The sequence below is a fragment of the Dasypus novemcinctus genome, chromosome 17 (genome assembly GCF_030445035.2).
Source record: "Dasypus novemcinctus isolate mDasNov1 chromosome 17, mDasNov1.1.hap2, whole genome shotgun sequence".
NCBI classification, from domain to species: Eukaryota; Metazoa; Chordata; class Mammalia; order Cingulata; family Dasypodidae; genus Dasypus; species Dasypus novemcinctus.
The window spans coordinates 65,083,176-66,116,517 of NC_080689.1; the positions used below are offsets into that span (position 1 = coordinate 65,083,176).

Below are 1,033,342 nucleotides of genomic sequence, written 5' to 3' on the forward strand. Positions count from 1 at the left end.
TATTAATTATCCTTAAATTTTAACAAATATCTGAACAAAATATATGCATTAATAAATAAGTGCAATCTTAAAAAAAAGGAGGAAAAATTTAATATGCTTTCTGATTGTCCTCTCTCCATCTCTCCCCATCACTCAGATTTTTGCATTTATGTTTTTCTTCTTTTTTATAATTTTTCCATAATGCCTGTGTTAAATTTCAAAATCCTATAACTAGCACATCTATTTAGATTAAACCGTTTCTTATAACCTTGAACTTCCTTTTAGCTGGATTTGTTTTTTCTGATTCGCTTTCTGCTTTGCTTTAAATCGATTTGTCTTTTTCCTCCTGCCAACCCTTTCAGAAAGGGCATACAGCTATTTTCATTACAGAAGTTGTGAGTTTACAGAACAATCATACAGAAAACACAGAATTTCCAAATACACCTAATTATTAACACCTTGGTATTAAGAACATATTTGTGCTATATTTGTTAGAACCAATGATAGCACATTTTTATAATTGTACTATTAACTATAGTCCATGGTTTAACTTAGGGGTCACTGTTTGTGTAGCACAGGTCCATGGATTCTTTTGTTTTTTTTTATTGTTCTATTGTCATATATTAGGCAGGGAATAGAGCTATTTTGATTTGTGCGTCCTTTAAATGTCTGTCTTTGTCTCTCACATATGAACTCCAGCTGGACAACTGTAGATTTCCAGGGTCAACGTCACTTCCTCTAGGAAAGATAGGAGAGTAATATTTTCCAGGCTCCAGAGGTGGGGTCAGTCTGGGGCGGTGATTGGGTGGGAAAAGCCTGTCTTAGGGGCTTCCGTCGAGGATGGGAGGGCTGGGAACACATCCGCAGGCCGGAGTTCCCAGAGAGAGGCCCGTGGCTGGGAGGAGCTGTGGCCTCCTCCTCAACTGGTGGGAATTCTCCTGAGCGGTGGCAGGAGGGACTGAGCGCCCTTCGGCCCACAGGTGGGGCGAGGGGCCCCGGGCGAGCCTGCGAGACCCGGCTTCTTGGCCTCCTACTCGGGCACTTGGGGCATGTGCACCTCTAGCAGAGCCGCTGGTGTCAACAGGAAGAAGGGAAGGAGTTGCCACAGGTGCCCAGGGCCTACGGCGATTTCACCACCCTGGGGATTCCTTTAATTCTTGTCTGTCATCAGAGTTTGGGGCACTGCCCACACCCCGCTTCATTCTTCTGTCCACATGGCGCCTCGGCAGGGCACACACACGCAGCGAACCTACCTCTCTCAGCGTGGGCAGGCGACCCGGTTTCTCACTCACATTCTTTTGACTTGGTAACTGAGGCTGGTGGGCCCCACGTCCTGGTTAGCCATTCCGGTTGCTAAGGTCATCGAGTCCTTTGGGGTTTTTCTGGGAAGGCGCCTGCCCCCACTTTTGGGGGGCATCTTCATGCTGCATGCTCAGCTCTGTGCCCAAAGGCCCTTCCTGCAAGCTGACCCTATCTGCTTCCTTTCTTCCATTAATTTCTACAAATGTCTTCTCCTTTCACAGTAGCCTCCCCTGTTTGTCAGTGCCCCTGTGGACTTTTTCTAATTTTTGTCCTTATTTGACATTTTAGTGGATTTTGGGGGGACTGAAGAGACTCAGCTTGATGCCTGGAATCTGGACCTCCAGGAGGGACAGTAAAAAGGACTAGGAGGAGGGCACCACGACAGAGAGCGGGGAGTGGGCACCCAGGCTAGGAGAAGAGAGGCACGCAGGTGAGCAGAGTGAAGTGCGTAGCCTGGGAGGATGGAGAGGGGGTTGCCGGACCATCGACGTCGTCTGCAGGTCCGAGGAGATGTGGCCTGCGCGGGGGCCGGGAGAGGCTGGCAGGCAGGGCTTAGGTCAGGAAGAGCTGGCGTGCAGTGCCAGAGCTTGAACTTTGCTCTGTAGGAGTCATAGAAATAGGAGTGAGGAAATTGGGTTTTGTGTTTTAGGAACATCACTCCAGTGGCAGGTGGAGGAGGGTGGGTGGGTGCTGGAGAGTTCAGCGGAGGGAGAAGGTGACAACTCCCCGGCGGAAGCCGGAGCTGCCGAGCACCTGAACTGGGGTTATGATTGGGGACAGACAGGAAGAGATGGATCCCAGAGATCAGGTGGATATGGGGGTAATATAGAGAGGAGAGTCAGGGATGACTCAGATTTCTGGTTTGGGCAACTCAGAGGATTATGCTGGCATTCATCAGGACAGAAAATACGGGAGGAGAAGCAGGTTTGCGGGGGAGAGAATGAGTTCAGTCTTGAACTCACTGTTTTTAAGTTCCCTGCAAAACTGCAAAGTATTGATGTCAATAGGTAGTTGGTTCTGGGGCTCCAGAGGATAGATGCATTTGGGGGTCTTATATGTGAAAGTTGATGCCAAGACAGATGAGACTGGCCTGAGAGTGAGCAGGGCCAGCGTCATGGGTGTGCAACCCGTGGAGCCACACCGAGCCCCATGCCTGGAAGGGCCCGGAAGGGCCCCCACGCTGCGTTTAATGCTCCATTGCCGCCATCTTGAAATTCTTAATAGTTTTTGAACAAGAGGCTCTGCAATGTCATTTTGCACTGGGCCCCACAAATCACATAGCCAATTTTGTGAGTGAGAGGGCGAAGACAAGATGCTCTGAAGCACCAAGCGGAAAGGGGTAGGTAGTGCAAGAAAAGACAGCTGGGCTATGATGGGCTATGATGCTCTGTGCCACGTGAAGGAGGCATGGGCAGGGGGGTTATGAAAATGAGGGTCCTCTGAGCGCCGTGTCATGTGGAGAAGTTGTTGACGGTGCAGGAAAGAGACGGTGGCAGGAGTCAGGTTGTACCATTTGAGGTGTGAATAGGAAAGGGATGTGGAAACAAGAGCAGACAACATAGACTTTCTACTTCTGTTTTGGTTTGGAGAAAGATCCAGAATCCAATCAGTTCTCACCTCCTCAGCTCTTGTCTGGGCTTTTGCAGTAACCTCCTAACTCATCCCCAAGCTAACTCATCCCCTCCGTGAGCCAGTTCCTGCCCCTCTCTAAATCCTTCTCCTACCACTCTCCTCTTACTCACTCAGCTTCAGCATACCAGCCTCCTGGAGATCCCCTAAGATCCCAAACTCACCTCAAACCTTTGTGCAGCGAGTCCCTCTGCTTGCTCTTCCACCGCAGACGCCCTGCCTAAGCCCCTCTCTTCTTTCAGGGCTCTGCTCAAATATCACCCCTCAGGGAGGTCTTTCTGACCAGACCCGTCCCCCCTATCCTCCTTGTCCTGTTTTATTTTCATTACAGCCCTTAACACAACCTGGTTTATCATGTAGTTATTTATTTGCCTTTTGTTCCCTACCCCTTGAGAGTAAATGCTTGGCTTTGTTCAAAGTTGATCTGTTTGGTCTTATAGAAGAATAGCAGCCCTGGGGACATCAGGAAATATGTGGACCCCATTTCCCAGGACAAAAAAAAAATACGATTTGTCATCTAGTGGAGAGACAGAATATTCATATGTTTGTCTGTTTGTGTATATACCTCTTTGTTGCAAAAAGGGATTTAAGCTCGTAAGGATGCATAAAATTCAGCAAGATGACATAAATTAGAAGCAGGTGAGAAAGAAAAATGCAAAAACAAGGGTAAAGCCATAAAAGGGAGCCAAGGATGGGACTAATACAAAATAAACACACCATAAACTTTGATCCATTTGCTAAGGGTGGGCCACAAATTTGGTTCTAAAATTTCTAACAGCCCATGCCAAGATGAAACACGAGCAGCTACATAATTCCCAGGATCCTCAAGATGAAAGCAAACCACTCGCTGAGGAGACGCACAGGCATTCTTGAGGTCCCGGAGAATGGAGAGAAACATCTCCTCAACTCCTCACCAAGGAGACAATGTCTAAAACAAAGACCCGTGTGCTCAGAGCATCCCTGACTCAGCCCTGAGCTGAGTTTCCCACAGTTCCTCAGCGAGGTTTATGGGAATCTGACCAGTGTGAAAGACAGTGAGGCATCTTTTTGGAGACCAGGATGGGAGGCTCTGTGCAGCTGCATGAGCGCCCGATGATCCTTGTCTAGGGGTGAACTTTAAAGCAAATGGTGGATCAGGTTCACGGCACAACCCTTTGAAAGGGGAGTGTCTCCAGGCACGCTTCAGGCGGCTGTGGGGGGACGGTGGGTTCTCATGACTGGCAGTTTGACTGAGGCCATTCTAGGTGGTAACATTTTGTGTGAGACCCCATGACCCACCCAATGTCAAGCCAGGGAAAGCTTTGACATCCTTTTGTGGAAAGCAAACCTAACAAGGACTTGTCCCACCTCTCTCAGAGATGAACAAACAGGGCCAAGATACATCTCGGAAAATAAGTGAAATATATTGCGAGTAATTTTAGCCTGGGAACATTTGAGAACCAGTCCAGACAAAACACCTGACCATTTTTTCAAGCGTCAGTGGAGTCTCCTGAGATGCCTAGCCTTGAGCAGAGTCCTTCCTGCTGAACCTTCCAAAATAAACCCATTCGTGAAATGCGCCCCAAGTTAACTCTGAGGAGACCTTCCATGTGGGGTGATGAACCGCCGTTAAAAGCCGGGGACATCTACCAAAACTAATGACTTCACTGATAGAACATTTGATCTGAAGTCTTCCTTTCTGGCAATAATTAAATAGCAAGGCCAGCTGTCTCCTGGGACCAATACTGAATTCAAGCTGCCCTAGAAAATCCAGACTGCAGGCTGGTGGGGGGGGCAGAGCAGAGGGAGATGGCCCGTCCCCAGCCTGGAGCCAGCCCTGATAAGGATCCCAGTCACCTCCCTGCCTTCTCCGGGTGTTGAAAGGCCCCAAGATAACAAAGCGCCCCTCCTTGGAGTACCTGGGAGGGAAGGCGCTGGGCAAACAGCACCAGGAGGCGCGGCAAGAGCACCAGGAGGACCTGAATGGCAAGGCAGGCTGCGCCCCACAGCTCCCCCACACCCCTCGGAGTCCAAGTGCCATGAAATTCAGTCTCTCCACTTGGTGACCGAGTCAAAGGAATGGGTTGGTAGCCCATCTGAGTATCTTCCCTAAACTCTTCCTGGCACAGATTAAAACATCTCATCAAATCCACAAATATTATTGAGCACATCCAGTGACCAAAGCAGTACAATGCGTCTAAAACCCTGAGAAGTCTCCTGTTTTCTAGGGGCAACCCATTGACTTCCTTCCTCTGCCAGAGTGGTTTTTGATCTTCCACCCCGCACCTGCTCTTTTTCCCCAAGCTGCCCCACAGCAGAATCAGCTCCTCTAGAGAGGTGCGAATCTACCCCTCTCAGTGATATCTTCCAGCCTAGTTGGTCCTCAGAGTGTTCACCAGGCTTCTCTCTCTCCAAATACCCTCTCACTCATCCCTTTGGGCAGTTTTTATTTTATTTTATTTTTATTTCTCTTCCCTTCCCTCCCCACCCCGGTTGTCTGTTCTCTGTGTCCATTTGCTGTGTGTTCTTGTTTTTGTCCACTTCAGTTGTTGTCAGCAGCACGGGAATCTATGTTTCTTTTTGTTGCACCATCTTGTTGTGTCAGCTCTCCATGTGTGTGGCGCCATTCCTGGGCAGGCTGCACTTTCTTTCGCACTGGGGGCTCTCCTTACGGGGCGCATTCCTTGCACGTGGGGCTCCCCTACGGGAGGACATCCCTGCATGGCATGGCACTCCTTTTGCACATCAGCACTGCGCATGGGCCAGCTCCACACGGGTCAAGGAGGCCTGGGGTTTGAACCGTGGACCTTCCATGTGGTAGACGGACGCCCTAACCACTGGACCAAGTCCACCGCCCCTTTGGGCAGTTTTAATAACCCTCACATTTGCAAGACAAGAGGTCTCTTGAGATCTGCACAACTAGGATGAGGAGGTGGGCGGATGGAGAGTAACTGTTACATCAAGTTTACAGAAACTTCTTCCATCACCTTCCCACAGCCAGGCCCTAAGTGAGTATCAAGGCAAGGAGTAGAAATCAAAACTCCAGGCTCCTAACCTATAACTCGCCATGACTGTCCATCCCCACAACCAGCCAAAGGAGAAACAGAGCAGTAGGCAAGCATGTGGGGGAGGGAGGCAGAGGGATTGAGGGGGTTCTTGGAATACCATTGCCACCATATCTCCTGCTTCATGATACCAGGAAATGACCCAACCAGAGGAAGCCAAGAATTTCCTCATACCAAAGCTTTACTTTACAAATGGGTAAACTGAGGCTCAGAGAGAGGAAGAGGATATGCACTTAATAATTCTCTGTAGACGGCCCACTCCATGATCAGAGCTGGGCAAACCTCAGGACACAGTGAGGATTTGGGGTTGATTGAGGGGTGGGGATCCTAGTCTTACCCACATCTCCCCCACCACCTCTGGTACACTTAAGACAGCCAGTACAAGGCCTGGCCTCATGATCTTCTGGAAAGAACAAGGAATTAGCCATCAGCGGCTTTTCATTCAAGGCCGGGTTTGGCAGACATCTTTCTGCTTGGCCTTAGGCCTGTCCCTTAAACTTTGAGAATGTTAGCCTTTACCAGAAGGCATTAACTGAATGAGTCCCCAGGTCTTTCTTGTCTCAATGTTCATTCTAGAAATCTAGGACTTCTTTCAAGAAAGTAGTAGTCTCCTGGAGGGATCAGATGCAGCCAAGTAAGGTAGGAAATGATGGAAGGGTAGAATTAGCAGGCAGTAAATGTTGGATTGTGGTTGGGGCTGGGGCAGGAAAGCTGCCTTGAAGAAGGGGCAGAATTGAGCAGGCAGGAGGAGGTGGGACACCAAGGAGGAAGAAGACCAGATACCCCAGGCTAGGGTGAGACCAAGAGCCCCTTGGGTTGAGGCCCATTGGAGGTACCACAGCCAAGGAAACCATGAGGTTGCAATGTAGCCCAAGAATCTGGAGTCCTAGAAAGTCCTGCCCCTTCTTCCTACAGATGACAAAGCCGAAGCCCACCTCTAACTTAAATCAGCCTTGGATGTCTCTTGCCAGACACTTTTATATGCAGTCTCATTGCCACTTCTCAACCTACATGTGCAATTATGATTACTACTTCCATTCTGCAGACAAGAAAACTTAGGCCAGATGCAAGGTCAGGGCAGAACCAAGGGAGAAGCAGGGCTGGGGGGTCTGAACCGGTGCTTTTCCCTCTGTGTGTCCTTTGGCCATAACACAGCCCACGGTCCTGACGAGATCACCACATCTCTGAGCTGATGAATACAAGTGCTTAGCTCATGAAGAGGGGCTCAGAATTTAAGCCTGGTTCTAGTCCAGGAATCAGAAGTGTCCTGCCCCAAACGTCAGTATTTTGTTTTCCATACTAAACTCACTCATCTGCTAATTTTTGTATTCATTTTACTCATTAAGCAAATATTTAATGAGCTCCTTTTGTGCTACACTACCCTGCACTGTAATTTTACAGTCTGTTTAGGGTACAGGTTTTTAAATTATCTTGCCTATTATTTTTATGCTACACTTGAGCATAGCTAGAATGTTTGGGGAAGGTGCTTTGCCTGCACCCCCAAAGTCCTCCTAAAAAGCTGTGTCCTCTGACCATGTATATCCATGAGGGGTGGAGACTGTGGGAGTCAAGGAGGAGGTAGAGAGAAAGAGCCTGAGAAAGTGAGGAGGTAATCGCCAGGGAAGCTTCTCTCCATCATTAAAGAGGATCTTAATTAAGGTCCCTGAAATAGACACTCAAAACAAGCAGCCACTGTGGGAACCAGATCTGGCGGGGATAGTGCAGCAGCCTAGAGGTGCTGGGTGTTAGCTCGCGGCCCCTCACCTGTCATTAGGGAGTGGGAAACCACCCCACATCAAAGCCAGCTCAGAAGGAATGTGACAAATGCCATTCACCTTAAAAATGGTGAGGAAAATAAAGGCCAAAGTTAGCCAACCATTGTGTGCGAAAACTCCTCGGGCACGAGAACGATCCCCAGCAGAGAAAGGTGGGGTGTGTCTGGCCAGGAAGCAAAGGCTGGATGCCTGGACCTGGGAACCGAGTCCTCCTTGGCCGTGGCCGCCGCATTCTGGACACACCTCTGCTGACCTCTGGCCTTCCCTTTACCTGGACTGAGGCCCCGGGCGGTCCTGGGAAAGGGAGAAGACCCTGGGCAATCCTCCCTCCCTCTGTCCCACCACCCTGACCGATACCTAGTGCGGGCCCTTCACTGTGAGGTCAGCCTTGGCATGAGAGGCAGGGCTCAGAGGACACCCCGGCCGGGGCTCTGCCACCCGTGCTGAGTGTAGTTGTTCCCTGTCTCAGATGCCCTGATTTCCCTCTTCTGGGAGGCAGTGATTTTCTCTCCTTTCTACTTGTAATGAAGATAATCCCAGACCCCAAAAAAAAACCCACCTCTGAGCCAGTGGAATGTCATTAAGCTTAATCCAAGATGGCGGCGATGGGGTGGGGTGGGGAAGGGAGCAGGCTGGCACTTGAAAAGCAGTTTATGGCTGATGCTGGCAGGAATGTGCCAGTGATGACCAGGAAAATGGACACCTGTGGAGTCAGCTGAATAACGTTTCCACTCCGGAGGTGGGCTGGTACGGTCTTAGATGGAGATCTGGAGACATGGGCATATTTGTCACATTTCTTCCTAGCTGGTGGATTTGGGGAGAATTGCTAGTCCAGGACCCCTCGTGAGTCTGCCTTAAGAAAGCAGAGAAATAGTGGCAGAGAGACCAAGGGACAGGAGAAGGGCAAAGGGGACATGAAAAGAATCAGGCCGGTAGGGTGGGGACACACCACCTGCAGAATGGTCTTTACTGAGACACTGGTGGTCACCAAGTAGACTTCTATTGGCTCCTGACCTCCAAATTCAACAGAGAGAAGCTGCATCCTGTCCCAGCCTTTAACCCTGAATCCTGTAAGTACCCAGTGGCGAGTTCAAAGCGAGGTCCAACAATTCTTCCCATCCCTCCCTAAGCCAAGCATGGCCAAGGCTCCATGTCAGCCCTCCACGGGGAGAACCTGAGTTCCCTTAGGGCAGCAAAGCAGCTCTGTTCCTTGGTCCCGAAGAGACCCAATCCCACTCTGTCACCTCACTCTGGCCTCAGACTTCAGCCATCACAGGAGAATAGACCGGGAGGGCAGGACAGACCAAAAAACCTTTGGCCTAGTTCATACACTAGAGGAATGCAGAGAAGGAGACAGCAGGGTGGCCTGAAGGGGTCAGAGAGGGCTTCCTGATGGAGGTGGCATATGGGCTGAGCCCTGAAGAATGGACAGAGCTGGCACAGAGGAAAGAAGGCATAGAATGAATTGGTGGTCGGGAGGACACACACCCCTTGAGCCATGGTCGACAGGATGGAAGCCACATTGGAGGATCATCTGCACGGTCCTTACAATCACAGGCTGCTCAGGCGTGGGAGTGGGTTCAGCGAGGGTTTGCGTGCAAAGCCGCAATGGGCACTCCCATTGGGTTTTTGAGAGCCTGCTCTTATTCTAAGGGGCTGGGTCCAAGGAATTGGGACCACAGGTATGTGGCGAGGGCTAGGAGGTTGCATGCCCAGAGACAGTCTGGCCTCGTCCCCATCTTTTGGGTTCCTTTTTTTTTTTTAAGATTTTTTATTTTTTAAATCTATTTCTTCTTATTTATTTATTTGTTCATTTCTCTTCCCTCCCCTGCCCCCCCCCCCGCCCAGTTGTCTGCTCTCTATGTCCATTCGCTGTGTGTTCTTCTGTGCCCACCTCTATTCTTGTCAGCAGCACCGAGAATCTGTGTCTCTTTTTGTTGTGTCATCTTGTTGTGTCAGCTCTCCGTGTGTGCAGTACCACTCCTGGGCAGGCTGTACTTTCTTTCGTGCTGGGCAGCTCTCCTTATGGGGCGCACTCCTTGCACATGGGGCTCCCCTACGCAGCGGACACCCCTGCGTGGCAGGGCACTCCTTGCGCTCATCAGCACTGCACATGGGCCAGCTCCACATGGTTCAGGAGGCCCTGGGTTTGAACCTTGGACCTCCCATGTGGTAGGCAGATGCTCTATCCTTTAGGCCAAATCTGCTTCCCTCTTTTGGGTTCTTCACTGGGATTCCTCGTACCCACTGGCCTCATCAGGCACTCACTGTTAGAGCTAAGAGCAAAGAGACGGCAGAGTTGTGCTCCCTCTTCCATCCTCAAGACACAACTGTTGACTTCTTAAGCTTAGATGCACTTGAGGAGAATAAAACAAATCAGCACGTATTTCTTGGTCACTCACACACCACGTATATCACTAAACACATGGCAGACTACAAGCTGGTGTGCGGGGCAGCAAAGAGAAACGCTGCTGATGCATTGGGGCAGGTTTCCTGACAGAAGATTCTCGAACCTAGTTGACAAGTGGGGTTTCCAGTCCCATCCTGGGAGAATGGTGTACACAGGCATGATGAGCTCACCTGAACAATCCCAAAGTTTTCCCAGCTCAGAAATAACAGCTGGGTGAGTGTGGCCGAGAGGGTGTTTTTGTGGTGATGGAGGCCCTGGCCTTTCTCCGGCCCGAGAAAGCCATTTATGACCTCACAGGATGAAAGGAACCAACCCAGGCCCTCTGAGCTGTTATTATAACAATTATCAAGACCTGCCACCTCCCTTTGGGAGACGTTCCTTTTCAAGTTGCAGTGCAGTGGCTCACAGCCACCTGCAGTCATGAGCGGGTTCCCAGGGCAACTCATTAATGCTTTCTTCCTGACTTGGATGGACAGGATTCTGTTTAAAGGGCTTGTAGTTTTGCAAGGGCTCGTTAAAGCCGCTGGGAGGTGGTGGCGAGGGAGCGTGCGGGAGCTCGGGCTCCCGTCAGCCTTGCCCCCAGTTCACCCTGGTGATTCAAAAGGCCGGCGTCGGGAGGTGTGCGCGGCTTTGATCCTGCTCAGCCTCCCTGCTCGTGAGCACCAGGAGGAAGAAGGGAGGAGGACGAGGGGAACGCTTTCCCAATTCTTTTCCCTGCTGGATGACTCACCCCCACCGCACCCCAGCTGCAGAAGCCTCCAAACCCTTGAGTCTGAGTCTGGGAAACGGACCCCGTTTCCTTTAGGAGTTAACTCAAGATCGGAACTTTCCTACCCGGTCTCTTCCCTGGATTCAAGACCCCTTGGGAGGAAGGGGCCTTCTCACCAGCCCCCAGCCCTGCCCACGCCCTCCACTGCCCCCACTGCTGTAGACCAGGGACACTGGATTCTCCAGGAAATAATGCCAAAGCTGCAGGAACTTTAGTTAGAAACATCTAAGAAAGATGTTATTGCCTCATCTCACAAGGCTCAGAGATGTGGACACCTTGCCCCAGGGCACACAGCGGGCAAGGGGCAGAGAGGAGTAGAGCCCAGGGGTCTGCCTCTTCAAGCCTCACTCGAATGCTACAAAATTGGTATGGCAGTTATTCCCATTTTAAAGATGAGAAAACCAAGCCCTGGAGAATCACACTTTCAGGGCTCCACAGGGAGAAATTGGTGAGGCCAGAACTCAAGCTCAGCAGGCCCCAGGCCGGCTCTCAGCCGCACGTCACGGGGGCTCCCAGTTCTTTGTATCCCAAGAACGCCTCCTCTAAGGAGCCCTCCCTCGCTTCAGCTCCCCGCCCCACCCATGGAGCTTGAACTATTGCCCCTCCACAGCACTCCAGGGGCCCGGGCATCCCACCCACTGGCCCAAGCTGCTAGAGGACCCACGAGCTGGTAGCGGCTCTCGGCCCTCCCGAGCCTGGCAAGGGCACTTTGTACATTGTGATCTTTGAAAGGTGTTTGTGCGGCAAGCTGAGCTAGACCGAGACACAATAGAAGTCTTCCACATTGCCATGCCCATTTTCCTGCCCCAAATTGTCCATTCTAATTCACCTCACACACTGTCTAACTCACAGTGATGATGGGCTTTTTTTTTTTTAGGTACTGGAGGCCGGAGATTGAACCCAGCTTCTTATGCAGGAGGCCCAGCTCCCCTGAGTTGTTTTTTATTTTATTCAATTTTTTCCTGTTTATTAGCTTGCTGTTTGTATTTTGTTGTTGTTGTTTGTTTTTAGGAGGCACCAGGAACCGAACCCAGGCCCTCCCATGTGGAAAGCAGGTGCTCAACCACCTGAGCCACATCCACTCCCCTGGACTTTTTATTTATTTATTATTTTTTTTTAAGATTTATTTTTATTTATTTAATTCCCCTCCCCTCCCCCGGTTGTCTGTTCTCTGTGTCTTTTTGCTGCGTCTTGTTTCTTTGTCCGCTTCTGCTGTCGTCAGCAGCACAGGAAGTGTGGGCGGCGCCATTCCTGGGCAGGCTGCTCCCTCCTTCGAGCTGGGCGGCTCTCCTTACGGGTGCACTCCTTGCGCGTGGGGCTCCCCTACGCGGGGGACACCCCTGTGTGGCATGGCACTCCTTGCGCGCATCAGCACTGCACATGGCCAGCTCCACACGGGTCAAGGAGGCCTGGGGCTTGAACTGCGGACCTCCCATGTGGTAGATGGATGCCCTAACCACTGGGCCAAAGTCCGTTTCCCCCTGGACTTTTTATTTAAAGATCACTTTTTATTAAAGAGGGGCGAGAAGGGAGCTTGGCCTTAGGAGGACTCACCTGAGAGTACTACGGGCTCTCCGGGGTTTTTAGAACATTTGTCTCCTGTCCCGGGCTCACCTGCCTTCTCTGGACGGTCAGAACCAGCAGCCGCTGACCTGCCCCTGCAGGCCCCCAGCTTCCTCCTGTGTGGAGTCTAGAAGCTTCTGTCTCTTGCAGGTGCACAGGCTGTTCCTGACTCAGGCCAGGGATAGGGGGTTGCAGGGGGGCTCCAGGACAAGGGCTAAGGGCCCAAGGCAGGAGGGAAGGCAGCCGCCCCAGAGACAAGCTTACGGGAGAGGCTGGGGGCAGTGGGCTAGCAGGGACGGGGTGGGGAAGTGGGGGAGAGGTCGGGGTGGGAGGGGGTGGGAGTCACGGGGCGGGTGGACAGAGCAGGGAAGATAGAGGAAGAGAAGGGAAAGGAGGCCAGCAGTGCGGCCCGCCGGGTGTCCCCGGAGGGGGCAGGGTCAGGGTTGTGGAAGGACCCCCACAGTGGGGCTGTCCTAAGTGAGGCCTCAAGGGCAACGCAGGGAGTGGGTGAGGGGCAGAGAGGAAGCAGGAGCGGGGGCGAGGGAGGAAAGCGCAGAGGGCCCTGAGGTTCCGGAGGGTCCCCTCGCACCCCTGGCCCCTGCCCACTGCTCCCCTCACAATCCGAGGAAGCGAGGACGTGTCCGAGGCACAAGAGGGCAAGCTCGAATCCCTGGGACACCACGGTCAAGAGAGACCCTGCAGCTGCACTTCCCGATCGTCAGAGCACCCTCGGGAGGAAGGTGGGGGCAAGGACTCTTCTACCCATTGTAGAGACGGGGAAACTGAGGCTCGGAGAGGCGCGGCTCCTCAGGGGAGGAGCCTGAGAACAGGGCCTGCGAGGCCCGGCTGGGGTGGGCGTTACTGCGACGGCGGCCTCCGCCCCCTGGGTGGAGAGGGGGCGCCGTCCTCCGCGCAGGCTGGGCCGCTGCCTTCTCCTGGGGCGCAGAAGCTGGGCGCGAGGGCAGAGGGGGGGCCGCAGCTGTCCCTGGCCCCCTGGGTCTCGGCAGGCTCTAGAGGGGCAGGAGGAGGGGGCTCACTGGAGGGGTCAGGGCGGGGGCACACAGCGAGGGCCTCTTTAGGGCCGGGTCGCCCCCCGGGCAGGTCTGCTCTGTCCAGCGCGTTGGGGGGGGGGCCGGCCCAGCCCTCAGCTCCAGCCTCCCTGCCGCGGGAGCCGGAGGGGCCATCAGCCGGCATCTAGGTCGGGCCTGTTCACCCTCTCCTGGGGAGGAGATCTGATGGGGGACATGGCACAGCCTGGAAGTCTGTCCAGGACACCCCGGCAACACGTGCCAGGAGGCAGGGCGAGACTGGGGCCCGGGCTCCCCACTGTCCCCCAACGCCCGCAAGGGCCAGGCGGTCAGCGCAGAGGCCAGTGTCCCAGGGTGGACGAGGCGGAGTCTGAGCCCTGGTCTCCCTTGAAGGACAAGTTGTGAAGTGTCAACGTAATTATGAAAATACAAACACAGGAACACTTGCTTATGGATGCTAATGGCTTTTAATGAAGGTAATCAGCTAAATCAAATTATTTCTTCTACAGTGGATGTGTAAACAGGAACTTAATGTGTTGATTGCTCTTGCCTGCTAAAAAGACTTCATAGTAGTTCATCTAGCATGGATACGTGCATCCGGGCTCCCTCCCTTGGTTGGGCAGCACATCACAGACATGCGGACACACAGACACACAGATACACACAGAGAAACAGAGACAAGAGATACACATTGACACACAGACACACACACACAGTGATACACAGACACACTGACACAAAGACACAGAGAGTGATACACAGACATACTGACACAAAGACACATACAGACACACAGGCACACAAACCGATACACAGACACACAGAGACAGACAGATACACACACTGACACACAGACACATGCTCTGGGAGTTCCCCGCAGCAGAGAACTCTCCCCCATCAGCTGAGAGGCTCCCAGAGGGCGAGCCCCTGTGCTTCTGGCTTCTGTGTTTTGGGTTTTGCTCTCCTGGCTGCCTGTGGCTGCTTCCCCGGAGGCGCCCCAGGGCCCCTGGGGCTGAGGGGACCCCCTGGGAGAGGACGAGAGAGTCAGTGCCATGCGCCAGCCCTTCTGCACCTCGGATCTCGTCCGTTCCACAAGGCTCAGGGAAGTGGCGGCGGTGCTCGCGCAGCCAGGCTGGGGACCGGCTCTGCGCAGTGGCCCACAGGCTTCTCCTACCCGGGGAGCGGGGGAAGCCAGAGCAGGCCCCCACCAGCTGGAGGGAGCCCAGAGGGGTCCCCAGCGTGAGGAGGTGGGGGCCCCGGGGGAAGGAGGGCCCTGCGGAGCTGGTCAGGAATGGGCGGCCAGACCCTAGGCCCCTGCCGGGCTCCTGGCGAGCAGAAGGCATCCTTCCCTCCCCTGAGACTTAGGCACGCCGGGGAGGAAAGCTGGGGCTTGCCCCAGGGCGTCTCTCAGCAAGGGAGGCTCAGCCCCCTGTGCTGCCATGGGGGCTGCATGTTCAGTGAACAATGCAAAGAGCCCCGGGGGCTGGGAGCCGAGGGGCGCAGCAGGCAGATACTGTCAAGAGACAGCGCAGCCAGCCCCCTCCGAGATCCCAGCAGGCTGTTACACCGCAAACAGCCAACCCCTCCGCTGGCCGGGGCAGCAGGGGATGTACCTTCCTCACCTGGGGCTGCAGTCGGGAACGTTAGTCAGACGAGGGAGGGAGGGCTTGTGAGCTGAAACCACCTCGGGCCCCGGCAAACCCGAGAGGCTCTAGGGTCTCCTTCGTGGTCTGGAGCTGGGGAGAGACAGAGCGAGAGGTCCCCGCCTCTGCCCTAGTCCCACGGAGTAGACGCGGCCCCTGCCCCTGCCCCCGAGCTGGTGGAGAAGTCAGTCCCACCGTGCGACAGCGTGGGGAGCTGAGCCTCATTTGGAGAACGGCTCTTCCTACACTGACTCTTGGCTGCAATGACAGAGGCACAGAGTTCCCCAACGGGTAGCCGAGCTTGGCAGCCAAGAAAGACCAAGAGGGAGAGCCAGTGGTGGGAGGAGGAACAGCAGAGCAGGGGAGTGTAAGAGGGGCTTCGGGCCCCCTGCCCCCACCCCAAGGAAGGGGGCGTGGAGATGGCCCCACACCAGGGGCAGAGCGCTGTATCATGCGGACAGAGGTGGCCTGGACTCTTCGTCCACCACTCCTTAACAGAGCCTTCGTGAAGAGACCTCTTCTCCAGAGAACTTGGCCGTGACTCCAGGGTGCCCACACAGGCATGGTGGAGCTCTTTGGTAACTTCAGAATTCCTTCCCAGAAGGAACAGCTGTCTTGCCGAGTTGAACCTGGTGATTTAGAACCAGGAAACTGAAACACGAGCACGGCGTGGACCCAGCCCTAGGACAGGGGTTGCCACCAGGGCAGAAGAGTCAGGCCTGATGAAGGAAGAGCGCGGCCTCCTTGCAGTCCCTGGCCCCTTCCAGAAGGGGTTCCACCCTCTCCGGAACGCACATCACATAGTGTACATTCCCCTACTAGCTCAGTGTGGAGTGATTAAGCACACACCTCCTTCACAACATAATGAGCTGCGTGAGTGCAGGGATGATGTTTCTGACTCAGAGTGAATGCCCAGAATTTGTTGGGGAGATGGATGGAAAAATATACAAATACATGGATGGATGGATGGATAGATGGATGGATGGACAGGTGGACGGACAGACGGATGGGTGAATGGATGGATGGATGGATCAATGGATGGGTGGATGGGTGGGTGGACAGATGGATGGACATGTGGATGGACAGATGGATGGATGAGTGGATGGATGGATGGAAGGATGGATGGAAGGATGGATGGGTGGGTAGTTGGGTGGGTGGGTGGACAGGTGGACAGATGGATGGACAGGTGGATGGACAGACGGTTGGATGGGTAGATGGATGGATGGAAGGATGGGTGAGTGGGAACACACTACATCCACACCCACCAGCACCTCCAGTGGCCACAATATGGGTTGCCTTATTCTTCCAGTGGAGTTGTATCAGCTCTTTTTCCTTCTAGCACCAAGCAGCTGATCCACACATCCATACTGGTGTCCTCACCCTGCAAAATTCCCTTCTCAGAAGTGAGTTAGAGGCCAGAGCCTCTACATGCCCCCTCCACATGCCAAAACCTCACTCAGTATTGTGGTCATACCAGAGAACTTCCACGGCCCTGTTGGCACAGGGGCAAGGGAGTGGAGAGGTCAGAGTCAGAACTGGAAAAATAGGATTTCAAAGACAAGTGAGACAGAGCCTGCCATCCGCTCTCAATCCTGACTTGACCTCCAGAGAGAGAAGGCCATTCTAAGGGAGAGGTCAGTGCTTCAAAGCTCACAGCACTCCCCACACTCAAACTCCCTCTAACCATGAGGTAGAACCTCCAATAATAGGGTGGAATCATGAACTAGATTCACCCCAAAGCTAACCCAGAACCAACCCCAGTGTAACAATAGATTAGCAAACACTTTCATAGCAATTATCATGTGCTGGGCACCAGTCCAAGAGCTTGGCATATATTCACTCATCTAAAACTCACAACAATCCTATGAGGCAAGGACTCTTGTAATCCTCATTTTACAAATAGGTCTACCAAGGCGCAGAGAGGTTTTGAAGTTGCTCAAGATCACACAGCTGATAAATGGTAGAGCAGTGACTTAACTCAGAAAACCTGGATCCCCAGTCTTTGCTCTTAGCCACTAGATCATACTGTCCAATTTGCAGTCGTGCTCTGAACTCAAACCCCAACCTAACCCTAATGTCACCTTCCTCAGTATATCCTCAACTCTATCCCCAAGTCACCTCTCTAATTTACCTTCATGCCCTGACTGCATCAGCAAAAGAATACTCTAGAGAGAAATTCCATTGCCAGGAATTATAAAGGATAGAGGAAGAAAGCAAACAGTACAAGAATGAGGCAAACCAACAAATCTAGAACATGGGACCTTGCCCAGGTTCACTGACCGGGTCTCTGCAGCAAGTCAATGGCGTGAGAAATAAATAGAGAGAGAAAAGGCAAGGGAGAAATGCTCCCAACTCAGAGGCTATCGTCCTACGCAAATGTGAGGTGTGGAGTCTATTTGGATCCTGGCTGATTTGAATAAATCAAGCCTAAAAAGGCATTTTTGGGACAGTGGAGGTTGTTTGATGATGGGCTGAGTGTTAGATTACGCCCATAAGGAACTAGTGTTGATTTTGTTAGGTGGGACCACGGCAATGCGGTAGGGTTGGGAAATGTCTGCTACACAAGGATTCGGGAGTGAAATGGCACAAATCTGGGATTTGCTTTAAATCACTTCTGCAGAGAAATAAAAAAGGATGCTGAAAGGATAGAAGCAGCAAATGTGGGGAAATACTGAGAATTGTCGGCGGATCTTGGGTGTCGGGGTGTAGAGGGCTCCAGGCCCTGCAAGCAGATGCCAACGCGGGCTAGAGGTTCAAGGCTTTGGAGGAAACGCCGGCGAAGCGGGAGCTAGAGAAGGAGGTCGCAGTTTGGGAGAGCAGCCAGGCTAAATGCCAGAGGGTTCTGGACTGCTGTGCAGCCCCAGGGGTCCAGGGACAGTTGGACAAAGCCGTGGGGAGGCCCCTGTCGCCCCCATGACCAGCCCCACCTGAGTGTCCCCATGTATAGCCTGGCCCCAAGGGTGGTCACGCCCTCCAGAGGAGGTCCCCGAGGCCCCTCCTTAGACTAGTCTCTGCACCTTGGAGTATGTCTGACATTTTTCTCTACAAACGTCAGAAGGAAAAATACATGGAGAGAGAAGAAAAGTCCAGAGAAGAAGACACTTAGAACCATTCCCAGCAACGTTTGGACAAGTCCAGTTCAGACCAGTAGACACCAGCTGCCTGTGTCCAGTCCACCCCATTTTAATACTACGAGTTTGTGTAATAACTACCCAGTTTCCAAATCACTTCCACGCCTCCCTGTCGAACCGTCACACTTACCTTAAGAGGTGGGGAGGGCAGGTACTCGGGTGTCATTAAGCCTCCTGGACAGGTGAGGAAATCTTGCTGTGTACCTGGCCTCACTTCGGTCAGGAGATTGCCCAAGTCTTCCAGCTGCTCAGAAGCCAGGCAGGGAGGCTGGCCTCGAGTCTCCTTCCATGCCCACACTCCGGGCACCCTGAGTCACGCTGTGAGCCGAGTCCCTCCGGACCCACACAGAGCTGCCCGCAAAGCCGTGCCAAAGCGCCCCGGGAAGGCAGAGGGCGTGCTTTGTCAGCGGATGGCGAGGGTTCAAAGGTCAGCCCGTGGAGGGGAAGAGTTAAAGCTGCATCTGAGGTCAGGACAAGGTCACCCTGAGGTCAAGGGGAAGGGCCCACTGCAGCCTTCTCACCTGCTCTGGCCAGCCCTCGGGGTGTGGGCAGGGGACTGACCACATTGGCCCCTCAGGCGCTTTGGCGTAACACAGCTGAGATGGATTCCTCCGGAAGGTTTCACAAGCCAGCTGCGGGGGTCAAGCCCGAGGACAGCAGGAACGACTACCCCCGCCCGTTGCTACGGGTTTAATCACTGCACTTGCCGCCAGTGGCCCCCGTCCGCCCCCACGCGGGGCCGGGGCAGGCAGGTGTGTGCCCCACAGGAGGCATCTGAGGGCAGCTGCCGGGGACAGCCGCCGAACTCCGGCCAAGCCGACCAGGCTGCCTCTCGCGCCCCGTCGTGCCCCCTGGCCCAGCGCCCCCACTCAGCCCCTCCCTTCACCCTGAAAGGGAAGCTCTGGGGTTCCCGCGGCTCTGAAAGGAACCTGGAGGGGCAGCCCCAGGAGAGGACGCGCCCCCGGGAAGGTGGCTGGCGCTGCGGCCACCAAATGTGGAGACGATTCCCGGCCTCCCGGTGCCCCCCACAAGCAAGGTCCGACCAGGCCGCGGCAGGAACAAACTCCTTCCCTGCTTTCGTATCTGGGCACCTGGTAGCCAAGGCTTTAGATGGGCCCCCGGCTGTCTGCCAAGCTGGCGGGCAGGGACTGTTCTTCCTCGGGCCAGGTTGTGCCCACTCCCCTCTGTCTCCCTCACCCCCATACCTCTCCACCGCCCTGGGAATGCACCTCAGAAAAGCCCAGCAAATCCTCCGCCCCTCTGCCACCCTGCCCTGGCCGTGGGGTGGACCCCCTCCTCTCTCCTGGACCTGGCAGGTGCTACCGACCTCGTCTCAGCTGGGAGGACAGCGCCCCATGGCCAGCACTCCCCAGCACTGGGTCTAACTGGTCTGCTGGCTGCATCTCATGGGCCAAATCCAGCCGTGTGAGTTCCTGTAGGCCCCACAGCTGAGAATGGTGTGTACGGGTGATCACTGGCCATCAGTTTGTTGATAGGGACCCTAACTGTGGACCCCAATTAAGCAACACTGTAATCCTCCCCCAAAATCCCATTATTTGCCTTGGTAGACCTGTGCTATTTTTTTTTTTTTTTAAGATTTATTTTTTATTTATTTCTCTCCCCTTCCCCCCCTCCCCAAGTTGTCTGCTCTCTGTGTCCATTCGCTGTGTGTTCTTCTGTGACCGCTTCTATCCTTATCGGCAGCACGGGAATCTGTGTTTCTTTTTGTTGTGTCATCTTGTTGTGTCAGCTCTCCGTGTGTGCGGCACCATTCCTGGGCAGGCTGCACTTTTTTCACGCTGGGTGGCTCTCCTTACGGGGTGCACTCCTGGCATGTGGGGCTCCCCTACACAGGGGACACCCCTGTGTGGCGCAGCACCCCTTGCATGCATCAGCACTGCGCGTGGGCCAGCTCCAAACGGGTCAAGGAGGCCTGGGGTTTGAACCGCGGACCTCCCATGTAGTAGGCGGGGGCCCTATCCATTGGGCCAAGTCCACTTCCCTGTGCTATTTTTTTAAATGGACTATAGTTCATAGTGCAATGATAATATTCCTTCATCAATTTTGGCAAATGTAGTACCCTAACCCAAGGTGTCAATAATGGGGATGGGTATATAGGAACTCTGTTTTTCTGCACTATTTTTCTGTAAACCTATAACTTCTCTAATTAAAAAAGAGAAACTGGGGAGTGGATGTAGCAAAAGTAGTTGGGTGCCTGCTTCCCATGTACGAGGCCTGGATTTAATCCACAGTACCTCCTAAGAAGCAAAAAACAAAACAAAGCAAAAAAAACTAGCAGGACCAGTTTCAGAACTGAGTTTTATTTAATCTTTAAAGAATATATATAATTTCAAGTTTCTTAATTCAAGCTGTAGAAAAATTAAAAATTTATTTTTTGAAGCCAGAGTAAATTTAACATCTAAGCAAACGAACATAGTACAAATAAACCCATAGCCTGTCTCTCATTTATGATCATAGATGCAAAAATTATAAATAAAATAATAATCATAATGTAGCAAACATTAAAAACAAAACACTTTGACCAAGTAGGGTATATTCCAAGAATGCAAAAGTGATTTAACATTAGGAAATCTGTTAGCATAATCCATTTCACCAAAATATTAAAAGAGAAATGAACTAGAAATTGATGAGATTGTTTTGTTAAAATACAGCAGTCATTCCCAATAAAAAGTCTAAATGAAATAGCCATAGAAGAAAACCAACAACAAAAAAGTACTCAATATTGTGATACTATATTAAATTTCATCAATAAAAAATGTGTGGAAATTTATTTTCTCTCTTGTTTTATAAGTACCTATAATATCCCTAATTTTTCCTTTTGGCCTGCAAATTTAAAATATTTACCACTTCACCCTTTACACTAAAGTTTGCAGACTGCTGATCTAAGCTGCTGATACAGACATTCAGGTCCCTTGGCCAGGAGCTCCCCCCTTGTCCAGGCCCAATCCAGCCCAACTACCTGGGTTCAAATCCTGGCTCTTCCCTTTACCATCTTGGGTAAGGTGATATTCCCTTTGTGCCTTAGTTTCCTCATCTGTAAAACGGAGATAATAATAGTTTCCTCCTCAGTATTATGAGGATTGAGTGAGTTAATATTTATAAAGTACTTAAAAGAGTGCCTGGCACATGGTAAGTGTCCACGTTCTCATTTATGACCATAGACGCATAGATGCCCCTCCAGGTTCCTTTACAGGGTGGTAGGAAACCCAGACCTTCCCTTTCAGGGTGAGTGGAGTGGGGGTGCTGGAGAGTGTCCAGGGCAGCCTTGCACACTCCCTTATGATCCTGTCTGCTCCTAGTAGCTTCCTTCTGCTTTCACTGAACCCCCATTTGTAGATCTTATCTCTGGCACACGGTGAAAGCAGTGACAACACATGCCCTGTATTCACTCTGCTCTGTTCCCTGCAAGCTCCTTGAGGGCAGGGATAATGTCATCTCTCCCTACTGCCCAGATGATCACAGAGTTGAAAAGAGAAGTGATATTCAACAACTACTTGAATCGGAAAGAGCTTTCTTAACTGAAAAGTAACAGGAGTCAACATAAAGGAAATTTTAAATATGGTTTTTCAGAGTCTTCTCTATGTGAAAAATAACATAAGAAGATAGAATTAAACAGAAAACATGGAGACAATGTTTGAAACAAATTTGACCCGTAAAGGGAGAGCTAATGCCCATAATATAAAAAGAGTTCTTGCAAATCAATAAGGAAAAAAAGCAAGAACCAAAATAGATGGATGGGAAAGAGATGGGAATAGGAAAAAGTGGAAATATAAATGGCTAACAAACAAGTCAAAATGTTAATAATCATTAATACTCTACAAATGCAAATCAAACAAATGAAAAAGACAATTAAATTTAATTTAATTTTAATTGCACTTTAAAGTAATAAATAGTTTTACAATGAGTTTCCAGGCAAGGAAACAGGAAAATTAACATTGCTGGCAAGAGTGTAAATTGATCATCTCTGTGAATTTGACAATATGTATCAAAGGCCTCTTAAAACATTCTTTACCTTTTTACCCAGTAGTGTGGCTTGTGGGAATTTACCCCAAGGAAACCATCTGACAGGTCTGACAGGTGGATAAAGATTTATGCACAGTGTTGTGGAAAATTGGAAACGACTCACATGTCTAACAATAGAGGATCGGTTTAATAAATTATGTTCCACCCATGTGCTGGTAGATGATGCAAACAATTAAAATCATGTTTACAAGAGTAGTTTATGATATGAGGTACAAAGTTGTACCAACAGTTCTATTTCAAGTGTGTTTAAGTGCCCAGAACAGAGGCGGGAAGGAGACATTCCCAGACAGTATGGGCAGCTGAGCCTGCGCCCGTCTGCAGTGCGCGTGTCGGCCCTTGTGTGCCAGGATCCATGTCTGGGTGTGCGCTGGGGCCAGGTCGTATCCGTGGTTGTGGGGGAGAACGCCTTCATTTGTGGACTTGGGTGTGGAAGCACATGCCTGGTAGGTTCTGAGTGGGGACATGGCTGTGCCACGCACGAATCTTGGTGTTTAAGCAAATGACACACACGTTCCTCAGCCGGGCCGGCCAGCACCCAGAGCTCTGGGTCGAGGGCCCAGCCCTCAGGGGACCTCAGCTGGAGCTGGCCCAGGTCTCACCAGGTCCGGAGTGGGACGATTTCCCAAGGCCCTGGAAGGCCAAGGGCTCGTGGCTGAGAACTCACCCTGACCCAGTTTGAGCACTGCCTGTGTGCAGGGCCTGCAGAGAGAAAGCCCACCTGCCTCCCCCGTTGGAGGGGAGCTGGCCCCTTCCCCTGGGCCACCCCCTGAGGCACAGCATGGGCTCCCCAGGCCCGAGGCCCCTCTCTTTCCCCATTCCCGCGGAGGGGCTGCAGGGTGCCGGGATTTTCCACTGAGGAGTGCCTGCGTGACTGCTGTGTCTGCCAGGGCTCCACCCACTGGCCTGGTTGGCGACAAGTGGGCCCCACCTGCTCCCCTCGCCCCGGGAGCAGGCGGGGGCAGGGCGCGGGGGGGTGGTGAGCTACGATCCCATCTGGAACAGCCGGCCCCCGGTCAGGGGCGTAGACCTCCCCGGACACCCAGCACCTTCCCGGAGCCGGGGCCCCGCCGGCCGACCCAGAATCGAACCCTGACCTCGGGCACCTGGCCCGTCTGTTCCCTGTCTGAGGCCCACCCTCCCGCAACCAGGTCATCTCGTCCATCCCTCTGCCTCCAAGCTCGGCTGACATTCTACCCGAGCACCTCCTCAGTCCCCGGGGAGCGCCCTGGGAGGCAGGCCCAGCCACCCTGGGTCCTGAGTCACGGGCGCCCCTCCTGGGAAACGAGGTAGGGATGCCGTCCAGGGGGCGGGCGGCGGGGAGAGAGCACACAGAGGGGCCCTTCCTGCCTATGGAGAAGAGAGAACACGCACATTCCATCGAGAGCAGCTGTGGGGCCCCTACCGCAGGCTCTGCACTGAGCACTCCAGCCTAGATGGCAGGACGATAAAAATGAAAGAGAAGGAACAGCACACCTGTGTCAAGGGCTTTCAACCAAAGGTCAGTCACCGCACCAGGCGAGCCCGCGCGGGGAGAGCTCTCGCCTCCCCCACGCCGAGGGCCCACAGACCCGGCTTCCCAGCACTTCACCCTCCAGGTTCCCCGAAGCCCCTGGAGTCGGCACCCGGAGCCAGGGCTCTCCCAGTGCTGGCAGGTTGCTCATGGGGTGCCCCGAGCCCCCTGTGTCCCATGAAGGAATTCCACCAATGCCCAGTGTCAGAGACGAAATACAGGTGATAGGAGAAGAGCAGAGTGGAGGAGCGGCAGCTGCAGAGAGGAGCCTGAGCAGAGCACCCGGCAGGCAGACGTTCACAAGGCCCTGAGCCCAGGCGGGTGGGCGGCACCAGGCCGGCTGAGGCGGAGGGGCGCCGGGGGCAAGGCAGGGCACAAAAGGCTGCAGGGTGGGTCCAGGGTGGGGGCCTCATGGGAGACGAGGCCGGGGTTCTCGGGAGGCCTCTGGTTCCCATGCTCAGTGTGCCGGGAAGCCGCGAAGGAGTCCGAGCAGAGGGTGACTGATGAATTTTACCCCTGACTTCCGTGTGGAGAACCAGGGGGAGGCCAGCAGAGGGGAGCAGGGGACCTTGGGGGGGCTCTGGCAGCAGGTGAGATGCCCTGAGGCCCTGAGTAGGAGGCACTGGAGGCTGGCAGGGGTGGCAGAGTGGGGGTGGGGTGGGGCTAGGAAGCAGCAGCCCGCGGCTGGGGGGGTGTAGGACTCAGGACACAGAAGTGGGCACGAGGGCATGGGGCAGAGGGACTGACACCCCCAGGGTATTTCAGACCGAGAGCCTCCATCCCCAGCACCCGCCCTGTGGGCTGGGAGCGAGTGAAGTTCCAAAGCCAAGACTCTCCATCTGGGGTCCCTCCACCCCTTGGGGATCCATGCATAGGACGGTGAAGGCTTGGGAATTGATGGGGAAAAATTACACCTTTACTTTCACTAACCCTTAACTGGATTTCCTTTCCATTACCAGTGTAAACAGCAAACCACAGAAGCACACAAAAGTACCTGTGGCTTTGTCACCAATAGAAATCAGGTATTTTAATATCACATTACAGTTGGAAAGATACCCTGATGTATCTTAATTGCTTATCACTACACTGAAATCACAATAATTGTTAGACCTGCTGCTAAATCTTGTTATTTAAGGCACTACTAAGAAGCCTGAATACTTACCATATCACAATTTAGGAGCTGCGGCATTCCCAGCTGACGGCTTAGTGGTACCCCCAAGCAGCCTCTGTCCAACAGCCACTCTCATCAGAAAAGAGCAAGGCATCTGGTCAACCCAAGAAAGCTAATAATAATTTAGTGTCCCAACAAACCATTAAAGAATTTTTTTTGTTAAGCTTTTTTTTAGTGGAAATGGGGAGAAACAGATTTTTAATTAGTATGAATTGCAAACCTTTTCTTTATGTTAAAAATAGTTGACTTCCAGTACATGTAACATATTCTTTTAATTTACTAGAAGTTGACTTCAGTCCACAATTTTCCCATTATTTGTAACTGGCCACTGTTGGTCCCACCCTTTAGTTTATAGGCAAATCATTGTAAGCCTTACTCACCATATAGTTAAAAACTGTTTTTATTCTGCCTCATGGTCATGCACTGCCCCATTCCTCAAGTTCTTGGTCTTTGTTTTCCATAAACTGGATCTGTTTTTGAGAGTCATGTTAAAGAGTTTAAATTTTACATAAGAAAACAGATTAATTCCCCAATAAAGAGTTCTGCTCATACCAGGCATAATTTGATTGAAGGATTTCACTTGACTGAAACTTTTGACTCCGGCTCTCAGGTGGGAGGTGTGGCATATTATTGCATCATATAAGGTGCCCATGCTCATTGCAGAAATAAACAATCGAGACAGATTGACACAGTGTTTCTTAATGCCACTTGAGGGCACACTTTCAGTGGGAGTGGGGCTAATCTGCATTGTGCCCTAGGTAAGGGGTCTCAACTCAGGTGGAAACCTGGGTTAGGTGGCACCATATTTCCAGCTCAACTCTTTTGTGCCCTATACAGGTTGGCTACCTGACAGGTGCCCAGGGAGGCATTTTCCCCCACTGGGCCCAAAGAATCTTTTTTTTTTTTAAAGATTTACTTTACTTATTTCTCTCCCTTCCCACCACCCCCACCCCGTTGTCTGCTCTCTGTGTCCATTTGCTGCGTGTTCTTCTGTGTCTGCTTGTATTCTTGGCGGCACCGGGAATCTGTGTCTCTTTTGGTCGCATCATCTTGCTGCGTCAGCTCTCCGTGTGTGCGGCGCCATTCCTAGGTGGGCTGTGCTTTTATCACGCAGGGCGGCTCTCCTTGCAGGGTGCACTCCTTGCGCGTAGGGCTCCCCTATGTGGGGGACACCCCTGCATGGCACAGCACTCCTAGTGCACGTCAGCACTGCACATGGCCCAGCTCACCTCATGGGTCAAGAGGTCCTGGGTTTGGACCCTGGGCCTCCCATATGGTAGGTGGATGCCCTATCAGTTGAGCCAAATCCGCTTCCCAAGACTCCCTTTCACAGTCCCCTTAAATCAGCTCCTACATTTCCTAGACAGGGAAGTCTAAGAGCCACCAGGAGCCTTAACTGAGGGCTAGTATGGATCTAGCTGTTGGGGCATCATTGAAACGTGGGGATGGATTACTGCAAAGTCTTCAAACGGCCACTGTCCTCCCACAGCACAGATGTGCAGGGGCCTGAGGTGCCCATGGGTTTCAGGCAGCCCTGTTCTTCTCTGCTCCCCACCACCCACCGGGGAGCGAAGGGTTTGATTACCTCATTCACGGTGAGGGGATCTGCCTCGGTCCAGAAGGATGAGTCCACACAGCTAGAATTCCAAGCACCAAAAATCACGGACAGGAGCTCCTTGGAGAGACTTTCTGACAAGCCTCGAGTCTCACCTGACCCTCCTGGCCGTGGGTTGGCCCCCCTGAGCCCCTGTGGGGAAGTCTCTGGGCTTCCTGGCATCCCACAGTCTCCATCCCAAGCTGCCCCAGGCCACGTTCCCTGGAAGAAAGGGCATGACCCAGGAGGTCTTGTGCTTTCCTTCTGAAGTGCAGGCTTTGCCAGCCGGGGCTGAGGAACCAGCCGAGTTAGCTCAGGAAGGTTTTCTGGGGGAAAAGGCAGCGGTCCTTAGCTGCTCACCAGCACTGCCCAGAACATTTCACCGGCATACAGAAACTTCTAGAATCTGACCCTTCCTCTCCACCCTGTACACACACCCTATGTTCCTGACCCCTGAATCACAGATTCGTTCCATTCCTCTGGCTATCTCCCTGCCCAGAATGCCTCCTACCCAGCTGGCTTCTTCTCTGAAATCCTTCTGATGGCTTCCATGGGGTTGTTGCTAAGCACCCAGCCCACCTGAGCCATCTCCTGTAACTGCTCTCCAGAACATTCTGCGCAGTCATCTGCAAGGTTGTTCTTCTATGTCCCCATTATCACCTCCTCCCATGACCCACAGTACAGGGCAAATGGACAGATTTCCCCAAGGTCACAACTTGCTTCCCTGGAGCAGAGAACTGGAGCCAACACTTGACAAATGATGGCCAAGTGAGGGGACAAGTGAAAGCTCCTGGAGTCAGACAAGCTGGGTTTGCACCTGGCTCTCCAGTCTGCTAGCTGGGCATCCTCGAACCAGCCCCTGTACCCTCTCTGAGCCTCAGTTTTCTCATCTGCAAAATAGGACTATATGAAATTGCTTTGTAAACTACAAACTACTAAACACCTGAATGGAGAACAATTCTCGGGACTTGCTGGCCAAATGGAGAGAGACATGGGAGTGAATTCCAGGCCAGGGCAGAGATTTGGGGCAGGTGTGGGTGGCTGCCTGCCTCACCAATGCGCGGGGCCAGCCCTGGCCCAGAGTTCCCATTCCTCCCCCCAGAATCCAGGGATTTGCCAAACAGGCAGCTCTCGCCTGGAAAGAAAGTGACTCAGGCCTCCAGGAGAACCGGAATGAATCAGGGAGGCTGGGACCGAGTGCAGGGCCCCGCCCAGGGGCCTGGGGCTCTCCCGGCAGGAAGAGCGTGAGCTGTCCCCACCGCTCTCTGGGTGAGAGGGCAATCCTGCCAAAACTCCAGGCCAGCCAGCAGGGCACAGTGACAGCCACCAGCACATGCGCTGCCACATTCCAGAGCTGCCGGGGCGCTCTCATGAGAGCGATCTCGCCGTGCACAAACCTCCCAGCCTGGAGTGCAGGGGCCTGGGCTCTAGCTCTGCTGCCTGCCCTCGGCTGGCCCAGGCACTTCACGTGGGCCTCCTTGCCTCCTGAGGTCCCGGCGTGGTGGACTCGGGCAGCCCCAGCTGTCAGCGGGAGGCGGGGGAGGCCGAGACGGGGGACCCCTGCAGGGTCAGCCAGCCCCGTCCTTCACAGCCGTGTGGCCTGACCTCTCCCGAGGGCCCTTCCCGCGCTCGCCGTCAGTGTGAGGCTCCGACTTAAATCCTCCGCCTGGAACTGGACCGTAGACACACGTCCACGGCCTCCTCAGCAGCTGTGCTTGGGTGCACGACAGGCCGCTCACACTCGACATGCCCGAGACTGAACTCAGAGCATCCCCCCAAAACCCCCTCCACCCGCTATCAGCCCCCCAAAAAACCCCATTCACCTGCTATCGGCCCCCCAAAAACCCCGATCTGCTTTATGCTTCTCTATTTTTCCTGCTACTGCATATGACCTTCCAACGTTCCATGTAATTTATTATCGATCACGTTCCCTCTTTGCTGTCTTCCTCTCCCTCTAGAATGCCAGCACCAGGTGGGCCAAGATTGTGTCTGTTTTGTTCACTGATCCACCCTGAACAAGTGGTGCCCAGTGTCCACGCCAGAACACACGTGGAGCCAATGAGAGTGGTTAGGTGGCAATGGTGGAGAGCCCTTTGGCAATCAGGTTAGGGTGAAATCCCAGCCCTACCATTTCCTAACTGTATGACATAACCTCTTGGTGCCTCAGTTTCCTTCTGTATAAAATTAAACTCATAATGGCACCTGACTCATGGGGTGGTTGTGTGGATTAATAAGACTAAACGTGGGAGGCACTTGGCTCCGTGGGTGGCGCCTGATATGCGCTCGGTTCCGGTGGACTGTGACCCCACACAGCCTCCTGGGAGGCAGGTGGCTGGGAGCCCATTCCTGGGGGGCTGGCCTCAGCTCTCCAGGCTGCTCCTCTCACTCCCCCAGGCTGAGAAGCAGGCTCCTGCTCCAGGGTAGTGGGGCCCACTTTGACAGTCTCTGGATCCCCTTGGGATGGAGCCAGCCCCTGGGGTGCAGGGAGTGCGACAGGGAGGGGTCCAGGCCAGCAGGGAGGCAGTGGCTGGAGGCACGGGCCCCTCCCTGGGGCCAGGGAGCAGCCGCTTTTGTAACACAGGGCTGCCTCCCCCAGGAGCTGGGAGCAGGGCCTTTGCAGGTGTCGAGTCTGAGCACTCTTCCAGTTCCTTCTCTGAGTAGACACAGCAGCATGTAAACCAGCCCTGCCCAGAGAAGTCATTAAAACCCACCCGTTAAAACCCAAAGTCTGGTCCCTCTCATACTCATTTGACACCCAGAAAAGCTGAGGTCCACTGAGCCAGCACACTACCAGAGAGAGGTGGCCCCCGACCGGCATTCAGGACTTGTCCTTCTAAACCCAGGTCCCTTGCCGTCCTCAGAGCCGCCACTTGGGCCTGGGTGCTGCTTCTCCTATTTCCCACAACTGGAGACGGCAGCTGCAGTTTGTTTCCGGATCTTCAGGTCTCAGAAGATTCCATGCCCCACAGCTTGAATTTCACCAAGAGGAAAAGATATATGGTGTTCCCATGAATCTCCCCTGACGGTCCGTGAGTTTCTCTGGGACTATACTTTTGGATTTATGACTTATATTCCACCTACTTACAAACACAACACAAGGCAGCTGACAATAAAATATGCCCCTAATGCTGTGACAAGCAAAAATAATAATAAAATAAAATTCAAGAGGAGAAAGACGCAAATATGCCAACCCTGGTGGCTGACATGCATAATTGTGATTAAGGATTGATTCCATCTGAGTTCCCCGGCAGCCAAGGGAAAAAGGGAGTCTCAAAGAGTTATATAACCATCTTCTCATCCGTTCCCACCCCGGCCTCTAGAAACCCTTGAAGAATGTTTGTGACCTGATTGAACCTGCTGGGCAGTTGAGCTTACACCTTATCCTTGTCCTCAGTCTTTCCCTGGAGGTCTGTCCTGGGGCAGGCTTGGAGGTGCCTGCTCTTGCTTATCTCTTTCTCTCCTGAAAAGTAATCTGTGGGCAGGAACCCCCGGCCCACCCATGGGAAGGGAGCCTCCTGCTCCTGAAGTCCCGTCTGAACTTGTTTGGCAGCTGTCCCATTGTCTCAACAGGCTTCGTGGAGGAGACAGCTCCAGCGGCCAGCGGGAGCAAGTCAAAGCTACATCATTGATTTATTGATCATTTAAAGGAGAGGGAAAGGAACAAAACTCTTTTGAGGGCAGTATGAGCCCCTGCTGGGGTCATGGGTGCTATGAGGTGTTCCCAGCACCATGGCCCTGACTCTCAGACCACCTCTTCCTGGAGCCCCCCCCACCCCAGGGCCCGTGATGGGAGGGGCAGTTCAGGAGAAGCCGGCAGCCAGAGGTCAGCCCTGGCCTCTGGCACTTAGCCTTAGGGAGCCAGGCCCAGGCAGATGGCCACCAGGGAGGCTTCCTAGAGAGGGCAGGGCTGGGCGGGCCACCCAGGAAGGATCGGTACCTGGAGGGAGGTGGGGCAAGGGAACAGGCCCTCCTGGGGTGGAGGAGGGAGCGGGGCTGCAGACACCTCCCACGTACCCAGAGCCCCTGAGGAGCCCGGAGCGAGCGGCAAGGGCGGGGAGGGGAGGCCAGCCTGCCCCTGCCATTGGTCCCGCTGCAGTGAGAAGAGGCTGGTTCTCAGCCTTGCTGAGCCTCTTTGCCCTCGAGGAACCCCTGAGACAACCGGGATAGAATAGCCATGTCCCCCCAGATCAAAGGAGCACCCACAAGTGCTCCCCACGCCTTACCCCATTTAATTTTCACAACTCTATGAGGCAGTCACGTCACTGCGCCCATTTCACAGGTGAGGAAACTGAGCTGAGGGGTTAAGGGACTGGTCCAAGGACACACAGTTTGTGAAGGGAAGAGCCAAGATTTGAAAGCAAGTTTGTCCGACTCCAGCAGCCAAGCTGCGCTTATCCGCCACCTCCCTGGGGGCCTCCACCGCAGACGATGGGGCCACAACTTCTGCCCTCAAGAATCCCCTGGTCCCTTCCGTCGGGGAGCCGTAGTCAGAAGGGACAGGAGAAGGATGCTGAGAAGTGGGCGGCAGCAGAATTCATCAGCAGCGCCTCCCCGGAGGCTAGGAGACCAGCGCCGTCTCCGAGGGCCGGCAGCCCCCACGCTCAGGTGGACGGACTGCCAGGAAGACAGAGTGCGCCAGCCTGGCCCGAGGGAGCAGGGGGGAGGCACGAGTGGAACAAGGCTAGAAAAACGGGCTCAGAACCCCCCCGGGCAGCCGACACGGCTGCGAGTCAGAATCAGAGCTCAGCCAGAGGGCAGAACTGGGCCCCCTTCGGAGGCCAGGGGTCAGTGTGTGGCCAGGGTCAGAGGTCGGTCAAAGGGCAGGGCTGTGACGGTCAAGGGTGCATCCGAGCCGGGGTTGGGATCAGCCGGCAAGCAGCGGGCGGCCGGCGGGAGGGCGGGAGGGCGGGAGGGCCCCTGACCTTGGCCTGGATCAGGAGGGGTGAGCCCTGGAGTCCTGCTGCCGACAGGTTACCTGCCAGCCGGGCAGGCCGGGGAAGGCCCCAGGGGGGGGGCCGGGGCCTGCGCCCAGCCCTGCCGGCTCCGCGCCCCTCATTCCTGGCGGCTGAGGTCACTCCGTGGGCTCGGCCCCCCGGGGCCTGGGAGGGGAAGCGGAGGTTCCGAAGCGGCTCCCCCCAGTAGCTGTGAGTCACGATCCCTGGAACTGCTGCTGTGGCGCCCGGCAGAGGATGGGGGTACCCACCAGCACGCCGCTCCCTGCCCCAGGACCCCTGCGCCGGCACCAGGGAGTCAGCTGCCGGCTAAGTCCTGCCCAGCCTTTCCCACGGGCGAGCGCAGTTCTGAAGCTTTCTGTCCACTGGTCTGTTAGTCGGACGACGTGTCGGCACCTCCATTTCATAGGTGAGGAACTGAGGCCCCCAGGGTTGAATACGTGCTCCAGCCATTAAATCCAGGCACTGGATTGAAACCCAGGGAATCTGTCTTGCTTTTAACAACTTATTATTTAAGAACAAGGCTGAGACTGGCCCCCAGCGCACGGCAAGCCTTGACAGTGCGAACGCTGTCCGCCGCTGCCGCCCTCCCTCCTCCCTGCCCCCTGGAAGCCAGGGTCTAGGTCCCTAGGGTGACCTCCAGCTGGCGGCAAGGCGGGTCTCTTGAGCAGAGTGGACACGACGCAGCATTTACCTCAACTTTTCTTGGCCCCTGACATCTCCCCATCTGCACGTGTTTCTTTTCTCTTGGACCCGGGGGTCTGTCAGCCGGCAGCTGGCCCTAAGACGTGCTGGCATCCCGGCAGGATGAAAGAAGAGGCACCACACGCCCTGAGGCCCGGGGAAACTTGTGCAAATGGCAGCACTCTTTGGTGTTATTCATGAATCTGGGCTCAAGTACAGGACTGTTAGGGAACAAGGAAGGATATGACTTACTTCTTAAGGCATGAGGACCCCATGGTGCTATGGGAACCCCTGTACCCCATTTGAGCAATTGACTGGCCTCCAGGCACCTTCACAGTTAAGGTCATTAGAGTCCCACCAGGCAGGAGGTGGCCCGAGCTGAGATGATCAGCCTTTGGCACAGACGAGCAAGCTGAGGTCCCTGGATAAGCCCACCAGGTGCCTGCGCGGCCTCCCAGAAGACATTCCCCCCTGCCCCCTCCTCTGCTGCTGGGAACCCCGGATTTTGTCCGGAAGTTGGCCCGTCTTCCCTTCAAGGAGGACGCCCCCTCTCAGCCCCAGAGCACACTCCTTTGGCCTCAGAGGCCCTCGTGACCCAACTCTCCCTCTTGATAACAAGGACTTCGAGCCACTCTTTACTCTCCTGAGACGAAATTCATAGCTAACATGATTTCAAAGGAAGAACAACATGATGCCACAGCTGACATCAAAGAGGAACAAGAGAAAAGTAATTTATGATAAAAAAGTGTTTCCCGTGGTCAAGCAGAACCACATCAGAGGACGGAAGACATTGTGCCACAGTGACACACAGACCAGCCCTTAGGCTCAGCTGCCCCCCTAGCCACACTGCCGAGGCTTTGGGGGTTCAGAGGTGGTGGGCAGCCCTCAGCCTCGGTCCAAAGCAAGCCAAGGAGCCTCTTCCACCAGCGCGCCTGGCAAATCTAGGACCAGAAGAGAGCAGAGTGGGGATCCAGGCGTGGAGGACACAGGGCCGTGCCAGCCATCGGGGTCATGCAGCCCCCCTCCTGCCCCTCCAGACGCCACAGCACCCCTTCGCGGGGACAACTGCTACACGCCCACGGTTGTGGCACAGACAGCAGCCCCCGGGAGCAGGAGGGCTGGGCATCTCAGGGCCTCCTTTCCCTTGCTGGGCGAGCCCTTAGCTCTGGTCGCTGGGGCTAGGGGCTTAGGGGAAAGACTGTCACTACTGGGAGAAGAGGGGAACGCCCCACCTGTGCACCAGCCTTCCTTCCATCAGGTCGCAGGGCCAGGGAAGGGCCCTGGACCGCCTCCTCTGGCAGAGGAAGGAGACGCACCCAGATCCTGGAGCGTCGGCCAGGTCGCCTGCCTGCTCAGTCCACCCGCCCTGGAGCCGCCTCCAGCTGGCTCCTCGTCAGGCCCCCGGGGGGGCTTCAGTCACTGCTGGCCAGGGGCGTCCAGACACCAGATGGCACTTGTCCAGCCCTGCAGCCCCTCAGGTGGAGGCTCTCCCCACCTCAGCCCGAGGCTGGAAGCAACCAGGACCCATGCGCAGTGGCCTTGGACCCCCGGCGGGCGGAAGACCCCGGGGGGCGAGCCTTCGGGCCAGGGCGCAGGTGGGGCCGGGAGCTTCCCGCGCTGTCTCCTCCCCGGCTCCTCCCGAGACTCCAGGAGCCCCGCGATTAGCAGCCGCATTCCTCCCGGGTGTCATCCTTTATGCTCTCAAGTGCTTTCTCTGCAGGCGCCAATTAGCAGCCAAGCGCCGCACCCCGGGTTGCCGAGGAGTTAGGGCTCCCTGTGGGTGACGCGGGGCGGGACAAATCCCAGGGGCCCTGCTCTGGGCGGCCCCGGAAGGCGAGGCGGGGAGGGGGCGGTTGGCCGAGGGCTAGAGGGGCTCCCCTCGTCAAAGCTCGCGGAGGAGGCCCTGAGTGGGGGGGAAGACCCCGCAGGGCCCAGGCGCGGGGGCACAGGCAGGAGGGAGCGCCGCCGGGCGGAGCAGGGAGCCAGGCTGCGGGAGGCAGGGTCGGAGCCCGCGGGGCCTGCGGACCTCCGCGCGGCTTCCGGATCGAGGAGAAAGGTCCGAAGCCTTTAGGCACTGGGTGAATCGACCAAGGCCAGTTCTCCTTTCCCTTACACCCTGGGCTTATGCCCTGATGGTCCTCACCTCCAAAGCCTCCTTCCTGCAGACAGATGCTGTGGCCTTGAGCTTGGACTTCACTGGGGACCAGAATCCACACCACCACCTTCTTACATGGACCTGGACCGTGTCCGAGTCCTTTGGGTTCACTGGTCCAAGAAAGGCGTTGGAGTGTTGGAGGAAGAAGCAGGATGCTCTCTGCAGCCTGGACTTGCTACCTGTCCATCCCTTGCAACCCGTCCTCCCCATGCTCAAGAAGCTACCTTGGCTCCCTAGTGCCCATGAGGTCAAGTCCAAGTCCAGTGTCTGGGTTCAAGTGGCCTCTCAACCCACTTGCTCATCAACACCAACAACCAAGTATCTGCAGGCTAATCTGATGAGGGCCCTGGCTCAGTGCAGGCTCCCAGCCTCCTCATACACCCACCGCACCCCACTCCCCCAGGCCCTCGCTGCACCTGCAAACCCCACCATCTCTCAACGGCTGGCTCCCCTTTCCAGAACCCCAAACTTCTGTAGAGATTTGCACGGCTCCCTCAGCCCACGGGGCCTCCCCAGGCTTCTAAGCAGATGGGGGAGATTTGGCTGCACCGTCCCTTCTTGCCTTGAGCCGTTTCTCTCACCTCACCTTGGTACACATCTTGGCGTTCTTGCCCACTCCGCACCCCCCACGCCACTGCAAGCCCTTGGAGGATGGAGACGGGCCTTACCCACACATGCCCGGCACCTAGCCCTGACCTGGCACCTGCCTGGCAGGAGCTCGGAGAACGTTTTGTGGTTTTGAATTGCCTTAGCTCCAAGGAGTGACTCGGTGATGAAATGTTTTATACGGGGAGAGTTGGGTGGGGAGGAGTGGAGGGAGGGTTCCCGCCCTCAAATTACCCTCATCAGCACTGGGTATTTGTTGTGCCTCTGTGGTGAGAGACTGGGGAGGCGTCCTCCTCACCACCCAGTCTGTGACGGTGGAGTGAGGGCTCTGCCAGCGGCACCAGGTGCAGAGAGAAAAAAGAGCCACACAACCAGCCACGGGACAGAAAGTGGGCAGGGGTGGAGTCAGGGACATGGAGAGGGGGACAGAGAGCCACAGAGACAGACAGAGGCAGGGCCAGGGAAAGAGGAGCAGGCCAGACGCTGGGTGGGGCAGGGGCCTTGAGAGACAAGCAAACGTGGAGGGTGGAGGGCGAGAGGGAGCCCCGGAAGGCAGAGAGGCAGCCCGGCTGCCGGAGCCGGGGCAGGGGTGCGAGATCCAGGCCGCCGGGCGCCCGCCTCGCCACCGCCCCCCGCCCGGCTGGGCAGCCTCAGAGCTGCTCCTGAAGCTCCTGCAGGTTGGAGCAACCCGGAAGGCAGCCGACCTGGAAGGCAGCCGAGGATGACCCGTCAGGGAGGTACGCTCCCAGGAAGGCGGCGGCGGGATGGGGGGACATTGCCCCCTCCCCTGGCCCCTTCTGGCCGAGCTGGCTGAGCCTGGCTGGAGGTGGGGAATCCTTCCCCGAGTCTTGGCTGTCGCATCTGCTGGGGTCAGGGAAAGGGAGTGGCCAAGCCAAGACCATGGCTGCTGCAGGGAAGAGAGGGGTGGTCAGGCACGAAAGGAAAGCTGGGATTAAAGTTTCAGGAACCTGCCTCGAAAGCACTGTGTGGGCCAGCATTCCTGGGCACTGAGTAAGGAGCCCTCCCAGCGTGGATGATGAGAGAAACAACCTGCTGCTAGGAAGGTGGGGTCGGCAGGGGACGGACGACCCTGCTGTCCCTGGCAGGGAACCACAACCTCCTCCCACCATGCGGCCGCTTCCTCAGTGGCCTGGCCAGGCACCCATAGCCTAAGGGCTCAGACCCCAGCAAATAAGAATGGGGCGAGGTGGTGGGTCGGGATTGAAGGAAGGCTGCATAAGGTGCATAGCGTGGTGAGAGGGAGGGGCGAGCTGGAAAAGAAGGTTCTGAGAAAGGCAGAGGCTGAGGCATCTGGGAAGACCAAAGTTTGAGATTCATTGTGGGTCTAAGCAGGGGGAAAAAAAACTGGGGGATTCAGTCAGAAACCAGCATCTACAAACACACCCTAACGCCAACCTCAGCCCAAGTGGTAAACCTGGCCTCAGACTGAACTCTAACCCCCGCCACAGGCTCACCCCTAATCCCAACCACTCCTGATACACTGAGACTAATTTTGGCTACTGGCCACCTTAAAACTGTGTTTTGATTCTCAAAAGATGCAGGGAAAGAGGAGGTAGAAGTTTCTGGAGACGCCCTCCCCACCACAAAGCAGCAGCTGAAGGGCTTAGTGGGAATGACATTGAACCACAGCGACAGTTAGAGACCCTTAAGACTAGTCCTCAAAGCTCTCTCCGGTTTGGTTTCTTCTCCTCCCCCCTTCCTCTCCACACCTGCCAGGCAAGTTTGCCCACTCTCCTGACCCTGGGATCCTGACCTGCTCAGAGCCCTTGCTAATCCCTTGCTCCAGCTTCAGAGGCCCCTAAACCCAATCTTGCCAGCCAAGCGCAACCTTGGCCTTCTCCCCCAAGCCGATCCGAGCCAGAAGGCCCTCCCTCCTCTGAACTGTGCAAAGTGAGCTAATAATCCATTTGGCCACTAATCAAAACATTCCTTCTATTGTCTTCTTAAACTTAAGTTCATTTGTTGAATGATTGCATTTAAGATGTATACTCCAACTATATCCCCAAGTAGAAAGTAATTTTTCCGTGATCATAAACAACACTGCAATAAACATCCTTACAATGCATCCTTATACTCTGGTGCACTTTACAAACATTTTCCAACTATAAATATAATTGTAAAAGTCAAACAGTTCTATAAAGCTCATGATGAAAATGAGCAGTGTCCTGCCCCATATCTCCCCTCCCCAAGACTCACTTTTTCAGAGGTGACCACTTTCAGTGCCTTCAGCAATTTTTTTCTGGTATTTAGTGGCACACATTTGCTTATTTTCTGCTTTCTTGATTAATCAAATTTAAACATCATCTATTGACTTCCTACTATGGAAGATTAAACGGTAGCACTCTTATATTGCGATATGCAAACATTTCCCTTCTCTCATTCTTCCAATAGAGTGAAATTACTACTTTTCCATATTTGAGCCAGGTAGTATACTATGATCACATTTTCTTTCCTGTACATTTTCTGTTCTTCCTGGAGTTAATAACTGTCATCTAGCGCTTCTTTCACCGTTACCATGTGAATTTCCTTTGCCTCTCTCTTCTGTTGGCTATCCTATCTTCTGGCTTCCCTGTTTCCATTTTCTTGGTTATTCCCTTATTTTGTTGGAGCACAACCTCCAGAAGTTTCCTGAGAAAGAATGTCTGGGATATACAAATTCTGAGAAATTAGATGTCTGAAAGTCTTTATATTCTACCCTCAAGATTGGCTGATATTTTAGCTAGGTATAAAATTCTAAATTTATTTTAAAGGACTCTTGTTAAAATATAACCACCACCTAGAAAAATTACATTTAAATAGAATTTCCTGTTTATAGCCACTTTCACACAAGTAAGGGAAATAAAAACAACAAAGTCAGAAAATTATTCTTCCATCATTGAAATCTATAATTTTGGTTAGGGGTTCTTGACACTGGCTGTACATTAGAATCATCTGTGGAGCTTAAAAAAAAATCACTGCTAACAAGTCCCTGCCCTCAAAATCTGATTTAATTGGTCTGTAATGGGGTATGGGCATAGATATTTTTTGACTCACAACAAAAAGATTACTGACAAAGCAAAGAGCCAATGTTCTTTGATTATCTATATATTATTTTTGTCTGCCAAGTCATTCAACTGAAAACTTCAAAACATCTTTATTAGTTGCTTCACACATGCTAATCAATGGGGAATTATAATGACTTCTCCTTATGTTGTTTATCAATGATGAATCCACAGGCCAACTGCTCCTAACTGGGATTATGTGTCAGAGACGGCTGTGAGGTTTTCTTTTGTCTTATACTAATACAAAATCCAATTCATTCTATCCCTAAGAGATACTGAGTCATCATTTCCAGGGATTTAAAAATACAAAAAAATCTCTGTATGGTTTAAAAAAAAATCCAAGAACTGGTGAGGTTCATCTCAGAACTGCAAAGTTGATTTAACATTTGAAAATCAGTGAATTAGTTAACCATAGTCACAGAATAAAATTTTAAAAATGCTATGATTTATTTTCCATTTATCAATGGAATTCAGGTACAAAATAATTGGATTGATCATAACCATTAGTTCATGACTACCTCCCATTGTTGGTCCACGTGTGACCTGCTTTTATGTTTTCATTTATTTAATTAGATAGGTCACATGGTGGCTTGTCTTTAAGATGGTGGCCATCAATTCTTCCCTTCCCTGTAAGTGCCTGCCTTTCCCCTTTTGAGAGGTAACATCTCTTCTTCCCCTTGCCTTGAAATCAGGGAAGAAGCAATTTTCTGGGCCCTCTGAGGCTAGATCATAAAGAAGACTTCTGGGAAGCAGACTTGGCCCAATGGATAGGGCGTCCGCCTACCACATGGGAGGTCCGCGGTCCAAAACCCGGGCCTCCTTGACACGTGTGGAGCTGGCCACGCGCAGTGCTGATGCGAGCAAGGAGTGCTCTGCCACACAGGGGTGACCCCAGCGGAGGGGAGCCCCATGCACAAGGAGTGCGCCCCATTAGGAGAGCCGCCCAGCGGGAAAGAAAGCGCAGCCTGCCCAAGAATGGCACCACACACACAGAGAGCTGATGTAGCAAGATGACGCAACAAAAAGAAACACAGATTCCCCTGCTGCTGACAACAACAGAAGTAGACAAAAGAACACATAGCAAATGGACACAGAGAACAGACAACTGGTGGGGGGGGGGGAAGGGGAGAGAAATAAATAAAATAAATCTTAAAAAAAAAAAAGACTTCCAGCTTCTACCTGGACCTTTCAGTACACTCAGTCTTAGACACCTGAGCCTCCATGTAATAAGTCCAACTACGCTGTGGCTGCCATGTTGCAAGAGAGTGCAAGTTCAAGCTTTCATCATTTTCTTGCTTTCCTTTTTCTATAGTTTTATTGTGTGTGTATATACATATGTGTGCATGTGTGCATATTTTTATTTTGTTTATTTTTAACTTTATAAATGTTTATAAAAATAGTATCATGCTAATGAATGCAATTTTGGAGCTGTATATTTTAAACTTTGTATTACTAAGATAATTATTAATATATTACTTAGATTCATTATGTTGTTCTATATCATTTTATTTCACTTGGTTTGGGGGGGGTAGGGTACTTCATCATGTGAATATCACAGTTTATCCTCCACTCTTCCACTGACTGGCAGTTGGATTTCCAGCTTTTTGCTGTTGTGACCAGCACGGCTATGACCATTCTTTCTTTTTTTTTTTGAGGATATGAAATTCTTATACAAGCTTCCTGTTTACATGTGTAAGAATTTCTCTTGGGTGTATACCTAAGTAGAATTGCTGACTCAAAAGTATGATAAAATTTTGAAAGTCATGCCGAACTGTTTCTGCAGTTGTTATACCAATCTACTTACATTCCCACTAGCAATGTATAAAAAAGAGCTCCTCTGCAGCTACATCCTCGCCAACTTTTGGTATTGTTAGACTTCTAAAGTTTTGCTAATTCAGCTATAAAATCTTATCTCACTTTTGTCTTAATTTGTAATTCCCTGATCACTAATCATCTAGTTATAGTTGATATGTGTTTTCTTTTCTGCAAAATGTATCTTTGGATAATTTTCTATTGGGTTATATGTACTTTTCTTATTAATCTGTAGAGATTCTTTAAATATTATTTTCTTATTTTTTTTTAGGAGGTACAGGAAGTTGAACCTGGGACCTCATACATGTGAAACACATGCTCAACCACGAGCTCCACCTGCTCCACCCTTTAAATATTCTTGATACTAATCCACAATAAGTTGTAGATATTGCAAATATATTTTCTCAAGTTCTACCTTGTCTTCCTACTTTTTTCCCTTGTCTATTTTATCCCTTTTATTATATAATGTTTTGAAAGAGCTATGCCTAAATTAGCATTGCTTTTCATAATTTATTTAAACGCTTGCAATAGCTAATGTGACTTATAGAGACTTATAAAGAAGTTATATATTCTCAGAAAAATACAAATAGAGTTATGGAATCATGAAACTAGAATGGGTTTGAGGAATTACTGAAGCCAATCATCTCACTCTACAGGTCAAGGAATATGTGTCAGTGAAATAAATCAACTTGGACTGAATAGAAGTAAATCTTTAGCAATCAAGCCAAGACCAGCGCCAAGGCCACATAATATACTGCTGCTGCTGCAGTGCTTTTTCTACCATACACTTCTGCCTTTTCCTTCCAGAACTATTTATTTCTTTGCAGGAGAAGGGGATGGAGGAGGCTATCTAAGAAGTCAAGCTACCCCTTCTGCCTTCTGCTGTGTCTCTTATAATCCTATGTTCCTATGGAAACACTTAACAGTTCAATCTCCCACAGTCTTCACTTTTTCATATTTCCTTTGGTGTCCTTTTCATTTTAGGAAAGATTTTTTAAAAGGGGGGCAGTCATTAAGGCACCATGGTTGTTCTAGTCAAGATGTTCTGGGAAACACAAAAAGGAATGAAGACCTTTCAAAGCAGGAACATTCCTTGAACTTCCAAGAGATGGAGCAGATTGAAAGGTCATCCTTAGCAGTCCCTGGGACTTACTTTTAAATGTGGGTATATAGCTATCTATGGTGGTAAACACAGCCATAAAGGTTCTTGAAGATTTCCTTGAGGTTTCAGAGGTCAGAAGTCCAAATCAAGGTGGTTGATTTCTGCGTTATTATTGATTTCCCGAGGTCAGTGGCATTCTGGCTGGCCAGTGATTCTTGGGTTTTAATTTGCACTAAAGAACGAAAATTGTTGTTGGAATTGAACTGAATCTATGAATTAATTTAGGGAGAACTGACAGCTTCACTATATATTTTTTCTTATCCTGGAAAAATGGCGTCTTTCTAGATATGTATACATGTTTTTTAATTCTTTTAATAAAATTCAATAATATTCCCTCTAGAGGTCTTGTACAACAATAGTTAGGTTTACACCTAGGTTTTTGACATTCTCTGATAATATCGTAAATAGTGTCTTTAATTGTGTTTTCTAGTTTGCTGTTGCTATATAGAAATGCACTTGGTACGTTTATTCATGTTATATTCACTTATTTTACTAGACTCTATTATTTCTAAAATGTGTACAGATTTTTGGTGTTTTTTAAAAATTATATTTTATATTTATTTTTTAAAGATACATAGATCACACAAAATGTTACATTAAAAATATAGAAGGTTCCTATATACCCCACTCTCCATACCCCCCACTTTTCCCACATCAACAACTCCTTTCATTAGTGTGGAACATTCATTGCATTTGATGAATACATTTTGGAGCACTGCTACAAAGCATGAATTATAGTTTACATTATAGTTTACCTTCTCTCCCAGTCGATTCAGTGGGTCATGGCAGGATATATAATGTCATGTATCTGTCCCTGCGTTATCATTCCGAATGACTCCAAGTCCCTAAAATGTCCCCATATCACACCTCCTTTTCCCTCTCCCTGCCTTCAGCAACTTCTGTGGCCACTGTCTCCACATCAATTATATAATTTCTTCCATTGCTAGAGTCACAATAATTCTATAGTAGAATACAGTAAGTCCACTCTAATCCATATTTTATTCCTCCATCCTGAGGACCCTGGGATGGTGATGCCCACTCCACCTCTCAATTAAGAGGGAGCTTCGATCCCACATGGCTGTTGCCCACAGCTGCAGACTCTCTTGGTTCCATGGTGTGGTGGTTGTACATCCTCACCTCCCTGTCAGCTGACCTGGGTAAGTCCAATGAACTGGAGAGTAGGTGCTGCAACACCGCTGAGGCTCAGGGCCCAGCTGACACATGGACAGTCCAGAGATCCAAGTCTCCTGGGCATATACCAAACGCCAGTGCCAACCACATGTTCAATCAATAGAAGTTTTGGATCATAGAGGGATTCAACTGTGGCAGGGGAGGAGCATTGTGTGGGGTGTCATTGATGGGGGATGCATGGGAAGGAGTTCACCTGGGCATGCATATAGGGTATATAGATATGTTCAGATGTTCATTGGGTATTGACACAGTGGATAGAGATTCACACAACAACTGAGGGAGTGCCGGGTTCCCATCCTGGGGAGCACTGTCACATTCCCCAATGGAACAGCAACAATGCCCCAAGTGCAAGAACAATGACCTGTGAAGAAGGATGGTCCAATAATGGGCACTTGATACTGATAACTATGCTTGTGAACAATTTGCACTTGAAATTTCAACTTGGCTTAGTGTTGCAGGGTGCCTAAGAGTTACCTCCAGAGACGTACCTCCATGTTGCTCAAACGTGGCCACCTTCGAAGCCAAACTCAGCATATAAATGCATTACCTTCCCCCCAGTGTGGGACATGACTCCTGGGAATGAGCCTCCCTGGAGCCAAGGGATTACTACCAAGCACCAGCTGGTGATGAAACTAGAAAAAGACCTTGAATAAAAGGGGGAAACAGTAAAGAAAAATGAGTTTATATGGCTAAGAGAATTCAAAATGAGTTGGAAGGTCATCAGAGGGGTTGCGCTTATGCACATCTCAGCAGGGTCTCAGAGACAGCCAAAGTAGATACAACTCCAGGTAGTGGTGCTCCTGAGGGCTACAGAGACACCCAGGTTCTGCAGTCATGGCAGATGGCTCCAGAGTTCAGTGCCTTGCCAGTGGGCCCTACTTTGGAATTTGTGCTCCTGAGTGTGATGGAGTTGGACTCAGATGTGACTTCTCTACACATGCCTTTTCTGTCCCTTTTGGTGTTTTTAATGTAAAAATATGATCATCTACAAATAATGGTGGTTCTACTTTTTTATTCTAATAGTATGCCTCTAATTTCTATTTCTCATCTTATCGTATCGACTAGAACATCCGATAAAATGACTGATAGTGATGTATTGTTGGCATCCTTGTGTTACTGATTGTGAACAAAATAATTTCCCCATTTTGGATGCTGTTTGCTCTAGATTTCAAATAGCTACTCTCTATGAAGTTCATAACTTTCCATTCCAATCTCAATTTATTACATAGTTATTATAAAGGAGTTTAATCAGATGACTTCTTTGGCACCTTTGGGATGACTGTGATTTTTTTTCGTCTTTTAGTTTGTTAATGTTTATGGTTTTTCTCATATTAAACCATCCTTGCTCACCTAGGGAAAACCCAACTTAGACATGCTGTGTTACTCTTTTTTAAACACTGTGGGATTCTGTTGGACTCTACTTGATAACATTTTGCTTAGGATATTTGCATTAATACTCTCATGTGAAATGCACCTGTAGTCTGTCATCTATAGTTCCCTCCCTCTCTTCCTCCCTTACTTTCTTCCTTGATGTATCTCCATCTGGATTTTATATCAGAGTAGTGCAGACCTTACAGAGTAAGTTATGTTCCTTCCTTTTCTACCATCTGGAAGAATTGTATAAAATGGGGATGGTGAGGTCTTTGAAAATGTTGTAGAACTCACATGTAAAACCATTTGGGAATGATCCTTTCTTTGTTGGATGATTTTAAATCACTGCTTATTTCCTTTTCAGGAAGTGCTTTAGATGGTAGTTTTCTAGGGATTTGCCTGTTTCATCTATGTTTTCAAAATTGTTGGCCTATAGTTGCTGATAGTATCCCCTTATCTTTAAATGTCTACATGAAGTTACATCCCCCTTTTTATTCATAAAATGTGTTTATATTTACCTTTTCTTCTTTTGGTTAGTCTTGGCAGAGGTTTGTCTATCTTGTTAATTTATTCAAGAACCAAATTTCAGCTATGTTGATATTCTTTATTGTATCTTTTTTCCTATTTAATGGTTTTCATTCTTATTTTTAATCTGCTTCTTTTTTCTTCCAGTTTATTCTATTATCTTTTTCCTACCTTATTAAGCCAGATACTTAGTTCATTGACTTTGAGATTGTCTTCTTTTCTCATATACATATTCAAAGGAATATATTCTTTGTAAAGTGTCACAAGCTCTGATATTTAGTGTTAATTTTCATTTGAATTCTTGATCCACTCATTAAGTATCAGTGTTTTCAAATCTCTAAATAGATGGAGTTTATTATTTTATTTTAGACTTATTTTATTTCTTTCTCTCCCCTTCCCCCCCTCCCCGTCCCCACCGTTGTTTGTGCTCTCAGTCCATTTGCTGTGTGTTCTTCTAAATCCACTTGCATTGTCAGGTGGCACTGGGAAACTGGGTCTCTTTTTTGTTGTGTCATCTTGCTGCATCAGCTCTCTCTGTGTGTGGCACCACTCTTGGTTAGGCTGTGCTTTTTTCATACAGGGTGGCTCTCCTTGCGGGGTGCACGCCTTGAACATGGAGTACCCCTATGCGGGGGCGCCCCTGTGTGGCACGACACTCCTTGTGCACAGCAGCACTGCACATGGGCCAGCTTACCACACGGGTCAGGAGGCCCTGGGTATCATTGAACCCTGGACCCTCCATATGGTAGGTGGACAGTCTATCCGTTGAGCCACGTCCACTTCCATATTTTATTTTTTCGATATTAACTTCTAAATAAAGTGTGTTGTAGTCAAAGCTCTTGGTCTGTGTCATACCTAGTTTCTGAAATTGTGAACATTTCTGGGGTGCCTTAGAAATATGTGTACTTTCTAATTGTGGAATGCAAAACTTTATAAATGCACATTAGGTCAACCTTGTGATTTGTGTTATTCGAGTCTTTTAGTCTTTCCTGTTATAAATGAGATAAGAGAAATCTCCCACTACAGTGGTGGTTTTATCTCCTCTCTGTTGTTTATCAATTTTTGCTTTATCTATTTTGAGGCTCTTTTATTCAATGCATATATATTTAAAATTGCTACATTTCTTTGGTAAATGAAACTTTTATCATTAATTATGCAGTGCTTTATAGATTCCTCACAATGCCTTTTATCTAAAAGTCAATTTTATTTGATATTTTAATATAGCTACAGCATTTGGCTCCAAATTATTAATTGCAGATATATTTCTTCCCTTCCTTTTATGATAAACCTTGCTTGTGTTAGCTGTAAATGTGTCTTATAAATAACATATTGCAGGATTGTTAAATCCAATCTGTCAATCTTTGCCTTTTAACTTGGGAGTTAAAATATCCATTCACTTTTGTTATAATTAGTTATATATATTTGGACTATTTTCTATCATCTTACTTGTTCAGTTGGCCTACTTTTTGTGTGTTTCTTTTCATCCCTTTCCCCTCTAATTTGTTGAGAATTTAGCACTTCATCACATTGTCTTAGTCTTCCCTCCATTCCAATTCCACTCACGTTGAAATTCTCTAGGCCAGAGCTGCTCAAACTGTCAAAGCACCTGGGCTCTTGTAAAATGCAGACTCTGATTCTGTGTGTTTGGGGTGGGGCTGGGGCTGAGGGTTTGGGTAGGAAGGGCTGAGAGTCTTCATTTCTAACAACTCCCAGGTGATGCTGATGCTGACCGAAACACCACCCTTAGAATAACAGGGATCTAATTTGTGCTAGTCAGTATGGTAGCCAAATCCTGGGTCTCTGTCTCTTCTTTACATACTTTTTCCAAAACAGTTTTCAACATGGAACTTTTGATGACAGATCTTCTGAACCTTTCTAGACTAATGCCTCTTATTTTAATGATGTGTTGGCAAAATATAAAATTCTAGGGTCTAACTTCTTTCCTTCTAATATTTAAAAAGTAGTACTCTATTGATTTCCTTCATCTTAGCGCTTGTTGGAAAAATTCGAGTCAACCTGAATCTTGTTCCTTTGTGTGTGAATTAGTCTTTCTGGAAGTTTTTAAAATGTTCTTTTTTTTTTTTTAGATTTATTTAATTCCCCTCCCCTTCCCCGGTTGTCTGTTCTTGGTGTCTGTTTGCTGCGTCTTGTTTCTTTGTCCGCTTCTGTTGTCGTCAGCGGCACGGGAAGTGTGGGCGGCGCCATTCCTCGGCAGGCTGCTCCCTCCTTCGCGCTGGGCGGCTCTCCTTATGGGTGCACTCCTTGCGCGTGGCGCGGGGGACACCTGTGTCAGGGCACTCCTTGTGAGCATCAGCACTGCGCATGGGCCAGCTCCACACAGGTCAAGGAGGCCCGGGGCTTGAACTGCAGACCTCCCGTGTGGCAGACGGACGCCCTAACCACTGGGCCAAAGTCCGTTTCCCTAAAATGTTCTTAAACTTTGCTATTCTTAAATTTCAAATTCCTATTTCACTTTCCCTATCTATTCTCTACAGCCTTTTTCTGTCTAAAACTTCTTCTCTTTCATTCCTTCTCCATTCTTTTCTCTTTTTTTCTTCCCTTCTCCTTTCTCCTATTCCTCCAATTCCCATTTCCTTTCCCCTAACTCTGGAAAATTGATCACCATTATTTCTTCAAATATGTCCTCCTCTCCATTTTTCATTTTTCTCTCTTTCTGTAACTCCTATTATCCAGATGTTAGCACTCCTACTTATTATCTTCCACGTGCCTTGACTTTTCTTTTACGTTTTCTATCTCCTTGTCCTTTTCTTCTTCCTTAAGAAAGATGATCTTAACCTAGTCTACCAGGTCACTTACTCATCCCCCAGCTAGATCCAGTGTGCTATTTAGCCCATTGCCCCTATTTTTTAACCACTATATTTTTGATACCTAATATTTCAGCTTGATTTTTTATATGTTTGTATTTCTTGTTTTTGTTTCATATATTGCTAATGCCTTCCCTTATCTCTTTTAGCTTATTACTCTAATTTTAAATTGTTTTGTCTCCTTCTTACAGAATCTGTACTCTGGTTATATGGGTTTTTTGTTTGTTTGCTTGCTTGCTTGCTTGCTTGTTTTGGTTTGGTTTGGTTTGTTTGTTTGAAATTGCTATGATTCTAAAATGTCTTATTTTGACCTGAGTTCATTTTCTCCCTGGGGATAGTGACTTCTCTTCCATTCAGTGCAAGTGGGAGGCCAGAGCCATGTCTGTGTAAGTCCCAGTGAGCTCAGAGGGCAGCGATAGAAGAGTCCTTGGGTGGAGAGCCCAGTCAGGAAATCCTTGTCACACCACAAAACACCTCTTTGGAACTGAGCTTCATTCACCCTTTGCACCTCAGAAGGTAGCGGGACTCTGAGGAGACCTCCCTGGAATACTATTCACTAGCCCTGGGGAATCAGAGAGGGAGAGGTGGGGCAGGAAATGTCTAAAGTTCAGTGATCTCTGTAAAATAAGTTCCTCAAATTTATCTTGCATTTCTGGAGTGAGCCCTACTTTAGCAGGGTGTGTTCTTTTCATATATGAGTGCCTTTGATTTGCTAGTGTTTTACTGGGTATTTTTGCATATGTATCCATAAGCATATTATTATTCAGTAGTTTTCTGTTTTGTACTGTTTTATCAAGTTTTTGTAAATGAATTGAAAACTTTTTCTTCTTTAGCTATACACTAGAGCAATTTAATTTGCTTACCGATGTGAAATAAATCACCTACAAACCCACCTACCTTATGGATCTATGGTGTAATTTGGAGGCAGTGGAGAAAGGGTCAGACTTCACAAATTTTTAGATTTATTCCATGTTTATTGGTATTCAGACGTCTATTTCATTTTTACTCTATTTATATTTTCCTTAACATTCAACCAATTCACTTAGCCTTTCAAATGCCTTAGCCTTGGGATCTTTTACTATATAAAATTGGCCCTTATTTAAGAATAATTTACGTTCAAAACGCATTCATTTTTAGAGTGCAGTTCAATGCATTAACAAATAAATGCATTCAAGTAACCTCCACCAAAAATATAATTTCTGCCAAGCCAAAAATTTCTCTCATGCCTCTTGGCACTCAATACCCTCTTCCCATCTCTGCCCCAGGCAAACACTGGTCTGTTTCCTGTCAAAATAGATGTCTTTTCTAGAATTTCATATGAATGAAATCAGACAGAATTCGCCTTTTAAGTCTTTTTTTTCTTTGTTCATCAGAATGCTTTTTAAGATTCACCACGCACAGTCAGTAATTTGTTCCTATTTATTTCTGAGTAGTATTCTATTGTATGGATATCCTAAAATTTGTTTATCCCCTCACCGGCAGATAAACATTTGGATTATTTCCAGTTTGGATCTGTGGTAGGCTGAAAAATGCACCCTCCCAAAAAAAGATACAATACCCCCCAAAGATGGTCATGCTCTAATCCCTGCAACCTGTAAATATTACTTTGTATGGAAATAGTGTCTAAATTAAGGATTTGAGAAGAGGAGATTATCCTGGATTATCAGGGTGAACCTTAAATGCTTGGGGGGCAGAGGCAGATGTGACACACCACACACACACACACACACACACACACACACACACACAGAAGGCCAGGTAGGAAGGGATCAGAGAGAGATGCTGCTGTGCGCCCACAGCCAATGCCAGAAGCTCCAGCCACTGGAAGAGGCAAGGCAAGCTCTCTCCTCTTCCTAAAGCCTCCAGAGGGAGTGCAGCCCTGCTGACACCTTGATTTCAGCCCAGAGACACTGATTTTGGACTTTGGGCCTCCAGAACTGTGAGCAAATACACTTTTGATATTAATCGTTTAAGCCATTACTAACCCTGTGGTTATTTGTTACAGGAGCCCTAGGAAACTAATACAAGGACTATTGCAAACAAAGCTGAGCCATTGTGTACAAGTCTTTGTGTAGACAGATCGTTTCTTTTGGATAAGTACCCAGGAATGGGATTGTTGGGATAGGTATTGAAATCTATAAGAAATTGTCAAAGTGTGTCCTAAGTGGCTTAGCATTTTGCCTTCCTATCAGCAACTTAATGAGAGTTCCAGTTGGTTCACATCCTTACCAATAAATTTGGCATGATACTTTTTTGTTTTAACTCTAGCCATTAGAGCATGTGCATAGTAGATCTCATTGTGGTTTTAATTCACATATACTGATCACTAATGATGCTAGACATCTTTTTTTTTTTATCTTTTAAATTGTCTTTTTTTTTTAAAGATACATAGATCACAAAAAATATTACATTAAAAAATAAAAGAGGTTCCCATATACCCCACACCCCAAGACCCCACTCCTCCCACATCATCAAGCTCTTTCATCATCACGGCACATTCATTGCATTTGGTGCCGTGCACCAAATCATCATCAGCACGGCACATTCAGAGCCCTGCTGCACTGCATGGATTATAGTTTACATTGTAGTTTACACTCTCCCCCAGTCCATTTAGTGGGTAAACATCTTTTCATGTGCTTTATTGTCGTGCATATATCTTCTTTGGTGAAGTGTTTATTCAAATCTTTTGCCATTTTTCAATCAGTTGTTTGCCTTCTTATTAGTAGGTTGTAAGATTCCTTTATAGATCAGATATGTTGGCAAATATTTTCTCCCAGACTATGGTGTGTATTTTCAATTTGTTTTTGTTTTTGTAAGATTTATTTGTTTATTCCATCCCTTCCCCCACCTTGGTGTCTGCTCTCTGTGTCCATTTGCTGTGTGTTCTCCTGTGTCTGCTTGTCTTCTCTTGAGGCAGCACCAGGAACCAATCCTCGGACCTTCTGGAGTAGGAGAGAGGTGATCAATCTCTCACACCACTTATTGTCTCTCCTCTGCATCTCTTTTTGTTGCATCATCTTGCTGCGCCAGCTCTCTGCTTGGGCCAGCTTCCATGTGGGCCAGCACTCATGTATAGGCCAGCACTCCTGCGCAGGCCAGCACTCAGCTGAGGCTAGCTTGCCTTCACCAGGAGGTCCCTGGAATTGAACCCTGGATCTCCCATATGGTAGACATGAACCCAATCACTTGAGCAGCATCCACTTCCCCTATTTTCAATTTCTTAACAGTGTCTTTCAAAAAGCAAAATTTTTAATCTTGTTGAAGTCCAGTATAATAATTTGCTTCTTTTACACTTTGCATTTTTTGTGTCCTATTTAAGAAATCCAGTGTGACAGGGATTTTCTTTTATGTTTTCTCCTTGAAGTTTTACAGTTTTTATAGTTTTAGGTCTTACCTTTAGGTCTATTTTCCATTCCATGTTAATATTTTATGGTGTGACGTAAGGATCAAGGTTCATTTTGTAGCCTGTAGATATTCAATTGTTCAAGGTCCATGTATTGAAAAGAGTATCTCATTCCCACTGGATTATCTTGGCACCTTTGTCAAGAATTAACTGACCATATATGGCCCATTGATCTGTGTTTCTGTTCTCAAACCAACACCACACTCTTGATTTCATAGCTTTACAGTCATGAAGTCAGATAGTTTAAGTCCTCCAACCATGCATTTTTCAAAAATTGTCTTGGCCATTCTAGATTGTCTGCATTTCCAAATAAATTTTGGAATCAACTTGCCCCAATTTGAAACCGCTGGGGTTTTTTGTTTTGTTTTGTTTTGTTTTTGAGCAGCCAAAAATTTATGAAGAAATTTCATAATTCAAAAAACCTAACTGTACATTTTGCAATTAAGTTCTAATTACCAGTTAAAAGTCACTGACTTCTTTTGCATCTTAGGACACAAACAGAATCAAGGCAAAGAAATAATGGCAAGTTCTGTACTGTTAAAACTTTTACCCTAGTTTACTCTCTCTTCTTTGACTGAGCAAGCTATTTTAATACCATTTGTGAGCAAAAAAAGGCAGGAGGAAAGAAAGAAGTTTTTAAAATGGTTTAGGGAAGCAGATGTGGCTCAAGCAATTGAGCTCTCATCTACCATATAGAAGGCCCAAGGTTCGATACCCAGGGCCTCCTGGTGAAGGCAAGCTGGCCCATGTGGTGAGCTGGCCCATGTGAAGTGCTGGTCTGTGATGAGCGCTGGCCTGCACAGAGTACTGCCCCACACAGGAGTGTTGGCCCATGCAGAGAGTTGGTGCAGCAAGATGATGCAACAAAAAGAGACACAGAGGAGAGACAATAAGAGATGCAGCAGATCAGGTTGCTGAGGTGGTGCAAGAGAATGAATGCCTGTCTCCCACTCCGGAAGGTCCCAGGATCAGTTCCCAGATTCACCTAATGAGAATACAAGCAGACACAGAACACACAGCAAATGGACACAGAGAGCAGACACCAGGAGGGTGAGGGGGAGAGAAATAAACAAATAAGTAAATCTTTTTTTTTAAAAAGGTATAACAACATGTAAAATGTTTTCTTTATTCAAATCCCTGCTGGGATTTTTATTTAGATTATATTGAGTCTATACATAATTTGGGAAACATTTGAAATCCTAACATTATTGAGGCTTCCAATTCATGAACATAGCATGTGTCTCTGTTCTTTTCAATTATGTTTAACTTCTCTCAGCAATATTTTATAATTTTGAGTGTACATACCTTGCACATTATTTAATTATCCTTCATTATTTTAAAGTTTCAATGTTCTTGTAAATGGCATTTTTATTGCAATTTCCAATTGTTTATCACTGTCTTTGTCAGCAATAAAAAGAGGAATTTCTCAAATTTTGAGCTACTTCTTATTCATGACATTTTGTGTGTTCTTTTTTGTTTTATCAACACTGATAACATTTTTTGTTTTTTATTTTGTTAGCCTTTACACAAATAAATGCTGTTGTTTTTATCTTAGTCTCTGAGCTGCTAAAACTAATACCATGTAATGGTTGGCTCAAACAATGGGAATTTATTGGCTCATGGTTTTGAGGATGGAGAAGTCCAAAGTTGAGGTGTCAGCAAGGCCATGCTTTCTCCCCATAGTCAGTGGCATTCTGGGGCTGGCTGCCAGCAATCCTGTGGCTTTTCTGTCACATAACAGTGCACATGTTGGCATCTTCTCCTTTCTCTTCTGGTTTCCATTGACTTCCAGCTTCTGGCTGTTCCCCGTGGCTTCTTCCATGTCCAATTTCTTTTGCTTGTAAGGACAACAGCCATATGGAATAATGGTCACCCTCTTCGGTTTGTGAAGGCCCTTAGTATGCTGACTGGTACTGCAACCACATAAATTGCCATGAGTCCTTTTCCCTTTGTATGTTTTCAGTAATGGTGTTTCTCTCTGAAATTGCTAGTCTTCTTTCCCTCTCCTTCAGGTTGGGCCCTAATGATTGAGGACAATACTGCCCATAATGGCAGCTGCTAACTTTCATTATCTCATTTAATCTCTGCAATAGCACCATGATGTAGGTGCTACTTACTCTATCTTAAAGAAAAGAAACCGGAAGTTCACAGAGATGCAGTAACTTCTCCCAATCATGGTGACCCCCAAACCGATGACACTTTGTGACATACAATCCTATGTTACCGAAGTTGGTGGGAAAGCAGAAGCTTCAGACAGGGAACTACCATTCGCAAGATAGCATGCTTCCTGCCCACTGGAACCAGGTAGCTCTCGCTTGCCGGCCTGAGGCCCTACATTCCTGCTCCCTGATGTGCTGGGATTTCTCCATCCGCTGCTTGTACCTGTTGCCTGAGGACAGCCTGTCTGTCATCAAGCATGATGCTTGACCTAAGAAACCCCCATCCTAGTTCTTGGGGCCTTTCCTGTTATGTGAAGTGTCTGCTGGGTATAGCATCTGCCCACAGCACCTGAAAAAGACCTTCTCCTCCCTGCTAAGAGAGTGCACAGCCTAGCTGGGAGAGCAAGGCCACCAAGGACCTAGAAAAGAATTACAAAGTATCAACACATCTGCAGTGGCAAAGTGAGAGGCCTTGAAAGAGGGCTAGCTAAATCAAAGATGGCTTGAGTCCTTGCTAGTCCTCCCATGGAGAGCTGCATCTGATTCCCTCATCTTGAAGGGTCTGGCTCAGCTGGGGCTGTGAACCAACATGCCTACCCTTGAGACCACCACACTGGACAGACTACCTGCCTGTAGGTGCTCTGGGTGACAGTTCCGAATGAGCCTAGCCTTGCAGCTTCCATCCAGGCCTCCTGCAACACTCTGGGGGAAGTCAGCTGAGAGCACCAGGCACATGAGTAAAACCATCTTAGAGCCTCCAGAGCACCCTTGCCACCAGCTGAGCACCACTGAAAGTGGCCTGAATAGGCATCACGAAGAGCAAAAGAATTGTCCAGATGAGCCTGTCCAAATTCCCAACCCATATAATTCTGAGATGTAATAAAATGGATGTTTTTTTAAGTCTCTAAAGTTTGGGGGCACTTAGTTACAGAGCAATAGATAACTGAAACAACACATTCAGGATGGGGATAAATGCAAAAAGACCTTGTGGAAGAGAGGAAATGGAGAGATGGTTTGTGCCAACATTTGTGGAGCATGATAGAGAGCAAATGTTTCTGATTTTGAGGGAAAGATAATGAAGAAAGCAAGAGAGGGTCTGAATTGAGGGGTAGGGGTGAACCCTAAGTTGATGAAAGAATGATGGGGTATAGAAGGCAGGAGTAGAGGAGTATGGAAGGCTTTGGGCCAATGAAGCATCCCTCGGTGATGGTATGAACGGTGGGGAGTTTGAGCACTCTGGGAAGGAAGCATTCTGGGAAGCAGAGCAGTGAAGAGGCACCCCTACACCCTGGGAGCCCGCTGCCCAAGTCAAGCAAGAAGTGCCATCTCAAGTCTCCCAGGCAAACCTCCGGGACCATGCTCTTGTATTTACCATGTAAGTACAATACAAGCCCTGCAGCTCCACTCAGAACTCTTCTGCCTTCCAGAGGTCTCTGAAGAGGAAAGAAGGATGGGCAAGTCTCCTGCACGTGAGAAATCCAAGGCCAAAGAAAACCAGAAACTTCCCAGGGCCACAAAACCAGTCTGAGGGTAGAGCCAGGATGCCTTGGCCCTCGGATTCTCACCTCTGTTCCTTCCACCAAAGTCACCTGAGATACCACCTCTGAGGAAGTGAGGGAGGAAAAGGTGAGGTGAGGCGATTCACATGCCAGCTCAAAACTGGTTTTCAGGCAAAATCATTGTTATTCACAATTCAGGGAGGGAGCTGAACCTACATTATCACTGCATGCGCGTGTGTGTGCGTGCATACGGGTGTCACAATGAAAGGAGCGATGAATCCCACACCATGTTCTGCACTGTGGGAACATGGGCTCTGAAGAACCTTCCAGAAACATGTAAGAACCAAATACAGGCAGTCAGACTCCACACACAATCCTTCCCACCTTTCAGTGATCAAGGCTGATGGTTGAGACCCCAGAAGAAAGGAGTCAGTGCCTTTCTGTTAGATTTCTGGCAGGGATGACCTAGCCTAGTGTTAAGTAAAATAAAACGGCCACCTACATTGGGCATTGCTGGGAGAGGCCCCTTTCCGAAAAAGGATTTTCCAGAAGACAAAAACAATTGACCTGGAGGGGCTTTCTGAGAAAATGGAATGCAGCCTACAGAACTGCAGATAAGCAACACCTGGTGAAAAACCAGTTTTGGTCCAGGAGAGAGAGCTTATCAGCATGGACAAACACACAATTCTAATCGCCGTGTATCCGCTCCCCACTTTCTAAGACCCCCCACACACATAAAGGGAAACAATGTCAAAATCAGGACATTTGCTTGCTTTCTTCCACATTCACCCTACACACGCTCCCCCTTTCCACTCTTGGTAGAGCTCCCTTCTGCCTTCTAAATTGGATGCTGCTTGATTCATGAATCACTCAATTAAGCCATGAGATCCTAAAAAAGTTTTCTTTTCATCGTTTTGGCAATAAGGATGGAATCCAAAGGTGCCTGCTAAAGACCTAGAGACCACGAGAAAGATGGGGGATGGGGCCCACCGGACCCTTTGAGTTCTCTCTCCTCCCACCATCTCCAAGGGTCGTGGGTGAGACCTTCTCAAATCCAAGCTTCACTCTCTGTGTTTGAGCTCTCTGATCTCACTAGCTTTTAGCCCAAATGTTGGCAGGTCAATCTGGTTGACAAGGAAGTCTCAAAATTTGAGCCCAAGTCCCTAGCCATTTGGTGCAGGCCATGTTTCATTTTTGCTACTGCTGGTTTCTTTTTTTCTGTGTGCAAGGTAAGAAGTGACAAGATAAAGATGTTTTCCTCAAACTCTAAACACTGTTATTCTCCACCCTCTGACACCCTGACATATTACACGGTCAAATATTATGGTGCAAGAAGCTGTGCCTTTTAACAAAATGGCAAAATGTCACTAAGGACAACTTAGATTTGCAATGGCCATTAAGGGGAAAGTTCCAGTTATACAAACTTACTAATTTCGGAGATAAAGAACTCCACCCCAAAATAGGCCAAATGGGATGCCTATTTTAACTGGTACTTCAAGTCTACTAAGAAATTGCAAGACTCTAAAATATATAAACTAGTGAGTTTTGTATTTCTATGTTTACTGTGTTTTTATGTCTGACTTATGGTTAAACATTTCAAAATTGAAGCTATAAGTTCTCTATTGTGTCTGTCTGTATGTTTGATGTATTTGATGTATGGTATTTTCCTACCTCTAAACAGTATTACCAAATTAACTTAGAAAATTCCTTAAAAGAGCTCTATTCAATTGGCTTAAGGCTAAATAAGTTTATGTGTAAGGTAATACTCCTAAAGTCCCAGAAATTAAGGAAACTAAACTTGTAAGATTTCCGAGGGGGAAGGGGGAAGAACATTCCAAAAATTAAATCCAAATGTCTATTTTTTAAAATTCAAGTTCACATCATTTAGACAAATCTTTACAAACAAGACTGGTTAAATATTGTTAGTAAATAAAAACGGCTATGTCTTCTGAGCTGTCAATTGTTAAGTACAATACAAGCATATAATTTTATTCTACTTGGGTATGTTCTTCCTAAATTTTTACTGGATAACTGATCAAATAAGCTAGCATTATATCTACTGGATGTTTAACATGATTTAACCAAACTGAGTTATTATTCTGAGAAATTTTATTTCAAGAGTAGTTGTGTTTTGTAGGATGTTTGCTTGAAGACAGATTCCAAGCTCTTTTTGGTAACTTAAGTATGTCAGATATACTGGATGTGTTTCTGTTAAAGAAAGTGAGAGTAGCTTTTTCCTAAAGTAATCAGTTGTTGCAGAATGAGAAACAGGAATGTGTTAGACCAAACCTGGATGGGTATAAAATGTAGGTTTATAGAAAAGGAATTTTATTTGTAATGGTCAAGGTTGTCTAAGATTTGATAGGTTTATAAGATTTCGAAGAGTTTTCTTATGATTTTCATACAAAACTAGAATTTGGTTTTCTCTCTGTTAAAATGACAAAGTTGTCATGGATTGTTGGTCTGCTGGTAGTAGGTGGTTATAAAAGCTTTTTTTTTTTAAACCATCTGAGTAATCTGCCTAAAAAGCAAAGGTTCTGTGTTTTACCAGGATAATCTCCTGTGCTTTATATTGACCTTACCACCTTTTATTATTTTAAAGAATAAGTCTTTTCACTTTTGAAAGAACCAAGTTAAGATGCTTCATGATATCCATCAGGCTCAACCATTTCAATGGACAGACCTAGGTTCTGGTTTAATGGAATATGGAGAAAAACAAGTATGCTTTGGATTTATGCTTTTAATCGTGATTATCAGTCTATATGTTTTTATTTTTTGTAGTGTGTGAAATACGTTTCATGATTCTTCTTAAATTCCTTATCACCTCCAAGACAGACGGTTGCTCTTAAGATAGCTAATCACAAGGAAAATGAGCTAGAAGTGGGACTGTCTCTAGTGGAGCAAGACCAAAAATAAAAACAACAGCCACTCTGACTTGGAGGAGGGTCATGCCCATAATCTACTCAACTGAATAAGTAACTCCATACCAAGGGTCTTAAATGTAATTGAACGGCTCCCCCAAGGAACCTTACTGCAATCAAGAAAGAAAACGAGCAGGAAAAAGGAAAAGGAAAAATGCAGCTGAACAACTGATCAAACCTACATGGTCACCTGACAAGAAAAAGAAATCAGTGGTGGTAACCGGGGTGTTTTTGGTCAAGTTTCCAATGAGATCATTGGAAAAATGACCCAAAGGGCAAAGCAAAATGAAATGGCCTCCAGAATGGAGCCTTCCTGGGAGGGACCCCTTTCCAAAAAAAAGATTTTCCAGAAGACAAAAACAATTGACCCGCAGGGGTCTTTCGTAACTTCAGATCAGCAACACTTGCCACACCTGGTGATAACCAGTTCTCGGCCAGTAGAGAGAGCTTTCAGAATGGACAAGAATACCCCACTCATCAGTGTATATCTGCTCCCCACTTTGTAAACCCCGCCCCTATGTAAATGAAACTTAATGTCATCCAATCAACACATTCCCTCGTTTGCTTCCGCGTTGGCCCTATGGGAGCTTTCCTTTCCACCCCCTGCCCAGAGCTCACTTCTACTTGCTGAATGGGACGCTGCCCATTCATGAATTGCTCTATAAACCTAAATTGCGCGACAAGCTTTTCTTTCTAACACTAGTGTCCCTAGACCCGCCCTCGTGCCTGGACCAGTCGCTGAGCGGGGCAGTCGCAGGTCACTTAGGGAAGGGGCAGAGAGGAGCGGGCGCGGCGGCAGCACCAAGCACGTGAGCATGCGCACCCGCGCGCCCACGCCCGCTCCTGGGCCTCTGCGTCTGAGGTTTTTGGGGCTTTTCACTCCCCTGCGAGCCCGAGTGAGTCAGAGCTTACAGGGTTTCCAGACCTTACTCGCTGTAGCTCAAATGACAGAGCTGAGTAATCAGAGGGGCTGCAAGGGTCAGAGCCCGACCGCTTTCCTGGCCCTCAGGCCTCTCTCTGGAGGGCAGCGGATACCCTCTTATGGGGCATCTTTCTTCAGCGCCCCGAGCCAACCCAGCACCTGGACGCAGGGCTCCAGTCTTGCCTGCCTCCCCCACCCTTCTTGGTCTCCGTCTTGGCAAGCTGACCTGCCCCCACCCGATAGAATTCTGGGAAAGGCAAAGGAATGGAACAATGGCCCAAAATTAGAACCCACAACAGAAGCTTGGACTCTGACTCATGCATTGTTCTTTTTCTACTGCTCTGAATGCTGCCGGTAACCCCTGCGGTCCTGGCCCTGACAGAGTGCTGACAACAGGATTAGAGAAAGCCAGCCCTTGGGGCAGAGGGGCTGCCCCGACTGGTGGCCCATGGGCCTGGGCTACTGGAGGCACTGGAGGTTAGAAGCCGGTGGGAGGCCAGGAGGCCAGCGGGCCCTAGGGTCAGCCCCACTGGGCCAGGGCCCCTTCCCCAGCTCCACCTCCTCCCTGTCAGCCCAGCCCCCTGCAGCACGGAGGAACAGAAGGCAGCGCGGAAGCCTCTTTTTACCTGGGTACCCCAGGAATCGGGGTGGGGGTGGGGGTGCAGCTGGCCTGGCTGCCGAGCTGGGCAGGTATCCCTGCCCTCCTTCCTGAGGCCTCGAGCTTGTCACCTTTCAGGGAAAAGTGATGCGGAGGCCAGTGCTCCAGCGTGGGCCTGGCTGTCAGTGCTCACACCCCCAGGGAGGGGACTGTGTCCTTTTCAGGTTGGGGGGCTTCCCGATGGTAGGGGTCCCCAGCACGAGGCCCCACCCCAGAGACCTCTGGCCCATCTTTCCTGCCCCACAAGCACCTTTTAGTGACGGAAACGGGTTTGTGGCATTTGTTTGCCCCTGTGAGCGGCCCCTCCGTGTTCACCGCTGAACGGAGTACCCTGACGTGGAGCCTGGTTTTCCTCCAGCCCCTCACTGGGAGGGGTGTGTGGTGGGGGGGATGATAGAGGCAGTTTCCCCAGCGTTCCTCAGGGCTCCTCAAAGTCAGCAAGAGCCAGAACCGCCACCCCCCTCCCCGGGCATCTGGCTAAAGAGCAGGCTCTCTACCCCAGAAGGCCTTACTCTGCGGCCTGGGGGCAGCTGTGGGGGGCTGCAGTCTGCCTCTCTAACAAGTTCCCCAGGAGCTTCTGATGCCTGTGGTGAAAGGAGCCCCCGCGTTGAGAATCATGGCTAAGGCCTAAGGCCTGCACAGGGGCAGATCCCAGAGCAGTGAGATGCACGGTATCTGGAGGTGCTGGGGAGGCACAAGGTCGGAGGAGGATGAGTGGAGCTCGAAAGGCTGGTAGGCTAAGAGGAGGCAAGAATTAGGCACTAAAATTAGAAAGATCCAGAAGAGCCTCAAACATCCTACCAAAGACCTTGATTTTCACCCTTGAATACAGGGAGCAGGTAGAGACAGGCCCTTGGCTGAGCTCTTTGGGGAAGGGAGCTGACAGAGTGAGCAGAGGTGGGAGGCAGGGAAGGAATGGCGGGACTGATCCAGTGTGCCCCAAGGGCAGGGCCATGGCTTATTGACATAGCATCCCCATACTGCAAAGTGTCTGGCCCATGGTATGGCCCAAGCAATGTTCATGGGTCTAGTGGATCACCGACTGAGAACGTACTGCAGTTGTCTTCACAAGAGGGGGAGGGCTTGAGCCAAGTTTGGCCAGTGAGAAAGGGGGCAGGGACATGTGGCACTTGCCGTGAAGGTGGCCGACAGAGGCCTTGGGACCGTTGGATTGGAGAGGGGCTGGGGAATAGGCAGAGGTGACCCATGGGTGGCCTGCAAGGATGGGAGAAAGGTGGTGCCAAGACCAGGATTGGAAAATTAGATTCAGGAGCCTGAGTAAGGTCGGAAGAAAGAGATGGCATTTCTTTTCCAAGAAGGCCTCTGTGTCTGAGACCATGGACCCCGAGGGTGGGCATGGGAATCCTAAAGCCCCTGAGAAGTTGGCCACATGGGTCAACAGCAACACTTCACAGAGGTCCCGGAGCCTCGCCCTGCTCTGACCCCACACACCTGCCCCCAGGCTCACATGGCCTGGGTCTGGGGGGACACGTCTGCTAAACTCAGTCCCCACAACGGGCAAGGGATCGGCTGTCTCCCCTCGCGGTGGGTTGGCATGACGAGAGAAGCTGCTGGTCGATGGAAGAGTTTCCCACAACTGGAGCGTCCCGGCGCGTGGCCGGCTGCGGGAGAGAGAGCGCAGCCAGGCCACGGCATCCAGCGCCGAAGGCAAAGTCAGACCTGGGGGACGGGAAGGAGCGGCTCTGTTTAGAGAAAAAGTAAGTCATCAGGAAACCCAGGGCTTCAATTCCAGTGCAGACCAGATCATTGGCTTGTTCTCTTTTTAAGGCTCTGTCTTTGTTTATAAAGAGCATTTCTATTTGTTTCCATTTGGGATTCAGCAAATGAGGGGAGTGAATTCCAGGGTCTGCTTCATGGATCATCTCCACTTGTACACATGCACATTCCACCCTCGGAGAGGGGAGAACCCGGGGATGGGCTGTCTCCTGTGTGTCTGCTCTCAATAGCCCCAGGATGGAGGAGGCCTGAGCACACAGGAGGCAGGGGCTGCCTCTGCCAGGGGCACCAAGTGCTGAAACTATATAGCTGACCATCTATGCAGATTTCCAATGTGCCTGGCGCGTGGATAATTTCATTTAAATCCTTAGAACAACCCCATGTGCTCTGTGCAATTATTAGCCTCATTTTATACTTGGAAAACTACAGTTTAGAGAGGTTGGAAAGCATGCCCGTGGTTGTCCTAGCACCAAGCAGAGCTAGGATTTGAACCCAGGAACCCAAGCAGTCTGACACCAAGATGGATATCACCGCAGAATTCTTTCTGCACGTGGTCCTACCATTGGTGGACTGGGATGAGGAGGCAGGAGAGGCCAGCAGTGCCAGAGCAGGGCGATCAGCCTGGCCTCCCCCAGGAAGTGGCTGGCCTGCGGCTATGCCCCGCTCAGGGAAGTCCGAGCAGCCAGAGCCCCAGGGAGGCATCTTCTCCCAGGCAAGGACAGCTGCAGAGGAGTGGGGTTCAGGCTGTGAAGGTAGAAGGCAGGACTCAGGACCCCGCAGCCCAGGAGGTCTGCCTCACCTGCCTGCAGTCTCCCCTCTGGTCTTACCTCCTGACGGGCTTCCCCTGGAGGCCCATAAACCCCCCAGAGGCTGGCTGCTTGCGCCTCTCCAGCCCCACCTCCCGCCCAGTGCACCCCGGGGAAGAAGGAGAAATGAGCCACATCCAGAAGGCACTGGTCTTAGGGAAGGAGCCATCGTCATGGACAGACACTCACCTGCTTCCAAGTGAGGAGCAAGATCCATTAAGAAACGTGATGAGCGAAGGCAGCCAGGACAGAGCCTGGGAAGCAGGACAGGTCAACCAGGAGGTGGCCGCTTGGCAAGTCTAAGGTGTGTGGGAAACCACCAGCTCCCACCAACCTGGGACAGATGCCTGCAGGAAGCAGCCTTTCAAGTGCCTCTGTGTCCTCGGCAGCTCTGGGCTCTATATCCAGGGTCCTTTAGCTGCCAGCACCCTAGGGCCTGGCTGGCTCCCACCAGCCCCTGAAGCCCAGGAGGACAGGAAGAAGAGGAAGAGGAGGACAAAGGAAGGTGCTCAGAGGAGGTGAGAAGGACCAGGTCATGCACAGGAAGTGCTGCCGTCCCCTCCCTGACCACAACCTCACGCCCATGCTGCTCTCTACACAGCAGCCGACCACACCCAACTCAAAAAGAAATGGGGCTAGGGAAGCAGACTTGGGTCAATGGATAGAGCATCCTCCTACCACATGGGAGGCCTGCAGTTCAAACCCCGGGCCTCCTTGACCCGTGTGCAGCTGGCCCATGAGCAGTGCTGATGCGCGCAAGGAGCACGTGCCATACAGGGGTGTCCCCTGCGTTGGAGAGCCCCACGTGCAAGGAGTGTGCCCTCTTAGGGGAGCCACCCAGGGCGAAAGAAAGTGCAGCCTGCCCAGGAATGGCGCCGCACACACAGAGAGCTGATACAACAAAATGATGCAACAAAAAGAAACACAGATGGGAAGCAGACTTGGCCCAGAAGTTAGGGTGTCCGTCTACCACATGTGAGGTCTGCAGTTCAAACCCCGGGCCTCCTTGACCCCTGTGCAGCTGACCCACGCTCAGTGCTGATGCGCGCAAGGAGTGCCCTGCCATGCAGGGGTGTCCCCGCGTAAGGGAGCCCCACGCACAGTGAGTGCACCCCGTAAGGAGAGACGCCCAGCGCCAAAGAAAGTGCAGCCTGCCTAAGAATGGTGCCACCCACACAGAGAAATGACACAACAAGATGACGCAGCAAAAAGAAACACAGATTCCTGAGCGGCTGACAACAGAAGCAGACAAAGAAGACGCAGCAAATAGACACAGAGAACAGACAACTGGGGTGGGGGGGAGGGGAGAGAAATAAATAAATAAATCTTTAAAAAAACAGATTCTCGGTGCTGCTGACAAGAATACAAGCGGACACAGAAGAACACACAGCAAATGGACAGAGAAAGCACACAACTGGGGCGGGGGGGGAGGGGAGAGAAATTTTTTTTAAATTTAAAAAAAAGAAATGGGGCTGGAGCCAGACTCCCTGCCCCAGCTCCCGTCTCCCACGGGGCAGGGCGAGCGGTTGGTCCTCCCAGTGGGCAGCCGCTCGCAGTGGCCTTGGGCCTGGGCCTGGCAGTTACACTTTACCTCTCCTCCCCCTCCGCCTCCCCTCTACTCCTGACTCCTTCCTCCCAGCCTGGAAACACATTCAAAACTCCCCCTTCTAAAGCGTCCTCTCCTCCCAGAGACCCTCTAGTCTGCCTTAAAACCTCCCACTATTTGGCGGTTCTGCAGAAAGTTAGCATAGAAATACCATGTGATCTGGCAGGCCCGTTTCTAGGTGGGATTGAATTAAAAGCAGAGACTTGAACAGGTATTTGCACACCAGTGTTCACGGCAGCATTATTCACAATTGCCAGAAGGTGGAAGCAACCCAAGTGCTCGTCCAATGATGAATGGATAAATAAAATGTGGTCTATTCATACAATGGCAGATTATTAGGCACAAAAAAGGAATGAAGTTCTGATATATGTGACAACATGGATGAACCTTGACAGTATCATGTTAAATGAAATAAGCCAGACACAAAAGGACAAATACTGTATGATCTCACTGATATGAAATAATTATAATAAGGAAACTCATAAAATCAGAATATAGGTTACCAGGGGCCTGGGTGGGGGTGGAGAATGGGAGTTAATGCTTAAATTGTACATATTTCTATTTGGGTTGATTGTAAAGTTCTAGGAGTGGATGGTGGTGATGGTAGCACAACACTGTGAATGTAGTTACCACCACTGAATTGTATATGTGAACGTGGTTAAAAGGGGAAATTTTAGGTTACTGAAATAAAATTTAAAAAAATAGGACCATACAGCACAGTGAATCCCTTTGTAAGTGATTGAGTATAATGAAGAGTACAAATTATAAAAATGTCCTTTCATGAATTCTAACAAATGTACACACTATTGCAAGGGGCTAATAATAGGGTGTATATGGGGACTCTGCTTTTTATACATGATTTTTCTGTAAACTTACAACTGCTCTAATAAAAATTTAAAAAATTAAAAAAAACCTTCTCCTTTCTTTCAGGCATCTGAAGAGAACCGTCTACACTGAGTCCCTCCTCACCCTCCCTTCCCAGCCAGCCTCGGCCTCAGACCCCACCCCTCCCAGATCCCCCCTCGATCTGCTCTGCAGTGGCCAGTGGCCTCTCAGGTGCCCCTCCCGTCTTGTCTCGTCTTTCCTGACCCTCCGCAGCTCCTTCCTCCTTTGGCCTCCTCTCTTCCCTGACTCTTGGATACTCCCCAGTACTCAGCTTTGGCCCCCACCCCTCTTCAATGACCCCTTGAATGCCGACTGCTTTTTGAGCCCCATCATCAGTCCCCTCTCCTTGTCCTTCTCACCCAGCGCCTGGGCCAGTGTATCTGACCACCCCCTGGAGCCCCCCTGACTGGGTCAACAGCTCCCAGCCACATGGTCACGTGAGCATATCCAATGGCCCGCTGGACCCCTGGTGCCAGCTGGCAGCTCCAAAGGAGCCCCCACTCCACATGGCCCGAAGCACACTCCTCTTCCTCCTGAGACCGGCTTCTTTCCTCTCTTGCCACAACACCACACATCCTCAGGGGTTGCCCTTTCCTCGTCTGCTCCCTCACCTCACACCCAGGAGGGCCCTGAGGCTGGCTGAGTCTTCCTCCTGAAGGTATCTCCAGTCCTCTCCCCATTCCCAGGGCCAGCGCCGAGTCCAGCTCATCCCAGCCCACGAGAGGAACCTTCTCCACCACTCAGGGTGCTTTCTGCTGGCAGTAACAGTTTGACCAGCTGATAGAGGCTAAAACAAACTGGATGTTGAGAGCTGCTGCTTTCACTGACGAGCTGTGTAAGTGTGCTGTTCTCTGTTCCCGAGTCGCTCTGATTCTCTCATCATCTGTTTCCTCGTCTGTTGGGTATAGCTCATGACCCTGTCACTGCACAAGGTGTCAATAGGAGTAAAAGAATCAACACACGTCAGGTGCTTGGGCCACACTCCGTAAATGTCAGCCATAGGCAGCCAGGAGATGGGGTCCGCGGGGCCAGCTAACAGCCCCACCCGAGGATGTCAGGACTGCCCGCCACGTCCCCATCTCACCAAGGAGAGAGGCAGCCTCTCCTTGATTCTCTTGGCTTTCCCCTGAAGTATGCAAGACAACTGCCGCAGATGCCAACATCACATTCTCACAAGGCAATCCAACGGCAGAAACGAGGACATTCTTCTCCTTAATGTCTCTCTTTATCAGGGAGAAGAGCTTTTCTCAGAAGCCTCATCCCCTATCCCCACCCCAATGGGATTTCTGCAGGTTCCGTTGGCTAATTCAGGTCACATGTCCATAACCTAGCTGCAAAGGAGTCTGGGAAAGCCAGTATCTGATATTTTCAATCTCTTACCTGAGAGTAGTTTCTGCCAGCAAGGAAAGGGGAGGCTGCCTCTCCAACTCACTCAACTCTCTGCCCATGAACTTTTCCCTCTCCAATCTACCCTCCATCCTGCCACAAGAGTGATCTAGCTAACCTCTGGTGTGACTGTGTTGGTCCCTGCTTAAAAACGTCAAGAATCCACCTCAGGATAAAGGCCAAGGTCCTTGGCACCGCATGAAGTGTCTTCTGCTGTGTGACCAAACTCTTCCCGCTACCCCCCAACCTCCAGGCACTTCAAACTTGCCTCCCTTTCCTCCAGCCAGAGCGCCCTTCCCTCTTCCCCCTCCCAAGTCTGTCTGACAGAACTAAACTTCTCATTTCTCAAGGCACAAGCTTCTCCAGAAAACTTTGTGACCTCCCCCTCCCTGTCAGGCCAAATACCTACCACAGGGTCAGACCAGAAGGACTCAACCAGCGAAGAAGGGAAGGAGGGATGGGGAAGAGGGAGGGAGGGAGGGAGGAAACGCGAAGAAAAGAATTGGCAGAAGATGAGCAGGTGTCAGCCAGGGGGCAAATAACCCAGGCAAGGACTGCAGGTGGGAATGCACAAGTCTAAGAACGGTGAGGAAATGGGTCTCCTGGAACAAGTTGCTGAGAAGACCTTAGTTTAGAGAGGGGGAGGCAGAATTGTAGCTGCTGAGGGTTCCACCACCATCCTCTCAGCATTTAGGATCTTCAGCTCCTTGGCCGCTTCCAGCCATGGTCCCAGCTGTGGTCCCACGCTTCCGATAAGCTGGTTTCCTGCGCCAGGCTCAAAGGAGAATCTGGCAGAGGCACGCTGGCATCCCCACGGCTCCTGGGTGGGCTTGCTCCCTGTGAGCCGGTCAGGCACCCGAGAACCATCAGCGCTCTTGGCTTCATCTCTCCAGGCTGGGAGTGAGGTGGGCCCTGCAGCCCCTCCAGGCCGGTGCCTTGAGCCCGAACCCAGGCTCTGCGGCTCTCACCAGCAGCCCTGCTCACTGGTAGCTCCTGCACTACGAGTGCAGCCAGCAATGGCTTCTTTTCCCAAAGCTCAACCCTGGTCCTGCCCAGCCTTCCAGGAGCCATGCAGGGGCACAGCCAGGGCAGGACACAGCTCCAGGTGCCACCGGCTGCCATCACCACAGACCAGAGAGGGACAGAGCCAGGAACAGACCTCATGCCCTGCTCCGGGCATCACAGGCCCTTCAACCCCTGTGGAAAGCTCCGCCCGCTACTATAGTGGCCCATCACAGCCTGGGGCATGGCCACTGGTGGAGGTCGAACTGGAGACCATACTCTCATTATGTCAAGATTCAAGCATTTCATCTTTTTTTCTTTTTTCCCTCTGTGGCAATTCCTTTCAGCCAGTAGCACACGCCATGTGTTTTTCAAAAGAGCCATAGTGCTGAACGGTGCTGCGGTTGTGTCCATTGTAGCAGGTGGCGGCACACTTGACTCAGTGCAGCTCTCCAGCCCTAGGAGATCTCTTTGAGCCTTGACCCTGACATCCATTTGCTCTCCCTCTTGGCCCTGGGTCACTCCTTCCTTTGAAAAGCATGTCAGTGATGTCATCTCCTTAGCCACCAGAATCACGATGTGGGCCAGGATGCTCTACCGAAAGCTCCCTCCATCTCTACTCATCTTTCCCTCCCTCAGCACCTTCGGGGGCTCTCTGGATAGAAAGAAAGCCTTGTTCAGGGGAACTTCAGGAGATGGGGAAGTGAGGAAAAATAAAACCTGCCCTAGCACAGACCCAGCCAGGCCTGCAGGGACCAGCCTGGCATCCAGACCCCAGGAAGACTCAGCGCCCTGGCAGAGCGGTGTCTCCCACCCCGGAAGGAGGCGTCTCTCCGCCTCCTTCTTTGCTCCTTCTTTTTACTGGCTGCCCTCTGTGAGTTACCTCAATTTCCAAATTCCCTGAGCGAGAAGATCTGATTGGGCCATCTGGTCACTCTCCAATCTGGAACATCATTTATAGGGCAAATTCCTACCTTCAGGGTGACTCCTGGGCACCTCTCCCCCACTGTATCCCATTAATTGATGGTTTCCTCAGAAACCTGGGCCAATCCACTGTGGCCAGAGAGGAGCAGGATCCCAGACCACATCACCAGCAACTCACGAGTTGCTGCCCAAGACCACTTTCCTCAGAGGGGAGCAGTGGGGATACAGGCACTTGGGGTCCCCCAGGCAAGCGTTCCTGATACAACGGTGTGTGAAGCTTGTAGACTGTGGGAGAGCTCGGGTCTGGGACCAGATGCGGATCTGGAAGTTGCTTGGGGCACACCTGGCTGTCACCAGAGGTGGGAAGTGCAAGAGGGCAACAGAAAGAGAGGAGACCAGCAGCTGTTACTGCCCAAGCAGGGCCAGCCTTGGAGAGGCCCAGCAAGGGGGCCAGAGAGGGGAAACAGTGATGGACGTCCGGGCAGCCCTGGCTACAGGGGCACAGCCCCTGGAGCAGCAGGAGGTCACTGGGAAGCAGCGGGGGCAGAGAACTGGTAAGAATAGGACCCAGTCCCAACACTCAGTGTACTGGACTCCTCACAAGGCCCCGAGGCAGAGATGTAGGCCTGGAAACAAGGTGGGACCCCATAGCAGCCCCGGTAGAGGGCAAGTCCTCGCCTCTGGATCCGGAGTATTAGGTCAGAGCGAGACAGGAAACAAGAGGGAACTCTGCGGCCTTCACTTGACCTTTCCCCAAACCCTGTTGGCATTTACTCCTGAATCTACCTTCCAGGTAGGGGCAGCCCCCTGCCTCGGGACAGCCACCTGGCCTCCACTGTAGGGAGAGGAGGCGGGGCAGAGAAGGCCAGGGTCAGTCCAGTGGGAACTCCACTTGGCCCCCAGCCCTCCCACCTCTTGATTTGTAACCCATCAAAACTGACCGTGAAGGAATCGCTCAGGTCTTCCGAGCAGAGCCAAGTCAGTTCCTGGGGATGACCCCTTACTCTCCTTTCTACAAATTCGCAAACTGTCATTTGTATCCTACTTGGGCTTTATTATTTTTTTTAAGATTTATTCATTTATTTATTTCTCTCCCCTTCCCCCCTACCCTCAGTTGTCTATTCTCTGTGTCTATTTGCTACGTCGTCTTCTTTGTCCGCTTCTGTTGTTGTCAGCGGCACGAGAATCTGTTTCTTTTTGTTGCATCATCTTGTTGTGTCAGCTCTCCGTGTGTGCAGCGCCATTCCTGGGCAGGCTGCACTTTCTTTCGCGCTGGGCGGCTCTCCTTACAGGGCACACTCCTTGCGCGTGGGGCTCCCCTACACGGGGATACCCCTGCGTGGCAGGGCACTCCTTGCGCGCATCAGCACTGCGCATGGGCCAGCTCCACACGGGTCAAGGAGGCCCAGGATTTGAACCGCGGACCTCCCATGTGGTAGACGGACGCCCTAACCACTGGGCCAAGTCCGCTTCCCATACCCTCTGCCATAACCCATCTGCTCTCCACTTTTAAAATTCAGCCTGGCGTTCCCCCAGCTTTCCCTTTCCTTTCCCATTTCCCCTGCTGACTTGCCTTGGGCTTGTGCAATTGCACAGCTCTCTCCAGGCCTGCAGGTCACTACCGGCAATTTACCATGGGATATCAGATCGGATCATCTATTGGGCACCCTAGGGCAATAGTTGGGTATCTGTGAGTAATCAGGGATGGAACTGCACCTGCACAGGACTTCCGGATCACTGGCCTACAGGAAGGGAAAATGCAGCCCAGGGCAGCGGGAGCACCCTGGATGGAAGGGCTCCTAGCTGGGCAAAGCGGCCGGGTTCTCATTCATTTTGTGAGATCAAGTCCAAACTCCTAAGCCTCTTCGGAGGAAATGACTCTTTCCAGTAGGCAGTCTCCTTTTTTTGATGCGTGGCCAGAGGGCGTTTTAAAATGTGAATGTAAAACAGTAGTGATAAGATCCCAAGAAGTTATTTCACCTGAAAGGCCCGAGGGAGGCCTTGGGACAGTGGAGAGGCTGGTGACCTCACCTGGGAAGGCCTTGTTCATTGTTTGGCCTTAGTCATCTCTTCTCTCCAAAAGTGCTGGGAATTGGAGGCGTCCCCAGGTCCCCACGGCTGGAAGCAGGCTACAGAGGCACTGGTGCCAGGTGGGCTGTGAACTTGGAAACAGTAAGAGACAGGAACCATTGTGTTCTCTCCTGGTCCTTCGGCTTTTCCCCTCCATTGACTGTTCCGCTCAGCCAGCAAGCTCTGTCTTAATACACAAAACAAAAACAACTTCACCCATAGGGAAATGGTCCAATAAATTATAAAATGCCTATATGATAAAATTTTATACAACTATTAAAATTAGAATTTTAAGTAACAGGTATAACTTTTAGAATAACAAATTATCACCACGACTAAACAAAAGCTTAATACCAGTCTAAAGCCTCGTGTTTTTAAAAGATTCTATTAACACACACTTTTTCCATTCAATGGAAGTCCTCGATTGATTTAACCGACTAGCTCACTGTCTGTTAACTCTTTGGATTGTTGGATTTTTGAACGTAATAACGGTGGCTTTCAGGTTTTTCTGAATCTTTTGCCTCTCCACGTTTCCCTTCCTCCTACCCCTGTCTCTTTTTGTTTCCCTCCCACTGAGCTTCTAGAGAGGGGTATGGGCTGCCTGCCTCCTGCTCCCTCCCCTCCTCTCTGCAAGGCTTTCCAGCAGCCGGCCTCCCCTCTATCTATTGCTCCAGGAATACTGTTCTTCAAGGCCAGCGAGAGCTTCCTGGTGCAAATTCAATAGACACTCTTCCGCCCTTATCTTCTGTGATTTCTCAGTGGTGTTTGATACTTGACAAATCCCCGCTTCTCCCAAGTTTCTCTCCCTTTAACTCCCACATACCCTCGCTCTGATTATCCTCCTCAGGCTCTGTCTTCCTTCGCCAGTTGGCGTTCTCCAGACTTCCCTGCTGAGCTCCTTCTTCTTTCCCTCCACAGGCAGAGCCCCTCCCCTGGACTCAGTTCCATAGATGTTATGAAGACATTCCTGAGTTCCAGCTCCAAGCCCCACAGGCGCTCACCTCAACCCTCAACACCAAACCTATTACTGTCCCCGCCCCATGCCACCACCAGGCCTGCCCCTCCTCCCCTGTGCTCATCTCTATTGGTGGGTCCACCACCCAGTTTGTCCTTCCTGCCAGGAATGTGGGTCTCCTCCCCTTTCCTTCCCTCCCTCATTGAACCCGTCTTCAAAGCCCTTTCCTGTATCCAACTTCGTAGCTCTCAACCCCAGCTCCTTCTCTCTACCTCCTTTTTTTTAAATATATATTTTAAAATTTATTTTTAAAAGATACATAGCTCACACAAAATGTTACATTAAAAAATATAGGAGGTTCCCATATACTCCACTCCCTACACCCCTCACTTTTCCCACATCAACAACTTCCTTCATTAGTGTGGTATATTCACTGCAATTGATGAGCACATTTGAAGCAATGCCACTAAGCATGGATTATAATTGACACTGTAGTTTACACTCTCTCCCAGTCCATTCAATGGGTTATGGCAGGATATACAATGTCCTGCGTCTGTCCCTGGAATATCATTGAGGACAACTCCAAGACCCAAAAATGTCCCCATATCACACCACCATTTCCCTCTCCCAGCATTCAGCATCTCCCATGGCCACTGTCTCCACATCAATGATATAATTTCCTCCATTGGTAGAGTCACAATAATTCTATAGTAGAATATCAGTAAGTACTCTAATCCATATTTTATTCCTCTATCCTGAAGACCCTGGGATGGCGATGCCCACTCCACCTCTCAATTGAGAGGGTGCTTCAATTCCACACAACTGGCGGATGGGACTCCTGTGCCCACAGCTATAGATTCTCTTAGTTCCTTGGTGTGTCCACCTCCTTCTTACTCCCAGACACCATCCCACTTCAGCCAGGACATGGTCATCATCTCCCAGCTGATCCTCTGGTTGACAGCCTCACCCCTGCTCACCCACACCTCCACCCTCACTCCAATTCATCCTCCATACAAGGAGTAGTTTTATATGCAAATCTAATGAAGCCACCCCCTTTCAAAATTCTTCAAGAGATCTTATCACCATTGGAAGAGATCCCCATCCCCCGCCCAGCCTGTAGCCTAGATTTCAGAAGATTTACCCTCTCCAGGAATGAACTGCCCTGCATGGTCTCTCAACCCTTCCTTAATCCACGTTTCATGTCCTGTAGCTTCTCAAACAGACAATTGTGCCCAAAGCCTCCAGGTCTTATTCTGAAATCCTACCATTGTGTAACCCAGGTTGGCCAAGTCCCTACCAGCCCCTTGGAACAAATGAGGTCACCCAATTGATATTAACCCAGATTTCTCTGGCCCATCCCATGCAGGAATCTAGCATCTTGCAATGTCTCCACTCCAAGTATTTCTGGGAGTCCCCAAGAATGTCTCACCTATGCCCACACACAAGTCCAGTTGCCATCTTGTGGACTGCTAGGCGCTTGCCGAGGATATTATGTTGTCTACCTTCCTCCATTGTGTAGCAGCCATACAGTTTGAGGTCCTGACCCCATCTCAACTCTAAGGGGGTATCGCCTTTGGTCTAAGCCAAGAATTCTCTACCTTGGCACTATTGACATTTGGGACCAGATAATCCTTTGCTGTGGGGAGCTATCCCGTGGATTGTAGGATATTTGGGAGCATCGCTGGCCTTTAACCACTAGATACTAGTTGCAATTCGCCTTACCCCCACTGAGACGAAATATCTTCAGACATTGAGAAATATCCCCTAAGAGGCAGAATTGCACCTGAATCTTATACTCTTTCATAGTTCTGGTTAGGCTTGAATATATGACCTAAGTTTGCTCAATTAGAATGAAGTTCAAGAACTGTGTTCAGTGGGTTTTACTTCCTAACCCTGCTTAATGGGTAGATTTGGGAATTTGAAGCAGCCCTCTTGCAAACACAAAGGAAACCAGCTTTGGGATAAAGCTGGCACCATGGAAACAAAACAGAGAAATGGAAAGAAATCAAGACCTGAGTGACATTCTTTGAAACTCTAGATCAAACTGCCTTAAGCTCACTGCATTACTGGACATTCCCATATACTGAGCCAATAAATTCCCTTTATTGCTTAAATTGTTTATAATCCTGTTGCTTGCAACTAAAATCACCATTGCTACATCTCTATGTTTGGGCTAGATCCACAGTCTCAGGCACGACCCTGCACAACCACTGGTTACTGTTACGGTTTCCTAATGCACTCTGACCTCCCACTTCCCATGGAACCCTGCCTCTAATATCCAGGTACAAAGCCACCTGGGGTCCAGGGCAAAATGAGATAGAATCTCCTTCAGATTCTTAGCAAAGCAGATATTTTGCATTGAGCTTTCTCTCTCCCAAGGACAATATACAAGCTCATGGACATAGCCAAGGACATTTATAAGTAAGAGACATTTTCAAGTAATAGACCTATATTATAGGTCCCTTAGCCTGTCCAAGGCCAACAATGCCACTCATGGATCTTTCCTAATCTTAGAACATAGTTTTTCCCAAGAGACCCATCAGTCTCTCATTCAAACTACTGGTTAATTAGATTAATATTGGCGGAACAATCAGCTTGTGCTAGTTTAGGCTGCAGTAACAAACAATCCCCAAATCCATCAATATTTTCTTTACACTATAAATATAATGGTTATATGTGTAAATTTATTCAAGGTTCATCGCCAGCCCTTTATTAGAATGGTTTCTCCATTCCAGAGTTCTTTATTTAGATTCATCTCTTGACTGACTGGATTCCATCAGCAGGTAATATTTCAAGAAACACTTATGGGTGCAATAGTCCCTACTTATTTGCATGTCTGTGACTCAATATTGCCTTTAGATTTAAATGACAATTTGGCTGAGTGAAAACATGTTTGATCATACTTCTCTCAGAACTCCGTACACAATGCTCCACTACCTTTTGGTATTGAATATTACTGAGGATAAGCCTGAGGCCAGCCTGATATTATTTTTCCTCTGTGAGTGACTTGCTTTTCCTGCCTGGATGCCCATATGATTCTTTCTGTAGCTTTAATACTTTATTATTGAACAAGAATGTCTTCTTTCTGGAACATTCAGATTTTCCTCTATAGGACAATTTTATTCTATTTTGTTTTTGAATTTTTTCCTACCCTATTTAATTTGTCCACTTCTTCTGGGACAACAATTGCATATTTACTGGAGTTTCTTTGTCTGTCTTGAACACCAAATTTTTCTATCTTTGTTCTTTTCCATTTCATTTTATGAGATTTCTCTCATGTTTTTCCACCAGGCTTTCAACAGTCTGTCTCATTCCTGTGATTGCCAAGAAGGCTTTTGTTTTTCTAATGCATTTATTATTGTCTCATATTTGAGCTCTGTCAGCTTTTTATCTGTTATCTTAATGTTGCTTCTTTAATCTCTTATATCTCTGAGTGTTCTTTTTCCCCTGAAGAGCTCATGTTCTCATTAGTTTCTTTGAGATCATAGAAACGGTATTTTTCTGAAGAAGTACTCTGTTTCCTGAAATAATTCTTCTTCTGATATGCATTCTTCACCAGCTTTTGACTTGTTATGTGCCTCCTCTCCTTTCCTGTTGTAACAATTTTCTGGATGATTCCTTTATGTATATTACTCACTTATGAAAGGTGAAAGTTCTAAATAGACCAGCATTTTTCTTAAGAATGTGTTGAGGAGGTATAGGGGAATGGGTCCAGGGCAACTTAGAGCTTCAACTTAAGATAATTCTAGGACCTCTTTCTCACCAAAGCACTGTGTTCTCAGCTTAGGGGCACAATATTCCCTCAGATTCTGGTAATTTTCTTCCATCCTGAGGATGAGCAGGAAATCTTTTTGCAGTAAGATGTTCTTCCATTATTTTTCTACATTTTTCTTTACTTTTAATAGCTTTATTGAGGTACAATTTATGTACCTTAGAAGTCACCCATCTTAAGTGTACAGTTTGATGCATTTTGTCAATTGCATATAATCATGTAACTACATTACAGTCAAGACACAGTTTCTACCATCCTTAAAAGTTTCTGTGTCTCTGTGTCAATCCCCTCCCCCAACCCCCAGTTCCAGACAACAACTGATCTACTTTCTGTGCTTTTGCCTTTTCTAGAATTTACTGTTAATGGAATCCTGTAGTATGTAGTCTTTTATGCTTTACTTCTTTTGCTTAGTATAATGTTTTGGAGATTCATCCATGTTTTTGCAGGTATCCATACATTGTTCCTTTTTATTGCATGGAACTTTTATAATTTGTTTATCCATTTGCTAAGTAATGAACATTTGGATTATTTCCAGTTTGAATCAATTATAACTAAAGCTGCTATGCCCACTTTGGACAAATATTTTCATTTCTCTTGGGAAATGAAAGGAGTTAGTTTGCTGGGTTGTATAGTAAGTATGAGCCATACTACTTTCCAAAGTGGGTGTACCATTTTACATTCTCAAATAATGTATCAGCATTCTAGTTGATTGTACTCAACAATGCTTGGTATTGTCAATCTTTTAAATTTAATTCTAGAAGGTAGATGATGGTAATTTCATTATGATTTTAATTTATATGTCATGAAGACTAGTGATGTCAAGCATCTTTTCATAAACTTATTGTTTGTCATATATCATCTTTGGAGAAGAATATCTTAAAATATTCCACTTATTTTCAAATTGGGTTGTTTGTCTTCTTCATGGTAAGTTGTAAGAATTATTTAAATATTCTAGATATAAGCCCTTTGCCAGATACATGTTTAGCAAGTATATCTTCCCAATCTGTGGCTTGCCTTTTCATTTTCTTAGAGTTGTCTTTTGAAGAAAGAAATTTTTAAATTTGGATGAAGTTCATTATGAAATTTTTTCTTTTGTGGCTCCTGTTTATTGTGTCTTATTTAAGAAATCTTTGCCTAAGCCAACGTCACAAAGAGTTTCTCTAACTTTTATTCTAGAAGCATTATGGTTTAACTCTTACGTTTTGGTCCAAAATTGTTTATTGTTATTTTTTGTGTATAACAAAATGTATGGTTCAGGATTTCTTCTTTTCTTATAATATGTAGTCAATTGTCCTAGCATCTCCACTTGTTCTCAAATTTTAAAATTTACTTAAAAATTTTAAGTAAAATGTGTTCATTGTAGAAATTTTTTAAATTATAGAAGAAAAAAAGAGAGAAATCCACCCATAATCTCACGACTGAGAATTTAATACCCTCACCAGTGGTTTACGAGGCTCCATTTCAGATAGCCTCACTAAAACTGGGTATTCTCACTGTTTTAGTCTTTGTCAATCTGATAAGTGAAACTTGCATTTATTTATTAAACTGATATTAGAATTTTTATATTATTTGGTGACTCTTTATGTTCATGTCTTTACTTGATTTTTTTCTTAATACGTTCATTAGTTTTCTTGATGTTACTGGCTCTTTATATATTAAAGATCTTTGTTTTTTATGATACAAATATTTCTCTAGTTTATCATTTTCCTTGTATTCATCCATTAAACAAATATTGTCGAGCACCTAGTATGTGCCAGGCACACTGCTAGATACAGAAAAACATCAGTGAACAATGATGCCCTTTTGGAACATACACTCTTGAGTAGGGGTCTGAAAACTTTTTCTATATAAATATTTTAGCCCAGAAGCAAATTGGAGTTAGGTACTTACGTAACAAGAGAAAACCTCTCCTTACTGCTATCCACAGTCCCTGGGCACCAGGCATGATTTGTGTACACATTCTCAGGAAGAACAACAACCATCCTGTGGGGAAGGGGCTGCTGGACAGTGGGAGGGGCAGGCTCAGCTACAATGGTTAGTTTCATACTCTGCCCTAGGGACAACCAAAACCCAGCACACTTCACTCCTCCAGGAGAGCCTAGCCATCTCCATTTGGGCATCTGCCAAGAGGGAAAGCTGACTCCTGGATGGCGCGTCCAGAACTCGGTGCCTAGCAGTTGCCAAAACAGTGATCCCAGTATGTAGGTGGAGATGAGAGAGTCCTGAGCAGTTGGGAGGTGTGACAGGGGAGCCAGACCCTGGGAAATGAGGGGAGAACAGGGACGGAAGAGATACCCCAATGGTGCTTGCCCTTTAGAGCACTGCCTTCTGGCCATACAAAAACAGGGGGCAGGCCAGATTTGGCCTACAGGCTAGTCTTTCCCAACACCTGCTCTAGAGGAGTGAAACATACAATAAATAACTAATATATGTAATATGTTCCATTACTGAGGAGTTATACAAAAAAATTAAGCAAGGGAGAGGGACAAGGAATGCTGGTAGGGTGTTGGGGATTTTAACATTAAACAGGGAGCCAGGGAAAACCTCACTGAGAAGGGGCCATCTGAGCAAGACTTGAGAAAAGAGAGGGAGTTAGCCATTCAGCTAAATGAGGGAAGAGGTTCTAGGCAGAGCTGCAAAGGTCCTGAGGTAGAAGCATGCCTGGGTGCTGGAATAGAGAGAGCAGGGAGAAAAGAAAAATCCTATGAGATGAGGACAGAGACGCAATGGGGCAGATTGCGTAGGAGAGGGTTCTGCACTGTCTGTCCATTGGGACCCCCTGGGAGCTTTCTTACATTCCCAGGGTCCAGGTCCCACCCCAAGAGATTCCCATGTAATTGGCCCAGACCTAGATGTCTCTACTTCTTTTAAAGTTTTTCAAACAATTGTAATGTGTGACCAAAGTTAAGAACCACTGTCATTGGGCGGAAGAGGCTGTTATAAGGACTTGGCTCCTTCTCAGAGAGAGAGGTGGGAGCCACAGGGGAGTAGGATTAAGGAGTGATGTGATCTGATCCCACTGGCTGCTCAAGTAAGGCTAGAAGGTAATGGGGGAAACGGATTTGACTCAATGGCTAAAGTGTCTGCCTATCACATGGGAGGGCCAGGGTTCAAACCCAGGGTCTCCTGACCTGTGTGATGAGCTGGCCCATGTGCAGTGCCAATGCACGCAAGGAGTGCCATGCCATGCAGGGATGTCCCCTGCGTAGGGGAGCCCCACACGCAAGGAGTACACCCCGTAAGGAGAGCCACCCTGTACGGAAAAAGTGTGGCCTGCCCAGGAGTGGCCCTGCACACAGAGAGCTGACGCAGCAAGATGATGCAACAAAAAGAGACAGATTCCCGGTGCCACTCATAAGAATGCAAGCGGACACAGAAGAACACACAGCGAATGGACACAGAAAGCAGACACTGCGGGGGAGGGGGGGAGGAATAAATTTTAAAACTTTTAAAAATTAAAAAAAAAAATTTTAAAAAGAAGGTAATGGGGCAAGGGCAGAAGCCAGGAGACCAAGTGGATGATGAGTAGTCAAGTTCTGGATACATCTGAATGACAGGATGTATAAGGATTGCTATGTTAACATGGATGTGAGAAAAAGAATGTAAAGTAATCAAAGTCAACTCCAGAATTTTCAGCCTGAGCTTCTGGAGTTGCCAAGAGTTGATATGGAGCTGACAGTGGGAATAAGTTGGGGAGGGAGAGAGAATTTGAGATGCAGGGCGAGCATCCAAATGGAGATGTTGGGCAGTTCAATACACAAGTCTGGGGTTCGAGAGAGAAGTCCAGGCTGGAGATGTAGATGAACCAGTCATCAGGAGGCAGGCAGCCCCTGAAGCCAGCACACTGGATGAGCTCACCAAGGGAGGGGAGAAGACAGAGAAGAGGCAAGATCCAAGGACTGAGCCCGGGACCTCGCAACATTTTGTTTGACTGTTTCAACATGAAGAAGTTCCTAAATTTGTCTATAGTTAAATCTATGGGTTTTGCCTTGGAGATTCTATTTTAAAGTGTTTTCTCACCCAAAGATTATGCAATTCTTCACCTATGGTTAAGATTTAACTTTTTATATTTATGCTCAGATCTTTATTTCTCAATGTTAAGGAAACAGAGTTCCTTAGAGAAATGTCTGATTTCAAGGTTGGGGCAGGGAAAGGACAAAATGAGCCTGGAACATCTTGTCGTGCCAGAAAGTAAAGAAGTGCTTAAAAAATAAGGGGAACATGTCAAAGGAACACAGGACACAGAGGTGAACTGAGCATCAAAATGAATAATCAGTAATTATTCATTACTGATTATTCATTATTATTCATTATTATTCATTATTCATTACGGGCATGATGGCCCGTTGAATAACATACTGACAGGGAAGGGAGGAAGGGAGAGAGGGAGAGGAAAGAGCGAGGGAGGGCTAGAGTGAGGGAGGGGAGGAGGAAAGGGGAAGGAAAGCTCTTCCTTACAATGATTGCCTACTAATAAATACAGAAAGAATGATATAGAGAAAATCACCTTAATAGCTGATTCAGAAAAAAATGAGTAGCAGGATGTTCACACAGCCTTAAAGCATCTCCCCACAGATTTTGTATTAATCATAAAGGAAGATAGAGTAACTACAAAGTAGAGAAATCACCAATAATGGAACAAAGCTACATGATGTGCCTCCTGAAGGGATGCACCGAGAAGGACACAGTGACTCATGCACTATTTCCACCAAAAATGCACAACCTGATTCTAATGATAAAGAAATATGAGACAAATGCAGTTTCTTCAGAATAACTGGCCTGTGTATTTCCAAAATATATCCATGACATGAAAAACAAGGATTAAAAGAAACTAAAGACAAAACAACTAAACGCAATGAATGATCCTAGATTGGCTCCTGGATGGAGGAGGGGAAATTCCTATACAGGAAAGTATTGAGAATCTTGGCAAAATGTGAATTATCTAAGCATTCGATAATAGTATTCTATCAATGCCAAATTTTTTGAATTTGATACTTGTACTGAATTGAATAAGAATGGCTTTGTTCTTTGGGGAACCTCACTGAAGTATTTAAGCTGTATTTAAGTATTAATAATAGAGTGGCTCAAGTGATTGGGCTTCTGTCTACCACATGAGAGGTCCTGGGTTCGGTTCCAAGTGCCTCCTGGAGAAGGCGAGCTGACAAGTTGAACAGGCATGATGAGCTGACACAATAAGAGGACACAACAAAGACACACAAAGAAGAAAGACGATGAGAGACACAACAAACCAGAGAGCTGAGGTGACTCAAGTGACTGCACACCTCTCTTCCATATGGGAGGTCCTGGGTTCAGTTCCTGATGCCTGCTAAAGGGAAGACGAGCACACAACAAATGGACACAGAGAATAGATGGTGATGGCAAACAACAGAGCAGGGATTTTTAAAAAAAGCATTAATGATAAAGAATACAGGTAGTCTGCCACTTACAAATGTTTCAGGAGAAAAGTATATATATGTGAGAGATAAAACACTTGTAATGTGAACAATTGGTGATCTCTGTGAAGGACATGATGGAATTCATTGTGCTATTGCTACAACTTTTCTGTAAATTTGAAATGTTTTCAAAGTAAAAACTTGAAAATAAAACTATCCATAACAAAAATCTAAGGTTCGTTTGTATGTAATTTTGAGGAAGGACTCTAAGTCAGCTATTATTTATGGACTAGTCATTTCCTCACACTGTGAAATGCCTCCATCTATTATTAATTATCATAATTTCTCACTTGGATCTGCCCCTGCCTTCCTCATTCTGTCCCATGAATTCATCTGTCTGTTTTTCTGTACCAGTAAATCTGTTTTAGTCGTTGTAGCCTTTAATTATATTTATTATCTGGTAAGACAAGTCCATCCACTTTTTGCTCCTCTTCAGAATGTTTCCGTCTACACTTTTATTCTTCCAGAGAAACATCACAATAATTTTGTCAGGATTTCCTTAAGAAAAAAAACTCACTGAGATTTTGATTGGAATTTGGTCATTTATAGATTGATCAAGACATTGGAAATCATATATTATTGAGTCTTCTAGAAAAGAGTGCTTTTTTCCTTTTGTTCAAGTCAAAAAGTCTTTTTGTTTTCTTCACATAAATCTTGAACATTTCTTGTTAGTTCCCATGAATGTTGCTGTGTTGTAAGTGGAATATATTAATCCCTGATGTGTTCTGAGGGCTTGCTCATTATCATAGGAAAGGTATGGGTTTTTATACCCGTATTTCTATATTTTGTGACTTCTACTCTGCTAATCTTGTTTGTGAGTTCTAAGCCTGTTTAAGCTGATTTTTTTTTGAGATGTTCACATTACAAAACCATATCCCCTGAAACCTATGATGACAATATTTCCTCCTTGAGAATATTTTTTAACTTTATTTTATCTTGTTTATTTCCATTGCACAGAACATTCAGAACATTAATAAATAATTGTGGAGATAGAGGCATCTTTATCTTGTTCCTGAACTTAATTAGGATGTCGGTGGTGTTTTCACAGTTGATTATGGTGTTTCTTTGATATGAGAGAGATTATCTTTGTAGAGAAAATTGAATTCTCCACTTGTTTTATTTACAAAAACATCTTCAGAAATGGATGACAATGTCTTGACATTTTTGCAAAACTATCATTTACTGAGCTCTGACTATGTACTAGCTCAGTGCTAAGTGTTATATATCCATCCTTTAACTTAATCTCTGCTTGCCTGTGACAGTCACCATTTCCCAGGTTTTAGAGATGGGGAAACTTCCTAATAAGGAAGTGAAAAAAGGCACATTTGAACTCAGGCTTTCTGACTTCAAAGCCAAGCTGTTAATGCTACAGACAATGGGAATGTGGTTTCCATCTTGATCTAGTAGCCTGATTGATCACATTAAGAAATCTCTTAATAATGAACAACATTTGTATTCCTGGAATCAGTGCTGCAGTGCTGCTTGTACATAGTGTATTGTTATTTTAAACATATGGCTGAGTGCAATTTTCTAATATTTTGTGTCTGTATCTGTGTAATTGGGCTGCAGCTTCTCTTTTGCCCATCTGGTTGGTTGGCTTTAGTGCCTGCACAATGCTAGCTTGGGAAAATGATGTGGGAAGCTGGCGCTCCTTTTCCAGGCACTAACCCTATTTGTTTTTTTGTTTTTTTAATATATATATTTTTTTATTTCTCTCCCCTTCCCCCCTGTTGTCTGCTCTCTGTGTCCATTCACTGTGTATTCTTCTGTGTCTACTTGTTTTGTCAGGCAGCACGGGAAACTGTGCAACATCTTGTTGGGTCAACTCTCCATGTGTGCCGTGCCACTCCTGGGCAGGCTGCGCTTTTTCCATGTGGGGTGGCTCTCCTTGCGGGGCGCACTCCTTACGCATGGGGCACCCCTATGTGGTGGCGCCATTGCATGGCACAGCACTTCTTGCATGTGGCAGCACTGAGCGTGGGCCAGTTTACCACACGGGTCAGGAGGCCCTGGGGATCGAACCCTGGACCCTCCATATAGTAGGCAGACACTACCAGTTGAGCCATGTCTGTTTCCCCACTAACCCTGTTTGAACAGCACAGATATGCTCTGTTCCTTGAAGGTTTGAAAGGACTCACCTATAAAACAGTCTGGGGTTTATACTGTTTTTCTATAGTGTAGTTACTTTACAACTTTTTCAGCTTCTTCTAGGATTACAGTCTATTCAGGTTTTCTACCACTTCTTCAGACAATTTTGGTAATTTATGTTTCACTAGAGAACTATCTACTTCCCTGAGCTTTTCAAGTTTATTAGCATAAAGTTATAAAACCTATTCCTTTACATTTTTCATTTGCTCCGAATCATTTCTCATTTCTGTACCCTTATATTTCCTCTTTTCTTGATTAGGCTTGCCAATGGTTCCCCTAATTCATTGGTCTTTTAAAAGAGCTAGATTCTGGATTTATTTATCAATTTTCTTTTCCCATTTTCTAATCCATTAATTTCTGAGGGTGGGGGAGGATGATAGCAACTTCTCCTTGCTTCCTTCGGTTTGGGGTAGTGGCGGTGGCAGTGGTTATTTGCATTTTCTGGATCTGGAAATAAACGTTTGGCTCATTTATTTTTCTTCGTTGTCATCATTACCATTATGTTCTATAGTTTGTTTTTGATGCTTTTTATTTCCTCTTAGATCCAAGAGTTACTTAGAAAAGTGATTTTTAATTTCCTTAGTGATTCGATGTTTTTATTCCTTGCTTATCCTTTGGTTTTTTTAATTTCTAGTTTTCTTGAATTCTGGTCCACAATATGTGACCTGTACAATTTGTACATTTTAGAGGTTATTGATAACTTCTCTGTGACCTGGTATAAGAACAATCTTTTAAAATATTCCGGCAATGATTGAAAAGAACGTGTATCCTCTGTGGAGTCCTCTCAGATGCCCCCTGAGCAAGCTGCAGGCCCTCCCGCCAGCAGACCCAGCTCTGTCGCCACTGGAGACGAGAGCACTGGAGACGAGAGCACAGGAGACGAGAGCACTGGAGACGAGAGCACAGGAGACGAGAGCACTGGAGACGAGAGCACAGGAGACGAGAGCACAGGAGACGAGAGCACTGGAGACGAGAGCACAGGAGACGAGAGCACTGGAGACGAGAGCACTGGAGCTGTGGGCCGCGGGCAGTGGAGGCACCCAGGAAGGGCATAGCCCATCCCTGCCCGGCCCGGAAGCTTTGCCCTGCGACGCTGTGCTGGGCCGTGGGGAGACCCCCTCGGCATCTCCTTTGACTGCTGGGGGTCCCACTTTTGTCTCTTTATTGAAGGAGAAGTCAGAGGGGTCATGTGAGGTCTCCGAGGGTCGCCTCAAGAAGCCAGACTTGCCACAGCCCCGCTCAATCCCCTCTGTGGAGAATGGGCCGCTCCTCACCGACCCACTTCCCCAGGGTGAGACATTAGAACCTGCTCGTTACTGGCCCACCTGCTTTGCCCGGCCTAGAAAAAAGCAGCACAGTACTAGAAAGCAAATGTTTGTGTGAGACCAGTGCACAGTTCTCCCCGGAAGTTCTCCGGGCCGCACACCCCACCCTCACCCAAATGGCGGCCGCCTCCCACCGCGTCTCTTGGGCCGGCCCTGCCCTTCCCTTGCGCTCCAAGTCCCTCCTCCCCATTCTCACTCTTGCTCTCACCCATCTAGAGAAACGGGAAGAGGGCCGGCGCCCACGGTCGCTGACGCAGGGGAGGGGAGCGCTCCCCGGCGAGGCCCCCGCCCCTCTCCCACCCGGCCCGCGCCCCGCTCCTGGGGCCTGTGCACTGACAGAGCAGGACTCCCGGGATGCAACAGGAGCTCCTCCATTTTTGTTTCCCGTCATCCCTTTAAATTTTATTCCGTGGGAAACATCCCAACCCTAGGGTTGAAAATTGGAGCATCGCCTTATGTGTGCGTGTGCTCTCTCTCAGACGCTCAAAATCCAATTCCGTAATTAGAATGTCCAGGCCCAAATGATCATTGGAAACCTCATGCCAGATTTTGATGTTCAGTCTCCCTCAGCCAGGGACGCTGGGGTCCGCCTGGAGCGCGGGAGGGCGGCCCTGCCCTCATTCCTCCCCCTCCCCAGCCCTCTAACTGCCCCCTCCAGGGCTGGGGGCTTGTGAGAGGGGAGAAGGGGAAGGAGACGGACTGGGCGCGCTCTCAGCCACCCAGCGCCGCTGTGAGGTGGCTCGGTGCTCTGCGATTCAGGTGACTTTCCTACGGTGCATTTTCGTGGACTCTTCAGCCACTCAGGAAACATTTGACTGCACTTGCTGTGAAGAGGTAGACGCGTTTCCTTCCACCAGCTCTTTTCCCTTTCTCTCGCTGACCGTCACTGGTGGGGTCCCCACAGCGCTTTCAGAAGATACCCTCAAACTGTTCTTTCTCCACACTGCGCCCCCCTACTCTGGTCCGTGAGAAACGTGCTCTGCGGCGGCCCTCCATGCAGGAGGACACAGACCAGGCGCTCCCGGGGGCCTCCTCACTAGACGTGAAGGAGGAAGGAGACTGAGACCCACACTCATGAAACTCCCCATCTCAGATCCTTTCTAACCCCAAGAATCTGACTCTCTCATAACCGCTTATACTCTTGTGGTGGGCAAAGTTACGTTGTTGTTGTTTTTTAGAGGTGCCAAGGATTGAACCCAGGACATTATACATGAGAAGCAGATGCTCAACTGCTTGAGCTACATCTGATCCCCCAAAGTTTTTTTACTAACTCCTTTGTGACTTCAGCATGTGGTCTAAAACAGCGGTTCACAACTTTGGGTGCACATTGAGGTTACCTGAGGTGTTTTTTTAAAATGCTAATATCTGAATCCTACCCCCCATCCAACCACCCGAATTCTAATTTTAATTGGTCTGGGGTGTGACCTAGGCACTAGGATTTTTAAATCACTCCAGGTGGTTCCAATGTGGAGCCAAGGATGGGAACTGGGTCCCAGCCCAGCCCTTCTCAAATTGAAATGTGATTATGAAACACCTGGGGACGTTCCTAAAATGCAGGTTCTGGGATGGAATCAAAAGTCGCATTTCTAACATGCTCCTAGGAGGTAACCATGCTTCTGAGTCAGACCACACTAAGTATTAAAGAGCTAGAAATCTGTGTGCCTTGGTAAAACTCTTATGAACATTTTATTAAATATACATAATTTTTTAAATCCTACGATGATATTTTCATAAACAAAGAAAGTAATAATGATTCTATTGCAGAGTTTCCAAACCTCACCACTGTCAACATTTTGGTCAGAATAATTCTTTGTTGCTGGGGACAAATCTGTGCATTCTGGGATATTTAGCAGCTTCTCTGGCTTCTACCCACCAGATACCAATACCAATTGTCAGTTGTGACAATCAAAAATGTCTCCTTGGGGAGCAGATGTAGCTCAAGTGGTTGAATGCCTGCTTCCTGTGTACGAGGTTGTGGGTTCAATCCCCAGCACTGCCTATAAGCAAACAAAGGGAAAAAACAACTCTCGTTGGGGAGTGGATGTAGCTTGCTAGTTGAGTGCCTGCTTCTCATGTATGAGGTCCTGGGTTCAATTTCCAGTACTTCTTTTAAAAAAAAGCCTACTGTCCTCTGGGAGCCTTTATCACCTTCATTGGGGGAAACACTGATCTTATTTAGCCAGGCTGCTATGACAAATACCACACAGTGGGTTAGCTTACACACTGGCTCACTGTTTAGAAGGTTTACAAGCTAGAAGACTTGCTTCCTCCTGGGGTTGGTGGCATCCTGGCTGGCCACAGACCTTGGGTTCCTTGGCTTTTCTGTCATGTTGCTTCTGGCTTCCCTGTGAACTCTGGCTTCTGGCTCCTCCCCATGGTTTTCTTTTACTCTGGCTTCCAGTTTTTTTCTCTTCATAAGGCCTCCAGTAATCTAGACTGAATAGCCTTATTCCGTTGTGCCTCACCTTAACTTAAAATAACATCTTCAAGAGATCCTATTTACAAGGGGGTCACAGGACAGCCCCACTGAAATGTGAATTAAGTTTAAGCATTTGTCTAATTGTGGGTGTATAATTCAATCTACCATATAACGCAAAACAAAGAACTTGCAGAAGTTTAAAAATATTCATATTTAAATTTTCTTTCATTCATGAATTAATTATATTACCAAGCACCCACTATGTGCCAGGCAGAGTTCTGGAACTGGGGAGATAAAGGTGAACAAACCAAATGCTTGTATAATGATATAATGTCGAGTAACATTATGTATGTGGGGGGAAATTTTAAGCAGGATAAAAGATTAGTGATAGGAAGCAGGGGGGGGCGGGGGGAGGGAAATCCCATCATGGAGTGGCAGGGAAAGTCTCTTTGAGGAGAAGAGTTTTGAGCAGGGAAATGAATCAAGTGAGAGTAATCAGATGACTATAGGGTGAAGGCAGAAAACAGGTTGCTCCAAGATGACAGAAAGCTGGTGCAAAGGCCCTGAGGTGACAGTGTGCTCAAATCCCAAAACAAAATCTTAGACTGAGCTGAGGATAAACCTTTGCACTCCCTTCACCAACAAACTCTGATGGGAGTAGGGTGATAATGGCTTAGATTACAGGGTTCTTAACAAGGGGTCTGTGAGCTTGAAGTGAAATTCAAAACAATATTATTCTTGTGGTGATGTGTGTTTTGGTGCAGGTGTGATCTATTTATTAAATCACACACAGTATAGTGTGGACTTAGTAAGGGGTCCGTGGTTTTTACCTCACTAGCAAAGGGGTCTGTGAAACAAAAAACCCCTGGTTTAGAAGGTGATTTTGACCTCTTCAGATCAAATGTCAGGGCCTCCACTTTTCCCTTTAATCTATCTGTAACAATTCTCTCCATAGATTTTTAGTCTCCTTCCTCTGTCAAATCTGGGATACACATGTTTAAAATTGCTCAGTAAGACTGGGTTTGTGAATTTCTTCTTTAGTGTATAATAGTTGTTACTTTATGTGTTTTCGATGAATATTATTTGGGTCATAAAATTTTATGATGTATCTTTATTGTGCATTGTCTTATTGATCAATATAAAATAACTCTTATTTGCATTGTGCTTTGAAATTCCATATCCTATACCAATATTGCTACTTCTGCTTTCAAACTGGTATTTTTTTCTCATTCCTTGGTTTTTCACATTTGTATATCATTGTACATTTCTGATGAACAGTTAATACTTTGGCTTTTTTTTACATAATCTGTAAGTTTTTTGTCTATTAATAGAACTGCATACATTCATATTGAAACTTATGTTTGGCATTGTTTCTCCAGTATTATTTTGTGCTTTTTAAAATGTCTCTTTGCTGTTTTCTTTTTCTGAATCTTGCTTAAATGGCCAGTTTTTCTTGACTCCCTTTTCTATGCATCTGTAGAATAATATTTAAATATCTAAAGCAAAATTTTCCTACCAATTTCAAGAATTAAATAATATCCGTAATCGCTCTGAAGTAAGATGAGAAATTTAGGACGTGTGTTTCTTTCCTTGCCTTTCCATCATAAATTTTTGTCATAACAACTATACATTTGGAACTTTCATCTCTTTCAAGAATTATTTTTGACATTTGCATTTACCATCATAATCTTGTTCCAAACAGTGATTTAGACACTAACTATTCATAACTTAATTACTCATGGTTGTTTCTTCCCATTCTTAGGCTCTTTATTTTGACTCATTTCTCAGGCCATTGGTGAACTTTTGAGGCATTGTCTTTCAAGTAGATTATGTGAGTCTTTACATGTCTGGGAATGCCTTTCTCTTGACACACATATGAATGACATCATAGCTGTGCAGAGAAGTCTTCACATTTGTTGCCCCTCAAAATTCATAGGTGTTACTCCATCATCTTCTGGAATTTAGAGTTGCATAGATAAAGTCTGGGGCCAGCGGATTTTGTCTGTATGTGTGGGTAACTTGTTTCTTTCCTGCTTTAAAAATGTTTTAATGTTTTTTTAAAAACTTTAAAAATGTTTTTCCTTTATTCTTGAAATTTGAGATTTTATAAATATATAAATATACATGTGCCCTCTTCATTCATTTTGCCTGGTGCCCTTAAACCTGATGGTTCACCTTTTTTTCTTCACATCAGGGAGTTTTCCTTCTGTTATTTCTTTGACTATAACAAGCAATTAAATAGACATTTCAAATGCATATATAAAAGCTCTGTTGGTGGTTGTCTCATAATAGGCTCAATAATCATGTATAGAATGAATGAGTGAACCAATGAACGAATGACTTTTTTTTTCTCTTTTCGTTTTCCTATTTTGCAAATGTTTTATCACCTGGCTTCTCTATTTCTAATGTTTTCCCTTATTATACTTCTCTCTTAAACCTTTAGTTTTCTCATTTAAGTTGGTTTTGTGCTATTCGTGGCTTACATTTTTTAATTTTATAATAGTTTCTTTCTCTATTTTTTTGTAATCTCATTCCTGTCTCAAAGATCCAAGGACATTTGAAATTTGTAGACTATAAATAGAGGTGTAATATTTCATTTTATTTCATTTCTGTTTTGCTTTCTCTTGTTTCTTTCAGTCACTCTTTTCCACAGGGGAACATGTGTTCAGCTTCCTTGGATACGTTCCTGCAGTGATCAGGCCCCCAGACGTCCCCCAGAGGGTCCTGCCTCCTGGAATCCCTCCCACAGGGCGCCAGGGCCGAGCCCAGCAGAGCCTCCCCGGTACCGCCCGGGTGTTGGTGAGAGACTTTTGAGGTGAGATCATAGAGGGCCCTGGGCTTCCTCCCTGTGCTCTTGGACTCGCCGCTCTGGGGGAAGCTCCATCCTGTCAGGAGGCTACTCGGCAGCCCTGTGGAGAGGCCACAGGCGAGGACATGGGCTTCCGGCCCCAGCACCCCGGCGAGCCACCCTGGAGCGGATACCCCGACCAACCAGCCTCCATCCCTGTAGCCTCCACCAACGCGTCAGAGGACGGCAGCCTCGGGGGAGCCCCGGAGCCAGAGCCAGCCAAGCTCCTCACCCACAGAAACTGTGAGAGATAGTGAATGTTTATTATTATTTCAGGACGCAACATTTTGAGGTGATTCGCTGGGCAGCAATGGATAACGGCCACAGTTCCCTTCTTTTGAACTACTTGGTCATTTCAATAAATGCTGCTTTTCCTCTTTTTCTGTTTCCTCCTTGCAGAGCAACATCCATTTACTACCCAGGACTGGGATGTGAGATAGGTTCTGCTGGAGATTGTGCGGGTTTCTGTTGGAATCTTTCATTCCTAAGGGAGGGAGAAGAGGAACACTGAGCTGTGCTCTAGCTTTACTTTACCTTTCCAGAAGCCTATTTGTTCATGATAAACAAAGAGGTTTCTATGGCTGGGGAAAGCTTCGTGCCAGGTGTTTCACCACCACGTGGAAAGATTTTCTTTACGGGTATGTTTGAATGCCAGGGCCAGCCGGGGCCTCTCCCCACCGCTGGCCAAAGGTTAATCATCGTTACGGCCTGCGAACGCCGCAGACCTGCCCTTTCTCCATCTCTGCCAGCCAGAGGTGGGCTTCTCTCTTCTTGCTTCTCCCTGGCACCACTTGACCGAGCCTGTCCAGGGCTGCTCACGATCCTGTGGCTTCACATGGTGGACCATTCAAGGGCCGAGGCCCGCTCTCCTCCACGGAAAATCATCAAGCTCCATCAGGTTAACGCCCTGAACCACAAAACTTAGATGACGTTCTTGACTGAGGTATTGGACAATTTCAGGAGTGAATAACTACACAGGAAGGACAAACGTTGGGAAACGGCTTGGCATCCTCTTATAAAGTTGAACACTTCACATATCCTACAACCTACTTCTAAAGACATGGGGATGGGAAGCGGACTTGGCCCAGTGGTTAGGGCGTCCATCTATCGCATGGGAGGTCTGCGGTTCAAACCCCGGGCCTCCTTGACCCGTGTGGAGCTGGCCCATGCGCAGTGCTGACGCGCGAGGAGTGCCATGCCACGCAGGGGTGTCCCCGCATAGGGGAGCCCCAAGCGCAAGGAGTCCGCCCCGTAAAGAAAGCCGCCGAGTGGGAAAGAAAGTGCAGCCTGCCCAGGAATGGCGCCGCACACACGGAGAGCCGACACAACAAGATGACACAACAACAACAACAAAAGAAACAGAGATTCCTGTGCCGCTAACAACAACAGAAACAGACAAAAGAAGAACACGCAGCAAATAGACACAGAGAACAGACAAACTGGGGGGGGATGGGTGACAAATTATAAAATTAAATAAAAAATTTAAAAATTTAAAAATAAAGACATCGGGAAACAAGAATGTTCCCTGCCATGCTGCTTACAGCAGGGAAAACCCTGGAAACAAATCAATGCTCATCAGCAATAGAAAGGATAAATAAATTGAGGCATATTTATTTTAGGTAATGGAATATTATACAGTAGTGAAAACATGAGCCACGGCCCCTACACATCAACATGGAGGAATCTCAAAATTCATAACGTTGAACAAAAGAAGCAAGTGACAGAAGAACGATTTCATTTATATAATTTTCGGAAGAGGCAGCACTAAGTATTATTTTGTTTAGGGAGGCCGTCCAAGGTGGGAAATGGAATGATAAACACAAAGTTGGGGAGGGAGGAAGATGTGCTTGGGGCTGGCTGGAGATACCAGCAGAGTTTATTTTTTTAAGTGGAGGGAAGGTTCCTTGGATGCTCACTTTATCGTTCCTCTTGAAGCTCTACACATATTTTTTACCTACTCTTTAATATGTAAGAAATATTTTACAATAGAACAAACTGAAAAGAAACAAACAAACAAAAGGGTTCCAACCAGCTTCATGACTCAGGTTTTCCCAGTGAGGGCGTTCCTCTCGACGCAGCCCTCCCTCCGCTCCTCCCCAGGCCTCTTGCCTCTTCCAGCCTCTCCAGGGGAGCCACAGCAACTGGTCTTCCCAGAGCCATCGGTCTCCAGAAGCCCCACGTCTGGTCAATGGTTCTCCTCTTGGGCCTGAGGTGGGTTCCAATCCGGCCCACCTTGAACAGGAGACAAGAAATTCCTTCTTGGGCATAAGCTGGTTTGAGCAGGGATCTGGTGGCTTGCAGCTAAAGGAAGCCTGAATGGCACCTAAAGATTTATTTAGCCTTTTCCAAAGGTTCAGGGCCCAGGCGGACATGTGAGAAGACCTGCGTATGTATCTTTGTCCTTCTTTGAGGGGCTGGTTTCAAAGCAGGAATTATGCTGAGAACGCCACGGAGGGCCCGGGCAGCCTGGGTGGGCTCCGCTCTCAGCCAGCTGTCACGGACTCGGCAGTTCACAGGCAAGTCGCTCTTCCTCTCTGGGCCTCAGTTGCTGCCTCTGTTGAGTGGAAAGTTCTGCCCAGATGACGTCCATTTTCTCATCCCCTCCCCAGCATTTATGGGGGGTGAGAGTCACTGAGGAGTAGCTGAGAGGCTCTGTTCCTCTTGAGAAACCAGGGCCACGCACAGTCAGAGAGCAGCCCGAGAGGGGTAGAATCGAGGCCAGATTCCCCAGCTCAGACGTGCTACGTGGAGGCATGGAGAGAGGTTGTCCAATGAGGATTGGATTTGGGAGGGCACGTGGACAGGGGGTGGGACAGAGGGTGTCCCCGAGAGCCGCCTGGTTCAGCAGGCTTGGAGGCTCCTCTCCCAGCCTACTTCTGGTGCCACGCTGGAAGGCTCAGCTGCAACCCAGGGTGGGTGGGGGCAGAGGTGAAACTGAAGAGTTCAGATGGGAAGATGAGGGGCAGACTGAGAGTAGATTTAGTACAGCAGGGCCTGGGGACCTCTGTGGGGTTTCTAGGTGGAGGGTTTGTAAAGCCAGCTGGCTGTCCAGAGGGGGTGTTGTGCCCAATTCTAGGGTGTGAGGTCTCTTGCGGGAAGTTGGCACTAAGAAGTACCATCAGATATTTCCCAAAGGCTGAATGTTCTGTCTGTAGATCAAAGCTCGGGAATGTTCTAACTACAGACCTCTGCACCCCCCTCTCCAGCAGCTATGCTGCATGGGACCCCAGCCGATGGCTGACAGAGCCCACAGCAGAGGTCCCAGCTGCACTGTACCATTGTGGCAACCAGAGAAGCGTTTTTAAGATGGTTCATGGCAAGACTCCTTGGTTTGTGGCTGAGCCAGTGGAGGAGGAGGGGGAGGTAAGGGTTAACTCAGAGAGGAAGCAGGCTTCCTGAAGGCCTTCCCCCAAACCAGCCTCAGTCCAGAGCTTACAGCAGCCAGTCTGGGTGGAAGGTGGAGGGGTGGGCACCAGCTACCTGTGATGTTGTGGTGCTGCAGCAACACGGCTCAGCCCCGGCCCTGTGGTCTACCAGGGGGTAGATGGGGCTTTTCTAGTCACGCAGCAAGAAAGTGCCACAGCCTTTGGGACCTTCTCCCAGAGCCCGATGATCAGCCCTGTTGGCTTCCTGGGTGCTGCCCTGAATGAAGGTGGCCCCCAGGGCCCACACACATCTGCTGCTCTTTCTCTGGAAGGTCCCTTCAGTCAACTGCCCCAGAAAGGCCCAGTGAATGTGTGTGGCCTGCTCGTGTGTCTTTCTTTCCTTGACTCCGGGGGAAAAGAAGTTTCCCTGTGGGGAGTTGTCTGTTCTGAATTGGATAGAAATCCTCTTTTTTATTGAGACTCCAGTTCTGCTAATGGTCCTGCCATCTCGGTACTCTCCGATCTGCTGACTCCGTGAGCCTCCCGAGCACCCAAGAGCAAGGCTGGGCAGGGAGGACGAGCCTCAGTGTGTGGATGGGCAGGCATGTCAGGACTTACTCAGTCACATGGCTAGAGAGGGCCAGAGCTGCCACCAGAGCTGGAAATGCCCATGTGGTTGGTGCAAAGCATCCCAGAGTGTGGTTGGGGAGGCCATGCCCAACACACTCTCCCACCCTCTTCTTGGTCACTTGGGAAGCCCCCCTCTCACTCCAGGTAGGGTGAGACTGACAATCACGTATTTCCATCCCTTTTTCCCTCCCAAGAGATGCCTCAGCTGGCCAATCAGGTATTCCAGTCCTGAGCCTCAGTCAATCAGAGTCTTCCTTGAGACTGTTCCAGGAGCGTTGGAAGAGAGAAGTTCTCTTTCCATGAGGCTCCATGGACAGGGACAGCCCACGGCTGTTCTGCCCCACTCAGAATGAGGCCAGACCGAGACCATCAGACCCAGAAGCAAGTCGGAGAGCGCTCCCAGAGGTCCTATTTGAACCCCAGGAGCCATCAGTGTCTGAAGCTAGAGCCCCTTCTAGACTAGGCAGCCCTGTGAGCCAGTGGTGTGTTGGTTGCTGAAGTCTTTATTGACCCAAACCCTCAATGCCATACCTGTGTGCAGCCTGGGCCTCCGCTCCCCACAGCTGCCTCCACAGAGGTCAGCCCCTGCCTCGCCCACCTCAGCCCACCATGTGGCTCCTGTGAGGGCCTCAGCCCCAGGGGACCTTCAGCTCAGAGGCACAGAAGGGAGGGCGAGCACCTCTCATTCCCGGAGAGTGGGTCACGTTGGAGCACTCGGCCTGGCACCTCCACCCAACGCCAGCGACTCGGGAATGCAGATTTACCTGAAGAGTCGTTCTGGACCAAACAGATGGCCTCCATCCCTGCCCAGACCCCTCATTCAAGGACACGGTCAAGCTCTGTTCTCCCGGAACACTTTACTCAGCATTGTCTGCTTAACTTGAAAGTCAGAGCTCTTTCTAACCCAATAAAACGTCAAATCAGAGCTAATGGTGGGCCCAAGTGGGAATGTTAGGAAAAATGCCTTTTTGAGCTATGGCACAAAAATTAGTGTCGTGTTTCCAATCTTACAGGGTTGAGGAAGCCAGGGGCCACAGAGTTCTGTGGGGACTGGGGAGGGCTAGAGCATAGATCTGAGCCCTCAGTCCGGAGGGAATTCACTCATTCGGTCCCCACATCTTTACTGAGCCCACACTTCACATGTGGTGGACTCGGGAGGCGGAGAAGCCCTGTCAGCAGTTTGAGGTGCAGTTGCAGGGGTGGCCTGTCCAGGACAGAGGCCCAGGTACCCCTTGCTATGGGAGAGGGCGCCTGGGGAAAGATGCCTGAGTGTCTCTCAGTCCTCAGCCCAGCGGCATGTTGCGACAGGGAGGACGGAGGCCGGGGAAACCAGTCAGCCTTTCTCGGTGAGTCAGGCCTTTGGCAGGCGGCCCCCAGCCCCTGGGCATCTGTGACTCAGCCTGCTGACTGACAGACGAGGGACCGGGACTGACAGACAGGAGGCAGTGAAAGTGCCGGGAATGGGTGGCACTGAGGGCAGAGCTCTCTGAAAGCCTGTGTTAGTCGCCTCCGAGGCCCCGTGGCGCCCTCTGTGTCCGGAGGCCCCTGCCTGGCCTCGTCTCTCTCCTTCCTCTCGCATCCTGCCTCAGCCTGAAGGTGTGAGTGAAGCCTGAGGGACAGAGCAGGGCGCCCCCTTCCCAATCACAGGCGGGGGACCCAGCTGTCCCCAGTCTCCAGGGCAGACATTGCCCTGCCCTTCAAGAGACAGGACACTCCAGGGAGGGTGTGGCTGATGCTGTGGGCTGAGGAAAGATCACTTCCTGGCCCTCAACCCTTCCACACCCTGTAATGGGCCCCACCCCACAACCTGTTCTCCTCAAGTGCTGCTCGCTGACGACTTGGGGCCAGCCCTGACCCCCAGGTCGTTTTCTTAAGCATGTGTGCCTCATCAGCTTCCCCCACCCTGTATTAGTGATGCCGGTTTGGCCCCTCAGGACACACCTTATGCTCATTTCTCTCTTTTGAGCCCACACATGCCCTGACTCTTCTCTATGCTTACATCACTCCTCCCATCCTTCCAGGCACAGCTCCCAACCTGCCACCGCCAAAGAGGAGCCCCCTAGGATCACCGCCAGCCCCGAGGCTCCCTAAAGTCCAGAGAAGGGGCTTTGGGGAGCTGTTCTTTCTCCAGCTGTCTCAGACCCTAGGAGGGCCTGCTCTGTCCCTTCACTCAGCCCCTTCTCTGCCAGCCCTACCAGAGAGAAAGAGGAGGCCACGCCCGGCGGTTTCTGCCCCATCCTGGCATTTCTGCGCGGGGCCCCAGGCCCGTTGGGCAGCCATGCCACCCTCCCCTCCCCGCCTGTGATGAGCCGCGAGCTTCCTGCAAGCTGCTCCCTGGGCCCTTCTCCAGCTCCTCCCCACCCAAGAGAAAGTCTCTGGTGGAGCACCCCAACTTTCTAGCTATGGGATCTCGGGCAAGTTCCTTAGTGCTCTGAGTTTCAGTCTTCTCTTCTGTATGACAGGGACTCACACCTGGGGGGACATACTAGAAAATGGATGAAGATGATCTCTTGTTGGTTTACTCTTACTGACCCAAAATGGAAAGCACTGATTCCTACCCTCTAGAGACACCTGGACCCCTTTAGAAAGCTCTAGAAGCTCTGAGCTCTCCCCTCCAAACAGGCACCGGCACACGACACTGCCAATACAATACAATAGCAGAGGCGTGAAGGCACCCACGAAGCCATCCATGGACCCGGGTTAAAAACCCCGCTCCACAAACGCCACCTGGGCCCGGCTCCAGCTCCGGCCTGGGCCAGCCTCAGCGCTCACCCTTGGGCGGCGGCAAAGGGGTTCTCTCCAAGGAAACAGTCTCAGCACCTGCGCCGGCTCGCCGGGCCCCATCCCGGGCCCCATCCCGGGCCGTGCTCGCGGGCTTGTGGAAGGGGAGAGGAGCTTCCACGGGGCTCCAGGGCCAGGAGGCGGCAGAGCCCTGGGAGGGCTGGGGTGGACAGCCCCCTCACCCCCTCACCCCCAGCTCCACCTCGGGGGGAAGCCATCCACCCCGCTGCCTCCCACCTCCTCTGCACCTCCTCCCAGGACAAATCCCATATCTTTCATTTTTAAGCTTTTTTTTTTGCATGTGTGAAATATAACACACCTATGCAAAAGGTGCATTCAACAGCCGATGTACAATATCAAAAGCATTTGGAAAGCAAACACCGGTATAACCAACTCCCAGAGTCATTGGGACAAAAAGGGGCCACTCCAACCCAGGGAGAAATGCCCCTCATGTGATCATGTCCTTGTTTTTCAATTATTTTTACCCACACGTAGAGATGTGTCCCCCCTGGTTTGTCTTTTGTAGACCCCAGGAATTTATGTTCCTAAGCTAACCCATAGTTGCACCTGCAAACACCGAGTAAATGGGGCCTTTTGACTGGATTCGGTTGAGGGGCCTTGATTAGATGGCTCTAGGGCCTTTGGTTGGACTATGCTGGTGAGGTGTGACCCGGGCTGCTCTGTCCTCTTTCTGGGGACTTACATAAACTGAGAACTGGAAGCCGAAACACACAGAGAAAGAGAGCTGCCGTCTTGATGCCACCATTTGAGTGAATGGGTTCCAGGAACAGCAGAGATCAGCGCCATCTTGCCTTGACACGTGATGGAACTCCAGGCTCTGCCAGCAGCCGACTATGGGGAGAAAGCATCTCTGATGGTGCCTGGATTTGGACATTTCATGGCCTCAAAACTCTAAGATTTTACCCCAAATAAATTCCCTTTATAAAAGCCATCATATATGTAGTCATTTTACATTGGCAGCCTTTGGCAAACTAAGACAGGGTCCCTAACGATGTCCTTCATTTTCTTTGTTTTAAACATACACATCTCAAACGTCCTGTCTGGCTTCTTCTGATCAACCTCTTAGTTGTGAGATGATCCCGTCCTGCTCGGGCAGCTGTAGCTCGGTCGTTTGCGTTGCTATCTGGTCCTGTATGCAGAATTCTGAGATTGCCCCACGACCTCCATCCCCTGGTGCTGTACATACCGTGGAGGATTCTCTCCCCTTAATTAGGGTGGTACTTATGAATATGATGGTATTTCACTCCCATGATTCAGTTACAACACCAAGGTCAAGGGATTTTTTAAATGAAGTAAATTTCCAACCAGTTGACTTTAAGTTAATCAAAGGAGATGATCCAGTAAGGGCCTGATCAGGTGAGCCCTTTGAAAGGAGATCTAGAGGTCAGAGACAAGGACGCAGCAGAGACGCATGCCTGCTGGCCTTGAAGAAGCACGCTGCCGTGTCGTGGAGAGGGCCGCGTGTCAGGGAATGGTGGGTGGCCTCTAGGGGCTGAGGGCCTCATTCCACAGCCGCAGGAACTGAATTCTGCCAACAGCCCACGGGCTTGATAAGGGACCCCTGGCTCCAGTTAAAGTGCAGCCTTCTGAGGCCTTGGCACAGAGGATGGGCTAAGCGAAGCCCGACTCCTGACCCACGGAAACTGGGAAGTAGTAAACGGGTTTTGTTCTAAGCCACTGCATTTGTGGTGATTTGCTACTCTGCCATAGAAAACCGCGGTGGAGTTGCATTTTATGAACTTAGCACGATGTAGCTATCCATTTTCCTGCTGGTGAGCATCAGGGCTCTTTCCAGTTTGGGGGCTTTGTGAATGCCTCCAGGGGGCCCCCGTGAGAGTGGCCCTAGAATGATTCCTAGGATGGGAACAGCTGCTGGGTCAGCCTGGTGGGCTTCTGCCATTTTCCAGGGCAGCTCCCCCTTTTTCAATCCCAACACCAGTGTGTGGGAATTCCTGTTGCTCCACTTTCTCACCCACACGCAGCATCACCGCTTTTCACTTTCCGCCCCTCTAGTGCATTCTCATGCTCTTTTCACAAGGGGCCAGGATTGAGCCCACAGCCCCAGCTGCAGAGTCCGGGAGTCCTCCCAGGCGGAGAAGGCGCGCATCGTGCCAGCTCCTTGAGACCTTCATCTAGAGATAACCACTGTCCAGTGAGGACCTGCTTGGGGGCAGACACTTTTTATTTACATTGTCTCATTTAGCCCCATTCAGTCTCCTTCAATACTGATAGGATTCTCCCGCTTTGCGGATAAGAAAACCGAGACAGAGATACACCAAGTTCTTTACTTACTAGGGGAAATAGGCTTGAGGGTACACCACGCAGAAGCACATATCTGCAACAAGAGAATCTCGGGCTGATGACTTGGCAGAGTATTCAAGAACAGCAAGGGCTGGGGTGACCTGCAGAAGTGAGGGCTGCTGGGCTTTCAGGTGGGCCACGTAAGCAGAGTAACAGGGATAACAGGACGTCCTGTGTACCTTCTGACAGGAAGCCTTCCCTGATTTACTCCACCCCACATCAATACTTTCTCTGCTTCACTTTCTCAATGGTTATCCCCTCCCTTCACACTCAGTTCATTATGAAACGATTTGGAGTGCTCTGTAGAAATATCGAGACTTGGAGTGGACCCTAAAGGCATTATCTGCCAGTCCTTCAGCTCTGGTCCACCCCACCACTCAGTTGCCTCCTTTATGGTGGGTCACCTGGCCCCCCTGGACAGAGACGGGCACAAACTGGACCATCGGACTCTCTTTTCTCAGGAATTGAACTGTTAGACTGGAAGACCTCGTGCCAGGAAGCCGCTGGAGGTGAGCCACACCGAGGAGACGGCAAGTCCACAGCTTCCCATGCCGGGGTCTCCAGAGCAACTCTGCCCTCTCTGCCTGTAACTAGGGGTCCAGGTTTTCCTTGGAGGTCATGGCACAGTCCCATGTCCTCCCAATAAATTCCCTTTTTTGGCTGAAGCTAGTTCTAGTTAGTCTCTGCTACTTAAAATTGAAAGACTCGGAACTGAGCAGGAAGAAAGCATAATGAGCAATCAACTCCTCACTTTTCAGATGGGAGAACCAAGGCCCAAAGAGGAGACATGTGGTAGTTTGAGACTGTATATACCCCCAGACAGTCATGTTCTTAAACCTGGTCATTTCCTGTGAGTGTGACCCCATTGTAGGTGGGACTTTTTGGTTAGGTCACTCCAGTTAGGGAGCTTTTGATTAGATTACTTCAGTGTGGCATGTCCCAGAGTGAGTCTTAATCCTCTTACTGGGATTCTTTGTAGATGGGATGAATACAGAAAGAGTGGCAGAAAGAAATGTTGCAGAAGAAGAGAAAAACCCACAGAAACTGAGAGAAGAAGCCACAGAACCAAGAAGCTGAAAGCAACACAACCTGGAGGAGGAAGTTCAGCCCATGCGCCCTGTGCCTTGCCATGTGAGAGAGGTGTCCAGGACCGCCCACAGCCTGTCTTCCGGGAGAGGGCATGGCCTGATGATGCCTTGATTTGGACATTTTCACAACCTCAGTACTGTAAGCTTGCAGCCCAAGAAATTCCAAATATAAGAGCCAACCCACTCCTGGTATGTTGCATTCCTACAGCCTGTAGCAAACTGAAACAGAAGGTCTGTGGCTCAGCATCTCACACAGAGATGGTGGCAAGTCAGTCCCCAGACCCTCCCCCCAGCACCCACAGGGTCACCTCTGAGAACCACAACAGAGCTGTGAGCTCCCAACACTTGCTGCCCCTTTCAGTGGGTGCTGGGTTAGGGCAATGAAAGGGACACAATGGGAGGAAGACCTGGAGCAGAGGCTGATAACGATGCAGCATCAAGGACATATTCATACTGAGCAATTTGCAGGGCTCTTTATCACCAACACTTGCCCAAACAGGGATTTCAAGTCATTCACAAGTCATGGAATTCATTCAAGACTTGAATGATGATATTAATAAAGAAGAGACAAAGGTAAAGTTAATAAATAACACAGACAAATGTGTGCGGGTTGTGTCTTGAGTCCATACCCCAAGTTTGACCTTGGTTGTTGGGAGGTCGCCCAGTGCCGGTCCACACAGAAGGGTTAATACACCTGCCCACTACCGGCCAGGTGTGGAAACAGCATAGGCAGGTTAGAACTTGAGGGTGATTTTTCATTCTTGCTACCAGTTTCAAGGGATATCCCAAATTTTTGGTTTAACCGGGATTTGGCTCAATGGAGTTGAGCCGAAGGTGCCTTTGGGCAGGATGTGGTGGTCTGGAAGTTTAGTTGGGGTGAAGGGCAGTGCTAGGATTGAATAGCTCATCCTGTCCCCCTACCCACCCATTCTCTTATCTCATTCAACAGGATGAAAAACTGGTTCTAAATCCTGGAGTGGAGTAGGAAGAAGTGAGTATAAAAATGAGAAGGTATCTGTGAAAGAGTCTTGTAAGGTCCTCCTACGGAAAAAGGTTAATATCGTCTCTTTGAGAAGAGAAGAGACTAGGGTTTCTGCATAATTCACACACATTCACTGGTCTTTTCTGTCCCTTATAGAAATCACTTTGCCACATCTAATTTAAGTTCTATCTTTTTCTCCACCCACCTTTTCAAACTCCTGAGGGCCTTTGGGAGAATTTCCAATGCTGGTGGTCTTTAGTGCAAGATGGGAGGAAACCAAAGATATCACCTAAGGTTGTTTGCTCTCAACAGGTAGGTAAAAAGACTCAACACCCACCTCTTCCAGAACCTGTACAGGTGAAAAATCCTGAAGTCCCCAGGGGCACACCTTCTTCCTGTCTCTCTGACTTTGGACCTTGGTCCCTGGCTCCGGATTCTGTGCATCCTGACCCCTCTGTCTACCTGCAGGGTTCAGGCATGAAAGTCATCCCTGCTCTGATTTAAAATATATGTATTTTAAATTATATCTACGTGTGTGTGTGTGTGTGTGTGTGTGTGGAGAGAGAGAGAGAGAGAGAGAGAGAGAGGGAGAGAGAACAGACAAAGCCCTTGGGAGCATGGTACAGTTTATTCAATGGAGAAGGATTTGACATTACAGTGATTCAGATAACTTCACATGGAGCAGCAGCTTCCACCTAGAGCTTTTGCATTGGCTGCTTATGTTCCCACCCCCACCCAGAACTCCCTTGCTAGATTCTCCCCTTCATCCAGGGTAGCTCTGGTTTCCATCTATCCCCAACCCCACTTCCTCCCTATCTCAGCTTGGACATTCAAAATGTCCATCATCCCCCGATCGATATATATGCTTAACATATTTTCTATCAAAATCCCAGGAAAAGTTTTTGTGAAATAGAAGAGATTATTCTAAAACTGATATGTCAAAGGCAAAAGAATTGCTAAAATAATATTTAAAAGAAGAACAGGGCCTGGGTGGTGCTGCAGGGACGGATGCTGGATGTTGTGTGTCCTGCTGTGGCCCACTGGGTGGCCTGGGGGAGAGTGTGGCTTACAATGTGGACCACTGTCCATGTGGTGCAGCGGTGCTCCAACGTGTATGTGCCAGGTGCAGTGGATGAGCCACGATGATGGAGGAGGTTGGTTTTTTTGGTTTGTTTTTTGTTTTTTAAGATTTATTTTATTTATTTGTTTGTTTATTTATGTATTTCTCTCCCTTCCACCCGCCCCCCCAAGTTGTCTGCTCTCTGTGTCCATTTGCTGTGTGTTCTGTGATCGCTTCCATCCCTATCAGTGGCATCGGGAATCTGTGTGTCTTTTTCTTGTGTCATCTTGCTGGGTCAGCTCTCCGTGAGTGCGGCGCCATTCCTGGGCAGGCTGCACTTTCTTTCGTGATGGGCGGCTCTCCTTACAGGGCACACTCCTTGTGCGTGGGGCTCCCCTACACAGGGGGACACCCCTGCATGGTACGGCACTCCTTGCGCACATCAGCACTGCACATGGGCCAGCTCCACGTGGGTCAAGGGGGCCCAGGGTTTGAACCGCGGACCTCCCATGTGGTTGGCGGAAGCCCTATCCATTGGGCCAAGTCCACTTCCCTGGAAGAGGTTGTTGATGTGGGAAGGATGGGGTGGGTGGGGTGGGGGGAATATGGGGACCTCATCTTTTTTTAATGTAACATTAGAAGAAAATAAAGAAGGAAAAAAAAAAAAAAAACAGGGCTGACAATGGCAGTGTAAAATATTCCTGGGTGCCATTCCCCTACAAAATCTTAGAAAAACTAGCCAAGACTGGCAGAACCATCTTCCTCAAAACTATGGACAATGGTTAAAGTGTTGCTGTAACTGTTTGTGGTAGTTTGATATATTTATGAATTCCAAAAAGAGATACAGATTAAGTTTGTAAACTGGTCTGTTCCTCTGGGAACGATACCCTTAGATTGTAGTAAATTCAAAGGTTTTATGTTTACTTGATTATGTTAAGATTAGGGCTTTGATTCAACTACGTCATTAGGACATGCAGGGTTGAGTTCCCACTCCCTCGGTGGGCTATATAAATGGACATTCAATGAAAGAGATGGAAACAGATACGTGAGAAAAGAGGAAGGGAGCTCCATAGGCATGGAAGAGGATCCTGCGGCCCAGGAAGAGAGATGAGCCATTTGCCCGATAGGTTGCAGCTAAAGAGAACAGAGTAGCTGAGCCCTACACCAGACTACAGATGAGATCAGAAGAAACCAGGCTCATGGAGCCATAAGAGAAAAGAGGAAGGCTGAACCTCCATAGATACCACCCACCATCTTCTATCAACACGTGGCAACAGACTTTGGGTGAGTAAATACCTTTTATGGCACCTTTAGTTGGACTCTTTAGGACCTTGTAATTGTAAGCTTTTACCCCAAATAAATACCCTTTATAAAAACCAACAGATTTCTGGTACTTTGCATCAGCACCCTTTTTACTGACTAATACATTGCGTGAGGGCCAAATCAAGAAAACAAAGTTTTAAAAATAGTAGAAGTGTGTGGCACCCTTGTTGGTCTCTCCCAAATGTCTTCCTGTTGTGGTATAGAGCCAGCTCAAGCTCCCATTCTTGGTTCCTGGCTCTGTTCCAGAGGGAGCAGAGTAACCCTTATTCACATAATGGTGTGGCTGTATGTCAGTGCCAGTCTATCGGGTGGCAGACTGAAAGACTGAACCAGGAAATTCATCTCGGGCTTGCCCTCCCAGAACTTGCCCTGCAAGACGCAGCAGCTGGCAGACAGCTAAAGCCGTGTAAGAAACAATTAAGTCAAAGCAGCCTGAGGCAAAGGATTACCTGATTTAAGTCATACCATGGAACACCCTGGAGTGGGAGTGTGGTTCAACTTCATAGGGAGTAGAGGGAGTATTTGAATTCCTATAAGCAAAAGCCCAAGCCAAGACTCAGGCTCAGAAAAGACAGAGAAGACCCTGCACTTCACATTTACCTTGGGTTGATCTTCTTAATTAGAAGGCTAAACACTGAAGGAGAGTACCAGCCAAAAAAGGCCAGTTTACAAAGACTATGAAACGTGTTTTTTGTACCAGTTTGTTTGTTTTGTTGGCTTGTGGCACTTGATTTCTCAACCATATCATTAGTTAGATGCAAACTGTAAGAACAGACAACTCAGGGACTAAATCCCAGAGTTAATGCATTAAAATATTAAAATGTACAGTGTGAAATGAAAGATTACAAGACAAACAAAGAAACAGGAAGTGATGGCCCATCCAAGGGAACCAGATAAAAACCCAGAAGCCATCAGTGAAGAATACTAGACTTTGGATATACTGGGCAAATATTTTTTTTAAAAATGAACCTAAATATGTTCAAGGAGATCAAGGAAAATATACAGAAAGAGGTAAAAGATATGAAGAAAACAATCAATGAACATTATGAGGCTCTCTATAAAGAGAAAGAAATTTTAAAATGGAACCAAACAGAAATACTGGAGTTGAGGACCACGATAACTGAAATGAAATCCCTAGAAAATTTCAACAGCAGACTAGAGCTGGCAGAAGAAAGAATCAGTGAACTCAAAAACAAGATAATTGAAATCATGCAGGTCAAGAAATAGAAAGAAAAAAGAATTTAAAGAAGAGCACACATAACCTAAGAGACCTGTGGACACAATCAAGTGTACCAATATGCATTATGGGAATCTCAAGAAGAAGAAAGAGACAGAGAAGAATTCAAAGAAAGGCAGGATACTTCCCACAGTTAACAAAAGACATGAATATGTACATTCAAGAATTCTAATGTACCCCAAACAGGATAAACTTGAATTAAACCATGTCCAGACACATGGTAGTCAAAATGTCAAATGTCAACAACAAGGAAAGCATTCTGAATACGGCAAGAACAAAGCAGTGTGTAATGTACAAGGGAGTCTCAAAAAAAGATTAAGTGCCAATTTCTCATCAGAAACCATGGAGTCAAAAAGGCAGGAGGATGAAATACTTAAAATGCTAAAAGAAAACACCTGCCAAAAAATAAAATAAAAATTAAATTTAAAAAATAAAAATAAGAAAACAATTGCCTCCCAAGACTTTTATACCTGGCAAGACTATCTTTCAAACTGGGAGGGGGGGGCAGATGTGGCTTGAGCAGTTGTATGCCTGCCTCCCACATGGGAGGTCCTGGGTTCAGTTCCCAGTGCCTCCTGGAGAAGACAGGCAGACACAGTGAACAGATGCAGCAAGCAGACAGTGAGTAGACTGACGAGGGGGGAGGGCAGGATTTTTTTTTTAATGGAGGAGGACTGTGGGAAGATGGCAGAACAGAAAGTTCCTGGAATCAGTCCTTCCACCCAAACAACTACTGAACTGACAGAAACTGTCTGAATCCATTAGTTTGAAACTTTAGAGTCCATTGGAACACTGTGCAGCATCCAAGGAAGAGCTGGAGGAAAAGGTTGGTAAATTAAGGTAAATAGTGGTGAATTTCAGCCTCCCTTCAGAGGCTACAATCCCCCATTCCCCCAGTCTCATGGTGGGCAGCAGTGAGAACTGTAGCCCAGGTTCCTGATGCAGCTCACAGGTGCCCAGGTGAGCTATAAAGACCTAATCCTCCAAACTCCAGGGGTGTGTGGTCTGATCACTGATCACTGCTTTTCATCAGCTACTTCAGATTGCTGGAGGCAGCTCTGAGGGGAGCCATTGTTCCAATACCCCTCAGGCAAAAACATCCAAGGAATATTACAGAACTATTTCTCAAAAGACAGAAAACAGTTAAAAGGCTGCAGTAACTGGGAAAGTGCCAAATCAAGATAACACAACTTCAAAAGCTGTAGAAGCTCCTGGCACCCTTACTGCCCCCACCCACCTCCTCCCCAACAGGTGGTAGAGCCAGCCTGAGCTCCCATTTGGATCCCTGGGTCTGTTCTACCGGGAGCAGAGTAGCCCTTGTGCACCCTGGGGTGCCTGTATCTAGTGCCAATCAATTGAGTGGAAGTCTGAAAGACTGAACCAGGGAACTCATCTCAGGTTTGCCTTCCCAGAATCTGTCCTGAAGGTACAGAAGCTGCATGGAGACAGCTAAAGCAGTATAAGAAACAATTAAGTTGAAGCAGCCTGGGCAAAAAACTACCTGTATTAAGTACCACAATAAAGCACCCAGGAAGGGGTAAGAGTCTATTTCAAAGGGGGTAGAGGAGATATCTGAACTCCTATAAACTGTAAATGGGAAATTTCTAAGGTCACTAGCAAGCACAAGCCCGGGAAAAGAAACTGTGATGGTTTGAAGCATATATACCCCCAGAAAAGTATGTTCTTAAAGTTAATCCATTCCTATGGGTAGGATCTTTTGGTGAGTAGGATCTTAACTTAAGCTAAGATGAGGCCCGCCCCATTCATCATTGGTCTTAATCCTCATACTGGACTCCTTTATAAGAGAATTAAATTCAGACACACAGAGAGAAAATCACAAAAGCAAGAAGCTGAAAGAAATGAAATCCAGAAGACACCCATGTGCTTTGCCATGTGACAGAAGAGTCCAGAATTGCCAATGGCAACTCTTCAGGAATAAAGCATCTAGGATGATGCCTAGATTTAGACAGTTTCACAGTTCCAAAACTATAAGCTTGTAAACTAATAAATTCCTGTAGTTAAAGCCTACACATTTTATGGTATCTGCTGCCAGCAGCAAAGCAAACTAGAAAAGAAGCAGGATCAGCACCTCCATGAGGCTCAGATAAGACAGAGAGGACCCTGCACTTCCAAACTGCCTTCAGCTGATCTTCTTGATAGAAGAGCTAAGCTCCAAAGGAGGTCACCAGCCAAAGCAGAGACTGAGGGGAGGGGGAAACAGAGCTACAGGGACCTATGGGATCTATGCGACCATAACAAAAGATCCAACATTCATATAATAGGAGTCCCAGAAGGAGAGGAGAAGGAGGGAGCTAAGAAAGTATTCAATAAAATAATAGCTGAAAATTTTCAAAATATAGCAAAAGAAATAAACCCACAGATTCAAGAAGCTAGGTGAAATCCAAACAGGATAAATCCAAAGAAAGCCAAGAAAGCCAAGAGGTATCATAATTAAACTTATAAAAACTAAAGATAAGGGGGAAATATTTAAAGATGCCAGAGAGAGATGACACATTAACAAAAGGAGAACTCTAATTTGAATGACAGCAGATTTCTTATCTGAAACAAGAAAGAGGCATCACAACATTTTTCAAGTGCTAAAATAAAAGATCTATCAACTATGGATTCTACATTGTGTGAAATTATCTTACAGGAATGAAGTGGAAATAGACATTCTCATAGTGAAGAAAAATTAGAAGAATGTGTGGATAGCAGTTCTACCTTTAAGTAATGGCTAAAGGAAATTCTTCAAACAGAAAGAGAAAGAAAAGAAAAGAAGGACTCTTAGGGCAGGAAGATAAAGCAAAAGGAAGAAAAGAAATATGGATAATACAACAAACTATTTTCCTCATGAGTTTTCTTTAAATCATATTTGATGACTGAAACAAAAATTATAACATCATCTGAATTCAAGAGAATAATATTTAAAAGTAGGGAAGGTAAAAGGACCTAAAGAGAATTAAGTTTCATACTTCACTTAAAGTGGTAAAATGTTGATACCAGTAGGCTGTGATAAGTGACATATGTATATTATAATACCCAGAACAACACTTAGTGAACATACAAAGAGATACACTCAAAAACACTATAAATAAATCTGGAAGGACTCCTTTAAAAAATGTTCTAATAACCCATGGGAAGACAGGAAAAGGGAAATTGAAGAATGAGAAACAGAGGAAACTAAAAGAAAGCAAGTAATAAAATAGCAGATTCAAGTCCTAACAGATTAATAGTTACTTTAAATGTAAATAATCTAAATACACCAAATAAAAAGCAGAGCTTGGCAGAGTAAATAAAAAACACAGGTCAACAAAAGTCTACTCTAAACTCTGAATTAGCAAATACTGGACCATGCCCCAGGGGTAAATATAATATGAAATCCCCATGAGCCGCTGGTCCAACATCTTCATCAATCAATACATAACCTTGTGGGAAGCGGACTTGGCTCAATGGATAGGCGTCCGACTACCACATGAGAGGTCCATGGTTCAAACCCCAGACCTCCTTGACCCGTGTGGAGCTGGCCCATGCGCAGTGCTGATGCACGCAAGGAGTGCCCTGCCACGCAGGGGTGCCCCTGTGTAGGGGAGCCCCACGCGCAAGGAGTGAGCCCTGTAAGCAGAGCCACCCAGCGCAAATGAATGTGCAGCCTGCCCAGGAATGGTGCCACACACACGGAGAGCTGACACAGCAAGATGACGCAACAAAAAGAAACACAGATTCCTAGTGCTGCTGATAAGGATAGAGGCGGTCACAGAAGAACACACAGCTTATGGCCACAGAGAGCAGACAACTGGGGAGGGGGAAGGGGAGAGAAATTAAATAAATAAATAAGTAAATCTTTAAAAAAAAATACATAACCTTGTATTATCTTTCTGTTTAAAGACACCATATTTAATGTATATATAGTTGATTCATTAACATTGAACTCATGGCCAACAGCTCACGCCTGAATGAAGTTTATCTAAAACACATATTTCTCCATTAAGTACATCACCACCTTCTCGTGCTTAGAAACACTAGGCAGCAAGCACTTCAGCACCAAGTTTGAGGGCCATTTCAAACAACAAAATTATCAACTAAAAGCACAAAAATGAGAAAAATGCAGCAGCATATATACCACGAAAAGCACATTTATTTTCAGTATGAAAGCTGAAACAAGAAGGCAGAATGTCACCTTGTTCGACCTCAGCTGGGAATATGAATCCTGGGTGACTCAAATATTTCATGGCTCTGCTCATGTGCACAAATGAACACAAAAGCACAGTAAGCATTGATTTTGGGTTTACAAATCAAGTTTTAGGGAGTAGGCAAATTTGCAAATACAAGAATCCAGGAATAATGAGACTCAACTGTTTACAAGAAATTCACTTCGAATTCAGTGACACAGGTTGAAAGTAAAAGGATTGAAAAAATACCATGCAAACATTATTTTTTAAAAAACACAGAGTAATTACATCAAATAAAGACTTCAGAATGAAGAAAATTATTAGAAACTAAAAGGAACATTACAAAATGACAAGAAAAAAGAATCAATACACCAGAAACCATAGTAATTCTAAAAGTGTATGCACTAAACAACCGTCTCAAAATTAAGAAAGGAGAAGCAGACAAATTATATTTGGAGATTTCAATAACTCCCCTCAGCAATTCATACAACTACTAGACAGAAAACCATCAAAGATATAGAAGATCTGAACAACACAGATAATCAACAAGGTCTACTGAAATATATAGAATATTCCACCCAATACATATACTTTGAAGAGCCCATGGAACATTCTCCAAGACAGACTATATCCTGGGCCATAAAACAAATCTCATTGAAATTTAAAGATGATTGAAATGAGAGTATGTTCTTTGGCCACAGTTGATTCAAGCTAGAAATCAATAACAGTAAGATAATAAGAAATCCTCTAAACACTTGGTGACTAAACAGCACACTACTAAATAATCCATATGTCAAAGAGAAAGTCTCAAAGGAAGTAAAGGAACAACAACATAGAACTGAATAAACATGAAAATCAACATATCAAAATATGTGGGATGTGGCTAAAGCAGTACTGAGAAGGAAAATCATGCCACTAAATGCTTTACTAGAAAAGAGAAAAAATATTTCAAATCAAGAATCTAAGTTATCACCCCAATAAAGTAAAAAAAGAAGAGAAAAATAAACCCAAAGCAAGCAGAAGGAAGTAAGTATTAAAGATAAGAGTAGAAATCAGTGAAATTGAAAATGGGGAGGGGGGAAGCTGCTTATTTGAAAAAAAAGCAATAAAATTGAAACATTGCTAGCAAGACTGACAAGTAAAGAGAGATAACACAAATCACCAACATCTGGGCTGAAACAGGAGCTATCATTACAAATCCTGCAGCCATTGCCAAAATAATAAGAGAATACTATAGACAAATTTGCACTTGTAAATTCAACAACTTAGAAGAAATGGATCAATTCCTCAAAAAACAGAAACTATCAAAACTCAACTAGATGAAATAATCTAAACTTGACTTGTAATCATTAAAGAAATTGAGTTTGTTATTTAAAAGCTCCCAAAAGAGAAACTTCCAGCTCCAGATGGTTCACAGCAGTATTCTACCAAATATTTAAAGAAAAATTAACTCCAGTTTTGGACGATCTCTTCCAAACAATAGAAGAGGGGTGCAGTAGTTTGATATGGTTCATGAATTCCAAAAATAGATTTTGGATTATGTAACTGGTCTGTACCTGAGCATGATTAAATTAGATTAAGGCTTTGATTGGGCCACATCAGTACGGTGTTGAGTCTCTGCCCCTTGGTGGGTGGGGACTTCCAGATAAAAGACATGGCAAAGAACAGAGTTGGAGATTTGATGTTGGAGTTTTGATGCTGGAGTCTTGAACAGGGGTCCTGAGAAGTAAGCACACAGAGGAGCTTGGTTGTGAGGAAAGAGAAACAAGCCCCAAGAAGAGAGGAACCCTGAGCCCAGAGAGAAGCAAGCCCTGGGAAGAGAGGAACCCAGGAAGCCTGAACCCTGGCAGATTTCAGCAGACATCTTGCTCTAACACATGGCAAAAGACTGGTGAGGGAAGCAACTTATGCCTTATGGCCTAGTAACTCTAAGCTTCTACCCCAAATAAATACCCTTTATATAAACTAACCAAATTCTGGTATTTTTCATAAGCACCTCTGTGACTGACTAATACAAAGAGAGAACTCCTACCAATTCATTTTATGAGCTAGTATTATCCTGATACCAAACCAGACAAAGACTGTACAAAAACAAGCAAAACAACAACTACAGAGTAATCTCTCTCAGAAACTTAGATGCAAAAATCTTCAACAAAATATTAGTAAACTCAAACTACCAAGGTATTAAAATAATTATATACCAGGACCAAGTGGGATTCATTTCAAGTCTGCAAGGCTGGTTCGACATTCAAAAGTGTGAATCAATATAGTATCAATTGACAAAGAAAAAGCATTTTACAAAATTCAACACCCATTCATGGTTAAAAAACAAACAAAAACCAAAAACCTCTTAGCTTGTTAGGAGTGGAGTAATGGGACCTACTTTTTATAAGGAGCATCTATAAAATCTTATAGTGAATATCACACTTAATGGTGAAAGACTGAATGTTTTTTCTCTAAGATTGGGAACAAGGCAAGAATGTTCATTCTGTCCATTTTTATTCAACACAGTGCTGAAAGTTTTAGCCACTGCAATTGGCAGTCAAGAAAAGGAAATAAGAGGCAACTGAGTGGAAAGAAATAAATAAAACTGTCTGTATTTGCAGGTGACGTGCTTGTCTATGTAGAAAACCCCAAGGAATCTCTTAAAGTCCTAAAACTACTAAGTGAGTTCAGCAAGGTTGCAGGATATAAAGTCAGTGCAAAAAAATCAGTCACATTTCCATATACTCAAAATGAACATTAGGAAACAGAAACGAAAACATACCATTTACAATCATTCCAAAGGAAATGAAATGCTTAGGCATAAAGTCAACAAAACATGTACAAGGACTAGATGCTAGAAATTGGAAAATGCTGATGATTGAAATCAATGAAGACCTAAATAAATGGATAAACATGCCATGTTCATGGATCAGAAGACTCAACATAGTAAAGATGTCATTTCCTCCTAAATCAGGGGTTTTTAACCTTTTTTGTTCCATGGACCCCTCTACCAGTCAGGTGAAAACCACGAACCCCTTCTCAGAATGTAGCAGCAGATAATTTTATGACACACCTGCATCAATGGGTATTTCAAATACCCATTGTATTTCAATGTATTTTATTCTTTATTTTTTTAAAGATTTATTTTTCTCCCCTTCCTCCCCACCCCCGCCCCGGTTGTCTGTTCTCTGTGTCTATTTGCTGCGTCATCTTCTTTATCTGCTTCTGTTGTTGTCAGCAGCATGGGAATCTGTGTTTCTTTTTTTGTTGTGTCATCTTGCTGCCTTAGCTCTCCATGCGGGCAGCACCATTCTTGGGCAGGCTGCGCTTTCTTTCGCGCTGGGCGGCTCTCCTTACGGGGCGCACTCCTTGCACATGGGGCTGCCCTATGTGGGGGACACCCCTGAGTGGCAGGGCACTCCTTGTGCACATCAGCGCTGCGCATGGGCCAGCTCCACACGGGTCAAGGAGGCCCAGGGTTTGAACCGCGGACCTCCCATGTGGTAGATGGATGCCCTAACCGCTGGGCCAAGTCTGACTCCTCAATGTATTTTAAATGTATTTCAAATGTATTTCAATGTATTTCAAAAAAATAATTTTTTTTGAATTTTCAGTTCAAGCTCACAGACTCCCTGAAATCTTTCCATGGACCCTTGGGGTCCGTGAACCCCTGGTTAAGAACCTCTGTCCTAAATTGACCTATAGATTTAGTGAAATTCCTATCAAAATCCCAGCAAGTTCCTGCTGACCTAGAAAAGCTTAGTTTAAAATTATGTGGAAAGGTGCAGGCCCTGGAATAGCAACAGCAATCTTGGAAAGGGACAGAGTAGTAGGAATTCCTTTATGTGATTTAAGGCTTACTACATAGCTACAGTAATCAAGACAGTGTGGTGCCAGCAGAGTGATAGACATACAGAGCAGTGGAACAGAAGGAAACCAGAAACAGGCCCATACAAATATTCCCAACTAACTTTTGAAAAACGTGCAAAATTAACTCAATGGAAGAAAGGTAACCTTTTCACCAACTAATTCTGGACTGACTGGATATCTATAGGCAAAAAAAAAAAAATGAACCTCGACAGAAACCTCATAGCTTATTTTAAAAATTAACTCAAAATGGATCACATACTCAAATGTAAAACATAATACTTTTAGGAAAAACCATAGGAGAAAAGCTATAGGATCTAGGGCTAGGCAGAGTTCTCAGACTTGACCTCAAAAGCACAAGCCACAAAAGGAAATTTGATAAATCTGCCCTCATCAAAATCTCCTTCTGAGGAGATGAAAAGTCAAGCTACAGAGTGGGAGAAGATATTTGCCAACCACATATCTGACTAAGGATGAGTTTCTAGAATATATAAAGAATTCACAATGCTCAGTAGTACAAAAACGAACAATTCAATTAGAAAATGAGCAAGACAGAAGAACATCATTTTCTCCAAAGAGGATATACAGCAAATATTTAAGTGCACATGAAAAGATGTTCAACTTCGTTAGTCTTAAGGGACATTAAAACCACAATGAGGAAGCAGACTTGGCTCAATGGATAGAGCGTCCACCTACCACATGGGAGGTCCACGGTTCAAACCCAGGGTCGCCTCGACCTGTATGGAGCTTGCCCATGCGCAGTGCTGATGCGCGCAAGGAGTGCCCTGCCACGCAGGGGTGTCCCCCGCGTAGGGGAGCCCCACGCGCAAGGAGTGCGCCCTGTAAGGAGAGCCGCCCAGCACGAAAAAATTGCAGCCTGCCCAGGAGTGGCAGCTGCACACACGGAGAGCTGACACAGCAAGATGACACAACAAAACGAGGCACAGATTCACAGTGCTGCTGATGAGGGGGCAGGGGAGGGAGGGGAGAGAAAGAAATAAATAAATATCTTTAAAAACAAAAAACAAAAACGCCCACAATGAGACTCCACTACACACCTATTAGAATGGCTAAATTAAAAAAAAAAAAGACAGCACTAAATGCTGGTGAGGATGCAGAAAAACTGGATCTCTCATACCTTACTGATGGGAATGTAAAACGGTACAGCCCCTCTGAAAAAATGCTTGGTAATTTCTTATAAAACTACACATGCAACTACCACATAACCCAGTAATTGCACTCTTGGACATTTATCCCAGAGGAATGAAAACTTATGTCCATACAAACCTGTGTCCAAATGTCCATAACAGCTTTATTTATAATAGCCCCAAACTGGAAACGACCCAGTGTCCTTCAGGGGGCAAAGGGTTAAATAAACTAGAGCAACCACACCACAGGACACTACTCAGAAGAAAAAGGAACCGACTCTGAAACATCCAACCACCTGAAAGGATCTCATGGACACCATGCTGTGTGAAAAAAGCCAACCTCCAAAGAACACATACTGCATAATTTCATTTATATGGTGGTTGCCAGGGTTTAGGGAGAGTGGGGGGGGGGGGAGGGGAAGCAGATGGTTGTGACTGTAAAGGGGTCAGAGGAGGGAGCTCTTGTGGTGACAGACTAGTTCTGCCTCTTGATTGCAGTGGTGATTACAGGAATCTACACTGTGATGAAATATCACGAAACTACATACACACATGGTGCAATGTCAGTTTCCTGTTTTGATATTGTAAGACACCATTGGGGGAAACTGGGTGAAGAGCACAGTTGACCTTTCTTATACTGTCTTTGCAAATTTCCTAGGAATCTATTGTTATTTCAAAATTTTAAATACACACATGCAGATACACATATAGTCACACAAACCCCTGGGAGCAGGGCAGACTTTTGATGGCGAGCTTCCACTCAGATGTCTCTCCTCTTAAAATGGCATACTTGCTCCCAACCCCTAACCGGGCCCCTTCATCCCCGGCTGCTGACACTGGACTTCCCTCCCCGCTGGCAGTGCTCTCGGGTAACTTTCCACCTGTCCCCTCCACCCCTTGGGCCAATCATACACTGGTTCCCCAGGGCAGCCAATCAGAGGGAGCCACCCTCCCGGCCTGGGGGGCATGTGACTCAAGTTGGGCCAATCAGAGTCCTGGCAAGGAGTTGCTCTGTGGCCGCCTTAGTCCTGGGCCCAGAGGAGGCGTTCCTGCTGCATACCTGCGGGGGCGCCACGCGTAATGTGCTCTACACGGCATTTGGCTCAGAGGGAATCAAAGGCGGGGTCCCAGAGGAGCAGGCCCTAGGAAGGAGGCACAGGCCCAAATGGCAAGGCTACAGGCGGCCAGGCAAGAAGGGCTTCTGTGCGTGTGGCCAAGCCAGGCGGGAGAGGGGCGCAGCCAGCAGGAAGGCACTGCCCGGGCACACCTGCCTCCCGCCACCGGCCTTCCTTCCCAGGGAGCCTGAGGGCCTCAGGTGGGCCGGCAACTCGGCCACGTGGCTCCTACCACCAAGAAAGCCCCAGGGTGCCTCAGCACCCAGAGCAGACCCAGCTCCGTCAGGGGTGGGATCCCAGCTCCATGCTCCAGGGGAAGCCCTCTGGGCTCACCTGCCCTCACCTGCTGCGGCCATCAGTGGGAGGGGCCAGAGCCTTAGGCGGGGGCCGGGGAGAGGGTTCCCCTCACAGGGAGGATGGGACGGAAAGGGGCTGGAAACAGGGTCCCTGGGAGGCCAGAGCCCCTGGGGACAGGCCAGCGTCCACTTGGGAAATTCGGGAAGCGGCGGGAGAGGGAGCTGAACCCAAGTGCCAGCCGGCTGTCTGTCCGTCAGGGCCTCTGTGTCGTGCTCAGGGCCCAGAGCCTCGTGAGGGGTGGCGCGCCGCCAGCTCTGCCTGAAAACGCTGAAGCAAGTGCCGTTTGTTTCTCCTTAGGTCCCAACACAGACACGTGCTGTCACGCGCGCGCTCTTGCTCACTCGATCTCACCTGTCCAGGACGTCAAAGCTGAGCAGGGCTGGCCCTGGCAGAGTGGTCCCCTGCCCTCACTTGGGCACCTCGCCCTGCTGGCCCCAGAACCCGGCTTTCCCCTGCCCTGTTCCTGGCTCCCAGCCTGCTGTCTCCCCGGGGCAGCCAGGCCGCGCCAAGGCTGGGCTGTTTTGGAAAAGTCCTGGGAGGTGGCAGAATGTGCGGTCTGCGTGTTCCCTCCAAACCGGCGCCCCGATCGCTGGACAAACAGCGTCCGTGTTTGCCTGTCCACAGCGACCTGTGTTCGCCTTCCAGGGCAGGGGATCCCAGGGCCAGGCGGCCGTCGGGGGGACGGGCAGGCAGGCAGATGGCACCCGCCTGCCGGGGACACCAGGGAGAGGTGAGGACTTAGGGTGATGACAGGGCCAGCCAGCTGCCCAGGAGGCCTCCCTCCACGTCACCCTCACCTCTGCTGCCATGCAGGACATGCCACCAGTAGAGAGTGTTTACACTGAAAAAATGCTCCCTTCCCCTGGCATGTTTTCCGGTGGGAGCGGGAGCTTTCCATCGCTGCTGCTTCCTGACCCTGGAGGGCTGAGGGAGCCGCTCTGAGCGGGTGCTGGGAGGGGACAGGTGGCTCTGGGTCCAGCGCAGGAACTACCGCCTGCTGCTGTGAGGCCCTGGGTGAGTCACTGCCACCCAGAGCCCAGATGCTGCTTTGTCTTGTGGGAAGCCGAGGAAACACCCCTGCTCTGACTCGGTCCTTGGCACCACACTGGACATCCCTGGTCTCACTGCTAGAAGCCGCGGCAGGATCCCTCGACCTGGCCTCACCTCTGGGCCTTTGTGCAGAGTTGGGCTGTGAAGCTTCCACGGAGTGTGATAATCAGGAGAGGAGACAGGGGTTCCAGTCATCAAATAGGCTTAGGGACTACTGCAACCCGTGTTCCCCCAGTGCCACCCAGCCCCCTTAGAGAAGCACGGGGCACCTCTGAGGCTCAAGGCTCTGAGAAGTCCTGCAGTACAGAACTGGCTTAACTTTAACCCTTTTCCTAAACTTCTTTGATCGTGGATTCTGTTTGCTCACACGACACCCAGGAGTCAGGCTTTGAGAACTGCCGGTGTGGGGCCTGAGGCTGAAGTCAGAACTGAATCTGCTCCCCAGTTTGCCACGTGGCTGGCGTCAGTGTCCTCGCTCAATGGATCAAGATGGGCTCTGAGGACAGGGCCTTTGAGCGCTGGGTCGGCATGCGCAGTGCTGAGACACCCGGTACAGCCAGTCGTGGTCACACGTGGCCAGTGGGAGCCCCTGCCTCTCCGTGGGAACCATCTCCCAGCAGGCTTCTCTGTGGAGTGGTTGACCAGTCACATCTTTGTCCTCCCGGGAGACCTACCTCTTAGGACACTGCCCCAGGCATCTCTGCTCCTACACAAGGAACTGTGGGCTGGGCTCCCAGAACAAAAGTCTGAGAAGAACCTCCTGACCGAGAGGTGGGACTGGGTGATGCCGAAGCAAACGGGGGTTGCAGAGAGGGGGCCCTGTTGGTGAGGCTGAGAAGGGCAGACAGCAGAGAGGCAAGCGAGGCGAGTCCCCATGCTTTATTACGGAAGCCTATAAAAAAGCCACATTGAGTATTTCCAAAGTCACAAAAATGCACAACATTCTTTTTTTTTTAATATGCAACATGGAATATTATATACAGATTAAAAACCACATGACGGCAAACACGGCACCAGTTTCATATATCAAAACAAAACGCACAAGTGCTTTTACAATATTAAAACAACTGTGATAAAAACATATTAATATTTTGAGCCAAGTTTACAATAGAGGGAAAAATTCATATTTTACTAAATAACAAATATTTAACAGCAAAAACTTTATACTAAATATCTATTTTGAATTATAACAAAAATAGTACTTATAATAGTTTATAAAGACAGACACAAAATTATAACATTTATGGAAAAAAAAAAAAGGTTTTGTGTATAAAATAATATTATAGCCATCTGGGCAGGGGCAGGGTGGGTGCCCAGAATACAAACGCCAGCGCCCAACATCGAAAGTGCTTCAATCTGGAAGCCCGTGGCAGAAAAGAGTTTTGTGGGGTTTTGCTTTTTTAATTAGTCAAGTTACAATAGTTAGGAATGGTAAGTGAGGAAACGTCACCCGCTAACGCTGCCTCCCTAAGACACACACACAGACGCGCAGACGCAGACGGGAACCGACCTCCAGAGGCCGCCACGCCGGGATCCTCTGTCGGCCAGTCAAGAGCTTCCTTCCTTCCCTCCTCCTTGCCTCTGAGACCCAGCGGGGCCAATGCCCCTTCCTTCCTCCGCTTCCCGCCGCCGCCCCCTCCCAGGCAGGCCACCCCAGGGGAAGGCGACCGGGCCTGCCAGAGCCCTCCAGCCCCCCGCGCCTCCACGGGTGGCCCCGCCGAGTTCTCCCTCCCCGCTCCCCGCTCCGACACCGACCACAGCACGCAGGCTCAGGGCGCGGGCCTTCTCTGTCAGGAACACACCCTGCAGCTCTTCTGCAAGCTTTGGTGAGCCTTTACGCACTTTTGTCTGCCTTCCAGAATTTGGGGGGAGTTCACTTATTTTTAGGTTTTTAATTATTTTGGCCAGTAACGTCTATCGGTCCTGACTTTCAATAGTGAAAAAGGAGGCAACATACACACGAATGGGGCTATGAGAGAGCCTGGACAAAGCCCCTCCGGGGCCGCGCTGGGCGAGAGCCCGGGCTGGGTGGGCGTCTGCAGAGCGAACCCCCCACGCCAGGGCTCCGGTCCCTTAGGAGGGTCAGCGCGGATTCGTTCTTCTTCTGGGTGCTTTTGATTTTCTTATAAAGAGAATTGGCTACTTTTATAACACCCAAAACCAACAGAGAAACACGGAGAGCAAATACAAATCTGAAAACAGACAAGATGGCTTGAAGACTCAGCAAAAGCCCCTGAACCCCCCCAGGAGACACCTCCAACTGCCAACACGCCAAACGCCAGGGGTGGCCGCGACTCCTCGCCCAGTCACCCAACTAGCCAGTTTTCAAACAAATCCCTTCTGACTCGCTCCACGTACCCTCGCCTCGGCCCCGGCCCAGCCCCTCGCGGCGCCCTTCCGCTCACCTCCCCCTTGCTTTCTTCTCTTCCCCGCGCCCCAGTGGGGCTAAGCAGACAGTGGCACAGAGGGGGAAAGGGACTTTCAGGACACCTTTCCAAGGGCTAAGGACAAGGGACGAGGGCTGGGCAGGGAAGACGGGGCCCTCACTCCCCGTCAGAACGAAGAACCCGTATCCCCCCATACTCACTGGCTGCAGTGGGGGCCAGGGGGTGAGCAGAGGCCGAGCAGGAGACCATGGCAGCCTCCCAATTCCACACGACCGGGGGTTTTTAACCGAAGAGGGAGGGTGGCAAAGGGCCATTTTCCCGTCTCTGCCAGGGGACACTGCAGGGATGCCAACCTGGGAGCGAGGCCCGAGGTTCAGCCCCCTCCGCTCAGGCCCCTGGGAACGCTGCTCCACCCTGGCCTGGGCGCTGGCTCTGGGAGACCAGCGACCTCCTTTCCTCCTCACTGAAGTCCTGCCTAGGAAGGCTGGGACAGAGGCTAGGGCACGGGGAGGCACTTGCTCCAGCAGACCCTGGCAATGGGAAGATGTGGCCATACTAGTGAATAAATATGGGAGGGGGCAGGAGCCCACGAGCCAAGGGCCTGGGGCAGAAGTGGGGCAGGGGAGGGGGCTCTGGCTCCAGGCCGCATGGTGGGGAGGTGGGGGTGTCAGTGCCTGGGCCCGGGGCCACCTGGGCGGGTGCTGGGAGGAGAGGGTCTGGGGCTCCTTGCCCCAAGGTCGGGGAGAGGAAAAGTAGCAGCAATAGGTAATTTCAAATGTCCAAACTGGCAGGGGGGGGCCTCCCCAGGGCTGGCTGTTTTGAGGGTGACCCTGCGCAAGAGAGAGCCGCAGGAGGCACCTCTTTTGCTTCCCTCCCCCCAGCCACTTGACCTCCCAAGGAAATGGGGGGAAGGGGAGCCACTGGGGACATCTCAGGCAAACACTGCAGCACAAGCGGACTGACGCGTAACACTGTGACGGGCGCGCAGGGTCCCCAGCTGTGCCCTGGCTGTGGGAACCGGAGAGGGGCTGGAGCCAGGGGAGCCCCCCATCTCCAAGCAGGGCGGGCCCTGCTGGCTCTGGGGAGCGTGGCCAGGGATGGGGCAGAGGAGGGCAAGGTAGGGGGGGCGCTCGCCCTGCTCCAGGTCCCGGCCCTTCCCACACACAGGTTTCTACCTTCCGCCACCCCCCACCCGCTCGGCCCGCTCCGGGGACACCGCGGCGGGCGGGGGCGGGGGCGGAGGCCCGGTTAGACGGTGGCGCTCAGCATGGCCTCCGTCTCCGGCAGGATCTTGTTCTGGTTGGAGTCCAGGCCGAAGAACTTGACGCTGAGGCCGTCCACGGGGTGCAGGACGGGGACCAGGGTGATGCGGGGGAAGGTCCGTGTGGCCAGCTCGAAGCGGCTGGTGCTGGCCAGCTCCACCGCCAGCACCTTCAGGAACAGCTTGGCCAGGTGCTTGCCCAGGCAGGTCCGCACGCCGCCGCCGAACGGCAGGTAGTGGAAGCGGCCGTCCTTGTCTTCGCTGCGAGCCTGACTGAAGCGGTCGGGGTCGAACACGCTCACGTCTTTGAACACCGGCGCCGTGTCGTGGGTGTCCCGGATGCTGTACATGACGCTCCAGCCTTTGGGGATCTGGAACCCCTGGAGGGGCGAGGGGGGCGGAGGGAGGTGAGAACCGGGGCCTCCTGCCAGCCCCGCCTCCCCCTACGTTCAAGACCTGCCTCTTTCCAGGTCCCCCTGGCCGGCCCCCTCCTCTTAGCGCAAATCCAGGCTCTAGTGCACAGTGGTCACCGGGCAACTGCACGGGGGAGGCCCAGATGGTTCCATCCCGAGGGGCTGCCGCGCCCCCATCTGACTCAGAGTTTGGGACCCATGAGCTTGAGAAGCACCCTCCACCCCAGCAGGGCTCCCCTGGGCCGGCAGCCTCCCGCCCCAGGGCCCGGGCTCACGTCGAGCTCGAAGGTCTGCAGCACGGTGCGGTAGCCGCCAGAGATGGGGGTGAAAAGGCGCATGACCTCTTTGATGACGCAGTCCAGGTAGCGCAGCCCGCTGAGCGTGTCGAGGCTCAGGGTGCCCTCGCAGGGGCAGCCCCCGCTGTGCAGGATGCTCTGGGTGCGCAGCTCCTCCCGCAGCTTCTCCAGCACGGCAGGGTGCTTCAGCAGCTGCATGATGAGTGACGTGCTGGCGCTGGCCGTGGTGGCGTAGGCGGCGAAGATCAGCTCCAGGGTCCCATCCTGCAGCAGCAGAGAGGGCGGTGTGTGGGCCACCTGGGACCGAGCCTGGGGACAGCTCTACTAGGCCAGGGGCCCCGGGTCATCTGCCGGTGTCCTGCTGTGGATTCAGCTTCCCCCATGCTCACACGGTGGGGGCATTCGGGGCACGATAGACCCTGGGGTCGCCGGGCTGTCCCCTGCTTGGGCAGCAGGCGTGGTGGCTGCAGTCCTGGGCAGGGCCTGCGGGAAGGGCCACTTCTTGCTCGCTGCTGGGTTCCTGGGTCAGCCCAAGCAGGCCTGATCAATGCACAGGAGCTCGAAGAAAAGAACCAATCCCCCAGGGCTCAAGGGGGTCACTGTGTGGGCGAGTGGGGGGCTGCAGAGTCTAGAACCCAGGCCTTCCGACTCCAGTGCCAGCTCCTTCCTCTACTTCCCCTGAGAGGGAAGCCTGCGAGGGCCCAGGGAGCAGGCAGTGCTGGGAAGGCTGGGGGTGGGCCCCAGGGGAGTCAGGCTCCTGCAGGGTTCCGTGGGGAGCAGGACCCCTGGGCCTCAAGGGCCCAAGGAAAGGCCCCGGGCAGGGACCTAGGTCTCTTACGGGCCACCGCACCATTTACTGGTCCCCAAGCTTCTCGTGAAATGGGAACACTGGCCCCTTTCTGGCTCACCAGAAAAAAAAAGCCAAAACCAAAGCATGGAGAAGCAACAATAAGGGGATGGGGAGTCTCCAAATGAGCTGGGTGACCGTGCTGGCAGGAGAGAGGGTGCGCAGAAACGGGCAGGGGTGAAGGACCGAGCCTCTGGGAGGCGAGCAGGGAAGCCCTGCCTAGAGCCCCCCCACACCTGGCTTAGCCGGCCGCCAGCCCCTCGACAGGTGCCAGGCAGGGGAGGGTGCCATGTGCACCACGTTGGAAAGGCCCGTGGGGTGGCAGGAGGAGGGCGGGGTCAGGGCTCCCGGGCTCTGCCCCAGAAGTGGGGCCGCCCCCGCAGCCAGCTCCTTCCCCTGTGAGCTGCACGTCCTCAGGCCACCGCGGCTGGCGGGAGGACGAAGTGAACTGAACTCGTGGAGGCTGGGCCCGGGGGTCCCCCTGACCCCGTTCAGAGGTTTCTGAAGGGCTGTACTTGCTTACGGCTTTTAGAAAAGTACGAGCTGGGCGTTAGCACAGGACACAGCCGCGCGCCATCCAGGCGCCCCCTGGCCCGGGACCAACGTCTCGCTCAGCGCCCTCGCCCCATCCACCGGACCGCTCTCCGCAGGGGCGGGACCCGCGCCCTCTGCCTCAGGCCCCGCCCCCAGCCCGGGTGCCCGGATGGAACCCGGATGGTGCAGAAGTGGCGCCTTCCCCCGGCCCGCCGCCCGCCTCACCTTCAGCTCCTGCATGGTCATCTCCTTGCCGTGCTCCTTGCTGCTCTCGATGAGGATGTCCAGCGCGTCCAAGTAGTCCTTGCCCTGGGTACACTGCAGCTTCTCCCGGATGGCCTTTTCCAGCCCCTTCTGCAGGATCTGCCGGGCCTGGATGCCCTGTGGACAGAAGGGGCATCACCCACAGAGAAGGGCGGGTCCCCCCAGGAACCCCCAGTCTGTGTGTCCTGCGTCTGTCTTGGGGGCCAGCCCCAGCCCCCCTCCCATCTCCCCTCCGCGAGCCCGGTGCTCACCCGCCGGTAGCCGCTAAAGGGCAGGTCGACAGGCAGAGAGAAGACGTTCTCCATGAACTGCTGGTAAACCTCAAAGAGGTGCCCGAGGTCCTCCTCGGGGATGGTGAAACCCAGCAGCACCCGGATGGCCATGCGGAAGGTGAGCTTCTGCGCCTCTTTGTACACGTTGATGGCCTCGGGGTGGCTGCTCCAGGCGCGCAGCGTGTCCTGGACCACCAGCTGGATCTTGGGCAGGTAGCTCTCCAGGGCCTCGTGGCTGAAGATTTTGGAGAAGACCTGCGGGGCAGGGAGGCGCCGGCTCGGTCAGCACAGCCCAGCTGGGACCCCAGCAGCCACCCCCCATCTCACCACCGGAGACGTCAGGTCCTCACCCCACTCAGCACCCCCCAGCCAGCCACAGAGGCAGCCCTCGGAGCTCCCTGACACGGTCCCCTCGCAGGTTCCCCAACGATGAACCCCCATCCTACGTCCTGGGTCTTTCGGGGAAGCAAGGGAAGGAGAGGATTAAAACACAGTTCATAAGCGTTTTTATTCAAAGTCCAGACCTTCTGCACAACTCAAAGGGTGGCCTGAGCTGTCATCTCCTTCCTCCAAGAAAAGTCGCTACCCCAATGACAAAGCCTTGGGGACTGGGCAGTTCGGCTGCCAAGAAGTCTGAGGGGCGATGTGGCTGCCCCAACTGAGGGAGCAACACAAGAGGGGTGGGCGGGGTGGGGGAGGCAGCCCTTCTCTGCAGGGCCTATTCTCAGTTGTGTCTCTGCGAGTGCCCAGGTGAATGGCTGGACAGAGGGAGGCCGGAGAGCAGGGGTTGGCTTTTCTACTCCACTGATGGGAGAGCACAAGAATCAGAGGCCAGACTGCAAGCAGGACTTCCCAAGAACCAAAACCGTTGTCCCTGGGAAACCTCTACTGTGTGGAGACTCCCGGGAGCTTATTAACAGCTGGGCCACTGCATGACTGCAGCGCGGCTGGGTCTGCAGCAGCAGGATGGCCGCAGTGGCTTTCCACCCCGGAGGATCACAAAGACCCACAGAAACCCCTTTAATTCCTTGCACCATCCACAACCATCTGTTTCCCCCTCCCTTACCCTCTGCCCTCCTGACTGGCTCGGCGGCCCCCCTTGCCGCCCTCCCCTCTAGGTCGCCCCGCACGTGTTCTTCGGGCCCCTGCCCACGGTGTGTAGGAGAGGGGAGGATGTTAGTTTATTTACTGGCGGCCTCTGGGCCCCACTTGTAACCCAACCACCTCCATCCCCCACAGAATCCAGAGCAGAAGCTGGAGGGGGGGGAGTGTACCCCCCCTGCCTGTGACCAGGGAAGGCAGAGGGGACGGGCCAGGCGACAAACGTTCCTCTCCCCACCCCCACCCCATGCAAACCACACACACGCGTCTGCCCTCCCCGCCTGCCCCCCCAACACAACCACCGCACAAACTGTAAATGTGAGAATTTCCCCTGCAGTCAGCTCCAGGAGGAAAAGGTAACATTTTCCTGGCCTGGGCCCTGCATGGCTAATGGGAGGGCTGGTTTGCAGAAATAACAGTGCTGGCCCTTCACTGGCCCAGCCGGGCCTCACAATAGCACTTTCATTCCGAAATTCCCGGTGGGCAGGGGGGAGGGGGAGGGAGCCAATGAGGGCAGGGAGGCCTGCTCTGTTTGGGGCCCCTCCTGCTTCGGAGGGGCAGCTGAAAGGTGGAAGGCTGAGGGGCGGTTGCCACACCTGGCCCGGCTGTGGGGGATCCGGGGAGTTTCTGGAGGGGGGAGGGAGGGACATCAGCAGGGCTGCCTACCTCGGCCCCCTCCCTGGCGTCCTCAGGACTCCCAAGGTTCAGCTCTCCAGGCCAGGGTCTTGGGGGGCGGGAGTGGGGACCCTGGCCCCAGAGCCTGACACCAGCCAACTAAGGTCCTCTACGAGCCAGTCAAGGGCCCAGGGCTGAGGAGAAGATGGTGCCTGGGGGCTGAGCAGGCTCATCAGGGAAGGAGCTGGAAGCAGCTCCGAGGGGAGGGTGGGGGTGTGAGGCCAGAGCCGGCCAGCTCAGGGCAGACCGGGGGTCCGGAGAGGGGGCAGGGGCTGGCCAGGAACCCCAGGTGGCAGGAGTCCTGGGGCCTGAAGGTGGGCATGTGGAGAGGAAGGTCCAGAGGCCACACCCCCAAAGCCAGGGCAGCTGGGCACTAAGTGGGGTGTGGGGAAAAGACAGGCGGGGCTCCCAGAAGCCTGAGCCTCGACCCCCATCACCTGCCCACTTAGGTCACCTGCCCACTTACCGTGTGATCAAGGCCCAGTCACTGCCCGCTCTGGGCCCAAGTCTCTGCATCTGTACAATGGGGAGGTAGAACCAGGCGACCGCCGGATTCCCTTCAGCACGCAGGGCATACACACCCCAACGTCCATGATGCTGTCCCCCCAGAGAAGCCTGGAAACAGGCCCTGCTCCAGCCCCTCGCCTGGCCGGAGCCTGCCACGCTCTCCCTCCCGTGTGGTCACACGGGCTACAGTGGCCCAGGAATGACCGTCCCATGGTTCCCAAAGAGGGGGGCCCCCACTGCACCCCAAGTTCTGGCCAGATGGGGCCCAGGGATAAGCCCTGCCTGCCCAGGCCCGCGGGTACGTTCCCTGCGCCCTCTAGCGATGGCCGGCAGAACTGCTCCTTCTCAGGTCCTGGGGCCAAGGAGAGGGGAGACAACCCCCAGGAGAGCGGGGAGAACGCCGGGGGGCCTGGGACTGAGTGAAAGGACCCCAGGGCAGGGGGTTGGGATGACCCAGAGGCCCACGCCACCCTGAACCTGCAGGCCAGGGGCCTCGGGAAGGGAGCTGAGGCCTTTTCTTGACCCAGCCTTGGACTCGCCAAGTGACCGCCAGCTGCTCGCTGCCCTCTGTGGGGCTCAGTGTACCCAATGGCTTCGTGAGGGTCCAAATGGACGTTCTGAGGTCCATTTCTCCATGGCCGTCCCATGATTCTCCCCTCTGAGCACAACCTTCCCAGAGCCCCTGAGCCCCCGAGGTGGGGAAACTGCCCCACGAGGAGCCACGTAAAGGCGGGTGGTGGGCACTGCAGGCCCAGGGTTTTCCTCGGACGTCACCGAGTCCATGCTCCGGCCTCCGGCCAGTCACCTCCCAGGCGCCAGGCAAATGTCAGGCCTCACCCTGGGGCCTGAGCCCAGGGTCAACAACGAGGGCACTTCCCAGAGCCCGGGCAGCCCAGAAACCCACTGCCCGCCAGGCAGTGGGCAGGCAGGCAGAGGCGGGGGTACCCGCCAGCGCAGAGGGAGGCCGGGCTGCATGGGGCTGAGGGGGTCTGAGGCTGCCGCGTGCTGGCATCAGGCCACGGGCACCCCGGGAAGGTGCCTGCAGGGCTGGCGGCCCCTGGAGCCGACTGCCCTGACCGCAGCTGTGTAACAGAAGCCAAAGCAGCTTTGTTTCCCTCTGGGGCTTCCCTCGGAATTCCCAAAAGTGAGCCAAGAATGCCAAAGGTCATCGGGAAGCAGCCCAGGTAGAGCCTGCAGAGGAGCAGCAGGTATGACTTGTCACCAGGGCTGGTGCCTGGGGACAGTGGGGGCAGAGGGTCACAGGGACACCTGGGCACTCCCTGGCTCTGGCCTACCGGAGCCTCAGAGGCACAGGCCAGGCGGGATCCTGTCCTGAGGGAGGTCCTTGGACAAACACCTTCTGGGCCTCAGTTTCCCCAACAGTGCAACGGGCTTTAAGGGCCCACTTGCCTGGTTCTGTCTGCCTGGAATGTGACAAATTCCAGAATGAAGGTCTCTGGGGAACCGCCAAGGGGTCTGTCAAGGTTCAAGTTCCCTGTAATTGTTTCTACTAGTCCTACTTCCCACCAGTCAGGCGCCCCTCACCACTCCCACCTCTCCCTTCACCGCCCTGGGTGCTGAGCCCTTCTCTGCTGGCAGCCTTGGCTGGACAAACGGACAGATAGCTGCTGGGTGCGGGAAGAGCTGGCAAGGGGACCCACTCCCCGGGAGAGTGACTCAGACTGGGAGGAATGGAAGTGGCTGCCTGGGAGGGGTGGGGGCCTGGGCAGGCCACGCGGCCAAACCACCCGGGCCGAAGCCTGCGGAGTGGAAAGAATAACACAGGGCGGGCAGCCTCAAGGCAGCCGTCCACACAGGGGTGACGCCAAGGTGTGTACTTTACACTCGAGTAAGGAGGGGGCACAAGAGAGGACGTCATTTTCCCAGCCGCCCGCGTTTCCACTGGACCTGGACTTCGCGCTGGCTGCCTCCCGAGCCAGGCCCAGACCACCCGGCCCTGTCCGCACCCCCCGGGTTCCCAGCGCCGCCGCGGCCGGCCGTGAGAGCTGACCGCCTGCTCCGCTGACTCCAGCTCTCACCGTCTCACTCCAGCCCTGAGCCTCCAACTCCCCTCACTCGTCCACACCCAGCAGAAGCTGGGGACGTGCCGCTGGGCAGCAGGATCTGTGAGCTCTTCCCTCCTCCAGCCACAGCACACCTCCTCAGAAATCCGAGGTCAGGGACAGAAGGGTCCTCGGGGGTCACAGAGTAGAAAAGAGCAGCACACCTACCAGCAGTCCCCGAGCCCCCTCCTCCCACCACCCCAAACCACGGCAAGGGGCCACCAGCCCTGCTTTTATCTAAGCGCCCTGAAGGGCCCCTTCTCCGAGGCCCGAGTTTATTCTAAGGGTAAGGGCCGCTATTCCATCTCTTTGGTTCGTTCTCGGCACTTCTCAGGCCACTCCCAGCCCCGCGTGGGGGGCCAGGATGGGTACCGCCGCTGAGAGGGAGGCTCGGGGCCCGAGCAGACCCGGATCAGTTAGAGTTAGGAGAGGCGAGGACACTGCCCACCAAGGCCACGTCCGCCTCCCAAGCTGGGGAGACCAAGCAAGCACATCGGCATCACAACCTTGGCCCCCTCCCCGCCCTGGGAGAAGGACGCTGCAAGGAGGGAAGAGGGAGGGGTGGCCCCGGGGCCACACCTGCCCCCTGCCTGGCACAAGGGCAAGCAGAGGGAGGCACCCACTCCCAGGTCCGCGGGAGCCGCTGTGGCCTCCCTCCCCCGCTGACCTTCAGAGAGATCCGCTCCTGCCACCCGCCCCCTCAGTGGCCTCTGCGCCCACCTGCAGGTGCTACAGTAACTTTTGGGTGAAGGATTGTGGCAGAACAAAGGCTCTGTGCCGATGCCAGAGCTCCCCTTCAGCAGGGCCGCCCACAGCACCAGCTCTGCAGCCAACGCCGCTTGGAGCCTCTGTGCTGAGCTCAGCCTGGTGGACGGAACCGTGCAGAGGTGGTGCGCTGGCTCAAGGCCCTGAGACCCGGTGGGTGGGCCGGCCTCCCCCCAGGACCCTGCAACCAACCAGGAGCCCCGGCCCCTGCCTTCCCTGCTCTGGCCTCTCCACCCGACACCAGCCCAGGATGCACAAGGTTTCTGAGAGGAATGCAGGCCTGGGGCCTGGCCCCCACGCCCACCCCCGCAGGGCCCAAAGGCCAGGTCAGGGAGGGGAGGTGGGCACTGCCTGCCCCACCTCAGCCAGGGCCACAGAAGCCCCTGAAGCCAGGGCTCTGAGTTGAGCGGGCATGAAACCACTCCGGGGTCTCCCAACTCCAGGCGCTGAGGCTGAGCCAGCCCGGGGACACTCTCTGTGTCCCCACTGTCTCGAGGGCCCTAAAGCTGCTGGCCTCTTAAGGAGAAGAGGGCTAGTTCTATCTCCAAAGGAAAAAAGGAAATGCCGAATTCTGGTTGGGGGGGAGGGGGTGAGCCAGAGCTGAGGAACAGAGAGAAGCTGGGGAGGAGGGGAGGTGGGCTCCTGGAGACAGCAGGCAGGGACAGTGCCAAGCAGCGGCAGAGGGCTAACTGGGGCGTCTGAGGATTCCAGACCTAGCCATGGGACTCGTCTCCACATCTCTGACATCCCTTCCCCACCCCCCTCTGCTCTTCGAGGGCACCTGAGCCTCGGTTCACACACAGATGAGGAGCAGCTAAATAGGTGGGCCCAGGTCCAGGGCTGGGGGAGTCTGAGGCCCTGGCCATAGGGACACAGGCCTGGCTTCCGGGGGTGGTTCTGTTAGGCTGGGCAGGACCTTCTGGGGCTCCTGGCTGGCAACCCCACCCCTCCTGGCCCTAGACCACCAGGGCAGACACCAGGAGTGCAGCCACGGCTGTGAGGAGACCCTCCCAGCACATCTGGTCAGACCTCCCAGAGAAGGGGTGGGCCACCGGCCCCAGTGGAAACAGTGACGCTCCTACTTCCCCGCACGGGGCCCCACTTCCTGCACGGACATCCCCACCAGGCCAGACTCTGGCCCAGCAGCCAGCTCTCCAAGCGGGTGTGGGCTGCACGCGGCGTGGTGAGCGGTATGGGGCAGCCCCACCCCGCCGGCTGGGGTGCCCTGGGCCCGGCCAGGCAGCCTGGCCATTCTCTCCAGGGTGAACGTGCATATTTGCAAACGGTGCCCCTGAATGTTTTCTCATCCCTCCGGTTAGCCCCTGAAGTTCTGCAGGGTGAGGACCAAGTTTCCCGCTTCTAGATTTGCACCTAGCCCCAGTCCTTCTCAGTAGTTCGGTAAACTTAAGTTTGTGGAACGTTAATTAGGGAGCTCTGGGGAGACAAGGATCCTTTTGTCCAGCTGACTACTAATTTTCCACACAACCTACACGGCCCCGCAGCAGGCACACAGCAGGCCCCCGGCATTTGGTACCCAACCTTGGTCAGGGTGAACCAGCTTCCGGCTCGTCCCCACCTCCAAGGAGCTAGAAAATAAAAAGCACCAATGTCTAGGGGCCCAGGGGCCTGGGGCCTGGGGGCGCGCCCTCCTCCCTTGCCTGTTCCTCCAGCAGGGCTCACCTGTGCGAGCCCTCCCCCTTCCCTTCCCCCACAACAGGCCATCAAGGTAAAAACCACTGGGGCTTTCCAGGCAGGCCGCGTTTTGTCCCTTGGAGCCAGGCCTGGACTAGTGTGGGCGCAACCTCAGGTAACAGCCTCGCCCCTAGCATCTGACCCGGGTCTGGGACCAGCCTCCTCCCTCCCCCCAGGCCCCACCCACCCCAGCTTCTGGCAAGCCAGGTGGGCAGGACTGAGTGGAGTCTGCTTGGTGGCCCAGAAGCCACCCTTCCCTGGCGGCCTCTCCTGCCCTGCCCGTCCTGGCTTTGCTTCCTGACCTGGTTCACATCACTCAACCTGTCTGACCCTCAGTGAAAAGGGTGTGATGACAATTCCTTTCCTGCCAAAGCTTCTAGAAGGCAGAAAAGAGGAAGCAGCCATATCCTTTGGCACTGAGGCCTGATGCTGGATTTCTCATTCTTTGGAATAGGCTTTTGTGGGGTAACAAAGACCAAGGAAAAAAGAGCTGCCCCACACATTCGAGGAGCCCCGTTGCTGAGCATTGCAGCCTCCTCAGCTCCTGGACCGACACCCGCATCTGTGCTCCCTGCTCTGACCTCAGGAGCCTAAAATAGATGCTTTACCGGGACGTGTGTGGGGACACGCGGGCATTCTCCGTTTGAGTTTTCCTTCTCCTTTATGTCCGCCACGGAAAACGACCCCTCACAGGGAGTTCAGAAGACATCAAACACACGAGGCGCTGGCGTTTGCACGACTCCCCGCCCCCACCCCGTACTCACCAAGACCACCTCCCACCCAGACTTCTGGCAGAGGCAGGCTCCCCACCTTAGCCCCCTCCCCGGGTCCCCGCCACTACTCGGGGAGTTCCGAGCCTGCCTTGCCTTTCCTTTAGGTTTCAACCTGGTGAGTCCTCTGACCCAGTGGAAAAACTGCAGGGAGAAGAGGTCGCGCCGCATCGGGGCTGGCAGCCGGGAGGCCGGCGCCCCGCCCGCCGGCGGCGGCTCAGCTTTCGGGTTACTGCAGTTCAAGCAGCACGTGCAGCCCGCGCTCGGAGACCGGCGGCGGCGGCAGCCGGAGGGGGCGGGGAGGCTGGCTGCGTGCTCTCCCGCTCTTCTTCTCCGCGCCACTTCCAGTCGCGCGGGAATCCACAGGATAAACCCCCACCTTCTCTTCCTCTTTCTGGGAGGCGTCCCCTTGGGTCCCGCGTACGCGCCTGGGCTGCTGGCCCACCCCTCGCCCAACCCCCGCTGTCCCGGCTGGTGCGCACAGTGGCCCGGGTCTGTCCCCATCCCTCCCGGGGCCTCCAGGTGCCCCCAGGCTTCCACGCCCGCCCGCGGCAGCCTTTGAAGTCGCTTGAAACCACCTAGGACGCGAAGACCAAGTCTGACTTTAGAATAAGTCGTCACTAATCCTGAGAATTCCCGGGGGAAACGCGGGGGCAAGGGGGGCGCCGGGCACCGGGCCGACCCCTTCGTTTTCCTCACCCAGTGCCGTCTAGCCAGCGAGGACAGGCGTGGGACGCTGCCGCCCAGCCACAGCCCGGCTCTGGCGAAACCACCCCTCAAACAGACCCCACCGCTCGGACTGGGGGGCGCACCGCGCAACCGGCCCGTGCAGGCCCCAGATCCGAGCTCGCGGCCGTCTAGGCAGGGAACTACGGGGTTCCTCGAGGGGGTGGGGGTTCCAGGGGAGCCCGCCTCGGGGCTCCACAAGCTCCTGAGGCCGAGGGGCGTGCGCGGAAGGGGAGGGCCCGGACGCGGTCGCCGGGCTCCCGACCGAGCCCTTACCTTGCGCCTGTTGCGGTGGATGTCGCCGATGGAGTTGGCCACCGTGTTGGGGCCCAGCAGCATGCGCGTGCTGCGCGGCCACTCGGTGCTCACAAGGTGGTGCTCGCCCATGAGGATCTTGCGCACATTCTCCGCGCCCGTCACCCGGATCAGCGGCCGCCCCAGCAAGTGCGTCTTGAACACGTTGCCATACTTCTCCCGCCGCGACGACTGGAAGCCGGAACCCTGCGGAAGGCAGAGGCGAGACGGCTGTCAGGTCGCACGTCCCCGGAGGGGACGTCCCCGCGGCCCGGCCTCGAGGCCCCGCTCACCCGCCTCCCACCCCCACGCACGCGCGTGTGCGCGGATTTTCTTTTTTCCGAGCGTGCCCAAGAGCTAGGAAGCCCGACTGGAGGATCGTAAATAATGCAAGGCGGCGGGAGGCCCCCGGGCACCCCGCGGGGTCGTGTTTTTTAGGAATGATTTGCGGGCGGGAAAGGGGATCCCGGGCGGCTGAACCCAAAGATCCAGCCTCCGCGCCCCTCCTCCCAGCCCCCCGCCCCGGCCTCGCGCCCCGAAGCCTCTCGGAATAAGTATTTCCAGGCTCCGGGCCATGGGCTGGCGAGACCCCGCGGGGTGGACGCAGGCCAAAGATTATTTATAGCGGCGAGCGGTGCGTGCCCCGGGGACGGCCGCCACAGGAGGGAGGCTGGGGGGCTCCACCGGTCTCCGAGGTGGGCCGCGAAGCGCCCCGGCGGCCCTGGGAGGGCTCGGCGGGTTGGGGTCACGGGCCGCAGCGGCGGTTTCCCTAAAGCCTTGTACCCTGGAAATAACTGAGGCGCACTTTCGTCGCCGCCCTGGAGTGGGGGCACCGGAGCGCGGAGGAAGGCGCTGGCCGCGGGGCGGGCCCGGCGGGGCGGGAGGCGCAGGTAACCGGATCCCCGGCCGCGGCGCGAGCCGAGGCTGGCGAGGCCCCGGCCCGGCCCCGGCGTCCATCCACAGGAGCTGGCGGAGTCGGGCCCCGCGCAGGCACCGGAAACCGAGGGGACCTCCGAGGGGCGGGGGCAGGGGCGTTCCGTTCACCTTTGACGTCGGCGCTCGCCACCCCACCCCTCGTTAACCCTTCTCCCGCCAGGGCCGCACCGGGGTTGGGGGAGAGCGGGCCGCCACCTGTCCGGCCGCCCCCGCCGAAGGCCGGGTGGACGCGGTCTCCAGACCTATGGGGTGCACCTCCGAGGGGACAACTCGAGCCCCGTGTTTTTTCCGGGCTGCTCCCTTTCCTCACTCTCCTTCCTTCCACGGAAAGCTCTTCTCCAGCTACAAGTGTCCACACCCCGGCACTGCCGAAAAGTGACTCCGCAGAAGCCGGACCCCTAATCACTTTTCCACATGCGCCTCGGGCCCGGGCGCGCGACCGGGAGCTGGCCGGGAGCGCCCGCGCCGCCAGGAGGGGGGCCGGGCCGGCGGGTGGGGGGTGGGGAGGCGCCCCACTCCGGGGCTGGCGGGTCGCGGAGCGCTCCCCCCACCGTGCAGCCCATCTAGACGGCGTCTACCCCTTTAAGGGAAATCAAGACGGGAGGGGGGACGCGACAGAAAGGGGGGGCGAGGAGCGGGGTTCCCTCCCTCCTCCTGCAGCTCCCCGTCTCCCTCGCTCCGTCTGCCTCTCGGTCTCTCCTCTCCTTCTTTTCCTCTGTTTTTCTTTTCTTTAGACACAAAAGTTGGGTTGTGAATTTTCCGAGGTCGCCGCCGCCTCGCCCCCCCCAACCCCGCCTCTGATCTGCCTAACTATAATTAAAGTGCGTTTTTTGTGGCATTAATAAAGAGTTATTTGTCCGCCGTTTCCACGGTCTTCACAAAGAGGACTTTCATAGTGGCGGCCGCGCGGGCCGCGAGTCCAATTTATACAAAAATGTTGTATTTTTAGCCCTGGGCTCTGTTTAGATGGCGCTCGGTGGAAACGGAGAGCCCTTGGAGGTCTCCCCGTAAAATCTGATAAATGACTCCGAAAAAATAAAGCTGGGATTCAGTGGGCTCCCCTTAACCCCTTGTACACACACACCCACCGCACCTTTTCCTTCCCACCGCGGGGTCTGAGGCTCCGGGAAGGATGGACAGGGAGGCGTAGGCCTGCTACCCCCTCCCCAACTTTTGGGCTGCTTGGACGTGGAGCCCCAGGGCCCTCGTGAGATTCGAAGAAAAGGTCAGGGGGACATTGGGTGGCGGGCAGGGAGAGGTCAGGGAACAGGGGCGGGGGGCGGGGGGGGGCGATGACACACCGCGGATTCCGCAGATTGGCCCCAACAAGGCGGGAACCGTTGCCTCGGGAGTGATTTTATTTCCTAAATTCTCGGCGAAGGCCTGAACACCGCCGCAGTTAACCCTTCAAGCATGGAAGAGGCTCGGGGACTTCCTTGCGGGGGGATAGCCCATGGGTAGACGTGAACCCCACTCCCTTGCACGGACAAGCCCCGAGAAGAGATGGACCGACTCCGGGGACGTGGGAAGCCCACAGGGCGGAGGAGCCCCGCGTCCCCCTCCCCGGCCCCGCTCCGCTGTCACTTGGCCCGCGGCGAGGCGGGGCGGGGTGAGTGTGCGCGCGAATTGCACGCGTCTGTTAATTTCAAGCCAAGCTTTCGCTCGCCTAAACCCACACGGGTCCCCACGGCTGCCTCACCTTCCGCCGCACCTCTCCCGTGCCGGGCTGGCTGTTCCAGGACAGCCGTCCTTTTCCTAACCCCCGTATCAGCAGCCGCCGGCCAAACACGCGTGCACTCGCACACACAAGCGCGGCTCCCGCGGCTACCCCAGAGGCGACCCCCCCCCCCCCCGAAAAAAAAGCCAGGGTGTATCAAATTGCAAAAGCGATGGTCTCGCCCTCGAGGTTAATTCCCGGTTAATCTCCCCATTACCTACCTGGGTCTGGTCTGCGACGCGCCCCAGCCCCATTATCCCCAGCGGTGTGGGGTTTTAAGGCGTCTAACCACCAACACACCCGCATCCCCTCCATCTCACACCCACCTCTCCCAAGCTCAACTCCAGGGCTAACCTGCCCCCACCCAGTAAGTAAATAGACCCTTTTCCCCGAAAGCCAAGAGCCCTCGTGTCTCTGGCTTCTCATTTTCCTTGGGTTACCTCCTACCTTCCCCGCCACAACACACACACACACTTGCTCGTCCGAAGACCAGGACAGTTTTACCAGGCGCAGAGGACTAGGCGGCGGGAATCCAGCCCGGGTCTTAAAGGGGCAAGTCGGGCTGCCACTGGCTGCCCACCGCAGTGCTCGGCTGCTGGGGACACCGCCGACGCCGCCGACGGCGACTAGAGCCTAGGGCCGGGAGGGGAGCGAGAGCTCCCCTGGGCTCGCGCCGCACCTGGAGCCCCCAGGGCGCTCCGCACACCCCTGCTCGGTGGCCCGCGGCTGGAGAAAGTCACTCTTGGGAGCCCCTTCTCGTCCGGGAAGCCCTCGTCTTGGTGCTCTGAACCTGCGCGCCTGGCGCCAGCGGGCTCCGAACCGCGCCGCGGGCGGGTAGGGGAAGCCCGGGCGGAGCGGGTGGCGAGGAGGGAAGGGGCGGGGTGGGGGCCAGGGCCTGCGGGCTCCCGGCGTCCCCGCGTCCGCCCGCGGCGAGCCGACCCCGAGAGCCGCGGAGCGAGCGCGCCCTTACCTGCAGCAGCCAGTGGCCGGTCTCTCCGATGAGCGGGAAGCCCATGGAGCCCTTGGGGATGGGCAGTTTGCAGCTCTTGTCGCGGGTGGCAGCCCAGCGTAGCTGCCACAGCTGCTGCGACACGGCCAGCAGCAGCGTCACCGACACCAGGCACGCGGCGAGGGTGGCCAGCGCCGACACCAGCTCCGAGCCCTCAAAGAGCATGTTGGCGGCTGCTCGGGGGATTGGCTGTGCCGGCCGCCGCGGGGGAGGGGAGGGCCTGGCGGGAGGGGACCGGAGCGGCGGGGGAGGGGAGGCTGCGGCCGGGGGTCCTGGCACCTCCAGCCGAAACCCAGGAGGAAGGGGCCGAGGGAAGGGGAATGGAGGCTGCGAGGGGAGCGGAGAGAGGGAGAGGGGGGAAATGCCTAAAAGAAGAGAGAGGAGACACAAGGCGACTCGAAGTGTAACTTTGTTTGTTTGTTTGTTTGTTTGTTCCTTTATAGCGGGCTTGGGGCTGCTCAAGGGATGGTGCGATGGAGCCTGGAATCAAGCTGGTGGATGCGCTCTCCCCGCAAGCATCACACTGGGAAAACTTTGGAAAACTTTGCCCAGCGGGCGCCTCTCTCGTAAGCCCCTTCCCTGGCTCGGAAAAAAAAAGGAGGGGGACAGAGAGCTGGCGGAGAGAAATGCAATCGATGTCTCAAAAGCTTTCCCCCAGCAAAAAAAAAACAGGAAAAAAATCCTAAGTCCCCCAATTCCAACAAACCCAGAAACTTTGGGGGCGAGGGAGCAGGCTCTCCAGCGGAGGTGATGGAGAGGCCGGAGCCCAGCGCCCAAACCCCGAGTCACCGCTGCACCCCAGAGGCGGGCGCGGCGGGCCAGGCGGCGAGGCGGGCGCGGCGGCCCGAGTGCGGGTGCGGAGCCGGCGAGCCGCGGCCGGAACGGGACGCGGCCGGCGACAGAGCCCCAGGCGAGCGCTGGGGCGGCGGCGGCGGCGGCGGCGGCGGCGGGCGGGAGGGGCGAGGCGGGGTGGGGTTGGGGGAGGAGGTGGAGAGCCCGAGCTGGGCTATTGGATCAATTAAGAAAAAAGGCCTTCGGTCCGGGGACGCGGTCTCTCCGCTCCGGAGTTGCTGCTGGGGGAAGAGAAATGGGGGGTGGCGGGGGAGGCAGGAAGGCAAGGAGGAATGAGAGAGGGGAAAGCAGGAGCAGGGCTTCAGGGCTGGTGGTTTTAAAAGCTTCTCTCAATGGGAATTTGAGTACCAGCGAGGCGATGCGCGTGTTTATATAGAGGCGGGAGGCTGCGCCGTGGGCGCCCCGCCAGACCCCCCCGCGCCCCCCCGCGCGCACAAAGCTGGAGGCGTGGTGAGAGGCCGGGCCCGCGGCCGGAGCGTGTGAGCGCGGCCGCCCTCCCGCCCCGCCCCGCCGCCCGCCGCCGCCCGGGACCCACTTGTAGCCGCCGCGGGATCAAACTCCGTTCACCTCTCGCCTCCTCTTCCTGCTCGCCGGCGTCTCGCTGAGCCCTGCACCTACAGACGGACGAGATGAGACACGCGCGCGCACACGCACGCACACACACACACACACACGGGTGCGCACTCGCACAGTGCCCGCTTGGCTGCTAGGCTACCTCCCTCCCTCTTTTCCTCCCTCCTGGGTTCCCGGTCCCCTCCTCGCGCTCTCGGCCGTCCCGCGAGGGCCGTCGCTCCCGCGGTCGAGGTCCCGGCGAAAAGCCCCCGATCCTGGGTCTAGGGTCCCCGAGTTCCGTTCCCGCGGGACCCCGCCCGCTCCGAGCTCCCTTGATCCTCCCGTTCGCCACTCCCAATTCCCCCTAGCCTGGGGGTTCCATCCCTGGTCTCTGCACCTCCAAAGCCCGGGATGCCTCGGTCTTCGGTCACCTCCTCCGGGGGGTCTTACCCTCCAGGACCCCGAGGTACCTTCCCTCTCCCAGCCGGCGTCCCAGGCCTCTGGCGCTGCAGCCGCTTCGCTCGGGCACCTCGAACCCAGCCTCCCCCCCCCCCCCCCCCCCCAGCTTTGTAGCCTCTGTCCGCCCCCCGCAGCGTCGGAGGACCCTGGATGCTGGTCCGGTCGAGGGATCCACGCCGGGGACAAACGCGGCGGTCCCGGCACCCAGAGGCGGGAGGAGCCGGGCACAAATGAGTAAATAAGCACGCCAGGGGAGCGCGGCCACCTTCTCAGCGGCCGCCGCAGAGGGCCTGGCGCGCGTGCCTGTGCGTGGTGTGCGTGTGGCCCCGGGCCGCACCTGTGTGCGCGGGCGCCGGGGTCTGCCCGACGTCGGTGGCGCCGCGCGGTGTTCTGCGGGCGTGTGTGCTGTTTGTGCGTCCATGTGTCTGTCATCTGGAGAGCCCTGCGTGTCTGGAATACACGCAGCTATGCATTCCAGCCCTGACGTCTGTCTGGTCGGTGCCTGGCGCTCCCCCGCCCTCTGTCCTGTCCCCCCATTCCCCTGCCTGCTTTTCACCCTCCCTCTCCCCGCAGGCGACTGATTGATATCCCACCTTTAGTGTGGCGTGTGCGTAAACGAAACTGGACTCCCCTTTTAACACCTCCCCCACGCCCTATACGATTTCCATTTTAGAGTTCACTAGAAGAGAATGTGTGTGCACGCGTCTAAAGTGCGCGCGTAAGTGTCGCCCTGCGAGCGCTCGGCTGGATGTGACCGGGGAAGACGTCAAGGCTGGTCCCTGGTTCCTGGTTCCTAGCGCTGGGGCCTCTCAGCTCTCACTCTCGGCCCTGGCACCCCACCTGGTGGACAGTTGTGGTACAACAGATTCAGGGGGACACAATTCCTGGCAACCCCTTCCCCCCAATCCCTCTCTAGAAAGAAGTTAGCTTCAAATGGGCTTGCTTTTAGGTTCCCAAAGGGTTCCAGTCCCCTCAGTGTCCTCAGACACTGCTGCTCCAGGGGGGTTGGGGTTCAGACATGTACAAAGTTTCTGTCAAGACCACTGTGGCCCCCCAGAAATTGAGAACTGGAGAGCTGCCTCCCAGCAGGGAGGTTTCACGGGACAGTCAGTTGTGGACTGGGCACCCGGGAGTGACGAGGCCAGCCCTTTCCCACTCCCCAGCTGGTGGGGAGGGCCCCAAAGCCCTGCTGTTCCCAAGAGACTAAGACTCTGACACTGCCCCGGTTCCCAACACAGCACTGGCTCTGAGGTGGTGAGATGGGCAAGAGGGTCTGGTGATCCCACCTGCAAAGACACCCATCGCTGAAAGGATGCACATACACGCATTCACAGCCTCCTAGAGATGCAAAGAAATGCACGGCCAAATGGCACACACACACGGACACCTCCACACAGAGAATCACCGCAGACAGATAGCTGCGGCACTCGCCTCCCAGCCACCAACCTCAAGTCCACGGGAGGCGTCTGTTCTGCAGGGATCAAAGCCAGAGCAATCCCTCCTCACTCCAGCTGCCTCCCCCGCCCTCACTTCCCCGGGATGACTTTTGTGCGCTTTCGTCCTCCATCTCCTGGCCGCTCCTCCTGCTCAGGCGCAGGCTGGGAGTCGCGAGGGCGTGCAGGGAAGACATTCTGAGTCCTTCTCACTGCCCGACTGCCAAGCCGGGTCCAGGCACAGCACAGCCCCGCAGCAGTCATCACTGGACTTCCTATTTGGAACCATCTCTCTGCTCAAGCCCCAAAGAGTTACTTAGAAAAGAGGGCAAGTCGTGGCATTGTAATTCCCTAAGGCCTCGCAGAGAGCAGGAGCGCCGGTGCTGTGGCGCTGGCTTTTTAAGAGCAAGGCCCAGCACAGAGAAGGGCCAGCAGCCATCTGCCCGGTCAGATCCCATCAGAGGACAGTCCTTTCTCCTCCTCGGATGGACTTCTGGCCAGGGCACCAGACCAAGGCCTGACTCGGAACCCCGACCTAAAATATACCCCTCAACCTAGTTCCACACTGGTCACGGGCGGACCCATCCCCACGCTGGGCCGCAGGAGCGTGGCCCCAATGCTGGGCGGCAGCTCGAACCCTGAGGCTCTGGGAGTGGGGCTGGCCTGGGACACAGGGCTTTCCCCATCCCGCCTGTGGAATGAGCAGCCCCCTCCTTCCGGGCCAGGGGCAGCTACCAGCACGGGAGCCCCTGAGACCCCTGCCACACAACCCTTTCCTTGGGGCCCAGGGCATACCGCAGGGCTTCCGCCACTGCCTGCAGCACCAGAGCTTGCCTTCTCTCCCTCTGGCCTTGCAGGCACTCTGAAATCAGTCAGAACCACCTGGGGGAGGTCAGTCTTGAAGGTCCTGGTTCTGCCGAGCTCTGCCCAGGTGAACTGTGCTTGGAGAATATGGAGAGCAGGCCTGGGCCCTCCTGGAGACCGCGGGCCATGGGCAAGGCCCACCTGCTGTCCTCCCTTCCCTAGCTCAGAAAACACCACCCACATGGGCCAGTCTGCCTGAAGCCCTGTCTGCACCAAGGAACAAAGCACCCCAGGAGTGCCATCTCCTAAGTTCTCTATGCCCAAAGGAATGGCCACCTGCGCCGTACCCGTGGGCGGTCCTGCAGAGCCAACACACCTCGTCCACAGCTATTATTTTATTTGATCTCGAAAAACTATGTTTAGATTTAGATTTACATGTTACTTTTTGTACTGGTGAGAAAACAATCCCAGAGTCTTCGTTCCCTCCCCCCATTGTATTGTCCTGTTCCTCTGCCACCAAACACACATCCCCCGAGACAGGAGCTGCTGCCCCACATGGCAGCTCCCTTTGCTTAATGTCCATGCTTCTAGTGATTAACCCTGACAACAGACGAGTTGCCGATTTTACACTCAAGTTTATATAGCTTGGGCCCTGAATTTTTCTAACATGAATGCCTATTTACTTTCTTTTCTCTAAACCCCTCTGCTTGCTTCAACCAGAGCCAAAAGAGAAGGGAAAAGCCCAGGATAAAGATAGGGTGGCCCCTTGATCCTACCAGCCAGAGTGTCCAGAGAGCAGAGAGACCGGGAGTTGGAGGTCAGGAAGCAGGGCTGGGGGTTCAGGGACCCCCAGAGCAGGTGCAGGGTCTTCCTGGCCCCCCAGCTGGGCCCTGGGCAGTTTGGATGGGTGGACGAAGCACGAGGCTTCACTTCCCAGCAGGCGTTCTTAACCAGGGGTAGAAAGATTTCAGGGGGTCCGTGAGCCGGAACTGACATTCAAAAAAACACTATTCTTGTGGGTACGTGTTGGTGCAAGTGTGATGTATTTTTCACATAATACCCTAAGTATGGTGTGGACTCAGTAAGGGGTCCACGGAACAAAAAAAGGTGAAGAGGCCCTGCTCCGAGAGGGCCGCCTGCTCTTAGCCCTGTCCTGCCTTGCTGGCACCGAGGAGCCCTGGGAAACACAGCTCTCTGCTCCTCCTCACGCTCCGCAGGGCCCCAGGCCGGTCCCTGCTTCAGCCCAAGGCCTCTCGGGACACTGCCCGACACAGTGGCCGGGTCTGTTGCCTACAAAATTACAAGTGCAGCGGGGAAGCGCCACGCTGTTTCCTCCTGAGGAGCTTTGCAGGAGAGCGCCCGCTGTGGGACAGCAGTTCCCGACCATCCGCGCTCCACCACGCCTTCTTCTCCAGAGTGGGAGCAGAAACTGCTACTGCCCTGGTCCTGAGACCCCCTTTGGGCCCTGGGTCCCAGCCCGCAGCCCCAGTTCTTCTCCCGGAGGCCTTGCTGCTGGCCCTCCTCCCGCTCTGTTCCCTCCCTCCAGAGCAGGAGGTGCCCCTCCAGGCCCCAGTCCTCAAGGACAGTTTAGAGGACGCTCCCTGACCTCGGCTGCGGGGACAGGTGCTGGGACCCCCGCCGTCTGGCTGGGGAGGTGCTGCGGGGACTCAGCCCGGCTGGCCTGGCTTGGAAATCACCACAGAGCCACTGATCTGTCTTGCCGGAGGCCACAGGGGCTCCCCTCTCGCCTTGTCCCTCCCTCCTTGCAGCTTCAGGGGCTCCGAGGCGGTCGTTTCAAGTCTTTACTGACCCCTGCAAAACCACCCCCTGCCAGGAACCCACCCGGGCCACCCACCTCTTGGGAGACGCCATCCTGCTCTTCGTGACGCTGTCCAAGTAGAGCTGAATTCCGGTTTCTATGCACTTATTCTCTACAGGCTTCCTCCTCCTTCTTTGTCCCTTAGTGTGACTTGCTCCCACCCCACCCCCAGGTAGCCTCTTGTCATTGGCTCTTCAGGTTTTTTTTTCTTTTAAGTTTTGTTTTATAGATACCAACCCTTGTCCAAGCAAGTGCTTCTACCTGGTAGTGCCCGGCGCAGGCACAGCCCGTCTCCCTACTCCCAGCGCTCCGAGAACAGGGGCTCCCAGAGCCCCTCGCCCACATCCCTGCAGTCCCCTGGGAAAGAATTTTGCTGCTTTCTCCTTTTCCTAAATGTGGTACCAGCCTCAACCCCTACTGCATCTCCGAAATCACAGCTTCAGGGATTTGCCCCAGAAGGGATTTTTAAGGAGAAGCAGAAATCGCCCCAGCCTCCCCTGTCGAAGCCCTCATACCCAGCCCTTTCCTCCCACCCCACACCCAGCCCAGGCGAAACAAATCCAAAAAAGGAACTTGCCAATGGAGAGAGCGGGGTGGGCACGAGGAACGCAGCTGAGAGCTGTGTCCAAATCGGCACTGCCTGGAAGAGAGTGGCCTGCTCGGTGGCGATGGGACACCGGCAGCGCCCCAAGCTGGCTGTGGCTGGCAGGGCCTCTGCCGCAGCGATGGCGCTCCCCCAGGCCCGGGGAGCCAAGAGCCCTTTATAGCCTGAGACCTGCCCTGGCACCGCCCACTGGGCGGTTGCAACCGGGCCCTGCAGCTAAGGGAGTCGCTAGGCGCTGGGAGGGCCCTGTCCCAGGACCCCAGGCCAGGCCGCCACGTACAGGCATCTGGGATGCAACCGCCTCCCACCCCAGGCATCTCTGTGTCCTGGTATGTGTATGAGACGGCGTGTGTGTGTGTGTGTGTGTGTGTGCATGCGCTCGTGCTTAAACGTCCATTCAAAGACCTCAGATCTCTTTCCCTCATCCTCTTTCTCTGGCAGTAACAGTTTTTGAAAGGATGGGGAGAGCAGTGTGTTTCTGCTCAGTTTATCAAATTACTCTCAGTGACAAAGGACTGAAGTGCATTTTCTTGAAGGCTTGACAATTGGGATCCAGGAAGAAAAAAGAAAGGCATGACAGAGAACCCAGAGCCTTTGTCGAAGGTAAAACCCTGATATGAAAAGCGGGGGCTGTGGTTGGGTGGCTCTCAGTGAATTTGCCTTCACGTCGCTTGGTGTTAAAAACTGCTTCCCCCACCCTCCACCCAAGCTGCAAAATTCCCACAGATCCCAGAAATTGCAAGCTTGTTGAATTTTAAAAGGAACACCGTTCATTTTCCCAGGGGCTGAGTCAGGCAAGCTGAAGCACAGCCTCCTCCCTCCAGGGCTCCGGGCTCCCGGGGCCCCTTCCCAGCCCCCCCACACCTGGCAAGGGACTTCAGAGAGGTGGCTCAGGGAGCACGGCTCCCGCCAGAACCTTCTCTCTCGGCCAGCGGCTTTCTAGGGGTCAGCTGGGCCAGGCATGCGGGTGGATTTTTCCCTGCCGGCCAAAGCTCCGTCCCACACCTCAGCTCCCAGGTTGATGGATGGCCTGGCAGGGCAGTTGGGGCCTGAAGCAGAGTACACAGGGACATTGGGCTGCTTGTCCCAAAAGTCGTCATCTTTGGTGGGCAGAGAGGGAAGGCGGCAACTTAAGTCACCAGCTTCAGGTGTGAAAGAACAAGTCTGGGGGCAGGGATATCCCCTTAGCCAGAGCATTGGACAATGCCTGACGCAAGTCCACTCCTGCCCTGCCTGCCCACTCCCAGCTGGCTTTGGTTTAGAAGCCACCTGGCAGGCGGGCAGACTGACCGGCAGCCTTGCCCAGAGACCTCGGAGAGCAGAGTTAACCTGAGAACCTACTTGGCAGAGCTCTCCACCCTTGAGTCCAAAACGCTGCCATCACTTCCTCTTGCATGAGGCCACGGCTCCTGCTGACTCCGTCTCGAAGAAGGAGCTGGGGAGGCCGAGCAGGGAGGCTGTGCGGTTGCCTCCTGAACTCCCCCATCTTTCTTCTCACACTTTTGCCTCACCCAAGCGCCAAACTAACCTGGGCTCCTGAGCTGGTTTCCTCCTCAGACACTGGTGGGAGTGGCCAAAGGTAAGAGGGACCAGAAGACATCCCCTGATGGTCCAGCCTATTCTGGCGCATACCTGTGATTCCTCCAGGATTTCACCTGGTCCCCACTGCCCGGGCATGACCACTCTGGAGGCACCAAGAGGCTCTCGGGAGGACTTCAGCCCCTCTAATACATCCTCTCCCTCAGAATCCCCAAACAAACACCTACCCTAAGTTGAGACGCTATGCTTCCTCTGCAAACCCAGCTTCAGTTCACATGCCCTGGTCTCCCACCCTGCAGCCTGGTTGCCACCCTAAAACCCCTGTGATGGGGAAAAGCTGGGGCACTTCTGTCTCTTAATTTTCCCCTTCATTGACTCCATTCCTTCCTCACCCTCCTGCTGTTCCACATCCGTTGATTCTTATTTATTTATTTATTTTGTCTTTATTTTTTTAATGTTACATTCAAAAAATATGAGGTCCTCATATACTCCCCACCCCCCTCCCCCCACTCCTCCCCCCACAACAACAACCTCCTCCATCATCATGAGACATTCATTGCATTTGGTGAATACATCTCTGAGCACCACTGCACCTCGTGGTCAGTGGTCCACACCACAGCCCACACTCTCCCACAGTCCACCCAGTGGGCCATGGGAGGACATACAGTGTCCAGAAACTGTCCCTGCAGCACCACCCAGGACAACTCCAACCCCTGATAATGCCCCCACATCACGCCTCTTCCTCCCACTCCCTACCCCCAGCAGCCACCATGGCCACTTCCTCCACACCAATGCCACATTTTCTTCGATTACTAATCACAATAGTTCATGAATAGAATATCAGTAAGTGCACTCTAATCTTCATGCTTGCAAATAGGCAGAGTGGCTTAGCAGCTAAGAACAAGGGTTCTGGAGTCAAAACTTTGCTCTGACACTCCATAGCTTGGGCAATATCCTTTAGCTATCGGAGCCTCGGGTGCTGCTCCAGGGTAGAGAATGGATTGGAAGAAGATGAGAGTTGAGGAAGGGAGACCTGTAGGAAACTATATTGTTAACTGAAATAATAATAATAATAACAACAACAACAACAACAACCATGATCACCACAACAAAATAACCCTAGCTAATGCTTATTTAGCGCTTCCTAAGTGCCAGGTACTTTTTAAAGTACTTCACTGGTATTTATTACATTTACTCCTCACAGCACCCCTGTGAGGTATATGCTCTCATCCCCACTTTACTGAAGAAGAATCTGAGGTACCAAGAAGTTAAGCAACTTACCCAAATGAATCCTGTGACATTTTCAGGGGTTAAATTTAGCTCCTTTAGAATTCAAACCAAGATCTCTGGATTAGTTGGAGCCGCTGGCCAACGGAATAGAGTGAATCCTACTATTAGAAGTGAGGATGGAGAGAAGTGGATATGTATTAGAAATATTTAGAGTTAGAACAAAAAATACTGGACAGAATTGGCAACTGATTAGGTCTGGGGGGTGAGGGGAAGGAAGCAAGTGTTTCAGGCTGGAGCTGGGAGGACCTCCTTGCGTGTTGGGGCAACTCAGGAGAGGAATCGGGTTTGAGGGAGAAGATGCGTTTGGCTGGGCCATGGTGGGTTGCAGGAGTGTAGCTGTCTGGTGGACTGTTGGACATAGGGTTTGGGGTCTGGAGCATAAAACACAGATCTGGGTTGGAAAGAAAGATTTAGACATTGTCTGCATTTAGGTGACAATGGAAGACATGGGAGTAGAGAAGCCTATACAGACAGAAAATGGGGTCTACCATAGACCCCAAGGAACACCAACAGTTAAGGTACAAGTAGAGGAAAAGGAACCCAGGAAAGAGGGGCCTCTTTCCTTGTTCAAAAAACCCCTCCTAGTTAACTTCATTTGAGAATGATTATCCCAGTTATTTCCCCTCAGCACTTGGAATCTCAGGTTATCAAGGAACTGAGGTCAGCAGTTTCAGTTCCTACCCAACACAGGGGTCCACACACGCCTATCTGACCTACGGAATCCCATTACTAATGGTCTTTATCCAGCTGGCTTTTTAGGGGTACTCAGGGCATCATATATTTGTATATAAAGCATTTATTGCACGGAGGCTTTCCACCACATTGTACTGTGGCATATATACTTTCAGGGAAACCTGTTGAATACATGTGAGTCTTGGGTGGCAGACTTGGCCCAGTGGTTAGGGCGTCTGTCTACCACATGAGAGGTCCGCGGTTCAAACCCCGGGCCTCCTTGACCCGTGTGGAGCTGGCCCATGCGCAGTGCTGATGCGCGCAAGGAGTGCTGTGCCACGCAGGGGTGTCCCCGCGTAGGGGAGCCCTATGCGCAAGGAATGTGCCCCATAAGGAGAGCTGCCCAGCGGGAAAGAAAGTTCAGTCTGCTTAAGAATGGCACCACCCACATGGAGAGCTGACACAACAAGATGACCGTTACTGGACATTGAAGGTCCTCCCATGGCCCACTGGATGGAACATGGGAGAGTGTGGGCTATGGTGTGGACCATTGACCATGACGTGCAGCGGTGCTCAGAGATGTATTCACCAAGTGCAATGAATGTCGCATGATGATGGAGGAGGTTGTTGTTATGGGGGGAGTGGGGTGAGGGGGTGGGGGGTATATGGGGACCTCATTTATATTAAAAAAATTAAGACAAAAAAAAAAGATGACGCAATAAAAAGAGACACAGATTCCCATGCCGCTGACAACAACAGAAGTGGACAAAGAAGATGCAGCAAATACACACAGAGAACAGACAACCGGGGTGGGAGGGGGGAAGGGGAGAGAAAATAAATAAATAAATCTTTAAAAAAAATAGATAAATTGAACTTCATCAAAATTAAAAATTAAAAAAAATTAAAAAAATACCTGTGGGTCTTGTCAGCCCCCAGACTGAGAATAAGCCCAAACTGCATCCCCTTCATCGGGGTAGAGTCCCACATTTAACATGTTCCCCTTCAGCCGGTGAGTTCCTAGAGACTACGACCCGGCTTTGTAGCCTTCTTCTGCTCTAGGCTCAGAGCCGAGACAAGAAGGAGAGTGGGAAGTGTGAGGACCCAGTGAGGTCAGAGAGAAGGACCGAAACCTAACAGGTGGAGAGGCCCCGAATCCATGAGGAAATGGGGAATGGGGAAAGCATGGGAAGAAAACCAGGCAATGACTAAAGAGAAATGGAATCCCTTGCCCATTGCTATCTGGGCCCACTTTCTGAGAGCCCGTGTGGGATGGAGGAGGCAAGGGTGTAGAGGAATATTTGCAGGTAGAGGTCAGTTGGCCTGAATGGGCCTGAGCCTGGGGAAAGGCAGGGAGAGAAGGGCAGGAGGTGGATGAGGGAGTGGGGGAGGAATCTGGAGGGGCTTAGGTAAGGTCTCTACAGGAGAACGCCAGTTCTCACGGCACCAGCTCACCACAGCGCCAACTAAGTCTTTGTAGACAACCCTGGGCTAGGAATGCTCTTGAAGGGGAGACAGGTGGGAACTGTGGATAAGATACCTGGCAAAACTAACAGGTGGGGTCATATGAGCAAGGAAAAGTTCACAGTGCCTCCTCTGCCGGGAGTCGGTACCTATTCTGATTCTCTGATGCTCCTACTGCACTCAGACATGCTCACCTCACAGTGACCCATACCACACAGGCCCAGCCCTCCTGCCCGTCCTCCATGAGCCGGTTCAGGGGCTGAGCCTCGTGGTCCTGGAGTCTCGTGCCTGGCAGAACGCATGGTTGTTAGCATCCTTAGGACTCAGGAGAGCAGTATTTGGTTTGGCTCACTCTGTGAGGGCCACCTCACAGAGGAAGGCCTGCTGGGGTGGGGATGTTCCAGGCTTCTAGAGGCTCCGCTAATAGAAAAAAGGACCCCGCACGGCCCTCGGCCTGGGCTTCCAACTCTGCTCAACACCCGAACTCCCTCCACCAAGACCCAGCTCACATGGGGCCCTGGTTGGTCTGGGAGAAGCAAGATGAACTACTGTAGGGCAGGGGCAGCTCCAGGTACAGAGCACTGACAACCGGTCCCTCAGGTGTCTATGTTCCAAGGATGTTCTCTGTATTAGTCAGCCAAAGGGGTGCTGATGCAAAATACCAGAAACTGGTGGGTTTCTGTAAAGGGTATTTATTTGGGGTAGGAGCATACAGATACCAGGCCATAAAGCAGAAGTTACTTCCCTCACCAAAGTCTATTTGGAGCAAGATGGCTGACAACGTCCGCCAGGGTTCAGGCTTCCTGGGTTCCTACGTTCCTGGGGCTTGCTTCTTCCTGGGCTCAGGGTTCCTCTCTTCCTGGGGCTGGCTTCTCTTTCCTCCGTGAGCTTACTTCCAAGGGCTCCAGCATCAAACTCCAATATCAAAAACCCTCAACTCGGTCCTTTGCCCTGCCACCAAGGGGTGAGGACTCAATGCCCAAATGACGTGACCCAATCAAAGCCCTAATCATAACTTAATCACGCCCAGGTACAGACCAGATTACAAACATAATCCAATATCTATTTTTGGAGCTCATAACCGTATCAAACTGTGACATTCTCCATCCTTCATATTCCGTTTCGGCCTCTTGGTGTGCCTCACAGAGGCACCCCATGGCCGCTGCAATGTGTGGGTAATGAGCACCTGCAGACAGAGGGGACTCGCTATCCACAACTTGAGGGGAGTCAGGAGAGGAGGCTTTTGGGCTCAAGGTGCCTCCCAGGCCACCATATAACCAGGCAAATCGACTCGGGCCGAGGGACAGTGGAATGAGCAGGGGCCATGGAGAGGGCCCTCGCTCAGGCACTTATCATTTGTACGGTCTTGGCCAAGTCAATTCATCTCTCTAAAATTCTATTTCCTTATAACAATGGAGAGACTAATGCTTGACTTACTGGGCAATTGGCAGTTGTATGGAGTTTTTAAAAAATGCATACAAAACACTTGGCACAGTGCCAAACACATAGGAGGGACAGATTTATGATGAAGCTGATGAAGCTAAAATTTCAGGGCCCCTGGCTTGTACAGTCTCCTTCTAAATCCCTGGACAGGGCAGGGCTCTAGCAATTCCTAATTTTGCATTTACTTAAAGGGGGTCCCCCCAAATAATCCAAGCTTCAGGAGCCAGGAATCCTGGGCCCTGAAAATGACCGTTTTCTCCCCCCTCCCACCTCACCCCATCCAAGATCCTCTCCAAGTCTCTTCCGTGCACAGAGAGAGAACCACCCAGTCTGGCCAGGCAGAGCTAAAACGAACACTCAGCGAGGCCTCAGCCAAGATGCCGGCCTGGGTGAGGTCGCCTTCCGCGTGAAGGTGGCCCTGGGACTGTCTCATTCCTGAACTGGGCTTGGTGCCTCCTCCTCCCCAGCCTCAGCTTACAGCAGTCAGTCCAGCCCAGGAGCCAGTGAAGCGCATTCACTCCCTGGGATTCTCAGAAGCTGTGGCAGCCTCTGGGCACTGTGTCCAGTCCTGGCAGGGGCTTTGCTCCAAAAAAGTAGGAACTCCGAGAAGCCGGTGCAAGGGCCGTGCTAGGCAACCCAGGGGCTCCGGAATGGGCCTCCAGGAAAACAAAGGCAACTTGGCCAGCTTCTCGATGAGCACCCGTGTCCCTAAGGAGCCTTGGAGGGCGTGGGGACACAGGACTCCCTCTTCAGTGTCTGGGAGATGGATGGGGTTGATTTTTTCCACGATTCCTCCCCATAAATCTGATTTGGCCCCTCATCTGTCTGGGCCGGTCTCCATGGAGGTGTGGTGTGATGATGAATGGGCTGCCTGACTAATGTGACGGGGGTGGCAGGGACCTGGGGAGGGGCTCTGCTCTGATGGATGGTCCTCATGAGGGCATATTGCATTAGACACCCATAATGCAATCAGCAGAGCCATTACGATACCAATTGGTGGCTCCTCCTCGCCAGGGCGGGGCCGAGGAGCTGGAAGATTGAGGAGGATGTCAGGACTTTAAAGACACCTGGGGGGATTTGGGGAGGGGCCAAGATTTTCCTGTTGGTGGCTGTTCCTAAGGAGATAATGTGGAGCCAAAGAAAGTGCAAGCTGGTAAGGGAAGTGAGAAGTGAGGCCCAGGGAGTGGCCTGTGGAAGGTCACTTCTGGAACCAGGGGGAAGCACTGTCATCAGCGCTCACGTCTCCTGCTTTCTGTGTGAGGGTAGCCAGGGGTGGAGGAGGACCTGGGCTTGGGAGGGGAGAGCCACCTTCACATTGGCCTCTGTGTTGCTGGAAGTTCCCGCAGCCCTCTAGAAAGCTGCTGAGATGGGGGATGCCAATGACTGCGCCTGTTAGAACAGGAGGTGGTCTTCTGAGACTTTCTGCCCTGGCCCCACTGGCGCCCGTTCTGGATCACCCAGGTTTGCTATCTCACCTACTTTGTAACTTTCACCTACATTTCAAGTCTCCTGAACCCTACACTGTCTCCAGTCTTTCCTTACTCTCTAGGTCACCAGAGGGATCTTTTAAAACAAAATATTCTTTCCTGCGTAAAAGCCATCAGCAGCAACCTGCTGTCCTCAGGAGCCGAGGCCCACTGCCCTGCGCTGGTGCTTTGACTCTGGTCTCTCTTCCAGCTAAGGTCTGGGCTCCCTCCCAAGTACCCAGCCTCTTCTAGGGTCAAAGCATACCCTGTGCCTTTCCACTTCTAGGTCCTGACTGGGGCCTCAGGATGAGGCAACTGATAATTAGACACCTCAGTTTGTGGATATTTCAGTCAGTGCAGGCTTCACTCGTTTCCTTTCCCCTTCAAACCCCACCCCTACTCTCAAGCCTCCCTCACCCGACACCCCCTCCAGTGTGCCTGTGTGTGTCCCTGATGATGTGTATATATCTTTGAAAGTAGTGCCATCTTGTCAGTAGGTATATATGTTCATATGGAAATATGTATGCTTTTTAAATTTACATAGATGATCTTATAACTATAGATCTCATTGATTTTGGATTTTTTAAATTTGACAATGTATTTGAGATCTACTTATGTTGCTTTATGTACTTCTGGTTCATTACTTCTGACTGCTACAAAATATTCCAAATACATGTCTATCACATTTTACCCTATTCGCGCACACCCAGATGGCTTCTGCTTCCTGTCACTGCAAACAGTGTGCAATGAGCATCATTGAATATGTACCTATGTGTGAGTCCCCTGAGTCTTTAGCCAAGAAGAGAATGCAGGGTCCCAGGCATGTGCCTACTTAAACCAAGTTCTGCTGAGTGACTCTCCAGAGGGGCTGCACCAGTCCCCGCTCATCAGCAGTGCCCAAAGGAGCCCAGGCCCTATCTCACCCTCACCCAAAGTGCATTATTCCACTTCCTAGTTTTGCCAGTTTACCAGGTGTAAAGTGACCAAAGCCTCTGCACATACCAGTCACCACTGATTTTAATCTTTCCTTTTTAACATTCCCTTTAATATCCTTCGGCTTTAAATATCCTCTTCACTGGCCGGGATACTCCTACTTATCTTTTAAACCTAGTGAAAGAGCATATTCTTATTTGAAGTTTTCTAGTTTGTCACCCTTTCCTCGGTGGTCCAGAACATTCTGTATGTACCACCCCAACACTTATCATTCATGGTAGCGCCTTCTTTTTCTCATTCATCTGCTACCACTTACCCTGGCTATTAGGCCAGATGTAGTCTCTGTCTAGTGGAAACATGTAGGAGGGAAGGGGCGCGGGAAGAAGTGGAAGGGCATGAACAGGTGGTGGCTAGAAAGTCACCCAATGAATTAAATACACCTTTCTCTTGAAGGAGTAAAAGGATTACAAATATAGAAACTGTGCATTACGATTGTTCGTGGTCCTAGTGTCTGCGCTCTCGGTAAGTATTTTTCTGAATAAATCTTCCCTTACATGCTCTAGAACAGGGGTTCTTAACCAGGGACCCATGAACTTGAATTGAAAGTTAAAAAAAAAAACCCTTATTCTTGTGGGGCCATGTTGGTGCAGGTGTGATATATTTATTAAATAGTACACAGTAAAGTGTGGGCTTAGTAAGGGGTCCATGGTTTTCACCTGACTGGCAAAGGGGTCCACGGAAAAAAATTGATTAAGAACCCCTGCTCTATGGGAAACAGACTTTGGCCCAGTGGTTAGGGCGTCCGTCTACCATATGGGAGGTCCGCGGTTCAAACCCCGGGCCTCCTTGACCCGTGTGGAGCTGGCCATGCGCAGTGCTGATGCACGCAAGGAGTGCCTGCCACGCAAGGGTGTCCCCCGCATGGGGGAGCCCCACGCGCAAGGAGTGCGCCCGTGAGGAGAGCCGCCCAGCGTGAAAAGAAAGAGCAGCCTGCCCAGGAATGGCGCCACCCACACTTCCCGTGCCGCTGACGACAACAGAAGCGGACAAAGAAACAAGACGCAGCAAATAGACACCAAGAACAGACAACCAGGGGAAGGGGGGAAATTAAATAAATAAAATAAAATCTTTAAAAAAAAAAAAAGAACCCCTGCTCTAGAATCTCACCCACTTCTATCTCAAGCAACTTTAATCTTGCCCTTTCTAAATATTTCGTCCCCTTTACTTATAACCAAGCCAATGTTTTCTTTAACCTAAAACGAACTTTACCTTAACGCTAATGAACATCTGGGCGGACATCTCACAAAGCATGGGCTGCAGTGGAAAGAGCATGACAATGAGAACTACAAGAGCTTCAGGAACTCACTATTTTTCTGGGCCTCAGTTTTCTGATCTGTACATTGGAGACAGTTTAGCTGTGAGGATACCACTGACCATGTGAAAGCATCCTGTGTCCAGTCTCTTTCTGCCCTTTCCTTCCTCAAGCTTCTAAAGGGTCACTTCCACACATGTCCAAAATGGAATTCCTCGTCTTCTCTCAGACAAGCCCTCTTCTGGACCTTTTTGTTTCTCAAATCCCTTTCTTTTCCCAGTAAACAAATGGGACATTAATGTCAACCTCCCATCTCCCTGGAATCCTTAATCTGATTAGTTAACTAAAAGTCTAGATGCCACTTCCATGTTAATTCTTGACTCTATCCCTCATCTCTAACCCCATTTCCACCATTCTCTGAGTAGAGGAAGCTTCTACTCTGCTAAGAGTTTCTTTGGAGATACTAAACACAAGTAAAGTCTGCTAGTGACCTTTTTTCTTAGTTTACTTTCCACCCTAACTCCCTTTCCCCATCAAAACACTCATCTGCTGGTTTTCAGGAATCACAGAACATCAATAGTCAGCCTTCAGCTACCTCCCCTTGCTCCAGATGAAGTTAGTTTCACAAATTATGACAAAGTTCAGTTAATCCTTGAAGCACCAAGGCAAAGAGAAAAAGTCTAAGGTTTTTCAATTTCTCCTGCATAGCAAAAAACAAAACAAATGCAGCACAAAACAGTTAAGTACAACATTACTTATGAATATTTATGCAAAAATCCTAAATCAAATACTGCCAAAATCCAGAAGTTCACCTAAATAATAAAACAGCAATGACCAAGTGGGTTGAAACCATAAATGAAGCAAAAGATGTTTGAACATTAGTGACTAACATATTAATAGGTAAAGGAAAAAAAATTCTAATTGAAGCTGAAAAAAAAGCATTTGATTAAATTCAATGCTAATTTTTTATAAAATAAGAATCTTATAATAAGCTGGGAATAGAAGAAAACTCTATAACTTGATAAACATAAAGTAAACATCATAATTAACAACTAAATATTAGAAACGTCAATTAGAGTAAGGAAAGAGACAAAATCTTAACATTACCACTATTATTTACCATTGTCTGGCTGTTTTAGCTTTGCAAAGACATAAAAATATTGGAAGTTGTAGCAGTTTGATATGGTTATGAATCCCATAAATAGATATTGGATTATGTTTGTAATCTAATCTGTACCTGGGCCTGACTGAGTCATGATTAGGGCTTTAATTAGGCCACCTCATTAGGGCATTGAGTCCCCGCCCCTTGGTGGGTGGGGATGCATAGATAAAAGGCATGGCAAAGAACAGAGTTGTGGGTTTCTGATGTTGGAATTTGATGCTGAAGTCTTAAGCTGGAGCCCCAGGGAAGTGACAGAGCCGTTCGCCTGACAGTCTACAGCTGACCTTGTGGAGGAAACAGGGAAGCTGAGCCCAGAGGAACCCAGGAAGCCTGAACCCTCGCAGACGTCAGCAGCCATCTTGCTCCAACACGTGAAAATAGACTTTGGTGAGGGAAGTAACTTATGCTTTATGGCCTGGTAACTGTAGCTTCTACCCCAAATAAATGCCCTTTATAACTCCCAGCAGATTTCTGGTGTTTTGCATCAGCACCTCTTTTGGCTAACCAATACAGAAGTGTAAGAAAAAATCAAATATTAGAGATTGCTCTTTGACAACTTTCTCAACTTCCTTTCATGATCATTGATCTTTTTGGGCTTTTTTACTTCCTGGGTAAAAATTTGCCAAAATTGGTAATACATATTTTTCCATCTTCCTTTAGGTTTGCAGAATTATGTCCATAAAATTATATGAAGTATCCTCAACATGATTTATCTTTAAATTATTGTTCTAAATTAATTATTTAATTTTTTCCTTGGGTCTGTGGTTATTTCCACTTTCTGATTCCTAATTTTATTTAGGAATCTGAAAAGTATATTTTTTACATTGCTTTTCCTTGATTAGGTTTGCCTAGTAATTTATCTATATCATCCTCCTCCCAATAACTAGCTCTTGGACTTAGGAAGGACTAGGAAATTGTTGTTATCTTAAGATATTATGACCGTCTACAATAGAAATTCCCAGTAAATCAACTATTAGACCTAACGAAAGATTACAGTAACTTATTCAAATACACAAAAAATATATAACCAATACCTTTCCTATATGTTAGCAATAGTAGTTATTTAAAATAAATAGGGAAATGGATGTGGCTCGAGTGATTGAGCTCCCACCTACCACATGGGAGGTGCTGGGTTCAATTCCTGGTGCCTCCTGAAGAAGATGAGCAGACACAGAGAGCACACAGCAGATAGAGCAGACAGTGAGTGCAAACAACAAGGGGGGGAATAAATAAAATACATCTTTAATATATATATATATAACATAGTTATGAATAATGTGCAAGACTTTGGGGGAAAAACATAAAGCTCAATGAAAGACATCAAAAAACACCTACATACATGCAGACCATGTCGGGCTGTCAGTTTTTCTCAAACTGAATAAGTTCAATGTAATCCCAAGAAAATTCCCATGGAATTTTTAAAATGAAATTTCACAAATTAAAATTTCACTAAAACTCATCTGTAAGAATAAACATACAAAGAGAGCCAAAAAGCGTTGAAAAGATCAATGGTGGGAGACTTCCCTACTAGATAGCAGAACATATTTTAAGTTTACAGAAATTAAAGTCATCTCGTATTGGCACAGAAATAGATAGAAAGGCCAGTGGGATAGAGTCTAGAAACAGACCCATGCATTGCAAATCTGCGAGGAAAGGACTAACTAATAATAATATGTATTTAAGACCTTCGGATAGCTACTGAAGACTAAAAAAGGAAAAGTTAGATCTGCATATTATATAGCTGAAAAATAAAATCCAGATAGATTGAATATCTAAATATGAGATAAAACTAAAATATTTTTATAATATAGGGAAGGGGTAGGTGGGACAGTGTTTCTAGGCAAGATCCAAAATTGAGGAGCTTAAAGGAAGAGGTTGGCAGATTTACCTACATTAGATTTCAAAATTCTGCATGATGAAAGTCACCATAAACAAATATTAAAAATAAGTGAAGTGTGGGTTATGGGTTAACAATTCTGAAACTATATACTAGTGTTAAACAAGTAAATAAATTGACTAGAAGATGGTGAGGCCAAGTTTCTCACTGTCGGAGAGGGAAGTTACAGATAATAAAGACTAGAATGATCCCAGTGGTGTTAGATTGGAATTGGAGACATTAGAATAAATTCATATTTATATACATATATATACACACACACAAACACACTAAGTTCCTATACACACATACACACAGATACATAGATTAGAAACAATTATATGTGTGTATACATGGGCTATTATACATAATATATGATTTACTCTGCCTACTGAGAGGTCCTAAAAGCAAAGACACCCCAGTAGCAATAAGCACACCTAGCATCCAGATTGTGATTTCTAAATACCATTAACCAATAAAAGAAACCAGGACTCCATGGAGAAATGACTAATCCTAGGTTTGGGACAGGAAAAGGAAAAGATAAGGCTGAAGCATCTTGTAGTACCACAAAACAAAGAAGTGTTTAAAAAACAAAGGAATGGGGGCGTGTCAAAGGCACACAGGAGCCAAACTGAAAGAGTTCCCACTGGTCAGACCTAATTTGAGCAACAACATAAATAAATAACATGTACTGAATTATAACCCAATGTAGAGCAGATGTGGCTCAACTGATAGTCCACCTACCACATAGGTGGTCCAGGGTTTGGTACCCAGGGCCTCCTGACTCATGTGGTGAGCTGGCCCACGTGCAGTGCTGATGCACTCAAGGAGTGCCGTGCCACGCCAGGGTATCCCCCGTGTAGGGAAGCCCCATGCTTAAGGAGTGCACTCCTCAAGGACAGTCACCCCACGCGAAAAAAGCACAGACTGTCCAGGAGTGGCACCGCACACATAGAGAGACAATGCAGCAAAATGACGCAACAAAAAGAGACCCAGATTCCCGGCGCTGCCTGACAAGAATGCAAGCAGACACAGAAGAACACACAGCAAATGGACAGAGAGAGCAGACAATGGGAGAGGGGGAGGGGAGAGAAATAAATAAAAATAAATCTTAAAAAAAAAAAGAATTATAACCCAATGTATAAAATATCCAAAGGATAGACATCATTAAATAGAATAGAACAGAAAGTCCAGAAATAAACCCATACAGCTATGGTCAATTAATTTTCAACAGGGGTCCTAAGACCATGTAGTGAGGAAGGAATAATCTAGTATATAGAACATATATTAAAAAACTCTTCTAACACAACAATAAAAAAATAATGCAATTTAAGTATGAGCAAAGGATTTGAATAGACATTTCTCTAAAGAAGATATACAAATGGCCCATAAGCACATGAAAAGAATCAAAATCATGAGGGCCCTGTCCCAATTTAGAGTGAAATGCTTCAAACCTCTACCCCACCACACAAACAGCAGCTTTCAACAATCAGTAAGAATTCACAGAAACATATTTCTCAGGGTCCCAGAAAACAGTTAAAGGACTGCAGTAACAGTGTGAGTGCTAAATAAAAAAAAAAAAAAAAAAAAGACTTTCTTAAAGCAGTAGGACTATAGGACTGTATAAAACAGTGAACCCTAATATAAACCAGAGACTAGAGTTAACAGTACAAATGCAATAGTATTTTTCATTGATTGTAAAAAATGTACCACACTAATGCAAGATGTTAATAATGGGGGCGTGTATATGGGAATTCTGTATTTTCTGCATGATTTTTCTGTCAATTTACAACTTCTCTAATTAAAAAAAGACAACGGTAGTATATTAGTCAGCCAAAAGGATGCCGATGCAAAGTACCAGAAATCTGCTGGCTTTTATAAAGGGTATTTATTTGGGGTAGAAGCTTACAGTCACAAGGCCTTAAAGAGTCCAACTCAAGGTTACTTTCTCACCCAAAGTCTGTTGCCACATGTTGATGCAAGATGGTGTGTTCAACCCACCATGCAGTGAGGGTTCAAACTTCCTCTTTCCTCCTAAGGTTCTGTGGTTCAGCTCCTTCCAATCTCAGTTGTAGCCTGGCATAAGGCTCATCTCTCTTCACAGGGCTGGTTTCTTTCTGGGCTCAGCTGCTCTGGTCTCGTCACAAGTCAGCTGTAGACTATTAGGCTCATCTCTCTTCCTGGGGCTGCAGGATCTTGTCTGATGAGCTGTCTCTCTTACTCTATGTTCTTATCTGTATTCTCCTCCTCCTCAGTGTATTTACTTCTGTGTGTATGTCCGCCCACCAAGGGAGTGGGGACTCAGTGTCCTACTGACGTGGCCGAATCAAAGCCCCAATCTTAATTTAATCAAGTAAAAGTGAAACCTCTGAATCTAATACAATCTAATATGCCCAGAGGAACAGATCAGTTTACAAACACAATCCAATATCTATTTTTGGAATTCATAAATAATATCAAACTGCCATAGATAGGATCTCATGTTGCCCTGGATGGCCATGTCCCCACCCCTCACTGGCTAGGTGCTGAACCAGCCTGCACTGCCACTGCAGATTCCTGGTCCTGGCTCCACAGGGCACAGAGTAGCCCTAGTGCACATACTAGGAACATGTACGTCTGGCTCAGTCTGTCTGGTGGTGGCCTGAGGGGTTCACCATCCTAAAACTTGCCCTGCATGTAGATGGCAGCACAGAGTTCTCCTACAGAATGCTGTGGGGGAGTAGTCAGGTTGTGCTTCCAGAGGCAAGGGATTGCTGCCTGTAGGACATACAGCGCAGTGCCCAGGACCATAAGCAAACTTTTAGCTGGGGAAGATGGGGCATTTGTAACTGTGTAAACAGGGTTCATACACACATGCCCCAGACAAGACACAGGTGTAGAGAGGATCAGGGAGGCTCCTCTGCTTTGGCTAGGAGCTATTCTTATACAACCCATTGTATGGATAAGCATTAAAGAAGAGCACTTAAACAGGTAAACCTGCAAAGGTTTTTGTTGTTGTTATTGTTATTGTTGGCTCCTGGTATTCAAGGAAAACTTGTCATAACATTAGCTGGATAAAAGCTTAAGGAACAGATGCGACAGAGTCTAAACTTCGGCAATAACATTAAAATACCAAAATTTTCAGGTTTCAACAACAGATAACAAAACATATCAAGAAACAGGAAGTAATGATCCAGGTAAAGGAGAAGATTAAAGTATTAGAAATCATTCAACAAGGAGGACCAGTTCTGGGACATACCAAAGACCCCAAGAAATGGTCCTAAATATGTTCACAGAGCTAAAACTACAGGAATTGAAGGAACTAAAGGAAATCAGGAAAATGACAGATGAACACAAACAGCATGTCAAAAGAAAGATGGAAATTATGAATAAAGAACCAAACAGAACTGAAGACCACAGTAACAGAAATTTAAAAATTCCCTAGAGGGGTTTAACAGCAGATTGGAACTGGCAGAAGAAAGAATCAATGAACTTGAAGACAGTTGAAACCATTTGGTGTGAGGAGCAGAAAAAAGAATGAAGAAAAGTGAAAAGCCTGAGGAACCTGTGGGACACCATCAAGCATACCAATATATGCATTGTAGGAGTCCTAGAAAGAGAGAAAGGGGTAGGCAGAATAATCTAGGAAATAATGACTTAAAACTTTTCAAATTTAATGAAAGACAGGAATATACACATCCAAGACACTCAATGAGCACCAATCAGGGTAAATCTATACCACAGCATATTATAATCAAACTGTCAGATAGCAAAGATAAAGGGAGAATTCTGAAAGCCACAAGAGAGAAGCAACATTAAGAGAGTCTCAACAAGCTGATTTCTCACTGGAAACCATGGAGGAGAGAAGGCAGTGGAATAACATATTTAAAGTGCTGAAAACAAAAAAAAGTTGTCAACCAAGAATTCCATATCCAGTAGAACTCTTTCAAAAATGAGGGAGAGATTAAGACATTCTCAGATAAACAAAAGCTGAAGGAGTTTGTCACACTAGACCAGTCCTACATGAGATGCTAAAGAGAGCTCTTCAGGTTGAAAGGAAAGGACAATAGACAATAGATCAAAGCTGCATGAAGAAATAAAGCTCTCCAGTGAGGTAATGACATGAATAAAAACAAAGGCCAGTAGTAGTGTATTGTTGGTTTGTGAGTCTACATTTTACTTTCTACAGAATCTAAAAGGCAAATGCATAAAATGTAATGAAAAATCATAATATATATATGTTTTTTGTGACAAGAATTACATAAAGATTGGGGGATAGAGGGGTATAGGAACATAATTCATATATATATGAAGTTAAGTTGGTATCAAAGCAAACAAGAGTGTTAGAGATTTAGGATGTTAAATTTAAGTCCTGTGGTATTGTTGGAGAATACACAAGCTCATAGAGACACAAAGTAGAGTAAAGGTTGCCAGTGGCAGGAGCCAGTGGGGAATAGAGAGTTTATGTCAAATGGATATAGGGTTTATGTTTTGGGAGATGGGAAAGTTTTAGCAATGGAATGTGGTGAGGGTGTGGCAATACTTTGAATATGATTAATCCCACTGAATGGTTATTTAGGATTGGTTGAGACAGGAAAGTTTTTATTGTTTGTATGTTCCCATAATAGGAAGGGAGGAAGGGAGGAAGGGAGGGAGAGAGGGAGAGAGGGAGAGAGGGAGAGAGGGAGGGAGGGAGGAAGGAAGGAAGGGGGGAGGGAAGGAAAAAAGAAAGAAAGAACAACTAAAGAGACAATGACTATTAAAGGCAATACCTGATCTTGCATGGGATCTTGCAAGGGAGGAGAAAAGACTCAAAGGGACGTTATTGGTATAAAAGAAAAAATTAGAAAATAGATTATGAACTTTATATCAATGTTAAGTTTCTTGAACTTGATAACTGCACTTAAAGTACTTACATAAACAAATATATAATTTTCTTTAGGAAATATACATAGAATATATACAACTTATACTCAAATGCTCAGAAAATGGATAGGTAGACATATAATCAGACAGATAGAATGATATGGCAAGTGTGGCAAATGTTAAATTGGTGGATCTGGGTATCTGGGCAGTAGAGATATGTTGGAGTTTTCTGTATCGGCTTTATGTTATTTTTGTAACTTTCTTATAAGTTTGAACACATTTCAAAATAAAACGTTTAAAAAAATCACAAGATACCACTTAACACCTCCTAGGATGGCTATAATTTTAATAAGAAAGAAATGGTAAGTAACAAGGGTTGGTGAGGATGTGAAGAAACTAAAACTCTTGTATATTGTTGATGGGACTTAAAAATGATATAGCTGCTTTGGAAAACAGTTTGGCAGTTCCTCAAAATGTTAAACATGGAGTTACCATATGATCCAGCCATTCCACTCCTAGATATATACTCAAGAGAATCAAATCATGTTTATACAAAAACTTGTAAATAAACATTCATAGAAGCATTATTTATAATAGCCCAAAAAAGTGGAACCTACCCAAAGTTCCATCAATTGATGAATTAAAAAATCAAAATATGTTATATCCATACAGTGGAATATTATTCAACCATAAAAGGAATGAAGTATTCATATATGTTACAACATGGGTAAACCTTGAAACATGGAGCTAAGTGAAAGAAGCCAGACACAAAAGGCCATGTATAACATGATTCTATTTGTATAAACATACGGGCAAATCCATAGAGACAGAAAGTAGATTAGTGTTGTCTGGGGATAGGAGGATGGGGAAATCAGGAGTGATGGAGTTTCTTGTGGGGTGTTGGAAATGTCCTGGAGTTAGATAGTGGTCATGGTTGCACATCATTATGAATATACTAAAAACCACTGAATTACAAACTTTGAAGCGGTGAGTTTTATGCTGTATGAATTATAACTCAATAAAAAAAATTTCTCCGTAAAGGAAAATAGCTTAAATAGATGCAAAAAATACACATGAGTCCATATTGATGTAAATGATTAAATAAGTAGAGAGACAAATAGATAAATGGGTGAGAAAAGACAAATGTTCCTTACAGAAGAATTCCAAATAGCTAAGGTAGCTACCCTTTCCAGGAGGTGCAGCTTAACTCCTCGCCCCAAACACTACCACACTGTAAACATGGGCTGAACTTGGTAATTTGCTTCTAACAAATAGAGCGTAGAAAGAAAAAATAGTAACTTTTCAGAGGAGAAATATGGAAAAAAACGACCTTAGCTAAGTGATCAAATACATCACGTAACAACCAGTGATATAAACCCTGACACATAATGAGGAGGATATTTCCCTGCTGTGGTATTTTTTCAAATAAGCTCATAACCTCTGTCTACTTATGAAAAAAAAAAATCAGACAAACCCAAATTTAGGGACATTATACAAAATACCCAAATAGTGCTCCTCAAAACTGTCAAGGTCATGCGAAACAAGGAAAGACGCAAAAACTGTCACAGACCAGAGGAGATTAAGAAGACACACCCCTAAATGCAAGGTGGTATCCCAGAATGGATTGTGGGACACAAAAAGAATATTAATGGAAAGGCTGTGGAAATCCAAATGAAGTCCAAGCTTAGTTGACGGTAATGTGCCAGTGTTGTTTTTCAAAACTTTCACAAATGTACAGATGTATGCATGTAACATAAGACATTAACAATAGGGGAAAGTAAGCGAGGGGTATATGGGAACCCTGTGTTCACTGTATTTGCAACTTTTTGTAAACCTAAAATTGTTACAAAATAAAAGTTTTCTCAAAACAATAAGTGAGATACTGGGAGACAATACTTGTTCAGATACAATAAATAAATATGTAATTTAGAATGAACAGGAAAATGGGCAAGGATATGTGGCAGACCCCAGCATTCATTTCCCGCTGATGTCCCTGCTGATAGGACCAAGGCTGGCGCAATTAGTGGTGGAGGTTCCTTGATCTCCTGTCCCTGGAGATCTGGTTCCAATTATTTTTTCCTTCATGCATACGGTCGGTTCATGCAACAAAATTTACTGAGTATATTCTATACAGTAGGAACTCTTCTAGGTACTGAAGATAAAGTGGTGAACAGCAACTGTGCTCTCATGGAGCTCACAGGGAATGGAGCTCACAGGGAATGACTGGTCTAAACCAGGTATGATAATTTCACTCCCTTTTGCCCTGATTGACTTGGAGGTTGGTCCTGTGGTTTGGAGATTGGTCATGTGATCCGGTTCTGGACAGAAAGATGTAAGAGGAGTAATGTAAAGAGATCATTTAAAATAACAATTGAAATTTAAATAATTTTGTGGATACTTTACATAACCTTAAAGAAATGGATCTGTAAATCTGCCTGCATGAGATTTTATCCCTCTGCTCTTTCCCCTTTTTCCTGCCTGGAAATCAGATGTGCTGTCTGAGATGAAGCAGCCATCCTGTGACTATGAAATGATAAACATCCTAAGGAAGGCAGAAGCGTGAGAGAGAAAGTGCCACGGCCCTGATGATGCTACTGAGCAGCTGTAAAAAACAACCTATCCTATTCTTCATAGTCCGTCTTCAATTACTTGTAGCTGAACACACTTCTACTGAATAAAGATATCAACAGGAAAATAACAGAGAATAATTATAATGGCTAGTGATATATGAAAAGTTAATAAGCCTACTAGAAATTGGCAACTGCAAATTTTTTTTTTAAAGAGGTACTGGGGATTGAATCCAGGACTCGTACATGGGAGGCAGGTGCTCAACCACCGAGCTGCACCTGTTCCCCAATGAGAGTAGGTTTTTGTTTGTTTGTTTTGTTTTTAGGAGGTACCCAGGGATCAAACCTGGGATCTTATAAGTGGAAAGCAGGTGCTCAACCACTTGAGTTATGGCCACTCCCCAATTGCAAATTAATGTATCATTTCTCCCTACTTCAGTTTGACTGTGTTTCTGAGGGTGTGAGGAAATGGGAACTCTCATATTTTTGGGGGAAGGGCATAAACTGGTACAGCCTTTTTGATGGATGATTGGCATTATCTAGCAAAATGTAAAATGCATACCCTTTATCAAGTAACTCCACTTTTAGGAATTACTAAGAATTTTCAAGAAGTATTTTACATATGCAAAAACATCAGAGTTATTTGCTTCAACAGTTTTCATAATAATCAGAAATAAAAATATCAGATTAAATAATGAGGAAATAGTTAAATGAAGGTATAATCACACCAGGGAATACTATGCAGCCATTAAAAAGATTGAGAACATTATAATACAAACCTATTTGTGAAAACATCTCTACATTTTGCCATATTCATTTCAGAGTTTCAAAAAAGATATTCAACTTTATAGATAAAGTAAAAAAAAAAACAACCTACTGTGCACCCCCAGGGACCTCACTTCTCCCCTCCCTCTGCAGAGGTAACTGTTAGATTGAATTTGGTGTTTAACATCCTCATGCATGTCTTCAAGCTTTAAACTGTATTGTACTGTTATCTGCCATTCTTCAAATTGCTTTTTAAAAAATTCGACATTTTTAGACTTATTCATGTTGACATGTTAAGCTGTAGTTCATTTTAACTGCTATATAGCATTCTATTAGATGAATATATCACAAGTTATCTATTCTCCCACCGATGGACATTTAGGTTATTTCTAATTTTTCATCATTGTAAACAATGTTGAAATAAACATGCTTATATATGTCTCCTTGTGCACATGTGGGTAGGTTTCTAGGGAATATCCCTAGAGGTGGAATTGCTAGGTCTTAAGATATGCATTCTTTAACTTTACTAGATGCAAATCCACAATGTGTTGTTCAAAACCCTTGGGCCAGATGTGTTTTTAGAACACGATTTTTTTTTTTCAGAAAGGCAATGTGGTATATATATCATATAACACTCCCTCAGCAGGGTTTGGGGTAGTATGCCATAATCAAATATATTACTATTTCTGTGGGGAAAAGTATAAATATCCACATTAAGTGAGATAAATAGAGATGATATAGTTTCACATCAGGCCAGGTTTGCCACCAAATGAGTTAAAAAAAAACACACACACACAACAAAAGAAACACCAACTTTCAATTTTCAGACTTTTTGGATTTATGAATTGTAGTCCAGAAAGAAATCCAAGGATTAATGGGAATTTAATGTATGATAAAGATGACATTTAAAATGAGTCAATGATATTGTGGGACAACTGTTCAGCCATTTGGGGGAAAAAAGCCTCATTTTTCACCTTAAAGTAAATTTTGAATTGATAAGTGATTAATATATTAAAAATGAAAAAAATCCAGAAGAAAACACATCAATAGTTTTGATTTTGAGGAGGAGAAGACTTTTCCAAGTATATCATGAAATCTAAACATGACAACAGGAAAGTCTGAAAAACTGACATTTCAAAAATGAAATATGTTAGTAGCGAATACTGTGGCCTGTCTCCTCAATATTTCCTCCACCATTTCTCCATGTGTAATTGTCATGCAGTTTGTTTGGATATGGGAAGTAACACCCTTCTACTTCACACTCCAGGGGGGTGACCTGATTATTTTAACCTAACCATGACACGTAAATGATCAAAGACAATGTCAGGTACTCCATTTTAGGGCTCTAAATATTTGTCAGTGGCTTATGGGACAGCAGGTTCCTCAGTCTTCTAAGACGGCCATTGGAAGTCAGTTTCTGCACAGTGTGGTGTGGCGATGTGAAGTCTGGAGAACTTGTAACCATTTAGCCACCAGGAAGGACGTGAGATATAGGTGGCCTTGATACCATAAAAGGCAGAGTAGAGGAAAGGAAAGAAACAGGGACACTGACATTTTTCAGTCACTGAATCAAACCAACCCTGAAGTCCACATATACTATCTTTGGATTTTCAGCCAATAAATTTCCTTTTCTGAGTTGAGTTTTTGTTACTTGCAACATAAAGAGTTTTAACTGATAAGGACCATGAACAAACCCAAAAGGCAAAGAGAAAAATATGTGCAATGTAAATAAGAAATAGTTAAAAATCCCTAATATATAGTGTACAAATCAATATGAAAAAGGAAACAACCCATTTATTTTAAGGCAGATAGGACTAGCCAGTTCATGCAAGAGGAAATACAAATGAGCAACAAACATATAAATAGATATTTAAGATCAGTAGAAAATTAAGCAATATAAATTAAAACAAAGGGAAATAGTTTTTATAAGATTGGCAAGAATGAAAAATATTTAATTTATATTACTTAGGGCTGAGGGCTATTCTCTCAAATGCTATTTGAGGAAGTGTAAGTTGGTGATTTTCCAAAGAGTAGCTGCAAAATTTCTATTAACATTTAACATATTTATAGCCTTCAGCCAACAAATTCCACTCCTGGAATTTTATACTATAGAAACACCTGAGCAAGGAAGCAAAGACATACGTGAATGTCTTATAATATTGTTTATAATAGTGAAATATTGTAAACATCCGAAATATTCATCAATTCAGAATTGGTTAATTAAAAACATATACATCCATGTAAGGGAAATACTTTAGGGGCTTCATAAAGGATGAAGAAATTCTATGAAGTCATAAAAGATGTTTAAGACACATTAAGTGAAAAAATTAAAATGGCAATATAATACACTATGATTGCCTTTTGTTGGTGAAAAAACAAAACAACCCAAAGGCACACCAGCACACTGTTAGCAGTAATTGTATGTGGGGAATGGTACTGGGTTTCAGAGGGGAATCCTCTGCCTTTGTCAGATACACACAAGCATACACATCCATCCCCACTAACAGACCCCATCCTGCCCGTCAGGAATTAAACAGCTCCCTTGGTTTCTCCCCTGACTTTTAATCTGTTTTCAACCTGTTCTATACTCCATGGCATACCAAGAGTGGGGTGGTACATGTCTGTAGAGAATTTAAAGCCATCATAAAATTGACTAAAAGCTGGATTCTTTTTTTTTTTTTTTTTTAAATCACTAGTGACAAAACTTTCCTCCCAGCAGGGAGCACTTGTTCTTGCCCCCCACCCCCGCCCCCCTCCGCCCACCCTTTGGCAAGCTTCTGTCCCTACTGTAAGTGTGATTCATTTGGTCATGCGTAGCCATGTGCCATTTACTGGCCTAGGCGTTCCAGGAGATTCAGGAGATGAGTGTGATGTGGTCCCTGCCTTTAAAAAACTCATTATTTAGTCGAAGCATCGGCCAAGTTCACAGGCCACCATCCGTCCCTCTGCAGCTCAACTTGCTGCCTGCAGCACCCTGCCTCCCCAGCCCAGCCACTCCTCCAGTTGTCCCTGGGTGGACCCCTTCCTCTTCCCTCCTGCCTGGCGTCCTCCATCCTGCCCTGCACCTGAGCCCTTTCTGTTTTTACACAGCCTGGCAAAAACAAAACTCTTCCATCTTTTGATCTTACTCCCAAGCCAATCTTTGCCCCTCTTTACTCCTAAGTGTCCAGATAACCATTTAACCCTCCATCTTCTCTTCCTCCCCTTTTCCCCTTCTCCCCTGGCCTCTTCCCTAAAACCTTGAAAACATATCTGGAAGTAAAAAGTGAAATGGCCGATCAGAACTAGCTATCTGAAAAGCCGTTAGCTAGCGTGTCCTAGGCCTCATTCCTTTGCCCGTGGAGGTGGTGTTTCCCCAGCAGGCTTCTCTGGAGAAGGGGCTGGCTGGAGAGGGCAGGGCCCTACTCCATCAACTTTAAAAATAAGCACCCCACGGAATAGAAAGGAAAAAAAAGCCATCCACCCAGCTTAACCTGAGCCTGTAACAGAGAGGGGAGTGTGTGCGGAGAACAAGAGGGAGATCCAATTAATTACCCTTAGAAGCAAAGGTAAAAGTTGAAGATTGTGAGTCCTATTTACAGGAGGAAATAGACCCATCATTGAGCCTAGAGAATGGAAGGATTGTTTAGGGCCAGAAAAGCGTCTCAATGTTCAGATTCCATTCCTTTTCTGGAGCTTTGGAGAGAGGAAGGTCACAGCTTGGGCTTGGAAGATACACTTAGCAGGGGGTTCAGTTTGGGAGGGGCTCTGTTGTTTGGGGTCCAATTCTGGGCCCAAAGCCTGCCCCTACCCTGAGGGAATAAGAGCCTCGTTCCTCTGTGGGGGCTGGCTGAGGAATGGATGCCAGCCGTGAGAGGCGCCTCCATTACCATCACAACAGCTGATGCCCCAGACCCCACCGAGCAGCTGGGGCCCCAAATGCAGGGTAACCCTAACCCCACCACTGATTGAAACAGATAGAGGGGTAGCTCTCCCACACAATGCCCAGGTCCTCGTCGCACTTCCTCAAGAGCCTTTATCTTCTGGTCCCTTGGGCTGGGAGGCTGTTTCATTCCTGGTAAATTAAATTCCATTAAATTCAAAACGAGGTCTTTGGGGACAGGGTCTGGCACTTTCTCTCCCTCCCTTATCTCCCACTCCCTATTCCAAGCACCCCCCCCCCCATGGTGAGCAGATAAGCCCACAAGCAAGTGGCTGCTTCACATCTGCTCCTGGTTTTTCTTCCTTTCTTCTTTTTTTTTTTTTTTTTTAAATTTTCCTCTTTTATAGCATCCCACAAGGGTTGTTGTACTCTCTTTAGATAAGGTCTTGGGCCACAGTGCCCAGAAGCTGTGGGAAATGTTATGGGGTGAGTCTGGTTCAGTTGGATTTGATAGCCAAAGCCTCCACACTGGACCCTCGTTTGCGATTTCCCCAACCAGCTGGAAGGCTCTCTCTATTCTCGGAAGTGCAAGTTTTTCATGGCATCCACAGTATCCCAACCTGATTTAGGGAGAAAAAGGGGTAGTAGCTATACTGGTATTTAGGTGTGAGTTGGGATTCAGATGGGTTTCTTGGAAAAAATGGGGAGGCAGAGCTGCAGGTCTTGAAAGATCTCGTGCCAGAATTATATGAAGCAGGGAGGGGAAATTCACTCATATTAGGGAGACTGCTCAGAGCTTCTGGCTTTCTCTCACAGGAAGATATACATTTCCAAAGGGATTTGGTTACTTTACAGTAATTTGGTCATGAATCTTTCTAGAAAAATGGGTGGATGCACACACATACATACACATTTCAAAGTTTGATGGACTCCTGGTTAAGAACTCTATTGAGGGGCTGACTCCATCTGAAGGACTGCTCGACACTGACCAGGCAGCTGTCTGTCTGATTTGACTGGCCTGTTCCTCTGTTTATGTATGAGTGCTAAAGGGGCATCGCTACCACCACACCTGAAGAAGGTTAAGGAAGGGGGAAGCCAAGAAGCAGAGAAGCTCTGCAGCGTCTGCCCAATGCTCAGCCATGAGGTATCTTGTGGAACTGGAGGGGAGGTAGGAAGGCTTAAATAGAGAATGTGCAAGGCTAAGTACTGGCTTGGTATTTTTTGACCTTCCATAGCTCATTTACAGTTCATAAGAACTCAGTAAGGTAGGGACTACATTCTCCCTTTTACTGACAACGATTATGAGATTTAGGGAGGTAAAGTAATCGCTCCAGGTCATCCAGTTAGTAAGTGGTACAGCAGAGCTTGAAGCCCAGGTCTTGTTGGAATCAAAGCCCAGCTACAGTAGCCAGACTTGTTACTGAAGAAATGTTGCTGCATGGTATTGCTGGCCTTACCACAGTTCCAGCTCTGCCTAGCAGGTTCTTCACTATCTTCCCAGCATGTACCAGGCTCACAAGAACTTTTCCTTTAATGTGATCTGCACCTAAAATACTCCCAGTTTAAAATCTGAACTCCCTTAAGGCCTGACTAACTAACATCCTGCCTTCTTTGTGCCGTCTTCCCTGACCAAACTCCTTCCTATACCAGGCTACGCTGAGCTCTGATGTAGGCTCATATCTTCCCATCTCCCAGCCTGGCTTTGTTCTGCATAACACTCCATCTTGACTGGGAGCCTTTCCAGGGCAAAACACATTGGGCCCCAAGTTGTCTAGCTCAGGATAAATTAGTCATTTCAAAAGTTTGTTCTTCTTGATGATGATGATGACGATGCCAGTGTTACCCACATAGATTGAAAAACCTAACCCAGTAGTTAATACGAGTGGACCAGGGTTTGTGCCCCCTGTCTTGTCTGGAAGATAGGTTTTCTCCTCCCACCAGGCTTTAGCCTGCTCTAGCTCCTCAGTCCAGTTGATTGGGGATGCAATGCCTGTCATCCAGCTCTCAAACCACAGCACACTGTGCAAAAGGAATGGGAGAACAACAACAAAAAATAAACATAAGACAACACTGTGGCTTTTTAAATAGGTACATAGACTCTCTTGTTTAATAGCAGTTAAAAGAGGAAAATATACAGGGGGAATAGACATGCTCTTTCCACACAGGAGGTTTTCCACTAACCATGCAGCCCATCTGTATCAGTAGCTTTACTAGTGAATTTTAAAGAAAAAAACTTCCCTTTAGAGTTAAAAATGGACTTTCCTATATTTCTCCACATATGTGCAACTATTTGTGCAAAATAAACAGGCTATTTTCCAACACATTAGTGTAAAATAATTGTGAATGCAGGCAAAACGAAACAAAGCAAAACAAAAAAGAGTGAGAGCGAGAGAGACAACTGAAGCAGCCAGGAGAAGAATCCTGATAGAAGGGAAGCCAAGGTCAGGAGATTTCTGTAGTAGGTCCCAAGGAGTGTGCTCAGAGGCCTTATGAGGAAGGTCAGGGCCAATGCAAGTCTTGGGGAATAAAGGTGTAGGACTCATTGAGAAAGTATTTGTCAAGTATACAGTGAAGACAGGTTAACTTTGAGGCCTGAGACACTGTTAGGCATGGGATGCAACGAAAACACTGGTGGGCACTCCCAGGAAACTGTCCATTCTTTTTGCTAATGAGGACTCTCCACTAATTTTAATTTCTAGGTTCTGTTCTTCTCCTCCCAACAGCTTCCTTTACAGTCTGCTCAAAGAGATTTTCCTATGGGTGATAAAACTATGCAGGATGCCCATATGATTACTGAAACCCCCTAGGGTCCAAAACCAGACTGCCCCTCTAGGAACGTGACCTTATTTTCCCTAAGAATCAGAGGGCAGGTAGATTTCTAGTCACCCCTGTTCTCAACTTCTCATTGAAGCCCTAAAGGGTACTTTATATTTCTGGCATGTGAGGCCAGATCTCAGGAGTCCAAGAGGCATGCTTTGAATAAATCCTCTCAAGGCTGGTCCAGCTATGAGCCTATAGACAAAACACTTTAAAAAGTCCCTATTCACCATCAAGATAACTTTGACATTGCTGGTGCCTGGTTTTACCTCCCACTGCCCACCAAGAGCCTCTGTACATACAAATAAGTAGCAGCATGCTGTTTTTTGTTAAAGGAGGGAAGCAGACTAAAAAGGAAGAGGAGATACACCAAAGGGTCCATCTTTGCATCTTGAGTGTGAATAATGTTCCTTTAAAGGAACTTTCACATGCAATGGACAGAGTAACCCCCATTTTTCCACCCTGTTCACTTTTTCCTCTACAGCACACTTCTTTCAGATCAGCAATGTTGATTCTCTAAAACTGTGACATGCTTAAGGGTCTCTTCATTCCCACTTCAGAGTCTCACTCAAAGCTGAAGAGGTCTGGCCCCAAACTGAAGACTAGCGAAGGAGGGTTCTGGGACCTCCTCAAGCATTAGGACTTCAGATTGGTAGTCATCTCTCACTCTTTTCAACAAGGTCCAGGGCTTGGGAAAAGATGACATCTTTGGTCTTATTTCCATGGGCCCTGGCCATCCCTTTTGGCCTTTGGGTGGCCTCTGGGTGGCAGCACTCAGATTTGTGGCGTTGGGCGGCAGTACTCATTGTGACCCTCATCCTAAGACCCTGGGCCAACTGCCTACCTCGGAGGATGAGCCTCAGCAGGCATTAGCAGAGCTCCGACCCAGCCTGGTCTCTCCAGCTTTGAGGAGGACTCTATGTGTGCATATTCTTTTCTCCATGCTTTTCAAGTTCCTACGGGATATGGAGGTGGGAGGGGGCAGGGATTGAAAGAGGAAGCACTGTCCTCCCCAGGAGCAACTCAGTAGCTGGCAAAGGTAGTGATGAATTCTGTTTATTCTGTTTGATGAGTCTCTCCTCCCACTAATCCGAGCTGGAAATGCCAGTGTGTGGCTTATTTGTCATTGTTTGGTGATGCCCAATTATACTCTTGCCAGCAGCCACAGTAGATTTCCTGAAGTATTTTAAAGGGCAGGTTCCTCTGCTGACCTCATAGCAAAGCCCTTGCATGAAATCTCAGGAGTGCATCTGGGACAGCTCCAAGCTAAGCTGGTCCAGGTTCCCTGTGCACATGCCAGAGTTTGGGGTATAGGGCTACAGACTACCTTTCTCAGGCGAGGACCAAAGATGGCTTTGGGGATCTCAAGAAAGGATGGATGCCTTGGGCTTGAGTAAGAAGAGCTTCATATCCAGGGTATGATCTAGTGAGGGATGGTTGGGCCAGAGGCCACAAAGCAACTAGCCATGGTTAGTCCTGTCTACTTCATGGTGACAGTGGCTCTATATCTAGAGGTAAACAGTGCCCCTAATACTGTAGAGCTGATCACTTTTCTTTTAAAGATGGTGGCCAGAAAACTGGCTTTAAAAAATGAAGGAATAAACTAAATAACTCTCAGCTCTAAGAATAAAGAAAGAGACACTTTTAGGCTTCTGGGATCTGACCTATCCCAATGATACTGTTAGAGGAGGCCAAATTTGGGACTCTCTGTGAAGACCCATGGAAATAACTGCTGACCTATACCCTGAACCAAGTCCCTTGACCCTAAAAGAAGGAAATGAGATGAATGGGGAATGAATTGAGGCTTGGATTACATTAACAATGGCTTGCAAGATCCAGTAAAACTCCTTATGTGATATAAAACACTTGTGGTATGTGGACAACCTAGAGCTAGTCACGGCTCCCAAATATTACCACTGTCTATTTAGCTCTATCCTGCCCCAGAAAAATTAACAGTAAAAGCCTTAGGTCAGCCAATGAAAGTCAGTGCACTGAGGAGATGAACCTCCAGAACTGTGATGTTGCCAGATCTTCTTGTCCTTGCTTTATGAAGAATCAGCCTCACGTATATGGTGAATGAGAGGAGGAAGGGTATCCTTTATTATCCTTTTGCCTACTCCTCTTACCTCCCAGTGCCAAGGACCTACCTTGTCTGATAGTTCCCAAGCCCCAGACCGAAACACTGGAGATGTAAAATCAAAGGTGACTCATGACACTGGGATTGCTGGTACCACCATCTCTAGGATATCACAGTGTAGTAATAACTTCCCCTGCATCCCAGCTTAGCAACAGCTCATGTACTTGCTTATTCTCATGCCTCTTTTACTATAGGGAAAAGTTATGTGAATACTGTACAGGGGTTAATAAAAAAATACATATGCTCTCTTTGAAGAAGAATGCACAAATGTTGGGCCAGCTAGGGCTGGGTCCTGGACTCTGGTGCTTCAGTGAGCAGCCTCTGTGGGTCCGAGGTCAGCCTTCAAGAGTGGTGGCTGCTGATGAGTCCCCGGAGCTGCTTTGCCACAGTGTCAATCAGTTTCTGCTTGTCTCGCTCATTTTTCCTGAACTGCGCAAACATGTTGTTCTTGCGGCTAGTGTCCTTCATCCTAAACAGAGAAGGAAAGAAAGAGAACAAAGTATTTGAGGAGACAATGGTGGAAGGCAGACTTTCAGGAGGTAGGAATGGCACAGTGCCTCTCACCCGCTACCCAGAATGGGAAGAGTACAGAATATGTCTGTGGTCAGGCTCACATTCACCTATTGATCAGGAAGATGTTCTACTGATGCTCATAGCCCTCCCAAATTTCAGTCGCCTTTGAGAAATAGTCAAGACCCAGATCCTTAATGCCCCAAACCCACCTACCCAACTCATTCCCTTTTCTCCCAAGGTATGCACCTGTGATAGGTATAGGGGGCATGCTACAGCCCTGCTGGGTAACAGGCTCCCAGGGAATGGCTAGGACCCACTAATTACCTCATGTACTCACTAATTCAGGAAATCCTTCTGGGACTTTAGACTGGTATTTGAAAAGTAAAGCAGAAAAATGCTCTTAACTAGCAATTCCAATAAGAACATGAATAACCAGAGACCACTGTGTATTTCTAAACCTCACTGTAGCTGGTTATTCTATCCTATCCCTAACAAAACTAAAGCCTTGACTGATCATTTTTCTTCTGTCTCAGGGTTAGGGCCTAAATGCAGTGAGGTGGCTATGAGGGCATGGTGCTGAGGAGAGCAGATGCCAAAAGGCTGGGCCATCCTCCTATTTGATATACCAGGGCTTTAGGCCAGATGAGCCCCTCAGTTCTCAATGACTGTCTATATCCTCACACCTTTGGCCTTTGGAGACCTTTCTATTACTAGGTCTTGCTAAAGCCCCACAATTGGCATATTCTTAAGACCACAAACCATGGGGAGTTCTAGCCAATGGTTCTGTTAGATATAGAGTCCTAACTGGGAAGCATGGATAAATAAGTCAAGGCCAGGAGGCTGAGACTGTTGCAGAAACTTCCCCAATCTGACTAAGCCACTGTATCCCCAAATCTGACTAAGCCATTGTGATAGAATCAAGGAATCTGCTCTTCTCTACAGAGGGCCCACAATTCTGGCATCTGTTGGTGCCAGTTAACTCTGGTCCCAGCCTCTGCACACTGGACATAGAACTCTTACAACTAGTTCTAGGGTTAGAGAATTAAGAATAGTCCCCAGAACAATTTCTCCCCAGTGGTTTCACCTCTGTCTCCCACGGCTGGGTCAGCTCTCCGACCTCACTGCTGCCTGGGCTGCCTGGAGACAGGCTCAAAGAGGGAAGAAAGAAATGAGCCATTGTAGAGTAAACTACCCCCTGGTATTCTTATCAGGGTCCTTCAGCTAAGCCTGGTCCATTCCTTTCTGTGGGTGGCCCTTTGCAGAGGGGCAGGTTAGAGACCAGCGAATCCCACAAGGCCATTTACATCCACGTGGAAAGGAAGTTCTGGTGAACTGTATGGCTCTGGCTGACACTGATGGCCACAAACCAATGGAGACTTCCTCCTCTGCTCTAAGGTCAAGGGCCTTCAGGCTGGTTTTATTCATTAGGAAACTCAGAACACTGAATGTACAGTATTCACATATGGAGGCCTGTGCTAGGAGGGGAAGAAGAAGAGACGATGGGTCAGTTGAAAAGAAAGCATAAAGCTGCTCAAGGCTGTGACAATTACTGTATTTGGCCCCTTACAAACTAATTGCATAGTTATGCTTGCGGAATTGGTTTGTTTTTAGATTATTTATTCCAGAGAAAGAAAGCCTTTCTTTTGCTGGGTGTGCTAAAAATCTAAAGAACAACAACAACAAAATAAAACAAAAAAGAAAGAAAGAAAAAGAGAAAAAAAGACAGACACTTTCTATAGTCCTAGGACATTTAATTTAATGTCCCATCTGGTGATTAATTTGATGACTCCTTGATACAAGCCAGGGACAGGTAGACAGTGCTGGCTTTGAGCTCCCATAGGGAAGCTCCTGTAATAAAGTAGGAGAAAGGGAAGGAGGGAACAAGAAAGTAGTCTCTGAGCCCCAGAGGACAGAATTTCTTGGCAATTTATTTCTCATATGGCCTAGATTTGAGATTGGGTGCTATAAAGATAAACTCCAGTGCTCTAAGGGCTGACAGTGACATGCTGGTTTGTACCCTCGGAATGTTCCAAAACCAAAGGTGAGCCCACTGTCTTCCCTCCCATTCTGTAAGCCCAGAATCCTGATCCACTTTAGCTATGGCCACCTCTCACTGACACAGTGAGCCTTAGGGACCTCTTCTCTTTTCTGAATGTCCTCAGCAGGCCCTGGGCTCTTTCCATGCCTCACCCTGCTAATTAGGGCCAGAAAAAGAAAGCTAGAGGTTCAGTGAGCTGTGGGGAAAGCAGGAATGGGTCAGGTAAAGGGATTAATTCCTATGAGGCTGGAAGAAGTGGATTTTGAAGATCTGGGTGGACTTTGGTCCTACAGTGTGGAAGGAAGCTTTCAAGCACTGATGACTAGGGTTATGCACAGGGGGCTTTGTTGCTGGCAAGGGCCTCTAGAATGCTAGAGGTGGGCTGATTATTTTAGTGTGCTGTTGATCCATAGGAAGTGGAAGAGCCAGTACTTCCTGGACTGAGATTTTAGGAACAGAGGATAGTAGAGAGGTAACTGATTGAAGGGAATCCCAGAGACCATTTGGACACATAATGAGTATGACCATCTAAACACCATTTCAAAGGCCAAAAGGTTCCCCATTTCAGTTGGGTGCCTAGAACTCTGGAATTAGGTTTTGGGCTGAAGATGCTCCTAATGAAAAGTCTTCCACGGGAGAGATAGTTCCAAATCTTAAAGCTACAGGCCTCACCTAGGAGATAGAAGAGACAGCTGAGAAGAAGCTTCCTTCTACTAGAGCTGAGTTTCAAGCCCTACACTAGTAAGAAGATTGAGTATGCCAGGAAGCTGAGTGGGAACTACCCTTGATCTGGCAATGATGAGGAAAAATCCCTGCCACCCCTTCCAGCCCCAAAGGAACTGTAAGTCAAGGGTCACTCTAAGAACCGAGATAGAGGAGGCAGTCAGCCACTTGGCACCAGACCAGTTTAACAGATTATTATGTCAGGGCAGGGACAACTCACAGGGAAGGGATTTTAGTGTAGTCATTAGTGTCAATGAGGAAACCAGAAGGACTTGCCGCAAAGTGAATAGGAAAAGGCCCAAGTGAATAATACGCTTACTCTCTAGATATCCTAATGAGGAAGGTCATTGGGGGAGAGAATCATGGGAAACAAAGTTAAAATGGAAACATCAGTCCTTGCTTTGATCAGGAGAGAGTTGTACTCTGGGCTTTCAGTCTCTTGGCTACCAACACATACCTGTACATCCTGTTCTTGCCTACTCTCCATCTCCTTTCCTTTCTCCTCCTACATATGGCACAGTAAGAAGTATGCCCCTCAGCCTCTCCTGCTTATCAGCTATACTCTGACCTCCTAGACTCTGGGCCTTGCCTTTCTAGATTTGAGAACACAAGACTGCTGTCTATATAGACTTGCTACACTGCCCAGATACAGGATGCCCAGGATACCTTGGTGAAATCCTGAAGATACTGTGGAGCATTTCTCTCTGTGGATATATCTTCTAGGCAGTTTCTAAGAGGCTGAAGGTTAACTATTTGGTCTGATTGCAAGAAAAAGTTGGCCTTTACATGGGTTTGGTCTCTGGCCTGCCAGCTCTCAACTAGGTTAGCAAAAGTCAGAGCACCTGGGTACCATACTGGTTAGCCATGAGATGCTCTGGAGCTGGCTAGCCCAATCTTAGTGGTAGGACTTCTGCCTCAGGCAAGAACTAGGCAACTCCAATAGAGCTTTCTTGAGACAGTCAACACAATAAGTTAGACCTGGGGTGGGGATGGAGAGAGGAGAGGAAGGTTTCATTAATTCCTGGAGTGTCTCCGCTAGGAACCCGAGAAGCCGCCTGTTCACTGGTGCTGCTTTATCCATATCATACCCCAGATGACTGGAGCCAACCTTACTCTGTTCACCAGGCTGGCCTGAGACCTTTTGAACTAAGGCATCTACCACTTCTTTTGTCATCCCTAGTGAAAGATATGTTGCCACCATTAAGCTTCAAGAGAATATCAGAGTCCAATTCTGACACATATTTGGCCGAACTTATTGGGGCTCAGGAATTAATAGGCTACAAGATGAAAAGTGGACTGCCAAGTGCAATGAGGGAGACTGGTGGCAGCACTAAGGACAACTTCAAGAAGGGGACCAGTAGGTTAACTTTTCAGAATATTGGCAAAGGGGAAATTACCCTCTTATAATTCCCCATCCCCATCCCTCTATCCCCCCAAACAAACCACTGGACTAGGTACTTACTTCTCAAGCAGGGTCAGAGCTGTCACTGGGTTTACCCGGAGGTACTTGCAGTTGGGTTGGCCATAGTCTGCAAGATAGGTCGACCAATCCCACTGGATGAAGAGATCCAAAAGCTGTAAAATATCCAAACCCCCACCCAGGGATTAGTTAGAAAGACAAACCAGGACCCCAAGAACCTTCATCATCCTTCTCTACCAGCCAATAGTATATCTGAACCCTGTTAGTAAAAAGGTAGTAAGAGAAGACAGAGCATTTCTGCCATAAGCACAATAACATTGCTATGACTATATGCCAGTAGTTAGCTCTCAGTTGCAGGCCTGTAAAGAAACTAACACTGGACTGAATCAAAACACAAGATATTACAATAATCACTCCCTCATTTATTTAATAAATGCTTATTGACTGCCTTCTACATGTGTGCTGGTTTGAAGCTGATGTATTCCCCAAAAACATGTTTTTAAATCTAACCCATTCCTGTGGGTATGAACCCATTGTAAGAAGGATCTTTTAATGAGGCTATCTGGCTACTTCAGTTCAGGTGTGACCCAACTCATTCAGGATGGCACTTAATCCATCCTGAATATGGGGGAGAGAGAGAGAGAGAGAGAAAGAGAGAGAGAGAGAGCCAGGGAAGCGAGAAGCTGAAATCAACGAAAACAAGAAGAGAAGGGAGAAACCAGTAGATGCCACCATGTGCCTTGCCATGTGGCAGAAGAGCCAAGGATTGCTGGCAGCACATCCTTGCCTGTCTGTTTTCCCTGGGCATCTGGGCAAACAGGCAGTGTGGGCCTTGCCCTGCTTGGCCAAGTCTCCACTCCCATCCATTCCCTTAGAATAGCTGTTAGGAACTTCCTCCATCAGCCTGGGAATTGGCTGAAGTCCCAAACTCAAAACTGAGAAAAGCCCCTACACCCTCAGCCAAGAAATGCATGTTAAAGATGAGAAAAGGAGGGAGGGAGAGAGACAGTCATGATGGTTGGACTGGGACAGCATGGCTCCACTGGGCCCTCTTCAGCCTCTTTTAGGTCATGCCTATTTTAGTTGGCAAGTAAAAGGGCTTCTACCACTTCCTCTGCCCCAAGGCCTCACAGAGCTTTCCTTCAGAAGAGAATTTCCCCTGACTTCCTACTCTATCTTTGGTATTTCTGTCCAATAATATCCAAAGACCACTCAAGACACTTTCTCTTTACTTGCTCCTAGGGAACACTGCCAGTCACTGGAGTGTCCCTTGTTCTAAAGTTCTTCCAGAACTGTAGTTTGCAAATCTGATTATTCTTCCTCCAAATCCCAGGAAAACATATGATAAAGGATAGCATTTTCTCAATTAATATCTTTCTCTCATGAACTTTTAGAAAGCTTTAGGGAGCTTTTTACTATTTGCCCACTAGGGAGCTAATAAAAAAGTGAATTAATAACAAATGAGTCTAATTGGAAAAAAGCAAAAACTTGATTTCTTAAAGTTATTTTAGGTGTTATTTTTCAGATGCAGACACCTACACGCATGTGGTAAAACCACCTTCTCTGTTAGTAAGTTCCTAATTTCTCTGATGGAGTTTATGGTATCAGTATTTTGTGATCTATTGCAAAGAATACCATATATTTCTGGTTGGTGGAACCTGGGTACATCACTAATGGACTGTGGAGGGCAGTTTAGCTCAGTCTAAGGGTATCTATCTTTATGTTTCTGCTGAAGTCTCTCAATGTCAGCGCTGAGACCTAGAGCTCTGGATGACAAGCTACCTAGTTTATCCCACTCTAAGCATGGAAGTTGCCTAATTCTATTAAGCTCAACCAAGAGGAGCCTGTAGATCACACTCAGGATCCAGGTTGCTTTCCCCAGTCCTTTAAAGATGGCCTGTACATAAGCCTGATGGTCTCCTCTGAAAGTGATGGACATGGAAAGGAGTCAGGGAGTACTTAACTAAGTTAGTTGCTTAGGAGAAAGAAAACCAGCAAGCCTGTTTATCAACACAGCACTTCAGTTTCCAGACTATGGCTGTTTTCAAAGGTGTATCAGAGGAAGCAGATGTAAATCAAGCGATTGGGCTCCTGTCTACCACATGAGAGGTCCAGGGTTTGATTCCCTGGGCCTCCTGGTGAAGGCAAGCTGGCCTATGGCGAGCTGGCCTGCATGGAGTGCTGGCCCATGTGGCAAGCTGGCCTGAGCAGAGAGATGGCACAGATGATGGAACAAAAAGAGACACAGAGAAGAGGCAATAAGAGATGCAGTAGACCAGGGAGCTGAGGTGGTGCAAGAGATTGAGCACCTCTCTCCCACTCCAGAAGTTTCCAGGGTCAGTTTCCAGTGCTGCCTAAAGAGAAGACAAGCAGACAAAGTAAATGGACAGAGAGCAGACAAAGGGGGGTGGGGGTGAGGACAGAAATAAACAAACAAATAAATAAATAAATCTTAAAGAAAAAGGGGGGGCGGGAATCAGGCCCTCCTAGGCACCATATAGGTTCTGCACATGCAAGGATCTTGCTGGATCTCAATAAACTCTCACGGAAGAATGCAGAACACTCAGTCATTACTAATGATCACATTCCTTTAAAAAAAAAAAAACAGCTTTCATTTGGAAGTAATTTCAAACACCAGAAATTTGTAAGAATAAGAACAGTTCAAAGAACAAGATATACTCTCCACCTAGATCCACCCACTGTCAACACTTTTCCCCACATGCTCCATTTGTGCTTTCTTACTACACACACATGCACACATATGCATACATGCTATATCTCATCTGAGTTGTCTGAGACTAACCTGCACGTATCATGGCTCTGTATCCGCATGCACTTCAGTGTTTCTAAGAATAGGCCTATTTTCTTACATGACCACCCACAGTAAAGTCATCAACTTCAGTAATATTGATAGAATCCATATTCTAATTTTGTCAATTGACCAAATAATGCCTTTTAGGTTTTTTTTTTTTCTTGGCTCCAGGTATTATATTTGTCATGTCTCTTTAGTCTCTTCTAATTTGGAGAATTTCCATAGCCTTTCTTTTTACTTTTTCTTTTATGATATTGACATTTTTTTTTTATTGACTTTGTAATAATATTACATCAAAAATATATATGTGAGGTCCCATTCAACCCCACTCCCCCACCCCCCCTCTCCCCCCCAAAACACTCGTTCCCATCATCATGACACATCCATTGGATTTGGTAAGTACATCTTTGGGCACCTCTGCACCTCATAGTCAATGGTCCACATCATGGCCCATACTCTCCTCCATTCCATCCAGTGGGCCCTGTGAGGATTTACAATGTCCGGTGATTGCCTCTGAAGCACCATCCAGGGCAGCTCCATGTCCCAAAGACACCTCCACCTCTCATCTCTTCCTGCCTTTCCCCATACCCATCGTCCACCATGTCCACTTTTCTCAATCCAATACCACCTCTTCTATGTGGACATTGGATTGGTTGTGTCCATTGCACCTCTATGTCAAGAGGAGGCTCAAATTCCACATGGATGCTGGATGCAATCCTCCCATTTTCAGTTGTAATCACTCTAGGCTCCATGGTGTGGTGATTGTCCTTCTTCAACTCCATCTTAGCTGAGTGTGGTAAGTCCAATAAATCAGATTGTAGGTGCTGGAGTCTGTTGAGGCTCAGGACCTGGCTATCACATTGTCAGTCCAGAGATTCAAATCCCCTAAATATATCTTAAATCCCAACGTTAACTGCACCCCCAGCACATTAGCATGAAAGTCTTATGAAGGGAGATCCCATCTGAGTCCAGATTCATCACACATAAACACCATTTCCAATGAGGGGCCATCTGCCCTGGTAGTTAACCCCATCGGCCATGGCCATAACTCTCATGGGTCTCTTTAGCCTTCAAAGGAACCAATATCTGGGGGTTGTATCTGCTTTATCTGTCTCTCTGACTCTGCTCAGTTGTGCATGAGGGCAATCCTTCTGCCAGCCTCCAGACTCTTTTTTAGAAACTCGTAGCCATATAAACTCATTTCTCCTTTCCATTTCCCCCTTACTTTAGGTCAAACAGCATTTTAAAGTCATGTTATTTTATGTAGACATGGGATATTGACATTTTGAAGACTATAGTTCACCCCTCTCTTTCTCCCCCCTCATTTTGGTTTTATCTAATGTTTCTCATGATGAAGTTCAAGATCCGTATTTTTGAACAGAATATTACATAAGTGAGATCGTCTTCCTCAGGGTATCACATCAGGAGTCATTTAATATTCATTTGCCCCTCACTGGTGATCTTAAGTTTGATCACCCAGTCAGAGATGTTGTCTGATTTTTCCACTGTCTAGTCATTATGTTTTCCTTTGCAACTAATAAGTAATTTGTGAGGAGACCGTTTAAGAGTATGCCACTGTCCTGCTCCTCATTCAAATTTCCCCTTAGATCCACTGATGATTCTTGCCTGGTCTAATCTTTACTGATAGTTGCAAAGTGATGACATTCCAGCTCCATCCTTCTCTTCACATTTACCAGTTGTCAGACAGCATTCTGCTATAAACAAGTGCTCTTCCTTCTTCCCATTTTATTTATTTATTATTGGTATGGACTCATTTTTTCAATGGCTTATATTCATTACCATACCTAATTATTTTGGTGCTCAAGTTGTCCCAGATTTGGCCAGTGTGAGCCTCTCTAAGCTGTAGCCTGTGTTCTTGTGATATGCCCCATCAGTTTTTGAATATCTCCTTATTTTCTGGCATAAGATGTTATAGGCTCATCTCACATTTACCCTGTCCCAGCTCTAGAATCAGTCATTTTCTTGAGGAGCTCAAGTTTCTTTTAGTGGAGAATGTTCTTAGAGACCAAGATCTGGGTGCTAGGTATGCGCTTTGTTACTACAGTAACATTTTTCACTGCCACTGGGGGATAAACTGTAGGGAACTAAGTCCCTTCAGCAGACACATGCACACATATACATACATATATTCATAATGTAATTATATTCAAATACATATACATTTTAGAAATCATTAGTTTACACTGATATCTCCAGTTCTAACCTGTTATATTCTCTCTTGCCTTCTCCCATTCCATATAGTTATATACTTTCTTCTAAAGTGAAAACTGGCTCATAACATCATCATCACATTTACTAATTTGCTCAATCACATAGTACATCTAAAATAGTTTGAGAATTGCTTATACATATCACTACCAAAAAAACAGTCCAAGCCAAAACAAAAACCACCAAGCCTATTAAGAAAGTGTTTAGGATTTGTCTGCAATTGTCCCTTCCAACCCAAGACTGAGTGTGTACAATCAAACACTGTGTTCATAAGTCACTTAGATTAGTTTTTTCCCATGCCTCAGTTAGTTAATGGTATTCATCTAAATGCAACTGAGTTAATTTGATTTCATTTGCTTTCACTTTTAGGTTCCTCCCTATCATCTGTTAATTTAATTTTTCGGAATACATAGGACATTAACATGCTTCCAAATGTCAAAACTAAACAAAACGATTAACTAAGAGAAGTGTCACTCTTTCCATATTCAATTCCTTCTATTCCAATCCTTCCTCTAACTTTGTAGATAATGAAATCTACTATTTTCAGATTTGTTTTTCCTGTTTCTTTTTGTAACGGAAAGCAGATACATGTATATTCTTATTTCCTCTTCTATCTGTCACAGAAAGTAGCCTACTATATATGTTCTTTAGGGAATTGTATTTCTTGACATTTATTAGTAGGTGGTAGATGAAGGAGAAGGAAAAAGAGGAAGATCAGAAGTGGGAGAATGAAAACCTAACCTAAATAACTATTTGCTAAACTTTGAGTATCACCTTCATGATTTTTACCATATCCTCTTACTACCTGTATTATTATTTATTTAAATTGCTTCTTTGTATTGATTCATGTTTTGAACATTAGAAAAATTTAAAAGAATATTTATTACTATCCTATTAATAAATAGGAAATCACTATTACTTGCCTTACATGGAAGACAACTCAAATATTAGTGCCATAATGAAACATTCTTTTTGTCCTCTCACAATGTGATTCAGTGGTTAATGGTTAATCTGGGTACTATCAAAGCGCATCTTGAATACCACTTGACATGTTCTTCTATAGTTCTGATATTCCACCAAACCTATGTTGGGATTTGTTTGTGACTTAAGCCAACAGTTGAGTGCCAAATGTGTTCCTGGAATAGAGGCATGTGATCTTTGTGTACAAAGAAGCAATTATAACAGAAGTTTTATCCAAGCATGAGTCTCATTATGAGAGAATATTGGTATATATAATGCTGGTAAGTGACATAGTGACCAAGCCATACTCCTTCTTTTTTAATCATCGATTGAACATTTTGCAGTTTTCTATTTATAACAAACTTTAAAAAGCAAATACGCATTGTGGTGCAGAATACACACACATATATACACCCATTTTAAGCTCACTGTGGTTACTGAATAATGACTTGATGATGGGAATCATCTCAGCAATATCAAATACCAGTTTTCCTTATATATTTGTCATGGAGCTCAATATGTAAAATTTGCCTCCATTTACTGATATTGGTAGATTTTAAAAATGTTTTAATTTTGAAATAATTTTAGACATGTAAGTTACAAAAAGTTTAGACAGCTCCTCTCTACCCTTCACCCAGCTTCTTTAATATTAACATCTTACATTACCATAATGCAATCATCGGAATCAGGAAATTAACATTGGTACTATTAACTAAACTACAGACTTTATTCAATATTCAGCAGATTTTCCACAAATGTCTTTTTCTGTTTCAGGAGCTGTAGCAGTTTGATTTAAATGATGAATTCCAAAAAGAAATATTGGATTATGCTAGTAATCTGATCTGTACCTTGGCAGGATTGAGTTATGATTAGGGCGTTGCGTCCCCACCCCTGGGGACTCATACATAAAAGGCACAGCCAAGAACAGAGTGGGGGACTTCCATGTTAGAGTCTGATGTTGAAGACCCAGGCAGTCAGCACCCAGAGGAAAGAGAAGCCATCACCAGGAAAGAAGGAACCTTAAACCCAGAGAACGTAGGAAGCCCCAGGAACGTAGGAACCCAGGAAGCCTGAATGCTTGCAGACGTTGGTAGCCATCTTACTCCAAAAAGACTTTGGTGAGGAAAGTAACTTACACTTTATGGCCTGGTATCTATAAACTCCTACCCCAAATAAATACCCTTTATAAAACCAACCAGTTTCTGGTATTTTGCATCAGCACCCCTTTGGCTGACCAATAAAGGAGCTAATCTAGTATCCCATATTGCATTCTGTAATTTTGTCTCCTTAGTCTCTTCCAATCTGTTACAGTTCTTAAGTCTTATCTTTCAAGATGTTAATACTTTAGAAGGTTTGTTTTTGGTCATTTATTTTGTAGGATGTCCCTCAGTTTAGGTTTGTTTAATATTTTTTCATGATTAGATTTTGCCTCCAAGGGGACATTTGGCAATGTGTCCAGACATTTTTTGGTTGTCACAAGGCTGGGGGTGATGGTGCTAATGGCATCATTGGGTAGAGGCCAGAAATTATGTTAAACCTTTTATACTGTACAAAGCCTCCTTCCATAACAGAGAACTATTCAACCCAAAGTGCAATAGTGCAAGGTTAAGAAACCCTGAATTGAGGTTATGCATTTTTTACAAAAATACCACATAAGTGATGCTGTGCCCTTCTTACTATATCATGTTAGGAGTTTCATGATTTCCAAATGTCTTATTACTGGTGATATTAACCTTGACCATTTAGTTAAGGTGGTGTCTGTTGGGTTCTTCTACTGGAAAATAACTATTTTTCCTTTTGTGATTAATATACTTCTCGGGAGAGATATACTTTGAGACTATGGAAATATCCTGTTTCCCTTCAAGCTTTTATCTACTAATTTTAGCATCCTTTGATGAATTTTGTTTATGACAATTTTTACTGTAATGCTTGGCTAAAGATAATTTTCTACTTCCCTCATTCTCTCTTTAGTTATTAATTGGATGTCTTTTGTGAGGAAGCACCATCCCTTCTTAACCTCATTTATTTATTCAAGTATTTATCTGTAAAACCTCATGGTTATTTATTTTCTTTTATGAGTTATAAGCCAATACTACCATTATTTATTTTGTTCAAATTGTCCCAGCTTTGGCCACCGGGAGCTCTTTCACAATGGTACTCCTATGAACTTTCAACACACCCCCACCATTTTTTGACCAGTTCCTTACTTTCTGGTACTACAAGATGCTCTAAATTCAGCTTGTCTTTTCCCTGCCCAGCCCTGGAATCAATCTTATCTCCAAAGAGCCCTGGTTCTTTTTATTGGAGAATGGTCATCTAGATTGTTATTATGCTCATTGTTACTGGGGTGTTATTATTTCTAGATCCCCTCAGCAGATAGGACTAGGAAATATATGTAAGTATAATAACCCATGAATCAAATAATCTATGTTGATTTCTGCACCTATTTGTACACATATATATTAAAATCATGAATTTATACTGATGTCTCTGATTGCACTCTAACACAGTTTGTTCTAGCCTTCCTCTTTCCTTATTTATAATTTCTTTCTCTAACAGTAGTGAGAAACCTGTCTCTCATTATCTACAATAAATTTTCCTTATTTGTTCAATCCTAGTGAAAACGACCGAATGTACTGGGGGAGAGTGTAAACTACAATGTAAACTATAATCTCTGTGGTGCAGCCGTGCTCCAGAATGTATTCACCAAAAGCAATGAATGTGCCATAATGACGTGGGAGGAGTGGGGGGGTGAGTGAGGGGTATGTGGGGACCTCATATTTTTTAGTGAAACATTTTTTGTGATCTATGTATCTTTAAATAAAAGACAATTTAATAAAAAAATTGTTAGGAAAAACAAATTTAATAATTAGAGCATAGTATTTGTATTTAGTTCTTTTGTCTTTAGCTTACAGTCAAAATACGTTTCTTAAAGTTACTTAGGTTAGTTTTCTTTCTCACTCTTTTCAATGTGGTTATACCATTCTTTCGTAACTCAATTAGGTTCATTTTCACTATTTGTGTTCCATTTGGATTCCCCTCACATTCTGGCTGATTTTAATTATTTATTTGTTTTGGGGTGTGTTAAATAATACAACAGTTCCAAGAGTTATTGCTATACAAAAAGGTATACTCAGAGAACTATGGCATTCTCCTTATCACTATTAACTGGTTCCCATTTTGCCTCCCTTCTTTCTATATCTTTCCCACCCATCCCTTATATGCTAATTTCTAATTTCTGGTTTATCTTTTATTTCTTCTGCATAAATGAGCAGACACATGCATATTTTTTTATATACTCTCCTTTCTCAGCTGAAGAGTGCCATAATATAGATAATTTTTGTACTTTGCTGTTTCACTTAACTGTGTAACCTGAAACTTACTTGTAATATGTCCATTCTTCTTTAATGATGACATTCTTTCTTTATTTATACAAATGCTATTTTTGTATGCTAAACAAGAGAAGTCATTTTCAAGGCACAGACATTACATTTTGGGGTATTTCATTTTAAAATTGATGAAACAGGAAAGTGTTAGATATTTACAGAGTAAGACATACTGATAAATATTAGGGCAAATTTGGTTAAATGCAATCTCAATCATTAACAACACTCTTCTCTCAAAAGCAGAGTTATTTGTCTATTGTATTTATCAGAACAGGGGAACTAAACTAGACTAACAGTTGGTGTGAGCCTTATAAGCTACATATATCAATTAAAAATGTCAATTATATGATTAGTGGTCATTATACAAAAATACAAGTAGGAAAGGATATAGCATGTGAAGACATTTTGAATCAGGTTATACTAAACAGGTTATCTTGATGGAATACTTTTTTTTTGTCTTCTGTATAATTTTTATACATGTGACTTTACTGGGGCTTTGTCAGTTTTAAAGCTGCCTCTGCTATATTTTTGTTACTTCAGAACATCCCTGTGGCTTAACAGAACTCAAAATATAATTCAGATTTCACAGGGGGGAAACCAAGACCCAGAAAAGATAAGCAACTTGAAGAAAATCACAAAGTAGACAGGAGGTACAGAAGGCTTGCTAATTTACACACCACAGCTATTCATCTAAATAAAAAAAAAGGATTCCGGGAAGTGGATGTGACTCAAGTGATTGGGCTTCTGCCTACCATATGGGAGGACCCAGGTTCGATCCCTGGGGCCTCCTGGTTAAAAAAAAAAAGCGTGTCCATGTGGCGAGCCAGTGCCCGTGCAAGTGAGTCATGCAAGATGATGATGCAACAAAAGACAGACAAAGGGGAGAGTCAAGGCAAAGTGCAACAGAAACCAGGAACAGAGGTGGTGCAGAGGTCCCCAGGAATGAATCACAGTGAATCCTAGAAGAGAAAAACAAGAAGAGAAGACAAAAAGAGAAAAAGATACATAAGGTCACACAGTGAAGGTCACAGACAGCAAAAAACAGCAGATTCTGTCTCTGTTCACATCAGGCTAGGCCAAACTTCTAAAATGACTCTGTTTTTCAATGGTAGCTGAGAAAAATCCAAAAAAAAAAAAACAACCAAAAACAAACAAAAAACTAGTCCAAGGTCATAGAGAGGGTTAATTGGACAGAGAACAGATAGCATTACAATAGCAGAACAAGATGTAAAGTTCCAGGGAAGACCTTGAGAATGAGTTACTATGAAGGCCAAGTAGGACTGGGTAGATTCTTGTTAGTGCATATCAACATATACATTTCTCCAGCAGAAGATGTAGAAGTAATTTGAATGTATGAGTTGTTCATGGGTGAAGGAGTAGAAATCTTCAAGTATGAATTATAAGCAAATAACTAAGCAAATGATTGTGAGGGTGCCCTTGAGTTCTGTTTTGCAGAAAAGATAACCCAAAGAATTAAAAAAGTTAAAATGAAGAGGTTGATGAAGAATTCTCTGCTTGTTTCCACTGTTGGACTAGTGTTTGTTATAAAATCATATCATGCCTACTCACAGTGGAAGAGGATTGTTTCAGATATTCTGCCTTGATTGCTAATTCCTGGGATATAAGATTCATTTCCCATGTATCCCAAGGATGAGGACCTTGTTTTCTCCTTCCTCCAGAGCATAAATTAGAATAGGGCTAGATTCCCAGTAGGTAGATAGTAATTTTAAAGTCTATTTTAAAGTCCATTAACATATTAAACGGACTTTAAAATAGATATTAAAATTGGTGAACTAACATAGTCACAGGAATGACACTGGCCAGATGGAGGGACAGACTTATATTTTTTGTTTTCCACAGCAAACTTTCCAAATGGCAAACATGGGTCCTCCAGACCAGGACTAGAAGGAAGGATATATAAAAAGAATGCAGCATCAAACTGGAGGGAAGATACCTATGACAGGTGATTGAGAATCCAGCCCTAGATGTTTGGCTCCAACGTTTTAAGGGATGGAAAGTCATCAGATGTTTGGTTCCAAGTTGATGTCTGGACTGGCTCCTCATGGACATCATGAGCCTACAAAGCCTGCAAAGATTTCAGAGAGCAAAGGACCGTAGGAGCTAAGGCAGGCACACAGACAGACAAAGATACAAAGACACACTGACAAAGACACACTGACAAAGTCACAGCCTCTCTTCCCCTTGGGGAGATTTTCTTTATATGTTCTCTCTTGAATAGTCTACACACTGAGTGCTGTAGAGAATTGTATTCCAAAAGCAGGCATGCTCTTGAAGTAAATGTTGTAGCAAAACCTGAATTTCTACTTTATATACATTCCAGAAGAATTCATGTTAAACAGGATAGAGTACAAAATAATTTCAAATAACATACTCCTCTGAGACACTTAACATATAATCTGCAAAATTCTAAATCTGCTGCCTCTTTAGAATATGGCTACTGTATGAAGTAGATTCTACCTACTTAAGAGAGCAGTAACATGAAGAACATTAAGCTAGGAGAATTCTCTTTTGGCTACTTTCTTTGACCAGATGAAACCAATTGCATGATTATAAAGTATTTTTCATAATTACTGATTGTAGCAGTTTGATATTATTGATGAATTCCAAAAACAAATATTGGATTGTGTTTGTAAACTGATCTTTTCCTCTGGGCCTATTAGATTATATTGGATTCAGAGGTTTACATGATTAGGCAATCAGGTAAACCTCTTGTGCCAGTAGGGTGCCAGATAAAAGACATGGTAAAGGACAGAGTTGGAGGGTTTTTGAAATTGGCGTTTGATGCTGAAGTCTTAATCTGGAGCCCTGGGAAGTAAGCTCACAGAGGAAACAGAAGTAAGCCCCAGAAAGAGAGAAACCCTGAGCCCAGGAAAAAGAAGACCCTAGAAAGAAAGGAGGAACCTAGGATCTCTAAACCCTCACAGATGTCGGCAGCCATCTTGCTCCAACATGTAGAAATAGACTTTGGTGAGGGAAGTAACTTATGCTTTATGGCCTGGTATATGTAAACTCCTACCTCAAATAAATACCCTTTATAAAAACCAACCAATTCTGGTATTTTGCATCAGCACCCCCTTGGCTAACTAATACCCTGATCCATAGGTGCCTTTTTGGGAGGCAGCATAGCACAGCAAAAGGAGCCCCGGTCCAGGAATGTGACCCCACGTGAGTCACCACATCTGTTTTTCTGGTTCAGATACAGAATCAAAACAGCTCCTATCACCAGCTGAGGGCAGACCAAGAGAATGACTGAGAAAAGTCCGTTAAGAAGCACAGAATTGACTGATCATTTATGTTTATTGTCCAAGATCTCCCCCAGTACCTTGTCCCTGATGCTGGGTCTCTCTGATTCAAATAAGAGCATCTTCCTGCTTCCCAAATATCCTCAGGAGTATTTCCTGACATAGAAATCTGGGCAAAAGCAGCAAATGGAAAGCAGAACTTATTTAATCAACATAAGCTGAATATCAGTAATTTCTCTGGTACTCTTCTAGGCGCTGCACATGAAAAATTAACAAGACAATATATCCAGTATTGAGGAACTCAGTTTGGTAAATAAACAGATGCAGAATGATGTGAATACTCAAGAACTATGAACAGGGTGCAAAGAAAGTTAAAAGGAAGGGAACTTAGGCTTGAGCCAAGTTGGTGAGGGATGGGCGTGGGGTAGGGGGAGTTTGTTAGGCAAGGAATTTGACATGGTTGGATCTCTCAGGAGTATCTTGGGAATAACCAGGACAAATGAGGCAAGTGATAAAGGGCCTCATATACTAAGCTAAAGTGACAGTTAGGCTAAAGTGTGTCCACTTGGCCAGGTAATAGTGCCCAGTTGTTTGGTTAAGCAAACACTGAGCTAACTGTAATACAAAGCATTTTATGAAATTTAATCATCAGTGAGTTGATTGCATCTATGGCTGATTACATATGTAATCAACTGAGGAGATTGCCATCAGCAATGAGTAACATCTCATCCAATCAGTTGAAAGTCTTAAAAGGAGACATGGTTTCAGCATTCAGAGAGAGATTTCCCATCTCTAATTCAGACAACCAGCAGGGAAACTCATTGAGGACCTTCATCGGAGTCCCTGGCTTGCAGCCTGCCTTATGGAATTTGGACTTGTGCGTTCCCCTGGTTGTGTGCGACAATTTTATGAGATCTCATACTACCTGTAGATATCTCTTGTGGGTTCTCTTTCCCTAGAGAACCCTAACTAATACAGCTTGGTACCAGGAGTGGTTCTGGAGAAACACAATCTTAAAAATGGGATTTATGAATTGGTTCTGGGATTTCTTCAATTGACTCTCTAATCTAATTAGATTCAAGGGCACTAATGACTCTGTTCCAATAATCAGGAGGCTACTGACAGTCCATGGCATGAGTTGGCAATAGAGATAAGCAAAATATCACCACTGGATATGACTACTTTCATGCTTATAAGAGGGAAGGCTCTGGGTGAGAGTGTTTTTAACACCTTAACAGAGTTTTGTGGAGTTAAAAGGTACAATACTGTTGAATGGCTATTCCTAAATATGCTGGATACATGTGCCCTGAAAGAAAATCTTGTTTTGTCCAGCCACAGACTTGAGATCTCTGAAAACCAGACATAGAGTCTAACTGTGTGAGTAGCAGAGTTACAACAGAAACTAAAATCTCAACCTTGTAGGGTGTCTGCTATTAAAGTAAGGACACTGATTGGAAAGGAGTGGAACCCTGAGGGTTGGAATGGAGACATATGTGTTGATGATGATGGATACACTGAAACCCTAAATTCTGCTGAGTCTTTGCCAGGTAAACCTGCAATGGTCTGCCCACCTTAATTAAGCCTGCCCTGAAAAGACAGCCACCTAATTTCTAGCCTGCCCCAAAGAGTCAGCCACCTGACTTCCAGTCTGCCCCAAGGAGTCTGCCATCCAACCCCTACCTGAAGATTTTAATCCTGTCTCACCAGATAAAACTGCAAAGGAATGTTTTCAGTTAATTGACTTGCAAGAAACTTCTAATCCTTCTTGTTACCTATCCCTACCACCCCCTTTTTTCTTCTTCCAGACCTATAACTAGACTGAAGTCATAAGTCCCCAAAGAAGTATAAAATATGACCCACAAATAAGTACATTATACTCCAAAAGAACTGCATGAGTGTTCCAAATTATATAGACAGATATCAGAGGACTATGAGTGGGAATGGATATTAAAGGTGTGGGATAGTGGTGGAAAGAATATGAAGATGGATAGGCTGAATTTATTGATATGGGCCCACTAAGCAGAGATTCTGGATTCATTGTTATAGCTTGAGTGGTTAAAAGGGCTCTAACCATTTCTTTGGGTGGCTGGCTGAAACATGGACCAAAAGATAGTTGACAATGCTTGAGGTTGAGAAGCCAGAATTGCCCTGGTATACCGTAGATGAGGGAATCCAAAGACTTAGAGAAACTGGAATGTCAGTATGGATTTACCATCTAAGACCTGCCCACCCACCCTAGGAATGTCCAGAGGACACACCTTTCACCAGGACTGTGAGGAATAAATTTGTGAGAGTAAGTCCAACTTCCCTGAAGAGATCTGCAGTTGCTCTTCTCTCTAGGTCAGATATTACAGTGGGATGCTGTCACAGAACTAGGATTCTTAAATACTATAGGGATGATTGGATCCTGGGCTAGCAGAAGCCAAGTAACAGCACTTAATTGCCAAAGACAAGGTGGGTGTAGCCACCACAATGCAAAGCTGATTCAAAGCAGCAATCAGAATAGTCTTTGTCACATAGACCTATGGTACTGGCTAATAGATCATGGGGTAGCTAGAAGTAAAATAGATGGATAGTCTACTAAATTCCTACTAGATCTGTATAAGCAGAAGAGTTCCAGGTTGAATGAACAAAAGCCAAACTTGAGTTACAGAAACAGAGTCATAGCCCCTTAACTAATTCCCAGACTTGAGACAGCTTACAGACTCAGAGCCCCTTGAATGAGGGGAAGGCCAGGTCCACTCAGGGAAGGACCATGTTACACTGCCCACAATTTATACTGTTAATCTTCCTCCCTGCCTTCCCCAAAGAGACTTATGGCCTTTAATCAGTGTAACTGCGCTGAGGAAAAGGAAATAAGACATTTTAGGGATTATTAGACATGGGTTCAGAGGTGAAATTAATTCCAGGAGACCCAAAAACATCACTGTGTCCACCAGTCATGGAGGCAGCTTATGGAGGTCGGGTGATCGATGGAGTTTCTGCCCAGGTCTGTCTCACAGTGGGTCATTAAGTAGGTTGCCAGACTCACTCTGTGGTTATTTCCCCAGTTCCAGAATGCATAATCGGAATAGTCATACTAAGCAACTGGTAGAATCCCTATATTGGTTCCCTGCTCTGTAGAGTGAGGGCTACTATGGTAGCAAAGTCCAAATGGAAACCACTAGAACTACCCCTACCTAGCAAAATAGCAAATCAAAATACCGGATTTCTGGAGGGACTGCAGAGATCAGTGCCACCATCAAGGACTTGAAGGCTGCAGGGGTGGTGATTCCTACCACATCCTCATTCAACTCTCCTATTTGGCCTGTGCAGAAAAGAGATAGATCTTGGAGGATGACAGTGGATTATCATAAATTTAACCACGTGGTGACTCCAACTGCAGCTGCTGTTCCAGATGTGGTATCATTGCTTGAGCAAATCAACATATTCCCTGGTGCCTGATATGCAGTTATTGATCTGGCAAATGCTTTTATCTTTTTTTTCCTTTTCCATCCCCATCCAGTTTTTTTGTTTGTTTTTTTGCTGTCTGTGTCCATTTGCTGTGTGATCTTCTGTGTCTGGTTTTTTTTTTTTGTCTTCTCATTTTCTCCTCTAGGTTTCACTGGGATTCGATCCTGGGGACTTCTGATGTAGGAGAGAGGTTCCCTGTTGCTTGCACAACCTCAGTTCCTGGTTGCATCTTGCCCTGATTCTTCCCTGTGTCTCTCTTTTGTTGCGTCATCATCTTGCTGCATCGCTTGCTCGTCATGTGGGCAAGCCTTTACCAGGAGGCCCCAAGGATCGAACCCGGGTCCTCCCATATTCTAGACAGAAGCCCAATTGCTTGAGCCACATCTGCTTCCCTGCTTTTTTCTTAATTGCCATTAATAAGGACCACCAGAAACAGTTTGCTTTTAGCTGGCAAGGCCAGTAATATACCTTAACTGTCCTACCTCCTACCTCAGGGGTATATCAACTCTCTGGCCCTATGTCATAATATTGTCTGCAGGGACCTTGATCACCTCTCTCTCCCATAAGACATCACACTGGTTCATTATATTGGTGATATCATGTTGATTGGACCTAGTGAGCAAGAAGTAGCAACTACTCTAGACTTATTGGTAGGGTATACGCATTAGGATGGGGGATAAAAAAAATACAGGTGGCTTCCACCTTGGTAAAATTTCTAGGTGTCCAGTAGTGTGGGGCATGTTGATACATATCTAAAGTGAAGGATAAGCTGCTGCACCTGGCCCCTCCTATACCAAAAAAGAGGCACAACACTTAGTTGGCCTTTTTAGATTTTGGAGACAACATATTCCTCATTTGGGTGTGCAATTTGAAACACAAGGGACTTTCGCGGACTTTAAAATTATCCATGAGTTGCTTGCATATATGGCTGATTAGATTTACAATCAAGAGAAGACTGCCATCACCGAGTGAAGGCTCAACCAGTGAGCTGAAGACTTTAAAAGGAGAAGTGATTTCAGCATTCAGAGAGAGAATTTCCATCTCTACTCCAGACAACCAGCATTTCCTGGGGAATTTGTCAAGGACCTTCATTGGAGTCCCTGCCTTGCAGTCTGCCCCTGCGGAATTCGGACTTGTACATTCGCATGGTTGTGTAAGACAATTTTATAAAATCTTATACTATTTTCAGATATCACCTTTCTGTTTCTCTAGAGAACTCTAATACAACAAGGAGACTGAATTTAGCCTGGAGGCTTCTCTACTTTTTTCAAGGAAACCTGCTTTCTTCTAAATCAGGGAACAGAAAACTATAGTCACCACCTGCTTTTGCAAATAAAGTTTTATTGTAATACACCATGCTCATTGGTTTATAGATTGTTTGTGGCTGCTTTTGTACTACAAAAGCAGAGTTAAGTAGCTGTGAAAGAAACCATATGGCTTGGAAAGCCTAAAATATTTACTGTCTGGTCTTTTACAGAAAAAAAGTTTGCCTCTAGATCCAGGGCAGGGCAGGCAGTGTGCTCTGAAATTATCTCGGTTTTAAGAGGTCTAATGTCTATTCAAGAAAGGAAGGAAAGAAAATAACTTCAGGGAGACCCTTCTAATTGTAATAAGGTGACAAAAACTTCATTATCTTAAAAGCTGGTACCAGAATTATTTTAGGGGAGAGAAACATATTTTTGGGAACTATCTTGCTTTGTGAGGCCCAAAGGTGCCAAGACATCTAGTAAAGAAAGGGGGAAGGAAGGAATATGTTACTCTGCTTTTTGAAAGGCAGGGAGCTGACCTGAAGAGAGGAAACCTAATATGTGTAAGAAGGTCTAAGAAGGATCTCAAACAACTTTTGAGGCCTGAGATGTCTAATAAGTGACTTTTTCAAAGCTGTTTATTGTGTAGGACGCGATAAAAATCTCCCCTACAAACTCACCCCTTCAATCACAATCTGTAGATAATCTTCCTTGCTCCCAATTGATTGCTTGGATGAATGGATTTTTTTTTTGGCTGAGTTTCATACCTAGAAAGCTATAAAACTGCATTGTGGAAATGGGAGCCCAGGAGACAGAGAAGGCTGTAAGAACGAAGGCATATAGGAGACCTTTACATTTTCCACAGGCTATGGAACTGGGATGGGGAGATTCTTTTTTTCCCTGGCTGAAAACAAGGAAGAAGCAGGGGAAGGGGCAAGTAGTGGCTGTGCAGCTCCCTGCTTTCTCTCCATCCCAGCTGCCAGGTGGATGGAGACTTCATTAAGTTCTTTATCAGGGACCAACTGTACGTCAGCAGCTTCCCTTGAAAGGGGACGTCACACTGAGAAATATTTATTTGCCTCATAAATGTGGGTTTATAGGTTTGCTGTCTAAACTTTTCACCTCTAAGACTACCTTGGTCAGGAGAAAAGGAGAGACAGCTAGTCTTAAGGTTCTCCCATTGTCACTAGCTGGTGCCTGGGGGAAAGACTCCCAAATAAAATATGCCAACACCAAGTACTCCTTCACGTCAGAGGCTGTCCTATAAGGCCATTTCTCACTGATAAAAGCATCTATGCCGCTGCAAGGAGAAGAAAACCCTTCATCACCGTGGGTAATAACACCATACATACATGTTCAAGGGGAGGAGGCAAAGCTCCTGCCACGGGCTGACTGAGTTACCGTGTGTTGGGCAGGGGCAGGCAGGCAGGAGTGGGTTTTTGGATGGAGCTGCTGGCACAGATGTGGTGGGAGAAAGAGGCAGGAGCCATGGGCCAGTGTTCATTTTCTTTCAGCATATTGTAATTTGTTAGAGATTCCTAGGTAAGTGGATTAGAAACTATATTATTGAGTTAACTAAACTACCCTTCCTCTCTGGCTAAAATGAATAAATGGTTTAAAAACACCCCTGTAAAGATACCATGGATTCAAGATAACATTAACGATATAAGTGTAACAAATATCAAGAATATGGTAGAGTTCTCAAGTCTCTTAATCACAGAACAAGCTCTTACCACCTATATTATAGAGTAAAAACAATGACAAGCTAATCAGATTTGATAATAAGTCAGGCCTACCAATTTTGAAATTATCAAAAGGCTACTTAGAACCTTACTTAACCTAAATACATATTGTGCCTTGAAATATTAGTTGATAATAGTATGTGTGTGTACATATATGCATACACACACACAAGCAGACTTTCAAAGGTAATAATATTCTGCCTCAAACTGCAGTGGGGAGGAAGGTGTATGTGATATTATCCTTTTGTAGCTATCCAATATCTAATTACAATTTGTTACTAGATTGTTATACACACAAATATATCAGGGGTGAGTCTTCTTTTTTTTTTTAACCAACAGTGGCAGTTAATCAAAAAAGCTTGGAGACACTGGCTAGATAACCTGCAGGAAAATCTATGTCCCTGGTAGCTTGCCGTGATTGTATAGTGGTTAGTACTCTGCGTTGTGGGTTTTCTTTTAAAAGTAGTTAAAACAAAGAAGCACAGTTGCAGAAAATTACTTCCTGCCTTATCTGAAACATTATTATATATTACAGTCTAGGTACCTTATGATGAGCATAGAAAAATACCTAACATTAAAGGACAGGAAAGCAGAGAATGTATGTCCTGGACAAGATTAGAATAAGCTAGAATCTCAACAGCCTTGGGAAAAATGCTTGAGTTTAGCCAAAAGGTTCAGTGCTACACAACTAACTTCTTAACGCCCTTAGCCCCGTTGGATCTGCACTTAAAATCTATTTTGATTGCTTGGGTTTAAGAGTATGGAGATGGAGTGAATTCCAACTCTGAATTTATAATTTATCAATAGATAAATTAAGGAAGTATTAGATTATAAGTGGTTCCCAATCACCAAGTGATTTCCCTTTTGTTTTCCCTCTGTAAACTCCAAATTTTAACAGAATTCTCCTCCAAAAGAATGGTTAAATAAATGTTAGCTCATAGGAAGGCCATAGTGTTACGGTGTTAGTACATTTGCTACTTCTTTTTTCATTAATTTTCTTCCTTTCAATTCTATTTTATTAATTAAATTTTTATGTATCATTTTAATGAGACACCTCAAGTCCATTTTGGAAATAGGTGGTATATAAATAAATCTGATAAAGAGCACTAACAAGCATGGCAGCTGCACTGAGAGTCAAATAAGGGGCCCAAGTAGTGAGTCCTGTAGGAGTTCAGAGCAAGGAAAGATCAGAGAGGCCCCCAAAATTTGAAGGCCCATGTTGCCAAAAAGATGGGCACAATTTAAATAAACTGAAAAGAGAAAGGAGGCAATTTTAAGCAGAGACTAGTGGAAACCAAGGTACAGAAACAGGAGCAGCTGAGATGTGTTCAAGGGAAGAAGAAAATTGACATTTCTTGAATATCTATCATGCGGAAGATACTAGGCTACTATCTATTACTTCTTTTATTTCATTTAACCCCCAGAAAAATCAACAGTATAAGAGGTAGGTATTTCCATTTTAGAGATCAAGAAATGAAGCCCCCTCCTCCCCCCCCCGAAAAAAAAAAAAAGGTTAAAAGAACGGGTCCAAAGGAACAAATCTAATAAGTGATAAAGGCAGGACTTGGATGCAGGATAGTCTGACTTTCAAGCCTGGGATTTTCTTCCATTCCCTTTGGGGCCTCTCTCAAGAGTCAGTGGGATACAGCTTGGATGAAAGCAGAGGCACACATAAAGGAATAGTAGTGGAAAGGTTGAAGAGATTTGTTGGTAGGGTTAGACTGTGGAGTGCATTCACTACCAGGCTAAGGAATTTTTTTTTTCTTTATTTGATATGCCATGGGGATTGTTAACATTTCAGTAGTAGTTTATTTAGTAAGATAAATTTGGCAGCAGCATACAAGGTAGATTTGAAGATAAAATTTTCGGGCAGGAAGACCTGAGTTAATGAGGATCTGGACTAGGATGGTAGCAACAGGATCAGAGAGGAGTGAACAGCCACTGTCTCAGGACCAATGGAAGGGCTTAAAGGGTGACTGAGTATTGTAGGGAGACAGAGAAACAATCACAAGGCAGGGGTTTCAAACAATTGCTTCCAGGCACTAGGCAAACAATACAAATGAATAAATCAGGGAGGTGAACTTCAGTAGGGAATGGTGCAGGTAACCCTCTTAAGACATTCAAAGTCAGATTTTTTTTTTTAAATTCTTTTTTAAAAAATAGACTTATTTATTTATTTATTTATCTCCCCTCCCTCCCCCCACCCCGGTTGTCTGTTCTCTGTGTCTATTTGCTGTGTCTTCTTTGTCTGCTTCTGTTGTTGTCATCGGCACGGGAATCTGTGTTTCTTTTTGCTGCGTCATCTTGTGTCAGCTCTCCGCGTGTGCGGCGCCATTCCTGGACAGGCTGCACTTTCTTTTGTACTGGGTGGCTCTCCTTATGGGGTAAACTCCTTGCGCGTGGGGTTTCCCTATGTGGGGGGCACCCCTGCGTGGCACAGCACTCCTTGCGCACATCAGCACTGCACATGGGCCAGCTCCACACAGGTCAAGGAGGCCTGGGACCTGGGAACCACGGACCTCCTATATGGTAGGTGGATGCCCTAACCACTGGGCCAAGTCCACCGCCTCAAAGTCAGATTTTTAAAAAACATTGTGACAGTCATTTCTAGGGCCATCAGTCTGCAACTTTTTTACTGGGTTTTGAAGCTAGATGGCACACAGGGCAGGCCAAAGAGGAGATGTTGGGGAGTGCCTGATGATCTGTGTGCCTCTCGTTTCCACCATTTCTTTCCTTCTTCCTTTAGCAGGCTATACCAAGTTAATTATGGTCATTAACCATCCTTCCTTCTACCCACCAGCTCAGTTATACATGCTGTCTCACAAAGAGGTAATAATGCCAATGTGAAAACAAAATTATTTCAAGGTTAAGCCAATGTTGTCAAGGCTGCTTGGAACACTATGCCTTGGGATAAGCTAAACTGATGGCCTTCAGGAGAACGGACAGCTCCCAAACAAGTTGTTGTACCTCCAAGGAAAACCAACATAGCATCCACAGCCTGCTCTCTCACAAAGCGGGGCTACTTCCTCTTGTATCTTACTACCTTTCCCTACTAGCTGGGTTCATTTTGAGGACTTCCAGTTCAGGTCAAGCCAAATCATGAGGCGGAGGGGAAAGAAGGTTACAAGTAATTATTGAGAATCTACAAATAATGAATTGGTGGTATACATTTTACATAATCTGATTGGATTCTCTATAACAATTCTGTGAAATAGGTATTATTGGCCCAGTTTTATAGATGTGAGGAAGAAAGTGTTTAAGTGACTTGACCAAGTTCACAAAGTTAGTAAAGAGCAGGGCTTGGATTTGAACTTAAATGCTCTTCTATATTCCAAGTTACTTCTCAAAGAGAAGAGATGTCAAAGGCTCAGGTCTCTATTGCTCCCCACAATTGTTTTCATTCCAAACAAAAGCAGATGGACCAATACATTCTGAGTTCTCATACCTGCCTTAAGCTATGTCCAGTACTTCTACAACAGGAAACAACATTGGAATCAGATTATTATTATACAAACCTGGGCTATCTGAGCCAGGAAAGTTCAAACTGGGGACCACATTTAAACCCTGGTATGAGACAACTATGAAAACATGACAAGAGCTGGATAAATAAAGTTGCTTGAATTTTCTAGTTTTCACTCATGAGCTAGAATTTTAAAGATGGGAAGAAACTTCAGGAAGAGCAGAGCAGAAACTCAACTGAGATTCCAAGAAGCAAGAGAATTCACTAATGGAATCATATGAAAAGAGAATGGTGCTACAAGTGCGAATATCAGCCTGGAGAATGAAGAGCCACTTTTACTGATGACTAGATGACATCTAATGTTCCTTTCAGCTCTAAGAGTCTAAGTCCAGCGAATTCCTAGTTCTCATCACTCAGCACGCATGAAGCTTCAAAAATGGTAGACTGTGAGGAATCACAGAGGATAGCATCATTCTGTCATCTTATAGAGAAGGAAATTGAAGTCCAGAAAGATTCATCATCATACGCAAACCTACCATGAATGGGGCTGAGTCTAGATTATTAGCCCCCAACTTCTAGTCCAGTTTTCTTTCTATTAAATGGTACAATTCAGTCAGTTAGTTGAGAACCAAACTCTATGAGAATAGAATACAGGTTAGATCCTAAAGAGGTGTAGGAGGACAAGGAAAAGGAGGGTTTTCTTTTTTCTTTTTTTTTTATTTGGTGTGTTTTATTTTAAATTAAAAAATATAAAATTAAAAATGATAATATAAAGTCCACTTATCTCTCACTCCCAGTAAACAACTGTTAAAATTTGTCTAATTTGCTTCAGATTCCTCCCTTTGTTTTAAAGAAATAAAACATTCTAAATAAAGGTGAAACTCCTCTTCCTTCTTTGTACCTTCTGCCTTCCTAGAGGATATTATTAAGATTTTGTAACATGTTGGTTCCAGGCTTTCAATCTTTTAATACATAAACAATATATAGTAATATTCCATGTTTTTATTTACATATGTATTACACATAATCTTCAATTTGTTTTTCATTCAATACTATATGTTTAAGATCTATCCATGTTGCTCTCTCTATACCTAGTTCTTCATTTTAACTGCTAAATAGTATTCTTCACTGTATGTATAAGTATAGTTCAATATTACTATGTGATCAAAATTTGTACACTTGTGTTTCTGGCCAGTAGGGGAATAAGGTGCTTGGCTGCACCCAGGGAGTAGGCAGCATGCTGGGTGAGTATGGGGAATAGGAATTATCAGTCAACTTCGACCACCAAACTTATCTGAAATGATGTGAAGATGCAAGGTCACTTAGTGGGCCAACGTAAATACTCCCTAAATTTAGAGATAATGCAGGAGATTAAAGAGAGAAAGAAGTACAGTAAATGAATTATATATTTGAATGTGATTAAAAGGGGAAATTTTAGGTTGTGTATGTTACTAGAACGAAACAGACAAAAAAAAATCCCATAGGATTGTACAAAACAGTGAACCTTAATGTAAACTATGGATTATAGTTAACAGCACAATTATAAAAATGTTCTTTCATCGATTATAACAAATGTACAATACTAATGCAAGGTCTTAATAGGGTGGTATATGGGAACACTGTATTTTACGCATGATTTTTCTGCACAGCTACAACTCCTCTAAAAAAAAAAAGTACATTAAAGCTAAGGTTATTAAGCCTATTCTGACCAGAATTGAGATAAAAAAAAAAAAACCTTTATGAGCCTTTGGGAATGGATGAGTAAGTCTCTATAGGATTTTCTAAGGTGTCTGAAGTTGACCTGGGATGGTAGAGAAAGGGAAGCTCAGCTTCCACAGTTATTATCCTGGATTCCAAGCTTATATTTTCATTGAATTTTAATAGATCGTTTACTCTGAAATTCCCCAAGAGGCATCTAGCATCTAAGTGCCTATCAGCTAATGGAGTTGGGTGGAAAGGAGACACTAGAAGAAAAAAGCTACCTTATTGGGGAGAACTTGGAATCATCCTCACTGATGCTGGATTGGAAAGATTTCTTTTTTTATTCTGCATAATTTCAATTTTCTGCTTTCTTATGTGGCCAGAGGAATAGGGTCTTTAGTTTTTGATAGCATGGGATCTTTTACCCACTATTAGGGCTTTGTGTTTCTTTTCAGATTGTGGTATGGCTTCTCAAACAAATTTCAGATTTCTGTCTCAGTTTCTCAATCAGTTAGATGAATTTGATAAAACCTGCTCCAATACATTACATAAGGATATGAAAAGAGATATAGTAAATGAAAGCACTTGAAAAAATTACACATTGTTATTATAGTTTGTACTACTATTAGCACAGGGTATCATTATTATCCAAAGAACTTTTTAAAAAGCAACTAAACATGGTCCATCATGAACTATAAAGCAGCCAGAGTTGCCTGACTTTTGCTTCATTGTAATGTAGAACGGAGTCCCTGGCTTTCTTCCAAGTTACAACTCCCTTCTCCTGATCCCAGGGCCATTATGTCCATACTCTCTGTGAGCCAGGGGCAGATGGACATTCTCCAGATTAGCATTTGTCCATGGGGCTTGTTCCCTGGGAGCAGAGCTCCTTTAAGGACCTTAACAAGGACTGGATCGTAGGCAGTGGAGTTTTGGAGGGGACCACCCAAGTTCATAAATACCATGAATAAGCTTTGGGAAGGAAAAATCTATTCTACTTGAGACCTCTCCCATGTCTGCAAGAAAATCACTGAAAAGTAGACACTAAGGTGCCACTGGGAAACCATTACTATCCTGTATTATTTAGACAGTCCCTTTGACTAGTCCTCTCCATCTGTGACAAATCACATTCCTGACTTGAAGACTTTTTCTTTAGCAACTAAATTCTCCCAACACCTTCCCAGGAGCTTCAGTCAGTTTGTTTTATCAGTTCTTACTTGTGTTCCCTTGGGCAAGTTATTAACCTCTCTCTCCTTCGGTAAAACGTGCCTTGGTAAATAAAATACTTAGCACAGTGCCTGGCACATACTAAATGCTCAGCAAATATGAGTTATTATGATGCTGCTGCTGCTGTTCCTGAAGAGATGGTAACAATAACAAAGATGGCGAACATTTCTGTCCTCACAATTATACTCATGCCATTCTCTGATTTAGAATGTCTCTCCTTTTCTCTTTATCCTATCCAGATGTGTTTCAATCTTAAGAGACCCTCAAGAAGTCTTCAATCACTTCCAGGAACAACACTTCATTTGGTAGTATCATACTCTTAAGCCACTAATTATTTCTTTTGTCTTGCCTCCCCAGGGAGATTATAAGCTCCGTAAGGGCAAAATCTAGCTTTTTTCTCTGCTTCTGGGCCCAGGTTTGCTATGAAATACTTACTACTAAGTATTATTAATAGACAAGGGAATTTCTGTTTCCTGGTCACAGAGCAGTACCAAGCACAGTACAAAGGGAATTTCATGCTGAAGGATGTCGTTTTTTTTTTTTGGCTCTTCAATATCTCTGGACTTTCTTTACCAATTCATACAACTAAAATGGTCTTATGTTGGGTAAAGGGGAGGGAAGCCTCTGTTCCCTAAATAACCCCTCAAATGCGTAAGGGGTTCTAGAAGTTTGCTTGAGATTTAAAAATACTTACCACGTGTAACTCACTAAGCACTTATTCCTGCTCCAGATATTGGAGTACTAATTATATTCCAACATTCCCAAGAGAGCTGCTGAGGTACAGCAGAGGTATGTTTCCCCAGCATGTCTGTACTTGCTCCGAGGCTCTGGACTGCCATGGAATTGGGTTTCAGGCAAATGAGAATGGGTCATATTTCATTAAGTGACCCACAGCTCTTCCATAAACTGCTGATGTTCATGCTATGAACCCCAATGTGTTATGTCCACCTTTATGGGCTTCTAGAATTCTCTGGCCTGGAGGCATCTCTGCAAATGAGCTAGAAACCACAGTATAGCTCTACAATGGAGGGAGGGGAGCTTCTGAAGGGTCTATGCAGGAGCTTTGCTCAGTATTTGGATATCAGTAAAGTCCCCTTACTTCATTCTCCTACCTCTAAGTTCAGCTCACAGGAACTCTTGCCTTTCTTTCTGCAAGCACATTAAGGGCTTGCCCGTCCTTGTCTCCTCAGCATTTAGCACTGTGTGGTGGGGCAGAAAAGGTGCTCAATAAAGGTGTACTAATTGTTGTGAGAAAGACTCCCAGAAAGCCAGTGTCCTGGCAAGGACCTGAATGCATGCCAGCAAACACCTCTACCTGAGGTCTTCTCTAGGGCCTCCCCCTGGCTCCTTGAGGTCCTCTGGGGCACCAGTGCCTGGCTTCACAAGGTGCTAGAATCCTTTCTGCTGGTGTTTCTTCATGCTCTCCAAAAGGCAGAGAATGGGTGGAAAGACTCAACTACAGGATATTGGACTGTTTACAATTGGCCAGGCCAAGATTAGCGTGAGCACAACATATGCCAAGTTCATTGGAAGTTACATTTTTCCTTTGTTTACACATTAAAGGGGAGAAGACCAGAAGAAAAAAAAGCAGGTGACCTCCTGTTAACCTCACCCGACTGCAAGAGGCTGCTGCCCTCACCTCTGAATGAACTTTCAGATTATCTCAGACAAGATTCACCTTGCGCTGAACTTGTATGCCTGCTCTGAAGCCCCCAGTCACGTAGCTGTGATTAAACATTACAGAGTGGCCATAAATTTACAGAAGTATTATTGTGGCTTGCTTTCCTTTTTCTTCTTTGGGAGAGGAAGAGAGCAATGGGTTTGGGGTGGGGGGAGGAAAGAAAAGGGAAACCCATAGTCAAACAAACAGTTCCTTTTCACAGTTCTGGACAAAGAGAAAATACTGCATAGGTGCCCCAGAAAGAAGGGAAAAGAAATTTGGCCATGTGAGAAAAATTAAACCTCCAGAATACTTCAAAAGCCCCAAACTCAGCAGAATAGCTGAGTTGCTCCTGGTCCCATTTCCAGACGACCTAAAAGTTCTCAGGTAAATGCAAACCTGTCTGTCCTTACTCCTGGCTTCTCTTGAAGGCAGGATCCCTGAAGTAATACTTTTGCCTGAGAAACAGAGAGATGCTCTTCCTTGGGCTTGCTATACAGTATGGGGTAGCAGACAGGAGAAAGAAGGCCGTAGGAAGGCACCGTTCACTTTAATCTTTGAGCTGCTGAGAGATGAGGAAGCTCCAACATCTGGGACATTTAAACAGAGACTGGACAAAGACTAGACCGTGTTCTAAAGGAAACACCCTGTAGCTGTACCCAGGAGACTGACCAGATGACCTAAGAACATTTATTTCTATGATTCACTGTTTTATTCTTAAAGTAGAAAAAAAAAAAAGGATATTCCACTGAAGTTTGCTAAACTCTCTAGGATTCCTCAGCCAAGATACGCCTGCAAAAGGCCTTTCCTGACTATTAAACAATGAGACCTCTATAACCAGAAAAGGCCAGGGAGTGTGCTATCTGATCCAAAAGAATTGTAAAAAGTGGTCAGGAAGCCCAGACGGAGGTGATAGGCTCTGGCCAGCTAAGTAACCTTTGGAAAGGACTCGTTTTGTCTCTGGTTACCCTATGGCAGTGGCAGGAGTGCTAAAGAGGCTCATTGTTTCTATAGTTGGCAAAACCTTGTCCATAAAAGCAGCAAAGCCCAGGTTCTATCCACATGAGGAAAGCAGCCGATGGCTTAGCTCAGCTCCTCCTCTCAGCAAGATTTCTTGCTGTTGAGCGAATCAGCCAGGAGTCAGAAAGCAGGCCTTTGCAAATACTCAGGCATTGCCTCTAATACAGAGTTAAGTCAGGAAGTGCAATGGCTATGTAGCCAGACATTATTTGGGATGTTTACGTTTGGCATGGTAGTTTTAAAGTCAACCTGGGTTCAAAACTCTGGTCTGGACTTGGAAAAGAAAGAGAATGGGCTCCTGCCTCTCTCAGTGAGTTTTGTTCAAGTTCTGTGTTTGGTAGTGAGTCTTGGAGTCTAAACACATGGAGGCTAGAATATGAGAATTATGGGAAGGCTGAGAGAACAAGCAGGAGGCTATTCTGAAGTTGACAGTCTGAAATCAGACAAATATCATATAACTCATTAGGTACCAGCCAAGGGCAATGAGACAGATAAAATAGGACATGTCGGAACCAGGAAGGCAAGGCAGTGCCAAGAACTAGAAAATATGAGATGAGGCTGTTGGGTGGAAACAAGAGGAAAAAAGTGGGTTAGATACTCTGTTAGATGCTTTATTGGAATTGTCTCATTTATTTGAACTCTAAGAGGAAGATACTATCATTAAGTCCATTTTACAGATGAGGAAATTGAGGCATGGAGAAATTAAGCAACTGCTCACAATCACATTACTTAGTAAATACAGAAATTAGAATCTGAACTCCTGTCTATCTGATTCAATGTATCTCTAAATATGGAAGTAGAATCTTAGAACCATAGAATTAAGGGAATCTATAAAAGCTCCTGCTAGTAAGACTGGATGGAATGTCCTCCTTTTCCTACCATCCTTCAAGACTCTGCTTAAATCCTCATCTTCTCTAGGAAACCCTCTTGCATACTCCATTAGCTTCTTAGATTTATCCCTTTTCTGAACTCCATTTGTACTTATTGTTTATGGTGCACAGGAAGCACTTTATCACATATTTTTCTATTCTTCCAACTGTTTGTGCCTCACAACTGAATAGCTGATTATGTCAGTAAACCAGATGTTGATATAGAGAGAAACCTACGTGTTTTATGTTTGGATCTCCCTGGGCAGAAAGTCAGTTCTTTGAAGTCTGAGACCCACAATGCTCAGTACAGCAAGGAACACACAGTGAGACCTCAGTACATTTATGACTAAGTACCCCAAACTAACAAAAATTTCTCGATGAGCAAAATAGGAGAAATTTTATTACAGAGTTTTTCATTAGCAGAATGTGTTAGAACACAGGGTAAAAGGGATATTATGTGAGAGCAAAATGATTCCCACTTCTTTTGTGTATAACCTTTTCCTAAAAATACGCAGTTTAGTTATGTCTTTCTTTGTAAAAATAATATATGTCTTTTTCAAAAACAATTCAGGAAAAACTTCTTTAATTCAAAAAAGCATATTGGGAAAAAGAATAATTAATCTCACCTTCTAGAGTCAACAATTTGGTATCTAACCTTCAAGACATTTTTCTCATCAAAAATTAGAGTAAATTATATATACTGTTCTGAAGCTGATTTTTTTCACTTAACATAGCACAGATATCTTTTACATGTTAATACATCAAGATAAACTTAATAATTTTTAAAGGCTCTATAGTATCTATTTCTTTTTCTTTTTAAAATTTTTATTAAAGTTAATAGATCACATAGAACGTTGCATTAAAATATAGTATCTATTTTTAATGATTATACAACATATTAAATAGAACAAATCCTTTATTGATGGACCTTTTGCTTTCTTCCCGTATTCTCCTATAATACCCAATACCTTAATGGAGATACCTGAATATATATCTATGTGGCAAATCCTTTATTGATGGACCTTTTGCTTTCTTCCTGTATTCTCCTATAATACTCAATACCTTAGTGGACATACCTGAATATACATCTATGTGCATTTCTGCATTGTTTCCTTAGGAAATAACAGAAGTCCCAGTATAACACAGTGGTTAAGAGTGTGACTCTGCAGCTAGACAGCCTAAGTTGGAATCCTGACCCTTCTATTTAATCAGCTTTGTGACTTTGGATATGTCATCTAACTTTTCTGTAATCCAGTTTAATCATATGAATAATGAGGATAATAATAGTGCACACATAATAGCATTGCTGTGAGGATTAAATAAGTTAATTTATGTAAAGCACTTAGAACCATGCCTTTCACACAGTAAATGCTCAACAAATGTTAGGTGATGATGATGATAAATTCCTGAAAGCAGAATCCCCACTCAAACTTTTGAAATTTATTGATAAACTGCTCTCCAGAATGCTGTATCAATTTACACTATGATTAGTAGAGTATTGATGTTTTTTAATAGAAATATCTAAAGAGAGTCTAGATGACCATGTGTCAGAAACACGACGGGGGCTTTTTTACCGAACAAAAGCTTTAGGTTTATGATCTTGATGATCCCTTCTTACCAAAAAATCCCATGCTCCCTTGCTTTTTTCCTAAATCACATAGATGTAATGAAAATCATTAGGACAAGATGAAAAGTTCTGGAACATTTTGAAAGGAAAATGCTAACTTGAATTCAGTGCTTTAGAATTTGCAAGATGTTTACAAATACATTCTCTCTTTTTTTTTTTTTTGTACAAACATCACCGAATTTATTGGCTATGCAAATTCAGGCTTTCCAAGTGGGGATAAATGAGGGATGATTATATTGTAAAATAACCAAAGAATGACAGTTCTCATCCTAATTCTTTTGTAGATACTAAGACCTAGCCACATGCCTCAAATGAAAAAGGCCTAGGATGTTAGCACCCTTCACCCCACCACTTCCAGATCAGAAGCTATCAAGGGTTCTCTGTCTAGAAATCTTACACTGGCACTATCTAAGCATTCAGAAGCTTCTTCTCTTTGGATTTTAACCTTGCAACCACAGCTATTTATCTTTAATCTCTAGTAACTCTTGTGTCAATGAATACACAAGCAAAGAGTTACAGATACAATCTTGTTAACTGAAGTACTCTGAAATATTTTAGTTTACTTAGTTGTCTCTCATTTCATCAAAAGCAAGCTTTCCTAGAATTTAACAAGTAAAATTTTCTTAGTTGTTCCTACCCTGCTGCTCTCCTCTCTAGTAAACCTTCTTTTTTTTCAGCTTTCTAGAGAAGCAAAGCTTGGTCTGGTGTCTTCAGTGCTAGAATTCCCTAAAATTCTCTATCTTAAAACCCTGCCCTCTAGTAGGAAGTGTGAGTATCCCATGCTATTAGAAGTTATATTTGCTTAGGCCAAAGACCCAATGTAGACATATGGTCATAGCAGAAAGGAACAAGTGGCTCATTTAAAAACTGGGCTTCTAGTTACATTTTGATCTTTATACCATTTGCTGAAGTAAAACCTTATGTATACATCATAGAATTAGTGCTGTAACCTGTGCCATGAGTGTTAAAGTCAAGACTAGTGCAATGAAAATACAACTGTGGATATCTGAATACACTTTTATTTATCTATGATCATAATCAAGGTAATTTCTCTTAAAATATGTGGTATTTAATCTTGGTCTTCAGTGGTGAAGTTTTTCTATTGATGCAATTCACATTCAAATATGATATATCTAATGATGCTGCTATGCCTGGATTATACAGACATACATTTTTAAATAAACTACTGTAAGTTAGTAAGGCTTTCTTTGGGTGGGTATCTGTAGCTGCTTTCTGTAGAGTATGCTGCTCCTTTGGGACCTAAACATTTGCTTGTTATCAGCCTCCTCCCTACTTCTTTCTGGTTTGTTGTTAGATATTAATTTTGGGGGATCTGATCGATCATCTCCATTGAGTATTTTCTCTGCATTTACCACCATATGAGATGTTATGGGGACCACAAAGAAAGAAGATACTGCCTCTATCCTTAAGGAGTCTACAACATAGTTGGGGAGCCAGAAACACATATTGAAATCACCAAAACACTATTTTTATGGTGGCATATTGCTGACTTTCTATTAATGCAAAATAAAATAAGCATACCAGTGTGAAGTAAGGTAGGGGTCATAACAGAAGGCTTAGAAGGAAGAGTAGTGGACAACGACAATATTTTGTACATACTGGATACCCATTTCTCAGCACAGAGACTGACCCATAATAGATACCCAGTACATATTTATAGAGTGGATTCCCCCTGTTCTGACCTGCCATCTATAGCAAAGCAAAGGAACCAGGTATTTTCCTGGATACATCTACTTTCCCCAAAGGGCTTCTGAGTCATTACAATTTCCATAAGGATGTGCAGTTTTCTGGCATCCATCCCAGAGGAGGCCCATGCCTCATCTAACAAGTCACGTGAGTGCCTTCTCTGGGGACAGTGCCATGGGACCTTGGTTTGCACTTCTAATGAGACTTTTTTTTTTTGGTGGGTGGAGAAGCAGAAAGCATTAATATGGGTCTTCAGTGGCTAGGCAGGAGACTTGGAATCTTTGTCCTTGCTTCCTCAACAAAGCATGCGTACATCCCTGATGTACATCCATGGCTCTTACCTCTATCAGCAGTCTGCTGTTTAGGAAAGGGCATTCAACTGTTCAATCTTTGATATTAAAGCTGGGTTACACTTGTTTAAAAAGGCTTTTTTTTTTAAAGTGTTGCCACTTAGCATTTTTTTGGGAGGGTGCTGATTTGGAAAGAGAGCCAGGGGCAGAGTCAAATGATATTTGGAAGGCTAACCACCATTTTTTGCCCTCCCTTGGCAGCCGTAGCCTCCTCGTACCAAATCTGAACCAGGAAAGTGTTAGTTTTACTCTCCTCCCTTTCCACCTGGAATGCACGCTGTCCACCCCAAATGTCTGGGCATCTGCAATCTCTAAGACTCATTCTTCAATGGACCAATTTACAAGCTCCCTTATAGAGACTAAGAATTACAGATGTACTGACAGGTAATCCTGGAAAAAGTCATAATATTTGTGGCCTCGATTTTCCCATCTATAAAATGAAGTTTTGGGACTAAATGATATCTAAGGTCCCCTCTCTAAATCTGAAACGGAATCTCTAAATGTGCCATATTCTCCAGTGACAGGGTGAAATGGGAAAATGAGTCTCTTCTGCTAGAGCTATTCTGTTAGGGAAAAGAAAACTTTGAGAAAATTCTGGTACAAGTTCAGAACTAAGGTTGGGCCCAGTTATTTCTGTACATGCATTCATTTGCTCACTTACTCACCATTTAATGAATGCCTACAATGAAGGGCTTAACATGTGCCAAAAACAGTGCAAAGTCATAACAAAAACAAGAGCTTTGTCCAGGCTTAAGATGGAACATTATACCACACCCACCTCATGCCAGGTTTTGTGGAGATTTTGCATGAGGCACCATGCAAGGCAAGGTTGTTAGGAAGTGAAGTGCAGAATTATGAATGGTTTTTATCATACATTTCCCTACTTCCAACTATAAATTTGGTATGTGGCCAGGGAATATAATCTGGGATTAATAAAAATACACTTTGTCTTATTAATATCAGAGGCTGTGTGAAGGATTTAGCAGGTTGCATATCAGTTTGGTTTACTTGATACTTTAGCTTGGCTTTCTCTGCCACCCAGTTACCTTACACTGTTTAAAGTTTTAGCCCAGTGACTCTCAATGGTGGACCTTTTCCAAACGACATAGTCCTCTTCAAGACTCATTGCCCTAATGAGACACTGCCACTGACAGGAGTATGTGCAATCCCTCAGGTGCGATGAGGTGGAAAAAATCAAAGAGGCTCCATTGCTTTGGAATATGCTGAGGACATTTCTTCCTCTGGCCTAAGAATGCTGTGTCAAAATGAGTGCTTGTTTCAAAGGTGGGTGATAGGGTCTGGCCTTTGCCTACGCTGATGCCTCTCTCAGTGTAGGAAGATGGCATCTTGGCCCTTGGGAAACCTGAAGCGTGTCTAGATGCAGGAAGCAAAAACAGTGTTTTCAAAGGGTACAGTGGTGACAATCAACTACTAACACAGCCTTTTATCCCTGATTCAGCTCTTAATCCTCTCCATCATTTCAGTTCCTTGGGGGGCAGGGTAGGCTGTTTTATGACATGTTGTAGAGATTTGCTTTAATCACTAACATATCACAGAGATAAACCCGTGTCTCCAACACACAGAGGAACAGAATAGCCCTAGAAAATAATAGCCCTATAAAAGAAGGCTTGGAGTTGCTGGTACTGAGAAGGGATAAAAGAACAGAGCAATAAAAAAATTAAATGTCAGTATTGAGCCTATTAACTGAACTGAAAATTCCTGTGTGGATAATAAAACACCTTCGACTTAATAATAATAAAAATGCATTTGACTTAGATAATAACGAGGGAGATGGATCCAGAATTTGTATCTTGTTTCCTTCCAGCTTTTTCTTCACAACTTCTAATCTTACTTAAGAGAAGCAGAGCTCAAGCCTAGTGGACAATCACCCTTTCAGGCATATATGAAGGGTGACGGTCCCCATATTCTTCATCTCTACTATAAAGTGACAAAAAGACATGAAAGCCAAATGTGATACATACTGCTTGGGTTAAAACAGTTCTTAAAGGAGCAGAATAAGAGTCACTGGAAGGAGAACTAAGCTTAGATGGTAGAGTAGATTGTGTTTCCAGAGAAAACTGTAACAACATCTCCTGTCTCATGTGTGCTTTTGCAAAGTGACATTGTCTACTCTACCATCAAGAGGTACAGCCTATACCCTACCTTCTTTTGGATTTAGGCTAGCCCTAGGACTTTTTTTTTTGATCAATAGAATGTGGTGAAAGTGAGGCTGGATAACTTCTGAGGTTGGGCCTCAGAAGCTTCTGCTTCATTGATTGGAAAGCTCATCCTTGGAATCTAGTTGCCATGTAAAGAAGCCCAAGCTCAGCTGCCCATCACATCTCGCCAAGGCGCCAGACGTGGTGAAGCCATCCTGGCTATTCCATCCCTACTAACCATCTGATTGCAGCCTTACGAGAGTCCCCAGCTGACACCACATAAAGCAGAAGATCTGCTCAGCTGAATGGTGGTCAAACTCCTAACCCACAGAATTGTGAACAAATAAAATGAAAGAAAGGTAACTTATATTTCTGGTTTTAACAATCCACTGGTCATGGGGAAAGAGGAGGAATGAATTCCCTTAGAGCTTCTATAGTAATTCTTCTTAGGACTTCGGGATGGGAATTCCTGTTAGGAAGTGTTCAAGGGGAAACTGATTTTTCTCTATAGGCTAGTAGCTCTTGGAACAGAAACTCTTCATTCTCACTGAAAACGAGGATGATGTTCTTCTGCCTACTGGCCCACAGAGCCCCTTTTGTTGTGGAGAACTTAAGAATGTGTCATTTCGGTTCATATTATCATTTGATAATATTGAGAGTTATACCGGTGCCTGGCAGGCCATGCTTCAAGTATCTTTCATGATGACTATTTGTCACTACACACCACTGTGAAAATGCAAGCCTCTTTACAGTGTCTGCTTCCAGCTAGGATTTCCTAGCCAATCAACCCTTCTTCCATCGGGTCTCTTCTATTTCCTTTTTGCTACCCATACTTTCTACTCAGCAGCTGCCCTACTGTTAGAATGTATCAGGGATGTGATGAGGTGGTCACTTGCAGGTGTCTTCCTTTAAGAACACATTAACACCGTTGGTGGGAGGTTCCCACTTACCATAACAGGACTGGTTTGATTTAATGAACAGAAGCATAGGCTGAAAGCTCAGGAGATGCTTTTCTAGGGCTTGGTTGAAGCTATGCTTTTGTATGTGAAAATTTTGCTTTGGGGTTGTGAACTCTTTAAAACAAACAGTTGAGGTCATTGTTAATGGGAGACAGGATGACTCGCATAGCTTCTGTCAAGACTGACTGCTTTTAGGGACGAAAAACAGCAAACAGGGTTGGGTCTTTTCACAATGATCCATCGTTCAAAAGTATAAGCGAATGCCCTATCTCATTAATCATAAGAGTCTGGCTTACATTGGAAATGGGGAGCAAGAGCTATTCATGAGGCCATCACATCTTTCCTCATGCTGGATAGTGAAAAAGGGCCAAATAATCTCATCTTCTTTCCATCTTCCTACTGAGGAACCCTTTTTGGGAAAAGTGGGCTCAGAAAGAAGGAGGGATGGACATTCAAATTTGTGAGTCTTAATGTTTCATGGGTTTCATGGCTCTCCTCTGAGGTGGGATGTTGGGGAGGATAAATCATGTTTTATTCTAGGATTGCCCTGGGCTTGGCATAGGTTCCCTCATATCCCTTCAATTCATTACCCTACCATCACCCAGTAACCAAAAAGGTAAAAGGAAATGCATCCTCTGGGCACAGTAAACACAACAGAAATTTGCACCCATTTGGAGACCCTGTTTTACAAACTTCACTGAGTACTGATAAGAAAGATTGGGGCCAGGGCAGAAGACCAGAGAAGGCCTCCTTTGTGGTGGAGGTCATGGCAGGGGGTAATAGCCATTGCAGGAAAGCACAGAAGCCCTGCCCTTGATACTTTTCCTCTTTCTCCATTACAAGGAAAAAAAAAATTAAGCTGTTGATTAAAGGACAGCAAGCTCTGTTGCCTTTAGGCACAGGAGAAGACCAGTGTAGCTGAGGAAAAGGAAAATAAAAAACATCCTCTACTCAGGGGAAAGAGGTAAGAAATTGAATGGCATGCAGGTCGTTAGAGATCCATTACTGCTGAGGAAGAGACAGGATCACAGAGAACAGAAAATGTGATCACCTCCAATTGTCATCACCAGATTAACAAGCAAATAATAACCAATGACAGCAGTAAATGGGGGGAGAGACCCTCTGAGATGTAGCACAAAGGGAAAACCTAAAATAAAATCATAGTGGAAGTTTTAGGCAATGCAATAAGGCAAGAAAAACAATAGGCTCACAGATTAGGAAGGAATAGCACTATGCACATTTAATATGACTGTCTATATAGACATCCCCCCACAACTACTAAAAAAGCTACTAGTACTAATGTAATATGTATGTTTAGTAAGATCACAGGATACAAGGCCACTATACAAAAAACCCACCCTAATTCTATGTATGAGCAATAAACAATTGGACATTGAAATCTGAAAAAGCAGCATTATATATACAGCAGCAACAACAAAAACCCCACAAAATACTTGGATATATGTGCCAGATCTGTATGCCGAGAACTACAAAATGATGATGAAAGAAATCAAAGAAGACCTAAATGGATTGGAGGACTCAAGACTGTTAAAATGTCAAATACCCCCAAATTGATCTACAGTTTCAACATGATTTCAATTAAATTCCAGTAGGTTTTTTTTTTTTTTAGAAATCGACAAGCTGATTCTAAACATACACAGAAAAACAAAGAAACTAGAAAACCCAAAGCAATTTTTTTTTAAAAAAGGAGAACCAAGTTGTAGGAGTCATACTACCTAATTTCAAAATGTAATACGGGAAGCATATGTGGCTCAAGTGGTTGCGCTCCTGTCTACCATTTGGGAGGTCCAGGGTTTGATTCCCAGGGCCTCCTGGTGAAGGCAAGCTGGCCTGAGTGGAGAGCTGGCCCATGTGGAGTTCTGGCCCATGCGGCGAGCTGGCCCGAGCAGAGTGCTGGCCCATGCAGGAGTGTTGGTCTGCATGGAGAGCTGGTGCAGCAAGAAGATGCAACAAAAAGAGACACAGAGGAGACAATAAGAGACATAGTAGGTCAGGCAGCTGAAGTGGTACAGGAGATTGAGCACCTCTCGCCCACTCTGGAAGGTCCCAGGATTGGTTCCTGGTGCTGCCTAAAGAGAAGATAAGCAGACATAGAAAAATGCACAGTGAATGGACACAGAGAGCAGACGATGGAGGGGAGGGGGACAGAAATAAATCTTAAAAAAAATTTAATATTAAGGGACAATAATACAGATCTATACATATGTGGTCAATTGGTTCCTAACAAAGGTGCAAAGACAATTCAATGGAGAATGGAAAGCCTTTTCAACAAATGGTGCTGGAAGTATTAAGACAGTCATTGTATTAGTTTCCTGTGGCTGCTGTAACAAATGAACACAAATGAGGTGGCTTAAAACAACAGAAATTTATTACCTCACAGTTTTTAGAGGTCAGAAGTCGAAAATCAAGGTGTCAGCAGGGCTGCATGCCTTCTGAAGTTTCTAGGGGAGAATTTACTTCTTGCCTCGCCCAGCCTCTTGGTGGCTCCAGGCATTTTTCGCCTGGTCATTACAGCACTCCAATCTCTGCCTCTGTGGTCACATTGCCTCTTCCTCTTTTGACTGTCTCAAAACCCCCTCTGCCTGCCTCTAACAAGGATACATGTTATTGCATTTAGGACCCACCTAGATAATCCAGGATAAACACCGCCTTTCAAGATCCTGAACTTAATTACATCTTTTGCCATATAAAGTAATATTCACAGGTTCTGGGGCTTGGGACATGGACATATGTTTTGAGGGGGTCACTATGACAGTATCATAAAAAAAGAATTCTAATCTATACCTTGTACCATACACAAAAATCAACTCAAAAGGGATTATATGGGAAGGAGATATGTGGCTCAAGTGGTTGAGCATCTGTTTCCCACATGGGAGTCCCAGGTTCGGTTCCCCATGCCTCCTCAAACAAACAAACAACAAGTAAAACAGATGAAAAAATCAACTCAGAGGAGCTGATGTGGCTCAGTGGTTGAGCACTGGCTTCCCACATATGAGGTCCCAGGTTTACTCCCTGGATCCTGGTACCTCAAAAGAATAAATAAATAAATAAATAAATAAAGATCATATACCTAAATATAAAATCTTAAACTATAAAATTTCTAGAAGAAAAGATAGAAGGAAATCTTTGTGACCTCTGGGTTAGGCAAACATTTCTTAGATACAATGTAAATTGCACAATCCATTTTAAAAAAGATAAAATTAGATTTTACCAAAATTAAGAAACTTAACTGTTTGAAAGAGAATGAAAAGGCAGCCACAGATTGCAAGAAAATATTTGCAAATCCCACACACACACACACACACACATATATATAGTAAAAGACTTGTATCCTGAATACAAAAACTCAGTAAAAAGGAAACAAACATTCCAATTAAAAAAATGAGGGAAGCAGATTTGGATCAATGGATAGAGCATCTGCCTACCACATGGGAGGTCCAGGGTTCAAACCTAGGGCCTCTTGACCCGTGTGGTGAGCTGGCCCACGCACAGTGCTGATGTGTGCAAGGAGTGCCGTGCCATACAGGGGTGTCCCCTGCGTAAGGGAGCCCCACGCGCAAGGAGTGTATCCCGTAAGGAGAGCCACCACAAGCACAAAAAATGCAGCCTGCCCAGGAATGGCACCGCACACATGGAGAAATGATGCAGCAAGACAATGCAACAAAAAGAGACACAGATTCCTGATGCCGCTGACAAGAATATAAGTGGACACAGAAGAACACACAGCAAATGGACACAGAGAGCAGACAACTGGGGGAGAGGAAGGGGAGAGAAATAAATAAAAAATAAATCTTTAAAAAAAAATGAGAAAAATATTTTGAGAGACATGTCACTGAAGAAGATATACTGATAGCAAATAAGCACATGAAGACATGCTTGACGTTAATCATTAGGGCAATGCAAATTGAAGTGACAATAAGATACCACTACACACCTATTAAATTACACAAAAACTAAACAAAAACCTAACCTATCAAGTGCTATCAGGAGTACATAGCTTGGAATGCTCACACACTGCTGGCGGGGAAGCAAAATGGTATCCATTTTGGAAAATAAGCATTATTTTAGAAATAAGCATTATTTAATATATGACCTAGCAAATCTCACTTCTGGGAATTTACAAAAGCTAAAGGAAAACTTACGTTCACACAAAAAACTATGTAAATGCTTAAAACAGCTTTATCTATAATTACAAAAAACAATCCAGAGGTCCTGGTAAACAGATAAACACAAACAATAGTATATCTATCTACACAATGGGAAATACTCAGCAATAAAAAAATGAACTACAGGTACATAATATGATATGAATGAATTTCAATTGCATTATGAAAAGTGAAGGAAGCCAGATTCAAAAGACTCTATCTTTATAATTCGAATTATGTAAGATTCTGGAAAAGACAAATATCTATAGGGACAGAAAATAAATTAGTGCTTTCTAGGGGCTGGGCTGTGGTAAAGATTAACTACAAAGGTCATAAGGGAATATTTTAGGGTGATGGAACTGTTCTATATCTTGATTATGATGGGAGTTACATGACTTCTATACACTTGTCAGAAATGCACACTGACAAAGGGTAAATTCTACCATATATAAATTATACTTCAATTAAAAAAATAGATTGTGCCAATTTACATTTCCATGTAGCAATGAATGTGAAAGCCAGTTTCACTGTACTTTTTTCAGTATTGAATATTATTTCTCTTATAAGAAATATTTGCTAATTTTATATATAGAAAATGTTATCTTACTATTGCTTTTCTTTCTACTTCCTTGATTAAAAGAATCCTCATATGGTCTTTCGTATTTCTTCTTTTGTGAATTTCCTCTTCACATTTCTTGCCCATTTTTCTTTGGACTGCCTTTTTCCTGTTGATGGGTGGGAGTTCTTTATATATTCTGAATACTAGTCTTCTGTCAGATATAGACACTAACATATATTCTTCCAGTCTAGCACTTGTATTTTAATTCTGCTTAATGAATTTTCATCAAATCTCAATTACCTTTCAATTTGTGTTTTCTTAGCAATCATATCATTTATAATCAATGATAATTTTTTCTCTTCCTTGCCTCTTATTTCTTCTTCTTGATTTACTTTAATATGCTTTTGAATTTATACACAACTATTTGATTTGAAATATAAAAATCTATGTTCTAATTCAGACTGATCTACAGTTTGCTTTTATGTGCCCATCATTCTTTGGGCATTTCCTTGCATTTTGGCAGAAAAATGTGCTCCAGGCTCATCTTGTACTTTCCCTGGAAATAGTTATTTCCAAAACACCATGGTTCTTTTCAGAGGAAAATGATATTCAGAAACCAAGCTATAACACTATGCATACTCATTACCATTGAGAAGTTGCTGCTCCTAAATTTTCTTAGTGGACAAAACTAGGATGTAATACATTATATACATATTTATAAATGTATACACATAAATGTAGATATAGTATATATCTATATTTACATACATTTACCTCTCTACTTATTTCTATATTTATTCATAATAAAAACTGTGAGTTCATATCCCAGGGTTCATTTTAGTTTTCTCCCTTTCCGTGAATCTCCTATCTCCATTGCCACCTTCTTCCTCATGTGGACTCCCTCCTTTTCCTGCTCTGACTCTGACTTCTGGACAGCATTCCCGTGTGGAAGCTCTCCTTGCACTACTTGTGCCCTGACTCTCTTCAGCAGGCTGCCCTCTGAGTGTGTACTTCCCTGCTTGGACTCTGACACCTTCTGTCAGACTGCACCCTGTGTGGATGCCTGCCTCACCCTGCTCAGGCTCTAACACCAGACCACTCTCACCACGTAGAGGCTATTCTTAGCTGCTTGGACTCTAGCATCTGTGTCAGGCCATTCCTCTACAGAGATACCACCTGACCTTTAATTTTATTTGGTGAATATATAAATGTTCAGATGATTCAAAAGACAAAACCATTATAAAAAGATATTCTTAGACAAATACACCCATTGTACTTATGCTGTACCTGGCATGTAAAATACATACAATAATTATCTGCTGAATTTATTATATTTTAAAGCACTAGAACTGAGAGATGAGACTGGTTAATTTTTAGGACTACTGGAAAATGAGAAAAATGATGGAAGCTTAGAGATGATGAAATGTTGCCTCAATTTTCAAAAAAAAAAAGGAATGAAATGGATTCTGAAAACTCAAATTAGACATCTCATATACTCATTGATATTCCTTAACACAGCAATTTTATTCCTAATAGTCTGTAAATGAATCATACAACATGTTAAAAAAGCCTTATATACTAAAATGATCACTATAGATTTATTTACAATAAAAAATTGGCAACACCCAACACTAAGAGGATGCTATTATAGTATAATTCATAACGGAGCCCTGAAATTTTTTAATATGTTGGTAAAAATACAGGAAAAATGTTCTTAAAATAGTATATAAAAAATCAGGACATAAAATGGAATATATAGTATAAGCTCAACTATACAAAAATATATATTGAGAAATGGAAATAAACCAGAATAATTCAATGATTGTCTCTGGGTGGTAGGACAATGGGTAATGTTTTCTTTCCTTCTGAATTGTACCACTTTTATTTTTAGAATTTATTTAATGAGCATGCATTAGTTTTAAAATAGGGAAAATAAACTTTAAGACATTAATTGGCATTTATTTTCATAGTACTATAGGGAATACAAAGTTAAGTAAGGGTAGATCCTGCTTTTAATGAGGTAAAACTATAGCAGCTACTCATAGACCCATGACCAAAGAATGAATCTCTTCCATATGGAAAGGTCATCTTAGAAGTAAGGTTACCTTAGAAGTAAGCACAGAACCTCAGGAATCATGAGGAAGGGCAGAGTCATCTGACTAATGTACTAGTATTAGTAGTAGTTGCAGGAGCAGTAGCAGCTATTAAATGTCGGGTACTATTCCAGTATCACCTAATTTAATCTTTATAGTGGCACTATGAGACTCTATAATTACTTTTTTTTTTATAAATGAGGGAACTGAGGCATTGACAGATTAATTTACCTATAATCAGACATGGGTGTGTCTGCATGTGACAGAGCCAGGATTTGAATGCAGGCAGTTGATCCCATAGACTATAGTATAAACTGAACAATTTAGAAAAGAAATGACCCCTGAAAATTAAAGGGGTAAAAGATATTGCAGTATAGTAGTGACCTTGCATCCTCCTAATCTGGTGGTAGCATAGCCAGGATATGCACAAACAGTTTTATATCCAAGGTAGAAAGCAATAAATGTCATAAAGAGAGTTATGGTTATGGGATCTTTGAGAAGGCAGGGCTGACTTCCATCTGACAGCAGCATAGAGAATGATTCAGTGGACAAGACTGGCAGCAGGGAGACCAATTAAGAGAAGTTGTACTAATTGAGGTGAGAGAAGAAGGTGGCCTGAACTAAGTTGTCTCTTTCTTCTCCTATAAGTCTACCTTTGTAGATTAAAGATTTATATTGTGTGCTTTCTATAGAATCCCACTACTATGTTTTATTTTCCCATTTCAGATCCACCCTGGATAATACCAATACTTTTAGGTCAGAAGAAATTGGGAACTAAAACAAATTATGTAATTTTGTTATCTAAACTTCACATTCCATCCCTTTTAGCTACTTTCCATCTTACTCCAACTAGGATAAAGAATGAATACACAACAAATATGGAAAAGGGCCAAGAAGCAGGGTTTCCTGAATTGGTAGCATATGGATGCCCAAGTTGGACTTCCAAACGCCAATGCTCTCCTTCCCATTGGTTTACTGTATGGCAGAGAAAGAGGATAATGACCATCTCTGCTACATGTGTTCTGTCAGCTACAAAAAAGAGCTGGTATAAAAGGAGCAGGTGCATATGAAGTACTCACTATATGCAAGACCTGACCCAGGTTCCAGATGGCAGAAGGAGCAAAGGTGTCCCCACTAAGGAGCTTCTGGTCTAGTGATTGAAAATAGTCCACCAAGGGGCACTCCCTATTCAAGGCAGGAGAGAGAGAACATGCCTTCAAGGGGCCAGGCATAAGAATGGAGGTCAGGGAAAAGGATATAAGACAGTCAGCAGGGGGAATATGGATGCTCGATTGCTTTGGCAGATGGGGATCTGCTTCGAGGGACTGGCGTCCAGCATTTTTAGTTAGGAACTTCCAGAAATTGAAGAGATAATGGGCATTTTAAAGGCTCCTTGGTACTTCACTGTCTTTGTTACCCATGTGCCTTGAACAGGACTGGCATAAAAATAGGCATTCAGTAAATAATAAGAGCTAATATGGTTACTATGTGCCAGTTACTGTGCAAATAAGCATTTTTATATATTTTTATTTATCCTTGAAAAACCCTCTGAGGTAGGATTTATTGATAATCCCATTTTTTTAAAAAAAAGTTCATTTATTTATTCCCTCCCCCCCTACTGTTGTCTGCTCTCCATGTCCATTTGCTATGTGTTCTTCTGTGTCTGCTTGTCTTCTCTTTAGGTGGCACCAGGAACCAATCCTGGGACCTTCTGGAGTGGGAGAGAGGTGCTCAATCTCTTGTGCCACCTCAGGTCCCTGGTCCGCTATGTCTCTTATTGTTTCTCCTATGTATCTCTTTTTGTTGCATTATCTTGCTGTGCCAGCTCTCTGCTCGACCAGCTTGCCATGCAGGCCAGCATATCTATGTGGGCCAGCACTCTGTGTGGGCAAGCACTATGCATGGGTCAACTCTCCACTTGTGCCAGCTTGCCTTCACTAGGAGGCCCTGGAAATTGAACCCTGGACCTCCCATATGGTAGACGGGAGCTCAATTGCTTGAGTCACATCCACTTCCCTAATAATTCCATTTTATAGTTGAAGAGAATAAGGTCAGGGAGGTTAAGTAACTTGTTCCAAACCACAGAAGGGCTTTTTGGAAAAAAGGATGAAGGCAGAAGGATTTTATAAGTTCAAAGTCAGTAGTACTTAGAAGAAAAATTATACTTTCCTTTTGTCAACCAAGAGAATAAACATCTCATAAACATGTTATTTGTAGATGTGCACAATAAGACTACTTTGTACACAACTTTGTACTGGGTACTTTGTGTATAACTCATCAGCAAGGTCAATTTTTCAGGTTGCTTCCTGTTGTGGTAGCTGTGGAGAGCTTTAATCCTCAACAGAAGCTATTTTACAGGTTAGCATTTATGCATATGTATTAACTCTTTGACGCTGACTTAATTTCTTGGGATTCAACCAGAATAAGGAAGCCCCCCCAAAAGGATCCTGAAACACAGTATGTATCTGTGTTTTTATCATAATTTTATAACAATTACTAACAGCTCTAACTAACCAAACTAGCCTGCTTAGTAATAATGTATCTCTCCACTGTCCTGCCACACTGTTTCTCACCTTTCATCTGAAAGATCCTTGATCTTTCAATTTTACCCTTACATGTATGATAAAAAAAAAAAAGGGAATGAAGAGGGAAGCAGATGTGCTCAAGAGATTGAGCTCCCACCTACCACATGGGAAGTCTGTGGTTCGGTTCCCGGTGCCTCCTAAAAAAGACAGCGAGCTGGCACAAGAGGCAGGCACAGCAAATTGACACAAGAGACCCAAGAAGAAAAACCTAATGAGAGACACAACAAGGCATAAGGATCTTGGTGACTCCTAAAGAGGACGAGCAAGACAGTGAGCTGGTGCAACGGGCAGGCATAGCAAGCTAACTCAATAAGAGATCCAGGAAGAAAAACAAAATGAGAGACACAACAAAGCAGGGAATGGAGGTGGCTCAAGCGATTAGGCACCTCCCACCCGTATTGGAGGTCCTGGGTTTGGTTCCCGGTGCTTCCTAAAGAAATAAGAAGACAAACAGACATAGCAAGTGCAAACAATGAGGGGGTGGGAAAAATAAATAAATTAAATAAATCTTTAAAAAAAAAGGAATGAAGAAAGAAAATAACTACAGAGAATGAAAAGAAGAACCAATGTTTTAATAACTTGATTCTATCTGCAATTGCTTGTATCTGGAGGCCTTGTTTTTTTAGAGACAATGAGAGGAACTGCTATTCACCAGGGATAATATTGACAGAAAAGGTTTGTATGGTCTTCCTAAGGCCAGAGACACAAAGGCTAAAGGCAACAGCAGCTGCAAACATGAAGTCGCCAGCCAATGTATGGAAATTGACAACCAAGTTATTGGCCTTGCCTTTGGCAATGGCAGGAGGAGTAGAGATGGGGCACAGGGACTTGTGCAGGGCTACATGATCTTGAAAGATCATGATCAGCTCCTGGACACAGACCAATGATTTGGACAGAAGATTCCAGCTATGAAAGGCTCCACTACTCTGAATTGTAAGCCTCTTGCTCCAAGCTGCAATATGGCTTCAGTTCAAATGAGGACTTTTACGCCAAGGTGAACAGTTTATAGCATTATTGCTGCTGGTAATGAGGACTGACAATTTACCACTTTCATTTTTCTCCTATATTCCTCTTTTCACCTTTTCTTTTAAAATATACTTTACTATTTTAATTTACTCTTATAATTTAATTAATTTACTCTGCTCTTTAGTATATTTCTCTTTGTTTTCCTTTTCTCTTCCTCAAACCTAAGCTGAGTCAAATGGAGAAATGATTTAGTTTTGTTAGAGGGTCAGCCACAGATTGCCTCTTCACTTCTTTCTTCTGTGGCCCCAACCAAGTAGAACTCCTGACATATTGAATGAGGTTTGCAGCTTCCTCCTGCCTTAATCCACTTACCTGATTACAGCTAACATAACTAGCACTAGCACTTTCAGTTTGCCTCATTTTATTTTCATAATAGTTATGAAACTAGGTAGGACAAAATCATTAGTAACCCAAATATCGATGAAAAAAACGAAGGCTCAGAGAGGTTAAGTGATTCGTGCTGGTGGAGTCACATTAGAACACTCATGGACTGTAGAGTTACTGGGGACATGACTCATGGTAAAGCCTTGGGTAAGCCACTTAACCCATTTGTGTCTAATCTCTAAAATGGGAGTAAAAGAACCAACTTGCTTCTCAGGGAAGCTGCAGAGACTAATTAGCCAATAAACAATTGTAAAGGGATTTGGAAATTCCAAATGTTACATAAATGTTTTAATAAGCTTTTAATGTTAATGTTCCATTAGGTACCCATGAATGGAAATTAGGTGAATTTACCTATGAGTGATTATATTTTCCAGGGCCTGGAGAGTACATAAACTGGATTGAGCTGATTTAGGGAATATGCCCAGCTTTTCCTAAACTGTTCCTAGGGATTTAGCCCTGCTACTTTAATGTCCCACCTCTGTTGAATGCCCTCCCCCACTTGAACCCAACAGGTGGATGTTCCCTATCCAATCAAGGCAATAAGAAAACACCAGAAGGAGGGCTAGAGTGTTGATCACAGACAGCCTTCTATTTTAGCCCTATAGACGTTCCAGATGGGTACTCTGTCTCCAAGGAAACATTGCAAATAAGTTCCAGAGCGTTTAAGGCACATAAAGTATGGCAGTGGCCCCTAAAAAATGACCTAGACCTATAGCTAGGGGATGGATCTAGGCAATAGGTTCCCTCTTTGCATTGAAATTCATTTAACTTCCTTTATAACAAGTTTAAGTATGCTATATTGTATAAGAAAATTGGTGACAATTTAACACTATATTGAAGAAAATATCTGAAATCAATTTCCTTTGCAAGAAAAGAAACCTCTAAGACCTAATGAAGAAAAGTTATGCCTAATACACTATTGCAGTGATAATCTAATAACTGTGACCTGATTGATGCTGCTCAGTTTTGTGAGTCTAAGGAAGTTAGCTTCCCTTGCCTTTCCAATCTGTAAAACAAATGCAATGGCCTCTGTCTACAATCTGCCTCAGCTGAAAGTCACTTTAAACTAAGGCTGATATTCAGCTGGTACATTCAGTTTCTTCATCTGAAAAACGAGGATGTCATCTACATCAAAATTTAAAAACATGTAAGATTTAAATGAAAAAAATAATGGCTCTCCTATCATCTGGAATGCTGTTTTCATCTCTGATATACACTTTACCAGTTATCTCATTCCCCTCTTGTCATTGCTCAGATCTCACCTCACTGAGGCCCTCCCTATCTTATTTAATACTGAATCTTGTGCCCCCCAATCCTCACACTGTAACCCCCCTTCAGTGTTCTCGTTTCTTATTCTTTCCATAGTGCTTATCAGTTTCCTATAATTATATAGTTTATTAAGTATGCTTATTATTTATTGTCTATTGTCTATTTCCTTACTCCGCTATCCTAGACTTTTTAGGGTAGGAATCTTGGTCTCATTTGTTCACTGATATACCAGGTTAGGCACATAGCAGTTGCTCAGTAAATATTTGTTGAATGAAAGAATGAAGGAATGAATGCACCTCTAAGAACACTTAGCTTTTAAATTATCTGGAGGCAGTAACTACCTTTTTTTTGATTGGTCACTATATCCAGGTCAAGGTTTGGGTACAGAAGATATTTAAACATACTTTCTATTTGATTGACAGATATATCTGAAATGTATAAATATTATTTGCTGACTTCTTTTATCTGTCTTTTCCTTGATTTGGGGAAACCCTTATGAATTAACCATCCAGGTAAGAAGGTCAATCTTACCTGGAAGGTGAAGCTGAGTGAAGGGAAGAGACTTGAAGGAAAAGGTGAAAGAAAAAGTGAGAAGCAGTGAATGTACTCAGTCAAAAGTCATTCAGAGCTTCATGGAAGCTGGAAGATCCTCTCATGGAATACCTAGGGAAGATGGAATCCATTTTAAACATATACATCTTCTGTCATTTCTTGGCTGGGCCCCCACTACCTGGAGTGTTCTAGTGACTTGACAATTAATCCTATAATATGTAGGGAATACTCTCACGGCCACTGAGAAACAGATTCAGATATTTTAAAAAAAGAGAGGCAATGCTTCATCAACCTGATCCACACCCACACTACAGTAGGCAAATGTTACATGTGGGAAAAGTTCACACGGTCATCTGTACATCCAGAATTCATCAGCAGTGACTTTCTACAGGACAGTGGGCCTTAAAGTATAGTGAGAATATTTTTTTGTAGACATAATGACACGTATGCAATAATTATTTTTTATAGGCAGAACTAAAGGTGCAGGAAGGTCCGTTCAAAAAGTTTTCTAATAATTTTTTTTTTCAGGTGGTACCGAGGATTGAACCCGGGACCTAGTATATCAGAAGCAGGCACTCACCCACTGAGCTTCACCTCCTAACAATTTTTAATATAAAAATTTTATTGTATATTTGAAAAAAAAAAAAGAAAAAAAAATCCCTGGGCCAGAAGCTATGTTGATTATCAGCCAGGGAGAGCACACAGCCTTTCTTGTGATATGGATAGTATTTCATAAAAACTGGGTCCTTATGGGGGCACCATAATACCTTTCTCAGGAAATGTCAGATACTGGCCTGTGTTGGAGACAGATCATGTGGTCGTGGGGCTATATGGGTCATTCTCTTGGAAAACGCTATTGTTACACAATGAGCTGCATGTATCACTTAACATATCCTCAACACTTCAAATAACTCATCACGAGCTACTTGTACCCTAACTGGGCAGAGGGAACTTTTATGCTAGGGGCTCCCTCATGAATTCATCATTCTTTAGTATCTGAATCAATAAGGTGGGGCTGATGGCTAAGATACAAAGGGAAGAGGAGACACTTTCTTGTGAAGGTTTGCAAAGCACTGTCCTCTTCCATGGCTGCTTTATATGTGAGTCACGAGCACTGAGAATGTGTGGCAGCAATAGCATCTGTGTTCAGTGTGTCTTTGAGGTTTATCCTCTCTGCCCCACATCCCCACTCCCATCCTTACCCAAAGAACACGGCTGTGTTTTTCTCCATCACCAGGCTCCATTCTAATTTGATAAAAAGGTAAAAAAGATCCCCAAAGGCAGATGCAGTTATGAGGGTTAACTGATTTTAATAGCTATTAGCCATTGAAAGATATTTCAGAAAATACTATGGGGGGAAAAACCACAAAGACTCCTTCAATTTGTTTTAAATCATTGGCCCAAAAACACTTAGACTTGGGAAAGTGAGTAAAGCATCAAGTTATGAGAGCAGTTTATAAAAGATAAAGATCTGAGTCATCCCTTTGTGGTTACAGATTATGAAACCATTTCAGGCTCTTCTTACACAGCATTCCCCATGAATGTTAGATTGCAAACAGAGCAAGCAGAAGGGTTAGCATCTCTGATTACGCCCTGTTAAGGTTTCTCCTAAGTATCCTTGTATAGTTTACAACTTAATTTTCTGCCTTTGTAATCTGCAGCCCTTGCGTATGTATCATCTAATGAAAAGGCCTTTTTTGAATTAACATGGTATTTGGAAAAAGAACATGTGTTTCTGTTTTATTATTAAATACATTTATAAAGAGAAATAATGCTCTCAGACCTAGTGGAAGTCTGTTTCTCTGCTGTTGTTTTAAAGCAAGATTCCTATAATACTTTAGGAGAATAGAATCTTTAATGTAAACACTCAAATGGACTTTTTTTGCGTAGAGAGTAATCGTGGAGTTTGGGATTTCAGATTTGCCTCATCTGACCACCTTGAGGTAAACACACTGTTCTGCCTTTTCCCAGCTAGTTAGTGTCTTGGCACCTATTAAGCAGGATATTCTGGGATACAGACCCTTCCAATTACCACAATGGTCTTGTGTTTCAAGAGTGCTTGTTTATAAACACAACCACTTTCTAGTTTAATTTCTCTCCTCTTTCACTTTGTTTAAACTCCAAATCTTTTCAGGGTGCAAGAGCCCCATTTTGAAATTAATTCCTGGTTGGTATGCACCAAAATAATAAAATATACCAGAAATGTATGTTGTTAAACATGTAATTTATATACACTAATAATCAAAGAAAAGGAAATTAAAACAATGATGTTGCTATTTTACTCCTAAAGTTAGCAAATATAACTCAATGTTGGCAAAGTTATAGTAAAATCAGTACACTCCTACATAGCAAGTGGCACTATAATTCGGCAAATTATTTTGGAAGAAATATCATCACACATCTTGAGAATTACAAAAATATTTCTACTTCTTGGCACAATGATCCACTCCTAGGAACTGACCTGAAAGGAACAATTTATAAGATCAAAGGTGTTATATGCATGAAGATGTATATTATAGAATTCTCAGTTTAAAAAAAAACCCATAAAATTGGAAACAAGCTAAATTAGAGGGTCTCAACTAAGGTACAAGTATAAGGGGAAGGAGAGTATATCAGAATTTTCCCATGGAGAAAGAGGAAGGAACAAAGATATGTGGTTTGTAAAAAGGATATTGAGAATTACTATTGCTTTTGTTTGCTTTTATATGTAAAATTGCTTTATTTTGTAATTTTAAATACTAAATAGGATATGATATTTTTATGTTTATTAACAAAAAGTATAAGTAAAGTCTGAGATTTATTGACCTAAATATCAGCAAGTCTAACAATAAACAGAAGATTATAACAGCGCAACTCAACAACAATAGTTGTTAATGTTATTACTGAGCACTTTGTCTGGTAGTCAGCTAAGCTCCTTACATACACTATTCTTTATCTAATTTTCATATTCCTAGGTGGTAGAGTTGCTGAAATATTTTACATTTATTAAAATAATCATTATCAAGACCAGATAGTGGCGGTGGACTTGACCCAGTGGTTAGGGCATCTGTCTCCCACACAGGAGGTCCACGGTTCAAACCCCGGGCCTCCACCCGTGTGGAGCTGGCCCATGTGCAGTGCTGATGCGTGCAAGGAGTGCCCTGCCACGCAGGGGAACCCCACGCACCAGGAGTGTGCCCCGTAAGGAGAGCCGCCCAGCGCGAAAGTGCAGCCTGCCCAGGAATGGTGCCGCACACACGGAGAGCTGACACAACAAGATGACGCAACAAAAAGAAACACGGATTCCCATGCTGCTGACAACAACAGAAGCGGACAAAGAAGACACAGCAAAATAGACACAGAGAACAGACAAAGGGGGGGGGGGGGAAGGGGAGAGAAATAAATGAATAAATAAATCTTAAAAAAAAAAAAAGACCAGATAGTACCATGAAAAATTCATTTGGTTGCCCTAGAGTGCAGGGAAGAGTCTGAGGCTTGGATTTTCAAGCCTACTTCAAGATATTGACTTGGACCTGTCTAAGGCAGAGAGTTAGAAGTGAGACTCTTCTGTAAAAGCAGGACTCTTGAAGAGTGGAACCACCCTGCCACCGCTTAGCAATATATTAGGTACCATTCCATATCTGTAGATAGAACACGTCTTCATTTTATTTTATTAAACAATTATAAAAAATGATTGGTGAATAACTTAGTACATGTGTACAAGTGTATAAATTTGTAGAATTGAGTCCTAGGAGTAGAACTGCTGGATCAAAAGATATTTACAATATATTCCTTCCTTAGAAGTTATACCAATTTATTCTATCACAGCAATATCTAAGAGTGACTGTCTCTCCATATGATCCATAATATGTTGGTAACCTCTAAAAGAATGGAAATGGAATGTAAACTAATGAGAAAAAAGAAGGAAGGGGATAGAGAAAAACAAATCAATCAAATAGAAGGCAGAGAGACTAAGGACATATGGTGACTAAATGCACTGTAATCCTGGAACTGAAAAAGGGCATTAGTGGAAAAACTGATGAAGAAGTCTGAATAAAGTCTAGAGTTTAGTTGATAGTAATGTACTTAGTGTATTTCATTTAACAAACATACCCTAGTAATGTAAAAGATGTTAAATTAGGGGAAAATCAGTGATGATTAAACAGGAACTCTCTGTACTATCTTTGTAACTTTTCTGTAAATATAAACTTATTTCCCAAAATGTTTATTAAAAAGGGGAAAATAGCATTGTTCATACAAGGAACTACAGATGGTTTGGTGTTGGTGAAAAGTAAAATTGTATCTCTGAATGTATGACATTCTTAATTATTTCTTCTCCAGCCATCCCTTCAAAGAATCTTGATCTAGGTTTGGGGAAGAGGGGATTTCATTTTTTAAAGAAAATGTAGGAATTTAATTTTTTGTTCACCTTGATTAGGCCATAGTATCATCACCAAAGCAGTGTCATTCTGGTAGCACCTACCAAGGACAAACTTTATTCATTAGGTCAGTAGATTTGGCACATCAGTGAGTTAGTTTTGAAGGTATGATGAAGAGCCAAGTGGTCGTGATTATATTAAATATGACATCTCTGTCGGTCAATTAAATAATGGCAAAAGCAAAATGAAGTTCTTTGAGATTAGGGGTAATATGTTGTCTGCCCTCTCAACTAGAAGCAAATTCCCTGTAGATTTGTCAGATAAATAGGAATCAATGGAATTACCAACCGCTATATGAAACCAAAATAATTTACAAAGAGAGATTATAATCCTTGATATGCATGTTGAAATCCAAAATTTATTTCAAGAATAAAACATTTTTAAAAATATCATACTGTATATACTTATATTTGTAATAAAAACATTTGAAACCCAAAAATTAAAAGACAGAAGGCAGGAAAAGATAAAAACAAAAAGAAGCAAAGAAAAGGCAGGGTAAAGATAGAACACAAATATTAATAAGATGTTAGAAATAAAAATATTATGGCAATTATGATAAAATCATCTAAATTCATCAATAGAGACTCTCAGATTTGTTAACAAACAAATCCAACTATATGCAGTTTATAAAAGATACATCTAAAATATAAGAACAAGAACACAGAAAGTTTAAAGTAAAGAAATGGAAAAAGGTATAATGGGAAAATACTAAACAAAAGAACTGGCACAGTGGTATTATGAAAAAATAGACTATAAGGCATTATTAGGGTTACAGAGGATCACTACATACTAATAGAAGAATATTTCACCAAGAAGACATAACATTTCTAAGCTTTTTATATCCAATTGCATGGCCTCAAAATATACAAACATACAAAGTAAAAATTGACATTATTACAAAGATAAATTGATAAACTACAATCATAGAGGGAGATGTTAACACTCTGCTATCAGTAATTGATAAATGAAACAGATTAAAAATTATTGAAGACGTAGAATATTTGAATAGGACAATAATTAAGATTGATCCACTGGATATATAACCTTGTACTCATTTACAGAGAATACACATTCTTTTCAAGCACCCAGGGGCATTTACAAAAATTGGCCACAAAGAAAACATAATGCACACTCAGTCAAAACCACATTCTTTGAATCAGTGAAATAAAATTATAAGTAAATAACAAATCTGAGTGTCTTTTTTTAAAAAAACAAGACAGCCTTTTCTTAGGAAGCTTACAGTCTTACTCAATTTAGCAAAACAACTTTGGGAGGCAAAAGAGCTTAACAGGTGATACCTGCATTTCAGCATTATATAACTAATATTGCTCACTAATGTTCAGACGGCCAAGAGTATTGCTGGTGGATAGACAATATTTCCAAAGGTAAAAGAATACTAAAGAACAAGTTATTTGGGGGTTAAGATATGACTGATGCATAGGATGAGAGGGAAAAAGTGGAAAAGAGGCTAAGGCAGATTGGAGTCAGATGGAGAAGGAAACTTGGATTTCTATTCTTTAGACAATGGGAAGCCATCAAAGGTTTCTAAGTGCAGGAGTGATAAGAATTTGATCATTCTACACAAGTGAAGAGAATGGAATACACAGAAGAAACAACGGAGGAACTGATAACAAGTTGAAAGAGCTCAATTTGGGTAGGAGAAATGGAGACGTAAAGAATAGTTTCAAATTTGATAAAGACATGGAGTTGACTGCAATTGACAATTTACCAGATGTTCATGGAAATGAGTAAGTGGGAAAAAAAGAGGAAACAAGGGTATAAATCTAAGGTATCTAGTTTGGGTGACTGATTGGATGATGATGCCATTAACGGAGAGAAGGAATGGAGAAAAAAGGAAATCAGGTAGGAGAGGAGAAAAGATGAAGTATTGTGTTCAGCCATACTACATATGAAGTATTGGTGGGACATCCTTAAGAAGATATACCTCTGACAGGGATAGAAGAGTTTAAAAGAGGCATAGGAAGCAGGTGGGGATTAGGGGATATAAAGTTCCAAGGTTGGCTGAAATAGGGCAAACCCAGGATCAGGCTGCCACTTGCATTAAAGCCACAATCTTTATGACATCAGAACAAGTTTAGTCCAATATCATGATTTATAATAAGCAAGAAATTGCTTACCAGACTTGGAAACTGACTTGTCAGACAGAGACAAGGCAGGGAGATCGCCAATGGAAACTACAGAGCATCCAACAAGAGGAAAACGGAAAGAAGGAAGAGAAATATAATATACATATGCAAATATCTCCTCTATTTTCATTTTTCTACAGTTAATACTGCCTGAAAATGTGTATTACAGAGTCACTTACAACAGTAAAAATAAGAAACAATCTGAATTCCCAACAAAGATTCAAATTGGTAAATTATAGCGCATTAACTCAAAATAGTTCTTTTGGAAAAGCTATGTTCAGAGAAATATATACTATATGCCAAATAACCTTTCTTAATATTTACACTGTTGGTGAAGCTTTGTCTATTTTTATGGTACTGGATGAAATTATACCGATATTGGACTCTTTCTGACAGGCATTCAATCTCAAACCGTTTTATAAGACAGGATCACCTTAGTGTAAAAATGTGCCCTTCACAGAGAACCAAAGAATGAACAGAAAAAGCAGGAAAGTAAAGGGATGACTGTACAGGAAAAGGAGTAGAAGAATATTGTTTTCCAAAGTTATGCTCACATTCTCTGTGAAAAAGAGTTCTGTAGTTCACTAAGTTTGATTCACTATGGCCAATATATCATATTAAAGATTCTAAGAGGGTCTGCTGTAAAGAAATCCACTGAAAATTTTTTAACTCAGCATGTCCCAAATTTATTTACTATGGAACTTTCATTGTGGGACACTAATTAGTATACTATGAAACTATGGTTCTGTTTAAATCATATGTTTGAGAAATATGAGTGAAATTTTTTGTTTGTGGTATTTTATTTGTGAACAAAGTAACTTTGGAAAGAGAATTAGTAGAAAGGCAAGACTGAAGATGGTAACTGAGTGATGTTGGTCTTTAAGTGATTGTAGGCATATCTTAGTTTCCTAGCTGCTAATACAAATACCACACAATGGGCTGGCTGAAGAGGAATTTATTGGCTTCAAGGCTAGAAGGCGGGCTTCTTCCTGGGGTCAGTATCCTCTGGCTCGCTGGCTATCCTAGGGGTTCCTTGGCTTTTCTGTCACATGGCAATGGACATGGTATCATCTTCTTTCTCTTCCAGGTTCTGTTGGCTTCCAGCTTCTTGCTACTCCCCTCCCATGGCTTCCTTTTTCTATGTTTGAATTTCATTTCGTTTATAAAGGACTCTAGGAATCCAGATTAAGGCCCAAATTGATTCAGCTGGCCACATCTTAACTAAAAATAACATCTTCAAAAGATCCTATTGACAAGGAGTTCACATCCACAGGACTGGATTAAGATTAAGAACATATTTTCTAGAGTACATAAATCACCCTCCAACAAGGCAAATAATTTTATCTTTATTCATTGTAATTTTTTCTTCTGTCAAATGTTTTACAGACTCCCTGAGTCTGTACTAAGGGCTGGTGGCGAAGGTTTAAAGACTTAATAATGGATCCCCTGCATTCTAACATTTTAAACAATGACTTGATCCATATATTTAAATGAGGTTTTAAAAAATTCTTTGTGCAAAGTATTAAAGAAGAAAAGAAATAGTCTCTGCAAGAAGCTTATAATATCTGGTAAAATAAAGTTTACACATAGGATGAAATGAATTATTAAAAGTACTCAATTATTTTGTATAGACTATCAGTGTTACTGGAATTCAAAGGACGGAAACATAATTAGCTGGAGGAAGTAGGACTTGTTCTAGGTCTGGAAGTACTGCTGGGAGCTAGGCAAATTGATGGCATTTCAGACAGGAAAAGTATAAATAAAAGAAGGAATAAAAATGACAGATTCACAGGGGTGATGAAATAGGCCTTACAGGTATGTGTTGGTGAAAAAAAGAGGGAGTAAATAAAGATTCACTTAAAATGGTTTTTCCATCTATGAGAACAGATGGAGATAAAGAATAAAGCAGTAAACCTTGATCGATAAAATCAAATTCATTGAAAACGTTTAAGAAGTTCCGCTGAATATACAATCAGTTCTAGTTTAACATGGTGTAAGATTTTCAGGGCTTGATACTTTCTTTCCCAATTTCTTGTTATCCAAGAACACACACACACACTTAATAGTAACAGCACTGTGAATTAAAAAGACACCATTGCCAAAATCTGGGTTAATATTTTTAATTGCAGAAGGACTGAAGAATAAAAGCAATAAGAGGAATCACAAAGGAAGGTTATAGAGTTGACTACATACAATATTAAAACTTAAGTATATCAAAAACTAGAAAAATAAAAGGCAAATAAACCAGGGAAAATGGCTTCAGTAAATTTGGCATAGGATTAATAACTCTAGTAAATGAAGAGTTACAACTGATAGAATTTAATGCTCCTATGACACATGGGCAAAACACAATGGACATTATTAGATACTTAACAGATGGAGAAACATAACTGGTTGATAAACATAAAAGAATGTTAGCCTCAAGAACAATCAAAGAAATGTAAATGAAAACAATGAGATACCTTTTGTCTACCAAATTAGCAAAGAAGTTTAAAAACTGAGAATGTTTAATACTGGTAAAAAGGGAGATTAAATGGGCCCTCTCATGTATAATACATGGGAATAAATTGGTAAAACTTTTCTAGAAAGTAGTTTGATAATATACATAAAGAACCATAAAATTAACCTATTAATTCTGCTTTTGGGAATCAGTCCTAATGAGCTAATCAGAAAATCTAGACAAAATATATCTGCAGATATTCATCATAGTGTTAATTACATTAGGGTAAAACTGGAAACAATCTAAATGTCTAACCATATAAAACAGTTAAAACATATTCCATAAGATGGAATATAGAAAATACATTTATTTTGCTTTTCATAGTAGAAGATGCTTGCAAGATAATATTAACTGAAATACATAAGGCAAAAATCTATATAAATAATATTCTATCAAATTTACATATATTTCATCTAATTCTTTATCATTTTCCATATTTACTCAAATTTTTAATAATAGACATATATTAGTTCGACAATCAGGGCAAAAGCCTACTATACATAATTTTATAAAAGGATAACCCTTCAAAAACTTACCATGGAACTAAGACTCTTAAAAAAAAATCACACGATTGTGGAACTATATTTAAACAAAAGGGACAAGGAAATTCAAGTAGGGCTGACATTTACAGCCTCCAAATGAAGCAGTCTAGAAACTGAGTGAAACATAATTAATCCCCTTCACAGGTATACAGGGCTTTTAGATCTATAATTTCCTTTACTCAGTCCCCTTTACAGCCACGATCCTCTGGATATGCTGTGCTTCTGTCCTGTGGTGCCATCTTTCCCATGTCCTTGCTGCACAGTAAAGGTCCTTGATCTCTTCAGGCAACCTTTCCATACCACTGTAGCCTTTGCCATCACCTCTTCTTCCCACTGCTTGTACCTTATTTGGCATCTATCATAAACCACTTTGCATTGTGGCTTATCTTTTTATGGGTATATTTTGCTTCTCCAACTGGACCATAAACTGTTCAAGGTTAACACAAGCATACATAAGAGTTCAGCAAATGTCAGCTAATGACAGAGCTCCAGGCATCTAATAAATGCTGTATTAATCATTCTGGCAATTCCTGAGAAGAAAGGATTCCTACTCACATTTTATGGAGGCTAAAGCTGATCTTCAGAAGAGCGGAGTTACTTGCCCCAATTCTTGAGCTGAACCAAAATGGACTGATAATGTTCTTCTCCTGGTTAAATCAGGCATCCTCTTGGCCAAAGTACACAATCCCTTCCTTTACACTAGTTGCTTACCAGTATATCTGGTATTGATTTACGCCTGCAGGCTCAAGGTGGCTGGAGAATAGGGCTGTCCCATTAGGCCACTCCATACACAAGAGGCGATTAAATGGAGTATGAAATAGTCAAAATCCTTGTGAGCCTGGAAAATGATCATTTGCATACTCCAAGGGCAAAGGGAAGTAAAATCACATATTGGCACTGGTTTGCCAACTATCTTGAATTCAGAGTTCCAAGATCACTAAATATTTGATTTTCAAATACAGTGCAACTTTCAATACACTTTCCTGCAAGACAGCAATCAATAAATTCAAGCATTTTTAGGTTCTGCAGAGATTCCATGGAAACTTCATGCCAGCACTGCCACTGTCTTTTAATTGTTTTGACATGTTTGGCCCTTAACTCAATTAGCAATGCTATTCTATAGGTAAAGTGGCTGGGATTTTTGTGACTCAGCAAAAGAGTCTTGAAAGACATGATTATTTTCTTGGCAACTTCTGACTTACCTGACATCTAACCAGATCTAGTGAAAACAAATAGTGGAAGTGAAAGCAGAGAGGGTCACCAAAATTCAGGGAACCCTGGGCAGTCTCAGCTTCTCCTACAAAATTCCAGGTGATCCCATTGCTCTTCAGCAAAGCCAGTTCTGCCTCTGATCACTATCAACAACTTATTAGCCCCATATTTAAACGTAACAGAGTAGTAGACAGGTTTTCCTTCTCTTACAGAATGATTTTCAATTTGCTGGATAGGAAGATGAGACGGTTATATACTCTAAACACAGTCAATACTCCTAGGACTTCAAGGTGGAAAGGTAGGCTTAGAAAAGAAAGTTTCTTAGGAGAATAGAAAAGAAGGGCTCTACCCTGGGCTGGGTAGAGACTATCCAGGTAGTTCATTCATTGACTCATTTATTCATAAATATTTATAGAGTAACTATGAAGTGATAGGCATTATGTTCGTCAATGGGAATGCTAAAATTTAAAACTTCCAAAGTTCAACATATCACAAAGATGTGAATTTTTCCAAGGTAAGAAAGTATAGGTGCCATGTGACAGGTACCTGGTAACTAGGATGCCACCTCCTTTACTTATGAACTTTGGTTTCTATTATTGGCCAAATAATTGGTCTTTTATGTCTAGTTTTCCCTTAGAGAATATAATCTGGGAGTTGAAAATATACATATGCAGATTTCAAATTAAACATGTTTAACAGAAACAAGAGGGCAAATACTATAGGGGAAAAGAGTAATCAGATATGCATAAGAAAAAAAATGCAAAGAAGCCAATTCATAGATTATGAAACTCAGAAACTTGGAAAGCTGACAAAAACAAAGAAAAGCCTCTGGCTGACAATATAAAGCATGCTACATGGCAAAGAGAGTTTAAATGTGTTCCAGAGTCAACTTTGCCCTTCTCCCTACCCTGCCCCACCCTCAGCCTGACCTCTAAATCTCTGTGTGATTGCCAATTTGTGTTGGACTTTTCATACTATGACTTTTTGATATCTGTTCTGTATAATATATTCCTATAGGGCTTGACATTGTGGCAGCAGCAGGGGCTGTAAACTCAGTGCTCCTTAGAGACTGCTGACTTGAAGTGTGGATGGAGAAGAGGCAGGAGAGAACCAAAGCTGGGAAAGAAAAGAAGGAAATGAAAACTTGTGTCATTTTGGATTTGGCGAAGCATTTCTTCTTTTTTGAACATACCATACAATTCACCTATTTAAAGTGTACAATTTAATGGTATTTAGGATGTTCGTGGAACTATGCACCTGCGCCAAAATCAATTTTAGAACATTTTCATCATTCCAACAAGAAACTTCACAGCCATTTTCAGTCACTTTTCATTCTCCCCTCCCCCCAGCCCCTGGCAACCCCTAATTTACTTTTTGCCCCTATAGATTTGCCTACTTTGAGCATTTTACGTAAATGAAATCATACACAATGTGGTCTTTTGTGTCTGGTTTCTTTCACTTACCATCTCATCATTGTTTTAATCTGCATTTCCCTAAAGGCTAATGATATTGAGCCGCTTTTCATGTTCTTATTGATCATATGTAGATCTTTGGAGAAATGTCTAATCAAATCCTTTGTGTATGGCATATGGAAGGGGTCCAACTTCATTCTTTTGCATTTGTATTAATATATCCAGTTATCCCATCAGTATTTGTTGAAAAGACTATTAACTTGTCTTGGTACACCATAAATGAAAGGGTTTATATCTGGACTTTCTATTCTCTTCCATTGATCTATATGTCTACCCATAGGCCAGTAGCACACAGTCTTGATTACTGTAGATTTTTAATAAGTTTTGAAACTGGGAAGTGTTTGTCATCCAGTTTTGTTCTTGTTCAAGACTGTTTTGGCGATTCAGGGTCACTTGCTTATCTGTATGCATTACCAATTTCTGTAAAGAAGCCAGCCTGGGATTTTTTGTTGTTGTTGGTGTTGTTTTTAAAGATTTATTTTTTATTTATTTCTCTCCCCCCACCCCATTGTCTGCTCTCTGTGTCCATTTGCTGTGTGTTCTTCTGTGTCTGCTTGGATTCTTGTCAGTGGCACCGGGAATCTGTGTCCTTTTTTTTTGTTGTATCATCTGCTGCGTCAGCTCTCCCTGTGTGCAGTGCCACACCCGGATAGGCTGTACTTTCTTCGCACAGGGCAGCTCTCCTTACGGAGTGCACTCCTTCCGCATGGGGCTCCCCTACGCGGGGGACACCCGTTTGGCAGGGCACTCCTTGCGCGCATCAGCACTGTGAGTGGGCCAGCTCACCACACGGGTCAGGAGGCCCTAAGTTTGAACCCTGGACCTCCCATGTGGTAGGTGGACACTCTATCTGTTGAGCCAAATCCCCTTTCCCAGCCTGGGATTTTGATAGGGATTGCCTTGAATCTTTAGATCAATTTGGAGTATTGCCATCTTAATAAAAGGCTTCGGCTCCATAAACATAAAATAAGTTTCCATATATTTAAGTTTTCTTTACTTTTTTTAACAGTATTTTATAGTTTTTAGAGTACAAGTCTTATACTTCTTTTGTTAAGCTTATTCCTAGGTATTTTTTTATGGTATTGTAAATGGACTTGCTGTATTAATTTCATTTTTTGGACTATTCATTGCTAGTGTACAGAACTACAAATTAAATTTTGTATATTAATCTGTATCCCATCAAACTTGCTGAAATCATTTATTAGTTATAATACTTTTTTAGTTGATTCCTGAGGACTTTCTACAGTCAAGATCACGTCATCTGCAAATAAAGATAGTTTTATTTCTTCCTTTCCAATTTGGATGTCTTTTATTTCTTTTTCTTGTCTAATTGCCCTAGCTAGAACCTCCAGTACAATACTGAGTAGAAGTGGCAAGAGCAGACTTGTGTTGTCTTAATCTTTGGGGGAAATCTTTGCTTTTCAAACAGTTTTTGAAAGGTTCGGTGTTCCCTTTAAGAGGAGAAAACGAGTAACTTCTGCATTATATCCAAATGGAAAAATGTCTTTGAACTCCTTTCTGTGATGTTAAAGCTTGAAACAGAAATTCTATCTTAACACTCACTAAGAAAAATTAATATATAAAATGACACTAAAAAGGGTAGTGTTCAAACTGCTATTGAAACAACAGAATATGCATAGGAGAGACCAGTATATATTCCAGTCACCTTTCCTGCAAGTTCTGCTTGAGTCGTGGTATTAGCAAAACATTACATGGGGCAGCTATCCACGGAGCATTCATTTGAGATTAGCAATGAGAATTACTAAACAGATCCTGGCCAATAACCATCTGGACAGGATTAGATGCTTACTAGCCTATGTATGCAGGCTACTATATAGAAAAAAAAAAACCTAAAGAAACACATTTAAAACATGAAATATAAATTAAAAGGAGAAATAGTTCAGTTTTACATTTATCATAGCTCTTTTTAATAATTAGACTTAAATAATTAAGGAACTGAACTCATATTCTCCTTAAATCCTTTCCTCCTTTTCTGTTCATATCTAGCTGTTCAAGCTAGAAATGAGGATGTATGCTCATTTGTTCATTCATTTAAAAAGTAATTTTTTTATATTTTTAAAATAAATATCTCATATACTAAAGATGCAACAAATACAAATAGCTTCACAAACAACAGAGTCCTCACAGATCTCATGGTTTCCTAGATATTATCCCTGATTCTTTCTTTTTCCTTACTTCACAATCTTTCACCAAATATCGGCAATTCTACTTTTTTCTAATCTGTCTACTTTTTTTTATTCCTATTGTTATTAAAAGCAATTCAAAGTTCCATTTTTTCACATCTGAACTACTGCAAATTCCTCCAATCCATAGTCAGAGTGATTTTTAAAAATCTGATATCAGTGCCTTGCTTAAAACCCATCAATGATTTATCATTGTTCCTTGGATAAAAATGCTGAAAAATTAAAAAAGTTAATATGATCTACAAAACCATGATCTGGCCCCTGTCCATAACCTCATCATTTACCAATTTCTCTAAACTCCAGATACACTGGATTCTTTCAGTTACTCAAATGCACCAGTCTTTCTCACTCCTCATCTTTTAAGTCTCAGTATAGATGTACTTTTTCACAAAGGCTTTCCCCAACTCCTCTAGATTAGGTTAGGTTCCTATAAATTATGTTCCCTAATACAATATACTTCCTGTTTCATAATATCCATCATACTCATCATACTATATACTACATGTTTTGTTTTCTAGAATGTAAATTTCATGAGCGCATGACCTGTAGTTTTCATTGTATTGAAGTGTCTGGTATATAGTTAAGTACTCAGTATTAGTTGACTATCATTCTGGAATAGGCTAATATAGGAAGTAGTTGTTATCCCGTCCCTGGAGATAGAGATAACAGGATCTAGAATACTGAGTAAACCACCAGATGACATTCTTTCGAGATCCTTTTCCATTGTAAATCTATGAAAGCAGAGAGCTAAAATAGATGACCTTCTGAGAACCTTTTTTGTTGAGGATTTTGAATTTCCACAGTATATTTCATCATGGTATGATCCAAATTTAACAACAGCTATTTGACTACAGAGAAAAGTGGCCCATATGGCACCAAACACACCTTTCTAGAAGAGGAAAACAAAACCTGCTACCTAGGAATGCAGAAGTTAAGACTGTATTATAAGGCAAACATCCTTTTTTCATCAAAAAGGTTGTATTAGCCAAAGGGGTGCTGATCTAAAGTACCAGAAATCTGTTGGCTTTTATAAAGGGCATTTATTTGGGATAAAAGCTTACAGTTACAAGGCCTGAAAGAGTACAACTCAAAGTTACTTTTCTCACCGAAGTCTGTTACCACGTGTTGAAGAAAGATGGCGGGTGATGTCTGTGAGGGTTCAGCCATCCTTTTTCCTCTTAAGGCTCCATAGGCCCAGTTTCTTCTGATCTCAGCCATAGTGTGGCATAGGGCTTAGCTACACTGTTCTCTTCAGCTGCAAACTGTCAAGCAAATGGCTTATCTCTCCCCAGGGCTGCAGGATCAAAGCTCTCTCCTCTTCCTTCTCTATGGAGTTCTCGCTCTTCCTCTGTGTATCTCTTTCTGTTCTCCTTGAGTGACTGTCCGTTTATATAGCCCATCTAGGGGGCAGGGACTCAATCCTGCATGCCCAATGATGTGGTCAAATCAAAGCCCTGATTTTAACATAATCAAGTAAACATAAAGCCCCTGAATCTAAATCAAATCAAAAGGTATCATGCCCAGAGGAACAGACCAGTTTACAAACATAAGTTGTATCTCTTTTTTGGAATTCATAAATAATATCAAAGTGCCACAAAAATGAAGAGAATTTTCTGAGTTACATTCTGTTGAACAGTTATTTGGTCAACCTATCTCAGCAATGAATGAGTGGAAAGGCAAGACATGAGCAGGCATCAGCAGACGTATTGGTGATACCACCACGTGTCAAGATAGGGAATTACGACCCCCCTACCACCACCACTGTGAGGATCCAGAAGCCTTCGAAAGTACAGCAAAAGAAGTAAAAGGGGAAAGAACTCAGCAGACACTACTGCCTGAGAGAAAAAGGACACTGAGGATGCTGTCATTATCACATGGACATTGTTGTATGCTTGGGCCTTTTTGAAGTTTCTAATCTCTGTCTAGTTCTTCTTCCAGGATTGTGTGCTCCTGGCCTTTCTAGCTCCATCCAGATGTCAAAAGTCCTCCCTCTTAGATCTACTATGAAATTAAGACAGTTTTTGGCAGGCTGAAGTTTGTGACTGTAACTACTCATGTAAACTACCAATTCCTTTTCTAAAGTTGCTTTGGAAAGCAAATGTGGGAAATTTGCAAATTTATCAAGACTATAATGAGTGGACAATACATGATATTCTTTTTGGAGGGGGGAAGTGTTGGTAGTTTTTCAAAATTGATACATTTGGTTCTTTAATAGTTTGTTTGCTTCATCATATAAGGAAGTTTGGAATACATATTAAGATGCTCTAAACTTGAACTTGGATCTTTCTTAAGAATCTTGGAGAGTTAAAAGACTGTCATCTTTTTTATTTTTTTATGGTGGAGGTGAAAGATGCTTAGAGAATGGAAGATGGACTAGTTGTCCCTGAAAAACCTTTCACCAAAGATTCTATAATGATATACAACCAAATCTCAGAATGATTCTGTCAGTGGTTATGCTTGCCAGTGGCCCTGGGATATTGGCCTGTTCGCTAGTCCTCTTGGAAGCAGTTCTCCACATTATCCGACTCCTTCTCCAAGAATCTGAGCTCTTAGGCAACACAGCAACAACAACAACCAAAAAATGTGAGAATTGTTTTCATGATTACAATACCATATCCATAGTGTATGTACTACACTTCAGTTTCTTTAATCTTAGGATTGTGTTCTCATTTATCAACTAGATTGAAGCTCTTTGAAAGTAGGACCTATGTTTGATAAACAATAATTTTTTTTGTAACAAGCACTTAGTAGAGAGACAGCAAATAATAGTTTTATCTGGGTTGTTGAACTGTAAACTCTTTGTACACAAAGGCATTTTATCTTAAATTTCGCCCAATTTTCACCATTTCATCAAATGCCATATGCATTCAAAGTGTGTTATTTGAAGGTGACATTTTCTAAAGGTTCACAGAGCCTTTACCAAAAGTCCAATTTCACCTGTTATTACCTCATATGGAGCTTGTTTGATTTGTTCACTGCTTTATCTCTTATGCCTAGCACACTAAATGCTCAATAAAAATTTGTGGAACAAATGGAAAAGAATTACATCTTAGCTAATTTAATTATTATTTATATTCTGCCTACTTCCTAAAAGGATATGAGGTGTTCTACAATATTAAAACATATACTAAACAGGGCAATTAAAACAAATATTAAAAAGATGGATTAAAAAAAAAGTTAGGAGAGAAAGAAAGATGAACCAGGAATTTGAATGAATTTATCACTGTAATGGAGCAGTAAATGCAGTTTTACTGGCTTCCTGGCAGGCAACCAAAAGGGAATCATACCAAATTTCTAGTTTCAATACAGTTCATCCAGAGAGGCAAACATTTTCCTGGCACTGAATTTTCGGAAGGATTGTGTTGTTCTGCTTTTTTTTTTTTCATATGTAAGATAATGGGACAAAAAATTAAGCCTGGGTTTATTTTTAATTCTGTGACAGATTTTTAAAATTTCTTCCAAATGGATATTTATTATATAAGTCAATATGTATATGTCAAATGTATATGGCTTATTTTTAATCATAAAACTTATCACTACCTGATAATTCACTGTTTATTTGTTTGGTCATTTGTTTTCTGTCAGTCCCAAAAGCTTATAAACAGACTGGGTACCTTGTCTTGTTCAACATTGTATCCCCAACTCACAAAAGAATGTCTAGCACAAAGAAGGTGCTCAATAAATGCTGAATAAATGACTAAATTTAAGTAGGTGAACTGCTGAGAAAACCATTAGCCAATATCTTCACCAGCTTCTTACAGTCATTCCTGGTTTATGATAACAAAGATATGTCAAAGGTACAGAAAAAAATGCGTATATTCCTCTTTGGTATGGTAGATAGGCATTCACCTAATTGAAGCTGGCTGAACTGTATGAAATTACTATTCTTCTTGTGTCAAATATTAGTCATTTCATATAATAGCTTTATCAAGATTTATAGGTTAAATATCAAGAGAGAGTAAGACAACCTTACTTTATGAATGTAAGTACCCTGAAAAATAGGGATCTGGCCTTTTACTATGTTTGGCACCTAGTAAGTGCTCAATAATGACTGTTGAATAAATGGATATTCTATCCTTTGAGTTTTTCCAAGGAATTCTTTCATCCAGACAGCAGCACAAAGCTTGAATGACATAGTAGAGGGATCCATGATCAAGTTTCAGTCAGTTTTTATGATGTTGGGGGTGAAAGTCTCCAAATTGTATAACTGTGGCACCAACGAAGTGTTAATATGTTACTCAGTTATAGCCTCTATTATAGTGGACTCGACTAGTCACTACCTTCCTGATCCTGACAACACTGTCTAGATATGAGCATAGTAGGCAAAAACCAGATTCTTGTAACTAATAAATTCACTTGGTTTGAAATCTATTATGATTTTTTTTTTAAAAAGGTATAGTTCCTTTTCCCCTCATCACTTGTTGAAAATGCAATTTCAATTTGTTCCTGAAGATGGAAAAGACATAGGTCTTCATTATTTCACTTGCTAACTTCCTATTTTACATTGGAAGTGTCTTTGCAGCTGTCCCTCCCCCCGTCTACCACATTCCTTAACAGGTTTGTTTCTGATTTTATTCTTTGATGAACTTTACCTACTTGGATTCCAAACTATTCATCATCTACTAAGCTATCAGAATAGGTTTTCTAGGCACAAAGAATGGTTCAAAATATACAAAGGAATTAATGTTTAGGTAACACAATTGTTTTTCCACCAGACTCTTGCAGTATTAAGTAGTTACTTTAAAAGTCTTTGTAAGGAATGTATATAACTATGACACACCTGCTGTCAAATGCATGTTGGCTGAGTTATTTTTCCAGTGGTAGGCATAGAGATATGAACCAAATCTATTCTATTGTTATTTATTTGGAACTAAATTTATGCATTTGCAAGATAGTTGGAAGTGATGAGAGGTTAGTTGGTGTGATGTATGTTTGAAGTTGAGGATAGTATTTTTATTTCATTTTTCTAAGTATGACAAATGCCATGGATGAGGTTTGAAAACTTAACTTCAATGGCACTTGAGACATTGGGGTCTCAGGAAAATATACATTTACCTGTATTGAGATTCTTCCTACAGAGAAATGCATAAATGTCTTGGTCATTGGTCATTGTGTCAGGACATTGACTTAGCATTTCCTGGGCTCTATACTTTCATAACTTTGCCTATTACACATAACCATGAATAGCATAACTATAACTGAAATAAAATTTAAGAGCTTTTTTTCATTTAACATTTGACAAATGTAAAGCTTAAATAATTTCACACTTGATTAACATCAGCATCAGATAATTAATTTTGTTTACATCATTTTATCATCACCAAATATATTAGCACCCTTACATTTGTACCCATATTTTCTGCCTCATCATCTGTTAAAATGAATGCACATCCTGGATCTTAAGGTGTTCTCCTTCACTTGTATACTTAACCCCACTCTCTCCTGTCTACTGAAGGACTTTGTTCCTCCAAGTAACCCCTCTCTCCAGAATAATCAAATTTTCCCTCTTTACTGGATCATTCCTTTCACCACATATACATGTTGTAGTATCTCCCAATTTTATGACTCCTGAGTGAGATTTGGGCAGATAAAAGGGAAGATGGGCATTGGAGCAAAACAGGGGTTTCAGATATTTTTGAAGCTTATATAATTTATTGTATAATATAATTATATAAGTTGAATTTATATTAACAGGGGTGAAATATCTGCCACTATTGCCTATGTAGACTTTTTTTCTTCTTGCTCAATTGTGTGCATGTGTGTGTGTGCGTGTGTTGGGGGCTGATGAAATAGATATGTTATTATCATAGGAGTGGTATATTGCTCCATATAAGACATATTCTGAAAAAAAAAATAGGCAGTTAGTATAATATAAAGGGTAAAAACTTCAACTTTATCTTCTAACAGATTTGGGTTCAAATCTAGGTTTTACCATATACTTACTGTAGCAGTTTGATATTATTTATGAATTCCAAAAAGAAATATTGGATTATGTTTGTAAACTGATCTTTTCCTCTGGGCATATTAAATTATATTGGCTTCATAAGTTTCCTTGATTAAGTAATCATGTAAACCTCTTGTGCCAGTAAGGTGTAAGATAAAAGGCATGGCAAAGGACAGAGTTAAAGGGTTTTGATGTTGGCTTTTGATGCTGAATCCTTAAGCTGGAGCCCCAGGAAGTAAGCACACAGAGGAAAGAGAAGCAAGCCCCAGGAAGGGAAGAACCCAGGAAGCCTGAACCTTTGCAGATGTTGGCAGCCATCATGCTCTAACACGTGAAAATAGACTTTGGTGAGGGAAGTAACTTATACTTTATGGCCTGGTATCTGTATATCTGTAAACTCCTACCCCAAACAAACATCCTTTATAAAAACCAACCAATTTCTGGTATTTTGCATCAGCACCCCTTTGGCTGACTAATACACTTACCTTTATGATCCTGAGCAAGTTGCTTTATACTTCTGAACTTCAGTTTCTCAACTGCAAAACAGTGAGACTAATACCTGCCCTATAAGATATTATGGAGGGCAAGTGGACTTGGCTTAACGGATAGTGTCCACCTACCACATGGGGGGGTCCACGATTCAAACCCAGGACTCCCTTGACCTACATGGAGCTGGCCCACGTGCAGTACTGATGCATGCAAGGAGTGCCGTGCCAAGCAGGGGTGTCACCCGCGTAGGGGAGCCCCAAGCACAAGGAGTGCGCCCTGTAAGGACAGCTGCCCAGCGCGAAAGAAAGTGCAGCCTGCCCAGGAATGGTGCTGCACACATGGAGAGCTGATGCAGCAAGATGTCACAACAAAAAGAGACACAGATTCCCGGGCTGCTGACAAGAATAGAAGTGGACACAGAAGAACACACAGTGAATGGACACAGAGAGCAGAAAACTGGGGCAGGTGGGGGGGGGGGGATAAATAAAAAATAAAACAAAATAATTAAGATATTATTGAGATTGAATAAATAATATTTGTAAATATGTAAAACACACTGATACTCAGAATTAATAATACCATTAATAGTTTCTTAATGAAAAGACTTAAAAATCACAGATGACAGTACCAGAAGGGAACTTTAGAAATAATCTGCTTCCTTTACATTTGGCAACTGTAGTGAGTTGATGGTGACAGCCTGCCCCCCCACTTGCTTTCCTCAAAAAAAGAAAAAGATACAGTCAAGTGCTAACCCCTGGAGCCCCTATGAATGTGACTTATTAAAGGATCTTTACAGGTGTAAATAAGTCAGGGAATTTGAGATATCATTCTGAATTAACTGGGTGGGCCCTAAATCCAATGATGAATGTTCTTATAAGAGAAAGAGGAGAAGATACCAGGAGAAGAGGAAAAGGCAAAGGCCGTGTGAAGATAGATATACACAAAGAATGAACTTATGGGAGCTACAAGCCAAGAAATGACTGGAGCCACCAGAAGTTGGAAGAACCACCTGTAAGATTCTGCCCTCATGCCTTTGGAGAGAGTGCAGTTTTGCAGACACCTTGATTTCAGACTTCTGGCCTCCAGAGTACATTTCTATTGTTTCATGGCAGCCAAAGAAAATTAACATAGCAACTAAGATATTATTGAACCGTTTTGCAGATGAGAGAACTAAAGTGGTTTCAGTTCAGAGAAAAAAGTATTTGGTCTTTGCAACTGTTGCTTCAAGGTAGAGTGAAAAGGCATTGCAATGGGAATTAGGAGACTAGAGTTCTAGTTTTGGCTTTAGTTGTGTGAAAAGTTGTGGGTGAGCCACAAATTTTCTGGGCGTTAGTTGCCTCATTTGTAAAGCGGGGTGGGAAGGGGGGAGTGAGTACAGGTGAGTATAGTTCGAAACTGGCAGATCATCTGAATCACTTGGGAATCTTACTTAAAACTATAGATTCTCAGCCCTCACTAGCACACCTTCTCGTGTCCAACCTGCTAAAAAAGAATCACTGGAGATATGACTCTGAAATCTATTTATTTTTTAAAGTTCCCAGGTAACTAAAGATCAAACAAGTTTGGGATTCATAAAACTAGTTGATCACCATATCCCTTCTACTGCTAAATTTTATCTGGGATTAGAGACCTATTTCCATAGTTCTTAGAACTTAAGTATTTTCACGGCCTGTGTGTATCTGTAACACTAGGAGGCTGAATGTAAAAGCAAGTATCTGCAACCTATTCATTCCAGGTTCGAGGGGCATTGAATTGGGGCCTAAAGTAAACTTTGATATCCTTTGTTCTATATAAGCAGTCACTGTCCATAGGCTGACTCTCTCTGGTTTACTTACATACTGCCCCATCTCAACATGCTCTGGGGACAAAATGGCTGTGCAATGTGTTTTTTGTTTTTTTTTTCCTCTGCAAAGGGAAAGCACATATGTAATGGGAAATAGGCCGCATGAAATAGGTATTGCTCAAAATGTCTGAATATAACCTAATCCTGCCAAAATGGATTTGCCACATCTGAGAATAATATTTAAGAAAATTTTTCCATGTTTCAGGAGAAGTCACACAGCTTGAGAAACAAAATAAAGCACATTCTTCTTTTTAGAATAAGCCTAGTTTGACTTTTTTGTTTTGCTTTTTAAACATAGGCTAAGGTTATCTTCTTGGCTCTTGGGTTTAATTTTCTTTTTCCTTGAATTTACTCTCTGACAAGAGATAAGATAAATTAGAGCCTAAAAATTTAATCATGAAAATTAGTAGATCCTGAGTAAACCCAATCTCAGTAGAATGAAAAACCATTATCAATTTCTGGTCATTAAGTCAATACTGAAGGCAATGTATTATTCTGATGTTTGCCATTAGCTGAGTGCAGTGTGTTAACAAGGCCTGTTAACACATAAAGCTTGAATTACATGTCTGTCAGCTACCAGAACATCCTTATAGAGACAGGATTTGTGAATTTTACAGAATTAGGAAGACTTAGAAAGAGCAATGAAACATTAATGCCTCCCTATCTTGAGGAAGATCAAAGCAGGAGTTATTTTTTTCTGTTCACCCACACCACCTAATTTCTCAGGACTGTACGGGTCACTACAACCTACACAAACAGCCAAGGGATAGCCAGAGGTCTGATGGGGTGGGTCACATGGATCTCAGCACATGGTTCCTACAACTCCATATCTCTTTGAAGAGTTGTATTTCAATGGGCACAGAAATATCTCATTTAGGCAATTGGGATTCTTCCCACAGTTCTCTGTCAAGAACTGCAAAAAGGATATCTTCTGGGACTTTCAAGAGGAGGCTGGCTCCCTCATTAAATTGCACATTTAGCATCTTTAAATAATTTAAAGCTAAATGCCTACATTTGAGTAGATTCTGATGGGTTCTTTAAACCTAAATGACCCAGCATTCTTTCAATTATCTCTTAAAATTTCTAGAGGACAGCAATGGTACAGTGCTGTCTTTAGTCAAGCTTGAATTGCATGAAAGAATCTCTTACCTCCCCCATGAAACTGTGAGCACATTAAGGACAGGGTTTATGTTTCTTTTATCTTGGTGTTCCCAGCACTCAGTCCAGGGATTGACACAGAGTAAGTGCTCTAAGAATGCTGGTTGAATAAATGAGTGAATAAATGGGAAAAAATGGTATTAGAAGGCCCTAATACATACAGACTGAGTTGCAATCATTCCATTTAGAATTTTAGTCTTGGCTTTTCTTGACATTGAGGCTGTTACTGCTCTCCCCATTGCCAGCATTTTATTATGAAAAGTTTCAAATGTGCAAAAAAGTTGAAACAACTTAACAGTGAACACCCATCTACATATCACCTAGATTCTATAAATATTGTGCCATATATATTTGTTTTTATCACATATCTATCCAGCAATTAATCTTTTTCTGGATAAATTTCAAAGTAAGTCCTATAGAACGTCATCATGCATATCATTAGAATTCAGTATTTGTTTACAGTTCTATTTTTTCTTTTGAGGTAAAATTTACACATAATGAAATGTACACATCCTAAGTGTATATTTCAGATGAGTTTTGACAAATGCATACACGTGTGTAACTCAAACCCCTAATAGGATAAAACTTTTCCATCACCCAGTTCCTATCTCCCAGAAACAGCCACTATTCTCATTTTTCCATTGTAGATTAGTTTTGCTTGACCTGTGACATTGTAGATAGTCACCTGTTCTAGAATTTCACATAACCAAAGAATATTGTATGTTCTCTTTTGTATAAAATGTCTTTTAGTCAGTATAATATTTTTTAGATGCAGTCATAGTGTTGCAGGTATTGGTAATTGTTCTTTTTTTGATTCTTCTATTGATGGATACTTGGGATGTTTCTTTTTTTTACAATTGTGAATACTGTGCTATAAACATTCCTTTACAAATCTTTTTGTGAACATATGTTTTCATCTTGGGAAATTCCTAGAGTTGGGACTGCTCGGTTATAGGGTAGGTATACATTTACTTTCATAAGAAACTGCCAGACTATTTTCCAAAGCAATTGTATCATTTTACATTCCCACCAAAAATGTATGAGAGTTCTGGTTGCTCTAGTCAGCTCATTTTTGACTGAACAATTTAGCTCTAGTTAGTGTCACCCCAGCACTCCACTCTGGATTCTTAGCCTTGGAAGAGTAGCAGTGGTTGAGCTTCCCCTGTAAGTTTATATATAAGAAAGGTGGGGTGACAACAGTCATTTTAATTACATGTGATAGAACTGAACTGTGTGTATATTTAAGAGGAATGCTTTGGCCCATGGACGCTGTTAGGCTTTCATAGTTATAATAGGGTAAAGTGGGCAGATTAAAGCATTAAGAAAGAATGATGACTTGCTTTTTAAAATTCACATTTTAGAGCTAGACTCTAGGATAATAGAAGTCATATCAAGTTTTGATTATGTGAGGTAACAATCATGAAAAAAGGGTGACTAGAACAGTCTCTGTGAAGTTACAAAAGATTGTTTTAAAATGTCTCCATACAGATCAAGTTAAAAGATTCCCTTTCCCTGCCCCCATGCTCAATAATCTAGACAGGATTTCAAACACTCTGAGAAGTGTAATGGAAAAGAATCTCATATAAAACATGGGCTCCAGCAAATTTCAGCAGGGGGAGTAGGGGAAGTAAAAAGAGTCATTCAGATCATTTGATAAGAGAACAGAGAAGATCTTGGCAATTTCCTTGTAATAGCTGCAATTCTTGGTAATTTAATCCTTGGGGGGATGGTGAAGTGAAGATATTCCCACATGCAAGAACGTACACCAACAGATTTCTATTAGAGAAGTCCTTTCACCAAAGCTGACGTCTTATTTTCTATCTGGTGATAATCTATAGGATTTCTTTTCCCTAAATCACTGAATTAGAAGTATAAAATTTATTAAATTGATCCAGTTTAGAGACTACTATAATTCTGCGTAACTCTGTATGTGTCTGCTGGTTAACATCTGTGATATCACGAACCAACTTGGTCTGTTCTTCAGAAGTATGCGAAGATGAATAAAGAGTTTATGTTGACAAGGACTATAAACTAAGCAGTTGAACACACTCCCCCAGGCTTCCAGAATACAAAGAAAAAAGTAATCACTCCAAATGACCCCCAACTATTTAGAATTTCATACCATCAAGTCAGATGAACCAAAATTGCTACCACCTGTAAAGATTCAAAGAAATACAAAAATCACTAAGGGCAGTGGAGGGGTGGGGTGGGGGGACGGGCAGATGTGCTTGGAGGGAGGGAGAACAAGGAGAGAAAGAACATGCTTGGAGCACCCTCTCCAGGGAAGTTCTGATTATATCAGAGACTAAGAAGTCCTACCAGTTTGGAAATAAAACAACATACATTAATGATTCTACTCATACTTAAGATATTAAGAGACATTTGTTAAAACCTATAGATCTTTTAGGATCACAGAAATAAAGACCAAAAGCACAGACTTTTAGCTTTGGAAGGGACCTTGAGAGTCATTTAGAATAATTTGCTACCCAATAATATAACATCGCTGATAAATGTGAATCTGTTTTCGGCTTGCATGCTTCCAGTTATAGGAAATGTAGTCTGCTCCGAGTTTTGAGAGCTTTTTGCTGTTGAAATGTTTTTCTCTTATTTTGAGTCAAATCTGCTTCCCTTTAACTTTCAATCCCAGATTCAAGAAAGCAATACTGAAGTAAGTCTACTCATAGTTCTCTCAAGTTAGCTCTTCATGTATTTGGAGCTGGATATCATGAATCTCTTGAGTCTTTTCTTTACTATCCGCAGTTATTTTAGCAAGATTTCTGGGACTCTTGTTAGCCTGGTTAACTTTTTCTTTTAAATGCATTTTATCACTGTCCTTCTTAAAATGTGGCACTCAAAATGAAATGCAATGCCTTAGGTATGGGCTTATTTTCATAAGTAACTGCCTTCAATTACAGCTGATGAAACAGTGCCTAGAAAGGTTAAAAGACTTGCTTACATTTACCCAAACAGGCAGGAGCAGAGATAGAAATAGGACATATATCTCCTAATTGTCAGATCAGTAGTCTCTCCCTCTGTGACATTGAAAATAGCCTGTTGGATAAGAAAACAGAGTATATTTCTTCACTTGGATAACACAGTTAGTGTGATGACAAGAGAAATGAGTGGATGATAATGAGTCTTAAGACCAAGAATTTCCTTCTCTTCCTAGGCCAACTTAAATTGGGTCTTCACTTGCTTGGGTCTCCATTCCCGCTCACAAGGGAAAATAAGATTTACTCCCAGGTAACCTCTCTGGGTGAAAGTCTTAAAGGATAGAGTAAAAAGAGGATCAAAGTGTAGGGGCAGCCCCTGGTCTTGGCTTAAGAAGTGCAGTACAGTTCACACACACAGGTTACCTGCACCTTCCACCTGAAATCTCAACATTTACTTGGTCAGGTTGTTGTATCCTCTGACATTAAAAGGCAACTTACAAATCATAAAGAAATTCAAAGCAATTAAATAATGGCCTGGGTGATGGCAATGGTGGTGAAAGCCCTGATATATAAGCTGTGTTCACCTTTCTATAAAATGTATGTTAATTAAGAAGTAAATTACCTCTGGGACAGTGGTTAAAATTAAGTTTGAGAACACTGGGCAAAATAGCATTCTGATTGCATACTGGGCTGGGATTTGGCTTAGGTGCTTTCTTTGTATATCTTTCCCACATCTCACAAGTTACAAATTCATCCCTCAAAATTCATATGGAATTAATTCAATATAAACTTACTGCAAAATCAACAAGACAAAAGGCATCAAGAGTTGAAATTCACACATGAAAAAAGAGACCAAGACTTGTCTTAAAGGAACTCAGCAACTAGTGTTAATAAGATAAACATGTTGACAAAAAATAAGCTATACCAATATCAGAGAAAATGGATGCACAGAATATCAACACACATAAACTGCAAGCTTTTTTCTCGAAAAACAAGGTCTACAGTTAGGGGAATAGTTTAAAATTGGGACTAATTTATACCTGACATCAGACTGAAAATCCATGCAATCTTCACAACACAAAAGACTTCTAAAACTTCTCTTCTTCTGTCAATAGATAAACTTACCCTATGAAATAAACTGGCTTCTGGAATGAGCAGGTGTGCATAACAGCCTGCTGGAGCAGGGTAACAGGAGAGCAGTCAGTGCCAGACCTAGCTTGCATGTTCCATTATGGTCAGCAGTGCAGTACTTTGACTGATATATCTGAACTTATCCATGACTGAAGATGGGCAATGGGAAGAGATTGTGCTCTATGGTCAAAAGTGGGACTCAGTCCTTAACTGTTTGAGAGTGGGGCACTGCTATATTTGAAATAGAATATAGAGACCAACTGAGACCAGCCCTGGGCAAGCTACATTGTCCTTTCTCTCCTGCCACAGGGTAGACTAGTAAGCATAAAACTATTATTCTGGACACAAGCCACTCTTATCTCCAAAGCAATGAGTTTTACAGTCCAAATAATAAATAGAAAACAAATCTAGGAATGCTGAATGCACTGAGAAATTCAAAGGGGTTGGAAGACAAGGCTAAATAAAGCAATTCTATAAAATGCAATTCGAAAGCCCTCATTGTTTACTACATAGTAAATCATAATGGCAGGAGGGGTCTTAAACGGTTACACTGGAAAATGAGCTAGAAGAAGATAAGGTCACAACCACAGTAACTAAATAAAGTACATACTTTACACATACAGCAGAACACCTAGACATTACAGTCTCACTGTTCTCAGCCACTGGTACAAAGGGAAATTCTCCTAGGTTCTGCTGCAGGTACCAAAATAAAGACAGACAACGGTTCATTTAGAACATCTTGGAGTTGGCTGATATTTGAATTCTGGGTACAAGACATTTAATTTCTTTTTTTCTGAATTAAGGAACAGGCCCTAACCCTGGGTATATAAAGAAGGGATAATGAATCAAAATAAAGAGCAGATGTCATATATATTCAATTAAACCATGTTGATCTTTTTTGCCTATAGTGCTGAAGACTGACATTCTATCTGTTGAATGGAAACAATGTTATAAACAGTCAAGGAACCTGGAGTTCCTCATGTCTACCCTCTACACTGATGCTATCCTCATTATTTTCCTACTTTTACCATAAACATATACCTACAGTTTCACTTGGGGGCTTCTCACCAAATGAAAATCTCATGAGTATTAAAATAAAACAAATCAAAAGAGCTAGCTATTCTACTTTTAGGTATAGTTCTAGGTACAAACACTCATATGTACACACAAGGAAACAAGCATAAGAATGTTCCATGAAGTGCTATTTGTAACAACCACCACAAAATGGAAACAACTTAAATGTTCATCAGTAGGAGAAAGGACAAGAAAATGTGGCTTTATTAATACAATACAATACTAAATAGCATAGAAAAGGAATAGATTAAATCTCATTATCAGCATGGAGAAATCTAGAAAATAATGTTGAATGAAAAGAATGTTGCAGAATGGTTCATAATCTGATCCATGCAATAAATTTAGAAAACACACAAAGCTGCATTACGTATTTTTCATAGATTCAGATGGTTTAAAAGTACCAAAAAGTGAATTGAAAGGATAAATACCAAATTCATGGCAAGAATGGGTTTGCCTAGGCCTGAAGATCAAAGAAGATGCTATCCATGTTTTGTTTCTTTTATTCCTTCTCACTTAACTATTTTTTCTTTCTTTTTATATTTCTTCTTACTAATTATAAAGATTTTTAATAATAATAAGAAAAAACATAAAAGATAAAAATTTTAAAGTCTGGATAAAGGAACATAAAATTTGTCATATGATTCTATATACTTTTTAAACATTCCCCCCTGCCCCCCCCAAAAAAAAAACCACACACAAAAAAACCCAAATCAGTTCTCAGAGGGGCCAATCATTTGACTACATTTACTCTAAGGGATGATGAAATGCACGTATCAGGTGTAAGGAATTCTAAACATAAGTAAACACTTAGCACTACTTAAAATTTCCTCTGAAACTTAAAGGCAGAAAGTTCATGTCTATTTGAATTAGCATTTGCTATGTCAGATATGGGCCAGCCATGATTCTAGGCAAGGCCATTGGAGAGAGGAGGCAGGATAGCTTAACAATTAAGTAGCTTTGGCATCAGACAAACATAGGTGCCTCTCCTGGTTCAGTCACTTTTAGTGTGACTTTGGTCAAACTGCTTAACTTCTCTGAGCTTCAGTTTCTTCAACAATAAAATAATGCACATCTCACATGGTCTTTGGCAAATTACCTGAGATAATGTATAAATACACAGCTTAGACTATGCCTAGCACACAGCAAGTATTCAAAAAAAAAAAAAAAAAGGTAGAGAAAAAGGGATGAGGCATTTATTGAGAGCTTTTTAATTCTGCTATTAATTCAACATACACGATAAATGTGGCACATTCCAATAGTGGAGGATGTAAAAGGGTGAACAGGGACAGGATGTGAGGTGATGAACAGGGACAGAAAGCCTTCTAGATGTGTCTCAAACCCCCATGTCTTCCTATCACCATTGGGAATCACTGCTACAGCCTAGCAGAACTAAGGCCTAGGTATTTTAAATAGGTTCCCCAAACCACAGAGCTGTAGCTGGTGGCAACTCTGGATCGCTGCTCCTTTGGGAGCCTGGGTTCCAGAGGTCACAGCAATGTGAGACTTTCTGTTGACAGTATCTGAAATCCCAGGGTGGACAAAGCTCTGGAGCACCAAAAGGTAATAGTGACTTGTCTTCCATTGGGAACCTGGAAATAGTAGGTGTGGTCTCAGGGGACCCCACTATGAATCAGAGGGCAGGAGTCCCAAACAAAGGCCAAGAGATTGTCCTAAGGCACCTGTCCACTCCTAGTCTAACTTCTCTCCTGAATGGAGACAATACTATGTGTCTGTTCCCTCCAAATACCATTGTATTCAGAATAAAAGACTAAAATATTTGAATTCTTCTGACATATTAAATCATATACTTTGAAGGGACCTTACGTGGAGTCCATCTGTTCATCTATCCCAAATGCCCTGCCTTCTTACCTATAATATCCAAAATCCAACATAAGCCTCTGTTGAAGACATAATAAAACTACTTTTCTTATCTGTTCGTGTTTCTTACCAGCATTTTCTGTCAACGAATCCATCCTACCCAAAAAGTATTAATAGCAGATACTTACTTTCCCCTTGTTATTAATCTTCAAAAATCACAATGATCAGAAAATGAATGAAACTAATTTTCCTTTGTATATAAAGCTCACCTAAATTCTTCCTTTCATAGGCAAATTGCCTGGTTGATTTCCTAATCTAAATATTTTCTGATGAAATTTACTCTTCTGCTCTCTTAATCATTCTATGTATAGAAGAAGTTTGGAAGGAAGAGATCAGCAACACAATGTTTCCTAGAAGTTCTCAAGTACAAAATTGTTCAAGCAATATTCTCTCCACATTTTCCTCTCAACCCAGAGCTAGTGACTAGGCTTTTAGCAGCCAAGTGCTTTGACATGTTTGCTATCACATTTAGAAAATGAGAAAGCAGATGGTGGGAGGTATTAATTGACATGACTGAGGCCAAGAGTACGAGTTTTAAAACCCCTTCCCATAAATTTGTTGGGGTATGTTTTCTCTGCATACTGTCTCTACTCTCTAAAGAGTTTAAATTAAGTAGACAAAGATTGCTGTGAAGACTCTGACTACTTGGAGTAACATTTAAAATACCAGCCCCATGAAATTCTTGCCTATCAATGACCCTTTGAGTGAGTTTGCCTACATTAAGCAATATCTACCAAAGAGGGTGCCTCGAGTGTCATAACCAGTTCATCAAATGATGATTTATTTTTTATTTTTTTTACAACAGGGTAGGGTGCTCTTCACAGAAGAGTGAACAGACAGAGAGGGAGAAAGAAAATTCAGGCCTATTTTTCAGTTTTTGGAAAAGAAACTTACAATAGGTTGTTGGTGCTAACATAATGTAAAATGGCCTGTGAATCTAGAGGGAAATGCTGCATTTTCACCTTGATAAACGCTTCTGGGCTTGCACATATACCCTAACAGATGAAAGTTCAAGATCAAAACTGCACCTGCAGTTCACAATGACCTATATTTTGCCCCAGGTCCCCCAAATTGCTCTGTAGCACAGCCAAGCCAAAACAATGATCAAAAAAAGCTGAAAGTTCCTGGCAATTTCCCTTCTATTCCACATGCTGCCAAGGTCACCTGGAGGTGAAACTGAACTCTCCGTTTGGCCTTTTTTGCTTTTTCCTCCCCTTTCCCCTCCCTCCACTTACATACACACTGATATAGTTTATAGCCTGTACCTCAACTACATTATCCTGGATTTTTATTGGACCTGGGATGAGGGCAAGTGGTAAAGGAGATTGGATGTAACTCTGGGTGTGGCAAGGTCCTGTTCCCTTATCAAGGAGGTAAGAAAGTGAATCTACCTGGTATACGTCTGGCTGTGAAGTGTAGTGAGGTGAGCCAAGGTGCCAGGGGGTCACTAGGAGTTCATTTTGGATAAGTGCCCAGTGTTTGCAGGACTTAGCTCAGCAACTTTTCTAATTTGCAAAGATGTATTTCCAGTTGGGTTTCTTCCTCCCTGTCATCTAGGCAAAAGAATCCAGTAGGCTGTCTGTTTAGTGTGTATAGGAAACATCCCCTTCCTGAATTAAATCCAATTACAGTAATTCATTCAGAAAATCCTTGGGATCACTGGCACAAGTCAAACTGCACAGGGTGGAGGAGCTGGGTGTTTAGCATAGGGCACTATCTATCAAGGGTACCTGGGTGCTTTCCTCACCCCTGTACTGACCTGTAGCTGAACCTACCCAACAATTATCTCAAAAGCTACTTAACCTTGGTGTGCCTTGTTTTCAAACTCTTCTATAAAATGGAAGCCCTCACCATTTATTCCTAAACTGCTTCTACCACCTATTTAGAAATCCCTGGAGTATTGAACAACTAAGTTTCAGTGATAGAAAAAAAAACACAAGGTGACAGAAAAAGAAATACAAGATCAGATGTCAAGAGTTTGTGCTTTTGGGTTTTGAGATTGTGCTTTGGCTGACGGGGGAACCCTACGGCTGGATCTGAATAGGATGTTTGTGGTATTATTCTTTCATGATAATTTTGCATAGAATGGGCCACTGCTTGTGTCCTACTAGAGAAAGATTGAAAATACAAAGCAAGTGGGAATACTAATTTCCTCCTATTAAGGTCCTGGCCAAAAATATTGCAGAACTCTAAGGAAATGTGTTCATTTTCTGAAACTCACATTGCATTAAAGAGAAAATAAAAGATGCAACAGAAGACTCTATTCTCCTACTTAACAGTCAAACCATCCTTACACATATCTGACCCACTTTCGAATCTAGGTGTGACAAACAACAATGGAAATAATCCCTTCCACTAAAACTTGAAGACTTTCTCAAATCAAAGTATCCAAAGTTAAGACACATTTTAAGGAGCTGGATTCTCTGCTAAAATACACAGAGGTTGTATAACTTGGCCCCTTAGCAAATAGCTCAAAAGGCTGGACATATATTCACATGACATACTTTGTAAGTATCTCTCTCACTGGAAATTATTTGGCTTCCTTTATATTCCTTTTTTATTTAAAGAGATGTTCATTCATTCACTCATTCAATCAATTATTCTTCATTTCATTCACTTGACAAACATTTATTGAAGAGATGCTGTGTGCCAGGAAAATGAATAGGATAACAGTCTCTATCATAAGTAGTCCACAACATAGTAGAGGAGACAAATGAGAAAATAAATACAGTATAGTGTGATATGCTCTAATAGTTATATGAAAGGTGTTAAAGAATGGCAGAGGGAGGGCTGGTCCCTGTCTGGGAGAGTAAGGGAAAGTTTCCCAGGGGGGGGGAACGTTTGACCTGAGTCTTAAAAGCTGAGTAAATGTGTTTGCCAGAGGGATAAGCGCAGAGATAAAGGAAAGAAACTTTGCTGTATCATGTTCAGGGAACAGCAACAAATTTGGTGTGGGCACAGCAAGAAGCTGAAAAGGCAGGCAGGGGCTGGCTAGTGAAGGTATTTGTATACAAGGACTATGGACCATCCTTGGAGGTGATGGGCAGCCCCTGAAGCATTTTAGGCAGAAGAATGATACAATCAAATTAGTATTTTAGAAAGGTCACTTTGGTTACAATGTGTGTGTGTGTGTGTGTGTGGGATGCTTGCGCATGAGGAGGGATTCTACTATGCAAAAGTAATGAAATTATCAAGACAAATATGCAAGAAGACTAAAATAAAATTTATGAGAAGTGCTGATATTAATGTGTAAGTTTTGTCATATATCTGCTACCACGTGAGTGCTACAGGAACTTAATATAACAGGAGTTCAGCATTTGGAATGGAATGATGAGAAGGGATGTAGGAACTGAGGAGCAACAAGTGAAGCTAGAATAGGGAAAGCATCCCAGATTGTAGAAATACCATAAATAAAGTGTGATGTTTCTAATTGCAGGACAGAGACATGATGTGTCTCTGAACTGAAGAATACATATCAGACTGATGGGATAAGCAAGGAAAAGAAAATTACCTGAGGCCCTAAAAATTTAGGCCGATATTCTAAGTTACACAGAAGTAGTAAACAGAAGGCCAACAAAATCTAAAAGGGACCCCAAAGCGGGACTGGATAGTCAATTTCTATGGACACTAAGCTGTCATGATCATGTCTGTAACTGCTGTAGAAGGTCTAATCCATTTCTAGATTTGTGCATTTGATTTAGATGAAATATGCTGGCAAATTACAAAGCATTTTCTTTCAAAAAGACATAGCTGTCCCTAGTCTATTAGCAATTTGGATCCTTAATTACCAACCAGGTGAAATGACATTAAATTGAAATAAGGAGACTGACTTACTGGTTAGTACCTTGTTAAGTTTCCTCATCACTTAAGTGTGCTACAAGAAAAACAAGAGTATATAGGAAAGCGGACTTGGCCCAATGGATAGGGCATCCGTCTACCACATGGGAGGTCCATGGTTCAAATCCCGGGCCTCCTTGGCCCATGTGGAACTGGCCCACGTGCAGTGCTGATGTGTGCAAGGAGTGCCCTGCCATGCAGGGGTGTCCCCCACGTAAGGGAGCCCCACGTGCAAGGAGTGTGCCCTGTAAGGAGGCTGCCCAGCGTGAAAGAAAGTGCAGCCTGCCCAGGAATGGCGCTGCACACACAGAGAGCTGACGCAACAAGATGATGCAACAAAAAGAAACACAGATTCCCAGTGCTGCTGCTAAGGATAGAAGTGGTCACAGAAGAACACACAGTGAATGGACACAGAGAGCAGACAAGTCGGGGGGGGGGAGGGGGGAAAGGGGAGAAAAATAAATCTTAAAAAAAAAAGTATATAATAACACAGGTTGAAGGAGTTGGGAAGGCAAAGAGTGTTTGTATGTGTGTCCTAACTGAAACTTCTTTTGAAATAGGAAAACATTTAGTGTCACTTACATGGTTAGTGCTTAAACTAGGCAGAAATGTGAACAATTAGATCATTCCAATCCTATGAATGGAGTAATTCCACCCAGTAATAAAACTCTTTTAGTTATTATTCTTTGTTTATTAAACCAACAAGAGTATTCATTCCAGCCAGCCTGTCAAACACACCAAGTGAAACCAAACAGTTTGTTTAGTCTAAAGATAGATGCTCTCAGCCAAAATGAGGAGGGACTCTAAGATTTGCTTTTATAAAACGTGACTTTACCATGGAATGAAGTTACATAAATAGAGGGAAAAGAAGTAAAGATGGTGGCAATATAATGATGCAGAGTTCTTTTTTATTCAGTGTGACGGGATGAGATGGAGTTCTTGGAAGTCTATAACATCAACAAGATGCAGCTCATGACTAATTCTGGAAATAAATCTAATGTTTATGATATTCCCTTAACTTAGTTCACACTTGATAACTGCATTACCATTATTTAATCTTGCTGATCATATAAGGCAGAAAGCTGCACACTTACTTCAAAATAATATATCATGGACAAGACAGAGTTAAAAGTTTATATCGGATCCATTCATTCTATACCATAAATGACCTCAGCACCCCTCCTTGTCATTAAAAATGCTAAGTTACTTTGGTATGATGTTACCTGCCTCATTTTGAATGGTTCCATAAAGCTGTCCAACCCATGTGTCAACAAACCTTCAGGAGTTCAGGCAACACTTCGTAGACCTCAGCTGGTAATTATAAGGTTTTCCTAAACATGTAGATGATATATGACTTCCAAATTGCAATAATCTTCTTAGGTCACCATCAGGCCTGGTAACCTCTCATTACTTCAGGAATCAATTAACAAAGTGGGCAAGTAAAGTCATTTTCCTCGGTAGTTTTAACAAATTTTATGCTTCTCATAGACATGGATGGTCAAAACTCATTTTTATTTTCTGATTAGTGCTGCTCAATTAATCCTAAACTCTCTTAAAATTGGCACTAAAAGAGACATAATCTTCTTTCTAAAAGTACAATTGGCCCCGGACATATCCTGATTTCACCTGTTCAGGTCTCTGGGTATTCAATAAAGCAAGTTCAGCCGCTGTGCCAAGAGGCCACACAGAGTTCAAGGTAACACCTCACAGCCATCAGCAGGTTAATTATAATTTCATTTTCAAACACACCGACTGCATGCTTGTTTCAACTCCAAATGACCTTACCTGCTTAATTTTTTGGGGGGCCTACATGGAGTAAATTTATGTCAGCAAAGCTGAAAGGCCACTCAGAGTTCATGGTAACAATTCATATTTTTTAACAGGTTGCCCAGACCTAAATCCTCACCTTCAAACATTCCAGTGAGAGCTATGAGGGAAGTAGGGAATGGGGGATGGATAGGTGCAGGGTGGAAAAGGGTAAAAGAGATACAACTTCTGATTTCTGGAGTTTTTAGAGGTTCTGTGCCAATGGCCATCTTAGTGAGTTGATTATGCCTCATAAGGGAAGGCCCAGCACTTTTGGGGTGGAACCTTATAGGCGTTTCTAGATACTTAAGTGATGACTGCATTATTGCCAGAAGCAAAACTGGCTCTAAAGCAGCCCTGTGCTTCATTCTGAAGTACTCACAATGGTGGCAGCTTGAGTCTGCACCGAAGGCAACTGGGACAAATGCTGATTTCCTTTCTGCTTTTTTAGTGAGTGGTAATAGAAATGGAAATTCTCAGGGAGGCAGGGGTATGAGTGGGGTGATGGGCATATGAGTGGGGATATACGAGTTTTCTGCAAACGAGGGTTCTTTCTCTTATTAATTTTCTGAAAGGGCCCAGGTAACATCCATGAAAGGAGTTAAAGATAATGACAGAAAAATCTGACCCTCATCTCACACAGTCTGATAGTCTTTTCAGATGTGATTTTTCTCACCCTCTGCTGCATATATTGTATCACATGTCAGAACAAGTTTTGTAAGGATGTTCTCTAGGACCAACTGACCTACTTTCCCACTTAAAACCCAAACTAAAAACAAGTGGTCTCAAAGTTTTTGCTCAGGAAAGTTGTCTCATAGCTCACCACTCACTCTGTGTGGAAATCTCATTTTCTCTTTGATAGAGCTCAGCTGTTTTTTGTTGATCTTGTTTTAATTTTTAAAGTTTTTTTCCAAACTGTATAAATGACTCAACTACTTATATTATTAAATTGTTCATTTTGTGAGCTGACATGAAGACACCAAAAATAAGTATAGACCCCACCTGATGCAAGCATATTTCATTGTATTCCACTTGAAACAATTATGAGTCACATGTGACCTGGCCTAAAATTGTTAGAAGTCTTCCTTGGCACTTAGATCACCTGGATGGGCTACATCTGCTTGCTTTCTGTCTTGTCAATCCTCTTTGATGAACTGAAAAGACAATTTCTAGACTATAATGTTCACTCATTCCCTCCTCAGAGGATCCTTTCCTTGGCAAACAAGTGGGTGGTATAATAACCCTTTTCACTATCAAATCTTAACCACAGATTATCTTAATACGGCTTTTCAAATCGGGGAGATGATTTCTGGTTGCCGCAGGACCACAAAGTATTTAGCTAAGTGCCCTACTGTGAAGCCTGATTTTTTTTTTTTGCTATTGTTGCATAATCTAGTGATTTAATTTTTTAGTTACATAGCCTGTTTTCTTCCCCAAACTGAATTTTGCAAAGAAGTTCAATATATAAAAAATGTAATTTCAAAGCTGCTTAGACAAATTTAGGATAAACCACCCAGAGACCTATCAGTTCAGCTCTTCTACCTCTCTCCATTGCCCCAAATTCTATTCCACAGCATAGACTCATACCCAAGAGAGCTCAATAGAACCACTAGCTTTCATATAATACATCCTGAAATACATAGATGTTGATAGTAATTAGAAAATAAGTATTGTAATTTGAAGAAGTGGTGAAACATTTCTCCAAACTTAACACAGAATTATATGAATTATCCTGCTAGAACATTTCTTCCATTAAATTACCATCTTCTGAAGGCAGGAGATTTGGCCTGCTTATATTTTATTCACTGAATGCCTAGTTCATCCTAGGTGTTCAAATAAATGTTTGTTCCATTAAACTCAACACATATACTACTTGCCTTAGATTGGAGAAGAATACTTTCAGGGTAGAAGTTGTCAGTTTAAGCGGGCATCTCTTCACCCCTCCCTGCTTCCTCAGCATTCACACAGTATTTCCTAATCATCACAAGACTCACATTAAGACTAATAATCACTACGGAAACATTCAATCTGACCTTCACCGAGGAAGAACCTTCATACATCTCAGCTTTTCTTAATCAGAAATGCAGAATTACAATAGAAACATGGGTGTTCCATAAAGCTTATTTGGTCACACACTTCCCCAATTACAAACAGCAACAATCAAACTCTTCATTTTTCTCTCACAGCGTTCAAATGGAGGTGGTGAGTGTTGAATCAAGGCATGAAGTCATTTAAAGTCTGCCTTTCATTATAGGGGAATTGTTCTTTCTCAGTCAACACTTAACGTAGTATTCACTGACATCCTTTGGTATCTTAGAAATAGCATTGAATCTGAAGTCAGAAAACTTGAACCCAAATTTAGATTTTACTATATTATATTGCTTGAGAGCACCATGAATATGTGTTTCCTCATCTCTAAAGTGGAATAATAATCCATGTCTTACAAGGTTATTTTTAAGATAAAAAGACAAGAGTTATAATATCTGGTAATGTTCCTAGTCCATAATTGATTCAGAACCCTATGTGGACCCCTAGGTATATAAAGGGTCAAATAGAGATAAAAGAGAAATGTGTTGATGACTTTGTAAATCAACTGGCCATAAGGTAAATAAATACCTAGGCTGGAAGAGAGGGGAAGAAGGGGAAAACTCAGCCTTCCTGATGATCATTATCTCTTCACCCTTACTATCTTTCTCTCTCTTTTGTATCTGAATTTGGGCTGAATTGGAGCTAAACCAGAGACTAGATATCCACAGAAGTGAAGAATCTTGTGCTCACAGGCCCATTTTTTCCCAGTGCTGAGATCTGTTCCTTACAGTAATAATTCCTCTACCAGGCTTTCCACAATTACGGGTCACTTTAGTACACTGAGACATAATTTAACCTAGTCCTTAAGATTAGACTCAATATGGCAGGTAAGAGGCCAGGTGGCTTTCAAAGTTTGGACCTTAATCTACATGCTAAACAACTGCTTTTCATGTAAAATAGGTTTTTGTTTTTGTTTTTTTTAAGATAAAATATGTTTCCAAGTTAATGGTTGTATTTTCCTCCTCTTTAAATTATGATGGTTAAGGAACTTTTGTAAAATGTGCAAAAGTTTTAGATAACATTAGTGAAATAGCAGAATAAGTACAAATAATTCTTCTAATTATTTAGAAACTAGTAAGATGATTAATAAGAACTAGTAAGATGACTGAGCAAGAACAACAAAAACCTGCATTGCTGAAATAAGGAAATGCTAACCAAAAGTATATTTTTCATTTGTCTCAGAGCATAGAATATATTTAGTATATAAAACACATATATATTTAATATATTGAGTTTATTATTCTGTGTAGGGTCTTAGTCACTACAACCTTTGTCTCCATTGATCTTCCTATCTTGCCAGTTCTATTTTGACACTTTCTCCTTTCTATACTATTATTTCCATGTTTTCCTTCTACATTCTTTTTTTGAGAGCCTTTCTATTCCCTTGTATCACCTGTGATTGCCTCACAAATAAATTCAGATATGTTTCAGCCATGGTAACCCAAAAATTTTTTGTCCCTCTTTCTACATTCTTCATGTGCATAATCCATTTTCTAGTAAAGTGCTCTTAAATGAGATAAAACAGATGTTAGAATTAAACATTAGAGAAATCACTGTTTCCTGTGCACCAAGATAGGTATAAGTCCATTATGTTAGCATGAAAGAAACGTATGAAGTTAAAGTTAAATATAACCCTAGAGATCATTTAGTCTAGACAAGGTTGGGATCACCTGAGGTTTTAAAGTTTTAAAGGGGGAAACGGACTTGGCCCAGTGGTTAGGGCGTCCATCTACCACATGGGAGGTCCGCGGTTCAAAGCCCGGCCCTCCTTGACCCATGCGGAGCTGGCCCGCGCAAGGAGTGCCATCCCCCGCATAGGCAAGGAGTGCCCCCGTAAGGAGAGCCACCCAGCGCAAAAGAAAGTGCAGCCTGCCCAGGAATGGCACCGCCCACACTTCCCGTGCTGCTGACAACAACACAAGTGGACAAAGAAACAAGACGCAGCAAACAGACACAGAGAACAGACAACCGGGGGTGGGGGTGGGGGGGAGGGAATTAAATAAATAAATAAATCTTTTAAAAAAAAAGTTTTAAAGGTAGTAATGGCATCATCGACATTTCTATTTTAAATCAACAGGCGGATTTGGGATTTTTGAATATGATGAAGTAACCTGTAGCAAACTAACATTTCTGAAAAGTACAATTAGAAAAGCCACAAAAGAAAAGAGCTACTTGAAAGTATCAAAAAGCAGCTGAAGCATCCAGGACATGAGGGGCCAAGATCTGAAAGAGCAGGGACATGAACTGAAATGAACACAATATTTTGCATACCACAGATTCTTGGTGCCAGAAGAGAGTCAGAGAAGCCAAGAGAACATTTTGCAACTCTCAGGGCTTGAGAAACAAAAACTAGAATTCTTGCTACCAGGGAGCAAGGACATAAGCAGTCAAGATTGCAGAGAGAAGAGAGGGACAGAAAACTGAGCTTCCTGGCATGTGCTAACAGTAAGCTGTAGAGGTCAGGGGCTAAAAAGTCAAGCAGAATATGGCTGGAAAGTAGAGTAGGGTTTTATGCACACTCTTGTTGCTAGAGAAACAAAAAGTAGAGTCAAGGTGCTACCTAGACAGGGTCTTAGTAAAACACCCTAGGTTCTTAGTTGGGATTCCTTGAGATACTTATACTATAACAGTGGGTATAAAACAAGTGTAGATGTATCCTTTTATTTTTCAATGTTAATTTCTTTTGCCATTATTATTATTAAAGAAGCTTTAAATTACATAAATGTTACATTGAAAATATAGGGGATTCCCATATTCTTCACCCCCTACCCCTCCCACAACATTTTTTATTATTAGTGTGGTACATTTGTTACAATTGATGAACACGTATTGAAGCACTGCTACTAACCATGGTCTATAGTTTACATTATGGTTTATACTTTGCACCATACAATTTTATAGGTTTTGACAAAATGTATAATGGCCTGTATCTGTCATTGCAATGTCATGCAGAACAATTCCAAAGTCCCCAAAATGCCCCATGTTACACCTATTCTTCCCTCTTTCTCCCCTTAGAACCTCTGGAGACCACTGCCTTTGTATCAGTGTTACAAGTTCTTCCATTACTAGAATAATAATGTCTACTTTAGTCCACGGTTGCATTCTCCCCTCATGTTTGTTCATTTCTCATTCTTGAGGATTCTGGAATGGTGATGCCCATTCTGCTTCTGATTGAAAGGGGGCTTAGATCCCATGGGGCAGGTGGATGGAACTGTCTTGTTTGCAGTTGTAGATACTCTCTGATTTTTTGGGATGACAGTTGTCTATTATTATCCTCTTTAGTTAGTTATCCTGGATAAATCTGATGAATTGGAGGGTATGTGTTGGCTACAACTCTGTTGAGATTCAGGGCTCAACCAGCATTTGTACAGCAGGAAGATTTAAGTTTCTGGGACACATATTTAATGGATATAGTGCTAATTATAGGTTCAAATAAAAGGGGCATAAGAACCATGTGCAGGCAAATTATAAATGAGTCCAACTCCAATACACTGGGGGAATAGGTTATCATATATTCCAAAGTAAGGGCAACTGACAGGATGCTGAACTCCTGGGGTTGTCTGCCCTCCCTATAGTGTCCGGATGTCCCCAGAGCCCTCAGGAACACCCTGCTTGAGGCACTGTTTACTGTGGCAGTCAGTGAGATCCACCTAAGATGTACATAAATGTAACTTCTGGAAGGACCTCCCAACTCACTTTGAAATCCCTTAGCCATGAAAACTCACTTGTATTTAATATTCCCCCCTTTCGGTCAAGTTTTTTCCCCAAATGCATTGCTAGTTGGCACTTGGTAATAATCCCTCAGTGCCAGGGAGGCTAATTCCTGGGAGTCATGCCCCACACTGGGAACTAAGAAGAGCCCAAGACCAGATGGCTTCACAGGTGAATTCTACCAATCATTTCAGAAAGAACTAACACCAATCCTGCTTAAACTCTTGCAAAAAGTACAAGTGGAGGGAACATTGCCTAACTCATTCTATGATGCCAACATCACCCTAATACCAAAGCCACATAAAGATGTCATAAGAAAAAACTACAGGCAATCTCTCTCATGACCTGGATGCTAAAATCCTTAACAAAATACTTGCTAATTGAATTACACATCATGATCCAATGGGTTTCATCCCTGGTAGGCAAGGATGGTTCAACATAAGAAAATCAATTAATATAATATACCACATTAACAGATCAAAAGAAAAAAAAAATCACATGCCATCTCTATTGATGCAGAAAAAGCATTTGACAAAATACAGCATCCTTTCTTGACAAAAACACCTCAAAAGAAAGGACTAGAAGGAAACTTCCTCAACATGATAAAGGGTTTCTATGAAAGACCCACAGCTAAGATCATATCCAATGGTGAAAGGCTAAAGGTTTCCCCCCTAAAATCTGGAACAGGACAGGGATGCCCACTCTCCCACTCTTATTTAACATTTTGTTAGAAATATGACTGGGCACTTAGGCAAGAAAAAGATACGAAAGGCAACCAAATTGGAAAGGAAGAAATAAAAATTTCCCTATTTACAGATGAGATGATCTTATACATAGAAATCCCCGAAAAACTAAAAGAAAACTTCTAGAGTTGAAAAGTAGGTTCAATAAAGTGGCAGGATATAAGATCAACATGCAAAAATCATTAGTATTTCTATACACCCATAATGAGCAATCTGAGGAAGGAATCAAGAAAAAATTCCATTTACAATGGCAACTGAAAGAATCAAATATCTAGGAATAAACTTAACTAAAGATGTAAAGGACCTGAACACAGAAAACTACACACCGCTGTCAAAGGAAATCAAAGAAAACCTAAATAAATGGAAGGATATTCCATGTTCATGGATTGGAAGACTACGCATCATTAAGATGTCTGTCCTACCCAACTGATTTATAGATTCAATATAATCCCAATAAAAATTACAACAGCATTTTTCACTGAATTGGAAAAGCTAATTATGAAATTTATTTGGAAGGGCAAGGGGTCCTGAATAGCCAAAAACATATTGAAAAAGAAAAATGAAATTGAAGGAATCATGGCACTTGATGTGTCTTTTAAAAATTGTTTCCAAGCCACAAGTCAACAAAACTACTGACTGGATTGAGGTGATATGCCCTCCCTCCAGATGCCTGCCAGAGGACTGGATGAAAGTCTCTGGAGGTGAGAATCGTCCAGGGCCGCCACTATTTTTTCATACACAATGCTAGGAGTCCATTAAAAACAATCAAACACACCAAGAATGGGAATAAGAGAAAAACAAAAAATAGAAACAGTCTTACAGATGAAACAAATAAAAAAATAACTGTGATTAGTATGTTCAAGAAAATAGAAGACAAAATGCAGAATTTCATTTTGAAATTAAAAATAATCAAATGGAAATTCTAGGGTTAAAGTATATAATAATTAAAATTAAGAATCTAGCAGATGGGTTAAAAAGCAGATTGGACACAGCTAGAGAGAGGATTACTAAAATGGAATATCAGTGAGTACAAAATACCTACATTATAGGGGGAAAGATGAAATATATGGGGCATAGTGATAAGAGCCAACGTAAGTATATTTGAAGTTCCAGAAAGGAGGAGTGAAAGAATGGAAGAAAAGGACATTTTTTGAAGAGATAATAACTATAAATTTTCTAGAATGATGAAAGATATCAAGCTATAGATTCAAGAAGAATTTTAAACCCCATTGGAAAAAACACAAAGAAAACTACACCAAGGCACAATAGAATAAAACTGCCAAAACAAAGACAAAGAGAAAAATTTTAAACAGCTAAGTTAAAAGAGATTCATCATCTTCAAAATAGCAACAGCAAGATTTACACATGACCTCATGAAAAATGACAGAAATCAGAAGACAATGGAATGATATGTTTCAAATGGTAAGAGAACATAAGTGGCAACTTAGAATTCAATACCCAATGAAAATATCTTTCAAAAATGAGGGCAAAAAAATGCATTTCAAGACAAACAAAAGCCAAGGTAACTTATCAGTAGCAGACCTATACTAAGAGAAATATTAAAAGGAATTGTGAAGAGTAACAAAAGAATATGTAGGTACATATAAATAAATACTTTTGTACTTCATGAGACTATTTTTAAAATTTATTATTTTTTTCTTTTCATCTATTTTTTAAAAATTAAAGTTAATAGATCACAAGAAATGTTACATTAAAAAACATTAAAAAACAAAAAACATAAGAGGTTCCCATATAACCCACTCCCTACCCCTCACCACATCATTTTTGTAAATTGTATTTTTTTGAAGATATATACATCACACAAAAAATGTTACACTAAAAATTATGAGGTTCCTGTATACCCCCCACCTCCCCACCCCACTTCTCCTACACCAACAACCTCCCTCATCATTGCGGCACACTCATCGCACTCAGTGAATACATTTTGGGGCACTGCTGCACTAAACAGATAATAGTTTACCCTGTCGTTTGCACTCTCCCCCAGTACATTCAGTGGGTTATGGCAGGATATATAAAGTCCAGGATCTGACCCTACAGTATCATTAAGGACAACTCAAAATCCCAAAAATGCCCCCACATCACATCTCTCCTACCCTCTCCTGGCCCGCAACAACTACTGTGGCCACTTTCTCCACCTCAATGCTACAATTTCTTCTATTACTCGTCACAATAGTTTTATAGTAGAATATCAGTAAGTCCACTCTAGTCCATATTTTATTCCTCTATTCTGTGGACCCTGGGACGGTGATGTCCTCTCTACCTCTAGATCAAGAGGGGGGTTAGATTCCACATGGATAATGGATGCAATTCCTCTGCTTACAATTATAGGCAATCTTGATTCCCTGTTGTGATGGCTGGCCATCTTCACCTCCCTGTTAGCTGACCTGGGTAAGACCAACGAACTAGAGAGTAGGAGTTGCCACTCTGCTCAGGCTCAGGGCCCAGCTGGCACATGGGCAGTCCAAAGATTCAAGTCTCCTGAGTATGGCCCATCCCTAGCACCAACCACAGGTTCAGTAAAAGTGATAGAAGAGGCATGTGTAGAAAAGTCACATCTGAGTCCAGCTCTGTCACCCTCAGAAGCATAAATTCCAAAGTAGGGCCCTCTGACATGGCACAGAGCTCCAAATCCATCTGCCATGACTATATACTCTGTGGATCTCCATAGCCTTCAGGAGAATCAGTACCTAGGGCTGTATCTACTTTCATTCTATTTTTAAAATTTATGATAGTTATGATGTAAAAGTAGGAAGGGTTAAATTGAATTAAAGCAGTCAAGTCCTAGCATTTTCTGGAACTTGTTAAAAGTTTTATGAGGCTCTAACAAGTCTAAGACGTTTGTTGTAGTATTTAGCGTTGCGGTCACCCCTCGGGCTGAAGTGTGGTTTGCTGGCCTGGCAGGGGAGCGGCTGCGGTAGGCCAAGCTGCTGCCCCCATAATAGGGTGGCTGGTCGAACTCACCGCCACCCCTGAAGGAAGCTCGGCATGGGCGCAGAGTGCCCCCGGGTCTCCCCTTCTCGGCAGCCATGCTTCCGCGGCCGCCCCTCCTCCCAGATGGCACCACCCGATGCCTTGTGGGGCGGCACCCTTCTTCTTCCTTCTCCCTGCGCAGGCGCAGGGCAGAAAATTCCAGTCTGCCCTTTTCCCCTCCCCCGACAGCAGCAACAGCCAGGCGTGGGCAGAAAATTCCAGTCTGCCCTTTTCCCCTACCCCGACAGCAGCAACAGCCAGGCGTGGGCAGAGAAATCCAGTCTGCCCTTTTCCCCTCCCCTGACAGCACCAACAGCCAGGTGTGGGCGGAAAAATCCAGCCCACCCTTTTCCCTTCCCCCAACAGCAGCAACAGCCAGGCGTGGGTGGGAAACTCAAGTCTGCCCTCCACCCCAGCAACAGCAGCCACCAATCCCTAAACCCTGCCCCTTCCCCCAGCAACAGCGACAGCCAATCCCTAACCACCACCCCTCCCCCGTCCAGTACCGCCCACTGACCTTTCGCTGGCAACCAATCAGAACAGGGCGTGGCTTCGACCAATCAGCCTTCCCCAGCCCCTATAAAACTGTTGCCTCTCCCTCAGTAAAGTGGACTTGATGGTTTAACTTGTCTCCGCGGTAGTTCTTCTGCCGTGTGCCCTCCAGTCCTGAGAGCCCCCGACAAGGGCCTGGCCTCCCTTGTCCCCAGTTCGTCGCCTGCTTCTCCGGGCGACCCCTTCGTCGCCGGCTTTGCCGGGCGACCCCGTCAGCCGAACCGCGCAACCCCTGTGAGACCGATCCCTCGTCTGCTGCCGGACCAACCCCTCATCCCAAGTGGGACCGACCCCTCGTCCCAAGCGGGACCGACCCCTCGTCCAGAGCTGGACCGACCCCTCGTCCGCAGCCAGACCCCACCTCTACCGACCGAGCAAGCCGCCGCAAGCGTAACCACTAAAAGAAGGATAAAGGCTATATAGCTAACAAGATAATAGATAATGAAAATAGAATAAAACATAATTTTTAAAAGGCAAAAATGAAGGAAAAATTTTTAAAGGAAAAGGTAAAAAATAATGGTTCATATAAATCCCAATATATCAGTAATTAATTTAAATATAAATTGAATAGATACTCTAAATCAAAAGGCAGAGCTTGTTAGGGCTGACACACAAATACTCTACCTGAAGCTCAGAAGAGGCATACCTTAAATATAATGATCTTGAAAGGCTGAGAATAAACAACAGGAGAAAGATACACCATGTAGGGAAGCAGATGTGGCTCAAGCAATTGGGCTCCCATCTACCACATAGGAGGTCCAGGTTCAATTCCCGGACCTCTTGATGAAGGCAGACTGGGCTGCGCAGGTGTGCTGGCCCATGCAGTAAGCTGGCCCGAGAGGAGTGCTTGCCTGCGCAGGAGTGCTGGCCCGTGTGGCAAGCTGGCCCCGAGCAGAGAGCTGGCATAGCAAGATGACACAACAAGAAGAAACATAGAGGAGAGACAACAAGAGATGTAGCAGACCAGGGAGCTGAAGTGGTTCAAGAGATTGAGCACCTCTCTCCCACTTCAGAAGGTCCCAGGATAGGTTCCCAGTGCTGCCTAAAGAGAAGACAAGGAGACACAGAAGAAAGCACAGCAAATGGACACAGAGAGCAGACAAAGAGGCGTGAGGGGAGAAAAAGAAATAATCTTAAAAAAAAAAAAAAAAAAAGATACGCCATGCAAATACTAGCCAAAAAGAAAGCTGGTGTAGCTGTACTAATACAGGCCAATGATAAATTAAGGCAAGAGGCATTATAAGAGGTAAAGAGTGACATTTCATAATGTTAAGAGTCAATCTACTAAGAAGATGTAACAGTCCTAATTGTTTTATTGCACTTCGCAGATATTGTAATTTTTACCAATTGAAGGGTTGTGGCTACCCAGCACTGAGTCTATAGGTGCCATTTTACCAACTGCATGCGCTCGCTTTGTGTCTCTCTGTCACATTTTACTTGAGGTATGTATACTGTTGTTTTTTTAAAAGACATAATGCTATTGCACATTTAATAGAATATAGTGTATTATAAACATTTACATGCACTGGGAAACCAAAAAATTCATGTGACTCACTTTATTCTGATATTTGCTTTATTGCAGTGATCTGGAACTGAACCTGCAATATATCCAAGGCATGCCTATACACTCTCTGATCACATAGAATCAAACTAGAAATCATTAACAAAAAAAATAGCTAGAAAATTCTAAGATGTTTGGAAAATAATATATCATACTAAATAACTCACGTGTCAAAGAAGAAATCAAAATAGAAATTTCAAAAATTTTTGAGCTGAATGATAATGAAAACATGACATATCAGGATCTGTGGGGTGAAACTAGAACTGTATCTCCAGGGAAATTTATTATCTTAAATGCATATATTAGAAAAGAAGAAAAACTGAAGATGAGGAGAGAAGAAAGATGGATCAATATATACCTATTAGTTTCCTAGGGCAGTGATAATAAATTACCACATGCTGGGTGGCTGAAAACAGTAGAAATTTATTTTCTGACAGTTCTAGAGGCTGGAAGTCTGAAATGAAGGTGTATATGGGCCAAGGTCCCTCTGAAGTTTCTAAGAAAGAATCATTCCTTCCGTCTTCCTAGCATCTAGTGGCACTTAGCAATTGTTGGCATTCTTTGGCTTATATCTTTATCAACCCTCCACCTTCACATGACCTTCTTCCCTGTGTGAGTCTGTATGGTATTGCTTCTTTTAAGGACATCTGGTGTTGGATTTAGGGACCTCCATATTCCAATATGACCACATCTTTATTAAGTGCATCTACAAAGAACCTATTTCCAAATAACGTCATATTCTGGGAAGCGGACTTTGGCCCAGTGGTTAGGGCGTCCGTCTACCACATGGGAGGTCCGCGGTTCAAACCCCGGGCCTCCTTGACCCGTGTGGAGCTGGCCATGCGCAGTGCTGATGCGCGCAAGGAGTGCTGATGCGCGCAGGGAGTGCCATGCCACGCAGGGGTGTCCCCCGCGTTGGGGAGCCCCACGCGCAAGGAGTGCGCCCGTGAGGAGAGCCGCGCAGCGTGAAAGGAGGGTACAGCCTGCCCAGGAATGGTACCGCCCACACTTCCTGCGCTGCTGACGACAACAGAAGCGGACAAAGAAACAAGATGCAGCAAATAGACACCAAGAACAGACAACCAGGGGAGGGGGGAAAATTAAATAAAAAAATAAATCTTTAAAAAAAAAAAATAACGTCATATTCTGAGGTTTTGGGTGAACACCAATTTTGGAGGGACATAATTAAACCCACAACAGTATCTATATCAAGAAGTTAAAGAACACCAAACTAAATACTACTATTATAATAGCAGAAATTATAGAAATAGAATACAAATGTAAAGTGGAATCAAGAAAGTCAAAACTTGGTTATTTGAAAAGACTAACATATAAAAATGATAAACCTTTATCAACACTGATCAAGAAAACAGAAAGAAGGCACAAATTACCAAATGAGGAATGAAAAAGGCACATAACCATAGACCCTACAGATATTAAAATTATAATGAGAGAATATTATGAATAACTTTATGTCAATACATTTGGAAATGTAGATAAAACAGATAAATTCTTAGAAAAAAGCAATTTACCAAAACTGACACAAGAACAAATAAAACATCTGACTACTCACTTATCTATTAACGAAATTGAGTATATAATTAATAACTTTCCCACAAAAGAATTTCCTGTCCATATTATTTCATTGGTGAAATCTTAATAACACTGAAGGAAGAAATAATACCAAACTTACACAAAATCTTGATGAGAAAGGAAAAGAAGGAATACTTCCCAATCTGCTTTATGAGATAGGTGTAACCTTGATATCAAAACCTGAAAAGGCCATTATGAGAAAGGAAAAATATAGGCCAGTTTCTCTAATGAACAGAGATGCAAATACCCTAATTATTAGCATATGGAATCCAGCAAAATTTAAAATGGACATCACAAACAAGGTAGATTTACTCTGTGGATGCAATATTGGCTTACCAACTGAAAACTAATCAATGAGGTTCACCACATTAACAAAATAAAAAAGAAAAATTCATATGATTATTTCAACAGATGTAGCAAAACATTTTATAAATTTCATAAATTCATGATAAAAAATTTCAGTAAACCAGGCATGGAAGGGAAGTCCCTTAATCTGTAAAAGAGTATCTATAAATAGCCTATACTTAATGGTGAACTATTGAAAGATTTCCCCTGAGAATGAGAAAAGACGCTACTATCCCCACTTTTATTCATCACAGTAGCCAGTATAATAAGGCAAGGCAAAATTTTGTAAGGATTGTAAAGGAAGAAATAAAATTGTTATTTTCTGTACATGAGATGATTGTGTATGTAAGCATGGACTTAAAAGACTAATCAGACAAACTAAATTAGTAAGTGAATTTAGCAAACTCACTGGATACGAGGTCCATATTCAGAAATCATCTGTAAATTTGAATAGTGATATATTTACAACAGCATAAAGCAAACTACTTAGGCATAAATCTAGAGAGAAAACTACTAAATTATTATTCAGAGAAATAAATTAAGGCCTTAATAAATGTAAGGATATGTTTTCATGGATTGGAAAACTCAACATTAAAAATATGTACATTTTTCTCAAATTAATATATAGATTTGGTACAATCTCAAATATCCCAGCATGTTTCCTATGCGTGCATGTGTAATGTGGTATGCATGTAAACTGACAAGATGATTCTAAAAGCTACATAGGCAAAATGCAAAAAATAGCCAAGACAATCTTGAAAATAAATGAAGTTGGAGGACTTATACTACCACGTATCAAAACTTAATAAAACGATATCAAGTTTTAAAGCATGGCTTAGTAAAAGGATAGCCAAGTAGACCAATGGAATAGAGAAGAAAGACAGGCACAGAGCTATACATATACAGCTATCCAAAAAAATATCAAAGGTGACACTGCAGTTCAGTGCAGAAAAGATAGTGTTACTTGTCAATAAGTGTTCAATTGGATATCTATGTGAAAAAGAATTTGTGACTTCTAAGTCACATCATACACAAAAATGAATTCCAGATGGATTATATATCTAAATGTAATAGATAAAATAATAAAGCTTCTAGAAGAAAACATAAAAGAATGTCATTAAGATCTTTAGGTAGACAAAAATTTCATAAACAGACACAAACAAAACACTAACTTTAAATCAAAAGATGGGTGAATTGGATTTATTAAGATTAAAAGTTTCTGTTAAACTAGTATATCATATTGAGAGTGAAAAGGAACCCAGAGAATAGGAGCAGCTAGTTGTTACATAGACAACCTATAAAATATTTGGATGTAGAATATATTAAAACTCCTATAAACATGAAAAGGAAAAGACAAAAACTCTAAAAGAAAACTGGGCAAAAGAAATGAAGTGTGCTTTGCAAAAGAAGGTATCAAAGTGGCCAATTAACATATGAAAAGGTTGCTCAACATCATTAGTAATAGGAAAACTCAAAATAAAACCACAAGGAGACACTACTATATGCCCACCCAAATGGCTAAAACTAAAAAGATAAATACTATGTGTTGTTGAGGAAATGGAGCAACTTGAATTATCATTGCTCTTGTCTAATCACTTTGGAAAACGATACTACCTGTTGAAACTGACATTCAATATACCCCACGACTAGCAATTCCTATCCTAAGAATATAGCCAGTGAAATGGTATGGTATACACTGTACCAAAATGTCCATCCACAGCCAAACACAGATAAATAGTGGTATATTCATATAATGGAGGACTTAACAGCAAGGATAAAGAATAAAATACTGCTTTTTTTTTTAAGATTTATTTATTTATTTCTCTCCTTCCCCCCACCCCACCCCAGTTGTCTGTTCTCTGTGTCTATTTGCTGCGTCTTCTTTGTCCGCTTCTGTTGTTGTCAGCGCCACGGGAATCTGTTTCTTTTTGCTGAGCCATCTTGTTGTGTCAGCTCTCCGTGTGTGCAGCACCATTCCTGGGCAGGCTGCACTTTCTTTTGCACTGGGTGGCTCTTCTTACGGGGCACACTCCTTGAGTGTGGGGCTCCCCTACGCGGGGGACACACCTGCGTGGCAGGGCACTCCTTGCAGGATCAGCACTGCGCATGGGCCAGCTCCACACAGGTCAAGGAGGCCCCGGGTTTGAACCACGGACCTCCCGTGTGGTAGACGGATGCCCTAACCACTGGGCCAAGTCCGCCTCCTAAACTACTGCTTCATGCAATAGTTAGACTGAATCTCATAAATATAACGTGTAATGAAAGAAGTCAGACATAAATGAGCACATACTGTATGATCTCATTCATATAAAGTTCAAAACAGGACAAACTAATCAATGGTGATAGAAATCAGGACAGTAATTACTTTTGGGTGGGAATGTTAGGGACTGGGAAGGCTACAAGGAAGCTTCTGGGGATGCTGGTGATGTTCTAGTTTTTATCTAGGTAGTAGTATTATAGGTGCATTCACTTTGTGAAAATACATCAAGCTGTATAATGATAATCTTTGATTTTTCTGATCTACAATAAAAACATAAAAATGTCAATAAATGGAATACTTAATTTTTTCACCTTTAAAATGTGCACTGCTTGAGATACTGTAAGTGGGTATGGATAAAGCCATGCATAGCAGCAATGGAACTGAGCAGAGTGTGATTATGACCCTGTCTTAGCTGGTTTTCTACTCAGCTGAACACAGCTAAGTGCTGTGATGTATGTGCGAAAATGTTTTCATTTTTACTCATAAACTGCTTAAGTTTTGTCCATAATAGACTGTTCATTAAAGGTAGAAAGCATAAGGAGCATCCAAAAATTAATAAATAAATAAATGAGGAGCATAAAAATGATTACAATTTCCTCAAGGTGATGTGATGCTCACCAGACTTGTAACTTGATTCAATAATGAAAATTCGTTTAAAGTATATAAATATCTTTAGTCTTTTAAAAACTAGTAATTAAAAGAATAAACATGTTTGTATTCAATTTGACTTTTGATTCATTAGGATTTAAATATTATTCACATTGACTTTGATACTTTTTAGAGAAATACTTGCACTTTCTAGCATGAAAAATCTTTATATAGAACCAAAGCTTAAAAATTATAAAACAAAATTGTAATGTTCAAAATTTAAAGTTTAATGCAATAAGTCATATCAGTAGATTTTGGCTCTGTATCTGTAATCAAATTTGATAAAATATTGCATTTGCATTAGTTGATAAATTAAGCTGTTACATAATTAATTTAGAAAGAAATTAAATATTATGCATCATTTTTATATGGGAAAAGGTTAAACTTATTTAATTAATCTTTATAAATATTACATTGAAATGAACTTACAATCTTTAATATAAACATGCAAAATATGAATTTTTACTTTAATTCACTTCGTCTTATGCCAAGAAAAAAATGACAGTTATTTTTAAATCCTAAAGGGAGTATAATCATGAGATTGTTTACTGTAAATTCCACAAGTGAATAAATATTTGAAAATGGTAATTTAGTTTAGTCTCTGTAGCAGTTTGATATTATTGATGAATTCCAAAAAGAAATATTGGATTATATTTGTAAATTGGTCTTTTCCTCTGGGCATATGAGATTATATTGGATTCAGAAGTTTACTTGATTACTTAATCAACTGTTAGTAGGGTGTTGAGTAACTACCCCTTGGTGAGTGGGGACTCACAGATAAAAGGTATGGCAAAGGACAGAGTTGAGGGTTCTTAGTTGGAGTTTTGTTTGATGTTGGAGTCTGATGGTAGTCTTAAGCCAGAGCCCCGGGAGAGAGACAGAGCCATTCACCTGACAGTCTACAGCTGACCTTGCTTGTGGAGAGACGCAGAGCCTAGAGAGCCTCATAGTTTACAGCTGACCTTGTGGAGAAAACAGAGGCGCTGAACCCAGAGGAACCCAGGAAACCTGAACCCTCGCAATCGTCGGCAGCTATCTTGCTAAAACACGTGAAAATAGACTTTGGTGAGAGAAATAATTTATGCTTTATGGCCTGGTTTCTGTAAGCTCCTACCCCAAATAAATACCCTTTATAAAAACTAACCAATTTCTGGTATCTTGTATCAGCACCCCTTTGACTGACTTATACAGTCTCTATTCTTAAATTTTATAGATAAGGAAACTGAGGTGCAGAGCAGTTAAGTAAACAGACCAAGGACATAATTTTATTTGGTGGCAAGTCAGAGCAAACGCTCAGATTTCCTGATGATTGGTCCAGTGATCCTTGCATCACAGTATAAGGCATCTGCACAACTTTTTTTATGCACAAAAAGATCCTGGTCAACTGCAGGTATTGAAAAGTTGCCACATTCACCTGAGAACTTCATAAAGATAATGGCTCTTTACATTTTCCTCCACCTTCAGTAAATGTGGCTTTCACCAGCTAATGTCTCAAAACATCTTTGGATAATTTTCAGCAGAGAAACAATAAATCAGAGATGTCAGTGGCTGAGATGGGAGAGCTTTTCTAATTTTCATAAACAAAAACTTCAGTGACAGCTGTTTTCAGGTTTTAGATGTAATTTCCCTAGCTGATGTCTTCACTGTGATGTGTCTTGGCTATCTTCCACTCACTAGCCAATTTTAGGGGAAATGTGATTTACGTTGATACCACATCAATGTGAAAACCTGCATCAAGGAAAGTGGAATTCTGTGAAAGCTGGAAGCAAGTCATAGATGAGGTAAAGACAAGGTCCATCTGTAAGAATACTGCTGCCCTGCTTCTGGTTTAAACTGGCAATTGACTAGCGGCTAACTACATAGCCTCAAGAAATTCCCACTGAAAAAGCAATAAAAAAAATTAGTGCTTGAAATCAAAAGTAAATGGATTGCCAGAATTCAGGAGGATTTTCACACTAACAAGACTAGAGCAGAACCAAACATTACAATCAGAATTTGTTCATACAGAGCAGATCTACCAGTCTTCTTCCCTCCTACCCCTGGCTTAGAAACCAGATTCTCCAACAGAGAATGGGCAGCTTTCTGAAAAGTTCCATGAGCATTTCTGTGGTGGGTAAGTCTAGAAGTTAACGTATTTATACAGTTCTTTAAGTGACCTGGATGATCTGCCAGGTTTGAGAATTATTGGTATACCTATCAGAAAAAATGGGCAGCTATCCCTCGTAGTACAGTTACTGATTTTTAAAATGAAATTTTAAATTTTGAAATAGACTCACAAGGAGTTGCAAAAATAGTAAAAAGAGTTTCCATGTATCCTTCAACCAGGTCATCTAAATGATAATACTTTACTTAACCATAGTACATTGTCAAAACGAGGAAACTGAGTTGGTACAATACTAACTCAAGTACAGACCTTATTCAGAATTCATCAGTTTTGACATATGCTCTTGTGTGTGGGTGTGGTATATATAATTCTATGAAATTTTATCAAATTTGTAGATTTGTATACCCATTACCACAATCAAAATGCAGAACTGTTCCATCAGCACAAAGAAACCACTTTGTTTTATTTACCACTTAATAGGCATACCCTCTACCCTAACCCTAACCTCTGGGCAACCACTGATCTGTTCTCTGTCCCAATAATCTTGTCATTGAGAGAATGTTATATAAACGGAATCATATCATATAGTATATGATCCTTTGAGACTGGCTTTTTAAATACTCAGCACAATGTCCTTGAGCATTACCCATGTTTTTGTGTGTATTAACAGTTCAATCCTTTCTATTGCTGAATAGTATTTCATTGCATGCATATAGCACAGTTTTTTTATCCATTCACCCTTTGAAGGACATTTTGATCATTTCTAGTTTTGGCTATTACAAATGAAGTTATATGAACATTCTTGTATAGGTTTTTGTGTAAACGTAAGTTCTCATTTCTTTCTCACCGCCCCCCCCAACCCTGTTTGTGGTCACTGTGTGTCCATTCACTGTGTCTTCTCTTTAGGAGGCACCAGGAACTAAATCCGGGACCTTCCATGTGGAAGAGAGGTGCTCAATCATCTGAGTCACCTCAGCTCCCTGGCTTGTTGTGTTTCTCATTGTCTTTCCTCTTTGTGTCTCTTTTGTTCTATCATCTGTTGTATCAGTTCACCACAGCTTGTCTTCTCTAGGAGGCATGAGAACTGAACCCAGGACCATGTGGTGGGCAGAAACCCAATCGCCTGAACCACATCCGCTTCCCCATTTCTTTAAGAAAAAAGTCCAAGAGTATTATTGCTGGGTTGTATGGTAAGGGAATACTTAATATTATAAGAAATTGCAAAGCTGTTTTCCAGAGTTTATATTCTCAACTGGATGCCAGGGAGAAGCCCACAGTGAAAAAAGGAATCTTGATACAGAGATAGCAGAAACAAATACTGTAAAAAAAAAAGTAATACAATTGTAATAAACAACAGAGGTAATTATAATCACAACTTCAACTTAAACAATAGATATAAGGGACAAGGTTAACAACTTTCATAACTGAGTTGAGATTAAAAAAAGAAATGGCAAAAGAAGATGGTTTATATGGGGAGATTTAATAACATAATCAACAATTATTTATTATTTACCCTCCAATTAACATTGATTATAGTCACTCTCCTCTCTTCAATTTCACTCTTCACAATACAGAAAGACGATCTAGATTCTGATAAAATTGTTTAGCTCTAGAATTTTGACCAGTGTGGCTCTAATTTCAAGGCAGTAGGAATCAGGAAAGAAGGTAAAAACTGCAGATAGGCAACAGTTATCTACACCTGTCTTTCTTTCTTCCAAAACATGAGTACATTTGCCACTCTTAACAAGATTTTCTTCTCCTTTCACACACAAATGCATAAATTCCAGGTGTATGACCAGAACTTTCAGAGGTTATTTACACATTTTCTGTAATGATAGGCCTGAATGATCTTTCTTGATCAAAAACTCAAAAGCATAATGTTTAATGAAATTAAATGCAGCTGCACTTCAATCTTTTCTACTAAAAATCAATATACCAACACCTAACTTGCTCACCAATTTTAGTATTACAGCTCCTACTTTCTTTTAGTTTGTATTTGCTTGAATGTGTTTGATTATTATTTGTCTTTTATTTGACTATTTCATAATCATTTTTTATGTCTGGGTTCTGTGTTTCTTTTAAAGCCAATCTGAGCCTTTTAATATGGATAAAAACATTTACATTTATCATAATAAAGAGTATGTTTGGTCTTGGGTCATCTAGTTTTATGTTTTCTGCTTTGTATTATTCTTTGTGGTTTCCTCAGCTTTCTCTCATTTACTGAAAAGATTTTAATTTTTTTTTGCTAGTGATTCAGACTGTATACAACCTGGTCTCAATTCAATTATTAAAAAATTATAAATGTCAGTTATATTTTATTGTATTTTGGTATGTAACTCCACTTTTTAAAGTTTTTTAATTGTAAGTTTATCATTCATCATAAACAGTAAGTGTATAGTAAAAGTTGTGAACTTACAAAACAAAAATGCACATCATTATACAGGGCTCCCATATATTACCCTACCACCACCACCTTGCATTGTTGTGAAACAACTGTTACAAACTATGAAAGAGCATCATCAAAGTATTACTACTAACTATAGCCAATATATTATATTTGGTATATTTTCCCCCAACCCACCCAGTTATTAACACCTTGTATTAGTATTATATACTTGTTATAGTTCATGAGAAATTGTTCTCATATTTGTTCTGTTAATCACAGTCCATCTTCCACCAGAGGATTCATTGCATTATACAGTTCCAAGCTTTGTATAATCCATTCAAAGCGTACATTCAGTGGCTCTCTAATTCATCAGAGTTGTGCTGTCATCACCTCAATTTTAAAATGTTTTCATTACTCAAAAAGGAAATATCCCATAGCACCTTAACCCCCCCCCATTGCTGTCCCTTAGAATTGATATAATATCTTCTTTGCTATTGCTGGAAAAATATTACAATTTACTATTAACTATCATCCATAAGTTACATTAGTTGTAATTTTCCCGTATATCACCATATTCTTAACACTTTGTAAAAGAAGAGCATTGTGATGGTTAGGCTATATTGTCAACTTGGCCAGGTAATTGTGCCCAGTTGTTTGGTCAAGCAAGCACTGGGCTAACTGTAATACAAGGGCACTTATGGACTTGAGTCACTATTGACTTTACTGCAGTAATAAATCATAGATAGCTGGTTATAATTACATCAATCAGGGAGACTGCCATCAGCAATGAATGACGCTTACCCTGATCAGTTGAATGCCTTAAAAGGGGAAGTGATTCCAGCACTGAGAGAAAACTTCCCAGCTCATCTTTGGACAGCCATCATCTCCCAGAACTCATGAAGAACCCTCACTGGGCTTTCATTGCAGCCCCTGGTTGTAGTCTGCCCGCAGAACCTGGACGTGTGCACGCCCATGGCTGCATGAGATATTCTTAGAGAATCGCATACTATTAACAGGTATCTCTTGTTGATTCTGTTTCCCTAGAGAACCCTGACTAATACAAGCATTCTTATACCATTAACCATAATCTTCATCTACCACTGAAATCACAGTTACATGGTTCCTAAATTATTCTCTAGCTTCCTTTCAATGGAAATATTATATCCACTGACTACCCCTTTAAGCCACAATCACATTTATAAATCAGCAGCATTAGTTATATCTACTATAATGAATTACCATCAACTGTATTCATTTCCACATTTTTACAATAAGCCTCATTAAAAATTCTACATAAATTATCAATTCCCATTCTCTACCCAAATTCTATTTTCTGATAACCTATACTCTAGAGTTTACCTCCATGAGCTTATTCATCATGTTTAGTTCACATTAGTGAGACCATAAAATATTTATCCTTTAGTGTCAAGGCTCATCATTCCACATTCCCAAAAGTGAAGAAGTGTTCTTGTTTCTCCACATCCTCTCTAACACTTGTAGTTTTCTGGTTTTTCTTTTTTTAATTTTTAAAAAAATTTAAATAATGGCCATCCTATAAGATATGTAATGATATCTCAGTGTAGATTTGATCTGCATTTTCCTAATAGCTAAGGATATTGAACATCTTTTCATGTGCTTTTTGGCCATTTGTATTTCCTCTTTGGAAAACTTGTATTCAGGACCTTGTACATGGGAAGCAGTACTCAAGTACTGAGCTACAATTGCTCCCAATACATGTTATTTTATACCACTAAGTTTCAGTAATTTATAACGCAATAGACAACTAATAAGTTAAAATTGCCCCTCAAGTCTAAGGAATGCTCATACAAGTAGAGGCTGAGCTGTTCTCCATGTTAAAGGAGCACCACAGTTAGCTTAAAACTAAAAACAGTAAGTGGAGCAGGGCTTAACGAAGAACTTCCTGAATACCATGGGTCTTCTGCTGAATGACGGAAAAAAGGAGGTGACAAATTTGCATTTTTCTAGATTTTCAAGCAGAGAAGATGACTGTCCTGAATTTCCTGAATTCTTGAAGCACCTGCTGTCCAAAAGCAGATCATTAGACCAAACGTTATCTTCAAATTCTTTAATATATTTATTCTGTAACAGAGTAGATGACTAAATATAAAATAAATTAAGAAGAGAGAAGCAGACTTACAGTACATATATTTTTCTTCAGAATATATGGAAAGAGAGTGTACCTACAGAAGTTACTTATTTACAAGGAGCATTGCTGAATCATGCTTCATAATTTCCCAAAAAGGCATCCCTTTAAAGATGAAGCCAAGGATTACAGTGGTTAGGGATTTGTCCAAGGGTATATAGCACAAGTACTATAACATAATCCTAAGCATTCATGTCTCAATTTTAATGGCATTAATTATATATTAAAAATGGTTACAGAGCATCTACAACTGCAAGCAAGACAGTCCCATCCATCTGCCCCATGGGATCTAAACCTCCTCTCAGTCAGAAACAGAGTGGGAATCACCATTCCAGAATCCCCAAGATTGAGAAATGAACAAACATAGGGGGGGGGGGAATGCAACCATGGACTAAAGTAGACTTATTATTATTGTAGTAATGGAAGAATGTGTAACATTGATATAAAGCTAGTGACCACCAGAGGTTCTGAGGGGAAGGAGAGGGAAGAATAGGTGTAACAAGGGGCATTTTTAGGACACTGGAATTATTAGGCATGACACTGTATTGACAGATAAAGGCCATTATACACTTTGTTAAAACCTAGAAAATTATGCGGTGCAAAGTACAAACTATAGACCATGATTAGTACCAATGCTTCAATATGTGGTCATCAATTGTAACAAATGTACCACACTAATGAAAGATGTTGTTAATGGGGAAAAGAGTGGGAGGGGGTGGCAGGGGGGTATATGGAAATCCCCCTATTTGTTGTTGTTCATTGTCTGCTCATTGCTGTTTTTGTTCTTTTTTTTTTTGTTATTGTTTTTGTTTTTTTGTTTGTTTTCTATTTGTTTTTCTTTACGAGGCACCAGGAACTGAACCTAGGACCTCCCAAGGAGGAGGTGGGTGCTCAACTGTTTGAGCCACACCTGCTCCCCCCCCTACTATATTTACAGTGTAACATTTATGTAATCTAAAGCTTCTTTCAAAATACAATAAAACGAAAATAGTCATATTTGCTTCTGAATAAATTAGTAAGTAAACCTAAAGTGTGAATATTAAAATACAGGTCTTATAGATTCTTCCAAAGAAATATTCTTCTGAGTTGTCAAAAATCAGAGGGTCATTATTTCCTTGGCCTTTCTAATGACAGTGCCACTGTTTTCTTAATAGCACAGATGGACAGGGAAGAAGTGGCATTCTTAAGAACTCCCCAAACCTTTTGATAAAAAGAATTCATTCAATATTTATTTAGAGCTTCTTATATAGCTAACATACATGTAGATGGTAGGCAGAGAATAGAAAAAAATGAACACATTATTTATTATGATTATTTCTCTTTCAATTTTGCCTGCTTCCAAAAAGTGTTTTAGGTGTTTCACAGTAAAAGATATGTAAACAATAATGCCTTTAAAATGGAACTAGAAAAGACGTGATCATATGACTATTCTCTAGGTATCTAAAGAACATGACTATCAAGGAAAAGAGAAGAATAAAACATATCTCAGGAGATATAAACCAACTAGGTGTAATGGGATAAAATTACAGGATAAACAGAATTCTGGGTTTTTTTCCTCTCCGTTTCTGCTTGTGAACTAAACTTCCTGAGGAAGATAGCTTGCATTCATGTGAAAAGAAAATTACCAGGGAGCTGAGGTGGCTCAGGTGATTGAGCACCTCTCTTCCACATCGGAGGTCCTGAGTTTGGTTCCTGGTGCCTCCTAAAGAGAAGATGAGCAGACAGTGACCTCAAAACAACAAGGGTGGAGGGATAAATAAATAAATCTTGAACAAAAAGAAAGAAAATTACCCTTCTTCTATTATTCTATAGAGGCCAAAAGGAAGACAAGGGATGAAAAAACTGTGTTAATAGGGAGTTTTTCACCTTCAAATTCGATCTTTATGATGTATTATATTGTGAAAAGGTATATAAGTATATGTGACCATGTTAATTCTCATAAGTTAATACAGAAGGCTATCAAAAGTTTAAAGTTCTTCTGTTCTGCTTCCTTCAGAGAAAAGGATAACTACCAAGTTAATATACAAAATATGCACATGTAGACATGGATTTTTAGGAATAGATGGAATTTTACTTTAAGTATTGTGTGGTGACTTTTAAAATTTAATATGTCCTGGAGATCTTTACAGGTCAGTACATATGCCTGCCTCATCCTTTTGAAGGGATATATATTATTCCACAGTATGGCTGCCCCCAAATTTAGTTATTTTTCCACTACTGAATATTTAAGTTTGTTCTAATTTTCTACCCTTATACCCAATAGTATAATGAACATTCATATATATATATATATATATATATATAAATGTATGAGAGTATTTCTTTAGAAAAGGTTCTTAGAGGTGAAATGACTGGAGGTCAAATGGAATATAAAATTTAAAATGTTGAAGTTATGAATAGCTTCAAATAATGTTATTTTTTTCATTCCTTTGCCCAACAGTAGACACTACCAATCTGATAGTTGAAATATGATACCTCATTATTATTTTAATTTGATTAGCAAAGGTAAGTATATTTTCATTTTGGGGGTACAGTTTTTGTTATTTTGTAAATTGTCTGTTGGTACCCTTTCATCATTTTTTCCTGGGTTGTTAGCCTTTCTTTCTGATTGAGACCTTGAAATTCTTTATATATTCTGCATATTAATTATTGTTACATTACAGACATTGTCAATATTTTCTCACAAACTAATTTCTTTTAACTGTGTTTATGCCATCTTCTATAATATTAAAGTCTTAAATTTTGTCAATCTTTTATTTTATGGCTTTAGATTTCATATTTTAATTAAAAAGGACTTCCATCCTGAGAGTATCAAAAATATTCTACTATTTTTCCTTTAATTTTTTATGTTTAGATCTTTTGATACACTTGGAATTTATTTATCTGATGCTATGACACAGGGATCTGACTTAAGTTTTTCCCCAAAGATATATGAACTGCCTTGGCACCATTTACTGAAGTTTTTCTCATTCAAAGTTGCCCCTTTATCAAAAGCTAAATCCTTATGGGTCTATTTCTTTATATACTATTTTTTTATTCTTCCATGAAAATCACAATTTTGAATTTATATCTTTATATAAAGTTTTGATATGGAGTTACATATATTCTCTCTCAGTATACAAGTGGTAGTATAATGGTTAAGAACAGAGGCTCTACGCTTAAGACTCTTTGAGTCTTTGAGCCCTGTTATTTACTAGGTGGATGACCTTGGGCAAGTTACTTGATTTCTTTGTGCTTTTCTAATGGATGTTATCTGAAAAGAGGTCATACCAACCGTTCCTTCATTAAATTATTAGGAGGATTAAAAGATAAACATATGCAAAGTACTTAAAATAGTTCCTGACACGTGGTACACATTAAAATATATTTGTTACTATTATTAAATTTTTGTTTTATTATTCTCACACATTATATCTTCCAGATCAGGGTGAAAATCAACCTGCCAAGTTTTGGAAGTACATGAGTAATGTCGTCCTAACAATATTAAATCTTCCAATCCATGGACACAGGATGGCAATCTATTTATTTAGGTCTTCCTTAATTTTGTTCAATGATGTTTGTAGTTTTCAATGTATAAGTCTTGGCCTCTTCAAAGTTATTCCTTAGTATTTTACTTTTTTTTTTTAAATCATGTATTCTGTGAAGTTTGTTACTTTAGCTTGTGGTACAGCTAGTGTTTTGACAGAGAATTCCTTGAATTCCAAGAGCCAAAAAAAAAAAAAAAAGGCAGAAGAGATAAAAATGAATGAAATAAAGGAAGACAAGAAGGAAGAGTAGGAAGAAGGGGAAAAGGGAAGGAGGACAAAAAAGGAAAGATCCTCAAAAAAAGAATTATCTTCAAGCTTTTACAGATTGGCTCTGTGTCAGGGCACTCCTACACTTAGCCTGGCTGTTTGCATCTCTGCCTTAGCTTTCATTTCCTGCTTGTGCTGAACCTAGAGATCAGCCAGAAGTGAAAGTTTAGGGTGTTCTCGATCTTTTCTGAGCCTGTGCCCTGCCCGGGGCATGTGTGAGGCTTTCTAAATTCCCCAGTATATAAGAGTGCTTTTGAATGCTCTAATTTCCCAAAGGAACCTTCTTCCCAACTTCTCCTCTCAGGTTTTCCAATTATCTATTGTTTGCCCTCAATTGTAATCTTTTTGCCCCAGACAGCAGCAGGCTGTTCATTTGCCATAGGATGTTTTCAAGGCATGTCCTCTACATAGCTGCTTTTCTACCCTAAGTTCCAAGTTATGCAAAACAAAGGCAAGCACCTTACAACCAGTCCTTCAAGTAGCCCCCAGAGAGTTTAGGACAAACATAATTATTTGAAAATAGGTCTACTCTGCTCCCTTTGAAAATTGGGACCAGTGTCCTATACGAAGTACATAGTCTGCCATCTTCAAGACTGCAGCTGACCTGGGGAGTTGGCTAGAGTAAGGGTATGTAAAATATCACAAAGTTTTCCTGCCATTTTAAGTTACCCTTTTCTGAATTCAGCCTTCATGTGGTTCCCATAGATCTTTGACTATTCTCCAGAGTTTCGACAAATTTGTGATTTTTTTGGTGTTTTTTTGTGGAGCTTGGAGCTACCTACTCTGTAATTTGTGCTGATATCACCAGCAAAAACATTTTTGAAATTCACTGTATAGGTCTTTTTTTATTTTTAGATTTTTTAAAAAAATTTATTTCTCTCCCCTTCCCCACCCTCCAGTTGTCTGCTCTCTGTGTCCATTCACTGTGTGTTCTTTTGTGTCTGTTTTTGTATCTTTTTGTTGTGTCATCTTGCTGATTCAGCTCTCCATGTGCACCGTGCCATTCCTCGGCAGGCTGCACTTTTTTCACACTGGGCGGCTCTCCTTACAGGGCATGCTCCTTGTGCATGGGGCTCCCCTACGCGGGGGACACCCCTGCGTGGCATGGCACTCCTTGCAAGCATCAGCGTGGGTCAGCTCACCACATGGGTCAGGAGGCCCTGGGTTTGAACCTTGGACCTCCCATGTGGTAGGCAGATGCCCTATCCGTTGGGCCAAATATGGCTTCCTAGTGTATAGATCTTTGAAGCATTCTTTTTAACACGTTTCTGGATTAAATTTACTCATTATTTTATTAATGAATGAGTTTAGACTTTTTTGAGAGCATTCCAAACTGATAAAGTACTTTAGAAGACTTTTTATTACACTAAGATGTCTTAACCAAAAGAAATAGATTTGAACTACAAAATTCATTCAAAGAGTAGTCATATTCAAATCAGGGTGAAAATTCTGGTCAAATTCCCAATTTGGGGTTCTGGGATTGTTTCTCTTGCCAGGTGAACATGGAATATATAGAACTGTATTTCCTGACAAAGCCGGTGACAGTAGACAGGCAAGATTCTGGGATTATTCTTTGGGTGTTATCAAATTACCAATCTTTGGAGCCCTGTGATAATGGGGACAAAAATAGCTACCTTTGAAATGGGAAAATGGTTAAGTTGTCATAATTTCATGCAATTACTTTAGTTAAGATTAAAGAAAGCTATTTTTGTTATCGTTTCAATAATGCCACTTTACATTCTGCTCCACCTCAAATAAACTAAAGACTGTCTCTGTTCTTTAAAAAGATAAAAATTGGCAGGGAAGGTATATGAAAAATTACCCCAAACACCAATCCCACTCAGACCTTTTCACTTCTCTTTCTCATCTCCTTTCACTAAGTTGAACAAACACATAACTAAGATAATGTAAAGGAAATAGAGCCAAATTTTCAGTAAAGCAGTCAGTAAATTTGGAGAATACAGAGTAATCAATTATATCTCAAGCCTTACAAGGTTTGGAGGGTTCTTATTCTCTACCAAGAAATACAGGCAGACATGTGCGGTAAGAGATAGTAGTCACTGCAATGTCATGCAGGACAAATCCAATGTCCTGAAAATGCTCCCATATTACATCTATTCTTCCCTCACCCTACCCTCAGAATGTCTGGTGGCCACTGCCTTTAGATCGGTGGTAAAAATTCTTCCACTGCTAGAATAATAATATGTCTATAGTAGAATAATAATAAGTCTAGTTTATTTTTCATTTGCCAATCTTGAGGATTCTGGGATAGTGATGCCTACTCTGCTTCTAATTGAGAGGGGGCTTAGATCCCATGGGGCAGATGGATGGAACTATCTTGCTTGCAGTTGCTGATACTCTCTGTTCCTTGGGACGGGCATTGCCCATCATCATCTCCTTGTTAGTTGTCCTGGGTGAGTCCAATGAACTGGAGAGTAGGTGTTGCAACTCTGCTGAGATTCAGGGCTCAACTGGCACATGGATGGACCAACGATTTAAGTCTCTAGGACATATATTTATCAAGTATATTGTTAATTATAGGTTCAAATAAAAGGGGCAGAAGAGTCATGTGTAGGGAAACTACAAATGAGTCTAACTGGGGAACATAAATTCCAAAGTAAGGCCCAGTGACAGTGTACTGAATTCCTGAGCCTGTCTGCCCTGCTTATTGTGTCTAGTTGTCTCTAGAGCTCTCAGGAGCCCCACTGTTTACTGTGGCAGTCAATGAGATCCTGCTGAGGTGTATATAAACATTACCTCTGGAAGGACCTCTGGACTCACTCTGAAATCTCTTAGCCATAAAAACTCATTTGTATTTACCACGTCCCCCTTTTGGTCAAGGTCTTTTTCCAGATGCATTACTAGTTGATGCTTGTAATAATCTCTCGGTGCCAGGAAGGCTCATCCCTGGGAGTCATGACCCATTCCAAGGGGGTGGGACTGGAATGGGGGGTGAGTTAAGCCTATACTGATTTTGAAAGCTTGAACCACAAAGTCCTATTCTGAGGGCAAATTGTGGAGCTATGAAAATTATCACCATTTAAATAAACCTCTTAAGGACATATATAACCAAAGTTTTAGTTACTGTCAGGAAGTAAGGTATTAGAAAAAGCAGGCTGTATTTCTGGCTCTGTATTTTTAAAGAAAATCAACTTTAACTTAATTAATTTAACGTTTTTGATACATTATCTCCTTCCAAACATTTTTTAGTGCTCTCATTGATAGTGTCATTACCTACTTTTTGTAACAATACTGTGAACATTTTAAGTGTAATAAATGTGGATTTGTATTTCTAACAGGTGAATCATATCCTGTAGTATGAATATACCATTTTTAAAACCACAGTGCTTAAGTGCTTTAGAAATATTAACTCAATCTTCATTACATTTTTATGAAGTATGTACCATAATTTATTTACTCAATCCTCTGTTGTCAAGTATTGTATTTAGATTGTTACAACTTTTTCATCATTGTAAACAATACTATGACAAACATCTTTGTACACACAAGAGTAACTGAGGCTCTTTTGTGCAGCTGGGTGATTATTTATGTGGTCTAAATTGAATGAGTACCTTTGCAACAGATTGAGATTAGTGGCAAAGAGGGCAGGGTCAGTAGAGACACAAGTAAGGAAGGTAAAAAGTGTATCTGAGAAACAACAACTGGAGAAGAATGAGAGAAGAAACAGTTAATGGGCATTTACCTTTTAGTAGACTCTATTCTAGAAGCTTTGACATATATTGACATATTCAATCCTCACAAGAACTATTTGAGGTGAGGAATAATAATGTTCTTTTAACAAATGAGGAAATTGAGACACAAAGAGCTTAGTCACTTGAGAAGGTCACACGGTAAATAAATACTTGGGGCTCTTTAATTATCATCTAAATTATGTTAGACAAGTTGTTTATTCTCTTTGATGTACTTTTAGTTCAATTGTAAAATGGAATCAAAAGACTAAACTTATAGGATATTAATTAAGGTGATAGTGTAAACTATAAACAAAATACCAGGACTGATTTAACATTTTAAGCGATTACAAAAGGACTGAGGAATCTTTCTAAGAAAGTCACAATCTCAGACAAAAGCAATATTTATAGCTAAATCTTCCGAAAGATCTATATGCATTTATAGTTCTTCACATGATCCTGTGTTAGGGAGAAGTACATAAACTCGATTATATACAACAAAAGGACCATGGAGTCATAGTATGTTTGAATGGGAGTATTTCTCAAAGTCATCTATGCAATATTCCACTGGGTGAGGAATTCTTCATCTAGCATTCCAAAAAATGGACATCTTGTTCTTGCATATTTATACTGAACACTTCTCAGGTAATGATGGAGAACATTAACAATGCCTGATTTGCCCTTCCTCACTTTCCCATTGTAATTGTCATGAAAATACAGTAGGTGATAAGTTTCAACTTCATTGGAAACTAAGAAACTTACCTGTCAGACTTGAGGAGGAATTCCTACTACTTAAACAATGATAAGGCCATTTTAAGACTACAATTCCCAAGAATAAAACATGGCTGGAAGTTAAAATAGCTAAAAGATGAGACTTCTCAAAGTAAGATGGTGTCAGTACTCCTTCTGTGAGGTTGATTCTCACCCCCTCTCCATTTTTATGGTCAAAGGAGAATTGCAGATTGCTTCCTTATGAAAGATAATCAAGCAGACATCAAATGGGTTTAGGAGATCTTCCACAGACAATAAGACCACAATACCAAAAAATGGTGACCAGAGCCCATTAATTATCCCCCAGACTTGAGAATTACAATGAGTATTATAATAGGATTAATGTAGATTGGTGCTTTACAAATGTTAACTTACATATCATTCACATGGGTATCTTGTTAAAATGCAGATTCTGATTCAGAAAGCCCAGGGATTCTGCATTTCTAACCAGCTCCCTAAAGATAAAGATGCTGTGGGTGTGCAGAACACACTTTGATTGGTAATGATGTGAGAACTTGTTCAGGTCTGAATAGAACTTTCTTTCCAGGGTTAAGTACACTGTTTTAAAGAAAACTAAAAAAAAAAGAATCAGGAAAGATATGAAAAAATTGTGTAACTTATAAGAATATACATTGAGTTTATAATGAAAAGAGAGGCAACTATAGAAAAATTTATTTCAGAACAGAAGAAAATTTTCATGTTTTCAATAAAATTCAAGGAATAAAAGATTCTCCGGAAAATTAGTAATAGAACTATTAAAAACAAAATAGATAAGAGTGTTAGTTATGTGGGAAGCAGTCTTTTAAAATAAACTAGATCATAAAAGAAATAAATAGTAAAAGGTAAAAAAAAAAAAAAGCAAATCTACAGCTACAATCTGTCTATACAGAAGTGGAAAAAAATCAAGTTAGCCATTTGTTTTGAGATGCTTCCTCTGAACGCAGATGAAAGGACAGAAAGAACATGGTAGGGATTAAAAGTTATTATAACATACAGATTATTTGAATCCATGAAGGAGAAAACAGAATAGAAAAGAAATTAATAAAAAATTCTGAGCAGTAGAAAGAACTGAATATACAGATAGAAATGATTCACCATACAAGGAAACAATAAAAATAAACCAATGCCTGGATTTATATCCATGTGAATTTACTGAAATTCAATGATAAAGAAATAAACTGACAAATGTATAGAAAGTTATCAAGAAACAATCAGTCTGGCCACAGAGCACAATGTCAAGAAGAAAAAAGAATATGACCCAAGAACTTTATACGCTTTGAGTTGTCATTAACATGTGATACAACAGTCAGACAATCTCAGGTATAAAGGCTTAGAAAATTTACCTCAAACTACTCCTGAAAAAAGTCACTGAAAGACACACACCAGCCAACCAAGAGCACATGAATGAAAAAATCATTTTGTCAAAGACTAATAATGAACACAGGAATCAGTCCAGCATACTAAACCTAAAAATTGTTATAAATATAACTAAAAAATAGGACACAAATGCTAAAACTATTTTCTGAAAGTACTCCTGCCCCCAGTTCAGATTAGGTGTGTTCTACATTCCCTGTAATTTCCTTTTATACCACTATCATACTCTATTTCATTGTCTATTTAACTTACTATTCCTCCCACTATGCTATTGCCACTTATCCTACCTCCCCCCTCCAGGTTTCTAACTGATGTAGAATATATGTTGCTGATATAGTATACTCTATTAATGTGGTAATATGCAAGTATCAATAGCAAAATGAGAAATCAAGTATTGATTTTATTAAATTATGTGGGAAAAAGCACCTGATGTCTCCATGCAAAGCTCTGATAAAACCTTCTTACTCTCTCCCTACTGGGTGGCCCAAATTACCAACCAGTCACAGGCAGGAAAACTGTAACAAGGAGAGAATGATGTTTTCCTCTATGCCCAGGTGTGCTTACAAGCAGGAAGTGGAAGCTAGGGCAAGAAGAAATGCCTTGCAGGAGCCCTGGTCTTTGACACAATGACCCTGGGATCCCTAATGAAACACAGCTGGAAGAAGCCCAAGCACATACAAATTAGGTTAGCAACGCTTCTTCTTTTAAAGGGAGCTACCTTCTAATATTCTCCCATATGGGGAGTGAGGCTTAAGTAGAATTGCTATCTTTCCTACGGAAAGGGAGGAGAGAAAGTTTTTCTACCCATCACAATGATTTTAGCTTCTAAAAGTCAAGTGATTGCATCTTATTCTTTTCTAAACCAGGTCCTGGAATATATAATAAATAAATTAAAATAATGCTATTGATACTTGTATATATACCACAGTATAGTATATGGCATCAGCAGTGTATATGTATATATGTTTTAGCTGGTCAGTACTAAAGAAAAAAATGCTTAATGAATTAAGAAAAGTGAATAAGTAAAACAAATTAATAATTATTATATGGATCTAAAATCCAAGATAATAGCACTAAAAGAAAGGCATGGTTGAGGGAAAACATCAGGGGAAGAAAAATCATGCTGCTTATTTCCTCATACTTAAATGAGAGGGGAGAAAGAATTAACATAATATTTCATAATGAAAGAAAAAAATTAAAGCATGGTAAAAATTTGAATACTAGTAGAAATAAAAACAGATATATTCCATTTACTAGAGAGAATTACAAGAAAAAACAAAGAAAACATGATAGACCAAGTAGCAAAGGAGAGACAACAAGCAAAACAGCAAGAAAATGTAACAACAGAGAACAGAAACCAAGATATCAGGAGAGTTATTTGTGTACATCCCTTCTACTAGGGAAAGGACAGCAAAGACCCAAAAAGTGTTCTGATGTGAGCCATGTCCATAACTGAGTACTGGGAAGGCTGGGGAGTTTCAGAGCATTAATTTGGGGAAATGTTTATGTTAAAATGTTTAGGGGAAATGTTCAGTGACCAAGAAATGGAAGCTTTATTTCCAAGCTCAAAATACCTAGAGTAAAAATAAAACACCAAAAATAAAACAAAAAGACCTACTGTGGTTTCTAGGGCAGTTTCTGCCTCATTTCATCATGGACAAGGAATATATCTCATTCTAGAAGTAGGACTCCTTGAGTTCTAGACCTGGTGCTTCCTAGAGATATACAAGTGACAAATTCCTCTTTTTCAAACTAGAACAAACTAAGTAACTTCTCATTTTTTCAAGTAACACAATTTTTTAAAAAAATTCTGGTTTTAGTTGATGTACTGCCTGTTTCCTACCACCCATCTCTTTCTGACCTGTCAACGTAGGGCTCCAAAAGTCAATGCTAAACTGAACAGATTTTGGAATACATGGAGTGAACTAGCTCTATATGGCAGAAAGTCAATTCAAACACCAACTCCCTGATACTCTTTGTGATATGAAAAGATTAGTTACCTCTGCATTCAGCAGAGTCCCTACTTTTGGTCATATCAGTTCTAGTATTATTAAACTCCTTTACCAAAAATGGGGAAATGCTGTTTGGGAACCTGACAGCCTTGAAGCTGTAGGGCTCCTAGACAATATGGAGCACATTTAGTAAAATTGGGATTACATTGATTTGCATCAGTATTGGGCAGCAGGAATTAAAAACCAGATTTCTTGAGAAATGAGGGGATTGAGAGGCACCTGTTACAGGGACTGGGAGCAGACACAGTATACATGTCTGTTCATTACATCTAAAGTGAGCAGATCTCTAAAAGATAAGAGTTCCTGACAGATCATCAACATTTATTAAATCCGACCAAAGAAACTGAGGCACAGAAATGCCTGAATTTGTCCAGAGGAATACTGCTAAATTCATGAAGGTGAATGCCAGACTAGCCTTGATGCTGTGTGACGATTAGGTTAAAAAAAAAAAAAAAAGAATACAGTATATGGTGTGTGTGTGTGATTTTCATCCCACATTGATATACGATCAATTATATGCTTATCTCGTTGTTCCTTTTGAATCCTGTGGAGACAGGTTTAAGACTTCTGTTATTATGAAAAGTTAATTGGTGCATGTAAACACTAAAATTATCTGAGCAAATTATCCAGCTCAGACTACAGAGTAAGTATATTATGATTATAAAATATATAGTGTTCTACACAAAGGATCTATAAGAAGATACTCTTCCAGCAAAAAGTTACAGAAAACTTCACTGTAATCTACTTCATCCTAAATTCTTGTCTGCTCTAATATATAGCAGTTTCGATATATTATTGAGCTCCAAAAATTTAGGACACCCTAATCCCTATTGAACCAATTTTTCAGATTCATGTATTTCTAAAAAAACTGTGAACACCACTGGATTTGACTCAAATTGTCCCAAGAAGCCAGTGAAATAGAAAGGATATAACTTTAGGGTCAGAAGTTCTGTCACTGTTTATATATCACATGTCTTGGGACTTCCTGTTTTGTTCTCCTGTTCTAAAAAGGAAAGCAAGCAGCATGGTCCTAGAGTCCTGAGAGTCCTAAACACATTTTCCATCTTTAGCAGAGCAGTTCCAGTTGAAGGAAAAAAGGAACACTTCCTGCCCTGCAGGGGTTAACTCAGATTAGGACACCCCACAAAAGATATTCATATACATTGCCAATTTAAACATATTTACAAAAAAGGACAGTAAATAATTCATGATCAGTATTGAAATGAAAATGCATACCTTATAATCCAATCTTTTTTTCAGTTGATAAAAATGAGTCCAAGACATAAATGACTTCGCCTTAAATAATTTCCCAAACTCTTCAAATGTTTTCTATCTTTAACATTACAAAACACATTTTTATCTAATTAAACATCCCACTTTCTGATTTTTTAAAAACATTACTTAAGTGTACATTTTGCCTGTATTGTGCCACTTAAATGCATTAACCTGGTCCACAAATTTGTTATTTTAAGGGCAATATTCAATTGTGATTAACATACAGTACCTTTAACTCCTCTCAGTTGTTAGATATTTGTACCTTTTCTCATATTTATTTATTAAAATAGCAATGGTGCAACTATAAACATCTACTCCAGTACTTCCTTTTTACTTCCATTGGGTAATGAGGATAAATATATATTTTAGGTAAAAAAAATAGTGGTCAGTTTTATAACTTTCATTGTGTATTGCTACATTCATCTCCAAAAAGGTTCTAGCAATTTACTTATTATAATGAGTAAATGTCTACATCTCCAAAAATCCTTATCTCTTGTATTTGGTGTTAAGCTTCCATATGCTATCATCCTCCAAAATTCTGAGAAAAGGTGATAGTAGTTCTTAATCACTAGCTATGAATTTCTACATAATTATATTAAAGTTGAATTATATTTTATTTAAGATATTTGCTTCTGTGTTCATAGGTAAGATTACTCTCATGTTGCTTTTTTTAGGTGTTCACTTTAGCATATATTTAAGGGTCAAAGCCACATTTAATGTACCTCATTTAACCCACTATTATATATGGGTTAGGGACCTAATAGTTTATCTTTCCAAGTCTGTGATAGTCCTCCTCCAGTCCCTCCTCCACATTACAAGTAGAATAACTTCTTTAAAACTCTAGTTTTCTCACATCCCTTTCTTAAATCCTGCAGTGGCTCCCCATTACTTTTATGATATAGTCCAAAATCCTAACTTGTTCTACATAATTCTGGATCATCTGGCCATACATATCTTACCCTCTCCTGCTTTGGATCTTCAAATTCATGCATCATGGGACTTCCACTCCCTTTCCCAGCTAGATTTTACTGAGCTACTCTTAAATGTCACTAACATCTGCCACTAGGTTAAATATCCATCGCCATACAACCCGCTTTACTTAAAATTACTTATTCAACGTCTGCCCTCTCTGCTAGACTGCAGAAAGCTTCACATGAGTAAAGATCCTTTCTTTTATACCATCATCAGTAAGTAGGCATTCTTTGCCTTAGGAGTTTAAGAATTTGTTACTTTCTCCCTATTAGACTACATACCAAAGATAAGGACCAGTTCTCAGATATCCCTTACACCCAAAGTTTAGAATGGTATCTTGCACTCAATAAAAGTTCAATGGATTTATTTCAACATGTACTCTAGAGGAATAATACAAAGAAGAAACTTAAAATCTGAGTCAGCAAATACTCCTCAATATTCATAACATAAAATAGGAGACAATTAGTCACCACAAAGATACAACATTCACACCAACTTTTAGAGCCATTGTTGAAAATCCATCAAAACTGCTGAGGTTAAAACATTTGATTAACTTGAAAGTCATATACTTGAATAAGTAAAAAACCCTTTAAATATCATGATGAGGTGAAGAAGTCTGTAATGACTTCAAGAAGAAATACTCAGCAAATATCACAATGTGTCAATATTTTCTGCTTTTTTCATTTACTTCATGAGGTCTAGAATAATCACCCAATCATTAAAAAATATCATGGGTTGACTCAGTGCATAAAACAAAGTAGAACTATCAATCCCAAGCCTTCCCTCCTTTCCATGACAGTGATCATCTCTTTATAAACCTCAGCCCTAGGATCTAAATGTTTTATGCATTATTAACTACCAAAACCAACTTTTGTTCACCGTAGATACACTGAAAGCCTAACACAAAAGACCTAAAAAAGTTGGAAGAGGGATGGTTATGGAAAAAATAAGTAAATAAGTAATGAAGTGGCTATGGAACAGGTAAGTAAAAAGGAACACATGACAATAAAGTAATATGTTTTTTCTGCTTCACTTCCACTGGAAGGACATCTGTAAAATGAGAATAACAGTAGTAACTACCTTACAGAGGTAAGGATTAAATGAGTTAATATACATAAAATGCTCAGCACAGTACCTGGCATTATTATCATAAAAAAAAAAAAAATACCCACTAGGCATTTGGAACATAAGGCTCTGAATAAATGAAAAAGAACATATCAGCATTCTGAGCCAAGAAGCAATCTCTTGGTTTATTCAAGGCTGATAACAGTCTTCATATATATAAATTTCTAGGCAAGTACCTAATATCCCCAAATCATCACTTTCCAATCCTAATGGAGAGGAAGTTCTTTAAACTTTTAAAAATAATTTTAGTTCATTTTTATGTACTTTCTTTTACTTTTTTATTAGGAAGAAAAGAAAGGTATTTTCTATAATTTAAATAATGGTGACAATAAATATATAGGGGGTATACTTAAACCAAGCCCCTTAGTTACAAAAAAATAATTTCTACTAAAATAAGGTGATGATAAATATTAGAGAAGAGTAAATAAAAGGCATAGGAATAAGGCATCTCAAGCAGAATGATGAGAATTCAAGGGATGACTCTATGACCAAAGGGGGGTCATGTTGCTTTCTACACCAACACAAAATTTCCTTGATGTTTTCCTGCTTTCCTTTTTCTCTATTCCTGTGATTGATCCAAAATGACCACTTGATTTTTCAGAAGGAAAGCAGCAGATAGATGGGGAAAGAGAACCTGGAAGGAGAAGACAACGATTTGACTTCTTTATGGGATTCATTTAGCTCAACATTTGGTGCCAAGTTAATGATAACTACTTCTAACATCCTCAAACTTTGCCTTCAAGTGAATCTTTGGTTATATATCCCCCACTAAAATGTGGAGTTATTGACAATTAGGCTAAATATGCATCCTCACAGACTTTGTTCCTGCCTAGTTCAATCCCTAGTCAGACCCTTCAAATAAAAATAACTGGACACTACATTATAATAGTATCCAAGCTAAATCCCATGCCTGGGTTACAATTTTCTAAATGTTAAAATCTTTATTCCTATCTCTTTAGCAAGATCACCTATTCTAAGACTTCCAAAAATATTCCTCTCATTGATCTTAGCTCTGCAAAATACAAGCAAAAATGAATTGACTGATCCTTAACACTTCTTACCAAAAGTGACACCTTGCGGTTTTTTAAAAAATAACAAGCCTAAAAAGTATTTTTCCTCTAATAGCTATGTAATTATTATATAAGTAGGCTAAAATTTAGTAGATTTCTGACAGAATAGATTCTAGTGCTTCCTTTTTAAAAAAAATTCTCTTTTTAAAAGTTAATAGATCACACAAAACTTAATATTAAAAAACGTAAGTGCTTCCCTTTTTTTTGACACATAATTCACAAGTCACCCTTTTAAAGAGAATTCAGTGATTTTTAGTATATTCATAAAATTGTGCAACCATCACCATTTTCTAATTTCAAAACATTTTCATCACCCCAAAATGAAATCCCATTATGAGTCACTCTCCTTTGACCCCTCTTCCCATACCCCTGGCAATGACTAATCTACTTTCTGTCTCCTTGGATTAGCCTATTCTAGACATTTCATATAAAATTCTGGAATCATAAAACATGTGGTTTTTATGTCTAGCTTCTTTCATGTAGGACTGGGGTTCTTAACCCCTTTTGTTCCATTGACCCCTTTGCTAGTCAGGTGAAAACCACAGACCCCTTACTAAGTCCACACTATATTGTGTATTATTTAATAATTACATCACACTTGTACCAACACAGCCCCACAAGAATAATGAACCCTTTGTTAAGAACCCCTGATATAGGGGTTTTCAAGGTTCATCCACATTGTAGCATGGTATCAGTACTTCATTTCTTTTTATTACTAAATAATATTGCATTGTACGCATATACCAACAGTTTCTTTCTCCATTCATCAGGTGATAGGCATTTCCATTGCTCCACTTCTTGGCTATTATGAATAATACTGCTCTGAATATTGCTGTACAGTTTTTGGATGGATGTATGGTCCATTTCTCTTCAGTATGGAATGGAAAGGAACTGCTAGTTTATATGATAACTCCAAAGTTTAACTTTGTGAGATACTTCCAAACTGTTTTCCAAAGCTACTGTCATCATTTTATATTTCTACCAGCGGTGTAAGATGGTTCTAATTGCCCACATCCTCACCAACACTTGTTTTGTCCCACTTTCTTTTATTTTGCCATTCTAGTGCATATAAAGTGGAAGCTCACTATGGTTTTGATTTGCATTTCCTAATGATTAAATCATATGGAGCAGGTTTCCGTGTGCATATTGACCATTTGTTTATCTTACTCAGAGAAATATCTTTTCAAATCCTTTGCCCAATTCATTATTTTTTTAATTTCTCTTCCCTTCCCCACCCTCTTCCCCGCCAGCTGGTCTGCTCTCTGTGTCCATTCACTGTGTGTTCTTCTGTGTCTGCTTATACTCTTTTCAGTGGCACCGGGAATCTGTGTCTTTTTGTTGCGTCATCTTGCTGCTTCAGTGGTGTTTGGAGCCACTCCTGGCTGCATTTTTTTGTGCTGGGCGGCTCTCCTTACAGGGCGCATTCCTTGCATGTGCAGTTGCCCTAAAAGGAGACACCCCTGCATGGCACGGCACTCCTTGCACACAGCAGCACTGCACGTGGGCCAGCTCACCACACGAGTCAGGAGGCCCTGGGTTTGAACCCTGGACCTCCCATGTAGTAGGCAGACACTCTATCCATTGAGCCAAACCCTCTTCTCCCTTTGCCCATTTTTATCTGGGTTATTTGTTTTCATTGTTGAGTTTTATGAGTTCTTTAAATATTAAGGACATCAGACCCTTATCAGGGATATGATTTGCAAACATTATCTATTTTATGGGTTGAAACTGTTGTTTATTGTTGTTGTTTTTAGGAGGCACTGGGAACCAAACCCAGGACCTCCCGATGGGAAGCAGGTGCTCAACAGCTTGAGCCACATCCACTCCCCTTCACTTTCTTCATAGTGTTCTTGTGGTAGATTGAATTATGTATCCTGAAAAAAAGAAACATGTTCTTAATCCATTCCTTGCATGTGAACCCACTGTAAATAGGACCTTTTGAAGACAGTGATTTTTAATTAAGGTGTGGCACAAATGAATGAGGTTGGGTCTTAATTCTATCACTGGAATCTTATGAAGAGAAGGGTATATAGAAAAGAAGGGTACAAGGAAGAGTAAAAGCTATAAGTCTGAAATCTGGAAGAGAAAGGAGAAAATATTGCCATATAATGGGAAAGCCAAGGAGCCAAGGATTGCTGGCCAGCCAGAAGAGGAAGAAGCATGCCTTCCAGCCTCTGAAACCACGAAACAATAAATTCCCATTGTTTAAGCCAATCCATTTGTGGTATTTGTCACAGTAGCTGGGAAACTAAGATAATCCTTTACATGTATCTCTTTTTTTCTTTAGTTGCTAGTATTTTGGTATTTTGTTGCTTTTGTGCTTCCTTAGATAGCTAAAATTATATCAATGGTGGGATTTACTTTTTTTAAAAAGATTTATTTATTTATTTAAATCCCCCCCATCCCCTGGTTGTCTGCTCTCTGTGTCTATTTGCTGTGTCTTGTTTCTTTGTCTACTTCTGTTGTTGTCAGCGGCATGGGAAGTATGGGCAGCGCCATTCCTGGGCAGGCTGCACATTCTTTCGCGCTGGGCGGCTCTCCTTACAGGTGCACCCCTTGCGCGTGGGGCTCCCCTGTGCGGGGACACCCCTGCGTGACAGGACACTCCTTGTGCGCATCAGCACTGCTCATGGGCCGGCTCCACACGGGTCAAGGAGGCCCGGGGTTTGAACCGCGGACCTGCCATGTGGTAGACGGACGCCCTAACCACTGGGCCAAGTCCGTTTCCCGGATTTACTTTTAATTATATTAATGACTACCATTTATGGAATCTCTATTATTTTGCATGTGTTATTTCATTTAACGTCCCCCCTCCCCCCGACATACACACTCTCTCTAATCTCACTAGTATTACAGCCATTTTCTAAAGAAAGGAAAAAACCCCAACAAGCTCAAAAGAGTTATCCTCTGAAGGTTATTCAGCTATGATGTGATAGAGGTAAGATTCAAACCTACCTTTGCCTAATTATAGAGCCCATGCTCTTTCCTCTCTACTATTAAACTGCATTTTGTTACAGAATGGCATAATGGAGAGCTTCTGATTTTGCCAACAAAAGAGGGAATATATGTTGTACTGGTTTTCTATTTCTTCCATAACAAATTACCTCAAATGTAGTGACTTAAAACACAAATTTATCTTACAGTTCTGTAGGTCAGAAGTCCAACATGTATCTCACCAGGTCAAAATCAAGGTATTGTGTTCCCTTCTGGATGCTCTAGGGGAGGATTCATTCCCTTGCTTATTTGGATTACAGGCAGAATTCAGTTCCTTGGGGTGGTAGGACTGAAATTCCCATTTTTGTGCAAGATGTCAGCTAAAGACTATTCCTAGCTTCTATAGTCTGCTTGTATTCATTGTCTCAAGGCCTCCTTCCTCCATCTTCAAACCCAGCAGCAGCACAATGAGTCCCTCTCATGCTTTCACTCTCTCCTCCTCCTTCTCAACTCAACTCATCTCTCATCTCATCTCATCCTCATCTCATATCTCTGACCCACATTGGTGACTCCCCTTTATGCTTTTAAGGACTCATGTGATTAGACTGGACCCACCTGGACAATCCAGGATAACCTCCCTGTCTCAAGGTCCTTAACATCACATGTGAAAAGCACCTTTTGCCATGTAAGGTAACAGAGTCACAGATCTGATGGAATAGGATGGGGATATCATGGGAAGGGCATTATTCTATAGACCATATATATTCACCTGGGTAGGATATAGAGAGTAAAAGAACAGAAGGATGAGGATAGAACTCTGAAGTAGACTTTAACTCAAGGGATACTGTTCTTAAAGATTCCGGTGTGAAGTTTGTGACTTACTGATTTTAACTTTTAACTTGGAAATGATTTTCTCAATGCTCTTTTACCTATTCTTTTACCTCCTGATTCAGTCATCATTAATGGTGCTAATTCTTGGGCAGTGACCACAACAAATTTCAATTTTGCATACAGTATCCTGAAATATCTCAGGACACTGAGCCAATGAATTACTAAATTAGCCGAACATTTGGAAGCTTTTCCAGGAGCATCTCACTCCAGGCAATGTAATAATAGATTACTGCTAGAACTCCCTAAAGCAAGGTAGCTCTGGAAGCTTGTAACAACTAGATTTGTTGGCAGGCAAAATCCTTGCCACAGGTTTTAAAAAGGAGAAAACAAGCAGGCAATCTCCCAGTGTCCATACTTTTTTCCAACTAAGTCAAGTAAGTTCTATGAGTTAGAGACATTTGGACTGAAAAGCATTGATTTAATTAAGAGTTTTGGGTGGATACTGAGTTAAAAGTGGAGGATCATCAGTGATAGGAAAGCTAAAATATTTCCTACTAAATAAATACCATCTCTGAAAGTGAAATATAGGAATTCTCAGAAGTACAAGAAGTTAAGATAGAAACCATCTTTAAAGAGGATAAACTTAAAGCTAGTAAGGATGATCCAGAATTTTATAACAAAAAAGAAGAAAGGGAACATGAAGATTATTTACTTCAACCTTTTCATTTTACATTGGGGTAATTAAAATACAAGGAGTAGATTTTCCCAGGATAAAATAGTTGCTTGCAACATCATAGGTAAAATTCAGGTATCCTGACTTCCTCTTCAGTGCTCCATATCCTGGAAGCAGTCCTTACAAAGTGGCTCTATTATTAGTTGCTAAATGGATTTTAACCTCTCAGCCATTTTATTCTGGGGCCTCAATGAGGACAAGAAAGGTAGATGAAACAATGCCAATCATGACCACCATAAACAATTCTAGCCTCAGCTCTACTGAAAACTCAGTTTCATTATCTGTGAGGCTAAAGAACACCTTTTCAGAATAGTAATGATTTATGGGCCCATCCCCCAAAACAGAGAGTACCTATAAATGCAAGTAAGATGTTCCATCCATCTGTCCCATGGGATCTAAGGCCCCTCTCAATCGGAAGCAGAGTGGACATCACAATTCCCAAATCCTCAAGTTGAGAAATGAACAAACGTAAGTGGGGAATGCAACCATGGACTAAAGTAGACTTATTATTATTCTAATAATGGAAGAACTTGTAACACTGACATAGAGATAGTGGTCATCAGAGGTTCTGAGGGGAGGGAGAGGGAATCATAGGTATAACATGGGACATTTTTGGGACATTGGATCTGTTCTGCATGACATTACAATGATGGATACAGGCCATTATACATTTTGTCAGAACACAGAAAATTGTGTGGTGCAAGTGTAAAACAATATTAATATAAACTATAGACCATGGTTAGTGCAAAGCTTCAATATGTGTTCATCAATTGTAATAAATGTGCCACACTAATGAAAGATGTTAATGAGGGAAGTTGTGGGAGGGGGAGGGGTGAGGTATATGGGAATCCTCTATATTTTCAATGTAACATTTATGTACTAAAGCTTCTTTTAAAATAAAGGCAAAAAAAAATGTTTTTTTAAAGAGGCCAATGTGCCTCTTAAAGGCCAGTGTTCCTAGACGTCCATAAGACAGTACACAACTGAAAACTCAAAAGCTCTGCATAAGAGATTTTAGTGGGATATGTGAATGTGTGTATGTAAAGTTATTACTGGATTCTGAGGAAAGAAAATGGCAAACAAAAGTGTAGGAAAAATGTTTAATGGTTTCACCTCTGCCACACTGACTTTTTGCCATGGCTTTTTTAGTCCTATTACCAATAAAAAGCAGGAGCCCAAATAAAGAAATATCTGAAACCTATGCTGCCCAGCACATTACAGGATATAACTAATATAAAATCACAACTATTTTATTCTGTTCCAGACACACAAGTAAAAAAAAAAAAAAATCAACATTTCAAGGAATCTGTCGCCCCATTTGGGCCTCCCAATCCTAGTATCTCTGCAATTAGGTAGTCACAGGTTTAGCAATTAAATCCCATGATCCCTGTCCAGACATTTTGCTACCAGAGGATAGACAGCCATTGTCAGCTGTCCTTTGTAAAAGTAAGGGGAGATTTTGGCAGGCTAGACTGTCTACATTTCATGCTCCATTCTCTGGGTTCTGTGGGCTTAAGGCCCATAGGGACACTGGCAACTATACTGAAAAAGGAACATGAGGAAAGCAGTGGAAGGTGCCTAATTAGCTCTAGATATCTTACTTTAGAGTTCTCTGCCAATTCTCAGAATGGGCTACTGACTTTGTAGACTGTAACTAAAAGCTACACAGTTTATATATTTATAATATCCATTGTAATATTATATATATTTAAATTATCCAAAATACTATATATCAACTATCACCATTACTTGTAGCAGTTCTCTTGCCTCTCTCTCCTTGGTATGCTGACACTCATAATCCCAGGATGCCACTATTAACTATTATCTTTTGATTTCCCAAGCTGTTTATGTATCATCATACTCTGCTGTACCCTGCTGGATAAAGAGACTATTCACTTCCTATACAATATTAAAATTCCTCTATTAAAGTCACAATATACTTTTCTAATCAGGAGTCCATTCTTCATGAATGAAATAGTACTTTCCAACATGTTCTACTGAGTTATTCTGACTACTTTCAAGTGACTTCTGCATTTCTTGATAAGCTAGGTTTCCTTAAGTTCTCTCTGCCAACTTGTGATCATAGAATTTGGCACCTGGCTCACAGTTTTCCTCTCCATACCAAATCTCACTACCACCACCATCATCATTATTGTCATACTGGGTGACATGTTATTGGGGAGACTTTTATCAGGAGGTATGAATCAGTCTATGGAAAGAAGAAATCTACAATCAAGAACATTATTAGAAATGTCCTTACACACTTTAAAACCACTGATCAAAAACTCTTTCTAAAATCCCTACATTTAATGGTGAATCAGATAGCTTTGCAGAACAATTCACATCTAAAAACTATGATCAACATGTAGTGGTTATAATTTTTTCTATCAACAAATATTTACTGAAACTCTGTCATGTTCAGGCATTGTTTTAGGTACTAAGAATCAAGTAGTTAACAAAATAGGCAAAACTCCTACCCTCATGGAGATAATTTTCTAGTGGGAGTAGAACAAATTAAATAGGATACATAAAGTATATAGTATAGTGGATAATAAATCAAGGGAGAAAAATAAAGCAGGGAAGAGAACAGAGTTTGACCTTGGGTCTGGTTTGTTGGCGAGTTATAGAGGCAGTAGGAGGGGGGAGTCATAATTAAATAGGGAAGGTTTCAATGAGAAGATAAATATTTAAATGGCTTTTGAATAAAGACCTGAGGAAGCTGAAGAAGCAAGCAATACAGGTATGTGAGAAAGTGCCTTCCAGGAACAGTCAATGTCAAGTGCAAAGGCCCTGAAATGGGAGTGCATCTGGAATGTCTGAAAAATTATAATGAGGCTATGAGAACCAGAGCAGTGAGTGAGGCAAAAAGTAATAGGAGATAAGGTCCGAGAGTTAATGGACCTGTATGCACAGATTCTATAGGCTCCTGTAGGTAATTAAATGGACTTTGGCTTTTACTTACAGTGAAATGGGAAACCATTGCGGGATTCTGGAGAGAGGAGAGACATGATCTGACGTTTGTTTTAACTCATTCACACTGGCTGCTACATTTGAGAATGGCCTATAGAGCGACAAAGGCAGAATGAGGGACACCAGTTAAAAAGCTATTGCAAGGGAAGTGGATTTAGCTCCATGGATAGAGTGTCCGTCTACCAAATGGGAGGTCCAGGGTTCAAATCCAGGGCCTCCTGACCCATGTGATGAGCTGGTCCATGCGCAATGCTGATGTGCTCAAGGAGTGCCATGGCACACAGGGGTGTCCGCTATGTAGGGGAGCCCCATGTGCAAGGAGTACACCCCTTAAGGAGAGCCGACCAGCATGAAAAAAGTGCAGCCTGCCCAGGAGTGGCGCTGCACACACGGAGAGCTGACGCAGCAAGATGATGCAACAAAAAGAGACACAGATTCCCGGTGCTGCTGACAAGAATACAAGCGCACACAGAAGAACACAGAATGAATGGACACAGAGAGCAGACAATGGAGGAGGGAGGCAAGTGGGGAAGGGGAGAGAAATAAATAAAAAATAAATCTTTAAAAAAAAAAAAAAAGCTATTGCAAGAATACAGTGAGAGATAATGAGAATATGGACCAGAAGAGAAATGATAGTAAAAATTGTTTTTTTGTTTTGTTTTGAAGGGAGAGAAAACATGATTTTGTGACAGACTGGATGTGAAAGAAATAAAGGAGACAAGAATGACTTTAAGGTTTCTAATCAGCCATTAACTGAGATGAGGAGGACTGCAGAAGGAATAGGTTTTTGTGGGGGATATGGAGGAATCAGGAACTTATTTTTAGGACATTTCAAGCTATAATAGAATACAACATATTAAGAGTCTTTTATTATCATACTTGATGAAGATAAGTATATTTCTAGCATGGAGAATAAGATAAGGCTATATAACATTCTGAACACATTAATCATTCTCAGTTGAAGTTCCTCACTGTCTCAGCAAGAATTACATGTAAACTACGTTAGAAGTCATTCCTAGACAGATTTCAACATCTTGAACTGGTTGCAGTTTGGACTGACATTCTGAGAAAATTCTGGAGCTCAGTAGTGGATTACGTAAGTGTCCAAAAGATATGACAAGGATGAAATTCTGCATGAACTCCAAGGGTGCACTGGCACTGAAAAATAAAGGCCCCATTTGGGAATAGGAACAAAAAGGCAACACCTGACACCTTGACCCAGGTGCTCACCAGCATTGTAAGCATGTGACCAAGTGTCTCAACTGAAAAGTCATCTCTTGTTGAAGTGGAAAGAATGATTTTTCAGGTAAGGAGTTATTTTCCATTCCAGCATGAACCATCTTGCTTCCTTACCTTATGGCTTTCACTCGAGAAGTCTTCATGTGTTAGGTCTCAGGAACAACCAGCTAAAGTACCTTTTCCCATATTTGCATAATTTTTGTTCCAGACTTCCCCCAGTACTGTGACCATGCATTTCATTTAACAAGTTTAGAGTAGTAGAATTAGGGGCATAGAGTGGGAGGAAAATGATGGATTCTATTTATTTAAGGTAGCTTGAGTACAAATATTATTCAGAAATTCAATTTATTTTCATTTATTTCTGAAATGCCACAGAACATTAAATCAGTTCATTCAGCAAGCTGTTATGAAAGCATAATACCTAATAGAAACTGTGTTATACAATGGGAGAGGAGGAATTCAAGGATAAATAAAACAGGGACTCTCCCCTTGGTGAACTCAGAATCTAATGGAGAAGGAGATGATTAAACAAGTAATTACAAGAGAATTTGATCCATGACATAATGTAGAGACATACAAAATGCTAGAAACCAAAGGGGCCACATTTAATCTACCTGAGAGGTTAGGAAGGATTTGTAAAGGAAATGCTATTTGAGCCTCATGGTGAAGGAGGAGAAGGTGTTTGTCACTGACCGAGAGAGAGCACTTGATAAGGCAGAGGTCTAAAGCTTGCCCAGTCTTGGAATCAGAGAAGTGTTAAGCATGGCTCAGATAGAAACTGTGTATAACGTAAGCATTAACTCCCCATTCCCTACTCTACCCCATTCCCTGGTAACCTATATTCTAGATTATGACATGATGATTTTGGTTATTCTAATTATATCTTGTTAATGAGGTCACACAATATTTGTCTTTTTGTGTCTGGCTTATTTCACTCAATATGATGTCTTCAAGGTTCGTCCATGTTGTTGCATGTATTAGAAATGTATTCCTCTTTCTGGCTGAGTAATATTCTATTGTATGTATATACCACATTTTATTTAACTGTTCATTGGTTGTTGGACACTTGGGTTGCGTCCATCTTTTGGCAACTGTGAATAATGCTGCTAAGAACATTGGTATGCAGAAATTTAGTAATGGGTGGTGGTGATGGTAACACAACATTGTAAAACACACTAAATTGTATATTTGAATGTGGTTAAAAGGCAAAAATTTAGATAGTATATAAGCTACTAAAATAAAAAAACAACAACATGGGACTATACAATATAAACAGTGAATCCAAACAATGACTAAAGCTAATAGGAGAATTACAAAATGTTCTTTCATGAATTATAACAAATGTACCACATTACTGAAAGGTGTTAAGGGTGGTGTGTGGGAACTCTGTACTTTACAATTTCTCTAATAAAAAAACAACAACCAAAAAATATAGTGACCCAGGTAGAGGTTACATGGGAAAGAGTGGCAGGAAGATGAAGATGAGACTAGAAAGACAAACTAAGAACTGATTTGCTTTACCAGAGTCTGTTCTTCGTTCTTTGGACAGCAAAGAGGTCTCAAAGTTTTTTAAGCAGGCAGATGACATGGTCATAATTGTGTTTTAAAAAAAATAGTTGGTGGTGCAGTAAATAAAGCCTCAAACGAAAGTGCACCAAGGGCTCTAGCAGTGTGCAGACACCATGGGCAAGTCACACGGCCTCATTAAATCAACACTCCATTGATTTTCCCAACATAACAGAGTTATATGCTCATTTATAATTCCCTTAATCATGATTCTTCTACTTCTTTTATTTGAACCTATAATTTCCAATGTACCTTTTAAGTATATTTCTCAGAGACTTAAATCTTGAGATTGTTCATATGCCAGTTGAGCCCTGAAACCCAGCAGAGTTGCAGTTAACTCAGACTCTCCAGTTCTTCAACTAACAAAATGATGATGATAGATCAGTCCCATCCCCCAAACAAGAAGCATCTTCAACTGCAAGCAAAACAATTCCTTTCCTTTGTCCCTTAATAACTACATCCCTTCTCAGCCTAAGAGTTCGGGGCAGACATCATCCCAAATCCCTCAAGATTGAGGAATGAACAAAAATAAGGGGGGAGTGTAACCACAGACCAAATCAAATGTATTGTTATTGCAGTTATTATCTTGTGTTAACAGAGTAACTTGTAACACTGACACAAAAAATTAAAAATAAATAAATAAATAAAATGTTGGTAGCAGAATAGAAGAAAAGAAATAAAGGATTCTTAATGAAGGCAGTGACATAAAACAGATTGAGAGAAAACATAAAAATAAAATAAAGGGGAGTTTCATACTTAAAGGAAAGAACAAAGATATATCCTCCTCCATACTCAATCCTCATCTACATAATTTATCACCTCTCACCAATGAAACTGTCCCCTTTCATTATTATTTCTTCAAGTAGGTGGTAAAAGAAAAGAAGTCCACACAGATTGAATGATCAATTCAGGATGCTGGTACCCCAGGAAAAGCACATGGGAAACCATCTACTCCCTTTTAAATATTTCTAAAGAGTTTAAAAGGGAAGGAAAAAGTACAAACATCATATGGAACTCTAACCATACTTGGATTTAGAACATAGCAAAATATGTAAGAACATGTACACCCATACACACACACAAAGATGCTTGTACTGATAAGTGATTAGAAGTTACAGACTCAAAAAAGAATGATTACATCAATTTTATCTCATAACACATATTCAATTTCAACGACATTGTCAATTTACTTTTGCCCAAGATACTTCTTTTTAATATAATCTAGTTGTACCAGTAGTTTCTGAGAACCACTTGTTTCTCAAAGTCGTCCTAAACCTCTGTGGTCTCAAGTCACTGAGAACTACAGGGTACACCAGTAATAGCTTGTAAGGGGCCACAGCATTGCTACAGGGATCATTGCTTCCTGCCTTGATCAGATGCAAAGCAGGAAAGCACTGGGAAGAATCTGAGAGACTTCTCTCTCTGATTGATGTTTGGCTTAGATGAACACCTCAGCCTTCATTTTAAGTTTCAGAGCATAATTTTGAGCACACATTGGAAAACAGAGAAATAATAGCTTAACTTTGCTGGTGAATAGTAGGCTATTTGCTCTTTTCTGTAGTAACACTAGAGCCAAGCAATGGTCTGAACATTTTTTATCAGCAGCATGGGATTAGATTTCCCCAGGTGATCCTAGATTTCAGATACACTATGAACAGTGATTCTCAAATGTTCTGGTCACCAAATAAAAACGAACACATCATTTCCTACTGACCCATTTTGAAAACAATAACAAAGGCAAGAATCATCACTTCTAATGACACAGCAATCTCTCCCTCCTCCAAATGCACATAATACTTGTATGCTACTCATTTGGCACTTAATCATATGGTCCCTTTCACTGACAGTTAACTTTTTATAACTATTAGTCCTGTCTTTCTTACTAGAAGTAAGCTAAGGTTAAATGAGAGATGTACCAAATCAGATTGCAAAAAACTTTCCATCACAGGACATGGTAGAAAGAATTAAAAATACAGACATTGGTAAATTCATTCCCTTCTTAATATCTGTAAGGCACTCAGTATTTTTTATATGTAGCCAAAGAAAAAGGGAATTAAAAAAATAAGGGTATTTTGTAATACCTATCAAATTAACCAAACAACTTAAAATTATAAGACCCAATATTGGCAAGGCTGTTGTAAAACTAGTACAGGAATACATTTCACAGAGTACTTTAAATTGGTATAACCCTTTGTGATAAGAATCAGCAATATATTATAAAAGATGTAAAAATGTTTATACTCTTGAATAAAGAAACTACCTTAAAGAATAATTCAGATAAAAAGATTTCTGTTATGAATACATGTTACATTTTAAATACATTACAATTTAAATATAAAAACAAAATTCTAGAAACAATATATGAGTTTAAAAATACTAATGGCCAATAAATTAATGTGATATAAAGTTGACACATCATTCATAATAAAAACCCTAAGCAAATGAGGAATTCAAAGAAACTTCCTCAACGGATGAAAGACATACAAAACTTATACCTATCACCATATTTAATGGTGAAACACTGAACACTTCTCCACTAAGATTAGGAACAAGGCAAGTATATCTGCTCTTATACTTCTATTTAGCATCTTACTGGAAGTCTAAGTACAATAAGTGAAGAAAAAAATGCATCTAGATAGGAAAGGAAGAAGTAAAACTGTCTTTGTTCACAGATGGCATAATTTTATACCTAGAGCATTCCAAAGAGTCTATTTTAAAAACTGCTAGATCAAACAGTTTAGCAAGTTTGAGATTCACAAACACTAAAATAAAATGTATTTCTATAAAGTAGCAATGATCAATTAAAAATAAATTAAAAAAACCAATAAAATAAACATGAAATATTTTGGAATAAACCTAACAAAATATGTGCAAGATTAGCTGAAAACTGAAAAGAAATAATGAGAGAAATCAAAGAAAACATAAATAAATGGAGAGACAGATTGTGTTCATAGATTAAAAGACTCAATATTATCAGAAATCAATTCTCCCCAGACTGATGAATGAATTCAACACAATCCTAATCAAAATTCCAGCAAGATTTTGTTGTGGAAATTGACAAGCTGATTCTAATACATATATATGTAAAGGTTTTAAAATAATTTTGAAAAAGAACAAAATTGGAGGGCTCAAACTATCTGATTCGAAGATAATATAAAGATCAAAATATAGCAAAATAATAGACACACAGATCAATAGAACAGAGTCTAGAAATAGACCCACATATATGGTCAGTTGATTTTTGACAAAATGTCAAAGCAAATCAATAGAGAAAGCATAATCTTTTCAACAAATGGTGCTAAAACAACTTGACATTCTATGCAAAAATATGAACCCCAACCCATATTTTATATCACATTGAAAAATTAATCAAAATGTGTCATCAGATACCTAAATGTAAAGCTTAACACTATAAAACTCCTAGAAGAAAAAAGGAGAAAATATTTTTGACTCTGGGTTAGGCAAAGATTTCTTAGAAGATACAGAGCATGAGTCATGAGAGAAAAAAAAAAAACTGGACATTATTAAAACTAAAAACTCAAGACTTTCAAATGTTACTCTTAAGAAAATGAAAAGACAAGTCACAGACAACTGGGAGAACAAAAAGTTGCAAAACACTGTTAACCAGAATTTTTAAAATGGACAAAAGATTTGCACAAACACTTCACAAAAGAAGAGATTCGGATGTCAAATAAGTGCAGGAAATGGTTCCCAGCATCGCTAATCATTAGTGAAATGCAAATTAAAATCACTGAGATTTTAATTCCCCCACACACATCTATTAGAATAGCTAAAAAAAAAAAAAAAAATTCACTATCAAATGCTACCAAGGGTGTAGAACAACTGCAACTCTCATATATTGCTGATGGGAATGCAAACTGGTAAAGCCACTTTGGAAAACGACTTGACAGTTTCTTATAAAGTTAAATATGTACTTACTATATGACTCGGCAATCCCATTCCTTAATATTTACTCTAGACAATGAAAATACATGGCCACATAAAAACCTGGGCATATCATATCGGTGTTATTCACAATAGCCAAAAGATGGAAACAACCCAAGTGTCCATTAACCGATGAATGGAAAAACAATACATACAGTGGAGTTTTATTCAGTCATAAAAAGGAAAGAAATTTTGATGCATGCTACAACACAGATAAACCTTGAAAATATTATGCTTAGTGAAATACACCAGACACACAGAAACAGAAAGTATATTATAAGGGGCTGAGGAACAGGGTAATGGGGGAGGAGTTTTTGCTTAACTGGTACAGAGTTTCTATTTGGGGTGACAAAACTTTTGGTAATGGGTAGTGTTGATGGTAATACAACATTGTAAATGCAATTAATGCCACTGAATTATACATTTAAAAATGGTTAAAATGGCAAATTTTATGTTATATATGTTACCACAATAAAAAAGGGAAAAATACGAATACACGCAAGAACATGGATGAATCTCAAAAACATTATGCTAAGTGAAAGAAGTAAAAATTAAAAGTATGACTCCATTTATATGGCATTTGTAAAGACAAAACTATAGCATTAGAGCAGTCACTGCTAGAGGCTGGGAGTCGGGGGAGGAGATTGATGTAAAGAGGCATGAAGGAATGGTTTGGAAATATTCTGCATCTTGATTGTGGTGGGTGGTTACAGCTTTTAAATTTGTAAAAATTTATAGTGGTTACAATTTTTAAGTTTGAAAAATTTATAGACCTGTAATCCAAGATGGATGAATTTTATTGTATGTGAATTATGCCTCAATACACAAACAGATAAAAGACTGTCACACCAAGTGTTGAAGAGGATGTGAACATCTAAAAGTTTCATACACTGCAGCTAGGAATGGAAAGGTATAACCACTTTGGAAAACAGTTTTACATTTTAAAAAATAAAGTTAAACATACACCTACTATATACCCAACAATTACATTTCCAATATCACCCAAGAGAAAAATGTATGTCTACACAAACACTTGCATATGAATGGTCATAGCAGCTTATTCAGAATCATTCAAAACTAGAAACAATCAAAAGTTCATAAATATCAACAAATGAATGGATAAACAAATGGGTGATATACCCATTTAAAGAAATACAACTCATCAACAAAAAGGAATGGGTTATTGATATATACAACCCCATGGAAGAATCTCAAAAATAGTAGGCAGAATGAAAGAAGCCAGACACAAAAAAGTATCTGTCATATGGTTCCATTTATATAAAATTTGAGAACATGCAAACTAATCTATAGTCACAGAGCAGATCAGTGGCTGCTTGGAGACTGCTTACAAAGAAAGATGTACAAGGCTGCTTTTCAGAATATGGAAATGTTCTTGGTAGAAGTGGTGGTAAGTACACAGGTGAATATATTTGTCATAACTCATGGACTGTATACTTAATATAGGCGCATTTTATTGCATATAAATTGTACCTGAATAAGACTGATTTAAAATGTTAACAGGGAAGTGGATTTGGCTCAATGGATAGAGTGTCTGCCTACCACATGGGAGGTCCAAGGTTCAAACCCAGGGCCTCCTGACTCATGTGATGAGCTGGCCCACACACAGTGCTGATGTGTGCAAGGAGTGCCGTGCCAGGTAGGGGTGTCCCCTGTGTAGGGGAGCCCCATGCGGAAGAAGTGCACGCTGTAAGGAGAGTCGTCCAGCGCAAAAAAAGTGCAGCCTGCCCAGGAGTGGCACCACACACACGAGAGCTGATGCAACAAGATGATGCAACAAAAAGAGACATAGATTCCTGGTCCCCCTGACAGAAGAACACACAGCGAATGGTCACAGAGAGCAGAAACTGGCAGGCGGGGGGGTGGAGGGGGTGGAGGGGAGAGAAATAAATTAAAAAAAAAAAAATGTAAGTCTAAAAAAATGTTTGATATAGTAAATTAAAAGTTGAATATAAAATGGTATATACAGGTATTACAAATATGCATATTGAAAAAGACCATAAAATTAAGGCAATAGATTTAGTTATGCTTTAATTTTCACCTTAAAATTTTTTATTTAGTATAATAATTTTAATAAATATTTTTATGGAAAAGGTAAAACAACTTCTAATTTGGTTAAACATGAAAACCTAGCTCATGAGTTATTTTCTTTTAGTCATCTCTATGTCAACATATTAGAGAAGAACTCAGAACATTTAAAAGTTTTTATTCTTAATTCCTAACCTCCTGAGAGACATTAGGAACCCCATTTATGAGCCAGAAGCCAAAGGCACAAGTACCCTAAGTCATGTAATGAATCAGAAAGAGTTAAGAAATCACTCCAGGTCTCTTAACTTTCACTTGGGTACCATCCTCATGTATGTATAGTTCTCCAGGAGGCCTTCTGAGCATTGCAGTACTAATAGTAATAGCCATAATAAGAACAGCTATTATCATTTATTATAAACTTATCAAATATCAAGCACCGTGATTATACATTATTTTATTTAATGCTTATAGCAAAACTATAAGCCTATAAATTAATACAAAATTTTCATTTTATAGCCAAGGAGACTACACTTTAGAGAGGTCAAGTAATTTGTCAAATGTCACAGCTAGTAACCCAGGTCTGCCCAATTCCTGCCACGAGGAATTTGTGGTTAGAGGACCCCCATTTTCTGCTGCTTAAAGGATCAAGGAAAAGAGGAGACACTGAAAGTTTAACATCCCAAGCAAGAGTTTTCTCTTTATACCTAAGAGGTTTGGAAAACTGCTGAGCACTCAGCAATTATTTAGAATAGACTCCAAACACCATCTCTGCTAACCTACTGGGAACAGATCCTGACTCCCTAGATTGATTGTGATTTTGCCTATGTAACTAGTCACCAGAGCCAGTTTTTCTTTTCCATTGGATATTCTTAGCAAGTATTACAGTATAAAATGTGAAAAGGGAACATCAGAAGTTACCTTAGGGAAGTGAATTGTCCTTTCATACCAGTACTATCCAGAAGGGCTCCACGCCCAATTTCATTTCATGTATAAGAATCTCTTAGTCACATCCTAGACTATCATATCAAATCACCTATTCCTTCCTTACTCCCTCCTTCCCCTACTCTCCCTCCCTCTCTCTCTCTCTCCACATTCTCAAAGAGTTATTTTGCTCTTGAAATTTAGAAATACCAAGAAAGAAATGATCCTGGCTAGTCAAGGAGGAACTACTTTAGGAGGTGAGAATCCCATGGATATAGCTGTTCATGTGTAAAATTGCTCCCTTTGCAGCTCCCTCCCTGCTGACATGCACCCAACAAAAGGCTCCTTCTTGAATAACACAGCCTCAGAGAATCAATCTCTCCCAACTCTAACTTTGCCTTCTCAACTCACTTTACTCTGGCTCGGCCCCTATTGCATATCTTTCTTCCATTTCAGTTCCTGAACCACATTTGCTTGCCCCTTTGGGACTTGTCACTTTGGAATGTCCTTTTGGTTCCTTGCCTTCATTGATGCTGTCTGCTTCCCCTTTTCCAATGAGTTTTATCTTATTCCTTTACCCATTTCTGGTTACTGAGCTTGCCTAGGAGGAGGTCTTTAACCTCTAGATCAGAGTTCTAGATGCTCTTTTTGGTCCTTTCCCCACAGGACTCATGCTTGTAAGTGTGCCTCCCAGGTAGCTAATTCTCTTACAGCTAAGGGGGCATCCTTCTTGGCAAACTTAAATATGCCCCAATTTTCTAAATCTGGGCCCTTTGTTGTCACTCTCTGCTGCCCCCCAGCGGTTGTTAGTAGAATACAGAAGTTAGAAATTAGTTCCAAGATCTGTATCTGCTGCCCTTTCCTTATCCTATCAGGTCCTCTAATAGGATGCTAAGTATGTAGTTAGTGGAACTAGGATTAATGTCCAGAACATAGTATGTTTTCTTTAACCTGGCATTACCACAACAGCTTCGACACTGATGCCACTTCCAGGGAAATTTTGGTGATGATTCTTTCTTCAGGTCTCTTGAAGATAAATTATCTCAGAAACTCTAGGTTCCAGGTTTGTGGGTATATGTATTCATGCTGTGTGTTGATATAGGTTTAAGTAGGAAGTTCTGGGAAATGCTGTCGATCAAACTTGAGGTTAGACTCCCCATCTAACACAAGATGGTGTCAATATGGGTTGACAGTAACAAAAGATAATGTTAGTCAGGGAGACCCATGAGTCAAAAGGCCAAATCCAGTGAATTGTTCATGGGAAAATATATCAAAAGCCTGGTGTTCCATCTACCGCTACCCAAAAGGTTGCCCATGGTTCCTTCTAACAGAAGGATTTTTACCCACTGCTTGTCTTCACATATCTGCCATCTATATAGTTTAAGTGGCTTGAAAGTGTTCACTGTACCTGTTATTCATGAGCCAACATGTCCAGATACACAAACTGGCTAAAGGGAAGGGCATGCAAGAGATCCAGAAGCTACTCCTTGCCAACCACAATTGTGCAAAGAACCAAGTGGCTGGGACCTATACTCCTGAAAAGTTGGTGAGCCTCCTCTCCCTGGAAAATATGCAGGGAAATTCATCAATTCTTCCACCTTTTGGATCCTAATCTCTATTTTAAAAAACCAATGAGGACTCTACCTCTTATAAGATTACAATGGTCTCAATGCAGTTATCATCTGCCACTATTACTTGTTCCCGTCTCTCTGATTTATAACCTCTCGGAAAAACTCTATGAGAACTTTAATAAATTAGACCTCCTAAGTTCTAATAATCCATAATGGGAGGATAATTAATAGGAAATGACTTTCCAAATATGTTCTGATCTTATTTGATATATTAAATGCCTGGGTCTTTTCCTAGCATTTAAAAAGATAACATATTATTTTCTGTACCAAAAAGTAGTGCTCTGCTTGGCATGAGGATCCCAATCGGGGATAAAATGAATTCTGTATTAAATCAGAAAAGGTCCTGAGATGGAATTTCTGAACTCATCTGCTCCCCAGTTAAGAGGCCGGTATGACATGAGACAAAAGTGTCAGCAGTTCTAGAGTAGATTCTCCTTCAATCAACAAAGGACATTCAGCAAATCCCTGAATCTGTTACATATTATTAGAAATTCCTTCCATAAATTGTCCCTAATGGCTCTAGTTACTAATATCCCAAACAAGGCAAGGGGATATGTCTGGTTTGCAGAGGCTGTGGCAGCATCCAAGTAGCTGAAGACCTTCTCACCTTTTCCCCATCCTTGTGTATGTTTACCCAGTCTTGACTTAGATAGTTGAGATCAAAAACTCTAGTTCAGGGGAGTCTATTCTTAGAAATGTTTCCATTTCTTTCTTTCTTTTTTTTTACATACCCATGTTCAGAAAATGTTAGCTCATCCCTGCTTGGGAATAGGAATTATTTGCTGGAGGTATCACCCTGAAGGTTATGGCTGTCTAGTAAAAATCTGTCAAAACCACCTGAGCATCCCAGAAAACTCTGATTCCAAGAGCCAAAGGACCATTTTTAGAATTATTTCAATTTGCCATCCTAGTTATGCCAGGCTGCCAACCCATAGCAAAAAGTTCTTTTTGAAAGTTTGTATATCATTATATAGCAGACTTGGTCTTGCCCTGGGAGATCTTGCCAGAAAACTCTGCAGCTAGCTGTCTCTAAAACTGACCAATACAGAATCAATACAAAAAATAAAAATCAAGATATAATGACATCACTGAAAGCATCAGGGCCATCTAAAGAGAGTTTCTGGGCAGAGGAGAATATTGAAAAGGCCTGATTTACAGGCCTGAGTAACTATACAGAATGTAAGCTCCACAAGGGGAGAGACTATGTTCTATTCACTGTGCTATACACACTGACTACGAAAGTGCTAGGCATTCTGTGGAATGAATGAATACTTCCTGATTAAGGTCTATATCCAAGTGCTTGTGGTGCCTGTGTGAAGACATGGAATATGGTCTCAGGTACTTTTAATGGCTGATACAGAAAAGAGATCTGTGCAGGTGGTGTGATATACTACTACATTCTTTTCACATCCTAAATGCCTTTGGGATATGATTCCTCTAAATTTCATTTTTGATCTGCCTTCCATACATATACATGCTACTATATTGGTAAAGCAGATAAGGTTTTCCAAGATAATGTGCTTTATGACTTAAAGCATTCCTTCTAACCCCTACCATCCATATCAATCATCTTCCAACTTCATGAGTTATCAAACCATTTGATTTCTTACTCTGATTCAGATGACTCCCAGTTTTACAGGCCACTATTCAAGATCATACACAATCTAAATGTCAAACAGAATGAGCACTTAAAGAGTATGTAAACTACTCTATTGTCTATTGACAGTATTACTTGTCCATATACTTCGTTACTAGATGGTTTACATACAACATTCTATTTTCATCCACCAAAAACATACCTTTCATTTCTCTTCTTTCTCTTCCATGACTCCTTGATAAATGGTCAATAAGTATTTGAGAAAACTACAGGCTTCCCTAAAGGGACACAAGTTATCTTCCAGCAGCTTATCGACCAATATTAAGAAGTATATGTGTTAAATACCACCTATCAGTTGTGATGAAAAAATGAAAGATTGACACCTGAGGCCTTTTAAGATATGACTCCGTCCCGCCCCCTCCCCCCCTTCTATCTAGTCTCCTAGTTAAGGAGTAGTGTATACGGATTAGGATAATGAAGTAAAAAAGAGTCCTATTGAATGTATATCATTTTCACATGTGTTATCTCAGACAAAATCAGTTTTTAAAAGAAATATAGATGGGGTTTATACTGCTGTTAGACTACAAATGCTTTTTAAACAAAGTTAAAATTTTTACATATGAACCAAAAGCAGCTAACCAAATATGGCATGTTCTTTTTACACAGTGACTTTGGGGAGGGCAAAAGAGAAGGTAAGATCTGATTTGAAAACCAAAATTTCACTGACTACGATCAAGATAGGTTGGGAAATAGGAAGGGCAGTTGGTTTTATAATGCATAGTTTGCTTCTTTTTTATTTATGGTCAAAAAACTTATATTTAGAATTAGCCAGTTGCACGCTGTTTAGATGACCCTAATTTTGTTGGCAATATCCAAAGCATCACAGTCAGTAGCCAGTCCAACGCATGCCTTCTTCTCTCCAGCAGGCCTGATCAGGGTATTAACCTTGGCCACATCAACGTCAGTTTCTTCATAGCCTGTTTGATCTTGTGCTTTTTGGCCTTAAAATCCACAATGAAATCAACTGTGCTGTGGTATTTAATCTTCATGACTGATTGAGTGGTCAGAGAGAGCTTGATGATGGCATAGTGGTGAAGCTTATTTCTCCTGGGGGCGCTCTTCTGAGGATATTTGGGCTATCTTCTGAGATGCAGTGTCTTAGGTCACTGGAAGGTGGGTAACATGCAGACCTTTTTTGTGTGTGTGGCACAGCACTGCTTTTTTAGTTTTCAAAACCTTTGCTTTGGCTTTGGCTTTGGTTTTGGGAGGGGCAGAGGCTTCCTTCTTCATTTTCAGCACCGTCTTCAAGAAAATGCCATAGTTTGCTTCTGGGCTTGTTCTCATATTTCTCTTCCTCGTGTTGATCAACTGAAGGTACTGGTTTTACCTATACTTCTAAAATAATAGCATCAGAATTTGTTCAATATTCCAAGAGAAATATACAATTTTTTTTCCTTAGGTCCTATAGTTGTTTTTAATGCAAGTTAAGTGTCTGCAATGGAAATGCACTATGTTTACTTTAACTGGAGGTTTAGAAATTGGGGAATAACTGGCCTAGAGGGAATGTCACCAGCTCAATCTAAAAAAAGCGCTAGATATCTTGGGATGGCTTTGCTGCAAAAGAGTTGTTGCCAACAAGCCTCATTCAGGAGATCTGATGCAATGTCACAACCTAGTTCATTCAGTTTTACAAGTTGGAGCCAAGGAACAGAAAATAATGTGACATTACTAAAGAGAAGAACATCCTCAAACCTTTTTCTGTAGGTTAAACATGCAACTGGTTGCAAATTAAAGAAATAATATAAAAAAACATATTTAGTGAAGTTAAGATGCCCTAAAGAATGCGAATAATAGAAATGTGAAATGTTTTAGGGTAGTCTTCAACAAGCAGTGTTTGATAAGGAGAAGAATGGGGCATTATAAATAAGTCCAAAAGGAAGCTCAAAAGCAAGAATAAGAAGGAAAAAAGAGAAATTTAAAAATGAAGGTTTAAAGAAATTAACTAATAAATAAGAAAAAAATAGTCCAGATCCTAGTTAAACCAATACACGCCCACACACCATGTTTTTAAACAAAACTTAAAACTGCTATTTTCAATGCTAGAAATATCATCTCATCAATGCCTAACTTTCAGCCTAATGCTTCACTTTTTCTATGAAATATTTGATAACTATTCAGGCCCAAAAAGACCTCTCTCCTTCAGGGACTCATTTTACATTTATAGATATAATCTGGATCCTGATTTGGTACTGTGTAATCTTCTCATTGCATTTTTTATAATATTATAAGTCTTGTATCCCATCTGGAGTGTAAATTGAAGTCTATTTCCCCATTCCTTGAATGTGGGCTGGCCTTGTGACTAGCTCTCGTCAATAAAATGTGGTAGAGGTGATGATTTTCAAGTTCCAAAGTCTAGGCCTCAAGGATTTATACATTTCTTCTTGCTCTCTAGGAACCCTGGAAAGATGTCATATGAACAAGCCTGAGCTAGGTTGCTGGTGGATGAGCAACCACATGGAGCAGAAAGAGCACAGCTGAGGTATCCTAGACCTGTCACTCTAGTAGCTGACCTCAAAGTATGATTAAGCCGAGCTGACCCCATCCTATATTGCCAATCTGAAGAATTGTGAGCAAATAAGTAGTTCTTGTTTTTAAGCCAACAAGTTTGGGAGTGATCTGTTATGCAGCAAAAGCAGACTGAAATAATTGAAACACACACAATGCTTCGTCCTTCTAATGTAATACTTATAGCAGTATGCTTTGCATTAGAATCAAGTATTTGCTGATTACCCCTGAGCTCCTGAAAGACAGAGATTGTATTATATTCACTGTGCATTCCCACAGTACCTAGGTAAAGCTTTGAACATAGCAGGCACTCAGAGTGTGATAAAAATAAAATGAAATGAAATCAACTGAAGTCCAAATTGAGGTGCTCCTCAGCATTATCTACTTATTGTTTAACCCTGGAAGAAAAAACCAAACCACAGTACTGTTAAATAATCAAATAACTTCTACGGACTTAGACATTGGCTATGCATTGTAATTCACAATATGAACCATTAAAAGTCAGCAACTATTAGTACTTGGAGTGTACATGCAACTTCAAGATAGTTAATAAGCTCTTGTCCTTCCCAAGATTTAACACTAAGTCAAATTTGGATTTTGATTAAAAAATATACACATATATTTGATATTTGAACACATGAAGTTGTACTGCAATTCTACTTTCATGAACTTGTAAATATAGACAGTAAAGAATGTGAGAGAAGGAGATTTTGATTTGTACTAATTCACATTACTTTTAATAGCAGGTTTTCTAAATCCAGAAATCTGACAAACGAGGTATGTATATAAATGTGCTTTAACTTCTAAGTGCTATACAAATGGAAAATATCATGAAAGCTTGTTCATTCAAAATGTCATTTCACTCTTTTCCTTAGAAAGTAGGAAATTCAGAATAGACAAGACAGGTGAGAAAGGATAAATGGTTTTACTATCCATATCTAATTTGTTTCCTTATAAAATTCTATTGCTTTTAAATGACACTCTGTTATTAGAGTCTATATGGAAATGATTTCATTGCTCCATGTTTTGAATATTTTAAAAATTATCACTCAATTGATAGTGTCTGAAAAACACTCTAAAGCAGGAGAATGTGAAAGCATAGTCAAAATGAATATACTCATAAGCCAGTGAGGCAAATGCACTCAACGACAATAAAAGAATATCTTTGCTGCATTGTACTGGGGACAGCTCCCCTTCTTATATGGGAGTATGTATCCTATAACTTGAACTTCTCCCCTGAATTTCTGCCATTCCTGTTTAATATTTTTATCTTTGATTTATAAAGGGCATAATGAGCAAATATTTAAGAAGCTGAGTAACTGTATTAGGACCAAAAAAAAGTGACAGGTTAGAATGATAAAAAATCTGTCTTGTAGTAAGTCTAAAAGAAAAATATGGACCAATAAGAGTCTCCAACTTTCGTCCATAAAATTAAGGTCTAAATGGGGGATGGGTAACAATGCTACATGTAGAAAAGATTCTACCACTAGTTAAGGAGTTTGGTAAATGAAGAATAGAAAGCCTGTACCACCCCAAACTGGAGATGCATTAATAAAATATAAAGAGTTAAAATGAGACAGATTTTTGCCAACTTAAGAAATATCTTTCTAATCGAATTGTCCTAAGGTGGAACTTGATGGTGTGGAGAAGTGAATTCTCCTGAAGGGGGATATTCAAGCATAGCCTAAGGACTGTGGGATTTAAGCATCAAGTCAAAGGTAAACTACATGATTTTTAAGATTAGCCTACAAGCCTGAAATTCATTAATTCTATTTTAGGATTGTGAAGCATACACGCAAAAGTACACATATTCATGGATAGTTAAACGCATGCCTCATCTGAGGTCAAGGTATCTCCTCTGAAAATACACTTTCAGGCTTTCTATTTATAGTCTGAACATCTCTAGAGTTCAGAAAATGTCTCTTTTTAAAAATATGGCCACTTTAAGTAATGCCTAAAATCAACTGCAAAAAAAAAACAACAAATATTTTTAGCATAATATGTCGAAGGATCATTTTTCTCACAATGATTCAATCTATTTGGGGCCTGCTAATAATGAGCTACATACCGCCTGAGACTGGGGACGTTTTTCAAATTATCTACACTAGAAAACAGATCAGAAAAGTTATCCCTTTGAGTTATTTCAATAGAAACAGACCTCAGAAGATTTATGTGATAGATTCAGTAGGAAGAGGCATACTCTTGCATTATTAGTAAAATTTTGGAATTTAGTTTTCACTGGTAAAACATTAAAGAAACTCTGGGAACAGAAATGTAATAGAAACTAGGAACTTAAGCATAAACAACAGTGCTTAATAGCTCTTAAGAACTTGGACATTCATTTCTAAGTCAGCACCATCTTATTTTGGCTGTGTTTTCTAACTTACTCCCTGAGTTAACATTTTCTGTGAACACTAGCTGCTTTCCATAGGGACTAAAATCACAAACTACAGAAAATGACCAGACTTCCTTCTCATGAATAGTGTGAAGGGAAATTTTTTTCCTTGGATGTGTTATTCCAATGAAATTCAATTTTAGCTTTCCAAGAAAAGTCAATGGTTTAGAAGTTTATGAGAAGAAACAGGAAGAAAAATTCCAACAGATACCATGCCACAAAATCCTAAAGCAAAAACCCAGTCTTCACTTTAGGGGACAAGGGGCTAAAACCTGAATGTCTCAGCCAAGTTGCTGAAACCACAGGTGGAAGATCTGAAATGTGGGAAGAGATACTCAATTCTATTTGTGACCATGCTGGGAAAGCTCTTATCTGTAAGAGAAGCCCCACCACGGCCTCCAAATATTAAGTTGACACACGTTTCTGGGACACAGTCTGAATCCTCAAACTTTGGCGCGTCTATAGAGACTCAATTTTCTGTTTTCTGCTTAACAGGGCTTTCCAGAATTGTCATCAGATGACAGATTACACTGCCCATCCACAAGGATTCAGGGTAGCTCAGGCCATCCATTATGGGTTAAAAGCTGTTCTAGCATGAATCGAGTCGCAGTGGTAAGGAGACTATCGATACAAGAGGTCCTACAGCTTTAAGAAATACCCTGGGCATCTAAAAGTTTTCAGAATGCAAACTATGTCAGCTCTGAAAACAAGAGGTACTGCATCATTATGGCAGGAGAAACAAAGCCAGCCCCCTTTTTAAAACAGACAAAAAAAAAAAGATTGTTTTAATAGGAAAGCAGCATCAGTCATTGATTCTTACTACATTCCCATTTTCTATCCAACCCCATCCATCTTCAGAGTGAAGAGATGACAGAGCCCAGTTAATGCTCCCTCTCTTTAGGCCCCTGGCCATCCTGCTCCTCTGTACCCAAATCACCAGGACCTACCAACCCACCCATTTCAGTTCATAAGGAATAGTCCTATAGAACTGCTCTATCAGATGGTCTTGCCAAAACTCAGGTGTGCCTAAGTACAAGCTTTCCTCACATCACTGTAACAGGGTTGCCTATCAGGATAGCATGATTGATCAGGATCATTGCTAATCATCTTCATAAACAACCACTTAGTCACTCACGATTGACCACATTCCGCAAAAGAAGGGTTGGGAAGACTTAAGGCTGAAGAAAAAAGTCAACAAACCAAACCAACAATACAGAATGTGAAATATTTCATTCTTCTTAAATCTGCTGCTTACATTATCTGCAAACAAAAGTTCTCCATGCAGGCAGTCTCTGCATCAGTGCACCTACTTAGCAATGGTTTACTGAGTTATCTTTTTGCTGTGTTTGCAGAAGCCAACTATAGCACAATAGGTCACATCACTTGAGGGTCACTTGAGTCCCTCTATCCTTTGGGTCCCTCCTCCCACCCCCTGTCTTCCCTTCTACCCACAAAACCTTTAACTCCACCATAGCTAAGAATCCCAGATAGCTAAATAAAAGAGGTGGCTTCAAACACAGGGAAAAACCCTTAGGTCTCCAGTGTGAATCGCCAATGCCAATCCCCCTCTCCTCCCCTTTTCCTTAAGACCTGATGGTCTTCAGTCACACATCTTAAAAGAAAAACAAAAAACAAAAACACAAAGACTTACTTGTCTCAAGTCGATGAAGGCCAACTGCAGCGTGTCCTCCTGGAACCCAGGCACCGGGCCGGATCTGGCAAACTCTGTGGGAAAGAAAAGAGGATGAAAAGCGCCTTTAACTAACCATGGACAGGGAGATTGGCAGACGGATGACAGGGAAGACAAGAGAGGCTGGGGGAGAGGAGGACCAAGCTTCTAAGGAGTCATGTCTCTCTCCCTTCAGCTTCTTTGTCTGCCCTTCAAAATTCGTGTCATCAAAACACCATTAATTCCAGCGTCCTGACAGCAAGGAAACTGTACTAATTCGACCTGAAATTTATTCCCATGAGCCGCGCTGGGCTTGGAGTATTTGTTTTGTGAATGGACAAACAACTTGCAAAGGAGGGGGGGGGGTAGAAAAAAAGTTTTTCCTCTCAACACAATAAAATCTTCAGCTGTGAAACTCTTTTCAGTTCCGAAAGCTATTTATATTTTAGATCGCTGAAGGAATTTTCTAATTTCACGCCTGTCACCTCATTCCCCAAGCATTTATCAAAAAATATTCCCTGTCACATCATTAATTATTCCCTCACTGATTATTTGTATTATCTCATGAGTGCATTATTGCCAATACACACACACACACACACACACACACACACACACACACACACACACACACACACCCCAGCAGCAGAGGCTGCCCCAATCCAGTACTTGGCTTTTGAGCAAACGGCTATTTGCAGATATGAAAAGGCCCATCTGAATAAATCTCACTGCAAAAGCACAGGAAACATTTGACCATGTCTGTCCTTCTGGTATATTCTTTGTTCTTGACATCTACTTCCATTCCACTCTCAAAAATTCTTTCTTTTCTTCACTTTACCCCAATTTAGTCTCAGGTCAAAGAGACCACATGAATGCTATTTCCAATTTACAGTAGCATTTTGGGTACACACTCAGTTTATGACTCTGGCTTCTATGTCGTTAACAAGAAGATAACTGCACAGGGCTATAGGGACAAAGACTAGTAACAGTTAAGAATGTCAAGTTTTATTGTCCCTGAGTCCTGCTTATTATGAAATTAAAAGGTCTTGTTTAAGCCCCCCCACACACACATACACAAGCAATACACACACACACAATATACATACACACGCAAACTCAAAAGTTGGACAGCCATTACGTCTTCAACTTTCTCTGTGAAGCCAAAATGTGATGGACATTTAACACTGATCTACAAAAACAGCTCACTGATATTAAACAATTAGAATAAGCAAACTCATGAGTCAGAATCTAGAATATATGTTAACAGGGAATAGAGGAGAGGTGGGGAATAGAGAGTTAAGGCTTAAAACGTAGTTTCTCTTTGGGATGATGGGTAAGTTTTGGTAACGGATAGTTGTGATGATAGCATACCACTGTGAACATAATTAACAGCACTGAATTATATATTTGGGTGTGGTTAAAAGGGGAAATTTTAGACTGCATATATGGTACTAGAATAAAAATTTTTTTAAAAAGCCATTGAACTACACAACACAATGAATCCTAAGCTAAACCATGGAGTATAGTTAATAGTAGTGATACAAATGCCCTTTCATAAATTGTAACAATGTACTGCACATATGCAAGGTGTTAATAATAAGGTGGTCTAGAGGAATCCTGTAATTTATGCATGATTTTTCTATAAATCCACACATTCTCTAATAAAAGCCAAAAAAAAAACCACCCAAAATTCAAGTATTTCTGCTCAAAGCAAGTAAGAAAAAGGAAACATTTTCCTATATTTTTCTCCATTTTCTTTTCTCTGATTGTGAAAGTGACATGGACTCATTTTAAAAGTTTACAAAATAAAAAGAGGAAGGAAAAAACCCACTCCTAATCTTACTTCTCTTATAGCAGCCTCAGTTAACATTATAAAGTGCTCCCTGTCAAGTTTTGTATATACATTTTAAAATATTCATACTTTATGAGAGTAATATCATTTATTTTTATAATTGACTCTAGAAGAACAATCATGCTTTTTAAAGGTATATTGAGTCACAAAGTTACAAGATATCTACTTTCTGCATTCACTGAAATTTTTGTAACAGCAAAAAAGCTATTCTATGGCAAATACACTGGTAATAGTCATATCGACTTCCTTTAAGTGAAGCACTCAGATATTTGGCCTACAAATAGATTTACGGTGCCAAATCACAAACTCATCTTGAATGGTAGGTGAATTTCTTCTAATATATTGTCCTGGATATAGAACAATGTTGCTTATCTTTTCAGGGCATGCTATGGACCTCCTTCCCAGAGAAACGCATACTCACACAAAATACTAATTATAATAATCAATTACAATATGCCAGGCACTCTGCCAGCTAGTTTATATGTGTTTGTTTGTTTGTTTTTAATTCTCATAGCAGCACTATAAGGAATGCCCTGTTGTAGTCCTCATTTTTTAATTAGACAGTGAAACGTGAAGTTATGTAATTTGCCCAAGCCCAGAGAACTAGTAAGTAGAGAGCTGGGGTTCAAACTCTGATTTTATGACCCCAAACCTATTCTCTTAATCATTGCACACCTTATTATTAGGAAGCGTATGAACTCCCTAAAGCCTTTTTTTTTTTAAGATTTATTTTTTTTTATTTCTCTCCCCTCCTCTCCCTCTCACTGTCTGCTCTCTGTGTCTATTCGCTGTGTGTTCTTCTGTGCCCACTCACATTCTTGTCAGTGGCACTGGGAATCTGTGTCTCTCTTTGTTGGATCATCTTGCTGCGTCAGCTCTCCATGTATGTGGCACCACTCCTGGGCAGACTGTGCTTTTTTCACACGGGGCGGCTCTCCTTGCGGGGTGTGCTCCTTGCATGTGGGGCTCCCCTACACAGGGGACACCCCTGCATGGCACAGCACTCCTTTAGTGTATCAGCACTGCGCATGGACCAGCTCACCACATGGGTCAAGAGGCCCTGGGTTTGAACCTTGGACCTCCTATGTGGTAGGCGGATGCTCTATCCATTGAGCCAAATCTGCTTCCCCCGAAAGCTTTTCATTAACACTCAGGTTAAGGATCCCTTACCTAATGCAATCTTGAGATTTCCTTTAGCAGTGAAGAATAGATGACATGTAATTAATGAATTTTATTATTTGTATAACTTAATTAAAACATGAATATTTGTTGAGCATCTACTATTTTGAATAACTGTTAGGTTGTCCTTATTCCTAAGGAGTTTACTATCTATATGGGAAGAATTATTATACATAAAACAATGAGAAAAAATACAAATACAAAGCTGAATATATAGTAAATAGACAATTCCATAAGCTTTTCATGAAAATTAATACATTTGCTATACCTTGATGCAATTGTCATTCATTGATTCCCTGATTTATAGAAGGGAAAATCAAGTCTAAAAGGTCACCATGTCCTTTGGGAACTTGATAGATTCTGTGTGTCATAAAAATTAGGTCTATAAAATGAGTTCCTGAGAACTAAATATGTATTGCCTCCAGATTCCTGAGTGATTCCATCAGCATCATCTTTTAGCCCCAGGGAGCATGCCCAATTATGAGATTCAAGAATGTGTAGCCAGCTCCTAAGCATTCAAACTATATTTTAGAGTAATTTCTGTTGAACTGGACTTGTATAGGACTGCAGAACACCTTCATTATTGCTGCCTTTTGATTCCTACCTACAGAGAGGACATAATAAATAGCTTAAAGGAACATGGATACTCAGCTTTAAATGATGCACAAAGGCTTTGGGTCATGCAAGGCAATAGTGATAATCTAGCAGCCTTAGATGAAACCATCAGGCATGGTGAACCATTGGTGATTCACACTGGAAACCTAAGGGTTTTCCCTTTTTTTGAGGCCACCCCCTTTATATAGCTATCTGTGATCCTTAGCTATGGTAGAGTTAAATTATTTAAGCTGAGCCCTGACAATTAAGGACTTTAAAAAAGAGAGATGTGGCTATAATTCAAAGAACTAGTTTTCAATAGCAGCATAGTATGGAAAAATTGTGCATCTGACTTGAACCAATTCCTATATATGAGATTATCACAAATAAAGGCTGTTGTGAGATACGAAGGGATTATATCAAGCTTCTATTAACATGATATTTGCTTATTTTTAAATTTTTCTCTTTAGGAACTTTAATTGCTGAATATATGTATATAGAATTAATTGAAAAATTAATTTTCTTCTCAAAGCAAATAGAAACTTCACTGTTGCTAATCATGCTATATAGTTTATCTCCATTTCTGACAGTCATTTTTTGTTTGAAATGCCTACAGTAAGAGTATTTTGTGTATAGTTATATAATATAGCTGTGCTATGTTTTAGTTAATTTAATAAATTGTTTTAAAATTTCACTTCACGTAACATTCCCATAATGCCTACAACCTAAGTTGCTAGTGTCATTTCATTTCATGGTCCTTATGAAAATCTAAAACATTCTTAGATGGAAAATATTTTTAGAGGGGGAGAAATCCCTATCATTGTTTTTAATAACTGTTCACAAATCATTATTGGAATCTATGAACCTGCTAGTTGTTGGAAGTAACTTTCCAGACATATATGCACATGGATTTTATTTGATGGATTTTATTTTATTTTAGAAGAAGAATACAATACTCTCTATAGTTTTTAAAACAAACACAGCTGAAAATGGTGCTGATTTAGTAGTACTTTCTCTAGTTATCAGAGATATAACTTGTTCAAGATTTACCATCATAGGTAACTGGAATTGGTCTGCACAACCAAATTCCCACATGTTGCTCTTGATAGAAAGAGAGGAAGAAAACTGCACATGGAAGGAGGGCTAGAGGCCTTCCAGTCTGCTATAACATGATAATACATACCCAAATAGATGATATATACAAACAAGAAGCATCTCTTTAGAGTTACCAATGAAAACTGCTTTTCTGGCAACATAAAAGGAGCCAAATAAAAGCAGTTATGCCCAAATGGAACCAATAGACATATGGGGCAACATGGGCAAGTCTCTTTCTGAAGTTGTCTCTGGATTCCAAGATCCTGTAGTGGGTTTAGTCTCTAAGTGAACTAAGCCAGCACCAAAGGTTCCAAACCCTAGAGTTCTGCAGTGTCATCTCAATATTAACAAGGATATCAAGGTGCTTGCTCCACTAACTCAGAACCAAGCCTTACCTTTGACCATCTCGTGTCACCTGGGGGCTAAGGCAAGGTTCTAATGAGACCAGCAAGGTTTCCTCTTGAAAAAGACGTTCAGGTGCCCAGTATCTACCCATCCTGAAGAGAGCTTGGTTCTCCCTAGCAGCTCTCCCCTGCCCTTGTCTAATCATGGTATGGGCCTGACTCCAAGATTGGATTTTCAAATGTGTACAATATTTTAATGAGGAAATTGCTAACTCGTTGATGTTTATGAAGAAAATATTTTCACTTAAAAAATTTAAAAGGTATAAAAAGTTATAGAAAGAAAAGTATACTGTTGTTGAAGGTACAAAAGGAGAAAGAAAATCACAAACTTATTTTACTCACCAAATACCCAACATCCCCTCACATTCTCATTTACACTTAAATCAGTGTAATGCAGTAATCAAATTAAAACCAATATTAAATTCTCAAAACATCTTGTAGGTTGACATTTCTATAAATCCTCATATTGTGTAATGAAATGAAGTTACCAAAGAAGAAAAAGTAGGGATTCCACTAATTTGTATATGCATCATAGACTTCTTGAAGGCTACTCTTAAGATGAACTAATTCACTTAGATAAGTAAGGAAAAAAGATTACAAACGAACTTTTAAAATTCACATTTGGCTGAGTAAAACTATACATTTTATAAAGAGGATACAGTGCTAACATAGAGGACAGTGGTATATCAGGATCAGAAGGGGTTTTGAGAAAAAATGACTATCTAAGAATCTGTGGGACATTTGTGAGTTTATTAAAAGCAGGTTGTGAGAAACAGAATATAAAACTAATTCTTTTCAATCTGCAAATTATTCATAGAACAAGAACAATTCTCAAAGGAAAATGAACAACAGGTAAAATGTATTTCTGAAAAGCAAAACCAGTACACAAAATCTGGCAAATAGGTTAAACACTAACTGTTGAGGGGAAACAAGTTTTGTTCAAAGAACAGAATGGTTAAAAGACAATTATAAAATTTTAACCAGAGGGCCCTAGCTAAAATTTATACCCTGCTGTTTCCAGTGAACTTCCAGTTCAGACTATGGACAAAATAGCATCACTGCCCAGATTAAGGTTTTTGGGTTTTTATTTTGCAAAACTTCAGATAAGAAAGAAAACTCCAAGCCCAGAGCCTAAACTTTGTTGGGTACTTGTTTATGTCTTAAGATCATGTCAGGTCACATGTGGTTTTTGTGGGATTGAAAAAAAAAAGCTGCTGTTGCTGTATTAACATAATGGTTTCCTGGTATCTGGCTCCCTGGAGCAACAGATAAGGAGTGTGCTAGACTACAAGTGTGGCTCTGGGGAAGCTAAAGCTTTCTTGCATCACTTCGCAGTGGCTCCACTAAGCTAATTACAGAGGGAGTTGATGGACTCCACAGGGAATCTACTTCAGGCCCTGCTGGTCAGAGGAAGGTCGGCCAGGACATAAGGAAGTAAGAACTAAGGAGAAAGATGTTAAGGAGACAGAAAAGGGGGGGGGGGGGGGGGGATAGCTCCTTGGAGAATCATCTGACTATATCTGTGTAAGCGTACTTGTATGAATACATAATCTTAAAAAAGTAGTTACCCTTAATTATTTAGGTTATGACTCAGTGATATAAATTATTCTTTGCTTTTTCATATTTTAAATTCACTAGATCTCCTGCCTCAAGAAAGGTAAGGGATGTAAACACTAACTCTAGCTTATTCTCAAAGTTTCTTTTAAAGAAATCTGATTAAAAACAATAATGATAAAGTCTGATAGCAAATGTTAAATCAGTACTTCAAGCAAATGTATAAATTGTTTCTAGAGTACAATTCTCCAAGCTCTTTTTGCTCTGAAAGACAAGTGAGAACTAGGGCAGAAAACACATGGCTTTTTAATTAATAAAGAATCAATCTCCTATAACCGAGGAAATGGCCACAAGCATGAAGGAACTTTCATGCTGCTGCTAAATAAGTATGCCAATCCATCTCCATCTGGCTGCACTGTATACTGTACCATGGGAGGAAATGAGTGTTCAGGTGCTCACTTGCAGTGACTAACACTGACAGCACACATTTGCCTGTACAGAGAAGATGGTTTAAGTGGAATGAAACGAAGAAATTGGAGAAGATTGTTTCCACTTCTTGCCAAACATATAAGAACAATGAGCAAGTGGTTCAAGTCACTTAGTGGGTGAATCTAGTGGGCAAACTAGAAAACAATTTCTCTCCAATATCTAAAGGAAGGAGATGCTTTATGTTCCTGTCATTCTATGGAGTCCAGGGTCACTAGTAGTCTAACAGAAATAAAGTGCTCTTTTAGCCTAAGGAAATAATATTCTATATGATGGATAAAAATATTTTACTGCATACCCTAAATTAAACAAAGTGACTTTTGCACTGTGATTCCTTTTACAAAGTGACTTCTATATTGTGGGTTAAAGAAAGTTAAGATCCTAACAAGTGACAGAACAATGCCTGTAATATTTCACAGACAAATAATAACCAAGGATACCTATGTTGTCCTAGGATTTTAACATACAACCCTAGAATCCTAAAGCTGAAGGGGGCATTTGTAATTACTGAGGACTTTACAGATGAAAAAATATAAGCCAAAAAGATTATATCAATGAACCAGTCAAAATATCATCCTTCTAAGCCTGTCTTTCTATTTCAATTCACATCCCTACTCTAGAACGTCTAAAAATAAATATTCACTTTGCACATTCCTCTATATACATATTAATAATATTTTCCATTAAGAACAATAAAATCATAAAAATCACAAAAATATTTAGATTTTTTCCAAAGTCATAATTTTCCTCCAGAGTTCTCAAATGCTTCATAATTTTACATAATAAGGGCCAATTTCATAAAGGACCTTTTGAAACTATGGTGGAAGGAGGTCTCTTCCAATTAGCAATCAGCAGGCTTCTGTGCATAATCTCTTGGAAAGTTGAAGATCTGCCATGAAAGGGGTGGGTTTCCTGAGACATGAGAAAGACTAGTGTTCCAAACTAGTAACTTTATATCCTTGATATTTTAATATTATGCTTTTAAGGTCTTAATTTTGTCCAGGTGTTTGCTCAGCACTGATTATTCTGTTGCATGAATATATATACAAAGCTGGGCTATCTGAAATTTTACATTGAGAAAGGATTCTAGACAGGATTTAATGAAACAGTGAAAATCACTTCTTTAGAAAAGCACTGTTCAATAGAAATGGCAGCCACATATGTAATTCTTAAATTTCCAGTAGATACACTTTAAAAAGTAAAAGGAAACAAGCTAAATTATTTTTAAGATTAATAAAGCATTTTAACCCAATATATCTAAAGTATTATCAACAATGCAATCAATATTTTTAGTTATTAATGAGATATTTTATATCTTTTTGAACTATGTCTTCAAAATCCAGTGTGTATTTTACACTTACCAGCATATCTCACTTTTGAATAGCTGCACGTCAAGTGTTAAATAGCCACCTGTGGCTGGTACCTAGAGCATTGAAAAACCACCTCTATATTATGTTGATTGTAATAAATGTAAACTAAAATGAAACTGTGAAGAATGACTTAGGATTTTTAAATGAGAGGGAAGGAGCACTACCAAAAGCAGTAACAATATAAATTCTGTTTTTGCTTTGGTATGAAAATGGAACTGAAGCAAATGTCCTTGGTACTGCCCAATGGCTTCTATTCAGTTTCCAATATGAGAAATTTATTTTAAAATTTGGAATTTAAAAAATATGTCATCCTCTTACATAATAAGAGTTACACATTTTGAGTATTTTTGACCATACCTGTCTGTAAATTTTTATATTACCTCTCTGCTTATACTGATATTCTTGTCTTTCTACTTTTCAACCCATTTTCTCTTTCTCATTTCTAATTTATTTATTCTTTTGATTTATCTTGTTGAAAGTGGTTTCAAATAATTTTTGGAAAGCACAAAATTATATATATATCTTTAGATGATGATAGCTGACCAACACATAAGTTCTGGACAAAGAAACTCCTTGCCTCAGTTTTCCCAGCAAACGATGGCTGATTTATCCTCAGTTATCTCTGCTGAGTTATCACTGCAAAATGTTTATAAGCATAAGATATAAAATAAATGTTGATCATTAAAAGGAAAAGCATTAAAAGTCACGGCCAAGATTTCTGAAGAGGGTGGAAATACTTTGTACTACACTATGAAGAAAGCTGAAAGTAAGTTAAGGTAAGCTTCCGCATGAGATACTTCCTAAGTAAAAAGAGCTGGAATTAAATAAATAAATAAATAAAATAAACACTTCAACACTTAAAAAAAAAAGTCAACTCTTTCCAAGTTGTAAGTGGATATTGTTTCTTTGTTGTACATTTCATGGATGGCCTCGGAATCTGCTAGGAAAACTGAGTGTCATACTCTAAGTTGATGCCCACCTAAAATGGCTAAAGTAATTGATTTTCCAACCCTTTCAGCAATTTACTAGTAGGTGACATTGGGCATATCATATAATTTCTGAGTGCCAGGTGTTTCAGCTGTAAAAATGAAGGTAATAATATTTCACTTGCCTACAGTTATGGGACTAAATCAACTAAACTCTTAAGGGCCCATCCCAATCAAATGCAGTATAACTTAATATTGGATCTATTTCAATATCTAGGTTACAGCCATACATGTCTTAGCAAAATTAATCACATGTGAAAAGTATTGAATTTGGACACAATAAAATTACAATATGCATTTCCACCCTACATGGCCATTTCTTCAAGGAATCACAAACTTAAAGAAATTAAATTAAAACAGTTTTCTTTATTAAAGATCAATTGTTTATATGGTAAAGTAAAAAGTTCTGTATGCCTTGTCAAGAGGAAGTTAACATATTCTATAATTTTCTAAGTTTTCTTTCTTTGCTTCATGGCATTGTCCTACCATTAGCTGGGAATTTTTTCCACAGAATGGGAATTTTAATATAAATCATTAAAACAACAATCCAACACCTATGTTAAATGTTTGCATTAGATCCATATCAACAAATATTTGTCTGCTACTGGGCTTACACAGGCTTTATTTTGATGGATCATCATTACTAGGTCTGTATTACAAGAGATCTAGTATTACCAGAGAACATAAATTTGTCACGAAGGAATCAATTTGGGGCGGGGTGGTACTTTCCTTTGCTTCCACCCCCCCTTAAAACAAAGAAACAAGGGAAAAAAGAAAAAAAGAAAAAGAAGACAACAGTCTCTGTCACTGAAACCTGAGACCTTAAGCTGGTAGTTATTAGGTAAGGGAGGAAGGCATTCACTTTAGATGTAATAAGAGCTCTGGAGGAAGCACTGGGCATTTTAACTTCTAGGCCTTACTAAGAGAGGGAGTTTAATGTTTAAAAGAGAATTTAGGTTAATTTGAAGGAATAGAAATGAAAAAAGAATTGTTTTTTAAGGTACATTAGCAACTTCTTTCCATGACTGATTGGCGCTTTTAGGAATATCTTAAGTGCTTGGAAGTATATGCGATAAATGAACATTTCAAGTATTAAAAGCATGCCTGTCTTTAAAATGGTCCTTGCTGAAAAGCCCTCAAAAATGCTTTCTAGGGGAAAGTAGAGAACTTCACCCTTTCCCTTTGCTAATTGCCTGGATAGGGGCTTATGGTCCACTTTGTTTCCATCCATTGATAGGCAGGCAAGCTGACAAAGAGATTCCAGTGACTCAGAGAGGAAGGGCAGGTCTCAAGCACTGGAATTTGGTGAAAAGCTGAGGAGACCTGATTTTCTCCAGAATTTGCACACCATTTAGAAAGAGCAGAAGAAGAGGGAAAGAGAAAGACAATTATGCAAATTCTATTGGCCTCTAGGAAGAAAATAAAGAATTACTTCTCTTTTTTTCTTCCTTGCATTATCTATAATGTTTGGTGTTATTTGTGATTTAACATTCTCAAGACACTAGGCTTAACAATGGCAATTTAAAGTAACTACTGAAATGCTCAAAGGCAGTGAAATAATGAACACCTTTTTTCCCTCTCCTTTAAAGTCAATTTCTGAAAGAGTTGCTTACAAATATTGTTTTAACTTCTTTTTCTTCCATTCTTCCCTCAACTCTGCAATCTGGTTTCTACCACCTTATTTCCACTAAAAGTACCTCTACAATCAACTGTGGTTTCTTGGTAAGGCAACATTTTTTCAGCCCTTGTCTTATCATGCCCTATGCAATATTTTGTACATGCTTATACTAAAAAAGTATTTGTTGCTTACCTGAAATTTAATTTATTTTCCTGAATTTCAGATTTAACTGGGCATCCTGTACTTTATCTGCCAACCCTAATCCTATCTGGTTTCTACATCTATTCTTGTCCCTATCCTAAGCATTTTTCATACTTTTGCCACAGTGATCTTTCTAAAAGAGAAAGTAACTATGTCTTTCTCATGTAAACGTATCAACAGTTCCCTGTGTTCTTTAGAATAAAACACACACTTCTTAATAAGGCATACAAAGTCATACAAGATCTAGCAATTACTTATTTTTCCATCACTTCCTTTCACTACTCCATTTGAACTCTTTTTTTAGACAAAATAAACTACTTTTAGTTCCTTAATATTCCATGCTCTTTACTCCCACCCAGAATTTGTACATAGTTCTGTTTTTGTTAGAATACACTTCCCAATCTACCTCATCTCATCTGAATGGCTAACTTCTAGGCTTCTAGTCCAGTTGGATTTTCTGGTCCTTTCACATATAACAAATGAGTAAAAAGATCCTGAAAGAGATTGAGTTGTCCAAATCATAGCTACTTGGTGATCAAAGAAAAAATAGAACACAGTCCTCAATATACCCACCGACTGTACATAACCTGCCAATAACCCTACCACACTACATTCTTTTTCTGAAAAAGCATGTACCTGGATAATTGAAGTAAAACAGATTATAGGCAGGATTAAAACATTCTATACATTGACTCACCAGTATTTAAGAACTTGGGCTTTAGTAAATGGAAGTGTTGGCACTGATACTTTTTCTCACATTTTCCAAATTCCAATTTTAGAAATGAAATTTGGAATGCTAAGGTGATTTTGGGGTTTGTCCCCTCACCCCTACTCTCTCTTTCCACATACACATGTGCATATAGATTAAAGAGGGAACAGAGAAAGAGAATGATTTTGTTTTTAAATTTGTCACACTAAAAGTTGACTAAATAGATGGTTTAATTAAAACAGCAAAACACAGATCAGAAGCTGTGTAATACTAAAGTGCTAGAGTAAGTAATGATGGGAAGGCATGAAAATTTTTCTTTTAATATCATAAAATTAGGACTTCCATTATCTTTTTGGAGATGTAAACGGTATTATTCCACTTAAAGGCAGCAGATGGATTAGAATGTTATGGAGAAGACTGTCAACTTTGAACAATTAAAATACTTTTAAATAGACATGGTATTTAATATGGTTTCCTGGATTACACCCTCTAAAATGGCCCAATTAAAATAAATAGTTTTCTGGTATCAGCCCTAAAGACATGAAGAGAGGGTCGAAGAAAATATGAAATGTATAAAATGCCCCAGTGTAAACTTGGGGACAAGTAAGAGCAGATTTCTTGGGAGACTCCTACTTATTATTAAGACTTTGGCTTGCCAGAATCAAAGGAACGCACAAATGGCTAGATGGAAGGAGGCAGCAATGCTAAGGAAATAAAATAATTTTCATCAAAGGTGATTTTTAGAGCTTGATGATATAACAGAAAGAGATGGCCAAGCACTGCTCTGGGGCTAATGGTGAGGTCTCTGGTTTTCAATACTTAAGATAAGCTGTTGATTCTACTGGTTCATTTCTCCTTGAAGTTGCTCCTGGGTGATTTCAAGGAAATCAGGGGATTAATGAAAAATTTTAAATAATTGTTTTTAGGGGTTTCTAATTAAAAAGTAGTGCAAGCCTTTAGAGATTAAGAAATTGCTATGAGATATCACTCCGATCATTAGAAAACATATTTTACTGTCTGGAATCAGACCCAAGTGACATGAAAGTAACAATAACCAAAATGTATATTTCAGTTTTTCTTCTTTGAAATGGCATGACTTAATCTTTCTGGTTCCTAAAACTTGCAAGTGTATAAGGTCACGAAGATGAGAAAAAAAATAAGGGATGAAATCTTCAAGAGCTAAAATTGAAAATGTAGAGAAAGAGCAAAGAAGCACCAAGTTTGGGATAACAATGAAAAACAAAGTAAAACTACTACTCTTCTTTTCAAAACCATGCAGCATGAAAAAGGCCTTTTGGAAAATACCAGTTGTTTAAATTAGATCTTCCTAATTTAAAATAAAATGATTGAAATAAAATGAGGAAGAAAAGCCTGTAAACGATTTCAAATAAAAGCCAGTCACTGTTCTTAGTTAGAGATGGGATGAGTGTCACATTTACCACACAAAATTTCAGGGCATTGGGAGAGTTTGCCACAGGGGAAAAAAAAACTTAATTGGAAATTATGATTCTTCATGTAGCAGGTCCTTTGCACTCCCTCCTCACCATTATCCCCCACAAGAAATCCAAGGTAACATCTGCTACCAGAAAAGGTAATTTGTCTGTGTTGGTCAATCTTTGGAAACCAATAGCAAGGCTTGACAGTGATGTATAGCAAGGTTAGAGCAGCATAATCCATCTCCATTTTCTTGACAAGGATGGCATCTTAGGCCATGGTGAGGAGGAGCAGGTTGCCTGCCCCCACTGCTCAGGTTGGCAGCACCTACTATCAAATGACCGTGTGTCTGGCAATGGCTGAGAGAGACAATGACTACCTTATCTTCTGGAATTCAAGGAACTTCATCCCATAAACCAAAATAACTGCTGCGTAGGCACTACTCACTGACCCATGTCTGAGAAAAGCTCTCCCAGAGGGGACAGGGTCCATCATCTGTAGTCAAAGAGAAGTGACACTGCCATTCTAAATGGCAGAAGGCCTTCTATTTGGGTTCTCCATAGCTAAGAAAGGCATATTATAAAAGCATATCACCTAGCACTGACAAACCTTGTAGATGTGGGAAGACAAGAGCAGACAAAGCAGGGCTTTTTTGTACTGCCTACTTTTGATGGAAGGAAGAAATTTGCAGTTTTTGCTCTTTCCAAATAATTTTAGATCTGAGAACACAAGTTTCAATCTTGCATTTAAAAGGACTTGATAAAGGTCTGGGAGGTGGGGGAGAAACAAAGCCACACAACTCATAAGTTTCCAAAAAATCTTGTGCAAAGATTGATTGAAAGCTGTGTGACTGAGAAAATGACACTAGACATGGCCACTATTTGCATTCTACAAATTCCCACTGCACTTGAATTTTGAATCTGATTTCTTATATAAAAGGTCTACAGTGTGCCCGACCCTACAAAAACAAACATAAAATAAAAACAAGGAACACAGAGAATAATGAGCTGTTGATTACTGTATATATATACAATTGCCAGTTTAATGATTCTCTCTCACAAATCTGTTTTGTTTCACTGCAAATATCAAAATGAGAATTAGAAATAATAATACAGAACAGAACTGAGAATAGAGGAAACCAAATGATAAAATGAATAAAGAAGTATCTGCTCTAACAAAGACTGCCTCTCCAAATCTCTATATATTTTCAGCAGAGAATGAAAGCATTTGTAAAGGAGAGACATAACAAAATATTTTCTGATTCCATTAACCAGTCAATCAACCAAAAGGCAAAGTTTATTAGCCGTGTAGCCTCTTGCATGGAACAAGTTATTGTTTTCATCATATTAAAGTAACATCAATTAATTATCCTTAGATTTTCACATGTGCAGAGCACTACAAATGTTAGGAAACAAGTTTATTTTTCTGCATATGAACTGAGTCTATCATCAATCTTCTGACAATGTTTCTCAGATGGAAGAGGGTAGAAAGGAAAAGCTTGTTTTAAAATTATAACTCAGACAGATGAGGCTGAGGATGGTGGCTAAGGAATCTGAAACAAATGATACTAAAACATAACATGTCCTTCAGCAGTCTACCCACAAGAAATCTGCATCTTCAAGAACTGTATGTCCCCTAACAAAAGGGGTATCTGCTATTTTTGTATAACCTGGAGAGATGAGGTTTAAAATTTTAGTGGGCTTTCAAACTTTCCCCACATATCTCTCTCCAAATGCTGCATTCTTAAGATAGCTTTCTTATAAGACTAAGAGATACCAAATGCCTAAGATACAACTTGAAAAACATTCTTTGGAAGTAGAATTGAAAAGGAAATAAATTTTAACTTTTCACAAGAATCCCTCAGTATGAAATGGTGCCCTGTGCTACAATGATTCAACATTCTCAAGACTGATTTGAGAGTCAAGTTTTTTAAAAAAATCTATATCCACCATTATTCATGCCCAGATGCCAAAGTTTCTAAAAAGTTTCCTCTGAGGATCAGGGCTGCTTAACTAACATGTTTCATCATGGCAACTCTACTTTTACCCATAGCCACAGAAGCATCTCTATCAGCATACCATAGTACTTCAAGTATTGAGTAGACAGCTTCCTAAGGAAGTTGAATATAGACTTGCTATGTGACCTGGCAAACTATTACTAGCCATATATCCAGAAGAACTGAGAGCACAGACATGGATATCTGTACACCGATGTTCACAGCAGCATTATTCACGACTGCCAAAAGTTGGAGACAACCCAGGTGTCCATCAACTGATAATAGATAAACAAATTGTGGTATATACACACAATGGAACATTATGCAGCAGCAAGAAGAAATGAAGTCATGAAGCATATGACAACATGGATGAAACTTGAGGACATTATGTTGAGTGAAGCAAGTGAGACACAAAAGGACAAATACTGTATGATTGAGCTATTATGAACTAAATATACTGTGTAAACTCATGGAGTTAATAATTAGAATATATGTCACCAGAAAATAGAAGGAGGGTAGAGAATGGAAAACTGAAGTTTAATCTGTGCAGACTGGTAAAAAGGTCGGTTGTAAATCTTTGGAAGTGAAGATAAATGGTGAAAGCATACCATTGTGTTTGTAACTAGCAGTGCTACTGTATGGGTATGACAGTGGTTGAAAACAAAATCTAAAGTCATACATCTTACTAGAAGGAAAGCTAAAATCTGTAACATGGTACAGTATATGACAGTAAAACCTCATGTAAAACATGAATATGGGTGATACTGCATATATAAGACTGTTTTTTTTTGCAAAATATAAATACACTAGAGAGAAGGAGAAAGAATAGCAGCTATGTATGGCAGGGAAGCATAGAGAGACTGAGAGGTGATGAGTTTTTTGTTTATTATTATTATTACTGGAATAATGACAGTGCTCTAAGAATGACTGAAGTGATGAATGCACAAACATGGGATTACACCGAATACATCCAATTGTACATCTTGGATGGATTTATGCTTTATTAATATATACAAATAAAATTGATTTATTAAAAAGTAGACTTTGAGACAAGTCTCCCTTTAAGGAATCATATATAAAGATTATTTCACAAAAATATTGGCCTTACTTCAATTGCCATTTTATATATAAGCACTCCTAATAATCACTCAAAGCCTGTTTTCTATTTCCATATATTCTAAGTGTAAGCCCCCTGAGGAACATGGCATTATACATAAATATAATAAAAACTATAATAAATATACTTAATACTTTTTGTTGGTGGTTTCAAATATGTATTCATATACTAGACTCTATAAAGCATCTCACACATATTATCCCATTTAATCCCTGATAACAACTCTCTACAGACATTAAAATACCTTGGAACTTAACATTTTGGAACTACATGGAAATTCATAAATTATCTAATCTAAGTTCCTCATTTTATAAATGAGGAGTCCAAACAGGTTTAATGAATTACCAAAACCATACAGTTAGTTGATGGCAAAACTGAGATTATAATACAAGTGTTGTGACTTCCAGCACGGTACTCTTTCTTCTTCTGATGACAATGGTAATGAAAGCTAACACTTATTGAGTATTTACTATGTGCAATTACTCACATAGTACTATGATATAATTAACCACCACAAGTATATGAGATAGGTACAACTGTAACTTCATTTTACAAATGAAGAAATAGGTTTAAAGGAGAAGTTAAACATACCCAAGGTACTAAACTGAAAATCCAGATTTTAAAGGCCAATCTGTCTGTTTTCATCCCTAAAATTTAAATAATTATGTATTATATCAGCTGATATATTGAAAATGGACTGCTGGTGGTAAAGATGGCTTCATAACCCATAGAAGTTGGTGGTGTGAGATGACTTCATAACCCACAGAAGTTGGTGGTGTGATATATGTACTAAAGTTACCAATCACTGAATCTATTACCTATTATTACCTACCCATATCCTAGGTTGCCCTGTGATTTCATCATCTGACATCCATTCCAAGCTATTTCCTACCTACACAAACCGAGCTAGTTTCTGAGTCAGTTTCATTCATTCAACAAATATTATTAAGCAAGCTCAGTATGTTAGATACCATACTAGGTGTTAAGGAGATGGCAGAGAGTAGGGTAGACATGATCTCTGCCCTAATGGATATAATGTTAACCTTTTTCTTGAATTCTACAAGATCCATATATTTAAAATAAGCCCCCTTTTATTCTTGTACCAATTTAAGTAGATTTCTTCCCTTGCAAATAAACATAACGTAGTTTGAACTGGCACATACACAAAAAGATTTTAGAGATAAAATAGAATGTTTGGAATTGGTTAGCTGGGGATGGCAGGGCAAAGGGCATTGAGACTTGATTGCCTAATACTTATCTCTTTAATCAAACTTTGGCCTCTGTATCTTTCATGCATTAGGATGTCCATTCTGTGTCTGGTTTGGAATTTCCAACGCTTTCTCTTTACATATTCAAAGGTGGTAGGTCTGGGTTCATATTCCAGCTCAATCACTTGTTATCAGTATTAATTGATTCAGCAATCTGTTCATGTACTCACTAAATACATATGAAACCCCTACTCTGTTCAAAGTACCATTCTGGGGAAGTAGACTTGGCTCAATGGATAGTGCATCTGCCTACCACATGGGAGGTCCATGGTTCAAACCCAAGACCTCCTTGACCCATGTGGAGCTGGCCCACGCACAGTGCTGATATGCACAAGGAGTGCCATGCCACGCAGGGGTGTCCCCCACGTAGGGGAGCCCCACACGCAAGGAGTGCCCCCCATAAGGAGAACCGCCCAGCACAAAAGAAAGTCCAGCCTGCCCAGGAGTGGCACTACACACACGGAGAACTGATACAGCAAGATGATGCAACAAAAAGAGACACAGATTTCCCAGGCTGCTGACAAGAGTAGAAGCGGACACAGAAGAGCACACAGCAAATGGACACAGAGAGCAGACAACTGGGGGAGGGGGGAGGAGAAATAAATAAATCTTAAAAAAAAAAAAAAAGTACCATTCTGGTGACTGGAGAAAACTGGAACCCACTGGAGAATATTAAGTAGGATAGTGACTTGAATAGATAGGTGTTTGCAGAAGGAACTTTGCAGTTATCAGGATACAGACCAGATATAAGGCTATTGTACTAGTTCAGAATAAAGATGATTTGGGAGCTTCTGCAGGTATGTGTGATATGAAGCCATGAGAGTTGCTAAATCGACCCAGTCAACCAATAAACCAGAAAGACTAATCCCTGCTATATTTGTCTCATGTTACTGCTATATGAGATAACATATGTAAAATTATTTGTAAACAGGCATGGAAATGTTATTTACTACAGTTATTTTTTATCAGTATTCCTTTATCTGTTTTCTTATTTCCTTAACCACTTCTACTGTTTTATGGCTTATAATACTAAATATTTTCAGTTTCTAATTTTCTGCTGAGTTCCCTAAATAATTCAAAATATTGGTATATTAAAAATAAAAGAGTCTTCAATGCCTGTGTGCTTTCTAAACTGTATGTGAAGCTACATGACTGTGTTGTGCTATTCACAACAAAGTAGAAATCATTCTCATGAAACCTAGAAAGATGGAACACTCCCACCCCAATTTAGACCTACAGGCACTGCCCCATGATCCCTGCCAAAACCCATGTAAAGGGGCTGAGTCCTTAAAGACTGAAGAAACTTAGTCACTGGAAAAAATAAATAAAATGAAAATTAAACTTAAACAAAAGACACAGCTTCTCTGTCAGGATCTAGTGCTCCAACATATAAAACCAAATATAAGATACGCACACTATGGAAATGTAAGAGCAAATCAACACAAAGCAAAAATGAAACAAAAAACAAAAACCCTAAAACCCAGAGGTCATTGCCAATTTCTAAAGGGAAAGGGATATTTTCTTCACATCTCCCAAATTCCTAATAATCTCCGCTTTAAAGATACTGGGGGGAAGTGGATGTAGCTCAAGTGATTGAGCTCCTGTCTGCTACACGGGAGGAGGTCCTGGGTTCAGCTCCCAGTGCCTCCTAGAAAAGATGAGCAAGACAGCGAGCTTGCATGACAGGCAGGTGTGGCGAGCTAATGCAACATGATGATACAACACAATGATGCAACAAGGAGACCCAAAGAGGAACAACAGTGAGAGATACAACAAAGCAGGGAGCTGAGGTGACTCAAGCAATTGAGCCCCTCTCTGCCACATGGGAGGTCCCAGGTTCAGTTCCCAGTGTCTCCTAAAGAGAAGACAAGCAGACAAAGAGAACACATAGCAAATGGACAGAGAAAGCAGACTGTGAGCACAAACAACAAGGGGTGGGGGAATAAATAAATAAAATAAAATCTTAAAAAATAAACAAATAAAGGTACTGAGTTTGGTTGCCTGTCAGTAAGAATCACCTAGTAATACTCCTATAAGATAATAGTTATCATCTCTAGTAAACAGCTGAGCTGCTTTCCTCCTAAAGGATCAAGTTAAGAGCTAGATTATGATCATGTCTCAATCATACCTTTCAGGATACTCCAGAAATTTGACAGATGACCATCAAGAAGCCAAATTTAATTTCTTATGCCAAATAAAAGGGCATTATCAAACCCAAATGATTCACAAACTATAGACAAAGGTTCAAGTGATTTGCAAAGGACTTCCTGAGATTTGCTGGAGATTTACTAGCTGACAGTGTTGGTGGTGATAACACAGGGAACAGCTATTGATTTTTCCATATTGAGTGTTTGCCAGCCAATAAAATAAACCTGTTTTTCATGCATTATTTCATCTGATCCTCACCCATCCCTGTAATAGTAGGTATCATGATTATTCCTATTTCGAAAATAGGGCTGTGAGAGGTTAAATAATTTATGCGGGGTTGCACTAAAAGTAAGTGGTGACTTGAATCCATATTTGGTTGACCTAACTCTAAAACCTATGTTTTTTGGTTTTTTAAAAATTTCTCTCCCCTTCCCCCCCCCCACCAGCCAAGTTGTCTGTTCTCTGTGTGTCTATTTTGCGGTATGTTCTTCTTTGTTCACTTCTGTTGTTGTCGGCAGCATGGGAATCTGTGTTTCTTTTTGTTGTTGTTGCGTCATCTTGCTGCAACAGCTCTCGTGTGTGTGGCGCCATTCTTAGACAGGCTGAACTTTCTTTTGCGCTGGGTGCCTCTCCTTATGGGGCACACTCCTTGTGCATGGGGCCGCCCCACACGGGGATGCCCCTGCGTGGCACTACACTCCTTGCGTGCATCAGCACTGCATGTGGGCCAGCTCCACAGGGGTCAAGGAGGCCCGGGATTTGAACCACAGACCTCCCATGTGGTAGACGAACGCCCTAACCACTGGGCCAAGTCCGCTTCCCTAAAACCTGTGTTCTTAATGACTACACCAAATTAGCTGACTATCTCAGGCTCATGGTAATGCATATAATTCCACTATGCATTTGTGATATAAGAAAGTGGCAGCTTGGGCTTCAGATACAAATACTCAAGCACATTCACATTCTATTTTGTCCAGAGTTTGATTTCTTTTAGGGCCCATACAGTTCTGCCAAGGACTCAGACAAAAGGGAAAATACTTCATGCACACACCACTAGGTGGAAAGACATAAGTGTTAATTATCTTGTCATTTGGGCTGCTTTTATACGCCTCTGTACAGTTTCTCAAATTTTATGTACCATTTCTTTAAGATTTTTTATAAACCACTGAGCATGTAAAGGAAAAAAAATGAGGGGGATGATACAGGGAAAGACATGGATTAGAGTTATTTTAAAGTAAAATAAATATCCATGGAAAGTTTCTTGACAGTTAGACAAATACTGCCAATCAGAAGAGAAACATTAAATTCTAAATCACTGAACCTTTGTGGCTCCAAAATATATGGAAAATTCCAGTGGTACTATTGTGATTATTAATGGCATAGTCATAACCTACAAATGTTGGTTTCAAGCTGGTCCCAGGTCTGAAAGGCTATTTCAAATACTGAATGGCTTTTCAGATAAGATACTGGCTCTCTGGAAGCCCTCTGACAATGTTAACAGACTCTACTATGCTTTCTACCTTTTCGTTAAATGATCACTCTACTTTTTAGTCTTAACTGAAAGTTAGCTCTCTCCTAAGGATGCCAATTCCCTTATAGGAATCTCAAATAGAATTGCTCATTCTTTGATATAAAATGTACTTCAGAATCAGATGGGTATCTTTCTTACTCTTCAGTGCTTCTCCCAGACCATCACTCATCCTCAGTGCTCATACATTTCAGCTTCATAACCTTCTATCTCTCTCTATTGCTTAGCTGTATCAAAATGTAGTCATTCCCAATCATTAATCATAGACTTTGTTATTTAACCAATAGTGTTGGTTGGCTGCCTATCCCAAAAACTTGTCCTCCTTTTTCTTTATGGCCAAATGAGTTTCCAGTCTTTCTCTAAGACTCAGGGAAGGATGACTTTATATCCATTTTCCAGAATCAATCTTCACTGGTCTGGCCAATCATTAGGATTCCATTCTCCTTGTCAATAATTGGTTAGGACAGAGGAAACTAAAAACAGTTCTGGTTAATTAGATGCAGAGACTCTGGTAGATGCTTCTAGAAATAGTTCTTCTGGATATTATCATGTCCAGATCAAGTCCCTGGAACAGTACTTATGTCTGAAGAGTAAGATATTAGGTGGTTTTATTTTCTTTTTGTACTTCTTCCCTCATCTCAAAATTCAACAAAACAGCCATGTATTATTTCTATAGAGAAAACAACTTTAAAAGATCTTAAAAATTCATTCACACAATTCTGCTACTGGCTAAAATGGAAAAATAATAAGAGGACCCATCTTCCCACTGTAAAACAAACAAACAAACAAAAACAACAACAAAACTGGAAAACTAGACAAGGTATCTGAAAGAATGGTTTTAGATATTAGAAAACATACAATGAAGAAATGTGGTCCTTGAGAGAACGACAAATCAGGAGACCTGTCTAGAGGCAGTTTCCAGGCTATGACACAGAGTGGAGTTGGGGTAGTGGTGAACCCAAACAAAACACAGTGATCTTGCTGAATTGAAAACATTATACTGGATTTTAGTTGGCCAAAGCAACTAGTATTTGCAGGGCCAAGTACCAGAGAGGAGGAAGATTCAAGAGATACCCCTCAAGAAAACTACAGAAGGGTTCTATTTAATATTTGGCTAAGTACTTGTCTGTACGTGCATGGGAAGAAACTACCCAAGGCTAGAGAAGAAAGAACCACCAGAAAGGAATATAGAGAAAAATTTGTCGTGTTCATACAGGGCTGGGCATACTTTGTGTTCCCATCAGTGGAAAGATGTCTAGTAGAATCCTCCACAGGGCACTGCTTTTGAATTGGGGTTAAATTAGCCCTAGACTACAGGTTGTTCTTGACTCGCTATAAGATTAAGAACAAGCTTTGAAAGGATTCAAACAATTCCAAGTAACTTAAATGTATTGCAGATAAACTCTAACATTATTTAAAGGAATACAACAAATAAAGTACATAAGAACATAAAATTTACAAATGTCTAGCATCCAATAAAAATTAATAGGAGTGTTAAGAAGCAGGAAAATATAACCGATAATCAGGAGAAAGAGTAATAAAAACAGACCTAGAAAAATACAGATAATAAAACTAAAAGAAAATGACTTTTAAAATAGCTACTATAAAAAAGTTGCAGATATTGAAGAAAGAAGAGGAAAACATTGAGTATAATGAGGAAAGAAATTGAAAATATAAAAAAAAACAAACAAAATAGAATGCACATAGATATAAAAAAGCATCAAATTCCCATCCTGGGGAACTGTGCCACATTCCGTAATAGATGAGCAAGAATTCCCCAAGTACAGTGGCAATGACTAGGGAAGGAGGATGGTCCACTGACAGGCCCTTGATAGTGATGGCTGTACATATAAAGCTTTACTCTTGAAATTGAAACTTAGCCTAATATTATAGGGTTGCCTAGGAGTTACCTCCTAGCAGTCTCCTTGTTGCTCAAATGTGGCCTCTCCCTAAGCTAAACTTAGCATATAACTATATTACCTTCCCCCCAGTACGGGGCATTACTCCTGGGGATTAGCCTCCCTGGCACCGAAGGATTACTACCAAGCACCATATAGCAATGCAACAGGAAAAAGACCTGGACCAAAAGGGGGAAGAGGTAAAGCCAAAGAGTTTAAATGGCTAGGAGACTTCACAGTGAGTCAGGAGGTCATTCCAGAGGTTATGCTTATGCATGTCTCAGCAGGATCTCTTTGACAGCCAAAGTAGATACTATAGCAAATAGCGGGGCTCCTGAGGGCTCTGGAGACATCTAGACACTATAGTTAGGGCAGATAGCTCAGAAGTTTGGTGCCCTGCGAGTGGGCCCTACTTTGGAATTTATGCTCCCCAGAGTGACAGAGTTGGACTCAGTTGTGGTTTCCCTACACATGGCTCTTCCATCCTTCTATTTGAACCTATACTTAGTACTAGAGTTGATAGGTGTATGTCCAAAAGACTTAAACTTTGGACTGTCCATGTGCCAGCTGGGCCCTGAATCTCACTGTTGTTATAACACCTACTCTCCAGTTCATTGGTCTCACCCAGGACAATTAACATGGAAGTGATGATGGACAACTACCATACCAAGGAACCGAGAGAGTCCACAACTGCAAGCAAGAGAGTTGCATTCATTGGCCCTAAGGGATCACAACCCCCTCGCAATTAGAGGTCAAGTGGACATCACCAACCCAGATTCTTCAGGATTGGAATGAACTATGGACTAAAGTAGACTTACTGGTATTCTACTATAGACTTACTGTGATTCTAGCAATGGAAGAAATGATGTCATTGATGTGGAGGTAGTGGTCACTGGAGATTCTGAGGGCAGTGAGAGAGAAAAACAGATAATACAGGGGCATTTTTGGGACTTGGGAATTGTCCTGAATGACACTGCAATGACGATACAGGCCATTATCAATCTTGCCATAACCTACAGAACTGGGTGGGAAAGAGTGTAAACTACAATGTAAACTTTAATCCACACTTAATGGCAATGATCTAAAACATACTCATCAATTGCAATGAATGTACCTCCCTAATGAAGGATGTCGCTAATGTGGGAGGTGTGGGGAGTGGGACATATGGGAATCCCCTATATTTTTATGTGACATTTGTATAATCTAAGTATCTTTTAAAAAATAAAATAAAATTAATTTAAAAAAAGCGATATTAGGGAAGTGGATTTGGCCCAACAGATAGGACCACCACATGGGAGGTCCAAGGTTCAAACCCAGGGCCTCCTGATCTGTGTGATAAGCTGGCCCACTCACAGTGCTGATGCGCGCAAGAAGTGCTGTGCCAGGCAGGGGTGTCCCCAGCATAGGGGAGCCCCATATGCAAAGAGTGTGCCCCATAAGGAGAACTGCCCAGTGTCAAAAAAGTTCAGCCTTCCCAGGAATGGGGCCGCACACATGGAGAGCTGATGCAGCAAGATGACAAAACAAAACGAGACACAGATTTCAGGTGCTGCTGACAAGAATACAAGCGGACACAGAAAGCACTCAACTTGGGGGGGGGGGAAGGGGAGAGAAATAAATAAAAAATATAAATCTTTTAAAAAAAAGAGCAATATTTGAAGTGAAAATTACATTGGAATTGATTAACAGCAGATCAGATACTATAAAAGAAAAGTTCAAACAATTTAAAAAAGTAACATTAGAAACTAGAAAAAATGAAGCACAGGAGAACATGAAGTGATCTGAAATATATATAATTGGAATCATAGGAGGAGACAGAAAAAAATATTTGAATAAAGGCCAAAATTTTCTCAAATTTAATCAAAATTATAAATTTGCCCATTTATGCTGAACAAATTCTAAGTGGACTAAAAGAAAGCCATGCACATCATATTTAAATTACTGAAAATGCATAATGAAAGAGAAAACCATATTATTAGAGAAAAAGAGATATAATAAATACAAAGGAAAAAAGATAGGAATAATAATAAATTTATCTTCAGAAACTGTGTCAGCCAAAAGAAAATGAATAGAAATCTTTGAAGTATTCAAAGGAAAAAGAAAAAAGAAAAAAAAAAACCTGTCAACACAGAATTCTTTATCAGTGAAAATATCTTTCAAAAATGAAGGCAAAATAAAGACTTTGAGAAAAAATTTTTTTAGAGAATTCATTACCAGAAGAATGACACTACCATAAATATTAAAGGAAATTCCTCAAGCAAAATAAAACGGTATCAGATGGTAATTTGAACCCACACCAAGGAATAGAGAATGCTGGATATGGTAAATATGTGGATAAATATAAAATATACCTTAATCGCTTTTAGATCTATTTTTACTTAAAGCAAAAATAATAATGATGTATCATGGGATTTATAGAAATGTAGAAGTAATGTGTCTCACAATATGGGAGATAGGAAAACTAAAGGATACTGTTTTAAAATTTTTCCTTTAATGTCAAATGAGAGTAAGATACACTGTGTTAAGTAAAAGACGTTTATTGTAAATCTAACAACTGAAATATAAAACAAAGTTATATAAAATAAGCCAGAGAGCACAGAAAATAAAATTTAAAAAGAAGTCAATCTAAAAGAAAGCAATGGAAGATGAAAAATAGGACAGAGTATAATGGGAAAATTGAAAGCAAATAGCAAGATAAATTTATTGATTGACTGATTTTTATTTTTGTTGTTGCTGTTGTGTGACTTTTTTTAAAATCTGCTATAACTGCCACACTATTATCCATTTAATATATGAAGCAGTTAGAATATATAAAATCTCTTGGAAAGCAGGCAGGGTTTAAAAAGTAACAACAAAGTAAACTGAGGCCCAGGGAGGGGAAGGGATGGTGCCTGGGCCGCAAAGCCCTACACCTGGGCTTGCTCGACTGAGATACCAGCGACCCACCCCACCGCCACTTGCGTGAGGGTGAGCAAGGCTACAGGACGACTCCACCTTCCTTCCTGCCTGTACAGATAAGGAAAGTGAGGCCATACGAGTGGCTGGGGCCTGGGAGGCCCTTGTCTCGTTGCTCAGCCTGGAAGAGGACACGTCCACTTTTGACTCTGCAGCAAAGGATATCAGTCACTTGCAGCTTCCCATCCTCTGAGCCTCAGTTTCTCCATGGAGAACTAAGGCCCAGCTGGTCCCCTCCAGGGCAACTTACCCGAACTAGCAGAATGTGGGAGGCCAAGATAAATTCAGATTTAAACCTAACCATACTGAAAATTACATTCAATATAAATGAATAGCTCAATTAAAAACCAGAGATTGACAGATTGGCTAAAAAAAGCAAGACCTAGTTATATGCTGTGTAAATTATAAGGAGTAAGACAGGGGAGCAGATATGGCTCAAGAAGTTGAGTGCCCGCCTCCCATACGGAAGGTCCTGGTTTGGTTCCTGGTGCCTCCTAAAGAAACCAAATAAACAACAAGCAAAAACAATGAGCAGACAATAAGCAAAAACAGCGAGCAGATAACAAGCAAAAACAAACAAGCAGGGAGCAAATGTGGCTCAAGCCATTGAGTGCCTACCACCTACATGGGAAGTCCCAGGTTCGGTTCCTGATGCCTCCCTAAAGAAAAAAACAAGCAGACAATGAGCAATGAGCAAATAGATGAGGAAGCCAAAAAAGAAAAATTAAAGAATAAAAGAAAAGCATGGATAAAGATGTACTATGCAGGGAAATGGACTTGGCCCAATAGATAGGGCATCTGCCAACCACATGGGAGGTCCATGGTAAAAACCCCGGGCCTCCTTGACCCGTGTGGAGCTGGCCCATGCACAGTGCTGATGCGCTCAAGGAGTGCCGTGTCATGCAGCGGTGTCTCCCATGTAGGGAAGCCCCACGCGCAAGGAGTGTGTCCCTTAAGGAGAGCCGCCCAGCAAGAAAGAAAGGGCAGCCTGCCCAGGAATGGCGCTGCCCACATGGAGAGCTGACACAACAAGATGACACAACAAAAAGAGACACAGATTCCCGGTGCTGCTGATAAGGATAGAAGTGGTCACAGAAGGACACACAGCGAATGGACACAGAGAGCAGACAACTGGGGGAAAAGGGGAGAGAAATTAAAAAAAAAAAGGTACTATGCAAACACTAATCAGAACAAAGCAGGATTGGGTTATATTAATATCAAAGTAAATATTCAAGCAAGGATTATTACCAGGGATAAAGAAAATCATTTCATAATAATAAAGGGGTCAAATCATCATGAGGCCATAGCATCCTAAATATGCATGCATCTAATAACAGAGGTTCAAAATACATGTAGCAAAAACGTACACAACTGAAATCCATGTATATAATTGAAGAGTCCTATACTCTTCTCTCAGTAATTGACAGAACAACTACACAGAATTATCAGTAAGAATACATGAGATTTGAATAACACTACCAGTTAACTTCAGTAATTGGTTATCTACAGAATTTTCCACACAATAAAAGTAGCACAATTCTTTAAAAAAGTATAATTGGAATATTTACCAAAGTAATCTATATTGGGGCCATAACACAAGTCAATAAATTTAAGAGGACTGAAATTACATGAAGTGTGTTCTCAACCAACAAGAAATAAAACTAGAAAGGAATAACAGAAGTATTTCCACAAAAATATTTAAATGCTTGGAAATTAAACATTTTCTAAATAACCTACAGATCAAAGAACAAATCACATGGAAATTAGAAACTATTTTTGAATTGAATGGAAATAAAAACACATATATCAAAATTTATGGGAGTCAGCTGAAGCAGTATTTGGAAGATAATTTCTGGGATTAAAATGCTCATATGAGGAAAGAAGAAACCCTCAATTGAATTTATTTGAATTTCTATCCCCCCCGCCCCCCAAAAAAAAACCTTTAAAAGAAGAATAAATTAACACAAAGTTAGGAGAAGGAATAAAATAATAAATATAGAGGCAGAAATCAATGAAATATTTGGGAATTAACTAGGCATCTATCTCTCTCTTCACACAGTCTCAGGGATTCTCTATGCGGTCTCTGTCCGTGATCTGGTTTTATGCTCCTCACAGCATGGAAGCTTCAGGGTAGGTGGACATTTTACATAGCAGCTAAGGGCTCCAAACGTGAGTACCCCAGCTAATGAGATGGAGGCTGCATTGCCTTTTATCATCGACATTGAGAAAACACAAAGGTTCACATCTGCCACATTCTATCTATTAAAATAAGTAACAAGCCTGCCCAGAGTCAAGGGGAGGGGAATTAGATGCCATCTCTTATTGAGGTAGCAACAGGGTTTTTAAAAAGTATGTGGGGAAGGAGATACAGTTAAAGACATCTTGGAACAATATAAGCCATCACACTGTAGATTGGAGTTGACATCTAGTATCATTTCCCTTTATCTTGAAAAACTACCTTTTATATTTCTTGTGGTGCAGATCTTCTGCTGACAAATTCTCTCAATTCTGCTTATTTGAAAATGTCTTTATTTCACCTTTATTTCTTTTAGTTGTAAAAAACATATTTATAAGCTAAAATTTCCCAATTTAACCACTTTGAAGTACATAATTCAGTGGCATTATTTACATTAACAATGCTGTGCTATCATCATCACCATCCATTACCAAAACTTTTCTATTACCCCAAACAGAAATTCTGTTCCCCTTCCCCACTCCTGTACCTGGTAACTCATAATCTACTTTATGTTTCTATGAATTTGCATATTCTATTTATTTCATAGAAAAGAAATTATACTATATTTGTCTTTTTGTGTCTGCTTTATATCACTCAACATGATGTTTTCAGGTTTCCTGCATGTTACAGCATGTATCAGAACTTCATTCTTTATTATGGCTGAATGATATGCCATTGCAAGTATCTTCCACATTAAAAAAAAAATTATTCCCCCCGCTTGCGACTTGCTTGCTGTCTGCTCTCTGTGTCCATTTGCTGCACATTCTTCTGTGTCTGCTTGTCTTCCTTTGTTGGGTCTTCTTGCTGTGCCAGCTTTCCACGGGCGTGAGCTGTAACCTTTCCACAGGCACAAGCCGTGAGCTCTCTTGTAGGCGTGGGCCGTCAGCTCCCTGCGGGTCAGCTTGCCTTCACAAGGAGGTGAGCCGAATCAATTGAGCCATAGCTGCTTCCTTACCACATTTTGTTTATCCCTTCATTTGCTGATAGACACTTGGGTTGCTTATAACTTTTGACAATTGTGAATAATGCTGCTATGGACATCAGAGTGCAAATATCTGTTTGAGTCCCTGCTTTTAATTCTGTTGGGTATATACCTTGAGATGCTATTGCTGGTATAGAGTAGTTCTATGCTTAACTATTTGAGGAACTGCCAAACTGTTTTCCACAATGGCTACATCATTCTACATTCCCACCAATACTGTACAATGGCTCCTATCTCTCCGCATCCTCACAAACACTGGCTATTTTCCATTTTTAAAATAATACCCACTCTAGTGGGTATGAGACAGCATTCCATTGTGGTTTTGATTTGCATTCCTAATTGCTAAGGATGTTGAGTTTCTTTTCATGGGTTCATTGGTCATTTGTATATCTTATTTGGGGAAATGTCTATTCAAGTTCTATGTCCATTTTTACTTGGGTTTGTCTTTTTGTTTTTGAGTTGTAAGAATTATTTACATATTCTGGATATTAAACTCTCATGACATATATGGTTTCCAAGTATTTTCTCCCACTGTGTTGGTGATTTTAACTTCCTTGATAATGTCCTTTATTGAGCACAAGTTTTTTTAATTTTGATCAAGTCCAATTTTTTTCTTTTATTGTGCGTGTTCTTGGTGTAAAGTTGAAGATCCCATTGCCTAATACAATATCCTGAAAGAATTTTACTGTTTTCTTCTAAGAGTTTTATAATTTTAGCTCTTATATTTGGTTGTCATTCCATTTTGAGTGAATTTTTAAAATACAGTATGAGGTAGGGGTCCACTTTCATTCATTTATATGTGGACATGCAGTTTCCCCAGCATCATTTAAGAGACTATTCTTACCTCATTGAGTGACACCAACTGTCAAAAATCAATTGCCAATTGCTGTTTGGGTTTATTTCTGAACACTAAATTCTATTTTGTTGGTCTGTATGACTGTCCTTGCGCTAGCCGCACACTGTTTTGATTACTGTGACTTGTAACATGTTTTGAAATCATCAGGAAGTGTGAGTCCTCCAACCCTTTTCTGTTTTTTCAAGATGGTTTTGACTATTTTGGGTCCCCTGTCCTTCCAAATGAATTTGATGTTAACTTTTCCATTTCTGCAAAGAGTTTGTTATAATTTTGATTGGGATTTCGTCAAATCTGTAAATTGCTTTGGGTAAACATCTTAATGATATTCAGTCTTCCAACCCATGAGCACGGAACAGCTTTCTATTTATTGAGGTCTTTAATTTCTTTCAGTAATGATTTGTAGCTTTGCATGTACAAGTCCTTTAAGTCCTTGGTTAAATTTATTCCTTGATATTTTATTCTTTTAGATGCTATTATAAATCTGTTCATCTTCTTGAGTTTCTTTTTTGGATTGTTCACTGGTATATAGAAACATCACTGATTTTTTGTGCTTATTTGTACCTTGAGAGTTTGTAGAATTCATATATTAGCTCTAGTAACTTCCTTGTAGATTCTTCAGGATTTTCTTTAAATAGGATCATGTCATCCAACTTGGATGCCTGTTATTTCTTTTCCTTGCTTAATTTCTCTTGCAAGAATTTTCAGTACAATGTTGAACAGCAGTGGTGAAAGCAGGTATCCTTGCCTTCTTCCACATTTTAGGGGGAAAGTTTTCAGTCTTTCAACATTGAGTATGATATTAGCTATGGGTTTTTCATAAACACTTTATCATGTTGAGGAAGTTTCCTCCTATTCTAGCTTTCTCACAATTTTAATAAAGAAAAAGGTGCTGGATATTGTCAAATGCCTTTGTATCAACTGAGATTATCCTGTGGTTTTTTTCCCCTTCATTTTATTAATTTCGTCTATTATATTGATTGATTTTCTCATGTTGAACCACCCCTGCACTTCTGAGATAAATCCCACTTGGTTCTGATGTATATCCTTTCAGTGTGTTGCTGGATTCAGTTTTGTCTTGGTCTGGAATCCTCCTTCTTGTGATATATTTATCTGGCTTTGATATTAGGGTTCACCTTTATTTTTTAATTTTTTAAAAGATTTATTTATTTCTCCCTCTTCCCTCCATTGCTTGCTCTCTGTCCATTTGCTGTGTGTTCTTCTGTGTCTGTTGTATTCTCATTAGGCAGCTCCAGGAACTGGTCTTGGGACCTTTCGGAGTGAGAGAGAGGTGATCATCCTCTTGTACCACCTCAGCTCCCTTGGTCTGCTGCATCTCTTATTATCTCTCTTCTATGTCTCTTTTTGTTGCGTGATCTGGCTGCACCAGCTCTCTGCGTGGGCCAGCACTCCACGTGGGCCAGCTTGCCACACAGGCCATCTTGCCTTCACTAGAAGGACCTGGGTATTGAACCCTGGACCTTCTATATGGGAGATGGGAGCCCAATTGCTTGAGCCACATGTGCTTCCCACGCCTCTATTTTTGAAGCATATTTTCAGAAGATACAAAGTTTAGTTGATAGTTGTGTTTTTTTTGTTTTTTTTTAATTTCAATACTTTATAGATGCCATTCTACTTTTTCTGGTTTGTAGTGTTTCTGGTAAGAAGAAAGCAGTAATTCTTATCATTGCTTTTCATTATGTAAAATGGGTTTTCTTCTTTGGCTGCTTTAAGATAGTCTATCTTCGGTTACTAGCAAATTGACTATATGCACCTGGGGGTGGCTTTCTGTGCATTCATACCGCTAAACATTTGCAGTGCTCCTTTTTTTTAAAAAAAAAATTTATTTTTTATTTTTCTTTCCTGTTCCCCCTTCCCATCCCCCATTGCCTGCTCTCTTTTGTCAGTTCACTGTGTGTTCTTCTGTGTCCACTTGCATTCTCATCAGGCACAGGCAGCACCAGGAATCTGTGTCTCTTTTTTTGTTACATCATCTTGTTGTGTCAGTTCTCCATGTTTGCAGTGCCACTCCTGTGCAGGCTGTGCTTTTCCTGTGGGGTGGCTCTCCTTGCAGGGCACATTCCTTGTGTGTGGGGCACCCCTACACAGGGGACATCCCTGCATGGCATGGCACTCCTTGCATGCAACAGCACTGCGCGTGGACCAGCTCACCACACGGGCCAGGAGGCCCTAGGTTTGAACCCTGGACGTCCTATATGGTAGGTAGATGCTCTATCAGTTGAGCCACATCTGCTTCCCTGCAGTGCTCCTTAAATCAATGAGTTAGTGCTTTTTATTGAACTTTTCAGTCATATTCACGTCACATCCATCTTTACTTTTAAGTTATTAATTATACTTATATTAGATTTTCTAATGCCCTATTATTTCCAACATCTGTTTTGTCAGTGGGATTTTTGCTTTTTTTTTTTTCATTTTGTTATGGGTCAAATTTTCCTGCATCTTTGCATATTAAATTTTAGCTTTCTGTAGCTATAGAATTTTACTTGAGATTTTTTTTGTCTTCCTCTTCTTTAAAGACCTGTGAGGTTTGTTCTGTCAGGCAGTTATTTTATTGTCAGATCAGCTTTGTTTTGTCAAGTTTTGTTTTTTTAAATTAAATTAAATTAAATTAAATTTTAAAGTGGTTTTATTGAGATATATTCACATACCATACAATCTAGTCAAAAAGTATAATCAATGGCTTTTAATATAATAACAATGTTGTGCATTCATATGCAAAAGAATTTTAGAACAATTTCATTGTTCCAAAAAACTACACACCTCTCAATCCCTCTATCCTTCCACAGCCCTACTATAACCACTTATCTAATTTCATCTTTATAGATCGATTTATATTTACATATTAAATAAATGGAATCATGTAATATGTAGTGCTTTGTGTCTGACTTCTTTCACTTAACAGAATGGTTTTTTTCAGTCTGATAGTCATGTTTTGTAACATTAACATACTTTCGTTCAGTTTCAAAGAAAAACAGTCTAATATATGCAATATTACCCATATTCATATTTCACATGAGGTTTTACTATGCTATGTAACATTTTTTTAGCTTTCCTTTTAGTAATTTACATGACCTTAAACATTCCCTTTCAACCCATACCCATATAATAGCACTGCTGGTTATCAACACTATGATATGCTTTCACCTTTTCTTATCATTTCCAAATATCAACACACATCCTTTTTACCAATTTTGCACTAATTAATCCTCAGCTTTCCATTCTCTAAACTCCAAAAGATTACACAATACATTTAGTTCATAATAGCACAATCATACAATATTTATCCTTTTGTGTCTGGCTTGCTTCACTCAGTGTAATGTCTTCCAGGTTCATCCATGTTGTCATATGTTTTACAACTTTATTTCTTGTTAAGCTGCATAATATTCCCTGTGTGTATATACCACAGTTTGTTAATTCATTCATTGGTTGATGAACACCTGGATTGTTTCCATCTTTTAGCAATGGTGAATAACGCCACTATGAACATTGGTGTGCAGATGTCTGCTCATGTCTCTGTTCTCTGTACTTCTGGGTATATACCTAGTAATGGTATTGCCAGGTCACATAGCAAATTTACATTCAATTTCTTTAGGGACTGCCCAACAGTCCTCCACAGTGGCGGTACCATTCTACATTCCCACCAACAGTGAATAACTGTTCCTATCTCTCCACATCCTTTCCAACACTTGTAGTTCTCTTTTTAATAGTGGCTATTCTAATAGGTATGAAATGATATCTCACTGTAGTTTTGATTTGTATTTCCCTAATTGCTAGTGATGTTGAACATTTTTTCATTTGTTTCTTTGCCATTTGTATTTCTTCCTTGGACAAATGTCTATTCAAGTCCTTTGCCCATTTTTTAATCTGGTCATTTGTCTTTTTATTGTTGAGTTGTAGCATCTCTTTATATATCACAGATATTAAACCCTTATCAGATATGTGATTTCCAGATATTTTCTCCCATTGAGTTGACTACCTTTTTACCCTTTTGACAAAGGCAGACTTGTTATTAGGCTTTGTTAGAGTGGTCAAGAGTAGCTCTTACTCTAGAGCTTGAGTAGCACTCTTAAAGCAGGCCTATCTGGGGTCTTACTGAATGCACAAATGTTTAACTGGTCTCTTCACTCTGGTTGGTGAGAAAATTGTTATCTTCTAGCACTCAGTGACCTCTGGCATACCTGTTCAACTCAGACCCCCAGTGACTGTCTTTACCAGGCCTCACAGAGTCTCACAGACTCTGTGCATGGTAGCTTAGTTTGGAACAGTCCCAACGGCTCTCCAGTGAAGATTTCTAGAACTACTTCTTTGCACAGTTTCCCAGCTCTCTGGTACCTTGTCCCACAAATCCCAGCTCTCTCACCAACCCTGAACTCCAATTTCTTGTGGGGTTTTTGTTGTTGTTGTTTCTGGCATGTGCAATCACTGTTCTTTATTTGTACTCTACTTTCCTATACTGTTATTTGGGTAATGCCCCCAGAGTGAAAGTCAGGATTAATGTCAAACTTAATTTGTGCGCTTCCTTTTTCTGAAGGATCACAGTGTATACCTTCTGTGGTCGAATGCGTGAAAGGAGTTCCTTCACATAGTTTATCCAGTTTTACAGTTGTTTATGACAGAAATGTAAGTTTGATACCTGGTACTCAGTTATTCTGTGATGGCTAGGATTGGAAGTTCCTATTAATATCTTTTAAAGTTAAGCTCCTATTAATAACTTTTTAACTTAAAAATAGCATAACCAATAAAAAATTAATATCTAGTCATCAAATTCAACGAAGAGAAACTAATAAGCAATAAAAATAAAAAGGTGTTTTAGGGGCATTAGCAGACCCAGGTAAGTTTCTACCATTTAATTTACTTAGAATTAGAAAAAATTTTCCAAGAGCCATATAAATTTTTGTTTTTTTTTCATTTTTCACTGATAGCACAGTGAAGCACTCTTCATTCCTGCCTTCTTGCTTTCTAGCCAGACCCTAATTTTGTGTTCAGTTCCAAGTGAACGATTCATGATGAGTCAATTATGCCAATAATGATGCTCCTCTTTCACTTTGCCAGATACTTTGTTTCCCAACCTTCCTTAAAGCTAGAAGTGACCATGTGACTGGGTTCTGGCCAATGAAACATAGAAAAGGAAGTTTGCTAAGGTTCTTAAAAGTATGTTATTTTTCTTCATAAAAGAAACTAATGAGGCTGGCCATTTATTCATATCTACAGTGTGGGGTTTCTTCTGGCTATATTACATATGAGGATGAAAATTCCACACTTCAAAGATGGCAGAAGAGAAGGATCAAAAAAGCATAGTTGGGAAGCAGCTGTGGCTCAATCAGTTGGGCTCCCGTCTACCATATGGGAGGCCCTGGGCTCACATCCTGGGGCCTCCTTGTGAAAGCAGGCTCACCCACATGCTGTGCAGAGCTACCTGGCCCGCAGACACTGCAGAGCACCGCCTGGCCCTGCAAGCACCACAGAGAGCCGACTCGGCAAGGTGACACAACAAAAAAGGGAGACAAGCAAAAAAAAAACAAAAAGCAAAACACAGACACAGGAGAGCCTGCAGCAAATGGACACAGAAAGCAGTCAGCAAGCAAGCCACAAGGGGGGAGGGGAAATAAAATAAATAAATACAGACACAGAAGAACGCACAGTGAATGGACACAGAGGTCAGACAGCACGCAAAAAGCCACAAGGGGCAGGTGGGAGGAGATAAAAAAATTAAAAAAGCATAGGTCCTTATTAGTTGTCCTGGGTGAGTCCATTGAACTGGAAAGTAGGTGTTGCAACTCTGCTGAGATTCAGGATGGACAACATCCATCCCAAGGAACAGAGAGTGTCTGCAACTGCAGGCAAGACATTTCTATCTATCTGCCCCATGGGACCTAGGCCCCCTCTCAATTAGGAACAGAGTGGGTATCACCATCCCCAAATCCTCAAGATTGGGGAATGAACAATGGACTAAAGTAGAATTATTATTATTCTATTATAGACTTATTATTATTCTGGCAGTGGAAGAACTTTCATCACTGATATAAAGGCAGTGGCCACCAGAGGTTCTGAGGTAAGAAAGAGGGAAGAACAGGTGTAAAATGGGGGCATTTTCAGGACATTGGATCTGTCCTGCATGACATTCCAATGATGGGTACAGGTCATCATATATTTTGTCATAACCTACAAAATTGTGTGGAATAGAGTGTAAACTATAATGCAAACTATAGTCCATGGTTAGTAGCAATGTTTCAATATGTTTTCTCAATTTTAGCAAATGTACCACACTAATGAAGGTTGTTGTTAATGTAGGAAAGTGTGAGAGGGGGAAGGGGTGGGACATATGGGAATCCCCATATTTTTTATGAACATTTACATAATCTAAAGCTTCTTTAAAAATAAAAAAAAAAAGAGCATAGGTCCACAATGATGTCATTGAGCAGCTAAATAAAACTAATTTATAAAACCTTAAACAGAGTTTGATATTTTTTCCTGTAATTAAAAGCATTTCTGATTCATAAGTGCACATACGACTCATTCTTTAGAATAAGAGTTTGCAGAATATGGTTGATTGTAAATTCAGATGGACTATATGCTTTATGAATATACATCAATAAAATTAATTTTAAAAAGAGAAGAGTTTGTAGGTAATATATAAAATAAAAAGGGAGTGATTGAAGTCTTTTGACTAAATTTCAGGTTTTCTGTGGTGTCTATTAAATGCATGTCTGCTTTATATCCCCCACTAGAGTGCAAGCTTCCTTGAGGTCAGGGATATTGTTTGTTTAAGTATGACCTACGTACTTTATGGTGCTGAAATTAGTTTACTGCTAGATTCTATTTCCAGATGTCCCTTAAGTTATCTCTAGTTTTGCTTTGACTCCATCAGGAACAAGGAGCTCACAAACCTAAAACATTTTTTCACAGAAGTGAGTATGCACAGAGGACAAATAAGCAAAGTTCATTGCCTTACGTTCACATTCTCTGACATCCAAGTTGAACTGCTGTAATGCTCCCAAGGTGAGTTGCCTTACTTCAGCTTCCAGCAAAAGTTGCATCAAGGATGTGGCCAAATGCTTGCAAGCTGACATGCATGCTGTCTGGGCCACCTTTCCCTGAAACAAAAGCGTATAAGTCATACTGTTAATGGATGAAAATTGAAATTCCAATGAAAATTAAAACCACTTCTTTTCAACTAGTGACTGCTAATATGTAATTTGGCCAGAAGAAACCCTACATTGTAGGTATTGATACCCTTGCATTCAAATACTGTTGGAATTTATAAGGTAGATGCCAACTTAGCTGGGAACTCGGTCATCTTTGGTCCTGGTAGCTGTAATACCAGCAGAAATTTTAAAGCCGGGATATTTAGTCAAGAAATACTTTGAGAATATTCCAGAGAATAAATTTTTTAAAAAGCCCTTCCAAAAAAACCATAATTCTTAGTAAGCAAATCTAAACAATAATCTCTAACTAGAAGAGATTTTATTTAGAAAACGAAGTGTTTACTGCTTTATGATTTATTTAATGCATATAAAACTAAGACTTAAAAATAAAGCATTTTTTTTAAAAAAAGGATGAATTTCCTGAAAAAAAAGAACACTGAGGTTTATCAACATAAACTTTAAGTGAATATTAAAAATACAGATATTAAAATTAATATTTTATTATATTCTCTTTAAAAGAGTCAGAGCATTTGTCATGTACTGAATTATATTTAGACCAAGATTCAATTTATACACTGTAAAAGATATATAGACTTTTTTACGGATTATTTTTATATTATTTATTATCCATTCTGAAACACAGGATAATGTTTTGAAAGTCTGAATTCTCAAATAATCTATGAATCTTCCCTTTTTTTTAAAATTGTGAAATATTTTATCCATCCAGAAACATATAGAAGATGATGAATACTTATGTACCTGCTAAACATTACAAATACACTTTAAGCCCTGTGTGATCTCATCAATAATTCTTTTTTCCTTTTCTTCAGAGGTGTAAGGTATTCTATGAATATTTAACAAATACTATTATGATAATTGTATAACCAGAAGCAATATATTGCATTATTTTGCATATTTTGGAACTTTCTGTAAATAGTGTCATAATGCAATGTGCCCTTCTGCAACATAGCTTTACAGTTAGATATTATGCTTTTTTTTAATTTAAAGATTTATTCTTTATTTCTCTCCCCTTCCCCTCTCCCCATTGTCTGCTCTCTGTGTCCATTCACTGTGTGTTCTTCTGTGTCTGCTTGCATTCTTGTCAGTGGCATCAGGAATCTGTGTCTTTTTGTGTTGTGTCATCTTGCTGCATCAGCTTTGTGTGTGTATGGCGCCACTCCTGAGCAGGCTATGCTTTTTTTGTGTGGTATGGCTCTCCTTGCAGGGTTCACTCCTTGTGCGTAGGGCTCCGCTATGCAGGGGACACCCCTGCGTGGCACAGCACTCCTTGTGCACATCAGCACTGAGCGTGGGCCAGCTTACCACATGGGTCAGGAGGCCATGGGTTTGAACCCTGGACCTCCTATATGGTAGGCAGATTGCTCTATTGAGCCAAATCCACTTTCCTACTTGATGTAGGTAGCTGCAATTCATCCCCTTAATTGTTCCACAGTATTCTGCTTTAGGAGTATGCCACAACTTGCTTTTCTCTTGTTGGAGATTGAGGTTGTTTTTCTCCTCCTTTTTTTTTTTTTTCTATTATAAAAGGAGTAGATTATAGAGTATTATAGGTATAATAAGAGATCATGAAAATGCCAGATTGTGACTACCTTGTCCCATTTATACATATATTTTTTCATTTGTTTCTACAGGGCCAGGGTCTCACACCAAAGTAGCAGGCTTTAAATGGTTTAACTGGACCTCAAAAAGATGAGTCCCTAGTATCTCTGAATGTGATCTTATTTGGAAATAGGGTTGTTACAGATGGAATTAGGCAAGTTTAAATAAGGTCATAGTGGAGTAGGGTGGGCCCTTAAGCCAATATGACTTGTGTCTTTATAAGAAGGGGAGAGGAGACACAGACAGACACAGAGGGGAAAATGCCACATGATGTGGCAGAGAATGCCACAGGATGCTGGTAATCTATCACCAGGAGCCAGGAGAACATTTTGGACAGATTCTTCCCTACAGACATCAAAGGAAGTATTGCCCTCCTGACATTGTGTTTTCAGACCTTCAGCCCCAGAACTGTAAGAAAATCAATTTCTTTGAGATAAACCATCCAGTTTGTGGTACTTTGTTACAGCACTCCTAGTAAAATATGGGAGAAAATAAATAATATCACAGCGACTATTTTAATTTTCATACCTTTTTCTATACATAGAAAATTACCTTAGGATTGCTCATGGAACCTTCTAAGATGACAGGTATCAACATTATTATTCATAATACATATGTATATCTATGAAGAGAAACATAGGTAGAACTCAGAATACCAAACACCTATCTATAAATTGCTTTCTTGAAATATGTTTTGAAGTAAATGTTTCCAGATACTTCATTCCATAATCACCAGCACTAGGTACTATTATAATAAATTGTTTTACTAATTATAGAAAAGAGATGCTTCTTAAGTCTTTGACTACTTTGTGAGATCAACTATTTTTTAAAAGTTTATTAATTACTTGACTAACATTTTATTTTATAGTATAACTAACTACAGAATAAGAAACTATGATCTTAGTCTACATCTGTAAATGTGTATCATCTATCTGGTTCTGCTTGTATGTTCTGATGATCCACACTTTGTGGATTAAGACGACAAATGGAGATATTTAATTTAGGGAGTGAGACCAAGTGGGAAAAAGCAATAAAGGCATAAAAGATTCCAGAAGAGAAAGGTTATATTATAAAAGAAATTCACATTAAATGTTCAGTTAAACCCACTGGAGACCTGCAACAGGGCATCTCCAAGGAGCCATAAGGTTCAACATAGTTGTCAGACTATGCCCACTGTGAACTTTCAAAAGAGGCAGATCAGAGGTGTGAGAAGTCCTGTGCGTAGCAGTGGAGTGAAAAGAATGGGAAGTTGAGAGAAAGCACCACAAATCTCTTGGAAACTACTATATGCTAAAAATGTACATGGAGGTATTTGGCATCTTACGTTATTTCACTTAATCATTATAATCACCCCCAAGAAGCTGGAGTTTCTTACAGAGAAGAAACTAAGGTTCAATGAGGTTAAGAAATTTAGGCAAGCTCCTACAGCTATTTGGTATTTCTACTCCATCTCAATTTTTTATCTTTCCACTAAACCATCATGTAGAAAGAGGCTGTCAATCACTATATTACCCTGGAACAGTTGGACAAAACATGTCCAGAGAATAACAGTGTAAGATTAACAGGTTATCCAAGAATTAGGCTAAGCCCAAACAGGTTAGGTGGTAGTAATTCAGGAGCCACCTCTTCAAATTTCGAGTATCTGCTGGGGCATACAGTCTCACTTATGACTCAACATTCTTATCTAGACCAAGATATTAATGGACCCAATAAGCTAAATGTGGAGATACTGAAAAAACCAAAGGGTTAAAAAGCTCAGTATAGCTTGAGGCTGAGAAGATAGCATTTGAAAGAATAGTTTCAGTAGCACAAATAGATTTACCATGGAGAACCAAGCTGGCCTGGTAGAATAAAAATAAGCTATCTTAGTGTCAGAAAGAACCAAATTTGAATTTTTATCCTCATCACTTATTAGCTGCATGGTTTAGACTATGATTTTGGGCCTTTTTGAAAATATATATAAGTATATAAAGCTATAAATTTCCCTCTAAACTAGTGGTCCTAAACTGGGAGCAATTTTGTCCCCCAGAAGACATTTGGCAATGACTGAAGACATTTTTGGCTGTCACAATTGCAGGGGGAAGGCAAGGAAATGCTACTGGTATGGAATGAGTAGATGCTAGGGAAGCTGCTAAACATCCTAGAATGCATAAGACAACCCCTGACGCGAAAGAATCGCCTGCCCAAAATGTCAATACTGCTGCAGTTGAGAAACCTGGCTCTAAGCAGGGCATTAGCAGCATCCCACAAATTGTGACAGGGTATGTTTTCATTTCCAATCAGTTCAAAATATTTTCTAATTTCCCTTGTGGCTTCTTACTTGACAAATAGGTTATTTAGAAACATTTTGCTTAATTTCCAAAAATTAGGGTTTTTTTTTGGCATATGGGATTGTTATTGATTTCTAATTAAATTCTGTTGTAGATGACAAAGTAGCATATGATTTTATTCCTTTTAAATGTATTGAGACTTGTCTCATGGCACACAATATGGTCTAACTTAGTGAATAATTCATGTACACTGGAAAAGAATGAGTATTTTGGTGGTGGTAGAGTGCTCTATAAGTGTCAATTAAATCAAGTTGTTTGATAGTGTTGTTAAAGTCTATATCATTGTTGATATTCTACTTGTTTTATCAGTTACTGAAAATAGTGTAAAAACAGCCAACTATAATCATGGAATTTTCTATTTCTCCTTTCAGTTTTGTCAGTTTTTGCATTATGCATTTTGAAGATCTGTTTTTGAGCACAGACAGATTTAAGAGTATAATATCTTCGTGATGAATCGACCTTTTTATCTTCATGAAATGTCAGTCTTCATCCCTGGAATAATCCTTCTTCTGATATCCACTTAACCTGATATTAATGTAGGAATTCAATTTTCTTATGATTATTATTTGCATAGTAAAGCTTATTCCTTCCTATGAATTTAAACATATATATATATATTTATAATTTAAAGTTAGTTTCTTTTACACAGAATACAGTTGGGTCATCCTTTTTTATCTAGAACAAAAAATCTCTGCCAGCGTTTACATCATATAATTGTATTTAATATAATTAGTGATATGGTTGAATTTAAATCTATTCCCTTGACCTTAGATTTCTTTTTGTCTCAGCTGTTTCTATTTCATATTTTCCTACCTTCTTTTGAATTAACTGAATATTTTTATGATTGTCTTCAATGATTTACCTCTACTTTTGACTTACTAGCTATAACTCTTTATGTATTTAGTGGTTTCTCTAGGGTTTACAATACTCATTGACTTATCACAGTCTATCCTCAAGTAATACTATAACATTTTGTGAATAAAATAAGAATGATGTAACAGTACCCTTCCATTTCCCCTCTTCCTCCATTTGATTGCTTTCATATATTTTATTTCTATGTTATAAACTTTATAATTGGTTTATATTCAACAATCCATTATCTATTAAATTTATTAAAATGAGAAAATACTTTATCTTTTCTATATATTTTTCTTTCCTGTTACTCTTCATCCCTTTACATGTATCCAGATATCTATTTTGTGTTATTTTGTTTCTGCCTGGAAAATTTCCACTGCATTTTCTTGAAGTTCAGGTCTGCTGGTAAAAAATTCTCTCAGTTTTTCATTGTCTGCTGCATATAAGATTCCATGTTGACAGTCATTTTTAATGCTTTCAGCATTTTAAACATGCCCTTTCATTACTTTTTGAATAGTATAGTTTCCAGTGAAAAAGATGAATGCAGTCATTTTCATCAGTTTCTCTGAATGTAATGTGTCTTTTGTCTCTGCTTGCTTCTAAGATATTCTCTTTATTATTGTTTCTCAGCAATTTAATAATGATGTTCCTTGGTGTGTGTGTGGGGGGGTGGGGGTGTGTGCACGCGTATGTATCCTGCTTGGCGTTCATTGAGCTTCTTGGAAATATGGATTGATAATTTTCATGAATTTAGCACATTTTTTTCAACCATTATTTCTTCAAATACTTTTTCTATTTTTCATTCTTCTCCTCTCTTTCTGAGAGGCCAATTACACCTATGTGAGACTGCTTGATATTGTCCCACAGATCAATTAGCCCTGCCACATATCCTCCCCATTATTTCTCTTTGTTTTGACAGTTTCTATTTCTATGTTAAGTTCCTCAACCTTACCTTCTACAGTTGCTAATTTCTGCTGTTAATCCAATTCAGCAAATTTTTCATTTCTGATATTGTATTTTTGCATCCTTAGAATTTCCATTTGATTTCTTTTTTTTAGAACTTCTATGTGTCTCATGTTCATACTTTTCTTTAAATCTTGCATATACTGAGCATGTGTATATCAGTGTATTAAAGCACTTATCTGTTAGTTCTTCACCTCCCTCATTTCTGGATCTGTTTTTATGGACTATCTTTTCCCTTGTAATGGATCACATTCTCCTGCTTCTTAGAATATCTAGTAAATTTTTATTGTATATTGGATATTGTGAATGTTAGGTTGTTCAGTGTCTGGATTTTGCTGAATTTCTTTAAAGGGTGTTGGACTTTATTATGGCAAAGTTATTTTTGGATTGATTTGGAAATTTGGAAGCTTGTTTCTGTGCACTTTTATGTAGGGTCTAGAATCTTCTTTACTCTAGAGTTAGTTTAAACCTATCACTAACGCTACTTTAGACTCACTACTGAATCACTCTTCTGGTGGCTCTACTGAATACTCTAGAAGTTCAAGGATGTCTTTCACTTTCTACAGGTTGAAATTTGAACATCTACTCTCATGTGAGCTATGGCAATAGCACCCAGGTTCAGTGTCCAGGTAGTTGCTTTTTGCTGGGCCTCATGGATTTTTTATTCTCTATATGAGCAAGTAGGCATTCAGCCAAAGCCTCAAGGGTATCCAATGAAGATGTCTACAGCTATTCTCAACTTCTAAATGCTTCCTTGCAAATTTCAGCCATTTCGTCCCAAACTCCAACCTTTGTCTTCTCAACTCAGTGAGATTTCCATGCTCTACTTGGTATCACCCCTCCAGGCATCAGAGTTTGCAAAGTACCTGCAGGCAATTGTTGGGGCCAATTACAGGACACACTTCATTGGTTTTCCTTATCTCAAGGATCACTCTCATACTGCCTAAAACTGAAAACAGTTATTTCATTTATTTTGCCTGCTATTCTTGATGTTTATGGAGATGGCTGAGAGCAAGTCTGGTACCAGATACTGCATCATGGCCAGAGAATGCACCTTTAATTCTGCCCCCTTCTCCAGATGGCTACCTTGTCTGTCTGCTTGTTGTTTCCACTCGTTGTCTGCTTGTCTTCTTTAGGAGGCACCAGGAACTGAACCCGGGGCCTCCTGTGTGGGAGGCAAGTGCCCAACCACTTGAGTAACATCCATTCCCTGCTCATTGTGTCTGCTCATTCATCAGTTTGTTAAGTCAGCTTGTTGTATCTGCTTGTTTTCTTTAGGAGGCACTGAGAACTAAACCCAGGACCTCCCATGTGGGAGGCAGGTGCCCAACTGCTTGAGCTATATCTGCTCCTTGCACCTTTATTTTTTAAAGTATTAAATTTTAGATTGGTTTTATTTTGTTTTTGGAATTTAAAAGTTTCATTCTATTGTCTTCTGGCCTCCTTTGTTTCCACGAGAAGCTGGTTATCATTCTTACTGTTTTTCCCATGAATGTATTGTATCTTTTTTCAATGGCTGCTCTTAAGATTTTTTTTTTTTAATATTTGATATTCAGCAGTCTGACCATTATGTGTCTAGGTATATAGTTTACTTTGTATTTATTCTGCTTGAGTTTGCTGAGCTTCCAGAAAGTGTAGATTGATGCATTTCCTCAGATATGGAAAATTCTCAAGCATTATTTCTTTAAGTACTCCTTCTGTATTATTCTCTTTTCTTCCCTCTTTTTAGAACTTCTACTACATATGCATGTTAGACCTTAATTAAGTTCCACTTCTCTCTTATGTTGCATTCCATTTTTTAAGTTTAAATTTATAGTTTTATTCTTTTATTTCTCTTTTTGTGTTTCATTTTGGGTATTTTCTATAGGCCTTAATTTGAGTTCATTAATCTTGAAATTGCTTCGAGTATGCTGCAAAATCCATTTAATGTATTTTTTTAAAATAAAATTTTATTTAAGTATATCATTCATACATGAACATATATAAACAATAAGTGTACAGTAAAAGTTGTGAATTTACAAAACAAACATATTTATCATCATACAGGGCTCCCCTACATCATCCTGGTTGTGTCCGGCTTTTATTATTGTTATTTCTAACTAGAGGATAAGTTCAATACCAGTCACTGCATCATAACTAGAACTCAAAAAGAATCTTCTTAATTTGTCTGTTATATCAAGCTAGATATAAACTACCAATAGTAAGTTAATTAAGGAGTTCTTCCTTGTCCATAACTTTTTATATAGTTCAGTCTTGATTTCAAATACCAGGTTAGCAAATATTTTGGCTTTATAAAAAAAGAAAAATGTATACATATATGTGTCTTTTGAGTGCAAATTTTCAATAAGTGATAGGGAGTATAGCTAATCAATCAGGGTATACTTATTCAAGACAATAATAAAACAATGACAAACCTATTAATGTTTTAGTGCCATAGATCAGTAACAGTGTCAGAGGGAAAAAAAGAAAAATAAATAAATGTTAAGGAAATTGAGAAAGTACAGATATGTAGATTAATGAAAACCAACATATATTTTAAATACAATGCCCTACACACTGATTTTAACCTCTATAAGTCTCAGTTTCATCATCTGTAAAATGGGATTGTTAAAATGGTTAAATAAAAATGTCTATGAAGCATTTAGAACAATCCCTGGCCCTAATTAAGTGCTCATTGAATGCTGTATGTTTTTTATAATTTTTATTCCTAGCATCCTGAATGTGGAAAACAGTTGAAAAAGACATTGGTAGATTTGCTTATAATGTAAGTATTTCATATGAGTGCACAATAATTTACTATTCATGTCTTTTCTAGAATCATGATTGTTTTCTTTTGAACAAATAATTGTAACATGCAAAAATAATGGAATGTATACTTCCTGTTCTGAAGCAAATCAAGGAGAACATTCAATTAAGTGCTAAATTGAGCAGAGTAAACTCCCAAGTGCTATATGATTTTAAAAGAAAAGGTTATAAGGCCAAAATAGTTAGGGAAAGCTTCACAAAAGTGTTCGGGCTTCTGGGAAACCCATTACATCCCAACAACAACAGTATCGAAATTTTTACAAGTGGCTAACAATTTGAAATGGAGGTAATATACTCTACAAATAACACTACCACACAAACCTCCACTGAAAGAGAAGTCCTCTTAAAAAGAAATAAAAACTCTTCCTTTCTCTCTCCTTAACTGCTGTTCATTTTAAAGTTCAATTTTATCAAATCATCTCATTAACACATAAATATCTTTGAAAGTATTCAGTTATTTCCATGCTTGACATTTCATGAGCGTACAACCAGCATGCCAAAAATTGGATTAAAATTATTAATGAGCAAAAAGTCTTGATGAGGTAATCTCCAAAGTTCTATTAGTTCCTGTTTTCTGACCCTATCCAATTTCTCATGTCCCTTTTCTGGTCCTCTCTTATGACGTACATTTACAGTCACTGGCTTAGTTTCAAGACACACCCTCCTAGCTGTAATTTTGGTTGAAGAGCATTTTAAGTAGAGGCCTCCCAGAGGCTGGATCCCCAATCCAAGGGTGATGTGTAAAGGTATAAAGTTAAAATAAAAGGAAGAGAGAAAATCAACTAAAACCAAAGTCCAAGTTTGATATTAAACTACTGGAATAATTTTTGAAGGAAAAAAAAGAAAAGAAAAACAGAAAAAATGAAAAAGAAATTCATCCTCTTTCAAACTTTCCAATAGGCTATTTAATAATATGACAAAGTTAAGTATATTAAAATATTAACCAAAGCTTCCAGGAAAATCTCTATAATCTCAATTGTTTATTCAAGACCTTTACAAAGCTCATAAAAAATTAAGTGGGCTTGGAAAAAACACACCACAGCCATAGGAGAAAGTTTACAAAACACAATGGTGCAGACGCCTGACTGTCTGCCAACAAGTTCCTTTTAACTTTCACATACAACTTATTATTCAGTTCTTTTTAACTGGTCAATACCCTAAATAAGAGTATTTCTCCTCCCAAACACCTCATTAGCCTGAGTTTCTTTTTTTGAGCTAGCATATCCTGTAGGTGCTTTGGTTCATTATATTCCTCCAATAACAAATACTTAATTTTGGAATATTTAAAAACTTAGGATTCTCTGAGGGCAATCACTTAAAATCTTCTTTTCAATAACTTAATTAGCTCTTTACTTAATCTCAGTTTGGAAGGACAGTACATGAATCACGATGCCCATTTACTGAGAAGTAGTAGTGAAAACAAGATAGGATTAGAGAAGAAATGATGCATAGAGAAGAAAGCAAATGCTTTGGTCTCATCAACTTAGGTTCATATATTGGCCTACCCCTTATATCACCTTTAGGAAAGCTGTCTAATCTTGGTTAAACTTAATTCAGTAAGCTAGAGATAGTAATACCAACCTTCACATAGAATAAATAAGGTAATTTACAAATCGAACCCTGTACAGTGTCTGACACAAAGAAGGGGTTCAGTGAATAGTAAGCTATTTATTATAAAATGTTCCTGTCTTTTTGAGGAGTGCTATCCACAGGCCAAGGGAAATTTAAAATGAAATTTTATGTGGGTTTCCCAGACAGAATTAAATCTTCCACATTTCTTGAAAGGTGGTTATAGGAAAATCCCACATCCAAATTTTAACATGAGCTGGGCTCCCAGTCAACTTTTAAGCATCTAGAAATATAATCTGAGTTAATCATGTTGCAGGAAACTAGGCATGAAATATAAATATTTCTCTCAGTCTCTAGTTAATTAAACCATTTATATCTCAAGGTAGCAAACTGGATATTCTCCCAACCCCCTCTTCTTCCTTTCTGAATGGCCCTAACAGGAGCTATAAAAGAGGAAACTTTTCATCACAGTGTTTCTGTGTGAAAGCACTAAAATATGTTAACAATTAGAAAAGAGGAAACCCAAAAGACTGCCTTGTTAATTAAGGAACATTCTATCAAAGAACTCATTAAAAGCTAATGAAACTGAATGGCTATTAAAATAAGTACCCACTGAAAAAAACGTCTGGCTAATGTTCCTCAATACAGCTTCTTCCATAGACTCCTTTGTAAACAGCTAGAAAAAGATGAAAAGTCACAATAGCATGAAAACCATGATTGGCAAGAGCAGAGATGAACTGAACCTAATATAGAAGGCAGAAGCTTAAATGAGAAAAATCCACCTACAATTCAGAATATAGCAACCTATAGCTTTGGGACATCAAAAATACTTGAAATATCCTCTACCATCTATCCCCAATTCTGGAAATTAACTAATAAGAACTAGGAGGCTGTCCCTCTCTAGACTTTGTCACTCCTGGCTATTAAGTCAGAATACAGTTCTCCCTATTCATAGTGACTCCTTCACCTACTCCCTTCTACCAGCTTCTTCCTCATCTGGGCAGAAGCTGGAAATCTTGAAAAGCTGGGCACAGTGTTATGGCAAAAGGAAACTGACAGAATATAGTGTAATCTTGGATCTATAACCCATGAGCAAAGCACTGTAAGTAAGAATAAGAAATGAAGGATCTTAGTTACAGTGCATGCACCCAACAAATTTAGAACATTCCTAGAGACTCTAACATTGGTGGTAAGAAGAAGAGGTCACTCCAGTGAAAAGAGAAGGACTATGTTTAGCAGAACATTTTAATTACCTATTCATTATCCTTTCTCCCCTTTCCCCTAGTATAAGAATCCTTAACAGTACTAACAGAAAAATGACATTTCTCAGTCTGTCATCACATATGGGAGGCAAATGATATGAAATAAAAAATTCCTGAAGAAGCCCTTTTGCATGATTATTCCTCTTCTTGCTGCCAGAATACGTAATGGTTAGAATCTAATAGCTATCTTGGAACCCTGAGAAAAAGACCGTGATAATGACAAAGACATTATCCCATCATCATTCCTGAGCCTCTGAGCTACTGTCATTTCTGGGGTTCTTATTACATGATAAAAATAGTCTCATACATTTGAGACACTGTGGTTGGTTGTTACTACTGATGACTGATACCTACATGAGAGACACTTGATTCACAAAATCAAATTAGAGATATGCACATCAGAGAGTTTGGTACACATAACTAATCTGGAAAAGGGATGAGAATGTTATAAAATGGGGGCAGAGAAAAGGATCAAGGACCATCTGTTTACCTTCTTTGTTGACAATGTAAAGATTTTTCCATGTCTAAGGTCAAATAAGGAGGGGAGTAAAATATTAGCACAGACTAAATAAAAAATACTACAAAACAAGGGAGAAGCACAGCATCCAAAACTCAGAGAATAATAGAGTCTCAGAAAAGTATATATTACAGAATTGAAATAAAAAATTCAAGAAACTCTTGGGTATCATCACTGAGTATAGAAAAACTGTTTTCAACTAAACACGTATCTGACAGAGCTAAAATCATAAATCTTCCAGAAGAAAATACAGGAGAAAATCTTCTCAGCCTTCACATACACAAAGATTTCTTAAAAGGAAACAAATATTCCAAATCATAAAAGAAAAAAATTGAAAAATTGGACTTCATAAAAATTTAAAACTTCTGCATTTCAAAAGATACTAAAAAATGTAAAACAAAAACAACAAATAGAAGAAAGGAGTCACAATACATACAGCACTGGTCCAGAATTCATAAAGAACTCTTCTAATTCAATAATAAGAAAAATAACCCAATTTAAAATTTTGGGAAAAGACATGAACAGGCACTTGACGAAAGAGATATGAATGTCCAATGAGCACAGAAAAAGTGCTTAATATCATTAGGAAATAGGTAAATGAAAAATAAAACCACAAGGAAATATTTGTAAATAACTACTAAAGTGGCTAAAATTAAAACTCAAACATGATAAGCCTCCCAGTTTAATAAAATTACAGAAACACACATATCTATAAAGCACTTTTGTCAAATTCAAACCTGTATCAGATTAAGCTGATATATCTCACTATCCATTTAAAAGAAATACAGTGGACAGATAAATGTGTTAAACAACACCACAGAGATATATTATGGGAAATTGTATAGGATAAACACTTAGGTTTCTTTAACAAATAAATGAAAAAGGATAAAAAAAAAAGAAGTGGAGGATCTATAGATTAAAGGAGATCTAAAGAGTCTTCTACTTCTGCTAACAATAAAGTAGCTTATGTAAAACTAATTTTCCCAAGATTCCCTGTAAAACCTAATAAAATACCAGAAACAAAACAAAGCAAAAACAGTTGTTTGAAGTCATCAAGGAACAATCAAGGACACAAGAATTTAGGAGAAGAAAAGAAAGAGGTTAAATCATGAGGTTACCTAGATTTTCAACCATGTTTCTTACCCTTAGGGAATCTGTTTATCCCCAGAACGGGGCATGGAAGGCTGAGAAGAAAATATTAGCGCCTCTTAAGGTAGAGACAAAAAATAATGGAGTACAGGTGCCCCCTCCCTTAGAAAAATAAAAAGGCAGTCAAAAGTTAGGGAATAAGATGATCCTAGAATAAAATGAACTGTGGAGAAATGAGACTAATATTCTTTACAGTATGCACTTTACTGAACTTGAAGACATTTTTAATGGCATATTAGACACAGTAGAACAGAGGGTTAGTAAACTGGTCCAAAGAAAATTTCTAGACTCAAGCACAGAATGAAAAAAAAAAAGATGTGAGAAGGAAAAACATTTTAAGAAACATATGAAATACAGTGAAAAGAACTCTAACATACGTGTAACTGAAATCCCAAAGGGAAATAGAGAGAGAATGGAAGAGAAGAAACACTTGAATAGAAATTGTCTGGTAATTTTCCAAAACTCACGAAAGGTACAAAGCCACAAATTCAAGAAGCTCTATGAAGGTGAGGTAAAATAAATAGAAGACTCCCACACCCAGGCATATTACAATATAAATACAGAAAATTAGAAGAAAAAAAATTTAAAGTAGCTAGCAGAAAAAAATTATAGCAACAATACTACTGACAGTTAACTTTTAAACAGAAATGATGGATGCAAGAAGATAATGGGGTTTACAGCTTTAAAGTTCTGTGGAAGATTTCTCAAGGAGAAATCAGAAAACTATTCTTCAAAAATGAAAACAAGAAAAAATAAGAACAAAAGAATAGAAAAAACAAAACAAAAAGAAAAAAGAAAAAAAAGTAAAAATGTCTTTAAACAAATAAACAAACAAACACTAAGAGACTCTGTTTTCAGTATATCACACTCCCAGAAATACAAACAGTAATTCTCTAGGCAGAAAGAAAATAATGCTTAGAGAAAAGCAAAATAATGTAGAAGAAAAAAAAAAATGAACAAGTGAAGGTAATGCATATTAACTACAAAAAATACTAATGAAATATTGAAAAGTTTTAAAAATAGGTAAAATATAAGTAAAATTAATATGTGTGGTAACAGTGGCACAAAGGAGAAAAGGAAGGTAAATGGAGTTGTAGCATGTAGCACTGCAAGGTTTTGCACTATTCAGACACTAGTGAAATTACTTATTTGGAGCACATTTAAAAATTTTTATAAATCCATGTTTTGATCTCTTGAGGAACAACTAAAAATAATAAGCTATTGTAACAAAGCTAAAGTAGGAGGAAAATGGAATAATAAAATACTTGTTTAAGAAGGCAAGAGGGAGCAGATATGGCTCAAGTGGTTAAGCGCCTGCCTCCCAGATAGGAGGTCCCAGGTTTGGTTCTCGGTGCCTCCTGAAAAAAAAAATACAACAACAACAACAATGAGCAAAACAAATGAAAAAAACAATTCAGGAAAGTGGATGTGGCTCAGTGGTTGAGTGCCAACTTCCCACCTATGAGGTCCTGGGTTCAATCTCTGACCCACATACTGCAAATACATACATACATACATACATTGATATTTTTTAAAATTTTAAAAATAAAAATAATAAGGCAAGAGAAGAGAATAAAAGAACAAAAAACAGGTAGACAAATAGAAAATAAATAGGTGGCAGATTTAAAGAAGTTAAGTAATTATACACTAAGTACAAATAGATGTTACAATTAAAGAAACAAAGATTGTCAAACTAATTTTTAAAATGCATAACTAACTATATGCTACTTAAAAGAGATACACCTTCACATATAAGGGCACATAAATGTTGAAAATAAAAAATAAGGAAAAAGATATACTATTTAAACAATCAAAATAAAGTTTGTATACCTAAATAAACATCAGAGAAAAACTTGAAAGTAAGAAAGTATCCCTAGAGATAGATAAAAGGGTTACTCCAACAGAAAAGATACAATAAACCTAAATTTGTAGGAACTTAATAAAAAAGCATCAAAAATATTATTAAAGATGTCAAAATTAAAAGGAGAAACAGACACATCCAAAACAGCAGGGATATATTGAATATTTAAATGTCACAATGAAAAGACTTAACCTAATTTACATAAATAAAACCATGCACCTAACAATTGCAGAATATACATGTTTTTCATGGATTCATATAACTTTATAAAATTATACTATATAATGGGTCATAAAGTAAGTTTTAACACATTTCATAGTTTTGAAATTTAATGTAGATTTTGCTCTCTGACCACAGAGGAATTAAGCTGGAAATTAATTTTTAAAATAGGTACTAGAAAATTCCCCAATTATTTGAAAATCTAGTAATGTCCTATTAAATAATCCAGTGGCCAAGAAAGAAAATTGGAAAACACTCTGAGTTGAAACAGGATAAAAATATGGTAACATCTAAACTTAGGGGATGTAACTAAAATTGTGCTTAGAGGAAAATTTATTGACATAAATGTATTAAAATAGTAAAAAGGCTGAAAGTCAATTATCTAAGTATCTCAAAAAGTTAAGAAGAGGAAATTATTTTTTAAAATATAAAAAGGAAATAATGAAAATATCAAAAATAAAGAAAATAGTATAAATATATACAATAGAGAAAACTGAAAGTCACAGGTTGATTTTTGAAATCATAAAATGAAAGTTAAAAACACATAATAAGAAATGTTTTTTAAAAAGTTATCAAGAGAGAAGGCAAAAATAATACCAGAAGTGCGGGCAGCGGCGGGCCTCCGGGAGGGTCGGCGGTTGGCCGGGCGGGCTCTCCGGACGGGGGCTGTCTGGCAGTCGAAGGAGAGGAGGGGATTCGGCACGAAGCCGTTGGGCCCTCGCTCTCTCCGCTCAGGCACGGGGGATGCGTGGTGCAAGCAAGAATACCATGGAGACAAGGTCTAGGCACAAGTCTACTTTATTGTTGAAGGGGACATGGTTTTATAGGGTCTAGGGATACGTAAAGGGACTTGATTGGTGCCGGCAGGTGCTGTTGCTTGCGTAGGCGGTTACTGGACAGTAGGCGGTTACTGGACAGTAAGCTGGCTAAGAGGTTAGGAGCAAGGGAGGGGAAGGGGAAAGTGTGGGCTGTCTAGATAACGGCTAGGCGGAAGACGGAGAAGGGGAGAAGGAGGGGCAGCGCCGGCTGCCAATACTGGGCGGGAAGGAGACGGGGACACCAGAAGGACTGAAAAAATGGAACATCATTATAAAAAATGATACTACTGACATTAAAAAGGAAAGAAGATATTAACACATGTACAATAATAAAATTAACAAAGTAAATGAAATGGACAGATTCCCTGAATAGCATAACTTATCAAATGTGACACAAGAAGAAATAGAAAATTTGAATAGCCCTAAAATATAAAATACATTGACACTGTAACTTAAACCTTTCCCCAAAAGTGAATTCAAGGCCCACATGGCTTCACTGAATTCTTTCAACATGTAAGAAATAACACCAATCTTACACAAATGCTGGAAGAGAATAAACATTTGCCAATTTGTTCTATGAGCTAGAATAATGCTATTACCCAAACCTGATAAGGACATTTCAGGCCATTCTCTTACATAAACATAGACACAAAATGTCTATACAAAATATTAGCAAATGAAATCCAGTTTTATATGGAAAAGGTATCTCAAACAAATCAGGTTTATTCCCGGAATGCAAGAACGATTCATTATTGTTCATCACATTAATAGAATAAAGAAAGGAAATCATAAAATTGTTCCAATAAATGTAGGAAAAGAATATGAAAATTTTTTCCTATTTTCTTAATCTGATAAAGGGTATTAACCAAAACTATGGGAAATGTGCTAAGGGTGAAATATTTCAAAGTTTTCCTCTAAGATCAGGAATGAAACTTATTACTAATTCTATTTGACATTGTATGGCAGGCAGTCCAGCCAGGTCAATAAGGCAAGACAACAAAATAAGGTATAAGATTTGAAAAGGAAAAAATAAAACTATCATTATTCATGGATGACATCAATACATATATAGAAAACGGGGGAAAAATCCAGAGAAATTATTAGGTTAAACAAGGTTGCAAAGTTAATATTAAAAATTAATAGTATTTCACATGATAATTTCAAAATACAGACAGAAAATCAGCACTTGGCAAAAATCACAGTAATAACTGTTACAGGCAAAAAAAAAAAAATCAGTGGATGCTAAAATTAGTAGGTCAAAGTATGAGGAGAAACAGGATATTTACAGTCTCAAAGTATCTAGCCACAGGATATTTAATAGTTAAAAGGGAAAAAGAGTAACCTTACAGTGGAAAAATCTTAAAGATACCACCTTAATCAAGTTCTCAAAATTAGCATCATCAATATATAAATCATATTGACATCCTGTCTCTCCCAAAATGATTCCTTGAGAAGGGGAAAGCATTACTTCTGTGGTATTCTTGCCAAAAATGCACAACCTGAATTTATCCCATATCACATCAAAAGACACGCTACAATTAAGTGGCCAAAACTCTTCAAAGTGTCAAGGTCATGAAAGACAAAGAAAGATTAAGGAACCATCCCTGATTAGAGAAGATTAATGACATGGCATTTAAATATGTGATCACAGAATGGATTCTGGACCAGAAGGGGAAATTAATGAGAATTAATGAGAATTGAGAAATTAATGAGAACTGAGAAATAAGTTCCATAAATAAGTTAATACTGCATTGTTATTAATTTCCTCATTTTGAGTTAAATTTAAAAAGTTAAGTAATATAAAGACTTAAAACATGTAGGGATGAATTTAATAAAGGATGTGCAATACCCATGGAAAACTACATAAAGTAAATAAAAAATGAGTTGGCTCCAAAAAGGGCCACTCGGTTTAACTTTGTTTTTGTTTATTTTTTATTATGGTGAATTCATTGATTAGTAGAAACTTGATATACTTCAATCCACTGCAAATTTTTTCTTTTATTTATGGTCAAAGAAAAATGTGCCAACAAGATATTGGTTCAGTTTCCCCACAATCAGTGTAAAGACTTTACAAAAAAGTGATGTTTACTAGATAGTAAATGGAATCATCTAGACAATTCAGAGAAGTTCAGTGGAAGAAAATGGAGTATGAAACTTTGTTTATAAAACGGAGCTACAGGGGAATGGATGTGGGAAACTTTGACTTGAGATAACTGCAGCATCAACTGTAAGCACCAAGAAGAGAAATCTTCCAAAGGAGTATATTCAACAAAATAATAATAATTAGCAAATATGTACCTAACATTTTGAAACTTTTCACTTTGTAAATGAAATTGCTTTGTAAGTAAAAAGTGCTTTGAAATACAGAGGTTTATAGTTACAGTGTAAATGGTATGGAGAGATGTATAATACTTTTTTTTTTAAAGATTTACTTCTTTATTTTATTTCTCTCCCCTTCTCCCCCCTCCTCCTCCCCCCAGTTGTCTGTTCTCTGTGTCTATTTGCTGCATGTTCTTTGTCCGCTTCTGTTGTTGTCAGCTGCATGGGAATCTGTGTTTCTTCCTCTTGCGTTATCTTGTTGTGTCAGCTCTCTGTGTGTACGGCGGCATTTCTGGGCAGGCTGAATCTTCTTTCGCGCTGGTCAGCTCTCCTTACAGGGCGCACTCCTTGCACGTGGGGGCTCCCCTATGCGGGGGACACCCCTGCGTGGCACAGCACTCCTTACGTGCATCAGCACTGTGCGTGGGCCAGCTGCACACGGGTAAAGGAGGCCCGGGGTTTGAACAGTGGAACTCCCATGTGGTAGACGGATGCCCTAACCACTGGGCCAAGTCCGTTTCCCTAATACATTTTTTTATGGTAACTTGGATAAATAAATAAAGTTTTCATGCAAATACAAATTAAAACCACAAAAAGGTAATCATCACTCATCGAGATTAAAAAGATAAAAATAAAGCAAGCAAATTAAACTAAACTAATGATACAAAATATCAGTAAGAATACAAAGCAACACTATTGTCTTTTATTGCTAATGGATGGGAGTACAGATTAACATAATCACTTTGGAAAATTCATTGGCAGTATCTACTAAAGCTGAGCATACAAATATTCAATGACCTAGCAATTACACTTGTAGATAATGTGCCTGAAGTATGCCTGAATATGCACAGCAAGTGTCATGTACAGGAATGTTCCCAGCAGCAATAGCTCAATTCTAGGGGAAAGAATGTCCATTAAAAGAATGGATAAATAAACAATGGTATATTTATACAACTGTAATACTATAAAATAATGAAAATGAACAAACTGCTGCTTCACACACCAGCAGATGATCATTCAAACATAAAGCAGAGAGAGGTAGCTAGACAAAATAACATATAATAAGTGAGGTCATTTATATAAAGTTCAAAAAAACACACAAAACTAATCTATAGTGAGAAATCAAAATAATGATTACTTTTGTGGATGTATATGACCAGGAGGGGACATGAAGAAGGCTTTTGAGAAACTGGTAATGATCTATATATTAACAGGGGTGATGGTTATAAATACATATTCTCTTTGTAATTCATCAATTTGTACACTTATGATTTGTGTACTTCCCTATATATATCTAACATTTCACTTAAAATGTTTGATTTAAATAGAACTTAAGAGACATATAAACTAAATGCAGGGTATGGATGTTGTTGAGCTCCTGATTCAAACAACCTGACTACATAAAAACAAGGAGACAATTAAGGAAATTTGAATACCGACTGGACATTTGATGATATTTAAAAATTATTAATCATTAAGTATGATGATGGTGCTAAGATTATGAATATAAAAACAGTCTATTTCTTTTAGAAATAGATACCAAAGTATTTATTTGATGGAGTGAGAGTCTATCCAGGATTTGCCTCAAAAAAATCCACTTGGTGAAGTGTAGATATAGGTAAAACAATTGGCTATGTAGTTGATAATTACTGAAGCTGGTACATAGGGGTTTATTTATTATTTTTCTCTACTTTTGCATATGCTTAAAAATTTTCATAATTAAAGTAAACCTGAGATGCCACATACTCTTGGGTATACGAAATAGGTAAAAATAAAAATTAATGATAATATATCCAAATGAGAAGTAACACTACCAAACAAACAAATTAAAAAAACAGGGAGAATTTAAGAGATCTAGGAATTTTAGCTCTAGCAATACAGTAGACAGAGTGGCATAAACTATAGAAACCATGGCTTAAATATAATAGTATTTTTTAGTTACAAAGTTGCGCTTGAAAGAAAAGGAAATCCCCGGGGGCTAGAAATGATCAAGAAATTAAAAGCCAGAGAAATTAGTTTCTGGATGATATTGCTCTCATCTCAGCAGGAAATGAGACCAGAATTATGTAACAGCTACATATTGGAATTTTAATATCAATACATGGATAGGCTGTAGGTCCTGCAGAAGGTATGGGGATACGAATGAACTAGACTCATTCAAGTTTTGTTTATACCGCATACTTGATGGGAATAAAAAATAATCTTCCATAAGAAATCAAAACCCAAAGCATACACCAAGTGTGGGTTTGCAGTCTGAATTTACAATATCCATTTGACAAAGGAAGCCCTAAGCTATGATATAAACAAAAAACTGGTCCTATCAGTGAAACCCCTAAAACAACCAGGAAAAGCTGCTGCAAAACAGCTCAGTAGGGACACCAGTACAATCTAAGAAGCATAAGTTCCCATGGAAAAAACAATTTCTGTTAAAGATGAACTCAAACACAAAAATTAAAAACCCAGGCGGCGGACTTGGCCCAGTGGTTGGGGCATCCGTCTACCACATGGGGGGTCCGCAATTCAAACCCCGGGCCTCCTTGACCCGTGTGGAGCTGGCCCATGCGCAGTGCTGATGCGCGCAAGGAGTGCCCTGCCACGCAGGGGTGTCCCCCGCGTGGGGGAGCCCCACGCGCAAGGAATGCACCTGGTAGGGAGAGCCGCTCAGCGCGAAGGAGGGTGCGGCCTGCCCAGGAGTGGTGTGGCACACACGGAGAGCTGACGCAACAAAGGGAAACACAGATTCCCGTGCCCCTGACAACAACAGAAGTGGACAGAAAGGACACAGCGAATGGACACAGAGAACAGACAACTGGGGTGGGGGGAAGGGGAAGGGGAGAGAAATGAATAAATAAATGAATCTTAAAAAAAAAAAATTAAAAACCCAGTGGGGAGTGGGTATAGCTCAGTGGTTGAGTGCCTGCTTCCCACATACAAGGTCCCAGGTTCAACCCCCAGTACCTCCTAAAAAACAAATGCATAAATAAATGTTTCTCCCAGAAATAGTAGTCTAAAGGGCAACAAAAAGGATAGCACAGGAAGCGGATGTGCCTCAAGCAGGTGAGTGCCTGCCTCCCACATGGGGGTCCTGTTTCCTCCTAAAGAAGACAAACAATGAGCAGACAAGCAGATATCGAGCAAAAACAATGAACAAACAACAAGCAGACAATGAGGGAAAACAAACAAGCAGGGAGCAGATGTGGATCAAGCAGTTCACCACCCACCACCCACATGGGAGGTCCTGGGTTCAGTTACTGGTGCCATCTAAAGAGAAAAAAAAAAGCAAGCAGACAGTGGGCAAAAAGCAAGCAGACAACAAGCCAAAAAAACCCAAAATCCAAAACAAGAACAAGCAAACAGACAAGGGAGCCATCTCAGAGGCGGTGGGAAAAAAAAAAGGACAGCACAAAACCTTAAGATAAAAGAACTTTTAAAAAAGTTACTATAAAATACACATATTTAAAATGATTAACAAGATAAAAGGGATTTAAATTATTATAAAGTAACAGAACACTCTAAAATACAGATATGAAAAAGACCGATTAATACTTCCAGAAAAAATATTGCCACTGAAATTAAAAAATCAAGGAACACTGTGGAGTTGGTGAGACTTAGAGGTTGAGCACCTGCTTTGCACATACAAGGTCCTGGGTTCAATCTCCATTACCTCCAAAAAAATTTTTTTTAAATCAAGTAATGGCATAAATAATATACTTGATGGACTAGAAGACATATCTGAAGAATAACCCCAAATGTAACTCAGAGATATACAAAGACAAAAATCTTAAAGGTATCAAGAAAGAAGAAACTGCCTACCAACGAATAATAAATAAGAATGACAGCCACAACAAGAGGCTAGAAGACAATAAAATGATATTAAATATTTTCAATAAGCTGAAATAAGATAAATTCTAACCCTAGAGAGAAGTCGACTAGAGATGAAGTAAAAACATTTTCAGGTAAGTAGGGTTCTTACATAATTTAAATCTAAACCAGAAAACTGCTCTCTGGATAACAGCCAGATGCCACTGGGAATAAGCCTCTAAGAGGGATAGCACCCTCTTAGAGCTAGAAAAGCTATTAGTTAGTGACCATCTGATAGTACCCCTTATACGAATGACCATCCCAACGTTGTCATTAAGAGGATGTGAGGATGTCTAGAACTTATACAAACACCTCCAGAGAGGCAAAGCTCACTAAATTGTGGAGACAGCATATCATATTTTTGCCAGAAGATTCTTTCTTTTCAGTCTTGCCTTTTGGTGCAAAGACAGCTACCTGAAAGCAATGATTACAAGGCTTAACCCTAGAAGTTATCTTTTTTCTAAACTAAATAAACGAAATTTCTTTCAAATATCCCTATAGGATATAGTTTCTAGTCCTTTCAATTCCATGGAATTTTCTGTTAGAAACACTCCAGCTTGTCAGTATCTTTTTTAGACTACTAAACAAATGCAAAATAATTGATCAAAGCATGCTCTGACTAGCAAAAAGTAGAAAAGGATTTCATTCTAGATCAGCAGTTCTTTAACTTTTTTATTTAAAGATTTATTTTTTATTTTTTCTCTCCCTTCCCCTCTGCCCCCGCCCCCCCCCCCCCCCAGGGTTGTCTGCTCTCTGTGTCCATTTGCTGCCTGTTCTTCTGTGTCCACCTGCATTCTTGTCAGCGGCACAGGGATACTGTCTCTTTTTTGTTGTGTCATCTTGCTGCGTCAGCTCTCCGTGTATGCAGTGCTACTCCAAGGCAGGCTGCGCTTTTGTCGCACGTGGCGGCTCTCCTTGAGCGGTGCAATCCTTGAACGTGGAGCTCCCCTATGCAGGGGACACCCCTGCGTGCAATGACACTCCTTGCATGCATCAGCATTGCGCGTGGGCCAGCTCACCACACGGGCCAGGAGGCCCCTGAATTTGAACCCTGGACTCCTATATGGTAGGAAGATGCTCTATCCGTTGAGCCAAACCTGCTGGGTCAAAATCCTGAGTTTTCTGATTCAGTGGGTATGGGATGGGACTTGAGAATTTGCAAGTTCCCAAGTGATGTTGATACTTCTACTCCAGTGACCACATTTTGAAAACTGTTAAATGATATTCTTCTATTAGCATAATCTAAGATTATTTTAGCCTTTGAAAGGATTATCATCTTGTTGGCGCAAACTGAATTTGCAATCAACTTAAATTCCCAAGTCTTTTTAACAAGCACAACTGATTTTTTCTTTTGTCAGTCTTCCTTCTCTATTTTTTCTTCTTCTTTATTTTCTTTTAAATGTTACATTAAAAAAATATGAGGTCCCCAATTGATTTTTTTAATCTACTTAACATTCCCATTCTTGTTTTTTACTATTATTTTCGTATCAAGAAAATCAACAAAAGCAAATTACAGATGGTGGATCATTAAGGATATAATCATATATGAGTGATAGTATATTATGCCTTTTATGTTAGCTTTACTACATCAAGCTAAAAGAAGTTCTAGACCTCTATCATCTCTAATTTACAAGTGAGCCAGTGTTTGAGAGCTCCTTGTGTCCCTTCCCTAACATCAAGAGAACTCCACATCTCTGCATTGAGAATGCTATAAATTATTTTTCTGAAATTCCATAATAAAAGCAAATTGCTAAGGATAACAAAAAACAATGACTCAACTGCCTACTACCTTCCAAAAACCTTTGAAAAATAACCATTGGTTCCTTCTCAACCATATAAGTAGTTTATCTAACTGTTCAATTACTAGTTGTCCAAGAAGCCAGTTTTATAAATACTTATCCACAACTGAAAAAAATTACTTTTAAGTTTGAGTGCTTGACTCCAGTTAGCTAATGTGACAAGAAGACAAAAGAGTCCTGCCTTTTCCACATGACAGAGGCCCTCTGTGCAGGGATATTAATATGCTAAGAGAACAGCCTTTCAAGGAACAGATGCGCTCAGTCAATCAGTTAAACTTTAGAAATTAATGACCTTCACTAGCTTTGTTTAGTTATTTTTTGTGCCAACTACTTGGGTAACAAAGTTTAATTCAAGTCAATTTGACAGACTTAAGATAAATCCCAAATACATACTTTTCAAGTCTATAAAAATTTACCAGTTCATTGAAAGGGGGCAGCTCTGCTCAGATTTAGACCAAGTCAAGATGCTTTGCTTAGCAGAAGATCAAAGGCCAATTACTGGACTAAAATATAACTTTTAAGACATTACTTTTTCCTGTCTAATTTGCTAAGACTCTGTGCTGAATGCTTTGACTGAGTTAAGTTGATAATAAGTACTGTCCGTCACTGAGTTGGTGAAATGCTTTTAATAAAAGCATATGAACAGGCTGTGTTTTTATATATCTTTCTTTCCTAAGGAGCATAATCAATTGCTATAGCAACGCGGAGGGGTCCTTAAGACTCAGGTACTCATTTGCGTTTTCAAGTCAGGAAAGATAATGAGCCTTAAGGCTCCACATCCTGCTAAATTAAAGGAGCTGAATTTCCTGACAGGAGCTTTTGCTGCAATCTCCCAAATTTAGGTAAAAGTTCTGAAAGCTTACAAATCAAAGGACAGAGTGTCACAAAGGAAAAGATGCTGAGCCTAGTGTTCTCCAAAGAATACTCTGAGGAAAGCCCAAATCATTGTGGCTGTGACAAAGAACAAAAAATACTGGAGGAAAGAAGCAAGGTCTTCTCAGGTAAAAACAAAACAAAACAAAACAACAAAACAAAAAACACCCTATGTTCAAAAAGCACCCTGAAAACTCATAAAAATACAATGACACTGTAGAGTAGTTTGAAATATATGGAAACTTTTCCATGGGGCTTTTTTAAAAAAAGATTTATTTTATTTATTTATTTCTCCCCATCCCCTGCTCTTGTTGTTTGCACTTTCTGTGTCTGTTCGTCTTGTTTCTTTAGGAGGCACCAGGAACTGAACCTGGGACCTTCGATGTGAGGGAGAGATGCCTAATCGCTTAAGCCACCTCCATTCCCTGCTTTGTTGTATCTCTTATGTTTTTCCTCTTGTGTCTCTTGTTGCGTCATCTTGTTGCTTCAGCTCACTGCACCTGCCTGTCGTGTCAGTTCGCCATCCTGCTAGTCCCCTTTAGGAGGCACCGGGAACCTCTGCTCCCTGCTTCGCTGCATCTCTTATCATGTTCATCCTTTTGTCTCTCGTTGCTTCATCTTGCTGTGTCAGCTTGTCACGCCTACCTGTTGTGCTAGCTTGCTGTCTTCTTTAGGAGGCACCGGGAACCAAACCACAGACCTCCCATGTGGTAGGTGGGAGCCCAATCGCTTGAGTTACATCCACTTCCCCCCTGTGCTTTGTTTGACAGTGTAATCAAGCACAGACAGATGCTACAACTCACTGTCTCTAAGTGTGTCAAAATGTGGTAAACAGATGCAGACCCCAGCTTATAGATTTAAGCATGCTAAATGAATGAAACTGTTGTAGAACAGTATTTCAGTCTACTAATGAGGAGGAATATGAAGCACAAAGTGAAATTTCTGACCACTGGCCCTGATCTATGACAAAGCAAGTAGGATCTTGGTAAAATAGTATACATGATATTTATAACAGTGACAAACAGCAATAATAAAGTTTCTACTCAATATATTTCTAACGATTAGTAAACTGCTGATAAAGAGATAAAGAGTGTTTTCTATGACACCATGGAAGCTTAACTACTTCTGGATTTTAGAGGTAAATGTAAAAACTTTGACCATTACAGATTTAACAGCTTACACTAGGATATACTGCAGAAAAAAAAAAGAATCTAAAATCTCCACGGCTTGCAGCTACAAGTATTTACTTTTTACACATCACGAATCAGCTGTGGGTTGGCTGAAATTGTGCTCTGTGTCTTCTTCATTCTGGAACTGAAACTGGAATCACTCCCTTTCTGGGATATGCTTCCTTAATGACAGACGGAAGACAGTCATGTTAGAACAATGTAATGTTTCTTAAAGATTCTGTTTGGAAGTAGCACCCATCCCTGCTGTTCTCGTTTCATAGGACAGAGAAAATCATGTGACCAAGTATACTGTCACTGGGTAGGGAATTACAATTCTCTCACAGTGAGAGGAAACAAAAAAATGGGGAAAATAACAATCATACCCAAATCTGCCAACTGATGACAGGTATTTGCTGTTTTCCCTTTTGCACCCAAAACACCCATGCCCTGCACCCCAGGGAACATAATCACAAAGTCCTATCCAATCATGGCACTAGGCTCACAAAGTCTAGGATCTTGTGAAAGCCTCTCTATAAAATTCAGATGTCGCTGCTTTTAATCTGTAGGCCAATAAACTAAAAAGACAAGTTAGCTGCTGTACACAGCCAATATATAACTGCAGACCAGAGATAATATATGACTGGAATAAATCTCTAATTTGTAAAGGGAAAGAATGGGAAACATAGGGTAAAATTAACTGAAATGTGAACTCTAAAATTTTTCTGGCAGAAGTTGCATGGGTCCCTTGCCCTGGGAGAGAGGCACATTCCTTCATCAGGTCCTGGTTCTGCTCTCTGGCAACAGCTTCCTAGTTCACTGCTAGCTCTAACTCCTAGAAGGTAATTCTTTTTCCTTTACCCTGCTTCCACATATAAATAAAGAATTGTAGAAAATGCCCTCATAGATGCTGAGCAGCTTTTTTAGGCTCCTTTCTATCATAGATGGTGGGAAACACACAAGTCAAGAACAATCACAGTCTCTTTTAGTCCAAACTAGTGAACCTTTCAACAGTACAACTCTCTCAAAGATTAGTGGATTTTTATTTATTTGATTGCAGTTACCTTATGCCAAGAGCCATACCCACAGTCCTTTTCAGATATGCCTCTTGCCTAGATTTAATCACAAGTTCCTTAATGGAAGCAGATTCTTACTGATTACTTATTTCACTTGAATCTGAGGTTTTAACAAAAGCCTTAGGCTTAGTGGTTTTTGGCTGGTGGCTGAAGTATAATGGGCTTTTCTCCATTTGAATAATTTCTCATTTATACATTTTACCAGTAAGAAAGGAGAAAAAGTTGCATTTTTTGATGATTCAAGCCTGGGATTTCTGAATTTTCACCATTCCCTTAATACCATGCTTACAGACTGGACAATTCTTTTCTGAGCTCATCACTAGAGTGTGCAAAACAATCAAATAAAGCCAATAGCATACTAAAGAACACTGATAATATTTTGTTTCCCAAATTCTTTGCCTAATACCACTTACTCATTCTGTGTATTATCTAATTTCCAATCACTCAGGTAACAATTTCACCAAGTGTTTTGACATGGGCATCACCTTCTGTCAGCTCCAAAGTCAATGCTACATATTTTAGTGTATGTTTTAATCACAGCAGCAGCATTTTCTTTTCCACTCACTTTATGCTAAACTATGATACAATAACAAACAATTCCTATATCTCCATGGCTTACAACAAACATTTAATCCTCACTCAAATCATTGTTGGCTAGGAGAAGGTGCTCTGCTTCATATCAGCTTTATTCAAAGACAAAGTTGAAAATGGGTCAGCTTCTCTTTGGACAGGTGATCGCAGCAACGGGGAAAAGGGGATGGAAAAGCCATAAACAGCTCTTTTTTTTTTTTTTAAAGATTTATTTATTTATTTCCTCCCCTCCCCCCCGTTGTCTGTTCTCTGTGTCTATTTGCTGCATCTTGTTTCTTTGTCCACTTCTGCTGTTGTCAGCAGCACGGGAATCTGTGTCTCTCTCTTTGTTGCGTCATCTTGTTGTTGTGTCAGCTCTCCGTGTGGATGGCGCCATTCTTAGGCAGGCTGCACCTTCTTTCGCACTGGGCGGCTCTCCTTATGGGGCGCACTCCTTGCACGTGGGGCTTCCCCATGCGGGGGACACCCCTACGCGGGGGACACCCCTGCATGGCACGGCACTCCTTGCGCGCATCAACACTGTACATGGGCCAGCTCCACACAGGTCAAGGAGGCCCGGGGTTTGAACTGCATACCTCCCATGTGGTAGGCGGACGCCCTAACCACTAGGCCAAGTCCACCGCCCATAAACAGCTCTTAAAGTTTCTTCCAACAAGCTGACATAAGAAACTTACACTTAAATTTCACTGGCCAAAACAAGTCACACGTCCAAGCCTGACACAGGGAAAGGCACTGAATACCTGGGAATAATACAACCAACCAAAACAATACATTGAAACAGACTGAATGCAGAGGCACCTATAAGAATTCAGCTGTCTTCTTTTAAGCCAAATATTAAAGAGATTTACAAAGATTTTTGGTTGATGAAATAGTCATTTTTCATAAAAATGTTATTTGTGATAGCACATAATGGATCTAGAATTGCTATTTTAAAATAAATACTTTGGGAAGCAGACTTGGCCCAGTGGTTAGGGCATCCGCCTACCACATGGGAGGTCTGCAGTTCAAACCCCGGGCCTCCATGACCTGTGTGGAGCTGGCCCATGTGTAGTACTAATGCACACAATGAGTGCCATGCCACGCAGGGGTGTCCCCCACGTAGGGGAGCCCCACACACAAGGAGTGCGCCCCATGAGGAGAGCCGCCCAGCGCGAAAGAAAGTGCAGCCTGCCCAAGTATGGCGCCGCACACACGTAGAGCTGACACAAGATGACGCAACAAAAAGAAACACAGATCCCCGGTGCCGCTGATAGAAGTGGTCACAGAAGAACACACAGCGAATGGACACAGAGAGCAGACAACTGGGGGAAGGGGGGAAGGAGAGAGAAATAAATCGTAAAAAAATAAAATAAAATAAATACTTAAAAGAGTTCTCAAACTTAATTCTTAATAGGGCAAATATCAATAGGTATAAGATAACAACTCTTTGGAGGCTTCACATTTGAGAACTGCTACTCAACAGGACAAACATTAGTGATAATCAAAGGACTGACAGGATTAAAAGAGATCCTGTTTGCAATGTGCAGGGCCTGGCATAGACTTTATGTTGAATAAATATTAGATTCAATTGTTACTAAGGATAGAAAATATAGAGACGTAAAGTGACTGAAAACAGGAGAAGATCCTTTATTAAGTACAATATTTAACTCTTGAAAATCACAAAAGAAGAAAATTTTCTTTAAATAGGAAAGTAGATTCCTGAGGCATTTATACACAGTTGCCATATTTGTTGTTCTCTTATGATGAAACCATTACATAATTATGGCAAAAAATAATTACATGCTACAGAAATCTTTAAAGAAGAAAGAGAAAGCCCCTCATGATGCTATACTGCAGGGATTAAAGGTTTCAAACCTTTTATCAACCTCTAGAACATTTTTCCTAATCAATACATACCTTGCAGAAAAACATACATACACATTTTGGAAAAAGGGGATCATGCTAGACATATGTGTAACTTTTTTTTTACTTTATATCTTGTACATATTTTAATGGGTAGATGCATATTAATCTGTCTCTTCCCACTACACTAATGTGTCAAAATTTAACTAAGTCCCTTACGGTTGTTTCTAACATACATCATTATTAAAAGCAATGTTATTAAAAAACATCCTGTGAGGGTATCTTTAAAATAATATATGAGAATGAAATCACTAAGCAAAAGGGTAGGGGCATAAAGAATTTTAACAATGATGTCATTATTAAAATTCATATTCTCACAGTTTAAAATCAGTGCCTATTTTATCACATCCTTGCCAAAACTGAGTTATTTTCAATGTTTGCCCATCTGACAGATGAAAATTCTCACTGATATTTTCATTTGAATTTTATAATTAGAGAGCAGATAAGTTACTTATTTGTCTTTGTATTTTGTTTTTGCCATTTGCATCTTTTTCTAATTTTTTATTATACTGTCATATAAGAATACTCGCTGCACAAACTCTCTTCCACAGAGGTATATGTGCCAGCAGTATAGATTACAATCTCCAAATCTTACTTTTATGCATTCTCAAATATGTAAATGCACATACATATTAGAAAATAAAGACATAATAAATTTATTTTTCCAGAAATTAATCTTTTCAAATAGGAACTTATCATGTCATTGCATTCTTTTATAGGGTTTAATATTATTCCAAGTATTTATTATGGTATATTCTATCATTTAGTTAACACCCCCAGTTAATGGGCATCTGGCTTATTTTCAATTTTCCATATAACAATGTTACAATACATGTACTCTGATCCTTATGTACAGGTATAAGATGAAATTGGTCAATGAATATATACTTTATGTTTTGTTACATATCATTAAATTGTGCTTCAAAAGGACTTTACACATCAAAAATGTATGAAAGCTGGTGGCGGACTTGGCCCAGTGGTTAGGGCATCTGTCTACCACATGGGAGTCCGCGGTTCAAACCCCGGGCCTCCTTGACCCATGTGCAGCTGGCCCATGCGCAGTGCTGATGTGCACAAGGAGTGCTGTGCCACGCAGGGGTGTCGCCCTTGTAGGGGAGCCCCACACACAAGGAGTGCGCCCCATAAGGAGAGCCGCCCAGCGTGAAAGAAAGTGCAGCCTGCCCAGGAATGGCACCGCACACACGGAGAGCTGACACAAGATGACACAACAAAAAGAAACACAGATTCCCGTGCTGCTGACAACAACAGAAGCGGACAAAGAAGAAGATACAGCAAATAGACACAGACAACAGACAACCAGAGTGGGGGGGGGGGAGGGGAGAGAAATAAATAAATAAATAAATCTTTTTTCAAAAAATGTATGAAAGCTGATTTTCCTGCATTTTATTAATTTCTTTCATTTTGGTTAATCTAATAGGCAAAATATGTATTACTGTGATTTTTAGCTTTATTTCTTGGATTATTAACAAGGGTTGAAAATCTTTCCATTTGTTTACCAGTCATTTCTATTTCTTCTTTTGTGAAATATCTGTTCATATTCCTTCTGCAGTTTTTCATTGTTTTTAATAATTTGTAGGACACAGATATAAATTGTTAAATATTACAAATATCTTCTGTCTGCCGATAGTTATCTCAAATTTTCTTGAATTTTAGATTATAGTATCTTGCATTATAGCAAATTTTAATTTTTATGTGGTCAAGAACTTTAAAAATATGATTTTGGTCTCACCATTCTACTTCACTATTCTTTGTTCCTTATACTATACCTCACTGATTTAGCTGTTATTGCTTTATACTCTTGTTATTTGGTATCATAAATCTTCCTTTCCAGGAACATTATTTGTCTTTCCACTAATAATCTGATTTTATTTTTAGATCCTTCAGTAATGTTCTGAAGTTACCTCTTAAGGGAGGGCAGGTATTCAAATACCCACTGGGTCTGTTGATTGAATGGACGGTAACTAGAAATTATCAATGCTAAACTGCCCGGAGATTAATGGAATCACATATTTCGTAGTAAAGAAGAGATGATCAGGTTTCAAAAGTAGGGATTATAAAAGTGAATAGAGCCTAAGCAAGTGACACTTTAGAGCTGCATACTGCTTTGAACAACCAGCAAGACTGACAGAAACATCTTTTCTCAAAGTCCAGAAAACAAACAAAGGACTTCAGTAATAGAGCTAGCAATGAATCAAGAAAAGGCAATTACAAAGTGGTAAGATCTCATGGTACCCTGGCTGGCCCCTTACCCACCCCTAACTAGCTTGTTACAGAGCTGATCTGTGCTCTCAGTAAGGATTCATGGTCCTGGTTCTAGAAAGAGTAGAGCAGTCCACATGAGAGCATGTATGCCTGGCCCCAACTGACTGGTGGTGGCCTAAGGCACTCACCGTCCCAAAATTTGCCATTTGTGTAGATGGTGGCTCATGGAGCTCTCCTACAGAATGCTATGGGAGAACAGTCAAGTTGTGCTGCCTGGTGCAAGGGAAATGCTATTTGTAGGACATAGGTGCAGTGCCTGGACCATGAGGAAACTGTTTTCTAGGGAAGAAGGGACATTTGTATCCCTGTAAATAAAGGGAATCCCTAGATCATGTGTGCATGCCTAAAATAAGATGCATACTCAGAAAGTACCAGGAAGGGCTCTATGCTTTAGACTAGAGTTATTTTCTAAACTCTTGGTATAGATAAGCCCTGAAGGACAGTATGTACAAAGGCAATTTGAAAATCTGGTTTCTTTTTATTCTTTTGTTAGTGCCTGGCATTCAAGGAAAGCTATGTGATAGCACTAGCTAGATCTGGATACATGCTTACGGAACAGACACCTCAAAGTCAAATTTTTGCAATAACACCTTAAAATATCAAAATATCCAGGTTTCAGTGAAAGATTATAAAACATACAAAGAAACAAAAAATAATGGCTCAGACAAAGAGAAAATTAAAACATTAGAAACCAACAATGTGGAGGACCAGACCTGGGGCATATCAGACAAAGATGTTTTTAAAAAATGTTCCTAATTATGCTCAAAGAGCTAAAGGAAAACATAGATAAATGAAGTAAAGGAAAACAGAAAAAGGGCAGATGAACACAAGGAAAATAGCAATAGAGAGAAATTTTGAAAAGAACCAAACAGAGCTGAAAACCACCATAATAGAAATTTTAAAATCACTTGGGAGTTAGGTTTCGATAACAGACTTGAGCTGGCAGAAGAAAGAATCAGCCAACTTGAAGAAAGTAAACAGAGCCTGTGGAACCTATGGGACATCAAGCATACCAATTTATACATTGTAGGAGTCTCAGAAGAAAAGAGAAAGAGGGAGAGAAATAGTTCAAGAAATAACATTTGAAAACTTTCCAAATTTAACAAAAGACATGAATATACACATCCAAGATGCTCAAAGAACTTGAAACAGGACAAACCAACAAATACCCATGCCACAGATACTATAATCAAAGTGTTGAATGCCAAAGATAAACTGAGAGTTCTGCAAGCCACACTAAAGAAGCAACATGTCACACACAATGGAGCCTCAGTAAGATTAAGTGATGATTTCCCATCAGAAACCATGGAGGCAAAAAGACAGAAGGAAGACATAGTTAGAGTGTTGAAAATTTTTTTTAAAAGCCTTTCAAAAATTAGGGAGAGGGGCCTCAGTGCGTGTATTGGCTCTCTCGGCTGCAGGCCGGCTTGGTGACGTGCTCTCCTCAGAGCTGCTCACTGCATGGTAGAGCCTGGTGCCACCACCACTGCCTGCACCGCTGCTGCCCCGTGATGACCACCATCACCCCCTGCCCTGCAACTGCCGCCGCCACCTGTTTCGCCGCCACTGTATGATTAGGCCACAATCTTCAATGAGGAAACATATTCCTCAGTTCTGTGGTGTTCATGTTCACACATTTATGGAGTTTCTGAAGGGTAGTGGAGATTACTGCCAGGCACAGCATGACCTCTATGCAGACAAGTGAACTGTAGAAAGTCATTACTACTCCACCAAGAAACCCCCATAACCTGGACACAGAAGTGTGGGGTTGAAATCTACAGAGCATTTTACAGGAGTTCTGACCTGGATGGGGTAAACGTCAGTGCACTTCTTTGTATTGCCTCAGTATTACTGGATTAAAGAATCGCTTCTTGTTAGCAGGTTCATTTTATTTCCCATTACTCCCAACTTCACACTGAGAATTTCAAGTGGAGTATCTTGAAGTAGACTTCAGTTTCTTTACATCATTTCTGTATTCTTTTTTTAAAAAATTGTTTCATAACTTATTGAATGTTTTTTAACTAAATTAAAATGGCTCGAATGAACTGCCCAGCTCCTGTGGAAGCCACATACAAGAACATGAGATTTCTTATCACACACAATCCAACCAATGCAACCTAAAGTAAATTTACAGAGGAACTTAAGAAGTATGGAGTTATCTCAATAGTCAGAGTATGTGAAGCAACTTACAACACAGCTCTTGTGGAAAAAGAAGGCATCCATGTTCTTAATTGGCCTTTTGATGATGTGCACCACCATCCAACAGAACTGTTCATGATTGGTTAAGTCTTGTAAAAATTAAGTTTGATGAAGAACCTGGTTGCTGCACTGCTGTTCATTGTTTACAGGTCTTGGGAGAGCTCCAGTGCTTGTTGCCCTAGCACTGACTGAACGTGGAATGAAATATGAAGATGCAGTACAGTACATAAGACAAAAGCGGCATGGAGCTTTTAACAGGAAGCAACTTTTGTATTTGGAGACGTATCGTCCTAAAATGCGGCTGCACTTCAAAGACTCCAATGATCACAGAAACAACTGTTGCATTCAGTAAAATTGGGGTGCCTGATGCTATTGCGTTGGAAGTGGAACTTGAGAGAGGACTTAATTTGTCGAACGTATCAGCCCACGTATTGGTGAATAAGTCTAATGAAGCTTCCATATGAGTATTGAAAAGCAGTCTCACCATGCTACAAGTTTGACAGAATTGCAACCTCGGTGGGTTACAGTCAACCTATTTGGATTCTTGCTGGTCAGCATTTAAAATGGGCTATTGTTTGTAACAATTGACCTTTTCTGAAATCACGCAATATTGAGTTATAAGTTGTCTTTAAATCTATTTCCGTACCAGGATCTTATCAATATGCAAGAAATTTTTGAGAGATTAGGTGCCAAAATACCCAGCACAATACTTGTATATTTTTAGCATCATACGGAACTCTAAAATCCCAGGAACTATGAACATTCTAGACCTTATGCAGTTTACTCCTTCAGTCTTTTCAAACATTGAAAGTAGGACCTATATGGTTATTTGTCTGTTCACTTTATGTTTATATCTCCCACATTTGTACCAATATACGTCAGGTTTGTGCAGCCATTAAATTTTGTTGGGATTTTTACCGAGTCTTATGGTGATTATTTAATGTTTACAAAATCTCGTTTTGTGACTTTAGAGGAAATCTCCGTTTTGAAAATCTGCATTGTGCAGAAGCACACGTCTTGAATGTCTCCAGACAAAAAAAGCCTTACAGTTAATTTAATGTTTGTACTGTGGGGTGCAACTTAACCAGGGAGGGCCTGACAAATAAATGGAAGGGGGCTATTAAATATTTTTAGTAAAATGTTGCTTTTGTCTTGTGCAGAACATGTAGATATGCTCTTTAATTTAGTAACTATTTTTTAAAAGGTAGTGATGCTTTGTTATGGGAGCTATAATAATTCATAATCATAAAATTTCTGAAATTGTAATTTTTTCCATATCTATTGGAATTTGTTTACCAGCTATTTTGTTTGAAGTGTGATTTTTTTTCCTTCTCTTTCCAACCTCTTGAAAAAAAAAGAAGTAGGTTTCTGCTAATGAATTCAGCAGACATCTAATATTTTATGTCTTTTGAGCTATGTAACTTAATATTTGGATACTTGATCATTTCTTTTATTATGTAATTGATAAAATGGTGATGTGTATTAATGTTAGTTCAACCATATATTTATACTGTCTGGGATGTGTGGTTATAGTTCTGTGGGAGAAATAATTTGTCAGTATTACACCAGCTTGTAAAAACCTGTGCAAATGCTTAAATATCTAAATAAATAATGAAATGCATTTATCATCAAAAAAAAAATTAGGGAAAGGGAAGCAGATGTGGCTCAACAATTGGGTTCCTGCCTATCACATAGGAGGTCTGTGGTTTAGGAGCCTGATGCCTCCTAAAGAAGACAGCGAGTTGGCCAAGAGGCAGGTGCAGCAAGCTGACACAACAAGATGGCCTAAGAAGAAAAACATAATGAGAGACACAACAAAGCAGGAAGCAGAGATTCCCAGTGCCTCCTAAAGAGGACAAACAGAATGGCAAACTGGCATGACAGACAGGCGTGGTGAGCTGATGGGACAAGATGATGCAATAAGAGACACAGGAGTAAAAACATAATGAGAGATACAACAAAGCAGGGAATGGAAGTGGCTTAATTAACAATTAGGAGCCTCCCTCCCATATTAAAGGCCCAGGGTTCAGTTCTCAGTGCCTCCTAAAGAAACAAAGAAGATGAACAGACACAGCAAGTGCAAACAACTAGGGGTGGGAAGAGATAAATAAATAAATCTTTTTTTTTTATTTAAATGAAGGTGAGATTATGACATTTCAAGATACACAAAAGCTGAGGGAGCTTGTTACCACTAGATAATTCCTACAAAAGATGCTTAAAAGTGTTCTCCAAGTTGAAAGGAAAGGACAAAGACAACATATTGAAGCTGCATGAAGAGAGAAAGATTGCTGGTAAGGGTAACAACTGGGGCAAATATAAATGGTTCATAACTCTACTTTTTATTTCTTATAAGATCTAAAAGGCAAATACATAAAATGTAACAACAAATCAATGGTTTTGAACTCATAATGTAAACATGTAATTTGTGACAAGAAAATTGAGGAGACAGAGGGGTGTTAAGTACATAGTTTGTATATAATATTGAAGTTAAGTTGGTACAGAGCAGATGAGATTGCTACAGATTTAGGCTGTTAAAATTAAGTCCCATGGTTACACAAGAAAATGACAGAGAATATGCAAGTTCATAGAGACAGAAATTAAGAGTAAAGATGGTCAGCGGTAGGCTGCAGGGGAAACGGAGTTAATGCAAAACAGGTATAAGGTTTCAGTTTGAAAAGACGGGAAAGTTTTAGATGGGAGGGCACAACAACATAGTGAATGTAATGCCACTGAATGGTATGCTTGGCAGTGGTTGAGATGGGAAGTTTTTGTTGTGTATATATTCCCACAATTAGAAAAAAGGAGCAATTAAAGAGACAATGAAAACTAAAGGCACTCCATGACCGTGAATGGGATCTAACAACAGAGGTGTGAATGCTCTAAAGGGCATTAATGGAACATATGAAAAATTGGAATATAGGCTATAAGCTTTCTATCAATGTTACATTTCTTGAACTTGATAACTGCACCTAAGGTAGACACATAAGTGAACGACCTTGTTCCTAGGAAATGAATATGGTAGTACTAAGTGTTCACAGAACATGATGTATATAATCTATACTCAAGAGGTCAGAAAATGGATTGGTAAATAGATAAAACAGATAGATACATGGATAGATTGATGGATAGAAGGAAGGATGGATGATTGGATGGATGGATAGAATTTATTTATCTATCTGTTAAAGCTCTTTAGAGCCACAGCATTGTGGCCTCAGTGACTATAATACAGAACAGGACATTTGTGGGAGGGGTGTGTTAGCAGTTGGTATCCTGGCTGCGGGTGATGCCCATTCCTCCGTTTGGAGCAGTAACTACCTAAAGAGTGCCTTATCAATTTAACTGTGGTGCCTACAAACACTTTTATAAACATCCGACCCTTGTTTATTGCCTCTGAGAAGTAGCAGGAAATTGTTAAGAGGCCAGTGGGCCAATTACTTTAACTACAACTCTCCAAAAAAAATCACTCTAAAAATTGCCCCCAGAGTTCCATTCCCTACTTGCATCAATTGTGGTGAGTAGGAACAATTAATCAAAAAGGGTATTTATTATATGGGAAAAGGGAAAGACCTGAAGAAGTTGTTAGTAAATTTGGAAGAATTCTGTGCAGGTGAGACAGACCTTGTAAAAAGACAGTCAAGGGAAGCGGCTGTGGCTAAATCAGATGAGCTCCCATCTACCATACGGGAGGCCCTCAGTTCGCTTCCCGAGGCCTCCTTGTGAAGACAGGCTCGCCCGCACGCTACGGAGCACTGCCCAGTCCACAGACACCGCAGAGAGCCGACTCAGCAAGGCGACGCAAGAAAAAGGGAGACAAGCGAGAACACAGACGAGCCCGCAGCGAATGGACAGAGAGTAGACAGCAAGCAAGCCACAAGGCGGGGAGGGGAAATAAATACAGACACAGAAGAATGTACAGTGAATGGACAAAGAGAGCAGACAGCATATACACACAAACAAAAGCCACACAGGTTGGGGGGATAATAATAAAAAGAAAAAAGACAGTCAAGTCTTCTGAAGAAGAAGTTAACTCTAAGTTAAACGATGGACTATAGCTAATAGTACAATTATAAAAATGTGCTTTCATCAATTTTAACAAATACAACATACTAATGCAGAGTGTTAATAATAGGGTAGTATATGGGAATACTGCAGTTTATACATGAGTGTTCTGTAAACCTACAACTTGTCTGAAAAAAAGTCTTAGTCAAAGATGTACTGCATATAACCCATTCCAGTTATCTTGTTAAGAGGATCCCATCCGATAGCAATGCTAAGAAAAACTATGAAATAAACAGTATGCAGAAGCTGAGCCACATATGCACTAAACATTGGGTGTTAGGAGAGAATTTGAGAAGGATTTAAGCCACCCTTATAAAATGACATGAAGGAAAAGAATATGATTTATGTATAAATGGGTTAAGCTTATACCAAGAACTTAAGAGAGCTTCTGGGAAATGCTGTCATGGGTGTCAAAAAATTACATATCCAAGTTGTCTTCCCTGTTATGTTTATTGACATCACTGCAGAGAAGTGGACTTTATCTTCTGGAAGATTATGTAAACAGTATTAGTCTGGAAAAATCCAGTGAGCGCTCTGCTTATATTATTTCATATACCCTTACCCTGATGGCCCTAGGGTTGAGTTAGCTAGCCGGTAAATAAGGAACAAGGAGCACTTTCCACTGGGATCTTTAGATGATGGTGTATTAGTTAGCCACAGGGGTGCTGATGCAAAAAAAAGGAAATTGGTTTGTTTTTATAAAGGGTATTTACGTGGGGTAGGAGGTTACAGATACTAGTCCATAAAGCATAAGTTACTTCCCTCACCAAAGTCTATTTGGAGCAAGATGGCTGCCAACATCTGTGAGGATTCAGGCTTCCTGGGTTCCTACGTTCCTGGGACTTGCTTTATTCTGGCTTCAAGGTTCCTTCCATCCTGGGGATGGCTTCTCTTTCCTCTGCGTGCTGACTTCCCAGGGCTCCAGTTTAAGTCTTCAGCATCAAAGTCCAAAATCAAAACTCTAACATTAAAAGCCCTCAACTTTGTTCTTCGCGGTGCCTTTTATCTGTGAGTCCCCACCCACCAAGGGGTGGGACTCAATGCCCTAATCATAACTCAATCACAGATCAGATTACAAGCATAATCTAGTATTTCTTTTTGGAATTCTTCAATTATATCAAACTGCTACAGATACTTTACTCCAGTTTTCTTTTCCACATAATCTTACATATTCTGCTTTCTATATTTGAATAATTCCTTAGTATTTGGTATGCCAGTGACATTCTTTCTTGTTTCCCTGTACTGCTGTTAATTTATTTCCACTCAAAAAACATATCTGCTAGAACTAAGAGTAGAATAACAAACAGACATCAGCACACTGATGTTCACAGCACCATTATTCACGATTGTCAAAAAACGGAAACAACCCAGGTGTCCATTAACTGTTGAATAGCTAAACTGTGGTGGATACACACAATGAAATATTATGCAGCGGTGAGAAAAAATGAAGCTGTGAAGCAAATGACATGGATGAATCTGGAGAACATTATGTTGAGTGAAGCAAGTCAGACACAAAAGGACAAATACCCTATGATTGTGCTGTTATTAACTAAATATATTATGTAGACTCGTGGAATTAATAATTAGAATACAGGTCACCAGAAAGTAGAATGAGGGCAGAGAATGGAAAGCTGAGGGTTAATCTGTGCAAAATTGGTTAAAAGGTTGTTTATTGGGGGAGAGTGTAAACTACAGAGTAATCTATAATCCATGCAGTGCAGCAGTGCACCAAAACGTATTCACCAAATGCAATGAATGTGCCACAATGATGAAAGAGGTTATTGATGTGGGAGGAGTGGGGTATATGGGAACCTCTTATATTTTTTTATTTTTATTTTTATTTTTTATTTTTAAAGATTTATTTATTTATTTCTCTCTCCTCCCCCCTCCACACCCCCACCCCGATTGTCTGTTCTCTGTGTCTATTTGCTGCGTCGTCTTCTTTGTCTGCTTCTGTGGTTGTCAGTGGCACGGGAATCTGTGTTTCTTTTTGTTGCGTCACCTTGTTGTGTCAACTCTCCGTGTGGGCAGAGCCATTCTTAGGCAGGCTGCACTTTCTTTCGCACTGGGCAGCTCTCCTTCGGGGCGCACTCCTTGTGCGTGGGACTCCCCTACATGGGGACACCCCTGTGTGGCAGGGCACTACTTGCGCGCATCAGCACTGTGCATGGGCCAGCTCCACATGGGTCAAGGAGGCCCGGGGTTTGAACCGCGGACCTCCCATGTGGTAGACAGACGCCCTAACAATTGGGCCAAGTCCACTTCCCTATTTTTTTAATGTAATATTTCTTGTGATCTATGTATCTTTAAAAAAAGGCAATTAAATAAAAAACATTTTTTTAAAAAAAGGTTGTATGTAAATCTTTGGAAATGAAGAGAAATGGTGAAAGCACATCGTAGTGTTTGTAACTAGGAGAGCTATCATTAATATATTGGTATAAAAGGCAAAGAGAAAGTCTAAGGTGACGTATATTACTAGAAGGAAAGCTAAAATTGTAACATGGAACTGTATAAGATAATGAAAACTCATGTAAAACACGAATATAGGTAACATTGCATATATGACTTTACAAAATATAAATACAAATATACTAGAGAGAAGGAAAAAGAATAGTAGCTATGTAAGGCAGGCAAGCATAGAGAGACTGAGAGGTGATGGGTTTTGTTTTTTATTATAATATTATTATTATTGGAATACTGAAGGTGCTCTAAAAATGATTGAGGTGATAAATTTACACCTATGTGATTGCACTGAATACTACTGATTGTATACTTTGGATGGATTTATACTTTATTAATATGTAAGAATAAAATTTATTTGTTAAATAAGATAAATAGAGAAAAATACTATGAAAAACACATAGCTGCTGGATTATTTTATGGGACTGGGGATGAAAGAATATTTGAACACATGTGCCTAGTATATCATTTTGATCTTGTACACTTCTATTGGTATTTTTGCAACCCATATGTAAGATTATCTTGTTTATTAAGAAATTAGCCCTATGTCTATCCCTACGAGAATTTGTTGATGGTGATTTTGACAGAAATGCATTAAAAGTTTTTATACTCAAATTTAACAGACTTTTACCTTAAGATCTCTGAGTTTTATATCACGGTTAGAAACCTCCCACTCTATTTTCTTCTAGTATACTAATTTCACGGGCTTTTAAAAACATATTTAGAGTCTGTGAAAGTGCAATGAAAGGAATCCATTTTTCCCCATATCAACTCTGTCATTAGACAATTATTCCTTCCATAATCCACCTTTGTTCCTAGTGATCTGAATTATCTTTATCATTTATTAAATCTCCAAATATTTCTAGATCTATCTCTGTATTATCTCTTCTACTTCATATAACCCTATGCTTAAATCTTTGCAAGTGTCAAATGTTTGCATAACTCAAACTTTTCTAACTAGGTAAGAAAAGTACATTCCCTTTCATTTTATTTATAGAATTTTAGTGATCATTCCTTCCTTCACATTTGTTTTCTCAGATAAACTATATAATTTTAATAAGTAGTAATGCAAATCCCACTGTGAATTTTCTCGAGCTACATTTAATTTTGGGCTAAATAACATTTTTACAAACATCTTACTACATAGTAAATGATTATTTTATGATATTCAGGAGTTTTATGAATTCCCTAATATAGTATTAACATATTTTATGCTTATTCCTACATATGCTATGCTTTTTCTTGCTGTTACAAATATGATCTTTCTACCCATTATATAATGTAGTTTTGGTTTATATAGGAAAACTACAAATTAGTGCATTTACTAAATTACATTTTTGTTTTTAATAATTCCTTAGTTAGGTCTTATGTTATGCCAGATACAAGATTATATGATCTGTATTAATGATTTTACCTTTTTTCCTCTATATTTCTAATTTATTTCTCTTTCATAATAGCTTTAAATAGCACCTACACACCCAAAAAAATAGTAGTAAATAATTACTAGAAAGCAATTCTTATCTTGTTACACAAACACACATTTATTTTAAGGAATTATTTATCCATTTCTGATTAATAATTTTTTATAGGAATGGATATTCCTATAAAAGCCTGAGATAGCCAGCAATTTGGTTATTTTTTTCTCCTTTACACATTAATTTACACATTAATTCTGACAACTATATGAACTAACTTTGTATTCCTGGAATGAGCCTCATTTGTAAGGCATATATTGTTCTTTTAATAAAATATAATGCTGGATTGCACTGGCTATATTTTCAAAGACAATTTTATCAGTATTACATTAGCTTACAGATTTGTTTTGTGACTTCACTGTCAGTTTTTTGTATCAACATTATGTCATCTCATGAATTTTGTAAGTATAAATTACATCTTTTATCTCTATGATCTAAGATAGTTTAAATAGCATTAATATTATCTGTACCTTGATAGTTTAAAGAGAATTCACCTATGAAGCCATATAGAAGGCATTCTGAATTAAGAGGTTGGACTAGGTAAGTGCTTTAAGAGTTTTATTCTTCCAACATTTTTTTTCCTGTTTAGATTTTCTATCTCCTTTTTAGTCTGTTTTAAATTTCTCTGAAAATCATCCAGTTCATCCAAATTTTCAAATTTATGGTATAGACTTGTGCAATATATCGTTCTTTCCATTTTTTCTGTGTCTTAAGTTATTTCCCATTCCTTATCCTTAATTTTGTATTTTTGGCTTTTTCCATTTCCTCAACTTTAGATTGACTTTTTACATTATCAAAGAAAAAGGTCTTAGATCAATTCACTTTCATTTTAATTCATCAATTAAATTTTATCTATCATTAATAATTATTTACTGTTGCTTTCCCTCTGCTGTAGATACTAGATTAAACCTGGAAAACATATAGGCTACAGATTTTCCTTGAAACATGATTTTAATTGTAGCTTATGGGTTTTTATTTTTACAATACTCTCAACTTATATTTTGATTTCTTCGATGATGAAAGAATTGTTTAGTAGAAAATTTTCTAATTGCTGGTGCTATTTTTGTACAGATAATTGCATCTCAACATTTGCTGGTAATGCAACTTGAACCAAAGTCAGTCTTACTCCATAGTTTGAGCTCTCAAACTATTGTCTCTTTTGTTTTTTGGTTTGTGTTTTATTAAATTTTTTTTTCATTCCCTTCCCACCCCTTTATCATTCATTTGGAAAATATATAAAATTGTCAAATTTTAATTCTATTGGTGTTGACTCTTTATGTTTAAAATCTATATTTAATGCCCTCTAAAATGTTGTTAACTGTAAGATGCACTGTTATTTTAAAATGGTTAAGAAAGAAAATAAGGTGTCAATTATAACTTTAAGTTACTACTGACTGAAAGACACATTCCAATTTCAGAAATGTTAAAAGAAAAAAATGTTTCTTAGAAATGAAATAATTAACTTTTCACATTTTTCCAAAAGTAAACTCCCTAGTAAAGGTGAAGGAATTAGCAGATTAATATGGCCTTCTCTCCCAACCAACTTCTCCCAAAGTAAAACTCATTTTGCTGACTCTCTCTGAACTTTTTGTCATACCTGATCAGTTCTAGTTTATATATCTTCTATTTAAAAATTCTAGCATTTTATCCCTTTTCCCTGGTCTATTTGATTCTGTATTTAATGTTCATCACCAATTCTTCTATATGGTAATTTTGCCATTTTTCCTTTCTTTGGATTTATCTCGTATAAAATTTTAGAAAGGTGTCTAAAGATAATAATTCCCTAAATTATTAAATAGTTAAGAACACTTTTCTTTGCTTTTTCCTGAGGATAATATCCTGACTGGGTAAATAATTTCTATGTCACATATTTTTTCCTTCAACATTCTATAGATACTGACGTATGAGGGAAAAAAAATGAGGCCAACTTGATTTTTAAAAACTTTTTAGGTGATTTTTTCCCCTTAGACTACAATACTTGTAGAATTTATTTATCTTAAATGTCACCAGGAGAAGTTTAAGTCTTTACTACTATTTTTCTGGATTTAGTAAACTCTTCCAATCTGTAGAATGAGGCATTTATTTCAAAGATAATTTTTTTCTATATATATATATATCAATTTCCACTAATAGTTTTTATCTTTCTCACTGTAGTTTGTGTGATTTTTCTCAGGTGTTACCTCTAAATCATTAAGTACACCTGCTACATTATTCACTCTATATCTTTCTGCATTTAATATTTAGTAACAGTTGCACTCATCCCCATCTGGCAGCTCTATTTTAACCCTATTTTGGACACCTGACCTCATCTCATAGAGCCTATGGTCACTTTTATTTCTTTAAGAGTGTTGAGAATGACTTTTTCTTAAAATGTTCTTCCGTTCCCTGGAATAAATCTTTCAAAAAATATTCCTCACCAGGGTGTTTGTTCCCATTTAATTTATTTTTGTTAGCATGCATACACAGGTCCCACATTGGATATTTTGAAATTATTATCATTTTTCTTTGAAGAGGGACAATTTGGCTGTATTTGCTATTTGCTATGATTAGTATGGTTGCATTTTCCTGCTTATCTGGAGCTTTTTAAAACATACTTTTATAAGTGGAGCTGGAAAGCTAGAAAGTGACTAGATAATTACATTTGTTCATTCCTTTTCAGATGTTCTAGAAAGGAGGGAGAGGTGGTTGTGGTGGCTTGGAGCTATGAACCCCAGAAAAACATGTTCTTACTCTTAATCCATTCCTGTGGGTATGAACACATTGTAAATAGAGCCTTTTGATGAAGTTACTGCTATTAAGTTGTGGCCCAACTGAATGACAGGTCTCAATCCGATTACAGGAGTCCTTTATAAGCAGAATGAAATTCAGACACAGAGGGAGAAAGCCACAGGAAGATGCCAGAAGTCAGTGGAACCCAGAGAAACAAAAGACACTGCCATGTGCATGGCCAAGGGACAGAAAAGCCAAGGACCAAGGATCTCTGGCAGCCAGCCCCAAAACAATAGCGGGAGAAAGCATCACCTGAATGATGCCTTGATTGTGGACTTCTCCTAGCCTTAAAACTATGAGCCAAAAGATTCCTGTTCTTTAAGTCAACCATTTGCATGGTATTTGAGTGCAAGGAAACTAAAACAGTGGTGCAGACGAGTTAATCTAGCTGAAAATGGCCTAAACTTAAATATATTTTCTCCAATGTATTTGTCCTTAGTTCATGCCAAGGACCATGGAGCAGTTTACTTAGACATTAGGCATTTTCCAAATGGAGCCAGAAGGACAATGGAAGGATTTTTCCTCATAAGGGTGTCAAGTAGAGAAAAACAGAGATAACAAGCATAACATGACCCCCTATCACACCCAGCTCCCCTGCCATTCTCCATTTTGAAGATCAAAAATTAGTTCCACTTTGCTATTTGCTATTTGCCATTCATGCCCCTAGTGCCCCTATTTCCAAGTTACATGTTATTTGTAACATTCTTCTGAATTTTCTCATTTACTTTGCAAAACCTACATCCTGCTTGAAATTGGGGTTAGATGTATCTGCATTTGGAATACAACTTTGATGTGAGTCGAATTTCATTAATATCTAGAAAACAGTCTTTGCAATAATATGAAACGGAGCTAAGGACACTCCTGAAGTTTCATTTGTAGTTGAATCTTACATCTCATTTTGGTTCTTTTTTTTTTTTCCCAGAGGTACTGGGAATTGAACCCTGCACCTTGTACATGGTAAGCAGGTGCTCAACCACTGAGCAATAGTCACTCCCCATCTATTTTTTGCTCTTTATATCCATTTCAGTAGACATCAGAGAAGACAATCAAGTCAATCAGTCATCTCTTCTGGAACTCTGAAATTTCAATTTTTACAAATATGTCACATGATTTCACACAAAAGTTAATGAAATCAAATTTAAGTAACAGGTATTTGTAATTTGTAGTAGTAATATTTCAGACGGATTTTACACTGAACTTAGGGTATTCTAAGCATTACTTAGTCCCTTTAAGAGATAAGCAAACAAAAGTGTTATCTTTAACTACATTTTGTTTGTTTTTTAATGACATTGTCAATATCCTAATAACTTTCTTGAAAATCATCATTGCAGTCACATATTCTATGTTTGCATTTGATGCCCAGAGATATTCTGGGCTCTTGCTAACAAATGAGCACCAACTGTTTTCAATAGACTATCACTGTCATTACCCAAAATGGAAAAGACAAAAACATGAAGACACTGGGAGATAAATGAAATATTTTTAAAGGTAACAATTACTTAGGATGATTAAAGAAGTTTTATTAAAGGCAAACAGTCCATATTAGGAGAGATGAATAAAGCACTTAGGACAAGTAATTTTATAAGATTTAACTATAAAGTAGTTTAATTTTTTTAGTAAACATATCAGAACTAAGATGACTTTAAGAGTTTATATAATACTACTACTCATTCTCAAAAATACTTTTGGAAGTCCTCTTTCAGAACAACTTTCATGGCCATTACTTTGGTTTCCTTCAGTAGCAGAAATTTTTCACACTGGGAACTTTTTTTTTAGGTTCAAATATTGAAGCAGTGATCCTCAACTGGGAGTGATTTTGTTCTCCATGAGACATTTGGCACTGTCAGGAACTATTTGTGGTTACAGTAATTTGTGGGGTGATACTAGCATGCAATGGTTAAAGGCCAGGGATGCTACTAAATATCGTGAGATGGCCCATAGCAACAAAGAATTATCCAGCCCCAAAGGTCAACAGTGCCAAGGCTGAGAAACCCTGATTAAGAGCCAAGACTGGGGCGGCGGACTTGGCCCAGTGGTTAGGATGTCCGTCTATCACATGGGAGGTCTGCGGTTCAAACCCTGGGCCTCCTTGACCCGTGTGCAGCTGGCCCATGCGCAGTGCTGATGTGCGCAGCAAGTGCCCTACCATGCAGGGGTGGCCCCCACGTAGGGGAGCCCCATGCGCAAGGAGTGCGCCCCGTAAGAAGAGCCGCCCAGCAAGAAAAAAAAATGCAACCTGCCCAGGAAAGGCGCCACACACACGGAGAACTGACACAACAAGATGATGCAACAAAAAGAAACACAGATTCCTGTGCCACTGACAACAATAGAAGCAAACAAAGAAGACGCAGCAAATAGACACAGGGAACAGACTACCGGGGGCGGGGGGGGGGGGGGGGGTTGATAAATAAATAAATAAATAAATCTTTAAAAAAAAAAGAGTCAAGACTGAGGAATAAGATGGGAGACTGCTTTAAGATGCCTTGCATCATATAGGCATTTAACAAATACTTCTAGGATGAGGAAATAATTAAGTTGGATGAGGAAGTTTGGGATAATAAGTGATAATTATTAAAGAAAAGAATCCCAAAGTACCTCTAAATATATTGTTTTGGGGGATTTTTTTTATAAACCTTTCCAAGACTATTTTGAATGAAAATATTTATTTGCAAGTGTAAGTCATTATACAATTGCTTTAAAAAGCATGAACAAATAACAGAAGACTACATTTATTGATCTTATTACTTGTAGAATTTTAGAAAAAAGTAAATATCTACTCTTGACGTAGGATTGGCCAAGATTACCTAGTTTTTTATAAAGTTGGTCTTTACTTCTAAATATATAGATGGAATAGATTTTTTTTTCCAGAGAGAAACAGAACAAGGGCTTTAACTCCCTACAAATACAGGGTGTTGCTACTCAGTTTATATCAAGAGCAAGAAAACAGTTGAAAATGATATTCCTGAAAAGAAGCAAAAGTTACAAGTTTGTGAACAAACATAACAGGTGAGCTGAACAAAGGATAAAAAGCCATTTTTTTAATACAAAAAAAGCAAAATTTCAAGTATTCTTCCATACGAAATGGCATTCCTGATGCAGAAGGCACAGGTGACGATGAGCACGAGTGTAAACAAAGCCAGGTAGAGCGGGTGCTCCCCAAGCTTCCTGGAACCCCAGCTGGAAGGACAGACGGCAGTGAGGCCAGCACCCCATGGGGATAGATGGGGGCCAGCGCAGGGAGGAACTGTCTGCACTCACCCACCCTGAGGGCATACTGCCTCTGATGCTTTAGTTCCTGGGAAACAGGAAAGGAACGAAAGGATGTGTAAGATATCCAAGAAAGGCTGGAGGCCGTGGGAAGCAGGCAGGACGACCTTCCATGGTGGTCTGTTAGGCCAAGGCTTCAGCATCAGCAGTAACCACCTTGCTGGATGCCAGGCACCTTGGCTTTCTGTGCTCTGTTCCAGACTGAGAATCTGCTGGTGGTTGATCAAGTCCCCATGAAGACGACAGTAAGAGATATGAATAACCCAACTTAAACTCTGATCTGAAAAGGAACTAAGCTATATAGTATCTTCCACTGTGCTATTCTGCCTCCTTTGCACTATACAATTTCTAAAGCTAGCAGTTTAGGACAATTTTATGATCTTTTTTTCCCCAATGGACATAAACAGATATTTATTGTTCCACATTATCTCAAATTTTAGTCAGCTTGTAAATTATGAATTATAGTATTTGCACAACTGCTTGTCATACTTAAATCTTATTAGAAAGTAAGCACCAAGACTATTAAAATAAAAATATATATATAATACTGTGGTTCTCCGTAGAGCAGAATATTCTGTACATCCTCTCGGCTGTAAATTTATGCCCCCTTTTCCTTCACAACAAATTGCTTCTGATAAACTTTCTTTTTTCTCCTATGGAACTTTCCTGGAAAAGAAATTTCTATTTTAACTACAGTTGCAGAAAAGGTAAAAGAGGAGACCAGCACCACAGCAGTCTTGGCGGGATACGGCTGCCTTCCTAATGGGAAGCACCCAGTCGCCAGAGCTCTTGTAGCCTTGACCAGCCTTGGGACAAACACTCAACTAGGAGACCGGCCTTGGGACAAGCACTCAACTAGGAAGAGGAGCTGCAGGCCACGCAGGGCCTCCAGGCAGGGCCCCAGGCCACCTGGAAAGACCTCACTCAGAGAGGAAAGCTGGACAAAAGGAAAATTTTAATCCAGAGTCCCTTAAGGAGGGAACTGCGAAATGCCCTTAGAATGTTTGTATTCAGTACTTAAGCCTTTGAAAAACTTCTGTCATTTAATCTTCAATACTCTGAAACCATTTCAGTGTTCCAAATGATGTTCAGTTCTTGAACCTTGTTTGTTCACACATGACTGAATTTCATCGCACAGTGCGCTTTTACCTGAGTCCAGTAATTGCAACCCCAGCAACAATCCGCATGGGATGTTATGGCCACTCAATTCAGAGGCAGGAATGTCCTGCCTATACTGGTAGGTCAGCTCCCCAAAGCTGCACAGGCCACAGCAGGAGCACAGCATGGTGTTCCCAGCCATTCTGGGATCAGACAATAAAAACACTCCCTTCTGAAGAGCCACGTGACTTTCCATCAACACATTTTTCCACTTCAAGCCCCCTGGTTGCCTGATAATTCTTAAGGATGCCTGACTTGTAGCTGTTGTTCTTCAACATGCCATCAAGACACTTGTCACTGAGGGTGAGCTCACAGAATGGGGCCAGGCAGCTAAAGCAGCACCTGTGGGGGCAGCCACAGTACAGGTGACAGAAGGACTGCAGGCAAACAGCACCCTGCTGCAGTGCAACAGACGGGCTCAGCTCAGGCTCGGCCACCTGGTCAGCAGAGGCTGGAAGCAACAGGTGCAGACACCTGTACTCCTCAGCAGCTGGAGAGAAGCTGGTGAGTTGATGGACTCCCTGGGCTTGCCACATTTCCAGCTCACCCTTGGACCCGGGGCAGGGAAGGGGTGACGCCACCTGCCTTCTGGACTCTGGACACTGTCCACACATGACGTATGGCTAGCTAACATCTGAGGAGTCACTTGCAAGACTGACAGCTCCAGCAGATCCGTGGAGCTTCCCTCTTTGTCAGAAAAAGACCTCCTAAGTTTTGGCTACAGCATGCCCTGAGTGATTTTAATCCTGACAACTATACTTTGCACATCTTCTTCAGTGCAACATTTGTCTGGTGTCCTGGGCAAGGTACACCTCCACCAGGGTCTTGAGGATGTGGTTCTTACAGATCTGCTCCACAGGATAGCAACACATCAGGAAACTGTAGATGTTGGAGAGGATGAGGAGAGACAGGAGTGCTTATTCACTGTCGGTGGGAATGTAGAATGGTACAGCCACTAGGGAGGACTGTTTGGCAGTTCCTAAGGAAGCTGAATACAGACATGCCATGTGACCCAGGAATACCCTTGCTACAGATATGCCCAGAAGAACTGAGGGCTGTGACACAAATAGACATCTGTACATGAATAGGCATCTGCATGCCAATGTTCATAGAGGCATTATTCACAATAGCCAAAAGCTGGAAACAACCCAGGTGTCCATCAATGGATGAATGGATAAACAAATTGTGGTGTATACACACAATGAAATATTACACAGCAGTAAGAATAAATGAAGTTGTGAAGTATATGACAACATGGATGATCCTGGAGGACATTATGTTGAGTGAAGTCAGCCAGGCACAAAAGGACAAATAATGTTATGATTGTGCTATTATGAACTAAATAGATTAGGTAAACTCATGGAATTAATATTTAGAATATAGGTCACCAGAAAATATAATGATGGTAGAGAATGGGAAGCTGATGGCTAACCGGTGCAGAGTTGATTAAAAGGTTGTTCGTAAATCTTTGGAAATGACAGGTTATGATGAGAATGCATTACTAGCAGAGTATGGGTATGACTGGTTGAAAGGGAAAGTCTAAGGACATGTATATTACAAGAAGGAAAGCTAAAAAATGTAACATGGGACTGTATAATATAGTGAAACCACACATAAAATACAAATATGTGCAATATTACATATAAGACTGTTTTTACAAAATATAAATACAAATAAATTAGAAGTAAACAGAATAGCAGCTATCTATGACTGGGCAAGCATAGAGAGATTTAGAGGTAAGATGAATTTTGTTTGTTTGGTTTTTGTTTTTTAGTATTATTATTATCACTGGAATAATAAAAATGCTCTAAAAATGACTGAAGCGATGAATGTATAACTATGTGATTATACCAAATACCATTGACTATATACTTTGGATGGATTTATGCTTTATTAATGTGTATCAATAAAATTGATGTTAAAACAAAAAGTTAGTGGTATTTCTATACATCAGAAATGGATAATCAGAAAGGAATCAAGAAAACAACCTGATTTGTAAGATTAAATTATCTAAGAATGAGTTTATCCAAGGATATAAAGGAGTTGTAAATGGAGAACTACAAATCATTACTCAAAGAAATTAAAGAAGACCTCAATAAATGGAAAGTTATTCCATGCTCATGGATTGGAAGCCTTAATATCATTAAAACGTCAATACTACTGAAGTGATGTACAGATTCAAAAAATCCCAATCAAAATTATAATAGGCTTCTTTGCAAAAATGTAAAAGCTAATCATCAAACTCATATGGAAGGAGAAGGGACCCAAATTAGTCAAAACCACCTTGAAAAAGAACAGAGTTGGAGGACTTACACTACCCAATTTCAAAACATATTTCAAAGCTACAGTCATCAAAACAGTGTGGAACTAGCACAAGGACAGACATACAGACTAACAGAATAGAAATGAATGTTCAGAAAGAAGCCCATGCATCAATGGGCAATTGACTTTTGACAAGGGTGTTATGCCTAACCAATGGGGAAAGAATAGTCTCTTCAACAAACGGGGTGGGAAAAACTGAATATCCACATGCAAAAGAATGAAAGTGGACCACTACCTCACACCATATACAAAAATCCACTCAAAATGGATAAATGACCCAAATAGAAGAACTAAAACTATAAAACTCTTAGAAGAAAACACAGAAAAATACTTTCAGGATTTTGTATCAGGCAATGGATTCACAGACTTTAACCAAAAGCAAGAAGACATAAAAGAAAGAAATGGATAAATTGAATTTGTCAGAATTTCAAACTTTTGCACATAAAAGGACATTATTAAGAAAGTGAAAAGACAACCTACAAAATGAGAGAAAATGTTTAAAAACCATATTTGTTAAGAGTAAGAGTAAGCGCTGAGCCAGGTCTGAAGAACTGTTGCCCAATTCAACAGTGCCAGCATTCCAACTTTGTTAAACCTACCATCTTAAATGGACTTTCCTGTGGTGGTACCCTTTTAAGAGGCAGATGAAAGCTACTACATCAGTTTGCACATTCTAATCACTTTCCTGTATCACAAGAGAGATTTTCCCTTATATCATAGTCCTAGAGTATGCAGCTGGTAAAACCAGAGGCTATGTCCAGTATTACTGCTTAAGAGACATTCTTCATCTACCAGTGTTGTACATGTATGAAAATGGTGTACTGCATACTTTAACATGCCCCATAAACTTTGTATTGGAGGGTACAATAACGTAAATCCTAAGAGCACCACTATTTTAGCTTAATAAAAGAAAGTCCAAAGAGCTCCTATATAGACTACTCCAGATAACTTCGCTTCTTTGATACTTGTAGTTTATTGTAAGTTTTTTTAAGAAATTCAAGGTCATTATCATTGTATTGTACAAAATAAGCACTTTTTGATTAACGCAGCTATACAGTTTTTTTAATTTTTGAAAAACCTGAGGAGACAGTGATCTTGTCTTTAAAATTTGATAGTCCTTTCAGTAAAATGTCTTAAAGACATTGCCTTTAATATCTGTTGGGAAGGAAATGTCCAGACTTTTCAAATCTCCTATTATATGTATTCCTTTTTTGTTTACATAGGGAACAATGTTTATAGTTGTGTGTACAGTGGGGTCTACACCAAGAAGTGTGTGTGTATTTTCAAACAATTTTTTAATGACTTAACAATTTTTGGAAATCATTTTCAGGCGTCTGCAGCTGTAGATTCTCATTGTGAATCCCTGGCTTGCTCATGCATAAGTGTATTTGCAATATCATATATACAGGTTTAGTACTTTTGCCTGCTAGTGATTGTTTCACATGTGTAACATTTTGGCTGAGATGTTAAATGGTGGATGAGTATTGTTGAAGTGGATGTGGGAAGTAATTTTAATCATGTATAATTGGTCACAAGGCCTAAGTTACAGTAACTATTGCTGTTTTATTTAACAATGCCTTGTTGCTTTGTATGCATTAACGTTTGGGTGTAAAGATTGGGTGTCTATCCAACAGGGAGCCACAATATTTAAACTGACCAACCTAATGTTACAACTACTTTGAGGTGGCCAAATGTAAACTAAAAGCCTTAAGTGTGCAATATTGTATAATTTAGCATCAATAGTTCAATAAATTTGGATTGTCATGTTAAAAAAAAAGAGTACGATATTAAGAATATATAAAAAACTGGGTGGCTAATGGCTCCTTCGTGGGTTGCCACCACCACCATCTACAGCTGTTGAAAGAAAATGGTGGGTCAGAACAGCACCACTGCTACCACTGTGGGCAGGGCTCTCAATCAGGTACTATATTTACTTTGCAAGGAGACAGAGTGACCCCAATTTCAAGAACAGGCTGCAAGGGCAAAGAAAGCAGCAGAAACTTGCGAAGGAGAGAGCTGGGCTTTCCAAAATCCTGTGCTCATGGTTATTTTTAATGACTACATAGGTTTCTCTACTTGTTAAATGTTCTGTGGCATGTTAGATAAATTGATTACCTGATCTTAAAGATGTCCAAGGTGTTCATAAATTCTTACTTGAATAAATAAACCCTGGTGAAGAGTTACTAGCTCAAGGTGAAAATGAGAAGGGTGTGGACCATTTGACAAATACAATTGCTATATGTGGAGAGCCATAGCAGTTCCTGCAAGTTTTACAGCAAACTCTTCTACCACAGTGTTCCAGATGCTTCTGACTAAGCTCCCAAAAACTAGTCAGAACTATAAGTGCTCAGAAACTTGATGAAGATGATGTGGAATGAAAAACAAATGTTAGCATAATAAAATCTCAGTTTAAAATATTCAAAAAATTCTTAAATTGGAAGAGGAACAGTTCTGGGATAATAAGGGCAAATATGCTTGATATGGACTGTGTACCACAGTGAAATCTAGCAACGTTAATTTTTACATTGTGTAGATCCATTTGTCTGTTTTATTTATTTTCCCCAGTGAAAAGTGTATTTGGATAAGGGCTTGTCATTTTATAAATATTCTATGGCTACTGAAAATTGAGAAAAAAAGAATAAAAAAAAACCTATGTGTATTAGTGAGCCCATGGGGTGCTGATACAAAATACTAGAAATCTGTTGGTTTTTATAAAGGGTATTTATTTGGGGTAGAAGCTTACAGCTACCAAGCCATAAAGCACAAGTTACTTCCCTCACCAAAGTCTGTTGCCAACTGTTGGAGCAAGATGGTTGCCAATGTCTGCAAGGGTTCAGGCTTCCTCTTTCTCTTAAGGCTCTGTGGCTCCAGCTTCTTTCAATATCAGCTGAAGGCTGGGATAAGTCTCCTCTCTCCCAGGGCTCATTTCTATCCAGGCTCACCTGCTCTGCTCTCTCCACAACTCCAGATGGAGACTACCCGGCTAACGGCTCATCTCTCTTCCTGGGGCCTCTGCCATGTCTAATGGAGCATCCTCTCCTTCCTCACGTATCTGTTTCTCTATGGGTTTACTTTCTGGGGTTCCAATAACAAAACCCTAATCTCCTTTCTCTGTGGTGGGTTTCTCTGTGATATGGTCCAATCAAAGCCTTAATCATTATTTAATGAAGTAAAAGTGAAACCTCTGTGAATCCAATCCAATCTAATATGCCCAGAGGAACAGACCAGTTCACAAACATAATCCAGTATCTATTTTTGGAATTCAAAAACAGTATCAAACTGCTATACTACTATAACTCAATAACAAAACAAAACAAACAAAAATTACAGTTTAAAAATGAGGAAAGGACTTGAATAGACATTTCTTCTAAGAAGATATATACATGGTCAATAACCACATGAAAAGAAGCTCAACATAATCAGCAATTAGGGAAATACAAATCAAAACCACAATGAGATATTACTTCACATCCACTAGAATGGCTATTATTTTAAAAATAGAAAATAACAAATATTGGTGAAGATGTAAAGAAACAGAAACCCTTGCACATTGTTAGTAGAAATGTAAAATGGTGCAGACACTGCAGAAAACAGTCTGGTAGTTCCTCACAGTTAAGTATAGAATTACTTACAGTGGAGGGGCATGACAGTGGTAGAATGATAGTGTTGGGTTGGGTGGTGCTGGTTTGTCAGGGAGGTGAGGTGAGATGGGTAGGTTGGACTGTCCATAGAACTAAGGAGAGGGTTAGGGGAGGGAGGAGTGAACATTGGGGACTGATGGGTACATGGTTGAAACTACAATGTTAGGAATGCTCTTTTGGCAATATGGCAAGTGAGGGTTGCTGGTTTGGGTTGTTGGATGTGGGAGACATAAGGAATAGGGTGCACCTGGGGCAGGCTTCTAGGGAGTCTCTGGGAGTTTATCTTGCCATAGTGTGTTATATCAGTGGGTGGAGACCCACATAATGAGCTGCAGGGTGGTGGACTCCCATCTTGGGGAGGCCTGCTATTTTCTCAAACAGAGAGGCAGGAGTCTCTTGAGAGCATGGGCAGTGCCTAATGGGGAAGGCAGATCAGTGTGTCAAGCCCTCAGTGTTGAAAGACAACTATGAATCTTGTCCTTCAAGGAGTGAAGTCTAGTGGTTGCCGTGAGTCCCAAGGGGAGAGGGAGGGAAGACTAGAACAGATGGAACGAGGGCATTTTGGGGGAGATGGAAGTGTTCTACATGACCTTGCTATGATGGATACCACATTGAATTGCATCAAAGTTTATAAAAGTGTATGATCTAAAATGTAAACCATAATGTAAACATTTACCATGGTTGGTAGCTAAATTTCAATATTTGTACATCAGCAACAGAACAAACGTTCCATCCACCTATAAACTGTTAATAATACAGGACAGGGGAAAATGGGGAGGATGTTGGATATATGGGAGTCCCTGTATTCAGTATATGACTTTTCTGTAACCTAAAACTTTTTTGAAGATTAAAAAAAATTATAACACTGGGAGAATAAATGGAAAAAAGTCACTGTACATATAGGAAACAGATCTTACACTGATGAGAGGCAAAACGTCAAAAAATATTTTTAAAATATTTTTTTCATTATTTTTTATTATGCCAAATTCTTTTTTAAATTTTAATTGAAAATTTTTTTAAAATTTTATTTCTTAATTTAAAAATTAGCCTTATTATTTCATTTTCTTATTAATCATGTTTGCCTATTTTATTGGCTTCATTTCTGAAGAAGTTTTGGATCACAGAAGAGTTACAACTGAGGCAGGGGAGGATCACTGGAGCAGGGTACCAATAACAAGAGATACATGGGAGGAAGCTCAGCTGCGCATACATATAAGGCATATAAATGTGTTCAAATGTTCATGGGGCATTGTCCCAGTGTGTGGAGATGCACACAATAACCAAAGGGATATCAAATCCTCATCCTGGGGAGCTCTGCCACATTCTTTAATGGGTCAGCAGGAATCCCCAGAGTACAGGGGCAATGACTAGTGAAGGAGAATGGTCCACTGATGGGTCCTCGATAGTGATGTCTGTGCATATGAACCTTTACTCCTGAAATTGATACTTACCCTAATATTAGAGGGTGCCTAAGAGTTGCCTCCTGGGAGCCTCCTTGTCACTCAAATGTGGCCTCTTTCTAAGCCAAACTCAGCATATAAATACATGACATTCCCCCCAGTGTGGAATATGACTCCCAGGTATGAGCCTCCCTAACACTGAGGGATTACTACCAAGCACCAAATAGCAATGAAACTGGAAAAAGCCTGGACCAAAAGGGGGGAAAGGTAAAGACAAGTTTATATGGCTAAGAGACCTTACAATTCATTGGTCTCATCCAGGACAACTAACATGGAGGTAATGATGGACAACTACCATACCAAGGAACCAACGGAGTCCATAACCTCAAGCAAGAGAGTCCCATCCACCAGCCACATGGGATCGAAGCCTCCTCTCAATTAGTGATTGAGTGGACATCGCCATCCCAGAATCCTCAGGATTAGGGAATGAACTATGAACCAAAATAGACTTACTAGTGTTCCAATATAGACTTATTGTGATTGTAGCAATGGAAGAAATTATATCATTGATGTGGAGGCAGTGGCCACTGGAGGTTCTAAGGGCATGGAGAGGAAAAAACAAGTGTAATATGGGAGCATTTTGGGGGCTTGGGAATTGTCCTGAATGATACTGCAACAACAGATACAGGTCATTATAAATCTCGTCATAACCCACAGAATTGGGTGAGAGAAGGCATAAACTACAATGTAAACTTTAATCCACACTTAGTGGCAATGCTCCAAAATGTGTTTATCAATTGCAATGAATGTACCTTACTAATGAAAGATGTTGTTAATGTGGGAAAATGTGTGGGATATGGGAAGTGGGGCATTTGGGAATCCCCTATATTTTTTATGTGACATTTGTATAAGCTAAGCATATATATTTTTAAAGTATAGAATTACTACATGACCCACCAATACCACTTCTAGCTATATACCCAACAGAATTGAAAACAGGGACTCCAACAAATATTTTCACACTGATGGTTATAGCCATTGATATCACAACTGCCAAAAGATGGAAGTAACGCAAATGTCCATCTACAGGTGAATGAATAAACAAAATGTTTATGTATATATACAATGGAATATCATTCAGCAATAAAAAGGAATAACGTTCTGATATGCTACAACATGGATGAACCTTGAAGACATCATGTTGAGTGAAATTAGCCAAACACAGATGGACAGATATTGTATAATTTCAATTCTATGAAATAACTAGAACATGAAAATTCATAGGGACCTAAAGTAGATTACAGGTTACTGAAGGTGGGGAGGAGGGGGAATGTGCAGTTAATGCTTAATGGTTTCTGTTTGGGATGATGGAACAGTTTTGGTAATGGCAGAACAACATGAATATAATTAATAACTAATTGCATACCTGATAGTAGATAAAATGGAGAATTTTATTTTGTACATGTTGCAAAATTTTGAGGGAAAAAACAACTGAGCTGCGAATAATGCCAAACCTGCCAATGAGAAATACAAGACATTGTGCACTAAAAAGTATATACTTGGGAGTCAGAGATTTGAGATTGATTTTTGGTCCAGTATTTCATGGCGATAGGAACATAAGTCAAGGTACTTAACCAAACGGGTCCTATGTTTCCCCACTGTAAAGTGAAAATACTAAAATCTACCTTATTTGATATTGTGCTATTATCACCAATTATAATAGAGACCAAAAGATCTGTGATCTTTGATGTTACTATTGTAATTATTTTGAGGCACCATGAACTGTGACCATATAAGGTAAAGTTAACTCATAAATGTGTGTGTTCTGACTGCTCCACCGACCGGCCATTCCCCAGTCTCTCTCCCTCTCTCAAGCATCCTTACTTCCTGAGGCACAAAAATATTGAAATTATGCAAATTAATAACCCTACAATGACTTCTAAGTGTTAAAATGAAAGAAAGAGTCACAAGTTTCTCACTTTAAATGAAAAGTTAGAGTGATTAATCTTGGTGAGGATGGCATGTCGAAAACCAAGATAGGCCGAAAGATAGGCCTCTTGTGTCAAACAGTGAACCAGGTTGAGAATGCAAAGGAAAAGTTCTTGAAGGTAATTAAAAGTGCTACTCCAGTGAACACACAAATGATAAGAAAGCAAAACAGCCTTCTTGCTAATATGGAGAATGTTTTAATAGTCTGGATAGAAGATCAAACCAGCTACAACATTTGTTTACATCAAAGTCTAATCCAGAGCCCTAACTCTCTTCAATTCTGTTTAAGCTGAGAAAAGTGAGGAAGCTGCAGAAGAAAAGCTGGAAGCTAGTAGAGATTGGGTTCATGAGGTTTAAGGAAAGAAGCAATCTCCATAATACAAAAGTGTAAGATGGAGCACCAAGTGATATAGAAGCTGCAGCAAGTTATCCAGAAGATTGATCTAAGATAATTGATAAAGGTGGCTATACTAAACAATAGATTTCAAATGTAGACATAATAGCCTTCTATTGGAAGTAGATGCCATCTAGGATTTCACAGCTAGAGAGAAGTCAATGCCTGACTTCAAAGCTTCAGAGGACAGATTAACTCTCTTGTTAGGAGCTATGGCAGCTGGAGACTTTTAAGTTGAAACCAATGCATATTTACTATGCTCAAAATACTAAGGCCCTTAAGAATTATGCTAAATCTACTATGTTGTGCCATTAAACGGAACAACAAAGCTTGGATGATAGCACATCTGTTTACAACATGATGTACTGAATATTTTAAGCCCACTGTTGAGAACTGCTGTTCAGGAGAGAAAAAAAAAGATTCCTTTCAAAATATTACTGCTCACTGACAATGCACCTGGTCATCCAAGAGCTCTGACAGAGAGGGAGCACAGAATGAATGTTGTTTTCTTGCCTGCTAACACAACATCTATTCTACAGCCCATGGATCAAGGAATCATTTCCTCTTTCAAGTCTTATTATTTAAGAAATACATTTTGTAAGGATATAGCAGCCATAGATAGTGATTACTCTGACAGATCTAGGCAAAGCAACTGGAAAACCTTCTGGAAAGGATTCACCATTCTAGATGTCATTAAGAACATCCATGTTTCCTGGGAGGAAGTCAAAATATCAACATTAACAGGGGTTTGAAGACATTGATTTCATCCCTGATGGATGACTTTAAGGGGCTCAAGATTTCAGTGTAGGAAGTAATTGTAGATGTGGTGGTATATAGCAAGAGAACTAGAATTAGAAGTGGAGCCTGAAGATGTGACTGAACTGCTGCAATCTCATGATAAAATTTTAATGGATTTGGAGTTGCTTCTTATGCATGAGCCAAAGAAAGTAGTTTCTTGAAATAGGATCTATTCCTGGGGAAGATGCTGTGAACATTGTTGAAATGACAACAAAGGACTTAGGATATGACAAAAACTTAGTTGATAAAACAGCAGCAGCAAGGTTTGGAAAGGATTGACTCCAATTTTGAAGTAAGTTCTACTGTGGGTAATATCCTATCAAACAGCATGGCATGCTACAGAAAAATGTTTCATGAAAGCAAGAGTCAATTGATGCAGCAAATTTCACTGTTGTCTTATTTTAAGAAATTGCCACAGCCACGTCAACCTTTAGCAACCACCATCCTGGTCAGTCTGTAGTCATCAACATTGAAGCCTGGCATGTTATAATGCTCATGCTCATTAGATTCAGTCTCTCCCCTCCGCTTGGGAGCCAGGTTCCATCACGTAAAGGGATAAACAAAAAACACTGGAAAGAACACCATGGGCCACTGCTAAGGGAAAGGGAAACCCTAAAGATAGATCACAATTAAAAATCCCCTCAGGAAATGATATTTCACATTTCATTTAGCACTGACAAGGCAGCATTATCAATACCATTTTTCTAATAATCTCAAAATAATTGATGTTGCATATATATTTATATATATGAAAGATTCTTAAGGTTTAATAATACCTATTATATTATGTAAGTTTTAATAATATTATCTTCTATACATATGAGAGATAATATTTATCAAAAACACACTAGGGGTGGCGGACTTGGCCCGGTGGTTAGGGCGTCCGTCTACCACATGGGAGGTCCGCGGTTCAAACCCTGGGCCTCCCTGACCCGTGTGGAGCTGGCCCACGCACAGTGCTGATGCGTGCAAGGAGAGTCGTGCCACACAGAGGTGTCCCCCGCATAGGGGAGCCCCACGTGCAAGGAGTGCACCCCGTAAGTGCAGCCTGCCCAGGAATGGTGCCACACACATGGAGAGCTGACACAACAAGATGATGCAACAAAAAGAAACAACAGATTCCCATGCCGCCAACAACAGAAACGGACAAAGAAGATGATGCAGCAAATAGACACAGAGAACAGACAACCGGGGTGGGGGGTGGGGGGGAAGGGGAGAGAAATAAATAAATAAATCTTTTAAAAACAAACAAAAAACATACTATGTGCTAAGCACTGTTCTCACTGAATATAAAGGTGTTTTGATTTTAGGATAGTCTTGAATACTCATTCTTTAAATGAAATTCTTCTAGGTCTACAAGTATTAATGAGAACATAGCTGTAATCTAGACGAATATAACTTCATATAAATATTTCCCCTCCAATCTACTAGTTAATATCATGAATGCTTCAAGTTATTTTAATAGTTGAACCATAAAGCAAAGTACATGATATACATATAATTAAAGAATACAAAGCTTTTAGAAACCAAGACTACTCATACCAAGAGTATAGAATGGACATCCCCATCTTCCTAGGGAAGAAAACAGAGGGACTGAGAATCACAAGTGTGGTATGGAGAAATAGTAACATGAGCAACTTGATATGACCAAAAGTGCAGTTCTTCTAGGGATAAAAAAAGTTTAATTTCGAAAATTTTATTTACAAATGTATGTTTCTCCAACCATAATTTTATCATAAAAAATTCCATTAACAGAGTGAAAAGGCAAGCCAAAGTAGAAGAAAAGATCTGCAAAACATATATTCTATAAAGGACTCATAAGTAGACCAATAGTTCTCAAAATGTGGTCTGCTGAGAGACTCACAGATCCTTTCATGGGGCCACATCAATACAATTTCATTGCAATGCTAAGATGTGATGTCTTTTCCACTGTGTGATTTGTCTTTTTCATTGTGCTGACATTTGTACTGATGGTGCACAATCAATGGAGGATAAAACTACTGGTGCATGAATGAAAATGGCTAAGATATCAAACTGTACTAGTAATCATTGTTCTTCACTGCCAGACATTTACAATAAAACAAATGTCACTTTCATGTAGGAATGTACTTGATGAAGCAGTAAAAATTATTCATTTTATTAAATCTTAATCCTCGAGTACATGTCTTTTTTTTTTTTTCTTGATGTACTGGACCAGGGATTGAACCACGACCTTGTATATGGGAAGCTGGTGCTCAACCACTGAGCCATATCAGCTCCCCTTGAGTTGGCTTTTTCATTTGTTTTTAGAAGGCACTGGGGACCAAACCCGGAACCTCCCATGTGGGAAGCAGGTAGTTAATTGCTTGAGCCATATCCACTCCCCTCTTTTTAATATCTGTGTGATAATCTGGCAAGTGTGCATAAAAAAGTTACCCTATACCAAATATGATGATTGTCTCAAGGAAAAGTATTTGTGTGACTGAGTTGCAAACTGAACTAACCCTTTTTATCCTGAAACACCATTTTTTTTTGAAAGAATAGTTGAAAGACAAACTATGTTTATTCAAACTTGAGTACTTAGTAGGCATCTTCTTGAAAATAAAAGACATGAGCCTGTCACATCAATGAAAACAACTGATAGTATCTGTTGCCAATGACAAAACTCAAGCTTACAAGCAAAATTTAGAATTTTGGAAAACTTGTATCTGCCTCTATGAGATAGATTCCCAATTCTTAACTTTAATGATACTGGTGGTAAAACTGATTAATATGATTTTTAAAAAATATTATATAGTAAAATATGTCAACATTTGCAAGAATAGCGTAACTCTGTGAACCAATATTTTTTAAATAACCAATGGATGATGCTACAAAATCGTGTGAAGTAAAAGATCCATACAAAATACAATATGGACTGATGGACTTCAAGGTAATAGAGTACAAAACCTCACTGATAAGGTTTCAGATTTCACATTGCAACAAACCTTTAAGAAACTACTATCTGTCGAGTTTTTCTGTAGTATCAAAGAAGAATATCTGAAAAGGCTATTAAAAGTTTTCTCTTTCATCCAACTACATATTTGTGTGAAGTCAGATTTCTTCATATACTTCAACCAGAACAACATATCTATCACAAGAGATTAATACTTAAGCAGATATGAGATATCCAGCCAACTTCTATTAAGCCAGATATTAAAGTGCTCCAAAAATATAAAACAGAGCCATTCTTCTCACTAAATATCATTTGTTTTAGAAAACAGTTACTTTTCTTGAAAAACATATTATTTAGGTTGGCAGTTAATGGGTACATTTTAATTTTAAAATAAATACATATTTTAAAAATTTCTCAGTATTAATTTCTAATATGATCTCAATAGATATAACCCATATAAACAAAAGCTTTTTGAAGTCCTCAACAATTTTTAATTGTTAAGTATAAAGACCAAAAAGGTGGAGAGCAGCTGTATTATCTTCCTACTGCTGCTGTAAAAAATTACCACAGACTTAATGGTTTAATACAATAAACATTTATTATCTTACACTTCTGGAGGTCACAAGACCAAAGTCGTAGAGGGCTAAAATCAAACGCTGCATTCTTTTTGGAAGTTCTAAGAGAAAATCAATTCCTTGCCTTTTTCAGCTTCTAGATGCTACCTACATTCCTTGGCTCCTGTCTGCATCACTTTGACCTTGCTTTAATCATCAAATCTACTTCTCTGACTCTGAGCTTATTGCTTCTCACATGTGACTACTCTGGGGTTTATCCAGGTACTAGAACATAATGTCCCCATTTCAAGGTCCCATTTCTCATGTAACCTATTCAAAGGTTGCAGGGATTAGCACATAGATATCTTTCAGGGATGGTAATTCTGCCTATCATAACTGTTGAACTAAATATGTACTGAACTCTTTAAAATGATTTTTAAAAAGGCAGATAACACAATTGTAAAATGGTCAGCAGAGTTAAACAGATACTTCATAAAGGAGTATATACAAAAAGCTGATAAATGTACAAAATGTTGCTCAATTTCATTAATCCTCAAGAAAATGGAAATTGAAATCTCAATGCAATGCCAATACAGGACTAAAGAGAAACCTAAATGTTGCCAGTGATGTGGAAAAACTAGAACTCTTATATGTTGCTGATAGGAATATAGATTAGTATTTAGAAAACTGCTTGACAGGATGCTGAATATTTTCATACCCTATCAGATAGCAATTCCATTCCTAAGTAAATACTCAAAAGAAACATGTTCACCAAAATATACATACAAGAATTTTCACAGCAATCTGATTTCTAAAAATCAAAAACTAGAAACAACTCAGATGTTCAACACTATGATAGATAATAAGTTGTTATATATTCATAAGAATGAGAATGAGCAAACAACTTCTACATGCAATGGATGAATTTCACTGATTTAATGTTAAGTCAAAGAAGTGATACAGAGGAGTACATATGTACTGTACTGTATGATGCTACAATCTGGCAAAACTAAGCTACAATATTAGATGAAGAGATAATGATTACCTTTGTGGGATTATGGTAAAGATTTGAGGTGGAGGGAACTAGATGGATCTTCTGGGGAATTGGTAATGTTCTCTTTCTTGATCTTGGTATGAAAATACATCAAACTATATATTTATGATTTGTTCACTTTTCTATGTTTTTTATTCTTCATTTTAAAAGCACATGAAGGTACTTACTTTTCTAAAGGTTGGATCATTTTAAAACATCTTTTTTTCAGGGGCCTCAACAAAAACATGAACTATAAGTGTCACTGTGTCTGTTTTACAACAGCAGAAATACAGATATGGTCAACATGGCACCACGAAAATAGTTCTAGAAAAGATTCCTTAGGTTTTACACAATTCCAGCTGGAATCTATGCTCACACCTAGGAAAAATGAGTGCAAAAGACTATCTTTTCAAAGGGTTCATACTAAAGTTACTGAGAGTGTAATGTTAGGGCATGTTTGTCAATTGAAAGACAGCTTACCATTTTCAAGTCCCTGTTACCTCTTGACCCTAAGATTATCTTCCAAAGGGGTTATTATCAAGACACACAAGATTTAAAGGAAACTTAAAATAAAAACAAAAACAGCAATCCACCAAATCACAACAAAGCAGATATATGCAAACTTACAACACAAAACTTCCTTGCTTTGTTAGTTTGACAGTCACTTTAAGTGTTGACAAAAGTCTCCATCTTGGAACATTTAAAGATAGTAAAGCAGTCATTGGAGGAATCCTATACAGGCAATCCTCTATGAACTAAAAATATCAAAAAGGGTTCCCTAAGAGAAACCCTTTAAAAAATATGTCATAACACATTCAGGAAAGAATTGCAAGGAAGAAATTTTGTTTTTGTCTCTTTTTTTTTTTTTTTTTTTTTAGGTGGGGGTCCCTAGTCAATTTTTAAAAAGGTGTTTTTTCCTTAATAAGAGATTGGACTTCATCTACAGCCAGGAGCTAAAGAACAACCAGCTTGCAGTTGCTAATTCAAAAAGAAGTAATCCCCAGGGGTACGAATGCACTGTGTCTGATTTCTATTAACGTGTGCTATTTGTTTGGAGAAGTTCAAGCATTTGCTAAACCATATTAAAACTGTGGCTCCTAACCACCATGAAAGTACTGCAGAAGAGTGGCATGTACCAGATACCTGTTCATTTAACTGTGAACTCCTCACCCCACAATATGTACAAGAGATATGCTGGAATATCCTGCCACCAATTTACAGGCTTAAATCTGCCATCCTGTCAAAGAAGGAAAAATGTAGTTCAGAATGACCTAATTGTAATATTCCCAAGCAGCAAATATTTTCTTTCTAGAGAACTTGGATAATTGCCTTCTGAGTGCTGTCTAAATCTTATTCTCAATGAAACGGACTCATGAGGCTAAATAAATTCATAATAAAGAGCCATAATCAATATAGCAGAACGTGAGCGGAGAAGTCATTCCAGAGAGTAAACTATGTTAATTATTAATTAAATACATTAGTTATACTAGAAGGAGGAGTCATTAAAAATTTCTGAACAGAGGAGTAATATACAAACCAGTGTTTTTGGAAGACATATCTGGAAATAAATTAGCATAAAAAGAAATTCTGCCTTGTGTTCTCCCACTCCGGTTGTTCTTTACAGTGAGCACACACCCTTAATAGTCTTCAGTTCTCATTTATTGTCCCAAATCTAATTTCTTTTGTTTTTTAAGATTTATTTTATTTATTTCTCTCCCCTTCCCCCCACTGTCTGCTCTCTGTGTGCATTCACTGTGTGTTCTTCTGTGTCTGCGTGCATTCTTGACACGCAGCACTGGGAAACTGTGTCGCTTTTTTTGTTGCATCATCTTGCTGCATCACCTCTCCATGTGTGCGGCACTACTCCTAGGCAGGGCTGCACTTTTTTCATACAGGGTGGCTCTCCTTGTGTGGTGCACTCCTTGTGCGTGGGGCACCCTATGCAGGGGATACCCTTGTGTGGCACGGCAGTCGCACACAGCAGCACTGTGTGTGGGCCAGCTCACCACACGGGTCAGAAGACTTGGGTATTGAACCCTGGACCCTCCATATTGTAGGCAGATGCTCTACCAGTTGAGCCACAACTGCTTCCACCAGATCTAATTTCAATCATGCTTCTCAGTGCCCCCGGTTTAGAACTTTGCTAGTACATTCACCCCACAGTATCTTTAGATACCCAAACCTCTTCCTTCAATCTCTGAAATTTTAGGGAAAAGCTACTACCTTACTATAGTAAAAACAGCATGGGCGGGAAGTGGACTTGGCTCAATGGATAGGGCATCTGCCTACCACATGGGAGGTCTGTGGTTCAAACCCCAGGGCCTCTTTGACCCGTGTGGAGCTGGCCCACGTGCAGTGCTGATGCACGCAAGGAGTGCCTGGCCACGCAGGGGTGTTCCCCCATGTAGGGGAGCCCCATGTGCAAGGAGTGTGCCCCATAAGGAGAGTCGCCCAGCACGAAAGAAAGTGCAGCCTGCCCAAGAATGGCGCCGCACATACAGAGAGCTGACACAACAAGATGACGCAACAAAAAGAAACACAGATTCCCGGTGCTGCTGATAAGGATAGAAGCAGTCACAGAAGAACACACAGCGAATGGACACAGAGAGCAGACAACTGTGGGGGGGGGCGGGAGGCGAGAGGGGGAGAGAAATAAATAAAAAATAAATCTTTAAAACAAAACAAAACAAAACAAAAAACCAGCATGGGCTGTGAAATAATAGAAACTTCCCTATTCTGCCATATAATTCTTGTATGATTGTGGTGGTTTGAAACCATATGTACCCCAGGAAAACTTGTTCTTAAAATAATCCATTGCTGTGGGTATAAACCCTTTGTAAGTAGGACCTTTTGATGGGGCTACTTCAGTTAAGATGTGACCCACCTCATTCAGGATGGTACTTAATCCTATTACTGGAGTCCTTTATATATGGAATGTATACTGGGAGAGAGAAAGCCAGAGAAGCAAGAAGATAAAATCAACAAAAACCAGAAGAGAAAGGAGAGACCAGCAGCCACCACCATGTGCCTTGCCATGAGACAGAGGAGCCATTTCACCGGCAGCCAGTCTTCAGGAAGAAAACATCACCTAGATGATGCCTTGATTTGGACATTTTCTTGGCCTCAAACTGTAAGCTAATAAATTCCCATTGTCTAAAACAACCCATTTCATGCTATCTGCTTTAAGCAGCCTAGGAAACTAAAACAATGGTCTTGGGCAATGACCAATAATCTGTAGAAAGGAACTACTTTGAAAACTGAAATGAGCTAAATTAAAGAGACTGGCACATAATAGAAACTAAATATAGATTAAAAAGAAGAAGAAGAATCCTAAAAGAAGCCACACCAACAAACATGACTACTTATACTTTATATATTTCCTGGTAAACTTTATTTCCCACTATGAGAGTTTTTATATACTTGTAATCTACTATTTATAAAATTTTCATCCTCGTTCTTTCATTTAACATTATATTATAAATGCATATCAAAGCTATTATTTAATCCTCATAAAATTAGTTTGAGTAAATGTAAAATATTGTTCATATTGTTCTCTGAATATGTAAATGGTATATAAATAAAAAATGGTTTATATAACTACTTACCTATTATTACATTATACATTTAAGGTTATTTTTAATGATTTCTCTAATTAGCAATGTTGAAATAACTATTTCATTCTCAAAACTGCCCAGCACCAATGGGAAAGAATCATAGCAACCTCCTCCTCCTCTTATAAAGCTACTAAAGTTACCACGTACAGCAGTATTCAAAATGTCACACAGGCATCTCTGTTTCTTAAACAGCATATCAGATACCAAGCTTTAAAACTGTATGATTCTGCAGTCCTTTAAATTCTAGGTTCTCCCTATCTTTTAACTTATCCCATCTAAACTGCTCTTAGTATTTGAAATCAAGCATGCTTAAGCTCTTATTTAATAATTATAAGAGCTGGAGATGATACAAAGCTCAGCATCATTAGAGAGACAAAGAACTACTGGCTGTATAGTACCAAAAAGAATAGCTGTGGCTATTGGTAATAGCAGCTTCATGGAGATGGTGGGCAGGGTAGGGAAAGAGGCAATGTTAAGTATTAGTTCAACAAACTAGGCAGCAGACTTGGCCCAGTGGTTAGGGCGTCCGTCTACCACATGGGAGGTCCGTGGTTCAAACCCCGGGCCTCCTTGACCCATGTGGAGCTGGCCCACGCGCAATGCTGATGTGCGCAAGTAGTGCCATGCCATGCAGGGGTGTCCCCTGCGTAGGGGAGCCCTATGCGCAAGGAGTGCACCCCATAAGGAGAGCTGCCCAGCGCGAAAGAAAGTGCAACCTGCCCAGGAATGGTGCCACGCACACGGAGAGCTGACACAACAAGATGACGCAACAAAAAGAAACACAGATTCCTGTGCCGCTGACAACAGAAGCGGACAAAGAAGACGCAGCAAACAGACACAGAGAACAGACAACTGGGCTGGATGAGGGGAGGGGAAGAAATAAATAAATAACTCTTTAAAAAAAAACAAAGAAAACAAACAAAAAAACCAAACAAAGATATCTCTGAACACAAAACCCCTAAAGGATTAAAGTGATTAACTATACTCACAGTCCCAATACTACACTTAAAAGAAGCTATGTAATACACTTTACATAGGTCAAATAACTATATCTTATTAACAGTATAGAAACAGGAAACATTCAATTTCTTGGTAGGCAGATAATCAAGAGCAAATTTGTAATTTCTACTCTGTCAGAGAGAAAAAAAAATTACTTGGAAACTGGCTGTCCCATGTAGTTAATTTGAAGAAAAATTTGGGTGATATCCTGTAAGGTTTTTTTTTTTTTTTTAATTGTAGGTGCTCTATTGTAATTCTCTTCTTTCAATCAGTAAAATGTTTCTGAGATTGATTCATGTTGCTATGTCAGCAGTTCTTTTTGGCTTGTTTTTTTTTAATTACTCAAGGTATTCCATTGTATGACTCCTTTGAGGACACCTTAAACTTCGTTCCAGAGAAAGCTATAGGGATTGGGCCTCCTTATAAGACCCTTACTGACAGTATATCAGGTCTCAGGTAAGGGAACTGAAACTGAGGTTCAGTTTAAAACAGACAACCCATTTACTGGTGTCCTATCCACTACCAGATAGAGTTACCACATCATGGGCACATTACCACAGTTTACCTTTCCTACAGGGAATTATTCTGGTCATAATGAGTATTTTATAAACTAACAAAAACTGAATTAGAATCCCACAGGGGAAATGGCAATTAAATGATGGCTCCATAAAATATAGCCTAGTTTTCCTCATACACAGTCTAGAGGATATGATGAACACTGGTGTACAAATACTATGTGAGTCCCTGCTTTCAACTTTTTGGGGTATATACCTAGGGGTGGAGTTGCCATGCCACATAGTAATTCTATATTTAACTTTCTGAGGAACTGCCAAACTGTTTTCCACAGGGGCTGCACCATTTCACATTCCCACCAATAATTTCTCCACATTCTCACCAATACTTAGTAATTTCAGGTTTCTAAATAATAACCTTCTTAGTGAGTGGTATTTCCTTATGGTTTTGATTTGCATTTCTCTAATGGTTAATGATATTGAGCATCTTTTCATTACTGACTGGCCATTTAAATATCCTCTTTGGAGAAATGTCTAGTCAAATCCTTGGCCCATTTTTAAACTGGGTTGTTTATCCTTCCTTTTGTTGTTGGGTTGTAGGAGATATTGACAAGTTCTGGATATCAAACCAAATCAGAAATATGGTTTCCAAACATTTCCTCCCAGTCTGTAGGTAGTCTTTTCATTTTCTTGATAATGCCTTTTGATGCACAAAAGTTTCTGATTTTGACAAAGCCCATTTATCTATTTATTCTTTTGTTGTTTGTACTTTTGGTGTAAAATCTACGAATTCATGGCCTAATTTCTGGTGACAATATTCCCCTACTAGATGAGTAATTTTTGACACATTAGTACATCTCTCTATGCTTCATTTTTCTCATCTGTAAAATAAGATAATACTTATTTTGCAAATTTGTTGCAAGGAATAAATGAAAAAATATATTGGGGTGTGAGCATAAGAGAGCTCAGTGTAGTACCTGGTACATGGTACATGCTCAAAACACAGTAGCTATTATTAGATTTTGAGAAATAGCTTGATAATAACAGAGAAAATACTACCCAAAATGAAAAGACATAGGATCCAGATCCCCTACTGATTAATTTCCTCAAATTGGGAAAAGCCATTTTTGGCCCCCGTTTCCACATTTGTGAAATGGGGGAAAAATAATTGTCCCTATGTCACAGAGGTTGTTTTAAAAGCCAAATGAGATAATGACATGTAAAAGCAGTTGGGTTATTATAAAGTGATACACAAATGCAAAGCATTTTTAAAATTAACATTCTGTACTTCAAAAACAATGATCACTTTTTATTTGGGGCAAATTGAGAGTTGAAACTTGAGAAAGCCCACTTTGTAATTTTAACCCAAACGTAAACCTTTGAGCCTTACCTCAAAATAATAGTTTATTACTTCTCTTTTCAATAATTAAATGATTACTTTTAATGACATATGATCTAAAAAAGGTTTTCCATCCTCAGGTTGTAATTCACTCACTTAATTTTTTAAATTATTCATAACAAGTAAACTCCACAAAAACGTATTGTGTACCATATCATGCAAGGTACCGTACACAGAGATAAAGAAGACTAAGACAAGGCCTCCACCTACAGGGTTCACAGTCCCATAGCTGACCATCTAGTAGGCAGGATGGCATAATGAAAAAGCTTTAAAGTCAACTAAATCTCTGTTAAATCCCAACTCTACCACTTATTTACTGTGTCACAAAGTATATAAATTCCCTGGGTTCATGTTCTCATCAGTAAAATGTAATATTAATACTTATCTTATTTGAATATTTTGAGTCTTCATTAATTGGGATGATATATAAAACATGTAAAGCATCTGGAACACAGTAGGTGCTTCTTAATTACCACTCTCTTTTTTCTGAATAAAGTACATTTTAAATTAATGTACTTACCTAATTAGGGTAAGCACACAGTTGTAGATTTAGACTAGTACCATAAAAGAAGCGCCACAAAGAAAGATGTCACATCTATTTAGGGAAATTGGAGAAGGCTTCAAGGAAGGTATAGTACTGAAATAGCCTTGAAGGATGGGTAAGATTCCAATACGTAGAGTTAAATGGCAGAAACAGTTAAAGCAGACAAAAAAGTAGGAAAAAACAAACAAACATGGGACTGTATAACAGGGAATCCAGTGGTAGAAGATGGACTGTAGTTAACAGAATATGAAAACGTTCTTTCATGAACTATAACAAACATATAATACTAATACAGGGTACTAATAATCGGGTGGATTGGGGGAAAATACACCAAATGTAAGATATGGGATATAGTTAGTAGTAGTATTTTGACAGTGCTCTTTCGTAATTTTAACAAGTGTTTCACAACAATGCCGGGTATTTGTGGTGGGGTGATGTATGGGAGCCCTGTACGATGATAAACATGTTTGTTTTGTAAGTTCACAACTTTTACTATATACTTATTGTTTACATATATTCACGCATGAATGATATACGTCAATGAATGTTTATATAAAAAGAGAACCGGGCTAGAAAACAGTTGTATATGCTTGACAAAAAGCATTATTTCAGTTAAGGAGGAATATCTTGGGCAAAAAGGAAAGAGAAATTTTTTGGGGTCATATTATGGAAAATGTTGATACAGAGAAGATTTTTGTACTTATTGATAGGTATTGACAATTTCTAAATAGCAGAATCATTTGATAAGTCCTGAGATGGCTGCAGTTTATATAATTAAATGGAGTGCTAAGAAAAATGTCCGTTTTAAGAGAGTTTTTACACAGAAAGAATTTCTGTAACTCGAATACAATATGTAACTTTCCCTTAAAGACGGCCCATCAACTGCTCAGTAATGAAGACCAGGGAATAACTGTATTCTTAGACAAAGAAACTAAGGAAAGCCAAGATGGGTTCAGAGAGATCTTGCCCCAGATCACAGAAATTAACATTAGCAGCATGTTAGGCTTCCCTCCTCGAAGGTCTGTTTACCTGAGTCAGCATTTCTCTCTCAAGCATTTCTGAAACATAATTATTAGAATAACAAGGATTCTCAAAAATATATTCTTACACTAAGCATGCAAAATAGGAAACTGTCTGCAACTGTAAATTATATAATGGGAACCTGAAGAGCAAATGTTTATATACTTAGTTGGACTAACTCAAGAGATACGGGAAAACTTTAAAACTCCTACTGTGGAAAACTTTACTATTACAATCATTTCTGGGTGTTTCATGAAAAGAGGTAGCTGTTCTGTTTACCAAAATAACAAGGGGCAAATGGTTGCAAAATTCAGTAATTCTCCACCTGACAACATACTGCCTAATAAGGAGTGTAATCTAGACACCCTCCCCTACTCAAGCACACACACATGCACTCACTCACTTATCCCTTTGGCTATGTTGCTGTTGTGGTGATAAAATATCGCCAAGAACCATATGAGACTGGAGACTTCAAACTGTAAGACAACAAGATAGTCTTTACCCTTTTGTTGGTCTAGTTCTTTCTATATATATACATATTTCCTATCATTCATTCCCTCTTTAACATAGTCATTCTTGCCAGAGAATTTCAAATATGAAAAGAAAATTTTTAAATTAAGTAGAAAAAGGATGCTTGTGAGGCTTTCTCAGAAATAACTCATTTCCTTCCCCTTCTTTAATAATGCATCAAGGACAAATCTCAGATCCAGCTCTGTTTTGCCACCATTGTGGGGTTCCATAAAGAAGCTATCTACCATTCTGAGAATCCTGAACACAAATGCTGGGTGTTCTATTTTGCTGTTTGTGGAAACCAGGAGAAGAAGTAATTTTAGGTTTCATACTCATCTGATTTTATGTAATATAGTACTAAAGTATAGTTGGTAAATTCATCTACTTTTTGAAAAGAGTTCTGTAGTCTAAATGGTAGGATCAAGTCGGTTCAATATTCCCATCTTCCCCAATTAATAGGTAATGAACATGTTTTGAAATGAATAAATAACCACCCTTTTCAATTTAATGGATAGATATCACATTATGTGAATATGCAATAATTTACTTAGCTAATCCACCTCTTACTGTACTTCATTCCCAATTCTTCATTATGTAAAACAATATTATGTTAAACATAATTATCTGAATCTTATTATTCTTATAATTATTTCTTTAAGTTAGAATACCAAAGTAGAATTGCAGGGTAAAGAGGTAAGCACATTTTAAGGGATTTCTGAGGCATACTGAAAAACTGACTACCAAAAAACGATATCAATTTATATACCAACTAGCAATGTATCAGAATACCTATTTCCTCAAGTATTTTTCACACATATTGAATGTTATCATTTCCTTATTTACTTGTGTGTTTATAGGCAAAATTATCTTACAATTTTAATATGGAAGCCTCATTATGATGGCTGCACATTTTATTCATGCTGTCATTTGTTATTTATTTATCTTTTGTGACGCCTAAATATAACCTTTGCTAATTTTTCTATCAAGTTGCCCTTTTTCCAATTTAATAATTTGAAACAATGCTTTCTTTATAAAGTAACCTTTGGAAATATTTATTACAATCATTTTTTTATAAGTTTACATTTAATCTTTTTATTAATTCCCTTTAGGAACTTTAAAGATCTTTTATGTAGTCAAATTACCAATCTTTTCCTTAATGATTTTAATCCTTGCTGTCCTCCTTTGAATTGTGACTAACTTTGAGACTACAGAAATATTTGCCAATATTTTTATTGAGGGCATCATAATTTCTTTTTTAAAACCTAAATATTCATTCTATGTAGAATTCATTTTAATATGAGATATGGACTTAACATTCACTTTATCCAAATGGTCACGTTAGTGCCAATAGCAACTGTTAAATGCCATCTTTATCATATACTAATGTCTTACATAAACTTTGAAATATTTGGATTTTACATTCTAGTCCTCTATCTGTCAATGAGAATGGGAATAAATTAGTTCTGCTTTATAATAATATTTCTATATTTTGTAGGAAAAGGTCACATTAATTAGTTTTATTCTTCATATTTTCTGGCAAATATTGTCTATTATTGCTTCTAAATGAATTTTAAAATTATTTTGTTAAGATACCTCCAAATTAACTTGGTTGTAATTAAGTTCATCTTGGAAAAACTCCTTATAATATGAAATGTCCCCATCTTTTGGAACATTGTATGTATCTATACAAATCTTTTCTATTACTCTGTGATGTGTTCTTCACATTGGCCCTACCTATTTTTCATATACTCATAGAGTATACTCATAGAGATCTTATATCTTATGTCCCAATAATGAATAGGGCATTTAAAAAAAAATTATTATGTGTGTATTGGTAATATAAGGGAAAGTTTACTTATTTATTTAGTAAGTAGACCATATAATGTGCTAAATTTTTATTGGTCCTAATTATTTTTCAGTTGATTTTCTTAGGTTATCCAAGTAGATAATAATAATCTATGAATAATAATAATATTATTAGCTCCTCGCAATATTTAGTTATTTATTTTTCCTGCTTATTTTATAGAACTCATAAAGTACTGGTGAGAAGAAGCATCTTCAACTATTCTGATATTAGTTGCCAATAAATGTTTTTAGAGTGCCATTGTTAAATCTATGTTGGCTGTTAAATTTCAATTATGTGCTCCTTATTATGTTAATGAGATATTATATTGTTCTCCTATTTTTTTTTTTACCAGAAATGCAGACTGAATGTTATTTAATGCCAGTTTGGAATATATCAAGATGATCATATACTTTATCTCCTTCAAGTAGTAACGTGATCAAATTACATTAATAGATTTTTATAAATCAAACCATTCTTGCATGTCTGGATTAAATCAAACGTCAGTGCTAAATTACTTTCACAAAACAATTTGCAATTAACTTCGTAAAATTATTTATTTCCATAATTATAAGTGAGATTCATTTATAGATTCCTTTTTTGTGTGTGGTTTTGGTTTCAGGGTGAGGCTAGATAAAATGACACTGTTTTCTGCAGGCCAATGGTCTCACTGAAAACAAATAACTAGGAAAAGAAGTAAAAAAAACTTACAGGAAACATACTTAAAGACATTAGAGGGATGTGAAGCAATGAAAACCAAAGGATATAAAATTCAAAAGAGGACAGAACCTTTCAAAGGAGAGTTAAGGATCTGCAGCTGTCATATTTGCCAAACATGGATATTGGCAGGAAAATTAGAGAGTGTTAGGTCCATACAGAGAGTCCCTGCTAAAGGAAAAGAAACCAGGAAACTTTTGATGTTTGCACAGGGTTGGAGTGCCAGAATTAAAGATTTGAGGGCTAGTTCTCTCCTCAAGGTATTTGCTAAATTCTGAAGCTATACAGCTGAGGAGAATAAAGGGCTAAGCCAAAAGCTTAAAAAAGCAAAATGATATTTCCTGCAATTTCACCGTGTTTCAGAGAAAAAGACTCATAAAGGACAAGATTCATGAGAATCTCAGGTGGGAACTGAAAATCCTTGAGGGAATGGTGAATTGACATTTACAATCTCCAACCACATTTTTTCCTGGTAGCAAATGCTGACTTGGGTACTGCTGAAATTCTCCACTTGGCTCTTGCAGAGAGCCTGCTAGGGTACAGAAACTCAGCAGTATTTTTGACTGTTACATGAGGCTAGAACACAAAAGTAGAAACTTGAGGGGTCTCAAACACAGAGCCAGACTCCCTGTGAAAACATTTGTGAAATTCTAAAACTGAAGAAGGCAGGAGACAAAAGACATAAGGTTTCTCTGAAAAGTGGAAATTTCCAGTCTACTTAGCACTGAAAAGACAACGACCCATCAGGCTTTTATTAAAAACCCTGCAGAACCACATCCTAGCAACAGTGTGAGAGTGAGATTGCAACTGCAACCCAACCTTGACACAGTTCAGTCTGTGACTGGATTAAGGTGATCAGCCTCAAATCACAATCTACTCTCCCATCCTATCTATTTATCAAATTAAAGCATGAACCATTTCCAGTGAAAGATAATACCATCTGGAACTTCTGTATATTTCAAACACAATGTCTACCCTTAATAAAAAATTACTAGGATTATTATGAGATAAGATCATATGACCAAGAAAAAAATCAGAAACAGATCCACCAATACTAGGTGAATTACACATTAGAGTTAGCAAACAATGACTTTACAATGACTATAATTATTATGTCCAAGAAAACAGAGAACAGATAAAGTAATAAAAAAAAGGAGAATTTCCTGAGAATTTCAATTTATAAAAAACATATTAAGGGAAGCGGATTTGGCCCATAAGGGAAGCGTCCGCCTACCACATGGGAGGTCCAGGGTTCAAACCCGGGATCTCCTGACCCGTGTGGTAAGCTGGCCCATGAGCAGTGCTGATGCGTGCATGGAGTGCCACGCCACACAAGGGTGTCCCCTACGTAGAGGAGACCCACATGCAAGAAGTGTGCCCCATGAGGAGAGCCATCCAGAGTGAAAAAAGTGCAGCCTGCCCAGGAGTGGCACTGCACACATGGAGCTGATGCAGCAAGATGACGCAACAAAAAGAGACACAGATTCTCATTGCCCACTGACAAGAATACAAGCAGACACAGAAGAACACACAGCATATGGACACAGAGAGCAGATAATTGGGGGGGGGGAGGGTGTGGGGAAGGGGAGATAAATAAATTAAAATGATAAATCTTAAAAAAAAAAGAAAACATATTAAGGGAAGTGGTTGTGGCTCAATCAGATGGGCTCCTGTCTACCATATGGGAGGTCCTGGCTTTGCATCCAGGGCTTCCTTGTGAAGGCAGGCTTGCCCATGTGCTGCGGAGAGCCACCTGGCCTGCAAGCGCTGTGGAGCACCACCCAGCCTACAGACACCACAGAGAGCCAACTCAGCAAGGTGACGCAACAAAAAAAGGGAGACAAGCAAAAAAAAACCAAAAAATAAAACACAGAAGAGCACATAACAAATGGACACAGAGCAGACAGCAAGCAAGCTACAAGGGGGGAGGGGAAATAAAATAAATAAATACAGACATAGAAGAACACACAGTGAATGGACACAGAGCAGACAGCACACAAAAAGTCACAAAGGCAGTTTTTAAAAAAAATGATGGGGGCGTGGGGGAGAAATAAAATAAATCTTAAAAAAAAAAAACACACATTAAGGGAAATGGATGTGGCTCAAGCAGTTGGGCTCCTGTCTATCATATGAAGGGTCCAGGGTTTGATGCCCAGAGCATCCTCAAGCTGGCCTGTGCAACAAGCTGGCCCATGCAGGAATGCCACCGTTTGCAGGAGTGCTGGCCAACGCAGATAGCTGATGTGGCAAGGTAACGCAACAAGAGACACAGAGGAGAGACAATGAGAAGATGTAGCAGAACAGGGAGCGGAGGTGATGCAAGAGAAAGATCGCCTCTCTCCCACTCCAGAAGTTCCCAGGATCAGTTCCCAGGGCCACCTAATGAGAAATACAAGCAGACACAGAAAGAACACATAGCAAATGGACACAGAGAGCAGACAATTGGGGGAGGGGGGTTGGAGGGAGGGGAGAAGAAGAAATAAATAAATAATCTTTTAAAAAATACATATTAAATTACATTCTAAAACTGAAAGATACAGTATTTGAAATTCTAATTCCTAAATTTCTCTTATTTCTACCACAGCTTTTGTTGTATCTTTTTATTAATTACCTTGAAGTCAGCGGGAAGATAACTAATATGATATTAGGGTCCATTTTGAGAATAAACAAAATGCAAAGTAAATGAAAAAACAACTGACCAGGTCTCTAATCCTTATTAATGGTTGATAATTATAGGGTAAGCTTTTACCATCTTATACAGCTTCCTGACTAGTTAAAGCAGAAGCTAACTGCTTCTCCAAACTAGATTTTAGGGGAACTTGTTTGCTATATATAGGCAAAGTAAAAGGAACCGTCACTTACAGGAAGGTGTGTGAATACAGCAAAGGTGCTACGTAGAAAGGCAATGAGGTCTACTAGGTAATCACTAGCTTTGCTGCCCAATTCTCCTGTCATCCAGTCATAGTCTGCCAGCTGCAGAAATTGGTCAATCTTCTGGTTTAAGTTGGTATAAATCTCTTCTTCAGCTGCATGCCTGGCATCCTGTGAAATAATATGAAATTTGAAAGATTATTCAAACTTTCAATATGGGCAAGGCAGATTTATGCTTGGAAACACCTTACTCTTAGATCCATCAGGAAACATAATTGGAAATATTGAGAAATACTACTACAACTTCCATTAGTTTCTCTTTTTTCAAAAATACAGTGAAGGGAGTAGATGTGAATCAAGTGGTTGAGCACCTGCTTCCCACATGGGAGGTCCCAGGTTTGGTCCGCAGTACCTCCTAAAAACAAATAAACAAATAACAAGCAAGCAAACAAAAAATAAACAACTCTTGCTCCCAGGATCTTATTACCTTTCATCTCTCCTAGGACTCCAAAAGCCTTCCTTCCCATAGTATCAATCATTATATCCTTTGGTTTCTTCCCTTTTGTTTACAGGTATCCTGAAGTTCAACTTAATAAACAAAAAAAACTTCTAATGCTATATATTATATTCCTACTAGTTACCATCCTACCTCTCTGCTCATTTATCATCAAGCTTCTTCAAAGATTGGTACAGTTAGAAATTTTCTAAAATATCCTTTAGGTAACAGTAGAGCTATAGGATACTGAAACAAAACAGTTCCTGGATCAAATATATTTGAGAAACCCTGTATAAGAGAATCATATACACATTAGTATATTAAAGGCTTTAAGAAGTCCTGTAGGACTAATGTTGAAAAAAAATATATGTATTTTCAGGACAAAAGGGTTTATATATTGTACCAGGACAATAAGGATTCCAATGCTAACAATCTGCTAACATGGATTGGCCCTAGGCAACAAATGACCTCCTTGCTACTACATGCAATATTCATTTTTCAGACTGTTAAACATTCTCTGCTTAAAATTCTGTCCTCTCTTGGCTTTCATGAAATGGTTTTCTCCTAGTTTTCCTTTTACTTCTCTCACTTCTAATCTTCTCATTTTCTCTGGGTGAGCTCAACAATTCCAATGGCTTGCAGTACCTCAGTGTTCAACACAGATACACTCCTAGCCCACCTTATTGTAGACGCATATATTCTGACTGCTTCCTGGGCAGCTCTGACCTACAGATAATTTGAACTCATTAGAAAATTACTCATTCTTCATCTGGTCAGTTCAGTCTCAGGCAGAGATCTCAGAAACATATTACATTCCTTCCCTTCTTGCACATAGTCACTATGTCCTAAAAATTCTAACTCCTAAATTTTTCTCTAACCTGTACTCTTTTCTCTATTTTCACCTGGAGCATCAAAATAGCTTTCTAACTAACTTCTTTAATTCTAATCTATCTTACTCATTTTAACTAAGAAACAATTTTTTAAACAAAACAAATGTTTTTCTAAATACAATAATATTCCAAGTCATTATAAAATATTCAAGAAATACAGAAAAATGTGAGTCCTGAAATTCTTCCACCAGAGAAAATCAGTTAACATTTTAGGGAACATCCCTAAACACACTTCTTTGTGAATATACAAACAAACATTCAATTTTATATAAAATGGGACCATTCTATAAATGGAATTCTGTAATTTTGCTGTTTACTCAAAAAATACATCTTGCATATATTTCCACATTAATAAATATCAACTTCAACCTTTTTACAGGCTGCATAATTTTACAATGTATTTACAAACTATATACTTGTATGATAATTTCCTAATAGCATGCTTCTTTCCTATTTTACTAAGAGACTTTTAGCAGGAATGGATATTGATTTCTATAAAATACATTTCTGGTATCTTTTGGGAATACTCATGTATTTTTTTTCTCTCCTTTGCTCTTTTAAAGTAGTGAACAATTTTAAGCAATGTTCTAATACTAAATATTCTTACATTCCTAATCTTTTATTCCTATCTTGTTTCTAGGTACTTCTAGAGTTTTAAAAATATTTTATTTAAGATTTTTACATCAATATTTACCTTTAATATTTCAGATTTCTTGTGTTTTATCCATTTTTTGATCATTGTTGTGCTGACTTTGCAAGAACAGTATCGAGATACTTTCCTTCTCTTGCTACGATTTGTAAAAGTGTAAATAAAATAGCAATTGTCTGTGTCTTGAAGGTCTAAAAGAATTCACTAGTGAAATCATCAGTACCTACCCCAATTTTAAGATGTCTTTGACAACTTTTTTATTCCTTTCATAGCTATTGGTCAATTTGGGTTTTCTATATCTTCCTGAATCAATTTTAGTCAGCCTTTCCGATAGACTGTCAAGTTTATTAGCAAACAATTACATACAGTACACGACGTGTTTAATTTCGTCTGATTTTGAATTTTGGGTTATTATGATTATATATTCCTTGTTTCTTTTCCTCCTTTATTTTTCCCTTCCTTCCTTTCTTTCTTCTCCTCTTTTCTTTTTCCTTTCCTTCCTTTCTTTTAATTAGACAAACTAGAATGATTTTTAAAAAATAAAACACTCCCTAGTGTAAACTCTTTCAAAGACTTTAAAATAAAGTTCAAATTATCTATCAATACAAAAAGTGTTTCACAAGTTGGCATTTACCTATTTCTATATCTTACTGTGACCCTTATTCTATGTTGATTATGTTTGGATTCATTTTGCCATTTCCTCTTTGTACATGAAGTTGCCTCTTCTTAAAATGTCGCCATCTCCTCCCCATACTTTCTCTGTCTGGATAACTCTGCCAGTCCCAAGACCCAGCCCAACTTGTACCTGTTCTGTGAAATCTTCCTTGGAGCTCCCAAAGCTGTGGTAAGTACCACTAATCCTTAATGGAATTCTCCTCTTCTAGATCTGTCAAGGTTGATGTTCCTCAAAGCTCAATCCCTGCACCTTTTCTCTATCTATACTCAATTCCCAGAGGAAAGCCAGTCCCATGGTGTTGAATACTAACATAAATCAAGGAATTCTAAATATTTACCTCCAGCTTTGATTTAGCCCTGTCAATTTAATATATGTATGTAGATGACTGGCTAAATATCTCAAGTTTAGTATGTCAAAAATAGAAGTCTTGGTCCAACCTGCCTCTCCTGTATTCTGCTATTCTCTCACTGTTCTCCATCTCAGTGAGTAAGAGCCGCCCCCCCCCCCACTCCCACCCCATTCATCCAGTTTGCTCAGTTCAATTATCCTGGAATTATTCTTTACTCCATTCTACCTCTTATCACTCAATAGCCAAGCATTAAGACCTGTCATCTCTACTTTTTTAAAAATGTATCTTACCAATTTCACCTCGACCACCCTAGTCAAAGTGACTGTTATCTTTTTTTTTATTAAAATTATTTATTTTTACAAATTACATTAAAAAAATACGAGGTCCCAATGAACCCCACCGCCCCCACCGCCCACTCCCCCCACAGCAATACTCTCTCCCATCATCGTGAGACATCCATTGCACCCAGTAAGTACATCTCTGAACATCACTGCACCCCGTAGTCAATGGTCCACATCATAGCCCACACTCTCCCACGTTCCATCCAGTGGGCCCTGGGGGGATCTACAATGTCCTGTAATTGTCCGTGAAGCACCACCCAGGACAACTCCACGTCCCGAAAATGCCTCCACATCTCATCTCTTCCTCCCGTTCCCCACACCCAGCAGCCACCATGGCTACCCTTCCCACACCCATTCCACATTTTCTCTGTGGACATTGGATTGGTTGTGTCCATTGCACATCTATGTCAAGTGGGGACTTAGATTCCACATGGATACTGGATGCACTCCTCCTGCTTTCAGTTGTAGACACTCTAGGCTCCATGGTGTGGTGGTTGACCTTCTTCAACTCCATGTTAGCTGAGTGGGGTCAGTCCAATAAATCAAAGTGTAGGAGCTGAAGTCTGTTGAGGCTCTGGGCCTGGGTGTCTTATTATCAGTCCAGAGATTCAAATCCCCTAAATATAGCTTAAACCCCAGCACCAACTACAATTCCAATAAAGTAGCATGCAAGTCTTGTGGGAAGAGATCCCCTCTGAGTCCAATTCCATCATGTAGAAACACCAGCTCCAAAGAAGGGCCATCTGCCATGGCAGTGAATCCCATCTGCCATGACCATAGAACCCGTGGGTCTCTTTATCCCTCAAAAGAACCAATACCTGGGGTTGTATCTAGTTTATCTGTCTCTTAGACTCTGCTCAGTTGTGCATAAGGGCATTCCTTCTGACAACCTCCAGACTCTTTTTTAGAGACTCATAGCCTTATATTCTCATTTCTCTTTCCATTTCCCCCTTATATTAGGTCAAACAGCATTTTGAAGTCATGTTATTATATGTAGACAGGGATATTCTGCTGATCCGTATTGAACCTTTAATTCAAGGTCATTTTCTAGTTGCATCTTCAGCTGGTATGTGGTAGTGACTGTTATCTTTTATGCATTACTGCAATTGTCGCTTCTTTCATTCTCACTACAATTCATATATTTTCCACACAACAACCAGCCCAGCATTACCCATTCAAAATATAAATCAGATCACCACCACCCCCAATCTTCCAAAGGCTTTACATCTCATATTAGAAAAAAATCCAAAGTATTTGCTCTGGTCTAAAGTAGACCAGAAATCATCTGACTCCTGACTACTTTATCTCTTACCACTCTTACCACCAGTGATAGAACACCACCACCCAGCCAGACCGATGCCCATGTTATTCCTTGAACACACCATCTACTACTGTACTGTTTCTTCTGACTGGAAAGTTTGAAATCTAAATGATTCCATCCCTCATTTCACTGATTTTTCTTATAGTTCTTATTGCTATCTGACATTATATTAGCTTTTATTTTTCTTATCATCTATCATCCCAATTAAAATAGAAGATCTATGGAGTCAGGATATATATTTATTTTATTCATGCTTATAATATTGGCTGGTATATAATAGATGCTTTATAAACACTTGTTGAATCAATGAGGGATTAAATGCATTTAATACATTGTTCTAGTGCCTTCTACATAGTTATTTATAGAGCTTACAGGTTATTTTCTTCCCTTTAGATTATAAACTCTAAGTGAAGGTGAAGCAGACTAGTAAGACAGGGAATCATCAGATGGATCTGGAACCTGCCAGACCCCAAGATGGCTGCTGGAAGATCCCACCCCACAAGATCCTGCCATCCAGAACAAAGACTTCCTCTGGAAGCCAGGAGAAGCCCCAGATATTCCCTAAGGACTTTATCATTGGGCCTTCATGAGGAATTGATGGGTGGGGTAATTAATCAAAAGAGCAAACAGCTAGAACTCCTCCCCTGCCATTAGCAAAGGGGTGGAATATTTAATAGTTCAAAAAGCCAGGCGTGAGGCCTGAACGAGTCCTCTCGCTCTCACCTGTGGACCCCTGTCCTGTCCTCTGGCCATTTTTCCTCTGCCATGTGACTACACAAGTAAAACATGGGCATTTATAACCTATAATGGGGGATAAATAGTCCGTAAATCAGCCCTCTTTATCACTTTTCAGCCCCTTCCTCTCTACCTGGAACCCCTGATCTGTTATTTTCTCCCATTTCTTGTCCCTCCTGCCTGAATAAATTAGTGGCCTAACTCACCCAATGTGCTCTTAAAATTCATTTCTGGGAAGCAGGCTTGGCCCAATGGATAGGGGGTCTGCCTACCACATGGGAGGTCCACGGTTCAAACCCCAGGCCTTCTTGACCTGTGTGGAGCTGGCCCATGCACATTGCTGATGCGCGCAAGGACTGCCCTGCCACGCAGGGGTGTCCCCCGCGTAAGAGAGCCCCACATGCAAGGAGTGCGCCCCACAAGGAGAGCCGCCCAGCGTGAAAAAAGTGCAGCCTGCCCAAGAATGGCGCCACATACATGGAGAGCTGACACAACAAGATGATGCAACTAAAAGAAACACAGATTCCCGGTGCCGCTGATAAGGATAGAAGTGGTCAAAGAAGAACATATAGCGAATGGACACAGAGAGCAGACAACTGGGGGGGAAGGGGAGAGAAATAAATAAAAAATAAATCTAAAATAAATAAAATAAAATTTATATCTGCAGCATAGTCAAGAACCTAATAAAAATCCAGTAACAAAGGGACTAAGTATTTTTTCTCTCTCCTTCAAGAATCTACCAGACTGTTATACAGTAGAGATGAAGCAATATTTGTGATGGAATATATGAATAAACATCTTAATTCTCAGAGCAGAAAATTTCAGGAACAAGGAAAGTTAAGAATGCCAATTTGCATATGTTGCATATGACAGAAACAAGAGGGAACTCTGCAAGAAAATACCTTGAGGACCTGATTTTTTTTTGCCTCTTTCTGGCATAAAGGTTTCCATCTGCAAGGGAATGTTTTCTGGAAACAGTAGCTTAGGAAAATACACAACATGTAGCTGTTATAATTGCCATGTTTATATTGAGTTCTGGGTTAGTTGGTCTGAAACACTCCTGGTAAAAATAAACTTTCAATGTGTTTTAAGCAATCAGTGTTTCCAATAAGCACAGTCAACATGACCTTTAGTGGTCTCCAGACTTCTCCTTCACTAAGTATTTAACTGGCTGGTCAGCCCCTATGGCTTCCTGTCTGCCTTTAATTTCCCCTTGGCATTTCCAGTGCTGGAACAACAACAAAATACACAAACTATCCTTGGGACAATTTCTGACCGTAAGACTTCACATAATTTGGGTTGAAAAAAAAGTGACACATGGATTGGGGGAGAGAAGTAGTAGACATTAAATATTCCCTATATAATAAACAAGTATAAGTGAACCTCATCTTATAGCTTAAGTGTCTATTCTCTGCTTAAGACTAAACTATAGCCACCACTCCCCGCACATCCCCCGTACATCTTTTCTGGAGAAATTTTGGCTTCCATAGTAAATCAAAACAGAAACATTTTTAAAAACAAAATTATTACCCATGCTTCAAAATAATGCTATTATTTAAGAGTAAACATAATTCCTATTCATTCTGAAGCTCTTAAAGCTCTTGTCATATTTTCTTACTCATTCTTGGGACCTCTATAGTAAATAATTCCTTTCCTCAACAAGAGTATAGATATTAACATAATGAGACATTGCTGAAAAGTTAGCAAGTAATGGTACAAACTTAATATGTCACAAAGAATTTTTAAGTAAGTTTGTGGGTAATTTGCAATAAACAATCCATGGTAACATCATGAATGTATAATCCAGTCTAACAGCTGACATAATCACATTGGTACAGAAAGACTAGTTTGTTGGTGAACATCCCATTTTCTTTCTTACAACAGAAAAAAGGGCATGTCATATCACCAGTTTTTATAATAAAGTATAATAAGTATAATAAGGAATATGAATGAATCAAATTTGATTTCTTCTCTTATACCTACTCTCAAGGGAAGGTACTAATAAATAGGGAAATGGTACAAAAGAATAGAAAAAGTAGATAGCAGAAAACATCAATCAAATTGTATATCTAATTAAGATCAATACTGGATATCAAAAAGATAATACAGAATATGTTACAAAACTAAAGCAATAAAATAGAAATACCAAAAACTCAAACCATATATATCTTTAAGCCAGAATCCACCCTGTTATTATTTCAGAAGCTGCCCTGTTACTTTTACTGTTTGATATTTATTTAAAGCTATCTTGTCAACATAAAGGAGGTTCTTAATAAGTGGCACTTCTAAAATAAGCCATTTACCTTCCAGAAACTCATCAACCATCAGTCCTTTTGTTCTACAAGAGAATCATCTTCCCCATATGATCTAACACTTCATGAAAACTAGTGCTGTGGACTTGTGAGACAATTATACAAGTGCTAACTTCAACAGTAAGGGGCATAAATTCCTCATTAAAAAGTAAGATAAAAAATTGGTCACAGGATCTAGAGAGGAGGTAATAGCTAAGTAGAAGTTTTTAAATGATGCTGATATCAGTCATAACCACCATTATTCAGACCATACTTAAGAACTCTTGATTGCGATGGGGAACCAACTTAGGAAATAGCCATTTTCATGTATAAAATATAAGAAAAAGATTAGGGGACAAAGTTGTAGGCATTTTTTAACTTTAAATACCCCAAGACAATTACTGATATTTGCATTACTGAAGAGATAAAGAAGGAAAAAACCATCTCAAGCACTTATTTTCAAGAACACATTATAAATCATAATATAGCCTGGACAAAATCATGTATAGCAGAAAAAATTCCACAGTATTGTGGAAGCCATTTCACCTTAAAAGTTGTGGTGCCATACAGCTTGGTGGTGTGGACCGTCTCGGGAAGCACATTAGTGATATTGGTGATGAATTCTTCCAAGTATTTACAGGATTTCTCCAAGTGTGTTGTATTGATGATAATCTGGACAAGCTAGAAAACAATGAGCATAAGTGAGAGTCATTTGAATATTCACCCCAGAATGAATGGCTCAATATAATTGTGCAGGTACAAGAAAAACAAGGCATGATAGTACAGGCCATCTGTACTCTGAAGAAGGTATGTTACGGTATGGGTATAGGTATTACTTTAAGCTGTTTTCCATGATTTGTCATGCCTTATATTCTCCCCTACTATAAAAGCACCTGACACTCTATTTTAAACACATAGTTTCTTCTATTTAAAGAAGACTAGCTCAATATGCAAACTAGAGTTTAGCATATTGCCTCCCAATAAACAATTGCCAAATTAATTAAATGAATGAACTACCACAAAAAGAACAAGAGTAATTAAAATGATGATAAGAGGTATCAAAATTAGGCATGATGAACAGGAGAGATGTTGGAGTAGATTGCAGTATATTAACAAACTACATCAGGTTATGGCAGAAAAAAACATCGGCATTGATGTCAGAGGAACCAGGAATTAAGAACTTCCAAGTTATCGATCTTGGAAAAGTTTCTTAAAATTTCTAAGCCTTTTTCCTTATATATAAAATGTTAATAATTTCTAACCCACAGGGTTCCTGTGAGGGTTAAATATGCTGTTAATATTATTTACCTTCTCCTACAGAAGAGGGCTTTAAAGAATATGGTATTGGAAAAATAAAAATAGTATATAAATTACTTTGCATGGAACATGAGAAAGAAAAGCTATTATTATGTGTATAGAGCTATATTTAAAGTTTGTAAAGCACTTCACAATTGTTTTCTCATACTGTCTTTCTAGCAATTTGGAGAAGTACGTTAATTGAGCAATCTCCCATTTTACTGTATCAGAAATTAAAATTACATAATTTTCTTTAGATCACACAGTCTAAATGGACTTTGTACTCATATACAATCAGTCTACCTCCAAAATACGGGTTTATCTAAATATCTTATGAGAGTGTCTTTTAGCATAAGAAGCCCATAAGAGAGCTGCCCTGGAGTACTGTATGTTTGTATACATTAGGTTGAAAAACCAGATCCTGTAACTATCATCAACTAGACCACTGTGTGCATTGATTCTACTCTCTGTAAAAAAAAGAACAGGGGGGAATAAACAAGACTAGTGTTGTGATGATTAGGCTAATGTGTCATCTCAGCCAGGTAATTGTGTCCAGTTGTTTGGTCAATCAAGCACTGGTCTAACTGTAATACAAGGGCATTTATGGACTTTAGTCACCATTGACTTTACTGCCATGGTAAATCATAGATAGCTGATTACAATTACATCAATTAGGGAGATTGCCATCAGCAATGAGTGATGCTTTATCCCATCAGTAGAATACCTTAAAAAGGGAAGTGATTCTAGCATTGAGTGAGAAATTTCCTAGCTCATCTTTGGACAGTCAGCAACTCTCAGAACTCATCAAGAACCTTCACTCAACTTTCACTGCAGCCCCTGGTTGCAGCCTGCCTGCAGAACCAGGACTTGTGTATCCCACGGTCACATAAGAGACTCATAAAATCATGTACTATTGACAGATATCTCTTGTTGATTCTGTTTCCCTAGAGAATCCTGACTAATACAAATGTCCACTATTAATTTCAACTATGAAAATTATTCATATTCCCCAGAGTCCAAAAGAAATGCAAAGAATTGGCATGAACTTTTATTTTGGTCTCTATTTTCTGTATCTTCAGCTTTTCATTTCATGAGAATATGCAAGTGTCAGGGTTGTGGCAGGTGAAGCAGTCTTAGTATATAAGGCTATAGATGGATTTGGGTCTTATTTTAGTTTAGTGATATATTGAGCAAGGGGTTCAGTAGGTAGATGACACAATGGAAACTGGAACTAGGGATGAAGGGAGATACTACATATTTTCATAATAAAATACTTTGCAGGCACATTTAAAAGTTGGAATTTACTTCAATAAGAGGTTCTGTATCAAGCTGTGGAATATTAAAAATCATGTTAATAGGACTATAATCAGAATGTGCATTCTTATCTCTTCCACAGCACCCAGCACAAGGTACACAGTTCATTCTCATAAAATATATGTCAACTCATAATGATAATGCTTGAGTGAGGGTTGGGCTTAGAGGAAAAGGTAACTTCTACTCCATTGAGGATCAGTCTGAATATCTGAAGAAAACAGCTACATTTGAAACCTAATGACTAAGGGCAAAGACCCAGAGATGTACTTCCAACAGATTCTCTTAGATGAAGAGTTAGGACTTTACTATGGATAGATCTCTATTAGTCTCCACAACTCATCAGACAAGTCCATATTCACTAGCAGCCCTTTCATTCATTCCTCAGTTTGAATGTGGTCACTGAGTTTTGGGCACAAGACTATCCTGTCTTCTATAAAATTACCCAAAACATTAGTTTTTTAATTTTAAAGTGCTCTAAGGAAAAAACAATTAATAAGCAATTCATCACCCTCTTTCTCTCATCCTTGTTCTCCCTCAGAGGAGGACTAAGACCATTTTAAAAATTTAAATTGTCTAAATTAAACCACTATTCTTCCTGAGTAGGAAAGTGGCTACTGGCAAGATTGTATTGATGTGCAAGTCAGAAAAGTAAAAGAGTTAATTTGGAGAACTGAAGAATTTCTATTTTAAAATCAGCATTACCTATAGGGAAGGCATTCTGTCTATCAAAAGAAATCCTAATAATAAGGAGGAATTGTGTCATGTTATCGAAATAAAAAATAGAGGCAGTCAAAGAGAAAATTGTCCTGTTTTGCAGGATATTGGCAGTTTTTTAAAAAAGGAGGCAGCTTCACTGGGTACAGTAGTAATTTCCCATGACTTTTTAAAGATCTGTCAACACAAAAGATCACCATGAATTACATCAATTGGCTGTCAGTCACTTTTGAAATGTTTCGTTGCTGAACACAGAAGAGACTATTAAAACACTCTAGGATACAGTAGATACCATGTCATTTACAGAGGGAATATTGTCTGTTAATGAGGTCTAAGAGATCTCTACTCCTGAATGACAGCTACCAAATCCTTACAAGGGCATTTACTAATGTAAAGCCAGATACTTTAGGAGTAATTTTGAACTTAAAAATGAAATGAAGCAATTTCAGGTACCCAACTTCCATCAGTTTCAGCTACTTTAATGGTATTTTTACCCCTTACTTCCCACTCTCTTACAAAAATATATTACTGCAGCAATCCAAATTGTCCTGAACACTGATTTAAAGACAAGAAACTAACAACAGACTAGATATTGGTTATCCCTTATATAAAGTTCTATAAAAAAAATTAACCAAAAAAGGGAACACTATAAAGCAAACCACCTCTCACAACTTAACTACAGAAGTCACTTTAGTTTAAAACTATTAAGAAGTAAAAAATTTTCCATCTCTCCCTTCCTATCAGAGAGAACACAACAATTCCAGAGTAGACTGCGGTGGCCGCTTCTCCTCTAACTCTGCTCCAGCCCCCTCAGTGAAGCCTGAACCATGATGACAGATAGATATTCTCTTCTTAACAAACTTCAGGAAAAAAGGGCCATCATCTTCCATAGATAAAAATGAAACCCTAAATTCCTAGAAGGTGTTTCCATTCCCAGCTATAAACTACTTCTGTAGTATATGCATTCCTTTATATTAGAACTGATATTAGCTTGTTTCCAAAAGTAGAGAATTCCATTGACTAGAACTCCAAGATCACTAACATAAAGCAAGAAAATGAGAAGTCAGTTTCCTTTGCACACCACTAATATTTTAAACTGTTAGAGCTTTGATTCTCATTCACAAACTGAGCTATGCCTAAGACTTCAAGAATTTTCTCATTTCACCCCACTCAGAGTACAAAAAGCTGTGTCAATTAACTCATTTTATACCACCTCCAAGACTAAAACATCTAAAATAGTAAAATACTTGGAACTAATAGTTCTAAGTTTCAAGGTTTAGTACAGTTTCTATTTGATGAGATTTAAGTATAAAATGTTTTAACATAATGTAAGCAATATCGATGTTGCTAACAACAGGGAGTGGAGGCAAATGGCATGTGCAAGGTAAGAGAGTGGAGCCATATGGTCACCAATTTAAATTATACTAGAAACAATGAGTAAATGTATAGCATTTGTCATTTATTCAGGTCTCCCAGGCACTTTTACAATCAAAAAAATATATCCAATATGCAGTCATTTTCTATAACTTAAGAAAATACATAACCATGATGGCTAGTCTTACTTCAATTTCATGACCACTAGTAACAAGGGGGCCCGTAAGGCTACCAAATAATCACAATACCCAGCACTAATCAATTCCCTTTTCCATATCTCCATAGTACTACTTCACAATTCCTTCATTCAACCCCATCCTCACTTTCAGCTAAGATCTTGCTTTTACTGGGAAAACAGAGTATTGGGCACCTACCACCATAACATCTACCTAAATACCACCATCTCCATCCAAATACTCTGCTTACCATCAGTTATCAGAGATGAACTTTACACTATCTAAAACAAATCCCTTCAATTGTGCATTAAATCCTAAATTGTCTCTCCTACTCAAGAATCTTGCTCCAGAGATTTCCCCCTTTCTCCTACATCATCAATTTTTGCTCTCTAATGCATCCTTTTCACCAGCAATAGCATGCTGTTATTTCTCCCATTTAAAACAAGAAACAAAAACAACTTTTTCTGAAACCCAATTCCTAGTAGCTCCACCCCATTTCTTTGCTTCCCTTCTAAACAAAACCCCTAAAAGAGTTGTCTTATACTTTCAATCTCCATTCTTTCTTAAAAGCATTTTTATTTAAATAAACTTTTTATTATATGATCATTTTAAATTTACAGAAAGGTTGCAAAAAGTTCCCATATACCCTCATTCAGCTTACTCTATCATTAACATCATACATTACTTTGGTACATTTGCCACAACTAAGGAGGCAACTAAGCACATTACTACTAACCGAACTCCATACTTTATTTGTATTTTACTAGTTTGTCCCTAATGTTCTTCACCTGTTCCAGGATTCTATACAAAATACCACATTATATTTAGTCATCATGTTGCCTTAGTCTCCTCTGCTCTATAACAGTTACTCAAACTTTCATTTTTGAGGAGTACTGGTCAGGTATTTTGTAGAATGACCTTCAATTTGAATGTGTTTAATGTTTTTCTCATGGTTAAGTAGGGTCAGGGCTTTGGAGGAGGAAGACCACAGATGTGAAGGGCTTTCTCACCACATCATATCAAAGTTACATACTACTCAACATGCCTTATCACTGATGATGTTAATTTTGATCATCTGACTCAGGTAGTGCTTGCCAGGTTGCTTCACTGTAGAGTTACGTTTCACCACCTTCCATACTCCATTTTTTGCAAGCAAGTCACTAAGCACAGCCCACACTTAAGGGGTGGGAAGTTAAGCTCTTATTTCCTAGAGGGAGAGAATCCATATAATTTATTTAAAATTCTTCTGTAGAGAACCCATTCTTTCTTTTTTTTATTTTGTAAATATATGTAGATTAAATTTTAAGCATTTTAAAATGTACAATTCAGTGGAATTAAGTGCCTTCGCAATGATGTGCAGCCATCACTACTATTTCCAGAACTTTTTCATCATCCCAAATAGAAATTTCGTACTCATCAACCAATAACTCCCAATTCCTCCCTCCCCTCAGCTTCTGATAACCTCTATTCTACTTTTTGTCTCCATGAATTTGCCAATTCTAGAGTTCAGATAAAAAGAATTATACATTTTTGTCCTTTTGTCTCTAACTTATTTCACTTAGCATAATGTTTTCAAGGTTCATTCACGGTGTAGCATGTTTCAGAACTTCATTCCTTTTTACAACTGAATGCTATTCCATTGTATGTTTATGTCATATTTTGTTTATCTATTCATCTGCTGATGGACACTTGGGTTGTTTCCATCTTCTGCCAATTGGGAATAATGCTGCTATGAACACACTGGTGTTTAATTATCTGTTTGAGTCCATGTTTCCAATTCTTTGGGGCATATACCTAAACTGGAGTTGCTAGGTCGTATGATAATTCTATGTTTAACATTTTGAGTTAAACTGTTTCCCACAGTGGCTGCACCATTTTACATTCCCACCAGTAATGCACAATGATTCCACTTTCTCCACATCTTGGTCACTGGTATTTCCAGCCCTCTTCACTTTTTAAAAAATAACTGATCTTAGTGAATGTGAAGTGGTATATCATTGTGCTTTTGATTTGCATTTTCCTAATGACTAATGTTGTTGAGCATTTTTCATAAGCTTATTGGCTACTTGCATATCTTCTTTAGAGAAATGTCTAGTCAAGTCCTTTGCCCATTATTTTTACAGGATTGTTTTTTGAGTTGTAGGAGTTCTTTATATATTCTGGATATTAATGCCTTATCAGACACATGATTTGCAAATATTTTTCCCCCATTCTGGGGGTTGTTTATTCATTTTCTTGATAATGTCCTTTGATGCACAAAAATTTTAATTTTGATGAAGTTCCATTTAGCTATCTTTTTCTTTTTTTGCTCATGCTTGTGTCCTTGTGTCATACATAAGAATCCACTGCCAAATCCAAGGTCATGAAGATTTTCCCATACGTTTTTTTCTAAGAGTTTTATACTTTTACTCTTAAATTCAAGTCCATGATCCATTTTGAGCCAATTTTTGAACATGAGGTAGAGGTCTACTTTCATTATTTTGCATACAGATACAGTTTGCCCAGCACCATTTGTTAAAAGACTGTCTTTTCCACAATGAATACACTTGGCATTCTTTTCGAAAATCAACTGAGCATAGATATGTAGGTTTATTTCTCGACACTTCACATATGCCAGTATCATAATGTTTTAATTAATGATGCTCTGAAGTAAGTTTGGAAACTAGGAAGTGTGAGTCCTCCAACATTGTGTTGTTTTGTTGTTTGTTGTTGTTGTTTTCAAGATTGTTTTGGCTATTAGGATCCCTTGAAATTACATGTGAATTTTAGGATGGGTTTTTCTATTCTGCAAAAACCACCTCTGGGATTTTGACACTGAACTGAATCTGTGAAACACTTTGGGTGGTATTATCATCTTAACATTATTAAGTCTTCCAGTCCAAGAACATGGATGTCTTTTCATTTACTTAGGTCTTCTTTAATTTCTCTAAGCAATTTTTTTTTTAGATCATTCACTGCTAGAATATAGAAATACAACTGATTTTTGCATGTTGATTCTGTATCCTACAACTTAGCTCAATTCGTTTATTTGCCCTAACAATTTTTTGTGGTTTCCATTCTTTTTTCTCTTAAAATGGTTGTTAAATATTTTTATTTTTGCTTCTTTCATGATGAATGACTCAACTTTATTACCAAAATCTTATGCATTAAATGTGATTCACCTGTAGTTTACTTTATAATATCTTATACATCCTATATATATACTGACATTTATAGCAGTGATGCCATGAAGAAGCATGAGGAGGGAGTTTCCCACCACTATTCTATTAAAAATACTCTGGTCACCAATTTATTACAAGTTGCTATCCAACAGTGATTCTTAATCTTCATCTTACCTGACCTCTCAGCAATATTTGTCATAGTTAGTCACTCCCCTTTTTGATATACTTTCCTTGCTTGGCTTCCAGTACATCATACTCTTGTTTTTTCCCTTACCTCTTTGGTAACTCCTTCCCAATCTCCTTTATTAGTTTCTCTTTTCTCTTGACTTTTTAATTTTGGAGTGCTCAAAAAAGAGTTCAGTTCTTCATCTTCTTCTCTTCTGCATTTTTAGTCATTCTCTTAGTGATATTATCTAGTCACATGGCTTTAATATAATTTAATTAAATTTTTATCTCTAGATCAGACATTTCTCCCAAACTCTAAACTCATATACAAAACTACATACTCAACATCTCAATTTGTATGTCTAATAGACACTAAAACCTTAATATGTCCCCAAATCAAATTCCCACCCCACCCCACCCCACCCACAAATTTAGCTCTACCTGAAGCTTTTCCCATTACAATTCATGGCATATTCAGCCTTCTAGTTGCTCAGATAAAAAAAATCTTAGCATAATTTTCAACTTCTCTCTTTCCCTCTTCCTTTATATCCAAACATCAAAGAAAGCATGCTGGGGGCCACCCACTCACCTGTCATGCACTGCACATATAAGGGAACCTGGTGCTAAACCATTTGTAGATGGTTTCTGGGTCAGGGTTTTGTATGTAGCAGAGCAGCTTCCTTGCTGCGATTTATTAAAAGTCAGCCCTCAACACAAGGATTTGTAAAAAATGACTAAAAAAAGTTTTAAAAACTTTTTAAAAATAAAAATTAAAAAAAAAAAGAAAATATTAAAAAGAAAAGAAAAGAAAAGAAAGCATGCTGTCTAGAGACATCCAGACACTACAGACAAGGCATATAACCCCATGAAATCAGCATCCTGTTGGTAGGCCTTACCTTAGAATATATGGTAATCTATTTCCCTAATGTAAAAGAGCTAGACTCGTTTATAATTTCTCTACATATGATTCTTATACTCCTTTTTATTTGAGCCTATAATTAGCACTATATCCATTAAATATATGTCCCAGAGACTTAAAGCTTCAGTCTGTTCATATGCTGCCTGAGCCCTGAAGCTCAGCAGAGTTGCAGCCAAAACCTACTCTCCAGTTCATCGGACTCATTCAAGACAACAAACAAAAGGATGATGATGGACAAATCCCGTTCCAAAAATCAAGGATTATCCACAACTGCAAGCAAAAGAATTCCTTCCACCTGCCCCATAAGATCTAAGCCTTCTCTCAAATGGAAGCAGAGAAGGTATCACCATCTCAAAAACCTCAAAATTGAGGAATGAACAAACATAAGGGAGGGAATGAAATCATGGGCCAAAGAAGACTTATTATTGTAGGAATGGAAGAACTTATAACATGAATATAAAGAGAGTGGTTACCAGAGGTTCTGAGGGGAGGGGGAAAGAAAAATAGGTAGAACATAGGGCATTTTTAGAGCACTGGACTTGTTCTACATGATACTGCAAGGAGAGACACAGGCCCGTACACATTTTGTCAAAACCTATAAAACTGCATGGTGCAAAGTGTAAACCATAAAGTAAACTATAGATCTTGGTTAGTAGCAATGCTTCTATATTAGTTCATCAGTTGTAACAAATGTACCACACCAATGTAAGATGAAATTAATGGGGGAAAATGGAGAGGGGGGGGGGGCATCCTCTTTACTTTTGATGTAACTTCTCTGTAATCTAAAATTTCTTTTCAAATGAAGTTTATTATATGGGGGGGGGGGGGAAGAAAGCAGGCTGGTTCTATATTCAAAATCTGATCAATTGTCACTACCTCTATAGCTAACACACTGGACCAAGCCCATATCAAGTTATGCTGCATTACTGTCACAGTCTTCTAACTGTGAGCAACTGTTTCTATCCTATGGTTTATTCTCAATACAATGGACAAAGTGATTCTTCTGAAATATAAGTCAGATCATGTCACTAATCAAAATCTTGCAATGATTTCATTCCGAATAAAAGCCAGAGGCCATACAGCAGCCTACCATGAATCCGTGATACCACTCTAGTCAGATCTCTTGCTTCTCTTCTCCTTGTTCACTCAACTGCTGCAATCCAGTCTTCCTTATTATTTCTTGAACTTGCCAAGAACTTGTCTACTTAGGCCTTTACTCTAGTTCGAACCTTTACCTGAAATGTTCTCTCACCTTCAATGCTAACCTACCTTCAAGATTTTGCTCTTTTCTTTTTTTAAAGATTTATTTATTTTTATTTGTTTTTCTCCCCTTCCCCCCGGTTGTCTGTTCTTTGTGTCTATTTGCTGCGTGTTCTTCTTTGTCCACTTCTGTTGTTGTCAGCGGCATGGAATCTGTTTCTTTTTGTTGTGTCATCTTGCTCTGTCAGCTCTTTGTGCGTGTGTCACCATTCCTGGGCAGGCTGAACTTTTCTTTTGCACTGGGCGGTTCTCCTTATGTGGCGCACTCCTTGTGTGTGGGGCTCTCCTACGTGGGGACACCCCTGCATGGCACGGCACTCCTTGTGCGTATCAGCACTGTGCGTGAGCCAGCTCCACACAGGTCAAGGAGGCCTGGGGTTTGAAACGTGGACCTCCCATGTGGTAGACGGATACCCTAACCACTGGGCCAAGTCCACTTCCCTGCTCTTTTTAATAAGAACAATCTTGAACCTCCACCATACTCCTGGTCTCCTTTATCCTGGCTATTTTTCTTTTGTCCAAAGTATTCAGTATTTTTTTAAATCATTCTACATTATTTATTTATTTATTTTATTTATGATTTATGATATGTTTTCCCCTACTAAAATGCAAATAAGGATCTTTTGCTATTGTTATTGATCACTGATTTATCCAAAGGGCCTGGATACAAAGTGCCAATCCATAAATATTGTAAAAGAAATAAATTATTTACCTTAATAGGACATTTTGATTTCTCCAAACTGAAAAACTCCATCTCTGTACTAGGCCTTCCAATTACACTTGGTAGTGACTGGCCTACTATTCACCTATTACTTAATATTAGGCAATATATATTGGGTATGTACTATGTACCAGGCACTCTTCTTACCACTTTATATGTTCATTTAATTCTCATAAAAATCATACGAGATACATGCTATTATTTTACCGCATTTTACAGTGAAAGGCTAAGCAACACGCCCAAGGACACAGCAGTTAAAAGGCAAACCTAAACAGGAACCCTGGCAGTCTGACTACAAAGCATACACTCTTAGCCACTGTTCAACTGTTCTTCCCACCAATCTTAGAAGAAGCAGTCCTAGAAGTATTCCTGTTGATTGAACCTAGGCATAGTCCCTTGAATCTGAGAGAATAAGGTAATATTGAGTTGGCTCAATCTGGGAAAGCAAAAAAGTCATGCCAAAATGAAGAAAGCCTGTGTGCAGAGAGAAAAACAAAAGAATAGAGCATATAGATAGAAAAAAGAGATGAGGTTCCATGTAACCCCAGAACAAGGCAAGCAGACACAAGACGTTAGCTATGTGAATTGTGTAACTTCTTGAACAAGGATTCTGTGTGTTTGTATGTGTATGCTTATAAATAATTTCATTGTTGAGTGGATTTCTGCCCATTGTCACAAAACCCATCTCTAACTGGAACAGTTTCCATTATTAAGGACCTCTTATTAACTCTCTACTTTGTTATGAAGAAATAATTTAATCAATATGGAAAGTCATACAATTCAGCAAAAATAAACAGATTTTGGAATAAACAACCTGGGCTCATGTCTCATTTCCACCATTCTGGCTAGGTTTATGACACTGGGCAATCCTTGAACATTATTTGTCTTCTATAAAATGGGAATAACAACACATGATCAGCCTACCTCAAATGTTACTGTACTAAACGAGGTAGCATTTGTGAATGGGTTTTGAAGAATATAAACTGCTCTACAAATGTTAGCTAGTATAATGATGATTCCAGATGTGAATTCACTTTAGTAACTTATAAAGGAGGATATGACATCTGTTCTTTTTCAAAGGTGAGTCGTACAGTTATTCACAGATTTACAAGTTGGTGATGCAAAAAAATCACTGTGTGTATATATGTAAATACATGTGAGTGTCACTATAAAAGCCAAAATAAACGAATATGTGTGGCTGTTACTATCATTCATATGCAAAGATAATAGTAGTGAAAGTATATTTCCCTACCCGATGATGTAGAATAACATTTAGAGTTCAATAAACTGTGCCAAGAAATCTGAAAAGCTCCTAGGGCTTCTTCCTATTATTACCTAATCTGTACAGTGTCCTTGCAAAAGGCAATGGGTCAGGAAAACCAAAGCACTACAAAGTTAGGTCTTTCTTTCTTTCAAGATTTATTTTATTTATTTCTCCCCACCCCCTCATTGTTTGTACTTGCTGTGTCTCTTCATCTTCCTTGTTTCTTTAGGAGGCACCGGACACCAATCCCAGGACCTCTAATGTGGGAGGGAGGTGCCTAATCACTTGAGTCACTCTGTTCCCTGCTTCGTTGTTGTCTCTCATTACGTTTTTCTTCTTGTGTCTCTTTTTGCATCATCTTGTTGCATCAGCTTGCAGTGCTTGCCTGTTGTGTCAGCTTGCAGTCTTATTCATCTTCATTAGGAGGCACAGGGAACCTCTGCTCCCTGCTTTGTTGTGTCTCTCATTGTGTTTTTCTTCTTGTGTCTCTTGTTGCATCATCTTGTTGTGTCAGCTTGCCACTCCTACTAGGAGGCACTGGGAACTGAACCAGGGACTTCCCATGTGGTAGGTGGAGCTAAATTGCTTGAGCTACATCCACTTATCATTAGAGTTATTTTTTAAGGTGTCACAGTAAATCAATGGCACAGCCACAACTCACCTCAAGAGTCTCTTGAGGCCAAAACTGTATTCTATCAGACCACATTTCTGCTGTGTTACTTTTTTAAAATGCTTTCTTATGCAATTGCTAAGTTGAATGGCATAAGAAGAGTTATATAAAGAGTTAAAACGGAGAGATAATTTTTTTAAAAATCTGTCCTAGTTGGGATTCAGAAATGGACAACAATTAAATCCAACAAAAGTGGGAGGACTTCCTAATTTTCATTCCAACTTTCCTTTTTTCGTAGCCTGCTTGATTATATAAAGAAGTTAACCGAATTTCAGATGCCTAAAGGCAATATCTAATTTTCCTATACCAGGCAATAAAAGGGAAGATCTACAAAAAAGGGAACCCTAAATAATGTCTAAGGTATTTTTCAACTGTGAAAAAAAAAATTTGTTTTAAGTGGAGCTCAATCACTGCCAACATCCCACCTTATAATATAAAAACTTTTATTCTTACCACAGAGGAAGAAAAAAAATCACTCAAAGATTAGAAGTAGAAGCTCAGATGATTTCCACCTGGTTTTACCTATAGATCACCATAATTAACCATTTGCTGAATTTCATCACAATCCTTGACAGTGTATATTTGAAAATGTCAATTTTTCCTAGAGCAACTGACTTCTCAACTATATCTCCTTCACAAGTAAAACAGATGGCCAACAGCCTTTCTCTTTCCCTATGAAAACAATTCCTCTAAGGTTTCAGTTTTGGCACTATAATTTCCAACAAATGGCAGGTTCAAACTACCCCATAATCTTGGATTTCCAAGAGGAAAGAAATTTCACCTCTTGCTAAATTTTAGGACTATAACCTGATGAGCCAAATTTTCAGTTTGCTAGGATACTATTCTCAATATACATAGTGTTCCTCCTCCCTTTGCTCTAAGAAGTGTGACGACTGCCTTTCTTTCATGATTCCTCAATACCAAATCCACAGTCCAAACAGATTATATGCTGATAAAAAATAGCTTATCATTCACATATGTGGCCTTTCAAAAAGAAAAGCTGAGTCTAATGACACTAACCAAGGACTATGAATGCCAATATCCTTGGCATCAATGATTTATGCAGCCAAAATGTGATTTCATATTTTGTTATATTTGAAATCCCATTCATTTGGATAGAAACCTGACAATGACTATACACTCCAACCAATTTAAAAATACATATATAATCAATGGCAAATAATACAAATTCATTCTAAAAACTTTAGGGGAAGGGAGAGTTAAGACAATGAAACAATGAGAAAGAAAATGTGACTTTAAAAAAAAAAAAAAAAAGGATATCTTAAAGGTGACTAAAGAAAAGAATAAGGGATTCCATTTTGCCTTTTCATCATTAGGGGCCCGTCAAGAAGAGGACATCACCACACACATGGAGAGCTGACACATCAAGATGATGTAAGAAAAAGAAACACAGTTTCCCGGTGATGCTGATAAGGATGGAAGCAGTCACAGAAGAATACACAGTGAATGGACACAGAGAGCAGACAACTGGGGGGGGAGGAGAATAAATAAAAAATAAATCTTTAAAAAAAAAGAAGAGGAGGACATCTATACACATATTGCCTTATTTGCCTCCAGTGAGAACAGCTTTACCTCAGTAAGTCCAATATTCTTCCTTTTAATGACATTTTGCAAAGAGTTGCTCAGAGTCCTGGTCAGCAAGAGGTTTGTAGATTTACGAATCATGTCATCAACCTCAGTAGAGCTGAAAAAGAAGGGTCAAGAGTCAGTCATACCAGGTACTGAAATTATTTTGACAAACATAGGTGGCAGTAGTCAAAGTACTTCAATGTGTCAAAACTCATTTAATCATCACAATAACCATATGAAGTAGGTTTTATCATTATCTTCACATCACAGACAAGTAAATGAAAGCACAACAAAGTTAAGTAACTTGCTCAAGGTCCCAAAGTGAGTAGACAGCAAGATATTTTAACTCAGGCAGTCTAGTTCTAAAACCACTACGTTGACATGATTTCTCATCCCAAAACCATATGCCCAAGTTCTTTCAGAGGTGGTTAATATTTGTAATTTGCCAGCTTGTCTCTCTGTAGACTTCTTACACAATTGGCTGAAAAAGTTCCTTTAAAAAGATAAATCTCCTCCTATATCATCATCTTTCATAAAGTAACTATTTAGCTTCTGAGTCTACCATAAATGCTTCAAGCCACTAGTTTAATTTTACATAAATGCTTTATAATCCTTACCGACACAAGAGTGATCAATGATAAGATTTTCTATTCAGGAAAGGAAACTAAACATAAAATGATCCAACAGCTATTTTTATATGCAAAGTTTTAAAAGAAAATTAAACAGCCTTGTAACCAGCAGACTAAACTCTAGATCTCTACATCTCCCCAAAACCCCTGAAAGCATCATCCAAGATGGCTTTCTATAAAAGATACCTTGTCCAGGCAACTGTCCAATGATATTATAATGACAGTTGTTGATGAAATAAAGAAATAAGTGTAAATAAAGATTTGTGAACAGTTATTTCTTTGTCAATAATATGTCGCTTATAGACAATGGTCACAAATTTCATCTCATTACATTCTACAAAAAAAAAAAAATCAATGGTTAAGCACAGTCTGATTTTAAACTCTTAAAATTCTAAATATATAGGCAAGCTACATCAGCATGCTATAAGGAAAAAAAAAGAAAACTATTAGAAATAAATAGACTACAGAATGCAAGGCCATAACAATTAGTTAAAAATATGTCCGGGGGAGGTGATATAGCTCAAATGGTTAATGCCTGCTTCCCATGCATGAGGTCCCAGGTTCAATCCCTGGTACCGCCTAAAAACAAACAAATGAATGAAAAGAACAACTCTCACTGGAGAGCAGATATGGCTCAGTGGTTGAGTGCCTACTTCCCATGTACAAGGTCCTGGGTTCAATCCCCAGTACCTCCTAAAAAAAAAAGTCAGAATATTTTTATGGGAATGTTCATATAAAGACATAACTAGTTACCTTCTGCCCCACCTGATACAACCCATTCCTAAATTTTTATTGAATGGAAATACTTCATTCAACAAATATATATTTATACACATCTACTATGTTCTGGGCATTGTCTTGGCTGAAAACTGAGATCACAATGGTGAACAAAAAAAGTCATGGTTCCTTCCCTCATATATTAAACTCATAATTACATAATATCAGTTGTGGTTATGAGTTATGAATACACACAGGTTGCTATGAAAATGCCTGATAACACTTTCATGGCACCCTATATCTATTCATAGCACTTATCTCTATTATGTGTTAGGAAATAAAGTAGGAATTCCACTTTTGGTTATGAAGCAGTAGATAAGGAAATATCTATGTAAATGTAAATTGACAGAGCTGCACTATCTCATAGTAATTTGTTTTTTCTAAGAACTGTGTATGTGCATACATTCACATGGAAAAAAGAGTAAAAGAAAATCTGCATGTATATGTGTATATGTTTGTATATTCTATTTTTTAAAAATCAACTGCAAATACTAAAATATTATTTTACCATAGAAATGCCATTTCAAATAGAGATTTGTGTCCTTAGAATTCAGACAATTACATAATTTCTCCAATATTTACAATGCGTTTCAGCTTCGGATCAAAGTAAAAGATAAAATCTTGCTGGAAAAAAAAATTTGATTTAAGAGAATAACTCCTTAAAGTTACATTAAAATCTCAACCCAGCAATTTCTTATTTTGAGAACCATACGTATAAGAGAACTAATTGTTTTTATACAGCTTAAGTTTTGTACCCCGTGGAACCTCCTGCCTCCCTCCCACCCCCTGCAAGACAGGTATGATTGATGAAGTCATCTGTCACCCCAGGTTATAAGGTAAATGGCAACCAAAGAATAAAAGGCAGTAGCAAAATCCCCCCAAACTGAATATTTAAATTTAAATTGTTAATGCAAAACACGTCCGAGAGTTATTAGGCCAAAACTGAATATATTCAAGCAAGAAAAAAATGCTTTGAACAATTTACTTATATTATCCCTTTATCATATTACCATTCATTCCTAGCAAGATAAAAAAAATCACTATGGGAGGCGGACTTGGCCCAGTATTCAGGGCGTTTGTACAACATGGGAGGTCCGCAGTTCAACCCCTGGGCCTCCTTGACCGGTGTGGAGCTGGCCCACGCGCAGTGCTGATGCACGCAAGGAGTGCTGTGTCACACAGGGGTGCCCCCCGTGTAGGGGAGCCCCATGCACAAGGAGTGCACCCCGTAAGGAGAGCTGCCCAGTGCGAAAGAAAGTGCAGCCTGCTCAGGAATGGCACCGCACACATGGAGAGCTAACACAACAAGATTACGCAACAAAGAGAAACACAGATTCCCATGCCGCTGACAACAGAATCGGACAAAGAAGAACATGTAGCAAATAGACACAGAGAAGATAACTGGTGGGGGGAGGGGGAAGGTGAAAGAAATTCTTTAAAAAGTCACAATTAATTTGTAATAATTTATCTAGAGTAATATAACTAAAAGGACCATAGAGACCATTTGTATTAGTCAGCCACAGGGGTGCTGATGCAAAATAACAGAAATCTGCTGGGTGTTATAAAGGGTACTTATTTAGGGTCGGAGCTTACAGATACCAGGCCATAAAGCATAAGTTACTTCCCTCACCAAAGTCTATTTGGAACAAGATGGTTGCCGAAGTCTGTGAGGGTTCAGGTTTCCTGGGTTCCTACGTTCCTGGGGCTTGCTTTTCTCTGGGTTCAAGGTTCCTTCCTTCCTGGGGCTGGCTCTTCTTTCCTCTGCGAGCTTACAACCCAGAGCTCCAGCTTAAGTCTTCAGCATCAAACTCCAAACATCAAAACTTCAACATTAGAAACCCTCAACCATGCCTTTTATCTGTGAGTCCCCACACACAAAGGGGTGAGACTCAACGCCCTAATCATAACTCAATCATGCCCAGGTACAGATCAGATTACAAGCATAATCCTGTATTTCTTTTTGGAATTCATCAATTATATAAAACTGCTACACCATTATTTGACAAGAGGTCATTTGGTTACTAGAGGGGGGAAAAAACTAGAAAAAACAAGTTTTGCTTTGTAACTACCAAAGACCATCTCACTTACAAGCACATATTTCTATGAAATCAATCTCATTTTCAAAGAAAATGAAATTAATTACATAAACCCCATTTTTCATTTTTTTTCTTAGTAAGAATGGCCATGAAACAAGTGGATCAATGTGGTGGTCTAGAACTGCATGTACCCCCAGAAAACCATGTTTTTAAAGCTAATCCATTCCTGTGAGTGTAAACCTCCTGTAAGCAGGTTTTCATATTAAGGTTACTTTAGTTGAGGCACGGCCCAGGGTGCATCTTAACTGGAGTCTTTTATAGATAGGATGATTACAGAGAGAGAAAACCATGGAAGCAAGAAGCTGAAAGCAACAAAATCCAGAAGAGAAGGGAAAAACCAGCAGACACAGCCATGTGCCTTGCCATGTAACAGAAGAATCCAGGATCACTGCAGCCAGTCTTCATGCAGAAAGCATCACCTTGATGATGCCTTGATTTGGACATCTTCATGACCTCCAAATTGTAAGCTGGTAAGCTAATAAATCCCCACCATTAAAAACCAACTCACTCCATGGTAAATTGCTTTCAGGAACCTAGAAAAATAAAACTCTCAATAAACTATTTTCTAAATATACTTATTTTCAGAGTTGCCTGGCATACCTGACATTCATTCATTCGTTTTTTGAAAAAAAAATTTACTGAATTGGGTGCAGGGGATATTTTGTTGAACAAAACATAAAAGGTCTCTGCATTCCAAGAGACCTCTAAAAATTGCGTTAGGTTGGTTTCTACGTTGCTCCTGTATATCTCCATCATACAATTATCATTAATTGCTCAGTTCCTCTATTAGACTAAGTACTCCTTGAAGGCAGGGACCATATGATTAGGTAGGATGGCAATATCCTTATTATTAAGCATTTTTTCCCTTAATATCCTTTCAATCAAGCAACTGGCACAAAACAGATTAGCCATAATTTATCATGCTAAACCAATAAGTGAATAAAAAAACAAAGAATGAACAAAGGAGCCTACAGTCCAGCACATACAGAAACATATATATACATAAGTAGAGCAATGAAGTCTAAGATGAGCTGACATAATAGTATCTACAGGGTGCAGAAGCAGCACAAAGGAATGGAAAGATAACTCTACTAAGGATGGAGGTGGTCAGGAAAGGCTTCATTCAGTCAACAACATTTCAACTAAATGTCGAAGGATGGTTAGAAGCTAGCCAGGAGAACTAACACAGAAAGGAAATTTCAAGTAGTATGAAAGCCATGAAAAGCCAGAAGGGATAAAACAGCATGGAATGATCAGAAAATAAAAACAAAAATTGGTTATGACTGAAGCATCAGTAACAGAGAAATTACAGTGGACTATGAGGCTAGAAAGAATATAGGTCATAGGGTAGAGGAGGAGGAAGACAGACACAAATGTCAGGTTAGAGTCTGAAATTTATCCTGTAGGCCATAAGGACCCTCTGGAAAGCTATGAAGAGTAAAGTTCAATGGTCATATTTGATTTTAGAAAAGTTACCCTGGGAAACTACAGAATAGAATAAGGAAAAAGAAAGGATAGGCAGTTGGGAAAGTAAAGTTAGAAATAGAAGAACAATTAAAAGACTATTTAGGGAAACGGACTTTGGCCCAGTGGTTAGGGTGTCCGTCTACCATATGGGAGGTCCGCGGTTCAAACCCCGGGCCTCCTTGACCCGTGTGGAGCTGGCCATGCGCAGCGCTGATGCGCGCAAGGAGTGCCCTGCCACGCAAGGGTGTCCCCGCGTGGGGGAGCCCCACGCGCAAGGAGTGCGCCCGTGAGGAAAGCCGCCCAGGGTGAAAAGAAAGTGCAGCCTGCCCAGGAATGGCGCCGCCCACGCTTCCTGTGCCGCTGACGACAACAGAAGCGGACAAAGAAACAAGATGCAGCAGATAGACACAGAGAACAGACAACCAGGGGAGGGGGGGAAATTAAATAAATAAAATAAATCTTAAAAAAAAAAAAAAAAAAAAGACTATTTAAATAATCCAAGCAGGAATAGAGAGGGAGAGCTTTAAAAACAGGGAGCTTAAGAAAAAAAATCAATATAATTTTGTCACCAATTTGATTTAGGGAAGTTTATTCACAAATAAGCACTGCCCTCACTTGTTAAATAGAAATAATTAATACTTACTACAGAGAAATATTGTTACAACTATCTAAGATAATGCATGTAAAATACTTAACACCATGACTTCCAAATAGTAAAAGTTCTAAACATGGCAATATTTGTTTTATTGATGTCAATGCTGATGGGATTAGAATCTTGGCTTGAACACTTACTCCCTATAAGAACCTGATGAAATTACTTAAATTCTCTCTGCTTCAGTTTCCTTATATGTAAAAATAGAGTATGCTTCCTAGCACCACCTTGATAAGTACTATTTTGAGCTTTACAGATGTTATAACTTATTTGCAAAGTGTTTACAAGAATTCAGGCCAGTGCCTGAAAGGTTTTTGTTTTGTTTTGTTTTGTTTTTAAGTTTTTAATAGGAAAGAAGGAGTTGAGACTAATTCTCAGATTTCTGGTTTGGGTAACGTTGGTATCATATACTGAGAGAAGAGGTTCCTCTAATTAGATAGTCATGTTGATTATTGTCACCTGAATCCTACCATTGAATTAGGTGCCCTTCAAAGTGTTGCAAAAATACATTATACAAAGTATAACATTTACCTATATTAATTATAACTGTCGAGTTTTGTGTAACTTATCCCCAGTAGATATTGAGAATATCTGAAGGCAAAGAACTATGTATTTTATTCTGTGTTCCCAATAAGCATAAGAAGGATGTACTTGGTATGTAATCAGCTCAATATATGTTAGTTAAATAATTAAACTTAAATTGAAAAAAAATATGAATGCCTTTAACAAGCCCAGAGACTATTTGGTAAGAAGGGTGTTTCCAAGGGGTTTTACAGGTCTTAAAATTTCATTAAATATAATGTTAAAACTAATATGTTATAATAACCTTTCCTAGTCAATTCTCACTAATATAAAGTGCTAAAAATCTCATCTGGGGAGAAAATAGTAAAAATTAAAACAGATAATACAACCAAAACACTCTTCAAAAGTCTCCAACTTTCTCCTTCACCATGATTATATAAATATAGCAATGCCATATTATGAATGACTAATATTAAGATTTGTAAAATTAGAGCCGAAGGGAATATCCAACATTTTTTAGAACATCTATGTACATAGAGTCACAATCCCAGCATTGATTGCATTTTCACTGTTTTATACTATACCTTAGGTGAAGATCTTCTGAGAATTTCAGACAGGCATAGATAAATTCTTTAATTTGGTTATAAACTTTTGGCACAAATTCAGAGAAAGGAAACTTTTTTGGAAATGGCTGCTGTAAATGCAAGAATTAAAGAAACCAAGTCACAAGCCAACATATATTGAAGATACCTACAAATTAATTAAAACACAAAAGATACTTTCTTCCACATTACAAACTGCTTTACAACCTCAAATTTAAGAAAATATCTCCAAAAGTTTCAATGACACTGAAAAGAATAAGACATACATATAAATAAAATAATAAGCACAAAATCCTTCAATGAGTAAAGGCATAAACAAACTGTGGTACATATTAAGCAATAAAAAAGAAAGAACTATTGATACATGCAACAACTTGGATTAGTCTCAATGGCATTATGCTAAGTGAAAGAAGGTTCCATTTATATGGTTTTCAGGCAGAAGCAAAAACTAGATGGATAGAGGCCAGATCAATGGTTGCCAGAGGCTGGGGGAGAGGGGAAGGGATGATTACAAAGAAGCAGCATGAGAGAATTTTCTGGATCATGGAGCTGTTTGATATCATTACTATGGATACATGATTCAACACATTGTCAAAAGCACTAGACTATGGGCCATAAAGGGTAATCTCTAAGTATCTTTTTGATAGAAAGTGTCTTAAGAGTATAATAAAAGTGAGTATTTCAAAGGGTAAACCAAATTGGTACACTTCCAGAAACTCCCAAACTCTTCAGAGGTGACTCGACTCCAAGCTTCCCAAGTCAGGAAATTCTATTCTTCCAGACCCCCAAATGAGTCATTTGAGGGTGTTCTACAGTTCCAAACAATGTCTTAAAATCATGCTTTTTATGAGACTGATCCAATGAAAGCTATTAAAGGATGCAAAAAAGACAGGTAAGTTTGTTACAAAGGATTTCTTACCTTTTCCAATTCTATGTCTTGGAATGGGAATTGTCCTATTACCTTTTTATACATCTCTTCACTTGTTACTGGTATAGGACTATAGTTGTCAGAATCAAGTATGTTTCTAAAGATAGAATAAAGGAAGGAAGAGATAATCACTGTAATGATCACAAGTACTTTTCAGATGAACTCCAATTGCTGTAGGTATACCAAAAATCAAAATGAACATTTCCCAGTCACTCATCTATTCCTTCTACAATAGTTATATTTGGTTTAGGTTGAGACCACCTTTAAAAGAAGACAGAAAGAAAACTATAATTCAAAACAAATGGAGCATACTTATAAACATTATCTCCTAGTATTTGAAATTTACAGATGAAATAAAATTTGTGAGGGATAAGGCAAAATGTTGAAGCCTTAAGGCAAGTGAGAGATAAGCAACAAAACAATGTGTGGTCTGGAAAAGGCAAAGAAGTTTAAAATAAATAAATAAATAAGGTAAGATGTGATTAAGTTCTTTGATCTTGTACTAGATCTTCTAGTCTAATGTTTCAAAAGAGCAAATAAAAAATACATAATAAATCCAAATTATATTCATTTGTATTTCTTCATCTACTATTCTATATTAATCATGACTTTTTTTTTTCATCTATATAGTCTCTCTCCTTAACTAGAGTGGAGGTGGGTAAGTTCTCTAAAAGCAGAGACCATACTACCAAAATCAAAACAGAAACTCACTGAACGCGTTAGATCAGAAACATCTAAGACTATGGATATATCATGCCATTAACTTTCAAGCTTCCTATAGAAATGACCCTCCCCCCAAAATAACTGCACCATTAGATAAACCAGGGTTTTAGAAATGCAAATGTTTATATTAATATACAGAAAAGTTGGTCTAAGGGATGATCAAGAATATGTTTATAACTGTAAAGAGTAAGATTAAAGAACAATATATTAATTCTATAAGAATCTGAAAAAGGGGAAGCTATCTTGCAATAAGCAAGATCACTTTAACTAAGAGTAAAAGTCTAAAAGGAGGAGAAACTCAAATGAGTTGGCATGGGGTGTGTGCCAAGAAGAGTCTAAGGAGACATTTGTAAGTGGAAAGTATAAGAAAATTAGCTTTCATACTTTATGTATGCATGTTACAATAATTACTTAAATAATACGCTTCAAAAAATGGGCTTTAATAGATCCCTTCTCTGTGTAGAAAAGGAGGATGAGGAATTATATGAGTGAGTCCTCAAAGAAGATTCCAGAATAGCCTAGAATATTCAAAGGGGCTCAAACTCCACTACATTATAAGTAAGCCATATACTAGGTAAGATATCCTCAAAGAGGATACCAAAAAACAGAATGAGAAGACACAAGAAGATCTGGATGATATGAATCAAAGCATCTGATATTTATCCAAGGTAAAAAAAAATAATAATAAAACAGTCAAAATTGCAGTTTAGGGCTTCCCAATATAATAGACACTAAATACACTAAGAATGGCTATCTAGGGAACTTTATTTTGGGCAACACTACAATTTACTTGAATTTTGGATCATAACCTAGAGTAGCTAGAAAATATAAGCCACTAAATCTGTTGCTTATTAAATCTGAACAACCTTCTGCATGAAAACATGTGTGAATATGCATGTGTGTGCACACATACATGACATTCGATTATTTCTCACCTGAAAATACCTGCCCATTTCTTAAGCAGAGTTTCGCTATATTGGTCTCTGATTTCTAACAGCATGTCAAAAAGCTGATTTACAGGAAAACCATACACCTGAAAGAAAGAAATAAAAAAACCTTCATTTTCTGAGGCGAGATTTTAGCAACATGAAGTTCATCAGACACTGAAAGCCATTTTTATTCTTTGGCCAACAATTCAAATGAGACCATGATTGTTGAAGTCTTTCAGTCCTACTTAATATCTAATTTTTGTCTTTCAATAATTAAAGGACATACGCCAAAATGTCTAAGCCAGTCAGAAAAAAAATGGTGAAAATTAAAATCAATATATGCAGGGTACAGTGTCAGCTAAGTTCTTTCTAAAAGTCTTGCAACTCTTACTCCCCAAAGAAAACATTAGGAGTAGGGAGAGAAAGAGAAAATGCTTCCCATCTCTCTCACTTCTAAGGCTATTCTATTGGATATAACATGTGGTTCAAGCCCACCATCAAGACAGGAGTTAAGAAACTCTAAGGTCACTCAGGCACCACATCTGAAGTTTTAAAATTTTGAGTAACTAAAGCAGTGAGTATTCCAATGAATTGATTTGACCTGAGGGGGAAAAACTGGGTGGGAACTATTTATGAGAACAAAAGGGGTCAGGGTGAAAACTTGGAAATGCTATAAAGAGACAAAAATATCTAGCTCTAGGAAACAAAGGAACTTACTAAAAAACTAAAAGGTACTAACTCAAGCACAGGTAGATAATGAAAAGATTTAAAGCTATTAACCTAATAATTTAGATGAGTATATATAAACAGAAGCCACATACCTGAAGAGTGTCAGCAAAAAGGACTATGAGGTTCTTCAAATCTAACACGAGGTTTGGATCAGAGCAGTAAGACTAAAGGAAATAAAAGTTTTGGGGAAAAATATCTTAACAATTAAAAATAAACTTTGACTTAGTTAATTGTTTAATACTTCATCTGGTGAAAGCTCCCTAGAAAGCACCTGACCCTTTCCTGGTATAAGGAACACCAGATTCAACTAGGGAAGAGGCAAGGTAGAGAAGTTCAATCAGCCATGATCTACATGTATACACTTTTTAAAACAACAATGATATACTTCACCATCAAAACCTATGGTATGTGACTAAAGCCATTTTTTCAAAATTACATCTTTACATTCAAACTTTAGAAAACCCAAAAGCTTGTAATAAACAAACTAAGGATTCATTTATGAAGCTAGGAAAAAAACAGCAAAATAAACCATAAGTGAGAGAATGAAATTAATAAAGTCAAAAGCAGACAAAAATGACTTAGAGAAGAAATGAAAGATTTGGTCAATTAAACCAAAAGCCCAAGTTACAAATAAAATAATGAAAATAGACAAATCTTTATAAAGTCTGGTCAAACAAAGTAAAAACAATACTAAACAACACAAGGAATATGAAAAAGAAAATAAGCATAAAAATACAAACTCATTTGATGTCACTACGGATAAAATCTATGATAAGGTGGAAGGGTATGGGTGGGCAGTGAATGGGCATGAGAGTTGTACAGTGATGTGACTGGGTTCAGTGGTACTGTCTGTGAGGGGGAGTAGAGTAGGGGGTGTTGGGTTGGACTATCCATGGAACTGAGGGGAGGGTTGGAGGAAGGGGCAGGTGAAGTCTGGGAATTTGCACATCTGTGGTTAAAACTACAATGCAGGGTAATGTTCTTTCGGCAAATATGGCAGGGAAGGGTTACTGGTGTAAGGTGTCAGGTATGGAGGGATATATGGGACAGGGCACACCTGAGGCAGGCTTCTATGGGATATGTAAGTGTTCATCTTGTCATAGTCTGCAACTTCAGTGGGTGGAGACCCACACAAAAATCAAGAAAACATTAAACTTCCCTCCTGTGGAGTCCTGGTATGTTCTCAATTAGAGGGACAAGAATCCCTTGAGAATTAGGCAGTGCCTAATAAAGAAAACAGACCAATATGTCAGCCCTCAATATTACTGCAAGTAAATGTGAATCTTATTCCTCAGAAATTGAAACTTAGTGGTTTTCATAGGTTCTGAGGGGAGGAGGGAAGAAAAACATAGATGGAACATAGGACAATTGTAGGACATTAGAATTGTTCTGCATGATCTTGCAATAACAGATAAAGGCCATTTTAAATTTCATCAAATGTAAAACATAATGTAAACCACTGACCATGGTTACCAGCACCGCTTCAATATTTCCACATCAATTGTAACAAAAGTACCATCCACATGTAAAATGTTATTAGTAGCGGAAAGTGGAAAAGGGGAAGGGTGTTGGGTATATGGGACTCCCCTGTATTCTCTATGTGACCTTTCTGTAACTTAAAGCTTCTTTGAAGATAAAATGAAAAAAATAAGACAATGGGGGAATATATGGAAGAAACTGTCACTGTACATACAAGACAACATCTTACAGTGATGAAAGCTACAATGTCTAAAAAAATTATTTCAAAAATTTTAAATTTTTTGTATTGTATTTGTGTTTTTAAAATTATTATTATTTCACTTTCTTATTAATTTTATTTGGTTGTTTTATTGGCTTCATTTTGGGAGGGGTTTTTGATTACAGAAGGGTCACGACTGTGGCAGGGGAGGATTACTGATGTGTGGTGTGAGTGTTGGGGGGGCTGCATAGGGAGGGGTTCACCTAGGGCATACCTCTAAGACAAATGAATATGTTCAAATGTTCATGGGGCATTGTCTCAGTGAATGGAGATCCACACAATAACAGAAAGAATACTGAATTTACATCCTGGGGAGTTCTACTACATTCTCTAATAAAACAACAAGAGTCCCCTGAGTACAAAGGCAGGGCCTAGTGAAGGAAGACAGAACATTACATCAGGCCCTTGATATTAATAACTGTACTTACAAACCTTTCCTTGTGAAATGGAAACTTAGCCTAGTATTATATATTGTGTAAGAGTTACCTCCTGAAAGCCTCCTTCTTGCTCAAATGTTGCCTCTCTCCAAGCCAAACTCAGCATATAGATGTACTAACCTCCCCCTGGAATGGGACAAAACTCCCAGGGATGAGCTTCCCTGGCCACCGAGGTATTATTAACAAGTACCAACTAGTACTGCATCTGGAAAAAGACCTAGACCAAAAGGGGAAAATATGAAATACAAATGAGTTTTTATGGCTAAGAGATTTCAAAGTGAGTTGGGAGGTCATTCCAGAGGTGACACTTACATACATCTCAGCAGGAACTCATTGACTGCTACAGTAAACAGTGCCTGAAATAGTGGGGCTCTTGAGGGCTCTAAAGACATCCAGACACTATCAGGAAGGCAGACAAACTCAGGAATTCAGCACCCTGTCAGTGGGCCTTACTTTGGAATTAATGTTCCCCAGTGTAACAGAATTAGGCTCACTTATAGTTTCCCTACACATGGCTCTTCTGCCCCTTTTATTTGAACCTATAATTAGCAATATACTTGTTAAATATATGTCCCAGAGACTTAAATCTTTAGTCTGTTTATGTGCCAGTTGAGCGCTGAATCTCAGAAGAGTTGAAATACCTACTCTCCAGTTTACTGGACTCACCCAGGACACCTAACAAGGAGATGATGAAGGACATGATGCCCATCCCAGGGAACACAGAGTATCTGCAACAGCAAGCAACATAGTTCCATCCATCTGCCCCATGGGATCTGCGGGAGTTTGAGATTATTTATGAATTCCAAAAAGAGAGATTATGTTTGTAAATTGTTTTGTTCTTCTGGGCATGATAGTCCTTGATTTTATTAGATTCAGCTGAGATGCCATTGATTAAATTATGTTAAGATTAGGGCTTTGATTTGACCATGTCATTAGGGCAGCTCAGTTTGAGTTCCTGCTCCCTTAGTGGGCTATATAAAACAATCAAGAAGATACACAGGCTACGGACTTGGCCTAGTGGTTAGGGCGTCCATCTACCACATGGGAGGTCCGCGGTTCAAACCCCAGGTCTCCTTGACCAGTGTGGAGCTGGCCCATGCTCAGTGCTGATGCGCACAAGGAGCCCCACACGCAAGGAGTGCACCCTATAAGGAGAGCCGCCCAGCGCGACAGAAAGTGCAGACTGCCTACAAATGGTGCCGCCCACACGGAGAGGTGACACGGCAAGATGACACAACCAAAAGAAACACAGATTCCCGTGCAGCTGACAACAACAGAAGTGGACAAAGACGACACAGCAAATGGACACAGAGAACAGACAACTGGGGTGGGGGAGGAGGGGAGAGAAATTAAAAAAAAAAAAAAGTGTTCCTCAATTTTAACAAATATACCACACTAAAAAAAAAAAAGAAGATACACAGAGAAAGGGAGTTCCATAGACACGGAAGATAGTCCTGCAGCCCCAGGAAGAGAGATGAGCCATTTGCCTGATAGTTTACAACTGATGTGTGAAAACAACAGAGCAGCTGAGCCCAGAAAGAAATGAGCCCTTCAGCCTACAGCTGAGATTGGAAGGAGCTGGGACCACAGAGCCATAAGAGGAAAGAGGAAGGCTTAACACTGGTGAGGAAGTAACCTTAAATTGGATTGTTTAGGGCCTTGAAACTGTAAGCTGCCAAATAATTACTCTTTATAAAATCCAACAGACTTCTGGTACTTTGCATCAGCAATCCTTTGGCTGACTAAGCCCCTTCTCAATTAGAAACAGAGTTGGCATCAACATCCCAAAATCCTCAAGACTGTGGAATGAACAATGGACTAAAGTACACTCACAAATATTCTACTGCAGGCTTATTATTATTCTATCAATGGAAGAACTTTTATCAATGATCTAAAGGCAATGGCGGGAAACGGACTTTGGCCCAGTGGTTAGGGCGTCCGTCTACCACATGGGAGGCCCGTGGTTCAAACCCCGGGCCTCCTTGATCCGTGTGGAGCTGGCCCATGCGCAGTGCTGATGCGCGCAAGGAGTGCTGTGCCACACAGGGGTGTCCCCCGCGTAGGAGAGCCCCACGCGCAAGGAGTGCACCCATAAGGAGAGCCGCCCAGCGCGAAGGAGGGAGCAGCCTGCCGAGGAATGGCGCCGCCCACACTTCCCATGCCGCTGACGACAACAGAAGCGGACAAAGAAACAAGACGCAGCAAAAAGACACAGAAAACAGACAACCGGGGGAGGGGAGGGGAATTAAATAAATAAAAATAAAAAATCTTTAAAAAAATAAAAAAAATTTTAAAAAAAAGGCAATGGCAACTAGAGATTCTGAGGGGAGGGAGAGGGAAGAATAGGTGTAATATAGGCGCATTTTCATGTCATAATCTACAAAATTGTGTGGGACAGAGTGTAAACTATAATATAAACTATAGTCCACTGTTAGCAGCAGTGCTTCAATACGTGTTCATCAATTTTAACAAATGTACCACACTAATGAGAGATGTTAATGTTGGAAAGTGTGGGAGGGGGAGAGGGTGGGGTATATGGAAATCCCCTATATTTTTTATGTAATATGTAATCCTAAAGCTTCTTTAAAAATAAAAAAAAATTAATTAAAAAAATAAAGCTCACTTATTTTGATATTCAAATTCTCCTACTTGCAATTTTGTTACTTGTTCTCTACATGATCTCTCAATTCCTATGTTGACTTCTCCTATAATGATGTGATGTATCAATTCCTTTTCTTATTACTAACAGTTTTTGCTTTATACATTTTGTTGCTTCCTTGTTCCCTGTAGAAAGGCTATTTGTCTTTCTGGTTTGCAAAAGCATCATCAATAAAAATACCCTTTTTTTCCCATTGAATGCTCTTCAATTTGAATTTTATTTGCCTTGTCGAACTTGCCTTTCCTGCTTCTTTCTATTTTCAATCTTTTAATGTAATCTTATCTTTGGTCTATATCCAGTAACAAATACTTCTACACCAATGTTCATAGCAGCATTATTCACCATAGCCAAAAAGTGGGAGCAATCCAAGCTTCCATTAATAGATGAATGAATAAACAAAATATGGTATATACATATACATATACTGGAATACTATTCAGCCATAAAAAGGAATGAAGTCTTGAGATATGCTACAACACAGATGAAACTTGAAAACATTATTCTAAGTGAAAAAGCCAGACACAAAAGGGCAAATATTGTATCATTCAACTTACATGAAAAATCTATTAGAATAGGTATATTAATAGAGATTAGAGGTTACCAGAGATTAATGGAAGTGAGGAATGGGGGGTGGAATTGCTTAATGGGTACAGAGTTTCTGCTTGGCGAGATGGAAATTTTAGAAACAGACAGTAGTAATGGCAAGAGTGATGGGTCACAACATTAGGAATGTAATTAATGCCACTGATTTGTACAATTAAGATAGTTAAAATGGTTATATCTACTTTACCAAAATAAAAATAAATAAATATTTACAAATTTTGCCAAACGTTATGACAAAGAAAGAAAATGGTAAAAATGTCAGATCAAGCCCTTGGCCACAAGGAAATTAGAATATAAGGGGTGGGAAAAAAAATTTTTTTTAAGATAAATATATTTAGATACACAAACTTTAAAATTTCTGAGTACTAAAAAAACCATAAACAAAAATAATAGGAGAAAGATATTTCTAACAGTTGATAATCATATCCTCAATGCACAAAAAGTTCTTACAAATCAATAAAAATCTCAAACACCCAAGGAGAAAATATGCTGAAGAAATGAACAGGTAATTCACATAAAAATTTTAAATGGAAAATAAATATATTTTTATATGCTCAATCTCACCAGAATTAAATAGCAATTAAAACAATGGGTCTATCAAATTAGTAAATATATTTTAATGTTACAGCAAGGATGAGTTAAAATGGTGACATGTATTTGTACATTAATTCTGGAACACAATGGAGCAATAAATATCTAGACATTTATTGTACAGAAATAATTCGCTTTCTTGGGATTGCCAAATTTAGAAGCAAGCTAAATGTTTAACTACTAGAAAGTGGTGATGAAACCAATACATTATCTCTTTGACACAAGAAATGCCTACAAAGTTTAATGGGATAGGGAAAAAAAATCTAATGGGATAAAAGTAAGATATCTCATATACCATGAGTCCAACCTTTTAAATATATATATATATATATATATACACACACACACACACACACGCCATATATAAATTAAATAGATGATATATAGAAAATATAGAAAAGCATTGATGAGCAGTCTTCTAGGGTAATGCATACTGATGTAACTGGGCATTGAAACGTCAGTTACTTTTCTCATTTCTTACATGTACTCTTTAATGTCTTAGAAATTCTTTAATGAATATCTTTTTAAGTCAGAATAAAGACATGTTGCCAAAAACACAAAAAGTCACTCACTTTCCCACAGAGAAGCAATACCACATTATAGTTAAAAGACTACACTGACTCTGGAGTCAGAATGCTTGAGTTCACATTTTAGCTCTGTCTAACTATGCAACTGTAGTCAAGTTTCTTATTATCTCTATACTTCAATTTCCTCATCTGTACATTGGGGATTATAATAGTAACTAAGGTTAAATAAAATAATATATGTAAATGCTTAAAATAGTGCCTGCAACACAATAAGTACTTTATATATATATATGTGATAGTTTTTATTGCTATCTTCATGTTCTTCCTCAAAAAAAAATTAATAATTTTAAATCTTATTAGCCAGGCATTCCCTAAATAGAAGAGTCATGAACATCTGAAAATACAAAATCATCTCCAAATTCCCTCAACCACCGTTATCTTGACTTCCAATAGTCAATTCCAAATCATAAGACCAATACTTCAAAAATCCCATAATAGCAATTGAGAAAACTAGATTTCAAAAAATATTCAAAACCATGCAGATCTCTTTATTCTTTTTTGGCTCCTGTCAGCTTCACGTGTAATTAATAAAAATCAATTGTTCGTAACTATATTTTCTAATCACAAGTCGTATAGAATGTCAATGATATTCTTTCTCTAATTAGGTTTCTGGATTCGTTTTCTTAATTAAGAAAATACAGACCAGTGCTAGACTTTGTTATATAAGACGACTGAAATTTGAGTTCTGATTCTCCCACTTACTGGCTATCTGATATTCAATTGGTCAGTTGCACCTTCTGAGCTTCGGATATGAAATGTAACTAATAACATCAACTAGTCAAGATCACTCTAAGGATTTAATAAAATAACATATGGATTGATGAACTGTACTGCAAAATACAATATAAAACGTTTTATTTTGCAGCATTTCTGTACAATGCTACATATTTAAAAGCACCAAACAGTATTTACCTACATAGTAGGTGACCAAAATATTATTTCCCTCTCTTCTTCATAAGAAATTTAGAACCTTCTCTGGAGTTCCAAATCATGTAATATAATTCCTGAGTGGAAGCAGGAAAATGAAAAGGAAGTCTTCTTAAGATTCCTTTATTGTTATCAATTTTATTAAATAACCCACAGAGATTCCTTGGGCTGAATTATTAACATTGCTTATGCTATTTTGCAATAGAAAAAAAACTGGGAATCAGAAGTTTTAATCACTTCATTGTGTCAAAACACGAGTTTTAGAAGGAGTAGTCCCTCTCCTTCTGTCTCATATATGTCCTTACTCCCACTCACTCTTCAGCCTATTTTAATCTCACTTTAGTTCCCATCACTCTACCAGGACTACATCTTACACTTGGCACCTGCCTCCACATTCCACTGCTCATACTGAAGCCAGAATAATCTGTTCAAAATGCAAATATGACTATGACACATCAATCTTCTCTGTCCAATTCATTAAAATTAATGGATATTTTTCAGAATTCATCTTACCAGTCAGCCCAGAACCATATGACTTTTTTGACCATGCCTTCCATCTTGAAACTCTTTTTCCTTTGTCTTTCATAACCCCTTACTCTTCTAGTTTTCCTCCCACCTTTCTAGCTGACCATTCACCTTTGCAGGCTAATGTACTCTAACCAGGCATTAAACATTTAAGTTCTTCAAAGCTCTTCTCATCTCTTTCTCTATTCCCTCCCTAAACCAACTCATCTATACCAATAGCTTCTAATAACTAGCTTCTAATTAGTACCTATTTCTCTTTGGCACTCGAATTTATATCACCACCCCTGAACTTTCTTCTTTGGTTTCAAACCCATGTATTAACCAATATCCTAGACTTTGGGACTGGGATGGCACAAAGGCACATCAAAGTAATCACATCTGAAGTCAACTATTCATGATCTCCCCACCCTCAAACCACCAAAACCACTAACATTATTAGCCAAGGAAGGAAACCATAAACCTAGGCATCACCTTAATACTTTACTTTTCCTCACATCTTTCATTTAATCTATCAGGAATTCTAATTAATCATGCTTTCTAAAAAATCTCCAATTTCATCCATATCTCACCATATCTATTATCATCCCTTGGCCCAAACAATTATCATCTCTTGCCTGGAATACTTTAATAGCCTACTGATTGTTCTCCCTCCATCTGTTCTTATCTCTCATCTACTCTCCATACTAAACAATCTTTTCCAAATGCTAATCTGATCATGTCATTCCAATTTACCCTACAACTTCAAACACACACATACTTCATTCAGCCATTGCTTAAGTGATGCAAAAAGCCTTGGTCAAAAAAAGTCAGACAATTGTTGGCAATTGAGGTAAAATAAATATTGAAAAATATCTATTAGCCTTAATGAAATGGAAGAAGACTGGAGTTTCATGATAATATTTGCCTTTTGAATACATGGCACCAATCTATTTCTCTGTTCTTACTTCCTATCTTACCTGACTGGCTTTCAATGTTCTATCTGTTCCAGACTTTTGCACAATTCCTTGAATGGGCCATGCTCCCTTCAATTATAGTTTTTGCACATGGTGTTTACTCTGTCTGGAACACCTACTGATGATTTAGATAAAGAAAACTGAAAGGTCATGGATGACTTCTAGGTCTCTAGCTAGCATAATTAGATTTTTGGTGGAGCCACTTACTAAATTGTTTTTTAATGCTGTTTCCTTATATTATGAATCCTCACTATTATTCTTCAAAAATTTCAGACATAAAGTACCTCAAAGCTCTTGTACTACTGTTCCTTATACCTAGAACACTCTTTTTCCTCATCTTTGCTTATAAATAGTGGCTCCTTCTTGATATTCAGATTTCAGAATGACACTTCTGATCAACCAATCAAAAGCAGGCACCCACTGCTCACTATCAATCATTCTCTTTTCATTATCCACATTACAGTTATTACTACTTAATATTCTTGCTTACTTGTTTTTTGGGTATATCCCCCAACTAAAATCCAACTTCCTGTGAATAGACTTCATCTGTCTTGTTCACTGTTGTATCCTTGCTGCCAATAAATAATCACTGTTCCAGATATATTTACTGTGCATATGAATAATTACTTCAAGCCAGTATACTCTGAATTAAACTGGTATATTGTCAAAAATTACTATTCATGCTTTGATAAAATACATCAATAATGCATGCAACTTAATGATATGTCACAAACTTTTTTTTTTTTTTCAAAAAGTAGAACTGTGAACCTTAAATCAGTGTTTATAGCAGTAACAGGCATTGTATAGGGCAATATGGACTGTTTGCAAAGAACATGGGCTCTGGAGTTAAGACAGTCAGGATTAAATCCAGTTTAAATCCTTAAATTTCTCTGAGGGACAGTTTCCTAAAATACCAAATAAATATAATTATAGCACCTACATTATAGGGTTACAATAAGGATGAAATAAGATAGTATATATGAAGTACATACAATAATGCCTGACACAAAGACGCAAATAATAGATGTTAGTTGCTGGTTTTTTACTACAAAGAACATTTACAAAAGTGGGTTCAGTAATAGAAAACATGGCGATTTAAAGGGGCTACTATGTATGTCTTTGAAGGAGATAGCTCCAAATGAGTGATTTCAAACTATACAAATATTTTATAGTTTTAAAGCAGTAAATGCTGAATAGTGAATGGATAATCAGCTCTAAGTAAGAACTTCTCTTGGGCTTCTTACCTACCGAATGGGTACGGAGTGCTGCAATGGTTTTTGAAAGTGCCATTTCCCATAGTTCATCAATGTATGCTCTATTTACTAATCCCTGGGTTGTATGTAAAATGTGATCTTCAACCACAAAAAACCTAAGATGGGGGAAAAGAAAGGACAGCTGTCAGGAACTACAGAATTTGACTACTATCTCCAGGTTAGACAAATATCAGGAGATGCCAGCATATTCAAGGCCAATTAAATTAATGGTCTTTTTTTTTCCTTAAAGAAGAATTTGGTACCATAAACAAAATCAGACTTGTACTCAGAATTGTGTCCCCAATCATGACATCTTCTTAACCACTTTTTAAGAAGTTACATTTCTAGTAAATGTTACTCATGTTGTCCAGCAATTTAAAAAGAAGGAAAATATTATAGGTAAAGATGGGTAATTTCAGTATATTAAAAACACTAGGTCATCAATAGATTTTTAAAAATTAATAAATTTTAAAGAGACAATGAGAGTTTAAATATATTTTTTAAAACTCAACACATAAAATAAGGTAATTCCCTTTATAAGTCTCTCATCGAAGTGCTGAAAAAGTAGTTTACAAAAGTAAAAAAGCACAAACTCAGTTTTGAATATTCTACTGCAGTATTTTGTTATTATGCATTTAAATATATATCTTGCCTAAATGTCCATGCTAAATAAAACAATTCTTAAAACAGGGGATTTTTATTATATTATATATGTTAATCAAAACCATCAGCTACATTGAAACCATCTAAATTGGAAAGTAAAGAAAAAAGAAACTTGATGGAAGAATCTGAATCTTCTTTCTTCTAACCTCTTAGTCATTATTTTACCATCAGAAAAGCTTCCTGTATTTAGGATGCTTATTTGGGAACTACAATCTCATACTAGCATAACTTTAGATTAAGGTGGCAAAATACAGTGTATGGGACAAATCTGGTCCACTGCCTATTTGTATAAACACCGTTTTACTGGAACAAAGCCACACTCATTCACTGATGCATGGTCTAAGGCAGCTTTCACACTACAAAGGGAGGTAAACAGTTGTGATAGAGACTGTATGGTCTGCAAAACCTAAAATGTTTACCATCTGGTTCTTTAAAGGAAAAGTTTGCTGACTTTTGCTAATTATTTCACCTAGAATGAGAAAAAGAATATCAAGTATTATAAGACTACAATGCAATTTTTTTCTTCCTTTATCTGCAAAAAGTACTTACCAACAATACAATGTTGTAACAAACATTATAAAAAAAATAAATCTTGTCTTCTCTAAAGATTAAGAAAAGGAAAAGAAAAAATAATCTCCCAAGGGAATCCTGATTTACATTTCCAGTTTTCACAAATCTATGCATTAAAAACATATAAAAGTAAAAAAATATATAAATATATACCTACCCTACTATTTGATTAAAGTACTTCCTGTAGCCATCTAGAGTTTCATGCTGCAACAAAGAAAATCAGAAAAAGTTATTTTTTCTGTTTTGTTACATTAAGATAAAATTAAAATCAGTTACCGAATCTCATAAAGCTCAGTTTCCTCGATAGAATAACAGCACTACCTTACAGGGTTCCAATGAGGATGACATGAAACAGTATATATCTTGTACTTGGAAAAATGCATGGCACATAGCAAACAATAGATTTTAGTTGGTATTTTCTTGCCAGAGATCACATCCACCAAAAGTGGACTCGGTGTAAAGAGTGAGAATAAAAGGGCAGACCATATGCAAAATAATTGAAAGATGCTAGTATTTTTCCTTATGCAAAAGGGCTTGAGAAAAGTGCAAGTGGTAATCTTACCATGTTAGATGGAGGCTGTAGCACCAAACGGGCCTGTTTTCGCCTCTGTTTTCGGTAGTAGTTCTCAAATGTTTCCCGAGCACCCTGGAAAATAAACAAAAGGAAATGGGTTTACCCGTTGGACCAATTACTCTATTATTTGAAGGGAAAAATTCCAGGTCTGGTATTGAGGCAGCCCCATATTTCTCAAAATGTTAACAGTGATAAAAAGCATAGGGGAAAAAAACACAAAAAACAATAACAACTAGTACCACTTACAGAATCTTATTTACAAGTCCTGTAGGGGTGAATGTAAACTACCAGAACTCAATCATCAGCACACCAAAGCTGGTTTCTAAATCAACTATCACAAATTCAAAAGAATGAAGGTGAACCAGCCTTCTCATTGATTATAATGAGTTGAGAAAATGTTCCTAAAAATCCTCACCGAACATTCTATAATAAAATGTCCAGAATCAAAACCAGCCTTCAAATGAACCATGAGTAAAGAGCCAAAGGGGGAAGCAGACTTGGCCCAGTGGTTAGGGCATCCACCTACCCCATGGGAGGTCCGTGGTTCAAATCCCGGGCCTCCTTGACCCGTGTGGAGCTAGCCCATGTGCAGTGCTGATGCGCGCAAGGAGTGCCCTGCCATACAGGGGTGTCCCCCATGTAGAGGAGCCCCATGCGCAAGGAGTGCGCCCTATAAGGAGAGCCACCCAGCGTGAGAGAAAGTGCAGCCTGCCCAGGAATCGCACCACACACATGGAGAGCTGACACAAGATGACCCAACAAAAGGAAACACAGATTCCCGGTGCCACTGATAAGGATAGAAGTGGTCACAGAAGAACACACAGCAAAACTGACACAGAGAGCAGACAACTGGGGGGCGGGAAGGAGAGAGAAATAAATTTTTTAAAAAATTTATTAAAAAAAAAAAAGAGCCAAAGGGAGACAAGAACTGGCAATGTGCCACATTGTGATGGTTCCGCTCATGTAAACTTAGACAGATAATGGTGCCCAGTGGTTTGGTCAAGCAAGCACAAGCCTAATTGTACTGTGAGGGCATACTGTGGACTTAAATAATCAGTGATGTTATTGCACGTATGACTGATTACATCTACAATCAACTGAGGAGATTGCCTTCAGCACTAAGAGACATCTCATCCAAACAGTTGAAGGTTTTAAAAAGAGAAGTGATTTCAGGAGTAAGAAGAGAGAACTGCCATCTTAACATCAGATAGCCAGCTTCCCCTGGGGAACTCATCAAGGACCTTCATAGGAGTTCCTGACTTGCAGCCTGCCCTACAGTATTTGGACTCATGTATCCCCATGGTCATGTGAAACATTTTATAAAGTCTCATAATCTTTACAGATACCTCTTGTTGATTCTGTTTCCCTAGAGAAACCTAACTAAAACACACAGAATATAATCTAGCACAGATTGTCACCACAAAAGAAGAAATAAAAGCCATGGAAATCTGGGGTACATGAAGTTTTCCAATTTTCATTTATGGTTTCTGGGTTTAAGCTGAAAGGTGCTCTGGAGAACAAGAACAGCTTGAAAGCACAAAGCTTTTAAAACATGATGAAAAATGAAGTGCTACTCTTAATTCAAGGCTTTTCTGTAGAAGCAAGAGAAGAGAGAGAGCACAGGAGAGTGATGAAGAGTACTGATTTTGGAACAGGAGAACTACATTCATAGCTTAGCTCTGCCCCTTACCAGACGCTTAACTGAGGGCAAGTTATTTAAATTCTCTGTGCCATAGTTTTCTCATTTGTAGCGATACCAACTTCATAAGGTTATTATAATGAAGAGCTATACAGCTCTTAAAACAGTCTGATAAACAATAAGCACTATGTAAGTGCTTCCTTAAAAAGCAAGTAAAATATGATGAAATCAATGATGAAACTAAAAGTACTGCTCATCCAAGAAAGTATAAACTTTTATGCAATATCTAGTTATGTTTCCTTCAGCTTCCAAAGGTTTTGAACAACTTTATTCAATTTGACTTCCTCATTAAATCCCTAAACTGACCCTAAATTCAGAAAGTTGATCTAAGGCACTAAATCATGCAAACACATTGATATAGATCAGGGGCTAGCATATCCTTACTATAAAGGGTAGGAGAGTAAATATTTTAGCTTTGTGAGCCATAAGGTTTCTGTTGCAACTACTCAACTCCACTATTGTAGTACAAAAGCACATACAGTACAAACACAAATACAAAACAAATGAGTATGGCTGCCTTCTAATAAAACATCTGGCCACAAATTAGAATTTCATATAATTTTCACCTGTCATGAAAAATTATGCCTCTTTTGACTTTTTTTCCAATAATTAAAAAATGAAAAAACAACCTGTAGTTCACAAACCAAAAAGAAACAGGCGTCAGGCTTATTTGACCATGGCCATGGCTTGCTGACCCCAGGTATAGCTTTTTAAAAAACGGTTTTAAAATGCTATCGTGATTATAATGGTACATATCTCTGTTTTTCTACCTATAAAATGATAGCCAATCCAAGGCTTTTTTACTCCATTAGTTAGTGAGGCAGCAAATGATTCCATTTAAGAAATAAATGGTAACTAACTATTAGTTGGTCTGTTAAAATTATTTTCCACTTGTCATCATTTTACATCATAGTGATTATTATTAAATGTGAATTACATTCTGTAGACACTGAGGGCTTTTCACTTTAAGGTTAACAGCCCAAAAGGATCTTTATTATTCTAGTATGATATTACATATTTAATATACTTTGCAGTCAAGATACACTTACCTGAGAATTTAGGGAAAACCTTCTCTCTAACTGTACCAAAATATACTAATTTAATTATTAATTATGAATAATAGAAACTATATAAGATGAAATTCTATATAAAACCAAATCATGAATTTCCACTTCACTCTAAACTAGATACAGTTTTAACTTTCAAATATTTCTTCAATAGAATACAAAAATAAAAAACAAAAAACAAAAGAAAAGTCCAATTTATCTAAGAGTCTGGGCTTTCCCATTCAGATAAAGAGAAAGAATATTTTCTACTGCAGACAAAGAGGTTCAAGGAAAAGAGACATCACACATTCCATGATTTGAATTAAGTTCTAAATGGCTGGAACATCAGGGTGTAAAGGACAGAATGACGAGATGAGGTTGGAGGACTTTATAAATTATGTTAAGATATTTAGACTGCAATTCTAGTGATAATAAAAAGCCGATGTGAAAAGTTTTAGACATTTAGAGGCTGTAATGTAAAGAGTAGACTAAAAGAAGGAAAATCAGACCCATAAGTATCAGTCAGAACAGATATATTTAGGAGGTACAAGCAGATAATTGATTAGATATGGGTGATAAAGAATAGGGAAGAAAGAAGGCTGATACAGCTTTCTAACCAGTGCTATTAGGTTGATGGTGGTGTCATTAATGAGGAAAAGAAAGTAAAGAAGCAATATATTTGTGGAGATTCACGATGACAGGTCCTGTATTATGTTAAGATTGCAAAGTCTGTGTCGCTGCCAAGTGCCAAGTGTGTAGGAGCAGGTATATATGGATCATATATGGATCAGGCGAAAGGGCTAGGCTAAATAGTGTTTCAGAATCATTAGCCAAGAGGTGGTGATCAAAACCCTAGGAGACTAGAGAAGGATAAAGGGATTGAAAGGTGACCACTAAGGGGTGTGGAGGTTTTCTTTTTGGAGTAATGAAATTTTCTAAAATTTTTTGTGGTGATAAATACACAACCCTGTGATTATACTAAAGGCCATTTGTTTGTACACGTTGGACAGATTTATAGTATGTGTGTAAATCTCAATAAAACTGCTTAAAAAAAAAAAAACCCTAGGAGATAATTTGGTAATCCAGGAAATGTTTATAGAATAAAAGGCGAAGAAAGACTAAGTCAGGTACTAATGTCCGCAAGATGGCAGACAAGATGCTCCTAACAAATAAAACCCCTTAGACACAGTGGAAAATGGACAGAATCTGTCAGAATCACTTTCCTGGAATTCTGTAGAAGGACTGAGGATAGACAGCAACTCAGAGAATGCTGAATCAGGGAAAATAAAACCTAAAATCTAAAAATGGAAGGAAAGCGGGGATACATATTTATTTGTCATAGCCACTTCCCCTCCTTTGGCTCCGTATAGCAGTCTGCATAACCCTTGGTGGCTTGGTGAGGGTCTGTGGTGCTTGTTATTAGCACACTGGTTGGCTATAGGTTGACCTTAATCTGCTCTTTGGAAAACTAACTCAGGGTGCACAATTGGGTAGACTGGCGTGAAAATTACCTAGGGCAGAAAAATAGTACAGAAAGGTAGAACAGAGTTGAGCAGACCACAGCCACCTAGGGCAAAGGACTATAACTGAGACAAAGAACACAGTGCCTGGGGCCCTGAGAGGAGAACCTAGAGAGAAAGACTCCTTTTTTGGAGGGGAAACAGCCACACATAATGGAGAAATCATGAAATCTACTGAGTATGAGTAAGATAAATGCTCAGAAAGACAGAGAAGAAATTAACTGTTCACCATGAACTGATCCATAGGTTCAGTAAAAACTGGGCTAAATATTGAAGATGTGTCAATCTATACTACAGTCCTGGGGAAGAGGCAGAATATGACTTCCAGAATTAACACTTCAAAAACATTCAAAAACCCAAACTTCAACAAAAGATCATAAGGCATACAAACAGAAAAGAAGAGATGGCCTGTTCAGAGGGAAAAAAAAATAACAGAGGAAGGCCAAACATTGGAACAGCTAATCAAAGACATTAAGTTACCTATCTTAAATAACTTTAATGAGCTAAAGAAAAACAGAGAACTAAAGGAAATGAGGGAAATAATGTATTTTTTAAAAGAAACAATTTAAAATTTAAAATGAGTACTAAACAGAAATGTAGGAGATGAAGAGCAGAATAGCATAAATAAAAAATAACTTACAATATCGAAGAAATGTGGCATTGGTGTGGAGAAAGTGGTCATGGTCGCTGCTGGGGGTAGGAGGAAGAGAAGTGATGTGGGGGCGTTTTTGGGACTCGGAGTTGTCCTGGGTGGTGCCACAGGAACAGTTACCAGAACACTGTATGTCCCCCCAAGGCCCACTGGGTGGACTGTGGGAGAGTGTGGGCTATGATGTGGACCACTGACCATGAGGTGCAGAGGTGCTCAGAGATGCATTCACCAAGTGCAATGAATGTCTCATGATGATGGAGGAGGTTGTTGTTATGGGGGGAGGAGTGGAGTGAGGGGGTGGGGGATAAATGGGATAAATGTAACATTAAAAAAATAAAGACAAAAAAACTTACAAGGATTCAACAACAGATTTGAACAGGCAGAAGAAAGAATTAGTGAACATGAGGGTATGATCATTGAAAATTTTCAATCTGAAAAGCAGAAAGAAAAGAATTTTAACAAGTGAGCATAGCATAAGTGACTTGTACCATATAAAGCCCAACAACATATGCATTACTAGATTCCCGGAGGAAGAGAAAGGTCAGAAAGACTATTTGAAGAAATTATGGCCAAAAACTTCCCAAATTTGTAGAAAGACATGAATATGCACATCCAAGAAGCCCAATCCAAAATAGCGGAGACCCAAAGAATTCCACATCAAGACACATTATAGTCAAACTGTTGAAGGTGAAAGACAAAGACAGAATCCTAAAAGCAGCAAGAGAGTAGTAACATGGCCCATACATGGGATGCTCAATAAAATTAAGTGCTGATTTCTTATCAGAAGTCATGTAAGCAGAAACCAGTGGGATACATATTTAAAATGCTGAAAGAAAAAAACTGTCATTTGGCAAAACTCTGTCTCAGAAACAAGGGAGAAATCAAGATATTCTCAGATTTTTTTTTAAAAAGCTGAGGGTATTTAATTACCACTAGACCTGTCCTATAATAAATGCTAAATGAAGCCCTTCAAGATGAAAAGAAAGGAGGACACTAGGTAGTAAATTTCAGCCATTTGAAGGAATAAAGATTCATGATAAAGGTAACAACATGGGTAAAAATAAAACCAAGTATTATTGTATTTTCAGTGATGCTACTTTTTATTTCTTACATGATCTAAAATACAAATGCATAAAAAATAATCATGTTTCCGTGTTATTGGACACACAAAATATAAAGATACAATATGACCAAAAAAAAAAACATTAAAAGGGGGGAAAAGGATATAAGGGCAGAGAATTTGTATACTATTGAAGTTAAGTTGGAATCAACTCAAACTAGATTGTTACAGATTAAGGATGTTAAATATAAGCCCCATGATAACCAGAAAGAAAAAGTCTAAAAAATATCGAGAGAAGGAAATGAGATGAAGTCCATATTGCTGCACTACAAAAGATCAATCATACACAAAAGGCAGCAATGGAAAAAATGAGGGACAAAAAAGGTTACATCTACAGAAAACAAATGACAAAATGGCTGAATGAAGTCCTGCCTTATCAGTAATTATTCTGAATGTAAATAGATTAAGCTCTCAATCAAATGATACAGTTTGGCAGAATGGATTAAAAAAACATAATCCAACTATATGTTGTTTACAGAGACTCACTCTAAACCCAAAGACACAAATAGGTTGAAAGAGAAAAGAATGGAAAAATATAAACCATACAAGCAGCAACCTATAGAGAACTGGGTTGGCTATATTAATACTGGACAAAATAGACAAAAACTCTATTACAAGAGACAAAAATGTCCACTGTATATTAATTAAAGGGTTAATTCAACAAGAAGACATAACATCTATGTATATACTAACAGAGCCCCAAAATACAGAAAGCAAATACTGACAAAATTGAAAGGAGAAATAGACAGTTCTACAATAAATGTTGGAAACTTCAATATCCCAGTTTCAAGAATGGATAGAACATTTATACAGAAGATTAATAAAGAAACAGAGGAGGGAAGCGGATTTGGCTCAAGTGATAGAGCATCCGCCTACCACATGGGAGGTCCAGGGTTCCCGTGTGGTGAGCTGGCCCACATGCAGTGCTGATACGTGCAAGGAGTGCCATGCCACACAGGGGTGTCCCCCGCATAGGGGAACCCCATGTACAAGGAGTGCGCCCACAAGGAGAGCTGCCCTGTGCAGAAAGCACAGCCTGCCCAGGAGTGGCACTGTACACACAGAAGAGCTGACAGAGAAAGATGATGCAACAAAACGAGACACAGATTCCCAGTGTTGCTGACAAGAATGCAAGCAGACACAGAAGAAGAATAGCAAATGGACACAGAGAGCAGACAATGGGGCAGGGGGGAGGGGAGGGGAGAGAAATAAGTAAAGAATAAATCTTTAAAAAAACAAAAAATAAAGAAACAGAGAACTTGAACAATTCCATAAACTAGGTAGACCTTATAGACATATATAGAACACTTCACCCAACAATAGCAAAATACATATTCTTCTCAAATGCATATGGCTCATTATCTAGCATAGATCATATGTTAGGCCACAAAACAAGTCTCGTAAATCTAAAATTACTTAAATCATATGACACATCTTCTACAAACACAATAAAATGAAGTTAGAAATCAAAACAGAAGGAAAACTAGAAAATTCATAAATCTGTGGACATTAAACAACACACTCTCAAACAACTAATACATCAAAGAATTCATAGAGAAATCAGAAAATTCTTAACTATACATACCAAAATTTATGAGATGCAGCTAAGGTATGCTCAGAGGGAAGTCTATAACACCTATAATTTAAAAGGAGTAAGATCCTGAATAAATTACTTAACTTCACATCTTCAGGAACTAAAATTTAGGAGAAAACTAAGCCTAAGCAGAAGGAATGAAATAATAGAGACTAGAGTAGGGATAAATGATATAGAGAACAGAAAAAACAATTTAGCCAATAAATGAAACCAAAAAGTGGTTCTTTGAAAAGATCGATAAAATTGACAAACTTTTAGCTAGATGAAGGGGAGGGGAGGGAAATAACTAATATAAAAATGAGGACATTACTAGTGATTGTGAAAAAATTAAAAAGATTATAAGAGAATACTATGAACAACTCTATACCAGTAAATCAGATAATCTATGGGAAAAGGGGAAATGGGCAAATTCCTAGAAACATACAACTTACTAAACTGATTCAAGAAGAAATAAATTTCAATAGACCAATAACAGGTTAAGAGATTGAATAAACTGAATCAAAAACCTCCCAACAAAGAAATGTTAGGACCAAATAGTTTCACTGTTGAATTCCATCAAACATTCAAAAAGAATTAATACCAACAAATCTTTTCAAATTAGTCCAAAACACTGAAGAGGACAAAATTCTTCCTAATTCACTCTATGAGGACAGCATTACTCTCACATCAAAGCCAGTTTATCAGGCAAGTTTCTCCAGGGACAACAGTACCAAAAGGACATCGGTTAAGGGATTTATTATAAGAATTGGCTCATGAAACCCTGGGGATTGGTAAATCAGAATTCTGTAGGGCAGGCCACAAATTGGAAACTCTGATGAAGGTAAAATTGTATTCACTGGGAGAAGCTGGCTGGCTGAAAAAAAGGCAGAAGTTCTTCTTTTCTGACTTCTGACATCCTTAATTATCACTTTTAGTCCTCCAACTTTTTGGATGCGGCGACTCCCCCCATTGCTGAGGGTAATCTTTAATTGTAGATGCAATCAATTGACGATGTAAATCCATCTACAAAATACTCTCACACAGCAACAATCAGGCCAATGCCTGCTTGGTCAAACAACTGTGCACAGTTAGCTGGCCAAGTCGACTTGAAATTAATCACCACGGCCAGATAAAGACATCACAAGAAAACTAAATACCAATTTCCCGTATGAATAGAGATGCAAAATGCCTCAACAAAATACTAGCTAACCAAATGTAGTTGCATATTAAAAGTATTATATATCATACCCAAGTGGAATTTATCCTAGGACTGCAAGGATCATTAATTTACAAAATCAATATAATACAGCACATCAATAGAGTGGTAAGGGAAAAAGTCACATGATCTCAATTGACAAAGAAAAGAGATTTGACACAATGCTGAGCCCTTTCATAGAAAAAATACTAAAAAAATAAAAAGGAATAAAATGTAACTTCCTCAACATGAGAGAGGGCATATATAAAATTCCCACAGCTCACGTTAAATTCAATGGTGAAAGACTGAAAGCCTAATGACAGGAACTAATCAAGGATACCTGCTTTCATCAGCGTTATTCAAAAACGTATTGGAAGTACTAGTTAAAGCAATTAAGAAAAAATAAAAATTAATAAAATAGAACATAAATAAATAAATGGCATCCAAATTAAAAAGGAAGAAGATAAAGAGTTTCTATTTGCACATAATCCATTAGAAGAAAATCTGAAAGAATCCATAAGAAAACTAATAAAACTAATAAATGAATTCAGCAAATTGCAGGCCACAAGATTAACAACCCAAAATCAGTGGTATTTCTTTACACCACATTGAACAATCTAAAATGGAAATTAAAAAAACAATTTCATTCACAACACCACATAAAAGAATAATTCTAAAACATATTACTGCTGTATAAGTTATTTTAGAATATTTATGCTATAACCAGAGAAGACTTTTCTACTACTCAATTTAAAATGAACAACCCAGTCTACCTAATATATAACCCTCTTTTTTCCCTTGTATAGCATATAACTCTATATCTGATACTATATCATTTACTTGTTTATTGCCTGTCTCCTCACAGGAGCAAGGTCCAAAGAGTATTTCTTTTTTGTCATGTTTATACTTAGACTACCTGGCACATAATAGGCATTCAATTAATATTTGTTTGAATAAACCATTAAATGTGAATAAAATATTAATCTATACTTTCTTTTAAGGCTCCATTTTTATATTTATATTTTGCTGCTGTTGCAATTATCTCCTTTGTAATTAGTCCTCTTCATCTCATTCTATAGTTTTTTTAATCTTAAAAATTTATTGAAGTATTTCACTCATATATAAACATACATAAACAATAGCTGTATAGTAATAGTTGTGACTTACAAAACAAACATACATAGCATCATACAGGACTCTCATAACTCACCCTACCACCAATATCTTGCACTGTTGTTAAACATTTTAAACTAATGATAAAAGAGCATTGTCAAAATATTACTACTATTTCCCCCAATTGTCCCTATTATTACTATTACTTTATATCATTTATATATGAACATACATAAATAAGTGTATAGAAAAAGTTGTGAATGTACAAAGCAAACATGCATAACCATACATCAACCCTCCACCAACACCTTGCATTGTCATGGGACATTTCTTACAGATTATGGAAGAATATGTCAAAATCTTATTACTAATAATAGTCCTTATCTATTTTTTTTAAGATTTATTTTTATTCATTTCTCTCCCTTTCCCCCTCACCCCCGCCAGTTGTCTGTTCTCTGTGTCCATTTGCTGCGTGTTCTTCTTTGTCCACTTCTGTTGTTGTCAGCAGCTCGGGAATCTGTGTCTCTTATTATTGTGTCATCTTGCTGTGTCAGCTCTCCATGTGTGTGGCGCCATTCCTGGGCAAGCTGAACTTTCTTTCACGTTGGGCGGCTCTCCTTATGAGGCGCACTCCTTGCGCATGGGGCTCCCCTACATGGGGAGCACCCCTGCATGGCACGGCACTCCTTGCACACATCAGCACTGTGCGTGGGCCAGCTCCACATGGGTCAAGGAGGCCCCAGGTGTGAACTGCGGACCTCCCATGTGGTAGATGGACGCCCTATCCATTGGGCCAAGTCAGCTTCCCAATAGTCCTTATCTTATATTTCTTGTATTTTTCACCCAACCCAACCTATTATTTTTTAAATATATTTTTTTATGACAGAAGTTGTAAACTTATAAAACAACCATGTACATGTGCAGAATACCTCAACAACATCCATCTATAAACACACCACACTGTGTTGAAACATTTGTTACAGATAAAATAATAGCATCTGATTCTTACCACGTCCACAGTGTACGTTTGGCACACATTCTCCATAGTGCCCCATTATCAACATAGTACATCTTTGGCATAGATGGCAAGCATATTACATTATTACTGTTAACCACAGTCCATAGGTCACTCCACTTGTATTTTTCCCATGCTTCTCCACATTCCCACTACCCTGCAGTAGTACATTTGCCCTAGTTAACAAAGGACACTTTTGCATTTATACCATCAACCACAATTCTCACCCATCTCTTGGTTTACTGTGCTATTCAGTTCCTAGATTATTCTCTAGCATTCTGCCAACTGGCATTTACATCTCTAGACAACCATTTTTAGCCACATCCCCATTTATAAACTAGCTGTTACTCTTTGTTACCATCCACTCTATACATTTCTACACTTTTACAGTAAAACTAATTAAAACCTTTACATACATTAAACATCAGTAGTCCATCTCAGTATTCCTCTTACCTCCATTAAGTATCCATCACCTACCACCAGGGCTTGAAGATATTTTCCCACAATTTTTCTAGAAGCTTTATGGTTCTTGCTTTCATTTTTACGTTTCTGGTGCATTTTGAGTTAATTTTTGGATAAGGTGTGGTCCTCTTTCCTTCTTTTGGCTATGGATATCCAGGTCTTTCAGCACCATTTGCTGAATGGACTGTTCTGCCTGAGTTGTGTGGGTTTTACAGGCTAGTCAAAAATCACTTGACCATACATGTTAGGGTTAGTTTCTGAACCATAAATTTGGTTCCATTGATCTATGTGTCTGTCTTTATGCCAGAACCATGCAATTTTTACCACTATAGCTAGGTAATATAATTTAAAGTCTGGAGATGAGAGTTCACTTTTCCTTTCTAAGATGTTGCTGGCTATTCAGGACCCCTTACTGCTTCAAATAAATTTGATAATCATGTTTTCAATTAAAAAAATAATATTGGCATTTATAATTACCCAAATGGTTACCTTTACTACATGCCAGTCTTTATTTCTTTATGCTGCCTTCAACCACCGCCTCATGTCCTTTCCTATTAGTCTGAAGAATCATCTTTATCATGCTTATAGGACAGGTCTAGTGGTGATGAAGTCCCTCCGTTTTTGTTTATCTGGGAATGCCTTAATCTCTCTGCTTCTCTTTTTTTAAAGTATATTCAAAGGATATGATAGGATGGGTTCATTGCAGATTTTTTCCCTTTATTTTTAAAGATTTAGATTACATAAATGTTACATTGAAAATACAGGGATTAATTGCCATACACTTCACCCCCTACCGTTCCCAAAATTTTCCCCGTGAGGAACATTTTTCATTGGTGTGGTACATTTGTTACAATTGATGAACACATACTGAAGCATTGCTACTAACCATGGTCTATAGTTTAGATTATGATTCGTACTTTTCGCCACACAATTTTATAGGTTTTGACAAAATGTATAATGGTTTGTATCCTATCTGTCATTGCAATATCATGCAAAACAACTCCAATGTCCCCAAAAATGTCCCGTGGTACACCTATTCTTTCCTCTCTGTTCCCTCAGAACCTCTGGTGATTACTGTCTTTACATTAACGTTACAAGTTCTTCAATTACTAGAATAACAATGTCTACTTTAGTCCATAGTTGCATTTCCCCCCTTCCCCCATGTTTGTTCATTCCTCAATCTTGAGGATTTCAGGATAGTGATGCCCACTCTGGAAAGGGGGCTTAGATCCCATGGGGCGGATGGATAGAACTATCTTGCTTGCAGTTGTAGATGCTCTCTGTTTTGGGGGATGGGCATTGTCCATCATCATCCTTTTGTTAGTTGTCCCTAAACTGTGCTGAGATTCAGGGCTCAATCACATATGAATAGGCAGAAGATTTAAGTCTCTGGGACATATATTTAATGGGTATAGTGCTAATTGTAGGTTCAAATAAATGGGACAGGAGAACCATGTGTAGGAAAATTATAAATAATCAAACTCTGATACATTGGGGAGAAAGGTTATATATTCCAAGGTAAAGCCCACCAATGGGGTGCCAAATTCCTGGGGTTGTCTGCCCTGCCTATAATGCCTATATGTCTTTAGAGCCTCAGGAGCACCCCTGCTTGATGCACTGTCCACTGTGGCAGTCAGTGAAATCCTCCTGAGACATGCTAAGTGTAGCCACTGGAATGACCTCCTGGAATCTCTTAGCCATAAAAACTCATTTGCATTTAATATTTACCCCTTTTGGTCTAGGTCTTTTTCCAAATAATCACTAGTTGGTGCTTAGTAATAATCCCTTGGTGACAGGGAGACTCATCCCCAGAAGTAATGTCTTGTATCAGGAGGAAGGTAGTGAATCTACATGTTGAGTTCGTCTCTCTTATTTTTGAGAGTCTTGCCGGATATAAAATTCTTGGCTGGCAGTTATTTCCTTTCAGCACTATTTTGACCCAGTGCCTTCCTACCTCCATGGTTTCTGATGAGAAGCTGGCACTCAATCTAATCAGAACTTTCCAGTACATAACACGTTGCTTTTCTCTGGCAGCTTTCAGAACTCTCTCTTTGTCCTTTGCATTCTATATTTTCAATACATGACAGGATGTTTATGCTGTTTGGTGTTCTCTGGGCTTCTTGAATGTGCATATTCACTTCTTTTGCTAAGTTTGGGAAATTCTCTGTCATTATTTCTTTGAACATTCCTTCTGCCTCTTTCTCTCCTTATTCCTCTTCTGGGACTCCCACATTGGTACGCTTCATGGTGTCCCAAAGATATCTTAGGCTCTTTTCCCTTTTTATAATTCATTTTTCTTTCTGTTCCTCAGCCTGACTGGTATCAACAGTCTTGTCTTCAAGTTCACTGATTATTTATATTTTATTTTATTAATTTTTATTTTTCCAAACTGCTCTTGAAGCCCTCCTGGAAATTTTCCATTTCAGTTATTGTGGTCTTCAACTCCAGTAGTTCTGTTTGTTTTCCGTTTTAAAATTCCTACCTCTTTACTAAGATTCTCATATTGCTCATTTATTGTTTTCCAGATATCTTTTAGTCCTTTCTCTGTATTTTCCTTCATCTCCATGGGCATTTTCAAGATCTTTTTTCTTTTTTTTTTTAAAAGTCTTTGTTATGCCTACGTTCTGGTCCTCTTCATTGGTGTTTTCTGGATTTTTATCCTCTTTCTTTGGAAAAGCCATCATTTGCTGTTTCTTTGTCTTGTATACTTTTGTTGCACACTAAAACTCTGGGATTTATTCTGAGATGTCTGATTCTTAAAACTAGCTGGTGATGAGATGTCTGATTCTTATAACTAGCTGGTTGAGCTATAGCCTTCCTATCAGGAAAGTTTGCAGAATGCAGTGTTCAGGATCCTCCCTGTCTTTTCTATGTCTTGTCCTGGGCTTTTCTTTGTGGTTTTGGAGTTCCCCTCTTTACAGGAGTTTGAATGCCCCCTCTATTTCCCAGCAGACAGACCTCCCTGTCCCAGATGTTCAAAGCAGATAAGTCTTTGCCCCAGACTGTCCACTTCTATAATTTCTTATACTCCATTCATTGTCTCAAGCTGCTTTCACCTGAAGGATAAACTCTGGGAGAGGGGCACACTGGAGAGGAGTTTCCCAAGTCAGTATTTCCCAACAGAAACAGTACCAGGGACCCATAAAGGGGGCACAGACTGGCTCTTAAGTATCCTGGGAAAGGGATCAAGAAAGGTATCAAGAGTTTCTTCTATGGCTTCCCTGAACTGAGCTTTCTTGACCTGCCCAGAAAATGCAGTACTTCAGCTAACTGTCCCCCACAGCCCTGAGGAAGCATACCATCTTTAAGTCTCATCTACCATCACCTTTTTCTGGGATGGTTTGGAACAATGGCCATCCTTGGAGCCAAAGTCACTAATCAACAGCCATGATCAGTGATTGTCTATGTCCACTGCTGGTCTTGGGAAAGAGGATTTTTAGGTCCCTTTCTGTTACCAATGAGCTAGCCAGAGGCTGGACCCCACAGCAACCTGCCACAAGAGTGGGGAATGGGCACCACCAACCACTGCCCAGAAAGAATAACAATTTACTAAGCTTTACTGTAGTTTACCAGACTCTTCTTCTGCTCTTCCCTGGATACTGAACAGTATTCTCCTACCCTCTGGAGATAAAGTAGTTGTTTCAGGCAGTTCTCCTGTTTCATGGTTGTTCTGGTGAAAGGACTTAATCCTGGAGCTCCACACTCTGCCATCTTCCCACAATCCTTAGAGATTGCTCTTTGATATTAAAGTTTTTTTTATATTAAACCATTTTCTAATATCTCTTTTGGTTCCTACAGAAAATAATTTTCAGAATCAAGATGATGGTTTTTTTCCCCTTGTTACCCAGAACATTTCCTCTCAGAACTCCTATTTTGTTTTACATTTTACTTTTCCTCTTGATCAAGAAGAGCTCTTTCTGGATCAGTACATTCTTCCAGACGTAATTTGTAACTTGCCTTTGGCCCACTCACCATTCATCTGGCTATAGATCTAATAGCTTTATGGGAGCAGCAATTCATAGCAGGCTGATGTGCTCAGTTGCAAAGCTGTATGAAAGGCAATCCGCAAACTGATTTCAGTGTCTAGCAAGGAACTGGCCTACTATGTTCTTATAAAATACCACTGACTGTTCTCGTACCACAGTTTCTGGAGTTTCAACTCTCTGATTTTAAGTAAATGAAATCTACTAGTCTTATTAAGTCAGTGAAAATCACAATAATATATATGGTCATTCTTTGCCTCTAGTATAGCACTGTTTTTTTTTCAATTTTTAGTATTCACCAGTGCAGAAAGAATTGTGCTGCCACCTGCAGTCTCCCATCTCCCACTCTGACAGCCTTAAAAAGAAGGACACAAGCACTACATAGGGGTAACAAACTAAAGTGTTCATTTGTTAAAGATTGTATTTTCAAGCCAGAATGCAAAAGGTGGGAAGGAGACAAAATGTCTTCCAAATTTTAAGGTCTGCACTGTTCATGGTAGCAAAATACACATTACTCACCAAGTAGATTTCTCAATCCATTTAATCAATGCTAGAGTTAGTGAAAATTCTTATTAAATTCAGAAAGAAAACTCATATCAGGTTTAGTTATCAATAGTGCTGTAGTATTTGTCAGTTTTTAATATACCTAAAATATTTTAGTAAAGATTCAAAACCAAGCAAGTCTTTTTAAAATATTTTCTATGTTAATGTGTACATCTGCTATGTAATGTAACTTGATATTGAAGTCTATATACTACTATAAAGAATTCTCCACAATGTATTTCTTATCAATCATGTATACAACAACTATATCCAAAGAACTAAATTAGCACAGCACATACTCTACTTTTACTTAATGCTTAAATAAGAGTAAGAAATATTCTCTAAACTCTGTTATTCACCTCTTTAATTTCTAATTCACAGTCAGGAATAAAAGCCACTGGGTACTTTATTCACTAAATTTGATCTAGAGTAAATATTTAATATTATATCAAACCCTTGGATAAACTTGGGAAAAGAGGCTAATGGTCAAATTCTCCAAAAGCTATTGCCAATTTCTTAAATTTAAACATTAAGCCCAACACTAGATTTTACCAGGAAATAACCTAACCTCAGTTTATGCTGAAATACTTTGTTTTTTAACCCTTTGCTTTTGTCTATAGTTTTCTTTATTATTCATCACTTCTTAAATTATTGTTAATCACAAAAGTAAGATATATGACTTGTAGAGAAATGAGACAATACAGATTAGGCAAAGAGAGAAACTAAAAGCCATTCTTAACCCCATCACCAGAAATTACTACTGTTCACTCTTTGGGATACTCCATAACAGACTTCTTCCTATGTTAATTAGACAGATATTTCACATACACACATATATAAATAGGATCATACTATACATCTTTTTTTTCCACTGAACTTTTCATGCAAAAAACTTTTTTCCAACATCATGATTTAGTATGATTCACTTTTACAACACAGCACTGTAATAACTTCTTTCTTCAAACACATGGTATAAACCAGGGACTCTTAACCTTTTTTGTTCCACAGATATCTTTGTCCTTCAGGTGAAAACCACAGACCCCTTCTCAGAATACAGCAGCAGATAGTTTTATGACACTCATCTAGTGTCCAACCTAACAACTACTGCAATTTCAAATATGGATGAGTGTAAGTGATTTTTCAAAATATGCAACAACTGTAATGTGATATGAAATGACTACTACTGTAATTTATTGCATACATTCATAAGTGAAGGAAACACTAGATTTCAGTTAGAGGTCAGAGAAAATAAAGATGATAATAAGTTTATTTTTCAATTCAAGCTTAGAGTCCCCTGAAATCTTTCCATGGACCCCTGCTATAAACTGTCATGATACAAATACTGGAACCAACATAGGTTACAAATAAGTCTTTAAAAATAAACATAAAAACCACAACCCTGAATTCTTTTCCTTGTGTCCAAATACGTTTGGACATAAATATAGGAAACGTGCATTATTGCCACTCTGTAGGCAATGTGTGAGACGCTTCTGGCTTTTGGTTGTTCTCTGCAAAAATCTACTATCCTTTTCATTAAATATTTACTGGGCCATTATTTAGCTAAACAACTCTTCCTCTAGTGGGTCATTCCTGGCAGAGATCAGTATAGGATCTATTGGAGAATAGCCTGAGTCCTTCCCATCCATCACAATAACAGAAAATTAACTCATTGATTGAGAAGCAGCTAAGGGCAAAGACATAAAAAACAGGGGGCAGAGAATGGAAGGTAGGAAGCACACACCATTGTACTTCCGCCTGTGCCTACAGGAAGCAGTATTTCCATTTGGTCTTGGGTACAGCCTGTAATTTCACCACCATGGCTGCAGCTGGAATTCCCTTTTAACTATCTCCGTATCCAAGTGAAGACAGGTTTATTCAGAATTTAAAAAAAAAAACAACAAAAAAACCTGAAAGGGCCATTTTAATTTGCTTCCATGTGAAAAGGGGAATACTTTTCATAGGGCCCAATAATGATGTTCAGCGGGATATTACACTTCACCATATGGCTAATTTGCACAGCAGGATTTTCTTTCCTTAGAACTGCCCCTAAAGATCTGACTACAGACACATGTGTAAGGAACAAGTCCAAGATGCCCCCTACTGCTTAAATCTAGAAACATTCGGATTCCAGATGTAAAAGCCCATTCAGAGAGTTTCTATGGCAAGGTCATTCAAGAGTCACAGAGGTACGTGCCACAGCTCCATTTACCTATATTAAAGCTTTAGAAAATGTCTAAAATTGAAGTCACAACAATGACATATCACCTCGGATAAATCTATGGGGAAAGAATAACTACTTTGGTAGATTATTTACTATAAAAAAATAACTTGCCAAATGTCCCAATTCTTGGTATCAACTCAATTAGTCTACAAAACAACTCTATATAAACTTCTGATCCTTTTTTAGCAGAGTAGAGGCAATCTGACAAATTAACAGAGTCCTGTTTATTTTTAAGATGGCTCTTATAACCTATGTTTGTCTTAGCATTTCCTTCTTCTGCCATGTCCCAAGCCTGAGCCATAGAAAAGCATTCCCCCCAGGGAATGATAGAGCCCACAGGACTTAAAAAAATAAAAAGAAAGAAATCCAATGTCAACCTGCTATGGAGAAGTTGAGTATGTGCTTTTGAAGAAAGTAAACAGGATGATTAACAACCTTGGCCTTTGTAATTAGCTTCCCCCTTCCCAGACATAGTGTTAATTTATTAAATATTTTAACAAAGAGTCTTTTATTACGAGATTCAGTTTGGCTGGGTCCTTTCATGGCATTACCAATTACAACCAATAAAGCTTTAATTGATGATTACTTTTTATAACCTTTGACCCAAGATGATAAACAGTTGTACCTTGAAAGCAAAAGGGTAAACCTCAAAGAGAACAGTGTCTTAATCAAGCTTAACAAACCAAACTGCTTAAAATTATAACCTACCTACCTGACAAAAACAAAAATCCAGACATCCCCTATGATTAAGGTAACTGAACAGGCAAAGATTTGAATTTGAATTTCACTTTTAAAATAAGTGTCCTTTTTTGTTAGGGAAACCTGAATAACCCATATAACTATGCATCTTAATGTGTTAATGATCCAGAGATTATGATTTAATCAATCTGTAGGCAATTAGCAAGGAAATTTTAATATGTGACATAGTTTTAATGCAAAATAATTGAAATGCAAGGTATTTTACTGTTAAAAAGTATTACAGTTTAAATTATACAACCCAAACCCCAACTTTTTATTGAGTGGGTCCTACAATACCAGAGACAAGGATAAGTTAGCAAGGAAGTAAACCAAATTATTTTCCCAAAAATGGGACACCAAAAATTCTTAGAGACTTTAGCATCTGCATACCTCCTAGCATAAGCAAGGAGAGTCACTCCATTAATTTCAGTAAAAAACATGGGGCTTTTCCACATTTTCTCCAAAGAGAAATTTCCAAGTTGACAGTTTCCCAGTTACCCAAATTCACATACGCCAATTTTTAAAGAGCAGTCTCTACTAAATTCACACATGTCAATCTTTCAAACTGCTAAGGTGTTTCACAATTTACAAGTTTACAATTTCCCAGACAAATCTCTTAATCTGTTTCATGTTCCCAAAAGGAATAGGGCTTCTGAAAAAACACTAAAGAACTAATAAAAACATGTGACATTTAAATGTAAATCATGTAAATTTTGTAAATTTTATTTAAATGTAAATAAATATAATACCACCTTGTTACAATTCCTACAATCTATTCATGGATACCCAGGCAATTAGAGATTCTTAGTCCTTACAATGTTAAGTATTGATTTAAACAGAAGGTACAGTATATGATTATATATATATATATATATATATATAATATATATATATATATATAACTAGGCATCTAGCTTGAGTGACTTTCAATTATATAAAGAAAATTATTACCAGGAAACACACAAAATGAAAGGCTTAGTCAAGTACTTTATAAACAAAAAGAGCTATACAGGTTATTTAATGATATATAAGTGCACATAATGGTATTTTACTAAAGACACATGGCTGTTCCCCATAATTCAAAATCAAATTTGCCACCAAAAACAAACAAACATACAAACAAAAAACAAAACAGCTCTTTGTATAGTCACATAAGGATTTGGGGAAATGTATTACAAGTAAATCTATGATTTTTTTTTCTCCACTACTAGACATAGTACAGAAACAGACAATATAGAATCTAAGAAAAAAATCTAAGGATAGGCTTTTGGTCAACCAAGATGGCAGCATAAGGCACACCACGGTACTGTTTACCCAAGTAATTTCTGAACAACTAGCAAATACAGGCAGAGCCATCTTCCTCAAAACTCAAAGAAAAAGTTAAAAGGCTGAAGTAACTTAACAAATGCCCAATCAAGAAAACACAGCTTTAAAAAATGGAAGGAGAAGCTTCTGGTGCCCTGGCTAGCCCTCCTCCAACCCTTCCTAGCAGTCTATGGAAGCAGCCTGTACTTCTTTCTATTGTAGATCTCTGGCCCTGTTTTGCTATACACATACTGGGGTGCCTGAAAGCCTCTGCCAATCTCTTTAGTGACTACCTGGAAGACGGAACCAGGAAACTCTTCTCCAGCTAGCCCTTCCAGAACTTGCCCTGCTGGCAGAAGCAACTTGCAGACAGCTAAAGCAGTGTAAGAAACAATTAAGTCTAAACCAACTTGGGTAAAGAATTATCAGCTTTAAGTCATACAACAGAATATCCAAGAGGGGGGAGAAACTCCATTTCAAAGGGTTTATGGGGGGCATTTAAATTCATGTGAAATAGGGGAAATCCTAAGGCCATGAGCAAGCACAAGCCCAAAACAAGACACAGACTCAGAAAAGACAAAGAACACTGCACTTCACATCCACCTTAACCTGACCTTGATAAGAGATCTAAATTCTGATGGAAAAAAGAGCCAATGCAGAAAGGATTTTCAAAGACTGTGAAAGATGTCTTTTGCCTTGATTTGATTGTTTTTGGTAAGTACTTGTATACAATGAGCTCAGTAATGGCACTAGTTAATACAAACATAGAAAACGGACAACTCAGAGACTAAATTCCAGAGTTAGTATTTTAAAATATTAAAATGTACAGTGAGCAGCAAAACAGATGAAGAAAAACAAAGGAACAGGAAACAAAAGCCCACCCAAAGGAACAAGGTAAAAATCCAGAAACCACCACCAACAACAACAGTAAACAGATGGACCCCATATATTAATAAAAGGGATAATCTATCAAGAAGAAAGAACAATCATAAACATTTATACACCTAACCGGGGAACCTCAAAATACATGAGGCAAACACTGGAAAAACTAAGTGGAGAAATAGATGCCTCTAAAATTATAGTGAGAGACTTTAATACACCACTATCACCATTAGACAGAACATCTCAACAGATGATCAATAAAGAAACAGAGACCTTTAGTAATACACTAAAGAATCTAGACCTAATGGACATATACAGAATATTACAATCAAACACAGGGGGGATATACATTCTTCTCGAGAGCACGTGGATCACAGTGCACAGGACAGACCACACACTAGGCAACAGAACAACTCTCTACAAATTTAGAAAGACTGAAATTATACAAAGTAATTTCTCTGACCACAATGGAATGAAGTTGGAAATCAGTAAGGGGCAGAGAACTAAACTAGGCACAAAGATTTGGAAGTTAAACAACACATTCATAGACAATCATTGGGTCAAGGAGAAAATTGCTAAAGACAGCAGTAACTTCCTTGATATGAATGAAAATGACAACACAATGTATCAAAACCTATGGGATACGGGGCTTTCAGGAAGATGGCAGACCAGAACAACATAGGACTCTCTTCTCCTCCAGAAAAAGAGCTAGAAAACAGGTTAAAACTGCCGAGAAAAAGATCTTCTACAGTTTAGTACACCAGGCAACGACTAGACACTGCCCAGAGGAGAGAGGGACAAACGAGGGAAATCACAATGACAGGACTGTGACTTGAAACCAGCAGCAACTGCTGCGGGAACCATTCCCCACACTAGGCCTACAGACAAAGGGGGCTCCAGAGACCTACTACCCCAGGAAAGGGGAGAGAGAGGGACACAGTCTCAGGCTGACTCAGCTCCTGACCCACAAATTTGTTCTGCTGTGTCCCACGATACCTTCCAGGCCAGGTGGAACCACACACTGCTTTGCCCTGGGAGCCAGGGAAGGAATGGAGAAATCCCACCCTCGCAAACCCGCTCTCTTCTAGCTGGGACTAATTGTTGAGGATGCCCCAGGAAAAGGGAGAAAGAGGGACACAGCCTAAGGCTGACTCAGCCTTTGACTCACAAATTTGGTCTGCTGTGTCCCAGGAGCCCTTCCAGGGAGGTGGGGCTGTCCCATTGTTTGCCTTAGAGCTGGCAAGGGGCTAAAGATATACAACCCCCCCAACCTCCTCCTCTACTCACAGACTGATTGATTGTTGAGGACTCAGAGGGGAGTGGAAATATTTGTGACCCGGGAAAAGGGAAGGGGTTGTCAGAGAAGGCTGGATAACTGTCTCAGAGGTTCGAATTACAAGGCCCATAGCCTTGAGATAGGTAGCTCTCTCTATCACACTGATCTGGTCTGTGTTGCAACAAGTAACTCCAACCAGGCATTAACTGAGAGCTGCAAAAGAGGGAAATCTGCAGGCAGACCAAAGAAATGCACTCAAGAAAATTAAAAATAAGTAGGAGAGGCTTTTTCTGGCCTCTATAACCTCCCTCCCCAAGGCCCTAGGAAGTGACTCTATGACCAATTACTGGATCCAGTGCCCAATTTCAAGCAACCAGCAGGACAATCTTAACAATCCAGGGTAAGCCAAGAATCAAAGAGCAGTAGTAACACACAGAATCCTGCCACAAAATCGCTATAAAAGAGAAAGAAATTGAGTATCTGAATAAACTATATCTTAATCATATGTCTAGATATCAGCAAAAATGATAAGCCATATTAAGAAAATAGAAGACATGGCCCAAGAAAAGAAATATATCAAAGCCCCAAAAGAGATACAGAATTTGAGAGAACTAATCACTGAGATGCACACAAATTTCCAAAATCAAATTGAGTTGAAAGACAATATGTTCAAAGAGATAAATGACATCAAGAAGAAACTGAGGGAGCACAAAAAAGAATTTGAATTCCTGAAATGAAAAGTAACAGAGCTCATGGGAATGAAAACACAATAACTGAGATCGAAAACACATTTGAGGCATACAACCACAGACGAAGATAGAAGTGATGGAAGAAAGAATAAACAATACCAAAAACAGAACAGCTAAAATTGAAGAGAGAAAAGAATGGAAAAAATTTAGCAGGAGCTCAGAGAGTTGAATAACAACACAAAACTCAACAACATACATGTCAGGGGAGTTCCAGAAGGAGAAGAGAAGGGAAAAGGGGCAGAAAGAGTATTCAAGGAAATCATAGCTGGGTATTTCCCAACTCTCACCAAAGAAATTAACTTGCATGTCCAAGATGCACACCATACCCCAATGAGAATAAATCCTAACAGACCTATTCCAAGACACATACTACTCAGAAAGTCAAATGTCAAAGATAAGGAGAAAATTCTCAGAGCAGCAAAGGAGAAGCAAACCATCACGGACAAGGGACGACCAGTAAGACTTAGTGTGGATTTCTCCTCGGAAACCATGGAGGCGAGAAGACAGTGGTGTGATACAATTAGGATACCAAAAGAGAAAAACTGCTAGCCGAAAATTCTTTGTCTAGCAAAATTGCCCTTCGAATATGGAGGTAAGTATAAAATATTCACAAACACACAGAAACTAAGAAAGTCTGCAAAAAAGAATCCACCTTTGTAGAAAATATTAAAGGAATCCTTAGAACCTGAAAGAAAAAGACAGGCTTGGAGGAGAGTATAGAAGAAAGAAGAGCAAAAAGGATAACCAAAAGAATAAAAAGGCAGAATAAATATGACATATGAAAACCAAAGAATAAAAAGGAGGAAGTAAATAGTGCATTTACAGTAATATAATTGAATGTGAATGGATTAAACTCCCCAATCAAAAGACAGATGCTGATAGAATGGATTAAAAAAACACGAGCCATCTATATGCTCCTTACAAGAGACTCACCTTAGACCCAGGGATACAAACTGGCAAAGAGCAAAAAGATTTTCCACATGAAGAGTAACCATAAAAGAGCAGGGGTAGGTATACTAATATCAGACAAAACAGACTTTAAATGCAAAAAAAAAGTTATAAGAGGTACAGAAGGCCATTATATACAAATAAAAGGGACAATCCACCAGGAATATATAGCTGTCATAAATATCTATGCACCTATAACCAGGGTTCCCTAAAATATAGGAGATAAACTCTGGGAAAACTGAAGGGAGAAATAGACATCTCTACAATAATGATTGAAGACGTCAATATCCCACTCACATCATTAAATAGAACAACTAGATAGAAGATAAAAAGGAAACAGAAAACTTGAACAATACGATAAATGAGTTAGACCTAACAGACATATACAGAACACTCCGTCCAAACTCAGGAAGTTACACTTTGTTCTCAAGTGCCCATGGATCTTTCTCTAGGATAGACCACATGTTAGGACACAATGTAGCTCTCAATAAATATAAAAAGATGGAAAGGAGGCAGGGCAAGATGGCATCTGAGTGAGTGCACCTCATAATTTCTCCTGCGAAGAAGTGGCTGAGTACGGTCAGAGTCCTGCTGGACTGGGCTGTTTCGGGTGCTTGCAGGGCAGGAGGTGTCTGGATGTTGATTTGGCGAGACAGTGACAGTAGAATTTTGGGTCTCTTACACGGAGGTCAGAAGTTATGGGTGGGACCCTTCCCCCTAGGGCTGACGGCCCGGCTGCGGCGATTCCTGAAATCTTTGTTGTGCTGTGGTTTTCCCAAACCCTGAGCAGGCTGTTTCGGGAGCTTGTAGGGCAGGAGGTGTCTGGATGAGACAGTGACAGAAGAGATTCTTGCAAGAGGTGGAATTTTGGGTTTCTGACATGGAGGTCAGAAGTTGTAGGCAGAACCCCTCCCCTAGGGCTGGCAGCCTGGCCAAGACAATTGCTGAAATCTTTGTTGTTCTGCGGTGTTCCCAAACCAAGTGTTAACCGGATACGTGGTTCTCAGGTCTGCATCCCCTAAACCCTGGTAGCCCATGCTCCAGAGACCCACACACCTTGAGTCTGCAATATCACGGACTTCCCATTCCTGAATCCACCATGCCCTGAAGTCTGTCTGAGGTCCTTGATTAAATTAGCCCTCTGCGTTTTGTGTTTTGCTTTTTTTTTTCTCCTTGAGCTTGGAGGAGTATACCAGCTGACTTGGGGAGAGTCTGGGAAGAAAGGAGAGGAGAATCTGCTGAGGAAGCCAAATTTACCTAAATGTCCCAGGATAGGAAACTTGGTCTGGGAGAAGGTGGAGTCAGAAAATCAATTAGACCTCCCCTAGCACACCTAAGGGGGAGGGACTGTAGGACGTGCTATCCAAGCTTCCAATAGCATATTTGGGGTTTCTGGTGAGGTGTAGGTGCTCTCAGACTGGAAATAAAGAGTCATAGTCTTCTGTGTTGATTTGGTTCAACAAGGACACACTTGAATCTCCAACCGGACCTCTCAGGCAGCTTTCCTGCTGCCGTGGGAGAGAGAAAAGTGAGGAAGGGAGAAAGGAGGAAGGTCAGATCCCTAAGCGTTTTCTTTAACTGCAAAGAGGATTCCTAGCTAGAAATGTTGGTTCTTTTCTTTTCTTTTCTTTTCTTTTTTTTTTTTTTTTTTGGCGTGGTTGCTAATATTGCATTGTCTGCTGGTCTTTCCTCCCATTTTATCCCCCAAGGTCCATTTTCATTTATTTAGTTTTTTCTCTCTTTCTTTTTCTTCCTTGTATCCCCCCCCCTTTTTTGCCCCCCCCCCTTTTTCCTCTTCTTTTTTTTCTGTTCTCTCTTTTTCTTCTTCTTTTTCATTTTATTTTCTTTATATAATAGGTGCTGCAGGGAACACTTCACATTTGCTGTGTTTCCTCATCCTCCATTTCCTCTTTTTCTGTGTGTATTGATTTTGGCCACCTACACTTTCCCCTTTCCCCTACATCTTTCTATCCTCCATCATCTACTGTTTCTCTTACATTCTCTGAGCACTGCTGCACCTCATGGTTTACTGGACTTACCCCACTCAGGTAACATGGAGGTGAAGAAGGTCAACCACCACACCAGGGAGCCAAGAGTGCTTACAACAGAAAGCTGGAGAATTGCATCCAGCATCCATCTGGAATCCAAGTCCCCTCTAGATATAGATGTGGAGTGGACACAACCATTGTGTCCACAGGATGGAGGAATAGAGTATTCTTCCAACCACAGGATGGAGGAATAGAGTATGGATTAGAGTGGACTTACTGATATTTTATTCATGAACTATTGTGATTAGTAATCAAAGAAAATGTGGCACTGCTGTGGAGAAAGTGGCCATGGTGGTTGCTGGGGGTAGGGAGTGGGAGGAAAAGATGTGATGTGGGGCATTTTTAGGGGTTGGAGTTGTCCTGGGTGGTGCTGCAGGGACAGTTAGTTGGTGCCGGGGTTTAGTGTATACCCAGGGGACCTGAATCTCTGGAATGACCATGTGATAGCCAGTCCCTCTGGTTTGAGGCTCAGGGACTGGTGCTCAGAGATGTATTCACCAAGTGCAATGAATGTCTCATGATGATGGAGGAGGTTGTTGTTATGGGGGGAGGAGTGGGGGGAGGGGGGTGGGGGGTATATGGGGACCTCATGTAACATGTAACATTAAATGTAACATTAAAAAAATAAATAAAGACAAAAAAAAACATAAAAAGATGGAAATTATACAAGCACCTTCTCAGATCATAAAGGAATGAAACTGGAAATCAATAACAGACAGGAAAAAAGTAAATTCGTAAATATGTGGAGGTTGAATAACACACTCCTAAATAATCAGTGGGTCAAAGAAGAAAATTGCAAGTGAAATCAGTAAATATATTGAGACAAATAAAAATGAAAACACAATGTTTCAAAACTTATGAGATACAGCAAAGGCAGTTTTGGGAGGGAAATTTATAGCCCTAAATGCCTATATTAAAAAAGAAGAGCTAAACTCAAAGATTTAAATGAACAACTAGAGAAACTAGAAAACGAGACGCAAACCAATCCCAAAGCTAGCAGAATGAAAGAAATAATAAAGATTAGAGCAGAAATAAATGAAATTGAGAACCAAAAACAACAGAGAAAATCAACAAAACCAAAAGCTGGTTCTTTCAGAAGATCAATAAAATTGACAAACGCCTACCTAGACTAACAAAGAAAAAATGAGAGAAGATGCAAGTAGATACAATCAGAAATGAAAGGGGGAAAATTACAACTGACCCCACAGAAATAAAAAGTCATATGAGGATATTATGAGAAACTATATGCCAACAAACAAGATAATCTAGATTGCATGGACAAATTCCTAGAAATGGACAACTAGTCTACACTGACACTACAAGAAATACAAGAACTTAACAAACCAATTTAAGGAGATTGAATCCATCTTCAAAAACTTCCCAGCAAAGAAAAGTCCAGGACCAGATGGCTTCACAGGTGAATTGTACTAAACATTCCGAAAAGAATTAACACCAGTCCTGTTTAAATTTTCCAAAAAATTGAAGAGGAGAGAAAGTTACCCAATACATTTTATGAAGCCAACATTACCCTAACACCAAAGCTAGATAAAGATATTAAAATGAAAGGAAATTACAGACTAATCTCTCTAATGAAAGTAAACACAAAAATTCTCAACAAAATACTTGCAAATCAAATCCAACAGCATATGAAAAGACTTATACATCACAACCAAGTGGGATTTATTCCTGGTATGCAAGGAAGGTTCAACATTAAAAAAATCAATCAACGTAATACACCACATTAACAAACTGATGGAAATAAAACACATGATCATCTCAATCAACGCAGAAAAGTCATTCGACAAAATCCAGCATCCTTTTTTGATAAAAGAAAAACACTTCAAAAGATAGGAATAGGGGGGAAATTCCTCAATATGATAAAAGGCATATATGAAACACCCACAGTCAACATCATACTCAATGAGGAAAGGTTGAAAGCTTTTCTTCTAAGATCTGGAACATGACAAGGCTGCCCACTGTCACCATTGTTATTCAAGATTATACTAGAAGTTCTAGCTAGGGCAATTAAAAAAGAAAAAAAAATTACAGGCCTCCAAGTAGGAAAAGAGGAAGTAAAACTCTATTTGCAGATGACATGATCCCGTACTTAGAAAATCCTGATGTATCCATGACAAAGCTACTTGAGCTAATAAATGAGTTCAGCAAAGTGGCAGGATACAGGATCAACAGGCAAAAATCAATAATGTTTTTGTACACTAGTACTGAACAATCTGAGGAGAAAATCAGGAAAAAAATTCCATTTTCAATAGCAACAAAGAGACCCAAATACCTACAAATTAATTTAATCAAAGAATTACAGGACCTATATGCAGAAAACTACAAAGCAATGCTAAAAGAAATTTTAAAGATCTAAATGAACGGAAAGACATTCCATGCTCGTGGATTGGAAGAATAAATACCACGAAGATGTCAATCTTACCCAAACTGATTTATACATTCAATGCAATATCAATCAAAATCCCAACAGCTTACTTTACAGAATTAGAAAGGGCAATTACCAAATTCATTTGAAAGGGAAAGTGAACCTGAATAGCCAAAAGCATTCTAAAAGACTGATGTGGGAAGAATTTCACTTTCTGACCTTGAAACATATTACATAAAGATAAACACATCAATCCGTAAAATAGAATTGAGAACTCAGAAATAAATAGTCACCTATACAGTCAATTGGATTTTGACAAACCTACCAAGTTAATGTTAATGGGACAAAACAGACTCTTCAACAAATGGTTCTGGGACAAATGGATATCTACATTCAAAAGAATGAAAGAGGAGCACTATCTCACTCCATATACAAGAATCAACTAAAAATGCCAGGACCATAAAACTACTAGAAGAAAATGTAGGGAAACATCTTCAAGACCTTGTAGTAAGTGGTGGTTTCTTGGACTTTACACTCAAAGCATGTACAACAAAAGAAAGAATAGATAAATGGGACCTTCCAAAATTAAACACTTTTGCACCTCATGGGACTTTGTCAAAAGGGTGAAAAGGTAGCCAACTCAATGGGAAAAATATTTGGAAAGCACATATCCAATAAAGGCTTAATAATCCAGATGTAAAAAGAGATTTTACAACTCAACAATAAAAAGACAAACGATCTAATTTAAAAAGGGCAAAAAAACTGAATAGGCATTTGTCCAAAGAAGAAATGCAAATGACAAAAAAAAAAAGAAATGCTCAACATCACTAATGATTAGCAAAATGCAAATCAAAATTACAGTGAGATATCATTTCACACCTATCAGAATGCTCACTATTAAAAAGACAGAGAATTGCAAAGGTTAGAGAGGATGCAGAGAGATAGGAACATGTATCCACTGTTGATGGGAATGCAGAATGGTAAAGCCACTATGGAGGACTGTTTGGCAGTTCCTAAAGAAGCTGAATATAGATTTGCCAGTGATCCTGCAATACCACTACTGGGTGTATACCCAGAAGAACTGATAGTACTTGCTTGAGCACTTAAACAAGAAAAAGATATAAAAGACATCCTAATTGGACAGAAAAAGTAAAAATTTCAGTTTTGCTGATGACATGATTCTATACACATAAAGCCCTGAGAAATCTGTAACAAACCTTATAAAGCTGATAAATGAGTTCAGTAAGGTGACAGGATATAAGATCAATATGCAAAAATCAGTAGCATTTCTGTGCACTAATAATGAGGAATCTAAGGAGGAAATCAAGAAAAAAATTCCATGTATATTAGAAACTAAAATAATCAAATACCTAGGAATAAACTCAACAAAAATGTAAAAGACTTGTAAGCAGAAAACCACAATATTGCTAAAGGAAATCAAAGACTTCAATGATGGAAAAATATTCCCTGTTCATGGATAGAAAGACTAAACATCATTAAGATGTTGTATTAGTCAGCCAAAGGGGTGCTGATGCAAAATACCAGAAATTGTTTGGTTTTTATAAAGGGTATTTATTTGGGATAGGAGCTTACAGATATCAGGCCATAAAGCATAAATTACACCAGGCCATAAACCAAAGTCTATTTTCACGTGTTGGAGCAAGATGGTTGCCAATGTCTGCGAGGGTTCAGGCTTCCTGGGATCCTCTCTTCCCAGGTCTTACTTTTCTCCAGACTCAGCATTCCCCTCTTTCTAGGGCTTGCTTCTCTTCCCTCTGTGTGCTTACTTCCCAGGGCTCCAGATTAAGATTTCAGGGTCAAACTCCAACATCAAAAACCCCTCCAACTCTGTCCTTTGCCATGCCTTTTATCTCTGAGTCTCCACCCACCAATGGGTGGGGACTCAACACCCTACTGGCACAAGAGGTTTACTTATTTAAGTAATCCAATATAACCTAATATGCCCAGAGGAAAAGACCAGTTTACAAACATAATCCAATATTTCTTTTTGGAATTCATCAATAATATCAAACTACTACAGACGTCTAAACTACACAAACTGATTTACAGATTTAATGCAATCCCCCGAAAAATTACACCAGCATTTTTCACTGAATTGAAAAAGCTAATGATGAAATTTATTTGGAAGGGTAAGGGGCCCTGAATAGCAAAAGACATATTGAAAAAGAAAAATGAAATTGGAGGAATCACACCAACTCACTTTAAAACATTCTAAAAAGCTACAGTGGTCAAAACTGCATGGTATTGGCACAAAGATAGATATACTGACCAATGTAACAGAACTGAAAGTTCTGATGCAGATTCTTGTGTATACAGCCAAGTGATATTCATGAAGGCCACCAAGCCCAGTCAACAGGGAGAGAACTTTCCAATTAATCTTACACTTGGTTATTTTGTTGGCTTCATTTTTTTTTTTAGATTTATTTATTTATTTAATTCCTCCCCCGCCCCCCATTGTCTGTTCTCTGTGTCTATTTGCTGCATCTTGTTTCTTTGTCCACTTCTGTTGTCGTCAGCTGCACGGGAAGTGTGGGCGGCACCATTCCTGGGCAGGCTGCACTTTCTTTCCCGCTGGGCGGCTCTCCTTACGGGGTGCACTCCTTGCGCGTGGGGCTCCCCTACGCAGGGGACACCCCTGCGTGGCAGGGCACTCCTTGTACGCATCAGCACTGCGCATTGTGTTGGCTTCATTTTTGAAGAGGCGTTAGATCACAGAAGGGTCAGAACAGTGGAAGGGGAGGATAACTGGTGCAGGGAGTCAGTGATGGGTGGTTGCATAGGGAGGGATTCATCTGGGGCATGCCTCTAAGGCATGTGAATATGTTCAAATGTTCATGGAGCATGGTCTTGGTGGATGGAGAACACGTAATAACTGAAAGAATACTGAATTTACATCCTGGGGAGTTCTGCTACATTCTCTAGTAGAAAAACAAGAATCCCCAGGGTACAAGGGCAGTGCCTAGTGAAGGAAGACAGAACATTACACCAGGTCCTTGATATTGATGATTGTACTTATGAACCTTTTTTTCTCAAATTGAAACTTAGCCTAGTATTAAATACTGCCTAAGAGTTACTTCCTGAAAACCTCAATGTGGCTCAAATGTGGTCTCTCTCTTAGCTAAACTCAGCATATAAATGCATTACCTTCCCCCTGGCATGGGACATAACTGAGGATGAGCTGCACTGGCATGTAGGAATTATTAACAAGTGCCAACTAGCAATGCATATGGAAAAAGACCTTGACCAAAAGGGGAAAATGGTAGATACAAAAGAGTTTTTATGGCTAAGACATTTTAAAGTGAGTTGGGAGGTCATTCCAGAGGTTACACATATGCAAGTCTCCGCAGGATCTCATTGACTGCCACAGTAATCAGTGCCTCAAAGAGTGGGGTCCTGAGACATACAGATACAATAAGCAGCGCTGACAGCTCAGGAATTCAGCATCCGAATTCAGCATCCTGTCAGTGGGCCTTACTTTGGAATTTATGCTCCCCAGTGTAACAGAGTTAGACACATTTACAGTTTCCCTAAACATGGCTCTTCTGTCCCTTTTATTTGGACCTATAATTAGGAATATACTTGATAAATATATGTCCCAGAGACTTAATTCTTTGGTCCATGTGCCAGTTGAGCCCTGACTCTCAGCTGAGTTATAACACCTACTGTCCAGTCAATGGACTCATCCAGGACAACTAAAGGAGATGATGATGGACAATGCCCATCCCAAGGAACAGAGAGTGTCTGCAACTGCAAGCAAGATAATGTCATCCATCTGCCCAATGGGATCTAAGCCCTCTCTCAATTAGAAACAGTGGGTATCACCATGCCAAAATCCTCAAGATTGGGAAGTAAAAAATAGACTAAAGTAGACATTATTATTCTATTATACACATATTGTTATTCTGGCAATGAAAGAATTTTAATCACAGATATAAAGACAGTGGCCATCAGAAGTTCTGAAGGGAAATAGAGGGAAGAATCGGTGTAAATGGGGCATTTTCAGGATACTGGAGTTGCTCTGCTGGCATTACAATAACAGATACAGGCAGTATATATTTTGTGATAACCTACAAAATTTTTTGGGACAGAGTGCAAACTATAATATAACAATAATCCATTATTAGTAGCAATTATTCAATGTGTGCATCAATTATAATAAATGCACAACACTAATTAGGGATGTTGTTAAGGAGGGAAAGTGTGGGAGGGGAGGGAGTGGGAATCCCCTATATATATTTTTTAAATTTATTTTAATTTTTTAATTATCTTTTTTCAGAGTTAATAGATCACATAAAACATTACATTAAAAATCATAAGAGGTTCCCATATATCCCACTCCCTACCCCCTCACCCCCATCATTATTTTTTATGGTATTTTTTTGAAGATACACAGATCACAAAAAAATGTTACATTTAAAAATATAAAAGGTTCCCATATACCCCACGCATACCCCCACCACACTCCTCCACATCAACAACCTCTTTCATCATGGTGGCACATTCACTGCATTTGGTGAATACATTTTGGAGCACTGCTGCACTGCATGGATAAGCGTTTACATTGTAGTTTATACTCTTCCCCCATCCATTCAGTGGGTTATGGCAGAATATATAATGTCCAGCATCTGTCCCTGCAATATTATTTAGGACAACTCTTAATAAGTCCTAAAAATGTCCCCACATCACATCTCTTCTTCCCTCTCCCTGCCCTCAGCAACTACCATGGCCACTTTCTCCACTTCAGTGCTACAATTTCTTCCACTACTAGTCACAATAGTTCTATAGTAGAATATAAATCCACTCTAATCCATATTTTATTCCTCCATCCTGTGGACCCTGGGATGGTAATGTCCACTCCACCTCTGTATTGAGAGGGGGCTTAGATCCCACATGGATGATGGACGTGTTTCTCATGCTTACAGTTGTAGGCACTCTCGGTTCCCTGGTGTGGTGATGACCATCTTCACCTCCCTGTTAGCTAACCTGGGTAAGTCCAATGAACCAGAGAGCAGGAGTTGCAAGGACACAAACCAATAAATGCACCCCAATGTTCATAGCAGCATTATTCACTATTGCCAAAAGTTGGAATCAACCCTATATTTCTTTTTATCCCCAACCCCCATGGCTTTTTGTGTGCTGTCTGCTCTCTGTGTCCATTCACTGCGCGTTCTTCTGCATCTGTATTTATTTATTTCCCCTCCCCCCTTGTGACTTGCTTGCTGTCTGCTCTCTGTGTTCATGTGCTGCAGGCTCTTCTGTGCTTTTACTTGTCTCCCTTCTTTTGTTGCGTCACCTTGCTGAGTCTGCTCCCTGCAGCGCTTGCGGGCTGGGTGGCACTTCACAGTGCACTGTGGGCTTGGCAGCTCTCTGCAGCATGCAGGTAAGCCTGCCTTCACAGGGAGGCCCCAGGATGCGAACCCAGGGCCTCCTATATGGTACAGAGTCGTCCAACTGATAAGCCACAGCCACTCCCCTCAACCCTAAATTTTTTATGTAATATTTATGTAATCTAAAGCTTCTCTAAAAATAAAAATAAAAATGAATTAATTTATAAAAATCTTAAAAAAACACACCAAATTTTGGACATACCAAATAAAGGCATTAAAGAAATAATCTTGGAAGATGGCAACAGACTAACAGGCAGAGCTGAATGCTCTCACAAAAACAATGGAGAAAGAGCCAAAATCTGTCCAAGGGATCTCCTTTGTGGGTCAGCAGACTAAGACAGTGCAATACAACTCCCAGAAGGGTGAGGGACAGAGAGACAAAAAAGCCAAAATGAGGAATGGGAGGAAGAGATGAGATGTGGAGGCATTTTTGGGACTTGGTGTTGTCCTGGGTGGTACTGCAGGGATAATTACCAGACATTGTAGACCCTCCCATGGCCCACTGGATGGAACGTGGGAGAGTATGGGCTATGATGTGGTCCATTGACCATGAGGTGCAGCGATGCCCAGAGATGTTCTCACCAAATGCAATGGATGTGTCATGATGATGGGGAAGAGTGTTGCTGTGGGGGGAGTGGTGGGGTGGGGGCAGTGGGGGTGAATGGGGACCTCATATTTTTTAATGTAATATTTTTTTAATTAAAAAAAAAAAAACACCAAGTACACACAAATACATAATTTTCCACAGTTTAAAAAAAAAAAAAAAGCCAAAATGACAGACTCATGAGTTGCCAAGGCCCCCTGGAGGCTGGGAAGGGCTCCCATCTACCATCCCCAACACATTAAGCTGAAGTAAAATACCTGGCTCACTGCAAACAACTGAGAGGGGGAAAGACCTCTCCCTTCCTGTCAGATGTTTCAAGGGAAAAGGGAGGGGAGGTCGGGATGCTTTCCTTCAGTGCATTCGGCCAGGAGACTGCTTTGAATCTCCGATCTGGAGATGCAAAACAGGAACACAGGAAAGCCAAGACTGAAACACCTCCATGGAAAGGTGCACTGCCAACTGCCAACTGCTGGCCAGTCTGGAAATAAAATGGACAAAAACTTCACCCTATCTGTATTCAGCCCTTAGGAGAAAATCGCATCCTATCCTGATTTTGAAAACTTGAGCTGGGCAATTTTAAAGACTGAGAATAAGTTGAACCAAATATCAAAGAAGAATTGTAGAGAAAAAAAATCCAGTAGGCAAGAGAGAGAAATTGTTCATCAGAGTAAATTCATCCACATACTCTGCTGCCTAGACATCAACAGCTATACTAGGAAACAGAAGAGATGGCCCAGCCAAAAAGAACAAACCAAATATCCTGAAGAGATACAGGATTTAAGACAATCAGTGATAATAACACAACTCCCCTAAATCACTTCAAAGAATTGAAAGAAAATATGACTAAAGAAATAGAGAATATTAAGAAAGCAATGGGAGAGCATAAAGAACAATTTGAAAGTCTATAAAGAAAAGTAGCAAACTTAATGAAAATGAAAGACATGATAGATGAGATTAAAAATACATTAAAGGCACAAAGATTTGAATTGCTTGAAGACAGAATTAGTGATTTTGAAGACAATATCTGAACTAGAAAGACAGGAGAACAGAGAGAGAAGAGAATGGAAAAAATGGAACAGAGTCTCAGGGAATTTAATGACAATGTGAAACATACAAACAGTTGCATTACTAGTTTCACAGAAGAAGAGAATGGAAAAGAGGCAGAAAGAACATTTGAGGAAATAATGACCAAAAACTTCCCCATCCTTATAAAGGACATAAATATCAAAACCCAAGATGGAAAACGCATCCCAAACAGAATAAATCTGAATAGACCTACCCTGAGACACCTACTATTCAGAATGAAAAATATCAAAGATAAAGAGAGGATTCTGAAAGAGGCAAGATAAAAGCAAAGCATCACATACAAGGGAAAGATCACTCTTGTCCATATTTTATTACCCAGCCCTGATGACTCTCGGATTGTGATGCCCATTCAATCTCTTAATTGAGAGGGGCCTTTGATTCCACATGGCTGATGGATGGGACTCTCCTGCTTGGAGTTGTAGACTCTCTCAGATCCTTGGTGTGGTGATTGTCCATTTTCACCTCCTTATTAGCTGTCCTGGGTGAGTTCAATGAATTGGAGAGTAGATGCTGCAAAGCTACTAAAACTAATAGATGAGTTCAGCAAAGTGGCAAAATACAATATTAATACACAAAAATCAATAGCATTTCTATGCACTACTGATGTACAATCTGAAGAGAAAATCAGAAAAAAAAAAATCCACTTATGATAGCAACTAAAACAATCCTATATTTAGTAATAAACTTAACCAAGGACATAGGGCCCTGTACTCAGAAAACTATAAAACACTGCTAAAAGAAACTGAAGAAGATTTAAATAAATGGAAGGACATTTTGTGTTCATGGATTGGTAGACTAAATATCATTATAATGTCAATTCTACTCAAATCGACTTACAGATTCAACACAATTTCAATAAAAATCAATAAAATTGCAAAAGTGGAAAAACCAATTATCAAATTTATTTGGAAGGGTAAGGGTCTCTGAATAGCCAAAAAGATCTTTAAAAAGAAGAAAGAAGTTGGAGGACTTTCACTTTTGTACCTTAAAACATATTACCTAGCCATAGTGGTAAAAACAGCATGATACTAGTCTAAAGGCAGACACATTGACTAATGGTCTAAAAAGAGAACTCAGAAATTGACCTTCACATCTATAGTTAAGAGATTTCTGACAAGATGGTCAAGCCAGTTGGACCAGAAAAGTCTATTTAACAAATGGTGCTGGGAGAACTGGATAACCATACCTAAAAGAAAGAAGAAAAACCCCTATCTCACACCTTATACAAAAATTAACTCAAAAATAGATCAAGGACCTAAATATAAAAGTGACAATGATAACATTCCTAGAAGACATTGTAGAAAAAGATCTCCAAGATGTTGTGGTAAGCAGTAGTTTCTTAAACCTTATGCCCAAAGCATGAGGAACAAATAGATGGACCAAAGATTTAAGTCTCTGGGATATATATTTATCAGGTGTAGTGCTAATCATAGGCTCAAGCACCGGTAGCCTGAGAAGCTCCTTAAGGCCCTACAAGAAAAGGCAATTTTTCACTGGATTGTGCTTTGTTTTGTTTTGTTTCTTGTCTTTCCCCTTGTTTCCTTTTTTCTCTTTTACTTATTTTTTCTTGCTACTTTCTTTTCTTACTTTCATTTTTCTATCTTCTATCTTCCTTTGTTTTTCTTTCATTCCACCTCTTCTTGTTTGGCCTTCATTTTTATTTCTCTCTATCTCTTTTTTTATTTTCCTCTCTTCTCATCTGGCCTTTAATTCATTCTATTTTTTCCTCTATTTTGTTTCTTTTTCCACTTTTTCTATTTCACCTTTTTCTAATTCTTACTCCTTTGTAATTTTTAATGATTTTTTCCTCATATTACTTATTTATTTTCCTAGCTCTTGTAAAGTTCCTCTTTCATAATATGAATAATGAAAGTGCTCTGGGAGTGATCGGGGTAATGAATGCACAAACATATGATTACACCAGATACCATGGATTGTACTCTTTGGATGGATTTATTCTTTATTAATATGTATCAGTAAAATTGAAAAAAATCTTTAATATGCTCAAGGAGATAAAGGAAAACACAGAGAAATAACTAATGGATATCAGGATAACAATGAATGGACAACATGAGACTCTCAATTAACAGAGAAATTTTTAAAAGGAGCCAAATAGAAATACTGGATTTGAGGACCATAATAACTGAAATAAAAAATTCCCTACAGGGTTTCATCAGCAGATTGAGCTGGCAGAAGAAAGAATCAGTGAACTCTAAGAGAAAAAGACAATTAGAATGACTCAGACTGAGGAAGAGAAAGAAAAACAAAGGAAAAAAAAGCAAACAGGACCTAAAAGACCTGGGGGACACCGTCAAACATACCAATATACACATCATGGGACTCTCAGAGGAGAAGAAAGAGAAAGGAGTAGAAGGAATATTCCAAAAAATAATGGCAGAAAACTTGCCAAATTTGACAAAAGATATGAATAGGCACATTCAAGAAATGTTGTGAGCCCCAAAGAGGTTACACTAGAAGAGAACCATGCCCAATCACATATTAGCCAAACTGCCAAATGCCAAGGTCAAGGAGAGAGTTCTGAAAGCTGCAAAAGAAAAGTAATATGTTATATACAAGGGAGTCCAATAAGAGTAAGTGACAGTTCCCGTCAGAAATCATGGAGTAGGACAAAATATTCAAAGTGCTGAAAGAAAACAATTACTAACCAAGAATTTTATAGCTAGCAAAACTGTCTTTCTGAAATGAGGGCGAGTTTAAGAAATTCTCATATAAACAAAAGCTAGAGAGTTCATCATCACAAGACCTGCACTATAAGCAATGCTTTTCACAGTGAAAGGACACTAGGCAATGGATATAAATGGCATAAAGAAATAAAGATCACCAGTAAAGGTAATCATGTAGGTAATTATAAATTCTAGTACTATTATATTGTAGTTTTTTGGTACACAAATCCACTTCCTTGTTCTTATAAGTTTAAAATGCAAATACATGAAAAGTAATGATAGGGAAGCGGACTTGGCCCAATGCATAGGGCATCCGCCTACCACATGGGAGGTCCACAGTTCAAGCCCCAGGCCTCCTTGATCTGTATGGAGCTGGCCCATGCACAGTGCTGATGCATGCAAGGAGTGCTGTGCCACGCAGGGGTGTCCCCCACATAGGGGAGCCACACGCGCAAGGAGTCTGCCCGTAAGGAGAGCTGCCCAGGGTGAAAGAAAGTGCAGCCTGCCCAGGAATGGCGCCCCACACACGGAGAGCTGAAACAACAAAATAATGCAATGAAAAGAAACACAGATTCCCAGTGCCGCTGATAAGGATAAAAGCAGTCACAGAAGAACACACAGCCAGTGGACATAGAGCAGACAACTGGGGGGGGGGGGGGGAGGAGGGTGGAGAGAAAAAAATCTAAAAAAAGAAAAGTAATGATAAAATCTATTGTGTTGAACAGCACTATTCAAAGGGTTTGAAAATTTTCCTATTATCTTTCTGTTACAGAGTTCTACTATGAGTCCACTGGGGCCTATATATGATTTTGAAATATGTTTAAGGTATTGTTATTGTCTAAGATATGATCTAACTTGTTATATATTTTGTGGACACTTAAAAAAGAATTTATATTCTGTTGCTATGTAGAGTATTTCATAAATGTCAACTTGATCTGCTGCTTACAGTTTTATTGAGTTCTTCTATATCCTTGATGATCTTAAGTCCAATTGCTCTATATATTGTTGAGAGAGAGGTTTTGAAGTCACCAGCTATCACTGTGGATTTGTCTGTTTCTCCTTTCAGTTCTATCAGTTTTGCTTCACATATTTTGTAGCTGTGTTGCTTGGTGCATATTCATTTAGGATTGAATGTCTTCTTTATGATTTGACCTTTTCAATATTATATAATATCCCTCTGGTAAATTCCTTTGCTCTGAAATCTATTTTATCTGATATCAGTATAGACCCTTCTGCTTTTCTTTAATCAATGTTTGTATGAGATCTTTTGCCTTCCATTTATTTGACAATATAATTATGACAACGTATACTTGGGTCACCTTTTTTTAATCCATTCTGCCAGCATCAGTCATTTAATTGGTGCTGGGACATTTCATTTAATGTAATCACTGTTAATGCTTACATCCACCATTTTATGTTTTATGTTTGTTCTCTCTTTTTTTGTTTCCTTTTTCCTGCCTTCTTATGTATTACTTGAAAATTATTTAAAGTTCCATTTTTATTTATCTGTAGTGTATCTATCTCTTTTCACTATATTTTTAGTGCTTTCTCTCTTTATAAATATATATAATTTGAGACTACTAGTGGCATCACATTACCAGTTCAAGGAAAGTATAGAAACTTTTCCTCCCTTTATGCCTTTATTCCTCTCCATTTATAATTTATTGTATTAAGTATTTTCTCTACATATCATAACCATGTCAGACATTATATTGCTTAGAGCTACAAACATAATTTTAAAAGCTCAAGAGGAGAAGGAATGCCTGTGGTATGTACATGTGTATTTGTTTTCCATGCTCTTCCTTCCTAACATTCTAAGGTTTCTTCCTCTTTCAAACCTTTCTGTTTAGGCAACTTCCTTTAGCCATTTCTTAGGGAAGGTAGCCTAGGAGATACTCTTAAGTTGCCTTTTATTTTAGAATATCTGGGTTTTCCCTCATTCCTTTTGGGTATTTTTGCTAGATATAGGATTCTCAATTGATAGTGCTTTTATCAGCACTTGAAATAAGTGCCACTTCCTTCAGTGCTTCATGGCTGATGAGAAATCTGCTGTCATTCAAATTATTTTTCCTCTACATATAAGAGGTCATTTTCTATTGCTGCTTTGAACAATTCTTTGTCTTTAGTTTTGGGATGTTTGATAATGGTAATATGTCTTGGTGTGGATTTCTTAGTTTTACCCTATTTAGGGCTTGCTCAGTTTCTCATATCTGCAGGTTTATCTATTTGGCCAAATTTGGTAAGTTTTCCACCATTCTCTTTTCAAGTAATTTTCAACCCCACCCTCTTTCTCCTATTCTTCTGTGACTTTGATAACAAGAATGTTTTGTCTTTTGTTATAGTCCCACAGGTTCCAGAGGCTCTAGTAACTTTTTTTTCCCATTTATTTTCTCTGTTGTTCAGACTGGATCATTTCTATTTTCTATCTTCCGTCCCCTCTACTACTTTAGTCTGTTGAGCTCATCTATTAAATTCTGTATTTTGGTTACTGTATTTTTCACAGTTCTAAAAGTTATACTCATTCTTCTTTATACTTCTGTATGTTTTCTGCAGCTTTCTGTTACTTTGCAGAGACTTTCTAATTTTTCATTTCTTTCAAGCATGTCCATAGCTGTTCAACAGGCATTTTTATAGCTGCTTTAAAATCTCTGTCAGATATGTCTAATACCTCTGTCATTTTGGTGATGGCATCTATTGATAGTCTTTTTTCACTCAGTTTGAGATCTTTATGGTTCTTGTTCTGAGTAATGATTTTTTTTTAATTGAAATGAGGGTATTTTGTTATTATGAGACTCTTGATCTTAATATTATATTTTAGCTCATTTTTTCTCATATTGCCCTGGAAGGGGAAGGAGAACTACCACCTCATTACTGCCAGGTGAGTGTAGAGTTTCAGCTCCTCACTGGGCCTTTACTGGTACCTCCCTAGTTTGGAGTGGGAAATGGATGCTTCATTACTGCCAGGTAGGGAAGGAAATTCAGTTCCCCATGTGATATCCACTGATACCCTGGGGGGATGTAAGGGGCTTCATTACCATATAGTATGAATGAAAGTCTTGATTCCATACCTGACCCTCTCAAACACCAACCCTGTAGATGGGTTCAGCATCTAATTAAAGTCTGGCAAGAGTAGAAGTCTAGCATCCCCACTCACACTTTGTTGACATGGGTGAGTGAGGTGCCATAGTTTTTTCTGTGTTGTCTGGCTGAAGTAGAGTGGTTATTGTTTAAAGTTTTCTGGAATGATTCATTTCTAAGTAATTTTTATGTAGAGTGTGAGACAGATTTTATATTTATAGAGAACAACTGCTCTCTACCTTGACTCAACATCAGAAACACTCATGGTATTTTAAAAATACACAGATGTCTGGGACCTACCCTACCACCAAAATCCTGACTCAAAAAAGTCTGTGGCAACTAAATTCCAGAAAGAGACCACCCTTCCTATGTAAGAAGAGATCCAAAGCCATTTACAGCTCTTAGAGCATGGTGGAGAGAAATGTGAACTGTCACAGGCAGGGAACACTGTCAGGGTAAGGAAAATCCAGTCAAAGGGATATATGTTTAACAGTCACATATGGCTGGCTTGTCATATGGGAATCTCAAGGAGCCCCAGATACAAAGCAAATATTTGCTCCCTGCCAATTCTTCCCCACAGAGCCTTCACTGAAAGCAACACATCATGCCACGTTTGCAGGCAAAGATGACAGTAAAGAGAAAGTCCACAAAAGCTAGGGATATTGCTAGAGAAAAGAGAGGGCTCTCCAAAGACCCCAACAGTTGACAGCAGAGCTACAAAGCATAGAGAGATCTCTGCTGTCTTACCAATGTTTAGATTCCAAGCACTGTTAGGAGAGTTCTAATCCTACTTTCAAACATTTGAAACCAATGATAAACTCCATTAATTAAATTGGGATCCCAGCCCAGGCACAAATCATCAACAGATAGAGGATATTAAACACTTGCCCTATCAACCTGATAGAGAGGGTGCCCCTTTTTCAGGACATAACTTATTTACTTCAGTTTCTACTTTTCTTATACATAAAATGCTCAACAGAACAGTACAAAATTACCAGACATGAAAAGAAGCATCCTCCTCCCAAAAAAAAAAAAAAACCCTATCATAAAAAAAAACCTTGATAAAAGGTACCTAGATGTGCCAGACATGGGATTTAGCAAGAAAGGACTTGAAAATAATTATTATACATATAAAAAGATTTACTGAGAAATGGACAAAATGTATACACAGATAAGGAAATAAGACAGAAAATGGAAGGACTTAAAAAAGAAAAAGAACCCAAAGGAAATCCTAAAGCAAGGATTACAACATTGGAAATAAAGAATTTATTCACTGGGCTAAATAACAACACATAAGAATAATTATTCGCAAACCCAAACATATCAATAGAAATCCATCCAAGCTGCATCAAAAAGAAAAAGTTTGAACAGTGTGTCAGAAATATGGACAATAATTACAAGGTTGAGCATATGTTTAAGTGCGTCCTGGAAAGAGAAGAAAAAGGCGTCAAAAAAAATATCTGAAGAAATAATACTGAAAATATTCCAAAATTGATGAAAGACTTCAAATTACATACACTAAAGTACAAAAAGAAAATAAAATTAAGCCAGGATTTTTTAAATTTTGAAAAATTTTATTAGAGAAGTTATAGGTTTAGAGAAAATTTAGAGTTCTCAAGAACCGATATCCCCCCACACTTTCCCCTCTTATTAAGCCTTTGCATTAGTGTGGTACCTTTGTCACAACTGAGGAAGAAACATTACTATAATTATACTAATAACCACAATCCATAATTTAAAATAGAGTTGACGATATGTTATAAAGTCCTATCATTTTATTAAAAAATTTATTCTAGTAACATAAATATAACCTAATACTTCTCTGGTTAACCACATTCAAGTATAATTCAGTGACATTAATCACGTTCACAGTACTTTATACCCTGAGAAATTATCCTTCGAAGAATGAAAGTGAAACAGGGACATTTTCAGACAATTATTAGTTAAAAGAATTCCTTGCCAACAAGACCTGTTCCACAAGATATAGCAAGGAAGTTCTTCAGACTGAAGGAAAATGACAATAAATGAGAGCCAGAATTGGTTAAAAGAAATTAAAACACTGAAAAGGTTAAATATGGGCAATTATTAAAGACCGGTTTTTAATTTTTGTGAATAAAAGAAACAGTAAACATGTTGGTAAAGACAATTTTTTAATTGAAAAAAAAAAAACAAAGCTTAAATCAAAAAATAAAATATATTGCATGGGCTATAATATATGTACAAGTAAAATATAGGTCAACAAGAGTACACACGGCAATAGAGGGGCAGTAAACGAAAATATAATGTGGAATTACTTTGTTCATATAGTATATTATTATTTGAGGACAGACTGAAATAAAGGTGAATATTTAAGTAAAATGTTTAGCTAAAAAAGCAGTAAAGGAAATAAACTAGAATATTTGTTTCTAATTATTGATTAATCTTTTAAAAAAGCAAAGAAAGAGGAAAAAGGACCAAAAATCAGAAGAGGCAAATATAAAATGGAAAGATTTAAAGTCAATCACAGGAAGCAGATTTGGCTCAACAGATAGAGCATCCGCCTACCACGTGGCCTCCTGATGAAGTTCAAACCCAGGGCCTCCTGACTCGTGTGATGAGCTGGCCCATATGCAGTGCTGATGTGCGCAAAGGAGTGCTGTGCCACACAGGGGTGTCCCCTGAGTATGGGAGCCCCACACGCAAGGAATGTGCCCCATAAGGAGAGCTGCCCAACACTAAAAAAATGCAGCCTGCCCAGGAGTGGTGTCACATACACGGAGAGCTGACACAGCAAGATGATGCAACAAAAAAAGAGATACAGATTCCAGGTGCCATTGACAAGCAGACACAGAAGAACACGCAGTGAATGGACAGAGAGAGCAGACAACTGGGGGGCAGGGGGGGTGGAGAGGGGGGAAGGAGAGAGAAATAAAAAATAAATAAATCTTTAAAAAAATTAAGTCAATCTCATCAGTAATTACATTAAATGTACATGGAATAAATCCTTTAATTAACATTCAGAGCTTGCTTCATTGGATGAAAAACAAGATTAATTATATGTTATTTACCCAGGGTTCACTAAATATAAAGATATACTATATTAAATACAAATATCAAAATACAATGAAGATTTTAAAATGGGAAAAAGAAATATCATGCCAACACTTTTCAGGAGAAAGGCAGTTTGACTCTATTAACATCAGACAATGAAAACTTCGAAACAAAAAATATTAGCAGAGGGAAGCAGATGTGGCTCAAGTGATTGGGTTCCCATCTACATAAAGGAGGTCCAGGGTTCAATTCCCAGGACCTCCTGGTGAAGGCAAGCTGGCCTGCATGGACAGCTGGCCCACTTAGAAGTGCTGACCTGCATGGAAAGCTGGTGCAGCAATATGACACAACAAAAAGAGACCCAGACGAGAGACAATAAGAGATGCAGCAGACCAGGGAGCTGAGGTGGTGCAAGAGATTGCGCACCTCACTCCCACTCTGGAATAGCCCCGGAGCAGTTCCTGGTGCTGCTTCAGAGAAGATAAGCAGATACAGAAGAATATACAGTGTACAGCAAATGGACACAGAAAGCAGACAGTGAGTGCAAAACAATGAGGGGGTATTAATTAATTAATTAAATATATATATATATTAGCTGCGCTGAAGAGAAATATTTCACAATGATAAAAGGGCCAATTCAACAAGGATACATAACAATCATAAATATGTATGCACTGGTTGAAAGGACACGAAGCAGTAATCGACAGAGCTAAATTACAAATATACAAACACTCATAATTGCCAGAAGAAACAGAAAAAAATCAATAAGGATATAGCACTGTCCTGTCCAATATTATAAACACTACCATCATGTGGCTCTTTAAATTTAAATATAATTTAAAGTAATTAAAATTCAGCTCCTCAGTACACTAGACATGTTTTAAGTGCTCAATAACCATGTGACAACTAACTACTTAATTAATTGTGCAGATACAGAATGTTTCATTGCAGAAAATACTTTTGAAATGTACTGGTACAGAAGTATAAAAAAATAGTTCTAATCAAATTTTCATTTATATATTTACATGTTTAACAACTGAAGAATATGTACTCATTTCAAGTGCATATTGAACATTTACCAAATTATACTAAATGCTGGACCATAAAGAAAACCTCCATCAATTTCATAGCATTGAAATCTACAAAGTATATTATCTGACTCTAATGAAATTAATCTAGGAATCAATAACATAAAGATATCTAGAATATTTCAGGCCTAAGTCTTTTCCCAAGAGTAAAGAGTATGTAGGTCCATAAAAATAGATGTTCAAGAATATCAGGGCAGCTTGATTTATTATAAGCCCTAAAATGGAAACAATTCAAATGTCCTTCACTATTCATAAAATGATATACTACTATCATAATATCGATTAAAAAAAAGAACTCCTTCAAAATTCAAAAACAGTATGTTGAGGGAAAGAAGCCAGACACAAATAATATATGTTGCACGATTCCATTTTTATGAAGTTCACAAACAGGTAAAACTAATCTATGGTGACAAAAATCATAAAAGTTTACTTTTTCAGGGGAGGACAGCAGCAAGAGGGAACTTCCTAGTGGAACTGAAAAGTTCCTGCTTTGGGTGTTCTTTCACAAGGGTTTACATACATTAAAAATCAGGGAATTTTATACTTAAGATTTGCACATTTTAATGTTGTGAAAATTATACCTAAAAATATTTTAAACACAATGCAAAAAAGTAATATTTTGTTCACAAAGAATTTTTCTATAAATCACGGTGAAAGAAAGAATTTAAAAGCAAACAGCAAATTAAGAAAATATCATAAGCATATGTTGGTCAAAAGTATTTACCTTAATATATAAATAAACATTCTAAGAAAATAACATAAAGGTAAATTATTAAAACCAGACAGTTCATATATATACAGAAGAGGAAATATGAGTGGTCTGTAAACATTAGAAAAATGCCCACAATCAACAATGATCTAAAAATGCAAGTGAAATTCACAACATACCCTTTTTGGTTTTTGTTCTACAAAATCCACAAAAGAAAAAGAAAACACTCAGTATTGCTAGAACATGGTAAAATGAACTATCACCTTGTTCTGCTAAGGAATTATAAATTATTACACATTTCTGAGAGGTAAGGTGTTGGAAAGCTTAAAAGTCTTGTAATTGACTTGCTTCCTAATTATGCAATGAGTAGCAATTTAATCTCTCTAAGCCTCAATTTCCTCATCTGCAAAATGGAGAAATTATTATATACTTGTCAAGGATGTCATGAGGATTAAATGACAATATATGCAAATCACATAATATGAAGCTTAACATTTAGTAAGTACCCTATAAATGGTACTCAAAATCATCATCATAATCATCATCACTAATTCCAATAACATTGTGAGCTTAAGTAAACCCCTATATCCCAAACTCAAACAACAATGGTGGGTGTATATTTATTGATATGAACAAATATTAGTGATATGTTGTATGTTAATAATGGCATATTATAATGTAATGTATATCATATAATTTAATTTTTTTAAGTACAGTAAAGGTGTTCAGAGAATAGTGTCTGCAAGGATGGAGACCAAAATTGTGGTGGAATTGAAAGTATTTCTGTTTTCTTCGTATTTTTCTCTTTCTTTCTGTATAATTTTTTATTAGAGAAGTTGTGGGTTTACAGAACAAGGATGCATAAAATACAGGATTCCCATAAACCACCCCACGACCTACCCCTAGAATTGGTATGGAATATTTGTTACAACTGATGATAGCACATTTTTATAATTTTACTATTAAAGTTCATGGTTTCACTTAGGTTCACTGTGTAGTGTACTTACATATTTAGAAAATTTTTATTCTCTTACCATATACACAATCTAACATTTCCCCTTTAAATCATATTCAAATATATATTTCAGTGTTGTTAATTGCATTCACAATGTTGTGATACCATCACCACCATCCATTACCAAAACATTTGCATCATTTCAAATTGGAACCCTGTTCATTTTAAGCCTTTGCTTCTGATTCCCTGATAACCTCTATACTAGAGTCTGACTCCATGAGTCTGCGTATTCTAATTGTTTCAAATCAGTGAGATCATACAATATTTGTCCTTTCGTGTTGGCTTATTTCACTCAACATGATGCCTTCATATCATTCACGCTATTGAATATATCTGAACTTCGTTACTTTTTAAGTCTGAATAATATTCCACTATATGTATATACCACATTTTATTGATCCATTCATTAGTTTATGGACACTTGAGTTGCTTCCATCTTTTGAAATTATGAATAATGCCACTATCGGTGTGCAAATATTGGTTCGAGTCTCTGCTTTCAATTCTTTTGGGTATTGTTCTAGTCTGCTGGGCTGCTGAAAGCAATATACCAGAAGTGGGTTGGCTTCTACATTGGGAATTTTTTAGTTTACAAGCTTATAGTTTCAAGGCTAATGAAAATGTCCAAATCTAGGCATTATCAGAAGATATTTCTCTCCAAAGACTGGCTGCTGGTGATCCTGGACTCCTCTATCACATGGCAAGGCACACAGAAGCATCTGCTGTCTTTTCCTTCTCTTCCAGGTTTCCTTGCTTCCAGCTTCTTGCTTCTGTGGACTTCTCCCTTTGTATGAATTTCATTCTCTTAAAAAAGGCACCAATAAAAGAATTAAGACCCACCCTGGGCCACACCTTGACTGAAGTAACCTAATCAATTGGTCCTACTTACAACAGGTTTACACCCATAGGAATGGATTAACTTAAAGAGCGTACTTTTCTAGAGTCCATACAGTTTCTAACCATCAAAGGTATGTAAGGAGTAGTGGGATTGCTAGGTTAATATGGTACTTCTATACTTAGATTTCTGAGGAACTGCACAGCAGCTGCACCATTTACATTCCGACAGCAATGAATAAGTGTTCCTATTTCTCCACATCTTCTCCAACACTTGTTATTTTCTGATTTTTAATAGCAGCCATTCTAATGGGTGTGAAATGGTATCTCACTGTGGTTTTGATTTGCCTTTCTCTGAGGGCTAATGATGTGGAGCCTATTTTGGTGTACTCTCTGGCCATTTGTATATCTTCTTTGGAAAGAGCTATTCAAAAATAAATAAATAACATTTAGAAAAGAAATAAAGGTCTGGGAAGAGCTGTGGCTCAATCAGATGAGCTCCCATCTACCATATGGGAGGCCTTCGGTTCGCGTCCCGGGGCCTCCTTGCGAAGGCAGGCCCGCCCACAAGCTGCGGAGCATCGTCCGCCTGCAGACAGTGCAGAGAGCTGACTCAGCAAGGTGACACAACAAAAAAAGAAAGGAGACAATCGAGAACACAGAAGAGCCCACAGTGAATGGACACAGAGAGCAGACAGCAAGCAAGCCACAAGGGGGGAGGGGAAATAACATAAATAAATACAGACACAGAAAAATGTACAGCAAATGGACACAGAGAGCAGACAGCATGCAAAAGAAAGCCACAAAGGTGAGGGGGGCGGGGATTAAAAAAAAAAGAAAGGTCGTTCCTTACGTTCCTTTTCTTAAAGAAACAAAAAGTAACACTGGCAACTATGTCAAGGACATCACAGTGTCCACTGATTGATCTTACCAGGTCAGAAGATAAAAAGAGGCTAAAACAGACAGTAGTGGGATGATCACTGTGGAAACTGATAGTTGCAAGATAAAAACACTGAAGGTGGGGGGGGGAGGTGGGGGAGCTGATAAAATGGGGATAGATGTGGTTCCTGTGCTACACCTAGAGTTGGAGTTAAAGTGCTGGCACCTAGAAAGGAGCTCACTGTCCTTAGAGAAATAAGATGATCATAAAATCCATGTTTTGTTGATTCCATCATAACACTTCTGACTACAGACACGGTAGCAGGCTATGTGATGACTCCTCCCAGTAAGTACCAAGTATGCCATTCTATGGTTACTATATGGAATGATTTTAGGCACTTACCTGGCAGAATGTAATTTTTCCACAAAGGATCTTTTGAAATAGCCAAATATCTGAAGTTTCCCCCTAAGACAGGGTTTAAGCTATGCCTAGAAAGAAGTTTTTGCTCATTTCTGAATGGGAAGGCCCAAATGAACCCTGATCCTGGAACAAACTGTATAATAATATGGCATTATAAAGGGCTATTTGGCAACTCTAGGAAGGATGATCTATCTTAAGACTAATTCAGAATGAGTTCGGCTCTGCCTAACCTAGGGCTGGCAGCATTACTTTTAAAACAGAAATTTTAGCACCTGCTTCTCCCCTCCTGATTTTCCCAAGCCAGGTCTAGAGTAAAGAAGTTAGTTAGACTTTCTAACTAAAAATAAACCCTTAATTTCAGCCTACCCCAGGAAGGCTGAAATTTTACCTGGCAGTTCCAAGAACCTTGACAGACCCAAAGAGACCTGTATGATACTACTAACGTATTATTAGAGTTCCTCATAAGGTAACATTCCACATTTCTGGAGCAACCTATTATATATTTTGGCCATTTTCTCTCTCTAACCCAGGCATTTTTGTAAGCCAAAGCCAATGTAGTTATTTTAACTTAAGTCTCTTCCAGAAAGTAGCCAGAACATTACTTTCTTAATTAAAAAACTACAAATAAGGGAAGCGGACTTGGCCCAGTGGTTAGGGCGTCCGTCTACCACATGATAGGTCTGTGGTTCAAACCCCGGGCCTCCTTGACCCATGTGGAGCTGGCCCATGTGCAGTGCTGATGCGCACAAGGAGTGCCATGCCACATAGGGGTGCCCCCGCGTAGGGAAGTCCCACGCACAAGGAGTGTGCCCCATAAGGAGAGCAGCCCAGCATGAAAGAAAGTGCAGCCTGCCCAGGAATGGCGCCGCACACACGGAGAGCTGACACAGCAAGATGACACAACAAAAAAAAGAGACACAAGATTCCCATGCTGCTGACAACAACAGAAGCGGACAAAAGAAGAACACACAGCAAATGGACACAGAGAACAGACAAAGGGGTGGGGGAGGGGAGGGGAGAGGAAAAGAAAACGACAAATAACACCTTTTCCTCAAACTTCAAATAACAGATATTAATGCAAAGAATGTTATTGTATATATTTTTCAGTAATACCTTCAGAATATATCACTATGGAAATACTATTTTTGCTAAGCGCACAGCATTTGCCACTGCAATAGAAACATCAATGATATTAAAGTAAACAGAGGCTTCAAATATGGCTCTTAAGATCAGGTTTGGATCCCAGTTTTGCCAATCACTAGCTCTGTGATCCCTTGTGCAGATCAATTAATCTCACTGAGGCTCTTTTCCCTTAAGGATCAAGTTAATATAAAACATTCACTATAAAACCGGACTATGTCATCCAGGTATCATGAGGTTCCAATGAGATAAAGTGCATGTGAAAATCTGTGGAAAATTATAAAACTTCTAAACATGAAAGGTCTCAGCAGTCTGGGAATGTTGACTATAAAGTAAGTGAGGGATACAACCAATATTGTTAAATGGGCTAAAGAGACAAAAGTTATCCTTCCTACTAATGAAGAATATAGCTTTGGCTCTTTTCTATTTCCGTACTTTTAAGGATCATCTGAGAAGATGGTTATAGCACTAAAAATTAAACTACATCCTCTGTACTTTTATTTTCACAAATATATTTCATATAGGTCACAGGGAAACAAATAATTATTTTGCAAAATGGGAATGGAAAGCTGAAATAATCTAGGTTTCAGATTTTAAAAAACAGTAAAATTTCTCTTAAAGATGATATATTCCAACTTTATACTTCTTAAAAATAAACTTTATCTGAGTCTTGATAAGGTAGTGTGGCACTTTGGAATTAGTTATGAACCCCAGAAAAGATAAGGATTATGAATGTAAACTGGTCTGTTCCTCTGGGTGTGATCCTCTTTGATGGAATTAAGATTCAGCTGAGATGTCTTTGGTTAAATTATGTTAAGATTAGGGCTTTGATCTGACCACATTATAGGGTGTAAACAGGATTGAGTCCCCACCCCTTTGGTGGGCTATATAAACGGACACTCATAGAAGAAGATATACAGGAAGAAAGAGAGAGCTCCACAGACACGGCAGAGGAGAGTACTTTGATCTTGGAGCCCTGAGGAGAGACGATGGAAAGAAACAAGCCCTATGCCAGCCAGTAACTGAGAGAGAGCCCTTACAGAGATAGGCAACCATTTTGCTTCAACACATGGCAACTGACTTTGATGAGAAACCAATCTTGAGTTGGACTCTCAAGGTCTTGTAACTGTAAGGTTCTACCCCAAATAAATATCCTTTGTAAAAGACAACAGATTTCTGATACTTTGCATCAGCACCACTTTGGCTAATACAGGTAGGAATTAGATTTAAGGTTTAAGGGAGGCAACTTTATGTATGCTTATGATGAAAAGGGGCATTCTTTTTTTTTTTTAAGATTTATTATTTATTTATTTCTCTCCCCTTTCCCCCAACCTCCCCTCCCCGCCCCCCATTGTCTGTTCTCTGTGTCCATTTGCTGTGTGTTCTTCTTTGTCCGCTTCTGTTGTTGTCAGCGGCATGGGAATCTGTGATTCTTTTTGTTACGACATCTTGTGTGTCAGCTCTCCGTGTATGCAGCGCCATTCCTGGGCAGGCTGCACTTTGTTTCACGCTGGGCGGCTCTCCTTACAGGGCGCACTTTTTGCACGTGGGGCTCCCCTACACGGGGACACCCCTGCGTGGCACGGCACTCCTTGCGCGCATCAGCACTGCGCGTGGGCCAGCTCCACATGGATCAAGGAGGCCCGGGGTTTTGAACCGCGGACTCCCATGTGGTAGATGGATGCCCTATCCACTGGGCCAAGCCCGCTTCCCAAAAGGGGCATTCTAAGTGGACAAACTTATTATAAAAAAATCCATAAATTCTGAGTAACCACTATCCCTATTATGTTCTAGACAACTGCTTGCTAGGCGCTTTATAAAAACAATCACATTGCCTCATTATTCTTATAAAAACAATCACATTGTCTTGTTATTCTTCTCAACAACTCTTTAAAATGCATTTTCTTATTCCCACAAGGACACTGAAAGACAAAGTGTGAATTTGTCTAATTCCAGCTCATGTTCTTTCCTACTATACCACCCTCTTCTCTGTAGATTTTTCTGCCTAGTTACATAAATTGCACTTTCAGCAACCTGACAAGGGTAGTGTTTGGCTTATCTCCTTAGAATGGATGGAGATTTCCTTCTGAAACTCTTCCCTCCCTCAAATCACACTTAGAAAACTAAATTGCATTAAACCTCAGGGGAGGCAGACAGACCTAGGACAGTTTCAAGAAAAGTTCCATCAAAATTGTTTTAAAGAAGGAAATTGTTTTGCCCATTGATTAGAGATAAAAAGCTTTAAAATGCAAATACTCAACTCCTCTTTCCCTATTAGAATAGAAACTCATTAGCCAGGAGGACCTCCTCAATGCCATACATGTTAAAGATGCTGAGACCTTTTTTTAAAGATTTATTTTATTTATTTCTGCCACCCACCCACCTCGTTGTTTGTGCTGTCTGCTCTCTGTTCATCTTCTTTTTAGGAGGCACTGGGAACCAAACTTAGGACCTCCCATGTGGGAAGGACATACCCAATCACTTGAATCACCTCCGCTTCCTGTTAGTTTTATCTCTCATTGTGTTTCCTTGCTGTGTCTCTTTGTTGCGTTATCTCACTGCGTCATCTCGCTGCATCATCTTGTTACATCAACTTGTTGCATCAGCTCGCTACACCAGTCCATCATGTCAGCTCACTGTCTTGCTCATCATCTTTGGGAGGCATTGGGAACGGAACCCAGGACTTCCTCCATGTGGTAGGCAGGTGCCCAGCTGCTTGAGCCTCACCTATTTTCCAAGGTACTAAGACTTTTAGCAAGGAGTTCCTTTTTCAAGGAAGGAACCCCTGAAGTACTTCTTCAGAGTCTAGAGTGCTAATCGGTTTGATATCCACTAGTGCAGAAAAAAATATGAGTGCAATAAATAGTTGTTGAATGGAAAAAATAGAGTTGTATTAAAGCACTATTTACTTCATTCTTTTGGTGTGGCTATTGTTGCTTTCTCTTTAAAAAAATATGTTCAAAGAATGTATAGTTACCAAAAATTCACAACAGGGATTCTAGATGTATCCACATTCCTTCTATAACCATCAAGTCTTTTCAATTTAGTTTCTCCAAAACGGATAAGAAAAACAACTTTGCATGACCTAAAATGTACATCAATTACATTAAAAAAGGAGTGTTGGTTCTCCAGTTCCACAGAAGAAGGAGAAGAAATATATAAAATATTCCACCAGTATTTTTTGGAAATTCTGACAATATTTCAGGGAAGATAGTGCTATAGAAAATTCCCAGCAGCCTTTTGACAAATGCTAAGGGGATTTCTCAGATAATGTGGCATTGAAGTAAAAAAAAGTTAGAGCAATTTGCTACCTTTTTACTAGGGCATCAATCACAAACAATGGGTTTTATAATATTCCCACAGTTCAAGCCACACTGTTGAATCATTTCATATATTTTAATTTTTTTCTATTTCATGCCCCATTCCCATTGCCACACCCCTTATCAACACAGTTTCCTACTCTAGTGTATATAAGACATGGCATTCAAATCCACATTTGATAGTCATATATAAATATGGCTTTAAAATAAATATATATAGCATTTTATCAGTATTTTAATTTACATAAATGATATTGAGCTATCAAATGTATTGTTTCTTTGCTCCTTCAGCAATATTTTTCTGAAACCTATACATACATATTGCTATATGTAAATACTGTTCATTTCTTCCAATTGCTTGATCTATATTGCTTATTGCATCCAATCCATGTAAATACCAACTTTACTCATCCATTCCCCCAGTGATGAACACCCAGATGGCTTCACTCTTTGCTACCAATAACTATGTCACAATGTTTCTTTGTGGAAATACAGGAAACGCTTCTCAGTGGTATGGGCTATCCCAGTATGGCCTCAAGTCTAGATAGTGAGATACTAATCAATACAGCATAGTAACTCTGTCTAAATTAGAAACTAAGGTCTGCCAAGTTCCCTCCCAAAAAATTCTTACTGAAATTTTCTCTTGAATTTCAGATTTTACAATTAATTTGGGGAGAAATTAATGAGTTTACAATGTTCAGACATCCCATCTACTAAAAGAGTATTTCTCTCTCTTCAAAACTCTTATTCAACCCCTTTTTTATGTCCTTTAACAGAATTTTGAAATTTTCACTAAAGATCTTTTAGAATTTTGTTAAGTTAATTTCTAAGTAATCTATTAAAAGGCATATTTATTTTCAATTGTACTTTCTCAGTGGACATAATTTTAGAGAAATACTATTGAATATGTTGTACAACTTTTAAATCGCTCTCTTTCCTTTTAATTTTTTTTTTCTTAGCCTAAAAGAGATCAGGAATAATGAAGAGTATGGGTGATATGAGCATCCTTGTCTTGTATCTGATTTTTTTGGGTACATTTCTAAAGTTTAGTTATAAAGTCTGATTTTTGCTGCAGATTTTTCATAGATGCTCTTAGTCAAATTAAGACACTTTTATATAGTTAGTCATTCATGTCCTATCTCATTGCCTATATTAATTTTTCTTGAATGTAGGAATATGTCTCATACTTCTTTGGTTCTCCCCAGGATATATGACATAGCAGAAACTCAATATTCTCAGAATGACTAGTCTTTTTCCCAATAAGCCCATTGCAAAATTATGTCAGAGCTAGGAAGGAAAAAATAAGAAAAGAATGAATGAGAAAAAAGGATGATATTTTCCATTCTGATTTCCTATATTATGGAGCTGCCCAGCCTATACAGATGTATAAGGTTCTTTTTAGCCAAACAGCATGCTTTTACCTCCTGCTTAAGCAACTCCCTAGCAGGAATATGTTCATCTCCCTTCTCCCTCAAAGTTGCCAACATCTTCAGTCCTCACCAGTACTGGTCCTTGCTGAGAATCAAGTCACAGAAGTCCCTATCTATATCACTGCTGAGACTTAGAACAATTTTAATACTTTTCTAAATTCATACATGAAATGGGGAAGCTGGGGTTCCAACATACACTATTACCTAACTCTGAAGCCTATTCTCACAGTTGTGCATCTTTACTTAGTGCTTATTACCTACTACAGGCTAGACACTAAAATACAAAGATAAGCCATAGTCCAGGCCAAAGATATTCATTAGTCTACTGGGAAGACAGACAAACTATTAAAAACAATAACTGTCATAAAGTATGATAAGCCTTTTAAGGATTTCTCTTAGTAAAAAGCATTTATTGCCTAGATTCCTTAAGAACTGGCCCTCATGGCTTTTAGACAAACCTTTTCTAGCCCTTTCTCAGTCATTTAAGGCACATATGTAGTCCTGAAGCAAATGGTTCTGGCTTTCTGATGCTGCTTTTCCTTGAAGAACAGTAATAGTTATATTCTTTAGCCCCTTCAACTTTCGACTACAAATATGCTGAAATATTTTTCTTTGGAGGTTATACCTATTAACCTACGAAACAGGATCAATACTGGACAAGTGGGTAATGAATTGCAGGACAAAATATCTGGACCAATGGAATGAGAAATTTCAATATTAGTATGTCCTTCCTTCTGTACACCTGCATAAAAGGTCTAAATCATATTCACCAATAATACCAGATATAACCTACCTAATAAAGGACAAACTAAATCTAAACTTTGGGACTATGATGACAAAAGATGTTAAGATTATCACAATTATTTACAGAGGGCCAATGCTAGTACAGATACAATGTAACATATATAAAGATGATTTAGCTTTCAAGCTTCTAGGAAGTGAAGCCATTGCAGGACACTGCAAATTTTTAATATCTTGGCAGCCTTCTAAGAAAGGAGCATCATTTTCAAAAGAAACAACCAGGCAGCCACGAAAAATCTTTTCCTATCCACTCTCCTCAGAGCAGAATGCATTACAGTTTTTGGCAACAAAAGAAATTTTTACCAACAAGTATGAAACATACACTGCATCATTCTGCACCTGTTAATACATTGTGGATATGATTAAAAGCTTGCAGTCATACCTTACAACCTATTATAACTTAAACTACCATGATCTCATTTCCCTGTAGCTAGAATAGTTAAAGAAATGTTCCTTAAGGTTTTAGCAGCTTATATAAAAATTCTAGCCAGATTGATAGGAATATCATCATCAAGATTTCTAGGTAGGGGAAACGGACTTTGGCCCAGTGGTTAGGGCATCCGTCTACCACATGGGAGGTCCGAGGTTCAAACCCCGGGCCTCCTTGACCTGTGTGGAGCTGGCCCATGCGCAGTGCTGATGCACGCAAGGAGTGCCGCGCCACGCAGGGGTGCCCCCCCCCCCCCCCCGCCCGCACGGGGGAGGCCCACGCGCAAGGAGTGCGCCCCGTAAGGAGAGTCGCCCAGCGTGAAAAGAAAGTGCAGCCTGCCCAGGAATGGTGCCGCCCACACTTCCCGTGCTGCTGACGACAACAGAAGCGGACAAAGAAACAAAGACACAGAAAACAGACAAACGGGGGAGGGGAGGGGAATTAAATAAATAAAAATAAATCTTTAAAAAAAAAAATGATTTCTAGGTAATAATAAATAGTTTCACAAATGTCAGCTTGCTATTAATAAATATGCTTGCCCAGAGATAATGAACAAGGTTATAAGTATATTTGAAAATGGCATACAAAGTTGACAAGAACTAACGGTATCTTTCAGATGTACTGTCTATCAAACTTGAAAAAGAAAAAGAAACAAAAAAGAGTACAAATATCATGACTGATATTCTTTTATAGAAACGTTAGAAGTACTGATATTAGAAATCACCAAGGAATTCCTTCAAATTAGAGAGGAAAAAATTCCTCAGGGTTCAAATATATTAATTCATATTTGATTAGCTTCATCATTCAACAAAAATAAAGTACAAGTCATAAATGTGAGCCATGTATGTAACTTTAGATTTTCTGAAAGCCACATTTTTTAAAAAGTAAAAAAAGTGAAATTAATATTAATAATATATTTTATTCAACCCAGTATATACAAAATTATCATTTCATATCTAAGTAATATAAAAATTATTAATGAAATATTTTGGTGGTGTTTTGTTTTTTTTGTATTGAGCCTTAGAAATCTGGAGTACATCCAAATTTGACTATCCATGTTTCAATTGCCCAAAACTACAGTGGCCATCATATTTGGACACAGGTAGAAACCATCCAGAACTGAAATTCTCCTGCCAAAAGGCAGAAGGATGGATCATGTGCTTTCATACAGTATGTATACATCAGAAATTTGAACAAAGTGAATAACGTAAGTCAAATCATAACAACACAGCAGTAACAAAAAGCACAACACACACATATAAATTTAAAAAATCAAACAAAGTGACCAAAAAAAACTTAACTCTGCGAGTACTCTGGTACCAAGGATCTCTGGCCTTCTATGTTGTTACCATAACTCTCGAGTTATAGGAACACAGCTCTATGGATGTGTTTCTTGTGGTAGGAATAGGCATTGGCTGAAATAATGACACTCTCAGGTCATTGCCAGAGGAGCCAGTGAAATATAACAATGCCTCACTAAACCCCAATAACCATTTTTCTATCAATGGGATAAACTTAAAATATCTAATTCACTAGAATATACCATTGTCCACAAAACTGAAGTATAAAAGCTGTCTCTCAAACCCAGAGTAGTGCAAGACCCCAGCTGACAAAAAAGCCTGTCCTTAACTGCTTGATTTAAAAATGAAGCAGAGAAAAGAAAAGAAAAGAAAAAAAAGAGGGGGGAGGGAGGTATCTAACATACTTCTTCTGCCCTGTTTTTTCTACTCCCCACGATGACAAGACCTTTGTGAGCAGGCAAGGGAGTTGAGAAAAGAGAACTCAATCTCTGCATCCCAGGCTGCTTCACATTTTTCAGAAATTACTGCATGTTCAAACAATGGAATATTTGTCAAAGTACAACTTGATCACCAGAATTCATCTGTTTTTCATAACCACATTTGACCTAAACTGTGCTGACTAAACAAGGTACCTTGTGTTTCACAGTCTGGAAAATGTGGCTCCCACCATCATTTTTAGACTGCACTAAAATTTCTGGCCTTTAGACTATAGCAGTTTGGTAACTAAGTGCATTCAGATTAGGCCAAGGATGATGTCCACTGGCTTCCCTTATTACATCAATCACAGATTTCATTTTAAAGTCATTATTTTAGTTGATTTTTGGGCTTTTGGGGGTAGGTAGGTATCTAATAAGTTAGTGTAAAAGGAGTCATAATCTTTTTTCTTTTCTCTCTCTATAGGCTATGTACAGTCATATAAATTCACATATATACATACAAATTCACATATATAAACACATAAACACTTTCAATTTTTTATTTAGAATTAATTTTAACTTTTATTTATATTCATACTTTGCCCTCATATGCTTAATACTTTGCCCTCATGTGCTTAATTATCTGCACTCTTTCTGCATATATATTTTTGCGGAATCATTTGAAAGTAAGTTATATACATTAGGTCTCCTCGCTCCTAAATACTTCATTGTGCATTTCTTGAGAATACATATGTTTTCTTATATACTAAAGAATAGTTGACAACTTCAGAAAATTTAACATTGATAATTTGTTCCTAATCTACCATCCATATTCCAATTTTGTCAATGGACCCAAAAATGACCTATGCAACATATTTTTCTCAGGTACAGGATACAGTTTAGGATAGAGATCAGCAAACCACGTCCTGTGGGTCAAACCCAGCCTATCACCTGCTACATAAATAAATTTTTATTGGAATAAAACTATACTTACTCATTTATATATTATATCTGACTGCTTATGAGCTCTAACAGTAGAGCTGAGTAATTGCAACAGAGACCACATGGCCCACAAAGCCTATCTGATCCTTTACAGAAAAAGTTTGCTAACCCCTGGTCTAGGACAATGCATTACATTTAGTTATCATGTCCCTTTAGTTTCCTTTATTCTGAAACAGTTTCTCAGCCGTACTTTATTTTTTATCACTGACGTTTTTGAAAAACATAGTTCATTCATTCTCTCTCTTTCTCTCTTCTCCTCTCTCTCCCTCTTTTGTTTTTTTTAACTCATCAATTTTATTGATTCATATTAATAAAGCATACAATTCAAAAGCGGATTTGGCTCAACTGATAGAGCATCCACTTACCACATAGGAGGTCCAGGGTTCAAACCCAGGGCCTCCTGGCCCATGCTCAGTACTGATGTACACAAGGAGTGCCGTGCCACACAGGGGTGTTCCACCGTATAGGGGAGCCCCATACGCAAGAAGTCAGCCCCCGCAAGGAGAGTTGCCCTGTGCGAAAAAAGTGCAGCCTGCCCAGGTGTGGCGCTGCACACACAGAGAGCTGACGCAGCAAGATGACGCAACAAAAAGAGACAAAGATTCCTGGGGCCACTGACAAGAATGCAAGCAGACACAGAAGAACACACAGTGAATGGACACAGAGAGCAGACAATGGTGAGGAGGTGGGGAAGGGGAGAGAAATAAATAAAAGTAAATAAATCTTCAAAGTGTACAATCAGTGGTATTTGGTATAATCATATAGCTCTGCATTCTCTCCCTCTTTCTTAATAGTACGTTCCTAGGGGTTTCTGTGATACAGGGATAAATTATAAACTCCACATCAGAATACTATACAAATGATGTTGTCTCCTTCTCAGGATATCTCATTCAGAGGTACACAATATATACAGGATCCCCAATCATGATGTTAATTTTGATCACCTAGTGAAGGTGTTATCAGATTACTACTTTTTCTCTTACTGTTAATAATCAATCTATGGGGACATACTTAAAGACCATGAAAAATGCCACTCTTTTATAAAAATATTCCCCCTAGATTTAGCATCTATTGATGATTCTTACCTTAAATGAATCTTTTTTGTAATTACTGCAAAATTAAGAATGATGAAGCATCAGAGACCTTACCCACTTATAAGCCAACAAATTAACATTGCACAGTTTCGTGGATGCTAGCAGAAGGCACAAAACACCTGGATCAGAGACAAAGGGCTTTATTACTCAAAGCAATAGCAGTAGCCAGAATGTCAGTTCCAGAGGGCAATGCAAAGAGGTCCAGGTGACACCTGCACACACACTGGGTTGCATTAAAGAGAGGAACCCTGAGCATACAATAATCCAAATTCCTTTGTTGCAAAGAAAACACTACATCTCTCAAAGTTGGAAGCACACCTGCTCTTTCTTCTGGAGGGAAACACCATCTCTACCTTCCAAAGTTGTTTGCTACACAGAAGAAGAAAAAATGACCTGGATCAAACCATGCATCTCCTTACAAGATGTACAGAGTCAGAAGATATCCATGGAAAATGGATATCTTAAAAAAGGCAATACTAGTCAGTCTACTGTAAGTAAGACCACATCCACGTCCCCTGTGCATTCATTCATCTATTTATTTATATATCTGTTTATTATCAGTATAAATTCATGGTTTCTATTTTTTTCTGCATATGCTCATGAAGTTTCCTACTTTTGTTTTTTTCATTAAGATTATAAAGCCCATCTACTTTACAGTGTTATTTGATAGAAGAAATCATAATTCTGAGTTTCTGAATAACAAAGAAAAATCTACATGAACAATGATTCAAATGCAACTAAAGCATAGAAAGGTATTAAGACCCTTCTAAAAACCTGAATAATGGCTAAAAGACTCACAAGCAGCCATATATATTACGTAAGCCCACAATCATTTGCAACCAATTGTGATCTGTTGTGGGCCATACACTCCCTTAAAGATACTGGCTTTAGGGGCATATTTTTATGTTAAAAGAAAAAGACATAGTAGGCAGACAAACTCATTTTCATAGACGCAAAATGTTTTAGTTTACTAGGCTGCTGAAAGCAATATACCAGAAATGGGTTGGCTTTCACAATGGGAATTTTATTGGCTTGCTACCTTACAGTTCTGCGACTGAGAAAAATGTTCAAATCTCTGTCTCTGTCTTTCTCTCTCAGTTTCTGTGGGTTCTTCTCTGGTCCTGTGTCTTTTCTCTCCATATTCATCCAGTACATAAAGGACTCCTGTAAGAGGATTAAGACTAATCCTGGATCATACCTTAATTGAAGTAACCTAACCAAAAGGCCCTTAACTGAAGTACCATAAAAGGTCCCACCTACAATAGGTTCATATCCACAGAAATGGGCCAGCTTTAAGAACATGATTTTCTGAGTACAACAATCTCAAATTACCTCAGAAAGTGATTTTACTTTTTCAATCAAGTCCTTTTCCCTAAAACAACTATACGTCACCAGGCCTCCACATAAGATGGTTTTGGACAACCAGAGCAAAAATTTTAACAAGCACAGTCACATAAAAACTGAGAGTACAGAATTTTGTTAAAGTGTGCACCAAAAGCAACTCTGAATGAGAAAAGACTTTTTGAAAAGGTAGCCTAAAAAAGTATAAGGCCTGACTATCCCCACCCCTATTCCCAATCATTACTGACAAGAAACTAGGCCCAGACCTTTGTACTCTTTAAGTGCCAGGGCATACTCACCCTTTACACACACACGGGTGGGTCCACTCTCCTGGCCCAAGAAATGTCTTCAGTCCAGAATTTAGCTTTCCACAGTTTTCTTTTGAAGTCTTTTTCTCTTCAACCTGTCCCTTTACTGTCCCATTTAGCCCAGGTTAGCAGTGGTTCCATTCATACAGATCTCACAAAAACCTTGTCAGTTTTGCATGTAGCACACAGGGGTCCAAGCCATCGAACACTAAGACTTTGCACAGATCCTTCCTGGATAACTACATTTCCAATCCTGACTTGCAAAGAAATGGCTGATTAGTTCCATGTTAAGTTCTCACACTGGGCACTATTCTCTGTGGACACATCTTTCAGAAGCCCAGAATTTTCCAAACCATCAATTTCTGGTTTCTTGGTGCCCAGGAGTTCAGTTCTCAGCTAATCCCTTTCCTCTCACATTTTACTATAAACTCTAAGGAGAAGCCAAGATGCACTTTCCACATTTAGTTTGGAAATCCCCTCAGCTAAATATCCAAGGTCGTCACTTTCAAATTCTGCCTTCCATCTAAAGTCAGGAGATAATTTTTGCCAAGTTCTCTGCCACTTTAAAACAAGAATCACCTTTCTTCCAGTTTGAAATAACACATTCATCATTTCTGTCTAAGGCCTCATCAGAAGTGTCCTGAGCATCCATATTTCTATTCTCTTCAAAGCAAAGTAGGCCTTTCTATCAAGCATCTCATAATTCTTCTTGCATATCCAACCAATAAACCATTTCCACATTTTTGGTATCTGCAATCACAGTACTTCACTTTCCTATCACCAAAATCTGTTTTAGTGTGTTAAAAGCTGCCCGAAGCAACAGAAATGGGTTGGGTTTTACAATGGAGATTTATTTGTTTTCAAGCTTACAATTCTGAGGCTGAAAAAAAGTGTCCAAAGCAAGGCATCATCAGGTAATGCTCTTTCCTTGAAGACTGTTGCAGATGATCCTGGATTCCTCTGCACATGGCAGCATCTACTTGCTGGTCTGTACCATTTCCTCCAAGCTCCACTGCTTTCAATTTCTTGCTGTTCTGTCTGTGGCTTTCTCTTTCAGCTTCTGTGGGTTTTTCTCTGTTTCTATGGCTTTTCTCTCCACATTCATCCCATTTACAAAGGACTCCAGTAAAAAGATTAAGACCCACCCTGGGTCATGCCTACTGAAGGATTCTTAAATGATGATGCCCTCAAAGCAATCTAATCAAAAGGTCCCACCTACAATAGGTTTACACCCACAGGAACGGATTAGCTCTAAGAACATGATCTTTACTGGGGTCCATAAAAGTCTCAAACTTCCAGTGTATGATAGCACTTTTCACACTGCATTGTTCTTATTAATTTAAATATTTTCCTCTCCTACTGAACTGTGAGCTTCTCGAAGTAGTGGACTATATTTTAGACATTTTACCTGTGCTGTGCCTTCATCATAGTAGGTACTCAAATATTTGACAAAAAAATAAGTCAGTTACAAAATAAATATGAAAACTCAGGCCTTCCTAATTCCTAGTCTCTTGTTCCAGTCTGATGCTTCATATTTATTTTCATTATCTAACATAGAAAAAAACACTTCTTTATACAAAGAATATACCTTCTCCAAATAATAAAGTACTTAAGTCATACAAAATAGAAGCATTCTTCTTAGCAAACAGAATAATCCTTTAAAAATGAGATAAATAAAACCTGAGAGAATTTGTCATCACTAGACCTGTAAGCAATGCTAAAGGGAGTTCTTCAGAGTGAAAGGACACTAACCAATGGACTGAAAAGGCATAAAGAAATAAAAGATCTCCGGTAAAGGTGACCATATGGTTAATTTTATAATTCCAGTACTATTGTATTGCATATTTTTGGTATGTAACTCTACTTTTTATTTCTTATAAGTTCTAAAATACAAATGCATAAAAAATGATAAATCAATGGCTTTGAATATACAATTTATAAAGATATAATTTGTAACAAGTACAATAAAAATGTGAGGGGAATGGAGGGGTATAGGAAGAGTGAATATATAGGCTATTGAAGTTAAGGCGGTATCAAATCAAACATGCTCTGATAGATGTAGGTGTTAAATTTCAGCCATATGGCAACCACAAAGAAAATACACAAAAAATATGTACAGAAAAAAATGAGAAGGTACTCAAGTGGTATGAAATAAATACGAAAGTAGGTATTAACAGAAGAACTGAGGGACAAAAAGGTCTATGAATCACAAATACCAAGTAAAATGGCAAAAGAAAATAGTTACTTTAAAACATCAGAATACACGTTCTTCTTTAGCGCACATGGATCATTCTCCAGATAGACCATATGTTAGATCACAAAAGCCTTAGTAAATCCAAAAATATTGAAATCATATCTTCTCCAACCACAATGGAATGAAAGTAAATATCAATAACAAAAGGAGAACTGAAAAATTCATAAATATGTGGAAATTAAACAATTATGCTCTTATACTATCAATGAGTCAAACGAGAAATCACAGGGGAAATTAGGAAATAACATGAGGCAAAAGAAAATGAAAACACAACATGTTAAAACTATGGGATTCAGCAAAGGCAGCACTAAGAGAGAAATTTATAGTTCTAACGGCTTACATTAAAAAAGAAAAAGATGTCAAATCAGAGACCTATCCTCACAACTGGAGGATCTAGAAAGAGAGGGCCAACTAAACCCAAAGCTAACAAAAGGAAAGAAATAACAAAGATTAGAGCAGAGATAAAAGTAATAGAGAATGAAAAAAGAACAACAGAGATAATCAACAAAACTAAAACTTGATTCTTTAAAAAGATCAATAAAATAAACATTTAGCTAGACAAAGAAAAAAAGAGAGGACACAAATCACTAAAATCAGAAATAAAAACATAGACATAACGATTGATTCCACAGAAATGAAAAGAATTATAAGAGGATACTATGAACAACTGTCTGCCAACAAATTAGAGAAGCTAGAAGAAATGAACAAATTCCTAGAAACACACAAACTGCCTAAACTGTCTCATGAAGAAATAAATAGAAGATCTCAACAGACCAATAACTAGTAAAGAGATTGAATCAGTAATCAAAAATTCCCAATAAAGAAAAGCCCAGAACCAAGTGGCTCCACTGTTCATTCCAAGAAGAATTAATATCAATACTATTACTATTCAAAAAAATTGAAGAGGAGGTAACACTTTCTAACAGATTCTATGAGGCCAACATAATATCAATACAAGATAATGATACCACAAGAAAATTACAGCCTAATATCCCTTACGAATATAATTGCAAAAATCATGAACAAAATACTAGCAAGTTGAACCCAACAGCACGCTAAAAGAATTAGACATCATGATGAGTGGGATTTATCTCAGGTATGAAAGGGTAGTTCAACATAAGGAAATCAACTGATGCAATACACCATGTTAATGAGACAAAGGAAATATAAACGACACATGATCATCTCAATTGACACAAAAGGCATTTGATAAAATCTAGCACCTGTTCTTGATAAAAACAGTCAGAAAACTAGGAATAGAGGAACTTCCTCAACATGATAAATGTATATTTGAAAAACCCCACCACTAACATTTTTCTTAATAGTGAAAGACTGACAGCTATCCCTCTAAGGTCAGGAACAAAGCAAGCATGCCTGCTATCACCACTGTGATTCAACATTGTACTGGAAGTTCTGGCCAGAGCAATTAGGCAAGAAAAAAAAATTAAAGGCATTCAAATTGGAAACAAAGTAAAACTTTCCCTATTTGAAGATGACATGACCTTACACAGGAAATCCTGAAAAATCCACAACATAGCTACTAGAGGTAATAAATGAATTCAGCGAAGTGGCGGGGCATAAGCCTAACATGCAAAAATCGGTGTTTCTAAACACTAGAAATGAATAATTTGACAAGGAAATAAAAACAAATTCCATTTATAATAGCAACAAAAGAATCAAACATCTAGGAATAAATTTAACCAAGGATATAAAGGACTTATACATGGAAAACTACAAAACATTGCTGAAAGAAATAAAGAAGACCATGGTTAATGGAAGGACATTCCATGTTCATGGATTGGAAGACTAAACATTGTTAAGATGTCAATTCTACTCAAAGCGATTTACAGATTTAACGCAATCCCAATCAAACAAAAGGAGAATTGAAAAAGTCATAAAAATGACTTCTTTGCAGAAATGGAAGAAAATCACCAAATTTATATGCAAGGATAAGGGTCTTGAATAGCCAAAAATATCCTGAAAAAGAACAAAGTTGGAGGACTCACACTTCCTGGTCTTAAAACTTACTAAAACCAGGAAGCAGATGTGGCTCAACTGATAGAGCATCTGCCTACCTTATGGACGGTCCAGGGTTCAATACCCAGGGCCTCCTGACCCATGTGATAAGCTGGCCAATGTGCAGTGCTGCCATGTGCAAGGAGTGCCATGCCATGCAGGGGCATCCCTGTGTATAGGTGCCCCACACGCAAGGAATGCATCCCACAAGGAAAGCCCCCCATGTGAAAAAAAGCACAGCCCATCCAGGAGTGGTGCCGCACACATCCAGAGCTGATGCAGCAAGATGACGCAACAAAAAGAGACGCAGTTTCCCAGTGCCGCCTGACAATACAAGCAGATGCAGAAGAACACATAGCAAATGGATGCAGAGAGCAGACAATGGAGGAGAAGGGGAGAGAAATAAATAAAAATAAATCTTTAAAAAAAAACTTCCTAAAACTTAAAACAAAAACAGCAAGGACAGACATTTAGACCAATGGAATCTAACTGGCAGTTTAGAAATAGAACTTCACACTTTTGGCCAATTGATTTTGACAAGGGTGCAAAGTCCACTCAATTGGGAAAGAACAGTCTCTCCAACCAATGGTGCTGGGAAAACTGAATATCCATATTCAAAAGAATTAATGTAAACCCCTACACCTCACACCATATACAAAAATAACTCAAAATGGATCAAAGACCTAAATATAAGAACTAAAACTATAAAACCCCCTGAAGAAAACATAGAGAAGCATCTTCAGGAACTTGTGTTAAGTGATGCTTTCTTAGACTTTACACCAAAAGAACAAACAACTAAAGAAAAAATAGATGGGACTTCATGAAAATTAAAAATTTTGTATAACAAAGGACTTCATTACGAAAGTAAAAAGACAATCTATAGATTGGGAGAAAATATTTGGAAACTACATATCCAATAATTGTTTAATACCCAGAATATGTAAAGAAACCTTACAACTCAACAACAAAAAGAAAACAACCCAATTTAAAAATGAGTTAAAGACTTAAATAGAAATTTTTCCAAAGATATATAAATGGCCAAAATGCACATGAAAGGATGTTCAATATCACTGGTCATTAGGGAAATACAAGTAAAAACCACAGTGAGATACCATTTCACATCCACTACAAAGACTACTATTTAAAACAACAACAGATAATAAGCATTGGAGAGGATGTGGATTAAGAGAAACATCCCTTCATTATTGGTGGAAATGTAAAATGGTGCAGATGCTGTGTTAAACAGATTGGTGGTTCCTTAGAAAGTTAAGTTTATAATTACCATGAGACCCAACAATCCCACTTCTTGTTATACACAGAAGAATGAAAGGAGGGTTTTACAAAGATACTTGCACACCAATTTTCATAGTGGCATTACACAATTGCCAAAAGATGGAATAAACCTAACTGTACATCAATAGATGAATGGATAAACAAAATGTGGTATATACATACTAAGGAATATTACTCAGCAGTAAAAAGAATTGAAGTACTGATGTATGTGACAACATGAATGAACCTTGAAGGCATCATATCAAGTGAAATAAGCCAGACACAAAAGGACAACTATTGTATGATCTCACTGATATGAAATAATTAGAAAAAGCAAATTCACAGTGTCAGCAACTAGAATACAGTTTACTGGGGGCTGGAGTAGGGGTAGGGAATGGGGAGTTAATGCTTAAATGGTACAGAGTTTCTATTTGGGACGATGAAAAAATATTGGTTAGGGAGCAGATGTAGCTCAAGTGGCTGAGTGCCTGTTTCCCATGTATGAGGTCCTGGGTTCAACAGCCAGTACCTCCTAATATACATATGAGTAAATGGATGGTGGTGATGGTAGCACAACACTGTGAATGTAATTACCACCACTAAAATGTATATTTGAATGTGGTTAAAATGGGAAATTTCACATTGTATATATGATACCAGTATAATAATTGTTTAAAAATCATAGAACTCTACAACACAAATAGTGAACCCTAATGTAAACTAAACTATGGACTGTAGTTAATAGTATAATTATAATACTACTGTTTCATTCATTGTAACAAAGGAACATTAATGCAAAGTGTTCATAATAGGGAAAACTGCATGTGTAAAGGGGTTATATGGAAACTTTGTATTTTCTGCAAGATTTTTTTGTAAACCTACATCTATAAAAAAATTTTTTTAATTTAAAAACACGTGGAAGTCACAACCAAAATAGAAAGGGAAAGGTAGAAAAAGATATGAAAGACCGATTAGAAATATGGGATGGGGGAGATGGGGTATAAAAACTAACTCCAGAGACTTCAGTAACAAAAGATATTTAGCATAATAGGAAGAAACATCAAAAGGGAACATTTATTGGCTTGCATTTCTTGGAGAACAAGAAATATAATGAGAAGTATATTTCAGGAAAAAGAAATACTAGTGCAAAGGCCTCATTGTAAGAGAACTTATATATTTGGAGCTTAGACTATGAATAGGGAAAGAGCAACTAGAAATGAGGCATGAGAGTTAAGCCAAGGACAGAACATAGACCATGCTGAGAAGTTTGGACTTTATTTTGAGAACAATGAGGAACTCAATTATTTTGGGAAAAGTCTCGATGTGATTAAAAGTATACTGTGAAGGATTAATGGGTGTTACATGAAGAATGAGTTGTTTCTTGTTTACTTTGCCAGGGCATGAAAAACAGTCATTATATAATTGTGTTGTATAAAGCTGTTTAAGTGAGATATTATTGTCAAAAAGCAAGTACTCACACTTGAGAAATCCAAGGTTCCCAAAGTAAGCATTTTTAAAAACAAATGCAAGCCTGTTTAGAAAATTTTTAAAAACACGACTTTTTTTGCCTCTTGTTTCATTCAAGGCCAAATGACACGTATGCTCATGGGTAATAAGGTCACCAGGTTAAAAGAGCAATATGACGATTACCAAAAGTTAGGTTACAGCTGCTACAAACCAAGACCCATTAGCCCATACTGCAGTAAAGTTATCACTATAAATGGCTTTTCCTGTGTCCTTATCAATGCAGTGCACAAAGTATCTCACCCTTAGCTTTTCTCTATGATCTATGTAGTATTTACTCCTATCTAACCTCACCAGGCACTAGTGGGTCAGTCAAACTAGGGGGCAGTAAGATATGGCAGGAGAGTGATGAAAAAATCTGCTAAGTGTCAGAGATGAACTAGGAGTTACCAAACATTTCAGGGCAAAACTTTCCACATTAAAAAATATCTCTAGAGAAAATACTTAAAATTCAGTCTTACTTGCTCAGAAGTATACAAGATTACCAACAGGAACAAACCAGAAGATTCCAGCTCTTTTCTAACAATCTAAGTTGGCTCAATAGTATAAGTTGCATTTGTATTTGATAGTGATAGAAAGTAGATGAATATTTTGGAGAGGGAAAAAATTTTCATTTAAAATGAAAATAAAACAAAAAGATCGAAGAGGAATAGTCTTTAAATATCAGCTCCTGAAATATTAATCATCATTTAATGATCTTAAAAAATAATTTTCAAGAATATAAACATCAGGATTCCTCTCCAAACCCCATGCTATCCCAAAAGATTTGAAAATGGTACTCACTCATTTCAAATTACTATTCTAAGGAAAGCTTTTCCATTAAAAATTCAATGTTTTGTTCTTATTCCCCAGATAAATTTTCTGTATTTCAAATAAACAGATGAATTTTTTTAAAAATCAGGTTTCTTCAGAGTCTTTTACAAAGCAGCTTTTCTCTAGATCCACTAAAATACATACTTTTTGAGAGCAAAGAGTGTTCTAATCATCTTTTTATCTTTCAGTGTACTAGAAAATGCTGGCTTACATAAAATTTAACATGTTCATTGTTTGCAGATCTTCTCAAAATATACCTGAACATCAGAATACGAACTGTAAAACAACAACAACAACAACAACAAAAAATACCCAAGATGGCAATATAGAACAGCATTTCAATGACTTTCTTTTGCTTACAACTCACCCCGCCCTTTTTTTTTTTTTAAAGCAACCAATATGAACTAGTGTTCCCCAGAAATATATTTCAGAAATAAGGCCAAAAGATTTGGATTATTAAGCTGCATGTTTCTGGCAATACTGAAATTCTATATCCACAATTTTCAATTTTTCTTCACTGATAATATGTTGTTCCCCTCTCTATGTAACATTATCTTTGGAAATGTCAAAAAGGGGGAAGAAAAAAAACCAACTTACTCACAAACTCTAAGCTCCTAGAATTTTACATATAGGCATTTCTCACTTTCCTTAATTTCCAGCATAGGAGTAGTAAATGATCCTACTTGTGTTTATACCCAAACCAACATTTCTAAGCTATGGGAAAGTACTATCAATTTTCATGAAAACTAAAAAAGCCACTCATAGCTCTATTTGTTTATCAGAATTCATTGCCAGATGAATGGTCAATGAGAAGAACTGGCAAAAACTATGTGAGAATGATATATATCTTCTTTTCATTTGCCAATGAACTGTCTTAATATCAAGTTGTAGGAGAGATGTTTCACTATTTTTACAAAAGGATCTTATTTTTTTTTAATCAATATACTATCAAAAATATATATCCTGGCGGTAGACTTGGCCCAGTGGATAGGGCGTCCGTCTACCACATGGGAGGTCCACGGTTCAAACCCCAGGCCTCCTTGGCCCATGTGGAGCTGGCCCATGCGCAGCGCTGATGCACGCAAGGAGTGCCCTGCCACGCAGGGGTGTCCCCCACGTAGGGGAGCCCCACGCGCAAGAAGTGCGCCCCGTAAGGAGAGCCGCCCAGCGTGAAAGAAAGTGCAGCCTGCCCAGGAATGGCGCCGCACACACGGAGAGCTGACATAACAAGATGACACAACAACAACAATAAAAGAAACACAGATTCCCGTGCTACTGACAACAACAGAAGCAGATAAAAGAAGACACAGCAAATATATATATATATATATATAATATCCTTCACATTTGCTTTAAGTCTAAGTTCTAATTTTGCTACTCAATTTATTGGGTTATTAAAGAGTAACTGTACCTTCTGATAAAAGTGTAAGAATGAGAACACTAACAGAACAGCTCTGATGCCAACAGAAGATCGGTTTAATGGCATGGTTCACTCTCTATCTAGTCTCTACCTAGTGGAATGTGTTTCCCCCGTATCTACCACATAAATAAGTCAGCCCAATGTAGTCAAATTTGTGAAGCCTTATGAGGTTGCTGAGCAAAGTGTTATATAAAATCCAAGATAATATTAAAAATATATATTAACATCCCTTCAACTACCCTCATTCAAAAGGATCTTGAAGTCAAACTTTTGAGAATGCCAAAACTGATCAATTTTCTGTAATTGAAAACTACAGTTGTGTCTTAGACTCTCGAGTATCCATTTCCCAAGTGGTTTACCATAATAACCAGTTGCAATCAAAATTATTTAAGTAATTTAATTAAGTAATTTCCTTAATACCTAAAGAAACATGTCACTTAGAACTGCTTATATCTGTTTCTTTTCTTCACTCCCCAAATCATTCCCTTGCTATTATCTATTCTCATATGACCACAGGTTTTATACTTCCCCCAGTTAACAGTTCAGATCAAACCAGAAGAATTCCTCAGATTAGAGTGAAAGAAATATTTTGCAGGAAGATTCTTGCCCTCCCCACCCCATCCCACCTCATTCTCTTCCCCTCAATGGCCTTGAAGAACTGTTCATAAAAAGAGATTATGAGTAAATTCCAGTTATATTGCAGATTCTCTTCTCCTACTTATAGCCCAATCCTTTAAAAAATTATTGTATTACTGAAAGAAGGTAAGAGGTAAAATACAGTATTCTGAAATTTAACACAATTTCTTACATTCAGGGATATCAACTACTAGCTACAGTTCTTCTAAGTAGACGAATTCAGGAGACAAAACTGTAAGTTCATGTTTGAGGCTAACCTATACTTAACAGAAAAACAGGTCATGCAAAATGACTACCCAGGGAATAAAGATTTATGACACAGAAATAATATCACTTTGAAATATGCTTTTAAATTTAGATTTTGACAAAGCTTCCAAATCTAAAAAAATGTCAAAGTGGTAGGGAGTTCTTAGAAGCCTTATAAAAGGGAATACTCAAATGGAATTAAGGTGTGTTATCCTGGGACATAGATGGTAGTCAGTGGATACCTGAAATATGACAGCCTGTACTTTCCCTTAGATGAGGGATTCTTTCTGGGATCTACCTATAAGATTGAGGGAGTTGGGGAAAGCTCTGAAATTCGAAGCAAAATACCACATGCATGTACATATGTGCATTTTTTCCTGGGGAAAGGGTTCATAGCTTTCAACAAATTCTCAGAGGCCCCTGGTCCAAGAAAGTTTAAGAGAAATATTGCACTCACTAGTCTTTGTAATAATGAATTCACCACACAATGACATTCTGCAGTCCTTTATATCTTAGGTTCTTTTATACTTCCCTTTAGTGACTGGAGGAGAATTAGATAAAACTAAGGTTCTTATGATTCATATAATATTGGGAATTACATACAAAGCCAATATATTGCTATAATTGCTATCCCAGGCCCCAAGGTGTCAGAAATCTTTAAAGAAAAATTTTTATTATAATATAACACATGTGCAAAACAGTACATAAGACCAAAATGCCACAAAAGGATTAGATTACAAATGAGGCCCACAACTAGGGGCATGGTTGTATTTACAGGTTTCTCCTCTAGTCTCTCTGTTTTCCTCCCATTTCTCTTAATACCTAAACTGCTTGTTATAGAGTATACACCCTTCCAGTGATCAGAAGATGATGAGAAGTGATGAAAAGATTCAGAAGATGTTGCAGTGTACGGACAGGCTTAAAATACATGCAAACCTTTGTTCAAATCAAGATAGATTTGAGGCTTGGAGCCCATAAAAAACATGGCAGACATCGCTGGATCAAAAAAGTTCTTCAAAAAACCTACAAGATAGATTGGTTTCTGTCTTCCTTAGAGTCCATCCATTCTCTTAATTATTACTATACTCTATATAAATACCTCAGATGATGATGATCATTTATCATTTCCTTTCCATTAAAATTTTTCCTTTGCTATTTCTCCCTTTTATAGAATTGTTGTCTTTAATGACTATGATATTTTATATGCTGTCCTTACCTGCCCATCTCTAAGCTATATGTGAAGATTTAAAAATAAAAATTGTTTAAAATAATTCCATAAAATGAACCTTCCCTTGCCCTGCATGATTCCATTGCATTGCTTTATCAAGGACCAAGTCTCAATTAACCACTATCTGACCTTTGTTCACTTTCTTCCCTCCCACCCCCTAACAAAGTTTGCCCTTCCTGCAAAAGTTCAGCACTTCCTAGAAAAGTCTCACTGCCTGTTTGATATTGTACTTCACTTTAGTCACCAAAGGAAGAATTTACAGGTGCTTGGCCCCATCTACAAGACCATGACCGAAATCTGACCTCCTGTTACAATACGTGAACTCTTGCCCTACTGATAAGGCTGGCAGATATAAGTAGGATTTTTCAAATAATCCTTTGGGAATTTATAAGCAGCACAGCCATAAAAGGGGGGTGAATGGAAGGTCGGTTTCACTAAAAATAATAAATAGTGCCATGTTTATTCAAAGTGTGCCTTGTTATCCTCCAGGCCAAAAGTTCAGATAAACACTATTGTAAATGACAAAATATTAGAACTTTTTGTTACTTATGTCATGATCCTTCCCTTAAACACTATTAGAACTCTTTTCTCTTGTATAAGTCTCAGCCCTGATATTGTATAACACTGCCTGAAAAGATGGGATTGATTTGCAGGTCACAAGGAGGGTATGGAAAGTTATCTTTCAAAAACCAAAAAACAAACATTTATGGAGCATTATATACTATGTATCATGCTAAGTGCTCAAGCTGGGGAAAAAAAAAAAAATAAGGCATGGTACCTGCCCTAAAAGAGCTTATATTCTAGTGAGAAAAGAAAAAAACCCACATACTTAAAATAGGATGATGCAAGATGGTAAGCACTATTATAAATATATACAGTATAAAGGAGAAGGGTATCTACTGAGCTCAATCTGAAACATCAGGAAAATTTGCTGGAGACCACAAGTATGAAAACTAAATAAGAACAATAAAATAAAAAGAAGTGGGACTAGTAATCCTGGTTGAAGGACTAATACAAGTAAAGGACGAGAGGCATGAAACAGCATGGTATATTCAAAGAATTGGAAGCTTTCAGTATCATTAGAGCACAGTAATGAGCAGCAGGAAATTGGCTGACAGGACATGGAAGACTTTCTATACCTCTATATACTATATTTTCTTCTTTACATCAGCATTTTGTGACAGAGATGATGCATTAGAGAATTTTAAGAAGATAACTTGTACGTCAGATATGTACATTGGATAGATTACTCTGACTACGGTGAAGAGAACTGAATTAAGGGTTTAAGATATAAATTAGGGAAACCAGTTAGGAGACTATTGAGAATCTGAACTAGGACAATAATTTTAGGATGGAAGAGAGGACAGTAAACATATATTTAGGAGGTAACATTTGCAAAATTTGGATAACTGAGTATAGTATTGGAAAAGAAGGAAAAGTTTAGGTTTGTTGTTGTTGATTGGATAGATGAATGATGTTATTACCTCAGATCACTGAATATTAAGAAGAAGCAGATTGGGGAAGTGGGGAAGATAATGAGTTTATCTTGAAATTATAGTTTGTGCTGCCTGTTGACTATCCAAAAGGTTAGGTTCCATAAGTAATTACGTGTGTGTGTGTGTATATATAATTTCCAAATGAGCTCACTATCTCAGACTGCTGGTATAAAAAGAAGAAAAATAAACTGGGTTCACGAAAGAATGGAGAATGAAGAAGTAGAAACAAGTAATGGAATAGAAAGGAATGAGAGAAATATGGTTTAGTTCCTTCTTAGTCACCATTTTTCCACTCTTAAATCCCCATTTCTTAAGACCTAATGTTAATATTAAGAACATCAGGAAATAAGAAAACAATTATATTACAAATCTTTTTATTAAGTAATCTATTTTAAAATATCTTTGTCATAATATGAGGAAACACCCTTTAAGAGACAGTAATACATAAATTAGTAACTTGAGAATGGGGAAACAAATACAGAGAACAAATTAAAGCCACAAAGCTCTGAAAAGGGTAGGCACCAGAAAATAAGTTATACATGCTCTTATCCTTCCTTTAGCTAAGGTGATAGTTGGGCTCTTATTTAAAGTCTCTGTAGACCTGGTAATCTAAATATCTAAAAATAAACATGTATTCAAAAAAATAAAAAGCTGAGTTCCTATCACTAGTTGTACCTTTTCAACGCTAAGAAACATTGTGAATGAGGCAGGGAGGTTTTGCCAAATAAACAATGCCTTATCAAATTGTTATAGAAAATTTATGAACACCAAATAGTTAAAGATTACAGAATAACAGTGTTTATTTCACCAGAATTTATTTCAAAATGGGCAGTTTAAGGTCCTCCTGCTTTAGGGAGCTTTATCGTCTCTAATATTACCAGAATGTCCTAGCTTCTATATGTTTAGGACTATATAATCAGTGTACAGTTAAGAATGTGTAAATGTATATAACTAATAAACTTTGCAAGGTGATGGCAGAGACTAGAACCTCTACTTACATATCTCTACTTTACACCACATACCAGTAATGTGCCTAACCATCAGTGTCAGAGATACACAATGCTTGCTAGATAGCTGCCATTTATTAAATGCCAAGTATGTGCCAGAGACTGAGGTAAGCACTGTTCATACAATATATATAATTGAGGAAGTGGTTGTGGCTCAACTGATAGAGCATCCACCTACCATATGGAAAGTTAAGGTTTCGATACTCAGGGCCTTCTGACCCATGTGTTGAACTGGTCCATGCACAGTGCTGCTGCGTGCAAGGAGTGCCATGCCACACGGAGGTATTCCCCATGTAGGGGGGCCCCACATGTAAGGAGTGCATCCCACAACGAGAGCCAACCTGCATGAGAAAAGTGGAGCCTGCCCAGGAGTGGCACCACACACACAGAGAGTTGCTGCAGCAAGATGACACAACAAAAAAGGTGACATGGTTTCTCGGAGCTGCATGACAAGAATGCCAGTGGACACAGAAGAACACAGAGCAAATGGACACAGAGAGAAGACAATGGGGGGGAAGGGAAGAGAAATAAATAAAATAAACCTAAAAAACAAAACACAATATACATAATTGTCACTAAATGGGAAATTATCCTATTTTAATATGAAAGAGCTAAGGATTTAAGTGACTTGCCTAACATCACATAGCTATGAGTGTGCAACTAAATTACTTCAGCGCTCTTATAAATCGTTATTCCCATTTAAGGAAAACTTCTGTTACATTTTTCCTATCAGAAAATTTAAATAAAGCTTATAAAATCAGCATATACAGTATGATGATATATAGTACTTCATATTATAGTCATTCAAAGATAGGCCCTTGACTTTGCAAATCTATTTCATACAGAATAGAAATATAGTAAGTGCTTACTGAAGAAGTAAATGAATAAGATTTGAGTTTAACATACTCAAAAAAATGTTCTTTAGCTACCACTTATTTATGTATTGATTCACCTAATATTTATTGAGTACCTACTATGTGCCAGGTACTTGCTTTAGGTACTGAGAATATAACAGTAAACAAAACAAATTACCTGTTCTCATACACCTTGCATTACTTGTGGGGAAAAATTCAATTTTGCGATTACGATGCTTACCAGTGAATAAGGTTCTTTTTCCAAAGCCATTTGGCTTATGAAATACAATTACAAACTCCCACATCCATACATACTCCTGAATAAAGTCATGAAACATGAAAGAAAGATAATAGGGAAGGAATGAGGAAGTGTATGGAAAAGGAAAAATGTATATTACTGTATATAGGTGTTCTAAAGGCATTTTACAAAATAGGATAAAGGGAGAAGTGTTCAAATCATGTTGAAGAGGCTAAAATAACACTGACTTTCAGACCACACAAAAACAATACAAAAGAAGATTAAAGACCTGTGTTAGTTATGAACATACCTACAAAAATACTAAGAAAATAAAATTTAAGGAGTTAACAAATTCCAGAGTGTTAAAAAAATTACATCCTCATCATGTTGGGTTTATCGTGAAAATAAGTTATACATGCTTTCATCCTTCCTTAGCTAAGGAGATAGCTGGGTTCTTATTTAAAGTCTCTATAGATCTGGATACCTAAACATCTAAAAATAACAAGATATTCAAGAAAGAATACAGGGATGGTTTAATATAAGAAAAAAGTGTATAAACAAAATTTACCATATTCCTGAACTAATGGACAAAACTCAGAGGACTGTATCAACATATGAGGAAAATTAATTCAATAAAATTCAACTCTGATAAGTTTTTTAAAAAAACACTATCAGAAATCTAAAAATAACTAGATAAAGGATACTTACCAAAAACCTGTTGCAATCATAAATAAATGGAAAAATTATAAACACATTCTTTTTAAGGTTAGAACTCAAGAACATAAGGTTAAATTTGATGGATATGGTTACATCAAAAGCATTTATCTCTGTTTAATGAAAGATACCATTGATTGAGTTTATGGCCTGATGGCAAACTAGAAAAAAAAGATACCCTAAACTATCGAGATCTACAATATATAAGGAATTTCTGAAATTTCTCTTTCTGGCAAAGAGGAAACAAAAGAGAAGAAATACAATATAAAAACTGGACAAAGGTTAAAAAAATTAACAGGAAAATCTTAAATGATTAATAAGTCTATAAAGAGATATATAATCTTACCAATAATCAGAGAAATGCAAATTAAAACAGATACCATTTCATAACCTTCAGATTAGCAGAAATTTTAGGAATTAGTGAAATTAAGCATAGAAATCATAGAAATTTACAAGTCTGTTTGTTATGGCAGAATGCTAGGAGCAATTTAATTTCAAGTGACAGGTAATTAAAAGATAGCAAATACAAACCATGAATTAAATATCATGCAGTAATGGGAGGCAATAAACTAGATGCACAGACTACAGGACAGATATAAAAATAGTGGTCATTAAGAAATGCAAGACACAGAACAAGAATCAAAGCATAATACCATTTGAATAAATTAAAAATACACACATATACAAAATCACTATATATTTTTCAAGGACACATACACATCCATGGCCATATATTAAAATATTAAGAGTTATTATACCTGGGGGATGGGAGATGAGTGACCTTGTGCATATGGAATGGATGAACTGATGATAATCATGTCACAACCCAAGATGTATAAGATTAATTTAATTCACTGTACCTGAGATTGGAAAAAAAAAATTGTCTGCTTGTTTTGTTTTTGACACCTTGACAGAACTCAGTCCATATCCTGTTTCATCTTTATAAAACAAGGAAAGATAGAAAAAAAGTAACAAGGCAAGCAGAGGAGGAAGGGAAAGGAAAGAAGGAAAAAGAGGGGAAAAGGGAGGAGAGGGGAGGAAGCTACTCGGTCTTTTCTCAAACTAATGGAGCCTGCCACTGAAAACTTTAGGCTATAGAGTCCACAGAGCAGTGTCTCATATAGTCTGGAACAATGACTACATGACACTATGTTAAATATATAAGAAAGAAAATGGGTAACAGAACTGGAAGACAACTCAAGCATACTAAAAACAGCCTGATACAAGCTTCACTGAACTTTGCTATAAAAATATCAATAACAGACCTTCTCCCATAAATTTGTCTTTATTGATACATTGGTCTCAGAGTTTAATGTTTTGATTGACTTCGTGTAAATCTCTGCATGTGCATGTATATGTACTCTCAAGATGTGGGGAAAGGGCATTTCTTAGAATTTTTATTAACAGTCATAAATTTTCCCCTCAAAGAATTTCTCTCTTCCACATGCCTTTATGTGACATAAAGAATAATTGTCAGGAGCAGTTGTAGTTCAAGTGGTTGAGCGTTTGCTTTCCATGTATAGGGTCCTAGGTTCAAGCCCCAGTACCTCCTAAAAACAAAAAACAGAACAAAAACAAAACCAACTCAGGGGAGTCAGTATAATTCAGTGGTTGAGTGTCAGCTTCCCACATACAAGGTCCCGGGTTCAATCCCCGGCCCTAGTACCTCAAAAAAAATAATAAAGATAATTGTCAGGAATAAAAAAGTAAACAGTTTTCACAAATACTATTTTAATGTGTAAACTAGGCTATTCTTACTTAAAAAACTACTTTCTTAAATTAAGAACAGAAATCTGAGTGTATGTATATATGACTATTCTAGGTATCACCTGCTAAAATGCTGATGACATGGAAATTAATAACACTAACTTTAGCTATAGCATATTACATGACAAATAAAAAAATTTTCTCATTTCTCACTCTTAATAATTAACAGAAAAGACTACCAAAAATAAGAGAGTGTTTAATTCAATATACATCTTTATTAGGCAGAGCCAGATAAAGACTCACCAGCACAGAATATATGTGTAGACATCGATAAACAGGAGAGAAATCCACCAAATCTTGAGCCCCAGGTACCTGCAAACAAAATGAAGATCATTAGAAGATATTAAATCAAAGCTATTAAGAACAAGTGCATTCATTTTTAGTATAAAAGGAGGGGGGGCGGTTAAGAGAGGCAGCACTATCATCTACAGAACAAACAAAATACAGAACAAACAAAAGACCCACTTGTTCCGGTATTTTAGTCACAGAATTTATAAACTGTGAAAATATACACCAAGACTGGACAAATCCCATATGGATGAATAGCAGAGAAGAGAAACAGGTAGCACTTGTCCTGCATCTGCTTTTAGAGTTACTTCTTGGGCTATGGGCCTCTAAAGAGAAAAATAAGAAAGTTGGAATGTGATTTTGATGCCTTTATGTTGTTTTCTTAGGTATATGGTGGTTTACATTCAAAACAAAACACTAAATTTCAATTGTTAAAAATAAAATTTGTTACACAAAGTGAATTAAAGTACTGCCAGACTACTTCTGAAGAGCACAAGAGTAAGTTAATACTTAGATAAGCATGCAATCAAGACAGAAGTATGCTAGGAAAAGAGAGGAGGTCAAGTGAGATATATAATATTGAATGAAAAAGCCAAGCCTAGAAGTAATACCATAAGATTGTAATGTGAATAATACACGTAGACATCAAAAGATAAATTAAAACAAAAAACATCAGGGAAGAATTAGAATAAATCAATAATGAAACTGATTTGCTATATGACCTGACAATAAGTAACTCCAAATTTACTTTGGCCTCAATTTCCTCAAAGGAAAAAGGAAACTATCAGTTGACTTACTTACGTTTAAGAATGATAAAAATAGACACAAAGTGAAATTTGAACAAAACAAAAGAAACAATAAAAGATTTACAGAGAAGCAATTAAAATAAAGACCTAGCAGAGCTGATGTAGCTCATTGGTTGAATGCATGCTTTGCATGTATGAGGTCCTAGGTTCATTCCCCAGGTACCTCCAAAACAAAACAAAAAAAAAAACTGCAATTTTTTATTTAACACTCGTGATATATGATTCATATCAGACTATAGCAGAAGACATGTCTAAATTGGGTTAGACTTAATTAGGTACAAGAAATAGATACTTATTTCATAAAGTAAATCTTATTTCTTCTTTTGGAGTACAGCTTCACCAAGGTTCTCCTAAGGAAATCTACCCATTCTGCAATTCAACAGCACGATATCTACTTTATTTTCCCTCTGAAACCATTACATTTCAATAAACATTGGTTTAAATTTATTGACTATTCTGTTCCTCTGATTAATATCTGTTAGGGCAAAGATTAAACCTTTTTGTTTAAGAACTTCAAAGTGCTATATACTCTAAAGCACTCTAAAACAAACTTTCATGTGAACCCAAAGATTGAGGGCAAGGTGCTCAAGATGCTACATTGTGGCATTGTGCATGGCAAAAAGAGAAAAAAAAGGAGTGAGGGAGAAAGGGATAGAAATAGGAAGGATGGAAGGAAGGGAGGGAGGGAAGGAAGGAAGAACCTTGCAAAGAGTTAATGAGCACCGCACAATTAACAAGAAAAACATTTTATGAACAGATGGGCACCATGCAGTTAAGTAGGATAAACAGCACATAAAAATATTAACTTTACGAGTAGAAACGGACACCACTCATTTTTTTCTCAACACAAAAGGTGTCAATAGATGATCATTTTAAGCACTCTTAATTTTAGTCTACCCTCTTCAATTTCAAAGTGGGAGAGTTGGAGGAAATTTCATTATCTTGCCAGCAAACCAGAGCCTACCAGTGAAAAACTACAACTAAGTGAACCACAATCTCAAAATATAAAAATGAGAAAGTTCCACAAAATCATATTTACAACAGCATTTCAAACTACATAAAAACTATATTAAAAAACAACAAGTAAACATGAAAAAAAAAGTTTGCTCTTTATAAGAAATGACTTTTTATTTAGAATTAAAGATTTATATTTAGAAACAGGTTAAGGAAATTATCTTACCTAAATTGTTAATAACAACTTCAGTTATAATTTTCATATGTGCTTAATTCAATTTATTTTGCTTTTTCTCAGAGCCATAGTTTTACTCAAAAGGAAACTGCTTATAGCCATTCTTCGAGTTTGTCCCTTGTCAGGCCCATCCTTATTGCCTGAACACCAATGCTTGGGCACAGTTTGCCCAATTTGTGAGGAATAAACTAATGGAGACCCTTAACAAAGAGAGATACTTGGTTACTAAGGCGCTAAGAGTGGTTCATCTGAGCAGACCCGAAAAAAAAAAAAAAGAGTTATTTAGAGAGGGACAAAGGCCTTTCCCATCATCTCCAAAAAGTACTTACAACTAAATCTATTCTCTGTGGGATTCTTTGTGGGGCTCCCTTGACATCATCCTATACTGTTTCAAACTGTTTAAAGTACCCTAACCAGTAACTATTGGCCCTACTATTTCTTTTTTTTTTTTCAAAGATTTTATTTTTATTTATTTCTCTCCCCCCACCCCCCCACCGTCTGCTCTTTGTGTCTATTCGCTGTGTGTTGTGCCCGCTTGCATTCTCGGCAGCACTGGGAATTTGTGTCTTTTTGTTGTGTAATCTTGCTGCGTCACCTCTCTGTGTGTGCGGTGCCACTCCTGGGCAGATTGTGCTTTTCATGCAGGGCGGCTCTTCTTGAGCGTGGGGTACCCCTACACAGGGGGCATCTGAGTGGCACAGCACTCCTTGCGCGCGGCAGCACTGTGCGTGGGCCAGCTCACCACACAAGCCAGGAGGCCCTGAGTTTGAACCCTGGACCTCCTATACGGTAAGCGGATGCTCTACCCAGTGAGCCACATTCGCTTCCCAGTTCTACTATTTCTTAACTTATGGAACCATCATCTAGCTAAGTCCTCCTAAGCACTTGACTGTCTACTTTGAAAGCAGTACAAAGAATATGGACAAGAAAAAAAAGGGGTAAAATGGGGCTTCAGTTTAGAATCCCTACCTCCACCCTCAAAACAGCCTAATATTTTTCTCCATACTCCCTTCTGTGAGGAACTCTGGGGTGTGCCTTCCCAGAGAGGAGAGCTGTGAGGATAAAGGTATGTAAAGTATGCACTGACTCATGTTGCTTTGAGCTAGATGTTTTCTCTGCTTCCACTAATGAAAAAGAATCACTTACATCTACAAAAAGGTGAAAGGAGAAGAGCAGCATACACTGTACGTGAAGGAATGCTACACATTTAGAAGGATAAGAAATGAACTTTCAAAAATCTAAATAAATGAGGGTGGAGGAAGATGCCAGAACAAAAGGCAGTTTTTCCTGACTCACAGAAATAGGTCTGTTTTAAGGTACACATTTTGCTCCCCATTTAAAATGTTAAATCTCTGTCAAAGCTGTCTTCATTCTTCTCCCTCTCTTTTTCCCTCCCTCTCAAGTTGCAAAGAATGATTCAAACAGGTTTGGGTTTTAGCTAGAGGGAGAGGGAGGGGTCCAAGGACACTTTCCTAAGTTAACAATGACAGTCTCTAATGGTTTCTGTCTCTTAACAAAAGCCATGACTCCTTCTTTATCAGCTTCATCTAATTTTTCCTTTACAAAGTAAATAACACAGCCCTTGCATTTTACACATGTCCAAGTTTGACAAATCATTATCGACTGAAACTATAACTGATAAGAGATAACTTGTGGTAGGATGTCATTTCCTCTCATAAGGGCTTTCTTTCTAAGATACAGAAACATGATTAAAATAGTTAAACACTTCCTCTGCCTAGCAGTCAGGAACTCAAGACATTAAGATACTGGGGTTCGTATTTTTCTAAAGGTTCAGCTAGATCTATGAAGATACCAAAAGCAGCTACAAACAGCATATTCAAAATTATTCTGCTTTTTTAACTAGTTGTTTTCCTTAAGAATTCACATGAAATAATTTCATCACCAAGGACAGCAGCTCCCTAATTCCCTATCTAGTTTCTCAATAGAACCTTCTGCCAGCCCAAACCTATTTATTTTCAGGAAGGAGCAAATAGTAGGAAAGATTTTAAATTCTTTAATTAAGATATCTGTGCCTCAGAACATTTTATAATATTATACAGAATAAGAGGACCCATTTGAGATCATATATGCACTAAACATTAATGTGTATGACTAATACAAGAGTCACTTAATACTCTAAAGACAGAAGAAAGCAGAAAGCAATAAAAACAGCTTTATAAGCTTCTCCTGGGAATTCAAAGAAAGCTTCAACAGTTTCCTACTTGCTATCTGCCCTAAAGAATTCGGATTTGCCAATCCCCATGGTCACATGAGCCAATTCCTAAAATAAATCTAATAATATTTCTATATGTATGCATACATTTAATTATAGTGTGTTAATATGTACATATGTGTATATGTATGTATTTTGTATGTGTATCTGTGTGTGTGTGTATCATGCTGGTTCTGTTTAGAACCTTGACTAACACAATACCAAACACGTTCTCAATTTTGGCAAATGAAGGCATGGACTTTTTTTGAGCATTAAGTTAATTTCAAGTCATTAAAACGTACCAGGCATTTTTCTTCAGGGAGAAAACAAGAAATAATCAGCTGAAGAGGAACTATCTTTGCATTCAGAGGATCAATTGCAACTGCCAACAAAGTGGCAAACATTTTTCAATCACTGTGATTTTCTGAACTATTTACTCCCAAAATTCAGAGAAAAGAAGGGTAAAAATAAGGGAGAATTTACTTGGACATAAGCTTTTATGGAGCTGGACCAGAAGAACTAGGACTTTAAGTGACTAGAATTAGCCAAAGTGTAAAGAATGTTCTAAACCTGTGAACATATAAAGATACCCTGACTGGAGTACCATCACAGATAGCAGAACATTTTGCTATTGAGCCTGTCACAAATTATAATGAATCCCTCCTGAGAGATCCCTATACACACTACTATTTTATTTACTCAAGTATTTGTATTAAGCAGAAGAAAATTAGGAAAAATGATCATCACTTCTTATTGAGGTGCTACAAAAAGCCTTGTAGCCAATATTAAAGGATAGTCACTCAGGAAGTCTCTGCTTGAACCTGAATATTTGTGAACTAAAACTCTACTGGTCCAGTAATGCTTAGAAACTCTAAACTGCTGGGTAATAAAATGTAATTTAGCACTAAGATGAGAAGAGGAAAATTTAACATGAACAAAAGTAAGTAGAAAAAAGTTACAATACTACAGATGAAGAACTCATATCCCTACTATATAGAGAACTCCTAAAAATTGAAGGGAAAGAAAGAACACAAAATAAAACAAATAATAGCAGAAAGTTTACTCATTTGAAAAAACAAAGAGCTCTCAAATTACATATAACTGTAACCAAAGTAAGAAAAAATAAAAACTATACAGAGATATCATTTCTCATCCACAAGACTGGCAAAAATTCAAAAGCTTTATAAAATATTATCTTAAAGAAGATAGAGAAATAGTACCTCACATATGGGAGCAGGGTATAGAAAATGGTACAAACCCCATGGAGAATTTGATAATACATAACAAAATTACAGAAGCATTTACCCACTGACTTAACAATCCTGTTTCCAGGTATTTACCCTGAAGACACACCTCCAACTACATGGAAAAAATTTTTCATTTTGAAACTTTTTTTAAGTTTTGAGATGATACATATACATTAAAATTCACCCATTTTAGTGAACAAGTCTATAAGTTCTGAAAAAATACATATAGTCCTGTAATCGCCATAATCAAGGTAAAAAAGAAACAGTTCCATCACCCCAAAAAATCCTGTATGCCCCTTTTACATCAGGTTATTCCCCTATGCACAGCCCTTTGCAAACACTGATGGCTTTTCTGTTCCCTTAGTTTTGCCCAGAGTGTCATATAAATAGATTAATACAGTACTAGCCTTTTGAATCTAGCTTCTTTGATTTAGCATAATACATTTGAGATTCATCTGAATTGTTTCATGTACTTGTAGCTGATTTCTATTTACTTCAGAGTGACATTCCAGTTATGGATAGACCACAGTTTGTTTATCCCTTTACCCAGTGAGGGGCATTTGGGTTGTTTCTAGTTTCTGGCGATATATGAAAAAAGCTATTATAAACATTCAGGTACAGTTCTCTGTGAGAACATAAGTTTTCATTTCTGTTGGGGAAAAATCTAAGAGTGGGATTACTACTAGGTCATATGATAAGCATATATTTAATTTTATAATAAACTTGTCAAACGGTTTTCAAGTGACTGTACCATTCTGTACTTCCACAGCAATATATAAGAATTCCAGTTACTATGCATTCTTGCCACTACTTGGTATAGTATTTTTTTCTTATTTTAGCTATTCTAATAGCTGTGTGGTTGAAACATTGTTTTTTAATAGGAAAATATTAGAAATAACCTAAATGCCCATATATAGGAGATTGGATAAATAAATTAAGGTACATCAAAATAATGGAATATTACTTACCAGTAAAAATAGAATTAGAAAGATGTCTAAGAACTAATATGAAATAATTTTCAGGTTATATTTTTAAGTGAAAAAGCAAAATACAAATATATGTATTACATTTTTAATAATCATGTTGTGAAGGTATAAGGAAGTATTATGTACACACACAAACATTCACATATATACAAAAACAATGATAATGACAACTTACAAAGTGTGAGAAGGAAAAGGGTGGAAGAGATAAGAAAGAGAATGGGATTTCTCTGAATATAGCTTTGATATAATTTTGCATTTTGAATCATGCTCATATTTCACACATTCAAAAGTTAAATTAATAAGGACAGTGAAAACCTAAAAAAAATTACACATTAACCTAATTGTATATCAATTTAGTAACACTCTCACAGAAAGAAAAAAATAAGCCAAAAAATAGTTGAATACAGTACTCTGAATTATGTACTATATATTGTGAGAATAAAAAGAACCGGAAAGAAATTTAAACTTAGTTTACCAGTTTTAGTAGAATCTATATCTCAATTTTGAAACTATTTTGTGTTTATTATATGACTAGGCAAATGAGTAAATATATTGATACTCTGGAAAATAACATTTTCAGAGATACAAATACAGAATGGGAGGAGGAAAACTGTCATATTGGACTGGAATTTGTCAGTTTTAACTCATGGTTTATGGAAATGAGTATGTATTGGTGGCATGTGTTTTCCTTAGTTCTCTCCATGAAAGGAGCATGCCTGGGGCTCACATCCCTGAATATCATTCTCCAATAAAAGGAAAGAGAGTTCTTTGAAGAAATGGTTGATTTCAAGGCTGGGGCAGAGAGGGTACATGGTGGCCCTAGAATATCTTATGCCAGAAAAAAAGGTAGTACCCAATAACTGATGGGTACATGTCAAAAGATAAGGACTGATACTCTCACTGACCAAATTTGGGATAACTGGAGAATCAAAATAAAACACCAGAATGGAGTCGAATCCATTGTATATAAAAAATGTATCCATGTGTCCAGAATGATATTTTAAAAGAAAGAGGAAAAAAAAATTCTTTTTAATTTTAAGGGGAGAAAGGAAAGTTCTTCTTTATAGAACAATGTCAACTAATCAAAGTGGAGGGTATGATGAAAAGAAAATCTCAATTTTATAACTACATAGCAATAAATGATTTAGGAAAGAATCATCAATGAATTCTAAAACCACTGGGTAAAAGACTGCTGGGGAATAGGGTCTACAAATATCACTCTACAGATCACTTCTTATATACAGAGTGGGAAAGCTTTACTGTGAAGAAATCTAGTGGGTATCACCATAACCAATTTTATACTTCCTGATATACTACACTGAGAGGAACATGCTGCCTTTGGAATATTCCCGCCAAAAGTTATTAACTTGAACCTAATCAGGAGGGTGCAATCAGATAGACACAAATTGAGGGAATATAAAGAGACTAAACAGATATGAACATTAAATACAATGTATGATATTTGTCTAGATGTGACTCCAGGAAAAAAATGGGGGAAAAACCAGCTATAAAGAATATTACTGGACAACTGGAGAAATTTGTATTTAGACTATGTAGTATTGTATCAATGTTAAATTTTTTGAGCTTGATAATTGTATTGTGTTTATGAAGCACAATGTCCTTATTCTCAGGAATCACAGATTGCAGTCTTTAGAGCTCAAATATGATGAAAAATGCCACTTTGTCTCAAATGACTCAGCTTTGAAAATAGCATGCATACATACAGAGGGAGAGAGAGAGAAAAAGAGAGAATGAGTGTGCTAAAGTGCCAAATTTTAATAAATGCAGTATTTAGGTGAAGGGTATATGGATGTCCATTGTACATTCTTATACAAATCTTTTCTGAAGATTTAAAATTCTCCAAAAGAAAAAGTAATTGTTCTAGAGAAAGTATTATAGAAGTGGTGAGATTGAGCTAGTCCTTCATGGAAAAGTAGAATTCAATATTTTAGATAAAAAAAGGAGAAAATAAGTGCATTTCGTAGTTGGGGTTATCAGCACAGGGTTGAATAAGAACTGATAAGCAAAGAGAAATTCTAAAATATCTGAAAAAACAAGGAGAAGTTTAAATTAAAGCAAATAATTTCAAAATAACAGGAACTTTATACAACGACAATAATGAAAAAATGTAATAGACCTTAAATCAATTTGAGTCGTAATACATCTTTGCTAACAGATAGAACGAAAGGATCAAAGAATGGGAATAATAAAACCAAACAGAATGTCTAAATCATTCGATAATGTTTCATTCAACATTCTAAATTGTCCTCATTGGCATTTAATTATATTTTAATTTATGGGTACTACTTTTCATTTATTTGTGTGTCCTTAAAATACTAGTTTTCATTAATAGAAATTTAAAAAAACAAAACTCAAAGCCCACAGTTATTGGGAATAAGTAGGCCAGCATTTTTTATTGTATTCCCCTAATAAATAGACACACTTCATAAATTAAATATCTAGGACCATTATTCATTTTTACAAAGGACTACGTTCTTTTTTTCCGACATGTGGGTGGTCCCATGAGTCTCTCGTTCACTGTGACACTTTTAGAGAGACCCAGTAGAAGTAGTAGTACATTTCCCTCAACAACAGCACAAACATAATAATAAATGGTTTTGTCATTGTACAGACAAAATAGGGATTGTGGCTTAGTAGAAAAACCATATCCCTGGTGGCAACTTTGCTACTCAGTGCCAGTCTATTATTACAATGCTTAGAAAGAAGGTAAGTTAGAAATGCAGATTTTTATGTGAACTCAATAGATTTTTTTAATTAGCAATTAATTTTTAAAATTTTAAACACAACCAGGTCAACAACCAGTTTGCAAGCTCTTTCTGGCCCATGGGTTGCCTGTCTGCAATCTCTAATTTCACTTTACTTACCATTTATTTCACTTTAACTTAGTGAGAAATGACCCTTATTTTCTGTTACCTTCCTGTAAACTGAAAGTTTTACAATAAAAGGTTTGAATTTTGAGTCAAATATAATGACCACAATTTTCACAAGTAATTATAAATGAATTAAATTTTCACTATTTTATAGGTGAGAAAAATGCTCTAAAGAAGTTGTATGATTTGCCCCAATCGCACAGAACTGATAAGAACTCAGAACTTCTAAATATAAGTCCTCTGTTCTTTCCAATTACCTTGTTTCCTCTAAATTAATACAGTGCCACAATCATTCAGATGTCCCAGAAGGCTTTATATTAATGGCATTTGTATTTCACCATAGCAATTCCCTCTTGTTAATTACATATTTCCAAAGAAGCACCAAAATCTTGAGAATTAAACCTACGATAGATCATTTAGTCAACAAACATCTGTTTAATCCATACTCTATAATCCAGGTGTACAGGTAACATGGTGACCACTGCTCTCCAACAGCTTGTAAACAAATTAGAGATATACAAACTAGAACATGAGATGTGGTGTAAGTGTGGTACACACAAAGTAGTCTAGGAAAGCAGAAACTCTTAAGTAACCTATAAAAAAAAGAAGAAATCATAGGTCCTGCTTTTTCAAACTATTTCTTATTCAATATTGCTTTCTTTCAGCAGAGTTTGTTTATATTAGATTATGTTTTTCAGTCTTTGCAAACACACATTACCAAAAAAGACATCAACTTATATTTCACCTTTATTCCCAAAAAAGCATGCACGCATAATGTCATAATAGGAACTACTACTTAGATAGCACTGTGTGTACCAAGCACTAGAACAAGAGCATCATAAACATTATTTCATTCAATCTTCACAACAACCCTACCCTCAATAGATATTTTTGTTCCCCTTCTCACAAATTATACATACTGCGAGGGGTTCTTCATATTTTATTTTCAAATACCTCAAATATGATATTCCTAATGAATCTAGTACCACAGATGAATTTTCAATTTAAAATATTCACTACTTCTCCTTTAAAAATTGTAAAAGTCCTACATAAACAATTAGAGAAGAACTTTAACATTGGCATATATTACAGGACAACATATAGAATTTCAAACCAAATTCCCCAAATCATACATATTTTGAAATACTGAAAATTAGTTGAATTACATTGTCAATCAAAAATGGTCAAATACCAGCAGTTTTATATAGCTCAATTCTAATATATGACTATTTTTTTTAAATCTTAATTGAGCTCCTTTTATTAGTTTAGCCAAAAAAATTAAAAGGAAACAAAATGAAAGTGAAGAGAATTTTACTAGGAAATATTGTTCATTGCAACACTTCTCAGCAATCATTAAGAGATTGATCTTGTCAGTTAATTCAACATGTGGCCTGATTTTTCATCTAAGATGATAATTTACTATTGTGACTTCATCTTCAGTGCTCTAAGTTATTTCAATTTCTGGCAAAAACTTCATTTCATTTTAATAATATGCTAACTTTCTGCCTACTATCAGTCAAGCTATGTTCTAGGCATTTGGGATTTCCTACTCATCTCACTCTATGGTCTCCTGTTAAGTATCATCAAATTAAAGATGAAGTAAACAGACTACAAAGGTCACTCAACTCAAAGGATATATTAAATATATACTTCCTATTAAAAGCACAGGTAAGGATAAAAAGTTCTTACTTCAGAGAATAAAAAAATACCTAAGTACGTTAAATCAGGATCACAAAATTTCATAAACGATAATGCTGATAATCTACTATAAGTAGTGAATTTAGAAAACAAAATATAACTTCTCTGTTAGTAATCTATTTAACACAGGAAAAGTTTTGTCATATTAATGGAAAATCAATAAGGAACCTACACATTCATAGGTTTGTTTCCTTTATATACCAAAATTGATCCCTTGAGGTCCTCTTACAGTCTTGCAACTCGAATTCTGCTCCAAGAAACAGCAGCACTACACTCACCTGGGAGCTTTTTTAAAATGCAGACTCCCACTTCCAACCTGTGGAATGAGAATCTGCATTTTAATATGACTCCCAAGTGATTTCCTACACATATTGAAGTACAAAAAGCACTACTCTACAATCAAAAACCACTGCTCTTTAATAACATGGGTTCTTAACTTGGGTTCTAGGCACAACAGGAATTTCATGAATCCTCTGAAATCAGATATGTATTTTTTGTGAGTGAATAAATATATATATATATCCATTATGAAAATGTACATTTTACTGGGAAAAGACTCCATATGTATTATCAAAATCTCAAAGGAATAAATGAACCACAATAGGTTATCAACCTCTGCCCAACAGGATTTTATGCAACAGTTACCATGCTAACACATTAAAAATCACAATACTCCAAAAACTTATTTATGCTGCTCTCAATGAGGTCTGTTGAAGAATGACAAGAATGAAGGTCAGAACGTCACAGTGGGTCACGAAAGACCTTATCTGAAGAATTTATTCACACCATGCAAGAATGATGCCAAGAAACCAGTTTGGAGATATCTAAATAAATAATTCTCTACATGAGCTTTGAGATTAAGAATGTGCACTTGAAGAAGATTCAAACAGAAAAGCAAATAAATATAAGGTAGAATTTTTTTTAAGTTAGGATGCCATTAGACAGTAAAGTGCTGAATTCTTGTAAGAGCTCAATCAGCAAATTTCCCTCAATATGAATTGTTTGATTTGAGATGAGAACATTTTAAAAGTTAACTTCCAATTACATTCATAGAGTACTTCCTTTATAAAGAATTACCAACATATTTTACTAGTCCAACTTTCCTCATCTTCTCTAGAGCTCAGAAAACAAACAAACAAGAAGTAACATGGATCAAAAATTAATAGGGACTTGTCCCTAGGATCTTCAGTGAGTTAGTGATTAAAAAATGGCTCCAATCCAGAAGGTTCTTGCTGATATATGAGAACTATGTATGTATTTCTCTTTGGGGTGTGTATTATCCTAGGACATAGAGTATGCCCATAAGCCATGGTGCCTGATAGAATGTCATTTCTTTAATGGGAAACCAGAATGCAAATGAAAAGACTTGACAAGTCTTTCTTGAGACTGATATTTTATTGTACTACCATACCCTGTCATCAGTAATGGGCCTAATACCTGAAAGTCTGATCTCAAGGGCAGATCCATATTTTACCATACCAGGGAAGTCATTCATTCCTTGCAAGAAGAGAGAATAATGGAAAAGTCTTCTCTGTCTCTTTCTACCTCCATGGGTATCAGGCAATGCTTGGTTTTTTTACCCAACAGTGTGGTCCATGACAGAACACTCAAAAAGCCTTTTTTTAGCTCTATTAAGAGCCATTAAAAGTTCTTGTCATCCAAGTACAATAGAGATTACAATGAAACTTTGGAAAATGATTAACCCCATTAATATGTCTCATTTACATAACAAACATATACTGGTAAACTATATATTTTAACTAAAAACAATTTTTAAAATTACTCATTTAAATTGTAGAAACGTGTCCCTTCAAGAATGAAAACCATATTAAAGAGTGTAATACTTTATACATGATAGTCCCTCAAACCTTAAATCAAACTTAAGTGCTTTAGAAACATAACTAATTTTATTTGCTTTTCACCCCTGTTAAGCCAGTGCCAATTCAATTTCTGAAGTAAAAGGGGAATAATAATAATAAGCGACAGGTATGCTGACAGCAGTGATATGTACTAAAAGTCAGCAAAGAAGAGTAATGAAAATTGGACAGAGACTCACATGTATTCACCTCCTTTTATAGAGCAGGCATTTGTGCAACCCTAATGTCTTTACTTTATAGACTAAGATATGAAGTTTCTAACAGATTAAATAATTTACCTAATATTACAAAGATAGACAGTAACAAGCTTTTCATTATAGTCTTTTTGGGGCAAGAGGAAAACAAGAAGGGGAGCAAAGATATAAGAGGGGACAGGATGAGGAAGAGTTAGCCCATTTTTATCCAGAGAAATAAAATGAAAAGCAGACAAGCACTTAAAAGACAAAACAGGTTACTGAGTACAGTAGTAAATGGTCCCTAACACACATCAGTTTAAAAAAAAAAAAGATATAATTATTCATGATAATTTTTAAAAATTAATAGGCAAAGCCAGGATTTAAACATGGTTTGCGTGCCTCCAGAGCTCATGGTTCCTAATCACTTTGCTCACAAATAACTGATTCCATTCATGCAAATAAATATTTAGAAAAGATGTCTTAACAGGAAATCTAAAATATCCTAGTTTTATTTTTTAAATACATAAATGCACGTCCAACAATGAAGAAGAATATAAAAATATGTAGTTAATCTTGTGTTTTGCCTGACAATGACACAGAACTAACCTAGGAAGTTATGACTATGTCACAAAATTCCCAGATTCCCATAATTACTCATATATTTATTTCCTCCAAGAACATATTCTAAACTTTCTGAAACCTTTGTATATTTTCAATCTGCTTCATTTCTCAAAGTAAAGAGATCTACTGTTTACACCCTACTGTTTGATATAACATATTTTATTTGTCTTTAATAACTTTTTTCCTATTTCTGTAGTGGTCATATAGGTCTTATGTCTCTAGGTCAGGTAAATTCTAATCTCCCCTTAATGTAGTACTTAAGTCAAAACAGATTTTAAAAATCCTGAATCTTTTCAAAAATGGAAGAGTCCTTTTAAAATCTAAAGAATCAGAATTGAAAATATCTTCCTATGTCTTCAGTTTCCTTAAATTGGGGCCCATTTTTATTCAAAATGACATTTAATACCAAGAAGATCACACAGGCTGTATTATATGGGTAAATTATTTATTATATCTCAAAACTAGTATAGTTTAACCTTCTGCAGCACAGATGTTAGTTACCTCTTCATCATCTTCCTCGTCTTCAACATCCAGAATTCCTGAATCCTGTTCCGATTTGGGGCTAGTGCTTTCTACCTCTGTATCAAAAACTGTATATGCATCTTTCTTAGGTTTTCTCTTGCTACCTAGTCTGGGTTGTTGCAAGATGATGTTATCCAGATTTCTTTGTTGCTGGGCCTAGAACAGAGATATACACACACATACATAAAAGAGAGAGGGAGAGAAAGACAAAGAAAGAAGAGAAACAAAACTTAATTACACATTCAAAGACCTTCTATTTTTTAATAAATCAGTGCCCATAAAGAAAATATTACACAAAATGCTTTAATACATAAAGTTTTAGTCCCAGAAATAAAACCAAACATATTAATATATACATTTTTAACTGAAGTTATCCCACTGGGACTCATTTTCCATAGAAAAATGTTAATAAATCAATAATATCATAAGATTTTTCAAATATATCCACTAAACCATCTCAAAATGAAATTCAACCATTTTTATTTATGAAGCCAAGAGATTAGTACAAATGACTGAATATTTTTACTTCTTATGAAAAATGACATACCGGAATCATAGTGGTTGGGGGAGAGAGAAGTTTGGAATTATTTTTTTATATAGTTAAGCTTGGAGACTCTTAAAAGCATGTTTGGTGGACATAAGAGACCAATAAAATGTACTCAGGAGAATAGATTATCCTAATAGAATGATATGAATTAACTAATCCAACAGGATTCTACTACCTTAATCTGTGGAAAACAGGGTTTTAAAGGATTTCATCTTCTGAATTTTTACAGAAAAGTGTTATCCTTTCAGTTTAACAAAATAGAATGAAATAAAGGGGTGATTTCAATAGATGCAAAGAGATGGAAAATATGATAATCCAGAGTCAACACAAATTCAATAACAAAAGCATTAAATGCACAAGATTAGACACCACTAAGGAAACTGAGGCTAGAAGAAAAAGGATTTGTTCGATGTTACAAGGCTAGTAGTTAGTGGTAAATCAGAGACTCAACATGTGATCTCCTAAATTCCAGGTCAGTGATCTTTCTGCTATATCAACATTCCCTCAAAAAGCCATAAAACGTTTCAAAAAAGGGTTCTGTGGTCAAATAAATGGAAAACACTGCAGATCATGCAGCCTTCATTAACAAAAATAAAAGCTGGGAAAAGTCCTATTGTAAGGAAACTTTGTTTAATTTGGTTTAACCCAGCACTTTCTTAAAGTATTTCACAATGGTACTTTCCTTTTATTTTTTTCTTTTCCATAACAGTATCATACCACCATACAAAGCTTGAGGATTGCAGCCTCTCAGAATATTCCTTAATCAATATATGATATTTTTTCATCAGTAACAAATAGAAATTAGTTTGGGAGAAAATCAGTCTCCAAATCTTCTGAATGAGATTAAGGAGTTCAAGATAAATATTAAGTATAAGATGTTAGTCCAGGCAATAGTCAAATGAAACAATTATAATAGGACAGAGAAAAACTTGAACTATGTGAGCTAGTTTCTGCCAAGAAAATGAAAAGAATCTACATTCCAGAGATTTGAATCAATGGATAAACTTGTTTCACTGCATATTATCCACTGATATTTGGTTTGACTTACATGAAATAGATAATGGCTGCAGTAACAAACTGAGATAGGGAAGGTCCCCAAAAGTATTAAATTTAACTTTGTTAAAAAAAACACATGCTTATCATCCAGGCATTTGAGACCCCAAATTAGATAGAACATTCTTTCTATTCCCTCAAAAGTAAGACTTTCTTATAAAAAAAGAGAACAGGGAGTTTTTTTTTTGAGAGTCATTTATTCATTTGTCTTTTACATAAAAACAAATTTGAGAGAGGGAGGGAGAAGAGAACTAATTACCAGCTGCTTAGATTTTTCTGAAGGCAGAATGAAAGAGCTAGCTTCAAGACATGAATTTGGGTCCCCACAGCAACATGGCAATTGTGATTAGACCAGAAGTGTTCTATTGAAGCACTGTTTTCTACTAAGTCTTATCCCAACCTAAGCAATTTTAAGGTTACATGGGAAAGTAACAGTCTGGAATATTTTTCTTAAGAACACAAAAATGAACTGACATGTACTCGAAAAGCAGAGGATCAATTCATAAAGAGTGAATGGGTAAATTCAATGTAGTCAAAAGCAGTGGGCAGTTCAGGGCACTTGACGTCCACCTAAGACTTCATATGGGAGACATAAAGAGAGAATTTCCTAAAGCTTTCACATTTCAAAAAAGCATGCCCTCCTCTTGAGAGCAAGCACTTACTCCCTTGCTCCCTTAATGCTATCCTTACTTTCAGTAAAGCAAAGCCAAAAGCTTTCATAAATAAATCTTTTATTATTTAGTTGTTTTTTTTTAAGGGGGTACCAGGTTTGATTAAACCCAGGATCTCGTACACGGGAAGGAGGTATTCAATCATTGAGCTACAACCACTCCCCAATGAGAGTTGGTTTTTTCCATTTGTTTATTTTGTTTTGTTCTTAGGAGGTACTAGGGATTGAACCTGGGACCTCGCTACATAGGAAGCAGGTACTCAATGACTTGAGTTACATTTGCTCCCTGAATAGATCTCATTTTATTGAACTTCAAGTTAATTATTTTTCTTTCAAAATCAATAAAATACTCTAAATGTACCAAAAGCAATCAAAAGCAGCCACACTTAAGTACTTTCATTTAAACTTGAAGTGATACAAATCTGTGAGGCATGCTATGGAAGCAATTTCAGATTCTCCATTATTTGTTCTTTTTTTTCCCAAAGATTTATTTTTTATTTACTCCCCCCCACCCAGTTGTCTGCTCTCTGTGTCCATTTGCTGTGTGTTCTTCTGAGCCCACTTGTATTCTTGTCAGCAACACCGGGAATCTGTGTCTCTTTCTGTTGTGCAGGCTGCACTTTTTTCGTGTGGGGTGGCTCTCCATACAGGGTGCACTCCTTGAGCATGGGGCTCCCCTACGTTCTTTTTAGTTGGTGTCTTCTGGAGAAGTAGCACACAGTAGTTTGGGGCCAAATCAGCAAACTGAGATAGTGAACCTATACTATAAATCAAAGGGTTCAAATTGTATACCAGAGCTCTGTTAGAATTATCAAGGTTTCTCCAGTCTGTGAAGGAGCAGCCAAAGCAGGCCTGCCAAGCAGGAACTTGGCCAATTTGGAAATACCAAATTCAGGTGGAACAATGAAATAAATACTCAGATATTACCATTATGGATACAAATGAAAATTACCAGCTAATCAAAATGTATGTTATGGGATTGACAGGAAGTAGAGCAGAGTAAATATAAATGTATATAAGTATATATAATAAATATAAAAATTAAAATGTGATATTAAAGTCCATGAAAAAATCCAATAAAAGCTCTCAAGAGCTCTTTTCTAACATGCTATTTGTCTCACCAGGACCTACTTATTCTGCCCCTCCAAAGACAACTCTTATAATCATGTGCCAAAGAAGCAGCTGACTGATTGCTGCAGCCTGGGTTGGAATGGGGATATACAAGGTATGAATCATACAAGAAGCAGATGGACTTTGGAAAGCATTCAGGTGTTTTCACTTTCTTCACTCTTCATTCTCTTTGTGTATAATCTTCACACATTTAGCCACTTCTTTCTCAAGACGACCTCATTTCTACTCTTCTCTGGTATAACAGGTAGAAATTAAGGTAGATTTATTCCTCAGCCCTTCTCGCCCTCCCACTCTCCCAAAATCAGCAGTCTAACTCCAATTTCCTAAACGACATAACGGTTTGCTCTACCATCACTTTATCTAACATATCTAAAATGGAACTCATTGCCTTCCTATTATGATACCTCTGCATATTGTGGCCAAGCTCTTCTTAAACTAGATTGTCTTCTCAATTAAGCATTAGGGAAATTGGGAAAAATTTTAAACAAGTGCAAGTATAACCAAAATCTATCACTTAGATCCAAACATCATAGAAGCTAAACCTAATTTTCCAATGTACTTATTCAATATGCTCCAACATGAATCTTCATATGAATCAGACTCTACCTCATAATATGCTAGGTGTATTTCCATTTCTGTATCTTGGCTATACCATTTTCTCTATGATGGCCTCTCCTTGTCTGAATTCAACCTTCCCTCCAAAACCCAACTAAAATTCTTATTCCTTCAGAAAAACCTTCTTTCACTGACCTAACTCATGGTGCTTTCTCTCTCTGTATTCCTATTTCAGTCAAACATGTATTGAATGTCTACTTGGTACCAAGCATTGTGCTACCTACCGGGTATTCAAAGATGTAAGAAGGAGTCCCTGACTCTTAAAGTTTACCTCATACTATTAGGGGAAGGATACTGGTATATAAATAACTGTAATTCAGTGCAATGTGTATATAATAACAGATGAGTATAGAACATATGGCTCGAGTGTTCTACCTATGGAGTGGACTATGGTGAGTATAAACATCATCTAATCTTGAATATTAACCTAAAAACGTTGCTCTTAACACTTTCACAAACTGTTAAAGAGTGTCTATTGAAGTGTCCTACATTTTCATTAAAATAAAGTTTTATTGTAAAATACAACTTCCAAGAGTACCCCTAGCAATAAGCCCCAGAAGTTTAAAATGTGAATTACAAGTTAAAGGTCCTGGTGTCTTTATAAACCCAATACTGACCTCTAGTGGGTTTAAAGAGTGTATACAGGTGACCTTTAAAATCAGAAACAAGTTGAAATGAGAAACATTCTATCTAGGTTTATAGGTTAGAGGCCTGATATAATTACAAAGCTTTCAATAAAAGGTGTTATGACATACACACATACATCCATAAACAAACAAATCTAGCTTCCCTGGCGTGAAATATGTCTTCAAGCATAAACTCTGCGATTTACTAATTCTATATTTTTTGGGCAAGTTGTTTTACTTCTATGTGAAACAACCTTATCTATAAAACAAGGTTAAGTAAATCTACCTCAGGATTACCACAAAGATTAAATGAGACAATATGTGTAAGGTACCTTGAATTAAAACAAACAAAAACACTAAAAAAAAGGAAAAGCACCATAAAAAATGCCTGCCCTGCGACAATGAGATAGGAGTCTTGTTTCACTGTCTACTACCTGAGACCCAGTGATACTAAGAGACATTTAATATTGCCATACATATTGTCATTCAATTTTGCATTTATTATACATTTCCGATATTAGGTATTGGCATTGGACACCTCTTATGCTCCACTTAAAATCCACTCAGTCTCAACTCTTATTCCAGCTAAAGCATCAGCAGCAAAAAAAGATCATATGCTTGGATAAACCACTCACATACCAACCTCTCAAATTCCCTCAGGGAAACAAGCATAAAATAACATCCATTAAAACCATTCAGTGAAATGGGATTATGTCCCAGTCTTGTATCTGAAACCCAAAGGATGACCCCAAAAATAAACGACAAGATCAAGAAAATGTTGAAGACTCCAAAGTTTCTTCTTTGCCTCTCACCAACCAAAAGAAATACAAAAGAGTTGCAATTCAAAACAGGGTTTCTAGGAAGTGGATGTGGCTCAATTGATAGAGTGTCCATCTACCATATGGAGGGTCCAGGGTTTGATTCCCAGGGCCTCCTGACCCTTGTGGTGAGCTGGCCCACACGCAGCACTGCTGTGTGCAAGGAGTGCCGTGCTATGCAGGGGCACCCTTGCATAGGGGTGCCCCACATGCAAGGAGTGCGCCCCGCATGAAAAAAAAGTGCAGCCCATCCAGAAGTGGCACCACACACATGTAGAGCTGACACAGCAAGATGACGCAACAAAAAAGAGATACAGTTTCCCAGAGCCGCCAGATAATGCAAGAAGACGCAGAAGAACACAGAGCGAATGGACACAGACAACAGACAATGGGAGGGAAGGGGAGAGAAATAAAATAAATCTTGGGAAAAAAAACAGGGTTTCTTCACACTCATCAGCACCAGCTCTGGCATCTAGCTTTCTTTGGCAATTAGCTTTCTTCGGCAATTAGCTCCAATATCAGATTCAAACAAACAAAACAAAATGAAACAAAGGGAGCAATTCAAAATGAAGGAAAAGGAACATACCAAGATCATCTCAAAAAAGGTCTTCGCAGATTAGACATATGTGTGTGTATTGTATGTGGGTGTGTATATTTTGTGGGATATTTAAAGGAGGAATAAAAAATAAAAAAAAATAAAAACCTCAAAATACAAAGTTTTCCCAAGTTTTTTCATGGTTCTCACGAAGCCCCAAAGGATTTCCATCAGGAGAGTGACAAGTCTAGCACCATGATACTCTTGGGCTTTTTTTTTCTTTTTTAATTGAGGAAGATGGTCACTATATCAACCTTGAAAATTACAACTAAGTCATTTAGACATCTGAGAGCTTTTAGTCCATATTTAAAACTGGGGAGAAATGTCTTTACACTAACAAAATTCATTGTAGTAAAATGGACCAGATGTAGGACATTACAATGTCCGTGAAGCAACAGTAAAAATTTTATAGTATTCTCTTACGAATTAGGGTAATTCCAAGCTGTTTTTTAAAATTACCTTTTGTCTTTGTCAATGTACACACATACAAACCACTCTAATTGGAAAAATAAGTTAGAAAATAAACATAAGGGAAAAAATAAAACCAAGTCAATCAATATCTCACCACTCACTAATAATCAGTTATTTTGGTGAATGACACCCCAGACTATTTTGTGTACATATGTAAAGATTTGGTTTTTGACTCTGTATTTTCTATTTATCTGCAATTAGAATTTATATCATGTTTTATTTAAAAAATCAGACTAATGAAGTTTGTAATCTGTTTTTGCTCAAAAAATATCGCACAAATATCTTTCTATGCAAATTAATACATTTATAATGATATTTACCTTGTCTTTACTGCATTTCAAAGAATAATTATTTAAAAGTAGCCTATTATTGGACATATATATTGTTTCCAATATTTTGCTACTTAACAATACTGAAAAGAATATCTCCATAGCTCAAATTATAGTGCATATTCTTAATTATTTTTGTAGGGGAATTCCTAGAAGTACAAAATCTATGCCAAAGGATAAATATTACAAAATAAATAAATATCAATAAACTGCCCTCCAGAAAAGCTATGCCACTTCATACTAGCACATAAGTATACATATGCTTAGTTCCCATCCTCTATAGCATCACCAAGTATTATTTCTCCTTTTGTCAGTTGAATGTAAAGGCTCTTAAACAAGACAGCAGGCAAAAGTTTACCATAAAATGCTAGATTTGGCTATGTGAAAATTTAAAACTTCCTATACCAAGATTGTCTTAATATTTATTTTCCTTTAGTATTTCTATTATTTCATATCTTTTACATAAGCATTTTTAATCCTTCCATAATTTATCTTCAAGTGTTTATTATATTAGGCAGAAAACCACTTCCCCAAATGGTTATTTACCCCAACTCAACTTTTTTTTTAACAATTTCTCTTTCTTCCTACTGCTTTTTAATTTAAAAATATGACTAATGAATATAAGGTCAATGTTTTAAAAAGTCTAATAAGGGGAAGCGGCTGTGGCTCAATCAGTTGGGCTCCCATCTATGATATGCAAGGCCCGGGGTTTGTGTCCCGGGGCCTCCTTGTGAAGGCAGGTTCACCCGCAAGTGAAGCGGAGTACTTCCCAGCCTGTTAGTGCCGCAGAGTGCCACCCAAAACTGCGGAGTGGTGCCCGGCCCGCAAGCGCTGCGGAGAGCAGACTAAGCAAGGTGATACAACAAAAAGGGAGACAGGTTAAAAAAAAACACACAGAAGAGCGCAACGAATGGACAGAGAGAGCAGATAGCAAGCAAGCCCCGGGGGGCGGGGGGGTTAAAAAAAAAAAGTCTAATAAGGGGAGCAGGTGTAGCTCAGTGGTTGAGTGCCTGCTTCACATGTATGAGGACACAGGTTCAATCCCTGGGACCTCTTAAAATAACCAAATAATAACAATATAAAAGTCTAATAATATTGAAATTATTTTAATGAAAAATATTAAACTCCCCATTATGCTTTCTCCTACCACCCAATCCTGCTTTCTGGAGTTAATACTTTTACATCCACATTTCTGAACAATACCAGTTTTATGATAAAAATCTGGCTTACTTGAAAATCTCGGTAACTTACACTACTGCTTCTTCAATTATTTTCCCAATATAAAAGTATTTTAAATTATGGCAATAATAATTGTTCCATCATTCTGTCCAGTAAGCATACTTGTTTCACTACAGAACCAAATATATAAACAATGATAACATATATTTGATTATACAGTTATCCCTTCCACATGACAGGGGTTAGGGATGTGGTGTCCCAATATCTGGAAAATTCTGGTAAAATTTTCTGGCCCACCCTTTGTATCAGAGAAGAAGTCAAATTTTTTTCTTTTTCTTTTATGGGGTCTTCACAGTACCTTATTGTAAAATTTGGGTTAAGTATTTGGTCATAGGCTATACATAGGACAATGTTAAGAAAAATATTTTCTGAAAAAGAAATTTAAAAATTTGAAATATGAAATTTTAAAAAAAATGAAACAAATTTGAGAGTAATAGTGAGCATACTGCATGTATAACAAAAGACATTTTAAAAAGTAACCTTTGGAATTCCCTCAATTTTTTCTGTCGTCTGCTAGCCTGTACATGTCATCTGTGGCTTCCACAAACCTCAAAAATTCCCATGTAATTTCTTATATCAATCAGTGATATATCAAAACTGTGATAGAGAAAGTTGTGATGTGGAAACAATGTGTGCATTTCCTTTCTGGTACAACTTTTTGGTTTTCTTGAAGTTTCCATTTGCCTTGACTTATACTTAACTTCTCTAAATTAGCTATCTACAACTATTTTTCTAAAAGCTTATCATTATATGTATTCTACCCAGGTTCTGTTATTCCTGGAGGCACAATCTGAGCTGCTTGTCCTATACGCCTCCGTCACAACTGTCATTCTAGCTAGAACTCTGATTTTCATCTCTCATTGGTGGTAGAGCCATAATTTCATAAATTCCATATATAAATTTCATTTAATTTATTCCTTAATTATATTGGAATACATCCTCAGGTAATTCTTAAGAAGGAAACAAGTAAGATAAATTTCTTGAATCCCTGCAGTCTATGAATGGCTTTTATCTTTCTTCAAATAGAAACATTTGACTAAGTATACAATTCCAGGTTGAAAACCATCTTCCCTCAGATTATCAAAGGCATTATTCCATTGTTTTCTAGTATTTATTACTGCCGTCGAGATATAAAATGTCATCTTGACCTCTGTATATTATATTATTTTCTCTCTGGAAAATTTTACAAATCTTTTACCCCTTATGTTGTAAATTTCACAACAATGAACTTTGGTATGGGTCTTTTTTAATTCATTATGCTGTACAAGTACTATGTCTTTGAACCTGGAAGCTTGAATCCTTCAGATAAAGGGCATTTTCTCTTATGCTCATTTTTTTCTCCCTTTGTCTAGAATTTCTAATCGATATTGAATTCTCCCATTATTTCTGTTATCTTACTCACCTTTCTTTTAAAGAACCACATCTATTAATATAATTTCTGAGAGTTCTGAGGATATCATGTGAATATTTTTGACAATTTATTCGGTTCTCTGCATTATCTGTTTCCTACAGGTTCTTTCTTGCTGTTTCCTTACATTGTTAGATTTTAGACTCTCTTTCAGGTTGAATATTTTCCTCAAATGTCTGGTGATCCTTGACTGGTCATCATATTTAATAAGTCACATAAGAGTATAGGCATGCGATGATATCATCTAGCAAGTTTAACATTATGCAGTTGTAGGAGGAAGCCCTCCTCTTTGTCAGGAAATTCCAAATGGCATTTTATGGTGGTCTTTTATCAATTTCTCTAGAAAAGAATCCTCCAATCTCTCACTTAAGAAAATCAATGTAAGCATTCTATGCATGGGAAAGGAAAAGAAAGTACAATAATTGTTTTATATTTAACTTTCAACAAATCACACTGTTTTAGGCTTTTCCTCTTGCCCGCATCATCTACCATAAACTCAAATCTCCAAGTCTCAGTATTGGAGTTACCTAGAGCAAACTGTATTCTTCTTTCCACATGTCCCTCTGTTTATATTTTTAGCTGTTGCTTCATACACAATGCTATATTAACTTGTTACTACTTTTCCCTCCACTTTCATTCTTCTAAAGATATATTATACTCTTCATTATCTTTATTATTTTCATAGAATTCATTCATAGAATGAATTTAAAAGAAGCTATTATATTAATAACTGTATTCAGGGAAGTAAAGCAAAATATTCTCCTAATTAATAACAAAATAGTAAATATCAGTATAGAAATAGAAACTATGTAAGAAAACCAAATGGAAATTTTAGAACTGAAAATTAAAATACATGAAATTAAGAATTCACATAATAGGCTAACAGTAGAATAGAGATAACGAAGAAAAAGAGTGAACTTGAAAATAAAAACACAAATTATCCAATCTGAAAAAGAGAGAAATAAAAGATTGAAATTTTTAAAAACCATAAAACTACAATAGTAAGAACATTAATACATGAACAATGCCTGAGGAACATGTGGGACAATACCGAAAAGTCTACATGGGTGAAAATGGAGTCCCAGAATAAAGAGGAAAAGAAAATACGGGGAGGCGGGGCAAGATGGTGTCTGAGTGGGAAACGGACTTGGCCCAGTGGTTAGGGCGTCCATCTACCACATGGGAGGTCCGCGGTTCAAACCCCGGGCCTCCTTGACCCATGTGGAGCTGGCCCATGCGCAGTGCTGATGCGCGCAAAGAGTGCCATGCCACACAGGGGTGTCCCCTGCGTAGGGAGCCTCACGCACAAGGAGTGCGCCCCGTAAGGAGAGCCGCCCAGCGTGAAGAAAAGTGCAGCCTGCCCAGGAATGGCACCGCCCACACTTCCCGGGCCATTGACAGGAACAGAAGCGGACAAAGAAACAAGACGCAGCAAATAGACACAGAGAACAGACAACCGGGTTGAGGGGGGAATTAAATAAATAAATAAATCTTTAAAAAAAAAGAAAAAGATGGTGTCTGAGTGAGTGCACCTTACGGTCTCTCCTGCAAGGAGATGGCTGAGTTGGGTTGGAGTCTTGCCCGAGCGGGCTGTCTTGGGGGCTTGCAGGGTGGAGGGTGTGTGGACATCGATTTGGAGAGAGAGTAGTAGAAGTGGTGCTTGCTAAAGGTAGAATTGCGGCTTACAAGTACAGAGGTCGGAAGCTGTGGACTGGCGGGACCCTTCCCCGTGGGGCTGGCGGCTGCAGTGTTTCTGGACAACTATCAGTTGTGTGGTGGTGTTCCTGGGCCCTGTGGTCCCCGAATGCGAGATCCCAGGTCCATGCACCCTGAGTCCCCATAGCCTGTGTTCCACAGACCAAGATGCCCTGGGTCTGCAGAGTCCTGGACTTCCCTTTCCCAAGTCCAGCATTCCCAGAGGTCTGGAATTGCCCTAGCCCCCCGGTTTTGGACTGACTCCATGGGTGGGAGGGATTCAGTGGGGGGTGCAGTAGGAGGGTGTGGTTAGTGTGGGTTCGATTTTCTGGTGTCCCCCCACCCCCTTTTTCTTTTCTTTTTTTCATTTTTGGGCTTGGCAGAGAATACTAGCTGGTGTGGGGAGAGTCTGGGAAGAGAGGAGTGGCGAATCTGCTGAGAAAGTCCGATTCACCTAAATACCCTGGGACAGGAAACTTAGCCTGGGAGAAGGTGGAGTCAGAAAATCAATTAGACCTCTCATAGCATACCTAAAGGAGAAGGACTATAGGAGTGCTTTCCAAGCCTCCAATAGCATACTTGGGGTTCCTGGTGAGGTGTGCAAGCTCTCTCTTTGGAAATTAAGAGTCACAAAGAGGGCCGTGCCACGGAGGGGTGTCCCCGCGTAGGGGAGCCCATGCACAAGGAGTGCACCCCATAAGGAGAGCTGCCCAGCGGAAAAGAAAGTGCAGTCTACCCAAGAATGGCACCACACACATGGAGAGCTGACACAACAAGATGACACAACAAAAAGGAGAAAACAGATTCCCATGCCGCTGACAACAACAGAAGTGGACAAAGAAGAACACACAGCAAATAGACACAAAGAACAGACAACTGGGGGGGGGCAGGGGAGAGAAACTAAAAATTAAGTAATTAATTAAAAAATAAAAAATTAAAAAAAAAATAAAATAACTAAAAATTTAGAAAATTTATAGTCTAAAATATAAACCATAATGTAAACCTAAATGGAACCATGTTTGAAAACTATCATTTCAATATCTGTACATTAGCTGCAGCAAATATAATATGAACGTGTAAAAAGATCACTGTTCGGGAAGGGACAAGGAGTTTGATGTTGGATATGTGGGCGTACCATATATTGTATATGTGAATTACTGTTACCTAAAATTTATGTCAAGAGAAAATAATCAGGGAAAAAAAAATAAAGAAAGGAGGTAGACACTGAGGAAAAAATGGAAGAAACTGCCTTGCCACTGTACATACAGGCCAACACCTGTAGCAGCAATGAAAGGCAAAATGTCAAAAACAAAGCTTTTTCATGTTTTCATTTCTTTGATACCCCAATTTATTTTTCCTTTATTTAATTTTTCTAAATTTCTATGTATTCTATATCTAACCTTTAAACACATCACTATATTCCATTTTTCTATTAAGGGAAACTGGCAATGTATTGGGCTTCCTTTTTGAAGAATTTTGGACTACAGAGAGGTTCAACTATGGCGAGGATCACTTGTGTGGGGTGACATTGGAGGGATGCACACGGTTGGGAGGGAATTCTCCAGGGCATGTATATAGAGTACACAGAAAGGTTTGGATATTTTCATAGTGGTTTCAGTTGGAAACGACAGATGAGAGTGCTGAATTCCTGACTAGGAGAGCTCTATCACATTCCTCAATGGAACAATAACAATCCCCCAAGTGCAATGGCAAGACCAATAAAGACGGATGGTCCAACGATGAACCCTTGATACAGATGGCTCCGATTATGAACCTGTGTGCCTGCAATATGAACTAGGCCTATCGCTGTGGGGTGCCTAAGAGTTAACTCCTGAGAGCCTCCATGTTGCTCAAATGTGGCCACTCTCTAAGCCAAACTCAGCATATGGATGCATTACCTTTCCCCCAGCATGGGAAATGACTCCAGGGGATGAGCCTCCCTGGCACCAAGGGATTACTACCAAGCACCACCTGATGATGTAACTACAAAAAGACCATGAACAAAGAGGTCAACTCAGACCGGCAGAATATCTCAGCCTACATGTAATATCAGCTGTTAAAAACTGCATTTTGACTTTGGATAAAAAGGGGGAAATGGAAAGGACAAGTGAGTTTATATGGCTAAGAGTCTCCAAAAAAGAGTCGGGAGGTCATCAGGGGGTGATGCTTATGCATGCCTCAGCAGGGTACCACAGACAGCCAAGGTAGATGGAAACCCAGGTGCTGGTTCTGCTGAGGGCTGCAGTGACCCACAGGTTCTATGGTCAAGGCAGACGGCTCTGGAGTTCAGGGCCATGTCAGTTGGCCCCACTTTAAAGTTTGTATTCCTGAGTGTGATGGAGTTGGACTTGGATATAACCTTTCTAAACATGCCTCTTCTGTCACTTTTACTGGACCTGTGGTTGGCGTTTGGGTTGGTGTATACTCAGGAGACCTGAATCTCTGAACTGTCCATGTGACGGCCAGGCCCTGGGCCTCAGCAGACTTGCAGCGACTACCCTCTGGTTTCTTGGACTTACCCTGGCCAGATGACAGGGAGGTGAAGAGGGTCAACGACCACACCAGGGAGCCAATAGTACCTACAGCTGCAAGCAGGAGAATTGCATCCATCATCCATGTGGAATCTAAACCCCTCCTTGATGTAGAGGGGGACTGGACATAGCCATCCCAGGTCCACAAGATGGAGGAATAAAGTATGGATTACAGTGGACTTACTGGTGTTCTGCTGGGGAACTATAGTGATTAGTAAGGGAAGAAAGTGTAGTAGTGATGTGCAGGGTGGCCACAGTGGCTGCTGATAGTCGGGAGAGGGAAGAAGAGATATGGTGTGGGGGCATTTTCAGATTTTGGAGTTGTCCTAGGTGGTGTTGCAAAGACGGATGCTGGACGTTGTGTGTCTTGTCATGGCCCACAGGGTGGACTGGGGGAGAGTGTGGACTACAATGTGGACCACTGTCCATGTGCTGCAGTGGTTCTCCAGAATGTATTCGCCAGGTGCAGTGGATGTGCCACAATAATGGAAGAGTTTGTTGATGGGGGAGGGGTGGTGTGGGTGGGGTGGGAGGTATATGTGGACCTCATATTTTTTGAATGTAACATTTAAAAGAAAATAAAGAAAAAAAATAAAAAGAAATAAAAAGAAAATTTAAAAAAAGAAAATAGGGCAGAAAAAATATTGAAGAAATAATGGATGAAAATTTCCCAAGTTGGGAAAAAGATATAAAGTTTCATATTCAAGAAGCCCAGTGAACCTCAATCAGGATAAATACAAAGAAAACCATTCCTAGGCACATCATAGTCAGACTGTGGAAAACCAAATATAAACAGAAAATTTTTAAAGCAGCAGAGAAAAACAACACATGCATACAGTAGAAGACAATGCAATTCTCATCAGACACTACAGAGACCAGAAAGCAATAGAACATCTTCAAAGGGAGAAAGAAAAAAGAAATTGTCAACCCAAAAGTCTTTATCTAGCAAATATCCTTCAAGATGAAGGTAAGATAAAAATATTTTCAGATAAAATAAAATTAAGAGAATTTAAGACCAGTAGACCTGCAAAATAAGAAATACTAAAGGCTGTTTTTCGGGCTGAAGGGATTTGACACCAGATGAAAACTCAGATCCTCAGAATGAATGAAGAAAGTTAGAAATTGAAAATATTTGAGGAAATACAGAAGAATGAAAGAGAGGCTACTTTTCTATACAGAGTAATCAAGGAAAGTCTCTCTCATAAAGTGGCATTTAGATTTCAGACCTTAGCAGGTGTTATTTAATGTTGGTAGGGACTTAGATATGCAAAGTACTGGGAAGCAGATGTCGCTCAAGTGATAGAGCTTCCACCTACCATAGGGGAGGACCTGGGTTCAATTTCTGGGGACTCCTTCTGAAAAAGAAAAAGAGAAAGCGTGCCTATGCAATGAACCAGTGCCTGCATGAGTGCCAGTGTGGTAGTGCAAGTGCCCACATGGTAAGCCAGTGCCCACGTGAGTGCCTAAATGGTGAGCCAGTGCCAGCTGAATCCAAAAGGAGAGAAAATGAGAAGACAACACAGACAGCAAAAACAGCAGGGTGGGAGGAGGGGAAAGGGGGGGGGGGATTATTAAATAAATAAATAGAAACAGTCATCAAAACAAAAAACAAAAGAAAAGGCAAAGTACCATCCTTAATCCTGGGTCCTGACACAAATTTTAAACTTCTAAAGTTTTAATATATTCTAATATCTGGAAGGACAATATCTACCATATTAAATCATTTTTCAAATTGTCTAAGTGATTTCTTATCACAGCATTATTTTAGAATACTAACTAACCTAAAGATAGGAACACTATAATAACTTTTTGCTTAATGCCTAGCACAATGACAAGAGCACTCGAAATCATGTATGCATGATTTTAAGATGTTTAACACTGTTTTTGACAATAGCCTTGAACTCTTCTCTATAAAATCTTTCCACATATTAGTTTCAGTTCTACATCCTTTCTCACTGGTAATCTTTAGGCAGTGACAAAAGTGACGGCAAAATATTCAAATGTGGGTAAAGTTGAGAGGAAAAATAATCAAGGGAAAGTAGCACTCTCAGATTAGTAGGCCCTTTGATGCTTAATGCTTTGTTTTAATCTGATCTTCCAGAAAAGATAAGACCTATATAATCAGGGCTTCCCCCAGAGACCCCCAGAAAAGAGCTGAAAAAAATAGAGAACATAGTAAGAAATATGCATTCTAAAGCAATATTTCAACTGTACTGGTAGTTTCAACCATAACTATGGTTTCTACAAAGATCCTAATTTAACATTTTAATTCTAGGCTTCCATCCGTAACAAAGAATGCAAATGTATAAAAAACCATAAGGCAGTTACTGTAATCCATTTTATTCAGAAAGGCAGCTGTGAAAATTGGGAAAAATAAACAGAGTAGGCATATGTCCACCAGCTATATACAGTCTTTTGTTAGGCTTATCAATTCACAAAAGTTTCGAAGCACTTCACTCAGTCAAATCAATCTATATCAGATCTAAAAAGTAAACACCTAATAAATGTGTTATTAGATAGCATTGTCATAGTATATCACCAAGCTAAATACTAAATTATTTTCCATGTCCCTTTTATTTCTGTTATATAAAACAACCTTATGGAAAACTGTAACTTTTTCTGCACCATTTACATGTGAAGAGGGAAAATGCACCAGGATACAATGAAGAATTGTAGTGATACAAAATTAAAATTCTAATAAACTAATCTTTTTATTTATCCACTGTCATTCTTCCTACGTGAGTCCTGCCTTTTACCTTTTAAATTCTAGAATGCATTCCTAATAAAAGCCAAAGAACTCTCAGAAGCAGAAAACTATCTTTCCAATACAAGTCATTTTATCCAAGGCAAGTAGTGCTACTACTATTCCTCAATCTCTTCCAAACTCTGAAGATTGATTATATTTGTTTGTCTGTTTAGAGGCAGGGGTGGGGGTGGGAGTGGGAAAAATGGAATCTAATTAGGCTCCAGTTTCGAAAATCTCTGAGAAGGATTTTTTCTTTTAACTGACAGATTTCTTCACAAGAAAACAACTAAGCAGTGTGACAGAGAAGAAAAAAACGTAAAAACACTGGACCACAAGAATCACAAGGCCTAACGTGTAGATCTAAACTCTGCTATTAACTAGTTTTGTGACATTATATTATTTTAGTTTGTTCACTAAAAAAGGAAAAAGGAAAAAGATTTTGGGTCTCTAAAGATAGTTCTACCTCTAAAATTCTATAATTCATTTTTTTGGCACCTGAAATACTGTAAACTCAGCTTTAAAAAATGCTGAATATATCATTTTCAGCCTTTGAAAAGGGGAAAAATATATCAGTTTTTTTAAAGAACCATAACTCTTTCTGACAAGATACATGATAGAAATTTAATACCTCCTACAATAATTAATACCTGAACTATATGAGCTGAAATCATAACTATACTTCTAAGTAAAAAGCAAATTTCCTTTCTTCTATCTTCTTCAACAAAGCATTAAAAAGTGCTCTGAGCTTCTTAAATGTTAGCAAAATGCAAAATATTAAGTAATATAGGTTGAATATTCAAAACATGTAAGCACACAAACTATTATTTTGTTAAAAGAAGAATGTTTTAAATTTTGACAAGCAACAGATATAGGTATATCCTTTCTGTGAACCCAAATGATTAAATAAGATATAGTGTCTGCCTTATAATTAGTTTTATCATACCAAAGTTGAAGGGAGACCCAAAACAAGTTGCTATAAGTGTGTGTAACTTAGTGACTAGAACTACTTCTCCATGTCCATTTCATGTCTTTCTCTTCTTTCTCCTCATGGGCTTTCAGCACGAAAATGATAGAACAGATCTGACATAACTTACTTGACGTGGGATTGAATGGGGGAAAATGGTGTGTTAAAAAGCTACATAAGCTACATTTGAATTTAAACATTGTGTTTCAAATAAAGGCTTCTGTAGGATGCCCAATGAAGAGAAAAAATACAAAGACTACATCAAACTTAAGGACAATACTACAAGCTGCCCTCTGAAGAGCCTTTACTGTGGTTTACAAAAAGCCAGGGCATACTTCTCCTATTCCGTAAATTACCTTTGTGGTATGATCTTAGGATTTCAATAAAGTTGCTGGATGTAAGTCACTGGCTATGTGAGATGTTAATGAGACCATGAATGGGAGATTCAAATAAATATAAGACAATTAACCTTCCACAGAGAAAAACTACGTTTAAAAAACTTCATTATGGTACACTGAATCCTAGTAAAATTCATACTATGTATAAGCTACAGGTAACAAAGCTAATCTGGAAAATTAATATGGATAATATTGTAGTTGTAACTATAAATGGAAAAGTTATGAAAATGCAAACCTTATGTCTACATTCTAACACAGATAGTATCTAAAGAAAAACTACTAAGAGACTAGATCTATACAGAATAGGAATATTTATCTTAAAAATAATATAAATTACTATACCGTGCTTGATTCACATCTCCTGGAAATAGCTAATAACCAAAAAAAAAGAAAGATAAAGCCAAGAATTCCAAAGCCTAGTTTTCTTTGCCTTGATAAATTTTTAATAAAGATTCAAAAGTTCTGAACAAATAATTCACTCCTTTTGTGTAACTGCCTAGCACTATGGAACAAAGTAGGTATTTGAAAAAATTAGTTTCTTTCTTTCAAAACTCTAATGTTTTCTTACTTTATCACTAGCTTTCTACAAATGAAAAAGATATGCGTTTCATGAACCACACTAGTTAAATAAGTTGAGTATTAGAACAGGGAGATCATATCTTTACTACCCAGTCCTTTAAAAAGTGCCATAGGAAAAGAAATAGCAATAATTGCAATTTAGGCAATGATGAAAGACCAAATATTACAACCATTATCTAGTTTATGAAAATAAAGTAAAAAGTCAATCCAAATTTCCCACAAAAACTGAGCAGTAGGCTATAGGATTTAACCCAAATGAAATTATTAAAATGTCCAATCTGGACTGCCTATCCACAAATATGGCTTATAAATGTCTCATCCTTACTAACCAAAGAAGATAGTAATGTCTATTTCAAAGGGAAACACAATTTATTGTTTGGAATGATTACTGGTAGCTGATTTACTATTAAACAAAGCTAAAAGAGAGCTAAGAATAATTCTGTAGTTCTGATTAGTTACTGCATATTTTGTTTGATATTTTGAGAACTTTTAATGGACTGAGATACACAATTTTCAGATACCATTGATAATACCCCTTTGAGCACACTCACATTCTTAAAAACAATATTACAGTAAGCAGTCCTGCTTTAACTAGATAAGGAGAACAAAAGTTAATTTTTAAAATGACAGCAAGAATGGTTCAGAGTCAGAGACTCATTTGAAACTTATAAAATCTTCCTAAGATCAGATGGATATATGTTCTCTTATTGCTAGGCATAAAACAATACACTCACACAAACTTCTGTTTCCAGTTTAAACTTAAAAGCCAGGTATTTCTTAAGATATTAAAGTTTTGTATTCATCCTCCCAATAAAATTTAATCTTGTTATCATAGCAGGTATCCAGTCCAGAAGAATGACCAAGTTTACAATCATAAAATGTATAAAGTAGATGCTCTGTAAATAATTCTCAATATAGAAATATAATGTAGCAAATAAATAAAGAGGAAAGCTAAATGTCAAATAATAGGGAACTACTTGACATAGATGTGCAATGGACACAACTAATCCAATGTCCACAGAGAAAATGTGGAATGGGTGTGGGAAGGGTAGCCATGGTGGCTGCTGGTTTGGGGAATGGGAGGAAGAGATGAGATGTGGAGCCGGTTTCGGGACGTCGAGTTGTCCTGGGTGGTGCTTCACAGACAATTACGGGACATTGTAGATCCCCCCAGGGCCCACTGGATGGAACGTGGGAGAGTGTGGGCTATGATGTAGACCATTGACTATGGGGTGCAGTGATGCTCAGAGATGTACTTACCAGGTGCAATGGATGTGTCACGATGATGGGAGCGAGTGTTGCTGTGGGGGGAGTGGAGGGTGGGGGCGGTGGGGTTAAATGGGACCTCATATTTTTTTAATGTAATTTTTAAAAATAAATAAATAAATAATAATTTTTTAAAAAGACAGCATCAAAATGAAAAAAAAATAATAGGGAACTGAATCTAGAAAAAAGAATGGGAAATTATATAAAATAAGTATGATGGAATATTATCCAATCAAATAAAAAAACATGCATTAAAGAAATTTTTAGTTACATTGAGAAATATTCCTAATATTATATTGTTTTAAAAATCAAGATCTAAGCCATATACACAATATAATAAAAAATTTATATAACAGATGTGACTTAAATGATTACAAAGGAATACCCCATTCTGGCAAGAGTAAACTAGATAATTTGAATAAAGAAGGTTAAGAAAATATAAATGCCGTCTACTCTAAAGTCTAACAAGATGATAAAAGTTTATCAGACCAGGAACCAGAAAAGAAAAATGGCACAGAGAAGAGAAACCAACATTTTTGGTCATTCTTCCTTCAAGGGTTTTTTATCAATAGTGAAAGGGGTGGAGGTGGCTAAATGGCCCTTTTGACAATGTTTAAAGAATTGAAATAGGGATAAAAGCCATGATCCATTAGGAAAGAATGACCTTGGTATATTCCTTGCCTTTGGGTTGGAACCTTGAAGTGTTGCATACTATGACAAGGGTAAACCAGAATTAGACAAGACTGGTCCCTAAAATTAGATTAAGGTGATTCCAAAGTGCTAGTGTCCTCCAGTACCCTAGGATAATACTATCTACTAGTATGTGACAGAAGTAAGCATGACTCCTCTCTAAGAAAGGTTATGATCATTTTAAATTTTAAATTGTTTCTACAATTTTGAAACTAAATGCCCAGCACACTATCAAAATTAGCCAAGTACAAAGGAAATAAGATAACATTAACAAAAGCCAACAAGAGAGGTTATGATCATCTTAGACTTTAGAATGTTTCTACAAATAACTTTGAAACGACAATGCCCAGTATACAATCAAAAGTTACCAAACACAAAAGGAAATAAGACAACATTAATAAAAGCCAAAAGGAGGTGAAGCGAGGATGGAGGTTCAATAGGGCTCCAAATTTTTCAATTATATAGATACAGACTCTAAAAACTCAAACATAGGATATTACTACCAACCAAACAGACATTAAAAATCCAAGAAGGGAATATTGTGAACAACTTTATACCTCTAAATTTCACAATCTGGTTGAAATGGAAAAATTTCTTAAAATACATAAACTACTAAAGCTCACACAAATAGCCTGAATTGCCCTATATATATAAAATTGAATTCACTATTTAAAATCTTCCAGCAAATAAAACTGCAGGCTTAGATGGTTCACCGTAAATCCTAGCAAACACTTAGAGGATATATATATTCTACACAATGCTTTCAAAAAGAAGAGAACACATCAAACTCATTTTAAGAGGTCAGTCTTAACCTAATACCAAAACTAAACAAAGACTTCACAAGAAAACTACAGATCCACCATGAACATAGGCATGTTATTAAGAGACTAAGAAAGAAAAAACAAATGATCATCCCAAGAGATGCAGAAAAAGCACTCGAAGATACCTTTTCAGAATAAAAACTCAGCAAACTGGAATAGAAGGAAACATTCTTAAACCAATAAAGGTCATCTAATTAGATTACGTATTCAATATCATACTTAAAAGTGAAAGACTAAATGCTTTCGTTCTTAGTTAGGGAGCAAGGCAAAGATAGTTGCTACCATCCCATCTAATTAACAATGTATTAGATGACCTAGCGAAAGTTAAAAAAAGCAAAAATAAGACATAAAAGGCACAGAGATTGGGGTGGGGGGAAATGAAACTGTCTTTGCAGACAACATGATAATCTATGGGGAAATGGTATGGAAATTTAGCAAGATCACAGGAAATAAGTTTGACATACAAAAATTAATTATGGGGAAGAGGATTTGGCTCAATGGATAGAGCATCCACCCACCACATGGGAGGTCCAAGGTTCAAACCCAGGGCCTCCTGACCTGTGTGGTGAAGCTGGCCCATGCACAGTGCTGATGTGCACAAGGAGTGGAGTGTCCCCATGTAGTGGAGCCCCATGTGCAAGGAGTGAGCCACATAAGCAGAGCCATCCACATGAGAAAAGTGCAGCCTGCCCAGGAATGGGGAGAGCTGACGCAGCAAGATGATGCAACAAAAAGAGACACAGATTCCCAGTGTGACTGACAAGAACACAAGTGGACACAGAAGAACACACAGCGAATGGACACAGAGAGCAGACAACTGGTGGGGGTGGGGGGAGGGGAGAGAAATAAATAAAAAATAAAATAAAATATAATAAAATTTTTAAAAAATCTATTATATTTCAACATACTAGCAATAATCTAAAAAACACTATTTACAACAGTATAAAAAAATATGAAAAACTTAACACAAATTCATCAAATGATGCATAATAACCAAACAATGAAATTATCAGGTATTGATAAGAAAAACATACAGAGGTGCATCATGCCCAGCAGGACTTTTCTAGAAATAACAAGACAATTCTGAAATTTCTGGAAATGAAAATGATATGAAATAGCCAAATCTTTTTATAGAAAAGAACCAATTTTGAGATTTTACATAATCTGAATTCAGAACATATTACCAAACTAAAATAATAAAACAGTGTAGTATTGTAACGATGTAAAGACTGACATATAGATAAATGAAATAAAATAGATTCCAAAAACAAATTAACAGAAACTTATGACCGATTGATACTAAGTAATTACGAACAGAAAAATAGCAACCTTATGATGGAAAACACTGCCAGATACTATATTAGTCAAATGATATATATCAACAGCATATAACCGCTCACATGATGCACTGAGAACATATTGCTTCTGTGATATTCTTCCTAGTAAGATATAACTTCAATCTAATCTTGAGAAAACAGCAGACAAAACCAATTGAGGGGAAGTGGATTTGGCCCAATGGATAGGGTGTCTGCCCACCACATAGGAGGTCCACGGTTCAAACCCCAGGCCTCCTTGACCCATGTGGAGCTGGCCCATGCGCAGTGCTGATGTGCACAAGGAGTGCCATGCCACGCAGGGGTGTCCCCCATGTAGGGGAGCCCCACACGCAAGGAGTGTGCCCAGTAAGGAGAGCTGCCCAGCACGAAAGAAAGTGCAGCCTGCCCAAGAATGGCGCCGCACACACGGAGAGCTGACACAGCAAGATGATGCAACGAAAAGAAACACAAATTCCCGGTGCCACTGGTAAGGCTAGAAGTGGTCACAGAAGAAAACACAGCAAATGGACACAGAGAGCGGACAACTAGGGGGGGTGGGGAGAAATAAATAAAAAATAAATCTTAAAAAAAAAAAAACAATTGAGAGACATTCTACAAAATAAATGGGCAGTGTCAAGGTAATGAAAGAAAGGAAAGATTGCAGAACAGGCATAGATTGTAGGAGGCTAAGAATACATGACAATGAAATGCAATGTGGTATTATGGAAGAAAAGACAGTAGTAGTAGTAGTAGTAGTAGTAAACTGGGAAAATCAGAGTAAGTTCCATACTTTAGTAGAACTATTATCAAGGTCAATTTCTTAGTTTTTTTAAACATTTATGATCATGTAAGATGCTATAAGAAGATAGGTAAAGGTATACAAGAAATCTCTAGACTACTTTGGCAACTCATCTATAATTCTAAAATTATTTTTTAAAATATTTAAAGAAACAAAAATCAGCAAAAAACATTAAATATACCCAAGTGTTTGTGACAAAGTGGAGCAACTAAAACACTCACACATTACTGGTGAGAATACAAAATGGTATAGCCACTCTGGACAACTTTAAAAGATATACCTACCATATAGCCCAGTAATATTTACTGGGGGAAAAAATATGTCCACATAAAGACATATAAAAATGTTAATGGCAGCTTTATTGAAATAGCCAAAAATGGCAAACAATTCAAAAGTCCATCACTGATGAATGGATACACAAATTGTGGTATAACTCCTGAACAATAAAAAGGAACAAACCTTTGTTAAATGCAACAACATGAATTAATCTCAAAAGTGCTAAGTGAAAGAAGCCAGACACAAAAGACTACATATATGATTCCATTCATGTGAAATCCACCCCCTCTTCAAAAAAAGGCAAATCAATAAGGATAGAAGCAGATGAGTGGTTGCCACGGGCCAAGTAAGGTAGGAGAAAAATGAAATTTTTGCAAGTACTAGAAATATTCTATATCTTGATTGTGGTGGCATGTTTACATATGATTTGTCAAAAGTCCTCCAACTGTACATTTAAAATTGGTGGATTTTATTGTATATGATTGTACCTCAATAAAACTGACCAAAAGAGAGAAAGTGAAATCATACAGATGGAAAAAACTTATTTACATATTCTCACAGTACCTCCTTATAAATCCTTATTAATTAAGAAGACAAAATAACATCTTTATAGTAGAAAGACCTGGCAAACATCATATACAGAAGTTCAAAGTAACCAACACCAGTTAACGGTACAATTGGAAATCATGTGCATCTTGGTTTGATGCATTGAGAAGGACCCAAAAGAACTTCCATAATATTCTTCCAAAAGTGCATAACCCAAATTTAGGCATGAGGATGTCAAGCTCTCTCTTGCTTTTTAGAGAAAATGAGTATAACTGATATACTGATAAAGCAAATATGATAAAATTAATACATGTAAAATCTGGATAAAGAGTATATGGGAGTTCTTTGTACTATTTTTGCAACTTCATTTGAAAATAAAATGTTAAAAATCATTCAAGGATATCATGAAGAGTTTTCCTGGTAAATCTAAATGTTTACATGAAATTCAAAATTTTCTAGAAAAAATAACTTATCAAAACTAGTCCTAAGGAAACAGATTTGGCTCAACTGATAGAGTGTCCACCTACCACATAGGAGGTCCAGTATTCAATCCCCAGGGCTTCCTGACCTGTGTAGTGAGCTGGCCCACACGCAGGGCTGATGTGGGCTGTGCCATGCAGGGGAGCCCCATGCACAAGGAGTGCACCCCGTAAGGAGAGCCACCCCATGCGAAAAAAAGTGCAGCCTGCCCAGGAGTGGTGCCATATACATGGAGAGCTGATGTAGCAAAGTAACACAACAAAAAGAGACACAGATTCCTGGTGCCACTGACAAGAATAGAAGTGGACACAGAAGAACACACAGCAAATTCACAAAGAGAGCAGACAACTCAGGGGGCCGGGGGGAAGGGGAGAGAAATAAATAAATAATAAATCTTAAAAAAAAAAAAACTAAATCCTAGAAGAAACTGAAAAGTTGGACAATCCTATAATTAACAAAGATGATGAATTTGTAATTTGATACATTCCCACAAAGCAAACTCCAAACCCACATAGATTTTCTAGGAAATTCCCGGAAGTATTTAAGTATTTAAGGAAGAATTACATCCATCTTAGATTAACTCTTTCAGAGTAAAGAAAGGAAGGAATATTTCCTAATTCAAGACAAGCAGGCATAACCTTAATACCAAAACCATTCCAAGATGAAAATGGAATAGTCAATCTGATTTATGTTCATAGATAAATCCTCACTAAAATATTGACAAATCAAATCCAGCAATATCATGAAAGAATAATTCATCATCACCTACTTGGATTTATTTCAGGTTGATTTAATAATGAAAACTCTATCTTTATAATCCAACACATTATCACAAAAGAGGGGAATATTTTATGATCATTTCAATACAATGGAAAAAAAGCATTTGATGAAAAACAGCATTCTATTCATGACAAAAGTCTTAAACTATAAAATACCTAGGTCAAACATCATACACAGTGTTGAAAGCTTTCCTTATGATGCTGGGACCAATGCAAATGCATCTGCCATTACCACTTCTATAGTACACTATAATGGAATCCTAACCAGTTCAGTAAACCAAGAAAATAATTGAACTTCTAATAACTGGAAAGGAAATTTTAGACAAGATGGATATTACAAAGGATAGGGACGCTACGAAACAAGAGAACACTGATGAAGTAAGGTGGTCAGCTGAAGCTGTCCAGTGGGCAATTAAATATTTGGATCTAGGCTGGGTGAGAGATTTGTGTAGAAAGTCAAAATTTGATAGTCTACTATATTGGTAATAATTTTAAAACATGGGCATGATTACTTTACCATGATAGAGCGGGAGAAAGGACAGCAGAGGAAACAACCACATCTCTGTATCACAGATTGCAATTTAGGAACAAATGGATCCAACTTCTCTATATGCAAGCAGACTTAAATATCCAGAAGAGTTGTAAAGTGCAAAATTAATCAACTCAGCATAAATAGACAAAAGCATAGAGTTAGGGTCTGTCTCAAACTAAAAATGGAAAGAAAGATATGTCAAAAGAAGATATTTTCATATTCATTGAAATAGTGTGACAGTTTGAGATTATTTATGAATCCCAACAGGAGAAAAATTACATTTTTAAACTATTCTTCTGGATGTGATATCCTGTGATTATACTGGATTCAGTTGAGGGGACTTGATTAAATTACCTGTTAAGATTAGGGTTTTGATTCGACCCTGTCAGTAAGGTGTGACTCAGGTTGAGTCTCAGCCCTCTTGGTGGGTTGATATAAACAAGAAGACATGCAGGAAGAGAGAGAGCCCTGTCATTTTTGACTGAGGGCCATGAGGAGAGATGAGCCATTTGCCTGATAGTTTACAGCTGAAATTGGGAAGTCAAGACTGATGCAGTATATCCTGAGAGACAAGCCCTATGCCAGCCTACCACTGAGACTGGGAAGAAACTGGGCCCATGGAGCCTAAGAGGAAGAGGAAGCCCAGGAAGGAGGGACCAGGCAGAGATCAGCAACCATACTGTATCAACACATGGCAATTGATGTTGGTAAGAAAGCAGCCTTGAGTTGGAGTTTTTAGGGCCTTGCAATGGTAAGCTTTTATCCCAAATAAATACCCTTTATAAAAGCTGGTACTTTGCATCAGCACCCCGTTGGCAGGCTAATACACTCAGTTTCCTAATTAGAACAGGAGGCTGGAGCAGAATTAAGGCAGATTTAGAAAGAGGAAGTAATCTGGGATCCAACTTTGCAGCTGAAAACCAAAGTCAGTAGATCCCCCCAGGGCCCACTGGATGGAACGTGGGAGAGTGTGGGCTATGATGTGGACCATTAACTATGAGGTGCAGCGATGCCCAGAGATGTACTTACCAAATGCAATGGATGTGTCTTGATGATAGGAGAGAGTGTAGCTGTGGGGGGAGTGGGAAGTGGGGGCGGTGGGGTTGAATGGGACTTCATATTTTTTGAATGTAATATTTTTTTTTTAATTCAGCATAAAAAAAAAGAAAAGAAAAGAAAACCAAAGTCAGACCTGAGATAAACAAGCAACTCAAACAAAAAGACAAGCACAGGGCTTCATAATGACCCACCCAAATTTAAATAGGAAAATGCCTGAAAACACAGCAACTTGGCCTAACCCCCTCCGCACTTCAAAAAAGATGCATTTCCAAAGGAAAACAACTATACATACATATCTAGAGAAGTGCTTTGACAACATATTACTCAAACTGTGTCTGCTGTCTTACTATTATTATAAATCTGTTCATTACCCAGGCAATGACAAAAATTAAATAATCACTGTAATGTATATTCCACGAGGAATAACTGCTTAGATGACTACTAAAATATATATACAACAAAACCTGGCATTTAGTGAATACTCAATAAAAATTTATTGAAATAATAAATAAATGTCTATACAAAGAGTTTCAGTTTTTCAGCCAACATTCAACAGGACAATTCAAATAGTACACAAATAAAGAGAGATCTAAAGGAGAATCTAACCATAATATTCTTTGGAAAACTGCAGGTCTAGAAATAAATATTCCATTTCAAAGATAATAATAAGTAGAGAGATAGAAAAACAAAACAGGAATGAAAGACATATAACAAAGTATTATACCAGAAAAACTTTTTAAAAATTATTTATTAAAGTTAATCAAAGAAATTGAGGGAAAAATCAAAAGCATTACAGAACTTAAAGAACATTGGAAGCCAGAAGAAATACTAAGTATGAACACGAAGGATAAAAGTGAAATTAAATTACAAGAAACACACGCATAAATACATACGGAAAAAAAACAGATATGAAAGAAATCAGACAAAACATGACAGATATGGTGGACTAGTAATGGAACATCAACACACTGTTAAGTATGGTTTCTGTATAAAAGAAAAGAAAAAGAAGTTTATAAACTATTGACAGTGTGAGGTCATAATGCAGAGAAGCCATATGTTCTTAGCTAAGCCACCCCACCCCCACCATGCAGGTCCATCTTAAAGCACAGGTGCATATTCCTAAGCACTATAGCTATCTGCACTAGAACCACTCCTGCTAGATATCAGTAACTTCAAAGAAACATGTTTACAATCTTGCAAATCCCAATTTGTTTCTGTGTATTCCTAGTTCTTGTTATATAATCCCTGTAAATTCCTGGTGGCACAGAGCACTACTCTGAATGCCCTATGGCTGCCTAGGACCAGCTACCCTCTCTGTAAGTTCTCTAATAAACTGTTACTCTATTTTGCTATATGGAGTGGCCTGCTTCATTTTTCAATCTTAAGTGCCCATCAAACTTTGACAGAACATTCTCTGTAGGTTCATGGCCAGACAAAAGAAATAAAATAAATTCAGTTCTAAATATGCACATCAGAAAGACTACTATGCTATAGGGAAAATTATCAATATCAAAATATAGCTTAGTAAGATTGCTAAACTTTAAGTTTGAAAGCAATATATTCATCAAGGTAAAAGAAGCACATACCAACAAAGGGATAAAGAAAAAAAAACATGGACCTCAGTCTTCTCCTACAGCAATAAGAGATGTCAAAAGATAAGGGGGGTGGAGGGGGAGCAAATGTGGCTCAAATGACTGAGCTCCCACTCACTACATGGGAGGCCACAGGTTTGGTTCCCATTCCCTCCTGGAGAAGACAAGCAAGACAGAGGGCTGGAGGGACAGGCAGGCAAAGTGAGCTGATGCAACAGGATGATACAACAAGAAGACAGACAATGAGCAACACAACAAAGCAGAAAGCTGAGGTGTCTCAAGCAATTGAATGCCTCTTTCCCTCATGGGAGGTTCCAGGTTTGGTTCCCAGTGCCTCCTAAAAAGAAGATAAGCATGCACAAAGAGCACACAGTGAATGGACAAAGAGAGCAGACAGCGAGTGCAAAAACAATGAGGGGGGGGGACAAATAAATAAAAATAAACCTTTTTTAAAAAAGATAAGGGGGTAGGGAGAGAGACAGCCAAGGAAGGATGTAATCTAAAAATAATATAAAAAGTCAAGACAGACTTAGGGCTTCTTCTCTGACTTATGAATTGCTTGGAAGTAACTCCCATCCTCACAGAAAGAAACAAAGATGAAAAACTGAAAGCCAAGAACTCTTTTTTTTTGGGGGGGAAGGGCATTTACCAAGGGCTGGGTATTGAACCTGGGACCTCATATGTAAGAAGTCAGCACTCAACCACTGAGCCACATCGGCTGCCCTGAGGTTTTGTTTGTTTTGCTTGTTGTTTATTTTTTCAGGAGGCACTGGGAACCAAACCCAGGACCTCCCGAGTGAGAAGTGGGCACTCAACCCTTGAGCCACATCCACTCCCCCAAGAACTCCTTCTAAATCCAAAAGAGAATCTAGATCACAATGTAAACTATCACCCTGAAAACTGGAGAAACAGGGTAATACAGAAAATAACAGCTTACAGGGAACAGGTACCCTTGGAGGCCATAACTGGTAAGAACACTTCAATGGTACTTGACGTTGTTAGAAGCTGAGTATGGACTAGCTTGAGAGTTAAAACTCCTGGGGGTCCAGTCTTAAAAAGGCCCCTCACACTTTCATGAATTTTATCTCCAGGAGCCTCCACAGGCTCTGGAGGTGAAGATCAGCTAAAAATTCCCACATGATTTGGAAAAGGATTGAGAAAAGTAACCATTTTGAAATACACCGAGAACACTCTGATGTCCATAAAACAAAAATCTGTGCTCAAGGGAAACTTCTTTATTAGAGCCATATCTTACCTAGAAGAAGGGTAATTAGCCAAATCAGCCTAGGGACTCTGGCTCAATTTTTTAAAAAAAGAAAGATTTAATCATAAGATTATAGAAGGATTCTATTCCCCAATACATTATCATTACATCATCTGGCCTCAGTATAATGAGATTGGATTATAAATGACTGCACTGCAAGATATAAACTCTCTTTAAAAAGGCATTGCTAGGGAAACCCAAAGATAAGACAGAGGCCAAAAACAATGAAACTGGAGGAAACTGAAATGTGACAGCTACAGCTACAGCAAACATTAAACACAGTCTAACTCACGACAAAGGTCTATTTACCTCAGCTCTTATTACCCAGTTAATCATGTCTGATTTTCAACAACAACAAAAAAAATACCAGGTGTGCTAAAAGGCAAGGAAAAAAAAAAAAAACAGTATGAAGAGACAGAAAAGACATTAGAATGGGACTCATATATGACAGATTTGGAAATAGGCTAGGAATTTAAAATAAATAATTGCTATATTAAGGGCTCTAATAGAAATAATGGATAACATACAAAAACAAATGGGTAATGTAAGCAGAAAAATGGAAACTAAGAATGAATAAAAAGAAATGCTAGAAATTAAAACAAGTATAACAGAAATGAAGAATGCTTTGATGGTCCTCATCAATAAATAGGAGATAGCCAAGGAAAGAATCAGTAAACTTGAAGATATGTCAATAGAAACTTCCAAAACTGAAATGCAAAGAGGAAAAAGAATGAAAATGAACTGTGGCACAAAGACAAAAGGTATAAAATCTTACCTGGCCATATCATATTCAAACTGCTGAAAGCCAAAAACAAAGAGAAAATCTTTAATTGGGGGTGGGAGTGGGGGTGGACCTAAATTATGGAGAAACAGGAATAAAACTTACATTGTACTTCTCATTAGAACTATGAAAGCAAAAAGAGTGGAGCAAATTATTTAAAGGGTTGAAAGAAGAAAAAAAAAAAACAATCTAGAATTCTACATCTACAAAATTGTCCTTAAAAAGTGAAGGAGAAATGAAAGCTTTCTCACACAAACAAAAACACAGCTTTTGTCTCCAGCAGACCTACCTTGTTAAAAATGTCAAAAGAAATGATATAGTGCAGAAAGTTGGAGATATTCATACATATGAAAAGCATTAGAAAAGGAATAAATGAAGGTAAACTAGGATCTTTTATTTTTATTCTTAAATGACTTAATAGATAACTATTTGTTCAAAACAGTAATAGTGCCAAAAGAACAAAATACACAGGAAAATATTTACCCAAGAAAGCAAAAGACTTGTACACTGGAAACTGTAACACATTGCTGAAAGAAATGAAAGGAAACCTAAATAAATGAAAAGATATCCCATGTTCAGGGATTAGCAGACTTAATATTGTTAAGATAGCAATACTAATCAAAGAGAGGTAAAGCTTCAGTGCAATTCTTAACAATGGTCTTTTTTGCAGAAATGGAAAAAGAGACCCTCAAATCCATTGTGGAACTGCTAGAATCCCAAACAGCCTAAACAATAGTGAAAGAAAAAAAAAAAAGTAGGACAAAGTTGGAGGAATCATACAACCCAATTTCAAAACCTTCTACAAAGCTACAGTAATCATGACAATATGGTAATGGCTTAAGGATAGAAATATAGACAAATGGAAGAGAATTGAGAATCCAGAACTAAACCTATGTATCTATGGCTAGCTGATTTTTGACAAGGGTACCAACACCATTCAGTGGGGAAAGAATAGTCTCAACATATAGTGCTAGAACAAATGAATACCCAAATGCAAAAATATTAAGTTGTACCACTACTTCACATCATATATAAAAATTAACTCAAAATGGATCAACACACTAAATATCAGAGCCAAAACCACAAAATTCTTAGAAGAAAACCTGGAGGTAAATTTTTATAATTTTGGATTTGGTCATGGATTCTTAGATATGATACCAAAACATGAGCAACAAAAGAAAAAATAGATAAATTGGACTTCATCAAAAATAAGAACTTTTGTACATCAAAGGACATTTTCAAGAAAATGAAAAGACCACTTACTTCTCCTGGGAAAAATATTTGCAAATCATATATCTGATAAGTGTCTAATATCCAGAATATATAAAGAACTCTTACAACTTAACAAAAAAAGACAACCCAAGAAAAAATAGGCAAAGTATCTGATAGACATGTCTCCAATGAACATATACAAAAGGCCAGTAAGCACATAAAACAATGTTAAAGATCATTAGTCATTAGGGAAGTAGAAATCAAAACCAATGAGATACTCCTTTGCACCCTCTAGGACAGCTATTTTAAAATTTATATAACAAATGCTGGCAAGGATGTGGAGAAATTGGAACCTTCTTACATTATGGGTAATAATACAAATGGGGCAGCCGCTATGGAAAACAGTTTGGAGGTCCTCTCAGTAAGTTAAACCTAGGATTACCTTATAACAAAGCAATTCCACATATAAGTATATACCCAAAAGAATGAAAACAGGTACTCAAACAAATACATGCACATACATGTTCATAACAGCACTATTTACTTTACTCAAAAGGTGTAAACATCCCAAATGTCCATGAACAAATGAATGAATAAATGAACTGCCACATGTACACAAACACAAACACAAATGAATATTACTCATCCATAAAAAGCAATGACAAACTAATACATTCTATAACATGATTGAACCTTGAAAACATAATGTTAAGTGAAAGTAGCCAGACACAAAAGGTCACATATTTTATGACTCCATTTATATGAAATATTCAGAACTGGTAAATCCATACAAGCTGAAAGCAGAATGCAGTTTCCAAGAGCCAGGGCAAGGTAGAAATGTATCGTAACTGATTAATGGGTGTGGGCTTTTCCTTTTGGGGTAATGAAATTGCTATAGGACTAAATATAAGTAGTGGTTTCAGAACATTGTGAATGTACTAAAGGCCAATGAACTGTTCACTTTAAAATGGTTGATGTTGTATTATATGAGTTTTACCTCAACAACGAGAGAGAGAAATTTTTTTAAAATACTAGTACAATATATTGGACGATTATAGCTTATAGATAAATGAATGAATGACCACAATGTTAGACAGGAGAAAGGAATTGGGAATATTCCCTTATAAGACACCTGTACTATTTGTAAAACAGTATAGTGTTACTTGAAAGTAGAACTGAATTAGTTGTAAATGAATATTACAAACTCGAGGGCAAATGTATAGGTTGATATTATTAAAGAGGAAAGAAAATGGATTCATATAAAATGCTCAACTAAAATCAGAGAAGACAGTAAAAGGGAAGATAAAAAATGAAACAGAAAAAAATACAACAAATAATTAGTTAAAATATGGTGGCTACTAATATAACTACATCAATAATCACTTTAAATATGAATGGTCTAAATGTAACAATTAAAAGAGACTCCTAAAATCTACAACAATGAAAATTTATTAAAAAGTAGGAAATATATTAATATATGGCCTTAAAAGAAAAGGGCTTTTTCTGATTTTTTAAAATTAAATCATCAGGGTCTTTTCTGGTTAACACAAATTTTGATTCTTACTTTCCTCTGTGCTCCTGACCCTGAATCAGGGTGCTTTTGCTATTTTTCCACACTATAATCTTCCACATAATAATCCAATTGAAATAACATGTACTATGTACCAAGAACTGTGCAAAGTGCTTTACATTTATTATTCTATTATCTCTGCACACAATAATCTGAATAAGATTCTATGATGAGGGAGAAAGAGTAAGAAATAGGAAAGCTGAATGGACTGATTATCATGGATAATCTTTTGTGGGGTAAGAGCTTTGGGTGAGAGTTTTGAGTTGCAGCTGTTGGCCATGTAATATCTAAAGGAGTACCAAAACTTTTAAGATTTTACCACACATTAAAGGTAAATCCCTTTCTGAAAAGAATGAAAATTTGAAAACTTTCAATTAAAAAAAAGCAGAGACAGACAAGAATGGATTACAAAAACAAGACCCAACTACATGTTGTCTCCAAGAAACCTACATTAAATATAAAGATACAAATAGATTAAAAATAAGGGGATGGAGAAAGACATACCATGTGTCACAATTCGAATTTGGTGTATCCCAAAATAAGATTATGTTCTTGAACTAATCCATCCCTGTGGGTGTGGGGCCCCTTTGACTGGACAACAGCAGTGAGGACATGACTCAGGTTGGGTCTTCACCCTCTTACTGGAGCTCTATATAAATGGAGACACAGAGAAAGGAAGCTGCCATTTTAATCCTTCCATGTGAGAGAAAGGAGAAAATAAAGAGAGAGAGGACTCAACAAACCCTAAAAGGTAGTTCTTTGAAAAGATCAATGAAATGGATAAACTGCTAGCCAGGTTAATCAAGAAAAAAAAAAAAAAAAAAGACACAAATCACTAATATCAGAAAGGAAAGAAGGTCCATCACTACTGATCCCAAGGACATTGAGAAGATAATAAAGAAATCATATGAACAACTCTATGCCCACAAATCTGATAATTTACATGAAATGGATCAATTTATTGAAAGATGCAATTTACCAAAATTGACACAAGGAGAAATAATCTTAATAGGGTTATATCTATTAAGAAAATTGAATCAACAATTAATAGCCTTCCAAAAAAGGAAGCACCAAGGCCAGATGATTTCACTAGTCAATTCTAACAGGCATTTAAGGAAGAAATTATACCAATTCTCTACAGCAACTTCTCAAGTAAAAAAAAAAAAAAGCAGCAGCAGCAGCAGAGGGAATACATCCTAACTCATTCAATGAAGCCAGAATTACCCTATTACTAAAGCCAGATGAAGACATTACAGGAAAGGAAAGCTACAGGTCAATACCTCTCATCAACATAGATGCAAAACTCCTTCAACAAAATATTAGCAAAACAAATCCAACAAGATATAAAAAGAATGATACACCATGACAAGTAGAATTTATTTCAGATATGCAAGGCTGGTTCAACAATCAAAATCAATTGATGGGTGGGAAGATGGGTGTCGGATTAGGCAGGTAGGACTCAACTTTCTCACAAAAACAAGGGGGAAAGAGCCAAAAGTCATCTGAGAGCCCTGCTTTGGGAACCAGCAGACCAGGACTGTGCTTCACAATTCCCAGGAGGGTGAGAAACAGAGAGACAATGAACCTGAAACAACAAATGTAAGTTACCAAACCCCCAAGGCTGCAGGGAAGGTCTCCCCTCGCCCACCTCTACAATATTAAGATAGGGTCAAATCCCTGGCTCACTGCAGCTAAGAGGAAAACAGACATCTTCCTCCCTGTCACCTATTACAAGGTAAAAGGGAGGGAGAGTCAGGGAGGGGCTTTACTTCAGTAATTTGGCCAGCAGAGCCTGCTTTGAATCTTGGCTCTGGTGAGACCAAAACACAGGAAAAGGAAATTTGAAACACCCCACTGGAAAGGTGTGCCAACAAATGCCATCTGCTGGCCATGCTGGAAATTTCATGAACAAAAACTGCTTTTGGTTCTCTCTGTACTCTGGGAGAAACTGCCCCATTAGTGAGTCCCTGGCCCAATTCTGATAACTCAAGCAGGGCACTTTTAAAGACTTAGAGTAAGTCTTCTTTAAACAAGTATCAAAGAAGAGCTATGAAAAAAAAAAATAGGCAAGAGAGAGAAATTAGCCATCATATTAAATACAGCAACAAATTCAGATGCCTAGACATCAGTAAAAAATTACAAGCCATACTAGGGAACAGGAAGACATGGCACAAGCTAAGAAACAAAACAAATATCCTAGAGAAACACAGTATTTAAGACAATCAATGACAATTATGTAACTCTCCTAAATCAATTTACAGAATTGAAAGAAAATATAACAAAAGAGATAAAGGATATTAAAAAGATACTAAGTGAACATAAAGAACAATTTGAAAGCCTGCAAAGAAAAGCAACCGAACTAATGGGAATGAAAGACATGATAGATGAGATTAAAAATACATTAGGGGCTTATATGGAATATGTAAGTGTTCATCTTGTCATAGTATGCTATATCAATGGGTGGAGACCCACACAATAAACAAGAAAATATCAAACTCCCATCCTGGGAGTTCTGGTATGTTTTCAATTAGACTGACAAGAATCCCTTGAGAATATAGGCAGTACTCGATAAAAGAAATAAGCTAATATGTCAGGCCCTCAATGTTACTGCAACTATGAATCTTATTCTTCGAAAATTGAAACTTACATAGGTTCTGAGGAACGGGGAAGGAAGAATAGAATAGAAAGAACATAGGACATTTTTAGGGCATTAGAATTGTTCAGCATGATCTTGCAATAATGGATGCAGGCCACTTCAAATTTCATCAAAACCTATAAAAATGCATGGTCCAAAATATAAACCACAATATAAACCACTGACCATGGTTAATATAATAGCAATGCTTCAATATTTGTACATCAACTATAACAAATGTACCATTCACATGTAAAATGGTATTAATAGGGGAGAGCAGAAAAGGGGGAGAGCATTGGGTATATGCAAATCTCTATATTATCTTTGTGTCTTTTCTGTATGCTAAAGCTTCTTTAAAGACAAAATGAAAAAAATAAGACACCAGAGGAATATATGGAAGAAATGTCACTGTACATAAAAGACAACATACCTTACATTGATTGAAGACAAAATATCTAAAAAAAATTTTAATTTTTTAATTTCAAAAATTATTTTTTGGTATTTTATTAATTATTTCCAACATTATTATTTCATTTTCTTATTAATTTTATTTGGTTATTTTGTTGACTTCATTTTTGGAGAGGTTTTGGATAACAGAAGGGTCACAACAGTGGCAGAGGAAGATCACTGGTGCAGGGTGTCAGTGATGGGAAGATGCATGGGAAGGAGTTCACCTGGAGCATGCCTCTAAGGCATATGAATACATTCAAGTATTCATGGAGCATTGTCTCCGTTGGTAGAGATACACACAATAACCCATCCTGGGGAGTTCTGCTATATTCTCTAATAGGAAAGCAAGAATCCCCCAAATACAAGGGCAGTGCCTAGTGAAGGAAGACAAACCATTACACCAAGCCCTTGATACTGATGATTATACTTATGAACCTTGTCTTCTCAAATTGAAACTTAGTTTAGTATTACATATTGCATAAGAGTTATCTCCTAAAAGTATCCTTGTTGCTCAAATGTGCCTCTCTCTAAACTAAACTCAGCATATAAATGCACTACTTCCCCCCCCAGTGTGGGACATGACCCACAGGGATGAGCCTCCCTGACACTGAGGGATTATTACCAAGTGTCAACTAGCAATGCATCTGGAAAAAGACCTTAACCAAAAGGGGGAAATGGTAAATAGAAATGGGTTTTCATGTCTAAGAGATTTCAAAGAGAGTCAGGAGGTCATTCCAGAATTACACTTATGCATGTCTCAACAGAATCTCATTGACTGCCACAGTAACATTGCCTCAAATAGCGAGGCTCCTGAGGGCTCTGGAGACATCCAGAAACTATAAGCAGTGCAGACAAGTCACAAATCTAGCACCCTGTCAGTGGGCCTTACTTTGAAATTTATCCTCCCCAGTGTAAAAGAGTTAGACTCACAGGTTCTCCACACATGGCTCTTCTGCCCCTTTTATTTGAACCTGTAATTAGCACTAAACTTGACAAATATATGTCCCAGAGACTTAAGTCCTTGTTCCGTCCATGTGCCAGTGTGTCCTGAATTTCAGCAGAGTTGCAACACCTACTCTTCAGTTCATTAGACTCACCCAGGACAACTAACAAGGAGATGATGATGAACAATGCCCATCCCAAGGAACAGAGAGTACCTGCAACTGCAAGCAAGGTAGTTCCATCCATCTGCCCCACGGGAACTAAGCTCCCTCTCAATTAAAAGCAGAGTTGGTATCACCAGCTCAAAATTCTCAAGATTAGGGAATGAACGATGGCCTAAAGTAGAGTTATTACATTCTACCATAGACTTATTATTATTCTAGCAATGGAAGAACTCTTATCATCGATATGATGCAGTGGCCATCAGAAGCTCTGAGGGATGGGACAGGGAAGGCTACGTGTAATACAGAGGCATTTTCAACACATTCGAGTTGTCCTGCATGACACTGCTGTGACAGATACAGACCACTGTATATTTTCTCATAACCTACAAATTGAGAGGGACAGAATGTAAACTATAATATAAATTGTAATCCATGGTTAGTAGCAATGCTTCAATGTGTATTCTTCCATTGTAACATGTATCATACTAATAAGGAATGTTGTTGATGTGGGAAAGTGCAGGAGGGGCAGAGTGTGGGATATATATATATTTTTTAATGTAGCATTTATGTAATCTAAAGCCTCTTTAAAAATAAAGAAATTAATTTAAAAAAATACATTAGAGGGAGCAGATGTGGCTCAAGCTATTGAGCACCTGCTTCCCACATGGGAGGTCCTGAGTTCGGTTCCTGGTGCCTCCTAAACAACAACAAGCAAATCAAACAAAAATAATCAACTCAGGGGAGCCAGTGGAGACCAATAGTTGAGCACTGGCCTCCCACATACAAGGTCCCAGGTTCAATCCCTGGCACCCACTATCTCAAAAACAAACAAACAAACTAAAAACATAAGAGGCAAATGAGGGTAGATTTGAACTGCTCAAAGACAGAATTATTAATTTTGAAAATAGAACATCTGAACTGGAAAATTTCCAGACAAGAGGACAGAAAGAAAAGAGAATAGAGAAAATGGAACAGGGTCTCAGGGAACTGAATGGCAATATGAAACACATAAATATATACATTATTGATGTCCCAGAAGAAAAGAATGGATAACGGGTAGAAAGTATACTTGAGGGTTAATGACTGAAAATTTCCCAACCCTCACAAAAGACATAAATATCAATATCCAAAATGGACAACATACCACAAACAAAAAATATCCAAATAGACCTACACTGAGACACCTACTATACAGAAAAACAAATATCAGAGATAAAGAGAAAATTCTAAAAGCAGCCAGATAAAAGCAAAGCATCACACACAAAGGAATCTTGATAAGATTAGGTGCCAACGTCTCATCAGAAACCATGGAGGAAAGATGAAAGTGGTATGATGTATTTAAAGCACTGAAAGAAAAAAACTACCAGCTAAGAATTCAGTGTCCAGCAAAGTTGTCCTTCAAAAATGAGGATGAGTTCAAAGTCTTGGAGACTTCAATACACCACTCTCAGGAAACGGACTTTGGCCCAGTGGTTAGGGAGTCCGTCTATCACATGGGAGGTCCGCGGTTCAAACCCCGGGCCTCCTTGACCCGTGTGGAGCTGGCCCACGCGCAGTGCTGATGCACGCAAGGAGTGCCGTGCCACACAAGGGTGGCCCCCGCGTAGGGGAGCCCCACACGCAAGGAGTGCACCCATAAGGAGAGCTGCCCAGCGCAAAGGAGGGAGCAGCCTGCCGAGGAATGGCGCCACCCACACTTCCCGTGCGGCTGACGACAACAGAAGCGGACAAAGAAACAAGACGCAGCACAGAAAACAGACAACCGGGGGAGGGGAGGGGACTTAAAAAAAAAAATCAAAAAAAAAAAAAATACACCACTCTCAGTATTGGATAGAGCATCTGGACAGAGGATAAACAAAGAAACAGAGAGCTTGAATAATACAATAAATGAACTAGACCTAACAGACATCTATAGAGCATTGCACCCCAAAACAGCAGTTTATACACGCTTTTCAAGTGGTCATGGATCCTTCTACAAGATAGGCTATATGTTGAGTTACAAGTCTCAATATATTTTAAAAGATTGAAATTATACTCAAATTAAAAGATTGATATTAGCTGATCATAATGGGATGAAGCTGGAAATCAATAATAGATGGAAAAAGGGAAAATTCATAAATACATAAAGATTAACATAAATAAACAGTAGGTCAAAGAAGAAACTGCAAACGAATTCAGCATGTATTTTGAGACAAATGAAAATAAGAACACAACATACCAAAACCTATAGGGAGAAGCAGATTTGACTCAATGGATAGAGCATCCGCCTACAACATGGGAGGTCCAGGGTTCAAACCCAGGGCCTCCTGACCCCTGTGATAAGCGGGCCCAGCGCAGTGCTAATGCACACAAGGAGTGCTGTGCCACGCAGGGGTGTCCCCTGCACAGGGGAGCTCCACGTGCAAGGAGTGCGCCCCGTAAGGATAGCCACCCAGTGTAAAAAATGTGCAGCCTGCCCAGGGTGGCAGTGCACACACGGAGAGCCAACGCAGAAAGATAACACAACAAAAAGAGACACAGATTCCCGGTGCCGCTGACAAGAATACAAGAGGACACAGAAGAACATACAGCGAATGGACACAGAGAACAGACAATGGGGGGGAGGGGGCGTGTAGGGAAGGGGAGAGAAATAAATAAATAATATATCTTTAAAAAAGAACCTGGGAAGTGGACTTGGCCCAATGGATAGGGCGTCTGCCTACCACATGGGAGGTCCGCGGTTCTAACCCCAGGCCTCCTTGACCCATGTGGAGTTGGTCCACGAGCAGAGCTGATGCATGCAAGGAGTGCTGTGCCACACAGGGATGTCCCTCATGTAGGGGAGCCCCACGTTCAAGGAGTGTGCCTCATAAGGAGAGCCACCCAGAGCAAAAGAAAGTGCAGCCTGCCCAAGAATGGTGCCGCACACACGGATAGCTGACACTAGATGATGCAACAAAAAGAAACACAGATTCCCAGTGCCACTGGTAAGGATGGAAGTGGTCACAGAAGAACACACAGTGAATGGACACAGAGAGCAGACAACTGGGGGGGGGGGGGAGGAGAGAAATAAATTTTAAAAATAAGAAATAAAAATAAATTAAAAATTTTTAAAAACCTATAAGACACTGCAAAGGAAAGTGCTAAGAGGGAAAGTTATAGCCCTCAATGCTTACAAGAAAAAAGAAAAAAGAGCTAAAATCAAAGATCTACTGCACACCTGGTGGAACTAGGAAAAGCGGTAAACTAATTCTAAACCAAGCCAAATGAAAGAAATAGTAAAATTAGAAGCAGAAATAAATGAAATCAAGAACAATAAATAAATAAAATCAATAAAACAAGATGCTGGTTCTTTGAGAAGATCAACAAAATCGACAAATCCTTAGCTAGACTAAGTTAAAAAGAGAGAAGACACAAATAAATGAGAAATGAGATGGGGGAAATTATCACTGACCCTGCAGAAATAAGAGACATCATAAGAGGATACTAGGAACAACTACATGCCAAAAAAAATAAAAAATGTAGATGAGATGGACAAATTCCTAGAAACACACAAACCAAAAGAAACTACCAACTACCACAAGATATTGAAGATGTTTTCCTATATTTTCTTTCAGGAATTTTATTGTTGTTGCTTCTATATTTACATCCTTGATCCATTTTGAGTTAATTTTTGTATAAGGTGTGAGATAGGGGTCCTCTTTCTTTCTTTTGGATATGGCTAGCCAGTTCTCCCAGCATCATTTGTTGAATAGACGGTTCTGGCCCAGCTGAGAGGACTTGACTGCCTTGTCAAAAATCACTTGACTATAGATGTGAAGGTCAATATCTGAGTTTTCAATTCATTTCCATTGGACAATCTGCCTTTCTTTTTGCCAGCACCATCTGTTTGTTTTTTGTTTTTTTTTTAACCACTGTAGCTAAGTAATATGCTTTAAAGTCCTTCCATTTATTTTAGTCTTCTTTGGTTTCTTTTAGCAATGTTTTGTAGTTTTCCGAACATAATTCTTATATGTCCTTGATTAAGTTCATTACTAAATATTTCATTGCTTTAGTCACTATTATAAATAGAATTTTTTTTCTGATTTCCTCCTCAGATTACACATCACTAGTGTATAGAAATGCTATTGATTTTTGTGTATTAATCTTGTATCCCACCACTTGACTGAACTCATCTATTAGTTCAAGTAGCTTTGTTGTGGATTTTTCAGGATTTTCTAGATATAGGATCATATCATCAGCAAACAGTGAAAGTTCTCTTTTCCCATTTGGGTGCTTTTATTTCTTTATCTAGCCTAATTGCTCTAGCTAGCTCTTTTAGTACAATACTGACTAATAATGGTGACAATAAGCATACCTGTCTTGTTCCTTATCTCAGCAAAAAAGCATCAATCTTTCACCATTTAGTACAATGCTAGGTGTAGGTTTTTCATATATGGACTTTATCATATTGTGATAGCTTCCATCTGTTCCTATCTTTTGGAGTGTTTTCATCAAGAAAGAGTCCTGTATTTTGTCAAATGTTTTATTTTTTCATCATTCAAGAGGATCATGTGTTTTTCTTCTTCAATTTATCAATATGGTTTATTAAACTTATGAATTTTTGTGTGTAAATCACGCTTGCATACCTGGGATAAAACCCACTTGATCGTGGTGTATAATTCTTTTAATGTGCTTTTGGATTCAGTTTGCAAGTATTTTGTTGAGGATTCTTGTGTGATATTCATTCGAGATATTGGTCTATAATTTTCTGTTTTCATAGTCTTTTATCTGTTTTTTTGGTATTAGAGTGATGTTGGCTTCACAGAATGAGTCTGGTAGTGTTCTTTCTTGTTAAATTTTTTGGAAGAGCTTGAGCAAGACTGATATTAGATCGTCTTTGAATAATTGGTAAGATTTACCTGTGAAGCCATCTGGTTCCAGGCTTTTCATCTTGGGGAGGTTTTTGATGACTGTTTCAATTTCTTCATTTGTGATTGGTTTGTTGAGATCTTCTATTTCTTCTAGGATCAGTGTTAGTAGTTTGTGTGTTTCTAAGAATTTGTTCATCTCATCTACATTTTCTAGTTTCTTGACATAAGGTTGTTCATGGTATCCTCTCATAATCACTCTTATTTCTGTGGGGGAAAGCTAAAAAATGTAATACGGGACTGCATGATATCGTGAAACCTCATATACAATATGAATATAGGTGATATTGCATAGATAAGACTGTTTTACAAAATATAAAAACAAATAAACCAGGGACATGGAAACAGAATAGCTGCTATGTACAGCAGGGGAAGATAGAGAGATTGAGAGGTGATGAGTTTTGTTTGTCTGGTTGGTTGTTTTTTTTAGTATTATTATTATTACTGGAATAATGAAAATTGTCTGGGAATGATTGGGGTGATGAATGTACAACTATGTGATTACACCAAATGCCACTGACTGAACATTTTGGATGGATTTATGTTTTATTAATATGTATCAATAAAATTGATTTGTTAAAAAAATCAAGTAATATAGTCTAGCATATCAAAGGCTATAGAAGATAAATCACGTGACCATACCAATAGATGCAGAAAAAAAACATTTTATAAAATCTAACACCTTTTCACTCATTAAAACTCTCAGAAAACTATAAAAAGAGGTAACTTCCTCAACTTTACAAAAGAACATTTACCAAAAAAACATAGAGGTAGTGTTAAACTAAATGGTGAGAAACCAGATATTTTCCCTCTAAGATCAGGACAAAGCAAGTAGGTAAAAGATCATCTGCTGAAATGCAGGATAAAAGGTAAAGTTGGGGGATTGAATAACATGAGAAAAATTTGAAATAGTCATCCCAAAGGAATGAATGAAGTCTTAAGACATGATTATAAGTATTTATAAAGAGCCATGAATGTCCATCTGAGTTTAGGTATCAGGATTATAGTAGATAAAATGGGAATAATTACTTTTTCAAGAAATGAACATAATTCTCAGTAGCAGCAATTTTTCTCTTATAGATTCTACTGCCCGAGTCTCTTTTCTGTTCAATAAAAACATAATAATTTATGTTAGGAAGACAGAGCAACAATGAACAGAGTGCTTAATAGAATATTTTCTCACCAGAAAAAAACAACCAAGTTGACAGCTCCATAATCACATATCTATCAATGAATTAAAATCTTATAAAATGCCTGATTGTTACTTCACAACCCATTTGCTACGTATAACAAACTGCTTATACAGTACAGTAATCTAATGTGAGTTTTAAATCCCAGTAATACTTTGTAAATTCATTCCAAAATGTGTTTTTGATTATAAGAATTCTATGCAATTCCTATTGTATATAATAACATCATTTTATCAGGTTATTGACTTTTTCTAACATACCCAAGACAAAGAGAAATGAGTCCCAGATTCAAAAGAAGTAGTTTCCTGAGACTAAACACCAGACTAAGATGAAAATTAAGTATTCTTCACCCATGCCCAGTGTCCTTGGATCTGGGTTAAATTAATCAGAACCATCAATCTATAAAAATGAAAACTAGAAGATCTTAAAGGAGATAGTGGTGCACAAATTTGGTACAACTAAGGGCCTAGTTTTAACCTTAGTCTTTAATCAGCAAATACTTTTTTAAAATGGAGGAGAAGAAGAAGGAAGAAGAGAAGGAAAGAAAAAAGTCAGGGTTAACTTGTGTATGGACAAATGGATTTCTTTTTTTAAGTACTTTCTCTTCCACCAGGGAATATCAATAGCCTTTTAATCAGTCTTGCATTTAAATGTATGTTCTGACAGTCATGTTAGAGCCTGGGTAAAAGCCTTTTCATGGAAATCATTAAAACGAAAAGATCCAGACAAGAAGCCTGTTTTTTCCCAGGGAGTGAGGGCGGAACAGAATAATGTCAGTTTTAAAAGATGGAAGTCCCTTAAACACTGATGGGATAGATGAAACACCTCTCCATTTTCCAACCCTACTCTGACCTTCCAACCCTGAAAATCTTTACCTGCTGCAGGCTAGAATACCCTATCACAAATAAACAAGGAACCTTGGGGTGGGGTTAGGAGAAAAAAAAAGAAGAGAAAAGCCTCCAACACACAGCATGTGGTTCAAAGCAGAAGGGAATAGAGAAATCCCAGAAGTATTCCAACAGATCTGACCCTCCCGGGTCCTACAGTCCCCATGTGTGACTCACAAACTCTCACAGCTCTCAACTTTAAAATGCTGAATCATTTCGGCAAGTGGTTTATACCTATCTGCTGGTGGGAAATAGCCATTCCTTGATTCAACCATCATTTCCTTGCTTTTCACTGGTACTTAACTGCACTAACCACTGTCAAGCACTGAAGCAAATGCTAGGAAAACTTGAGGTTAAGCCAGCCAGCCATGAAAGTCACTTTACATCTTGGCTTAAAAACTCAACCCTCTGCAAAAGATGTTTTTGTTCCTGAAATACCACAGAGATACTGGTATTTCCCTGACCCAAGTTAACAGCTTTTCTAGGACTTCCCCCACCTACAACATTTTTCCATTTAGGTCCTGGACTTTAAAAAAAAAAAAAAAGACTTTAATCCTGATTCATTGGAATGTTTTTTCATGTATATCTTCCAACAAGTTAGTTTCTGAGTGATTATTAACTGTGCCAGAAAAAAAAATCATCTTGGACTTACTAGCCCCTAGTCATATTAGGTTGATGGAAATTTCTGTCACACTGATCTTCCACAATCCCCAAATGATTTAGTGGCTCTAACCATCTTAAGAAAAAGTATAATACAAAACCTAAAGTCAGAGTTAGTGAAATAAATCTCACAGATGCCTGGAGATTTTCCCCTGAGAGTCAGTGTTATTCATAGTCTTAAACCCACTAGAAAAAAAATGTGAATAAACTCTGGTTTGAGATTCCTCAAAGACACTTTCAAATTTTCAATTTTACCCTTATAATAAGGGGAATATTTATAAGCCTTCTTACTTAAAAATAATATTTTATAAAAAGGAATCATGTAATAATAAAAATGTTTGTGAGCATTCTTTATGTACCAGGTACCATACTAAGGACAGTATCCAGATTTTCAAACAATTCTATGAGGTAGATGCTTTTCTTATTCCCACTTTAGAGACAAGTAAAATTTAGAGAAGCACATTAAGTGACTACAGGTTACAAATTTGGAGAGTGGCAGAACCAATATTGGAGGTAAAATTAACAATATTGTCTGTACCCTTAATCATTACAGTAATATTCTCTTATGCATAATTGCACTTGTCCTACTGCTCATATCCAGATTACCTTACATTAAAATTATTTAATCCTAAATCTAGATTATATTATGCCAAAGACTGAGAGAAATCATTAAAACATTCTTGCCCTCCCCCACCCCCACCCCAAGGCTTCTTCCCAAAGTTTTCTGTAAAGACAGGCTTACACAAATTAAATTATTGCTTCAAAGTCACTTATTTAATTACTCAGTTCCCCATTAATGGCAACAAAACACCATAAAAATTAAAATTAAATAGTGATAGCCCTCTATATTTAATTATTTAATGGCATGTGTACAAAAATACAGGCACCTGTTAAGCACTTAAGAATCCCATAAATTCTGAAAGCAAAATACTATCTATAAAGCCTACAATTAAGAATCTCCAACTTACAGAGAGAAGCACTAAAGGCCCAGGATAAGGAGGTAAACAGTTTACACTGTAAAGAGAAACTACAGAGGTTTTCCCAACTTCCAGACCATCTGATGGTTTCTTCCAATTCTTATCTGGATTATATAATTGTCCTCTTACCCCAAGGAAAAAGTATTTTATAAGTTTTTACTAGTTCTCACTATATCAGATTAGCTTGTCTTAAAGATAAAAGTAAATAAACTGTTTTCTTTACATTTTTTTTTTAATTTTTTTATTTTTTATTGACTTTGTAATAATATTACATTAAAAATATATATGTGAGGTCCCATTCAACCCCACCCCCCCACCCCCCCTCTCCCCCCCCCCCCATCTTTACATTTTAAGTTCACAAAATGTCTTCAATAAGAAGAAACCTTCGGTATTGCTATTCACTGGGATCACTACTGTGGCTCCTCAGAAAAGATAAGAAGAGCACACTTATACTAAGGAATGTCTCATTAGCTATCTGTTCCAGGCAAACAATACTTGGTAAGCTTTTATTATATTTATATCTTCTCAAAATCCCTTAAAACCTATCTTCTTTATTTTGTCCTCAGAAAAGATGAAGAGACAGTTAAAGGAAATGTTAATGTAATAGGTCACTGCAATTGAATTCATTTTATAGTTTCATAACAATCTTTTATCTCAACCCAGTATCACTAAAGATAAAAATCTTGATATTTATGACATCATAAAATATGTGAATAATAACACAGAACCTATTTCACCTTATATAATAATGACTTAAGATGAAAATGACACCATAAAGCTACATTTACTGTACATGTAGTGCCCTCTATAGGCCATCAGGGGAATGAATCAGAGGGAGAAAGTTAAATATTAAAAATTTCTCTAAGATTCCATTATTATGCAGTCATATAATTTACTATCTCGGTGGACCAAAAGTAATTATTTTCATTTTCAACCTACATAAATTTCAAACAAAATATTCTAGGGGCTTTCAACTCTGAATGAAGTCTTTCAAGTGTACAATTAGGTCATAGACAAGTACATTTAACCTCAATGCAATGTTAAACCAAAAGGATTTATATACACTAACACTATATGTATATACTCTAATACACATATATACACAAATGCATCACTATACACATATACACACAAACATAATATTGGACAAGCCTCTGGAATAAAGAGAAGTCTACTTGATATTACTAAAACCTTTCACCCATCCCCACTCCATAAGAAAACAGATATTAAAGCTGATTATAATATAAAGTTTAGAAGGCAACCATTTTCTAGAAATATATAGAACATTCCATTTTTTACACTACTGTTACCAAGATGTAATTTACTACTCCAAGTGCCAAAGTTAAAAAAAAAAATCACCCTCATGGCTAATGCAATATATACAACAAAATAAGAAATTTATTTCGGTGAAATAATTCTCTCCTTGTTATACTCACAGCATTTTAAACATATTTTCATTCTAGGAACAAACCAATTAAGAATTAGGGATGCAATAGATGGAGGGGGCAATAAGAAGAGAGAAGGAAAGAGAAGACACAATAAATGCAACATAAAAGCTATGCTTTCTCAAAATAGTTAGATTTATACTAAATCTAAATCTCAAGTTATTTGCCCAAATTTTTAGGACAGTTGTCTCATAATATTTTAAAGATAGAACCACACCCACCCATTTTTTAAAACCACCTATGTTTTAAATACACTGTCAATAAATGACATGATTTTTTACAAATACTATATGATGAATTTAAGTCTTTATGTGAATGCATGAAAAATGTATGTTATACACTAGAGTCCAGAAAGTCAGTCATTCCCTGATGCATAGACAGGAAAAACCAGTCTTCCTTTTCAATGGGATTTATATAATGATTGGACAATTCTTCTAAGTACTGAAAACTTTCTTTTTACATAAATCATAATTGAATAACCTTTCTGAGATTCTGTGAAAATAAACTGGGTCAATTAAGTGCCTACGTGTTAAAAAGAGAGGGACTGTATAGGTTTAAAAAAAACCCAACTACATGATAACCAAATGTTTTATGGTATCTAATATGACAATCTAAGAAAATACAGGTATAACTGTTAGATTTGCCTACTAATTGACAAGTGGCATTACACTTTATCCAAAAGACACCAGATAGAACTTTAGTAAGATTTTCTAATGTGTGGTTAGAGGCCTAGGGCTAACATTTTTATAACCACTGGGATGATGGAATGAAAAGAGTTAAGTATAAAATTGATGCTGAATTGAAAGGAAAAGAATTCTACTGCAAAGGGAACAAAAAGCACTGAGGAAATTATCAGAAATGAGTCAAAACAAATGGGATGTTATTTGAATGAAAGATAGTTTTACATAAATTTAGCAAATATGTAAGAAGGCAATCATCGAAAATAAGTTTAACGAACTAAACAATGATGACTAGACTTTAAAGCACAATGCTAAACAAATTTTAAAAAGAACACAATATAGAAGATACTAACAATTCTCTCTCAACTCTTGAGTTTTATGGATCTCAGAGTGGAGCGCTAATATTTACTTCAGAAAGGCCTTGGAGGGAAGCAGACTTGGCTCAACGGATAGAGTGTCCACCTACCACATGGGAGGTCCACGGTTCAAACCCAGGGCCTCCTTGACCCATGTGGAGCTGGCCCACGTGCAGTGCTGATGCGGGCAAGGAGTGCCGTGCCACACAGGGGTGTCCCCGCCACGCACAAGGACTGCGCCCCGTAAGGAGAGCTGCTCAGCATGAAAGAAAGTTCAGCCTGCCCAGGAATGGCACCGCACACAGAGAGCTGATGCAGCAAGATGATGCAACAAAAAGAGACACAGATTCCTGGTGCGACTGACAAGAATACAAGTGGACACAGAAGAACACATAGTGAATGGACACAGAAAACAGACAAATGGGGTGGGGGTGGGGGGGTAGGATGGGGGGTGAAGGGGAGAGAAATAAATAAAAATAAATCTTTAAAACAAAAACAAAAAACTTTCCCTATTAAAATAAATAAATAAATAAAGTAATTGGAAAAGCCAGACAAGAAGTTAATAAATATTCTACACCATCAAAGAGAAGATATTAAACAGTCAGATTTAAAATGCAGAGAATAAGGGACAAAATTTATCAAGATTTTCAGATACTTAAAGTTAAATACTAAAATGGCCTTTCTGTAAGGGTTTTATCATTGACCTTAAAAAAATTAAGAGTAGTTTACGAACTAAAAGATCTTTGTATTCCCCGGTTTTAATGGTTGTTACTCAATTTCAACCACAACCCCCCACAATGTAACTGCACAAAAGATTCCTTGTAATTTCTCTCTTTTATTACACACATTGGTAGTAGCCATGAAATCTGGGACTACTTTGCCTCCACGTTAAGGTTTTGGCAATGAATGCAAAAACCTTAAAAATTAAATTTAAAACAGAAAAATGGAATTCTAATCCATTATGGTATAGAAGGCCACAAAAGACCATGGCTCTCATCATACCAATAACAATAGGGAAAAAGTAAAGTTTTTTTTTCTGTAAAACAATAGAAGAGATATGGGTGGAAAAAAGTCTAAATGAACATAGTACTAGAAAGGAATGAGTCCTTCCTAACGTAGAAGATAATGACAACCACTATCATCACAGGGGACCTTTGTTAAGCCTAATCACGAATAGGAAGAGGAGTAAACCTACTACAGATAGAGAAATATTGCTGGAACAAAGAGAAACCAGGCAAATTTTAGTATCAACATTTAGGTTTATGTGGGGGATTAGAATTGAGAGAAGCCCCAAACACAAAGTTAGTTATCCCAACCTTCAATTTCTGCCTTACACTCCCTATCTCCACCTACGGGTCTACAGATGAATAAGTACCATATGGGAACACAGGGATGATGCTGGAAGACACAGATAAATCTAGAACCTGATGGTGCTCAGATCTCAAAACCATGCTTGAAGAACAAACAATTAAAGATTATGAAACATAGGGGGAAAGAAACAAAAACCATGATTAATAATCAAGAAAATACATAGCAATAGAAGCACGACCACAGATGACCTAGATGGTTGAATTAACAGTAAAAGTCATTGAAATAACTATTATAAACATGCAAAGAATTTAGAAGAAAGACTGATGAACACAAGATAAAAAGTAGTCAATTTCAGCAGACAAATGGAAACTCAAGAGAGTCACACAGAAATTCTCATATTGAAAAACATAATGTCTGAAATTAAGAACTTACTGAATGTGCTTAAAAGCTGGACAAAGCAGAAGAAAGCAATAATGATTCAAAGACATTATCAAAGAGGAAAAAAAAAAAAGATCAGACATTAATGAGTCAATATCTAATAGTAAAGTATAGTTGGATTACCAGAAGAAAAAGACACAAGGATGAGACAGAAAACATATTTGAAGAGGTACTGGTGAAGATTTTCCCAAACGTGATAAAAGAATTCAAACCAGAGATCCAAGAAGTTCAGTGAAAAGCAAGGAGGATAAAAGCAGACACACACTCATAGACACAAACACACCTGGCCACATGCTCAGCCTCAACAATAAAGAATAGTAAGAGCAGTCAGAAAGAATGAGACACATTACATTTAGGGAAGAACAATTAGAATATGACAAACTTCTCATCAAAAATAACAGAAGCAGAAGACAAAGAAATGACATGTTTAAAGTGATGAAGAAAAAAACATTAGCCCAGAATTTTATGGCTAGTAAAAATATTTTTTTTTAATGAAGCTGAAATAAACATATACTCAGACAAGCAAAAGCTGAGAGAAATTTTTACCAGCAGACCTGCACTATAATAATTTGAAAGTAAGCTCTTCAGGTTGAGGGGAAATGATCCCAGAGAGAAATCCAGAAACAAAGGAAGAAAATAAAAGAGTACCAAAGAGGATAAATAGGTAGGTAAATATAAAATATTTTCTGTAAAATGTATTTAAAAGATACTGATGATTTAAAATAAATACAGGGAAGCGGACTTGGCCCAGTGGACAGGGCGTCCATCTACCACATGGGAGGTCCGTGGTTCAAATCCTGGGCTTCCTTGACCTGTATGGAGCTGGCCCATGTGCAGTGCTGATGCACACAAGGAGTGCCGTGCCACACAGGGGTGCCCCCCGCGTAGGGGAGCCCACCATGCAAGGAGGGCACCCCGTAAGGAGAGCCGCCCAGCGCGAAAGAAAGTGCAGCCTGCCCAGGAATGGCACCACACACACAGAGAGCTGACACAGCAAGATGATGCAACAAAAAGAAACACAGATTCCAGTGCTGCTGACAAAAGAAACAGACAAAAACAAGAACATGCAGCAAATGGACACAGAGAACATACAACTGGGGGGGGGGGGGGGCGGGGCAGGAAGGGGAGAGATAAATAAAAATAAATCTTTTTAAATAAATAAATATGACAATATATTATAGTTTATAAAATATGTAGAAGTAAGATTCAATGCCACGAAACCACAAAGGTAAATGAAATTATATTGTTCTAAAGCATATAAATTATTTGTGAACAGGTATCATACTAATTAAAAGTGGGCTGTGATAAATTAAGGATGTATATTTAAATTTCTGAGTTACCAATAAAAAATAATATCAAGAGATATAGCTTTAAAAAATCAAATGAGAAAATGAAATGGAATTCTAGAAAACGCCCAATGAATCAAAAAGAAGGCAGGAAAGGAATTACAAAGAAATAAAGAACAAATACCACAAACTTAAAAATCAAGAAACACTGATTTTTGAAAGATTAAAACACAGCCATATCAGAATTGGTGATAAATTTAAATCAACTAAAAACACTATTTAAAAGGCAGAAATTGTCAAAAATGGATTAAAAAAAAAGTAATGACCAAACCTATGCTATTTACAAGAGACATATTTTTAATATAAAAAAGACAGAGAGGCTAAAAAGAAAAAGAAAAACTATGTCATACAAACACTAATTTTAAATAAGAAAGAAGAAAAACCCGGTGTGGCTATTTAATAATCAGGCAAAACAAAATCCAAGACAGCATATTATCAGCAATCAACAGTATATTTCATAATAATAAAATGGTCAAATTATTAGAGAGAAATAATAAAATTTAATGTTTGAGTGTATATACAAGGGTTAGTATACATACATATATTACCTAGCTCTGTCCACAGAAAGGGCCAACAAGCAATAACAGTAGCAATGAGCACTAAGATTTTGATTCCTAAATCACTCTCCACAGAAAGGAACCAGGGCTCTCTGGAGAATGGGTTGATCCCAGGGCTAAGAGAAGGAAAATAAAAGATGAGTTTGGAGTATCTTGTACCAGAAATAAAAGGACTGATAAAAAAAATAAAGGATGGTGTTATATCAAAGGAACTCAGGAAACCATCTGAAAGAATTCTCAATGGTCTATAGTGGATGAATCTGAACAAAATAAATATTCCATTGGCAAATGTACAATGGAAATGTAAGCTATTAGCAACGGAGGAGCTGACATAGGATCTAAGCTCCCTCTCAAGTAGAAGCAGAGTGGGCATCACCATCCCAAAAATCCTCAAGATTGGGGAATGAACAATGAACTAAAGTAGAGTTATTAATATTCTACTCTAGACTTCTTATTATTCTAGCATTAGATAAACTCTTATCATTGATATAAAGGCAGTGGGTACCAGAGGTTCAAAGGGACGGGAGAGGGAAGAATGGGTATAATATGGGAACATTTTCAGGACACTGGAGTTGTCCTGCATGACGGGACTGAGTGCAAACTATAATGTAAACTGTAATTCATGGTTAGTAGCAATGCTTCAATGTGTGTTCTTCAATTGTAACAAATGTATGACACTAATGAGGGATGTTGTTAATGTGAGAAAGTGTGGGAAGGGGAGGGAGTGGGACATATGAGAATTCTTTATATTTTTTATGTAACAATTATGTAATCTAAAGCTTCCTTAAAAACAAAAAAAATTCATTAAAAAAACTGGAGGAGTTGGGTGAGCAGTATACCAGGCCTTTCCGTTATCTCTGAAACCTTTCTGTAAATCTAAAATTAAAATTTTAAATACTTACATACACACACACATAAACTATCCATCTGAATGTTTAACAGTAGAAAATTAGTAAATAAATTACAGTATATATCATATATCAATGGGACAATTTCTGAAGCCTTCAAAAATATTTAAAAGCAATTTTAATGACATAGTAAAAAGCTTATCAAACAATATTTTAAGTGTAAAACTTCACGATTAGAAACTGTATGAATAGTATAAATTGAATCTTGTAAAAAGTAATTCTAGTGACATGGTTTAAGAGCTTATTAACTATGAATATTCTCTCTGTCCTGATTTTGTGATAATCAGGGCAGGGTAAACATTCCTATATTAGAAACCACGCATGTGTCCCCAAACCTAGTTTTTCTCCCTAGGTTTGGTTTTTAGAATGCTGGTGATAAACCAAGCCTGATTTATTATATGACCATCCTGTATGGAAAATCACTGTAACTCTAGGTATCTTTTCGTCAACCTTAAGAGGCATAGCAACTGCAATAACTTTGAAAACAATCAGTGTTGGTTTAACAGAGTTGTGTCTAAAGAAGGAAATTTTTGTGATTGCCAGTTGACATTAAATGAATTGTAAAATTAAAAAAAAAAAACACTTATTAAACAACATCTTAAGTGTAAAACTTCTGGACTGAAAACTACATAAATAGTATGATCTGAATCTCATAAAAAAAAAAAAAATCTTGCCACACAACCAAACTAGCAATAAATGCATAGGAAAAGAGATATAAGTAAATTATAAATATTTACATAATGGTTTTAAAAAATTCTCATTTTTGGTACACCAAGTATGATAAGAACCACTCAACTGTGGAAGTAAAAATTCCAATTCTGTGACCTCTTTGCCTCGAGGTTTCTACAAAAGAAGCATTCTAAATGGGACACATGCTGAATTTGTCTAACCATAATCTATCCTTCTTCCTTACTAACAGAATTCCCATTTTGTCCAAGGTGACAATATGCTTAGATTAAAAACTAAATTTTGAGATGTACACAAAAGTTATTAGATAAGGTTTCAGGGAATGCTCTTTAAAAGAGGGAACACAGCTCAACTTGCATTGCCCTTTGCTTCTTGCCCTTTCTTTTCTTCTTTTTTCTTTTAATTTTTTATTTATTTCTCTCCCCTTTCCCCACATTGTCTGTTCTGTGTACATTCACCATGTGTTCTTCTGTGTCCACTTGCATTATCTGGCAGCACTGGGAAACTGCTTCTCTTTTTTTGTTGCATCATCTTGCTGCATCAGCTCTCCGTGTGTGCAACACCACTCCTGGGTGGACTGCACTTTTTTCATGTGGGGCGGTGCACCCATTGCGCATGGGGCACCATTACACGGGGGCACCCCTGCATGGTATGGCACTCCTTTCATGTAGCAGCACTATGCGTGGGTCAGTCAGGAGGCCCTGGGCATTGAACCCTGGACGCTCCATATGGTAGACAGACATTCTATCAGTTGAGCCACATCTGCTTCCCTCTTTTCTTCTTGACACAGTTCTGGAATAGCATAACCATTCTTAAATTATAAGAAAAAGGACAGGATGAAAGTTACATTATCAGTTCCAGGGCAGAAAGACAGAAGAAGCTGGGTCCCAGTTAGCATCAAACTGCTGCTGTATCAGCCCTAACTAGCCTACTTCCACACTTTTATTAAAAGAAAAAAAACAAATCCCATATTTATTTAAGTCCCGCCATTTCATGGAGTTTGTAGCACATATATATATTCCAAACATTACAGAACTGAGGCCCATACTCAAATATTTTCTTATTGGATGTCTTGAAAAAGGGAACAAAATATAATAAGAAAGTCATTTGACTCAGTAGTAACTGGTATTTTTCAAATCATAACAAACGTCAGCTTAAATTCCCTGGGACTGAATTATTTTATCATTTGGAGTGGGTAGGGCAGGGGAACAGTGGGTAGCTAAAAACAAATGACTCAGGAAATTTTAATGATAATAAAATCAAAGCTAAACCTCTCAATGTATTATCTGACAATGCAGTATTATTCACAAAACTAAACACTTAATTGAGCAGGCATTTGCTGGGCAGAGGTCAAGTGGGATTTAAAAAATAAGATCTTGTCTTCAGGGAACTCATCGTCCCTTCTTTATATGTTTAAGAATATATAAATTAAGGGAAGTCAAGGAACCTGGAAAAGAAAGGAGAGGACATCTGGAATGCTGTGGGAATGTTAAGGAACCCAAGGATTGTGGGCAACCAGAATGCTACCCACCCCGGAAGGAAGCAAGCCTTCTAGCCAATGCCCTGGGTTTGAACATCTGGACTCTGAAACCATGAGCCAAAAAATTCACATTCCCGTTGTATTATTATGCAGCCAGAAAACTAAGACAGAGAACTGACTGAAGGAGGTTAAGTACCTGGGAGATATATATAGATACAACAGGACTTTGATCAAGTCTAGCTGGTTCCAAGGAACTAGATACAGGCATTCCAAGGAGAGGGGGAAAAGCTCTAATTCACAGACATCATGGAGGACACCCCATAATAGAGGGCCTGATAAGCTACCTTCCTGCCTCTGCTGTATCCTGAGCTAAGAGGAGGAGGAGAAGAAGGGGAAGGAGAGCAGGAGGAGGGGGAGGAGGGGGAAGGGGAGGAGGAAAAAATTAAGAAAACATCTTTCCCAATATTTTTGGACTGACCAGTGCAGGTGCACTTCAGGGCTTATCTATACGAGTTTAGGGAAGAGCTGTATAGGTCAGGCCAAAGCATGGGGACCTCCCGATACTTTCTATACAAGCACTGTGTCTTGGGAATACATGTGTGGCCCTAGAATATCCTAACCCTCCCTCCTTTTCCATGGTTCCAAGTGTCTCTTCTTCCTTAGGAAACTGTTTCTGTCCCAGGCACTGTATTTTATGTCCTACAGCCTGTGTTGCCTTGCCCCAGGCAGCACAACTTGACTGTTCTCCATCAGCAGGAGAGCTCTGTGAGCTACCTTCTACATGAAGGGCAAGTTCTGGCATGGTAAGTCCCCCAGTCCACCACCAGACAGACTAGGCCAGACATACATGCTCGCTGTATGAGGACAAGGGTTACTCTGCTCCTTCGGGAACTGGGACCCAGGGACCGCACCGGGAGCACAGGCTGACTTCACGCCCAGCAGGTAAGGGGTGGGGAAGGGGCCAGTCAGATCACCATATGATCCTACCACTTTCAAGTTCTGGCATTTTGAGAAAGATATTTCTGCCAGTTTTTGCTGGCTGTTCAAAGCTTCGGTATAGAGAGAGAGCCCAGAAGGCACTCCCATCTTGATCAGGGTGGGCTTATGTGACTCATTTTTTTTCCACTTCTAACAAATGCACAACCTAAAATTTCCTCTTTTAACTACATTCAAACATAATTTAGTGATGTTAATTATGTTCAATGTTGTGCTATCATTACCACCATCCATTACGAAAATTTTTCCATTGTCCCAAACAGAAACCTGGTACACTGTAAACCGTAATTCCCTATTCCCTACCCCTACCCAGTTTCTTGGTAACCTATATTCCAAAATCTGACTCTGTAAGTTTGTTAATTCTAATTATTCGTATCAGTGGGATCATGCAGTGTTTGTCCTTTCGTGTCTGGCTTATTCACTTAACGTGATGTTTTCAAGGTTTATCCATTTTGTCACATGTATCAGAATATATTCTTTTTTACAGGTGAGTGGTGTTTCATTGTGTGTAAATACCACAGTTAAGTTGTCCATTCATCAGCTAAAGGACACTTGGGCTGCTTCCATGTTTTGCAATTGTGAATAATGTTGCTATGTTTTTTGTTTGTTTTTTTATTTTATTTTTCTCCCCTTCCACCCGCCCCCCACCACCCCAGTTGCCTGCTCTCTGTGTCCATTTGCTTTGTGTTCTTCTGTGACCTCTTCTATCCTTATCAGCGGCACCGGGAATCTGTGTTTATTTTGGTTGCGTCATCTTGTTGTGTCAGCTCTCCATGTGTGGGGCACCATTCTTGGGCAGGCTGCACTTTCTTTCACACTGGGCGGCTCTCCTTACGGGGCGCACTCCTTGCGGGTGGGGGTTCCCTACGTGGGGGACACCCCTGAGTGACACGGCACTCCTTGCGCGCATCAGCACTGCACATGGGCCAGCTCCACACGGGTCAAGGAGGCCCGGGGTTTGAACCGCAGACCTCCCATGTGGTAGGCAATGCCCTATCCATTGGGCCAAGACAGCTTCCCTAATGCTGCTATGAATATGAGAGTGAAAATAAGAAAAAAAAATTATAAACGAATATAGTTTATAGCAAAATGAACAAAGAGGAGAAAAAAATTATCGTTACCACTACCACTACCAACAACAACAATAAACCTGGAGGGTGGGCAGGGTGGTGGGAATCTCCATCCCCAAATAAGGAAGCCGATTAAGTTGTAATATAATATGAAAAAAGAATATTATATAGCCATTAAAATATTAAATATGGAGATTGTGATTATGTATACAAAATGTCCAAAGAAGGAATGCTAAAGAAAAACAAAGAAAAGCAATACACATACACCATTTCATTTATTTAAAAACCGAGAGTGCAAAACAGGGATCAGATGAGGTCGCAAAATAAAAAGTAAGGGCAGATTTGTCCTTTTTTTCTTCATATTTCACTATATATGACTTAATTTCAAATAATGAAATAGATGCAAATCTGGCAATAATACAAACTAGATACCCCTAAATCTTCCCACCACAAACTACCTAAAATGCTGGATAAAAGAAAAAAATATTCTTTCAATTTTGTGTCTAAGCTTGCATGGAAGTAAGAAAAAGTCTAAATGGCCAGGAATGGGAGGGAAGATGACCTAGGGCAGGGACTAACAAACTACAGACCACAGTTCAAACCTACAGTCTATAAAAACAGAAGTTTTTTTTTACACTTTTTGATGGTTGAAAATTCTGGGCACATAAAAATTATATGAAATTCAAATTTTTAGTGTCCATAAATAAATTTTTTACAACAGTTATATCCATTCATTTAAGTGTATTTAGGGCTGCTTTCACACCAAAACAGCAGAGTTGCATAAATACATGGCCTGCAAAGTCTAAAATATTATCTGGACCTTTATATAAAAAAAGGTTACAAACCCTTGGCCTAGAGCTTCATTTTTAATGAATATACAAAGGGAACAGGAAATAATGGCTCTGTCTCATGCAGGGCAAGATACCAAATTGGAGATGGAGGTAAAAAGGTAGTAACAAAAAAGGACTTGACACAATCAAAAGTGCCAGCTTCCCACATGGGAGGTTCTGGGTTCAGTTCCCTGTGCCTCCTAGAAAAAAACAAACAACAAGCAAAACTCAGGGAAGCCAACAATGTTGTTCAGTGGTTGGGTGCTGGCTTCCCACATAGGAGGTCCTGGGTTCAATCCCCAGTCTCCGGTACCTCAAAAAAAAAAAGAGAGAGAGAGAATTAGAGAAATGTACAACCTACAAAATCATATTCCATAGATGACTCTTCACTGAACCAATGCAGGCAAAAGAAGGTAAGTTTCCATGAGCATTTTTGGCCACTGAATAGCCTGCATTTAGGACCCAGGGTTCAAAAAACACTAAATGGAGAATTTAATTTAAATCAGTTTCCCCCACTCCCCAAGTTGACAGAAGCCAACATAAATTTTCTCAGAAGACCCTAGCCTCCACAAATCAAAGTTCCAAAGAAAATGAGCAAGCAAAATTAATAACTAGAAGAAGAAATCACAACTGGAGTTCTATTTTTAATAAGGGAGACTAGGTTACTCAAACAAATATTTCTGCTTAAAACATGTAAAAATGCTACATAAATTATTAAAAAAGCATGTAGTCAAAAGCAATAAAATGCTAAAGCTACTATAGAAAGACAAGGCCAAAAGTTTGGGATTTTTTTCGGGGGGGTGGGAAGATGGGGGGGGTGGGACTTATATCCAAAGAGTTAAGGAGAATATTAAAAGTTTTTATTAACTTTAGCCTTTCTTAAGGATATATGTTTAAATTTCTAGGATAATCACTAAAAGAACAGATACAGAATATATAATTTTTAAGAGTAGGAGGGTTTTGAGGGTAGGATATATAATGATAAAGAAAATAGTCAATCTAAAAGGAGGTGAGAAAAGGTTAAAAAAAAAAAAAAAAACCATAAAGAGACCAAAGAATAGAAAGTTCGAAATAACATCATGGATATAAACCCAAATATATCAGTAGTAAACTGAATTTAAACATACTATATGCACCTCTTACTAGATAAAAATAGTCAAACTGGATTTTTTTTATGTCCAACTGTATTTTAACTGTTTATAAGAGGCACATCTAAAAAATTTTGCAGGGAAAATAAAAATATGGAAAAAGATATACCATAAAAATACTAGTATGATGTATAATTCTTTTAATGTCACACAAAATAACAGGTAAAAGTATAACTAGAGATAAAAATAATCTTATAGTAATATTCAATTCATCAGGATATTAAAATTCTAAGTTTAAAAAATACCTAATCACAAAGCTTCGATATAAAGCAAAAAGTAACAGTAAGCATAACAATGTAATATATATGTATATAACAACTATATAATTTTATACACCAAATGATATCATACTAATTTCAAGTCATCAAACTTCCATTACTCTCATTTCTAGGTTTGTGCCTTTCTAGGCACAAATGTCCATCTTCGGTTGAATGGATAAGTACATTGTGATATTTTTGTAGATCAATGAAAATAAATGAGCCACAAAGACATGGGGAATTTGTAACAACATAATGTTAAGTGTAAAAGTCTCTAAAATGAGTGCATATTACATTTTTTTGTTTTCTTTTTTTTTTTTTGTATGTTGTTATGGTACTTTTACAATTAAAAAAAAAAGTTAGTTTCCATAAAATTAAAAACAGGAGCAACAGCTCAAAGTAAATATTTGGAAAAATTTCTGGTCTTATTGTTCACTGGGATTACAACTGATTTTAATTTTTGAAATATGGTCGCAATTAAAAAAAACAACAACACTTTCGTGTTTTACATAAGGAAAGTCCCAATAATGTAGCCTTTGGGGCACTTTAGAAAGAGGAGAATATTGGAATGGTCACAGTGTTCTCAGGCAAAGAGCCCGTCAAAAACCAAAGATGTGGGTTACAAACTATTTCAAATATCCACAAGTGAAATTGGATGAAAAATATGTTTTCAACTTTTACTTCTGTTTATGATAAAACCAAAAACATATGACCCCAAAAAGCATATGGTGTGAACAGATAATTAACTGTCTACAGATGTTACATTCTGATTATTTCCATGAATGACCAACAAAGGTTAACAAACAGGTAGGTAACTTGGACAGCTAAAGTATTCTCAAGAGATAAAAAGTGAAACAGTGGTTGAAATCCTGTCTTCCTTTTCTTCATCCCCTGGGATAGTTTATATTTTCACTGGCAACATTATGGAAGGTGAGGAAATCACAGAAGCAATCACTTGGTTTTCTGTTATTTTAAGAAGCAGAGCAAGGCTGAGAAAAATCTGGTAAAGTATAAAGATTAAGAAGGTAATTGTAAAGCCTGAGCCTAAAGGTTTATACTAGAATCTACTATTAAAGAATCTAAAAGGTCAATTAATTTTACTCACACTTTCAAAATATTTAATGAGTAGTCCCAGAATTACTGATTCTGTGGGCAAATCTCTTAATTTTGATCTATGCTAGGAGATAATCTCAAGTGATGGTTAGGTAAATATATTCAAGAAGTTTACAGGACTTCCCAAAAATCACAAGGCAAGTCTATGGCAAAACTAGAACCCATTATACCCACAGCATTCTTCCACTTCACATACCAGTACTAGAATAAGATGCTTATAAACTGCCCATAATGTCAACTAAATACTCATCACATATATGAATGTATTCTAGAATGAGTAAAAATTGAAATAACAGTAAACAAAAACTGTTAAAATTAATTTGCTTAAAAAAAAATATTCCCACTCTCAAAGAATGCAGATTGAGCGCATAAGGAAAATCAAGTTCTTACTGACAATATTGGTGAGCACAAAGCTAATGCTCTCATTTTACATCCTGTCCAAGACGAGTGATGATTCTCTCAATATAACTCATAAAGATGTGACAGGGATTAAACAGTCAATGCAAGGCACTATGAACACCAGTATACTACAACTGTGTATTGTTTTTTTTTTTTCAGGGTTTGGTTTGCTGAAAGTGTCCAAAAAATACAGTGGTGGCAACAATAAAGTACATATCCTTTGACCACACTCAAAGAGTTGGAAAGCACAGAATCTGGCAGGGCATGGTGGGGATGAGAAACCCAAACATAATGATAGAGGACAGAAACTGAAAAAAACTAATACAGGAGCAAGGGTAAAAATTTACCCTATTTAAAAAATGGAAAAAATCACAAGAAAACATAGGCTAAATTATTCCCAAGAGATCTTAAAGAAACCCAGTGATATGAGCAAGTCACCACAGTAAAAGCAGATTTTGGGAGAATATACAGTATAGATCTGGACAAAAAGTAAACATTTATGAAAGCACAGATGGCAGCCTAGCAATTTCTTGTCACAAGTATTTACACTGGCCTATGAAGACAATCAACATTAATTGCCAGCATTTCCAGGTGAGAAAACCAAAGTTCAAAGACACTATATTACAGTCAGCAAGACAGAAGCAGGATGTGAACCACAACTTCCAATACCTAGGCTTCCAGTGAAATACTATAAAAAGTATTTTACTTACCAATTACAGATATTTAGAAGTATAAATGAAACTTTTCAAAGACAGTTTACTTTAGAAATAACTGCCCATAAGTCCTTCTGTTTATGCTATTTCTGTGTGCAATGAAAAAAAATGCACTGCTTCATATGAACAAATGGACTCATTCAAATCATATTTATACAGCAACAAGAATATGGCACACACGATTTCTAAGTATTAGAAATATAAACATGAATATAATAATTCAATCCTACAGAGATCTATTAAACAGCTAGTGTGTAGCAGGCACTTTACAAATGCAATATACAAATACCAATATAATATGGTCTATACCTTCAAGGAGACCAACTGAAAACAAATCATTGCAATGTTGACTAAGTGCAATGATAAAGGTTTGAAAAGGACACCAAACTATCCTAGAAAGGAAGGAAAGGGGATATGCTATCCAAAAAATCGGAAAACTGGGAAGCGTCTGTGGCTCAATTGGTTGGGCTCCCATCTACCATATGGGAGGCCTGAGTTCACGTCCTAGGGCCTCCTTGTGAAGGAAAGCTGGCCCAAGCCCCCAGAGAGCTGATGGCCCATGCCCGCGGAGAACTAGCACAGTAAGATGACACAACAAAGGGAGACAAGCAGACGAGCAGAAGAACGCACAGTGAATGGACACAGAGCAGACAGCAAGCAAGCCGCAAGGGGACAGGGTATAAATTTAAAAATTTAAAATAAATTTAAAAATTGGAAAACATTGGGGTAAGTCCTGTCCCAGAACTTAGTGAGCAGGGAGAGTAGAAAGAATAGTGACAACACATCACAGACCTCCAATTTCAGTTTAAATGCTGTCACCACAAGATTCTGGGGTTCCTATTAATTATCCGAAATTCCAAAATACAACAGCTTTTCTGATACATGCATAGAAACAGCTTTCTCTCTGTATGTGTCTCTGTGTTTATATAACTATAATTCAGAAAGGTGTCTACTTCTCATTGTGTAAGTGTGTAATATTTTCCTAATTCCAGATGGTTTTACCAAATTAGATGATAAACTTTCTTAAAGGGGCTATATTCTGACTGGCATAGAAATAAATAATAATTTATATAAATAGGATATTCCTACAAGTCCCAGAAATTGAGGAAATTGAATTTCTAATACTTTCAATGTGAAAAAGAGGTATTCTTATAGAAACTAACTCAGAAATCTTTCAAGAATTCTTTAGGAAAATCTTCGACACACAGGACCAGTTAAATATTTCTGGTTTAATAAAAAACTGTTTTTCTTCTCTGATAGTGCCACATATGCAGATTTTTTTAATTCTACTTGAGTATATTCTTCCTAAACTTACAAAGGTTTACTAATATGTAAATGTATATTTATCCAAATTGAATCATTATTCTGACAACTTTATTTCAACAGTAATTATGTTAGCTGGAAGATAATTTCCAAGATCTTTGTTAACTTAAAATCTTGGACTGATACTAAATTTAGTAAATTCATGAAGATCCATTAGCTACCTGGACCATTTCTAAGAAAGAAGGAATACTGAAACACTGATTACTAAACAATTTACATTTGTACACTTTTTGCTCCTAATTTAAAATGCCACAGAGAAGCTATATTTGAATCTTTTAATGACTGCGTTCATTTTTGCTACTTTGGGATGCATACAGATAAAGTTGAAGGTTTGCATAGAAGAAATTTTATTTGCCATTGTAAAAGCTCATTGTAGTCTGATAGGTTTATTTACAAGATTAAAAAATAACATTAGTATGGAATATTATCCTAATAAGAAACTATAATTTGGTTTTCTCCATTAAAATGACAAAAGTTCTTGGATTAATGGTCTGCATTTAATGAGAGGTTTTAACAGGTAATTCTTTACCTTCTGTGCAATCTGCCTAAAAAGCAACAATTCTGTGACTTAAAATAACTTTTTATGGTTTATATTGATTTTATATTTCCTTGATTATTTAAGAAAACAAATGTTTCTCACTTTGGAAAGAGATAAGGTCCTTTACAATCATGCTACCTCTTTTGTTTGCTTTTAAAATCTTTATAGTCACTTTGATTTAAAAAGTAACCATTATATATCCTGCCATAGCCCACTGAATGTACTGGGGAGAGTGTAAACTATCATCCACATGGTACAGCAGTGCTCTAATATGTGTTTGCCAAGTATGATGAGTATGCCACAATGATGGGGAAGGTTGTTGGTGTGGGAGGAGTGGGGTGGTGAGATGGGGGGTATACAGGAATCTCTTATGTTTTTTATAATGTAACCTTTTTTGTGATGAATGTATCTTCAAAAAAATACAATTTACAAAAATGATGGGGGTAGGGGAGTGGGATGTGGGTTATATGGGAACATGGGAACCTCTTACGTTTTTTTAATGTAACGTTCTATGTGATCTATTAACTTTAATTTTAAAAGTTTTATTAAAAAAATAAAATAAAAAAAAAAACAAAAAAAGTAACCAGATACTATTTCTCAGTAACCCATGATCCTCTCTTAATAAGTATTCATGTCTCCTGACAATTTTTGAGATTTTGCCTTCCCAAAATTGAATCATAAAAGATACATTATACCTTAAACTGTCAGAGATTTCCCAGAAGGATCCTGGAAAATCACAAAGGATGTGTTCCTTCATATTGTAAAAAGAGAAGTGATAGAAATATTTAGGTTTATTTGATAGGTTATTATTGATGAGTTAGCAAATCAGAAGCCTTCCCTAGATTAAATCTGCAAAAGTTATAAATATTTCAGAATTTATATGCTATATGAGAGGCTTCTAGAGAATTGTCTATGTCCTTGAGCACATATGTTTCTATTATCAAAGTCCTGGTGCTGCTTTACCTGATATCGGGTTAACAACAGAATAGTGTTAACAGTCATAATTTCAGTTATTTGTTTTAAATAACTTGGTGACAACATTACTTCTTTAATTTTAATCTGGCATTTTCTACACAAGCGATTTTCAATTGGGAATTCCTATCACTTTGAAGTTTTATTAATACATAGAAGTTCAGGGCCTACTCCAGACTTGCAGAATTTGGTGCATTCTACCTACATGCCTAGTATATTCATAGTACATTATGTTGGGATTATTATATGTTATATCTGAAGATTTTTCCTCTGCAAAGAAAACACTCATTTATTTTTATAAACTAGATGCAATATCTACTCTTCTTTGAAAATAGGGTTAATGATTATGTTTACAGATATTTTTTCAAAAATTTTTTTTGGATTTAATTTGCCTAGTTTTGTATGCCACAAAAACAATCAAATTTCCTTGGCTATTGCATTATTCCCATAATGAACTCTCATCAGATCTTTCACTTTTAAATTATATGTAATAAGTTAAACAGTCAATTGAAGTCTTCTGTCATCTACAGATTATTTTGTTTTATTCTTATGCTTGCCTGAAAGTACTTTCTATCAGCTATAGGCCACAGTGCTTTGTCTTCAACAAAGAAGTCTTAAAGTCCCCACAGAAAAGGTCTATGGCAGGTACCTTGGGAGTACAAAATTCTGATGGCATCACTTCAACAACTTTGAGACCATATTAGTAGACAAGTAAGGATTTCTAGAATGCTAATAGTGAGGCATATGGCTTCATGAAACTGCTAACTCACAACTGAGGAGAACAAGAATTAATTACATAAGACTGAATGAATTGATGAGGGATGACTATGGTTTTTGTTTGGAATACTGATGTTTTAATGTTCTATTTTCTGAATATATAAAGAACTCCTGCCTTCTCTCTTAAGCTATTTATAACATAGCAAAAGCAGACTACGCTTTTGTAAACTGAAGTGAAATGTTTTTAAAAACAGAATCCTGAAGATCTTACTGAGTATTCTTATTTTAATGGCAATATAATTATCTGCATAGTTTCAATAAGAATCTGTCCTTCCTGTTACAAAGACATAACTGGAAACTGGTTATAAAACCAAGGTCATGCCTGTAATATCATATAGAGAATGATGCTATCTTGTCTGGTAGATATTAGTTGAGTCTCCCAATACCACCCCACCTCCACATGGTAAAACCAGTTTAGGTACCTAGTGTTTATTGGACTGGATCCTGTTACTTTGTCAATCCTACAATCCTCCAAACTAACATTTCCAATTTTTCTCCTGCTTGTTTGATTCAGCATTACCAAGAACTAAAACCTGATTGCCCGTATCCACATGAGGACACTAAGTTGCCTTGCAGTTAGCCCTTTTTCCCAGGATCTGAAGAACCCTTCTAGCTGAAGCCTGATGCCTTGAAGCCTAATGCCTTGAAGCCTTGAAGGATTCACCACCACACCTGGAATTCTCCCTGGACAAGCCACACTGTGCAGACCACTAAGGAAGTCCAGTGAAATGCCCTTATATGAGAGGTAGTCAAGACTGTGGATCCCACCACCAAAAGCATCAACAACCTACCTCAAGAACTTCAAGAAAATCAGCTAGTGGTACTGCACAACTAAAAGATTTTCCTGAACAGACTTCTAAGAATCCACTGGTTTCTCAAGATTCAACTCCTGCCCCTTTACTTTACTATAACTTTCTATATTCATATTTCTCTTTTGCATTTCAGAAATTCCTCTTTTTAAGATGTCTGATCTCTAGGCCCTAAATCAACTTTTGCCACCACCTCTCAACAGATGGTTCAAATGACTTCACAGGGATTTACAGGGACAATGCCAAAAAGAATCCCCAAGAGACTATTTCTTAGATTCTCTTTCACCCCACTCAGTAGGTTTATGATCACTTCTGACTTGCTGAGTAACAAATGATACTCATCTTGAACAAGGAGGGAGCTGACAATGTTGATAATGCTCCTGGAAAACAGTAAAGGTTAAGAAATCCCCTCACCCATTTATGTTCTGAGAAAAAGCTAATCATAAAGGGCTACCCTATTCTCACATGTTCCAAGATAGACCCACCTCTGCCTTTTACACATTTACACACAGCTTTTATATATGTAGATAAAAAGTTTTTAATGAAAAAAAAATCTATTAAAACAAAAGAAAATGTTATAATGAGCATTCTTCTCTTCTTAAGAACTCTACAGTAGAGTGTTCTCATCCAACTCTAGGTATTAATCTACCACATACATGCTACAGATTCACATATCTATACAAAGCCAGACCAAGACACATTGGCAAAATTAGCAATTGGCAATTGTTCAAAGAGATTTCTTTAAATATTTATTCAACATTTATTTGGAGATGAGGCTAAATGCACATGAGGGATTGTAGAAAAGCCACTGTAATAGACTTTGCACCTTCTCTATTATCACTATTATGTTCAAGGCCCAAATTTGAAAAATAAATAAACAAAACAAGCCCTGCAGTAATCAATCCTAAATTCCTTAAACATTCCAAAATCCTCCATTATTTGAATTTATTCATTATGGTAATCACCACCTCCACTAGTCCCAAAAGTTTATCCAAGTATATCTGTTCACATAAAGCTTCAATGTGCTTTGCAATGACCCAACTGATCACTCAGGCACAATTCCTGAGTCATTCAACTGTTAACTAACCTCATACTAAAATGCTCCAATTCAAAAGATTCAAAATGTATTATTCTTATAGCCTTTATTTCTATAAAAGCCACCAAAAGCAATACAACTTTGAAAGTATTGCTATTCCTATTCTTTCTATATTCTTCCTATATTCTCCTTAATGAATGATATCACAGCCAGAAAACAAGAAAGTCAACCTCAATACTATCCCCCAATGTCTACCAATACTTAGAATGGGCTAGCTCCATTTATGTGTAGCAGGTAATAAAAAACTAAATGCTATTAGAGAATTTTCATCAATTTACGGTTTTTAGTCCTCAGCAATGAAAATATAAAGAGCAACTCTCTATATTCTCTCCCCTTAGATCGAAATGAGATTTTGTTTTGTTTAGTTTTCATTTAAAAAGTACCTAATATTTGCCAGACACTGGTCTAAGTACTCTAAACATAATGCCTTATTTAATTTTCATATCAACCCTATTTAGAAGAAACAAACACCAATAAGTTATTAGGAAGCTTCCCCAAGGTAACACAATCTGTATGTAAGTAGCAGAATCAGGGTCTGAAACAGACTGTCTGGCTACAAAGTCCATGTTGTATTAACAACTATATTCTTCTACCTCCTAATCAACAGTAACAGCCTGCTGGGATGTCTTTCCATAGCTTTTTCCATGCTTAAGAACATACAGAGATTTTTCCTTTTATATAAAAAGAGTTATAAGAAAAGACTTTCAATAATGTTTATCATTTGTTCATTTATGAAATTCTAAATGAGCCTGAAACAATCTTTTCAAATGTCTGTAAATTATATAGCCAAACACATGTCCAGAACCCTAAAGAAAGTTCTGCTTGGTTCACTATTTTCAGTCATCTCTTATACAAAATTTATGGCCAGATTCTGGAGAGGAACAGACCCTTTCTCCTGTCCACAAGGAGGGCAAGGAAACATCCGTTTCTTGTTTCCCCTATTATCCTCATTCCAGAACTCCAACTCCTGAGAAACTTTCCCATGTAACGCATCTGGAAGAAGAACTCTTTTTCTCCCAAAATTTGCTAGCATATGCCAAGAAGGGCTCCAGGCTATATCAATTACCTCCAAATTCCTGCACTCTTGTTCAAAATCCCAAATGTCAGACATATTCTTGAGATTGTTGGTCTTTTACTGAATTGTATGGATATCAGAAGATATTCCTATTCTCATTCCATTGCTACCTAATCAGTCCCTCCCTTCTGAAATCATCCTCATTCAGAATTCAATAGTAGCCCTTCTTTCCCCATATAACAAAATAATTTAAAGCCATGTTTACTCCCATCTCCCAGAAAACCTCACCAAAACTAGGGGAAAAAATTTTAATATCAAGAGACACATTTTCTTTTGCCTAAAAAATAAGAAAAGATGAAATGTAAGGCCACCCGGTTCACTCTTGTAGGTGAAAACTCATTCAACAATAAAAATGAATGCCTCATTCACATGACTGAATTATTTTGAATGTGGTTAAAAGGGGAAATTTTAGGTTGTAGTCATGTTACTAGAATAAAAATTTTTAAAACATAGGGCTGTACAACACTATCAGTGACCTCTATAGTTAATAATACAATTATAATAATATTATTTTATCAGTTGTAACAAAGGTAACATATTAATGCAAAGTGTTAATAATAGGGAAACCATGAGGGAACTCTTGTCTTTTCTGCATGATTTTACTATAAAAACCTACAACTATTATAATTCAAAAAAAAAAATCAATGGCTCTTTCAGAATTCATTTTGCTGGAGTTATCAGAGAACAAATACTAAGTCGTTATAAAGAAGAGAGGGAACCAAGAGATTCTACAACTGCAAGCAGAAGAATTGCATCCATCAGCCATGTAGGATCTAAGCCCCCTCTCGATTTAGAGGTGGAGTGGACTTCACCATCCCAGGGTCCACAGGATGGAGGAATAAAATGTGGATTAGGGTGGACTTACTGGTATTCTACTATAGAACTATTGTGACTCTACCAGTGGAAGAAACTGTATAATTGATGTGGAGACAGTGGCCACCGTAGTTGCTAAGGGCAGGGAGAGGGAAGAAGACGTGATGTGGGGGCATTTTCGGGACTTAGAGTTATCCTAAATGATATTGCAGGATCAGATGCTGGACATTATATATCCTGCCATAACCTACTGAATGGACTAGGGAGAGTGTAAACTACAATGTAAACTATAACCCGTGCAGTGCAGCAGTGCTCCAAAATGTATTCACCAAATGCAATGAATGTGCCACACTGATGAAAGAAGTTGTTGATGTGGGAAGAGTGAGGAGGGTAGGGTGTGGGGCATATGGGAACCTCATATTTTTTAATGTAACATTTTTTGTGATCTACGTATCATTAAAAAAATGAGACAATTAAAAACTAAATTAAAAAAAAAGAGGATATAGGATTTTTCCTTTTGGAGTAATGAAAACATTCTAAAATTGACTGAGGTGATAACAGCACAACTCTGTGGTGAAAATGACAGCGACTAAGGGTACCCTTTGAATGGAGTCTACAAAACATGGGGCTGTATAATACAGGGAATCCAGCGGTGGAAGACGTACTGTGGTTAACAGGACAAACACGGGAATGTTCTCTCATGAACTCTAACATATGTATAATACAATTACAGGGTATTAATAATCGAGTAGGTTAGGGGAAAATACACCAAATATAAGAGATGACCTATAGTTAATAGTAATATTTTGACGATGTTTCTTCACAGTTTGTAATATGTTTCATAACAATGCAAGGTGTTAGTGGTGAGGTGATATATGGGAGCCCTGTATGATGATATGCACGTTTGTTTTGTAATTTCACAACTTTTACTATATACTTATTGTTTATGTATGTTCATGTATGAATGATATACTTTAATAAAATTTTATTTAAAAAAAAAAAAAAGAAGAGAATACTGGGAAGCAGATGTGGTTCAAGAAGGTAGGTACCCACCTACCACATGGGAAGTCTCAGATTTGGCTCCCCGTGCCTCCTAAAAAAGACTAGCAGGAAAGAGAGCTGAAGTGACAGGCTGGTGTGGTGAGCTGGACTACGCAACAAGATGATGAAAGACAAGCACAGAGAGCAGAAAACAAACACAATACAACAAGGGGGGTAGAAATAAATAAAATAAATTAAATAAATCTTTAAATTTAAAAAAAGCAGCGAATACTAAGGTCTAGTATTTAGAATTTATCTAAAAGTAACAAATAACTGGTATAATAAAATAAAAATTGTGATCTTTCTCAAATTATTATATCAAAAACTTGTCTCCTCTTCTCCATTCCCACACCTTAGCTCAGGGCCTCGTCTTCTGTTGCTTAGATTTCTGAAAATGTTTTGTTTTGAGGATTCTACTCCTACTCCCAGTCAATACCCTACCCAACACTGCAGTCAAATTAATCTCATGAAAGTGAAAGACTTCTAAAAATCTTATAGTAGTTTAATGCTGTCCTCAAAATATAATGTATGCACAGTACTTCATAACCTGGTCTGGCACATACTACAGGCTCACTCTGGTTAAACAGATGAATGGACAGAAAGGACAATCAGTTGGACAAAAAAAAAACAAACATTTTGTTTATTCAGGAAAATCAAAGTTTGAGAGTTTTCAAGATTCAAATTATAAGAGATGATTAGACCAGTATGAATATTAAAAGAAGAAATGGAAATTAACAGAGCATACAGAGAGAATGTGAAGAAAAACAGCAAAATTTCTAATAGTTATGACTTCAACCAATGATAAAAAATTCGGAAATCAGAAAGGATCTGGATAGCTTAACTCTGTAGGCAATTTCTTTAAAACGTTACAATTACAAATATTTTTTCTTTATATCTTAGTATTTTCCTAATTTTCTACAAAAAAAATTAACTTTTTATAATATAAAATATTTTTAAAAGTCAATTACTACCTGTAGCAGTTTGATATTATTGATGAATTCCAAAAAAAAATATTGGATTATGTTTGTAACTGATCTTTTTCTCTGGACATATTAGATTATATTGGATTCAGATATTTAGTTGATTAAGTGATCAGATAAATCCCTGTGCCAGGAGGATGTTGAGCCCCCACCCTTGGTGGGTGGGGACTAAGAGATAAAAGGCATGGCAAAGGACAGAAGTGGAGGATTTTTGATGCTGGAGTTTTGATGATAGAATCTGATGTTGAAGCCTTAAGCTGGAGCCCCAGGAAGTAAGCACATAGAAGAAAGAGAAACAATCCCCAGGAAGGGAAGAATCCAGGAAGCCTGAACCCTCGCAGATATCAGCAGCCATCTTGCTCCAACACATGAAAATAGACTTTGGTGAGGGAAGTAACTTATGCTTTATGGCTGGTATCTGTAAGTTCCTACCCCAAATGAATACCCTTTATAAAAACAAACCAGGGGGAAGCAGACTTGGCCCAATGGATAGGGCAACCACCTACTACATGGGAGGTCCACGGTTCAGACCCCGGGCCTCCTTGACCCATGTGGAGCTGGCCCACACACAGTGCTGATGCTCGCAAGGAGTGCCATGCCACGCAGGGGTGTCCCCAGCATAGGGGAGCCCCACGCGCAAGGAGTGCGCCCCGTAAGGAGAGCCGCCCAGCGCGAAAGAAAGTGCAGCCTGCCCAGGAATGGCGCCACACACACAGAGAGCTGACACAGCAAGATGACGCAACAAAAAGAAGCACAGATTTCTGTGCCACTGACAACAACAGAAGCAGACAAAAACAAGAACACACAGCAAATGGACACAGAGAACAGACAACTGGGCAAGGAGAGGGGGGAAGGGGAGAGAAATAAATAAATCTTTAAAAAAAATAAAAAATAAAAACAAACCAGGGAAGCGGACATGGCTCAACTGATAGAGCATCTGCCCACAATGTGGAGGGTCCAGGGTTCGATACCCAGGGCCTCCTGACCCGTGTGGTAAGCTTTCCCGTGTGATAAGCAGCTCACAGTGCTGCCGTGTGCAAGGAGTGCCATGCTACACAGGGGCACCCCTAGCGTTCAAGGAGTGCGCCCCACAAGGAGAGCCACCCCATGTGAAAAAAGCACAGCCCACCTAGGAGTGGCACCACACATACAGAGAGCTGATGCAGCAAGATGACACAACAAAAAAGAGATGCAATTTCCCGGTGCTGCCTGGCAATTCATGCAGACGCAGAAGAACACACAGCGAATGGACACAGAGAGCAGACAACGAGAGGGGAAGAGGAGAGATTAATAAAATAAATATTTTAAAAAAGAAACAACAACAAAAAAAAACGATTTCTGCTATTTTGCATCAACAACCCTTTGGCTGACTAATTCACTACCTATTACTAAACAGTGGATTTAAAAAGCCAATAATCCACTTTAAATGGTGTCTACATCATGCTCTTGCAAAACTAGCTAAGAAAAACAATATAACTACAAGAATTCACAGATCACAAAAATAACACAACAAAAGATGGGAAACAAGAGGAACTGCAACCTTCTTTACACTACATCTTTGTATTTCTTGTGAGTGAATTTTCCAACCCTGGCATTTGCTGAATGCAAAGACCCAATGTACCAGGCACACACTATATCTTCTCCTCTCCAAAAAAAGAGAGATTGCACAGGAAAGATAGGTTCCTGCCAGGCCTTCACAGAACACAAGCAACCAATGTGGTCAAATTACACATGGCAATTGAATAACACTGCAGAAACAAATCAGCACTTGAATAAGAGCTTTCATTAGCAACTCTATTTTTTTTCTTTGCATATAAAAATATAAAACTTTCTACTTGAAGTTAACCCCATCCAAAAAGCTTTTCCATCTCAGGAATGATTTCTGCAGATGGAACACTGGTTGCGTAAGTATGTACAGCATAGTTTGTTGAATTACAAAGGTATGCTCTAGGAGCGGCAAGTTATTACAATTGGGCAGTGATCTCTGATGTGTACCAGTAAAGGGAGCACTACTAACATGCAGAGTGTTTTCAATACATATGTTTGCAGGATCTTAGACTTAATTAGAGAAGGAATTTGGTTTGTAGTCTGCCCTGGCTTTCAGTAACCTGAGACGCCAAGATGGAGAGGAACAATTTCACGTGCAAAAGAGCAGTCAGAACAGCTAAAGAAAAACAGTAAGGCACTGATTTTTCCATTTTGCTTACTAAAATCCTGGTGTGAATACTCTCCCCACCCCCAGCTTTATGAAAGTTCTTAAACACTTAACTATAAAGCATACAATGTTCATATGATCCTGCTCTCTTCCCTAAATCTTCAAACGGTTCACCTCTAAGAGCCTCTGAATCCTCAATCAGCCTCATTAACAGAAATGCTTCTGAATACAAGCATCTATCCAATAGGGCATACACCAGAATCATCTTAATTAGGATCATTACCCACCAGGGATCAAACTTTAGCCCACAGAATAAGACTGAGTATATAGTAGATGACTAATAAACATTTAAAAAATAATAATATAAAAGCATAAAGGGTTTTCTTCCATTTAAGTACATACAGGGTACAGGATAAAGAGTCCTGGGGTGGTATAAAGGTCATCCTTCTCAAACTTAGCAATGTTTAACAGCAGTGTAAACAACTATGCCAGTTAGATACATACCATAAAATAATTTTTAAATTTCATGATTTTTATCTTTAATAACACCGCAATCTACTTGGGAAGACAAAACTATTATACATTCAAAGAAAACTAGCATAGTAGTACATAAATAGCAAATAAATGCCATAGGTAATAAGCAATGAAGGTGATCAGAACAGGGAGAGATCACTGCTGGGAGTGCTCAAGGAAAGCTTAATAAGAGCATTTCACATCATCTTACAGTTTGAAGGGACCCAAAAATCATCTTGTCCAATCTCTGATTAAGAATTAACTAGCCTAAATCAAACACTTCCATAAAGTAGAAACATCACCTTTGGATGATGCTAAATCAGAAAATACTCCAGTTATGAAGCAACATCATTTAACAGAAAGAATGTGGACTTTTTCTGAATCTACCAGTTACTAGGTTTATAAAATAAGGAAAAGTCACTTTTTAAAAAAAAGTTTAAAAAGTTACATTTCTGAGACTTTGCTTTCCTATCAATAAAATAAATACAATACCTATCATTCTTATTTTTTTCCTCAATGAAGTATAATACATATTTATAAACTAAATAATATTTAGTTTATTGAGTTGTTATAGGGTTTATGATGTGAGATACACACACATGCACATACACAGCATGTGCTCAAAAATGTTAATTCCCATGTCTTCATTTTCTCTCCACCCCCTAATCCTCCCCCAGACCCAAAACTTCCATCCATCTGATATAATGCTACCCTATTAGTGCCAAAACACTATGATTCTAATCAATTTTCCATATTTTACTCTTTTAAAATATGAAGTCATATCAGTGGCACTAAAGTTCTGTTTTTCAGGTTAAAAACATCATTAGTCCTTCAACTACTCTTCAAATAAAAAAGTATCTTATTATGTAACTACTCTACTTCCTTTCCTCTAAAGATATTAGGATTCACTTAGATCCTAAAACTGTGGCACCAAAAGCTGAATATAATAACTTGGTCTATCCCAAACATAATATAATGGGACTATCATCTCCCTCATCCAGACACAATAGTACTAAATTGTTAATGCGGCCTTGGACTTTTTTGGATGGCAATAATGAATTGCTTTTTATGTTCAATTAAGAACTCTAAGATTTTTTTCCCCAAATGTATTGCTTATAAACTTTTCCAATGCTGTGCTTACAGTTAGTATTTTTTAGATTCAAGAGTAGGTATTTGCATTAATTCAGGTAAAATTCAATTTTGAAAGATGAAACTAGATCCATCATCTTGTAAATTTCCTTCAAAATCTTGATTCTGATATTCGATTCATGTGCTAATGATCATAAATAAAATAAGCATACTCTTAACTTCTTTATTCTGATGAAAAAGTCAATACTCAACACAAAGGTGTCTATTGCACTATAGCAGCAATCGTCTATCCTAACAGATTCATCTATCACTGGATTTTATATTTAATCAGCTATTTGGTTTTATATTCACCCAATTTATTGGTCTTTTATCCAAATCATATTTCTTTACCTTGTATAAACAGTAACTCAGGAGGGCAATGATATATAAAACAATTTTTAAAATGAGTGACGGTTACCAGAAGTGAATTACTTTCCATTTCCCAAAGGTACCATCCTCTATCACCTTCAGGCCTTTGCAAACCTTTCCCCTGTTGGTAGCAGGCGCTTCCCCCCACCTTCCTTCATCAAAATCCTTTGGTTTCAGTTAAGGCATAGCGTGTTATGGCAAACGTTCCTTGATCACCCAAACCAAGGAAGCACCATTAGCCATGGGTAGCATTAGATCAAGCCTCAAGGAGCCAATGAATCTGGAAGGAAGCATTCAGGATGAGAGCAAGAGATCTGATTACCTACCATCATTTCATAGTCTTTGGGGAATAATTTTATCCGGCGTCACATCCACTCACCTCAGTGGCTGAAGTCTAACCTTTCTTATCCTGTATCCTACTGCAGACTGCCATCCCCATATGCTCTCTAGATCTTCTAATTGAGAGATCATAGACATGTGGTCTATCAACAGTTAGAAATCAGGATAGTTCACCTAAAACTTTAGGTTTCCAGTAACTCCTGGATGGATGGATGGATGGATGGATAGATAGATAGATAGATAGATAGATAGATAGATAGATAGATAGATAGATAGATAGATAGATTTGAGAACACTGGGAGTATACTGCCCAATGGACTTAAACAGTGAGAACTGAGTAAGAGTTAACCCTATAGAACTGCATAGTCATGACTCTACTCAATTACATACTTGCTTGATTCCAAGAGTTAACTTGCTTGATTCCAAGAATTAACTGACCATGCAAACATCTGTCCTAGTATGACCTATTTCTGCCATGTCCATGATCTCTTCCCCTAAACTCACTCACTATAACCCCTGGAATCACATTCTGAGGTCATCAAACTCCTACATACCCTTCTGTATTGTACAATAAGCAGTATTCTTTTTCCAAACAGGAAACAAAATAAAATGTTTTACATTTCTTAAAGCATTAATGCTGCCAAAAGTTGGGAAATAGGATTACTTCTTAAACTAAATAGGAGGCAAAGAATTCCCAAGCTAGCTAATTAAACAATTACAATAGGAGAAAAGGCAATCCTAAAGCATATTAACTGTATTTTTGTCCTGGAAAAAATTTTTCTAATGCTCAAGTGCAAATCTCAGGAGGAAGTAGCAATATGACTAATAATAATGCAATGCTACAGTAGTCAACCCTAAAGGAGAAATGCTGGCATAATATCAAATCACCAAACTAAACTAAATAATCCCAAAGTGATGTCTTAACACAGCAAACTACACAATAGTACATTCATCATGACTTTGCATTACCACCACTAATCAGCACATCCTACGAAAATCAACTTATATTTACAAAAGAGAATATATATGCAGTATGTGAACCAGCAATGTGGCATAGTTAATGCTCCTTGATGGTTCTAAAGCACACCTGTGGGTATGTGTGTGTTTGTGTGTGTGTGTATATGTATATGCGTGTATATATATATACACACACATACATATATACAGTATTGTAACTTAAATGAGTCAAAGTTAAATTATCCTTAATTCCACATCTCTGTTAATATATAAGACCTCTTCTGCTCCATCCCATCCCATCAAGAAGATTAATCCTGACACCAAGTCTGTAAAAAATAATGTACAAACACATGTACATGGGCAGGAGTCATAGATTCGTAAGAGAAAACAAGGATTGCCTGATAAATAATGATGCCAACATGGAAAACAATTTAGATTTTTACATCATAGCACAGACCAAAGTAAATTCCAGATGGATTAAAAGAGGGGAAAAAAACACTCGAACATTCAAAAAAAAAGGATCAAATATAAATATCCAAACATTTAAAAAAAAAAAAGCCTAAATTCTCCCTCCCAATAGAATAAAAGAATGAACAAGGGAAATGAACAGGCAATTCACAAAATAGAACTACAACTAGTGGGTAAACACATGTTTAGTCTTACCACCAATTAGAGAAATGCAAAATAAAACAATGACTATTAGATTTGAGAAGATTAAAAAAAAAACAATATCTACTACTGCAAAGAATATAATGAAATAGAAAGTCTCCAAAAGTATCAGTAAAACTGTAAATGTGAAAAATGAAAAATAAATTTAGAAAATAATTTATAAAGTGTAGCAAGAATCTTATAAATGTTTATATTCCTTGAGTCAATAATTCCATTTCTCATAATCTATTCTGAAGAAATTATTTTAAATATGGAAAAGGCTATGGGCACAAAGTTGGTGTTTAAACATTAAAAAAAAAATAACTGGAAAGATATCTTAATGATATTTAGTCTTCTGATCCATGAACACAGAATCTTCTTCCATTTATTTTGGTCTTCTTTGATTTCCTTTAACAATGCTGTGTAATTTTCTGCATACAAGTCCTTTACATCTTTAGTTAAGTTTATTTCTAGATATTTGATTCTTTTAGTTGCTACTGTAAATGGAATTTTTTTTGTTGATTTCTTCCTCAGATTGCTTATTATTGGTATAGAGGAGTGCTACTGATTTTTGCATATTGGTCTTATATACTGCCACTTTAATGAACTTGTTTATTAGCTGTAGAAGCTTTGTTGTAGATTTTTCAGGGTTTTCTACATATAAGATCATGTCATCTGCTAACAGTGAGATTTTTTTACTTCTTCCTTTCCAAACTGGATGCCTTTTATTTCTTTTTCTTACCTAAGTGCTCGAGCAAGTATTTTTTCCTCAAGATTCCTATTGATTTTATTATTTTTTATACTTTTTTTTTTATTTTTAAGGAAGTTTTAGATTACATAAATGTTACATAAAAATATAAGGGATTCCCATATGCCCCACTCCCTCCCCCACCCACACTTTTCCACATTAACAATCCCTTCATTAGTGTGGTACATTTGTACTTGTACAAGCAGGTACTTCTAACACAATGTTAAGAAAGAGGGGTGATAATGGGCATCCTTGTCTTGTTCCAGATCTTAGAAAGATTTTAGTATTTCTCCATTGAATATGATGTTAGCTGTGAGTTTTTCATAGATAATCTTTATCATGTTGAGGAAGTTTCCTTCTATTCCTATCTATTGAGGTGTTTTTATCAAGAAAGGATGTTATATTCTGTCAAATGTTTTTTCTGCATCAAGAGAGATGATCATATGATTTTTTTTTTGATCAATCTGTTAACCTGGTATATTACATTGATTGATTTTCTTATGGTGTACCATCCTTGCATACCAGGGATGAAGCCTACTTGATCATAGTGTATAATTCATCTGATGTGTTGTTGATTAGCTAGTTATTTTGTTGAGAATTTTAGCATCTGGATTTATGCGGGAGGGTAGAATGGTGCAGCCATTGTGGAGGACAGTTTGGTGGTTCCTTAGGAAGCTAACTATAGAAATGTCATATGATTCAGCAATCCCACTGCTGGGTATATACAAAGAACTGAAAGCAGTGACATGAACAGATATATATGCACACCAATGTTCAAAGCGACATTATTCACTATTGCCAAAAGTTGGAAGCAACCCAAGTATCCATCAACAAATGAATGGATAAACTATTGTGTTATAAAATGGACTATTACTCAGCTGTAAGAAGGAATGTAATATTAACACATAGGACAACATGGATTAATTAAGAAGACCTTATAGTAAGTGAAGAAAACCAGGCTCTGAAGGACAAATATTACATGACCTCACTGATATGACTTAAACAAATTGAGCAGACTCAAAGACCTGGAGTCTAGAAGATAGTTTATCAGGAGACAGAAAGGGAGTAGAGTGTGGTAAGCCAAAACTTAATATGGGCAAGACCTACAATAAGATGGAAGGGGGTGGTTGGGCAGTGGATGGGGGTGATGTTGGTATAGAGATGTGAGGAGGTCAACAATGCTGGAATGTGAGGGGTATTAGGGTAGGAGGGTTGGGTTGCACTCTCCATGGAACTGGGGGTAGGGCTTGAGGAAGGTACAAGTGAACTCTGGGGATTTGTAGGTCTGTGATTAAAACTACAATGGTGAGAATGTTCCTTTAGCAAATATGACAGGGGAGGGTTACTGGTGCAGGGTGTCAGGGTTAGGGGTCTCTGTGGGACAGGTCACCCTGGGACATGCTTCTAAAGAATATGAAAATGTTCATCTTGTCATAGTGTGTTATCTCAGTGGGTGGAGACACACACAATAAACAAGAAAATATTAGACTCCCATCCTGGGGAGTCCTGCTAATTTTTCAACTAAAGGGGCAAGAATCTCTTCAGAACATAAGCAGTACCTAATGAAATATATAAATATGTCAAACCCTCAATATTAATGCATGTAACTATGAATCTTATTCATCAGAAGTTTAAACTTAGTGGTTACCATAGGTCCTGAGGGGAGTGGGAGAGAAGAAGAGAACTGATAGAATACAGGGCATTTTTAGGGCATTGGAATTGTTCTGCATGACCTTGCAATAATGGATACAGGCCATTATAAATTTTGTCAAAGCCTATAAAAGTGCATGGTGCAAAATGTAATCCATAATGTAAACCACTGACCATGGATAGTAGCAATGCTTCAATATCTGTTCATTATTTGCAACAAATGTACCATATTCATGTAAGATGTTATCAATAGGGAAAATGTAAGAAGGGGAAGGGGTGGGATATAGAGGAATTCCCTTTATTTTTTATGTGACTTTTCTATAACCTAAAGCTTCTTTGAAAATAAAGCAAAAAATACAAAATAAGACACTGGGGGAACACACAGAAAAAAAGTGCCACTGTACATAAAAGCTAACACATCTTATGGTGATGAAAGACACTATAGAAATTATTTTATTTTATTTTTTTGTATTTTTTTGTTTTATTAATTTTTTATTATTTGTATTGATTTTTTTGGCTTTGTTTTTGGTGAGGTTTTGGAATGCAGAAGGGTCACAACTGTGGGCAAAGGAGGATCATTGGTGTGAGTGTCAGTGATGGGGGGATGTGTGGGGACAGGTACAGCTGGTAGCACGCATTTATGGAATATGAATATGAAGTGATCATGGAATATTATCTCAGTGGGTGGAGACCCACACAATAACTCAAAGAATACTGAATTCCCATTCTGAGAAGTCCTACTACATTCTCTAATAGAGTGGCAAGAATCTCTAGAGTACATGGGCAGTGCCTAGCAAAACAGCACAGACCAATATGCCAGGCCCTTGACATTGACTGTTGTACTTAAGAATCTTGTTCTTGTGAAATTGAGACTTAGCCTAGTATTATTATTTATTGCCTATCAGTTACCCCTTGAAGGCCTCCTTGCTGCTCAAATGTGGCCTCTCTCTAAGCCAAGCTCAGCATATAAATGCACTACCAGCCCCCCAGCATGGGACACAACTCCCAGGGATGAGCCTCCCTGGCACCAAGGAATTATTACAAGTGACAACAAGCAATGCATCTGTTAAAAGCTTGACCAAAAGGGGGCAATATTAAATATAATTGAGTTTTTATGGCTAAGAGATTTCAAAGTGAGTTGGAAGATCATTCCAAAGGTACACTTATGCACATCTCAGGGGGATCTCATTGACTGCCACAGTAAACAGTGTTCAACCAGGGGTGGTTCCTGAGAGCTCTAGAGACAAATAGACCCTATAGGCAGGTAAGACAATCTCAGGAATCCAGCACTGTGTCAGTGGGCCTTACCTTGGAATAGATGCTCCCCAATGGAACAGAGTTAGATTCATTTACAATTTCCCAATACATGGTTCTTCTGCCCCTTTTATTTGAACCTATAATTAGCACTATACTCATTAAATATATGTACCAGAGACTTAAAATATGCTGGTTGAGCTGTGAATCTCAGAAGTGTTGTAACACCTACTCTCCAGTTCATCAGACTTACCCAGAACAATTAACAAAAAGATGATAATCTACAACTGCAAGCAAGACAGTTCCATCCATCTGTACCATGGGATGCAAGTTCCCCCTCAATCAGAAAGAGAGTGGGCATTACCATCCTAAAATCCTCAAGATTGAGGAATAACAAAACTTAAGGGGGGAATGCAACTATGGACACTAAAGTAGACTTAGCAAAGAAGATCATGTAAAATTGATATAAAGGCAGTGGTCACCAGAGGTTCTGAGGGGAGGGAGAGGGAAGAATAGGTGTAGCATGGGGCATTTATGGGACACTGGGATTGTTTTAAATGACATTGCATTGATGGAATAGAGGTGATTATACACTTTGTCAAAATCTATGAAAATGTGCGCTACAAAGTGTAAACTATAATGTAAACTATTGACCATGGTTAGTTTCAATATGTGTTCATCAATTGTAACAAATGTACCATAGTAATGAAAGATGTTCTTAACAGGGAAAAGTGAGGGAAGGGGAAAGGGTGGGGTATAAGATATCATTTATGGAGTCTAAAGCTTCTTTAAAAATAAAATGAAAAAAAAAATTACTGGAAAAAACTTAAATGTACATCAGGAGGGTGAAAATAATTAACATATAACAATGATTCTCTAGATGAGTACAAAACACTCATTAGAAGTGATATTTACATGAAATACATAACATGAAAAATACTTAGGAGTAAATATATCAAATAAGATGCACATTTTTTTAAAAAAAGCACTGTCATGAAGACAAAAAATTTAAAGGTAAATAAGCAAAAATTTAATAATGATCCCAAGAAATATGATAGTGAGTTCTGAGCTTTATTTTGCCTCATATATGCTAGACTGATATTAGAAAAGCCAACCACCTAGAAAAGACAAAGAAAGCAGGGAAAAAAAGACTCCAAGAAAAGTTCCCTGTCTCTAGCCAAATGACAAAGAAACCAGCAGCCTACCAAAATAGTAACTGCTTTACTTTTACACAATAACTGCTGTACTTCACCCAAAGACCATGGGAAAAAAAAAAAAAAAAAAAAACTTCAGGCCCACCATCACCCCACCAAAGGTCAAGTGGGGTGCTTAGATCTCAGCCTTCTTAAGGCAGTAACATGGTGCCCATTTCTCACCGCCCTATAGGAATTGTCAGAAAAGGTAAAGTAGGCAGTCAGATCTTCAATCCATACCAGGCAGTTAAGAATTACTCTGCAGGGCCCTGGCTCCAGCCCACCACCCCCTCCAAGTCCAGTGGACATTGGATGCTGGAAGGGAAGAGCTTCTTTCTTTCCTTCTCTCTTCCTTCTTTTTCTTTTCCTTTTCTTTTCTCTTTTTAAAAAACACACATGGAAGAAAAGAAATTCACTTTACCCACCTCCCACCCACACACAAAAAAAGATTACTCTGCGCCCGCTCCCATGGTGTCAGTAGAGACCACGTGATAGAACTGAAAGAAGAAATTGACAAATCCACAGTTAATAGGATGTAGACACTGAGGAAAAGATGGAAGTACTTGCCTTGCCAATATGCATACAGGACAACACTTATTGCAATGATGGAAGGCAAAACATCAAAAGCAAAGCTTTTGCATTTTTTAATTTTTTGATACCCCAATTTATTTTTACCTTAATTTTTCTAAATTAATATGTATTCTATATCTAACCTTTAAACTCATCACTATATTCCATTTTATATTAATGGAACCTGGCAACATATTGGGGCTTCACTTTTGAAGAAGTTTTAGATCACAGAGAGGTTCAACAATGGCAGGGGAGGAATACTGGGGTGGGATGTTATTGACAGGGGACACATGGTTGGCAGGGAGTTCTACAGGGCATATATCTAGGGTACATATAAATGTTTGGATATTTTCATAGTGTTTACAATTAAAAACAACATCTGAAAGAGTGCTGAATTCCTAGCCAGGGGAGCTCTATCACAGTCCCTAAAGGAGCAGCAACAATCCCCCAAGTGCAACGGCAAAGACCAAAAAAGAATAAAGGTCCAACAATGAGCCCTTGACACTAATGACTATGCTTGTGAGCATATGCACCCGAAACAAGAACAAGGCCTAGAGCTGCAGGGTGCCTAAGAGTTACCTCCTGAGAGCCTCCATGTTGCTCAAATGTGGCCAGTCTTGAAGCCAAACTCAGCATGTAAATGTGTTGCCTTCCCCCCAGGGTGGGACATGACTATCGGGGATGAGCTGCCCTGGCACTGAGGGTTTACTACCAAGTACCAGCTGATGATGTAACTAGAAAATGACCTTGAATAAAGGGTCAACTCGAACCAGCAGAATATCTCAATCTACATATAATACCAGAAGTTAGAAATGCTTTTTGACCTGAATACAAGGGGGAAATGGAAAGGACAAATGAGTTTATATGGCTATGAGTCTCCAAAAAGAGCTGGGAGGTTATCAGAGGGGTTGCCCTTATGCACACCTCAACAGAGTCCCAGAGACAGATAGAGTAGATACAACCCCGTGTATTGGTTCTTCTGAGGGCTACAGAGACCCACAGGTTCTATGGTCATGGCAGGTGGAGTTCAGTGCCATGTCAGTTGGCCCTACTTTGGAGTTTGTGTTTCTGTGTGATGGAGCTGGACTCAAATGTGATCTTTGTCCACAAGTCTCTCCTGTTATTTTTACCAGAATTGAAGTTGGTGCTGGGGTTTAATGTATACCCAGGGGACCTGAATCTCTGGATTGACCATGTGATAGCCAGACCCTAAGCATCAACAGACTTGCAACCCCTACACTCTGGATTATTGGACTTACCCCACTCAGCTAACATGGAGGTGAAGAAGGTCAACCACCACACCAGGGAGCCAAGACTGCCTACAACTAAAAGCAGGAGAATTGCTTCCAGCATCCATGTGGAATCTAAGCCCCCTCTTGATACAGATGTGGAGTGGACACAACCATTCTAAGGTCCACAGGATGGAGGAATAGAGTATGGATTAGAGTGGGCTTACTGATATTCTACTCATGAACTATTGTGATTAGTAATCGAAGAAAATGTGGCATTGGTGTGGAAAAAGTGGCCATGGTGCCTACTGGGGGTAGGAAGTGGGAGGAAGAGATGTGAGGTGGGGCATTTTGGGGAGTTGGAGTTGTCCTGGGTGGTGCTACAGGGACAGTTACTGGACACTGTATGTCCTCCCATGGCCCACTGGATGGAATGTGGGAGAGTGTGGGCTATGATGTGGACCACTGACCATGAGGTACAGCAGTGCTCAGAGATGTATTCACCAAATGCAATGAATGTCTCATGATGATGGAGGAGGTTGTTGTTATGGGGGGAGAAGTAGGGTGAGGGGGGTGGGGGTTTGGGGACCTCATATTTTTGTAATATAACATAAAAAAAAATAAATATAGACCAAAAAAAACACAATTAGATGGAGAATTCAACACCCTTATGTCAACAAGTGATAAAACAATTAGATAGAAAATTTGTAAGGATACAGACCTCAACATATCATAACTCAACAAGATCTAACTGCCATTTACAGAACACACCACAACAACAGAAAAGACATTTTTTCAAGCATCCACAGAACATATATCAAAACAGATCATATTCTGGTCCATAAAACAAATCTTAACAAATTTGAAAGAACTGAATCACAGAATCATCTCTGAACATAAATCTCCCAAACACTTGGAAAAATAAATAAAAACTCTAAAAAATACATGGTTTAAGAGGAAATCTCAAAGGGAATTTACAAAAAGCACAAAACTGAATGAAATTGAAAATATAGCACATCAAACTTTGTGAGACACAACAAAGCAGTGGTTTATTTAAAACTAAATTTACAGGGCTAGACACATAGAGCAGAAAATAGAACAAATTTCAAATCAATATTTAAGCTTCTACCCTACAGAAATTAGAAAAAGAACAAAATAAATGCAACATAAGCAGAAGGAAAGAAATAGTAAAGATAAAAGTAGAAAGCAATAAAATTAAAAATAGAAAACATCAATGCAACAAAAAAGCTGGTTCTTTGAAAAGGTCAATAAAACTGGCAAACCTCCAAAAAAATAAATATTGATAAAAGGAGGGGAAAAAAAACAATTACCAATATCAGAAATGAAACAGGGGGTATCACCACAAACTATGCAGATATCAAAAGAATAATAAGGGAAGCAGACTTGCCCAGTGGTTAGGGCGTCCGTCTAACACATGGGAGGTCTGTGGTTCAAACTCCAGGCATCCTTGACCCATGTGGAGCTGGCCCAGGTACAGTGCTGATGCGTGCAAGGAGTGCCTTGCCACTCAGGGGTGTCCCTGCGTAGGGGAGCCCCACGCACAAGGACTGCGCCCCATAAGGAGAGCCGCCCAGCACAAAAGAAAGTTCAGCCTGTCCAGGAATGGCACCGCACACACGGAGAGCTGACATAACAAGATGACGCAACAACAAAAAAAAGAAACAGATCCCATACCACTGACAACAACAGAAGCAGACATAGAAGAACACACAGCAAATAGACACAGAGAACAGACAACTGGGGGGGCGGGAATTTTTTTTTTTAAAGTATAATAAGGGAATACTACAAACAACTCTACATACATAATTTAACAACTTAAATGGAATGGACCAATTCCTCAAAAACTTCAATCTACTAAAACTCTCACCTTATGTGAAAGAGATAATCTGAATCTCTCTCTAAATGTGAAGGAAATTGGATTTGTTACAGAAAATCTCTCAAAAAGAAATCTCCAAGCCAAGGTGGTTTCACTGGAGAATTCTACTAAACCTTTCAAGAATGGACACCAATTCTATACAATCTATTCCAGAGAAGAGAATAGAAGGAACACCTTCCAACTCATTTTATGAAGCCATGGTAGCAAAATCAGAAAAAGATACTACAAGAGAAGAAAACTGGAGACAAACATGTTTCATGAATATACTAACAAATATCCTTAACACAATATTAGCAAATAGTATTCAGCAATATATAAAAATAATTATATGTCATGACCAAATGGGGTTTACTCTAGGGATGCAAGTCTCGCAATATTCAACAATCAATTAATGAAATCCATATTAACACACTAAAGATCTAAATGGAGAAAAACTCTAAATAAGAATAATCACATTATCACATCAATTGATACAGAAAGAGCATTTCACAAACTTCAACATCCATTCACGATTTTTAAATCTTTCAGTAAACTAGGAACAGAGGAGAATTCACTCAACTTGATAAAGAACATCTACATAAAACCAATAGCTGACAGCATACTTAAAAGTGAAAGGATGAATGTTTTCTCCCTAAACTTGGGAACAAAACAAGGAAGGATGTGCATTCTCACCACTCTTATTAAAAATAAGGTTGGAAGCTCTACTCAGCACAATAAGGCAAGAAGAGGAAATAAAAAGAATAAAGATCAGAAAGGAAAAAATAAAACCATCCCTATTTACAGATACCATGATAATCTATGCTCAATCTACAAAAATCTCTTTTACAACTAATAAGCAAGTTCAACGAGGTTACAAGATACAAGACCAACAACTAAAAACCAACTGTATTTCTACAAAAAAACTTGTGGAAACAAAAATTTAAAAAGACAATACCATTTATAATTGCTCCGAAAATGACAAATATAGGTATAAATCTAACAATATATGTAACACAACTTGTATGCAGAAAACACTGTTGAAAGAAATCAAAGAAAATATAAATAAATGAAGAAACATAGAGTGCCTTTGGCTAGGAAGACCAAACCTAGTAAAGATGTCTTTTCTCCCCAGCAGAGATACACAGTTTTAATGCAATTTCTATCAAAATCCCAGAAACATATTGTATAGATATGGACAGGATTATTCTAAAATTTATATGGAAAAACAAAGGAACTGGAAAAGCTAAAGCAAATTTAAAGAAGCGGCCAACCCAATTTAAGACATAGCTACAGTAATCAAGACTGGTGGTAGCAGAGAGACAGAGGCACAGATCAGAAGAGAACCCAGAAATAGTCGCATAGACATAAAACAAACTGATTTTTGAGGATGGTGCAAAGCAATTCAAAAAAGGAATGATAGTCTTTTCAACAAATTTTGCTAGCAATTTGACAACCAAAAAAAAAAAAGAATTCTACCTAAGCGTCACATCTTATTTAAAAATAACTAAAAATGGATCACAGATATAAATGAAAACATAAAGCTATAACACTTTTAGAAGATTACATAGGAGAACATCATATCTTGGAGCTTTGTAAAAAGTTCTTGGACAAACAACCAGCAAGATGGCAGCAGAGTAAGGAGCTCCTAAAGTCAGCTTGTGCTACAGGGTAGTTAAGAATCACCAGAGGAAAGCAGATTTGGCTCAACTGATAAGAGCATCTGTCCACCACATGGGAGGTCCAGGGTTCAAACCCAGGGCCTCCTGACCCATGTGGTGAGCCAGCCCACGCACAATACTGATGCGCACAAGGAATGCTGTGCCACACAGGGGCATCCCCCACATAGGGGAGCCCCAAGTGCAAGGAGTGTGCCCCATTAGGAGAGCTACCAAATGCGAAAAAAGTGCAGCCTGCCCAGGAGTGGCACCGCACACACGGAAAGCTGATGCAGCAAGATGATGCAACAAAAAGAAACACAGATTCTGGGTGCCACTGACAAGAATGCAAGTGGACAAAAAAGAACACACAGCAAATGGACACAGAAAGCAGACAATGGGAGGGGAGGGGAGAGAAATAAAAAAAATTTTTAAAAAAGCATCACCCAGAACTATCTAAAGCACCTGTTTGGAGGCTCCAGGAAACCAGAAGAACATCCTGCAACATGCTTGAAAGAATGGAAAGAAGAGACTGTTCAACTGCAGAGAAGATTGGTAAATAGAGCACTCCATGCCCCTGGAGGTATAATCAACCGCTGAAGCTATTCCATGGCTGGAATTGGAAGCTCCACTTCCCAAAGACGGGGAGGAAGAGACGGTTGGGCACCAACTTCAGCTACTGGTTAGCAAAGTATAATCCTAAGAACAGCTGAAGTTTGAAACTGTCCAAGTTAGAAAGAGTCGGTAGCCACCATTTTGCCTTGGCCCCTGGCACAAGGGGAAGTAAGGTGGACTGAAGATCACAGTGTTGGTAGGGACTGGCTTCTTTCCATCCAGATCGGACTGCAGCGCTATCATAAGCCCCAGTCCCACCTCTGGCAGGAAGGAAGCTGGGAGGACCTGAGCCAGCCTTTCCGGGAAAATACAGGCCAAGCCACGGAGGCTGGTGATCATCCTACTTTGGCAGCACAAGCCACCTCCGGAGTTATGCTGTGGCTGGAATTGGAAGCTCCATTTCCCAAAAAACAGGACAGGAAGAGACGGCTGACCACCAATTTACGATTAGGAAATTTAGCTGGCTAAAGTATAACCCTAAGAACAGCTAAAGTTTGAACCTGTCCAAGTCGGAAAAAGGCCCGTACCCGCCATTTTGACTCCACCTCCAGCATGAGGGGAAGCCTCGCTGACTGAAAATCACAGTAACTGTAAGGATTAGTTTCTTTCACCCAGATGAGCCTGAAGCCCTAGCCCAGGCTTCAGTTACATCTTTACCAGGTTGGAAGCTGGCGAACCCTGCATCAATCTCTCCGGGTAACTGAAGGTACATTCAGCTGGCACAGACTGACCAGTCAGAAATCTACTGGGGCAGATGAGATCTTTTGGACCTGCAGGGAATAGACTTGTTGCCCACAACAGCAGTTCAATCGCGACCCTGTTAGGGGAGAAAAGGGCATGAAGCTTCAACAGTCTCTCCGGCAACAAAAGTTTAGGCCTGCACAACTTGGGTAATTATACACAGCTGTGGCTCTGTCTGGACCACTGGCAAAGTAGGAAGTTGGGAGAAGCTTCATTAGCAACTGGGGCAATGAGGACAACCTGATCCTCCAGAGCTTACAGCACCAACTACATCCTTGGCTCTACTACACAAACAGAAAGGGAGAAAGAAAAAGAAAGCCCTAAACTAAAGAGAGGAAACTGCACCCAGAATAAATACTCTAGTAAACCAGATGCCAAGACATCAACAAAAAATTACAACCCACACCAAGAAACAGGAAGATATAGCCCAATTAAAGGAACAAGATAAGCCTCCAGATGATATAAAGGAGTTGAGACAACTAATCACGGATGTTCAAACAAATCTTCTTAATAAACTCAATGAGATGGCTAAAGAGATTAAGGATATTAAGAAGACATTGGATGAGCACAAAGAAGAATTTGAAAGCATACATAGAAAAATAGCAGATCTTATGGGCATGAAAGGCACAATAAATGACATTAAAAATACACTGGAATCATATAATAGCAGAGTTGAGGAGGCAGAAGAAGGGATTTCTGAGCTTGAAGAAATGGCCTCTGAAAGCAAATATACAAAAGAATGGATGGAGAAAAGATGGAAAAAAAATTGAACATGGTCTCAGGGAAATAAAATGATAGCAATAGACATGCAAACACACATGTCATGGGTGTCCCAGAAGAAGATAAGGGAAAAGGGGCGGAAAAAATAATTGAAAAAATAATGGTAGAAAATTTCCCAACCCTATTGAAGGACACAGATATCCCTCTCCAAGAAGCGCAACATACTCCCATCAAATAAATCAGAATAGGCCAACTCTGAGACACATACGAATTCAAATGTCAAATACCAAAGACAGAGAATTCTGAGAGCAGCAAAAGAAAAGCAATGCATCACATACAAGGGATACCAAATAAGATTAAATGCCAATTTCTCATCAGAAACCATGGAGGCAAGAAGACAGTGGTATGATATATTTAAGATACTGCAAGAGAAAAACTTCCAACCAAGAGTCTTATATCTGACAAGACTGCCTTTCAAAGATGAGGGCAAGTTTAGAATATTCACAGATAAATAGAAACTGAGAGAGTGTGTAACCAAGAGACCAGCTCTGCAGGAAATACTAAAGGGTGTGTTACAGCCTGAAAAGAAAAGACAGGAGAGAGAGGCCTAGAAGAGAGCCTAGAATTGAAGATTATATCAATAAAAGTAACTAAAAGTGTCAAAAGAGCAGTGAAAATAAAACATGACAGATAAAACCCAACTATTCAGGAATAAACTTAAACCAATGATGTAAAGCACTTGTATTCAGAAAACTACAACTCACTGTTAAAAGAAATTTTAAAAGACCTAAATAATTGAAATATATTTCAATGATATTTAATTGACAACTTAAATATCATTAAGTTGTCAATTCTATTCAAATTAATATACAAATTCAATGCAATCCCGATAAAAATCCCACCAGCATTTTTAAAATAAATGGAAAACAAGATTGTCAAATTTATTTGGAAGGGTAAGGGATCCTGAATACCCACAAACATTTTAAAAAGGAAAAGCAAAGTTGAAGAACTCCCATTTCCAGACTTTAAACATTACCTAGCTACAGTAGGAAAAACAGCATGGTACTGGCATAAAGACAGACACACAGACCAATGGAACCGAAATGATGTTCAGAAACAGACCCCGATATCTATGGTAAAATGATTTTTGACTAGCCTGTCAAATGCACCCAGTTCGGGCAGAACAGTCCAGTCAACAAATGGTGCTAAGAAAATCAGATATCCATAGGCAAAAGAAGGAAAGAGGACCCCTATCTCCCACCTTGTACAAAAATTAACTCAAAATGGATCAAAAACCTAAATATAAAAGCAAGAACCATAAAGCTTCTAGAGGAAAATGTAGGAAAATATCTTCAAGACCATGGTAAATAGTGGATTCTTAAAGGAGATAAGAGGAGGACTGTGATGGACTACTGAAGTTTAAGGTATGTAGAAGTTTTAATTAGCTTTACTGTAAAAGTAAAGAAAATGTACAGAGTTGATGGTAACACATTATAGAGAGTAATAGTTGGTTTATAAATGGGAATATGGCTGAAAATGGTAGTCTAGGGATGTAAATGCCAGCTGACACAAAGTTAGAGAATAATCTAGGGACTGAATAGCACAGTAAACCTAAAGGAGCATGAGAATTATGGTTGATGGTACAGATGCAAGAGTGTCCTTTGTGAGCTAGAGCAGTACATCACTACTGCAGCGTGATAGGAATGTGGAGCTGCATGGTAAAAAAAATACAACTGGAGTGGCCTATGGACTGTGGTTAACAGTAATAATGTAATATTCATTCATCTATGCCAAATATATACTATGTTGATAATGGGGGAGTATCAGAAAAGTGTGTCAAATGCACACAATGGACCTGGTAATAATGTGATGATATTAGCTCATAATCTGTAATAAATGTTCTACCACAGAGTGGTGTGTTGACAGAGGGGTGGTATATAGGAATTCTCCACATGTACATGATTGTTTTGTAAGTTTACAACTTCTGTCATAAAAAGTATTAAAAAAAAAAAATAGGAATAATAGGGTGGGTTGGGGAAAAAATACACCAAATATAAGAGAAGGACTATAGTTAGCAGAAGATTTTGACAATATTCTTTCATAATTTCTAGGAAATGTCTCACAACAATGCAAGGTGTTGGTAGTGGGTTAATGTATGAGACCCCTGTATGATGTTATGCACATTTGCTTTGTAAGTTGACAACTTTTACTATACACTTACTGTTTATGTATGTTCATGTATAAATGATATAAAAGTAGTAACAGGGTGAGTTGGGGGGAAAATACTTTGGTTAGTAGTAATATTTTTAGGATGCTCTTTAATCATTAGTTAAAAATGTTTCACAATAATGCAAGGTATTAGTGGCAGGGCAAAGTATGGGAGCCCTGTATGATGTTATGCATGTTTGTTTTATAAGTTCACAACTATTACTATACATTTATTGTTTATGTATGTTTATGTATGAGTGATATACTTCAATTTAAAAAAGAAAAGTTCTTAGTTCACAAAAAGCATGAGCCACAAAAGAAAAAAAATCAATATAAATAGAACATCCTCAAAGCCCTGTTAGAGGATGAAAAGAGAAGCTGCAGACTGGAAGAAAATATTTGCAAACCACATATTTGATAAAGGACTCATAGCTAGAATATATAAACAACACTCAAAATTAAATGGTTAAAAAGCGATCAATCCAATTAGAAAATGGGCAGAATACATGGAGAGGCATTTACTGATGAGTATGTAAAGATGGCAAATAAGCACATAAAAACAAGTTCAACATCTCTATGACCCTCAGCCAAAATTTAAAAAAAAACAAAAAAACAGTGAAAACACCACAGTGAGATATCACTATACATCTATCAGAATAGTTAAAATAAAAACTAGTGACAACACCAATTGCTGGTGAGGATACAGAGAAATAATTAGATCTCACATACATTGCTGGTTATAATGTAAAATAGTACATCTACTCTGGAAACTAGTTTGGCAGTTTCTTAAAAAACTAAACAAACACTTACCATCCAACTCAGCAACTGCCCTTCTGGACATTCATCCCAAAGAAATGAAAACTTATGCCCACACACGAACCTGTGCATGCTTGTTTATAGCAGCTTATTTGTAATAGCCAAAAATCAGAAACAACCAAAATGTCCCTCAATAGATGAATAGTTCAGCAAAGGATCATCCATCCATACTATGAAATACTACTCGGCAATACAAAAGAGCAGGTTTTTGATACATCCAACAACTAGAATAGATCTCAAGTTAAAAAAAAAAAAAAAATGCAGTCCCCAAGTTTTTATATTGTATGATTCTATTTATGTAACATTCTAAAAATAAGAAAAGTATAGATACTGAAAACAGAACAGTGGTGGTCAGGGTTTAGGGATAATGGAAGGAAGAGGTAGCTGTGACTATAAAGGGATAAAGGACATCTTTTTGATAATGGACTAGATCCGTATATTGATTGCAGACTGCAGTGGTGGTTAGATGAATCTACTTATGTGATAAAATGACACAGAACCACACACACAATACACCAATGTCAATTTCCTGGTTTTAATATTGTACTATATAACATAAAAGATGTAATCATTGAGGATACTGGGTGAAGGGTATATGGGATTCCTCTGTACTATCCATCCTTCCAACTTTAAATGAAGCTACAGTTATTTCCACACAAAAAGTTAAAGAAAACAAAAAACAAAAAAAGAATATGTGACAGAAACAGTATGTGGCCCCAAAGCCTAAAATATTTACTATCTGTATTTACTATCTGCTCTTTACACAAAAAGTTTTCCAACCCCTGAGGTAGAGCATTTGGAGAATGGATAGGAGTGTGACAAAAATGGAATCAAGGAAAGAATTTAGGAGACTCTTGCATCTCTCCTGAAAATCTTATGCAGATGCAAGGCAATAAATCCTTAATCCTTAAGATTCGAAATTAAGGTTAACCAAGGCCTGATACTGATATTATAAAGGCTAGAAGTAAGCATGAGAACCCAAATAAGAAGTTAGTTTTTAGCACAAGAGCTGGAATGTTAAGAAGCAAGCATGATAGCCCCATAAAAAAAATTTTTTTTAATTTAAAAAAACTTTTAACTCATTGCGTTGAAAAGATTATCTTGCTGTTTTCCTTCACTTTGTTTTCTAGCTAATTACAATTCCTAAAGTTTATTTGTTCTGCAATATGTTAGCAGCATCTACCACAGTGCCTGGCACGTGGTAGTTGCTCAAAAAGTATTTACTGAATAATTTAATGAATCTACTGATACTTAAATAAATGAATAACAAAAACAGCCAATCTTTACTTTGTTTTACTATATATCAGGAATTATACTAAGCACTATATATACTTTATGTGTTTTAATCCTTCAACTATCTTTTGAGGTGGTTTACTACCTCAAACTGTAAGGTACAGCAAAGACTCAAAATTCAGAATGTCTGACCACAAAGCCTACAGTACTAATCCAGGATTCAATGCTGCTTCCACTGAACTATCCTCCACCTTCACCTGTGAGTGAACTAGCAAATAAGATGCAGGAAATTAAATTTAAAACTGAGGTGAAGTAGCTGGAACCGAACTGATATTTAGTTGACCTCTGAAAAGGCATTTGAAAGGAAAATCTCTGAAGACACAATTGTTCCAAGTGTAACTAATTGGTTAATGGAAGATGCCTGCAGCAATTTGATATAGTTATGAATTTCAAGGATGGATATTGGATTATGTTTATAATCTGGTCTGTTACTGGGCATGATTGAGTTGTGATTGGGGCTTTGATTGAGCCACATCAATTAGGGCATTGAGTCCCCATCCCTTGATAAAAGCCATGGCAGAGGACAGAGTTGGAGCTTCTGATGTGAGGGTACTTAATGTTGGGTTTTTGATGTTGGAGTTGGATGTTGAAGCCATAAGCTGAAGCCAGGAGAAGAATACAGAAGAATAGAGACTGCTCCTTGGACATGGCAGAAACCCCAGGGAGAGAGACAGAGCCATTTGCCTCATAATCTACATCTGACCTTGTTGAGAGAGGCAAAGCCTAGAGAGCTTCAGAGTCTATAGCTGACCTTGTGGAGAAAGCAGAGGACCTGAGCCTAGAGAGAAGCAAGACCCTGGGCAGAAGGAACCCAGGAAGCCTGAACCCTTGCAGACTGTCGACAGCCATCTTGGTCCAACACATGAAAATAGACTTTGGTGATGGAAGTAATTTATGCTTAATGGCCTAGTATCTCTAAGCTCCTACCCCAAGTAAATACCCTTTATATAAACCAACCAATTTCTGGTATTTTGCATCAGCATCCCTTAGGCTGACTAATACAATGCCAAACAATTTTTTATTTAATGAACATTAAGTAACCATTTATGATGGAAATGCTTATACTTATTAAGCCTGAAAAGATACATGCTTCCATTCTACATGAAGATAAAATGTAAGTATGACACAATGATAGATCATTTGGACTACTGCTGGTCTTCTAAAAGTCTCTTTCTAACTAATGGATCCATGATGTCTACTTTGCTATTTATTAATTTTATAAAAGAGTATTTGTTATATTTCCAAATTTCTATAAAACAAAACCATATATTGTCAGGTCTGAGAATTTTGATATATAATGTATTAAGTTTCAAATTTCCCCAAAAAAATAAGAAAACAAAATTGAGTAATTATACCTAATGAATACAGTAGTAGGAAAGCTGACCTTTAAAAGAAAAAAAAAGTGTAACCATCTGGCAACCATACAATATTTGAGAAAACGTTAGTGTTCTAATTGAGTTTGATTTACTTGTCAAGATAACTGCTTCAGTATTAATTAAATATGTCTCCTCCAGCTGCAGAGAAAGCTAAACCTTACATTATGCTGATTATATAGGATACGCATCACTCATTCAAGTCAACATTGCTAGGCTCACATTACCCCAAAAATAGTTCTTTGTATATTGATTATTAACATTTCAAATTTTGACATTAGTATTTTCTCCATAGATTACGACTAAAAATTTTTTTTAATCTTGAGAGGAAAATGATGTGGCCTCCTAGAAATTAGTCAGAAAACTGTTCACTATCAACAATATTCAGCTCTGAACAGCTCTTTTAGAGAAGAAATTAGTTTTCCATACCCAGGGTATCTGAAGCTCCACAACTTATATTTTAGTAACTGAAAAATAAACATGAGAGATCACTTTATTTATCTTCTTTATAATCATCCTGTGAATAAAAGGGTGAGATGATCTTCCCAAATAAAAACAAAACAAAACTGGTATTTCCCCATTGCTTGTCTTAGTAAGCAATTCCAGGGTTTACTGACAGTCCCTGAAATATTTTCCCATATATTTTTAGCTTAAATTCTACTATAGAGATAAGAGATTTCTTTTCCTTCATGAAATGGTGGAGAAAAGCTGATCATCATTCTTTGAAAATTAACTGTACATACATACACTTAAAGATCATTATTAGATCATCATGCTTTCAGTCTGGAATGATCCTCTCAATTCCTCTGTGTTCATTCATTCTACTATTCTACTTTTCTAACTCTTTAATTATAAGGGTAAATCTTTTCCAAATTCCTCCCAAGTATAACTTCTGATAGAACAAAGAAGTAAAGGGAATTCCAGCCTAACCAGTAATGACTGCCAGAGCAGATTACTGAGTTATGCTTAAGGTCACATACTGGTGCCTCTTTAGTTTTCACCTTTTTGTTTCATTCTTTCATCCACTCATTCCTTCAGTCACTCTTCAACAATTATTTCTGAAATTCCCACCCTATGCCAGTCACTGTTCCCTACTCTCTGGGCATTTATAGTCCAATGAGTAATAGAGACGAGAGGCAACTGAAATACAATGTGGAAGGTGCTATGATAGAAAAGTAAAGAATACAGTGGGAGTACACAGAAAAGGTACTTAACCTAGAATCACCAGCCACACACCATAATTCATGGTAAGTATGGCTTAATTTACTCCAAGTGAATTGTGTAATAATGTTTTCAACTTTATCCAAAAGAATATCATTTCATTGGGATCTTCATTATACCTGCGTTAACTAAATGACTTCCATTCATCTTCATTTATTAAAGTCTTACTTTACATCCCTCAATAACGTTTTGTTCTATTTGTCACATAGGCCCTCCATCTTCTTTGTTACTTGAATTCCTAGGAAATGTGCACTTTTTTATATGTGTAACTATTATTAGTGCTGTTCTATATAGGCTCTCTTTTCCCAATTTAATTTCTATTTGGTATTTCTAAAATATGGAAAGCATTGAGTTTTGTATATTTCTAGCTAGTCAAATTTTCTCTCTTATTAGTTCAAATCATTTTCCAATTCATTTTCATGGGTTTATCCAGTAAATGGCATGATGTTGCAGGATAAAGTAATTCAGCTCTTCTTTACACTTTGTATAACTCACTTCATATTTATTGCATTGATTAGAATTTCCATTAAAAGCTGAACAGTGATTTAAAAAAAGAGCATGCTACCTTATTTTAAATGTTAAGGATTTGTATTCCATAAAGTTTACTTAGTCATAACAAAATAATCTATTAATAAATCATTGAATTTGCTTCTATCATATATTAATAGTTTATACTTAGCCTGTAAGCATAAGCATTCTTTTATCTCTAAACTTACCAGGTTTTTCAATCTGGTTATCTTTCCAGTTTTCTCTAACTTTATAAAAAATTTGAATCCTATCATTCCATGGAGAATCTACCATCCTCTTCAACAGCATATCATATTTACATTTATCCAGATGAATAACAAAACTACTCAAAAACCTCAGAATGATTACCAACTCCTCAGTATCCCTTGTTCTAACCTGCGCTTTAAAATATTAAGAGTAAAAAAAAGAGGGAAATTATATATGATAACCACTTTAAAGAAAGGGAAACCTGATCAACTTTTGTATTGAGAACACATATAAATTCTCACTTTTCAAAAGATTTTATTATCATAGTTCAAACCACTTGAAAAACCTATCCTAGAGGATTCTACAATAACGAAATGGCTTGCCAAATTAATATTCCTTTTTCTAACTAATAACAGTAACAGTTTCTAAAGAAAAAATATACTTCCTACATTTTTCCTTATTATAAAAGGAAAGCGTGGGAAGTGGATGAGGCTCAACCAGTTGGGCACCCACCTACCACACCAGAGGTCTCCAGTTTGGGTCCGGGTGCCTCCTAAAAAAGACCAGCAGAAGTCGCACCCACCACGGCCTGCTGCAATGAGCTGGACGCCACACCCACGAGCTGGATGCCTAAAGGAGCAGATGCCACAAACCAGCAGACACTGCAGACCATGGGGAATGGATATGGCTCAGGCTAGGTACTCACCTCCCATGTGGGAGATCCCAGGTTCATTCCTGGTGCCTCCTGGAGAAGGTGAGCAGACAGACAAGAGAACAATCTGGGGTAGGGGTTGGGGAGGTTAAAAAACAAAAAGGAAAGCTTTGCAATTATCAACAATGACACAGTCACTGAAACAAATTTTCTCATTTGTTGCTAAAAAGCAATCTAAGAAAATTTCTCACCTATTTATCTAAGGAGGAAAAAAAATCCACAACATAAAAATGTGTATGTAGAAATGCATACATGAACATTTAATTTCACATAATCAAACACTTGATATACATATATAATTACATAGAAAAAAAATACTCTTTTATAACCATCTTGCCTTTTTCTAGAAAGTACTATATGAACACAGGAAAACAATGTCATTGATCAGAAGGGAACTAAAAATCATCCAATTTTGCTCCCTAATTCTGGATACATAAATCCTCTTTACAGAAGGAATATTATTAATTGGCTGAGCAAAGTTATTGATTTTACATTTAACATTTGAACCTAACATTTCAACAGAGGTTTTATCATTTATCAATCTTCCAATATATATGCTTCAATGAGATCCACCAAGCTTCTATGACCAATGACAGAAACCAACTAATAAAAATAGTGCTGGGGTTTAATGTATACCCTGGGGACCCAAATCTCTGGACTGCCATGTGATAGCCAGGCCCTGAGCCTCAACAGACTTGCAACCCCTACACTCTGGATTATTGGACTTACCCCACTCAGCTAACATGGAGGTGAAGAAGGTCAACCACCACACCAGGGAGCCAAGAGTGCCTACAACTGAAAGCAGGGGAACTGCATCCAGCATCCATGTGGAATCTAAGCCCCCTCTTGATACAGATGTGGAGTGGACACAACCATTCTAAGTTCCACAGGATGGAGGAATAGAGTATGGATTAGAGTGGACTTACTGATATTCTATTCATAAACTATTGTGATTAGTAATCGAAGAAAATGTGGCATTGGTGTGGAGAAAGTGACCATGGTAGCTGCTGGGGGTAGGGAGTGGGAGGAAGAGATGTGAAGTGGAGGCATTTTCGGGGGTTGGAGTTGTCCTGGGTGGTGCTGCAGGGACAGTTACCGGACACTGTATGTCCTCCCATGGCCCACTGGATGGAATGTAGGAAAGTGTGGGCTATGATGTGGACCATTGACCATGAGGTGCAGCGGTGCTCAGAGATGTATTCACCAAATGCAATGAATGTCTCATGATGATGGAGGAGATTGTTGCTATGAGGGGAGGAGTGGGATGAAGCAGATGGGGGGTTATATGGGGACCTCATATTTTTTTAATGTAATATTAAAAAAATAAAGACCAAAAAAAATGTATCTAAATAGATATAAGTATTAATAATACCTCAGTGGCTATAGGGCTGGTTAAAATATACTGGTTTATTAAAAAATCTTTTATAACATACCAGCACACAACATCCTTCATTTAATGAAAACAAAAACAAAAACAATACTCTCACATATTAGAGTTCCTTCCAGATGTCAATCTATAAAGAAATCTTTAACAACTATCTTCTAGCAAATTTATTCCCCAAAGGTCCAACACATGTATATATCAAATATTGAGGTTACTTTACTAATTTCTCTCCAATGTACAGTTAACCAAGAGAAACTCAAACAAGATTAACAATCAGTTTGGGTGGAGGGATGGCACAGTACTGAATTTCAAAATTGACATATGAAGTTTAAGCCTGGTTTTGTCTTGTTATCTTGACTTTCAGCGAATTAAACAATGAAGTACCTTTTCATCCTTTCTGAGTATGTAAAATGTTTAGACACTGAAGCCAGAGGGTAATTTTTTAAAAAAAATTTTTACCACATATCCTTATGCCAGGATTTTTAAAAATCAACATCCTAGGAAGCAGACTTGGCCCAATGGATAGGGCATCTGCCTACCACATGGGAGGTCCGCAGTTCAAACCCCAGGCCTCCCTGACCCGTGTGGAGCTGGCCCATGCACAGTGCTGATGCGCACAAGGAGTGCCCTGCCACACAGGGGTGTCCCCCACGTAGGGGAGCCCCACATGTAAGGAGTGTGCCCAGTAAGAAGAGCTGCCCAGGGCGAAAGAAAACGCAGCCTGCCCAAGAATGGCACACCACACACAGAGAGATGACACAGCAAGATGACACAACAAAAAGAGACACAGATTCCCGGTGCCACTGATAAGGATAGAAGCAGTCACAGAGAAACACACGAGTGGACAAGGAGAGCAGACAATGGGGGGAAGTAAGGGGATATAAATTTTAAAAAATAAAAAATAAATCAACGTCCCCAAATATAATGAGCAACAGCTGTTATCACTCAAACATCAAGACTGACATAAATGCTCCAGCAATAAAAACGTCTCAGCAAGTTAGCAGGCTATATGATTCTATAGTTTAATTAAGCAGGAAACAACTGAACAGACTTGGGTTCTAATATACATAAAATATCTTAAATATCTTCCAGAAATGAAAAAAGAATGTCGACCAAAAACTAATAAAAGGATATATAGTGATAATTAATTTACTCTTTTCACTTACAAATATATTTAACTTTTGAAAATTGGAAGCCCATGTAGAACCATGCCTCTACAAGTCCTTCAACAGTTAATCATCTGTGATGGTTAGGCTATTGTGTCAACTCCACCAGGTAATTGTCCCCAACTGTTTGGTCAAGCAGGCACTGGGCTAACTGTAATACAAGGGCATTTCTGGGCTTTAGTCACCATTGACTTAACTGCAGTGGTAAATCATAGATAACTGATTACATCAGTCAGGGAGATTGCCATCAGCAATGAGTGACACTTTATCCAATCAGTTGAATGCCTTAAAAGGGGAAGTGATTCCAGCAATGAGTGAGAATTTCCCAGCTTGTCTTTGGACAGCCAACATCTCCCAGAACTTGTCAAGAACCTTCACTGGACTTTCATTGGAGCCCCTGGTTGCAGCCTGCCTGCGGAACCTGGACATGTGCATGCACACGGCTGCATGAGAGACTCATATAATTGCATACTATTGACAGATATCTCTTGTTGATTCTGTTTCCCTAGAGAACCTTGATTAATATACCCTCTAATCATGCTAACAGTTTTATACTGCAGTATTAAAAAGTATATATATACATTTAAATCCTAACCATCTAACCATAGTAGTACTTTTGTTTAGTAGAACAAGTCTGGTTTTCTTACATACTTGGGACACCAACTCAGTGTCCAGAATTAAGGAATCATTATTTCAAACAAGTAATAGATTTTACTAACTACTCTAATACAAAACACTACTAGAGGCAGTGGAGTTTATGTAGAAATAAGTATAACCATAATTACTGACCTCAAAAGCTGAAGAATACAGAGATCAATAAAAAGAAAATTCAAGCACATAATAACTGTATGTTCACTTAATTGAAACTATCAAAAAAATTTTACTTCTACAAGTTTACAGATTTTTTTTTATAGAAGCAGGTGTAGCTCAGTGGTTGAACACCTGCTTTGCATGTACAAGTTTCCGGATTCAATCCCAGGTACCTCACTTTTTAAAAAGGTAAGCTATAAAGAATACTCAGATAGACATCAGACTCTGCCATACATGGGAAAAGGCCTGTGACGCAAGAATGCCATTGTCAGAAGAGTTGTCATTTGTGAAAGAAGGGAAAAGGTTTAAAAAAAAAAAAAAAAAACTTTTTCAGATACAGGGTGATTTCAAAAGAATTCCATCCATGTAAACTTATTGAAAAAGTATCCAAGAGGCACTCCAATCACAAGAAGGAGGGAAAAAAATCAAAATATATAACCCAAAGATGGAGAAGCTCCAATAGCCTAGAACCGGCAATGAGCACTGAAATACTTAAGAAAAAATTGAGTCAACCAAGAGGGCAGCATAAGATGGTCCACGATACCCTTCCCCCACAGAAACTTTGAAAAACTAGCAAAAACCAGCTAAGCAATTTCCTCAAAACTGCAGAGTTAAAGGGTTGTAGTAACTGGGCAGGTGTCAATTCAAGAAAATGCAGCTTTAAAAATTTGAGAAGCTCCTGGAACCCTTGCTGGCCCTACCCTCAGTGCAGTCTGGAGCCAGCCTAAGCTCCCACTGTGGGTCGCTGGCCCAGGGCTGGAGGGTCCAGAGTAACCCCTAGGACATACTTGGGTACCTGTATGTCAGTTCCAATCTACTGGGTAGTAACCTGAAGAAGTGAACCAGGACACTCTTCTTTGGTCTCCCCCTACCAGAACTTACCCTGTAGCTTGCCCATAGAAAAAGCAATGTAAAAGAAACAAATCAAAGCAGCATGGAGCAAATTAAAATGGAATTCAAATTAAATTCATTTGAATTCCTGTAAATGGGGGGATTCCTAAGGCCTAGAGTAAGCACAAGCCAAGGACAAGAAAGAGGCTCAGAAAAAAAACAGAGGACACTGCATTTAACATTTGCCTTGGGCTAATCTTTTGAAAGAAGGGCTAAATTCTGAAGGAGAGCATCAGTCAATGCAGAGCCAACTTGCAAATACTGTGAAAGGTGGGTCTTTTGTACCTGTAAGCTCCTAGCATTCAAGGAATTCTCTCTCATATCACTAGTTGTATACAAACTTATAAAACAGACAACTTAGGGACTAAATCCAAGAGTTAACATTTTAAAATACTGAAATGTATACAGTGCAAGAAAGAAAGAAACAGGAAATGATGGCTAGCCAAAAGAACAAGATCAAAATGCAGAAACCATCAATGAAGCAACCAAATTTGGATACACCAGACAAAGACTTAAAAAAATGATTCTCAATATGCTAAAGGAAATAGGAAAACAATGAGAAAGAACTAAAGGATATAAGAAAAAAATTAATGAACAATATGAGAATCTTAATAAAGGGAAATTTTCAAAGATAATCAAAAGATATACTAGACATGAATGCCACAATAAATGAAATGAAAAATTCCCTAGAGGGTTTCAACAGCAGACTGGGGATGATGGAAGAAAGGATCAGGGTCCTTAAAGACAAGACAATTGAAATGACTCAAGCAGAGGAAGAGAAAGACAAAAAAATAAAAAAGAGAACAGAGCCTACCAGCCTGTGTGATACCATCAAACATACCAATATATGTATTATGGGAGTCCCAGGAGATCAAAGATAAAAAAGAGGCAGAAGGAATATTCAATGAAATAATAACAGAAAACTTCCCAAATTTAATGAAATAAATTAATACCACAATCGAGAACCCCAATGAACCCCAAACAGGATAAACTTGAAGAGAAACATTCCCAAACATATAGTCGTCAAAATTCAAATACCAAGGATAAAAACACAGTTCAGAAAGTGCAAGAAAAAAGCAATGTGCCATGTACAAGGGAGCCCCAATAAGATTAAATGGTGCTTTCTCAACAGAAACCATGAAGGCAAGAAGGGAGTGGGACAAAACATTCAAAATGCTGAGAGAAAACAACTGCCAATCAAGAATTTTTATTCCACAAGACTGTTTTGCAAAAATGAGGAAGAGATTAATGCATTCCCAGATAAACAAAAGCTGAGGTAATTTGTTATACTAGGTCTGCCCTACAAGCATGCTAAAGGAAGCTCTTCTTCAGACTGAAAGGAAAGGACAGGAGACAGTGGATCAAAATGGCATGAAGAAATAAAGACCTCCAGTAAAGGTAACTATATAGGTCATTACGAATGCTGGTCCTATTGTATTGTATTTTTTGATATTTAAGTCCACTTATTACTTTTTACAGTTTATAGAATGCAAACGCATAAAAAATCATGATAAATCTATAGTTTTGGACATATAATGTATAAAGATATTTGTAATAAGTACAACAAAAAGTGGGTGGACACAAGATTATAAAAATAGTGTATGAATACACTATTTAAGTTAGTTTGGTTGGAAATTGAATATAATTGTTGAAGATCTAGGATGTTAAATTTTGTCCCCAGGGTAATCACAAATAAGAAATATAAAAAATCTATAGAGAAAGAAATGAGAAAGGACTAAAAATGGTACAATATAAAAAAGTCAAGTAAACATGAAAGTAAGCAGTAATGGAACAACTGAGTAACACAGACTTACAAAGATCAAATAGCAAAATGGCAAAAGAGAGTCCTGCATTATCAGTAATTACTTTAAATGTAAATGGATTAAACTTCCTAGTCAAAAGGCAGAGGTTGGCAGAATGGATAAAAAAATATGACCCAATTACATGCTTTTTACAAGTAACTCATCTTAAAATCCTAAGACACAAATAGGCTGAAAAATAAGGGATGGAAAAATATATATACCATGCAAGTAGTAATCAAAAAACAGCTGAAGTAGCTATACTAATATCAGCCAAAATAAACTTTAAGTCAAAAACCATTATCTGAAGGACAAAGAAGGTCACCATATCCTAATGAAAGCATCGATGCAACAAGATAAATATATATATATATGAACCTAATGGCAGAGCATTAAAAAAATATGTAGCAAATATTGAGTAAACTTGAAGAGAGAAATAGATACTCTACATTTATATTGGAAGACTTCAATATACTATTTTCAATAATGGATAGAACACCCAGACACTATAGTATAGTGAACAATACTATAAACCATCTAGACCTAAGATATTTAGAGAGAAAGCACTTCACCCAATAGCAACAAAGTACACATTCTTCTCAAGTGCACATGAATCATTCTCCAGGCTAAACCATATGTTAGGTCACAAAACAAGTCCCAAGAGTTTCACAAATACTGAAATTATAGAATGTACCTTCTCTAACCAAATGAACTGAAATTAGAAATAAATAATTGAGGAAGAACTGGAAAATTCACAAATATGTGGAAATAATGTACTCTTAAGCAATCAATACATTAAAGAAAAAAAATCAGGTAAATCAAATATTCTGAGGCAAATGGAAACAAAAATACAACATAATTAAATTATGGGATAAAGCAAAGGGAGTGCTAAAAGGGAAATTTAAAACTCGAAATGTTTATATTAAACAAGAAAATCTCAAATCAGAGACCTAACCTCACAACTGTAAGATTTAGATAAAGAAGTCTAAACTAACACAAAAATATGCAGGAGGTGGGGCAAGATGGCATCTGAGTGAGTGCACCTTAAGGACTGTCCTGTGAAGAGGAGGCCGAGTGGGGTTGGAGTCTTGTCGAGGGCTGTCTTGGGGGCTTGCAGGGCAGAGAGTGTGTGGACATCAATTTGGAGAGAGAGTGGCAGAGGTAGAGCTTGCTAAAGGTAGAATTGCAGCATACAAGTACAGAGGTCAGAAGCCGTGGACTGGTGGGACCCTTCCTCCTGGGGCTGGTGGCCGCGGTGTTTGCTGAGATAGGTCGGTTGTGCGGTGGCATTCATGGGCCCCATGGGCCCCGGATGCGTTGTGCCCAGGTCATGTCCCCTGAGTCCCCGTAGCCTAAGTTCCACGGACCTACGTGCCCTGGATCTTCAGAGTCCCGGACTTCCCTTTCCCAAGTCCAGTGCTCCCAGAGGACCGGGATGGCCCTAACCCTCCAGTTTTGGACTGACTCCATGGGTGGGACGGATTCGGTGCGGGGTGCAGTAGAGGGGCCTGGTGTGTGGGTTCGATTTTCTGGAGTTCCCCCGCCCCCTTTTTTTTTTCTTTCCTTTTTTTTCTTTTTTTGGACTTGGAGGAGAATACTAGCTGGTGTGTGGAGAGTCTGGGAAGAGAGGAGTGGCGAATCTGCTGAGAAAGTCCGATTCACCTAAATACCCTGGGACAGGAAACTTAGCCTGGGAGAAGGTGGAGTGGGAAAATCAACTAGACCTCTCATAGGATAACTAAAGGAGAGGGACTGTAGGAGTGCTTTCTAAGCCTCCAATAGCATACTTGGGGTTCCTGGTGAGGTGTGTGAGCTCTCTCTCTCTGGAAATTAAGAGTCACTTTCTGTGCGGAGCTGATTCAACAAGGACCCACTTGAATCTCCTACTGAACCTCTCAGGCAGCTTTCCTGCTGCCTGGGAGACAGGGAAGTGAGGAAGGGAGAAAAGGGGGAACGTCAGATCCCTAAGCGTTTTATTTAACTACAAACAGGATTCTTTGCTTGAAACTTTGCCTAGTATTTGGTTGGTTTTTCCTTGTTTTTCTTCCTCTTTATCCCCCCAAGGCCCTTTTTTCTTTCTTTCTCTTTTTCTTTTTCCTGCTTCCTTCCCAACTCCCTTTTGTCCCTTTTTTTCTTCTTTCTTTCTCTGCTTCTTATTCTTCTCACATTAGGTGCTGCAGGGAGAGCTTCACATTTGCTGTATTTCCTCATCCTCCATTTACTCTTTTCTGTGTGTATTGATTTAGGCCACCAACACTATTCCCTTTCCTCTACATCTTTCTATCCTCCATCATTGATTGTTTCTCTTACACTACACCTCTCTTTGTTTGCCCCCCTATTGTTTTTGACTTTTTATTACTAATACCTTTGTTCTGTTTTCTGCCTTATATTCACTCTTTATATTGTTGTCCTCTCTTTTCTCTTTTCCTCTCTCCTGAACACACAGGCCTTGTAATTTTACACTGTATTCCTTCCCATATTCAGATTTTTACGTACTCTATTTTTCTTAATGTTATAACTCTACATTCCTTACATGAGTCTAATATCCATTCTCCTATATCTCACATGGTTCCTCTGTTAATATTTACTACCAATACTACTATTATTCATTTTCTTTTCTTACTCCTTTTGCTTCCTTTGGCCCTAATGTTTTCCTTCAAGTGAACTATAGCAAACAACAAGGAAATAGAATAAGAAGAACAAAATGACAAAGAAAACACGTAACACGCAAGCAAAAACAACAACTAATTAAACCCCAAACTAGACAAAGAAGCTAAGTAACTGACTAAACCCATCAAGATAAAATGATGACCAGACAGCAACAAAAAAACTACAAACAAAACCAATAATCAGGAAATTGTGCCCCAATCCAATGAACAAACTAAACACAAGGAAGAGGAGCAGAACATCGAACAAGTAATTAAAGATCTCAAAACATATATTAGGGACCAATTTGATTATGTAAAGGAAGAGATTAAGAATATGAAGAATATGAAGAGGGAAACGGACTTTGGCCCAGTGGTTAGGGCGTCCGTCTACCACATGGGAGGTCTGCGGTTCAAGCCCCGGGCCTCCTTGACCCATATGGAGCTGGCCCATGCGCAGTGCTGATGCGCGCAAGGAGTGCCGTGCTACACAGGGGTGTTCCCCGCGTAGGGGAGCCCCACGCGCAAGGAGTGCACCCATAAGGAGAGCCGCCCAGCACGAAGGAGGGAGCAGCCTGCCGAGGAATGGCGCCGCCCACACTTCCCGTGCCGCTGACGACAACAGAAGCGGACAAAGAAACAAGACGCAGCAAAAAGACACAGAAAACAGACAACCGGGGGAGGGGAGGGGAATTAAATAAATAAAAATAAATCTTAAAAAAAAAAAGAATATGAAGAAAACAATTGGAGAGAATACAGAAGAAATTGCAATCATACACAAAAATATAACGGATATTATAGTGATGAACAGCACAATTCAAGAAATCAAAAATACACTCTCAGCAAATAACAACAGATTCGAAGAGGCAGAGCAAAGATTAAGTGATGTGGAAGATAGTGCATCTGAAATCAAACAGATAGTAGAACTGGTCGATAAAAAGATAGAATAAATCTAGCAGGGGCTTAGGGACCTGAATGACAATGCAAAATGCGCAAACATATGTATTATAAGCATCCCAGAAGGAGAAGAGAAGGAGTATTGGAAGAAATAATGGCTGAAAACTTCCCAAACATATTGAGGGTGATGAATGTACATGTCCAGGAAGCACACCGCATCCCAAACAGCATAAATCCCAACAGGCCTACCCCAAGACATATACTTGTCAAGTTATCCAACGCTCAAGACAAAGAGAAAATACTAAAAGCAGCAAGAGAAAAGGGAACCATCACTTACAAAGGAGGCTCCATAAGATTAAGTGCCGATTTCTCATCTGAAACCATGGAGGCAAGAAGACAGTGGTATGACATAGTCAAGGTACTAAAAGAAAAAAATTTCCAACGGAGCATACTCTATCCAGCAAAGTTAGCATCAAAAATGATGGAGAGTTCAAAATATTCACAGATAAACAGAAACTAACAGAGTATGCAACAAGAATAATGCCGGTTAAGAAATACTAAAGGGAGTTCTGCAGGAAGAAAGAAAAAAACAAGAAAGACAGAGTTGGAGGAGAGGGTAAGAGCAGCTAAAAAGACAAAAACAGAAAAAAAAAATCAAACAGAATATGACAAACACAAATCCAAAGAAAATATGGCTAATGTAAGTAATTCCTTGAAAGTAATAACACTGAATGTCAGTGGATTAAACTCACCTGTCAAGAGACTCAGACTGGAAGACTGGATGAGGAAATATGACCATTTCTATATGCTGTCTGCAAGAAATACATCTTAGACCCAGGGATTCAAGGAGGTTGAAAGTGAATGGCTGGAAAACAATCTTACAAGCAAACAATAATCAAAAAAGGGCAGGAGTAGCTATATTAAGATCAGACAAAATAAACTTTAAATGCAAAACAATTGTCAGAGACAAAGACGTACACTACATATTAGCGAAAGGGAAAATCTTTCAAGAAGAAAGAACAAACATAAACATTTATGCTTCTAACAAGAGTGCCTCCAAATACATGAGGCAAACACTGGAAAACCTAAGTGAAGGAATAGATGCCTATAAAATTATACTGGGGGACTTTAATACACCACTATCAACTTTGGACAGAACATCTCAAAAGAGAACCAAGAAAGAAACAAAGACTTTGAACAATATATTAGTGGAGTTGGACCTAATCGACATATACAGAACATTACACCCAAATACAGCAGGATATTCACTCTTCTCAAGGGCACACGGATCATTCTCCAAGATAGACCACATGCTAGGCCACAGAAAAAGTCTCAATGAATTCAAAAAGATAGAAATCATACAAAATAATTTCTCTGACCACAGTGGAATGAAGCTGGAAATCTGCAAGGGCCAGAGACCCACATTTGGCCCAAGACTTGGAAGTTAAACAACACACTCTTAGAAAAACACTGGGTCAAGGAGGAAATCTGAAAAGAAATTAATAACTACCTTGAAACTAATGAAAATGATAACAAAACATATCCAAACTTATGGGATACAGCAAAAGCAGTACTGAGAGGGAAAGTTATAGCCATAAATTCATACATCGAAAAAGAAGAAAGAGCTAAAGTTGAAGAATTAAGTGCACACTTGGAGGAATTAGTTAAAAAACAACAAACTAACCTCAAAGGAAGTAGAAAGAAAGAAATAACAAAGATGAGAGCAGAAATAAATGAAATAGAAAACAAGAAAGCACTTGAAAAAATAAACAAATCCCAGAGCTGGTTCTTTGAGAAAATCAATAAAATTGGCAAACCCTTAGCTAGATTCACAAAGAAAAAAAGAGAGAAGATGCAAATACACAAAATAAGAAATTAGAAGGGAGATATCACCACTGATCCCACAGAAATAAATACTATCATAATAGGATACTTGGAAAAACTATATTCCAACAAAAACAACAATTTAGAGGAAACGGACAAATTCCTAGAATCACATAAGCAGCCTACATTGACAAAAGAAGAAGTTGACGATCTCAACAAACCAATCACAAGGGGATAGAATCAGTCATAAAAACCTCCCAACTGAAAAAAGTCCTGGGCCAGATGGCTTCACAGGTGAATTCTACAAACATTCCGGAAAGAACTAACACCTATCTTGCTTAAACACTTCCAAAAAACTGAAACAGAAGGAACATTGCCTAACTCATTCTATGATGCCAACATTATTCTAGTACCAAAGCCAAACAAAGACACCACAAGAAAGGAAAATTACAGACCAATCTCTCTAATGAAACTTGATGCAAAAATCCTCAACAAAATACTTGCTAATCGTATTCATCAACACATTAAACAAATTATACACCATGACCAAGTGGGGTTCATTCCTGGTATGCAAGGATGGTTCACCATAAGAAAATCAATTAATGTAATACACCACATAAACAGATTGAAGGGAAAAAATCACATGATCATATCTATAGATGCAGAAAAAGCATTTGACAAAATACAGCACCCTTTCTTGATAAAAACACTGCAAAAGATCAGAATAGAAGGAAACTTTCTGAACATGATAAAAGTATATATGAAAAACCCACAACTAAAATCATTTACAATGGTGAAATGCTAAAATCTTTCCCTCTAAGATCAGGAACAACACAAGGATGTCCACTATCACTCCTCCTATTTAACATAGTCTTAGAAGTACTTGCTCAAGCACTGAGGCAAGAACCAGACATAAAAGGCATCCAAATTAGAAAGGAAGAAGTCAAGATTTCACAATTTGCAGATGATATGATCTTATACATAGAAAACCCTGAGAAGTCTACAACAAAGCTTCCAGAACTTATAAATGAGTTCAGTAAAGTTGTGGGTTACAAGATAAATGCACAAAAATCAGTAGCATTTCTATGTACCAATAATGAGCAATCTGAGGAGGAAATCAGGAATCAAATACCATTCACAATAGTAAATTAAAAAATCAAATACCTAGGAATAAATTTAACTAAAGAGGTAAAAGACTTACACACAGAAAACTACACAACACTGTTCAAGGAAATCAAAGAAGACCTAAATAAATGGAAGAATATTCCCTGTTCATGTATAAGAAGACTAAATATTATTAAGATGTCTATCCTACCAAAACTGATCTACAGATTCAATGCAATCCCAATAAAAATCAATGAAATAGAGAAAACTAACTATGAAATTTATTTGGAAAGAGGCCCCGAATAGCCAAAGACATATTGAAAAAGAAAAATGAAATTGGAGGAGTCACACTACCTAACTTCAACACATATTACAAAGCTACAGTAGTGAAAACAGCATGGTATTGGCACAAGGATAGACACACTGACCAATGGAACCAAATCAGGAGTTCTGATATAGATCCTCATATATACAGCCAGATGGTATTTGACAAGGCCATCAAACCCTCTCAACTGGGAGAGAATGGCCTCTTCAACAAATTGTGCCTGGAGAACTGGATATCCATATGTAAAAGAATAAAAGAGGATTACCGACTTACACCTCATACAAAAATCAACTCAACATATATCACAGACCTAAATATAAGACCCAAGACCATAAAGACCTTGGAAAGTAAATTAGGGAAGCATCTACAGGACCTTGAAATAGGAAACGGCTTCACAGACTTCACACCAAAAGCATGAGCAGCAAAAGAACAAATAGATAAATGGACTCCCTCAAAATTAAAGCCTTCTGCACCTCAAAGGAGTTTGTCAGGAAAGTGAAAAGAGAGCCTACAAAATGGGAGAAAATATTTGGTAACTATATATCTGATAGGAGACATATCTTGCATATATAAAGAACATCTATATCTTGAAAATAAAAAGACAAACAGCTCATTTTAAAAATGGGAAAAAGATTTGAACAGACACTTCTCCAAAGAGGATATAGAAATGCCTAAAAAACACATGAAAAAATGCTCAAAATCCCTAGCTATTAGGGAAATGCAAATCAAAACAACAATGAGATACCATCTTACTCCCATAAGACTGGCAACTATCAAAAAATCAGAAGACTACAATTGTTGGAGAGGATGTGAAGGAATGGGAACACTCATCCCCTGCTGGTGGGAATGCAGAAGGATCCAGCCATTCTGGAAGACATTTTGGCGGTTTCTCAAAAAACTAGCTATAGATTTGCCATGTGATCAGCAATTCCACTGCTGGGTATATACCCAGAAGATCTGAAAACAAGGACACAAACTGATATATGCACACCAATGTTCATAGCAGCACTATTCACTATTGCCAAAAGTTGGAATCAACCCAAATGCCCATCAACAGATGAATGGATAAATAAAATGTGGTATATACACACAATAGAATACTACTCAGCTATAAGAACAAATACAGTACAAACACATGTGATAACATGGATGAATCTTGAGAACCTTATGTTGAGTAAAGCAACCCAGGCATTGAAGGACAAATACTATATGACCTCTCTGATATGAAATAAGTAAACCAAGCTGTCTCAGAGAACTAAAGTCTGGATGACAAACTTTAAGGTAGTTCGAGGGTAGAGGAAGGTTGTGAGCTGACAGCTACTTGGGTGAAATCTATGATAAGCGGGAGGTAAGTATTTGTACAGGGAAGGGATAAAACGGGAGCATAGGGAGTACTTAGGGTGGGGCTGTATGGGCTTTAGGGGCGCTACTGATGGGAGGATGAGTCAGATTGCCCAAGAAATTGGAGAGAGGGTGAGGGGAACATTTGATCATGGCAGATTATCAGGTATGTGGTTGAAATTGTGGTGCAGAGAAAACTCCTTAGAGAATAATATGGAAGGTTGCCTGTTTGGGATGCTTAAGGGGGGTGGGCATCTGACACAGGACAAGCTTCTGGGGAATGTGTGAGTGCTGATTTTGTCATAGTGGATTATAGCATTGGGTGGAGACCCATACAATGAGAGTGAAGGTATATCCACATCCTGGGGAGGACTGATGTTCTCAGAGGGAATTGTATCTCTTGAGAGAATCAGTGGCTCCCAATGGGTTAGGTTAGTCAAGTATGTCAAGCCCTCAACATTTTTGCAAGTATCTCTGAATATAGTCCCTCAAGTAATGAAGATTGATTGTCTTGGTGGGCCCTGAGGGGAGGGGGAAAGAGGTGTTGAATACATGGAATCAGGGTAACTGTGGGGCAATGGAAGTGTTCCACAGGATCATGCCATGATGGATATAGGTCATGTTAAATTACACCAAAAATGTGTAAAAGTCTATAGGCTAAAATGTAAAACATAATGTAAAACATAAGATAACTAAAAATTTAGAAAATTGTATAGTCTAAAATATAAACCATAATGTATACCTAAATGGAACCATGTTTGAAAACTATCGTTTCAATACCTGTACATTAGCTGCAGCAAATATAATATGAACATGTAAAAAGATCACTGTTGGGGAAGGGACAAAGAGTTTGATGCTGGATATGCGGAAGTACCATATATTGTATATGTAAATTACTGTGAGCTAAAATTTATGTCAAGAGAAAATAATCAGGGGAAAAAAAAGTAGACACTGAGGAAGAAATGGAAGAAATTGCCTTGCCACTGTACATATGGGGCAACACCTGTAGCAGTGATGAAAAGCAAAATGTCAAAAACAAAGCTTTTTCATTTTTTCATTTCTTTGATACCCCAATTTATTTTTCCTTTATTTAATTTTTCTAAATTTCTATGTATTCTAGATTTAACCTTTAAACACATCACTATATTCCATTTTTCTATTAAGGGAACCTGGCAATATATTGGGCTCCTTTTTGAAGAAGTTTTGGACTACAGAGAGGTTCAACTATGGCAGGGGAAGAGCACTTGTGTGGGGTGTCATTGAAGGGATGCACACGGTTGGGAGGGAATTCTCCAGGGCATGTATACAGGGTACACAGAAAGGTTTGGATATTTTCATAGTGGTTTCAGTTGGAAACGACAGATGAGAGAGTGCTGAATTCCTGACCAGGGGAGTTTTATCACATTCCCCAATGGAACAACAACAATCCCCCAACTGTAATGGCAAAGACCAATAAAGATGGATGGTCCAACGATGAGCCCTTGTGCCTGAAATATGAACTAGGTCTATCGCTGTGGGGTGCCTAAGAGTTACCTCCTGAGAGCCTCCATGTTGCTCAAATGTGGCCACTCTCTAAGCCAAACTCAGCATATAGATGCATTGCCTTCCCCCCAGCATGGGACATGACTCCTGGGAATGAGCTTCCCTGGCACCAAGGGATTACTACCAAGCACCACCTGATGACGTAACTACAAAAAGACCATGAACAAAGAGGTCAACTCAGACCGGCAGAATATCTCAGCCTACATGTAATATCAGCTGTTAAAAATTGCATTTTGACCTTGGATAAAAGGGGGAAAATTATATGGCTAAGAGTCTCTAAAAAAGAGTTGGGAGGTCATCAGGGGGTGATGCTTATGCATGCCTCAGCAGGGTACCAGGGACAGCAAGGTAGATGGAAACCCAGGTGCTGGTTCTCCTGAGCGCTGCAGGGACCCACAGGTTCTATGGTCAAGGCAGATGGCTCTGGAGTTCAGGGCCATGTCAGTTGGCCCTACTTTGGAGTTTGTATTCCTGAGTGTGATGGAGTTGGACCTCCATCAGATATGACCTTTCTGCACATGCCTCTTTTGTCACTTTTACAGACCTGTGGTTGGCGTTTGGGATGGTGTATACTCAGGAGACCTGAATCTCTGAACTGTCCATGTGACAGCCAGGCCCTGGGCCTCAGGAGACTTGCAGCGCCTACCCTCTGATTTCTTGGACTTACCCTGGCCAGCTGACAGGGAGGTGAAGAGAGTCAACCACCACACAAGGGAGCCAAGAGTACCTACAGCTGCAAGGAGGAGAATTGCATCCATCATCAATGTGGAATCTAAACCCCCCCTTGATGTAGAGGGGGACTGGACATAGCCATCCCAGGTCCACAAGATGGAGGAATAGAGTGTGAATTAGAATGGACTTACTGGTGTCCTGCTGGGTAACTATTGTAATTAGTAAGGGAAGAAACTGTAGTAGTGGTGTGGAGAGGGTGGCCACGGTAGCTGCTTATGGTCTGGAGAGGGAAGAAGAGATTTGGTGTGGGGGCATTTTCAGGAATTGGAGTTGTCCTAGGTGGTGCTGCAGGGATGGATGCTGGACGTTGTGTGTCCTGCTGTGGCCCACTGGATGGACTGGGTGAGAGTGTGGACTACAATGTGGACCACTGTCCATGTGCTGCAGTGGTTCTCCAGAATGTATTCGCCAGGTACAGTGGATGTGCCACAATAATGGAAGAGTTTGTCGATGTGGGAGGGGTGGCATGGGTGAGGTGGGAGGTATATGGGAACCTCATATTTTTTTAATGTAACATTTAAAAGAAAATAAAGAAAAAAGAAAAAAAATATGCAGAAGAGAATAAATGACAAATATTAAGAGTGGGGTTAAATGCAATAGAGAATAAAAAGAGAGAGAATCGACAAAACCAAAATATCAATAAAAATTGACAAAGCTTTAGCTACACTGACAAACGAAAAAAGGGAAAGCATGCAAAGAACTAAAATCAGAAATAAAAAGGGAACATTACAACCAACCCCACAGAAATAAAAAAGGATGATAAGAGGATAGTAAGCCAACAAATTAATCAAGATGAAACACACAAACTACTTACACTGACTCAAGAAGAAATAGATTTAAACAGACCAATAACTAGTAAAGAGACCAAATCAGTAATCAAAAAACTCCTAGTAAAGAAAAACCCAGGATCAGAGGGCATCAATGGTGAATTTTACCAAACATTCCAAGAATAATTAATACCAGTCCTACTCAAACCCTTCCAAAAAACTGGAGGAGGGATGTGGAGAAATAAGAACACTCCTTCACTATGGTGGGGTTGTAAAATAGTGCGGCCTCTATGGAAGACAGTTTGGCAGTTCCTAAGGAAACTAAATATAGAACTGCCATATGATCCAGCAATTCCTCTATTAGGAATACATCCAGAAGAACTGAAATCTGTGGCACAAACAGACATCTGCACACCAATGTTCACAGCAGTGTTATTCACAATTGCCAAAAAATGGAAACAATTCAAGTGTCTGTCAACCAATGAAAGGATAAACAAAATGTGGTACATATATATGATGAATACTATGCTGCATTAAGAGGAAATGAAATTGGGACACATATGATAACATGGATGAATCTTAAAGACATGATGCTGAGTGAAATAAGTCAGACACAAAAGGACAAATATTGCATGGCCTCACTAATATGAACTAAATATGAAGAATAAAAGCATGAAGTTATTAGGAGATACGAGAAGGGCTATGAGGGAGTATTGATGCTTAATATATGTAGAAGTTTTATTAACTTGACTGTAAATATGTGGAAATGGACAGAGTTGATGGTAACACATTATAGTGAATAGCAGCTGGTTTATAAATGGGATTGTGGCTGAAAAGGGTAGTTCTAGGGAAGTAATTGTCGATAAAAGAAAGCCAGAGAATAATCTAGAGACTGAATTACACAGTGGCCCTAGAGGTGGATGAGAATTATGGTCAATAGTACAAATGCAAGAATGTCCTTCTGTGAACTAGAGCAGATGTGTGTCATTATTGCAGGGTGGTGGGAATGTGGAGAAGCATAGGAAAATACAATTTATGTTACTTTATGGACTACAAATAACAGCAATACTGTAAAATTCCTGCATCAATGCCAAAGACGTACTGTGTTAATAAAAGGGTATATGGAAAAAAGATGCAAAATGTACTCTATGGACCATAGTCTGATGATATTATCTCATAATCTGCAACAAATGTTCCACAATTGTTTGGTATGCTGGTAAAAGGTTATTATACAGGAATTCTACACATGTGCATGATTGTTTTATAAGTTCACAACTTCTGTAATAAAAAAAAATTTTTTTAATAAAAATAAAAAAATACGAGGCAAATAAAATTACAAAAAAAAAAAAAAAAAACTAGAGGAGGGAATACTCTCTAACTCATTCGTTGAGGTTAAAATCTCTCTAATACCAAAGTCAGGTAAAGAAACAAGAAAGGAAAATTAGAGACCAATATCCTTTATGAATACAGATGCAAAAACCTTCAACAAAATACCTGCTAACTGAATCCACAGTACAGTAAAAGAATTATACACCATGATCAAGTGGAATTTATCCCAGGTATGCAAGAGTGATTCAACATAGGAAAATCAATCAATATAATATACCATATAATAAAATGAAGGAAAAGAAAAACACCTTATCATCTCAATTGATGGAGAAAAGACATTTGACAATCCAGCACCTTTTTCTTGATAAAAACAAGAAAGTAGAAAAAGAAGGAAACATATCTAACATAATAAAGGGCACATATAAAAAAACCCACAGCCTAATGTACTACTTAATGGAGAAAGACTGAACGCTTTTCCTCTAAGATCCAGGAATAAGGCAAGGATGCCTGCTATCACCAATGTGATTCAACAATGTACTGGAAGCTGTAGCCAGAAGAATTAGGCAAGTAAAACAAACAGGCACCCAAACTAGAAAGAAAGAAGTAAAACTTTCCTTATTTGCAGATAACATGATCCTATATACGGAAAATCTTGAAATATCCACAATGAAGCTATGGAAAATAACAAGTGTTGGAGAGGTTATGGAGAAACAGAATACTCATTCACTGTGGGTTATATTCTAAAATAATGTAGCCACTGTGAAGTACAGAATTACTATATGACCCAGCAATCTCACTGTAGGTATATACCCAAAAGAATTGAAAGCAAAGACTTGAACAGATATTTGCACACCAATGTTCATAGCAGCATTATTCACAATTGCCAAAAGCTGGAAGCAATGCAAGTATCCATCAACAGACGAATGCATAAACAAAATGTGTTATATACATACAATGAAATATTATTCAACCATAAAAAGGAATGAAGTTCCGATACCTGCAACAACATGGATGAAATTTGAAGACATCATGTTGAGTGAAATAAGGCAGACACAAAGGGACAAATAATGCATGATCTCACTGTAATAATTAGAATATGAAAATTCTTAGAGTCAGAAACCAGAAAATAGGTTGCCAAGACTGAATGGGAAATTAATGACTAATTGGTACAGAATTACTGTTGGAGGTGATGGAAAAGTTTCGATAAACAATGGTGATGACGTTAGCACAACATTGCTAATGTAATTAACAATATTGAATTATATATTTGAATGTGGTTAAAGGCAAATTTTAGGTTGTTTATATTTTATCAAAAATAAAAATTATAAAAAATAGATTCATAATTGTTGAGAACGTGACGACCAAAATTACAAATTTCATTTTTACATACAAAATGCTTTTTGCACTTAGTAATACTGAACTAAACATTTTCCTAAGATGAGACATTTTATAAAAGCCTCTAATTTAAACATATATTATCTGAGTATATCCTGGTACAGATACCATCCAAAATTAGAACCTCTATTATAAATATGTAAATTCAACCACAAATTAAATTAGAAATAGAATGTAATTCTTTTCAAAGTTCTAAGAAAGTTTTTTGTGAAACATGACATTTTCTAAAGAAGTGTTGGAAATAAAAGACTCAATAGAAGAAAATGTCCAAAAACAATTTGAACTCAAAAATAATGAGAGGAAAACTAGAATACCATGTTCAAGTAAACTATAAAGTGACAGTTTGGAAGAAACAGTAGAAAAAAATGAATAGACTGTAAAGTCCCCAACTGCCTAAGTATAAAGGTAGTATTTCAAATTAGTGGGAAAAAGATTTAACTATTTAATAAATGACACAGTGGATAACATTTGGTGTAAATATATAAAGTAAAATTTCTATCTCAAACTAAAACACTCATACTGTAAGAAAATGAAGGAGAATAATTATTTAATCTTGGAACAGAGAAAGACTTTCTGAAAAAACAGAAGATCAACAGATATGATTACATAAAACTAAAAGATCTACACATCTATATAAGGGACAAAAAACAGACAATTCACAGAAGAAGAAATAAAATGGTAAAAAAACATTGCAAGTCAAACCAAAGGTATCGATTTTTCTTTTTATTATATTATAAAAAGTATTTTTTAATAAAAACAAACAGGGCTGTTAACACTGTGATGAAAATGCCACACTAGTTCACTAATATAACTCTGATTTTCTGAAAGTCAAAAATCATTCAAGGATTTTTGTCAGAGTTGCTTAAAAAAGAAAATCCACAAAACAGTCATGACAATTACTATCATTTCAGTATATGCCCTTTCAGGCATTTTTTGATATTTATTTATACATAATCAAGGACATCTGTATATATTTGTACATATCTACACATATATAAACATTATTTTATAACCTGTTCTTTAGTTTTCTTTTTTTAATGAACAATATATAATCAATATCTATTTTATTGACCTAACCATTTACCACTATTGTTCAACATTAGGTCTTTCCATTTTTTTGCTTTATGAACAACTGTTGGCTGGAATATGGGTAGGGCAACTGGAACTTGGATAGTAATCTTGTACCTTTATGTAGCACTGACATAATAGAGCAACGAAAAAAAGCCTGAGTCTCTCATGGTTTTGTGGTGAAAAGTCATTTACTACCCTTGGGAGCCTACCACAAGAATTCTGTAAGAGAAAAAAATTATAGTTCATAGATATTAACTATTATTATTCCTGAAGAATATTTATCCACAATATACTACTAGATTTTAAAGTTGAACATGCAATCACAAGAACACTCCCCAAAATATTATCAATCATTTCCTCTAAGTATTGATTATATGCAATTTTTATTTTTTAATTCGGATATTCTATATTAAGCAAATGTTACTTTATAACTTGAAAAAAGAATGATATAATTAAAATAAGGCAATTGATATTGGAAAATAAGTCCAAAGGACAGGTTAACCATCCAGTCCAGCTCTTCAGTTCTAACTTTCTCTGTAAAACTATACCGAAGGTCATACAAATACATTTTCAAGAAACAAATACATACATGTCCTTGACCTTTAATGGATCAATCCATTCTTAATTAAGCAGAATAGGAGAAAGGAGCAGGAAAGGGAAGAAATCAAAGATAACTATTATATTAAAAATGGTATAAAATCAATTTTAAAAATGTAAAAATAATAAAAGCTCAATAATTTAAGAGAACCAAAACTAGATTTCTTGTTGGTAAGTACACCAAAGGTCTCTATTAAAATAAATTTTAATTGTTTTTCATTGTATGACTGGACTTTGTTTTTTTCAAATATTATAAAAGATCCAGGGAGGAGCAAAAGCTCACTTCTAGCTGCAGTGTTCCTTTCCTCCCATTTCCTTTCCCACATTACCTAATTCCTCTATCTTCACTGCCAACCCTGCAATACTGGAGGAGACAAAGAGCTTCCATTTGCCTTTCTTATGTGACTAGGTATTTGATGGTAACAATTCTGAATGGCAAGAAAGAGACAAATTGAGAGATACAATGCTGACATCTACTACAAAGTTTTAAAGCACTTCCTAGTAAATGTAAATGTTTTTTATTGAAAGTTAGTCATTTTATTTTATTTTTGCAGCTATAGTTTTATTATTTTTAACCATGATTATTCTGCCATCCATGACCCCCTAAAATCAAGCTATCTATAGTTTAGAAAGAAAAAAAATCTTTGCATTCTTTTAAAAACTGCCAGGAAAAAGTCATATTTCTTTTTATTGGATAATGAAGAAAATCATGCAATCCTTGTTGTCTTCTTTAACACTGGCTATCTGAAAATTCAGGTAAAGTTATGCACAGAAATGTAGTAATGTTCTATAGCATAATTTCCTGGTAGAATTATTTCCTTGTTCCTTTAGTCATACTGCTATTCGCCCTCATTTTCATTTCTCTATTACTATTCATTTAATATTAGTATTTGTATGTCTATATCTTTTCCCAGATGGTTCCTCAAATTCTGTTTGGAAGTAGGTAGAAATGTACAGTAAATTAATAAAGTAGAATGTATGCAAATATGAAAATAATTCAGTCCTTTGGCTTAAACTTAAGTTCCAAAATCAACCTATAAAGAAGATAAAGTCATACAAGAAGTAAATGTCTTTCCACAGGGTCCCTTCCCTTCAGACAAGTGGCTGCTAATCTCTTACCCACTGTATAATAATGGCAAAATCCTTTCCATCTACCTATTATTCACTTCTCTCTGAATTCCTACGATTTCTAATCCCAATTCCTAACTATTTCACCATAAGAAAGAAAGTTAGAGTAGGAAGCAGTTGTGGGCTCAATTGACAGAGCATCCCCCTACCATATAGGAGGTCCAGGGTTCGATACCCAGAGCCTTCTGGCCCATTTGGTGAGCTGGCCCACGTGCAAGTGCTGCCACGCGCAAGGAGTGCCATGCCATGCAGGGGTGCCCCCCACGTGGAAGTTTCCCACGTGCAAGGAGTGTGCCCTGCAAGGAGAGCCGCTCCGCACAAAAATAGCACAGCCTGCCCAAGAGTGGAACCACACACACGGAGAGCTGATGCAGCAAGATGACACAACAAAAAGAGACACAGACTCCTGGTGCCACCTGACAAAAAAGCAAGCAGACACAGAAGAACACACAGTGAATGGACACAAAGAACAGACAACTGGGGGATGGCGGGGAGGGGAGAGAAATAAATAAAAATAAATCTTTAAAAAAAAAAGTTAGAAAATTGTGTTCACAGCTACATTTCATTTTCCCAAGCCTACATGAGTGTTTTTATCTTGTTATTCAAATGCAGGCGTCTGTGGGTTATTTTTTTTCCCCCATCCAAAATTTCACTCTGCAGTGACCACAGTACCGACTCCTGAGTGGAAAACAGAACAACTTTTCAATGATTTATAAAGAATTATTTCAAGAGCACATCTTTTATTTGTTTATCCCACAAAAGATAGTATTTTGTTCAGGATCCACAAGCTGTCAACTTCTCAGCATACCCAAAATCCCACTTAGCTCTCTACTGTAAACAGTGTACTACTTCGCCACCACATCAACAAATAAAATTCTTAAAAGAATCATTTTTGCATTTAATTCACGTTTGTTCTGTGTATGCCAATGAACCTAAAGTATCTGTAATATTAAACTCTTAAAGCCTTAGCTTACAAAAAGGGTCAGAAAATCCAAAACCAGCAAAGGGTCTAATCCATGTAGAAGAACAGTCTGAAAAAAAAGACAAAATAAGGAATCACAGCATAAATTTGGTACGGTTGTCTCCTTCACTATTTACCCACTTTCTCCCTAAGCAGTATAGAAATCACCATCCCATCTTTTTTCTCTTTCTTTTCTCCACTTTCTCATGCCACAACACATAAATAATCCTCAAGCAACAGTGGCACTGCTGACTAATGGCAGCCCACAGGAGCTGAGGAAAAACATTCTCTCCATTCAGTGGAGCTGTAAAGTTCCAAAAGGGTAGGGCCAAACTCCAGTGGTTATTTTTCTGTCTCTCTCTCTGTCCTCCTGCTAACTGACTAAGGATGAGGGGGCTATTGGGCAAGTCCAAAACAGAATAGGATAAACCAAAAGCCTCAACTTTCTAGTCAGAGCACCAAAAAAATCAAGTCCCTGGGAACAGAAAGGTATCAAGGAGATTGTGATGATAGAGGAGGTCAGGATAAGTAACCCTATAAAGTTGTTTATTAACTCCTAGGCTCAATCCCAAGCTGTGCAGGTGTGGATCTGATTATTCAGTATGCCAAAGAGTCTGGGAACTGAACCAACAGATAGATCACTGCTCATGTTCCAGACACAGACAGCAGACAGATCAGAATACACTTGAAAAGACTTTGAAAACTGAATTGACAATGAAACCACAGACTATAGGAGGCAGTTTGGAACTTGTGGCCTAAACATAAACAGGTCAACCGCAGGATAAAACAAAAATACCAACCATCTCCCTAGGATTTAAACAAGACACAGATTATCATAAATAATATTCCAAATGTCTAGAATACAATCCAAATTACTCAGCAAAAAAGAGCCAGCAAAATTTCAACTTATTAAGAGAAAAGACAATCAAGAGATGCCAATGCTGAGGTAACAAAAATGTTTGAATTGTCAAAGACAGCTATTATAAAAATGCCCCAGCAAACAGTCAAAACACTCTTTAAACCAGTGGGAAAATGCAAGGTGTCAGCAAAGAAAGAAGATATAAAGAACCAAATAGAAACCTTAGCATTGAACATTTTAGAATTGGAAACTGAAATTAAAACCTCACTGTAAGGGTTCAAACGAAATGACAGAAAAAATAAATTTAAAAAGAAAAAACAATGACAGAAGAAAGAGACAATGATCTTGAATAGAACAGAAATTAGCTAATTGGACTAACAGTGAGAAAAAGGTTGGGGAGGGGGAGCAACAACAGAGATTCAGAGACCTGATCATATAAATTCATGCAGAAAAAGCATTTGACAAAATTTATTATTCATTAATGATAAACTCTCAACAAAGTAGAAATAGAAGTGAACTTCCTCAACCTATAAAAAGGCATCTTAAAAAAAAACCTACAAAAAAGACTTTACACAGAAAACTACACAACACTGTTAAAGGAAATCAAGAAGACTTAAATAAATTGAAGAATATTCCCTGTTCATGGAGAGGAAGACTAAATATCATTAAGATGTCTATCCTACCCAAAAAGATCTAGGGATTTAATGCAATCCCAATAAAAATCAACACAGCAATTTTTAATGAACTAGAAAAACTAACTATGAAAATTATTTGGAAAGGAAAGAGGCCCCAAATAGCCAAAGATATATTGAAAAAGAAAAATGAAATTGGAGAAATCACACTACCTAACTTTAAAACAACTGCAAAGTTACAGTCGTCAAAACAGCATGGTATTGGCACAAGGATAGACATACTGACCAATGGAACTGAATTGAGAGTTCTAATATATATCCTCACATATACAGTCATCTGATACTCGACAAGGCCACCAAACACACTCAACTGGGAGAGAATGACCTCTTCAACAAATGGTGCTTAGAGAACTGGATGTTCATATTCAAAAGAATGAAAGAGGATTACCATCTCACACCTTATACAAAAATCAACTCAAGATGGATCAAAGACCTACATTTAAGAGCAAAGACCATAAAGACCTTGGAAAACAATGTAGGGAAGTATCTACAGGATCTTATAATAGAAAATGGTTTCATGAACTTCACATCCAAAGCATGAGCAGCAAAAGAACAAGTAGATAAATGGGACCTCCTCAAAATTAAAGCCTTTTGCACCTCAAAGGAGTTTGTCAAGAAAGTGAAAAGACACCCTACCCAATAGGAGAAAATATTGGTAACCATATATCTGATAGGAGACTAATATCCTGCATATATAAAGAAATCCTATTATCTCGAAAATAAAAATACAAACAACCCATCTAAAAAATGGGCAAGAGATATGAACAGACACTTCTCCAAAGAAGAAATAAAAATGGCTAAAAAGCACATGAAAAGATGTTCAAAATCACTAGCTATTAGGGAAATGCAAATCAAAACTAAAATGAGATACCATCTTACTCCCATTAGACTGGAGGTTATTAAAAAAAACAGAAGACTACAAGTGTTGGAGAGGATATGGAGGAATAGGAACCCTCATCCACTGCTGGTGGGAATGCAGAAGGATCCAGCCATTCTGGAGGACAGTTTGGCAGTTCCTCAAAAAACTAGTTATAGATTTGCCATATGACCCAGCAATTCCACTGCCGGGTATATATCCAGAACTGAAAATGAGAAAACAAACTGATATATGTTCATAGCAGCATTATTCACTATTGCCAAAAGTTGGAATCAACCCAAGCGCCTATCAACGGATGAATGGATAAACAAAATGTGGTGTATATATACAATGGAATATTACTCAGCTATAAGAAGGAATACAGTACAAACACGTGGGATAACATGGATGAATCTTGAGGACCTTCTGTCGAGTGAAGCAAGCCAGGCATTGAAGGACAAATACTACATGACCTGTCTGATATGAAATAGGCAAACACAAGCTGTCTCAGAAAGCTAGAGACTGGATGATAGGCTTATAGTAAGTTGAGAGGGAGGAGGAAGGTTGTGAGCTGATGCCTACATAGGTGAAATCTATGATAAAGTAGAGGTAAGTAGTTGTACAGGGAAAGGATAAGACAGGGGCATAGGGATAGTGTTGGGTAGGGTTTTGCAGGTTTGAGGAGGACTAGGGTTGGGAGTATGGGGCAGATGGCCCAAGGAATTTGGGGGGGAGGGTTGGGAGGAGCAGATGAACATGGGAGGTTGTCAGGTATGTGGTTGAAACTATAATGGTGAGTAAACTCTTTAGAAAATACAATAAGGAACGGTTACTTGTTTGAGGTGCTTAATGGGGGGCACCTGGCACAGGGTCAAGCTTCTAGGGAGTATGTGAGTGCTCATCTTGTCACAGTGTGTTATATCATTGGGTGAAGACCCATACAATGAGTGGGAATATGTACCTTCATCCTAGGGAAGCCTGATGTTCTCAAACAGAGGGAAGGGTGTCTCTCAAAAGAATTGGTGGCTCCCAATGGGGGAAGACAGTCTAGTGTGTCAAGCCCTCAGCATTGTTGCAAGTTATCTCTGAATCTGGTCCTTCAAGCAGTGAAGCTTGGTTGTCACTGTGGGCCCTGAGGGGAGAAGGAGAGAGGAATAGAATAGATGGAAGCAGGAGTAACTCCGGGGCAATGGAAGTATTCCACAAGATCATGTAATGATGGATATAGGTCATGTTAAATTTCACCAAAAATTATGTAGTTTAAAAGTAAACCATAATGTAAACCATAATGTAATTAAAAACTTAGAAAGTATTCTGTCAAAAATATAAACCATAATGTAAAACAAAATGGAACCATGTTTGATAGCTATGTTTCAATATCTGTACATCAGCTACAGCAAATATAACATGAACATGTAAAAAGATCATTACTGAGGAAGGGGAAAAAAGGTTTGATGTTGGATATATGGGTGTCCTCTAAATTATATATGTAACTTTACTGTGATCTAAAGCTTTTTGAAGACAAAATTAAAATTTAAAAAAAAAAGGATGTAGACACTGAGGAAGGAATGAAAGAAAATGCCTTGCCAGTGTACATACAGGGCAACATCTATTACAGTGATGAAAGGCAAAAGGTCAAAACAAAGTTTTATGATATTTTTCATTATTTAATATCCCAATTTATTTTTTACTTTATTTTAGTTTTTCTAAATTATTATGTATTCTATTTCTAATCTTTAAACCTATCATTACTATTTCATTTTCCTACTAATTGATTTTGGCAATATATTAGGCCTCCTTTTTTGAAGACGTTTTGGACCACAGAGGGGTTCAACTATGTCAGGGGAGGAACACTGGCATGGGGTGTTATTGATGGCAGACACATGGTTGGGAGGGAATTATCCAGGGCATGTATGTAGGGTATACAAAAATGTTCAGATGTTCGTTAGGTATTTTCATAGTAGTTAGAGTTACAAATGATAAATGAGGGAATGCTGAGTTCCTAGCCAGGGGAGCTCTGTCACATTCCCCAATAGAACAGCAACAATCCCCCAAGTGCAAGGGCAATGACCAGTGAAGAAGGATGGTCCAATGATGAGCCCTTGATACTGATGACTATGCTTAGGAGTCTGCATGCTTGAAATTTCAACCAGGCCTAGAGCTGCAGGGTACCTAACAGCTACCTCCTGAGAGCCTCCATGTTGCTTAAATGTGGCCACTCTCTAAGCCAAACTCAGCATGTAAATGCATTACCTTCCCCAACGTGTGGGACCTGACTCCCAGGGATGAGCCTCCCTGGCACCGAGGGATTTCTATAACCAATGACCAGCTGGTGATGCAACTAGAAAAAGACCTTGAATAAAAGGGGAAAATGGTAAAGACAAATGAGTTTATATGGCTAAAAGACTTCAAAATGAGCCGGGAGGTCATCAGAGGGGTCGTGGTTACGCACGTCTCAGCCAGATCCCAGAGACAGCCAAAGTAGATACAAACACAGGTACTGGTTTTCCTGAGGGTTACAGAGACACAGAGGTTCTATGGTCATGGTAGATGGCTCTGAAGTTCAGTGACTTTTCAGTGGGCCCTACTTTAGAATTTGTGCTCCTGAGTGTGACGGGAGTTGGACTCAGATGTGACTTTTCTACACAAGCCTCTTCTGTTACTTTTGACAGAAGGGTTGGTGTATGCTCAGGAGACTTGACTCTCTGGACTGGCCACGTGCCAGCTGGGCCCTGAGCCTCAGCAGAGATGCAGCTCCTACTCTCCAGTTCACTAAACTTACCCAGGTCAGCAAATAGGGAGATGAAGATGGTCAACCACCACACCAGGGAACCAAGAGTGCCTAAAACTGCAAGCAAGAGAATCACATCCATCAGCCACGGATCTAAGTCCCCTCTCGATTTAGAGGTGGAGTGGACATCACCATCGCAGGGTCCACAGGATGGAGGAATAAAATATGGATTAGAGTGGACTTACTGGTGTTCTACTATGGAACTATTGTGACTCTACCAATGGAAAAAAATTGTATCACTGATAGGGAGGCAGTGGCCACGGTAGCTGCTGAGGGAAGGGAGAAGGAAGAAGACATGATGTGGGGGCATTTTCGGGACTTGGAGTTGTCGTAAATGATATTGCAGGGACAGATGATGGACATTATATATCCTGCCATAAGCCACTAAATGGACTGGGGGAAGAGTATAAATTACAATGTAATGCATTGCAGCCATGCTCCAAAATGTATTCACCAAATGAAAATGAATGTTCCACAATGATGAAAGAGGTTGTCCATGTGGGAGGAGTATGTGGGAACCCCTTATATTTTTTAATGTAACATTTTTTTTAAAAAAAAGACAATTTTAAAAAATATATTTGAAAACTGATTATCCACAAATTGAACTAAATAATGTTCTAACTACATGAATTCCCAATTTAAGCCCATGTTAAGTTTGAAATATTAAGAAAATAAAAAATAGTTAATACTAAGAAAATAAAAAATAGTTAATACCTTTGGTAAAAAAAAAAACAAAAAAAAAACAAAAAAAACAACCTACAGATAACATCATGGTTATTGATGAAAGAGTGGAATACTTTTCCCCTAATATTGGAAATGATAAGGACATCCATTTTTACCACTCCTTTCAAATATCATACTGGAAGTCCTAGTCAATGCAGTAAGGCAAGAATGAGAAATAAAAGGCATATAGATTGGAAAGAAAAAAAAAACTGTTCCTATTTACATATTACATGATTATGTACATAGAACATCCCAAGTAATCTCAAAAACAAACAAAACTCCCAGAACTAATAAGTAAGTTTGGCAAACCTGCAGGTTATAAAGTCAAAACACAAATAACAGTCATATTTTTATAAACCAGGAACAAACAAGTAGAATCCAAAATGTTTTCATAGCACATTTATAATAGCCCAAAATAAATAAGAAATAATTGATATTAATATAAAGCTAACAAAACATACCCAGGATCTAGATACTGAAAACTACAAAATGCTGATGAAAGAAATCAAGGGAGACTTAAATAAATGGAGAGATAAGCCACATTCAAAGACTGGAAGATTCGACATAATAAAGAGGTCAATTCTCTCCAAATTAAACCACAGAGTCAAAGCAATTCCAAATAAAATCCCCACAGGATTTTAGGTAGATATAGGCAAGCTGATTATAAAAATTTATATGGGAAAAAGAAGTAGAATATCAAAAAGTTTTGAAAAAGTGAATAAAGTGGGAAGAATTAAACTAATTGATTTTTTAAAAATTTCTCTCCCCTTCCCCCGCCACCCCAGTTGTCTGTTCTCTGTGTCTATTTGGTACGTGTTCTTTCTCCACTTCTGGAGTTGTCAGCTGCATGGGAATCTGTGTTTCTTTTTGTTGCGTCATCTTGTGTCAGCTCTCCATGTGGAGGCGCCATTCCTGGGCAGGCTGCACTTTCTTTCGCGCTGGGCGGCTCTCCTTACGGGGCGCACTCCTTGCGTGTGGGGCTCCCCTATGCAGGGGACACCCCTGCGTGGCACGGCACTCCTTGTACGCATCAGCACTGCACGTGGGCCAGCTCCACACAGGTCAAGGAGGCCCAGGGTTTGAACCACGGACCTCCCATGTGGTGGACAGACACCCTAACCACTGGGCCAAGTCCACTTCCCGAGCTACTTAAGATTTTAAGACACTTTAAAGCTACAGTAACCAAGTCAGTGTATTATTGGCAAAGAGACAGACACATACATCAATGGGACAGAATTGGCACTTTAGAAATAGACTCACACAAATATCAACATCTGATTTTCGACAAAGGTATAAACACAGTTCAGTGGAAAAAGAATTGTCTTTTCATCAATATGTTGGAAAAAATGGACATCCATATGCTAAAAAAAATTTTTTTTAAACAAAAACCTCATACTTAATTTTTAAAATTAACACAAGGAAGCAGATATGGCTCAAGTGATAGAGCTTCAGCCTACCATACGGGAGGACCTGGTTTGATCCCTGGGGCCTCCTGGTCAAAACGAAGGAAAAATGTGCCTGCATAGCAACCCAATGCCTGCGCAAATGCCCACATGGTGAGCCAGTGCCCTCCCAAGAGCCCGAGTGGTAAGCCAGTGCCACGTGCAACTGAGTCACACAGCAAGATGATGACACAGCAAGATGATGACGCATCAAAAGAGAGACAAGGGGAGAGTCAAGGTGAAGCACAGCAGAAACTAAGAACTGAGGTGGCGCAGTTGTCAGGGAACCTCTCTCCCCATCAGATGTCTCCAGGACCGAATCCCGGTGAATCCTAGAGGAGAGAAAATGGGAAAAGACAACACAGACAACAAAAGCAGCAGGGTGGGAGGAGAGGAAGGGGGAGAAATAAATAAATAAATAAATAAATCTTTAAGAATGGATGGGTGGATTAATAAATAAATAAATAAATATTAACACAAAATAGGCTGAAGACCTAATTGTAAAGTCTAAAACTATAAAATGTTTAAAAGAAAATCTTTGAAGCCTATGGTTAAGCAAACATTTCTTAAATATGCCACAAAATCATGATCCATTAAAGAAAAAAATCGATAAACTGAACTTCATCAACATTAAAAACTTTTGCTCTGCAAAAAGACACTGCTAAGAGAATAATAAGACAAGCTATAGAATGGATGAAAATATTTGCAAATCACATATCAAAGGATTTGTAACCAGAATATATACTGAACTCCTGTAACAGTAAGAACACAAAATTAGATTAAAAATGGGCCAAAAAACTGAACAGATATTTCACCAAGGAAAATATATAGATGGCAAATAAACACATGAAAAGATGCTCAATCTTCCCTTTCAGGGAAATATGGGAAATATAAATTAAAACCATAATGAGGTACTATAAAATATCTAAGACCTACAGAAAAAAAAGAAAAACTGATAATATCAAGTGCTGGGAAGGATATAGGGCAACTGATACTTTCAGACATTGCTTTTGGGAATGCAAAATGGTACAGCTGTTCTGGAAAATAATTTGGCCATTTCTTCAAAAGTTAAACATAAATCTATCATATGACCCAGCAATCCCAATCCTTGGTGTTTACCTAGATAAATGAAAACATATGTTCACATGAAAACCTGTATAAAACTGTTTATAACAGCTTTATTTAAAAACTGGAAACAACCCCAATGTCCTTCAACAAGAGAACGGATAAACAAATCGTGATACATCCATGCAACTGAATTACGTTCAATAATAAAAAGGAATGAACTTTGATACACACCACTTGGATGAATCTCAAAGGCATTTAAGCTGAATGAAAGTAGCCAGTTTCAAAAGAGTACATATGTATGGTACAATTTATACATGACATTCTCCAAGAGAAAAAATGATAATGATGGAGAAAGGCCCAGTGATAGTGATTTCCAGGATCAGGGAAAGTGGGGAGAGTATGACTACAAAACACAAGGGAGGTTTTTTAAGTGATGAAGTGTTTCGTATCTTGAGTGTGGTGGTAGTGGTTATATGAATCTATACATATGTTAAAATTCATAGAATTATACACCAAAAGAAATAAAAAGACATTGCATGAGGGAAAAAAAAACAACACACACTTCCATTAGTGCCTTCATGGATACTTATCATGACTTTCTCTAAAAGGCCATCAGAAATACACTGTTTTGGGAAGCGGACTTGGCCCAGTGGTGGGCATCCGTCTACCACATGGGAGGTCCACAGTTCAAACCCCGGGCCTCCTTGACCCATGTGCAGCTGGCCCATGCGCAGTGCCGAGATGGACTCAAGGAGTGCCCTGCCACGCAGGGGTATCCCCACATAGGGGTGCCCCACGCACAAGGAGTGGGCCCCGTAAGGAGAGCAGCCCAGCGTGAAACAAAGTGCAGCCTGCCCAAGAATGGCGCCGCACACACGGAGAGCTGACACAACAAGATGACGCAATAAAAAGAAAAGGCAGATTCCTGGTGCCGCTGCTAAGGATACAAACGGTCACAGAAGAACACACAGCAAATGGACACAGAGAGCAGACAACTGGGGGGGGGGGGGGGGGGGAAGGGAGAAATAAATAAAAAATAAATAAACCTTAAAAAAATAATAATCACCACAAATGGCCAACAAAATTCTCAAAATGCTCAAGGAACAAGTGGGAAGTTCACTGCCAAGCTTCTGTTACTCAAAATTTTAGTCATAAAAACTTCAGCTAAAAAGGTCATTTAGTTTTTAAAAACTAGAAGGGAGAAACAGAGTCAAAGGAATGGTTCTAACTTATAATGATTCTAATTTATAAAGGGGATGAAATGTAATGTTCTCATCAATTTATTTTTATATGCTTCAGAGCTCCAAAACATATGAGGAATTAACACTAAAATAAATACATCCTTACCACTGAGATCAGTCTATTTAAATGCACATCTATACAATTAAAGAAATATCAAACCAAATAGTATCATTTCCTTGACACTTCATGCAACATTTCAACCTAACTCCATAATCCATCATAGGTTTCTCCTCAAAATTCTTTAGAAAGAGAAGCAACAGGAACAAAGAAATAAACATGCTTCCGTGCCTTAAACTAGGGTTCTCTAGTGTTCAGGATGGGGGAGGGCAGCAGAGAAGCATTTAAGAAATGTGGATGAGGTTTTTATTACAGCAATTGATAGGTAGCAAGCACTATAAGCTGTCAGTGGGCAGGGTCAGGGAGGCTAGACATCCTGAAATGTATGGGATAGTCCTACAAAAGGAAGAAATGTCCCACATCACTCTCAACTCTGATCTCTGATGCCCCAATAGACATTCACGTAAGCAAAAAAAAAGCCTGCAATTAGTTATCTAAGCCCAGAACCTAACTCTAGTGTTCAGGTAAAAAAAATTTTTTCCTTCGCATAGTTTTAATATATACCAAACTTTCAAAAATGCAATAACCATGAAAACTGAGGGGGAAAAAAACTGTTTCATGTTTGTTCAGAACTTAAAAAAGAGTTATTCACTAATTCAGGAAATTAAACATAAATGATAAAATGACTTATGGCATTTAAGTTGCAAACATAGCAACTTAAATACCATATTTCTGCATTTATAGCTGTAACATATAAAGTAACTATATGTATAGATGCAAGTATTTGACTATTTTATTACACTTTCAATATATTTCATTGTCTTCAAGAATTTATAGATTGAAACACCTAATACTTTTTATAAATTACTCTCCTTTTATTTCTCCTTTATTCTACAGTTAGGTCATTATACTGATTTTTGAATTACATATATAGGTAGAGCTTATGGTCTATGGATTTTATTTCAGGACTGTAAAGAGGCATTAGAAAATATTCCTTAAAAAAAGGCATTGTTATGTCTGACAGGATTGATCCAGTACATTAAACTATATCATTTCTTCCCTGAAATTCTGCAATAGTCTCTTAGTTAGATCTCTCTTTTTTCTTTCATCAGATCAACACACTGCTACCAGTAAGGCTTCCTCAGACACAAACCTGGTCACGTCTCTCTGCTGATCATTAAACTTTGATAAGGCTAACAGGAATAAATCCAAATTCCTCAAAATGACATTCAAGATCACCTGTGATCTGATACTATTATTTGCCCAACAATTTTTCTTTTCAGGAACTCCCTTTCCCCTTTCTACTGAAAACTTTCTTCCATATGAAAGAAGATGGAATGCCTGATTCTTCTATAGGAGAGAAGAATACTTCACTGAATACTTATTCTTAATCTCCTTTGCTGGCTATTCCTCTATCCTTTTCCTCTAAATGTTGGAGCGTCCTCTGCTAAATCCTTGAATCTCTTTTCTCCGTCTATACTCCCTCCCTAGGTTATTCCATCTAGTTCCATGATAGGTCTCAAATGTATATTACCAGCTTAGACCTTTATCTTCCCTGAACCTCAGACACATAAACCCAATCACCCTAACTCAACATTTCCACTTGGATATCTTCTAGGTATCTCAAACTTAACATGTAAAATAAACTCCTGACTCCCTCCCCTAACCCTATCTCTGAAATCTTCTCCAACCAACTTCTTGTCACTCCGCATTAAAGAGCAACTCCATTCTTTCAGTTGCTCAAACCACAAACTTTAAGAGTCATTCGTGATGAACAAGTGGGTGTATACACACAATGGAATATTATGCAGCTGTAAGAAGAAATGAAGTCATAAAGCATATGATAACACGGATGAACCTGGAGGACATTATGTTAAGTGAAGCAAGCCAGGCACAAAAGGACAAATATTGTATGACTACACTACTTTGAACTAAATATATTGTGTAATCTCATGGAGTTAATAACTTGAATATGGGTCACTAGAAAATAGAATGAAGTTAGAGAGTGGAAAGTTGAAGATTAACTTGTGCAGAATTGGTACAAAGGATGTGTGTTAATCTTTGGAAATGAATAGAAAAGGTGAAAGCACAACTTAATGTTTGTAACTAACAATACTATTATATGGTTATGACAGTGGTTTAAAGGGAAAGTCTAAGGTCAAATATATTATTAAAAGGAAAGATAAAAAATGTAGCATGGAACACAGAGCACAGTAAAACTGCATGTGAAATATGAATTTGGATAAAATTACATATATAAGACCATTTTTCTTTGAAATTGAACTAATATATAGTAATACTATAAAATTAACATATATTAATATCAGACAAAAAGCATTATGCTAAGTGAAAGAAAGACACAAAACACTATATATGATTCCATTTATATAAAATGTAAATATAAATCAATTTATAGAGAAGAAATTAGAGTAGTGGTCATGCAAGGCTGGGGAAGGACAGAGGGATTGAGAGGTGACTGCTAAGGGGTATGGATTTTTTCTGTCTGGAGTAATGAAATTGTTCTAGGATTTTTTTGTGCTGATGAATGTACAACATTGTGATTATACTAAAAGCCATTGATTATATACTTTGGATAGATTATATGATATGTGACTATATCTCAATAAAACTGCTTGAATAAAAAATAAATGTGCAAGAATAACTAGAAATAGCAGCTATGTACAGCATGGGAAGAATAGAGATAAGAGAAGTCAAGAAATCCTTGTTTATTTCTTTTTCTGCTTTTTATTATTACTATTGAAATAATGAAAATGCTCTAATAATGATTGAAGTGATGAATGCACAACTATGTGATTAGACCACATACCACTGATTGTACACTTTGGATGATCTGCATGCTTTATTAATACATATCAATAAAATTGATTTGTTTAAAAACAGAGTCATTCTTGATTTTTCTTTCTCATACAACCCACTTAATATACCTATTGGCTCTACATTCAAAATACAGTAAATCTAGAACATAATCCATCTCAACATCTCCACCCCTATAGCCTGTTCTAAGCGATTATCCTCTTATGCCTGTATTATTAAAATTTCTTCCTACCTAATCTCTTATGTCTACCCTCACCCTCCTTGTCTTTGTTCCACAAAGCAGTGAGAAAAGAGTGATGTATTCAAAAGGCCAAAAAAGTGACCCATTCTTTCCTGGTCAAAACCCTCCCATGGTTTCCATCTCACTAAAGGTTAAGTCCTTACACAGACTTTGAACAACTTATATCAGTATTTGTCAAACCTGGATACATATTAGAATCAACTAGTCTAGGGTATGGAATATGATTATTTACTGAATGAATGTGACTGTCAATAAGGGATCTACTTTCCCTACCATAGGGTACCATATGACCCTAGTTAGCCAGATTACCCCATTCTTCTGGACTTTCATTGAAGCGATCTGGAGAGATACATGGCTAATATTGAACATCATGTAAGCCTAGAGCTACTGGTGGCCATTTATTGACATCCTGTTGGAAAAAAAATCTCCTTAAGAATGAAATCAGCACTAAGAAAAGTAGCTATGAATGGCATCCATAGATTCTTTTGTGTTTGAAGGTAGATCTACTCCTGGAACTTTCAATTATGTGTACCAGAAAATTCCCTCTGCTTGACTAAGGTAATTTGTGTTGGGCTTCTATCACTGCAATGAAAATAATTCTTATTACCAATTACAAGCATGCATTTTGTTCTGAGATCCTTTAAGGTTAGTCTTTCTCAACCATCATGCCCCAATTAGACAATAAGGCCCATGAGGAGAAAGACTCTGTTTTCTTCATACTTATATCTATAGATTACTAGTACAGTATCTGGTGCACAGAACAAACAATAAATATTAATATTTATTGACCGTCTGTGATGGTTAAGTACTTGTGTCAACTTGGCTAAATTATGATGTCCAATTGTTTGGTCAAACAAGCACTGGCCTATTACCATGATAACATGTCATGGATTAAAATAATTAGTCAGTGATTGTATCAATGGCTGATTACATCTACAATCAATAAAAGAGAATGCCTTCATCAATGAGAGAAGTCTCATCCAATCAACTGAAGGCCTTAAAGGGAGAACCGATGATTTCAACAGTCAAAAGAAGAATTTCTATCTCCACTTCAGTCAGCCAGCTTCTCCTGTGGAATTCATTGAAACTGCCATCAGAGTTCCCAACTTGCAACCTACCCTATAGATTCTGGACTTCTCAATCACCACTGTCATGTGAGTCAATTCCTATAATAAGTCTCATAATAAATTAAATTAATTAAATAAATGAATAAATGGAAGGGAGGGAGGGAGGGAGGTTGGCTGGCTGTCAGTTCTGTTTTTCTGGACCCTGACAAATACACTGATCAAATGAATTTTTTAACATTTAAAGCTTCCCTTCATTTAAAAGGAATACTGAAGAATTTTTGCATTTGCAGAATGATTAAATTATATGAATTTTAGGGGAGGCTTCTTTCAACATTTTGATTTTATGGATCTATGATTTCTTTGATTCAGTGAGTTTTGCCAAAAAGTCCCAGTTAACCTCATTTTTTTACCTCCCCAGTTTGGCAATTCTACTTCTGCCAGTCAAGTCCACTCTCAGTTTCCCTTCAGGGAAACTACCTTCCTTCTGAGATTTCTCTCAGGTCTTGCTCTATAATTTAGAAGACCCTTGCTTCTGCAGATGATCAAATTCCCCACCTCAATATTCTTTTTTTTTTAAAGACTTATTTTTTTATTTTATTTATTTCTCTCCCCTTCTCCCCCTTCCCCCCCACCCCATTTGTCTGCCCTCTGTGTCCATTCTCTGTGTGTTCCTCCGTGCCCACTTCCATTCTTGTCAGAGGCCCAGGAATCTGTGCCTCTTTTTGTTGTGTCATCTTGCTGTGTCAGCTCTCCGTGTGTGCGGCGCCACTCCTGAGCAGGCTGGACTTTCTTTCACACTGGGCTCTCCTTATGGGGTGCACTCCCTGTGCATGGGGCTCCCCTATGCGGGGGACACCCCTGCGTGGCACGGCACTCCCTGCATGCGTCAGCACAGCACGTGGGCCAGCTCCACATGGGTCAAGGAGGTTCTGGGTTTGAACCACGACCTCCCATGTGGTAGGCGGATGCTCTATCCATTGAGCCAAGTCCGCTCCCCTCAATATTCTTTTAAATCCGAAGTCTCACCTCCTATACAAAGTAATTTGATAATTAATGATCTTGGAACCAGTGCCTTCTGAACTTTCAGAGTTCTTCACTTACTTTTCACACTCTTGCTCACTCACGTAAACACGATATGCATTTAGACAATACCCATTTATTTATCATTTATATCTTCTGCTAACAATGCATATATGTTTTAAAAGATTGTACAATTGACTGAAAAAGACAGGGTTAAACAGACAATGTTGTCTGTTTTTGCTTATAAAGGCCTAGAGAACAGACACTGTCAATTTAACTAAGTTGCCCAATGCACAATACCATATTTAATAATAATTCTTAAATTCTTTCTAAATATATTTCGTTTCATATCTTTAGGCTAATATCAACCACAGATGCATATTAACTTTACAAAGTCAGGTTGACCTGTTTCTCTAGATACCACTCAAAACAAGCACTACTGGGAAGCGGACTTGGCCCAATGGATAGGGCGTCCGTCTACCACATGGGAGGTCCACGGTTCAAACCCCGGGCCTCCTTGACCCATGTGGAGCTGGCCCATGTGCAGTGCTGATGCGCACAAGGAGTGCCCTGCCACGCAGGGGTGTCCCCTGCGTAAGGGAGCCCCACACGCAAGGAGTGCGCCCCATAAGGAGAGCCGCCCAGCGCCAAAGAAAGTGCAGCCTACCCAAGAATGGCGCTGCACACATGGAGAGCTGACACAACAAGATGACGCAACAAAAAGAAACACAGGTTCCCGTGCCACTGATAAAGATAGAAGCAGTCACAGAAGAACACACAGCGAATGGACACAGAGAGCAGACAACTGGGGGGAAGGGAGAGAAATAAAAATAAATAAATCTTTAAAAAAAAAAAAACAAGCACTACTAAAATATCTTGTTCTCCCATAATCTATATAGCTAACAAGTACACCCAACATGATACAGTCCAGAAGAGGGTAAATGATAAATGATACATGATCAAGGTATATCACTAATTGATTCTTTGAACTTTATACTAACTTTAATGTTTGAAACTCTATAATGCAACACTGCTGTAGTTGCTAAAAAGAAATAGATTAAAAGTTGAACAAAATCTCTCCCAGTTTAAAGATATTTAAACATTGTATTAGTCTGATGTCATTAAAAAGAATCTCAAAAATCTATCATTAGAAGCTGGGATTCTGTATAAGTGTACAAGTAATCATGCAAACTGGGTCACTTACTTGAATGTTTCACTTGGAGAATTTTGAGGCTCATACAATCCCTGAGGCAGGTAACTAACTGCCTTGAACTGGGATATCAAACATCAGAATTAGAAAAACTAATATACAAAACCCAAATTTTTCTATGTATACTCTACTTGCAGCTCTACATTCTCCCAATATGTCCCTGGCACCTGAATGAAGCTACAGTTTCCTTTGTAATATAATTAAAAAGTTTAAAAGCGCTCAAAAAATAAACAAACACAAATAAAACAGAGCAGACATAAACATGCACACATACACCTTCAAAGGCTTTTTCCAAAGAAGTTCTCATTGAATAGCAGGCAAATATGTGTATGTCATTCTAGTTTAAAAGGAAGTAAGTTTTCAATTTTTAAGGGGAAAAAAAAAGTTTTGCTTCTGATAACTCATGCTTACTCTTTAAAGAATACCCTGGCCATTTTCTGTCTCTCAACTCAGAACTTCCAACCTTTTAAATGATTTTTTTTTAAGGTTCAAACACTACAAAGCATCTGATTTAGTGAAAAGCACTTTAAATACCTTTCCAAGTACTCCCCACTGGATCAAAATGTCATGGAAATGTTGTAAACACTATCAGTCATGTTCCAGAGAACAATTTAAACAAACATTGTTTTGCTCTTTTGTCTGGAAAAGTAATTTCTTAAGTGAAGAGTTCAAAAATTTTAGCCCCCTATCCTATGCAGTAAGCAGGGGGGGTGGGGGGGAAACATCTTTTAAGCATCAGAAGCAGAGTACACAATAGGCTTTGTCTTGTTAAACAAAAGAACATGCTTTTCCTTTCAATCATTTCCAGCTGTATGATCTGGCCTTCATGGAATCAGAAATTAACAGCATATGGCATCCGGCTACCTGCACAGACTGTATATAAAATCTGAAGTCTGCAATAAGATTAACGGGTCTGGTGGTTGAGAACGCAGAGGGAAGATGTCACAGGGGGAACCTCCAAACACCATTTCCAAAACAGAGGCAATAACCCTAACTAAAGAAGGCATGAAAAATCATCCCTGTCTAATCAGATGTCAACTGTATTCTTGTGAAGTGACTTCCTGGGCAGCTGCAGAAGATACCACCACTAACTGCATAGGCTTTGGTTCTCAAACAATATTTCAGAATCAAATGAACCAGAAGCAAGAAAAACTCAATTATCATTCTTATTATAAACCCCACTAAAAGTAAGTACCAGAATGTCAAAATACATAAAATCTTGGACTAAAAGGTCTTTAAAGGACTTCCAAAACAAAGTCATTCCAGACAAAATTTTAATTTACCGTTAAAAATCTGCTCTTTCATAATCCACACAGCCTTAATCTCTTAACACGATTCTCACCTGGCCAACACAGACCATAGCCCTTTCTTCCTGTTGTTTGACGGGGGGAGGAGAGGCAGCTTTCAACGGTAAAAAAATAACTAAGTACTATCAAACTTAGAAGAAGAGCTGTTCAAAGCATTGTGGACAGATCCTTTCCTGTCCCACACCAGCTTCAGGCACCCAGACCCTCAAGTTTACTCTTCACACTTTTAACCTTTTTTACTACTTCATCTGGATCCTCTCCAAAACACTCTACGATGGGCTTCAGTTGGCCCAAAAGTCAAAATGCTATATTGCTTGACAGTTTACATTATAACTCCTAGAGGGAAGAAAAATGCAATTTATTAATAAATATTGCCAGAAACGAGCTTAAAGTAATGTCATCAAAAGACGTTTATTTTTGCCCTCAAGCATTTGGATCTCATAAAAGAGTTCCTCAACAGTGCCTTAAGTAAAGACAGAGGAGGAAATTCAAACACATTCAGAGGCTAAATTAAAGTCTCTTAAAGAAATACAACTCTAAATACGCAAAACAAAAATATGGGGGAAGCAGACTTGGCCCAATGGATAGAGCATCCGCCTACCACATGGGAGGTCCATGGTTCAAACCCTGGGCCTTCTTGACCCATATGGAGCTGGCCCATGCGCAGTGCTGATGCGCACAAGGAGTGCCGAGTGTCCCCCACATAGGGGAGCCCCACGCACAAGGAGTACGCCCCTTAAGGAGAGCCGCCCAGCGTGAAAGAAAGTGCAGCCTGCCCAAGAATGGCACCTCACACATGGAAAGCTGACACAACAAGATGATGCAACAAAAAGAAACAGATTCCCAGTGCCACTGATAAGGATGGGAGCGGTCACAGAAGAACACACAGTGAGTGGACACAGAGAGTGGATAACTGGGGATGGGGGGGGAGGAAAGGGGGAGAAATTTAAAAAAAAAAAAAAAAGGTCTTCAAAAAAATATATATATGGGCAATCCATAAAAGAGGTAACTACTTTAATATTTTTAAGGTATACATGATAAGGACAATCTGCCACTGGAATTCCTAAATCAACAGCTCTTTTAGTGACTATGGGATTGCTAGGTTCCAGTAGGACTGTCTAGAAAAAAATGCAAAAACTTAAAAGAATAACAAACTTGTTTTCATCTCTGATTCTCCCTCTCCCCACAGTTCTCACTAGGACCTTGACAGCCTGATGACATCAATGTAAAGCACACCCTGAAGCACTAGGTCAAATGCAAGAATCTATCTATCAAAGCTGCTAAAGTTTTATCTTCACTTGAAATTTTAGAAATGCAAATACAATGCACCAGCAGCTGTTCACACTTTCAATTTTTTCTTGCAAAACTGGTCATAAAATGTGGCTTGCTAAACATTTGTAACACAATTACAAGTTTCTATTTCAATGCCTATAAATGGTGCTACCACCAGTGTATAATACACTGCCCGGTAGTGAAATGGTACAGCTGAATGGGCACTGGTTCCCTGGGAGAGGAGGTAATGGCAAGGAGATAGGGTTGCTTGCTAAAGCCCTGGAGCAGACTGATGGTTAAAACATAAACAAAACAGCAGAGCATAGAAGTACTGTGTGCAATGTGAATTCTCAATGAGCACACTTGGTCAAAATTTGCTTAGGACCTACATTTTGTTGCCTACTAAGGTTTCATGAGACACAAAAAATACCTGAAGATGCAGTCTTTCAAATCTAGTAGTTAACACACAAATAGGTTAATTCGTAAAATCATTCCATTTGAAACCCTAAAGAAAGGTATGGGTCCTTTCCCCAGAAATACATGCAAATACATAAAGTTTTGCAAATAATTTCAGACAGTTAACAATCCCCTGGACCTGGAGTACATGGGCCCCAGATGAAGAATCCCAGTTCTAATTTTATTTTTAATGTGAGCAAAGGAAATGTGGCTCTCCTAGTTGTAATCCATCAAGATTAGGCTTTTGGAAATGTATAAAAGAAGAAAGGAAGTTTGGCAGAAAAAACAATATTTCTAAATGATTAAAAATGCATAACTTTATAGGACTTAACCGATAATATAAAAGTCATAAAATGAACTGGAAGGAGGTGAAAGAAAAAGTAAAGTGTGCATTTATAACCAGGAAAAATATTCTGAAGAAGAGACAAATGGGGAACCTTGAAATTATTAAATCTTTGAAGCTGGTAGAAATGGAAATAGAAGATTTCAAAAGAGAAAAAGAATATAATCAATGCTTAGCTGTAGACAATGATTCTGGTGGTACTAACAATGGTGACTAGTCTGTTACACATACAGAGAGGAAGACACAGACTCTGAACATGGATCCTGGAATGGACCCTGGGCCAAAAAAAACACTTTTTTTTTCTTTTACGAAATTTGAATAAGGTTTGTAGATTGGGTAAGAATACTTTATCAATATTAATTTCACTATTTTGATAATAATACTGTGATTATATAAGAGAATATATGGATATATTTAGAAAGGGGGCATTGTGCCTGCAATTAACTTTAAAACCGTTTGAAAAAATAATATGTATAATTATATGTAAAGAGAGAAGAATAAAGCAAATGTGGTAAAATGTTAACATTTGGAAAATGTGGATAAAGTGGGAGTTGTTTATACTATTTTTGCAAATTTTCTTTAAGTCTGAAACTACTTTCAGAAATGGGCTTTTATAAAATCATAGGCTCAGGAGCCTGACTGCCTGGGTCCAAGTTCCGGCTCTGGCACTCATTAGCTATGTGACCTTGGGCAAGTTTTTTTAAGCTATTGTGCCTCTGTTTCCCCATATAAAATGGGGATAATAATAGTACCACCTCAAGTTATTATAAATAAAATGATAATCAGATAACTCATGTAAAAATACAATAGTGCCCAGCAAATAATAAGCACTCAATTTAAGTCCTCCTCATTATTGTTTTTGCTATTCCTTTCCAAATATAATCCTTATTCCCTACCCTGTTCATCTTACCATTCTGTCTTAGATCAGACCAATCCAAGAGAAAAAGTCAGAAACAAACAAAACAAACAATGCAAAAAGCCATACTTCAGGAAGCAGATGGGTTCAACAGATAGAGTGTCGGCCTATCATATAAGAGATCCAAGGGTTCGCTATCCAGGGCCTCCTGGCTCGTATGATGAGCTGGCCCACACACAGTGCTATTGTGCACAAGGAGTGATGGATGCCACGCAGGGATGCCCCCACCTAAGAGTGCCCCCCATGCAAGGTGTGGCCCCTGAGCAAGGAGAGCCGCCCCACGCAAAACCGCAGCCTGTACAGGAGTGGTACTACACACATGGAGAGGTGACCCAGCAAGATGACACAACGAAAAGAGATACAGCTCCCCAGTGCCGCCTGATAAGAATACAAGCAGACACAGAAGAACACAGAGTGAATGGACACAGAGAGCACACAAGGGGAGGGGAATAAATAAATAAATCTTAAAAAAAAGTAAAAAGGCCACACTTCTTTATCTTTAGCTACAGGGTTACTGACGCTTCAGATTGTTCCTTCTTTAACCAGTTTTCAGATCGCTGCCAGGATGATTTTTATACATACAACTCTGACAATATGAACACCTTCCTCAGAAACTTTTATTTTAACTTCAAGGATAAAATTTCAAATCCTTTAATTTAGTCCATAAAGCCCATCATGATCTGGTTTTAGCATACCTCTTTGCTCTCATCTCTCAGCACACTTTTAAAACACACATGCTTCACTCAGGCATCCGTGAACTACTACTACATATAGTTCTCTGAACACAAACCTCTAAGCCCTAGAACATATTCTCTCTGTCCAAAAAAGAAATTTCCCCTTATTCATCTGACCAATTCATTTTCACCCCCAAAACTTATCTCAGTCTGATGCAGATGCCTCTTGTGAGCCCATAAAAACCTATGTGCACACCTCTATAATGGTATCACTATAATTACTGATTAGTCTGACATCCTTATTAGTTTCAAAGCTTCTTGAAGGCAAGAGGTACGTCATAAGACTTCGAATCCCAAATACAAAAGCCTGATAGAATACAGGCTCTCAACTGATGTTGAGAGCATGACTCTCTTCACAAGAAAGCAGATAATGTGTGCCAACTCTTATCCATAACTGACCTATACCTAAAATTCCAACATATGTCCACACACAGGAAAATCTACTGAATCGTAAGTTCAAAGCATTTGCCAAAGGCACAGGGCTAACTCTTAAGCTACCTCAAACTTCTAAACTCTATAATTTTAGGTTAGTATATAAAATCTTAGCCAGGCAAGTTTCAGTCATAAAAAACTGACTCCAAGTCTCTCAAGAGGTTCGAAAAGTAAATGGTGGTGTAGTTGGCATGATGGGATTCCCCTGAACACATGTTCACAGATTTCCTAAAAGACACAGTCAGAAAAATACTGTTGTCTTAATTTGTTAAAAAAACAACATAGTATTAATAACAAAAAATGCTTTTGCTGCCAGAGGCATACACTATGTAAAATGATAACTCTTCTAAGTCCCTTCTCTCCATTAGCCATGAAATAGGAGGAAGGCTTAATTTCAATCCATAAAGTTGTTTCTAACCTGAATATCTTTAAAAAATCAATACAATCTGTATGAAAAGGCCTTTAACCTTGCTAGTCACAATGAATAATTTCTATTCTCAAACCCTTAACCAGGATTCCCTTTCGCACCATGAGCTGACCAAAACACATGGCCAAAAAAAAAAAAAGGTGCCGGGAAAAGACCCTTGAGCCAGGTTAAACACAATGGAAATAACTTTTGAAAGTAGTATCCTTCCCAGCTGAGTAAGAAACACAATGGTTCCATTTACTCTTTCTTTCCAAGATTCCTTTTCCACAAATGTAAAGGCAGACTTATTTATTCTATTCAAGAAACACAATCCCAGAGTTGAAGACCACAACTTAAACCAAATAAAATGCAGACAGTGGTAAGATAAAAAGTGCACAAACACCTAGGTCTATTTTATTGTTTTTCTTTTTGTAATTTCTTTTCTGGTGCCTTCTCGGTCTCCTTTTTCTTTTTTTTTTTACCTTTGAATCGTTACCCCTTCTGTAAGAAAACCCATTACTACACTTCTTGAAAGAACACATATTCTAGAGGAATTTTGGAAGGAGAGATGATGGGCTCACATGCAAACCACAGGGTGGCCATAAGAGATAAGGAGAGCCAGTGGGAATAAAATAGTGCAGCCACTGGGGAAAAAAGTTAGGCAGTATCTCAAAAATTTAAACATAGAATTACCATATGACCAAGCAATTCCACTCCTAGCTGTATACCCACAAGAACTGAAAAGAGGGACACAAACAATCCTGTATACTGATGTTCATAGCAGCATTATTCACAATAACCAAAAGGTAGAAACAACCCAAGTGTCCATTAACAGATGAATGTAGTATGTATGTGTGTGTACGCAATGGAATATTGTTCAGCCATAAAAAGAAGTACTGGAAAAAGGAATGTAGTTAACCACAGATGAACCTTGAAAATATTATGCTAAATGAATTAAGCCAGACACAAGAGACAATTAATGTTTGATTCCACTTATATGAAATATCTAAAGTAAGCAAATTCATAAAGATATAAAATAGATTTGAGGTTACCAGAAGCCAAGGGGAGAAGGAATGGGAAGTTATATTTAATGAGAACAGTTTCTGTTTGGGGTGACGAAAATTTTTAGAAATAGATAGTGGTGATGGCTATGCAACGCGGTGAATGTAATTAATGCCACTGAATTGTATCTTTAAAAGTGATTAAGAGAAGCAGATTTGGCTCAATGCCTAGAGCATCTGCCTACCACATGGGAGGTCTAGGGTTCAAACCCAGGGCCTCCTGAGCCGTGTGGTGAGCTGGCCCATGCACAGAGCTGATGCACGCAAGGAGTGCCATGCCACGCAGGGGTGTTCCTCCATGTAGGGGAGCCCCACACACAAGGAGTGTGTCCCGTAAAGGAGAGCTGCCCCATGCAAAAAAAGTGCAGCCTGCCCAGAAACGGCACCACACACACGGAGAGCTGAGGCAGCAAGCTGAAGCAGCAGAGAGACACATATTCCTGGTGCCACTGACAAGAATCCAAGTGGACACAGAAGAACACACACAGCAAACGGACACAGAGAGCAGAAAAGCGGGGAGAGAGAAGGAGAGAGAAATAACTGAAAAATAAATCTTTTTAAAAATAAATAAATAAAAGTGGTTAAAATAGCAAAACTTATGCTCTATATATTTTACCACAATAAAAAATAATAATAAGAAAGAGATAAGGAGAAAGAAGAAAAGAAGAACTATTCATCCAATCAATAATTTTATAAGACTTAAGTTGTCTGGTGATAAAGCTACCACGTATTAAAATTTGAACCAATTTAGTTCTAAGAAGAAAATCATAAAGAGGAAATCCATCTCATTTCCATATATAGATAAAATAGAAAGTTATGAAGCTAGCCTTTTAAGATATTGTTTTGTATCCTAGATCTCCAAATCCTATTTCATGTAAACACTGGAAGAGACATACCCTCTTATAATAATCCTTTCTTTCAATGAACCCCCAGAAAGTTCTCATGCAATTCTAGGGTTGTGTAGAACATTTGAAAACCAGAGGAGTAGTTTTCAATACCCAAGCGTAACTAATTTGCTATCCTTCCCAGAATACTAAAGTCTATCAAGATTTGGAAATTTTGCTGCCCAGGTATACCAACAAAGGACTGACCAGCAATAGCGTCATACTGAGCCTACTTAGTTTTTTGCACAAACCACCACACACTCCCTGCCTCCCCACCCCCCAAACACACACACACAAGAAATTTCTTAGCAGTAATACTTAACTTTGAAAGCATTTCCCATCTAATTCAGTTCCACTGAATTATGTATTCCTAGAAGGCCAAACTATATTTTTTCAGTTCTGATTCTTCACCTTCCTCAACACTTCTCATCCAGAGTCAAGCACAGAGCTTTACACATAGCTGAAGCTCAAAAAATGGCTACTTTAAAAAATTAGAAACAACCCAATGTCCAATAATAGACGAATTGTTAAGTTATGATATTTATATAATAGATACTCAATGATTTGGTAGATTTATAAATATATTTATGGACATTAAATATGTCTAAAATGTCAATGAAAAAGCATATATGCACATATATAGCTTAAACCCATTTTTGTATTTATATGTATACACAGACCTACATAATCATTTTCATTTTCCATAGATAAAACATTATAAGCTTTATCCAAAACATTGACAGTGGTTATCTGTGGGCAGCAGGATTTTCAGTGATTCTCATATTTCCTGTTTACATACACCTTTATCTACTATATGAAAAGTTTTCAACCTTTATCTACTATATGAAAAGTTTTCATAATGAATATAAATCCATCCCATAGGTATCAAAGCGATAAAGCTATTTTTATATTGGGAAAAGTCAACTAATTAACTTTCTAAGCTAACTACTAATTTTGTTCTTCCCAAATCCCTGAAATGATTTCAGCCCTGGCATCCCTCAGATCTTTGCTCCTTAGTCACTTGCCATATCACTCCAGCTTTCTTTCCTGCTTTTCGTTGTGTTTTCTTCACTCATTGCTTCAACAATGCCCCACAAGAGGGCAGAAATTTGCTATCTTAACTATTCCAATTGGTATTTATTTCCCTTCTAACTCTTACTTTCATTTCCCAACACTAAACCAATGAGGTAATACTACAGACCCACCAGAATGGCTAAAATTAAAAAGACTGATAGCATCAAATGTTGGCAAGAAGGTAGAGCAACTGAAATTTTCATTTATTTATAATGGGAGTATAAAATGTAAAACTACTTTGCAAACAACTTTGTAACATAAAATTAAGACCTAGAAATTCTACTCCTAGGTTTATTTACCCAAGAGAAATGAAATATACATCTGCAAGAGACCTATAACATGGATGTTCACAGTAACTTCATCCACAATAGCCCCAAATTTGAAACATCCCAGGTGTCCAACATAAGGAGAATGGATAAATTCATATAAGGGAATACTACTCAGCAACAAAAAGGAATTAGTCTTTCACAAAAGAGTCTATACTGTACAGTTCCATATAAATGAAGTTGTGGAACAGGCAAAACTAATCCATTTTAGAAAAAAAAAATCAGAATAAATAGTTTTTTCAAGAGAAAGAAGAGTTGGAGGTTGAGCTTGGAAAGGAGCATGAGGGAACTTTCTGGGGTGATGGTAATGTTCTATAGCTTGTTAAAGACTGGTGTTAAACAGCTATATATATTTGTCAAAAAAACTCATCAGTTTTGGTAATGAATATTAAAATGGTAGCACAACATTGTGAATATAATAAACACTGCTGAACTGTATATTTGAAAGTGGTTAAAATGGGAAATTTTAGGTTGCATATATGTTACCAGAATAAAAAAGTTTTAAAAAGCCATAAAACTGTAAACACAAACAGTGACCCCTAATGTAAACTATGGACCACAATTAATAGTATAATTATAACAATATTGTTTCATCAATTGTAACAAAAGTACCACACTAATGCAAAATATTAAAAATAGTGAAAACTGTGTATGTGAGTATGGGGGGTTATATGGGCACTCTGTGCTTTATGCCTGATTTTTCTGTAAACCTACAATAGCTCTAATAAAAAAGATTAAATAAAGTATGTGACTGATGGATAATAGATAGATACATTAAAAAGCAAGCATAATAAACTGTTAATTACAGAATTTAGGTAATGGGCAAATACGAGTGCTGAACTGCAAAATTCTTTCAACTTTTCTGTATGTTTGCAATTTTTTCAAAATAAAATGTTAAGAAAAGAATAAACTTTAATGCCCAACTCAAATTACTTTTTGCTCAGTCACTAGAGAGACCCTCATTTCAAGGCAAGCAAAGTCAATTTCTCTCTAATCAGGCACTAGAAAGGCACACTGGCTGTACTACTTGGCAATGGAGTCAAAGTAGTAGGTCAACAAAATTGCCTGGAGGGAACACTGATTGGAAAGGATGAGCCAAACAGGAAACTTAACTGGTGCAAAGCTAACACAAAGCACCGACGCTACTACTGACTGTAGCAGCACCTTTGGTGACTACTTTCTTGAGTCAAAAAACCAAGAGCACCTTCAACCAGCACTAAATCCCCTTTGGGGAAGTCTGCCACCATCACCCTAATATTCACTAACATTCTTAAGCAGTTTTTCTTCTCTAAATACAACCAGAAGTACCTTCTAACAAAAACACACACAGGTTTGAATTGTAGCATGGGACAGATTTATGGAATATGGAAGACATTAAAGTATTCGCTTTCTCTCTGAAAATAAAGAGCACAGACTCATAAACAATGCCTGAAAGGCATTTCAACAGCTTAATCCACACAGGACATGTTTTGCTTTTTGAGACAATCAGGAACTGTTTGGTACAGGAAGCCATAAACAACAAGAATTTGGCTTAAGAAGGAGAACAGAATAAATGTTTTTATGGAAATTACTTAACATTTTTTGAAGGGGTTTATTTGTATGTGACCAGGTCTACAAGCTTGTACATAAGCAGTAGCTCTTACAATATATCTAATATTGATTTACTTCTCACAACAGTGGCACCAAACAAGACCAGCCTGTCAGCATTTCCATCAACGACTACAATTGCTAGGCTTAATAATTCCATTTTTCCAATTTTCTCCAGAGAAAACCACTTAGCTACTTCTTAGCATTCAGACTCAGCCAAGAGTTTTTCTTTTAAGTTCTATCATACATGAAGTCTGAATCTTGGGAAAGTCAATTTCTTTAGGCAAGCTTAGTCTATAGAAAAGTCATCCACAGAATTCTGTGACTTAACCAACATGTTATAATATGCAAAATTTACTGAGTTAATAAAATTTAAGATAGAATAAAACAGACCATACCATTAGATAATGAGAGAGAGTGACGCTATTAGAGAAAAATTTATATTTTCAATAGGTATCTTAGAAAGTACAATTATGATTTGATAATCCTACCGAAGCAAAACAATTTATGAATAAGATACAGAATTTTTGCCAAAGAACAGTATCTAAAAAGGTCCTTGTTTCAGAGGTAAAGCATTAATGTACTGTTTTAAGACTTCTGTATAACCTTAAGGAAGATTCTGAATTCTTCATTCATCCTAATAGTACAATTAACTAAACTTTCTCAATTATTTATATTTGAACTTCTCATATAAGGAATAGTAACTATTGTTGCTAATGTCTTATTCCTTCAGAGTAAACAGAGGGAGCCCTGTACAATACATATAAACAGCACTTACACTCTAAATAATGATATTCAGCACAAAATATGCTACACAATTAGAGAATATATATATCCCATACATACTAAACTCATAAAATCTTAAACTTCATCCCAAATTTCACTTCAATGGTTTTTCTTATTTGACAGTATTTTATGGATAGTCTGGAAAGAATTGCTCAAAATATGTTTTCTCAGATATATACTAATTGCTAGCTACTGGGCCCTATTCACAACCCATCGTTTTGTTCAATACTGCTGGCTGTATAGCATTCTCTTTTAGATTGTCTTTGGTGAAGTTCTGGGACTTCAAGTTAAAGATGGCAGATTGAACACACACACTGAACTGAACTCCTTCCTCAAAACTCCACTAAAACAAAACAAAACAACCTTAAAAAAAAAAAAAAGGGCATAAACCCCATAAGACTACAGAAGAACCAACAGTCAAAAAAGACTAGAAGTTGGAAAGCAGAGGAACCAGATGGTAACTGACCTAGCAGACCAGACAAAGCAAGTAGTAAGGAAAGCCTAACTTGTATCACACTGGTAGCATTAGGTACCTCTGAAAGGGTAGGTCAAAAATGAAGCTTAAAGGATTTCACTGAAAGTCTGCTTAAGAAGCAGTTAGACCCTAACAACCTGTTTCCTACTTCATTTAGTCAATCACTTGTCCCTCCCTCACCACAGCAAGAAACTTGGGTTTATTCTCAGAGAAGGTAAAATAGAGGGTCTCTGTACTAGGGGAAGGCCGTCACAATTGAGGAGAGGGGAACCAGGGTATTAAAAGTTTACATACGAATGTGGAGACCCTCCATTTTTCTCCCCTACTAGACCCCTCAAAAGCTGGCAGGCAAGAATGATTCTAGAAACTCCTTCTTGGGGTAATTTTGACCAACACCCCACACACACATACACACACAAATTGCCAAAAGATACTGACAAAGGAGGTACATTAGTATGCCAAAGGCTGCCAAGGCAATATACCAGAAATCAGTTGGCTTTTACTATGGGGATTTGTTAACTTAAAAGTTTACAGTTCTGAGGCCATGAAAGTGTCTAAAGCAAAGCATCATCAGGAAATGCTTTCTTCTTGAGCTGCAGCTATGCAGTTTCAGGCAGATGGTGGCATCTACTCATCTCTCATCTCTCCCCTCTCCTCAGGGCCTCCTTGCTTTCAGCATCTTGCTCTCATGGCTTTTTCTTAGCTTCAGATTTCCAATGATTTTAGCTTCTGGCTCCCAGGGACTTCTCTCTCAGCTTCTGGAGGTTTCTCTCCATTTCTGCAGCTCCACTGATTCCAATTTATAAAGAACTCCAGTAAGAGGATTAAGATCCACCCTGGGCTATGCCTTACTAGAGTGATCTGATCAAAGCCCCTTAACTGAATCTAATCTAATGAAAGGTTCACAATAGGTTTACACCCACAGGAATGGGCCAATTTAAGAACATAATCCTCTGGACACAAAAGACTCACACTACCACAGGAGGTTTCCCCCAAGAAAATGGTCCACCCAGATTACCCTACAAGTGAAATGAGTTTGATACCTGGGGAGCTGGAGTTGAATTGAGTCCTGTAACAGACACAAAGGTAATAATAGCCTTGCTAACAGATCTGACCTTACACAACTGTGGGAGCTGGTTAGGCACTCTCTGGAGATTCTACTTCTCTGATTGAACCCTGATACATTGACCACCTTGAAGAATCTGTGAAAGTTATGAACCAAGAAAATACACACATTCATATAGGGACAAATATACAAACATGTCTGAAAACACTTTCAGGGAGATCACAAATCCACTTCATAAACCCTACCATAGACTAAAATAAGTAAAAATTGCAAGTGTAAAATAAGAGATTGAATAATTTGAAACTTTCCCGCCCTGAAATAAAATAGCAGAACACAAACACCTTAGCTAAATTTGATTTACTTATCATAAATATCAATTACAACAAAAATAGGAAACACATCCAAATCCACCTTTTATTTTATATAAATGTATAACACATAACAAACTTCTCTGAAGTTAAAGTTTCAAATACATCTCCTTTAAAAAAAAAAAGCTATTATTTGGTGACCTGCTATTGTCTATGACTTTGCATTAGCCAAAAATTCTATGAAAAACACCAAGGACAAATATAAAATTTTAAGCCCATTTACTTCATAAATAGTTGTTTATAGTTAGAACTGGGCTATCAAAGATATATGTTGTGGGAAACTGGCTTACCTATATGTTGCTTCTTGTTATTACACAAGATGTTCTAAGTTGCTTCCTGTTATTGTAAATTACCTTATTGTAGATGTTACAAGTTGCTTCCTATAGCTGCTCCTTAGCTTTCAAATAAATATGATGGGGAAACTAGGGTTGAGGCTCTCAGTTTCAGAAGCTGCTGAGTCCCCTGGTCCCATCTCTACCTCCTCTCTTGTCTTTCTCTCTGTCTTTGATTCTGTAATGTTCTGCATCACCTTCCCTTCGAGGCAACCAATAGCTGATTTAATGCGGCAGATATAGAAGCATTAAGTGCTGTCACTGATGACAGCTTAAATTCTAACAAAATATTGAGGTTCAGTTGATGTTAAGGGATAATAAATCTGAAAATATCAAAATTTTAATTTTTTAAGTGTCTAGATAAAGAACACTAAGGGACTGAACACCTTACCCAATACAAAATAAGAGCTAACCGTCCCGTTTTATTTTTGCCCATAACAAATATCACCATCTGATACTATATAGTGCCTTGTTTTTAATAGGTACTCAATAGTTAATTGCCGAATAAAAGAATAAATGAATTGTAATTCATAAAGATAATTAATCTTGACTTTTTAAAAAACTGTATTCAAATTCTGAGATATTACTAAGCAAAGATAATTTTTCACATCAAAATAAATTAGTGAGGTGAAAGTATTAAATAAGGAGAATATTATGTGATTACTAACAAGTTCCATATTCCTTTTCTATCTCCCTACCTCTTTTTTACAACTTTCACTGCACAAATAATTGTATAGAACTCTCCTCTTCCTTTTTCTTAGTATTCACCAATAAGAATGTTTCACATAAGGTGAATTCCATTTAGTAATTAATTCATTTGAAACCCATTTGAAATTGACTATTTGAAGATGATCCTTGGAAAGAAGTGTTGTTCATAGTTAGGATTTAGTAACTGACTACATTTTGTTTGTGGGCAAAATATGCTACAGAAGCCCTGGAGAGGAAACTAAGTGGAATCTTAGGTCTCAAATTTTTTTTTACATGAAGTCAACTCCAATATTCTCAGGGCAAATCCTATTTAACCTAACCAAGACTCCAGGTGAAGAAAAAACAGATTATTAATCCTCTCCCCCAACTCTGAAACTATTCTTTTAAAAAAGTTTAAGTCAAAAATACTCTATAGGACTAAGGATCTTCCTGGCTCAAATGCTGAACTTTAATACTAGAGGAAAACAAGAAACAGTATGAAATTCAATAAAAGCTCCAAAATGGTATGCAAATAGCCAGAAACTTCACTTTCCTTTTCCTGAACCACTCCTACCCCCATTTCAAAAGAGTGAAGAGGAAAAGAAAAGAAGAAATTTAATTTAACAAAGAAATATGATACATCACAGAAAACACTTAAAAGCAAAACAGGGAAGGCTGTGGCTCAATTGATTGGGCTCCCGTCTACCATATGGGAGGCCCTACGATTGCATCCCAGAGCCTCCTTGTGAAGGAAAGCTGGCCCACGCTATGGAGAGCTGAAGGCCTGTGCTAATGGTGAGCTGGTGCAGGAAGAAGATGCAACAAAGGGAGACAAGCAGACACAGAAGAAAGCACAGCAAATGGATACTAAGAGCAGATAGCAAGTAAGCCGCAAGTGGGGGGGGCGGTGAGAAATAAAATGAAAAAATTTTTAAAAAGCAAAACAGACTCCAATGGTCTCACCAGGAAAACTAGACTATATCCATATTGGGTTTTGGGGGTTGTTTTTTTTTTTTTTTAAGGAAATTTATTAACAAACAAGTCCTGAAACAATAAAATGTATGTTTTCTCGATCCTGGATTTGCTATATATAGTGCTTTTCTTCGCTTATAAAGTTTTTCATGTTATGCCTCCCCACCTCAAGTACACCCAAGATGATAACAAAGTCCTACAGTGAATCCCTAAAGCCATCTTTTGGACCATTCTGAAAAAAACACTGTATAGAATCAAACAACTCTTCAGTCTTTGGAGCAGAAAGTAAATATGAGAAAATACATCAATGTTGGGGGGAAAGGTATTTAAAGTCATACCTCAGTATAATTGTGCCTGCTTTTTTACTGACATTTTTATTGACATTACTCTTCATTTTATAACCCCTGGCCTTTTATCTGTTTCCTCTGGTTCATCCCCTCTTTTCACCAATTTCTTCAACCTCTTTCTTCCTTTTATTGTGCCACTAACCCTGCTTATTCTATATTCCTTACCCTGCTTTCTTAAAAAAATATCTAAATCCCTGTAAAGAACTAATGGTCTCTCTCTCTCTCAACCCTGCCATAAAAGCAGGGCAAAATGACTAAGGAAATGTGACTTGCAATACTAGTGCTGCCTATACTGCCTTTGAGGAAGTTTTGATCTATGCCCATGATATAAATACAAACTTTCTTTTTAAAAAGAAATGCTGAGGATATCTAGATCCTGAAAGCTCCAGATATAAATTTATCTGCTTTGTAAAGACCTTGCTTCCATCAAGAATGAGCTTTACAGGGAAACGGACTTGGCCCAGTGGTTAGGGCGTCCATCTACCACATGGGAGGTCCGCGGTTCAAACCCTGGGCCTCCTTGACCCGTGTGGAGCTGGCCCATGCACAGTGCTGATGCGCGCAATGAGTGCCTCGCCACGCAGGAGTGCCACCCCACGCAGGGGTGTCCCCTGCGTAGGGGAGCCCCACGCGCAAGGAGTGCACCCGTAAGGAGAGCCACCCAGCGCGAAAGAAAAGTGCAGCCTGCCCAGGAATAGCGCCGCCCACACTTCCCTGTGCCACTGACCACAACAGAAGCGGACAAAGAAACAAGACGCAGCAAATAGACACAGAGAACAGACAACCGGGGTAGGGGGGGAATTACATAAATAAATAAATCTTTAAAAAAAAAAAAAGAGTACAGATCTCACCCCAATGACGCACGAATCTACCTTCAGAAAGTAGATAATTTTTCCATCTCCATGTCTTTGGTCCAAGTAAGGTTTCTTTTAATTAACATTCAATGGGAATGGAGAAATGAAGGACATGGTAATGCAAACTATTATTTCCATATGGGTTTTGCTGTTGTTGTTTAAGGGAAAAAGAAAAATGGAAAGGTTTTCCTCCTGTTAAAATGCCACAGAAACAAAGAAGTTGCCGTTCTGGATGCTCCACGGGCTGCATATGTAGACACGCCTGGAGTCACCTTTCTTTTTGCAGTCCTTTATATTGCTAAGATAGACAGATTTTAGCCCTTCCATTTGTAACAAGACATTTCTCTGTATGTCATTTGGCAGATGCAGTTGTGGGGCTCTGCCAATTCACCCTGGAGCCCTCCATTTTAATCAGTATCACATAAAGTTTAACACATGCTTTGAAATGTGCACCAGATTCAAAGCTTTGCCTGGGGATGGGGATGGGGGGGCTTGCTGCAAAAACACATACCATCCCGGCCGCTACTCCACAAGCAATTATCTTTCAACTTTGGCTGAACCAGGAGAACTGTCAACACCAGCATATTGCCAATGAGAGGAAAGGTTATGGGGTCAAAGCAGGAAAGAAGGCTGGATGCTCTGGGGTTCATCTTGGCCATTTGTTAATCCTGCTGGCTGCGTGGAAGAAGCATTCTCTTTAGTCAGCAGGACACAGAGAAGCAGAGATATAAGAGAAGCAGCTATGAGTACACCAGAATTTTAGCAAGGCTTTTTAGAGTAGTAAACTCCTTAGTACTGTAGGACAGCCACATATTAGAGTAAAAAGCTAAAAAACTCAGGCCACAAAATCACACATCGGGAAACTGCAACTGTCAACTGGGTTTTGTAGAGAATATTAAAATAAACCTCATACACTGGGATTAGGCTTTTTTTCTCTCCCATCATAAACACAAATTAAAAACATATAAAAATAGTCAAAGTTTTTCTTTGAAAGTGGAAACCAAAAGCAAGGTGCCACTAATAAAAAAAAAATTACTAAAGCCAGAATCTCCACAACTCCCCCATACAAACTCTCAAACACAACATACGCACACAGAGATGATGAAAAATTTCCTAAAATGCTAACTATAAAATATATGAAAATGCTACCATTTCCACAAGTAAAATTAATCTCTTATAACCAAAATAGCAAAACACATTTTATCTCATGAGCCATCTATGATCTACGTGTGAAAGCTGGCCAAGGTCACTGCGTTGAGAAGGGCTCTAACACTCAACCTAGGGCAGTGGGAAGAGTGCCATGCTGGATCACTGATGTCCATCAGAGTTGACACTAACAAGTACACCTGTGCCACAGATTTGTCACCGCTGACCTGGACTTAACATTTCCAAGTATATAGGACCAATGGTTGCGAAAGTAAAGTGTGTCTATCCCAAAAGTTACACAAAAACAATCCATTAGCACTTATATTTATATATACTTTCATCTTAAAAAACAAATTAATAAACTTCACTAATATTTAAGAATTGACTCTGACACCCTCACTTCACCTGTATGCCAGAGAGTCACGTCACATGTATGAATTCAAAGTATACTAAGGAAAGACAATGCAGGTACCCTCATTTGTTACTTTTCTATCAGTTTGTTCTGATGTATTATAAATTATATATGCCCAGCTAAATAAAATTAGATTATATTATATAGTTTTATTTAAAGTAGACAAGGGAAAGAGGACTTGGCCCAGTGATAGGGCATCCGTGTACCACATGGGAGGTCCGTAGTTCAAACCCCAGACCTCCTTGACCCGTGTGGAGCTGGCCCACGTGCAGTGCTGATGCACACAAGGAGTGCCGTGCCACGTAGGCGTGTCCCCTGCGTAGGGGATCCCCATGCACAAGGAGTGCGTCCCGTAAGGAGAGACCCCCAGCGCAAAAAAAAAGTGTAGCCTGCCCAGGAATGGCGCCGCACACACGGAGAGCTGACACAGCAAGATGATGCAACAAAAAGAAACACAGATTCCTGTGCCGCTGATAACAACAGAAGCAGACAAAAAGAAGAACACGCAGCAAATGGACACAGAGAACAGACAACTGGGGCGGGAGAGAGGGGAGGGGAGAGAAATAAATAAAATAAAAAATCTTTAAATAAACAAATAAAGTAGACAAGTTGCTTTAAAATATTCCTACAAAGAAACTATGGTTTGAAAATACTACCAATAATGATAGAACATGCAAATGAAGAACCTAGAAAAGGAGCATCCCAAAATATACTACTGATTCAGACACTGATAATGGTTTTTAATAATTCATCTTCTAATAAAAAAACAAAGAAGTCATCCCAATTAGAGTCAGGTTCAAAAATCATAAAGCCCCTAAAGCTTAGAATCACATAGACCTAGAAAAAGGAGTAACTTAAATGGCCATATGTTGGTGGTCATATTCAATAGGGAAAATTTAACTTTTTTGGGGTTTTGTTTGGTTGGGTGGGTGAGTGGTTTGAGATTCATTTTTCTGCTGAGATACTAAAGAAAAGAGCCTAAAAGAAATGTCACATTCCCCACATATCCAATCGATAAGTCACCAAACCATAATTAATTAAGATTTCTGATAGTCCCATTATCTGTTGGATATGACTTCCAAACTATATTTTTGTTACACTTCATGATCAATTGCCAGAGAAAAGAACAGAAATTCAAGCTCCATTAGGACAGAAGGATAAAATCGAACAGTCATTTAGCAAAATGCTACATATCTACTTTTGAATACATGGCATTAAAAAAATTTAGGTCAAGTGCTTATTTTTTACTAAAGGAATATGTCCCTTCCAGACAATTCTTTTGGAAACCATTAAGCAAGACAGATAAATATATAATACGTTCACACAAAGGCACTTGTGGACAAATTTTTGGAGAAAGAATAATTCCTTCCCAATGACACAGGTTTTCCCAGAGTCACTCAAAGAAGACAAGAAAGATTATGTTTGTGTGGAGGTAGAAGTGGGGGTGGAGGATAGAAAGACAATGTGATCATCTATTCAAAAGATCAACTTACTTTATACCTTTGGGTTAGGTATATGACATGAACCGAAACTCCGGAGACCTTGGACTATCTCTCAAACGTTTGTACTTCTCTGTACTTTTACTACAATTACATTACTACCTTTGCCTAGAAAGACATTCAGACTATGGCCTTGTGGAATGGATTTAAAATACAACTACAAAATTCTTTGACACTCATCCTATCAAGAGATGGGTATCTATGACCCCTTCCCTTGAATATGGATAGGCTTGTAACTGTTTAGATCTATACAATGTGACTTTTGAGACTAGATTTTAAAAAGTAATGTAGCTTCCACTTTGTGCTTGAAGCCCTGATAGTAAGAAGTTTAACTATACTGAGGCTGCCATGCTGTAAGGAAAGGCCACAGGTGGGCACTCAGGTGAGCAGATCTAGTCTTCAAGTCATCCCAACCAAGGTGCCAGATATGTGAGCGAAGGGCTTGATAATTCCAGCCTCCAGCTGTAAAGCTGCTCCCAATCTTCAAGCCATTCCAGCTGATGCTCCAACATCTTAAAGCAGAGACATCTTAACTATGCCCTGAACAAATTCCTGGCACAGAAGCTGTAGACTATCAGACTCATCCTTCTTCCTCTGGGGCCTCTGCCATGTCTAATGAACTGTCTCTCTTCCTCTGTCTTGTCTTTTTTCTCTGTGTATCTACTTCCATGTGAGAATCTGTTTTATTAGCCCACCAAAGGAGCTGAGACTCAGTGTCAAGTTGCACTCTAATAATGTAGTTGAATCAAAGCCCTAATCTTAACATAATTTAATCAGATGTCTCCGTTGAATCTAATATAATCTAAGGGTCATTCATGCACAGAGAACAGACCAGTTTACACACATAATCTGTATCTCTTTTTGGAATTCATAAATAATATCAAACTGCCACATATACCATAATACTACCATGGTACTTTACAAATAGTAAATACTCAATAAACATTTCATGAGTGGCAGCAGACTTGGCCCAGTGGTTAGGGCATCCAGCTACCACATGGGAGGTCCGTGGTTCAAACCCCAGGCCCCGTTGACCCATGTGGAGCTGGCCCATGCGCAGTGCTGATGCGCACAAGGAGTGCCGTGCCACACAGGGGTGTTCCCCGTGTAGGGGAGCCCCATGCACAGAGAGTGCGCCCCGTAAGGAGAGCCGCCCAGCGCATAAGAAAGTGCACCCTGTCTAAGAATGGCGCCGCCCACACAGAGAAATGACACAAGGAGAAATGACACAACAAGATGACGTGGCAAAAAGAAACACAGATTCCCGTGCCACTGACAACAGCAGAAGCGGAAGCGGACAAAGAAGACGCAGCAAATAGACACAGAGAACAGACAACTGGGGTGGGGGGGGAGAGAAATAAATAAATAAATCTTTAAAAAAAATTTTTTCATGAGTGAATGAATGAATGAGCTAATAAACAAACTGTAGTATATCCATACCACTGAATTCTACTCAGCAAAAAAAAGGAACAAAATATTGATGACACACAACATGAGTAAATCTCAAAAGCATTACGTTAAATGAAAGAAGCCAGTCTCAAAGATTACATATTGTTGGAGATCATTTACATGACTTTCCAGAAAAGGGAAAACAACAGGACAGAAAACAGATCAATGATTGCAAGAGCTTATGGTTGGAGAGAGGGTCTGGCTACAAAGGAATAGCACAAGGGAGTTTTGGGGAATGATGGAATTTTTCTGGTCCTATTGGTGGTGGTGGTGGTTTCATGAATCTATGCATGTTAAAATTCATGTACACCAAAAAAAAAATTGAACTTCACTGTATTAAACTTTTTTTAAAAACTACTTTAGGGCAACCTACTGAAACTTTTTCTCAGGGAGATCGATAAGGATATGAAAACACACAACTAGATTCCTCTCTCCTTTAGAACATCCTTAGATCCATTCCTCTGATCCTCCTGAACATAATGCTCAAATATTTCCTTTTCTTCATTTCTTTTTATTCCCTCAGATATCAGTCTCCTTAACATTATTTTGGTGGACTTTTTGTGCTCAGTAAAGATAATATCTTCAGAGGACAAGATAAAAGCATTCACTCAGAGCACAACAATCCTAAGACCTCTCAATTGGGTTTCTCCAGTACCAGTAAGAGCTTCCCCCAGGTCAGAGGGCACACCAGGGGATTTTTGGAGGGCTCTAGATCCAAACTTCAAACTTAGCATCATTAAACTCTGCACACACGGCAGGGTCCTAGGGCCACTGAAAAGAAAGTACAACACACTGATGAACTGATTTGTTCATACCAAGGAATATTAGCACAGAAGGCAATAGAAAATACATTGAGCTCAGTGCACATCTCAAGCTAATAACTAAGAAACACAATCACAGATGCATTCTGTAGACATGTGAGGAGATCACAGAAAGGCTAAGAGCCTGAAATCAAATTTCCAATAACAAAATAAAGAGTGCTCTCTGGATCCATATAAGTTTCATTAATTTCTATGGTCTGAATTGTTTATATATATTCTTATTCTTATTGCATATATATATATATCATATAATTCTTATATATTTTCCCACATTTGCTTGATGGCTTTAATGTCAGTGAGGAAACAAAACCTTCATTTCTTAACACTGAAACCTGAAAATAATAAGGAAACCTTATTGAGATTAAAAAAAAAAATTTCTCCAAACAAATGTGGCTGATACTTACCCAAATCGGTTTGTTTAAAATCACACATTTAAAAAATGTAGTTTTGATCATTTAATAAGAAATGGGGAGGTAAAGTGGTAGTTTGGACAAGGCTATCTCTACCCAAGCTACCCCAAGCGAAGACTTTAATTACCTGATAAAATTGCATAGCTCTCAATGTAAAAACAGTCCAAAATGCCATATTTATTAAGAACTTTTGTATTAAGCCCTTTTATGTACATTATCTTATTTGACCCTCATAAAGAAGGGAAACTCTGGGTTAGTTAAGTAATTTGCCCTGCCACATTGTAAATGCGAGTTCCAGGATTTAACCCAGCTTTCTTAACTCCAAAGCTATACTCTTTACTACTAAAGATACTCTATGAGTTTTTCTATTAAAAAAAAAAAAAAGTCTTGACTAAGAGGTGATGAGAATTGTGATTAATAGTACAAATGCAAAAAATGTCCTTCTGTGAACTAGAACAGGTATGTCACTATTGCAAGGTGGTGGGAATGTGAAGAAGCATGTGAAAAATACAATTTATGTAACCTATGGACTATAATTAACAGCAATACCGTAATATTCTTACATCAATGTCAAAATGTCCTGTGTTAATAATAGGGGAGTATGGAAAAATATGCCCAATATATACTATAGACCATAGTTAGTGGTAATAGTCTGATTATACTATCCCATAATCTGTAATAAATGTTCCACAATGGTGTGGTATGTTGGTGAAGGTATGTTGTATAGGAATTCTACACATATGCATGATTGTTTTGCAAGTTTACAAATTCTGTATTAAAAATGTATTTATTTAAAAAGATGACTAAGAATGAATATGAGCTTACTCTCTCTATAAATTATCAGAAAGAGAATCAATTGCTGCTCTGTATTCCTGAAGCAGCTATATTATCACTATAACTGCATGACAAAGATAGTGTCAGGCATTGCTTCTCCCAGTTTGCAATTAGTGCAAATCAAGTACATAATAAGTAAATGCCTATGGTTCTTCAGAGTGTCACCACTGGAACCAGTCTCCCTTTTCCCAATCCTAGGTCTACTAAAGGATGTAAATTCTTAGAACTCTATCTCAAAACTTTCTTATAACCAATATTATCAGATTCAATCTTTCTTTAAATTTTATTCTATTGTGATAACATATATACAACATAATGTTTGCCATTTGAATCAATTCAATTCAGTAGTATTAATTACATTTATAATATTGTGCTATCATCTCCACCATCCATTAACAAAATGATTTCATCACCCCAGACAGAAAAGTTGAACCTACTAAACAATAACTTCCCATTTTCCACTCCCCTAGCCCCTGGTAACATCTGATCTACTTTCTCAGACTCTATCTTTTTAAAGTAAAAGTAGGGAAGCAGACTTGGCCCAGTGGATAGGGCGTCCATCTACTGCATGGGAGGTCCGCAGTTCAAACCCCGGGCTTCTCTGACCCGTGTGGAGCTGGCCCACGCGCAGTGCTGATGCGCGCAAGGAGTGCCCTGCCACGCAGTAGTGTCCCCCGCGCAAGGAGTGCCGCCCAGCACGAAAGAAAGTGCTACCTGCCCAGGAATGGCATCGCACACACAGAGAACTAACACAACAAGATGATGCAACAAAAACACAGATTCCCGTGCCACTGACAACAGAAGTGGACAAAGAAGAACACGCAGCAAATGGACACAGAGAACAGACAACTGGGCGGGGGAAGAGAGGAAGGGGAGAGAAATAAAATAATCTTTAAAAAAATAAATAAAGTAAAAGTAGCTTTGACTGGTGCTAATTTTTCTTTGATTTTAAAATTTTATATTTTAGAAATCTTCTATTTATAAGATGTTACAGTAACTTCTTTTGCTAATTTCATAGAAGACCTTTTCCCTCTATATTAATTATCCCTGCTAGCCCAATGAAAACATAAAGACACCTGAAATAATCAAACACATCAATCAAGCTCTAGAAGACCTACTTTACCAAATTACATCAAATATATCTAAACTTGAGGTAGAGAAGAATGTGAGAAAGCACTCAAATTTAAGATGGAATTAAATAGAAAGGATTATCTCTTAGCAGGGTCCAAGGATTAATCACATTTAAGTAAAAGACTGGCAAAATGCACAACCATTTTAAAATAGGTCCTTGATATTCCTGTTATAATAGGGAAGATAAATCAGAATATCAAAAATTCTGGGATCTAGATCTAGGAGAAACCAGAAATTATTATCTAATCCTTATTCTTGAATTTAAACTATCTAACAATATCACACTTAAAATTGTGTTTTAGACCAAAAAACCATCATCCAGACAGCTAAATATAAATACAATAAAGAGCAAATATCATGGCTTTCAAATTTGATTTGAAAAAGAAAGATTCCCAGTTGGGGTGAACAGCATGTAAGCCTGCTCAGGAAGAAGCTGAATCCTAAGGTCATGTAAGCAGAATTTCTCAAATTAATAAGAGACAGGGAGAGGGATGAAGAGAAAGAGAAGAGAAAAAAAGAAGGAAAAGGGGAGAAGGGAAGAGAGGAGAAGAGAAACCTGGAGAAGTGAAGGAAAAGGAAAAAGAAAACAACCACATAAAAAGGAAAAAAGTAAAAGGGAAGCAGGTCTTTTTCAAAATATTTATTCTATATTTCAATCATGCAGTTATTATATCTGACTTGAGAAAATACCATCCATATTCAAGTAAAGTAAAATAGTAACTTTATAAATACATATAACACAAGAATACTGCCCCCATCAGACTTGCATTGAGAGATAACTACCTATTAAACATAAGCTTTGACAGTTCATTCCAATAATGCTAAGAGAAATATATCTTGCTTCCATTATCTTTTTTTTTTCAAGATTTATTTTTTATTTTTCCACTCCTCTCCCCCACCCGCAGCCCCCAGCTGTCTGCTCTCTGTGTCCATTCACTGTGTGCTCTTCTGTGTTGGCTTGTATTTTTGTCAGCAGCACCGGGAATCTGTGTCTCTTTTTGTTGCATCATCTTACAGCAGCAGCTCTCCAGGTGTGTGGCACCACTCCTGGGCAAGGTGCACTTTTTCGCGTGGGGTGGCTTTCCTTATGGGGCTCACTCCTTGCATGTGGGGCTCCCCTACACAGGGACACCCCTGCATGGCAGGGCACTCCTTGTGCCCATCAGCACTGCGCGTGGGCCAGCTCACCACACAAGTCAGGAGGCCCTGGGTTTGAACCCTGGACCTCCCATATGGTAGGCAGACACTCTATCCACTGAGCCAAATCCACTTTCCCCACCCATCTTTTACAAAGGCAGACAGAGGCTGGGCCTGACCAGATCTAAACTTTATCTGATAATGACTGTTGATTGTTCTTGGTCGCCTGTGCAGAAAATTTTAACAACACATAGGCTGCATATTTACATACTTAGATATTTACCTATTATATTTAGGGGACCATTTTAAATAACTTTTTTCATGTCCTTCCATATACCAGAGGTTAAACTATACAATAAAAATACAATTGGATATCATCTTATTTACGTTAATAAGATTAAGGGTACCAGTCTCAAGATCAAAGTCAAAAGTGAATTCACTGAACTGACAGTATGGCACATCTATTCATAATATTTGGGGTAGCAGAAAATCCCAGGAGTACTGTAGTAGAATGATGTTCAGATATTATACAAACCACCCAAGAAAAACTTCATAGTGTGAGTCATGCTCCTTTATTTTAAATTTAACAGAAAATTAAGTTTCCCAGTGAAATCATAATGAGGTCTCTGGTTGTCTCCCACAAAACTTTGAGGCCATACCACCAACACTCATCCTTCACCGCTCCTCTAATGCCCTCTTTCCCCCACCTTCAGCAGCATAAGGATCATTTACTCATTTAATAGGACATGTGCCCAAGCACATGGTTATTAGAGTTCTGGCTGCCAAATCAGGAAAGAGGGCTGAGGTAGTGAGGAGATGAATCTCAACTTTTAGTATATAAATTTTCACTTAAACACCTGTTTTTTAGTATAGTGTCTACCATCATCTAATCTTTTGATAGGGTTGTGATGGGACAGTTAAATGGTAAGAAAAGCTGGAGGAGTCAGGTAGTTTAACTGCTTTTTAAGCAGTTTTTAAACTAGTCCTTCTGTTTCAGGCATCAATTTTACGTCCTTTCCCAGAGGAACCTGATGCCATCAATTCCTCAGACTTTGAGGGTTCTGCAAAAACCACAGACTGCATTGTTCTCAGCTCTTTCTACTGCTGGTTTAAATTGAGATTTCTTGGCTATGCTAGGACAGGTTATAGCTTATTCTTCTGCTTTCCAGCTTCCAAAAAATTGTTGCTATCTTCTACTGTCCTGTTTTCTTTATGTTTGGGAGCTGGTGATCTTTTTTAAAATTCCATTTATTATTTTTATGAGTTTTGGGCAGGGATATAAATATATGTTTTCCACCTATAATCTTTAACAAGAAGTCAATTTGATCACTTCTCAGTACCTCCACAGTACTTTTAGACAGGGTCAAAATCATTCAAAGAGCAATTTTAGATATTTTCCTAATTAAATAAGAATGTAATTGGAGACTAATGCATATACCTTACAATATTTTAAAAAATGGTTCTCCTGAAAAATGTTACGGTGCAAGTCTATTAAATTTAATTAAATAAGCATTGAATCAAGCCATTTTAATTGATTTTTTAACTATTACCTATTTAATATCACCAAATACTATGCTAATAAGGTACTGGGGATATAAAGATAAAAATCATGCCTCTATCCTTACAGAGACTAAAGACTGGTTGGAAAGATAGATAGGTAAAGCAACACTCATATTAATGGAGTTTTCCACTGATGTGAGATATCAACTTAAACAACCCTAGTGATACTCTACCTTTCTCTTTCCCTTTCTCAAAGCTTAACAATGAGCTAGTTAGAAATACTGAGTTAGTTCATCTGAAGAACCCTAGGTCTCTTTAACTTATACAAGGAGCACTAAAATGAGAATTCCCCTAGCAAGGTCATTTCTCTCACAGCAAAATTCCACTTACTATATAGTTGACCAAGATTTTCCCTGCCTTCATGCCAACTTCCATATAAATTGATAAAAGATCAGAGTCCCTCTCCTCGGACATGTCACACTATTCATACAACAAAGCTGAACCCATCACATTCTTCCACAGGATGACAAGATGATGATTTTGCCATGCATTGTGCTGAACTTTCTACCTATAATGTTTATTCAGGAAAAATTCACTTTATACTTTACATCTATATAGTATGATTTGGGTGTGTGTGTGCCTCTTGCATGATACCACCTTTATTACTTAGTAAATTCTTATATATATTTTGGTCTATTTCTGTACTTTTTATTTTATTGCACAGATTATTTGGTTTTATTTTATTGCACAGATTTGTTTTTCACTATTATTGCTGTTAAGTACAAGTCAAGGCCAATTAAAAGGCACATTCTCTAAAGAATTTATCTCAAAATAACTGACATATCATATTTCTAAGAGATGGTATAAGCAATGCAATAAATACCCTTCCTCTGAATTTTCTAAGCAACAGTCTGTTTTAAGATTAGCATACCACAAAGCCTTGTTCACAGACTGTACTGAGAATCCATTTGACAATTTTCTCTTAAAGTTTAGTAAAAGGAAAATTTCTTTAAAAGCTGGTTATTTTTGCTTAGCCAAAACAAATAGAAAACTCAGAACCAAACTGCCATACTGTCTTTAAATTATATTTAAAGTATAAATTATTGCTCCTCTCTCATTCCATTTCATATAAGTAAAGGGTTACTGATCTTTTAACTTAAAAGAAGGTTGAAGGAGAAGGACTGCAAAAAGATGGCGGGAGGTCGATGTTCCAGAAATCAGTTCCACACCAAAAAAACTACTCATAGAAACTGTCTGAATCAACTAGTATGAAATGCCAGAATCTAATGGAATACTATATAGCATCCAGGAAAGAGCTGAAGGAAGAATATTCGTGTTTGGGGGCAAAAAAATAGTTTGGAAAATTCACAATTTGACAGGTCCAGCCAACAACAACAACAAAAACAACAACAAACCTAGCAATCCAAGAAGAGTAAGAGAACTAGATTTCTAGAGTAGTAACAATACAATACTCTAATTCTCAACAAAAAATAAGACATGCAAAGAAACAAGAAAGTATGGCACATTCTTAAGAAGGAAAAAAAAAAAAAGAATTTGCCAGAAGCCATCTATGAGAAAGATCATGCTAATTGGAGCTATTAGTTAAGAACTTTAAATCAACTGTCTTAAATATGTTCAATAAGCTAAAAAGAATCCATATACAAAGAAGTAAAAGAAATCAGGAAAACAACTGAACAAAATATGAGATGGAAATTATAAAAAGGAACCAAACAGAAATTTGGAGCTGCAAAGTACAGTAATGGAAATTAAAAACCATTAGATTCAACAGCAGATATGAATAGGCAGAAGAAGGATCAGCAAACTTGAAGACAAGACAATTGACCTTATCCAATGTGAGTAGCAAAGAGAAAAATAATGAAGAAAAATGAACAAAGACTAAGGGACATGTGAGACACCATGAAGCATACCAACATACACATCACTGGAGTCACGGAAGTACAAGAAAGAGAGAGAAAGGGGCAGAAAAAGTGCTTGAAGAAAGAATGGCCACAACTTCCCAAATCTGATGAAAGACATTGTGGCAGTTTGAGAGTATTCATAAATCCCCAAAAGAGAGATTATGGTTGTAAACTAGTCTGTTCCTCTGGGTGTGATACCCTTTGAATGCATTCGATTCAACTGACATGTCTTGATTAAATTACCTGTTAAGATTAGAGCTTTAGTTTGACACATCAATAGGGTTGAGTCCCCATCCCCTTGGTGGGCTGATATAAATGGACACTCACTCAAGAAAATATATTGAAAGAGAAAGGAAGAAACTGAAGAGGAAAGAGCTTTGTCAGTTTTGATCCTGGGAGCCCCAGGAAAGATGAGCCATTTGCCTGATAGTTTGCAGCTGAAGAAAACAGAGCAACTGAGCTGCCTGAAAAGAAGCAAGCCCTATGCCAGACTAATATAGGAAGCCCTGAGAGCAAGCCCTATGCCAGCCTACAGCTGACAGAAAGAGGAAGGCTGAACTCTTGGCAACCACCTTGCTTCAACACGTGGCAACAGGGAAGGGGACGTGGCCCAATGGATAGGGAGTCCGTCTACCACATGGGAGGTCCGCGGTTCAAACCCCGGGCCTCCTTGACCCGTGTGCAGCTGGCCCATGTGCAGTGCTGATGTGCGCAAGGAGTGCCATGCCACGCAGGGGTGTCCTTGCATAGGGGAGCCCCACATGCAAGGAGTGCATCCCATAAGGAGAGCCGCTCAGCGCAAAAGAAAGCACAGCCTGCCCAGGAATGGCACCGCAAACACAGAGAGCTGACGCAACAAGATGACACGACAAAAAGAAGCACAGATTCCCGTGCCGCTGACAACAACAGAAGTGGACAAAGAAGAACACACAGCAAAATGGACACAGAGAACAGACAACTGGGGTGGGAGGGAGAGGAGAGAAATAAAAAAATAAAAAAATAAAAAACACGTGGCAACAGACTTTGGTAAATAAAAAAAAGCAGCCTTGAGTTGGACTCAGCAGGGCCTTGTAACTATAAGCTTTTACTCCAAATAAATACCCTTTATAAAAGCCAACAGATTTCTGATACTTTCCATCAGTTCCCCTTTAGCTGACTAATACAGAAATGAATATGTATATCCAAGTCTCAACAAACTCCAAGCAGGATAAAGTCAAAGACATCTAGAATAAGGCACATTATAATGGAACTATAAAAAGGCAAGGACAAAGAGAGGATTTTGAAAGCAGCAAGAAAGAAACAACTTGTTACATACAAGCAATCCACTAAAAGATTAACAGCACATTTCTCATCAGAAAGTGTAAATGCCAGAAGACCCTGGGATTGCATATTTAAAGTAATTAAAGAAAAAAAACCTGTCAGTCAAGAATACTGTATCTGGCAAAATTATCTTTTAAAAATGAAGGAGAAATTAAGACATTTACAGATACACAAGAGTTGTAAGTGTTCATTGCCAGAAAACCTGAACTACAATAAATGCTAACAGGAGTCCTTCAGGTGAAATAAAAGGACATTAGACAGTAACTCGAATCCATAAGAAATAAAGAACATTGGTAAAACTAATTGCATATGTAAATATAAAATCTAACTGCTTTCTTCCCTTCTATACGACTTAGGCGTATGTAAAAGAACTATGTAAAAGAACAGAGAGGGATGCATATATGTAGTTTGTATATTACTGAAAATAGGTTGGTACCAACTGAACTAGGTTGTTATCAGTTTAAGATGTTCAGTAATGAAGTAAATGAAGAACAAAAAACATTCAAGGAATACATAAAACAAATAGCTAAATGACAGAAGTAAATCCTTCCTTTTCAGTTATTACCTTAAATATCAGTGAATTACCCTCTTATTGAAAAGGCAGAGATAAGTACACTAGATGAAAAAGCATAATCCATCTATATGCTGTTTACAAAAGACTCACTGTATACAAAGACACAAAGAGGTTGAAAGTAAAAGCATGGAAAAAGATACTCCATGTAAACAGTAATCAAAAGAGATCCCGGGTGGCTACATTATTGTCAGATGAAATAGTTTAAGCCAAAAAGATTACAAGAGACAAAGAAGGATATACTGTAAAAGATTCAATCCAACAAGAAGAAACAACCATAATAAACATATATGCACCTAACAACAGAACCCCAAAATATGTGAAGCAGAAATTGACATTTTTGAAAGGAGAAACAGATAGTTCATTAATAGTTAGGGATTTCAACATACCACTTTCAATAATTGATTTTTTAAAAATCTAAACAGAGGATAAAAAAGAAAATAAAAGACTTTAAAAACACAATTAACCAATTTGACCTAATGTACATAAATAACACTCCATCCAACAACAGCAGAATACCCGTTTTTCTCAAGTGCACAAAGAATATTTTTCAGGATAGATTATATGTTAGACTATACAATAATATATTATATAATCTTACACAATCTTATACAATAATATTGAAATCATACAGAGTATCTTCTCAGACCAAAATAGAATAAAGCTGGAAATCAGTAACAAAAGATATTAATAAACTGGAAAATTTACATTACATGTGGAAATTAACACAATACCAAACAACCAATTGGTCAAAGAAGAAATAAGAGAAATCAGGAAATATCTTGAGATGAATGAAAACAAAAATACAACATACTAAAACTTATGGGATGCAGCGAAGACAATGCTCAGAAGGAAACTTATAATTCTCACTGCCTATGTAAAAAGAAAAAAGATCATAATTTAATAACCTAACTTCATACCTAAAGAAAGTAGAACAAGAAAAGCAAACTGAACCCAAGTTAGTAGAAGGAAGGAAATATTAAAGATTAGAGCAAAGATAAATGAAACAGAGAAAAGAAAACAAAAGAATAATAAAACCCAAAGCTAGTTCTTTGAAAAGATCAATAACATTGACAAACTTTAGCCAGAATAACAAAGAAAAAGAGAGGACACAAATAACTAAACCCAGTGGAGACATTACTACCAACATTACAGAAATAAAAAGGATAAGAAGGTCCTGTGAACAATTATGTCAACAAATTAGGAAAACTGAATGAAATGGGAAAATTCCTTGAACCATACAAAATATCTAGTGCAAGAAAAAATAGAATATCTCAACAGATGAATAATAAAGAGATTGAATCAGTAATCAAAAACCTCAGGACTAGATGGTTTAACTGCTGAATTCTACAGAACGTGGGAAAAAAAAAAAAAAAAAAGACTTAACACCAACCCCTCTCAAAGTCTTCCAAAAAATAGAAGATGCATTACTTCCTAACTCATTCCATAAGGCCGGCAGTACTCTGATACCAAAGCCAGATAAAAACACAGCAAGAAAAAAAAATTACAAACCAATATCCCTTATGAATATAGATACAAAAATCCTCAACAAAATACTGGCAAACCAAATCCAACAGTATATCAAAAGGATCATACACCACAACTAAGTGGGATTTATTCCAAGAGTGCAAGGACAGTTCAACATAAGAAAACCAATCAATGCAACACACCACACATCAATAGTAGGGGTGGGGGAGACACAAGATCATCTCAATTGACACAGAAAAAGCATTGACAAAATCCAATATCCTTTCATTATAGAAAAAAAAAAAAACCACTCAGAAAACTAGGAATAGAGGGGAACTTTCTCAACATGACAAAGGACACTTATGAAAATTCTACAGCTAATATCATACTCAATGTTGAAACTGAAAGCTTTCCCCCTCAGATCAGGAACAAGACAAGGATGCCTGCTATCACCAGTGTTATTTAACATTGTACTAGAAGTTCCAGCTACATAAATCAGACAAGAGAAAGAAATAAAAGATATCCAAATTGGAAAGGAATAAAATTATCCTTATACACAGATGACATGATCTTATACATTAAAAAATCCCAAAAAATCCACAAGTAAGATACTAGAACTAAGAAATGAATTCAGCAAAATTATAGGATGCAAGACAAAGATGCAGAAGTCAGTTGCATTTCTATACACCAGTAATAAACAATCTGAAAAGGAAATTATTCTCTTTACAATAGCATCTAAAAAAATAAAATACCTAGGAATAAATTTAAACCAGGAGATGAAAGACTTTTACACTGAAAACTATAAAACAATGCTGAAAGAAATTAAAGATCTAAAAAAATGGAAAGACATCCTGTATTCCATAGCTTAACATTGTTAAGATATCAATACTACGTAAAGAAACCTATAAATTCAATGCAATCCCTACCAAAATTCCAACAGCCTTTTTTTTTCTTTTTTGCATACACGGAATAGCTGATCCTCAAATCAATATGGAATTGCAAGAACCCCCAAATAGCCAAAACAATACTGAGAAAAGAAAAACAAAGTTGGCGGACTCACACTTTCTGATTTCAAAACTTACTACAAGTCTACAGGAATGAAAACAGTACGGTACTTGTGTAAAGAAAGTCATATAGACCAATGGAATAGAATTGAGAGTTCAGAGATAAATCCACACATCTATGGTCACTTGATTTTCAACAAGGGTGCCAAGTTCATTCAATGGGGATATAAAAGTCTCTTCAAAAAATGGTGCTGGGACACCTGGAAATCAAAGAATGAATGTGGATCCCTACCTTTCACCATATATAAAAATCAATTCAAAATCAATCAACAACCTAAATATAAGAGCTAATATAATAAAACTCTTAAAGCATAGGTAAATATCTTAAGGACTTTCTTGTAAGCAATGGATATTTACATTTTACACCCAAAACACAAGTAACAAAAGGAAAATAGATAAAATGGGACCTCATCAAAATTTAAAATATGTGCATGAAAGAACATTATCATGAAACTGAAAAGACAACCTCATAATGAGAAAAAATATTTGGAAACCATGTATTTGTTTGTGTGTGTGATATGAATACATAAAGAATATATAAAGAGCTCCTACAACTCAACAACAAAAACAGAAACAATCCCATTAAAAATTGGGCCAAAGATTTGAAAAAATATTTCTCCCAAGAAGATATTCAAATGACCAATAAGTATATGAAAATACACTCAACATCATTAGCCACAAGAGAAGTACAAATTAAAACTAAAATGAGATGCTACTTCATACCTGTTAGGATAGCTACTATGGAAAAAACTGAACATGGCAAGGATGTGGTGAATTAGGAACCCTTGTACTCTGATAAATGGTGCAGCCAATGTGCTGACCAGTTTAATGTTTCCTTGGAAAGTTAAGGATCGAATTACCAAATGACCCAGCAATTCCTCTTCTAGGTCTATGCCCCAAAGAACCAGGTGGGAGCAGACACTCAAAAAGATATGTATGTATCAACTTTCATCACAGCATTAGTCTCAATAGCTAAAAGGAGGAAGCAACCAAAGTGTCCATCAACAGCTGAATGGATAAATAAAATGTGGAAAACATATATATATATATATATATACATATACACAATGGAATTATTCAGCAGTAAAAAGAAGTGCTGGCCATGCTACATCATGGATGAAACGATGATATCATACAGAGTGAAATAAGTCAGACACAGAGTGAGATAAGTCAGATATAAATAGACAAATAATGTTTGATTTCCCTTATATTAAATACTTTGAAAAAGCAAATTCATAGAGATAGAAAAACAGAATACTGGATAATAGAGGTGGGGAAAGGGGAGAATGGGGAGATATTGCTAAATGAGCAAGAGTTTTAATTTGGATGATGAAAACAGTCTGGAAACAGTGGTGATATGTACTTAATGTCAAAGAACTGTTCACTTAAAATGGATAAAGTGATGTTTATGTCATGTTTATTTTACAATTAAAAATAAATAAGTCATGTTTTAAAAATACATTAAAAGTCCCAACTTTATAGAGTTATTATAAAGACTGAACGTGATACATAGTAACTTGCTCATTGTCACACAGCTAGCAAATAATAAAACTAGGAATCTAACCCAAACTCCAAATTCTATTCCATTAACTATCGTATTATTTAATAGTAAACTAACACTAATGCTCTCCTATCCTCTTCAGATTCTTTCTAATAATATACTCTCATAAGCTTTTCAGTCCAATTTCTGCCTACTTCAAATATCTCTATAAAATAATTCTCACACACCTCCATCCTTCCTCAGGTCATCCATATAAGGAAAAAATAATATGGGGGAAGTAGACTTGGCCCAATGGATACAGCATCTGCCTACCACATGGGAGGTCCACAGTTCAAACCCCGGGCCTCCTAGACCTCTGTGGAGCTGGCCCATGCACAGTACCGATGCACACAAGAAGTACCCTGCCACCAGAGGTGTCCCTGGGGTAGGGGAGCCCCACGCACAAGGAGTGTGCCCCATAAGGAGAGCCGCCCAGCGCGAAAGAAAGTGCAGCTTGCCCAAGAATGGCACCACACACACGGAGAGCTGACACAACAAGATGACACAACAAAAAGAAACACAGATTCGTGGTGCTGCTGATGAGGATGGAAGCGGTCACAGAAGAACACACAGCAAATGGACACAGAGAGAAGACAATGGGGATGGGGGGAAGGGGAGAGGGAAAAAAAAGGAATAATAAGGGAAAAAGACGTGGCTCGATCAGTTGGGTACCTGCCTACCACATGGGAGGTTCTGGGTTCAGGTCCCAGTGCCTCTTAAAAGAAGACGTGGGATAGTCACCATGCCCACCACGATAAGCTAGATGCCCCTCCTGCCACAACAAGCAGATGCCACAAGCCAGCAGACACTGAAGCCTGCAGAGATCAGATGTGGCTCAGGCCGTTGGGCACTCATCTCTCATGTGGGAGGTTCCAGGTTTGGTTCCCAGTGCCTCCTGGAGAAGGTGAGCAAACAATGAGCAGAACCATCGAGGGTGGGGAGTGGGGATAAATAAAGAAAAATAAAGCAAATAAATCTTTAAAAAAAAGAAACACTACAAAATACCAACTTCAAGGAGAAAAAAGTGCATAAGAAGTAAATCCAGGAACACCAGACCAATTTAGCACAAACTTCCTTGATTCCAATGGCCACATCCTGTGGAGGTTTTATATATCATCTAGCACACAAAAAGCTTCAACAGCAATACTGTTTTATATAGTGGTCATTCAATCGCCTATGAAAATGCAGTGGATAGTAATGTGCCAGATGTAACTCAAGAGATGGTCTACCAAATTTGTTTTAAATAAGCATTTTTATCTCTAGTCAAAGCTTAAGCAAAGAAAGTCAAAGGTTGAAAGAATCATAGTGACAACTAATCTTACGCAAGGATTAGTTCCTTTATTTTTTTTTCAGCAAATAACCCCTTTTATTACTTTTTAATATTACATTAAAAAAATTTGAGGTCCCCATATACCCCCCACCCCCCTCACCCCACTCCTCCCCCCATAACAACAATCTCCTCCATCATCTTGAGACATTCATTGCATTTGGTGAATACATCTCTGAGCACCGCTGTACCTCATGGTCAATGGTCCACATCATAGCCCACACTCTCCCACATTCTACCCAGTGGGCCATGGGAGGACATACAATGTCCGGCAACTGTCCCTGCAGCACTACCCAGGACAACTCCAAGTCCCAAAAACGCCCCCACATCTCATCTCTTCCTCCCACTCCCTACCCCCAGCAGCCACCATGGCCACTTTCTCCACACCAGTGCCACATTTTCTTCAATTACTAATCACAATAGTTCATAAATAGAATATCAGTGAATCCGCTCTAATCCATACTCTATTCCTCTATCCTGTGGACCTTGGAATGGTTGTGTCCACTGCACATCTGTATCAAGAGGGGCCTTAGATTCCACATGGATGCTGGATGCAATCTTCCTGCTTTCAGGTGTAGGCACTCTTGGCTCTCTGGTGTGGTGGTTAGTTCCTTTTAAAAACAGTTACAAGACAACCAGCCAGATGGCAGCAGAGTAAGGAGCTCCTAGAGTCACCTCCTGCTACAGGGCAGTTAGCAAACACCCAGAGCTCTCTGGAGCTAGCTGAAGCACCTATCTGGGGGCTCCAGGAGACCAAAAGAGCATCCTGCAACATCTTTGAAGGAATGGAAGGAGGAAACTGCCCATCTGCAGAGAAGACTTGTAAGTACAGCGTTCCACATGCCAGAGGCCGGTGCCCATCCTCCACCGGAGGCACAAGCAGCCTCAGGAGCTGCTCCGCAGCTGGAATTGAAAACTCCACTTCCCCAAAACGGGGGAGGAAGAGACGGTTGAGCACGAATTCCAGCTACTGATGAGGAAATTCAGAGGGCAACAGTATAATCCTGAGAACAGCTAAAGCTTGAGCCTGTCCAAGTAGAAAGAGGTTGGGAGATGCTATCTTAACTCCGCACCTGGCACAGTGGAAAGCTGGGAGGACTGAAAATCCCAGTGCTGGTGGGGACCGGCTTCCTCCCATCCAGATCATATTGCAGGTCTAGCCTAGGCCCCAGTGACACCTCCAGCAGGGAAGAAGCTGCAGGGACCTGTGCCAGCCGCTCCGGGATATTACAGCCCAGCCTCGGAGGCAGGTGATCATCCTACTCTGGCGGCACGAGCCGCCCCAGGAGCTGCTGTGACAGGAACTGGAAGCTCCATTTCCCAGAAACAGGGGAGGAGGACAGTTGGCTGCCGATTTCGGCTACTGATTGGTAGACTTGGCTGGCTAAGAGATAACCCTGGAAACAGCTGGGGTGAGAACCAGCCCAAGTCAGAAAGAGGCCAGTAGCCACCATTCTGACTCTGCCCCCAGCCTGAGGGGAAGATGGGCTGACAGAAACTCTCAATGTCAGCAGGAACCAGTTTCTTTCACAAAGATCACCCTGTAGCCCTAGCCTAGGCTTCAGCCCCACCTCTCCAGGGGAGGAGCCTGAGGAGCCCTGCACCAGCCTATACAGGTAACTGCAAGGAACTCTGGCTGGCAGAGACTGAAAACCAGAAGTCTACCAGGGCAACTCCGGTCATCTTGGACCCGCACTGCATAGATTGCTGCCCACACCTGCAGCTCCATCCCTGCCCCATGCAGGAGAGAAAGGGACGTGAAGCTTCATTAGTCTCTGGGCAACTACAGTCTAGGCCTGCACGTAGATTATTCCACATAGCTGTGACGCTCTCCCTACCCCTGGCAAAGGAGAAAGTTGGGAGAAGCTTCATTGGTCCCTGGTGCAATGAGGGCAGCTTGAGCCACCACAGTTTACAGCACCAACTACATGCTTGGCTCCTATTGCGCAACCAGCAAGGGAGAAACAATAGGAAGTCCTAAACTAAAGAGAAAAACTATACCCAGAATAAATACTCTAGTAAGCCAGATGCCAAGACACCAACAAAAAATTACAATCCACACCAAGAAACAGGAAGCTATGGCCCAGTTAAAGGAACAAGATAAGCCTCCAGGTGACATAAAGGAGTTGAGACAACTAATTATAGATGTTCAAACAAATCTCTTTAATAAATTCAATAAGATGGCTAAAGAGATTAAGGATATTAAGAAGACATTGGATGAGTACAAAGAAGAATGTGAAAGCGTACATAGAAAAATAGATCTTATCGGAATGAAAGGTGCAATCAATGAAATTAAAAAAACATTGGAATCACATAATAGCAGATTTGAGGAGGCAGAAGAAAGGATTGTGAGCTTGAAGAAATGGCCTCTGAAAATGAACATACAAAAGAAGAGATGAAGAATGGAAAAAATTGAACAAGGTCTCAGGGAACTAAATGACAGCAAAAGACGTGCAAACATACGTTATCATGGGTGTCCCAGAAGGAGAAGAGAAGGAAAAAGGGGCAGAGGGAATATTTAAAGAAATAATGGTAGAAAACTTCCCAACCCTACTGAAGGACATAGATATCCATGTCCAGGAAGCACAACCTTCTCCCATCTGAAAAAATCCAAATAGACCAACTCCAAGACACATACTCATCAGAATGTCAAAGACCAAAGACAAAGAGAGAATTCTGAGAGCAGCAAGAGAAAAGCAATGAATAACATAGAAGAGATATCCAATAAGATTAAAGTGCTGATTTCTCACCAGAAACCATGGAGGCAAGAAGACAGTGGTCTGATATATTTAAGATACTACAAGAGAAAAACTTCCAGCCAAGAATTTTATATCCAGCAAGAATATCTTTCAAAAATGAGGGTGAAATTAGAATATTCACAGATAAACAGAAATTGACAGAATTTCTAAGCAAGAAACCAGATTTTCAGGAAATACTAAAGGGTGTGCCAGAGCCCGAAAAAAAAAAATACAGGAGAAAGATGCCTGGATAGGAGTCTAGAAATGAAGATTATATCAATAAAAGTAACTAAAAGTGTCAAAAGAGTGGTAAAAATAAAATATGACAGATAAAACTCAAATAGTCAAGAATAAACTTACCCAATGATATAAAGCACTTGTATTTAGAAAACTGCAACTCAACGTTAAGACAAATAAAAAAAGCCCTAAATAACTGGAAGAACATTCAATGCTCATGGATTGGAAGACTAAATATCATTAAGATGTCAGTTCTACTCAAATTGATATACAGATTTAAGGCAATCCTGATAAAAATTCCACCAGCATTAAAGAAAAAATTGAAAACATGATCATTAAATTTATTTGGGAGGGTAAGGAGTCCTGAATAGCCAGAAACATCATAAAAAGGAAAAGGGAACCCTCATCTCCAGACTTTAAATCATAATACCTACCTATATTGATTAAAACAGCATGGTACTGGCCTAAAGACAGACACAACAGACCAATGGAACTAAATTTATGGTTCAGAAACAGACCCTCACAGGTATGGTCAAGTGATTTTTGACTAGCCTGTAAAACTCACACAGCTCAGGCAGAACAATCCATTCAACAAATGGTGCTGAAAAAACTGGACATCCATAGCTCAAAGAAAAAAAGAGGACCCCTATCTCACACCTTATCCAAAAGTTAACTCAAAATAGATTTAAAAAAAAAAAACTAAAAAGAAAAGCAAGAACTTCTAGAAGAAATTGCTGGAAATTATCTTCAAGACCTGGTGATAGGTGGTGGATTCTTAAAGGAGATAAGAGAAGGACTAAGTAGACTACTGATGTTTAATGTACATAGAAGTTTTAATTAGCTTTACTGTAAAATTGTGGAAATTGTATAGAGTGGATGATAACACACAGGGAGTAACAGCTAGTTTATAAATGGGCATGTGACTGAAAATGGTAGTCTAGTGATGTAAATGCCAATTGACAGAGTGCAGAATAATCTAGGAACTGGATAGCACAGTAAACCAAGAGGTGCGTGAGAATTGTGGTTGATGGTACAGATGCAAGAATGTCCTTTGTTAGCTAGAACAAATGTGTATCACTACTGCAGGGTGATGGGAATGTAGAGAAGCATGGGAAAAATACAGGTGGAGTGATCTATGGACTGTGGTTAGTAGTAATAATATTCTTGCATCTATGCAAAAGATGTACTGTGCAGTATGGAAAATGTGAGCCAAATGTACACTATGGACATGGTAACAATCAGATGATATTATTTTATCTGTAGCAAATGACACACCACATTGTGGTGTGTTGATGGAGGGGTGTTATTTGGGAGTTCTGCACATGTGCATGATTGTTTTCTAAGTTTATAACTTCTGTCATAAAAAATATATATTTAAAAAATAGTAACAGGGTGAGTTGGGGGAAAAAACCCACCAAATGTAAGATAAGGACTATGATTAGTAATAAGATTTTGACAGTGTTCTTTCATAGTTTGTAACAAATGTCTCATGACAATGCAAGGTGCTGGTGGAGGGTTGATGTATGGGACCCCTATAGAATGTTATGCATGTTTGCTTTGTAAGTTCACAACTTTTACTATACACTTAATTGTTTATGCATGTTCATATATAAATGATAAAAAGATAATAACAATCAGATTGGTTAGGGGGAAACTACTTTGTTTAGTAGTAATATTTTGACAATGCTCTTTAATCATTAGTTTAAAAAGTTTAAAAACAATGCAAGTTATATTGGTGGTAGGGTGAGATGTTATATATGTTTGTTTGATGTTATATATGTTTGTTTTGTAAGTTCATAACTATTACACACTTATTGTTTATGTATGTTCATGTATGAATGATATATTTCAATAATTTTTTTTTTAAAAAGTTACTAAAGGAAGAATGTCTGGGAGCCTTCAAATCACCTTCATAGGCAACTAGTTCCTTTCCTAAGAATTTGTTACATAACCTATATAATTTGGCAAAGGCAAGTTAGAATTTTTAAAGTAAATAAATCCTTCCCTTTGTTAAAGAGCCTCACACAGAAATCAACTTAGCCAAGAAAGCTTACGTTGCAAATGTTATTTAGCCCCATAAAGCCTAAGGCAAACCAATCAAAATAAGAAATAGAGAACTTCTGTCTTGCACAAATCAATTCCATAACAAGTAAATTACAGAAATCAGTTTCAATAAGAAAACTAGAAAACAGAACAACTTTTGACTTTTTTAAAATATAAAATCACTTCATATTAAATTGTTAATTCTAAAATAAAGATATGCACAGTATTTGGGGAGCACAAAGGAAGAAGAGCAATACAGAAAAGGAAGTAGGAAAAAAGGGAGAGTTTTTCTACATACTTTATAGATGGTTCTATTTCTCATGGCAGAACCCAGAGGTGGATCCACTAAATGCTTTCAAACCAATACCATGATTTAAAAAAATAATAATAATATGAGAATACTAAAGACTTTTTGAAAGCAAAAACAAGACTGCTTACTTTAAATTTAACACAGAATAACAGTATAATGAAAATTAATTTCCTACTCATACTGAACTTCTTTCCTAGTTTTCCCACTTGTACATTTTCTTATTTTTTCTGCAGCTTCAGAGATATATTGGAAGGTAGAAGACCCAGAAATTCCTAGCTGGACACTGTTTTAAACCAGACTATACCCTTGTTTCTTAGATCAAAAAACAAAATATAAACGTATAATTGAGTAAAAAGCATTCTATTCAAATCCAAAATAAGAATTTTTTAGTTTTCTATTGCTGCATAAAAATTACTTCAAATTTGGCTGCTTAAAACCACACACACATAATTATTATCTCATGATTTCCATAGGTGAGAAGTTCAGCAAGTTTTTTTGGGTCCCCTGCTCAGAGATTCACCAAGCTGAAATCAAGGTGCCAGCCAGGCTATGGTCTCCCTTGAGCTCAGGGTCATCAAAGGTCCATTTTCAAGCTCACTCATGTTGTTGGCAGAATTCAGTTCCTTGCCACTAGGGGGCCTAAGACCCCCATTTTCTTGCTGACTCTCAGCTCCTAGCAAATGCCCCTCTGTACACAGGGCAGACTGTTTCTTCAAGACTAACAGGAGAACATCCACCTCATCTTTGAATATCTCTAATTTCTTCCGTCTCTAACCTCTTTTAAAGGAGTTCCCCTGAGGAGGCTGGGTCCCCACATTCTAGGGGTAGTAGTTATACAGGATATCTGGGGATAGGAATCTTGGGGGCCATCAGAAATTCCTGCCTACAACATAGAATCAAAGTTATGAGGTTCCTAGTGATACAGCTCTATCCAAACACAATATAATAACACCTTGAATACAGAGGAATGGATAAGATCATCCTCAAATAGTACTTTTTTAATTTTAAATTTTCATGAAATTGTACAGCAAATAATTTGAGATTATAATCTCAGATAGAAGTTTGGAGTCTAATTTGCTCATTAATGCTCTCCTGGTGGTTTATTTTGGCTAAGTACACTAAAAGAAGCCAATTTACCAATCTGCCTCCATCAGTTCACTATTCTAAGGACAAAGCCCACCCATGGATCACTATAGCAACTTAAGGTTCAGAGGGTAAAAGCAAAGAGAGATGTCCATCAAGAAAATATCCACTCAACTACATTTCCAGAAGAGCCCAGGCTAACTATCCATATTAAAACTATTGTTAAAGGTTTGCAATATAAAAAGCTGTAGCTCAGTTTCCCCTAATATGCACTGGGGAAAGGCTAACCCCATGCCCCATAAGCCTATGTGTCCAAGGGCATGGCAATTCCCCACAGGTTAAATAAAGAAATCACATAGAGACGGGAGTAAAGGGAAATGGAAACATTCCCAACCTACATATCGGAGGGAGATAAAATTCCTACAGAACAAAGAAACATCTGCTCCTGCAGCATTCCAAGAAACCATAACTCCCTAACCCACTATCTTCTAGTCACTATCAGGGAACGTTTTCATCTCTAGGGCTTCCTATTGGCCCCTGAACTTCACTCAGATCCTCAATCCCCTCCTAATCAACTATCATTTCCCCACCTAGGAAAGTTCTGTATAAATTCAAGACCCCCCCCTTCCAGGAGTGGGCTGAAGTCTCTCTTCAGACCCCCACCATGTTGGTGGGGGGACTGAAGTCTGATCTTCAGACCCCCCTCCACTGGGAGAGCTTCTCAATAAATCTTTCTTTGTCTATGGTCATTTCAGTCTCCGTGTCCCAGTAAGTGCCATATTTTCGCCAACAACTATCAAATCTGTTTTCTCAGTATGATTCTAGAAAATGCTGCTTAGAACTTTTCAGAAAGCAAGAATAAAACAAATTCTTTATAAGCCATGGTGGTTGAACTAAAAAATAATAATAAAATTCTGAATACTGGCATCGACAATGCTAAAACTTAAATCAGTAATTTAGAAGGCAAACATGGGAGAAAATGACAAAGATATGAAAACTACGAAGAAAAAAAGGTAAGAAACATGGAAGATATTTATCATTCTAGGTTATATAATATATAATAGCAAGTTGTGGCAGAGATTAGCTAAGTGTTCACCAAACCCATTTCCTCTATTTCCAAACCTCCCTTGAAGTGTTTGACTATACAACTGAGCTCTACCAATGTAATATTGGCAGAAATGATATATTTCACTTTCGGGCTTGGTCCATAAAAAACCTCCAGCCATTATTTACTCTCCTTTCCCATCTGCTGTAACCCTGAAAGCCATATGTTGAAATTATAGAGCCACATGTTGAGAGAATCCTGGATTCCTTGATGGTCACCTGAAGAAGAGCCACTCTACCAGGAATACCCATTTTGGACTTTACATGAGCAAAAAATTAAACTTATATAAGATTTTGGAGTTTGTTACAGCAAGCAGCGTTATTTAGCAAATACAGAAACTTGTGTCGGAGTATACTATGGGACTGCCATAATAAAAAACAAAAACAAAAAACTAAAACTTAGTAGTCAGTAGGAAGCAAAAATATTTAACAAACTGACAGGTTGGAGAACCCTGCAATACTGTGGCAAAACAACTGGTAAAACTGGAACCTGTAATAAAAGTAAAATGCAGGTCACAAGACTACTGAGCCTGTAGCTCCAGAAGTAAATGAAGAGTCAGAGTTATAGTATATAATGGCATTTACTTTCTGCTTGTATCAAGGTATTACATAAAAAAAGATGGGCCCAGAAAACAACTGACTTGTTCGGCAAACTGAAACTATAGGGAATAAAGAAATTCCAGAAACTGAGGCTTCAAGGAGTTAAAAAGCTGAATACATACAGATTTCAAGTAGTAGTGTAAGAAATGAAGATTAGTTTAGTTTTCATATAAAGGAAGAAAATATTGATTAAAGTAACCTGGCAGCCTACTGCCTCAGTCTCCCACTCCCGGGTTAAGCAGGAACAAAGGAAACCAGCTTAAGCCAGTCCTACAGGCAGTAAAAAAGATGCCCAAGAAAGAGCTAAGTCCATACCAATTCAGCTCTAAATTCCAATCCTTATTTGGCAAAGGGGAGCAGGTAAAAACTAAAATGGTTGGAATGTGATGGAGGAAGCGGTGAATCACAAACTTTTGGGCAGGAAAGATAGATCTTCTTGGATAGGCTGTAACTTCTAAAGTATCCAGTCTATGGAAAAACAGAGGAAGGCCTTGCATGCTAGGTTTAGGAGTATAAATTGTGTCATTTTTCTTTGTTAGGGGCGCCAGCCACGTTTTCTGGTTGTGCGCCCCTTCTTGCAAGATTGAGAATAAATTCTTTTCTTCTCCAAATCAGGTGAGCCTTATTTTCGTCCAGAAGATATCTTTCTAACAGTAGTAGAAAAGATTTGTAAAGGTTTGAAAAACAAAGTCCCTGGAAGACTTCTAGTTGAACAAAATCACTCAATTCTGAAGCAGAGATCAGATTCCGGTATGGTCTTCTCATCCATTGTTTCATGAAGCCTCAAAGGAAAGCCATTAATTTGAGAACGAAACATGAGGCCAGGGCTCTGCTCTCTCACCTCTACCATCCCCGCCAACAGGAAAGAAAAAAAAAGCCACTCTTGAAAATTATATTTAGGAAAAAACAATGGCTACGGTTTCCACATAGAACCTATTGGAAAGAAACAGATAAGAAACCTACTAAGTTTTTGAGGGAACATTATATAATGCCAAAAAAAAAAAAAAACACCACAAGCCTGAACTGAATAAACTTTTGATGGTTCAAAGTCTTAAAAAAAAAAAAAACACTGGGTGTTTCTCATCAGGAAGTAGTGTGTATGTTCTGTGTAGGAGAAGAAAGGCGAAGAGATATTTGACATTTATGTAATTGAAGCATCTTTTAAAAAATAAAAAAGTGTAAGGAAAAAAAAGGGGGATATTTATTTGATGACCAGAAGGACAGAAGTAGCAAAACATAGCTACTGTTCACCAAACCTGTGTCCTCCTCCTTTTAGGGATGGAGCAAGATTTCATTTCATTGTCTCCCTTACAGTTGGTGTGCCATGTAGTTAAGTTCTGGACATTGGCATGTGGGTAGAAGTGATATGTGCTACTCTGAGTATGGCCCTAAAAGATCCTCCCATACGCAATACTCTTTGGTCTTTCCTCTTCTGCAGCAATCTTGAAGTCATAGTAAAGATAGGAGACACACAAACAAAAAAGAATCTAAGTCCCTAAATTACCATTGAAAGAAAAACCACAAATTTGAAACACCATTTTGTGCTTGAGTTAAGTGAGAAATAAACCTTTTCCTGTTCCACTCTTCCAGCATACATGAATTTAAATAAATATATGTTGAACAACTAACTATGTACAAAGTACATGATGGTTTCTCTCTCTCCTACTTCCATTACCTTCTAGGAACTAAAGAAGTTTAAAAAATCTATAAGATACCTTTACTCAAGGATCTCATATATGCCATAACATAGGGAAACAATATGTGAAACAAGCCATACCTGAGATGAAAAATGTTTTAGGAGGAATGAAGGGTTACCAGTCAACTAAAACTCCCAAATTCACCACATGACAAAAATATAACAAAGATAAAATAGCTAATATAAAGTGAGCTTAGTGGACAGATTCATTTCAATTTGACTGAATTCTACAAGATCTGATCTTTACAAACTGTATGAAATTGAACAAGTCACTTCTTTCCCTTGGACCTCAATTTCTTCAGATAATAATTAAGGATGAGACCAAATAATCTCACTCATCAAACGAGGTAATTCTATTCTTCATGGAATTCTCTCTTTCATCAAAAAGAAAGTAAAACTAATATTTTATGCAGAGGACTAGAAAAGGTAACTCTGAACAAGAAAGCTTCCATAGAGACTTTGTACTATATTCTCCTATATTTTGGAAGTTAGATCTTAGAGATGAAGATATTTAAAGAAAAAAATCTAAATATTTCTAACACACTTATTAAATTATAAGCTCTAAATAAATCCCCTTCTATGATGATAATTCACAGTTTTTCTAAATAGACCACTTTTCACTGACACCTGTTAATATACGAAATAACAAAGAAATATTCAAATATAACAGATATCTTGCTAACATAGTAAATAATGAACCAAAGATAATAAGGTACATGGAACACAATTTGGGTCATTAGCTAGAATGAGAATTTTAAAATCTCCTGGTCTTCAAATTACATCCAAAGTCAAGAAAAGTTTTCAAAAAATAGAAAACCTCTTCAAATTCCCAATATAAACCATCACAATTGATCAGTATTTACTGAACATACACAGAGCAAAACAATATACTAACCCACAGTTCATGCTCTATTAAGAAAAATTTCTTTAAAAGTAACATTTTTAAATAGGTGTCCCCATAAAGATGAAGGATTTCCCAAAAATGACATAAGCAACAATTCAACAGTTAAGATACTTGGCACAGAGAAACCTGTGTTTAACTGAATACTTGCAAAATCAATGGCCAACCTATCATAAACCCAAGACCTACTTGCTTCATGGCAGTCTCTCCAATTTTGTCTGAATGTTTGCGGATGCTCTCCAGAAAGTCTTTGAGATCAGACATAGAAACATCCTTTATTTCTTCTCTTAGCTTGGGGATATTGTCCACCATCACCTTGCAGAACCGATAATGGCTTACTTGAGGCAGATAGGTATGCTCTAGATGTTCCAGAGTTTTCAGTGCAGGATAATGCCTACAAAGGGAATTGGTCACCATTAGCTCAGCACAGTCGTTGTTAAAGTCACAGATATAATCCTCAGGCAAAATTTCTAGTCTGAATTAATTTCCACTATATATTAAGACAAATCCAATATTATGTTTTAATGAGAAATTTTAAAAATCACCAAATATTAAAGATATATACATGTATTAAAATGTATTACAACCAAAAAAGGCTTTATCCCAAGAATGGAGAAAATTTAGCAAATCTACCAATGAAATTCAAGCCTGGGGCTACTTCCATCTCATGCACACATACACATACACCAGTTCAGTGGTCATACCTGGCCACGAAAACCAGCAGCTTTGCTGCCATAACAGGCAGGCATAATTTAGATCAAAGGTTGAAACACTCATATCTAAAAGTAGCAAACTTGGTTAAAACACACAAACACACACACATGAAAAGCCTCTAGCTCTTTCAGCCTGAAATTACAGTCTGGTTTGGGGCGACAGACTAACCAGAATTTTAAAAGGGAGATCCTGGAAATAAGAAACCCATAGAATGACTTACTAATGCTAGCCATAAACACCTGACTGACTAGGTTGCAGGCATACACATAGGAAAGATGAGAAGGTCTGGCAGAAAGTAAAGTTCAGGCAAACATGAAAACTGCCTGAAATTTTAACGCACCCCCTAACCCACACACAGACCCATTGGCAAAGGATGGAAGTCATACTGGCTTGAGTTTGAATACAACCTCTGACGAATCATTAAGTGATACTAAAAATGAAGATGAAATAATGGCATTCCCAGGTAAACAAACACTGAGAGAATTCACTGCTAAAAGACCTGCTTTACAAGAAATATTAAAGGAAGTCCTGAAAGTAACAATACTAGACTCAAATTCACAGAAAGAAATGAAAAGCATAGGAAATAATAAATATATGCTAAATATAAAAGATGGGATATTTTTTCTTTTAATTTCTTTAAAAGACAATATTTTAAAGGGCAATAATTATAGCACTGCATTATTGGGTTTATAACATGTATAGATGTACAATATATTATATTTTAGCACAAAAGAGGGGGTAAGAAATAGAGCTATATTGAAGCAAAATTACTGTGAGAAGATACATATTATAATACCTAAAGCAGCCTCTAAGATAACAAAAAATATACCATTAAAAAATTAACAGAGGAATTAAAATAATACATGTACTGGTTAGGCTAATGTATCAACTCGGCCAGGTAACTGTGCCCAGTCTTTGATCAAGCAAGCACTGGGCTAATTGTAATACAAAGACATTTATGAACTTTAGTCACCAGTGACTTCACTGCATAGACAGCCGATTATATCTACATTAATCAGAGAGGCTGCCATCAGAAATGAGTGATGCTTTATCCAATCAGTTGAATGCCTGAAAAGGAAAAGTGATTTCAGCATTCACAGAGAATTTCCCAGATTGTCTTTGGACAGCCAATATCTCCTGGAAACTTACAAGGATCTTCATTGGACTTCCATTGGAGCCCCTGGTTTGCAGCCTGCCTGCAGAACCTGAACTTGTGCATCCCCATAGTCATGTGAGAAACTCTTATAAAACTGCATACTACTGACAGATATCTCCTGTTGATTCATTTCCCTAGAGAACCCTGACTAACACAGTACACAAAAGCACTATTTTGTGTAACAAAAAAGAAGTCAATAAAGGAGGAATAAGAACAAAAAAGACATGAAAAATAAAGAAAACAAGGAACAAAATCCAACCATACCAAAAATTTCATTAACTATAAATGGACTAAACATCCCAATCAAAAGGCAGACACTGTCAAATTGGATAAAAGCAAATCCAACTATATGCTGTCTACAAGAGACACACTTTGAATTCAAACAAGTTAAAAAGCAAAGGGCTAGAAGGATATACCATGTGAAAAGTATCAAATAAGTAGATAAAATGTTTTTTAAGAATGGAAGAACAAAAATACCTGGAAAGGCTACATTAGAGCCACAATAGACTTCAAGATGAGTAGGAAAGTTTCCATAAACATAAAAGGAAGAATAAAATTAAGACTGATAACACTAGGTAAAACATTAAGTTATACATAAAAAGAATGTTGTAAAAAATAAAGTGGAAACAACAAACAGGTGAAGACTATTTGCAACATAAATAACCAAATAATGGCCAATACATGGGGGGGGGGGGGGGGTTAAGTTGAATTGGCATGTGAAGAAATGAAAATCAAAACCATAATTTTGTCATTCAAACTACCAAAAATTTCTTAAAGATAATGCATAAATACATGATCAGATCAGGGTTTCAATAAATGGGAATTCATAGCTTGCAGATAAATATTTTTTTAATGATACAAGCATTCAGTGAAGAATTTCAGCAAAACACGTATTCTAAACAATTTCAAAAAAAAGTAGATATTCAAAAAGATGTATAAGCCTTTTGAATTGTAGAGTTGTATATATTAATAAATAAAAAACTAAGCTAAATGTCTAATAATAAGGAATTAAATACATTAGAATAAATCCATTTGGTAAAAGACTAATGAAAAAGAAAAATATTTAGATAATATTCTTGAACAAAAATTATTTCAAAAAAATAAAAGTAAAACAAAAAATAGAACTTATCATAGTATGTTTCAAAATATATATATTTGCATGCAAAAATTATGACTATGTGTGTGGAGATATATGGATAAATGTATACCAGTGAATATACACATACATGCATATACAAACACACATGAATACATGCATATATAAATGCAGAGAAAAAATGACTAGAATAATATATTTGAAATGTCAGTCATGCTATTGGGGGGTGGGGGACCACATTTTAAGTGATAATTTTCTTCTTCATAATTTTAATTTCCTCATTTCCACATCTTCCCTTGATAATATAGAGTACAGGAAAAACTAAATTTAGTATACATGAATAAAAAAACTTTTAAATCTATTTTGGATTTTAAGAATGAATTTCACAGCAGATACTTGAAGCTAATCTTGCTCCAAAGAACTTAGCAACAGAAACACTAAAGACTAGGAATTGGTTTTACTTGTTTTATTACATTTTATGTTTTCCCTTACATGTTTCAAAAAACAAAATCTGACCCCAAATAATGGAGAGAAGTAGGTTTATTTCTGCCCAAATTTAGAAATAAAAGACAAATATAGTTAAATCTGGAATCATTGCTTTTTATTAAAATTTTACAGATTCAAAATCAGTACAATTCACATGGTTTAGTATAAACAGAATGGTGTTTATACTACAATTAGGTACAAATGCAATAAAATGTGATTCCTCTAGAGAAAATTTAGAATGAATAGAAAGCCAGAAATTGAGCCAAAAAGGTAAACACACTTTGAGTTTCAGTTATATTTTGGAACATTGTTTATAGCATGAGAAAATTTCAACAATGTAGCCTGCAGACACAAAGCACATTCACCGATGAGACACATGGCTGCAAGCTGAAAACATCTGGTCTGTCAAATAGCTCCACATTCTTCAAGGCTAATCAATACCAATGCCAGTGATTCCTGGTAACATGGAATACCCGTCATCTTATTTCCTCCATTGTCCTTTCCCCATCATACTCATGTACCAACTCTAACAGATCAATAAGATTTTAGTTTATTGGTATTTCTAGAATATTTCAGTATCAGTGACAGGTTAAAAAATAACAGCCAATTAATCTCCTGAATAGTAGGCTCCAAAAGAAAAAAAATATTATATTTCCACTGCCCATGGGAATCCAAAGCTAACTTCTTTAAAATATATTTTTAATTTTTTAAAAAGATACTTAGATTACATAAATGTTAAACAAACAAAGCTAAATTTTGACATTACATCTGACAACCTCCAAGCATTATTAAAACTGAGTCAAAAACCAAATTCTTAAGTGTCATTAGCACCCATCCTCTCCCTATTGTCTCCCAGCCCCTCCATGCAGGATCTCTAATAGTGCATGAGTGGAATGAAAACAAATGAAATAAAAGCAGTGAATAAAGGGAAAGAAGGCTGGAAAAGAGGTCTAAATAATCCTATAAATTGAATAATTAAAATCAGAATGACTTAGACATGATAGGATACTATCATGAGAAGAATGTAGATTTCAAACAAATATTGTTTTCGCACTTTCTTGCCATGCCATGGAGCTCACTGAAAATGAAGGCTTTCAAAATTCTCCAAAGTGATCCTTTAAAGTGGATCACAATGGCCCCAAGACATTTTTTAAGTTCAGAAGAATATAAAAATATGAAATAAAAACTGCCACCATAGGAAAGTATTAGTGCTTCCTCTAATCAAAGAACATCATTGACAAATATTTAATGCCTTCTTTGTGTTAGATGGTCAGATATCTTCCTTTAGAGTATAAAACCTAGTAGTATAATCAGTACATACAGCTTAAAAAAAAAAAAAAAAAAGTTAACTAGCCTTCCAAACCATGAAGGAATAACAAGAAACAGACTTGACCTCCCACTTTTAAAAAGTAGAATGCTGGCTAAAATGTCTGAAACAGCTGTTTTCAGATACTCGACATGAGACAATACAGAACTATGATCTATAAAAGGGTATCAAACAAAGTGAGTTTAATAATCACCTGGGTTATCTACCTGAAGGTTATTCAAGATTGTGGATACAGTCAGAGCACAGCAGCCTGCTGAATTAAACTGTCAGATATGGAAGTTCACTAAAGCTGAGGCAGCTTGAAGTTGTAAGGCAGAGTTCAAAAAAAAAAAAAAGAGTAATATAGGAAAAGAACTGCAGATCTATACAGGGGTTCTTTTAAGTCCTGAGTACTAGGTCAGTAATGGGTAATATGAAATTACGCACTGACAGGAAAAAAGAAAAAGGCCAAGAAAATATAAGATGAACACTTTCAAGATCTCAGACAGGTGGGGAGACATCTGAACTCTGACAATCCAGACTTGGAGAGTCTTCAGTGACCTCTAAGTCATTCTAACCAGAGAAGATGACAGAAGAGATTAGGTCTTATTTAGTAAAGTTGAACTACCCCTGAAAAGATGGGCCTAATAAAACTTAAAAAATGGAGTTTGAAGGAAACAAACTGGTCTGCAACTTGAACATTTGCTAAAACAAAGCCCAATACCAAGAAAAATTAAAAGCCCACAAAATTCCAGAAAAACAACAAATCATAATGTCCAGCATCTAAACAAAAATTACTAGGCATAAGTACCCCTAAAATTGACTCAAAACCAGAAAAAAAAAATCATTCTACAGAAAGAGACCCAAAAATATCAAAAATCCTAGAGCTAGGAGAGAAGTACATTATAACTATGGGTGTATATTTAAAGGAAGACACAAAAATAATGAAAAGAGAAATTAAACATAAAAAAAAATACTTGTAAAAAAGAAAAACATATTATCTTAAAGGATAATGTTTTTAAAAAAAAGAAAAAACAAAACAGAAAACCATCAGTGCACTTGAACTCAAACAAATAAAATCTATTCAAAATAACGAGAGAAAAAAGACTGGGGACAGGAAACAGGGGAAGAAGAGATCCTCAAGATATCCAACATAGGTTCAACTGAAGTCCCAAAATAGGGAAAAGAGAGGGACAGAAAAAATATTTGGAAAAATATTGGCCAAAAAATTTCCTGATTGAAAAAAAATTAAATATCCACAACTGTAAGAAGTTAAAAACCCAAGCAAGATAAACACATGTTCAGGCAAACACACATTTACATTGAAGTGCATTAAAAATTAAGTTGCTGAGAACAAATGATAAAGACAAAAGTTTTAAAATAGCTGAGAAAAGAATAACTATGTACAGAGGTTCAAGAATAAGACTGTTCACATACCTCTCTTCAAAACTACACAAGCCAAAAGACAATGAAATGACATACTAAGGGTAAATTAAACTGTAAACCTATAATTTTATATCCATCAAAAATATCTTTCAAATTTTAAAGTGAACAATGACATACCATTAAATATGCACTGATAGCTAAAATAAAAAAGACAAGTGCCAGAAAAATGTGGAAAAATTTGAACCCTCATATATTGCTGCTGGAAATGTAAAATGATACAGCTGCTCTGGAAAAGTCTGGAGTTTCCTCAAACATTTAAACATGGAATTATCCAAATGGCCCAACAATTCCACTCCTAGCTAAATTCATAAGCGAATGGAAAACATATGTCTACACAAAAACTTGTACATGGATATTCACACAGCAGTATTATACAAAATAATGAAAATGTGGAAATGACCCAAACGTCCACCAACTGAAGAATGGATAAAAAGCAATGTGGCAGTTACATACAAGAGTGTATTATTCAGACATAAAAAGTAATGAAGTACTTTATATGCTAGAACATGGATGAACCTTGAAAACATTATGTTAAATGAAAAGAAAAAAGCACAAAAGGTCACATATTGTATGGTTTCACTGATATGAAATGTCCAGAATAGGCAAATCTATATAGAAAAAAATAAATCAGTGTTTAACAGGGTAGGGGGGCAAAGAGGGGATAGATATAGGATTTCTTTCTGAAGTGAGAAAAATCTTCTGAAATTACAGTGGTGATGGATGCACAACCATAATGCACTAAAATCCATTGATGTGCATCCTTTATATGGGTGAATTATATGGTATATGATTTATTTTTAAAAATGAAGGTGAATAAAAACTTATTTCAGAAGTACAAAAGTTAGAATTCATAGACAGTAGACCTACCCAATAAGAAATGTTAAAGGAAGAGCTCCAAGTAGAAGGAAAAAATTACACCAGATGAAATCCTGGCTCTACAGAAAGGATTAAAAGTGCCTGAAATGGTAAACATGTGGCTAAATAGGAAAGACATTTTTCCCATTTTTTAGTATCTTGAAAAGATAAATGAGGAGGCAAAATAAAATGAAAAAAATGTACTGTGGGCATTATAACATATTTAGAAATAAGATCCATTCCAACAATAACACAAAGCATGGGAGGGGAAGATGGAAGTATGTCTTATATATTATATAGCTCATAAATTTGAGAATTTTGCATTACATGTGGTTCAGTATAATATTATTTAAAGATCCACTATGATATGCTAAAGATAAATATTGTAAAGTTCTAAACAACCACCAAAAAAATAAAACAAAGAGGTATAAGCCATTAGCAAAGATAAAATAGAATTCTAACATATTTTTAACTAATTGAAAAGAAAGTGGGAATAGAGGGGGGAAAGAACAGAGAACAGATGGGACAAATGGAAAATAAACTGGAACATAATAGATGTAGACCCATAAATTTATATTTTCATCAAATATAAAATATCTAAACAGACCAATAAAATAACAGACATTGTCAGATGAGATTTTTAAAAAGGTAAGATACATTTATAGGCTGTTTCTAAATGATACATACTCAAGATAAAGACACAAAAAGCTTAAAATTAAAATGAAAGCAGATTTATTAGGACAGCTATAATCAAAAAGACATAATAAGAAGTGCTGGAGAAGATGCAGAGAAATTAGAGCGCCCACGCATTGCTGCTAGGAAAGTAAAATAAAGCAGCCACTTTGGAAAACATTCCGGCAGTTCCTCAAATGTTTAAACATAGAGTTACCATATGGCCCAACAATTTCACTTTTAGGGATATTTCCAAGAGAACTGAAAACACATGTCCACACAAAAACTTATAACATCAATATTCAGAACAGCATTATTCATAGCAGACATTAAACGGAAGCAACTCAATTGTAAATAAACATAGATAAAATGTGATATAATCATATAACCATATAAAGGAGCATTACTCAGCAATAAAAAGGAATGAAACCTTGATACATTTTACATGGATGAAACTTGAAAACATGCTAAATAAAAGAAGCCAGACACAAAAGCCCACAAACTAGATGATTCAGTTTATATTAAAAATCCAAGATACACAATCTATAGAGGCAAAAAGTAGATTAGTGGTTACCAGGGGAACCACTATTGAGTAGTGACAGATAATGGACAGGGGGGTTCTTTTTGGGGTGACAGAAATGATCTAAAATTAGTGCAGGTGGTTATACAACTCTGAATATAGTAAAGGTCACTGAGTTTCATACTTTAAATGGGTGAACTTTGAATGATATGTGAATTATATTTCAACAAAGCTGCTAAAAAATTTTACAAGAGGGGAAGCGAACTTGGCCCAGTGGTTAGGGCATCCGTCTACCACATGGGAGGTCCGTGGTTCAAACCCCGGGCCTCCTTGACCATGTGGAGCTGGCCCATGCGCAGTGCTGATGCGTACAAGAAATGCCCTGCCACGCAGGGGTGTCCCCCGAGTAGGGGAGCCCCACGCACAAGGAGTGCACCCCGTAAGGAGAGACGCCCAGCGCAAAAGAAAGTACAGCCTGCCCAGGAATGGTGTCGCACACACGGAGAGCTGACACAACACGATGATGCAACATAAAGAGACACAGATTCCTGTGCTGCTGACCACAGTGGAAGTAGACAAAAAGAACACGTAGAAAATGGACACAGAGAACAGAAACTGGGGCAAGGGGAGGGGAGAGAAATAAAATAAAATAAATCTTTAAAAAAAAATTTTTTTTTACAAGAAAGGACTTCCAGGGATGACTGTGGAGTACGGAGCTCCAGGACTTGGTTCTTTCACCGAAACAACCAAGAACAGGCAGGAACTAACAGACCAACTATTTTGAAACTCCGGACTCCCAAAGAACATTGTACAGTGTTGCCGCCTTTCTCCACCCCTCCTCCCCTTCCAGCTCCCGCCGTCCTTCCCGCCAGTCCCGCCCATATTGCCAACCCACAATCTGCCCTCTTCCCCAGTAACTGCTTACCTCAGGTCTATCCATCAGCTTCAGCCTGTCCACAGCCGCCCCTTAGCCAACCCTCCCTTCATCACGCCCCTCCCTCTACCCAACCCTATATAGCTAAGTGTACTTCCGTAATAAAGCAGACCTGTTCTTGCGCTCAAGCGGTCTCCGTGGTTTTTCCTCAACCGCGGGTCCCCCACGCATGGAGAACCGGTGCTCCATCTTGGAGCACCCCCCGCCGGCTGCCTGGCAGGAGCAAGCCCCCCCGACTCTTGGGCCTGAGCGAGGACGAAACCCTCACACTCAGCTACAGTACAGCATCCAGGGAAGAGCAGGAGGAAGAGGCTGAAAAATTACAGTAAAGAACAGAAAGTTGTTCTCGCCACATGTCCATTCCCTATTCTCATGGCAGGCCACCATGGGGTCCAGTCTGTAGCTAGCTCACTAGTAACAGAAAGCCCTCTTCCCAAGAAAAGGGGTAGACAAGGCTAATCATTGGTCATGGATTTTGACTAACAAATGTGGATCACTGTGGGCCTGGCTCCAAGGACAACTACTGGTTCAACCCGCTCCTGGGATAAAGGCAGCACTTACAGAAGCGGACAAAGAAGACGCAGCAAAACAGACACAGAGAACAGACAACTGGGGTGGGGGGGAAGGGAGAGAAATAAATTAATTAATTAATCTTTGGGGGAAAAAAAAAAGGTAGCACTTCTTCAGGGCTACCGGGGACAATTACCTAAGGGCTGCACTTGCCGGGCAGGCCAGGAAAGCTCACCAGGGAAACAGTCAGAGAAGTTTTGGTGTCCTTATTGATCCCCTCCCCAGGGCACTTGGAAGTCAGTGTAAACCCTCTTCATAGGCCTTTGGCCTTGTTTTGGCTATGAAAGCTAACCTCTCTGGGGTGCCCCTCTTCCAGAATTTGCCCTCCAGGTAAAAACAACTTGGAACAATGAAAGGGGTGTAACAAACTATAGAGGTGGAAAGTCTGGGACAAAGATCTGCAGGCTGCAAACACCCAGGAGAGGGAGATCTGTCTTCTGGGAAATAGAGGAGACAACCAAACTCCTATAAACAGGGAACTCCAAAACAACTAACAAGCAAAAGCCCAGGACAAGACACAGACAGACAAAGAAAGAAAGGGATATCCTACGTACTGCAGTCACCTTGGGAAGACTTTCCTGATAGGAAGGTTGAAACTCAAGAAAATTTATCACCAACTTGTTTCAAAACCAAGAAACAAACATCTCAGGGAATAAATTCCAGATTTAGCATTTTAAAATATCAAAATGTACAGTATTTAGTATTTAGTATTTAGTACAAGAAAAATAAAGAAACAGTAAATGATGGCCCATCTAAAGGAAGAGGATAAAAATACAAAAAACACCAATAAAGAAGGCCAGAATGTAAGCATAACAAACAACGTCTTTTTTTAAAAATTATCTTAAAAGTGTTCAAGGAGATGAAGAAAAATATTGAGAAGGAACTAAAGTATATCAGGAAAACAATGAATAAGCAATATGATAGTCTAAGTAATGAGATAGAAATTTTAAAAAGGAACCAAGCAGAACTACTTGATAGTAACTGAAATGACTAAAGTCCAGGAGGGTTTCAAGAACAGACTGGAATGACAGAAGAGAGAATCAGTGAACTTGAAGACAAGACACTTGAAATGAGTCAGGCTGAGGAGCAGAAGAACAAAAAATATTAAAAGCAAATAATACAATAGAATAATAATGGCATTTATAATTACCCTCATGGTTACCTTTACCTGTAGGTCTCTCTGCCACTTTGAACCACTGTCTTGTTCCTTTCCTTTTAGCCTGAAGAACTCGCATTAGCATTGCTTGTTAGATAGGTCTAGTGGTGATGAATTCCTGGGAAGCAGATTTGGCTCAATTGATAGAGCATCTGTCTACCATATGGGAGGTCCAGGGTTCAAACCCAGGGCCTCCTGACCTGTGTGGTGAGCTGGCCCACGCGCAGTGCTGATGCGCACAAGGAACGCCCTGCCACTCACGGGTGTCCCCCGCGTAGGAGCCCCACGCACAAGGAGTGCACCCTGCAAGGACAGCTGCCCTGCATGAAAAAAAAAAAAAAAAGCAGCCTGCCCAGGAGTGGCTCTGCACACACGGAGAACTGACGCAGCAAGATGATGCAACAAAAAGAGACACAGATTCCCGGTGCCATTGACAAGAATGCAAGTGGACACAGAAGAACACACAGCAAATGGACACAGAGAGCAGACAACCGGGGGGTGAGGGAAATGGGAGAGAAATAAATAAAAAATAAATAAAACCTTTTTTAAAAATTGTCAAACCTTTAGATAGAATGACAAAGAAAAAAAAGAGAAGGGATACAAATAATTAAAATCATAAATGAAAAGAAGGACATTACTACCAACCACACTGAAATAAAAAGAACTGTAACAGGATACTATGAACAACTGTATGCCAATAAATTTATATAACCAAGATGAAAATGACAAATTCTTAGAAACACAGAAACTACCTATCTTGATTCAAGAAGAAATAAATCTGAACAAACCAATTTCTAGTAAAGAGAATGAATCAATAATCAAAAACCTCAACAAAGAAAAGCCCATGTATAGACTTAGCTTCACAAAGGAATTCTACCAAATATTCCAAGAAAACTTAACTACAATTCTGCTCAAACTCTTCCAAAAAAATTTAAAGAGTAAAAACTCACTAATTCATTCTACAAGGCCAACATAATCCTAATACCAAAGCCAGATAAAGATACCACCAGAAAATAAAACTATAGACCAATCTCTGTTATGAATAAAGATGGAAAAATCCTCAAAAAAATACTAGCAAACCATACCCAACATCATATTAAAACCCAACATCATATTAAAAGAATTGTACACCATGATTAGTTGGAGTTTATCCCTGGTAGGAAACGTTGGTTCAACACTAAAAAAACAATCAACGTAATACAATGGGAAGTGGACTTGGCCCAGTAGATAGGGCGTCTGCCTATCACATGGGAGGTCCGTGGTTCAAACCCCGGGCCGTGTGGAGCTGGCCCATGCGCAGTGCTGACGCGTGCAAGGAGTACCCTCATAGGGGAGCCCCACGCGCAAGGAGTGTGCCCCGTAAAGAGAGCCGCCCAGCGCGAAAGAAAGTGCAGCCTGCCCAAGAATGGCACCGCACACACGGAGAGCTGACACAACAAGATGACACAACAAAGAGAAACACAGATTCCCAGTGCCACTGATAAGGATGGGAGCGGTCACAAAAGAATGCACAGCGAGGGGACACAGAGAGCAGACAACTGGGGGGGAGGAGTGGAAGGGGAGAGAAATAAAATAAATTTTTAAAAATGTAATGCACTACATTAACAGAATGAAGGGGAAAAAACAACCACATGATCATCTCAATGGATGCATAACAGGCATTTGACAAAATACAACACATTTTCATGATTAAAAACACTTAGAACAATAAGAATAGAAAGAAACTTCCTCAACATGATGAAGGGCATAAATGAAAAGCACACAGTTAATATCCTACTTAATGGTTGTGATAGTTTGAAGGTTTTATGCACCACCAGAGAAAAACATGTTCTTAAAGCTAATTCTGTTCCTGTGGGCATAAACCTATTGTACATAGGCCCTTTTGATTAGGCTCCTCCATTAAAGGCCTTTTGATTAGTTACTTCAGGAAGGCATGGCCCAGGATGGGTTTTAATCCTCTTACTAGAGCCTTTATAAGAGAGATGAAGAGGGAAATGGATTTGGCTCAATGGATGGACCATCAACCTACCACATGGGAGGCCCAAGGTTCAAACCCAGTGCTTCCTGACCCGTGTGGTAAGCTGGCCCACGTGCAGTGCTGATGCATGCAAGGAGTGCCATGCCACACAGGGGTGTCCCCTGTGTAGGGGAGCCCCACATGCAAGGAGTGTGCCCAGTAAGGAGAGCCGCCCAGCGCAAAAAAGTGCAACTTGCCCAGGAGTCACACTGCACACACGGAGAGCTGACACAGCAAGATGACACAACAAAAAGAGAGACAGATTCCCAGTGTCACTGTCAAGAATACAAGCAGACACAGAAGAACACAAAGTGAATGGACACAGAAAGCAGACAATGCGGGGGGGGGGGGGGGGACCAAGAAGGGAAGAGAAATGAATAAAAATTAATCTTTAAAAAAAAGAGAGAGAGAGAGATGAAGAGAGAGATAAAGCCACAAAGAAGAGGCTGGAAGCTACAAAACCCAGAAGAGAAGGGAGAGACCAGCAAAGGCCGCCATATACCTGCCTTGTCACGTGACAGAAGAGTCGAGGATTGGCAGCAGCCTAAATAACGTTTTGCTAATAAATCTAACAATTTGGATGACATGAACAAAATATTTGAAAGAAGACACCAATAAAATTTACTCAAGAAATACAAAATGAGAACAGCCCTCTATTTCTTAAAGGAATTAGATAATGGAGTTAACAAAACTTCTCATCAATTAAACAAACAAATCTACAGAGCCAAATGGTTCCAGTGAAGCATTCTACCAAATACTTGAGGAAGGTATGGTGGTCTGGCATGACATATATCAGAAAAATATGTTCTTAAACTTAATCCATCCCTGTGTTGTTGTGAATCCACTGTATGTATGACCTTTTGATGATATTTCTTCAGTTAAGTTTTGGTCCACCTTAATCAGGATAGATCTTAATCCTATTCCTGGAGTCCTTTATAAACAGAATGAAATTCAGACAGAGAGAAAGTTGGACTTTTTCCTAGTCTCAAAACTGTAAGCTAATAAATTCCCATTGTTTAAGTCAATTCCTATTAAATGGCATTTGCTTGAGCAGACAAGGAAAACTAAAACAGAAGGTAATATCAATACTACACAAATTCTTCCAGAAAATCAAAGGCAGAATATTTTCCAACTCATTCTAGGAGACCAGCAAAACCAAAGAATTATAAGAAAACTATAGACCAATATCTCTCATGAATACAGATGCAAAAATTCTCAACAAAATCTTAGCAAATCAAATTCAACAGCATATAAAAATGATAATACACCTTTACCGAGTAGGATTTGTTCCAGGAAAGTAAGTTTAATTTCACACTCAAAAATCAATCACATCTATATATTGTTAATAAACTTAGAAAAAAAAAGACACATAAACATGATTGGCTCAACAGACACAAAAAAAGTAAGTGACAAAAAAAATACACTGCTCATAAAAACACATCAAAATATATTATTTCTTAGATACAACATTAAAGCACAATCCATCAAAGAAAAAAAGCCGGTAAGTTATACTTCATCAAAATGAAAACTTATGCTTTTCAAGAGGCACTATTAAGAGAATGAAGAACAAGCCACAGCCTAAAGAATATTTCTAAATCATATACATGATAAAGAAAGTTTATCTAGAAAATATAAAGAGCTTGCAAAGCACAATAATTAGAAAATAACCCAATTTTAAACATAGGCAAAAGCATTAAACAGATACCTCAGGAAGGAAGATACATAAATAGTAAATAAGGACATGAAAGGATGCTTTATATATCATTAGTTATTAGGGAAACCCAAATTAAAACAACAATGAGATACAATGACACACTCACTAGAATGGTTAAAGTTAAAAAGACTGACCAAGTGTTGACAACAGTGGAGCAACTAGAACTTTCATACACTGCTGTGGAAATGTGAAATGGTACAACTACTTGGAAAAACAGTTTGGCAGTTTCTTAAAAACTTAAACATACACGTACTATATGATACAGCCATTCCACTCCTACATATTTATCCAAGAAAAATGAAAGCATATGTCCACAAAAAGACCTGTATGAAAGTTCATAGCAGTTTATTTGTAATGGACAAAAATTGGAAACAATTCAAATGTCCATCAACAGGTGATAAAGTGTGTTCTATCCACACAATGACACACTATTAGCAATAAAAGGAATAAATTACTGATATACTCAACAACATGGATAAATCTCAAAGTAATTATGCTGAATTGAAAGAAGCCAAACTGTTCCCCCTCCAAAAAAAAGAGCATGTACTGTATGATTTCATTTATTTTAAAAATCTGAAAAATGCAAACTAATCTAGACAGACAAAAAGCAGATCAGTGGTTGCCAGGGGATGCGGGAGAACAAAGAGAAGCAGGAGGGAGGAATCACAAAAGGGCATGAGGAAACTATTGTGGGTAATGGATATGATCATTATCTTGATTGTGGTGATGGTTTCAAGTGTGTATACATATGTCAAAACTTACACACTTTAAACATGTGCAGCATATTATATGTCAATTATACCTCAATAAAACTTTAAAATGTCCAAGAAAAGTAAAGACAATTTGAAAAATCAAACCAAGGAAAGATTTTTTTGCCTACCAGACATCAATGTTTATTATAAAACTGAAATAAATAAAACTATACCGTACTGGTATAAGGACAGATATACAGATCAGTGGAATAAGGTAGAAAAGTTAGAGTAGACCCAAGCATATACAACTTTAGAATATGACAGAGGAGGCATTAGAAATCAGTGGGGAAAAGAAAGATTAGTCTATAAATGTTGATGAAACTATTGGTTTTCACTATGAAAATAAAAAAGTATATTTAACTATCCACATCACACCATATTGCTGCAAGTGATTAAACATCTAAATGTGAAAAATAATTTCGTAAATTGGAAGACAATATAGATGAATATCTTTATGGCCAAGGTAGGGAACATTTTATTAAATCAGGTTTTAAAAATGCCTTTTTTCCTTTCTGTCCCACTCAACTGAGTTCTAAAAGATTGAGTAAAGCCAAAAAAAGATTGGCGTCTGATTTAGTTTGCTAAAAGCTGCTGGGAGCAATATGCCAGAAATGGATTGGCTTTTACAATGGGAATTTATTAGGTTAAAAGCTTACAGTTCTGAGGCTGTGGAAGTGTCCAATTCAAGGCATCATCAGAGATGCTTTCTAACCAAGCTGCAGCTATGGGCAGTCAGGCACATGACAGGGCACAATGGTGGCATCTGCCAGTCTCTGCCTTCTCCTTCAGCTCACTTTCTCCCCAAGCTGCAGCTGTGGGTGATCAGGAACACGGTGGGGTACAATGGCAGCATCTGCTCATCTCTCCTCTCCTCCAGGCCTCCTTGCTTTCAGCTTCTGTCTAAACTGGCTTGCTCTCAGCTGCTAGCTCCCAAGGCCTTCTTTCTCAGCTTCTGGGTTCCTCTCTGTCTCTGTCACTTTTTTCTGTTGCTGTGGCTTTTTATTGCTCAGTTTATAAAAGACTACAGTAAGAGGATTAAGACCTACCCTGAGTCATGAAATCTAATCAAAAGCCCTTAACCAAAATATTTTGATCAAAAGATCCCACCTATAATAGGAGTATATACACAGGAATGGATTAGCTTTAAGAACAGAATTTTCTGGGGTCCCCAAAGACTCAAACTACCACAGCATTTTTAATAATGGGTACCCTGTTGGAGCCCAATCGTGGTGAAGAGGACATCTCAGTAGACAGTCAACTGATGTGAAATGTCAGAGTTCAAACTGGCTGAGGAGAGTAACCATGTAGGGTGAAAAGAGAATTGGCATACATGTTCAAAGTTCAAGTGGGGTGAGGACAGTGTGCCCACAGAGGAGGGGCTTGGCATAGGGTGCCATTATTAAGAGTAATGGGAACCAAATTACTGAATAGTAATGAGCACACTTAGCATAGTGATCATGGCTTCTAAATAACATTCTCTATTGGAAAGAATAAGGACTTCTTGTACAAATGGCTGATTTCAAGGCTATAGCAGGAAAAGTAAAAGATGAATCCAGAAAACATTGTATACTAGTAAGAAGTACTCAAAGAATCACAGGGATATGTTAAAAGAACATAAAGCCAACTAGAAGGGGTTCCCGCTGGTGCCATCTAGGATCATTTGAGCGTCAAGATAAATTACAGTAATGTATTAAAATATAACAAATAAAGAAAGAATGCATGAGTCCACACTGACAAACATAATACATAAATACATATATATACATAGAAAGGAGGTGCCTCAAGGAATAATAAATTTACATAACTATAAAATATCTTCCCAGATTTTTTTAATTACAAAGGAAAAAAGAGTAACTTTATAGTGGAAAAGGTGGCAGACACCACCTTAATCAAGTAATCAAAGTATATATTATCAGTATTAAGACAAATAAAATTTCTGTACCAACAGAGACACAAGGAGAAGAATATATCACTTTTACAATATTCCTACTAAATGTCAACCTAATCTTGAGGTAATGTTAGACAAATCCAAATTAAGGGATATTCTGTATAACAACTGGACTGTAATCTGTAAAAGTGACAACGTCATGAAAGTTAAGTAAAGACTGAGGACAGATTGAAGAAAACTCTGCAACTATTACACAACAAAAAAATAGTAACTCCACAAAAATAATTGGTAAGCCATGCACTGGAAGACACTATTTGTAACATAAAAAGGAACAGGGGTAATATCTAAAGTATATAATGAGCTCCTATGGATCAAAAAGAAAATGACAGGCAACCAAAGAGAAAAATGAGCAAAGCTTATAAAAAGAAAACCCAAAAGTCCAAAAACCAATCTTACTATTAAAGAAATGAAAAATCAAAACAATGAATTATCATTTCACAATCATCAGATGGACCAAAACCACAAAGTTTGATGATATAGATGTTACCAAAAGGTCTTCCTGTAAAAGGACCCCCATATAATGGTAATGGAAATGGAAACTGGTAAATCGTTTTGAAAAGCAATATCTAGTAAGAATGAAGACATATAACCTTTCTTCGAACCAGCTAATCTCCTTTGAGGTATAAATCCTAGATGAGCAGAACTGGCATCACCTGGGAGACTGGTAAAAAATACAAAATCTCGGGAATATTTTATCTTGGAAGTTACCATTTGCCATGATCAAGGGAAAATAAATGAAATCTGGAAGATTTTCCCTGGAAAGTAGATGTTAAGCCCTAAAGTGATACACATCACTTCTGCTCACATCTTATGGGCCAGAAACAGTCTCGAGGCCCTACCCAAATAAAAGAAGGCCAGGAAATACAATCCTACTATGTGCCAGATGAAGAGTGAGCTAGAAATACTGGTATACAGCACTTATGACAAGCATAAGAATGAAGGGGAAATGTGGGTTATTCATACAACATAGTGCAATTAAAATGAGAGAATTAGAAAAAAAACAAGCTCCCTCCCAGCATGTCATCTTCGTAAGGGCAAATTTTTTGTTTGTTTGTTCACAGTTTATTCCCAGCACCAAGAATAATGCCTAGCTCATAGAAGGTACTCGATTTACTTTTACTGAATGAATGAATTTCAAAACACAAGGATTCAGAACTATGTAAATGTTTTTTGAAACACAAAATAATACAACCCATGATTTATAGATATTAAAAACATGGACTAGAGGAACACTCACCAAATTTACTATACTGGTTTCCTCAGAATAGAGAAAAAAAACGGGACGAAGAAAGGGAACGATGGGGACATAATTTGTATCTGCAATTTTTTAAATGTGTATCTTGGGGAAGCGGACTTGGCACAGTGGTTAGGGCGCCCGTCTACGACATGGGAGGTCCGCGGTTCAAACCCCGGGCCTCCTTGACCCATGTGCAGCTGGCCCATGCGCAGTGCTGATGCGCGCAAGGAGTGCCCTGCCACGCAGGGGTGTCCCCGCGTAGGGGAGCCCCACATGCAAGGAGTGCACCCTATAAGGAGAGTCGCCCAGCGCGAAAGGAAGTGCAGCCTGCCCAGGAATGGTGTTGCACACACGGAGAGCTGACACAACAAGATGACACAACAAAAAGAAACACAGATTCCCGTGCTGCTGACAACAACAGAAGCGGGCAAAAAGAACACACAGCAAATAGACACAGAGAACAGACAACTATGGCAGGGGGGGAAGGGGAGAGAAATAAATAAAATAAATAAATTTTAAAAAGTGTACCTTTACTCCCTCTCCATATTTATATCATGTTTTTATATATATTTACATATATATGCTATATATATTCACTACAAACACTTTTAAAAACTGGAAAATTGTTAACATGTTAGTTCAGAAAAGTTTTTTTTATTCTTTGTCATTTTAGAGCTTTACAAAAAGTTTATTAGGGAAATACAACTACTTTCTTACCTCACTGAACAAGAACTTCTCATATTGTTCTACCTATGTTCTCTTACATGAATATGTCCTGCTAGGGAGAGGAAGGGAATCTGGGAAATAATCCTAAGAAACTAAAAAAATTTTGATGCCTCAGGCTTTATCTTCAAAATTCCTGACAATTTGAAATTTTCACCCACAATATTTCTTTTCTTTGTTCAGTATCAAATACATGGACTTAAATCTAAACCTTTTCGCTAAAAAATCTAGTTAAAATTTACACTCCAGAAAGATATGCCCTCTTTATCCTTTTATTTCACATTACTGCTCCCCTCCCCCATTAAACTGTGAGCAAATGTTTTCTATTAAACACAATTCATGACAGAATATATTAGCATACCACTGGCATATGCATATAAGTCTAGGGATAAATCAATAGATACACAATGGACTAGAAATGTTATGAACTTAAATATTTTTTGAAAGGTTATGCTAAATATGGCCCTTAAAAATACTCCAAATAACAGAAATTTTAGATAACAAAAACTAGTCAATAAAAAAAAAATCTTACCTTTTAGTTTTCATCTGGTCTCTTAGTTTGCTGTACATCTCCAGGACTTGAAAGAGAACAAAAACAAAGAGTACACAAGCATTATTCAGAGAACGTGAGAGACTAATTAAAGCTGAAAGAACTGCATCAAAAGTTCCACTCCATTTCCAGTTCCTCACCTGGAAGACACAGCATTAATTTATCAACGGTGGCAGAAATATTTCTCTGTTGTAGTCGACACTGCTTTAGCTCTTCCATCGCTATTACCAGCTTGGCAAGAGGAAAAAAAACCTGAATTACGCCATAGCTATAAATAAAAAGCTTTCAGTCACATTTTTCCACCGTGTGTTCAAATTCATCACAAAATCCCTAAAAGTTTCATAGTAAGACCTGCCAAGCAGACTAAGGAACTGCCTTCTCCAACCAGAAAAACATTCGTGCAGAGTTTCCTACTTTCTTCCCAAGATACATACTATACTAAGAAAAACTAGATAAAATGAAATCCTAAAATACAGGAGCTGTCCAGGAGAAAATTTTTAAAATTGCATATTTTCTCCAAACTTTAATCAAGCTCTTCATGATTTATGGCTTCATCAATTTTCTAAGTATATATCTCTTTCATCAGTACTAGATGCCTAAAGGAAAGTAGCCCTTCATATACAGCTTCAAATGAGTCTTGAATATGATCTCCAAATAAATCTCTATTTGAACAAATAAACCACAGATACAGAAGTTGTGGCTTTTCTAAGAGTTCCAGTTTAGTGAAGAGTAGTAACTCACTTTTCTTCCCAAAGCTCCTATTTCAAAGGCTTCCTTATAAGTCATAACTAGAAGAAACTGCACTCTCTTCATAATTTAGAATGTGTGAGACAAACTTTAAAAATGCAATAATCTACATAGTCTCTTGCAGAATTTAACCTATTCTCATCTGTATATCACGGTATCTATTTTCTACTTAGCTATCATGCAAAAAAGAAGAAAAAAAATGGCCCTAATTAAGTCACTGATAAAACAAGCAACACTTATCTTAAAAATTATTAAAATTAAATATTAAATTAGGTGATTAGGGAGGTGCATGTGCAAGATACAGAGAACAGTAACAGACTACGAGTCAGAATACTTGGGTTTTTGTCCCAGCCTTGACAATTACTAGCTATGTAAACTTTAGCAAATCTTCTGTTTCTCATCAGTACCTAACATGACTTTATCATAGGTCTGCCCTGAGGATCAAGTGGGAAAGTGGATGAAAAATAATCTTGCAAACTGTGACAGCATAAATGGTGAATATATCGATTAAGGTAATCAATCACTCATTGCAAAAAAAACCTTATTGAACATTCACTTTATGCCAGTCACTGTTCAGGTGGGTAGATGGGGTATAGCAATGAATAAAACAAACAAAAATCCCTGATATTAGGAGGTTAATTTCTAATAAAGACAAACAAAAAAAAAACAAAAAGTAAAAAATAAAGAATATCAGAGCATGATAGATACAGTAGAGGAAAATAAAGTGGGAAAGGGTAAAAACAATGCAGAAAGTTAAGGGTGAAACCATAGTTTTAAATAAGGACCAAGAAAGGCCTCTTTGTAATATTCAAGCAAATATGTGAAGTAGGTGGATATTGAGGGAAAGTATTCCAAACAGTGAAATAGCACTGTCTGTATTTTGACTATTCAAATAATTTACAAGTACAGCTAAAGAAGGCTGCATCCTCTCTCATTAAGGCTTTCTAGATGTAATTTATTCAGATATACATTAGGAGAAGCAGCATCAAAGTCCGTGTGCCTCCAAGTCTTACAAGTCACTAAATGAAGAAAGTAGACAGTCATCTAAAACAGAATGACACAAAAGAGAAAAAAATTTCAAAAGATAAACTGGCCTTACTTCCTTTCCCTCATGTTGTAGTTTTCTATTGGTATCCGTCACTTGATTCTGTGGAGAGAAGACAATTTAAACTCATAAAAAAACAGAGAGACAATAGTTGAATACGATCAAAATTTAAGATGGGGATAGATATTTAGATATTTAGATAGATATTTCAGGATCCCATCACATTTTGATTCTCCTGAGGTTAAAAATTATATCAACTTTGCTACAGGATGTTTATTACCTTTTAAACAAAAAAATATATACTAAAAGATGTTTAGTTTGGAATGTACAAAACTATAATGACTAAAGAGCCTCTTTAATTTAACTTTGCGGAGAATAAAGAGAGAAAAAGATAAGAAATAATCAAAGAACCTCTGTTCACAAAACCTAGAAAGAACAAATTTCATCATACTTCACCAATGTATTCCTGTAAAAGTTGGGTATAGACTGAACTTTTTACTCAAGTCAAATTTTTGCCCTCTTTGCTTAAATCCTAATTTTAGGATAAGTTTCATCCTAATTCTTTTTGGATCATTAATTTTTATTAGCTCCTAATGCTTCCACAACCCCATTTTTCTAAACTTAAGTCTTTGAATCAGATTTGCAAAAACATGTGAACAAGTTTTTACAGGATTCAGAGTTCATAATTTTTAAAAGCTGGCATCCTTTTTTTTTTGGCATCCACCTCTAAAGTCTCAATTCCTTACACCAATAACTGTCACTCTTCATACTTTCAAAGCATTCTCCTAACTCAGCATTTCCTACCATGTTCCTTAGAACACCAAGCAATGTTAGCTCACAGACCTTCTGCCCACGCACATGCGCGCACACACACACACACACAGTTTTTTTGCCAGATATGTACGGGAAACACCACTAAACAGGTGAATAAACTTTATTCAGGACTCCTTGTAGTCTTTAATATTCAATGTACACTGTGAATGCCCAAGAAGAGGATAGTGTGTACAGAATATTTTCCAAACTTACTTAAACATAGCACCCTTTTACTGAGAAGCATCTCAAGAGGCTAATTTTCAGAAAATACACTTTTAAAATGCTGCTCTATCGTTTTAGAGCAGATTACCGCAAGCATCCCTTCTCAAAGAGAATATGAAATCCAGCCTCCTCTGGGAAGTCTTTATAAAGTATCAGAAAGAGAGTGAGAAATCCTCAAATTCCCTATTTCTTAATTATGTATTTAAGAGCATGTTAAAAAAAATTTGTGGTTTTATTGTACTGAGCTCAACGTGAATGAAGAGTGCAATGCAGCTGCCAAAAATGCTACTCTAAGGCAACATTAAAAGAAGCATTGTCTAAAACGGAGGTTAGTAAACTTTTTCTGAAATGGACCAAATAGTAGTTAACTACTCAATTCTGCCATTGTAGCAGGAAAGCAACCTACACCTTAAAGTAAACAAATGGACCTGGCTGTGTTCCAATAAAATTTTTTTTACAAAAATAGGAGGCAAGCTGGATTTGGCATATGAAACACAGTTTGCTGATTCCTGGTCTAAAATAAATGAAATGATAAGCCCACTGTGAGAATTATATTCAGATGCTATGTTGTAAGACTATTGACATAAGCTAAAGTAATATTAAATGTAGATACGGTTGAAGAGAAACTCAAAAATACACCACATAAAAAACTGTAGAAAAATTTTTAGCCCAGAGAGGTGGGAAAAATACTTATTTGAAGACTGAGGGCAGTTCTTTAAAATATCTGAAGAGCTATCAGAAGGAAGGTGGTCCCCCCAAAAATGGAACTTATTGCTCAAAGCAATAAAAAGATGTTACTAGAAAATAGAACTCAGCTCAATATAAAAGGCTTTCAAGCAATGTGAATAAAAATGAATGGGTTGCCTTGAGTAGTAAAGCTATCATCCTCACAGTAGTTACGCAAGAATACACTGAAACCTATAGTTAGTACTAGACATGATAGATGTATGTCCAAGAGATTTAAATCTTTGGGTTGTCCATGTTCTAGCTGGGCCCTGAATCTCAATACAGTTCCAACACCTACTCTCCAGGTCATTGGACTCACCTTGGACAATTAACAAGGAGATGATGATGGATAGCACACATCCCAAGGAATAGAGAGAGTCTTCTACTGCAAGCAAGATAGTCCCATCCATCTGGCCCATGGGATCCAAGCCTCCCCTCAATTAGAGTCAGAGTGGTCATCACCATCCCAGAATCCTCAGGATTGGAAAATGAATGATGGACTAGAGTAAACTTACTGTTATTCTACTATAGACTTACCATTTTTCTAGCAATGGAAGAACTTTTATATTGAAGGGGAGGCAGTAGCCACCAGAAGTTCTCAGGGAAGGGAGAAGGAAAAGCAGGTGTAATATGGGGGCATTTTCAGGACTTTGGAATTGTCCTGAATGATGCTGCAGTGATGGATATAGGCCATTATACATTTTGTCATAACTTAAAAAATTGTGTGGCATAGAGTATAAATTATAATATAAACTATAATCCACGTTTAGTCACAATGCTCCAATACGTGTTCATCAATTTTAACAAATGTGCCACAATAAAGGATGTTGTTAATGTTGGAAAGTGTGGTGATGAGTAGGGACTGGGGCATATGAGAATCCCCTATATTTTTTATGTAAAATTTATGTACTCTAAAGTATTTAAAATTTTTTTAAAAGTATTAAAAAAATAAATGAATAAATACAAATTGTCCCCTACAACAACAAGTGATGTTTTTATTCATACTGGACATATATCTCATAAATTTCAACCTTCCATAAATACTCCTAAACTCAAAATCATCTCGACAAGAGTAGTCTTGTTTACCTTATAAAGGTATCATGTCTCCAAATTTTTTCACTTCTGACTCATTGTAAGAAATACATTTTACACAGCAACCCAGAACACCAAGACAAGGAATACATACAAGTACCTACATATACACTTTAAAAAAAAAAACAAAACTGAAAATGTAAGAAACAATGTCTGCCCTTACATGTAATACACTTTAATATTTCTATTTGGTCCAGTTCTGTTTATTTTCAGTTTTTGTTAAAAACACTTGACTAAATTGATTTCACACAGACAGATATACACAATTACTATTTCAATATTATTTTAACATAACAATGAAAAGAAACCACTGGCTATTTAGGATGCTACTTCTTTTGGTCAAAAAAAAATTGGGTGTGGATGTGAGTATACGTATGTGTGTGCGTGTTTGTATTCTATGAATCAAAAGAAATAGTGGGAGGGAAACGAACTTGGCCCAGTGGTTAGGGCGTCCGTCTCCCACATGGGAGGTCCGTGGTTCAAACCCCGGGCCTCCTTGACCCGTGTGGAGCTGGCCCATGCGCAGAGCTGATGCGCGCAAGGAGTGCCGCGCCCGGCAGGAGTGTCCCCCGCATGGGGGAGCCCCACGCGCAGGGAGTGCGCCCCATGGGGAGAGCTGCCCAGCACGAAGAGGGGTGCAGCCTGCCCAGGAATGGCGCCACCCACACTTCCCGTGCCACTGACAACAGAAGCGGACAAGGAAACAAGACGCAGTGAATGGACGCAGAGAACAGACAACCGGGGGAGGGGGGGTAATTAAATAAATAAATAAATCTTTAAAAAAAAAAAATAGTGGACACCCTAGAGAGTTTTTTATTATGCTAAAAATAGCACTGACAGGACATTATATATCCTGCCACAACCCACTGAATGGACTGGGAGAGAGTATAAATTACAACATAAACTACAATCCATGCTGTGTAGCAATTCTCCAAAATGTACTCATCAAATGCAATGACTGTACCACACTAATGAAAGAAGTTGTCGATGTGGGAGGAGTGGGGGGTGTGGGGAGCGGAGTATATGGGAAACTCTTATATTTTTTAATGTAAATTTTGTGTGATCTATGTATCTTAAAAAAAAAAAGTATAATAAAAGAATGAAAAAAAAAGTATTGAAAGTAGTTAATACTTAACCTTTTCTATATTCTGAACTTCTTTTTAGACTTCAGGGAAACTACTTTGCATGGGTTCTTAACCAAGGTCAAATGGATCTCCTCTACAAACAGATCCCCCAGGTGTGCTGCTAGATATTGATCCCCTCAGCCTTCAGAGTACCTAGATGGAGCCACCCAGAACTGGTGGGCCTCCAATATGGGCAGCCTTGTTTGGTGTTCCTTGAGGGGCATACTGAGCAGTTTGAATGGGGAGAGAAGGAAGAGAAGATGGGTATCAACCAACAAATGGTACCAGCAATTGGTGAGCATTATGAGCAATACACAGTATTCCTCTACCAACAGGTTTCTACCTCATGACTACTTCAGTAACCACAGAAAAGGCATCCTGCTGCCCATCATGGACCAGGGTCCCTGGGAGCTGCTGAAGAATTTAGGGTACAGATGTCAAGAAGCATAAAAAAGCACAGCTCAGGGCAGTGGATGTGGCCCTAGCAGTTGGGAGTCCACCTACCACACAGAAGGTCCTGGGTTTGGTTCCCAGTGCCTCCTAAAGAAGACAAGCAAGACAGCAAGATGACGCAATGGGCTGGCACGGCGAGCAGATGCAACAAGCTGACACAACGAGGAAACACAATGAGAGACAAAAGAAGCAAGAGCAGAGATGGCTCAAGCCACTGGGCACCTCCCTCCCACATGGAAGATCCCGGGTTCGGTTGTGGTTCCTCCTAAACAGAAGTCAAGCACACAACAAACAGACACAGAACAGACAGCAAGCAGAAACAACAAAGTGGGGGGGAGAAGTAAATAAATACATCTTTAAAAAAAAAAAAAAAGCACAGCCCAAGATGCAGATGAAAGCTGGGATGGCTGGGTGGGGACTAATAGCACACACAGATCCAGGTAGGAGCGCCATACCTCTTTTACACGTTTCAAATACATAATTGAAGCTGATCAGACCCCAACACTTTAGCATTACAGTTCCCAATGAATACAAGAAAGCACTATTAAGATTATTTAATAATTTCAAATGATGTACATTTTCTTTTTAAAAGATCTATTTGGTTTACTTTACTTATTTATTCCTCTCCTCCCCTCTTGCTGTTTTGTACTCGCTGTCTGGTCTCAGCTCTCTGCAGCAGGACAGGCCAGCTTGCCTTCACCAGGAGGCCCCAGGAATTGAACTCGGAGCCTCCCATATGGTGGACAGGACCCCAATCACTTGAGCCACATCCACTTCCCCAAATGACGTACATTTTTAATGGATATAAAATTAGTTCTATTTTCTCATCATCTATTTCTGAGAAAAAGTTCTTTTGAATAGTGCTTATGAAGAATTCAAAACAGTCATCATTTTAAAAATATTGATAGGAAGTGCATGTAGGCATCTTTAACATAAAAAAATATTTTTAAAAGTCATGTCCCAATAATATGCTTTTGGGCACTTTCTCCTCTATTTTTAGATCCAGTCCAGGATCATGTATTGCATTTAATTGTCATTGTCTCTTATAGCCTCTCTTTTATTTTTTTAATTGGAATACAGGCTTTAAGTTTTATATCAGTGTTAAATTTCTTGAACTGGATAACTATACTCAAGATGGTTAATAAGTGAATATCCCTGTTCTTGGGAAATGTACATGGAATTATTAAGTGTTCAAGGAACCTGATGTACACTACCTACTCTCAAATGTTTAGAAAATAGACAGACTGTTTGAATGACTGACATGACAAATGTGGCAAAATGTTAGGTTGGTATCTGGGTCACAGGGAGTATGGTGAAGTTCTCTTTATGGGTCTTATATTATTTTTGCAACTGTCTTGTAAATTTGAAAGTATTTCAAAATAAAAGTCAAAACAAAAGTTATGTTTAAGGAAGCAAGTTCAAGTTTCTCATTTTAAAAGGCTGAAAAGATTTTTTGGAAGATTTATACAAGTTTTAATATTTATATTTTATATAAAATATACTAATATTTTATATTTTATTCTTATTATAATCCATAAAGAAAATGTAAAGTTTTTTTTTTTCACCAAGCCCCACAATGCCCCAAACCCCCTCTAGTTTATCCCCCTGTGCCTGCCATTCAAATACCACTTTCTATGTGTGCTATGCACGGGAAAAGGTTGGAAAGCACCCCTAGAGGAATGCCTCTATGGCAGGGGTTCTTAACCAGGGGTCCACAGAACCAAAGATTTCAGAGGGTCTGTGAGCTTGAATTGAAAAAAAAATCAACTTATTTTCTTTATTTTCTCTGACCTCTTACTGAATTCCAGCATTTCCTTCACTTATGAATGTATGCAATAAATTACAGTAGTATTCATTTCATATACAGAGTTGTTGCATATCTTGAAAAATCACTTACACTTATCCATACTTCAAAATTACAGTAGGTGTTAGACCCAATGCTAGTTGAGTCATAAAACTATCTGCTGCTACATACTGAAAAGGGGTCCGTGGTTTTCACCTGACTGGCAAAGGGGTCCATGGAACTAAAAAGATTAAGAATCCCTGCTCTACAGGCTTTCTATGAAATCATTTTAAATTATTCTCAGTTCATATTCTCATGCACATACATGTTTTGGGGGGAGAGGATCCAAAGTTTTCACCAGATTCTAGTCCTCCCCACTTTATTCCACATCTCAGCGACTAGCACTATCAACTACCCTATAAACCAAACAAGAAACATGGGAAGCATTTCAGCTATTATGGGCTTTATTCCTGAGATATTTTTTCTCAAAACCATCTCTGTAATCCATCCCTTCCTCATCATCTCCCTATAATTAGCTTATTAATTTAGGTCCTCATCATTTTTTTTCTTATTTCTCTCCCCTTCCCCCCCTCCCAACCCCAGTTGTCTGTTCTCTGTCTATCTGCTGCGTGTTCTTCTTTGTCCACTTCTGTTGTCAGCGGCACGGGAATCTGTGTTTCTTATTGTTGCGTCATCTTGTGTGTCTCTCCGTGTGTGAGGCACCATTCCTGGACAGGCTGCATTTTCTTTCACATTGGGCGGCTCTCCTTAAGGGGCGCACTCCTTGCGCGTGGGGCTCCCCTACACAGAAACACCCCTGCGTGGCACGGCACTCCTTGTGTGCATCAGCACTGCGCGTGGGCCAGTTCCAAACGGGTCAAGGAGGCCCAGGGTTTGAATCCGCGGACCTCCCATGTGGTAAACGGACGCCCTAACCACTGGGCAAAGTCTGCTTCCCCCTTATCATTTTTTAAACCAGATTTCAATTTATTATTTTCCCATGCTGAGTGAAAATTTTGTTTTAGTGTGATTATAAAATGAATTTTCTAATTGATATTCAATTTTTTCCATTTAAACTGCAGAAAATTTAGAACATAAAAGAGACATTAATAAAACATTACAGTTATCTATTAATGATTAATAACATTCAGTAAACAGTCTTTCAATCCTTTTAAATGCTTATTTACATATCAAGTGTGTACATATTTCATTTATAAAAACAGGATTGCGTCCATACTTTTATATTCTGCTTTGTGCAATAAGCAAAAATTTCTAATACCTTTCCTTGTATGATACATTGTAGTTTATTATTTTTTCAAATGGATGTACTATAATTTGTTTCATTAATCCTCTACTAAATGATTTTAAGGACATTTTTAAGTTTTAACTATTATAAAAAGCATTATGTGAACATCTTTGTACACACACCTACAGACTTAGAATAAATCTTAAAACTATGTAGGCTTTTAAGTTTTGATATATCTTAACAAATTGATGTCCACAAAGGTTGTACCAATCTAGATGCAACCAGGCATGCCCATTTCTGTATCATCACCAATCTCAACTATCATTCTTTTTCATCTTTGCCAATTCTATTAGGTGGCACCTTAAAGTTCTCTTGTATTTCTAATGTAAATGCATGTTAATGTGTATTTTAGTTTTCTATTAATGTTTATATTTTTCCTATTAATTTGTTAAGAACACGATATATTAAGAATATCAATTGTTTACCATATGTATTTGTAAATGTTTTTCTTGATTTGTTATTTGCTTTTTAATTTACATAGAGAAAAGTTGCTTTCATTTTAATAGCATCATAGCTATCAATTTTTCTTTCCAGTTTCTTTCTCCACTTCCAAAATCATATAAATATCATCGACATTTTCTATTTCCTTTATAAGTTGGGTTTTTTTTACCTTTAACTCTTCAGTTCATCTGAAATTGATTTTGTTATGTTAAGGAAGAAATCTAACAATTTTAATTAAAATAGTTCAGCATTAAATAAATATTAACAACAAATCAGAAGAGTTGTTGCCTCTAGAAGGGATGGGTAAAGGAAGCAATTAAGTGCAAAAGAGAGGTTTAAAAGTGTTGGCAATACAATACTACATTTCTTAAGTTGGCTGGATATTTATTGGCCAGGTCCATAAACCCTTATTTAAAACTGTGGGACCCAATGTGTTTAGGACTCCAGAATTTTGGAGATTTTATAAAGATAATATGATACATATCGTTTATTATATAACAGCCACCAAAGGGGTCTGGCATAATACCCCATAATCAAACACATGAATATTTCTGTAACAAAACAGAAAAATTTACATAAATTTTTTTTTTAATTAGCAAGTCTGATAGCTTCATGTCCATTCAGGTCAGGTTTTACTGCCAAGTGTGTGTTTAAATTACTGTAGCTTTTAAATTTAATTTAACATCTGACAGATCACTTTTCTCCTCAATAAGATTGTTTCTTCGCTTTTCTTACAAATGTATTTTTATAAATGAAGTGTTAACTCACTGTCAAGTTCATCCCATGCCAAGGGAAAATCCTTTAGGGACTTTAATTCAAATTCCAGTAAGACAAGAAAAATAAATTAGAAGCATAAGAACTGGAAAGAAGGAAATAAAATTACTATTATTTACAGATCACATGCAGTTAAACAGAAAACTTAAAGCAATCTACATACAAATCATCAGAAATAACAGAAGAGTTCAGTGAAGTGGTTAGACTTAAGATTAATATGCAAAACCAGTTTTCTAAGTTTAGTGAATTTGCTATACCAGACCAATATAGTTAGCCTCCTTCCTGAACCTAAATATGTCACATGAAGAAACCTTAATACTTTGGTAGAAAACCATCCACAACGACCACTCATTTTCTTCCTTTGGCTAGATATCATACTGCAAACACTTCTACAGCAATACACTGAAATTCTGGCATCCTACAGAGATGACTTTTATCTATCAAGAAGCAGGTGACATGAAGAGTCAATTGAATTTCAGTTTTTAAAAAAACTGCTACTAATCACTGGTTCTCATCCATCTCATCCATGTGTAGTTCTCCCAATTAAACCTTTTCTGAGCTAAAAAAAAAAAAAATCTCAAATATTTATGCATCAGTAAAAATTCCTTTCTTACTATGCAAAAGTCTTTACAACTAATATATAATCTGCAATTTATTCTCTATTCCTTTAATGCAATTTAAAACCCCAGCATGCGACAGAGAAATGAGTCTCTCTTAGAGACTTACTTTGAGTTTCTGGGCTTCTCCTCTCACTTTCAGCAGTTCAGTTATAGAGTCCACAAAGCCCTGGTAATGAAAGTTGCACATTTTCTCAATTTCTCGATCATGATTACGGATACGAGTTTCAAGCTTCTCCATAAATCTTCCATGTTCCTCACCATCATAGACAGACCTTTAAAAAAAAAAAAAGGCAGGAAAATTACATCAGCTTTACCTCTAATAAGGAGAAATAGAATTACAAACCAGATCAAATTTCTTTGGAAATCAGATATTCAGAGCACACAAATCACAAAGTAATCCAATTGTATTAGTATCGCCCTAATGCTAGATAAGTATTTTTTAGGGAAATCCAAATTTTTACTTTCTCATTCATTCAAAAGTATTTGAGTGTTTGACACTATGCATTACAAAATTCCCATGATAAAACAACTGAATTACAACTCCCTTGTACCTTTTTTCTCAAACTAGTCTATAAACACTAAATTCTGGTTAAATCCAACAGTCCAATTACTCCATGACTGTACCCAAGAAGCTAAACATTGCAAAAGGAAAATCACATAGTTGTGCTAGCTAGACTCAGTTTAAACACCTAACTGCAAATCTAAATTGGGCACTCAAAACCGCTAGGTAATCCTACAACTTCACTCCCCCCACACACACGTGTGTGCAAAAAATCACTTTGTATTCATGAAAATAAATGTGTGGAAATATTCATTTCTCCACTTCTCAAATGTCCACCCCCTCACTATCAGCTGCTGACCTGACTAAATACCTCACAGAAAAAAAGACACAGAGTAGCATCTCTTCTTTCTACTGTGAAAACCAACCAATCTACTTATATCTGTAACTCCTACTCTGGCCATCTGCCTATAATAATGGAAGAAGTGTTCTAGCTTTATCTTATCTTGCTGTCTCACTTTTTCTATCTCAAGAACTTTACTCTGGCAGCTACTCCCTTTTACACCACCTCTGCAACATGTATTTCTTCCCTCTATTTGATCATTCTCATGGGGATATAAATATGACTTTAAAAGACCTGCTTTTAACTAGGCATCCTCCTCTAGCTACCATCTCATTTCTCCATTCCCCATCCAGCAAAACTCCTTTCCACTTCCTCATCTCTCCATAGTTGGCATTCATCTTACTATATCTAATAGCAATATTTGCTATGCCTTAATACTCCCTCTTGAAACACTCTCTTCCCTAGACTTCGATTATACCATACCAACCTAGTTTTTATCTTTTCATCATTCCTACTCAATCTCCTTTCTGGGTTGCTCCTCCTCTATTACATTTTTAAATATTCCTAAAAGCTCTTCTCTTTCCTAGATATGCCCTTCCACCAGGCAACATCATCCAATCTCATGGCTTTAAAAATGCCATCTATAAATTAATGACTTCCTAATCTATGCCTACAATTCAGAGCACTTTCCTGGGCATTAGACTCAAACATACAGCTATTTGAGTATTCATTTGATAATTCCAATTGGATTTTTAAATGCCAACCCATTCTCCCCAAGTCTCCCCATCACCCACTCACTTCCATGACTAAGAATGACTCTAGCCTTCCAGTTGCCAGTCCCAAAAATCCAGCAAACACTCCTAATCCATCTGTCTCATACACCGTACCCAATCCATTAACAAGTCCTGAGAACTCAACCTACAAAACGTATGTTGAAACTGACTGCATCCCAAGTCTACTAAAATTCTAGTCCAAATTTCTATCATCTCCAGACTAGACTAATGCAACAGCCTCCTAAGAGTCTTCATTCTTGCACCCCACTTCTCCCCCCAACACAGACACTTGCCACACAGCAGTTTAAAATGGTCTTTTTAAAGCAATAATTCATGTTATCCTTCAGCTTAAAATCTTTCCAATAGTTTTCCTTTACTAAAAGGAATAAATCTTAAATTCTTATCATGACCTATACAGCCTAAATAATCTAGTTTCTGTTTATCTCTCTATCTTCATTTCTCTTTTCTCTATAACTCACCTCTCCCCGTGACTCAATGGTCCAAACATACTGGTTATTTTTCAGTCTCTTCCTGACTCAAGAATTTTGTTTTTGCTGTTCTTATACTAGTAAGCTTATCTGAGACGACCCAGAGCCGGCCCCGCGCCCGAGGCCTTGGCATGCAGCCCGCTCTCCCCACTGCAGAGGCCACTCCAGCAGGAGTCTTCCAGTGTTTCCTAGAGCCTGAATCCTTGAAATTGAGTATTTCTGAGAATTCTTGCTAAGCATGGCTTTAGATCTCAGAACTTCCTTTCGACATGACCCATCCCGGAGTGATCATCCTGGGTCACACAATCTAGAGCTTGAACCTACCCAAGGACATGATCTCCAGAGGAGAGAGGGGAACTCTAAGTTCCAGGGCCCTCAGCTCAGCTTATATCAAACCAGCAATGACTCATTTGCAAAGCAGGAACTAAAAAGACTGTAAGGTATTTCACTTGTGGCTGCAGCCAGAAAAACACAGCAAGGAAGAAATTATTTCTCAATTGATACTGGAACAGCTTGTGAGGAATGGATACTGCAGGAACAGGTCCACTTTGAAAGAAAAATGGGATTCAAGTGGAAGAAATCTGGAGAAACTCATGGGAGAGCTGAATGATGACTGCATGAAGTCACCTGATTTTGTCCATGTCCACATGCAGGGACAGGAAGTCCTCTTCTCAGAGAATATGCCCTTAAGAGAAGTCATTTATCTCATGGAACAAATGTCAGCAGGAACCAAGAAGAGAGAGCATGAGGATACCCTTCCAAAGTCCCCAATATATTCCCCTTCAAATAGGACATGGAGATGAATATAAAGATGACAGTAACATTTTTGTGAAATGCAATCAAATCAATGTCAATATTACTAGTCAAGGAAATCAAGTACCTTCCATGGTTATTATTCAGGAAGATGATAGCCCTAAGCCTGAAGAGGGGAGTGGTTCTTGGAAGAACCTGCACAACTCCAGAAGAGCAGAGCTTGGCTCCCCCACATCCCAGGAAGGATCCCTAGGAGAATCCTCTTCTCAAGATGTCCCTATGGAGGTGGAAGTGCAGTTTCTCCCCAGGACAGATCAAGCCAGTCCTAAGCCTGCCCTTACCAATCAAAGCACTGATGGAACATCCAGATGTGGGATAAACCAAGAAAGAGTCCACAGTCCCCCAAAATCATATAAATGTGAGGACTGTCGCAGGATCTTTAGGTATCCCTCTCAGCTAGAAGCTCACCAGAGAAGACACAGGAATGAGAGGCCATTTGTTTGCACCGAGTGTCACAAAGGTTTCTTCCAGACATCAGACCTCCACGTGCACCAGAAGATTCACACGGCGGAGAAGCCCTTCAGGTGCAGCTCGTGTGAAAGATCCTTCAGCCACAAAACCAACTTGCTAGCTCATGAGAGAATCCACTCCGGAGATAAGCCCTACGTGTGTTGCCTTTGCAAAAAGAGCTACCGCCAGTCATCCACGTATCACCACCATGTGCAGATGTACCAGAAAATTAATCTCAAAAGTGATTCTGCCACTCCAGAAGCTTCCTCAGCTACTGCCCTGACAAAACACATATAAAGATGGATATGTGTACACATATTTATGTGTACAGAAATATTTCTATAGTTTTTAGCATATAATTCCATTACTAATTATCCTTCTACTTAATGTCTTATTCTCCTAGTATGTAAATTCCAGGAGGCCAGGGAATTTGACATTTTCTTCACTTATCCATCATGGTGCACAGAACAAGTGGTTGACACTTATTCCATGAATATCCATAAATGAATCCACATGATGGTGTTTTTAAGTCCTTAAAATTCAGAAGTATGTCCTGCCTGAGAAGATGTTGAGTGCCACCTCCCGTGGACACAAAGCTCACAGTTGTCCATTGAGGCTCTGCCTGTTACCTTCCCTGTCCTCTATCCACACCCTTTGATCTTGGTGCAGCCAAAGCCACCCTAAATGTGAAGACCAGAGAGGGACACCTGGAAGCAGGCCTGAGCTGAGGCATGAGAGCATCCACTCCAGAGAGAAGTCCTATGTGTGTTCGCTTTGCAAAGGAAGCTACTGCCAGTCATCCATGTACCACTGCCATTTGTGGAACCAACAGAAAATTAATCTCAAGACCGATTCTGCCACACCAGAATCTTCCTCGGCTACCATCCCCACATGAGATATATTTTTAAATTATCCAGTGTGCCAAATATTTCCTGAAAAATAATTATTTTAGTAGGAAAATCAGATACAGATTGGTTACTTGGGTAGAAATATTTTGTCCTCTGCCCTCCTTTATTATGTGATATCCTTATTCAAAGATTAAATTCAGATAGAAAAAGAAAAAAAAAAGTAAGCTTATCTGCTTTATCTTCAAACAGCTTCCTCCTTTTTGCCATCCATGGTTTGTTCTTTATCTTTCCTCCCTACCCACCCCAACTAGATTATAACCTCAAGGTCAAGAATTTTGCCATATTCACCACTGTATCTCTAGAACTGTGCCAGAAAGTAGACAGTGAGTAAACTTTTGTTGAATGAATGATTAACATCTCTAGGAATTCATTGATTGCTGACATTTATTCATCAAGTATACATTTGCTCAGTGTCAACATTTTCTGGTTCTATGATCATTTGTGGGACACAGATCACTACCCTGATCTGAAAGACAATCACTCAACAGATCAGGTACACTGCCCAAACCTCAGCAGTAACTATAGACCATGCATATCAAGTTTGTTTTCCAATAAAAAGTCTTAGCACTTATGTCAGAAGAGGCAGAGCAATCTAGATTCATTCTCCTTTCTTTGAAATAAAGAGATCTTTAAAAAGCCTGATTTGACAATAAAGACACAAATATAAATAGAACAAACTCTCTACTCAAAAATTGGCACAATGGATAAAAAAAGCATTACCCAACTACATGAGTTCGCAAGACTCACCACCTTAAATTAAAAGACACAAGTAGGTTAAAAGGGAAAGAATGGGGAAAAGAATGCACCATGCAAATAGGAACCAAAACAGAGCTGGAGTAGCTACTCTAATATTAGTTAAAATAGACTTTAGGTCAACAACTTTTAAGAGGGACAAAGAAGGTCACTACACAAAGATGAAGGGGTTAATTCAACAAGAAAACGTAACAACTATAAATACGTGTAACAGCCAGGCCCAAAAATACATGAAGCAAACACTGACAGATTTGAAAAAAAAATGTTGGTTCTACATTAACGGTAGGATGCCTTAATACACCACTCTCAATAATGGATAAAACTAGCCAAAAGATCAATAAGAAAACAGAAGACATCAATTAGACCTAATAGACATATACAGACTACATCACCCAACAGCAGCAGAATATACATTCTTCTCTAGCATACATGGATGAGCCTTCAGGACAGGTCATATGTTAGGTCACAAAACAAGTCTCAAAAAATTAAAAATATTGAAATCATATGATGTATCTTCCCTGGCCAGAGTGGAATGAAGCCAGAAATAAATAATAGAGGGAAAACCAGAAAATTCACAAATATCTAGAAATAAAACAATATACTCTTAACCAACGGACCAAATTAAAAACAGAGGGACTTGACCCAGTGGTTAGGGCGTCCATCTACCACATGGGAGGTCCGCAAGTTCAAACCCCGGGCATCCTTGACCCGTGTGGAGCTGGCCCATGCGCAGTGCTGATGCGCACAAGGAGTGCTGTGCCATGCAGGGGTGTCCCTGCATAGGGGAGCCCCACGCGCAAGGAGTGCGCCCCATAAGGAGAGCCGCCCAGCGCGAAAGAAAGTGCAGCCTGTCCAGGAAGGGTGCCGCACACACGGAGAGCTGACACAAGATGACGCAGCAAAAAGAAACACAGATTCCCGTGCCGCTGACAACAACAGAAGCGGACAAAGAAGATGCAGCAAATGGACACAGGGAGCAGACAACCGGTGGGGGGGGGGGGGGGAGAGAAATAAATCTTAAAACAAAAAAGAAAAAGAAAAAACAGGAAATTAGGAAATATCTTGAGGCAAATCAAAATGAAAACACAACATACCACAAAGCAGTGCTAATAGGGAAATTTATAGCTCTAAATGTTTACATTAAAAAGAAAGACCCCCACAACCACACCTCCTAGCCTTGAAGCCACAGAGACCACCATGATAACATCCCATCCTGGTGAGACAGTCACATACTTAATGCAAGAAAGGCTTAGAGAAAATGGAAGCTAAGAACTAAGAACTAAGCTAAGAAGCTAAGAACTAAGATGTTCCCATAGACAGCAATGACCCCTATTTCCAAGTTTGACAGAGTTGCAGAGATAATTGAAGCACCTGAAGAGACTTCTGTGGATTGAAAACCCATCTGCACATTATCAGACAAGCAGTACATACCCATGGCTGAATACTTTAAAGGAATAAGTAGATGTCATATCACATAGCTTATCTTAAAAGACCCATGTATCTGAAATGAGGACACATTTGCTGCCTCAACTGTACTGACTCACTTCAGAAGGATCTTGAAGGGAGGGCTTATTGCACCCACTCTGCTCTGTGATCTCCCAGAGTAACGATACCGGGCCCAAAAGGCAGCTGGGGAAGCTGGTTTCCAGGTCAAGGAACTAGAGCCCCAACTTAGAGATATTCAATATATGAACCCAAGGACACTGAGGGTCTAAGTAGATATGATCTTGGACACTGACACAGCCAATGAATACCTCATCATTTCTGATGCCTAAGGAGTTTCCATTGTGACTGTCAAACAGAAGCTAAAAGAATCTGCTGAGACATTCTTAATCTATGTGTGTCCCAGGCTCCCCTCACTTCACTTCTGGCCACCACTACTATGCGGTAGTTGTTGGAACAAGCAAAGAATGGGATCTGAAAGAATCTGTTCACCAGCAAAGAGAGATGCAGCTATCTGCAGAACTTGGATTCTAGACACTGAGTTTGAGAAAAGAAAGCTACTTTTGGGCCTGTACCACACCTCAGACTGTCCCCTGAGTGAATCCCCAGTTATACAGAGTGGGGGTTTTCCTGGATATGGATATTGGAAACATATCCCCTATCTTTACATTTACCAAAATTTCAACTTCTGAGCCACTGTGCCCTTTCTTTTCTCCTTCAAGTCCAAGGAATGGTGATAAAGTTTCCCTGAGCATGTGTTCTGTAATGAATGAAAGCATTATATTCTTCCAGCACATCTCAAGATAGACCAATGAACCCAAGACAACAAAAAACATTTATTGATAATTACCTTGTGCTCAAAGCTAGCACCTTTTCCACTTACACTGTACAAATAATAGAGAAATTGGGAACAATGTGAGATTCACAAGCAGAAAATTTAATTAGAATATAAATTTCATTTTAAATGTTAAATATTATCATTGTTGAACTCTGGGTTTGGTTTACACTTTTTTTCCAATTAGTATATTCTAAACTCTCAGGCCAATTTCCAAATGTTATCCTTTGTATTTCTGTAAGATCAACATCACATACTATGAGTAAAATAAATATTTATATATGACTTAAAAAAAGGAAGAAAGCTTTCCAATCAGAGACCTAACCTCACAACAGGAGGATCTAGAAAAAGAAGAGCAAACTAAATTTAAGCCAGCGAAAGGAATGAAATAACAAAAATTAAAGCAAAGATAAATGAAATAGAGATTTGAAAAATAGACGCAAGGAAACAAAAGTTGGTTCTTTGAAAAGATCAACAAAATCGGCAAACCTTTAAGCTAGACTGACAGAGGAAAAAAGAGGACGCAAGTAACTAAATTCAGAAATGAAAAGGGGGGGGCATTACTACTGATCAAATTGGAGATGAAAAAGGATGGTAAGAGGATACTATGAACAACTGTACATCTACAAATTAGATAACCTAGATGAAATGGACAAGTTTCCTAGAAACACACAAACTGCCTAGACTAACTTAGGAAGAAAGAGATCTCAACAGACAATAGCTAGTAAAGGGACTGAATCAGGAATCAAAACCTCCCAACATATAAGAGCCTAGGACCAGATGGTGTCACAGGTGAAGTTTACCAACTATTTCAAGAATTAACACCAATCCCGCTCAAACTCTTCCAAAAACTGAAGAGAAGGGAATACTCCCTAATTCGTTCTACAAGGCCAACATCACCCTAAAACCAAGGCCAGATGAAGATACCAAAGACAGGAAAATTACAGACCAATATCCCTTATGAATATAGATGCAAAATTCCTCAACAAAATACTAGCAAAAAATTTCCAACATCACATTAGAAGAATTATAAACGCTGTTCAAGTAGGATTTATGCAGAGTATGCAATAGTGGTTCAACATAGGAAAATCAATTAATGTAATACTCCACATTAACAGAACAAAGGGAGAAAAATCTCAATTGATGCAGAATAGTCATTTGACAAAATATAGGACCACTTCTTGATGGAAAAAAACACTCAAAAAACTAGGAATAGAAAGAAACTTCCTCAGAATGATAAAGGGCATATATGAAAAATCCACTACTAACATCATACTCAATGGTGAAAGACTAAAAGCTTTCTCTCTAAGATGAGGAAAAAGGTAAGGATGCCCACTGCCACCACTGTTATTCAACATTGTACTGGAAGTTCTGGCCAGAACCACTAGGCAAGAAAAAGAAATAAAAGGCATTCAGATTAGAAAAGAAGTAAAGTTTACTTCTGCCAAATGATGGAGTACAAGATCAACATGCAAAAGTCTATAATGTTTCTATACACTGAACAGTTTTGAGAAGCAATCAAGAAAGATGGAAGTAAATCAAGTATCCATCAACAGATGAATACATAAACAAAATGTGGTCTATACATTAATAGAATATTATTCATACACAAAAAGGAATGAAGTTTTGATATATCCAACAACATGGATGACATGAAAACATCATGTAGAGTGAAATAAACCTGACACAAAGTGAGAAATATTGTATAACTTCACCAATATAAAATAGTTAGAACCAGTAAATTCAGAGTCAGAAACTAGAATACGGGTTACCAGGAGCAGGATGGGGGTAAGAAATGGGGAATTAATGTTTAATTGGTATAGAATTTCTATTTGGGATGATAAGAATATTTGGTAATAAATGGTGGTAGTGGTATCAAAAGATTGTGAATATAGTTAAAATCACTGAATTATTTCTTTGAATGTGGTTAACGGGAAATTTTAGGTTGTATATATGTTATTAGAATAAAAACAAGAGCGGGTGTTGCTCAGTGGTTGAGTGCCTGCTTCGCATGTACGAGGTCCTGGGTTCAATCCCCAGTACCTCCTTAAAAAATAAAAATTTTTAAAAAAAGAATAAAAACATTTCAAAAACCATAGGATTCTAAAACACAAATAGGGAACCCTAATGTAATCTATGGTCTCTATATAGATAATAATACAATTATAATATTCTTTCATCAATTGTAACATAAGTACTATACTGATGGAAGAGATTAGTAACAGGGTCTATGGGAACTCTATTTTCTACATGATTTTTCTGTAAACCTATAATTTCTCTAATAAAAATTATATTTAAAAAAAAAACTGAATCTACTATCAAAATCTCAACTCACCTCAAATAAGCTAAAATTTTCCCCTTTGAGAAGGAAATGAAAGGTTTCCACATAAAGACATTTATATTCTTTTCCACTTGGATAATAGGAAAAACCACCGAAAACTCATTAATTCAAATGGCATTTATACAAATGAGACAACCTCTTGGTTTCTGATTCAGTTATATCCCAAAACAGCAATACTTCTAAGTTAGGTGACAAATTTAGTTCCCTCTACTGAATAAAATGTCTTTTCAATATTTCCCTCCAAATATCTACGTTAACATCATAAAAGACAGCCGAAGGAAACTCTAAGTCAAGAAATTCAGAACTTACAATAATAATGCTTCCCTAGCTCCCTGAACTTCCTATAAAATAAAAACAAATCAGAAGTCAAAGAATAGAATTGTGGGTTTAAGCTGCCTGATTGGACGGCCTTGATCTTAGTACTGTAAAAACTAGTTATGAGTCTTTGGCCAACTCAGTTAATCTCTCAGACCCTCAGCTTTCTCTTTCAGAAAAGAGAAACAATCAATTCAAATTCTGCAAAGGACTAGCTTAGCTCATAGTTTCTACACCTCACCTCCACTTTCAAGTTTAGACAACAATGTAAATATCATACATTTTCAAAATACTATAAATAGGTAGTTCAAAACATGTTTAATGAATTTTCTAACTCCTTATCACTACTCTACCTTTTTCTCCTACCTTAGAACCATCATGATTCTAACATAATTCCCCAGAATTTATGTAGATTTTGTGTGTATGGACAAATGCATATACATGTATTTTTAAGGGGAAATGATCAATAGATTTCACTTGGATATTAAAGAGGTTAAAAAGATTTAAAGATTTTGTTTCAAATTGTTCACCTTGGAAAAAGGCAGTTGGTTATCTGATCAGAACTAGTTAATCTTTGTCAGCATATCTCAGCCTTACTCAGTGCTAACAAGCAAGTCCATTAAATATAAAAGGCTAAAAACAAAAACAACTCTTAAATTGTCCTTAAAATGGGCAGAGACCTACTGAAGGTAAGCTACCATCAGTAGTCATTATTGTACAAAATAAAGCTTCCTCCCCTCCACCACCGCCGAGCAAAAAATTTAAACTAGACAAAGACTGCCATCTAGTGATGGTATATTTCTAAAATTTCTTGAAACGAACTTGATCAGTCAAAGAGGGATTGATAGGAAATCTAAAAACTATAGTCTAAAATACATTATCTGTTGGCCAAAGACTTAAAGCTAGTTATTAAATGATATTTTTTAAAAAGTATTCAAATCCTTAAATTTCCATTTCTAATAGGAAAGTATGGATTTAAGAATAGTTACATGCTTTTGACATGACACAGTTAAATAAGACTATCTGAAATATAGTGCATCACTAGCTTATTTGTGATAATCCAAATAATATTCTAATACTCAGTAAAAAGCAAAGAAGAAATGCCTAGAAATTAATGATAACTTTTTATAGTCTAAAATTTTTACTCAACTACATAAATGCGGCCATGTGGAGTCTCATTTACAAAAACCCACAAATAAACCACAGATTTTTGGCAAAAAGTAAAAAGTTTTAGTCTAGTGTCTATACCTTATGTATAAATCTAAACATCATAATGGCACTATATCCCTCTCTCACCTAGATTTCATGCATGTATTAAGACAACAATTTTAATTTATAAAATAACATCTGAGTCATTCTATTCAACAAATATTTACCATACCCCTTTACTGAACCACTAAGGATTATATCCTTCACTTAAAGTCTATATAAGCTCAAATCTATTTGTTGGAAGAAAAAAATATGTTATGAGCATATGTTATCTCATATAAATCCTATCCAACTTATAAATTAGAGATTAGCCTGATTTTATGAATGAGGAACCTGAAACCTAAGAAAATGACATAAATTATCAAGGAAGTGTCCTCCCTAGTACATCAGTCTGTATCCCTTTAGAGCAACGGTTCTTAACCTTTTTTGTTCCATGGACCCCTTTGCCAGTCATGTGAAAACCACAGACCCCTTACTAAATCCAAACTATACTGTGCATTATTTAATAAATATATCACACTTGTACCAACAAATCCCCAAGAACAATGTTTTCTGAATTTCAATTCAAATTCACGGACCCCTGGTTAAGAACCCCTGCTATAGAGCAAGGAACGAAAACAAGTCACATGGACTCCTAAAACTTCAGCGTTAAAAGTGGCCCCAGTTTTAGGTCATTGGAATTAAGTGTAAATCACAATGTAAACTTTAGAGTTTGATTAGTAGCAATGTTTCAGTATTTATTCATCAATTGTAACAAATGTACCACACAATTTTAAGATGTTATTAATAGGGGAAAATGTGGGAGGGGGCTGGGGTTAGGTATACAGGAATCCCTTATACTTTCAACATTAACTTTTCTGTAATCTAAAACCTTTTAAAAATAAAGTTTATTATATTAAAAAAAAAAATGAGGCACTAGGGAGGCAGGTGTGACTCAAGCCTACCTGCCTACCACACAGGAGGTCCCAGGTTCAGTTTTCAGTGCCTCCTAAAGAAGACGAGCAAAATAGCAAGCTTATGAGACAGGCTGATGCGACAAGGTGACACAACAAGATGACACAACAAGATGATGCAATAAGAGACACAAGGAAGAATACATAATGAGATACAACCAAGCAGGGAGCAGAGGTGGCTCAAGCAATAAAGTGTCTCACTTCCACATGGGAGGTCCTGAGTTCAGTTTCCAGTGCCTCCTAAAAAAGAAGACCAGCACACAATAGACACAGTAAAATGCAAAACAATGAGAGGGTGGGAAGAAATAAATAAATAAATAGGTCTTTTTTTTTAAAAAAAAAAAAAGGATGAATAAAAAAATTTTTTAAGTGGCACTAAAGATGAAACACAAAGGTATCTGTGTACACTTGAGGAAACTGAGGCCAAGAAAAGTTAAGTGCCATAATCAAAATTACATTGCTTGTTACTGATACAGCTGGCCCTGCCTCCCAAAGAAAACACAATTAGAAAAAGATCATGTAATATTAAGCCTGACACAAAGGTAAGTGGTTTAAAAAAAAAAAAAAAAAAAAAACTACTACTCAAATCAGGATGAGTCAGTTTCCTATTAGTTGTGCCTACACAACAGCTATTTGGTTCTTCTTGCTAGAAAAGTTCAATTTGTTCTGATATTTCACCTTGCTACCCCACCCAAAAAGGTAAACTATAATTAGTCTGTAAACCAATCAGGTTATCCCTTTCCCCTTTTCAATGACTAGTTAACATAAAGACACATGACACAACTCTCACCAATGAGAAGTAAAGAAAGTCTAGCAATGAGGGTCCAAGAAAAGGTTTTCTCTCTGAATGGATGCAGGGGAGAGAAAAAAAACACTTTTCCTATTTTGGACATTGTCCTAGGAAAGTATGATACTTAGGGTAGGTACAGCAATCATCCCAAGATAGATGATATTGCCAATAAACTGGGGATGGAAAGGGGAACGATGGAAAACACCTGGGTACTTGAACCAATCCTGAAACAGTCTTGTCTCCAGACTTCTTGTTATGTGAGTTAATACATTTCCTATTGTTTAAGCCACTTATAGCTGGATAGTCTAGTGCTTGCAAAGGAAAGTATCCTAAGTTGTTCAGTCTTCAAAGAAAGGTAAACGAAAGAAACAACCAACAGCAAGTCAAAGACTACATAATCTTGTTAAGGAATCTTGTTCCCTCAACCTAGATCTCCCTTCCCCCTTTTCTTCCAAACGCCTTGGTAGGCTCACTCTCACTCACCCTTCAGATCTCAGTTTATCCTTACTTTCTCTAGGAAACCTTCCCTAATCACATAGGCTATGTTATATGCTCCTCCTTTGTGATAATCCCCATGATATAATTTATTAAGCTAGATTGTGATTGCCTGTTCACTTTATCAATGTCCTCATATTAGAATGTTAATCTTGTGAGCAGACACTGTGTCTGCCCATTTTATCTCCAGCTCCTAGCATAGTTCCTGACACCAAGAAGGACTTCCATTTATACTAAAGATGGAGAAATCGAAGTGAGGGAAGAAGGGGAGGGAAGGAGACTGATTTGGACTTCAGATGGCTTCAAAGGCAAGTGCAAAACAATACCACATCATAAAAAGCATATATGTTGGGATGTTTTCAGAAGCAAGGAGAACTTCAAGACACAAAGGACTGAATGTTTTTGTTTTTGTTTTTTATTAATCCAAGAAAATATTCTAGAGTTTATTCTGGACTTTTCTGTTTCACATATATGTTTTTCAATTTTTGCCATGGTTTCAATATTCAAATATTTTCTTCTCATTAAAGTTTCATAAAAGCACCATTAGTATTTTTGTTTATTCCGAAAGTTAAAAATAAAGTGGAAAAACAGATTTGCACATGATGTTGAAAGGGAAACTGTAGGAGGTCAAAAGGAGTTTAGAGTCCCTTCTCCTCTTGACTTGGTTTTGTCTATCAGCCTGCTTCAGACCTTAGTATGTAATGTGGATGCTCTGGGTACCTAAAGGTGACAGTATATTGTTGTATATCATCATCAGTGACAGGGAGAGACCATGCTAGTTAATAAAGTTTAAACTGAAGATTATACCAAAATGTTTTTATACTGCCACAGGAGATCAAAAGCATTCAAATCCTTTTTTTCTACACTTGCAGATACAAAGGTATTCAAATGGCTTCACCAAGATAACCTATGCAACCAAAAGAATGCTGTGATGGAGATCTCCCTCCAGGCAGGAAGGGAATCCCACACTTTCAATGATGACTATTTTCAGAGGAATCAAAACAGGGTGGAGCAGTTTCAACTGGCATCTAGCCAAAGGGCGTACTAAAAACCTGGTTTTGGTTAAATACCACAGGAAAGTGAAGAAGGGGAACTTGTCACAAAGCATCAGTAAAATCAACAACAGACTATTAGGAAATAAACTAATGAAAGCAAGGAAATTCCAAATTAAGGATAAAGAGCCTGCCATAACTGTAATCATGATAATGTCACACTCTTCGAGCAATTAATCACCATCAGTAACTGAAGACACAAAGAGCACAATAGGATATGTTAGTGGCTTCATTTTGCCTCAATCAATTTGTGTTGAGGAAAGATTTATTTTCCATTGTAGCTTTCAGTGTTGGTTATGAAATCTGACAGCTAAAAGTTGGATAATGAATGTTGCTACCAATTATAAGATATAAATGAGTCCTTCCACAGCCTGGTAATGTCCATTGATTTAACCTGGAAAACTGCTGAAAGCAGAGTAGTAATATAGTTGGTAGAACAGGGTTATATATTAACATTGGCTGATTAGTTCCAGTTCCACTGCATGGAATTCAAAGTGGCAAGTTTAACACTTAAATATGCAAAGTTGGAGTTAAATGAAATTATTGGCTTACTTAATATCACCAACAATGAATCTGAAGCTAGATTATGTGTTAAAACTCTTCAAGATCCTTTACAAAAGATATTAAGCATTAAATTACTCTGCAGAGATACACAAATATTAAAAGAGACTGTGCATTAATTGTTGAAATGCTTCATAATTTACACACTTAAAACCATTATTATGGTGGCAGTGACAGAGCTCATAAAGTTTTTAATACAGAAAACCACACCAATAGGGACAGGTAGTAGAAACACTGCAGTGAATTCCTGTATCTACTTACACATCTAGATCAGGGGTTCTGAACCAGGGGTCCATTAGCTTGAATGGAAATTCAAAACAATATTATTCTTGTGGGGACATGTTGGTGCAGGTGTGATACATTTATCAAATACACAGTATAGTGTGGATTTAGTAAGGGGCCCGTCACTTTTACCTGACTGGCAAAAGGGTTCGTGGAACAAAAAAGGTTAAGAATCCCTGGTCTAGATTCAATGTGGGCTTAATGAAATAGATAAACCAAGTTTCCCACAATCACTAAATGCAAGTGACCTCATTTGTAGATGCAAGTGATCTCATTTGTTTATGTGTATATATATGTGCATGCATAAATGTATAGCTGTATGCATGTATAAATACATACATGTGTATACTATATGTACGTATGTATGAGTGTATATATGATATACATATCACACACACACACGTTTTTCTAATTTTCTGAGAAAGAACCAGAACTGCCAACATCACAATCAATAACTAGTCCAATTTTATTTACGAGTAGTTGTTTACTAATACCTCATGACCAAAGTAACTGCAATTTAAAACTCTTTAAAGTCCACAATCAAGGAAGACCCTGGTGGAGGACAGATGAAAATATCAGAATAATATCCATCCTGAAAAATAATGGAGAACAAAGTACATAAAATAAGATGAACTTCTACTTTCCACATTATGTAAAACTGACCATATCCTGAAAAACCTTTCCATTACCAAACTCCTAAAAATGCTGGATTAAGTTTCTAAATCGTTTTTATTGTATGGCTAGGAAGAAAAGAAAGTATGAAAATCTTCAATGGCCAAAACAAAACAGGAACAGAAATCTGGTTAGAGTCTACCAATCCCCTAAAACCTGTGTCTTCTATTTTATAGCCATAAAGAGAACAAAAGACAAAGTCAAGGGCTCACATGTGGTAGAGTCAAATCAGAGCACTCAAAATAAATAAAGCTATGGCAGATTTAGTTTTGTACCCCAAAAAATAACATGTTCTTAATTTTAACCCACAATCTTATGGATGTGAACTCACTGTAAATAAGACCTTTTGAAGATGCTATTTTCAGTTAAGATGTGGCCATCTGAATCAGGATGCATCTTAATCCTATTACTGGAGGCCTTATGAAGAGAAAGCCACAGAGAGAACCCAGAAGCCGAAAGACAAGGGAACCATTAGAGAAAGGAGAGGACATTGCCATATAATGGGAAAGTCAAGGAAGCCAAGGATTACCAGTCAGCCAGAAGGCTACAACTCCCGGAGGAAACAAGGCTTCTAGCTTCTGAAACTGTGAGTCAAGAAATTCCTGTTGTTAAGTCAACACATTTTATGGTATTTGTCATAGCAGCTGGGGAAACTGAAATAAAAGCCAAGATACCCAAGGTGCAAAGTAAAAGATAAAGCAGAAAAAACTCTTCCCCATTAAGGGAAATTTCAAGGAAACATGCCTATCTGGAACTTGGCTCTGAGTGTGGAGGCAGGAAGAAAGTCCCTTGATAATTTGAAACCATATGCTGGCCTTTTCACATTTTCATACTACTAATACTAACTATGTGATCTGAGAAGTCTTAAATTGAGAATTTATTTTTAAAGTAGTCCCAGTCTGGTTGTTAGTGTCCAGAAATAACTGGCAGAAGAAAAAGGCAAATCTTCTCTGGAGAAATACACTTAACTTATATTTCAATGAATTCTCACAGATAACATTCCTTTGAACTGGAACTTAATAAAACTGTAATAATTGATATATAAAATTCAATAAATGCAAAGAAAAATACGGAGCTGAGAGGTATATCTAAAATTTATACAAAATGCAGCACAGAGAGACAAAAGACAGAAAACATTAAAGAAAGGTAAGAGACATGGAGGATAGGGTAAGAAGGTCTAATATGTTCAATCAGTTCTATAAAGAAATAATAGAGAGGTAATATTCAAAGAAACAGCTGAGAATTTCCCAGACTGATAAAAGACACAAATCCTTGGATTCAAGGAGAACAGTAAATCCCAAGCAGAATAAACAAAATAGGAATCAAAAATGCAACATGAATAAATGGAAGATAATACTAACACACAACATAAATGTCAAATGCTAAAAGAAACTCAGACAGGAAATGACTAAAGCACAGGAACACAGGAATTAGAGAACCTATAAGACAAGGCACTTGAGTATCAAAATAAATTTTTAAAATTATGTATAAGTTCTACTGTAGCAGTTTGATATGGCTATGAATTCCAAAAATAGATATTGGATTGTGTTTGTAATCTGGTCTGTACCTGGGCATGACTGAATTATGATCAGGGCTCACCCCTTGGTGGGTGGGGACTCACAGATAAAAGGCATGGCAAAAGACAGAGTTGAGCTTTGTATATTGGAGTTTTGATGCTGGAGTTTGATGCTGAAGCCTTAAGCTGGAGCCCTGGGAAGTAAGCTCACAGAGGAAAGCAAAGCCCATCCCAAGAAGAAAGGATCCTTGAACCCAGAGAGAAGCAAGACCCTGGAAGGGAGGAATCCAAGAAGCCTGAACCCCCACAGCCATCGGCAGCCATCTTGCTCCAACAAGTGAAAATAGCCTTTGGTGAGGGAAGTAACTTATGCTTTATGGCCTGGTATCTGTAAGCTCCTACCCCAAATAAATACCTTTTATAAAAACCAACCAATTTCTGGTATTTTGCATCAGCACCCCTTTGGCCGACTAATGCACCTACCAAAAGGAATCTGCCACCAGATGAACAGCACTCTACTCTTTCCAATTATCTCTCTCAACATTTAAAGCTGCTGCCTACTTTTCTCTTCTCTTCATAGCTCAACGTCAGTAATCCTATAGAACCTTGCTCTAAGGAAACCAATTAAACAAACACATGGACCGTTTGCACCATTCAAACATTTGGTGTGTCCTATATCAGTTCATTCTTCCATTCATTACCTATAGAATTTATCCCAAAGTGTGAACCATTCTCTTTGAGATCCCAACCTCAATCCCACAATTTTTTTTTCACAACAAATGACTATGTCACCTACTTCATAGAGAAAATTCAGGCTTATTAGGAATGAGTTTTCTTAACTTCCTGCAGTCCAGTATACAAGTCTATTTATATTTCTATCTAGCCCAATACTTTGGTACTTACTATTCAATGGAATAGGCATCCCATCTCAATGTAATTATAATCCTATGCTCTAAAAATCTCATTTCTCCTCCACTCCAGGAATGTTGCTCCATCAATACTTTGTTTTCTGTAGTTTCAAATGTTCCCTTCTCTTTTAAATGTTTCATACCCATATCACTCCAATAAACCTATTCTTGCTAAGGCCAAAAAAAGCCTACTAATTGTCAAGTCAAATATTCATTTTTCAGTTTATCATTTACTTGACTTCTCTTTTGTATGGACCACTACTAACCATTCCTTCTTTCTTTAATCTCTACTCCAAGGGCTTCCATTACCCTCCTTGTTGTTCCTCCTCCTCCTCAGACTCCATCAATAATTCTTCATCTTCCTTCTGGCCCTGACGACCTACTTGGTCTTCATCTTTTCTCATTCTTCATATATACTCCCTCAGAAATCTCATTCATACCTCAGCTTTCACTGTTAAGTAACACTGATTCCCGAATCAGTACGACTGGGGCATCTCTGTCAAGTCCTACAAATCTGCATATACAGCTACCTATTTAACTTTACCACACCACTCTTCCTCAAAGACACCACAAACTCTGCATGTCAGAATGAGGGAGCAGATATGGCTCAAGTGATTGGGCTCCCGTCTACCATATGGGAGGTGCAGGGGTCAATTCCCGGGGCCTTCTGGTGAACGCAAGCTGGCCCATGCAGAGTGCTAGCCCACGCAGGACTGCTGGCCTGCATGGAAAGCTAGCACAGTAATATGATGTGACAGAAAGAGACAAAGAGGAGAGAGACAATAAGAGATGCAGCAGACTAGGGAGCTGAATTAGTGCAAGAGACTGAGCGCCTCTTTTCCACTCTGGAAGGTCCCAGAATCGGTTTCTGGTACCACCTAAAGGGAAGACAAGTAGACACAGAAGAACACACAGCAAATGAGCACAAAGAGCAGAGAGTGGGTTCAAAACCAACAAGGGGGAAAATAAATTTTAAAAAATCTTTTTTAGGAAAACTGAATTCATAGCAGCAGTTGAGCGCCTGCTTCCTATATGGGAGTTCCCGTGTTTGGTTCCTGGTGCCTCCTAAAGCAAACAAGCAAAAAATACCTCAGGAGAGCCGGTGTGCCTCAGTGGTTGGGCACTAAAATCTCATTTCCCAAATATGAGGTCCCGGGTTCAATACTCGTCCCCTGGTACCTCAAAAAGAAAAAGAATTAATTAGCTTTCTCCCCAAAACTAAACTTCCCTCCTATATTCATTACCTCAATTAAGGTAACATTACCAACCAGCTAACCAAAATAGAAATATGTAAAGTAACCTTGACTCTTCAAATCCACCTCACACCATCCTCCTAATCTATCACCAAGAACTACAAATTCTATTTTTATAATATCTTTTCTATGCTTTCACTCTTCTCTATTTTCTCCTGCTACTACTTTGGCTCATATTCTCATTATCTCCCTTCTGAAAAACTGTTTTCAAAAACCTCCTGCTTCTTATCTCCCTAACAATCCATCTTTGGTACTTCTTTCACAGTAATCTTTTTAAAAGAACCTTAATCTTGCAACTGACACACACAGACACACATGCACAGTTCCTCAGAATAAAGTTTTGTCTCAGGATCAAGTCCAAAGTCCCTAGCATAATACACAAGATACACCCCCATGTCCAGTTTTATGAATGAACATTCCCTCATATACACTCTACGACTCTACTTTAAATCCCTTGAATGTACTGTGCTATTCTCTCTGTCTGGAATTTCCTTCTGTTACTTTATCTGGCAAATTCCTACACATCCTTCAAGATTCAGCTCCAGACTCAAACCTTATACAAAATTCCTGCTTTCACGCAGGGGTGTCCCCGGCGTAGGGGAGCCCCACACGTCCTTGTGCCCGTAAGGAGAGCCGCCCAGCGCAAAAGAAAGTGCAGCCTGCCCAGGAATGGCGCCGCCCACACTTCCCGTGCCGCTGACAACAACAGAAGCAGACAAAGAAACAAGACGCAGCGAACAGACAACGGGGGGGGGGGGGGGGGTTAAATAAATAAATAAATCTTAAAAAAATAATAAAAATTTCCTGCCTTTGTAGAACTACTATAATCTGAAATAGATACTTACAAGCAAGGTATAAAAGCTTACCAACAAGGTAATACCTAAAAGACTGTTCGCAAAACCAAAAACATTATAAAGAGTTTAAGCTTGCGCTCTCTGAAGGCATTTACAACAAACAGAATTGTGCTTCCATTTTTTGAAGATTTAAAATGCAGGTTATCTTTCTCCTACTTACTGATATGCTGATATTAGACATCTTCTCCCGAACGGAGCCAATTTTACCCACAATTAAAATCTGGTGCAGCATGTAACTGCCTATTTTTTTAAGAAGTATATTTAAAAACCAATTTTTTAAAACTGGAAAAACAAAACCTGTTGAAACACCTAGCTCCATCCTTAATAAGAAGTGATACAGGATAAGGACACAGAATTAACTGGCACTCAGCTACAGAGTCCTCATTCACCTGGCCCTCACTTTTGATACAGTACAGATTTGAACAGGCCTTGAACCTATGAAATCATGTGGAGTTTGAGGCAAACTTCACAAGAATTATTATCACCACATTTTGCTTTAAAGTTCTTGAACAAACTCCTAGTATTATATTATCCTGAAGTTACATTAGGATAATGGGCCTAAAAATGAAGGGGCACCACCACTAATGACATTCACTGGTAGAAAGCAGAATTGATACCCTTTTGCTTTAAAATGTTTATTTATTCTTATCTTTAAAAGGTTACTACACTGAACACTCTATACCATAATGATTTATTTACATGTCTTTCTCCTTTATATGACCATGAGTTCCTTGAGGGTTTATACCTGGAACAATGCCTGTATCCCACAGAGAAGTCATTATAAAGTGAAAAAGAGTCTAAAGCAATACCCAAAAATGTTTCAACATTTAAACTTCCCTTTAGTTAATAATAAACATTCTTACTAAAAAGTAAATTTAAGTTCTAGCAGTACAAATAATCTGTACTTCAACTAAAATCCTAAATAGAAAAAGCAATCTGAGGAAGAAAAGAAGGAACTTGAAAGGTTCAAGTAAATCTATTAAAGCAGGAGAATAATGTCTGGGAATAATTTGGTTTGGTTGTTTCCCTAGCTCTCTTCTAACCTTCTCTGGAAGCTAGAAGAAGGAAGATGATTAAACTGCAACAAGACCTGACTCTGAAGGGAACTGGTGTTTCTGGCCCTTGTTGCCAGTGGAAAGGGGAGAGTGACAGCAGTCCCTAAGGGCTTTTAGAAAAAATTGCTTCCACGTGGAAATTTTTTATGGTACCACGCAGCCTGGAGTCTTTTTTTTTTTTGCCTTCAGTCTTAACTATTGGTGATTAAACTACATGGACAATCAAGCTTTAACAATGGAAACAGTTAACAGTTAAGTTTCCAATCATGGTTATATGCTCTAAATTACCAAGTTAACTCTCAAAGGAGAGAAAAAATTTGTTAGCAAACTTGTTTGGCAGTGGGGGGTGGAGAAGGATGGGGAAGTCTGTTACTTAAAAGTAGAACACAAATATAGCCAAGAACCTGTATCAAAATGATAAACATCACTCTAATACCTTGACTAGACACTGTAATGTATAGTCATGGGAGCTCAACAAAGGGCAAAGCTAAATATCCTATTATTTAACAAATGTTCATTACTTTATTTGACCTGAATTAAACGGTTATAATAGAAGTAAGTAGGGAAATCCTACCACACAAAATGTGGGAGAAATAAGCCAATTTAATCTGATCATGGTTCTGAAAAAATTTCTAAGGTATATCCCTGAATTTGTAATGTCAGCTCAAGAAGATAAGGGGTAAAAAGTTACTTACAACACCAACTCATAAGAACAGCATAGAAAAAGTAAAGGCCAATAATCTGACACCCAGCAATTTAATCTAGAAAATTTTATTATCCCAATATCACCCAGGACATTAAAAGATAAACCTAGCTCAGAATAATAGTTTTTTAAAAAGTAAAATAGTAGTAAATAGTAATCAATAGTAAAAGTAAGCAATTTTTAAACTGCTATGTCGACATTCTAAATGTGTTATACTAATTCATTTATTTCTCAAAAGTAATCCTACTGGGATAGCTGTTAACATAATTTCAAATATGAAGCAGCCTTTCTGACACTGCCAATACACAAAAACTTTTCTAGGTTGCCACAATTATATCAAGAATAATAAAATGAAAGGAGGATGGGGGAAAGAGGAGCAAGACGAAAATGGCAAGAAGGAAAAGGAGAATAAGAGGGAGGGAGAGGAGGGAAAAACAGGATATAAAACCACACATATATTCAGTACTAAGGTAAATATGTCCAAATATTTGTCCTTTTAAAATAAAGGACAGAGGGGAAAACATCAAAACAATACAAATGGCAATGTTTAGATGGTAAAATTCTGACTTCTATTTTTCTATAACTTTATATTCTATTTAAACAAACATGCATTGCTATTAGAATTGAAAAAAGGAAATGCATATAAGAGTCTAGAATACCTGGTTCACAGATGTTCAATAAAATATTAATTGAAATAAAAATCAAACAAGAACAAACACTTCAGGGTAAGTCAAGGTCTAATTTTTAATAATTCTCCAAGTCAAACATTTTTTTAAAATGTGAATTTCTTCTTACAATCTCTCTCCCACAAACTCAAGAAGCTATCACCAATGGTCAAAAGTTTAAAATAATCAGTAACTTTTCTATATTCTAACCTCCCCTTGTTACCATACTTTCAAATGGATTTAAAACACACGTGTTTGGTAGTCTAAAATTCCTGATTTGAAAACTGAAGTAGTAGTTTCTTATATCCCTTCCATTGTAATTATGAATCAATTAATGTTCTTTCATTATTCCTCAAAAGGAAATGGGAGGAGGGGAAATTCCATTCTATTATAATGGAATTTCTATTACACTAAGGAACTTGATTTGTGAACTGGAGAAGTAGGCCACTTTCTGTTGTTTCCTATTTCACTCACATGATACCCAAAGAACTCCTCCGTAAGAACATCATAAAGTTATGTACAAAACACCCTCATGACTTAGGCAAAAATAAATCAGGACCTCCTCCCCTTTCACCACGGGTGCCATGTTTCCATTAAGAATCAACATTACTTTATTTTTCATAGAAGCATTTTGTTACGGAGCAATACAGACCAGCCCATTTTAACGATCTCTCGTTAACAAAAAAAAGGAACACAAAAAAGAACCTCAGAAATACTCCAATTCACAGACACAATTTCAATTTTTTCTAGATATCTCCATCAACTATTTGTCTAACTAGCGCTTAAACATTTTTATTCTTTTCAACAGCTGCAAAGTTCTTATACAGAACTAAAATTTGCCTTCCCACAATGTTTACCATTTATTTTTGCCCTTAAAAAAAAAAAGAACGAGTTTTCTTTTATCTCTCCCTTCCCTTCTATCTAAATACCGTCAAATTATTCATCTATTCCACATATAAACAGCCTTTTCAACTCCAGTTTTTCCCCTGTAGACACATTCCAATAGTCAATATTCTTCTTTACGGGCAATTTAACATAATGGTCAAGAGCATAGGCTTCAAAGGCAGACTTCCTTGATAAAAGTCTTGATTCCACCACTTATTAGCTGACCTTGAGGAAGTTATTAAACTTCTCTGTACTTCAGTTTCTATATCTGCAAAATGCTGATAGTAAGAGCAACCACTTCATACAGTTATTGTGTGACGACTAAATAGGATAATATAAATAAAGCATTCAGAACAGTTCCTGGCACACAGAATGCATTCTATAAATATTAGCAATTTTTAAATCAAGCATGGCTGAACTAGGAAAACAAGGCCATTCTACTTTAACCTGGAGAGTTAGTTGGCTTCTATAAAAATAGCTCAGCAATAATGCTTTAGCAGTTTTGGCAGTGATATCTTGCTATTGCTTCATACTGGGCTTAGAGTCATATGAAACCTTTTGCTTTCATATGCTGCTATATTCATTCGCTTGATATTATGAATCTACAGTTTACTGCCTATTACAATTAAAGTTCATTTTTCCATTCTTTTGAGATCTTTTGGGACAATGATTTTGTCATTTAACCTTCCATTTCCATGTTTCCCTTTGTTAAGTAGGTACATAAATATGTTCCAACTATGGTGAATAAAAGAAACCAAAATTTAGAACTCCAGAAGAGTTCTAGGTTCTAGAAAAATTGTGGAAAGCACCAGCATATAGATTTTAGAGTTTCCATTTTTAAGGGGGAAGATGGGGTCTTTAATCACATAAGACCAAGTAAAGGGGTTAAAAATGTAAATGTTCGGCCTTTTAAAAAATGTCCAGGAAACAGAAAAAGTTACCAACTCAACTTTCTTTAGAAAACAGCGCCACAACTATGTGCAACTTGGAAAGAACTTGCAAGGAGTCAAAGCTTTTAATGTCCCTCCCTCTTGAAGGCACAATGGAAACTATTCCCCAGAACAAAGGAGTTGCGTCAGCAAGCTCTCTGCTCTTTCAAGTTGGAAGAACAGTTGATTCACACCATGTGTTAGAGAAACACCAGTTAGAATCAAGTGAGATAAATTTTAGGCATCCAGAGCTGTTTAATATTAAACTGTAATAAATCATCTTTATAGCAAATTATACACAAAATATTTTGTTTACCCTCCCTTTCATATGTTCCTTCCCTTGAAAATAAATTTTAAGACAATTCATCCTTAATCAATCATGTGGATCATACTCCCAACACCTTGCCCTGGCATAACACAAAGCCAACCTTTCAATGCAGCCCTTTGTGTTCTAAGGTAGGGTGAGTTTAAAGGTGGTCATGGTCTTGGATTAAGACCTCACTTTTGTCATTAACTGTCTCCACATGTAGTTAACCTAGTCATTCCAACATCATTCAATAGTTTAGACTAACTTTTTTTTCCTGGATCAAGAAGTCAATTAATGTTCAACAACCTAAATAACACTTGATTTCATTTTTAATACACTAAAGATAAGCATAAAACTAGAAACAACCATGATCTTGATGAATTTATTTGGAAAAATGATTCTAAAACAATCAAAATAAAATGTTAACAGATAGAGTAATACCAAAATATCTAACCACAAAATAAAGGTTGAGGAATGACCATTTCAATGAGATAAATGATGATAAAGCTTAACATGTTAAGAGATATCTTTCCGGAAAAAAAAAAAAAAAGACTGCACAAATGGTTCAATATAAGTAAATTAAGGAATTACAATTGGTAACTGTTGGGAAGGTAAACTGCCTTCCTTTCAGAAATGTCCTTATTGATTAAACTGTGTAGAGTATCTTCCTGGTGCATATTTCCATTACTCATCTATTACCAACAGATCAAATTGGTCTGGGATATATAACTTCTTGGAGATTCTGGTGGTACTCTACACAGATCAACTACGGCAGTCAACAAAGTGATGATCGTAAGTGGCCCCAAGCATCACTAAAGAAATAAGATTGTTTACCAGTAAATTACTTCTCCAAAGGGTTATATTTAGGTACTCTCCCCAGATAAGAAATATCACTACTACATTCTAGTTCTCCCAATTTTTGGGAAATTATTTATTGAGGAAAAGTAGGGATAATTTTTTAACCCTTTTTTGGGGATAATTTTTTCAATGTTCAAAATACACCAGCCTAAAAGAAATTAACTTTCAAAAAGGAGGAGAAATGTTATTGTTAAATAATAAAATAAGTGATAGTAGCAAGTTAAATAAAAATTGTTTTCTCAGAAATTCAAGAATACTGGGAAACGGACTTTGGCCCAGTGGTTAGGGCGTCCGTCTACCATATGGGAGGTCCGCGGTTCAAACCCCGGGCCTCCTTGACCCGTGTGGAGCTGGCCATGCGCAGTGCTGATGCGCGCAAGGAGTGCCGTGCCACGCAAGGGTGTCCCCCGCGAAGGGGAGCCCCACGCGCAAGGAGTGCGCCCGTGAGGAAAGCCGCCCAGCGTGAAAAGAAAGTGCAGCCTGCCCAGGAATGGCGCCGCCCACACTTCCCGTGCTGCTGACGACAACAGAAGCGGACAAAGAAACAAGACGCAGCAAATAGACACCAAGAACAGACAACCAGGGGAGGGGGGGAAATTAAATAAATAAATAAACCTTTAAAAAAAAAAAAAAAAAAGAATACTTCCTAAAATACATGGTTTGGACATTTTCCCATCATAGGCTCATTTAATATGCAATTACTGGGAACTTATTAACAAAGAAAAGGAAAAGAATGTTTCCTTTTGAGAGAGTTCATAATGTAATTAGTAAGGAAAGTATAGTAATACAAAATAAAGGAATGATCAGTGTGGAATTGGATTCAGAGAAGGCTTCATGGGGTTGCTAAGAACTAGTAATAAATGAAAAAAAATCTTAAGAGCACAATGAGGGGGAAAGGTCAAAGTACACACAAAGAAATAAAGAATAACTGCAGACTTCTCATCCAAATTATGCAAATAAGAATACAATGGAAAGACACCTTTACAGTACTGGTAGAAAAGAAATTTATAAATCTAGAATTTAAGATCCAGCAAATACATCCTTCAAAACCTAAGGAAAAATGAAGATTTTTCTCAGACAAACAAAATTATAGAGAATATGTCAACAGCAGACCTGCACTACAAGAAACATAAAGAAAACTCTCTAAGCAAAAAGAAAATGAATCTATATAAAGGAATAAAGAGTGTAAGGAATGTAAATAGGTAAATATGAAATACTTATTTTTCAAATTTCTTTAAAAGGTAATCAACTCTTTGAAGCAAAAATAATAGATACGAAATTTATAATACATATCGAAGTAAAATGTATGTTAACAATAACCCAAATGTCAATGGGGGAAATGGATGCACACTGTTGCAAGGGTCTTATATTATATGTGAAGCAGCATGACATCCATTGAAAACAGACTGTTCTAAGTTAAAGATGCATATTATAAATCTTAGAGCAACTACTAACAAATAAAACAAAGAGGTACACTAATAAGCCAAAGGTGAAGTAGAATGAAATCCTAAAAAATATTCAGTTAATCAAATTCAGTGAAGGAAAGCTTCAAGAGAAAAAAAAAGAGCAAGGTTTGACAGAGGGGTAGGGTGGGGAAAGTGGACTGGATGGTCCATGGAACTGGGGGGAGAGCTGGGGAAGTGAACAGGTGAACATTGGGGATTGGCAGGTACGTGGTTGAAATTATAATGTTGGGAATGCTCACTTGGCAATATGACAAGGAAAGGTTACCAGTTTAAGGTGTTAGATGAGGGGCATTCCGGCCAGGGTGCACCTGGGGCAGACCTCTAGGGAGCCTGTGAGTGATCATTTTGGCATAGTGTGTTGCATCAGTGGGTAGAGACCCACATAATGAGCAGGAAGGTGTTAAGACTCCCATCCTAGGGCCTGCTACATTCTCAAACAGAGGGACGGAATTCACTTGAGAGCATCGGCAGTGCCTAATAGGGGAGGACAGACCAGTGTGTCAAGTCCTCAGTGAAGAGGCAAGTAACTATGAATCTTCTCTTTCACGGAGTAAAGCCTGGTGGTTGCCACTGGCCCAAAGGGGAGGGGGAGGGAGGATAAAGCAGAACAGGGGGCATTTTGGGGGTGATGGAAGTGTTCTGCATGATCTTGCAATGATAGATAAAGGCCACATTAAATTTTATCAGATTTTATAAAAAGTATATGGTCCAAATGTAAACCATAATGTGAACTATTGACAATGGTTGGTAGCTATGTTTCAATATCTAAGTATCGATTATAGCAAATGTACCATCCACATATAAAATGTTACTGATGCGGGAAAGGGGAAAGGGGAAGATGTTGGGTATATGGGAATCCCCCGTATTCTGTATGTGACTCTATGTAACCTAAAACTTCTTTGAAGAAAAAATGAAGAAAAAAAAAAAGACACTGTTGGAATGGAAGAAAATGTTACTGTACATAAAAGACAACAGTGTTACAGTGATGAAAGACAAAATAACAACAAAAAGTTTTTTTAAGTATTTTTTCATTTTTTTAAAAGATTTATTTTATTTATTCCCCCCCCTTCCATTCCCCCCATTGTCTACTATGTCCATTCACTTTGTGTTCTTCTGTATCTGCTTGTATTCTCATTAGGTGGCTCCAGGAACCGATCCTGGTACCTTCCAGAATGGGAGAGAGGCGATTACTCGCTTGAGCCACCTCAACTCCCTATAATGCTCCCTATAATGTATGTCTTATTTTTTCTCCTCTGTGTCTCTTGTTGCCTCATCTTGCTGACCAACTCTCCACATCGGCTGGCACTCCTGCACAAGGTGGTTATCCCCTGCTGGGCGGCAGTTCCACGCTGGGTGGCACTCATGCATGGGGCAACATTCCCGTGTGGGCCAGCACTCCACGTGGGCCAGCTCACTACATGGCCCAGCTTGGCCTCACCAGGAGGCCCTGGGCATTGAACCCTGGACCTCCTATACGGTAGACGGGAGCCCAATTGGTTGAGCCACATCCATTTCACTCATTATTTTTTAATATCCCAATTTTTAAAATATTTTTACTTCTAATTTTTTCTGTATTTTACTTATATATAAAACCATCATTATTATTTCATTTTATTATTAATTGTATGTGGTTATTTTATTGGCTTCATTTTTTAAGAGGTTTGGATCACAAAAAGGTTACAACTGTGGCAGGGGAGGATCGTTGGTGTGGGTTATCAGTGAGGGGGAATAAATGGGAGGAAGTTCCCCTGGGTATACAAGTAAGGTACATAAATGTGTTCAAATGTTCATGCATTGCCACGATGGGTGGAGATTCACACAATGACCAAAAGAATATCAAATTCCCATCTGGAGGAGCTCTGCCACATTCTCTAATGGAACAACAAGAATGCCCCAAGTATAGGGACAATGACTTGTGAAGGAGGATGATCCTCTGAAGGACCCTTGATATTGATGACAATGCTTACGAGCCTCTGCTCCTGAAATTGAAACTTAGCAAGGTGAAGTAGGGTACCTAAGAGTTACCTACTGGGGGCCTCCTTGTTGCTCAAATGTGGCCCTCTCTAATCCGAACTCAGCATTATAAAAGCAATAACTTTCCCCCCAGCGTGGGACATGACTCCCGAAGATGAGCCTCCTTGGCACCAAGTGATTGCTACCAAGTACCAACAAGAAATGCATCAGCGGGGGATGGGGGGGGGAAGACCTGGACCAAAAGGGGGAAAAGCTAAAGACAAATGAGTGTGTATGGCTAAGAGACTTCAGAGTTGAGAGGCCATCCCAGAGGTAGCACTTACGCACATCTCGACAGGATCTCATTGACAGCCAAAGTAGATACTATCCCAAATAATGAAGCTCCTCAGGGATACGGAGACATCCAGACACTGTAGTCAGGGCAGATAGCTCAGGAATTTGGCCCCTTGTCAGTGAGCCCTCATCTGGTATTTATGCTTCCCAGTGTGACAGAGTTAGACTCGGCAGTGGTTTCCAAATGCATGACTCTTCTGTCCTATTTGAACCTAGAATCAGTACTAGAGTTGATAGTTGTACATCCAAGAGACTTAAATCTTTGAGCTGTCCATATGCCAACTGAGCCCTAAATCTCAACAGAGTTGCAACACCTACTCTCCAGTTCAATGGACTCACCCAGGACAACTAAAAGGGGAGGAGATGATGGGCAAACAATATACCAAGGATCCAAGAAAACACTGAAAGAGGGGTCTAATATTTATGTAATGGGACAGAAGCAATATTTGAAGACATCATAGCCAAGAATTTTCCACAACTAATGAGAGACATCAATCCATAGCTTCAAGCCCTGCAAACTCCAAGCAGGATGAATACAAAGAAAAAAGTACCTAACCATATTATAGAGCAACTGCTAAAACACAAAACCATGGAGAAAATACCAAAAGCAGCCAGAGAAAAGGATAGACACATTAACTTCAAAGTTATAAAAATAAGACTAACAACTGACTTTTTAACAACAACAACAAAAAGATATCTCAAAGGACAACTGAGTAATATCTTAAGTTGTTGGAAATTTTTTTTAAATGCCAAAATAAAATCTAAAACCAGTAAAATTGCCCTTTAAAAATAAAGGTAGAAAATCCAATGGATGTGTCATGATGATGGGAACGAGTGTTGTTGGGGGGGAGAGGGGGGGGAGGGGGGGTGGGGGGGTGGGGTTGAATGGGACCTCACATATATATTTTTAATGTAATATTATTACAAAGTCAATTAAAAAAAATAAAAATAAAGGTAGAGAAGCAGACAGGGCTCAAGCAGTTGGGCACCCACCTACCACATGGGAGGTCCTGGGTTCAGTTCCCAGTGCCTCTTGAAAAAAAAAAAAAGACGATGAGCACACAAAGAACAGACACAGAGAGCAAACAATGAGAGCAAAAACAGTGAGCTCAAACAACAAGGGGTGTCGAGAGAAATAAATCTTCAAAAATAAAAAAATAAAGGCATTTGCCCACCCATTCTCACAGTTATTAGTCAACAATTGCCAAAAAATGAAAGCAACCCAAGAGATGAATGGAAAAAACAAAATGTGGTATATACAAATAATAGAATATTATCCCACTATAAAAAGTAATGAAGTCCTATTTAATGGCATAGTTAATCCTTGCTTGTGGTAACAGAGCAGAATGAAATCTTTCTTAAGGTCAGACTATTTCTTTATGGAGCTAGGCCCCACCTGAGATTTCCTTAGACCTAGTGAATCAAACACTTGAAATTTCCACATAATTGACACAAGTCTCTGCTTAGAAATCATTGTCTTGCAGTGTTAAATAAAACTACATTGCAAAAAAGAGATGCTAAGTGTTAGTAGATAGGCCAAAGCCTTCCTTTTTGCAAAACTCTTGTCTTGGAAAGTATTAACTATGTTGCAAATTGAGTTATGTGTTAAATTATTATGGCTCTTGTAACAAAATTTGTTCCTCTAGGCAGGGGTTCTTAACCTTTTTTGTTCCATGGACCCCCCTTTTGCCAGTTACATGAAAACCACCAACCCCTTACTAAGTCCACTCTACAGTGTTTATCATTTAATAAATGTATCACACCCGCACCAACATGTCCCCACAAGAATGTTTTCTTGAATTTCAATTCAAGCTCACCGACGCAGTGTTAAGAATCCCAGCTCTAGGGTATTTTATTAGAACTGTTCACAACTTTTCACTTTCTAATCCCTTTCAGAGAGGGATTAACATGCGGCTGGCTTTAAGGCCAGGAATAAGAAAAAAATATTTATCTCTGCCTAACTGAGAGGTGACAAACTTTGAAAGTCAGAATTCTCAGAAAAGAGAGTAACTGTTCTGGAAAGTTAAAGTGTGATAGCTTTATTAAAACAGTTTCTTTTCACTTGTGCTGAACTTCTTCAATTTTAATTTATTTCATCTTTCTTTTTAGAGTTACTTTAACTTCTTGTCATTGCCACTTTAATATCATCCTTGAATTTTACCTTTTCAGAGACAGCATGTTTTCTTGCCTTTATCATCCTGGTGCTCATTTCACCTAACATCATCTCATTGCTCCTCTGTCAAAGAGATATTTTTAAATAATTTAAAATATTTGTTTGTAACAAAAAAGTAATGAAGTCCTCAAAAATACTACAACATAGATGAATCCTGAATACATCATGTTGAGTGAAATAAGCCAGAATCAAAAGGACAAATATTATATGATCTCACTGACATTGAAAATAATTCAAATATGCAAATTCATTAAGTCAGAAACTAGAATACAGGTTAACAGGGATCAGGATAGGAGTTAATGCTTAACTGATACAATTTCTGTTTGGGGTAAAGGAAAAGTTTTGGTGATGGTGGTGGAAGCATAACACTGTGAATGTCATTAATACCACTTAATTGAGTATTTGAAAGTAGTTAAATTGGAAACTTTAGGTTGTATATAAGATGGAATAAAAAATTTTAAAGCCATATAACAGTATATAACACAGAGTGAACCCTAATGCAAACAATGGTCAATAGTTAATAGTATAATATTGTTTCATCAATTTTAAGAAAGGTACCACACAAATGCAAAGTGTTAATAATAGGGAAAACAGAGTGTGAGATAGGGGAGGCGAGGAATATGGAACTCCACACTTTCTACATGATTTTTCTACAAAGATACAACTGTCCTAATAAAAACAAATTAAGGCAAAATAAACACATTTTTTCAGGCAAATGAAAAATTAGAAAATTTGTCAGCAGTACACCTACACTGTAAGAAATGCTAAGAGAAGTTATTCATTCAAAAAGAAAGTAATCTCAGAATGAAATGTAGGAGGATACAAACATCACCAAAAGGGTAAGCATAATAGAATGCTGACCCTACAAAATAATAATGATAATGTCTTTTGGGGATTAAATCACATATAAAATTAAAATTCATGACAACATTATACCTTAAAGGCAGGAGAGGGTAAATGAAAATAAAGTACGGTATGGTCCTAGCAGTGTCAAAACAAGTGATAAAGTATTCATTTATATTAATAAGACTCTAATAAATCAAGGATGAATGTTGTAATCTTTAGAGCAATTCTTAAAGCTTAAAAAAGAAACAAAATCATTTAGACAGCCAAACAAAGATAAGTCATTTATCAGGAAAAGAAAATCTGGAAGACTTTTCCACAATAGCATTTTTTAAAAGATTTATTTATTTATTTATTTCTCTCCCCTTCCTCCCCGCCCCGCCCCAGTTGTCTGTTCTCTGTGTATTTGCTGCATCGTCTTCTTTTGGCCGCTTCTGTTGTTGTCAGTGGCACAAGAATCTGTGTTTCTTTTTGTTGCGTCATCTTGTTATGTCAGCTCTCCATGTGTGGGGCGCCATTCCTGCAAAGGCTGTGTTTTTTCTCGTGCTGAGTAGCTCTCCTTATGGGACACACTCCTTGTGCGTGGGGATCCCCCACACGGGGGACACCCCTGAGTGGCAGGGCACTCCTTGCGCGCATCAGCACTGCGCATGGGCCAGCTCCACACGGGTCAAGGAGGCCCAGGGTTTGACCCGCGCACCTCCCATGTGGTAGACGGACACCCTAACCACTGGGCCAAGTCCACTTCCCCACAATAGCATTTTAATTTCAATGAAGCTATCCTTTGAGTATAAAGTCTACAGAGCAACCACTCTGATTTATAATATAACTAAAAAATATATTATTCACATTATTCTTTAAGGTAATTAATGGAGGAGGAAACTACAACCAAACTGAATGACAAGGAGAAACTTTGGCAAAAGAGAGGCAGTGAAGAGAGAATGTATTTAACTATAACTGTAATACAAAAGCAAGGTCAGAATAAGAGTGTTCAAAAGTGGTATATAAAAATTGAATATAGGGAAATGGACTTGGCCCAGTGGTTAGGGTGTCCGTCTACCACATGGGAGGTCCGCGGTTCAAACCCCGGGCCTCCTTGACCCGTGTGGAGCTGGCCTATGCACAGTGCTGATGCGCGCAAGGAGTGCCGTGCCACACAGGGGTGTCCCCCGCGTGGGGGAGCCCCACGCGCAAGAAGTGCGCCCCATAAGGAGAGCCGCCCAGCGCAAAAGAAAAGTGCAGCCTGCCCAGGAATGGCGCCACCCATGCTTCCCATGCCACTGACAACAACAGAAGCGGACAAAAGAAACAAGACGCAGCAAACAGACACAGAGAACAGACAACCGGGGGAGGGGGGGGGGATTAAATTTTAAAATCTTTAAAAAAAAATTGAATATAAAATACTATGTAAAAGTTATACAGCTAACAACATGAAGAAAGAGTAGATGCAAAGTAGAACATGCTGGCCAACTGTTTCATACCTAATACCTGGGAGTCAAAGCTAAAGTAATGAGTATAGGTCTACGGTCCATAATTAAAAATCCTTGGGGCAAAAATGCTTCATAATTCAGAACTTCGCAAATTTTTAAAAACTGCACACTTCTCATGCATTATGAGACATCCCCAGTGAAGGATCTTCAGAAGCATTATATAATCATACACTTCAGTATTCTGCAGCAAAATGTTGGAATATTCACAGAAGTGTTAAAAAATGAACACTAGCAATATCTCATGTCAACTCAGGTGAGGTTTTCTTGCCAAATGAATTCAGGATATTTGTTCAAGTTTTGAAAACAAATTATTTTTAGAACTTTTGGGATTTTGAAATTGCAAATGCAAGTGTACCAGCCAGGAGAATTTCAACCATATTTAAGAGTATAAGGTAAAGTGCTAAGATAATACTATTGACTAATATCGAGTGGTAGGGAAAAAAATATTCAAGTAAGATTTATCTGCTCTTGGATGAGAACCAAGAGATACTATCTTTGGGGAGAGGGGGACTAAGACTACAACATGAAGAAACCACTAAAACAAAAAAATACAATTTTTTAAAAACTGAAAGAAGAGGCCATGAATGACAGCTCATAGTGGTATCTCTCCCCCTCCACCAAAAGAAAATTGCTTTGATACTAAATTATTAAATTATTTTTAAATGATGACTACAGTGCTCTTAACTCCCAAGCTTGCAGAATGAATCACTGATGAACATAAAAGTCACTAGGGGGCAGCAGAGCACAAAGAAAGTCCTTGGAAAACTGGTGAAACCGCCCAAGTACTTAAATAGCTAGTATGTCTTCAACTGCTCTAATAATTTCAGTCATTCACAATGAAAAAACACTCACCAACTAATGACTCTTCTAACAGATTCATTAAAATACTTTATAATTTTTTAAAAATTTTATTTAGAAATAATTTTAAGCATACAAAAATGTTGCACAAATAAGGAACTGGTGCACAGCAGTCGCTCAAGGTCACCAGTTTTTAATATTTTTGTCACATTTGTTTTATCATTCTCTTTCTATATAAGAATATGTGTGTTTATATTTCTAAGCCATGTAAGAGTAGGTTGCATGCATCATGCCCTTACTAATGCAGTGTGTACATTTTCTCTTACATAACTACAGTACAGTTATCAAATTCAAGAAATTTAACATTGATACAATACAAAGTTAATCCACTGCCCGTATTCTGCTTTTATCAATTGTCTCAATAATGTCCTTTAGAAGATTTTCACTTCCACCTGGAGAGTACCCAGTCCAGGATCATGTGTTGTATTTAGTTGGCATGTCTCCTCAGTCTCCTTTAATCTGAAACAGCAGCTCACAAAATTTTTGGACACAGAACCCCTTTACACTATCAAAAATTACTGAGGACCCCAAAGAACTATTGTTTATATAGAATATCAATGTTTACTCTACTCTAAACTTGAATATATTAATTCATTTAAAAAGTAAACCCACTACATGTTAAATTATATAGATACAGCCATAGCTATAGGAATAGATACAGATACAGATATATAGATTTTTTTTTAGGAGGTACCAGGGATTAAACCTGGAACCTTGTACATGGGAAGCACGCACTCAAAGCCCTGAGCCACACCAGCTCCCCTACATGTTAAATATTTTTATGAGAAATAAAACACATATTCTAAAATAGAAAAGCAGCATTGTTTCACATTTTTTACACATCTCTTCAATATATGGCTTAAAAACACATCTGGATTTTGTAACTGCTTCTACATTCCATCTATTGCAATGTATGGTTTCAGTTGAAGTACATGAAAACAATCCAGTCTCATAGAAACATGTAGTTTTTAAATTAAGGAGGGTTTTTTTTTAAGCCTTTTCTTATAATTATAGATATTTTTATTTGATACAACCTCAAATCTTGACAAGTAGTAGTTTCTTAAAGGTAACTTGCAATGTGGGATCTGAAATCAAATGAACAAACTTTTATATTCTAGTAGATTAAAATTCATTGATCTATTTTAACTTTGAATGATTCTTTTACCCATGCATGATTTTTTAACAAAGGCACTGGTCATCTGATAAATGAGTTGGGCTGGTCTTCCAAATGTCAATATAGTTCATTATATAATATCAAAAAATCACATTCATTAATATCACCACCTATCTCATAAGTTTATAAGGATTGGGAATCATTAGGAGGGTACAGGCCATATCAACGAAAATATAAATATGCAAACAAAAGTAAATCACACATAAGTAGTAAAAATAATAAATTTGTTATTCTTTAGAACAAAATAATAAAGTGAAACTGAACCTTAGTCTAGTCATAATAACCAATATTAAAATATCACTATAAATCAGAATAGCTAAAATAAAAGAGTGACAATACCAAATGCTGGTGAATTTGCAGAGAAACCAGATCACTCAAACATTAATGGTGGAAATGTAAAAAGATGCAGACTATCGGGAAAATAGTTTAGCAGTTTCTTAAAAACTTAAACATGCCCTTAACACACAACCCAGCAATTGTACTACTGGGCATTTATTCCAGAGAAATGACAAATTACATTCACATAAAAATCCATACACAAATATTCCTTGCAGCTTTATTCATAATAACCAAAAACTGGAAACAACCCAAATGTCCCTCAATAGGTGAATGATTAAACAAACTCTTATATATCCACATCATAGACCACACTACTTAACAATAAAAAATAAACAGTGGATACACCAAACAACTTGGATGAATCTCTAGGCAATTTGGCTACCTGAAAAAAAACACAATTCCTAAAGGAAACAAACTGTATGATTCCATTTATTTTAATACATATCTTTTATTAGGCAACTTGTGAGCTTACAATGCAATCATGCATAATTTGCAAAATTCCCATACATCATCCCTCCACCAACACCTTACAGTGTTGTGGAACATTTGTTACAGATTATGAAAGAATATCATCAGACTCTTACCACTAACTATGGTCCATATATAATAATTTTGAAATGACAAAACTTTAGAAATGGAGGCAGATGAGTGGTTGCCAAAGGTGGGGACAGGGCACCAGGATGTGGCTATAAAAGGGCAACGGATTCACCAAAAATTTATAAAAGAGTAAAGTCTAAAATATAAACCACAATGCAACCAAAAATTTATAAAAGTATACAGTCAATTGTGATATTGTACTATAGTTTACAAAATGTTACAATTGGGAAAAATTGAATAGAGTACACAGGATCTCTCTCCGTTAATTCTTAAAACTATATGTGATCTATACTTATCTCAATAAATATTGAGAGGATACATAGTACAGCGCAGTGGACCGAGGAAGAAGGATACTTGTATCTGTGTAAACAGGGTGATCCCTAGGGTCACGTGTGCATGCCCAAGACAAGAGGCATGCACAGAAAGGATAAGGGAGGCCCCTACACTTTGGCCTCAAGCTAATCTCTAAACTAACAGTATGGATAAACTCTGAAGTAGAGCACTCACTCAGGCCATGTGCAAAGATGTTCTCTTTTCTTCTCTTTTTTTTTTTTTTTTTTTTGGTGGCATTCAAGGAAAGCTCTGTCATACCACTAGCTAGATACAAGCTTAAGAAACAGTTATCTCAGAGTCTAAATTCCAGTGATAACATGAAAACATCAGAATGACCAGAAACAGGAAGCAATGGGTCAGGCAAAGGAGAAGTATAAGCATTAGAAACTATCAATGAAGACCTAAGGCATAGAAGACAATGACTTTTAAAGAGTGGTCCTAAAATGCTCAAAGAGCTAAAGGAAAATATGGACAAAAAACTAAAGGATAGTAGGAAAACAATAAATGAACACAAAAAGAATATCAAGAGAGATGGAAATAATGAAAAGGAATCAAATAGAGCTGAAGACTACAGTAACAGAAATTTAAAATTCCTAAGCAGACTGGAGCTGGCAGAAGAAAGAGTCAGTGTACTTGAAGTTAAGACAATTTAAATCATCCAGTCTGAGGAGCAGAAAGAAAGAAGAAAAGTGAAAAGAGCCCGGTGAACTTGTGGGAATACCATCATGTGTACCAATATATGCATGGTGGAAGTCCTAAGGAAAAGAGAGAGAGGGGGGACGGAGAGAATATTCAACAAAATAATGGCCAAAAACTTCCCACTTTAGCAAATACCTGAATAAGCACAACCAAAAGGTTCAACAAAATTCAAACTAGATAAACGCAAATACATCAACACCACAAAATATTAAAGTCATCTGTCAAATGCCAAAGATAAAGATTGAATTCTGAAAGCCACAAGAGAGTAGCAATGTGTCACATACAAGGAAGCCTCTATAAGATTAAACACCAATTTCTCATCTAAATCACAGATGCAAGAAGGCAGTGTGATGACAAATTTAAAGTTCTAAAAGCAAGAAGTGCCAACAATGAATTCTATACCCATCAAAACTGTCTGTCAAAAATGAGGGAAAGATGAAGATATTCCCAGATGAACAAAAGCTGAGGGAGTTTGTCACCACTACACCAGCCCTGTAATAGATGCCAGAGTTAAAAGGAAAGGACATTAGACAATAGACAATAGATCAAAGCTACATGAAGTAAGATCTCTGGTAAGGATAATGACATGCCAGTACCATTGTGTTTTTTTGTTTGAAACTCCACTTTTTACTTCCCACAAGATCTAAAAGGCAAATACATAAAATGTAATGATAAATCAATAATGTATAAACATAATTTCTTGCAAGAACTACAAAAATGGTGGTGGAGCAAAGGGGTACATGAACATAGATTGTTGATATCATTAAAGTTAAGTTGATATCAAAGAAAGTAACACTGTTGTAGGATGTTATATTTAAGCCCCATGATAACTACAAAGAAAATACTGGAGAATAAGCAAGCACAGACATGAAAGTAGAGTACAGGTTGTCTGGGGCAGGGGACAGGGGAATAGGAGTTAATACAAATGGATGCAGGGCTTCTGTCTGGATTTAGGTGGGATGGTGGTATTGCAACATTGAGAATGTGATTAATCCTACTGAATGATATGATTGGGAGTAGAGATTGGAAAGGTTATGTTATATATAAGCTCCCACAATTTAAAAAGAAAGATAAATGATAGAGATAACAATTAAGTACAATACATGATCCTAGATGGAATCTAATAATGAAAGAGACAAAGCCAAAAGGATATTATTGAGACATATTAAAAAATGGAATGTAGACTATGAACTTTATATCAATGTTAAATTTCTTGAACTTGATAACTGTACTTAAGATGGTTATATAAGTGAACATCCTTGTTCTTAGGAAATGTACATGGCACTATTAAGTGTTGAAAGAACATGATGTTTGCAACCTACACTCAAGTGTTCAGAATATGGATTGGTAAATAGATAGAGAGATGGAGAGATAACTAAATGGACTGATATGTAGATGGGTGGATAGAATGATAGAGCAAATGTTGAAATTAATGGATCTGGCTCTCTCTGCCTAGAGGAGCACATACCAAATCTTAGTGTGTATTCCTGTCCTTTCTTATTTCTCAGCAAACTCTGTTCTTTCCCCCATTTTCCAAGTAAATTATTTTTACTGGCCAAATTTAAAAAAAAAAATTAATGGATCTGGTATTTGGGGAGATTGGGGAGATATAACATTGATATAAAGTTCATAGTCTATGTACAGGAATTCTCTGTACAGAATTTGTATTACTTTTGTAACTATTCTGTTGAGTTTGAAAATATTTGTAACTATTCTGTTAAGTTTGAAAATATTTCAAAATAAAGTTTTTTAAAAATATTTAATATATAAAGAAAATGCAGAAAAATATTTTTATGATTTTGAGTTAGGAAAGGTTCTTCTAAGCAAGACATAATACCCAAAAACCATAAAGGAAAAGGCAGGCGGATTTTTTTTTTTTAAGGTTTATGTATTTATTTCTCTCCCCTTCCCCACCTCCCACCCGGTTGTCTGTTCTCTGTGTCTATTTGCTGCGTCTTCTTTGTCCGCTTCTGTTGTTGTCAGCAGCACGGGAATCTCTGTTTCTTTTTGTTGTGTCATCTTGTGTCAGCTCTCCGTGTGGGTGGCACCATTCCTGGGCAGGCTGCACTTTCTTTTGCGCTGGGCGGCTCTCCTTACGGGGTGCACTCCTTGCACGTGGGGCTCCCCTACGTGGGGGACACCCCTGCATGGCACGGCACTCCTTGCACGCATCAGCACTGCACATGGGCCAGATCCACACGGGTCAAGGAGGCCCGGGGTTTGAACCACGGACCTCCCATGTGGTAGACGGACACCTAACCACTGGGCCAAGTCTGTCACCAGCAGACAGATTTTACTACACAGTACTGTTAATTCATGGTGTAAGTTCTTATACAGAAGTTTAAATAAAAAAGATAAAACTAGGGAAGTATACACAAAACAAATAGATTAATAATAGCCATGATACAGAAAGCATTCCTTCACATCAGTAAGTAAAATCAAACACAACAGAAAAAATGGACAAAGGTTATTTTTTCCAAAGGACAGTAGAAGAAGTAAAGTTGGTCAATATACATAAAAATGGTATTCAACTTCTCTGACCACTGGTGAATTGTAAAGAAAAATAAAAGCCAGAGCTTATATAATAGTCTCACAGGCATCAAGGAATGTTAGCTTCCTAACCATCTTGCCTTCAAGCTTTGCCAGGAGCTGAGTATTTTGAATACTGCAAATGTGCAAGTCCCAGCAGGGCCTGGAACATAGTAGGGACTCAAATACTTGCGGGATGAATGAATATGACTATTCAAAAGCAGCCAGGAGTGAAAATGGAAGAGTGGGGAACTCTAAAAGTCTCTTAAAGGAAAACGTAGTTTTAATTCTTCAGGACCTTGGACAAAGAAATGCTGTCTTAGATATGACATCTAAAGCACAAGCTATCAAAGAGAAACATACACTGGATTTCATCAAAATTAAAAACTTTTGTGCTTCAAAGTATTGAATTAGGTAAATGGAAAGACAACCCACAAAACGTGAGTAAATATTTGGGAATCATATATCTAATAAGGGTCTAGTATCTAGAATATATAAAGAACTCTGAAATCTCAATAATAAAAACACAAATAACCCAATTAAAAAATAGCCAAAGCATTTGAATAAACATTTTCCAAAGAAGATACATAAACAGTCAATAAGCACATAAAAAGGCGTTCAACACATCATTAGTCACTGAGGAAATCAAAACCACAAGGATATATCACTTCATACCCAGTGGGATGGCTATAATCAAAAAGTCAGACCAAACACAGAGGTCAGAAAACAAAGAGTATATACAAGGAACATCAAATACTGTGCTGCATTGTCTGGGGAGAAAAAAAATAATAGCAAGAGTTGACCTGAATGTAGAGATTTTGAAACCCTTAGACCCTGCTGGTACGAATATAAAATGGTGCTGCCACTGTGGAAAACAGGAGACAGTTCCTCAAAAAGATAGCTATAAAATTACCATATGACTCAGCAATTCCACTGGTAGGTATATACCCAAGAGAACTGAGAACACATATTCACACAAAAACTTTTACACGAATGTTCATAACGGCATTGTTCATAACAGTCAAAAAGTAGAAACAACCCAAATGTCCATCAACTGATGAATTTAGATAAGCAAAATGTTTATAACTATACAAGAGAATATTATTCAGAAAAAAAAGAATGAAGTACTGATATATGTTATAACATGGTTGAATAATGAAAATGCCATGCTATCGAAAGAAGCCAGATAGAAACTAGGAATAGAAAAAGGCCATATATTGCATGATTCAATTTATATGAAATGCCCAGAATAGGCAAGTCTGTAGTGAAAGAAATAGATTAGTGGTTTCTTTTTGGGATGATAAAAATGTTCAGACTTAGATCGTATTAATGGTTGCACACCTCTGAATACATTAAAAACCATTGTATTGTATATTTTAAAAGGGTGAATTGTATGGTAAATAAAAATCCTAACAAGACTATATTATGTAAACATTAAAATATATATAAGTTAAAATATATGCAGCAAATATTATATATATACATGTAGATAAAATAAAGCTACAATTAAAAATCACAGCACTGTAGCAAAATACTTTCATAGAACTGCTTCTCAGACAAAATACAGAACATATTAAGTAAAATAAGTATTGCCAAACATACTTATTTTACATACAATAAAAGTCTTTTTACATAGTTTCAATTTAATTTTTCTTTCCATACAAATTAAAGAAGGCATAACAAAAATTGAGGGTAAAGAATAGAAAGCAATAACCTTTAAAATTTGGATGGATGAAAGGGATAATGAAGTGTTAAAGTCATTTCCAGACCAGGCATGCATATTGTCAATATACTCAACACTGTTAGATAGTAACCTAGTCTCCAGGACTTTCTAAAAATCTGTAAAAGGAAATGAAAACTGAAATAACTGCCAGAAATGGAAATGGAAAACTTCAACTGACTCAAAAGTTTCTTTGGAAATGGAAATGCAACAAACTAGAAAAAGCATGATTTCTAGAAAGTAAAGAGAAAAGAAAATTAACTCCAAAGACATTCCACCTTTAATAGTAAAATAGAACTTTCTCATGACCCATGTATTCCTTAAAGTAACTCTATGAGAGATCAACAACACATTATTAAATAATAGCATCATCATCGTCTCTGTAAAGAGTAGAAAATCAGTACTCAAACCCTAGTCTGTAGATTGCTCCTTCTAGAATAATGTACTCTTCTACAACAGAAAGAGAATCAACACTTTAGTGCCTTAATAGGAATAAGGTTTATACTGATTACAAAGACTATTATGTTATTTATCAGAGGAGAGACAGTACTTGATCTTTAGCCTGTTTATATCAGTCATCCTTTCAATTTAGAAAAGGAACATATTAATCTCACTAAATAACACATTCAAGCCAAAAAGTTTAAATCATGACTAAGATTTACTATTAGTCATCTCTCATTCCTTCTGAACACACCACACCTTTGGGTTAAAGGCTATCATACTCGAATGAGGTTTTTTCCAAAAATGCCATGTTTCAAAGGAAAGTTAAGATCCCAATGAGCTCCAAAATTTGTTTTTCTTAGATTTAAGAGTTTCCTAAAAATTGTTAAAGTTCAAAAATATAATACAGCAAAGAAAGAGGTTAATGAAAAAAGCACCAGATAAAGTATGTGTCTATCATCTATGTGTTAGTTCAAAATAAACATAGTGATGATGTTCCTAAATAGTATAATATAAATATTATATTATTTATAATAATACTAACATGAATTCTATTTTTACTACTTAAAAGGAAGTTTTCTAAACACTTTTATGTATTATCTGGCACTCAAAATCTCCCCAAGATATATGGTAAAAGTATCTATTATCTTCATTTCATATACAAAGAAATGAGTCAGATTTGATTAAGTATTTGCCCAAATCACAGAGCGAGTCAGTAGAGCCATCATTAAAATATTAGTGTACTGAAAAAGCACACACTCTCATTCATTTCTCTATGTGCCATTTCATTTTTTAAAATGTATATATACTACAGTATATAAATGTATATAACTTCCTGACTCTATATAAAATATGTAAAGCATGTAACATTATAAATACACTATTACACACAAAATATAGATATGCATATGTGCACATATATGTATTTTTCAACTATTAAGAAATACATGCAAATGTAAAAAGGCTGCCAAGAAAATATGTTAAAATGCTATGGTGACTACTGAAATTGTAGAGAGAGCTTTACTCCATTTTTCTAAGTATTTCCACATTTTCATCAATAAGCACTATATAGTGGTAGCCATGAAGGTCAGACACTGCCTCCAATCCCAACACCAACATTATTCTAACAAAAGACAATGCTGAGACAACAAGCAACACGGCAGCAGATTAAGGAGCTCCTACAGTCAACTCCTGCTATAGTGCAGTTAGTAATCACCACCCAGAGCTATCTAAAGCACCTGTTTGAAGGCTCTAGGAGACCAGAAGATTTATGGGTAGAGCACTCCATGCCTGGAAGTCAGTGCCCATCCTCCACTGGTGGCAAAAGCCAACTCAAGAGGTCTTCCACAGCTGGAATTGGAAGATCCACTTCCCAAAAACAGGGGAGGAAGAGATGGTTGGGCACCAACCTCAGGCACTGATTAGTAAATATGGCAGGCTCAAGTATAACTCTAAGAACAGCTCAGTTCTTTCTGTCCAAGTCAGAAAGAGACGAGTAGCCGCCATCTTAAATCCACCCCTGGCACGAGAAGAAGAGGGGCAGACTGAAAATCACAGTGCTGGAAGGGACTGGTTTCTTTCCATCCATATCAGACTGCAGGTCTAGCATAAGCCCCAGCCCCATCTCTGGCAGGGAGGAAGCTACAGGGACCTGCACCAGACTCTCTGGGTAACTGCAGGTATATTCGGCTGCACACAATGAATAATTACAAGTCTACTGGGGCAACGGTGGCAATCTTGGACCTGCACAGCATAGACTGCTGCCCATACCTGCAGCTCCATCCCAGACCCAGGCAGGGGAAAAAAGGGTGTGAAGTTTCATCAGTCTCTCTGGGTAACTACAGTCTAGGCCTAAACAACTTTGATTACCCAAAGCAGTGGCTCTGTCCCTACCCCTGGCAAAGGAGGAAGTTGTGAGAAGCTTCATCAGTCCCTGGGGCAATGAGGACAGCTTGAGCCTCCACAGCTTACAGCACCAACTACATCCTTGGTTCCTACTACACAACCAGTAAAGGAGAAAGGACAAGAAAGCCCTAAACTAAAGAGAGAAACTGCACCCTGAATACTCTAGTAAGCCAGAGGCCAAGACACCAACAAAAATTACAACCCACAACAAGAAACAGGATGATACAGCCCAGTTGAAGGAACAAGATAAGACTCCAGCTGGCATAAAGGAGTTGAGACAATTAATCATAGATGTTCAAACAAATTTCTATAATAATTCAATGAGATGGCAAAAGGGATTAAGGGTCTTAAGAAGACATTGTATGACCACAAAGAAGAATTTGAAAGCACACATAGAAAAATAGCAGATCTTATGGGAATGAAAGGTGCAATAAATGACACTGGAAATACACTGGAATCATAGCAGATTTCAATAGGCAGAAGAAAGGACTTGTGAGCTTGAAGAAATGGCCTCTGAAAGTGAATATACAAAAGAACGGATGAAGAAAACATGGAAAAAATTTAACAAAGTCTCAGGGAAATAAACAACAGCAAGAGATGTGCAAACATATGCATCATTGGTGTACCAGAAGGAGAAGAGAAGGGAAAAGGAGCAGAAGGAATATCTGAACAAATAATGGTAGAAAATTTCCCAACCCTATTGAAGGACATAGATATCCATGTCCAGGAAGCACAACCTTCTCCCGTCTGAATAAATATGAATAGGCCAGGAAATACTAAAGGGTGTGCTACAGCCTGAAAAGAAAAGACAGGAGAAAGAGGCCTGGAAGAGAGTCTAGAAATGAAGATTAAATCAATAAAAGTAACAAAGCGTCAAAAGAGTGGTGAAAATAAAATGACAGATAAAACCCAAATATTCAGAAATAAACTTAACCAACAATGTAAAGCACTTGTATTTAGAAAACTACAACTCATGGTTTTTTGTTTGTTTTGTTTAAGATTTATTTTTTATTTATTTCTCTCCCCTTCCCCACCCCCCACCTCCAGGTTGTCTGCTCTCTGTGTCCATTCACTGTGTGTTCTTCTGTATCCACTTGTATTCTTGTCAGCAGCACCCAGAATGTGTCTCGTTTTGTTGCGTCATCTTGCTGTGTCAGCTCTCTGTGTGCGGCACCATTCTTGGGCAGGCTGCACTTTCTTCACACTGGGTGGCTCTCCTTACAGGGCACACTCCTTGAGCGCGGGGCTCCCCTATGCAGGGGACATCCCTGCTTGGTACGGCACTCCTTGCGCGCATCAGCACTGCGCGTGGGCCAGCTCATCAAACGGGTCAGGAGGCCCTGGGTTTGGCCTTGGCCCTCCCATGTGGTAGGTGGACGCCCTATCCATTGGGCCAAATCCACTTCCCTAATTGTTAAAAGAAATCAAAAAAGACCTAAATAATTGGAAGAACATACCATACTCATGGACTAGAAAACCAAATATCATTAAGATGTCAATTTTACTCAAATTGATATACAGATTCTGCACCATCCTGATAAAAAATTCCACCAGCATGTTTTATATAAATGAAAAACACAATTATCAAATTTATTTGTAAGGATAAGGGGTCCTGAACAGCCAGAAACATCTTAAAAAGGGAAGAGCAAAGTTGGACAACTCTCGTTTCCAGACTTTAAATCATATTATATTATCTAGCTACAGTGGTAAAAAACCGCATGGTACTAGCATAAAGACAGACACATAGGCCAATGGAACAGAATTCATGGTTCAGAAACAGACCCTCACATATCTATGGTCAAGTGATTTTTGACTAGCCTGTCAAACCCACCCAGCTCAGGCAGAACAGTCCATTCAACATACAGTGTTGAAAGAACTGGACATCCATAGCCAAAAGAGGGAAAAAGGACCCCTACCTATCTCATACCTTATACAAAAATTAACTCAAAATGGACCAAAAACCTAAATATAAAAGCAAGAACCAGTTTTAATTAGTTTTACTGTTAAAGCACAAAAATGTACAAAGTTGATGGTAACACATTATAGTGAGTAACAGACAGAAAGCTAGAAAATAATCTAGGACTGAACAGCACGGTACACCCAGAGATGGATGAGAACTGTGGTTGATGTTACAAATGCAAGAGTGTCCTTTGTGAGCTAGAGCAGATGTACATCACTATTGCAGGTAGGTGGGAATGTGGGGATGCATGGGAAAAATACAACAGGAGTGAGCTATGGACTGTGGTTAACAGTAATAATGGAATATTCATGCATCTATGCCAAAGACATACTGTGTTGATAATTGCAAAAATAAATACTGGATTATGTTTGTAATCTGGTCTGTACCTGGGCATGATTAAATTATGATTAGGGCTTTGATTGGCCCATGTCATTAGGGCACTGAGTCCCCACACTAAGGGGTGGGACTCACAGATAAAAGGCATAGCAAAGGACAGAGTTGAGGGGTTTTGATGTTGGAGTTTTGATGCTGGAGTTTGATGCTGAAGCCTTAAGCTAGAGCCATAGGAAGTAAGCTCTCAGAGGAAAGAGAAGTAAGCCCCAGGAAGAGAGGAACCCTGAGCCTAGAAAGAAGCAAGCCCTAGGAAGAGAGGAACCCTGAATCCAGAGAGAAGCAAGACCCTGGAAGTGAGGAACCCAGGTAGACTGAACCCTTGCAGACATCAGTAGCCATCTTGCTCCAACATGTGAAAATAGATTTTGGTGAGGGAAGTAACTTATGATTTATGGCCTGGTATCTGTAAGCTCCTATCCCAAATAAACATCCTTTATAAAAATCAACCAATTTCTAGTATTTTGCATCAGCACCCCTTTGGCTGACTAATATAGATAGGTGGTTTGAGGGAAAATACACCAAATATAAGGACTATAGTTATTAGTAACATTTTGACAATAAGCTTTCATAATTTCTTACAAATGTCTCACAATAATGCAAGGTGTTGGTGGTGGATTGATGTATGGAACCCCTGTATGATGTCATGCATGTTTACTTTGTAAGTTCATAATTTTTACTACACATTTATTTTTTACATATGTTCATGTATAAATGGTATGAAAAATAATAATAATAGAATGGGTTGGGGGGAAATATTTTGATTAATAGTAATATTTTGAGGATGCTCTTTAATCATTAGATAAAAATGTTTAACAACAATGCAAGGTATTGATGGTAGTGTGAGGTATGAGAGCCCTGTATGATGTTATGTATGTTTGTTTTGTAAGTTCACAGCTATTACTATACACTTATTGTTTACGTATATTTATGTACAAGTGATATACTTCAATAAATTTTTTTTTTAAGTAGAAGAGAAAAAAAAAAAAAGACAATGCTACCTCCCTCCCCACCAGCCACAAAAGTAAACATGGGACTAAGCTTGGGCCAAGTATGGTAACCTATCCTCTCCGAGACCTAAGAATTAGACTCTTGTCTAAAGGATAGGAAATCAGATCCTTTTCCCAAGATTTTAATAACTGAAGCTGACTCTTATAGGTTGAACTGTGCCCCTCCTTGTGGAGTTATAAACCCCAGTACCTCAGGTAGAATTAGGTAAGTAAAAATGAAGTCAAGCTAGACTAGGGTGGGCCCTTAAGCCAGTGTGACTGGTGTCCTTCTAAGAAGAGGAGAAGAGACAGAGACAAAGAGAAGACAACCATGTGACAACTGAGGCAATGATTGAAGCCCAAGGATTACTGGCAACCAAAAGAAGTTAGAAAGAGACAAGGAAAAGATTCTCTCCTACATATTTTATACTTCCAAGCCTCCAGAACTGTGAAACAATAAATGTCTGTTGTTTAAAGACATCCAGTTTGTGATACTTTTATTATGGCAGCCCTAGCAAACTAAGAGACTGACAGAAAAGAGCTCTTTTCCTCTTTAGTCACAGAGACATTATAACAGAAATCCACAGTTGCCAGTGTTGTATCACCTGATACATTGACAAAGCCTGTCTATTTTAGGAAAGGATGAAGACAATGCAGGGAGAGAAAACACAGAGGCAGGAAAAAAGAGGAAAGTCTGGGAAAGAGAAGAAGAGAGACCTGGTCAACGCAGAGTCCCGTGTTGCAACTGCTCTCGCCCTATGCTGTTAGAGGCTTGGTCATAGTAACCTAACAAACTTTTTTGCTTAAATGAATTCAAATTGAGTTACTGTCACTTGCAACCAAAGAGTTCCAACCAGTATAATCATGTATTATTTTCAAAATCATAAAAAAAGGCAAAATGTATTTCTATACTATTTCTTTTTTAAAAAGTCATCTGTATGTAACATGCTATGTTGTGGCAATATAAACTCCAAGAGAAAGAAAATAATTAAATACTTAGTACCAGTAAAAATATGCTTCAATACAATGAATTCTCCAAATTTCAAAATGTCCTTATGCCAATAAAATTTAAACAAGTATGAAATAATAATCTCTTTTGCTATAGCAAAACAAGATTAGAAGAACAAGTTATTCCATCAGTTTACTGAAATAACCTGATTATACAGAGAATTTCCAATAGCATTTTTCTTTCTGTTATTGTTCTATTTTCTGTCTTCTATTTATCCTCAGAAGAGCAAAGGCAGGAAGAAGCTGTTTTAGGAAATCTGTAAGATTAAGTCACCTAAAATGTTATCTTATCTTGAGGAGCTGCTATATAGCCTTATTTCCATTTCTATAAACTTGGCAAGCTGAAAAAGGTTTCCTTCAGCAAATATATAGCAGATAAATAATGGGAGATGGAATAAAACCTAATTCTAAAATGAATGATTTTTCCCTTTAAAATACACATTAGGCTATCTGACACCACATTTCATCAAGCTGATGGCAGTACTGGATGTGTTTACGTTATCTAAAGAAATCAAAGAAAGTTAAGAGGGAAGAAAGTAGAGAACTATCCCTCTACAATCACAATTTGATATTTCCTCACCTGTATAACAGTGCAAATTATTAAAAATCTGATGTTGTTGTTAAGCTTAAACAGGGCAAGAAGCTAAAACATAACATTGCAACCTATAGGATCAAAAAATAACTCCATTTAAATAACTGTTAGTTGTGTTTTCAGGGATTTTTGTTCTGTTTTGTGTTTTGACAGATGATCAAATTGCTGACACTATTACTGCTTCCAGACCTCTTTTAAGTGCCGGCAGATTAATCCTTTTATACAAAGCATTCTCTGGCCCTGCGACTCTCTGCACCCTTGGAAAAAAAAACTCATGTCCTGATGTGGATACAATGCCTCATGAATAAAATCTAAACCCCTGAGCTTGGAAATCTAGTACTTTCACAATATCACCGTAACATTCCTATCCATCTTTTCCTCCTTTCCAAGCAAATTGAATTATTTTTTTATCCTATAAACAACCTCATTGTCAGGATGGACTAGATCATGCTGCTATAACAAACAACCCCAAAATCTCTATGGCTTCAAAAACAATAAAGATTTATTTCTCACTAATGGCACATATCCACTGTAGGTCAGCTGGAGGCTCTGCTCAACATTATCCTTCTTTCGGATGCCATGTGAAAGCTCTTTTCATTCTGAGTAAGCAGTTACCATCTAAAGCAAGAGTCAGTAAACTTTTTCTGTAAATGGCTAGATACTACATATGTTCAGTTTTCTAAGACATATGGTCTCTGCCATACTATTCAACTTTGTCTTTGTAGTGCAAAAGCAACCACAGACAATACATAAACAAATGAGTTTAACTATGTTCCAATAAAACTTTATTTACAAAAAAATGTAACAGACCATATTTGGTCCACATGCTATAATTTGACAATAAAAACACTGCAGGTCACTGTGGCAGAGGAAAAGAAAGCATAGTGGATGTAGACTCTTAAAACTTCTATTTAGAAGGGACTGATGACACTTCAGCTCACATACCATTTACCATAGCAACTGACATGGCCTCACCTAACTTCCAAAGTACAAGAACACACAATTATAATATTTGCCTAGGAGGAGAGAGAGAAATATTGGGCAGAAAATTCTAAAGAATACTACGAAGTTTATTTTCTTGACCACTTGTTCCATCCTACTAAAATGCCCATCTTCTGACTGTATAAGATAGTAAAACCTCATGTAAAACATGAATATGAGTGATTTTGCATTTATAAGACTGTTTTTACAAAATATAAATACAAATATACTAAAGAGAAGGAAACAGCAGCAGCTAAGTATGGTAAGGGAAGCATAGAGAAATTGAGAGGTGATGAATTTTGTTTGTTGTATATTATTATTTTTGGAATAATGAAAGTGCTCTAAGAATAAAGTGATGAATGCGCAAATATGTGACCACACTGAATACCACTGATTGTACAGTAGATGGATTACGCTTATTTAATATGCATCAATGAAACTGATTTGTTAAAAAATAAAAATAAATTTAAATTTAAAAATGCCATCTCGCTATCCCTCAAATCTAGCTATCCCTTAAGACTCAGTTCAAATGTCACTTTCTCCAGAAGCACTCTCCAAACCCTCTGCCTCTCATCAGTCCCAAAAGCATTCTATCTAGTCTAACCTTCTTATATCAAGTATTTTCTAAATTAAGAAGTTCAGCCTCCTTGGGACAGAGATCATATATTATCTTTGAATATTCCAAAGGACCCAGTACTATGCCTTAGGAAAATGTACATTAAATACTCGCTGGATGAATGAAAGTATCATTGATTCCCCTGTGGTTTTTGTTTGTTTAAAGATTTAAAGTGGCTTATAAAGATATGAACAATACAACATTAAATAAAACTAAAAATAGAAGCATATAAAGGGTAGCAACCTAAAATAAAGTAGAATTGAAGATGATACACAAGAAGCATATCATCAAGGAGTCATAATTTTTTTTTAAGATGAGTCACAAATTTAGCTCTAAGTGTTTTAAAAACCAAACAGAAGAAGGATGAAAGATCCACTTTATCAATAGCAGAATCAGTAAGATAAATATTTAGGATAGGCATGAAATTACATAAGATTCCTTTGGGTAAAATATTGGATTTATTTTCATTAAGTAAGACAGCTACAAAACAAGGGACAAGAAAAATGTTTCGCTAACAATTAAGCTAGTATACAGAAGACTCTGAATGAAATAATAATAATAATTAGTAAATAGTTATTTAAGGAAATAGTATGTCCTCTGTATAGCCTGGATGTCATAAGGAATACAAAGTAATTAAACAACCACCTCGTAGTTACAGAAAGAAGACACAATATGAAATTATAGCAAGCACTAAGGCTACAGCATAATTCAAACATTTATTAGTACTACTAGATACTGTATTTGATACCAAGGATAAAAAAAATAATTAATTAATTCTATCCCTGCCTTTAAGAAACTCAAAATCTAGCAGAGGAGACTGATGCAAACAACTATAATACAATGTAGTGAAAGCTTTGACAAAGATTTCCATAAAGCGCTATGGTAACCAGGATAAGAAAACAACTGCTTCTGCTTTTAGAAGAGATCAAGGATGCTCCATTGGAGGAGTCATTTGAACTATTAAGGTATACTACAACCTGACTGTGAAGAGTCTATAATAGGCAAAAAAGGACAAGATGAGGACAACCTCATCTGATTCTGATGAGGTTTTAGAAAAAGTTTATGGCAATGGTATGGAAAACACACTGACCAGTAGACTATATATTCCACTAGGGTAAGCACCATGTGTTTCTTGTTTACTGCTTACATTCTCAGTGCTGAGCACAGCATCTCATATATAGCAGCATCTCATATATAAGTATACATTTGTTGAGAAAATGAAAATAATGAAACAAAGACATCTGTGAGGAAGCTGTTGTCCAAGTGAAAAATGAAGGCGTGAATTAGGGCGATGGCACTGGGAAATAGGGTTGACATCAACACTGGATTAAATCTTTACTTAAATGCTAAATTGTATGGCTTATGAACTATAGGAATTTAGAGACATCAGCTCTAGGGACTAGCGAAGCAGTCGGGTCACAAAGAAATTTCACAACAAACTGTAAGTCAAAACCACCACCTGATAACGTTAAATGTATTACACATTACTAGAAAGTGATTCTCTCAACTAGTACTAACTGTGAAGTCTCTAGGATTACTTTTTCCTTCATTATTCTCCATAAGAGAAAAGGTTCTGGAATTGGAGACTCTTAGCAACATGTATTCTTCAGGAATCTTCCATATTCCTTGGGCTACCACTGGCAGAACCCTGGGCAAGTTATGATCCCATTCTTTGCTCTAGTTTACCTTCTTGGAGCCTCAAATCAGCTTTTTCTACATGATCCTGGGATGAGTCACAACCTCCCCACTGAGTTCCTGATTTAGGCTTTTTCATTAGCTGTGCCTGGGTGATTATGGGTGTGAAGAACTGTTTGGCACCATTTCTTCTGAGAACATGGAGTGGAATTCAGGTAGATTTTGACTAGTTTACCCTGTAATTTCCCACTGTTTCTTTATTAGGATAAGCAAAAACATAAAATATGACTATACATTCTACACTTAGCATTATCGAGCCCCTCTAAATCCCAAAGGAAGTAAAATCTGGTAAGAACCAGTATTGACTAATTCTACCCAGAATGCCAATTATGTGATGCTTTAATGGTTTAATCAACTGTAAAATGATAAAAGCATCATTTTTCACCTGAGGTCTCTAATCCAAATGTACAGACCTACTGTTTTCACAGTGACCTGAAAATAACACACAATTTCCTTTTTTAATTCAAATATACTCCCCCCTACCAGTATGTGACCTTGTGAGCAAATTACTTAACTGAGCTTCAGTTTCCTCAGCTATAAAATGGGGATTTTAATCTCTCTCACACAGGATGGTAATGATGGTAATGATTAAATGATTATAATTAAAGAGCTAACATATGTAATGCATCCAGCTCCAATCAATAAATACTGGCTTCTACTTTTTCTCTGTCTACTTCATCCCCACCCCCAGAGAATGTACGATGAAAAATTTGGGGGGAGACACTAGGATGGATGTGTGTGGTTGGTTTTTGGAGCACAGGCTGGAAACACTGAGCTTATCAACAACTCAGCAATATCTGAATTGAATGTAAATTAATGATGTTAGTCTCCTATTTGTTCATTTTAGTTGTACCTCCCAAGTGTCTAAAAGGTGAGGCTGATTACATGTTTGTTATGTTTATACCATGGTTACTGTTAAGATCAGATCAACTTAATACACAGAAGGAAAAATATGTGCAGAAAAGTAAGTATAGCAAGATGTTAATAATTCATATTGAATCTATACTTCTTTCCATTTTTCTATTCATTAAGAATTTTTCTTAATAAAAAGTTGGGTGGGGAGGAAAAACTTGACAAATTCACGCACTAACACCCCCAGAGTTCAGAAAAGATGCAATTTACTGTTTATACTACCTAATTTAATAAAAAACAAAGCCTCTCTGATTTTTTTCATCTTTTTGTAAATTTTTTCAAGTCTTATACCAATCTACCTAGAGCTCAAATGTATATATATTGCTTCAAAATCCATTACCATTGGGGAAGAGGTATGGCTCAAGCAGTTGAGCACCCATCTACCCACACGGGAGGTCCCAGGTTCCATTCCCAGTGCCTTCTGGGAAAAAAAAAAAAAAAAAAGCGAAACAAACAAAAAACCCAACTCAGGGAAGCTGATATGTCTCAGTGGTTGAGTGCTGGCTTTCCAGGTACCTCAGGAAAGAAAAAAAAATCCATTACCGTTGAAACAATGGCCCCTCCTTAGTCTCCCACCTCAGCTGCATTAGGTCTACTGCACTCAGAGGAATGGCATAGGACTGATTAGGAAACAGGGTTTCCACTGGCAACCATAAATGTCCCCTGCTCTCTAACATCAGTCAGTTGAAATGGACTGCTCTTATGAGTGTACTCCCAGGCTCCATCATGAAAAACACCTCCACCTCAAGTAACAGTGGAAACCTTTACAGAGATAATATTTTAAAATTTAAACCAAAGAAGGAAAATACTGAGTACAATCAAATAAACCTAAGAAAAGCAAAACAGTAAGGCAGAAGCAGTAATAGGGAGTATCTACAACCTGAGTGGCAAAATGAGGTTTGTTTTTTCCTGTTTTTTTGAGTTTTAAATATAGGAAAAAAATCTGAATTTAGTATCTCAGCAATGTTTCAACTGCAGGGGACTTAATACACAACATGTTCTTTTATAGGGAATAAACTTTAAAATGTAAAGATAGGAAATTAAAGAAACCCAAACATAGCTTATTAAACACTCAACAGTTTCTGGGACCTAAAGCAGTCCCAACAAAAGCTATACTTTCAGCTTATTCTGTTCTCCTAAAATTGAAAAGCTAATTACAGTGGACAAGCTGTTCATACCTCCTTTCTTAAGTAATAGAGGCGGTAAGAAAAAATAGTCCTTTTTAATCCAAAGTTGCTCAAGAGAAAACAAAGTAAGAGTATAAAGAAAATTGGACTAGGGGAGCAATATGGAGCTGGACAGGTGAATCTTGATATCACAACAACCTCTCTGGTGACGACCACTCCACCTCTAAATCAAGAGGGACTTAGATCCCACAGGCTATTGAATGGAATTCTCCTGCTTGCAGCTATAGACTCTCTCAGTTCCCTGGGGTGGTGGTTGACCATTCTCACCTCCCTGTTAGCTGACCTGGGTAAGTCCAATGAACCAGAGAGTAGGAGTCACAACTCTGTTGAGGCTCAGGGCCCAGCTGGCACACAGACATTCCAGAGATTCAAGTCTCCTGAGGATACGCCCACCCCAGCACCAACCACAGGTTCAGTAAAAGTGACAAAAGAGGCATGCATAGAGAGGTCACACCTGAATCCAACTCCATCACACTCAGGAGCACAAATTCCAAAGTAGGGCCCACTGACAAGGCACTGAACTCCAGAGCCATCTGACATGACCACAGGACCTGGGTGTCTCCATAGCCCTCAGGAGCACCACTGCCTGGGGTTGTATCTACTTTGGCTGTCTCTGAGATCCTGCTGAGATGTGTATAAGCGCAACCCCCCTGATGACCTCATGACTCATTTTAAAGTCTCTTAGCCACATAAACTCATTTGTCTTTACCATTTCCCCCTTTTATTCAAGGTCTTTTTCTACTTGCATCATCAGATAGTGTTTGTAGTGATCCCTCGGCGCCAGGGAGGCTCATCCCCAGGAGTCATGTCCCACGCTGGGGAACATGACTCCCGGGGATGTCTGAGTTTGGCTTAGAGAGTGGCACATTTGAACAACATGGAGGCTCTCAGGAGGTAACTCTTAGGCACCCTGCAGCTCTAGGCCTAGTTGAAATTTCAAGCACACAGGCTCTTAAGTATAGTCATCTGTATCAAGGGCCCAGCACTAAACCATCCTCCTTCACTGGTCTTTGCCCTTGTACTTGGGGGACTGTTGCTGCTCCTTTGGGGAGTGCAACAGAGTTTGCTGGATTGGGAACTCAGCACTCCCTCGGTTGTCATGTGAAATTCTACCCCCTATGTCAATACCCAACAAACATCCAAACATATATATATATATACCCTATATGCATGCCCTGGAAAACTCCCTCCCATCCATGCGTCCCCCATCAATGACATACCACATCAGTGCTCCTCCCCTGCCATAGTTGAACCCCTCTGTGATCCAAAACTTCTTCAAAAATGAAGTCTAATATATTGCCAAATTCATTTAATAGGAAAATGAAATAGTAACGATAGGTTTAAAGATTAGATTAGTGGCAAGGCAATCTCTTCCATTTCTTCCTCAGTGCCTACATCCTTTTTTTTTTATTATTATATCTTCAAAGTTTCAGGTCACAGTAAAGTCACATAAGGAATATAAGGAACTCCCATATACCTTACATCAAACCCTTTTTCCCCTTCCCCAGCAATTATCTTTGTACATGTGGATATTACATTTGCTGCCACTGATGCACAGATATTGAAACATAACTACTAACCATGGTTGTTCCATTATGGTTAACATTATGGTTTACATTTTAGACTGCACATTTTTATAAATTTTGGTTACATTATGGTTTACATTATGGTTTAGATTTTAGACTATACACCTTTATAAATTTTAACAAGCTACCTAACTAGAGGTATATGCTATATAACTATATCTTTAGGCCAAAATTGAAAACAATACTAACCATGCTTTCTGAACTGAATATAGGCCTAACTACTAAAAATAAATTTAAAAACAAGGGCTACATAAATCCAACATAAATGTGATAACAAATACAGCTGGAAAGGCATCAATGCCTAATATGTCTTCATGCCTAGTAGATAAACAATCTTTCATGAAGTCATCCTTTTAATACTTCAAGTATACTGTAATTCTGATTGCAAACTATCAAATCCAGCCTCACCACAGTAAGCATCAAAGGCAGAATGAACAATAAACAAACATGAGATGTAATTCAGCAGCCAACCCTGAGTTTTTGCCCATAGTCTTGATCTCACTGAAATTTATATTTCAAATAATTCCCAAAATCCCAGTTAGAATTAATTCTAAAACTGTTAAATTAAAATTAATCTCAAAGACCTGGAATAAACTGGATTAATTTAACTGGATTCTGTTGCATGTAAGAGGGGGCTCCCTGGAAATGGATATAATATAATGTTCTTCATTAGAACTATTCAGAGTAAATCTCTGTTAAATACTTCAGAAAGCATTTTCTTCTGTAGTAAATGTGAACTGAGAGCTATTTTCTGGCAACTTTCAATTAAAATTTATCATTAATAACAGTACTGTAGGTGTGGCAGTTTGAAATTATTTTATGAATCCCAAAAAGAGAAAGATTATGTTTGTGGGCTGGTCCACTCTTACGGGTGTGAGACTTTTTTTTCAATCGGACTTCCTCAGTGTTGGTTACTCAGGTTGAGTCTCTGCCCTTTGCCAGGTGTGTTAAAAAAGAAAGACACACCAGAAAAGAAAGCTCTGCCATTTTTTATCCTGCCATATGACAGAAAGGACTGGCTCAAGCAGCTGAGGCCCCAGGAAGAGATGAGCCATTTGTCTGATAGCCTGCAGCTGAAATCCGGGAAAAAATGGAACAGCTGAGCCTAAGAGGACTGGTAAGAGACAAGCCGTATGCCTAGTTGCCCTCAGCTGAGCTCCCGGGACGATACAACCAGAGGGGAAGGTAGCAACCAGAGAGAGATGGCCCACCATCTTTCAGCACATGGCAACTGACTTGGCAAACTTTTTTTTTTTTTTAAGATTTATTTATTTAATCCCCCCCCCCTCCCCCGGTTGTCTGTTCTCTGTGTCCATTTGCTGCGTCTTGTTTCTCTGTCCGCTTCTGTTGTCAGCGGCAGGGGAAGTGTGGGCGGCGCCATTCCTGGGCAGGCTGTACTTTCTTTCGAGCTGGGCGGCTCTCCTTAGGGGGCACACTCCTTGCGCGTGGGGCTCCCCTACGCGGGGGACACCCCTGCGTGGCACGGCACTCCTTGCGCGCATCAGCACTGCGCATGGGCCAGCTCCACACGGGTCAAGGAGGCCCGGGGTTTAAACCGCAGACCTCCCATGTGGTAGACGGACGCCCTAACCACTGGGACTTGGCAAACTTTTATGGTGCCTTGACTTTACACAGTCTTGGATTGTAAGCTTTTAACTCATATAAATACCCTTTAAAAAGCAAACACATTTCTGATACTTTGTATCAGAAGCCCTTTGGCAAACTAAAACATTAGGGGGAAAAAAATCTTAGTTCAAATCCCAGTTCTGCCACTTACTAGCTATAGAACTCTGGAATACTTACCTAACCCACTTGATATAAAATGGAGATGATATCTAAGTCACAAAAATATGGTTTAACTCTGGCTGTCACAACTAAATCTGGTCTCAGGATTATTTTCAAGATTAAAGAAAATAATATACCCAACTAACATGGCATTTGATACAAAGTAGCAGTAAAACACAAATTAGTTTCCTTGCCCCATCACAAATTTCTAGTTTTTCTTCTTGTTTCAATTTCATCGCCTTTTATTGAACTCTGTCCTATCTACCCAAAGCATATATTATGTCCCTTTGAACTTTAATTTGGAGCTCATATTTGAAACCACTGTTTCTCTGTCTATGGTGTATTAAATATGCATGGCAGGACTCTCCAAACCCACAGTCACATGGACCTCTTAGCACAGCTCAGTATCAACTGCTCTGGAATGATAACTGCTTAGCAGTCAGGTAACCCTCCCTCTTCCCCAAAACTCCCCAAAGGAAATGCCGTGTAATCTTTATTTTAAGTCAAAAAATCCTAAATCAAATACTGAAATTTGGTATCACCCAGATATTTTGGTGAGATGTGCAACAACAAACAAGGGAAAAAATTTTATTCAGGTGAACTCCACTAATAATCAAAAACACTTTAATCAGTTCCCATTACTTATAAATTTTTATTTCCACTGTTCACTTCCTAGAGAAGGTGCTGATGGATTATGACCTAACCAGAAGCAGATGAATGAGTTAAAAGAAATTATTTGACAAATTATTTGACAAATGATCATGTTTTTGCAAAACATTCAAAGAAATACTAAGTGCTTACCATGACTCATTTATTGTATTAATATCAAGTGCTAGAAATAAGAAATTTGTGGTCCATTCAGGAAACACATATGAAAAACAGAACAGTGAGCTACTCGCTTTAGTAGAAATATAAAAATCATGAAATATAAGTAGAGAAGAAACAACAGAAAGAAAGAAAAAAGAAACAACAGAGAAGATCTAATAGGAAATGAGTCAGGAAGATATCACAGAAGTGTCATCTCATTCGGACCTTGAAAAAAATACTAGGAATTTACCCAGTAGAGATGAGGGAAGAAAAGGGAAGATGAAATTCAAAGCAAGAAAAAGTAGAGCAAGAACAAAGATGTGGAGGTATAAAAGTACATCAATTTTTTTAGGAATAAAAATACGGCTACAATGGTGGTTCTCAATCCTGGTCAGAAAGGAAAGGAGTCTTAGGCAAAAATACTCTACACTACTTTACAGTGTTTCTGAGGTACAACCATGTTTGAGACACACTGCGCTAGAAACATAGATTACTGGGCTTGGAAGATGGAGTCACGGGAAGAAAAGAACTAGAGGTTGGGCTAGGGCTGGACTGAAAAAGCCTTAAAGGTCTCAACTAACCCCTCCCAAAACTATTATTAAATTTGTGTGAACATTATTTTGGTGAAAGAAACCACGCATTTCATCAAATTTGGATTCTGGGACCCCCAAAAATAACTGTCTCTTTTATAAATGGTAAGCCATCCAAGTTCTTAAACATTTATTGTTTATTGTCTTCCTATAGTAAACAGAATAATGCATACCACCACCCCAAAGATGCCTATATCCTAATTCCCAGAACCTGTGAATACGTTAACATGGCAAAGGGGAATTCAGGTAGCAGATGGAAATAAAGTTGCTGGTCAGCTATGAGATGAAGAGATCATTCCAGATTATTCAGAACCCAATTTAATTACAGTGGTCTTTATAAGTGGATGCAGGACACTGAAGAGAAACAGAGTTGTAATGATGGAAGTAGGGTCAGAGAGAGGCTATGTTTCTGGCTTTGAACATGGAAGAAACAGGCCAGAAACAAATGAATGCAGACAGTCTCCAAAAGCTTGGAAAAAAGGCAAGGAAACAGACTGTCTCCTAGAACCTCCAGAAAGGAATGTAGCCCTGTTAATATGAAAATTTTAGCCCAGTGAGACCTTGTCAGATTTAACTCTAAGATAATAAATTGGTCCTGTTTTAAGCCACTTGGTTTGTGGTAACTTGTTTTGGCAGTAGTAGAAAATTAATATACTTCTTTACCTAAAAAAGATTTTGATTTCACTATCTCAGGCCCATCTCAAAAAGCACCTCTATTTAAAATAATTAATTACTATTTTATGTGTTTCCAAAGCACTCATAAACACATACACGTAATCATATTAATTATAAATTAGATGGTTACATAATCCTCTCCCCTGCTAGACAATATACTCCTCAAAACAGGGACCTTATTTTATTCGTCTTTCTATCCTGAGCACATAATACACCCTAAATAATTATGTTTAACAAATGAATCTCTCTTCTTCTCTACTTTCATGTCTCCACCTTCCCATCCCATACCACCAGCACCTGCACAATCAGAGCCCTGAAAGAGAATAAAACCATCTTCCTATCCAACAAATATTGACATACTGAATGATATACATAGGCCCTCTCCCTGGCATGATCCATAGACCACTCTATATAGTCAAGTTTTAGAGAAAGAGATCTCCACACTGGTCTCCATCGCCACAGGAGACAACTAGTTCAATATGCAACCAGAGGGATTTCACTTACACCAGGGAAGAAAAGAACTCACAAAATAGAAGGAGATAATTTATCAAGAGGGAATTAGGTTATATTGCAAAGTAAACTTCCCAAAGGGATATAGTTAATGCTGTACAAATACAGTTCAGGTTAAAGTACTTCTCAGGAGGGAAGGCACAGAGTAGATAAATTAAGCTTCTGGGAGGATTTCTAATTAAGGGAAGCCACTTTAGAATAAGCAATGGGTTGAGTGAAGTGAAGTCAAAGGAATAGCTTTCCCTGGAAATCCTGAGGCCAGTGAAAACAATTGACCATTCAATCATTTTCTTTGGTTCATCCTTTCCTACCCTGATCAAACAGCATTCCCTTGCTCCTATTCCTCAGGAAGGGTGGCTCTCTGAAGGGACAATGAAAGAACTGATTACGTAATATCTCTTAGTTTCTTGCTATACCTCTACCTAGTCATGACCAAAGAAAAAGAGGCTCATTTTTTTTGTTCTGATCCCTTCAGAAGAGGAAGGTATCCTAGTTAGACTTGAAGAACTTCCCACTTTTTTAGTTCCATGTGGAAAAAGAAATCTAATAAAAAATAAGAGGTCTCTATAAAGAAGAATACAAAAGGAGAGTAAGAATGAAATGGTCTAGAATTTGAAATTTGAATCTTTTATAAGAAGAGTAACTAAATTGGAAATGAATTGGAGGGAAAAGGCTAAGTTAAAAACACAAATTTAAGGGGTCCCTCAAGATATCATTCCAATATACCATCACTAGGGAAAACCACCACAAAGCCATACAAGGTACAGTCAAAACAATATAATTTGCAAATGGCCAAAGTTAAGTGCAAAAGGCACCAGAATGGGTTACAGAAGCTACCTTAAATCCAAACTCTGGCAAATGACTAAGCTCAATGATCCTAAACACTTTACATCACCTCCCTGGGTCATGGTTTACTCTTACATGAAATGCAGAGTTTGAAATGGACTTCAAGGGTATTTCATCCCACTCTTTCCTTTATTTACCCACTCTCTAGACAGTGTTCTTAAAATTATTTTATACATTTCATTATCTATGAACCATGTCATCAAGGAGACAGTTTGTACTGCCTCCCAGGACATTTGTACATTTGTCTAGCAAAATTATGCTAGATCACTTCACTCCGCTATTAAACAGATGATAAGTACGTGGTGAGGGAGTCATTATTACTACTCTCTACTTTTGTACATGTTTGAAAATGTCTACAATGGAAATTACCATCAGAAGAAATTTTAATATATTCTGTGTATTGAAAGGAAAGATAAAAACATGCTTAATTATAAGCATGTTTCTACATTGATGTTTCTAAATTTTTATTTTGAGATGTCAAACCTTATAGGACTGTTGCAAAAATAACACAATCCCCATTCAGAATACCCCAACAAATCTGCCCCCCAGATACCTAGATTCACCAATTTTAAGTTTTCCACCTATGCCATTTCTAACCATCATCTCTTTATCTTTTCTTTTTTTTTTTTAAAGATTTTTTTTTTTTTAATTCCCCTCCCCTCCCCTCCCCCGGTTGTCTGTTTTCTGTGTCTTTTTGCTGCGTCTTGTTTCTTTGTCTGCTTCTGTTGTCGTCAGCGGCATGGGAAGTGTGGGCGGCGCCATTCCTCAACAGGCTGCTCCCTCCGCGCTGGGCGGCTCTCCTTACAGGTGCACTCCTCGCGCGTGGGGCTTCCCTACGCGGGGGACACCCCTGTGTGGCAGGGCACTCCTTGCGCGCATCAGCACTGCGCGTGGGCCAGCTCCACACAGGTCAAGGAGGCCCGGGGCTTGAACCGCGGACCTCCCATGTGGTAGAGGACCTCCCATGTGGTAGACGGATGCCCTAATCACTGGGCCAAAGTCCGTTTCCCTCTTTATCGTCTTGACACTTGACAGCAAGTTGCACCATACTCCTTGAACACATCCATGTATGTTTCCTATGAAGGTTAGTCAATTACATAATCACTTTAAGTGCAGTTATCAAGTTCAAGAAATTTAACATTAATATAAAGCTTACATCCTACATTCTGCTTTTTTTGTATGTCCCAATAATGTCCTTTTGAGCCTTTTTTCCTCCATTCTTAGAGCCCATCCTGTATCATGTATTACATTTAATTGCCATTATCTCTTTAGGTTCTCTCTTTTTTTTTAACTGTGTAAACATCTATACAATATATATCTTCCCATCCCAACCCTTCCTAAGCATAACACTCAGTGGGATTAATCACATTCAGAATACTGCAGTACCTGCAGGACCATCCATTACTAGAACTTTCTCCTCATTCCAAACAGAAACCCTACACTCATTTTGCATTAACTCCATTTCCTTGGTCCCCCACTCCTGGTAACCTGTACCCTATTTTCTGTGTCTACAGGTTTGCATCCCTGACATTTTCTCTGTGCATACCATAGGGCTTAAATTTAATCTCCTCAATCTAAACAACCTCATCCGTTTTAATACCAACTTACCTTCAATGGCATATAAAAACTATGTTCCTATAGCACTACCTTTATGTAGTTCTTGTCAAAAATTACATATTTATATAGTGTGAATCCCAAACCAGATTTATCATTTTGTTTTATGCATTTACGTTTCAGATTCTGTGAGAAGTAAAAAGCAGAGTTACAAACCAACAATACACTACTACTTTATATTTACACATGTCATTACCTCACCGGAGAGCTTTATTTCTTCATGTGGCTTCAGCCAACTGTCTAGTCTCCTTTTATTTCAACCTGCAGAACTCCCTTTAGAATTTCTTGCAGGGCTGGTATAATGTATAATGGTGATGAAGTCCCTCAACTTTTGTTTATTGGGGGATGTTTTATTCCCTCCCTCATTTTTCTTTCTCCCTCATTTCTGAAAGACAGTTTTGCCAGATATAGAATTCTTTGTTGGCAAGATTTGCCTTCAGCACTTCAAATATGTTTTCCCACTGCCTTCTTGCCTCCAGGGTTTCCAATGAGAAATCAGTACTTAATCTTATTGAGGCTTCCTTGTAGGAGACAGGTTGATACTCTCATGAGGTTCTCAGGGGGAAGGGGAGGAGAGGGGGGAGGGGAGAAGATGCTGAACTGGTCAAAATATTATCGGAAACAATATTTCTTTTGATTCAAATTCTAGGTTAACTGAATTCCCACCACATACCTCTCATCCGTTTTAATAATTATCACTATACAGAGAGTTATGTTTCATCCTTACCCACACCCCTAATGGAAAAAAACTAACCACTAACAAAAAAATGGATGCTACAACTAATTTCACTTCCTATATTTCTATATTCTACTATTTCACGAACAGTTGTTTTTCCTTGAATAGTAAACCATCTGGTAATAGGGAAAAATTACTAAAACACTAATTTTTCAACTTAAGAGTCTAAGTTATACTGCTAAAGATGGTGCAATCAACTATGCTCTCCTAATTTCATCTTTATATCTCTGGGTACTGTACAGTATTTGACACTGATTATATTTTTAAAATGCTTACAGACAAAATGAATAAATGATTTAAAAGAAAAAACTATAAAGAAAGCAAAATTAACCTTTGGCCATTTTGTATCCCAAACATTTACATGTTAAAAAAGACACACATAAAAGATGAGAGTTTATTTTGTGTAACACTATAAGGCAAAAAATAATTCAATTATATCTGACTTTTTCACACATTCTTAAACATTGTTTATGATAAACTCATATTCACCTGACCCAAATTCATATTTTTAAAAAGTATATAAAAATGAAATAGTTTTTAAAAAGTTAAACTCAGATCTATATCATGTTGACTTAAAAAAGCAACATGCTGTTTATTTTACACACTAATCAAAATTGACTATTTGGAGGCCCAATCTGCAACACCACACATTTATGATACACCAAAGCAGGTTGTAACACCTAGGAGAAAAAAGTGTATATACAATGATCATACAACTTAGATTTTATCTCTGCCATTTTCAAATATTTGGTCCCATGGGTTCCCATAAACAATAATAAATACCAATATTGCAAATAGTAACATAGTATATTACATAATGATAGAAAGTATTTCATATCATGTGAACTTTTAAGTTTTAAAGACCCAGTCATAAAAGACAGGAAAAAGGCCAAAGCAACACCATGATCACTCATGAAAACATAAGGCTACTAGTCTTTATCATGCACATGGTTTAGTTATAAAGTTCACTAACAGCCCAGTAAAATAAAAGCCTGTACAACTAGTTAACAAACAAACAACAAAAAAAGTGGCAATAATACAAGAAAATAATGATGATTTACTTCCAGGCATTAATATACATGGACTTTTAGCCTAAATTTCTAATTTCTTTGAAATGTATTCTAATTAAAGTCTAAAATTGCATTTTAATGTCAAACATATGCAAAAGAAAATATATTTTAAATGTTCACAGAAAGAATAACATTTTATTTTTAAAGAAACAGGACAACCAAAACTAAACATCTAAATCCTACCATAAAAGTGAGATAACTATTGTTTAGGCTTCATAGACTCTACGAATAATAGAATAATATATAGGAATTAAAATTATAATCAAATAAAATATGAAAAAAATTTATGGAATAATTTCTCTAAAAAAATAAATGTTATAAATGTATATTTTTCAGTATTTAGAGAATAAAATATATAATTTTTATTGTCACTTATTATGCCCAAGCATTCTTCTAAGCTCTATACATGTAACATTGCATTTTATTTCACTTTTATAACAATATTATAAGATAGACACTAGCATTATTACTCATTTAAATGATAAAGAATCAGAGACAAAGAAAAGGTGTTTGACCAAGGTGACATAGTTAGAAAGTAATGAAGCCAAGGTTCAAACCCAAGCAGCAGAACTCCAGAGAGATAAGTCAGTCATTCTACCTAACATATATATAAAAATATTAGTAGTAGATTTATGGATGAATTCTTAAATTTTTCTTTTTATACTACTTTGGAGTTCATTAGAAATAATGACTGAATTTTTTTTTAAGATTTGTTTGTTTATTTCTCCCCCTCCGTCCATTGTCCGTTCTCTCTGTCTATTCACTGTGTGTTCTTCTCTCTCTGCTTGTATTCTCATTAGGCGGCTCTGGGAACCAATCCTGAGACCTTCCAGAGCAAGAAAGAGACGATCATTCTCTTGTGCCACCTCAGCTCCCTGGTTTTCCTAAGTCTCTTACTGTCTCTCCTCTGTGTCTCTTTTCGTTGCAACATCTTGCTGCGTCAGCTCTCCGTGTTGGCCGGCACTCCTGTGCAGGGCAGCACTCCACATGGGTCAGCACTTCCGTGTGGGCCAGCTTGCCATATGGGCCAACTTGCCTTCACCAGGAGGCCCTGGGTATCGAACCCTGGATCTCCTATATGGCAGATGGGAGTCCAATTGCTTGAGCCACATCCACTTCCTAATGACTGAATTAGGGAATTATAATTATAAATTAATTATTTAAGAAAATGTCTGACTACAAGACAGACATTGTTTCTAACAACAACTGCGTAAGATAGATGTTCTTATTGTTCCATTTTACAGATAATGAAAGGGAAACACAAAGAGATAAAATAAAAGATTACATAGTTAATAAATGACAAAGCCAGAAATTGAATCCAAGTAGTCTGACTACAGAATCTGGGCTTGGGCTCATAACCACTACATTAAACTAAAATTTAGGTACTAAAGAAAAATGAGAGAAGATTTCTACAATATGTTTTATAAAGTCTATTCAAATGATTCTGAATAGAACTGGAAGTAAAGTCAAGGCAATACAGGCGGCGGACTTGGCCCAGTGGTCAGGGTGTCCGTCTACCACATGGGAGGTCCACGGTTTAAACCCGGGGCCTCCTTGACCTGTGTGGAGCTGGCCATGCGCAGTGCTGATGCGCGCAGGGAGTATCGTGCCACACAGGGGTGTCACCCGCGCAGGGGAGCCCCACGTGCAAGGAGTGCACCCTGTAAGGAGAGCCGCCCAGCGTGAAAGAAAGTGCAGCCTGCCCAGAAGTGGCCCCGCACACACGGAGAGCTGACGCAGCAAAATGACACAACGAAAAGAGACACAGATTCCTGTGCCGCTGACAACAACAGAAGCAGACAAAGAAGACGCAGCAAATGGACACAGAGAACAGACAACCGGGGTGGGAGGGAAAGGGAGAGAAATAAATAAATCTTTTTTTTTAAAAAAGCCAAGGTAAATAAGCACCAGTAAAAATGTCAAGTAGTAGAGTTTCTCATTTACCTAAAGCAACAAATAATATCCCCTTCCTTCTCATCCTACGTTGTAATGATTATAAAAAATTTCAGTTTTACAGAAGTTGCTAAAGAAACATCAAGTGCATTATAGGAATCAGAAACAATTAATCAAAATAGCTATTTGGGTTTGGTGAAGCTGTGATAAGTAAAAGTTCAGTTCAGATATATGCACCAAACCAGGAAGAGCTCCTTGTTCTCTAGAAAATGATGCCTAAGAAATAAATCGTACAAAGAACAGCCGTTTCCTTTGAGGTACAGAAAGAACATGTTAACATCTATATTCTGTCAATACTATAACCTCACCCTTTAGTATTTCTGCTTTTCCTGTATGTTTTATACATTTTAATACTTGCACATAATTTATAAATAAGTACACTTGAAGGTGAGTGTGCTCATTGACAGGAATATGTGGTCAAAACTTTTAGAGACAAGTAACCCCAAAAAAAAACTACATGACTGAAGAAACAGTTTGACTTTAAGTTTCCTTTTACACCCTAAAGTTTGAGGGTATTTTGGGGTTAATTGGTCACCAAATGATTCCTTAAGCCCTATGACTATCCTTATCCTGCAATAAAGGCCCTTTCAAAAATTTTCAAGAAAACTTAAAGAAGGACAAATAATGTAGTTGTCAACTGAAAAGATTCTTTCTGTAGCATGATTATAAAGATATGCCTGGGACAATGCTCTGAGGCTCACAAAATTAATTAATCTTACCAAAGATATAATGGAACTTTAAGGGAACAAAGATAAGGATTTTATCCACCCCAGTACTATTAAAATTTATTTTTGCTCCAAGAAGTGTCATTGACCATCTTATAAAAAACCTTTTATTTTCAATCATAAAAGAAGTTACTATCTTTAAAAACATTTCATTTTACAGTAAAAACTTCAGCACTATTAATGGAAGAATAATTCATACTACCTTTCTGGAGAGCAATTTGGCAATATACATAAAACGTTTCAATGTACCCCTCCTTTGACTCAGCAATATCATTTTTTGGAATTCATAATAAGATGTAATACATATGTATAAAGATGTTGTGTAAGAATATCACAAAACTTGCAACTGCTAAAAAAATTGGAAACAAACTAAATGCTTACAACTGTCATTTATTAAATAATTGTGAATCTATCTAATGAAATACTGTATTTGATATTGTGCCTATTGTATAGTGTTAAATTTTAATAGTAGGTTTTGAAATGACAGATATGAATAGGATCATTTTAAATGAGATTATAAATTTATATAAATGCATAGAAAACATCTAGAATGATGTTTACTATATTGATAATGGGATTTTTAAGTAATTTTTACTTTTATCTTTAATTTTTTATGTATGGTTTGAATTTCTTACTATATATATATTATTTTCAAAAGAAAAACATCCTTTTTCATCTTGGAAGAAAAAAATATTTACTTCTGATAGTTTCCTCAAACCCAACCTACTTTCACTCATGCTAGCAGATGTGCATCACTGATTTAGAGAAAAACAAAATAATTTTATTTTAGAGGAGTGGTTCTCAAAGTATGGTACCCAAATTGGCAGCATCAGCATCACCTGTGAACCAGTTTGAAATGCAAATTTTGAGGCCCCTCCCCAGAGTTCCTGAATCAGAAACTCTGAAGGGGCCTAGCAATCCGTATATTAACAAGTCCCCCAAATGATTCTGATGCATGCTCAAGTTTAAGAATGACTATTTATCAGCAACTCAATACTCAGTGACCTGAAAGGCCAATTTAAACTCTTCTTCATATTGTTAATGCCACATAAATTAAACCTAAACAAATCTAGGGGATGTTCTCTACTTGCCAATGAATTTGGGGGAATAAAGGCCTCAAGAATATTTAAAATATAAGAAGTGAAATAGCAATCCCGCCTACACTGTGACTAATCTAGACGTAAAAAGAACAAATAAGAAAACTTCCAAACCCAATTTCAGAAATAAAATTTCCAGATAGTGAGCTCTAACAAAAGCCTGGTGTCACCCAGAGCAACTTTCTAGAAATTGTGGGCAAAAACAAATGAACTTGATATGGTTTATGAACAAAAATTTAAAAAATAGGGTGGGTTGGGGGAAGAACACACCAAATGTAAGATATGGACTATATAGTTAGCAAAAATTTGACAATGCTCTTTCACAATTTGTTACAAATGTTTCACAACAATGGAGGGTATTTATGGTGGGGTGATGTATGGGAGCCCTGTATGATGTTATTCATGTTTGTTTTCTAAGTTCACAACTTTTCCTATAAACTTATTGTTTATGTATATTCATATATGAATGATACACTTCAATAAATTGTTTTTAAAGTAAAATTTAAGAAACAAATGAACTTGGAATCCCAGACGACCACTTATTGATAGAATCACAACTGAGTAATACCCAAATGTCAGGCAAGATGTGAGGTTTACTCAGCATACAATGGAGTTATTAACAGGATCCAAGTATTAAGTCATTCAACATGACAGAAACATCCATATTAGGCTTTCAGAGCTGCTGAACTGTTAACAAATTAAACATATCAAAAATAAAAGTCCAAAACACTTTCACAGGAAATTCACTTAAGAACTCATTTTTCAAGGAAAGAAAAAGGAACCAACAATATTTTTAAAAGAAAATGTGGAAGAGATCATAAACACACAAAAAGGGGAGTAATTATAAAAGGATAGTTCACCTAGAATTGCTGTATCTATTATAAATGAAATTGTTTAAAAAGTTGTCATCTACAGTTTCATTTTTTGAAAATTAAATATTTAAAAATAGGGTCTGTGTTTGCCTATATGGCACCTTTGGTATCTGCAGGAGGACTGTCCTAACAATTGTATAAAACTGTGTTGTTTATAATACAAATGATACCACCTTAAATATGGTGCAGTATGCACTTTATAACCTGCATAACTGCACACAGCAACCAAACGTACAAATAAATCTAACTTAGACCATACCTGAACCTCCATAGTGAATTAGAAATCCTTAAGACATTTGACTATAAAGTTCACAGAGGTTAGGCTAAAAGGAATCTCCCAGCTATGTATATAATCTCATCTTTACAAGTAACTAATGATAAAGCAACACAGCTCTGAGGTTCTACCTTTAATTAAGTAGATAAAGATCCTTAAAGCCATCAAACAGGATGATGCTGCTTTAAATACAGATTTTCGGATTTAAGAAAACAAAGCTAGTTTGAGGATTTTGCTACAGACTCATTCTCTTCATTTGCTTCTGGGTGATTTTAATTTTTATTCACTTGTTTATTTAATAGGTCTGACTTGCTTACTTTGTCTTATTATATCTCTGAGAACAAGAGCACTATGATGGACCAGAGTGTGAAGCAGCCCTTCGCAGAGCCATGGAAAAATGAGCAGTCTGCTCATCAGTAAATCATTATTTCAGTGACAACATACTGACTAGAATACAGCATTCTTTTAAAATTTTAGTGGATAAACAGAACCTAAAGGTGTGAAATAGTAGCACCAGAAGGCAATCTGCACAAAATGCTCATATTTCTACTCAGGTATACAGCAACCTGGATATTGCAGCCCCTCTTCACTTCTGGACCAAATAAAATGATAACTTCTCCCTCAATTATTAAAACAGCTATCCCAGAGGCTCTTGTAACAAAATAACTAGCAAAATAGAGGCACAGGGGAAGCAGGAGTCAAAAGATAAGCAGACATAAGTCTTCACATGAAAAGATGTTCAACACCATTAGTCATTAGGAAAATATAAATCAAAGCCACAATGTGATACCACTTCACACCCACTATGATAGGTAGAATCAAAAAGTCAGATAATAATACATGTTGACAAGGATATGGATAAAACCCTTCATATACTGCTGGTGGGAATGTAAAATGATGCAGCCACTTTGTAAAACAGTCTGGCCTTTCCTTGAATGATTAAATATAGAGTTATATTATCCAGCAATTTTACTCGTAGGTATATACCCAAAAGAACCAAAAACATATGCTCACACAAAAACTGTACTCAAATGTTTTTAGCAGCATTTTTCATAATAACCAAAATATGGAAACAACCTAAATGTCCATCAAAGGTCAAATGGATAAACAAAATTTGGTATATCCATATAATGAAATATTATTCAGCCACAAAAAGGAATAAAGTACTGATACATGCTACAACTTGGATGAACCTTAAAAACATTATGCTAAGTGAAAGAGGCCAATCCCACCCAAATATATTATATGATTCCATTCATATGAACATACAGAAGAAAGAACTTAATAGGGAAAGAAAGTAGATTAGCGGTGCTTAGGGCAGGAGCGGGGGAAGACGCAGGGCTGGGGAATAACATCTAAAGGGTATAAGGTTTATTTTATTATTTCATTTATTTTATTTATTTATTTTTAGGAGGTACCAGGGATTGATCTCATACATGGGAAGCAGGTACTCAACCACTGAGCTATACCCACTCCCTCAAGTTTGTTTTTAAGAGGTGATGACAATGTTCTAAAATCGACTGTGGTGATGGTTACACATATCTGTGATATACTAAAATACACTGAATTGTACACATTAAATAGGTGAATTGAATAGTATGTGAACTATGTCTCATAAAGCTGTTTTTTAAAAAAAAATTAAGGAAAAGACTAATTTTCCTTTTCTTTCATAATGGGAAATCAATGCTGTCTAAAATTGAATGTGAATGTTTTCTTTTTTTTTATTTTTTTTTAAAGATTTATTTATTTATTTCTCTCCCCTCCCCCACCCCACCCCCCTTTCTCTATTCTCTGTGTCTATTTGCTGTGCCTTCTTTGTCCGCTTCTGTTGCTGTCAGCAGCATGGGAATCTGTGTTTCTTTTTGTTGCATCATCTTGTTGTGTCAGCTCTGTGTGTGTGCGGCACCATTCCTGGGCAGGCTGAACTTCCTTTTGCGCTAGGCGGCTCTCTTTCCGGGGTGCACTCCTTTCGCGTAGGGCTCCCCTACACGGGGGACACCCCTGCGTGGCATGGCACTTCTTGTGCCCATCAGCACTGCACATGGGCCAGCTCCACACAGGTCAAGGAGGCCCGGGGTTTGAACCGCAGACCTCCCATGTGGTAGACAGACGCCCTATCCACTGGGCCAAGTCCCCCACCTGAATGTTTTCTAATTACAAACATATAAACATAACTTTATCTTTTTAAATTTCAGAGGTCTTGAAAATGTACATCACTTGTGATGAGGAAACATTTATCTTAAATTCAGTAATTCTGTAAGTTTCATTTCCGTTTTTCTTCTCTTCAAGATTACATTTTTTTGTCATCATTTTAATTTGCCTTTAAAACCATGAATTCTGAAGTACTGCAGGTTAAGGTGCAATCCATATATAGTGACAATAGTCCAAGCACTGTTTAATTGTATACTAAGAATTTAACAAAAATTGAAACCAGTTTCTAATCCTGTGTTCAAATGACAACTTGCTTGGGATGTTAGAACTTTTAACACTAAATAGTCCCATACGTTAAGGTTTTTAAACCCTCCCCCACAGAAGGAACTCTGGGAATAGGGAATTCCTGGTTGGGATATCCTTAACTGATCATATATTTATTGATAATGAATGTGTGACTTAAAAACAGACATCAAATACATAGAGAATAGTTCATGCATGCGGTAATAAAATACCTAATGGTAGTTTTACATCAACTCTGCCCTGAAATTTCTGTCGTTTAAAATGTCTAGAATACAGGATACCACAAAGCACTGCTGGAGCAAAGTGCTTCACTGAATACTGTGTATGTTTTACTCAAAACCTAAGACCCAATAGGAAGCACTTACCAGTTAAGAAATCTGGCAAGTTGTCCCGTTTTGAGGCTCCACCTTTGAGCAATGTAGCAGAGTGGTTAGAATAGCTGATCACCTTCAAGACAATGAGCAAAATCAAAAAAGTTTTGATTCCTTGACGTAGCACCCATCAGAGCAAGTAAGATTAAATTTAATACTTTTTATTAGAACTAGCAGTGTAGTATTATACAACTTTGATGAAAATTATTTTCTTCTACTTATCCTTCCATCTGTACACATTTATCTGGAATCATGGTAACCTAAAGTTAAAAATGGTTATTTCCCTAAAGCAGACTTTGGCTGACATAACTGCCATCATTTTTATATTTTTCTATAGTGTTTCATTTTTTTAAACTAATGAGCAAGCACCATATTTTTAAAAAGAAAAATAATTTGAATATTAAAAAACATATCATAGGACCTCTGCTTCCAGGAAGATGCAGTATATTTTTCCCTATTCCTCCCATGAAAACAACTAAAAACTCCGGACATTATATAAAACAAATATAATTTGACATTGAAAAATGGAGAGAAGAACACAGACCAACTTAAGACATCAGGACTCAAAGAACAAAATGGTGATGAGTTTCTGGGTTTTCTTTTTGTCTTATGTATCCCAGATTTGGAACTGAGGAGGCCAGCAACCCAGAAACATAAACAACTGAAAAAAAGCCCCAACAAGAGCCAGCTTTCTCTGTCCAAAAGATGAAATAAAATAGCAGACAAAAGTCTTCACATATCAAAAATTATACTAAGTGAAAATGGCTTAAATATACAAGTTCAGAGACATAGATTGTCAGATGTATTAATATTAAAAAAAAAAAAAAAAGAAAAACCCAGGAAGTGGATGTGGCTCAGGTGATAGGGTCTCTGCCTACCATATGGGAGGACCAGGGTTTGATCCCTGGGGCCTCCTGGTGAAAAAGAAGAAGAGAAAGCATGCCTGTGCAGTGACCAGTGCCTGCATGGCGAGCTGAGAGCCTGTGCGGTGAGCCAAGGGCCTACACAGCAAGCTGGGTATCCATGTGGGCGCAGCGAGCCAAGTGCCCACGCAGTGAGCCAAGTGCCCATGCATATGCCCATGTGATGAGCCAAGTACCCACGCGGCAAGCCAAGTGCCCACACGAGTACCCATGTGGTAAGCCAGTGCCCACACAAGTGAGTCACGCAGCAAGATGATGACGCAACAAAAGACAGACGAAGGGAGAGTCAAAGTGAACTGCAGCAGAGACCAGCAACTATGATGGCACAATTGACAGAGAACCTCTCTCCACATCAGAGGTCCCCAGGATTGAATCCCAGGGAATCCTAGAGGAGAAAGACTAGAAGACAAAAAAGAGAAACAGATACAAAAGATCATACAGCAAATGGACACATACAGCAAAACCAGGAGGTAGGGGGAGGGAAAAGGGGAATGGGGGAGGAAAAAAAAAACAACCATAAGCTGTCTACAAAAAATTCACTTCAAATATAATGATACAGGCAGGTCAAAAATAAGAGGATAGAAAATATATACCATGCAAACTTTAATCAAAGGAAATCAGGAATAGGTATATTAATATTAAATAAAGTAAATATCAGAGCAAAGCTACCAGAGACAGAAAGGATCATTATATGAGAGGGTCAATCCACGAAGAAGACATAGCAATCCTAAATGCGTACGCACCAAAAAAAAAAAAAAAACCAGCTAAATATGTGAAGCAAAAACTGATAGATCTTTTTTAGGGTTTTTCCTTGACCCTGACCCTGACCCTAGCCCTAATCCTAACCAAAACTATTTTGAAAAAGAATAGAGCAATCAGTTTACCCAAGATCAAGACATATATACCGAGCTATAGTATCAAGACTGTGTGGTATTGGCAGAGAGACAGGTACACAGATCAATGGAACAGGACAGAGAATCCAGAAAAAGACAGACACAAATATGACCAAGTGATTTTTGACAAAGGTGCAAAAACAAATCATTGGAAAAAGACAGCTTTTCAACAAATTGTGCTGGAGCAATTGGACATCTAGACAGACACACATACACAAAAAGGAACTTCAATCGATGTCTCACACTGCATACAAAAATTACAAAATTTCAAAAATTAATTCAAAATGGAGCATAGATTTTACATTTTAGTAAAACTATAAGCTTTTAGGAAAAGCACAAGAAAATCTTCAAGTTCTAGGATTGGGCAAAGAGTTCTTAGACTTGGCACCAAAAGCACGCTCCATCAAAGGAAAAACTGATAAACCAGACTTCATCAAAATTAAAAACTGCTGATGTGTGAAGGACTCTGTTAAGATGATTGAAAGACAAGCCACTGAGTGGAAGAAAATATTTGCAAACCACATATCCAACACAGGACTAGTACCTGAAATATATTATTCTCAAAACTCTTCAGTGAAAAATCCAACCGTCTAAAATAGAAAATGAGCAAAAAACATGGAGAGGCAATTCACAAAAGAGGATATACAGATGGCAAATAAGAACATGAAAAGATAACATCATGAAGCCATTAGGGAAATGCAAATTAAAACCACATGAGATCACTACATATCTATCAGAATGGTTAAAATAAAAAAGAATGACAACACCAAACGTTGGCAAGAATATGGAGAAACTGTAACCTCATACATTACTGGTGGGAATGTAAAATGGTGGTCAATTTTTGGTCACTCCTCAAAACATTAAACATAAAGTTACCATATGACCCAACAATTCTACTCTGAGGTATTTGATTTCCAAGATAAATGAAAACGTATGTTCACACAAAAACCTGCACACTCATGTTTATGGAAGCTTTATTTCTAACAGCCAAAAACCAGAAACAACCCAGATGTCCTTCAACCAGTGAATGGTTAAACAAACCATGGTACATTTATGCCATAGATGTACTCAGCAATAAAAAGGAACTACTGATATATCCAACATCCTGGATGAATTTCCAGGGAATTATGCTGAGTGGAAAAGCCAATCCCAAAAGGTTGCATACCGTGTGACGACATTTCTATAACATTCTTGAAACAACAAAGCTATAGAAATGGAAAAGAGAACAGTGGTTAAAAGGGATAAAAGAGGGAGGGGAGGTGGAAGGGAAGTGGATGTAGCTCTAAAGGAGCAACATAAGGAATCCTTGTGATGATGGGAAAGTTCTGTATGTTGACTATAGCAATGTCAATATCCCAGTTGTGATACTGTATTATAGTTTTTAAAAATGTTACCATTGGAGGAAACTGGATAAAGCGTTCAGTAGATCTCTCTGTATAATTTTTTACAACTGCATGTAAAATTCCTACAAATAAAATAAGTTTACTTATTTTATAAGCAAATAAAAATGTATACAGTTAGAGCCACTTTTACCATTTAAAATGCTTCTAATAACCTTTTCTTTGGATTTCAAGAGCTCCTCTCATTTCACTTTCTTCTTACTTATGCTACTCCAAAAGATCTTCATTGTACAGCTCTTCCTTACAAATGCCAAGCAACTCATTTCCCTCATCAAAAACTAACTGCTTTGGGAAAGAGATGTGGCTCAAGCAATTGACCTCCTACCTACCACATGGGAGGTCGCAGGTTTGGTTCCCAGTGCCTCCTGGATACAATAAGAAAGACAGCGAGCTGGTGTAGCAGGCTGGCATGACAGGCTGGCACAGACAGCTGATCCAACAAGATGACGCAGCAAGGAGACACAAAGAGAAAATACAATGAGAGACACAACGACGCATGAAGCGGAGGTGGCTCAAGTGACTGAACGACTCTCTTCCACATGGGAGGTCCTAGGTTCAGTTCCCGGTGCCTCTGAAGGAAAGACGAGCAGACACAGAGAGCACACAGCGTATGGACACAGAGAGTAGACAGCGAGCGCAAACGAGGGGGAGAGGAATAAATAAAACATATCTTTTTTAAAAAATTGCTTTGAAAATGGGATATCCATACCTAAAAGAAAGAAAGAAGATCCCCATCTCACACCTTATACAAAATTTAATTCAGAATGGATCAAGGTCCTAAATATAAAAACTAGAACCATAAAACTCCTAGAAGAAAATGTAGGGAAACATATTCAAGAACTTGTGGTAGATGGTGGTTTCTTATACCTTATACCCAAAGCACAAGCACAAGGAAAGATCTGATATTTGGGACTCTCTCAAAATTAAACAATTTTATATTTTGAACGATCTTGTTAAGAAGGTGAAAAGGCAGCCAACTTTTCAACGGGGAAAAAGTCTTCAGAAACCACATATCTGACAAGGGTTTGATTTCCATGTTAAATAAAGAGATCACACAACAACAAAATGACAAGCAACCCAATTTTTAAAAGGGGCAAAAGACTTGAATAGTCATTTTTCTGAACTGGAAATACATATGGCCAAAAGACACATTAAAAGATGCTCAACATCACTAGCTATTAGAGAAATGCAGATCAAAACAAAATGAGATATCATCTCACACCATACAGACTGACATTATTAAAAAGAACAGAAAACACAAGTGCTGGAGAGGATGTGGAGAAAAAGGAATATTTCTTCACCGTTGCTAAGAGTGTAAAATAGTGCAGCGTCTGTGGAAGACAATCTGGCAGTTTCTCAGGAAACTAAATATAGAGTTGCTATATGATCCGGCAATTCCACTACTAGGAAAATATTCAGAAGAACTGAAAGCAAGGATATGAACAGATATTTGTACAACAGTGTTCATAATGGCATTATTCACAATTGCTAAAAGATGGAAGCAACCTAAGTGTCCATCAACCAACAAATGGATAAACAAAATGTAGTATATATATATGACGGAATACTATTCAGCTATAAGAATTATAGCTTAGGGAAGCACATAACATGAAGGAACCTTGAGGACATTATGTTGAGTGAAGTAAGCCAGACACAAAAGGATGAATAGTGTATGGTCTCACTGTTATAAATTAATTACAATGAGTAGAATTATGGAGTTGGACTATGCAATATAGGTTGGTGGGAGACAGAGTATGGTTTGACAAGAGGGAGATGATGATGGGTGTATGCAGGTTTAATAAGGTCAATTATAAATACGTGGTAATGGATGGACTTGATCGTAGCACATTATAATGAGCATAGCAATGTTGATTTATTGAAGTGATTGTGGCTGAAACAAGAAGTCCTATATTAAGGAGGTTAATATAGGAGGACAGCTAGAGGGTAATACAGGGAATCCATAACAGTGATTTTGGCAGTGGCTGAAGATTGTGGTTAATATATAAATACAGGAATGTTCTTCTACAAGGAGTTAAGAATGTGGTGATACATGGGAAAAACATAACTAATGTAATTTATAGACTACAGTTAACAACAATATTGTAATGTTTTTGTAGCAAAAGCAAAGAAGGTACTATATTAATACTTGTTAGAGGTTTGCAATAATTAACACGCTGTAGCTCAGTTCCCCCTGATATGCACTGGGAAAAGGCAAACCCCCGCCCCTGTGTCTGAGGACAGGGCAAGGCACTTTCCCACAGGTTAAACAAAGAAACCTCATAGAGACAGGAATAAAGGGAGATAAAGATCTTCACCATCTGCATATCTAAGGGAATTGGAGATCTTTACTACCTCTACCTGCATATCAGACGGAAACCTTCACTATTTACATATCCTTTAATCCCAACAGATGAAAAGAAACATCTGCTCCTGCAGAATTCCAAGAAATCATAAACTCCCTCAACCCCCTCCCACAATCTCACTCGAACCCTCAACCCCCCTCCCACTATCATTTCTCCACCTAGGAAAGTTCTGTATAAATTCAAGTCCCCCCCTTCCAGGAATGGACTGAAGTCTCTCTTCAAACACCTGCTAGTGGGGGATTAAAGTCTGTTCTTCAGACTCCTTCTTTTGGGAGAGCTTCTTGATAAATAAATTCTTTGCGTATGGTCAATCAGTTTCCATGTCCCAGTAAGAGCCGTATTTCATCCACCAATACTAAAGGTCAAAAAAAGAATATGGGGTTTGGTTTTCTGAGATATGAATATGATTAAGAATTTTTTTCTTTTTTATTTTTTTCATTAATAAGGAGACCTTTACTATGCCATTTAACCTGTGTTCATCTGTTTATCTTTCTGAACACTGGAGGAACAATCGAGTTTGTTGATGGAATTAGATGAGATAAAAGTACCCAGACAGAACTTTGGAATAGTGCTTCTGTAACTTGTTGAGCTTGCCTTTTGTCCATCACTTTATTTTTTGAATTTGAAATAAAGTTTGAATACAATTTTTTTAATGCTTGACAAACTCAAGTATTTTTTTTTAATTTAATGTGTTACATAAGCACATCTTTAACTAAATCAAATGCCATACCACAGCAATGTTGCATAACAGATTTAGTCAAGACCAAGGCATACCAGATGTCTGCTGTTTTTTCTCATTTATATTGCTTGATAAGATCATATTTTATATCAATACTTTTAGAATTTTACTGTTTATTGGTAGCAAAGCTTCCCCAGGAAGTAGATGTTGGTTGCATTATAATGATTCTTGCTTGTTCAGATGTTTCTCTGGGTAAATATGTTGTTTAAAGTTCTAAATTATAGGAAATGGAAGCAAAATGCAAAGGCAAGGGGGAAAAAAAGGTACAATTTGCAATGGAGAACAAGAGAAACAATTTCAAAAACAGAGATACTGAGAACAAAAGGAACAAAGAGACTTGCCTGGAGACAGAAGAGGCAACAAGATTATCATGGTGCCAAAAGATATGTCACACAGAGTCACAGGGCATATCATGTTTCAGGTGTATAAAGGCAAAGTCAAAATTGAAAGTCTATGTTACTCCACAGCTTTAGAGTCAAAAACTATACAAAGCGAGACAGCCCATATTTTAATCCAAACCATCATTTTTAGCAAATAGACATCATCATTTATCAACATATAACAGAACACATATCTAGATTTCTAAAACTGGATATATAAAAACTGAAACTCTCCCAGAAATGTTCTGAAAAGAAGCCCTTACTATTGTTATTGCTTCACTTTTGCTTTTATTTAATGATCAATCTGATTATCAAACAATGTAAAAACTGGGGAAGCAGACTTAGCCCAATGGTTAGGGCGTCCGCCTACCACACGGGAGGTCCACGGTTCAAACCCTGAGCCTCCCTGACCCGTGTGGAGCTGGCCATGTGCAGCGCTGATGCGCTCAAGGAGTGCCCTGCCACATAGGGTGTCCCCCGCATAGGGGAGCCCCACGCACAAGGAGTGCGCCCTGTAAGGAGAGCCGCCCAGTGTGAAAGAAAGTGCAGCCTGCCCAAGAATGGCACTGCACACACGGAGAGCTGACGCAGCAAGATGATGCAACAAAAAGAGACACAGATTCACAGTGCCGCTACTAAGGATAGAAGCAGTCACAGAAGAACACACAGCGAATGGACACAGAGAGCAGACAAGTGGGGGGGGAGTGGGAAGGGGGAAGAAATAAATAAATAAATAAATCTTAAAAAAAACAATGTAGTAACTGAAGATAAATTCACTATAGTGCAAGATGCATGTTAATGGTATGATCAAGACTGTGAATGACAGACAGGTGTTCAACAGAGTCTGTATCATCACAAATCACATTAATGTAATCTAGTTGCTTGCACTGTGATGGTTCTTACTTTCTTAGATGTTTCACTGAGTAATGTGTCTTTTAAAGTTCTAAATTATAATTATGCAAATATATTCTGCATAAATTTATTTTATTAATCAATGTTCTTTGAGACTTACTACAGCTCAATTAAATATATATGTATATATACTTACCAAAAAAATCTAGAACAAGGTAGGTTCCAACATTACAGATAAATAAATAACCTTAATTACGTATATATTTTTCCAGACAGTATATTTTAGAAATTATACTGCTTAAGGAAAAACATCCATGGTTACTTATTTGTTGGTAAGTTTGTTGCTTTTTTGTTTTTATTTTAATAGGCCAAGGCAATTTGGATTTTTAAACTTTAAATTTAAGATTGTTTCAAACAATCTTATAGCTTTAACAGCCATTTAATTCACTGCTAGAACACACCCCAAATTACTTTTAGGGAAGAATTTTGGCCCTACTCTATGTTACTCTTCGCGCCACCTCTTCTGGAGGAGTAAAATGGCTTATTCAGGTTCTTCAACTTTCATAAAAAGATATTAATACTGCTCCCGGTTTGTTTACTTGTAAAGCATATATTATAGCTCTGTACTTAACCAAAAATAAAGGCAAGTATATGTTCAGAAAAAAAGACAGGAATATAACCTTGAACTCATACTCAATACTTACCAAAAAACTTGACTACTATAGATAGTATTTATGATTAAGGAACTGATGTGTATGCAGTGCATATGTTCTTCCAGATTAGAAGTCATAGAGACTGGATATATGTACATTTTAATAAGGAAAGGATCTATGTACGGCTTTTGTAAGATTATCAAAGTGATCAATGATCCAAAATATAAGGGAGAGGGAATAGTTAAGCGCTTCCACTCTAGATATTATGAAGTCTATGTCGATTTTAAGCCAAGACCAGCAGATAACTGCATTCCTGGACCATTTTACTTTGTCCCACTGCAGAACTGCTTTTATTAAATTGTACTTTGGTCATACCACATGCTTTCACTAATGGACAATATTTTTAAAAGCCTGTGAAACATATTGCTGCATTTACTATATGGATATTAAAGTTACAATATACAGGGCCCTCTTTGTGATGACACATGAGAGAAACAGTTTTCCGGTATTACTCAGAATCAAGAATAGTTGTGTCTCTCTTATGTGACTACTTTTTTTTTGTCTTCAATTTTTTTAATGTTACATTCAAAAAATATGAGGTATCCATATGCCCCCGCCCCCCTCACCCCACTCCTCCCATAACAACCTACTCCATCATCATGGGACACTTATTGCGCTTGGTGAATATATCTCTGAGCACTGCTGCATCACATGGTCAGTGGTCCACTTTATAGTTTACACTCTCCCCCAGTCCACCCAGTGGGCCATGGGAGGACATACAATGTCCAGTAACTATCCCTGCAGTACCAGCCAGGACAGCTCCAAGTCCTAAAAATGTCCCTACATCACATCTCTTCTTCCCACTCCCTACCCTCAGCAGCTACCATGGCCACTTTCTCCAAATCGATGCTACATTTTCTTCGATTACTAATCACAATAGTTCATGAATAGAATATTAGTAAATCCACTCTAATCCAAACTCTATTCCTCCATCCTGTGGACCCTGGAATGTTTGTGTCCATTCCACATCTATATCAAGAGGGGGCTTAGATTCCACATGAATGATGGATGCAATCCTCCTGCCTTCAATTGTAGGCACTCTCGGCTCTCTGGTGTGGTGGTTGACCTTCTTCACCTCCATGTTAGCTGAGTGGGGTAAGTCCAATAAACCAGAGTGTAGGAGTTGCTAGTCTGTTGAGGCTCAGGGCCTGGCTATCACATGGTCAGTCCAGAGATTCAGGTCCCCTGAGTATACACTAAACCCCAGCGCCAACCACGGGTCTGGTAAAAGTAACAGGAGAGGCTTGAAAACAAAGATCACATCTGAGCCCAGCTCCATCACACGGAAACACAAACTCCAAAGTAGGGCCAACGTGACTACTTTTTAATTTTACAAAACTGTAACTCAAATAACTAAGCACATCCCTTCCCTTAGCTGCTGAGCTGTTGGAAAGCTTTGAATCAAAATGATGATTTTTACAAAATATATAGGCCCTTACAATTTGAATTCTCTTAATTGTCCTCATTTTTGGCTCCACATTCTCCTTCTTGTCCATATTTTCCTTTATGCCCCAATTTCCTCACCACCCTTGATATATCTATTTATGTGTATTTAAATCACGAGACATTTTATGTGATCCTATTTCCTTTCAGGAGCAAGGCAAGAAGAAAATCAGAGAAAATGAGAGAAAAAATGATTATCAACCAGCATAAAATGAGAAAGACTGAGAATAACACACAAGAAAAACAAGTTCAAAAACAATTAATCCCCACAAAAAAGTCCAAATGTATTATAAAACACATTTAGTATGAAATTACATGCAACTTAAAGGAAACTATTTACCATTCTGTAGACATCTAGAAATGCAAAATATAATATGAACATAATTTTTGGATATAACACATCCCAAACTGCTTTTTAAAAATAGTCAAAAACACTGAACAATTCATTTTTATTGTTTATTTCTAAGCCGAACTCTCCTTAATTCAAATATCGAAACAAAATCCATTCAACATCTGTTTGTCTTTGGGCAACCTGTCTTCCTTGCTTTCTAAATAATCCAACAAACACTATTACATGGCAAATATGGCTTTACTCTTCCTTCCTAAAGTCATGGCAGGCATCTTTAAGAAACAATCAATTAATCCTATCAGGTATCCACTCAGTTTTTTCTAACTCCTCTCCCTATTATTGCTATTCCCCAAAAAAAACATAAAATGCCATCATTATTCAGCATCTCAACACTGATTCACACATTTTGTAGACAAGCCACTCACTAATCCTACTTCTTCATGTTACTTGCAGCTGAAAGTTTGATTTGGTACATGACTAAATCAAATGTATGTCATTAGCAAATACTACAAACTATCAATTTCAATAATGTAAAGAATCCCCAAATATTTTATTTTCCTTAATGACCTAATTGGTATTCATACCTATCATAATCCAAGCTAAAGCCATGTCATAATGACACCAAAATTCTAAACTGCTTCCAAAAGCTTACTAAATAAGCTTATTGATAAGCTTAAGTATATGAATTGCAACCAATTCATACACTAAATGAACTTTTATCCTGGAAAAGATATAAACTTTTGGATACGTTCCATAACATTTAAAAGCAAAGAATTTCTTAAAATGTTGACATTCTCTGATTTGCTAAGAACTTTATTTGCATATGAAGCAGCATTGTCTAATACCATTACTGCATTTCCCAATAAAGCCTCTGATTTTAAATTATCGTATCATAACCTCTTCGTACAAGATTTATTTTTTTCTTCTTTTAAAATGTCTCCATTTATTCATGTCTCTTTCACACCTTTATGACTAAAATAATGAAAAGACAGATTTGAAGCTTTTACTCCTTAAAAAAACTTACGTTAGCAATCATAATTAATTTTAAGTACATATTTCCAATGCATTTTAACAAAAGCAAATGTTATTTACCAGTGCTCACAAATATTAAAAGGAAAAATTCTAATCTTACAGAAAAATGAGCCAAGGACATAAACAACACGTACACACACACAAACACACACACGAAACACCCTTCAATATATGAGGAGATATTCAGTCTCAGTTACAACAATGTGCAAATCAAAACTACACTGAGGGAAGCGGACTTGGCTCAATGGATAGAGTGTCCGCCTATCACATGGGAGGTCCATGGTTCAAACCCTGGGCCTCCTTGACCCGTGGAGCTGGCCCGCGCGCAGTGCTGATGTGTGCAAGGAGTGCCCTGCCACGCAGGGTTGTCCCCCGCATGGGGGAGCCTCACGCGCAAGGAGTGCACCCTGTAAGGAGAGACGCCCAGTGCAAAATAAAGTCCAGCCTGCTGAGGAGAGGCACCGCACACATGGAGAGCTGACGCAGCAAGATGATGCAACAAAAAGAAACACAGATTCCCGTGCCACTGACAAGAATAGAAGTGGACACAGAACACAGAATGAATAGACACACAGAGCAGACAACCGGAGAAGGGGGGTGGGAAGGGAGAGAAATAAATACAAAATAAATAAATCTTTAAAAAAAAAAAACTACACTGAGATACCATTTATCACTTATATTGGCAAAAATCCAAAAGTTAAATATACACTTTGTTTTAAAAGCTATGGAGAAATTAGCAGTTTCATAGATTCTTGGAGGAAGAACAAATTGGTACAGCTCCTTTAGAGGGAAATCTGGTAAAATGTCCCAAATTACAGATGTTTTCATCATTTTACCCAGCAATCCCACCTCTGGGAATCTATCCTACAGATAACAGTATGAAATGCACAATGAGAAATGACAAATATTCAAGGTTATTCATTGCTGCATTATTCTACCCAGTAAAAAATTGTAAATAACTCTAGAGTTCAAAAGTGGAGACTGGTTGAATATACAATGGTATAGTCACATAATGTAAAACCATGTAGCTGTAAAAAAAAGAATAAGGAAAATCATATGCATACTCATATGAAAAGATCACAGAAAATATATTGATGAGTGAAAAGTATAAGCTGCAGAACTGTATATACAGTAAACTACTTTTTGTGTAAAGGAGGGGAGAAAATAAGATGTGCTTTTGTTTGCATAAAAAAGCAATAGAAGAATAAACAACAAACTAATAAAATGGAGAAACAGAGGAGATAGGAGAAAAAAGATACTAGATCTATGGTTCAGACCACATCCTTTTCTTTCCATTTTTAAAATAAAACATTTCAAGTCCATAAAAATAAAAACAATTTATCTACATCATTATTTATTTCCAAAGTTATAAGAGGTAAGATTTTGAGAAAATCAGTTTCATCAAATTACAGATATATATAATCTGATGATAACTAATAAATTCTTGAAATTCAACACAGGAGTAATAAGCAAATGCCACACCTCCTTTAATTTCTCTACTAATTTTTTTGGGGGTTGACTCTAGTTAATCAATCAGATAACATATCAGAATAACCTTCCACTGGAACAACTCCCCTGAAATATTTTTTTATTTAGTTCAAATAAAAATTAGACACCAAGCTCATTGCTGATTGAACCAAATCGGCATTGTCTTATAAGCTCCAAGGGGGTTTTTTCACAGTTATCACTTCTCCGGTTTCTTTAATGACTTAACAGGGATATTTTTTTTAAAACAATGATTTCTCATCAGTAAACAACAAAAAAAAATTTATTCTCCTATTTCATACTGTCATGAAACTTATTAAGCATTTTCAGGAAGTGGATGTGGCTCAAGCAATTGGGCTCCCACCTACCACATGGGAGGTCTGTGGTTCAATTCCCAGTGCCTCCTAAAGAAACAGAAGATGAACAGATATAGCAAGTACAAACAGCAAGGGGGTGGGGAGAGATAAATAAAGTAAATCTTTAAAAAAATTTTTTTCACAAATTTACAACTTTAACACTTTGTTAAATGCTAAGCTTTATACAATTTTCATTCAGAACATTTAATCACTAAAGTTATGTTACTGTATTTAAATTTACAAACTTTTGGCAATACTGCACAGAACACTGCAGAATGACAAGGTTTAGGGGACAGAATTTTTAGATTACACTTTTGGTTGATGAAGAGAAAAAACTATAAAATTACATGTAATTCCCAAAAATAAACACATCTGGTTATGTTAGTTTTCAAGATTTCCAGCAGTTCTTCCCCCCAAAAGCTCTGTAATATTTTTCAAGACAATTAATCTACAAGTCAGTTAATCAACCACCAGATAGATAATTAACAGTTGGTAACAGAATTCTTTAATTCTTCAAATATTTATTCAACAAATATTTATTGAGTACCAACTACATGCCAAGCACTCTTCTGGGTTCTTGAGATACAGCAGCAAACTAGAGAAACAAAGTCCCTTGCTTCCGGGAATACACTTTCTAGTGGGAGAGACAATAAAAGATTAGATATGTCAGGCAGCAATGAGTATTGTGAAGAAAAATAAAGTTCCTCCCCCCTGGATCTTCATTCCAATAAATGGCACCACCATTTACCCACTTACTTAGACCAAGAGTCTTAGAATCATCCTTCATTCTCTTTCTTTAACCTCTAGAACTAATCCATAGTTTAGGCTTTACCTTCAGAATACACCCTAAATCCAACTACTTCTCATCACCTCTTCTCCAACACCTAATAGCATGCTACAACCATCTCTTGCCTCTAATTATTACATATACCCTTTGACTGGTTTCCCTATATTCTCTCTTATTCTGTCTCCACACAGCATCCAGAATGATCTGTTTTAATCCTAAAATAAGGCATGTCACTTTCATACTCAAAACTCTCCAGTACCATCACATCACATTTAGAATAAAATCAAAGTCTTTACTTTAATCTGCACAATGTGGACCCTTACTTGTTTCCTACTATGACCTCCCCCTACTATCCTTCTTCCAAGGGCCTTCACACTTACTATGCCCTCTGTTTGAAAGGTACTTCCCCCAGAAAGTCATAGGGCTTACTCCACCACTCTATTCAAACCTATCCACACTGGGCCTTTCCTAACCACCAAATCAAAAAACAATCCCCATGTTACTAAGAAGCACTAATAGCATGTTATTAAGTAGCAAGCAGAGGAATTGCATCCATTATCCATGTGTAATCTAAGCCCCTTCTTGATCTAGAGGTGGAGTGGACATCACCACCCCTCCACAGAATGGAGGAATAAAATATGGATTAGAGTGGACTTACTGATATTCTACTATAAAACTATTGTGACTAGTAATAGAAGAAACTGTAGCACTGAGGAGGAGAAAGTGACCACAGTAGTTGCTGAGGTCAGGGAGAGGGAAGAAGAGATGTGATGTGGGGGCATTTTTGGGACTTTGATTTGTCCTAAATGATATTACAGGGTCAGATTATGGACTTTATATATCCTGCCTTAACCTACTGAATGTACTGGGGGAGAGTGTGAACTACGGGCTAAACTATTATCTATGTGGTACAGCAGTGCTCCAGAATGTGTGCACCAAGTGCGATGACTGTGCCACAATGATGGAAGAGGTTGTTAGTATGTGAGGAGTGGGATGGGGGGGTGGGGAGTATACAGGAACCTCTTCTATTTTTTAATGTAACATTTTTTTGTGTGATGTATATATCTTCAAACAAAGACAATTTACAAAAATGATGGGGGGGTGGGGAGTGGGGTATATGGGAAACTCATACTTTTTATTTTTTTTAATGTTTTTTAATGTAGCGTTCCTTGTGACCTATTAACTGTAATTTTAAAAGTGTAAAAAAATAAATAAGACAAAATAAAAAAACAACCCCCATGTTATTAAGTAGCACTAATCACACTACATATGTATCCATTTATTTGTTTACTTATTCTGTGATGCCCCATTAGAATATAAGCTCTAGAAGGGCAGGGACTGTCTGTTTTATGCCCTGATGTATCCCCAGAGCCTGAAGAGTCTCTAGCATATAGAACTTGCTCAATAAATATTTGTTGAATGAATACATAAGCCAAGTAAATTAATTCATTAATAAATTCATTAAAATGATACAGCTTACTAACATATAACAATGTATAAAACTATATGTAACAAGTTAACCGAAAGGGCAATATACAACATGATAATGCTCTTCAAACACTTGATGTAATAAAATGCCCATGGAAAAGGACATATACAAGTATAAGAGTGATAATACTGTGGTGAGATTACATTTTTTCATTGCCTGTTTCTTCAATCTTTTTAGAAGTCATTATGTTACATTTATAAATAAAAAATAAAAATGTTATTTTTTTAAAAAGGGCTATTACTAAAAAAACAAGCAATCAGCAATGGGAGATAATTTCTTTAGTCTCAGTGATTGTCAATGAGGAGATATGTCAGAATCATCTGAATGGGTTTGTATAAATTAGTTTCCAGTCTCCTCTTCCATTCTGAACTCCACCCCCAAAATTCTGATATGCATTCCCCAGAGTCTGAATATTGATGAATTCTATAGCCCTCAGATATGTGGGAGAAAGAAAGAAAAAAAAAAAAAATTAAGACCCACTAAACTAACATAACTCCAAGAACAGATACCTAAGTCCTTCCAAGGGTAAAAGGTAGATGACTCACATTACCTGAGTGACTACTACCTAGCAGGTACTATGCAGGATGCTTTATCACCTTTTTTTACCCTTCCTGCAAGGTAGATGATATCATTGTTATTTTACAGATGAGAAAAATATGCCCATTTAGGTGATAGATCACTTGCAAAAAATAATTATTTTATTGATTAAAGAGGGTCATACAAAGAATAATGAGTGTCATGAACCAAAGATTATGAATAACCCATTTCCATACAAATGAAATGAAAGGAAAGGAAGAAGAGACCCACATGGCCAAAGGCCCAGAATTGGTAAGTGGGAAAGAAAGGTACCCATATTTAATTATCAAAGGATACTGGAAAAAAACAGCTTGTGAAAAAAACACAAAAAGTATTCCTACCCTGAGAGTGAGTATGGCTTTGTGAAAACAAAATGTGTAAGACAAAGGTTTAGAAGGAAATGCACCAAAGAACAGCAGTTGTGTCACTGGATTATAAGTAATTTTTAATCCAGTTTCCAAGTTTTGTATACTGTTGACATGCTGTTTTAACAGCAAAAAAGACTAAACAGATAAAATTACTATAATTAATATACTGTGCTAACCATAAAACTGAGTGATATGACAAAAAATAATTCCATAAGGTTAACAGAAGAATCCAGTCCATAAAGTAAAGTTCTTTACCAAAATCTAATTCTGCAATCATTTTCTTATAGCCTCAGAAATGGGAGGCAGGAACCAAGCTAAAAGGAAAAAACTTAAGCTGAAAATCTTAGAGCAAACTTTACCCTGGGTGAGAATACTCAAAGAGACAGGCTGGAACTGATTAGCAAAGTTAAATGAACATGAAGACAGGGCTCCTGAGTGTTACATTTCTGCCATAAATGAGGAATATAAATGCCAGGATTAGGAGATCAAAGTAAATCAATCAGGATTATGTCTGGGTACACAAAGATGGCATTCAACCAATAGTGCCCAAACAGCTAGGTCTCGACATGCAAAAGAATGACGTTGGACTCCTTTCTTATACTGTATGCAAAAAAAATAACTAAAAATGAATCACAGGAGGAATGTGGGAAGATGGCTCAGATTAGACAGACAAGGCTCAGCGCGCGCACAAATATAATGGAGAAAGAGCCAAAAGCTGCATGAGGGACTTACTTTGGGGGGTCAGCAGACCAGGACAGTACTTCACAACTCCCAAGAGGGTGAGGGACAGAGAGACGAAGAACACAAAACAACAAACTGTGCGTTACTAAATTCTCAGCCACCATGAAGGGCTCCTCTCCCCAACCCTGAACATATTAAGTGGGAAGGGGGATTAAAAACCCTAGTCCACTGCAGCCGACTGAGAGGGGAGCAGATGTCTTCCTCACTGTCAGCTGTTACAAGGGAAAAGGGGAAGGGGAGTAGGGAGCTTTTCTTCAGTGAATTCTGCCAACAAAGTCCGCTTTGAATCTCAGCTCCAGCGAGATCAAAACAATGGAAATGCAAGAGATACACCTCCATCTGATAGCCAGTCTATAAACTGCATAAACAAAAACCGCAATTGAGTCTCTCCTAAATCAATTTAAAGAATAGAAAGAAAATATGACTAAAGAGATAAAGGATATTCAGAAGACACTGGGTGAGCATAAAGAACCAATTGAAAGTCTGCCAAGAAAACAAACTTATGGGAATGAAAGACATGATGGATGAGATTAAAAACACAGGGAAGTGGACTTGGCCCAATAGATAGGGAATCTGCCTACCACATGGGAGGTCCAGGGTTCAAACCCCGGGCCTCCTTGACCCATATGGAGCTGGCCCATGAGCAGTGCTGATGCGCGCAAGGAGTGTCGTGCCACGTAGGGGTGTCCCCCGCGTAGGGGAGCACCACGTGCAAGGAATGCACCCCGTAAGGAGAGCCACCCAGTGTGAAATAAAGTCCAGCCTGCCCAAGAATGGCGCTGCATACATGGAGAGTTGACACAACAAGATGACGCAACAAAAAGAAATACAGATTCCCAGTGCCACTGATAAGGATAGAAGCAGTCACAGAAGAACACATAGCGAATGGACACAGAGAGCAGACAACTGGGGAGGGGGTGAAGGGAAGAGAAATAAATAAAAAATAAATCTTTTTAAAAAAATACATTAGAGGCACATAAGAGCAGATTTGAATTGCTCAAAACAGAATTAGTGATTTCAAAGACAGAACATCTGAACTGGAAAGACAGGAAAACAAGAAGCGAAAAGAATGGAAAAAAATGGAACAGGGCCTCAGGGAATTGAATGACAATGCAAAACACAAAAACATAGGCATTATTGGTGTTCCAGAAGGAGAAGAAACTGGAAAACAGGCAGAAAGAATATTTGAAGAAATAATGACTGAAAACTTGCCTACCCTTATGAAAGACATAAATATCAATATCGAAGAAAGACAATGCACCCCAAACAGAATGAATCCAAACAGACCTATCCCAAGACACCTACTATTCAGAATGACAAATATCAGAGATAAAAAGAAGAATCTAAAAGAAGCAAGAAAAATGCAAAGCATCACATACAAGGGAACCTCTGTAAGATTAAGTGCCGACCTCTCATCAGAAACCATGGTAGAGAGAAGAAAGTAGTATGATGTATTTAAGGTACTGAAAGAGAAAACCTGCCAGAGCCAAGAATTCTGTATCTGGCAAAGCTGTCCTTCAAAAATGAAAGGGAGTTCAAAGTCTTCACAGACAAACAAAAACTGACAGACTATGTTACCAAAAGACCAGAATTACAAGAGATACTAAAGGAAGTGCTGCAGCATGAAAGGAAAAAAAAAGGTGAGAGACTTCGAAAAGAGTGTAGAAAGGAAGATTATTAGAAAGGGTAAATTAAAGGGTAAAAAGATAGACAATAATATAATATAACAACAGAAATTCAAAGTCAAAATGGATGAAGTAATGCCTTTACAGTAGTAACACTGAATGTTTTGTGTAACATATTGTATGACTCAAAAAAAAATTTTATACATATCCAGTACATTTCATTGAGAAATGGATTTTTATTGAACTGTTTCATTTTCATTTTTTAAATTTATATTTTCAATTTTTAAATGTACAAAATAGTTTAAAAAAAAAACACTAAATGTTAATGGCTTGAACTCCCCAAACAAAAGGCATAGGCTGATAGAATGAATTTTTTAAAAAATGAGCCATCTATATGTTGTTTATAGATTTCCCAGCAATAATAGTTGGAGACTTCAATACACTACTCTCAGTATTGGATACAACATCTGAACAGAGGCTAAATAAACAGAGCTTGAAATATGATAAATGAACTAGACCTAACAGACTTCTATAGAGCATTACACCTCAAAACCCCAAGTGCCCATGGATCTTTCTCCAAGACAGACCAAATGTTGGGTCATAAGTCTCAATAAATTTTGAAAGATTAAAATTACACAAAATGCCTCTGATCATAATGGAATGAAGCTAGAAATCAATAATGAAAAAAATCAATAATGGACAGAAAAGGGAAAATGCATAAATATAGGGAGATTAAACAACACACTCTTAAATAATTAGTGGGTCAAGAAGAAACTGAAAGAGAATTCAGCAAATATCTTAAGAAGAATGAAAATGAGAACACAACATATCAAAACCTATGGGACACTGCAAAGGAAGTACTGAGAAGGAAATTTATAGCCTTCAATACCCACGCGCAAGGAATGCACGCCGTAAGGAGAGCCGTCCAGCGCAAAAGAAAGTGCAGCCTGCCCAAAGAATGGTGCCGCACACACGGAGAGCTGACACCACAACATGATGCAACAAGAGGAAACACAGATTCCCAGTGCCACTGATAAGGACAGAGGCAGTCACAGAATAACACACAGCAAATGGACACAGAGAGCAGACAAATGGGGGGGGGGGGATAATTAAATAAATAAATCTTTAAAAAAAAAAAAAAAAGAGCTAAAATTGAAGACCTAACTGCACGCCTGGAGGAACTAGAAAAAGAATAGCAAACTAATCCCAAACCAAGCCAAAGGAAAGAAATAGTAAAGATCAGAGCAGAAATAAATGAAATCAAGAACAAAAAAAAAAAAAAACAATATAGAGAATCAACAAAACCAAATATTGGTTATTTGAGAATATCAACAAACCCTTAGCTAGACTGACCAAAAAAGTGAGGAAATACAAATAAATAAAATCAGAAATGAGAGGGAAAACATTACCACTGACTCTGCAGAAATAAGAGATCATAAGAGGACACTATGAACAACTGTATGCCAAAAAAAATAGAAAATGTAGACAAGATGGACCAATTCCTAGAAACACATAAACAGCCTACAATGACCCTAGAAGAAATACAAGACTTCAACAAACCAATCACAAATAAAGAGATTGAGACAGTTGTCAAAAATCTCCCAAAGATGAAAAGCCCAGGACCAGATGGTTTCACAGGTGAATTCTACCAATCATTCAAAGGCAAACTAATACCAGTATTGTTTAAGCTCCTCCAAAAAACTGAACAGGAAAGAATGTCACCAACCTCATTCTATGAAGCCAACATCACCCTAATACCAAACCAAATAAAGATATTGCTAAAAAAAATTACAGACCATTATCTCTAATGAATACTGATACAAAAATCCTCAACAAAATACCTGCAAACAGAATCCAAAAACACATTAAGAGAATTATACACCACAATCAAGTGCGCTTTATCCCAGGTATGCAAGTGTGGTTCAACACGAGAAAGTCAATTAGTGTAATAAACCACATTGATAAATTGAAGAAAAATCATGAGTTCCTCTTGATTGATGCAGAAAAGGCATCTGACAAAATACAGCAACCTTTCTTGATTAAAAAAACACTCCAACAGATAAGAATAGAAGGAAGCTTTCTCAATGGTAAAGTATATACATCAAAAACCTATAGCTGGCATAGTACTCAACAGTAATAGACTGAAATCTTTCCCACTGAGATCAGGAACAAAATAAGGATGCCCATTGTCACCATTATTCAATATTGTGCTAGAAGTTCTAGCTCAAGCCATTAGGCCAGACAAAGAAATAAAACACACCCAAATAGGAAAGAAAGAAGTAAAACTCACTATTTGCTGATGATATAATCCTATATTAAGAAAACCCTGGAAAATCCACAACAAAGCTACTAAAACTAATAGATGAGTTCAGAAAGTGGCAGGATACAAGATTAATATGCAAAAATCAATAGCATTTCTATACATTAGTGATGTGCAAATTTGAGAGGAAATCAGGGGGGGAAAATTCCAGTTATAATAGCAACTAAAACAATCAATAAATAGGAAAAAACTTAACCAAAGACAAAAATGACCTATATTCAGAAAACTACAAAACATTGCTAAAAGAAACCGAAGAAGACTTAAATAAATGGAAAGACATTCCATGCTTGTGGATTGGAAGAATAATTATCGTTAAGATGTCAATTCTACCAAAACTAATTTACAGATACAACACAATCCCAATAAAAATTTCAACAGCCTTTTTCGCAGAAACTGAAAAGCCAAAATCAAATTTATTTGGAAGGGTAAGGGACCCCAAATAGCCAAAAATGTCTTTAAAAAGAAGATTAAAGATGAACAATTCTAACTTCCTGACTTTAAAGCATACTAGGAAAGCAGATGTGGCTCAGGTGGCTGAGCTCCTGCCTACCACATGGGAGGTTGCTGGTTCGGATCTTGTTGTCTCCTAAAGAAGGGGTAGGCTGCCATGACAGAGAGGTGTAGCAAGCTGACACAGCAAGAGACAAGAAGAGGGAGCACAACAAAGCAGGGAGCAGCGGTTCCCAGTGTCTCCTAAAGAAGACAGTAAGTTGATGCTGCAAGCTAACACAACAAGATGAAGCAACAAAAGACACAGGGAGGAAAAACAATGAGACACAACGAAGCAGGGAGTGGAGGTGGCTCAAGCAATTAGGCACCTCCCTCCCACATCAGAGGTCCTGGGTTTGGCTCCCAGTACTTCCAAAAAGAAACAAGGAAGACGAACAAACACAGCAAGTGCAAACAACAAGGTGGGGAGAAGTAAAAAAAATAAATCTTTAGAAAATAATAATAATTAATAAATAAAGCATATTACTTAGCTACAGTGGTAAAAACAGCATGGTACTGGCATAAAGACAGATTGACCAATGGAACCAAATCAAGAACTCAGAAACTGACCCTCACATCTTGTCAAGGGATTTTTGACAAGGCTGTTAAGCCCACCCAGCTGTGCCAGAACAGTCTGTTCAACAGACGGTGCTAGGAGAACTGGATATCCATATCCAAAAGAAAGAAAGAAGACCCGTCCCACACCTTATACAAAAATAAACTCAAAATGAACAAGAACCTAAAGATAAAAAGCAAAAACCATAAAACTCCTAGAAAAAAAAGTAGGAAAACATCTTCAAGATTTTGTAGTAGGTGGCAGTTTCTTAAGCCTCATACTCAAAGCATGAGCAACAAAAGAAAAAAAATGATAAAATTAAACACTCTTGCACTGCAAAGGACTTTGTCAAAAGGGTGAAAAGGCACCCAACTCAATAGGAGAAAATATTTGGCAATCACCTACTGATAAGGGCTTAATATCCATAATATATAAGGAGATTATACAACTCAACAATAAAAAGACAAACTATCAGATTTAAAAATGGGCAAAAGACTTGAAAAGACAACAGTCCAAAGAAGAAATATAAATGGCAAAAAAAATATGAAAAAATGTTTAAAATCCCTAGCAACTAGGGAAATGCAAATCAAAACTACAGTGAGATATCATTTCACAGCTATCAGATTGGCCACTATTAAAAAGTTAGACAACTGTAAATGTTGGAGAGGATGTGGAGAGATAGGAACACTTATTCACTATTGGTGGGAATGCAGAATGGTACAGTCACTGTGGAACACTGTTTGGCAGTTCCTAAGAAAGCTGAATATAGACTTGCCATGGGACCCAGCAATACCACTGCTAGGTATATACCCAGAAATACTGAGAGCAGTGACACGAATAGATATCTGCACACCAATGTTCACAGCAGCATTATTTATGATAGCCAAAGTTGGAAACAAACCAGGTGTCCAGCAACTGATTAATGAGTAAACAAATTGTGGAATATTATACAGCAGTAAGAAACAAAGTTGTGAAACATATGACAACACAGATGAACCTGGAGGACATTATGTTGAGTGAAGCAAGCCAGACACAAAAGGAAAAATACTATATATAATTGCCCTATTATGAAATAAATATATTATGTGAAATATGAATATGGGTAAAACTGCATATATAAAACCGTTTTTCCTCGAAGCTGAACAAGTGTAGGTTAATACTGCAAAATGTTAATATCAGACCAAAAAAAAAAAACCATTATACTCAGTGAAGGAGACCAGATACAGAGTGCTACATATTATATGATTCCATTTGTATAAATGTAAATATATTAATAAATCTCTTTCTAAAGATGAAATTAGATTAGTGGTTATGTAGGGCTGAGGAAGGAATGCTAAGGGGTGTGGAGTCTTTCTTTTTGGAATAAGGAAATTGTTCTAAAATTTTTGAGATGATGAATGTATAACATTATGATTATACTAAAAGCCATTGATTATACACTTTGGATAAATCATATGGTATGTGAATATATCTCAGTAAAACTGCTTAATAAACAAATAATTGTGCAAGAATAGCCAGAAATAGCAGCTTTGTACAGCAGGGGAAGTAGAGAGATTAAAAGGTGAGGAATTTTCTTGTCTCTTTTTTATTATTGATAATAATGAAATGCTTTAATAATGACTGAAGTGATGAACGCACAACTATGTGATCATACCAAATACCACTGACTGTACACTTTGGAAGAACTGCTTTATTAATATGCAATAATAAAACTGATTTGTTTAAAAAAATTTTTAAAAAACACTAAAATATCTACAAGGGGAAAAGATTTTCTCCCTGCTCCTGCAGCAATAAAATAGTATAAGTCAGCCTTCCAATTCTTTACTCCTTGGTGTCAGCAGAGTCCAATGGGGAGCTGATTTTATATTCTCACTTGGAGGCAACAAGGCAGTCTGAGTTAGTGCTCCAAGTGTGGAAGAGTGGTGTTAGGAGCATCTAGAAGGAATCTAAACATACCTATCCAACTGGCTCTCATGTTACACCTTAATAGATGGACTAGCTGCTAAAATAAGAAAAGTAAAGAGGATTCAGAAACTCATTATATAATATTCAAATTGTCCACACACAAAGAACATTTCTTAAAAAATCACATCATACTAAGAAACAGGAAAATTACAATATAAATGACAAAAGAAAAATCAACAAACACCAATGCTGAGACAAATCAGATATTGGAATTATTTGACAAAGATTGTAAAGAAGCCATCATAAAAATTCTTCAACAATTATGAATTGTCTTCAAATAAATGAAAGTATAAAAAAATCACAGAAAAAAACAGAAGTTATAAATAAAAACCAAATGGAAATTGTAGAAATGACCAATTTAATATCCGAAACAAACAAAAAAATTGTTGGATGGGCTCAATACTAGAGTCAAGATGGCAGAGGAGAGAATCAGTGAGTATACAGGCAGATTAATAGAATTCACAAAATGTAAATAATAGATTGAAAATAGACTAAAAATGAAAATGAACAAAATCTCAAAGACTTATGGGAAAATAACAAATGATCACAAATTCATGTCATCAGAGTCCCAGAAAGGGAAAAGGGGACGCAACAGTAGGATTGAAAAAGTATTCAAAGAAATAATGAATAAAATTTTTCCAACTTTCATGTAAAACTACAGAATTAAGAATCTGAGGGAACTTCAAATAAGAAAAATCAAATAAAACCACACCTAGACAGAAGCGGACTTGGCCCAGTGGTTAGGGCACCCGCCTACCACATGGGAGGTCCGTGGTTCAAACCCCAGACCTCCTTGACCCGTGTGGAGCTGGCCCATGTGCAGTGCTGATGCGTGCAAGGAGTGCCCTACCACACAGGGGTGTCCCCCGCGAAGGGGAGCCCCATGCACAAGGAGTGCGCCCCGTAAGGAGAGCCACCCAGCGTGAAAGAAAGTGCAGCCTGCCCAAAAATGGCGCCACATACACGGAGAGCTGACACAACAATTTGACGCAACAAAAAGAAACACAGATTCCCGTGCCACTGACAACAACAGAAGCAGACAAAGAAGAACACACAGCAAATAGACACAGAGAACAGACAACTGGGGGAGGGGCGGAGAAATAAAATAAAATAAATAAATCTTTTAAAAAAAAAAACACACGTAGACATATCATAATTATAATTAACCATGTGAAAAACTAAAGACAAAGAAAACCTCCTGAAAGCAGCCAGAGTGATATGATATATCATATATTACTTATGGTGTATCACCAATTCATGACAGCTGGTTTCTCATCTGAAACCATGGAGATCAGAAGGAAGTAGCACAACATTTTTCAAATACTAAAGGAATTATTAGCATGAGCTCTATATTAGGCAAAAATATAGTCAGGGGGAATATACATATATACATACATATATATATAGTCAGGAATGAAGCAGAAATAGTTAGATGAAGGAAACTAAACACTCATTGTTAGCAAATACACCTTTAAGATTGACTAAATGAAGCTCTCTAAACAGGAAAGAAATAATAGAAGGATTGAAACAGCAGAGAAGTAACATCATCAGAATGAATAAAAACAGGGATACATATGAGAGACTATGATACTTATCATGATTTTTAAAACCATATTTCATGGTTGAAGCAAATTATATTAACGATCTAAAGTATGTAGAGGAAATGCTTATGACATTTAAATTTAACATATGGTGAGAATAAAGGGACCTATATGGAAATAAGGTTTCTACATTTTACTTGAAGGAGTAAAACATAGATATCACTAGATTTTGATAAGTTATCTTGGATATATTGTGTATACTGTTTTACCTAGAGAAAACCTTAAGAACTATACAAAGTGATACTCAAAAATACTATAAATAAATCAAGATAGCATCGTGATGGTTAGGCTAATGTGTCAACTCAGTCAGGTAATTGTGCCCAGTTGTTTGGTCAAGAAACCACTGGGCTAGTTGTAATACAAGGGCATTTATGGATCTTAGTTATCAGTAAGTTGACAGTATAGATGCTGGTTACATCTACAATTAACCAGAGAGATTGCAGTCAGCAATGAGTGATGTTTTATCCAATCAGTTGAATGCCTTAAAAGAGGAAGTGATTTTGGCATTCAAGCAGAATTTTCCAGCTTTGTCTTTGGACAGCCACTATCTCCTGGGAACTCATCAAGGACCTTTATCAGACCTTCACTGGTCTTCACTGCCTTTAGAATCTGGACTTGTGTGTCCCTACAGTCCCATGAGAGAATTTTCTAAAATCTCATACTATTTACAGATATCTCTTGTTGATTCTGTTTCTCTAGAAAACGCTAATACAGTATCTGAAAAAAAAAAAAAATGAATCAGACTTGTAAAGTAAAAATTTTTTAAACTCTTAGAAAAGAACACAGGAGTAAATCTTCATACTCCTGGGTTAAGCAAAGGCTTCTTAGATATAACACAAGAAGCACAAGCAAAAAAAAGAAAATAAACTGAACTTTATCAAAATTAAAATATTTCTTACTACAAATGAAATATCAAGAGAGTGAAAAGGAAACACACAGAATGGAAGAAAATATTTGCAGATCATGTATCTGAAAAGGGAATTATATTCAGAATTTAAAGAAGTCTTACAATTCAAAAAACAAACCATTTTTTCAAAAATGGATAAAGGATGTGAAAAGACATTTCTCTAAAGGAGATATACAAATGACCAATAACCACTTGAAAACATGATCAATAGCATTAGTATCAGGAAATGAATATCAAAACTACAATGAGGGAAGCGGACTTGGACCAATGGTTAGGGCATCCATCTACCACATGGGAGGTGTGTGGTTTAAACCCTGGGCCTCCTTGACCCGTGTGGAGCTGGCACACACGCAGTGCTGATGCGCAAAAGGAGTGCGGTGACACGCAGGGGTGCCCCCTGCGTAGGGGAGCCACACACACAGGGAGTGCGCCCCGTAAGGAGAGCCACCCAGCGTGAAAGAAAGTGCAGCCTGCCCAAGAGTGGCACACACGGAGAGCTGACACAACAAAATGACCGCCAACAAAAAGAAACACAGATTCCCATGCCGCTGACAACAACAGAAGCAGACAAAGAAGAACAACGTTGCAAATGGACACAGAGAACAGACAACTGGGCGGGGGGGGTGGGGAAGGGGAGAGAAATAAATAAAAATAAATCTTTAAAATAAAAAAAAACCACAATGAGATGCCACTTCATACCCATTAGAATGACAAAAAATAAAATTGATAATAAATGTTGGCAACAATGTAGAGAAATTGGAAACCTCACACTGCTAACAGAATGTAAAATGGTGCAGTTGCTTTGGGAAGTAGTTTGGGAATACCTTAAAAACTTAAACAGAGTTACCATATGTAATGATAGGTAATTCTGAAATTTCTATATGGTAAGAATGATGTGACTGCAACATTTGATCATTGTACTGTATGCAATTCAACTTGTAGGTATATACCTAACAGAAATGAAAACACACATCCACATAAAAAGTTATACATGATACTCATAGCAGCATTGTTCATAAGAGCCAAAAAGTGAAACCACCCAAATGTCCATCAACTGAAAATAGATAAAATGTAATACATTCAGGGAAGCAGATGTGGCTCAAGTGATAAGGCTTCTGCCTACCATATGGGAGGACCCAGGTTCAATCCCTGGGACCTCCTGATGAGAAAGAAGAAGAGAAAAGCATGCCTGCACAGTGAGCCATTGCCCGCACAAGTGCCCACGCGGTAAGCCACTGCCCACACGAGTGCCCATGTGGTAAGCCAGTGCCCACACAAGTGAATCACGCAGCAAGATGATGACGCATCAAAAGAGAGACAAGGGGAGAGTCAAGGTGAAGCACAGCAGAACCCGGGCACAATTGACAGGAACCTCTATCCACATCAGAGGTCTCCAGGATTGAATCCAGTGAATCCTAGAAGAGAGAAAATGAGCAAAGAAAACAATACAGACAGCAAAAACTGCAGGGTGGGAGGAGGGGAAGGGAGAAAAGTAAATAAATAAAACAAATCTTTTTTAAAAATGTAGTATATTGATACAATGGAATAGTATTTGGGCATAAAAAGAAATGAAGTGAGGGAATACGGGAAGGTGGCAGAGTATACAGCTCCAGGACTCAGTCCATCCACCAGAACACCTATTAAAAAGGTAGAACTGTCTGAAACAACTTTTTAGGAATTCAGGAAGCCAGAAGAACACTATTCAGCATCCAGAGTGGGAGAAAGAGGCTAATAAATTATGGTAAAGACCAGTAAGTTGCTATTTGCGTGCACCATCTTGTGGCAGGACACTGTGGGGTCCTGCCCTTGGCTAGCTTGCTAGTGAGAGGAAGAGACATAAAAATCCTCTTGCCCAAGATCAGGGTGGGCACAAAGTTTTGATTAGCAACTTTGGAGGACTACGCGTGTGGCCTGAGGGCAACGATTGTTTCAACCCACCCAGGACAAAGGCAGCAGCAGCCATTGTTTCAACAACCCTCCCACCCCAGCCAAGGGGCACAGTGAAGGAGACTTAAAAACGCCACATTTCCTCAGGGCTGGAGGGGACAGAGAGCTGCATTTGCTCGACAGGCCAAGATAATTCAGATCTGGGAAGCCACAGAAGTACTTGGTACTCTTCCTGATTCCCTTCTAGGGCACTGTAGAGCCAGTCTGCACCCCCCTGTGGGTCCCTGGCCCTCTTTCAACTGGGAAAGATAGAAAGTCCTCTCTGGCATGACCCTCCTTCCAGAATCTGCCCTCCAAGCAAAAGCAGCTTGATACAAAAAATAAGTGTAAGAAACTATACAGGAGGAAAGTCTGGTGCAAAGGCTACTGGTTTTAAACATCTTCAAACATGGGGGAGAAGGAAGTCTGTTTCCTGGGAAACAGAAGGGACAACCAAATTCCTGTATACAGGGGAACTCAAAACAGCTAACAAGTAAAAGACCAGGATAAGACACAGGCCCAGAAATGGGGAAAATCCTACACACTGTATTTGCTTTGGGCAGACCCTCCTGAGAGGAGAGATGAAACTCAAAAAAATCTGTCTCATCACCAGCTGGTTAAAAACCAAGAAACAGACATCCTAGGGAATAAATTCCAGAGATAACATTTAAAATGTACAGTGTGCAACAAGAATACAAGACAAAGAAAAAAACAGGAAATGATGGGCCATCCAAAGGAAAAGGATAAAAATCCAGAAAACACCAACAAAGAAGCCTTTTTAAAAAATGATCTTAAAAAGCTCAGGGAGATTAAGGAAAATCAGAGAAAGAACTTAAGGATATCAAGAAAACAATGAATGAGCAATATGAGAATCTTAGTAAAGAGACAGAAATTTTAAAATGGAACCACACAGAACTATTGGAGTTCAAGAGCACAATAACTGAAAAGAAAAATTCAACCGGCAGAATAAATAAGGAGTACACTCAAAGACAAGACATTTGAAATGAGTCAGGCTGAGGAACAGGAAGAAAAAAAGGATTACAAAAAGCAAATATATGGGAAACGGACTTGGCCCAGTGGTTAGGGCGTCCGTCTACCACATGGGAGGTTCGCGGTTCAAACCCCGGGCCTCCTTGACCCGTGTGGAGCTGGCCCATGCACAGTGCTGATGCGTGCAAGGAGTGCCGCGCCACGCAGGGGTGTCCCCCGCGTAGGGGAGCCCCACGCACAAGGACTGCACCCGTAAGGAGAGCCGCCCAGCGCGAAAGAAAGTGCAGCCTGCCCAGGAATGGCGCCGCCCACACTTCCCGTGCCGCTGACGACAACAGAAGCGGACAAAGAAACAAGACGCAGCAAATAAACACAGAGAACAGACAACAGGGGGAGGGGGGCGGAATTAAATAAATAAATCTTTTTTAAAAAAAAGCAAATATAACTTCAGACACTTCTGGAATACCATCAAGTGCACCAATACACATTACGGGAGTCCCAGAAGTAAAAGAAAATAGCAGATGGAATTAGGAAAAGAAATAATTACAGAGAATTTCCCAAACTTAGCAAAAGACATGAATATGCACATCCTAGAAGCCCAAAGACACCAAACAGGATAAAAATGAAGAAAATATACCCCATCATATACTGATCACACTATCAAATGCAAAGGACAAGGAGAGAGTTCTGAAAGGTAGAGGAGGAAAGCAATTAGACTGAGTGTGAATTTCTCATCAGAAACCATGGAGGCAAGAAGAGAGTGGACTGAAATACTTAAAATGCTGAAAGAAAACAAATGCCAATCAAGAACTTGATATTTGGTGAGAATTTCATTCAAAAATGAAGGAGCAATTAAGACATTCCCAGATAAACAAAAGCTGAGGGAGTTCATCATCACTAAACTTGCCCAACAAGCAATGTTAAAGGGAGTTCTTCAGAGTGAAAAGGAAAGGACACTAGATAGTTATTCAGTAAGGCATAAAGAAATAAAGACCTACAGTAAAGGAAACCAATTGGGTAATTATAAATACCAGTATTACTGTAGTATATTGTTAGGTATGTAATGCCATATCTTCCTACAGTTGCTAAAACGCAAATTCATAAAGAGTAACGATAAATCTATTATTTTGGACATACAATGTACAAAGATACAAGTGGTAAGTACCAAAAAAAAAAAAAAAGTGGGAAACAAGGGTATAGGAAAAGCATAAGTGGTGTATGTGTATGATATTGAAGGTAACTGGTATCAAACCAACTAAGATGATTAAATATGTGGGATGTTAAATTTTAACCCCATGGTAACCACAAGGAAAAGAGATGAAAAATACATCAAGATAGAAAAAAGAAGGCACTCAATACGGTACAACACAAAAAAAATCAAATATAAAAATAGGGATTAACACAAGAATTGAGGAACAAAAAAGGTATAAGACACATAAGGCTAAATAGTAAAATGGCAAAGAAAGACTGGCATTATCAGCAGTGATTTTAAATGTAAATAGATTAAATTCTCCAGTCAAAAAGGCAAAGATGTGCATGATGAATAAAATAGCATGTCTCAACTATATACTGCCCACAAGAGACTCACCTTAAATTCCAATATACGGGAAACGGACTTGGCCCAGTGGTGACGGCGTCCGTCTACCACATGGGAGGTCCGCAGTTCAAACCCCGGGCCTTCTTGACCCGTGTGGAGCTGGCCCATGCACAGTGCTGATCCGCGCAAGGAGTGCCGCACCACGCAGGGGTGTCCCCCGCATAGGGGAGCCCCAGGCGCAAGGAGTGCACCCATAAGGAGAGCCGCCCAGTGCAAAAGAAAGTGCAGCCTGCCCAGGAATGGCGCCGCCCACACTTCCCATGCCGCTGACGACAACAGAAGCAGAAGTGGACAGCCCAGTGCAAAAGAAAGTGCAGCCTGCCCAGGAATGGCGCCGCCCATACTTCCCATGCCCCTGACCACAACAGAAGCAGAAGCGGACAAAGAAACAAGACGCAGCAAATAGACACAGAGAACAGACAACCGGGGGAGGGGGGGGAATTAAATAAAAATAAATAAATCTTTAAAAAAAAAAATTCCAATATACAAGTAGGTTGAAAGCAAAAGGATGGAATGTATCATGCAAGTAATAAGAGAGCTGGGGTAGCTGTACTAATATTAGATAATAGATGTTAAGTCAAAAAAACAGTTATGAGGGAAAAAGATGGTCATTATATATTGATAAAGGGGACAATTCAACAAGAAGATATAACAATTATAAATATTTAAGCACCTAAAAGCAGAGCCCCAAAACATATCAAGCAAATATGGACAAATTTAAGACAGAATTTGACAGTTCTATATTAATAGTAGGAAAATTTAATACACCACTCTCAATAATGAATAGAATAACTATTCAAAAGATCAGTAAGGAAATATAAGACTGGAATGATACTCTAAACCAATTAGACCTAACAGACATAGATAGAAGACTGCACCCAATGAAAACGTAATATACATTCTTCTTGAGTGTACATGGATCATTCTCCAGGATGAACCACAAGTTAAGTCACAAAACAAAGCTCAATAACTTAAAAAATATTGAAATCATAGAATGCATATTCTCCAGCCACAATGGAATGTACAAGAGTATGTGGACATTAAGCAACATACTCTTAAACAACAAATGGGTTAAAGAGGATATCACAAGAGAAATTAGGAAATATCTTGAGGCAAACAAAAATGAAAATATAACATAACAGAATTTATGGGAATGCAGCAAAGGCAGTGCTAAAAGGGAAATTTATAGCTCTAAATGCCTACACTAAAAAAGAAGACTTCAAATTAGAGACTTAATTTCAAACCTGGAAGAATTAGGGAAAAAAAGCAAACTAAACACAAAATGAGCAGAAAATAGGAAATAACAAAGATCAGAACACAGATAAATGAAACAGAAAAATAAAACCAGAGTACAATCAACAAAACCAAAAGTTGGTTCTTTGAAAAGAGCAATAAAATTGTTAGACTAACAAAGAAAAGAAAAAGTATATAAATACCAAATATCAAAAATGAAAAGGGGGGAGTGTATGTGGCTCAAGCAGTTGAGCACCTGCATCCCAGGTTCAGTTCCCAATGCATACTGAAACAAACAAACAAACAACAAGCAAACAAATGAAGAAAACAACTCAGGGGAGAGAATGTGGCTCAGTGGTTGAATGTCATCTTCCCAAAGTGCCGGGTTCAATCCCCAGCCCTGGTACCCCCAAATATAAAAAAGAAAAGAAAAGAAAAAAGGAGGCATTACTACTGACCCCATAGAAATAAAAAGGACTAGAAGAGGATACTATGAATAACTACTACCCAATAAATTAGATAACCCAGATGAAATGCACAAATTCTTTTAAACACATAAACTACCAACATTGACTCAAGAAGAAATAGATCTCAACAAACCATTTACCAGCAAAGAGGTTGAATCAGTAATCAAAAACCTCCCAACAAGGAAGCAGATGTGGCTCAAGTGATTGGGTCCCCACATACCGCATGGGAGGTTCCACTTTTGGTTCCCGGTGCCTCCTGGAGAAGACAAGCAAAATAGTGACCTGGCGCAACAGGCAGGTGTGGACAGCTGATGCAACAAGATGACACAACAAAGAGACACAAAAGGAAAGACAATGAGAGACACAACAAACCAGGGAGTTGAGGTAGCTCAGCGACTGAGCACCTCTCTCCCACATGGGAGGTCCCAGGTTCAGTTCCCAGTGCCTTGTAACGAGAAGACAAGCAGACAGAGTACAAAACCATAAATGGACAAAGAGAGCAGACAACAAGTACAAACAACAAGGAAGAGGATAAATAAGTAAAATGAATCTTTTAATTAAAAAACCTCCCAACAAGGAAAAGCCCAGGACCAGAGAGGCTCACAGTAGAATTCTACCAAACATTCCAATAAGGCTTAATAAGAGTTCTACTCGAACTCTTCCAAAAAACTGAAAAGGAGCAGACTCTAATTCATTCTACAAGGCCAAAATTATCCTCATCCCAAAGCCAGATAAAGATACCACAAGAAACTACAAAACAGTATCTTTTATGAATACAAATACAAAAATCCTAAACAAAATACTAGAGAATTTAATCCAACAGCAAATTAAAAGAATTAGACACCATGATCAAGTGGGATTTATCCTTGGTATGCAAGCTTGATTCAGCATTTTATAAAAATCAATTAATCTAATAAATCACATTAACACAATGAAGGGAGAAAAAAAAAAAAGATCATTTCAATTGATGCAGAAAAGGCATTTGACAAAATCCTGCACCCCATGTTAATAAAAACAGAACACTAGGAATATACAGATACTTCCTCAACTTGATAAAGGGCATATACGAAATGCTCACAGCTAACATCCTACTTAATGGTAAAAGAGCAAAACCTTTCTTTCTAAGATCAGGAACAAGACAAGTATGCCCAGTCACCACTGTTTTTCAACACTGTACTAGATGTTCGTGCCAGAGCAATTTTGCAAGAAAAAGAAATAAAAGGCATCCAAATCAGAAAGGAAGAAGTAAAACTTTCCCTATTTGCAGAGAACATGCTCCTACATATGGAATATCCTGAAAAATCCACAACCAAGCTTTTAGAGCTAATAAAGGAATTCAGCAAAGTGGCAGGGTACAAGATCAACACCCAAAATCAAAAGAGTTTATATATACAAGCAAAGATCAGAAGAAGAAATCAAGAAAAAAATTACATTGACAAGAGTAACCAAAAGAATCAAATATCTAGGACTAAATCTAACCAAGGATGTAAAAACTATAAAATATGGCTAACAGAAATCTCAAAGAAGATCTAAATAAATGGAAGTACATTCCATGTGCATGGATCTGTAGACGAAATATCATTAAGAATGTCAATCCTACCAAAAAAAATTTATAGATTCAATGTAATCCCAATAAAAATTTCAACAACGTTTGCAGAAATGGAAAAACCAATCATCAAAATTATATGGAGAGAACCAGCAAGATGGTAGCGGAGTAAGGAGCTCCTAGAGTCAGCTCCTGCTACAAGTCAGTTAGCGAATATCCAGAGTTCTCTGGAGCTAGCTGAAGCATCTGTTTGGGGGCTCCAGGAGACCAGAAGAACATCCTGCAACGTCCTTGGGGGAGTGGAAGTCGGAGAAGACTCGTAAGTAGACCACTCCACGCCCCCGAGGCCAGTGCCCATCCTCCACTGTAGGCACAAGCTGCCTCCGAAGCTGTTCTGCGCCTGGAATTGAAAGCTCCACTTCCCCAAAACGAGGGAAGAAGAGACTGTTGGGCACCAATTTCAACTATGATGAGGAAATTCAGTGGGCTGCCGTAGGATCGTGAGAACAGTTAAGGTTTGAGCCTGTCCAGGTCAGAAAGAGGCTGGGAGCTGCCATCTTAGCTCTGTGCCTGGCATGAGGGGAAGCGGGGTGGATTGAAAATCCCAGTGCTGGTGGGGACCGGCTTCCTCCCATCCAGATCATATTGCAGGTCTACCCTAGGCCCCAGTGCCACCTCCAGCAGGGAAGAAGCTGCAGGGACCTGCACCAGCCGCTCCGGGAAATTACAGCCAAGGCGCGTAGGCCGGTGATCATCCTACTCTGGCGGCATAAGCTGCCCCAGGAGCTGTTCTGTGATGGGAATTGGAAGCTCCATTTCTCAGAAACAGGGGAGGAGACAGTTGGCTGCCGATTTCAGCTACTGATTGGTAGACTCGGCTGGCTAAGAGATAACCCTGGAAACAGCTGGGGTGAGAACAAGCCCAAGTCAGAAAGAAGCCAGTAGCCGCCATTCTGGCTCTACCCCCAGCCTGAGGGGAAGATGGGCTGACAGAAACTCTCAGTGTCAGCAGGAACCAGTTTCTTTCACAAAGATCAGCCTGCAGCCCTAGCCTAGGCTTCAGCCCCACCTCTGCAGGGGAGGAGGCTGAGGAGTCCTGCACCAGCCTATACAGGTAACTGCAGGGAACTCTGGCTCGCAGGGCAACTGCGGTCATCTTGGACCCGCACTGCATAGATTGCTACCCACACCTGCAGCTCCATCCCTGCCCCACGCAGGGGAGAAAGGGATGTGAAGCTTCATCAGTCTCTCTGGGCAACTACAGTCTAGGCCTGCACATGGATTATTCCACACAGCTGTGACTCTGTCCCTACCAATGGCAAAGGAGAAAGTTGGAAGAAGCTTCATTGGTCCAAGAAGCAATGAGAGCAGCTTGAGCCTCCACAGTTTACAGCACCAACTACATGCTTGGCTCCTACTGCATAACCAGCAAGAGAGAAACGATAGGAAGTCCTAAACTAAAGAGAAAATTGCACCTAGAAAAAATAATCTAGTAAGCCAGATGCGAAGACACCAACAAAAAATTACAATCCACACCAAAAAACAGGAAGCTATGGCCCAGTTAAAGGAAAAAGATAAGCCTCCAGGTGACATAAAGGAGTTGAGACAACTAACTATAGATATTCAAACACATCTCCTTAATAATTCAATGAGATGGCTAAAGAGGTTAAGGATATTAAGAAGACATTGGATGAGCACAAAGAAGAATTTGAAAGCATGCATAGAAAAATAGCAGATCTTATGGGAATGAAAGGTGCAATCAATGAAATTTAAAAAAACATTGGAATCATATAAGAGCAGATTTGAGGAGACAGAAGAAAGGATTGTGAGCTTGAAGAAATGGCCTCTGAAAGTGAACATACAAAAGAAGAGATGAAGAATGGAAAAAATTGAACAAGGTCTCAGGGAACTAAATGACAACAAAAGGCATGCAAACATACGTGTCATGGGTGTCCCAGAAGGAGAAGAGAAGGGAAAAGGGGCTGAAGGAATATTTAAAGAAATAATGGTAGAAAATTTCCCAGCCCTATTGAAGGACATAGATATCCCTGTCCAAGAAGCACAATGTACTCCCATCCGAAAAAATCCAAACAGACCAACTCCAAGACACATACTCATCAGAATGTCAAAGATCAAAGACAAAGAGAGAATTCTGAGAGCAGCAAGAGAAAAGCAATGCATAACACAGAAGGGATATCCAATAAGATTAAGTGCTGATTTCACACCAGAAACCATGGAGGCAAGAAAACAGTGGTCTGATATATTTAAGATAGTACAAGAGAAAAACTTCCAGCCAAGAATCTTATATCCAGCAAGACTGTCTTTCAAAAATGAGGGCAAAATTACAATATTCACAGATAAAAAGAAACTGAGAGACTGTCTAAGAAAGAGACCAGATTTTCAGGAAATACTAAAGGTTGTGCTAGAGCCTGAAAAGAAAAGACAGGAGAGAAAGGCCTGGAAGAGAGTCTGGAAATGAAGATTATATCAATAAAAGTAACCAGAAGTGTCAAAAGAGTGGTGAAAATAAAATATGACAGATAAAATTCAAATAGTCAGGAATAAACTTAACCAATGATGTAAGGCACTTGTATTCATAAAACTGCAACTCATTGTTAAATCAAAAAAGCCCTAAATAACTGGAAGAACATTCTATGCTCATGGAAGACTAAATATCATTACAATGTCAATTCTACTCAAATTGATATACAGATTTAATGCAATCCCAATAAAAATTCTACCAGCATTAAAGAAAAAATTGAAAAAATGATCATTAAATTAATTTGGAAGGGCAAGGAGTCCTGAATAGCCAGAAACATCATAAAAAGGAAAAGTGAACCCTCATCTCCAGACTTTAAATCATAATACCTACCTATAGTGATAAAAATAACATGGTACTGGCCTAAAGACAGACACAACAGACCAATGGAACAAAATTTATGGTTCAGAAACAGACCCTCACAGGTATGGTCAAGTGATTTTTGACTAACCTGTCAAACTCACACAACTCAGGCAGAACAATCCATTCAACAAATGGTGCTGAAAAAATTGGACATCCATAGCTGAAAGAAGGAAAGAAGACCCCTATCTCATACCTTATCCAAAAATTAACTCAAAATGGATCAAAAAAGAAAAGAAAAGCAATAACCATAACGTTCTAGAAGAAATTATTGGAAAATATCTTCAAGACCGAGTCGTAGGTGGTAGATTCTTAAAGGAGATAAGAGAAGGACTGAGTGGACTACTGATGTTTAATGTATGTAGAAGTTTTAATTAGCTTTACTGTAAAATTGTGGAAATGTATAGAGTGGATGGTAACACACTGGGAGTAACAGCTAGTTTTATAAATGGGCATGTGACTGAAAATGGTAGTCTAGTTACGTAAATGCCAATTGACAGAATGTTAAGAAGAATCTAGGAACTGAATAGCACAATACACCCAGAGGCGGATGAGAATTGTGGCTTATGGTACAGATGAAAGAATGCCCTTTGTTAACTAGAACAAATGTATATCACTACTGCAGGGTGTTGGGAATGTGGAGAAGCACGGGAAAAATACAGCTGGAGTGACCTATGGACTGTGGTTAGTAGGAATAATATTCTTGCATCTATGCAAAAGACGTACTGTGTTTATAAGGAGGCAGTATGGAAAATGTGAGCCAAATGTACACTATGGACATGGTAATAATCAGATGATATTATTTTATCTGTGCAAATGACATACCACACTGTGGTGTGTTGATGGTGGGGTGTTATTTGGGAATTCTGCACATATGTATGATTGTTTTATAAGTTTACAACTTGTCTTAAAAAAATATTTTAAAAATAATAATAGGGTGAGTTGGGGGAAAAACACACCAAATGTAAGATAAGAACTATGATTAGTAGTAATATTTTGACAATGTTCTTTCATAGTTTGTAACAAACAACTCATGACAATGCAAGGTGTTGGTGGAGGGTTGATGTATGGGACCCCTGTAGGATGTTACGCACGTTTGCTTTTAAAGTTCACAACTTTTACTATACACTTAATTGTTTATGTATGTTCATATATAAATGATATAAAGATAATCAGATTGGTTAGGGGAAAAATACTTTGTTTCATAGTAATATTTTGACAGTGCTCTTTAATCATTTGTTAAAAAGGTTTAAAAACAAGCAAGTTATTGGTGGTAGGGTGAGATGTTATATATGTTTGTTTGATGTTATGTATGTTTGTTTTGTATAAGTTCACAGCTATTATACATTTATTGTTTATATATGTTTATGTATGAGTGATATATTTCAATAAATTTTTTTTTAAAAATTATATGGAAGGGTAAGGGGCCCTAAATTGTTAGACATCTTGGAAAAGTAGAATGAAGTTGGAGGACTCACACTTCCCTGATCTTAAAACTTATTACAAGGAAGTAAATGTAGTTTAAGTGATAGGGCCTCCGCCTACCATATGGGAGGACACAAGTTTGATCCCTGGGGCCTCCTGGGGAAAAAAGAAGAGAAAGTATGTCTGTGCAGTGAGCCAGTGCCCGCGCAGTGAGCCAAGTGTCCATGTGAATGTCCGCATGGCAAGCCAGGGACCTGCGTGGCAAGCCTAGTGCCCACATGGTAAGCCTAGTACCCACGCGAGGGCCTGTGCGGCAAGCCAAGTGCCCACACAAATGCCCGTGTGGCTAGCCAGTGCCCGCACAGTGAGCCAAGTGCCCACACAGCAAGCCAAGTGCTGGCATGGTGAGCCAGTGCCCACTCAAGTGAGTCACGCAGCAAGATGATGATGCAACAAAAGAGAGATGAAGGGGAGAGTCAAGGTGAAGCGCAGCAGAGACTAGTAACTGAGGTGGCACAATTGACAGGGAACCTCTCTCCACATCAGAGGTCCCCAGAATCGAATCCCAGTGAATCCTAGAGGAGAAAGATAAGAAGAGAAGACGAAAAGAAAAACAGATACAGAAGATCACACAGAGAATGGACACATACAGCAAAAAGAGCAGGGCAGGGGAAGGGGAAGGGAAGGGGAAAAAACAACTATTACAAAGCCACAGCAATCAAAACAGCATGGTACTTCCACAAAGACAGACACAGAGACCAATGGAATAGAATTGAGAGCTCAGAAATCTTATTTATAGCCAATTGATTTTTACAAGGGGGCAAAGACACACTCATTTGGGAAAGAAGAGTCTCTCCAAAAGAAAATGGTGCTGGGAAAACTGGATCTCAATTAGCAAAAAAAAAGGAGGAACACCACCTTTCACCTCTCTCACCTTGTAAAAAATTCAAATGAAAGTGGATCAAAGACCAAAATATAAGAGCCAGAACTATCAAACTCCTAGAAAAAAACAGAGAAGCATCTTCAGGACCTTGTGTTAGTCAATGCTTTCTTAAGCTTTACACCCAAATCACAAGCAGGAAAAGGAAAAATAGATAAATGGGAACTCATCAAAATTTAAAACTTTTGTGCTTCAAAGGACTTTATCATGAAAGTAAAATAACAGCCTACACAATGCAAGAAAACATTTGGAAACCATATATCCCATAAAGGTTTATTATCCAAAATATATAAAGACTCCTTCAAATGAACTGTAAAAAGAAAACCAAATTTTAAAATTAGCAAAAGATTTCAACAGACATATCTCCAAAGATGATACACATATGGCCAGAAAGCACATGAAAAGATGTTCAACTTCATTAGCCATCAGGGAAATGCAAATCAAAACTTCAATGATATCATTTCACACCAATTAGAATGACTGCTTCATTAAACAACAACAACAACAAAAAAAAAAAAAAAACAGAAAATAACAAGTGTTGGAGAGGATGTGGAAGTAGGAACACTCGTTCATTGCTGGTGACAATATAAAATGGTGCAGTTGCTGTGGAAGATAGTTTGGCCATGCCTCAGAAACCTAAGTATAGAACTACCATATGACCCAGCAATCCCATGACTAGGTATATATCCAAAAGAATTGAAAGCAGGGACTTGAACAGATATTTGCACACAGATGGTCACAGAGGCAGTATTCACAACCGCCAAATATGGAAGCAACTCAAATGTCCATCAACCAATGAATGGATAAATAAAATGCAGTAGAGACATACAAATGGAATATTATTCAGCCATAAAAAGGAATAGATGTCTGATACCTGGGTCAGCATAGATGAACCTTAAAGATATCATGTTGAGTTAAATAAGTCAGACACAAAAGAATAAATAATGTCTGATCCCATGAATTGAAATGATTAGAAAAAGCAAACTCACGAAGTCAGAATCTAGAATATAGGTCACCAGGGGTGGGAATAGGGCATGTGAAGTTAGGACTTGAAATGTACAGGGTTCCTATTTGGAACAATGGAAATGTTTTAGTAAGGATGGTGGTGATGGCAGCACAACACTGTGAATGTAATTAACAGAACTGAAATACTTATCTGAATGTGATTAAAGAAGGACCTATAAGATTATATATATGGTAAGAGAAAAAAAAACATCCATGGAAATATACCACACCAACAGTGAACCCTAGGTTAAACCATGGACTATAGTTAATAGTACAATTATAAATATGTGCTTTCTTTAATTCAATATCATACCAATGCAAGGTATTAATAATAGGGTGGTATAGGGAATCCTGTATTTTATGCAAGATTGTTCTGTAAACCCACAATCTCTCTAATACATAAAAATAAATAAAAGAAAAAGAATTGAGGTACCAATAAATGCCACCACATAGATGAACCTTGAAAAGATTATGTAAAGTCCCAAAAGATCACTTATTATATGATTTCTTTTTTATGAAATGTCCAGGATAGGCAAATACATAGAGACAGAAAGTAGATTAATGATTGCCTAGGACATGGAGAGGCTGGGGGAAAGGGAAGTGACTGCTAATGGGTATGGGATTTCTTTCTGGAATATGAAAATGGTCTATAATTAGATTGTGATTCTTGCACAATTCTGTGACTATACCAAAAACCAACGAATTGTATACTTTAAATGGGTGAATTGTATGGTATATGAATTGTATCTCAATAAACCTGTTTTTAAAAAATGGCAATACGGGAAGCGGACGTGGCTCAAGTGACTGAGCGTCTGTCTACCATATGGGAGGTCAAAGGTTCAATATCCAGGGCCTCCTGGCCCATGTAGTGAGCTGGCCCACTTGCAGCGCTACTGTGCGCAAGGAGTGCCGTGCCACGCAGGACTGTCTCCCACATAGGGGAGCCCCACATGCAAGGAGTGCACCCTGTATTGAGCCACCCATGCAAGAAAAGCACAGCCTGCCCAGGAGTGGCACCGCACATATGGAAAGCTGATGCAGCAAGATGATGCAACAAAAAAGAGACACAGATTCCTGGTGCCGCTGAGAATACAAGCAGACACAGAACATACACAGCAAATGGACAGAGAGAGCAGACAACTGGGGGGGCGGAAGGGGAGAGAAATAAATAAAAATAAATCTTTAAAAAAAAAGTGATAATACATTTCATTCTTAAATTTAAAAGTTTGAAAACAAAATCTTAAATAGCAACTAATACTGTGAATGTGAATTGCAATTACCCACAGAGCAAAGTAAGAAAATGACCACTACTGACTAAGTGATATGAAAGAAGACTAGCAATATAGAGATGGGATTTGAAAACTGAAAACAAGAAGCTATTTTTCAGAAGTCATTTGCAATCAAAAGTTTTAATATTAATACAAACAAGGAATCAATACTATTTTAAAAACAGGATAGGCTCTAACATCTTAGGGGCCTTTTGCCTCATCTGCAAAATTAGTACTTGCAGCTAACGAAATAATTTTTATGATAAAGACAGAAAAGAAACGATTGCTTTCCCAAAAGTATTTGCTAGGCAACAGCCTCTATAAGCAAGGATATGCTTGGGCCTTTCAGAATTACAATTAAAAAGGAGATGCACACCTAAATGAAAATTGGCTAACATTACTTGTATGGTTCAAGATTAAAATAAGGACAGTTATAAAATGAAGAAGTCAGGTCACTGTGATTTCTCAGACAAAAAGGGATAAGACTTGAAAAACAATTAGGTATCATAGCATGGAAATAAAACAAGAAATTATACCAAGTAATAGCTGCCAAAGCAGAGTCCGGTTTAGGCAATGAAGCTAAGTAGCTTTTTGCAAAGAACAGGAATTTTAAGGATGGACATATTAATTATATATCTGCTATCAATTTACTATTATTCTCTGTTCTTTAGTTCCTCTTCAGTTGAAAAAAAAACCTCTCTCAGGGAGCAGATGTAGCTCGAGTGGTTGAGCACCTGCTACCCATGTATGAAGTTCTGGGTTTGATCCCCTGCACCTCCCAAAAACCAAACAAAAAACAAAAAACAACTCTCTCATTGGGGAGTGGATATAGCTAAGTGGTTGAGCAGCTGCTTCCCATGGTCCTGGGTGCAACAAATTCTGGTACCTCCTAAAAAAAAAAAAAAAAAACCTCTCTAAGGAACAGCTAAGAATCTAGTGCCTTAAAAATACCTCTCTCATGAATCTAGAAAACCTAGAAAGATGGAAGAAATAGGGAAGATGTACTGAAGAGGGATAGAGGATTTCGAGGTTTACAATTAGGACAGTTGGGGAAGACAGATTACTGCATAATTAATGCCTGTGACAAAAAAACAGGAGGTAATGTTCATGGAGGCACATCCAAGGAAAGGCATGGGATCTGAAACTTAAAGACTGTATATGCTTTTTGTGATGTACATATCTTTGAAAAAAAAAATTTACAAAAATGATAGGGGTGGGGGGGTGGGGAGTGGGTTAAATGGGACCCTCATATTTTTTAATGTAACGTTCTTTGTGATCTATTAACCTTAATTTTTTAAAGTATAATTAATTAATTAATTAAGTGGTGGTGGGGGAAAAAAGAACACATCCAGCTTATTAATTCATAAAAAATTTTTAAAAAGATTGTATATGTGCTGTTTCTGAGTGGGATAAGGGAAAAAGGTAAGATCATCACCTATGAATATGGTCAAGGACAGTCAGGTTAAGACAAAGACAGTGGGTACTAGTTATAGGCTGTTCAAGTGACTGAATCTTGGGACTGACAATAAGATTTAGGATTATCTACAGGGTCAAAAATGAAAAAGATGCTAAGAATGATACAGGGAACCAGAAAAAGCATTTAAAACTAGTGTGATGGTTCTCAAACTTTTTTTTTTAATTTGTCCTACCTTAATCCCTTTACCACCACAAAAGTCACTTCAGCAGAAAAAGAACTCAGAAATAGAAATAACAATAAAGTAAATTTTAGGGTGAATGGGTAATTTATATTTAAACCATAATGCATATTTTCTTAAAGTCAAGATACTAGAAAAATTATAGGTTAAAACTCAGTTGATACAAATATGCATCACTATTCAGTGGAGGGTAAAACTAATAAATCAGTGCAAACAAAACTTGATACCAACTCAAGACAATATTGATGGTGCTCTGGTAAAGAATACTTTCTAAAAATTCTGGTAATCCCAACTGCACACATCCACTGGGAGCTTTGCTATGTTGCCAACCACAGCTCAGCAGCCAAATTTCTTAGTAAAAAAATACTTTATTTTATGAAAAATTGAACATTAATAATTATTAAAAATACTTAGTAGGATACTAGTAAGTAACCCTTAGTTTTTGTAAAAGTCTATGAAATAAAGATCATTCACTGTTAAGAGCTTAAGAAAAGGAGAAAAGAAAGGAGCATGATGGTCAGTATCAAAATGCACAGGGGTAAGGTGAGAGTGCAGGAAGGCACCAGCACTGAAGAACTGATCTAGAAACAGAGTCAAAAGTCACTTTAAAGGCAAACTACTGTCTAGGGATGGCAGTGGGAGAACTCTTCTAACAATGCGCACTTAAGAAAGAACTTTCTGGTTTAGATGAAGCTGAGTAGCAAGATCTCCAGCTGTACCTCTTTCGTGAGTAACTCTCTCCACAAAAGAGGAGGCAGTGAGTAGTAAGTCCTTTTTTGAAGAGAAGCAGTTACCTAAGATTGGACAAGGTGGGTGTCTTAGTTTGTCACAGGGCTGATGAGGCAAAGTAGCCAGCAATGAGTTGGCTTTTATAATAGGAATTTTATTTAGGCTTACAGTTCTGAGACCATGAAATGTCCAAACCAAGGCATCAGCAGAGATGCTTTCTCACCAGTCTGCTACCAGTAATCCTGGTGGTCTGCCAGGTGGTAATCAGGCATATGGCAGGGCTCTGCTCTTCACCCTTGAGCAGTTCATGGGTCCAGAGGGTCCATTTACACTCTGCTGATTCCAGACTCTGGGGCCTCTCTCAGCCTCTAGGGGCTTCTCTCCATGAAGTCAGCATAGGTGAATCTGGTCCTCTCTCTTTACTCCTTTTTCTCATATGGCAGAATCAAATTCTCTGTGTCTCTTTCTCTATGTCTCAGTTTATACAAGAGGGCGGAGATCCAACCTGAGTCAGGCCCCACAGACTTACTCCAATCAAAAGGGATCTAATCAGGTGATCTAATCAAGGTCCCTTAATAGAATCTAGTGCAATCAAAGGATCTGATACCCACAGCAATGATTAGTTAAAAAACATAATTGCTTTTTGGGGTTCACGAAATTCAAACCATCACAGTAGGTAAGACAAATCTACTTATCTGCTGCAGGGAGATCAGGACGCACCACAGGAAGGGATGAGGATGAGTGTGCTCTAGGACATTAGTAAACTAAGAAGGGGAAAAGTAGTTCTAATTATCAGCAGAAAGTCAGTCCCCAACTGAGGCAGAACAACAGTGGTTTGCAGTGCAGAAATCTGGGATCCATTCTGCCCGAGAAAGAATGTGGACTCCCCCACTTTATTTTCTATGTGACTTTGGGCAAGTGACTTAATCTGTGCCTCATCTGTAAAGTGAGGGCAATAACAGTACCCACCTAGCAAGACTGTTTTGTGGTTTAAGTAAATACTTGTACATCAATTAATATAATGTCTTGTACTGTATTAAATTACAACGTATATGAAAAGTGCTGCCTAACTTTTGTTAAACAAATAAGTTGAAGTAGACCAGGGTTTGTTTTACCATCACCAAATGAAAATGAAGGGGACGGTAAAGTAATGGTAATGGATGGGAGGGGGGTGCAGGAGAGGGGTAAGAGGGGTAAATTTTTCTCAGCAATGAGAATACCATGCGGCTGAGCCTTTGGGGGAGTCATCGTCCCCATGGGGTTCAGTAAGCACCCTCTCCTGGAGGAGGGGTGCGGGTTGAGGGGACTTCCTTTCTTCCAGGGCCTAAGATTTTCAGTGAATCGCTTCTGGGAAGTGATTGTGATCTTTAGGGACGCGAGAGTTTAATTTCCGAACAAGAGACCCGTGGGGTGAGATTCTCTTTCGTCTGAAGAACAGAATTTATGCCTAGGGCAGGACGGGGTGCGAGTGGGAAGGAGAAGGGAGATATCCCCAGGGGGGAAGACCTGCTAAGAGCCACTATGCGTCTGCCGCTCTCTAATTGCCCGGCGCTGGGCTCGCCTCGAAGTGAGAACGAAGGCTGCCCCAGCCCCGAGAGGGGCAGGAGGACCCTGAGGAACCCGGCTGCGGGCTCCGGCCGTCGGAACGAGACCCCACGTCTGGGCTGCGGCGGGAGACCCGCCTCACCGAGGGCGGAGGTCGCTCTCGGGTCTTCCCGAAGGGAGGGGCTGGCGCCGGCCCTGCGGGCTGCTGGCCGAACTGACGGATCCGAAAGAGGCTGCCTGCGCGTCCCGCCCGTGCCCGCCGGTCGGTGGCCCCGGTCTCCGAAGTACCTGAGCGTGGGCCCGATGCAGGCCGTGTCGGTGCTCTCGATCTCTCGCAGGATCCGCTCGTGCTCCGCCGCTGTCTCCAGGCTCTCCGCCTCCGCCATCTTACCCCGCTCCATAAATTGTGGGCGCCTGGCAGCCAGTCCCCACCTTCAGCTCGGCTCACCTTTCGCTCCTTCACAACGCCTCCCCACCCAAAGATCCAGGGCCGCCCCAGCCTCCGGCTACCCGCAGAACGACCCCTCCCTCAGGCTCGGCACGCCCCCTTGCGTCACCACGTCCGGCGACGTTGCGCGCGATGCCCGCTGGGATGTGTAGTTCTCGGGGAGATGGTAGCTTTTACTCCTCGATTCCGCAAATACGTGCTTTCCGAAAGCCCACGGTGAGCCAGGAACAGTAACGGACGCTGTATAGACAGCGGTGAACAAGTCAGGCAGTGGTACTAATATTCCAATTTCTTAACACCCGTGCTACAAAGTACAAAAGGCTCTGTAAGCAGAAATAACAAAAAAGGACTAAATAGTTTTCTGCTCTCAGTGATTTTAATTCTAATTTTATGTCAAGGAGAAAAGTAGAATGAACCCAAAACTATGCTATCAGTCAAAATTTGACTGTAAACGAGTTCAGAGGATCGAGTTCAGGAATCAATTAGGACTAGGAGGGCGTCATAGTGACTTTCCTGGGTGTGGAAAGTTAATAGGTGGAACTGGACGGGTGTGAGGCATGCCAGAGAGCCAAAAAGAACTTTCTTTATCGCTGACGTGTAGAGACACAGTGCTTGATGGAACTGAAAAGAAACCTTGCAGAGAAATTGTGGAGAGCATATTAAATGCTGGGCTGAAAAATCTGTATTCTATTGGTTCCATCAGTCCAACACAAACTACTTCAGAAACACCTGGAAATTTGTTTTCACTTTTTTTTTTTTTGTCTTTTTTTTTTAATATAAACTAGAGGTTCTATGTCTGAAGATTCTGATCCAGTCATCTGTATTACATAAACTCAGCAGATTATAATTTAAAAACCAGATTTGGATATCACTGCTTGAGTTTTTGCATTACATAATTGGAAAGTCATTAAATGTTTTTGAAGAGGAGGGACACAATCAGAAGCTTAGAATTAGGAAATCTGAAAAAGAATGACTGTGTAGAATGGGCAGAGACAGAAAATTTGGAGATAGGGAGATGCTATAGAAGATTATAAAGCCTGAACCAGAAGTGGCAATGAGAATGGATAAGAATAAACAAATATGAAAAATATTGTAGGGAAGTAGATGTAGCTCAAGCAAAAAGATTGGGCTCCCATCTACCATTTGGAAGGTCCCGGGTTCAGTTCTCAGTGCCTCCTAAAGAGAAGACAAGCAGACACAGAAGAATGTGCAGCAAATGGACACAGAGAAGAGACAGCACAAGCAGCAAGGAAAGTGATAAATAAATAAAATAAATCTTTTTAAAAAGAAAAGAAAAATACTGTAAAGGAGGAATTGGCATACTTACTAGATATAGGAGAGGGAGGAAGTTAGGTATGACTACAATATCTGGAGCCAGAGTGCCTGGGACAATGGTTTTGCCATCAAGAAAAAAGAGAGAGAGAGAAAGAAAAGTCAGAAGAACCAAATTGGAAGTTGAGGCAAAATCAATTACACTACAGCTATACCATGGAATATTGTGCAACCATCAAAAGGAAAGAGAGGGGAACAGATGTGGCTGAAGCAGTTGAGCATCTGTATCCCACATGGGAGTTTCCAGGTTCAGTTCCCAGTGCCTCCTAAAGAAAAACAAAAACAAACAACAAGCAAAACAAATGAAAAAACCAACTCATGGGAGTCAGTGGGGCTCAGTGGTTGAGCTCCAGCCCCAGGTTCAATCCACAGCTTCCAATACCACACCTAAAAAAAAAATAACAAAACAAAACAAAAAAACTACACTCTATGTTCACCCACAAAACTGTCTCCAAATTGTAGCACCAAGTGGGAAAAAGCAAGTTATAGAACAGTTTATAAAGCATGTCCCCATTTTTTAATAAAAACATTCACATACATGCTTCTATATACATAAAATTTTACATAAATATAATATCTCTGAAAGGATTCCCAAGAAACTTTCACCAGTGGTGACAGCAAGGAGAAGGAATTAGGAAGGAGTCTGGAATAGGAGGAAAGTCATTTTTAATTATTTTTAATATCATTTGTATTTTTGGAACTATTTTCCTTGCTCATGTATTATTTTTTTTCAATAAAAATAGTTCTTTTTCACTAAAAATACATTTTAAAAATAAAAAACCAGTGGTCAGGAGAATGAGTTACAAATACTGACTTGCCAAGAATCAGGCAAGTTGCTCAACCTGTCTGTTTCTAGATTATCTCTAGCTGTCCTTATTTTAGTTCATTACTCATACTTAAACAATACCAGACAGATGTAGAACAGGTAAGGAGATTAGAGTCTTTCATATTTCTAAAAATCTTCTAAAAAAGTAACAAAGGATTCCTTCAGTCACCAATTTGAGCATCTCATTCTGCAAAAAGTTTTTCACCCATCACAGAAACCAAACTGGTATAGACCAGATATGTATATCAGTAGTTATACTAGTGTGATAGTTTGAGATTATTTTCTGAATCCCAAAAGAAGAAAAATTTTGTTTGTAAATTGATCTATTCCTCTGGGTGTGATATCCTTTGATTGCATTAAATTTAGCTGAGATGATTTTGATTAAATTACCTGTTAAGATTAGGGCTTTTTAAATTTGACCATGTCAGTAAGGCTTGACTCAGGTTAAGTGTACGCCCCCTTGGTGGGTCTGATATAAATGGACACTCACATGGACAAATACAAGAAGACACACAGAGGAGAGAACTTTGTCATTTTGATCCTGCCATGTGACAGAAAGGAGAAGGCTCAAATAGCTCAAGCCCCATGGAAAGATGGACTATATGTCTGATAGTTTACGGTGGATCTTGGGAAGAGAGCCAAGACTGATATAGGAAACCTAGAGGGGAAGGCTGAAACCCAGCAGAGATTGCCTGCCATCTTGCTTCAACACATGGCAGCTGACTTTGGTGAGACAGTACCTCTTACGGTACCTTGAGTTGGACTTTCCATGACGTTGGGACTGTAAGATTTTACCCCAAATAAGTACTCTTTATAAAAGCCAACATATTTCTGATACTTTGCATCAGCACCCATTTGGCAGAGTAACACAACTAGCTTCTGCCTCTGTTAGTGGTTTTTCAGCGCTACCACAGAGGGACAGAGCCCCAAGACCCCAGCTCCTTCTGACAAAGGTGTGTGTGTCTGTACTGTCTCTGGTAGAAAGCACCAGTGAGGATGAACACCTAATGCCTATACCCTCCAAATCAGTATGGAATAACAAGAAAAACAGTGGGCTGAGATGGTGGGGAGGAGGGGGCGGGGAGGCAGGCATGTGGGGGCTTTGATTCAGCTCCAATTGAATCAAATAGTTAAAATTTCTTGAGCACTTTCTGTGTACCATGTACATTGCACAAAGTAAGCATTTCACATTCATCAAACTCATTAAATCTTCACAACAGTCTTTTGCAGTAGATATTATGTGTCCCATTTTAAAGATGAGAACACTGAAAGGTTAGAGAATATCCATCTCACAGCCAGTAAATGATGATGCTGGTGTTGAAACTCAGGTTCATCTGATGCCAAGGCCCATCTCTAACCATTTGGATGTACAGTCTCACCCACACCCTTTGCTGCCACTAGTTTATCAGGTGCCCTTAAGCAAATCATTTTGCCTCTCTGCATCAGCTTCCACATTAGTACAATGGATTTTATCACTTCTTGTATTCATTCCACATCACACCTGAAAACCTTTTTACAGAACCACCTCACACTTATTCATTTTAAATGAACCAGTTTTCTCTTTTCCTGTATCACGAGAGTTACATCAGACTTCTCACTGGTCCCCACTGCACTTCTAGACCATTATTCCAACACTCTGATTCCTCAACTCTCTTTTGAAGTCTAGGACATCCAGTTGTGCCATGGTCATCTGCTAATGTCCGTATTCCTCAGAGATTTTACCACTTGGTTCACGTGTTTTCCTCTCCACCTCATTCTCTGCAATCATCCTAAGGCACTTCAGCATCAACTAGGACGACTCACCTATAGTGGTTTGGAGCTAGCTGTATGTACCCCCAGAAAACATATGCTTAAATTTCATCCGTTCCTGTTTGTGTGAACGCCATTGTAAGTAGGATTTTTTGATGTGGTTATTTCAGTTAAGGTGTGGCCCTCCTCTATCAGAATGGCTCTTAATCCAATTACCGGAGTCCTTTATAAGCAGAATGAAAATCAGACAGAGAGAGAAAGCCACAGGAAGCAAGAAGCTGAAGGTCAAGAGAACTTGAAGAGTAGGGCGAGGCCAGGAGAGGCCTCCATGTGCATTGCCATGTGACATAGGAGCCCAAAACCTAGGATCACTGGCAGTCAGCCTCCAGAATGCCCCAGTTTTCAAGAGGAAAGCATTATCTTGATGATGCCTTGATTTGGAGTTTTTCCTGGCCTCTAAATAGTGAGCCATTAAATTCCCATTGTTTAAGCCATCCCTTTGCATGGTTGCTTGGATAGCCCAGCAAACTAAAATACCACCCAATACCCTGATTTCATGGATCTTTGAAGTCCCTGCCATGTTCTTCATGCCACATGGCAATACATTCATAGCCCCGCCTTGTACCTTAACATCCTATGAACACTGTTCTTGCCCACAACTGCAAAGTAGAATTCCTCTCTCTGTCTATAACCTCTTTTCCATTCACCTCTACCTCTGCCTAGTTTTTAGGGCATCCACATTTTAATCCTGATTTTCATCCCTGATTTCTGTGTAATCTATTTGTGTCTTTCTCTGAGTTTTCCTCTGTATAAGTTTCCAATTAAGGAAGTTTGATTCCTGGCTCCTCCATTTAGCAGTTGTGTGAATTTGGGTAAATCATATGGATTCCTTAAGCTGAAACTTTCTCATATATAAAATTATGCTTATAATATATACCTTGGACAGTTGTAAGAATTGGAAATAATTAAAGGGGCTGTTTTAGCGTCCTAGCTGCTAAAACAAATACCATGTAATGGATTACTTAACAACAGGAATTTATTGGCTCACAGTTTCAGAGGCTAGAATGCTTGCTTCCTCCTAGGGTCAGTTCTTAAAGACTGGCCAGCAATCTTTGGGGTTCCTTAGCTTTTCTGTTAGATAGCAATGCATATGGTGGTGTCTTCTCCTTTCTCTTCCAGGTTCCTTTGACTTCCAGTTTCTTGCTTCTCTCTTGCCTTCTTTATCCATCTGACTTTCATTTCCTTATAAAGGATTCCAGTAATCCAGATTAAACCCAAAAATGACTCAGTTGGTCATCCATTATTAAATGTATTAAAAGTCCAACCTGACTCATCCATTATAAAATCCTCATCTTCCTTCCCCTTCACCATCTTTTCATCCAATTCCTCCTTACCTCCTGTGTAAGAAGCTGCATCTCATCTCTCAGTGACCTTTCCTGCAATTATCTCCCTTCCCCCTTACAGCTTCATTCTTCCCCTTCTGCTTTATCTTAATCAGTAAACACATGCTTAAGTCTTTCCAACTAAAAATCCTTCCCCACAACCTTGCCTCCCTGAGCTATTCCAGTGTCTGCATTCCCTTCACTTCTTGGAAATGTATTTTATATTACTCACACATTTCTTAATGTCTTAACTCATATTACTCCAGGGAAACTTTTCAAAGGGAATCATCAACTTTCTAATTGCCAAATCCAGAAGCATTTTTCCAGCCTTCATCCTTCCTGTTTGGTATACATTATTTGATACTGTTGACCTCAGCTGCTGAATGGGTCAGAGGAAAGAAAGAGTTGAGTGGATCTCCTTTTGCACTCGTAACCCAGATGTTACAAAATGTTAGGGGACAGGCCTAGTTGACTACCAGGAGATCATTGCATTATTGTTCCCAGTTCTTCAACTCTTCCATATGACTTTGTGGTACCTCTTGCTAGGGGTACAGTACACTTCTCTGATCCTTGATTTGTGGATAGAGCCATGTAACTTTCTTTGGTCAATGGGATTGACAAGTGGTAAGCAGAAGCTTAAAGTGTGTTCACATGGTTGGGCTTGCTTTCTTGCATTTCTGGCATCACCATGAGAAAAACATTCTTCACAGAGTGCACAGGTCCAGGAAGAATGAAAGGCATGTGGAACATAACTTCCCAACCAACCCACAAACTATAATCTGAGGCAGAACCACCTTGGCTGACCATAAACTCGTGCGAAATAAATACTTCTGTTATATTTTGGGGTGGTTTGTTACACAGCTTTCTTGTGACAATAGCTAATTGATACACACTCCCTTTTGCCATAAAAATTTCTTCTCCCTCAGCTACTAGAGCTCTTAATTCCCCTGGTTCTATTCCTCCCGTGCTTGCATCTTTATCTCTCTTTTCACTCTGTCCATGTGCTTGGTTCTCTTCCCAACTTCATTTCCTAACCACTTCACATTCTGTCTCAATTATTTCATTTACTCCTAGATGATCAAAAATAATCTCTAAGTTTGACTCCTAAAACTTTCCTCTAAACTTCAGACCCAGGTTTCTAGTTGCCTTCTGGACATTGTTTAATATCCTGCTACCACCTCGACTCATTCCTAAATTTCATTACAGATCAGATCTTTCCTCCCTCCTATCTTCCCTCTGACAGATAAAACACCTCTGTCCCCAGGTTACCCAGGCCACATTGGTATCTCTCTTATTTTTGGTCCTCATCTAAGAGGTCCCTAAATCCTAATTCTTTTTTATTTCCTTTGCTACTCTCTCAATCCAGGCCCTCATCATCTCTTTCCTGAATGGTTGCAGTACTCTTTTAACTGGCTATCCTTGCTCTAAGCTCTTATGTCTTCAAATCATTCCTTATACTCTACTGGAGTAATTTCCTAAATCTTGAGATTGGTCCCAGTGTTCTCCTCATGAAAAACCTTTAATGGCTTTTCATAGCTTACTGAATAAGTTCTAAAATCTTTTAATCTCTTCATAATCTTACTCCATTCTACTTTCCCCAACCACTCTTTTTCTCCAACATGGATTCCCTTCTTCCCTCCCACCCATGTGGGACTGATTCCAGTCCTCCAGTACAATATATTCATTTTTATCCATGTGTATTTTTGTTTATATTTTGCATACACCTGAAATCACTCCCCCTTCTCCACCTGAAATTCCTATGATTTATTCAATATCCATATATTTGTAATGATCACCTAGTTCTACACAAAGCCAAGAACACCTAGGATAAAGCCAAGACACCTGAGCTGTTCCATAGACTGGTTGCCTTCCTGGGACAGGCACAGCTGCAGGAAGTTTGCCCTCTGCGCTCCATTCAGAACTCCATTCAGAAGGCAAAGCCAGGAAATATTCATCTTTACTTCCAATCCTAATCACCCTTGGCTACAACCCAAACTACAAACTTCTCAAACTCTCTCTCTCCTTTACTACTCTATAATTCCGCCCCCTACCACTCACCTCTACTTTGTCAGGCTCTTTTAACCCTGTCACAGAAAACTCCTGCTACCTCTCACTTTAAATGAACTTTGGCTTTCCTTTGCAGACACTCCTTTCCTTGTAGCCTTCCTGACACAAGGTTATAGTTCTCTGCCATCACCATCTTTAATGCCTGACTTTGGTCCTTCCACTGCACTGCCCTACAAACCCAAATGTGAGTCAAATACCCATCACCGTTCCTGCGTTTGAACTGCTGAAAGCAGCCAGAGAAGAGAGCCCAAACATGCAAACTGGTGTTACAACTAACCCAAGGAGCCTGTACCCCCCACCAACGGTGTTTTTAGCTGTCCTTAGTCAACTCTTGCTCCCATTTTCCTCAGCAGCTATTTGACAACTTCACCAATCTGTTCAATCCCTAACACCCTACTACACACACACACATAGTTGATGACCTCAACTCCTCTTCATAAAAAAGTAAGACATCATTAGCTGAAAACTCCCTTGTTTCCAGCTTCTATTACTGTTACATATCACCCCAAACTTAGCATAAAACAACAAACATTTTATCATTCTCACAGATTCTATAATTCAGTCACTTTTAATATCTTGCATAGTTGTACAACTATCAACACTAATTTCCAAACATTTTCCTCACACCAGAAAGAAGTCTCTTACCTATCAGCAGTCTCTCCCCATTCTCTCCCTCACCCCCTAACAACTATTATCTACTTTCTGTCTCTACAAATTTCCCCTCTGGGCATTCCATATAAATGAAATCAAATAATATGTGGTCTTTCGTGACTGGCTTGTTCACTTAGCATAATGTTTTCAAGGTTCATCCACATTGTAACATCTACCAATACTTCATTACTTTTTACTGCAGAATAATATTTCATTGTATGGCTATGCCTTGTTTTATCTATTCATTCATCAGTTGATGACATTTCTCCGTTTTGGTTATTATGAATATTGTTACTATAAAATACATGTCCAAGTTTTTTATAATAACCTTATTGATACATAATACATATACCACACCCATTTAACATGTACAGTTCTTTCATTTTTAGTATATTCATAAAGCTGTACAACAATCATCAGAATCAGTTTTAGAACATTTTCATCACCTCAAAGAGAAACCCAGTACCCATTAGCAATCAGTCCCCATTTTGCCCCAACATCCACTGCTCTAAGTAACCACTAATCTACTTTCTGTCCCTACAGATTTCCCAATCTGAGCATTTCATATAAATGAAATCATACAATATGTGGCTTTTGTGACTGGCTTTTTTCATTTAGCGTAATGTTCTCAAGGTTCAGTCAAGTTGTATCATGTGTTAGTACTTAATTTCTTCTTATGCTGCAAAATAGTCCATTGTATGTATATACCACATTTTATTTATGCATTTATCAGTTGATAGGCATTTGGGATTGTCCCACTTTTTTACAATTATGAATAATACTGCTATGAACATTCATGTACAAATTTTTGTGCGAAAATAGTTTTCATTTCTCCTGGGTATGTGGCAATGAGTGGAATTGTTGGGTAATATGGTAATTCCATTTTCAACATTTTGAGGAACTTCTACAATTTTCCACAGTGGCTACACCATTTTATCTCACACCAAGACTACTATAACCAGGCTACTTGCCTCCATCCTTGCACATTTCAAACATATCCTCCACACCACCACTAGAGTAATCTCTCTGCTTAATCTAACCTCATCACTCCTCTTCTCAAAAACCATGGATGGGGAAGTGGGTGTGCCTCAAGTGACTGAACTGCCAACACATGAGGGGTTCGTGGTTCGGTTCCCAGTATCTCCTAAAGACAGCAAACTTGTGTGACAGGCAGGTGCGGCAAGCTGACACCAGATGATGCAACAAGAGACACAAGAAGAAAAACATAATGAGAGCTCCAACAAAGCAGGGAATGGAAGTGGCTCAAGTGATTAGATGCCTCCCTCCCATATCACAGGTCCCAGGTTCAGTTCCAGTGCCTCCTAAAGAAAACAAAGAAGACAGCAGACATAGCAAGTGCAAATAATGAAATAATGAGGGGGCAGGGAGACATAAATAAATAAATAAATCCTAAAAAAAAAAAAAAGCATGAATGGAGGAGCAGATGTAGCTCAAGAGGTTGTACGCCTGCTTCCCATAAATGAGATCCTGGGTTCAATCCCCAGTACCTCCTAAAGAAAACCCACCATGGATGGCTCCCCATTACCAGCATGATAAAAATGCAGGCCCTTTAGCAATACATCTACGTAGCCTCACAGCCTGGCCGTGCCTCCCTCTCCAGACTTCCCCTCCTGGTGCTCCATCACCACATTTTATGCTCTAGCAAAGCCAGACTGCTTGCTCCGTGCATACGCCTTCTGTGTAACCTTCTGGGATTTTGCTAATGTTGTTCATTCCACCTGGAAGGGCACACTTATTCTTTCTTAACTGCAGAGTATCCTCTCCCCTGGGAAATCTTCTCTATTTGATCTCATTCTCCCCTCTGAGCTCTCAGACTCCTGTGCATACCTTTGTCCCAGGAGTAACCACATGATTTTACCACTGCCTTCCCCTAAACATCGCTCTCATAGCACAGTAGTTAGGATCACAGATTCTGCACCTAGATGGTATCCATTAAAATCCTGACTCTACCATTTTCTAGCTGTGTGATTGGATACACTGGTAGTCTCCCAGTGCCTCAGTTTCCCTATCTGTAATATGGGCACGATGATGGTACCCACTTCATAGGATTAAATTTAGTTAATAGGCACAAAGTATTTAAATAAGTGTTGCTATTAATACTATTATTCTCCTCTGTGGCCTCAGCACCTTAGGACAGGGCCTGGAGAGAACACACTTGGTCCATGTAGGTTGAGCTGAAACAGACCAGACTTCCCTGCTTGTCCTTTTTGCATGTTTGCATGTGCTATTCTTTTCCCTCTGTATGAAACATGCTTACTTACTTCCCTCCACATTGCTGCTTGGTGAATTCATTCCTCAGAATCCAGTGTCTGACCTTCCTCTGGGAAGAAAAGCCTCCCCTTTCCCTCACAGGCAGTGAGTAGGTCACTCCATCCTTTGTCAGCATCTGTATCTTGTATTAATACATAACTCGTATGCTGTCCCTGTCACACTGTGTGATGAATATTGGCAATAACAGCTGCTGTTTATCATATCCCAGGAACATAATATTAAAACTTCATAACTTTTCCAAGGCCAAATGGCTAAAAAGTAAGTGACAGACTAGAATTAGTAGCCAGGCCTCACCCCAAAGTTCATATGCTTTCTTCTGACTGCTTTTATTAGTTTACAAGGCTGTCTCTTCCCCTGTACTGTGAGCTCCTCGGGGCAGAGGCCAGTCCCAGCAGATGTCTCTCTGAGGGGGAGACACATGTCTCCCCAGGAGGCCTGGAGTTTCAGGACACAGATCATCAATTCCCCTTCCTAGCTCTCTCCCCACAGTGCCGTGGTAGGGCTCTTTGCTGGCAGGAGGCTGAAGGACCAGCACAATAATGGAACAGTGGGTGGGAGCAAATCGGCCTCCCAGGGCCCTCTTGGGCTGTTTGTTGCCCCAGCGTCCCTGGAGGCTGTGAGGGAGGCCTCTGCCTCCCTGCAGTCTGAGCTCACGGGGTCCCCTGGGTGGTGATGTCAGCCTGCTGCTCTTCCAGGCCCCTGAGGCCACACTCACCCTGACATCACCCGCGTTTGCACAGGGCTTAGTAAGGAACTCAGACCTTGCTCCTGTGCTCCTGCTTGAGACCGCGCCTGTGATTGTCTTTTTGGGGGGGTCCTTTTCTTTGCCCAGAGATCTCTTTCCATATGTGGACAGCTTTCCTCCCTGTCCCTCACCTTAGCTTATCTGCCCCCTAAAATTATAAACTTCACTCATAAACTGCCTGGAATCTCTGACACACCAGCCTAAATAGGGAAACTCAGGAGATTAAAAAGAATAATGCTTCTTAGTAATTGTACCCGACTAGAAAAGGGAGAACTGAATAAGAAGAAATTAGAACAACTTATCAACTTTTTCAGGATCAGAATGTCACAAGGCCATTCCAGTTTAAAGTGGTGGGAAACTTGAAAGGGCTTCAACCTTAATCTTTGGATTTTTAACTTGCAAAACTTTGTCATGGAAAAGGCATCTCTCCCTCTGTCTACAAGCCTTTAGTTTAATTCAATTTGGGCAAGCACCTATTGAACAACTAAAATAAACAGTCATACATGACACTACGGGACATGTCATAAAAATTAGAGTAGACACTTGCCTGCTTAAAATCCTTAAATGAGGAGGGAACCAGCAAGGTGGCAGCTGAGTAAGGAGCCCCTACAGTCAGCTACTGCAACAGAGCGGTTAGTAAACATCCAGAGCTCTCTGGAGCTAGCTGAGGCACCTGATTTGGGGCTCCAGGAGACCAGAAGAGCATCCTGCAACATCCCTGAAGGAATGGAAGGAGGAGACTGCCCATCAGCTGAGAAGACTTGTAAGTAGAACACTCCACACCCCTGAGGCCAGTGCCCGTCCTCCACTGGCCACACAAGCCATCTCGGGAGCTGTCCCATGACTGGAATTGGAAGCTCCACTTCCCAAAAATGGAGTAGGAAGAGATGGTTGGGCACCAACTTCAGCTTCTGATGAGTAAATTCAACAGGCGAAAGTATAATCCTGAGAACAGCTAAAGTTTGAGCCTGTCCAAGTCAGGAAGAGGCTGGGAGCCGCCATCTTAACTCCACACCTGGCACGAGGGGAAGTGGGGTGGACTGAACATCCCAGTGCTGCTGGGGCCTGGCTTCTTTCCATCCAGATCAGATTGCAGCTCTAGCCTAGGCCCCAGCCTCACCTGCGGCAGGGGGGAATCTGGGGACCCGCGGCAGCCTCTCTGTGAAATCACCATACAAGCCATGGAAGCCAGTGATCATCCAACTTTGGCAGCACAAGCTGCCCCAAGAGCTATTCTGTGGTTGGAATTTGAAGCTCCATTTCCCAAAAACAGGGGAGGAGGAGATGGTTGACCACTGCTTTTAGCTACTGATTGGTGGATTCAGCTGGCTAGAGTATAACCCTAAGAACACCTAAAATTTGAACATATCCAGGTCAGAAAGAGGCAGGTAGCTGCCATTTTGACTCCGCCCCCAGCATGAGGAGCAGCTGGGCTGACTCAAAATCACAATGACAGTAGAAACAGGTTTCTTTCACCCAGATTGGCCTGTAGACCTAGCCTAGGCTTCAGTCCCACCTCTGGCAGGCCCTGTACCAGCCTCTCCAGGTAACTGCAGGTACATTTGGTTGGTACAGACTGAATAATCGGAAGTCTTCCAGGGCAACCGCAGTCATCTTGGACTTGTAGTGCATAGATTGCTACCCACACCTGCAGCTCCATCCCTGCTCCAGGCAGGGGGGAAAGGGGTGTGAAACTTCATCAGTCTCTCTGGGCAAATGCAGTCTAGGCCTGCACAACTTGGATTATTCCACACAGCTGTGACTCTGTCCCTACCCCTGGCAAAGGAGAAAGGTGGGAGAACCTTCACTGGTCTTTCTTTGGTCTCTGGGGTGATGAGGACAGCTTGAGCCTCCACAGCTTATAGCACCAACTATATCCTTGGCTCCCACTGCACAACCAGCAAGGAAGAAAGGGCAGGAAACTCTAAACTAAAGAGAAAAACTGCACCCAGAATAAATACTCTAGTAAGTCAGAGGCCAAGACACCAACAAAAAATTACAATCCACACAAAGAAATAGGAAGAATACGGCCCAGTTAAAGGAACGAGATAAGCCTCCAGGTGACATAAAGGAGTTGAGGCAATTAATCCTAGATTTTTCAAACAAATCTCCTTAATAAATTCAATGAGATGGGTAAAGAGATTAAGGATATTAAGGAAGACATTAGAGGGAAGCGGACTTGGCCCAATGGATAGGGTGTCTGCCCACCATATGGGAGGTCCGCAGTTCAAACCCCGGGCCTCCTTGACCCGTGTGGAGCTGGCCCATGCACGGCGCTGATGCACGCAAGGAGTGCCGTGCCACACAAGGGTGTCACCCGCGTAGGGGAGCCCCACGCGCAAGGAGTGCACCCATAAGGAGAGCCACCCAGCATGAAAGAAAGTGCAGCCTGCCCAGGAATGGTACCACACACACGGAGAACTGACACAACAAAAAGAAACACAGATTCCCAGTGATGCTGATAAAGATAGAAGCGGTCACAGTCACGGAAGAACATACAGCGAATGGACACAGAAAGCAGACAGCTCGGCAGGGTGAAGGGGGGAAGGGGGAGAGGGGGGAAGGGGGAGAGGGGGGAAGGGGAGGGGAGGGGAGGGAAATAAATAAAAAATAAATCTTAAAAAATAAATAAATAAAACAGGTGGATCTAGGACAGTCACAAAGTCTTTCAAATCAAAGGAACATTTTTTAAAAGTTTCATGTATTTTTTAAGACTTTACACCCTTGTAATTGTTTCCCTGTGATTGTTACACTAGCAGGTTTTTTGCTTTTGTTTTACTCTCATAGAAATGGTTCTTTGTGTTCATGTTCTAACACGTCGTACTGAAAAAGTAACATGAGAATCTTCAGCCTCTGTTATTTTTTAAGGGATTTCTTTTCTTTCGTGAATGACACAAATATATGTCCTACTTCTTTTCCATATATCTAAAGCCATATTCCCAAGTCCATGGTACAGCACCAGGATTCCAGAAGCAAGCCAGCTTTAAAATTAAAGCTCTTTAATTTTAAAAGAGCTTTCTCGGTCAACCTTGACTGGAATTGGAATTTACAAGCTCTGTGTTCACATTTTATTTGTAGCTCTTTTTCCTTTTACTTAGACATTATTGACCTTCAACAAGGCTTCTGATTAATAAAATTAATCTCTAAGACTTCTGTAAATTGAAGAAAGTTAGAATGAAGTCTTTCTGATTTAAACCAGCTTTTTTTTTTTAGATTTATTGGTTTATTTATTTCTCTCCCCTCCCCCTGCCCCAGCTGTCTGTTCTCTGTGTCTATTTGCTGCGTGTTCTTCTTTGTCCGCTTCTGTTGTTGTCAGCGGCACGGGAATCTGTGTTTCTTTTTGTTGTGTCATCTTGCTGTGTCAGCTCTCCGTGTGTGCAGTGCCATTCCTGGGCAGGCTACACTTTCTTTCGCGCTGGGCAGCTCTCCTTACAGGGTGCACTCCTTGTGGTTGGGGCTCCCCTACGCTGGGGGCACCTCTGCATGACACGGCATCCTTTGTGCGCATCAGCACTGCGCGTGGGCCAGCTCCACACGGGTCAAGGAGGCCCAAGGTTTGAACCGCGGACCTCCCATGTGGTAGACGGACGCCCTAACCACTGGACCAAGTCCACTTCCCTTAAACAAGTTCTTGGCCTAATGCAAACTGCAGCTGCCTTTCAGCATAACGCAACAAAAATAGCATTGTTGGGCCAGCTATCGCAGTGAAGCCCCCTTAGCCCATATTGACTTAACACGGCTCTGAGTTTAGAGGGAGCACTGGTGAGGGCAACCTCAGATGAATCTTTTTCTGTGGAAAAGAGCACACATGTGATCAACACCTCAATAAGTATAGTACCATGTCTAAGTTTCCATTGATCTTCAAATGCTGCTATTTCACAAACTTATTTGCATGTTTGTACGGAGCTTTTTGCTTTAGATGGAATAGCTCTAGGAGAAAATCTTTAAACTTAGTGGTTTGTCTAAATTTTTCCCTCAGGGTAGTCAGTATTTGACTTAATTATCCTGCTTGAAAGCTGTTTGAAACGTGCACTGCTAGTCTGAACAAGTGATTCTAGTTTCTTTTGTCTCTGGCATAAGATATAACAATGTTAACTGTCTTAATGCATAAAAGATAAGATGTGGCTTCTTTCAAGATATGTTTTTTATTTTATTTTTGTCTTTATTCATTTTTTAAATATTACTTTCAAAAAATATGCGATCCCCATATACCCCCCACCCCCCTCACCCCTCTACTCCCCCCATAGCAACAACCTCCTCCATCATCATGAGACATTCATTGCATTTGATGAATACATCTCTGAGCACCACTGCACCTCATGGTCAATGATTCACACCATAGCCCACACTCTCCCACGTTCCATCCAGTGGGCCATGGGAGGATCTACAATGTCCAGTAATTGTCCCTGCAGCACCACCCAGGACAACTCCAAGTCCCGAAAACACCTCCACATCTCATCTCTTCCTCCCATTCCCCACACCCAGCAGCCACCATGGCCACTTTCTCCCCACCAATGCCACATTTTCTTCGATTACTAATCACAATAGTTCATGAATAGAATATCAGTAAGTCCACTCTAATCCATATTCTATTCCTCCATCCTGTGGACCTTGGATTGGTTGTGTCCACTCCACATCTATGTCAAGAGTGGGCTTAGATTCCACATGGATGCTGGATGCAATTCTCCTGCTTTCACTTGTAGGCATTCTTGACTCCATGGTGTGGTGGTTGACCTTCTTCAACTCCATGTTAGCTGAGTGGGGTAAGTCCAATAAACCAGAGTGTAGGAGCTGAAGTCTGTTGAGGCTCAGGGCCTGGCTATCACATGGTCAGTCCAGAGATTCAGATCCCCTGGGTATATATTAAACCCCAGCACCAATTACAATTCTGGTAAAGTAACAGGAAAGGCTCATGAAAAGACATCACATCTGAGTCCAGCTTCATCACACAGAGACACCAACTACAAAGAAGGGCCAACTGAAGATATGTCTTTTAGGAAGCGGACTTGGCCCAGTGGTTAGGGCATCCGTCCACCACAAGGGAGGTCCACAGTTCGAACCCCGGGCCTCCTTGACCCGTGTGGAGCTGGCCCATGCACAGTGCTGATGCGCCCAAGGTGTGCTGTGCCACGCAGGGATGTCCCCTGCGTAGGGGAACCCCACGCGCAAGGAGTGCACCCCATAAGGAGAGCCACCCAGTACGAAAGAAAGTGCAGCCTGCCCAGGAATGGCACTGCCCACACAGAGAGCTGACACAACAAGATGATGCAACAAAAAGAAACAGAGATTCCCATGCAGCTGACAACAACAGAAGCGGACAAAGAAGAATACGCAGCAAATAGACACAGAGAACAGACAACTGGGGCGGGGGGAGGGGGGAAGGGGAGATAAATAAATAAATAAATAAATCTTTTTTAAAAAAATAGACATGAAAAAAAGTAAAATTAAAAAAAAAAAGAAGATATGTCTTTTAATTTAGGTCTCCTGTATCCATTAATTACTGTGAGAAGCAGATACAGCCTTCTCACTGCTACCAGTTAGTTCATTTAAATCCATTGACAGTGCTTATTTCCTTGTGTCTTGGAGGAAAATCACTTTCGGGGAGGGGATTTATTGTGTTAAGAGCAAGAGCAAGTACTAAATTAAAAGATGGCCCCATCTTAGAAACTGGAAAAGTCCATTCTGTGAGAAGAAATTCTTCCTGAGAAACTTGGCAAGTATCTATACATTTTACCAATCTATAATTTTTTTAAAAAGTTTAAATGCCTTCCCTTTTTGAAGGAAAAAGGGTGCTTTTTAATATATAAAGCAGTGTCTTACATATTTTGATATCCCATTGTTTGAACATCCATCTTTAGCTGATAGATTCTCAAATATCCCTGATTTTGGATGCTCACTGTATTTGTGAGAGAGATTTCTAGAAAGAATCTCTTTTTGCCCAACAGAAAGAAAAGAAACAAAATATCAATGTTTGGCTGAGTGTGTGAGTGTGTGTCTAGGTTTTATTTCTGCTCTTTATCGAAGAAAACATTTACACACAAAAAAAAGTTTTGAGAGAAACTCATTTTCTTGACAAGCCTATTACTTAATATTTTGCCCTATTAAAGTTTCCCTAGTTAGTACTTAGACTCCCTGTGCTAATCGTGCAACTTACTTATTATTATATTATTGATGACACAGAAGTTGTCATCAATCTAGAACAATCTAGAAGGCTCTGTCACTCTATTTTCATTTTTTGATGTCTCACGGAAGGTGACATTTTGCTGAGCTCTGAATGACACTCAGAAGCCAGCCAGGTGAAGATAGGGTGTGGCAGAGAAGCAATACAGGCAAGGGGTTCAGGTAGTGCAAGGGCATAAGGTAGGAATATGTTTGGAGGGTCCTGGGGACCCAAGAAGGCCAATGTGAGGAGAGTGTAGAGAGCAAGAGAGGGGAGTTGGGCTGAAGCAGAAGGTGAAGAGGTGGACATGATAACCAGGGACAACTCCTTCAAGAAAGGAAACAGAAATGAAGCAGGTGCAGAAGAGAAGGTTTTATTATATATTTTTTCAGGATGGGAATGATCCAGAAGAGAAGGAAAATTAGCAATGCTAAAGAAAGAGACAAAGTTGTGGGACTAAAGTTCTTGCATAAAGAGAAAGAAAGGGAATCAGAGCACTAGTGGAGTTTTTTTTGTTTTGTTTTGTTTTTAAATATTTATTTATTTATTTAATTTCCCCCCCTCCCCTGGTTGTCTGTTCTCGGTGTCTATCCGCTGCGTCTTGTTTCTTTGTCCGCTTCTGTTGTCGTCAGCGGCACGGGAAGTGTGGGCAGCACCATTCCTGGGCAGGCTGCACTTTCTTTTCACGCTGGGCGGCTCTCCTCACCGGCGCACTCCCTGCGCGTGGGGCTCCCGCACGCGGGGGACACCCCTGCGTGGCAGGGCACTCCTTGCGCGCATCAGCGCTGCGCATGGCCAGCTCCACACGGGTCAAGGAGGCCCGGGGTTTGAACTGCGGACCTCCCATGTGGTAGACGGACGCCCCAACCACTGGGCCAAAGTCCGTTTCCCACTAGTTGAGTTTTTGATGAGAGTTGAAACCCTTGTGATTACACTGGGGCCACCTGGCTAATCGGATAATCTTCCCATCTCAAAATTCATAACTTAATCTTACCTGCAAAGTCCCTTTTTCATGTGTGGTAGATTGAATCATGTCCCCAACAAGACATGTCCCATCTTAACCTGCATTCCTGTGGGTGTGAACCTGTTATTTGTACATAGGACCTTTGAAGATGTTACTAATAGTTAAGGTACGGCCAAACTGAATGAGGATGGGCCTTAATACAAAATGGCTAAAGTCCTTATAAGCAAAGGAAATTGGACGAAGAAATAGAAGCCAGAATCAGGAGAAGCCAGAGAGAGTTAGTTCACCATGTGATGAAAGATTGCCATCATCTGAATGCACAGACTTTGAGAAAGCATGGCCTTGTTGACACCTTGATTTTAGACATCTAGCCTACAAAACTGTGTGCCAATAAATTCCTATTGTTTAAGCCAACCAGTGTGTGGCTTAAACAAACCAAGACACCATGTAGGAGTAGCATATTCACAGGTTCAGGGGATTAAGACATGAAGATCTTTTGGAGACCACTACTCTGCCTACCACACCTATTAAAAACCCTTAACGATTAATGCCTACAAGATGGATCTCAGACCTGAAGCAGAGTGTACATCATCCCAAATCCCTCAAGACTGAGGAATGGACAAACAGAAGGGGGGAGTGTAACCACAGACCAAGTAGATTTATTGTTATTGTAGTTATCACCTTCTGTTAACAGAAGTATTTGTGACATTCATACAAAGATAGTGGTTGCCAGGGATTCAGAGGGGAGGAGGAGGGATGAAGAGGTGGAACACAGGGCATTTCAGGGCAGTGAAATGGTTCTGTCTGATACAGCAATGATGGTCACATGACATTATCCATTTGTCAAAGCCTATAAAACTGAACAGCTCAGAGTGTAAACCATGATATAAACTATAGACATTGGTCAGTAGCAGTACTTCAATATTAGTACATCAAGTGTAATAAATGTACTACACTAATGTAAGATCTTAGTGATAGATGAATATGTGTGTGAGTGTGGGGGGCATATGAGAATTCCCTATACTTTTGGTGTAATTTTTTTGTTAATCTAAAACTTCTCTGAAAATAAAACTTAGTATTACACATACACACACACACACACAAAAGATGGAGCTCAAACTCTCAAGCCTTTCCAAAATCTAGCCCCAACTTAACCTTTCTAATCTCATCCAACATTGCATTTCTCATTCAACTCTACTTTCAGTCAGACTTCAAAATGTCCATTTTTTTATTCACTTAATAAAAATGTATTGACAACCATCTATGTGCCAGACACTGTATTAGGCACTAAATGTATGGGAGGAGGAAGAGAGTATAACAAATAATTATGTAACATGTCAGGGGTTGATAAGTGTATAAAGAGACTAAAGCAGAGTGAGATGGAGAGTATTATGGTTAGGCTATTGTGTCAACTTGGCCAGGTAATTGTGCCCAGTTGTTTGGTCAAGGAAGCACTGGGCTACTGTAATACAAGGGCATTATGGACTTTAGTCACCATTGACTTTACTGCAGTGGTAAATCATAGATAGCTGGTTATAATTACATCAGTCAGGGAGATTGCCATCAGCAATGAGTGACTCTTAACCCAATTAGTTGAATCCCTTAAAAGGGGAAGTGATTCCAGCATTGAGAGAGAATTTTCCAGCTCATCTTTGGACAGCCAGCATCTCCCAGAACTTGTCAAGAATCTTCACTGGACTTTCATCGGAGCTTCTGGTTGCAGCCTGCCTATGGAACTTGGACTTGTGCATCCCACGGCTGTGAGAGAGACTCTGATAAATCTCTTACTATCGACACATATCCCTTGTTGATTGTGTTTCCCTAGAGAACCCTGACTAACACAGAGAGCAATGGGGAAGGATGTACTAGTTCATGTAGGTGGTCTTGGAAGACCTCTCAGAAAGGGGAAGTGAAGAAGAAACCAAGTGGACATCTGGGGGAAATGCATGAGAGAATGACGGACAATCAAGTGCAAAGACCTTTGGTGGAAAGCACCGCCAGCTGGTCATCAAGGAATGTGTGGGAAGTGGAGTGATTGGGGAGGAAGTGGTAAAAGCCAGAGAAGGACTAATAACTGGGGGCCTAATTATCTAGGGTCTCATAGGCCAAGGTGAGAATATTGTGTGTTGCTTTTTTTCCTGAAAATTTTTTCTTCATTTTTAAAAAAGCTTTAGAATACATAAATGTTACATTGAAAATATAGGGGATTCCCATATACCCCACCTCACACTTTCCCCCATCTTTCATTAGTGTGGTACATTTGTTACAATTGATGAACACATATCGAAGCATTGCTACTAACCATTGTCTATGGTCTACATTATGGTTTACACTTTGCATTGCACAATTTCATAGGTTTTGACAAACTGTATAATGGGTGTAGCCATCATTGCAATATCTTCTAGAATAATTCCCATATCCCCAAAAGACTCCATGTTACACCTATTTTCCCTCTCCCTCTACTCAGAACCTCTGGTGGCCATTACCCTTATATAAATTCTACGAGAATTTGGTTTTGGATTCTGAATAAGATGGAAGATGGATGGAGTCTTCTGAGCAGAAAGTAATAGGATCTGACTTATGTGTTCAAAGGATACTCTGGCCACAATGTGGAGAACAGACTGAAAGACCTCAAGGAAGGCAGCAGGGACATAAGCTAGTAGGAGGTTTTTGAGATCTAGGCAAGAGGTGATGATGTCTTAGACCGTGATAATGGTAGTAGAGGTGGTGAGATGTGTTTGGATTTGAGATATATTTTGAAAATAGAGCTGGCAAATATTGCTGATGGATTAGATATATGGTATGGGAGAAAAAGAGGAGTCAAGGATGATTCTAAGGTTTGGGGGCTGATCAAGTAGAGAAATAGTTTCTGTTTTCTAAGATAGAGAAGACATGGGTAGGATCAAGTTGGGGAGGTGGACAGTGAAATTGGGAATTTGATTTCGAACACTTTGGATTGGAAATACCTATTTTACATCCTATCTGCAATGTCAAGAAGGCAATTAAATACGTCTGGAGTTCAGGCAAGATCCAGGTTGGTGTTATAAATTTGGAAGCCATAAAAATATAAGTGGGTATTAAACCCATGAACCTGGATGGGATTCCTGAGGCGTGAGCACAGACAGAAGAAGAAATCTAAGGACTGAGGGCCAGGTACTCCCAGGTTAGAGGTTCTGAAGCCCAAAGCGCCTTTCCCTCTTTTGTTCTATTACACCCTTAGTCTGGAATATCTTTTCCCAATACCACCACTTTCTAACTTTCAAAGTCATATTTTTTTAAAAGGTGGTATTAGTAGTATAAAATCGTGAATGTAATTGACACCACCAAACTGAATATTTGAAGGTGGTTAAAATGAGAATTTTTAAGTTGTATATATGTCACCAGAATAAAAATTTTAAATTGAAAACAAAACATAGAACTGCACAACACAAAGAGTGAACTTGACTGTAAACTAAACTGTACTTAATAATATAATTATAATAATATTGGCTCATCAATTGTAACAGAGATACCATACTAAGGCAAAATGTCAGTAATAGGGAAAACTGGACATGAGAGGGGAGTATATGGGAACTCTACTTCTTGCATGATTTTTCTGTAAACCTACAACTTCTCTACTAAAAATATTTTAAAAAAAGAAAAAAAGGAAGAAAGGACATGGGGTGGAGAGTGGGCTTCATTACCCAGCGTCCGGGGACAGAGGCCATGGCTCTTGGCTGGGCCTCACACACTATAGCAGGCCACACAGGCATTAGCCTTTCTTCTTATTTCTTGCTGGAAGAATTTGGATTTAGTTCAAGGCAGCAGAGAGCCCGCCCTTGGCACAAAGTCCCAATTGACTAGTGATTATGAAACTGCAAGGGCACCTGTGGACATTTTTAAACATCCCCGTTCCAGTTACATGCCCCAGAAAGCCTGAATTAGATGCTCTGGAGCAGGTCCCGGTCCTTGTTTTTTTTTTTCAAAAGCTGCCCAGGTTACGGTACTGTGCAGCCAGGTTTGTGAACCATGATCTGAGACAATAGCGACGGCTCTGTTCTCCCCTGTACAAGATGCTTTGACAGCTTCCCTAGCATGGTCATGTGATACAGCTGGCTCCTAGACCAAAGGGAGGGAAACAGATGTGGCTCAAGTGATAAGGCCCCTGCCTACCATATGGGAGGACCCGGGTTCGATCCCTGGGGCCTCCTGGTGAAAAAGAAGAAAAGAAAGAGTGTCCACGCTGTGAGCCAGGGCCACGCAGTGAACCAAGTGCCCGCACAGTGAGCCGACTGCCCATGTGGGTGCCCGTGCCGTGAGCCAAGTACCCACATGCTGAGCCGAGTGCCCATGCAAGTGCCTGTGCAGTGAGCCAAGTGCCTGTGCAAGTGCCCACGTGGTGAGCCAAGTGCCCACATGCTGAGCCGAGTGCCCATGCAAGTGCCTGTGCAGTGAGCCAAGTGCCCGTGCAAGTGCCTGTGCAGTGAGCCAAGTGCCCACATGCTGAGCCGAGTGCCCATGCAAGTGCCTGTGCAGTGAGCCAAGTGCCCGTGCAAGTGCCTGTGCAGTGAGCCAAGTGCCTGTGCAAGTGCCCACGTGGTGAGCCAAGTGCCCACATGCTGAGCCGAGTGCCCATGCAAGTGCCTGTGCAGTGAGCCAAGTGCCCGTGCAAGTGCCTGTGCAGTGAGCCAAGTGCCTGTGCAAGTGCCCACGTGGTGAGCCAAGTGCCCACATGCTGAGCCGAGTGCCCATGCAAGTGCCTGTGCAGTGAGCCAAGTGCCCGTGCAAGTGCCTGTGCAGTGAGCCAAGTGCCCGTGCAAGTGCCTGTGCAGTGAGCCAAGTGCCCAGGTGAGTAGCCACATGGTAAGCCAGTGCCTGCGTGGCAAGCCGAGTGCCTGTGCAGCAAGCTGAGTGCCGGTGCGGTGAGCCAGTGCCCATGCAAGTGAGTCACGCAGCAAGATGATGACGCAATGAGATGATGGGAAGGGGAAGAAAAAAATGAAATAAAAAAAAAAAAAACCTGTTTAAAGAAAAAGATGAAAGAGAGGGGAGCGGGTATAGCTCAGTGGTTGAGCACCTGCTTCCAGTCTGGGTACCTGCTAAAACAAACAAACAAAAAACATTGAAAGAGTCTGCTGGGCAGCATCTGGGTGAAATGTTTTCTTTCTTCATTCAAGTTCAGCCCTTCTCTAGCCTTCGATAGAGTTGTGATGCCTGGAATGCTTTTGAGGGCTCTGAGGGCCTTTCCCAGTGCACTTTCCCCTAAGTCATCTCAACATCATCCACCTCCCTCAGCTCCCACACCCAGAGGTACACCCCAAAGCTTCTTGATGCTGGGGTCCCCTCCCCCAGTGTACAGCCCTCTGGGAGCAGCTCCTGGCTTCCCGTCTGCCCCTAACTTTGCTGGGTCTGAAGGGAGGGCACTGATGGAGACCCACATACCAAATGTCCACTTATTTAAAAACTACAGCCAATTTAAATACGTTCTATCCTCATACCTGCCACAAATATTCAATTTGACTGTTTTAGTTTCCCGACTTCTAAAGCAAATGCATGCAATCCATGCAATAGATTGACTTAAACAGTAATTTATTGTCTCACAGTTTTGAGGCTGGAGAAGTCCAAAATCGAGGCATCATCAAGGCAGTGGTTTCTTCCAGAAGACTGTGCTGTTCTGGGGCTGGCTGCTGGCCATCCTGGGACCCTGGCTGTTCTGTCACATGGCCATGCACATGGCGGCATCTCATGGCTTCTTGGTTCTGGTGACTCCCGGCTTCTGGTGGCTCCTTGTGGCACTCTCTCTCTCTCTCTCTCTGGCTTTCCATCTAACAGGTCTGGGGAAAATGTGTGAGAGATAGAGGGACCTAGTTGAGGTGGGCCACACCCAAACTGAAGTAACCTTATCAAAACCCTACTTTAAAGGGGTTCATACCGGCAGGAATGGATTCAGTTTAGGAACATGTTTTTTGGGGTACATAGCTCCAAGCCACCACAATTGCCTAGAAGGCCAGGTTTGAATTTAGAATGATCAGACTCATCGGCTTTCTGTTTTGGAACATGGAGGAGGAGGGAAAACCATACGCTGGGCTCTAATAGGCACCACCTAGAGACTCACACATGGAAAGACGCCCCAACCTGACTTCCCAAGCCCCATCCGCCCCTGCACACGAGCGGCTCCTTGACCATGCCTTAGGCCCGGGGGTGAATATGGTGGCCACAGCACGGTCCATCCTCAGGAGGATATACCCTGGAGAGAAGCCCACACAGTCTCCAGAATAAATCTCAGAGCAATCTGGACAGGGGATTCTAGAGTACAGGATCCTGGATGGAGCATGATCTAGAAGATGGGACACAGCTGCTAGGTGGGCATGTCCCCTAGGCCCCATGGCCATCTCACCCATTAGTGAGAATGAGGCTAGACAAGGGACATAATATGGCCCTTTACCACACAGGACCGAGGGTATTTAAAATTTATGTCAGTCTAAATAAAATGTGTTCTATCCTCATACCTTTCACAAATACACCCGCCCCTATGGCTTAGGCACAAAGATGGTTGTGCTGCAGGAAACCAAGTCCAGCTCACTTCCATGTTGCTCCCTCAACCCTCAGGAAACTCAGGCATCACAGAAGTACTGCTGGCCGAGTAGCTGCTTCCCCTGTTCTACACTCTGCCATGGCCTACACTGATATCCTCTTAAGAAATGGAATGCCATTCTCCCCCCAGTCTCTGTGAATTGTCCTCTTGGAATCTCTGCTTTTCTTGGCTTGTGGGAAGAGGGGCCAGGAGAGTGACCACTCACAATGAATATTCTCCCACACAAGGCTGGCCACCCCATAGCTGTCTTCCTCCTCCCTCTCCCTTTCTCATATGGAGGTGTTGATGGCTGTGGGCAGTGGGGCCGGTTTCACCCGCTCTTCATAATCCCTAGAAAAGAAGTCTGGCCTCAATGCCTGGCAACTTTCTTTAAGATGCAGGGTACTTAGAGGTTTTTCTTCCTCCTTAGCTTTGGCCCTTTGCTGCTGCTATTTCCAGGAACAAAAAAAGTCCTCACTCAGTATCCCGTTCCATTTGTAGGGCACAGGCACAGGGGAGCAGGCCACCATGGGGAAGGCTGGGCCTGGAGGCAGGTGGCAGTCCTCCCAAGGAGGCCAAGAACCCAGGAGTGAGCTCCCGCCCCAGCTGCTGAGAATCCGCACAGAACCTGGAAACCACTAAGGTCGTTACTTCTATTTGTTGAAATGCCAGAAACTTTTAACATCTAGGACAGGGTTCTTAACCTTTTTTGTTCCATGGACCCTTTTGCCAGTCAGGTGAAAGCCACAGACCCCTTCCTAAGACCACACTATGCTGTGTATTATTTAATAAATACATCACACCTGCACCAACACATCCCCACAAGAATAATGTTTTTTGAATTTCAATTCAAGCTCACTGACCTCTTGTTAAGAACCCCTGATCTAGGAGCTTTGGAGGGATCTTCTATTTTTATTTTTTTAACCAAAAAAAATATACTCTTAAAAGAGTTCACAGGAATGTAAAAAGAGAGACTCTGAAGCATATGAAAAGATGCTCGGTACATACAATTAAAATTTATACCGAAAGATAATTTTTCACCTACTAGGTTGATAAAGCTAATAAAAAGAAAGTTTGATTATAATCACTGTTGGGAGGGAGTGGGGAAAAGAAACACTTTCCTATATTTCTGTTGGAGGTATAAATTGGTTCAACCTCTATGAAAGGCAATTTGGCAATATCTATCAAAATTACAAGTACCAGTATTTTTTAATCCAACAACTGCCCTTCTAGGAATTTATTCTACAGATATTCTCACACCTGTGTAAAGGACATATTCATGAAGCATGGTGTAATAGCAAAAAGATAGAAAACAACTTAAAGACCCACCGAAGAAGACTGATTAAGTAAATTACAGTAAATCTATACAATGGAGTACTACGCAACTGTGAAAGACAAAGAGCTCTCTATATAGGCTCAATAACCACTGAGCTTTGTTTCAATAATATTTTTTAACTTTGGATTAGTTTTAGATTTACAGAAAAGTTGTGAAAATAGTACAGAGAGCTCCTGCTTACCCCTCACCCAGTTTCAGCTCCCCTCATGTTACCGTCTTATATCACACGGTACATTCGCCAAGACTAAGAAGCCAACATTCGTACGTTCCTGCTAACGAAGCTCCAGACTTGATGTGGGTTTTGTCAGTTTTTCTATTATTCAGTATTCTATTTGTCAGTTTTTCTGTACTAGGATCCGATCCAGAATACCACCCAGCATTTCATCGTCATGTCTCCCCATTATCTTCTCTCATCGATGATGGTATTTCGGACTTTCCTTGTTTCTCATGACCTTAACAATTTTGAGCAGCACGGGTCAGGTATTTTGTTGAAGATCCTTCGATCTTGGTTGATTTGAAGCTTCTCTCGTGATTCAAAAGTGGGGTTAGGGGCTCTTGGAAAGAAACCACAGAGGTGACGTGCCCTCCTTGTTGTAAGTCAGAAGTTGCATGCCGTGCCTGCGCCGGCTCCAGGGATGTTAGCCTGGATGACATGGTTACAGCAGGGTTCGCCAGGTGTCTCCACCGCAAGGTCACGATTTTCCCCTTTCCACACTCTATTTTTTGGAATCCAGTCACAAAAGCCAAACCACACTCCCTCTCCTGGGTGAAAGGGGAATCAAGCGCCACCTCCTGGAGGGGACATGCACTACAGGTATTCAAATGAAGTTCCTGAGAAAGGAAGATATATGTCCTCTTCCCCATTGATTTAGTTATTCAAACAGATATTTGTATCAGTATGGACTGATGTATATATTTCTTTTATATTTAGATGACTTTTTATTCATATTTGGGGAAATAATCCAATGCAATAGTATTTCTTTTCTTGCTCAAATTGCTCCAGCTTTGGCCGAGGGGAGCTCTTTTAGGTTGGTGCCTGTGTGCTCTCACCTTGCCCCATCCGATTATTTTTTGAGCTCTTCCTTACTTTTGATTCTGTTGCCTGGGGGCTAGTGGCTAGCCTCCTTCCCTCTGCACCCGGCCCCTCCCTCGGTGGTCCCAGCACTCCTTCCTCTTAGCCTGTAGCCTCTTCTCCCATTCTGGGTTAGACTAGCTCTTGATGGAGTCTTTTTCTTTTTCTTTTTAGTTAGACCAGTATAAAAAGTTTATTGAGAAACGAGAGAAAAGGAAAGAAGTACACACCCAAGATGTGTATGTGGGCTTCTTCAGGCGAAGAGAACACAATATCTTCTTAATACCCTTTAGCTCTATATCCAATATTACTTTCTTTCTTTTTTTTAATTAATTAACTCTTTTTTCTTTTTTTTAATTCTCTTTTTTTTAATATTACATTCAAAAAATATGAGGTCCCCATGTACCCCCCACCCCCCTCACCCCACTACTCCCCGCGATGGAGTCTTGAAACATAAGAAAACACCACATCTTGGCAGTGTCTGTCACCAAGAAAACAAGCGGGCTTGCATGAAAGCCCAGGGGTCCGGTTCTCAAACCTCCTTCCCCCTGTGGCGGGTGCACTGGGTCCTCGGGGTACGGAGCTGGGGGCCCACGTCTGTCACATGACCGCTGTCACCATGGTGCTCCGGCATGGCTTCCCCCAGGGAAGTGGGTCTGCACGGGAGCAGTTGGCTGGCTTTTCTCCAGGGCTCTGGCTGGATGAAATCATAGGCTTGATGAGCTGGTGACCCAGACCTTGGGGTCTCACTCTCCTCTCCCTTATCTTATGTTTACCTCCTTACCCAGGGCTGGGTGGCCCCGGCTTCCCACTGAGATGAAGAACTTTCCCTCAAGGAGAGGACAGCAGGCTGTGGTCACCTGCTGGTGCCCAGGCCTTAGTGCAGGTAGAAAAGCAGGGAGGGTGGAGGACAAGGGTGAATTCACGAACGGGGACAGGGCGTGCACCCATAAAGGCAGGCGCAGGCACGTCGGCAAGGGTGAGCGTGTGTGGCCACGGGAGCGTGACCGTATCTTTGTGCTGTAACGCACATTTCACTCCTCACCCCCAGATTCTAAACAGTCTTGAACCTGTCATCTTCTCTCCATCCCCACTGCCACCATCACCTCTCGCTTAGACCACGGCTCTATCCTTCTAACAGGTACAAGCCCTTGTCTGCACCAAATCATTTTACAGATTTAAAAAATATACAGGAGTGCCGTTGCCACGCAAGGGTGTCCCCCCGCGTAGGGGAGCCCCACGCGCAAGGAGTGCGCCCGTGAGGAAAGCCACCCAGCGCGAAAGAAAGTGCAGCCTGCCCAGGAATGGCGCCACACACACTTTCCGTGCCGCTGACAACAACAGAAGCGGACAAAGAAACAAGACGCAGCAAATAGACACCAAGAACAGACAACCGGGCGGGGGGGGGGGGGGATTAAATAAATAAATAAATCTTTAAAAAAATAAAAAATAAATAAAAAATAAATTAAAAAAATATATACAAATCCATTTTCGTCATTAATCTGCTTAAAATCCTTAAATGGCCTCCCCACCACTATCAGGACAGAGGCCCAAATTTTTAACCCTGCTGACCTCCCGTACCTTGTGCCACTCCCCCCTCACTGCCAAGTCAGAGCCGCCTCTGGGCCACCCTTTGGGCTAATCCTTGGTCTGGGCCGCCCCTTCCTCCACTGTCCCACGTTCCTTTCCTCCCATTCCCTCCACTCTTCAGACCTTAATACAAGCTCTGCTTCCTCAGGGAAGGCTGCCCTGGTCCTCAGCTCTAAACTAGACCTTGAGGCATGTAGTCTCGTAACAACTGTCTGTGCTTCACAGTTCCTAATTCCGTGATTATTTTGTAATGGCTGTTTACCCCCCTGCATTATAGATTCCTTGAGGGCAAAGATATGTATTTTGCTCACCATTGTATTCCCAGTGTCCTGTGCCGCTGCCTGGCATATAGTAGGTGTTCAGTAAATATTCATGGAATCAACAGACAAAACCCACTTCTCCTGTGTTCCCATCCTCAGGGAGTGATGCTATCATCCTTTGCTCAGACCAGGAGCCAGGGAGCCAGTCTTGATCCCTTTCTCTCCTCACCGCATTGCCCACTTGTTCACCAGGTGCTTGCTGTTGGTTTAACCTCCTAAATAGCTCTCAAATGCATCCTTTCCTCTCTAGTCACAGTGCCATCGTCCTCGTTTCTGGCTTAATGCAACAGCCCCCTAACTGGCAACTTTGCCTCTAGTACATACTTTCCAAATCATTTTCCACTCTGTCTGCCTGGGGAAGGGATATCTAAAATGCAATCGGATCAAAAGTCCCAATCCTGCCTTCACAATAAAATTCAAATACAGACCCAGAGCAGATTGGCCCTGCTCTGTCCCGGAGCCTGCCTGCAGCCCCAGGCTCACGGCTCTCATTCCCTACTTAGGGTCTGCACTTGGCCGTGTGGAGCCCCGGGTCATTCCTCACACACTCCGTGATCCTCCTGCTTCTGTGCCTTTGCAGACCACGCTCCCTTCCACACTTCACGAACTGCTGCTCCTCCTTGAAGAACCTTCAAGACGGCTCCCCTGAATGCTCCTCCCACGACATGGGGTAAGACGCCCGTCTCGCGTTTCGCCCTCTGCTCTGTGCCAGCCTTCATCATGGCACGAACCCCACTGGGTTGTCACGTTCAGCCTGCACATCGGTCTCCTTCACTTTGAAACCTTGAGAACAAGAGTCAGGTCTTATTCATCTATCAGGATATTTTTTCCCCAGTGTTCAGCATTGTGCCCAAGTGCTGTTGACTGTTGTCAGAACATGGTTACATGTACTCCTATTCTACCCTCACGACTCTACGAGGCCTACGCTGGACAACTAACAAAGTGATGACGGTGGACCAGCCTCATCCCTCAAGCAAGGAATACCTTCAACTGCAAGCAAAACAATTCCATTCCCCTGTCCCATAAGATCTACATCCCTTCCAACCTGAAGCAGTCAGAGCGGACATCCCTCAAGATTGAGAAATGAGCAAATATAAGGGGGGAGTGGATTCACTGACTAAAGCGGATTATTGCTATTGTAGTAGTTATTTTGTGTTAACTGAGTAATTTGTAACATTGATATAAAAATAAAAATAACAATAAAATTATTTCCTGTTATTGTGCATTTTCAAAGTGTACTTATTTCTGTTTTCCCCTTTTCTATTCTCATGTGTTCAGTGTTTTCTTTTCTTTCCTTTTTGTTTTTTAGGAGGTGCCAGGAATTGAACCCAGGGCCTCATACATAGGAAGCAAGAGCTCTTATAAGCTACACCTGCTCCCCAGTGAGAGTTGGTTTTTTCAGTTTGTTTGTTTTGTTTTGTTTTTAGGCGGTATGGGGGATCAAACCCAGGACCTTGTACATGGAAAGCAGGCGCTCAACCACTTGAACTATGTCTGCTCCTCCAGTGTTTTAACTCTTGGCTTTCTTTTTATAATTTCCCTTAAACTTAGTAGCTCCCAAATTTTGCTGGACATTAGAATCATCTGGGCAGGTTTTTAAAATCCCTATGCCCAGATAATGCAGCCTCTTTTAACTTCCCAGTTGTGATGTAAGACCTAAAATTAAGGCCCAATATCAAGTGCTGCCTTGACATCTGGGGAAAACTGGGAGGGTATGGAATGGCCTAACTGCAAGTTCCCTTCTCCACCCTGCTCCTGAGAAGAGGTCCCGTAGCTGAACAACCCTCCCTAGGATGGGGATCAGGCACAGTTCTGATTATCCCTGGGCAGTGGGCTTCAGTTCCCAGCCAGCCCTTGGAACTATGCATACAAGCCAACCACATTCCCCTATGGGAACAGGGGTCAGCCCACCCTCTTGATGCTACAAAGCCTGCCTCCCACAGCCCCTGGGTGTCCACTCTGTTCCCCAGCGCAATGGGGTGGCCCTGCAAGGCATGTGGTATCCCCCTCTTCTAGGCTGTGTGTGTATGTGACTGTCAACCTCATCTGTCCAATGTCAGGTACTGTGTGTTTGGCCCTTTCCATACTCCTAGGATGGGAACTCCTCCCTCACCAATGGGGTGACAAGAAGGCAATCAAAACAACAGTAAAGGGAAGCAGATGTGGTTCAAGCAATTGGGCCCCCATTTACTATGTAGGGAGTCCTGGGTTTGGTTCCTGGGGCTTCCTGGTGAAGGAGAGCTGGCCCGTACTGCGGAGACCTGGCCCACACCGCAAGCTGATGCAACAAGATGATGCAACAAAAAAGAGACACAGGGAAGCGGCTGTGGCTCAATCAGTTGAGCTTCCATCTACCATATGGGAGGCCCTGGGTTCGTGTCCCGGGGCCTCCTTGTGAAGGCAGGCTCGCCCACAGGCTGTGGAGCGCCGCCCGGCCCGCCGACACCACGGAGAGCCGACTTAGCACGGTGACGCAACAAAAGAAGAAGGGAGACAAGCAAGAACACAGAAGAACCCGCAGTGAATGGACACAGAGAGCAGATAGAGAGCAAGCCGCAAGGGGGGGTGGGCAGAATAAAATAAATAAAATACCAAAACAGAAGAACGTACAGCAAATGGACCCAGAGAGCAGACAGCACACAAAAAGCCGCAAGGGGGCAGGGGGAGGAGGATTAAAAAAAAAAGAGACACAACAAACCAGGGAGCTGATGTGGCTCAAGCGACTGAGTGCTTTTCTCCCACATTGGAGGTCCCAGGATCAGTTTCCAGTGCTTCCTAAAGAGAAGACAAGATGACACAGAAGAACATGCAGCGAATGGATACAGAGAGCAGACAGCGAGCACAGGCAGCAAGGGGTGGGGGAAGTAAATGAAATAAAATAAATCTTAAAAACAACAACAACAACAGTAAAGAGGAATGGGTGTAGCTCAGTGGTTGAACGCCTGCTTTGCAGGTACGAAGTCTCAGATTAAATCCCTTGGTACCTCCTTAAAAAACAAACAAACAAACAAAAAAAAAAAACAGTAAAACACTCGTGAAAACATAAAACAAAAAGAAAAGGCAAAAACCTCTGCAAACTCATGCCAAATTTCAGAGGAAATGATCGCAATTATAAGACAGAGGAAGCCAGTTCTACCAAACCTCAGCAAGATCAGGGCAGCTTTAGGAATTTTACTCTTCTCACCTTGGGATTTCCTTCAACCCTCAAATTTAGCTAGTTCTAGGGGACCATGGATTTTACTGGATTTTGCTTAAGAACTAGATGCCAAAAATGTGGGGGAAAGTGATGAGGTGATAAACCAGGAAACTTTATACTGTTAACAAATCAAAATAAGCACTTTGTGAAACAAAAATCCTATAGTATTCTGTATTTGGAGAAGCTGTTGTCTATAATTTATGTCCTGAAAAGTACTCAAATACAGAAAATTCACAGTGTAATAGTAATTGTGGTGTTTTAATAAATGTTGCTCATTTTGTGGGAGGCAGCATAGCAGGGTGATGAAAAGTAGACCCGGAAGCCAGCCTGGAGACCGAGCGACGAGAACAAGGAGGCCTCCTCCACCTGTGTGGATTCACGAAAGGCACAAACGGGACGGGGTGAACGGCAGGGGCGGGAGCCTGGGGGCTCTACTGTGGCCGCGAAAAATGTACGGATTCTGCTGCCACCTTGTGGCAGTCATACCACAACACCGTGCCCTTCGCGCCAGTGTTGTGCTGGGGTTCCTGATTCAGGTCATAACTAGGACCCTAAAAAAAGACCAAGGTTGCATACATATCATTGTTTTATATGCACACAACAGTAATGGAGAGAGATAATTTTGGAAACATGGGTGATTATAGCATTCTGTTAAGACCAGTATCTTTGGAGCCACACAAATCTCATTTGCACTCGGGACTCAGGCTTAGGCTAGCTGTGTGATGTGAGCAAGTCCTTTAATCCTTCGTGAGCCCTATCTTTTAAATAGGAATAATACTAGTAACTCCATCCTGATTTTGGGTTAAATGAGATAATCACTGTTTGGCACTGATACACATCGCTCAGTTAATGACAGATAATCGACATAGGTTATCCAGGAACTGAGGCTATTCCTTTCTGGGAACATTTAAATTTTTGGTATACGATTTGGATTAGTCAAAACCCTTCATTCATAATGTATGCCTGTCACTGGTCATGAGACACATGACTCAGCTGGTTTTAGATGCTTAGATACTACCTGGATTCGCCAGTTTAGTATAATTCTAGGATTGAAAGAAAACACGTAGCACACACTTGTGCACATGTGCACACACATACACAAAGCTGTAAGCACTTTCCGACTTGTAATAGTTACTCATTTCATCTTTAAGCTAATTTTATCATGCCATTATTACCGAGGAGGACTGTTCCCATCTCATCTGAGTTAAGTAAGTGTGGGTTCTGCAGGATTTTAAAGGTTACTTTATTATTTTATTATTTTTTTATTTATCTCTCCCCCTCCCTCCCCTTCCCCCCCCCCCCCCCCCCCCCGCAGTTGTCTGCTCTCTGTGTCCATTCACTGTGTGTTCTTCTGTGGCGGTTTCTATCCTTATCAGCGGCTAAAGGTTACTTTAGATCTAGTGGAAGGGACTCCAACTTAAGAGGAAAGGTGGGCTGTCAATCCCCTTAGAGGGAATAGAGAGCAGACTGGACAGGGGCAGACGCCTAAGTGCTTTCTGGAGGACAAGGGAATAAAGGACTTACGTTTTGCTTTTTTCCTGAGTGGAATCTGTCTACTGGTTTTTAAAAAAATAACAGCGTGCTTTTCTCTATTTCATTTATTTTCATTTTCATAGTTATTTCTTTCCTCTTTTTTTTACAAGCTTTTTTTCCCCTAAAATTCTAAGTGGAATATTCAGTTTATTAATTCTCTCAGCTACACAAATCATTTAAAGCTGTAAGCCCATATCTGAAAACAGTTTTGTTCAGAGATTTGCTATTTTGTGTTTTCTTACTCAATATTTCTCAAAAGAATCTGATATTGTAATCTTTTCTCCATAACTTTAGTGCTATTTAGGATAAATTTCCCCCCTTTTTTGATTTTTAAATGGCTGGATTTTTTTCCTTTTTTTTTTTTTCAGATTTATTTATTTATTTAATTCCCCCCCCCCCCCCCCCCCCCGGTTGTCTGTTCTCTGTGGCTATTTGCTGCGTCTTGTTTCTTTGTCCGCTTCTGTTGTCGTCAGCGGCACGGGAAGTGTTGTCGTCAGCGGCACGGGAAGTGTGGGCGGCGCCATTCCTAGGCAGGCTGCACTTTCTTTCGCACTGAGCGGCTCTCCTTACGGGCGCACTCCTTGCTCGTGGGGCTCCCCTACATGGGGGACACCCCTGTGTGGCACGGCACTCCTTGCGCGCATCAGCACTGCGCATGGGCCAGCTCCACACGGGTCAAGGAGGCCCGGGGTTTGAACCGCGGACCTCGCATGTGGTAGACGGACGCCCTAACCACTGGGCCAAGTCCGTTTGCCCCCTTGTTGTTTTGACATTCATTTTTTTTTCCTTTTTAAAAATTTATTGAAGTGTATCACTCATACATAAACATACATTAACAGTAAGTATATAATAATCATTGTGAACTTACAAAACAAGCATACATAACCACATGCAGGACTCTCATACCTCACCCTACCGCCAGTACCTTGCATTGTTGTGAAACATTTTTAACTAATGATTAAAGAGCATCCTGAAAATATTACTACTAACCAACGTATTTCCCCCAACCCACCACATTATTATATCATTTATACATAAACATACACAAACAATAAGTGTATAGTAAAAACTGGGAACTTACAAAGCAAACATGCATAACATCATACAGGCATCCAACACATCAACCCACTTGCATTGTTGTGAGACATTTCTTACAAATTATGAAAGAATATTGTCAAAATCTTACTACTAATTATGGTCCTTATCTTACATTTGGTGTATTTTCCACCCAAACCACCTATTATTATTTTTAAAATATATTTTTATGACGGAAGTTGTTAACTTACAAAACAATCATGCACATATGCAGAGTTCCCATACAACATCCCTCTATCAACACACCACACCATGGTGGAACATTTGTTATGGATTATGAGATAATATCATCAGATTATTACCAGGTCCATAGCATACATTTGGCACACTTTTTCCATACTCCCCCATTATCAACACAGTACCTTTTGGCATTGGTGCATGAATATTACGTTATTACTGTTAACCACAATCCATAGGTCACTCCAGTTGTATTTTTCCCATGCATCTCCACATTCTCACCACCCTGCAATAGTGATGTACACCTCCTCTAGCTCACAAAGGACACTCTTGCATCTGTACCATCAACCACAATTCTCATCCACGTCAGGGTTTACCTCACTGTTCAGTCCCCAAATTATTCTCTAACTTTCTGTCAACTGGCATTTACATCCCTAGACTACCATTTAACCCACATTCCCATTTATAAACCACCTATTACTCACTATAATGTGTTACCAACAACTCTGTACATTTCCACACTTTTACAGTAAAACGAATTAAAACTGCTATATACATTAAACATCAGTAGTCCATCTCAATCCTCCTCTTATCTCCTTTAAGAATCTACCACCTACCACTAGATTTTGAAGATAATTTCCTATATTTTCTTCTAGAATCTTTATGGTTCTCACTTTTATATTTAAGTCTTTGACCATTTTGAGTTAATTTTTGTACAAGATGTGAGATACGGGTCCTCTTTCCTTCTTTTGGTTATGGATATCCAGTTTTTTCAGCACCATTTGTTGAATGGACTGTTCTGCCTGAGCTGGGTGGGTTTGACAGACTTGTCAAAATTCACTTGATCACAGATGTATGAGGGTCTGTTTCTGAACCATCAATTTTGTTCCATTGGACTATGTATCTTTCTTTATGCCAGTACCATGCTGTTTTTACCATTGTAGCTAGGTATTATGATTTCTTTTTTTTTACTTAAAAATTTTTTCTTCTTTATCTGGCTTTTATTTTCTTTTTTAAATTTCTTTTCTTATAGATTTTTTAAAAATTTTAAAGATACATAGATCACACAAAATATTACACTAAAAATATAAGAAGATCCCATATACCCCACTCCCCATTCCCTGGTAATATGATTTAAAGTCTGCAAATGAGAGTTCTCCAACTTTGTTTCTCCTTTTTAAGATGTTTCTGGCTATTCCCCTTATCCTTCCAAATAAATTTCCATTTATTTTTAAAAATGCTGGTGGAATGTTGATCAAGATGGTGCTGAATCTGTATATCAGTTTGAGTAGAATTGACATCTTAATGATATTTGGTTTTCCAGTCTGTGAGCATGATATGTTCTTCCAATTATTCAGGTCTTTTAAAATTTCTTTTAACAATGAGTTGTAGTTTTCTGAATACAAGTGCTTTATATAATTGGTTAAATTCATCCCTGAATATTTGGGTTTTATCTGTCATATATTATTTTCACCACTCTTTTGACACTTTTAGTTACTTCTGTTGATATAATCTTCATTTCTAGACTCTCTTCCAGGCTTCTCTCTCCTGTCTTTTATAAGTTGTAGAATACCCTTTAGTATTTTCTGCAAAGCTGGTCACTTGGTTACAAACTCTCTGTGGTTCTGTTTATCTGCGAATATTCTAAACTCACCCTCATTTTTGAAAGACAGTCTTGCCGGATATGAGATTCTTGGTTGGAAATTTTTCTCTTGTAGTATCTTAAATATACCATACCACTATCTTCTTACGTCCATGGTTTCTGAAGAGAAATCAGCACTTACTTATTGGGTAACACTATATGTTATGCATTGCTTTTCTCTTGCTGCTCTCAGAATTCTCTCTTTGTCTTTGGCATTTGACATTCTGATTAGAATGTATCTCTTAGTTGGTCTATTTGGATTTATTCAGATGGGAGTACGTTGTGTTTCTTGAACATGGATATCTATGTCCTTCAGTAGGGTTGGGAAATTTTCTACCATTATTTCTTCAAATATTCCTTCTGCCCCTTTTCCTTTCTCTTCTCTTTCTGGGACATATACGTTTGCACTTCTCTTGCTGTCATTTAGTTCCCTGAGACTTGTTCAAATTTTTTCCTTATTTTCTCCATCTGTTCTTTTGTATGTTCGCTTTCAGAGGCCTTTTCTTCGAGCTCACCTGTCCTTTCTTCTGCCTCCCCAAATCTGCTATTATATGATACCAGTGTATTTTTTTAAAAAGATTTATTTAATTTTTTAAAAATTTCTGTCCCCCCCCCCAGTTGTCTGTTCTCTGTGTCCATTCACTGTATGTTCTTCTGTGACTGCTTCTATCCTTAGCAGCAGCACCAGGAATCTGTGTTTCTTTTTCTTGTGTCATCCTGTTGTGTCAGCTCTCTGTGTGTGTGGTGCCATTCTCGGGCCGGCTGCACTTTCTTTCCCGCTGGGTGGCTCTCCTTACTGGGCACACTCCTTGCGCGTGGGGCTCCCCTCTACGGGGGACACCCCTGCAAGGCACGGCACTCCTCCTGCACATCAGCACTGTGCATGGGCCAGCTCCACAAGGGTCAAGGAGGCCCAGGGTTTGAACCATGGATCTCCCATGTGGTAGGCGGATGCCCTATCCATTGGGTCAAGTCTGCTTCCCTCCAGTGTATTTTTAATGTCATTTATTGTGCCTTTCATTCCCATAAGATCTGCTATTTTTCTATGTATGCTTTCAAATTCTTCTTTGTGTTCATACAATATCTTCTTTTTTTTTAAAGATTTATTTATTTGTTTATTTCTTCCCCCTCCCCCAGTTGTCTGTTCTCTGTATCCATTTGCTGTGTGTTCTTCTGTATCCACTTGTATTCTTGTCAGCAGTACCTAGAATCTGTGCCTCATTTTTGTTGCGTCGTCTTGCTGCATCAGCTCTCCGTGTGTGCAGCGCCATTCTTGGGCAGGCTGCACTTTCTTTCGCGCTGGGCCGCTCTCCTTATGGGGCACACTTCTTGCACACGGGGCTCCCTTCTACGGGGAACACCCCTGCATGGCACGGCACTCCTTGCGCACATCAGCACTGTCCATGGGCCAGCTCATCACTTGGATCAGGAGGCCTGGGGTTTGAACCTTGGACCTCTCATGTGGTAGGCAGATGCCCTATCCATTGGGCCAAATCTACTTCCCCAATTTGATCTTCTTAATATCCTTAATCTTTTTAGCCATCTCACTGAATTTATTAAGGAGATTTGTTTGAACATCTATAATTAGTTGTGTCAACTCCTTTATGTCACCTGGAGGCTTATCTTGTTCCTTTAACTGGACTATATCTTCCTGTTTCTTGGTGCGGATCGTAATTTTTTGTTGGTGTCTTGGCCCTTGACTTACTAGGGTATTTATTCTGGGTGCAGTTTTTCTCTTTAGTTTAGGGCTACTTTGCCCTTTCTTCCTTGCTGGTTGTGCAGTGGGAGCCAAGGATATAGTTGTTGCTGTAAGCTGTAGAGGCTCAAGCTGCCCTCATTGCCTCAGGGACTGATGAAGCTTCTCCCAACTTTCTCCTTTGCCAGGGGTAGAGACAGAGCCACAGCTGTGTGCAACAAACCAAGTCGTGCAGGCCTAGACTGTGGTTGCTCAGAGAGACTGATGAAGTTTCACACCTCTTTCCCCGCTGCCTGGAGCAGGGATGGAGCTGCAGGTGTGGGCAGCAATCTGCGCCAAAATGACCGCAGTTGTCCCAGTAGACTTCCGACTATTCAGTCTATGCCAGCCAAATGTACCTTCAGTTACCCAGAGAGAATGGTGCAGGGCCTGCCAGCCTCTTCCCTGCTAGAGGTGGGGCTGAAGCCTAGGCTAGGGCTGCAGGCAGATGTGGGTAAAAGAAGCTGGTCCTACCACCACTGATTTTCCATCAGCCTGGCTTGCCCTCATACTGGGGGCAGAGAGTCAACATGGCTGCTATCGGTCTCTTTCTAGTTCAAACTTCAGCTTTTCTTAGGGTTATATTTCAGTCTGCCAAATTTACTAATCAGTAGCTGAAATCATTGGCCAACTGTCTCTTCCTCCTGTTTTTTGGACATGGAGCCTCCAATTCCAGCCACAGAATAGCTCCAGAGGTGGCTCGTGCTGCCAAAGTAGGATAATCACTGGCCTCCATGGCGTGGCATGGCGTGGCATGGCATGTATTTTCACAGAGAGGCTGGCAGAGGTCCTCTCAGCTTTCTCCCTGCCAGAGAAGGGGCTGGGGCTTAATGCTAGAGCTGCAATCCAGTCTGGAGGGAAAGAAGCCGGCCCCCACCAGCACTGGGATGTTCAGTCTGCCCCGCTTCCCCTCGTGCAGAGAGTCAACATGGCAGCTACCAGCCTCTTTCTGTCTTGGACAGGTTCAGACTTTAACCGTTCTCAGGATTACACTTTAGCCCACCGAATTTACTAATCAGTCGTAAAGTTGGTGCCCAACCATCTCTTCCTCCCCCGTTTTCGGGAAGTGGAGCTTCCAATTCCAGCCGCATAACAGCTCCCGAGGTGACTTGTGCCTCCAGTGGAGGATGACACTGGCCTCTGCTCTCCTCCTGAGTCTTCTCTGCACATGGGCAGTCTCCTCCTTCCATTCTCTCCAGGATGTTACAGGAGGCTCTTCTGGTCTCCTGGAGCCCCCAAACAGGTGCGTTAGATAGCTGGGTGATTCCTAAGTGCCCTGTAGCACAAGCCGACTCTAGGAGCTCCCTACCCTGCTGCCATCTTGATGGTTGTATTGACATTCATTTTTAATTTGGTTACAATGAGATTAAAGAATGTATGCATACAATTTCTGCTTTGGTGAATTTAAGATTTTCATAGGCAATCAATTTTTATCAATATTTATGAATATTTCATAAGGAATAAATTTTATGAATATTTCACAGATCGCAGATTCAGGTTTGGTAAAAATGTAACTATTTTTCTATTACACAGCTTTACTCTGTTTTGAGCATCTATTATTTCTAATGGTAATAAAATTGTATAGAAAAAGCTTCGGGGTCCCCTCAAAGCCAAAAAAAGAAACCCACAGAAGCCATGCCCTCTTTAAGTTTCCTCTTTAACTTTTGAAATCTGAAATCCCTGACAAGGCAGTTAACCCAGATAGCCATCAAGCCCCTAGTTCATTGTCTTTGACTCAACACAAAATAAAACTCGCCTGCCCTAAACCCACCCTTATAAGGTGGACGAGCCCTGGTCCAATCAGAGGTCAAACCAATTTCCTTTCTGTCTATAAAAATCCTTTGCCGTTCCTAGATCCCTGATGCTACTTCCATTCTGGTTTCCTTTGCTGTAGCAAAACTTTGGTGTCCTGAATGAAACACCGTCATGTGCAAACTCAACCTTGGACAGCAATAATACTGAGGACAGGGGATTCGCCTTTCCCAGCTTCTGAAAATAAGGGAGCCTGCAGTTTCACCACTCACCCTTCCCACAACCCCTCCTCTCTAATAATAACTAATAATAATAACTCTAATCCCCACCCCAGCCATTGAAGAACGGAATTCAGTCCCATCTATCAGAATTCACAAGTCCGTGCAGGCATGTTCTCCTCTTTCTCTCTTCAGACGTGCTTTGGTCACTTGAAAAGCCCTTCCCAGACAAGCGGAAATCCAGGACGCTGAGCGCTGGGATCAGGCAGGGCTAGGAACCGAAGTACAGCACCCAGGAAGCAGCAGAGAGGAGCAAGACTGAAGCCCCGACCCGGCCACCCGGGCAGCTGGGACACTGAAGCGAAGGAACTGGGAGGGAAGGAGAATCAGGAACCCTGAAAGGCTGGGCTGTAAGAGACCCTGACGAGAGCCCAAGCATTCAAAGCAGAGAACAGCAGAGGCTGCTGGATGGGGCTCCTGAGTCACCGTGATTGGCATTCTCACAGGGAGAGCACACGACAACACTGGCTTACTTAATTTTTTGCTTGAATTTCATTTTGTGTGACATTCAATTTGCTGGCCTTCTTTTCACCCCGATTTAAAAATGATATATACCAGGAGTGGGTGTAGCTCAGTGGTTGAGTGTCTGCTTTGCATGTACAAGGTCCCAGGTTTAATCTCCGGTAACTCCTTTTTAGATGTATGTATATCTCGCAAAATACGTGGAAATTATAGGAAAACATAACATAGTTTTATGTAATATATAAAAATGTATCTATGATCAATATAAGTACTATTTACTTGTGTACATAAAGATTAGTTTCCTAAGATTGCTGTTAACAAATTATCACAAACTGGGTGACTTAACACAACAGAAATTTATTCTCTCATCGTTCGGGAGACCGCAAGTCTGAAATGAAGGCGTCGGCAGGGCCACAGTGTCCAAAGGCTTTGGGAAGAATCCTTCCCTGCCTCTTCCAGCTTTGGGTGACTTCTAGGTGTTCCTTGGCTTGTAGTTTGCGTAACTCCAATTTCTGAATTCATGTGGTCTTCTCTTGGTCTCTCTTTTTTTTTTAAGGACTTATTTTTTATTTATTTCTATCCCCCCCCTGCAGTTGTCTGCTCTCTGTGTCCATTCACTGTGTGTTCTTCTGTGACCACTTCTATCCTTATCAGCGGCAGGGAATCTGTGTTTCTTTTTGTTGCATCATCTTCCTGCATCAGCTCTCGTGTGTGCGGGGCCATCCCTGGGCAGGCTGCACTTTCTTTCGCGCTGGGCGGCTCTCCTTATGGGGCGCACTCGTTGTGCGTGGGGCTCCCCTACGCGGGGACACCCCTGCGTGGCAGGGCACTCCTTGCGCACATCAGCACTGCGCATGGGCCAGCTCCACATGGGTCAAGGAGGCCCTGGGTTTGAACCTTGGACCTTCCATGTGGTAGGTGGATGCCCTATCCATTGGGCCAATTTCACTTCCCCTCTTTGTCTCTTAAAAGGACAGTTGTCATTGGATTTAGGGCCCATCCAGGAGAATCTCATCTCGAGAGCATTAACATCTGTAAAGATCCTTTTTCCAAACAAGGTCATATACACAGGCTCTGAATATAAGATGTAGACATATATATTTTGGGGCCACCATTCAACCCCCTATACAACTCTCTTTCCTTCTGGTTTCTGAATTTATGGGGGGTTAGTTTTCTTGGTTTTCCATGTCTGAAAATAAGTTTATTCAGTCCTGCTCTAGACTAATAGGTTAGCTGTGGACAGAATTCTAGATTTTTCCCTTAACACTTCCATTGTGCTCTTGCATCTGCTGTGGCTTGTGAGAAGTTTGTTCTAACTGTAATTCCCAATGTTGTGCTGGTAAATTGGACTCTCTGGGGGTAAAAAAAGACCTGATTTATAGTGTTTGCAGATTTACAAGGTGCAAATATTTCTACCATGGCTGCTTTCAAGCTACCAATATGATGTCACTGAACACAGGGTTGGGAAGAGATTGCTTAATTGATTTTTGTGGGCTGATGTGAATTTGCTTAAGCAGACCATTCGCCATTGGTTATTCTTCTGTTAAGCAATATGTACTTTCTCTTGGGTGACTCAAGATTGTCTCTTAATCTTCCAGGTTCTGCAGTTTTATTAAATGTATCTGTATATGGATTTCTTATAATTTTATTTTTTCCAGCATTTGGTGTTCACTTTCCATCTGAGAACTTATAACTTCAATTCTGGAAAATTTCAATCTCTAGCACTTCAAATGTTGTTTCATGACAATTCCCTGTATTCTATTCTTTTGGAATTCCTTTTAATTACACGTGGAAGTCTCTTAACTTCTCTTTCCTATGTTTCCTTTGTTCATCTACCCATGCTGCTTTAACACAGATTTTACATTATTATCCTCTAATTCTCTTTTCAGTTATGTTTCTTACAGTATTCGTTCCACTTACTGAGTTTTTAATTTCACAAGCTATACCTGTTCACCTCCAGTCGTTCTAGTTGGTCACCTTTGTAGCCACCTCTTCTTGACTCATGTCTGCCTATATTTGTTTCTCAAACTTTGCTGTTTGTTATGGATGCTATTCCTTCCTCTATTTCATTGAAGATTTTAAACACAGCAATTTTTAAGGCATTGTGGGATTTTTCCAGTTGGATTCATTTAATCATAAGATTCATAAATCATAAGAATCATAATTCATTTAATCATAAGAACCTACTAATTCTTATGGGTCTTAATTAAGGTTTGACCTTAATTTTCCTCAGCTTTGAAAGTTTTGTTTGTAGGCTCATCATCGGGTACTTCCTCCCCTCCCTCAAGACTCAATCTCCTCTTCTAGTGGTTGCCACCACTTAGCTTCCTGGGACCTCCAGTTAAGGACCATCTCTCACACTGGCTGCCTGGTGGTGGGAATGGACTATTGCAGGTCCAGACACTGAGCTGGTGAGTGGCAGGACCCTAGTCTTTCCCTTGTTCTTCTTCCCACAGATACGCAGTCTTTTACAGGCTGTGGTCCAGGGCATTTTCTTACAGCTTTGTTTCAGAAGAGGGGAAGCCCCCTCAGCGCTGGTGTCATAGTCCTCTCTTTCTCACACTACGGGACAATCCAGGCTTATCTTGTATATTTTCTGCTCCAATTATACCATCAGTCATTTCCCCAAAGAGTCCTGGTTCCTGTTTATTGGAAAAGTGGATTAGAAACCATGATCTGGGCACTGGGTATACTTGATGCATTTAGGACATCATTGCTGGTAGACCTCAGAGGACAGAGCTTAGAAATATGTGTGTACATACAAGCCTGCTTATACTCACACATACATAGTTACTTAGATATTTATCTATTTGTGTCTCTGTTCAGCTAAACATGAGTTCCTACTGATGTTTCTAATTCTAATCCAGTATCACATGGTTCATTCCAGCGTTCTCCCCTTGCTTATCTCTAAATTCCCATTCCAACAGTGAGAAACCTGGCTCCAGTGCCTGCCATCCATTTACCTATTTATTCAATTCGGTTACTTTTTTTTTTAGTTCAATTGTGTCTTTAATATGATAAATTGGTCATTTTTATTACTATTTTATACAATCAGTTTTTTGGGAGATTTGTCTCATATTTACCACTTTCTGTGCCTTTCATGCCTTCTTGTATAGCAAATATTCCTTCTGAGGTGATTTTCCTTCTAAAGGAAATCCTTTAGAAAGTTCCCTTATAAGAACTTGGCAATAAATTCCCTTGTTTTTTTTGTTATCCGAGAGGTTTTTCTTCATGCTCATTATTAAAAATTGTTTTCTCTATACGCAATTTTAGTTTTACAGCTATTTTCCCTCAGCACTTTAGAGATATTATTCCAGTCTTTTGGCTTTCATTGTTGCTATTGAAAGTCACTTCACAGTCTAATTTTTTCTCCTATGGTAGTAGTCTGTCTTTTCTTTATAGCTGCTTTATAGATCTTCTCTTTCTTCGATGTTCTGCAGCTTCACTAAGCTATATTTGGTGTGAATTTCTTTTTATTGTCCTGCTTGGGGTCTGCGTGCTTCCTGTACCTAAAAATACATACTTTTTATCAATTCTGAAACAACCTCTACCAAGACATAACAAAAAATACAGATCTTGAGTAAAAGAAAAAAAAGTTTCAAAGAAAATAATGTATCCCAAAACCATTCTGTTCTAAACTTGTGTGTTTAATCCACTCTCTTTGTCCAGGGGTCTGGATGCTTCCTTGTGTATGTAGCATCCGTGTGTTTTTCATTTGCTATTAAGTCAAAGGCGTCTGGAATGACTGGACAAGATGCCCTTGCAGTCCAACAAAAACAGACCTAGAGACCACCTCCTAGACATACACAAACAATCATCATCAAATTCTCAGAGAACTCAAAGTGCTCACACCTGGGGCAGCCGAAAAGAATCCATTCTGCAAAATGAAGAACTGGGCTGCTGCAAAGAGCTCCATCCCTACACTTTATTGCCATAGATTGCCATATAGTGGCTCTGAACCTGGAGTCCTACACTCAATTCAGCAAGGTAACCCTATGGGAAACAATTTACAGATTGATACTGCAGTGATTTAAAGATGGCCTCAAGAAATATTTATGGAATTTATGTGACAAAGATAAAAAGATGAATATGGTGGTAAGTGAAAATATTATAAAAGACTTGAAATAGATACAGGAGAGCCAGTGAACTAGCAGTAGAAATTCGACTTAGAGACTATCATAAGATAAATTATAGAAAAATGTCCCTTATTTGAAGAAAATCGTGAGTCTTTATATTAAAAGGGCCAACTAAATTACCAAGAAAACAGTAGGTGGTAAACAAATGCTCATCTAATAAACTAATAAATGATAAAAATGAGACCTACACCTAGACTTATAAGGTATACTTTTAAATTTTCAGGTATAAATAAAAAATCCTTTACTGATGAAGGCAGGAACAAAATGGGTCGCTTGCAAAATTAAAAACAGAGCTACATCAGACTTCTCTTTAGGTAACACTAAATACCAGACAGGTAATGAAACATCATTTCAGAATATCAAATTAAAAATATTTTCCTTAAATAATTCTATGCTGTATAAGGTATTTTTCTTAAGAGAAGGCAAAAGAAAGATACTTTTATACATTTAATGGTTCAGAAAGTACACAACTCATATGTTTTCTCTGGAGGTAAAAAAACTCAAAAAAGTACTCCAGTTGACAGAGAAATGAATCAAAATAATGAATCCAAGTATATGAAAGATGAGATCTCATAAAAATTCAGATAGCCATCAAGGCCAGAAGAACACAAGGTTTAGTTCTGAAATGCTTTTTGTTTCCATGTTGATGAAATAATAAAGGTGTCAGAATAATTCTTGAAGGAGAAGGTATAAAGTATAAAATAAAATATTAATAAGCTGAATCTATTGGCCACATAAATTCAACAGAAACAGGTGCCTGGGAAGGTGTGGAGGAAGTACAGTGTGCTAAATCTCTAATAATATGCAGGAGTAATAATAATCATATCTACTATTGAATTATAAAACAGTGTGCTAAGTGCTTTACATTTAGTTGCTTTATTCCACCCTCTTTAAACACAGGGAATGTCTATTTTGCTCATATTTTATTTTCAGAGCCTCGCCCATTTCCCATTCATTCATGATAGGCACTCAATAAGTATTTGAGCAATGTTGAATAAACATCGTTATATGTAACCAAGGTTTCAAGATATTATGTGACTTGGCCAAGGTTGTGTAAGTTGAGAGGTGGAGCCAGGATTCCTTACAGACCTGTTTGCCTCCAAAATCCAGTCATTGTTTTCCCTGATAGATAATGTTTCGTTTTCATATTCCTAGAAGAATGAAAGTTCAGATACTTCTAATTTTAAATCAGAAGTAACCATTAGTAGCCTAAATATAGGATGAGTAACTTCCAAGCCATTAGAGAAAAGAGTAAGTGGAAAAGTAACTGATTTATAGCCAGCCCTTCACACTTTCTTCCTTTCTGCAGAGCCTGGCACATGGTGGAAGTTTAAAAATTGTCAAATGAATGAATGGATGGGATTGTGCTTTCACTAACCTATCTTCAGAGGCCTGAAGAGCAGAGAGAAGGTGTTAAAAAAATTCTTTAAAGCGTAGGCCATTGGGCCAATAGCAGGGAGTTTCGCTTTGGAACAGTCAGATTGGAGGTCTTTCTCGTTTGGCCTGAACAGGTAAGTGAAAAGTAGGGATGCTTTAAAAGATACATACCACCAGAGCAGTACCTGTGTTAAAATAGCGAAAGCCGGGAGCGGATGTGGCTCAAGCAGTAGAGCACCTGCTTCTCTCATGGGAGGCCCTGGGTTCCATCCCCGGTGCCTCCTAAAAACAAAAAAATAAACAACAAGCAAACCAACAAAAAACAACTCAGGGGAGGCGATGTCGCTTAGTGGTTGAGTGCCAGCATCCCACACACAAAGTCCCAGGTTCAATCCCTGGCTCGGTACCTAAAAATTGTTTTAAAATAAAGAGCCCTCTGGTTGTTAAAAGACCCGTGCCAGCCTCCTCACCCCTCCCCTGGCCCACCTCACCACAGTCCAGCACCGTGGTCAGCCCTGTTCTTATTGGTCGGTGTCCTGCCTGTTAAATGCTTTGACCCTCACCAATGTGTATGAATTCAGCTGTTCAAGAAAAGTAGAAAACTCCAATGCCTACCCCTTGTGAGTGGTGAGGGTCCTCCCTATAGGCTCACCTCAACCACACTGTCACTCCATTTACCAGACGTTCCCATTGTTTAAGAGAAGCTGGAGAGTTCAGATATTATATAAAATCTCTCAATTTAGAAATATTAGTTGAAATTTTAAAAGGAAAAAAAAAAGCCCTATTTGGATCAAATAAAACTATCTGAAGACTGTATTCAGGCTCTCCCTGTCTGTCTCGGGAAACAGAGGGGACAACCAAACGCCTGCCAACAGGGGAACTCCAAAACATAGTTAGGAAGGCTTGTAGAAAGATGGCGGAATAGGGAGCGCCAAGACTCAGTGCTGCCACCAGAACAACTATTCAACAGGCAGGAACTGTCTGAAATAACTATTCTGAAACTCTGAAGGCCAGAAGAACAATGTACAGCATCCAGGGAAGAGCAGGAAGAGGCTGATAAATTACAGAAATGAACAGTAAATTGCTCTCTTCCCATGGTGGCTACCAGTGGCCACCCCCCATTCTTGCAGCAAGTCACCACGGGGTCCAGCCCCTGACTAGCTCAGCGGTGACAAAAAGACACTTCAAAGTCTTTTTCCCCAAGACCAGAGGCGGGCATGACTGATCACTGATCATGGCTTTTAGTGGCAACTTCGGTCTCTGGATTGCTGGAGACCAGACTCTGAAGGCAGCCATTGTTTCAACCAGCCCTGGACAAAGGCATTGGCAGCTATTGTTTCAAACCACCCCAGAAAGGGGTGGCAGTGGTGGACTTAAGCACGGGGTGCTACCTTAAGCACGGGACTGCTTTTGCTGGGCGGACCAGGAAAGCTCAGCTTTGGGGAGCCATGCAAGAAGCTCTTGGCGCCCTTCCTGACTCCGTCCCCAGGGCACTGTGGCGTCGGTCCGTGCCTCCTTGTGGGGTCCTGGCTCTGTTTTAACTGGGGAACTATCGATTTGGGAAAGTCCTCTCTGGCGTTCCCTTTAGGCAAAAGCAGCTTGAGACAAGGACTGGAATGAGGAAAGGGTCTGGCACAAAGGTTTACCAGCTTCAAACACCTGGGAGAGGGAAGACTCTTGGGAAGCAGAGGGGACAACCAAATGCCTGTAAACAGGGGAACTCCAAAACAACTAACAAACAAAAGCCCAGGACATAACACAGGCCCTGAAAGACAGAGAAAACCCTGCATCTGCATTCACCTTGAGAAGACTTGCCTGATAGGACGGCTGAAGCTCAAGAAGATCTCTCTTACCACCAGCTGGTTACAAAGTCAAGAAATAGACATCTCAGAGGATACATCTCAGAGTTAACATTTTAAAATACTAAATTGTACAGTGTGCAACAAAAGAATACAAAACACAGAAACAGGAAAAGAATTAAAATCCAGAAAATACCGAAAAAGAAGACCAGAATGTGGACATACCAAATAATGCCTTTTAAAAAATGATCTTAAAATTCCTCAAGGAGATGAAGGAAAATACAGAGAAAGTACTAAAAGCTATCAGGAAAATAAGGAATGTCTAGGTAAAGAGACAGAAATGTTTAAAAGGAACCCAACCAACTACTGGAGTTGAAGACCAGGAAAACTGAGATGAAAAATTCCCAGGAGAGTTTCAAGAGCAGATTAGAGCTGGCAGAAGAAAGAATCAGTGACCCTGAGGGCAAGACATTTGAAATGAGTCAGGTTGAGGAGCAGAAGGAAAAAATAATTTTGAAAAGTGAAAATAGCATAAGACAGCTATAGAACACCATGAAACACACCAAAATACACATTATGGGAGTTCTAGAAGGAGAAGAAAGAGAGAAAAGGGCAGAAGGAATAGTCAAAGAAATAATGAGAGAGAATTTCCCAAACTTAGCAAAACACATGAATATGCACATTCATGAAACTCAGAGAACATCAAACAGGATAAACATGAAGGAAAATACACCCTGTCATATATTGATCACACTATTGAACTCAAAGGACAAGAAGAGCATTCTGAAAGCTGCAAGAGAAAAACAACAAGTTATGTACAAGGGAGTCCCAATTAGATTAAGTGCTGATTTCTCATCAGAAACCATGGAGGCAAGAAGGCAGTGGGTTAAAATATTTAAAGGGCTAAAAGAAAACAAATGCCAACCAAGTATTTTATATCAGGCAAGACTTTCATTCAAAAATGATGGGGGCACTCTCTTCTCCTCCCCAAAAAATAGCTAGTGGACAGGCTGAAACAGACTAGAAAAGATCTTCTCGGGTTCAGGACACCAGGTGAAGGGCGGACGTCACCCAGAGGAGAGAGGGACAAAGAACTATGAGTTGAAACCAGCAGCAGCTGCTGCCAGCACCCTTCCCCACACTAAAGACACTTTAGAATTCTCGGGGCTGGGGCCTGCGGCTATAGACAAAGGGGGCTCCAGGGACCTACCACCCAGCAAAGAGGAGAGAAATGGACACAGCCTAAGGCTGACTCAGCTTCTGACCCACAAATCTGGTCTACTGTGTTCCAGCAACCGTTCCAGGCTGGGTGGAAACACACTGTGGTTTGCCCTGGGAGCCAGCACAGAACTGGAGAAATCTGACCCTCTCAATCTCCCTCTCTTTTAGTAGGGACAGAGTGTTGAGGATGTGCCTCCCCAGGAAAGGGAAGAGAGAGGGACACAACCTAAGGCTGACTCAGCTTTTGACTCACAAACTTGGTCTGTGAGTCAAGGGCTGTGTCCCAGGAGCCCTTCCAGGCCAGATAGGGCCGCACTGTTTGCCTTGGGAGCCAGCAAGGGGCTAAAGATACACACCCCTCAATCTACTTCTCTACTAACCAGGACTGAATGCTTGAGGACTCAGAGGGGAGTGGAAATATTTCCTAGCAGGGAAAAGGAGGGGGCTGCCAGAAAAGACTGGAGAACTGTCTCAGAGAAAGTTTGAATTACAAGGCGCTTATCCTCCAGGCAGGAAGCTCTGTCACAACAATCTGGTCTGTGTTGCAACAAATATTCTCCTACCAGGCATTGACCTGAGAGCTGTCAAAGAGCGCCCTATTCTGGCTAACAAGGAAGTGCAAGTGAGAAAATTAAGAATAAGTAGGAGAGGTTTTTTCCCCACCTCTATAGCCTCTCTTCCCAAGGAAGTGCGTCTACAACAAATTACTGGATCCAGTGCCCAGTTTTGAGCAACTAGCAGGGACAATCCTAACAATCCAGGTAGAGTCAAGAATCAAAGTGCAGTGGTAGCACACAGCCTCCTGCCACCAAATCACTACAAAAGAGAAAGAAATTGAACATCTGAGTAAACTGCATCCTAATCAGGTGTATCTCACCTGATAGAGCACCCACCTACCCTATGGAGGGTCCAGGGTTTGGTACCCAGGGCCTCCTGACCCATGTGGTGAGCTGGCCCACGTGCAGTGCTGCTGTGCACAAGGGGTGCCGTGCCATGCAGGGGTGTCCCCCATGTAGGGGAGCCCCATGAGCAAGGAGTGCACCCCACAAGGAGAGCTGCCCCGCGTGAAAAAAGTGCAGCCTGCCCAGGAGAGGCACTGCACACACAGAGTTAACGCAGCAAGATGATGCAGCAAAAAGAGACACAGATTCCCAGTGCTGCTTGCAAGAAAGCAAACGGACACAGAAGAGCACACAGCGAATGGACACAGAGAGAAGACAATTGGGGGGAGGGAGGGAAGGAAGGGGAGAGAAATAACTAAAAATAAATCTTAAAAAAAAAAGAAGTCCCTCAACTGAACAACAAAAAGACTCGAACAGACATCTCTCTAAAGAAAATATACAAATAGCCCAAAAGCACGTGGAAAGATGCTCAACATCATTAGCCATCAAGGAAATGCCAATTAAAAACTCGAGATACCACATCACACCTGTTAGAATGGCCGATATTAAAACAACAACAAGGGAAACGGACTTTGGCCCAGTGGTTAGGGCGTCCGTCTACCATATGGGAGGTCCGCGGTTCAAACCCCAGGCCTCCTTGACCCGTGTGGAGCTGGCCATGCGCAGTGCTGATGCGCGCAAGGAGTGCCGTGCCACGCAAGGGTGTCCCCCGCGTGGGGGAGCCCCACGCGCAAGGAGTGCGCCCGTGAGGAAAGCCGCCCAGCATGAAAAGAAAGAGCAGCCTGCCCAGGAATGGTGCCGCCCACACTTCCCGTGCCGCTGACGACAACAGAAGCGGACAAAGAAACAAGATGCAGCAAACAGACACCAAGAACAGACAACCAGGGGAGGGGGGGAAATTAAATAAATAAATAAATCTTTAAAAACAACAACAACAACAACAACAACAAGAAAAAAAAACAGAAAATAAGTCTTGGAGAGGATGAGGAGAAATAGGAACACTTTCATTGCGGCTGATAATGTAAAATGGTGCATCTGCTGTGGAAGGCAGTTTGGCCGTTGTGGGAAAGGGTCAAGTTTAATTTTCGCAAAGGTAAGCCAGAGGCGGCTCTGCTATTCGAGGAGGGAGGGTAGGGGTTCCAGCAGCTTTGGCGCCCAGAATTTGAAAAGTGGGTCAGAAATGAGGGAGGGCCAATGGTGAGTGCTGGGGGCGGGGCTAGAGCAGGGAAAGCCAATGGCGAGTGCTGGGGGCGGGGCTAGAGCAGGGAAAGCCAATGGCGAGTGCTGGGGGCGGGGCTAGAGCAGGGAAAGCCAATGGCGAGTGCTGGGGGGTGGGGCCAGGAGTGAAAGCAGCGCCAAGCCCGCCCAGCTCTCGGGAGTGTAGGGAACACGAGAGCCGCGAATCAGAGCAGGAACCCGGAAGTTAGATCTCTCCGATAGGCTGTAACCCCTGAAGTACGCAATCAATGGGGAACAGAGGAGGGAGCCGTGTGTTAGGTTATGAATATCACTGTTTCCTGTTATTGGTTATGAATATCACTGTTTCCTGTTATTGGGCACCCGGGCCATTTTGTCCAGGTTGCGCACCTGTTCTTGCAAGAACATTAATAAAATTCTTTTCTCCCCCACAGTCAAGTGAGCTTTTGTTTTCTTATAGGTGCAGTGTTCTTTCTAACAATCTTGGGGGCTCATCCGGAACCCAAAGCTTCAGAGGGGGCCCCCCAGGGCGGAGCAGGGGACGGCGCTGTCCCACTGATTGAGCGGTCTCAGACTCCACCTCTGGGGGCTGCCTCTGACAGCTGGAAGGACCCGAGACCAGATGCTTGGATCTGCTGATTCTGGATGAGAAAAGGGGAAGGGAAAACCTGCCACTCAGTGACCAGGAAACCCTGTGCACGGGCCAAGGTAAGAAAAGGGGAGTACTAAGAATTGCCTTGGTGGTGGGGAAGTTCTGATGAGTCCGGGGTTGGTTGTGTGTGCATGAGACAGGCGACAAACTGCAGGAAGCGAGTGTGGGGTCTCAACCGGCGTTTGCCTTCTCCCGCAAGGGAAAGGGGCAGAGGGGCGAAGCAAAAAGGTTTGAAAGAAACCCAGCTGAGACTCAGAATGGGGAATAGAGGCAGTCATCAACTGGGGAGGGGGTATCTGTAAGATCCTCTGGGGATATTCCTTCAGATAGTCCATTAGGGAGGATGTTGGAACATTGGACTGATAATGATCGGACCAAGGAAAAGGAAATGACCACCCAATGTATTCTAGACAGAATACAGGGCAGATGAAGATTGGCTCTGTGCCAACCTGGCTTTCATAATTCTTTTTGTTTTTCTCTTTGTTCAGTGTATGTTTTAATACCTCTGGGTGGTAATATTAAATTGACAATGAAAATTCTTAAAAGAGCTCTATTCAGATGGCTAAAAAAAAAAAGAGGAACTTATATTAATAAAGTATGGAAATCTTGAAATGCCTAACTTGAGAAGAATAGTTTATTATTATTTATTTCACAGAACAGAATGAGGGATATGAGACAGAACAGAATGAGGGATATGAGACTTAAGTAGATATAGAAAGGCATAGAAGTTCTGCGGGAGTGCTGACTAAAATTTGATCGGTTTGTTTAAAAGAATGTGTTCTTTCCTAAGATAAGGTAGCTGGTTTTCATAAAATCAGGATGGATGTAGGACAAAAATTGAATGCATATGGCAAGTTGTAGAAAGTATTGTAGAAGGAAGCACTAAATAAGGGGATGTGTTTTGTGAAGGCAGAATTTGTCTTGAGATGAAGCAACTATTGTCTTTGTGGTTAGGATAGTTGTAAGAAGTTTGTAGAGGGAATGTTTAAACCAAAAAGTTTGAATGGCTGATTCCCATAAGTCACTATTAAACAGAAACTGAATTGCTTTTAATAACAAAAAGTAGTTTCATAACAGGAAAAACTGCCAGAGGCCACCTCAATCTGCATATTGAAGTGGTGGTAAAGGAAGATAATCTTGATTCCATTGGACATCTGTATTGCTGAAGTAAAATACTTGTTCCTTAATGTCATCATGGTGAAGATGTAGAAGTAAAAATCTCCATGATGCTGAAGGACGCTATGCACCAGGCAGTGGAATACTGGAGCCTACCTTGCTAGCTTCTCTCTAGGGTCAACGGTGCTGCAGCATGCTGGCTGTGTGAAGGGCACGCTAGGTGGAGCGTGATTACCAGAGTGCTGTGAGTAGAACTTAAACATGATTGGCATTATGGCCTGCTCTCATGTAGAGACAACTTGTATGGTGTTGCAAGCCTGGAGCTTAGATCTATTAATTGCAATCCAAAAAGAAACTTATGCATTCATTAGTGCATTGATTGGTATTAAGTACTGTACCTATATCTCTCCTATTCTAGATATATGTTTGATGATTACGGTGATATCTTTTCTAGATCATATGCAGAGGGATATTGAACATGTTAAAAAGTCCTGGTGACTTCATTTTCTATATAGTTAATGAACATGCTTAATCCAAATCTCCCTTCTAACCCTTATTCTAAAACCTGTCCCACTCATATCATACGGAGGACTGGCAAACCCACACGCCATCCTGCCAGAGCTAAGCATTTTTCCCACCAGGAAGGAAACGGTAAACAAGGTGGCTGGGATCCACTTCGGGACATGGGGTGCAGCGATGCCCGGAGATGTACTCACCAGACGCAATGGATGTGACATGATGATGGGGGAGAGTGTTACTGTGGGGGGAGTGGTGGGGTGGGGGCGGTGGGGGTGAATGGGGACCTCATATTTTTTTAATGTAATATCTTTTAAAAAAATGAATAAATTGAGTAGAATTTGGAAAAAAAAAAATATATATATATATATACTGTGAAAGAAAAAAAAAAAATAGTCTATGGGTAACCTTTCCTACCGAGGACCTGGAAACCAGTTTCTAGTGAAAACCTACAAAATAAAGCCCATCAACTTTGAGAAGTTGCAACCTTTAGGCACCTGACCTTTTGTATTTTTGGGGCCCAGTATCCTTTCAATGATACCCTATATCCTCAAAATTCTAATTAAGTTTATTTCTTCCATCTTGTTAGCGATACAGGGATTTCAGCCAGTTTCACCCAGGGTGCCATAGTCATCTTCCTCCAACCATGATAGAATAGCAGGAGGGATTTGTACCTTGTTAGGCAAGGTCTACTGGCCCCAATCAGCAGGAAGCTGTAAGAAGAGTGACCATTGTCCTTCAGCACCCCTTTAAGAATGAAGGTATAAACTCTCGGGGGGAGATAGAGGCTTCTGAGGGACTCAAACGGGCACTGGTGCAGGCCCCTGTTCTAGCCCTCCCTTCCCTTGAGAAGCCTTTCCATCTCTTTGTTACAGTGATAAAGGAACAGCCTTGGGGGTTCTGACCCAAATCTGGGTCCTGCCTCCTGTAGGTTTCCTGCCCCAAATCCTAGATCCTGCCTCCAGGGGATGGCCGGGTTGCATTCAAGATATGGCAGCAACCGCTCTCCTGGTAGAAGAGAGCAGGAAGCTGACTTTCAGAGGAGTCTTAGTCATTAGCCCTCGTCAGGTCAGAACTATTCCGTCTCAGAAAGCAGGAAGGTGGTTGACTGATTCCCAAATCCTAATGGAAAAAATGACTTGGTATTGACAACAGACCACAGCCTAAACCCGGCCTCCTTCCTTTGGAAGGGACTGACCAAATGGAGGCTCCTGAGCATGACTGTTCAGACCTGTTTGAGTATCAGACTTGAGTCCAATCTGACCTCGGGGACCTTCCCCTGCACTCAGGGGAAAAATTATTCATAGACGGGTCCTTGAGGGTCCTAGAAGGAAGGAGGCACAATGACTATGCAACTGTGGATGGACTAACTTGTGAGGTGAAAGAAGCTGGCCGATTACCCAATGACTGGTCAGCTCAATCCTGCGAACTGTATGCATTAAATCAAGCCCCCAAATTATTAGAGGAAAAGGATGATACAGTCTACATTGACCCCAAGTATGCCTATGGAGTAGTCCACACCTTTGGAAAATTTTGGGAAGAAAGGGGATTGATTAACAGCAAAGGAAAAGAGTTGATCCATGGGGAATTAATAAAACAAGTATTGGCCAGTCTATTTTTACCCCGGCAAATATCAGTGGTGCATGTAAACGGACATCAGAAAAGCCATATGTTTGAAGCAAAGGGCAATAACTTAGCAGATGAAGAGGCTAGGGGAGCCTCCCTTAGTTGCCCCTTGAAGTCGATGATCCTGATACCCTCCATTCCTGAAGAGTTCGGGGTCCCCACATTCTCTGAAAAGGAAGCAAAAGAGCTGGAGCAGTTAGGAGTGACCCTAGATGACCAAGGGAGGTGGCTCCTCCTGGATGGCAGGCAAATGTTGAGTAAACAAGTGATGAGAGAGGTATTAGCAGTCTTATACCAAGGGAGTCATTGGGGGGTACAGGCCATGTGTGATCTGGTTCTTACGTATTTTGGATGTGTGGACCTTTATACTGTAGCTAAACAAATAAGTGAATGATGTATAATTTGCCAAAAGGTTAATAAGAAAGTCTCAAGAAAGCAAGAACAAAGGGGATGGGAGCTGGGCCTCAGGCCATTCCAGAGCATTCAGGTTGATTACACTGAAATGCCCCCATGGGTCGGCTAAAGTATATTTTGCTTATTGTAGATCATTTGACAGGATGGTGGAGGCATATTCTCTGGCCTCAGCTACAGTATCAGGAACTTCTAAAATTACCCTTGAACAAATCATTCTTCATTATGGGTTAGTGGAAAATATAGATTCAGACAACGGTAGCCACTTTACCTCCCGTGTACTCCAGAATATTATGCAGAGCCTGGGTATTACATGGAACTTCCATACACCTTGGCACCTGCCGTCCTCAGGAGGAGTGGAGAGAATGAATCAAACTTTAAAGAAGCATCTTTCTAAGTTGGTCTTAGAAATAAAGTTACCCTGGATTAAGTGCTTACCCATAGCCCTACTGAGGATTAGAACTGCCCCTAGGAAAGAATTGGGAATCTCTCCTTATGAAATGGTTTTTTTTTTTTTTTTTTTAAAGATTTATTTATTTATTTAATTCCCCCCCCTCCCCTGGTTGTCTGTTCTTGGTGTCTATTTGCTGCGTCTTGTTGCTTTGTCCGCTTCTGTTGTCGTCAGCGGCACGGGAAGTGTGGGCGGCGCCATTCCTGGGCAGGCTGCTCTTTCTTTTCACGCTGGGCGGCTTTTCCTCACGGGCGCACTCCCTGCACATGGGGCTCCCCCACGCGGGGGACACCCTTGCGTGGCATGGCACTCCTTGCGCGCATCAGCACTGCACATGGCCAGCTCCACACAGGTCAAGGAGGCCCGGGGTTTGAACCGCGGACCTCCCATATGGTAGACGGACGCCCTAACCACTGGGCCAAAGTCCGTTTCCCATGAAATGCTTTTTGACTTGCCTTTTCCTAGGACTTGAGACCTCCCTTCTTTAGAGTCGAAAGATCTCTTCCTTGAGAATTATATACTGGCTTTGTCCTCTACTTTGTCATCCTTCAGGCATTGTGGTTTGCTGGCCCAGACCCCACCTCTCAAACTCACTGTCCATCAACACCAACCCAGCGGTTGGGTCCTAATCAAGTCGTGGTAGGAGTCCATACTTCAGCCAACCTGGGAACGACCCTATCAAGTCTTGTTGACAACTGACAGAGTCTATGGGATGGGGGTGGACATAACGTAAAGATCCTCTGGGGAGGTTCTGTATTCAAGTCCTTCCTCCCCCTGTGGACATGATGTCAACAATGTCCTCTCCAGCTAACCCTTAAGAGATACCAGTTCCAGAGGCCAGTTCCCAGATGCAGAAGGATCGCAAAGCAGTCAGGATATTTAAGGCAGAAGACTTAAAGCAGACCATAGAAATAGAGACAGGATACAGGGAAGCAAATGCTTGGGTAGAATGGGTCAAAAATACCGTCCAAGTGGTGGGGTGGGGGCGGTGGGGCCGAATGGGGACCTCATATTTTTTTAATGTAATATCTTTTTAAAAAAATGAATAAATTGAGTAGAATTTGGGGAGAAAAGAAATACCGTCCAGAGTCTGAACAAAAGCAACTGTTACACTCATGTAACAGGCTGGCCCACTGCTCATATCGTGCCCTTTCCATTAGGTATGCAAGAGCATGAAAGGGAGTTTAAGTGCACAGCACTCCTCTTCCTGAATGCTACTCCTGGTGAAAATTGTAGTACGTTGTTCTCTCTTTTCCCTCCTGTCAAAAAGGAAAACATCAAAGCCATACCGGCTTCCTGCCTGGGTCCAGGAATTCACTCTGCCTGTCTCTCTAAGTGGGGAAAAGGGCTCTAGGACCTTGGGACAATGGCCTTGTGTACACAAGTATAGGACATGAGTGAGGATAGTACTGGCAATTTCTCCAGTTTGGCCATACCCTGAGCAGACCTTTGGTAGTACTGCAGAAAGGGCATCTTGTGACTGGTGTTATCTGACAAGTGGGGAGGAGCTTATGCTCTGGCATTTGAAAAAGAAGAAACAGAAAACCAGGGAAAGAGACCCAAAAGTTTACTTGGTTCCTTTGATGACCAAATTTATCTAGATAGTATAGGAGTTCCCCAGGTAGTCCCTAATGAATTTAAAGCTAGAAATCAGGTAGCTGCAGGATTTGAGTCATTCTTGTTCTGGTGGGTCACCGTCAACAAAAATGTGGATTGGATTAACTATATATATTATAATCAACAAATATTTATCAATTACACTAGGGATGCAGTTAAGGGAACAGCAGAACAGTTGGATGCTACTAGCTGAATGACCTGGGAAAATAGGGTAGCCCTAGACATGATGCTAGCAGAAAAAGGAGGTGTCTGTATTATGATTGGAGGTAGTTGCTGTACCTTCATCCCCAATAATACAGCCCCAGATGGGACTATCACCAAGGCCTTGCAAGGCTTAACAGCTTTATCTGAAGAGTAAGCAGAAAATTCTGGCATTGACAACCCACTCACAGGATGGTTAGAGCTGGTTTGGAAAATGGAAAGGAGTGGCTTTGTCTGTCCTGATCTCCCTTATCATCTTGGCTGGGGTACTCACAGCAGTTGGAGCTTGCATCACCCCATGTGCCTGAGGGTTAGCTCAGAAACTCATTGAAACGACCCTAACCAAACAGAAGCCCATACAGTACAAGCAGAACAACTTGTACCCCTAAAGAGGAAGCTCTCTATGATGAAGATTGTGAGGAGGCTCTTAGCAGATTTAAGAAACAAATTGTGAAAATTAAGAGTGTAAAGGAAAGAGGGGGATTTGTGGGAAAGGGACAAGTTTAATTTTCACAAAGGTAAGCCAGAGCCGGCTCTGCTGTTTGAGGAGAGTAGGGGGTTCCAACAGCGCCAAGAATTTGAAAAGTGGCACAGAAATGAGGGAGGGCCAATGGTGAGTGCTGGGGGCGGGGCTAGAGCGGGGAAAGCCAATGGTGAGTGCTGGGGGCGGGGCTAGAGTGGGGAAAGCCAATGGTAGTGCTGGGGGTGGGGCCAGGAGGGAAATCGGAGCCTAGCCCGCCCAGCTGGCAGGAGTGTAGGGAACGCGAGAGAGCTGCGAATCAGAGCAGGAACCAGGAAAGTTTGTTAGATCTCTCCCACAGGCTGTAACGCCAGAAGTACCCAATCAATGGGGAACAGTGGAGGGACCTGCATGTTAGGTTTAGGTTATGAATATCACTGTTTCTTGTTCTTGGGCGTGCCGGCCATTTTGTCCAGGTTGTGTGCCCATTCTTGCAAGATCATTAATAAAATTCTTTTCTCCTCCACAATCAGGTGAGCTTTTGTTTTCTTATAGGTGCAGCGTTCTTTCTAACGGCTATTCCTCAGAAAGCTAAGTACAGAACTACCACATGACTCAGCAATCCCATGACTACGTATATACACAAAAGAATTGAAGATATATTTTATTTATTTCTACCCAATCCCTTGTTTTTCTTTTTTTTAAAAGATTTATTTTATTTCTCTCCCCCCCTCCACCCACCCACCCCAGTTATCTGTTCTCTGCGTCTATTCACTGTGTGTTCTTCTTTGTCCGCTGCTGTTGTTGTCAGCGGCACGGGAATGTGTGTCTCTTTTTGTTGCGTCATCTTGTTGTGTCAGCTCTCCATGTGTGCGGCACCATTCCTGGGCAGGCTGCACTTTCCTTCGCGCTGGGTGACTCTCCTTACAGGGCACACTCCCTACGTGTGGGGCTCCCCTAGGGGGGGGACATCCCTGTGTGGCAGGGCACTCCTTGCACACATCAGCACTGTGCATGGGCCAGCTCCACACTGGTCAAGGAGGTCCGGAGTTTGACCCGCGCACCTCCCATGTGGTAGATGGACGCCCTAACCACTGGGCCAAGTCCACTTCCCTACCCAATCCCTTGTTGTTTGCACTTGTGTGCCTGTTTATCTTCCTTGTTTCCTTTTTAAAAAAAGATTTATTTATTTTTTTATTTCTCCCTCCTCTCCTCGCCCTCCCCATTGTCTGCTCTCTGTGTCCATATGCTGTGTGTTCTTCTGCTTGTATTCTTATTAGGTGGCTCCTGGAACCAATCCTGGGACCTTCCAGAGTAGGAGAGAGGTAATCATTCTCTTGCACCACCTGAGCTCCCTGATCTGCTGTGTCTCTCATTATCTCTCCTCTGTGTCTCTTTTTGTTGTGTCACCTTGCTGCGCCAGCTCTCCGCATGGGCCAACACTCCTGTGTGGGGCAGCACTCCTACACAGGGCAGTACTCTGCACAGGCCAGCACTCTGTGTGGGCCAGCTCACCACGTAGGCCAGCTTGCCTTCACCTGGAGGTCTGGGCATCGAACCCTGGACCTCCTATATGGTAGACAGGAGCCCACTTGCTTGAGCCACATCTGCTTCCCTTCCTTGTTTCTTTAGGAGACACCGGGAACCAAACCTGGGACCTCTGATATGGGAGGGAGGCGCCTAATTGCTTGAGCCACCTCCACTCCCTGCTTTGTTGTGTCTCTCATTGTGTTTTTCTTCTTGTGTCTCTTGTTGTATCATCTTGTTGTGTCAGCTTGCTTTGCCTCACCTGCCTGATGCATCAGCTCGTTGTCTTGCTTGTCCTCTTTAGGAGGCACCGGGAACCTCTGCTCCCTGCTTTGTTGTGTCTCTCATTATGTTTATCTTTTTGTGTCTCCTGTTGCATCAGCTTGCCATAACTGCCCGTCATTCCAGCATGCTGTCTTCTTTAGGAGGCACTGGGAACTGAACCAGGGACCTCCCATGTGCTAGGTGGGAGCTCAATTGCTTGAGTCACATCTGCTTCCCCACAAAAGAATTAAAGCAGGGATTTGAACAGATATTTGCACAAGGATGTTCATAGTGGCATTATTCACAACTGCCAAAAGATGGAAGCAACCCAAGTGTCCACCAACCAATGAATAAACAAAAGATGGCATAACCATGCAATGGAATATTATTTAGCCATAAAAAGAAATGAAGTCCTGATACATGCAACAACATGGATGAAACTTCAAGACATCATGTTGAGTGAAAAGAACAAATATTGTATGATCTCACTGATTTGAAACAATTAGAATAAGCAAACCCATAGAGTCAGAATCTAGAATAATTTACCAGGAGATGGGGTGGTATAGCAGTTTGATATGGTTTATAAATTCCAAAAATAGATATTGGATTATGTTTGTACACTGGTCTGTACCTGGGCATGATTAAATTATGATTAGGGCTTTGATTGGGCCACATCAGTAGGACTTTAGTCCCCACCCCCTTGGTGGGCTGGGACTCACAGATAAAACTACAGGGTAGAGCAGAGGAGATAGTTGGAGTTTCGATGTTGGAGTTTTGAGCCTGAGCCTGGGAAGTAAGCACATAGAGGAGCAGAGCAGGTGAGCCTGCAGAGAATGAAGCCTGGGAAGAAAGGAACCCAGGAAGCCTGAACCCTGGCAGATGTCAGCAGCCATCTTGCTCCAACACAAGAAAATAGACTTTGGTGAAGGAAGTAACTTACGCTTTATGGCCTGGTATTTGTAAGCTTCTATCCCAAATAAATACCCTTTATAAAAACCAACCGATTTCTGGTATTTTGCATCAGCACCCCTTTGACTGACTAATACAGGTGGGGATAGAGAATGAGAAGTTGGGGCTTAAAATACAGGGTTACTATTCTGAATGATAGAAATGTTTTGGTGATGGATGGTGGTGATGGTGGCACAGCACAGTGATCAGGGTTAAGAGCTCTGAAATATGTATCCAAATGCTTGACAGGGACAAGTTAGAGTGCAAATATGGTACTAGAATAAAAATCTTAAAAAAAAAAAAAACACTACATAATGAACCCTAAGTTAAAGCATGGACTATGGTTAATAGTGCAACTGTTAAAAAGTGCTCTCATCACCTATAACAAATGTACCACAGCCTTGCAGGGTGTTAATAATAGGGTGGTATAGGGGGATCCCGCATTTTATGTATGATTGTTTTGTAAATCCACAACTTCTCTAATAAAGGAAAAACAAAACAAAAACAAAATGTTAGCCACAGATACTAGAGAACTCATCCAGAAGAGAAAAACTCCATACTTTTGGCAACAGTGTATGAAAGTAAAACTAACTGTAATACATTGTACATTTTTCTAGCTGCCAGTACCAATTTAATGTTAAGGACTTTTCCCTTAATTTCTTTTAATTTATACTTTTAATTTTTTTATTTTTTAATGATTATTTTTTTTTATTTCTCTCCCTTCCCCCCTCCCCTCCAGTTGTCTGCTCTCTGTGTGCATTTGCTGCGTGTTCTTCTGTGTCTGCTTCCATTCTTGTCAGCAGCACAGGATTCTGTGTTTCTTTTTGTTGCATCATCTTGCTGCGTCAGCTCTCCGTGTGTGTGCGGCGCCATTTGTGGGCGGGCTGGACTTTCTTTTGCGCTGAGCGGCTCTCTTTACAGGGCGCACTCCTCACGCATGGGACTCCTCTATGCAGGGACACCCCTGCGTGGCAGGGCACTCCTTGTGCACATCAGCACTGCACATGGGCCAGCTCCACACGGGTCAAGGAGGCCCGGGGTCTGAACCCTGGACCTCCCACGTGGTAGGTGGACACTCTATCCATTGAGCCAAGTCCACTTCCCGTAATTTATACTTGATTTCTTTTTTCTAACACTGAAAATCATGGCTCAAAGAGATTAGCAAAATTACTTTCTTTTTCTTACTTTATGTAAATAGTTTCAAAATATTACCATATTAACAATAAATCTACTAAACGGAATTTAAGGTTTCTTTGCAGTTCCATTTGTTCTTGGAATATGTCCTATTGTGGATGTACAGTCCGAAGCAAACATTTTACAAAAAGCTTCTGCAAAATCCATGTGCCCTCCTGTGCTAAGGGCTGGAAGACTCTATGTTAACCAGTGAAAAAGTTTCTCCCCTAAGTTGTTTCTTCGTTGGTACTGGCCATGATTGGCCGCAGCACAAGGAGGCTAAACGCACTTTTGCAGGAGTTGCCGTCCACAGGCCTGGGAGGGAGTTGGACTGAGTTACCACCGAAGGTTATAACCGTCCTCGCTAAAATCTGAAGAGAGCCCTTTTTCCGGAGAGTTGTAGCTTTCTGCCAGAGGGAGGGAGGGAGGAAGAGAGGAAGGCTGAAGAAAAAGAAAGGACGCGGCTGAATTCAGGCCCGGAGGTGCAGACTTCGGTGGTCCCGTTTGCATCGGCCTGAAGCTGAGTAGATGAATTTGCCTCCTGGGGAGAGTACAGCATGAGAGAGCGGGGTGGGGGCAAAATCCCGGACACTCAGACGTTTAGGGACGGTAAGAGAAATCTGAGAGGTGGCGAGAAGCGGCGCGAGCAGAGTTGCTCAGAGCCTAGGGAGGAAGAACCGGTATCAGGGCACTTGCGGGAGCGCCGGCGATTCTCCCGGAGGAAGCCCTAAGGGGAATGAGCTTCCTCGGGGGCTTTCACTGGCCACGTGCGGGGACGCCCCGCACCTAGCAAGAGGCCCTGCCCTCGAGGAACTCACTTGTGCAAGGAAATAGATCTGGAATTGGGGGGAGCGTCAGAAAAGACGTCCACCTGTTAGTTAAGCGCGCGGGAATGATGCGGAAAGAACAAATCCGCGCTCGGAACCGGGCTAGGATGTGCCCTGCGGGCCGCGCCTCGGGCCCGGGTCCTGTTCAGCCCCTTTGCTCGCGCTCGGGTCGTGCCCGCGCGTTCGCGTCCGCGACCAGAGGTCAAGGAATCAAGTGCCAGGATGTTGGCGGCTCGCAGCCCTCAGCCCCGCCCCTTGCCCGGGCGGGGCCACGCGCAGCCGCCCACGGCGGCTCCTCCCACCGCGGTCGCCCCGCCCCAGCCCGCGAAGGTCGGGGCCATGGCGGGCGCCGGCGGCCGGGAGCGCGGCCTGGGGCGCGCTGTGTGCGTGCTCACCGGCGCCTCCCGCGGCTTCGGCCGCGCGCTGGCCCCGCTCCTGGCCTCGCTGCTGTCGCCCGGCTCCACGATGGTCCTGAGCGCCCGCAGCGACGAGGCGCTGCGGCAGCTGGAGGCCGAGCTGGGCGCCGGGCGGCCGGACCTGCGCGTGGTGCGGGTACCCGCCGACCTGGGCGCCGACGCCGGCCTGCGGCAGCTGCTCGGCGCCGTGCGCGAGCTCCCCAGGCCCGAGGGGCTGCAGCGCGTGCTGCTCATCAACAACGCGGGTGAGACCACGCGGGCGGAGACCCCCGCCCCTCCCTCATGGGCTCTGGAATACTACTTAGCATCCCTTGCTGTCCTCCCCCGCCGCTTGGGAATTGAATGGTGACGCCCGAGTTGTCAACTAAGACGCCTAAAATCGTAGTGGCTCCCGCTTGGGTCGCAAGCGTGGCGAGGTGTACCGCGGAAAGACCCGGTGACCCACCGCCTGCTGCGAACTCAGGTTTTTCTCAGCGCGGGTAGAAATTTCCCGATCGCCAGGCTCAGCGCCCTCTGGTGGAGGCGGGAGGCAAGGCAGGGAGGTCTCCTGAAATAAGTTCTCCGACACCCAGTCCTGGAGCAGGGCTGGAGCGGGTGGGCTCTCCAAGTGCGTCTGTCTGCAGAGCTGAGGAGGGAGACGCCTCCTTCTGGTCTGGGAAGGAGGAGGTGTCTGGAGGAATTTGGAGAGGCTAGGGGAGGGGAAAACCCCGCCTGGTACTGGGGGATGAGTAAGGTCCGTTTTTTCAGGCACTCTCGGGGATGTGTCCAAAGGCTTCGTGGATCTGGCTGACCCAGATGAAGTGAACAACTACTGGGCCCTGAACTTGACCTCCATGCTGTGCCTGACCTCAAGTATCCTCAAAGCCTTTCCTGACAGTCCTGGCCTCAGCAGGACTGTGGTTAACATCTCGTCGCTCTGTGCCCTGCAGCCCTTCAAGGGCTGGGTACTGTACTGTGCCGGGAAGGCGGCCCGCGACATGATGTGTCAAGTCCTGGCCGCTGAGGAGCCTGGCGTGAGAGTGCTGAGCTATGCCCCAGGTAGGTGACGGCCCTGCCATGCCTGCCCCCAGCACCACTTTGCCTGCTCCGGGCTCTCCAGGGAAGGACCCACAGAGCATATTGTCCCTGGCTCCATCACCCAGCCCACCTTAGGGAAAATACAGGCTCCAAGGAAGTGAGAGCCAGCAGACAGAGAGCAGTAATTAGAGGCTATGGAAGGGGGCTCGGGAAGTATTAGACAGTTTGAGAGAAGACAAGGGTTTAAATTCTAGGCCCATACCCCATTTCTTCATGTGAAACGGGAAAGATGCTACCTGTCTGACAGGGCAGTTTGGAGAATAGAATGAGATAGTGTATGTGAAAATGATCCATAACTGAAATGCTTTCTAATTGTTAGGTAGGACTGACTTACTCCATTAACTAAACTTGCGCTGGGATCAAGTCCAAGCTCCTTAGTGTGCACGTGATACCCACTCTGGCCTTCCGCAGCCTCCCCAAAGCCACTCTTCTCCTCTCACACTGAGTGCTCCAGACATGCTGTACTTAGCAGTTCCCTGCCTGGGTCCCACCCTTCTCACCTCTGGGCCCTTGCACAGACTGCGGCTTAGCCCAGAATAGTCCAGTCCTTCTCAGGACTCAGCTTGTGCATCTGGAAAGCTTTCCCCGGCCATCCAGGCCTCCACTGGATATTTCTTTTCTGCAGTCACTGACTCCCTGTGTTTTCCTCCCTAGGAGGACTTACCACGTTGTATTATCTTCATACATTAACTTTCTCTGCTTCCCTCACTTGAAGACACGGGCCATATCCCCTGTACCCAGCAAAGCACTGCACTGAGTCTTGTTGGCAGTAAATGTCAGCTGGACGAAGAACAGGCAGACATTGTTGAATGCTGACCATCCTAGCCAGCACTGTGCTGGGACACTGTCATGCTGGAGTAAATGAGAAAGGGTCCCTACTCTCTTGAAAGGATATGGGGTCTTGTGACTCCTGGTCTGACCACCCTACCATGATGTCATGGTACCCCCCCCTTTTATTCTAAGATTTATTTTATGTATTTCTCTCCCCTTCCGCCCTGTTGTCTGCTCTCTGTGTCCATTTGCTATGTTCTTCTGGGTCCACTTGCATTCTTGTCAGCATTACTGGGAATGTGTGTCTCTTGTTGTTGTGTCATCTTGCTGTGTCAGTTCTCCGTGTGTACAGCGCCACAAAAAAAGCAGGCTGCACTTTTTTTGTGCAGGGCGGCTCTCCTTAGGGGGCGCACTCCTTGTGCGTGGGGCTCCCCTACGCTGGGAACGCCCCTGTATGGCACAGCACTCCTTGTGCACATCAGCACTGTGTGTGGGCCAGCTTACCACATGGGTCAGGAGGCCCTGGGTTTGAACCCCGGGCCTCCCATATAGTAGGTGGACGCTCTATCAGTTCAGCTAAATCCGCTTCCCCCCCTTTCTTAATAAAAGGCCTCTAGTCAAAGCTTGAAGTTGCTGAAATTAGGTGGTAATAGAGAGACTTAGACAGAGATCCAGTAGCCTGTCCCCATGGGTTATATCTCAGAACCCTGGGGGCAAAGAGGTAGAATGGTCTGCCTAAAGCCCCAATGTGGCAGTGCCAGGATCCAGTTTCCTAGTTAATGCTCTTTCCAGTTCCTCATGCTCTCCAGTACCCTGTCCTTCCTCCACAGCACACACACTCAGAGTTCTCAGAGCCAGCATTTGCTCAGCACCCACTCTGAGCTCATCCTGGGCCTCATTCAAACACCAGTGAGCAAAATGGAAACCACAGCCAGGAGCCAAGCAGACCCCAGAATGCTATCGGCTGGTTTAGATCTTGGGGCTGCCCTGGGTGGGTATTAGGAAGAAGCTGAGCTTTTGGGGAGGCCCCTCGTTTCTGAGCAAAGGCTAGAGCCAGTCTAGTTTTCATTTCAGGTGACTCAGGAAGAATTTTCTAACAGGTATCCAAAGGGCTTTTTGGAATGGTAGCACGGCTGGTTGAAAAACATCCCAAGATCAAGAGGGCAGTTTTTCCCACCCTGGGATTCTGTGATTTTCCACCTCTGAGGATTGTTAGGACTAAATTCCAGGGTGCTGTGATTCCTATTTGCAGACTAGAGAGTGCTAAGAAGAGTTAAAGAAAAGAGCGATTCTCTTCGAGTGGGGTGACTAGGGAAGGCTTTGTTGGCCGTAGCTAAACTTGACCTTGAGGGCTCCTTGGATGTCAGCAAGCAGAAGTCACTTTTGGAAAGGTCAGAAAGCTTATTACAGGTGGCAGGTCATCCGATTTGGCTGGAGACTGAGCGTACACAGAGGGGAACAGATATGGGGACCTTCAGTACTAGGCCAAGGTACTGGGGAGCCACTGAGGGTTTTTATGCGGAGGAATGGCATGATCCCAGTGATGTTTTAGCACGCTGAATTTAGCGGAGGGCTACAGAAGGAAAGTGGAGGGAGTCAGAAGTTTTTGCAATAAACCAGGTATATTAGTCAGCCAAAGGGGTGCTGATGCAAAGTACCAGAACTCTGTTGGCTTTTATGAAGGGTATTTATTTGGGGTAGAAGCTTAAAGTCATAAGGCCCTAAAGAATACAACTCAAGGTGCCATAAGAGGTACTTTCTCACCCAAAGTCATTGGCCATGTGTTGAAGCAAGATGGCAGGTGATGTCTGCGAGGGTTCAGCCTTCCTTCTTCCTCTTAAGGCTCCATGGTCCCAGCTTCTTCTGATCTCAGCTGTAGGCTGCTGTAGGCTGGCGTGAGGCTTGTCTCTCTCCCTGGGACTCGTTTCTTTCTGGCCTCTGCTTCTCTGGTCTCCTCACAAGGTCAGCTATAGACAATCAATCTCATCTCTCTTCTGGGGCCTCCTCTGTATTCTTCCCTGTGTGTCTACTTCCATGTCTGTTTGGTCAGCCCACCAAGGGGGCTGGGACTCAATGCTGAGTTGCACTCTAATGCCATGGTTGAATCCAAGCCCTCATCTTAACATAATGTAACCAGACATCTCAGCTGAATCTAATGCAGTCAAAGGGTTATCACGCCCAGAGGAACAGACCAGTTTACAAACATAATCTATACCTCTTTCGGAATCATAAATAATATCAAACTGCCACACCAGGGTTGTAACTAGAGCATCTCCGTAGATAGGTTGATAAGTAGATGTGTATGTGTATGTATGTGTACGTGGGTGTACAAAAGGCTCAGAAAAGGAGAGAGTGGGGAGGGGTTGGAGGTTTTGAGTCTGGGAGAGTCCTTCATTGGTAGAGATAGGAAAAAAGAGGAGGCAGTGGTGTGCCCTGAGGTGATAAGCCTGGGTGTAGAGCCAGTGGTCTGGAGGGACCATCTTCAGTGATGGCAGCGATAAAGCGAAACCTCGCCTCACGTCTCAGCCAGGATGTGGTGCCTCTGGCCAGTCCTGATGCCGCCTCCCAGCCCCCACCCACCATCCTGCAGCAGAGGCCTGTGCCTCTGGCTCAGCCTCAGCCTCAGCCTGGCCCCTTCATCTTCTGCTTTTTGACTACCAGGTCCCCTGGACACAGACATGCAGCAGTTGGCCCGGGAGACCTCAGGTGACCCAGACTTGCGAAAGAAAATGCAGGCGCTGAAGACCAAAGGGGAGCTGGTGGATTGCAGGATGTCTGCCCAGAAACTGCTGAGCTTGCTGCTGAAGGACACATTTCCGTCTGGAGCCCATATTGACTTCTACGACAAATAAGGCATGAGCTTGCCTTCCTGCCCCTACGTCCAGGCATACCCCAGGAGTTCTGTGGCCCCCCACATCCTGCCCCAGTGGGACTTCCACACCTGCCTTACACAGCTAGCTCACCTGCTTACTGTCCTGCCCCCCAGGCACAGCCAGCTGTGAGGACCCCAGGCTTGCTGGGGTGACAGTGCACTGTTGTGCACCCTGGGTTAGGAGGAGGCATCGGTTCGAGGCTTGGGAGAGGGATGTCACGGGTGTTGGCATTGTCTAGCTCCAGGAATAGAGTTTTAGGGGATGGGAAGGAAGGGCAGGAGAAGAAGCTGAAACACGTAAGTGAGGAGGTTGGGTCTGCTGCCCAGGGCCAGTCCCTGGGGAAAGGAAGGGACAGTCTGGTTGTCTGGAAGGCAGATCCCCTGGAGGAGAGAGAAGACAGCATGAGTTCCCACCCATGAGGCTGCCCTTTGCTCAGGGTCGTGGGGCCCTCTGTTCCACTTTGCATCCCCATCCTGATGCCTCTTCCCTCCAGAACTCACCACCCCTCCACTAGGCTGGGGAAGGGGCCCCTGAAGGTCTCTGAACATTCCAAAAGCAGATCCCAATAAAACGTGGGCCGTCCTTTGTAACACCTGCTTGCTCCTCTGATTCAAGGCTGACTCCAGGGGATCGCCAGGCCTGGGGGATTCCTGGGGAAATTCACTCAAACTTGGGGTGCTGCCTTTATTTCCTGGGGAGCTCTTCTGGGGCTCTCTGCCTCCTCTCACTGAGCCCCACCCAGTGGCAGGCCCACATCCAAACAAAGCCAGATGGGCCTACCCATGCGCCTGTTCCTCCATCGTGCTTTTGCACAATGACCCCCGCCTCCTACCCTTTCCTCGACCTTAGGCTATTCAAAGAGTGCCTGCATTCAGGGCCTGACTCACAGCCTGCCCTCCCCAGGGTCCTACATGTGCCCTTGGGTCCTTTACACACACACACACACCATACGTGTGGTTTCCCTTTCTGCCCCTTTCCCCCCTCCCCCCATGGCAGTGTTCTGGATAGAATCCCAGCTCAGGGGACCTGGCGGGGGCTCTTTTGGAAACATCCATCTGGCCTGTGATCCTGGACCTCTGTGGGGTGGGCTTAGGACCCATACGCCTTTAGGGGGTGGGCGGGATTCCAAGAGGGAAGGCCTGAGGAACTAGGGGTGCCACTAGTCGTTCCTTCTACAGGTCCCGAGGTGTGGACCGGGCTGGGGGCTGTGCAGCCATCATCTGTCAGCCCCTGGCCCACGTCTTGGAGGGGGGAACCTGGTCCCCTCCCACAGGCCCTGGACTCAGCCCCGCATCTGTGCGGAACGGAGCTTTCTTTGGTCCTCTCTGTGCCCAGCAGAGGGCGCGCGGAGGCCGTGCCTCCTGGAGACGCGCCCGTGGCGCTGGTGGCTGGAGGGTGGGCCCTGCAATTTGCTCTTTTGCCTGGGACTGCAGAGCCCTCCCCCTCACCGGAGTCAAAATCAATGGTCTAGGACCCCTGCTCTGCCGCCTACTAGCTAATAACCCGGGGCAAGTTGCTTCTCTTCTTCCGAGCCTCACTTTCTTTATCTAAAAAATGCAGCTTATCATGATGGCACCTACCTCCAAGGGTCCTGTGAGTATTAAGTGACCTGATGTTTGTAACTGTTTAACCCAAGGTGCCTAGCACTGCTTTAAGGACTCCATAGATGCTAATATTATTTATTGCCTTTTGATACCAAGATCCAGCGCATCTGGGAGCCGTGGCCTCATCTCTCTATGTGGCCCAAATGCCCTTCCTGTTGTTGACCTGCGGCAAGAACCCACTGCGCTGTCCCTATCCTGGGCTTCCGTGGGGTAGGGATTCAGTCTGGTGGGCTTGTCCTGCACTCACTGGGATCGGGAAAATGGGGGAGCCTTGGAGTCAGGTTCCTGTTTCGCTTGCCGCTGTGTGACTGAGATGGTGCTGAGCTCGGACATGAGCTCTAAGAGTCCTTCCTGCAGGCCCTCCTGCAAAGTTCTAACCGTGGTCAGGCTCGACCCCGTGGCATCAGATTCGGCCTCTGCAGGCGTGGGGGTGGCAGGCAGCTGGGCCACCCCCTTCTGTCGTGGTGGGAGTTGGGTGGGTTTCCTCACTGGGCCCCTTGCTCCCAGGGGATGCTCCATCAGCACCCACTCCATCCCCACCTGGTTGGTGGGACGGGCTTAGGAGCACTGCATGTCCCTACGAGGTGGTGAGACCCTCCATGCCTGACTCTTGTCTTCCTGAACCAGGGGTTTAAGAGCCTTGGAAGTGCTCCCCAGGCTCCTTTCTCTCTGCAGCCCTGGATTCCAGACCTCGGGGGGCCCACCAGGAGCTGGGGAGATCAGAAGGGGCTTGGTCCACTCCATGACTTGCCCAAGGCCCCCTTAGCAACCCACGGGCTCTGCCCACAGGGATGTCCAGGGCCATGCCCCGGCCTGAAGGACCCCTCCCGGCCTGGACTCGGTCTTCCCAGCTCCCCCAGCAGTGGGGCAGGCGGTGAGCATCACCCTCCAGGGACTGACCATCTGGGACCCCAGCCTTGGCCACTGTCCACACGAGCCTACGCGAGTGCACACCCAAACACATGCCGGCACAGGCCCAGCTGCCGGGGCGAGCAGGGCCGCAGATTAGCCAAAAGACAAACAAGATTTCTCTTTGTCTTGGTCTTTGGTTTGGGGTTTAATAGCCCTAAGCATGGGGGTGGGGGTGGGGCAGCAGCTGGCCTGGGAGGAGCCTGGGGTGCAGGGGGTGGTATTAGGCCCACCCCAAGGAGCTCCGGCAACTCATTTGTCTACTCGGTTTGCTGCTGCTGCCGCCGCTCACGTCGGTGGGCTAGGCTGGCTGGGCCCGGGCTGGTCAGGGCCCTCCTTCCCGTCGGCCGGATGAATGTGCACACTGGCCGCAGACCCGGGGGGCCCCTGCTTCCCCTCCTCCCCTTCAGAATCACTCCTCTGGGGCTCCATCCTGCTGTCCTCCCGTGTCTCATCCCAGGGAGCCAGGTGCTGGGATGGGCCTCGGGCCTCCCGGACCTAGAGCCAGCTCCGTGTGGCTTCTCCCTACAAAACAGCCCCCGTGTGCTAACAAGGATACACAGCAACTCCGGCTCTCAGAAAATATGCTCGCCCCGTGGGCACAACCCGGGTGTCCAGCGCTGCACCCTGGCCCGGGGCCCCGCGTGGGGACAGGGAGACGGTTGGAGGGCACTCCTGAGTTGTCCTCCCGGTACCAGCGGGGAGACCCCGTGGGTGATACCTCTCAGGACCCCTGTCTGAGACCTAGGGAGCCCTGGAGGAGGGGAGTGGCCTGAGAACCCGGAGTCAGCCTGTGGGTTAGTGAGCAGAGGAGTCACTCCCCGCCTCTGGGGTCACCTGGAGAAGCAGCCAGAGGGGGAAGGGGTGCAGAAGCGAGGGTGAGGCCAGCCCTTGTTCCCCTCCTCCAACCCGGAGGTCCGCTGCCCTGGGAAGCAGCGAGTGTTGGATGTTCCCGCCAACTTTTGAAATAGAGCCGCCTCCCACCCCCACCCCCAAATTACTGTCAGTTTTCGACAATACTCCTCCTCCCTCACCCTTTGACTCATTTTACCCAGAAAATACAGCATCCTTCATGCACTGCCCCCTCAGCCAACTGCCCCAAGGGTGAGCTGGGGGAGCCCTGAACTTCTGTTCTTGGTGAGGTGTTGGGGGGAAGAGAAGGGAGGAGGAAGGAAATTCCTTTCTTCCTCTGAGGGATCTACGTCTGGCCACCTCCCCCTCCCCAGCTGACCCCGCAGGCTCGGAAGTTCTCAGTCCCTGGCCTGAATGCTGTCTAGTGGTCTCTTAGTCTCCCACCCGCGTCCTCACACCCAGGCCCGGCCGGCTGGGAGGAGAGGGGCCTCGCTCCCACTCCCTCGCAGACCCGGTGCCGCCCCTGGAGCCCCGGGACTCTGGCCTGGACTCTGGTTCAGGCCTTGATTCAGTGGCTGCCAGGGCCCTTCCTGCCGGGCTGGCCACAGCAGCCGGGGCCCTGTTCCTTCTAAGCCCCAGCGGGGACCCCCGGCTCGGGGCTCGGTCTCAGGAGGCTGTGTGTGTCCACAGCCCCAACCCGGAGCCCAGCACATGGGAGGCCCTGGCGAGCGTTGGAGGAGTGACGCGTGAAGGAATGAAGGAATGAGAGCCAGCCAGCAGACGCTGTTGTGACCGCCGCCAGGTTTGTAGTGATGCGTTTGGAAAGACTTGGGTGTGACGAGCAGTGGCTGGGGGTCAGGCCTCTGCGGACAAGCCCTGCCCAGCGCTCGGGTACAAACTGGGGGGCTCAGAGCCCCTTGGTGTCTCTAGAGGGAAGCTCACATATGTTTATTATGGAAGTGCGTGGGCTGGGGTGTTAGAATCACCTGGGGGGCTAAAGAGAAAAGCACTTTCCCATCACTCCTCTTTCACACCACTGTTCTAATCCAGTGGGCCTCAGTGTTTTCCACTTGCACCAGGGCATTAGAAAGTGAGCTCTGGACCCTGGTGCCCCAGGCGGAATTGGCAGAAATCAAAGGAGGCGGCCCCTCAGAGGAGGGGAAGTTCAGGGCTCAAGAGTCAAGGTCAGGGGTTGGGGTTAGTCTGAAATCAGAATTAAGGATCAATATGTGGCCAGGGGTCAGGGTCACTGTGAGGCCAGATTTGGAGGCAGCCCAGGGCCATGTCTGTGGAGAGGTTTGAGAATATGGAGATGGAAACAGAAAACTTTGGGAGACAAAAAAGAGCTATACCGCTGGCTTTTAAAATGTGAATCTGCACATAAATGCCAGAGCTGAGCTGGTCCATCAGGAGGAGGAGGCCAGGCCAGAAGACCTTAGCCAAGGGGCTGCTCTCTCTGCCCCAGGACAAGCCCACCTCTCCCCTCCCAAGCCTCACCCCTGGCAGGAGCCCGGTGCAGAGGGCGAGAACGGCTGTGCCGTTATCCAGAGCAAAACGGGCTTTCCCTGAGTCCATCCTTGTGGCCTGCCTGGGTGGTTCTGGGAATGGGCTAGGGGCAAAGCAGGGGGCATCGGGAGGAGACAAGCCCCCATCTTCTGGAGCATCCAGGCAGAGGCAAAAACACACAGCAAGGGGTGGAGGACTGAGACCCGGAGAGCAGGACAGTGAGAGAGGGAGATGGAGAAAGGCACAGACACAGAAACACAGAGGAAGACTGGAAGGCTGGAAAATGTAATAAGATTTAGATGGAGAAAGAGATTGCCGGAGAAGCCACACACGCACACACACACTCATCCCCTCTCTCCCACACACAGACACACACACACACCCAGGCGTGCGCTCACACAGCCGCCCTGAGCTTCTCTGGAAATAATCCCGCTCGCAACACCGGGGCCTCAGCTGCACAAGCGATGCCGAGCTGTTACCTTGCACATCTGTCAGCTCCAAATGTGGAAGCTGTCATGGGGTTGTGTGCGCGAGCGTGAGGGGGTGTATGCACACCTCTTCCTCCCAGAGAATTCTGAGGCCTCAGCCTGGCAGAGGGAGATCCCCGAGGCCCGGTGGCTCTCCAGGAAGTCCACGCTCTGGTTCCCGTCCTGCAGGGAGAAGCCGAGGGGCCGCCCAGCTTCAGGAGAATCCCACTGGGCTTGGCCCTGTGGCCTGGCTCAGCCACTTACAACCATGTGGCCCAGGGAAGGCACTTCTCCAGGCACCTGGGTCTCCTCACCTGTCAGGTGGAGGTGGAAGCGGCCACCCCACCTGGCTCCCAGAGGGCTGGTGACAAGCTTGCCAAACCCCCACTTCCCCAGACATCCGGGCGTCCTGTCATCATGTTTCTTACAGCTGGGAAGGCCTTCCTGGGTCCCTGTGGCAGCGCTGAGGACATAGCCCTCCTCTGGCCTGCTCTTCTCCCAGCTGCCTGCCTTGCTCAGCCTGAGGGTACAACTTGGGTGCTCCCTCAGGGGCCCTGAGAACCTCGACCCCCCAGCCTCCAGGAACAGAGAGGTTGGCCAGGAACGTCTAACTTGTTCTCGTCAGGACTCTTGGCTAGATGTCCTCCACCACTTCTCTCTGGTGGCCCTTTCCATGATTTCATCCCCAGCCCACCCCCATATGTCTGGAAGTCCTTTCCTGCATTCGCAGTCCTCCTACTTTAACCTAAGCTTGCCCTAGAAGGGTTTTCCAGCAATGAGGAGGCCCCGGAAACTACCCAGTGAAGAGGGCAGCCCTTCCACTTCATCTAAGAGAAACGGACCTGTCTGAAGGTACCCGGCCCCAGCTGGGCAGCCAGCTGGAGAGCTGGCCTGGGAGACAGCCCTGACCATATCCCACAATGCCACAGCCACCCAGGCCCACCGAACTGACCCTTTCACGACATGGAGAGTGGAAAGGCCAGCCGCCCGTCCCACGGGCTGGCACCCTCACCCCTGACCTGGCCCCGTCAAAGCCTGTCCCCACTCCCAGGCCATCTGGAGCTGTCTCCTCAGATCCACCATCTTTTCTGCCCAAAGTTTGGATGATCATGGTGCTCAAAGCAGGGCATGCAGCGATAGGAGCCCTAAGACCCCAAACCTGTGGCTCGAGCCAGAGACCACGATGGGGGCGTGTCCTCCCAGGTGCCCACGTGTCTGTGTGTGTGCACACACGTGGAGGCATAGGAACGGCACGTGGACTCTGCCACATGGGCGTGGGCACCTGTTGGCCTCCTCCCCCAGCATCAGTGTGTGTCACCTGGGTGCTTGAACATGTAGCTTTGCTTCTGCAGGAGAAGGGGTTTGTGGCTTGTGTGTGCATGTCTGGAAGTGTTTTGATGTGAAACTTACTTGACCAGTGTGTTCATGCACCTGTGGGTCTGGGTGTGTAACTGCGTGCACGTACCTATAAGAGTACTGTGAATTTGTAAACTGCTGTGAGGGCGCATCAGCATTTGTATCTGAATCACGGCCAGCACCCCTCTCTAGGCCTTGTGTGCATACAAGGGTGGGCAAGCATGTGATCGCTTGTGATTCGGGGGAACCACATGTTGTGTCCCTGTTTGTGCTCAGTTCAGAACTGGGTATGCACGTGTGCACACGTGACAGGATTTTACCTTCCCAGCGTGAACTTGTGCAAAACTGTGCTTGAGATTTATCCAGTGTGTACGTGTGTGTGTGTGTGTTTGGATGGTTTTGAGATGGTGCAGGTGTTCCTGGGTAAATGAATATGCGTGTGCAGGCCTGTGGCAGAGGACAGTTGTGTGTTGACAAACTCCAGCCACCTCAGGTCCCCCACCCTCGCCCCCTCGAGCCATGTCCAGTGAGAAGGAAATGTGTAAATGTGTGTGTCAGGACACAGCACAAGACAACCACAAAATGCCAGGGCTCACGGTGGCAGGAGCAAAGCAAGGAAGTTTTCCTTTCGCTCTGTCGCTCGCGCTCTCCCTCGCTCCAGCTTCTCGGCCCCTCTCTGGCGTCGTTCCCTCACACCTAAGCCCAATGGTGTTTTGCAGCCTTTCAGCTGCTACCTCAGTCCCTCCTCGCCTCATTCCCGATTCACTCCGTTGCTATAGGTATGTTTGAAACCCCAGCGTGGTAGATTTTAATTAGTCTTCCTACAGATGGCCAATTAACATTCATTACTTTTGCCTTGAGCGATTAATTATGAGTTTGGATAGAAAAGGAGAGAAGAGGAGAGGAAGATGGGCAGGTGAATGAAAGGAGAAAAGAGAAGGGGGTTTGATTGGGAGTTTGGAATTTTTACACAGAGCAGGCTGGTGGGGGAGAGGGTGGGAAAGAGCCGTTCGCCTCCCTCGCTCGCGGCCGCCTCCCCGGCCCGCAGCTGCCGCGGCCCCTAATGGGCTAGGCTGGCCCGGCCTGCAGGAAAACAGAGCTCCCAGCCTCGGCCCGGAGCCCCTCAGCCTTTGGTGCTCCCTGACCCCCGCCCCTTTCACAACACCAGCCCTCTTGTTTCTCCAGCCGGAGCTGGGAGGGAGCCGTGTCCCCAAACACAGCAGATAACCCCGAAACGAGGCTCCCGCTGACCCCGGCTCATTGCTAGCAAGGGAGCAGCTTGTTGCCCCGGTGAGGACAGAGACCCAGGAGCTGGACGGTGGCATCCAGCTTTGTGGACCCGGGTCTAGGTCTCTTTCTGCTGCTTCCAGGGGTTTCTAAGCACCTCGTGCACCGTCCAGTGTTAGCAATCTGGAATATACAGACACCTCGGACATATCACCTGTAGACACGTTCTTCCAGATTTCGAGCCCAATTCGCATCCCTGGGTGTGCACCCAATTGCCGAGTGCCCAGTGTGATTTCCCAGCTCATTAAAAGACTCCCTGGGCGATGCTGCCCACGTTTAGAGCCACATCTAAATTCCTACTCCTAAATTCATTCCGGGATTGAAGCATCCACACCTACATGGAAACAACGGTCTTTGGGGAGGCAGGATTAGAAATGGTTTTTGCTTTCCTCTTTAAAATCATCTGCGGTTTTTTCTCTACCACAAATATTTTACTTGAACAATATAAAATATAAAAAAGTATGACTATATATTATGAAAAAAAATTAATGTTTTGTAAAGACAAACAGAAAAGGGATCTGTGTTAGTTTATGATGTTTTTTTTAAAAAGCCCTTAAATATGTACATCAAAAATTTAACACTGGCTATCTCTTGAGTCAGCTCTGCCAACTACTTAAACTGTGGCTAGGTTTCCTTATCTGTCAGGTTGAGCTAAGAAGAGTACCTGGTCTCACCGGGTCATGAGGGTTAAATAAAACAATGCATGCAAAGTCTTAGGACAGTGCCTTGTATCTAGACAGAGCCAGTGAATATTACCTGTTATTAATGACAATAAGATTTTTTTAAAAAATTGTCTCTGGGTGGTGGGATTTTGAGGAATTTTTATTTAGTTCCTTTTGCTTTTCTGTATTATGAAAAATTCCCATAATTAATATGTGTTAGCTTGATAAGAATAAAAAAGTATAAGAAAGAAAGAAAGAGAAAGAAAAAGAAAAAGAAAAAGAGGAAGGAGGGAAGGAGGGAGGAAGGAAGGAAGGAAGGAAGGAAGGAAGGAAGGAAGGAAGGAAGGAAGGAAGGAAGGAAGGAAGGAAGGAAGGAAGGAAGGAAGGAAGGAAGGAAGGAAACTTATTCAGCTCACAGCAAATGTGGTTCTGCTGTTTTAAATTTTCTATTAAATTGCCACCTATTTGCTCACGTTGAGGTCGGTGAAGTGCTGTCCTGTAAATACCTGGAGGTCTGATCCTGCCGGGACAGACGCTGCCTCTTCGCCTCCAGGGACGCCCTCCCCTCCTGGCTGGCTAGGCCCGCCCCGTTTTCACTGCCTGGCAGCGGCCTCCCGGCCTGGAGCCTCTTATGGTGAGGTTCCTTCCTTTTGGGGAGAGACCATGCAGGGTTTGTGGGTTCCATCAGATGCCTGGAGAGCAGGAGCTGAAGCCCCCAGCCTTTGCCCTGGCCCTGGCCTCGCCCCACCCACCTCTTCCCCTCCCCTGCCCCTCTGCCCCTTCACCGGTCTGCCCGTCCACTTTGTGCCCTCGTGATTTCCAGGTCCATGCAGCCTTGGCCAGCATTATCTGCAACTTGCCTGTGTCACACTTCTTGAGAGTGAGAATCTGGTCGGCCCTGGGTCTCTTTGTGAGCCGTTGCAGAGGCTGTTGGCCAGGCCGTGGATTGGCTCCGGGGTCACGTGCCCATCTTTGTTCTGATAATCTATGGAGAGGTGGGGTGGTAGGTCCAGAATATGACCATCCGGAACAGGTTCCTCAGATAGAGTTCTGGGAGGGACAAGAAACAACTGGCATCTTTGATAATGGGTCCCTGCAATGCCCTCCCCAAACACCTCCTGACACCACCAACACAATTCCTGCAGGACAGCCAATATCCAGTTGCTTGTTCTGGTTCACCCAACATGCTAAGCTCCATGAGTTCACTGCTCTGTCCTTGGCACCAAGCACAATGCTTGGCATATAGTGGGTGCTTGGTAAATACCTGTGGAAAGTTGGAAAAGCGCATCATATACTCATGGCATTCTATATATTTATAAAAGTCTTACAGAAGTTCTAAAGCTGAACACATGTTACAGAATCATTTATGAGTGTCAGAAGATTTCTGGAGGGAACTGGATGATCTGGGTGAATTAGAGGAGGCAGAGAAGGCTTCCTGGAAGAAGAGTAAATTGTGCTGAAGGAGGGGCTTCCCCTACAGCATGAGAAAGCTTGGCTCAGCACCTTGGGCCTTTTTTGTGATCCATGTCTGCACAACCAGGAATTATGCCAACAACAGTGTCAGGGCCAAGGACCTCGAGACAACGCCAGGGCCTGGAGTCGGGCTAAGGGCAAGAGCAGCAAGCTTGAGGCCCTGGCTGCAGGTGGGAGCAGGGAGAAAGGGCAGGGCAGACTCACAGTGCAAGGGAGGGCACAGAGTCTGGGATCCCTGGAGAAAGAGGAGGGTCTCCAGAAAAGCTGCCAGCCAGCTCATTAGGATAACGAGAGGCTGCCCCAGCTTCCTGAGGATCCTGGACTACCACACCTGAGCACTAACATGCTCATTAGAGGAGGGCTGCCCGCGAGACAGCAGGGCTGCTACATGGGACAGAGACAGGGGTATCTCCGCGGCTGGGTGGGGGTGAATGGTGGGCTTCGGCCTCAATGGATCATCCCTGTGCTTTGAGGTGGCAGAAGGAAAGAGAAGAGCTGAAAGGAGAGCCTCCCCCCAGGCGTGGGAGAGGGTGGTGCTGGAAACCCAGAAATGGATATGGGAGAAAGGAGTCCCTGTGACCCTCCTTTCTCTGTAGGGATTGGACCATGCAGTGGGGCATAAAGGGGAATGAGGAGGACCTGGATTCCTGATGTGGGACCCAAGGACAGCTGCCTCCTCATTCTTTTTACTCCATGGTCCTGAGAGGGCGCTGGGTCCCTGCCTTTCCTGAGAGTGACACAAATGCAAATATGAATGGTGGGAGCAGATGTGGCTCAGGCAGTTGGGTGCCTGCCTCCCACACGGGAGGTTCCAGGCTTGGTTTCCAGGGCCTCCTAAAAGAAGAAACAGACAATGAGCAGACAACCAACACACAACAAACTAGGAAGAGCAATGAGCAGACAGTGAGCAGGGGTCTAAGGCAGGGGGTGGGGGGAGGATGTGAATGGTGGCCTGAGGACACCAAAGGAGGGAGGCTGGGGAGGGCTGCCCAGAAGGCGTGAGACCTGAACAGACCCTGAAGGTCCAGCAGGGCTGGCCTCGGCGTGGAGGAGGAAGGCACGCCAGGTGGTAGAAACCTTGTGAGCCGAAGCGGTGGGGGCGCAACGACGTGGTGTACGGGAGACCACTGACCTTGGCCTGCAGTCTGTTAGAGAGGAGGGAGGGAGAGGAGTGGGTGAGGCCAGATGACAGATGTCTTTGAAGAACCGGGGCTGAGGAACTGGGACTTAACTTGGAGGTCCTCTTTTCTGGATATGAGTATCTGCACTACCCTCAACTCCAGGCTCCCTAGCCTGCTCAGGGCTGTCTCCGGGTCTTCCTCCAGGCCTCTCCCCAGCCACGCAGGCCATCAACACTCAGGCCACCATGCAGGGCATCCAGTAAGAGGTCAAGAGTCCTTCCCCGCCCCCCACAACCTTCACCGGGCAGGATGTCCTAGCGGCCCTCTTATCTTAAGGAATCCACTTTCCAGGGAGCTGGTGAGCATCCTCCGTAGGGGGACATGAGGTAACAAGTCACAGGGATGGCTCCAAAGACTTAAGAGCTGTGCTGGGGAGATGGCCCTGGGTGGAGCCGTTCCTGCAGGGCCAGGGCTGCTGCCCAGGGCTTGCCCAGAGGCCCAGGGTCCAGAGCCTCCACGTGCTGGACCTGCGCCCTGCTTGGTTGCATTGCCTGCCCCTCTGCCCACTACCAAGTGTCACTTCTGTCCTGGTCACTAAGTTAAAATGTCTGAGAGAGAATCCCTTTGTTTGAGCCTGGCCCCCAAATCAAGGTCACTGGCAAACCCGCGGTAACCCCTCATCCAAAGAGCCAGGGCTGGGCGGAGGGCCAGGAGGCTCGCGGGGACAGTGGGCTCTGTGTGGAAGCAGGCACCTGAGAAGTCCTGCCCACGCTCAGCTGCTTCTTCAGCTAATGCACTGTTCCACTAAATAGTGTTTCCGGAATTTCTTTCTCTTGGCTGTATGTTAGAAAAACATTACTAGACTTTGAAAAACACAAGTTTAGTAATATAGCCACTACTTATTGGAAATAAACCTTCATTCTAATTTGTTTTTTCTTTTTTGATGTGGTAAGGGAAAATGTACTATTTGAATTACTATGAAATTTGTTTTCCCTTAAAAACAGTTAAAAAAATTTTTTTTCCCAATCCTTGGGGATTACTTCCTGGCTTAATTTCTCTGTTCTGTCCCAGTGGTTTTGAGATATTTATCACTTCTCTCAGATGATAAACCATGGAATATTGCTTCTTTCTTGGACGGCAAAGAGAAAAACGTCTATAGCTCCGCTTAGAAGCTCTTTAGAAAAAAAACGCCAGCTATACTTGGCCACTGTTTAACCTTTGTAAACAAAAGGTAAATGCGAATTTGGGAACCAACATCACCCAAGACCTCGCTGTACCAGCCACCTGTGTGTTTCCAGAAGAGCCTGATACAATTTCCCATGTTTTAATAATCTGCAGACGCCCCTCAATCACAACCACTAATCCAACATGTTAGCAACAACCTTGGAGCTTTCTATATGGTAGGCCTTCACTCTGCTTACAAATGTTTTGAAAAATTGCCAGCTTTTCAGAGATGCAGGAATAGTGTCACACGAAGAATTGACAGTACAGAGAGCACTGAGGAGCTCTTTCATATCCCGACAACCGTCAACACCACCGAACCCCCAAGACGTGCATGGCAATGTGTGTAGAAAGCTCTTGGCTCATCCTCCTAAACCTGCAGCAACACCACAAAATCTTCCACTTGTGTCAGCAGCTCCAGTGTAGACATAGCCCTGCATTTTAATAAAATCAACTTTTTATACTTAGTGTTATACATAAATATATGAATCATATCATTATGTATTATTAAAACAATCCAGTGTGTCTCCCATTGTCTTATCCATACACGTGGCACTGTCTTCTTCTTCTTTTTTCTTTTTGGCATTTATAGAGGGTATTTATTTGGGGTAAAAGCTTACAGTTACAAGGCCCTAAAGAGTCTAGCTCAAGGTACCATAAGAGATACGTCCTCACCCGAAGTCTGTTGCCAAGTGCTGAAGCAAGATGGCGGGTGATGTTTGTGAGAGTTCAGACTAGCTCTTCCCTTGTAAGGCTCTGAGAGTCCAGGTTCTTCCAGTCTCGACGGTAGGCTGGCATAGGACTTGTCCCTCTTCCCAGGGTCTCTGCCATGTCTGTGGAGCTGTGTCTCTTATCTCATGTGTCTGCTTCTCTATTCTTGATTGAGTGCCCATTTATAGTCCACCAAGAGGGTGGGGATTCACTCTTGCATGCCCTAATGATGTGGTCAAATCAAAGCCCTAATCTTAGTTTTTTAAATCCCTTCTATCCATCTATGCTTTTTATTATCTTTCTTTTTTTTTAAGACACATGGATCACACAAAATGTTACATTGAAAAAATAAGAGGGGAAGCAGCTGTGGCTCAATTGATTGGGCTCCGGTTTACTACATGGGAGGCCCTGGGTTCACATCCCCGGGCCTCCTTGTGAAGGCAGGCTGGCCGGTGCCCATGGAGAGGTGACAGCCCACGCCCGCGGACACCTGGTGCAGCAAGATGACTTAACAAAAGGGAGAGAAGCAGACACAGAAGAACACAGTGAATGGACACAGAGAGCAGACAGCAAGCAAGCCACAAGGGGGGGGGGAATAAAATAAATAAATAAATAAATAATGTATATGAGTTTCCCATATACCTGACTCCTCACAACCCCCACTCCTTCCATATCGACAACTTCTTTCATTAGTGTGGTACATTCATTGCATTTGATGAGTACATTTTGAAGCACTGCTACACAGCATGCATTATAATTTATGTTGTAGTTTACACTCTCTCCCAGTCCACTCAGTGGGCTATGGCAGGATATATAATGTCCTGCATTTGTCCTTACAATATCATTCAGGACAAGTCCTAGTCACCAAATGACCCCATATCACACCTCCTTTTCCCTCTCCCTGCTTTTAGCAACTCCAGTGGCCACTGTCTCCACATCAGTGATAAAATTTCTTCCATTGCTAGAGTCACAAGAATTCTATAGTAGAATATCTCAGAGCCTTAAGAGGGAAGAGCTAGTCTGAACCCTCACAGACATCACCTGCCAACTCAAAACACTTGCCTTTGTTCACCAATTAGAAAACCAGTAAGTCTACTCTAGTCTATATTTTATTCCTCCAACCTGAGGACTATGGGATGGCAATTTCCCTCTCTAAATCGAGAAGGGGCTTAGATCCCACATGGCTGATGGATGGAATTCTCCTGCTTGCAGCTCTAGATTCTCTCGGGTCCCTGGTATGGTAGTTGACCTCCCTGTTCGCTGACCTGGGTAAGGAGAGTAGGTTTTGCAACCCTGTTGAGGCTCAGGGCACAGCTGGCACATAGACAGTCCAGAGATTCAAGTCTCCTGAGCATACACCAACCCCAGTGCCAACCACAGGTTCAGTAAAAGTTACAGAAGAGGTATGCGTAGAGAGGTCACATCTGAGTCCAACTCCCATCACACTCAGGAGCATAAATTTCAAAGTAGGGCCCACCCACAAGGCACTGAACTCCAGAGCCATCTGTCATGACTGTGGGTCCTGGGTGTCTCCATAGCCCTCAGGAGAACCACTGCCTGGGGTTGTATCTACTTTGACTGTCTCTGAGATCCTGCTGAGATGTGTGTAAACACAACCCCTCTGATGAACTTCCTACTCATTTTGAAGTCTGTTAGCCATATAAACTTATTTTTCTTTACCATTTCCCCCTTTTACTCAAGGTCTTTTTCTAGTTGCTTCACCAGCTGGTGCTTGGTAGTAATCCCTCAGCACCATGGAGGCTCATCCCCGGGGGTCATGTCCCATGCTGGTGGGAAGGTAATGCATTTACATGTTGAGTTTGGCTTAGAGAGTGGCTACATTTGAGCAATGTGGAGGCTCTCAGGAGGTAACTCTTAGGCACCCTGCAGCTCTAGGCCTAGTTGAAATTTCAAGCACACAAGATCTTAACCATAGTCATCAGTATCAAGGGCCCATCATTGGACCTTCCTTCTTCACTGGTCTTTACCTTTGTACTTGGTGCTGTCTTCTTAATTAAGATGGCCTCTGACATTTTCTGCAGGGGCCTTCCAGAGACTGAGCGCTAAGCACCATCAAGTCTTAATCGTGTCTTATGAGTAAATGATGGGAACAATCTATCTTTATTATTTCATCAATAATTCTAAATGCCAGTTATGTGCCAGGCACTGTCCTAAGTGCTTTGCATGTATATTTTCACTGAATTCTCTCAACAAACTAAAAGGTAAGTTCTGTGATTATTCCCATTTTTCAGACAAGGAAGCTGTGCTGAAAATTTCCATACATAGTAAGTTTGCACACTTGGTAGAAACGATCCTAAATTAGTCACAAGTTCCTTTTATATTTCTCTTTGATTTCCAACTCAAAACACTTGCCTTTGTTCACCAATTAGATTCTTTCTGCCCATGATAGACATAGTTTTCCCAGATTTAAAGTATTTTCAACTCAACTTCAGATATAACCTACCTTTCTCAACAGGTTTCAATTAATCAGACAACACTTTATAAAAGGCAATGTTACCAAAACGTAGATGTTTATTACAAAAATGCACCAACTATAAATTCATTTTGCATCTTTTTTTCAGTTTTCTGAAAAATTTCCAGGATTTTTTTCATTTTAATTCCTCTTTCCATTTCTGAATTTTTGTAAGCCAAACTAGAATGAGAGAACAAGCATGAGTAACAGAATTGCATGTTTATAATGCTCTGTTCCATCCATCAAAAATCTGATTACTGACATTTTAAAAAGCATTTTAATTTGCCTTGAACTTTTGATACTTTGAAGGTAGTTTTGCATTGATCAGGCCCATGACTTCCTTCCATAACTTTCAAAGCGCATGCAGGCTCTTGCCTTGAAATGTGTTACTCTTCTACCAAGCCTTGTGTCAATTCTGATTAACTCTTGATGATGAAATATGTGATAACACTTCATTGCTACTATTGGCATCGTCATTTGATAGTAAACTCTTGGAAATTTTTGTGAAAACTAGAAACTCAAACTTTTGTTTTGACATCACTTTTTGAATTCCTGTGATCTAAGTATTTATTTAGAATTGCTTAGTGATTGTGTTCCATCTCCAAGAAGAGAATGCCAATGACAGATTCTCTAACACTTCTTGTTATGACACTTTCCATGTTTTCTCAGTTATTTTCTAACCAGATGACTGTCCCAAAGCAGGCTCTTTCAGCCTAGTGGCATTCTCTTGCTATAGCCCTGCAAACCATGGATTCCAGGATTTTCCACTGACTACAGTTTTGACTAAGAAACTATTTTCTGTTTGTTTCTTTCACTGTAGATTTTTTATTCTATTTTTTAAATCTTTACTAATTTGGAAGTAATGCCCCCATTTCTAATTCTTTAGTAGTTACCCTAGCAATTTTCAACATGTATATTTTACTTCCCAAATCAAAGTTAATCACTACCTTTACCCTCCTTCAGAAAAATGTATAATCAAAATATGCTTTGGGAAACGGACTTTGGCCCAGTGGTTAGGGCGTCCGTCTACCATATGGGAGGTCCGCGGTTCAAACCCCGGGCCTCCTCCACCCGTGTGGAGCTGGCCATGCGCAGTGCTGATGCGCGCAAGGAGTGCCGTGCCACGCAAGGGTGTCCCCCGCGTGGGGGAGCCCCACGCGCAAGGAGTGCGCCCGTGAGGAAAGCCGCCCAGCGTGAAAAGAAAGTGCAGCCTGCCCAGGAATGGCGCCGCCCACACTTCCTGTGCCGCTGATGACAACAGAAGCGGACAAAGAAACAAAAGCAGACAAAGAAACAAGACGCAACAAATAGACACCAAGAACAGACAACCAGGGGAGGGGGGGAAATTAAATAAATAAATAAATCTTTAAAAAAAAAAAATATGCTTTAACTTTGGCCACCATCCCACCCCAACTTATGTGCTACTGCTGTTCAATACCTAGTTCTATGTTTTTAGTCCTGCTAATTATACAAGAATATTAAGGTTTTATACAGCCAACATTTATTTATTTTAATTTCACTCACCATTCATCCTTTCAGACTTTCCTTCTGCAATAATTTTCCTTCTTCTGAAATTTCTGTGGTGAAGACAGGTTGGTAAAAACTTTCAGTTTTTCATTTGTCTGGAAATGAATGCCAGGTTGCAAGTTATCTTCTCTCAGCATTTTGAACGTAATATCCCACTGTTTCTGGCACCCATTGTTGATGGGTCAGCTGTCAGTTCAATTGCCATAGCTTTGTAAGGATATCTTTTCTCTGTACTTTTTTTTTTTTGTAAGGAGGTACTAGAGATTGAACCCACGACCCTGTACATGGGAATTATATTCTCAAACTACTGAACTATACCCACTTCCCTCTGACTACTTTTAGGATCTCTTTTTCTTAGCTGCTCTGCAATTACATTGTCGATGTGTGGATTTCTTTTATTTATATTGCTAGAATTAGATGGTGTGGTAGTTTGATATTATTTATGAATTCCAAAAAAGAAATATTGATTATGTTTGTAAACTGGTCTATTCCTCTGGTCCTGATACCTTTTGATTGTATTAAATCCAGAGGTTTCACTTTTAGTTGATTAAATTAAGATTAGGGCTTTGATTCAGCCATGTCAGTAGGACGTTGAGACCCTCACACAGAAAATGACACAGTAAAGGAGAGAGCTGAGTTTTTGATACTGAAGCCCTGAGAGCGAGCTGAGTCTTCTGCATGATAGTTTACAGCTGGCCTTGTGGAGCAAACAGAGCAGTTGAACCCAGAGAGACACGAGCCCTGAGCCTCTGGAAGAGAGATGAGCCTCATGCCAGCCTACAGCTGAGATCAGAAGAAGCTGAGACATGGGGCCTTCAGAGGAAGAGGAAGACTGAACCCTCACAAAGACTGGCAGCCATCTTGCTCCAACAAGTGGCAACAGACTTTGGTGAAGGAAGTAATTAATGCTCTATGGTCTTGTGACTATAAGTTCTATCCCAAATAAATACCCTTTATAAAAACCAAAAGATTTCTGATACTTTGCATCAGCACCCCTTTGGCTGACTAATACAGATGGGCTTCCCCAGTCTAAGGACTGGTATCATTCATCAAGTTTGAAAAATTCTTAACCTTTAGTTCTTCAAATAATGCCTCTTCCTCCCCACCTCTATTCTCTTGCTCTAGAAGTCAGATTAGATAGATGATTGTCCTTCATAAACAGTTGTCCATATCTCTCAACCTCTCTCTGATATTTTTTTTACATCTCTTTCTCACTGTGTGCTGCATTCTATGGTAATTTCTTCAGCCCTTCTAGTTCATTAATTCTTTCTTCTATATCTACTCTGTTAATTTCTTGTTAATTGAGTTTCTAATTTCAGGGACTGTACTTTTTATTTCTCTTTAGGACTTTTCCCAATAGGCTGGATCCTCTTTGTTTATGGTACAGTATAATTTACATACTGTAAAAAGCACAAATAATAAGTGTACATCTCAATGAATTTTTGCCATGTAGCTACTACCCAGATTGAAATATAGAACACTGGGGAGTAGATGTAGCTCAGTGGTTAAGCACCAGCTTTCCATATTTATTCCTTTGTTTATTTATCTATCTATTTATTTAAAACATTTCAGCACCTTAGAAATACCCCTGTGCCACTTTTCTGTCAATAATCCCTCAGAGGTAACCACTATTCTGATCTCTATCAATATATATTAATTTTGCCTCTTCTACAGTATCATACAAATGGAATCTTACAGTGTGCACTCTTGTGGGCTTGGCTTCATTTACTCAATAATAAATTTGAGATTTATCAATGTTGTTGTGTGTCTCTATAGTACATTCCATTTTTAAATGGCATTCCATATTATAGAGCCTCCCAGCACAAAAGAAAGTGCAGCCTGCCCAGGAATGGTGAAGCCCACATGGAGAACTGACACAAGATGTCGCAACAAAAAGAGACACAGATTCCCGTGTCGCTGACAAGAGAAGTGGACAAAGAAGACACAGCAAATAGACACAGAGAACAGACAACCGGGGGGGGGGGGGGGGGAAGGGAAATAAATAAATAAATAAATCTTTTTTAAAAATGTATTTATTCATCCTATCATTGATAGGCATGTAGATTATTTCCAGTTTTTGGCATTATGAATAAAGTCTTTTTGTGAACATATGTACTCATTTCTCTTGGGTATATATCTAGTAATAGAAGGACTATAAGTTTAACTTTATTTGAAGCCATCAAGTAATTTTCCAAAGTCAATGCCTCCTATGAAAGGTATTTCTTAGAGTTTCATTTTCATATCCTCCTACCATTTTACCGCCCATGAAAAGTATTTCTTAGAGTTTCATTTTCATAGCCTCCTATTTTTAAAAACACATTCAAGAAAATTATTTTATATTCTATACCTGATCATTGTAATATACGTGATCTTTGTAGGTCTGATTCTGTAAATTGTGCTTCCTGATAACTCCCAGAGTTATTTGTTTCTCTGTGTATTTTATGATTTTTGACTGTGAGTTTATCTTTTTTGGAACTTCATCTGGGATAATTGAAGTTTGGCTTTCAAGTGGTATTCCTCTTCTTTAGAGGAATATACTTATGTGCTTCCACTAGGGGATACTACATTTTCAGCTTAGAGGTTTTTTTAAGGTCTCCTAAAATTTCTAGTCCCAAATGCGAGAATGGGGCTGTGGTTAGGAATTCTCAAGAAAACATGTTTTCTTTTCTTTACCTCTATAGAGAGCCAAACCTGAGCCAGGCATATATGTCCACCACCTCCCTTTGGTGAGGTGGATTTTTTCCCCCACATTCTCTCAGTAAAGATGTCACCTTTCAGGGGTCTCTGTCCTAAATTCCTTGGATGGGTCCAAACTTTGTCTCCTGTCCCTCTCACTTGTGGTCCTTTAAGCCGCAAGTTCTGAACCACCAGGAGAATTAAGATTTGTTTCAACATAAACTCCAACTTTGAAACTCACTTCCTTCTCTCAATTCAAGCTTTCTATAATTTCTGGGCAGTTGAAGATTTTCCTTGTGTGCTAGCTCAGAGATGATTTAAAAAGACTTTTTAAGATTGGTAAAAATCTGGTCTTTGAAATTGAGTGACAAAATATGTATGGTTCACTATACCATTCTTTCTATAAAGTATGTTTGAAATTTCATGTGAAAAGTTGTGTTGCTGTTTCTCTCAAAATAATTCCCCACGAAGATTCATAGTTGGTGTTTTAGTTTGCTAGTGGCTGCCAGATATGGGTTGGCTTTTACAACAGGGACTTATTACCTTATAAGTTTAAAGTTCTAAGGCTGTGGAAGTGTCCAAATCAAGGCATTATCAGAAAATGCGTTACCCCTGAGTCGCAGCTGTGGGCAATCAGGCATATGGTGGCTCTCCCCTCTCCTCCGGCCTCCCTGCTTTCAGCTTCTGGCTAAATTGGCCTCCTCTCAGCTCTGCGTTCCATTGATTTAAACTTATGGCTCTTAGGGCCTTCTCCCTCAGCGTCTGGGGATTTCTCACTGAACTCCTATTTGTCTCTGTGGCTTTTTATTCTTCTGTCCTGGGTCACACCCTTCTGAGGTGATGTAATCAACAGGTCCCACCTACAATAGGTTTTACACCCCAGGAATGGATTAGCCCCAAGGACAAAAGCTGCCCCAGTGGAATACTTAGGTATGAAACATCAAGATGACTTTAGTTTTACTTCATGAAAAAAATAAAATAAAATGGAAAACAAATTAATTGTAAAATATAGGTGAAATATATGAGTGTTCATCATATTGGTTGGTCTATTTTTTTTAACACACATTTGAAAAATTTTATAATAAAGAGTCAAAATAAAATAAGAAAGATTCTTAGGTATTCTGTACTAGCAATGCTCTCTGGACATATAGTCTACTGTGTCATCAGAAACAAATTTGACTTCATAGTCAAATGATAGCACTTACAAAGAAGGAATCCACAAATGGCCCTGGCCAAATTATTGAATAACTGAGGGGAAATAAAAATGTGTATATCAAGTGATATAAAGCTATTTAGATCCAGACAGGAATGAAAAAAAATGTGTTAGTGGGCAGGTGGGCAGGTGGCCAGAACACCAAGTCAGGTAGAGATGGGCCTGCTGAGGTATCTTCACATTGAGCTATACCAAAAAGCTCAGTCTTTCATTGCATGTCCCAGATTTCCGCTGGTTGATAGCTTCATTCATGCAGTTACAGAATCTAGATTTCCCCTTTTATAGGTCCAACCCCTGTAGTTCTAGGGAGAAAAATTGTCTCCCAGCTCCAGTCTGAATCTCACTTGCATTCTAAGTCTTGCATTCCAGCCCCTTCTGCTCTGGCACAGGAAGCTCAGAATGTCCAGGGGCTGGTAGGGCCCCCACGGGGCCAATCCACCCCCACATGATCATCTGACACGAGTATATTTCCCAATGTCTGGGGATTCCTCCTGGACTAAAACTCCAAGGGGTATTCAGCAGAATATCTCAGGTGGGTTTTGACAATTCTAGTCCAGGCTCCTCCATCAGTGAGAGGTAAATATATAGACCTCCCTGCCCTTCATTTTCTGGTCTGATGGAGATCTGTTTGAATAAGAACACAAACACACTCCCAAGAAAATGTCCTAATTTTCAGGGACATGGCAGCCTAGACTCGTATGTTGAAAATAAGCTTTTCCCTGAAGTAAAATTATTATGTAAAGATAATATCCTGCTATAGAAAAGACATTTATATTGTGTAGAACACTTGAGCCATGGGGCCTCCAACTGCTCCATTCAAGAAGTAGGTCTTGGGAAGCAGATGCTCAAATGATTGGGCTCCCATCTACCATATGGAGGGTCTTGGGTTCGATTCCTGGGGCTTCTAGTGAAAGCGAGTTGGCCCACGTGGTACAGAGAGCTGGCTGGCCCACGATGTGTGGAAAGCTGGCACAACAAGATGATGCAACAAAAAGAGACACAGAGGAGAGACAGTGAGAGACACAAGAAAAAAACCCAGGTTGCTAAGGTGGCTCAAGCAATTGAATGCCTCTCTCCCATGTCAGAAGGTCCTGAGATCAGTTCCCAGTGGCTCCTAAAGAGAAGATGAGAAGAGCAGACAGACACAGAAGAACACACAGCAAATAGACACAGAGCAGATGGCAAGCACAAGTGGTGGGGGGCGAGGGGAGGCAATAAATTGAAAAAAAAAAAGAAGTAGGTCTTGGGAGCAGAATGTAGCTCAAGTGGTTCAAGTGCCTGCTTCCCCATGTACAAGGTCCTGGGTTCAATCCCAGGTACCTCAGAGGGGGCAAAAAGGGTAAGTCTTTGGTTTATTTTTGCAGAACCAAGGAAACACGGCATCCATTGAAGTAGTCTTCCCAGAAGAAAGAGATCTATGCTCCAAGGTCACTTGTCTTGCAATAGAAAGACAAATGGATACTTGCAATTTACGGTCCTCTCTGCCTGCGAGTTCACCCAATTCAAGGGCAGGGTCCAAGTTGGAAGCATCTGGTTTCCTTTCCCATCAGAGGCTCTGCAGGAGTGTTCTTCCAGGATGAGGCCTGGGATGGGAAGCTCATCCTGAGAGTCAGGTAAGAATTCCACCTCTCTTTCTTTAGCACACCTCACAGGGCATGGACCTACTCTCGTTTATGATCTATTTTGTTGAAAATGTGCATTTTTCACACTGAATAAACATAACCTATGTTTCTCAAATTCATAAATTCAGTCAACAAATCCTTAATGAGAATCTACTATATTCCAGGAAATGTTCTGGGTGTTGGGAGCACTGCGGTGAACAAAATAGACAGTTCTCATGAAGCTGAGACTTCATGCACTCTTGACAATTTTCCTCCTCTCAGATGTTGGACTGACACATGCTCTGGTGTAATGTTTTTGAGCAAGACCTGGAGGAGAAACGCATTGGGTACACACAGGGGTTCCTGGATGTGGTGGCAGCATTGCTGCAGAGCAGGCTGCCTGCAGGTGAACAGGGGACATGGGTGTGGGGAGGTAGGGGCTTGATCATGGAGGGCCTTGAAGGTCAAACCAAGGAGTTTGTACTTTCTTGGAAATGGTGACACTAATAGGTAATGACTACTGAGTGTTTACTAAGTGCTAAGAGCTATATATGAACTATCTCTTGGTGATTCTCTTGACAACTCTCCAAAGTAGGTACTACTATTCCCCCAGATTGCAGACAGACAAGTGAGTCCCACAGAGGTAAAGAAACTGCTTCTTGTCCCACAGTTATGTGAAAAAATTTCAAGAGAGTAGAGCTGTTGGGTACAAATCTGGCAGCTGAGTGTAGGATGAATTGTAGAGGAGAGGAGGCACCACAGAGAAACTATCCTGGGAAAAGGTGACAAGAGTCCTAACTAGGCCAATGGCAGGGGGAATGAAAAGAAAAGAGAGGGAAGGAATAGAAACACAGAGAGACTGGATGTGCAGGGTGGTGACTAAGAGAAAGGGAGATGTCACAGTTGCCTCTAAGCTGTTGGGCTTGGAGGACCTGGAGAAAGATGGGGCCATTATCAGAACAGGGAAGTCAGGGAGAGGCACAGATTTGGCAGCAAAGATATCCTTGGTTTGGGGGTATGGCAAGATCATGAAGGGGCCATGTGGAACCCTCAGGAAGGCATCTCATGGGCATTTGGAAATTAGTGACTTGATTTGGGGAAAAATACAGGGTTGGCATTACAAACCTGTGAGGTGTCTGCACCAAGGTAGTCACTGAGCTGTGAGAGTGAATGATGACCGATGACCGTGGAAGATGGGTGGATAGCTAGATGGGAGATAGAGATGATAGGAAAACAAGAGATAATAGAGATGATAGATAGCTAGTAGATAAGATAAATGATAGATAATAGATGATAGATAATAGATGATAAATTAGATAGATAGATGATGGATGGATGGATAGATAGATGGATAGATGGATAGATAGGGAATGCTAAGCTGGAATGAGGCAGGGGCAAAGGGCAAAGACCCCTTAGTGGATGCTCACACTTAGGAAAAGAAAGGGAAGCCCATGCAGGAGCAACTTCCAGAGGCGGCAGATTCAGGAAAGTACTAGGTTAGGAAAATAAATGTTTCCCAAAGAAAAGAGGGTTGAAGATGCTGAAGAACCTAAAGACAGTTATGGCTCACAATCTGGAAATCAGAAGTTCTGATGAATATTTCAGAGAATAAAGAGAAACTCTTTTCTTTTTTCTTTTTTAAAGTACCAGGGACCAGAGATTGAACCTGGGACCTTATATGTGGGAAGCTGGCGCTTAGCTGCTTGAGCCACATCTGCTCTGTAAAAGAAACTCTTAAACTCTGCTGGTGGGAGAATAAATTAGTACAAGTTTTCCAGGGGCAAAATTGGTGATATAGGCAAAAAGAATTAAAGTATCCTGTATCTGAAAGTTATACTTCCAGAAATTTATCTAGAAAAGAATACTCATGGGCATGCAGTAAGCTATAGCTATGGGGCTGTTTGTCAAAACTTTATTTACAACAATAAAAATTTGTAAAAAGCATAAATGTCCAACAATAGAGTAGAATATTTGATTAGATGCAAAGTTGCTTGTGATTGATTGTAAAGATAAAGAAATAGGTAACAAAACTATGTATAGCATGATTCCCTCCCTCCTTCCCTCTTTTCCTCTCTCCACCTCCCACACCTTTTTCTTTATCTTTTGAGTTATCTATATTTTTTATAATAGCTCTGACCAATAGAAATATAATGCAAGGCATATATAGTGTTTAAAATTTTTTGGTAGCCACATTTAAAAAGAAAAGAGAAACAGATAAAAATAATCAAATATGGAAAAAATATGCCAAATGTATGCTATGGACCACAGTTAGTGGTAATAGTCTGATGATACTGTCTTATAATCAGAATTAAATGTTCCACAATGGTGTGGTATATTGGTGAAGGGGTGTTGTATGGGAATTCTACACATGTGCATGATTGTTTTGTAAGTTCACACCTTCTGTAATAAAAATATATTTTAAAAATCAGTAATATATTTTATTTAGCCCAATTTATGCAAAATAATATCATTACAACATGTAATCAATATAGAAAATATTAATAAAATACTTTACATCCTTTTTAAAATTACTTAGTCTTCCAAATCTGGTGTGTATTTACACTTACAGAACATCTCCATTTGGACCAGCTACCTTTCAAGCACCCAAATAGCCCCATGTGGCTTGTGGCTTCCATCTTGGACAGCACAGCTCTATAAAATAATAGCAGTTGACATTTATCAAATGCTGCGTGCAAGCACAGCCCTAAACACATCGGGTGGGGACTATAACTTATTCAATCTCCCAAGGACATCTTTAGCTTATATATGCTTATTATTATCCCCATAGCACATACTGATCTGGTGAAATAACACCGTAAGACAAGTTTTGGGGCCTCTGCAAGCCATTTACATTGTGTGGCAGGGGTGGAAGCCAGGTTGCAAAGGCTTATCAAATGAAGGGGGAGTGAGGGATTTGGACAAAAATAATTCAAGAATTTTGGTGGTGAAGAAGAAAAGTCAAGAGACCAGGAGCCTGGAGGACATGAAATTTTTGTAGGGTGGGGAAGATAGGAAGATCGGATGAAGGGGAAAGAGGAACATGAAAGTTAAAATGGAGATGGCTGGGGCTGTGGTTGGAACAAGCTCCCGTCAACAGCTGTTCTGTTAGAGAAGCATTGCCTGGCCCGGGCTGGGGTGGTGATGTCCAGTACAGCTTCCCAGCTCGGGGGGCAGGGGAGGTGGCCTAGTGAGGGTGACGGGGGCTTGTTGTGAAGGATGAAGTTAGCCAGGCAAAGGAGCACAAGGGGAGGGAATATAGATTTGAGAAGGACTTGACTAGAAGACTGGGTGACCAGTCAGATGCAGAAGACAGTGAGCTGCTGAGGAGGATTCCCAAGTTTCCCACATGGCAAAAGGCAAAGACAATAACATTTGCCGAGGCTCCTTTGGAGCCAGCATTGGTCCTGTGCACCACATATGTCATATTTTTTAATCCTCATGGAAGTCCAATACAATGCTTGCCTTTCACAAATGTGCAAGCTGGGGCAAGGTCACTCAATCCAGGTCAACGGAAGAGCCAGGATTTGAATCCAGGTTATTCCAGGAATGGAAGGAGAGAGGGGAAACAGGTATGCAGAGCCAGGACTGGCCGCCCAGTTCATTCAGCTGAGTAGGCATCAGGCACCTCTGCAGAAAGCAAGGCTTTGGGCTGCTGGAGATGGGAGCTCCGACACGTGAGGTGAGTCAGGTGCAGAGAGAAAAGGAGGCAACCTGAAGGCGTGTGGGATGGTGGGGTGCTCCAGTAAGTGGGAGGAGGGTGACTCTCTGGTCTCCCAGCGGCCTGGGCTAGGAGAAATGGAGGAGAGGAAGAGTTGGGGAATGGAAAGAAGGTGGGGGAGGTGGGGAGCAGATTCTGGCTAAAGGTGGGCGGCTACTGCACCGTGTGGGAGAGGAAGCACTTATGTACAAGATACAAGATCGCAGGGAGGTGGGGGGAGGTAGAGGCAGGGGTGTGAGAGTGTGGGAGGGCCTGGGAAGGGAAGATGGCAGAGGAAGAAATGGGGGGGGGAGTGCATAGGGATGGGCTTGGTGCTGGATCCCCGACTCACTAGTAGGAGTGACAAATTATGATCTTAACCTTCTGCAGAAGGTAGAGGAGGGGAAAGCCCTAAGAGGAGAGGAAAGCAGGTAAGAGACGATTGTCTGCAGAGGAAGGAAAAGGAGAGAAATTAGAGAAATACAGGTGAGGAAAGCAAAAGAAAGATACTCAAGAGAGGGAAAGAGGAGGAAGGACCAAGGCAGGCACTCCCCTGGCTCCGGCGGCCCATCACCCCATCTGCATGCGGTGGACGCCCTGCCAGGGATTGTCTGCTGAGGCGCAGAGGGTGTGGAACCTGAGCCAGGCAGGGCCACCGGCTGCCCAGGCCTTAACCAGACCCCCAAGGCACTGCTCCTCTGGGGTCCGTTTCCTCATCTGTAAAATGGGGTAAGGACAGACAGCTGGATATCAAAATATTTCAAAAGCACCACATCAAAGGAAGGTGTTGATAGAAACCTTACGAATGAAAGTAGATGTGGCCGGTGTAGACGCGAGTCTAGGGAGGGTAGGGTAGATCCCCAGCTCCTCTCTCTGCCCAGTTCAGGGAGCTTGCTGTCTGCCCAGTCTCTCGGTGGCGGCCTGTGGCGGGCTCATCCCCAGCCAGGGCGCGCGGCCTCGGGGCCGGGGTCCACTCGCTCCAGCTCCTGCCGGGTCGTCGCGGCGTCCAGCACGTGGTCCGTCACCGCGGCGCACAGGCCCAAGCCCCGTTTATCCAAGCGACGCCCTGTCCCCGCTGGGCCCTGCCCCCCCAGAATCCCCCGCCATCTCCTGCCAATTTCCGTTTCATCTCCTTGTCCTGCGCCCTTGCCCAGCTCCCCCGCCCTCCCTTGGTGATCTGACCTGGTCAGGTGTCCCCACTCGGCGGCACTTCCCCTTTCCGAGGACTGAGGATGGGGCAAAGGAGGAATGGGGAAGAAAGGCGGCGAGGAGGAATCGTGGCGGGGGGACGGGGACGCAGATGAGGTTAGAGACCGAGGAGACAGCAAGGCAGAGGGAGGGAGAGGTTGGTACAGAGAGGCGGGGAGATCTCGAGAGGCCCCGGAGCAAAGGCCGGCTCTGCCGCGGCCTCGGCACCGACTCCTCCGAGAGCTCGGCGGGGCCGGGTCCCGGGCTGCCCAGGACTCGAAGGGCGGCAGGGTGCGGTCGCCTCACCTCCCCCCTCTCGCCGCCTCACCGCCCCCTCACCCCTCGCGCTAGGGGGCCCGAACGGCCTCTGCTTGCGGGAGCTTTTCGGAGCAGTCGAGTGGAAAATAGACTTTAACCCGCTTTGTGGCGGTCGGGGCGCCGGGAGCGCTCCCCGGGACCCGGCCCCGGGCGCTCAGGCGGGGCACTGCCAAGACCCGGCCTGGAGTCCCCGCAGGGCCGCGCGGGGCGCGGACCCCTGGCCTCCCGCGCCTCTGAGCAGCGCGGGGTGGCGGGACGCGCTGCGGTCTCCTCCCTGCCGAGCGCGCGGCGGCGCCCGACCCAGCCGCCCACAGCTTCCCGTCCCCCTCCTAGGCCGCGGCGCGGCGTTGCCCGTTGCTCGCGAAGCTCCTGGTGGCAAAAGTTTGCGGAGTGTGGGTTCTCGTCGGCAGCCGCCCTCCCGCCCCGCCCCGCCGGGGGAAGAGCGCACGCCGGCAGCTCGCTGCGTTCCCGATCGGCCTGCGCGTCTTCTCAGCGACCCGGCGGGCTGCGTCGCCAGCTCTAATCCTCCAAGTCGAGGCGCCGGGGCCCTGAGGCTCCCCTGCCCCGAGCCCGCGGCCGTGGCTCGGCAGAAGGACGGCTTCCGGCCCGCGAACTGAGATTCCAGGCAAGACCGCGGCGGCTCGTCCCGCGCTGCCCCCGGCCTGGCCCAGAGCCTTCAAGACCTTCACAAAACGGGAAACCTCTCCAACAAGGCCGCGCTCAGGAGCTGCACGGTGGGTGAAAGGTCCCGAGACCAGGAGCGGGTTCTCGGGAGAACACATTTGTGGGCTCCCCAACACCCACCCTCCGCCGGGACCCAGGTTGTCTAAGGACTGAAACGTCCTGCGACGAATTGGAGAGGGTACAACGGGTTACACGCGGAGGAAAGGAAACCGGAGTCTCGTCCCCAGCCCCAGGCTCCTCGGGCTCCTTCTTCGGCTCCCGCGTGGGTCGAGACGGCTGCAGCGGCCGCCAGGCTGGGCGAGAGGGCGGAAGCGCGGGGAGAAGCCGGGGCGCGGGGGGGAGGGGGCCCGATCGCCCGGCGCAGGCTCCAGTCCGGCTTTTGCCTCCGACTCGGGGCTCCTTCCCCGCCCGCGGTCCCTCGCCCCGCCCCGCCCCGCCCCCCACCTTGGGGCAGGTGAGCGGCGGCCAATGGGCGAGCGCCGGGCAGGTGCCCGCTAACTCGCGCCTGGCTTCGAGGCGGCCGAGGCCGCGCCGGGCAGTGCGTGGCGGACCGGGGGCGGGGGTCGGTGCGGAGGGCTCGGGAGGGAAGGAGCCGGGCTCAGCCCTGGGGCCGGAGAGGCAGCTCGCAGCAGCGCTCCGAGCCCGCTCCAGGGCCCGCACCCGGGGCTGCCCGCTCGGCCGCGGGGGCCGGCGCGCCCGGCTGCGAGCCGTGGCCCGACTCCGCGTTCGCTCCCTCGCACGCCCCTCTCCGCTCCGCGCCTGGCTCGCCGGCGGGGGCCGTGCGCGGGCGGGCGGGCGGGGGAGGTGAGGGGTGCGGGTGTGTGTGCATGTGCCTGGCTGGGCGCACACCCCGCACGGCGGCGGCTCCAGGACGCGGGGCGCTTCCCGGAGCCTGGCTGCCTCGCTCGGCTCCGGCGGCCGCGACCATGTTCCAGCCCGCGGCCAAGCGCGGCTTTACGATCGAGTCCTTGGTGGCCAAGGACGGCGGCGGCGGCGGGGGCACAGGCTCTCATCCCCTGGCGACTGCCGCCTCGGAGGAGCCGCTCCGGCCCACGGCGCTCAATTACCCTCACCCCGGCGCGGCCGAGGCGGCCTTCGTGAGCGGCTTCCCCGCCGCCGCCGCGGGCGCCGGCCGCTCGCTCTACGGCGGACCCGAGCTCGTGTTCCCCGAGGCCATGAACCACCCCGCGCTGACCGTGCACCCGGCGCACCAGCTGGGCGCCTCCCCGCTGCAGCCCCCGCACTCCTTCTTCGGCGCCCAGCACCGCGACCCGCTCCACTTCTACCCCTGGGTCCTGCGGAACCGCTTCTTCGGCCACCGCTTCCAGGGTGAGTGCCCACGCTGTGCCCGCCGAGGCGGCTGGCGGGCGCCCGCGCTGCGGCGGCGCGGGGGAGGCCGGGGGCGCGCGAGGCAGTTCAGAAGTTGTTGCCGAGAAGGCTGCGGGTCCGCGGAGGTCAGCTCCCAAGCCGGGAAGAGCCGCGCGGGATCCACCCGCATCTCTACCGCGTCGGTCTCCCTCCCGAGAGTGGGGTTGGGACCCCCAGGCTTTCTCCGGGAAGTGCCCGTCTGGACGCCGAGCCCGAGTGCCTCCCTGGCGCCTCCCCGGTCTCCCCGCGGCCTGCCTTAGGCTCCCTCCTGGCTGAACCAGTCCCAGCCCGGAGAGCGAAGCGCTCGCCGCCCTCCCTCCGCCCTGGCTGGACCCCAGACTTCACACGTCCACCACCTCGCGGGGATCCGCCCTCGCTGGCGCGTCCGGCCGGGGAAAGTCCACCCGCCCCGGGACGGGGGGACACATGAGCGTGGGGGAGGGAGACCGCTAGAGTTAATGTTCAGGGTGGCATGCTTCGCTGTCTTGGGATGTTTCTCGGCAACCTTGGCCCGACTTCCGCTCTCAGACCCGGCCTGGGGAAGGTTTGCAGTGGCAAACTGGATCCTCCGCGCGCGCCCCTCCGAGAGCCCACCCGGGCGCTGGAGGGACCAACGACAGCCCTTAAAGGGCAGGAGGCCTAGGCAGAGGGCTGCTAAGGTCTAGCCTAGGTCTGCCCTCGGTCAACCCGGGCAGTGGGTTTGCCTAATGAAGATCCCCCGCTGGCCACACACACAAACACACGCACGCACACACAAACACACACGGATTTCATGATCCCGCTTTTCCTGAAGGAAAAGAGAGTTGTATTTGTTGGAGTTCGTTTTCTTCCTTGAATTTGTGGAAGTTTGTTTTTCTTCTTTTCTTTCCTTCCTTCTTCTTTTTCTTTTTTTAAATGAGGTTGTCCATAATGTGCGCAGTAATTGCTTTCCTTTCTGGTTTTATTTTGTTAGTGTAGACCGGACCCGGCCTTGTGAGATTCCGCGGTTCAGAGTTGGATAACTCGGCTTTTAGGGAAACAAATTAAAAGGAACACGGCTGGGGCTTCGGCTCCTGGGGCTAATGTGACAGTAACTAGCTCCACACAGCTGAAGAAAATTGGATGTTTGATAAAATTATCTGAATATTGGAAGAAAACTGATATCTTGAAGCTTTTGCTTTACCTACTTGATTATTTTACATAAAGTCGCTTTCCGGGGTCCCGACTTCTCTAACAATTTTCTTAGACCCACCTAGTCAATATATCCTGTTCGGGTCAGATCCCACAAGGTAGTGACTCGAACCGGAATTTTTATGGGCAGGCTTGTCTCCCCCAGGGATTTAAAACATTTCCCCAAATTATCCGAAAAATTGCCTACACGTCAGCAGCTTTAGGCAAGAGTTCCTGTCAATTAAAACCAGTGCTTCTGATGAAATGACGGTTTATTAAAAATTGAGCAAACCACCGGGTCCCCCGTGGGCTCCGTCCCCGGCCTGGGTCTCACAGCCTGGCCTCTTCGAGCCGGGGTGGAGTCCCGGGTGGTTTGTGAGCCCCGCGGGCTGTGGCTGTGGAGGGTCGGCGGGTAGGGGATCGATAGCGACGGCGAGGCCGGGCAGGCCCCAAGAGCCGTGCCCGACTCCTGCGTCTCGGCTCATCCCGAGGTGGCCTCCCGGGCGGTGCCCTCGGCTTCGGATACCGCGCCCCGCTGCGGCCCGGTCGCCCTTCCCGCCTCCGGCTTCGCCCGCGTGGGCTCGGGGACCCGAGGACCAGGGACGCCTCGCGAGAGATTCAGCCCGGGCTCCAAGCGTCCCCCGCCAGGCGAGGCAGCATAAATCCTTCGCAAAACCCTCTCGAAACGGCCGCCGCTGCACGAGCCATCAGTCTCGGCGGGCACGTTGTCGAGGTGCACAAACGGTCGGATTTTTCTCCCGAGAACCGTGTCTGGACGCGGAGATGGAGCCAAGGGTGGCCGCATTTTCGAAGGCGGAAGGCCCTTGGGCACTGAAGGACTTTTCGAACCCCGAGACGCTTTCGCCCCGGGGCGCGTCACGAAGGCAGCAGACCCGGGTGCGCCCCGGGCGCCCTCGCCCCGCGGTCCCGAAGGAGCCTCGGGCCTGCAAGCCGAGCCGACCCCGGCCCTCCGGCGCCGCGTTTTCTAGAGAACCGGGTCTGCGATGCTCATTTCAGCCCCGTTTCAGTGCAAAGAAACGAAACCCTACCCGAACGAAAAGGAACATGTCTGCGCCCTGCGCGCCGCGCTCGGGGGGCGGCGCGGTACCCGCGCAGCGGCGAGCAGCTTCTCCGCCACGCGAGGCGGTGGAGGAGCAAAAGCGAGCGCTGGGCGGTGGGGACCAGGCGGCAGGTCCCCGAAACCCCAGCCGGCTCTCGAGGCCCGTAGGCGAGAAGCCGACCGAGACCGGCAGTTGGCGGCCTTTCGGCGCTATTTCTCAGAGATCAGGAACTTTCCGGACCCTGGAGCAGAGCCGGGAGGGGGCGGTGGGAGACCCTGCCCTCGGGGACTGGCGATGGTAATGGACCGATGCTTCAAAGGGCGCCTTTGTTCCGGCGGGAGGACGCGGGGCGGAGGGGGGAGGAATGGTGGGATGAAGTTATTTCTCTCCACCGCCCCTCAGTCCTTCCCTTCTCCTGGCCCCATCCCCTGGCTGGCCCAGGCCTCTCCTGAGGAGACTGCAGCTCCAGCCTTGGGCGCTTCGGGTCCCTAGCTCCCACCTCCCGCTGCCTCATTTGTGGGAGTCTCTATTGCTAGTTCTCAGGCATTGCCTTGAAGGGGCCAGCAGACAGAGGCTGTAGGGAGATGAGCAGGGAAGGATATGCCTGTCCTTTTCCACCTGTCCTTGTCGGAGACTGACAACCCCTTGGCACAACCCAGAATTACTGTGTTCAAATAGGCTGCACTCCAGTGCCAGGCTTGCTCTACCCTTGTGGTACCTCCTAGAGAAACTGAGGTCTTGGCAAGGATGGTTCAGGCCAGCTCCCCACAGGACGTAGTGAGCTGGGCCCAGGTAAATGGGCACCTTAGGTACTACCCTTGGACTTACAGAAACATAAGCATTGGATCTGCTATTACATTAGTTAGGTGTTAGTGTGTTTTTGTTTTTAAACCAAACCTTCTCTTTCTTACAGGGAAAAAAGCCCTGTTTCTTTTGGAATCAAATAACCTCATTGCTTACCATCATCCTGAATAATTTCCCAGCCCCCTGCTTCTGTGTGGTGGGGTTGGAAGGGCCCCTGTGTTTCTGTGCATGCATGTGGACACAGACTGTAGGACACTTGCCATTCACCCACCACAGGACATTACCCGTGGAAAGGAATGGGGCCGTTCTCTCCATCATGCAGACCCCAAGCAACCTACTTTTCCCCTAGGGGCAAAGGGGCACGTGCACGAAGAAGAGAAGTGTGTGGGTCCATCCTCCACTTTGGGTTTATAAAAACAAACCCAGAGAACTCCACCATCCGAGTGACTGACATACATCACAGCCATCTCGTCACACACACTGGGATGGACCAGAACCCTGCTTCCTCAGCCCCCCTCTGCCTTCACACCTCTGCATCCCACTCCCTGGCACCTGCAGGGCCTCCCCTGGCTGCCTTCTCACTTCTGACCAGGCTGGACGAGCTGGGAGGCTGACGCCAGCCCTGCAAACACCAGGCTGAGCTAGGCTTCCTTCCCTCCCTGGCTTATCTGTCCAGAAGAAATCATTGTTGGGAGCTCGGAATGATGGTGCTTTTTTGAAGCTATTCATTTTAACCTCAGTAAGAAGCCTTGGCTTACCCCCCTTCCCCGTCTTTTCCTGGCCTACCACAGTGCCCTCCCCCACCCCAGACTTCATCCTCATTCCTACCTGGAACAGGCACCTCTTTCCTCTCGGACTTAACCCACTCTGCCAGACTACCTCCCCTGACTACCTGTCCCCTCCGCTGTCATCCTTTAGTCTATCCTGAGAGCCCTGGGCTGCCTCCACTTTGAAGTGGCACTTTTATCGTGGCCCAGATTCAGCCAACTGAGATGGATAAGGCGACTGGATGTTGGTCAAGGACCTTCATCTCTCCCCAGGCACAGCCCTTAATTCCCGGGGAACCCTGTTCTATAGAAAGCCCCCAGTCCTCCTGAGCTGGGTAGACCGCCAAAGCCCAAGGGCTTAGAGAAACTGGAGTCAGGCAGTTCCCACCAGCAGAAGGAAATGAACCTCCCCAGTCACCTGGAGAGTTTTTGCAACAACATCTCCATTATGTGCCTTTGCTTCACTTAAATAGATTTTTCAGGAGATGGGAGATGGCAACTGAATTATCCAGATAATTGTCTTAAGAGCAAAACAACAGGCCAAACTGAGTCAACCTAGGGGCCAGAGGATCTCTAAAGAAATTAATTGGATCAGTCGATCTCTACAGCTAACTGTCAAAACATTCTACCTAGGGCTGGGTTTGGCTGATGGGCCCGGGGGACTGTTGGTTGTTCCTCCATGAGAATGGATGGCGGATGGCGTCGGGCCTGTTTAGAGTCTGTTAGCAGGTGCCACTGAGGCAGGGTTTTGAAGCTGATGCTGTGTCCAGTGTCAGCCCCTCCTCCTGGGTGTGGGAGCTAAGTCCCTGTGCTGGCCAGTATTTGCCAAGGAACAGTCAAACCCCTTGAAAATCCTGCACAGGAGATGGGCATAAGGAGGCTGGGGAATATATTTACACACACCATGCAAAAACCAGTGTATCTATCTTTACTCATTAAAAAGATGGCATCTAGATATTTATACACGGATTGTGTTTCTTCAGCATGGGACTATTCAGGAACGAAGCAAGGTCTCTTCCCACCTGAGAACAGTAAGGAGTTCCTGTGGGCCTGGGAGAGGTGGGCAGAGGGCTGCCCATAGACGTCAGGTGCTGCCTGGAGGCTGATCTCGCCACTGGCCTATGGGTATCATTTGCCAGGTAGAGCCGGGTTCTGCTGACAGGAGTTTTCAATGAGCTAGGAGCTGAGCACTGAGCTGCGAGCGAGGGTGGTTTAAGTAGGTGTGAAGGGAGAGCTCCCTCTTTTAGCACCTGCATCCCTGTTTGGTGTTGGGGTGCCTAGTTTGTATTGTATTCCTGACACCCAGGCCTGCCTTGATTCTTGGTCCACTTTGAGGGAGGGAAGGACTGCTGTCCCGACCAGTTACTTAAAAGCAAACAATGTGGAGGCCAGGTGTCCGGGTGGTGGCGCAGCTAAAGGGCAGAGAAAGCATCAAAAGACTTCTCCCACATCTGGGCCCCTTCCGGGGCTCTTGCCAGTGTGGATTAGGGCCAGCGTCGCCTCACTAGGCCTGGGCCAAACTCTTGGCCGAGCAGAGTGACCTGCAGGGCCTCGGTTCCGTGTTTCCCTGGTGGGGCAGCTCTCCCAGCATGGAGAGGTGTTGGTGAGGGGAAGGCACTTAGGGAAGAGGCGGTAAAAGGGAAAGGGGGGAGTGGGGCGCTCAAAGTCGAGGGCGCGCGGGAGCGGGGCGCAGGGCCGGGCTCCGCGGGCGGCCTGGCTGCGGCTCACGGCGCCCCTTCTCTCTGTCTGTACCTGCGTGTCTGTACCTGCGGTCGGCGGCGCGGCCACAGCCAGCGACGTGCCCCAGGACGGGCTGCTTCTACACGGCCCCTTCGCGCGCAAGCCCAAGCGGATCCGCACGGCCTTCTCGCCCTCGCAGCTGCTGCGGCTGGAGCGCGCCTTCGAGAAGAACCACTACGTGGTGGGCGCCGAGCGGAAGCAGCTGGCGGGCAGCCTCAGCCTCTCTGAGACGCAGGTACTCCCCCCCCCACCCCGCGCCGGGCAGCGGCCCCGAGCCCCCGCCCCGGGCTTCCCCGCCTTCTGTCCCACCAGTTCCAGGAGCCAGCCCCTCGGCGCGCCCGCCAAGCCCCTGCGCTCCGACTCGGGTGAGCAGCGCCGAGGCCCGCAGGACTCGTGCCAAGCCCAAAGGGCCCTGCAGGAGGCAGAATGAGTACCAACCTCACCTCGTGCGGTGGGCTGCGGGCCGTCCCTGCGGCCGCTCCCCCGCACGTGGAGGCCGCGTGAGCTCTAGGGTGACTGCAGCCTCCTCCTGCCACTGTCGCGGGGGCGCTCCCCGTGTTGCGGGTGACCAGGCCTTCTCTGCCCGCACTGGCTTTGCGGCTGCTCCTGGCCAAAGCTGGCCGAGGCCTCGGCTGCCCACCAGCGGGTGTGGCGTGGGGAGAGAGCCCAGGGGTCCTCAGGCTGCAGACGAGCAGGAGGAGAGAGGCCTCGGGCAGCCGCCGCTGGGGGCCGAGAGGGGCCCTGACCGCGCGCAGGCTGCACGTGCGTGCGTGAGCCTCGGCGGGGCTGCGCTTGGCGGGGAAGGAGACTCTGGGAACTCAGAGGCTGCTTTCAGCCACTTGGAGGAGGTTGAGCGGAGGAGGGAGTGGACTCCCATGGTTTCGGAGGAAGTTCGAACTGGGTGAGGGTACAATTACCATGTCGTAATTTTGTTATTGATTTTACCCCCTTTTCAATTAAGAGCTAGATGGGAGTTTTAGGGAGGCAGATTTGGGTCCATTGTAAGTAAAGATGCTGCCATAATAAATGCTTCCCCGAGGCGCTGCTAAGCGCCTGGTCTGTCGGGTGCCGCAGGAGAGGAGGATTTCAAGATCTCCAAGGCGGCCAGAGTTGCCTGCGATAGTGGCAGGTTCGCTCGGCCCAGCAGCTCCCACGCCCACAGGCCTTTCATCTTCCACTCTTTTCTTGCTCCACTCAGCCTGCTCCATTCCCGGGATGGCGAGAAGGCGCCTGGTTGTGTGTGTGTGTGTGTGTGTGTGCGCGCACGCGCGCACGGGAGCCTCCCCTGGTAGCATTTCCAAGGGCTCCGGGGGCCCAGTGGGGAAGCCTGTTCGCCAGCAGCGCCCCCCAGCTCCCTGCAGCCGCCCCCACCCAGCATCTCTTGTCTGATGTGTCCCATGGCCCACTTAGCGCACAGCTTGCAGTTCTGCTGCAGGACCCGTGCGTTCCCAGATAGGCTAGCTGTGCTGTTCTAACTGCAGAGAAAAAGCTTACACAACAATGGGGTTAATTTAAAGACGTTTTAAAGAAGGTTAATTTTTAAGGTAAGTTAATAACCCCTGCTTTTCCCCCTTCTGACAAAAAGTATTAAAATTATCATTTAAAACAAGATGTCAATTTAAGAATGCGGTTTATAAGGAACTTCATTTAAACAGTGATATTTATTAAATATTTAGTTGTAGAAGTGTAAGAAAATAAAAATGGTTTCTCACCACCTGGGATAACACTTGCTGAAATAAAGTCATTGTTTTTTAAAAACTTGCCACTTTTTAGCTCAGTGAGAATAGTTTTTAATTTTTTTGTTTATTTCTTTTCAGCGAGACTCTTAAATTAACATTTCAAGTTGAATCTAGCTACCTGTTTGAAATAGACAGACTGATCATTTCATTTTTATTATGAGAACTTTCGAACATATATTTTAAAAACCTGGATAGAATAATATAATATGGCCAGTTTTACTATCAAAACTCATAACTAATCTTGTTCCATCTATAAATGGGCTACTTTTTGCATATGGAGCAAAAAATAATAGAACTATGGGAGGTCTGAGCCTTAGAGACCTCCTTGTTGAGGTCTGTCTTTCCACTTGAGGACCCTGAGATGGGGCGCTGGACTGGAGCTCCCCAGTCAGGCAGACATGATTTCAACAGCTGCTTCCTTTCTAACTGTGTGGCTGTGGGTGAGTTACTCAACCTCTCTGAGCTTCATTTTCCTCATCTAGAATATGGGATGTTTAAGGACTAAAGGCCTCTAATATGAGCTCAAAGAATATTAATTCCTATCTCCAATCCCTTCCCTTCCATTTGTTCAAGTAACCTGTCAAGTTAGATCATAATAAGATCCAAACCTGGGCTTCTTGACTTCTAGTCCAGTGCTCTTTCTGCCACATCCAGTTTCCATCAGCAGAGCTGTCTTTCTGTCCGCCTCATAACTTATCATCTGGATCTTGGCTATATAATTAACTAATTATCTGTCCATCTCTCAGTAGTTACCAGGCGAGTTATCTGTCAATCCCAGCTATCAGCCATTTGTCAAGCATCAGTCACTCATACGGGTTTCCACTGTCAATATCTATATTTGTCTCTCAGAACTATCTAATCTGTCCTTCAGATAGCTGTTTTATATCTAGCCGTCTACTTCTGTCTGCTCTCGTTATACCACCTCCAGAAAGCTGATTCACTTATACTTTCTATTAATTATATGTTCTTCTTACTAACAATAACTCATATTTACCCATCTGTTGATGATCTCTTTATCAACTCTTTTGTTTTATCTTCTGTGTATCTACCATCCATCTCAAACTGCCATCTCTCTAGAACTGTTTTATAATTGACAGGTTGTGTAATGGTCATTGATCATCTCATCAACTCTGGCTTTACTTTCTCTCTGGGCCTCGGTGGCAGTGTCTATGGGATTGAATGAAACGAACTCCAGGGTTCCTCCCAGCCCGGGGTTTCCAGGGTCACCTCTATTCTACCCCTCAGTGCTTGTGCATATAAGCCCTCCTCCATGTTTGCAGAGCGCACCTATCCTAACATGCAGCAGGTTTTGCTGTGATTACTTGGTTAATTACCACCCTCGTCCACAGGACCAGCTTCCCAAATGTCAATCCATAGACCAGGTGCATCCATCTCCCAGGGGCATCTTAAAACACAGATTCCTGGGCTCTGCCCACAACGTACTCTTAGGAGGTCCAGGATGGGGGCCCAGGAAAAGTCTTTTTGTTTTTTTCTTTTAGGAAGTACTAGGGATTGAACGCAGGACCCTCGTACATGGGAAGCAGGCACTCAACCACTGCACTATACCTGCTCCCTGGAAAAGTTTTTAAAAACAGCTCTCTGGGTGATTCTGATGTACAGGGGTCAAATCTGTCTGCTTCTCGCTATACCCCAGGGCCCAGCTCAGTGCCAGCAAGGAGTAGATGCTCAATAAACATGTACTGAGTGAATGGGCAAATTTCTCAATTCCACACATATCCGTTGTTAGCTTTATCTGTTATTACCCTTGCTCTCTGTTCTCACTGCTCTCCTTGCCCCACTCCTTCCATCTTCCCTTTGCACTTTTTCACAGCAAATTGTTGATCTAGATGATGCAAACACGAGCTCGTGTATAAAACTTCTGAAAGGGTTAGGCAGACCAGCGTGTGGATTCCTGTATGTGTGACGCTTCAGCATAGGGTGTGGGGAGGTGGGCAAACAGAGCTGCTTTGTTGGGGTGGGACCGTGTTTAGTGGGGAGGGGGGATTTTGCGCCGGGACAGTCAATGGGTCAACGTCAGAGGTGGAGAGAGGAGCCCTGAGCTAAGGGCTCTCCCAGTGGCTCTAGCTGCTTGGTCCCAGCTGCTGTGGTGTAGCCCACGGGGTCTGTCCTGGGTGGGCAGACCTCGTCCTGAGGGTGGGTGAGTGTGTGTATTGTGTGTGCCCACAATGTAGGGCACATGTGGGCAAAGTGTGATTGATGCCCATAGGTCAGGTGATGTCATACATACGCATCAGGTGCTGGTAGGCAGTCACATGTCAAGGAGTACAGGTTCAGATGACCTCATGGTAATTAATGGCCCTTGCATACCTGCATGCTTCTGTGTGTGTGTGTGTGTGTGTGCGTGCATGTGGTGCATTAGTTCTAATGGGAAAGAGGAAGTATTTGATTGCTCAAGGCTGATCAATCGGTCAGTGTTTCCGGCCACCTCTCCTCCCCAGCCCTGAGCCCAGCTACTCTGTTGGGCAAGAAGCTACTCACCAGCTCTACCCAGGTGGCCAGAAGGAGTCGTGAGGTCAGGCTGAGGGAACATTTGACCAGGGTTTTGAAGACTAAGTAAGAGTTTTCCAGATTGGGTAACTCAGACAAAGATGAAGAGTCTTAGAAGGAAATTGGCTTATCTGGGAAACAGAAATTCAGCAAGGGAGGAACTTGGGAGACCACAAGGACTCTCTCCCCCCAAAATAGAGGGGTCAGAGATGAGTAAGGAGGTGGTCCAGCCAACATCCCTACTGTGCCCTTGGGGTTTAGGGAGAGGTGAGTAGTGTGGGAGGGGGCAGAATTATTAGCACAGGCCCCTAAGGCTGGCCCCCACAGAGCAGGCAGCCACCCATGAGACCTGGCTCCTCTCTAGATCCTCTGTCTACTAGGGTGGCCCTGGGGTTGCCCAGTTAGTTAGGGTCGTCCCATGGAGTGTCACTCTTACCTCCTACTATACTCAGAGCCTCGTTCCTTTCCTTTTATCAAGTTGCAAATAAGTTAGTGCCTTGAAGAAAATTCATACAAGAAAGAAAAGTCACCCCCACTTTTGGTATATTTCCTTCTAGTTTTTTTTCCCCTATGGATTTTCTTTCCATGGGGTGGTCACACTGCCAGCCCTGAGTAGCCTGCCTTTTCCACTGTTGTTGTTAAGTCATAAGCACCCCCCTGTTTTTACAGTCTTTGTAAACAGCATCTGGATCCTCAGCCCAAGGCTGTTCTCGGGAAGACAGCCAGGCTGCCCAGGGAGGGGGTGCCCAGGGACCTGCACCCTGTTTCTAGAGAGCCGCCTCCTTGACCCCAGGAGTTTTCAAGGAGAAAGTACTCATAGTCACCCTTCACTTGGGTGTGCCGGGAAGCTGCGCAGAGCCTGAAGTTCCACCCCTGATGCTTTCCTCTTTCGGGCGAGTGTTGCTGGGGAAGGATAGCACGCTGGGGTCCATCCCACTAGAGGCAAGTGTGACTGTCAGCCTCCTTCCGAGAAGTCACTTAGGAGTGCATGTGGTGGGGAGGAAGGCACAGAAAAGGCGCTCTGTCCCTGGAGTTGCCCAGGGCTGCCCTGGATCACCCCATCACCACGGGGGCTCTTCAGAAACGACGCCCCAGCCCCGCACGCAGCCCTGAGTCACGCACATGCCTTGCACAGGAGGCAGGGTGAGCTCACCCGCCTCCTGGCTAGCACAGCCACAGCAGGCTCCCGGGCTGGGGGCAGGGGCCAGGCTGGCTGCCAAACGCTTGTGCCAAGAACCGCCCAGGGCCCAGCCACCCTGCACCCAAGGAAAGGTGGGCACGGACTCCGGAAGCCCTGTGCTTAGAGCATCTGCCATCCTCCCCTGTCTCCTGGAGGTGAGACGTGTGGGCTCCAGGTTTCCTGCCCTGCAGACAGGGAAGAAGGCCTCCCCTCCCCCTCCCGGAGAGGCACCCCTCCTCCCGCCCCGCCCCCCCTCCTCCCGCCCCGCCCCTCCCCCTCCTGGTGCTGGGGGCGGGATGGCACCGTGGCATCGCTGGGGAGCCCCGGGTTGGGAGGGCTCCGGGAAGCAGGATGTGAAGGTGGGCCCCACCGCCGGGCCTGCCTTGGCTGCTGCCTGTCTTTGTGCTTGTCCCCCATTCCTAAGGAGCAGGGGCTGACTCGGGAAGCCTTTCTAAGGAACGCTGTCCCCGCCCTACCCAGGGTTCCAGGCTCTCCCCTGGCAATCACTGTCGCTGCCAGAGCTGAGGTGCTCAGCATCCCTCCACAGTCAGCACTTGCACAGCCGCCGTCCAGCGCCCCGGCTGCGGCTGGCGGGGCCTGTTTGCTTTCACCTGTGCCGCCACGTCCAGGAAGCCGTCCACACCTCGGAACCCTGCCCTCTCTGCACCACCTCCCCCAGGGTCCCTGGAGCACGGGCGCAGGAGGTGCCCTGGAGCTGCCAGGGCCCAGAGAGCCGCTGTCTCATGGCTGAGGGACTTGAGCCCACAGAGGGGAAGGGACTTACCCAGGGATCCACACCCAGGCCCCTCCTGCCAAGGCCAGGAGGAGGAGCTGGCCTGGCCCGGCTCTGCAAGGCCAAGTAAAGAACTGTGCGGTCAGGTACAAGTGACAGACAAAGGATTTCTCCAGTCAGCCAGCACTAAGACTAGGCAGGAGCCAGGATGCAGGCTGGGTCCTGGACACTGAGCAGATGCTGGAGGAGGACGGCAGAGAGAGAGAGGATTAGAGATGGGACCAATCTGGGAAGGCTTCCTGGAGGAGGAGGGCTTAGAATAAGAGAGCTACCTCTCACTCCAGGCCTGTGCCATCACAGAGGAGGGTTGTTTGGTCTCTGAACCCACCCCTGTCAGGGCTGTCATTGTCACAGAAGGTCCCCCAGGTCCCCCTCTGTATTTAAAGATGACCTCCCATCACCTAGAATTCTTCTGGCTGTCCCCTGTGTGACCTATTCCTACCTCTGGATGGTCCACAGGGGCCAGTGCCATGGGAACAGGCAGTCCAGAGCTGTCCCTGGAGAGCCCTCAGACACACGTCTCCCTGGTCCTCTCAGCCTGAGGAGGGCGAGGCATCGCTGTGGGCCTCCGGCTGCTCCTGAGGAGCTGTCACCCCAGGGGCTTGGAGGCTCTCCACCCGCCCAGCCCCACCCTGCACAACTCCAAGCGATGGGGTGGGGGGAATTCCACACAGGGTTCCTAAGAAAGGGTCCCGTGAGGTTGCAGCCCCCAGCCGGGGGTCCCTGGCCCTACCAGTGCCAGGTACTGCTCTTGATCTGACCCGCCTCCTGGTCATGCAGCCATGCCCGCTCCGCCTCTTTGTGTGGCAAGGGGCGCAGGGCCAGCTCTAGGGGCAGGGGGCCACTTCCGGCCTCCAGGAACCACGCAGGTGGCTTTCACATGCTCACTAGTGTATGAAACCCTGGGAAGGGGGGGATCATCGTTTCCCCCCGAGAGGCAGCAGAGACCCAGGCCCGCTGGCCTCCAGAACCCCTGCTCCTGCCCCGCTGCTGCTTCCCCACTGCTGCTTCCCCACTGCTCCTGTCCCACTGCTCCTGCCCCACTGCTCCTGCCCCACTGCTCCCGCCCCACTGCTGCTTCCCCACTGCTCCCGCCCCACTGCTCCTGCCCCACTGCTCCTTCCCCACTGCTGCTTCCCCACTGCTGCTTCCCCACTGCTCCTGCCCCACTGCTCCCGCCCCACTGCTCCTGCCCCACTGCTGCTTCCCCACTGCTCCCGCCCCACTGCTCCTGCCCCACTGCTGCTTCCCCACTGCTCCTGCCCCACTGCTCCTGCCCCACTGCTGCTTCCCCACTGCTCCTGCCCCACTGCTCCTTCCCCACTGCTCCTGCCCCACTGCTCCTTCCCCACTGCTCCTGCCCCACTGCTCCTGCCCCACTGCTCCTTCCCCACTGCTCCTTCCCCACTGCTCCTTCCCCACTGCTCCCGCCCCACTGCTCCCACCCCACTGCTGCTTCCCCACTGCTGCTTCCCCACTGCTGCTTCCCCACTGCTCCCGCCCCACTGCTCCTTCCCCACTGCTCTTTCCCCACTACTCCTTCCCCACTGCTCTTTCCCCACTGCTCCTTCCCCACTGCTCCTGCCCCACTGCTCCTTCCCCACTGCTCCCGCCCCACTGCTCCTTCCCCACTGCTCTTTCCCCACTACTCCTTCCCCACTGCTCTTTCCCCACTGCTCCTTCCCCACTGCTCCTGCCCCACTGCTCCTTCCCCACTGCTCCTTCCCCACTGCTCCTTCCCCACTGCTCCCTCCCCACTACTCCTTCCCCACTGCTCTTTCCCCACTACTCCTTCCCCACTGCTCTTTCCCCACTGCTCCTTCCCCACTGCTCCTGCCCCACTGCTCCTTCCCCACTGCTCCTTCCCCACTGCTCCCGCCCCACTACTCCTTCCCCACTGCTCTTTCCCCACTACTCCTTCCCCACTGCTCTTTCCCCACTGCTCCTTCCCCACTGCTCCTGCCCCACTGCTCCTTCCCCACTGCTCCTGCCCCACTGCTCCTTCCCCACTGCTCCTTCCCCACTGCTCCTGCCCCACTGCTCCCGCCCCACTGCTCCTTCCGCACTGCTCCCGCCCCACTGCTCCTTCCCCACTGCTCTTTCCCCACTACTCCTTCCCCACTGCTCTTTCCCCACTGCTCCTTCCCCACTGCTCCTGCCCCACTGCTCCTTCCCCACTGCTCCCTCCCCACTACTCCTTCCCCACTGCTCTTTCCCCACTACTCCTTCCCCACTGCTCTTTCCCCACTGCTCCTTCCGCACTGCTCCTGCCCCACTGCTCCTTCCCCACTGCTCCCGCCCCACTGCTCCTTCTGCACTGCTCCTGCCCCACTGCTCCTTCCCCACTGCTCCCGCCCCACTGCTCCTTCCGCACTGCTCCTGCCCCACTGCTCCGCTGCAGCCACGGGCACCAGGACAGCCCCGCAGCTCCCGCAGCTCCCGGTAGCCCCCCCCTTACCTCTGTTTGAGGGGGACGGGAACATCGACCCTCCCTCTGGCCCACCTCACTTGCACCTGAAGAGCTGTGCTCCAGGCCTGACCCGGGAGGCCTGACCCTGTGTGGCCTGACCCTGTGCGGCCTCGGTTTCCCTATCTGGCTCCCACCTCAGCCCAGGCGCTGAGGGCCCAGCAGCTGCTCAGGGGCCGCCCGGGTGTCTCTCACCTGTGCCCCCTCCCTCTCCGGCCCAGGTGAAGGTGTGGTTCCAGAACCGGAGGACGAAGTACAAGCGGCAGAAGCTGGAGGAGGAGGGCCCCGAGTCTGAGCAGAAGAAGAAGGGCTCCCACCACATCAACCGGTGGCGCATCGCCACGAAGCAGGCCAACGGGGAGGACGTCGACGTCACCTCCAACGACTAGGGGCGGGCGCCCGGACCCACCGCCGCAGGGTGCTGCTCGCTGCCGGCCAGGCCCCCGGGCGGGCCCACGCTGGACTCTGGCCACTCCCCGGCCTGGCTGCGGGGAGGTCTCGAGTCACCCTGGAGGGCTCGGAGCCTGGGGCCACCACTGACAGAGGGACGAGGAAGGGGCTAGCTGAGGCCCGGGACTGCTCGGCCGTCTCCCCGGAGAGCCTGCCTGCCTGGGCCGGCGGCCCCACCGCGGCCTCCCAGCTGCTCTCCATTTTCTTTCTCTTATCTCCTCTTGTTTTGATGCGTTTCTGTTTTAATTTATTTTCCAGGAGTCCGCTGTAGTTCTTAGTGATCCCCTTGTGTCTCTTTCCCTGTGGGAATAATAAAAGTCTCTCTCTTCATGACGCATCCGGCTCCAGAGCCTGGGAGCCTGGGGTGGGGTCCTGGGGACGAAATTCATTCACTCCTCTCCTTCGTAGGTGGTCGACCCTGGTGTCTAGCTCCAGCTCCACAGCAGGAGACACTGAGGCTAGACCCAGAGAAGGACCATTCTGGGACTGGAGGAAGGTAGAATCAGGCCCATGTGGGTCAGAGAGGAGAAACAGAGCTCCCATGTTTAGGGAAGTGGAAACTCCAGTGGCTTCTCCAGGTGAGGAGAAACCCAAGGAAAAGGGAAAGTTGGCAGCTGGGTAGAGGAGGTGTCATTCCCAAAAGCCCACCAGCCCCAGCTCCAAGTCATGGACCCCCCAGAATCCTCACCTGGTCCAGAAATCTCCATGGGGCAGAATGGTGCTCCAGAGACAGGGCTCAAGGCCGAGCCTGCCCCGGGTCCCCTGGAACTCAGGCCTCCCCCACCCAGGAAGAAGCTGCAAGGCAGGGTCCACTGAGCTCTTGAGCTCACCTGCTGCCCTTCCGTCTGTCCCCTTGTCTTTCCTACTGCTCACGTCTTAAGGCCTCCCTAATCCTGAAAAGGCAAAAACTATCTTCTTAACAGCTGCCCCTTTAGATTTCCAAATCTGTCTTCACTTTTCCCGTGAGCTCCCCAAGCCCCTGCTCCTTCGGTCCCTGCCCCCACCCCGCAGCTGACACGACAGCCAAACCCGGTCACCGGCCACACCTCCGTGGCCAAACCCAACTGCCCCCCATCTGGGTTCCCCTACTCCCCGGTCTGCTGACCCTTCTCTCCTGCCTCTGCCTTCCTTTTGTTCCTGGAGCGCCTTCCCCGCCCGTCCCTCTGCGCTCTCCCCAGTCCCTCCGGGCCTCCTCTGCCTCTGGCCACCCCGAGGACAGCCCGCCTCCTCCCTGTGCCCTCCTGGGGGCTTTGCATCCCCTCGCAGGACTTCTCCCTGGTCCCCATCTCCAGCGACGTCCGCTGAGCTGCGGAGCTGCCGTGCTGCTGGCCGCCCTGGGGCCCCGGCGCCTCGCCCTCAGCACGTCGTGGCTGGACGCACCTCCCTGCCCGCGTTCCTTCTGGCCCTTCTTGGTGGGTAGCACGAGCCACGTCGGCCGCTTCCCAAGGTAGACGAAAGCCCGGACTCCTCAGGCTTCCTCTCCCACCAGCCCATCCTGCTCAGTCTAGACTGGCTTCCCCTCTACCCTGGCTTCAGGCAGCACCTCTCGGCTCCCCACCCCCCCCCCCCCCCCCCGTGCCGGCCCGGGGTCTGCTCCCCTGGGGGAAGGGTGGGCATCATGAGGTTTCTGTGGGGGTCCGAGGTGGCCGCCTCCACGCTGTGGCTGAGGAGTGTCTCCTTGACCCGCCCCACTGCTCTCCCACCCTTGGCCTCCCCTGGCGCCCTCTGCTCCATCTTTCCTGTCCCTGAGGGAGCCACGGGCTTGCCGTGTGCTGTGCCTTTGTTTATGCGGTCCTTCCTGCGTGGAACGTGGGGGAGCGCACCGTGGGCGCCTGACAGACCATGAGCTCGTCGGGCAGACGTCACAGGTCCTGCCGTGTTGCCGGGAGCACACCCAGGATCCGAGCGCAGGAGGTCCTTCTGCCGGGAACACAGGCCCGGGTGGCAGGGAAACGGTCCCCTCTCCCCGCCTCAATGCTAGAAACCAAAAGGCTCTGCCGCATCCCTACACCCCCACCCTACCCTGTCAGCCGGGAAAATGTGTCCATCGCACGTGGCCCTGACCTGGGTAAGTCCAAGGTCAACTGCACGTGGCAGCCACGCAGGCGGGATGGCCTCTCGGAAGCTTGTAAATGCAGGTGGGGTGGCGGCGAGAAGGGGTCCTCCTTCACCCGGCCGGGCGGCAGAGGAGTGGGTAAGCCGTTCCTCTCAAGATGCCGTCTCACAAAGTTGGGGAGGGGTACAGGGAGATCACAGCCGTGCACCTCCTGTCACCCCAATGGAGGCTGGAAAGGACCCAAGCCAGTCTCCTGGCCGGGCCCGCAAGGGGGCGGGCGGGGAGTCCCCGCTGCACTCCCATCCATCCCCCATGTTGTGCCTCTTCCGCAGACGGTAAATATTGGTGTTGTGACTTCATTAATAAAGGCTTCTGTGAGCCTGAAAAACATGGAATCAGGAGGAACTATTTTCTGAGCTGTGGGCTTGCCAGGTTTGCTAATTTGGGAGTTTTTGGGCCCTATCCAGGGAACAAACCAAAGTCTCTCGAAGAGACACAGATGCAGCTGAGAAGGGGAGAAGAAGACAGCAAAGCTGCTCCCTTCCCTCCCCCGGCCGTGCCTCCCCACCTGGAGCTCAGGGCCCCGCGGAGGCGAGGACCCACGGGCGCTGGCCGGCGGGTCCCCTGGGTGTGCGGGGAGCCGCTGGGCCGGGCCTTCGCCGGTGACCCTGAGTCGGCCATTTCCCTTCAGCAGGGCTGGCCTCGGGGCCCTGCGAGTTCGAGGACCTGAGGTATTTATGAGCGTCTGTGAGAACCCCAACTCTCACACAACTCAAGTGGAGGGGGCGCAGGGGAACCCTTAACTCTCTTGGCCTAATCCATGCGCCTCTCCTTCAGGGAATGATCTTTACACATCCTCTTGTCCATGGAACTTTCCGGAATTAGGCCCCACAGCCTTCACAGCAGCACGGTCATGCTCTTAGCATCTCTGCGCTTGGTTTGCACCAACTCCTCACGGTGCCGCGCTTGCTTCCCACGGGCCTTCGAGGAGCCCTCGTGGCGTGAAGGGGGCTCTGCCCAGGGGGCCGGGCCGGGGGCACACGGGCTCCTCCCGGAGCCCCCCGTGGCAGGGCAGCCGTGGGGGGCGGGGAGGCCAGCAGGCTGAGCGGTGCAGGCCCAGCCAGCTTTCCCGTCAGACTGGCGCTGCCAACGTGGAGCCAGACATCGGGAACAGGTTTAACCAATTACCCGAGCGCCCCATCTGCTGTCTGGGGTGTGTGTGAGGGTGAGTGCGTGTGAGGGTGTCGGGGAGGGCTGTGGGCGTGCATGCCAGTGTGTGTGGGGGTGTGGGCGTGTGGCTGGGCACGTGTGCGGCCGTGCACGTGGGCCGTGTGCGCCTGCCTGTCCCGGTCACGCCCCCTCATTTGTCAGAGCTGTTCCAGCTTACAGCCGTCCCCGCAAGAACTTGGGGTCTCCATGGGCAGCCCACCCGGAGTCCCGGCCTCTCATTCCCTGCCCTTCTGGTCACGCCCGCGCAGAGGGCAGAGGACGTACAGAGAACAGCGCCTTCTCTTGAGTCACACTGGGACGTCCTTTCCTCTCAGCGTGAATTCTTCCCACTCGCCTGCGCAGCTTGCCCTCTGCCTCGGGGCTTGGCCCTCACGGCCGCCTCCTGGCCGTGGACGCCTCTCCTTTCTCTCTGGCCCTTTCATCCCTCTGCTTCTCGGTTCCTGCCCGCCTCCGTGGAAACTCACTTTGAACAAAACCCTACAGCCGCTCGTCCCACGGATCTGGTCGCACCTGCCGTCCGAGCCCACGTCCCCGCCCACCTTGCTGCTGGGAGCCGTGAGGACATGGTGTGGGCATGCCAGGGGGTCCCCTCGACGTCCAGAGTCTCCAGCCTCAGCCGAGGCCTCACCCCTGTTGACTAGCCTGCTCTCATTCTCCACCTGGGGTGTCTCAAACGGTCACCCTTCACCCCCTTTAGAGGACCCGACTTCCATCTTCAGAGAGAAAAAAGACAGCAGCAGAAGGGAAAAGCTTTGTATCAGTCAGCGTCCGGGTGGACAGGATGCTACCTTCAAACTGGACAATTCGAGGAGCGTTTAATAAAGGAACAGCGAACACACTTGGAGAACCCGGTCATGGCGTGGCACTACCCGCAGGCTAGTGGCAGTGGGGAGGGCTTATGGTCCTTGGGCCTGAAGGGACGGGGGGCAGGAAGAGTTACCAGAACTCAGAGAAGACGGCTGGAGGGAGAGGGCTCTGACAGAGCTGTGGCCCCCGGGAGAGACCCCCGGACTAAGCAGGAGGGCTCCGTCTCTCTCCTTCAACCTTCCCGTTTCCTGCTGCTGGCTCCCAGTGGTGGGAGCCAGAGACCGAGCCTGGGAGTTAGCCTGCCGGGGCAGACAGCATGTGGAGACGGTGAGGAACCGAGCTGCGGGCCAGGGCCTCAACTTCTACCCCCTGCATCCAACCCACCCCTCCAGACTATCTTCTGTTATCCCCAGAGACCTTTCTTACTTTCCGGTCGCTCAGGCTCCAGATGCCACTGCCCCATCCGCAGGAGCTCGCTCCTGGATTGCTCCTTCTTTTTCCTGCCTTTCCAGACTCTTCCGACTCTTGCCCTTTCCAGTTTTAAATGCCCAATAGTCTCCCATCCAATAAAGCCCTTGCTTAACGCCAGGTCAAGCAGCAGCCGTTGTCGTAGTTCTCTGCTCACAACCCCATTTCTTTAAGGAGTTGTCTGCACTGGCGGTCAGTGGCAGTGCCTCTGACTTAGCCCAGGGAGCGCTGGCTTTTGCTCTGCCCAGACGCCACTGAAACCAAGGTCGTGCCTTCATCTCCACCTCCCTTCAGCGCTCCGCTCCGTAATACACGGGCTTCTTTTTCCTTGTCCTCCGGGATGCCGCATGCTCCCTGTTTTCCTCTGCCCTCTCCTGTGGCCAAGCTTTCTCGGCAGCTCCAGCTCTCTGTCCGGGTCTCCGAGGTTGGGGTTCCTCTGGGTGCCATCCCAGGTCCTTGCCCCATATGCCCTCTCTGGGTGACGTCTAAAAGAAGCTAAAGAGCCCGGCTCTGGCCTTAAACAAGGCTGCTAGTCGCTGCTTCTAGGTGGGGGGGGTGAAGAATGAACCCTTCTTGGCCACTGCCCTGGACACATCTGACACTGGCATGTGGGGGGAGTGGCTGTTTCCGGGGGGGTGGGGTGGCTAATCAGTGGCAGGGGAATGGATGAGATGGCAGGAGCAGCAGCAGCCCCGAGGAACTGAGGGAGGCTGCATTCAGAAAATGAAGCCAGGCAACCAGGGGCCTTGGGAAGGGTCACTCATCACTGCCTCATCCGCCAGCATTTCTTACCCTCCTTCTATCCATTACCTGAGAGGGAGGAGGGAGGCCCCGGGAGCTGGGCAAGTGGGGATGGAGGGGGGGCCGGGGAGGCCACATTCCTGGAGTGTTAATGATCTCTGGGCCAGGCAGGAACTGAGCCCCCAAACCAGCTAAAAACAACAAACAGCTCCCAGGCGGGATTTGTGTCTGTCCTACGAACCAAGGATTTCCG

The 1,033,342-nt window shown here is 40.4% G+C and overlaps 4 protein-coding genes, 1 long non-coding RNA gene, 1 other non-coding gene and 2 pseudogenes across 8 annotated transcripts; 5 read left to right on the forward strand and 3 right to left on the reverse strand.

Moving 5' to 3' along the window:
- The first annotated feature begins 59,568 nt into the window (after positions 1-59,568).
- Positions 59,569-64,350, forward strand: LOC131273867 (uncharacterized). Its single transcript, XR_009181036.1, has 3 exons — positions 59,569-60,217; positions 63,579-63,704; positions 64,220-64,350. It is a non-coding gene; the product is annotated as an uncharacterized lncRNA (long non-coding RNA).
- A 50,828-nt stretch (positions 64,351-115,178) lies between these two features.
- Positions 115,179-133,095, reverse strand: CYP26B1 (cytochrome P450 family 26 subfamily B member 1). Its single transcript, XM_004465486.5, has 6 exons — positions 132,805-133,095; positions 129,164-129,388; positions 120,568-120,843; positions 120,278-120,433; positions 118,651-118,935; positions 115,179-118,342 (listed from the first exon to the last, which is right to left on the reverse strand). The coding sequence occupies exons 1-6, from the start codon at positions 133,006-133,008 to the stop codon at positions 117,950-117,952; spliced, it is 1,539 nt and encodes a 512-aa protein (XP_004465543.1). The 5' UTR covers positions 133,009-133,095; the 3' UTR covers positions 115,179-117,949.
- A 33,537-nt stretch (positions 133,096-166,632) lies between these two features.
- EXOC6B (exocyst complex component 6B) lies at positions 166,633-914,873 on the reverse strand. 3 transcript variants are annotated; one of them, XM_058278913.1, is made up of 22 exons: positions 914,589-914,864; positions 795,753-795,918; positions 786,347-786,394; positions 784,641-784,731; positions 784,483-784,528; positions 764,838-765,042; positions 579,826-580,002; positions 565,577-565,645; positions 485,950-486,033; positions 485,545-485,591; positions 484,150-484,270; positions 473,974-474,045; positions 473,159-473,256; positions 471,492-471,597; positions 470,555-470,664; positions 463,831-463,942; positions 449,750-449,884; positions 441,447-441,626; positions 362,964-363,105; positions 325,510-325,583; positions 174,250-174,362; positions 166,633-169,982 (listed from the first exon to the last, which is right to left on the reverse strand). In XM_058278913.1, the coding sequence occupies exons 1-22, from the start codon at positions 914,699-914,701 to the stop codon at positions 169,856-169,858; spliced, it is 2,436 nt and encodes an 811-aa protein (XP_058134896.1). In that variant the 5' UTR covers positions 914,702-914,864; the 3' UTR covers positions 166,633-169,855. The 3 variants fall into 3 exon arrangements, with proteins under 3 accessions (XP_058134896.1, XP_058134897.1, XP_058134898.1); XM_058278914.2 differs by lacking the exon at positions 914,589-914,864 and adding an exon at positions 797,741-797,840; XM_058278915.2 differs by lacking the exon at positions 579,826-580,002 and having other exon boundaries at positions 914,589-914,873.
- LOC105746781 (protein tyrosine phosphatase type IVA 1 pseudogene) lies at positions 397,003-397,545 on the forward strand (annotated as a pseudogene).
- On the reverse strand, positions 412,312-413,253 carry LOC139436801 (E3 ubiquitin-protein ligase CHFR pseudogene; annotated as a pseudogene).
- Positions 633,328-633,460, forward strand: LOC111765843 (small nucleolar RNA SNORA72). Its single transcript, XR_002798067.1, has one exon. It is a non-coding gene; the product is annotated as a small nucleolar RNA SNORA72 (small nucleolar RNA).
- Positions 914,874-978,341: 63,468 nt separating the features above from the next.
- SPR (sepiapterin reductase) lies at positions 978,342-983,805 on the forward strand. The gene is made up of 3 exons (XM_004465485.5): positions 978,342-978,739; positions 979,242-979,532; positions 983,004-983,805. Exons 1-3 carry the CDS (start codon positions 978,418-978,420, stop codon positions 983,192-983,194), a joined length of 804 nt encoding a protein of 267 aa, XP_004465542.2. The 5' UTR covers positions 978,342-978,417; the 3' UTR covers positions 983,195-983,805.
- A 28,783-nt stretch (positions 983,806-1,012,588) lies between these two features.
- Positions 1,012,589-1,028,121, forward strand: EMX1 (empty spiracles homeobox 1). The gene is made up of 3 exons (XM_004465483.3): positions 1,012,589-1,013,090; positions 1,018,701-1,018,885; positions 1,027,559-1,028,121. The coding sequence occupies exons 1-3, from the start codon at positions 1,012,589-1,012,591 to the stop codon at positions 1,027,724-1,027,726; spliced, it is 855 nt and encodes a 284-aa protein (XP_004465540.1). The 3' UTR covers positions 1,027,727-1,028,121.
- The last annotated feature ends 5,221 nt before the right edge of the window (positions 1,028,122-1,033,342 follow it).

Coding starts and splice junctions, on each gene's coding strand:
- EMX1 (XM_004465483.3), top strand. CDS start 1,012,589: ATGTGCCTGGCTGGGCGCACACCCCGCACGGCGGCGGCTCCAGGACGC. Junction 1,013,091..1,018,700: donor CTTCGGCCACCGCTTCCAGG/GTGAGTGCCCAC, acceptor GCGCGGCCACAG/CCAGCGACGTGCCCCAGGAC. Junction 1,018,886..1,027,558: donor TCAGCCTCTCTGAGACGCAG/GTACTCCCCCCC, acceptor TCTCCGGCCCAG/GTGAAGGTGTGGTTCCAGAA.
- EXOC6B (XM_058278913.1), bottom strand. CDS start 914,701: ATGGAGCGGGGTAAGATGGCGGAGGCGGAGAGCCTGGAGACAGCGGCG. Junction 784,529..784,640: donor ATTAATGCTGTGTCTTCCAG/GTGAGGAACTGG, acceptor TTCTCTTTCAAG/TCCTGGAGATGTACAGCAAA. Junction 169,983..174,249: donor GCTCTGACCCTGCTTGAGAA/GTAAGTACCTAG, acceptor TTCTCTGTTTAG/GATGAAGGACACTAGCCGCA.
- CYP26B1 (XM_004465486.5), bottom strand. CDS start 133,008: ATGCTCTTTGAGGGCTCGGAGCTGGTGTCGGCGCTGGCCACCCTCGCC. Junction 120,844..129,163: donor TCCACCGCAACAGGCGCAAG/GTAAGGGCTCGG, acceptor CCTGCCCCGCAG/GTCTTCTCCAAAATCTTCAG. Junction 118,343..118,650: donor TGCAGACCTTCGAGCTCGAC/GTGAGCCCGGGC, acceptor TCGCCCCTCCAG/GGGTTCCAGATCCCCAAAGG.
- SPR (XM_004465485.5), top strand. CDS start 978,418: ATGGCGGGCGCCGGCGGCCGGGAGCGCGGCCTGGGGCGCGCTGTGTGC. Junction 978,740..979,241: donor GCTGCTCATCAACAACGCGG/GTGAGACCACGC, acceptor CCGTTTTTTCAG/GCACTCTCGGGGATGTGTCC. Junction 979,533..983,003: donor AGTGCTGAGCTATGCCCCAG/GTAGGTGACGGC, acceptor TTTGACTACCAG/GTCCCCTGGACACAGACATG.